We start from the raw sequence: 1142165 nt of genomic DNA, 5'->3' as shown, positions 1-1142165 counted from the left end.
TTGGGTACATGTGAGCGAAGTTGAAATGTTAAAAGGCTGTCCTTTGTGAGAAGTTAGAATCCCAAATTTTCAAACTCTTAAAGTATTTATAGAATACCAACTTCAGTGCTAATAGGAAGATTTCCATGACCTTGCTCTTGTCAGCATGCTATTTAGAAAGAGAAGCCTGATTTGCAAAGTGTCAGATAAACACAGCTGTGCACATGTGCTCACTTGATTGCAGACTGCACGCACAGCTTTGTTTACATGGGCCAAATCAGCCTGAAATTGCACTTGCAATCCTGTACCTCACCAAGTCAGAGGCTTTGCCATCTGCTGGCTGAAACCTGTCATCATCGACGTTGTTAGCTGACTTTTAATACTAGAATAAACATACTTCTCCTGGGCTGATGTTACCTAAATGACTTCTAACAGATGTAAGGGCCATTAGTTAGACTGAAATCTAGAAAAGGTGATACTACAGAAGGTTTTTCTTTTGTCTTAGCTGGTTCTACTTGCTTAGTAGCAAGTCTATTTGATGTTTTTAGCCCTGCTCCCCTTCCAGAAAGAATCTGTCTAGTGCCATAGTGGAAGCTCAATTGTAAACAGATTGCCTTACTAAGTTCACACTCTGCAGAACCTACCTGAAATTAAGCCTATTGTAACAAGCTTCTCTTCACAGACTTCACATGCAGTCAAAACTCACACAAGCTTAGCTCTCTCTGCAGTTTATTTTGAAGCATGCAATAAGGTTTTGAGCCAAGCAGTAATCATACAGCACAACAAACTGCATTGTAATGCATACAAGCTAAGAGTTATGCTGGAAGCAAAATGCTATTTCATTACTTAAAAATGGAGTTCAGGTGTTTGTACAGAGTGACAATTCCCAGCACAGCTGAATTCCAGAGAAGAACACAGCAAGTTCTCCATGGGACTTGTTACTACTCAACCCAAATGTTTTGCAAGCATCCCTTGCTCATTTTGTGTACCCTTCTGCTTTCTCCCTGGAATAGTAATATAGCAGAGCAACTCAGTTTTCTAAACATGGTCCTTGTGATTCTGGCAGTTTTTCTGTACCTATTGCACTTCCAGATGTCAGCAGGGAGCTAGAACCTTTTTCTTGATTTGATTTTGGTATGATGTTCTACTCTAGAAAAACTACAGCTGTTTTATTCTTTGTAATCTGAATTTAAAAAATCAATACAAATCAGAAGTGTGAAGTTTAGGAAGTGCTACTACCTGCTATTCTGATTGCAATAGCAGTTAAAAGCATGTACTGCGCTGAGTCAGAGGCTTAAGTAGCATTAAGATCTGGACTTTGATGTCAAATTTCTTTTTTATGGCTAGGATTGATTGGTTCCAAGAAAAAAAAAAAAGAGGATTAATTGTACTCTGGAAGGTACTTCTGTTCCTCCAGAAAGGGTGACAGCTTGACCAAAGCTGCCAAGCAGGTTAAGACCCAGCATGGAGAAGGGACTGTTCAGCCAACTGCTGTGCCCACCTGCTTGGCAGCAAACCTGCACTCAGTGTGCACACAGAATGGATCCTTTCTTCCACAGAAAAGGAAACCTCTGGATATTTAGTCTTTATTTTGCATTATGCCCTAGTTTTAGTAATTTCTGTACGGCACTCAGTGAGGTCCACCAGCAGGAAGTAACAGTGAGAACCTTGTATGCATTGACAGCAACAGATTCTTCAGGGTGCTTATAAGAAAAGGATACTACCAAAGGTTCCTTTGTTTTTATCCTCCCCAAACTATTCACTTTGGTGAGCAGCTGAAGGATTACAGCTGCGGGGCAGCTAAAGAGACTCAAAGGTTAACAAAAATGGAGAAAGGTCTCACCTGGCAGAAAAAGCTACCGAGCAGGGCAAGTGATCTCAGCAGGTCAAGGAAAGTACTGACCTTCTCTTCAAGCTCCAGAGACGTGAGGAATCAGAGAAAAAGTTTGGTGGGTTTTGTTTGTTTTCAATGAGTTAAGATAAAGGCTCTTCTTGTAGTGGGTTATACTGGAGATTTCTGAAAAGCAGCTTCATACTTTGCTGTGGCTTTGTGGAGAATTGGTAGGGCCAATAAAGGCTTATGCTGCTGATCAGCTTTCAGCTGTTCCGAAACATCACTTGGTCTAATACGTTTCCATCCACACAATAAAGGGCTTTCAAGGTATCCAGGAATTACCACTTGAACAAACAGGCCTCGGAGCCAGAGGCTGAGTACTGGGAAGGCAGCAGCAGTTGAATCAGCTCAAGCACAGAATGAAATTTGGCTGCTGTTCCTTTCACAGCTGCACGACCTCTCCTGCTCAGCCCTCCAGCAAAGAGCCTGGGAATGGGGAGACATATTTGAGCAGAACACAATAGGAATATTGTTGCAGCTCCCATGGGACACCAGCATTGTAGAATATGCTGTTGCACAGTTGGAATAGACTACTGCTGGCCAGTCAATCTGTTACCACGCATTTTTCTTTGAAAGACTTTAGGCTAATAGCTAGCAATAAAAAAAATATTCTGGAGGTAAGATGCAGCAGCTTTCACATTCAAACACAGAAATATTCAAACGAGAGTTCACATCAATGTTTTTATCATCATGGTGCAGAAGTACAAGTGAAAGCTGATGTTATTAATGAAATAGCAAGCTTTCAAGAGCCTTCTTCAGCACGAAGAATAGAAGCTTAAGCTCCTTAGTCATCTCAGGAATCCTGAGACCATATATCAATTAAATACCAAATAGTTTCTCACGTATTTCAATCTCAGATTGCAGTATATGGAAGAAGGTATGTCTGGGGCAGCTATGGAAGTGATCTTTCCCAGAGAACTTACAGCTGCAGCCCATTACTTTGGCAGGGGATCTGTCATATAACCAGATGGGATACTCACATTTCTTACTGCCAGGCGACACAATGGGTAACAACCTAATTTAAAAAATATTTTTTTAGAGCAATACTTATCCTAACCTACCAGTTCCCTTATTCTCCAAGCAGGATTTCAAGTAAGTGAAGCAGGGAGCTGCTCTTTCTTCAATACTTTGTCAAAAATAGCATTTCAGTCGTGCTCTGCCTTTATGTAAATGACACTATTGCTTACAGAAGGATCTAGGACAACCTAGCAGACACAAGTAAAAATACCAGGGTAACAAAGAGAATCAGTGCTATTAGTCTCAACAAATTAAGATGAGCATAAAACGAGACTGATTTACTCGTGCAGCAAAAGGAACTGTCTTTTAGACCAGAAATGGACTAAACATTCAGAAAGATGTTTTTACAAGAATGATCAGTAGTGGTATTTTCTTCCTTACCACTTACAGTACATTCTGCCTGCTGGAGACTTGAAATAATGTCACCTTTGAAGGCCACACAGGAGATAGATTACAATCCACAAGAAGTTACAAAAAGAGTCCCCAAACTGAATATCCAGGTTTTTTCTTGTCATACTGTTGTTAATGATAAATTCCACTGTCACTGGTGAGAATAGATCCTTGTTAGAACAGCAATCTGATTTAAGAGCATTCAGCACTGTCAAGCAGGGATCTCCCCAGCCCAAAAAGTCCAGTTCTACAGAAGCAGAAGTGCATAACATTTCAGGAGTCTAATTCTGTTTGTTCAGTCTGTAAGAATAACCAGATTTTCTAAAACAATCACATTGTTTTTTCCGCTGACATCCAGCAGTCCTATCCCATCAAGAAATAAAGGCTGTCATGTTAGGTGCTTGCATCTAGATGTTTTTTTTTCCATGTTTAAGGAAATTCTGATCATCGAAGAGATAATCTAGAGTTCACACTGTAATGAAAACAACAGTATAAGCACCTATATTTCTACTATGTAAAACTCCCCTGCTGCTCCAGTGCCCACAGCAGTATTGGTCCACTCTTGGAACAAGCTGTTAAGATATGCAGTACGATGAACGTGCACTGAAACGAGTTAATTCATCACTCATGTTTTATATAAACAGCTGCTTAAAATCCATTTCACAGAACCCAGGATAACATCCCACATATTTCTGGCAAAAAGCCCTTAATACAGAAACAAGTTATTAAAATACAGGACTTATTTTTTGTATGTTGGTGCTTGAATTGCATACACACACTGGCGCAATTGGTAGGAGGGAGCAGGATGGGGACAGGAATGGCTGTTCTACTTGCTTTGCACGAGCCAGGATCCACATAGATCCTTACAAAAGAATTAATTTCACAGTCACGGGTGGCTCAGCTATGTATACTGAATTTGTACCCCTCAGGGAAGATATTGAATCTCTTCTCAGGAATTTGGCAGATGGTGGAGCAGTGCTGTTTCAAGATTCATTTACAAGGGGAATGCTGGAGAGTTTGGCTTCTCTAGTTCTTCTCCACAAACTTCTTCCTGGAGCTATTCCAACCTTGGCCACAGGCATGACCAAGGATACGCAGCTCACAAGAGTACAAACTGCTGCAGGTCTTCCAGGTATCAGCAAAGCTGGTGCAGACTTGAATGTGCTTCTGCACCTCAACAAAGCAGCCAAGACCCAATTCTGCCTTCCTTGGCACAATGGCTTGAGGAAACGCAGTGGAAGTGAGCTGGGCCTACGACTTCCCTTGGCCTTCTAAGCAGAATGCTACAGAACTGATTACATGGATTCATACAGACTGTACTTGTACAGGTTGATCAACACCACTCCAAAACATGAGATGGACACAGAAGGAAAGCAGGAACCAACTCATACTTCGCAACATGGCTCTAAAGCCACATCAACTAGCACAGAGCAGAGCCTTTTAAACTCATTGTTACTACTGTAGGTGTTAGAGGTAGCACTGCTTTAATTACTGTGATTAGTTTTTGCTTCAGTAAACTGGTGCATAACCCAAACCAGCCCAAGATGACAGGGACATGGGGGACACTGCAGAACAACTCTGTTCCAGGGGTACAGCAACAGGATGGGTCCGAAGTCATCCTCATGCCCCTCCAATTACTGGCTGGAGAACAGTTCCATTTTCAGAAGGAGGTCCCATCGTGCCATAAGAGAGCTGGGCTAAAAACTGCTGAGACATACAAAGGAACTGCTCCTCAAATACAGCTGTGACAGAACTGAGGTCTGCACATCCCTCTACAGCAAAAGCAAGTACAGAAGCCTACACAGGTTATGACACATCTCAAATATACTGGGATGAACAACAGCATAAGTGCTGATGCTTCTCTACCGTTGAGAAAAAGGGTATCAAAGTAAGCTGCGACATTCCAAACAGGTAACTTTTAGCAAAGGACAGCAGCAACAGGACAGGAGACCATAATTAAAACATAAGCTGTACTACCTTGTACTACAGTCATACTGTAGGACAGATCCTATTATGCAGTTCAAGGGCATTCTGCTCACAAAGAAACAGAATCGTTGCTGATGATACCAGGTAAAGTATCCACAGATAAACCAACAGACACATACAGAAAAAGAGTTGAACTCACCCAGCTGGCGAAGAGGCTTTCTTGCTATGCAGCGCTCCTCCTGAGGAAGCAGCCCAAATCTGAAAAATGCTTTCCTATCAGTGGCTGGCCCTTATATAAGCCTATGGTGGTTCCACTCTGGGTGCAGCCCTTCTGGTCATGTGGGGAACACAAGTGCACACAATCTGCCTGTGCTCCCTGGGCAGCTGTGCCCCTTCATCAGGCGCTCCATCACCAGTTCAAGCCCTGTCAGTTCCCCTACAAATAGGAATTAGCTTGTCAGTTCTGGAGTAGAAGTTTTCTTACTCACCTCTTTTCCAGTGGGTTGACTGAACTTGTCTAATTATACCAAAAAGCCCAACCCAGATAAGGGGATGAAGGGGCCCAGCCAGAAGGCTGTCCTCCCTGTTCTTCCAGGACATGGAATAAATTTATTAAAACGTTTTAATCTGTGCATGATATGCAATGCAGTGAAAACCACAGGTCTCTCTGTAGTGTCAGCAGCTGTAGCTAAATAAGTCACCAAAACAGAGTCCAGAAGTTATGGAACCTTTTTCTCCCCTCAAAGCACTGGGTATCATCTCTTCTTTACATTTTCCTTTCAGACTATGTTAAGCAGAACTGAGCACTGAAATAGTTCTTCTCAGAAAGAGGAGGTATGGGGTGTTTTTCAGACTGAGGGTAGAGGCAGCAAGAATTCTGAGCCCTTCTCTGGGGACCTGCCCAGTTTGTGATCTATACCTGTTATGAAACTAGCTTGAAGCTAGATGCACAGGCTGTGCTAAACAGAAATTAACTTCTGGTTTGCATGTGGCACACATGGAGCTGCTTCTTGACATCACTAAACCTGCATAGATAGGCATGTGTTTCATTTGAAGCTGGAACATTTTCAGGACTCCTTTTCACTGCCACATTAACTTATTCATCAAAGTAAAATAATTCCAGCTGCACTTCTTACTGCACCTCGCTTTGAAAACTCCACTTACCTTTTCCATTTACTTGTTTTTTTCTCCTCACTCTGAGTAATGTTGGATGAAAGAGGGTTGGTAGAGAGGAGGAACCTACAAATATTTAGCTAGAATATCTATGGTCCATTTGGGCTAACAGAACACCAGGACGAGACTTGATTTGAGTTCAAGATCAAATAATTTAAGCAAATTTACTCAGAATTTCCACAGTATCATCAGAATGAATCCCAGCGTTTGACCTCACAAGAAAGCTTCCTGTCCTAAACAGAAACTTCAGAAAACAGAACCAGCTTGTTTTTGTGGGTCACTTCATCAGTTTTGCTGCTATATTGAAGTTTTCAAGTACAGTATGCAGTTTGAAAATGAGTACCTAGTGATATTATCTAGATGCAGGGGATATTTTAAACTGCTTCAGCAAATATTAAAAACAACCAGTCTGTTTTGTTTTCTTCAGGTTTTAACTTGTAATATCCAGAAGCGGTCAGCAAGTAAATGACATGGCCCTACCTTCCCATAACTCATATCAAGAAAGTTCCTTTATATTGTTGGGAATCGAGGCAAAGTTCTCCATCTGTGAGTTACATGGCAAAGTTTTTAAACCATTCTACCTTGGACCAATCTTTTTAAGTAAATAGTCAGGCTTGTTCATATTTCAGTCAAGATGAATCAAATCCCATCACAGAAAGCAGGTTCTGCTGTTTCACAACAAGACAATACTTTACCTCCCTAACTAGACTTTTAATCCAGCTACACTCATTTCCAGACACAAAAAATCCTGCTTTAGAAAAATGATAATTTTCTCATTTATACAGATGTGACAATCTCAGTAACCATTCTAACAGGACACTGCATTAGACAAGCAACACCTTATGCAGTGCATTAGTTCCATACTTTGTCCCTTGTTTCAGAAGTGAATGATGTTGTCCGTTAGGATCAGCACATCTCCTGCAGAATTGTTTTACACGTTTACATACAAAAAACTATGGAGGGTAAAACAATATGGGACAAAAGCCCAGTGGCTAAGCCATCCCACCCCACCCCTAGCTCTGAGGCAGCATTCTGCCACAACAGAACAGCTCATTGCAACTGCTGGAATCCCATCTGACCATCATTTTAAACACACATCTGACAGGTGCCAGGACGTTACATCACTTTAATCTAAAGTTGGATTAAGAAGTGGTCAAGGCTAACACTTACTTCATGTGTGTATATTTAGTTTCAGCTCAGGTCTGTAGAAAGATTTGTGATGAATCCTGAGTGTATCATAAAGGAATCTGCAATAGATCAAAGCTTTTCTTAAGTAATATTCAAATGCCTAAGCCCCAGCACTAACTGCCTTACCTGATTCCTCTGCATATGCTGAACAGACAGTAAATCACAATAATTATGGACAGAAAAGACAGGAGTGCCACAAGATTTACAGCTCTGTTTTCCGCCTGCTATCCCATCCTTGTATTATGGCCAGATCTGTGGATATTTTATTCTTTATCTTAGTTGTTTCCCTTTCTTTTACCTTTTGCAAAAGTTCATCTGAATTACTTCTGGGTGAGGAGGGGTTGGTAGATGTTCTGTGTTCACCAATAGGTGAATAAGCTAAGCTGCTATTTAATGCTGTCTGGTCTGAATGACTGATCTCACATTGGAAGCAAAATATGAAGATATGCAAAATCCTGACAGTTAATTCCACCTACTGCTGTATATCATAAAGCAACATTCTGCATAGTGCTTTCAATGATTTCAGTTTCCTTATTTCCTCCTGGGCAATTTTTGTGCAGTGTCAGATTATGACAGTTTTCATTCCAGTTACGCTCTGTTATTTCTGCACTTCACTGTTGAGCTGCCCATGCTTTTATAATAAGCACTGTAATGTTGGTGTTACTTCAGCCTTGCAATAAAGTCACAAACACAAAGGCTACTTTATACTGCAAGATGCAATTGCCAGGTAAAACTTCTAGTGCAATTTAGCCTTTTTGGTTATCCCTTTTATTCTTCAAAAGCTTGTTTCTCCAGTAGACAATGGCTTGTGTCAGCCTTAAAAGCATCGTACCTTATGGCAAACTGAGAGTGAAATAAGATACTAGAAATGAGGATTCAGCATTACTGCCTTACACGATCTCCCAACAGCCAAATTTCTGATTCAAGCATCAGGCACAAAGGATTGTTTTTGCTCATCGATTCTAGTTTAAATTTCCTTAAGGAAATTCATCCCACTGGCGTCAGCCCAGCAATCACCTGTCCACCTGATCCCTCTGTAGGGCCTTGCTACCCCCAGGCACATCAACACTTCCTCCCAATGTCATCTGCAAACTTACTGAGGGTGCACTCAATGCCCTCATCCAGGTCATCAATAAAGATATTAAACATATGCCACTGTTCTTCACTTAGGCTAGTTTCTTTAGCCGATCCATCAAGCTTAAACCATCACACATCTGTGTGGTACTGCCTCATCAACTCACTAGTACTAGACCAATTTAACCCCACTAATGAAATGGTATAGCAACTTCTGTACTAGCAATCACACACACTTTTTCCTCAGTCTTTAATGATGTACTGTGATTCACACAATGATAAGAAAAATGCCAAGACAGAAGTTTAACCTAATTCTCACACCCAATACTAAGCTATATTCAGGGCAAAGCTGCAAATAGGGGTTGAAAATCAAGTGCTTCCAGTCAACAGCTGGTAATAATTCTCCAGCAGCCCTGAAAGTAGTAAAACTCGGGCATCATCCAGCCAGCTGTTCTCCATCTGGGATTTCCCTGACATTGGCATGAACATCGACTGAATCACAGAATGGTTGGGTTGGATGAAACCTTAAAGGTCATCTAGTTCCAACCCCTGCTGTGGGGCTCTATTTGAGGCAGCTTTGTAGCTCCTTTGAGCAGACAGACACAGTCTAAAGAAAAATTAAGCTGCAGAAATCAAACTGGATTTGTCATGTTTTGGTTCCACAGGTTAGCTTCCCCACATCTGAATGAATAACTTAATGACTGGTTCAGACACTGCTCCATTAGCTCCTTCTCTCTGCTCACCTTCTTCTGTCCTCCTGTCATCTGCATCCCTCCTCCTTCCTTTGCACTACATTAGCAGAACAGTAAGGTTGCCAAATTCAGCCTCAAACAAAAAAAATCCATCTCAAGCAGATGTTCAGGTATGAAAAACTGAGTTCAAAGAGTTACATTTTAGCCAAGACCCTGTCTTCAATTACTCACAATAGATATGTCAGCAGTAATAAGCAATTCTGTCAGCCTCCAGAATAGTAACTACATCAGAAGTGCTATGCACACACACACATGTATTTTCATACTGTGTGCAGATTTCCTGCACAATACCTTAATTTCAGCTTTTCCATGCTTCACAGCTTGGATTTGATCAGTTACAGAAAAGTGGATGAAATACCAGTATTGAATATGTGCCTGCTAACTTATTTCATTCCAGTAGTTAAGGAGGGAGTGCACTGTTTCCTAGACAATACTTTCATCAAATTGCTTCTTAATTGGTCTGATGCCACCTAAAGTTAATGCATAATGCATTAGGAAAGGCTGATTCTTCAGATACAATAAAAAATTTCAACTCAACATCAGCACTGTTTAATGCTCTTCAGTATTTTCAGTTATTTTTGTTATCATAGCATCAACAAGACAAAAGAAAAATATTCATTTGCAGGACAGCAACAAAATCAACTAAATTTCATCATCTCATCTGAAAGTTGGTGATTCGAAAGCTATACACACACCAATGTAAGTTAGTAAGAACTGACTGGAGACTCAGCTAGTCACAGACCTCTACTCATGAAACTCTCTAACTGAAAGCCATCCAACTAATGCAGATCACGGCTTCTCCTCCTCACTGTTGGAAACGCAGAGCACAGATTTCTGCCATGAGTCCCAAGGATAATTTACTACATAATTCTACTATAACCAAAACATAACCAGAGTTTCCATGATCTGATAGCTTTAGGCTCAAAGTTCTTAACTTTGTGTAAGCTAGGAGTAGACTGGAATAAGTTACAGTATTCATATCTTACAGGACAAATTTCTAACAAGAATGTTTGTAAGATGCAGATTCCTGCTATTGGTCTACTGATTTTAGAAAGGACAGCAGAGTGACAGAATTGTCTTTGCAATGGATATTTCTCAGCATGCACCTCATACACCTCCCACATTTCCAGAAAAACGCTCTTAAATTAGGAAGAGCTTGTCAAGAAAGCACTCATAGTTCTCCCTTGAGCCGAGTTATTTCTGCAAAAAAAAAACCAACCCTGTTTTTGAAAAGCACAAGAAGCAAAGGTGTGTCGCTGACTTTCTCTATGTGGGGAAAAATGGCACCCACTGGTGTTCATCAACACTTGCTGAATGCTTATGGAGACCAAGCAGTGAATGTAGCACAGCAAGGGATGGGAAGAGCATTTCAGCAGACACAGTGTTCACCTCTGCTGGGGCAGATTTGCACGACCATGTCACACAGGCTCCTGTTCAGCACTGGTGAAAATGCGCAGCTAGTAGCACTGACTATGTAGAAAAATAGTGTTTTGCAGCTGCAAATATGCTCTGTAAATAGTGTTATTGTGCCTTAAGTATCTGTTGTAGTTCACATGGAAATAAATAGGAGGCGTTACTTTTGGAGAGACCTACATAGTCTGTGGACTCATAGCTCAGTACAGACAGCCTTCAGAGAGAGGACATCACTCAGTTTGGGTCTGGACGTTCAGCAACTTACTGCTATATACTGCAAGTTGATTTGCTCCAAGAAGAAGAAATGGAAGCATTTATTTCTGTGTATATTCTCACTGAGCTGTATACAAGAGCACAGGAGTCTCGGGGGGCTGTGATCTCACCTTTTGTTTCAAAGGTAAATAGGGTTATTTCAAGGGTTAGGTTGAAAAAGACACTTTGTGGAGCTGCAAACCACAGTACAATTCTGTTCTACTTTCTATGATTTTCATTTAAGCCTTTTACTTTAGACATCTCCAGTCTATCACAAAGAGGAGTGATCAGAAGCCTAGAGTAAGTTAATACCAGAAGCTTAAGGGTACATGTATCTCTGATGGTTTCCTTCTGTTAGATGTCTTTACCTACAACTTCCATTTCTGTCACACAGCAATCAGGACATTGTTCGTTCTCTGAACATTCCGAAATGCTGTTTGTCAGGTGTAGTGCTGTGTAGAGAGTACACAAGGCAGACAACAGACCTAATACTTCCATATTAAAGCAATCAAGCAGAAATCTTAGGTGCAGAAGAATAAATTATGTTTGATGCTGTAGCCTATTCCACACAATACAGAAGAAACCCTAATTTATATGCTAATTAATCCATATGTAAGAATTATGGGGTTAATTAAGCATCGTATCCCTCCTATAAATTTATCTGCAGCAGGTAAGGCAAGAAAGAAATCTCACTATTTGATTAAATTAGCCATAAGCCATAGTCCTTCCTCTTCTCTAAACTAACTGAAGTGAACGGGATTAGGTTCAAAACACCAGGATATGAAAAGTTCTGATGCACATTTTTGGAAAGCATTCATTCACCAATTTTAAATAGGATGGTTTTTGCATTTCGATTATCAATTGTTATTTCATATTCAATACTAAAAATTGATGTAAACAGTCACTTCAGTAGTTGCTCAGTAAATACTTATCCCACAGCACACTTTAAATTGATTAGAAATGTATGTTTGCATTTAATAGCATGCAAGAACCCTATAAAGGTTAAATTAAACTCTTATTTTCAAGCAGTGTGACCGTATCTTACCACAGTACCTTGTTACATGGCAAATGTTTTTAAGCTCTGTTCTGAATTATATTCAACATTTGACACCACCCCAGCTACCCAAAATGTAGCAAGTAATCTCTACTCAGTCAAGTAAATATTTTGAAAGTGCTAAGAGGAACCTATGTGTGGATGAAGTTCTTGGATATACCAAGTTTATTCTGTGGAAACTTGGAAAAACTTAGAATTTTATGATTCGTGAACCGGTCTATGATTCTTTGATGATCTTCCTTACATGAGCATTGACTTAAAGAACCATCGAGAGCTGCTTTAAACAGAAACCAAAAAACATTAGTTCCCTAAGAAGTCATTCTGCACACAGACAGCTGCTGGAAACAGGCTTCAGGCACATCTCTAGCTAGCAAGCCACTGAGGTCACTCAGTGCCTCCAGTGTAAAAGCTATTATGGCAGACGGGCCGAGGCACCAGTTGTGAAAAGCTGGTGACAGTAGTTAACTTTCCATACGGTGTCTTGCAGAGGAGGAAGCTGTACTGGTCCTTCATGGATTCCAGATCTAAATGTTCAACGCAGTACTTTTAATCATAGAATTACAGAATAGTTGCTTTGGAAGGGACCTTAATGACCACTCAGTTGCAACCCCCTGCCGTGGACTGGTTGCCCTTGACCTTTCTTCTCTCCTTCACCAAAGCAGTTAAAATAGGAGAAATCCCTCTCATCTGAGATGAAACGGGCTCTCATTTTACAGACTGCTAGAAATCACGTTTCAGTATTTCCTTCAAATTAGAAGTAACTCTTCCATGCTAATGGGGATAAAATATTTCACTTCTATCTTCAGAAGAGACATGCTGAGGCCAAAAAAGAGGGGTAAAAAGGCATAACAGCCATGCTTCAGGCATTTTTCCAGTGGCTTAGTAAACTCTGAGTGCAGCCTCCAGCAGAAAGTACCGCTTGAAGTTTCAGGAGCACCAAAGTTATAATGGAAGCAAAACTGGATCTTCCATGACTGCTTGTGCAGAATAGTCCTGGCACAGGTTATTTCCCCACTGTTGCTGTCAGTAATAAAATCAATTTGAGCTGTTCTTTGGAATTCATCCTCGCTAGTCAGAAATAGAGAAATATATACGGCATGCATGAAATGAGTTGTACTTTAACAATAAACATTGATTTTTTTTCAGAACTAATCTTCAAAATATTGCACATTAGCTTGAAGTTACTATTTCATAACAGGTTGTATTGTTACTTGAGCTCTAAGATATAATGCTTAAAGCGCCAATAATGTTGGACAGCACCACTGCCTGTGACAGCAATTTGTAGGTATGTAGCAGAAAGTCATAATGAAGCTTAAAAAACAAGGGCTTCATTGAGATCTTGGCATACTGAAAAGAGAAAATCTTGAAAAACTGCATTTTTTGCCGTACTGAGTTCCGGTGGCCACGTGATGTACTGATTTTAATTTTGAATGTTTGCCTTGTTCCCTTTCAGTTTTGCAGAATCCAGCTGAGATAACAGTCTCTAGTTGTGGTACTTGAAGCAATTGTTATCTTTAAGCTACATTAGATGAAGCTTCAAGTAAAGATCTGTAAAGCTGTATTTACTATTACTCCATGTTTCTAAGCCAACAATAACACTACAGCCTTTCTTGTATACCCTATCAGAGGCACAAGCTTAATGATGCATCTTGGTGCAGGCTAGGCCACAAGCTAAGATAAAGGCAGCATAAAGACATTCTGCTGTCCATTTTATTTTCCAAATCTGCTGCCCATTTCTCCAAGGTGCATCTCCACTCATTACTCATCGAAGTCAGCTCACGCCAGAAAATTTGTTACCATGACATTAGAAATTCTTGTTCGGTTTCTTGTGCTTTTCCTAAGTACTGTGCTCCGTAGGAAGGAATCAGCAATACTTTCACTTCTGTCCAGTGGAATACTTGTTTCAGTAGTTTGCCCTGAGCTTCAATTCTAGATCAATGCTGTCTCCAGAGAAAAGCCTGATTTGAGAGAGTTTGCCCTGCAGCTATCGGTTCCCAAAGTGACCCAGAGATTAGTATCCTCAGAACCTAACGACCAAACTACCATTAGCTGTCACACTTGACAAGCTCACTTCCTCCATAAGAGTTAATGACAAATACTGAATTGAAAATCCCTATCCTTTGGGCTAAAAAAGCATGATAGAGGGATAAGAAAGAAGAGTCAAGACACAGCAGACTAAATCTTTTTAAATCTTTGCTAGCACTTCACAACCTGCAACATTTATCTATCCATTTTATAGAACTCAGTCACTTCTCAGAGCTCCCCAGAAGCCATCCACTTTAATGTTAACCGCATATTGAACTCCCCACAGGTCAATAAAAACATTTATTGACTTAGTTTCAGTCTATAAAAACAATTAGAGGACTTCTGTTATAATAGAGTGACAAAGTGGAAAAAGAAATCGGCCGTTAATTGATTTGTTTGGCAGTAACTTAGAAATCATAAATAATCCTTTGGTATTGCTGCTAATAGCATGCACACTCCCTAGCACAAGTTCAGGAATGTGAGACTGTGCTTATTACTTTATCAACTTATTCTACTTCTGCAAACTTTAGAAAGAAGCATTTTTTAGTTCTTACTGGCATACACAAACTAGTAGAGGCCCCCTGAGCCTCTCCTTATCTGTCACATTGCATGAAATGATCTCCCAGATTAAAACTTCATGAAATCTATACTGACAGCAAGATTCTGTATCTTGATGTTTAACCTCAGTATGAAATGTATGACCTTAGACTGATTTCCACATCTTTCTTACCTGTTAAACTGAGGAAGAGGGGTTTCTTATGAAGTATATTTAACAGAATATACTATTGTCTGTGTTGGTTTTAGCCAAAGGTTAACAACTTTCCTCACCAAAAAATGCCAAATCTCACACTTCCAGCTGGCCCTCTGTATCATTATTTATTAAAGCAAGCCTTTCCCTGCAGTTGAAAGAATGTCCCCAAACAAGAAAACAACAAAACTCCTCTATTAAAAATGCAAAATGAAGTTATCCTACTCTGTAGTAGCATCTTCTGTGCTGTGAAATCAATGATCAGAAGTGAGTTATACCTGTTTCAAGAAGCCACAGATAGACCAGCATGCTTATAAAATCATAGGGAAGCACTTAAAGCACTGTCCCCAGTAATTTTAGTTTTCGTTCCTTGCAAGCCACAGGCATTCAGGACAGGTGGTTAAGAATCATTTGGCATAATTCTAATGGATAAGAATAAACTAATTAAAAGGGAAATATTAATTGGCATTTTGGAGTACTGCACAGCATGAATCCTGCCATGGAGAAAGAAGTCAGCTGAGATTTAAATTTTTTCTAAGACCAGCTTAATTCACTTGAGATTACCGTGTAAATTGTTGAATCTTCATTTGAAGTGTGGATTTCCATGTGTACAGAGAAGTGTTACAAGTTTTATATGCCAGCATCAGAATCAATAGAACATTGTCATGCACTGGGAATCACTTTTCTTGAAATCAATTCATTAAGACTCAGGCAAATACAAGCCGTTCAATGGATTCCATTAAAAGAGGGATTAATGTTTTTCTTCCTCTGCAGATCTACCTAAAATTAGCAAAAACCCAGTAATTACTCTTGCGGTCTATGAATGTTTGGTGGAAACTGGGGGAGCAATGCCCCTCCTGCTGTAAGCAAAGATGTGGATGAGTGACATCTGAGGAAAACAAACATCTGTAAGTCTATTTGCCCCAGTGAGATGCATCACAGAGTCCAGAGGGAATTGGCTGACATAGTCATGAAGCCCCCCTCAATGACACTTGGAAAATCACAGCAGGTCTGTAAGAAGAGAACAGTCTCTTTATCAGGGTCTGTTGGGACAGGACAAGGCAAAATGTTTCAAACTCAAGGACTGGAGGTGTAATTTGGATATAAGTAGGAAGTTTTTACAGTAAGGGTGATGAAGCACTGGCACAGATTGCCCTAAGATGTGGTGGATGCCCCATCCTTGGAGATATTCAGGTCAGACTGATCAGACACTGAGCACTTGACAGAGCTGTAGGTGTCCCTGTTTGTTGCTGGGGAGTTGGACTAGGTGACCTTTAAAAGTCCCTTCTAACTCTAATGGTATTATTTTCCTATGAAAGTCTATGAAAGTCTTAGTCTAGCCAATGCAATTGTTTGCTTTTCATGGAAGTGTCATCAATTGTAATGAATTCTTTAATGATCAACGTAAACATGAGTTGTTTTTTTTTTGTTTTGTTTTGTTTTTTTACAGAAACTTCAGAATTAATGTATCAGTTTCAGTTACATCCCGCCTGTTGATGGTAGCAACTGATTATTTTGTTTTTCAGCTTAGCTAGCAGCAGAAGCAGCAGTTGGAATGACGGAAGCGTTTGGGTTGAAAGAGACCTTAAAGACCAACCACTTAGTTCCATCTCCACCTCTGCTAAGAGCATGGACACCTACCATAGACCAGGCTGCCCAAAGCCCCATCCAACTTGGCCTTCACTTCCAGTGATGAGCATCCGTATCTTCTCTGAGCAACTTGTGCCAGTGCCTCACTGCCCTCTGAGTAAATCACTTCTTCCTTACATTCAATCAGAATCTACCTTCTTTTAGATTGAGGCAGTTACCCCTTGTCCTATCACTACACTCTCTAACAGAGCCCTTCTCCAGCATTCATACAGGCTTCTTTGAAATACCAAAGGCCACTACAGGGTCTCCCCTGAGACCTCCATTCTAAAGACTAACTCTCAACATCACTATGGCAGGGATGCTCCAGTCCTCTGAGCATCCTCTTAACCTTCTCTAAACCTGCTCCAACATCTCCATGTCCTTCTGCTGATGCTCCAAAGCTGAATGCAGCACTCCGGGTAAATCCAAATACAACAAACAGCTACGCATTCTACTTTTTAAGCTTCACGTTATGGACTTCATACTTCAAATTAAAATTCTTAGAAGCAATCTGTACTGTGAATATGACATCAGATTTGTTCTAGCAGACTACGGACTGGGGAGTTCAGACTGTTCTATAATAGAGCTGCTTCTGCTTGGCTGTAAATGAAACAGAATGTCCCCCTCCCTCCCTTTTACTGTCACTTTCTGAACTGTATAAGCAAAGCTCGGTTTCAGCTGGCTAGAGGTGGTGGTTGTGAAATCATGTAAGTGTTCTTCTATAGTTAATCGCAGTGTAATGCTTCTTAAAGACTGTGGCTAAACAACCTGGATGTTGCAGAGCTGTATCAGACATCGCTTCTCAGAATATCAGAAGGAAAAGGTCTCTGATGCATAAAGAACAATTGAACTCCCAAGGTGGCAGGCTGGAATCTGTCAGTGCCTGCTCACTGCAGGCTTTGCAGCATGAGTGTGCATCAAGGTAAGCTGTGTGCAGCAAGGTAAGCAGATGTATTTTTGGAGAATGTAACCAGGAGGTACTTCTTTGTGTAAGGAACTGGCACACAACTTTCTGAAGCAGTAAATTATAGAAATCAGAATGGGATTGGTCCATTCTTAAAGGCTATAGAGTACAGGCATTTACTCCTTGAAAAACAGGTTTCTTCAACTGATAAACCCGTGTTCCCAACTTCTTATTCTATCTAGTTGTTCTTCTGACATTAAACTTTGACTCCATAACTACAAGAGAACTATAACTTTCTTATAAGCTTTGTAATGCATCTTGAAAATTAATTTTTTTAATTATACGTGTGATTAAAATAGCTCTAGCTTCATAATCCTGATGAGATAATTGAAGTAATTAGAAATTACACCTACTTAAAAACTCAGCCAGTAAAAGCACCTTTAATCATAATCAAAACCTTTTCTTCCCTGAAGAAAGAATCTATTCTCCATATTAGTTTTCTTTGGTAGCCTCCCATTTATTTTCTTCAGACAGTGATTAGAATAAACATTGTTGTGGCTGGATAGAACACTTTACGAACCATTTTTTATAGTTAAGATAAAAAAAGATATCAATGTCCCATTCTTGGGACTCTTTTCAGCTGACGTTTTGTTCATCAAGCTCTTTTTTTCCTTTAAAAAAGCTTCCTTCTCAGAAGGAACTGCTCCAAGAAACTTCCTAGTGCACTTAGAACAGAGATACAAATTTCGTAATACCAGAAGCCAATCTACCATCATTTGTTTGCTTTGTCACTGACAGATTTCTTATTGCCACCAAAAAACCAGAATATTTATAACTGACAGCTACTGGCAGTTTTGCAGGGAGTTTTCCCAGATTTGAATGCTGTACCTAAATCCTCTCCTTTGAAGCCATTATGGAAATTCATCATTAAGGCACACTACAAGGGCATTCTGCCCAAGGCACTTCTCATGTCACTATGCAGAAAATCAAAAAGGCTTCAAGAACTGGGAAAGCCCATGAAACTAAACAGGCTGCAATCCAATCAGTTTTGTAAATTATAATAATAGCAAATGTCTCTGCAATACTCACAGATCCAGAAAGGACCGAAGTGTTTTTCCTCAGCCTTTCAGACATTTGGTTAAACAAGGTCCCAGGTACATCCTCTTCAAGCACTGGGGACTCTTACTATTAAAGGTTAACTCCAACGAATGTATTTTACATTACATAGTGCTTCGACAAAAAAAGATGGAATTCTCTCTTGGGTTGTACACCAATGGATTTGTGATATGAAGAACACTGATTCAGAAGCCTAAGTCCCACCGAGGTTATGCAGTTAGGCTCCTATCCCTAATAGTGTCAGTGTGAGTTTAAGACAATTATATGTTAGCATCACATTTGAAGATACATGAAGTGAACACAGCTAAAGATTCAACAAATCCAACTTCAGCTTTTTGTTTTTGGACACTTAAAATTTTTACTATTATTACTTAGAATAAAGTCATTCCAGAATACTCAAGTTCCATTTGCATTGTTTCAATGGAAATGAATTTTCAAGCTGGATCTACAAATCTTCAAGTAGGTGTTTTTTTTTTTTTTTTTCCTCTGGTAGATCTGTGAAGTCATTCACCAGCAAATAACAAGTTGTGGCTGTGGGAGAAGTGGCACAGGGGTGGGCTAAATCACATTTCTTGTGGGTGATGCAGAGACCTATTCAGTTCTCCTTTTCTCCCCACCACACTGACATTTTCAGAATCAAAATAAAATACACTCATTATTTTACACATAACGCACTACATTTTGCTCCCTTACAGCCTGATGCTCATTGAGAGTTTTCTCAATATAATTCTTCTATGTGCAAATAGATCACAGCAGTCTGACAGTAGATACAGAAATGCCATCAAATTATGAAATCCTTTATCACTCCAGGCAAAAACGTTACTGCAGAACTTCAGCTGAGTCATGCAACACGTAGTACAAGGGTCTAACTAGTCTTTAATTGCAGAAGCTTTAGATTAGTTTGTTACAGGTGGGTAATAGATAAGGAAATTAATTTATACGGGTAAGATCTGTATGAAAGAAAAGCCTTTATTGAAAAGATACATGCTGGACTCCCACTGAGAAGAACCAATTAGAAGATCAACAAAAAGAAAGATTCTTCCTGTGTTTCCTTTAAAATGAGTGAAAAACCAAAAAGTTTTCCATAGCAGATTTGCTCTGAGCCTTTCCCTGCTTCCCACCCTTTTCTTCCAAGCAGGGATCTATGTTTCCCCACTGGCTGCACAGGGCAGATACACATCAGTCACAAAATAGCAGAGACCAGATCCACCAACAAGGTAAGCTTTAGAGGCAGACACAGCTATGCAATGCCCAACTGCTGGCTGCAGAACTAAGCTGCTGTCAGTAAGAAGTCAGTATTTTCCAGAAAACCTCTTCAATTCCTCATGTAAGGAAGGCTTTAATGTTAGGATATGTGTATAGATGCAAGACACGAAAAAGGTCAGGTAATTCTTAGGACATTCATTTATTGTGGGTGATGAGCAGAAAAGCACTATTGTAAGGCAGATCTGAGTGAGACAGCTGATATTAACTGAACAGTACAGTTAGAACAGTTAACTCAGTACCACAACAGCAGCTAGTCTGAAGATGTATTTGATACACAGGACCATTACATCTCGTTTCCTCACACAGGGATGCGCAGTGGCATCAGAGGGTCTCCTTTACCTCCTCTACAGTGACATTCAACCTGAAGGACCCCGAGCACACAGCCCAGTCCCTGCCACTCAGCACACACATCTAATCATATGAGCACATGGATGCTCCACTGCCTTATGAGCTATTGTGGAAGGAGCTCTGTTGAACAAGGTTCTAGCACACTGATTTCTAGTATCAATTAATCAATTAATCTATTTAGACGTGTACTGTGCCTTTGCTTCAAAAAATTGTTCTCTTTAGCACATAAGAATGATTCCTTTAAATAAGATCAATTTGAAAATGGCAATTTGCTCAACTTAAAAGTTTGCTCATAACAAGGTCTCCCCATCATGCACCATCCTGTGAAGGATAAGGGATCCCTATGACATCAGATAAGGATCATTATGTTTCTATGCACAAATGTTCCAACTACAACTTCATCTCTGGCAATGGACTCACACTTCAGTGATTATCATTATTATAAAGCCAAAGTGAATTAATTTCAGAAAGACAAACCACGTTTAGGAAGGACAATGCAGTCAAGTAAGGAAAATGATGTGACCTTCCACAATTATCTGAAGCTGTATTGCTAGCTAGTTACTGATTGCACAGGAAATTGTTCTTAAGGCTGTGCCATAGATGTTAAGGGAGTAGCGGAGTTAGACATGGACCTGTTGAAGTCCAGAGGAGGGCTACAAAAAGGATCCGAGGGATGGAACAACTCTCCTAAAAGGACGTGCTGAGAGAGCTGGGGCTGCTCAGCACAAAGAAGAGAAGGCTTTGGGGAGACCTGAGAGCAGCCTTTCAGTATCTTAAGAGGGGCTAATAGGAAGAAAGGGGACAGACTTTCAAGCAACATCTGTGGGGACAGGACAAGGAGAAATAGCTTACAGCTTTTTACATTGAGGGTGATGAGGCACTGGCACAGGTTGTCCAGAGACATGGTGGAAGCCCATCCTTGAAGAATTCAAGGCCAGGCTGGACTAGGCTGTGAGCACTCTTATCAAGCTGTAGGTGTCCCTATTCATTCCAGGGAAGTTGGACTAGATGGTGCTTTAAAAGTCCCTTCCAAATCAAATGACTCTACGATCGCTTTTCTTAACCAAGAGCATTTTGTTTTTCTCCAAGACGTTTAACATAATTTCTGTGTAAGAACACTTATAAAAAAAAAAATCATGTACAGCCACCAAATCATGACCCATTGCATCCATCCAGACTCCTGAGATGCATCCAGCAGAAGCAAGATTTTTTTCTCTAGCAACAGAACTAAGTTTCTCTTAGGTCGTGAAGAACAGTTAATGACAATGCTGTAGCTATCTGGCTAAAAGAATATGGAACCCACAGTGTGTTTCAGCTGGTGTCCTCCAGGAAGGGAGTCAAAGGGAAGAAGTGAAACATTAAAATAGTAATTACAATCAAACCAGTGACAGGAACACATTCCCTTGGCACTGAACTTGTTGACTCTGTCGGAATTACATAGTCTTCTGAGGTCATTTTGTTAAACATGTGAGTAAACTATCTAACCACAGATGAATATATTCTGGTGTCATCCAAATAGAAGCAGTTATTTTTCCTATTTATGCTTTGTGGCTGTGCTGCTTTACTTGTGTGTAGTTACAGATTACAAGGCACATCTGTCTGGCTGCTGTAGGTAGCCTACATGTTTAATGCTTGGTCCTGCAGGCTGCTGAGCATTCCTCATCTGGTAAGCCATACATGCTGTTTACTGATTGACCCACTTAGTTATGGTTACACATGCCTGTGAGCAGTGCTAATCTGAAATCACATTGCTAGGCAATCCATGTGTAAAAGTTCTTCTCAAAAAGCAGCAGAAAGTGCTGATTGCTACCACTCTTCATTTGTGAAGGAGTTGCTGAATGTTTCTGATTAGATCAGCTGGGTAATTTCAATATCTGTGTTGAAGGTCCCAATATCAAATGATGCATCTCTACTACTGTGAGCAGTAGGATGACTTAGATTAATGCCAAAGATGTCTTTATTGCTTCTGTACCAAAGCATGTAGTAATCATATTCAGTGCTATGCATCTTTTATATGTTCTAGTTCATGGGTATTCTGCCTGTAAAATTAATGGATATTGGTTTCAGCAGCACAGCTGCATATTTCTAGCAAGTTCTAATTTTTGTAATGTCAAAACTTGAAAACAATAGTGTTTTCAAGTGTGCTCAGTAATGTTAGCAATGTTATTCACTACACACAGATGATTTAAAACATTAGAAAAAAAAACAGAATAAAGGGATGAAGAGAAAGGTCTCCAGTTTCTCAGTTTTCTCAGCATTACATTTTCAATAATAGGGAAAATAAATTAGAAAGCTCAGTCTGAAGGAGCTATGAGGAGCTTGGGACCAAACACACACATGTAAGCTGTTCTTGTTTTTGGATGAGTGTCTTACTATGGAATGTGTAAATGGTTGCCTGATAAGTACGTTTAATGCCTAGTAAAGACTTTCTACCTTATAACAACAGCACATTCATGTAATTTAGGAATTCAATCCTTAATTCATATTGCATTTTAAGATATTAATTCACATTTGAGTTGTGACAAAGTTAATTCCCTTTGAAAAACGGTGTTGACTTTGAGATTCTAGGCATCTAGAATGCCCCAGTGCCACAAAAGCTACAGAATGCTTTTAATGCTATTAAATGGAGCAGGAGTGCCTCCAAAATGTTGACCTAGTCTGATGTTAAGCCTGTATGCAATGTCTGTTACATGATGTTATATCAGCAATGGTGAAAGAGATCACTGCCTACCAATAGGTGAAATTAAAAAAGAGTTTATATATAGCTTTCTAGATGACAATGAATAATTTCAATGTAACATTTGATAAAAGAAGCAGATGAAAAACTCAGCAGTTTAAAAAAGCTTAACAGACATTTGATGTATGTATGCGAATGAAGAAATTCAGTAATACTTCAGGGAATTTCCTTTCATAAAGCTCTTTCAGTATCTAACTCAAATGTAAGAATTAATGGCAATTCAACTGCAGAGCCTTAATGGCCTAATCATTAATTTGTATGGGAGTTACTCTAATAACAATTAGAGAGAACTGTTGTTAACGTGAGGGCAGTGAGCATGTCTTTGAAGTAATAATCCAATTAACATGCATTAAGTGGAAATTTTATGGAATTATCCTGGTACTAGTGGATGCTGCTGTAATTTGGAAAGTGTTTCATGGCATTAGGTAACAAATCTCTAACAGCTGCTGACTCATCAGCCTGGCCTGTGAGTTCATCCCCAAAATTTGGGGCTGGACATGTATGGTTGGTACAGCTCTTCATAACCTACCCCACAATTCAACATAATTCATTTTGCAGGCTTACCTTGGTTTACTGTACATCTATATCAATGAATCTATGTAATCCTACAGCGTTCCTGGCTTTGAATGTTCATGTGATATGCCTTCTATATAGATGAGCAGTAACCCTCTGTTCTAAGGCACAAATCAATGAATGTATTAGATGTCAAAAACTATTTGCGCTAATCTGACGGCCTGGAAGAGGAACCTGCACCAGTTGAACTTTTGGGCAATTTTCTGCAGTGCCCAGTATGTTTCAGTCAGCCTTGAAGAGTTATTTACACAGAAAGTTATATTTGTAAGTATCAGGGTTACTGACTAAGGTAAAAGAAATATTCGGATGACTTTTGGTTTAAAAAAAAATAAAAAATTCTGTACCACACATTAGAACAAGTTTCTTGACATTGTATGCAAAGAGAAGTAGAAAGCATTGCCTGAAACAAGATAGGCACATAGGGGCAAACTCAAGCAAGGAGAAGGTATAGTTCTCAACTTGCTCTATGTTAGCATTAGTATTGTATGAATGCAATTAAAAAGATCCTACTGTTATAATGAGAATACAGGTTTTTTTGGTAATACATTAAGTGAATTAAGCTAGAAATAACATATAAAAACACTTTTGATCAGGCAGCCTATAGCGGATACAGTGGAGCCAGTTGATGGAGCCTTCTTCCTCCAGCTACAGGAGGCATTAAGATTGCAGGTTTCATTCTGTTAGGGGCCTCGTACCCCTCTGACATCTACTGGAAAAGGAGCATGGTAAGCTGTAGGCAATGCAAGAGGCTCCTAAGGTGTAGAGAGGACAGCTTTCTGAACCAGGTAATATATAACCTCACTGGGGAATGCAATGCTGAATATGTTGCTTACCAACATTGGTGAGCCTATTGGCAGCATCAAAACTGGAAGCTACCTGGGCTCCAGTGACCATGCAATGGAGTTCACACTCTTTGGGAATATGAGACAAAAAGCAAAATCAGAAAGCTTAATTTTAGTAAAGCCTGCTTCCAGCTCTTCAGGGAGTCACTCAACAAAATGCTCTAGGAATCTGTCCTCAAGGACTAGAGCTATAAGATCATTAAGTAAGCTTTCTGCAGGGCATAAGAATCCCCCAAGAGTAAGAAGTCAAAAAAGGAAGGCAAGAGGCTTATGTGGATGAACCAGGACCTGGTAGTCAAACCACAGAAGAAGAAAACACACAGGCTGTAGAAGCAACAAGAAATACCCTGGGAGGAGTACAGCAGTGCCCCTGGGCTGTACAGGGATAGGGTCAAGAAGGCTAAGGCCCAGCTAAAACTAGCTAAAAGGGCAAAGAAAAACAAGAAAGGCTTCTAGGGGCACCTAAACTAGAAGAAGCAAGGCTGAGAGTGCAACTCTTCTTAGCAAGCATAATGCAATAGAACATACAGCAATAACAACACAGTAGCAAAGCCATAGTCTGCAACAAGTAAGGACTTGCTCAAATACAACAGCTGTAGACATAAAAATAGTGGAAAAACTCTGCTTACATTCAGAAAGCCTCACACACACACAGAGAACTCCAGCAAAATGCTTTTGCCTCCACTGTCAGCCCTTCAACGAGGTCTGGGAAGGGGTGAATCCTGGCTCCACCCCTCTGGTCACTCAGTACACTGCATGCATCTGAGCTTCTCTGAGTGGTCCCTGCCTTCCCACCAGGTGCTCAATCACTGCTTCAGGCCACGACTGAGCATTTCTGCTACAGCAAGCCATGCAGGCAGGCTGGTAACAACAGACAATGAGAAGGCTGAGGTATTATATTATGCTGTGACATGTTTCCTGCAATTGTCTGTGTTGAAAGTTGGCTTTAATAAAGAAGCCTCCCCAGCCATTTAGGGGATTTAGATAGGACTTTATGTTTGTGTATTGAACTTAATACTTGGGCTACTTGCCAGAAGCAAGTATAGGCCCTGTAGGAAAAAGTGACTGACAGGGACTAGGATAAGTATAATTAGTGCAACTGCAAGCAAGATCTGAAAGGCCTCTTGCCTTTTTTTATTATTATTGACTGATTCCAATAACTCCCTACAGTAGCTTTAGCATTCAAGGGAAACAACAATGCAAAAGCTTACAGATCAATTTGCTGGTTTTTAACCATGCAGTGGTGCAGTTTATGCAACAGGTTGTAAAGAAAACCTTGCAAACTTGAAACTTGGGTTGTGGGGGAACTGTCAGGTCAGGGCTTGAAGCTGGTAACTGAGCACCTGGTGAAGGGGTGTGACTGCCCAGGGAGCACAGTCAAATTGTGTGCAGCTGTGCTCCCCAGGAGACCAGAAGGGCAGGACTCAGAGTAGAGAACCCTGGGCTCATATAAGGGCCAGCTACAGGAAGTGAGTGTCTCTTGGGTCTGGGCTGCTTTCTGAGAAGATGTGTTGTTGGAGATCTCTTTCGGTAGCTAGGTGAGTTTAACTTTTCTTCCTGTACATATCTCTTAGCTATCTGCAACTTCTTTATCTGGTGTTGCTAAGAACCTGCCACAAGCAATTTTCTTTCTTTGTGAACAAAATGCTGGCCTGTGTGAATCTAATGAGGTTTATCATGACCGAGTGCAAGGTTTTATACTTGAATTACAGTGTTCCTAAATGTATACAGAGTAGAAGAACTCCTAGGGAATAGCAATGGTGAGAAGGGATGAGGGGTCCTGGGGCATGAAGGGCTTGATGTTGCCAATGTACACTTGCAGTCTGGAAGGCAAGGTGTGCTCTGGGTTGTATCAGAGGGCAGGTGGCCAGCAGAAAGGGAACTGTTCCATCTCTGCTTTGTTCCTGTGATGCCCTGCCTACAATACTGTGCCTGGGCCTGGAGAGAGATCTCCATGGGATCACTGAAGGGAGATGGAGGGAGGTGGGCTTCTCAGTGTGGAGAAGGCTGTGTGGAGGCCTCGTTATGGCCTTCCAGTATCTGAGAGGAGCTTATCAGCTAGAGGGACATGTCTTTTTGCTTTGGTAGCTAGTAATAGGATAAGGGGGATTTAAAGTAAACAGTGAGAGATCTTAAGTTAGATGTTAGGCCCAAACTTTTTATTCAGAAGATGGCGAGACACTGGAATAGGCTGTCTGGGGGTCTTATGGATGTCCCAACCCTGGAGGTGACAACTAACAGGAAGCAAAGCCGGGCCTGTATGTGGGTGCTCTGTGATGTCACTGGAGGGTTGCTGTCACACTGTGACCTCACAACAGAGGCAGTGGCTGTAAAGTTCCTCTCTGTAAGGGGCAGCCTCCAGTGAGCCAGCTGAGCACCTCTGTGCTGGGAAGGCTGTAGATGTGAGCCAGGGGGTGCAGGCAGATGGCAGAGGGCCCTGAGGAGGAGATGGGCCCTGTCTGTCTCTGCCAGTGTTATCCCCTGTGGGCACACCTACTGCAGGGCCTGCATCCAGTGCTGGGCTGCAATGCCATCAGTTTGTTGCGGCCATCCTGAGCCTCACACCAGGCTCCTGGAGGACGCCTCGACCCACACTTGAACCTTGGAGGTAATGTAGAAGAAATAACTGCCTGCATAATGGTATGTTCTGTGCAAATTCACTAAGCAGAGTTAATTCAAAGATGTTAGATGCTCATCTGAAGTAGCAGCAGTTATGCATGGCTTTCAGGAAAGTTACTGCCTTTGAGTGATACTCAGATGGAGTTCTGCTGTGCTGACCTAACTAATATGTGCAGTCTAATCACTCTATTTACCCAGCTGTGCACCTAAACCTGTAGGTTTCTGTCTCAAGCTGTCTAATGAAGACAGAATCTGGTCTGCAATGGGTTCAGGTGTCAGCTGTGTACTGGTATTGATTGTAAACACCTGCTGAAATAGATATTTGGATGCAGGAATGTAAGGACTTCGAGACTTATTTGAAAATAGTAGTGACTCAGCTTCATCACTGTGGATATTTATTCATTAGTTCATCCTTTTTCCAGTGTTACTGGCCTAGTAGTCTGTGTAATTCTTTACTAATTTGTGTTCATGCAGATCATGTCTTTCCATTCCTGGCACAGTGCGCTACCTCTGGATAATCCGTAGGTTAAGTTAGCACTGATATATTTCTAGTAGTAGGCACTTGCATCTGTTTCCTCAAGTCATATTAACATCATACGTTGGGAGTTTTTTGCTCTTGACTAGCTTATTAGTTTCAGGATGAAGCCTTATATTAAGGATGGTAAGAGTCCACTAGCATCATTTTCTTGCTCTTTATTTCCTTCTTTCTAATAGCTAAATGACCTCATGGTTGTTCCTATGGTTTAGATAAAAATATATAAGCTTTCCCCCCCCACACCTTTAGATCCAGTGCAATACCTTAAGCTATACTGTTCTGGGCTCTGTCATGGTCTGAAACTAATTATTTTCTGTGAAAACATGAAGTCACTTCATAGATACTTTGGTTACTAGAGCTTTTGAATGAATTGAGAAGGAATGAAAGCATAGTTTTCTCCTTGCTCTGCATTTGCCACTCTCCCTGGGATGGGAACTCCATTAAATGGTTCAAGGTTGGGACTAGCAAGACTTCTGATCATATTCTATACATTCTAATAACCATGCTGGTCTTAAGCCAGGCACCATAGTCTAGAGAGCTCTCCTCTGCCTCAATACAGATAAAAGATTAGTTTTATATGTGGAAATATATAGAGTTAAAAACTTGGCAAATCAGAAATTTGATATCAAACTTAACTCACTTCTGCTGTCCCTTGCCATCTGGGTATGAATGATGTGAAGAAGGAGAAAAGATGAAGGGTGTTGGGAAAGTCATTAGATTTAAGTCTGTATGTGATATGGGACTTGCTGGTTGGAGTTGATGTGACTGATAGTATTTGTATAAGCATAGGACTAAAGGCTACAAAAAGATGCTTGTGATTATACACCTGCTGAAATTACTGGTGGGAGTATCAAATGTGTGCAACAACCTTGACTAGACCAGGAAAGCTGACTGACTGAATCTGTTCTCACCTGCTCTGGCTTGGAAAGGTCTGTTTTCTGGTCAGGTTCTCTAGTACTGTTTAATCTTCAGGAGTTTGAGTCAGATTGCAAGTCTAATCCATCTTCCCTAAAACAGTGGCTGGAGGAGTGACTGAGTCACCTGCTTGCTATGTTCACCAAATTCTGCCAAATAGTTGGCCAAAATTTTTATTATTTTCCTCATTTCATGAGTGGACTTTGCATCATGTCATCTTGTCGCATAAAGTGGTAGTTTACTGGATACAGAACTCTGAACGTGTGTCTTGAAGTTCTTCTGAAGTCTTAGCAAATGGTACAATCTGGGCAGTGGCACAAATTGTTTTATATAGGTGTTATTTCAGAGAAACACCTTCATGTGACTTGGGTAGTGCTGTATGTTCTGGCAAAGGAGCATGTGTGCTTTGCCATATTGGTATGACAGATGTTCATCTGCAGAATTGGTGAAACATCTTTCTATAAAAAAAAAAACTTGCTTGCATGCTTACCAGCACGTTCGTTTGTCCTCAAAGGCAAATAAGGATCCAACATCTTTGATGCAGAGCTATTTTTGTCTTTCTCTGCACAGTTCTAAAAAGACATTGTGTTTAAAACAAAAAATGCTGTCAAAGGCTGCAGCCAGCCATTAATATGAATTACTCCCTATTTAAAGATTGCACCAACAATCAGTTAAGTCAGTTCTGTGGGACTGCGGCTGTAGGTCACTTGCTGATGATGGCAGAAATGTGATCTTGAAATGACATCAGCTTCTTATGTATTAGATAGGGTCTGGCTGAATACATCTGGAATCTGCATTGGTCAAGGCAGTCCCATTACAATGCTGCAGTGAGTTTCTGCAGTATTATCTTTTCTATAATGAGGATAGGAGAAAGGAACTTGTAAGTAAAGCTCTAGATTCCACCACAGGAGGTGGGAATGGATTTGCACCCCCAGGCAGTCTTTTGCAGAGAGGGGCTGGTGTTATTGGTTAAGGTAGCACATTTGCCACTGCTATCCCAGGACAATGGAAGTATTAATTGTCTCTTTAGGACAACAAAGCCCATACTGAGGCCTTCTGTGTAAGGCTAATAGGTTAATGGAACTGGATTCTCACTTAATAATAGACTCTTTCAGATGAGGAAGGTGACTGCTAGTACAATTCTGCTTGAGTATTGATAGAGAGGTCAAGTTTACATCATACTTAGTAACGTGTGTCTAGTTGGGAGTATCCTCATCACAACTCAGTAACCCTCAGTAAAAGAGGTACAGGCAAAAGGGTGAGCAGTTATGATTTTATCTATATAAGCCTTGCCTATTTGGAAATGCTGTTAGTGGCAGTTGGTGATCTACTGAATTTATTCCCCAGCGTTCTGTTTTACCTGTGATAACTACACAGTAGTTGTGTGTGTACTGACAAGATGTTTATAGCCAGCCACAATTCTGCCAAGTCTGCTAAGACTTTTCCTGCTGGTATGTATTGAGTAGCTTAGGTTTGTTGAAGTCAATCCAACCTTGTCTTTGTCTGGACCAGTACCGGAGCCATTGTCTACTAGCAGGGATCAACAGTGAGTCAGGTTGTGGAAACTGTCATTCGCTGCTTCTCTTTATTGAAAGTTTGCTCTTGTAAGTTGTAGGGTGAAAGGGACTCTATTATGGTTTAGAGGTGTTCATTTATTGTTTGGAGTAAGTTTTGCTCTATGAACAGCATCTGCAGCTAACTTGTTTGGAGACGCTTAACTTTGTGTTACCTACTGAAAAGTTGACTCAGTAATTAACCAACATCTGTGTGCAGAAATACTTTTCTCTAAACTCTTTGTTTCAAAAAAAAAAAATCGAGATATGAGTTTTGTCCTTACAGAAACTGTACCTATGCTTGTAAAATATGAGCTTGCTTTTATTGTGCTTGAAAATCAGCATTTGGGTAAATTTGTCACGCTAGACTCTTAGCCAGTATACCTGAAAGCCCTGCTGACTTGGATTGGAGCTCATCTTTCCTTCATCTGTTTAAAGATGTCTAGATCCCATTGTCAGGGAGAGCTCGTTCTGAAGCAGACCACTTTTAAGTGCTGGTGGCTCATTTCCAAGGCTTTGAGTTTTTTGCTCTGTCAAGTGGCTGTTATTTTATTTCTATTCAGCAGCTGCCTTCGTTTCCAGGACTAATTTAAAATCATTGCGTGTAGGTTGTGCTGTGTCAAGCTCGGGACATCTGGAGTGGAGGAACAATTGGTAGTCCTGAGGTCCTGTGCTTTGTCTGTGTAGGAATTGCATCTTCCTGAGGCCCTTGCTGATAGATAGGATGTATGTAGAATGAATGTAATCTCAATAAATTTTGACAATTTTCTTGTTTGTTGCAATGCTGTTGTTAGGCAAGTAGACATATGCTGGCATTTGGGTCCTCTGCTGCTGTTTAGCAACTGCTACATTTTTAAAAGCAACCTGACAGAATATGGTAATATCTGCTTATGGGTCGTCAACAATTTCTTGTTTCTTTAGGAAACTGTTTTCCAAATGTTAATGCTCTAGTGTGTGTTCTGCCTTCTTCATTTGCTAAAATCTTCACTGGAAGACTTTAAAATGTAGAAGTTGACCTGCCTCAACTGATAGAGATGTGGCAGCTTCTATTGGCATTCCATCACCTGGCTCCATCATCTCTAATTAGTCTTGTGATTTGTAGAAGCACGGTACCTGGGCATGCATATGTTAATTCATCTTAGATGATTGAAATAAGCGTTTCCCCTGTTGCTGGAAAGCAATGATACTACTTTCAGGACAGGGTAACTTTGCTATACATAGAAATAAACCCTTTGTCATCTCTATCCAGAAGAATTATCTGGTAACTGCTTAGATGAGATTTCAAGGAGAAATGTAAATGTTTAGTCAGGTACTGTATCTGAAATCAGCCCCTGCTCCTAGAATATCTGTGTGATCCCTCAAGGACCTCTGTGTTGTGTGTGAGATTAATAATGACTAAGCTGTTGTGGTTCTGCTGTTACTAGATAGGGTGGGAAGGGCATATTGATTAGGTGGTATGTAAATGGAATTAACAAATAACTGAAGAATAAGGGATTGCATGCTAAATTGGTAGAAGATTCTTTGAATCTGGTCTTAAATCTGATTATGTAACAGTATCAAGCTTTTTTTTGTGGCCCAAATTATTTTTGTGCTTCATCTTGGGGAAAGCAAGTCTTGAAACCCTTGCAACATGCATTTGCCACTTTGCACACAGGTTATACAAAAAACTATGTAAAATTTGAACATTAAGTACTGTAATTCAGAAGTTGGAAGTTCTGTTTCTTTGTTCCTAGACTTGCAAATAAGCTCTTCAACAAGAGGAGTGTTCTACACAACCATCTGAGCTAGTAAGACTTGTTTGTTTCCTCTGTACTGCTGTTAAAATGAGCTAGATTTAGCATATTCTAACTTCATTTTTAACTGTGTATTTTGGGCAGCGGAGTAGATCTCAAACTGGTCAAGTGTGTGTGATGTCTCCTCTATCTGGTGACCAGTAATAGGACCCGAGGGAATGGTGTGGAGCCGTGAAAGGAGCGGTCAGGCTGGGTGTTAGGGCAAGGAGCTTTACCAGGGCATGGAACAGGCTCCCCAGGGAAGCAGGCATGGCCCCATGCTGACACTTGGCTTTAGAAAAGAACAGTCTTGCATTAGTGGAGACAGATGTGGAAACTGCTTGTTCCTCTTGCTCAACAAGGAAGGAGAAGCAGTAATGAGGTAATGATGTGCTTATCCACTGGTTCCTAAAATAATGAGAAGGAAAAGATGAGTGGTATTTGAAGATTTTTGACTTGTATGACCATTTAATAACACTTGGAGACTTTGTTCCACGTGTTATTAAGTGATAAAATAGATAAATCACTTGACTACTGATCTGAGTTTTCTTCTGTGCTTATTTTTATCACTACCATCTTATCCCTTTCACAGAATGAGTGCAAATCAGGCTTACTGCATGAATCAGTTTGTTCGGAATCAGCATTGATTTCTGTCAGCTAAGCAAAATGGGTTTGAATGTTAAGGTGCTGAAAGCGATGGACCAACCTGGCTGCTCATTCCAACTGTTGGCTATAGACTCTAGCATTACTTTCTCTGTGCACTCATTACTTGCATGGGAAGGACACCTAGAAGAAGGCCATAGTTTTGGCCCCTTCTGCTTGTCAGGTGCTTTCAGGGAGTAGTTCTAGTTCTCACAGCAGTCTTTTCCTACTGTCTGTGCATGAAGTCCCACGTCCTGGCTTATGGTGTGAAGGCAGCTTGCCTTGGTGTTCTTAGAATATTTCAAGGATTTAAGTAATCTTGCAAACCATGAGAAGTCCCTGCAGGTCAAGCTTTCTTACACTGGTGTCCTGGTTTCAGCTGGGACAGAGTTGAATTTCTTCATGGTGTGTGGTATGATTCTATGTTTTGGTAATAAGAGAAAAATAATGTTAATTTCACAGTCATGCTTTAGGTGGTGCTGAGCAGTGCTGCACACAGCCAAGGATGTTTCAGTTTTCAGCTTCTTGTGCTGTCCTGCCAGTGAGGGGCTGGGGGACACAAGAAGCTGGGAGGGGCAGAGCCAGGACAGCTGCCCTAAGCTGACCAAAAGGAAATTCAATAGCTTATGACATTATATGAGGAAAAAGAACTATAAAACTGGGGGGAGTTGGATGAAGGTGTTGCCACTGCTGGGACTGGCTGGCTACTGATTGACAAGTGGTGAGCAATTGCATTGTGCATTACTTGTGTGTACACATGAAATCATTGCTGTTGTTTCTCTTCCTTTTCTTAATAAATAGATTATTTTTTTTTTCCTCAACCTACAAGTTCTATTTTATTTCTGTTTCTCTTTCAAATCTCATTGGAAGGGAGGTAGTGAGCAAAGGGCTGTTGAGCTCCTTGCCAGTTAAACCACAACAGATGGAGACCTGTGGTCTTAGAATTAGAGGATCTAGGTTGATTTCTCAGAAATCTGGTGCCACTGAGTCAGTTGCTTAAGGCCAGTCCAGCTGTTGCCCTGCATTGCAAATAGTAGTTAATAAACAGTGAGTGTTTGAAATGCCATAGTGCATGCTGTAGGCAGTTAGTACAGCTACTGGTTATTGTACCCTTGACAGTTTAATGCTAGGTGATAGGCTTTACCAGAATCTGTGCTTCAAGCTTTTCTAGTATCCCTACTGTGTAGTTACTACTCTTATCTCAAGTGTTGCCAGCGTTCAAGTGTAATGGAAGAGTTTTGTGTTCATGTATTCAACCTCCAGTCAGTCAAAATGAGAAAATACTGGCATGGGGAAGAAGTATATGTGTGAATATTAGTCTTCCTCTTGATACCAGCTGAGGGCCCTGGCTTTGTAAATGACGTGTTGGACCCTGGGTGTGCTTACCAAATGTACTGGTGCAGAAGAGAGGGAGATCTTCTGTCCTTTTCAAGGCAGCAGATCAGGGCAACCAAAGTGGTGATTTGCAATTTAGTATATTTTCCTCAAATTCTAACCTTTTAAAATTGGCATAATAAAACTTTCCTACCTCAGAGTTTTGTGAAATATGTAAAAGATGGAGGGACTTTGACATAAGAGATCTGTAATAAGCTACCCAAGTACCTCTTGTTCAATTGGGCTGAGTTATTATAGGTATGAATGCTTTGTAAATGAGATATTAAGCAAATAAAAGGCATCCGAATAGTTGAAAATACTTAATTTACCCAAACCCTCCTTTGCACTGAAATGAATTGCATGTAATAATGGGTCTTTTTACCTTTATAGAATAATTATGGAATATTACAGAGGGATAATAAAAATGACTTGTTAGTTTGCCAAACAGTTTAAATGGTTAGAAGAGAAAATGTACAAGAATATATGTACAAATGAAGGAGAAACATCACTTTACAACTGAGTGTAGTTTGGGGATTTCTTACTCCTATTATTCAAGCTCATAAAATTTCAGGTGTTTCTCAAGGGGATTTGCATACTTCTGCAGTTTTGTGGTCTCAACAGTTTTGCAGCTGCCTTAAACTAGAAATGAAACTTTGAATAAAAGCAGTGCTGGCGTCTTAGTCAAACTGATGCTGATGGCTTAATCCTATTGAGATGTTGTGTATAGGCATATTGAAATGCAGGCTGTCTGAGAACATGCTAGCTTAACGTGTGTGGTGGTGAGAAGGGCCTAAAAGCATGACTTGGCCAGGGTCACAGGGCTGATGAGTAGCTATGTCAAGCACAGAACTAAAGGTTCCAATCCAGACAAGCCAGATGTGCTCAGTAAATCTCACTTACCTTTTTAATTTCACAAAAGACAAATCCAGATACGAAGCTTCTCTGTATATATGTGTCAATTGATCTTGCTATCAGTGCTAACACTGCGGAAGTGCACATTAAATACATATTTGTGCTTGCATGAACTTTTTTCATTTGAAGCTTCCAAGCAGATGTACTGTAGGCCTTCAGCAGTAGAAGTGCTTTTCATCTTGGTCTTCTGGGTACTCTTTAGACTGATTTTCATGGAGGAGGGTAGGAGGTGTCTTCCGTTAACAGGGTGTTTTGGGTCTGGGATGGTGAGCTTAACTCCTGACTTCAAAATAAATCAGGGACTCTTCAGCAAATGCTGAATTTAAACTATTCATAAAATCATAACGTGGCTAAGGTTGAAAGGGACTTTGAAGATCATTCACTTAAAGACCATTGAACTCTACCCTCTCCCCCCATCATGGACAGGGTTGCCAGCCACTAAATCAAGTTGCCCAGGACCCCATCCATCCTGGCCAGCACTGGTCTTGACAACTGCTAAGCCTTATGGTTTTAATGAGCCCTTTTCTTTCTGAATGGGTATGAGTAAGTGATAATGATAACTGTAGATCTTTATAAATGCACAGATGCATGTTTAATCCTATGCACAGTGATGCTAGGAGGAGGGCCTTTTGATTCTGGGTGCGGAAAGTTTTGTCCTTGATCCTCAGTCTGAATCCATGTGGATGAGGAAAAAAGGTGTGAGAGGAAACCCAACAACCAACCTTGAAACATTCTGTGGAAGGACAGGAGGCATTTGAGTTAGAGCTGAGATCAGGTATTACTTTTATCAGTAGACATCACTAGTGTTGAGCTGACGTTGCTGAATTACATATTATTTTCATGATGGGAGATAACTCCTGTTTAGAAGGGACTGAAATGGCACTGTTGACATGTACTTTCAAATAAGTTAGAGATATGGTTTAACATTAAAACAAAGCACAGCTGATTTGCAGAATCACTTGTTTTTTCTGCATGTTCTACTTGAATTCAGTTTTGACAACAGAATTCATAGCAATAAATACAAATGAGGTAACTTAACTATGGTCTACTTAAAAAAAACAAACAGCAAGATTGGAACTTCTGAAGTACAGACTTTCAGTATATCTTATGTGGAATAAGAGAAGAACTACTTGTTAGTTTCTACTATCTTTTATTTCCTCTAACTGGAAACTGTTCTCAGGAAGTATTTGAGAACAAGGTGTGAGCCCAGCCATATCAGAAGTGCGAGGAAGACAAATCTAAGCTAGAAAAAAATATTTTTAAATGCTGTTTTCTAGGACACTCGCTTTGGAATGATGTGCTGTCATGCAGTTCTGTGTTCTGAGACCTCACTGATTCCTTGTGACTGGAATGTAGAACTAGATGGGTTTAAATTCTTTAGGAAAGACAGGCAGTGGAGGAAGGGAGGAGATGTTCCCCTCTACGTCAGTGACCTCTTGGAGTCCATGGATCACCACAGACAGACGTGGAGCTGACAACTTACCGTTTAGGGTTAAAGGGAAGGAGGCATCTTGGGGGCTCTGCTGAAGGCTGCCTGATCAGGAAGACCAAGTCCTCTATAAACAGATTCACATCCTCAAAACTTGGTCCTCATGAGCTCCTTTTCAACTCTGGCCGTTCTGTGAACGTGTGCCCTCAGCGTGTTTCTTGATGACACCAAGAGGAGTGATACAGGTACACCATAGAAGGAAGGGATGCTATCTAGTGGGACCTGGATTGGCTTGGTAAGTGGGCCAATGTGAACCTAATGAGGTTCTGCAAGGCCAAATGCAAGGCTCAGCACTTGGGTCAAGGCAATTCCAGAAAATGCCTACAGACTGGGAGGAGAGCAACTCTGAGAACAGCACTGTGGAAAAGGACCTGGAAATCCTGGTGGATGAAAGACTTAATGTAAGCCAGTAGTGTGCTCTTTCAGCCCAGGAAGCCAATGGTATTCTGGGCTGCATCAACAGAGGGGTGGCAGCAGGGAGAGGAAGGGGGTTGTCTCCCTCTGCTTTGCCCTTCATAAGGCCCTGTCTGCAGTACTGTGTCAAGGCCAGGAGCCCCCAGCACGGGAGCTGTTGGAATGAGTTCAGATGATCAAGGGGCTGGAGCACTTCTGTGAAGAAATATTGAGGGAACTGGGGGTGCTCAGTGAGAAGAGAAGGCTTTGATGAGATCTGGAAGGTGAGGTTTGGTGAGGCTGCAGCCTTCCAGTACTTGAAGGGAGCTTATGAGTAGGAAGGGAAGTGATTTCCTCACTGGCAGTAATAGAACAAAGGCAAATGGCTTTAAACACAAAGAGGGGAAATTAAGGTTACATGCGAGGAAGAATTTTTTTACGTAGATGGCAGTGATATTCTGGAACAGGTTGCCCAGGAAGCTGTGGATGTCGTATCCCTATAGGTGTTTGAGGTTGGGTGGGCTCTAGGCAGCCTGACCTGGGGGCCAGGGGGCTGGATCTCAATCTTTAATGTCACTTCCAATCAAAGCCATTCTACGATAAAACAATTGTGCAATTAATGAATCTGCTGTTGTCACCAGTAACTCTGCCCCTGAAGCTGTTTGTAAATGAGTTCAGCTGCATGTATAGAAAGGAAAAGGCTGTGTATTGCTCGTTTCATGGTAGAACGCTCAGAGGCTTTAAAAAATGCAATAATTTGTGTATCAAAACACTGCTAATGGGTATTGGTAAGAATTTAAGAATTTGCCTGCTGACTTGCAACCTTACATTGATGTCCATTGTGTAAAGACAGAAAAGTAACTAAAAGAAATCTGTCTTGGTCTCTGGAGATATGAGTAGTGTATTTGAACATAAACAGACATGAAAGGACACTTGAAAAAGGTATTGCCCTTTTTCAGTCAGTCATTTAGAGTTCATGGAATCTGTTTTTGAGTGGATTTGTACTTGCTGTGCACAAATGGCTAATAATTTCTTGTAAGTGCATACATCCACCTCTTTAGCTCCAAATTGGTAGGAGCTGAAAATGGTAACTGTGAGGAAAACACAACTCAGTCCCAGAGTTTGATCAGGGCAGATGGTAACTTCAGGAAGTCAAGCTGCCAGATTCTAACCTGTCAGTTTAGAGCATGGGCAAGCTGCAATTTTATAGAGGTTTAACACTGCCAAACTTAAAACATTTTTATGGGGCTGAAAAAGAAACATTCCTGTCAGTTTGATAATTTCCAGTCTTGGCTAAAAAGCAGATGGGTGTAAAAGCTTTTTGACTGAACAGTTGTTCAAAAATGTTGGCAAAACAGTATTTTTTCATTGAGCAAAAATGAAGCATGGATTGAAGACAAACCTAAAATCCTTCCCACAAAGTCTTGTGGGAAATGTCATCCAAAATTCCTTTGGAAAGGGAGAAAGCGATTGAATGAATGGAGTCATAGGCATGGGAATTGTTGAGCAGCTTTGCCTCCTAGTGCTGACAGTTTTGACTTGATGCTATCAATACAGCATAGGGAACCTCACATGGCAAGACTTGGATGTCCATGTCTTGCTATCAACTGTGATGTGCCTTGTTTTCTGTGTGACTTGCATACTGCTGTAGTCTGCTTTGACAAGACTCGTCAACATAAATATTGCATCTGCTGAGTGCCAAAAGGAGTTTCTTAAAGACTGTGAAGCAAGTGAGACGCAGGTGTGTTATCTAAAGTGATTTGTAAGTGGTTTCTGCAACAGCAGTGGTTGGCGTAGGTGAGATCACTAAAACTTTTGTAGCTGAGGCTTGAAAAAGCACAGTAATTGTATGATTCTATACATAACGTGCTGACTGCAGAAATACACCAGGGAGAGTGGGCTCTGGTTTGGATAGTTTATGTGGCTAGATGAGGTTTGAGGATTAATTAGAAGCTGCCTGCTGCGCAAGAGCTTGGGCACCATTCTTAGAGATTGTGTTGGATGTGGACTTTAAAGAATGTCTGAGAAGAAATAGCTGCTGTTCAAACTGAGGAGGGAGCGTTAGTAGTCTTCATGCAGAGGGGGCTCAGAGACTGCATCTGAAGCCTGTTTGTTCATTGTGACATTTGTCACTGCTTTTTTTTCCCCTGGTCTGGAAGGGGTGCAGGCTGGTGCAGGTATGAGGATTCAGGTGGAAGATGTGAACCTGACTATTCATTTTCAGCACTGAGACAAGTTTGTATGGATTTTTTCCCATGCAGATCAAAAGTTTCCACTTGCACCATCTATTATAAAATGATCTGTAGGCAACAAAATGAGATCTCATCTTGGATTCATCTTTGTAAGAGGTGGGTTAGCGCTATTGTGCTGCTGTGCTGGGGTTTTTTAAAGGTTAAAAAGAGGTTGAAGCCAAGTTCTGACTCATGTGCATTCATATAGGTAAACATACAGCTAATCAGTCTCCTAAAGCTTGGCCTTTTAGCTGTAATTTTGAGGCGATGTCCTTGGAGTATTCCATAGAGACTTCAATATGGAAAGTTCTGGCCCGGGGCATGTTTTCAAATGTTTAATATCAGGTCAATTTATACAGGAAAACCAAAGATAAGCCACAGGGTGAAATAGTTTCCTACTATTAAATCATGCATTACTGCATTTTATTTCTGATATTGTCTTATTTCAGCTTGCAGTTTATTCTGTGAATTGTGTTTATACACTGTCATGAAAGTCATTGTATTCTGAGATCTCCGTGCAAAGCAAAATGTAAATGGCTTGCTTACTAACATCCAGGTCCGAAAAGGAAAAAAACCCTTGGATTTTTGGATTTCTTGCTATTGACTACTGCCTGCATAGTCTTTCATGTCTCATTTTCCTCTACTGAAAGGATAGGGAAGTGAGTATTTCACCTGAAAATATTTTGTTAAAGAATATGGTAAACATTCTGAAGTCTCAAATGCTGAAAAATTTTGAAACTGATTTTGAAGCAGAAGTGTGGCAAACAATCCCAAATTTTCATATTTCGTGGGTTTTGAGGAATCCGAGCCATCTGCAGTGGTGAAAACTCCATGAGTGATGCTTTCTGCTTTAGTATTCTGGGATTCTGTTGTGGTTGCTTAATGTGCAGTTGCATGTGTACCCTGCTGCCATATGACTGCATGGGTCCAACCCTTGAGCACTCAGTTGTCAGTTTGTCAGAAGGCTTTGGCTGAGCTTACCTATTGGTAAGCTTAATACAAGGCTCTTCTGTTGTGCTGCCCTTTCCCTCTCACCTCCTTGCCCCCGCAGTAGAGTGAGAGATGGTTGGTTTGCCCTATGCCTGCGTTTCAATGAGGCAAACAGATGAAACAAACTAGTGAACAACTCTGTTATTAAATTGGCTGCAGAGGAAGCCTTGGAAGGGGCAGGGTGTTTCTGCTCACAGATGTACGGAATGACTTAAGCAAGTCACTGGGGTGTCTCATGTCTTCCACTTCCTAAAGTTTCCAGGACAGGAATCGGCACTGAGCAATGGAGCTGTGATCTCCTGTGGGCTTCTAAAGTGCTATCAGTCTGGGGAAGGCTGCTGTTAACAGCATGTGCATTTGGGAAGGATTTCCGTGCACGTTGCAGACTTCATTTGTCTTTGTCATTGTCAATTGGGAAAAATGGCTTAAGTAGTGCTTGGATACAGCAATGTTCTGAGACTGCTAGTTGATTTACAGAGCAGGGCTCTCAATCTAAGGTGTTTTACTCAGAGCAGAGGAGGGTAACCCTGCTGCAGAGTGCAGGAATATGTCCTTTGCAGTTCTTTTGAAGCCTGCTGGCAGCAACCTTCCAGGGCGTATGGGCAGCCTGAGCAGAGGCAGTAAAATAGCTTAAAATTTTAAGAAATAAAAGACAACTGTTCCTGGAATTGCTGTTTAGCACTGAAAAAAAAAATACCTAACACTTCTTGAGTCCGTTGATGGAAGTAGCTTGATTTATGAAAGGTGTGAAATTTAAAAATGCTTCCTGTAACCTGCAGTTCAAACTCGTAATATTTTGTCATTTTGCTTTGTGCTTACAAATACAGATTCTAGAAGATCTGTTAGAGCTTTACTTTTGTGTCTGCGGCATATATTCCAAATAGTAACCAGAATGACAATTCCTGACAGTTGAATTATATTCTTTTTAGTTATAGCAGCCCTCTGTGTATGTCTTAGTAGTAAAATGGAGATTTTAATTTTATTTGCCTTTGGCTTCTGTAAAGCTTGATTGGAAAGAAGGATGCTTATGTTTATGGATTAGAGGAATAAAAAGCCTGAAATACTTGGGACATCTGCAATTTCATATTGGGAGCGTACTTCAAGTGAGATATGGCTGCAGTCTGAGACAAGTTCAGCTCTTCAATTAAATCTGTTTAATGTCAGGCATGTCCCATAAATATATAGAGTAGAATCTATGGTGACTGCTAATTGGGCAGCATGCAGTTTCTGATAGGAAAATTCAATGACAAATAAATTGTTTAACTTTGAAATAACTTCTTGGTTTAAAGAAGCAGTGTTGAAAAGCTTTGAGCTCTTGTTCTTACAAATCCAGATTGGTCTCATCAGAGGACAGCCGTAATGATCAGTACTGCAGTACAGTGGTTGTAATGGCTTCTTGAAGTGGCCCAAATTGACTTGGTCTAAGAATTAATTGAACAAATGCTATCTTGTCCTCTGATCTCTGCTTTTGTGTGGGTGAAAAACTGAGTTCAATGAATGCGATTCATCTCCTTTAGACTTCTATTTTTCTTTTGTTGATCCTTCTGAGAGGAAACCAAAGAAACTGAAACTCTTAAAGAAACAGCTGCTGTGAAAATGGAGCAAAAAGTAGGACTTCTCTGTCAGACTAGAGAAAAGCTTAGTTTTCATATTGGTTCAAGGAAAAGGTTGGAGGTTTGGCTGAACAGTATTTTATCTGAATAGGTTCCCTGAACGCAGCTATAAATCAAGTCTTGAGTAGTGTACTAGTGAGTACAAAACCTGGAGATGTAAATCAAGGCTTCAACACTGTACCTGTGAGTATAAAACACTTGATGTGCAAGTCAAGGCTCCAACTGTCTGTGTGAGAAGCTGGGAGAGACAAATGGTAGCACTCGAATGCTGGCTGTTTGGAATATAAAACACTAGGGTTATGTCTCATTTCTACAGTAGTTCTTGGATGTGTGCACATCATGATTGCCAGCTCAAAATACACTACTCCAGTCTCATACCTGCCTGCTGAGATGGCAAGTGCTTCAGGACTTATTGCCTGCATGCAATTGCCTTACAAGTGAATTTCTCAGTGTACGCTTTCACAGAAGAAAAGGAATGTTCTTTTGATACTGGAACACCTGATATATTCTAATATCAAATGCACCGAGTATCTCTTGTCATTTAAACATACATTGTCTTTTTAAAAGAAAGGGTCTGCTTTTCATCTGGTCTTTGGGTGATATTTTCTCAGGTGGGGAATGTACTGACCTAGACTTTCTGGAAGTTCTGTTTCAAGGCAGGATTGCCACTTGGTTGCTAATAGTTTACTTGGGCTGTGTTCCTTTAACTTCCCTTCCTATGGGAGGCACTGTTCACCTGTTGTGCTGAAGAATGCTAATCAAGGATTTTCTTTGCATCCCTCATGTACAGAATGAATAAGTCAGCTCCTCGTAAAAAGAACACTTCAGATTAGCAGAGCATTATAAATTCTAGGCAGAATTTGACTGTGTTGGGTCACAGAACAAATGTAAATATTCCTTAATTACTTGGCCTGTTTCATGGCCTTGTGATCTAGGCATTGTTAAAGTTGTCTGTCTCCCTGAGGAGTCCAGGAGTCAATAGAGGAGGCATCATAATTTGTCTGGTTTTAATTCACTATTTCTTCCATTTCTGGTCTGGCAAGGGTTGTGTAATCAACCCAATGACTTGATTTAAAAGAATACTATGGAAAAAAGAACAAATAACTGTGCTGGCAGTCTTTCTGGGTGCTTTCTGTCTTTGGATATTGAAACTAGTTCTATGTCTTTTTCATAAGATATGTCATGCCAAGGTTTTTAGTTCTTCTCAAAATTTTATTGGCAACACAAACATGTTCACCATCTTTCCATTACGATGAAGAAGATCTGTGTTAAACAAGTTAATGAGAATAAGGTAATAATCAGGGCAAGTGGTCTTTTAGTTCAGTCACCAAGGTTGGAAAATCCCAGGTCATCCTGTACACCCATCCACCTCTCACCAGTATTTCCCACTAAAGTGTTCCTCAGTACAACATCTAAACACTTCTTGAATGTCTCTGGGGATGGGGGCTCCACCTTCCTAAGCAGCCTGTTCTGGCACCTGACTGCTCCTTTGGAGAAGTATTTCCTAATGTTCAACCTGAATCTCCACTGGTCCAACTTCAGGCCAGTCCCTCTAGTCCTATTCCCAGTTATGTGGGAGAAGAGGCCAACTCTCACCTCATCACAACGTCCCTTCGGGTAGTTGTAGAGAGCAGTAAGGTCACCCCTGAGCCTCCTGTTCTCCAGTTGCCAAACCTCTTTGAAGGGGACACATATCACAGTACAAAAATCAGGGAAGCCTAAAGAAATCACCAAGCAGCAGTGTGAAGATCACTACCTCTTTATCATTGTGTAATACATTTTTCAACTGTGCTTATCAAAAGGATAAGTGTTTTCCTTTTGAATCTTTTTCATTCTGCGCTTTCAAGAAAGTTTTAAAATGTGTGTTAATCAAAGATTGGCAATAAAACAGAGTAGTAACATTCTTCTCAGGTTGATAAACATGGTAGCTCTGTACCGAAGGCTTATGCTGGTTGTGACTCAATTTATGGGCAAAGCCAAGTGTATCCCTTCTGGTTTTTAACAACACTGCAGCTAATATTAACAGTATTCACTTTGGGAGAGCTAGTTAATTTCTAATGGTGATGAATATTTGAAGTGACTTGAAGGTCTGTCCCTTTTTGGTATGTTAAGTAAATAACTGGTTCTACGAGGTACTCCTTAGTGGGAGTCAGAAACCTCCATGGTCTAATTAACCTCCTAGAGAAAATCCAGAATTCTTCTACTGATTCTGAGCACAAGTTTTGTGGGTCTTTTATTGCCTTTTGTATATATTGACTTGCAGACGGTCTTGGGTTTTCTGTAAAGCAAACTGTTGCAAGTGGTACAGAAAAAGCTGAGGTATTCAACCTGTTGCCCAAATTAGCAAAGCCCTCGGCTGGGGAGAATGCCATGCACTGAAAGGGATGGAATTGTGCTTAGTTACTGATGAGTAGGATCAGAACCACTGAACATAAAGAATATGGTTTAGGTTCTCGTGTATTTGTATTTTGTGCACAGGAGGTACGGCTTCTGTAAGGGGGAGAACAGACTGCACAGCAGATAAGGGATGAGTTGTTGTGCATAAACGTAACTCGCATTGAGTCTTTCCTGGTTCTTGACTCAGATATTCTTAATTTTAAGTTCTAATATTGCAACATAAGTGTAATATTCTTAAACATTTTTCAGCAAACCTATTGGTATGTTTCTAAGTTTTAACACTTCCTGCTACTTCAAATTCAGTTTAATTTCCTACTTTCCTTTACTGACTCTTGATCTCAGTGCTGACCTTGTTATGAGCATGTAAATGTCAAAATCATAATCAAGTTCTCACCTCATATCACAAATGTGATGAAGCTCTTTTTAGAAAATCTCATTAAGAGTTCATCTTTTTATAATTACTGTACTGAAGTATTGTGCATAGTAGGTATAACTTCATACCCTTGCCTTACATACCTCTCCTGTTGTGTATTTTTAACTTTCGTGCATCCTAAACTCTTCTGTTCAAATTCTGTGATCTGAGCTGGTTTTAAAACAGAAAAATTCTCGTAGATTCTTCTTGCAGAAAGGCTGCCAAGGCAATGTATCAGTGTGGAGTCCTAACGCTGAGAGGTGCCCAAACAGCATGGCATAGCAACTCTTGTGCTACTTTTCCCCTTCTTCTTTCACTGATCTGGTGAGTTCTAGGCTTATGGGAAAATGGGGATTTTGGCCAAGTTTCTGTCTATTCTGATCCCTGTGCTGAGGGAATGCTGTTAGCTGGCTTAAAGCAAAGAGGTCACATTTTCCAATTACTTGCTGTAAACCAGGAATTGTGCGACTGGTTTGCACGTGGCTGGACTGCTTAGGGATTTGTCACAGCCAACTGTGCAGGCAGGATGGGACAATTGTATGTGCTGTAGCTAAGGCAGAACTAAAAACATCTCCTAAATGGGGAACAGAAACAAAAGTTGCAGCCAATATTTACAAACGCAGAGGCTGAAATATCCCTACAGATCGTTGAACTTCAAATGTGTATTGGATACTTCCTAAATATACTCAAATTGCTTGATTCTGTCACTGGAAATGTAAATACACACTGTTGGATATTAAGCTGTCTGGTTCCTACTGGGCACACGGGGTGTCCTCAGCTGTGAAAACTTAAGTGATAGCTTTTAGAATTGGGTGTCCAAATACTTCCCTGCAATGAAGGAAACACTAGGGTTACCTTTTGCAACAGGAGGAAGCATCTTTCAAAGAGCAATTGAAATTACAGGCAATTAATCATAAAAATGCCTGTTTAGATTAATTTGAGTTCTAAGGGAAGAGTATGTCTGAGGAGGGCAGAGTAAGGGAATGCTGAGGCCTCAGCAGGAGGATGGATGTGAAGATTCTTTAAGAAATCTGAGTGCAGACTTATGGTAATACATCATGCTGGCGAGTCTAGATCAGTGGTCACCACAGAGCTGCAAACAATGGATTCTTTCATAAAAGGGAAAGAGGTCTTGTTTGAACTGATTTTTCTGTTTTGAAGATGACAGCTGCAGAAGTGCTGCTGTTCCTCCTCTGTGGCACAGGCCTAGAAGCAGTGGTGTGTCAGCTGTTCTTACAACCCGAGGAAAACAGGCTCTGAGACAGGAAAGTACAATAGCTATTTGTAGGTTGCTCACAGGTGGAACCTTACTGTGTTTCCCTGCTCCTGACACCCTCCACCCCAGGAAAGTATCTGCTGTGAAAGCATCTCCTGTCTCTGTTGCTTAGTTATTTCTTAGTTATTTTTTTCTGAGATACCTTGCTTCCTTAGTGAAGATTTCTATAACTTTTCTAGTGCAAACATGAGCACTGGCATGCACAGAGCTTTAACTGCTTTGTGCCAGAGCAGGATCTTCTAGGTAAGAGCCTCTTAATCGGGTCTCTTTTTGATTGGATAATGTGAGCTAAATATTCTACTGGTTTTGTTTTTCTGCCTCTTAACTCTGCTGAAGATATGTGCTGCTTTAAGGAATGCGTTTTTTTTCCTGTTTTTTTTCTTTCTTTTTTCTTTTTTTTTTTTTTTGTTTCCTCAGCTAAGAATGGACTGATGTCCAGACTCTGCAAATGGAGTTGATGTATGCCTCATGACAAGTTTTGCCAGTTCATGTAATACCAATGTCTCCAAGTAAAAGCATGAGCTGTATTTCCTCTCTGGGGACTTGTCCATTATATTTAGGAAACCTATGTTTGTTTAGGCTTAGAGAAAGCTGCAGGAAATACTGAGTTCTTTTCTTGCTAGTACTGGAAGATGGAAAACAGTGGAGAGTGAGGTTAGAGGTTCAAATAAAGCTGAACTTGAATGCCACAATGAAAATGGTGCATAATTTCTACCAAGAGTGGTTGCCTATAGAATGCTGAGGCTAACAGAAAGTGCCCATTTGAGGTCAGCATTTTGATGCTTCTCCTAATACGGCTTGACACACGAAGAAGAATGAAGCTGCGTGCATCTAATATTTATCAGGTTTACTTGCTCAAAAACCCATGGAATTCACTTTGCATCTGTAGGAAATATTGCTTAAAAATAGCTTAATTTGTACAAAAACTTTGTCCAAACTCAAAGGAGAAAATTATGTTAAATTTATCATGTATTTGATTTCTTCTGCAAGTGCTCGCTTCAGCTTTTGTATGCTGCTCTGAGCAGTTTTCCTTGTCAGGTGCAGCTTATGTCCAAATCCTTCAGTTCTTCCACACAAATAGCATTAAGTAGGCATGGGGCTGAGCTCAGTTTCTGTACCAACTGTACATATTTAGAGCTAACTAAAATATAGGATGGACAGTTTGAAAATGCCGATGACTGCAAGACTTGATACTGAAAACTGTCAAGTCTGGGGAATAGACTGAAAAGCCTAGCAGGTGAAACCAGGAGACCACAGGAACAGGGACTCCACTTGCTCATGATTGGTGTTGTGTTGAGACTCAGGAGGACTTAAGGAGGAAAAGTAAAGAACTGGGGGAAAATCTTCTTTTCCCCTTCCCTGCCAAGGGTTGCAATATGGGCAAACAGAGGTCTGCCAAGGGAAGCTACTCCTACAAGTCATGGAACTAGTGCTCCTCCCTTTCTTACCATCATGTCTGTCTGCAGGTTTTGTACCTATCGTTCTTAAAGTATCTCTTGCAGCACTATGATGCTACAGTGGCTGAAAGCATCCATGAGAAGCCCTTTCTCAAAGTGGGGAGGGATGTAAGCACCATATGGCAAATGGTGGACTGAGATAAATCTGTAAGACCAGTATGAGCTGTGGGGAGCTATGCTAGAACACAAGCAATTGAGTCTTGCCAAGCAGTTCAGCTGAGAAGTCAGAGCAATGGTTCATTACTTTTTTTAATAAGATTAAAATGCATACACTAAAAGTACTATAAGCAGGTGAAAAGATTGTTCCAACCTTTGTGCCTTTGAGCAGAAATTTGTATTCTATTTGTCTTTTCTTACAGTTTCTATGTGAACAGTTACAAAGTGTAAAGGAAGGCAGACTTTGTGTGTGCTTTCTTGTGTTACATTGCACCATCACCAAGTGAGACAGAAGGCAAATTGCATCTTCACCTGGTGTTCCTTGGCTTCTCTTTTTGTTAGAAGTAAGGATATAACTTTGTCTTAATGATGAATTTTTTTTTTTTTTTTTTGGCCTTTAATTCTTGATTTTGATGTCTTGGAGTCAGCAGGGCTCATGTCATAAAGTAAATAGAAATTAAGATCCAATCTCATACATACATGTATGACTAACTCTTGCTTAGGCACAGTTATTCCTTTGATAGTAAAAACAGCTACTGTAGTTTTTCTTTGTTATTGAAGTGGAGTTGGCTTTATGAAGATGTTTCAGGCCAAATTCAGTCACTACTGCATTTACTTTGGAACTGGCTGGTCACTGGGGCATTTGAGCTACTGTGTGCTGTATGGCAAAGGGAAGCTATAAGCTGATTAAGAGTGCAGGAAATTGATGTTTTTGTTAAATTCTAAGCATAGAGATAAGGGCTTCCTGACGATATGCTGAGATGAGATTTCTTCCTTGGTGTTATCAAATTGTTGATGTAACTGCTCTTTCTGTACTGACCCGTGATGCAGTCCTGTTCAGTAAAACATTAAACTGTTCTCCAAATGTTCTGTAACGTAGCTGTTGTTATTGCTAAAAAGCCAACAGCAAGTCACAGACTGATAACCCCTTAACAGAGCTGTTTAATTATTCCCAGGCAAGAGAGATGGTGACTCTGGTAAGCCCCACGCACAACTTTCAGAGTGAATGGCCTTTATGGTCTAGCTGCAAGTTGCAGCACTAAGAGGTCTTGTCCAAGTGCTTTTCCTTGAAGTTTCAGTCGATAGTATGTGAGTACAGGTATTCTATGGCAAATTTGCAATCAGATTGGTAGAGGGGAAACAGGAGGGAAGAGATGTGCACAGGGTTTCAGAGGTTGATGTCAAATGTTGCCCGCCATAGAGCCTCCTGCTCTGCTCTTTCATCTTGTCAGGAGAACTCTGAACCACCAGCTAGTAAGCATCATTATAATCTAAGCCAGAATGCTGTAGAACTTAACAGATGTTATTTGACAAATGCTGATATTTTTGACATTAAGATAGTGAATATACAAACACAGCTGTTGTGTAAGGTGGTAAAGGAAAGGAAAACAGTATTGGGACGAAGACAGAGTTTTCTGAGGGCGAAATAATGTGGGGGTTTTTTTTTTTTTTTAATTGTAGAAAATATGTCTGTAGGGTTGTCAAGCAGAGTTAAACAAGAGGTGATAATTCTGTTCAGTTATTCATGAGCTATGGAAGCTGGAGAAGCTTTAGAAAGTAGAAGTGAGATTAAGTTGAGCATAAGCCTTTCATTGGGATTATGACTTTTTCCTGGTTATACATAGATTTCTTCCCTCTGTGGAGAAGCTGCTGGCGTTCTGGCACCATGTTCGTGCTGCTTGATTGGCATAGTGTACACTGCTGTAGTTATTTCTGAGTCCCTTGCTGCTTTCAGAATCTGAAACTCCTTTTGTTTCTTTAAAATAATCAAGAATGCTTTTTGCTGTTTGATACCTGAGGCATCAAAGAGCATTGGAACACTTACAGTACCGAGTCACGAATGAGATAGGAGTGTACCTTTCTCTTATTTGTGGGGATTTACCTGTACATTAGGTATCACAAGTTTCTGATTGGAAGATGTCAAGCTTCGGAAATGTCAGTGATTGTTTACATGAGCAGGGGGGATTTGGTTGTTATGGATGGGTTGGATTTACATAAAGGCTGTAGGCAAAGCATTCAGTGGCTCCTATAATTGCCACATGGATAGAAAAAGTCATAATGTTGCTGCTTATATCCACATGAGAATAATCCATCCAAGGTAGTCCATGAAAGCCTCCGAGTCTCAGATTTCAAGTGTGAGAACGTGTGTAGAGCTGCGTGCTTTCTCAGCCTGCTCCTGACTAACATTGGAGATAAAGGTGCTGAATGGCCCTTTTGGTTCGAGTTCATGCAGCAGAACTCTCTGGCTGTTGCAGCTGGATATAGCCTGATTTCTGCTTATTTTCAACTCTGGCATGTGGTGCTGTAGAAACAACAGTGATCAAACATCTTGGAAGTTTAACTTTGAGAAATATATGCTTGCTTTAAAAAAAAAATAATTCACCACACAACAAATTCATCCCACCCCGTCCCCTACCTGCCTCCCACCCCCACAAAGGGACTGAAGAGCAATGCCACCTCGTGACAGTTACTGTTATAGAGCAGATAACCTCTGATTTATGATCTACCATGGTTAGAACATCCATTTTATTCAGCCCTGGTCTCCTTATCAAAGCTGATGTACTGCAGTGGAAACTTGAGTCCCTTCTCAAGAGTTGCCTTGGAGCCAAAGATACATCACTTACTACCAGGCTGTTTTATAAAAGGATATTCGAGGTTCATTAATTTTCTCATTTAAATTCTCAAGTGTTAAACCAAACCCCAGCCATGGGAGGCATATTGCACCCATTTTGCTGAGTGGTGCATCAGTATAGACGTGACAGTGCAAGGCTTTAATTCCTGACATGCTTCTTTCTCCTCTGTAACGTATTCTCTGATGAGGGAAATGAAATGGTATATGTGATTTAGATGATGATTTTTCCTACTGAAAGTATTGGTTTCTTAATCTTTATAGAAGGATCAGGGTTTAAGTATTTCCTCCTTTTCTCTTTTCTGGAGGAATGTTGCACGTTCCTGATTTGTAGCTCCCTGGGTCCTACTTTATGGTTAAATAAGTAGCAATAGGTTTTCTCCTAGGACACCTAGCTTTTCTCTATTCAAGCATGAAGGGAATGCTTTATTCTCTGCCTAAGTTGAGTAGTGTATGCAACTGTTACTAAGTAAACCGTTTCTTCTGAAGGAGGGCTCAGCACAGCTCCATACTATGTAGTACACTTACCAGTTGTGAAAACTTCAAGAAGTTAGGTGTTCATTACACAAGTTCAGGGTGAGAGTATTTTTTTAACCATCCTTTGGCCACCTGGCAGTAATACATGTGCTTGTTAATTACATCTATTCTTCCACTGGACTTCAAAGAAGCAGCACTGGAACTGGAGAAGACAAACTCTTTGGCAAGGTCTATTGGGGTAGGACGAGGGGAAACGGTTTCAAACTAAAAGAGGTGAGGTTTAATTAAACATGTTTCTTCTGTCATTGTGAATTATAGGCCAGGAAGAGAAAGCTTTTCCACTTTGTATTTTTTTGTGTATTCTTAATATTTTTGAGAGGAAACAGGCTTTCATATTTTCAACTTGCTTGCTGGCTATATTAAATCAGCTTATTTTTTTTATATCTGGGTCTCTGATTAGTATCTACTGTCTCCAAACTCAGTGCATTTTGGATGTCTGGGATTTACAATTTGGTCTGGGGATGCTCTTGAAGCTTGTGCCCTTGCTCTCCTACAGAAGCAGAACAGCTGGCTTCTTCAAAGAGGCTCCACCTCTTACTGATGCTACAACCAACAAGCAGAAAAGCAGATTTTCTGTGAGTTTAAATGATTTTTCTTTGAGCAAAGGACTGCTCAAGCTCTAGCAAGGTAAATTGGCAGAACAAACCTGTAAGCCCTTGGTTTCAAAGTGTTTAATTGAAGAAGGCACATGGGGAAATGTTGTTATGATGCCTTCCTGGAAGGAAGGATCTTCTGATGGTTGCCAGCTGGTCTTCAAGCATGAGATCCAAGACTGCAGGTGTGGACTGTGTGACTGAGTGAGCCCTTGTGTTCCTGGGTATGTCGAGTACTGCAGGACACCCATAAAGCCACAGCTGATTGTCTAGCTGTGTTCTGCCACAGACCTAAGACTTTCATTTTGGTGGTTAAGCTTTCAGCTTCTGAAAAGATAAGGCACTTCCTTGCTATGCAGAATGAGCTGAATGTTAATGTTTATATTCTGGGTAGCAGTGGGTCACTGACCTGCTGCTACTGTCTGGAAATGTCTCCTCCAGTCAGTGTCACAAAAAGTGCTCTTACTGAAGTGTAATAAACAGAGCAGATGAAAATGACAAAAGTGAGAGCTGTATTGCCTTCTCCCACCATCTGATCCTACACCAGTGTTTTACATCAACAAAATGGTTTGTTGAGGAAGTGTTTTGTTGGTGACCAACAGCCTAGTGGCTCTGAACTGACAGAAGAGATCTCCCTATGCTTAAGAAATGCAAATTTGCTTCAACTAGGCTTTATACAGCCCTCTTTCTAATCCAGGTTCTGTGGTATTTGGGAGCAAGCTACTTCCATAGAAGCTGTGGGTGGTTTTAAAAGACTGAACTTGAGTGCTTGCTGCAGCGTATACTCCAGCCAGCAGCTGATCTGTATCCACAAGACTTGTGTATGTTATCACAAAAAAAAAACTATAGTAACTCCTTTCCTTATTTTTTTTCCTCTTCCTTCCTAGGAGATTCTGGTTGTTAATGACAAGCCTTTACAGTCTGCCCCTCACCTCTGTCAAGTCTGGTTCCTTCAATTTCTTGCTTGTTCCCCTTTGATTTTTCCACCTCTGCTTTGAGTGCATCTACTCTGCTGCTGGAGAGTCCGCTTTGATTACAAATAGCTATCCTAATGGTCTTACATACCTGATGTACAGACTACTCATGAAAATGGCTTTGCTACGTATGCATGTTTTATAGTAAATGAGTGTTATGCAACTGTATGTGCTATGTGAAACTATAATGTACGAGAAACCATCTGGTCTGAATTTTAGTGTGTGGAAACATAGAAAATGAGTCTTAAAACTCCACAGTGAGGATGCTGATTACACCTGTGTAGAGAAGGTTGACAAGCCTGGATGTCACAAAAGAGTGACATGGATGGCAGGAGTCCTGGATTTGTAAGACTTAAATCACCATGTGTTCCTATCTAAATATTACAAGAGTGTACCACACAGTCCTTTATAATAGCAAAATGTTCTTAAATAAGTGTTCTCTTGGTTTTTGTCTGTAGTAAATGTTGAAGTACTCCCTGTGACCACAACTAAGTCCCAGACAGGAAGCTGGTGACTGAAATGGCTGTAGATTTCATTCCCATCTCACTGAAACACTGAGCAGTTTTTTTCTACTAAGAAGCTAACTGTACAGATCTCCCACTACTGTCCTGAAATATCAAACAAAGACAGCTTCGATATGCTCAGGAATAACTTCTTGAAACCCTCTACTTCTGCAGTTAGTGCCTTGTTGATATCTGAACATTGGTTTTTCCACCTGTGTGACACTCAGGTCTGTTGGTGTAGATGTCCAGCTGTATTTCTGTTCGGTTTGTGTGATTCCTTTTGTGTTGAACAGCTGTGAAATAACAGTAAACCATGGTAAGAACAATTAAGCAGTAATTTTCTATAGGCCTCTACTCTTTTTTGCCTTAGAAATAGCTGTAAGATTGCATCAAGTAAGAGTGGTTAACAGTGTATTGGTATTTTCTTCTTAAGGAATAAACAGCAGCCTATTTCATGTGATTGTACAAACGTACATGTACAAATCAATGTGAATCATGGAGTGTTTTGGATTAGAAGGGTCCTTAAAGCTCATCCCCAACCCCTGCTATATGCAGGTACACCTCCCACCAGCTCAGGCTGTCCATGACCCCATCCAGCGTGGTCTTGAACATCTCTAGGGATGGGGAACCACACTTCTCTGGGCAGCAGTTCTAGGGCCACACCATTCTCTGAGCTTAATCTCCTCTCAGTTTAAATCCAGCTTCCCTTTGTCCTATTGCTATCATACCATGTAAGAAGTTGATCCCTCCTCCTGTTTTATAACCATTGTCTTCCAGTTCTTACACAGGTCCTTTTCTCCATTCCCAGAGCCTAGTATCTGTTGTGTACAAGCACATTGGGGTGAAGGAGATGACTCTGCTCTGAGTGTAGACAAGGGACCGGTCTCCCATGTCCCACATGTTATTTTGATCTCTCTCCTCATGGCTGGAAGCTAGCTAAACTTCTTTCTTGTGCAGGGTCTTAAGGCAGGGCTGTTGCTCAGCCTGTGTCATTATGCATTACCAAGTATCTCAGTATGAAAGAGCAACTTGCAGTGCTGCCATAGGATAAATACAGGAAGTAGTCTTGTGGTCTTTCCAAGACACACACAGACTCCCTGCACCCTAAGCTCTGTGCCAAAGCCCCTTCAGAGTTCAGTAGCAGAAGTTCTGTTTTATGTCAGGCTCTGAACACTTGCAGTGACAGAAGATCTGCTCTAAAGCTACTTTCTTGCTACCACTGGTTTTGCATCAAGCACACTGTGTCAAAGAATGTGTTTAATTTTGAGGCAAGACTGAATCTTGCCTTCATTTTGCAGGTCTGAATTTTCTCTTGAGTATAAATGGGAATCTTAATTTACTTTGAAAAGCCTGAGAGGCTTTTGGAATCTGTTTCTAGGTTGCTTGCTTGACTGCCTTTTAAATGTTGCTCGTGTGCTGAAGTTTTCAAGGGGTTAAAATTAATTGGCTGTGCAAAGCCCCACATTTTCTTGCTATAGGATATTGTCCAGTGTTAAATTAAGGAATATTACATTTGCATCAATTTGTCTTTAGGAAAAGGTCAGTCTGTAACCAGTAAACAGGCTCTGAATCAGTCAAACAACTTGTGAGGAAAGGCACGAGCCAAAAAATGTTATCTCAGATTTAAATGCATTAATTTTGAGGGAAATGTGTGGGTTCAGTGGACGGCAACTGGAGTTTCTGGAAACATGCCTCTTTGAAAGGAAGCCTCATTTCCATATAAATATGTTTGGAACTCGGTGCCTACTGCTTACAGTTGTAATGTAGCTCACTGAATGAAGCAATTGTTTTTCACTGTAGATAGATAGGAAGTAAAATATTTTGAGAAATAGAACAGGCATGAAACCAGTTATGTCCTTGCCTTGCTAAACAGGGGAGGTTAAAATCAGTGTGCTGAACTGGTTTTGAGTTTTATTGTAAAAGCAATGTAGGGAAATAACTGCTGAAGTGACACCTCACAGAAGATGAACCTTAAGCTTGTAAGCTCTCCGGGGCAAGGTGTCATGAGGTTTGTGTGATTAAGTCCCACTGCAGACACAGGCTTTGAGGTTATATGAAAGTATGCAGAATGGATATATCCTATCTGTAAGTTTTGTCAGCTCAAGCGATAGGCAGAGGCTGCACATCACAGAATGGCCTGGGTTGCAAAGGAGCACAGTGCTCATCTCATTCCAACCCCCTGCTACGTGCAGGGTTGCCAACCAGCAGGCCAGGCTGCCCAGAGCCACATCCAGCCTGCCCTTGTGGGAGGCATCCACAGCCTCCTTGGGCAACCTGTTCCAGTGCCTCACCACCCTCTGGGGGAAAAACTTCCTCTTAATATCCAACCTAAACCTCCCCTGTCTCAGTTTAAAACCATTCCCCCTTGTCCTATCACTGTCTAACCTCATAAACTGTCAAACCCCTCCTGTTTATACACTCCCTTCAAATACTGGAAGGCTGCAATGAGGTCTCCCCAGAGCCTTCTCCTCTCCAAGCTAAGCAAATGTTGCTTTAATGTTGATCAGAGAAGTATGTTGTTTCTGCTTCTCTGTCTCAACTGAAACTCAGCCCTTGGAGATGCCTAGAGAACTAAATACAGGGCTTCTCCTGTGATGGGTGTAATTGTTAGGGATCCATTACAGTTAGCATTAGTCTGAAGGTGAAGTATGTATTATGCATGTGGGCAAGGCTTGTATGTATCTTCAGATTTTCAGCAGTAAAATACAGAAAAATATTTTCACTAGACAATATGAATTGTATTTAATGATTAAATCTCCATTGGTGATGGAATTCCCTCAGTTGTTACAAGTTTATCAATTTAATTTCGACTAAAAATTGTATGTAGAACAAGAACCATGTATGGTGCATATTATATAAGCAGAAAAGTAATTTGTCTGGGTTGCAGGTCTCATGTGGAAGCAGTGAAAGCTAAAAGGAATTCAACTATCTAGTGGTAAAAAGGCATGTAGATTACCTGGGAAATACTCCAGAAAGTAGGTGTTTTGAAGGTGCAGATTTTGGATCGTGAGGCTTTTGTTAGAAAGTGGAAAGCAGCTTTATTACAAGAGATGGGAGCTTGTGTGATTGAGTGGGATGTTGTTTTTGTTGTCACTGAAGGAGTTCCCCTACTGGGTGGATGCTCCCAAACCTTGTGCTAAAGAAATATCAGTCTGTAAAAGGCATACAGTATCTGTATACTGTTGTAGCTCACGTTTGAGGAGGTTTTCTGGCATTTGTGCAGATGGAATACAACATTACTGGAGGTTACAATGGCAAGTAGAAATTGGAGTGGTTTGTCTCTTGTTTTTTTTGTATGTTCGGTTGAACCACTGTAACCAGTTTTGAATTTAGATTAGTTTTCTATTAGTGCTAAAAAACTATGGAAGGGAATATGTGCAATGATGTCTCTACAGAAGGCTGCTAGCTCTTAATGTGTGGAGGAACTTCAGGCAGTTATAGAAGATTTAGGAATTCAGGATGAACTCAACCTGTATCTTCTCATTTGAGGTGCACACATACAAGTATTTAGTTTCATCTAGAAGTAAACTAAGAAAAGTCCTGGAGTGATTTGTTCAGTGCTTTTCTCGCAAATAAAACAAGGTTTGCTTTGTCCAAAGTACTCATTGATAACTTTGGAACCAATGGATTTGGCCAATGGGAAAAAATGTAGACCTGTGCTGAGATCTGAAGGAAATAGGGCTTCATTTGTTCTGGTTCTCATTTGTGTCTTGCAGTCTGTATTGGTTTCATGCTATTTTCAGTGCTTAGCTGGTGAGCTGCATTCTGTCCTGCTTCAGTCAGGGCAGTGTGGGGATTTGCACATTCTTTAAAAGTTTGGACTAGTTCAACTAGTTCAACAAGTTCATCTGGAAGTCAGAGCATAAAAAACCACAACTCAATACCTTTCTGAAATCAATTTTGCTGTAGTGAAGCAAACTTAATTCCAACCCATGCATTTTTCTTAAAGCCAAGAGGTCTAATAAAATCGATGCATGCAAAGAAAGCCAGCATTTCATATGTAATTTTATTTAGCTGCATGCCCTTGCAGATACCAATATCTTTCCTAGCATTATTTTTATCAAGAAAAATACTATCTGGTATTTTGGATTAGACTACAATAAAATGGAAAACAAGTAGTTAGTGTTTTATAATAACATTAGTTCTACATACATATTAACAGGTGGTGAGTGGATACATTTCTCCACATTATTCTAGTTTAACATCAGTGAAAATGTAATAAACCAGCCTTATACATGATACAGCAATATTTCCTCACTAAACCATGTCCCCTAGCACAACATATAAAGGTTTCTTGAACAACTCCAGAGGTGGTGATTCCCACTTTGCTGAGTGGCCTGTGCCAGCACCTGACCACTCTCTTGGAGAAGGAATATTTCCTAATATCCAACCTGAACATCCTATGGCACAACTTGAGGCCATTCCCTCCTGTCTTATTGCTTGTTACATGGGAAAGCAGGTGACTCCCACCTTGCCACAACCTCCTGTCAAGCAATTGTAAAGAGCTGTTATGGTCTCCCCTGGGCCTTCTCCAGACTGAACCATCCCAGTTTCTTCAGCTGCTTCTCAAAAGATTTGTGCTCCAGAGTTGATCTTTAATTTTGACTGTTTGCACCCTGTGGACACTCGACACAAAGTCAGTTTTTAATGGTGATGTTTCAGTAGCTCTAGCAATACTTGGCTAGGATGAACTCTACATGTGTATAAATTATAACAGCGCAGTAGTCAATATCCTATAGAGCTGACTGAGTCTTCCTAAGCCTAATGTAATTTCAAGATTTTTAATGGCAGAATATAGCATTCCAGAAGAAATAAGCACAGGTTTTATATGTAACCTGGTAATGCCTCTGAGTGCTTCAGAAATAAAGGGGTTGGGAATAACTAACTACTCTGGAAGTTCAGTGTGTAGATGTGAACCGTAATGCTTACTTACCCTTGGTCCTATTGACTGGGGAATACTAGGAACTGTGTGAAATCTTGATGTAGCAGTGCAGGATGGTTGTTTGCTGTTGACTGTCCCTTTTGTGTCCCTTTTTTGTCCACCAAAAGTAGCTTGGTGGATCAACCCCTGCTGGCATTTGTCATGGCCGTGATTCTGCGTGCATGTGGTACCTGCAGCTGCAAAATACCATCCATGTGTCTAACAGACTGCAACTGCCTTTTGTTCTGTCGTGGTGTGGCTTCAGGAAGACTAGTGGGAGATTGTTCACCATATACTAAACATTGTCAGGATTAGCTCTGGCATCTTAAATATCTTTCTGTTTTATATCCTTTCTAATGCCAAATTCAAGCTCATATCAGCTTCCAGTAAAAGCCTTTGCTGCACTGGTTTTCATGGCATGAGAACTGACTGGTTCAGTAGGGTGCTGTCAGGGCAGTAGGGCTGACATTAGACCTGCCAGCTGTATTTTGGGTCCTGGGCAATGAAGAGCTCACACGACTTCTCTGTTTTGTCTGCATGCTCTGCTCTCATCATCAGCAAAACTACTGAAAAAGAAGAGAATCAATTTTTCAGAGGGCAGGTTCCTTGGCTACTTGCCTTGAAGAATGCTGTTTCCTTTCTTCAGATATAATGCTGTATCATCATAATCATGCAATTATTCTTTGTATGGCAGAAAGGAAGCATGCAAGGCCATCTGTGGATAGGGCAGTGATGTGCCAATGCTGTGCAGTGAGCCAGCGTGCACCCAGCGTTGTGTGCCTGACCTGGGCAGAAGGGTCAGCTCATACAGAGGTGGTGAGTATTGCAGGTATGGCTTGAGTTTGAAGTACTCTGTAATTAAAATGTGCTGAAACCATCCATGCTGATGGGTGCACTGTAAACATTTTCACCGTGTGCGACTTAGCATTCAGCAGCAGTTAAAAATCTGTCTTTATCACCAATAGTTTCTACTTAGGAATGCAACATTAGGCAGCAAGCTTCACGTTCAGAACAGCGTTGTGGTATGTTTCCATCAGTTACAAAAGCAGATGCTTTGAAAGAGCAACACGGAGGTGAAAGCAGCATTAAACCAGCTGCTTAAAGGATGTGTCCATGTGCTTGGCTGCTGTGCATTTAAAAACAAAAAGCCACAATTACAATCAAGTTGAAGAAATAAAGAGGTGTAATCACAAGCCACTACACTGGCCTGCTGATGAGAGCTATTCAATCCCTAAACAAGGAGGGAGTGTTCCCAGAATTTAAAATTGAGTGGCACCTGTGAAGTACCATCCAGGATGAGCTCATGAAGGCTTCCACAGATTGGGTCAATGCTGAAAGGATATATGCTGTCTTGATTTTAAAATCTACATTTCTGCTTGCTGCGAATTCGGGGCTTTCAATCTGATGCAAGGCAGGTAGTCCCTAGGTAGTGCTGATTAAGGTGCAGTTTGATATTTGTTCTGACAACAAAATCAGTGTGAGACATTACCTCTGTCTCCCAGCCAGCCTCTTCTGCCCTTGTTTTCCTGTTCTGTACCCACTTAGCTGGGTCCCAGCAGGGATGTGTGTGGCTGTGCTGTCAGGGGTGGGGTGCCCAAGACATCCTCACAAACAGGCAGGATGCCTCAGCAAGGCTCTGCTAGCCTGTATCTGAGAGCTACTGCTTCAGCTATCAGGCTGAGTACTCAAACTGTACCTTTACTGTCTAAATATGCAGCTTGTGGTGAAAAGAGCACTGTGCGGTGCAGGAATTTGAAAACAATCTTCTGTCTGGTGCTGTAAAGTAGAAGGAACTTTTCTATATGTGGGGAAAAAAAACAACCCATCACCTCTTCATACTCAAAGAATGCCGATAGGCTCTGTTGCTAAGGGAACCATTTAGTATCTGTACTTGCATTTGATTCCGTACCTGTGCAAACAATTACACAAGATCGGTGTCCCTGTATTTGTTCAGGCAGAGGCTACCCAGAGACAGAAATGACTCTTAAAGCAATCAGACATCGCATCTTTCAGCATGCGTGGCTGATGGTATGAGAGCATGTCTCACCACCTGCCTGGGCTTTCGTATTGGAGAGTGTAATTACATTGCCCTGCACTGTATTTTGAGTAATATCTGGGAATGGAAACCCCAAGGGCGTTCAGTACAGGCTTGTGCAGAAGTCAAATTTTGTATGCTGGTTCATTTAACGTTTCTAATTTAAAGAGCAGGGTATAAAAAATTGGCTTTCTCTTCTGTAAGAAAGCTGGCAGGTTGTTACAGGCTGCTTGGTTGTTACAGGCTGCTTTTAGGATGGGTATAACTGATGTGATGAGGGAAGACAAAAGAAACCTGAGGTGTAACTTTCTTTTTTAGTGTGACAACTTAGTGTGATGACTAGAATGTTATTCTGCAGGAAAAAAGTGAAGTGAAAGACTTTCCAACCTTTGGGGAGCTTTGATTCACCCCACCTAATATTGTGCACTGAATTGGACATTTAGAATTCTGCTGTCGCTGCATTCAGTGTGTGGCTTCCTGACTTGATGTCCTTTAAACTTGATTCAAACAGGTTTTTCCTTGTAACTTTTCTTTTTTTTTTTTGCTTGTATGGGGTTGTTCCCATTTAATGGAAAAGAAAGAGGGCTACAAATCTGAAGTTTACTAGAATAAATCTGGTTGGTCTTAAATGATTATTGTACTGTGGGTTGAAGACGCATCAGTTCTTGACTTCAGGTTTCAGTTTTGAGCAGTATGCGTGTTTTAAATTAGACATGAACTTCATATCAAGTTGTGCTTAAAGATAGAAACACTTATGGACTTGTGTTATCAGAATGCCTATGCCTCTGGTATAGGTGAAGGGTTTACCTTCTGGTATTTTAGCTGTCAGTTGAACATAAAGGCTTCTGCTGTTGACATGGATAGTGAAACCTGATCTAGTGAAAGGGGTCGTCGTCTGTGGCTGAGGGGCTGGGCAAGATGATCTCCAAAGGTTCCTTCCAACCCAAGCCATACCAATGGCAGTTATTTGTAAGAGTCTTATCCACTTGGGCTCCATTTGCTTTCGGGTATTAAAAATGAGAACAGAAACACCTCAGCAAACAACCCAAAATTTGTCTCTTCAGCACTGACACTAAGCCTTTCTGAGAAGAGTGCTAATTCTGAACCGCACTCTTTTTCATGAGAACATAAACTTGCAGGATGTTTCTAGGAGTTCTAGTTCAAAAATTAGTGAATGATGTGGTCTGCTGAGACAAAGTGGGTCGTCCTTTAGCACAGCCTTTTCATAGCAGGGCTTTGAGCAGCAGCAGTGCTGAGATGGGAGATGCTGTGTGGTCACGTAGCTCTTCCCTTTTGCATGACCTTCAGGTTGTCTTGCAGCAGCTCTGAGAACAGAGCTGAAGCTTGTTTACAGTTTCTTAGTCTGAGCAAGTTTTGGGCTTACTGTTAACTGTATTAGCATGCTAATTGAAGTTACAATTATTGAGACAACTCAGTATTCCTTGTTACATTAGGGAGTTTTATAGCCTCCAGTTATAGCTTGCGGCAATATAATTTTCTCTAGATATTTCATAAGAGACATAAATACTCTTGGTGATAAGGTTGTATAACAACACTCAGAATAAAGCAAATCCTAAGGTAGCAAAGTATTGTTTTCATGCTTGTTCCATAAAAACTACTTAGGAAAGTGATGCATTCTTTGGAGCTTATTTTTCATTTTACTCCACCTTGTTTCCACCCTTTCTCCATATTTTTACACACATTTTTTTTTACCATAAAAAATGAATTGCATGGATCTGTCTAGCTTTCAGTCAGGATCTTGACTATCAATTTTGTAGCTGTGTAATGAAGTCAGCAAGAGTGTTCTATGGCTAAGCAAGACTGTATGACAAAGCAGTTTGTTGCTGATGTGATCTTCCTGTTCTTAGCACGTTACACGACTGGAGAAGAACCATAATATAGAGGGTCTCTTAAACTTTTTGGCGCTGCTTGTAGGTGGACAGCATCAGGCAAGTTGCTTGCCTCTTTCAGGCTGCTTTCTTTGCTTATTTGTACAGGATTAATGGAAGTCATTTCATAGAAGTCCTACACATGTAGGAGATGGTATTGAGAAGGTAATGAAAGCCCAGAATCAGCACAGATGTTCAGCAGTGCGAAAGAAAAGGTGGAGTCCAACTGTGCGTTCTGTTTGTCTAGAGACCAAAACCTCATATGCCAGACTGGATTAGGATCGTACACTTCAATTAGGATTGTTCCAAATGTGCTTCAGTTAATTTGTATCTGCAAATTCACTGGGAGTGCTGGAAAACCTTCTATAAAATACCTTTGTTTTTTTGATGGTACATAGATGTGTAAGCGTAAGTATGCTTTCAGTTAGCCTCCCAGAAATCTCAGTAGGCACAATTTCCATGTGTGCAGGGAGAGGAGAATGTCAGCTGCCTTGAGGATGATCTGAGCTGCGGGATACTTGAGGAATCCCAATTTTCTTGCTGAGTTGCTTTAGCCACCCCACTGCATTCCCATTAGAAACATACTGCTCACTTTACTGCTCTCTACATACTTTTCACAGCTAGCCTAAATGTGAGCTTCTCCAAATGAGCTCCTTCCCTTCCTGCATGTCTGCTGCTTGAAAGCTTTCCTCCTAAAAGCTAGAAAGGACTGTTGGGTTCCATCTCTGCTCCTTAGCCCTCCAAGACTGTAGTGCTGAGTAGAGCTCTCTTCCAGAGCATCCCATTGGTGCACCTTTTCTGCATGTTATTTTGTTTCTTGGAGGGTTTCTTCAGTGTTAAAATAATTCTGTAGGAGAAAGATAGTAAGTGCTCTTTTTCAGGAGTACCACAGCAGTGGAAGTGATCTGATGTGTGAAGGAACTTACTTTCTTCTCATAATGCTTCTTTATTTCATGCTTGGTGCAGTGATGAATGAACCAACACCACTTACGCACAGTGCTGTTAGCCTCCTGTCCAGAAGTGGACAGCATTTATTAGGTCTTCTATTGGCTGAGGATTATAAGCAGAGCTCTGGCAAGCCAGGATGTGGCATTGGAGGATTATGAGGAATTTACCTGAACACGGATGCTTCTGACTTCCGGGCAACCTGACTGTGTTTCTGCAGTATACTGGGAGTATTTTACAGCAGTACAAAGCAGCCCTGGGATTAACTAGTCAAATTTTTGCTACTGTCTTGCAAAAAGAGTACCAGAGTCTGCTTCTCTGTCAGGGAACATACATAGAAAAGACTGAAGAGAAACTTGATTACCTGTGAAATAGATTTGTAGCTGCTGAGGGGAGAACTTGGTTATGTGCTTCTTTCAAAAGAATGTGATGTGTCATCCATTCCTGGACAGAGAGCATCTTTTCTGGAGCTGATGAGATTTTTGTTCCATCTTAGCTAGCTGGGGGACAGGGCTGTCTGGCTCTTTCTAATTGTTCTTCAGGTCTGAAGGACGTAAACAATTCATGTGATGAAATGTGATGCAAATGTTAGAAAATGTTAGGCTGCGTAGATATAAATCATCCAATCATTTAGTGAAATTTTAAACAACTCAAGGTAGACTGAAAAGATAAGTCTGTGCTGATTTGAGAGCAATTTCTCAGCTGTCAAAGTGTTGGCCTCATAATCATCTTCTAATAATATAGTTGAACAAGTAGATTGCACAGTTGTGTCTCGGGATGAATGTTCATTTTACCTTCTGCACACACAAATCCTTGGTCTTTGCGCATTAATGGGATGTCTTTCAAAATTAATTTCTGTTCACTTGAACAGTGAGTAAACTGGTATTTCTGGCTCTAACTTCAAGTTCTAATATGAAGTGTTGGTGACTTTTAGGTTGTATCTGCAGAGAGAATTGTGTTGTTAGAAATGCTTGGCAGGGAGCTGCCCTGTGTCTCAGCATGTTCTCTGCTGTTGTTTTCAGCCTCAATCCAGAGATGATATCAGAGGAACCTGGGAAGCTTGAGCACTGCAGCATGGAGTCCTCCCTGGTTGTGTGGTTTGGTGCGATATTATCACTCCATAGGGGGATCCCTGGAACAGCCTCGCTGACTTGCAGCTGCTCACAGCAGTAGAGCTCCTCCCCACACATGGTGGTCACTGATGCAGTGTTGGTTTCGGGGAGGTCATGCAAAGTGCTCTACACTGGAAAGCATATAAGGGCCAGAACAGTCTGAACTGGAGCCAGAGAAGTTCATGGAATGAAAATGCAGTTTCCATTACTGAAATAGAGTGAAACCCTGCAGGATTCTTTACTGCCATCTGGTTGCTGAGAACACACAATGTAGCTGAAGTTGCACACCATGCTGTTGTCAGAAAGTGTAAGAATGGACAAGAGCTGTTAATTTTTTTAACAATTTAGTTCTGGTTTTCCATGTGAGGCACACTTAAGAACAGGATAATATCACATGCCCAGTTAACAATGGTGTCATCTATAGAAAGGTCTAAGGTTTATTTTCCTGTTGTAATAGTGGCAACATCACAGTTGGGATGAAGTGGGGGGTGGAAATTGAGAAAACCCACGCTCTTTATTTTAGCACTGGGAGTTGTTTGACTATAGCTTGTTGCTGGAACACAGGCCATATGAGGAGAGGCTGAAGGAGCTGGGAATGTTCAGCCTGGAGAAGAGGAGCTCAGGGGAGACCTCATTACTCTCTATAACTTCCTGAAGGGAGGTTGCAGTGACCTGGGGGTCGGCCTCTGCTCTCGTGTCATCAGTGATAGGAGCAGGGGGAATGGCTTCAAGCTACGGCAGGGGAGATTCAGGCTGGACATGAGGAAGTATTACTTTTCAGAAAGGGTGGTCAGGCACTGCAATGGATGCCCAGGGAGGTGGTGGAGTCACCGACCCTGGGGGTGTTCAAGGAAAGGCTGGATGCTGTGTTGAGGGACATGGTTTAGTGGGAGCTATTGGGAATAGGTGAACGGTTGGACTGGATGATCTTTTAGGTCTTTTCCAACCTTGGTGATTCTATGATTCCACACTGTGGAATTCTGTTTGTTCTTGCATTTCACTCACTGGTGAGAAGCAGCCGTGCTGCCATACGGGTCAGACCTACTGAGATGTTGAACCAAACACGTCTTAAATTGGTTCTGACAATGTTTGGCATGGTAAAAGGATAAAAATATAATTTGTCCTATCTCATCAGCATTTCTGATCTGCTTTATGGGAATAAACTAGAGTAATAACAAAAAAAATCCCCACGTTCATGTTTGTAATCCCTACTGGTTGTGCAGTACCCAGAGAGCTAAATCAGCTCTCTCTCAGTACGTGGCAAAGGCTTCACAGATGAGCTCGCTAGGACCTGGGATATGCTCATTTTGGAGTTGTTCTTCCTGAAAGATAAATAAAACCTGAATTAAGGCTATTCTATCAACAATTCCAGAAGGATTTTCTCCATTCTGAGATTAATTTGTCAACCAGATACCTTGTTACATCTCCTCAGAATTACTGGTTCTAGGTTTGCTTGGTGCTGTTCTCATTTGCATGAAGGATGCACTCAAGTGATTTTTCATTTCTTGTTATGTAAGACCCGCAGGTTTGTCTCAGCTCACACATGCATTGTCTGCTTCTGTGCAATGGAGCTGCTTGATTTTGAGTTGGTTTGCACCACGTCTGACTGGCGCTTTCCCCAGGGTCCAGGGAACAATTGCATCTCACTCCATGAGCTTTGTTAGACCATTGCCAGCTTCAAGCTGTTTTTTGAGAGGATGAAAAGGAAGACAGATGCCTTTCTAGAAAGGGAAGGGAGGAAAATCCACATTAGTTGAATATTAACAGAATTTTAAGCAGTTCCTTTAGTTGTAAAAGCCTTGCCACCCCTCATTTCCTGCACATGCTCACAGCCTTCAGTATTGCAGGAATGCACATCTTGCACCCATTAGCAGTTCAGCGATGGCTCTGTGCAGCTCCCTGTAGAGACAGGGAAAAGAGTGTGGGAGCAGTTTGGAGTCCTGACATCCGTTATCCCTTCTGCCAAATTGCTGCAGTATGGCAACCAGATGGGAGTTCTGCCATTTATCCCAAAGAATGAGCCACCCTTTGAGTAAAGCTCTTTCATTAAGGATGGAATCTTAGAACCTTAGGCACAGCTCTCCCACTGGATTTGTTTCTGTATTTTTTAACTGCATTTTTTTAAAAATGAAGGTAGTGTATAATGGAGAGTTTGTTTAGTTAGAATTTGTTTAGAATAAAATGATTTATTATAAAATGAATCTTGTAAAAGATGAAAGAACAGAAGAAGCAGATGGTGAAGAGTAAACTCAAAGCATCATTCTTTGACAAAGGTGCTGTTGTTTACATTTATTTCTAGCCATATACTTTCAGCTTTTCTCATCTGTTTCGTATGTTAGCACAGATGAAAATATTTAATTAGTGTTTACATATAGTTGCCTCAGTTTCAAATGTGGTCAAACACTTGAGATGCATCATTCAAAACTGCATTTATAATATAAGATGTATACAGCAGTAAACTGCAAGAACATCTTTGGTCATCTGAACAGTTTGCCCTTCTCTGTGTGATTGAGGTAAATGGATGTACAAAGGCAAGGAAAAGTGCATGCAAGCTTGAACACTTTTCCTCAGATGATTGGCTTTAGAAATTTAGTGTCTAGAAACCATATAAAACTTAAAATCATGTGAATTTAAGCCAGGTGATGAGTGACTGCTGTTGAAAGTGTGTTTTTTTTTTTTTTTAAAAAAAAAAGACAACAGCAAAACACTGGGGGTAAAGGCATTAGCCTGAAGGTTATTTGCGTGTAGATTCCATGTTCAGCCTTGCATATTTGCAAAACTTTGCCAGCAATGCACTCTGAGTCATTTCATCCACATCTGAATTTAGGGAAACCATTTAGGGAAACCATTTGCTTAGGTATTTTATGCCATCTGTGAATGTTCATCTGCAGTTTATATGCCAGATGTGTGCTGGCAGCATACATGGTACCAAAACCGAGAATTCAGGATTGCAATATTAAGCTGAGCGTTGCACATAGAAAAAAACAATCTTTGTAGGCTGTGCTTAGTTTGCTGTATGAATTCATTAAATTCACATATAAAAAAACAAAAAGTACGCCTTGCCATCTACAGTTTAGGTGCATGTCTGAAGGAAGCCCTTTTTACAGGTGTGTGAGCAACAGCAAATGGGAGGTCATCATTCCACTCATCTGCCATGGTGACATGAAGCCATTTTCCCATGAGTGGGGCACTGCTGTTGTCTTACAGCATGCTTTGCACTGCCTGTGGTGTGTTTGAAAGCTGCCATTTTCTCCTGGTTGCTGCAGGGATGAGTGCTGTGCGCCCCTATTTCAGGGAGTTTCTCTTTGAAGCAGGGAGGAGACGAGATGCGGTACCCAGGAGAGCTGCTGGAGGAAGTGTAGGCACCTACCTGGTGTGCTTAGCATGCAGCTACAAAACCCCAGCTTTGGAAGGATACAGTGGAGTGGGCTCTGAGGAGTTTTTCCCCATTCTCCTTTTATGGATAGAGTAGTTCTAAAAGGGTGAATTTTTAATAGTTTTTCTGTGGTGTATATTCTGCTAGCAACAAAACATTGGTCTAGTGCAGCCGCAGAAACTAAAGGCCCTGAAATAGTGGCTGAGTTAGTAAAGTGATATAGATAGAAGACAGTAGGGTGGGATGCTCTCTAAATGTTCGGGTTGCGTGGGAGGTATGCATACAATTCCACTTACCTCAGTTATTTGAGGCAGGTTCTTCCCACGTGGCATGTTGGAGGAGGTATATTTTAAGAGAGCGCAAGGTCTGTGCTGATGCATGTCTAACCCACAGGTCTGCTCAGCAAGTTCTCTCACGCGGAGCTTTGTGCTCTTGTTGGCTAAACAAGGTAGTCTGGTACCAGCTGCAGTCTAAATTTAACCTGGCTATCTTTGTATTCTCCACCTGTACCTATGAGCACAGCCAACATTCCCTACGGCAGCACTTCATATCTGGCAGGCACCTCCTCATGAGCAGCTATGAAACCTTGCTAACGAGTCCTGGAGCTTCTTATATTCCTTCTCCAAGAGCTGCTTGTGTTGAGATGTCAAACATCTGCCTGAAGCAAGGCCCACTGAAAAGAACAGCAGAGCCCCAAGTGCTGAAGTGATATTTATATTGTTGATATACACAGCTGTATTTCACACTGGGATTATGCAGGCTAAAAGGTTTTTGCTTAAATGAACTGTTTAGCTGGGAAACACCAAAAGGCTGAATGCTGCAGACAGGTTTTCAGTAGTTTTCCATTTGAAAATTGTTTACATCAACTCCGTAGCATTTGAATCTCAGTTTATATGTAAAAGCTCAATGTTTCTACACTACTATGCAGTGCTGGTAAGATGTTCCTTGGAGTTGGGCTGCTGCCTTTACTTACACACCCCATGCAATGCAGTGCACGTGCTTGTGAAATCCCAGCAGTATGTAAGGGAAAGCATCTTTTAAGAACCAGTCCCATCTTGTCTTTGTGAAGTGATGGCAACCCTTCGGATTAGGCTAATCCACATGCAGGTCACCCAAGAAGACATGCATTATGCTTTCTGGATGCAAGTACTAATGCTTTTAATTAAAATATTGTAGAAGGTGCTCTTAATGCTTATATTTAAAACAGCTGATCAAGTCAAAGTAGTTTAGTCATGGCTTAGAGCCACTTAGCCCTTCTTTGCACACCACCTTTAACCTCTGCTCTTGTGTTTGTAATATGCTTAAAGTTTCTATTCATTTTATTAGATTTCAATAAGCCACTTATAAAAGTAATTTCAAATTTCAATCCAATTCCTTGAGAATTCAACTGAACTGGAAGTTCTAGAGTTGACGTTTGTACTACTTTTAGTACATAAGATGTTATTTTAGGTTTTAATTGTTATACTTACAGTGCTGAACTTCTCATGTGTGCCTGTTAATTACTGCATCCTCATACTGAATACCTTACCTCAAATTACAGGGACGGTGTTAGGATCATTTGCAGTTAATTGTGCAAGACCTTACACTGTTTGGGATGTCCAGGGGCAGGGGTTACTGTGCATCACTGAGGCACAGCCTACAGCAATGTTGATACAGAATTGAAAGAAATTTCATACAGAAGAATCAAGGTTCTGGTCTGGAGGACTGCGTTGCAGATTTGCATGTAAAATGTGTTCTGGCCCTACTTTGTAAGAGCTGAGCTTTAATAGGTTTTAGACTTTGCTGGGTAGGAGGTATTAGGTTATCCATTAATGTTTAATTACATGGCATGTGTGTTCAGTAGATTTTGTGGTTATCACCTGTAAGCCTTCAGGTTGGAAGCTGCAAGCTGCTGATAGCCCCTGATTGTGGAGCACCGTGTGTGCTAGCAGTGCAAAGATCAGATTGGTCCTTCATGGCTCCTTTGCAGTGTGCCTTTTCTTTGGCAGCTATCTATACAGTCCTGTGGAGATAGGCTTGTGGGTTGTTAATGAATGTAGAAACTGCCACGTTATCTATTAATAGAACTAAGATTTTTTTTTTTTAGGTCTGGATAAAGATAAATGCATAGCTAAGTCGATTGTTGAGGCTTTCTGAATGTAATTTGCTTCTTGGGTGGAAACACTTCACTTCTCTTGGCTTCTGTTGGTCACTTTTCCTCTTTGTAGCTGTGGTGATGGGCCATGCAAAAGCTTTTCCCTCCACTCGCAGTTTGTCAGTGGAATGCAGTATTGAGTTGGAAATAGGAACACGCTGGCCAAGGCATTGTCCATACAGAAAGCAAATAAGTAGCATTAAAAAAAAAAAATCTGCATTCAATTGGCTTGGGTCCAAGTGCTTCAAGTGGTATTGCTATTATTTGTCCTGCAAAACAAATTTTAAAAAAAAATAAATTATGTTTTGGAGACAGAACAGCATAGGATAAGACATTTTCAGGTAACTGTCAGGCAGTAGCACGTTGTTAGCCCAAAGTGCAGCTCCTTGAGGAGAGTGCAAGTTAAAAACTAAGAGCTGGGGTGGGAGGAAGAAGCAAGCTCATCTGCTGACAAGAAACAGAAGGGCCATTCTGTAGAAGCAGGAAACTTAAGCAAAAGTAGCAATACTTTGTTAGGATAAAAATATGAGGTGTGTACAGCAAAAGCGCAGTCAAAACAAAAAGTGATGTACACAAACAACCTCAGCGTGAGGAATGCAACAGAAATATGTCAGTCTGACTGCTCTTCCTTTTTATCTTCCTCTGTAGCACAAGCAGCTAAGGCACCTCGAGGGGGATGTGGGTTTGGTTAATTACCAAGTGAAGCAAGCACTGGTTGTCAGTGCTTGAAGTCTGTGTCAGGGCAGCTTCATGGCATGCACTGGGTGCTTGCTGTCATATTCAATGTTCCCAGAGCCTTCCGCTGCCCCTACAAAGAGTGCAGATCTCTGCTGTGGAAATTCATCTGAGTTTCAAGAAGTTTGTACTCGTATGATCAGTAGAAAACAATGCTGCAAAGTAAAACAGCAATAGCAAAGATCTGTTCAAGGTCTTGAGTCTTCCCTTTTCTACGAGTATGCTGAGATCTTGTGTAAGAACCAGTGGCTTCTCTGCATCAAGTTCAGGCAGAATTGAATCTTTGATTATATAAGAAACTCTAAGCCTTAAGCAGCTGTAAATGCTTACTGAAATGACATTATGAGTGTTATATGAGAAAGCAACTGCATAAGGAGTCTTGAAAACATTTCAAAGCATGTTTTTCTTAAGCTGTTCTCTTTTTAAGCTCATCAGTCAATGGTGCTTCCTTTGAGAGACGTTCTGGGTAAGGCTGTCAACAGATAAACTTCTCAGCTAGCAGTTCACCACCCAGTTTAAAATCCATCCTCAGAATAGTGCGCGAGTACATACTGATGATCAAATCACCAGTGGAGAGCAGTGAGGTCTCCCCTGAGCCTCCTCCAGACTGAACAATCCCAGATCCCTCAGCCACTCCCCATAAGACTTGTGCTCCAGACCCCTCACCAGCTTTGTGGCCCTTCTCTGGACATGCTGCAAGGCCTCGATGTCTTGTAGCATAGGACCTGAAACTGAACATGGCACTTGAGATGCAGCCTCACCAGAATTAACTGCAGGGGGGCAATTGCCTGCTCCTGCTGGCTGCACTATCTCTGATACAGGCCAGGATGCTGTTGGCATTCTTGTCCTGAGAAAAAGTGACTCAAGAAGGATGGTCAAGAAAAGTAAGGCAAATTCAAGGGGCAGGTACACTGGCTGAGAAACTTTATTTGCACATGTCAAAATGCTGTAGGGGCAAAAAATCCTCGTGTTGAGCTTCAAGCAAGGAAGGCATGATAAATTTGAAAGGACTTGATGAAATATCAGAGAGAAAAAAAAAAAAAAGTTGTAGGTGTGCAAGGCAGGTGTCTCAGAAAACAGCAAACATGTTCAGCACATTTTGCGTAATCCTCTGATTTCCTTACTGGAGCAGTTACATCCACAAAGGGTAGAGGTGTAGCAGTGAAGAAGCAGAGCATCCTAGAAAGTAAAGTGATTCTTGCTGAGTGGGGGGATACTGGAGGGGTTTTACTACAATATCTCCCAAAGAAAGCCTGAGATCGAGTCTGAGAAACAATGTTTGAATAATGCTCAGCTGCTAAAAAGCTGAGTGCTTCAAAATTCAGGTCTTGGGGTGGCCTACTGTTAAAAGAGGAGTTCATCAATCAGCAGGAGTTACTGGTTCTGGAGCTATGAGTGCAGATTTAACAGCAAGATGCTTACAACAGCTGTACTTCAAGGAGAGGGCAGGAAATGGTTGGATGCCTGGGTGAGGTGCCTGCAGCCTGAGCAGCAGGTATTGATACCATGCTTGTGCCTTGAATGAGGAGTGTTCAGGAGGAAGTCACAAGTGGTGCTCCTCCAGGGTCTGTACTGGGTGCCTGTCCTGTTCATTACCTTCACTGATGACCTGGATGAGGGCACTGAGTGCACCCTCAGTAAGTTTACAGATGACACCAAGGTGGGAGGAAGTGTTGATATGCTTGAGGGTAGGAAGGCCCTGTAGATGGATCTGGGCAGGCTGATTGCTGGGCTGTGGCAAGTCAGATGAAGTTCAACAAGACCAAATGCCAGGTCCTGAACTTTGGTCACAACAACTCCAGATGACACTACAGGGCGTGGGGCAGAGTGGCTGGAAGACTGTGTGGAGGTAAAGTATCTAGAGCTGTTAGTCATTGCTGGGCTGAATATGAGCCAGCAGTGTGCCCAGGTGGCCAAGAAGGCCAATGGCATCCTGGCTTGTATTGGAAAATAGCATTGCCAGCAGGAGCAGGGAGCTGAAGGAGATCCTTGTTCCTTACTAATTTGGCTCCAGTAAAGTGTGTGACCTACAGCGAAAAACAGGACAACAAAACAAGAGAAGCATCCACTTGAGTCATAGCAACTGTCGCATTAGGAAGTTGCTTAAATGATCCAAGCAAATACTTTAGGCATTGTTTAAGTTTAGTAAGTCAAGAAATAATCATGCTATTACACAACTTTGGCTGATGACTGTATAGTTCACCTTGAAGCTAAGGAAATTTAAATTTCAAAATGAAGGAAGGACAATATCTCTGTTCTAATTTCATGCATTATAACCATAGTGTGCTCGGAGGGAACACTGCTCTATTTTCCTTTCTCTGTTTGGGAAGGCACATATCGTGAGACCACAGGGAGTGTATCTGCTGCAGTTCCTGTGCAGCCATGCGGTAAGTTTCTCACCTCTTACCAACGTAAGCATCTGATAGAAAATGGAGTGTGTCTTTTAGGAGTGTTTGGTTTCACTGTCTGCTCTCAGGTTGTGCATATGAAGGTAGGTTACTGATCTCGGTGGCAGGGATCCATTGTCAGGTTCAGATAATTTATCTCAGAACGATGGTCTTATGGTAGCTCAGCTCTTCTGTTTCACATTAAGTATAAGGAGAAGCTAAGCAGGAGCTTAAACTCCCCTCTGCAAGGCTATGTCAGATGGGAAAGTACTTTCAGAGCAATCTAACTGATAAATTTAGAGTGAAGTTCTTTGCATTTCCTGGAATAGCTGCTTCTGAAAATATCTTTCACTTAACCAGATTGGCAGGACGAAAGTATCTCTGTTATCATGTGGGAAGAACTGTACAATATGGCACTAATGCATCCTTGATGCTTGCTGTTCTAGTATCATCGAATCATAGAATGATTGGGTTGGAAGGGACCTTAAAGGTCATCTAGTTCCAACCCACTGCCACAGGCAGGGTTCCCAACCACTAAATCAGGCACTAAATTATCTTGAATAAATTGCTTTGATTTGTGGTGGGGGTATAGTGAACTTGTGAAGATAGAGCTCTGAAAATACCATTGACCATAGGTTCTGTAAGCCCTCCCCACCCAGTCCCAAGGGAATCCAGTAAATATATAGGGAGAAACATACATTTTCACTTTCTTTTTTTAATCAATATTAAGTATGAAGCTGAAATTTTGCTTTGGTGCTTAGCATTTATCACATCATCCAGTTTCTTCTAAAAGAAAGCAGTGTAAGGGAGGACTGCCAAAAATGACAGGAAAACTCCAAGTTGAATCTGAGTTTAAAGGATTTAAGTAAGCAGAGTGTTCTTTAGAAAGCACGTAAGTTTTAATCACGTTTGGTATGATAAACTGGGTCATCACTCTTTCATGAAAACCGTGGGCATTTTGACCATTTCTTATTTTAGCATCCGATGTGTAAATATGTTAAATAAGTCTAGCATCTGAATTTCAAAATGTAGTGTTTAAAAAACAAACAACGGTTCTGTTTTCCTGTAGTTTATGGTGAAAATCTTGTCTGTTTTTCGCTGGCAGTAGCAAGGTATCTGTACCAGTGACTTCCTGGGCTGGCAGTTAATGTGGACACCATCTAGAAAGTATAACCTTGCTCATATCTGTGGACTACCTTTCCAGACTTTTCCTTCAAACTGCATTTCATGATGGTTTTATCAGTTGTGATTTACTGTCACCTTCAGCCTCCACAGTCCTGAGCTGGGTTTCTGGGCAGAACACTTGTTACAATGCTGGGCAAGCCCCCATTCCTTCTGAATGTACTACATGGTACTTTCATACCATGGAGGAGGCCGTACAGGAGGGGTTTGTGGATGGCTGTTGCCATGAGGAGAAATGAAGTAAAATGGTTTTAAATTCTGTATTTTTCTCCAAATGACAATCCACGTGAGAGGGAATCAAGGTATTTTTGACTGTAAGGGATGGCCAGGTGTAATAGCTGATGAGTATAATCTCTTCTAAATAGCTTCTTTTTTTCTGTAGTGACTTCATAGTGTTCAACAAAGGGTTCTTATCCTGTTCAGCCATGAGTTCCTGCAAGGTCTGCATGCACATCTGTGCAGTGAGGACCAGGTGGCATGCTCATGTGCAGAGGTAGCTGTCACACATCTGTGGTATCTGCAGCTACTCTTCGTGGTCTCTAGTTGCCTGTGCTATCCAGTGGGGCTGACCTGTTCCTTGTAATGGCTCTCCAGCTTGGTTCAACTGTGAAATTGTTGGGAACACCTCATTCAAGCAGGGCCTCTCATGGGTCTGGTGCCAGTCTTTCCCAGGAAAGCAAGCAGTTGGGGACAGGGAGGAAGGCCAAGGTTTCACTGCTGCTGCAGGGAGTCCTCAGGTGTCCTTAACTTCAGGAGCTGACCCAGAGAAACAGTGGGACTTTGGCCTGAGATCTCCACAGAGCTTGTTTTCTATCCCACGTGTGTCTTGCTTTCTGTTCTGACTTTGGTCTCTTGCTTTTTCTCATTAAATCAGTTCTCTGTGCAGCTTCGTCTGGGCCTTGTAGCACCATCGTTAATCACTGGGTAAATGAGAGAGCGCACAGCTCATTACGCTCCTGCCTGTCTTCCCCACTCTGTATGGCTGTCATCCTCTCTGCTTCATTTGGCAGGTTTTGAAAAGCTGCTTTATGCAGACAGCTCCTCTTTGGCTTGCCTAGAGCTCAGAGGGGCGGAGGTTCTTGGCTCGCTGTAAGCTGTGGGGCCTGCTCTGCCCCACATAGGATCTGGGGATCCTATTTTCCTTCTCTGAATAGTAGTGCCTTCTGGTCCTTGTGGATCTCCTGATTTTTGGAAGCTGCAACTCAGAAGGTGCATGTTGCCAACTGATGCTGAGTCCGGTGAGCTCGTGGTTGAGCTTGGGACTGAACTGATTCTACTATCCTGCTATTACATCGAGTCAATTTTTTTCTTCCTTTCTAAAAGACTTTGGAAGATCACTTTTCCGAAAAGCTTTGTCATAGAATCGTAGAATGGCCTGGGTTGAAAGAGACCACAATGATCATCTAGTTTCAACCCCCTTGCTATGTGCAGGGTTGCCAACCACCAGAGCAGGCTGCCCAGAGCCACATCCAACCTTTTTCTGCTTTTTATACATTAATCTCTTGTTAAATTGTGAGAGAAGAGTTCTGCTCTAACAGTGAAGGGACTACAAGTCCTCTACAAAACACTCTGTTCAGTCATTTATCTTGCTTTGATAGCTCACATGGACCCCAAGAAGACAGACACCTTAGGCTTAGGATACTGGCTGTTGCTCAGCAGTGGCATCATAACTCTGCCAAACTCAGTTTGTATGGGGACTCTTCCAATGGGAGCTAAACACTTGGTAAAAATCTAATTGAGATTGCAAAGTTAAAATAGGTGTCCTCGTGATCAGTAGTCCTTCGAGCAGTTGTAAGTCAGGGACTCCTTAGAACGTCACTGATCTGTCTGAGCAATGGTGACAGGGTATTTATTTTTCAACCTATTTTTTTTTTCTTATGATATTGTAACAAAATGCCGTGCTACTCTTTTGTGTTCCTCTGAATGCATTCAGATAAAATGATTAAGCAAGTCACTCTATAAACTGTTCCTGAAGTTTGGCAGGTACATACTGCACTGGTGGAAAGATAGCTTATGATGTTAGCCTCATCTGAATAAAGGGATGGAAGTGTTCAAAATCTGTTTTTTAAGGATTCAGGAGACTGGAAGCCAATCTATATGGACATTCCTGCCCTCATACCTGTGTAACCCAATCTTCTGATGGGTCTTTTGTCTTCTACTCTGTCACTGTGTGAGGAGATGGAGATCCTGAAGCCCAGCTGGTGGGATGCCACAGTCTGCTCTTGATTGGCATCTTACAAAGGCATGGGCCATGAGGATCTCTGCATAAAACAGAACAGTGGAGCTCTGCTAGTTACTAGTTACTGCTCCAGCAGTAACTAGTGGTGGTAGCAGCCTTCTAGTGAAGCATGCAGACTCCTTCAGCTCACTTCAATTGATTCTGCATTGGGCAGAGATTTTTGAATTCTCCCACCTTTTAAAAGCAGTTCGTTGACCTGAACAATATTATTGGCAATGGGGGAGAGTGCATGTGTAGGCTGCAATATTCATATTGCTTTTGTAGATACATTTCCTAGTTCTTCAACTATGTGAAACATCACTGAAAGAAAGCTATCCTGCTGTAAAAAGCTGAAAAAGCAGTTAGGAAAAAGCTGAAAGGGTTTGTTTTTTCTTACCAGTGCTTCTTTCTGAGTGGGAAAAGAAAGGTAATACACAAACCAGATTTTAACAAGACAAACAGTGCAATAATTATAGGTAAATAGAACTCCTATAATATCATACTTCCCAAAAATAGATGAAAATGGCATCTCTTCCCTAAAATGCTGTCAGTTTTCCTCATCTATAGGGAGAAAAAAAAAAAAGCTCTAATGATATTGTCTGGAAAACAGTAGTATATCTTTTTTTCCTCGTGTAATTCTATGAAGCCATTAGCATTCTTCTCACGTGGCCTTGGAGATGCCATCACTAGCTATTTCATTCTCTAGGAGTTGCAGCTTTTTCGCTGTTCACATTTCACACTTCCTGCTGATGCGTTGTGCAGGAAGAACTGTATTGCATGGCTGTGCTGGGCAGCTGGGACTTCCTGGATGTTTGTGTTTTATAAGGCTTTCCCCATCAAGCCCTGCAAGTAAGGCAACAAATAATTCTTTCTGGTCACATTCTGTAGAGAGCAGATGATATTTGTGGGGAAGGGAGGAATTACTGTGCCCTGTGGAAGCCAGATTGTTTCATGAGCCCCAGCACTGCTCAGTTCTGTACACATTTCAGTGTTCTTATTGACATCTCAAAATTTATCCTTGGGAATACTGCTATGTAGTGGGAAGAAAATGAGATGCTGTTAGCAAACTGATAATTGAAAGTAATAAAAGCCTTAAGCAAATGCATAAAACTCTTCCCAACCATGGTATTTATGGCCCCAAACTGTTATAGAGATATTTATAAGTTCAGTGGAAATACAAAACATATGGTGTCTTTATCCGGAAATATTCTTTCAATTATATCCTGCATGGATCTCATAAACATCCCTCTTTCATCTAAAAATTCTCCAGTACATTAGGTAAGAAACATTCCATTTTGCAGGGGAATGTGGTAAACAAACATCTTGTTCTAACAGATGTCGAAGCGTGTTTTACAGATTTCAATCAGCAAAAAGAGTATTCTATAAGTTTTGGCTCTGGTAGCTTTAAGTGCTGCAGCTGTTAGGCCACACATCCTGTATTTTGCTTTTCTATTTGTTATAGTGGAGATCATGTAGGATCAGCCTACTTCTTTGGGGGGGTTTCATCTGTTAAAGTGTGAGGATCTGAATCAGCTTCCACTGCCATTTACTGAAACTCCTGCTTCACAAATGTAGCAGGATCATAGGGATGTATTAGATGAGATGTTAAAGCATAAGGAATTCTGGAAGCAATTTTTCCAGCTCTTTCTTGTTAGGCACTAGAAATAGTGCTTCTGGGAACTGGTCTCTGTGAACCAAATCAAAAGGCAGTTTCATGCTTCATCTTGGCTTTGAGAGGAGCCCGTTTCTGTCCAGTGCAGCTGCCATCTGCCTGTGCTGAAAGGAGAACGGGCACTGGCTCTGATCTGGCGCTTGGAAATGAGATATTAAATACCCTTCTTGCTGAGATGACTGCTTGGAGGTGCAATTCACAAGCCTTGTGCTGTTTTCTGCAAAGGTAGAGAGTAGTAGACCTGCAACTTTCATGACTTCTTTTTTTTTTTTTTCTTGAACACTGTCATGGGTCTTGGAAGGCTCTGCCTTGTTGGGATGCTACGCCTGCAAGAGTTCCGTGGAGGTCAGTTTGCCTCTGCTCCTATCTGGCAGGAGCTGAACTGTAAGGCTACACGAGCTGTATTTGAGCTGTTTAGTGGAAAGCTTAGTATTACAGGGCTAGATTAGAATAGGTTGCTCTATTGAGTTGCTGTCAACATCCTCCCAGATTTTACTTTTTTTTTTTTTTTCCGTTTCTGAAAAGATGATGCCATCCAGCCTTGCTTGCAGTGGTGTTAACTCATTTAAATCTGCCTCTGTTTTGATAGATCACTCCTTCCTTTGGTGGAAAATCATGCATCAGACGTATCTCATGCAAAACTGACTCTTTTCTTCTCATCTCCAAACAGTACTGGTCTTGTTTTTTCATCCTTTAAAGACTTGTGCACGGCTGTTGCAATCTCTACTATGCACTCATCTCTGCTCAGGAAAGTAGGAGGACATCTGCCTATGAGATGGTTGGCAAAAGACCATTTGGTAGTGCCCCAGGCATTAATGTTCTCTTAAACTAATTTTCCTTTCCAGACTTTTTACTTGTTTCCACTTCGTAAATGCTGCAGATTCAGGCCTCAAGTGCAGACCTTCATGCCCTCTGTGCTCTGGATTGGGTATTCAGAATCTCAGCATGGTAACTGTTCGTTCAAAATGCAAACTACTGGGAAACAATGTAATTGGAGAGGAAAATATGTTCACTTCAAGTCAAGGAACACCAGAGAGCTAATTTTCCTGATTTCTGACACTCGCGTTGCTGATCATGGGGTATAAATTATTCAGATGTTAAAAGATCACAGTTGTAAATATGAAAGGAGTTTGTAGCCATAATCACAACAAACCAACATTACTAAATTGCCGAGACAAATTATTCTCGCTGTCAACCTTGGGTTTTTCAGTTTGACCTTTAAGCCCTGGCACATGCTGTTGAGCTGTCTGATTTGGGGGCTGCAGCATGGTTAACCTGTGTGTGGGGACTTCTCTGAATCTTTGCTCCTCCAAAGGCTTCAGAAGCATTTAAAGTTACTTTGGAAGCAGGTAATGATGGGGTGATGTAATGATGTAGTCCAGACACCCAACGTGACAAGGAATGCTACAGGGGTACTCTTGGGATTATAAGTTTGTCCTAAGGTATGGATGGGTTACAAACACATGGCAGGTAGGGATGGGGGGCTATTTCCAGCCTTGCTTGTGGAACTGATTTAACAGGAGGAATGTATCTTTAATGTGATTTAAATCACTTTCTATCTGGCTCTGCTGTGTGGGTTGTGCAGGAGGATCTGGAGGGGAGCATGAGATGCAAATGTTGATTGGAAAAATCTGAGTGTGTGAGGTGTGCCTGGGACTCCGTAACGCGTGGGGTAAAACACAAGATTTTCTTCTGGCTGCTGTGTTGGGAAGAAATATCCTCGCAGCAGGTGAGAGTCACCTTCTGTTATTCATGCTTAGAAAGGCACTACTGCTGAGCAGTCAGGGAGCTTGCCATTTGGCAAGCAAGCCTTTTTCTTGGGCTAAGAAAGACCTTGAAAAGAGTTTTGTGGAGCTGATATTGAGAGAGACAGCTTCAGCATTTTTCTTTATGCATAAAGCAGGGCTACAGAAAAGTGGGGTGAAGCTTTATTGTTAACGTTCTAGTGTTGCTGCTTTTTAATGTATAATGTCTTTGTAATATCAGCCCAGGCATCTTGGCTCTTGTGTTCTCTTCCAAGATTGAGTTGAAATAGCATCATTCTGGGAGGTAGCTGTTGGTTGACATTCAGCTAAACATGAGCTAACAGTGTGCCCAGGTGGCCAAGACACCCAGTGGTATCAGAAATAGTGTAGCAGGCAGGAACAGGAGGTGACTGTCCCCTGCACTCAGTTCTGGTGAGGCCACATCTTGAGTACTGTGTTTTGGGCCCCTCGCTGCAAGAAAGGCATTGAGGCTCTGCAGTGTGTCCAGAGAAAGGCAATGAAACTGGTGAGGGGTCTGGAGCACAGAACTTATGGGGAGCTGGAACGCATCAGTCTGGAGGAGCCTCAGGGAAGCCTCTCTACAACTGCATGAAAGAAAGTTGGGGTGAGGTGGGTTCAGCCTCTTCTTCAGTGATGGGACAAGAAGGAATGGTTTCAAATTGTACTAAGGGAGGTTCAGGTTAGATATTAAGAAAAGAAACTTACTCTCCAAAAGAGTGGTCAGGTGCTGGAGCAGGCTGCCCGGAGAGGTGGTTGGGTCACCATTCCTGGGCATGTCCAAGAAACATTTAGATGCTCTACTGAGTGACACGGTTTAGTGGAGAAATGCTAATGGGTGGTAGGTGAATGGATGGACTGCATGATCATGGAGGGTCTTTTCCAACCTTGGTAATTCTATGATAGGTTATTTCAAGAACATGAGAGACGTCACTGGGAAGACTAAAACTTTGTTGGGCTGTTTGTGACTTCCAGTACTATGCTAGATAGGATCTGATTCTCCATTTGGAGAGTACAGAAGTTCTCTATGTGGAGAAACAGATGGAATGACACAGTGTCAGAATAACTATGCTTTCTGTTTAAGGAAAACTTCTTGTATTAAGTTCACTGAAGAGTGGGAGGATTGTACTAAGTTCTGGCATCAGTGATTATTTTTGCTGCCTCTCCTCTAGGTGGTGGAGAGATGAAGAAAGACTTTAGGATGCCATTATAAAAAAACTGAATTATGACTTCACCATCTACACACTGTGGTTGTGGCTGCTGGGTGAGTGCCAGACACCTCTACTCCACAAGAAGGCATCTGTAATGTGTGGTACTTGTTGAAAACAAAACAAAATACAATTCCTTGAAAAATCTCTTGACAGTTTCCACTGAGTTGTTCTTAATGTAAAGGCACACAGTTTTGCCTCAGAATCCCATGGTATGCTTTGGCCAGCTGATGTGAATAGCATAGCATCTAGTGAGCCCACAACATCTGCACAGCTCTGCTGAGCACTTAACGAAGTTGTGAGAGCAAATCCTTCCTTGCTCTAATTCCAGTACCTTTAGTGGTATTACATGGAGTATTGATTTGGCCCATTTTAATCTAAGAGCGCAACTCCTGCCAAAATTGAGGATAAGCATGACAACCATTACACTGATTTATCAAAGTAAAGGGGAGTTGTGTTATGAATTTTAGAATTTAATGTAGTGCGTAAATGGCATTTCCATCAGCAAAAATTGAGGAGGTTGATTTATAACAGATAACTCCAATAATTTCTGAATTTCCATATTAATAGGAAAGTGGTACTTCCATTTGTGCTATTATCCCCATACGTGCCATCATCTTATAAATATGGAAATTTGGTAATTATCTGTAGAACTACTCTATTTTCAGATTGTACCACCCAACTTTAGAAAATGGAGTTTGTATTCTTCATACTGTCCATTTTTTGGTAAGTTTCTGTTGAGTCTGGTTTACTGTATTGAAAGATAAAATCAGTTTAGCCATGTTTGATAGCCTGTCTGAAACCAGGTGGCTGCTAAATAGTTCATTTTCTTAGAGCCAAAAGCTCATACCATAACACCAGATACTATGGATTCATTACTTTGTTTTGTGAGCTTAAGGGCAATGTGCTGAAGTATTGGCAGTAACTAAAGTTATGGCCAAAACTGTATTCTACATCATTACATGAAGTCTATGGGGTAAATATTATCACCTGCATGAACAATTCTTCCATGTGCTGGTGGTCGTCTAGGAATGTACTAATGCTAGCTGTATTGAGGGCTAGAATTGGAGAAGGGCAGAACATGGTTCGTGATAGATGGTATGGTATCTTGGAAGTGAGCACTGCCTGGATTTGAAGTGGTGAGGAATGAAAGCTGTACTGCTAGGGGTTTGGTTACACTTGTATTCCATAAAATTACACTGCTTTTAAACTGCATGTCTGCACGTATAAGTCCTCCTGCAGTTTTGGGAGTAGTAGCCAGGAGTTTTGCAGCTGTTTCACATTGCTTTATGTCTCCTTTGAGTCATTCTTCAGTGCTGATGCAATAAAGCAGGATGTAAGCTATGGTTATGGGGTATTTCTAATAAAAAGCCTTCCTGCCCTCCTTGCAGTACAAAATGCTTCACTGCAGGGGCTCAGGACATCTCCATCTCGTGATGCTCCTCTGGACCAAGTCAACCAGTGAAAATGTTGGCCTGTGAATGGTGCTCTTAGTTCTGCAAAGGTGCCTATGCTTTAGGAATTGAGCTGCTTTGTGTTTTAAATGGTATATCTAATGGCTTTCACGTGGAACACCTTCTAAACTCTCCTTCTGATGTCCTTCTGAAGCGCAGTGTTCATTTCAGGGGAAATACATTTTAGAGGGAAGCACCATTTACCAACAGAAGCCTTTTTTGGGGAGCAAAATATATTAAAATAGGCTTTGAGTGCTGCTTCCTGATGGCCTTTCAGCGGTCTGAGGTTCATCATTAGAAAATTGATTATTTTTTTTTTTTCTGTGAGTGAAAACTGGCAGTCTGAATATTGAGAAGATCTTTGGGATTGTTCTTTCTGTCCCACCTGTAAGCTGTACACAGTGTGTTTTGTGTAGCTGAGAAATCACACGTGCTATGAGCTGCAAATACCTTTTATAGGTTGAAGACATGATGTCAGGGACTGAAACTGTGCTCCTTTGCAGCACTAACAGCTCTGAGCATCAGAATGATTTCATCAGCCTTACTTCAGAAAACAAATGATGTTTGATTTAGCTGGGCAAAGTGGTATTTCAGGCCTGGCTTCAGCAATCTTCCTGTAGCTTGCTGGTTGATCTGCGAGAGATGAGACTGAGTAAACAGTCTATCATAGTCAAAATTGGAAGCAGGCACCTTGAAGCGTATCTTGAATGTGCTTGTGTTGCATATGGGATGACAAAAGTGAGAGGATGTTCTGAATGCTTCTGTGACCTTCCTGTTAAAATGCTAACTTAATTTTGGCCACCAGAATCAAGTACTTTGATGCAGTGACGTTCACAAAACTTTCTTGGACTTGAGTAGCTGCAGCTGATGCTCTGTTATGTTTTTAAGCAATCTTTTCCATTGAAGTTCAGCCCCTTCTGTAACCCTCACTTAATGTTGCCTAGGGCCTGAATAGCATGTCCTGGAAGTCATTTTTTTTCCATCCTGTTCAAGTGTCCTTTTGTCAGGCTCAGGACATCTCTGAGGAGCTGAGATTCTCAGCTGTGAGGCAGATCTCGCATAGATTGATGTAAAAATGGAATGAGGAAAAATGGGAGGGTTGTTGAATACTTTCAGTTTTCTAACACTATGTTCTCCACTCCCACGGAGTACTGCTTTTCAGTGCCTCTCTGGAGATAGCAATGCTTTTAGTCTTTGAGTTTCTGAACTTTATTTTTTACAGCTGCTCAGCTTACGGAGTTGCTCTCCAAGTAGGGATGCTTTGCATGCTTACTTCCATTCCACTCTGCTGCATAGGGGTTTGTCTGCAGTCTTGATAACCATGCCTGCACTTAGTCCTGGGTGCACATCTACATCTGACCGTACGTGTAGTTTTTCCTGCATCCACAACTAATTAGGATGCTAATTTATTTTCCTTCTTGGCCTTTATGTGAGGATGTAGTGGCACATATCTCTGCAGCACGTTGCAATGGGACAGAAAAACCAGCATTCATGGAACTACTTGAAGCAGTGAAAGGTGAAGGGCAGCATTTGTTGATGGAATTTAGCCTTCTCTGCAGAGTTAATGAGAATTAAGCCTTCTCGTGCTGGCTGTGGGAATCTGCTGTGCTTTATTTTTGGGTGTTTTTTGTCTTCAAACTAGAGAAGATACTTAAAGTATACAGATCCCAGAAATGAGGACCCTTCCTCCTTATTGCCAGTGATTCTGTACCCTTTTGTTCTGTTGCAAATACTTGAAGGAGATGCCAGTAGTATGCACACAGTTCAGCTGAACACAAGAATTGTTTGCTTTCTCTTGTGCCAGCCTTGCTGTTGATACAAAGCTACCTGCATTTGTCCTCCCATCCCTGGCCTTATGTGGGCTGTGCTAATGAGACCCATAAGGAATGGACACTGACCTTAAATTAACACTTGGCTATTCCTGCAGAGCTGTCCAAGCATTTTAAAACATTGATCAGTTAAGTCCCAAGGATTCTTTAAGTCAGTCAATGATCTGAACTGACAAGTTAGGACACTGCAATGGAAGCCCTCCTTGCTAACTTAATCTACGTTACAGGGGCTCTAACTTCTGCAAGAGTGGGTTTCCTTGTTTTGTGTTCTGTAAGACTGAAGTAAGCACAGAAGTGTTCCCTGTGAAGATGCATCGCATGAAGTCAGCTCTCCAATGGATTTAAAAATACTGCTTCTCTTTTAAGTTAAGGCATCTGGAGCTGTAAAAGCAAAACAAACCCCACAACATTTTGTGCATTGTACGGCCCGAGGAAGATGAAGACAACTTGTATTGGAATTGCACTGTAGTTCTGTTGCTTTACCTGACTTGAGGTGCTTAGTTCAGGGGTGTACTTCTGTTCTGTGAATGACAAATCGGAGAGGAAAGCTGCATATGGAAGGCACACAAGCTAACACGTGGATTCTGATGGTTACAGCCCTGGGAAAGAAGAGGGAGAATGTCTTGTAAAGAATGGAGCAGCACAGCACAAAAAGCACCAGGGCACAAAGCTGGGGAAGTAGTTCTGGAAATGTGTGCCTTGCTGCTCACGCCTGAAGTGTATGGCACAATGGTGTATTCACAGCAAGCATGAAAGGACATTTGGTGTCACGGCAGTGAAGATGATGACAGCCTGGAAGTGCAGAAAATAAAATGAAGATTTTTGTCCCTTTACTGTATGTTCATGGAAGCCCTTAAGAGAGACAGCTTAAGAAAAATAATCTGCTCTCTTACTGAAAAGTAGCAGGAAAAAAGCTAGTTCTGGCCGACTGACTTTGCACGTAGTTTCCCTTTGTGCATTACTGCAGAATTATGTCTTGCTGTTATGTTCCTTTTTCTTTTTTTTTTTTTTTGAACAAAGAAGTGGTTTTTAAAGCATGGTTGTGATTGTATTGTAAGAAACAAATGTTAAAAAAAAAAAAAAAAAAAGTGATAGAAAAACCTCTGTCTGGTAGTGCTTCTGGCCTTTGGGCTTGCAGTATTTCCTGCAGAACAAAGGCTCCACCAGAGGCTTTCCTTGCCATTTCTGCATGATGCTGAGCAGCAATAGTATGTGACTCTGGTCAGGATACCAGCAACTGGGGGCTGCTCAAACTGTCATTAATTAAACGATTAATTGCAAAGTGGAAAGAAATGCTGACTATCTGCTGGTAGTAGTCAGAACTAACTTGCTTCCCTCCTTAATTTTGTTTTGTGTTCACTAATTTCCTATACAAGACTTTGCTCAGATGAAATAATCAAACTTCATATTTAACCTCTTGCATTCTCGTTGTCTTGACAGATGATTCTTTTTCCCAAAATGCAAATACCTAAATTTTGTTGAAGAACAAGATTTTTAGCTGAAGGTATGACCCAGTGATGCTGTAGTGCCTTTCAGCAGTGATGCTTGTACACTCCTGAGAACTAGACCCCAGACTTTAAATCCCATTTTCCGTCCATCTATTTAAAGGATCTTAAAGTGGAGTTGATACTTTCCCACTGCAGTCTTAGATATGCACAGTATTTTCTTGCAGTTTTTTCTGCTTTAATAACCCTCACTAATGTAATTATCCACATTCATGATCTACGTTTGGTCTTTCATTCTTAACAATTTTCTTCTAAGTTGTGTTTTGGACAAACTGTGCACTTAATGTGCACTTATAGGCAGCTATATAACCTGTCACACTTGCAGTGTGCTGGAAGTCCATCCAGACCGCCTGAGGAGCTTTTTTATTTTAAAGTTGTCAGAACATCTATACATATTTTTGCACTTTTGTGATTTCCTGGAAGTCAATGCAAAGAAGTGGCACAAATGGCTGTTCACCAAGGGAAGTGCCAGAGTGGTTTGGTCATGAACGGAGAGTCTGTGAATAGCACACAGACTATTCATGTATGGGATGCCCACTTGATGTTATTGCTTTTGCCCTCGTTTACCCATATCCTTTCACTTTGGAAGCATTCTCTCTTCTTTGTCTTCTTTGTATTTCTTCTAATACCCTCCTCTTCCTGTGACAGTGAGGTAAAGGCTTCAGGAAGTGCACATTCTTGTAGCAGATGCACTAGGATGCCCAGCAATGTCTAAGCTACCTGAAGCTTGGACATGCCTCAGGCATCACTTCCAAACCACAGAACTAGCAGGACAGGTGGCTCACTGTGTGCCACAGCTGTTGGTCTGATCTGTTGCTTTCTTAGTGAGAAGGGATGTTTGACAAGGGTTCTGCTATTCAGTTATCCTAAGTATTCACATCTGAAACACGTAATGATTTACCTGAACGTCTAGTTCAACTCATATATTCCTACTCTTTATATTCCTATTCTTTAACGAGAGCTGGTCCAAACCACAGAACATATCTGTAAACTCTGTCAAGACCATGACTTCCCTGTAATAGTGGGTTTCAGCTCCTGTGAGCAACAAATGCTGATAGGACCTACTTGTGATTGGCTTGCTGAGGGCTGACATGGTGGCAGGAGGTAGAACGACCCCGTTCTGTTCAGCCTCATCTGTCATCATCCCTGCGTTGTACCTTTTCTCACTATTCAGGCTGCCTTGAAAAAGCTGCTCCTCTGGCTTTTCAAGGGGTGGCTGCTATACGGTGCTTTGAGACTTCTGTTCTGTGACAACTATCTTCAACAGTCATAGGAAACTGAATGAACAAATATGTTTGGAAATAGCTTGTTTTACCTGGTTCCTTTGAGAAATTTTTGAACACTGTTTTTACTGTTTAGCTCCCTCGGGGCATGTTCCTCATGCCTTCCAGGAAAAAAGAAAGCCCAAAGACAGAGAGTAGTCAATATGGCATTGGATACAGGTCTGCTGTTTTTCATTTGATGATGTAACGTCCAGGTTTTCCAATAAGTGAATCCCACCAACAGCCTTTTCTTTCCTAACTCCAGCATCTATCATGCTATACTGCCAGTTCTTGGTCCCTTATTTTGCTTATGCTGAGGATGCTTGGAAGCACAATCCTTAGGAATTGAATTCTAGGTATTTCTCTGCCTTTTTCCTGAGGCCTTAGCTTATACCTTCTTCCAGCTCTTATCTATGCATGTGCAGTGGGCCATTGTAAGATTGTTTCCCCATGATATCCTTCCTAGTGACATTTTACATGCATACTATCTTCCCCAAACGAGTTTCCTGCATGCAAAATTTCATGGTAGAATGAATTTCAGTAGCTGAAGTGGTACATTAAGCTGGGAAAGTGGTGTGTTATAAAGAAAATGCTTTTAAGCACGCTCTTAACAGGTGATTTTTAGCTGAGGTTATGACTAGGTGCTGCTGCCTTTCTGTTCATAATTTCCAATGTAAATGTATTTTATTCTACACTCCTTAAACACATAAGAAAGAGACAATGAATTTGCATGGGTAATCTAATGAAACCTGCTTTTGTAATTAAGTGCAAACTCTGATTCAGTCCATTGCCAAGATATTGTGCTACTTCGATAAACTCCCATTTCATTACTGAAAGTCAAGATTCCCTTATTAAAGCTTCCCATTAAAAAACATGCAGAAGCTTCCAAAATCCACATTACTTCTGCAATGTCACTTTCATTCTAATGTAATGTAAATAGACAAATAAGATATCCCATTGTGTTAGCCGAAGAGTGTTTAACATGTCCTTGAAAGAAAGCATAATTAAAAATCTCATAGCAAGATAGCCCTATGGCGCAGCCTCTGTGGCAGTGTGTAGCATGGTACTGAATACAGGGCTGAAGGGCTGTTAGGAGACTGAGGATACCTTAAGCAAACTGCTACGAGGTAGAATACATTCCCATGCTGTGAGTTGAGCTTAAACCATTAAGATGGTTTAATAGACAGAAGACCTCTCTCTGCAGTTTGAGCAGGTTGCTGTCAGTGATAACCTTGAGACAAGACTGAAGTGCTTTAGGTTGCTTAGGAAGCTTAATCTAAGACTTTCTACTCCGTGGCATCCTGAGAAGGAAGAGGTATTTCAGTGGGACCACGCTTATCACCTGGAACAGAGACTTTGCTGATGCTCTGGTCTCTGCTTGAGGTGATATGCTGAACAGTCCTGATGTTCTTATGAAATACTGGAAGATGGAATAATTCTTGTGCAGCAGCATATCAGGCAGCCCCCTCCATTTTTCTTCCACTGGGCCTCTGAACAGATCAGTTACAAGCAAGGCAGTGAAAGAACATCTGCAATATAAGACTGACTCACACAGGACTTATTGCCTGGGTCTCTGAATATGTGATCCGTACAGTGCAGTGCCAGACAGGGAGGCTACCTCAGTTCCTGGAAGTACTATGGTTGCATTAGTGGAAATCTATGGTGGATTTAATAAGACTTCCTTTAGCATCCTTCTTGTGCCTTATTTACTTAGTGTCAAACTTGTAATACCATTGCTTGTAAGAGCAGAATTGACTCACTGCATGTGGGGGTGCTGCCTTGGTGTCACAGTTAGGCCATAACAGCAGCATGTGGGGTCTGCACTGCGACTGTCTGAAACACAGTATGTGCAGACGCCAGTCTTGATCTGAAGGCAGATAAACAAGAGATTTTCTTCTGATTGTGGCATAGAAAAAGAGTAGCTCAGTTGAAAAAGACCTTCAAAGATTGAATCTAGCTGCCTGATTGCTTCAGGGCTAACTAGGAGGTATTAGCCAAATGCCATGTGAGCACTGTCAGGCACGGAGTAGTGCTCCAATGGACCTGAATCTGTTTCCCAAGCCTCTTGTCCCTCTAGACACCCAACAGCATGTCCCATTTTACTGTTGGGCGAATGCGTTGGGGATGCGCTCCTCTCTCCTGCACCTAGATCACTGATGGAAGTGTAAGATAGGGTTAGCGCTAGAATGGCCCTAGGCACTTCAATCAGTGAGCTACTACTCATTCTGTTGGAATAAGCAGAGCCCATTTGGGATTCAGCTTGCTTTTCTCTGCTTTGGTACTGAAATTTCCTCACTGGACAGCTTGCAACCTATGGCATGGTGTGTTGGAAGCCTAGCGTTGAGATACTTTTTTCAAGTCCCTCTTGGTATGTCTGGTAGGTAATAACCAGCCTGATGTAGCACTCAATATGTACATTTTTTCTCCCCTCCTCTAAATTTTGGTCCCGTTTTGATGTTTCTCTAAGTATTGGCTGGACTCGTCCTTTGGTGGGATTGTAATCTGCAGATTGTAACATATAACCGCTTGGAGGTCTGAATATGCATTGTGCTTGTATCCTTTCTGTCATTTTTTCTTCAATTTTGAGAAATGCAACCTTGAAGCACTAAGCGGATATATTGGCAAAACTTATCCTCAGATTATGTTGAATGATGTATCATTATTTTTCCACAGGCAATGGCTAGTTCGTCTCGTTTTTTTATCAAGCGGTTCCAAATACTTGGCAAATCTCTTTTGTAAACATAAATGTTCTCTGAGGTTTTTATTTTTGAAATCCGTAGATGGGTGCATTTTATTCTCTGGAATTGTTATCATATTTATAAGTTATATTTTTGTACATTATAAAACAATTGCGGAATTTCAAGTGAATGCTTTGATAACAGAATCATCAAGTCTTTACTGTTGGAAAAGGCCTCTGAGATCCTCCAGTCCAGCTGCCCACCTTCCACCAATATTGCCCACTAAGCCACGTTCCTTAGTACAACATCTGCTATTTCCTTAGATGCCATCAGGGACAGCAACTCAGTCACCTCCCTGGGCAGCCTCTTCTGGCACCTAACTGCTATTTCTGAGAAGAAATTTTTCCTAATATTCAATCTGAACCTTTTCTGGTGCCAAGTGAGGCTGTTCCCTCTTGTCCTAGGCTGTTCCCTAGGAGCAGAGGCTGACCTCCAGCTTGCCTCAACCTTTCAGAGAGTTGTAGAAAGCAGTGAGGCCTCCTCTTCTCCAGGCTGAACCATCCCCAACTGCTCCCCATCAGACTTGTGCTCCAGACCCCTCACAGCTCTGTTGCCCTTCTCTGGACTCACTCCAGGGCCTCAAAGTCTTCCTCATATAGAAGGGCCCAGAACTGAACACAGCACTGAGCTGTGCAGCCTCACCAGAGCTGAGCACAGGGGACAATCACGTCCTGCTCCTGCTGGCTACTGAATCTCATTTGTATCATATTCTGAAGACTTTGTTAATTCTTAATTTATCAGGATCTTATTCTGTGCAAAGCTGTATGGAGCAGAATGATTCTGCACCAGGTTCTTAAAAATCTTTAAAATTGTAAAGCAAAGATTGGAAGTACCCTTTGTAGAATATTAGTTCGAGTTGTAGAAGAACCCATTGCTCCACCTGGAAGCTTTGACTGTGGTGGGCTCTGCTGGAGACAAGGATCCTTACAGCACTTCAAAGTAATTACAACTACTTCAATTCACAGAATCACAGAATTGTAGGGGTTGGAAGGGACCTCTAGAGATCATCGAGACCAACCCCCCTGCCAAAGCAGGTTCCCTACAGCAGGTCGCACAGGTAGGCATCCAGGCTGCCTTATTTCAAGCATCCTTCTTGCCTTTCACACCTCTAAAGCAGAGGAATTACATTCTTTTTTTCTTATCCTGCTTCTGCTCAGCAATGTTAATGTAATTGGAGAATGAGTGTTTGATCTAATAGAATATTTCTGGCATACCAAATTTCCTTGTGCCTGCTGGGAACATCACTCCCAGGTGAGCGGACGAGGCAAGGCTCAGGACTGTAGGACAGAATCCTGCTGGGATTGCTGTGGGCGTTGATGATCCAAGGATGGAATCTGAATTTTCTTAGGTATATAGAAGCACAGATATTTCCAAGGGTTACAGAGCAGCTACTTGGGGTTCTTGAAAACAATTTCCCAGAGACGTACTTGTGCTGTTCTGGTGCTATGACTAAAAGAACAGGCCATAAAATATCCTAGAAATTAAAAAATGCAATCTATTTAGAGCACATTTGTTGAGGGAACTCTGAAATCAGTGATCGAAATTAGTGTAAAATGTTGGGGAAAATCTCTAGACTTGCTGCTCATGACAACGCTTTAATTCATCTTCCTGTATTTAAGAGGTGGGACCTTTCCTAGATTGATGTTTCTATTCTAAATGTTATGGAATTGTTAAGCAACACTTCGCAGTACACTGAATTTATGGCCATTATTTTCTAATGAATTCTGGTAGGACTGACAACTTTAATCAATTCTACCTTTCAGAAGTATAAATAGGAAAAAGAAATAAATAATGCTTTGGTTACAAGGCAGCACAGCATTTGGAAATGAAGCCTGAAACATCTGAGCGAGATGCATTAATGAAATATTAGGTCTTAAGTCTGTAACCCGGGCTGGGATGTCACGGCACCCAGGGTTGGCATGTGGAGATTGTTTTGGAGGTTTCCTTTAATCTTCTGAGTTGGCAGGGTATGAAAGATTAAAACGCACTGGATCTATCAGACTTGCCACCTCCAGTTCAGGCTAGTTATTAATGTGCTATGTGGACAGCAATACTTTATTAATTGTATCGCTGGCCAGTGATCAATGTGACAAGCTTAGCAAAGAGCAGTCATTCATCAGAGAGTTGTCAGGAAGTAATTGCCCTCATATGCATTGGAATAAGCTAGCGAGAGAAGCAGGAAGGATGTGCTTTTATCATTTTTAGGTGCAGGTCTGCTGGGTGTCAACAAAACTATCATCTCCTAAGGTACCAGTAAGTAATTAAATGGGGAAAGAGTTCACCTCTTGTGTCAACAACCATGCTACTGCCAGTTAAAACAAAAGGTTGTCCTGTGAGGGAATTAGTATTTCAAAGTGTTTTTAAAGTTGCTTTCAGTGTATTATTTTATATGTTGTTATATTTCTATGTGGGCAAGCAGATGGTTTGCAACCCTTTTCTTATTTAAAAAAAAGGGCTGGAGTAGTTGATATATTTTTCTGATTTTTTTTTTTTTTTTTTTTTTTTTTTTTGCTCTAAAGTGTACAATGGCACAGCTGTTGTATTTGGGATCTGCTGTGACACTCATTCACCTTTTGTAGGAAAGCACATCAATAATAAAATACCAATGCTTTTCTTTCTGCAGAGGTGAAGGCTTACACTTTGCAGCAAAGATTCTGCCATTTTAAGGGTTGTGAAAAGCACTGGTAAAATGACAAAGTGAAGGTTGAATTTGTAATTGCTGCCCCATCTCCTGCTGTACTTGACAGTATTAAAGTTTCTCACATTACACGTCTTCCTCATTGCCCAACATAAGCTAATACTGTAGGTGTGCGATGCTGTCACCCAGGCTGATGTCTGCTGGATGCAGCCCTGCGCCGTGCCTGGTGAGGACAGGAACTCAGCAGCACTGGGTTTAAGAGGGAAAGGGAAGAATTGAGTCGTGGCCTTCAGATGGAACTCAGTACAGCCGAGCACAGTCATACTGTGTGGCACCTCAATGAAGCCTGCTCTCAGCTCAGTGTGCTGTACTGGCCTGGGACCTCACTGCAAATGTAGAAACCGAACCATGAGTGCTTTGGTTTGAGCTCTTTAGTTGAATTCTGACATTGGCTTTTAGTTTCTTGTCTTAGAGTGCCCTAATCTACAGCATTAGCATTAGAGGAGCTTCGTATTTCAATTTGTAGTTAGCACAGATCCAATTGTGGATGTGTTATGGATTTGGCATTGCCTGTTTTTTCTCTTTGCTTTTCCTCTGTTTACGTTGTTCACGTGTGTTTTTGAGGGGGGAAAAAAGCAAACATTGAACACCAGGTCTGTAGGGAAACCTGTCCAGGAGATCACAGGCCAGAGTACAGCTGAAGTTAATTCCTTAAGTAATGGCGATTTATTTATCGTGCAGCTGGACAATGATGTATTAGACTGTTTCCCCTGGACTGTCATTCTAGCACACTTCAGAGAGCTAAGTTCATTAGAACTAGTAACAGATTGAGAGATCAGAAACGGGCAGAATTCTGGGATAAGAATTTCATAGGAGAAATAGAGTGCTTTGGTGGGAAATGATGAGCAAAGAGACAAATGAGTGTCTAGGTTATTAAAAGGAAATCTGGCAAGGCACGTAGTTTGGATTTGTTAATGCTAGTCCATGGCCTGGATGATGATGAGACTTGTTCAGAATGGATTTTCTTGCCCTTCAACAGCATCACCTTTAATGATCTCATTGGGAAGTTCTGCTCAGTTAAAATGATCTCTAAATCTAAAGGAAAATGCTGGTTGCAGAGACTATTTTATCACACTCCTCATGTATGCTACTGAAATAAGAGAAATAAAATATTATTAAAGGAGGTAAGAGACTTTGTACAATTTCAAACTTATGCAAACAGACAAGGGTGAAAAATGTTATATGATGAAATATCATTAGGCTGATCCACGTACAAAATGAGCAATGAATGTGAAGTGAGGAGAAGTTTAGTAGTAATAATACTCTCTGGCCAACGTTTGCAGGGCCCTGAGAGCATGATGCAGTTAATGACTTAAAATAAACAAAAATAGTAGGTGTGCCAGCACTCTGACTTAGGCCAGTGCAATAGTTGTATCATTATATTTTCTGCCTACTATATTAGGAGTTTTTATTCTTTTTTTTTTTTTTTTTTATTTGATTAAATTGTAACCCTTTGACCCTTGAGAAGATGGAGAGGTCATAAAGGGGAGGAGGGTTTTAAGCATCATAGCTAGACAGTAATGCTTAGGAAGGTAAAGTTTTCAGATTAACTGAAGCTGTCATTTGTTCCAATATTCCCCTGAATGAGAAGGAACTTTTCATGACCTGCAGATGCAGGCAAATGCTGTCACATTGCTTTCTGCTTCTGTACTGTTCTAAGAGGCATCGCTGGTGTTATGTGTATGTTGCACAAGGATGTGTTCTGTCTGCCTTCAAGATGTACTCTGTTTTATTAACGCGACAAAATCCTTGCTGTGTACTGAAGGTAGACAGGCACATTTCTGATGTTTCTCTGACAGTTACTTGGTGGCTGTAGCTTCTGCATTGGAAGCCTCATTTTCAGTCGCTCCATCAGTTGCATGGGAAGCACATCCTATGCATCTCCTATGTTATGCAGATCATATTAAACTGGTTATCTCTTTGCTTTGCTCTCTTGATCCTTAGATTTTCTTTAACTAAATGTTATAGCTTTTAATGATGAACTTGAATTTTGTTATGCATAGCTATAGAAATTAAGCTGTCAGAGCCTTCAACATATATGTGAGGACTGCTCTGTGATTTTTCTTTTTTACTGTCAGGATACTTTTGATTTTCAGTTTTGATGTGGAAACTGAAACTTCTTTAGGCACTGTCCTCTTTCTGGAAGTCAGAAATTGGTAACGTGCCCAGTGAACTGTGAGCCATGGCCAAATATCAGCAGAGGTGCAAAGGTGGCTTGAAGAATCTAAGAAACAGCATTTAAAGAAACTTAAACATTTGAACTAAAGGAAAAAACTCTTGTGGGAGAGCTGATGCCCTGTAAATGACAACTTTGTTTTGTATTCTTACCCGCAGGTCACAGCTTTTTCAGTTTTTAGCATCATGCCTGATGATTAAAGTGCTTGACAATAGGTGACTTTCAAACCCGTCTGAAAAGTACTTGAGTTTGATTTTATTCTCCATCAGTAGACAGCAGACTACCTGACCAGCTCCAGGCTAAGTTTAGCTGAGGGACTTCTGTATGATCATTCTATCAAGTGGAGAGCACGATGGAAGATGAAAGCTGGTGTGCTGTCAGAAGCACTGTATTTCAGCCAAGCTGAACAAACTGCTGAATGTGGGAGTTATAAATGGCAAAATTGACCTGTTAATTCGGTTTGACTTGGTGCAACTATGCTGAGCTTAGATTGCTCCAAAACTCTGACTAGGTTCTGTTGACTGCTTTGCTTCTAGAATATAAGCACTGCTAAAGCAGTGTTTGCTAAATCATGTGGGCACAGTTAACAGCTTGTCACTTATTATTTAAACATTTCCAAGACTACTTCAAATGCCTTTCCAGTCTGCAGACTTGCAGTGTGACCCTCCAGGTTGATACCCACCATTCAGACTGTGGTGTGACTGTCCACACTAACTCCGTCTGGCATTCCCTCCTCTGTTGTCTCCTTGTGAACTTCAGCTGTTACTATTAAGAATGTCAAGCTTAGAGCTATCTGTGCTGGATACTGTGCATGAATTCCCACCCTCTTCTTGTTGTGTTCCTGGTGAGAGAAAGGCAGTAATAAAAGTATGAACCCTTGTTTGAAGAGCAGAGGTTATGCTGGGGAGAAACAGGACGCTCCTGGATTTAAAAAGAAGAAAAAAAGTGATAGGTGTTTCTGTCCCATCCTTGTGACCAAACCACTTTGTTCTTGAAGGTGTTGTTTGGTCCGGCTGCTCTCCTACTTGATGTCATGAAGTCATGCCTATGTTATTGTTACTCTGAGATCAGTAGTTTTGTGTAGAAATGTAAAAATTATACCCAATAGTCAATAAATGAAGTGCTCTTAGTGATGCCTTTCTCTCAATATGATGGCCGTTCTGCAGTTTTGAGAAATGTCTGTTTTGAAACCTTGCTTTATTAAAGATCTCTTGTGGTTGGCCTCACGCCATTAAAAAGGTAGAGGCTGATAGCTGTGATATTTCATGTGTGGCAGCCTTTGCAACAAATTACAACGCTGACTGCTGAGGCTATCTAAGTTAGTGGAAAAATGGGTTTAATTGTCTATTCTGAAAGTATTTCCAGGATCAAATAGAATTTCTTTAACCACTCATGCTCTTTATAACCCCGGTTCAATTCTGTTGCAGTAAATCTGAGGGGAGAGCAGCACAGTGTGGAAAAAACAGAACTGGTATTTTATAGAGCTGGCATTAAACTATATGTCATCTTCAAATTAAAGTACTGCTCTGGAAGGTTTTCTCATTGCAATGATTTGTTACCATTGAGGGATCCAATTTGCATTTGAAAAACTTCTCTTAACCAATGAGTAAAGGCTGTCTATGCACGTGCATTGGGTGCTTCTTTGCAACCTTTGTTTTGTGCGCTGTCTTACTGGCATTTCTTCCCGTGCCAGGATGAAGTTGCTTCTATTTAATGCAAACTCTGATATGTTGCTGTCACTGGTTACCAGAGCATTCATATAACAAAAGGAAACAAAATGAGCATTGAGTGCAAAAATAAGAAAAACAACAAAACACCTACTTTTCAAACTAATTATTTCGTTTTTAAAGTTTTTACTAATCCTTGCACTTGTTACAGAATTCAATTTTCAGCCTGTGTGTGTATTTGTGTATGAAATTAGCATAGGTTGACCTGGTTTAAGTGGCTTCTGGAGAGGTAAGAGGAAAAAAAAAATTGTGGTAGTGTCTTAAACTGTTTCACAAATGTTATTTTAAATGCTGACACCTTATCTGTACGTTTCTGTAGTAGAAAGTATTGCTGTATATAAGTGATGTATAATTATGTATAAGTATGCTAGAGTTATTTGAACTAAATAGGTGAGTTCTTCCAGAATTGTTGCTTATTTTACAGCATATTTGTGTTTTTTGTTTGCTTGAAATGCGTTTTAATTTTATGTTGATGCCATAGGGACTTTACAAACCGATCAAGCTGGTTGAAAGCATATTCAGTACCTCCTGAGAGTACTTAGCACTATTAAAGGTTTCTTTGTTTATAAATAAGGAGCAACGATCAAGTTTGATAATTCCAAAATTTAATATGGAATGAGGAAGAAAAAAAAAAAAAGGGAGAGGGCACATGGCAGAAAACTCCTTAACTGTGCTTTAGTATTTGAATGGATTTGAATTGTTTTCAAAGTTGTCTGTGTGTATTGCCAACACCTCTCTTGAGACTTCAATAGTGAATCAGTTCTGAAGGGATTTGACTTGTTTTCTTGTCTCTGTTCTAGAACTTATGTCAGCCTTGGACAGATCCTGGTTTCTTCATGTTCACATTGCTTTCCTGTGGAAAGAATAATTATGTATTTCTGAGAAAATGTTTTTTTCCCTTCCTTAAGTACTGAACTTCTGAGAGGCAGAGTTTCTCACTGTACACTCACTGCTGTGCGCTCTCTGAATTCTGCCTTCAATTAAATTTTGCAAATTGCAATTGCAGACTGCAGGCAAAAGCTTTCATATTTTCATTTCCAGAAAAGCAATGCTTTTGGAAAAGAGGAGAATGTGCAATTTTTTTTGTTTTTACAAGGGAAAAAGTGCAAGTGTAGCTTCATCCTAATCACAAACATTTCCACAATGGATTTTTTCCATCACTGTTATTGGAGGGACACAACTGTCAAGCCTTTCTTTCATCACCCAGCTCCTCCAGTGCTTTTCTTGCTGCTGTTTGTATTGCCAGTGAGGAGAAAAGTGTTTTGAATCAATGGGAGCTGAGGTTGCAACGAGGGAGAGATGTTCAGTTGAAATGATATAGTAAGATAATACTTCAGTGTTGTTTATTCTGTGGCTTAAATGGAGTTTTACTGTTGATGGAGTGTTCATCATCAATATTTCTTGAAGAGAAATTGCTTGGGTAGCAAATTGAGGCTGACTTCTGCCTTGGCTTTGTGCAATGCTCCCATCAAATGTGGAAGGAAGTAATCAGGTTCCTGAAGGTCAGAGATGACGTTTGCTGTGCTGGTGCCCAGGCTTGGACTTGCTTACAATGGTCCGTTACTGTGTGAGGAGAGCTGTTCTGAAAAACAAATCCCCATGAAAGAGGAGGATATGACAGATTAATACTTCCTAACATGTTTTATAATGAGAAATTTTAAAGATATTTCAATTTCATTGGGAGGATTAATGCATCCCTCTGATATGTTCATAAACAATTATCTGCATAGTTCTGTTACAAGGCATTAATGGCACAAATCAAATTTGGGCTTATTTTAACATGTTAGAAAGAAACTTGATAATTAAAATTGTGCCTCTGTGCGTTGTGTTGTTGTCATTTTGGAGTGCTTCTTTTTAAACAGCATTCTTCTCACAATTCTGGAATATATGAAGTACAACATATTTTTTTACTTACAGATGTGAAGACTTTCACTGGCAAAAAAAAAAAAAAAAAAGCACAACAAAATGAAACCCCAACAAGCTGAGCAGAATAACTTAGTGGTATCAGACTTGAGTAAGATGGCTGTAATCGATCTAAAATTGATGTTAATCAAACCTGAGGCTTTCCAGATTTTTATTTAAACTATTCTTTCTTAGTACCATCTGTTTAAGATGGAGCTAGTAATGAAAAAGCCAAAGCACTGCAAGAATGTGACTGCATTTCATTATTTAGCATTTAGATAAGCATGGCGATGCATTTCTGAGGCAGCCTATTTTCAGAAATGGATATATTGAAGATCCAAAAGATCACTTTAGCTGTCAGTTTCCAAAGCTTTTAAGCAAAGTCTTGCTACCACAACTGCCAAATGGTACAAAGGCTTGATTTGGTTGAGATGCTGCACTAGTAGAGGAGAACTGTCTGTCCAAAGCAGAATTGAAGGTGATAAGATTAAGTCAATAGCTACCCTGTTTCCAGGGCAATCAAGTCAGTAATTAGAAGTTCAGTAATCTGTTCTTTTACATAGCTCCTCTGTGTTATAATTAATTTGGTATTCAGCTTGCCAGTTTGTGGACTGTGCTTAGATTATCACTCAGATGTGTGCCAGCTGGATTTCATTGCACCTGAAGGCCTTTAATTTGAGGATTATTTGGATCCTTGATCATAATGCACTGACCTTCTGTTATCTCTGGTCTTCAGAAAGTGTTTTTCTAATAGTGCAGTTGCAGCAAGGAGCATAGGAAGCAGCCATCCACGGTATTTCTGTAAGCTCTGCTAATGAGTTAGCACCTACCTTCCAATTATATTTCACTAATCTAGAAATTTGCAGCTGTTTGGGCTCCTGTGTGCTTTTGCAGAAATCTGATATTTCTGTTCTGTATCTAAATGAAGAAATGTGGAATGGTTTTGATGATGAGTTAGAAGAGCTGTAGTGAGATTGGTGTTGCCTAACTGATTAAACCAGTCTGAACCTTCCATGAAAAAGGCTTCAGAAATCAGGCAGGCTGGGAATTGACTGAGGATATGCTCTGAAGCAATGTATGAGCAGGCAACAGAAATACTTCTAGAAAATAAACTGAGCTGCTTAGTGGTTTTGGTTCGTTATCCTTGTTCTAAAGGCTTGGTTATGGCCCCTGTTTTGTTGAATGGGTTTAAGAATAAAAACTTGTTCCAAATTCTTTAGGTAGCTCCATAAGTAAATGCTTCTAATAAGGTACGCATCAAACTCTATTGTAAATACATTTATCAAATGATAAGTATTAGAAATACTACTTAAAATACTGTCACCTTATAAACTTAATTTCGCATATTACATCAAATTTATATCAAAATAAATATCAAAACAATTTAACACACGCAACACAACTCTGGAAGAAATGGGAACTAGGGAGACTGGACTTAATTCAGCTTAGTTATGCCTCTTTAAATTCTACCTCTATTTGTCTACCAGTATAAATAAAAATTCAGATTGCCAGCTGTTGATGATATTGTTACTGTTTTCTGTTCCGTGCAACCTGATAGAAACTGCAGAATAAAAATCAGTGTTGCATGGGATTATTGGCAAGAAATGCATTTATAAGAGCTTATGTTGCTGTCCTTAGGCGTTTACAAGGCTGTCTTGAACCAGTTTCGAACCATAGCACATGAGACTGGCCCTGTAATTAGTGTGGCCATACTATTTACTGCTGCTTTTTGAAATGTCATTCATGGAATTAATTTGCAACTGACAGATATTAGGTTTCAGTTCAGAATCAACCCAAAATACTATTCACATCCAGAATTTTCCAGTGCTTTTGATACTGAAGAGGATGGAAGCAAGGAGGGGTAGCCTGGAGATGTTGTTCAGTCAGGTAGAGAATAGATTAGGAAAGCTAAAGGCCTAATTAAATTAAATATGGCCAGGGATGTCAGAGATGCATCAAGAAAAGCTTCATTGGTACAAGGGTGCTGATAATATGAATCTTCTCTAGAAGGAAGTAAAAAACTTCATTACCTGGCATATGGAGAAGATTGAGGCATTCAGCAACATTTTTGCCTCAGGTTTCACCAGCAAGTGCTCTATTCGTGGTGCCCACATCACAGAGGCCAAAGGCAGAGACTAAGAGCATTAAGAGCTGCCTGCTGTGGGAGAGGATCAGGGTCAACACCATCTAAGGAACCTGAAGGCATGCATGTCCATAGAATCTGATGAGATCCCTCTGTAGGACCTGAAGGAATGGATGGATGAAATTGCTAAGCTACAATCTGTCATACTGGAGAAATCATGGCAGTCTGGTAAAGTTCCTGCTAACTGAAAAAGGGGAAATATAAGCCCAATTTATAAAAGAGGATATAAGGAAAATCCAGGGAACTGTAAGCCAGTCAGTCTCACTAGTTGCCAGACTACATCATGGAGCACATTCTTATGGAAACTTTGCCACAGCATGTAGAAAATAATGAAGCCACACTGGTGGTCTTCCAACTTATTAAGGACAAATAACTCCTGGCAACTTTGTTGGCCTTACTTGATGAGGTTACAGTGATGGTGGATAAGAGCAATTCGCATAATCTACTTGGGTGCCCAGAGAAGTTGTGGATACCCCAACCCTGGTCACATTCAAGGCTAGCCTGGATGGACAGCCTGATCTGGTTTTTTCAATTTTTTGAATTTCAGGTGTTCCTTTTTTTGGAGCTAATAGTTTTACAATTCAATTTTATGGGAGACCTGATGCTGAATTTACTTCAATCTTGAGAACAAATTTGACCTGAAAGTATTTTCTCTTTGGTATCTACCTTGAGTTTGAGGCATTCCCCAAAGTTGAAAGTGATATGTTTTCACAAGAGAATCGTTTTTATACGATGAAAATAAATACAACAGTCTTTGGGGAACACACTGCTTCTATTTTAACATTAATCCAGTTACGAAGCAAGTTTTAAAGAGGCTTTGTGTGTTCAGTGCAAGATGAGCATTCAGAGTTCAATTTGGAAGCTTCTGTCAGTGCGTTCTCTGTCCAAGACTCTTAAAACACCATTCCAAACCACAAACACAAGATGATTTCTGAATCATTTTCACTTGTCACCTATTTACTTTCAGACGTTGGATTGCTCCAAACTTTTCCTAGAAAGTTGGCAAAAAAGTTCTGATGGACTCACCAAGAAAATACCTTATGTGATGAGAAAGCGCCGGTATGAAATGTGCATGAAGTAGAACTTTCTGAGGTTACTTCTGTGCAGCAATTTACCCTCCTTAGAATGTTATTGTTACTCATAAAGACTGGTGACAGTACTGGACTGGTCCCTCCCCTACCTTGGCTTCTACGAGGAGCCATGGTGGACAGGTTCCAGTTCTGCTAATGATTTGACTTTGTATGTAGCGCTGAAGCTGGTAGTAGTCATTTCTAGTTAAGCCAAAATGTTCTGATTCTAAAGAAGTTGGCTTTAATGAAACCATTTCCTCCTTTTTCCTTAAGGTATAAAGTTTGGGAAGAAGTCCAAAGTGTTTTATTTGGAAAATAAAAGTCTTAAACTACTGAACTGTATTTTTCCTCCAGCTGTCTGTGTTTAGTCCAAATATATGAATAATTTATTTCTCAAGTTATGGATTTCTATATAGGAGGGGGGACAAAAAAAAAAAAGAGTAATAAGGAGAAATCTTTGCAAGCTCTGCTTCTCTTGTTTTCCTTTGAGCATAGGAGAGAAAATCTGGACAGAGTGAGATGCATTTATTTTAGCTCTTCCAGCGCAGCCTGCCTCTTGACACTCTCTGACTGCAAACAGAAATGCCCTCTGCAGCTTAACGCAGAGTTCAGTGATAATCATGCAGGGTTTCCCCTGCTACCTAAATCGTGCTTGAAAGTGTTATGCCTTAAAAACGTTGGGAATGAATTTCTGTGGCAGCTCGGTTGCTGTGCGCTGGATGCGAATGAAGTGGCCCGGGCCTCTGCTCCCTGTGGTGAAGCTCAGCATCTCGTGCAGCTCAGCACTGAGGCACAGTTTATTTGCTCAGAGAGGGGATCCTTGGCAACTCTGAAGTAATCCTAGCTATGAAACTTGATAGCATCTTTTTAGGCTGCTGGAAAGAAATCCAAGGCGCCTCCAGGCATGCAAGAAGGGAGGATGGTTGCTCAAGACTTCACTGTGGAGAAGCCTTTCTAAATAAATATTCCCTTCTTGTATCTGCAATACCTCTGTGTTAAAGGTAGTCAACAGTTAAATGCTTCTGAGTGTATCTTTCCTGCTCCTCTTACCCGACTTAAAAACTGGAACGTCTGAGTCCTTTTCAGAAGTCAGTGATCATCGCCTGTACTCAGCTCTGGGGGGACCACACCTTGTGCAGTTCAGTTTTGAGCCCCTCACTATGAGAAAGACTTGGGAATGACCTCACATTGCTTCAGGGGAGGTTCAGCTTGGATATTAGGAAAAAATTATTTTCTCCAAAGCAGTGATCAGGCTCTGGAATGGGCTGCCCAGGGAGGGGGTGGAGTGGCTGTTTCTGAAGGGGGTCAAGAAACAGATGTGGTACAGAGGGGCATGGTTTACTGGGGAAATGCTGTTGGTGGATGGATGGTTGGACTGGATGATCTCAGAGGTCTTTTCCAAATTTAGTGGTTCTATGATTGTACAAGAGAGATTCCTGCAATAGAAATCTCACTTCAGCAAAAAAGTTCCTCTAAAGAGTAATTGCTTTTCAACACAAGAGATGAGACATACGTGAGGTAGGGAAAGGGGGATGATAACTGTGATTACTGACAAGAAGTAGCTTCGTGATTTGGGTAACATAATGCAGGTTTGAAGTGTTTCAGTGCACATACAGACGAGCATTGCCCTCTGTCCAGTGAGGTACCTCAGAACTTTGTACCGTTGACTTTCCATTGGGAAGAGTTCAAACTTCTGGCACCATATGGAGAAAAATTTGTCAGCATTAAGTTTTTGGACCAGTTAAGTCCCATGGAGCATCTTTCAGATATAGGATCGTGTGTCATTAATGTAAAACAGTGAGGAATTTAATAGTGTCTGGTGTGTCAGGCCAGAGGGTAGGAGAGTTGTCTGATTTATTGCTTAACTCCCACACTATTTTCTGTATCTTCAATTTAAGGTTATGAAAAATGTGTATTTTATATAAGAAACGTTTGCTTTATAGCGTTGAGAATTGATTCTTTCAAATAGACAGATCTTGGAAGCTTCCTGTATTGTTCTTATGCTTTCTTGCCCCACACCCTGTTGGTTTTTCTTTCCAATTCTTTGGAAGCTTATTCTTTGGGGAGAGCTCCTTCTGTTTTGAGGATGTCAAGTTCCAGGCATCAGAACTTCTCAAAAACAAATTTGTTTTCTCATTCAAAGCAGCCATTTGGGGCTGGGGCCCACTGTTTTTAAAGGGATATTGCCAATTAAAATTGGCTACCAAGGGTAGATAGATCAACAGACCTCTAAATTCTTAGGGAAGTATTTCTTAAGAAAATAAATATCCCCTTTGCAGTATTTAAAACCTAAACATTTTAGCATAAAAAAATCTTGTGGTGAGTTCAATAAAACAGCCCTATTTCCCTCTCCTTCTTTAGCACCCTTTGTTCTGAGGTGCCAGCAAGTGGCTATATGCAAAGGTTTGCTTAATCTAGCTTTTGCTTCACTTCCAATTTTCAGTCCAAAAATTAAATGAGCCATTAAAGGAAACCATGCTAATGAGATGTGCTACGAAGCAAAACATGCCTAGGGCAAAAAGCAGGATTCTAATTTGTTCAATTTATATCTGTAACATCTGGCTGAGATGGATGATGTCACTAAACACATTTAGAACATCAAAAATAGACTTCTGTATTTGGTGCCTCCTCTGTTTGCCTTTCTCTGTTTGCCTTTTTTTTCTTCTTTCCTTTCTTCCATGCAGTAATATAGGAGAAGAGCTGAAAGGTTAAAGACTCCAACTTGGATGTGGGCCATTGGGCCTGGTCACCAACTTCTTGTCTGCATGGCTTATGCCGTGGATGAGCCAGAGCAAACTCCAGCTGCTCTTAGCAGTGGGTTGCGTGGCTGTTAAGGGTGAGTTGGAGCATCCTTCAGCACAGCGGTCTCAAGGTGAGGAGACTTCAAGCAGCTGCAAGTCAGAGCAGATTTGTGTCAGAGGTCAGGTTGGATTCCTCATTGCCTTGGGACTGGGAGGTAGGCATAGCAGTAGAGGCCAGCTGTTGAAGGAAGAACTTCAGAGCATGGCTACACTCAAATCCTGCTGCTTATCTGGCTTTGTGATGAGAACAGCTGGCTTGAAGCCACAACTCAGTAAAATGTGGCTAGTGCCTGATAGCACTTGGCAAAGTGCATCTGTATGGGTACACCCAGTCTTCTTGCACAGGACAGTTTTTCCTTCCCTCTTTTATTGCCTAAACCAAAAGACTGTTCATGTATTTTTGTTTTTTTCACAAAGTGGAAAACGTGTTACTCCTCTGATGCAGTGGTATCTTTCCACATTATGTGAGTATATGCTTTTGTGCTCTGTTGGTATCCAACTATAGAATTGCCCGGATGAGAAAAGCCAGTTGCATAATAATCTTTGCAAAAAGGCAAAAGTGCTATCTGATTGCCCTTGTAATCAGGAATATTGTCAGTAAGGCTATTCTTGACTGACTTCAGTCAGGATGTTAGTAGACAAGAGCAACATAGCTCTGAACTGCTCCACTCCAAGTCAGTGCAGGTGGCTTATGGGAGCAGCCCGCTGCACGATTCTCAGTTGTATGCACATCAGATGCTTACAGTTTAAAATAACCTGCCGAAGGCAAACTGGAGTATGAGTATCACTTGTGTAGCCACCTTTTATTATGACTTTCCTTGTGAAGAATGCTAAGCTTTATTTTGTTGCAGCACTTTCTGTTCTCTGCCTGAGATTGCGCTGGCTTATTCTGAGGCCCTGAGAAAGACCTCCATCAGTAGTCAGTGTGTGCAGGATTGGATCTGTAGCTGATGTTAAGTAGTCTGACTGCACTGGCTTAAATCTTTGGGGGTTATTTCTTCTGAAGGGAGCATACGTGAGTGGAACAAGGCAATTATTCCGTCTCACGGAAATGCAGATTGTTTGTCTTACTGAGCTTTAGATTTTAAAGGATCCCTAAAAAAAAAAAAAATGTAGCCAACTCTTCAGACTGTTTTAAAACTAGATGGTTGTCAGATTTGGCAACTTCTGTTCTGCACATCTTTCGTACTTTGTCCTTTGAACTCATTTTACTGCACTGGCCTCACTCTCTGCTTTGGATGTATTTTAAATCCTATCTATGCCATCAAGTTTTTGTGCATTTGCCAAATTTAGCAAATGTCATTCTGCCATTTTGCTTTGCTTGGAAACTCTTTTATATTATTTTCAGTGAAAAGCAGGGCTGCATGTAGAAACTCCCCTTTGGTGGATAAGACTTGCTGATGGGCAGGCTGAGGGTAGCTAGGAAACAAAACATAATTTGTTCCTGGCTGTGCAGAACTGGGGCACAGACCTGAATAGCCTGCACTGTGTGAAACACTGCTTATACAGGTTGCCTCTAATTCAGAGGCACTCTGCCAAGCACAGTGTTCCACCTTTGCTGATGTGTGCCTAACTTCCAAGTAATGTAATTTCCCAGCTTTACTTTATTTCAGCGAAGAACAAGAATTCTGAGCATCTTTCTGGCCCTTACTTGTCGAGGTAGAATGATATTGGAAACTTCTGGAATCAACTGAGTGAGAGGTTGGCTTTAGTTTGCTGCTGGGAAGCGGTAATGGTAAGATCTGTGTTCAAGGAGCAGTGGGGGGCCCTGCCACATCTCTTTCATTAGAGTATCTAATCCATCTCTCTTAGGAGGTTCACAGAAGACATAATCAGATTGTCTAGTCTGGTCCCCTTGGTGTCACAGGTCACTGAATTTCGTGCACATTGCTTTGTACTGAGTTTTATCCTGACATTCTCAAGCACCGACAGCTTCCAAGGGTCGCAGAGCTGTGGCAGTGGAGCCAACCATGGAAAATTTTCCTCTTGAGTGGTTCTGGCTTTTGCATTGCCTTAATTCATGTATAAAATTTGACCCCGGTTTCATTGCAGTGTTTAAGTGTGCAACTCCATCAATCCCAATAGTAGCTATTCTTCTAAATATGTCCTGACATCCAGGTTTTAGTGTATGCAGCTGGAATTTTAGCTTACAGAGTGTGACAATTGCAATGGATGTTTTTTGCAATTGCAGTACATCGTGGTGAAGTGAGCTGTAAAATGAGCCTGAAGATGCAAATCGTAATGTGAAGTGCAAGCTATCTCTTGTTCTCATTCCAAACTGGCTTTTCTCCTACCAAAGCATTTAGAAATGTGTCCAGTACTTAAGTCTGTTCTTGTACAGTTCACATCTTTGCAGGAAAAACAATCTGAAATGTATTTTCAACAGCAGGAAGGAGGAAGGGAACTGAAACCAGTAGTGCTAAAAGAGCTGGATCTACTGGCAATGGACTTTTCACGTGAGAAGGCAACTTGGCAATTCTTTGTGGTTTTCACTTGTTTGAAAGAACAGTGATGCAAAATAGGAAGAACCCACACCTCTTAGAGGCATGGAAGGGATGATGTTCTGGGCTGTGTTCCTGTATTGCAGATCTAGCTATTGAAATGTGATGGGGAAGCTGAGACGTTCAATGCTATAGAAACTGTCAGATGTTGTAAAAGTACGTAACATCACTGGACCCTGTGTTACAGTAGACAATTTCAGGTTGTGAATATTTTGTTCTATCAAATAAGGGGATAATATGAACTCTTGGAGGAAAGATCCTGCAGTGGTCAAAGAGAATCATCCCCACAAACAACAATCTTTGGTGGAACGGAGTGCTTTTTTTCCTCAAAGATGCTTCAGTGTGGATTTTTCAGATTCATTGTCCTGGTGGTCTAAGCTTAAGCAACTTATTTTTGCACTGGAACAACTCTCTGAGAGCCTGAAAGTGGATGCAGTTTGAGGTGATTTGGACCAATTTTGTCAGATTGCTCTACTGCTACTGACCAAGGATGTATCCAACCCAGAGCTCTGTTTCTTTGTTGAACCCATGTAAAATTTTTGCATCCACAATGTGCATCTGCAAGGAGTTCCATGGATCAACTGCATGTTTGAATATTCACCTTGTTTTGGTATTTTAAGCTGAATCCCCATCGCTTGGTTTCCTCAGCTCTTGGACTGGAAAGCTTTGTTTGATGGCCCTCATCTCCTGCATGGGGAGAAAGAGTGAGCAATTGATCTCTCTGCTCTCTGAACCGTTTCCTTTTCTACCTGGCAATTCATTTGTTTTGTATTTGTACACGTTCCTATGCAAACAGGGAGCAAATGCAGCATTTGATTCTGTTTTAAGATGTATAAGGCACTCTACTTTCCTGTCGGCAACCTGATTTAAATCTGCGCCTTGCCACCCTGCCACTGGCCACCCGAGAACTTATGTTATCATTTGGATGGCCTTTGGTTCTTCAAAGTACTCAGAGATGGCTGAGGTGCTGTTGCTGTTGCCAGCAAGTAACATATATTTTGATAGAGGTGCTGGATATTTTATTTTAGAATGTGATATGCCTGGAAAAATCGGATTGCTGGGTCAAAATTTGCTGGCTCTCGGGTAGTTCTGCGAAAGCATCAAATAACTTTATAAGGCACTGTTCTTTTTTTCATTAGTTGATTTATTGTTGCCAAGATGAGGACAAGAGCTCATTCCAAGTGCATGTGTGAAGCCCTGGGTCAGTGCAGCATGCACCCTTGCAGCCTGGGCCATGTTTGAGCTGCACATATTTAAGATCCATCAAAGATACATGTGCTGCTGAGCTCCTGTCTGACAGGCCTGGAGCTTTGGTGACCCTTCTGCTGCAACTCACCAGAAATCAAGCTTGCTCTTTAACATCTTTATTAATGACATCGATGAGGGAATTGAGTGCACCCTCAGCAAGTTTGCTGATGACACCAAGCTGAGTGGTGCGGTTGATACGGTGGAAGGAAGGGATGCCATTCAGAGTGACCTCGACAGGCTTGAGGGCTGGGCTCGGGTGAACCTAATGAGGTTCAACACGGCAAAGTGCAAGGTTTTGCATTTGGGCCGGAAGAACCCCAGGCACCCGTACAGGCTGGGAGGAGTGGGCCTTGAGAGCAGCTCGGCAGAGAAGGACCTGGGGGTCCTGATGGACGAGAGACTGAACATGAGCCAGCAGTGCGCTCTGGCAGCTCGAAAGGCAAATGGGATCCTGGGCTCCATCAGGAGAGGGGTGGTCAGCAGGGACAGGGAGGTGATCGTCCCTCTCTACTCGGCTCTTGTGAGGCCCCATCTGGAGTCCTGTGTCCAGGTGTGGAGCCCTCAGTACAAGAAAGACATAGAGATCTTGGAAAGGGTCCAGAGGAGGGCGACTGAGATGAGCAGGGGGCTGGAGCAGCTCCCCTATGAGGACAGGCTGAGGGAGTTGGGCTCGTTCAGCCTGGAGAAGAGAAGCTGCGGGCTGAGCTCAGTGCAGCCTATCGATAGTTGAAGGGAACCTACAGCCAGGAGGGGAGTAAACTCTTCAGAAGGGCTGACAACAGCAGGACTAGGGGAAATGGATCCAAGTTGAAGGAGGGAAGATTGAGGTTGGATGTTAGGGGGAAGTTCTTCACAAGGAGAGTAGTTAGGCCCTGGAACGGGCTGCCCAGGGAGGTTGTGGATGCCCCGTCCTTGGACGTGTTCAAGGCCAGGTTGGACGGGGTCCTGGGCAACCTGATCTGAATGTGTACGTTTGGTGGCCCTGCTGGGCAGGGGGTTGGAACTACAGGATCCTTGAGGTCCCTTCCAACCCGGGTGATTCTGTGATTCTGTGATTCATCAGGCAAAAGTGCTAAAGGTAGCAAACTCCACGCTTGGACTCAGTGAACAGAAGACAGGACTTGTGAAACTCAGCCATAAGGCAGAAAGCTAGCTGAAGTGCATCGGTCCCAGCTTTCAGTTTGCAAATGAGGGAAAGCTTCTTGCCAGCTGGGTGTGGAAAAACATGAAATCACGTACCCTGTAGGTAACTCAGCTCAGGAGGATGTGAAAACTTAGTTACTGTATTGTACAAATAGCAGAGCAAAGTTTTAAATTATACCACGTTAATCAGAGTCAATTCCTCTGATCAACTGTTTGTTTATTCTTCAGTATTAATATTTGGCATGAGTTTTAAGTTCAGTTGATTCTTGTACCATTTATTTGAAGTAATAAGAAGCCTTAAGATGTCTCAAGGCAATAAAAATTGGAGGAAAGTTAGTTTTGGCAGGTGTGATACTTGCAAAATAGGAAGTGAGAGGGGACAAAAGCATTCTTCTGAGTCGAATATTCAATTTTGTCTTGTTCAGAAAAAAGTGATATGGGGTTGTAACTCATGTGCAGCTGAATTAGCTAAAGTATGTTTATTTGGTAAGAGAACAACAGAGGAATATGGGATATCTGAGATTAACCAAGTCTCCTCCCACTGATTATTTCTTTCCATTCACAGACTGAGATCATTTATTTGCTCTTTTGGACTTTATTAGCGCTGGATCTCCATCAGGCTTCTGTATGTTTATGCAACATTTAATTGGGCACAACTGAAAGTTGGTGTATTTCCAGTTGTGAAAACAAAAGCTTCTAAGGGCATCTAATCCCCAATTGGGAACTAAGTTTGATAGGCTCTGTTTACTCTTCTGCTGAATCCTGTGATGGTATCGACAACACAAGGGAAAAAATAAAGCTCTATAGCAAGACTTAAAAGTACATGAGTTGCTCTGAAAATAATGCCTCCTGTTTATTTCCATGGAAACTACAGCGCCTGCAAAGAGCACAGCAGCACTTCTTGATAGAGAATATTCTCATCTACAAAACACTATTTTTCAATGTAGTTACCACCATTGTCTATGCATTTTTGCCAGTGATGAACAAAACCTGCATGCCGTGCTCCTAAACATCTGTAGGATGGAGGTGACTGCTGTCACCACTGCTGAAAACACACCACCCACCCCTCACTGTGTTCCCATCCTCTGTTTGGTCTTCATCGATGTTCAGCAGGTACGCATTTCCATGTCAGGCAGCATTCTGTCAGATTGCCCCTCTGCTGCTATCTGTCATGTGGCACCAAAATGTAATGGGATATGGGTGGGAAGGTTCAACCTCTGCTGCCATCCCACAAACATCCACCTCTGATGTTGTGGGCCAGCATCGGAAGTATAGGAGGCATTACTTTTGGAGCAGCCTGGGTATGTGCTGTGCTGGAAAAAGCAATGCAAGAGCTACTGTGGGGATATATCCCACAAATCCACGCTATTTAGAAGGCTTGAAATTCACACCCAAATTTCCTACTGAGGATCCATTTACCACTGATGCATTTCTACAGCCTAATGAGAATGTGAAGTATTGGCTGCTTGCTATTGACTGATAGGCAGTGATGGGAACACGTCATAATTTGCCTTTATCTACCTGAAAGAGATAATTTTATGATGCGAAGGTAATTTTACATCCAGGATAGACGGTGTCTGTATGTTTGTGCAGTGCTAGATCTGTGGAGCTTTGAGGATGCAGCTGGCAATGCTCTGTGGGCGCTGCTGATGAATCTCTGGGGGAGAACTGGGGGCAGTGTCCAACCTACTGAGTAACGTGCTGAGTCTCACAGGGAGCATCATCTGTCGTGAGTGCTGGGAGTGCACTCAGCACTGCCACGTTTGCAGCCATCTTATAGCTTTTCATAGGTACAGAAAATCAGTAACAGTGCTGAGGAGCAGCCCTGTACTCTAGGACTCTCTGTAAGTATTCCTTCCTCGGGGCTTACCCAGGGAGATGTCTCCCCAGACACAGGGCTTCAGTTTTCCCTGACAGATAATCTGAAACAGTGCGGATCCCGATAGGGATCTTTTGAACAAAATGCTTGTTATGAAGAATGGAAGCTTCCCTTTGCCAGTGAGTACCATCAGCAGGATTGTGTTCAACTAAATCACATTCGCATGAATTTTAGCTAGACTAAGGCTTCTTACTGTTGCATATTGCCTCCAAAAAAACAGCAGTCCAAAAAGCACTGGTGAGCACAAGGATACCAAGCTCTTCCTCTTGGAGCTGTGGTGGTGTTCCTGCCTGCAGAAGGAAGGCATATTTTCTCATAATTCAACGTTCCTCACCTCAATCCTTCAGCAAAACAACTGGAATCTCTTGCGTTAATGCATGGCTGGTTGCTACTTCTGAGTCGTAACAGCCCCTATTTTTCTTGTACTGAGGCATATTGAGCTGTTTCACTACTCATTTTTTGAAACAGGCTTTTCTTGTTCAGTGTTTCCAGTCAAGTGCACATGTTCGGAGTTTTGTTCCTGAGGTTACACAAGATGGCACAGGAAGGCATGTCATCAGAACACAGAGCTGCTCAATTATGCACATTTATTTCTGGCAGAATGTTGTGTCTCATAGTTGCGGTGGACCTGTTGATTTCTTGAGCTGAAATAAATCAACTCTCTGCACTTTAACTATATTTAAATGCATTCAGATGTTATTTTGATTCCCACGGCTTAATTTAACGATCAGTTGCAACACGGAGCTTTTTCCATTTATCCAAATCTGGTTGTGTTTCCTTTGGATGATTAGGTAATGGTTTTTCAAAATCTAGACTATGTGCTCTTCTGTGCAGAATCTAAAGTACTACTCTTTTTTTTCGGTTGTTTTCAACATACAGCAAATGGAAGACCTCAAATATGTGCAGTCTACATTTCCTACTAATGCCATTCATGTTTCATTTATTATGTGAAATCATAATTTATATGATGATCAGCATAATTCTTCCTGAGGTGGAAGAATTTATTTCTCCCTGAGAACCCAGCTTTAAGATTTTCTTAAATGTTTCTTTTGGATGAGCTGCAGGTGGCTGCTGCAGTAAATGACAGTTCCTGGCCTGGGAGCATGCGCCTTGTGTTGCTCACCCTACAAACAGGTCATTGGTGCCCACGTCGCTGCCTCTGCCTTCCGAATGTTGGGATGGTGGAAGATCTCTGGTTATTTGAGGTTAGAACTCCTGTTCTGGTCTTGTTTTAGTTGAGAGATGGCAGTGAAGGGCTGCCAGGGTGGGTGGGTTTTCAAAGCAAACAGGGAGCAGCTAAGGGAAAGTGTGTGTCACTTTTCCAAGGCAGGATGTTTGTTATCTTGTTAGGTGCAAATTCAAAAAGTAAAGCAAAAGGTAGGGCTTGCTGTTAGTCTTGCATGAAACAAATTTTTTGATGAGCTTTTGCAGATTTCAGGTGATAATTATTTTTCAGCAGCATTGTCTTGTTTGCTTCTTGAAATCCTCACTTCACACTGTGACCTGGCCACCCACTTAACATCTGCTAAACCTTATGCTGCTTACTAGAAAAAACAAATGAATCTGCTGTTCTATGGAGGCAGCATTTTGGGATATACTCAGTGTTGATAACTCAGGTGATGGTTGGTCACCAGTTCCTTTTCTGTAGTGCTCTTGTCTCACCCAAGCAGCACCACAAGGCTGTGTCCTGAGGGCAGCGTTTTAGGTTTGACCTTACTGAAGCAGGAGATCCACATCAGCCCATGGTCCCTACCTAACAGATACAGCCATGCTCCTGAAGGTGTTTAAAGGAGGTTTTACCCGTGCTTACTGAACACAGCTGAGTGTTGGACAAAAATTTAAATACCAGATTGAATGTTGGCGCTGTGGGCATTGCTAACATGGCATAACTTATTTTTCCTCTAAAAAGAAGCAAGCTGTGTGCTAAGCTATGGATCAGGAAATCAGACATGAGCAGTGCATGGCTAAATACCTGCAAATTTTAATTTTGGTGTGTAGCACTGCATGTGCATGTGTAGCACTGGTGTTGTGGTTTCTAACATCTGTCTTCAGAGTTTGGAGCCTTGGTCATCAATCTCTCCTTGACAATTCCCTAGTCTTGTGGTGAGTCTCTTTCTTGTGTTTTAGCTGTAATTTCTGCCTTCTTGTACAGTCTAGTCCAACTGATAAAAGAAGCAAATCCTACAGAGGTTAGGTGAAAAGCTTTTATCTTCCTCTAAGGAATTGATCACCATATAACTCACCCTGCTCCTTATCTTCAGCCTGTAATTTTCCAGGGTCCTCTCTGTCCTCCATCAGATTACTGGGGATAATAGTTAATGACAGGCATGATGTAAAACAGTACAGTTGGGTAGTAACCAGGATTTAAGACCATGTTTTATTTTGGGTTTATAAAGGAGTGTGTCAGAAGTTATTTTGTGAGAATTGTGAATATTATTGGCACAAAAATGTGCAGAACGATCCCAAAACATCACAGTGCCACAAATGTTGGTTAAAGAATGGAGAGACTATCTTAGGGAAAAGAAGTGAAATGAGTTATCTTGAGATTGCTATCTGCAATACGAATGTGAAGTAACAGAAATTCTATTGTGGGAGAAAGATACTCTGAGCACATAACTGCTGTGTCTGACATCTGCCCCTTTTTTTCTTTTTTGTATGCTTTGGTAAAGTCATAAGCAGTTGAATTTCCAAATGAGACCATTGATTTTGTTCATTGGCGTGCATGGTTTTAGAGGCCACAGTTCTGGAAACTTTGTGTCTGACATTTTGGAAGCCACTTGGTTGCAGTCATAGAATCCTTAAGGTTGAGAAAGGCCTCCAGGGTCGTCCAGTCCAGCTGTCCCACTACCACCAATATTGCTCACTAAACCATGTCCCTTAATTCAACATCTACACGTTTCTTGAGCATCTTCAGGGACGGAGGCCCCACCACCTCCCTGGGCAGCCTATTTCAGTGCCTCACCACTCTTTCTGAAAGGAAATGTTTCCTGATGTTCAACTTGAACCTCCCTGGTGCATTCATTTTGCATGTGCCGATGGTCTTGTAGAACGAAGCATAAGTTCTTGCAGAGCTCTCATGCACAGTCAGGTGCTGAATTCAGAAGACTGATTTTGAAATATATTTTTAAGATCCTTTTGCTTCCCTATTACTCAGATGGGAAATGTCCAAGTTCACAGGAATAATGTAGGACTTAATTTATTAAAGGTTGTAAAGCAATTTCAGATCTTCAGCAAGTTGCTGTATAAGTATGAAAGTGTAAGTATCTTACAAGATAATTTGGAGCTTTATCTTATGTTTGTTTGAAGTTAGTAGCAAATTTCCCAGTGATTTTGTTAGAATGACATGAGGCTCCTGGGGCAAAAGTCTCAGATCCACGGGGTATATTTGAAACTATTATTGTCCTTCTGTTCCCATGAATAAGTGTAGACATCTCATAAGTCAGAGGGGATAATTCTCTAGACGATATAGTTATAAAAAATCTTGCCTGAATTTTTCTTCCTCTTCAGCTGATAATTAGAGCTAAGGGAGAAACTGGATGTAATATCTGGAATCTGATGTTATATTTTTTTTTTAGTTGTATTGGATATTGCTGAATCTACTTGAATTAGATTGCAAGGTGAGTGTATTCTTAAAGCTTATGCATATATTTGATTAAGCATGGCCATCTCAATTCTACTTGGGCCCGTGTCCCTCAGTGCCACGTTTCCTCAGTCCAGGAACACCTCCAGAGACAGTGACCCATGGGCTATCTGTGCCAATGCATCACTACTCTTTCTGAGAAATAAAGTTTTCCTCACGTCCAGCCTGAACCTCCTCTAGCACAGCTTAAGGCCATTACCTCCTGTTCTAAATAACCTCTGATTAATAAACTTGGTGCTTGTTCTCCTGCAAACTGCAGGGCTTGCTGGCTACTGTGTATGGGTCACTGATGATCTCTGGGCTCTGACATGCAGATCTCTTGGTGAGAGGGAGGCCAGGCTTGTGGTGTGGCTCTGCTGCTCTGTAATGCATTTGGAGTTTCTTTCCCTGTGCTTCCATGGGAAGGCCAGACCATGAGGCTATGCTGAGCTCTATGGGTTCAATCTGATATCTTTGACTTGATGACTCTTTGTGTTGTCTTATTCTGTATATCCAAGATTCTGAACTGGTACTTGGTTACTATTAGGGATTAGATAGATGCACAGTCTAGCTACATGGCACATATACCTTCCCCTTTTCCAATCTGTTTAGGGAGAGGAATTTTGCTGCAATCTCTATTCCAGAGCAGGTCACCAATGCACATCTCTATGAGAACTGGGAAGCCCTTTAACAAGAAACATTTAAGGAAGGAATTTCCACACATAGGTACAGCATTAGTCAGCAATTGGAACCAATTTAGATTGACCTTTACTAAATTTATCTTGGATTCCTAGTAGGCTGTTATTTCTCTGTCATTTCGTTTTCCATATAGCATAAAAGTTTTTATGTTCAGGACTTACAGTGTTCCCAATTTATTTCCTTTACTATAGTAGTTAACAGCTTTCTTTCCTCTTTGGTGGACTTATCCTGTCTAACGGTCGGGGAGATGTGTGCCTCTGGAATGGGTTTAGGAGAATCTTTATGGATGAGTATTTTAAATAGAGAGAGACCTCTCTTGGGATTACAAAAATGCATCTTGTGAGAAAAATACAGGATGACCAAAATAACAGATTTTTGAGAGTATGGCCCGCTGACTTCAATACAAATCCTATTGTATGATGGGATGGACATAGTTTGATCAGATTTTGAAATTAGATTATTTAATCCGCGTGATGTGTACTGTACCGAAACGGCGGAGTCATCCATGTGATTGGGAGTAATAAATCTATCTTAGGTGACTGTTGAAAATTACTGTAGCAGTATATGAAGTCTTGTGCTTTGGCACTATATCTTCAAGAGCCAGTTTTCCTATCAGTGCAATCTTTGCTTCAACAGCCTACAAACTGAGCCTGAGAACCTGTTGTCACGAAGCATCTGCTTTACATCAGGGTGTTGGCTTTTCAGGGATCCTTCAAGCTGAGTTGCAAAGAGGTCAAGATGTGCCAAATCCTACAAAACGCCATCTGAAGTTAGGATCTGGTGTGCATCTGGCTCTGCTTGCTCAAGCCAGTAGATCACAGTGCTGCCCAGCCATGGCAGGAGCACCACAGCTGTAGACTGCAATTGGAAATGCTTGGGAATTCACTTCTGGTTCTTAATTCTCACAGTTTGTTTTGAGAGGGCTGGAAAGATGTTTCTTGTTCTCGACAAACAGTCCTCATAAAATGCTAATTAAATGATAAGTATAATAGGAAGACTGTTAATTGCTTATTGCATTTCTTATTATCTATGAATGGCTTTAATTACCAAGCAGTTGTTAGCGAAGCCTGTGAAGATGAGGGAAGGAGAGGCAGCAGTGATTGCAGTGGGGCTGCATGGGGCTGTGCCCAGTACAGAGCACCCCAGAGCATGGCTGTGGGCCTGCATTGGTCTGTCTGGGAGCTGCTGGAAAGCTGCTTCAGGAAAGGAAGATGCTGTCAGGGAGCAACTCAAGGGCATGAATGCTGCGAGATTGCAACAGGAAGGAGATGCCTTAGCCTTGCTGATACTTAGCATTAGGGGTGAAGGGTAACCAGGGTAAAATCTTGCCCTCCTCTGTTTTACCATGCCACTCTACCTGGAATATTGCCATTGCTTTCCTCTGGAAATTGGCCAATGAACCTTGTGAAGGTTTTATGGAAGCTTATTACTGCCTGATTCACCTTTAGAATGCAAGTGTGATTTTTCATTTGCTTTCCAGAAGTTTGTCCTTGCTTGCTTCATCCAATGGGCTGAAGTTCAGGCCAAATATTATAGCGTCTTAAACAGTTAAGCTTTCCTGATGTGTCATTAAATTGAGTTTTATATTTAATCCTAAAATAGATAGTAATTTTGGCACATAGAAAAAAAAGAGCTACTTTGGGAATGTTATCTGTAGATACCATGCACAAATGCTGAAAAATCTTCCTTTATTTCCCATTTCTAATTTAGAAATGTTGTCCTTTATCAACATGTAATTGAATATGCTGTCAAAAGTGTCCAGACAGTGACTTAAATTCTGTGTGGTAATAAAAATACCAATTAAATGTCAAGGGATTAAAAAAAAATAATCTTTTAAGCCATTTTTAATATTTGTGTTCCTTTTCATTCTTTGGTGTGAATGAAATAGTATCAATATTTTAATCCCTTAGGAGAAACCCTTTTAATGTGCTCCAAGATTTAGCAAGTTGCTCCATTGCCCCCAAAGCAAATTGTTTTGCTATGCTACAACTGAACTTTAATTAACATTAGTAGATCCTGGGTTGGCATCCTTGGAAAAACTGATAATGGTCCAAATTCATGGCTGAGATGTTAGTAATGTCCTATGGAAAGCTGGATCTGTAACAAATATTATGGCATTCAAAGACTGCCATAACACTGAATTTCTGCTTGCTTGAGCAAGCAGAGCCAGATGCACACTGGATCCTAATTTCAGATGGCGTTTTGTAGGATTTGGCACATCACTCGACCTCTTTGCAACTAAAAACAGTGTTTTTAGAATGCCTCTACACTTGAATACATGTTAAAAAAATCACCAAGGTGCTTTTCCAATGGAATTAATTTTCAGACTCCATTGTTATCATCTGTTATTAAAACCACTTTCTCCTATCTAAGGAATTGTATGCACCTATGAAAGTGTTGTGCCCAGGCTATGAAACTTTCTGCTTGATCAGCAGTGCAAGATGCTTTACGTACCTTTTTCTTTACATCAGTTAGCAGAAGGGGAAAGAACATTTCTTTGGGCTGTGGATTGCTGGAGAAGAGTTGTTACGCGCCAAGTTGGCTCGAAAATAAAATTGCAACGTCAGTCAAGTTTGAATAGGTCACTTCTCAGGTTGCATCAGTACAGGTGCATCAGTACCAGCATTGTGCCTGCAGGAGCGGGTCAAAGTAAGTGACGGATGCTCGCCTTCCAATTTTGCTATGGGAGAAAAGACATCACATGGAATTTACCAGTTGCTACACAGGTTCACGTAGCGGCGTTTTCATACAAATGCTTCATTTTGTGTTGTTAAACTGGGCAGTGTCTGATTTGATTATTTCTTCATTTTCTCCATTCTACAGACAGCATCAGGCCAAAGCCAAAGCACTCAAGCTTCCTTTAATTTTGGATGCCTGATCTAAAATTCCAGGCAGTGGTTGTACAAAACATGTAATTGCTCTTGGGTTGTGAAGCATGATGGAAAAAAATGTGGAAGAAATTATCTAAGTTTAATAGAAGTGAGTTTATTCCAGCTCTAAACTCAAGTGGTCTGTGAGCTTCCAGCAAAATAGGAGGGAAGAAATCCTGTGGAACAGATGTTCAGTATGCTATGTGATCATCTTCAAGCATCTGAGACAGAATCACTATTTAATAACAATGCTAAAAAATACGAAAACCTAGGGCTTTATTAAACACTGTGAGTAGGATTTATTTTTGTGACTGCTACATAAGGCCATCATACAGCCTTAAGTTATTCCATTCCATAGAGCTCTTATGCAAGATTTCGGAGTATGTGCTGTTCTGGATTGTTTCAGGTGTTCAGTTCAGATTTCAGAAAGCCTTAAGCTGCAGGAATAGCAAGCCAGAGTTTCCAATCTCAATAACGTGAAATTAAAATTTTCATTTTTAACCAACTAACAACCAATTATCTGAAATCTATCCTATTGCTAATTAGCTGCTTGGCTTTGAATAAGTGCCTCTGTTGGTACAATACTGCAGTGTCCTGAATATATCTCTTATTTTTTTCCAGCATAAACATTGAAATAATTCTCTTCTTTAGATGCGTGGTGAAAATAATAATTAAAAATCCAATTCCTTTCAACCATTTCCAATTTCAGAGTCACCTGTGTTACGTTAACTCAAAAACGTGTTGCTACAGATACCTAAGTGTCAAACACTGGCTTGTTTTGCACCTGAAGGAGATGCCTTGTGTTCCTTGTGTCCTCGGGTGTGCGGAGGTGATGTGTCAGCAAAACAAAGAACGCTGATTTTGGTTTAATTTTCACAATAGCAACGTCAACTGCATGGACTCTGAGTGTTTTCCACGGTGCTTCTACGTGATTTGTTCTACCTTATGGATCAGGACAGTGCAGTTGCAGGGTAACATTCTTATTATTTATCAGTGCACCGCTGAACTCGTCAGTTTGTCACTTTATCAAAAAAATCAGCGTTCCCATTTCGTATGTTAATAATTAGTGCACCAAACTCATCCCTCACTTCTCTACGGGAGTTGGAGCGTACTGAACTTGTAACTCATTTATCACCGTGGTGTGATGGATTTACCCCGTGTTCTCCTTTATGTCTGTGAAGCATTTCCTGCCTGAGAGATCATACTGAAATTTTGAAAACGCTCAGATAATTCTGAAAAGCTGCAAGACTTCTAGAATTTGGTGACCAACCAACGTTTTCCAGTGTGCTTGCAAATAATGGATAGTAATGACCTTGCTAAATGCAGCAGTGTGGACATGGTATGTTTAATTGCAGAGCTGTCTGTGCATCACTTGGATAAGTGATCACTTGGATAAGTGATGCACAGGCAGTTTTTATTCTTCGACTAAGTTTAGGAGATATTAACCTTGATCCCTGTTTGATCATAGCCAGATGGAATGGTACAGGTAGGTAGGAAGCTGCTGTGCATGCTTCAAGTGCATGATCTAGTTTATATAAAGCTTTTTGGGGAAAGTGCTGCTTGTGCACAGGCATTTAATTCTGTAATTGTGCTAGTGAATGAGTGGGTTTATTTCTCAAGCATGCTGCTCAGATTGATTGCAATTTGCAGGTGTTTGGCCACATCTGGACCAGCAGGGCCTTTTATGGCTGCCCTACCTTCTGATGGTCACTTAGCTCGTTCACCACTTCAGGTATGGTGCCTCACTTTGGTGCTTAGCAGCAGCGAGCAGAACTCCCTCAGAACTGCCTGACTTGGCTTTCCCATGGAATCAGTGTGCTGCTCCCTGCTGCACCTCCATTTGGCCCCGTTACTGCACTGAGTATTATGGTCTGCGCTGCTGGGCTGTAACTCATCTGCACGTAGCACAGCTGCCCTGATTGGAGTGCACAAGCTGAAATGAGCTGCAGGAGATGATGACCCCCTGCTGCCTCGGGGCTGACATGAGACCTCTCAGTGTGGGTGCTGGCACGGGACCAGACCTCAGTGCTACAAAAGCAGCTGTGTGAGGCTGGAAAGAGGATACGGCAGGCTCCCTCTCACACCCTTGCATAAAGCACTTCGTCTGTGTTTAGCGATAGCTTATTGTTAAGGTCTGTTATTTTGGGAGTCTTAGGCAAATCTTGTCTCTAGCAGAAAATCGGGGGTTTTATTTTATTTCCCAGAAGTGATTTATACTTCTGTTTGTTACTACAGGAGAGATGCTGCCCGGTATCACAGGATGGGTACAGCTGTTTCATGACATGGTTTAGGACATGCCCAAGCTGTTTGTTTGTGCTCCAGCTGCAGCATTTCCTTGCTGGAGGAGAGAGCACTGAGCATTCTTTCTGGCACCAGTCCTTTACCTTACCAATACTGCAGTAGCTGGAGGCTGAGTGCAGAGCTGCTGCATGACTGCCCACTGAATCACTGCCTTCATCCACAGGCTTACTCTCGGGCTGCCCCACACATCCCTCTGCCTGGCTGCCTCCTGCCTGGCATTTAGGTGTGAACGTTTGAAACAATCTCTTGTAGTAGCTGCTTGGGGTGAAATGGAGCTATCTGTCAATTTGAAAAGGTCACTGCCTGTGTCAGAATGACAGTGATTCCAAATTATCCATTAATCTCCCAATTTAAAATTGTCATCCTTCTTATTACAGCCAGCCACATGGGCTAAAATTCTCTTACACCCATGACCAAGCAGCTTTTTTATTAGCTGGCAGATAAAATTGGCCGCGCACTCCGACATTAAATATTCATTGACTGCTCTCTGAAAAGAGATGGCTGCTAACAGGTTGAGAATATATGAGAAAACAACCAAAGAAATTACAATTGATTTTCTTGTCTTATCTGCTAACGTTTGGGCTATATGATTAGTGCAACACACTTAGCATATTCTTATATTGGGTTGAGTCAAAGGGTAATAAATGCAAAAGCCTCCTGCCCGATTGAGCTTCTGCATTGCCTTTGTATTGTTGACCCACATGACGTGTGAAATGAAGGACAAATTAGCGTATAGAAACTCCAATTTTCTACAGAAAACAGGACTTAATAACTTCTGCATTGTTGAAGGAATGTCTCTGGATGAAGGAAGTCTTGGATAAGGAGATGAGGCCTGGAAGGTATTTGGTTTCCCTACGCAGCGCAGAATTGTAGTGTGAGGGGCTGAGTGTTACCTCCTGCTCTGGTGGGGATGGAAGGTGGGATGGAAGGATGCTGTCTCTCCAGCTCCATGCCTGTTCCCTGGTCCACACTGACTTCTGGGTCAGTTCAAAACCTTAATTGCAACTGCTAGGCTTTACTGGGCAGATGATGTGGAAGTGGGCAGTGCTGAGCCTGCAGCATTTCCTTTTGAGTTCCTCAGTGTTTGTGCACCAGTCGTAGCCGAGTAACCCAGCAGAGCCTTAGTAGAGGCTCTTTGGCTGAGATACCTGCACCTGAAGTACAGCACATCCAGGACATGATGACTGCTCTGCATCCACCCTCCCAGCCCTTCTCATCTCTGATCCAGCAGCAGACTGGGAGCAACAGGCAAAGCTGAGCCATAACCAGGCATGGGGAAGGAACAGCCCAGCCTTCTGGCACGTGGGTTCAAAAGTTCCTGAGTGTTTCTCTCAAACTATTTTTAAGCATTCTTTTAAAATAGGTATTAATAATTCTTTAGATTATGTGTACTAATTTAACAAAACAAGATACGTGCTGAATATTAATGGATATTCATAAGCTGCTGCATTCTAAAGAGGTTGCAATACAGATTCTCTGTGTCTGTGCTCTCAGGTTTTTCAGCAGTTTGAGAAGATACCGCATCTTCTGACTCTTGTGGGAGTGCAGCCATTTATAAGGCTGTGCTGAGGCCACTCAGCAGCCCACGTAGACCTGGGTGCAGGTCCCCAGGGTGTGAGTGGTGGAAGGGACCTTTAAAGGCCATGCAGTCCAACTGCCTGCAATGCACAGGGACACCACAGCTGGATCAGGTCGCCCAGGGCCTGATCAGCCTGACCTCGAAAGTCTCCATGGATGGGGCACCCACCACATCTCTGGGCAGCCTGTGCCGGTGCCTCACCACCCTCACTGTAAGACTTTTTCCTTATATACAACCTAAATCTCCCCTCTTTGAGACTGAAATCATTCCTCAGGAATGAGATCTCATGTACTCAGGACATGAGATTTTCCAGTCCTCACACTTGGTCCTTCAGTGCTGTGTGCACGGTATGATGTGGTCTCTGTACAGCAAAAGCTGCAAGGAAAGAAATTCAAGGTGTATGAAAGGCCAGAAGATTTTGGGAGTTGATACCAAGGCAAGTTGATACCAGGTTGCAAATGACAGCAGATTTACTAGCTCTAGCAGTTCTCATTTATAGAAAAGATTTCCATAAAGAATTGTTTCAAATCTTTCAGTTCTCTAAGATACTTGGAAAAAAAAAAGGGTGCTCTTGGACAAACCCTTTTCTGCAGTTAATCAGTGTCCTAACTGCCCCAGTTCTCAAACACTGTGCTGCTGGACAGTGCGTATTTGTCTCATACTGTTCCTATTATTCAGCTTCTCTAATGGCCATGCTCAGTGGTTGTGAGTTGGTGCTCAATGAAACGAAAATGATTATGATGTCGTAGCCAGGGAAGGGTACCGATGCCCGTCTTGAATCAAGTTACTCTGATGTTCAGAAATAATGCTTTTTTCCACTTAAGAGTATCTCTTTAGAGCAGTTGCTGAAGGCATCGAGCTGAGATGTCTAGAGTGTGTTGATGGTTTATTGCTTGAATGTTTCAGTTTGCTGTGGGTTTGCCTTTTGAATGTGTCCAAAGCAGAACATTCATCACAGGTGGACTGTGAATTTATTTGTTTGTTTTACTTCTCTTCAATGGCCAAATTGAGTCATGTTCATGATAGTCAACAGGGAAGGTGTTTCCTGCCTACAGACATCTATTGTACACCAAGGCAGTGGTCGATAACTTTCCATTCAGATAAATTAAATAAAACATTAGCTTAATTTCTAGCCATCCAGAGAAGCATAAGCTGTACGGACTGATGGCAGCTTTAGAAGTTAAATTTTTTCTCCAGCGAGCAGATTGTGTGCAGGTGCCAGCTCTGCTGAGCTCTCCTCCACTATTTTATGCATTTTTGGGGCGACTGTGGAAAGCGGGTGGTGAGAGGCATGCAGGCTGCATTGCATGTTTTGCTTTACTCCAGATCGTTTCAGAGAGGTTACGCTTTTGGGGGAGGGGGTGTATGTATTTCTGTGACCTTAGATGTTTCTTCCCCTTTGCCTTTTGCCATTCTGACTGCTCATTAGAAGGCACAGAGAGCCATTCACCAGCATGACGTTCTGATGAAACACCTAATGACTTTCAGCTTTTGATTTATGGGCACAGCTTAAGTTACACAGGGACTTGTGTCAGAATAGGCCAGAGATAAGCTTACATTTATCTATGGAAGTTAAGAGATAATTATGTAAAAGTATTACGTTTTAAAGGAAACAAAGACAGACCTGTGGGAAGTGCATTTTCACAGCATGTATTAGCAAAGCCCAATCAACCTCCTTGTGGGAAGACAATTAACAGAATTAAAAGTTGGAATTTTAATTATCATACAAATTAAAGGGAAATTAATCAGCTCGAATTTGGTGACTTGTCTTGGCTTTGAGCATTGCCGCTTGAATTTTAGGGCAAAACTTTGATTAATTGAGACATTGCATCAAAGCATAAAGTCCTGACTTAGGTAGCATTCTAATGCCTGCCTCGCTCTCCATCTGCTATCACCAGTGTGGGAAGCAGCAGAAAGGAGATGCTGCAAAGCAGAGCCTTTGTTCGGCCCAGCAGCAGCCTCCAAGCCCTGCCCTGTGATTCCTCTGCATAAGCTGGGAACTGCTTTTTCATCACGTCACCCAAATGCAGCAGTTTGGATTTTGTTTCCAGTCACTCACAAGAGTGCCAAATTCTTGAGTGCTCCTTTCTCAGAACATAGGAGAGACGGATTCATATTGTCCTACACAGAATAAGGTGCTTGCGCTTTGTCTTTATTTATCTTCCCTCTTCTTCCTCTAGTATATATCTGCTGTTTTGGAGCAGCTAGGAGAGAAACAATGTTGGAAACACACTGATGTTTACAGCTGCTGCTAAGCAGTGTTGTGCAGAGCCAAGGCTGTTTTCAGCAAAGGGCCCAAGGAGCTGGGAGGGAACAGAGCGAGGGCAGCTGACTTAAACTGGCCAAAGGGACATTCCATACCATCTGACATCATACATGGGAATTCATCTTGCTCTCTTCTGTGGCTCAGGGACCAGCTAGCCATCAGCTGGGGGGCGGTGAGCAATTTGCTTGTGCATCACTTGCTGTATGCATTACATGTATGTATCTCTTCATAACTATTTTCCTTTTCCTTTCCTCCATCTTAGTAAATAGTTCTATCTCAACCCATGGTTCTACTTCCTTTTCCCGAGTTTCTCCTCAATCCCACTGGGAAGAGGGGGAGGGAGTGAACCACTGTGTGGTGCTGGGTTAAACCACGACACGTGTCCTTGAGTTGGAGCAGAAGGCACAAGCAGATTGCTGAAATAAACTAGACTAAGATTTTATACGGTCTCAAGTTAAAAGTGGGAACTTAATTTTGATGCTTGAATTTAGTTTTGGAGCTCATGTAACAATGTTGGAAGCTGGAGAGATGTACTGGAAATAAATGTGTGCTAATGAGGAGCCTCGTAGCAGCTTTCTGTGCTAGTTAATTTGCAATCTATGTGGAGATGTGCTGGCAAGCCTACAAAATGAGATTTTGTGAAAGTAATCACCAGTTCAAAGTCTAGAGATAGAGCCATAGGAGGCAGAAACGTGTTGTCTCTTGCATTTCCATTTTGAACATTGTTTAGAAAGTTGATGCTGTTGCTTCCTACCTGCTGAACAGGGGAAATGCTCTCTCCATCAGAATAGTTCTGGAATTCAGTATTTTAAAAGACCAGTACACAACGAAGTCTAATTTCTGCAGCTGTGCCAACTATGCAGGCTAAGACAATGCTGACCATTTAGAAAGCAACACAAATATTTTATGGATGTTTGTCTTAATTGCAAAAGATTTGGTCCGTTTACCAGAAGTCCAAGGCCAAAGAAGCCAGTAAGTATGAAGCAGCACCACATCCAGAGCAGAAAGCAGGATGCAGGCTGATTGGATCTGTGTATGACATTGTGTGTGATTTTAGGATAAATCTTTTGGCCCCCTACACAGGCGCACAAAACCTCCAAAATAATTCATGTCTGTGGATTAATGTGGTGAAACAGCCCATGGCAAGAGTGCTGCGTTGTTTTCTGGAGATTTCTAATGTGTTTTTTGAGTGGGAAATCCCAGAATACCAAACATGGTACCTGGAGCTCTGCTGAGCAGAAGGGAGCATCTTTGTTCTCTCCTTTCTTCTGAAGAAAGAGTTGCAAGAAATCGATCCCACAAAGCTGCAGTGGCTGATGTGGGGCAGGAGGAAGTCAGCAGGCTGGGGAAGCTCCTGGGATTTACTGCAGAGCAGGTACTACACAGCTCAAACTAGTTACTGCTTATGACTGTCAGAGTGTTTGAAAGGATGTGACCTGTACAAAGCCATCAATTCACTTAGCGGTCAGTTTATTTTGTTGAGTGAGACTGAAAACCAAACATTCTCTTGTCAAAAGTACAACTGTAACTGATTTACCGTGTCCTCTGCACAGACCGTGGTGGTAAAGCTCACCCAGAGGAGGTGAATGAGGTCCTGCAAGAACTGAGTACAACAGCACTGAAGGCTGGTGGAGGTGACACAGCCCTGGTGCTGCTCTGAGAACCATGACTGGTTCCAAACAAGCGAGTGCCAGGCGTGAGGCTGTCAGCTCCACCTGGGGAGCACAAGAGAAGTGGGTGGAAGGGCCCTCCTTTTTCTTCTCTGAAACAAGAAGCCACCAGTGCCCTTGCTCATGGAGCAGGGAAGACATCACCAAACTCTTGGCTGCCAGCACTGTGTAGTTGCACTTCAACACTGAAACTCATAGGGTAGTGGAGCACATCTGGATTTATCTCCAAGGTTGCAATTCAACATTTGGGCCCTGGCCATTTGAACTTCCTTCTGGGACATACAGCGCCTTGTGGCTTCCTTCCCACTGTGGTCTGAAGATGCTATCTTGTGGCAAATCTGGGAATGGGATGCTTACAGCATTTGAAATTCCCAAGTTGCAATGAGTAATTGGTCCTCTTGATTTATACGCACTCGTAATGTTGTGTGTGCGGGGTCGTTTAACTTGCACTCTGAGAACTAGAGGGAATCTGATTCCTGTGACTTGATTTAACCCAGCTGGCCAGCTCAGCTCCAGAGCTGGGCCTCTGCTGAAGAAACAGATGCTGCATTTGAGCATAAGTGCTCTGTGGTAAATGGAAGTGTTTTTTTAATATATATTTTTAAGTACAATTTGACTTTGGAAGGATCTGGAGTTTGCTTGAAGCAAGACATATGTGTGCCTAAATGTCAAATTTTGAAAACACGCTCAGAAAACAGGCAAAAAATGCTAGCATAAATGAGAAGTGTTACACTTTGCCATGGCTGGGACTTGATTCTAATTTTCAGGGTGACTATAGCAAGAGTTTCCAAAACAAAGTATCTATGTGATGACTTTGCATCCAGGCATATGTTTCCCATTAAAGTAATCTGCCCCATTCTATACGCGGCATAATGAAGTCTGTTTTTCCAATGATGATGAAAGTGGTAATTTTCTTATCTTGGGACAGATGTCAAAGGGACAAGAATTCTGTTCTGGGTAACTACTTATTATCAGTAATTCATTAAGCGCAGACTTTTCTTCCCAGTATCATTTTCTAAGATTTCACATTATTTCACAAATGCAACCCGCTTTGGGGTTTTGCATTTTTAAATGCAGACCTAGTGAAGTGCCTGATCTTGTCCATTCTTGGAATATTAAATAGACCCTAATTTCACTCAGGATCTCAGGATTTCTGTTCCCTGGCTATATTAATTGTTGCACATAGCTGTGCTCTAAGGCCCTGCTTTCATGCCTGTTTAGTAGCACTCTGTTAGTTTGCCAAGTCTTGAGATCTGAAACCTGGTTTCAAGTTGTTACTAAAATGGGTTTTGATCTCCAGGAGTGTTTAATGGGACATTCACCCAGGGCAGGCAGTGGGGAGAGGTCTGATCTTGTGAACAGAGCCCAGGCCAGGGGAGGAGGCAAAGGCTCGTTCAGTGTTGCAGTTCTGACGAGTTCTTGCTATAACTGCCAAATTAACTTGTTTGCCATAACTTTAATAAAAGCCCTGGAGAGCTCAGACTGATGTAGGGCAACTTTTAGCTTCTGTGAAAAGGAGGCTGTTGTATGGTTTGTAACCAGTTTGGAAATGGAAATGAAGCTTGAAATGCTCTGCTTTCCTCACGTTTGATTCAGATGTGCATCAGTAATGCTTTTCAAAAGAAATCACTGTGTGTCATGATTGAATGGTGGAATCTGTGGTCAAAAATGCAAGAAAGATGGACCAAAGGATGAAAGCTTTTCATCTCAGCTGTGAGGAGCTATGAGTATGAGGCTGTGTCTGCTGCTAGAGATTGAGATGTTCATGGTTGCAGACAACAGCCAGGGCTCACTGCAGTGCACAATCATGCAGTTGAGACCAATGCTCAGCTGGCAATCTGTTGATCCTTGTACTTTGGAGAAATCTGCTCTGATGTTATCCCCTCTAGCTGGACTTGCTTTCCCAGGAAGCTCCAACACTGGGCTGTGTTGGAGGCAAATAAGTGCTTATCAGTACGCTCATTCTGGCTGTCTGATGGGGCACAAGGCTTTAGTTCAGAAGTTATACTTTAGCTCAATGAGAGCTTCTGTTGAAACTTGCTGTTTTGCCAGTCATTTCATTGAGATTTGGGCAGGCCTGTCAGTATCTGAAAAATACACCTGCTAGGTTATAGGAGTTATTTTGTCTTTGTCAGATCTCTATAACCGTGTCAAAGGTTATTTAATCTCAAGCAAGATCAAACCATTGCACTTACTGCCATCTGACTGTATTCCTTGGGTGGGATTCCCCTACTGGTATTGGATAGTGCAGGTGCACTGCCATAGAGAATTGTGGCAGAAGAGCATGAGAACAGGCCCTGAAGACATAATTTTGTCTTGTCTAAGCTGGTGGGATGAAGACTTTTACTACTTCAAAAACGTGTCCTGGTTGTGCAACTTAGAGTAAATCAAATCCTGAGATTACACCTTTTCTGCTAGGCCATGTTGCTCCCTCTTCATCATTTGGGAGTTTCTGCCACCTCCTCCCCTGAATATTGCAGCGTACTGTAGTGTCCAAAGCTTGCTTTTTGAGAGGTGTGTTTGGAAGTCAGATAAAAAGACAAAACAGAATGGTGGGATATGCTTTATTTAATGGTATCTGAAACCCATATGCTGCGTCGGTTATCAGCTTTATATAGGACCCTGATTCTACTATGATTGTGACAGATGACCGCAATGGCTGCAAGCACGTTTCTCCATCACAGTTAGCCATGGCCATGAAAATCTGTGACTTGGAACCCTGACAAGATGCGAGTCCATTCCACATTCTTTTTCAAGAGTCTCTGTGCAGGATGCAATTGTGTTCTCTATAGATAATCTGCTCTCATGTGACCTATAGATGGAAGTTGTTTGCATTGTGTGCTTTTTTTCCCTCCAAGCTCGCTCTTGGTCCACCTTTGGTGTTTTCCATTTGAGTGCTTGAGAGCAAATAGTGCACGAGGAGGTCTGTGGTTCGCCTTGACCCTGAAGAAGGTTCTTGCTTCTCTGGTAGGTACTGATAGGAGTCTTCATAACTTCACTGTAAATTGCAGTGACACTAATTTGTTTTCAGATATATGCTCCTGTCTTAAAGGTTTAGGTCAGTGTGTGCTGCTTCTGGCATGCAACATGACTTTCTAAACCCAATGCTTCTTCTTTATCCTTGCGCCCTGGAATGTGGTGTTTTCTGAAATCCTTCAAAGTCAAACAACTTGTCAATGGGAGCACTATTGATTTAAGTTGTATCTTGATGCCCAGAGCTGTAAACATGAGGAGCAACTCGATATGATTTGTGATTTCTCTTCTGTTCTCTATCATTAAATTCACTCGCGGCGGCTGTGATGGGAATCTGACAACTCCCTTTATTCTTGTCTGCATTGCCTTGAGATACATATTTCCTATTCTTCATTCTTCAGAGGCGTAAAGCTTTCAGTGAGTTGTCTTGAGTGCTGAAGAGCAGTTACTTGCATTGCCTACGTACTAGAGAAAGCAGCAGACATATGCAGAGTTTCTGACACAGTGAAATATTGTTTTGCCTTTAATGTTGAAAGAAAGCAGAGGGCTCCACCTTTTGCAGCTCTTATTTGAGTTCCAGCAGGCTTTGTGCTTTTTTATCAAATTCAGAACAAGGTGGAAAGGCTTCAGTGTCACTGTGCTGATTGTAAGCTTGCATTGCCATTCCATTAAAGCCAGTGAGAATGGGTATGTAGGACCAAGAACTCTTCATATAACCATAGTGCTATGCCTATAACCTGGTCCTTTGCTAATTGCGCAGATGAATCTGCTTACTTCTGCCAAACTGACAAATAGGTGTGGGTAGAGAAGAGGGAAAGTACTCTGAATCAGAAAGAAAGAGGATCCAAGGGAAGTGTAAGTCACAGTTCAAGTTTCCCATCCTGGAGCTGCAAAGCCTCTCTGAGTTCTGAGAGAATGAGAAAGAATAACTTATTCATTAGGGAATTAGAGGATTCGAAGTAAAGGCATGAATTATCTTTCTCCTCCAGTGAGAGGTCATACGTGGTAATTTATAGCACTGAAAGAGAGGTGAAAAACACAGATGTGTTAACTGTTGGTTAATTGTTGGTATGTTGGCTGCCTGTGACACCTGCCTTGATCTGTTATATCTATCTCCTTTCTGAATTTTCAACACCCTTAAAAGCCCCATCCTATGGTGGAAGTTGAGAGAGTTCTGCTCCCCTTTCAGTAGAAGGCAAATATTTTCTGCTACAGAGATTTGCGTGATCTCATGCTGAGTTTTCAGATGGACATTCCATGTTATCCATATGTATCTTGCTTTTAGCCAATCACATTCTGTGCACCTTGTCCTAATTTTATTTAAACAGCTTTTATTTCTTTCCCTCTGTTAAACATCCGAATCATAAAACATTTAACCAAATAAGATAAGGGGAAAAGCATCCTTAAATTCATAAATTTAAGTTCATCTCCAACTGTGATCTTATTGATTGTCTGAACAATGTGGATGAATCACCTATGCCAAGAGCTGGTGGGATTTCTGCTTTATTTTGGGAATGTGCATTTCAGTATTTTTAGCAAGATTATTACAAATAGTATCTGTCAATAGCCAGAAATTGTCTAATGATATACTTTCCATTTCTGCATAGAAGCCAAAGTATTCCTTTCTCAACTGCTCGTCTTAGGGGTTATGTTTGTATGATAAACAGAACATTATCGTAATTGACAATTTTGCTCGCACTGCAATGCCATGGAAAATGGCTGTTTTTCAGTGTGACTGGGAATTGAAATATTTAACTGAGGAAGCCAAGCGTAGCCTTTTCATGATTATGTTATAAGAGCCAAAGAGAGAAGATTAGCAGCAGTGAAAGTGATGTTTATATTGGAAGTGTGAGGGGCTACATATACTGGATTGCTCCCCCCTTCTGAGCAGCTGATCCAAGGACAAAAGGTATACATGTCCCATATGTACTGGTTACACACTTAAACTATGCTGTATTAATTACTTGGCTGTGTTTCCTGTCAGGCTTATTGACAGGAAATTACTTGGAAAAAACACCATTGTAAACTTAAGGCAAGCACTGAACTCTTGGAAAAAGCAGCGTTGTTCCTCAGTCTGGTTGGAGTGGCTCCTGCAGCGTCAGGCTTTGTGCCTGAACGTCACACTGTGCTGTGAGCAGCATCCCTTGCAGTGCTTGTATGAAATGCAGGTTTTAACAGGAAAGCATAATGCAGATTGTGTGTCTTGTGTATTTCAAGGTATTTAGATAGGTGCAAGAGATGAGAATCGATGTCTCCATCTCCTTCATGGGTACAGCAGGGTATTCTGAGCAGTTCTTTACAATACAAGGTGTGAGAGAACAGCCAGAAGGAAAGACACGTGCCTCCTTTCATGCTTGTTTCAACGTACTGCACGTGGGTTCTGGGGAAGAACACAAGTGGCTCCAGCAGCAGGTGCCTGCAAAGCAGCCAGAGCCAGCAGTGCCTTCGGGTGCTCACAGTTAATCTGAAATAAATTACTAAGATTTTGATCTATGAATCCTCCCAAAGGATTTCAGGAGAATCCTCTGTGGAGGACACTGGTAGTCAGAATGAACCAAAGTCAACACCAGGTTCAGGCACCTTCCAAGCACAGGTTAATTAGTTATCTCAGTGTTCTTTCTCCTCTAAGCTGTGAAATTTATACTCTAAAACAGTCTGAAGAAAATGGCTTCCTTCAGAGTATGACTTGAAGCTGATGTGTAGAAGAGAAAGGAAAGAAGCATGATGAATGGTCTGATGTTTTTTCACTGGAGTATCCAGGGATCAGTCTGACATTTGTTAAATACTGGTTTCAGTTCTTTTCCTCCTGCATATCACTTCACTGCGTATCAGGCAGTCTCCTTACTCACATCTGTCCTTCAGGCGTATCCCTTCCCTTGGAGCTAGAAGATGGTTTGAGAGCTATGATTTTGGTTTGCTTTGGTATTTGTAGCATGTTGCCTCTGTTTTCAGTTTGAACTCCTTTTTCGCCTCCTTCTGTCAGTGATTTCCCTGAGTCGGATGGCCAAGCTTCTCCAAGACACATCTCCTGAGTGCTTGTCCTACTTGCTCCCTAAATAACTACGTGTGATGAGCAGAAAAGGACAGATAATTGACTATTGAATACTAGTTAGTGAAGGTCAAACTGTTTGTTGCCTGGCCTACCCTGTGCTTGTCAAACAACTCTATTATTACAGGCCCTATTCAAACCTATGATCAGCTGAGTTGTGCTGAGATGGAACCTTCTGCTTCACTGAACGTATTTTCTGCTGCAGTGCAAGGCTTTGTCCACCTTGGCAGTACAGACAAAACATCCACTGACTTTCTGAAGCCATCATGTTTCTAGTTCTAAATCTCATTTTAGAAACTGGTAAAAAAGAAAATGTTGAAGATAATTGTGTCTCAATAGCCAGTGCTCCTAGTGAGTATATCCAGAGGATATGGTCTAATCCTTCGTCTGACAACTAAAGTCTCTGAAGTCTTATAATGAATTACAGCCAATGTTGGCCTGTTTCTTCAGCATCTGTGAATATATGCCAATTAATGAGCACAGCATTGCTAAGGACTTGTTTTTTCCTTATTTACGCCTTGGTCTAATTACAGAAGGCAATGATGGCACTGTTTTATGCTTTTATGCAGGCATATGATGTGTACATAATAGCAGCACTACTCTGTCAACTCTGTGTTAGTGCCTGTATGGATACTTGATGAGATTTACGTAATAAACTTCTAGACTTGCTAATGAGTGAAAGCTGGTTTAGGACTGAATTCTACTGATCTGCTTCTTGAGGCAGGAAGTCTCAATGAATCCTAATGAAGAGTTTTACAAGCATAAATTTTTTCAAGTTTTGTTTTTTTGTCAGTCTGGCCTTGTCCAAATTAAACTCAAACCTCACTCTTCCTTGTCTGTTTGAGCTGAAAGATCTCTGGGGAAGAGAACACAGACCTCCCTGCGTGTGGTTTTGAGGCTGGCTGAAAATTAGTTAATGCAAATTTTAGACAGCCTGGTCTCAAGTGTCTGCCTTCTGTGAGTAGTTCAAAACCACCTCTTCTATTTCCTTGGGGAAAATGGTAGAAAATCTGCTAGATTTTAGGTTAGGAAGGCTGTGCCAAAGCACTTAAGACTTAATACAGAGGACCAGATGCTTCAAGAGGATAAGCAACTGGGTCACCTCCAGTCTTTCAGATCTTGGCTTGGATGTTCCAGGTAACAAATCTTCTGCTGTTTCCTCGTATCATGCCATTGGAGGAGCACAGCAGTAGATGCACTGAGTTAGGAAATTTCTGAATGATAAGCTACTAAAATATCTAATCCAGCATCATTGGAGTGGACGAGAATTTGGGTGAGATTTTATGATCCTATGTGTCTTCTGTGGTTATCATACTGACTTACAGAGAACAATTCTCTCTCTGACTCAAAGGCGCAGTTTTCTTTTTGCAAGAGATCACTGTTAAAGCTTGGCACTAATGAGATTTCTAAGAGCTGGAGGTGATCAGTGTGGAGGAAGTACTTAGTGCTGCTCTTGCTGACATGAGCTGCTTTTGTGCAACAATTCTTGGAACTGGAATTTTTGGTCTGTGAGTCCATCTTCTCACCAATTTCTTGGTGATAACTATTTTGCAGGCTAGCTGTTTCTTTCTTAACCCAAAAATATCTTCTTTTGGGGCTTGTTTTTTCTTCAGGAAAAGCATATTCTTGACCTTCACCCCTGTTACCCTGGAGCCTGCTGCTCTTGGATTCTAGAGCCCGCATCTCACAGGAATGCATGGCGATTCTCTGTGCCTGCACAGAGTGTTCCTTGCAACTTTCAGCGTCATTAGACAGAGTAAATTACATGTTACAGTATTACAGAAATACAGCTTTGGTGAATTAGCAAACTGTGTGGGGGAGAGGGAATCCAAACTGTCTCGAAACAGAACACTGCTCTCAAAGGAGTTCAGAGCCTTTGTCTGTGTAGAAATGCTCATGAAAGAGGAGAAGCTGCAACGTTACAGCTCTGTATTTACTTTCCCTTAATATGAGAACTCAGATCTCACGCATCTCTTTGGAGCTATTTTACTGTAGAGTGTTTTTGCCGTAGAACGACTGGTAAAATAGTCTCTGAGCAATGCATACAGCTGCTTCACATAGGGTGGTCTGTGGAGCTGCAGCCTCTCATGGGAAGGAAAGTAAAATATATTCCCTGTCTTGTGGCTGAAGGGAACAGCAGTCTCTATAGAGCAAAACATCAGATTGAGGGTGAAATTCCTTGAAGAAGCCTTTGTGACTCTCCTGTTCTAGGGCTGTCGTATTTGAAAATGAAAGCGTTGTTGAAAATCAACCAGGTTCCACAGCAGGCTCTTCCTTCATTAGACTTCTGTCACAAGTGATGCGAGCGAGCTGCCTACCTTTAAGCTATTGCCAAATCATTTTGATTTACTCAATAGGATGTGAAGCAAAAGTCTCCGTTTTCTTTCTCCTCTTATGAATAAGCTACTTCCATCCCTAACTGACACCTGATGTTATAGAATACGCTTCCTGAATGCTTTTTCTCCGCAGAAAATGAGTGTGGAGTGAAGAAGAGGCTCTGGTCCCCTTGCTTGCAAACAGAGTACAGATGGAGGAATAAATTGTCTTTTCAGAGCCTATGGTATATTCTGTGCAAAATTTGATGGTACATTTAGCAAAGGAAGAACCTGGCTTGTAGACCGAGAAAGATTACTGGATGCTTTGAACGCTTTGAACTCCAGCACGGTGGAGTCAGAGCGGTGGAAATGGCATTGGTAATTCAGGAGATGAAAGTGCATTGCCTTTCCTATGCAGACATTGTTCCTGCTCCCTGTGAGAGATTTCAGCATCTCTGCACTGTCAGTGGATTCACTTATTCATGCACTGGGAGGAGCAGAGGAGGAGGGGAGGGAGTTAAAGCAGTTCAGTGTATACAGAAATCAATAGAAAGACTCCCATTAACTTCAATGGATTTTGAATTTGGAACTTAAACTCCTGCTATACAGTCTCTCCAATAAAAGACCTTCTGTTTTTCCACTTAAATGAGAGTCCTGGAAGACTGAACTGAACTTTTCCCTAAAGGTGCCTGTGCAGTGGATTTATTACAGTTGTGTTAGAAGCAGCCAGTTTGGTGCTTTTGATACATTAACAGGCTGCCAGTTGAATGAGGTTGTATGTTTGGGTGGAAAAGAAATCCAGATATGTGCTATAGACAGTGCTTGCAATGGTAATTAGAATGGCAGTTCGTTAAGATTAGCAATGCAAAAAAGGTTCCAGTTAATGAACAGTGAAAACATTTTGGCAGTTTCAGGATTGATATTGCAAGGATGCTCTTGCTGCTGTAATTTAAGCACCTAATGTGACTGTCCATTATCAGCTCAGATTCTGAGAGGTTTGTTCTATCAAAGCATTAATTCTATGCTGAGAGCTGGCGTGGAAGACAGGCGAGTAAGTTGTGTTACATGTACTGTGTATATACTTAATGGAGATAGGCTTGAAAGAAGCCACTAGCCAAGATTCTTCAGTTCCAGATGAAAATTTCTGCTCTTTTGTCTTAACTAGAAGGTCTTGGGAGAGGCTGCATGGCCATGACCAGATGCTGCTTTTGGAAACGGTCCTCTTCAGTTTATCTGCAAGTACAGCTCCAGCACGTCAGCATGATGGGTCTGTGGAAGATGCTCATGAGTGATCCACCAGCGGTGCTGAAACAGGCCTCTGACAGGCTTTGCTTTTAGAGGTAGAAGAATGCAGGTGCGAAAGCCATATTAAGAAACAGAGAAGAGCATTTGGCAGCTGCTGTTTGACTACTCCCGTGTTGCCATGGAAGACACTTTTGCCTCTGACATTAGTGGAAGCAATGTTAGCACTGGGCTGACCTCCGTAGGAATGTTTCTCAGGGGAGGAGCAGAGGATAACAAGGTGGGTGGGATGATGGCTGCCAACCTGCAAGGCCTTCTCCATGATAGTGAAAAGCTAGGCTTGAGTCTGGCTCTGAGTCGAGGACTTCAGACTATTTGGCTTTTTGGGCTTCTTGCTAACTATTGAAAGAACTTGGTTTTAATCTAATATGAAAACAAAAACACTTCTGATTTTTCAATTGGCTCTAGTCAAAATTGTCATCTTGGCAATCACTAGCGCAGGAAACAAAACACAAGTACTCCAAAGTAATATTTTTTTAAGGAAAATCAGGGTTAGTTCTGTGGAACTGAAATATCTTGAATTTGTAGCGAGGAGTTCTCTTGCCTCTTATTTCCCAGTCTGAATTTTTTTTTACATTGATTACTTCCTTCCATCTTTATTGCATGTGCTCTGTCTCATGGAGCTTTGAACCAGCAGTCCTGCATGCCTTCTTCCTCTCTGCAGGAGATGGTGTGGGCAACCTGGCCCATTTCCACCATCAGTGAGCAGCTTACAGTAGTGCCAGGTTGTTGGCTGCCGTAGGTGCCTGGTGGTGGTTACTGTTTAGCTGTAGAAAGTGATGCTCCCTGACAATTAAGCAGCACAGTTGGTATTGAGCACGTGTGAATATTTTCATCCAGAAAATGGTGGGGGTGTTTAATCAGTGTGACTTTCTTGCTGTGAAATTATCTGTGAAAACGGCAGCTTGACCTGATGCTTTGGCAAATCGTGCACGTTATTCCCTTCGATGGTTAATTCCAGTCAAAGGAACTTACTGTCCCCCTGATGTCAAAGGTGTTTTTGTTCCATCCCTTACCAGTTGTCTTTCCATATTAATTACTATGAAGGTGATTGTTTTATATCCACACTTTGGATTAGATTTGACTTGAAAATGGAAACTTACTTTTATTATTCACATGGGTCACTAGGTGTCAGGTCTGATTTGATTGTGATTGTTACCAAGGAAGGAGTTGGTCCTGGGCTGGGTTCATTCACGTGCTGATATTGCTGGGAATTTTGTACTCTACTCTGAATTTTGGATCCCTGTTGCAAATTGTTATACGCTGGGAAAGACACTCGAGGTTTTTGCCCTACGTTCCTTCATTCCCCTTTTCTGTGGACTGTTCTCTTTTCTCATTGCAGACAATCCATAAAGAGGATCAGTGCAGCACAAGGAGATTCGGCTGTAGTTCTGGATGAGTAGAAGGCAGACATAAGAGTGTTACAGCCAGGCTGGTTTTGCCCTGTTTCTCCCAGCAGGAGAAGAAGAGGTGGTAGTTTAGAAGTAATGAGGGGATATGGGTGAGGTGGAGAAGGAAGATTACGTATAGAAGACAGTGCTTGTGAAACACATAAATTCAATTGGAAACTATTGGCCTGTAGCCCTGAGGAAAAGATGTATCAAAAGCATCAGTCCTTTGGAAAAGGCAGGGAGGGCACCTAGCTCGATCTCCCAGGTCAGCACTTGGTGTACCAGGTACTGTGCCTGTCAGTTGCACGTTGTTATTCTGACACGTCAGCCATTCACCAGCTGATACAACACAGTGAGCTTCACATTGCTGCCACGTCGCTGAGTTGTGTGTCACAGTCATGTCTCCTGGCCTGGTCAAAGCCCGGTTTAACTTCATTCCATTAATGGTCGTCTACAGCCACAGGAGATCTGTGTGTCATGCTCTTAATGGACATTTTCACAGACTTGTTGAGATGTGCAGAATGCACAGTTCAGTTTTGAGGCATGGATTTTGCTTACAATGCTGTATATGATATGGCTGTCAGCTTTATCAGTTCTTTGTTCAGTGATCAATGCAGAGGGCTCAAGCTATGTATCTAGCTAGTGGTGGTGGAGCCTGGAACACCTCCAACTCCTTCAACAAGAGCTGCCAAATAGTGACCTGGGTGTGGGAGATGAGGACAACAGAACTGAAGAGAGAAAGATGTGGGAGTAGCAACCCTACCGTGTGGGGATGGGGTTGACTTCCTACCTGAGAACTGTTTCTGACCTGACATCCTGTGTTTTCCTGAGGGTCTGTTGTAACTTCATATGAATAGTTTCTCCTTTCACGCTGCTGCTGTGATGCCTTCATGAAGACAAATTCGATGCCTAAATGGCAGCTGGCCTCTAGAAAACCTGATCCCAGAGATGCCCCTGGAGCGTCCTGTACGGGCAGCCTTTAACAAGCCATTTGGCTGAGCTCTGTTGTGATGGTTGCACTCGTGCTCTCACCCAGCACCTCTTTTGCACTCCTCGTTCTGTTAGGAGCAGCACATGGTTGTTTCCTTTGTCAGATTTATGTTCATGCTGGACATTGCAAGCTTACAGCTGCAGGAACAACACTGTGGCTCTTCTAAGCTCCGGTTACAGTTTCTACCATTCTATTGAGTTTGTGTTTTGTTGCCAAAAGCAAATGCATTAAGATAAAGGTTCTTGCTGAGAAAAAAAATGGTGTTTAGTAGATATGCTAATTAATATCTAACAGCTATTTTCTTTAATGAATTTAAGTGCAGAAACATCTTAGCTATGTGAATGTGCTTAATCAATTCACACCTCCATTTCTTCTGCAAATTATATTAGAGATAATACTGAACATGCCATGCAGATTTTCTGCTATGGAATATGTTGAAATTTAATGAAAATATAACAACTATTCTATTGAAACTAATTTAGTAGCTTATTTCAGACACTCATTTAATGTGTTAGCAAAATAAATTGTATGCAATTGTAAACAGCAGCCTCACAGTGTGTGTTACTGATTTAACAATAGGATTTAGAAAACGTGGGAAGTTAAAAGGATAAGAAGCAGACTTGAAACCTTTCAAATTGAAATGGTTTCAGCTAACCATAATGTTCAGTGAGATTCCCTTTCCCGAGTTCTTGTAACTTTTAATTCTTCTCTGTATTTTTCCTTTTTTTCCTTTGCCATGGTAATTGCTACAAACTGGCCATCAATAAGCTAAAAGCATGGTAATACTTTGATGGACTCAGAATATCGTGAGCTGGAAGGAGCCCACAAGAATCAAGGAGTGCAACTCATGCACTGCATAGATGTTAAATAGGCAGATACTTTCATGCTAGTGATGTGAACGTAATGGTTATCGACACCTCCTTCAGAAGCGTGTCACAATGCTCTAATGATTAACTTGACTATCTTAAGAGGCCTAATCACTAAGAAGTGATGACAGTGAGTCCTCAGCAAAACTGAGAGCTGGCTGAGGTTTCCCATCTTTGTTTTGGTTCTGGGAGCACAGCATGGTTTTACAGGAAAATCTTTTAAAATACCGATGTAGTCATTTGCAAGAACTGGAGGATCTTGAGTAACTTCACTCTGGGAGAGAATGGACCATGTCTCAGTGACTTGTTGCACAGCAGCAGGTGACACCTTGATCTCAGCACTGCAGCAGCACTGGCACAGGCTGCAGGGAGCTGTGTTTGCTTTACCTGCAGCTTGGCAGTGCCAGGCCATGACTACATGTCTAATGCTGCCTGGCCACAGCTCTGCACTGGGTAACTGTATGTATGGAGCTTATTTGGACCTTTGTCAGAACCAGCTCATCCGAAGGAGTGACAGAGTCTGCCTGAAGATGCTGAGATCTGCTTTACTGTTGGATGCTGATTTTCTAGATGACAGGACAGCTATGCCTAACTACCTTGGAAATTCATCTGGCATTCATCAGAATAACTACACATTTGCATCTTGCTAACATGTTTGCTGTATAATTCCTTTTCTCTGTGCTATTCCTGCATTCAGAAATGCATCCAACAGTGCTGCTTCAGCCAGAGCTGAGGGTTACAAAAGGCTCAGGAGTGTGGATGACAGGGTGTGAGTTACCTGCAGAGCAGCAAATGCTGGGCCCACTGCTTGTCCCTGACAGGGTAGCACAGGCCTGAGTGCTTTGAAGGAGTTTTTCCTGTTTATAAATTGAGGAGAGAAACTGGTATGATGTGATAAGGACATGAATGAGCTGCGCAAGCAAGAATTTTCCATCTCCCCTGGGCTCCCTTGTCAGCACTGGGTGACAGGCCTGCTGCTGGTTGTGGATCGGGGCATTTGGTTGCTCAGTGTGCGTCTCATTAGGAGAGCCTAAAGCCACCCATTGTGCTGAATATGAGTCTTTGTCCCCCCCTGGTGACTGGACGGTTCAGGTGGTGCACAAGTGACCCTCAAATCCACTAGGCAGAGCCTGTGTAGAGGATCTTATTTCTCTAAGAGCCCGTTCTGTGTCAGTGTCTGGGTACCTTGGGGGAACAGTCCAGCCCTGCTAAACTCCTGTCTCTTTCACTGCTGAAATATTTCTTCACTATGTGAGCTGTATGTGTCTGTGGTCACCTACATGCAGACACCTCACATTTGTCATGGTGACAGGGCAGCCCAGAGATGCTGCTGCACATCCCTCAGTTACTTTTTCTCTCAGCTGGACCATTAAGCTGCTGCAGTACCCCGGGTGATTCCTTCAATATCTATGTGGCAGAACATGCTCTGTACAGAGACAGTTTTTAGACTTGCTTCCTTTTGTCTTGCATGCATTTCTTCTAAAGCTGTACTCAGATTACATGAACCAGCATTAAAACGCCTAGTGCTATTCTGGAGAGATCTTACATCAGCAGAGCACTTTGCAGACCATTCAGTACATGATGCACATCATAAGATCACATTATGTCTACTTGTCCTCATGTCAGAGCGCTACCAGTAGGGATAATGCTCCTGCAACAAGTGAGCTGAGCTCAAGGTTACTTGGTTCACTGGGGACAGAGGGAAGAATGAACCATGCAGACCTACTTTACATCACACCCAGACTTGAAACTTTGAAGATTTTAAAATTAGGAGGCGTCACAGAGAACAAGGATTCTCTACCCAGTGTCAGATTTGTCTTCTGTGGCAAATTTGGAAAGAACTCTCTCTTAAAGCTCACCGTCTCAGACACAAGCAGATTCTCTGTATTTCCATAATGGATGCTTTTTCTCAAGAAGCCCATTTGCTTTGCTGGGTTTTGAGTGTGCAGGTTTTGGGCCATGAGGTGAATGCAGTGCAGATGTGCATGCACAGGTCCTGCTGAGCTCGCCTTGCTTTTGAACCAGGGAAACGGGCACTAGTTTGCCTTGCAGGTGCAGATTTAGGCTTGTTGTACGAATTCAGGCTTTAAAACTAGGTATATTTGTGCTTGCTTTCTCTGAAAGCTTGGTTCTCCTGGCTAGAAGATACACTTCACATGGAGGGATGGTTATGATTGGGAGAGTGGCCAGCCTGGGTGTGTAAATACATCTTCACATGATCACCATGCTCAGGACAGAATAGCTTCTGACAGGTGGTTGTTTGACCCCGCGCATAAGCTGGAGGTCCCAGCTTTATTTCCAGTCTTTCAGTAAACCTCTCAGTGATCTGAGTCACTTCACCTCCTCAGGGATTGTTTTTTTTTCTTTTGCTATATGTGGTATTTGATTTAAATCAGGATTCTTCCAATTCTTTCTTAGAGGAGGCTGCTGTGAGGGCTGAGTGGATTGAAAAGGGCTGTGAAGATCAGGTTATATGAGTGCTAGGGGCTTGAAAACTCTTTTTAAAAACAACATATGGAAGAATTTTCATCTTGTTGGACTGAAACTCATAAGGATCGCATGGGCTTACTTCTGTGGGGGCAGTGCTTTATGAGGGCGATGCAGAGATTTAGAAATGTAGTGGTTTCTTATGTGCCTTAGGCACTCCTGTGCTCCTGGGGTTCCCTCTGCGAAGGGAATGCAACCCTCCACTACGAAGAGTTGTACTTGCCAGCTGTATTCTCGCCTCTTCTGGCAATCCTGTCATGTTGTATTGGCTCAGGAGCCTGCTCCTCCAATACCTCAGGGACAGAATAGAGAAGAACACGAAAACCATTAACCTTTTAGGGCACACAGGGGTGGAGGAGCCCAGAGGGCAGAGAAGCTGCTGTGAAAGCAGAGAGCTCAGTGTGCGTGGAGCCCAGGTGCTGCAGTGGAATCCAGAGCTCCTTCTACCAACCCCACTCCAGCATGCTTTCTTAGGTTTTTACTGCAGTGTTTGTGCAGAGATGTTGTCTGCTAATTGCTTTTACAGTAACTGCTGCACTCTGGAAAAGGGAGTGCTGCTAAGACATCAGTGCGTATATTGCACAATCATAACTAGAGGGTTTTTTTATCGATGGGATTAGTACTTACATTTACACTCAGATGTATTGGACATGGTTCTATAATCTCCTGTGGCTGGAAAAGAAAATCTCCTATTGAATCTTTACTAATTGGGGAAATAGTTCAATACATCTGTATAACACCATAAAACACACTTCAAAAATACGTATCCAGTTAAAAAGAATTCAATTTTACCTTCCCTGCTATGTGGAGTAATACCATTCCTTACTAGCAGCCCAATTGATTTCACAGGAACTGCTCACAGAATAATGCTTGATGCATTAAAAGTGGCATTCATCTTTGAAATGATTTCAGCTTTTATAGTGATCGTCTCCTTATATATTTTAAAGGGAAAAAAAATTGCTACCATGTGTGTTCAAAAAACAGCTCAGTTAACTGAGCTATGCATTCTCTGTATTAATAGAAAGCAAATTCCAATTGGTAATTAAGCTTCGCTGAAAATCTGACTTTGTATGGAGAAATGTGACGTGTGGAGATGGAGCAACCGTTGTCTGGTCAAAATCAGATTGCTCTCTGGAGCAGCTGCTGCTTTCAATTGCTCATGCAGGGAGGGCAGGTGCTGAGCTCCCAGTGCTCAAGCCCAGGTACCCCAAGCTAGCCTGGGTGGGTTAGCTCTGTCTACCAGGGCATGCATGATAAGAGATAATCTTTGCATTGAAAATTATTGTAATTTAACATCAAAGGGAGTAAGCAACAATTTAAAAAGCCTTTTTGAGGCACTCCAGTTACTTGACAGTACCAGATTGGTCCCTTAAAATCTGCTTGCTCCAGGATCTGAACAGTGCGTGAGGATTGAGCCTACCTGAACCCAGTGCAACGCTTACACACTCAAAGCCATCCTTCAAGTTGGCAGTGTATGATTTATCCATGGGTAGCACTGCAAACTTTGGGAATTGCCCACAGGTTTCATATACTTCTGTTAAGTTTTTATAATGCGTGTGCAAAAATAGAAGCAGCCAGCAGGTAATGGGAACAGGAGAAATGGGATTAGGAAATTCCAGATCTAAAGCATGCTATGGAGAGAGCATAAAACACATTCATCAGGCTTTGACCTTATGGGTACGTGGGAGATAGGTCTTGTGCTGCTCAATTCTATTAGAAGTGATATGAATCCAAACTGAATTACGATGTACTGATAAAGTGCAATGCAATGTGTGAAAAAAATGATGGACTGGCAGAAACTATTTGAAGTTTGCAATTGGAAGCAACAGTGTGTTGGGCAAAGCCACCCAGTGATGTGAGAGCTCACCTCTGCTCAGCATGATATATTCCACTGCAGTTAGTCAGGAGTTTAGCAGAGCGCCTTGTATGACTCCTCTGTGGGCTTCAGTGAAACCAGCAACGTTCCTGGAAGCTGAAAAATGAATCGTTTTCCATGGTTCCTATTTTATGGTCCTACGGAGTCTTTCCTTAGTGGCAAAGGAGTGTTTTATATAGGAGTTCTTTACAGTTCATTAGGTGGTTAAGGTGGAATTAGGCAATTTGTAACGTTTAAAGCCTGCACGGGGTGCAGAGGGAGCAGAAAGAGGCAGTTTTGATATGAACTCAGTAAGGAGCTTTAATGAAATTAGTAAAGACAACACGGTATTGAATCAGGCTGTGGAACTCATTGCTGCAGGGAGCTGTTGACGCTGGGAGCTCTGGAGATCAGCTGTTGATACGTATTTCAAAATATATTCGCTGTTGTGCTGTTAATTTTCTTGGAGGGCTATAAAACCACATCCTATGATTTTAATGGCTATCATGCGAGTCAGTAGATATTTATGGAGAAAAAGAAAGGCCTCTCGTCTTCCAGTTGAAATTTCTTAAGTTTTCTTCAGAGGCTTTCAACAGGGGCCTCTGAGACCTTTAGATCCAGCCTAGTTTGACAGCGCTGTATTGAGCATACATGTCACATTTCATACTTGTCCTGTGAAAAGCTCTTGATTTTATAGAAAATCTTAAAGTTCCTGCAGTTTCAGCTTCATTGAATGTGTGCCAGCCTGCTGCAGTTTCGCCAGTGCTATGGCTCAGGAGCCAGGCTGACAGTGAAATATGGTCTTCCCAGAGTCCCTAAGTATCAGTTCTGGTACCTGAGAAGACCGTACAAAGCAGCAGTTAGTTCCAGCCTTTTATTATATTAAAAGATATAAATTACTGCATTTTTTTCCTGTTTTCCTTCACTTTCTACATCTCAAGGATAGGAGAAACTTGAATTGGCTTCAGTGGTAGCTTTGCTGGTTTGTACTGGCAGTCTGTGTTTCTTTCGTGTGCAAACCACTCAGTGTCCCTGAGTCATATTTGTTTCCCAGGTTGTGTTGTTGGTAACACTGGCTAGTGTTTTCTTGTTTTGCTTTTCTGGAGGTGGAAACAATGAATTCCCTACTACTTATCTGTAGTTTTTGACGGTCAATCTCTGAGAATCACTAGGTTTCATACAGGATACCTGGAAAAATAAAGTTGTGGGTGCCTTATGTAAAAACAATGGCCAGAAATCATTCTTTGCTCTGTTTGTGTTAGTAGGGTCAGTGGAGCGTGACTGATGGAGTAATGAGAAGCTAAATACTGCCAAGTGTTTGAGCTTGGCAGCTACACGTGTTATTGCTATACAGCTCTAACCCAAGCACATGTTGGATGGATCTTAGTGGTGAGGTTTTGTGGGTTTTCTTTCAAGACCTTGATTTCCATTTCTGGTTCAAAAGAATGTAGGAGAGCTTTGAGGAGCTTGCTATGCTTTTACTAATGCAACTGCACTCACAGTGGAGTATCTCAGATAAAGATGTACTCATGATGTTCAGCAAAGTCAAGTGCAGGGTCTGGGTCATAGATAACACAGGTACCTACTTCATGAAAGACTTTGCTGAGATCTTCAGCATGGGAGTTCTGTCTTTTCTGTCTTTTCCCTTACTGCTTATATGCTGTGATGATATATGCTCTGAGATGGCACTGAAATCACTAATTTTTGGACCAATTACGAAGCAAAGAACTGTCAGATCCTTTAGTGCTTCAAAAAATCGCCTTTCTGTCAAGCTACCTTTTTGCTGACTCGCCATATTTGTTCTAAATATGGTTAATCACTACTTTGCATTGAACACGTGTTCCAATGAAGTGTGGGCTGCATTCCAGTCAGCTGCAGCACTGCAGGTCTACATGGGGAGCAATCTCATCGCTGTGGACTTGATGTGGAATATGTCAAACCACTATTAGCATCTCCAGTTATTTCATGGAATCACAGCACGGTTGAGGTTAGAAGTGACCTCCTGGTCAGTCTGGTCCCATCCTGTCCCAGCAGAGCCACCCAGAGCAGGATGCCCAGCCCTCCTGCAGCTGGCTTTGGAAAAAGCTGAGGAGACCCCACAGCCTCTCTAGGTTATTCTCTCAAAATTTCTTCTGATAGTTCTCTGTAGGTTAATTATCGATTTCTTTAGGTCTGATTCAATATTTATGGAGTTGTCTGACAGGTTCCAGATACAGTTTGCCCTAAAGCAGACAGCTTTGGTTTCTCCTTTTCTCTCCTGGTGTACTGGGAGTGGTTTGCCTAGAGTTGCCCTGGGTTGCAAACAGGAGCTGTCATCTTCCTTAAAGCCGTCTTCTAATCACTTGCAGAGCCTGGGGACATTTCATCAACACAGCAAGAGGAGATTCTCTGTGGGGAGTAGTTTGCCCAGTTTGTATTGTTAAAACTTAATTAGTTAATGCAATTGACTCTGTTGCAATTATTTCTTAGCGATGTATAACAAGTAGCTGTTCTTACAGGCTTATAAAATGTTCCAGAGCTCCATTAATTTGCCCTTCATTAGCTATGTAATTTTGCTAATGATCCAGGATATTTAGAGGCGTTATGTCCTATGAGAATTATGAGTTTGACTGTGAGGCCTTATGGAAGAGTTGTGCACATTGCTACATCCCGTATTAGTCCCAGAAATTTGTTCTGCCCTGCTGCATCTAATTGTATTTTTCCCTTCTGTACTGAAGTAGAGTCATCTATTGATAAATGAATAATTATTTCGTATGTGAAATTACACATTTAATAGAAGTTTGAAGTGTTGGTGTTAAATGATTAGATTTGTTAATTGTGTAATATTGCTGGGCATAATGATGCATTTAACCATTAACATTTTTCCAGTGTGCTGCCTTTTAAATTCTCATGTGGTGCATTACATGTTCTCGTTGCCTTTTTATCAAATGTTAATAATTGTAGAAAATAAAGATTAGAGACTAGAATTGGAAATATCCTAATGGCAGTAACAGGAGGAAAAATGGTGTGCACCACAGCAGACCTCCATTGCTAGGTCAGGGTCTGAGATGTAAGTAGTACATAAATCATTCTGAAAGTAATACTTCCTGTTTATTTCCGTGGAAGTTGCAACAGATACAAAGAGCACAGTAACACTGTTTGACAAAGCAAACTTTCAGCTACCAAACAGTGTTTTTCAATGCAATTACCACCATTGGCTATGTATTTTTGCCACTGATGAACGAGAGTCTGCATGCTGTGTTCCTTAAACACCTGCGCCAGCAGAGGTGACCACTGCCACCATTGTGAAACGCACCCCCACCCCTCACTGCTGCATCCACTGCTTGGCCTCCATCAACGTTCAGCAAGCGTAGGAGAATGTCATTTAGTGCCATTTTTTCTGAGTGTAGGGAATTCAGTTACGCAGCTTTGCTCCGTAGGCACAGGCTGCCCCTCTGCTGCCATCTGGCACACAGCAACAACACATGATGGGATGGACATTGGTGGGAAGGTTCAAGCTCTACTGCCATCCCACCAACATCTGCATCTGATGATGTGGGCCAAACTCTGCTTGGAGAAAGGACTCGCTTAGATGTGCCACACAGCCACTCCTCACCTTTTCATTTTCACAATGTATTTATAGCAAAAACTGCAAAGAGTGAGGCACACCAGGGCTATAGATCCTGCTTCACTCTGTCTGCAGTTTCTTTCAGCCGAGGAGATTTGGTTGGGATGTGCCACATCTCCTTTTCATGACACTGCAGCAGGATGAAAACCTACATGAGATCTCAGAGCTGTCTATAGCACGAGCATGTGAACGTTTGTGTAGGGTGTGATGCGGAACATGGGCAGTGAGGCAGAAAGCCAGCAACTCTATGGCCTGTGCCTGCACCTACAAAAGTATAACAAGCAAGATGGGCTGCAGCTTGGCTGGCCCTGGGTCCCACAGGGAGCTGTGGGGATGCGGCCATTTCCTCAGCTTTGCTGCAGCACAGTGGCTGTGCAAGCACCAGGGTCTGACACAGGGTGTAACCAGGCCTTGGCCTCACTCTTCTCTGCAGGTGAGCTGTAGGTGTGAGCAGGGAGGTGCTGAGAGTGGGCAGCAGAACTGGAGGGAAGTGCCACATTTACATCCGCAGCATCAGCTCAGCCTCCAGATTTACCCTATTTGCAGCTTACACCTGTAGAAAGCTGACTGGCCTCTGTGTTTTGGGTACAAAACGGTCTCCAGAAGGATTATCTCTACAGATACCGCAGTAAATCACCTTTCATAGATCAAGCAGATCAGGCAACATCACGTTAGACCAAAGTTGAAACAATCCTTAGAAAAGCCAGAAAAGCCTCAGAAACTGCCTCAAACATTATCTTTGAAAGGAAAGCCATTTTACTTCAAGATTATCATCGCAATTTAGATGCTGTACATTGTACTAGGATAAAGAGGGAATTTGACAGATGAGCTTTTGCCTCTGGAGCCCCCAGATGACTGGAACAAGCTTCCCTTTCAGCTTAAATCAGCAAACAGCATAATCTTCTTTAAGCCTGGGGTTTAAACTGCTGTTTGAAGGAGGATTGTGTAAAATCTATTTCCAGTAATATGGTTACTGGAGCTAAAGAGTGCGCGTTGTTTTCATGAGATTTTGGATGGCTCTGGTGCGTATTAAATTATTTTAAGATTGTGTTTTGCAGTTGATGGTTTTCATTTAATCGTTATGTAGATAAAAGGGCCAGTGGCTGAGGACAGCACTTTGATTCTTGGACATTTCTTTAAATGCAGTAAAAAGAATAGCTGTCAATGCCCTGAGCAGTCCCTTATGCTGGCTGAAAGAAAGATTGTGTCCCTTGTGCCCATCAAGAGAGAGTCATTGTCCAGGTTTCATTTTTTGATGTGTCTAGTATCAGCAAGAGAGCCACTGATCTTACTAAGTCAATGGCAGCAGCCTTTCCTCTATCAACAATTTAAGGGTGAAACAGCCACGGACTGAAAACAAAGGTGCTGGGGGGACAGGAAATGGAGTTTGTGTCTTTTAAGTTGACAAGGGTTAATTGAGAAATGGCCAGCCCACCATTGGGCTGCTTTGTTGCTGTGTTAGCCACAGGAACATTAGTATTGCCACTCTCTTCTTGCCTGTTCTTTGTGGCAAATAAGTGGCAATGATGCTTTTAAACTCCATTAACAAGAACTTGAAGAGGCTCAGAGTCATTCTAAAAGAGGAAGCACTTCACCAAGAGCTGTCGTAAGTGGTATTCTGCACAGGTGGTAGGCAAAAGGTTGATCTTCTATTTGAATCATAGGTTGCCCAAGAGTTTTTCTTGGTTTTCTGCTTTGTTTAAAGAGTTATCAGCCATCTGGGCAACTAGCTAACTAGGGCAAAATGGTAACTTTGCACATGGATGACTCCACTGCATGTTCTCTGGAGGCCTGCAGCAAGTAATGAGAAATCCACGTTATTGGAGTCTGCCTGCTTGAACACTCCAAGAAGATTGTCAGGTGAAGCCCTCAGGGACTGGAAAAAGGGAGATATCACTCCTATTTTTAAGAAATGGAGAAAGGAAGATCTGGGAAATTGCAGGCTGGTGAGCCTCGTGTCTGTGCCCAGGAAGATCTCCCTAAGATCCTTCTGGAAATCACGTCGAGGCACTTGTGAGACAAGCAGGTGATCTGAAACAGCCAGAACAGCTTCACAACTTCACCAGGAGCAGACTGTGCCTGACCAAGCTGGTGGCTTTCTACAATGGCAGGATGGCATCACTGGACAAAAGGAAGGGCAATAGATCATATACGTGAGCTTGTGAAAGGCCTTTGTTAAAGTCCCACATCGCACTCTTATCTCTAAGTTAGAAATATACTGATTTGAAGGGGGATCTATTCAGTGGATGGGGAGCTGGGCTGTGTGCTTTCTGATGTCACCAGAGAGTCACTGTCACCCCATGACCTCACAAACAGATTCCAGCCTGTGTTGCCATTCCTGCTGGTGACTCTTGAGTCCTCAAAGTCCTCCTCTGGGATCACAAGGCACTAGGAATTTGCCAGCAGCACGCAAGACACCAAGATGCTGGGAGTGGATTCTGAGGCATTAGCGATCTAGCTTGTAGAGCTACGAATGTCAGAGGTCCTGCCAGTGGCACTCGAGGAGTCTCCCACTGGCAACATCACACAAGAAGTGCTGAGGACTGGAATCTGCTGGTTGCTCTGCAAGAGGCAGCCTTCGGTGAGCCATCCAAAACCCTCTGTGCCAGGGGAGCTATTGACGTGAGCCAGGAGGTGCAGGTGCAGCCTTGAGGAGGACACCAAGCCCCCTCTGTCTGCCCGCATCGGCCTATTGGTGCCATCCTGAGCCTCCTGCCATGCTCCACAGGGGGCATCTTGACCCACTGTCTCCAGACGGTGTTGGGAAAGAGCATTTTCCCAATGCTCCTGGAGCATCTTTCCCCAGTGTGCAAAGCGCAGCCCCTCCGGCCCCCCTGGCAGCAAGTCTGCAGCCTGTCTTGATGTAGTGGGAGCATGACTGGTCCAACTGGTTCCAATCATTGCAGGGCACTGAGGATTCTGAATGGCTGAGCTGGGCTAGATGGCAGCTGGCAGGTTCTGGAGAACATGGACACCATCACACCAGGCCCTGCTTCTGAGCAGGCAGCCCATCCTCACCTGACAGCAAGGGAAAACAAAAGCAATGGTGGTAGAGAAATCTGAGATGCTCCACAACTTTTCTGTCTCAGTTCCCCCTGGCTCTTCCTTGGACTGCAGTAGGAGAAGTGTCACCAGCAGCTTGAGATCATCCTTCTGTTCCCCTCTGCTCAACCCTGGTGAGTGTCCAAGTTGGGTTCCCCAATCCAAGAGAGACCTGGACAAGTTGAGAGAGCGCAGGAATGGCAGCCAAGCTGCTGGGGGGACCAGAGCATCTCTCCTATGAGAGAAGAGAGCTGGGAGTGCTCCTCCAAGGAAAAGGCAAGGGGGATCTTGTCACTGTCAGTGGGCAGTCGTGCAACTGATGGTAGAGCAGTTGCTTGTATTTCCTTTTGAGAGATAAAATATAAACTCACCTTGGATCCCACTGTAAAGAGAACATGGAAAAAATATATTGGTCCAAACAAACCTATCTTATGATATTTTTCTTTGCCTGATTGCTCAAAGAAGGGTCTGTGCTGCTTGCTGAGCCAGCAGCTGTTCTGCTTTCAGAAGCATCTCTGGCTGAGACCAGGTTGCTTTCTGAAGCATCTGGTTGGCTTGGAGCTAGCTGCAGTGTTGTACAGAATCACAGCATGATTGCTCTGTCCTTAGCAGCGTCTCGTGTGGCCCAGTCTGCAGTGAGAACTCAACCCTTTGAGCAGTGCTCTGCTCATCAGCATCCTCCAGTATTTGGGTGTAGCGTTTTTTAAAAAAAAAAGCCATTTCATTATAGTGCTGCTTCCATGAGAGATTAACTGTGCTTGAATATTATTAAGACTACTAGCAACAAACTTCCCTTCAAAGCTGCAGGCAGTGCTCTAAAATATCTGAGCTAAATTACAGGTTTCTGCAAATAAAGTGCTGTGTTCTCAGCCTCTGTTAGAATCACTGACAGTGGTTCTGCCAAGAAATGCACACAGCAAACTTATTTCTTCTTAGATTTTTGCATCTTTATTGCTTTTGTTATCAGTGCAACATTTGGACTATTCCTCCTTCTTTCCTGACTGTCCTTGCATGAAGGGGATGAAGGGGTAAGAGAGAGAGCTGTTGGAGAGGGTCCAGAGGAGAGCCACAAAGATGATCGGGGGGCTGGATCTCCTCCCCTATGAAGACAGGGTGAGGGAGCTGGGCTTGTTCAGCCTGAGGAAAGAATGCTGTGGAGTGACCTAATTGCAGCCCTTCAGTACCTAAAGGGAGCCTACAAACAGGAGGGGAATCAACTCTTTGAAAGAGTAGATAAATGCAGGACGAGGGAAAATGGTTTACAGTTGAGGGAAGGAAGATTGAGGTTGGATGTCAGGGGGAAGTTCTTTACTGTGAGAGTGGTGAGGTGCTGGAACAGCTGCCCAGAGAGGCTGTGATGCCCTGTCCATCCCTGGAGGTGTTCAAGGCCAGGTTGGATGGGGCCCAGGGCAGCCTGGGCTGGTATGAAATGTGGAGGTTGGTGGCCCTGCCTGTGGTGGGGGATTGGAGCTTCGTGATCCTTGAGGTCCTTTCCAACCCTGGCCATTCTGTGTGTGTGTGGATGAGAGTGATCAATGCAGGAGTTTGAACAAACTGCCCTGGCTATGCCAATGGAACACGTAGCAAACAGTGTACAGCGACAAACCTCTATGGGAAGAAGGTGAATTTAATTTAGAGTATATGCTTGTTTATTCACACTGTCACAAGTGCCAAGTAGCACAAGGCTGTCCAGCATCCAGGCACCACAGCTTGTTTGCCCCCATGGACCCTGTAGACAAGGTAGAACGAGGTATGCTGTCTGCAAGGTCATGGTGATGTGTCCTGTGTGCTTCCAGGGCTGGCTGCGTGTGTCTGTGCTAGTTTTGAATGCACCCACTGTATACTTCAGGATGATAGCAATCTATCCTTCTATCATTTCATTTCTTTCTATCATTAGGATTTAGTTACCTGAGTGCCTTCTTGACTCTTCCCTTGTTCTATGTCTTCCCACCATCATCTCTTAATTCTGCATTTCACCATCCTTTATTTTTATTGTATGGGAGTGCCTGAGAAATTGACTGTAGATCTGGTGGGTCATGGCCTTCTGTCAACAACTGCCACTCTTGCATTCCTTGTGCAGTTCTGGTGCTTCCACACCTGTATCTTCCCATGTATTCACTGTTTGTACCACTCTTGACATTTCTCTTTTTGTACAGTGACCACATGAGTTCTTTTTGTGCTATTTTACAGAGCTGTTCTCTATGTGGTGATGACTTCATTCCCTTGCACTGTGTTGGGAATATGGCAAGTTGCACAAGCACTTGATTTATTTATCATTCCATATTTTAAATATTTTACTGAATCGCTGGTACTGCACAGATAATATCTGTAGATCTTAACAACTGATCATGTATGGTTATGGTAATCTGGAGAAAATGCAAATGAGCTGTGAAAACTGCTTCCTCTATAAATAAAACCATTTAGCTTCAAAGCAATATTACCATGGAAATTCTTCACTGATAAAGTGGGTGTGAGTTCTTTTTGCATTTAGATTTCCTGAGTCTTTTTATTTTATGTTGACAACATGCCAGAAGAAAAAAAAAAAAGCCATAAACTGGGATATTGCATATTTAAAAGATGTTATTTTATTTCATCTTCTCAATTGCAAATCTTTCCATTTACAATATGCAGCTATGAATGAAAATAGATAAATGAGAAAAAGGGGATAGGAAATGTTATCGTTGACAAGGATGAGCTAAATCCAGTGCTTGCTGAAAGCTTGTGACTTCGTTTCCAGTTGTCTTCAGTCTTATATTTTAAAATATTCTTTTAATCAGCATTTCTTAAATGCATTTGGACAACTTAGTCTGAACAATGGAAGTAAGGAGCCCGTGAGAGAAAACATGCCTAACAGATGTGAGTGGTGCACCATAGGGCCAATTGCCACTGGTGCAGGGTGGTGGATGCCAGGTGGTCTCACTGGTTTTCACTTGTTTGGGCCCTGTGTGCTGCATCACTGTTGCACTGCTGGAGCTTGGTGGATCTGGTTAGAAGCTTGTTTAAGCTGTTGTTTTAGTTTTATACTGTCCTTAGATTTCTCCATATATTTTCCCTAATAATCCACATGCAGGCAAGGTAGTAATCAGCACTATGATTTTGCTTTACAGAAATTATAATTCTGCTATTATTGCTACACTTGTGTGAAACCACTGCACTCCATAGCACTGACTTTGTCTAGAGTAGGTATGTGTATGCTGCAGTATCTCAGTGGAATTTTTCATGGCAGACAGTATTGTTTCTTCTGACAAAGTTTACATTAAACCACGTTGGTCATGGCTGAATTTAAAGTTGGCATGAAGTTACTCTTGGAAGAATTTATTTTTTAAGGTGAATCAGTTGAACCGAGTCCTTTGCAACCCTTATGCTTTTTGATTTTGTAGCAGTATCTCTAACTGCATTTACCCTAGAATGACTCTGGTTTTGCAGTCTCTAAGCCCTATCAGACTTTGCATTCTGAATCAAACTTAGAGATTTCTGGATTAAGTTTTGTGTAGGAACTTCTGCAGTCACACAGACTTCAAAAAGATCTGGAGGTGTGTTGGTGCAGCAGTATGAATGAAGCCATCCAGCCATTTATTTTAAGGTATGGAGGAAGAGCTTTGTTCAATATCCATTTTTCTAGCATACATTACCTACAGGCAGGCTAATTAGCCTGTACTGCTAGAAGACTGGAGTCCTTATGAATTAATGATCCAGTGGTTAAGATAAAAACTTCCCTTATTGATCATTACTGCTGCATTCAATTAAACTGAGAATTAGCTTCATGATATCAAGCTCAGCTTAGTGGCTATGATCAAGCACACCATGCACACTGTTAACGTCACCCAAAGGAAAACTCCAGCCTGGTACTTCATGCCCCATCTGGCAGCAGGAGCTGGCTGAGTGCCCCTGCTATCTGATGCACAGATTGCTCATCCCCGGCCTCGTCTCTGTGCTCAGAGGAGTGGTCTTTGTGTGTAGGTTTGTATTTTCCTACAGTAAGGAGGCCTCGTTATCTGCTTCGACTGAATAAAGTGCATCGCTGTCCCATTGTGAACCCCTCTCAAAATCCACGCTGCGAGCAGCAAGAGCTCTTGTTTTTGGCATTGCTAAAAGTAGAAAAGCAGTGTGGATCCCCATGGCTCCTTAACGGAATTGAAGAGCCGATTTGCAGTCAAAAGTGCGGATTCCCCTGAGGAGTTAATATCTGACAGATGAGAAGCGAAAGCTTTGTTGATAAGACAGCAGATTTTGAAAGTATTGAAGCATTCAAAAAGGACCATTCAGCTTAACACACAAAGCAGAAAGTAAATGGGCTTTCAGCCCCTCTGTGGCCCTGGGAGTTGTGGTTGCTTTCAGCACACCCCTTTTGGCTGAATTTGGCTCCCCTCAGCATATGATGTTCCATGTTTCTTAGGCAAGCCTCCCTCAGAAATATGACAACCTTCTTGGGTTACTGGTGAGGTACAAGGTTATTTCCCTCTAACAGTGCTTGATGTCTCTTTTCTCACCTGCAGTAATCTAAGTATTCCCACACCTATCACTGAACAATTACTCCTCAGAACAGTTTGTTTCCTCGTCAAATGGAAATCTGCAGGTTCATCCCCCTTTGAGGATTACATGAGTGATCACCAGCCCTGAGCCAGAAGGCACAGCCTTCTGCCAGCCCTGCGCCCTGTGCTGCTGATGTGTCCCAAATTGCCCCTGGATAGGGAAATCATGAAAGCTGCTTCGTTCTCTTTTCCTTTTACCTGAGCAGATAAATTTCAGTGGTGAATTGTCCTCTTTTTTTTCATATTCCATATATGACAGTGTGCACAGCACCTGTGGGCATGATCTTCACTAAATCAAGTGTAATCGTATGGACCACTGTGCACGCATCAAATGGTCCCTGCTGTTGCTGAAGGTCAAGTAGTGTAAGAAGAAGGTTCTTTCAATGTGTGCAGAAAAGAAAGTGTGCAAACAAATTATTTCTTCAGCCTCTGAATGTAATTATTTTCCCCTAGTGACACTTAGCCTCCATACAAACTGGATGCTTACTGGCATATTCCTGACTAATTTGCTGAGGTTTATTTTTTTTCATAAGGAACTGATTGTTTGAGGGCTACTTCAAGAGAAATGCCTCCTATTTATGGTGTTGGCTCACTGTCAGATGTGGATGTTGGTGGGATCAGCAGAGGTTGAGCCTTCCCATGGGCATCCCATTACATGTTGTAGCTGTGTGACAGATGGCAGCAGAGGGGCAGTCTGACAAATGGCAGCTGATGTGGAAGTGCGGATGGAGAAAAGGGGTGGAACAGGATTGTCTTTTGGAGATGGGAAAGGGGTGATCCTCCTGGATATCCTGGGACCACACAAACCATCAACCCTGACTGCTGCACCGCATTGTTGACTAAGCTGAAGGCTCAGACTTTCCCTCAGGCCGGGGAAGAAGACAGTCCATTGCAACATGATGATGCCAGTTGTCAGTTGAAGTTTGAAGATTGCAGAGCACATTGCCAATCCTGGCTGGGCTGTCCTACCACACTCAGTACAGTGCAGATTTGGTGCCTTCTGAATTATGTCTATTCAAGCTAATGAAAGATGGACTCTATGGGCAATATTTTCCTAGCAACAATGCCATCATAGCAGCCATGAAACAGTGGGTCAACTCTGACGGTGTGAATTTTTACAAGCATGGATTTTGTTCATTTCTGGCAAAAATGCATAGCTAAAAGTAGTGACTATGTGGAAAAATACTGTTTTGCAACTGAAAATTTACTCTAATGAACAGAGTTATTGTGCTCTCTGTGTCTGTTGTAGCTTCCATGGAAACAAATATGAGGCATAGGAGGCATTACTTTTGGAGCAACCCACGTGCTTCATGCTGGTGCAGAGTGCTGTGTTTTCCTACAAACGCTGTCAGGAGCAGTTCATGTTTTATGATCCTTTGATTTAATGTGTAAAAATCGGAAGAGTGAAGATTGATAGTTTTGCTTATTTCTAATCATACATTCACAGTGTTTGTTTTTTTTTTACTTTGTTTAATCTTCTAAATTCAAAGCTTGACAAGTATACATCCTTAGAAAACAGAAGCTTTAAGGCTTTAGAAAGTTACATAGGTATGGATGCTTTCCTTTTTAAAACATTACTAGTTTTTGGTTGTGGAAGAGCTGATTTATACATACATAAGCCTTCTGTCTTGGAGGCTAAAGGGCAGAAAAGAAATACAGTGAGAGCTATGAACTGTACTATTTAAAATTAAAAAAAAACTGAGCAAAGCTTTTCCTGCATAAATAGAAGCAGTATTACTTTATCTGCTGAAAATCCACTGAACATTGATTTCATAACATAGGAACTCTTCTGACAGCTAAAGCCGCCTATAAAATTTTTATGTCATCATTATTACCCAATCATTGTTTGAAGTGTACATTATATATGGCTATTTTTTTTAACCACTAAATTACTTTCGGTGAATTTTCTGACAACCAGACTTTGCAAGTTTTCTTTTTCTTCTTTTTCCCACCAGATGAGTTGTGGAAACTGTTGAATACTCATTCTGTGTCAGGAACTTACTTGACGAAAATATTTTTGAGTTTTTCTTGCTTCCTCTACCAGAAGAGCATATTAAAACTTTGAAAGGATAGAAAGGATGCTTCTATCTGACACTGGTTCAGGAACAGCAGAGTGCTGAGAGAGGAAGCCTGCTGTGGCAATCAAGCAGGGGAACGTGTAGGACATGGTGAAGGTGTTTGCAGCACTGCTGCACCCTCTATCTAAAATTGTTTGAGAAGCTGTTTTCTGTAAAACCTTAAAGCAACTTGAAGAAAAAAAGCAGCTTAGGAGAGTCCAGAGAATCTTCTTCATTTGGGGCTAATGCATTAGCGTGTCAATTAATGCATACTTTGGTACATATTTATGGCAGGTGGCATTGCCCTGTGCTGGCAACTTCTAGACTTGGATGGAATTAAGAGTGCAAAGTAAAAACTGATTGAAGTTCGAATTGCTCTCAGGTGTCGCATGCAAGAGGAGGAGAGAGCCTTGGGATTCTCGGTGTGGTAGAATTTGTGGAGTTTTCAGTGAAGCCCTTAAATTTATTGTCTCTTCTAAGTAGAAAACATTGGTACACCTTAAATGGAACTTATACCAGTCTGACAGCTGGCAGCTGAGAATGAAATGTCCCAGAAGGCGTAGCCCCCTCCTCTTTTACTGTTGGGCTATGGAATAATTTCTAAGCTGCGTCTTAGATGCTGAATTTCCCATTAAGTTGGGCACCTACATATCTTGGGACAGCTTTGAAGGGCTGACTGGCTTGTGTGGCTGTAACCCTAATGTATAAAAGAAAAATTCTACAGGGGCTGAGTGAAAAGCAGCAGCAGCTGTGTAAGGCCATGCTTTTATTGTCTTGGTTTTAAGTTCAGGTAATTTGGGCTCCTTACATCTGTAGATAGATAGGAAAGTATCAGCTGGTTGTCAAGGGAGTAGCTATTATTTGAATGGTTTATTGGGAGGATTGGAATGTCTGACTCACAGAGGCGGAAATGTGCTTGATAGATGATTGAATCTGTTGCTTCAAATTTATCTTATAGTGCACGCTGTGCAATCATGTTAAAGTGAATTGTATCCCAGATAAATTGTGACTTGTCATAGGTGCGTAAGAAAGTGAGATTCCCAGCTCCAAGTGCTTATATGTCCAGCTCCACATTCTGTGATGATTCCTCCTAACACAACTTGCTGTTGATGAGAGGAGCCTCTTGTTAGCATCAACTGTAAGTGAATTAGTTGAATTGGATTGACCTCTTCCACAGATGCTGGTTTACACTCAGTACTCTGGGTTTATGTAGTATAAGAAGAAAGAATCTTCAAGATTGGATTATCTGGCTTCTACTGTTGTAGACCATATTCTACTTCAGTTTCTACTCACCTCAGTTCTTCATTTGTGAATATGCTCTCATTTCATTAGAGCATTCACTTGCAAGGTCTGGACTTTGAATTGGTTTGTTTCATCCATTTTCACTCCTTCTGTGTAGACAAATTCATAGGCATTTAGAGAGGCTTCTTTTCTACTGTGTTTTCTGTCTTGAGAGCAGCTTGCGATATTTTTGTCACTAGATACCCACTCCAGCCTTCAGCTGAAGGCATTAATTTACCTAGTATCCAACAACTTCATAGTACATACAACTGCGTTTAACAGTGTTGATGACTTTTTTGGGAAAAAAAAAAAATCTTGAGGAAAGATTAGATTATCTTCATTTTACTCTAGGAAACAGGGTGTTACTAAACCTGGATGGAGATAACGAGGAGTGGAAGAATGCATCACTAAAGGCAGTCTCTGAGAAGTGTAAGGATATTCTACTCCTTTCCTCCAGTTCAAGATAAGCTGCTTGGTGCTGAGAGCAAGCTGCAGCAGAACAATTAGAATTGCACACATCAGTCCAGTTAAGCCATCCTTGCTTTCATGTAGCCAACAGACCTGGGCAATGTGTATGGACACATACACAACGTGGAGAGTTTTGCTAGTGCTGAGTTCAAAGCAGTGCTGAGAAAGAGCAGTGATGTACACATGTGCTAAGCAGGCTGTTCAAGCACTACAGGAATCAGCTTCACCTTTCTGAAAATATTCATGCAAAAAACTTGTTAAAAGTTCAAGAGGGTGAGTGTTATTTGCCTGGTGTGTGTGAGTGCTTCTTTTATATTCACTCTATGCTGGATCCCCAAGGGTTAATCTTTTGTAAGTGTGAGGTTTCTTGTGACATGCTTGGCCAAATCTGATGTAGACTTCAATTTGAAGTGAGCAGCGTGTTGAAAAATGAAATGTTTTTGAAAGTTAAATTGCAGTCATTTATATGAAAATGCCTCAGGTAGTTCATTTCTGTCCCCCCCAAAAATATACTCATTTTATAGCACATCAATAATTCATGTGCATATGAGCGGCAGGCATAAAGCACAAAAATGTACGTACTTCATAAAGGTTTTTGTGAAACAAACAAGAATTGCTACTGCCTGAATGATCGTAATGCCTGATCAGCTCCCATACTATTTAATTTTTTGATGGATGTTCATGATTTTTCATCAGCACAAGAAAGGAGGAAGATCCTCTGCAGCGGTTTGTGAGAAGTCTCCAGGAATGCCTCTCCCACAATATCAGTTTTCCAAGCAGAGTGAGGCACTGTGAGGCAGAAAACTTAAGACTGTCAATTTGTTGCATTCATGGCAAGCGACTGTACTCTGCCTTGCTAATGCAGGCTCAGGAAGAAGATGCTGATTGTGCAGGATAACCCAATGAACACCACGTCTCTACACTAGAGTGGGGATCTCCAAGGTGTGTTTGGTGGAGCGATAAGTGCTTCCTTCTCCAGAATCAAGGATTATATCCCCCCCTTTCTCTCGGTGTACGCTTTTTAAAACAAGAACTTGGCCACTCAGGACCCCTTGGCACACAGCTATGATAAGGGTGCCCCTGTCTTGGTGCTGCCTCGCACTAGTTCAAGACATTTCTTTAATGAGCAAACATCGTTGTGCCATTAAAGGTTAAATGATTCTTGATCTCCTGTCCATAAAAGCCTCACATACTAGTAGTTGTACATACCAGTAGTTATGCTCTACTTACATACAGATGAATTTTTTTTGTGTGCAATAGATGAGCAGTCCCCATAAAGGTAATGTCTTAAAGAGCAGAGTCTTTCTCCTGCTTAGAAAGGGCAGCATCTCTTCTTCTGAACACAGGCATTACCAGTACCTGGGAGCAGAGCATGGTGTGGGCTGTCTCCAAAGCACAAACGTTCAGGATGCTGCTGCTTGGGAAGCCACTACCAGAGAGCAAAACTCTGTCACAATCTGGTGTCTCCACGGGTTTCTGATCGGTGCAATCCAGCAGGATGTATTTGACCCGTTCTGTCAAAGAGCAAGCCTGAGCAAGGGCTGCTACCTGCATATATCCTTTCTTCAGCTTATTATTTGGCAGATGCATTGACCTGAAGAAACTTGAATTAGTTCTGATTTGGTAGAGAGAGTCTGTCTGAGGCCTGTTCCTCCAGAATTCATTTATTCTATAAGGAAGCCTGGATGTATTGACTTGCAGGGCATGCCATACAACATTATCCGTCTGAGCACTGCCAGGAGGGAAAGATTAAGAGTTTTAGGGCAGCGGACAGAGAGGCATTAATTTTAAATTTGTACTTGAGGCTCTGAAGGATTCTTGCCTTTAAAGGAAATGGCCATGGGAATTTTGGGCAAACACAGCTATTTTTATGTAAGTTATTTCATGGATTTGATTTTTAATGTCTCACAGCGCCGTGGGTGAAGTCACTTTTGAATATAGGCACTTTTAAAATAGAATAGTGATGATGGTAAATAATTGTAAGTACTGAGAGACACGTTTTGGAGAGAGGACTGCAGTTACATCTTAAAAGAGCAAAAAACCACTTCTCTGCAATTCTGTGCTGCGTTTTTACTCCTGTGGTCTTCTAGTGAGGTGAGTTTGGTTTTGAATATGCCTTTGAGGACTGTGGCCCAATAAGAAAGCATGATCAAATCACTTAAGGGATTGATACGGCTTTTTCTGTGGATCATCTGGCTGTGGCTGTAATAACAGCGTTTCTTTCCTCTGGCAAATCAGTGCTGTACACTGCCATGAAATGCCTGCACACTTAAACTTTATTGCAAATCTAAATTACTTACATTATTTTGTTGGACAGTAATTCCCCAAAGCATTATAAACCAAATCATTAATTACTGTTTCTAATGTGCAGGATCCATTGGAAAACATTAAACAATGCTCACGGTTCCCTTTATTGTTATTGCTCTTCCAGTCCTCGAGGCAGCAGATCAGATGGGAACTCCTGGGCAATCTCATACTGACATTCTGTGCTTCTGACATAGATGGCTACGGGCTGCAGATGTTCACAGGAACATATGGTATCTGCATATTTTCTTCTGGAGTTATGAAATATACTGTTTTCAAGGGGAAAGATAACCAGATCATAAATATTAATCAGTGCAGCTGTAGTTTGAATGACTGTGGAAGTGTCATGATGGAATTCCATACTTGTCTTGTTTTCATTCACAGATGTATTTCTTTTCCCCATTCTACTTCACAAGTTAAGATCTGTTTTTCAAATAGCTCTTTGGTGAGCTTTTACGTATTGTCTGAAAATGAGACCTTTTTTCTTGACACAAACATCTGAACTAAGATGCATTTGTACAAGCAAAATGTGGTTTTTATCAAAAGATTTAAACCGGTGACTTGCCTAGCAATAAGCTGCTGTCTTGTTTTTCTCCAGAACATTGGTAGTCACATAACAGTAGAACTGAAAATTCTGCATCTCTTCTCTCTAAGGTTCAGTAACGCTGGGGTGTTCTTTAGAACCCTAAAATGATCTCTCTGTTACGAGTAGGTTGGAAGCTGTTTAATTGAATCTCTGTGACTGTCTCTGTTTCTATCCTGCAAATTAATGTTTCAAGTAAGTATATTTCCAAGATCTCAGGAAGATTTGTTTGAACAAAGGTATCCATTACTAGACCTCTTAGGGTGGCTTTGTAAAGCCAGCTTCTTTGTAGCTTTCTACTTAAGGTTTCTTGATGTCAAATATGAGCATCTGCAGGTGCAGTTAAGTGCTACATGCATCACTTCATACTAACTTCTATTTGGCTGGGTGATAGCTAGTTTCTGGTTAATATCCAGTTTTCATGAGAGCCCTTTCTTGTGTTCGTGAGTACAAGAAGGAAACTGGCACCTCTGCGGTCATTGTACCTTCAGTGGAAACCAGTGGTCTGCATAGCTCATTTCTCCTATTGGTTTTGCTGGTTGAGGTCTTCCTGGCTGCTGATAGATGCCTTTGTTTTTTTCTTTTAATTAAAGGAAAAACAACAAACGCATTTCTTTCTTGGGAGCGCTTACCAAAGCTGGAGGGGGAGGGTTACTTTCTTCAGAGCAGTTGCTCAAATTCTCAAAATATTCTTGTTTTGATTTTTGCTTTTAATTTGCGACATTAATTTGTGTCTCTGCATGCCAGTTTGTAGAGAATTGTCTGCATCTTCTGTGCTGACAAAATAAACATTGGCTGTCGTGTTTTAATTATGTTATATGATGACAGAGGATTTGATTTCTGCCTCGTACTGAGGGTGGTTAAATGCACTTATGAGGGCCTAAAGCTTTCTTGTACGTTTTTAGAAGCTGCCCTGAAGTATGTGTTAGTTTTTTGTTGTTGCTGGGTTGTTTTTTTTTAGAAGCTGTCCTTAAGCATGTTTTGAATTTTTATCTTTGGCATTTTTATTAAGGAAGGGGTTGAGGTGGGGGAAGTCGTTATTCTGGGTACACTTGCTGTGAGGTGATTAGGAGAGATTTTGATGCTGCATCCTTGAAGGACCTCCTATATTTTCTTAACCCACAAAGTGAGTGTCAATAACTCACATAGGAACTCATATAAGAGATTCTTCAGAAAGTAGTCTGCCTTGTGGCATGACCTAAGATTAAATGACATGAATTCGAAACGGAGCAGGGTCTGTTATTGCCTTACATGCAGTGATGTATTTATGGAACCTCAAGTTTTGCATGTACCACTTTAAATCTCTTCTTTACGGAAAGCAAAACTAAAAGACTGTTTATCTAACAATCTGGGAGCTTTTTCGTTTGAGCAGGTAAGAAAATGTGGAGGCACTTTGACATAGGGTTTCATGATGTGGTGTGGAACCAGAGGTTGGTCCTTGTGAGCCCCTTCCAACTCTCACTGCAGCTCTGCCTGGTTGTTATGATACAGCCCTCTTTTGTTACTTGCATTCTTTGATTTTGGCTTCATCCTTTCTTTCTAAATGCTGATAAGGCAATAATTGGTGTAGTCCTGCCCAGGACAATGTACTGGCCTTTGTTTTTACTGATGATTAGCAGAAATAAAGGGAAATGTGGTTTGGTATGAATATGCACAATATTTTAAGTCTTTTCAATTTCTGCATTGTCTTACGTGATAATTTCTTCTTATTTATATGGAGGGCTGTGAAGGATGAGTATTAGATTCTCCACTGTAATTGTGTTGTAGGGAGACACTGTCAGAGCATTGACAACATGCATCCTTTGTCACAGGGGGACCTTAGGGCACCAAAAAAGTCTCGGATTTGGGCATCAAAATGTTCACTTACAAAAAAAGCTGTCCCTTGGAGTTTTCTGATTTTCCATTTGGGGTAATTAAAAACATAAAACCCTTGCAAACTCCTTCCCTCACCCTGAAACCTATACTCAATTTTAGCAGTGAGAGTAAATTTCAAAGGCCTATATTTTTCTGCTAATGAATGACTTAAATCAATTAATTTATAAGAGTGTTAGAGTCTTGAAATGCTGAATATTTGAAGGATAAGAGGGTATACAACTTCACTATTTGAATTCCAACTCTTAAAGTTTAAAAGGCTCCCTCAGTGATAACTAAGACTATGAGACTGTTAGTTAGAGGATGAGGCTGCTTGTTCATGTGAGATATTCTATGAATAAAAATTTTGCCTATTGACTCCTCTTTTGTCTAGGGAATTTTATAGCAGTCTCTAAGCTGCTTAGTGGAAAGGAATTTATCGAAGCCTCTCAGGTGTAGTTTTAATTTCAAAGGTCTTGCACTGCCACGAGTGCAGGTTTCTGTAAAGAAAACTCTGTAAACCTTGTCCCCACAGCAGTTCCAGGGAAGATTGATTATACCAACTCATCTGTTGGACTCTGCTTTAAGATTTAGCAGACTGAGAAACAAAAACACAACTCTGATCCAAGCTGGAACTGTCAGTTTACAACTGGTGCTCCCAAAAGAATATTCTGAAGCAAATTAATTTTATTCATAATCAGTCATTTTTGGAGTTAGATGAGGGAGGAGAACATTGAAAGATTACTACTTTTTTTTTTTTTTTCCTTTAATCCTCCAGGTTGATCCATGGTTAAAGATTCCTTGGAGGCCCACGCTGAAAACTGATGTCATACGTACTAGAAAAATGTTCTGATAAGTGGTGATAGAGCTTGTGAGGAACATAAACCCAAAAGATCAACAGCTGAATACACTTTACAAAAACCTTATAAGTTCCTCACAATGGAACGTCTTGATTAACTTCTGCCATTGTGATGATGAGCACAGTTACTGCAAAAGCACCTTGGCATCTTTGACATGGAGAAGCAGAACCTGGTAGCTTAACAAAGTTAGGTTATAGACTCTATTTTTCCTGGCATTCCCAAGTACATACTGTAGATTCCCTTAAGTTAGCAGTTCTTCCTTGACACTCATGGACCCCCTTCTCAGATATTTTTTGTTTTACTTAGAATATTTAATGGAAGTATTGTCAGAAACTTATTTACTGTAGTTGGCTTTTCAGCACAAATCAGGCTGCAGTGTCATAAATTGAGCAAATTGATTTTTTTCAGTAGGTAACTCAAAAATAATTTGTATTTCTGTTGGTAAAGCAAACAACTGTAGTGGGTGGACAAAGACAGAGATCACAGAGCAAACCAAGCAGTGAATTTCAGGTTGGTAAAGGATGTCTCAGCGATGTATGGAAATCCTTTGTAACATCCTGGTCTCACAAAACTTACTGCATTGTGTTACATTTGAAGAAGGGATTTGAGTTTATATTCAACTCGTTGCGAATCTTGTCGAGGGTGGGAAGGGAAAGCAAGTATCAATATTATGTAATGTTTTGTTATTCCCTGGATTTTAGCTTTTCACAGAATGGAAGGATGGGAGGAGGTAAATGAGTCCAATCAAATTTGCAATGAAATTCAATGCAGAGTAGCTCTATAGAGGAGCTCAGGCCATCTCCCCGTGAAGGACAGTAACTGTAATGGCCACTTGCTCACTGTGTCTTAGTGTAGTGGTCATTAAGAATGACAACAGTAGTTCAGTTGGATAGGACCCATGTAACTGTTGGATTTCTTTAAACTTGCATTATATTCAGCCCTTCCTTTAGTTTGAGATTAGACAGGCACACAAACACTTGTAAAGGGGGGAAAAAATGGGATACTTGTCCATGACCAAATAGGCTTAGGAGCAAAACTGATGGTGTTGAAATAGCAAGGTAAGATCCTACTGTGAGAGGAGTGATGCACGTTGTATGTATCACTCAACATCTCTCCTACTGATAGAATTGTAGCTGAAAAAGACTGGATACAAGCCAGTATTATTACTGGAGAGCCAAGGGACATAAGGAAAATGCATTTTTCTTTCAGTCTATGACAGGTCAGAGGACTGACCTAATAATGTCGTCCAAAAGTTATTTATATGCACCTATACTGGGATCAATTTAATTTATTTATGTACTGTAGAGACAAAGATAAGAGAGAAACCATACGTATTGTGATGGATACCATATGATTCTGGTTGGTTCACATCCTCTGAATTCCTCCCATTCTCCTCATGGTTTGTAAGAGCAAAAAATAAGAACAGATGAGAAATGTATACCACAAAGAGGGTGTACCTCCCCTCCAGATCCCAAGCTTTTCGATTCACCTGCATCCAAGCAGGAGAGGTATGCACACTGTTAATAAATGACATCACTGTCAAGTAGGTGTACACGAAGGAAAAGAAACCAAATGACTGTTGACCTAACCTCAGGAAGATGAGCCTACTGCTGAATGGAGGGCTTGATCAAAATGTTTATGGCATATATTCTGGATAAGCATCCTGTATACTTGGTGCTCATTTTTAAAATCTGTTGTTCTGTAGGAAGGAGTTCATATGATGCTCTATGTGTGGAAGTTCCCATCTCTGGGGGAAGAGAGGTAAAAGCAAGCAACTATTAAGTGTGAGAACTAACTTTATATGAGAATGATGGGCTTCCTGCATGCAGCTTTCTACAGGATATTGCTTGCTCTCTTATCTTTCTTTATCTGGTAACATATCTGATGGAGGAAGAAGGATTGAAGTGAAAGAGACCAGTGAGAGTATCGTTATCTGATCTTCTCATACAAAAAGATGGCATTTAGATATCCAGGCTACTTTTTGGTACCATTTTTGTTTTACAAGGTATTCAACCAGTGCAGAATAAATTACTGACCTGAAAGGAAATCTGATCAGAGGAAGTAATCCCAATTTCACTGAACTGTCTTTATCCACTTTGGACCAAACCTTGTACAGACAAAGCACCTTAAGTGAATGATTTACCAAATAATGGAAACTATGAAATCACAGGGAAAAAAAAGTGGCATTTCAGCTTTGGTGGGCTTTTTCAGACTTGACAATTTCTATTTCACTGAAGAACTTTTCTCCTTGGGCTACTGCTGTCTGCAGCGTTGCACCTACAGGCACTCTATGGCTGTCCTTTATAGATGGATCAAACGAAAAGACAGTTACGTGCCTTTCTAACAGAGTGATCAACCATTCTGGTTGTCCCCACTTTTCATACATTTTGAGTGATCAGAGATAGATCGGTGATAGTTTGCACCCTTCCAAAAATATCACCAGCTTAGCCTTTTTAGCATAAATGGTAACAATTATAATTATCTTCTCTACTTGGAAAGCATTTTTGATAGATACAGGAGTGCATCAGGAATTTGTATAGGTGAGAATCTTCTAAGCCCCTTCTGTGTATCAAATGTATCAAAAAAACTGTTTAATGACCTAATTGCTAATATAAAATAAAATTATTTTAGGTAGTTATGAATTAAGTTTTCTTAAAACTGAACAATAGGCAATCAGAGGAGACAGTGGAGCTTTCCAGTTGCTTATAGGCAATAAAGGCCAGCACGCACAGGCTTGTTTCGTCGTGCTTGGGACTGTGGAAGGAGCTTGGGCTGTTGTAGCCAAGCGAACGTCGGCTGGGCACTTTTAGGCTCATTGCCTTGCTTTTCCTTTTTGGCTTGATGAAAAAAGAGCTGTTCCACGATGAGCGGAACTGCAGCAGTTTCACTGCATTCAGGATCTCATCCAGAGCCCAGGGAAATAACGAATAGTGGTAGACAAGCTCCTCTGGGACATTAACCACCCTAGGAGTGGGTTTCAGTGTTCAGCCTTTCCTCTGGCCGTCTTCCCAGTGACGTGAAAGGGAGCTTTGTCTGAATTAGGACTGGTGAGTGCCGGGGGATTTCTCTCTGCTCCAGCTCAAGGATGTTTTGTGGGCCCTTTGGAATCACTCACTGTTGGCAGCCTAACATATACTCTGCATTCTTCCAAAACACTCATCCAGATCAGGGAAGGGCTGCAGGGATATAAATCCAGAAGAACATTGGCAACGCCACTGACATTTAACTATTCACCCTGTGGAGTTCTTTAGCTAATTTTTTCCTATCACTGACTTAATGCAAGAACAAAAAAAGCAGATAAGTGTTCCTTTGTTGAGACACAGCCACAAGGCTCCAATGAATTAATGCCTAAAGCACAGACAGAGCATCTGAATGAAATGACCTGGTCAGGTATGGCCAGTAACAGTGTCAGCAGGTCAGTGTGCTGCTGCAGCTGTTGCTGCTGGCAGGTAGGTTCCTGTGGAAGAGTTACCAAGAAACAGCAGCACCCTGTGAGATCTGTGACCACGCAAACTTCAGTGGGTTTTAATTTCCCTCCTTTTCATTGCAATGCTTTAAGGTATCCAAAACAGCAAATAAGCAGCACTGCTGTTTGCAAAGAGAAGTTGAATTTTTATGGTGGGGGCATTCACTGCAGGAAAGATTCTGATTAAGTGGGTGGCTGAGAAGCATTTGTTCTACTTATGGGACAGTAGCAGCTATAACATCTCGATATTGTATGGACACAGAGCTACTTTATGGATCAAAGGGCAGATCCTCAAATATTTATGGAGATAGATGTCTGATGGTTTGGCTGCTGAAAAGTTTTAAACAACTTAGTATGGATAATTTCCAGAAAGCGTAGTTGTTTCTGTAAGAACACTGGGTTTCAATGATTCTGAGTCTTGTTCTTAACCTGTAGCACTTGCTACACATCAGTTGTTTCAGAGAGGTTACAGGAATGAGCTTCTTTGTGGGATTTGGTAGTATACCACCTGCAGACAGCTTTGGAGAGCTGTAGGGAGATGGAAGATCTCTAGAATGTTTTCATTTGCCATGCTCTTCATCATGGATATCTTGGTCAAAATGGTGAGTTGGCCAACTGTGTTCAGTACAAATCAGATTTTCAGTAGAAGTCAGAGGGGATTTAGGGTTGTAGCAGTCTGAATCTTACTTTTGTAAATGCCACATCAGTATGTCAAAGTTTCAAAATCTCATAACTATTGTCTACCAGGGTCGTTTCCAAAACCTTTTCAATACAAATAAGATGTGTAAAATTCTCTGTTTAGTAATGTATTTAAATATGTGCTCAAGTCAGTCATGTCAAACCCAGCAACGAAAGCAGTAAAGAGTTCTGGGCATACACTTAAAGCTATGCTGTAAGCATATGCTTAGGATCTCTGTGATAAAAAAATTCAAACATTTTTAAATGTTTGGTAGGCAATCATACAGGCATCACAATAATTACAATCAGTGCTTTGAGACTTAATCAATGTACCAGCAAAGTAAATGTCAATAATTTAAATGACATTTAGTAAATACAAATGCTGGATTCATCCAGAAACACAACTCCTGACATCTTGGTGATGGTCTGGAGTCTTCTCCTGTATGTCACCAGTTTGGATGACAGGATCCTTCTCTGTTCTCAGCTGGAAGTGCTCCATGCTGTCAGCCATCGAGCTCGTGTTTTAGCCTGTGCTAAAGAACTAAGAACATAACTGAAAGTGACTGAAATGCTTGCTTATCCTGAGTTATTTGCCAGATCTGATTTTAAAAATGAATGTTTCCCTTAGCAGTGTTCCCTCCTGTAAATACTGCTTCCTGCCTGCCCATCTCATATGTTCTGAGTGTTATGTTCCTGAAGCATTTTGTTCAAAGCTGCTTCTTCAGCCTCCTTTTCTGAATTCAGAGAGTTGTGCCTGATTCTGTAGTAGCTTGCGTGAAAACCTCTGATCCTTTTGAATATATTAATGTATTACAAAGTGCGATAAATGATAGAAATCTCACCTAAAGGAGCAGTTGAAGGATGAACCCATAAAGCTAGCCTCTTCATCTTCTATGCTGATTTTATTACGGCTGTAATAGGAGCAATTTCAGTTAAAAGGCTCTTGTCAGACAACAGTTACTGTAGATTACAGCCGCATAAGAAGTAGTCTTGGTCAAACACAAATCAGGAATTGCTCTAAAAAGCTGATCATTTGCAAGTTCCCTTCCACTGAAAATGATCAGATTTTAGTCCAGTGAGCGGTGCAGAGAATTAATTGTAACAGGTGGCATAAGTGTATTGGGTGACATTCTCGAAAAAGGGAAAAGCGTTTCTACAAGGTTTGTACAAATGAATTTTATCAGCCACATTTTGACATCATGCATCCTTTAAGCAGAAAATATTCTCCTGCCTCCCTCCCATTCTCACCAAAAAATGACAACGGCATTTTGTATTAAAAGTAGTTGTTCTGTGATTGCCAGTTGTTCAGTGGTCCAGCTGGAATGATTCATTTGCATGAAGTGTGGTGGGGATAATATAGAGCTCAGCGTGTGATGTAAGCTCAACCAGTGGATGTTATTATACAAAATGAGAGCTATGAGAACTTTTTCAACTGCAGCCTGCTGTCTGCAGAGTGAAAGTTGGGCGATGTAGCTTGCAGATTGAACATTGACATTTTTCAGTAGAGCTATGGAACCTGTAAGCTTTTTGTCAAGACAGTTACATAGCCTCTCTGTCTTCATTGTTGTCCAGGACTTGTGTGAATATTTCATTTGACCATTCTGCCCAGAGGTAATGTTTCAGCTTTCTGACCACAGAAAAAGTTTCAAAATCTCGTAACTATTGTCCTATGCAACACAGCGTGACCAGCACTCTGTAATTGAGCCACATGTCAAAAGTAAGAGTATAGTAAGAGTCTCCCCATCCGTTCTTAATCTCCTTTGCTCCTGTATCTCCACACTCACAAATTCCAGGCTTTTTTTTTTTCTGGCTGTATTTCCTGCTCTCTTACCCTCATTCACTGTTACCCTGAGCTCATTCAGCTCTGAGTACACATGGAGGAGGACAGAGCTTTGGAGTGTGTCACTGAGAGAATGGCATTTACTCAGCCTGGTAGATGCATGTGTGTGATTGATCAGAGGCTGCTCACCCAGCTATAGACATTTTCATTCCATGGGGATCTCTAGGTGACATAGTCACTTAGGATCGTAGCATCATTAGAATTGGAAAAGTCCTCCAAGGCTGTCAAGTCCAACCACCAACGTGTCTTCACCATGCTCACTTGAATTATAAGATCATAGTGTCATTGAGGTTGGAAAGGACCTCCAAAGTCATCATGTCCAACCGTCAACCCATCCCCACCCTACCCACTTAAACCATGTCCCTCAAACTCTTCTCCGTCTGTGTCCCAGCGTGGTGAAGCTGGGCACATACAACCAGTTTCTGAAAGTGGGATTTTATTGCTGTCAAAATTTGCATATTTAGTTCATTTTGACCCGACACTCATATAATTATAGCTGTTTATTTGTTGCATTTCGTTAAGGTTAAGAAAACGCAATGATTTAAGGTCATGGAAGATTGACTCCTGGTTTCTTTCTCAGTAATGATACTTATCTGAGTAGGTTAGGCTAGGGATTATGGAGGAGCTAAAAAGTTTGGCATCTACTGAGACATACACTGAAATAGACTCCATGCTTAATTCCCTATGAAACCCCCAGCAATGTGAAGCTGTGTTGAATGGTCATCTTCAGAATAACCCGAAACATAGGAAGGATTTGTTCTAACATTGAGAAGAAACTGGAGGTGGGAAAGGGTTTAATCACTGTTGATAATATGCTGTCAGTCTTAAGGCATGCCTTTAGAACGGGCATAATGAGATCCTGGTCTTGTTGTCTCACATGGATGGTGGTCACAAGCTTTAGGAAACAATGTCTGAACACCACGCTCACCAAGTTCCTTTTGCAGTGCTGGAAATCAAGGTATCAGACAGCAACGTAGTTGTATTTACCTGAGCAGTCAAAAGTGCTGTAAAATAACTTTGAAAATGCATAAATACAATTTTCTGACATTTGGACTTAAATAAGTGCTCCCTTGCATGACAAGGTTCATTCTGGAGTGAATTTTTACTACTGAGTTATAAACCCCTGGAGTAGCGGTCTCTAATAAAAATGCTGACAGGCCCTTAATGGCAGCGGCACGAGTAGTGCAGCTGTAATAAAGAGAAAAAGGGAATCATCAGGCTTGCTTTTTTATTTTATTTTATTTTATTTTTATATAGTAGGCCTTTGAGAGAGGAGCCGTTGCTGACGATATTCATGGAGCACCGCTCTGAGCCATAAAATTGTTGACAAATATACAGTCTTTATACAGAGCACCAAAACCCCAAATATTTTCATTTGGCAATTCAACAGCTGCCAGTGACAAAGGACCCAGCGAACATTAAGTCTTTAAATTATTTATCTTGAACACCACATCTCACACACACACACACACAAAGAAGAAGCGTTTGCAATATTAGAAAGCATCTGAGTGGAAAACTGATTATTTTGTTATTCAGCGCCTGCCTTGCTTGACATTTTTCATGTTGGTTATCTGCAGCGCTGCACGCTGTCGGCAGAAGCTATTTTTCCTGCGTTGAAAAGTCGTTTATAGAGCAAGATACTGATTGTAAGGAAATGAGGAGCAGTGCATTCATCAGGCTGGGGCAGTACACAGAGGCACCTTGATCCCATGCAGAGCGCCCAGTTGCAGCCTGGGCAGGACCCAGTAGGGCAGCGTGCAGGTTGCTGGCTGGAATGCAAGCGAGAGGGACTTTGTAGCTGTTTCCAAAGGAATGTGTGTATGAAGTCATCCTTGAAAGTCCTCTCCAGCACTCACAGTTGATTCTGTGACATGTCTGTAAAGCCTGACACAGTGAGTTGGGCTGTTGGAGCTCGTATTGAAAGCTGAAAGAAGGCAGAAGAGCAGCTCAGCAGCTGAAGTGTTGTACCACTTGGGAGAGCACCTCTTGCTCTTGCAAACTGAGATGTAGCTGTTTAGTGATGCTGTAGAATATCCCCAACTTGGTCTTAAATGAGGCCATAACATCTTTTAGGGTGCTCATTTTTAATTGCTTCAAAATCAGCCTGAACTTCTTTGCAAGCTGATTATTATTATTGCTCATTTTACATTTGACATTTGTCCCGGGTAGCCGGACAGCTGAAGTTATGCAGTCAGACCTTTTTATTTTCAGCCTAGATGGATGTGTGTGTCTGAGCAACACCGCATCTGGGTGCCTCACCTGTATTTAAAATGAGAATTTGTTGTCTTCTCTGATTACTCCCACTTTTAGCAGGCTTTCATCTTTTCTTATGTGTTTTCTGAACACAACAGAACTATCCAGGCAATGCATTTTGGGAGGTAATGACCTATCTGATGCTACAACATCTAATAAGCTCCTGGCATCTGATACATACTTGGTTTAGAGACCCTGGTCCTTATGTTATCTCCCATCTTTCTTCTGTCTCACTGTGTGCCAAGAGCTCTGTGCATGCAGAGGTTGGGTGTGCACTGGTTCTCAGCCAGGCCAGTAGCTGAAAGTTGTTATTGATGTTCAGAGTAGAGGCCTTCCTGCAATGAATATAAAGAGCAGGTTTTTTAAAGTGCAAAATCAACCTTATTTTAATTACAGCAGCCCTGGTTGCCACTGTGGTTTAAATATAATTAGCTTTAATATGCTCTCTGGGTATAGAAGGTCCGTTTCCTTCTCTATCCTGTTCCATTGCCTCTAATTTACCACAGAACTAGTGGGACTGCGGATTCTAAAAGGAGCGAGCTGAGCTGGGAGCTGAACTCAGTTAAGTATTTATTTTATCTGATATATTAACTCTAAGTAATTTTCCACAGGAAGGAGTAAAAAAGAAACCAAAGCTTCAAAACCCAAGGTAAATATTCCACTGAAGTCCAGGGTGCTATTTCCAAATACTCTTTTAGGTTTTCCTTTTTCCCAGCCTCTCCAGACCTATTATGCACTTACACGAGCTACAGTAATTTGCGTGACCTTTTTTTCCTTGTTATTTATTTCGTTAATTTTTAATTTATTTTTAATGTAGCATACACTTATTTTGAAACTTCAGCTCAGCTAATAACTCAGTGGCTCTATCCAAGTGCCCGGTATCTGTACTGTGCCTATCAGGGTAATATAAGCTTTTTTACTACCTCTTTGTCTTCTGTAGAGATTGCCAAAATACATTTATGTTGAAATGCCCCAGAGGTTTATTTCTCTCTGGCTTGATTCTCAAGTGTTCTCATGTGGCAGCAAACAGGGAGACAGCGATCTGGCAGCTCAGAGGCACAGAAAGCTTGTTTGATCTGCCATGACCCAGTAACAAAGATTTAGAAGTAATGTAAGAACTGAGCAGAAATGGTGGTGTTCCAAGAATGAAAAGGGCAAAAGTAGAGAAAAACAAAAAACTGGTAAGAAACGACCTTGCTATATTGGAGTCCACATCTGAGGTCAGTGCCATATGTTCTGTCTCTTTCTCAGCAGCAAACTGCACTGCAGATGGGCTGGATATGCAGAGGGCATTCTGGGCAACATCACGTGCTTGTAGCAAGCCTTGTAGACAGTTCAGTCTGAGTCTTCAGCCCTGAATCTTGAAAGGGCTTGTGCTCCATGCAGGGGGAGGAAGAAGACTTGAGAGGTATCTTAACACCCCATCTAGACAGCCAGCACAAATGCTGGTGCCTGACATTCTAAAGCAGTCCATTTGGGATAATTTGCCTTAAATCACATGTCACAGCACTGGAAGCCCTGATGCACAGGTTTCCCTTTCAGAAGTCTGATGGTGTTGGAACGTAACGTGTGGAAACTTATGCTCAGTCACTTCATACCATGTTCCAGAGGTAGGGCACTCCCTCTCACACCTATCTTGCATCCAAGTAAACAACAACAAAAAGCTGCTCTTGAGCTTTTCCTTTTTAAAGGTGTGATAGGAATCTGATCCAGTAAAGCAGAAGTAACAGAAACTGGGAAAGGACAAGGTTAAAGATACTCTCTGCTGTGCCTCATTATGTGAGCCTTGCAAGGGAGCCTGTAATTGCATGAGTGCACAGTCAATCCCTGGTGTGGTAAAGCTGATACAATTTAATATAAGCACTTAAACATAGCTTCATTCCTGAAATCTTGCACTTCTGTTGCTTTAATTACAACAATTACAGAGCTGTTAGGGAAAAAAACGTCAGCTTGCCAGGAGAAGGCAACATCAAACACATATCTGGTGCGCTCTGCTCAGCAGATTTCTGCTTCTGAGAAGGCTCCCGAGTGATCTGTCCTAGTCCTTTGCAGGACTTACATCTAATGTAGCACAGAACTTCATGCAGACCACCCTCAGAGGTAACGAGATGCAGAGCATTTCGAGTTGAGAACACACAAACGACCTCCAGAAAGTGAGAGAAACTAATTAAAACCGAAAGTAGGCACTCACCACATGTTTGCAATTGAGACTACAAGTGGGGACGAATATTTCAAACTCATATTCTGGTCAGGGATGTGCAGAATGTGACTGTGAGAGCGGCAGCTGTGGAGCAGAGCAGCGAATTGCCCTTTGGTGGCCTGGAGAAGTAGCATGGGTGCAGTTGGCTGAGGAGAGCTTTCTTCTGGAGAGTAGAGTTAGAATGAGCAGATCCTCGATAGAATCATAGAATTCGCTCAGGTTGGAAAAGACCTTAAAGACCATCAAGTCCAACCACAACGTAACCATACTACCCTAACTCTAACAGTGCAACTCTTTGCTCATGTGGGTGGAAGAAGAAGAATATATGTTGTGAAAATGGATTTCTTTAGGTCCACCGTGACTTGCATGAGCATGGCCCTGAGCTCAGTTCTCTGATTCAGTTCTCAGTTTCCTAACTGCTGATTAAGGGGCATGAAGGAACCACATCCATTACCGTACTGTGCTGAAGGCTGCTGTTGTCCAGTGTGTGGATCCAGCAGCAATTGGGAATCCAAGGAGCTTTTCCAGCAGAACACTTCCTTGTGAAAGATGGCACTCAGGGAAGGTGGTAGCTCTAGCTCTGGGTTTTTCTACCAGCCTGACTTCTCGCAGGCAGCTTACACCAGGGCTGAAGTAATCTGTGGATTCCAACCAGCGTGGAGGCTGCAACCTGCGTGCAGTCAATTTTGCATGCATTGTACTGAATTTTGTAGCCAATCAGCCAGCTTCTCAATCTCTGTCTGCAGTGGTTCACAACAAGCCCTTAGAGTTAGAACAGTTAACGTCCAGAGCATCTATGAAAAGTGAAGGACCTGGCTATCAGCATGAATCCTTTGCATTTTTAAGCGATCTCCATCCTAAAACAACAACAACAACAAAAGACCATTTCCTACTGTACTTTCTTTTTTTTCATTCTGTATTTTGATCGGTATTTACTGATGTGTACTCTCTCTGTGATGACTGCTTAGTTTCCTTAACAGCATCCTGGAGGAACCTGATTCCCCCTGTCATACAGACTCGTTCAGGGACTTTCAGTACATTTGGAGCTTGATTGCTCTTTATGAAGCTATCTTTATTTTTTTCCCCAAATGTTCCATTTGTTCATTTATCACAAGTCGATTTCTTTACTTTAGTTTCTATTTATCTGCCTTGGGGAGTCGTTGGGCTTATTGGTCTACAGTTCCCTGGGTTCTCTGGATATCACATCACTGCTTCTAGCACCAGGGTGATTCAAGAAGCAGAATATCACAGCTGGGTCTGAGCCATTTCATCCTTCGGTTCTTCCAGAGCTCCTGCACTAATATCCTCTTGTCTGATGATTTGTTGGTGTTCCCTTCTCTGTCTGCCTTACAACCTCTCTTACTCACAATTCAATCTCAGAAAGACCCTGAGCCCCCCTAAACAAGGTTCTGGTCTGGGAACTTCTGGTGCTCGCAGCTGTTCCATCATATGTCTGCCATTGACAGGTAAGCAATCACGGCCTTGGTCAATACTTGCAGGTTTAATATTGGATGCTTCTGCTGTTCCCTGGGGAGAGGTAAGTGATGTAATGGAACTGACAATCATTTGAGTGAGCTGCTCCTCTCTGACCTAGATTTGGTCCCAGTCCTATACAGATGCTGCATTATGTAAACGGAGCACGCACACATCTCTCTCTGGGTATAAGAGATGCAAGCATAAAACCTTGTGTGAACAGATGCTAAGAATATACAATTCAGCCTTTGATAACCTCCTGTTACAATTAACCTATGGCAGTTGAGATCATATATTAGTAAAACTTGGCCATAATTTTAAGTGACTCAAAAAAATACCCCCCAATTAAATCACTTCATGGAGCAGGTAGAATTTGATTTACAGCTGTGCTGCTTTCATAATGGGTTATTCCACGGGGGCAAGAAATGTATTGCATCTCCTTGAATTTTTAATGTGTGAATAGTTTGTAAATAATTGATAAAGCCTGTCCTTTATTGTCGATCTGTTGGTTTTTTCCTATTTTTTTTCCACCATTGAAGGAAATAACATTAATCAGAAGTTTGAAGTTTAAGTTGTCATCTCTTCCCAAGACTCAGGGGAAATGAAAACAAACAGGTAGTTTCCTTGCAGGAGAGAAAGGATTCCCTGAATACTGTGACAGAACCAATTGCTGGACCTTGGTCTTATGGGGAAGGAGAACATTGCCCTGTTAAAAATCGAATTTGCTGTTGTGGTTATAGAGGACAACTTTGTTGGAATGCTTGTAGCCCAGGAGGTAAGGAGTGCAGCTCTAGCAACAAAATGATTCTTACCCTGCTCTGTGAGGGAGTAGTGGCACATCCTGACAGAAGACTGTACACAGGTGCTAAAGAAGAGCTTTTCACCCACAAGTACTTCTATCAGTGCTTCTCGGGGCAAAACGAAACCATCTTCACAGGAGGGAAAAGGCCCTGCACTAAACACCCTGCTCTTGGGAGCAGCTGTGAGCTTTGTTGGCTTTGCTGACCCATTACAAGCAAACACAGTTCCTGAGTTGTCCAGCACAAGCTGGGCTGGATGGAATCTGGTTAGATGATGTAGGTGTAGATGAATGCAGCTGTTAATGAGATTGGGAGAGTGTTTGTTAAAATCTGGCTGGCCAATCTTGTCCTTGAAATAAAAGGATTTGGGTTATGCTTAGTCCAAGTGATGCTTGTTCTCAGATTCTTACACTGTGTGCTCTTGTATTGCATTTTCACAGAACTCCACAGACTTTATTCTTTGTATTAAGTTGTTTGGGATGCATGTATGCTAGTGGTACTATGTTTTTCTGTTTGTTTTTAATATATTAAGCCTCAGTGATACTCTCTTGTATCCAGTTTGCTGGGCGCTCATCAACCTCATCAACAGACAGTCCCCAAAATGTCCTGTTACTGCATGCAGTGCTTTGTTTGACACTTGCTCTCATCAGCATTTAAAAATCTGAAATGGTGGTAATTAAACCCTGGGTGCTCTTCAGCTTTTTGGTGGCTTAATTATACCCTGTTCTTTATATGAAGCCCAGTTTTGAGTATCAACACCTATTGCTGACCGCTCATAAGCTGTAAAACCAAGGGCAAGCCATTCTCACCTTCAGGCATTTTCCTTTTTCTCTTGTAGATATCAAGGAGAACTGTATCTTACTCCTTTGTGCATTGAGTTTTTCTTTGGCTCCCATGCTGACGCACATTGATTGAGCAGAAACAAAAATCTCAGGGGACTCCATTATTTAAACATCTCCAACGAGACACTGTGAAGCCGTACAGTTCTTGAGTCACGATGGAGATTCTCTCTGGTCACCTGTGAATGGCCTTTCTGCTAGTGGGGCATTTGATCCTGACTTTGAATGGCTTTGTCCATCTGCTTAATAACATTGGACAGCTTGAATACATGCACTTTTCAGTCCTGCCCGTTGATCTTGTTCCTGGCTAATTTTCACTTGGACGTGTACAACATCAGGCAGAAAGCAAAGATGGCAAGATTCGTCTCCACTGAAAGCTGGTTGTGGTCTGGGGCCAGACCCAGCCTTGCCTTGGGCAGATATAATTTCCTTAGACATCTCTGAATGTGGAGGCTAGGGATGTGTAATACAAAGTATGTGGGAGACTGATGCAATGCCTCCTACCCATCACTCAGTGCTTTGTAAGAGCAGTTTTGTCTTGAAACTGGTGTAATTAGCCAAAATAACAAACGGCAAGTTGGCACTGTAAGCACAAAGTGCTTGACAGTGCAAGTAAGCAATTAAGGGTTAGCTGCGTTGCAGATGAATTAGCCTTTTCTTTTTTCACTGTGCATGGTTTTTACAGAATGAAATGCTTCCCTTGGGTGAGAGTGAGTGAAGGGTCTTAATACTTTCATCACTGAGGAATTGGGCAATGGGGTGAGGGAAGTCAGGAAGCACCAGGAGTACCCGGAGTCTCACTCTGAGCAGAGAACACAGCCAGAAATTTGATTTTACTGGCACAGTTGGTAAGCTTTGAGTCAAACCGGTGTTAATAAGGTATGTTTTCTCTATGGCTGCTTTCAATTAATCCCATGTCTGCAGTTCTCTGTGTTGTTTTATTTGGTTTTTTTTTGATTCTCGGGTACATGCACACCATTCTGTCTTTTATGCAGCAATATTCATTCGTGTCCTGGTTCTGTGAAACGAGCTGTCCCTGCTCTCTCACTGCCCTCCCCACCCATCAGAAGAGCCTGGCATCAGCTGAGCACAGCACAGCTTCTCCCTTCAGAGTTTGGGAAAAAAGAGCACTTTGTGGGGAGAGGGGTTTGTGTGAGTGAGGAAGGTTTTGGTAAAAGGAAACTTCTTGCACTTCTACTCACATTCTCTTGATTTCATAAGTATCTAAGCTGTATAAATTCTAAAGAAAGGCTTTTGGCTCTCAATTTTTAAGTCTTTTTTCTTTTAAGAAAAAGGAGGCAGGTTCCGATCCCAGTTTGGCGTCCCCTTCTGCAGGCATGCCAACCAAATTAAGTGCAGAGGGTTTTGTTGCAACCAGGATTGGTTCTCCACCTGAAGGCAGCGTGAATGTGAGAGTATGGCTCAGCCATAAGAGATGAGCATTTCTCTTATATGGCTCTTTTTTAACTGAAGTTATCTTCAGCACTGATGTGCCACTTCACACTATGACGCCTCCCAGCTCAGTGGGACTTAGTGTTTTTAATGAAGCGTATCGGTCGTGTTACTCGGTTAACTGAAGCTGAGGTCTTGTTATTTCAGGTGCTTCCCATGGAATAACTGTTGGACAGTGATGGAGGCAACAGAAATAGGGCAGGGTGGGGACAAAGGTATTGTCCCTGTGGGACCTTCTCACCATACAGGGGCCACAGCAACGAGCCGCCCTGATCTGTGCCCAGAGGCAATGAATAGGGCTAAATAGTGGAGATTTGAGAGTTATTTGGTAATTGGTTGTTATTTGTATCCGTCCCTTTATTCAACCCGCTCTGTCCTAGGCTGGCCACCAACCTACTCAGCAGTGTAGTGCAGATCACTTCTCTCTGACCCCCGTTTCCCTTTGTGCCTTTTTATCCTCTCCCCAGAAAAACTGGAGCAGTGTGCCTCCAGGCAACGCTTGGTGATAAAAGGCAAACGTTATTGTAACAAAATCTTGCAATCATCCTGCTGTTAGTATCATGGTGCTCGCTCTGTTAGGTATTGTAAATGAGATTAAAGAAAGTGGCTGTCCTTTACAATTTAAATCCTGAACAAATCAATGTGCAATATCTGCATTATAAATGCTGGGCCAGAATGCACATCAATCTGCCAACATTGGAAGAGGAGGAAACCCCCTGTCTAATGGGGGGGGGGGGAGAAATCAGGTCCTGTTATACATCTAGCTGCTACCAGAATAGCATTGCCACTTCAATCTTATTCAAATGATGTTTTTAGCTCAAGGTATCATCTCCTTGCAGAGGCTGTAATCATTCTTATGGCCTCCTTGACCCCAGAAGCTAATAAAAAGGTCTGGGGAGGGAATGTCTTCTGTCATTTGTTCCACTTAAAATGAGAAATTGGTAAGTTAAGGGTGACTTTGATGCAGTCCTATGTATTTATACAGAATTTACAAAGACCCGCATCCCTGAAGGCAGCAGGACACAAGAAAGCTCACTTAAAAGCTGTCATCTTTGGCTTTTCCTATGGCCATGTTGCTGATCCATGCTCTGTGTGTATGTCTTTTTCTTTTCTGTCTTTTCAGTGCATATTTTTTCTTTTCCTATTTTTTGGTCATTTCCACTGATCAGTGCCTTCTCCCCTGGAAGCGCTGCCTGACATCTTTGAAAATATCTCCATAGTTCTTTTTGTAAGGAATAACAGTCTCCTGGCTTTATATGGCTCTTTCTTCTAGGCTATTGAATGCATTGGTGGGGTCTGTATCAGCCCAGAAAATAAGTGTTTGTTTGCCCTGTATTAGAATCAGAACCCCACAGGTGCCAGGACTTTGCTGTTAGGAATTTAACACACAGAGCAGTGAGGGCCTCACCCTGAAATCTTATGAGGCATCAAGGAAAAGGAGGTGATGGAGGTTATAAAGGAGATATTGCCTGTATGAGTGGCAGCGTGGCAGCAAGGCAGGATTTATTCTACCTGAAAATGGGAGAGATGCAAAACTGTGGTAGTTGTGGCTGTTCCTCCCAGGTGGTCAGGCATTTTCCCTGCAGGTCAAGGAATTGCAGTGTCCAGACCCTGAACTGGATGAGGAAAAGGGCTTCTGACTGTGTGGCTTTGGAAGGAGACTGGTAGGTGCTGGGGAATGAGTGACCTCGTTGTGAATGTTTGCTCATTCCCATGTCAGGCTGAGCCATCCAGCTTTCCTTCTGAAGCACTGAGCTCCTTTACTTGGCTTTACGAGAAGTTCTGGCTACAGATCAAGCCCCAGGTGTCTGTGTTTGTGTGCTCAGGTGGACCCGTGCTGCCACCAGGCACTCAATTCATGAGTCACAGCAGCAGCAGTAGCTACAAGCAGTGCTGTGGTCATGCTGCTTACAGCAGAGCTGGGCTCAGAGCTCACTGTAGCTCTCTGTCCCTGTGCTGCGTGAAGAACTTCTCCATTGTCACTTCAGTGCAGAAATGCACTCCTGCAAGCTGTGAAGTGCCATTAATTCTCCAGGAAACCTCACCTGACACTCTTTCACAAAAGCTGTGTGAGAAATCAAGAGCATCCCTTGAAGCTTCTCCTAAGTACGTGCAGCAATGAAGGAGACTTCTGTATTGCACTCAGCTGTGCCACAGACAGGGATGCCATATCCTGCTTTGCTCAAGAGAAGCATTTGTGTGCTGGAGCAGGGGTGAATTTATTGGTGGGAGGAAGAAGCTGGCTGCTATCTCCTGTGGCCACACAACAGCACCTGGCATGATGTACAGCAGGGCAGCAACAGGGCACCGTGTCACTGCTGGCTGCAGTCCCATCTGACCCAAGGATTTCTCACTCAGTCTCTGCAGTCAGGTGTTTGAGATTCTTATTCTCATCATTCACAGTTCTAGGCCTGAGTGGTGGCTCTGGACACACCCTGATGTTTCCATATATCGATGTGCCTGAAATAGCAACTGGAGATAAAAAGAAAAGTGGATGTTGCACTGAAGCCCTATATTCCTTCCATTGCTATTTATTTTCAGGCACGTTGCTGAGCACAGGATACATCTCAGATCTGAGATAAAAAAGAACAATTTTCCTTTGCTAGAAGAATTCAGTTATTTCAGTGTGAAGTACAAGCTAGGAGCTGGGGCCTGTTTTGAGCTAAACAAGGTCAGTGCAGCTAAACTACACTGAATGTGAGCCAGCTCCTGAAAAGTTGAGGAAATCAGAAAATCTGCAGATTCTATTAATGTGAACTGCTCTGGATGCTTTTGGAATACAAAATCAGCAAGAACAAAAAAGTATTTTGGGGAATTGATGTGCTGGTGCAGTGCAAAATCACAAACAGCCAAGAACAAGCAAAGATTATTCAGATAATGGTCTCAACTGAGAATAGCTTATCAGGCCAATTAGCCATTATAATGTAGCTGCCTTATGACTAATTTGAGCAGTTTGTGGTGGGTGATGATTATCTTATGGCACTTGCGTGAGCAGAGCAAGCAAAGACATGGGCTGCAGTTTTGTAGAGAAATGTCTTGCTGGAAACCTGTTTACAATGGTCAGCTTTCAAAATGAGGATGGCTGCATTAGATATTTCTGGGTGTCGTTTCTGTGGGGCCTGCGGGTCACTGGGGAGGGGTGCAGAAGTTGCTTGCTAGGAAGGAACCTTCAGAGGAGAGCAGGAGATGGGAGGTGAGAATGACCTCTGCAGTGCCTCTGGTGTGGATTTCTTCCTTGGTGGAAGCAGTTGGAGTGACTGCACTGAGGTTTTATCTGGGACTGTGGAACACTGAAGAGGGTACAAAGGGGCCTGCAGCCAAATCCTGATGAAGCCTGCTTTGAGTGCAATGTCATTGAGCACCAGTCCAGCTCTGAGCAGGGCTGGAGCAAGGAGCCTGGCTGCTCCAATTCATTTGCTGAGTTACAGCTTCTTGAGATTAATTTGAGATTTTGGGTGTAGGAACTCCTTCCCAAAAGGATTGCTAGTGATGGACAACAGCAGAGATCGAATGTGCCAGAACGAGGAAAGGGGCAGGAGGAAACATAAGCCCCCTGGAATCAAAGGTGTGAAAAGAAGCTTTTAGGAGCAATAGAGTGCTGAGTAAAAATGAACGGCTGGGTTCAAAGGGGCTTGCTGACACAAATAGTGACCTCAGTTCATTGGTTCTGGTTGCACATTGTGCACTATACCAGACTTCCAAACAATGCCTGCCTGCAGCTTAGGAAGTCAAATATCTTCCTTTTCATATAGGAGTTGTCATTTTCTCCATAGAAATTGTAGGCTGCAATTTAAGGGTTTGACAGTAGGAGGGTGACTATAATTGTATTGAATATAATTGAGGAAGAGATGATCACAAAAAAATGAAGAGGAGAGCATTGTAAGAGATGGCTGAAAACAATAGGGCATGTCCTACTGCTTATTCTTACTGTCATTTTTAATGTGCTGCTGCTTAATGAGTGACGGAGGTGAGCAAAGTCCTGCTGCCCACGATGGGGAAAGCTCAGTTCCTAATGATGGCGAATGGCTCAGTGAGTGCATGTTGCACCTAATGAGCAAAGGTGTCAGCAGTGTACATTTGGGACAGGGAAATATTGGAAGCATTATTGCTGCACAGCGAATGGGTAATGGCAGCAATCAGAAGAATAGAGAAAGAACCAAGAACTGCCTCCCTTACAGTGATGAAAGAGTATCTGCCATGCTGGTCTGGATACGAGGAAAGAACATGATGTCTAGGAATATTTTAAGAAGAAATTTGAATTCTTGAAGAATGGAAATGTAGTGAAGCAAAGCATTGGTAGTGAGAGGGATTTCTAGAGACAAAGGTCTGAAATTGATGCTGGCATCAACTAGTAAGAAAAACATAGGTGGCAAGCTGCAAGGGAAAAGTCCACCTGAGGTTTTGTATCCACAACTGTTTCTTTTGTGTGTGCATTATTTTGTGTACGAATAGATGGAAACTGACGTGTGAAACAGCCCGAGTGGTCTTTATAAAGAGATGGGGGAAAGAGTTCTCATACTTAAGCCTGGATGCTACTTGGTATCCTGTCTGCTTCTGTCTTTATCTGCTCATTGTTTAAATTGCCTAATTGCTCTGGTTTTGTTTATGTAATCTAACTTCCTGTTACTGTACAGAGATTTTAATTCAGCATTAGAAGATTATTTAAAGATTGTTTTTATGTTGTATTATTTTGGTGCTTTACAAAGTATTCCACAGCCAAAACCTTAAAGATATCTGCAGCTTCCAGCTGAAGCACATAAAGCAAGTTACGATCTGTTAATTAGAAAAGAGAAAGAAATCGTTAAGCTAGTTAACACTTGCTGTGCTTGCTGTTGTGCACTCTTTGCAGGACCTCTGCACTTTGTGCCTTCTTACAGCCCTGCTTGCAATATCAGGCTGAAGGGATGCTCTGCATTGCCCAAGTATCGGTGACTGTTGCATGGAGTCTTTGACCCAAAATAACTTTGGGTCTGCGTTGGCTGTTTGCGGTGTTAGGTTGTCAGATGGTAATAAGTTCTGTCGACCATGGATGCTTCTATGAACTGTTTGCTGTATTTGAAACAATACTCAGCTGGCATCCTTGCTAATGCTACACCAAGACGGATGCAAGGCGAAAAGCAATGGGCAAGAGAAGGTAGGCATGCAGTGTAGTATTTCATGAATGAGCTGAAGAAAACATGAAATTTTAGATCTGTTGCCTGTGAACATGATGGTGTACCTGAATTTTGTCAAACCCGATTCCTTTTTTGTTCCACACATTTTGCTCATCATTCCAGACCACGTGTATCTGCAGAAACTGCTCCACTAAAACATCACCCTGTGACTGCTTGTCCTCTGGGCAATGCCAGGCTGGCAAAGGGAGTAAGTCGTGTGTGCTATCAACAGCTGTGAGGTTGCAGCAAGGGGGGTGATGCTGAAGCTCATGCCTGCCCCGTGCCCTCAGCACACCTGGCTTTTGTTGCCAAAGGCCTGGAACAGCAGGGTAATCTGTAGAGCAGCTGAGCTGACCACTTCAAGGCCAGGGTGGATGTGGCTCTGGGCAGCCTTGTCTAGGGGTTGGCAACCCTGCACATAGCATACTTGACGATCATTGTGGTTCTTTTCAACTCAGGCCATTGTATGATGCTGTGATTCACTTGTCGTTGGGCTCCATCTCAGGCTGGTTCCTCCAGTAGTGTGTTCACTTGTGTTCCTGACAAGTGAAGAAACAAGCCAGTGTCTGGGGGAGATGTGTCTGTGTGCTGCACGGGGCACCAAGTGGTGCTGAGCTGGCACAGGCAAGCCCCACTGTGTACCAGAAGTGCAGTGTCTGAATAATGGAAGAAGGGAAGCAGGCATCCAGGGGGGGCACTGGGATTTAAGAGCTCCTGTAGGCTTGAGTTGGAAGTCCGCTTCTGCACTCTCTTAGGATGGAAGTTTTTGGTGATGGGGCACTTAGGAAGCACATCTGCTCACAGATTTGGGATTTGCTGCTGAGGAACAGCTCTCTGGGAAGGCCTCCTGCTGCCTTGTGCCTGTGTTCTCCTTCAGTACCTGTGCTCCTGTGCCTGGAAAGCACAGACAACTGAGTAATGTGTTCGTCAGTTCTTTTGGGGCACAGTTTTATGGCATTAATTTGCAGAAGTGTTTTCCTAACTGTGTTTCAGGTAAATTACTGTTTTCTATAAATTAGTACTTTCCTGCAGATGTGGGTTTAGATTGTTTTTCTTGTGGATTACGAGTCTTGTGAATTGTTTCAGAGATGCTTTTAGGAGAATAAATAGATAAAACAGAAATAAGAACTGTTTGTGCCAAGACTTGATAGATGTTTTCTCATTTCTGAAACAAGCAGGCAGCTGGTTGATAGTTCCCTTTTTTTTTTTTTTTTTTTTTCCCTCCTTTTTTTTTTTTTTTTTTTTTTTCCCTGAACTCTGCAGAGAGGCAGTCAGGCAAACACTGTAGAACTGAGATTTAGGTGCTGTGTGTGGGCTTGAAGCACAAATACTGCAATTAAAACATACAGCACATTGCTAAAGCTTGAAAAGTGAAGCAGAACAGAGTGTTACATTGAGGTGATGCAGGTCTAGCCCTGTGCTGTGTTAGTGCAGCAATGCCCAGGCTGTCCTGAATGCCCTCATGAGTGCTGCTGCTCCCTTTGCAAGCTTTCTGCTGCTTGTGAACAGACTGGGCCTTGCTGTACTGTTGGACCAGGTGCAAGGGACCACGTGGCTCAGATTGCTCTCTAACTGTTACAAAACATGTCAAAATATGAACTTTTAAAAGAATGGAGGTGTTAACAAAATGTCTGGCTCCTTTTGCCCTAAAAATGCACTCTTATTTGTGGCATACGATTGCTTTGGCTCTGTCGAATTATGAGTGTGCTTTTAGGAACTCCATAAAGGTACCTGTGGCAGTGTTAAGTGTTCAGCTTCCAGCAACCCTATCCCTGCTATGAATTTCTTCTCTGTTGTGTCCTAAATCATGTTCAAAATCCCTGTCCAATGGCTCAGTTACTCCTTCAAGTGTGCAGATGCTGAGGTTACTATGGAAGTGTGGTGGGATGGGGAATTAATCTGTCTGGAATAGGGAGGGGGTGATTGCCTTGACCACATGTGGGAGGGGAGCAGGAGTCTTACTGTGTCTGTATGATATGCAGTGTGCAGTAGAGCAGTTTTGGTGTAGTAGTACACAAGTAGTTCACATGTGCAGAGGACAACCCCGAGTGTTTCTGTGAGATGTCCCAGGGTTCAGTAATGTCGCATCAAACAAGAGAGCAGGAGAACAAGAGAGCAGGAGTTGTTTGGTTGGTTGGTCTACGCTTAACAGAACTCTTCACCACCACCTGAATCGCTGTTAAATATCTTTGCTTCTCAGCAAATGTTCAGTGCACCCACTGGAACGGAGCAATCTAGGAAGGGACTTCAGCAGGAGGGGCTGCAGAGCTTCCCAGCCATCACAGGAGCAGAGCAGCCCGGGACCTGAGGAGGCGATTAAGAATCAAGTGCCCATGACAAATAGCCCTTCAGAGGAAGTTAGCTTTTGTGGGAGCAACTCGAGCTGACCCTGAAGTAGGATAGTTGCCCAGGAATGATATGAATTGCCAGGCACACTTACATATATTTTAGTTCTTTGCCCTCCTGATTGTAATTAAGTGCCTCTACCAGATCAAAAGCTCTTTCGACTCATTTGGAAATAAAATTACTGTGCCTCCTCTGTAAAGTTTAGGGAAACCTTAGTGAAACAAATTCTGTCAAGTGCTTTACTACCCCAAGATGTTTATTTTAAATGAAACCAGTACAGATTTGTAGCTTAAATTTGTTGCATGTGTTGTGTGGAATCTTTTTGTGGGAGATCATTGATTCCAATAGCACTGAATATTGAAGCGCTGGGAATTTCAGTTTTCTAATCTACCAGCTATCTCCCTACCCAAATCCCTGCTGGCAGGACTCACCCCAGAAATAATTTATTCTCATTTAAATTCTAAAACATTGAAGCCTGTTTAATTTGAGTGTGCCTACTCATTCTGGATTTGTCAGTGTATTTCTGGAACTGTAGAACTTGTGCCGTATATCTGACAGAATTGTGCACTTCATGCCCACCTTGGACCAGCAGGGCTTGTGACAGCAGAATACAGAAATAATTGCAGTGACATTCTGTGCTTTTGTAAAGCTGCTCACAAGCTTTAGCTCTTCACAAAACTTCCTCTATCTCATTCATGTAAACAATTATTTTCGGACTCTGAATGGTGGTAAATGAGAACCCAAATTCAAACTGACTGTGTTGAAAAGTTAAAACGAATTAAATTTTTCATATTAGATATAAAATTCTGTGAAATTAGATATTATTTCCCTTGTGCAACATTTAGAAAGAGGCATATGTGTTTCTTATATTTCAGACCAAGCTCAATTGAATGTTCCAATTCATTGAAAGCCATGTGGATTTCAATCAGACTTGTTTTATAGGATTTGGTAGGCTTATGTATTAACTCAGCTTTCTTCTCCCTACTATTTTTGTTCAGGCATTACTCTTGAAACCATAGAATCATATAATCATAGAATGGTTTTGATTGGAGGAGACTTTGAAGACCATCTCGTTCCTTCCTGTCTGCCACAGCCAGGGTTCCCAACCACTACATCAGGCTGCCAATGGCCCCAGCCTTGAATGGCTTCAGGAATGGGGCATCTGCAGCTCCTCTGAGCCCAGTGCTCACCACCCTCTGAGAAAAGAATTTCTAGCTAACATCTAACCTTAATTTCCTTCCTTTAAGTTTAAAATCATTCCTCCCTGTCCTACAACTACAACTGTTTTAAAAGTTGATTTCCCTCCTTTTTATAACTTCTCTTTAGGTCCAGAAGGCCACAGTGAGGTCTCCCTGGATCCATCTCTTCTCCAGGCTGAACAAGCCCATCTCCCACAGTCCATTTCCACAGAGGGGTGCTCCATCCCTCTGAGCATTCTCTGGGCCCACTCCAACAGCTCCACATCGTTGTGCTGGAGGTCCCAGGCCTGAACACAGTACTCTAGGTGGAGCCCCACAAGGGCAGAGCAGATGGGGACAATCTGCCCTGCCCTGCTGGCCATCTCTCTTTTGATGCAGCCCAGGAAAGCCTTGGCCTTTCCTGTTGACTGTATAATTCATGGCGTGGAGACAAAAGTTCAGTCACAACAACCCTGAACCCACCATGGTCAGTTCAAGACATTCTCTCACCCAGCACGCAGGAGCGATGTATTAGACCTCTGAGCAGTGCTCCAAATATGGGGACTAGGCACGTTAACCAGACACTTGACTGGCTTGATACCATATTTTGAACCTTCTCTTTAGTGATTACTTGGGTCACTCATCCCTGTGAAATGCTGGTAATGCCTGTTCAGCATCTGCCTTTGCACCTGTGGAATCCCCAACACTTCACACCATCTCTACCAGGCAAACCCTCTCCTCCACCTGATCGTTTCTACAGAAAGCAGGTGACACTGTAGACACACCTGTGGATAATCAGCTTAACACATGCAACAAATCTTAATTGCACTTGTGGGAATATAGAGTACTTTCTGTGGTAGAGTGGTGATTGCTCTAGACTTAAGAGAACAAAGATTTGCGGTCTATCTCTGTTCAGTGTGGATTTGTTTGGCGTGGTTCATTGCTGGGGAACCTTTGGGCAGAAGGACGAATCCATGGAACTCTCTAAAAAGCATTGTTGATTGTCTAAATGAATGTTTCCACGTGAGTAAATGTTGATGAGCCATATTCCTAGTGCTGGTTTGGGGAATACTTGTACTTTCACCCCATGCTGTGCTGAGCACTGAGCAGGAGGTTATTTTACTTGTGAAGCAGAGCTAAACTGTTCACCTTCTGGATAATGAAAGTGAGCAAACTCCCTGACCATTTTCTGTCTCAAAAGTGAAATGTTTAGTTTATAAAAACTGTATTTTGACCATAACTCATCCTCAATCCCCATTCTCCCTTCCTGTAGTCTTTCTTGTTCATTCTTTACGTGTGTTCACAAATAGGCAGTATGGTCACCAACAACTCTGGGAGACTGCAAGAGAAGACTGCAAGGAGAATGGAAGCAATAAATGTTTATCTTGCACCAAAGGAAATTCTTTTATAGCTTCACAGATAGAACCTCTTACTAATTTGCAGACACGCTCTGTCCTTTCTGCTCCATTCTGCTTGGGAAGCTCATCAAGACAGATTGAAAATACAGCTGATAGATACAAAATAAATCGAGATTATATAGGTCAGAGTGGTGGAGGAGGGTGTGTTACTGTGTTCACATTCAATTGCTGTCATCTCTCTCAAATGCTCTTCCTTTCTCACGTTGTATCATTGTGTTATGTCATTATGTTGTTACAGGAAGAAAAGCCTTTTCTTTTGTAGAAACTCGGCTCTGGAGTTGGGATAAGTCTTTTTCAGAGGTGTCCAGTAATCAGAACTACCAAGTGCATTTCATAGACTCAGTTAATCTGATCTGTTTTCTACAACCCTGGCCCATACAGAAGCTGTTAAGGATCTTAGAGCTGCATTTTCCCCCTTATGTTCTAGGAATGCCAGTGCATTCCTATCCTATAAGTACATTGCCCTCCTAATAGCTTGTGCATTTTAATAAGAGGGAGGCCCTGCATTGCTTCCCACCTATTTAGAGAAGTAGAAATACTCAGAATAGCTGAATGCTATACTATTTGCATTGGCTGGATGATGGAGATCTAACTCATGCACCCTGGACTGTGCTAGTTGAACAATTGCTCTATTGCATGAAGCACAGAGGTTAGGGAATCCATGCAGAATGCCTCTGTGCCTGGTTATATGGCTCAGATTTTCCAGTGGAGATTGTTTTCTTTTGATGGCTTATGAAAAAGGGATGGGTGCCCTCACATCCCACTGTTTTTGTTGTAGAGGTGTTGTTAAACAGTTGCTTTGGCTTAAACAGGAGTTGTTCCTCTGGTTTTGTAAGCATTCCATTTCTTTAAGCTGCAGCAGTTCTTAACTGTGTAACACCAAACTTCGTGAACATCACATAGTGCAGTGGTGCACTGAGGAGTGGCAAACAGAAGAAAGGTTAAGCTGAGATTTGGAAACTGCCATCAGTTAATTTGCTCCTGCAATAATTATTTAATGAAAGTTAGGCATTATAATTAGTCCCTTTTTTTTTTTTTTTTTTTTGTAATTAGTGGATACCTATCAGATGAAAAGTTAATCAAAAAGGTGAGCAACTTAAATCTGAGACCAGAAGTCTTTCATGACCTTGCTGTAGGTGCTTCCCTCCCCTGGATTCTGTCTGCAGTTGGCAGAGGTAACAGAGACGGAAGAAGAAAAGTGAGACACTTACACTTGGCTGTAGAAAATAAAAAGTTCAAAAGTCATAAATCAACAGTGACATTCAGTCCTTTGTGTATTCAAGTTTATGAAATTCCACAGATCAGAAGGCTGAGCACTGAGCAGTGTCTCTCAGGCTGTTGGTCACATTACCAGTTCTCAAGAACAGGAAGATGCTGCCAGTAGTAACAGCACTGCAGCTTGCCCAAGAAATGAGTATCAGGCCTAAGGCTCCTCTTCACTAACTACAATTACAGCAAAATGTTTTCTAAAGTATCTGATTATACATCACAGTCAGAATTTCTAAGTAAAATGGATAAACATACATTAAGAAAGAAAACAAGTGCAAGTGTCAAGTGCGGAAACCAAGAGAGGGTGCTGAGTATCATTATTAGAGCTTGCAGGAGCTCTTGTTTCTTTTTTTGTTGTTGTTGCTGTTTCTTTGTTATATTTAGAAAAAGAGGCTGAACTGTCACCTTTGTAACTGAATCCTTTATCAGCAGAATGCAATAAGTATGAAACAGATCGCTTTTACTGCATTTACATGGTTAACCATTCTACCCTTCTGAGTTTTTCCCAACTCAGTCAGTGGAAGATTAGAGCCTTTTTTTTTTTTTTTTTTTTTTTTTTTTTTTTTTAATGTAATTGCTTTGTTAAACCACTTCTCTGAAATTAGCATTTAAATAAGGGCAAATTGAGCACTGAGCTGAATTTCCATGAAAATGCGATAACCCCCAATGCTATACAATGTATATAAGCAGAGATAGCTGCAGCTCTGCTTACCAGTGAGTCGAGTGTGAAAGCAGCCAAGGTCTGCTTGGCATCCAGGGCAGGGACAGCACGCGAGTGATTGTCTTTCAGGACGGTAAATTCTGCTCTCGCTGGCATCTCTAAGAACAACTGGTACAAAATATTAATGCGTGTCGGGGGCTCTTTTTGGTCTGCTAAAACATTTTGCTACGTGCAGCTTCAGTTTGGGATTCGACTTACTCCTTTCAGATGCAATGAGGAATCAAAAAGGAGGGAGAAAGGGAGCTTAGCCATGCGGCATTCCTCCCGTGTGCTGCCTTTTATTGTCCTTCCAGATGACAACAGTTGAGTGATTTGTGCGTTGGAGTCACTTGGGCAGCCACTAAGGGAGGACAAGCGTTTAAAGCACATTTAAGGCACGGTGCAGGCTGCTGGAGGGCCTCTTAGGTTTCACACGTACACTCGCTGGCTTTTTAAAAGAAATGTGTGAGCCAGCTTTGTGGATGCAAACCTAAACTCTCTTGCAGCTCACCTTCACTTTTGTTTTGGTGGGAAGCCCTGGCCAGCGCCGCTGGGTCTGCCTTGATTTGAGGCTAAGGGCAGAGGGCCCAACTGGGGTCTTCCAGATGGACTGAGTGTGCAGGAAGGGATATTCAGATCCCATTCTGGGCTGCAAGTTTGCCTCTTTGGTGTGGTTTAACCCAGCAGCAGTTGAACGCTACACAGCTCTTTCTCTCTGATCCCTCCCAGTGGGATGGGGGAAAGAATCAGAAAAAAAGTGGAACCTGTAGGTTAAAGTGAAACCTATTTACTAGTGTGGAAAAGGAAGAGAGAAGTATTAATGTTATCAACATTGTTTTGTTTGTTTGGTTTTCTATAGTCGAAACAGCCTCATACCAGACACCATAGAGAAAATCAGTTCTGTCCCAGTGGAAGCCAAGACACCCTGAACTTTGCAAGATATCAAGTATTTTCAGCCTTGCAGTGTGGCTCAGGACACTCAAAAGGCACAGCCACTTAGGAAAGGGCTCTTCATCTCTGTCCTGGGAAGATGCAGAGAAAGCAGAAGGCTGTGCAAAGGAAGGTGACTGAAAGTCACGTAACCTCATGGCAAAAATAAGGGAGAGGTGGTGTTTTAACTACTTTGTATGAGAGGATGGGAGAAGTGATGTGAGGGCTGGAGGTGGGGAAAAGGTTCCTGACAATGTCACCTATGGCTAGAAATTGTTATTAAGTGTCTGAGTATTTGGAGTCCTCCCCTCCCTAGATTATAACTAAAGGGATTGTAGTTAAACTTGAACCGACTGCCTTATTGCTGTCTTACTTTTGTCTAAATGTTAAAATCTAGGCTTAGAAGTCAGTGATTCTTTGTCAGTCAGCTTACCTGGTGTTGTGTATGTGTTGGTGTGTGACTGCATATGCACATGTATAGTCAGTGCACATACATATTACAAGTATTTTGGTTGGGCTGTTTTGCAACATGTTCTTTTAGATGAGGCTAAGAAGCAAATTTACGGTCACTCACTCTTGATGCTGCAGTAAATTCTGGCTTGATTGAGCTCTGTACCTGTAGAGATGACAGCAAGAATCTCTTCATGGTTTAATTGCATGGGAAAGCTGAATGTAGGAACTTTTTGTGATGCAGTGCTCAAGGCAAAGGAAAACAAAAATGCAGTCCGTCACATGGTAGTGCCCACCTGCTCACATCTCTGGGGTGCTATTTTCCAAGTTTGCATGGTGGCTGTAGTTCAAAGGCTGTGGGAAGATCCTTTATAATGCTTGCTAACGTCACTCTGGGGGCAGTGACTCAGGGTGACACGACTGTTGGCTAGATTCAAAGCTGTGGGCATAGCAAGGTCACCCCGTCTGGATTTTAAGAAGAAGAATGTATTACTTGCTAGTGTTACATTAATGTGCTTAAAAACTCAGTGTACTTTGTTAATTAAGAGTCAAGATAAGGAAATATATAACACCAAATATCATAATTGTTTTCTTTTGAAGTTCACAGGTGGTCACATGTTTATAAAACAATGGCAAATGGAGTGTACCTGTTTCCTTTTTATTAATATTAAAATAATTCATCCTAACGTGGGGTAATACATACAAAAACATCAGAATAATTAGGCACAGTTCCATCGGCTTTGAGAGCAATTATTGATTTGTGGATTCGCTAGAATAACTCTAAAAACCACCATTAAAATGGCTCTTCAAACTCTTAATTCCATGAGTGGGCCTAGAAGAGATGTGGTTGGGGTGAGGATGGGGGGCAAATGTAATGGATCAGACTGCAAAGTGAGAGTGTGTTGCCCTTACCCTCATTGGTTTGGTTAATTAATGTTATACTTTTACAGGTCATTGTTATAAATTTGAATTAATGTTTTTTCTTTTAAAATCTCATTAGAAAAAAGAGGAATTTGTCAAGTATGCTTGAAACCTAACCAGTGCACTGAGCAGTCTTTGGTCAGAGGCTGGTTTCTGACTCGGATTTTAAGGCAGCTGTTGTTCTGGTTAATGAACTGAAGCTTTTGGTCAGCATCTGTCCTAATAAAAGAGAGTTTTATGCTTTTACCAAACACCTTTGGTCCTGCAATGCTGCTAATGAGAGATTTTCAGGAGCAGATGAAGCAGCTATTTTAGACTCTTACCATAGACTCTCCATAGTGATATGGATAAGTCAGGTTTTTAGAATTTGCTATGTGTTGTCCAGAAACTTTCTATTCCCAGGAGCAGAGCGTTGTCTGCCGTGGTGTTTGGAGCAGACCCCACTGCTGCCTCTCTCAGCTGCCTCTGCCCATCAGACAAATGGACAACAACTGACTCCTCTTCCTAAAACATCAAGGATTTTGGAATCAGTAGAGTAAGATTTTAAAGAGATTCTGACTGTGGTGAGGCACCTCTGGTTATAGAACGTCTGCATGCAAATTACCAATGGTGTAAGTGCTCAAAGGCTTTGCTCAGATTAAGTAGCAGCCCTGGATGTGGATGTTCCATCAGGGTGTGAATGCCTCCTTTAGATTGATTTAATTGTTTTCTGCAGGGATTTCAATAAAGAGCTGAACTTGCAGCTCCCTTTTAGTGTAGTTCCCTCGAGTTAATGTTTTCCAACTGAGTAGTTTACACAGCATCTTTAAACTGCAGTTGCTGAACATCTGTCCCTTCAGTCTTCTGAGTCTGCTTCCCTTCATGTTTATGAAAGGAAGCAGCACTATGAGTCTTCATAGAGATGGAGAGAGTGGGACAGCTGTGTGGGCCACAGTATTTAGTCTAGTGCTGGCTTCCTGCAGGAGGAAGGAGTCGGAGGCTGTCTGCATAAGGAGCCGGGCTACCAGGAATTGCAGGCCTTCTTAAAGACCTTCACTTTAGGAATCTTCACTTAGAGATGGCATTCAAGTCTCAATGTCAGTATTCTCTGATGAGTCTGCTTTCTGTTAATCTGTTTGCTAATCTCATTGTTGACCAATGCGTGCACTTGGCCTCCACACATCCTGTGGCAATTAGCTCCACATGTAATGTGTTATGTGGAAAAAAAAATGAGACTGGGGGAAGGGAAATTCAAAAGTTGAGAGTGATAAAAAGTCTGAATAACACGGCAATCAGCTGAGCAAAGCCTTTGCAGATCTGCTCGGTTTTGTACCGGGTCTGATCATGATTCTGCTCTTGCTTTGATATTTATGCTAGGTTGGTGTTGCCATTTTTAGGTGAGACCAAAATTAGTCCAGAACACTTCTAACAGAAAGCAACATCTGATGTTTCTGTTAAAATAAGTAAATCGGCTCTTAATGAGAAATAACTCATAGTGCTTAAGAGTAAGGGCTTCTTGCAAAATTTAAGCAGCATCTGAGATCTATGAAAATAACTGAGATCATGTTCTTTCCCTTTCATATTGGTACCCATGTGTTTAATTAGAAATAATACTGATGTCTTGGAGTGCTACAGTTTTGATAAGAGTTGATGTGTTGGTCTTTGATACAGTTAGTTTGAAGAAATTCAATTAATAATTAAAGTGTTTGCCGATATCAGTCATGAGGCACATTCAGAGGCAATTACTGCATTCTACATATTTGACTTAGACAAAAACACTTGTATGTCTCTGCTTTAATCTCTTATTTAAGGCTTGTTTAAAGGCTGTGGTGTTTCTGACCAGAGAGAGAGGGTAGGAGAGGAGAGGGATCCAGCCAAGCCCGAAGGCAGTGGTAGCAATGCGTGCCAGCCTGCTGGCATGGCTGGGTGCTTCTGCAAGGGCATTGGAGTCATTTTGCCCCTGTGTGAATGAATGGCATGAAGAGGATTGAGCCTGTTGGTGGGTCTTTTAAAAATGACCTAGAGCCATCCTCAGTGGGTGTAAAATGGCCAATAGGCACTGGAATCAGTGGAGCCATGCCTTGCTGCTGTCTTTCCTCCAGCGTGTCTCCCAAACAGTTTTTTTCCCCTTTCCATTCTCCCCTTGTCCCAACCCCAGATTTCAAACCTAGCCTACTACTTTGCTTTTGTTTTTCAAGCTGAAAACGTGAACTCGGGCATCGGCGAGATGCACCAGCTTGTTTGCGGCGAGGATACAAGCCATTTCCTATTGCAGCTTTGGGTACCTGGTGGGTTTGAATGGGCACGAAGGCAATTGAAGTTGCTGCCCAAGTGAAGGCCCTGGCAGCGGCTTTTCCTGAGGTGTGCATCGCACCTACATCCCGCTACCATAAAATACTGAGTTGCCTATCTTTTAACTGCTTGCTAACGAGCCTCTTGACCTCCTGCTGTCATGCTAATGCGACTGCTCACTTGGAACCTTCCTGAGCCAATAAATTACTTCTTTTCCTAATACCCTTTTACAGATTGCTGCTATCTCTGTAACAGAGACGACCTATCTCATTAATTTGTAATTTTGCTGAAATATTGAAGACTTGAAAGTGGCATATGAACTAAACTACAAATACAGTAGATGTAGTGCTGCCTAAAGGCTATATAAAGACGTATCAGTTAAGCTATATGGTACTGCAGATTAAGAAGTGATTTTATAGTTCAGACTCTGGTATTACTGTGATCCTTCCTTATACACAGGTTGGAGTAATGTAAGGATAAGAGTAATGGAGATGGAGTTTACATATGTCATACACCTCTCATAATCCAAGTGTGCATACACACAATACATAAAATATCAGCAGTGTGGGATGTTTCTCTTGGCATTAAGTGGAAGAATTCCTATCCTTCAGGTTGCTAAGCGTGGATAGTAACCCAGGTGAACATTTATCAATAATTCTTGGTTTGAAGAATCATAGAGTCATTGAATTGTTTGAATTGGAAGGGATGCTTAAGAGCCATCTAATCCAATTTCCCTGCAGTGCTCAGGAAAACCTACAGCTCCATCAGCTCAGACCCCTTCCTGCCTGACCTCAGGTGTCTCCGGGATGGGGCGCCCGCCACCTCTCTGGATAGAAAGGAAAGGAAATTAGCAAAATATGGCTCGTGCAACAAAAATACAGTGCAGGTAATGTGACAGAGATAGGTAATGTCTGAAAGATTTTTCATTTGGATTAAATATTTATAGGCACATGTAGGGGTTCTGCACGAAGGACCTGTCTATGTAATGCTCTATTGCTTTACAAATTCCTTTTGCTAGAATTCCATGCAATGAACATGTGATTGATTTTTATGGGCAAAACGTGATTTTGTGAGTGTGACTTAAATGGAATGTATCATGTATGCAAGTAGGTTTGGTTTTCATAGAGTTCTGGGGACAAATGTCATTTGTCATGCAAAGCAGTAATGAGTGACACATTTTTTTCTATTATACTCACCTGCAAGTAGTACTTTCTAAAGGAAATGAGTGCTCCTTTCTGCTGGGGGAGATATGCAGAGGGAGGGGACAAAGGAGCTTGCCCAGCTTGGGACAGCTGCAAAGCAGGATCACAGCCAGCATCTCCAGAGCTCTTCTGCTGCCTGGTTCGCATGGGATCTGCTGGGTTTAAAGTGTTTTAACAAGATGGCAAGGATTTTGTGAATAATTATACATACAGTTTCGTGATTGAAAAAGGAAACAACTACCCCCAAAACCCACTGTTTTATTTAGTTCTTATTGAGGTTTGTTTGTGGAGCACAAAAGAATGTCAGATTTCTGCTTTTGGGGGGCCATTAAGTTGTTTTTCTCTCTGTAGTCCAGAACATGAGCTATCAGAACAAATAAAGTGGGATGATCTACCTATGTCTGAACAGTTTTTGTTCAAATCCTCTCTCGGGCTGAAGAGTAATGTCTTTTCACTACTAACACTGTCATGTTTTTTCATGTCTTCCTGTTATCTATATTGGACATGGAGAAATCTCTTTTTTCCACAATGTTTTTAACAAACACTTTGAAGACACTACTTGAAAAACTTTTAAGCTGTTTTTCCTTTTACCTAATTTCTTTTTTTTTTTTTCTTTTATTAAAGATCAGTAAGTCTTAAGTTGACAAAAGAAAACATCCCTTTTGAAAAGCATCCAACTTCTTCAGCATTGCTCTTGAATTGAGCGAAGGATAAAAGGAATGCATGGAGTTAGTGATGGGAAAGTGCACAGCATCATGCAGAATGGGGTGACCCTGTGCTGAGCTTTCACAAGAAAACAAAATCTAAGCCTATTCCTGCTCCAGTTTGATCCAGGATCCTTGAAGCAAAGTCTCCTACTGACAGGAAGGAAAATTGGGGTGGACTTATGGCACATCAAGTGCAACAGTGGTCACAAAATCTGAGGCATGAAGGAATCGGTTTAATGGCACATCTAAGTTCTCTTTAAATTAAAAAAAAATGTTTCCTTTTAATTTTGTTGGGACTGATTAAAGGCAACCCAACAGGTAACTAATACCCTTCCATAGCTAGTGGATGATTAAATCTTAATATCAGCTCATGCTCAGATGCTTGCACGTATCTTTAAGATGTGTGACAGCTTACTTTTGTTGGAAATTAAAGTAAATCATAGTGGCATTTACTGCAGGATATAAAATGAAATGTACTGCCTTAGCCGTATTTTTAGCAGACCAAAAATTAATTCCAGGTGCATCATTCTCCATAGTTTACAGTTATTTTTGCCCCACTCGTTGATTTTTAGTCAATGTTTGAACATTCTTCCATTGAATTGTGATTCTCCCTTGTTTTCTGAGGTAAATCTACTCACACTAGTCTTTGATTTCTCACAGCTCTGTGTCTGTATACAGGAGATGTGGAGCTGGCTGATGCTGAAATTGCAGATGGTTGGCCTTGCTGCCAAAAGGAGTGCTTCACTCCCTGCAGCTTGATGATACATGCTCTGGGGGCAATGTGAGGCTTTGAGGAATAACGGGAAGGAATCTGTTCTGAGATACATTTGATTCTGTTACAAGTAATCTTGAATTTGTGCAACAAGTACTCTGTAGTACTTGGTTAACAGATGGAGTAAATGTGAGTAGACCAAATGGGAGATTCATTTCCAGAGATTTCAACTCTCCCCCGTCTTGGAATCATATTGGGAGTCTCCTCATCTTAAAGCAAATCAAAGCAACTTCTAATCTAAAGCATCTACACAAGTGCTCAATACCAACTTGTTGATTTTCAAAACGCCAAGAATTTGTTGATTTTTTAGTATTACCTGCTTTGGAAGGGAAAATAATGACGCTCTGGAAATGAGATACGGTTGTAGGTCGGAGATACACAACCTGTTTTACTGTATCACAGGTGTTCTGATAGATGGCATTCTGTTATTTATAGCAACCTCATACATGGATAAGTGAGTGTATGTGGGTGATATTTTGTGGAAGAAACAGGGCTATTGAAGGGACGGAGGCAGATTTCATTCCTGAGAAAATTATCTTATTGCGACTGACTCGCCCATTGGGCTCATTTAAATGTGTTCCATTGATTCATGCACATTTTGAATGGTGAAATTGAAAATTGCTTCCAAGTGGAAAAAAAATAAAATAAAAAAAAAAAATTCATAGGCTTCCTCGGGGTATTCGTTTCATTTCATTTATAATGACCCAGATTAGAGCAGGGGAGAAGATGAGGTTACCTCTTTCTGTTAGTAGTTCTTATGAACTACCAGGTTTGGACAAACCTCTGGGATGACGAGGATTAATCAGTAAATTGTCTTCATTCACCAGTGTTGCAGCCCTGTGGCTGTGGGCTGGCAGCTGCCTTTTATCCCCATGAAGCTCTTAGCAGCATCCTGCCTTTGGCAGATGTATTGGCACAAGCTTATCGCTCTTCAGGCAAATGCATTGCAGGCACTGTGTTGCTGCCCAGCCTGGGCTGCCTTGTCCTGGAATATCTGGATTCCCATCTCTTACTAATGTGCATGAACTGGATGAAGGGAGAAGTACTTCTTTAAGGCACAAATACCAGAAAAAGACTGCTGTAATGGTTGTCTGTTTTTTTCCGGCTAGCAATAATGTTTTTTAATAGAAATCTTTCTCTGCAAGGCTGGATTCTCATTTAAATATGTTCATATACTTGCCTGAGTCTGAAAAATAAGTTCTGTGCACCTTTCCCCTGAGCGGTGCAGAAATCACTAACCCCAGAAGCTCTAATTTAGTGAAGCGTAAGTAGTTCTTAAATGAATGATGAAACATTCTGCTGAATTAGGGTCTCTGGACTCAGTTTTACAAAAGATACAGTGCTGAAGACATTGGACCAATGGGGAAAATGGAATCTGTCTTACTGAATTTTCTTCATTGAAACGAACGTATTTTTGGCAGTTCTGCAAAGTTCTTGACAGAGGTTGGTGGCTTTGAACACCGTGCACTGGAGAAGCTATGAATCTTAGAGCATCTGAAGTGTGAGTCCCCTTTGGGGACCTGAAGTTTCCAGTGCTTGTTGAAATCCAACTGTTGGGGTGACGTTTGTCAGTGCTGAGGGAAGAAGCAATTTCAGTTAGCAGTGTTTAAGAACTTAGGGTACAGTTGGGGTACAGTGTTAGCACTTTGAATCTGGCTGGAAGAAAATTCTATAAGAACAGATAAAATTTAGATTAAATTTAAACAGAAGTTCAAGTAATGGTGCTTTTAGCAGAATTAGATGGCGTTTCAAGTTGTTTCTATAGGAATCTCCAGTTTCTGAGATGGCATAACAGTAGTAGGTGCCTATCTGATCTATAGCCATAGAATTGGAATAAATGCAGAGCAAATGAATGTGCAGATACTGCTGAGCCTGGACTATGCCAGCTGTGCAATGAGCACTGGATATGCTTTTCAGAGGTGGGGATTTCCTCCCTCTTACTCCAAGAGATTTTTTGCCACAGCTCAGTGCTGCCTCCAGGGCACCAGGAGGGGGGATGTGCTGTGAAGTGAACAGGATGGGAGGATGCTTGGGAGAGGTGAAGCCTACCTGACCTGTAAGGTGCTTGAATTCTCGGCAGGGAAGTGGAGAGGGGAGCAGGGTGCTTGTGTAGAGAGGCAGAGATGTACAAGATGAAGATGCTCACCACTCACACTGAAGAGTAGTTACTGAGAGATTTTTACTGCCAATTTAGGGTTAGAGTTGCCTTCAGAGTAACAGTTGTGCCTTTGTTCAAATATCTCTGAAAGGATTTCACTCTGTTTTTGCCATAGCTATTTCTGTTGGCCTGGGAAGAGCTTGGCACACGCATATACACCTCCACCTCTGCTCAGCAGTAACACAGAACAGCAAGGTAAAATGGCAGCTTCTCCTTATTTCTCCTATTAGTGAGAAAGACAGAAATGCAGAGTAGAAGTGTGAGAAGAGAGGCAGCCACGTTGGGAGGAAGGCAAGAAATCCCAAAGGCTCTTTAAGAGCAACGGCCCAACCTTGAACATGTATTGTGTTCCCTAAAAGAACGAATGAGTTTTTTAATGCCAGTGTATAGCACACATAAAGAAAGATCTGTGAGGGAATCTGGTGAAACAGCATGCCCTGGAGCTGCCTGGCTTGTGGGAGCTGAATGCTGGGTTCGTTTTTGGGATGTTACGACTGAAGCTTTCCAAGAGCACAAGAAGGGCCTTTCCCTTGTTGCACACAGGCAGCCTAGAAGGAACAGTCTGCTGAGAGCTGGTAAACTACAAACCTGCTAGGATTGAGGTTGCTTTTAACTCTTTTCTAGGAACTATGGATGTAGTACGCTACAAAAAAATGGTTCTGCTGTACAAAGCTGGTAAGAACTGTGAGAGACAGAAGCACTTGTTTTCCTGGGTTCTAGGAAAACATTTAAGAAGCACAGAAGATGCACAGAAAATGCACAGAAAACAGGGTATTTGACAAATCATGCGGATGATTTTTGAAGTGCAATTATTTTCTAGGTGAAGAACTTCACTGGTGATCAGGAAACTTTATAGACAAGATGTTTTAATTTTTGGAAATTCTCTCTGTGGAACATGGTTATCTCTTTGTGCTTTCAGATGAGGCTTAACTTCATCTTACCCATGTTACCAATTAATGAATCACTCCCTGTACTCTTGTTGCTTGGGAAAAATTGGCAACTGTGCAAGCATGGCTCACAGGACAATCTGTTACCTTGAAAGTCAGATAATAAAACCTTTGATAATAGATGATAACACCTTTGTAGCACTTGTCTATGAAATATGCAGTTTGTTAGCTGTAACTGAGTAGTGATACTTCAGGTTTTACACCTCTATTTGTTAAGGAAAAAGCCAGATCTAAATGGAATGAGATAAAAAGTGACGAGGTTTCAGACAAAAGACGAAATGCTTCTGTTCATTCTGTAGGTCTGTAAATTATTGTCTTGCTGTGGCTTTTTGTGAGAAAGGTGTTTTCCGATCTACTGTTGATTTTAATTGCTCTCAAAACAAAAGTTGTGCCAGTTTTTAGACAGTATTACATCAAAGTGCAACCAAGCCCCATTGCAGAGTGTACAGATAGTTGTTACCTACTGAGGCTCGCTGCTACCTGTGACCACTTGCTTTCTCTCAATAAGAGCCATGGTGCCTCAACCTGCTAATTTTGTTTTCAAAATAATCTGCTATTTTTGTTCTGTTAGAATCTCCTAATTTTGTTAATGCGGTGCAATTAAGGGGGAGAAACTGAATGAGACTTATTGATAATGCCAGCTAATAACAGTCTGTAAAACAAGACTGATTGCATACTTAACTGATGAAAAATTAAATTCCTCTCTACCAAATACCTCTGACTCTGCTTTGTCTCTGCTTAATACATTAACAAGCCTTTTATGTGAACTGGGTAACTTTAGGAAGAGCAGTTAGCCTACAAACAAATGAATTTTTTGCCCAGGCAGCAATCCCACTGAAATACATAGTGTTAGACTGAGTACAGGTATGCTGTGCACAAGTATGTTTTCCCTCTTAGAAATGCACACCAGCTGCACATTTTTTCCACCTTAAGGAAACAGGGAAGCTTTCTATTGTAGGCTGACAGATCCTGAATGTTGTTCACATAATGAAGGTGACAACTTGTACTAACTGTTGGTGTTCCTTTGGCACAGAGTGTTCTAGCTACTGGAATGTCTCTGTTAGATTAGCTCTAGCTGATTTGTGACAGATGATTCTCCTGAGTTTAGCAGAGCAGTCTGAAGTCCAGATTTTGTTTTTCAGTCACAGCAAGGAATCCTGTGCTGGAATAACGGCCAGCCAACAGGTTGAGTTGGAGGAAATCTCTTACATAGACAAAAGCAAGGAACTTCTAGACTGTGAAAAAGCATAAGGTACCTTTTGCCTGCACAGAGTGAGAGGATGGCAGTGACTTCTGAAGAGCACTGTGCCATCAGGGAGGCAGAGTTGTGCCTGACCCAGCTGTCATTTATATCCATGCTTCCCCATCACTGAGCTGTGGTGGAAGGTAGTCCTGCTTTAGACAAATCTTTGTTTCCTTAAACAAAAGGAAAAATGCCTAAGCTTGTTAAAGCAGAGATCTCATCACTGAAGAAATACTGACTTGTATAATCCATGTCATACATTTTGTTAGAGTTTTCTCCAGAAGTGAATACTATTGAGTCTGGATCTTGGACGTATCAGTGCTTGCGTGCATCCCTATTGGTAAATAAACCAGCCTGTATCATAGCCTGGTACCACTAACAGGCCCTGGCTGCGCTTCCTGCCTCGCTCCTGGGTGGGTGCTGACCTATGCTGGAGCTGGCTTTGGTTCCTTCTGCTTCTGGCTGGGCTCTTGGACTGGGTTCTCACTTCATGGTTTGCCCAGGGCTGCTAATGGACATTGTCACCAGCCTCTGGTGCTGGAGGCCACGTTTAAACCTGAAGGGTTGTGGCCTTGCTGTTGAGGCCATCCTGAGCTCTGCTCTCCTCAGGGAACAAGCCATCAGTGCTTTGCTTCCAAGCACTGCCTGTGTGGCTTGCTGCACGAGAAGAGCAGATGGCCTGTTTCTTCTTGGCTGGCAGCAGGATCTGGGGGGCTGGAAAGTGCACTGTGCTATTGATGCTGTCTGTGCAGCTGCTCTGCCCTAAGACCAAGCTGTCTGAAAGCAGCAGCGCCAAGTGGTGCTGTGGTTTCAGTGCAGGGAGTGCCCTGGTTTTGCTCCTCAGCACTCACCTGCAGGGCACCCGGGTCAGAGCCAGCACAGCTGCTGTGGCACTACCAGGGTTCTGCTGAGCCTGTGCATCTTTCTGGCTCATGCTGTCTCCCTTTTTCACCACATCCCAAACAGCTTTCTTCAGAAGCTCCTTTGATGCTCACCTTCTGCAGGTTCGTCCTTATTCTTTAGGAGGAGCTGTTTCTTCTTGGTAAAACCCTGTTGCATTTATTGTCATATTACTATCTGTGGCTCACAGAAGCATAAAGAACCCAAGAAAGGAAAAGAAATTGTTAAGTTCTGAATGTGTCCTTTTCTTTATTTTCTGTTCTCCATGCAGCCACCATCTTCATCATTAGAAAACAGCCTACTAATCTCCCAGACATAGCTGTGTTCTTTGCTTAATGTCCCTTTTTTTTTTTTTTTTTAATTTCTTGTGTATGTCAATTATCCTGTACAGGAAATAATTTACCTTTAATTATCATCCTTTGCAATTCTGTTTTTTTTGTTGTTTGTTTGTTTGTTTGTTTTTTGCCAGCTCTTAGAACAATGAGGCTGGAGACCGCTGGCAACCAATGGCCCTGACAGTGTCAGCTCAACATGCTCCAAGCCATCTGCTCCTTGGCACAGGTAATTCTGGCTAGCATTCATTCCAGCTACTCATAATCTTCAGCCTAACTCTGCTGGGGAAATCAAGGGCACAAGGACAAACCCCAGCAGGGAGTTAAATTCATCTGAAATACAGCAGTCCCTATTTGAAAAAGCCATCAGTGCAGTCAGCCTGATGCAAAGAGTTGGGTGAAGTGGCTCAAATATTAATTTAGTGGATTAGAAGCCTTTGTGACCACGGTTAGTTTTCCCTTGAGGTATTTTGGTGATTCACAACATCTTTTAAATGCTGATGAGAAGAAGAGGTTGATTCATCATCTTAACATTAAAAAGTACTGGAGGAGGCTAAAATCTTTGTATTTCCAAAGCATAGGATGAACTTTATTATGAAGAGCAGACCCTGATGTGGCTGTCTGTTAAAGGACTATTTCCTCACGAAGCACCTGAGGCTGGTGTATGTTGGAGACATAAACAACAGTGCTAAATGAGCCTTGGTTGCCGCTGCTGGGATGGAGGACTGAGGGCTGAAGTCTCCGTAGTGTTTGCTTTGGTCACACTGAAACACCTCCAAATGCGTGTGTTTCAGGTTTTGATCAGTAGTGCACGGGACTGGGTGAAAAAGGCAGATTTTAGCTGCCGAAATTACCAAAGCAATAAAGAAACCAAGGATTTGAGAATAAAATAAGATCCTTTCATGTGCAAATAAGATATTGGACACACGTAGATGAAAAGAATGCAGCCTGTGTCAGTACCTTTCTCTTATGTTGAGATCCTTGCGTTTCCCAACTTCTTCTTGACATTAACAAAGCATGTCTGTAGGCTAATTGTCACGTATTGTACATCCTTGTGCCTGGGACAGAGTATTAACATACAAAACATTCTGAGTGATTTGTATAATCCAGCGCTGAATGCAGATATTTTTGACTGCAGTTCACTTTCTCACTGGGTTAATTTTTCATTGGGTAGGCTTAGCTCACCATAAAAGCAGGTTAGAACGTAGCCACAGGTATTATGTGCTGGTCTGTGCACTGCAGCTCTTTCGCTTGCCTTGTGATCCCTTGCCTTGTGATATCGTATGCATGTCCCCCCGCCTGCAGAAAATGGGGGAAGCTGTCCTGGGACAGTAATTATATATCACAGAATAGGAACACATTTTCCCAGAGATATTACCCTACTTTGAATGAAATGAAACAGAAAGACAAATGAAGCAGAGGTTGAGATTTGTAAGGAAATGTGATAACAGAAGCTTCCGTAATCTAATGCTATGTGAGGTGTGTGCACAATTAATAATTGAGAGGCAACTATTCACAACTTTTTTACTCTTTTTCCAATCTTCTCTTTCCCAAACCTACCTTGGGCTGCTGCTTTGAAGGTAAGACTGCTGGTTTCCTATGGGCTCTGTAATACTCAAAGCTTTAACATGTGACTGCTTTGTAATGACAAACTTTTTTCTAATACCCCTTGGATGGAAGTTTCATTATTTTGACAATGAGTGCTGAGTTAGAGCAAAAAAAAAAGTTCAATTTTAGACTTCCAGTTTGATTTTTTTTCATAACCCTTGACGTTATTGACTTTTTCTGTCCCATGTTCGCATTCCAGGAGTGAGTATTTGGCAGCTGGGTGAATCAGCCCCAAGAATCTGGATTTGATCTTTTCCAAAATGTTTGAGATCATTTTCTCTTTTGAACATATTGGAAACAAGAGGAGATGGATTTTTGTAGCTGATGACAGCTGATTCAGAGCAATATCATAAGATAGTGTGGGCTGTAGGGACTGAGAGCTTGTTAGGATGTGGATATGGTCTCCTTGTCTTGGGCTTGCAGTTGAGTCAGAGGAAGTCAAAGATAGCTATTGGCAGTGTGTCCGAGTGACAGAGAAATAAGCTGGCAGATTCATCTTTTGGGTCCTGTGGCATTTCAGGAAAGAATGCTCTTTTAAAAATTTGTGTTGGATGTGACTGTGCTCCCATAAGGGTAGGGAGAAGGAAAGGATGTGTGGCAATTCCTGTAGGTGCTTTCTGAAAGGAAAATTATCTTGGCAGTCCTGCAGCTGGCAAATCCACATGCCTTTTCTCCAGGAATGCAGGTACTGATCCCTTCTTCTTAAGTAGTATTTAAAATACGGTGTATTTGAGTTTGCTTTCCAAAATCTGAAAAGGTCTGCAAAATACGAGAGGAAACAATGCATTGTTTTGAATCAATGAAGGAAAATAAAATGACTTGTATTCATGGAAGATCAAGTATGGGTAGGGGTGCTCTGGAGAAGGTAGAGCGTTATTATGTCGACCAGCAGGAACAGAATGAGAACTGATGGCTTTAGTCAAAAAATAGTAGGTTGAATCTTCACATCAAACTTTATTTTGAATGCATTTTGTCAGGCTGTTTCAACAGCAAGGCTGTAATGCACTGCACTGTGCATCTAAAAGGTGACCGCCTCCATTCTGCTTTGCTACAGAACACTTTAAGTGTTTACACTTTGCCATCAGTTAAACTTGGAAAATATTTGCACAGAAGTACAACGCAGAATGAAAACTTTCTTAGTGGTGGAAAGACAGAAAATCCAGTAGGTCAATCATTTTTTTGTGTATGTACCTGGAGAAGTATTTATCTATATGGGTATACGGCCTACACAAGTCCACACAGGGGTGGAAGCAGAAGACAGACTCCTTCATACCCAGATAAGGAGATAAAGGACATTGTATAAGTCCTACAGATGTGTAAAGGTGAGGAGACGGGTGGGAGAGAAGAAAAGATCCTGATTGCTGGGAGCTTCTAAAGGGAGTGAAAAGCACATCCCAAGCCTACATATCCTCAGCAGGCTTGGAAGGATGCAGAAGGCACAGCAAAGACTGGTGTATTTGGTCCCCTTGTCTTGTCTTGAGACCTCATGGGGAAAGATGCCTGTGTGCTGGCTGCCCCCCTTGCACATGTGAATCTTTTTGCTTGAGAGAAGGTGGATGGACTAAGACGTTTTAAAATCAATTATAATTATGAGTCAATTACTGAATAAGCTCTCATGTTGAGTTTTGCTACAATACTACAGCATCATTTCCTGAGAAGAAGCTTGCTGACAGCGGAGAAAAGCTTGTTAGGGAAAGGACTTTCCTCCAATTAGGAGGCAGTTGCTGATGCTCTTATCTGGCTGCTTTGTAGTGTTTTAATGTATAAACAGCCTGAACACTGCAATAATGAACTCTGCACAGCGTAGGGGAGTAGCCAGCTGACATCATTAGTGCTATGGATGTTAAGCAGGGGCAGTAATAGGAGGAAGATACAACCGTTTTCACTAGACAGTAAATATAGGTAAATTGATGAGTATATACTGGAGTAAGTTCATGCTTAGTCCTTGTTTGACTCCAGAAACAGCAGCAAGGTTGTTCTGAATACCTTTCACGTATCTGCAATGGTGCTGTGCTGACTGCATGTCAGAGTTTACTAGCAGAGCCAGCTGAGCTGTTTGCTGTGAGCAATTTAGAAAATATCCCTGGAGTTAAATACACATCCTATACCTCCTGCAGTTTCTCTTCTAGCAGTTCAGGTTGATGGCTGTGAGCAAGTGGGAAGGTAAAGAAGCTCTTATCTTCTTTCTTCAATTCTACTGAGCCAAACTCAGGAAAATTACTGTGACCGATAAAGTGAGAGAAAGCTGTTTGCTGGTGGCAGTCGCTGGCATCCTACTCAAACACTGCAAATGTCAGGTTTTATCACGGTGGAAAGTCAGAATTGGCTGCAGCAGCTGTATTTTCTGTAGGTAATCTCTGATCATCAGACTCTGCATATACTCTTGCCTCTATCCAGCATTTCTTTTCACATGTTTTTTTTCTGTCTTCCCTCCCTACCCTCAATATGAGTTTTGAGAAATTTACTAAGCAGACTGCAGAATGCCACCGCAAGGTAGGCAGGGCCTGTGCTCTGAATTTGGTCTCTCCCATTACAAGGCAAAGAGCATAAAAATCAGGCTTGCCTTTGAGGCAAGGAAGAGAACGATCACTGAAAATTTGGATGGCTGCTTGCTGTCTTTTTTCTCAGCCACTTATGGTTGGGACTGAGTGTCTTAGGTGGGATGAATCTGATAACTTTGTCTCTTTGAGTCTTCCTCATTTGGCTTAGGAGATCTGATTGAAATGAGAAAGAAGATGCTCTCGTAGACACAAAACCACTAGGAACAAAACTGTACAAAACGCTGAATACCATTTTTAAGTATATTACTGAGTTCTTGTTCTTTTTTCAGCATGTCCTTCAGTGAGGATATCCTGATACAGTGAGGATCTTCTGATATATTTTTTTAAATACTTGTCCCAGATTGTTCAAAAAAGTGCTTTCTCTGTGATGAAGATAAAGTTCCTTCTGTCAAACCTCAGCTTTAACAAAAGTGACTGAGCTATTTTAGATCAAAACTTCAACAAAAGTACTTGCCTTTGGGAAGGCCAGCCTCACAAACTTTCTGTATGGTATAAAATCCAGGAATCAGCATTAGTGGAACTTGGTGTTCACAGGGAAAACTGATGAAGGAGTAACCTGGCTTAAATAAGGATATGATGCTTTGAAAGGTAAAAATTATCCAAGTCCTCTACATAAATATATCTTACTTTGGAAAAATACAGGCATGTTTCGCCTGAAAATCTCTGCATCCTCTTAGGACAAAGACCTGGGCTTTCAGCTCCTGAGCCCTGCTGTGTGGATGGCCTTGAGGGCATGGACCCTGTGGCAGTGGCTGGGCAGTGGGCAGATTGGCACAGCCTGGCTGCATGGCACGCTGCTGCTGTTCCTGTTGCCATGGCTCCAGTCTGGAGCGGAGCTCTGGGGCTCTTAAGCTCTATGTTGTTGTGCTGATGGCACTGGAACACAGGGTTTTCTCATGCTTTTCCATCTTGTGGGTTTTCAGTGGCTGAACAGGGTCCCCAGAGCCGATGTGCCCCTGTTAACTGTAGTACTGTCACAGCACGCTATAGAAATTCTTCCAACTTTTTGCACTGTTGGGTAGTGACAGGACAAGGGAGAACTAAAAGAGGAGAGATTTAGATTAGATGTTAGGAGGAAATTCTTCACTCAGATGGCAGTGAGGCCCTGGCTGTGCTGCCCAGAGAAGTGTGGGTGCCCCATCCCTGGAGGTGCTCAGGCCAGGCTGGATGGAGCCCTGAGCTGGGGGGGGTGTCCCTGCCCTTGGGAAGAGGTTTGAGAGTAGAGGTGATCTTTAAGGTCCCTTCCAACCCAAGCCATTCTGTGATTCTATTTTTTTCTTTTGTATGAATGATTTTACCAGCATTTCGCACGGTGAAGCCAGGGTTGCTGCTGCCCCTCTCAGCTGCAGTGGTTCAGGTGAGTGGGCAGAGGCTCCCAAGGGCAGTGAAACTCTTTGCTTTGGGCCCTGCAATGTGTAGGTGCGTGGCCGATGCATGCAGAAATGCTCTGCTGGAGGCTGAGTTCTTATGCTGATGTCTGCCCCAGGTGAGGATCTGGTTTTTGATAGTCTTTTGCAGCTTGGATGTACATAGCCATTTTTTAATCTTGTCCATTGTTACGTATTCGTTTCTATTTTTGTTTGAGGCACTTGAAGCAGTATTTGCTTAACAGCCTAACGTGAAGGGGTTGTCATTTAGGGAGCAGATCAGGCCACTGCTGAATGTACCTGTATCATTTGTTAGTTAGGAGCAGCATCTCAGCTCTGTGCTACCATGCAGACACAGGCAGGCATGGTTCAATTGGTAGCTTGGCATCACTGGCTATAAAATATAACACTGGGCTTTGTGTGACAGCTTTAATCAACTTCTGCCTCAAGGTCACCCTTGGCTTCTGAGTTATGGGAGTACAAAACCTGCTGTGATTTATTTTGATGAAGGTAAGTCAGTCCATGTTTTCTGGCAGTTTGACTGTTCTGTGATCTGTAACTACGTTGCTCCTAGTACTAAAAATATGCTCTGGACAAACATGTGTGGATGGACAGCTCAAATAATAGCAATCCATCTTAGCAAATGGCATTAGTTCTTCTGTTGTTTCTTTCAGCTGACTTCTCTCTTCATAAAAGGAGAGGCTCAGTGACTCCCTTAGGAGATTCAGAACAACCATCTTTGTCAGAAAAGTTTAGCTTTCTGGTTCTTACATGGTTTTGGAAGTGAGAAAGGGATTTGCAAAGGTGTCTGGGCAGCTCAAGTCAGGATGAGGAGAGGGAGTTGGATGCCCAACAGTTCTCCAGCCGCTAAGCCTAATGGCTGCAGAAATCAAAACCTCTTACTTGCTTTCTCCCTTGTGCTCCCATTTCAGACTCACATACAGTAGGATCAGGAGAATAGCTTGCAAGGTCAGTATGCGTGCCTTAGGAATGATATGTGACTTGTGTCAGAATGATTGCCAAGTGACTGTTACAAAAAATATAGTGGATGCTGTGGTGAAAATCTGTGGAGTGTTGTATGTAGACTACGATTGTTGTATCCAGATAAAACTCAAACTTACCCTATAGTTGCAGTCGTGATGTAACTGATTAACAGAATGGTGTCCATGTGGACAGCCAGCACACTTACTGAGCTGCTCCATGTTGGTCAATGAACTCTGAAGCTGATCTCTGCACAGAGGATGTGTCTGCCTGCAGACAAGGTGGGTGGTGGAGCTTCAGCCAGACACATGGCAGCAGGCTGCCCAGGGAAGTGACAAAGTTGCTGCCCCTGGGGTGCTAAGAAACATGTGAATGTGGCACTGAGGAATGTGATTTAGTGGGCATGGTGGTGGTGGGTTGAGAGTTGGACCTAATGATCCTAGAGGTCTTTTTCAGCCTCAGTGATTCTATGATCCAAGGCAGAGCTTTGCTGGCAGGGCTTTGGGAGAATGCCAGAAACTCATGGCTGACTTGTGCTGTGCACAGCTTGTATGCTGGGATATGCTGGTGAACTCCCTGGGCAGGGAATCCAGGAGTTTCTGGGGGGTTCTCCCTGATGGCATCTGCTGTAGACAAAGTTGCTTACCAAACTCTGTGCCGGCGACCTTAAATATTCGTGCAAAACTGGTTAGTAGGAGTGGTCATGTAGAGCAGTTGGTTCAGATATTTGAGATATGTTTTGTACGTTCTATCAATAAGCACTGCCCTATGTAAAAGATGCTAATAGCTTAGGCCTTCTTGGCCTTCTTCTCATCCACGTCTATAGAACAGCATCCATCTAGCACAATTACGAGGCTTCTACTGGGCTGCTGCTAGCATCTACCCTGTATTGACTGCCACTTATCTCCTACTATCTATGCTGATTAAACTGGACTGATTTATTATTGCTTTCTGCTTTCTGTTCTGGTACTCAATATGTTTGGTTTCATCGCCTGGCAGCCAGCCAAATTGCTGTTTTTATTTAAAGCAGACCAAAGCTTACTTCAGGTAAGGTGAAACTCTGGATTGCTTCTGCCACAGCGTTAGCCAGCTTGTCTTCCTCTCATTATCGAAATTCCTCAAGTTACAAGATTAAAACTTAAACAGAAGTTGACCTTTTCTCAAAACGTTTCTACTTACTGCTCACCCTAAGCTTGTTGGTCCTGTAACATTTCAGTTTGTTGCTGTAGCTGCTCTGAAATGGGTCTTCTGAGGCACTGCTGCTTTGCTGTTCTGCTTGGACCTTCAACTGAAGTGTTCCATCTTTCTTTTTCTGAACTCCTACATCCAAATAAAGAGGCACTAGAATTCATACTTTATATAACAGATACAAGCCAAAAACACAGGCTTGTATTTACAGACAAAAATGACTGCTTTTATCAGAGGAATTTAAAAATAGCCCAATTTTTCAGGCTTTTCCAGATCATTCCAAAGACTGCAGCACAGCCATCACCATTAAGTGTGGGACAAAGGGCAAGCTGGTCTTCGCTGCTGTGTGTTTGGACCAATTACTACATAGAATGAAAAAACAGGCTGAGTTGGAAGCGACCCACAAGGATCATCAAGTCCAAGTTGTGCAGGCTTTCGAGGCTGGGCAGAAATTAGCTGTTTGCACCTTTTGGGGTAATCCTGACTGCTACTTAGAATCTGACAGAATCGCTTTATGGACATACAGCAGCTCCTCTGCAGAGTTTGGCTGTCTATTTGATAGCATGATTGGAGTGTCAGAGCTTGTTCTGAATATGCAGAGGGTTCCAGACTCATGAAGCTGTTAGTGTTACCCCTGAGGGTAGATAACTGATGCAGTGTTTTGTGCGGTGCCTTGGAGTGGCTGCTGCATATTTGCCGAAGGAACAGCTGCCAGTTCAACCTGCTGTTCTCATACATATATTGATGTATTAAATTAGCACATACCTGTACAGAAATCTCTTGGCAACCCAACGTTAATGCTTCTCCTCATGAACAGAGTTTCTCTAAGCAGTATTTTATTGTCCAATTTTTAATAAAGTATTGCAAATCAGAAGTAAAGCTGAATAGGAAGGCATTACCTTACAACAGGATATCAAGTAAGTAAAAAGCAAATTGCAGCTAGTCTCATACATCAGTTTGACAGATAAGCTATACTGTAACAATACTCATGTGGACCATTCATATGTGGTATTGTGGCTGGAAATTAAGCTATGTTAAATCTTTGAGCACCCAATGGGAGATTTCTCCCATCTCAACTGTCCTGAATATGCAGAGGAGTTTGGTCCAATTAATTTCTGCAGCATAGGAATTATGAAGGCTCCTACTACAGCTATTTAAGCAGACAGATTTCACTCGAGATTAGAGCTTCAGGATACAGTGGCTTGAAGAGTCCCCGTGGCAATAACTGAAAAGAAACATCAGTGTCATGTTCTTTCTATTTTTAAAGCTCTTTGCTATGGAAACAGATGTATGTTTCTCTGCTGTGTGTGTCTGTCCATCTCCCTAGTAATTTTGAACTGTTGGATGATATCAATCAAACGTGGCAGAGAGGCAAAGGTCTTAGAGCTAATTAGCTTCCTGCAAGTTTCTCTGAAAGTTACTGTCTGGATAGAAAGAGGAGATCCTACTTACTCCTTTAGGAACTCAATCTGCAGCATGCATTTAACCTCACTTACACGGCAAGAATTTACAGTGGGGGAAATTGTCTTTTGTTTTCCAGTAGTAGGTAAGATGGCAACTGGAAGACATTGAATCTGTTCCCATCATCTCCGGCAGCTGCAGGACTGTACGTTTATGCTGAAGAAACATGGATCCTGGGTAGGATGAGCACAGTGACTTTGCTCTGTGCAAGTGGTAAAAAGTGCAGAGTGAGTTTTATGTCTCGTTTTGGTCATTTTTGATCAAGGCTGTTGTACCTGAGCTACCTATGCTCTGTAGAATGTGAACTTAGAATGACAGCCCAGCCAGGCTGGTGAGGCAGCTGATGGGGAGTGGTGAAGGGCACTTGGGATAACTTTCTTTCTTTTGTTGCAGTGCTTTGGGGTGTGAGGTTGTGTACTTCTATGATGTCAGGCCATGTGATGTATACCTGTGCTCATGTCCATCAGTATTCCCTACTGCATCTCATACCTGCTGCACCGTTTCTTGCTAAAACTGTTAAATCTGTGGGTTTCACAACCTCGTTTTAATTTCCCCCCACTTCTGACCTTATTCAATGGCCCAAGAGAATGGGTTTTCTGCCCAGTCTCACCTCCAGACTGTGCCTATGTCCAAATTAAACTGTGGGATGACTTTAAGAATGGTAAATCTTAACCTTTTGGATAAACTATTGTCTATTTATTAGCCTAACTAATGTTTGTAATGCTGGCAATTCCATGTTTGTTAAAGAAGCCCCAGGATTGCAATGATGGCCCTTAAATTGGCTGTTCTTACAAGTATCTCCTGGATTCACATTTTACCTTACTGGCTTACTTCAGTACAACCTGAGTAAGAACCCATATCAGTGGGCACATAACAGAGTGCAGGGTGCCCATTCACCTTGTCTTACAGCATAAGAGGAAGAGAGCACTAGCTCACGCTGAAGAAAAGAAACAAGCTTGAAAAGCATTCGGGTGACAGATAAACAGTGTGGAGCATTTGCTGTCATGGGAAATCATTAGGGCAAACAGTGCAGCAGGACTCAGTGTCTTGGATACCAATAGCAGCTGAATAATGTAACGTTTGTAGCTGCAGCAAGCAACTAAAAAAGTTGCTTCAGAAAAAATATCAACGGTAAAACTGGCAGAAATGTTTTTGAAAGACGTCCTTGAGCAGCTTAAGCATGGTTAATTTAGATTTTGATAATTGACAGGAAACGAAAGGTGAAAATTATTTGTTTGCTATGGGAAGCTGAAAATAGCCGTGCTCCCTCCTTGTTCAAGCAGCTTTTTCTCTCTTTTTCCCAATTGGTTCCAGCCATGGGTACTTGCTGTGCTATTCTCAGCCATTCCAGGAGTAAGAGGAGTCAGAACCAAGGGAGGTTGGATGCTTTGGGGGAGTTGAGAGGGGAAATGGTAGTGGGAAGAGACAACTACCTATTGGGATTTTGGCCACTTCTTTCTCAGACTTGCCCAGCTCCTGATGGGCTGTCTGCCACAAGCAGGGAATCCTTGATAGCAGGTATAAAGGAAGTGGGTAGCAAAGGGCCCTTTTCCTTTAATGAAAATCATTAATTGCTGTGCTCCTTTCTCTGGGTTTTTGTGTTTGTGCTTTTGGGCAGTGCTGCAGAGCTGTGCTGGAGCCATGGAAAAGGGAGGAACAGTCAACTGTAGCCATGCTTTAGGAGGCAGGTACCTTTCAGAAAGGTAGCAGTTAGCTTTGGCACAACAGGGGAAGTGCTTCATTAGAAGTATAAATGAATACCTTTCCATCTGTGAGCTTCTCCTTGAATGTTAGCTTGAAGCCTTCACATCTACCTCTTTCACTGTCAGGCAGGCTGAAAGCATAATGTGATACTGGGTGAGCTGGCTGGCAAGTGTTGTTTGCTTCTTGTTTACTCTGGAATTCACAGTAGATTTGGGGAGGGGAATGTGGATGTGGAGGAAGAGAAATGCTTCTCTGCTGGTAGCATCATTACTTAAACATGAAGTCACTCTGGTGGGAGCAGGACAGGATCAAGTGGCTGAAGACACAGATCACAGAATGAAATGAGATAAAGCTACAGTTCTTACAGTGCCATTCTGGAGATGGCAGAGGATGCAAGATTAATTATCCTTTATTGTGTAAGACTTGCATACCTAATCTTTTGCCCTCAACACTGTCAGTTACCCTGAAGAACGGTATCTCTGAAGTCCTTGTCTACGCTTTGCTATAGGGAAATGAAACAGCAACATAATGCTTATTTATTTAAATGGGACATAGCAGGCAAGAGCAGAAAGTGGTCTGTCTTCTGATTGAAGATGAAACAGCTTCTAAACAAACAAATCAGAAATTAGGTCAGCCATCTCCAAATACAAAATATTGTGAAAAAGGGCTTTAGGCTAATATTTGATTATGGCTGCTCAGAGTAACGATGGCTGAAGGGTCACCAGGGGATTTTAAAGACAACTGACTTTCTGAGGGTTTGCACATCTCTGTAAACTCTCCTTAAGCTCTGCCTTTCAGGAATGAGAGCAGCAAGGTGTTGCAGATTCCTGCAGGCAAAAAGTGTTGTATTAATCCTTCTGCCTTATGAAGCAAACTGTCTGGAACTATAAGTACAGTATTTCACCACCTGATGGGATCCTTGGGTGGACACTGGGAGCACTTTAAGTACCTGTGCTGTGTCAGCCTTACTGTTTTATCTCAGTTGTGTTTCTTGAACGTTGGAAGTTGTGCCTGAGGTAGAGCTTGGAATTTCTTTTTTGCTTTGTGTTGGAGTATTTCTAGAGTAAACGTAAAGGAATGTTGTGAAGCCTTTGGAAACCGGTTAAATTAATTTACTTTGAAACTTCGGTGGGGATCCAGACCTCAGTCTTGCAATGAAATTTGTCCCTGCATAACTGATGGCAGAGCTGGGACCTGTGCTTGTATGGAATCCTCTTTGTTGTTGTTGGGAAGGCGTCTTCCAAAAGTCTCAGTGTAGACTGGATAGCTCTCTAAAATAATTGGTTGAATATTAATTTCTGTGGTTCAGTGTAATTACATTAATTATGGGGAACTCATCAGGCACCAATGTAAATATTAGAACCTCTTCTGTAACATTCACTGTAATTTAATGCTAATTCACAGAACCATTATTAAACTGTTAATAGCCAGGGCCGCAATTCACTGAAGTACAGAGCATCTCATGCAAACACTAACACATTGCAGTTGGTGAGCAACGTGCATTTTGGTCCAAATACATGCTTTGGAACATATACTCATGAGCTTTTTTCAGGCTTACTGTCACCGGTTAGAGAGGGTGTAGAGTAAACTGTCAAAGATTCATGGGGTAATAGCCAACTTGGCCCCTCTGTTTCTCATAACCACAATAAATGCATAGCTCTGTGGCTAAACTACCACATAACTTTGTATCTCATGTAATCTGTTTGAAAGCTGAGGTAATTACATCTCCTCCATAGTTTTTAAACTTACCATGCTAGCAAAGGCACTTTCCCAGCCCTGTGTTTATGTTGTATTCATGCACTTTGGGTTTCCTTGGCATAAGGGCTGCTAACACTGGGCTGTTTCTGTCCACACACACAGCTTGTAGTCATCTGGCACAGCTTGTGGTCATCTGATAAAGCGAATGCAGCAGGGGGATGACCTAGTTGCTTTTTGTGAAATACTCACAGCTGTTATTTTGTTAGTCAAGGGGCAAAAAGGTAGAAATGAAGTCAGACCGAGATAGCCAGGTGACAGCCCAGCGAATTGCAGGCTCTGGGACCTGCTGTGTGTTAACACACAACTTTGTTTTCTGAAATGGCAAAAACACAAGCCAAAATAAACGTAGGGTTTGGCTGGAATGTAGGTGTCTGGGACTGCTGTCCTGAAGGAGTCCATTAGCGGCTGGAAGCATGTTCCTGTGCAGCTGGCTGCAGACATGCAGCAGCCGTACGCTGGGCCAGGCAGCGCTGCTCTGCAGTCTCATGAGCTGGGCTGGAGCTCCTCTGCTCAGACAGTGTATCAGGAGCATAGGAACGGCGCTCAGGATCGTGCTTTCTTTTCCCTGGCTGGATGCCTAGAAGCTCACTGATACAGGATCTAACTCTTGGAAACTGTAACTGAAAAGGGTTCTGCTTACGTAGACTATGTTACTCTCAACACCAACTTTTTTTCTCCTTTACAGCAAGAAAGGCACAACATGCCATGAAAAGAAGCACTTTGGGTGTTTATAATAAATGTAGAGTTAATGGAATGGCATTGTAAGAACTGTAGTTTTATCTCATTTCACTCTGTGATTGTTTGGAATAACGTTACATACTATTAACAGCACCATCTGGTGGCCCTCAGGTGATGTTAACATTAATCACAGCTAGAAACTGTTTCTTAGAAAATTTCAGGATAGGAAACATTTGGTCGGCTATATTACAAATACTGGAGGAGGCGTGTTGATTCTGAAAGGGTAAATTCGGAATAAAACCACAGACCTTGACAAAAACATGTTGCTGAACTCGCTCATATTCTGAGTATGTCTGGTAAACAGTGCAGGATCCAGGGCTGTATGTGCATAAATATTTAATCTGCATAAATGTTTGAGTATGCTAGAAGTGGTATGTTTTCCTCACTCCTGTAACGTGTTTAATGAATCCTAGTGACCATACAAAATATTCTGTTAAAGGTTATTTTATGTTTGCTTCTAATCTCCTGCCATGGATGTAGAGTCAGGGCAGATCATTGAAGTGACTGCTGGGAGAACTGCCTTCCAAACAGCACGAGGGCTCAGGAGTGCAGACTTTGGTTTGGACTTATTCATTCTCAGCAAATGGAGAAGGGCAATATTGCAGCAGTGAGCCAAAGCTCCTTCATGTTCAGCCAGGGAAGCTTCAAAACAGAACCCAAGTCAGTCTGTCTGTTTAGAGCTAGTACTAACAGACAGTTTTTGGAGCAGATGTGTGTTCGACATGAGACGTTACCACAAGAATTCCTGCATGGGAGTTTGGGTGGGCAAAGCATCCTGCTTGTCCTTCCCTCCCTCTGCCATTGATGCTCAGCAGGAACATACCAGCTTTCACAGTGTGCTGCTTTTTGTTACTGATATGTGGAAGGCATTAAGTGTAAGGCTACAAAGAGATCTGTTCTCATTGTGACAACCGCTGATGGTTCAGCATCAGCTCTTCCTTACAATGTGGTGGCCTCTGAGCCATCTAGAAAATCCAATTCCCTCAGTGTTAGGCAATCTCTTTGGCTAAACACATCAGAATTTACATTTGTTTACAACAAACCTTGGTGTTGACAGCTTAGCACTGGCTTCTCTAATTAGAAGCATAATATTTTCTTGACTGCCTGGAAGACAGAAACCTCTCTGGCGAAGAGCTTCAGTGCTTCCCATGGTCACCTGGAAAGTAAGAAGCTGAAGTGATTGTACTGCAGGTTATTATTTTGAAGGAATGTAGGCTAATAAAGCTCAAATTAAGAGACAGTAAGGTGCAGATAATTTAGTAGAAGGTAAGGTGCCAGCCTGTCTCAAAAGCTGTGTGCTCTGAAGCTTACTGGGGCTAGGAAGCAGAATTGGCCAGATCTCTGTTATTTCCTCCATGCCTGTTCTTGCCCTCCCCATTATTGCCTATTGAGTTTTGAGCTCATAACAAAGATTTTTTCAGTCTTCCTTATTTTGCATGATGTAATGCTGCACTGATTATAATGATCTACAGCCTCAACAGATGCATGTCACTTTCATCACTGTAGTGATGTGGTCTGTTTGCAGCAGCATGGAAGGCACCCTTGTGCAGGAGAACTTGGAGGCACAGCAACTGTGGTCAGTGTATTTTTCCATAGAAATTGTGTCTATTTTGTATATTTCCACTGAGCTTTCTGTTTCATATCTGGAATGAAAGCGAAATAGCAAGTGATGAAAATAGAGATGAAAATGATGATGGGGATTTATGTGTATAATAATCATCTCCAGTTATTAAAGTTTTGCAGTACCCTTTTTCAGAGATGTTCATATGAATCACTGAGATCTGATGACTTGCTCAAGGTCACATAGCAAGTTTGTGGCAGAGACAGAAATAGAAATGGCATTTGAAAGTCAGTACAGAGTCAGGCTTTTATTTGTATGGACTTGCAAACCCTTGTGCTGTGTGATGCAGCAAGGCTGCAGGCAGTGGAGGAAGATGGAGGCACACCCAGAAGAAAGGCAGCAGCGCCTGGAGAGTTCAACAAATCTACTTTTGCATTTAACTTCTGCGTGGCATGAATTTGTTAACTTCAGTAAACAAAGGTCATACAGAAGCCATGTTAAACTGTTTTATGTGATTCTTCATGTCTCGATGACGAACCTGGCACGCACTTCCCAACCTCGATATAATCATTCTTGCTGGTTGTTGATGGGTGGGACACGTGCAGAGCTGAGCCTGCTTGGATTGTAGGAGTTGGGAAGTGATGTTTGTCCTGTGTGCATTAAGGGAGCTGCTGCCTGTGGTGTCAGCATTCGGAGCTGCTCTGTTGCTATGCAAAAACTCTGCTCACTTTAGCCCTGTCACAGTGACACATGTAGGATTTCTCAGAGCAAGAAGCCTTCCTCTGACTTAGTGCTGAACAGCATACAAACCTGGTTCACTCTGTCAGTCCACGCAGTACTCTGGGGCAGCAGAAATAATGTAAGTGGTTCCAGAATCCTTGTAGGAGGCCAAATAAATCTATCACAGCCATGCTTAGCTTCAAGAGGTATGCGGAAATAGAGAAGTAGCTCATGCCAGCTTGTTAAAAGGAAGCTGAAAGTTACAGATGGCATGGTTCCTGTACTGGAGGCAGAGAATAAATGTTTCCCACTTGCTGTGAAGCACTTCAGAAAGGGCAGAAAAGCATCATCGCTTAATAGCAGCATGATGATTGCTGCTGAAAGCAAAAAAGAGTCCTCTAAGAGCTTAAAGCTTTATACAAATGAGGAAAATATAAATCTGGCAGGTTAAATGTACAAGTATAATAAGATGGACTGAAAAAGCAGTCAGAGGACCTCTTGTAAGAAGGCATGAAAACTAGTAAAAGATACGTATTAAAAAACATCAGTGTCGGGGAGCCTGCCAGAAAAATCTGTAGAGCTAGTAGGTGGTCAGTAATTACAAGTGCGTTATCTGCATCTGTTGCTCCTCGGTAGCTGACACACTCAAACCCTTCCTGAAGAAGAATTTGTCAGAAAAATTGGTAGTCAACAGTATATTAAAAACAAAATTGGTGGATACAGGGATAAACTTCTTGCAGGGGCAGGACTTAGCCTGGCTTGTGGAAGGAAATGCCAGGCCCCTGAAATGTTGGAGCGTTACTGATGAGTTATCAAATGTATCTGTTCTGAGGCCTCCGGAGGTCAGCACATGCATAAATGATGTGTTAAGAGTCTGAATTCTTGATGTCATTCGTTACTGTACTGAATAACTTTGAATTATTAATGATGACTGAAGAACTTTATAAGAACATAATGAAACTGAGCGAGTGGGCAGTAAAATACAAACGAAATGTGGTGTAGATGAATCGGGTGAAGAGTGAATCATGATGGGCTCTGAGCTGGTCCTTGGGTGAGATCTTGGATGAACGATAGAAATGCCATCTCAGTGTTCAGGAAGGGTCCGACAGGTATGTCAGACATTAGAATTATTAGGGTAAATGTGGGGAGCAAATCTGTAGTGGAGTTGCATTCTCTAGACACTCGTTTTAAGGCAGAATTCCTGCCTCCTGGATGCTCTTGAACTTCCAGCTCCTCCACTCCCCACCCTGCACCACTCATACTCAAACTTAAATGAAATGCATAGGAGACAGCAAAGCTGATTAAAAGCTTTGAAATCAGTGCCGTAAAATAAAGGAATAATAAGGCTATGGCTTTTCAGCAGGGGGAGGGAGGGCCACTGAGGTAATTGGTGACAGAGGGCTATAAAGCTTTTGTGCTGTGGAGAGAGCAGGTGAAAATGGATCCATAGTTCAGAGCAAGAGCTAGGGCCATTAAATTTAGCTTGCAGGAGGCCGGGTAGAGTAAGTGTGGCTGTTTGTGTGCCTCAGTGGCATGCTTGTCCCCAGCTTGCTGGGTCTGGCTGCCGTTGGAGGCAGTGTGCCAGCCTGTGTGGGCCTTTGCATCTCCTGTGTGACTGCTGCAGCTTTTAGCAGCAGGGCCAGCCTCACATCAACGTGTCACCTCCTTGTCTGTGCTGCTATTTTGGGGTCAGAAGCCAAGCAGGAGGGAATTAACGGCTGCTTATCCTGCTCAAGCCTGCTTCTGTTGAGATCCTCATGGTAAATCTTTGTTGTTGTTCCTTCGGAGCCAGTCGCTGCACACAGAGCAGGGGGGAGGTCTGAGTGCATCCCGCAGCCCCATTGAGCAGCTGCGCCCAATGGGTGCAGTCGTGCTGGGGAGCCGTCCAGGAGCAGGAAATTGTAGCCCTGAGCAACGAGACAGGAGTGTTGGGTTTGGGTTTGCAGTGAGCTGTGTTTTGGTTTCAGCAGGATTTTGGAAATGAAAAAGTTGTGCGCAATTGGAAAAGACTACAGAAGCCAGAAGATAAAAGCAGGAGAGTCCCATATGTTTTTACAACGTTAAAACAACTACAGCTACAGCTGGGTCACTGCCAGCCTTTATCAAAAAGCTGTTTTTTTGCATTCCAAGCAACAAAGGATGAAATGACAAAGAACATACTGGCCCTTTGTGTATGATTATAGAGGAGAGGAAGCATCTCCAAAAGTATTGAAATTTTTCCTTGGAGAGTCTTTTCATGTTACTTCCAAACATGAAAGCTGAGAGCCTGGTGCAGGTACAGACCAAATGGGTTAAGTGAGTAGTGAGAGCATGAAAATGACACAGAAAGTGGTGTTTGTCTGAAGGGAATGGTCTTCCCCATAAAGAATGATTCAATGCAAAATGACTTGAGGAATTGCTGAGTTTTATTTATCTCAAAAAAACTTGAAAGGTTTTGCATTTCTGAGTACTTTTGTGTCACAGTTTACATATGCAGGTACAGGTAGGTTGGTTTTTAGGATGCAGAGGTGTGCAATTGGACTTTCATCCTGATATCCTTCAATAGCTTGCTGGTGTTCCCTTTGCTGAAAAATGCCTTTGGTTAGTTGACAAGTCTGGTCTTAATGCACCTTGCAAAGTTACACCTAAGAAATTTACTCAGGTTACTCAGATTTCCACAGATGGAGTCACAGCAGCAACCAGTTGTGTGTGCTGCCAATGCTGCAGAACCTGTTGGACCCGTATCAGTTGCTTAAACATCAAGGTGTCATTAACATACATAGAGGTAACAAGTACTGGCTAAACACTCATGGAGAGAAACTGAGAAATGTTAAACTTTGAGCTTTAAGATTAATACTACTGCTACTAATAATAAACACTCAAGAATCCTCACGTAAAAAGAAAATTGGTATTTTATCAGAATGCTGGTTTTGTTGCCCTTTTCTGCTGTGAATCTTAAAGCGTAGATGAAGAGTACAGACCCCTACCAAGGGAAGTTGTTCCTTCTCTTGCTTCACAGGAGATGAGATCCAAGCTTAGGTCTATTTATTCCAATTCTCCTGTTATTATGCCATCTATTTCAGATGAAGCTGCAAGGAATGTTAAAAATATAATAAACGGTCTACTGGGAATAATTGCATACTTTTTCTGAGCTCACGATGATTAAAAATGGGCTTCTTTTCAATGCAGTTTGAAAATGAATTTTTTTTTAAAACCAATTTGTGCCACACAGATCTTTAAAATGACAAAAGAAATCTTTAGTAGCCTTGAAAATGCTTATTTGTATCTCTGCGTGGTATATTTCTTATATAAGCAAAATAATTTCTTAACAACAATTTCCAAAGGTAAAGGAGGAAAATGTGTTCCATTTTGGTACGTGCCAATTCTGTTCGGTAACTGAATTTGCTAGCAGGAAACAGGTTTAAAAATGCAGGTGTTAAGAGATAGATCAGTGCTAATTGTTCTTTTCCAATCGTTTTTATTCTGGAGAAGTTCAGCATTGGTTTTCCAAGATAATGGAGAAGTTCTTTTGGAATTACAGGAGCAAGGGTGAGAAGTACGGTGTTCGTCTACCTTCAAACGTTTGAAAGAGCATTTTAGTTGGTCATAAACTAGATTATTTTAGTGAAATGTAAACTTATAGTTATTATGTACGAGATTTAATAGATCATGTAGTTGATGTTATAAGATACATTTTTGGCACGTAGTCCATGTGACCGTTTTCTGCTGGGAAAACTAAAAGAATTGTAGGAAAATCTGGATAAAATAATCCTAAGCAATATTTCTTGAGTGTTCAGAAACAGCATGCAGTGGAAATAAGAAATTACCCTTCTCCATCCTGCTTTTGGGCAAACTTTCCATGAAAAAATTTGCTCAGTTTTTGCTAGCTGTACGTAGGAATGAAAATAAGAGACTGTAGAAATGTTGATTATTACACCTAGAAGGATCAGATTCAGATCCAATCATGTGTGAATTGAATGATAAAACATTGGCACACATGGTAAGAGTCATCCCAGTGAACTGGAAGGAATCTCTTAACCACATGAAAAAATTATGCCCTTGTGTTAAAAGCTACTGGTTTGTTTTACTTTTTCTGGCACTTTATGGTTCCTGAAGCTTTAAAGAAAGCAGCCTTCTCCCTCCCACAATGAGTGTTGTAATAATGAACAATAAGAATGTCTTCTGATTGTTTTGAGTTGGCTAATAACTGAATAAGCTAAATAAATCAAGCAGTTCCCAGCCCAAACGAGGTGGCTGGTTTTAAGAAGTGCTGTGGGCTCCCTCTCTGCTATGTAAAATAGGCCTGAACAGTTGGAACAAATGTTCTTGTCGCTGAATTATAAATTACAGCTGTCAGGAATAAAACATTTAGTTCCAGCACTCAAGAAATAGATTTTTAAGAAGTCTCCTCATTTATCAGTTTAGCCATTGATTATGTGTGTAGGGTCATTGAATCAGTGGCAATGAATGAAATTCTTGATTTTTCAGACAGCAGGCTGAATGTACCCACAGTTCTACACCAAAACCTTGATAGTACTTCAAAATGCACTAGAGCATTTAAGGAACTAATGCTGTATGCAGCCATTTACATACTGCCTTTCTGATCACCAGCAATGTTTGCTGAACAAAAAAAAGAAAGATCAATTAGCCTCTGAGCTTTTTCCTTGACAGGTTTCTGACCTGTCAAGTGTTACACAGTCCCAGCTGAACTTCCCACTTCCGACTGCCTTGATGGCTTAGAGGGCACTGGGAGGCCAGGGCTGAGGTCTGGCTGGGTGCCTTGCATTAACCACTTCACTGACAGTCCCTTTTTCTTTGGTGCAAGAGTCAGAAGGAAGAAGCTTGCTGAAGGGGTTCCAAAATAGGAATGATCTACCATCGCAAATGCTGCAGGCGTTCCTCCGGCTTGAGATGAATCCAGAAATAACCATGCAGATTAGATCCAGTATGCTTTTCAACACTGGAATCTATCTGGTGTTGGTACAGTTTTATTTCCCACGTACACCGGTGGCTTCAGCCTTTACCAGGATAGACTGGGCTGCTGGTTGCAGCCTTCTCAAGTTTTGCATTGTTGTTGTCACAAATCTATACTAATTTAACTACATTGGATCACAGGGCTGAGGAATATCTTCCGTCTGCAAATTAATCTTCTTTCTGCCTGAGCAGTGTCTCTGAGCTATTCAGTTCCCTTCATTTTCTCTTTGAATGTATTCAGTAAGCATCTTTCTGTACCCTGTTGACAAACTCTGACTTCAGTGCTGCAGTGGGAAATCCAGAAGTTGTGATGTGATGTCTTTTCTCCTCCAGTGAGAACACCAACAATGAAAACAGTGGAAACACACCAATTATCCCTGCGCAGATCGGTTTCACTCACAGATTCACTTTGAGAAAATATTTTTGGAGTAAACTGGGTCATTCAGTTGCAGAAAATGAGGCCGCATGGGCAAAGTGAATGTGTTAGGAGGTTGAGTCTGGACAGAGGTGTGTATCTCAGCTCAGTCATTCAGCTGGAATAACAAAGTGTTCATGTTTCTCTAGCATGTACCACAAAGATGGTATGGGGTATGTAAGCTATTTCAAATTTAGAGTTAGATTTGCTAGGTTTAATATAGCTGGCAGAGGCCAGATCTGATCTCTGGTAGGCATCTATGTATTCTGAATTTACTGAATTTTGGCCATTGGCTGCCTTTGCTTTACCTCCTTACACTGGCTTAAAGGACTTGATATAAAATACTTCTTTGCTCTAAAGTTATTATTACATAGCCTAAGAAGTCTATTTTCTTATTGTATGTTGTGCAAATTTACTCATTTACAGCCATTAGTCTGCTCAAGCATCTTGACTTTTTTCTTGTTTTGTGCCACCTTTTCTTCAAATCAAACACTTTCAGGTTTGAAAAGAAATCACATGTGGACAATAAATTTTGATCGTTCTATCACTTCAGAACCATGGAGAATAAGATGGGAGCACAGGCAGCTGTGTGTGGATAACGGAGTCCTGGTATCATTGGATTTGTAGTTATGCTTCTTGTCCACTAAGTAACTCTTCTGTAAACTCACATTAGTAGAAGATCTGATCAGAAGAAGATTCCGAATTCCAGAATGAGTTTGAATCTGCCTTTATGACCATTAACAATTGTAGAATAGAATCCAATGAGAATGACTTGGTCCCAAATAACCACGTACGTTAGGTACCAAGTTGCCAATCCTTAAAGATTTGATGCCGTTATTTATGCCTCCTGAACCATGGTGAGTGCTGCTACGAGGGTGAAAATTTCTGTGGGTTTTTTTTTTTTCTTTTTTTTTTTTTTCTGTTTTTGCATTTTAACATGTCAGGAAATTTCACATTTTTCTTCTTCATATTTTCTTTTGAAGTCAATTATTTTAAATTAGCTCCTGAAATGTTTTGAAGAATGAATGATTTCCTTTCTACTTTGAACTAAAGGAAAAGTAATTAAATAGTGCTGAACTGAGCAAACACCCATTACTTTTAGGTGCCACAGAATTATAACCCAATAATTTTTTTATAGGTCAGTCAAGCTGCAAATTACCCAGGAAACCCCTCAGGTAGACCTTCTGCTAATTATCTGACATGGCTGCCTGCTTTTAAACCAAGAGCTATCAGCTGAAGACCTGTGCTGTGTTAAAGAAGGAAAACTAAGGAAAAAAAAAAAGAGATTAAAACAATTTAATATGAGCAGAATGGTTTGTTTCTTAGCACTTCTGAGTGTAGTCCCACCCTGAAGACAAACTGCAGTGAATGATGAAAACTTTAACTCAAGATGTTGAAAATGTTAATGTAAGAAAATGTTACAATAGCCAAATATATCTTGTTTGTTGAAATGGCAGATCGTGCTTTGCATACAGGTGTCTGCCTATGAGAATTGAAGAGAATTATCCTCCACGTAAGTCACTCCAGATTCAGGGCAAGGAGAAGGAAAAAAAAAATGGAGAATGTCTCCACACTGTTACCTCTCATTTTCCTTCTGTCTATCTGTTACTTGGGCACCTAAAGCCTATCTTATAGCTAGATTAACATCTAGGAACACTGTGCATAGAACTTGCATTTGTTTTTGTTTTGTTTGTTTTCTCTCTAGTGAAAGGAAGTTATCAGCTGCCATGCCTGCAGTGGTTTTTTTCCATTAATTTTTCCTGTCTTCTCTTCTGCAGACACATCCTTGGAAGGCATCAGTTTTATTGGCAGATGCATAACGCAGGAATTATTGCTCTTTCATTGAAGAAGTAGAAATGTTTGTTTCACAAGTTCTGTTAAATTCTCTCCTGTAACACTATATTGTAACCGTGATATCCGCAGTAAAATACGTCTCAGCATTTCAAATGGGGGAAAGCTAGCAGCTGAAATAACAAGAAGCTTTGCCTGCACAAGATCACACTCCCTGTTCTAGAATCATGAAAAAGGAACTTCTGGAATGTTAATAGGCATAGCAGTGGAACTTCACAAACTGTGACCCTACGATAGAGTTGTGAGTCTGCACAGTGGTAATCCTGAACAAGGTTTAGTCTTAATGTATTACTTGGAAACTCTTCAAAATTGGACAATGCTGCTCTGCAGTGAGCCTGACTTGTTTATGCTCACCTTCAGAAATGTGTTGGTTGCAGGGCCACTAAGTTTGCAGTATGAGGTAGTATGCAAAATGACGTAGTGGATACAAGTCCAATTATATTAAGGTCTACATTAGGATGCACTTTGCAGGGACAATATCTGGGGCTCAAAGGAGCTTTCCAGGATGTTCTATCATGTTGAAAACTAAGCTAGGTTGCTACTGGTTTAACCTTACCTACCCCATTCCTTGCTCCCTCTACCCCACTCTCCACCATATCATTCTATAACATGTGAAATGGGGCAGAAGGCAACTGCAATATAAATATTGATAGTGTACTGGGATTCTTTTTCACATCTCTGTGTTATTGGTTTGTTTGTTTGTCTGCCCCCCTGTGATTTATTCCATGTTTGTTCCGTGACACTATTTTAAGCTCTTAACTATTCATTTTATGTAAATGCAACTCTGGAGCTGCTCAGGGTCAGGCAGTGCAAGATACTGAGAGCTGATGTTAGGCATGTAAGCAGTTGGCCAACTGTGGCTGCAGATGTGACTTAGATACGAAAGTGTGAGTGGCTTTGAAGCAATTTGTCACTTAAAGGTGTGTCCTGGTTTCATCCTATTTGCCACATCTTCCTTCAGCCTGGGCGTCTTCAGAACCATTTCAGATAGCTGGCTGTTGTTAATATTCTATTACTGGTGTGCAGTGTGTGTGTACTAAAAGTGTGTCTGGGAAATAGATATTGTGTAGATGTGATTGTTGATCTCAGTTGAGCTTGAGATTCCTACTTTTGTCCTTTGATGTGCACTAGGAATGTTGTACTGGTCTAAACCCACGTACTGGAGGGAAGCGTGCAAACCTTCATCCATCTTAGGTTCACTGAGTTTTCTAATCTACTGGCATAGGGATCTATTCCATTCTACTAGCTTTGTTAGCTTTTTAATGAGAAAATCTGATAATTAGCAGAAGATTTTCAGCCTGTGGACATAATGAATTTGAAGATTTTAAAAAAAATTCTCATTGCAAATACTGCCAGGTCTGTTTCTTTGCTTTGGTGGTTCCTGTTATGTAAGGTTTTTTTTTTCATGATTATAGATACCTATAGATACCTGTCACAAGACTTACTTTAGAAACTTGTACTTGACAACTCTGTCAGAACAAAATAATATATTTCTACAGTTTGCACATGTAATAGGTTCTTTTTAGGATCAGTGGAATATATTGGTGGGATTTAAAGATGTGCTGAATGTAATCTTCCAGGAGTTGAGGAAGTATTCATTAGAATGCATTGTCTCCTGCTGAGTTTGACCTTCACTACCCTGCTGGAGCGCACTGCAATTTTTCAGCTACCTTCATTTTACTTTTCCTCCTTGGGTGATAATAAAAGGAAAGCAGTTTGCATGTCCATCCTTAGTCCTCTGCAGTCTTGATGCTTCCCTGCTATTCAGGCTCCTGCTGAGGTCGGTGTCCCTGTGACTCTGTCTTGAAATCTCCAGTCTCTTTGTCTTGGTTTCTGGTTTTGACAGGCAGATAATGAAGTGGTTTTGCCTTCTGTATTGCCCTCACGCTTAGGAGCTTTTGCTGTGTACTGGTTTGCATGGCAATTCTATTCTGATTTTCAGAACTTACAAGGTTGACAGTCTCTGCATTCTGTGCTTCTGCAGAAGACTCCCTTTTTATCATCTTTATTATTAGAAACTGTACTTGATTCCACAGAGGAGTTCTTAAGATTAGCACTGGAAAAGCAGTGGTTTTTGAACCACCAGTAGAGTACAATTGCTGGCACTGGCCTGATCAACACCCAGTAACCTGTATTAGAGCTGGGAAATGGGGCAGAGGGATCTTACTTCCTATTTTCCAACCTCTAGGGCACGGTACCTGAATTCTCTGCTGACTACTGCATCACAATACTGAGAAATGTGACTTCAGACGTGCTTGCCACAGCAACACAAGAGAAAGGGCATTGATTAATTATTATATCCCACACTGAAAAAGACCACTTTATTTGCATGTAACTGCAGTGCTATGCCCTTAAAGTTTCAGTGGGTTCCAAGAGAATCTGTATGAGCAGAAAGCAATGTGAAGAAGTCTTGGATTTTCAGAATAATTGCACTGATGCCTCCTTTCTACCCCTTAACTCCTTCATGTGTTGTGAAGTTTTCCTAGAATTAGTTCAAGCTGAGAAATTACTGCACACCACCACTGATATACTTGGGTTTGATGGTGGTTGGAGGAAGTGATTGTTGGTACCGTTTATCCTGTGTACAGGTAAGTGTTCAAAAGCTTCACATTACAGTTATGCCTTCCAGAAACCGGTTTCTTTCAGCTCCTTACCAAATATTTTGGAAGACTCTGTGTTCATCCCGACATTTGCAGTATGGTATCTCCCACCTGAGTTCACAAGTCCCTTCAAAATTTGATACTGCTTCATTGCTGTGGTTATTATACATTTTGTGTAGTGAACTGAGCATTCCTGAGCTTTGCTGACTGTTTTTCCAGATCTGAGATTGGGTCTAGGGCCCAGCACGTCTTTTTGTCAGACAAAGGCAAACGTTGGTCCGTTGGGTGACTGCTGGGTCATTGCTCCTCTAGTTGTGAGCCTGTGGAAGTGCTGACCATCACTGATTGATAGATGAAGCTCTGAAACAGTATAATTAAGATACTGTTCACACTGCCATAATTTCAGGAGAAAGCATTTTTATTAACCGAGATTATTTATTAACTACAGCAATCACAGCACATTTCGATTAGTCACAGGAGGACTTGACAGAACATGGATGTTAATATTAAACATTCAATGTGTTAATTTGTAAACCTGTCATATTTGCCATGGTGGCAGTAAATGGTGTTAAATTGCTTTTTCAATAGACTAATTAGTGGTGACCTTTGGGTTGACATATCTGTTACACTTTCTACAATATTTCTAGATTTGTATTTTTTTTGGTAAATCAAATGTTAGCATTTAAATTAGGCTCATCAGAAAGAGTTGAGATTTTATTAAACACAAATTAAGAAAATTATTTAATTGCTCTGAATTATTAAATTTGGTGCCTTAATGCAGCTCAGTTCAATTATCAAACCAAGCCTGTTCCTTTAACTATTAAAGGAGAATCAGAGTTGAGGCGCTCTGACAGCATTGAATTGTTTCTAAATTTTCTGTCAAGATATTAAAAATAAAATTCATTCCAATGTTGCTATTGCTTCATCCTGAGCCAATAAAAAGGATATGTTTGGCAGCAAGTTCAGAATTAGCTGTGTGAATCACCAGATTAAAAACTTAGCCAATGATCATGTAAGCAAAGAATTTAGCTGAAGATTGAATTTCAATCTGGGCCTTCTTTTTTGGTTACTTTAATGGCATACCTTCCATACCAATGTATGGTTCCGCAGATAAGACTTTGATGGAGAAAACTTAACTTACAGTTTTTCGTCCAAGGAACTGCAATAATACTTCTGATTAAAAAGCAGGGTTCATTTGAGCAATAATGAGCAGGCTCATATTAATATTTTACTGAAATATTGTTATCATGCAGACTCAGGCAGTAAGGGTGAGAAACGCAAGAAAAGCTGCTAAAATATGTCAGGGCATCAACATGAGGCCAGTTCAGTAATAATTAGATTTGCTAGCAGTATATTAAATCTATTAGCACAATTAACAGTGGTAATGGGCCTGTTGACTGTGATGGCTTAGTATAGGTTCGTGCTTGATGTATAAGGGCTCACACTGCTAGCTGTGGAGCGTGTACTGCTGTTAGGTAACTTTTACCTGTGTTGGTACCAGCACTGGCATGCCTACTGCACTGTCCACCTACTGGGTGGAAGGGAAGCTTGCACTTTAAAGCAAGGTATTGTTTTATGTCATCTCTAGCACAAAGTTCTCAAGTCGTGAGCTTACAGTTATGAATTGAGCTGTGACCAAGAGGTGATGGTGCAACGCTCTCCTTTATTCTGCAGACCATTTCTGTGTTTCCCAGTTTTGACATGGATGGAGCAGTCACAGTTCTCTGGCTGGCTCATGAGCATGGGGAAGTTAGAATTTGTGCTGAAGGCAGTGAGTAGTGCATTGGCAGCCTCAAGTGAACATGCACAATATCAGTTCCATGTACTGGAACATTGGAACAGTTCCATGCAGTGCTTCAGAAAAATAGACATCGGGAGTAGAGGGGACAAACCACATACTTTGTTTCCTTGCCAACGTAAGATGGTTCTCTCACATTTTATTGATTCTGGATTCTGTTGTGAGGAACAGAGGTCATGGTACTTTCCCTAAGAACACAGCAGACGTGTCTAGAATCTTTCCTTGCTATCCATCTTCATTTCTCCCTTCTAGTTATATCTTTGGGCCAGCCTGGTTTTTTTATTGTTGTTTATAGCTTCATCAATGTTTTCCCACCTTGCCTTCAGTCAAAGTTGTACATATTCATCTTCCTTTCTAAAGGAATTTCTCCTATCTCCTTGCAAATTGAAATAAATTGAGAGAAGCTTTTGCCAACTTTTGTTTAGGCATAATTGGAAGATGAGAGAAGGGGAGAGGGATCTCACATTCACTTTCGGTGACTCACATTTGACAAGGAAATTTCATCAGGTTTAACTTGAACTCTGCTTTCTATGCTTGAAAGCCTAGCCTTAAGCTGAGTGTAAAAGGTGATTCTTAATTTCTGAAAAGCTCTACAGAGACCTGGTAACACACAGAGATGTGATACAGAACAAAAGCAACCCTTGTTTTAGCTGTGCATTTAGTGCAAACAGTGTGTAAAATTTAAACTCCTGACTTGTTCTCTCCAAGGAGCCATCACGGTGCTAAGAGCACGAAGACATGCTTTTGCAGATTGCTTTTTCATTCATAAAGTGTTATTTCACTCCCTTGTACTGATCACCTAGTTTCTCTGGGATGCTTGTCCATGAGTGTGCATGCTCAGGCCCGACGATGTACACAGGATGACCCATACCAAACAGTGTATTTTCTGTTCTAAGCTATTTAAACGTGGGAAGAATTTTCCAATTTATTGTTATGAATATGAGTGTATCATATGCATACAAAACTCATAGGAGAAAGTACTGCATTATCCCAGTTGTACCAAGGAGCTGAAGTAGATGGTAAGATGCTTGTTTGTGACAGATGCACAACTTCTGCCTTGTCTTTATACAGTGCCATGCCCGTAGTACACTATAGCTCAGCATGGCCAGCAATTTAGATTTTACTTTTGTAGAAGGTATGCTGCCCTGCTTCCTTTTCTAAAACCACAATTCAGACGAGCAAGATTTTTGTGATATATTCACTGCTTTTTTCAACTTGTCTTTTCTCAGTGATATAGAATACTAGATAAATAGCTCTGAATCAAAATGCAGTAAGTCTTCCCTTCAGCAGTTGAACTAGGGAGCTACTGGGACGAATTTAATCCTTCACAAGAAATGCATGGTATTACCAGTGGAAGATTCCTGTTCATTTCCTACATCTGTTGCTTGATTGAACATCCAGTAAATGATGGATTTGAGGCTTCTCAGCTTGCAGTAGGTTCACAAGCAGTATTCTGAGCAAGACTTCTGCTGTTGTTTGCATAGTGTTGCTTTGTTGCTCTCTTAAGGTATGTGCTTCACAGAGTTGCCTTGATAATGCACATTTATATTCCTAACACCTCCTCAAATGAAAACATATACAAAGTAGAAATGCAGCATGATTACAGGACGATGTGCCGCCTTTGGGAATCAGAATGAAGTGATACAAAACTGGCTCTTGGTCAAACCTGACTTTTCACTGTGTAGGCTGCTTGTGATACAGTGATACAGTGATACATCAGCCACTGGGGTCTGCCCTCTCAAGGTCCCCCATCTTGATGGGGGATCCCAGGCTGGATGTGGCTCTGGGCAGCCTGGTCTGCTGGTTGGTGACTCTGCACGTTGCAGGGGGGGGTTGAAACCAGATGATCATTGTGGTCCTTTTCAACGCAGGCCATTCTGTGATTCTGTTGGTTCAGAGTTCCCTGCAGCAGGCAAGGCAGATCTGTGCTCTAGAACTGAATCGTTGGTGGGAAATATTTAGCTGGTGATTTTTCTGAGGACCTTCATTGTCTGGGCTTATCTACTTGCAAATACATGTGCAGCATATGGCAAGAGCCCTTAGAAATGTGTTCAGCTGAATGTGCAGATGTAGTACTTGAAGCTTTACTGATATGGTTGGCATGTCCATCCATGTATATACACTATATGACTTTTTCTTTTCAGTGGAGAGATTAGTTGCAAAAATGGCTATACTCATCAAGCTGTTCAGTTGTGACATTTGTAAGCATGTGAAACAATTAATCACAGAGTGGCATATGGTAGACCATTGTATTTAAGGGAGTTAAAGTTTGTTACCTGTGGTACAGCTGTGCTACCAGAGTTGTTGATTTGCTGGCAATATACTGCTCTATGATACCTGTTCACATTTCTGAATTTAAGGGAACTGAATGACATTTCTGCTTTGGATCAAGGCTGTGCCTGAGAGACCAGAGTCTGATGACCCTTAAAATAGACTGACGCCACTCAGAAAGCCATTGTTCACCTTTCCAATACCTGTTGGTTTTTTTATATGAGGACAGTTTTTGCAGTGCAATTTGTTGAGAACTCATTTGAACTTCTTATTCTGAAGTGTCCGTAAAGGAGGGACAACCAAAGCAGTTAAGCCTAAAGTTAGACAGCAATTGTAAACTTTTGGATCAGCCTTGGGAGAAGATGGTTTGCTTGTCATATCAATGAGCTTTGTCTCAGTTGACAAATCTTCATTTAAAAGGAATGATTGGCATACATTACTGTCTTCACTTTCCATGAACTGACAGCCAGACAATTAAACGCATTATGAGTCTTTCTAAATTTAGCTTGAATATACAAATTCATTGTAATTGAAGCTTATTCATGTTAAAATCCTCAATGTTTAGTAAATAAAATTGGATTTCAACCAGTCACATTTCACTAGCTGTTGTTTGATTATGTAACTTCTGTAATTTGGTTTACTTCCTGATTGGATTACTTGCATTGTATTAAAGCGTTAATTTTACAGTACTAAATACTCCAGTGGCTCCAGACAAGTTCTGCTCTCAGTAGCACTGTTCTACCAGTACTCGGTTACAGCAAAGATTTCATTGCCTTCCTCTCAAGCCTTTGTACACTCATGAAGGATAGAGTGAGCTCTTCAATTCTAGGAATTCCAAGTTGATAGAATAAAAAGCAGGAAGGTTAAGCGGCTGTCCTACAGGCAGGGAGCAGTGGGTAGCGATTGCCAGTCCTGGGGCCTCTCTTTGCCATCCCATCATAATTTAGTGGCTGCGCTTTTAACACTCACGGATTGGTAACATGTGGAGAACTAAATGCTGTCATAGCGTAGTTCAGTTCTGATTCTTAATACATTATTTTTCTGCCTAAGTAGGGCAAATTCTTCAGGGATAGAGTGACCTGGAAAAAAAAACCAACAACCAACACAAAACCAAATGAACAAACAGCCCTATTAGAAGGCATTTCTAATCTGTGAAGTGAGCTGGCAATCCAGTTAGATTTTCTAGCAGAGGACTGCATTTCAATTTCTTACTGCCAAATTCAGTGAGAAACAAGAAAGGCATGGAAGCATCAGGTCTCAGCTGGAGGAGATGGATATCAGCAAGGCTACAAGGCACTGCCAGTGATGAAGGTATGGATTTTTTTCCCCATGGGGTGAAGTTTTAAACTTGGTGCTTATGAAGAACTCTAAAATTTCACCTTACATCCCTTAAGCACTTCTGTTTGTGGCAACAAACTTGCGTGTATTACATTTTATATGTATTACACTTGCATAAGATTGAAGTCAATAGAGGAGGAAGTTTTAAATGCAGACGATTACAAGCACAGTTGTGAGAAAGGTCTGGATCTATTTGCTTTTTGTTCAGCAGCAGGCACATCTACAGCATGCCCTGCAGAACGCTCACTGAGGTCTCAGTTTTCCAGACAGAAGGAACTTAAACAGACTTACCTATTTTCTCTAGCAGCTAATACGTGTTGCTCACATCTTGCTCCCCCTGTCAGTGTATTTATCCGCAGTGCTGGGAATTAGCTTTGTTAGCAAATATACACAGGCCTATAAAAAGTCAGTCATGCTTCTGTCTTGAGATTACTTTTCTCAGTGTGTATGGTGGAAATTCACTCGTTTATACATGCAACAAAGTACTGTCTGTTGAAGTGCTTACAAAACTGCAGTTAAATTTGAAGTGCTGGAAGTGAATATGGCTGTTGTATGTATCTGTCAGGCTTCTCCTCTGTCTCTACACTTCTTTGGAAAACTAGAGCTGCAAATGCAGAAATAAGATTGTGGTTGTAAACTGTATAAATTCGATTATTCGTTATGCTTATATGAATTCCTTTATAAAGATGGGTGGCAATAGTTTGTCATGCTCCCAAGTAGGAGTGTGGAATACTTTTAATCCATATACAAACCCATGTATTGCTTTAAGGAAATAGGGGTGTTTTGTTTCTTTTCGCTCTTGTCCCTGAGGAAATACTTGAGGTGAGCCTGCAATACAGAAAGCAGGAAATACACAAACTCTTCTTGACGTTATAAAGATGGAAAACACATCAACATGTTTTGTTTTTCAGGGAATGTTTTGATCTGTGGGTTAGAACAGAGGAATCCTTAGTAAGCCGTGCATATGCTTGTTAATGATAAGCAGTGCCAGAAAAGGTGCTACACTGAAGTATGACACCATTTCTTTAATTTAAGACAGCAATAAAAGGCACAGTGGAGGAAGGCTAGAGTGCTTAATTTGCTTGCAAGATATTTTTCTGAATTATGCTAGTTGTCTTTTTATTGCTTTTGCAGGATACTGCAAAAGCTCATTTTCTGAGGTTTAGCTTAGGTCCCCAGCAGAATTCATTACTGCATTTGTAGGAGAACTACAGTAGACGCCCACAGTCGTGACCTGTGGTGCTGCCTTTTAGCCTTTGGACTCCAGCTCTGCTCTCTGCAGTGTGTGCAAACATAAGCCCTTTTCACATGGACTTCTATGAGCCTTGGCGCTGCAGTGGCAGTCTGAGGTGCTCACCTTCCTGAGGTGCTTGTAGGAGCTGCTCCCACTGCCCATTTCTGGCTGCCTTCACCAAAGAGCAGCATTGCTGCTGCTGCCAGCACTGCTCCTTGTTAAACAGGCATGGGGTTAGGAAGGACAGAGGTGCTTTTAGGGTTTGGTGTGCACAAGATGGGCTTCTCAGGTTGGGAGCACCTCCCTTTTCCCTCTGTAGGGGGCTAGGCAGCCTACTTGAGCTGAAACTTACTGTGTTTGACCACCATGAGTGTCAGGGACTGAATGGGTGCCTTCCTTAGCCGGTGACATGGTGGGAAAGCCTGGGCTGAACCTCAGGATGTCACTTCTGCAAGGTGGGCACTTCCTTCATGGTTCCAGGATACAGCTGGAGGAGGAACATGGCACAAACACCACCTGTGGCCTGCCCCAAAACCATGTCCTCCACAGGTCCTCCCTGCTGTCTGGACATCCCACCTGTCTCGTTTGGCTCATCTAGTAGCTAAGTTTGCTCAATTAATGTTTATATTTCTGGAGCACTGCAGAAATGATAGTGAAGTTATTTTTGGTAGTTACTGTCCCATGTAGCTATTAATGCAGTTGATGTTTAAAAGAGTATTATTTGTGGTGGTTAGCCTAGGGGATGCCTGACTGAATGCCATTACATCTGTATTTCCTGAACATTTGTTATCAATTGAGTGATGGCAAAGAATGTGGCAGAGAATTCAAAGCTGGAATCTGTGCTTCCTGTATTGCAGAAGTTGAACTGTTTCAGTAACACTTAGTGATGATCTGTAACCTGAGTGATGTTTTTCCCAATGGGAGATGGGAGGAAGGTGACCTTCTTGCTTTTGAGTTGCTGAAACACGGGTAATTATGGATGGAGATGGGAATGTTTCAGATAGGGTTTGAAAAGACATAAAAGTGAATGCTCAGTGAAGGAGCAACTCCACTTTTTGGAGATCCTGGTTTTGGGTAGGTTGTGTAAGTTTTTGGCGGTCTTCTGTTTTTCCTCCCTGTAAGGCATAACTGTTCCTGCTGGAAAACCTGTTTCATTTTGTTTTAAATGAAAATGAAAGTTGGAAGTTGATGAAGGATGAGAACAATAGGAACTGAAAACAAATTGGTAAATTCATTTTGCTGTTGTGACATCTGGTTATGGTGTGAATTGGACCTGCAGAGCCTAATTAGCACGTTCCCAGCAGATAGAGCTGTTTGAACAATAGGAGGAATGTCACGTTAAAGTTAACTTACTGTGTGTACAGCGTGTCAAAGAAACAGGAGCAGGGGGCAATCATCAGCTTGTTTTTAATGAATCTGGAAGCATTCAGCCTTATGCAGGGAGATGAAAAACAGAGGCTAAGGGCTGTTGTGGTTTTAAGGCTTCACGAGAATCGCCAAATTGAACTTTGATTTAACAGGAAGAAAAATGTGATTTGCAAATCACCCTTGTTCTGATCCTGTGAATGGCATGTGCTGATAAACAACAATTGGCTACAAATAGAATAATACATTAAAGTTCAATAGGGTCTTTTAATTATTGAAGGAGTGTGGGGGTATTGAATGTGCTTTCCATAAGGACAGAACAATGTGAAGAGTTGATGGGGAAAATAAAAGGTATCCGTTGTGATGTTCACAACAGAAATTGGAATAGATGTCCTGGACAATCCTCTTACAGCACTTTCTCCGTTTTGGATGCAATAAGCTTGAGGACAAACAGAAGTTGAAGAGGCTTATCTGAAAGTCAACACACGTGTACATGCCAGGGCCACCAGGCTGCAGCTGCTCCGTTGATGGTCGCTTTACTAAAGATCCATTTCAGCTTGATGAAGTCGCTTGCGGCTCAGCACATGGTATGCGGAGAACACCAAGCTCTGTAAATGAAGTAATCATTGATCTGAGCTGCGTGTTGAGTTCTTCATACTGTTGCCATTCCTCCTACCTGTGCCCTGAACACAATTAAATGTGCTCAGATCCTATTTTTAGGGCTTGCTGTTACTCAGTGAATGGCTGGAACGTTCTGGGTTCTTGTTTTCCTTGCTTTGTGATCGTGGGGTTTTTTGTTTGTTTGCGTGCTTGTTTAAAATGGAGTTCTGCAGGCCATTTAAATCATGCCTGTCTTAATTAAGAAAGTACACATCCGTTTCTTTAGGCAGTAGGAATTGATTGAAGTGCATTGGCTCTCTAGTACCAGGTACTAACCTATGCAGTTCCTGAAGGTTATAGCATAGAACACAGTAATACTATAGGTAAATGATAACCAGACAAGCTGTGCAGTGGCTTTTTTAGAAAGGAAGGCTAAATTGTTTCTATGAGAAATGCTGACACTGGCAGTGACAAATTTTACTTGTGAAATGCTAGGGCAATTGATAACTAATGAGGGAAGACTTGTGACATTTGTTGCACAGTCTGTCTGGCAACTTATCCGGACTGTATCTTATTATGATGAGGGCCTGGGAATTCAGTGAAATGTTCTTTTGTCGTGAGGATGTGATTTGGGTGCATTGTTTTGACAGTGCTGGAGCTATGTAAATCACAGCAGATGCAGTGCTGATATGCAAAGCAATCTAAGCATGGTAGTATAAAAGCTGGGACTGTGACACACACCTGAGTCAATTCAACACCAATTTAACATCTCACAGACAGGCTGTGCTGCAGAACTAAGAGCATCACAAAATCCAGCTGATATTGCATAAAGAACCTTCATTTCATGCTCCGTTTTCTAAGTTTAACCTTATTTCAGGGAAGTTTGAAGCTCTATTCTATGGGTGTCCAATCTTTGGTCTTATCTGGGCCACACTGAGTGAACATATAAAATATATAATACAGTTAATGTATGGACGTAACAAAACTTAGTTTTTTAAATTTATCTTTTATTAGAATATGAAAAACAAAGAGCAACAAAACCATGAAACTAGTGGGATATTTGACCCTGTTTTGTGAAACTGGTGCGTCAATGTTTGGTGCAATGGAGAAGGTTGCAATTCCTAGTGAGTTCTCAAGGTGCTTGTTTGAGACTTTTGATGAAATGCTGCTCTTCCTGTGCTTCATCCATGACAATGATTGTTCACATGTGTATGTACTGCCAAAAAGTGGAGACCTGAATAAAGTGTGCTTGTGAAGCAAGGGCTAATTTTTCAGTTAAGGCAGGTCTTATGAAAGTCTAGTAAAGGTGAATGTCATCAAGATATCCACTGTAAATAAATGGGTTAAAAACTGGACAGTTCTAGGCATCAGGGACTTGATTTCCCTACTGTGGCAGTGTAACTTGGACCTGCAGCACTCACTGCATTCATAAATGACATGAAAAGAGTGCTGAGTTTTGGGGGAGACGGTTTGAGTGTTTCCAGACACTAATACTCTGTAGAGTTGCAGAAAATGCCATGAATGAACAGCGTGATGCCAGATGGAACTTGGTGTTGATACACACAAATAAATGCACATCAAAGGGAAAAGAAAGCATAGAGTCATAGAATCACCAGGGTTGGAAAAGTTCTCCACTCCAACCATTCACCTACCACCAGTATTTCCCACTAAACCAAGCCCCTCAGTAGAACATCTGAACACCTTAAATATTCTTGAACATCTCCAGGGATGGTGATTCCACCACCTCCTGGGGCAGCCCATCCCAGCGCCTGACCACTCTCTCAGAGAAGAACATCCAACCTGGAATTATCTAACTTTGCATAGGAAAGAGATTTTGAAGTCATTTTGTGTAGTTAGGAAAATAAAAAGGAATGGTTATACTGCATGGAAAAGAAGAATAAAAGGTTAGGAACTACTGAGAAACCAGCGTGCCTCTCCTTGGGAGTGTTATGTGAAGAGAGTGGAAGAGATCACAATTAATCTCAAGGATATATTAGGGCTGGAGAAGGCACTAGCAAGTGAGAAACATGTTATGTACAATAGGAGGGAAGTACCAAGGCCTTTTTGCTTCATGAGAAGTACAAATGAGGAGGGTGTGACAGATACAGAATTTGGAGCGGTTGAGAGAAAATGAATAATGGCATTAATACTGTGTCAGAACAAGGAGTTCCCACTCGTGTTCAGCCTGCCAGGTGCTGAAAGATGGTAAGAGGAGGACTCTGCTGTGCAAATGCTGTATTCTGCTTGCTGTGTCACCCCACGTAGCTCTGGGTTGGCCTGGGGCTGCCCGCCAGCCTTGTGAATTGCCAATGTGCTCCTCCGCTGCATGGCCTTCAGGTGAGTTCTGAACTATGAATGCATTCCTGTAGTGCTGCAGGATGGCAATGGGTTCCCTTTGCCTTTAGGTACTTCTGTAGTAACCATTAATGATGATTAGCTGTTGAATGACTTAGCTTATAAGAACTCTGGTTAATTTTTTTTTTTGTTCAGACTTTTCCTTATAGATCTATTTGCTTTATTCCGCTTTATCATTACATGTAAGTGTTAAGAATGCACTGAGACACCTTTTTATTTAATTTTAATTTGTATTAAATGAAGAAGATCACAATCTCAAATATTATATCCTTACGTATATGCCCTAAGCTAACTTCATACCAAATAATAAATTATTCAGTGGATTCTGCAGAGCAGTAACACTTGTGCCCAAAATCAGGGAATCGCACGGCATCTCAAATACCTACAGCAGCAAAGCTGCTGTCTTTTAGCTTCTGCTCTTCAGATTCATTTTTATTCCTCAATCAGTTTAATTAAACAATTTTTTTGATAGCATCACCAGATGGAGAAGACAATGAGCAGTGTCAGTAACGTTGGCAAAGGATTACATAAGGAGGAGCTGTTGCCATTAATGTATTTATAGAACTGTCAGCTTATTTTTTGTGTTTGTTTAGAGTAGTGTTGCTGATTGTGAGAAAAAGGAGGGAGGGAGGTCTTAATGTACCCATGGAGCAGTGACGAAACCTGTGAAGTAGTCACTGTATTTGAATAACACCTTTTGGTTATGGTTTGTCTCCAAGAAATTTTGGACCACCTTCAGCTTCTATTTGTGGCTTTACTTGGAGGGGTGGTTTTTCTATTCCCTGATGCTTTGTTCACCCCATCCATGGCTCATTAAATAATACTGCCCTATTAGGACAGCAGTGTTCAGATCCTCTGGTGATGTTTCTCATGCTTTAGAAAGCATTGGGTTAAAATTAAAGCCACTGAATTTCATAGTGTGGTTTCTATCCAAGCCACAGGATTAATCCTCGGATTTCTGCTTCAGTTTGAATTCACCATTTTCTTCTTTACAATACTTTAATACTTGCTTACAGTTAAGCATTTCTGTAAACACATCTTGCAAAGGCATTAATCATTTGCAAAGTACAAAAGAGCAATGCAGCGGAGCTGAGCTCTATCTTCTCTATAGATCCAACCTCCTCAGGGTTTTTCTAGCTGTTGCCATTGAAAAGAAGGTAAAGATAGCTGGAGATGTGCAATGTGGGAGCTCCTTGCTTCTCCTGCTTTGTCTGAGATGGGTGATGTAAAAAGAGGAAAAAGTGGGTTTGTCTTAAAGCAAGAAGTGTTAACTGCTTGCATTTTTAAACACATAATTGATAGTATTACTGCATTGTGGGTTTAGGTTTGCCACAGTTTTACCTCCAGCTTTCCTCTGTGGTGCACATTTAGTGCTGGGAAGAACCAACCACAGCAAAGTGTTACAGCAAAGATGATATTTCTCCTCTGCTGTTCTGATTTGGGAAAATAAACTTTCTCAAATGATGAGACCAGCCTTTGAAAGGGAGACCAGGACATGTGAAATATGGGTAAGCTTGTCCAGCCACAGGGCCAGAGTTCAAGCCCAGAGTTTGCACTGTTTGTATTTAAATATGCGTTTTGGTTACGGACCACATAATCCAGGTGGATGGATCTTTCCAGCCTATGTTTGAAATAGTGTTCCCAGACCTGAAAAAAAATCTCTACAATAAAAGTATTAAAGTAAATTATTTACATCTTTATGTTGGCTATTTACCTGAATATAGGGATGGTATAATTTCTTAGAGCTAACTGTTTTGTTGTGCTGGGAGCATCGGAGGAGTACAGCAAGATGGATGTGGATTCCTTTAGCTCAAACCTGTTCATGTCACCAAGCCATGGGTGCAATCTGGTGATTATTTAGGATGATGCAATGTTATTCTTGCTTACAACAATCCTAGAAGGACAGAGCTTCAGCCCCTTCTTGCCCATTTGCCATTGCTTGCAGTTGGTATCACAACTGCTGTTGGGTGGTTCCTGTGGACTTAGGGGGTTCTTTTTGTCTGGAGGCTTAGAATCTGCAGTGTTGGGACTACAGAGTAAGTGCCACTGTGAGGTTGTTTTCCCTGGTATGAGAAATAATAGATTAAGATGTGTGCAGTAAAAGAGCTAAGTGTGTAGATGCATTTAAAAAATTTGTAAAACCCATAATACTTAAACTTATGAAGGATTTAATTTGTGTTATTAATGGAGGGCTCATTTCACTCCAGGCCATAAACACTAAGCTCAGTAAATCTGCTTGGTACATGTCCTGCTGCTTCAGGAAGATACAAGCGTGGTACGTGCCTAATTCTGGAGGCTAATAGAAAACAAGATGAAAAAGATGAGAACTGTATGGCACAGATGATTATTAGCATCTTAGTTATAGATGATTGTAGTCTAAGGAACACTGAGAATATCTAATCACTGATTACACTAGATGTAGAAATGATAATTAGCTTAGCCTTCCATATAAAAGGGAAGCGCTGCCTTTAACTGAAGAGCTTCTTTTGGGGCTTGTTTCTCACCAGCAAGTTGTCTTTTTACTTGCTTGTGTTTTCATGTAACTCGAGATTTATTTATTTTTAAGTGGAAACAAGGTAAAAGGAAGAGAAAAATGGTTCTTACTCCAGGTTGTTGCAGCTGAAGTACATCTTTATTTCTTTAGTGAGGCAAATTTATGTAAATTAAAACTACCAGCAATATAGTACCCAAAATAAAATAGCAAGCACTAAGTCAAGTAGGAAAGTTCCAAAACAGCCTTCCATTGCTGCATTTTAAATATTCAAATAAACACTGTAAAAACTTCAGGAAGACTTTATAGGGCCATAGACTCGCAGTGTGAAAATCATTCAAGTTCTTCTACCAAACCACACCAGTAGTTCAACGTACTCTTATCAGTCAGGGTTGAAAATGAGTATCATAAGGGAGGGGAGTAGGTAAGGTAAGTGCATAGGTGTAATTCATCTCAAACTGGATGTATCCTGCTTCTTTCCCTTTTGTACCTTTGCATATAAAATCAAGAAAGTGGTACAGTGCACAGAACACTGATGAAATAAGTGAATTGTGCTCAGGCATGGATCAGGATCTGAAGAAAGGAAGAGTCTTTTATTTCACCTTAGGTGCTTTGCACGTGGTGTGTGCTTTGGTGAGGGCCATAAGGAGAGCTAAGGACTCTGCAGCATGTCTGTGTGGGGGGAAAAAAAAAGAGACAAAAAAAAAAGGAAGAAAAAAGAAAAATAGTAGAAAACAGAGCTGAACATTAATCTAGAGATTTTCCTTAAATTAATGTATTTTTTGTTGTTGTTGTGGGTGGCTTCTATGGTTGAAATGTATTTAATGGAAAAGAGGCTTTTAGGAAAGACTCCAGTGGAAGCTTTAGTTGAATTTGAAACGTTTAAAAGGTCTAGTCCTGTTCTCTAGTAGCCTAGCATAATGCAGCATTCTATTTGTGTAGCTGGGAGTAGACATGTCCAATAACAAACTGTTATCTGGTTTGTTATCTGGTAGTCAGTTTGCCTACAGTGAGCATAACTCCCAAAGCTTGTGTTCCCCATGAAGAAATTGCTTGAAAATGTACTGACATACAGAATTTACTGTAATTGTTTTAATTTTTTTGGACCACCCTTTCACTGAATAACATTTTATTCTGCAACCAGCCTCGTTGAAATCAGCAGAACTGTTATATGGAGAAAAATAAATGGGAATGAGGATAGGAGAACCAGATTGAGAGTGCTCTGGAGTAGATGAACAAGATACTAAAAATGAAAAGTACCCATTAAGTGGTCAAATTTGCTAATCAGCCGCACTGTTCAGCAGATGAAGCAGCCAAGGGCCTATCCAGTGCTGAGGTGCTTCTGTTGACATGGCCTCTGGGAACCCCCCAGGCATGCACATCCTGCTTCAGTCTGCTGTCTGCTCAGCCCACCTTATGTAGGAGAGGGCTCGGGGAGAAGAATGTCCGTGGCTTGATTTGCAGTCTTCAGTCACAAAAGCAGATGACTTGCTTGGGTAGCCTGAGCTTTCTGGTGACCTGTAAGGTTTAGCTGAATCCAAACTCAGAAGAGATGGAGATTTGTAAAGAGGATATTGTGGAAGCATGAATTCATGCTGAGGTATATTACACTTTCCAAAACTCGAGGAAGTTTTGGTAAAACAGCAGCTTGGGTTGGAAAACTCTCCAGAGAGAAATTGTATGAGTGTAATGAAACACTGGTTATTGCTTTAATGTTTATTTAATTAGCCATTTCTATAACCACGTAATTGTTTTCATAATCATTTTAATAGTTTGGTCTAGCGTTAAGTAAACTGAAAAGAGGAAGGATGTTAATCCTTAAGAATGATCAGTATTTTATTTTAAGAACCAACATTGCACCTTATATTTGTCCTCCAGGGCCTCAGCTGTAGGCTGATGCATAGTTTGTCTTTTGGAGGTTGGTTTTTCTGGTTTAGTTTCTTTTTTGTTGTTCTGGCTCACAAAAAAAAGGTTTCTGTTGATAGACAACAAATGGTATTGTGTAAAAGGAATGAATTTGGGATTTCAAAGATCTACCCTTAGCTCTTAGCTCAGCGCCAGCATTCCTTGAAGTCATTTAATCTGGATGCGCTCCTCATCTGGGTCTGCTTTTCTGGATGGTATGGTATAAGCTTTTTGAATACAGGCTGGTACAGGGAATCCCAGGTGTTAATCAGAGCCTCTTGCTGCTGTTAAAATGCACATGCTGATGAAATTAATTTCTGCTTTATGTCTTTAAGCGATTAAATCTTCATTATATGCAAGTGTGCATTCTTCATTTGTAAGGAACGGTGTGAAACAAATGCGTTCCTCCTGTACAGAAAACTGATCACACCAGCGTGAGGGGAATGATTTAAGAAGAATAAGTGGGAAGCTTACAAAGGACTGATAAGGTCCTCAAGCTGGCAGAGCTTTGAGTTCCTTGTCCGTCTGTCTGTGTCCCTGTGACCTGGCAGGCTCATTTCCAGCCCCAGCAGCTCAGACAGCTGTTCCCAGGCCTATGGATGGGTGCCACTCTCTGGGGTGTCACCTTGGACAAGGTTGGGTTGGAATGAAAGTTGTTAGTTATGAATTAAAAGCAGTCATTAATGGTGAGTCTCAAGGAGTTTATTCTCTTGGTTGGAAAGGTTGAAGCTACACTTTCACGGATTCATTAGAGAAAGGTGCCTTTTTGTCTTAGGTAAATCAATAAACCTCTCGTTGTAGCAGTTGTTTGCATTTTTCTCAAGTAATGGGGAACAGCAGCTTCTAAAATCACTGTCTGCATTCGTGTTGCTGTCTGAATAATGTTACTGTTAGAAACAGAGAGCAGGAATTTTGTTCTAAATTAACCTCTGAGATCAGTTGGGTACATCCCTTTCAGGCTTTCGTGCTGGCACCAGCTGGTTCTGAGTGCTCATTCTTACTGAGGACCACTTTTGTCCATCACAAGTAGAGGAAATTGGGCCCTGAGTAAAGACTCAGGAATCCTATATATATATATATGTATATATTTGACATCAAATGTAAGATGAGTCAAAATATACCCTTTAAAATGACCATGAAATTCTCTGATCCAGAGTTAAATGATCAAGACAAAACTTTTTAGCCTGCAAATGTTCAGGAACTCTTGACAGGGACAAATGAATGGTTTTTCTTCACTGTCAACACAAATGATGTAATTTTGGTAAACATCATTTGTCACAGTTTCTCCATTTTCTTACCTTAATAATGATTTAATGAAATATTTAATTGGCATGAATAATTAACCGATTCAGAAAAGCACTTGGTCCTGTAAGTGCACTGAGATCTATTAAAATTGCATCATCGTGTGTTGTCTGTTAGGTTGTTTTTTAATTTGCTTGTCTGATGTGCTTCTTGGCTGGCTGGTTGTTTTTTTGGAAGTGAAAGGAGTGATCTGCTTACACTTCTCCCAGATAACAGGTCATTTCCAGTAAACTTGCTCTGTGTTTTTTAGTTCCAGGATCTCACAGTTAACATACTGAACCTCATAGCTGCTCTGCTTGCCTTCTGAGAGATTTGGAAAAGATTCATTTTGACATTGAGGAAGCTCTCTGTTGAGGTGGTGCTAATAAGAGGATGGTTTTTTGGTTTTTTTTTCAAAACTGCTCAGGTTTTATGTTAAACATCGTTCAGTGAGTACTGAGTGCTTTGAAAATACGAGCCCCCCTGTATACCTTGTCAGTTAAATATATTGGTGGTTACAGTTCAATATTTGCTGCTGCATTCCAAACAACGACTCAGTATGTTCTGAGGAGGGGGAGCCAAGTGCTTGTTGCTGCTCAGCAGTCTCCTTCTGAACTGGTGTTTGTGTCTGTGTTTGTAATACAGAGCAGCTTGATGGATGCCGAAATCCCAATGGATGCCTGTGGAGATCAGCATTATTTTCATGATTTAGGCCTCCTCAACGTCTAGACTAGGTACAGTAATGCTGACTCAGTGCAAATATCTCTGAGAGATGCTTTGCTCATACAAGCTCATCTGATGAGAGTGCTTTGTATAAATGGGATTGTGTCCATGGCATTGATGGCAAAACTGCAATACTGCTGCTCAAAATGTGAGGGGCAGTGGGTGCAGAGAAAGGACTGCACCAGGTGGGTAACACATCATTCCCTAACACCCCAACCTGCTGCAGCACTGTCTGCCCTGGGTTTGATGTGTGTGGGTGTCTTTAGGTGAAGACAGAGGCCGGAAAAGACAGAGAAAATCATTTTCTACATGCCATATGCCAGAGCAGATGACGTGACATAACACTGAATGTCATGAAATTGATTTTATAATGAAATTGATTATGGGCCAGTAGAATTGATACAGACCTCTGCTAGTGTTAGGATTGCTTTGCTGAGTGTACGTGGATTTGTATTCTGTAAGGCAATAAAATGAAATTGGCAAATTTATGGAAACGACAACGAGAACGTACTCATATTTATTGAGTAACAAAAACAACAGCGATGACTTCACTGTGTGTTAGGCTAATAATTATTGAAATGACAGCATGTTGAAGAATAAAAGATTTAAGATGATTAAATTGGTCTGGGAAGGTGTTCTGGTGCCTTATATGTTGATGTAAGACTGGCAGGAATGCAGTGTCTGGTCTTCCATGGTCAAAACACTGTGGATGGAGTGGCAGCAACACAGACAGTGTTTTGGGGCTGCAGAGCCTGGGCAGCATTGCTTTGGGTGCACTTTGTACAGGTAATGTTGGTTGTCTGACAAAGTGAGCCAACAAATTAGCTTTGAAAGTCATTCAGGCCTAATTTTGGCTCTTACCAAGAGCTGGACATTTTGTTGGTACAGACTTAAGCAGATGCAATTTGTACACACCTGTAGAAAGGCTTGGGTGAAGTAACTTGAAATATTCAATATTGTGGAAGCACACTATTTTTTTCCTGGGCGAAGCTGCATGAAGAGCAGTACAGTTGTTTTAATTCGTATGCCCTAGGAAGCAGCATACAGCATCACACAAAGCTCTCTAATATCAAGCCGTAGGGATGGCAATTCCCGGAATGCCTTCAGAGGTGGAGGATTTTATATCTGAAAGTAAGAAGTTACTCCATTCTAATTTCACTCATCTTCTGCTCCCTTTTCATGCCCAAAGCGCTGTACCCTGGAGTCCCAGAGGGAGAACACACACAGGTGTGGTGCCGACACGGCTCTTTCTTTTATAGGAAACACAAAGTTTAGATTCATTTCCATGGGTGCTTTTAAGTACGTCCAGCATTCAGAGGAACCTATTTGATGGGCTAATCAAAGCAATTACCCAGTAAAGCAATTTCCCTGAAGAGCAGCTTATTTCAGCTGTCAGTCTTTTCATTTATCTTTTACCAGGATGTGCGGTAATTTATTTATTTATTGCTTAAGAAACCTATTCAAAACAAAATCTTATTGGCATTCTTTTAAAAATTGCCCAAGGATTTATTTCAGGTTAGCAAGGAGGAGGGGAACTTCAAAATTATGTTCCGTGTTGAGCTGTTTACCCTCTTCAGACCTTGTAAGGCATTTTCAGGTGGACTCAAGATCGTTCAGTACTTTGGATCATCACGAGGAGGGTGCATAAAGGCAACGTTTCCCACATAATTGCTCTGAAGTGGAAGTGCCGTGGTTGTATCCTGGCTATTAGTAAGGTTTGTTTTCTTTGAGAGCTCTGCTTATCAGCCTCGGCCAATTTTCCAAGCCTGTCTGCCTTCCTGGTAGTTGGAATGTGCTGGGGCTTTTAAATTATTTTTTTTTCAGAATATTGCCACTAACCAGGCTGTGCTGAAACAGATGATTCTTTAGTGGTTAATATAAAGAGCTCTCTGATCAATGGCAAGTCTCTTAACCTCCGCCTCGTGAGCAGAATAAATTTGTTCAGTGTCTAGAGGATGCTTCAGTGGCCAAGAGATAAAATTTTTTATCAGGATGTTGCCTATTAGACTAACAGAACAGGAAATTAAATCCATTAAACAGTAATGCAGAATACAAAGAAAAAGCTACTTTAGCATAAAAATATGCAGAGGAAGCACAATGTGAAAAAGATGGCCATCGAATTGAATCAGTGGGCATAGGATTGTTTTGCAGTGGCATTAAACTGGAGGGGGCTGTGATGAGAGGCAAGCAGTTGGATAGCATCCCTACGGCTGTGTGAGGTTAGGGCAACAGACTTTTTGTGTTAAAAGCCTAACAGATGACAATCAGGCTTTTCATCTCCCAGGTGAGGTAGTTGAAATTTAGTGGAAAATTACGATTTTGGGAGGTTGATCAATGAATACACAGCTCTTCTGCCTTTGTTTTTCAATGGAGTACCGATCAGAGAAGTTCTCAGCAGCTGGTCTTTGCCTGCTGATGTCAGAGCTGACCCCACAGGGCAATCCCTGCTTCGGGACAGGGAAAGAGCAGAACAGCTCAGTCAGCGTGTTGGAGTTAGAAGCAGCAATGTGTATTAGCATGCATTGAAGCAGTATGGTCAAAGGAAGTTAGGAAGTGACTGAATTGGTGTTGCCTGTTCACTCCTAACTGAGCCCTCTTGTAAGCTAGATTTTACACTTGAATGTATTTTCCCATACTATTAACGTTTTCAAACTTGCTGGTCTGGAAATCTTTCCTTAACCTCTCTTTTTTTCTTTTTTTCTTTTTTTCTTTTTTCTTTTCTTTGTTTTCCCCTCATTACTGTACTTTATACTGATGGCTTTTTGAACTCAAAGAGTTTTAGTATCCACGTTTTACAGACAAGTTCCACTATAACACTGTTTGAAGAGTTGCTTCCTCTTGCTTTTTCTGAATTTGTTGCCTGCTGTTGTGATGCACTGTCTTGGAACAGACAGAAATGAATGAATATTTCCTCTTGCTTTTACATGCTAGGATGGAACAAACTACTCTTGTATCCACTGCTGGGTGCCAGATTGAAGACTGATAGCTGGGGTGCCATTCCTTATGGGGCACCTTTATCACACTTTTGATCATTTTTTGCTTCAAAACCTTTTCCAGCTCTTCTGTTCTAGTACTGAAATAAGAAAAAAGGCCAGAAATGAATAATATAATCTTAGAATGGCTTGGGTTGGAAGGGACCTCAAGGATCAGTGAATCTCCAACCCCTCCATCACATGCAGGGCCACCAACCTCCCCATTTCATACCAGCCCAGGCTGCCCTGGGCCCCATCCAACCTGGCCTTGAACACCTCCAGGGATCGACGGGGCATCACAGCCTCTCTGGGCAGCTGTTCCAGCACCTCACCACTCTCATAGTGAAGAACTTCCCCCTGACATCCAACCTAAATCTTCCATCCTTCAATTTAAAACCGTTTCCCCTCGTCCTACAAGTATCAACCCTTTCAAAGAGTTGATTCCTCTCCTGTCTGTAGGCTCCTTTTAGGTACTGAAATGCTGCAGTGAGGTCACCCTGCAGCCTTCTTTTCTCCAGGCTGAACAAGCCCAGCTCCCTCAGCCTTCACAGGGGAGGTGCTGCAGCCCTATGATCATCTTTGTGATGCACATTAAATTCATTCTTCAGTGACAATAATTCATAGAATCATGGAATCACCAAGGTTGGAAAAGAACTCTAAGATCATCCAGCCCTGCCATCCGCTTACCACCAATATTTCCAACTCCATCTCTTCCACTCCGGGTTTGAGGTTCCCAGAGCTGCTGGTGGGCACATGAGGAGATGCTGCATTCAGCAGGGCTCTTAGCTAAGGCCTTCAGCTTCTACTGTAATGCAACTAAATCAAGGGGAAGATGAGTATCTGAAAGCTATCTATCCAGATAGATAAGATTATCAGGATAAATATTATCCAAAAACTGAGTATCCATATATAGAAGAAAATATATTCTAGCTATTTGATAGTAGCAAATAGTAAGATCTACCAAATATTTTTAAAATTAAAATAATCTGTGTTGCATGTTTCTATTCCTAAGTAGTGATAAAAAAGAGGAACATGTCTTACACCACTGGTTTCCTCCAGTGTTGTCCTTGGCACAACAGTGGATGAGCTGCTCTCAGCCACGGTAACATGCTGTGGCCAGAAGTTGAGTCTTCAATGATGAGAGCTATTCAGGATTCAGATTCTGTGCCTTCTTGCAGCTTCTGTATTGCTCTCTGATTCTTTTTTAAGCTGCACCCAGCTTGGAAATTGTCAACTATATTTTGCACGGGACACTACATGCGTGTTACTCTCCTACCTACCACTCAGTTTGAAGCACTCTGTTCTAACGTGCTTGCTGATCAGCTCCTTAGTTTCAGTATATGGAAATCAGTCCCCACCTGGAGCATGTTGTTGTCCTTAGCAGCAGCTCTTCTGCCTATGTTCTGTGATTCTTACTTTTTGATAATTTGGGGGGGCTGTGGTATTTGGTGATTGAGTCAGCAGTTACCAGTGAGTCTTTCTCCTACTCGTGTGTTGTTCTATAGTCCGTTTTAACTTGCTTCTTTGTATAGTTATACTTAAATGTCTTATATTTTGCAATTCTTTCCCTTCATATTGAATCATAAAGCACCATAAAATATGTAGATAGTATCTCAAAGTGGTTTATGGAAAAGGTTAGTATTACCACTCGTTTTGTAAACAGAATACATAAGGCAGAGACCAATAAGGCAAATCTTTCTAGATCATGCTGTAATGAGGAATAAAACTGAGAATTAGTGTGGGGTTGCAGCGCTGAATATTGCTGTCTCCTTGATATTAATGTCCAGTAATAATGCTAGAGCAATGCACATTTGCAAACATTTTTATTTTCACTTTCATCTTCTCAGATAAGATATTTATCTTTTTGTTTGGAATTTTATTCTATGAAAGCTATAAAGTTGACTCTCAGCTCAGCTATTCTAACTTCACTCTATTTCTCAATATTAGGCTGCTTTTATGTAATCAGTTTTATGTTTCCAAACAAGAATTTCAGCAAAAGCACATGCACTTAAATTCTAGTTTCAAATGAGACACTGTCTTTCCATCCAAATCCGTAGCAAAGTAACCCATTAATTTAAAGTACTTTTGTAAAACTTAGTGACAATGTAAGATTACTCAGTGTTTTCTATCTTGGAGAACATCATTGATTAGTCATTGGGAAAGAAAGTAGTTTCAGTTAGAATAAGATATTATGCAAATCTGGATCAAACTATCTAAATTGATTATCTGCTAAGCAAGATTTGCCATCATATAAATGATTTTAAGTGGCTTTCTGAGGGAAGGATTGAATTGGGACAGGTGTATTAAGACTGTCCCATCTCTGGTTTGCTGTATCAGAATACTTCTGTCTCATGTCAGTGAAGATGGAGGAATGGATCAGTGACAAGAAAGAAAAAAAAAAGTGTAATAAACTGATATGTATATGTACATATATATATACCAAATGACATGTGCGTGTGTATATATACACATGCTTCATTCAAAATTCTGGCTCTGAAGTTTTGACTCAAAGCACAGTCGTGTTTCTGTTGTGAGAAGATTATCTAACCGGGATGAAAAGTGTCATTCAAGTGAGATAAGCAGCATCTTGTAGAGTTTATGTCTAGCTACAAAGTTCCCTTATAGATCACTAAAAACAAAAATAGATAATTTTTAGGTCTATAGTCCAAAGTACACAGACATGTCCTCTGTCAAAAATAGTGTAGTCTGAAATATGTAACTATATATGTACACTACATGGATAGAAATGCAAAGTGCTTGTGTGGGTGACATTATAGAATCAGTAGCTTCTGCAGATGGGAAGGCTGTGTACTGTTGGCAGCAAACCATTAGGTTAGACACATATTAATGCAATGTAATTTTTTCCTACTCTCCTCCTTGCCAGAAAAGCTTGCGTTATATCTCTTAACTTCCTGAGACGCAGACTGCAGTTATCTTACAGAACAGTTATGCAGAGTTTCTAGTAACACTGCTTGATAGCTAAACCAAACCACTGTGTGAGTGCCTAGCAAGCTGCTGCACTGCTCTGTGGGACTGACATGGTACAACGTGGCAGGCAGAACGATCCAGTCCATCACTGACCACCTCAGTTCTCAGTCTTGAGGAGCACAGGTTAAGTGCCTTCAGCTGCCAACAGCTGCAATATCCCTTCAGAAATGTGTGTCATTTGGTTGTTAGAATAAAAGTAAGTTGCATGTCATGCCTGAATTTAGCTGTGACAGCCAAGCCTGGTGTTCCTTTTGGGCTCAGCACGTGAGGCTTTTCCATTACAGGCTGATGCTTTCAAGAGAAAATATTTCCATTGATTTGTTTCCTGTGTTAGTACGTACAAGCCTGGTGATGTGTCTAAATTGCAGCGTCACAAAACAATACGAGATGGACAGAAATCACTGCATTCTTAGAAAGCTCTAGAAAGCAATGGTAGCTGTCCCAATCATCCTGTCTTACATGAGGAAATGAATGTGAAACTCTGTTTTGAATGGTCCTGTGCTTGGCCATGTGAGAGGTTGAGCTGACTGCCAGGTTGTGGAGGAACACAAAATGCTGCCTACAGATCTGTGTCTGCTGTGTTCTGTCCCCTCCGCACCGCGCTGAACACAGGCAGTGTGTGAGCATGAGAGCTGACAGTAATAGTCAACAGCTACCAGTTACTGCAGCAGTTCAGGTGTTAGGAGGGAAGTCAGTACGGTTTCTAGCTCCCATCATTCAAATAATTTTGCACTGCCTGCAGTGATTGAGCTGCTTATTGACTGCTGCAGATGTTCCACTTTGGAACACGTAAAATGCATCGCCTTCTTGAAAAGCAGAATTGTTTGAGATGCTTCCTGAGAGCAGGGAGACCAGGGGGCTCTGGAGATCTGCTCCAGCTCTAGCAAGGCATGGCTTAGCATTTCTGTTGGGCCACCTGTCAGCCGTGCTCCTTGCATTTTCAAGGGAGTGAGCCAAAACTGAGGGCTCATTTACCTTGTAAAGACCACACTTCCAGCAGCATCGTGACTTTAGTGAATGCCCCATCAACAAGCAAACACTAATCATAAGTATATTCTTTGCTAATCTTTGAAGATTTTATCTTCAGTTTTCATGTCTGGCTTTTGTCCGCAGAATGGACACTGTGGAGGGTATTTATGGACAAAAGGCCTGCACCTTCTTCCTAGAGAAAAGTGTCTGCCCAGCTTCTCCAGCTCTTCTACTAGGAGGAACTGCACGGCCACTGAATGATCTCATGTTGCAGATGTTCCTTTGGGTCTGGTGATCCATTTAGCCTGGTGAACGGTGATGTTTTAGCCTCTTTTCCTGAAAGAAAAATGAGTTGCATGTGGTGGGAGAGTTCAGATGCTATTTCCTCTCACGATATGTTAGAGAGGCAGAAGATGAAGCTGAGAACAAGGCTTTCATTGTTGACTGATAACCCATTGGACCGCATGCCTGGAAGATGTTCCCATCTTTTCCTCCCAGTCTCCACTGCTGCAAGCCCTCAATGTGAATGATGGATCCTGTGGTAAAACTGCTCCCATGTATAAGAACTAAGAGTGGAAGCTGTATAGATGAGTACTTGAGTCCTTGACCTTTCAGAGGCTGAGTTTTGTCACAGTATAATCATACAGACTCTGTACCTTTCTGCACTCCAAGAACCAGAAGTGCTTCCATTGGACTGTTGAAGGTACAAATGCTGTGTATTCTTCTGTCAGCTGAATGAGAAACCATCAAGAAGGGAACCTCAAGTTGGGATCTGAGTGTCTTGGCTGGTACAAGGTAAATCTAAGTTAACTGACAACTTATAAGCAGCCTTGTTTCAGTACTGGTGGTTTGCAGTTGGCCAAGAGCCTGAGTGACCTTGTTCTTATTTGCCCACAAAAATCTGTTCAGGCATAATGTGGTGTGTAAGTGCAGGCATCTCACCTGTTAGGTGCAGCTGCTGGAGGCTCTGAGAAGCTTGGATTAACTGGATTTTTCAAACTGCATGCCTTCAGGGCATTTGTCGTGATTGAATGCTGTACGGATGGTGCATTATCTATTCAGAGAATGTAAACATTGCTAACTTAAGACATTTGTAAGAAGTTAATATCCTTCATAATACTCAAAACAAATGAGAACGGGAAAGATTAATGTGAGTAGGATGCTGAGGAGTAGACACTCATTTTGAATGTCATAAGGCAAGTACTGGAGACAGTAGTCCTTCCTTAGGGCACCAGGATAGACTTTGGATTTGATAATATTCCTATATTTAAAATCCAGACCAAACATACTCATTTTTAACTTTGACATTTGCCCTTCTGTGATTACTAATCCCACAGCTGTGTTGTTCTACCATCATGCATCATGCACCGTTTGGACACAGAACAGGCTTCCAAATCCTCTTTCCTGCAAGGGAATTGACCTTCTCATTAGTTGGAAATAACACCATGATAGGTAATCAATATTTCGTCGAAATACCAGCATCTATCTCATCCTAAGCATTACTCATCCTTATATCTGGAAATTGTAAGACTAAAAGCAAAATATTTAGACTAGTTTGTGTATGGCAAACCTGCCCTTATATATACAAATCGTGTGTATCCAAGTGTTACACTGACTGTACGGAGTGCACACTTGCATCTGTGTGGCTCCCTACCCTTACATTCAACCCTGATATCAGAATGCAAAGCAGTTGCCCTGAGTGCTGCTGAGGACATAGTGGAATTGCTTCTGGGACCTTTGCTAAATAATTCAGTGACGTTTTATTATTTTTATTTTTAAAGTTGCTGTAGACAGTCGGTAGGAAATTACTATTTTTCTCTTTGCACTTCTAAAAATGTGTCAGATATAAATATTGATGCAAGTATCGATTGGCACAATCATGAAGTCAGTTTAGTTTGAGTGCTTGAAAAGAAAATTTACCACCACTGTCCCTCATTCTGTGAAGTCAAAGGAGGAATGAAGCAACTATTGGAAAATGTGGCTTTAGCTGTTGGATGAAGTGTGACTGAATAGAGGCTCAGCTCAGGTTTGGAATCAGACTAAAGGTTCTGGGGTGGTGTAGATCTTGGGCCAACGCTTATGCTTTCCTGCAGGTTTACTGGCCATCTCCTCTAACTTCTTGGCGTTTTAAAAAAAGTTGTATAGAGATATAAGAAACTACAACAGATGTTGCAGGAGGACCCTGAAGGGGCATGTCTTGTATCTTTTCTGCACAAACAAGAGGGTAAAGACTGAAAAGTGTTTCCTTCTTGCCCTGCATTGGTTCACATATCTCCTCTATGCACAGCACACAGTCAGGTCTGCATCTCGGTCTGCTTAGGAAATTAATCAGAGCAGCCTGTGTAATTAACAGCTGTGATTAATTGATATGCAATGCTGAAGCAGAAACCACCTCACTCTCCCTTGGCTTGGGGCTGTAGTTTCACAGCCTTTTGCTGCCCCCTGAACTTATCTTTTTTAAATAAGTACAGCAGAGTAAAAGTGTACGTGAGCCTTACTGTGGCACCAGTGAAGAAGTAATTTGCAGATAGAAACCCCAAATCCTAAAATCAGTACGATTAGAATAAGGACCAAGTTGTGTATCTTCAGGTTAAAACTCGTTTATCTAAAGATAATTTTTTCCTCTTATCATTCATCTTTAATTCTCCACAGACAAAGGTGTGTAACCATGTAGGGGAAATAGCTGACAGTATTCACTTCAGATAATAAACCACAAACAGCACTGCTGCATCTGCTAGGTTCAAATTGCCTTAATTGCTGTGGAAATTAATCAAATTAAAGCAGAAGAAATTCTGTTTCACTTTGCTTTTCCAACGTGGAACCTCAAATACCATGAAGGGGTAAGGAACCACGAAAGTAAGTGTATGAAGGAGATGCAGACTGCATTCCCATGCTTCACTGGTGCCTTCTTTCTTTTTAAATAAAGTCTGGACACTTAATTTTGAGGCATGTCTCTCCATGCAATGTGATAGTGTCAGTGCTTTGGCTAGTTATACCTGGTTACCTAATGTAGTAAAGGTTACAAAGGCACTGCTTTTTCTGTTCTTCAGTTCTTTCAGTCAAGGGAGGAGCACCTGATTGTAAAACAGCTTTCTGGGAGTCACTGCTTTTGTTTATTCATCCACCAGTGGAAGCCTGTGATAAGGCTATGTTTATAGAACAGTAATATGGGATTTATGAGACAAAAGAATAACTGTCTATTTGAGACCAATAGTAGCAAAACAGAGTGATTATTACTCTCAAAACAGAAAGTTTTGAAGTGCAAATGACTACTGAAGTAATACAAAGATTGAAAACAAACTCCTAAAACGTTTCTGGAGACACAACATATTTTAAGACACCACTTTGTCTGTCTACAGTTTGAGGTGACACAATTTAATTCCTCAATATGCTGATGATTTCACAAAACCTCTCTTAAAATCAAAGGAAATCCACTTACGTATCCAATCAATGCTTTGTTGCTCTTGCAGATGGTAGACGTGTAGATGCTCTGTGGGAAATAATCAGATTACTGTAATGGATTTGATTAGTGACCCGTCTAAGCTCACATTTTCACTCTAGTCAGGAGTTAAGATCAGGGTATCCTGACTTCACTACATCACCAAAGAATGGATAAACTAGGTGTGTTCATTGGGTAGAATCATTTTCTAGTAAGTCTCTTCTCACAGCTGGTTTGCTCTTTATATGCTGCTAAGGAGCACCTCAGCTTTAACTGCTTTTCATTGTCATGGGATAATACTGCTTTGTTCATTTTTAGAAGCATGCCCATTCTGATGTTGTTGCTTTTTGTCTGTTTTGTTTAAATTAGAGATTTTTAAGCAAGCTCTTGCAAACATAATAAGTCTATTAACAACTTGTACTTAGCTCCTGCTTGCCTCTGATTTCTGTAATGCACAGATGAGGCTGATTTGTGCAAAGATTCTACCTTGAGAGACGTTACTGTCCTTCAGATAATGGCACGAATCACAGGATCACAGAATGGTTTGGGTTGGAAGGGACCTTTCAGATCTCCTGGTTCCAACCCCTGCTGTAGGCAGGGACACCTCCCATAGCCCAGGTTGCTCACAGCCCCATCCAGCTCCTAGGGAGAGGGCAAACAATCAGGTTCTGTCATCTTTTACCTTATTACTCAGTTGATTCCCCTTTCTCTTTATATATGTCTTCAGCAGTTACTTATTTTAATTGTGGGGGGGTTTTGAGGGTTTTCTGGTTTTGTTTTGCTTTATTTTCACAGGTGGGTGGTTTCTTTTTTCTTTTTTTTAATTTACCTTCCAATTACAGTTATATATTAATAGAATTAATGGAATTTCAGGTATGAAAAGAAATCTGCAAATAAGGTATTTGCATGTAGGGCAGTTTTGACCAGATATATTTTTTAATTGCCCAGATTTTAGTGATCCTGTGCAGTTCTACTGGTAAGTAAAAGTAGCTGCTGTAGGAGTGGACTGCTGCTTTCAAATTTATCATAAGTAGCCTTTGGTTTTTAGATTAAACATGCTGAATTAGTCTATCAGAGATTTTATAGGGCAGAGAAATAAGCACACTTTTCTCAGTGCCCAGAACAGCAAAGGAAGCATAATATAAAGCATTAATCTGCATTGGTGCTGAACGATGTTGCTTGTTGTGGCAACTTATCCTTGCTGTCTGAGTGCAGATTTTGCAGAAACTGAATACAATCCACATTTTGCCAGAAATATTAAACTTATCTCTTCCTTTTGAACGTATTTTTCTGGGAACAGGAGTGGGGGAAATGCTCAGGTTGTTGTGTAAACTGAACTGAACGGTGTAGAAAGCTCCTTAGCAATGCATCAGTATCATATTAAAAACATTTAGTTCAGATTTATGTTATAAAAATGTTGCATTATACTGTAGTAGGTTTAACACAGGTCCTTTGGTTTTGTCAGTCTGCTGTGTGAGTGTTAATTGACTAACAGCATTACTCACTTTCAACATATCTTGGCTATTGACTCCAAAGATAAAATGCTTATTTGCTGTGTTCTGATCATTTGTAGACCTCTATTTCTTATGCAGTTCATGGCGGAAAGGGATTCATCAATAATTCAGGAACCATCAGTTGGTATGGAAAGTGCAAGGATAGCTATGGAAAGAATATTACTAGAGGGGCCAATAAAAGAGCAGGAACGTCCTGGAAGTATAATCATGTGTATTCTGAAAAGCAGTCAGCACTCAATTTCATATGCAGTGGATGTCATCTTTGCAAATGAAACACTGGAAGCTTCCTTAGCGATGAATATAAAAACATGAAGAATGGCTATGCAGAGAAAGGAAATTAAAAAGTAACTTTTGTACATAGGTGTGGTTGTAAGTGTGGAATATCTTTTAATTCTTCTGGGACAGGAAGCCTGATGTGTCTTTTACTGGTGGAAGACTGTGCCCTTAGGATTCACTTCAGCCTTCAAAGAATTATAGGTTGTACAGTAAATTATTTTTTTTTCTTGAAAATTGCAGACAAGCTGCATGAAGACTCGCTCTCTTGGGATTATTGTGGCTGGGGGTAGGGAGGAGAAGAAAAGAATGGCTTTTATTTGCAGCTAGCATAGTGCAGTAACGGACCTGAAGTATATCACACCAGAATAGATTTTCAAGGAATTTGCAATGAGGTATAGTGCAGCAAAAAGAAACTGCAATAGAAGCACAATGGAGTACTCCATCTTATGGCTTCAGGTGTGACCCAAGAGATGATTTTCATGGCACTTTAATGGATGCTTTCTCCATAGCAGGTAATTCGAGGCAGGGAATAGATGTGGGGTTTGCTCCAACCAAACCACTAGTTGAGTGGAATGGAGTGGTTTATGTTACAGTGCCACAAGTTTGTATTCCCCTGTTCTCTAGCCCTATCTCGTGCAGCAGGTTCTTTTTTCCCCTCTGCTTGTGCTGTGAATGGTGATTTGTGTAATGGCTGCGTATCGGGAAGCTCTACTTTTGACAGATTGAGCAGCCCTGCCTCTGTGTATAACAGGGGGACAAGAGGCTGGAGAGCATCCCTGTGGAAAGAAGTCTGGGGGTTTTGCCTGATGGCAAGTTGAATCGGAGCTAGCAGTGTGCCCTGGAGCCAAAAGGACCAATTGTACCAGGGCCAGCACTGCCAGTGGACCAAGGAAGGGGTTGTCCCCTCTGCTCTGAGCTGCACAGCCTCACCTCCAGCACTGAGTGCAGTCTGGGTGTCACCGTAGAGGAAGGATGCAAAGCTATGGGAGAGCAACAGAGATGATGAGCAGTCTGGGAGCAAGGTGCGTGAGCAGTGGCTGAGGTCAAGAAGGACAAATAGCATTTAAGGAGCTTTGAGATTGAGACTGCCTGCTCATTTGACAGCAGTGACAATTATCTCTGGTAACCTGGCTTGTAGCCTAGTATTACCTTTTATAAATGCATAGCACAGGCAAGCATTAATTTTAGTACTTGTATTCATGGTAAAATGGATGATGAGAGCTTTCTGGCTTATATATCAGGCATACTAGAGATGGGAGGAAGGAGAAAGACACTAGAACATGGCTACTGCTCAGAAGCTGCTTTCTGACAGGGATTGTTAACATCAGAGGGATGAGGTAACTGGCTATTTTTAGATGCCTATAACTTTTAGAGGCAATTTGAAGCAGTAGGTATCACCCAGGGCATGTTTCTGTGCTGCCAGAACAGCACCTTGAGATAAGCAGGACTTCTCTCAGTTTAGAATCCTTAATTTCCTTCAGGACAGAGACTGCATAAATTCAGACTCGTGCATTACAACCTGTGTGTCAAACAGCTTGTGAGATGCTCTCTGAGAAGGAGAGCCAGCTGGCCATTTAGATGAGTGGTAAGAAGGGAAGAATTGGCATCAACTGCAGCAACAGCAAGGAGGCACATTCACAGATGTTCATTCACTTTCTCTCTCCTGCTGTGCCAACAAGAAAAGAAATAGAGGTTAGAACTAACAGAGGAATTAGACTGTGTCAGGAAGTATGTTTAATTTAAAATTAAAGGTGGTGGGGAGGGAGGGCATCAAGTTAATTGTTAAACTCTGGCTTCTTATTGCTGCTATGATATCCTAAAACTACCATGAAATTGGATTAAGTGGCTGGTAGGAAAGGCTGTAACCCTCTGCTCAGACACTAGTTCTCAAGATGTGTGAACCTGTGCTAGCTGTAGATGAGAAATTCAGGGAATAAAATTATTCCTGATAGTCTACCGTCCTCACTGAGCAATGTGATACAAATTGCAGAAGCAACACTACTGGGTTTCCACCTGGACTGTCACAAGTCCATAGGGCCAGATGGGCAGAGCCCATGTATTCCTCTCTGGTGAGGCTGCACCTCAGTGCTGCGTTCAGTTTGGGGCTCCTCGCTGCAAGAAGGACATCAAGACCCTGGATTGTGCCCAGAGAAGGGCAACAAAGCTGGCGAGGGGTCTGAGCACATGTCTGATGGGGAGCAGCTGAGGAAACTGGGATGGTTCGGTCTGTAGAGGAGGAGGCTCAGGGGAGACCTTACAGCTCTCTACAACACTCTGAAAGGAGGCTGTGGCAATGGGGGGTCGGCTTCTTCTCCTGTGTAAGTAATGATGAGAAGGAATGGCCTCAAGGGAAGGTTCAGTCTGGGTATTAGGAAAAATTTATCCTCAGGAAGAGTGGTCAGGCACTGAAGCAGGCTGCCCAGAGAATTGTGGTGTCACTGCCCCTAGAGCTGCGTAAAGAAAGGACAGACATTCTCATGGTTGAATTTGTGGAGCTCTTACCTTGAGGCACACAAGGTGTGAATGTCCAACAGTCAGAGTGGAATTAGGGTTTTCAAACTGCTCCTTTTAATTTTGATCTCATATGCTTTATTTGGGACTAATTAAAATAATCAAAGCAGCACAGATCAATTTTAGTGAAAAGCTATGATTTTGGTATAAACTAGTCTTATAAAAGTTCAGCATGGTGGAATTGATCTGGCTTCAATCACTATGTGACAGATTACTTTATTCAGGCACCAGAATGATTCTGGCTTGACTTTCTTATATTAAGAGCAGTTTACTTTTAGAAAACATAGATTATTACTCCTCAGGTAACAATTCGTAGCTGTTGAGACAGGCTGAATAAGGAAACCATGAGAGCTCTTCATACATTATTGCTGTCACTACAGTTCAAATTAGATCTTATAAGCCAGAAGCACGTTGCTTTCTTTCCTTAGACTTTTAGGTCTCTCTAGGTCTGAGATGGAATTAAAAAAATATCATCCAGAAATTCCAGCAAAGCAAATAAGTGAATCCAACTCCTGGAAGCCTTCGTACAGAGCCATAGCCAACAGACACCCTATATATATCCCAGAATATCCACTTCCAAGAAGGTAAGTAGTGCTTCCTTTTGCTGGACTATCTGTGGGACCAGCACAGAGCCAAAGGTCAGAGATTTAAAAAATGTGGAAGAGATGTAAGTGATACAGTGCTTACAGAACTTCACTAAAAATTCATCACCCTGTTCCTTTGAAAAGAATATACTGATAGATTTGTAGCTTTGCACGTTATGTTATCCGTTCATTTCTGTTTTCTTTTTCTTTGGTCAAGCCTTTGTTGGTTTGTTTTTTCCCTCTTTCACATAAACAAAAATACCAGCAGCAACAAAAAGTTGCTAAATGGAAAATACTGGAAAGTAATTGCAGGAGTCACAGGATTTGTTTCTCTGAACACGAGTCTCATTATAACAAACCCAACAGAACTTGAGAGTTAAATATGCTTGAACAGCACTTGGCACTTGTTGTTATATTAATGATAATTGATTCTGAAACACACACAAATCTATACTATGGTACAAGGCTGTGACATCCCAAAATACTTTGCTTGAATTGCAATACTTGAAATACTCTGGGGTTTAAATCAAAATGTAATTATTTTGTTCCTCATAAATCAGCATCCCTGAAGATAATGCTGGCTTGTCTAAGAACCCAATGGCTGTGCAACCATTTGTGTGACGAGCCGGAAAGGTTGTAACAGCCATAGGAGGAGATGGAGACTCCTTGGGCTTGGAGGCTGCTAGTTCTGTGCAGGGCAGTGGTACCTTTAGTGCAGTGAGATGACATACTCCAAAAGTTGGACAGACGTCTGAAATTCACACCAACTGACTCTAAAAGATTCTGTCTGGAACGCGTGCACAGTAATTTTGTTCCCCCCAGAAATATTAAAAGTCTGTTGTAATTTTATGGTTGCCAGTTCTTAAGGCAGACTCTATGATGCTTGTTCTGGAGCTTCGTGCTTTGCAACGTGCTCAACATCGCTATTAGTTTTGTGCCCATGTAGCATATAACTTTAACTAGTGGGATCTCTACAGATCTTTAAATACACTCAGCAAATGCAAGATACATGGACTTGAGGAGGGTGAATATTGAGGCCTGGGTTGTAGGAAAGGCTAAGCCCAAAAATATGACAGATCAAGAGTTGTTCAGTGTTACTATTGTGTAAGGCTTTAGCTTCTAATTCAATTTGCAGCAATCCTGAAAAGTAGCTTTGGAGTTTGAATGGCAGCTACCAACGGTAGCGAGAATTTTTATGCAGCGAGGTAACTGGGAGTTTCTACCACTCCATTCCTGTAGTTCTGCTTGTCTCCTAAGATTATCATATTGGAAAAAAAAAAAGAAAAGTCAGGGAGGTGCACGCATCTGCAAAATGAAGGTACTGTTGGCAGAATCATGTACCCTCATAGTAGTGGACATGGTGTTGTTTTTTGACCCTGTAAAACCAGTGGGTGCTTTGAGCCTGGGCTGTTTTTCCTAGAGCCTTTGGGCCATCATTGCTTGTGGGAAGCTATGCCTTGGCTTCCTCTGGCTGGACTGACTTCTAGCCACAGAGCAGGTGTCCCTGGCTTCTGCCAGCAGCTTGTAAACTGCAGAACTGCATTGCCTTCTGTGGCCTTTGACATCATATGGCACTGCTGATGACACCAGGTCCTGTCCAGGATGAGGTGTACACAAGTACTGCAAGTCAGACCAGCCCTTTGCTTCTCAAGCTCTGTCAGAAATAATCGTGTGCACGTGTGAACATTGCCACTGCAAGAGCAACGCTTGCAAGAGTTGAAGCCTGCCTGCTACCGTAATTTGTTTGCCCCTGCGTCTGCGAATGCTGCTCCTCTGCGGAGGACTGCTGGTCTTGCTTCCTTCCAGCCTTGTTCCTCTGTGCTGTATTTATTGCATGCTGTTCACATCTTGATCTGAATAGAGAACTATTGATTTCCTTATGGCCATTCTGTGGTGCTTATTTGGAGAGGAGAGTTTCACAGTGCTAATTGATCCTCAGCTCGTCTGTTAGGTGACAGGATGGTGGGTGTTCCCATTCTCCAGATGAAGAGCTGGAAGTCAGATTAAGCCATGCCCTGGAAAGCTCACATCTGTTTCACTAATTTGATGTGGCAGTGCTCTGGCTCCCACAGCTCTGATGCTTACTGCCTGCAGTCCCTTGATCCTGGCTACAGCTGTGAGCACTTGTTCTGTCTTTGAGACTCCAAGGTCCTGGAATCCCAAAAATGAGCAAGGAGATCAGTGTCCCTGTGGATTGATTAAAGCTGTGCTCTTGGTCTGTAGCAGCTCATCCAGTGGCGACAGCAATGCTCCCTGCCTCAGCCACAGGGAAGTCCTCACTGCTCCCTACTCTTTGCAGCTTTGGTTGACCCCTCGGATCCCAAGGACAAATCTCCTGCTTTAGCTGTTCCTTAGGTCCTAACAACCTTCATTCACATGTCTTTTTCAAAGGTCCCGATTAACATCATTAGCTAAAACTCAGAGCATTTGTCCTCATCATTAAAAGCTGTTTCTGGGTTTCCACAGAACTATGCATTGTATCTCCACCTGTAGAGGTAAGGGTGTTGAAGCCACACACTGGGCCACGCAGAAGTCTAGTTTCCTGAATCCAATTTGAATGCTGCCATGCAATGCTGTGTGTGTCCTCGCCGGTCACTCTGGCTTGCTGAAAAGCAAAACTAATCCAACATCAACTTTGTGCTGAAACATGCTGCACATCCAAGCAAAGTACCTAATTTTAGGAGCAACATGGATATTGTCGATATGCCTTTTTTTTTATTCTTCTGATGAACTGGATTTGCTTAGCCTTTTTCTTGCTGTGATGATGATTATTATTCAAGTTTTTCCATGGATCAAAGTAATCCCAGATAGGTATACAGACGGAGAGAACTCCTTGAGAGCAGCCCTGCTGAGAAGGACTTGGATGTCCTGCTGATGAGAAACTGAACACGCAGCAGCAGCAGGTGCCTGGCAGCCTGGAAGATCAATGGTATCCTGGGCTCCATCAGAAGAGAGGTGGCAGCAGGGACAGGGAGGTGATTGTCCCCTCTGCTCTGCTCTTGTGAGGGCCCACCTGCACTCCTGCATCCAGTACCTTTTAAGGGTTTACAAGGTTTGTTTCACTGTCCATCCTGGTATCAGGACACTGATAGCAGGGAAGAAGGGTGAACATAGAGAGTCAAGAAGGAAAAGGAAGAAGAAACCTCTTCTTGTGGTCTTTTTCAGCTTTTCTATTTCCAGTATATCTGCTGTAAATACCAAGTGGGTTTTTTGTGGTGTTTTGTGCCATTTTGCTTTGTTTTCCTGAAGCCCAGGAGGAAAAGCCCTATGCTTTTTCGGTTGAGATGATCTCCCTGTGAAGCACTAGGATTTGAAAGCATTGTCCTTCCATTACCAGCTGGTAGTGAAATGCAAAACAGAGCTGTAGGCAAACTCAATTCACTTTGCTCTTTTTTTCCACAGGCAATGCTTGATGCTGTCAGTAGCAGGAAGGAAGCTGCCATATTATGTTCTCTTCATTTTGTCACTCAGGGTAGGATTTATCCTGTAGCTTTAGCAATCTGAACTTGGGTTTCCAGCCATAGTTGTCACTAATGCTCCCTGTATGGTTCCCAACAAGCAGAGAAATATGTTTAAGAGCTGATTTATCCTTTGCTAGAACAGATGTTTAGATGAAAACCTGGTAGAGGGAAGGTTCAAGCTGGATATCAGGGAAAGGTTCTTTACCAAGAGAGTGATCAGGCACTGCAACAGCCTAACTGGGGCATGCCTAACTCATGGCACCAAGCTTGCCAGAGTTCAAGAAGTGTCTGGACAAAGCTCTCGGACATATGGTCTCCTTTCTGGGTGGTCCTGTGTGGAGCTAGGAGTTGGACTTGATGATCCTTATGGGTCCCTTCCACGTTGGGATAGTCTATGGTTCTCTGAGTTGAAATCACCCTTGGCAAAGACTCATCTTTCTCCACTAACTGCAGAGAAAGCTGAAGGATAGCATTGGCTTTCTTACAAAAACTTATAACTTGTCCAATTTTAGAGACTTTTTTCACATTTAGTGACTTACTGGTTGCTCTCAGTGCATCAAGACTCCCTCTGAAACAGCCCCGGTGATGTTCATTAGCACCTCAGGTTACAGAAAGTCAGAATACAAAATGTATTTTCATGGTTTTCTGTGGATGAGGATTCTTCCTCCTTGTTTTGTACTCCAGAGAAGGCACTGCTGTTGGTTTCATCTTGTTTCTCTCCCACCCAATGCTTGACACGTACGCTTCTGATTTGACATTCTTTTCTCAACTGCACTTTTAGCTAAGTAAAAAATGGAGAATCTCAAAGAAAAAGGAAAAAGACAAACTTTTATTCCTGTTCTCTCACAAACTTTGCAAAATTTCTCAAGCTTTGGAAAAGTTTGGGACGAAAGGAAAACGTAACACCACCTTCTGCCATTAACTTACTGAAGCTGGTAAAGTTGTGAAAATGGTGAGGCAATAGAAGGGGATTCGGAAGGAAGATGTGAAAGAAACAGTTTCTGAAGATTTTTTTTATTGCACTGATGCAAAAAAAAAAAAAAAAAAAAGGAAAAAAAAAAAAGAATAGAAAAAGGGGAAAATGCAGGAGGAAATGTGTCAAAACTCCACATCTCAGTTCTCAAAAACAAATGGAAATGCTGTTCCTTTTTTTTTTTTTTTTTCTTTTACTGTTTTCCCCTTCTTCTCCCTGAAGTGTTTTTTCATAAGAGTTCTTATTAGGAGAAAACTGTGAGAATTTTTTTAACCCAGTTGTGACTACTGTTATGTTAACAGCGAAACGCGGCAGGAATGTGTTTGTATGCTGCTGCAGATAAGATGTATGCATTTTTAATGATTTTGGCAGAATTTCTGGGTAACTTTCACCTTCCTCTATTGCATCTTAAGTCCTGTTAGTGTGCGTGTTTGTTTCAGAACACAATGACTTACCAAAACAAAGGAGAAATCCATTCTTATATGCAGCCCAGAGGGGAATACTGCCGTGCTCGGTATTATTCATCTCCTGTTTGTGCTTTTCTGCATGTTGGGTACCTTGACAAACATCATCCCAGCTTGGCAGAAACTGACAGCATCAACACTTAAAAACAGTTTCTGATTCAGTCTAGCTGGTGTATTGTGTAGAAATAACTAGAATGGCGGAGTGCATCACAGTGCTGGCACTGCAGTGGAAGGAGTTCTGTAGTGGAACAACAACCAACTAGTTTGGAGCATGCCCCTGTCAGTGGGGAACTGTATTCACAGGACTGCATATGGGCAAGCATTGCAGTACAAGGGTGAAGCAGCATTTTGTTTATAGGTTGACTGAGCTGGATTCTTGCTTTCCCAAGCATGGGTTTGACGTTTGCATCTCATGGAGATGGGGAGGATCAGTTACAGCTTTCCTCTGTCAGCTGGGTCTGCTTGGCCCAGGTACTGTCTAGCATCTTGTCTTACAAGGCATACTGTATTCCTACAACATTTCCCCCACTTACAGTCAAATCTCAGCCTCTGTGTGTGTATTTTTATATCTTCTTTTTTTAGATCCCAGGCTGATTTGTATTCAGTTTTCTTTTTTTCCTTTGAGTTCCCAGACACTGAATTTTGCATTTTTTAAATCAAAGACACGTGTTCAGAAATTGCAGCAGTTCAGTAGCTGGAAGATTGGAACAGTTGTGCTTAATGTCTTGCTTAAGTTTTAACAGAAGAGAACAATGGTAAGCAACAGGATTTTTAGAATTTAATATAGAACCAATGGCTTTCAGGTAATGAGAGCCTAACTCGATATATAACTGTCTCAAGTTCAGGTTTTTCAGTCTAGTGTATATTTTTGAGAAATTTTAGTGTGTACAAGGTCAGCTGTAATACAAGAAGACTCCAAGTTATGAGTGTGTACATTGCATCTGCTGTGTGAATCACTCTGGAAAACAGTGTAATCCAATTGGTAATCAGCTGTATTCTATTGTCTTTGTGTTCTCTGAGTTTTTTTTTTTATTACTTTCTGTTTCTCTGTGATCGGGATAAAAATGTATTAATTTAACAAGCCAAGAGCCTAAACATCGTGTTCTTTTGCGATAGCGTGTGGACTGTGCAAGGCTATAATCACCTCCTGTGATTGAGGATTGCTATTTCATTGTTTTTCTTCTACAGAGGGCAGAAAAATACACAATGTCAATTTTGATTTTCTCTGTATGTATTCTGTTTAAATTGCTGTCGTTTAATCAGAAGGAGCTTCCTCAGCTCAGAGTCCTGAAGCAAGGCAGGAGATCAGGGCAGATCAGGGACCTGAAAAAGCTGTCTCCTAAATTCCAAGCGAATGCTGTAATTGGTGCCGAACCATTTTGGATAATGCTGAGAATGCTGGTGTCTGGGGATTTGGTTTTTTGGTTGGTTGGCTTTTAGGACGTGTGAACGTTCACAGAATATAACATTTTCATTTCATCCTAGTCATCCTAATGCAGAACAAGATTTTCTTTTTTTTGAAGCTGTGAAAATTCCTCTGAAAGGAGTTGCTTTTATTTCTGTAAGCACTTGAGAGCTATGAGCTTTGTATCTGATGTACCATGGTTTGTAATGATGATGACAATGAGGAGGCAAAGCAGAATCTCAGCTAGAGGAAATAATTCTGTTGATGATCTTCCTTTAGAGCCAATATCATCATGCTTCTGCTAGAAACACCACTTTCTGCAAATATTCCCCAAGCATTTGTACCACCCCCCCCAAACCTTACTGAGTGCTGTAAGAATAAGCACAGTTTGGTGAATTTCTATTTTCTGTTGAACAGTGTGTGCTGCTACTCTGATCCTTTTTGACATCTACTTGCACTCACATTGATGGGATTTTGTAAGCCTTCCTTAGAATTAGACATTCTTCTTGTACGTTCTTCTTCAGTTATATTATGCGCTTCTTAATTCTTCACTGGACATCGTGTCTGCCAGAAATCCTGAACATTTCCTGAATTGCATATGTGAAGTATTAGAGAACCATCCTTTCCATTTTGTTGAGCAAAAGGTCTGCAGCCCTCCTTCTTTTGGGAGTATAACTGCATTTCTATTAGATAACTGTGTTTAGTTATGTCAGTTCCTGTCACTTACATCAGATTGTGTTCAGTGGCCAAGTCTCAGTAGGACATACTGAAGCACAAAAATGTCCATTATTCCCTGGCTAGCTTGTCTTTAGAACTGAAAGAGACTGCTGTGGATTAGGAGTGTGATGTTTTGCAGCACTTTATAACTGTGTGTAAAGAATGTGACAGCATGTGTGCATCTGTCCTAAGCACCAGAAAGGATGGATGTCTGCTTACCATAATGGTCTAAGTCAAAACAAAATAAACCCTTCTGTATACCCAAAGTCAACCCTAAAAGCACAATCCTCTTTTATGAGTAAATTTAAGATTTTGTCCAGAGGAAGTCATTGGACTGGAATCTCAGAAATTTCAGTAATTTTGTCTTCTAGACTGCAAGTGTTTTAGATGATGTTGAAGGAGTTCACCTCCATTTCCACCCCTGGAATGGACAATACCTGTTGCCCATCACTGCCTGCTGTTTCCAAGATGAAGTTTCCAGAAGCACGTTCCTCTTCCCATTACCATGTCAATTGCAGCTTTCTCTTTAATGATATAGAGGAGATAGGTCAGTGCTGAATGTTCCTGAAATAAACAGGATTACAGTGAAGAGGAGAAATTCCTGTCCTTACAAGCAGGTCGTGTTTCATTAAAGTCTGATTCCAGTCCCTGATTTTGGCTGTTCACTGAAAAGGCTTCTGTATAATATCACAATGCTAAACCCCCACGTTTGGCAATAGCAGAGCTAGCAAAGAAGCATCTTTGTCCTCAAATTTTTTCTAACTCTTGATAATACTTCCCTCCAAAGGATTGCTGTAAATATTTATGAAGTAGGAAATGGGTCATTGCTTAAAGCTCTCCTTGGGCAACAGAAATTGCTGCTATCACATTCATATATATTAAAATTCCTTCTGAACTGTTTGGAAGTCTTAGAGAAAATAAAACTGAAGATCACATTATTCACCTGCATTTTAATAATTCTTCCTCTCCTTGCATTTAAGTTCTGAAGATGGTTATGTTCATGGGCAGCTTCCTCATTCATCCTTTCTAAAGCAGCTGGATGGCTCTTCCTTCTAGAGATTCAGAGCTTCGTTAGCGAAATAGCAGCCTAATTGCAGGGCTGAGAGCCAGCTGTTGGGTGTTGTAGAGGCAAAGGTTGAACAGTAATGTTTATAATAAGAAATATCTGAGCTAGCTTGACGTTCAGAGAGGAAAAGGGGGATGGCTGGTTCCTATCTGTTTTCTTCCCCTCTGCTGCTTCCATTTCCCTCACTGACACTCACAATCGAGTTGTGCAGCAACCTGATTTTGTTTCGGATCTTCCGTTTCACTCCTTGCCATTATTTAGGATCTAGTTGCAGCTGTATTGTGTATGCTTAACAAATAAAAGCTTTCAGAGAACATCATTCAATTCCCACCTCCTGCTAAGGGTTTTCGAAGTGTAATACATCACAGAATCAAAATGACTTTCACTAAAAGTTCATGCTGTTTAAATCACACCAAATGTTATATTGAGCTGTAGCATACATAATTCATGTATCATTAACAGCTTCTACAAGTCTTTGACTGCATGGCATACCAATGAATCAGAATGTCTGGGTATTTTTGATACCTGCCTTTGCTTAAATTGTATCTAGAAGCAACAACATGTAATTGTACTAACTTGGAAAACCAAACAGGCATGTAATAAATTATGTTTTCTGATTGATGTGGCAAAGTAGGTCTCTTTCTTTCCCTGATGTTGAGTAAGCAAGCTTTTTTAAACAGGAAAACCTTAATAGATTTCCATGCCACTGTTCTTACTATCATTAATAGAAATCCCTTGTAATTTCAGAAGTGTCCTGCCATCACTTCTTTCATTACATGACTGTTGAATCAATAGTGTAGTTTAGTGAGTACAACATGTCAAGAGATGCTGGTGCAGGCAGGAAGGTGGCCTTGGAGAGGATTTCTGATGTGTTAACACATTACTTACAATTAAGAGATCTCATGCCAGCTATGGGAACTTGATGACCAGGAAGGGTCTTGCAGAACATGTGTTGTTCTGAAGCTAAATTATAAATGTTGGTTTTAGCTCTTTGCTAACTGGCAAAGAACTAAGTTGGAGATTTTCTATAAGATATTTCCTGTTCAGGAATGTGATTACCCTACTAAGTATATTCTATCCTTATTCATTGATATAACAATTTATTTAAGCAAAACTTAATGGGCTGCAGGTACTTGTGGGTGTACTTGCATGTAAGAGTAATGATGAATTGCAGTAGATTTTTGTTAATGATAGATGACACTGCTTAACTGGTTACCAGGAGCAAGAGTTTTCCCAAATACAGAATGACATTGATCAGCCCTCTGATTCTGTGGGAAACAGACCCCAATGGAAGATTTCTCAAAATTAAGTAATATGGAGTTTTCAATTAATACTTTTTTAACTCACCCCGCACTTGATTAGTATTAAGTTAGGGAGTAGGCAGTAAAGATTCCTAAGTGCAGCCTATAGCTATACTTAGATATTGTAGGTGAGTGTTCCCTGCTGGTTTTTAGGATGCAACTGTCCATGACCTCCAAGTTGCAGTGGAAATGATACACAGATCTTCCTGCCCTTCTGATTTCCTGCTTTGGCAGCTATGAGATGAGCGGCCCTGATCTCAGCATTAGCTCCCAGTTGCCTTGTTCTGGTGGCACTGGGCTTATTGCCTTGGCTTTCCTCTCAGTACTTTCCAGTCATTTTAGTGAGCTCAGTGACAGAACTGGGCTCTGAGATGAGCGCCCAGCTAACCATAGCTGCAGCACAGGGAGATGTGTGGGGTCTCCTGCTGGGATACTCAGTGTTGGCAATCCCCTCCTCTGTGACGAAGGTGGAGTTGCACAGAACCATAAAAGGTTTTCCTCAGCAGGGATGATCAGTGAATTAGGAAAGGGTATCTAGCTCACATTTGTCCTTGGCACGTGCAAGCTAATAATTATATATAAGTGTGATCCTCTGGGTGTTGAACACACGAGTGCAGTAAATCCTGAAGTGGTTCCAGTCTTAAACCCCACACTGATGGGCATTTGTGAAACGGACACTCAGAAGGCAAAAACACATCTGGAAAAATAATACGCTGTTAACATTTTTGGTGCTTTCTAATTCAGGAGATGCTTCTGCCAGTTGATTTTTCCCTAAAGCTTCGTGCTTTTAAAAGCATCTGGATGAGCGGCACCCCGAAGCGGGTGGCACAGAGCAGCTGTGCTCTGCCCTGTCTCAGCAGTGCCTTTGCCCTGCTTCCCACTGAGCTGCATTCAATGAGCTACAGCCAATTATATTCAGCCCAGAGAGAAATCTGGGGAAACGCTTCTAGCTTAGTAAAAATTATTTTAATTAAACATCAGGACCTATCAAGTGCTTTTACCAGGTAGCTGTGCCATGAAAGATGAAAAATGGAAGCTGTTGCTGTGAAAAATAGTACAGTTTTAAAATCATCAGCCATTCATGTGACAAGCAGCTGCATTAGTACTTAATTTGTCATTTGGAACTAAATTTGAGACTTGTTGTTTTTTTCCTTCTGATTTGTCTCTGTTTGTAAGCAGGAAAAGTAAAGCAGTAAGATAAGGGCTAGTGAGATGCCAGGATGGGAAGGTGAGAGAAGTGCATGGATTGTGTATATAAGCAGCGTGTTCTGAGTTGTTGGCAATTCTGGTGTGATTCCTGCCTTATCTTGCCAGTATGTGGCTTTCTCAGGCACTGAGCTGTTAATTCAGGTACTGAGGTTCTGATTTTTTTGATGCATGGTTTAAGCTGTGGTTAAGCCACTACTGCTTGAAGCTGTGATGGGAGTAGCTGCCTTCCCCTCTGCAACAGAAGCTCCTCTCCTGAGTAAGCAGACAGGTGCCACTCTTTGCTTAGTTACTGCTCAGTGTGTGATTGTCCACCAAGGTGCCTCATTTCAGAGTTGATATTACTCTTAACTGTAGGAAAGCACAGTGTGCAGACAATACAGGTGTGCATGAATACAAAGGTCTGGGTTTTTTTAAGTGCTATCAGCCACTGCCAGTTTAGGTGAACATGAACTAACATGGCACGTTCCTGGTGTAAAATGACTTTAGTGTGTAGAAAAAATAATATCTATTAATAATCACTGCTAAATTTTCTACAATTTTTCCATATTTTTTTTTTTTTTTTTCCTTTTGCCAGGACCTATGAAAAACTGCATCTTGAAGATGCAGAAAGGTCTGGCTATGGGTTTGCACTGCAGGATTAGCAACTAACTGGCATTTGTGTGCTGGTGATCACTGCCTGTGAATGTAGAGTTAAAAAGCTCCAGAAGAGGTAAGGAGTGCCTGTGTCTTTGGATTTGTGTCTGTCATTGTGTCTTTGGCTTTGGATTTGATTATGTGAGTGAGAATAGAAGCAGAATCATAGAATCGCCAAGGTTGGAAAAGACCTCCAAGACCATCCAGTCCAACCGTCCACCTACCACCACCATTTCCCACTAAACCATGTCCCTCAGTACAGCATCTGCATGCTTCTTCCCCCTCCAGGGATGGTGACTCCACCACCTCCCTGAGCAGCCCATTCCAGCGCCTGACCACGCTCCTGGAGAAGAAGTATGTTCCAATGTCCAACTGAATCTCCCTTGGCACAACTTGAGGCCATTCCCTCTAGTCCAGTTGGTAGTTACATGGGAGAAGAGGCCAGCCCTCATCTCACTACAAGCTCCCTTTGGGTAGTCGTAGAGAGTGATAAGGTCACCTCTGAGCAGGAATCTTGTGCTTTGTAAGGGCTGCCCTTCCTCTTTCCAGCCCCGAAGCCTGATCAAGCTTGCTTGCGCACTCGATCACAGAATTATTTTCAGCTTGCTTCCTATTTTGTGTCAGAGTTTGAAGAAACTTGCTCAGCTGCCAAAGCAGCTTAGTGGTGAGAGAAATGCTGACGTTTCACCTAGCAGGCAAGTTCTATATGATTCTTTTTTTTCCCTACAATGTCTGCATGTTTGTGCACTGTGTTTGGGAAGGTGGGGCAAGAAATCAAGTCTGTCAGGAGAGCAGCACAGGGAAGTGAATGTTAAAGTGTCCTGATGGCTTTCCTCAGCTACCGTTCACAGCCCTTCAGGATCTTTAGACTGTATTTCAAACACCAGTGCCAACACAATCCCCCAGGTTGGTCACCTTTCATCTCACAATTGCACTCGTTGGTACTGTCACTTGTTAAGGAATAGAAGAGCTATATACCAGCTTGGAACTCTGATGCTGGCTGTTGTAGAAGCCAAGCCTGCCTGCTTGTCCCTCAGGGAAGGCTGCTTACTGGGACTTTCTGCTCACAGCTATACCTTGTTCTCTGTGCTTCTCTCTCAGTGTTGTTGTCCCTTGTGCAAAGAGAAGACATTTCCCTTGGCTCAGAGCTGGCATTATTGCATTGCTTGGATGGTTACATGGATTGGGAGCTGGTGAAAGCAGTTGCTGCTGGGCTTTTTGTACAGCAGAACTAGAGGTGGCACTCTGCCCCATGGACCGTGGTGGTTGTTCCTACAAACTTGTGCCTTCTGCCAGTTTGGTGATGGAACTTTGGGGGTTCAGTGGAGCAGGTGTCAAAGCACACAGCCAAGGAATGGAGCTGAAACATCACGCGTGGGCACAGTTGTAATCTGAGAAAATCATGAATGTCACCAATGCATTCTGGTAAAGTGATAGCTATAAAATGAAAGATTTAAAGGAAGCAATCATAATGGTTAACAGCAGTATGAAAAAGCTTAAACATGTTCATAAATTCCAATAACTGCTGAGCAATATACTGGATTCATCTAGGAGAGATTTAATTTGAAAAATGCTAAATAGGAGGTACAGACTGGAAACAGACATTCCTCCTGAAGATGAAGCCTTTTGGTGAGAAATTTACATTGCACTTCAGCTGAAGCGATACTAAATGTGAGTACAATGTGTTAGAAAAGGAATTATAACACAAATTGCAGAAAGAGGTTTTTAAATTTGCACGTTAAGGAAAAAAAGCTTTATTGTGTATTCTCACTTCAGATGATGGTCGTGTCTAATGTATATAAATGCCCACGCATACTGAAATAAATGAAAATAACAAATAATAAAAAAAGGTATTAACTACATAGATTTTTAATGGAAAAATGACCAAAGTCTTATCACAGGGAAGTATAAACATATATGCTTGTGAGCAAGCATCCAGAACATATACATTGTTGAAATTGATGCATAATATATAGAATACAAATGCTTTAGATGAATTTCAAATTTGCGGTGTTTAAAATTAATTGTATTCTAAGATGGAGCCTTTCACTGCAGATAGTTTTGGCAAGATGCATCAGTGCATTAAGATTTTTTGAAATGGTGAATACCTTCTTTGTGTTGCTAATTGCAGCTGTGCAGTCTGCAAATGAAGGATATCCAGCATCTTATTTCCCATTTCAATCATTTTATTTCTGTTGATAAACAACCCTTATCTTCTTCCCACACACCAGATAGATTTTACATTATTGTATAAATGAGATTTTTCCATTGTGCTGCAGCATATTCTTAGCAAGCTAGAGCTTTAATAAAAAGAAATGGAAACGTAGAATTTGGAAAGTTTATTCTAATTCGAGTGACTTATTTTTCAATGTCCTGATTCCGCTTGCAGTAATGATTAAATTAATGGAGGCTGTGTGGTTTGAAGTGGCAATAGTAGTCATTACCATGCTCTGCTCTGATTTAAGCCCTGCTGCACTCTTACCTCAGTCAGAACCCTAGCCCACCTCAAATGAGCATGGGAACGACCACAGCTCTGACTGCAGTAAGGTTCTTCTGAGCTGGGAGGCTGGAATTGAAGAAAAGCTGAGCACCAAGCACCCAAGTTCAATTTCCTGCCTGGCAGGTTATGTGGAAAAGCCCCAAACTTGCATTCCTGATTTTGCAGATAACACACAGTGTGATGGTGAGCACCTCTGGGCAGTCAGGTTGGTGTGGGTTGCTGTCTGTGATGAAGCAGGTATGTTCTGTACGTCTCCATCCCCCTGCAAGAAGCAGTACAGCTCTACAGATTGATGTAAGGTCTGGGGTCCCAGCTGGTAGCCTTGAAACACAAAAGGACCTTTCTTAAAGCAAAAAGTCCATGTCTTCATCATGTGCTCCCCTGTAGGAGGTGCTGAATTTGTGCTAAATTTCACTAGCCATTCCCACTGAGTGTCCATATCTCCCTGATGCTAAGGCAGTATTTATTTAAAGAGAAGACAATAGTATACACAAAAGTGTACACTTGCAGCAGAAAAGCCGAGAGAATAACGGGAATTTTCTTATCTGTGGTCCCCTAAATGGTGAATATAATAAGTTTTCCTTAACCTTAGTTGAGGAAAGCAAGATTTTTAGTTCTCCACATATGACTGTTGATGGAAGGTGGTAACAAAAACCTGTGTTGAGAGAGTTTTTAAAGAAGAAATACAGCTGCTGGTGGAAGAGTAATTAACCTAATAAGGAACCTGAAACCAGTGTTTGATTCTCAAGATACATTACATTTTTGCACTTCCATTTGCTTTACAAACCACTCAAAATACAAAGCGACTTCTAGAAAGTGAGCATAATGATTTCCAATAACAGAATGAAGTATTCTAGCTGACAAGTTCAGTGGCATGGCTCTGTGAATCCTCCTACATTCCTTACCAGATACCACATCAATTTTATTTGACTTCATGCAAATCTGCATGGGGAAGAAGGGGCTTTTATCTTTCTCTGTATGCTTACATACTCTATATAACTGTGCATAAATATTCCCAAACATGATGGTGCAGATGTCTCGGCAAAGCATATGAAATTTCACATTGATTTGTGAACTCTATAAAGAATTAATGGAGCTACTACTTTACTTTCACTTAGTTGTGGAAGTCTCCGTGATGAGTAAGGCAAGTTCTCCCTTTGCTGATCCCAGTAGCATCTTCCTTGGAACGCTGGCTATTCTGGTTTCCACTTCCCTCAATCCATTTCTCTCATTTGGGAAGCCACACGTATTCATTCAGGATACAGCTCAGAAATTGGTTTCGTCTCTGTATGCGTGATATGCTTTATTTATTTCAAAGCACAGCTCTCTAAGAAAGAAAGCAAGCCACACAATTTTCGATGCATAATGTGTACACCTACGGTGCTGTAAAACGCTTCATCAAGAAGAGATGGGGAACATTGCTCTTCTCTCCTATTTATTGTGAAATGAATTGTACTGCTTTTGGCAACCTCCACATGCAGATTTGTTATCTTTATGCTCTGCTGAAAATGATTCTGCCTTACATACAATTTATACATGCTGGTGGGTACATCCCTGATAATTTTTGCTGCAGGTTAGGGCACAACCTCAGGACACCTTGATATTCAGAAACAAGTCCAATGTATAACAAGGTCATGTGCTTCTAAGGTGCATTTTATTTGCCACTGCAAACTTCTTGGAAACTATTTTGGTATATCATTAGTCCAGTCACTGCTGGAACAGTTGTGGTAAAATGATATTTCACAGCACGGTTGCTTGCTTGACACAGGCAGTAGCTAATGAATGAAATTAAACAAGCAGAAACTTAGCTGGAATGTAGACAGTGATCAAAATTACTGACCTTGTCCTCCTTTGTGAGAAGTCATGACATCTCTATTGTGTCTACCATTAGTACATATATCTACCATCTCTAACCATGTCTCAGTTTCCAAAGCAACCCATATGCAGCAGCATGATTCTGTCACATGCAGCACAAAGGTATTTGTGTCATAGTGGATCCGGAATCCGTGCTGCCATTGGAAACATTATATGTTTTTCTCTTCTGGAAGTTGGGGGAGGCTATAAGACTTTCTTTTGTAGGATATGGGAACAGAAAACAAGCTGAAGCCACGCGGTACTGAACATGGACTAGTCTGGCAGCTGTAGTCACTGGGGCCTTGGGAGTGGTTTGCCTGTTGTTGGACTGAGTGTAACGTTCTGCACAGCAGTTTTCTGGCTTCAGGGACTTGGGTTGATGCTGTTTGTGTTGCAGAGAGTGGCATTAGCCATTCAGTCCTGTCTGACTGCTTCCCAAGTGGCAGTATTGCTATGCATGCACTCAACTGACTTGTGGTTTCTGAAGCTAGAGCCAAGCTTTTGATGTTCTTTGTCTCAGTAAGTGATAGAAGGAGTGCGTTCTGATACTGAAGAACCCACTGTGCAGGACATTGTTAAAAGGATTTAAGCTGGGTGAGATCCAGGCTGCTCTTCTGTGTATAGCCTGAAATCTGTGTATTGGGATGTTTACTTTTCTATCCCCTATGAGTTGGCAGAGAAGAAGGGTGGCACACAGAGATGAAAGGAACAGTCTGACTCTGTTGGGTCTGGCTTCTCCCCTAGCTGCATTTCATTGTCTTTTTTTCTTCCTCTAATCACTTTTGTTCATTTTGATCATTTGTTTTCCCCTGGACCTAGTCCCCTGTGGGAATCTTTATCAGCTCAGTGAACTGCTGCACACATTTCATTAATGCATAAATGAGCAGGCTGAGAGCATCTCATTGATCAGCAGATGCCTCATTATCCGTGGTACCCTTGCTGTGATACCCTGGGGGGGGGTAAGGGGGACTTTCTACTTTGAATATATACTATTATTTCCCTTTCTTTGTTTTCTTATTGCATGTGCACAAATAATTAAATATCATTATAATTTAGTATTTTGATACCATAATCTCTCTTCCTTCTTTTTCCCAGTGCAGTAATATATTTCACATTCTCATCCTTGTATTTGAGGCTATGTGAAGACTTACGATTTAGTTCTGGACTCTTCACACAAACAAGCAGTGTGCTAGTAATGAGTAGTGTTTCACCATAGCCCTGGAGAAGGTGGCATTATCTTCTGTATGCTGAGGGGTTAGAGGCACAGTGCAGAGTCTTCAGAAGACAACTTTATATGCATTGCTTCCAGATAAGGGAGAAAAATAAAAAATAATAGCCATTAAAAGACAAAAACCAAGAGAAACGACACATCTCTCTCTTTTGTGAGTTCATGGAATCATAGAATGGCTTGGGTTGGAAGGGTCCTCACAGTTCGTTCAGTTCCAAACCCCTTCTGTGAGCATGGTTGCCTCCCACTAGATCAGACTGCCCAAAAACTTATCCAACCTGACCTTGAACACCTTCAGGGATGGGGCATCCACAACTTCTTTGGGCATCCTGTGCCAGTTCCTTATGTTAGTGCCAGGCTGAAATACTTGTTGGGAAAGACATCCAGCTTACCAAAATTCAGCCTGAAGCCTTCAACTCCAGAGTACTGTTTTGAGAAATTCAACTTTCTTCCTGAATCATTGCTTTGGAGTGGAACGTTAATGAGAAATCAGGCTTGGGTCTGTGCATAAGTAGCAAAATAAATATACACAGTCCTGCAATGCATTTTGCTTTACGCCTCTGGTTTGCAGTTCAGATTGTTACAAATGAGAATTTTCAGTGTGTCAGGTTTACCCTCTGTAGTATTTTTCTTCTTTCCGCCTCTGTCCTCCATTACAAGCGGCCAATCTGCAGTGCCAGAGTGTGCCACAAGTGTGGTCATGTTATTTTTCATAGAATCATGGAAGGTTGGAAAAGATCTTTAAGATCATCCAGTCCAACCATCCACCTACCACCAATATTGCCCACTAACCCATATCCCTAAGTACTACACCTACCCTTAAGCACCTCCACGGAAGGATGACACCACCACCTCCCTGGCAGCCTCTGCCAATGCTTAACCACTCTTTCTGAGAATAAATTTTTCCTAATACCCAACCTGAACCTTCCCTGGTGCAACTCAAGGCTGTTCCCTCTTGTCCTATTGCTGCTTCCTTGGAGAAAAGCCATACTCCTGCTTATTCTCGAAGGTCTAGCTAGATCACAGATCCTCTATTTTAAATGCTTTTCCAATACGTTGCTGAAAACAAGACTACCCAATCAACTGCAACTACTATCTCATCAGTACTTTTTTTTTACAGAAGTAAGTGTATACCTTATTTGAAGGATTCATTTACAATCTGAGGAAGTAGAAGTGTCTGTAATTTACAAAGCAATCATAGCTACCATATAAAATACATAATTTATGGAAGAAGACATTCCCTATCAAAGCCTGCCTTATGAAGGGTAAGAACAGAAGTCTCTTCCTAATCAGCAGATGTGCATGGAATCACAGCAAGTATTACGTTGTGTTCTGATAGCTTTGTGGCATGAATAGACCTGCAGATATCTTCTGCATCAATATATCTGGAGTCCTCCTGATTTGTAATGATTATTTCCTCGTGTTTATGAAGGAAGCATTCAAATACTGACTCTGGAGTCTGGTCAGTGTTGTGTCTGTAATTGTCTGTAACCAGTCTGTCACAGGCCCACCAGAAGCCATCACTTTGGTCATTTTCTATTTTGAAGATCAGCAAAAACTTTTTTTTTTTAATCCCAAACTATCTGGGATGTTGAATTCTGAACTGGATCTCTTGTCAATCCCAAGGGCCCAATCTGTGTCACTGTAGGTACAAGTTGATGAAGAGGCCATGCTGGGTGGCAGCTCTCTGTGAGATGGTGGTTGTCTATTGGGGGGAATTGGACTCATCTGAGTTCCAGCAGTAAATTATGCTGTTCTGCAGTGTGGATGCTGGGCATGCAGCCCATCCCTTTCCACTTCACTCTTCTCACCACCAGCCACAGCCCGCTATGCTCATAAAACCTCATGGTTACACATACATCAGCTTTCTAGGAGCTGTCAAACAAGGTTTCAAAGTGCAGCAGTTGTATACCTTTCACAAGTATATATCTATTTGTTTTGATTTCAGTTCACTCAGAGGTGAATTTTTCAATAAGCCTGCTGTTGAGCAGCCACTTTGCTTTGGATCATTTATCAATTTACACGTCACTGCAATATGTATTTCTTTGACGGAGTCGTGCAAACAGAAAGTTGTATTTTGAAAGTTTTTCTTGTCAACTAGAATTAAGGTTAGCAAAATGCACACACCAAAATATTATGCTTTGCTGTTAAGTGTAGTTATAAAGTGAATGATCAGTAGAGAATTTTTAAGGTATTTTTAAAGAACTTGTTTACCCAAAACTGCATTAAAGGGATATGAAAACTTAGAACGCAGTCCTTTCCTCAAAACCTCCAGCCTAAATGGAGAAGGCAGCTGAGAGAAATGAGGAGAAGCAAGGCTCAGAAAGCTTTCTTATGGCTTCTGGTTGCACTAAGGATGAGAGCAGTGCTCTGGAAGCCTGCCCCTGAGCTCTGTGTGAGCACACAGTTTCAGTAGGTGGAGAATAGTTTAATAAAAACATGTGACACAATGGTGATTAGACACCCTTTGGTGTCTAATCTTGAATGCTGTGCAAAAAAACCCTAATGACTGATGATTCCTCACAGGATCTATGCAGCAGTTCTCACACTTGGTTAGGTATGTTGTCACGCAGGTCTCTTCTACAAATACATCAGATCATATTTATTCTTGTTATAGGTTCTTATATAGCATGCTTTGCAGTAAGTTTGTGAATAGCTTCATGTAAAAGTGACTTTTTTTGAAGACACAAAGACTGGCTTTGGAACTGAAAGTTAAGCCCAGGCTGATGCAAAGTGTCCAGAATGCTAGCAGTTAGAGTGCTATCACAAAAAATACTTTTTAAATTAGTGATGTAGTCTGCCGTATCTCTTCTTTCCAGTTTTCATTTCCTACAGAGTTATGTTTCCACCAGACTTGCCCTGGATATTTGCAGAGTTGAGTTCCAAGATTTGCAGCTATCTGACCTCAGAATGATAGCGATGAACTTGCTTTTGCAGCTGATCTTTCTATGTATGTGCTGCTGGAGATAGCCTGGGGGTGTTTCTGGCTGAAATGACACACTAGTGTGTGCTTTGTTGCTATTTTAACATTTCTTCTACTAAAACTTTCAGCACATAGCAGAAAAATATTTGGAGAATATCCATAGGAATAACTCATCATTGCAGCAGTTGCATGCATTTGTAGTGGTCAGCACAGGAGATTTTTTGAAATGTCATTTATGCAATAAGCTGAATTATCAATATTTAATTTTTTCCTCTATTCTGAATACCACAGAAGCTGTAAAAATCCATGGTGAGAGGAGTGTTCAGCACAGAAGGGGGTATGATCCACAGCAGGAAGGTTATAAGATGTTGGGCAAAAGAATGGATCAGGATGCAGTAAAACCCTGTTTTATATGCCACATTGAATGAGCTGTGCTGCTTTTGATCTTCATGCAAGGTGGGCAGTAAATACAATCCCTGAGTGGGTGTTATGCCTCTGTTTATAAGCATCCAGTCTGTGAGCCAGGATGTGGATTTATTCCATGCTAACTGTACACTGATACACTTAAGAAGCCCTGAAAGTGGCTACGTGATGGGTAGCTTACTCTGTTTTGTAAACAGAGGAAAGTATTTAGCAAGTTAGATACCTTAGTTAGATTTATTGGTCTGGCACTGGCACTGGAAGTGTCTGAACTATGACAGCCCACATGTTGTGCAGACTTGCCTGTTTTGCCAAGAAGCAGCACAGGTGCCTGGACCCAGCTCTCTGCTCACTGGTGGGTGCCTGGTGCTGCAAGGTGATGGTGGGCAGCTCCAAAGTCTAAGCAGGAACACACTGACTGCCCAGCAGGGCAGCCCTGAGCTGCTCTTCAGCATGCTGCTTTGACAGCAGACCTCTAACAGAGCAACAGTCACTGCTGTCTGTGTGGGACACTTGCAGTAGGTGGCTGCTGTCTGCAGTGACACTTGGAATGACCACACATTTCTTGTAAGGACTGGCTGTAGATCTGTGATTAATAGCTCATGCTCCCATGCTATGAAAGTCATGTTTAAGGACATCATGTGTTTCAGGTTTCACTCCTAATGAGAACAGTGGAAAAGCATCCATGGTGCCGAGTACTCTGCTTTCAGAAATACACATACAAATTTATACTGACAGTGCTATGGAAAGTGTCTTCAAGGGGTTTCCTTCCAGTTCAGCTTTTTCCCTAGTTTGACAGTGATAACACTTGTTAGGTGTTTTGTAATAATGGTCTTTGAAGGCTCTAGTTAATAACACCAAGAGAAAACATTTGTCAGAATAGGGAAATGCTGTGTTGTGTTTCAGGCTTGCAAACACTTCTTGATTTCACCACAAAGAGATGTTGCAAAAAGGGGAACTTTCAGTCTTACATGCTTCAGTCTTAAGAGCTTGCATTCTCAAGAGTATGCTGCTGACAAAGAAAAGTTGAAAGCTGCTTCTGGTTTGGTTAGAATCAGTCACTGGAAATAGAGGACATAAGGTAATGTCTGAGCAAGAAGAGGCAAGATTTACAGAAGCACGACTTACATCTTGACCTTTAGAAAGTGCCTCCCCTGCTCATAGCTGTTAATGGTTTCTTAGAGGGTCTCTTGACTGTGTTTGTGGGAACGTAATTCCAAATGAGCAGGAAATAGTCATGACTGAGGCAAAAGTTGCATGTGTTCAACAGTAGCCACTGTTTTCAAACAGTCCTATTTCTCTCTTCTCAGGCAGAGCCATTGCATTTCTAAGTCAGGGAGGAAAATTCAAAAGATACCATTCATTCAAGTATACCAACAGCTGACCTATGTGAAACTTGTATGTGTTTCTTCATTGGTAAAGAAAGATTTGGTGTCTGCTTTTCACTTGAGAATTATCTCCTTCTTCAGAGCTATCCACTGGGCGTAATCATCCCTTACGCGGCACACAAACTGTAGGTTGCAACCTCATAGCCAGTCCCTGTGTTGTGTGCACAGTATAGCTTCAGGTAAAGAGTAAATGGAAAAACTTGTAACTGGTGTTTTAATATGCTTGACAGAGCAGCAGGACACCCTAATTAAAATGACACAGTGCAGCACGAATGGGACAGACTCCTATAATGAGCAGCTTAAAATGCTGATGATAAGTGCTCATCTATCGCTGTTACAGCATACCAAACAATTGGTGACAAAAACAAGCACTTGTTTTAGCAGCAGGTGCTGTGCCACTGACACGACTGAAGAAAACTTGTGTTCTTGCAGTTTTTATGCTTGAAAGCTTCCTTTTTAGGCACTGTAAACCTGCATCTTTCCTATGCTTTTGTCGTTCTGCCATAAACTTTTAAGGCCTGTTACACAACTACATGTTTCTAAAGAAAGCAGGACTACTTCTGCCCTGTAAATCCATACCTGGGTCTTCTGTTTCTCACTCTGAGCTTACAGTCGCTCACTAGGTCCTGCAGTTCAGACTCCTCAGACTTTTATCTGTCACAACCAGTGATGAGTGGCTGCTTTGTATGATGAGGTTCTTTCTGCTTTAAAAAACAGTCCGAGGGACAATTGTAGACCTCTGATGGACCTGTGGGTGAGGAGAGAGCTTTGTGAATTCTGCCTGTATTCTCAGCCCTCTGTCAATGTGCTTTATGAAAGAGAGTGAGCTGAACATAATTTGTGCCAACATTTTATTCTTCCAGCTGGCATAGCAAACAGAGCTCTCATCTATGCTGCTTGCTGATTCATCAACATGCCCAAGAATTATTCCTTTTTCATTTCTTTAAACAAGCATAAAACTATGCCTAAAATTAAGCTTGCCATTCACTTACCTTCAGTTGAGAAGTCTGTGCCATCTCCTGGTTAAATTCAAAGGGAAAATAGTGTACGGAGGATGAAAATGGCACCAGCTGTTCCAGACTTCCAGGTAGAGTGGTGTTGGGAATTTCAAGGAAAATTTCTGTCCCCTCTTCTGTTTCCAGTGCAGCATGACAGAGGCAGCCAGTAGAGATGTAGAGGTGGAACAGCCAAAGCCATGCTGTTCTCTCTTTGTTTCAGTGGCTGGGGTAGTGAGGATGTGCTGTGGGTACCTGCTTCTTTTTTCTGTAACTGTGCACTGCTCTGGCAAGATAGCATTGCATGGAACATTCGGTATGTAACACTTCTGAAGAAGTGAATGGGTTTGAATACACCTGACTGATCACTCCAGGCAAAACAAATGCTCTGATTTGCACTTCTTCCTACTTCTCCTGTCAAAAGCCTCAGATAAAGAAAACTGTGTTTGATGTTTAAAAAAATAGACAAAAATGCAGGGATTTCTGTGCAGCTTAATATTATGAGCTGGGAATATTTTTCTCTCAAAATATTACTTTACTTTCATTTTTTCCTTTTGTTGAACTATTTTCACTTTCTGAGAAGCAAAGTTATGATTCAAGCACATCAGCTACCTGAAGGAAATGTTTGCAAGTGTGACTGCTACATCAACAGCATTTCTTTATAAGAATTGTACCAGAAAAATCCCTCACTAAAATATGAGATGATTCATTTTTTATTTTTTTAACTAAACAGCAAAATCTGTGGAGCTTTCTATTTATATCTGTATTTCATTTTAGATGAATTTAGTTTTGTGGGTATTACAATGCAATTTTGGATTGCATACCTCTCTTAGTTCTGTAATATAAAGTTTATATTATGTCTGTTGCAGTGTTATGGTAGAGATAGCTGCTCAGGATACTGCTCAGGGTTACTTTATTTTGTCTCCTCAGAACTGAGTCATCATGCATCTCATCCGGTTTCCTAAACAGTCCTCTTTGAAGGAGCAAGGTGAATCCACTGGAATCACTGCCCTGTGATATGCACTGTTCTTTGTAATGGCTCTGTTCTGCCTCTCAGGTTCATGTTCATGAAAAAAATCATGAACATGTTTCATGTTCATGAAAAGAATCCTTGTTTTCACACATGGAATCTGTGCACGAGCGAAGTTCCTTTGGTTGGAAGATACCGTGCAACTCCCAGTGACAATGACCAGCAATATAGATTAATCCATTTCAGATGGGAGGGCAGCAGCTTATTTTGAGTGAGGTTTTGAAAGAACTGAATTCTATGTGGCTGTTTAGGGGGGGGGACGGGACAGTCCTGAGAGGTGCTGCTGGTACGCAGGCCATGGTAGGGGGAGCTGGGAGAGACGCAGAGCCTGAGAGCAGCAGAAAGACTCTGATCTGTTACGCTTTAAGCCTAAAATATGCTTGTTTGGAGGGTAGTGTTAATCAAATGCAGTGCCAGCGAGCCTTCCTAGCTGGAGCATTGCTCGTCCTGTTTTGGTGAGGGCAAATGATAATCTGTGCTGCTTGTGGGGCCAACATAGGCAGAGACACACTGAGACCTTGGGCGTGTTAGAAAATGCCATGAAACATTGGAAAGCTCTGTTGTGTGCAGTTAGATATCTGTGCATCCTTGTGTGTCTGTGAGCAGTCAGTACCTGTTTGGAGGAGATGCCCATCCCTCAGACAGCCGAGGCCATGGCTCTTCTCAGGGAACAAGAGGCTTCCACCTCAGCATCACAGTGCTTCACATGAGAGACCACATCCTGCTGTGCGGTGCTCCTCAAGATGCAACTAAAATTGGGCTTTTCACATTTTTAACGGTGAAATGTGGCTGGAGTGGGAGGTTTATCTCATGTAATTTTAGTATAGTGGCATGAAGGGGGTTTTGCAAGAGCCAAAGACTGGTGGCAGTTTGAATTGCTTCAAATATTAAAGCAATGGATGATGAGCAAGAAGAGATCTGTGCGCTCCAGCTTCTCAGACCTTTGTCTAACATCTGACTAAATTAGCTCCAACTAAACTTCAGTGACTTTTTCTCTGCTGCTGGCAGTCATTTGGATTGAAAGTGAGCAATGTTGTTAGGAGTCAGGGTGCGTCTTCAGTTTAGGTTTTGGTGGGGAGACAAGAGCTTGATGTGTAGCTATCTCTGATGGCTCCCGAAACAGCAGTGCGCTGCCCAAACCTCCATTAAGAAAATAAAAAAGTGTAGTTAAGATCGCCATGATCTCCTATGTAATACTTGTCTTATATAATCCCTGTCTTCAGTGAATGTATTTTTTCATTTATGTTGAAAATTAGAATAGGCTCTTGAAACATATGCCCTGCATAATGCATTTTCTAGTCATGATTGGACTCTGCTCTGTCCCTCCCCTGCCCTGCTTCTGCCAAAACCAGCACAGTCTCCTGGTGAGATGACATGAATTTAGCAAAGCTTTCTCTTTTTTTGTTCTTTTTCTAACCATTAATCACCCTCAGTTTTGAAGGAGAGTTTGAATTTATCAGGGACAACTTTCTCCTGCATTTTCTTGTTCTACTTTCCTTGACCGAATTGTGGGTTTTGAGTATTAGATATTTTTTCCCTCAGGCTGATCTATCTTCTTGTCTTTTCAAAATTACTTCGCTTTCCAAAGGCTCTTCCACACCCTTTGAAATTTTCTCACTTACTTAAAAAGTCTATTTTGAAAATGTGGGCATGAAAAGTTGATGTAGTATTTTGATAGCTGTTTGAACTCTGCTATTTATGAGTCTAAAAATCTATCAGTTCCTCTCTGCCAGTGTTTTATATACCTGTGATCATACCAGTCCTCCAGCAGTGTTCTGGAGCAGGAACATTCATCTGCTATTCACTCTTAGGACATCATTACTCTTAGAATCAACTTAACAGCTCTCTAATGCATAGTGTCTTCTCAGTGTGTCTTATGGTGTTAAGTACACAGCAGGGCTAAAATACAGTTTAGGGCTAAAATTCTTTGTGATTTAAATGAATAGCTTTCATTGGGTCTATCGTTCTAAATAATCAAATTGCTCTGCACAACTTCCCAGAATTTATTTTTTGCATCTCTTGCACCATCTACCACTCGCTGACCTTTCTGTGGGTCGCGGTGGAATAAAATACGTTGATTAGCATCAGCTTATCATTGCAGACCTCGCACTGCAGCATGGCTTTTCACTGAAAATGAATTCTGTAATTCTTTTTGTTATCTGCAATCCATTTTATATGACATCGAATAGAGTTAGCTTGAATATCATGTGGCATTCAGGTACTTGATCAAAATCTGAGATGAGTTGTTTACCATTTTTCAGCTGTTTTGGGATGCGTACATCGTGTTGCTACTTGAAATACAAATTAAATTGTTATTAAATATTTTAAATGTATAAATAAATGGAGATGGCAAAACTAAGTAATCTTATGGTAGTCTTAGAGGTATTTTTTTTTTTCTGGGCTCTTTTACAACAAAAAGAACCCAGTGAGTGTGATTAACCAGAATTTTAGTAGAATTTAAAATGTCAGATTCAGATAATTTTAAAGTTCAATATGACTTTTACATAAATTAACTGATTTCTCTGTCTATAGGAACTAAGATCCTTTTTTGGGGGTCAGGAGGGAGAGGGAGAGGTAGTTTAGATTATTCATTTCAACATACTATCTTGAGTGAGTGATTAATAGTAATAATAACACAATCCTGAGTATTCTGTATCCCTTTAGGTAGCACTTCTTGCAGGCTTTGTGCCTTGTTGAGTGTCAGACACTTCAGATATAGAGTGTCTTTTGAACTCAGTACCTCAAGCAGCTTGTCTGTGCCACCCATAAAAATAAATTGGTCAAAAAGACAAGTGGGAATGCATTATCAGAAAGATAGGTATTAAGCCCCTTTAACCACATCAGGTAGGTAATCCGACATTCAGATATCCAAAAGCATTCAAAATTTGAACAGTATACATGAGATGATTGATAGTCTGAAGTGTCACTAGAGGCTATTTAAACCTCTCACCTCGACTGCACATTTGATTTATCTCAGGAGATATCCAATCTGCAGATTATAAGCAGAAAGAGTTAAATTTGCGACATTTAATTCCCCTTAGTCTTTGCCACAAGAAGAGATTTCTTTGTCCTGCTTTCTCTCTGTTGTCATGAGAACAAGACATCATTTATATCCCCAGCGTACTCCGTAGCAAAACTATAAACTTTTAATGCACTTATAATCGTATACTTTAACCTTTTTAATATTCAGTATTTCCACTGTTGGCCTTTCACCTTTCCTTCGTGGGTTATTGAGGCAATAAACAAGGGAGAGGAGAAATAACTGGTGACTCAAACTGCATGACACTGAAAATGTCACTGACACAGAGTTTACAGCTTTCCTTTGGTATATATGGCACAGAACTGCTGATGTGGGTGGCTCAGCTCAGACTCAGCAAGTCTTTTTTTGCTGCTGCAGATCAGCCCCAAAACTTCATGAGCTGCAGGGGTTCTCTGCCCCACGGGGGTCTTGTGGCTTCACAGCACCAGAGGGTCCAGCCTGGATGTCCATTTGCACTATGGTGTGGCTGTGGTGGATACAGGCCATTTCTCACTTGTTGCCAGATAGGACGTGTTTTGTTCACCCAGCTTAGAGAAAGCAACAAATCCAAAGCAGACAGATTTTTTGTGTTTTAATGGAGACAGCTGAGAGAAGCCCAAAGATGCAGGACAAGAAGGTTTTAACAAAACTGAACATTTGTAATAAAGGAAGAGACCTACCCTACTGCATTGTCTTTAATTGTGAATAGCTACAGTCTGGCATAAGACTTCTTAGTAACTGTTTGTTTTGCATGAAACACTTGACCTTTTCTGGTGACTTAGCAAATATCACAAGCATTTTTATTTTTAATGCTTTTGGTAAAAGGCATTTGATCCACTTCATTGATGTCTAAATCATTAGAAGTGTGACAGCACAGTCACGGAATCAGTAATTTCACCATCTGAATATGGGAGGTCAAGAGATTTACTGTAGTTTTTGTGCCCTGAATATTCTGAGTGTTCTGATGCCCTTACAGCATTATGAGTGACAAACTGATCCTGAAAGATGTTTCCATTTGTTTTGGATTAGCAGAACACTGGCTAATTTTATTTGCAATGGTTCATCATGGTTATGTAGGCATGCTATACTGCGTGCCACTGACTACACCGTGCATAAAGTATATTAGCTTGTGTTTCATAGCAAATGGCAGGGATGCAACATATTCTTGAACTCCTTTGGGTGAGCAACGGATAGAAAAGAGGATATATATATTTAAAGAAAATTGTGTTGCAAGTACTCAGGATGAGTTGTGTGGCCACAGCACGCTTGACACAGAAGGCGGCTAACAAGATACAGAAATCCCCAAATCTCTAATCTGGCAAAGGATCCCATTCCAGTTGACACTGCATGCCTGCAGGACATTACAAATAGTATCTTTAAGAAAGGGTATTTAAGTTTCCTTCTTCCTGGGTGTCAGTCTCATCAGAGCAGAAATGTAAGTTAACTTTCCTCTGAGCTTTCTGTTCACCTTTTACTGTCTTTTCTATTTTCTTATCTCTCTGTCAGGCTGAAATATGGAACAGTAAACTGTGCAAGCAAAAACCCTGTTATTTCTCCAAATCTTTCAGCAGTGCTTGCCATTAAAGCTTTTACCATACTGAGGACCAATGATTTAATATTACTGCAGCCTTCTGTTTTCTCTAGATGTACGTTTTATGAAATAAAAAGAATACAACAAGTGATGATGAAGCTGCCTGTCGGTGCAGGTAGCCTACCTGTTAGCTGAATTCCTCTAAGTAAGGTGACTTGCTGATCCAGCCTGCAATTGAAGTCCCATGAAATGCTTGTCTAAAGCATGTGACTGCTTTGACAAGGATAGGGTTAAAAGTGGCAGAGGTTTGAGGACTTAACTTGAGAAGGTGCTCCTGGGTGGGCTCCTCGGAACCAGCCCAGCCAGAGATTGCAGAACGGATGGAACAGGTTCTGCTTAGTCATTGCTGTGCAGAGTAATGAGACCCTATGTGTGCCTCATTCTATGATATTTATATACACTCGGACTACTGGACTGTATACAGTCCAATAGTCTGCGTACAGAGTATCTCTAGCTGTACAAGCTAGAGTATCTCTAGCGTATCTCTAGCTTGAACCTCTGGTTCAAGATCTTCGTTCAAGTCTGTGTTAGTGTAAATGACAGTGTATGTGTCATGCATACACTCCTGCCTGTCCCACATCCAGCACACTGTCCTTGGGGAGGAGGGAGCTGGATACAGCAGCAGGAGCTTGTAAACAGACTCACACTTGTAACCAGCCCAGGAGCAGTTGCCTAAAGTTACAAGTACGCAGGGCAAGCTGTCTGTTGCACTGCTGCAGGCCTCCATCTAACCCTGCTTCTGGGGACTGAAGGTTCTTGAGGAAGGAATACTATTTGCTCAGAGGTGAAAGTTTTAGCATTCAGGAGGGATGAAGGGAGGCACACATTCTGTCCAGAGAATCTTTATTTATTCCAACTGGAGCTATTATTTTTCTTTTGTAGCATAGCTGTCCTGAGCTCCTGCTAACCTTTAGCTGGTCATGATCTGGCTGTTCAGAAATGTGGGAGAGAAGCTGAGAAAACTAAAACATCCTTGGGGTTGGTCTCAATGATCTCTAGAGGTTCCTTCCAACCCCTACAATTCTGTGATTCTGTGATCCTTGACTCTGTACAGAACTACTCAGCAACAGCTAGAAACATCAGTGTGTTACTAACATTGCTTTTCTCCTGAAATCAAAACATGGCATCATACTAGACACTGTGAAGAAAAACAGCCCTGTCCCAGCTGAAACTAAGACACCAAAACATTCTGCCAGTAGACTTTTTCTGAACTTCGGATATGATTTTGAGAACTGCACCATAAATGAACCACAGAAGTGCCTGTCTAACTTCCTTTTAGATAGTCAACATTTTTGGTAATGCTGATTGACGTGCCTTGCTTTCAGCTGTCAGTGCCAAAGCTGACAGTGTCAAATTGGAGACAAGCTGAATCTCATTTGAAATCTATTAGGAAAATTCTTAAGACTGATGCTCTGCGGTCTTCATGTGACTGGCTCTGTTTGGACCCAGACTCACTGATGCTTTCACTGCCCCATCAGTTAGCATGAACACCATACCAAGCACTGAATAGGAATGCTGGCACGTGTTTATTTTTTGTTGAATGAAATCTTACTGAAGAAGCTGTGTCCATCATACGTAGCTCTAGCTGATACTGGCGGAGCATGTGTGCTGCTTTGTTTTCCCTTTGGCAGACCTGAGAAGCTGCTAAGCTCCTTCCAGATGGTGCCATCAGTGTACAGACAGTCCCATGCCACGCTGTGGGCATCACTCTGTGTCTTCAGACAGCTCTGCTTTTGTACACAAACAGGGACCCAGCCCTCAGGTGGGGCATCAGCACTCGAAGTCAATGGCCAAAGGAGGGAGAACACGATGCAGTGCTCCTTGATGTTTTTACTGTTGCCATCACCATGCTGCTGTGCTAGTTAGACAGCTTAAATCTTATGTGTCACATCTGTTGATGGTGAAAATGCCTGGAACTGTCAAGTGTAAACTGGAAAGCACTGCATTAAGTAGTCTTATATATTTAGTAAAATGTTGGTGATTGCATAAGCTAGGAAATAGGGTTTTTTTTTGCTATGGAAGTTGTTAAATTTTGTTATTATATTGCAATTTGCTCTTGAATGGGAATATATTTATTGTCAGACTTTCTATACAGTATGCATTGTATTTCATTTAATGGCAACCAGATCCTGCTGAAGTGCCTTACTGAACTACAGACACAGGTTTCTCATTAATCTGGCAAGGTGCCTGCTCTGATAGATCTTTGTGTTCTGCTCTTAAAGGATTCATAAAACCTTCAAGAATTGCCTCGCACTGTTTTGTGTTCGCAGGCTCTTAGTAGCATTTGTATATAAAGGCTAGCATTGCTTAAGTCCTTGAAGTAAGGAAATGAAAGGAGAGGCCTCCCCTGGCTGCGAGCCTTTGAAGGACTGTTGAACGACTGTGGCCAAGCCTGACAAATCCCCATCTGTGGAGCTTGACTCCACTTCTGTTTTCTTTGCACGTCTGCACCAAGGTGTTGTGTGGCCTTCACTGCTCTGTGGCTTTCTCTGCTTGCCCACCGTCCATCTCTCTGGCCTGCCAGCTTCCAAAGGCTTGAATTATCCATGCACATAAAATGCCAAGCAGAACAGGCATCCTGTTGTGGGAATTAAGATACAGGTTCCAAGGGACTTCCTGTGTTAAATCACAGGTGATTATTGGTTCCAGTTGTCCTCCTTACCAAAGACATGAAGTCCCGATGGGCAGTTGCCCTAGGATAAGACAGAATTTTCACAACTGGAGATAGATTAAGATTGTGGGGTGACCTTATTGCAAGGTAACTTGCCAATTGATGTGATAGCTCATCATTTTCATAATTCTGTTCACATTTTAAATCATGTTAACCAACAAGCGTTCATATGAAATCTTGATGTTGTTGTAATCAGCAGCAAAAGCGCTAGATGATTCGTTAGAAACTCACACCTGGCATTGCCAGGAACTGAGGTTCACTGTCACAGCAAACACTTGGGAACTTAGCTGTTCTCATGGCATGTTGTGCCTTTACAGAATAAGTGCCAAGAAGAGGTACTTACAAATGTTACATGCTCCAAAAAATCTACCAAGTTTCTGTATTCTCAGTTATGCCACTAAAGTGTTACAGATATTCACTGTCTAAGGTTTGCATCTAGTTCCTGATGAGTACATCGAGGCTGGAAAAAGAAAAAGAGGTGTCCAGTGTGAGAAAATAATTGAAATGAATTTGTCAGAAATGCACATTTGAAAAGAAATGTCTCAATACGCATGGTTTTGAAACAGCAGTCACTGCAGAGCAGGGGCTGAGCCGTCGGCCAGTTGGGACCTTGCAAGCAACATCAAACCTTGTGGGGCTTAACAGAGCTCTACGTGTAAATTAAGGCAGTATGTGTTTTGGAGGGAGCATGTATGGATAATAGAAAATGTCAGCTTAGAGAGAGCCAGCCATTGTGTAGCAGCTGTAATTTGCAGCTAGAAGGGAAATTAAAACACATGTGGTTCTACTGCTTTGTCATTTGAAGTTTTTAATAATGTTATTAATTCACTTCATATTAAGCGGTCACCAACGATGAGGTGAGTGACTAGAGATTAAATTAGTTGGCTATTCTTTCTGTCCATAAACCTGGTTAATGCTAAGCACCAAGCCCAAAAGATATTAAAGGAACTACAACTCCTTCATTCTGTGCAATATCACTTTAAAATAAAGTTAATCTGTGCCATGATGTGCATCTACAGGTTTTACAAGAGGCTATAAATTTCAGGAAATTAATTTCCTCATCATAGTATGTTCAAGCTAGCCTTTTTGAACAGACATTTTCTTTTTAGGTTAATTGGTGCTGAATTTATTTAGTTTTTTTTTTTTTTTTTCAGAATTCTGTGTTCATTCTCCTGAAGGGGAGAAGGGAGTTTCTTATAGCATCAAACTGAGATTTCTGTCAATGACTTATATCAGGAAACAGCCTCTGTTACAGAACATAAAGACATATGGGATTTTTGTTTTCATGGTGATTAGCTGGTTAGTTGATTGCTGTGTCCATTAAGGAGTTGGTAGTTGGTCTGTTTTGTAAAACAGATGGACAAACCTTGTGGTAGAGTGAACCAAACACATGGGTGTTGGATAGCTTCCTAAGAGTTGCAGGTCTGGCTTAAAAATCAAAATTCAATTAATTAAGGTTAGCCTGCTGATCTCAAAGGTGCTTTTAGAAGGCCCCAGTTTATTCTCTCTGTGGATACTTAGTCTTTGTGTATTTTCTGAAGTTCTTACTTGCTTTCCAAAACTTGAAACAAATATTAAATCCCTCATTAAGCCAGTGGAGTCATGAAGATGTCTCTGACTCTTCTATAAACATGCACAATTCTAATTATCAGTACAGATCAGATCTGTCACCTCAGATGCTATTTACATCTTAAGTCAAGAACACTTCAAGTCTGCTTCAGCAGCAGTTGCTTTTTGCTGATTAATGTTTACTTGCATGGTCTTGTCAGTTAGTGCTTGAAACCCAGAAGGCACCGAAACACAGTTCAGTTTTTGTAATCATAGACGATAATGCACTGTTCTGAAGTTATTGCAGCAATTTTAGAGGGGAAACAACCACCACAATTTGCATTAATCAAGCAGTGACCTTATATATGCCTTCCGACAGAGTTTTTGCAAATCCTAAGAATGGTATTTCAATAAGAGGATTACGATCTTCCCTATGGTACAGCTTTCAGTTTAGAGGCTTCACTCAGTCATTTGGAACAAACATCTCTCCATCTTTTTGAGAATTGAAAAAAGTAATTTTAAGCCTAGTCTGCTTGGCTGCAGCAGGATTTGGCACAGCCTACAGCACTGAACAGCATACATAGCTCACGGCCCTTTCTGTCCTAGCAAACACCTTTTTGATTCCATTGTCATTCTGTTTTGCATGTCCACATGGAACGGATTGGCTGAAAAAATTCCACAAATGTTCTTCTTCTACAGTCAAATATATATGAAAGCAAGTTTGTGTCCTCGCTGCTCTTTCACCATTGCTTCCAGTTATTTAATGGCTTGAGAGATCTGGGGGGGGAGTCCAGGTGAATCTGGGACAGTCAGATCCTGTGACTGCTGATTGAGTTTGAACCAGCATTTTATATGGTCTGATTTTATTGGTATTTCCTCCATCTTCCCACCAAAGGAGCTACTTTCTCTTCATTAAAACAAGGGCTTATGACCTCTCCACCCAGTTGTTGGTAATGTGTGTGGTGTTTTAGTGACTAGCTGGGGTCTGCTGGTACTTCTGCCTAACAGAGGGGCACATTCAGTGGGAAAGACTGGACTGGTAACCAAGTGGAAAGTGGTGTTCTGGGTGCGAAGAAAGCGTAAGGAAATGAGAATCAGACTGGGGCAAGGCAGCAGTTGTTCGTATTTAATCTCCCACTTATTTATTTATTTATTTAGCCACTAAGTTAATAAGGAAAACAGCTGAGAGCCACAGACAGTTTCCTTTCCTACTCTCCTCAGGAGGGTAGCTTGTGAGATTGGAAGAATGAAAATTAAATTACCTCCTCATGCTTCGGATGAGTTGGATACCAAGGGATGCTTGAATAAAGTTCTAATGAACAGCCAGCTTTTTGTGCGTGGTTAGGGGAGGAGGGCAAAAAAGTGTGTAAGATAATTATAAAGTCAGTCTCTAGCATGACAATTACTGTCAGAGGGAAGTCTGAGAACAACCTACTCCTTTGAGGCATTACAAGATGGTGCAGTCAAGGTGTACTGACTCCTGCCCTCATTTTTGTGTCTAGATATGAGCAGGTGGCAAGGAATATGTCTTGTGTACTTTCAGCTTGAGAAACCTAGGAGGCTCGTGTCACCCTTTATTTTTACAATGAACATCCAACCTTCCCTGTTGAATATCTCTTTCTCCTTTTTGTCCTTTTTTTGACTTTGCCTGAATATATACCTGTCAAGTTTAAGACTGCATCTGTTGTTCTTAACTGTGTAATAAAGATTTGCATGTTTAAAACTGGAGTGCCTAGGCTGTGATGCTGAGACACGACGGTCTGCCTCTAGGATTGCAGTATTTATACAATCATTTTTATGTGGTTACCTTGGTTATAAACCAAGTATTCAGGTGTCTGTGTTTGTTCTTAGGTGCAATCACCTACATCTCCGGGGTTTTAAGAAATACTGATGTTGTGAAAAAGTAAGATAGCTGAAAACTGGCCCCTAATAATGTTTTGTTTGTCAGTTCCTAATTCCTGGTTTGCAACGTGAGGAGGGATTTTTTTAACATGGAAGAACATGAAGTGAAATTTAATTTGCTGATGTATTTTAAGTCTCTTCTTTGAACATGATCAGGTGCTGGAATGGGCTGCTCAGGGAGGTGGCTGAATCACCATCCCTGGAGATGTTCAAGAAATGTTTAGATATGGTACTATGGGACATGGTTTAGTGAAGAAGTATTGGTGGTAGGTGGATGGTTGGTCTGGAAGACCTTGGAGGTCTTTTCCAACCTTGGTGGTTCTATGATTCTATAATCCTATGTTCTTACAAACTACAGTGCCCATGACGAATCAACTTGCCAAAGCACTCACCTGAAACACAGGCACAAACTAAGTCATGCTTAAGTCACTGAAAATGAGATGGAAGATTTTAATGGTATCGTTTGGACAACATTATTAAAAGATGTCAGAGCTGATGATCCAAACAGTTTAAATATCAGTGAGGGAGGTGTTCCAGGCCCAGAAGTCATCTGACCATTACAAGCAGGGTAGTGTAGTCAATTCAAGTAACCAAGCTGATGACTTCTTGCAATTTCTCTCAAGATGCTTCTGGAAAGTCCCACGAAAAATATCTGTTAAACATTCATGAAATAAATACCCGTTCCTTCGTGCTGTCCTTGCAGTAGGATGGATACTCTCCACTTAACTGTGCCAAACCTTAACAGATGCTGCAATGCTCTTGACCAGAGAGCACAGCAAAAGAAGGCCTTTAAAAAAAAGAAAAACAATAAAACATGCCAAGGAGTAATTCTTTATTTTCTACAAAGTAGCATAAAGTGAAGGAGGGGTCTGGTGCACATTAGGAAAAGGGTTACAAAATTAATCGCTTTGAATCTGACCCACACCAGGACACCAATCAAAGTTAATAAGCTGAGCATACATTAAAAGGACAATATAGAACACATCTGCTTTAGTGGCATCTCTTCTCTCGCTTTTGACTGCACCTTTAGATAACACAGAGATGATAAATGAGGCACTTAGATTAAAAGCCATGTGGACTATCATTAACTGAATTCAAATCAGAAAGACTACCATTGCTTGTCATGGAAATGGACTTACGGCAAATATGACAGCCCTCATCCAAGTATTTCAATTTACCACTGAAAGTTTATTTTAATAAGTATTTATTCAAACAGCATTTACAGTATCTCTGTTCCTCCCTTGGCTGCCAGTCTGGAAGGCATTGATCAATGTATCTGCCTCACAGTATGCTTGGTAGCTGAGTTTTAAGCTTTTTTCTAAAGAAAGTAAACAGTAGAGCCTACTTGTTTACGTGGAAGCAAAGAGTCAATACTTTTGTGGATTTTTGGTTTGTTTTGTTTTATGTTGTTTTGAAGCTGGAATTCTACAGCCATAAAAATGAGTAGCATTACATACAAAAAAGATATCAAGCAAGTAGTTCTAAGGACTGTATTTTTGTCAAGATGGGAACGTAAAGATAAAGTCTAGTTCTTGTGCTGCTTTTATTTAGTCCAAGAGGGGCTGAAGAAGAGAGATTCTGCCATACTTAGTTGTTGGGAGCTGATATGATGTTGGGAGAGGCAAAAAAAAAAGTATTTACTGTTTGGAATTTATAGCCTAAATAAATGCAACAGACAAAACAGAAGAGAGGCGGATAAAATCTTGCAGGTCGTTTTATGTTGTTTGTGAGTTGTTATGTTTCGCTGTTCTCATGCACAAGTCATGTTTTGTTTTGTTTTTTTTTTTTATTTTAAAAAAGGGCAATTTTCAATTTTCTTTCAGCTTTCTTTAACAACTCTTCAAAGATTTTTGGATTTTCAGTTCTTCAGGAAGTCCAGAGAAGCCCCCAAATAGTTGTTCTCAGTGACTCTTAGCTCAGGGTTCATTGCTGTACCTTTAAAGCTGAAGAGAACTTTACGCAGAGGCCTGTGGATGCCATATAGATTATGTAGCGTGGCCTGAGGTCCTTTATTAAACTTGAGCTGGAGATCTAAAATTAGGAATTAATGGCTCCTCAGTGTTTGGATCGTTACGTTTCTTTCCGAAGGCAAATGTTGTATGGCTAGATTCATCCCATGCCTTCTCCTGCCCTCAGCAATGTTACCGTAGGCCATTCTGGGGCAGATGCTTCCAAAGGAGGCTGACATTGCAGGGATGCTGCCTGGGCAACGTGTAACTGAGTAGCAGATGCCATTTGTGCTGCTGTCTGAGAGGAGCGTGCTTTAAAGCAGAAGGGAAGCATCACAGTATCCAGCAGTGAGCTGTACCCAGCACATCCAAATTGCATTGGCCAAGACTTCACAGTGTGAGTGGGTTGAAGCTCTTCACCTTTATCATGCTGGCATAACATCCAACCTGTGAGATATGCTGCTGGCCAGTGGTTGAGAACGTGGTGGGTGTTACTGGGGGTGCAGTGAGCTGCTGTGTTTGTTAGGAGACAGCCAGGGCATTGCATCACCTCTGAAATCACGGAGCTTTGCTGACAGACACTTAGAGGGCTAAGGAAATGGCAAGCTTGTGTTGGAGGGAATGAATGATTCAGCCCTGGGGGGGTCAACAGCAGAAAAAAAAAATTTGAAGGGAGTTTTTTTTGGGGGGTAGCATTAGTCTGTCTTATGGCCAATGACCTTCATGAGGCACTGCACCTTGAACAGCAAGCTGGTCTCAGGTACAACAAGTTGGAGACTTTTATGCTGAGCTATGAAGTGAGCCTATATGCAGAGTCAAGTCAGACATGTGCCTCAGTTTTTAATGGCAAGAAACATATAAGGGAATTGTTCTTTGCATTTCCAGCATTATAATATGAAAGCACAGGAAGGATCTTGGTATTTAAACACCCTTTACTGCATACCATTAACTGGGGATTAAAGGAGCTGTAAGACTGGCAGTAATGAGAGATTTCATAAAAGCCGTATGGTTTTCCTCTTCATCTTGTCAGTAAAAATAACCAAGACTTGCTAGGGCTTACTGGTGGTATCTGTTACCATGGAGACTGGGGTCCAAGTTATTTTTAGGGCACAAGTGTTTGTGGACCCATGTCAGACCTTTCTCCTGTAAAGCAAACACGATGTGTAGGACAGAAACGTCTGTGCTGCAAGGAGCAGGAATGTTGATTGCACCAGAGGTCACCCGGAGCTCCATTGGAAAGCTAAGCAGTGCTGATGGAGTTCCTCAGAACGTGGTAATTAGTGATGTCTGAGGAAAGGCAGCACTTAATGGAAGGAAAACTTGAAAGAAGACTATAGCTGAACAGATTATACTAAACACAGAGAATTAACTAAAGGTAACAGGAAACCACAGTCATGTCTTGGTGTGACCTTCAGAATCTGTGTGCCACGTTTTAGCAGGTCTTCAGACACTTTATAAAATTAAAGCTCCTTGAACAGGATTTTCAGCATCAATTGTTTGTACTCAGAGAGCACAGCAAGCACTGCTCCCAACTTGTAGCCTCTTCAGCTTGAGTACACCTGCTTGTCCAGCTGAGCTGTGTTACATGTGTCCCAGTCATACCCAATGCAACTTTTGCTGCTAGGACTTCTTTCTAACCACACTGACCTTAACTTGAACCTACTTTCTCTTCTGGCAATAGAAAATTTTCTTCTTGACATCTAGCATCTAGCTGAAGAGATGAAGAATAATGTCAGTGTTGTGCAGCTTTCAACTCCATTGGCTTCAAAGGGATGTTTACTGCTCTCAGGTACGTGTGACATTCTGTCTGGTTTTCCAGAGCAGCTTCAGCCATCTCAGCATGTGGGTTCAGCCTGGTCTGGAGAAGCAGGCATGCATTACAATCTAACTTTTTATATTTCAGTTTTAAGCTGCCTCATCAAAAGTGACCAACTCTAATATTGCCATTTGCAAGCTGATAAAATGTAGCAATGTATTCTAATGAGACAGTTCATTTAAAGTGAGAAGAGTTTCTGAGGCTGATACCCAGTTGAGTTTCAGTTTGCAGTCGCGAGTACAATTTTTGGCAATCTGTGCAGGGAATGATCAAGGAGAACATCTGTTTTTTGAAAATGGTAATTTAAATTTCAAAGAAACTATTTACATTTTAATAGCCCTGTTCTCTGAAAGTTCCTGGGGTCTGATACTTCTGATTAGGAAAATGATCTCTGGACCCACGTTCTGTATTTGTTATTCATTACAATAACAGCCTTAATGACATTATCTTCTATTAATGTGGATGCATGTAATGTGCAATTACGGAGGAATTCCGTTGTCATTTAGCAATGAATAATCACAGCATTTCTTTAAAGTCCAGGATTTCACCCAAAGTTGTGGAGAACAGCATCCAAAATAGCTCCTAAAGGATCAAACTGAAAAGTGTAGTTACTTCTTTTCATCAGAAACAGCTCTCTTGTATTTTCAGCTTCTTTGCTGATACAAATTACAAGAAGGCTATCTGATACAGTGTTCAATTTAAAATTTGGGCTCCTTGGTGACCTGGTTACGCTTAAATGCTCTCTTACTGTTGAGTGTTAATCACTATCACAATATTTAATAAGTCTTCTCAGTGTGCAAATATTGTTGTGTTGTTCCTGGCTCCTCAGAGGACTCAGAGTTGCTGTGAGTTATGTGTGTGTCCAGGTGCAAATGGCTCCAGCCTGTGACTTTCTCTGGGACAGCTGACAACAGCATCTGATAACGTTGCCAAAGGCTTCCAGTGATGAGTTCTTATTTTCTGTGATCATTTTTTCCATGACTTGGGCCATCGAGAGAGAGAGTCGTGCTGACTGTCTGGGGAAGTGCGAGCAGAACTTGTCTTTATTTTTATGCGCAGAGCCAGAAAAACTCCACCTTAATTAAGAGTGAAGCTGAGACTCAAAATGTTCACCCCTGCTAAAACTCTGGTGCCTTTTCCTTCGGGGAGGCCTCGTGCCCTGAGTCTCAGTGGCAGGAAATTGAAATTTGTTGGGGGTTAATCATTGGGTCAGAGATGTGCCATTTAATTTCCTCCTGAAATTTAAATTAGCTGATCCCTTTTGTGGTTTATTTTTGTTTGTTTGTTTGTTGATTAGTGAGGCTTGTGATGTGCCAACCAGGTAACAAGGCTTTTGTTAGCCTCTGTCCATCCCTTGTCCCAAACACACTGCACAAGCCAGGAGGCAATAAATGGATGATCATCTGTGACTTCTCTCTGAGCTTTTCTCTGGAGAAAACCTATATACTTCCCATGAAGACTCCCTCTTTCTTCCTTGCAAAGATCATCCTCGCATCTACCTTCTCACATGGTATTCTCTCTCCTCAAATTCAGTCCCTTGGCATCTCATGGGCTTAGCATTGACATCTTTTCCTTCAGAAAATTTTAAATGGCTCTCATCAAGAGTTTTATACATCGTGACAAGTTTAAAACTTAACCTGAAGTTTTCAAACGTGCTTGCAGAATGTGGGGGTTCTCATCTCCAGTGAGAAACCTTCAGGAGGTTTTCAAAATGTCAGGCTAGATTCTTAGGAAATGCCAATGTGCAAAGACAAATTGCATGTCTGAGAAAAGGCCAGAACAGAGATCTGTGAAACCTCTTTATATAGTCCAGCGGCTTAAAGAATTTATGTATGGTTAGTTTTAAAATTAAGATTGCCAGCTTGGCAGTTAGTCTCCAGTGGGCAGTTGTTTATCACAGCATTACCTAAAATTTTGTCGACAGATCATCACAGTTGCCTTTTTCTATTTAAGAAATTCATGCCTGGAGCATCTGATGTGAAGTGTATTGGAAAAGATATGTGCAGTGCATCTGTCTGTAGTAAGACGGTTACTAGTCTGTGCTGTCAATCTAATCGCTTTCGGAAGCCATAAAAAAAAAAGAAAAAAAGGAAAAAAGAAAAGAAGAAAAAAAGAAACCCAAACAGGTAGTTCCAGAAAAACACTGATGTTTGGGAGATGCTCAAATGCTGCATTTATGGGAACCCCAGTGCTTAAGCAATCAGGCAGCTATAGCCACCATTTTATAAAGGCAGAGACTCAGAAAAAGCACAATAAATGTTTAATCATTTATTTACACCATTCTATTTATTTACTACAGTATCTGAGGAAGTGAAAAATGCTGCTTTTGTGCAGCAAGGAATGAGCACATTTCCGTCTTAAGGAGAAAGAGCAGAAGCCAGCAGGTCCCCTACAGAACTCTTCTCAAACTCACTGAAGAACTCCTTCCAACCCTGGTGAATTTTGTGTCCTGCCCTGAGAGAGTTCACGGGTTGTCCAGAATCACTCATTCGTGCTGTAAGAAAGCCAGAAAGCAAGCCAGTTCCAATGCATCTTCCTTCAGTGCCGTTTCCCTGGCCTCTCTTAAAATGATGTTGACCTTATGGGTGAGATGCAGCAAACTCGAGCTGCCAGGATGGAAGCTACTTCAAATGCCATGCCAGTGGTTTCATTTGCACCACTGCAGTACCAAGATTATTGCTCCTCTTACGGGCAGCAAATGAGATGGGCCTCAAGTTCAAGCCGTGTGGCAAATATAAATAAACTGAAAAACATTATTTCTATCTGTATTCAAGTTATACAATTTTGAACAAAGAAATACTCTTTGTCCCTGACATGCTGGCAGTGCTGGCAATAAGCTGCGATTACTGCAGTAAATAGCACCATCTAGGGATCAGGATGCTTTTTAAGTCGTCTTTCTGAACTGTGCATGGTAAGAATGGCTTCAGCATCAGCTGTGAAATGGGCACAAGTTGTGCCACACCTTTTTAAGTTTCTACATGTACACAGAAACTGAAGGAAATATTGTATGTGTCCCCCTCGGCAGCGCAAAGCCTGAATGAAGAGTGCTTTGTACTTAAAAACACAAAGCTTGTAGGTATATGCTATAAGGTAGGTATGATTCTCCTCCAGCTGCTGTTAGACTAGCTCAGCTTGTCTACTTAGCCCATGAATATATCAAAGGTAAGGCAGAAACCCTGCACATGCAGATTAAAGTAACCACTGGAACTTGCCATATTCACCCGGTATGAATTTATATTCATATATATATATAAACTGAGGAGGACTCACAAACTGCAGGTATTATTTCCTTGAAGCAGCTGCCTTGCAGATCCATCTGGCTGTTGTGGAGCTGTTTGCACTGGTAAATATTAAAGTTTGACTGTATTAGTAAAATGATCTACGTGCAATTTGCATTGATGAATTCTTTACTATACTTATGTAAACAACATTCATCTTCTATCCTCTTATTATGTACGCATCTGAAACTTACTGCAGCTAATATTGCTATTTGTTTGAGTGCTTTTTGTGGGGAGAGAAATGACAGTTGCTGCACTTGAATGTGATGCCTTTGGTTATTTTCTTTGAAGCTCCTGCTCTTGAAGAAATAATGCTGGGCCAATTTTCCATAAAACTCTAGCTGGCCATGACAGCCTTCTGTTTCAATCAGCGGAGGAACCGTGGCTGAGCTGAGATGCCAAGTGAAATTTTGCATTTTCCTTTTCCCGTGCTTTCCTGTCAGTGACTTATGATGTTAAAAAATCTACCATTAAATGTGAGCGATCATTTTTAAGGTTTTACATTTCTATTAAGACACCAGTTTGTCACTTGACTACTAATGTGTTAAGTACTATACTTTATCTTTCTATATTTTTTCATGACCTGTATGAATCAGTAGCACAGTAAAAGATGCCGGTGCTTTGCAAATAATAGGAACATTTCTTGCATGACTTGATCACAGAGTATTGATATTTAGTATTTTACATTTACCATGTGATAGACGCTGACTATTCAAGAAGCATGTTGTCACCTAAATAATACTCTAAGTACAGCGCCAGAAATGTCATGGGTTCACTCATTATAGTTGCCTATAATTTCTCTATGTTTCAGAATCATGGAGATGGAAAAATCTTGTCCACTGTCAGATTTGTCCATTTGTCCACTGTCCATTTGTCAGATGTTCAAATATCATCTACCTGATTCTGGTAAATTAGGAACAGTGAAGCCAAGGTGTCTGCTTGAATACAAAGATTTCTATTTTTCCATTATTTCCATTTCTAAACTGTTCTTAGAAACTTCCTTTACTGTAAACTGTAACTGTAACTGTACAGGCCCTTCAAACAATCTATTAAAGAACCTACAAATTAATTTTGATAGAATTGCTTCTGACTTACGTTAAAGCAGAAGCAAAATTGTTTCTTATTATTAGGCTGCCTCCTTTTCCTAGGTGGTAAGCGAGTCCTGATCCTGTATTAAATGATGCTTCAGCAGACCTTCCTGCAGTCATTCAAATAAAAGGAAGCTCTTCTGCTTCAGTTTTGCTTCAGAGATCAGCAGCTTGACTGTTCTCACTGCCCGCCACCCAACCGGTTGGCTACGGCCTTTAGGTGAGTTAATGTTCACCTGTTTGCTCAGAACAAGTTTGTCTTTAAGCCTTGTATCAAACCTTGTCTAACAAGCACTGTCTAATTTGAGGAAACAAGTACAGCCTAACCTTTTCTGAGTTTGATTGCAGTGTTGCCTCCTGAGGTCACCAGCCTCTTTACTCAGGGGTAAAACAGTAATTGGAGAATTGCTGGAAAAAAAAATTACATTCCTTGGATATTTTTTGTAAGAGCTCTTGAGCACTGATGGTAACTCGTATGATTGAAGTACAGCTCCTCTGAAATCACACCATTCTGTAGCATGGTGGGATGACCACCTGATCTCCCCTTATCTCTTGGGGAAAGGCAAGGAACAGATTTCATCTGTTCCCCTTCCTAGAATGAATTTGTGCCCCTAAAGCTTTTCAGTGCTGCTCTGTGAGTCAGGCTTTGGGAGTAAATTGTCTTCTCTCAGCTATCAGGAATGGTTTATTGAGACTGAGAAGCTAAGTTTTATGCTCAAATGAAGGAAATGCAATGCTTGGTTCATTAATAACATGAATAGTGAAGAGAGGACAGGGTACAGGGGAGTGAGAGCTCAGAGTATTGCAAAGACCTCATCAGAAACATGGAAGATGGTATGTTACAGTAGAGTTTATACAGAGCAAGACAGCTGAAGGAGTGTGGGGATGAAGTTAGGGCAGAGGTGTGCAGTGTCACCACTGCTGCGGAGGTGAGTGGGGAGGTGATCTGCCACTTCCTACAGTAAAGAGACTGGAAGATGTCACCGATGCAATAATATGAATGTGCTTGAAACAGACGAAAAAGAGGTGATTTTTTCACACATCTCATAATAATAATTGCAGAATTTTGCCAGAGGCTGTTGTGGAGGCTGGAAATGGATTTAAAAAAGAAACTGACAGGTTCAGGGGGAGAGTTTCTGTCAGTAACAAGAAGCCTGAGGGTCCAGATACAGCTTCTAGAAATCCTTTGGCAACTGATTCCAGGACTGTGTATCAGGCAAATAAACATTCTATAGTTCTACTTAAGAAAAGAGTAAGTAAAATTTATGATTAATCTTGAAAGTAAAACACAAGGTTAGATAAATCTGTAGTTGGACCCTGAGCACCTATTCTTATGTTTGCTGCATGATTTGTATTCCTGCCCTAGGTTTTCAGCAGAACAAAGCTTAACTAGCTATGTTTATTTCTGTTTGGTTTGAATTTCCAATGGTATTACTGAAAATGTCTGTACAATAATTTAGGTTATCCCATTAAACACATTTTCAGTGGTTTCAAATGTACTTCATGGTATTTCTTCCTCTTGAGAGCTAACTGAGCATAGGAGAATGGGCATCCCTGTTCTATCAATTGCTATGGCTGTCAAGCTTGTTCTCAATTATTATGCACTGGAAGGGATTATTGTGTTTTAACATGCCAGAGCACTTGGAGCATGGTAGGCTTGTCTTATTTATATCACAGGTTATTCCTGCAGCAGACACAATGGAAGTTCAAGGGTTGCTTGCAGAAATATTTTGTTTTCGCTGTCTGCACAAACTATTTTATCAGTTTCTTCTGAATTTCCTCACCAAAAAGACAGGGCTAGCTACAGGTGATTTCAGATCTGCTGTTCATCACTAGCCTACTAAAAGGGGTGCAGTGCAGAGTAACTCCTGTTGACTGAAATCACGAGGCCTTGAAGTGATCCTTCTGCAGGGTGTAACAGTGAGTTAGAGATGCGTACTCCTAAGAGATTGCTTCTGCCAAGACCCCTCACTGGTGCTGGAATATAAAGACTATTCCTTAGCCCTAATCCATACATTTTCCTTAGTCTGATGCAGCTCTTCTTAGGAGTAGCTCTGATTTGGCTATTAAAAGCAAAATGGTTGGCCTCAAAAATTCTTCTAGGTCTGCTAAGATAAGAGTCACAATTTTCTACCTGCTTTTGTGGCTCAGGATGGAGCCACAGTCTTCCCTCAGTCTTGCAGAGATGTGACAGCTGGCTATGAGATCCCCTTCCATCATCACATCTTTTCTGTAGGAGCACATTAACAGCTGTAATTTCAAAGCATTATGCAGAGATTCAACCATGTGATTTGTGCTAATAACAGCAGGAAATGCACAGCTAACTCTCTACGAACTCCTTTAAGAACTTGCCTTCTGCTATCTCAGGGTTATCTTTTGAAAAATAACACTTATTTTTAAGTGTTCAAATTATTTTCTTTAAATTATATCTGCATCATCAAGAAAAGGGTAAGCCTGCTCTTTTTGTATGGCTCTGCTGGCTGAACAGTACTTGTGAAATAACGTTTGCAGCAGTGCCAATTTTACAACTTGAATCCATGCATTAGCTAGATGTTCTTGGCTGAATGTGTCTTAATGTAGTCATTTACAGGCTGCAGAAAATAGATAATTGAGAAATGAAAATGAAAGATTGCTGTACATTCTTTGTGCATGTAAGCAAAATAGGAAAGGTGGCTTTACAGACGCTTTTCAAAACCTCGTATGAAATGCAGAGAGGGCTGCAGAAGAACCTCCCACAGTTAATGTTTTGTGTTGGTTAGGGTCTGCAAAGAATTCCTGTCCGACATGTGCCAGTGTGGCTTTAACTGGGAATGTCGTGGAGAAGTACAGGAAGGAAGAGTGTGGAGGAGTGTTGGGTTTGTTCATAAGGGTTACTGGGTGAAAAGAGATGAGCAGTTGTAAGAGGTTGGGCCAAGGTGTGCCTCACCCACGTGGGTCTAGAAGTGATATTTCTGCATTTTATAATCCACTGTGTGTCGTTTTTTCATAGATATTTATGGCATCTGCAATGTCCTGTAGAAGGGAGTTTGTTAGTTGACAGCGGGAAGAGGAAGTGTGCAAGGTTTGTTTAGTTTTGAGTTTGCCTTTGCTAATTTAATCTTAATGGTACCAAGAGGTGATATAATACTGGTCCTTGATCATGTGTGTAAAGTTAGGTTTGCCTTTTGCCATACATACAACTTCACATTTCCTTATATGTAATTCAGTTTCTGGGTTTTTTTTCTTATTTTTCTTCGGCCTTGGAAGGTCCTTTCGCAACATTCGGCCTTTATTTTGAATATCCCAGATAGCTTTGAAGCTTTACCATTATCCACTCATTTCTTCCAAGTCACTCAAATACCCTGAACAGTACTTGCCTCAGGCTGACAGCATGCTGTATCCTGAAGAGAACCAGCAAGTGAAAAGTGATGAATACCAAATTGCTGATGTCACCAAGGAGGACTGGGTGAATGCAAGGTAGAATAACAAAAGTACATGGAGTTAGGGTACCTGCAACAAGGGGTTTAGTGGGAGCCAGAAACTCTCATGTTTGGGTAGAGATAGCCTAGGGAATGGCTCAAGAGAGATCCCATGGCTCTGCTCCTCTCTCCCAAGTACCAACATATACCAAGCAGGTCCTTCACCTCGAGTAGGCTGGTTCTCAGACAAGAAGCTGCAAGCTTAATGAGGTCATGGATGTGTTGAAGCGGTGATGATGATGCCAAAAGTCCTGGTGTTAACACGTTACACTATTAAGTCTGTTTTCAAGGTAGCAAATGTATATTTTCTTTTGCTTGGAGGATTTCTATTACCTCTAGACAAGAGACAGGACTACTGGGATAGTGTCTCTTCAGAGATGTAAGACCTGCCTTTACAGGAGGTGGGCACCATATTTGTTGTGTGTTAGGATTTGTGTACTTACTACAATCTTCATCTTTAAACACTAGTGACAGAAAAATACATGTTTGTATGCAGTAGATCTGTTTGTTGAATAACCTTTTACACATTTTAACTAAGTCAAAAAGTATTTTCCTGTAAACTTCAAATGCAGGACACGATTGTGTCACATATTTTGTTCATTGATTAAATGTTAGCATGCATGTTTGACAATTTTGTTTTAAATCACAGAATCACAGAACTGTAGGGGGTTGGAAGGGACCTCCAGAGATCATTGAGTCCAACCCCCCTGTCAAAGCAGGTTCCCTACACCAGGTGGCACAAGTAGGCATCCAGGCAGGTCTTGAACATCTCCAGAGAAGGAGACTCCACCACCTCCCTGGGCAGCCTGTTCCAGTGCTCTGTCACTTCTCCTAAAGAAGTTCTTGCGCACATTTGTGCGGAACTTCCCATGCTGCAGTTTCTGGCCATTCCCCCTCATCCTGTCTCCACACACTGCTGAAAACAGCCCGGCCTCGCCACTCTGCCCCCCACACCTCAGATACTTACAGACCTGGATCAGGTCCTCTCTCAGTCTTCTTTTCTCAAGGCTGAACAGACCCAGTTCACTCAGCCTTTAGTCATAATGGAGCTGTTATGGGGTCACTATAAAGTTCTATGGGGTCACTATAAAGTTCTATGTGGTCATAATGGAACTGTTCAGGGATCATTATGGAGGCTCTATGTGGTCACTCAGGAGCTCTGATGGGGTCATAATGGAACTGTTCAGGGGTCGTTATGGAGCTCTATGGGGTCACTATGGAGCTCTTATGGGGTCACTCAGGAGCTCTGATGGGGTCATAATGGAAATGTTATAGGGTCATCATGGAGCTCTATGGGGTCACCATGGAGCTGCTATGTGGTCATAATGTTACTATTATGGGGCCACTCTGGAACACTATGGGTTCACTATGGAGCTCCACGCGGTCTCTGTGGAACTGTTTTGAGGTCCCTAAGAAGCTCTTTGGGGTCACAAGGGAACTGATAAGGGGTCACTATGAAGCTCTATGGGGTCACTATGGAGCTCTATGGGGTCATAATGGAGTTGTTTTGTGGTCACTATAGAGCTCTATGAGGTCACTTTGGAGCACTTATGGTCATAATGGAGCTGTTATGGGGTAACAATGGAACTTTTATGGGGTCACAATGGAGCTCTAAGGGATCACTATGGAGTTCTTATGGGGTCATAATGGAACTGTTACGGGGTCACTATGAAGCTCTTTTGGTGTCACTATGCAGCTGTTACTGGATCACTATCCAACTCTATGGGGTCAGAATGGAATTGTTATGGGGTCATCATAAAGCCCAATGGGGTCATAACTGAACTGTTATGGGGTCACTGTGGAATAGTTATGAGGTCACTATGAAGCTCTATGGGGTCACAAAGGAACTATTACGGGGTCACTATGGAGCTCTGTGGGGTTACTATGGAGCTCTATGAGGTTTCTATGGAGCTATCATAGGGTCATATTGGAGCTGTTATGGGGTCGCATAAAATTCTATGTGGCCATAATGGAACTGTTACGGGGCGACAGTGGAGCTCTATGGGGTCTCTATGGCAATGTTATGGAGTCACTATGACCTCTATGAGGTCACTTTGGAGCTCTTATGGGGTCATAATGGAGCTGTAAAGGGGTCACAAAGGAGCTCTATGGGGTCATAATAGATCTCTATGGTGTTACTATGGAGCTATTATGGGGTCATATTGGAGCTATTATGGGGTCACATAAAGTTTTATGTGGTCATAATGGAACTGTTCAGGGGTCATTATGGATGGAGCTCTGTGGAGTCACAATGGAGATGTTATGGAGTCACTGTGGAGCTCTAAGGAATTGTTATGGGGTCACTATGGAGCTCTAAGAGGTCATAATGGAACTGTTATGGGATCACTATGGAGCTTTTATGGTGTCACTATGGAGCTCTGTGGGGTCACTTTGGTGCTCTGTGGAGTCACAACAGAACTGTTAAGGGGTCACTAAGGAGCTCTTATGGTCATAATGGATCTGTTATGGGGTAACAATGGACTTTCAACTTTCCTGGGGTCACTATGGAGCTTTATGGGCTCACTTTGGAGCTCTTATGGGGTCATAATGGAATGGTAAAGGGGGCACAATCAAGTTGCAACAGGAGTTGTCTGAAATGCACAGCTAAAAATACATCCCTTCTCAGGGCTATTGACAAAGTATGTTACGGTAATAAGAGTCTCTGCTCCTAATTTTAGCAATAGAGGCTTGTTACTAATTTCAGAGATCAGTGTAATCTGCAGGGGGCTATTCATAGATAGATAGGATCATAGAATGGCTTGGGGTAGAAGGGACCTTCTCGTAATTTATTGGCACTAATAGACATTGACAAGATACCCTTGCACTTTCTCTTTCTGCCTGGTCCTGAGCACCTCTAGGAGTGATACATCTACAGCTTCCCCAGGCAGTCTGTGCCAGCAACTCTGTCGCTGACTGTCGACTCTGTCGACACTGTCTCCCACAGCATTCTTCTGCAGAAGCTGGCAGCCAGAGGCTTGGATGGCTGCACTCTTGGCTGGGTGAGGAGCTGGTTGGAGGGCCAGGCACAGAGAGTGGTGGTGGAGTCAAATCCAGCTGGCGACCGGTCGTGAGTGGTGTTCCCCAGGGGTCGGTGCTGGGGCCTGTCCTCTTCAATATCTTGATTGATGACCTCGATGAGGGCATCGAGTGCACCCTCAGTAAATTCGCAGATGACACCAAATTGGCTGGAAGTGTGGATCTGCCTGGGGGTAGCGAGGCCCTACAGAGGGATCTGGACAGGCTGGAGAGCTGGGCTGAAGCCAATGGGATGAGTTTCGACAAGGCCAAATGCCGGGTCCTGATCTTCGGCCACAACAACCCCAGGCGACGCTGCAGGCTTGGGGCGGTGTGGCTGGAGGACTGCGTAGAGGAAATGGACCTGGGGGTATGGATTGATGCTGGGCTGAACATGAGCCGACAGTGTGCCCAGGTGGCCAAGAAGGCCAATGGCATCCTGGCTTGCATCAGAAACAGTGCTGCCAGCAGGAGCAGAGAGGTGATTGTTCCCCTGTATTCAGCACTGGTGAGGCCGCACCTCGAGTGCTGTGTCCAGTTTTGGGCCCTTCTCTGCAAGAAAGACATGGAGTCCCTGGAACGTGTTCAAAGGAGGGCAACAAAGCTGGTGAGGGGTCTGGAACACAGGGCTGATGAGGAGAGGCTGAAGGAGCTGGGAATGTTCAGCCTGGAGAAGAGGAGCTCGGGGGGGACCTCATTGCTCTCTATAACTTCCTGAAGGGAGGTTGCAGTGAGCTGGGGGTCGGCCTCTGCTCTCGTGTCATCAGTGATAGGAGCAGGGGGAATGGTTTCAAGCTGCAGCAGGGGAGATTCAGGCTGGACATGAGGAAGTGTTACTTCTCAGAAAGGGTGGTCAGGCACTGGAATGGATGCCCAGGGAGGTGGTGGAGTCACCGACCCTGGGGGTGTTCAAGGAAAGGCTGGATGTTGTGTTGAGGGACATGGTTTAGTAGGAGCTATTGGGAATAGGTGAACGGTTGGACTGGATGAGCTTTTAGGTCTTTTCCAACCTTGGTGATTCTATGATTCTATGATTCTATGACTCCTTACTTTCTGAGTGAAGAATTTTCTTCTAACATTTAACCTAAATCTCCCCTCCTTGAGTTTAAAACTATTCCCCCTCATCCTATCACTGTCAGGCTACGTAGAAAGTGAGTCTCTCTTGTACTTACATGCTCCCTTTAAGTACTGATAGAGTCTAAATCAGGTGGTTTGGGTGAGCCAACTTGTAGTTGTCCTTCCTGGGTTTTGGGTTACTCACGCCCTCTCCTTTTTCCAGCCCTACAGCCTTGTGTAAATTGAAAGCAAGAGGTGGACAATTCCTTCAGCTCCAAGCATAGACAAGGGTTTGGTTTCCCTTGTCTCCCATTTTACTGCAATCTGTCTCCTCTGGGTTTGAAACTAGATTAGCTGCTTCTTTTTGCAAGAACTTAAGGCAGTCATCCTCACTATGCAGTACTACTCATCTCAGAATGAAAGGGCAACTTGCGATGTGCCATAGGATCAGTAATGGAGGAAGAGGCTTTCTAGGGCACCCACGGGGTCCTTGCTCCCCAAGAGCCATGCCAAAGCCCCTCTCTGAGTCAGTGGTGAAAAAGGAATCTGTTTATTAAGAATAGATTTGTGATTAAGCTAGAAGGATCACAACTGGATCATGCTGTGTTCATTAATTTTCTTGTTTCCACTTGTAGGGAAACACTCCATTTTTAAAGCAAAACAAGATCAGAAAGTGATTGAGCAGTGCAAACTTCTGACAGGGAAAAGCCTTATCCAGTGTGCACAGCAATTGGATGGCTCACTCCTTAGCTGTGACCAGGCAGCCTTCCTCTCTGCTTCCTCACAGTTCTCTCATCTGCCTGTAAAAACTGCAGAGACTGGCCCAGCTATTTCCAGAAAAGTGTTTGGTGTAGCCTTGCTGCCAGTGCTTGGCAGTAATTGGGAAGCAGGGATTACCATCAGTGGCTGAACCACAAGCATTTGGGCCCTGTGTCATTGTGGTGGTCATGCTAGGGTACTAAGATGAGCTATTCAGAAAGAGCTGTGGGGAAGTGCGTATCTACAGTGGATGTTTTCACGTGAAAGTTTATTTTTCCTCAGTTTTAGCATGTAGTTTGGAGTTGTTTGACCACCATTCTAATTGTAAATTTCCTTCCCACCTTCTGAATCAGGACAATGCCAAATATTCCTTTGATTTCCTGAAAAGCTGATTCCTTCCTCACTCTGTAACTGGGAATGTCTTCTAGAATGTTGTGGCAGGACGGGTGGAGGAAACAGGCTGCTGCTGAGGAAGCAACAGGACCACTGCAAGGAAATCACCAGGAATCAGCTGGGCATGACATTGCCATGCATTCTGCACCAGCTGCACATTTGCATGAAAATCTCAGTAGCTGTGATGATGATAAGGTAATGAACCTTGTGCTGGGATCTCAAGACAGTATTTTTCACCTTGTGAAGTGTTTTCATCTATGTTCATGCTAATTATTAGTGTCTGCAAGAGACATCAACTGCTGGTAGGCATAGGTTAGAGCAGTGTTTTTCAGTAGCTGACTGAGCATCTCTAACGCTTGAGGTTTGATTTTTAAAAGGAAAGATACAAGGCTTTGCAGCAGTGAGCAAATGTAACTGTCTCTCTGCTTTTACCTGGCTGAATCAAGGCGAGGAGGGGCATCAGTTCAGACAGAATTTGTCCATAAATCCTTTGTATTGATATCTGACGGAACAGCAGGGATATGTTGATGGCCATTTGTGGGGAAGCTTTGTGGCTTCATCTTATTTTGTTCTGGAGGGCTCCTGAGTGCATTATTGGAAATGTGACCATTTGAAGGACCCCCTTGAGAAACATAATTTTTGTGAGAGACTGAGGAAAGCAAGAGTCAAATAATCCTATTCAGTGTATTTCAGACAACACAAACAATGCATTGTAAGATACCACAGCAGGATTTGTGTTGTATTACTTATTCATTAGTTAGGATTTAGAAATGATGAGGAGCTGTGCCCTGGCATCAGTCCATTTCTGTCATTCATGGGATCTGGATTTACATTCTTCTGTCAGTCAGGATAAAACTGCCATACCTTGGATGCACGGATTTCAATCTTGATGTACAGCAGTATCTTGCCCTCCTGCAGCTCGCTATTGGAAAGGACGGCTGGGAGCAGAAAACTTCAAGTTGCATCAATTACTTTTGAAGGCAGAGTGGTGTGTAACTTCCCCTTGGGAATCCACAGGGAAAAGAGATAAAGTGCTGTAGTGTTTGGGCTTACTCACCTTTGATTTTTCAGGTGGATTTTTTTTTTTGTTTGTTTTGTTTGTTTGTTTTTTTCTTGGCAGCTGTTTACAATCTGTATTGCTGTATGGTGCTGTAGCTAGGCCTCTGGTTAGGATCTAAGTATAGAAGAGGCATTAATAGTGCTCAGACAAGTAGTAATGTATGTGCATATTTTACAAAAGAATTGGTGTGGGGTTTCACCCAACCCAAGTTCCACCTATGGACAATACTGCTCTGCAGAAGTAGGGCTGTTTCAGAGCAGGTGTAGCTCGCAGTGCTGTTAATCTTTCAAAAGTCAGAGCTAGTGAAAACCATGGGATATTGAAAGTCATTTTAACTGTGGGTGTCCCACACAGAACTGACTAATGCAGTTTTCAGTGAAAAACTGCCTTGCAAAACATGTGCTTATAAACTGATGCTTGTACATAATATCTGTGATATGCAACTCTAATGGCCAATCTTATTCCTATGGTCAAATTATTGTTTTTAACCCGTGCTCTCTACCTCAGGAGTTACCTGAAGAGGGCTGTTGTGTTTGTTTTTCCTGTGAGGCTGTAACATCAGCTGGTGGGTACAGCATGAGTAACTGACCTGAGTAGTGTTGGAGACCAGGCTGTGAACTGCAGACCCCTAAGTACTCTTCACTGACTACAGATCTGTGTTCTGCCTCCGTCAGAAATGTGAGACAGGCAGCAGAGTGACACTGCAAATACAGTTTTTGTTCTGCTGCAATTAGGGGGTGCTCAGCAGAGACACTGAAGGTCATCACAAACTGAAAATTTCAATTATAGTACCCAATTATAGCAGTTATTCTCAAACTTCTTGTTATCCTACAGGATTTTCACATGCTAAATTCAAAAGATCCAGGCATATTATTTTTGAATAATACTGGCATACTTAGGAATCCTAAGCTGTTGTTTCAACACCCTCCAGCTACTGAAGTTTGAACTCAGGTTACTTAATGCTTATGATTGTCTATCAAACTATTTTAATGTACTTTTTATCCCCTTCCTTCTTCTCTCTCCTTCTATCAGTGCAGCAGAAGGTTGTTAGCAAATTATCATTAAGAACAGTGAGCAATTGCATTGTAAAAAAGCAGTTCAACATGAAATACAGTACAGTCATATACAGTAAAATCCATTCGTCTTATGGAGAAGTTCTCTCTATTATTTAGAAGTGCATCTCTAAATAATAAAGGCAAAAACAGCAGTAATTCTAAACTGTCCCTGTTTTTAACCATGCCAAGATGCCAGTAAGGTTGGTTTGATAGGAGAGTTTGTTATGTCACATTTGGGAGTAATTTATTCTAAATTTCAAAGCCTGTTTTCAGTTTGATGCACAGTTAAACTCCTGATAATCTTGAAGAGATCTTGATACCCTTGGGGACTGATACCCTTAGAACAGATAAGGCCATCCTTCATTCTTAGCATGGGAAAACAGTCAAATTGCTGTGTTTTTGTTTTGTGTGGCTTCAAGCAGCACTTCTGCACTGAATAATTCTGTGCAGAGATGTCTGGGTGGAATGTGGATGTCAGAATATCTTTTCCCACTCCTTTTGAGATTTCTCAGTGGAACTCAGAATAGGAGAGCTGGTATTTTTATTTTATTTTTTTAATACTTTTGGAGCAGAATCTCAACTGTGAGAAATCCCTTCCATGCCCTTTCCCACTGCTCCGCAATGTGAGGTTACAAATCCCTGATGCTAACACACGGTGCGTCAGATTGGTTCATTGTGTGCTCACGCAGTATGGGGCTGTTATGCTCTCCAGTAATGAGTTGCTACTGGAAGAATCAGCCATGATGGTAGGGAGAGGAGTCCTTTTCAGTGAAAGAGGAAGGAAGGAGGATTCTTTTCCTCCCCTGTTGCATCACAGGACAAGTTCACTGGATGACCTGTGCAGATTACCTTGGTTGGCAGACTGGGGGGGTGGCTGTCTGAATCCTCACAATCCTTTGCCAGGAAACTTCTCTAAATGCTATTTCTGTTCTTCCTCTACTCTTACTTCTGTGTCAGCAGCTGCTAAAGCCTGGAAGCTGGTCAGGAGCCCATCTGTGCATTTACCCCTGCAGGTGCAGTACTAGCGAGCTCGGTAGCCCTTCTTGATTTGCATTACTGTGGGGTTTCCTGGCACTTGGAAACACGTGAGTTTTTTCTGTTCAGTTCCTTTGCATCTACTGAGCTGGGAATACTGGGTGTTCCATGCAGGACTTTCTGGCCCATCTGTCTGGAGTATTTATCCAGCATAAATTTGAGGGGGATTTTACCCTCTACTTAGCCTGACAAAGCAGGAATCCAACTGTGTTGTTTTACGACATAAGTCTGTGACACTCTTGATTTTCAGTCAAGTTTCTGTGTTTTTCTGACACAAAACAGGAAAATTTTAAGCTGTCAGAGTTGTTCTGCTTAGCCAAAATCAGTGTTTAAAGTTAAATGACAACCTGTTGATGAGAAATTTGAAATTTAAATTTACCAGTGAGCCATATCCTTTTACACTCAAGCATATGCCTTTTGCTAATTTGAGTGGTTTGCACTACTGACAGGTTGCCTATAGATCCCAACTAATAAGCACTTCACACTGAGCATGGCCTTTGTAACCATAACGCATCACACTGCTATCTTTGGCACAAAGCATTTCACTCAGAGCACTCTGAATATTGCAGCTGACCTTCTTGAAAGCAAGGGTTAAGCCAAGATATTCTGTGAGATGAAGAAACTTGTTTCCAAGAAAAGCTGCTGAATTAATCGTACAGAGAGATTATTGAATGGGAAACCGTTGAGGAAGTTAGATGCTGATGGGTGTGTTTAATACACTGAAGGTGGAATTCCTTGAATAGTTCCCCTCACACCCACAGCTGACTGAGGATGGCTTTTTTTGTCAGCTCATTGCCTGGGGAGGAGGTGGGTGTGCTCCCTTGTTGCACACTCTTTGCCCCTTTCTGTGACAGAGCTGTCACCACGTAGTTGCTCTGAGTTGTGCTGAGTGACAGTGTAACATATCAGGCGAGGCTTATCTTCTCCAGATTGCTGTTCTTCGCTGATCCTCCTGCCATTTCACTGCTGCTGTATACATTTGTTGAGAATTTCATGAAATCGTTCTACGTAACTTTCTTTTGTGGCCACAGATTCAGTCACCATCTCACAGTAAACAGCCCTTTGCAAGTGAGAAGACAGTGTAAGCTTCACTGCCATTTTTGTCTATGGTAAGAGCAACTGAGCAGCTTAATGTGAGATGCAGCGAGAGGTTGAACAGAAGACAGACTTGATGACTTCTCTAACCTCTCCCATGACATTCTGTACACCATATGTCTGACGGAGTAGAGGATCAAGAAAGTGCCAAAAATCACAGAATCACAGAATGGCCCAGGTTGGAAAGGACCTCAAGGATCACGAATCTCCAACCCCCTGCTACGTGCAGGGCCACCAACCTCCTTATTTGACACTAGACCAGGCTGCCCAGGGCCCCATCCAACCTGGCCTTGAACACCTCCAGGAATGGACGGGGCATCACAGCCTCTCTGGGCAGCTGTTCCAGCACCTCACCACTCTCATAGTGAAGAACTTCCCCCTGAAATCCAACCTCAATCTCCCCTCCCTCAACCTAAAACCATTTCCCCTTGTCCTGCAGTTATCAACCCTGTCAAAGAGTGGATGCCAAGATATCATTTAAAAAGGAGACAGTAAATATCAGATGGATTTTCAGGCCCAGGATGTATGGTAGTACCTTTCCCATCAGCATATCTTCGTGGTTTGACCACATAATAGATAATGCAAAAGAAAGCCCAGTATTTTGGTGTGTGTGCTTTCACTGGGCACCTAGATGCATTCTGCAGTAGTTTTGCTTTATCTCTAAATATATATGCACATATTAATTGTTATTCTAAGGACTAGGGCAGCATGGCTGGTTTTCTGACATACATTGTAAGAAGGAAAAATATGCTAAAAAGTGAAGCTGAACTGCCATGATCTTTTCTTTTTCTTTTTTTCTTTTTTTTTTTTCTAGAGTGTAAAAGCTCCCTGTTTCATGAGAAGAATTAGGCAGTTTGGGGAAATGGAGACCACTGTGTTGGAATATATCATTGAACCCACTAACAACCTGTGAAGCTATGAACTGAAATAACAGGACAGTGTGTACCACTGTTTGCAAAACTCAGTTTCACTGTCTATTATTTTCTTAATGTCAGTAAAATTTAAGTCTGGGAGTGGAGTGTGGATGGCGATTCAAGAAGGACATGCTGCAGTATCATTTTAGAAAATTCTTATTTCCTCTTGCAATCCATAGGTGGGGGAAAGTGAAATCAAATTTCATTAATTGACTTTTCGAAGGTAATTAATCCACCTGCTTTCCCAGGGGAACACCCAGCCTGTTCTTAGCCAGGCTGTGACTAGCAGCAAGAGACTGTTACAGCAATCCATGTGCTTTCAGGAACGGATCCCAGGGCAGAGCCAGTCCCGCTCTGTAACTATACCTCCAACAACAGCTGTGGGAGGGTAGCATTAGGTACCCTCCCAAGAATCAGCCATGCTCCTAAGTAGGATTATAACACTAATGAATAGCATACCAGAAAGGTATTGTTTCAGTGTTGCTTGTGACTTTTGAATCGACTAAGTTGGCTTTGCATTATTCTGGGACCTTGTGTATAATGCCAGTGTTCATCTCTGTGCAGACTCTTGTGGGAGGTGTTCTTTTGTCTTTTTGCACTGTGAGTAGCGTAGCTGAAAAGAGACTTTTGACAGGAAGAGCCATACAGTTCTGCTCTTAACCCATTCTTGACTGTGCACAAATGTTGATGATACCAATCTCTTACGCGTCGATTTTCATCAGTTCTTCAAGCACTGAACTGAGAAGATAAATTTGCCATCACTGTACAGAGACGTGGCACTGAGGCCCCAGTGGCTTGTTGAATATGTTCTAGTGGTACCAGGAGGGCTGGATGCAGGTCTGTTCTGCTCAAGTGCCCTGTGCACTGGAGGTAACTTACAACCAACATAGGTTTCTAAGAGTGGTCACGGGCTCCTAAGGATGATAATCTACGTGAAGAACTCATTTTAAGAGCAGCTTATGAATGAACCTAACTGAGGCTCACAGAAGAGAGCTGTTCATTGTCAGAATGTGGGATTTGGCTGGAGGACTTCCCAGCTAAGGAATGAAGCTGATAGCGGAGTGAAGCACACTTGTGAGTGTTCGGACCCAGGGAAACAGCTGTAGCAAAGGTGTGAACTCGCGCATTACAGTCCTTTGTCTTTCCCGCTTGATTCGTCCAAAACTGAGTTTTCTTGGGACTCTCTTCTGCGTGCTTTGCCTGCCTGCTTTGGGCTGCAGGATGCCTCTGCTGGATTACACTTTGCACAGGGCCGTATTTCCAAAGAAACCACACCAATTAATCTTTGCCACCAAGGCCATTCTCATGGTTTATACGCTAGCACTAACTTGCGTTTTGACAGGAGCACTTGACAGAGCGTTTCTACCAAGGCCCTAAAAGCACTGTTTTCAGCATTAAAAGCAATGAGGAGTAAGCTGGTGCTTTTCCCATTTAGAAAAGCAAATCGATTTCAAATTTCACTCTGCTTCCAGTGATGGCTGAGATAGACAGCTCAGGGAGGATTCAGTACAGGTTCTTTTATGCTAACCTGTCAGGCTGTATCCTCAGGACTCTGCTAATAAATTGTCCAGAGAATTATGGATGAGATTATGTAAGGCACTTCAAAAAGGATCACATGGATCTGTCAACCAGCAGGGACAAGGACAATTGGATGATATGAAGCTGTTTTTGTGTTATCCTAATAATGAGCTTATTCCGTGAGCTCTGCTGCCTTTAGACCACCTGTTTATCCAAGACTGCTATGGCCGCTGTGATTTGTCTTAACTGTGAGTATAACCCTGATATATTTGTGGTTTGGAATGGGGTCTTTGAAAACAGACTTGGATCTGTCTTCCCCCATGCCTGTGCCAAAGGTATGCTGACATTTTATCAAGGAGCTGGACTGGACACAGGCACCTGACCACATTACTGAAGAAAGCCCAATGGTGACTACATCAGAGGTTCCAAAGTAAGATGCCATTGTTGTGAGATAAGATCTTTCTTCTTCATCTGTTTGTTTGCTTCTATGGTGGAGTATTTATTTCTGATAGAAACTGTATGATTTCCTGCTCTGGGGACAGTGTGAGTTGCAAGCTCAGCTCTTCTGGGTCTTGGACTCTTTCTTAACCTTAATATGGTAAAATTTCCTCTCTGTCCTTCATACAAAGTACCTGAAGCACCAGAGTAACATTTCTGAAATGCAAAATGTGCCCAACATCTGCTGTGTTCACTGGGAGTCCCTGCTGGGTATTGTTTTTAAGTTTTCTGCAACATCTTACTCAATTCATCTCTAACAAACTGTTTTCTGTTCTAAGCAGTCTTGTGTTCGCTCAGCCACGTATCTCTATCTCAGCTATTTCCGTAAATGTCTCTGATGTACGTTCGACTGTTACGTATTAATCATGCCACACACTGCAAGTGCTGTGTAGTTCTCTCCCCTTCTGTTCTTCAGTAGCCAAAATCAGTGTCTGAAAATGTTATGGGGGTGATTTTCCAGAAGGTTTCAAGATTTTTAATATAATTTTTTTTTCTTAGTTGAGATTCAAAATCTTGAATGAATAATGCTTGGTATGACAGCTCTGACAGCTGCAGTCGCTGTCTGTGACCTTGGGTTGTTTTTTTCTGTGGACCCTTCATTTTGCACCACGTTACCTCTGCTCTAAGTACTCTGTCCTTTGGAGTCATTGACAGCCACAGTGTCTGCTGGTAGCTCTCAGAGCTGTGTTTAAGCATCAGTCCTATCGAAGGTCCAGTGCTAATGCTCTCTGTAATAATTGCAGAGTCCTTCCCCTAAATAACTGTGGCAGAGCTACTGTTATTATAAGCACTTATAGCAAAACTAGAGGTATGACTGCCTGCTTGCTTGAGGCAAGAACTCTTCTCACTGGGCTCAGAAAAAGGCACTTTAAAACCAGCAGAAATACTATGAGTGTTGATGCCAACTGTATAGCCTCCATCTGGCAATCTTTGCCTCCTGCTTTGAAAAGAGATGTCTGCTTTTCACTCTGTGGTTTTAGTATTGCACAGAACCATGCTGCCAGCTCAACCTTTTCCAGTTTATTTCTAGCTTCAGAAAGCTGGGAAGGAAAGTTCCACAAGAGTTTCCCTGTCTGTTTTATACAACACAAGTTCAGCTGTGAGTCAAAGTGCAAACATGAACTTCAGTCCTTGCTATGGAAAAGGCAGTATCATTGACAATTACTGCATCACATTGGATGACAGCAGTAATTTCTTATTGCAAGCAATTTTGTGCAACTGTAGGCTTTTTACTAGACTTACATTGTTCTGACCAGAGAATATTTTTGTAATTCATTTACAATGAATTTCCTGCAGTTAACTGTTCTGTTAAATAATTGTTTGGCATTTACTTCCTGTTCATCTAAGGACTCCATTTTCAGCATATTCTAGAATGCAGATTTTATAAAGTAGCAAGAACCAGTGCTCTAATTGTGAATATGGGTATTTTCCAGTAACTGAAATGAAGGTTTGAGCCCAAACCACAGTTGTTCACCTTTAAATGAGCTGCCCTGTTGTTACAGCGTGCCTTGGCTACCCAAAGGGCCCTTCTGTGGCTCTGTAGGTTTTCTCAGGATGAGCTCAGGAGAAAGGAGAAGCAATAGGGAAAGCAGTAGTGAAGGCCAGCTGCCATAAAAACTGAACTGAACTGTGCAGATAGCTCAGCCTCAGACATTGAACAGGCACCAGCAGGGCAGCATGCTGGCAAATTCAGTTTGACAAAGTGAATTGAGCAATTTTTCTGCTGAAGCTGTTTTCTTGGCACTCAGAAGAAATGGCTGGTCATTTCCAGGTTATGATTTACCAAGAGCAGAGAGGAAAACTGATAAGCAGGCATCTTCAGTACCAGGAGTATAGCATGAGATAGTCTGGGATTGAATTGAGATACACAGACCTGCGTGAGCGCATTCAGAGGAGGGCCACAGAAATGATGCCAGGGATGGAACAGCTCTCCTACAGGACAGGCTGAGAGAGCTGGGGCTGAGCAGATGGAGAAGAGAAGGCAGGGGGAGAGCTGAGGGCAGCCTGTCAGCATCTAAAGGGGAGCGACAGGAAAGAAGGGGACAGACTCTTTAGCAGGGTCTGTGGTGACAGGACAAGGGGAAATGGCCTCAAGCTCAACAATGGCAGATTTAGGTTGAGTATAAGGAAAAAGTCTTTCACAGCGAGGGTGGTGAGGCACCGGCACAGGCTGCCCAGAGATGTGGTGGGTGCCCCATCCATGGAGACTTTCAAGGCCAGGCTGATCAGGCCCTGGGCGACCTGATCCAGCTGTGGTGTCCCTGTGCACTGCGGGCAGTTGGACTGCGTGGCCTTTAAAGGTCCCTTCCAGCTCTGAGGATCCTGTGATTCTATTCTATGAATTTGCTGGAGACTAGGATGGCATGAGCAGGCCTGAAACCTGGAGCAGCAGAGATCTCATGTGGAAACAGAAACACAGGGAAGAATGGAACATTAAAGTTGTCCCTTCTCACATGCTTGTGACTGGCATGTCCCGGTGTCCTCTAGCATGTGTATGCTTTTGTGCAGTTATGTCTTGGAAAGAAGCAGAAGTACCAGAGCTCTCCAAACTTTGTGCTGTTCTGAACGACTGATGTGTTGCTGACTTTAAAGGTATTTGGTAAAGTGCTAATTGGATTTGGGGATGGGAGTCATTTCTCAGTCTAAATGAGAAAATGGGATCTGTGAGAGAAGAATAAATGAAATTTGCTTGTTTAAACACTAAGAGCAAACCTAATGGAAACACACACACAGACAAAACAGAATAAATTATTTTTAGTGTCCAATGACTATAGAAACATTTAAAGATATTGCAAGAAAAAGCAATTTTTGATGGTAAATATATTTAAACTGTTAGATAATACGGACTTGAAATCGATGGGTGTCACTGAGGACAGGTGAGGCACGTTGTTTAGGAATGGCATTGGATGGCTGAATTTCTGATGGAGCACAGGGAGAAGCAAATCATGCACATTCAAATCGATTTTCCCTCGTTACCTGCCACACACAGCTTTCTTTTGGAAAGCTGCAAATGGCTGACCCCTAAACAGAGAGGAAAAAGTGTGAAAGCTGAACAGAAGTATTGTCTGAAAAGACGGCAAATCTGTAAAGCTGAAATACGTGGAGACAGTAATTAATAGATTCCCCCTCATTATCTGATAGGAAAGAGTAATCAAATACACAATTGACCTGGCAGCCAAACTGCTGAAAGGCCTGGCTGTTTCATGAAGCGTGAGTATAAGAAGCTGTACTCAGTTCAGCAGAAAGGACTGCTAAGCTTCTTTAGAGCAGAAGGACTCCAAGAGAGGGGATTCTGGCAAGCAGCTTTGCTTTGAAGTCTGTGGAAGGAGGTCGATGAGGGGGGATGGAAACTGGCATCTGTGGTGGAAAGGAACGCTGGGGAAGGCAGTGACAAGTTAAAGCTCAAGGCTCCTTAGGGGCAAAGAGTGGCCCTGACCACCTGGAAGACTGCTTGTTCCCTGTGCCTTGTAGGCCCACTTTGTCATTGCTCTGTGATCTGACTTCCAAGAGTACAAAACACCAAGCAGGGAGATTCAAATTATGCATGCAAAATGCAAGCACGCCACGAGCTATCTGCATGCAGGAAATGTGTGCTCTGAAAAGCTTGTCTGTACTTGTACAAACAGATGTGGGGTTTTGTCTGATCCATGAGGATCAAGCAAGCGTGCTGCATGCAGGTAGTTGGAAATGAAAGAGAGCAGGAGCAGCCCATGCCTGAGGTCATTACTGGAGAACTCTTCAGTTTGCACCTGTATTGATGCTGTAAAACGCCACAGAGGGCAGCCTTGTTTTTCTTGTGTTCGTATGTTACTCTGTGTGATACCATGTTTTATTTCCTTGTCAGTGCTAAAGATCAAATCCCATCTCTGTAGTGTTTCCCTTCCTGGGAGCTGGGTGTGTGTTCTGGGAGCTGCTCTGTAAGGGATGCAGCTCTCAGGAGTAGGAGGGAGGCAGGCAGCCACAGACAGTGCTTGTGGAGCTAGAGCCTCACGCCAGTGAGGTGACAGGGTTTCTGCAACAAGACTTGTGCTGAGTTAGTCATGCACTTGCTTCTAAGCTTACAGGAGTCCCAGGGAAGCAGTGATCTTCTTATTCCAAAGCAGATGCTCTGTGCTATGTAATCCTCCTGTACCAAAACAAAACCAAAGCAAGCCTTCATATAATTTGGCAGTGATGGCTTAATATTTACTCACTGGATCCACTCCCCTTGTGACATGCTTTCATTCATCCATTACTCTATTAAGGTGCCATTTCTTTGCAGCAGCAATATTTTTTCCTTTTCAGCTCTTCCATCACAAAATGCATACATGCAAAGGCAAGTTAATAGCAGAGAACTCTGAAATCCTCACCTGTATAATTGTATGTGGCTGTTTGAATTGCAGCTGTGAGGAAGACTTCGGGGATGGAAATATGTTCCTGGTGATTCTCAGGCTGCTCCTGTTGCTACGTGTCAGGTGAACTGTTGATACTGCCTGAATCAACATCATCCTTTATTTCCCCCCATCTTCTGTAGATGAAGAATTGCAACCACACTCAGCTCTGTGCAAAACACAAAAGAGGCAAAGGAGTGCCATCTGTATTTTTTCTTTTTTTTCCTGCTAGTCTAATAATCACAGTTACCAAGTTGGCCAGCTCTCAAATACGCCCCAAATCTTTAAAACTGTAGAAATCCTTAGGATTAGATGAAAATGCTGATAAAGAAAAAGGTTTCTGAAATTCTATGACTTTATTTAAGCTTGAACAGCTGTAAGGATTCCACAGAAAATATGGGATGAATATGGACTTCCAATTATTCTGAGATTGTTATTGACAAATGGATTTTGTGGACCACCTGTATTTCAGCTCTTGGCCAGGCAAAGTAGAGAAGATATTTACCACTCTGCCATGGGCAGCTGCTTCAGCTTTGTGCCAGATCCTTCAGAACCTGGAGGTGGCTCAAACAACCAGTGCTGGTGGCTGGTTCTACTTCAGGCTCCTGCTAATGGAGGTAGAACAGGCATAGATAGGGAGAAGAAAACCCTCCCCATTGCAAAACTGGGAACTGACCACAGGCAGTAGAAATAAATGTGGAAACAACTCGTAACAGTACTTCTCTGTAGTTTGCTCTGGAAGTAAGGGTAAGTTTATACATTCCATCTGTAGCTTAAATATATATATTTTTTTGTCTGTGAAACTTCTCTTGCTCCATTCCAGCAAGCATTTGCCCACATGTTTCTATTTAATGCAGGCTTATCTGTTGACATGTACTGGATATGTTGGATGTTTAAGGCAGAGGAATGTGTATAGATGGGTTGGATTCTGGATGGGAGAGCAACATTTGTAAACTTCTTTAATAAATTTCATAGGTCAGTGTAATATATCTTAACTGTATCATTCTGTTTGTAATTTTAATGTGTAACTTATTTCATGGAGAATAAGTAGGTAAGGAAATGCAAGAAAGCGCTTAAAGAATTTTCATAATTTAACAAATTATAAATTATTTATAAATTGCAAATGCAGCCAGAATTACTTTTTCTCCCTGATTACATACACTTTTAATTAACTTAATTAATGAAATGCTTATCCCAAACAATCGATCTTGGGAAGGAAGACAATCTATCAATTTTATCTCAAAAAAAAAATGGCGATGTGACTTCAAGCCCATTTTTTATGTATAGAGTCTATCCAATGGTTTGTTTCCCTCGTAACTGCCGAGCCCAGCCCCACTCCCACAGGGCACCTTCTCATAGCAGGGCCCCCTCTGAGTCCTGGTCCATGGCTCACCTTGCAGGGTGGCTTGGGCTCCTTCACTCTGTCTCCCATAGAGCGTGCTCCTGTGCTGCATCATTTATTTCCTTGGGTGTTGAAGTACTGATTTAAAAAAAAATAGGCTTGGCTTGTTGAAGCATTGACCGAATGAGGTGCTTCCCTAGCTGGGGGTCCTTGTCTGGTTCACCTTGCACTGACCCTCACAGCAACTTGGGCACTCCATCACTTTATCCTGAAACTCCCTGAAAGTCTCAGAAACTTTCTCATTACTCTTTTCTTTTATCTCCAGGTGTTTTTGAAGTGTATTACGCTATCCTTCTGATGTTGCTGTTATTTTTTAAGTGCAAAAACTGCCGAGCTGACGCCAGTTATCAGGAAGCACCAGGTACAGAAATCTGAAGGATTGCCAGCTCTGATTTCGACTTGCATCCAGAAGTCTTTGGAAATGTTTTGAATGCTGGGCTATGAGAAGCATTTAAAAATGCAAATATCTAAAAAAAAAGAAGCTACAAGAAGTTGGCTACACAGTATGAGAGGACATCCTGTCTCCAAAGTACTGGAGAATTGGATGTCTTCAAGTTAGAAGAGGGTGATGCTGCACGGTGTGCCCCAGAAGGGCAGAGATTTCCTGGTACAGGGTTTGGGAGCAGCACTGTGACAAACAAGTGCCTGTCCACCACCCTGGAAAGAATGAAGGAAGGTGTGCTCCAACCTATATGTGTCCCTCTGGCACCTTCACCTCTCTTCCTGCAGAAGTCTTTTTGCAAAGCCAGCCGACAACTGTGTGTTTACAAAGAGCTGAACATCCCATCTATAATTAATGATCGTCCTCTTTCATTGTTTTTTTTTGTGAATGAGTGATTTTTACAGAGTGGGGTTTGATGTTAGGATGCATTCTTCTAATTGATCTTTTCAGCTGTCTCCACATTAAGATTGCATAACCTGGTAGAGAGCTGAAAAATGTTGTTAATATAGATCCCAGCAGAGGGGACAGCATACAGCACGCTGGTGACAAGCTGGACAGAAAGCTTTCGCTTGTGCACATTGCCAAGTGGTTTTTACAGCTTTTTTAATAAGGAAACAAGCTGTGCCATCTCCAGCCCATGGAAAGGGTGACAAGCACTGCAGTAGTCCATAAAGATGTTCATCTTGAAAGCTGTAAAGAAATCTTTCATTCTTGAACATACAATTTCTGGTTGGTCACCATTTTGTATCTTCTGCAAGTCTGCCTTGGTACACTGAGATGCCAGAGCAAAGCTTTGTACAGAGCACTGTGCTCTGGGCACAATGGGGCACAAGTGGGGCACAAGTGCCCCACAAGTGGGGCAGTCGCAGTCCTCCCATCCCCAATCTGCATCTGCAGCCATGAGGCCCCACCAGCACTGGTGCTGCTCTGACTGCACAATGGAACCAGCTGGGCCTGCAGAGATGAATCACTGCTGCTTTTGGCTATCTGATCAGCTCATTGGCTTTGCTCCACATGGGATGCGGGTTGGAGGTTGGAGGACATTACATCTGAAGGGCATGGCTGTATCCTATGAGTTAGAGCTGGGTTCCTAATCTTACTCGGCCTTCTGCCATCTCTAGAGAGGTACAGAGGGGAGATCAACTCATCCCTTTGCTTTGTGTAACCCACAGCATCTTGTAATCTGTATGGCTCCTTCAAAGGACATTTGCTTTTGTTTCATTCCAGAATAAAACTGCACACTGTGGTGCTGCTCTTACCCAAGAGCAAGGAGCTCTGCTGATGCATCCTGCTGCACAGAGGTAAGCCCTTCATTACCCCATTCTTTTCTATAGAAACCATGATACTTCCTACAGAAATCCCTTCATTTTATCTTTAATTCTTCATTGCACTCTTTGGAGTCTTTTTCACAGAAATTATTTTTACGACCTTCCCTGCACAGAATTTGCTGAGCCATGGTTATTTCATTCTGAGAGAAACACAGAGTAGATAAAATTCCATCCTTCCAGCTGCACCAGTCGCACTGCTTTAGTTCAGAGTCTGACAGTGTTTTCATTATAAACCTCTGGTTTCAAGATTTTAATTATGTCTTAAAAAGATGGCTCAAAAAGTCATTTTACAGAGATGTGTGTATGTGTTATCTTTCTATAATCAGTGGTATATTTTGCAAGTTCTGTGTGATTCAAAAAAAATTATCAGCTTTTCATGTACCTTTTTATTTATTCCTGATGGCTCTAAACTTTTAGAAATGTTAATGCAGGCTGCTGTACTCGGGTGCCTGGATGCAGATGCCAAAAAGCAGAATCCTATTTAACAAATCATCTTTCTGTCTTTAGTTCAGTGCTTGCTTTCCTACTGCAGCATCACAGATAACTCTGTGCCCAAAGGTGCACCCACATTTATTATTTGTTTACGTGTTGTCTTTCTTTTGGCATGTCTTTCAGCTTCACTGCTTGTTTACAGTATAACCATTGGCAGATTAAAAACTGATGGCAATCAAAGGATTAAATCGCTGTAGAAGCAGATGCGACTCAATGGCATATTACTTTGTTTGGTGTCAAGCTGATGGCACATATTTTAAGAAAACTCTGATTTAAATCTTGTAGCATGGACTGCTTAGATATTAAGATCTTGAAGAGTATACTTGAGGAAGCAAGCATCAACCTACAACTTTTCAAAACTGAAAATATTTTGGTCTTTAAGCTGCATCCTACTGGGGAATCTAGTATGGATATCTTAAGAAACGCCATGAGAGCCATGAAAAAGGACTGTTGAAGTGTGCATTTGCCTCCTTTGAGCTGGCTGTCCTGTCCCAGGAGAAGCAACTCTGCTCTTTCAACTTTGCAGTGTTTTATAGCTAATGTGTCAATGCCATTTTTTCCCAGAGCTGGTGCCCATTTGGATATCACTCACTGCAGTGGCTTTTCCCTATTATGTGTAGATTGGAACTGATTTGGATTTTAAGAGTTTGGATGAAAATGCATAATTTTAAAGATACATTATCATAGAATCACAGAATGATAGAATGGTTTGGGTTGGAAGAGATCTTTCAGATCACGTGGTTCCAACCCCTGCTATAGGCAGGGACACCTCCCATAGCCCAGGCTGCTCACAGCCCCACTATGCCAGAAGTTATTCTCAGTTTTGAAGAAGGAACAGTGAATCTCAAAAAGAGAAAAATAAATGAAAGTTAGAGTAAGAGCAGTGAATAATGCTTACAATCAGTTTCTTATTCATGGTGATTCCTTCACATGAGTACATTGTCTGCTAGGCAGCATTTCCAGATTGCACCCAATTAATTTATGTGTGTTCTTTTATACAACTTAGGCCAAACTCTGTTGGTGGGAAAATATTTCTACCAATTTAGAACAGCTTTAGAACCAGATGTTTAGGTTTGAATATATGCAAGGAGAATATGCAGTATAAGCTCCATTCCTATGTTAAGTTGCACTCTTGTCTCACCGGTAAGAAAACTGAGCTGCATATTCTAAAACTGAGAGCAGATACATATATTCAAAAGAACTCTGTGATGCAAATTTGATCTCTTTATTTTGAATAGGAAAGGTAAAGCTCATTCAGGGTCTGATTTCAAAAAACGATATGAAAGAAGCCAAAACCGGATAGAATTTCAGAATGCTCAGATGTATCTGCATTTGGTGGAATCCTCGTGTGCTAATGCTCCCTCCAGGTCCCAGAACTGTTATGCTGTGTAGTTACACTGCTAGTTGTTTCTCGTGAGCTAAATAGTATTTCCCATTCCTAAGAAACTTAGTTTTTCAGCTCATTCACGATGCATTTGATAGCAGAAAAATGTCAGTCACACCTGGAAAGCACAAGCTCAGTGTAGTTCCATATGTCCCTGTTGAAACAACCATTGGATATCAAGTTGGCGGATAGCCTTAATGGCATTCCAATGCTGGGAAAGAAGTATTCATGACAGAAACATGGAAGAAAATTATGAAAACTCATTTGGCACCCTATTTAACTGTATTCTAAATGTTACATTAAACTACATAATAAATAGTTTCGAAGCTGTTTATGAACCATGTGTTCACTGCAGAATTGATTCGGGGTTTTTAGTGGTTGTAATTTCTGTCCACATACAAATTCTGCTTTTATACGTATGCGTAACGCTCTTAAGTGATTTGATATTCAAGTCCAACTCCACAGATCAGACTGCAGGCTGTGATCTCTATGATGGACTTGCTCTGAAGAGACTGCATGGAACTCTCTCTCTTGTTGGCTAGTTATAGGGCTCTTCTCATCAGAAAAGAAGAACAAGGCAGCACAGACTGTGTAGAGCATTGGAGGCCACCGGTGTCAGGAGGCTGAACTAGAAATGTAGTTAATAATTATCTTGTTTAATTTTGGTGTAGAACCTGCTCTGCATGTAGGGCTGCATTTGGAAAATTACCCATATATCTCAAGGGATGAAATTAAGTTATTTCAAATGTTTTCCAAGCCCTTGTGGGACCTCCTTTTCTTGTTTTATGATAATTCACAGAATCTGATGGAGCGACAGCTTGGCTGTATGTCTGTGCTCGCATTTAATACAGTTGTTAAGAGGCAAGGCTGGTGGGACCCCCTCCCTGTGCCTACAGTTCTGTAAGGCTAAACTCAGAATTGCATGTAAAACCATGCTTAAATTTTGTGTGAGTATATTAACAGATACTTTTCTCCAAGGTAGCAAGGCTAGCACTAACCACATCTCTGACGCCAAGAAGTGACTTAGGGCTGGTGTTCCACTTTCTACATTCAGTGATGTTGTGTCTTCTCTTTCCCTGATGCCTCCCGTGCTTGAGATAGCAATTAGAATTTAAAGTCTGGGGCTCCTGTGTTGAATGTCAGTGCAGTTTCATCGGACTGTTGTCACTAAAAACCATAAGATTAGATGTAGGCTTTATGGTTTTGGAAGGGCTTGATTTGATGGGCTTTTATTTACTTATTTGTCTTTACAAAGACAAGGGCTGTAGCTCGCTCCAGGTCACTTGGATGCAGTGGCTGAACAACTGCAGCGCAGACCAGCACACATCAGAGTGGAAGTGGTACAAACTGAGGTCTGCACCAAGCTTTTATCAGGTGATAAAATTATCTGGTGATACTGTGTGGCTATAGCACTCCAGCTTTGCAAACCCAAACCTTTCTCCATCTGGAGTTCTTAGAAGTGCTTAGCAAAGCCAAGATGCTAGTATTGTATCAGAAAGGATAGTTCATGTGTGATACTAAATCTAGAATTGTCAAACTCAAAAGCAGTAAGTAAATGACATCGTATAAATAATTCAGTAGGCTGCCAGATTTCACAGAATTAAAATACTTTTTATACCAACTCTTAAACTATCTCATTGGCATGCAAACCAGAGACTTAAAATACACTGCATCAAATATAATAATCCTTGCCTGATAAATGGAAGTCTTCAGATGGATCCTCTACAAATGTTCTTGTTTCAGGAAAGAGCCCAATGACCATATTGTCAGTGCTGAGGTTTTTATGGGCTCTGTGTCCTATAACCCGGGGTGTCAGGTCAATGATTTCAGCACAACACTTGCACTATGGTTCATTTTTAAATAGATTAAAATAAGCTGTTTACATTTGTGTATAAGGGACCTCACCAAAGAGATTTTGTAGTCTGGATTTACAAACTTCCTTCTTTTTTTCCAATGGTCTTAAGTAATATGAATTACTCCATCAAGGCTTAAAAAAGAAATCACATTATTCCTTCACAGTTGCAGGCAGTACATTTTATTGCCCTCCTGACACCTGCCTTAAGTACTGTTTTAAACTCTAACATTCGTGCTATTTGTAGTCAACAGGCAAGAACTTTGGAGTTCTCCAGCAATAGGTTGAAAGACAGAAGAGCAGGATACGTAGCAAGTAGAGCTGCTAATTTTTGAAGGCAGTGGGTTTTTTCCGCCTCTGTATTTCTTTGAATATTTTTTCCTCCACGTGGGATTGTGTTATACCTTACAGATGGTGCACTGACTTGTTTTTAAGGCTTGGTCTTTCTAATACTTGCTGATCCCTTGAAAGGGCACCGTTTACTGCAAGCCATGCCCACCTGGCTCCTGGGAGGGTGGGCTCTCACCTTTGTCGTGTGCAATGGTGTGAGCTTAGCACTTTGGAGGGTTTTAATGGAGTGGGCTGTTCTCTTTTTGAAGTTGCAGCTAAACGATTATAAGGCTATTTTAAGAAATTATAAAAGTTGTCTTAATGTCTGCAGGCTGCTGATTGCACCAGGTTTGGGCACTTGTGTATCTTGTGTGCTTGTCTAGTTTAGGATTCAGTTCCATCTCAGAAGCTTGCATTAAGAATTCACTATTTTCTTAATTCAAACTCTCTGTAACAAGTCCTTAAGATCATAGGTTGCTGAGATAAGAAAGGAGTGCCTACTCTGCTTACAAAGCAATGGCTCTTTCTGAAGAACCTGTACCTCAGCTGACAGTACAGATTTCTTATTCTTGTTCTTTTCTTTTTTTTTCCTGGGAGTTTACATAATCAGCTTCCCACTTCCCTAATGTATATTTGACTTATTTCTCTTTTACTGCTCTTATAAGCGTTACCATTCATGGTCCATGCCTCTTTTTTGGAGCAAAGAGGGTGCCTGAGGCTGGGAGGAAGAAATGTAATGCAGGTGTGGGGAGAGCATTGCAGAGTACAGCTGCTTGCTCTGTGCATGGTGCATAAACTCCGAGTCCGGACAGAAAGTCCCACAGCCCCATCAGCCTGAACTACGTGTCCATGTGATAAAAGCCATGGGGTAGGAAGGGAAGGTACCCAGTCACCTAAAATCAAGGAGAATGTGTTCTGCTGAAATAAGTGACTAACTAGCAGTGCATTGTAGCACTCATAAAAATGACACCATGATTACAAAATATGAAATAGCATGGGAGAAAGAAAGATGTTGTCTGCCTCTTACTCAGCTAATTCGGTTGTGCCTATCCTGCTTGATTTCAGTGAGTCTGTTTGTGATAGAAGGGAAAAGAGAGGTGCATCTTGCATCCTCTCTGTTCTGGCTGTTCTCCTGCTCTGGGTACATCCCTGGCTCGTTCTCCCTTAGCATAGAAGCCAGAGCAGCTGGAGCATATCCTAGGGGATGCAACAGTGCACAGGGAGTAGGGCAGGCATCCACCCTTGCCTGGGATGGAAGAGGCAATGGACCAGAAGCCAAATAGCAATGCTTGGCCTCAGAGATCAATTCCCTGCTTGCTGAGGGTTGCAGCAGTATTGCTCTGTCCTTTCTTTGGGGTTCTGCTTCAAATTAATGGTTGAGGTAAACCTTCTGTTTTTTTGGAAAGATGCCACAAGAGTGCAAAGAAGGTGAATCAATTTCATGCGTACGCCAAAGAAAAGTCAAATGAATAATGAAGGCAATTTTTATTATGATTAAAAATAAGCAAGTAAACATGGCTTGAAAAATCCTTGATATCAACAGAAAGTAGTGCATGCTGCTGAACACACCAGCAGTTTTTTTTGTTGCCTCAAAGTTACAGAGTGGAGCCAAACTGTGTTTGTGACAGAAATGATGATGGGCTGCTGACGGTGAAGGCACTGGAAACAAATCCCATTGAGTTCTGCCATTGAAGCTAGTATTTGAGTCGAGTGCATGAAATGAACTTCTGTCTTCCATGTGTGTGAAGAGCAGACTGGTTAATTGGAACGTACTGGAGTAGTGGGAAAAACTGCTTGGAATTATCTTTTCCACGTTTACTTTCTGAAGAAGCCCTCATAATTTTATAAGGTATTGAATTGCTGGGCAGGTGAGATAAGTTAATAGCAGGCTACGGGCCAAATCTTCAGTGAATGGAAAACAGCAAAGTTCCAACAGAGACAGCATGTTCTACAGGTCTAGTAGTTGAGGATTTCCTGCAGGAAACATCCAGTGAATTAAGACAGAGGAGTAGCCAACTAGCTTAACGTGGCATTGACAGCTGTGACATCAAACCTTTTTTTGTAAGACCTAGAAGGCTGGACAGAAAGTGGTGCTAGGGTGCTGGAATTGCAGTATGATGCTGCATAGCTCAGGATGAGGGGCATGGTGCATGAGCTTTGGTCCCTTCCTCACATGGCAGTAAGGGGCACGGGGTTCCAGATAGCATAGTGCTGATGTCAGGGTGCAGAGCCTGGAAAAGAGTTTGTGTGTGTACCTGTCCTCTTCTGCTTCATATAGGCAACCTCCTGTAAATCAGAGTAAAGCAGAAATAGGTGGGCAGATTTTATATCAGCTGTGAATCTGGCCTGTTGATTTCTAATGAATTCCTGGAAAGCATTGGTGTGACTCCATCAAAAAATAGCAGTACAACTGATAAATAGAATCTAGTGAAAACAAAATCAAGTGGAAAAGCATAACCCCTTGCAGTGTTTTACTCATTTTTTGAAGAAATGAGTAATTGGCTCGTATTAGGGATACATCAGGAGCAAACTTTGCTTATCCACTCAGCTGGTGAGACCTAGGTTTTGCATACAGTATGCCATGTGCTTGGAAGGGAAGAGCAGCCCCTGGAGCACACACACTTTGGGGTTGTCCATACACAGCCTTGCCTCTGTATGGGAGCTTCTGGGCTCTGTACGTTGTGATCAGCAGTTCTGTTCTAGGCTTGCATGAGGTGAGGTAGGTTCTGTTTTTATGGCCATGAAATCCTAGTAAGGATCCAGGGGGTGACAATATGAAAATGACAAATAAGAGAAGATTTTCAAGAAGTGGTATCAATGCATTCACAAACTGGGCTTGCCTACAGTTTGCTCCATCTTTACAGTATGCAAACCTTCTCATGCAATTGGTCAAAACATGAGGTCATGTTCTGTTAGAGTGGAAAAGTTCAGATGTACATAGTTCAGCATCTGAATGCAGTGACAGGTAAGCATGTGAAAGGACAGTGAGAAATGCCACCTGCAAGCACCTTGTCACCAGCTCTGTGAGTCTGCAGGGTCTCTGGTCATTACCAGGTACGTCTGTCCTGGGGCTGCATCCAGCAGGCAAGGATTGCAGGTTCCAGCAAGAACACAATGCTGGCTTCATTTTCCAGGCAATGGTACAGCAAACAGCACAGAGTGCACTGGAAAATGTAAAGCTAGATTGATGATCACATCAGAATTCTGTGACAGGCCCTTAAAACTCCAGCAATGCCTTCCCAGCAGGTGTGGAGCTCTGAGGCCTCGCAGCGAGGTGCTTCAGCCCATGGTCATTGCCGTGCTCTCCTGGACGTTCCCAATGATGAGCTGCTGCCTTTCGCTTCTGAAATAGGAATCATTTTTGCATGACAACAGGAAATGTGTTATGTACCCAGGGCCATAGTGTGCTTGGGCATGTCTGATGGTTGGGAAATGTTGTGTCTAGTCACAACTGCATTTCCCTTAACATGATGCAAGAGGTAATTTCTGGTCCCTATTATCGATTCTTTGCCACATGGCGAACTTTTCCAGCCTGTTGTTGTGTAGGGACTCAGTCAGTGTCCTGACACCAAGAGAGCATCATAGAATCACAGAATCACCAAGGTTGGATAAAGATCTCCAACATTATCCAGCCCAACCATCCACCTACCACCAATGTTTCTCACTAAACCACGTCCCTCTGTGCAACACCTGTGTTTCTTGAACACCTCCAGGATCAGATGCTTTCTCATCCTCAGAAGTTCACAGCAAGCACTGGTGAACACTTGTGCTCATTGTGGGAGATGTTTGCGCCGATGTCATGATGGAGGGTACCATGAAAGGCAAACCCTTTACGGGATAGGCAGGATGAACTTTCCTAAGCAGCTTTCTTCCCTGTAAGCGGCGACTTTTGTCATTGCAGAGATTTCTTTCTATGGACTTTCCATACAAAATGAAAACCTATTAAGTTAGACTTTTCCTATAAAATCATCGTGTATCTACACTTTGTTATTTCTGCCAGACTATCTCTGAATGACAGTGATTCAACTTCTCCAAAGTCAGCTCAGAAACTTACACTGATCCTACCGGTAGTTTCTACCTGTAAGGCATGCTTTCAGTTGGCATTTAAGATGCAAGTCGAGTTCAATTTTCTTTTTTCTCCCAAGGCACACAAAAAAATTGATTTTTTCCTTTGTTTAATATTACCAAAGTAAATTGCTTTCCTAGTTTCTCTGCTCTTAACTTGCTGCGTTATATTTAAACCAGAGGGTTAAAAGGAGAAAAAATAAAATCTGTGGAGATTTCTGCAGTTCCATAAATCATGAGAGTGAAACTAGTGGGTTTGACTGAAATCCAAGCAAGCAACAGCTTTCTGGTAATGTATAATGTGATTACCTGTGAGCTCAGAGCTTAATTTTATTTCTCCTAAGCATTCGTCTGGGCAGGCAGCAGTTTTGAATTACTATCTGTGGAGCAATTCTGGATCTTCTGGTGCTGAAATAATTTTTCCTTCCTACTGCAGCAAGTCCACTGAAAACTACTTAGGACTGCAGCTTGTCTGCCTTCAAAGCACGACCAGACAGGAGCATCGAGCAAAACCCGTAGCCCATTTGTTCCCTTCTCTTAGAATCTCTGAGCATGGTCTGTGCTGGTTATTTGGAGGGGGGCTGGGAGCAGGGATTCTGGCATCCCTTAGCCGTGAGGGGATGGTTAGACTGGGAGATGAGAGAGCAGAATTCTGCTTTGGGGTTTTTAGAGGTGCTCAAGTTGTGAAGTATCAAAGAGTAGCATTTATTTATTTTGGTTTTCCATTTTGTCTTTCATCTGTGGGCAGCCTGTGTTTCATTAAACGATGATACCTGAGTCTGAATGAAATAAAAGCAGTTTTAAAGCTGGGGAAGGAATTAGTCAATGACCGCTTCTGTCTTCTAACATAGAACACCAATTTGCATCTCACTGTAAGCTGTTGGTATTTATGGCTCTAATCTCTCTGGGGCAAAGTTTTCATTCTAAATTAAATGCAACTCAAAATGCCGTAATAAAAAGGACATTAGAGGTGTTGCAAAATTCTATATTGCTTCAGTGGAACTCACCAAATGAATCTGTTGCACATCATCCTTAAAATCCTTTTCTAGATCTGAGAGTAATAAGTAGTCCTGAAGGAGATGCTGTGTTGTTCATTAGCATTGCATTAATTTTGGATATTGCAGAGGAAGAGCAGCAGGATAGTGTGCTCTGTTTTCATCTCTGTGATCAGGATTACTTTTTGAGGCAGAAATGATTTATGCTGAGAAGGGTCTCAGTTATGGCAGAGTAAGCAGATCTCTTTTCTGTTGTTCTTTTTTGGTCTATTTATAAGAGCTGTTTACAACAGAGAGAGAATGAAGATGTAAAATTGTGTCAGTGGTCTCGTAAATCTGTGTAGCCTTAAATGAAAGCTTGTGTTTTGCTAAGTTGTAAATACTGATTCTTCATAACTTTGTAAATTTGCACTTTCTGTTTCCTCTGAGTGCAACTGTGCACCTGCTTCTACTTCGTGTTTAATTTTCACGTTTAAAGTTTCTTGATCTCAAAATGTTATTTTCTTGTAGTATTCATTCAGTCCCAGAATGCTGAGTGCCCAACCACAATTCAGTGAATAGTCCCCTCTCACTGAGTTTAGCCTTTGGAGAAAGTCCACTTGGTAAAAATTAGACGCTGAGAAGACACTGCTTGGCTTGCAGTATAATGAGGTAGGCTTATAAAAGAATTTACTGACTTCTCAAATCTGTTATTACTATAGAAAATTGCATGCTAGAGCTCTTTCCTTTCTGTAATAGGAGTTAAATGGTTTTACTAAGTTTCATCTCACTTCTTTACAGTAAAAGTGCCTTAACACCGTTGTGAGATGTGATGGTAGAATGAGAGTGGAGAAACCTTGTGTAATAGTGAATGAGCAAGATGGCTCGTGGGCACAAGATCTTGCCAGGGTAGTCAATAAAACATAGAAATCATAGCTACCAAGTGGGAAAAAGATCAAACAAAGCAACACTTCTATCTGTTCTATCAGTCCCAGTACTACTGACAGAACAGTAAAGTACACTCTGAAGAGAAGATGAAGGATAAGGTCCTTGAGTCAAGAAGGTACTAAAATTTGTGCATTAAATAGAGATGTGGGGTTTATGGCACATTGGTTATACTTATTGCCACATTTCCCCTCCAGCAGCCTCCCAGTGAGAAGTATTAACGTGACACACAGCACTGCTCAGATCTCTGACCATCACAGCTACAAATGCAAGCTGAAATACTTGGAATTGGAAGACACATACGTGGAATAATGTATTATTCTCGGATTATTTTGTAATAAAATCCCAGTTTTCACAGAACTCTCTGACTACAACCAGCCAACCAACTCCCAATCCACTGAGTAGTTCACACTTCAAATCCATATATTTTCAATTTAGAGACATGAATGTGATGTGGGACCGTATCAAAGGCCTTGCAGAAGTCCAGGTAGATGACATCTTCGTCTATTGATGCCATCACTCTATTGTAGAAAGCCACCAGACTGGTCAGGCACAGTCAGCCCTTGGTGAAGCCACTCTGGTTGTCGTAGATCACCATCTTGTCTTGCATGTGCTTTAATATAGCTTCCAGGAGGATCTGCTCCATGATCTTCCCAGGCACAGATGTGAGACTTGTTGGGTAGTTCTCCAAGTCTTCCTTTATCTCTTTCTTAAAAGTGAGAGAGTTGGTTCCTTTCTTCCAGTCACAAAAGACTTCATCTGACAGCCAAGACTTGTTGAGTGTGAGGGAAATTGGCTTGGCAACTACATCAGCCCGTTCCTTCAGGACCCTGGGTTGCACATCACCCAGCCCCATAACCTTGTACAAATTCAGTCTCATCAAGTGTTCTTGAACTTGCTGATTGCTGCAGTGGAAGGGATTTTGCTCCTCCAACCTTGGCCTAGGTCAGGGACATTAAAGATTTGGAAGTCTGACTGCCAGTGAAGACTGAGGCAAAGAACTCACTGAGTACCAAAGCCGCCTTCAGTCTATTGCAGCCAGATCTTCCTTCTCATTTATCAGTGACCTGTGATTACTCGAGTTACTCCCCATGACCCATCTCTTCTGACCAAAGTACCTTAGGACCTCTTCTTGTTATTTTTCACATCCTCTGCCAGGTTCAGTTCTATCCATCCCTTGACTTTTCTCATCCAATCTCTGCCCATCCAGCTTCCCTGTATTCCTCCCAGGCTACACATCCCTGCTTCCACTGCCTGTACATTTCCTTCTAACTCATCAATTTAACCACCAGGTCCTTGCTCAGCCACGCTGGTTTCCTGCCACCTCTGATTTCTTATGCTGGGGAATGGAGAACATTTATGCTCTCAGAAAGATAACCCTAAAGAGCTGACAGCTCTGTGCCTTTCTCTCTGAGGACAGCTTCCCAGGGGATCTCGTCTGATTATTACTTAAACAGATGGAATTTTGCTCTCCTGAAGCTCAAGGTTCAAGGTCCTCACTCTGCTCTTTATTGAGCCCATATTCCGAGAGATCCCAAACTCAGTTTATCAAATTGTATGAATGAAAATCATTCAAGTTTTTCTCTTACCTGTGTATTTATTTTGTGTATGTAGGGAAAATAATAATAATAATAATAAAATCAGAAATATCATTCAAAGACTTCCAGTACGAACAGTTCTCCATTCAAACGTGGCTGATATGGGCTTCCTGAGCTTGGGTGGATTCATTCAAGGAGGACATGGGCTTCCTCAATCAATCATTAAGGCAAGTTGCTAGAAATTAGTGGTACCATTAAGATCCTTGCAGCAGTACTTAGGTTGCACTCCTAACAATTATTGTCATACAGCACTTTAATTCTCCACTCCTCTCTGTCAAATGGCTTTTAAGTAATTTCCAGGAATTTGAAATTTGACAGAAGAGTGATGGTTTGAGCTGGCCCTGCTGTCTGTCTGTGGCTGGGTAGTTCTGAGGTTCAGTAGTGGTGAATGGGTTGGAAGATGCATGACGGTATTTGCCCTTGGTGCTCTGAAGAGATAGGGGGAAAAAAAAGATGTAGAAAGCAGCTGTGTGCACTTTAGTGCTCTGAAGCACCCAAAAAGTACAAGTAAAAAGATTCTAATCTTTCAGACAGGAAACTGTGTGAAAAGCATCCCTAAGAACTCCCATACTGTAAGGTTCTGTGTTTGCTCTGTTCTCATGGTTAAGTGAAGAGTGATTGACAGGTTTGTGGTGCTGGTATTTCAATGTACCTTTTAGCACTCATATCCTTTTACTGCTTTCCCCTGGAGATGAGACTAGGGCCGGACCTACAGTGCCTTGCATCCCCTCTGTATCTGTTTATGGTCTCCTAGGGACTGAGGATCAGTTGCTGCAAAATCCATTTGACGCTTGTATATCAAACCAGATGTTTCTGAGTGATCACCAGTAGGTGGTGTAAATTCAGGAATATATCATTTGATAGTGTTAAAATCTCACTAGTAAATTTTTATGGCTTGTTTTGAGGGACAGGTTAGGTATCCCATGGTCCTTTTCTGGATTTCAAATCTATTTAATTTATTATCCTTATGGCATTACCTAGGACTTTTAGGATTCCTTAGCCATGCAATCTTGCCTTGTTTTCTGAGTCTGTATTCAGTTCTATTTTTTGCAGCAGGGAATTCTGTTGGTTTATCCATCCCCAGTGTAACCACAGAGAAGAAGCCTGACAATCTGAGTTACGGCGTCAGTGTGAACTTGCTCGTATGGCACTTGTAGGTATTTTATTCTGTGTTTCAGATCAGTTTCTCACCTGAACTAAATTTCCCAGAGTTTTCTTCCTTGGAGCAGATACTTTCCAAGCTCTTTGTGTTGACTGAAACAGTTGAAGTACGTCGGCAGCTGCCTTGTGGGTGCACAGAGTCAAACCACTGCTGAGCGAGGTGCTTGCCTGAATGTGTTCTGTAAGCAACAGGGTGTTTGAACTCTCCTGGTTGAAAAAACTACATCACCTGCAGAGCAAAGAGGTCTACACAGGTGAATCTGTTCCTCTAGCAGATCATTCCTACATTCCTTGTGCTGGTCGTGTAGCTGTAGCAATGTCCCTCACATTTGCTCATACTCGTCTGTAAAGTTTCTTAGTCCACTGTTGGTCTAAGACTGTATTCAGCTTTCACGGTTTAAGAGTTCATTTAAATGGCTTTTCCTAAAGCATCTTGAAGTATGCAAAATGGTTCCTCTGTTCCTTTTTCACTAGAGTTTACTGGATGCAATAGGCTGAGGAGTACTCCTAGACACAGTGAGGTCACTGTGATGCCTGTTGTCCAGATACACCTCTGTGTAAATGACAGCTTTGTACAGCTGGCTGCCTTTGCTCACTTTGTAACCAAGAGGGTTTATTACGTCTGCCAGGTGTAATGATGTGGTATGGAGAACATGGGTAATGAAATGTGGCCATCAGAGCCCTTTCCAGACTGAAGCTGTGTTTCATATTCCCATTCCACGTGCTGTGACTCTTTTCCAGATGGCCGTGTGATGGTTTCTGTGCAGTTTGGGAAGGCTGTGGGAGTCCAACACGTAACACAGTGGCTAAATAGCAGATAGGCCACGTTACATAATTACTTGGCTGTTTTTGTGGACAGAGCGATTTTTTTAATTAAAATTTACATTTCCTAAGTTATCATTTTGACTCAATTGCTCCTTATCCTCTATGGACGTTCTGAGTACAGATAATCTTAATTAAAAAAGCCAACAGATACCTAACATGAAAAATATGAAGGAGTGATATTGTATTCCTTTTTAAACATAATAATTACTATGCTAATATTTTGTACTGCAATGATAGCTGGTACCAGGCAGTTTTAAACTATTATCTGTAGAGAAAAGGAAATACTTGTGATGAGAGCAAAATCTGTTACCGCTTCTAAAGTCTGAGATACAAATTCACTGAGAAAAATTCCTGTTGGCGTCAGAGTATTTGGATCAGACCCACACGAATAAATTCAGCTAAGCACGTGAAGAACATGATTAACCTTCAGTGTGTGCTCATATCTCTCTCCTCAACAAAGCACAGAAGCACCTGCCTAAATTGAGTAAGTGATTAGCTGTCTGAAGTGCTTGCTGAGCAAGGACTAAAGCAGGGCTGCGTTCAGCTGAAGTTACCTGCCTGCTGCTCCCTCCTCATTGGCACCCACAGGTGAATGTTCTGTGCACAGTCCCTAATGACAGCTTCTCCTGTCAGTCTTGACTGGATTTCTAATGCGTTGACAATCTGAGAAGGAAGGAGGATAAAACGGTTCATTTTGATGAAAGCTATTAATGTTGAGTTTGACCTCCAACTATTTTTTCTTTATAGCAATTCAAAACTGAACATTGGGCCTGTGTAAAAATATTGAAATTGAATTTAAAAACATTTATTAGATCAGAAATCTAAATTTTACTAGAAAGCAAATTCAAACCACAATGCAAAGTTAAAATCTGTTTATTTCTCTGGAAAATTTATGCTCATTGAAACATTCTTCAGCTGCTTCGCTGATGTATGTCTGCTTGACATTCATGCTGATGGGTCATAGGAGTATTTTGAAATAAAAGCAGACACTTAATGCTTTTTTTCTGCTTCACTATTTAAACCAGAACAAAGAGACTGCATTTAGTCCTGTGGCATCTGGGCACTTGAGTAGATCTTTAAACATTTCCTAGTTAAGGAACGTTTACAATTACAAGGTGACAGATATAATTTCCTCCAGCTTTCTAAAGGATCAGTATTCTTTTAGAGTCCTGGAAATGGTTCTACAATTGCAAAGGCCAAAAAGAATGACAGCTTTCACCTGAAGAGCCCTCCCAGCTCCTGATGACACAACTTGAATTAAGCTGGCTGTAATTAACAAGACAGCTCCGTGCAGGAAGCATCCCACTTCCATCCTGCCGCTTACACTGAGGGTTTTTATGCAGACAGCACTTTGCCAGTGGTGTTTGAGATGGGCTTAGATACTGAATGCAGGTTGATGTGGAGCTGCACTGTTTCACCTGTTCTGTAAGTGAGCAAATGGGAGATGATCCTGCAGCTCCATGCAGGCTTGTTCAAGCAGTCCCTTGCCTTCTGTCTCTTCCCCTCTTGCAATGTGTGCGGTTGTATCCATGTGTGCTGCCTTTGCACTGCTCCCCACCGTCCTGCAGCACCAAACTCACTGCCACAAGCAGCAGCAAGGCACGTGTGCTGTTTGCTGGAGGAGAAGGCAGCCAAGCTGCAGTATGTTCATGCATTCTGGGTATCCTCTCCAGCACTCTATTTGCATTTGCCTGCTGCAGACAGAATTTGCATCTGTTCCAGAGGTACCATGCTGTGTATAAAGTATTCAACAGACAGATGTTTGTAAAAATTAGCTGATTTGGACTGCTCTCCATTAGGCACACAGCAGGCGAGGCAGCTAACACTGATGTTCAATAGCTCACTAAGCTTGCTCTAATGGCTCCTGCTGAGGAAACCCATAGAGTCTGTTATCAGGTAAAACAGGGCCGCAGTCCTATAGCCAGCACTTTGTTGCCAGCAATCACAGGGAAACCAGGTCCCTTGATTGCAGAGAGCCAGCCCCACCTGCTCTGTGCCGACCTTCCTCCAGTCCCTGCAAACCAGGTTCTCTCGTTGCTGCTAGCAGTGCGTGCAGGGGCTGATGTGGAAGCTGCACTTGATGGGAAATCTGCCCCTGAGGATGGGGGCTGGCAGTCCTTGAGCTGCACTGAATGCAGCGAAGCAATGGCCCTTCTGGAGAGAAGGGTGTCAGGGTGTGAGCCCATAGGTTTTCTATTGCTGGAGCTTGCCAGGACTGCATGATATGGTGTGGTCACCTGGTCACCTGGTTGTTGGCAGCATCTTGGCTCCTTGTGCTTTACAGTATATCTATTCATACTATGATGCTGTCTGGGGATGGGAAGTATTACTCAGTCAGGCCTTTATACTCCAACAGAAGCAGATAAATAAATTGTCAGGCACTGTATTGGATTTGCTCTTCCTCTGGCTTGGCCCACTCCTTTTTCACACTCAGGTTCTGAATGACAATACAAATTGGGGTGCTTCATCTTGGTAAATGGAATGGACACAGCTTGGCCCAACTAGTCAAGAATCCGGTGAGTGGACCACAGGTGTCCAGATATTTGCTTATATTACATTTGCTTTTTCTTATACAAGAAAAGAGCTTGTCTAATCATGAACTTCAGCCATGTAACTTCAGTGGGATATCACCTTTGTGATATGTAACATCCATAATATTCCTTAATATTTCGATAAGAGTCACAAGGAGCTGTCATTGTTATCAGTAACTTCTACACACCCCCTCTTGCAGAAAATCAAAATTAAAGGAGCGTGTGTTGAACCCTCTTGGCCATCCAACTGCAGTTTTACCAGGGAGGAAACATGTTAGGACCAGCATCTTACACAGTACTATCACCCCAAAAGTTTTGTGCAAATCTGTCGGTATTTCCACAGCTGTCTGTAATTTAAAAAAGTAAAATAATAATAATTAAAAAGACAGATTTGATCACCAGAACATTATGGTTGTTCTTGTCCTCCTTTCCCCCTGCCATAATTCACACAATAAATTATCAGCTACTTAGTCCTACACTGCTAGATTGAGAGCCCATTATGTTAGTCTGGGATCCTCATGTTTCAGATGCCACAAAATATGGGCATTTATTCTTCAGCAGGTATTAAAAGAACAATCTCTACGATTGTATCTGTCAGAGAAACATCTGGATTTGTTGTACAGAGAGATTTTAGGGTTTTCTCTATGGTCACTTCCTAATGCAGAATTAAATTGTGAGCTATTAAGTGTATGGGGACTGCTGAAGAGATTCTCAAGACTCTTTGTGAAGGAAGCAAATTGGTGAGTGTTTTTGGGTGCAGAAACTCTTGTGAACCCTTTTGTCTTTCAGACCTGAAATGAAATGGAAGTCTGAAAAACTTCTGATACTGCTACGTTCATTTCAATTGTTTATCTATGAGACCAGCCTGGAGGAAGGAGAGGGAAAATGGCTTTGTAAAATTTTGATGAAACAAATTTAAGTATGGCTTCATGTTTGGTTGGACGGTTGTTTTTTTCCTAGAAGACTTTTTTTGTCTGTTGCCTTTAATTGCATCTCTATGGGTTCATTTGCTTGGCAAGCTTTGAAAGAGAGTGAGGAGAGCTTTCATGCCAGGGTGGATTCTTCAAGTTCTTACTAATCCATACTTCATAATAGCTTTATCAGTAATTAGTTTGGGTGTGTTGGCAGGGCTTGATAGCTTTCAGCTGGGTTTATACAGTCAAACATATTTTCATAATCTACAGAATATTGTTCTCTTAGATTGTGTTTGTTCTTCTTTTCCGAATAACTTTTTTTCAAACATACTTTGCTGTACCATTGTAATAAAATGTATGGGTAGCTTAGGTGATGCTTAGCAGAGTGCTTGTAGTGCGCTTCTTAGTAATTAGAGACAGCTCAGCTCGGTACCTTTGGGACAAAACACAGAAGAAACTAATTAAGACAGGAGAAATCATCATGAAGATGATCTGTGTTTATGAATATTATCCCGATAAAATGTCATTTGATTAATAATTTTTGATCCAACAACAAGTGTAATGCCAGTGAATCACGTTATCAGACATTTCATCCTGACTGCTGGTGAGGTGCTTAGCCAGCAGGTCTATGAAGTGCTGTGGCGCAGAGTAATAATTGAATTTTGGGGTAATTTCCCATTACCTACACGTGTCAGCCTCTTTCAGTACTCCAAAAAACTCTGCAGCTCAGCAGGAGGAAGTGGCAGGATGCCCTCTGCCTCTGCTGAGCGTGTTGGTTTGGAGGAGGACACTTCTCTTCCTTGCAGGTCAGGCTATGACCATTGAAGCTATTTTGGAGAGAGCCAACAAAGCAAAGCTGCAATAAGCTGACGAGTGTAGATTCGGGATTTGAAAATCCATGAAAGATAGAACTGAAGGAAGCCACTGGTCTTCATATATGTAAAGGTTCCAGATGCAGAGGATAATTATTGTGCTTCATATTGACTGGGCAGGGACTGACTGTCCTAGGAGAGGGAATGGAATGCGGGAGGGAGCTAGGAGAAAGCACTGAGCAGAACACACAGTAGGATGCATAAGAAAGCAATGGGGTCTCCAGTCAACAGAGAGCTGTAGGGCCAGGCTGGACCCAAGGTTCATAATAATCTTTTAAGAGTGGGTCACAGGTCACAGGTACTGGTAGCAGCAACTACTAGCAGCAATGGTAGAACGCTGCAGTGGCACGCAGCCTGAGACATGCTGCAGAGCTGAACCATGTGCCTTGGCCAATTTGGGCACTGGGCCCTCTGATCCCCACCACAGCATGGAGCGACCAGATCTGGTGTGCTGAGGAGCCCACTGGCTGCAGGGCAGCTCCATGCTGCTCCCCATCAGAGCCTTGCTGGCACCCCATAGCTCTGGGCTTCAGGCTGTGGGGCAGAAGCAGGAGCCCTGCCAGGCGTTGTTATAGCTGTCCTTTCATCTTACAGTGCAAAGCCCATTTTTCACCCTAGTTTTGTCATCCCTCTTTAAATTTGACTGTATGAATAATGTAAGTGAGCATTTGCCACCTGAGGTAAAGCTAATTAAAATGTTAAATGTGACTTTAAAGGGACTGTCTGCCACCACTTTGTCATATTGCACAGTGCAGCCATGCCCTGTGGAGCTGAGGGCTGCTTCCTGCTGCTCCCAGCACCAGGACTGGCTGTGCCAGGATGGGGCTGCGTGCCACACTGACTCCTGAGCAGTGGTGCAGTTGTAAGTGGGTGTCCACATGTGCATGGTAATCCCTGAAGAAGGTTACAAAGTGTAGTGTCAAAGTGAAAAATTGAATGCTGGGTATGTCTGGAAAGCTTCTTCTTCCCTTCCCCATCTCTCCTTGAGCAGGGTAGACATGCACCCGTCAACTGAGCCACGTGTGGCAGATAAGGTGCAGGCCTGTGTTGGTTCAAGAGGGTTCCTCTCCATAGGAGGAGAATCTTTACCCCAGGAATGACAATCAGGCGTTAGAACAGGTTGTCCAAGGAGTGCTATCACTATTTCTGGATGTTTTCAAGCCTGGTTTGGTTCAAATGTCATCTGATCCCACCATTACCCCTGCTTGTGGCTGGAGTCACAGTGTGTCTTAGTAATTAGAGACAGCTCAGCTCGGTACCTTTGGAATTCCTGTCACAGGGCCACAGGAATTCTTGGCACAGGAGCTGGGTAGCAGGTGTCTGTTGCACAAGGGTCATTCTGGCCAGGGGTAAAGGTTGGTGTTGACTTTTGGGTGTGAATCCATAGGTCATTAGCTAAAGGAGTGCCAGGTACTGTAGGACAGAGAAATCCCTTGGAAGAATACTGGTAATGGATTTTTTTTCCCCACTGAAAGGATTGGAAATGGTGCAGCTATATTGTCTCTCTGGAAAGCAGAGATCTTGAGTGAAAAATGAGGAAAAGTATTTAGCCTTTCTATGTGGCCATGTGAGGACCTGGTCTAGGTAGCAGAACTCATTCCGACTGCTAAGCGTATGAGAAGAACTGAGATTTAGTGGATGGGAGCACATTAAAAATGTCAAAGTTAAAAACAGCAGACAAGTGTCTAGCAGTAAAGATAATTAATATCCAGAGAAATCTTTCTAAAACTACGTTGAGACTCTTCAGCACTGGCAATTTGAAGATTAAGGCTGACTTCTTTAGTCCAAAGTATGAACTGGACCCGGTGCTCAGTCAAGGTTTGAGCATGTAGTGGGGCCTGAGCTACGGGAGGACATCCCAGTGATTGCAGCTACTCCCAGGCTGCATAACCTCTGATGTGAAGGGTACTGATGCAGATGCAGTAGTAAATGAGCTGATCATCTGAATGAGTCTCCTTTACCCACTCGAATTATGAGGATAGGATGATTCTCAATGTGATGACACTCCAGCTTGGCTCATCTTCATCAGCGTGTCTGATGTACTGTGGGCCTATTTGCAGAATCTCAAGGGATGCTAATCAAGTTGTCTTTTCATCTCCCAGCCTGCAGCACTCTTAAGGAGGCACTAAGGCAATACTTCAACACGTAACTTCTTTTTCTGGGGAGGTGGTGAGGCACACTTCAGGTCACCAGGTAGTATACCACAGTAGATCTTACAGACAGCTGTCTCCCCTCTTCCAGAAAAAGTAGCAGTAGAACATCAGCTCCTGAGGGAGCTACATGAAGACTAAATAAGGAATTCGTCCTTCTTTTTTAACTCCCAGAAAATTAAATTAACAAAAAATGAATCAAATGTCTCCTGAGCAAAGAACTTAGTCACTGCTTACCATCTGGTGATCCAAGGCAGTGAAGCAAACCTCCCCCTGAGATCAGCTTTTGCAGCTGTTACCACTCTACTTGAGTTTCTTGGCTCTGTAAATCCCCAACAAGGTATAAGTAGTTTGGGGTCATTGGTAACTTCTAGTGTTGACAGTCACCAGCAATGTTTTCCCAGTCAAGGAGATTAAGGATCTTCAGTGCGTTATTTCAGTTCAGCACTGGGTTCAGCAGTGGCCTGCCACCTTTCACCCTTCATGTGGGCTTGCTCTTAGTAGGAAGGAAGTGTAGGAACCTCTCAAGTTTGGTGTGTGCCCTTGGAAAGCTTATCTGTAGTTTGGTTAACAGGGAGAGAGGAGAACACTTCTATGTGTGCTTGAAAGTAAGGGGATAAGGAATTATCTGGAGTCTTTTAAGGATGGCAGACAGTAGAAATAACCTGGTAAGCCCAACAAAGGATGTGGAATTTCTGCTCATGCAAAGCTGCATACAGTGCAAGCAGTGACACTTGCAATATGTTTGGTTACTGAATATGTACATAATAACCCTTATTTCCTTCCTTTTTTCTCTTTTCTTTTACAGTATTTGCTTGGCTCTTCATCTGGTAAGTTCACCTACCTTCCAGTAGGGCTTCAGGGCCACATGCTGCCTTTTCCCCCATGTGGATGGATCAGATTGGTTTCAGTGCACATTAATGTGTGTAACAGAATAAGAGGAGCCTCAACCTTCTGAATCGCACCATTGTTCCTTAAAAGCATTTTGTAGTGGAGCCAGACATTAATCACTCCCAATCCTTAAATTATGAATTGTTAATGAGAACGCAGGAGAAACAGAATACAAATGAAAAGCAGATTTCATTATTAAAGCAATTTAAAATTCATCTCTGAAGATAAGAAAATAGTCTGATTTTTCTGTAACAGAAAATAGTTATGAATCTTAATCGTTAACCTGAAATTTGCATGCATCTTTCTCACAAAGAGTAAATATATTCAAGGCTTACTATTTCCAGCATATCATATCTTAAATGCAAGAAAAAGCAATGCAAAAATTTTCAGAAATTGATCAGCGAGCCCAAATATGATGGGCATACTGCCCTCAAGTACCAGATTGCCCTTCGAGTACTGTCTGGGGTGTCAGCAGAGGTCCTGTTCCTGGAAGGATACTACATGGTGTGTGTAAACGTATCAGACCTCAGGTGTGAACTACTTGATGCGCTTGAAAGTAGTTTAGGTCAGGCTGCAAGTTTCCTTCAGCCTTATACAAAACTGGATGGCCAGGTGTTCATTCCCTAGAGGCTTTCTGTGAGTAACCACAAGTACTGCTCCAGTTTCAGAGCAAAATTGACCTTCCAAACTGTACATTTCTTCAATAAGCATTTCAAATGTTTTCCTTCTTAACACGTAAAGGATTTGTCAAGATCCTGGTGGTAATTTTAGTGTTTGCAACTGGAGGGAAAGCAATCCAGCAAATAAACTTGGGAGGATTAGCAGATGCACCAGAAGGCTGTGCTGCCACTCAACAAGACTTGGAGAGACAGGAAAGTTGGACAGAGAGAAACCTGATGGGCAGGTGATGAAAACAAAAGATGAAACAAAAGCAAGTGTAGAGTACTGCAGCTGGGGGGGAATAACCACATGTACCAGAACAGGTTGGGAGCTGACTTGCTGGAAAGGAGCTCTGCAGAGAAGGACCTGGTAGATGACACGTTGGCCATGAGCCAGCAGTGTGCCCTTATGGCCAAGAAGGCCAATGTTATCCTGAGATGCATTGCACAGAGCGTGGCCAGCAGGGTGAGGGAGGTGATCCTCTCCCTCCATTCTGTCCTGATGAGGCCACGTTAACAATACTGTGTCCAGTTCTGGGCTTCCCAGTTCAAAAAAGACAGGGATCTCCTCGAAGGAGTCCAGAGGAGGGTTGCAAAGATGATTAAGGTCCTGGAGCATCTCCCATATGAGGAAAGGCTGAGAACCCTGGGCCTGTTCAGCCTGAGGAGGAGAAGTCTGAGAGGGGATCTGATAAATGTTTATAAATATCTAAGGGAAATTGGGAGGCAAACAGATGAGGCCAGGCCAATGGTGCTGCATTGCAATAGGACAGGGAGCAAAGGCGAAAAACATAGGAACATAGGAAGTTCTGTACTAACATGTGGAAGAATAGTAAGGGTGATGGTGCATGGGAACAGGCTGCCTGGAGAGGCTGTGGAGTCTCCATCTATGGAGATACTCAAGACATATCTAGTTATCTACCTCTGTGACCTGCTGTGGGAAACTATTTTAGCAGGGGGGCTGGAATCGATGATCTCTTGAGGTCCCTTCCAACCCCTGCGATTCTGTGATTCTGTGGCATTCCCTACACATGTGGAGGTCACAGTCACCCCAGCCACTGTCCTGCACTCGGTTTCCAAACCTGAGCCTGTGGAAAAGAAAATACTCAGTAGGAAGGAAAGGTGATAGCAGTGGGTGAGCTCAGTGCAGGTCTAAAGCAAAAACATGTTAGGCAGACTAGGCTGCTCTAACAATAAAGGGAACTGGAAAAAGAGAATAAAAAGAATGGAAAAAGATAATGGGAGATTGTACCACAGGTGCAGGGTGGGATGTGAGGGCACAGCAGCTGGTGTTTCTGCAGGTTTCTGCAGAGCTTGCCAAAAGGTCTCAGTGACTCTGCTATTGACTAGAGTAAGAATTACAAAATGACTGGGAAGGATGAGTGTTTCTAGTGGCTATTTCAGGGCTGCTTTCCTGCTTCTTTTGCTTAAGCAATCAATAAGATCAGAAGCTGTAGTGGTTGGAAACGAGCACTGAGTGACAAAAGGTGGTCATTATACCATCAGATGTGTTTGAGATACTTGTGAGGAGATGATCAAAGGCAGCAGCAGAGAAATAGTGGATTTTTAAAAGGTAGATGTGAGAGAATGTGTAAAGACAGGGATGAATGTGATGGAAGGAACTATTGCCCAGAAATTCTACTCAGTCAGAGTTAGGGCCGTGCAGGGGAACCTCTTGTCTTGGCATGGTTTTACTGCTAATGATACCAAGGGAGGCCATCTTTATTTATCAAGGAAAGCAATGTTTTTTAAGGAGAACAGTTAGAAGGATGGAAGTAAAATGAGGGAGGGCATTTCACCACAGAGTATCTGCAGGGCTACTAATTTTAATGGAGGTTTTGCAGCCTGCATAGCACAGCACTCCTCAGCAGGTTCTCAGCTGCCTCCCAGCCCAGCCTTATGACCTGCTGCTTTCTCTCCAGCAGTGGAAAAGAGAATTCCCTCAGCAAGTGCCATCACTGATGTGCCGTGCTCTGTCCTGCCTCCTACCCCTGAACAGGAAGGAAGAAGGATGTGCCTGAACATTGTCCAATATGCAAAAGATGTGAGGCAAAGCAGGTAGTGTTCCTATCATCAATATGAGTGGTGGTTAAAAAATCAAAGTGAACATCACGTGTACAGAGATCCTTTTTATGCAAAAACTGTAGTAAGTTAACAAATGAAAAAAAAAAAACCTGTTTTTATAACATGACAAGTGTGTGTTCATAGACAGTCATAAGGTCATCAAAAAGAGGTATAGGGAGTTACCTGCTGAGCAAGCTGCAGAACTCATAACAGATGGTCCTTCTTAAAATACTCATTTGTTTTGTGAACCCTTTCCAAACCTTAAGCTGAGCCTTCATGAGAATTGGGACTGGGTGCTGAGCAGGGAGCAGGCGGGCTGCCTGCTGGGAGATGGGACAGGCAGTGTGTGCTCTGCTTTCTCCCTGCAGGCTGTGGGCTGCTGCTGGCCTTGCTCTGCTCTCTGTGCCCTCTGCCAGCCTTGCTGCCTCCCTTGGCTCCCAGCCTTTCTCCCCTCACTGAATAGCCTGCTGCTGATGCTCCTGGGATGTAGAGGTGGGAAAAATCCATTTCAGATCACTTCTAGTTTCACATCTACACATTTTGGCTGCTTTCTTTGGTTTGTAATAAAATGCTAGAGAATGGGGAGGGCCACTTTTGTAATTTCTTGATTGTATTTTGAGTTGCTTTTATGGCATGGAATGAATTTTCTTTATCTTCACTGTATCTTCAGTGATTGCCTCTATTTGTTCTGAATTTTGGTCCTTTCTTTCCCAAAAGAGAAGGACTGAGAGAAGGAAGACTACAAGAAACTAGGGAGGGACTTTTTATAAGGGCAGGTAGCAGCGGGGTGAAGGGAAGTGGCTTTAAATTGGACGAGGGTAGGTTTAGACTAAATATTAGGGAGAAATTCTTTTCTGTGAGGGTCGTGAGACACTGGAACAGGTTGCCCAGTGAGGCTGTGGCTCCTCCCTGGGAGCACTGCAGGCCAGGCTGGATGGGGCTGTGAGCAACCTGGGCTATGAGAGGTGTCCCTGCCTACAGCAGGGGTTGGAACCAGGAGATCTGAAAGGTCCTTCCAACCCAAACCATTCTGTGACTTCCAGACTGGTTCATACAGACAGCAGCCTTTGTGCACCAGCAGGTTGTCCCTTTGTGTGCCCAGCAGCAGCTGCTCTTGGTTCAGCACCTCTGCTCTGTGCTCTCAGGAGGGGACTCAGAATCTGCTCTTTACCTCCTTGTGCAGGTGAGTTTCTCCGTTGATTTTTGGTTGTGTCCCATGGTTGCAGGGAAGGCACTCAGCTGTGCAACACTTCTCCACATCCCCACATCTCCAGCAGGATTCTGCTCTTCATGAGGTGCCATCTCTCAGCAGTTGGTGGAGTCCACATCAAGATTTGAGGTAGTGCCCCCCAAGTGGGACACTGGGCTCAGCCCTGGAGAAAATCCACAGCATTTTCCTGGGAGCTGCTGTAAGGAGAGGTTAGATGCAGGAACTCATCCTGGAAAGAGGCTCTGTGCCAGCTGGGTCCCCTGTAATAGCAATGGGGAGGGAGGAAAGGCAGAGAAAGAGACTCACGTGAGTAGAGAGAGTGAGCACAGTCATCGTAAATGACTGTAGGCAGGTAGCTAATCCTTGGCCTTGGAAAGCCATGGGTTTTTCTTTTGTTGGTTCTGATTTTTGAGAGCTTTATTATTGTTGTTTTTATTTAATTTTTTAATACATAGCAGAAGCAGTTATTTCAACACGTGAAATGAAACTGTGGCTTGGCAAAGTAAATCCTTATTTGTCTGCTCCTTCGATTGCACATATATTTGTATATTTTTGTTTATGGTACGGAATGTAAACTTGAATAGCTTCATACAAATAATGGTCTTTTAACTCCCATCATCTTCATGGTAAATTTCTTCTTGTCCCACATATTTCCTCGAGACCAATTTGAGGCTTAATGTGCCAAAGATTTAAAATAACTAGAGTTGACAAGGGCGTCTTTGACAGATTTAGGATAGCAGGGAATATTTGTTTTGAGTCTAAGTTTCACACCTGCACCACAGCAGTCTGTAAAATCACACTGTAGATGAAGAATAATGTAAATAGAAAAGCAGTAATGGTTCTCTGAATATGGTAATAGCTTGTTTCTCCAAGAGGAGGAAGCTTTACCTGTATATTGACAACACTCGTGCTCCTCAGAGAGGAATAAAGTGACAGATTTTCAAGTGGCAGAAGTCAGTACGGCTTCGTGGCCGTCTGTTTGCACAACCCAGATTGCATTTTCCACCTGTTTGGGCACCAATGGACAATAGGGTTTGAAAATCTCATGTGAAACTCTGTTTCACTGCAGTGTCGTCACGGGATATGAGACGCTGTCCCAGCGTGGGAAGTGAACTCATGACCCAGCTTACAAATAAAAATGCTTCCCAAAAGAATCTGGACAAGATCGCAGAGCGTGACTTAATGCAAGAAAGAGAGCAGGCACTGAAAGGTCAGCACGATGACGGATTATTTTTCACTCTGCTTACAGTTCTGCAGCTGCTTGCTGCTGCAGGAAGGCACTGGAGACAGGACAAATCCCAGTAGCAGTATATCAAGAGACCACATCAGTTTGTCATGTGGAAGTGGTTGCTTATGGGGGCTCCAGCCTGGCACCCAGCGATGCTTGTGTGAATTCTTCCTCTTTCTTTCTTCCACATCCAGGGATATGGATGGGGTTGTGCTCTCCCAGATCGCAAGTACTGCAGCCTGGAGTTTTGGAGAGGTGTGAAAGATGAAAGCAAACAAAAATCACTCCTCGTTCCTTTTCCATGTTATGCGATGACAGGTACCAGGCGTACAGAGCTGGCTGGCAGTGGAAGCAGTCAGAGAGCTGACACAAGAGCCCCAGGTTTCCCGATGACCAACCAGCTTTCTTATTTCAGGTGAGGTGGAGGTCAGCCTCTGCTCCTATGTAACTAGAAATAGGATGAGGGAATGGCCTCAAGCTGCGCCAGGGAAGGTTCAGGTTGGACATTAGAAGCAGTTTATTCTTTGACAGAATGGTCAGGTGCTGGAATGGGCTGCCCAAGGAGGTGGTTGAGTCACTGTCACTGGAGGTGTTCAAGAAATGCTTAGGTGTACTGAGGGATGGGTGATAAGTGAACTGTTGGACTGGATGATCTTATGGTCTTTACGTCCTTGGTGATTCTATGATTCTATTGCAAAGATGTGAATTTCTCAGAATGGTATCTTAGTATATGCTGCAACTTTTATTGTGATAATTGAAAATGCAGAAAACATTATCAATCTCCAGAAGTTATTGAGCAAAGAGAACACAAAATCTTCTAAATTCCTCTGATTCCTCTTTTGAATAATTTTTGCCTTTGAAATGAAGAGAGAATGCAAAATACCCTACAGGTAACACAGCCAATCAGTGGCTGAAGATGTAATCCTGCTGGAACATTTTTACTAAGTAATTACATTTAAATGTAGGGGACTGATGCGCCTCTCTTTTTTTTTATTTCTGAGCAGTCTCTAAGTCTGGATCTGGCTAGATTGAGGTGTCTGCTTAGAAAAGCACACATTCTTGCAATCTGCCATATGTATTGCTGTAGGGAAAGTACTATCATAAATATTTCAGATGTGTTTTTTTTTCTTAACTCAGGTGTATTTGTACACATAGGACCAATTAAAAACAGTAGCTCAAAGTGCTGAAGCTCATCTTCCTACACGTATCAGAGATCCTAAATATGTAATGAAGCAAATTAGTTAAGATGCAAACATGAATTATCTTATTTTCAGCTTGGCTTGCATTAAGCTGTTAATTTCCATTAGCATTAATGAGGAAACACACCCAAAGGTTTTCCCCAGGCAAAAGTTCTGATCGTCCTAACAATAATTTCCTCTTTACAGTGTCTTTCAATCAAGGATATTTGTATTTTGCAAACTTAATTAAGAACTAATTGATTAACATTATTCCTGGAAGGAACAGCACATGGCATTTTGCCTATTGTATCAGCGTGTGGATGGAGCTGGGATGCTGAGATCTGAACCAGCCATGCTACCACTCTCAAACTGCAGCTTTCCCAAGTTCATGTCCAATGCACATCCCTATTTACCATTCAATATGTTGCTTCTTTGATACTTGTTTTACAAGTTGATGTGTAAGAAAGATGTTCTTACCGAAACCTTACTCGTAACTATGAAAGAATTTCTCTGGCATACATCACTTCTGTCTCCTATTTGTCATGATTGCAGTTTCTGCTAAATGCTTGATAGATCTGTTACGACTTTCGTATTTGCATTTGCAGAAAAGCAGACAATTTTAATAGTTATGTGTAGTAACAAATTACAGCTTGGCTGTAAACCACGGCTGACATTATGAAACTGTACACCAGGATGTCTAGCCTGTGATTTCCTACCGGACATTCTTAATCTGTGTGAACAGCCTTAGCGTTGTGCTTAGTGGCTCGCTAATTTCTACACATTCACTTTGTGTAATATTTATTCCTATCACTCAATCAGATTTGTAAACCAAATTCATAAATGATGGGGAGTATGATGTTCTTTGCAATTAGGATGATTCACCAGTGGCATAATTGAGAAAACGGGAAACGAAGAAATTATACCCTTCTTCTTCGGATTGGGAGTGCAGCATGAGAACAGAGGCAGCAGGCAGCAGAGCAGGAAAGAGGGAGAGAGAGCATCAAAACACTGAAAAGAAGCAAGAAGGTGAGGAGATGTGCGCTGGAACAAGAGAAGCAATTATAGCATCCACGATAGGATGCGACAGATACTTTCCATAAAGGATGATATAAAACACCTTCTTTCACACTGCTCCCCATCTGCAGAAGTAGCTGTGTGTTAGAATTGCAAGGTTCAGGCCACCTTGCTCTTCTGAGGTGTCATATCTTGCTCATGGACTCCAGGCATATCAGCAACGTGTGCTTGGGAAGGTGTTTCATACTGCTGAAAGTTGCTGTTGGATTTTCCTCTTTCTTCCTATAAGAGCAGAGGATTTGGATGGTGAGCATCCAGCATAACCTCCTGGCTGCTGATGATCAATGCCTGTTAACCCCTTTGGCTTTGGATAAAGATGTACCAAGCAGAACAGAGATCAGAGAAGGAAAAGCCCTTGAAGATGAAACCTATCCTAGAGATGGAGACTGGATGGATTCCTTATGCAGATAACCAATTAATCAATTAGTGTAACTTAATTTGTAAACAATAATGAAGAACTGAGGGCAGAATGCGCCCTCCCCCCCCTCCCAAAAGGATTTGTTTCAAATACTGTTTTTCCCATTTACAGCAAATTCAAAACCTTGGAAAGCGTTCTCCATCTGCTTGTTGTTGTCTCTGGTCTCATTATAGTTTCTTCTTTGCTGTGCAGCCAGTGTGTTGGACAATGTCATCACTTCCCTTGCACATCTGAACCATTTTTGCTTAGCATTCCCATTCCCGGAATCACATCCATCACAGAGTGGCTCAGCTTTCACTTTAAGAAGTCTGGCTGTCATTGCATGGTTGGAAACTTGAAACATGGACCCTTGAGACTCAAACATGGGAAGGGGGGGTGAGGGGGAAGTATTGAAATTGTTCAGTGTAAATAATCAGATCATCTTCTATTAAGAGAAACATAACTTTCTGAAGACTTTATCCTTTCTGGTGCTCAAGATTAATGTTATTAAATTAAATCCCTCAATTTGCATCTTAAATTTGCATCTTAAAAATAATAGACAGTAGAAAGTTGCTCCCTTCTCCGCCTCTATCTCTTTGGCTCATTTGAATTTTATAATCTTGCTTGCAGAAGAAACAATTCCAAAATGTAATTAACATGTCTCTGTGCGGTTTTGTCCTGGGCAGGAGTCACTGATCCCTTTCTGTCATCCTTTGTGAGGAGGATCCTTGCCTCGATCCATATATTGATTAAAATTAAGCATTACACAAAACCATTATCATTCCAAAGGATTGTCCTTTTCACCATTGTCTCTCTCTGCCTTCTTTTTTGAATTAGCATTAGCAAAAACAACATGATGGCACATACCCTGCTGTGTATGGCCATTGTACTGCTCCGGTAGCCAACACAAGTTGGCAAACCAATTGTAAGTACTGGTTTGAATTACCAAGATGAATGAAGATTAGAGAGCTATGACAATTGTAATCATCTGTTTAAACATTTCAGTTTCTGCTTTGGGTTAGCAGGGTACTGCTAATGGACTGTCCCAGGCTGCCACTTAACAGTTACTAAGGTTACAAGGTTAGGCAGTAAACTCTCATTTGATCTTTCAGTGGGTCATATTCTTCATTAACATCCAATGGGCAAAGCCCAGCCCACTGTTGTGCTTAGAAACCAAATAGGTTGTCCCTGGTCTCACTACGTTTCTCTTTGGTCGTGGGGCTGCAACAGCAAGGTTGGAAGGAACTGGATCTGCAATCACTTGTTTCTTCTATTCTTCCTTCAGAGCTACTTCAGGATTCCTTCTTGCATGGGTTCCACTCATTAGGTTCTTCACTGTGGTTTACCTGTGAGCATCCTCTGACAAAACTGCCTCCCAGGTTGCTCCTAACAACGTTTTTTCTCCCAGTGTCTTTCCTATAAAATGCATTTCAATTTTTCACAGAAAATCCAAACCATGAAACTTTGAATTGTAGAATGGCTTGGGTTGAAAGGGACTGTAAAGAGCACACAGTTCCAACCCCCTGCTATGGCCAGATCAGGCAGCCGTGGATCCCATCCAACCCAGCCTTGGACACCTCCAGCAATGGGGCACCCACAACTCTGGGCAGCAGTGCAGTGCCTCTCTGCCCTCTGAGTAAAGAATCTTTTCCTAAGCTTGAGTTCTTTCTCTCTTTTTGTAGCTATTTTTTTGCAGCTAATATTGTAAAAGGCTACACAAGTACTACTCTGCTTCTTCATTTATAAGCCCCCAAAATTCTTCTCATTGAAGTCCTAGCCTGCTGCTTTCCTTTGGCATAAGAAAAGCCAATTCTTCTGGGAGTTTCATTCAGTAAGACTGAGGTTTTACCTTTACTCTTGCCTCGTGGCAAGCCATTAGCCATTTGTTCCCAGAAGCATGCCCTGAGTGGGCAGTGGTGGCAGTGGGGGTGCCTCCAGGTCCCCCAGCATCACCCCAGGCAGCCCCTGCTGGAGTGCCACCAGTGGGCCAGGCTGATCTTGGGACGCAGAAAGAAGCATCAGAGTCATCCACAAAGCACCACGCTTCTCTCTTCTCCCATACAACAGAGCATCCCAGAGCAACCTGGGAGAAGGGGATGTAAGGAACTACTGCGTAGCTCTGTGCATTATAGCACAGATGTCCCTTCCATGGGGAGCCCAGTGTGTCCCAGTCACTCATCACTAGCCCGATTCTCTACTGAAATGGATGTTCTTTGTGTCAGTTCTTCCATCTGAATAGAATTTGTAAAAAAAAAACCACAGCCAGCCAATGCCAACACAGTGCTGCTGTGCCACCAGGTAGAAGCAGCCTTGGCCACGCAGGGTTGCTGTGTGTCAGTGTTAGCGATGTAGCACATATCCTGTGGCTGTGGGAATCAAATCATTTTGTAAGGAAATCAGAAGTAAAAGTACATTTTGCAGTTTTCCAAGCTGGCTGACCCTTAAAAAGCAATTTTAGCATAATAACGTAATGCAAAATGACAGCAGATTCCTGAAAGCTGGGTTGCAAATTCCAGTTATGCAGGCTGTTCAACTTAAATGTGAGAAGGAATGCTGCTTTTCAAAAGTGGCTTGTGAGACAGTGGGTGTGCTGTCATCGAGCTGGGACAGCACAGGGCTAGCAGCACAGAGCTGGCCCTGCCTGGTCTGAGCTGAATGCCCTGAGCCCTTCAGATGTTCAAGGCCGGGCTGGATGGGGCTGTGAGCAGCCTGGGGTCCCTGCCTATAGCAGGGGGTTGGAACAAGGTGATCTTAAAGCTCCCTTCCAACCCAAACCATTCTATCACTCTATGATTGTGCATTCTGTTGAGTTCTAAAACTCAACAGGGAAAGCAGATTCCCTGTATTCAACAGGGAAAGCAGAAAGCTGTTGTTAGAGGGCCACTGTTCATCTTTATAGGAACAGTCTGCAGAATGTGACAGTGAGAGCTCAGCCTTTAGCATTTAACTGCATTTCTTGGAGACATTAAATGAAAGGGGCCCAGTTCCTGACAGCATGTTTCGAGGCACTGGTGCAGCAAATACTGTGCAGTCTGCCAGCAGCTCTGTTAATCTCCCCGCAGAGGAACATGAAGTGTTCCCGTTTGCATGGCTGGAGCTGGATGTGTGGTGCCAAAGCAGAGCAAGCAAGGATGACCAACAGCTTTGCCTCTGAAGCTTTCTTCTCGCCCAAATCAAAATGCTGAAACACATTTGTAAAGCTATGCTTGTGAACGGGACTTCCCTAAATCTGTTAGATTTCGTGCCTCTGTGTGCAATGGAGGGGTGGTGCAATAGAGTAGGAGCTTCAGTGGGTTCTTCCCAGAGGAAAGCTCAGAGTGGTTCCAGTCCCCAGTTCCCTGGATATGCTTTACCTTTAGAGCTTCTTATGAAAGAGCAGTTTTGCTTCTTTTTCTGCTCCTCCTGGCTGTCTTCCCAGAGCTTTGTGGTGCTGTGACTTTAATTCGCCCCTCAGTCTCTTTAACAGCTCAATCAGTGTCCCAAAATCTGGGTTCTTTCACATAGCGTGCATGGAGCTGATACAGAATGCTGGAATCACAGAATTGCTCAGGTTGGAAAAGACCTTAAAGATCATCAAGTCCAACCACAACCTGACCATCCTACCCCACCTCTAACAGCCCTCCACTAAATTGTATCCCTGAGCATCCAAATGGTTTTTAAACACATCCAGGGATGGTGACTCAACCACCTCTCTGGAGAGCCCATTCCAGTGCTATCCCCACAGGGGCAAGACATTTGCATACCCTCTCCATGGGGCAGAATCTCTTCTGCAGACCAAAGAATGCAAAATCACCTTATCTCTACACATCGTGATGGCATTTGCTGACATGAACGTGAACTGCTTCCTCACTTCCATTTAACATGGTAGTGCTTCCACTATCAGTTCTACTTCCCATGGTTAATGCTGAAGTTTAATGGCACCTGCAATTATCCCATCCCATCTGGCTCCTCTTCACACCAAGGTAAGCTCAGAATTTATCTCCTTCCAGCATTAGGCTGACCTGTTCCTTCTGCCATCGCCTGTGCTTTTAATATTCTGGATTTACACCATTTGCTGGTTGTCAACTGGTGTGAGTTAAAAGCACATTTGCCACTGCTGATATAGGGGGGAAGGCTTGTGGTAAAAAGGCCAGCCAGCTGCCAGGGAGCTGGACTCTAATGTCTTCAAACAGCTCAAAACCAGACAAATTATACATAAAAAAGAGAAGTATTCTTCCTACTCTTTGCAGCTGGACTTACCCTGGCTCCAGCCTAAGCTTTGAAAAATAACCAAAACACACAAATGCGACTTGATGCACACTTAGCTTAAGGAAAACTCATTTGGAAATTAAGTATTGCTCTTAATTCTGATATGTTGGCTTACAGAAGGGAAGCATATATTAAGGAATGCTGGCATTTTGGTGCCATTCAATTACAGCGTGTGTCTCTCTGGAGGATGATGGTTATTAGGTTGCAGGTGTGAATATAGCAGGCATTCCTCTGGAGGTGGCTTTTTTGTTCCCAGATCGAATCAGGGCTGCACATCAGAAATACAGAAGTTCACTGTTACTAGGGCCTGTGTTGAGCTGCAGTTTGTCCCTTTCAAGTCTCCTGAAAGCATCCCAATTTAAATGTAAATGGAGATGCCCCATTACTTTGCAGAGATTGAGAGGCAGTTCCCCAAGACAGACCTGAGAGGTAGGGACCTTTTCTTCTCCAGGTAAAAATTGATACTTGGGCACAGTTATGAGCTGTGTGATACTAAAATCAAACCCAGAACCAACAGAAGAGTGTTTTATGTCTCTCTGGTCGAACTACTTCCCCAGTTCCAACAACTGTCAGTTGCCACAGCTGTTCATGAGGCGCTGGAAATGGCCCTCCATGGATCTGAGAGCCATAGGTTTAGAACCAATGAACATTTCAAATAATGCCTCAGGTACTAATAGATGCTTTTATTTGCTTCTCCTTCTTCCATCTCTGATCAAATCCAGTCTGCTCTGTTTTACCTGGAAGGACAGAAATAGGCTCCAGCAGTGCACTGATGGATGTGGGGCTGTAAGAAAGAACAATTGCTGCAAGGAAGGTACCCTACACCTGAGGCATTTCAGGAAAAAAAGCACAAAAACTGCTTCTCATAAAACTGTATAAACCCGTGGCTTATTGCCTGATCAAAGAGAGGGTAGTAAAATAGTAGAGTTGGACATTTTTTAATTAAACTCAAGCCTGTTGACTTAAAATTTGTTTGTGAATTCTAGCAAAGATTAATGTGCAATTGCAAAGCGAACAATTTATTATTGCGGAGTTTATTGTCACGTAATTTGTAGGACTGAGGGAAAGAGAGGTTATTACATTCAAGCAAATTTATTGTTCTCTAGCTTGGGGAATTTCTTTCAGTTCTTTTGGTGGTTGAGCGTTGGCTCTTGTTTCATGAAGATAAATAAATAGAGTTCTAAAGATGCATTTGGTGCCTCCCCAGAGGAGTTGCGGGGTTTTCATGCAGGCTCAGTTGGTCAAGGCAGATCTCCTGGGTTGCCCCAAGCAATGGTCACCTATTGCTATAGATGAAGCAGATGAGTAGAACAGAAGTGGTATAATCTTTCGAACAGCCTTTTATATTGGTGGGTATATAGGATTCTATGAGTCTTTGTATCGGTGTAGGGTTCTCAAAGCCTGTAGGAGAGGGTCAGCTGCAGAGCTCCTCAGAGGGAACACTGATAAGTGCACGAAAAGTGCAGGATCCCTACTTCTGCCTTCATATTCTCTAATGAATTAGCTACAACCACCTCATTAAAGAGACTATTCTTGATCAAACTTTTCTGTCAGTTTTTCTTAATGACCAAATTGAATTTAACCTCTCTCAACTTGAGAACAATTACTCTTCACCTTAGTGACAGGACTTGATTTAAACTATTCCTTTTCATTCCTGCATTATTATAATAAGTATTACACGTTAACAAAAAAGGGCCATCATGAAACCTTGCTGCATTAAAATGGACATCTTAATCTCACTAAAATTAAAGGACTCGAACCTTCTCAGGGTACAGTAGGAAGAAGCTCTCAGCTCATCTCCAAGCTGCTCACACGTTTCCTGCAATGTTCATTCCTCCCCACTATGCTCTTGATTCAGGAGCCCCATGGTAGTGGATGGGGTGTTCTGATTGGAACTCAACTGAGTTCCAATGCCCTTGCATTGGAATGACAGCCCTTGCACTACCAATGGGCTGTTTTAGAATTGTAGCATATTTATTTCACTTCACTGAAACTTTTCACTTTGTTACCCTTTTTTTTTTTTGTTTCTATTGGTCTCTTTCTACATAGAGGAGGGAGAAACAAAAAAAGGGAAAATTTGCTATTAGCCAGAGAGTTTTCCACTTGAAAAGCAATGGCCACCCTTGCCAAGCAGAAGTTTTGGGCTGAGCACTGCATTGGGATGTTCAGTATTTTTACTCTGCAAAACTTCACCTTTGTTGGAACACAGTGCAATATTAGGAGGCAATGCATGAAGCGTAATCTTTTGCTTTATTATGGTTTATTGTTTCTTTCCTTGTCATGAAGCAGAGTCAATATTGGTAGCCTTGGAGGACGCATGCAGAATAAACAGTTTGGGGGTTCTCAAACACCTCAACATTGCTTTGATGTTTAATCACCCAGAGATGTTTATTGCCACACACACTCCCCCACTGTGAGCACAGTCCTTTTAATTATAAGACGTAGCACCGTGCAATACAAACAGCATGGTGTAGTGGGTAAAATCTCAGGCAGGAGGAATGCCACGGTGGGATCCTGCTCCCTCTGCTCTGCTCGTCTTGGCTTGACGTAATATGGCTCTCACCTATTTCCTCTGGCTCCAGCATCTTGTAAATGTGGGGCTTTCTGCTGGAAGCAGAGCTCAGCTCCCCACTTGGGGTCAAGGCCCGAAAGCAATTTCTCAATGGCCAGGTATTACTGCCTTACTCAATAACGAGAAGGGAATGTTTGCTAAGCAAGTGACGGTACATCTGACAAAACCAGACTCACTGCTACAGCCAACTCTTCCTTCAAACCTTCCTTTCTTTGACTCGCTGAATACCACAATCACGTTTAACTGTTGCCTTTTATGCTGAAAAAAAGGAGAAAAATCAGGAAGCTAAAGAGCAAGCCTGACTTAAAAGGATGTTACAGTATATGATAGAGTCTGTACCACAGGAAAGCATCCTACTGTGCCTTTCCCTCTCTGCACAGATGCCCAGCAGGGATACCGTGGGGACACAGTGGGCAGCTTGGGGAGTTGGGGCAGCTCCTGCCCTTCTGCTGCGCTCTGTCTGCATTACACACAGCTCCAGGAATGTGAGGTAACCCCCAGCACTCCCACACCTGCTCCCAGGGTGACTGCATGTCTGTACACACCAGCTGCACGTCTTGTACCTACAGCCCAACAGGCTGGTGTAACCAGGGCTGTCTCGTCCTTTCACAGTCAGATCTGGAGCACAGGTGACATTTTCTGTGCAGTTGCAGGGATCTGAACAAATGAGACATAACTGCAGCCCAGAGAGGCATCTCCAGGTATCTGTATCATAAAGCTAAGATGATCAGCTCCTGTCATTCTGCCCCTGTGCTGATCCCAGGGCAGCACAGCAAGGCTCCACACTGTGTGCTCCATCCCACTGTGCTCTGGGTGCAAAGAAGCAAGATGCCACGTGTTTTCTTCAACCTACTCTGTGCCTTGTTGCGCTGTGAGGAGCAAAGCTGCAATTGACACAAAGTCCTTTAGGTGCTGATGTCCCTGTGGCACCCAGGTAGGGCAGTGGTGACAAGTCCCTGACACCCAGAGTTGTGGTGGCCAGCAGCTGAAGTTCCCCGTTCTGTGTAACAATGAGAGACAGCAGCTTCCTGAGGAACCAGAGCAGCTCTCCGCTGCCTTTTTCCTCTGACCTTTTCTGGTTTCCTTCTTCTGTCCCTCTCCCCCCCTCTGCAGAGAGGATGGTCATAGGGATTTATCCATTGCTCCATCTCCTTTGCTAGGAGATCGTTCTCCCACTTTTTCCAAAGCAGCCCTCAGCCTGACCCAGAACCGTTTCTCCTTGTGTTCACCCTGCAGCCCTGTGGCCTGGGGTGCTCTCCTCAAAGCAGCAGCTCTCACTGCAGCCTTCTCTCTCCAGCTCTATCTCACAAAGCTAGGGCAGCAATGGGACTTCCAAATTTCTTTTGAAGTATTTCAGCATCCCTGGATTCCTCTCTCCCTCCTTTCAATTGTCATAATACGGGAGAGATTTTTACATAGCGTTATGGATACTGAAGCTGGAATGAGACATTGGTAGGGGGTAAGAAACAATAAATCCATAGGGGCAGAATAATTTCATTTGGTGCATCCAAAAACCTCCTGGATGCCGCACAGGAGAGCAGTGATGCTTCAAATTGCTATTGTCCTTCAGTGTCTTGGAGTCAGATGTACTTCTGTCACTTCATGACAGCTCTTCTGGATGGCACCCAGCACGCATTACCCAGCAACGTAACTCTGTCTGATGTGCCTCTGCTTTATGTAGGGGTAGCAGAACAGCTACAGACAGCTCTTTGTATTTAGCAGCAGGTTTGTAAGGATGAAGAAAAATGCCTGCGTGCTGGTATTGTTCCCACAGCACTTGAGCACTTAAATGTCTCTTTCTGTTTGACATCCTTTGTATTTTAATAATGCACAGAGGCATCAACAGAGATTGGAACTCTATTATGTGAGGCACTAAATGAGCATGGAGAAAGGCAGCACCTGCCCCAAGTAGCTGGCTGTCTAAAATAGATGAAACAAGCACTGGAAGCCCTGTTATCTCCAATTACAGGTAGGGCCATGGGATGAATCAAGTTTCCTGGGGTCGTACAGTGAATCTATAATGGTGTCAGTCACTGAACCCCTATCTCTGGAGTCCCCATCATGTGCCAGGCAGGTACTGAGAGACAAAAGTATGTTCAGATATTACTTTATGGGGGTGTTGTCATTTTATTTCTATGGGAACAGACCATCAAAGGCAAATAAATATTTTTCAATTATTTTTAAATAGTTATAAATAGTTAGTTATAAAAAACTTAAAACTAAAACATGAAGGGGCTCAGTTGTCCTTTCACCAGTTTTACTCCTCTGGTGCTTCCAGGCTGGACTGGAACTCCTTCAGTTTTCAAGTATACAAAGGGAAAGAGGTACCCTACCCCAACAGCCCATCCTAGAGGCCTGTGCAATTAGGGATAGGATCTCAGTGCAGAGTTTGCTGATGGATTGCAGGGTGCCCAACAACAGTATCCCCAGCTTTAGAGGAAATCCTCCAGTCCATACACGCGTTTGCATTTAGTTGTAGCAGACAGAAGAGAAGAAAATTAGCTTAAAATGCTATAGCTAATAACCCACTATGTCTTCAAGAAAGGGAGAGAGACTCTTGAGACAACCATCTCCTCCAGCTGCTCTTTTTGAGTCAAGAGCTGCAGCTCTGTCATTTTATTCTTTGCAGCAGATGAGTAACTGCATGTGTCAAGTTTATAGGAAAAAACTGCTCACCTTCAGTGATACTTAAGGAGAGCATCGGTACCATCTGTGCTGATCCCATTATGGCTGGCTTACAGACAGCTGGGGTGTCTCGGCATCCACTCTCCTCATTAATCCCCCATTCCACTACGATAAACTTCTGCAGAGATGGCAACACATTGCGGATGGAATTAATCCACCATGGCAGGAACTAATTAAGAGAACAAATCTGAAGCTGTGCCTTATGGCTCTAATTCCCTTTTTATACCTGCAGGGCAAGGGCTGTTAAAAACGAAAAGAAGTTAAGCAGAAGCCAATGCTGGCATTAACCATGTCTGCAATCTTAAATACTATTGCTTGTGCTCATTTCAGCAAAGCCTCTGATCAGACTTGGAAAAAATAAAAAATAAAAGAAAAAAATAAACAAAACCACAAATCTGAAGAGAACAGAGGGGAAAACAAACAAACAGTTTTCATCAGGAGTGCTAATGCATCCACCTGACCGCTTTCCTAGGCCAGCTGCTATAGTTAGTCTCAGCATGGCAGAGCTCTGTGGGATGGTGTGTATTCCTAGGAAATGGTACTTAAGTACCAAAGCCAAAGGTGTTTGCAAAAGTGAGAGGAAAGGGAAAAATCAAGTGAGGCTGTATTATTTATATTGAGAAGTAGCTTTTTACAAGGTGTTGATGCAGTAGGGTATAAGTAACAATCTGTGTTGTGTTTTCTGATGGAGATCTCTCGTAGGTGTTGGAATGCCCAATCTTCAACTGTATCATAAAACTGCTCCTGAGTTCTTTCATTCATCTGGTGAGAACCCCGTCTTGAGACAAGGACGAGGGGTGATGAAAACAAAAACCTCTCCATGTGATTTTGTGAGGGGTAAAGCCAGTGTGCGAATGACTGATGGCAAAGGAAATGAATGGGATGCGCAGAGCAGCACTGGGAAGTGTCAGAGTCACAGTCAGGTGTGATTCTCTGAGCTGTGCAGCATTTGTTCTCCAAGCCTTCAAGTAGGTTTTCTGGATCAGAACTTTGCAAAATGCCTTATTTCAAACTTAAATAGCTCTGTTTGTTGTGTGCTGAAGCACATGCCTGACTTTCAGAGTACATTTAAGAACTTCTCTCTGCTCGCCAAAACAATTTGGGATAAATATTCAAAAGATAGAAGCCTTTTGATTAGTATTATATGATTTGTCTTAAGGACTCTTGCTGTCACAGAGGAATCCACAGTCCTAAGTAAAGACTTCAGGCTCTATAGGCTCTATAGGTTTCCCTGATATCACAGAAACAAGGGAGGAATTGAGCAAGCCAGCTGTAGAAAATGTTGGGTAATGGATGTATTCCTCTGGGAACTGAATTATCCTTCTTGCAGGAAGACTTCTAGCCTTGCATCTTTCCCTGGAATGAATTCTTTATGCCCTCATTATGAAACAGAGTGGGGGGCAAAATAGGTCAGTTGTCTTTCGTACACAGCTAGTGATAGATCTGAACTTCCACCCCATCACAGTTCAGCAGTCTGAACATTCCAAGAAATAGAATTAGCCCAGACTCTACAGGATATTCTTAATTGCTTTGCAGCATCACCAGAGAGCTGTCTGCAGGGCCGACGTTTAGGAGATAGAGATGTTGTTAGTGCAGGAGTTGGCTGCAGCCCAATAGCATTTTTCAGAGAGTGAAGCTTTGGCTTGAAGAGATGCCAACAGTCGAGGCTTGGTCACCTGTATCCTTTGTGGCTCTGGGCAGTGGTTCCCAGTGGGAAGGACTGAGCCTGAATGGGGCACTAGGCAATGGCAGCAATTAGGCCTGTGGTTAGAAAGGGAGACAGGGTTTGGGAGCAGAACCAATAGTCTTGGCAGGGATATTTGTCACCTGCTGTGTGTCTGTAGTTGCAATCAATTGGAATGATGTATTCCCAAAGCCAATTGATGGCTGGTTCTGGACAATTAAGGTTGATTTTATATCCGAATCCTTCAAGTCTAAAGAGTTATAGAGAAATAGATTATATAGGCCTCATTATTTTATAAACTACGTGAATGTCTTAAATTTTGCTGCTAATTTATTAACGTCCAGTTGTTTGCATATGAAGAGACAGAGTCTGGGTAATTTTTTAAAAATTCTCTTCTGAGCATTGATGCTATAAAAGCATCCGAGCTCCTTCAAACCCTTCAGTCAGATGAGGCTCCAAGTTTGGAGTTGTCTCAAAGCGAGCAATTAAGCTTGAACTGCTAGATTGAATTTTTAGAAGCATTTCTACAGGGAAGAAGGGGAAAATAAATAAATAACATAGAGTTTTTGGCCTGTGCTCTTAGGTTGTAGCTCAAGGAGGACTGAGAGGTTTATTGATTTGGGTTTTCAGTTTCAAATTGCGAAAGAAGATTGAAGACTTAATTTTACTTGTGGCAGGCAAGCACCAAACTCCTGTTCTTGTAGCTCAGTGCGCTCAGGCAGGCTGCTGGGCCAGCTTCATCTGCCTCCTTTGGACTCACCAGAAGAAACTGCGAAACAATATCTTAAAAGATCAGCATTGAAAAAGCCCTGGGATATTGAAGGATGCACTGAAACTTTACTGAGATGAAGGAGCGTGTTGACCGTGCTGCAGATTAAGGTTTTTATTCTAGATTGGCAAAGTTCCTTCTTTCCCTCAGATGTGCTGTAATTTTGCTTGTTTTCTGTTTTGAAACTGTGGGCTCCAGAAGCATAAGTAGTTGTAACAGAGGGGGAGAAAGGAGCACACATGGAATCAGAAGCATGCCAGTGTTCCATGCAAACAGAGAATTGTTTGAGTTGGGACTGTTAAAAGTCATCTCACTGAACCCCCCTGCAACACACAGGGACACCCACAGCTCCATCAGTGCTCAGAGACCCATCCAGCCTGACTTTGGGTGTCTCTAAGGATGGGGTGCCACCACCTGTCTGGGCAACCTTACTGAAAAAGCCCTCCTTACGTCCAATCTAAATCTCTCCTTTTTCAGTCTGAAATCATTTCCCCTTGTCCTGTCACAACAGACCCTGCTAAAGAGTCTGTCCCCTTCTTTCCTTTACTCCCCTTTAGATACTGAAATGCTGCTGTCACGTCTCCAGGCTGAACCACCCCAGCTCTCTCATCCTGTCCTTGCTGGGGAAGTGTTCCATCCTTTGAATCGTTTCTGTGATGCAGTTATGCCATCACAGAACGTCACAAGGTTGGTCAGGCAGGACCTGCCCTTGGTGAAGCCATGCTGGTTATCCTGTGTCACCTCTCTCTCCTCCACGTGCCTTAGCATGGCTTCCAGGAGGATCTGCCCCATCATCTTCCCTGGCACAGAGGTGAGGCTGACAGGTCAGCAGTTCCCTGGGTCATCCTTTCTATCCTTCTTAAAAATGGGTGCAACATTGCCTTTTTTCCAGAAACCAGGTATTTCACCTGCCTGCCATGACTTTCCAAATATCATCAAAAGCTTGGGGCTCCTTGGGTGTAGGCTTCGTCCCAGGCAACAGAACACGTCTATGTTGAGAGTGAGCTTTAAGGAACAGTAGAGGCTTTGAACAGACAATTAGGAGTTAAGCTATCCATCAAAAACCTGTAAAAGCACCTTGGGGAGTTGAGTTCATTGTAGAATTGAGGGTGGAGAGGTTCTGGTTTGATTCTTTCTTTTGATGTGTCAAGAATAAGGTTTAAGAAGGATTTAAATACTTCCTTAAAATAACGTCTTCAGTTGTGTGGGTAGAAGTAACAAATCTTTCAGCTCATAAAACCGATGCTTCGTATAATTTCCTGATGTTCACTTACCTTGGTTGTTAATGGAAACTTGCATTCCAACATAAACTCTAATCATCCCACTGAAAGCAGTGGGAGTGATTTGTCCCTGGTGACACCATGGGCCATTAATGCACTGCACACAGAGGATGTGCTCTCCCCTTCTGTTCGCACACTTTATAGCTACCAGGAGCAGTTTGGAAATAACTCCTCAGGCATGTGCAGCAGGGCTGGAGCAGCTCAGTGTGGTGAGCCTGCCTCGGAGCTGCACAAATGGCCGTGGAGGCTGTGTCTTCCCTTGGAGTGTTCCATGTGTGTCCCAGATCCTCCTGAAACGTGCTGGTGGAGTTCAGCACCTCAACTGCTGAGCTCACCAATGCTGAGGACTGCTGGGCGTACAGATCTTTCTAAGTTCCATCGTTCCAATACACAAATCTTCTCAGGGAGGCTTTTGGGGATTGGTAAGAGCCAGGTTAGGTTGCCCAGGTCAAGGTTGAGCCACAACAGCTCGCTGACCTGGAGGAACTTGTCAAGATTTCCAGTTCAGCTGTACCCTTAGGTTGGAAGTTGTATGTGTAAGTATGCAGCTGTGTGCATGAGTATACATGTGTATGCTAAAACCCAGCATGGGGCTTGAGCACAAGAGGCCAAAATTTAACCTGCTGCCATGGCTGCTAGTTGTACTATGGAGGCACAAACCACTTATTCTCACTGTAAGCTTCTTCCAGGAGTGAAAAGTTGCTCTTTTCTTTTCTTAGAGGCAATAAATTAAAGGGAAGGTCGGACTTCTTGAGCCCCTAATTTGCAGGAGAGGCCTGAATCTTTTGTTTCCAGGTTTTTAAACGTATTTTGTAGACTGTTATTCTGTACAGATGGAATTTACCCAATTGGAAGCATCATGGCAGCCTCACTCCCTATCAGAGTGGTGCAAGAAGGCCAATGGCCAGTAAGACATCGTTCCATTATTAAACCTCATCACAGAGACTGGAAGGAAGCACACTTGCAGCTTTTATAGCCCATAAGGCCATATGCTTTTTCTAAGATGAAGGAAAATTAATATGGCTTCTTTATTGGATGGAAAAGGCTTTTAAATTTAACCTTGAGCTATTTCCCTTTCCAAAGAAATTGCATAAAAGCAACAATGAAAAAATTTAATCTCCTTATGGGATAATAGGAGAGAGATCATCCGGAGTTTATAAAGCATCTTAGTTAATGGATTCATTTTAATAATGACAGGTTTATCCACCCACCTTGGCAACTCTAGATTTTTTTTTTTCTTTTTTTCTTTTTCTTTTTTTTTTTTGGAGTGCGTGCATCCAGATTACTTGCCTTAAAGCACAGAAAGGAAGCATCATACTAAGAATAATGAAAGCGCTTTCCCGTTTCTTGTTTGGCACTCAAGATGAGAACTGCCAGTGCCCTCCCTGACTGTCTATCTCCCTGGCCTGTCATTTGGACACCCCCTATCCATCTTTTCTCTATCAGTGTCTAAGCTACAGCTGATTCATACTCCAACCTGAAGCATGGCACCCTTCTGCTACACCCCTCACTCTCCACGGAATTTCACCAGCTGAACTCCCACAGCATTGCCTTTGGCATTTCAGGGGCTCCTTCCCACAGCCAGCCATAGTGCTTACCCAGAGGTTGTTATCTGGCCCAGGTGTTCAGTGCTCACAGTGTGTTCTCTGGGCTCCTTTTGGATTTAGTTCAGCTGTTGGTTGGTTTTTAGGGCCTCCCTCACCTCAGCAGGTAGCTCATGCCTCATGGAATTTTCCTGCTCCCATTCCTGTGCTGAGGTTTCCCGAGGCTCATGGAGCTGGCTGTTTGCTGTTTGCTGCTTGCTGCTTGCCTTTCCTGCTCACCAGGCACTGGAGGCACTTGTTATGAAGCTGACTGTGGGAAGTGACTCCATGCTCATTTCTGACCGTGTGGTTGGATCCAAGGTGAGATGGAAAAAATCCTCTTTCTGTTTTGGGAACCTTAGGCTTTTCTAAGGTTCAGGCTCAGTTAGGGGTCTCCTGTATTCAAGAGCACCCATGTAGGATTGGGAGCTTCTGGAAAGAGCCCCAGTGCTTCTATTGGGACATCAGAAAACCTGCTCCACAACAGAATATGCCACATGCAGAAGACTTATAAATTTTATCTAAGTGCTCACTGAAGCTTTTCTCCAGTGCGTTTCAGTGCATTTTTCTTACTTTTCCCCCTTCTTAGCAGTATCTTCAGTGGCAAGACCAGAGCATTTCTAGGAGCTTCCTTCTCAGAGATGGTCCCTATGCCTTACACTTCCCCCTGAGGTGCTGAAGGCAGAAGGCTGCTGGGCACTGCTCCTGGTCTGCCTGATCCTGCAGGTCTGGGGGAGCAGGAGATGACTGAAAGAGCAGCTGACACTTTGTTGAATTCCTGATCACGTTCCCAAACCCCACATCATGCAGATTTCTCAAGAGAAAACTTTCGCTTGGAGAAAACTGTTACTCCAGCAGAATGAAATGAGGATTATGAAGGTGAATCCTGTGCCAAGAGTAGTGCTGTCAATAATAATTCTGTCAGTTAGTGAGACTAGAAATTGAGATCTCAGATTTGCTGCCCTTATTCTGTGCTTCTTTTGCCTGTTTCTTTGTTCTCTTTGCCTTTACCAATTCCAGGAATTTTACTTGGTTTTTTTTTCTCTCTCTTTCCAAAACTGATCAGTAAATGCAATGTGAGAAAAGTGACAACAATCTTGGCAGTACCAAAGCCTTGCTGAGTTTACTGTCCTGTTTATGAATGTGATGTTGGCAGATCATGGTAAAGTGATACATTTCAAAGTAGAACAGTAGAAAGGAAGAAAAAATCTGAACCCCGTTTTCTTCCTCCAATTTTATCTGAAGTCTCCTCTGTGACAAATCAGCAGAATTTTAGAATATCAGTTAGAGGGCTGTAACTGGTTTTTAACTTTTGCAGATCCCCATGAATCTTCTTAGGCAGTGTAAGAACAGCTTCTGTTCAATCCCAGGTGGGGATGTAGGAGCTTAAAGTATCTTTGGGGACCCCGTGGTGCCTGCTTATCCAAAGCAGGAGCTGCATTTTCGGTGCCTCTATTGCATCAAGTGATTCCCTCAGGTCTGGCAACTGAATATCCCTTTGTGTATGAAAGTAAGCAGCTTCTAACCCACGTATGGATATGCTGCAAACCCTATTTTGGGGAATGGTGCAGACTGAATCCAACGTTATAACAAAAGCGTTCTCCCTTCCTCTTCCTTTCTCACCCGATAAGTTTGCAGTTACTTCCGATAAAAGGAAACTCTGTCAGTAAGAGAACTGATTATCTTTTTGACTGGCTATTCTGATGATAAACACATTCACTCTCAGTGCTGAACAAGGTGATGCTTTTGGGTCCAAGCTCTTCTCATCCTTGGGCTCCATTCCCTGGAGTGCCCACACCCACTGCTTTGGTGAAATACTCAGTGCAGGAGGGCAGGAGCTGCTCTTGGACCACCAGCATTTCCCTTTTAGTTTACCTGACAAGTGGGCATGATGGTAAGCTTTTTGGAGGGACGCATGTCTCTGCCACCAAGGTGATCCTTTCTGCATATAATTCTGGCAGTTTCAATTCATACAGAGAAAGGGGAGGGGAAAAGAGCCTAATATATGTAAAGTAAATAGATTTCATTTTTTCTCAAATGAATTCATTAGTCAAAATTAGTCACTGAATAATTTACATGGATGATTCTTAGCTTGCCGATTGTCTGCCAGCAGTTTGTTACCCGTGCACAAACTGCAGATGTTTTGATTAGGTACATGAGATGCCAGCGCCGTGATCTTCCTTTTGATGCAATTCCTCTGTTGCCAGCAAGGTTCCCCACACTTAGACCAGCAGAGGATCCACATTTCATTCAGTTCATACCTGTTCTGATCAGAGACCTTATGGAACGCTCCCTGTGATCAGTGTGATCTTTGGGTTGGTGTCCACCAGCCTTGGGCTGCGAGTGGCTGCCTGGCATTTGGGGAGTTCTGCTGTTTTTGCAGAGTGCCTCACGCTTCATGGCAAACACAAGCTTGCTTTTCTGAGTGGCCTTTCATGGGTTCTTTAATAGTAGCCCATACAGCCATAGTAGATCATGGGCTGAAAACCACTGGACTTAACTTTGAACAACTGCTCAGGATCTACTTTGCTCAGGGCTGCCCATATCATTGTGTTCACGTGTATTTTTTAGAATGCATTTCCAGTTCTTCAATCTTTCCTTCCTTCAGTCAAGCAGACTGAGATTTCCTTGCATCCTTTAATTTCCACCATGGCTTTTTGGTCACCTGGAGAGGAATGGAGGTCTGAAGCCTCAGTTCCCATCCCAATAAAACCCTCGTGAGGTGCAGTCTCAGTTCTCCACTGCCACGACCAAACACAGCATTCTTGCTGACTGCAGTTATCATGTCAAGGAAAAGGTGAAATCATTATTGTTAGTCTACAAACAAGGCTTAAATACCTATCATCAAATGTAAAAAGGAGTAAATATGGTATAAATTATTTTAATAGGTTTGCACAAAAAAAGAGCAATTAAACTAATGCAGTTTGACTTCTTTTCAATTAATAATGCACCCAATCATTTCTACATTGTTTGGAAAGACTGTGTGCAGATAATATTGTCTTATGGCCTAATTTTTTTCATGCAATTAGTTGCATACATTTGCTGACAGGCTAATTTATGAGCAATTGCTTTAAAAGCAGAACTATTTTGCATTTAATTACATCGGGTTGTAATCCATCTGTTGACAAATTTGTGTGTTTTGCTATTTATTTGCTAATGCGTTCCACTACTCCAACACGATCAGTCATACAAGTTGAATATTTTTTTGATTATATAAATACTGTAGGGTAATTAAGGGCCAGATGTATGGCTGGTGGGTACGACGAGTTGCGATAATTCTACCCCACCCAGAGTTGAATCTTTTATTACTTTTCCATGGAGAGTGAACAAAATGGTGATTAAAGCTGTAATTCCGTGGCTGCCAGTCTGCTGCTCAGCAGCTGCAGCAAGGGAGAATAAGCAGCCGGTCAGATGGGGCTCCCCACGCTCTGTGTTGGACCTGCCTGCTGGTTCTGCAGGCTGCCTCCGAGTGCTGAGATCAGGGTCGCGCGTGGATGCACAGGAGAGTGGTGCCGTTTGGTTGCGGGAAAGACTTTTTCCTAACACGTTTGTAAGAGAATAGAAGCATGGAGCTGAAAGGTTTCAAGGTAGATACGATGCTTGTCTTTGTGTCTGTAGAGGAGGGAGCTTGAGGGCTCAGAACAATGTGGACCAAGTAGGGGCCTACAGGTAGAGAAGTTGGCTTACGTTAGCTCCTTTATGAGGTGGTTTCTCCAAGGTTGAGTAGCCTGGAGTATAGGCTGGTCTCACAAAGCACCAATGCAGAGATCTTATGTGCCAGAGGCCAAGCCTTGCAAATGTTGTCTGCATCTGGGCAGCACGTGAACGTGCCATGGGACAAGGCCTTTCCCACCAGAACAGCCTCAGTGCACAGTGTCGCATTCCCTCTGTAGACCAAGCACTGCCACTCTTTCCCATACTGACTAATAATTTGCACCTGAAGTAACCACTTCTGTTTGTGCAAGGACTCTGGGTGGGCTGTGCTATCCAGAGAAGTGATGGGAGGTGAAACCTGGCTCCTGATACAACTTCTAAGACAATTTAGTTCAAGTCCCATCAAAGTAACTCAAGAGGCCACCACGCAGAAGTTACAATAAGAGAGACAGCTTGTATATCAAAAGCAGAAGTTGAGTAATGTGCTTTGAAACCCTTTTTGGTGATAGAGGCTCTGTAGACGTGCATTAACATGCACACATTCTGGTTGTTCTTTTGCACAGTTACAAAAGAAATGGAAACTGTTGGTTCCTTTCCAAAGCTGAAGGCCGTGGTGGAGCTGGTTATGGTTGGTGTCTGTGCACCATTTTTGTCTGCCCTTGGTTCAGATGCATGTGCTTCCTCAGACCTTGGGTGGGCTTAAATTGAGTCATGCAATTAGCACTTCATTAGGCAAACAGTTTTTTACTTTGGATTACAGACAAAGGTCAAATTAGAATTCTCTCTGCAAGCTTTGTACATTGGAGTTTTGGCTTTGCTTCTTTTTGGTCTTGAAGAACTGAATTTCTATTTCTCCTGAGTATTAATAGCTGGCAACTGTACAGGTTCTGAGAGTTCAGACATCTATAAAAAATATCAGCTCCCTTTGAAGTGCTCTAGAGCATAAATTATAGTTAGATAATGTCCCCAGATGAAAACGTGAAAAAAGATCTTCTTGCTCCGCCTCCTTCTGCTTCAAATCTAGAAATTCAAGACAGTAGGGACTGCAATTATCAGACATGCCAGACAATATTCCCTCTCGAGGCTTTCGCATAGACTTTCCTGTTCTGCTTAGTACATGTGGGGAAGTCTGATTTGTGTTAGCGCTCTTCTGCAGAGCTGTCGAACGGTCTCCATAAAGCAACGCAAAAAGAGAGCTTAAAGGAAAGGGTGGACGCTTGGGGAGAGTCAGACAAATAAACTGCATGCCTTTGATTCTCTGAAGCACAGATGCCCAGAATTATAACTGACTGAGTAATTTGCAGTGATTAATTTGAAGAGATTTTCCTGGTCTTCAGTTTTCTTTGTAAATGTGTACACTTCAGGAGAAGAGTGGTTTACTTAACCATTCTGAGGGTATTCGCTTGGTCTCGAGACTGCTAGCAGGAATTGCCATTTGAAGCAGTCAGTGCGTAGGAAATTCTGTAAGTCCTTTGGTGTTTTTGTTTGAGGATTCATGGCTCACATTGTAAGTCATATCCCTGCTGATAGCATTTGCCACCCTCGCCTTGGTGGCTGACAATATAAGACAGAGGAAGGAGAGATGGTGTTGTACAGTTCAGATATGTAACAGGCTGGAATGTGGATTTGGGAACTGTACTGTTGCTGGTTGTGCAGAAGTGCCTTCTAGTTCCTGCTGTGTCAGGGTGAGGGCTGTGTGGGTGTTCCAGGCAGCTGACATCCTTGGAAGCATCCCTGCCACTGCCTCAGAGCATACTTTTCCTGCCATTATCATCTTCTCTTTAGGAGCAATTTTCTCATTGCAATTAATAATTACTTTGGATAGTTTGTCCTCGTCAGCTGAGATAACAAGGGAGAAGAGGAAGACATAGACTATGAGAAAACGTCAACCTCACCTTGTGCTTCTGAGCAGAAAAAAGTCACTTCTGAGCTGAAGCCATGGGAAAGAGCAGCACCCTCCTTGTTCCCCTGCATCCTCTGTGCTCGTTAGGCACCAGGAGTTGAATTGATATGCCAGGAAGGGCGGGGGGAATGGAAAAGCAGTGCCAAGGGACCAGCAGTGAGAGTTGGCACGTCAGCCTGTGTCTGTGCTCCTGCTCGTCCAGCTGAGGGTGCAGTACATTTGGAATATCTAACATGTCAGAGAACGCCGTGGCATTATGTTTCACATTTGGTTTAAGAGCTGAAGATAAGCATTTTCTCCTGATATCTCCAAGCTCGTTCCCCAGCTGTAGAGATCTACGGAGAGCTTATAAAAGTTGAAGAAAGGGAATACAGAAGCACAATGAGGTTCATCTGCAACTTAATCGCTCTTGGCCCTGCTTTTAGGATCAGAATCCAAATAGCTGCAAACACGACTGTGGGAAACTGCGGTGATTCTCTCCCATCTTTCATTATGATGTCTTAGTGCCCCCCAGAGTCTGACTCATACAATCACCGAGATCTATGCACGGCTGTCTGCCCTGAGCCAGAGGGAAATGTTTTATGACACAGAGTGAGGGCTTTCCTTGCCGTCCTGACTGCTGGCTGAGCGAATTCAGTTCAGCCCGTTTGGACATGAGCACTGCAGGTACTTTCAGAGTGGCCAAAGGAAGGCAAGAATTCATAGGTGAAGAGTGAAGATGCACTGCAGGAGTGGGGAAAATGACCAAGCCAGGCCTGCAGAGCAAAGGGTTGCTGCTTTGTCTTCCAAATCCTGGGGCCGTGCTTCTGTGCACCTGCTGCCTCTCACCTGCCCAGCCACAACTGCTCAGAATGTGTTTTATGAACATAAGGACACTTCACTCACTGCATCCAAGCTAGCTTTCTCCTTGTGCTTTATAGAAAACAATGTATTAATTTCTAGGGGGGAAAAAAAAAAAGAAAAAAAAAAGCAGATGTTATCTGCTCCTGAGAAAGAGCATGAAACAAGCATCCAAGGCTCTATAAAGCCAAGACATTTTTAGGATGATTTTCAGCAAATGCACTTGACTTCAATCATTCCAAATCTTTTTTTGTAATTACAAAGCCATTTTAAGTTCCTTTGAAACAGATTCTAAAGCTTTTTCTGCAGCTGCAATGAAAATATATGTGGGACATATACAAACACTTATTTCAGCCCTGTTGTACTGCATTGATGACCTGTAGGAAGATGGGTGTCTTTCCAGAATCCATGTTACTCTTGAATGCCTCACCTTGCCTGCTACAAGGGTGTGAAGCACTCACACAGTGTGAGGGATTGAGGCCGGATGGAGACAGTATTATCTCATTCTGACCACCTCCCATGGCACAGGGCTCCTCATCAAGTTGGGCAGCAGAGGATTACCTGAGCATGGAGTGTATTGTTGGCCCTGAGCTCTCCCAGCATCTCTGGGTTTTGGATAGGCACGCTTTTCTATGTTATATTGCTTTCTCCTTAATGAGAGAGACCTGGAGAGGTCTGGGAAGTGGGCCCACGCCAGCCTCATCGAGTTCAACAAGGCCAAGCACAAGGTCCTGCACCTGGGTTGGGGCAATTCCAAACAGAGATACAGGTTTAGCAGAGAGTAGCTTGAGAGCAGTTGTTAGGAGAAGGATTTAGGAATGTTGGTTGATAAAAGATTCAGTGTGAGCTGGCAATGTGTACTTGCAGCCCAGAAGGCCAACCATATCCTGGATCGCATCAAGAGAAACATGCCCAGTAGGGCAAGACATGAGATTCTGCCCTCTGCTCTGTTCTCGTGAGACCCCACCTGGAGCACTGCATCCAGTTCTGGGCCACCAACACCAGGAGGACGTGGAGCTGCTGGAGCAGTCCAGAGAAGGGACACAAAGATGATCAAAGGGCTGCAGCAGCTCCCCATGAGGACAGACTAAGAGAGCTGGGGCTCTTCAGCCTGGAGAAGGCTCTGGGGTGACCTTACAGCGGCCTTCCAAGACCTGAAGGATCCTACAGGAAAGCTGGGGAGGGACATTTAATAAGGGCAGGTAGTGAGAGGATGAGGGGAAATGGCTTTAAACTGGAAGACGGTAGATTTAGACTGGGTATTAGGAAGACGTTCCTAATGTGAGAGTGGTGAGACCCTGGAACAGGTTGCCCAGTGAGGCTGTGGCTCCTCCCTGGGAGCACTCCAGGCCAGGCTGGATGGGGCTGTGAGCAACCTGGGCTATGGGAGGTGTCCCTGCCTACAGCAGGGGTTGGAACCAGGAGATCTGAAAGGTCCCTTCCAACCCGAACCATTCTATGATGTTGTATAAGGAATAGGATCAGAGCTCCAAAACTGTTTGGTGCACAGCTTTATGTCATGCTAACAGTAAGCAGATTTTCTCTGGCTACAAAACAGCACTGGCAAAGCACAGATCCTTTCCATGCTGGACATAACCTACTGTGCAGGTTTATCTAAGGTTTGCATAGAAGCAGCTGTGTTAAAGCACAACACGTGCAGGGGCTGAATGGTGTGCAGGCACTGAGAGGCAGCACCACCATAGCCAGTGCAGTGCCAGGTAGGAAAAGCACACAGCGGGAAGGGAGAGATCTGCTGCTGCAAATATGTGCTGCTTTCACAGTGCAAGAGAAGGGAAAATAATCTGCAGCAAACGATCAGATGTTCCTGCGCAGAGAGCTGACTTCATATACGGGGGGGTAAGATGCAGTAATCATTCAAAAGCAGAAAACTGATTGTAAACCAATGCAACCTTGTTCTAATTTGAAGCTGTTGGAATGTACACCACCCCGAGCATCTTCTGTGACCTGCAAGGAGGTGGGGTGGTGTGCTGTGCTTATGGAACAGCAGCTGCATCGCTGCCCTGCTCTCATCAATACCAGCTCTCAAGTTATTAGTTCCAAGATTGCTCTCACAGTCATTCCGCCCTTAAGATGTGGTTATTGGGCTTTTTATAAGTGAATAGGAAAAAAAGAGGAAAAAAAAAAAAAAAAAAGACCCACAAAGGTTAGCTGTATTTCTTCTAAGTGAATTCCTTAGCAGAAGGAAACAGTCAATGATGCCCCATTTGATGAATGTGATCAGAAAGATCAATGCATTTTCTGGGTTCTGTTTCTCTGCTGGGAATTTCTAACAGATTTTGAGGCGAGACCACATCTTCCCTTATCGCCACAGAGAAGTTAATTGGGTAAACACAACCTCACCAATGTCCAGGACGTCTCCCGCTGTAGGAACAGAGGGTTTTGGCTGTGTCCCTGGGACAGCCAGCACAGGGCTGTTGGCCAAGTGCCCTGCTCAGTGCCAGGGTGAACTCTGCTGTATGATGAACAGATTCTATGATTATTTTTTTTCCACTAGAATTCTGGCATTTTTTGTTTCCTTTATCCCAAAGGAAGGTAAGGTTTTGCTGATGATTTCTGCCTACTGACAACTAATTACTTAATCAGGGGCCTCTGGCTTCTGTTTATAGATAACTGAGATGTTAAGAAATTGCATTAATGCCCTTAGAAACACAGCAAGACTGGAGAAATCCATAAAGATACATTTAATGGTAAAAATTATTCCATAATAATTTGTCAATTACAGCTTGCTATCAGATGTCTAATGCTTGAGTTGAAATCTGCTCCAGCTGGGGAAAGGATCCATTTTCTGTGCTTTGACACGTGTCTGGAAAGAAGATGTCTTTACTGAACAATTGTTTTCATGTTTGCTGGGTTTCTCAGGCTTGGGTTGCTTGCAGCATCAGGGCTAGCAGATGGCTGCTAGGTGTTACCACTGTGCTGTAGGCATAAGGGGATGTTTTCTGGGCTGGCGGAGGATTTGTGGGAAATATTTGTATCATAGAATCACAGAAGGGCCTGGGTTGAAAAGGACCACAATGATCACCTACTTCCAACCCCCTGCTGTGTGCAGGTCACCAACCAGCAGCCCAGGCTGCCCAGAGCCACATCCAGCCTGGCCTTGAATGCCTCCAGGGATGGCGCATCCACAGCCTCCTTGGGCAGCCTGTGCCAGTGCCTCACCACAGAATCACAGAATTGTAGGGGTTGGAAGGGACCTCCAGAGATCATTGAGTTTTTTACCCTCTGGGTGAAAAACTTCTTCCTAATATCCAACCTAAACCTCCCCTGTCTCACTTTAAAACCATTCCCCCTTTCCTGTCGCTATCCACCCTTGGATAGCTCTTCCCCCTCCTGTTTATATGCTCCCTTCTAGATATGTATATATGTCAATCTCTGATGCTGGTTCAGAGAGTCATGGAGTAGCTGTGGGCTAGAAGGGATACATGAAGGTCCTCTAGTCTTCCTGCACCATGAAAGCAGTGCTACCTCACACTAAAGCTGTATAAACAGTGTCCTGTCTGCCAATGGGAAGTAGCAAATGGACTCCTTGTCATACAAAAATGCTTAAGTAGTTCCTGCCACAGAGACAGCAAAACTTCCCACCTCTGATAGTATTTTAAACAGCAGCAGGCCTTTGACCAAGAGGGACTTACCACGTTCATTGCTCATTTCTGCAGCTGAGACTCTGCTTGTGTGTAACTGTGCCCTGTGACACCCCTTGTCAGCAGCAACTTTGCACAGCTCCTCCTGCAGCAGCCGTGGGACAGGCCATGTCTCCTTGGGGCAGCAGTTTGCATGTTAGCCCCACGGGCCATAGTGGGGCTCTGCTTTTTCAGCCCCTACCTCCAGAGAGCAGTTGGTGGAATGTGCCACCAGGTCGCCATCAGAAGCTGCTATAAATGAAGCCCTACACTGTGCACGCTGTGCATGCAGGGCAGAGTGTTGATTTGCTTTATTATCATCTCTGTCCCTTCGTCATATGTTACCAGTTAGTGATTCGAAACCATGGTTTTAGTGACGGAGTGCCTTGCTGTCTGCCTTGTCTCTTGTTTCAATGGGAAAGCTTACTCAAGGAGGACTAATGAAAATTATAGCTATTTATCCACCACAGCTATGAGAGGATACATTATGATTCCCAGAGTGCCGGGTTACTGTACTGTGACAAATAGAATAGTTCCTAAGTACCCTTGAGTGAGAACAAGTGTGCAAGAAAGAAACTAATATTGGAGATTTATTTTTTTCAGCCACTTAGTTGCCAATAGAAGAAGTTATAAGCAAAATTGCTATTTCTCAAATATTGATCTGATGGGAGGGGTTGAAAGCTGATCAACTCCTGAACACTGGGTTAAGCCAATAGATGAATGTAGTTTCTCCAGTCCTGCAATTCAGCTCTGATGCACAAAGTAAGCCCTTTAAATTGCATTTAACAAATTAACAGTAGAGAACAACAGGGTGACGTATTTTGGTTCATATAGCAAATTGCCTGTCTTATCAAAATCTATATGCTTGGGCCTCAGATCAGGGTAGCTGAAATAAAGAAGAGCTTTCTTCTTACTTTCAAAGTAGGTTGCCATGTCAAAATTCCTTAAAACATTATGAAGGTATAGAGAGGAACCCCATTCTGTCTAGTCTGGTCTGGACCCACTTACCCTGATCCTTTGCAGGCAGGCTTTGGCTCCTCGTTCTCAAGGCACTTCCTAGTTTCCATCATGCAAATGAATATTCAGAGGTGCAGCTGGGCAGCTGAATCATGTGAAGTGCATGGTGACAATTTCGGCTGTGTTTATTGACTATTTATCACATGCATTACACGTTTCTGTAACTGCCAGTGCCCACTGATCACAGCCCCATGCCCACTGCGAGATGTGCCGCTGTGCTTGCGTTGTCCATGCCATTCTTTTCAGCCTGTACTTCGTTGCAAAACTGAGCATCAGAAATTAAGAAGGAAGCACTCTGTGAACAATTGTGCTGATAATAACGCTGTAAACTTCTGTTTGTGCTTGTTGCACTTCTTAAATCTCACCTCTGTTACAATTCCTACAAAATGCTTGAAGCTGAAGCAGCTGATGAGCTGTGACTGCTGCTCATCTTTTATTTTCTGGTCGGGTTGTTTCTTGCTGCCACCACTGCTTTCTCCTGTGTAAGTGGATGGAAAGCCTGCTGAGGCACAGATCTTTTTCTACCATATTAGGTGCTCACCTTGGATGAGTCACACTAAAAGCAATATTAAAAAACTGATCTTGAGATTACAGTGCTTTAAGAAACATTTAGCAGTGCCCTCCACTCTCCTCTGCAGAGGACTTCCAAACAAACTTTTCAGTGAGGCACTGAAGGACGTCCCATGTAAGTGGTGATAGAATGAAAGGGAATGGCCCCAAGTTGCACAAGGGGAGGTTCAGGTTGGACATTAGGAACATTTTTTTCTCTGACAGAGCAGTCAGGCTCTGGAATGGGTTGCCCAGGGAGGTGGTGGAATCACCAACCCTGGAGGTATTGAAGAAACGTTTAGGTGCTGTATTAAGGGACATGTTTTAGTGGGGAAATATTGGTGGTATGTGGACAGTTGGATAGGATGATCTTGAAGGTCTTTTCCAACTTTGGTGATTCTGTGATTCAATGACATCTGTCACTTAGCAAGTAGGCTTAGAGGCAGGAATCTTTCAGGTACCCATGCACAAGGAGACTTCTGAAAGAAGACTTTGTTCCAGCTCTCCAGAATCCTGTGGCTGGAAATAAAAGCACAGCAAAGGCTGATACTTGTGCTGCTTTCACGATGAGAGAAATTAACCATTCATTTAGGGCTGAAGTAAATACTGCAGGTCAAGATGCAGTACATGTTCAGAAAGATCAGGGTGTCTGGTTAAACAGCACAGAGCAGTTGGATCACAGATGGATGGATCTGAGGCAGAAATGATGGGGCGAAGTTCTATGGCTTGTTACACAGAGTGGCAGGGGAGTGCCCCCACTAAAGAAATATCCCTGCTCTTCTACTCTGCAAATCGGTAAAGAATTCAGCCATATGAGGAGATAAAAAAAAAAGCCTGAGAACAAGTTCTTTGCTACATGAGGTCTGCTTTTCCTGCCTTCTACCCACACATAACTGTGCTGATGGTGACTCTGAAGTGTAGCTGTGTTATTTTCTTGTAGTAGCGAAAGAAATTAGACATCAGCTCATGGTCATAACTGCTGTGTGGAGTTTTGAAATAAAACCAACAGTATGTGGCTGAACCTGCCTGATAAGAAGTTATTAAAAAAATAATGATGTCCTCATCACAGCAATGAGGAGATAAATGGTATGTTAAATGGCAAAGCACAGCATTGCATATTTCATGCTCTGTAATGACTGAAGAGTGCATTGCGATAAATCTTATTAAAGTAAGCACCAGAGGAATTAAACATGATGCTCTGCTACCTGTGTTGAGATCTCTTCAACTCACCGAATTCTTGAAGCATTGCCTTGTGCACAGCTGCTCTTCTGTACCCATTGTGAAGAAAGGGAAAAAGCAGAAAGAAGTTAATCATTAGTGATGAAAGGCTGCACAATTAGCAGAGGGAGGAGAGTTGTTGCCTTGAAGCTTTCCCACTGCCTGTAAAAAAATGAGCGGTAGGTTTTAAACAGGTGGCATTAATTTTAAATGTCAGACCTGGACTTCATTCCCCCCTTTTAATAGAAGTGTTGGTGGCATTATTCTGGGAAATCTTTTGGTTTCACTTTCTGCTTTGATACATTCGGACCGGCTTTCAATCTGGCCATCTACCTTTGTGTATTCATAGCTCTGTTGACTGAATTTCTGCATCAAGCTTTCCAGAGGCCATGAATAAAACACGAGGGGCAACCCAGGCACATTCTAGAAGATACGCAGCAGGGCTTAGCATGGAGTGAGCAAGTGCTGCAGCGCCAAGGGGCAGGAAAAAAAACCCCACATCCATAATGGAGGCAGAGAGCAGGATTAGCACTTAGGCCACTGGAGATTTTATGAAGAGACAGTGTATTCTTTGCAGGTGAGGTAAAACAGAAGCTTGCAGACATAGCAGGTAAAGAAGCTATGAGTAATTGAGTACCACAGGAAGAAGAAATAATCTAAAACTGGTGTATTCTACCCTGCAAGTGAGCTAGTTCCCAGAAAGCTGCATAAGCCTTGAAAAAAAATAAAAATAAAAATAAAAATAAAAATGATGATGTCAGACTATAGCAGATTTTCTGTGTGTTCAGACATGCCAAGGTGTTCCACTGTATGCTGTCATACAGGGAACCTTTCGTACAAGTAAAATCTCTGTTTGTACTTTTTTTCACTCCCCTGAATCTGTCTCTCCTGAGATGGCATCTTAAGCACAGCTGCATAAAGAGGCTGCAGGGTCCATGCAGCTGCTCAGGCTCCTCTGCAGGATGAGCTGAACAGTCCTGACATACACAATTACTCTGCTATATAGATGCAAGTATGCACTCTTTGCTGGGCAAAGAACTGGCTGGAGATCCAAACCCAGAGAGTGGTGGTGGAAGGAATTGAATTCAGCTGGTGACCAGACACAAGTGATGTTCCCCAGCAGCCAGTACTGGGGCCTGTCTTGTTTAATATCTTTATCGATGTCCTAAATGAGGAAATTGAGTGCATCCTCAGTAAGTTTGCAGATGACACCAAGTTGGGAGGAGGTCCCTCCCTCCTACCTGCCTGGGGGTAGGAAGGCCCTATAGATGGATCTGGGCAGGCTGGATTGCTGGGCTGAGGCCAATGCGATGAAGTTCAACAAGACCAAATACCAGGTCCTGCACTTTGGCCACAACAACCCCAAGCAACGCTACAGGCTTGGGGCAGAGTGGCTGGAAGACTGCGTGGAAGAAAAGGACCTGAGTGTACTGGTTGATGCTCACCTGAACCTGAACCAGCAGTGTGCCCAGGCCAAGGGCATCCTGGCTTGTATTAGAAGTAATGCAGCCAGCAGGAGGTGATCGTCCTCTGTGCTCAGCTCTGGTGAGGCTGCACCTCAGTGCTGTGTTCAGTTTTGGGCCTTTCGCTACAAGAAGGACATCAAGGCCCTGGAGTGAGTCCAGAGAAGGGCAACAAAGCTGACGAGGGTTCTGAGCATAAGTCTTACAGAGCAGCTGTGGGAATTGGGATGTTCAGTCTGGAGGAGGCTCAGAGGAGACCACATCTCTCTTTTCAACTGCCTGAAAGGAGGTTGTGGCGAGGTGGGAGTTGGCCCCTTTGGGTAACTAGCAATAGGATGAGAGGGAACAGCCTCAGGTTGCACCAGGTGAGATTCAGGTTGGATATTAGGAACAATTTCATCTCCAAACGAGTGGTCATACGCTCGAATGGCAGCCCAGGGAGGTGCTGGAGTCACCATCCCTGGAGGTGTTCAAGAAATGTGTAGTGCTATACTGAGGGACGTCGTTAAGTGGGGAAATATTGGTGGTAGGTGGATGATTGAACTGGTTAATCTTAGAGGTCTTAAAGGATCTCCTTTTTTCTACTGGCAGAATTGAAGTTGCTTTGTAAACTGCTAATGCATTATAGTTTGCTGTGCAACCTTAGCCCAGAAGGTTCTCCTGGCGTCTCATTCATCCCGAGCCCTCACTGAGCGTGTGTTTGTGTGTGCTCAGACAAGTGAAAGAGGCTCAGCCTGCACCCCCTTAGCATGGGTTAAGGTGACTAACAGTATAACTACAAGTGTCATTTGAATCAGGTCAGTTTTAGCAACAAAAAGCATGTGCAGTCTCTTTGGGCACAGTATTTAAACGAGCTCCTACAGGACTCTGGACAAACTGTTGCACCAGAACATCTCGTGTTTGGAGTGGATATCGGGTGTCATTGAGTTTAATGAGAGATGCTAGGTTTTACAAACAAGCATAAAGAGATGGAAATGACAAGCGAATATATTCCACAAAGCAGATTAGCATTCACGGTCATTTTAAGGTGATACAAGTATATGAAGCAAAGATTGGTGAGGAGTATGGCTCTAATAGTATGAAAACTCCATTTCCAGTGAAGCAATGGAGACAGGAGAATGACTCATAGTATCTAGGTTTTAAAGCACAGTTTATTAAAAGAAATAAAGGCAGCTGACTGAGCAGTGACAATTTGTACGTTGTGATGTGCAGCTGTTTGATTTAGGACCAGATTCTGATATTAGCGTTGAGTAAAACGACTCAGGGAAACATCCAAAGTACATTAAGGTACTAACAAACAAGAGTGACAAAGTCTGTTCATTAAGGCACGGTTCTTGATGAGAAGGACTGGTGTTTGCTGATAAGGGAAGTTACGCTCAAGAGCTTTTGTAGTGGTGATAAAAGCTAAAATATAACAGTACACAAGCAGTGATTTTGTTCTCAGATTCATGTAATATGGCCAGTTGCCAAACTCCTTGCAAGAGTGCTGCTGGCAAGGTGTGTTCTCTTTTGCAAAGCAAAGCCCAGGTCTGAGCTGGCAAAAATCCCAATTCACAGCTAAAAGAAATTGCTTGCTGTAATCCAAACCCAACTGAAAGGTTGCTCTGATCCAAACTTAACTACTTCCCAGTTTTTGAAACTTTTATTTTGAATTCATTGTCTTTAAATATTGCTTTAATAACATTCTTCATTGCCTTAAAAAAAAACCTTTGATCTCATGAGCTGAAAATATAACTGGCAACATAAAAATAGAAGAGCTTATGATGTTTTTATTAATACAAGTTTACTCAATATCTTTGAAGGCTGTTATTCAGTCTGGGAAGCAAATTCAGTGCCAGTGCATCTGTCTCCTATTTTTCCACTGAAACTTTTTCCTTTCTCTGTATCAGTTGCTGAAAGCTTGAGTTACTGCCTGTCCCCATTTCCTCTCCTCTGCCGGCATCTTCCAACAGCTACCAAACACCACATCATCCCACGAACACCTTTCAGTGGATTTCTCTCATATCTCCTCCTTCTTCGCTGCATCAAACTTAAACCTCTCATCTGCATTTCTTAGTCTGTGCTCTTTGTCTTATTCTGTTGCGCTCTCTGTTCTGTCCGTGATGGAAGCCTCAGTGTTCTCACTTGCTGATTTCTTTCTTCTTCTGCTAGATCTGGAAACAAAGAATCATTAAAACTGGGAAAGACCATTTGTTCAACCATCGACCCATCCCTACCATGCCCAGAAACCATGTCCCTCAGTGACATCTCCATGTTCCTTGAACTCCTCCAGGGATGGTGATTCCACCATTTCCCTGGGCAGCCTGTGCCATTGCTTCACCACTCTTTCAGAGAACTTTTACCTAATATCCAACCTGAACCTCCTCTGGTACAACTTAAGGCCATCATCTGTAATCCTAGATGATACTCAGAAGCACCCTTCTACCTCATGTTCTGTGTTGGGATCTAAAAAAGTGGCAAGTAGAAATTCCTTCTTAAAAAAAGCTGAGTTAAAGTTGCATTTTTGACTGGATTCTAAAGCCTGACGAGCTCAAATTATGTTTTAGACTAAAGAAACCACCTTGTTCTCCCAAACCCTTTCAATTTTGCCAGTGTTCTCAGAGCATGGGCTGTGAAAATGGTATCAGGATGAAGAGATGAGGTGAGACAGCCCGATAGTCCTAGGGACGATAGAGGTATGTCACAAAGCTGTGGCTGTGCTCCTGGTGTGGGTCTACCATGACAGACCCAACCGTGGAGATCTGAAAGGCCTCAGGTAGCCCAAAAAATCCTCCACCTTGGAGGGGAGCTGGGCTGTTGGCTGGCTCTGAGTTTGGCAGTAGAGGACAAAGATAGGAAAACGCCTATTCACCTTCCCACTGAAACACAGGTCCTCCCTGCCTGGGGCCTGTTTGTTGTAAAATGCTAAAGGAGGGCCCTGACTGGGAAGAGGAGAGACTGCAGGGTCTGCAGGCTGGGAGCAGGCAGGGGCACAGGACTCACTGGTGAATTACAAAAAATCACCAGGAAGGTGGTGATGAAGCCCAGGAACCATTCCAACAGAGCGAGCCTTGAGCTGGCAGGTGCTCACTCACACGTGGGCTTCTGAGGCTGCAAGTCATCCTGCATGTTTACCATCAAACGTCAACTCCTGCTCACAGGCTCTGAACTGGGTTGGAAAAGCTACAAAGAGGGATGTTAATATATGAATGAACAGGAAGAGTCCAGGTAGTATACATCTCTTCACACCCTTCCAGACGTAGGAAGCCCTGTGCAGGCTGACTGTGGCTGTGTGTTGCTGGCTGATGTGTTCCAGATGTAGCTGAGCTGGGGTCTGGGAGGTCTCAGTGTCCTGAAGTACAATGAACCCTTGGCTGCTGTGTGGCTTTCATTTTGAAAGAAGGTAAGGGAGGAACAGAGGTGCTCCAAGGTTCTTCCTCCAAGGTTCTTCCTTGCTGAGGCCAAAGACTTTCACAAAATTGAACTTTCCGGTCTTTGTTCTGAGAGCCATGGTGTGAATCCCAATTAGCTTTGCTGCAGGCAGCAGTTGAGTCATGGCAGACTAGAGGGAGTGATGGATCAAGAACCAAATCAATGCTGGTCAGCCTTGAGTGCTGCAGCTGAGGAGCACCATTAAACAGCTGCCAAGGACCATTCCCTCCCCACAACGCTCTTCCATTTTGCTACATTAGTTATGGTTTTCGACAATGACCTCTCATGTCTCAAGGGATTTTTTTTTAAGGGAAATTTCTCTTTTAAATTTCACGCATTACGAGTCTATTTGGATTCTATCAGAGGTTAGTTCTACATTTGACTGAACTGCTTTAAATAAAATACAGACCTGGAAAAAATTAACCCTTCCCTTCCCAAGCCTCTGCCTGGTGAGTTGAAGCTAGGAGAAGAATGAACCCATTTGTGGGAGCCATGGTGCTGGGGAGAAAGGTGCACTTCACAGGGCTCACATGTGATGCAAAATTGTTATAATGGCTGTAAACAGAAAGGATAGTAATCATTGCAAAAGCTGAGGATATCTTAACCCACACTTTCAACATTCATAGAATCATAGAATCCTTAGAGTTGGAAGGGATCTTTAAGGATCATCTATATCATATCATATATATCATCTATAAGGATCATCCAATTCCCCTACAGTGAACAGGAACGCTTACAGCTCAGTCATGAGCTCAGAGTCTAGACTAGCCTGGCCTTGAATGTGTCCAGGGATGGGGCTTCCAGCACATCTCTGGTCAATCTGATCCGTGCAGTAGGAAAGAGTTTTAGAAAGCAGCTCAGAAATGTGCTGAAAAAGAAATAACAATTGGTTTCAGTGGGTTGGCTAGAGATGGATATGAATGAGCTAGCATGCTTATCTCCAGTACATGTTCCTGTTCTGAAGTTAGAGATAGCTTTAGTGGGTTGGTCTTGGTGGTGTTCAATTAACGATGCCCATTAACTTCAGTAAACTTCAGTTTCAGTTTTGCAGAGAACACCCTTGCATGCATTTTCTGCTGGCCCACAGATAGAAGAATGAGAGCTCTGATTCCATTTCTCCTGATGTTTTACTTCCATAGCTTGGCAAGAAATTATATTAACGTCTAACAGTTTTGGATCACTCAGAGATGCAAGGAATAAGCCAAAAATCACTGGGGATGATCACAATCCCTTCCTCTATTGGCTCTACAAACAGTTTGGTTTTTTGCTCCTGTATCTGACAGACTGTGAAATTACTGTCTCACTGTTTATAGGGCAAATAAATAGCTTAATATTGTTGGACTGTGATGAAATATCTGCACTACAAAAGAAGATTGGGTTTTCAAGTGGTTCTCATGGAAATCTCTCTGAAGTAGTTTCTACATCTCTCATAGTTGTATGTTTTCCTTTCCTTTGGCTTTACATGTGAGCAGGAAACAGGACTTTGTTTCTTGCATCTCTTCTTCTTGTAAACACCAAAGCCATTGTGTCATCTTGGCTGAAAAAAAGACATTGTAATATTAATTTACAGATAGTTTTAAAAAGGGATTGATGTTTAAAAGTGAAACGAAAACATTACAAGTGCACACAGATTTTATTTTTTCAGAATACAGTGCCTTTCTGCTACTGCTCAGTTATTTTCTACTGTGAATGCCACCAGAAGGCTGAATTAAGGAAAGCACTCACCATCCTAAGGGAAAAAAAAAAAGCATCTGAAGGCCTTAATGTCCTATTGAAAGAAAAAAAGAAGCCATTGTTGTCTTGGCCATCAGTGTACCGCAGGCTCTGCAGTATCTTTGCCTGCCTGGGGGTTTTTGGCTGCCCACATGCAAAATCAGCTCTGATGTGGCACAGCTGAGTTTGGAATTGTCTCATACGATGGACTGATGGACGATGGACTGATGGACTCGATGGACTCATCAGCTGCACAAGGAACTTTAGACTGGCCCTTTTTGCTGGCACCCAACCCACTCTGCCATTCTTGCCTGGGCACAATGGACTGCACCAGCTTCAGAGGAAACTGCTCTGTTGCCTCACTGTTGGATACCTGTGACTCCTAGCTTATCCTTTCAGATCAGCCTGCTGACACATGGTAAGAACATGTATTTATAATCAAATAGCCTAATTGATCAAATAGTCTAGTCAATCAGGCCTCGCCTCAAACTAAAGAGGTTCCTGTTTGTAGTACTTTTACTATTACTTCTTTATTCCATCATCTCACAGGAAGTAGTTTGAAAAACCTAGTTGCAAGCTTGAATTTATTTTTGACTCACTCATACTTATTTATTCTTTGTCAGTGTTGTCCTTCAGTGTAAGTAGCTCTCCTTATTTCTTTGTGTTTATCCTCCCTCTTTACCCCACTCTAATTTGAATTTACTGGCAGCAAGTTCAGTCTTGATTTTGCAGTGTTAAATGTGCCTTAATGGTATCCTCCCTGATCAGCTAACCCCTCCAGAGCCTCTGTTATCCTGACAACTCTTCTCCACATCCACTGCAGTTTTGGTAAGTCTTTCCCCATCTGGGGTGATCAGGCCTGGAAATGGTGTTCTAGATGGCCTCTTGCCCAAGCACTGCCTTCAGAAGCATGCGTACCAAATTCACTTCCCTTCCCTGAGTAAGTGAATCTGGATGAATTATCATAGAATCACCAAAGTAGGAAAAGACCTCCAAGATGAACCAGTCCAACCATTCTCCTGCCACCAGCAATTCCACACTGAACCACGTCCCAGCATCTAAACATTTCTTGCACACCTCCAGGGACAGTGACACCACCGCCTCTCTGCGCAGCCCATTCCAGCACTTCACCACTCCTTCAGAGAAGAAATTTTTCCTGATATCCAACCTGAATCTCCCCTGGAGAAACTTGAGGCTATTCCCTCTCATCCTATTGCTAGTTACAAGGGAGCAGAGGCCTGCATCTTTCTACAGCAACCTTTCAGGCAGTTGTAGACTGATGTGATGTGTGTAGGAGATGTGGTCTCCTCCCATCCCAGTTCCCTCAGTCACTACTCATAAGACTTGTGCCAAAGGCTCCTCACCAGCTTTGTTGCCCTATGTGATACATACTGAAGACAAAAAACCATAAGGTACTGTGACCTAGCATTAATCTTGAAAATCTTTCCTTTTATTTACCTGTATCAGTGCTGTCCTAAGTGAGGAGAGTCTCATGGAAGATGTAAATGCTGAAAGGTGGAGAGCTCCCAGGTAGATGTGTCTTCCTTTCATCATAAGCAGATGCAGGAGTTTAACCTAGCTCTCCCAAGTCCAAGGAAGAGACAGACGCTGCAATGAAGCAACTAGCCTTTTCTAGGTTTAATGCCTTCAAGAGTAGCTGAAAATTGTAAATTTCAGATCAGTCTGGACTGTTTTTTGTTTAAAGTGTATTAGGCCTGTTGCACTGAGGAAAGAAGAGGGAAAGAAAAACAAGCTAATGCCAGTCCTCGAGAAGTTTGCCCCATAAGATCCATTGGGGAAGACTGACAATCTACTCATTTGCAGTCTGCTTGATCCCATTAAGCACAGATAAATGGCTGTGAGCAATGAAGAAACACAGCTTCAGCATTCATACAGTGGAATAATACAGCTGCTTCTTAGGAGGCTGTATTGTTATGAAAACCAGGCTGGTGCCTGGTTAAACAGAAATGATGCAGTCAGCCCACATGGCTCATATTCTCTTAGTACCCAGACTTAGTGCAATAGACACACCTTATTGTTTTCTTGCAAATTGATTCCATGGTGATGACGACCTATTGTTCACTTTGATCAGTGAGAAGGCAAGAGGATTTTGAAACGATATTCCTCTTTTTGTATTTCATAAGTAATGCATTCCCTTAAATAGTTAGCACCAGAGGAGTAACACAAGGTCGGCGCTAAAGTTATTACATGAAAATTACACTGCATAATGATCTGAACTTTAAAAATTATCTGCTTCCTACTTCAGAAATGAGAGAGCTCCACTCCTTCCTACATCTCATTTGTTTTAAGGCAGAGAATGGAAATGGTATCAGTTATAAAGCTGAAAAATGTATCTCAGATTCCTTTGCATAAAAATGTAAAATTGCTCCAGGAATGTATTTTCCCTTACTTGAGCACCGGATGGGAGAATTTTATGTAAGTTCTACTGCTGAGAGCTGTTTTAAATCTCTTTTTGAACTCAAAGTAATCTGTGGAGTAACATGTCTGGGTGAAATGAGACCATATACCCTTTTTGAGACAAAACAAGTACAAAACTTCTGGAAGCTTAACAAATCCACATTAAATTCAGAGGGAAGTCGCATTTTAGATCTCTATGGGTTTTATTTCCTATTCTCGAATGGATCACCAGGGGATGGCTGATCTTTCCTATGGTAATCTTTCCAGGACAGTCTCCTACATGTACATAGCTATAAGCCTGTAAAAGTGCCAGTGGGTTAGGAAAAAAATCACTGCTATGTGAGATTGAAATGTGTCACTTATTTAGCTTGTCAGAAAGAAAATCGAGGAGTGACCTTATTGTCCCAGTTAAGATGGTGACAGAGGGAGAACACCAGATGCTGATGGACACTTTGGTCTTGCAGAGAAGAGCAAAGCAAAAATAGAGGTTGGAACATAGAGTCAGGTAAAAATCAGTTGGTTCTTTCCAGGTGAGAATGGTTGGAACAGTTTGCCAGGGGATGTGGTGGATTCTGGATCTGCATTGGAGTCTTGATTGCCGTTGTGAAAGACACACGGTCCTGAACCCAAAACAGGTGTAAGTGCCAGCTGAACAATCTGACAGTCCCACTTGGCTGTGAACACCAATGATGCTTCATCCATGATGGAGCTGAATGAGTGTGGGTCTGGAGGTCAGCGTGTGGGTTCCCATCTGACCGCCCATGTGGAGCATTTTCATTTGGCAAGTGGGCATGCCAGCAGAGCATCTTCTGAACAGATTGTGTCTTTTATGGAATGAGCTGGACTTCGTGTACATCATTGCTGCAACACCTGTTCCTTGGCCAACAAATGAGAGGCAGGAAATTTGTGAAGGATACAAAGCAAGCAGCCTGGGAGGAAAATAGATGCCACTTGGATGGAAATTTTCATCTATTGGAAAAAGATGCCTGTTTTGTAGAAAACAGGCTGTTAAGTATGTTTGTTATTTTTAGCCAATAATGCATTTGATGAAAGAGTGCACTTGATAAGGAACAGCCTCGGATGCGAGGGAGACGGGACAACAGCGGGTTGTCATTAAGGCCAGTTTGATTGGCAGCTGTAAAAGTAAATAGCACTGCTGCTCTTGGTTAACAAGCAGCAAGTGGGGAGATGGAACAAACTTTCAGGTCATAAAACAAATGGAAAGCTTAACCAACATCAAAGTGTCATTTGGTGTTTTATTCGTACAAAAAAAAAAAAAACAAAAAAAAAGGCTGGGATTTCATATTTCTGCAGTTCTTGTACAGCCTCCATCAGACCCACCTACAAGTGAGAGCGGTACTGTACAGAAGGAAGGTGTTTTAACTTTTTGTTTGTATGGATTCCACTTTTTCTGTAAATCCCTGTCCTTCAGGGAGCTGGGGCCACAAGCATATTGCTCAGGCAAAGGGCTGCAGTCATTTGGTCACCCCTCAGTCAGGCACCAGGGCCGCACATCCAGCTTCGTTCCATTCGAAGGCAATGCAACGACCACTAAGTCCCTAATTAGTGTGTTAGTGGAACCAGAACGATGATAATAAGAAACAAAGGAAAACATTTAAAACTCAAGGTTAGAAATAATCACAACTCACAGGGTTTGTTGCTTGTAGATGGTTCCAGTGTCACCTATGCACCCAAACCTGGGCTGGTGTGGGTCACAGGCTGTTGGCTCTTCTCCTCTGCTCAGGGATGAACTTGAGCTCACAGTTTTCACGTTTGCTCATTCTAATTGTGAACAGAAATTCTGTACAATCTCCTTATTGCAATGTTAAAATAAAGCTCATATTTTGAACACAGTGTCAGACTTGCCCTTGATGTTATGCTGCAGTCTTCATGCTCTTTCACTTGTACTAAATAATCTGACTGAGCTGTCGTCCTGTAATTCCACCCAAAAGCTAGCAAGGTGAGAAAGTGGTAAATAATGTTGTTTAACTTAGAGAAAGACCACTGAATAGAAGTTTGGTACAAAGATGCTCTAATGCATCAGGGGAAAATAATTGTTTTTTTAATGGCTCTTCATAAAGCAAAGCTTTTGGAACCTTGTGTTATCAGTTGGAGCATCCAAAGTTTATTTTTTTAGGGCTGTATCTTTTAGCTATTGGGAAAAACCTCTAAGTGTTCAATATTAAAAACCAACAACAACAAACTCATAGAGTATTCAACAAAGGGAAAACTCCTGCAATTGAAAAAGGGAAAAGAAATGTAAAGACATTCAATTTCTTCTTGCTGATCACACCTGTACAGAAAGATGGCCATCTGATTGCCTGGTGCTTTCACATGACTCTGTCAGCCTGCACTGCTTTTTTATTGTCATCATTATTATCATTTTCCTCCCTGCTCTCTCTTGCCTCCTGCCCATAACAGAGATGAGGGAAATGATTCCAACAGCAATCCCAGAACTATTAATAATCAAAGAACTATTCTGTTCTTATTTCAGAATCAAAGGGAAAAAAATCATTGCTCCTTTTGTTTTTTCCTTCCTGTTCTGTACTCTTAACATGATACATACTTGTCACTTTTTGCATTCCAGTTCCTTTTGGAGTAGATGATGATTTGGGGGTATGTGATGAATGGCACAGCGAAGCAGGTCCTTCTGAGCTCGGCTGGATGCACATGAGGAGGAGATTGTACACCATCAGCACTTTTGTCTTCTTCCACAGCAGTGCAGAAAGGTGCCAAGAGGGGCAGGCTCAGCATCATCCCCTGCACCAGGGCCATCCTGTGCTCTGTCCTCACTCACTTTCCTCAGCTGACTCTTCTTTGCCATCTTCTGTCCCATTTTCCACTCCCCAGGTCACACTGCTTAGCAGCTTTGAATTGGAAAGTCATACCTGATTTAGTTTTTCTTGGCAAGGTCATATAAAATGTTTGTAGCTTCCTGCAATAAACAGAAGCCCAAGAGGAGGAGGGATTTTAGATGTCTGCTTATGTCATTGCAATACAGCTTTAGTTCTTATTTTGCAAATTCTGGAAGTTGTGCCAGGAGAGGTTCAGGTTGGATCATTGGGAAGGATTTCCTCTCAGTAGGAGTGGTGATGCATTGGCACAGGCTGCCCATGGGGAGCTGGTCTTATCATCCCAGGAGGGGTTCAAGAACCATGTAGATGTGGCACTGATGGACATGGTTATGGTGGGGATGGACTGATGAACTGGGTGATCTCAGTGGTCTTTTCCAACCTTTATGATTCTATGATCCTTACGTATCAGTATGATGGCAAAGCTCAGGGCAGATGAACCCTAATATGCATGTGTTTTCTTAAACCCTTGCAACCTTCAGCTTCTCTGCTTTCTTCCCTCTTGTTTCCTCAACGACCACTGCCTTTCCAAACTCTGTCTGCTTGTCCTTGTGTCTCAAAGGCCCATAGTGCCTCCTGCCCCTTCCCAAGTGCAGGCACAGCAGTGCTGCCAGCCTCCTGCTGCACCATTCCCACTGATGGGCTTTGCAAGGAAGCTGAGTGGGGATTTGTGCAAATTCCTGGGGCTACATTTAGCCTGCTGGGTGTGAGGCTGCTCCGTCCCTGTTGCATTCTCCATTTGTAGCTCAGCACTGCACTTACTGTCTTTCAGCAACTGCACAGCAGAAGGCTCTGGGGATTGAAGGCTGTGTTCTGATTCTCAGCTCCTCAGAGCTAATAAATAAGTTAGCTGCTGCTTTGTGTTACAGCCTGGGAGTCTGCACCACTCAGAGGTGTATTTCATTGGCACGGGTAATTAGCAAATATTACCCCAGCGCCATGATTTGCTGTTTGTTTTCCCTCTGAAGCAAATAGATATAAATTGTTTAAAAGGGCAAACCCGTGCAAGAGAAATTATCTAGGCGCCCAAGCACTAGCTTCCAGCAAGTAAAGAGATATTGGCATCAGCAAAGATTATTGTCACTTTTAAAGGGTGCAGCTACTTGTGGGTACAACACCCTCCCAGCAACACCAGTATGCCTGGCCAGCAGGCACTGGGTGGGCTGGGAGCTGCCACTGCTGCACTGAGGCTGTTTGTCTTGGAGGTCTCCAGGCAGATTTGTCTCTCAGTTACTGCTGCTGCTGTTCTGAAGGCAACCTGGCCAGGCCTTCCCTCTTTCAGCCAGCTGCCTCTTACACCTGGGAGCTGTGGTGGGGGTCAGTGCTGCCCTGCAGTTCTGCTCCCTCGTACAGAGGGACAGAGCCTCTTTGCTGCCATTGCTGTTCTGCTGCTGCTCATTTCCTTTTCCACTTGACAAAACAAAGGCAGAAAGTCACCATGAGATTCTCTGCCATTGCCTCCTCTGCTGCCAGAAGCCCCAGAGTTGTCACTGCATAAAATTTCTTACTGTCCCTCATAGTAAACCAGCAAACTCCAGCTGCATTTTTTAAAAAGACCTGCCAGGCGACCGTGGAGGCATCAGCCTCATCTTTCCCCGTCCTAAGTTAGTTTCTCTAGGAAACTTTCTGAATACTGCAAACAACATAAGGAGGCCATGAGCAGCATCCTTACCCAAAAGTTATGTACTTACCCCCAAAGATCTGCTTCTGGTAGGTGAGGCAGCCTTTTGGCCTTCTTCCCTCATCTGCCTTCTATGCCAGGAAGTGACGCAACTGGAGTTTGTAGGTGGCTCCTTAAACCCACACACAGATATGGCCACACTAGGCAAGTCCCCCTGTCTACTTCAGTCAACACATCTCTATAGTTCCTTCATTCAGATAGAAGATTCCCAAAGTGACCAAACCAATGCCCAACTACTCTAATGGTGTGTCTTTGGTAGACACCAGGGTTTCATCTTTGCAGCTTTCAGAGGCATGGACATCGAGATCCTTGTGCACACTGCGAGCAAGAAATAGGACCCAGTGTTCTCACCCCACACTGTTTTCTTGGCCCCACTGGAGGAAGCCTTGTACGGTTTCCTCTAAACCCATAGAGTTATTCTATTTCTTCCTGCAGTGTTTATGGCTACACAGCACCCAAGGTTTTGTCCAGAACTTGTACTGAGTGATGGAGAAGATGCAGTGCAGCAGAACTACATGCTTGAGGGACTGTCATGAATGTTTAGCTGAGCTGAGAAAGAGACAATAAAGCAGCCTCCAGCCTCCATTTGTAATTACCCGGTGGGAAGCAAGTTAAAATGACAGGATTTAAGTTTTCCCTATCTCCTGGTGACATGTAGAGGTGGGGTCACACTTGGCAAAGGCAAAGCAATCAGCCAAGCACAAAAGCTCGCAGAGCCCCATTTCTTGCTGCACAGCATTGCCAGTGGGCTCTCGTCCTCTCCTGTCCCTTCCACAGGTATGCCATTCATTTCATTAGTCTCACGTGAGTTACACTGCAGACAATGACATAATTGAATTTAAACAAACTAGACTGGGCTCTCCTATGGTCTAGTGAACATTTATGTCACTCAAGCACCGGGAGACCTCTAGAGGGGTTTGGGTTTTTTGTCCTTTCTTCCTTCTCTTAAACCTCAAAAAATCAAATGTCAATAGCATTTTCCAGAGTAAACAAAAGCACAGCAGCACTGAGATTTGGGCAGTCAGATGCTTCCTGTGTACAATGAAGAGAGATTAGTTTTAGTTAAAAGGCTGGGCCATGAAGCTCCCCACAGGCATCTCAGGCAATGCTAATTCTTTCTGACTCAAGAGGAGGAAAGATTATGACACAAATGATTATATTTAAAGGAAATATCTCCCCCAGTTTGTTCTTATCTAGAATTTAGTCCTAAGAAATTAAGAATCTGTTACTTAGATAAAGAGATCTGTACCTGCATTGTGCTAGATGTTACTCAGGTGACTGAGGAGAGGGGAGTAGGGGGTGCTGTGGCTTTTTCTTGCTGTGTGAAAAACTGTCCTAATGCAATAGGGCCAGACTCCTAGCTGCATAACTTCACGCTGTTGCAACATGAAGAAATATGAGTGAATTCTGTTGGCCTTGAATAGAAAATTTGGATGTGAACAGTGGTTTTATGGAAACCACTGTAAAGGATCTGGAACTTGTTCTAATGCAGCTTCTCATCCACAGACTGTTCTCAGTACCCGAGGTGCTTCTGTTTTATCCACAGCAGAAGGAATGAATGCACGCAGTGGCTGAGTTTGACCCTAAGCACGCAGAATCAATGCCAGACTGACTTCCTCCCACAACTTAATTGAGATACAACCAACCTGTGTGCCCTGGGACCTTTGGCCCCCCTGGTAACTTGGGAATTCTTCAAGAGTGCACTTAAACTAGTGCTGAAACCCCACTGCAGGCAGGTAACAGCTACAGCGGGTTCCAAGGGATGTTAGTGGTTTGGTCCAGCTACTAAGAAGAATTAGCATTGAAGAAGGTCTCGTGTGTTTTTCTTTCATCTTCTGAATGCCACTGCGTGGCCACGCATTGAGAATCGCCTCCCTGCACCATTTCATTAGTGGAGTTCTTCTCAGTCTGCACAGAACAAACATTCACGGGGTTTATGGTAAACGCTGCACAAGTTGTTGTGTTGAAATAATGAGCAAACTTCCTTAGTGATGTAATTAAGATGTGGGTCACAGGTTTTTATATATCAAGTCAAACATTATTCCACTTTGCAAAAATTCTGCTCTGGGTCTTTTATCAAGAAATTCCATTTGTTTGGAAACCCCCTTAATCAATAAATCCCAATTAAAATCATATGTCAGATAACTAGCAGTCCTTAAGATTTTTTGGTTTTATACCCAGGAGGGTTCTGGTTTACTGATGACATAAGTGTATTTACTGACTAGATCAATAGCCTGCTCAATACTTGTTTTTTTTTCTGCCAAGGTCACAGGGATTTGGCTGGAAATAATTAGAACTGTTTGTGATGATGGATTTTTCTGAAACTTGCTGTAATAACTGAAGAAACTCCTGCTTGGGGAACTTGAGGCAGAAACAAAGCTGCATTCAGTTCAATGTGCCACAAATTCTTCCAAGCCCTGATTCATAAATAAACTCAAATTTTCTATGACCTGACCTCCAAAACCTGGCATCTGCAGGGCCACAGTGAGTATGTGTCTATGGCTGATACACAGGATCATATCACATTTGCTGGATTTCCATTTTCAGATGTGGTGCTACCTGTCTGCAGTTGTCTGAGACAAACATTGAGGTTCAGTGGTTTTCTTCGAGCCCAGAAACTCTGGAACTTCAGACCTGTGGGTTAGTTGGGTTATACGGCATTGGAAAGAGGATATAGGGAGGATAAAGGTCTCCTTCTCCTTTCATTCATAATCTTTGTTAACTGCCTTGTGTGAGCCTTATTAAGGGATAGTTAACCCTACTCCCCATAGCCATATAGACAGTGGCAAAGGTAGATACTTTTTGAAGCACTGTACACTTTCAGCAGTGATATACATGTCAGTTTAAATAGTGGGGGTGGCTAATAAATCCCTTGTTTCTGTTAGAATGACACCACCAACAATAGATTTCTCAACTTTCCAAGGCCACTGGGTGTGGTGATAGAGTGGCTTATGGGGAGCAAAGAATCTGAAAATAATGGAAAAGGTGGAAAGCAGCCAGTCTTCTTTTATGATAAAGAGGCTCTCATAAAGACTAAATGTTTCCCTGAATTGTGCTTTCAGAAACTTCTTCAAACCAATAGAGGGCCTAAGAACACATTTAACCTTAAACACAAATACCTCAATGATTCTGTTAGAGCAGACTACTGTGCCCTTGGTGAGGTTCTTCTGTCATTAGTTCTGCAGTCTTTTGGCTCTCAGTGAGACTCGTACTTACTGCCTTTTTCCTGTTGTCCTCACAATGTTTATTGCAAGAGTCAACCAGGTCCCCTTGCTCTTCACAGATTGCAGTGCAGTGAATCTCCACTTGTCGAAGGTCATCATGCCAGCACACGCCTTCATCATGTTGCACAGCTCACTAATGCCTACATTTGACTTCTGCATCTCCCCCTTTCCCCAGGATATCTGTTTGCCTTTGTGCACAGAAGCCAGCCATGCCCATTTATTGCTGGGATGGAACAATAATTAGCATTTTTGTTCTCCTGAATTATAGTTTTTACACTGTTGCTTACTGTTGTGCAGAAATGCTGTGGGGAGTAAACACAACTTGATTGCAGTGACAAAAAAGAGAAGAAATATCTATCTTCAGTAGGAGTATAGTCAAAACTGATTATAGCCATAGCTTTTATCATGGTCTTTCCTCATCCTTCTTCCCATAGGTTAAGACTCTAGTCATTGATGAAACATCTCAGAAATAACATTTCAGCTTATACCCAGACAGCATCCTCAGCAGGGTATTTGTAGCTACTTGCACATAAATTACAGGAAATGCCCATAGGACCGTAACATATTCTCAGTAAAACCCCAAACCTTTGACTTCTAAGCTTGCTCATGACAAATATCCCAGCTATGTAAAAACTAGAGCACACCCTCAGAGAACAGAGACACTCAATCTTCAGAATAATTTAAAAAGAAAAATATAACACAGCCGGAATGGTTGGAAACGAGCATCCTCCCGAACGCGAGTGTGTCAGGGCATCCAACCAAGTAGCTGACTTCCACAGATTTAACCATGCTTTTTATTGTGTCCTTATAGATTTTCTACCTATAACATATAAATGCATAAATGCAAATATACACATTTATACATGCGTTTATCAGCAGATAAAAATGTGTTTTCCAAGGTGACACTAACACTGAGAGCAGGGAAAGCCATCAAGTTCTTGGTTTGGTAGGATCTTTCCCTGACAATATCATAAACCTGAAGACCTACTTAGACTAAGTGCCTGCTTTTACATTGCTATATTTAGGTAGGATGATTCACTCTTAATTTAAGAGCCAGATTTGCATAACAAGACAGTGTCAGTTAAATGTCTAAATGCCTAGATCAGATTTTCCAGCTTCCACAAAACACAAAGCTGTCATTGATCTCAGCATGAAATGAACTCTATGAAATCAAACTGCACTTGTAGATACAAAGCATGTTGCAGGGACACGACCCCACCGTTTGGTTTTAACCACAAGAACAACCACATAGCAGCAGATTGATATTCAAAGTCTGAAAATGGCCAATGACAGCAAAGAGCTGCAAGGGGTTTTTGTGCTCGAGGTTGCACTTGGGCTATTGTGTTTAATGGTTGCTGATGACTTTCTTGAATTTAGCCTATTTATGAACCTTCCTCATTTGAACACATTTGCACTTTTGATTCCTAAATACTCTGCGGTAATGATTTCCAGACTAGAGTTAATAGTTGCCCTTTTCTATTTAAAACACTGATAAAGGTCTTCTCAGTGGAAGAGACATGCTGGGAATGTAGTTCATATGACCTTGCTGGAATTAGATTGCCCCAAAAGAAAACTAGGGAATTTTTAGTTAGGGTCATTGTATAATACATAAGCCAAAAGTAATGGTTTTTTTGAGAAATGAATCATTTTTCCAGAAGGAAAATGGAAAACAAACGCCATGTGCCTTAAATATGTGAATGGTAAGGGAGAGGCAGCCCTCCTTTCACTGATTTGACTGAATTAAAAATAAGCATTTTCTTGCTTGGCATGTCTCAAGTTATGAGAACTCTGTAGAAGCTCAGGGAGCCAAACCTTAGTGCATCTGCTGCCTGAGGCTCCTTGCTTTAGAGGCTCTTGGGCATCCTCGCAGGGTCATTCCAGGTAAAAGTGACACTTTCTCCACTTAACCATAAAATAGAAAACCAAGGACAACCCTTCCAAAACCAACATCAATTTCACAGGATGACAACTTATGTACTTGGAAGGCACAGGTTTTGCGTACCCTTGGCAAAGTCAGCCTAATAAATAATCACAAATCAGTCCTGCAGATGCTTTTTCACCTTTGCATTCTCGCTAACTGCTGTCTTGGTGGCACACGACATGCACACCTTGGTGCAGGTACAAGGTCCTGTGCTTTTCAGCTACTCACCCAGTACGCAGGCTGTCTTGGGTTTAAAGTCTTCAGGTTCAAGCTGTCTGTCTGACTAAAGTTTTTCAGAAACTGTCCCCTTTCCCTGTTAAACCAGCATTCTGCTTTCAGGTGAAGCGTTCAAGAATCCATCATTTTAAAGCAAACGTATATAAATCAATTTCTCTGTGTTTTAAATGATGTGAGAGCTGCACATGAATTATTGTCTCAGGTTCATACTTATTCAGAGGCTCCTAGGAGTTGATCCTTATCCTCTAAGTAGACCAAGACACTTCCCTGCCCACGTCTTTTTCAATGCAACTTTGGTTTGGTGTTGAGGTTTGCAGTAATAGACCCTTTTGTAAAGACAGCAGCTTCACCCTGCAGAAGACTTTTCTCTCACAGTTTTTAATCTCAAGATAGCAATTAAGTTTTCTGTCAGGAGATTAGTTGCTCACTTGCTCACCTGAGGTTTGCTCTGGGCGGCAGCCAGCTCTCTGAACAGTAATGTTTCCTTTGGATTTTAAGCTTAGCAAAGCTCCTCTGTTAGCCTTGCACTAAGGAGGGCTGTCTGTCCCAGCACTGCAGGGATCCCAGGACAGCTGAAGTCAGATGGAGACCTGGGGTAGTTTTTGCACCCAGGGATGGCCAAGACAAAGTGTAGAACAAAATGTGGTGGCTGGATGAGACGCTATGTGGTTCTGAGAACAGAGTGGAGTTACCTGTCACGCTCCCATTGAATTCATTTCTTAAAGAAAAAAGCTATGTTTGGTAGCAGCAATTTCCTTGGCTAACATTGCTGAGCATTGTGGTGCCAAATCACACTCATAACATAAGCACACGTCATCCTATGAAGTCAGCTGGGAGAGATCCTGTGAGTTCATGCAGCACTGACATAGGCTGGGCAGGAGGAAGGGTGAGGAGGAAGGGAATAGCAAAAATGAGTGCAAAGTCTCTTGTTACCAAAAGCAAAAATGTAAGTAACTTCTATTGAGCAGGTGTGAGAGAGCGTTTAGTGCCTACTGCTTTAAAAATACAGATGAAAAACAGGCAAATTTCTGCCATTCTGGTCCAGCATCTGTTTCTTTGGCAAAGAAGTTGGATTTTTCCATGAGATCTGTTCTTACCAATGGATAAAATCCTTTCTCAAGAAATATGCCAGTGAGAGCACTGAAACTGTAAGGCTTTGTACCTGGCACAGAATTGGTGTTGTCTCAATGAATTATCGTTTGTGGATATTGGAAAGACGTGAAGAAACCTTAAATCATCCTGGGAATAATAAGGGATATACAGTCTGTGTCCTTTGTAACCTACTGTAGTGAGTTCAGTTACTGCTTAATGCTGAATATTCATGAAGTCAGTAAACGAATAATTGGGATACATTTACACTTTATTACTGTTACAGGAGAGCCTGGGCACTTTAATAAGATGCTGATGATTCATTTTGGTGTGACAGTAAGAGGGTGCGGAGGGAATTTGCCGCTATGACTCGCTAATGCAAAAATAATTGTTCCATTTTCCAACCTTGATGTCAAGAAAGACACTGATGTTTAAGAGTGAATCTGCCTAATAGTCCCTTTCACTATGTATTAGATATCTGTGCAGAGCCGGTGCGCTGCAGTCGCTGTTCCTATTTAATCAGTAAGTGAAGAAATGAGGAAGAGGAGGCAGAAATAAACCTCCCTAGAAACTCAGAAGTGATGTAAGTGCTCCTGCACATTGCAGATCAACTCTGACACGCTTGATAAACGAGGAAGATTAGATAATTAATCTGAGTAAAATGTGAGAGCAATGGAAGGAGCTTTCCATTTTGCCGAGACCCTAATTCTTGAAATATAATGAAGCTCTTGTGGGTCAATTCAATCAGATTTAAGCTATACAATTACTTCCCATGGCTATGTAAGAACATGTTCTTCTATAGTAAATCCATCCCACGAACATACCCACCATAAAGATATATAAGGTTGGTAGAAAGAAAAAGTTTGATGAAAACTAGATTTACAACTTCCTTCAGTGCTCATTTCTGTGATTTCTTAATCATGGCCTTCTCCTGCATGGTGCCTTCCCATCTCCTAACGCTGACATTCTCATTGCCATGACGCTCCCACACCGGGCCTGTTGGCTTCTACAAACATGGCAGCTGTGTTGTGACACCCCGGGGTGTCCTGGTGGTGTCAGAAAGGGAGATGCTGGTGAAGGTGGTGGCTGTGGCCATGTGTATGGGGGCGGGCAGCTTCCCTAGGGTTGCTGGTTGTCGCAAAGAGGTGAATGCAGCAGACACAGCACGCAAACAGAGGCAGATCTGTGCCTTCAGGCAGCTCGTACACAAGAATTTCCAGACCATGTACTCTACATCTGGCAGACAGTTCGCATTATATGTCTTTGATAAATAGTGCTTATTAAAGAGTTAGAAATTTCTCATTCCCCAGAGAAGCTGTTTCATACATTTTTCAATCTTTAAGCGAAATGAAAAAGTTTAATGAAAAAGCTCCTATTCAGCCTCCCGCAATGAGCCTCCAGTCAAGATTTTCCTGAAGTATATAAATTCTTAATTTGCTGTAGATAATGCCTACCAGATGATAGTACCAGGAGCACAAGTGGAAATTACAGAACAGCAGACTTGGAGCAGATGTTATTAAGCACTTTTTCATGAAGAGAAACATTGGTCTGCTGACTTAAGGCAAGGCTGTCTGGGCAGGAGAAGGCAGCGGAGGTTGTACAGAAAGGCTTGAGGAGAGGTGCAGGCGAGCCACACAAATTGCACATGATGGAGTATGAGTCTCTTGGGCATGACGTGCAGCACCGGAATAGAGAAGTAGCCTGGTGCAAATGAAAGCACAGAATGGTAGAATCACCGAGGTTGGGAAAGACCTCCAAGGTCCAACTGTCCACCTACCACCAATGTTTCCCACCAAACCAAGCATTTTCAGGGCAGTGCTGCTTCTCAGAAAGGGACATTCAGTGGCTGGTCCTGGTTCCCCATGACACAGGGATGCCTTGTACAACTGAAACACAGTGCAAGTTTATTCTGTGAAGATTTTCAGGGGTACAGAATGTGATCTGTGTATTGAATTTCCCCAGTCAACAATGTTGAAAGCCTAAAGTACAGGATCTCTTTATCTTCCACTGTTGACCAACCTGCATCGTATCTTAGGGATGAAAACAGCAGTGGTGGTGCACCACATAAATCCAGGATTTCTGATGGAGTTTTTAAGTCTCCTGTGGTTGCAGAGAGGGGATTGGTGTATTTGTACCACAAGGTGAAAAAATGGCCTGAAAGCGATGCGCTTCAGTCAGTGACTAAACAAGCAGAAAGGAGCATGAGAAAATAGTAAGAAGAACATGAGAAAACAACAACAAAGCTCGTAGTGTCACACAGTGAGTCTCACAGCTTTGCTTTAATCATTGCCATTTCGTAGATGGGCAAAGCAAGGCTAAGAAGAAAGAAACTGCTGAGTTCAGACAAGGGAATGCTGGCTGAACAGGGGCCAGTACACAGCTCCTGTCAGCACTCTGTCCAGGAGGTGTCTGGCCAGAACATGCTAGTTGTAATTAAAATTAGCATTTAAACAATTTGAAAATGATTTTTTTCTCTTACACATCCGGGGAAATGGCTAATTATTTTCAGATCAGTCTTTCATTCTGCTGAATCCAGTGCCTGCTTGTTCTAACATCTTCCTTAGGCTGTAGCTGAAATTAGCCTTGAGGCGACCTCGTCTGTTTCCGAGTGAAAAGAATATCTTCATATTTTGCAAGATGCAGTTATTAATTTGACTATAACCAGAGAAATCCTTTGGAAATGAATTGCCAGTAAAGCAACAAAATATACTTCCTAATAAGTTTTCAGTGAAAGCTTAGTTGACAACGCAATAAAACATTATCTCAATTACCGAACAGACTTGAGGGTACTTGCTAAATGAGGCAGTGCTTCCTCTTTGCAGATCTGGTGAGAATTTCAAGGCAAACTCACTCAAAAAACGCAGTCGTGGTGCAAGGTTGTCCTCCTGACTAGTTTCCAGCAGGGACCGCAGGAGCAATTATTCTTGTTGGGCAACTGGTGATTTCTTGTAACTTCTCGCGATGGCTGAAGGCTCCTGTGCTGGAAAAGTCCATGAACTGGCATTGAATTTCCTTTAAAATATATATTTGTAATTTTGAGGTGATTTTTCTGAAAGAATCAGGTTTGTCAACAACGTACTTCCATGTGAGAGGGAAAAGTCCTAGCGTTAGAAAACTTATTGCCATCATCTGGGTTTTCTAAATAAAATATTCATAAAGTCAGATCTGAATTTTCAAAAGAAAAATAGGCTTTAAATTCTGAAGTAATATATTCTCCCATCTCATTAAAAAGCAGAAATCTATCTTGGATCTTATCTGCTCTTCCTCATTACAAGACTATTTATATAACGGTCTGATCAACATCAGCTCTTTTTGGACTTAGAGCCCTTGAAAATCATATAAAATACTTTCCTTGCTGTTTTAGCCTATATATATCTAATTCTTCATTATTTATGATGTACAACAGCTTGACTCTCAAGGTCGCACTCCAAAGAAGTCAAAGCACAACTCTTTTTAGGCTTTCTTTTATCTCAGAATTCCCATCAGCTAAAGAGACAACACCGCAGCAAATACAGTGAAGGCAATCCAGAACATAATGCCATGTCAGTAAATGCTTTTCAAGGGTGGAGAGTTACCAAGGAGCTTTTTAGCTAATGCTTTTCTTTAATGGTACATTTAACTAATGCCAAATTGCAGTGGGGCTCGAGTGAACATCTATATGATGTGCATGTAACTACCCAAGAAATTCATCTTGACAGTTCTTTTTGCAAAAACAGTCCAAGATGAAAGGAGACCTTGGAGCTCTCACTGCTTTATACTCTGGATCTTGCTTTCCCCAGCCATTAATCCCAGGAAACGTTTCCTATCACCACATCGTTCCAAGAGAGAAGAGCAAAACTCCAGGTGAGTGAGGTGGTCAAGTACACCCCACAGCCACTGTCAGCTATCCAGTGCACCACGTTTTAGCCCTATTGGCAGTTCAAACCCGCAGGCATCTGGCTCTGTGACACGTGGAGGAGGACGTGGAGTCGGGTGTTTGGAAGGGGCTGGCTCTTTTGGAACAGATCTGTGCTTTCCACCCACTCTCTGCATTCTGTCAAACATAGAATTAGATAGAAAAAAAGAACCATGTAGCAGCCTGTGAAATTCTGGAAATTATTACTAGAGATGCACATCAGTCATGGCAGGTTTTACTCTCAGTACATTGCTTAGCCTGGATCCAAGCAGGTGGAGCCACTGCATTTCAACACATAACCACATTTGCTGCAGTTCCCCAGCCTGGTCTGAGCAGAGGATGCTGCAGTTGCTGCAGAACATCCTCCAGACTCCATGCATTCCCTTGTGCAAAAGCCCAAGACTCATTTTGCTGTGCACCAAACGCTGCCACAGTGCAAACTGCAGAGAAAGGAACGATAATTGGAAGGGCTGAGCACCACACTTGCCTTCAGATCCCTCCAGGGAGCAAGATGTAGCTGTGTGTGAGCCATCCTTCCAAGATCCTGCAGCAGCTAAAGCCACATGTCATTCTGTACCCAGTGGTGATGGTGCATGTAGCAACATATTAAAAAAAAAAATCATCCTAATTGCTTGTCATTAGAGACTAGTTTAACCCTTACTGGTGACACATGGTATACTTTCTAAAATAAATAAATGGGATCTAATATCTTTGTCATCCATACAAATATCCCATTCCTTTCTTTTTTTGTTAACGTCTTGTGCTGGCATAAAAATCCCTTGTGGGCTCCTGGGAAACAATGCTAGATATTCAAATTTATCTGCATTTATGGCTTAGAATGCTGCATGATTTATGCCAAATATTGTCCACTGAAAGGTGTCATCATTTATTCATTTGTCCATTTTACTTCCTAATCTGAGCACGGTACAAGGATGGAGCCATACATAAAAAGGATGCCCTTCCTTCATCTTAAGATTGTCTGTCCTCAGCTGCATTCACAGAGCACAGTCAGGTTCTTGCCTTGCTGCATGTAGGCCCACAGCTGTTCTAATGACTCACATCACAGGTACCTAACAAAAATTAGATGAGAATTTGGTAGTTGCCTCCAAGCGCTTCACATCCATCATTTCCAGTGGTATTATTACTGTAATACAAGGGCTGTACTGCAGTACAACACCTTGTCCTCAGGAAGAGTCCCACAACACTTCATGGCTTAATTACACACTTCTGCTGCCCATAATTCACCAGCATCCTAAAATGCACCTGCTAATGGGATTGCTTTGGATTTGGATTTGAAACAAGTCCTTCACACTTGTTACTCATCAGCAATAACCTGCGCTAATGGGAAAGAAACGCATCTTAGGAGAGGAAAACAAAGCAAGTGTTGCTAGGGCAACTTCACAGGGACATCAAGTTCAGTGACTCCTCTACAGTTCATTTCTCAGCCTCCACTGTTTCACACGTGGAATCTTCCCAACCCTGTGTGAGCCCTTCCTGGAAAAGAAATGCAGTCTTGCACCCCAGTTGCCTATGGCTTCACATGCTAGCAATTCATATTGAACCTAACCTTTTGTTTTCATACTGTATACAATTCTTTACATGTTAAGGTGTCTCAAGTGGGACTCCTTTAACTTGACCTGGAGAAAGTTGTAGGCACTGCCTACAACTCAAAAGCTGTCTTCAGTCATTTATGAGAGCACCTGTATGAGTTCCTTCCTGTGCCTGTATGTCATGCCGTGCACCAGTTACACTTGATGTAGTCAGGTCCATGTCAGAACCATGCTCAGTGTGGTGCTGCAGAGCTTCATATTGCTGCAGAGAACTGTTTGCCTTCCCTAATAAAAATCTGCTGCAGTACACAAATAAAAATACTTCCTACTATATAGCACTTTCTCTAGAGAAACTTCAAGGCAACTTAGAAACAGTAGTGAACATGAACAAAATAGCAAACTTGTAGATGGGAAACTTTATGCTTTTCTCGTTTGATCATCTTGCCAAAGTCAAATGGCAATTGAGTGCCAAAACCAAAACAGACTCAGGGGCTCAATGCTATCCTTGTCACCAGCTACAACTGCAGCTGTTAATGCCTACAGACAGCATTTAAGGCACAGCCTGGGCAGCTGGTCACTATGCTGTAATGGTGTAGCAGAAATGCTCAGTCACAGCCTGAAGTAGTGATTGAGCACCTGGTGGGAAGGCAGGGCCAACCCAGGAGGGCTCAGGTGCATGCAGTGTACTGAGTGACTGAAAAGGGTGGAACCAGGATTCACCCCTTCCCAGCCCCATTTAAGGGCTGGCAATGGAGGTGAGGGTATCTTGTTGGAGATCCCTGCTTACTTGAGGTCTTCTAAAGGTAAGCAAGACTTTTTTTTTTTTCTCCTCCTCTCTCTCCTCCTTCCTAGCTGCTATGTTTGAACTTGTCCTCATTTGCAGTAGCTAAAGACTTTGCCACCCTGCTGTTATTGATGTGCTTTCCATCACGTTGCAGCATTACAAACAGTTAACTTTGTGTATTGGGGAGAGAAGGTGTTCTGGCAAATCGTGTGCCTTTTGATGATCATTTTCAATATATGTCTGGCTGTGATTTTAAGTAGTAGCTTGTGCAAAGAAGGGAGCAATGAGATATGGTCCATTGCTGTGTATGTGCAATATTTCTGGTGGCATGCTTGATATGAGGAAACTGGCATTTTTCTTCTTCTGTAACGCTGTTATTGGCCAGACATTGTCTATCCACTTTGAGCTGATGGTGGCTGAAGACTAATGCAGTTTTGAAGGAAAAATAAATGGGGAGATAAGGCTCTTAGCTAAAATAATGTTTTCATAAGGAGCATGGAGAGTTTCAGTGATTTGTAGTGGGAATTGTGGCAGGGAAGAAGAGAGGTCACCCTTAGGTATCTAAGGCCTTTTAAGCAGAGTTTAATTTCTACAAAAGAATCTTTAGTGCACCTTGAAGCAATGGAGCCATAAATCATGCCTTCCCAGGACTCATTTGTCATCACAGTTTGCCCCAGCAATTGGAAGAGGAGGTAGAAGTGTTCCAGCTGTTCCATGCAGCCAAGTGTCAGTGATAAATGCAGGTCTCCAAAGGAAACAATAGCTTATCAATTATAAATCAGACACTTGCAAAGAGGTTGTATAGAATTAGGTTTTCTGTGCATTGCAGCACTGTCTAGATAACATCTCCTTCCTTCTTGGGGCACTGATTCTTCCATACTGATGCTGTTCCTGTGGATCAGATCAGATGACTTCACACATACTTTCTTATCAGTAGCAGGTGGGTGAGGAGTCAATGGGCTCAAGCAGGTACTGGTCACACTGTCCTTCTGGCCTCACCTGTACCCTGAAGCACAGGGACACCAACAGTGACACTTGCAGACATTTGCCATTGGTTGAGGTCTCTTCTCTCTTTTAGGGGGGATCCCCTCACCATATTAACAGTCTAAAGTAAGGTACAGGAATGTGGCTTTACAATGAAAATCTAAGATATGGTTGATGTCTCACATGAGCAAAATGCAGCACGAGGCCTGGAAATTCTGCTTGTCAGTGTACTTGTATAGCACCCAGCATGGTGAACTCCTACTTGACGTATCTTAATGCTAGCGGTAACCATTGAGTATAAATGGTGTCAGAACACTCAATGACTTCTTTCAGCAGGGCTGTGTTGAAAACTGTGATTTTTTTTTTATTCCTTCTTGGTCTTGACCCAAGGTTGCCAATGCTAAAAAAAGTCTTAGGGAGTCCCATCACTCATTTAATTCATAGCATTATGTAAACACAATGGATAAAAAAAAAAATAATACATGGTGAGGCAGCTAGGTTTAATGGCATAAGATTATTGGGTTAGCTATGGGAATTCAAGGTGTTTCCAGTGCCAGCCCTTGGTATGCCCTGTGGAGGGAGGTCTGTTAGCAGAGACCTTGCCCCACAGCATGGGGGGAGGGGGTGAGTACATCGATCCTGAACTATTTTGGGTTGTTTTGAGCACCTCTAAAGAGAGAAGCTTCATTATGGTGACCTAAACTCAGTGTAATACCACAGCAGCAATTCTCTGAATTGCTGCAACAGGGCAGATTGTAAACCCAAGGAAATGCCCAAAGTCAGGTTAGTAGAAAAAGAGCAAGTTAATTATCATCAATAGATAAAAAGAAGGCTGTAGACTTGCATTAGTATCTATTTGCTCTGGGGGGGAATCTAACCACAAATTATGGATGATTTCTTAATTACAAAGACTTATGATTTGAAAAGTTACAGTAGTTTTTCCTTAATGGCTTGCAAAACTCATGATTATTGTGAAGCAGTGTGATTTCTTTTGAAATACTTTTGGACTTACTATTTTTACTGGATATTATTGTGCTGTAGGACTATTTATGTTCTGCCAGCAGTCTAGTTACTGCCTTATTAGTTAAGCTCATTAGGCTGAATGACTGAAGGCTACTTGTGCATTGCAGAGAGCTCTTCTATCTCTGCAGTTAAGCAGTTCCTCTCAGCCCAGCCTGTAAACAGCCACTGGTTTGTAGACTGTGATGTGATCTCAGTGCTGGTCCTTGCAGCCATCTGAAATGAAATGCAAGGATATCCTGGTGATGTCTGAGGAGTGTCATGTGGAGGGCTTCTTGTTTGTTCCACCTTGCAGAAGATGACAGCAGATTCTTTAGCATAGTTGCATTTCTGCAGGAAATCTGTCTGGCAAGGGCTCATGGTCTTGCCATGACAACTGCTCCATAGAGGGGAAGGGGTGATGCCCCTTCTGCTCCCCTAAAAACCTGCCACAGGTGTTGCTTTTTGTCATCACAAACAACTGCTGCTCTTCAAACTGATCAGGTACAAAGCAAGTATGCCTTCACCTTTCTGCAATTAGATTGGGGCAGCTGACTGCAGACTGAACTTTGAGCCAAGGTGAAAATGGGGCGATAGTGGCTGATGCAAATTCTCCTGTAGTCCCAGCTGAATCTCCCTGTGCTGGAACTTCTTACACTTCTCATCTGGGATGTGTTTTGTCCTTAGTGGGAGGCTCGCACGGTCTTATCTCCTGTGCAGGGTTGGATTTGAGTTTGCATGATCCCTAACTGGTGTTTCATGTTCCAAGCCTGGGCCTTCTTCATAGCAGGCTGAAGGCTGTGTTCAGCTGTGCACTGGTGATTGTCTCTGGCTAAGGTAACTCCCCCCATGTTTCCATGTTGCTGATGAGACCTGACTTTTCCAAAAGCAAGAAGCCAACACATCCTCATCCCAGCAAGTCAGCCAGCTCCCTGCAGGTCCTGCTGCTTTGCTATCTGTGATCTCCATTGTTTCCATCTTCCCATCACTCACAGTATGCAGGCTGTTGACTAATCTGGCAGGGCTTGGTAAACCAGAAAATCCTGGTGTCTCAAATGAGAATATATACCACAGCTTGCTTATGGAACTGCAGCCAGGCTATCCAGGATGTCTTCCTTTCCTGTGCAAACAAGAATGACTACCATCAGGTATGACAAATTGGGGAAAAACAACTGCAATGTGCTTATCTCTCTTCTCTTACTTAAAGAATATGGCAAGATTAAGCACATCCTATGCTTTTCCACTTCCATCCTCTGTCTGGGCAATGCTGTGCCAGTGGGTCCTGTTTCATCTCTTGCTGGCTCCCTCTGCTTGGCTGGTTCTGTCAGGGCCAGCTTGGCTGCGTCCCTTTGTTTGGAGCAGTGGCTGTGCTTTATGAACTTGCTTAAAGGTGCATTAACGCCCACTTCCAGCTTTCCCGGCTGCATTCTTTATGACCAGCAACATGCAGTAAATGTAATTCAAGGCTGTGTTTAAAAATAACAGGGCTTGATTTCAGGGCAAAGAAGTGGCTTCCGTGTTTGCTTTCATAACAAACAAACAAACAAAAAAAAAGTAATGCAAAAAAATAAACCAGGACTCATTTTAAAGGGTAACTTTATGAATATATTCCACAAATCAGAGCAGGGATCTTGAGTGTTTGACAAATAATTCTAAGATGAATGCAGATATATATCCCTGAGTGCAGGGACTTTAATCAATCCCTTATCTCCCAGAGAAGCACTTTGATGTTACCTGACAGTGCTCTGAAAGATGGTCTACTTCTATGTGACTAGTGTAGCAATAGCAAAGGCTATTTCCCTGCTTGGGTTTTTGGTATAGGTAGTCCACTCTCACTCAAAACCACGTTCAGCTACCTAATTAAAATGAGACCATAACATAATATTATGTGAAAAATCGTAGCGAGGACTTTGTAGTTAGGCAGCTCTGTGAGCAGGGGTTATTTAAAGCTCTGGCACCTTCTGCCTGATGAGCTTCATTAATAACGCGCACAGAACCAACTGGTCCTTTGAGATGCATGACTGTGAGTAAGAGAGAAAAATTAGCAAAATAACGGAAAAAGCTTTGTCTCAACTTATGCATTCTGGTGAGATATGCTACTTGTTTTCTGTTTTATTTATATAATATATTAGAGCTTTTACAATAGCAACATAGAGGACCAGAGAAAATAGTTGCTATAAACATTGCTGTGCTGGTGTTGTTCTCTTTGGTTTGGGTGGTGAAGCTTAAGATGTGCCCACAGCACAACACACTGAATCACAGTATCATAGAATCATGGGATGGCTTGGGTTGGAAGGGACCCCAAAGGTCATCAAGTTCCAACTCCTTGCCACAGGCAGGGCCACTAACTCCAGATTTGACACAAGACCAGGCTGCCCAGGGCCCCATCCAACTTTGCTTCAAACACCTCCATGGATGGGGCATTCACAGCTGCTCTGGGCAGCTGTTCCAGCACCTCACCTCTATCTCTCTCTCTCCCTCTCTAAAGACCTTCCCCCTAAACTCCAATCTAAACCTTCCCTCCTCGAGCTTAAAACCATTCCCTCTTGTTCTATCAAATTGATGGAACTGAATGTTGGATCTGTATACATACTTTCTGATCATACGGTATCCAGAGTATGTATTTAAATTTAATTGCTTATGTGTACTTCTCTGGTATCCAGTAAGATGTTTCAGTATGTATAAATTAAGCCTACAGTGATATAAGAGATGCATTGTGAATGCTTGTCTGCATCATTTCTTATGGATGTGGCTATATGCTAGGTAAGAATGTGACACCGTTCTGTTCAGCATTTCATGGGGTTGAGAGGTTCCTCAAAATTTCTCATTTAAACAGAATGTAATAGTGAAAGACAGTGACTTACCAATGGAGAAAAGAGAGGGAAGAAAATCTGAGAAAGGGTAAAGGTAGACTGTGCTTTGTGCCATAGGAAGAATTCCTCTGCACCAGGGTGTATGGCATTCGATTTGTCTCCAGGTGCTGCTGCAGGGGAAGCAGTGGCACTAAAAGCTGCCTTACGATGAGGAGAGGGACCCAATCTTTGGAGAATCCTCTGTGTGTCATTTCTGGGACTTTTGGTGAAAACGTCTGAATTTGGGGGCTGGCACTTGACGGTTAAAAGAACATAGGTAGGTCCTCTTGCCAACCCACTTTGTATGCTATTAAAACAAGAACAGCACGCCACAGAACAGGTCAGGCAGACATAGAGAGCAAGGAATGGGAAGGTCCTCTCTTGAAAACTCTGACTGATGGAAAACAGGGCTGTGAAATAAAAGTGTCAGCATCTCCAGTGTAATCACAGCATTGCTGCTGCGTCAGGATCACTTTACAGCAAATCTAAGATGTTGCTTGCAAATTTCCAGCACCTATGGAATTTGCATAACCCATCCATAAAGCAGTGAAAATGTAGCAAGGAATCGAACCAGGCATCAGCTGTGGCCACTATGTCTGAAATTCACCTCTGTCTTGAGTTGACCTTTTCTTTTTGGAATTTGGATTTTTCTAGCCCCTATCTATTTGTTTACAGAACCAATTCTGTGGGAAACATAAATGCTTTCCCCTGTGCATGCTCATGATGTCAAATGATGCAACAAAACGAAATCTCTCTCCTTTCTCCTCTTTTAAAATTTATCCTGAGGATTTATTGCTTTCCCTCCTTCTCAGGCTTCAAGGTTTCCCTCTGATAGATCACCTCGTGTGGAACATTTCTCATACTCTCCATGCAGAGCCTCTCAAGCTATTATTTTAAAATGTAGTTGGAGCTGCTGTAAGCTGAAGACGGTGCAGAGTTTCTCATTTTTCTTTCCAGCATTGCTGAGGAGACTGCATGAAAATTTCAAGCCCCTCTCTCATCCATACGTTGTTAACATTTAATAGTGTTTTCAGCAAACATGTGAAGACTAGGCAAAAATACAGATGTTTGTATGTGGATCCTGTTCCCAGAGTTTTGTTATTCTTATTAATGTTGTCTCAAGTGAATATATCTCACCTGGCATGAATGAGAATGAGTCCGTTTGCTTTGTGATAAAGATGTGCTGGTTTGGACCCAGCAAGTAGCTAGTGCAGTCATGGAACATCATTAGGTTGAGTGCCAAAGCATTGGAAAGGAAGAGCTGTGCTTTCACTTTCTGTGCTGTGAATAGTTTCACAAAGTCAATTAAAGCTTTTACACAGTTTAGGGTGTGCATGTGTGTTATGCTTAAGGCAAAAATCCACGAATGTGCTAAAAATCAATCCCGAGTGCCCTGGCAGAAAATGCCTTGTTATCTCACAGGTTTTTTCCACGTATAAGCTCATCCCAGGGCTTTCTGAAATGAAAACAGACTATTTCCCAGGCGGGGTAGTTTCCCAGCAGTTTCAGAGCACTGTGCTGCTGGTAGCAGTTGTTGGTGGGATTACAGCACAGGAGGGATAGATAGAGGCTTCTCTTCTGAAAGATGCTCCTGAACATGTACGGTGTCTAAAGGGATGCTTTGCTGGAAGGGTCCATTTAAAGATGCCTTTTGTGCACCTTGAGGCTGTCAGGTCTCAAGTTCAGGAAAGAATCCTCGAATCGCTTGGGTTGGGAAAGGACTCTAATGTTGTCATGTCCAGCTGTTAGCCTGCTCTGCCAGGTCTATCACTAAGCCACATCCCTAAGCACTGCATCCACGTCTTTTAAATATCTCCAGGTATTGAGACTCAGTTGCTCCCTGGGCAGCCTGCACCAATGCCTCATGACCCTTTTAGGGAATACATTTTTCCAAATATCCGACCTAAACCTCCCCTGCTGCAACTCAAGGCCGTTTCTTGTCCTACAATCAGCAAGAACATAATGTGTTTTAGACCTAGGTTGGACCCCTCTCACAGTGGCTTCATCCCTTGTATCCAACACACAACAGCAGCTAAGCTGTCTTTCAGGACTTATGCATTGTTTAAGCATCACCACTGCAATTCAGAAATGTTCTCGAGCGTCAAAGTCTTGGAGGCACTTCATTTTTCTCTCCCCATAGTCACCTGTCTGCCCAGGGACTCTTTTTATTGTAAACACTCTGGGTTTCTCAGTGGAAATGCCTGCTCCTAACTGTTGCTGTTGCTTGTGAGCTTGTTGGCAATAGGTTTGCTTTCCCTACTGCACTCTGTTTGCTAAGGAACACACCTAGGAAAGAGGAGAGAAACCAAGCCTCCACCTTGTCCAAGAGGTTTCCCATAGGACAGTAACTCTGGAGTTTTATTTCAAAATGCAGTCAGGTGTTTTTTTTCTCTCTGTTATGAGAGATACAAAACAGTCCTGAACTCTCTCATACTGACCAGCTTTTCTTTTTCCTAAGAAAGGTAGAAAATACTTTTACCCTGGGAGCTCATCCTTCAGCCATGTGGAAGCTTTTCAACATGCGCCCATTGCTGAGTTGTGATTTTTCTAAATCTCCTGTGACTAGAAACTGGTGTGAAAGCTTTAAGGTCATGAGACAAAAGTTGCTTGGCCAAAAAGTAATCTGCTATGGATTTAGCAGCTCATATAGAAGATAACCTTATTGAAATAAGTATGTTCTGTGGGTCCTGGTTAGGCAGCCAGGATGCAAACAAGCTCAGGCCAGGTGACCAGAGGCCCTTTGCAGACACACTGTTATGAAAGCACCAAGAGGGGACCTGGGACACACAGCTGTTGGTCTGATCTGTCTCCCATCTCAAAGCTGCTTTTGGCTGAGCTGTGTGTGACTGAAGGATAGAGGTGTCTGTAGTAAGGTATCTGAAGATATTTTACAACACCAGCTCTTCAACTGCCTTTTTATTGAATTTATTGAATTCAGCAACCAAAACCTTGGATACCTATCCTGTCCAATGGTGGCTTGCAGACTGAGCAGGTCATCAGCATGTGGCCAAAGCTTCGGGTTCCCCTTTGTGCCTGCTTACATGGCTAGGCATCCCTTCTAGCCCATGTTTCAACAAAAATCACTGATGCGTGGCAGCTCTTGACATTTTCCAATGCTTCTGATCTGCAGTACTTGCCTGCAAAGGTTGGCTAACAAACAGAACTGTGAACTCCGAGCCCACCGTCATGGGAGTTGTTCACTTTGTATCACCCCCTCCTAAGAGTGCTTAGCTCTGCCAGCTTAATTCACACATGCCCTTAGATAGGACCACGACATAGGAGACAAAATACAGAGACAGGAATAATTTGTTTCAACTGTATCTATAGGGCTGGTATTTTTCACTCATGTTAAACGATCTTGTATCATAACATATTTTTCTCCCTGACTTTCTTGGTGTGGTCAGGACCGCTCATTCAGTCACCTGCAGTTCAGCACACAGATGGAATAGAGGAGCAGGTTCGTGGCTGTGATAAATGGGCACTGCTCTGACTGGAAGCAATAGAGCTGTACTGATGTGCTGTTGTGGCAGGCTGCCCTGTCAGGGCAAAGCTCAGTGTAGACCGAGGAGCAAGTGAAGCACTGAACATCAGCTGTGTTTTGTTAAAGGTCATTCAAACTGAATAAAGCTAATAGCTATTTCTAATATCGGGTAGCTTCAACCTCAGATTTTTGTGCTGAATACATTATTTTTGGCATAGAATGTGGAGGTCCTAGCACTCTTGTGTGCCAAGAAATCTCCTGCACTGCAATGAGGCTAAAGCACAGTTGCTAAATGTACAACCTATTACTTAGCAGCGTGGAGTAAAGTTGGGTTTGGGAGGAGCCAGGGGTGACCTCACATTAGCTGCAGCTATGGAGGTTGACTCCAAAGCCCTTTAAGGTTAATGGAAGATTTTGAAATGGTTTCAGGCACACCAGAAAAGAAAAGCAGAAGTCTTTTGACCAGCATGGTTTAAAATACTGCGCTGGTGCTAATGAGGCAACGCCAGCAGGAGCAAGATGACAGTGGGGTGAAACAGGAGTGTGCCCCAGCTGTTTTTCAAACCATTTTGTCACATATGAGAATTGTGGTTCAGCATGGGTCTTGCTTTCACATCCAATATATAATTTCTCAGTTCACTGAAGATGATGCAGTCCTCCATAATGGAGGACATGGGCCTGTGGTTGTAGTTTCTAACCTTGCAGGTTGTTGTGCAGAGCATCCATTGAAGGAGATAAAACGTGAGACATGCAGTTCTAAAATAAAGCATGAGTATAGGAAATAGGGTGAGCATGGCGTAGCTCTCTGTGCCTTAGAAATGCAAAGGGAACAGAACCAGGCCATGTGCAAGAGCTGATGAAATCTCACTAAATGTGTCCTTCTATTATTTACATATTTCAGATTTATAATGCAGTGCCAGTCTAGTAGCAGTAGATAAGAATTACTACTTTTTTTTAACACAGATCCTGTAATTTAGGGATTCCCAGCAGTATGTTAGTGCTCGGGTCCTTTCCTCCACTATTTGTAAATCAAAGTCTTAAGCTGTAGTACTTTATTGAGTACAGTGACAAATAGGGATGAACTGCATTCTCCTCTATTGCCATAAAACTGATTTAATATTTCAATTAATCTTTGCTACACTTTCTCCAAAAATTTATGGGAATGCATTCCAAGCATAAACATCACTTGATCTATTTGTTCTCTCTAAAATTCCTTTATACGGTTCTTAAAGTTGAGCATTACTTCCAGTAACTACAACACAGGGGTATCAGATGAGATTACCTTAACAACAGGATTTTCACTTTTTTCATTACATATTTTTACATTCCTCTTTCCATAAGGTGATTCTCTGCAGTTCTGCAGAGACTGGGAAATGAATAGCAATCTATCCTTTGATATGAAATTAAGGTATTTTTGTCCATGTGTTGTTTTTTTTTTAATGTGAAGCGCTCCAGTCTCTGCTTTCCTTATAATGATCCTTTGTGGTCGTATTTCAATTAAGAGGGGAGACACAACTCCTAGTGGATGATGTGAAGCCAGCCCCAAAGCAATGAGATGGATGAGAATGTGAACGGGTGGATTGTTAACATTTATTTTCTGAAACAGAATGGTTTTTTTTTTTTTTTTTTTGAGTTTTCTTCCTCTAAATCTTAAATGCAATAAATGTAGCAGGCATTTAACCATGCTTACACGTTAGCAATCTATTTGTGGGAGCACACAGTATTAGTTCAGCCTCAACAGTTCACCATGCAGTCATTGGCTGCTCATCCTGCAGTCATTGCGCTCATTGGCAAGGAATGTACTGACTTCATAGACTTCAGGTCATCCACCAGTAGCCTTCTACCATGAGCCATGAGGAGCTGGATTAGATCGGGTACTCTGTGGCCTGAAACGTTCTATCCTGAGAAGTGGTTTCAAATGAAAATAAATAGAAACTACTATAGGGAAAAGGGCATCTTTATCTCTTCCTGCCTCCTCCCTTCTGGCCATTCTTTCTGTACAGGTTTCTGACCTTGTGATGACTTTTGACTCCAGTGCCAGTGGAGGCCCCAGGTAAGACCCCCATTGGGTAGAGGTAGCTGCAGAGAGCACACTGCTTGTCAGGACCCCAGTGAGTTCCAGGCTCAGAGCAAGATTTCTTTCTTCAGATTTCATAGACTCAATTAGAAAATACCTAAAAGCACAATTGATCCTGTTTGTAGGAGTCCTGTCACTACACAGTTATACTAACAAAGAAGAGGTCACCTCACCTACTGCCTTCTCCAGGTCATGCACTGAGTGGCCAAGTAGGTCTGGGGTGCGACCTTTCCCTATGCTTTTTTGCTTTTTTTGCCTCTTCTGTGAAGAAAGTCCTGGTTTTCCTTAATGCATACATCTTCTCTATGCATTTGACTACAATGAGTAGTTAGGCGTGTTTTAAAATACTAGAATAAAAAGGAAGAAATATCTAGCCTACAGCGTCCAAAAACTAGTTATAATATCAAATTATTTTTTTTTTTCTTCTCTGTTTCTGTTCTCTCTCTCCACTTTGCTAACTTTGCAGTTCAAGAAACCAAGTTATGGGCCTTACAGTACCTCCCATTTAAGCTTTTTGAGCTCAGCTTTAGCTGAACAAGCTGGCCATTTGCTTGGGCTGATAGGAGAAGATTCTCCTTGCATTGAACTTGGAGGGGAGGAGGAAATGGTGAACTGAGAGAGTCTGCTGGGAGAAATGGCAGAGATTGCATCTGTGCTGCTGATAAGAGCAAACAGACTGTGCTTTTTATTCCACTTCACAATGTAGAGATGTATTAGCATTAAAATATTTTTGGAACCAGCAGGTATAGCTAACAGCAGGTAGTTCTTTCATCTGTCACTAAAGAAAAATGTACCAAAATGTTCAAAGGCAGCACTGTTATCTGTGCATTTGATGCTTCTAGAGTCACTAGATAATTTAGTGGCTCATAGCAGAGTCCAAACCTGGGACCACTATCTGCAAACTTCATTTAACGTGCAGCATTTCTGTCCATTTATTAAGTGATGCGTTTAGACTAGGGCTCTCTGGTCTGTGCTTTCTCTCTCTTGGTTGCCAAGTGGAATTTAAGTCTCATTTTGTTCATCCCTAAATGGTTTGGGCTGTGTTTGACTCCTGCCTCATGCTATCATCATGCATCCAGAAGAAGTATATGAGATGTCACTGCTACGCTCCATGAATTGCTGAGATATTTTCAGTGAATTTGCTGCAAGGAGCGACTGATTCTCCCCCTCTCTCTGGAAAAGGAACCGTGGTTTCTTGGCCCTCCTGGTACAAGATGACACTTCCTTTCTTGCACATATCTAAAGAGGAGAGGGGGTGAGCTATGTCAAGGCTATGTGGAGGTGAATCTTTCCTCGGGGGGGACAGAGGACACAGTGTTGGGATACTGGTCTGGCGTGAAGCTGAAAGGTGGGCTGGGAGCGTCTGTAGTACTGCTTGGAAGGGGAAGGAAATGAAAACTGAGGCTCCCAGGAGATGAATACTGATATATTCTGATATTCAGAAGACATTCAACGATGTTGAAAAAGTGGATCAAATGTGATATTGGCATAATGTTATCCCTATGAAGCTGGTGATAATTGTGTCCTACCGCTGCTACAAAGCTCTGTGCACAATTATAGAGGTCCAGAACAATTAGCATCAGCTAAATTAGGTTAAAAATAATCAACAGCAGGCTGTCACTTTGAGTGTCAGTTTAGATAACACAGGGGATTTTTGTAGATCTCACTGGGAAGGGAAATAGTTGGCTCTTCTTGCTTGTGGTTTGCACAGCGGGGGCACAGATGCCTGGCATTTTTTCAGTCGTGTTGCTGCAAGTGGCACCACATTGCCACGTGGTGCAGAGCCAAGCTGGCGTCCTCACTCTCCTCTCTCCCAGCTTTGAGCTCCAGCAGATGAAGTCCTCGCTTGTTCCTCCTCTCACCTGCCAGCATGGGCTGGCAGTGGGCAAACATGAGAGAGGCCTATTTAAAAACAGCGTTGCTCCTTTCTTGTCTTCCTCTGTGAAGCAATCTGCAACATGTGCTGGGACCATTTCCTATTGGAACACAGCAGGCAGCTCTGACTGGCGTCCCAGGCAGCCCCAGCGCTTCAGAGAGCTGAGGGAGCTTTGTCTGCTGTGTCCTCGTTTGGCCGTGGTGGCCCTTGCCCTGTTCTCAGGGTTCGTCCAGCTCTCAGGGAGGCTCAAGGGGGCAACTGTAGCTTGCACTTAGCTAGAGAGATGCTAAAACTTGATGTCGGTCTGTGAGCTACTGGGGGCATCTGCTGCCTTGTGATCCGTTGTGTTATGTTTTGTGGGTTTGTTTGTTTGTTTGTTTTTAAGCTAGATACCACAAGAGCTGAGCATCTGCAGTTCCCTTTACTCTGGAAAGCCTGAGATGGAGGCCAGCTTTAGCCAGTTGGTGTTAGTCCATCACTTTGGCCAGGTGTTACTTGTACAGCAGCAAGGGGACAGGTGCATCTTTCTAAAAGAAAAACAGCTGTGGTGCTCTTGTGCTGCGGTGTCCAGGCTTCCATGCTGATTCCATCATCTTTCCCCAGGACCTGGAGTGTGGGGCAAATAGTTCCTTGTTTACTGACATGGGAGGGGAGGAAAAAAAATCCATTATCTCCATTCAGATCTTTTTCATTTTGATTAAATGATACTGCATCCACAAAAGTCATTAGAGTTCCCACTACTTCGCAATTAATCATGAAAAGAGTAAATGAATCATTGATTTAACATTAAGGGAGCTTGTTGCTTTTTTTTCTGTGTGTTCTCTTGCCAACTTGTGTTACAGTATTCAATAAAAAATAAAATCAAACACTTGGTCTTTTTTTAGCATGGGCCTCAAACTTCATAAATATCAATACACATACAGCCAAGCAAATCTTGCTGATTGGGAACTCTAGCTGACAACGTATCTAGAAATGGAGGTTTTCATCAGAAAGCAGTGGTGAATATAGCAGGGACACGTTATCTGGCCTACACTGAAAGATGTGCTCGTAGCTTTTTGTCAGGCTGTGTGTCTTAAACCACTTAAGCACTTCTAGCCCAAAAAGCACAGTTGTATTGATGCAGTTGTCTGATGAGATCTTTGTGTCCGCACACGAAGAGCATTCATTGGAAAGGAAAACCAGGGAATTCTACAGATACTGCATATGTGCATAAAAGGTGAAGGTTATGAACTGAAGTGCTGTGTAGCTGATGGCAGCTTTGATCTCTATGATCCGTGAACTTTTGTGCGTTAGGCAATAACAAAGGCTGCAGTGAAGGTGGAAGAGGATCAGAGTTTCCCTTGCTCACATCTGTTCACTGCGTGCTCAGCATCTGCCTTTTCCAGTTCTTGTGTGACTGCTCACCAGTTAGACCAGCTTGCTGATGTGGCAGAAAAGTTTGTTTTTATTTGGTGAGTTACTTTTCTATGAGCTCAGTGAACTGGGCATGGGGCATTGCCCAGCTGCACCACCTGAGGCAAGGGAAGCTGCTGAAGCACATGATGGGAGTGGGGCTTATTTTTTTTTTTTTTTTGGCAGAAGTCCACAGCTAGATTGGATGTAATGTGAGTCCAATCTACAGCTTTAAAAGGAAACATTGCTGATGTACCTAATGAACCATGAGGTTGCGCAGCCCTTCTGTTATTAATGCAGTTTCTACCCAAGCCAACTCCCTGTCCTTGATTTACAGAAACATCCCTGGACTGAGATTTTGTGAAATCCTGTAGTTGGCCACCAGTTCATAACGTGTTGGTTCTGGTGCAGATGTGTGGGCATGGGAGGACATGGCGCCCCATGGCGCTGGGACCCAGGCTGCTGAACCAGGCCTGGCTTCTGCCTCGTGTCATCTACAGGTGAACCAGAATTTCAGGCTTATAAAAGCGTTTTAAAAAAAGTAATAATAATAAAACATAGATATTTCCGTAAATCATTTTAAGGGGAATTGGTGATGAATGAGTGTGTTTAAATTTTAGAATCATATTTCTGCTAACTTCCTGGAAGGGGAATCCCATCATTCATGGCAGTCTTATTCTTGTGAATTACTGTTTTCATCATTTAAGGAGTATTTCATCTTCTGGAGATGGTCTCCAGTGACTGGAACCCATATTTGGATTTCAGCTTTATTTCTTTTTTTTTAATGTCTGTAGCACAGTTCAGTCCAACTGATTGGATTCCCTGGTTTTTCTGCTTTCTGGAACTTGTTTATTCAAGTTCACAGCTGAAGCAAACACAGAAAAGCTGGTTGACCAGCATCCGTATTCTTCCTCCTTCCTTATGTTTATTGGTTTTACTTTGCCAGCATTACCTAAGACTCCTGAGCAGTGCTGTGTGTATCTTCTTTCCAAAGCAGATGAACTGGCACTGCCTCAAGCACGCATAATGACCTGAAAGGATGCCATTCAGTGCACCTGAATGTCCAGTGGTGGGACCACTCTAGAGAGAATGCCTGGTTTTCATGACACAGGCATTTAATAGCACAGCATCTGGCCTGGGTACCAGGAGGGGGGAGGATCCTTTCGGCAGCTAGCAGCCTGTTTCCAACATCAGTCCTCTTGGGCAGAAGTCCTGTGCTCCCCATGGCAGGTTCTATGAAGTCTTCCATCTGAAGATCAGCTGTTGATCTGATTTGCAGTTGGGCGAAGGGCGAGTCGTGTATTCTGTTCTCACTCTCAAAAGTGAGGATAGTAACACAGAAGCTATCTTCTCTGAGCGTTGATTAATATTCAAATAGTGCTTTGATCCTATGGAGTGCTGAGGATTTTTGTTGTACATAATCCCTATAATTCTCTTGTGCTGTGAATCAAATAAAATTACAAGCATCTTCTTTTCAGATGCAGGATTGAAAATCTAAATCAGATCTAAAATGCTTTGTACGTAGTGAAAGAAATAAAGCTTAACTACAGCTTCCCCCTTCCCCCCCTTGTATAAATGATTCAAAGTCCACTCAAGTCTGTGGGGGTCTTTCTTCATGCCAGTAGCTTTGAATTGAAGAAGTGGAGGCAGGTGGACCAAATAAAATGGAATAGGAATCACTGTGACACTTGTCCATGATGCTTGCTAAGCCCCAGATGTCTTGAAATCTCTGTGCTGGTTTTTGCTTATGGATTTTGCCATGGATGTAAGAAGGGAATAAAGTCATTGTGACAAGATTACTGGATAGGCATTAAATCTCAGATCTGAGGCAGCTCTGATTTCACTCAGTTGCACCCATGGACCCACTGATATGCTAAGATCTTCCTAGGAAGTTCTCCTTTTAGTTCTTCCCATGTATTTTTTTTTTTCTTTTTTTTTTTTTCCAAAATGTGCCTCTGAAACATCTCAGAAATATTTGTGTCTGATGAGAAGTGGAGCCTTTGGAGATAGGCTAGTGAGCAGAGCAAGGGTATTGAAAATGGGTGATAGATGAATGCCATTAGGGAGCTATTACCATCACACAAAATGCAGCTTAAGTATCTTAAGGATGTGCATGGTCTCACTGCTCAGGAAATGGCTGTGAGCAGGGAGCAGTGCCACTGCTGGCAAAATGCTAGTCCTGTGTGCAGGGCGCTGCTCCTGGCCACCTTGGCGCACCCCATTTGTGGCTAGGATGAGCAGTAACGTTTCTGCTCACAGCTCTGATTTCCAGCTAATTGAATACTGAGGTTTTCTTACTGCTGCAAGGAGCACCGCAGGGCGATAAACAGATCTGCCAGTCCTTGCATGCTCCTATGCAGCATGGCACGTCCTGGTGCTCAGGCAAGTGTTGGCCACGCTCTGGGTAACAGTGCATAGCAGGCTGTGCTTGATCTGCACTGTGAGATGCTTTTCTGAGAGAGCAGGAATGCTGTGAGATGCAGCTTAAGGAAGCCTCAAAGCCCCACGGGCACCACAGCTGCAGGGCCAGCTCGGAGCAGGCACTCAGTACAGCTCCTGGCTGCACAGCCTGCCATCCCAGTGCCTCGCAGTGATAACAACAGCTTGCTGCTTGCTAAATATCTTGTAAGCCAATGAATTCAAACAGCACTCTCGATGACTTTTAAAATTTAGAACAAAATGATTAAGCCATGCGTGATGGATCTTGTGTAGCTAGATGGATGCTGTGCCTTTCTCTCCTTCTCAGTTGTTCTCATCTGAAGTGTTTTTCTCTTCTGCTTTGTTTCCATCCTCCTTGCCTCTTACCCCCAGTGTACATAAGGCCTATCCAGAAGGGCTGTTGTTTATGAGGATCATTGTCTTTGAGTGAAGCTGGATCACAAGGCAGAGCAGCACTAGGGCAGAGGGAACAGATGCTGCCCCTCAGACAGGCAAAGGAGGGATACTGAGCTAGGCAGAAGGCTCCACTGGATGGGAGCAAGTGATTAGACTCAAGTTTTCCAGTCACATTCAGACAGAGGTCAGTTATATAAGGGCTGTGTTTTCAGCCCTTATAAGAAGCTGCAGTAAGGAAAGTAAAAAAAAAAAAAAAAGAAATGTCTGTTTATCGCAGCTTTGGTTCCTTGCTGCATTCTCCACTTTCATTGATTGAATGTTTCTGTTCAGTGGCATTTTCAGCACTATATTGCATATTATCTCCCAGTGCTATTATCTTGGTCCAGAAGCAAGCTGTGAAAAGTGCTGATTTTGGTAATTACTCTCCCTCAGGTTTTTGAGGCATCCTCCTAGCAGAAGATGACACGGTGAGGTAGGCTGCTGTGAGCATCAGCCCTGGGCTGGCTAGTAGGGCTGGGTACAGGCCCCTGTAGGGGGCCCCCTGCAGGCTGCTCCAGGTACTGGACTGCTCCATGCCAGAGAGCATCTGTGTCTACTGTTTCACTTGTGTTCCTTCTCTTTTGTGATACTTTTTATGTATATTAAAAACACAAGTGGGAGTATTATTATTTTAAGACTATTTCAAATTGTTTCCCTTGGATGCTGCGCTGGTTTTCAAGATGAATTTTCCCCTTTTAGGGTTTCCCACTGTTTTTACACTCATAGTAAAGCCTCTTTCATGCAAGAAATCATAGAATCAAAGAATCCTAGAATCACCTCTAAAGACCTCTAAGGTCATCCAGTCCAACCATCCACTTATCACCACTATTGCCCACTAAGCCATGTCCTTCAGTACTACATCTACACCTAATGGTTTTCTTCTCTGGAGTCTCGCAGAAAATTATCCCAGAGTGGTATTATCCCTGTGTGGTACGTACCCCCAGGGGCTACTGCACGTGGTAAGATGAACTTCTAGCTGTAAGCGACACCAGGTGATAGTAATCAATGGCTACATTCTGTACTGATGAGAAAAGTAGATTAATATTGTAAACTTCCCTGTGTGCAAACCCTACTTTCATGTAAGTTAGCAAGGTAAAAAAGGGGCTCTTCTTTATATGTATGTCAACTGCAATGTCAAAAGCTGTCTTTCCAGACAATCACTTGAAGCAGTAGCAAGGTAGCACTGATCCTGTCTGAAGCTCAGCCCATGCACACCCTGCAAAGCTTAGTGAATCACTTTGTAGAGTAAGCTGAGAGCAACAAAGCTTACAGCTGCGAGTGGAGTGAGGGAAATCAGTGATTTCAGTGTCTGTGGCTTCACCTCCCATCCGGCCTTTCATGTGGTCAGATTATCATAAAGCTGAACTGGCAAGGGATAGGAAAGAATGACTGGAGTAGGGTCTGCAGCTGATCAGAAATACCTGAATTAGAGATGGAGAAGAGGCGGAGTTGTGAGTTGTCCTGTGATTGTCCCAAATAAGATTTATTTGCAAATGAATATTAGGAAAATTTAGCTGAGAGCTCTAAGTGAGGAAATGGCTTAGCAGTAGATACTGGACTGCTAATGGACTGTGATGTTGACTGAACCTAATACATTGATTCCAGAGATGTTTTCCTTAGCTTGTTCCTAAAACATATTTACTTTCCATTAAGTTAAAAAATAAACACCACCTTACTGTCTGTGTATGCTCTGCAAGCATGTTGTCCTGTAGAAGACATTGTATGCAATTGGAACAGATGCTAGGAATATGACCTTTGTGGTGGAGTGATTAGAGTGTGTGCCTGAGTCCAGCATGGCACACAAGTGATACCTTCATTTAAGCAATCCAACAGCACTGGTGGCTTGCTCAGCCTGTGCTCTGTTGAAGCCTAACTCTGAAAACTGTACAATGCTTAGAAATATCAGTTGATCTATTTTACAGAACATCTCACCAAAAGCATTCAGAAGAAAAAAAGTTTTACTGCAATCCCAACTGCTTTGGAAATGTGATTAGTAAGGAGCTTGCAGGAATTGAATTAGCAGGCAAGAAATGGTACAAAAGTTGTGTGACACGAGCTGCTTCATAACAACTGTTTTTCCTCTCGCCACAGCTCCTGGCAGAGTCACTGGTGGTGAATGTCCAGCAGATGACACGGGGCAGTTTGCACTGGACGTGACAGGGTTGGGGCTGTAAGGAAACAGAAGGGCTCACTGTAAAAAGCTAATGTATTACAGGTTATGGCTGAGAACTACAAACTTGAAGAGAACATTTTGCTGCTAACTTTCCTCCCCCTGGAATGTGTGTGGACTTTCAGTTACGCTGTGAATAGCGTGGTGTGAGCAACTGAAAAGCTGCACAGCAGCATGGATCTGCATCTTGCCAGCTCCAGGCTGGACAAACACAGACATCTCCCTTCTTTCAGGAAATGCAGCTGACGTGGCTGATCTCAGCCTCACGCTGAGAACTGCTGCAAACAAAGGGCAACGCTAGCTGTGCAATTTTGCATGACCAATCCTGAGAACGATTTTCTACTTCATTTATTCTGTAGCAGCATGTGCAATGTCTGAGCTTGGACTAAATACACAGCACTGTTTTAGACATGCCTGGATTTCTGCTGAGCGTTTGTCTGCATTCAATCCTGGGTGCTGATTTAAACTCTGTGTCTGAAATGCATTGGAAGGTACAGGCTTTCATCTTGTTTCTCATCCAAACCATAAAAATTAGCTACTTTGGTTCATCCTATAGCTTCTGCAAAAAGGAGTCGTGTGTGTGTGTGTGTGTGTGTGTGTGTGTGTGTGTGTGTGTGTGTGTGTGTGTGTGTGTGTGTGTAGGAGTCATTACTGAAACTTCCCCTGTTCGTGGGAACCTACAAAATCCCCAACAAGGGAAGTAAGCCAAATAGCTTTGCACTCTCATCATTCCAACAGAGGCAGCCATTGGGTCCCAGCAGGATGTTACCATCAACCAATCTGTGTTTTGAGTGAGACACCAAGAAGCCCGGTGTTCTGGGCCAGTGTTCCAAGAGAACATATGGCAGTGCCTGCTGATGATGAAAGGTGACGGTGTAACAAATACTGCACCAGTGCTTTCCCACTCTACACTGAGTTTCCTCCACACTGGTTGATCCTAGAGCAAAGTTATTTTGCATTTTCTACTGTATCAAATTTATTTTTTTGCAATTAACACAAGCAGCATTTGCATTCCCTATCATCAGCATTAAAATCTTGGGGCTAACGAAAGGTGAGTTTATCAGCTAGCTTCAGGCTTCAGGAGTAGGTAACTGAGCTCTTACACAAGGAAATCAATGGAGACTGTCTTCTATTGTGAGATGTCTTTTAATTTTGATGGCTTTATGCATTATGTTTGATAAAGTAGTTTACCACGGGGCAAACGTGGTAGCTACTGCTAGAATGATGAATGAGCTAACACTTCAGAGCAAATCTAGTGGAAAGGAACACTTATCACTATGGTATTTTTACTGTTTGAACTCGCACTGAAAGTCATTTTGGTCTGCCACCCTGAACTTTGACATTTCTGCATCATCTCTGCTGTGCTGTCCCCTTTGTATGTGGCTGAGTGTCAGAAGAGACTTTTTGAAGTGCACCTCCAGACTTATGGAACAAGATGAAAGCCTTCTGGTTGGCTTATTCATGTTCTGATGGTCTGAGGAGGATAAAGAACCTCATCTTATGAGAATGTCAATGCATTTGCTAAAGAGCACTTTCTCAGCTGGCAGTAATGACTTGATTCCTAGCGACAGAGTGTTCTGACTTCGTTGATGTCCCTAGCAATTTGAGCATTAGGACACTGTAGGAGAGCCAGAACTTTACAGCAGATATCACATAGTTACCTGGCCTGGCATTTTTCCTGTTGTTCAGGGCCCAGGAGTAGAACACGTTTCCCCTCAACTTAGAAAAACATAACAAGGAAATTATCTTCTTAATTTACATACATGTTGGTTTTGTTTGTTTTCCAGTCTGTAACCAAAGCACCAGTGCTACATTTCCAGCGCTGTTTCTCCCGTAGGTAGGATTATAAACAAGAATTGCCAAAGCATGTCAACATTAAGCACTGCTGCTCACAGTCAGATGTTGCACGGGGGTGTCTTCATTAAAGTGCTGTATTAGTGGCTTCCATTATGGTTCTCTCCTGCAGTGCAAGCATTCTGGATCAGAAGAGACCTGCCATTTCACATGTGCGCCAGCTGTTTCCTTCACCCACCGCAGTCAGGCCTAGCGCTTTTTTGTTTTTAATTACTTACGTGTGTGGAAAGCACAAAAATAAAAGGCCAAGGAAGATTGTTAGATTGTTTCCAGCATGGAGAAGCTGGGTAAGATCACAGAAAAGCCCAAGAAAGTTTTTCGCAGCTGCGTGCAATGAAGACTGACTCATTTCCCCGACCGCTCATTGCGTCGGGCTGACGACAGGGCGGTCGTTTTTCTGAGAGCCACCGAAGACTTCTGCCCAGGTCTCTGTTCTCCCTTTGTTCTTGCTCTCCTATTTGCTTGGCCCTTTACTCTCTGATTTCAATTATGGATTTACCATCCTTCAGAGGCGCTTCCCACCTCCATCTTTCTCATCTTAAAACCTCCCACGGTTCAGCACACAGACTGGCAGCCCTGGGATGCCTGGTCGTGGCCTTGATGCATGTGGTAGTCAAGCAAGCTAAACTCATAACAGAAAGCACTGCCCAGTGTGTATTTGTCATGCAGAGAGGTAAAGCTGTGCCTACTGGAGCTGAAGAAGCAATGGAAATAATGTGTATTCATAAGGCCTGGCTCAAGCAGAGTACCCCCACCACGACAGCACGTGCACAGCATGCACATGCCCTGCCTGCCTTCAGCAGCTCCACGTGCCTTTTACCTGTGCTCAGTGGCACACCTGCAAGGAGCACTGACTCTACACCTTGTTTTCTATCAACGTCGTGTCTCCTTCATCCAGCAGAGCCATCCCAGAACAGGTGTAGATCAATCACACTGTCCTGAAATGGGACTGATTTGCAGGCATTGCTCTTATGTTTAAAAATTCTTACCTGGTGGTGCTTGGAGCCTCTCATTCCATGCTGTATTTGAAGCAGGGCTTGCAGAGCAGGACTCCTGCTTTGTTTTGAGATCCTGCTCCAGCTTAGAAAGAACTAGCATGATCACGACAGCAAATCTGAGCGCCAAGCTGTTCCTGCCGAGCTGCACAGCAATTTGCAGAAAGCTTGCTGACAGTAGCAAACACTTGCTGGCCTGTGCACAGGAATTTCAGCTCTGGGCATGCAACCAACTGAGCATGTAAGCTTCAATTTCTTTCTTTGAACCATCCTTCTGCTTCAAATAATCTTCAGAGAAAAGGATTCAAAACCTCCATATTAAAATCCTGTATCCAGTGGTCTTGAAAAACCACAGAAAAAGCAAGATCTAGCTCAAAGCTAGGGCTGTGGGGACAGTGGGGTGCTGGTGCTCAGCTTGCTTGTCCCACTCAGAACAGAGTCAGGCCTGGGAAAGTGGCACCGAGTTCACGCAGATGGCGCAAAGCAGCATTTGAAGGTCCCTATCCTCTAGTTATGCCTGAGCAGTATTTACAACATTGATTGCTACTGTATTGAACATAAGAACGGGTTGAAGCCCTGGAGATCACCCGAAGGGGTAGACTGAAATGATTGAGCCCAACAGACAGGCAAAGTGGAAGAACTTGCTCAGTCTCTCAGTTATATAACAACATAAATAGAACAGTCACTTTTCTCAGCATCAGGTACATGTTCTGGAATTGGTTTCACTTAATGTAAAGTCTTGCTCTCCACTTCCCAGTTTTAACAGTTGAGGCAATTGCAGCTTTGCAAACCGTGGCTGCTTACCAATGGTTCTGTATCAAGTAAAGCACTGTGCTGTTCATGATATCCTACTGCAGTACCTCAGTGAGCAATCGCAGAAATGAAACCAACCTGTGGATGCAGACCAGTTGTTTGGTGGTGTCATGATAGGAGTTAATGATAAGACAGTCCTGGAGAAAGGATCTTCATTCATGATGAAAGATACTGTATTTACTAAGACTCTGTTTCAGGTATGGAAATTACTGCAGTAAGGACCCACAACCAGAATGTAGTGGGCTGCAGTGTTCTTGCATGCCTGCCCACCAGACTGTACTAAGTTAGCTTTGGCAGGGTGCTCAGCAGGTGGCTTTGGAGATAAATGAGATATCACAAACTCGGTGGTATGAAGCTGCTTTCAAATGGCTTGCACCTGAGAACAGCTGCCTAATTAAAGGAATATCATAGAAAAGAGAAAAAAAAACAAACAAACAAAAGAAAAGCAGATCAGATGTAGGAAGGAGATGAAGGATTTCATTCTACCTTGCCTCAGGAGTCGATCATACTAAAATATTGCTCTTTTTCTGACTTTTGTTTGTGTCCTGTGAGAAGCCCTGCCTGCCACCTGGTCCCCTGCAGCACAGAGCCGAGCAGAGTTAAGTGAGGTGGAGGCAGCAGATGTGACAGCAGGGGAGTGAACTGATACCTGTGGGTTTGCCACATGGTATTACAGTCATCTCCTTAAGCTGCGAGGCAGAAATCTTGCTGGATGATAGGAAAGTAAGCTTAGCTGGTAAGAGTTATGTGTTCATCTCTGGACCACCTGCATGTCTAAGTAACGCTTTTAGGAGAGCTGGTCAGAAGAATGGTTTTCCTGTAAGATATACCACAGAAAGTCCATCTTTGTTATTTTGTACAGAACGCTGATCTTTCGTGGTGGGGAAGGAAGAGAAATTGTTGTGCCTTCACTGTAAATGGTCAGTGGAACAGTGAAAACCTTGCTTGGAAACGTAGGATAGGTCCTCAGGAGAGTATCATTCACTACATCTGGCCCGTGTATAAAATGGGTGGTTTTAGTGACCAAAGCCTGCTTTTATCTGCGGTAAGATCCCAATTCAGGTGTACTTGCTGCTGCTCATAGCCCAACAGGTGAACACCTCATCCCAGTGCATCCTCATCCCTGTGTCTCCTTCACTTGGGGTGTGCAGGGATTTAAATAAAACCACAGTCGTACCTCCCAGCTCACACTGCCATGTGGTCTTTAACAGAAACAACCAAATGCAGCCCTGAGCTTCTTTTCCCCGAGACTCACTAAAATACAGTGCAGTGTGCAGCACCTGTAGATGATTCTGTGCACAAAGGGCTACGCTGACACCTCTGCAAAAGATCATATTGGGGTCACTTCTGAAACACTTGGTCAAACTTCAGTTGAAAGGAAAAGCAGACTGTTTTGTTTCCAGCTCAGGCATTTCCTTTACTTGAAATGGAACTTTGAGAGCCTTCATTAGCAATAAAATAGGGTGCAAGCTGACATGTGGATTCACTAGTGTTCTCTTACAGTGGTTCAGAGCTTGGCCTGTTTTCTTGCACCACATACAGAGAAATCCACCTCCCCTCAAATGCTCACAGGCTTTGTTTCTTACAGAAATGCTGGCCTATCCAGTGACGCAAGACCTTGAAGATGCATGTGTGTGTGTGCCACTCAAGTCAACAGAGCTGTTTCCGTGCCCAAAGTAGAGCACATTGACTGCTTGGGCCAGGCTATTGACAGAGCTGAAATAAGCAAGCATTTCTGCATTTATTTTTTGTGTTGAGGACAAAGAAAACATCAGAAATGTTTGTTCAACTCAATTGACATACACCCACCCCAGAAAGAACTTGCATTTTGCCTGGGTTGAATTTATTTCAGGCTTTCCTATTGCACTCACAGAAGGACAACACATCCCAGTCTGAGCGCTCATAGGCATGCAGCTTTAACAATTAGTTCCACTGATAGGTTATCTGCACAGCTGACAGAGATATTGATGAGGAAAAAAAAGCCGTTTGGAATAGTGACATCTGAAACAACTGGTTTTAAAACAGGTAGAAATATAGCTATTGATTGATGGGATTACTCTGGCCTTTACACAATTTTGCTTTCTTAGCTCAGCGAGACAATGGTGAAGTTTTCAGAAAGGAAAAAAGAAAAGCAGCAGGGGGTGATTGAATATCTTTTGGAGAAAACTACAGGGTATGGGAAGCCAGAGTACTTTTCCTTATTACTTCTCAACCATCCGAATCTGATACTGAGAACACTGATTTTGGGGTAAGGTGTAAGAGGTGCCATTGTTCAGAGCCTGTCTGGGAAGAGGAAAGTGTCTGCTGTGCTGAGACTAGGAGATGGGTAGGTCAGATCTGCAGGCTGAGGAACATGGAAATTAAAAATGCCTTGTGGTGTTGGTAAATGCTGAGAAATCAGTACTAAGATTTGTTCCAGAATCAAGCCAACAGCCACGTGCCGGTCACAGGGGCTTCACTTCTGTGTCTTTTCTTCAGGCCTCTGATTATCTGCCTCCATCCGTGCCCACACGGCATTATGGCAAACCTCTGCATCAGGAGGAATTTTAGCGAGACGGCTTACTTTAGTTTTTCCAGAGTAGCTGAAGAACAAATTTCTGCCTCTGTTTTCCCTTAGTCAGCTGGTCGGGGCAAAAGCAAACAAATTTACTGATTAGAGAGCTGTGATTCAGTCTGTGTATTGAGTGTACCAGTTACCAGGCATGGCTCGACAGGCCTGGCAGTCACACTCCGCCTGCTGAACCAGGCAGCCGTGTGGAGATGTTAAGCAGAGTTACGTGCTGATGATGCTCACGTTGATAAGAACAAAAAGTCTCTGAACAGATCCCTTCCGAGCAAAAGAAAAACCCCGTGACTTTATCATAAACAGCTCATCAGCTGCAGCAGCTAGGGATGTGAGCGTGGAAATTTGGCATGGAAACGGCCTTTCAGAATAATGCCCGCAAGCGTTCCCATGAAAAGGTGCATTTCAGCAGCAGCAGAGCTGGAAAACGTTGTCTTGCAGAGGCTGCAGCCCTGCCGGTTCTGCTGCGCGTGAACGCGATGGTTATCATTGGCCCAGGCTGTTATTTGTAAGGCGGGAGTGCGGCAGAGCTCCGCGAGGGCACGGAGAACGGTGTGGGACCGCGCTGCTCTGAGTGCAGCGAGGGGAAGCGCTGGTGGGGCAGCCGCGGACTGGGCGCGATTTCCCGTGCGCTCTGCTATTCCCGATGTTTGGAGCGCGCTGCCCGGGAGGCGCTGTGTAGGAAGGAACGGGGCGGTGGGTGCGGCCGCCCAGCAGGGCGCCGGCGGGAAGCGGGCGGCTGAGCCGCTCCGCCATGGCCGGTGGCACAGCGCCCTCTGGCGGCCGCTGCGTGCAGGCGCTGTGCGTGTCGGCACCTTTCCGCCGCCTTCAGGCTCTGGGCAACCCGTGCCGGTGCATCACCACCCCCTCTGTAAAAGGCTTCTTCCTCATATCCAACATAAATCTCCCTTCTTTAGGCTTGAAGCTATTTCCCCTTGTTCTACCACCGCAGACCCTGCTAAAGGGTCTGTCCCCTTCTTTCCCGTAGCTCTCGTTCATATAATGCAAGGCTGCTGTCAGAATCATTGGAGGCTTTATTTGCCTGGTGAGTCTGGAGTCTTTTGGAAATGCCTCGGAGACTCTGAAAGCTGATGAGATAGCCTGTGGTAACCAGAAGCCTCCAAACCAGCATATTAATGTCAGTCTGCTGTTCCAAGGTCTGATTTCTAATAGGTGCTGACAACGTAATGAAGGAACCTTTCAATTCCACAGACATGGCAGCACGGCTCCCACTTCTGCAATGCTCCGCACATCTCAGCTGCAACACGTGAGAGGAACCCGAAGGAATACAGCTTAGATTAATTACTCTTGTCATAAATAGGGGCCACAAACAGGACAGGAGGTGCGGTAGAAAGGAAAGCAGTAGCAGAGGCAAAGCCTGCTGTCTGAGCTGTATGTCTGTGGCAGCGTGGAGCAGCTAAGCCCTGCACAGCACATTTAGCTCACTGCCTTGCTCTGGTGGGCAGGGTGAATGTAATGCAGCGTGCTTATGCTGGGGAATACATCAGATGCAAGCAAGCACCAGTGAAATTAGAAAAGCCAGCACAGCAAGCTGGGGAGAAAAGCAAGACACACTCCTCTGTCAGCCGACTGGCTGAAACAGCAGTTCTGTTTTCATTCCCAGATTAGTGGCTAACAAAACACTGCTTCTCAGGCAACAAGAGCAAAATGTGCAGAAAGAAAGGGTGGTGCTTCAAGTGTGCTGTGGTCCTTCCAACAAGCACAAGTTCAGTTCCCATTCTGCTTTTAGGTAGCGGATTTACTGTGGTCATGTAATTTCTTTGCCTACACAAACATATTGATTGTGCCCAACTCCACTAAAAGCAATTTATAAACAGAAAATACCAATAGAGCAAACAGTAGCATTTTGCCCACAGCAACATCTGTGCTTCAAGCTGCTTATTTCCATACTAAACAGCACAAATCTGTTGATTTGATAACGGTGTCAAATGGTAAATCTGGATCAGCTCTGCATATACCCAAGATTAAGCATTTCTGAGGCAAAGCCTTCAACTCCATTAAAAAAGAAATAGGCCTTAATTCTAATCTCAGTATAGTGGAGTCAGTGCACTTACTTGGTCGCTGTGCAGATATTGCATCATCTTTATTGAGTGGTGAGCACAAAGGTTCGTCAGCCTGAGCTCAGCTCCGACAGCCACGGCTCTCCAGCTGCATTTTGCTACCATTTTGCTGGCCTTTGTAACTCAGGCCTTCAGGAGAGACTGGAGGGGCATGGAATGAATCGCAGCACTGTTTTCTGACCACCTTGCAATGGAGATATCCTGTAAGCTGACTACGGAAAGAAAACATGCACTCATCCACAAACTAACTACATGAGAACTGTTGGAATAATCAGACATAAAGACAAGACACACTTAAATATGAATTTTATTGCTAATGATATTTTGCTAAAAATTAGAAAGGATGTATAGGAAAAGCAGCATTTATGGTAGTGTGCAAAAACAAGAATGGTCTAGAGTGGGGGGGAAAAGCACTTCCTGCATGCTACCCTCCATGACATATACATAAATCTTGGCCATATCATGAGGAGGAAAGGACACAGACACATTTGATGAAAGCAGCTGTGTATTCTTGCCTTCATTCAACTTGCTCGGCTGGTTGAATCTTCACGTATTGAATTGTTATTCCTAAGCCCTTACCCTCTCACAGAGGCTAGCTCCTCAGACCCTCTCCTTTAAGCAGCACAAGCTGATATGTTTCCACATGTCACTAAGAATCCTGCAGGCAGCCCTGCTTCAGTTCTTTAAGATGGTTTGGCATACAAGAGGGCGGAGAGCTTCCAATTCATTCTCAAAAAGCTTGGCTGCATCCATGGCTTTTGAGTCTCTATGTGAATGTGTAGACTCTGTGAGCCCTGCCCTGTAATTCTGAACAGACTTTAACTGCTATGGAACAGACTGTGTCATTAACAGATAGTATGCATTATGAAGAAGAGTGCCACTGCAGTGGAGGTGGGGTTCTCATGGCTGTAAGAGGTGTTAGGCCCCAGCTAGGAAGGTACATGCCTGGTACTCTACAGGTGAAACTGGCATTGCTGCAGCATGAAGCTGAAAAAAGCACATGTTTAGGACTATAATTGTGATCTGTTCTGAAAATGAACGATTTGTATTTTCTTTGCACTGAGAAATTCATAATTCTTTCATAAAGCTGAATCTTTAATGGAAACTTGATTCAGTTTGAATGTTAAAAGTAAATAATTTCTTGCTTTGATTTTAAATCCAAGAATCATAGAATAGAATGACAGACTCACCGAGGTTGGAAAAGACCACCAAGACCGTCCAGTCCAACCATACTACCAATAGTTAAACCATGTCCCTTAGTACCACATTACACACCACCTCCAGGGATGGTGACACAACCACCTCCCTGGGCAGCCCATTCCAGCACCTGACCACTCTTACAGAGAATAAATCTTTTCTAATATCCAACCTGAACCTGCCCTGGTGCAACCCGAGGCCATTCCCTCTCATCCTATCACTATGAGAAGAGGCCGACCCCCACCTCACCACAGCCTCCTTTCAGGGAGTTGTAGGGAGCAATAAGGTTTCCCCCGAGCCTCTTCTTCTCCAGACCAATATCTTTGTCTTAAATACTTCACTTGAAGAAGCTGGGCTCTCAGATACAGTTAGCTCTTGAAAACACAATATACACGTTCTCCTGCTGTGCACAACAGCTGTTTTTTCTTAAAAACAAAACAACTCTGAACTTACTAGCTAATTCACTTTGTGTTGTTCTTTAACAATCACTATGAAATTCAAAAGGAATCAGAATTATGTTTATTTCCTTCCCGTCTTACAAGCTAAATATCACAGGAGGAGGAGATGGAAGCATTCTGCATCTAGTTATATAGAAGCACAACTAGGCAGCAGTGTAGATATATAATCAATGATCTCAAGGCTTAAAAGTTATAGAAATGTTTCTTTGCCAAAGTTCCAGGCAGTCACCACCTCCTTCTGGGCTCAAAGGTACAAGGCCTCTGTGAGAACTTAAGCAGAGCACCATTCATTCCTTTCGTGTTTATCAGTAGGAAGCATCTGCTTTAGTTCCTTTTTTGAACCTGCAGCAAGTGAAGCCCTTTTAGGGCACAGCATTGGCAGAACATAGGCATCTTTTATTCACCTCTGAAAGGACACTGATATAGGGCTCCATGCCAGCATTTCTAGAAAATTCACATTCCCTGGATTAGGCTCACTTTTAGTAATATAGCCAAGATAACATGTCTGTTTCCTTCCCATTATTTCAGTCTGTTGGAGATGGTCCTAAGAGTCAGGAGAACTTAACGCTTCTGCCTGGCTGCTATCCACATTCTTGTCCAAGACCTCTATTGTTTAAATATGTAGGATACAGCCACAACGGCTTTTGGATGGAATGAAAAAGGTCAGAGCTTGATCGACAAATTTACAAATTTTCATTTATTTTCATCTTTCGTGACATACCTGAAAGCCTCTGAACCTGAAAGGAATGAATCTCCTTCTGAATGAAAGCATATAAAGAAGCCTTAACATTAAAACAGTATGATCACAGGAAGCTGAAAGTGGAAGTATAAAAATAAGACCTCTTACTATAAAGAACTCGTCTTGGGCACCCTGCCTCTTTTACCTGATTAAGGAAGCCACGTGCACTTCTTCTCAGCTTTCCTTCCTCTGCCAAGCACAGCTCAGCATGGATTACAGCAGGATAATGAACCAGGCCACAACACACACAACAGTTGCCCTCTGGGTTACAGCCCATAGCACAGCAGCTTGCAGGAGCACGTTGTGTAAGGAACCAGACATAAAAGCAGAGCCAGCCAGGTTCCCTGGAGTGTTTTCCCTAACTCATGAAAGGGAAGAAGAAGCCTGTGAGAGGTGAGGGGGAAGTATGCATGGAATAAACCCATGAATAAACCCAGGAATAAACCCGTGCTTGAACCTAGTTGCAGGTAATGAACGTGGGTCAGGACACCTTGGAGGCTGAGAAGAGGCAGACAGTACCCCAGCCATAGCAAGGCAGCTGATTTCAAAGTTCCTGTCTGCAAGGTCTGCTAGTGCTGTTTGTGTCTCTTGGCTAATACTGCATGCAGAGGGATTCTGACAAAGTTGTTCAAGTTCGTTCTCCTGCAGACTCTACAGAGCAGCAGCAGTCATTAAGAGCAGAGATACCAACAATGGCCTCTTCCTCTGCAGCACAGTTGGTTACAGTGTCTGAGGAGTCTGACTTCTACAGAAAAAAAAAAGATCCCTTGCAAAGGTAAGGATCCTTTACTTTCCCCTGATTGGAGGAACTGGAACAACAAATATTGGTCTTCCTTGCCACTGGTCATTCACGTTTCTGGGATAGTAAGAAAAGACCACTGCTGCTTCTCAGCCATTCACTTCATACGTGTTCAGACAACTCTGCCTAGAGGGTGAGAGAGACAGGCAGAGGATTCTATCTAAGGAAATGCATTACCGTCTGCAGACAAGCTTAAAAACCACAAGTCCTTAAGCATGGCAGACTGCCTAATGCCAAGGGGTTTCTGCTGAGCTGTATGTTTGTCCAGGGGATGTTTAGTAACCAGCAGTATATGTATGCTAACTCAGGTCTTCTATAAACCTTCTATTTGAACTGGATTTTAGACCTCCCCAAAAAACCCAACGCCTTTCTTTCCACTGGTGTTTATGTTAGCAGTATGTTCACAAGGTTACTGCTGACTGACCATGTTACACTGGTGCTCATATTGATCCTCACCCCTACAGAACCTACTGTGTCAGAAAAGATCGAAGAGCAGCACATGCCTTTTCCAACCAACTGGTGCCTTTAAACTCTCCTTTGGACAGTTAAGAATCAGTTATTAAGATGTCACTACTAGAAAATAACTATTGCATTTTTGAAAGTTTAACAGTAAACAACATTGCCAGTATATTATTGCACACAATAAAGGTTTTGGAACTACAAAGATAAGGAATGAGTAGTCTAGAAGACCCAGAATAATGATCCCAGAGCCATTCCAGTCGCTGCTCCAGCAAGCATGCCCAGTGCAAGATCTCCATCGCTGTCACGGTAACGCTCTCGAATGATGACGTGGTTTGCAGGGGGTTGGCCATATGGTCCTAGGCAGTAAGAGATTATTAGAAGGAGGGCAGAAGGAATGTAGATCATAATACCATGCATTTGGATTTCAAAACATGTCCATTCCTTCCCTCTCTTCCTTCTGTTGAACGCTATGATGACGTCAGCTAGAAAGGTGGAATGCACAGAATCACAAAATCACAGAAACATCCCTGTTTTGGGTTCAGCCTCCATAATTACAGAAAAATTACAGGAAGCCAGCAAGACTCCTAGTTAACAAAAAGTTAACATCCCAGAGAAGAGCTCATAGCAAATGTAAAGCTGAACACAATCTGCATCTGTATTTGCAAAGAATCTATGAATGACTTGCATCATTCCATCAGGATTGGTGGCTTAATGTAAGACATGGGTCTAAAAATTTAGCCAACCTTGAAATTAACAAAAATAGTGAAGTCCTTCAGTAGCTTTTAAGCCAGTGGTTTGCCAGAAAATGTGTATCAGTTATTTGCTCTAATTGCTCCTTAATACTTCAGCCTTTGCATCAGGCACTGATCTGTGGCACAGTGACAGCTGCCACATGCCTTTTCAGATAAAGACTGGCCCAGCAGTGAAGAACTAACCTAAGACTATTAAAAACCAGCAATTAACCCCTGCTCTGCAACAGAGTTGTGCAAACGCTGCAGAACTCTGTGTGTGTTTGTGTGATCTGTTCCTTAGGTCTTCACTAACTTCGATGAGGAAAGCTGTAGAATCTTTCAGCTGGTGCACCTCTCTTGTCACAAAAAAAAAATGGAAAAGGCAAATGAAGTAACCCATCAAATGGTTAAAAAATCCCCCTCAAAAATGAAAAAGAAAAAAAAAAAAAAAGAGCCAGAGCATACAGACTTAGTAATTATCCATGCTAGACTAAGCCCCTGATTCTGTAGGACGGGTTCAATACGCAAAGATAAATCTAAATTGAGGTAACTAAGCTAACAGCATACTGTAAACCTTTGTCTCTTTCCTCTTTTATTGAGATTGAGAGCTATAGAAGACTGCAAAGCTAAATATACTCATTTACAGCAACCCCAGCAAACAGAAAATGCCCTGAGAACAAAGCTACCTTTGGAATGCCTTCATTTAATTCTGAGGTCATAGCTGGAGATAAGTGTTGGTAAAAATTAAGCCACTGCTGAAATAAGATGAATCAAAATTTCCATCTCACCCAATAGAGTACTAAGTTAATTTTGCTCTTACTTTCTTATGTTTCCTTACAAAATGTGCTGACTATTGCAGTTAAAGACTTCTGTGTGCTTTGAAAAGAGTTTGTAAAGCAACTTACATATATTGGAATCACAGCTGGGGCATTAGATCACTTAATACAAATTTCACTGAGCTCAATTTGTTGTGAAAGGGTGAGGGGGCTTTGGTTCCAGTTAGAAGTCGGGTTTCTTTCCATCACTGTTGTGCAGGAGCAGCAGATGGTAAAGGAACTTGAAAACGTGGTATCTAAACCCAACCCCCAGTGTCAATTACTCAGGTTTCTCCAACATGGAGAATATGGTTGACAGTGATTACCGTGGTATGGATACTGGTAGGCTTGTCCAGTGGAGGCATAGAAGATGTGAGGACCCACAGTGGGATATGCACCGTGGTACTGACCATAGCCATAGCCATAGACCTGGTGAAGTTAAAAAACATGTCCATTACAAAAGTATTCTTTGCCATGTTTCCAATTCTGCACTTTGTTCTCAATTCTCCCTCATTTCTAACGCAGTTCGATGTTCATTGAAATATCGAGTCTGCACTGACTTAGAATCCTGGAAAGGATTCAGAACAAACACTTGAAAAAGAAATGCTCCTAAGCAGGAATCACTTCTCATCCTTCCTGGGTGGTGAGCATCAGAGGCAGGGCCTGGCTTGTCAGGCCAAGCCACAGCCCAATGCTAGCCCTAATACAGCTCTCAGTAACCACATCTAGTTCTAAGCAGTAAGGGGCTGCAGCAGAGCACAAGTGGTGCAACAAACAGTACCATCCCAAACTGCACCTTTGTGCATCACTGCACAAGTCAGAACATCCAGAAATCAGCAATGCATACTGCTTCAGCCCTCATTCTGTTCCTCCTCCAGTGCAGAACAACTGTGCACCCAGGAGCTAGAGTCACTTTGTTGCTATGACATCCTGTATACCACAGAACTTGTATGTGTTCAAAGTGACAGCTCCAGTCATTAAGTTCTATTTTTAAAACTCCTGATTTTTACACCCTTTCAGTGCTCACACAATGGGCTGCATGACCAAGATTTTTCAAGATTAACCAAACGACTCCTTCCCTCTCTTTAAGAAGCTTTATTTTCTAAGTTCACGGAGCACCCACCCCTTAACAGATCTCCTAGCCAAATCTGCCCTATTCCTTTCCAGGGAGATCCACTCAAGTAGGAGTGAGGATGTCCTGTTAGTGCCTCATTCCCATCTGTACAAACCTTAAAGCTGGATGTGTCTGTGAAGCACAGCACAGCACTTTGGGGTGCTTGAAGGATGCTTGCTTCTGCTACCTCACTTGTTTTAATGCTGCCCAAGTGCAGTTCTTACCTCAGGTGATGGGGTAGCATAAGCTGTATAGGGAGGAGGGGCTGAGGAAATTGCTGTCTCATCATACATCACATCAGATCCCACGTAGCCCTGAATGCCATGGAAAGATAGCAGTCACACCTTTTTGTGCAGACAGACAATTCGAGGAGGAAGGAGATTAAAACTTAATGACCCCCGAAGTAACTGCAGAGATCTGCTGCATGTTAAGAAAGCAGAGAGTGCCTCGTAAAGACACACAGCAAGAAACTACTCGGAGAGCAGACAGACTGAGAGGCCACAAATGCATCATCATCACTGTCGGGAGCCACACAATTTCTTACTTGTGTGCGTGTGTACAAAGCAAGCCTGTATCTCCTATCCATATGTGTGCACACAAGCACACTGATTCCTTCCCTCTTTTCATCATCTCAGTTTTAGAAGTTACCGTCATGTTCACTGTTAGTTTTCAAGTTACAAACAAGTGTTCACAATCAAGCTTGCTGCTTCCTGGCACCCTAGTGCAATGGTGTCAGCAAGAGCAGATAAAAGAAACAAATGTGGCAGCCAACAGTACCACCTGCACATTTTAGCACAACTTCTTAGCTACCTGTCACCTTCTGGCCATGAGGAGAATGAAGAAAATAAAAAAGGCAGATATATGGGTTTAAATCCAGAGGTTTGAGGGCTGTTTTTTAAGAATTTACCTTTCCAATGCTACATGTAATTTTGGCCCTTTTTGAAGGCAGCCTCGAAACAAAGGTGATAATTTACCTGAATCCATCTTCAAGGAGCTCTCTACAGATGATTATGTAAAGATGTGTTCTTGCACCTGATACCAGAAGTTTACAGTGATGCTCTCTGTGACTTATCCCAAGAAAGAAACAGCTCTGTTTTTTGAGTGTACAAATATATGCTTTAATAGCTCCTATCAGCTCTTCTAACTGGACTACAGAAAGACTTTTGATGGTGCATTATGGATGTATCCTAAAGGAAACTTGTGATAAAAATTCTGAGAATTGTTTGAAATGCACTGTTGAAAGTATGAAGAGGTGGGTATTTCCACTGACTGAGATGAAGCTCTGTGAGTGCTCACATCTCAACAGTAAATGTATTCTGTTTGCTGCAGGAAACTCTATAGAGGCATGTGACTTAAGTCTGCAGATGTCTTTAAGTGACACAGTTCTCAAAGCTAGGATGATCATCTGGTCATTCCAGTGAAGTTTTGAGGCACTGCTGGAGGCTCTGTGTTTTTGAAAGCTGTATCAGACACCTGCAGATGGACTCAAATCCAATTCTCTGGCCAAGTTCAAGTCCAGGTGGAGAGCTGTAACAGCTCTGGAAAGTACTAATTTCATACATATCTTGTGCAGACAGCTATCTGCCCTACATTCAGTGGCAGGGGTCTGCCTTGGCTGAAGAAGTTGAGGCACTGGCAGGTTTTGAACGCCACCTGGCATCGCATCGGGGACATGAAAAACAAAAGCTCCTGAAACCAGGAGTCACTGTCTCACATATAACAAGATAAATCCACTGAAACTAGAGCAGACAGATTATGAGTACTGTGTCCTCTGCATGAGGAAAGTTACTTAACTTCTCATTTAACAAAATGAGTGTAGCAGCACTCAGGCAATTGAGTCCAGAATAGTTTTGCAATGACAAGTGTTTGCTTTGGGCATCTTAATTATATCATATGACAGATGTGTCAGTGAAGAGGCAATGTTAATGTGACCCATCAAAGACTGAAACAAGCTTCTTCAAAACACAGCATTTTCCCACTGAAACATCTCAGGCTGATTCAGTCTAGTCATCTAAGGACAGACAGTGCTAAAAAGCATTCTGGAAGGCATTCTGGAGGAAGAAGACATTCACAACTCCCAGAAGATACCATTTCTGGTGAACTCTATGACTCACAGAGAAATCCTTCTGGTTTCTGACCTCTTTACTAAACACAGCTAGCATGCTGATGCAGAGGTAATGTACTCCTGGGCATACCTACACTTCCTTCCAGGCACCTCTTGCTCTCTGCCAAGAGTTATCCTGCAGTGTAATGGAACTATATCAAAAACACCTTCCGTTTTAGCTCAAAAGTGTAGTATGCTGGCAGTAAGCTTCCTTCAGCACTTGGTATACCACAAATAGAAGGAAAAGAACCATTTTTGCTGGTTACAGATTTGCATAAAGCCTCAGTGCACACTTCCTTTACAGACCAGCCTCCCAAACATTCATTCCCAGTCAGAGAAATCACTCTCAGGAATCATTCACTTCCATCCAGTCTGTATTTGCCTGGCTTTGGCTGCATGGATGACATGCTGGTGATGCAGAGATCACTCCTCTCCCAGCCTATAAGCTTTAATAATGTTCATAGCCCTCTAATAGAGGTTTTTGGTATAAAGTCTATGTAAAACACTTACTGTGTTTCTTCTGGCATCCTGAAGAGCAATTTTCCATGCCCTGTCAAAAAAATAAAAAATGTTTAGTGGAACACAGATAAAAATTAATAGCACTTTTTCTTCTTAGTATTACAAAGAAAACTATGTTAGGAATTAGAGGTAATGCAGGAGCAGAGTTTCAGATACTCCATGTGTCAAAGCCTAATAATACAGTAAAATGAATGCACCAAAGGTAGCACCAAGATTGAAAAATAATTATTTCCTTAGCAGAGCTGAGATGGAGTGAGAAGGAACAAGAAAAGGACCGTGACAAGGAACACATCTGAAGGCCTTCACTGCAAGCCCAACAGGCAAGTGACATGCAGCTATGCTTGGGACAAAATAATGGGAAGAGATGTATCAGAAGAGTTGTATCCCCTTCCTGAAGAGTTGCATCTGCTGACTAGAGAGCACAGCAGCTTGAACAGAAGGCACAGGCTCTTCATGCAGACACTCCCATGCTGTATGGCTGACAGTGTGCCTATAACCACGTGTACTTGGCAAACACTGCTGGTAGATGTTATCCAACTAAACACAGCCAAGGTCACAGCACTGGAGTACAATTCTTTTTAATGACTGAGACGTCCTTGGGCTACAGAGGGTCATGGGCTACTTTAAGAAGGAGAGAAGTGAAAATAAAATCTATTCAGAATATTCTGCTTTAGCTGTATTACTAAGATGCTTCTACTCCTCTCAGCCTCCAGTGCTTCCAGTGAATAAACTTGCAGGTAGTTTGCAAGAACTGCATCTATGTGAGTTAGACAGCTCATAGAAGAGCTATCTTTTTTGTAACTGAAATCCTGCTTGAGAATTTTCTTGAAATATGTCTCTGAAAATCTAAAGGAAGGATGGTAAGTAATGGGAGGGAAAAAAAAGATAATAGAGGAAAAAGTAGCAAAAATGATATTATTTGGCACACTTACAAACAGTCATCTGCACTTTCTGCACAGAGGTTGATGGTCTTACCATCCCGACAAACAATCTGCAGTAAACAGTCTCTCTGCTTTCCCTCTGGAGGCTGGAAATCTGAGTTGGGGAAAAAAAAGGAGATAAGAAGAATCTATAACCAGAACTTCACAATCCTGTTTACAAGAAGGGCGATAGCTTATGCAAAACTCTGGACAAAATAAACTGTGGCCAATTGTAGCTGCTTTCCATGACATCAAAACAACTTAAACTAGGACGTTACCTGCTCTCTTTAGAATATGTCCTGAAGGTAACTAGCTCTGAACATCACTCTTAATACATGCAAGTGTCTTACAGCAGAACCAATCTGTACCTAGCTGTAAGTACTTGGGGAATACTTCTGTCCTTTACTGATGCACATCAAGGGGAGTATTGATAAATGCCAGAGGTGAACTTTGTAACGCTTGAGAAAAATCTGCTAAGGTTTCCCATTTTGCATCCCAACTCTCCTTCCAGCCAGCACTGTAATTTCACCAGTAATGCTCTATGATCAAACACACAAGCCTACTGCAAACATCCTGGTCTCTCATGCAAACCTGCCACCCACAGGTGCACTGTAAGGTACACTGTCCTCATTGAGTTGTAAAAGGAAGAATTGAGCACTAACCTAACCTATCACGTGGTGATATCACCCCACAAACACATGTCAGGCAATTATATCATAGTTGGAGAGTTCTTGTGGTTTTTTTTTTCCTTTTAGAACAATAAAGCTGCACACCTTGTAGGCATGTTTACTTCTGCACAAGTAGTGCTGTAATTGGTGTGCTGGGCAGGCACTGATGTTCTGAATCTCTCAGTACACAAATTCCAAAGGTCTCAGTGTTACCTCGACATTCATTCCCCACTCTGAGGTTGATGCAATGGATTCTCATGTGGATTTTATCTTCTATATCATGGCGATTCTGATCATCATAGAATATCAAACGGCCATCAGACCACAGGTCAAACCAGTTCTTCTTCCAGCGCCGCAAAATAGTGCCTTTAAAATCAAACAGTCACTTTTGAAGGCATATATTAGAAGGTATTTGTGTCTTGAAGTTAATAAAACCAAAATATCCTTCCCAGTTGCCCCAGAGGACAAAGGCATTCTCAGGCTCCAGGCAAAATCTTGTCCTACCACATTCCTGCTTTAGAACATTACAGAATTGAGTTCTGTATTCCATCTATTCCAAGTTGCAACTGAGTGTATTTTAAGGGCATAACCTGGTGCTTTAATTCTGTCCCACTGCAAGAACAAGCAGAAGGCATAACTAACTGAAGACATTAATGTAAGGTGTCAGGCAAAGTTTCCAAGTCTCCACTTACGTAACACTAATTACAGAACAGCATCTGAAGCAGGGCAGTCGGACACCTGAGCTGTGATACACAGTTTCCCACCAGTACACCCAAAGGAAACATGGAAATGCTGCCATGATAGGTCCCTTTGTGAAGTGTCCTATAGTCAAAAAACAAGGACAACAACTCGCAGACATAAAGATCTGTTTGAGAAATAACACCTGGGAATGGCTGAGCTGCTGCAGTGTTGTCTGAAGGAGTCAGACACAGCAGGGAGAAAAAGGGGAGAGCCCCATGACTTACTTTGACGAAGCAGCCAGCCACTCTTCACAAACGCCATTGTTGCTTAATCTGGTGGACAGAAGAGGAAGGAGAGGAAGCAGTCATCAGTATTTCACAGCAGTACATTAGAAAGAGGCATGTCACGTTAGAATACCACACTGCACTCCGCTGGTACTGCAGGCAGAGAAGACAGATCTCAACTGAAGATCCTCACTAAGGCCCAATTAGTGTTCTAGATCCTAGCAAGTGGAACAAACGTTCAATCTGATGCGACTGTCAGAGACACATCAGTTAAAGTGGGAAAAGCACAAGTTTACAAACAAACAATGCAAAATGGGGAAGAGTCAGGCCTGTGACCCTGACTCACCACCGGTTCCATTACAGATTGTTTCCTTGACATACATGTGCTCCTTTTATCCTGCAGTCTCCCGTTACCAAACACTCTCCCTCCCTTTTTCTGTACTTCCCCTTCTAATTTTTGTTTTTCATTCACTGATTCAAAGTCCAGCCAAAACAAAAGCTGAAAGAGTTTAACCTTGAACAGGAAGGAGAAAGCTGTTTTTATGACTTGTATGCCTTCCAAATTGTTACCAGCTCCCTCCAAGATGAATTTAAATAAGTAAAAGTTAAGCCCATAAAGTGACATTTTCATTTCTGCTCAGTTTTTAAATGAAGCTCGAAATGGCCTGGGAAAGATCCACATGAAATCCAAGCTATCACACCTGACATTCAGCATTCTGCCACTGTCCTCCAGTGTGCGAGCAAGCCAAAGGAAGCAGACCAAACATCGAATATACTGGAGGAAAAGCTGTATTTTTTAGCATAGTGGTGTTCTAGGGGGAACTAAGGGAAACACAACTATCTGGACAGAACTAGAACAGCAAGGACACAAGCACTTTTCGGCCCTGGCATTTTCTGGAAATTACTAGAGGGGCGTAAAGCCAAAAGGAGAGGCAGATGCTTAAACCTGCCTTGTAACACTGCTTTTGTAGCAGCATGAGGTTTGACAGCCACAGGAACTCCTTCCACGTAAGGGATGTGTTTGAAGTCAGAAACTTACAAAAAATATGGCTGCTGACTATGTTTTTTATAGGCATTTCAACCTTGTTACAGCACCTATTATCAGATCTGGCAGGGTAAAATTTACCTCCTCTGAGCTGGTGCAGTGTTGACTCTGTGCTTTTTAAGCTCCAGATGTCCTTATCTAGGAGCAAAAACTTTCCCAAGAGAATGTCAGTTTTGCTGAGGAGTTTACATGGTTTGCTGAAAGCCCTGAATTTAAGGACAAAGTATCACTCTTGCTAGGCAAAGACTTTAGCATACAACTAAAGGCAATGGCCGGCAGGATTTCATACTGAAGGAATGCTGTGCGCAGCACAGGCTGCTGTGTAATAGTGAGAATCACCTGTAGCTAAGGTTGAAACTCCAATGCAAACATTTTAGTATTGTTTTTTGTATCAGCTTGCTGGGAAAACAAACATTCAGCTGACAGCCCGATGAAAAGGAGCATGAAACTCCTGTCCTGCTGGAATCCTGGTCCTGCTCAGAGCATCCTGCTGTCACTGGGCTACAGAAGGGGGGTTTCTGAAATTGGGGCCAATTTATTCCTCCATGTAGACAAAGGCCCTGAGCCTCTTTCTTTAGCTGCTCCAATAAGTGCTCCCCTACATTTCCCTCAGAAGGAATCTCTCTTCTTGCACATCCTTTTCCCAGGAATGGAAGCACTCTGCTGGTGCTTCCACATCGTCCAGGTGAAATCCCTGTGAATCTACAGAGGCCTTTTAATAGTGTAAGAGCCCATAAAGCACTTGCTCAAACTTCCGTTCAGTTGCAAGAGCTAGATTAGACTAAAGAACGTTTGACGCTGCCTTTAAACCTACTCTGTTACACAACAGCAAAATCAGACACAACTTAGACAGAAAAGGAGGAAGAAATGAAGAAAAGCTGTCTCTTGACAAACTGAAGATCACAGAGGGCCTGACAACCCAAGTCTCACATTGCAGGCCATCTCACACTTAGCGTGGGCTCCAGCACCAAAGAGTCCTCCAGCTGTACTGCACCCCGTGTGTAATCTCAGAGGCACAGACTGCATTTTCCCAACACAGAATTTCAGTGCCCCAAAATTCTGCTCCAGATAGAGGGCAATGAGTGACACAGAGCATTCTGTCAGCACCAAAGTAGGAGGTGCAAAATCAGTTTGATATTCTTGTCTGATCCTTTTTAAGTGCAAGCACTGACTTGAGAGTCCAATGCAGTGTTACACTGAGCCCACACCATGTCTAGCAGAGTGTTCCCAGAGCTAGCGGGGAGCTGTGGCAGATAAGCAGCAGCTGTGCAGTATCTGCTTGTGAAGCCAGCTCCGTGTGACCAGCACGGGAAGTGGCCATTAAACACAGATAAGTCAGGGTTTTGTATCATCAACCTCGAGAGAAGTTTGTCGGTGACTGAAGCCTAAAGGCAAGAACGCCCTCCATGGAGCACAAGGGCAAACACGGTAGAGGTGCGGGGCCGCTCCCCGCCGCTCCCTCACACCGAACACGGCACGGAACGTCCAACCACGCATTCCAGTCGCCCTCTCGCTAGCTGGCTGACAGAAAAAGCCAGCCGCGAACCCAGCTTAGGCCGCGGTGCAGCTCGCCATTGCTGCGGGCGCCGGATGCAGCCGTCAGAGCGCGGATCCGCGCACGGAGCTGCCGCGCCCCGCGGTGCCGGGCTGCCGCCGCCTTCCCACCGCACAGCTGCAGACGCACAGCCTCGGGCTCGGCGGCGTTCAGGCCTCACCCGACTGATCTTCCCCTTTAAAAACAACCAAGCCTTCTACGTCAGAATCTTCCCGACTCCGCACCTAGCGAACCGTGGCCCTTCTCCCGCGAGCCGCGCTCGTTTTTCCTACCGCAAGCCGCGCGGCTCCCATCGGCACCGGCTCGGGGCCGGCGGGCGCTGCGGGGAGGGCCGCACACCGCAGCCCCGCGCCGCCCGGCGGAGCGCCCCGCCTCCCCGCCGCGCACCCGGCAGCCCCGGGTCCCCGAGCCCCGTGCGGCCGGGCCGGCACACCGCGCTCAGCGCCGCCCGGCCGCCCCTACCTGCCGCCGTCCCGCTCCCGCCGTGGCCTCGCTCCGCCGGCGAGCAGTGCCAGCCCCGCCGTGACGTCAGCCCGCCGCACCGCCCCGGCCGGGCCGCGACCCACGGCCGCGAGGACGCGGTGCCGCACGGTGTCGCACGGACGCGGCACGGCGGCGGGGAGGGGCGGGCTGTGCCCGGGTCTCGTGCCCGGCTCCTTTCCCGTGCCCCATCGAACCGAGAGCTGAGGCTGTTTCCTTCTTTATCTTCTGTGGGATGACGATAAACGGGCGATTGCTGATCTCGCGCCGTGGAGGCTAACGAAGACTCAAAGATTCGAAATTCTTTCTGCAAGCTTCGCGCTCGAGGCCACAAGGGGCTGCTCCGTGACGCCTACACGTGCCCCACGGCTGCATCCCAGCTCTGTGCGGGCCGGTGCTGCCTGCGCTGCTCAGCCTGAGCCGGGGGAGAACCCGGTGTCACTGGCACGTGGGTAGCTCCGAAGGCTTTGCCTCCTCTTTCTGCCGCCATTCCGTCAGACTGTCCCTCCGCTGCCGTCTGTCACATGGCAACAACATGCAACGGGATTCTGGTAGAAAAGCTCAACCTCTGCTGCCGTCCCACCACCATCTGCCCCTGACACGATGGGCCGACACCATCAAATAGGAGGCGTTACTTTTGGAGCAGCCCTACATGTTGTCCACTGATTCTTTGGCATAATGCAGCTGGGTTCATCTCTCCAACATATGTTCAACTTTGGGTGCCCACAACATAACTGCTTAAATCTCCCTGAGGGTCTTCATAAATTCATGACAGGATTATCAGGGCCTTTGTGACATGCAGAAAAGCTCCTGCAGAGAAAACAACTTGTACCACTTTGATGTACACTTTGTGCCACTAATGACTGTTTAGGCCTGACAGCACCAGTGAGAAGTCTCCTCTGAAGTCCCTGAGCTCTGACTCCCACCTTCACCTGGCGCTGACTGCACTGTTGCATTCGCATCTAACGACAGTGCTGAAGGAGAAGATTTACACTAAAGCTCACAGTCTACAGAAATGCATCTCGAAGGAAGAAGGAGAGGTTGTGAGAGCAGTTAGGCTCCGTTTTCATAGAAGGGACTAAAGCACAGGGACAGTCACTTGGAAGGCCTGTGCCAATGTGGAGAAACAGATCTGCACCTCTTGGTGCCAAATCCACATGTGTTCGTGTTTCCCTGTCAGATTGTCTTTGTCCAGTGACCACCAACACAGAGTCCTGGTCACTATTATGGTCTGTCGTATCTTCAGGAACACCTTGCTTGCTACACAGCTTTGGAAGGACTGTTGGTTTGGGGGCACGTGTTTTGCCTGTCTTTATTCTTAAAGCTCACGGGAATGGGAAGTCGGAAGTCCATTCCCTCACCTTGCTCAGAAGACCCCGCTCTGTGCTGTCTTCCATGCATGCTGAGCCAGCCATGTGGGACCCAGCCTGCTCAGTGGGAACCATGCTGTCTTCTGAAGGTGCTGTGTGAGGCCCTGTATTGTTTTACCTTCTCTTCCAGGAGTCAGAGCACCCTGTCACAAACCAGAAAACTATTACTGGCTGTTTCTCAGGAGCCATTGTGGTGTGTAATATCTGCACTGAAATGTGTAGGAAGTGCTCGTGCTCGACTACTGCTTTTTATAGCAGCAAACGCCAATAGGTGCATCTCCCAGAGGCCTCTGCATGCCCTTTGATTAAGTAACAGGATCTTTGGCTGAGGGTGGAGCTATTTGACTGACAGTATTTTATTTCCACAGCTTCATTCTCGTGTACAGTCCTGAAGTGTTCTGGTTTTCTCCCAAGTGAAAACAGAAAATCTGACAGCTAATTTCCCTTTGCATTGTACACAACAAGGATCAGGTAAATTCTCTGCTAAGAAACATTCCTGCCCAGCTGTATATTCCTTCTGAGATGTGACCAACCTGCATTAGCAGGGCTGCTACCCAGCACAGTGCCATTTACTGCTGCTAAGACAAGCCAGAGGCAATTATCTCTCCCAGAACAGAGATTGCCATCATGGAAGCATGCCTCACCTCATGTACTGCTTTGTATTCATTCTTTTAAGTAATCATTCTCATTTAATTCTTCTTTTCAAACCTCCCTCTATCATCTGTAGGCATTACTATATCTCACACGTACTGTTCTGCACCACTTGATATTTTTTTTCACAATGCCAAACACTGTTTTAACTTACCCAGTTTTATAGACACAGAACTGCTGTGTCAAAATTTCCCCCTCATTTACAACACTGTGATTTAGGACCCGACCATCGAGGCCATCTGCAGTGTAACTGGGTTGAACATCAGACACAGATCCTGAAGCAGAACATTTTATGCTTGCAGGCTGCAAGAGGTAGAACAGAAAGTGCAACATGTAGCATCAACATCCAACTCATAGAGATGGAAAGAGATGGGCAGCTCAGAAAATATGCAGGAAAATCTTCTGTGTCCAAGCCAGACTCAATCTAGGTGGCATTCTGCCCTGAAATGGTTTGGATACTAATGTGACTGGCTTACAGGGTAGTTTCCTTCCAGCCTGCACCTAGATTTCCCTCTTGTAGGAAGGATGGTAAGGTACACCTGGGTCTAGCCAGGAAACACCTTTCACTCCCTCACTTCTGACATGGTAACAATTCTACAGGGTCTGACTACCTAAATGTTGCCAAGATAATAATATTACAGACTCATTAAGGTGGGAAAGGACCTCCAAGATAATTGAGTCCAACTGTCCACCTACCAGCAGTATTGACCATTAAATCGTGGTCATAAGCATCACATCTCCATGGTTCTTGAACACCTTCAGGAATGGGGCAGAGCAAATTGTACAAACCTCTTTGTATTTCCCTTCTCTGTCAGATGTGGAAGTGTTTGTATGTTGCAGAGTGAAAATTGTGAGGTTATTTCAAGCACAGAAGGTATTTCCCCTTTGTTGATACGCATGTTGGGCCAGCAGCAGAAGAGACAGCCCCTATTTAGAAGGTGTGAAGAATGCTACAAACAGTAGCTATCTGTGCAGTAACTGACAAATCTAGAGAAGACAGAGCTCTCCATATTTTACGTCCTTTTCATATACAAAAGCTTAAGAGACCACTACTTGGGATTTCTATACACTTTGCAGAAAGCATGATGGGAACAATCGAACTCCAGGCGTGGAGCCAATATGCCCCTGATTGTGACAGTGCGTGTGGATCGACTGCTGAAAACCTCATCTGTATGAAACAGGCTTCAGAGCTGACACTAAGAGCTCCTGGCTTGATTTGACTCATGATCTAACAGCAAGCAGAAAGTGCAAGTTCTGCTGTTGCTTCTTTCATGGTAGCGACAAAGGCTCACATGTGTCTGAGCACTGACTGCAGACTGACAGCACTCTCTCAGTTACTTATCATTTAAAAGGCATGGTAAGAAAAAGGGTTAATACAGCTTACCTCTGTATCCAACTCACTAGTTTAGGTGCTATTTGCTTATTTTGGAGAGGTCAATAAGTTGGCTACAAAGCAGAATGCTGTTTTTCAAAACCACTCAAGAACAACAGGTAGAGTGATTTCACGGACTGTGGTTTCACCATACTTTTATTGCCACCTGTGCCTGTATTTCAAGGTACACTGTCTGGTTTGCCACTATCATTCAGTGCCTGCAAATAAATTAATTCAGCCAAAGACGTGGCTCGAGGCAATTTTGCAAACATTAGTTCCTGAAGTGTCATTCCAGACTCTGAAAAAGCTACAGACCTTCAGAAAAATTTAACATCTGTGGGACATGGATTCTTCCTGCTGTGTTTTGTGTAGTACTAGGGTTTGCAATGGGTTTTGGTCTCAGCCAGGCCTGCTGTGATAGAAGCAAGAGAAAAAGTACTTGCAAAATAGGCATTTAGAAAGTTCCAGGCATGTCAAGAGAGTCCATTTTCCCTCAAAATTAGCACAGCTGAAGATCTAATAATCCCAAATCAGTCAGGCACTGACTTCCCTGGGGTTATTCCTATTGATAAGCACCTGTGCTGAGTCAAACCATGAGGATAGTGCAAAAAAGAAAAAATCCCCTCTTCTCACGCTCAGCAAGGATTGGCTCCTGTAGCCTGGCGTTTGGCAGCCCCCTGGGACTTGGAGCTGGAAAGAGATTTCCATATTGAAAATCCAAGGATCCGGTAATTCATGTTCCTCTGCAGCACTTACTACAAGCACATCAGCATATCATCTTTTTTTAATACATCTGCCCCAACTTTTCTGGAGATCTAGTGTGTTCGTATCTAACCAGATCAAGATTTACAATGAGAACATTCTACCTCTAAATAAACTTCCCTGCATGGAAGAACCTGAAAGCCCTTGAGTCGGTTTTGAGATTCTTGGATTGCAGAAAAGTATTCTAATTGGTTGTTTTGCTGCACTATATAGTGGGTAACTCCTAAAATTAACTTGTCATTCTTTGAAGGCTGCAATTCTCCAAACTTGATGAGCCTATGATGATAATTTTTGATCTGGAGAGGTTTCATTTCTGAAAAGTCACTTTATGCTGTCCTTCTCTCTGCCAGCCATTGAGCCACTGTAATGCAGTATCATCCCTCTGACAGTGCTTAAATAAAAGCAGCCAAGTTATGATGCTGTGGGCTGTTCCCATTTGTATAACTAGAGGCCCAGATTTGCCAACTAAAGAAACAGTCAGGAATCAGTTTTATAACCTGAGGAATGTGTGGCATCTTCCTTCTTAGCTTTCTGAACTTTTTTGCTGATACTTCTGTATTACCAATTCATCCCATCCGATTTCAGATACTTTGTTTAGGCGCCGGCCAGTGATGTAGTCACTCTAGATTCCCTCGATCATCTCTGGAAGACAGAAAGACCTCTCCAGGCATTGCTTCCATCCATCTCAAATGCCAGCCATTGTCTGAGGGCACCATCCTCTCTCCATTGAATGCACATAAACCTTAGAGAGATAGTGCTCCTAATTCAGATATGTAAGGGGCCTACAGCCGAGTGCAAAGAGAAATCCTGATCCAAGTTTCCTGCTGTATTTTGAAGTGCTTTGAAAATGCCTAAGATGACTGAAGAAGCACAGAGAGCAGGGGTTTGCTCATTCACCTGGAATCAAAACAATAACAATAATAATAATAATAATGGCTTATCTAAATAGTGACAGTTACTCTCACTGTAGCTCACCTCAAGCGATTGCATTGCTTAGGAGCAGGTGTTTCTCCAGAGTCTGCAGAGAGCTCTGTCAGCTGTTTGCTTGGAGGGGACAGAAGGACGGGGAATGATGTAGTGCTTACATCAATACTGCACTGTCCTGCAACCACACTGAGCTCTGCCCCATACCCAAATACTGTTAGTATGGTTAAAAAGCATATATATATTTAAAAATGCTGCTACGATTGCTGAGTTCTGCTGCTAATTGACTTGCATGCTTCCCTTTTGTTTTTGTCCATGGATCCTCTGTGTGCCTTAATGCTCTCACCTCCATTCTCTGCTTTGGATTCATGAGCAGATGCTGACAGGAAGAGCTTCAAATTAGGTGATCTACAGTGATGCTCTCTCCTTATCAGACAGCAACAAGTATACCCAACAATTTACTTACAGACTTGTCAAATGTATTTTATACATCATTTGTTAGAGGAATAAAATGCATCCTCTCCTCATTTAGTTGCAAGCATAGCAACTAAGCTATTACAGCACAGATGTCAGGTTTTGCAAATGGATCATTTCCAGTTTACTCCCATGCATTACCCTAATCAAAACTTCCAGCGTTCCAAGGAACCCTTTGCTTTCACACAAAGTGGAGGCAAAAATGATCCCAAGCTGAAGTAGGAGGCCAATTTTGTCCTTGTGTCAAAAGACTGCCAGCTAGGGAAGAGCAAGGTGTCTGGTTCCCAATGTCACTCTTTACACCATGAAGCTGCAAAAACAACCCTCACTGCTGGGGTCATCTCTGCCAGCTCAGCTGAGAGGACTGGCAAGGAGTGAGATACACACTGAGGACAGTGGCTGATTATTTTCGTGTCTGTAATACACTGAGCACACTCAGTTTACCAGGGAAGAAGCAGAGCTTTCAAGGGGCTGGGTACAGCCAAGGAGAACGCTCTTTTGATTTACATCTTCTAGCGCTCTTGTCACATGCATAAGTGCTATGAAAGCAGCATGTGTGTGGATGATGGTTATTGCAGCTCAGAATACATTACTGATTTCTTTAAAAAGTCATTTTCACAGAGGAATTGATCAAATGTAACAAAGGCTGTTTTGGCTCACGTGCACAGAGAACAGCTCTCGCTCTCAGGAACCATCTTAAGGTGAGATACAGTTGGTACAAGCCAGTAATACTTCAGAAATACCTGACACCACTTGTGGAAACATAACCCTCGGAGGCTATGCAGTCTACCAACATGCTATTCTCTGCAACTTGTCCTTACTTGCCACCGCCATGTTTGAAACTTTGCCTAAGTGGATAACTGTTCTGTTTTCAGATTTCGGTTCACTTTTAGACCTGCATCCACTTCAGGCTCCGCTTCTCCCAGCACCGCACACAGCCGCATCCCAAACAGCAGAGCCCACTGTCCGTCCTGGACCCTCAGTGTCTGTCAGTCCGTGTGCTGCAGCAGCCCAGAGGCAGCCAGCTGGCACTGGGGTGTGCAGCTGTGGGCACGGGGCTGTGAGTGCAGCTGGCCGCGGTCACAAGGCTCCAGGAACAGGCGCTGGATTGAACCAGGATGGCGTGGCTGCAGCCGCTGTGTCTGCCACGAGGGTTTTGTTTGAGTCGTTCTTTAGCACTGCTGCTCTAGCTTTCTGTGTTGGCACAGAGAGAGAGAAAAGAAAAGAAAGAGTGATGCTGAGGTCAGTCAGCTGGGGTTGAAGGAAAATGCAGGGGAAATTCCACACTACTGATCAGACTTGTAATACTAGGTCAGGCATCGAGAGTTTGTGTAGATAGGTGTATCTGGGATTTTCTGGGTACTTCCAGAAAGTACAAGAGCTCAGGATACTCAGAATTATTAGTTTAGTCCTTCTATTTCTTTTCAAACAGGATTGAAATCTATCAGAGATGTGTCAAAGCTGTGCCCTGTTTTTCCTCTAAGGTTTGCATTAATTGAGGGAAAAGGGATGACAGAAAGAATATCAGGCTTAATGGAGTTTGGAATAGCTTTATGTAGTCATTAAGCAGCATAAAATAATACATCTCCAATGGCAAGCATTGTCTCTATGGCCAAACGCAGGGCTCTGAAGGTCAAGGCAATGCAGAGAGCTGTGAATGGCATATTGTCTGTATCTGTGTGCATGACTTATTGTCACTGTGCTTACTGCCTCCCTTTTCTTAGTAAATTCAGTCAACGTACAGAGCTTTAATGGTTACTTCATCAATATGTGGTGCTATAGAATTGTCTTTATTTGCTGTATATTGCTGCTTATCAAAAGAAATGTCTCACGGGGATGAAGCAGATATTTGTAGTATTCTTTTTGCGACTAAATAATACTCTTTTAAGCTGAAAGATAAAGTGAAATAAATTAATCTTTTAATTTTAGACACCTGGCCTTTTCGTAAGTAGTCAGCCTTTAAATTCTGTCATTTACTTGTGCTAAAAATGAAGATTTTATTAGAGATGAGCGGGGCTGAACAGTCACTGACCAACCTGACACACACCAATTTACTCCTGAGAAAGCAATTACTGTCTGTGAAACAAAGAGACGCCCAATGCAGCATTCAGTTTGTGGAAGTAAGGTGTTACTTTCATACCAAGACCAGTTTACAAATCCTGCTCTTCAGAGAAAGAAACTAGCATAAAGAAAAACATAAAGAATGAAGAGTCAAGGAGAATATCCTGGTAAACATACTCTGTCCAGCTGAGCAAGTTATGGGAGCACCCAGCACTTGCACCACAGTGCTAGTCATGGAGCTGACACATTGGTTACTCACATGAAGCCTGTATGGAAAAGCAGGAACATTCTTATCTTGAAAATATGACATTTTACTTGGTAGAATGAAGGCTCTCCTTAGATCCATGGCTATAGGAAGCATTTCTGTTCAGATTTTTACCATGTCTACTGGCTGATTCAGAAACTGGAATGAAAAATCCAGGGCACCACAATAACTTGAAATAGCCCTTGTTTAATGTGGTAGCTCAGTATCAAGCATGAGAAAAAGTAGGCAAAAACACTTCCTATATAAAGATATGCAATACGGCATTTTTACTGCATTAATGTCCTGTGGATCAGTCTCTGTGAAGTGCCACTGTGCTATGGAACGTGAGGGAGTTCTATAATGTAGCTTAACTTCATCATAAATGTGTTTTCTGGACTTGAACAAATGCATGTTTAATGAGGGAGGAGGGACGATAGGGCTTGTCAATTTGCAGCACTGGGATAATGAAGAACAGCCATTTTGCAACAGAACAGTCAATTTGCAACATTGGGAAATGAATGGAGGTTCACTTCCCTGGGATCATTCAACAGAAAGATGGGGGTAATATGGTTACCCAATAACGGCTCTGTCTAGTGGATGTTTCTGCTGTAGTGGGCTTCAGATGTGGCCTTTAGGGAGACAGCCATCTATCAGAGCAAAAGTGTAGAACCATTATTTGATTTTTTTTGCAAATGGTGTTTCCTTCCATATAGCAGCAATGGCACTTCTTCCATTGGGAATTGCAGCTGATGTCAAGTGGACGATGTGCACCTATAGAAATGAACTAGTGGCTTGAGAAAAGAGCAAACTGTTTGTACAACAGTAGACAGACAAATGTCAAAGAGGTTCAAATACTCCTCCTAAAGGATCAGTGTACAAGAACATGGCAGCAGCTCTTGGCCTGCTGCCGTCCTTTGAACGCAGGCCTTAGTAGGACAAGCAGAGCTCAGCTCCCAGCTCCAGAGAAGGGAACTGAGATAGAGTGCTTTTTTCTCTGCACTCCAAGTCAGGCTCGAATCAGGATTTTAATCACATCTTTAGTGGAACTTCCAACCTATGGATAAGACCTCTCATTTGCTGATCACCTAGCCCTTGCACACTGAATGTGCCAGCCCATCAGTGCACACACCTGGAGCACCTCAGGGATCCAGCACCACATTGCCAGGTGCGGCAGCCGTGTCTACAGTCAGACCTGGCATCTGTCTGTGGCCGTGGACATCTGTCTCAGAAGGGCTTTCTCAGCACCAGAATGATTCCCAGAAGACAGACAAATGTGTCAGATGTCTGTGTGGCTTTCTGGTTTTCAGCCCTAGTGCTGGCTGTGGTGTCCTTGGGTGCACCTTTTATTTACGAATAACTTGTTCTGTCTATGCTGCCAACTGCTCCACATTCAAAACTGTCATAAAAACGTTCAGGGCCAGTGGTCATCTCCCTGTCTTTTGTAGTTCTCAGGAAGCTTGTTTTGATGGCAGCAAGTCACATCCTTAGAGTGTGCTTCCCTCGTCAAAGCAGAAATACAGATAAGAAAAGATGTCCATGGGGATGTTAGCAGACTGTATGCTTGGAAGCGACGCAAAATAACTTGAAGCAGACTTAGAAAACGTTCAGTGTTTACCATTGCAGTAAATAGCAAAGGAACAAGAATAAATTGTACTGTGATAGGATTCTCAACAAGCTATAGATCCATCATTCTATCCTTACCCTTGTTTGCTTGGAGTTTCAAAACTTTGCACGGTATGTAAAAGTACAATAAAACATACTGCTCGTCCTTAAGGAGAGGCAATTATTCTGCTACTGGAGGAATGCCAGCTTTTGCTTTCCTCCCAGTCGGAGTTGCTTCAAGATGAAGCCACACTTGTCCTTTATTTTCCACCCCACGTTTCCATGGTAACAGCATGTAACCACTTTTGTAAATAGCAACTACCCAGTTAACTTCACACAACATTCAGCTACTTTGAACATTTTTTGCACGTTTTTAACATCCTTCAAATGTCCCACTCCGTTTGCTTGGTTTTACTACCAGCACATTTAATTATTAGGGATATTTCTGTTTACGTAATCTTCAGTGATGCAGCAGCACTGCATGTGTGTGAGTGTGCACTGTGTGTCCAGGCGCACACACATACACACATCATTTACCTATGATGAACATTCTCTGGCACATTCCAATGTAAATCTTTATTTTACAATTTCTTATAACTGAGTTCCATTTCAGAAAATTCTCTTGTGCTGATAATTTGAAGTTTGAGCATTTTGTCATTTGTAGCCAGGTGGTTGTAGAAGACAGCAATACTTTGTCTTCAAGGAGAAGATTCTTACAGCTATTTCACCAGCAAACACTGGGGCATTTATTCTGTAGGGCACATGGGTCAATGCCTTGCTGTCACAGACAAGACTTTTTGCTGTCCTACTCAACACATATTTGGCCAAGCTTTAATCCTCTGAAAAATTTCAGCTCGCACACTGCCTTGCTAAAATTCATAGTTTGAATTTGCTTACATTTCCATCTGCACAAAGCACTGTTTAGTCCTTGAGGACTCCTACGTGCTGCCTGGCTGCGTGTGCTCCATCCCCAAGTGACATCAGCCCGCTGCTGTGGCTCTGCATGGCACATGACCCACTGCATTTGCTTGGGTCCAGTGTAGACTGAAGACAAGAAATGAAAATAGAGAGAAAGAAAAGGAAAAGGACTCTCCTGTGAAACTGTCACATGTAACTAACATTAAACAGTTGCATAAAGGCTTTGTCGAGTAAGGATGTGCTGCATGGTTTTAACAAAGCCATTTCCCTGCACCTCTCAAACTGCCTCGCAAAATAAATCACTCCTCTTCTTGTTTCCATCCATCCAGTCCAGCTTACACACGCAGAATATCGCTGAACGTGGAATTATAAATCAAGAATGTAGCTTTTGCTTGACCCGAGTAGTCAATATTGGAATCTTGTCAGTTGCTTTCCAATAGAAGAAGCAGAGAATGGAGTAGTGTGTTACTTTGATGTAGCCCTTGTGATTTACAAAGAATATGCAAAGGTCCATTTCTTTGGACAGAGGAAAAATTAAGCAAAGACAGTTGCTTTATTCATATTATCTAGTCTCTTTCAGTTAGCCATTGGCCAGAAGAGTTCATCCTGGCAATGATCCCAAAGCTAGTCCTGACAGCTTTCTTTGGATTCTCTGTCTTCCTGCTCTCCTGGACAGGCACACACAGTGCTTTCAAACACTATCAGCCTGCCTACTGCTGCTGCAGTGGCACGTAGCTGTCTGTGAAATCCCTTTATCCATGCAGCATGGATTGCTGAGCATCGCTGACTGCAGACTTCAGTTCAGGTGTTGGCTTTTTCACCATTCCATTTGATAAGCAAATGTAAAGTCTATTCTACTTTCCACTGCCTATTCTATAAATAAATGTATGTTTCCTACATTTATCCTGCATAAATGGCAACAGTTTATAACCACAGATTCCAGAACAGGGCAAGTTGATGACAGAGAATATTAATTGGCTTCTTCTTCCAAGTGTTTTTCCTTGTTCTCTCGATTCAGGCAAATATAGGGCAACTGAAGACATTACTTTATAAAACTCTGTGGGAATTGTACTGAGACTAGTTTGTATGACAGTAAACATTTATCGGTAGTTTTGTAGTTAATTTGCTTCCATTTAATATTAGAGCAGTCTAATCAGTAGATGAAGGATTTCACCTAATAGGTTTATTTTCATTTGTGTAGTCGCAGAGTAGAATTGAGCAGGCTACAAGGCACTGACATTTACACACATTTCAAATTCTGTTTTGATTTCATTCTTGGCTTTCAGATATTTGATTTGGATCATTATCAAGTTGTTACTGTTTTTGCTGTTGTACACTTTTGTTCTCCAATACAATGGAAACAGCATTTAATCTGGTTATTTAATTACATATTTTAACTACTTTTACCATTTTATGCTTTGGAATTAAGAATGTTGAATTTCTGTTAAGAAAAATCATTGAGAGAAAGAGCTGAGGCAGAGCATACTTTGTTTATGCTAGGTATGCAGAAAATAGGCATGCAGTGAGGGAAAATACTCCTGATGCTGTTAAAACAGAATTAAAAAAAATGATTTTGCTCAGTAATACATTTTTCATTCCTGAATCTGAGCTAAAGCTGTGCTACAGCTGGTGCCCACGTTCTGTTTTGGTTTTGTGTACCTGATGAATGTATCTGTGATGGGCCTGTGGTTCTGGAAAAGCATGTGTCCTATACATCAACCTCAAGAAATTAAACTCCCATTAAAAGAGAATGTGCCAACTATTGAGAAAAGAGGAGAACTGGGCAAAATGGCATGCTATATTTATGTGTTATGTGTGTCAGCAGGGTTGTAGCAGATGCTTGTAGACAATCATAATATATTTGTACATTTCTTGGTTCAGCCATTGAGTTGTGTTTGGTACCCTAAGTATTTGATTAAAATTAAAAAACAAACAAACAAACAAACATAAGACGTTTAATGATGAAGGCAGTTCTAAGGTCTACAGAAATGGCATTTTGATCTTGTTGAATAATAAAAGGAAAAAATAAGGGGAGGACAATGAAAAGAGCTTCTGAATGGTGAAGAAAGGAGTGGAATGGAGGAAGTAAAAAATGAGAAATGCTTATGAGTAATAGTATAATATTGCTGAAGGCAATCAAAACTGCCCCAAACCTACTTTTTAATCAAGATATAACAACTTGTAGCAGGCAGTTCAGAACAACACAGCCATTTGCTCACGCTCCCCAACCCAGATAGGATGTGGAGAGAACCAGAAAGGTAAAAGTGTGAGAGCTCATGAGTTGACGTAAAGACAGCTCACTTGGTAAAGTAAAATCTGTGTGCAAGCAAAGCACAACAAGGAGTCCATTTGTTACTTCCCATCAGCAGGCAGATGTTCAGCCATGCCCAGGAAATCAGGGTTCACCACACGTAACAGGGAAGACAGAATCACACAGAATCACACAGAATCACACAGAATCACACAGAATCACACAGAATCACACAGAATCACACAGAATCACAGAATGGCCCGGCTTGGAAGGGACCTCAAGGATCATGAATCTCCAACCCCCTGCCACAGGCAGGGCCACCAACCTCCCCAATTAATACCAGACTAGGTTGCCCAGGGCCCCATCCAGTCTGGCCTTGAACACCTTCAAGGATGGGGCATCTGGGCAGCCTGTTCCAGCACCTCACCACTCTCATAGTAAAGAACTTCCCCCGAACAAACACCATCTCTCCAAATATCCCGCCTTCCTCCTTTCCCCAGCTTTCATTACTTAACATGATGCCGTACGGTTTGAGACATCCCTGTGGCCAGTCTGGGCCAGCTGTCCTGGCTGTGTCCCTCTCTTGCGTCTTGCGAACACCCAGCTCCGTGCTGGAAAGTCCTTGGTGCTACATAACCACTGCTCTCATACAATGAAAACGAGTAAACCCAGGTGCAAGCAATTGTCACGTTAATGCAATAGCTTCTAGCGGCCACTGAGTGGCTATCCAAGGCAGCTCTCTTCAGGGCAAGTCCGTGTAGGTGCTGAAGGTACACGTTTCCCACAGCAGCACAAATAGTCGCAGATGAAACAGCACAGAAAATCTTCAGCAACACAGGATATCAGGGGGATGGTGATTATTTTTTTCTTTCAAAAATATGTAATATTCCACAAAACATGAGAATTAATTTCAAAGCAAATATTCTCTCTATATAGATGGTATTTTTTCCTGTACTGCCTTTACTATCACTTCCATGTAACTAAAACTCGAATCCTCTCCAACGTATGTGTTGAAGTGCAGATTACATCTACAAATTGCTGGAGTATTAGCGTGGTTGCAGCAGTTATGAGCTCTCATTCCCCAAATAGGTCTCTCTCCTTTTGCCAAAACAAATCACACTCAAAGGAGAAGTACTGTGTTGTATGTAGTGCCCTACACCATCTTTTTGAGTTACCACTGCATTCACTCCTGTCTCAATATTAAAGGTAGAGGTTTTTCTGCAATGTAGCCAAAGTCAATGTAACAACTCTCTGTTCATTGCAGTGTACCTCTGTGACTAACCAGTGCCACTGCATTGCTGGATGTTGTATTGCAATAGGAGGGAGGCATATGAGGATAATTAGAAAAGTGCAAGGTGTTCTGTCTGTCACAGATGTCAGCAATTTGCAATTCTGCTACATTATCACTTGTACATGTCAATACTGAAATCATGAGAGTATAGGAGAGAAACATCAGCAGTGTTAAGAAGTCTTCATCTTTATTAGTTTTCAGAAATCATTTCCATCCTTTATACTTTTTTTCTTAAGCACACGTACTGTTTACATTTTATTGCTTGGCAGGAGTTATGCACCATACAACCAATACATACCTACTACCCAAGAATAAAAATTGCACAAACCAGTCATTTGCCTGTTCGTGCTGCTAGTGTGCAAGAACTTGCATTGCCACTTTGTCATCTGTTTTGTATCAGACTTTTTTCTTTTTTCAGCTAGAAAAACGAGAAGGGTTATACATTTTAGGCATACTTGTACTCTAAGGCATCTGGTAAGAATAGTAATACCCATCAGCTTTTTATTAACAATGCCTAGTGAGGAAGCAGAGAGGGCTGTTAATCATATGGCATATCCCTAAGTGAAGGAAATGTAGCAAAACTACTTCTCTGAGATCAGCAGGTCTCCAAGGTGCCCTGCAATGTCAGGTAAACCCATGGGATGCCAGGCCCACTTGTATGAGCTGCATATCGGCCAGAGCTCAACCCGTTGTAACTGGGCCCTTCTCAGAAAAAAAGCTGATGCAGTACCCGGTATTGTTCTCACTGCTGGCATGCAAGCAGCTGCTGGTTCGTTTGTAATGTTTGTCCCGTCAGACTGACAGAATACAGAGCTGCTGCACAGAATGCTGCTGCAGTGCACAGCCACCAATTCTAAACAGACACCTGGCGCCCATTGACCTCCTACCTGCTGTGCTTTGGTTTCAATCACCCTTTCCAGCAGCACAATGTTTCGTGTCCGTATGCAACCCAGGATTAATTAAGAACTACATTCTCATGGCAGCAGCCCCATCTTTCCCGGCAGTATTAGTCATGGTGTCTGCAAAGAGCCTCACAGAATTAACAGCACTGTGTCTGGACAAATGCCCTTCCTTCAGGCTGCCTCCAAGCACTGGCAGTTTCCTCAACAGGTGTAAATGGCACCAAGCACTACCTCGTGCCCTTAGCCACAAGTTATCAGCACTACTGGGATGCTGCTTAAGGCCTTTATTGCTTTCCTCCTATGTTTCAGTTGAGACAGGACTTCAACTTCTCTGATCTGCCACCTACACAGCCTTCTTAGCGCGGCTCACCCGCGTGCCAGCTCCTCAAAGAGCCTGACAGCGGCCTTTATTTACAGTCACCTCAGCACAGCCAGCAGCGCCGCGCCTCCCCAGCCAGCTTCCCACAGGGCAGCACAGCTCTGCACCACAGTGCCCGAGGCCTACTGCCGTTCCGAGCAAGCCCGGCCGCCGCGCTCTCTCCCAGTCGAGGGCCACCCGCACAGAACACCACACAGCGCACAGCCAGCCGCTGCATCAGCCCGGCCACAGAAATGGCGGCGGAGAGGCGGGCGAGCGGCGTCACGTGCAGGGGGCGAGGCCGAGGCCTTCCGGTCACGTGACGCGGGCACCCGGCCCCCGCGCCGGCCGCACGCGCCCCCCCCCCCCCCTCTCTCCGCGGAAGTGACGTAGGCCGCCGCGTTGGTGCGCAGTCGTTCGGTGCGGCCGGACGCGGAGCGGCTGAAGCTGCCCGGCGGCTACCGCGTCTCGCAGGCGGCACCGCCCGCCCGGCCCCGCCCCTCCGCCGCCGCCTCACGCACGCACTGCGCGTTACGCGTTACGCACGCGGCGAGACAGCCGAGACCGCCACCACGAAGCGCCGCAGCCCGGTGAGTGCCCGGAGCTGAGGCCCGCTGTGGCCGCGAGCGGCACCCGCTTCCGGAGCCGCTCCGGCCCTTATGTAAGGCGCCTTGGGGGGCCCGCGGCCATCCGCGCTCTGGCTGCGGGCCGCGGCCGCGTCATCCCGGGCCCGGCGCCCCTGCGGCACGGAGGAGATGCCATCGTCCCGCGGCGGGCGGGCGGTGGCCACCGGGCGGGGCCGCGCCGGAGCTTAGCGCGGAGCAGGTGTCGGGGCGGCCCTCCGCGGCCGGGCGCTGCGCCGCCGCATCTCCGCGTTTGCTTTGTGCGGCCGGGCGGGAGGCGGTGTGTGCGGCGGGTTTGTCCCGGTGCCACTGCGAGATGAGGTAGGAAGTGTCGGCCGGGCCGCGGTGCGGGCTGTGCTTTCTGCGCTCATCCAGAGCGTCCTGAACAAAGGGTGAAATTCCTGCTCTGAGAAGTGTCAGAAGTTCTGTCTGAAGTGCTGCTTGGCTGTCAGTGTGGGATCGGCTCTGTTCCTGGGCCGTTCGTCCTGCTGTGCGTCCTGCTTAGCGGGACCGGGCTTTGTGTCTGCCCCGAGGTGGTTGAACTGTAATGTGTGTCGTTGGTGTCACAGCACCTCTGCTGCCCTTTGCCTTCCGTGGCGCTCATTTCATACTTCAGCTTTCAGCTCAGGCCGTGGGAGAGGCTGAGAGTCCATCAGCGAACCCCTCTCTGTTTGGAACTTGTGACGGTTCCTTCTCGTTTCCAAAAGGAATGTATGCCATGGGACAGCGATTTGTTGAGAAGCAGAGCCTGCAAATGTAACCAGAATGTCGTGAATGGGATTTTTCGTGAAGTGAAATTTTAAATCTTTCAGACTTAAGTTTTTTGTGTGTCTCCTTGTTGATGAACTTGCCCGATGTTGGTAATAGATGGGCTTCTGAAGCTCTTAAGGAATTGATAAACTTGCTGTGCTGTTCCACATTTTTCAAGTAACATTGACGTATGTGAGTTCCAAGTCATGCTGGAGATGCAAGGATGGGAATTAGCAGATGTCCTCTTCTTGTGCAACAGCAGTAAGCAAGGAGCTGCAGGCTTCAAAAAGTACTAATCCATTTAAGTTTCTCTATTGTTATAGATGTTATGGCTTTTTTTTTTTTTTTTTTTTGTTTGTTTAAATCGGTGATGTTGCTGAAATTTGGAAGACCAGAACACCATAATTTAGAAATGAAATTGGCTCACCAGCAGGATCTCAATACTAAGGTTTTTGCATAGGTTTCCTTTGTATGAATGATAAATGGAACTAATTATGTTGCGTCTTCAACATGTAGGCACTGTGTGTCAGTCCTTCCTCACACTTTGCACAAGTGCTATTGTTGTTAATGTATGGCTATTTCAGTTCTGTCAGTCAGCCTTCAGAAATGAAAAGAAATCCCAAAGAACTAGTAGAATAGACTTACAGATAAGGGTTTTTAATTATTTCAGACCAATAGCATTCTTAAGTGCTTTATTCCTGTTTGGTCTTAAAAGGTAAGAAAATGAATGCCTGCATGTACACAAGCAGACAAATCAGAAACTGGGATGTTTGTCAGTGTTCCTTATCCTCTGTGAAAGGGATGTCTTGTAACTGGAGCAACAAAGGAAATTTTGCTCGTGAATGGTGCTTCCAGCTTTGTCTTTTGCTTTATGTGTGAACTTGGGGAGATGTGCTACTTGTCCTTCTCCAGGCTGTGGTTCTACCAGACTGTGCTGCAGCTGTCTGGGCCTGCTCTCTCTCTTGCATTGGAACCAGTGCAGTCGTGTGCATTTGGTGATGTGTCTCAGCTCTCTTACATTGATGGGCAGGAAACACAGCAGCTACCTCTGCCCAGAAAACTCCAGCAAAGCCAGAATCCTGCCACTGGACTGAGCTGATCTCGCTTCCCATTTGGAATGCCAGAGCAGGAATGCGTGCTGGGAGCAGGGATGTAGCAGTTCTTTGTAAGCACTGAACCATCCCGGACATCCACGGGTCCCTGCCCTTTTTGGAACAAGGGGCAATGTTGTTTAGTAAAATTCAATTAACTGTTTTGACATCTAGCTTGAATAGAAGTGTAGTATGTGCTACCTGCAAATACCAATGCTGTGTGGGAAGACTTGAAGTGTTGAATTCCTGCTGATGTCAGGCCCTCCTCTGAAGTGGCTGAAGTCTTGGCAGACACTAATGCAGCTGATTCTGTAATCACAGTCTGTCCTTTGGAAAGCAGAGGTGTACCAAATAATTTTCTTTGCTATGTAGCAGTGGAAACAACTTTTTTAGAGTAAGAACTGCTGGATTTGTGTCCTTGTGGCCAGGAAGGCCAGTGGTACCTGGGGGTGCCAGCAGGGTGAGGGAGGTGATCCTCCCCCTGTGCTCTGCCCTGAGGAGACCACTTCTGTAGCAATGGGGCCAGTTCTGAGCTCTCAGAACACAGGGAATTGCTGGAGAGGGACCAGTGCAGAGCTGTAAAGATGGTCAGGGCCTGGAGCATCTCCCTGATGGGGAAAGGCTGAGAGATCTGAGACCGTTCTGCCTGGAGCAGTGAGGGCTGAGAGGGAATCTTGTGCGTATAAATAACTAAAGGACGGGGCTCCTTTAGTTGGAGCCAGGCTCTTTCCAGTGGTGCCCGGTGACAGGACAAGGAGCATAACTTGCTAGAACTTAGCAAGGTCCATCTGAATATGAGAGACAGATTCCTTACGGTGAGGGTGACAGAGCCCTGGCACAGGCTGCCCAGAGAGATGGTGTGGTCTCTTCCTCTGGAGATATTTAAATCCACCTGGATGCTTTCCTGTGCAACCTGCTCTAGGGAACCTGCTTCAGCAGGTGGGGTTGGACTGTAGCTGATCTCCATAGGTCCCTTCCAACCCCTGCAGTTTTGGGATTGTGTGACTTTTAGGAATTTTGCTTCTTTGAAGCTTTGACTAGAAATCAAACAGGGAAGATGTTGAACGTTCCAAAGATGGTAGTTAACTTAGCATCTACTAAGGAATTGTTTACAAGTTCCTCTTTTAGAATGCTAAGAGCATTCTGAAAGTATTCAAGGATGGACAGATGTGACGTAATGTAGTGTTTTAATGAGAATCTGCTTAACTTACAAGAATGATGGTGATGAATGGTGGTAGGCACATGGTGGAGTGCTTTAGGCAAGGTACTTATTCGAGAGAGATTTTTCCCTGACTCCTAGGATAGAATTATAATAAAAGGAGCACAAAGTGTCATTCAGCAGATCTTGTGCCAACAATTTTTCTGCGTAAAATAAATAGTGAGAAAACATGAGTGTCGAAGAGGAGTGTGTAATTTGTTTGATTGGCCTGGGTATGGGAAATGCTGAGTCCTGTCCTGAACCACTGATTGAGCACCTGGAGAAAGGACCGGGTCAGCCCTGGGAGCACAGGTGAAGGTTGTAAGACAGGAAGGGCTGGCAAAGCCTGGCTGCATCTCTCTTAGACCTCACTGAAGGGCTGACTGCCCCTGGGGAAGGATCTCTTACTGGAGAGCCCTCCTTGGTGAAGCGTTCCCTTGCAAACCTGGAATCTTGTGATACAGGTGAGCAATCTTCTGCCCTTCCTTTATCATGCTGGTCCTGCCATGGTACCTTATTGTAATGCCTTTCCCATCATACTGATCTGTCCAGTTGCTACAGCCCATTTTGTTACTCCTTTTTTGCATTCGTACTTCTCTGTAAAATAATTGCAAAAAGCAAAACTTCTGAGAAATGTGCGTGCTCTGCCTGTTGCAGGAAGAAAAGAGCATTCCATGTGGAGTGCTGGAGCTTCAGCACTAGCAATGCTTGGTCTTTGTGCTCAGCTCCCCGAAGCCTGGCTTTAAAAAGAGGGTGGGTGATTGACATTGTGTCTGTCCCAGGATGAGATGTAACAGGCTTTGTCAGAACTGTTGGATTGTTTGGTTTTGGGAAAGAATGGAAGGTGAAGCGTTTGCCCTTGCCAAGCATGCTTGCAAAATCTTTTTAATCAGAGTATCTTTAACAAATATGATTAGCTTCACTTCAGCTGAAGGAATTAGTTGACTGGGTAATTTATATGCAGTTGACTGTGCAATTTTTATACAGGTGATGCACTGTAGGCACATTTACATAACATTAGCATGAGAATGCTTTGGAGGGGATGCCAACAGAAAGGCTGAAAAACACACATCTCTGGGTTCTCTTCAGACTGCTTTTCCTTGTGTTTGATGTGGACTTTAAGCCTTATGGAAAGGTGGACTGCAGAGTTCTGTGTTCCACTGTAACAGATGCACTTCCAAGTACAATTACACTAAGGGTGGGACGATTGCAACCGCTGGGTAATAGTGTATAATTATGTTTACACAATGCTGGGTCCTTCAGAGAAGGCCTGAAAATAATTATTTTAATTTAGAATTGGATCCAAAGTTTTGTCTACAGTATAAAAACTTGAGTGCTTTTTGCATATGGGCAGTTCTCTGCATTTCAGTGCAAAAGCAGCAGTGGTGAAAATCACGTATCTGTACAGCTGAAATTGTGCTTGTGTGCGTGTGCACACGCTTTAACTATGCTGACTGAGATGAGTGCTTGTGAGTTTGAAGGCATGGTTTCATTTGAAGTGGAAGTTGACTTTGTTTTTTTTCCAGTAAGCCAGTCTGCAGGTCTGCAGTGCTGTGGTTTCTGCCCTTTCTTAATCACCACTTCTTTTAAGATCAAGTCTGAGCTGCCTGACCTTTCCTGTACATCCCCCAGGATGTATGTCCTTGTGTTCTCCTGCAGTCATTGACTACTCATAGACCTAATGGTTGTTGGTTATTGGTTTGTTATTTTACTCAAATATTCATAGAGTACTATTGCTGTTTTCCCAGGCTTATTTCTTGCTTCCTTCTTGTCATTCAGAGGCGCAGTGTGATCAAAGGGTCCTCTTCCCTTCTAGTCACATGGACTGCAAGGAGGTATTTGTAGGGATGTGGGTTTGTGGGAGAGTGGAGAGTGTTTGTTTTGAGTAGAAGGGTGTATCTTGCCCTCAGTTTAGGGTTGAGCCTTTCAGAGGCTTTATAAGCTTGGAGGCAAAAATGTGACAAATTCAGCAGTGGAAGAGAAGCAAAGATGCGAATGAGATGGAGGGAACTAATAAGGGAAGATTGGAAATTCTCAAGTAAATTAGAGTCCCTTCCATAGAATCACGTAATGATTTGGGTTGGGAGCGACCTTAAAACTCACCCAGTTCCTGAATAAAGCAAAAATAGTAAGACTCTTGCAGCAGGGCTGTACTTAGTGTTACTCATTTTAGAAAGCAAACTGCATGTGCTTCATGTGGTTGCTTGCCATAGGTTTATCAGGACACCTATCTTGATAGACTTAGCTCAGATTGCTGCCATAACATATTCTGTAATTAAAATAGTGTGGTGTAACTGCTTAACAACACAGTGTTCCTTTAAGATTGTGCATCTTGAGGTGCAGAAGAGGAAGTGACTCAAGTACCAGGTATCAGCACTTAGTGAGAAAGTCTGCTTTCATAGCGAGCCTGCTCTTGTGCCATCAGAGCCTGCTTGTGGTGACAGACTGACACCTGCACTCACAGCAGCTGTAAACACACGCAGAGAATCAGAAGGCTGAAGGTAATTGGGTTAAAATATGGGGATTTTTTTTTTTTTTTTTTTTTTGTAAAATATTAGAGGAGTAGTTGCAAGCAGTTCTCTTGCAGGAGGCGCTTGATGAGCTCTGATGCGATTTGTGCCTAGATGTACTCAGACTTACTAGAAAGGCTTACACATCTGCTGTGCCATTTTACTTGCCTTGGTGTTTATGTGCAAGGTCTGCTTGAAAACCTTGGTGCTTGGTTTTATTCCTGACAGCAGTGCTAATTATTCACACACCAATAAGGTACCTATATACACAGAACCAGAAATGAGTGGACCTGGTTGCCAGCTCATCTCATGCTCTGAAGAACGTAGCAGCAGTGGAGCTACCTTTCAAATATAGGTCTCTTTCCACTTATTTCTACGATACTTGGGCTGTTGACAGCGGCTCAATTTAGTGGTGGCAAAGGATTGGAATCCTGGTCTTGTACTACCAATAGTAACAGAGTATTTGCATCCCTTGGCTGGATGCTTCAGTGGAGAAAGGGGAGGAAACCAACATCGATAGGTGGTAAATGACAGGTTGGTGGGAAGGCTGCTGCTCCTGCAGTGGGCTGTGGAGCTGTGTGCCATGGGAAGCTCTTTGGGGTGGAGCTGTTTTGGAAGCATGAGCTGCAGCAGAGAATGCTTCATTTGCAGGAGGCTCTCTACCTGAATGAGAGTTAGTGATGCTTGGAAACATAATTCTGCGATAACTCTGTCTTGCTTTCTAACTGCGGTTTTCTGATGGTGTGAGCAGTGGAATTGCTGCTTTTTATTCCTTTTCTTCAGTTCTGCTTACATTTTTTAATTGCTGAGATGTCAAGCTTTCACTGTACTTGAGTAAATTTGTGTTTCTTTTTTTTTTCCTGATAGTTACTGAAATCATGAATCCTGTGTATAGCCCTGGATCTTCTGGGGTTCCCTATGCAAATGCCAAAGGAATTGGTTATCCAGGTAACTCCCTTATTTTTGTTTTCAATTAAACTTCGGTCTGCTAGTCTCTGCAATCAAGGAGTAGTTGCTCATTAGTGGGTTCTGTGTGGTGATCTTTTGTTTGTGGTTTCTTGTTTTGTTTTTAATTTAAAAGGTGGAATTTCAGAAGTTGTGTTAGTTGTGCTGTTTTATAATAATCTTAATATGTCTTGCAAAGTAACTTATTTGGGGAGCTCACATAATTATCTCCTGCAAGATGAGGAGCCAGTCTTCTTTATTCTAGCTGACTGACACTGTTAACAAGAATTAGCACTTGTCTATCTAACAATCTAACAAGAGAAAGCAGCACTGAAGTTTGGACAAGAAAATCACAAAAAGTACTTTAAAAACAGAGAAGTAAAAGTATTTCTTGCTTTCATTGCTTCTCACTTGTTTTCAAGTTTCTCTCTGTTTTCCACCCTCCTACCTAATGCTCAGTGTGAGCGTTCTGGTTTCTGATCTCTCTGTAGTTCAGAAGTTTAATAAAGCAATAATTACTTGCGGACAGACAGAACTTTCCAAGGAGGCCAAAAAGAAGCCATTTCCTCTGTGAAGCATTTCAAACAGCCTTTTTTTTTTTTTTTTTTTTTTTTTTTTTTTTTTTAACCTTTGTGGTATAAGTTAATTATTCCATTCTAGGAGAGTCTGCATGGTCGATCAACTGCAATTTTATGTGCTGTGACTTTATGTATCCAAACGTGCTGCCTTCGCAGGCAGATAGATCTGTGTTGGGAGCTAGAAGTCATTCAGCACAACAGTTAATGTTAATGATCTCTGTTCTAGGTCTTCCTACTGATCTACAGTTTTAAAATTTGTGGTGCAACTTCAGTCAAGTACTGGAGCTCCTCTTTTCCATTTTTGTGTTTCCTCTTTAAATAGTGATGTGTGAGTTGGCTTTTGATTAGATCTCTCTATAGACCCTTCTATCTTTCAGTCTATTGATTCCCTTTTAGGTCCTTTCATTTTATCTTCAAGATAGTGTAGCTTTATGAATTTCTTCTACAGTGTTGATAAAGCAAAAAAGTCCTGTATTGCAGTGTTTAAGTCTGTTGAGTGACTGGAGTGGTTCAGTTGTGAATTGTAAAGCTGATAAGTCTTGCAGGGTGGTCTTTACTCTCCATCTTAATTGGCTATATGGTCTATAACAATTTTATGGTAAGGTGAGCAGCAGTTACTTAATGTTGCAGTACGATTATCTCTATATTCGTAATTGATTTGTCAAGTCTTTCTTCAAACTGAGATAAAGATTATTACAGCATACATCACAGAATCACAGAATGGCTTCAATTGGAAAGGACATTAATAATAATCTGTTTCCAACCCCTTGCCATGGGCTGGCTGCCCCCTACCAACTCAGGCTGCCCAGGGTCCCATTCAAGCTGTCCTTGAGCACTTCCAGGGATGGGGCATCACAGCTCTGGGCAGCAGTGCCGTGGCCTCACTGCTCTCTAGGTAATTGATTTCTTCCTAACATCTAATCTGAATCTCTCCTCCTTTAGTTAAAATCCATTCTCCCTTGTCCCCATCACTATCAGACCTTATTAAAAGTTGTTGTTCCCCGTTTATAAGCTCCCAGTAAGCGCTAGACGGCCATAATATCCCAGGAGCCTCCTCTTTTCCAGGCTGAACAGGCCAACTTCTTAAACCTTTCCTCATAGGAGAGGTGCTCCAGCCTCTGAGCATCTTTGTGTGCCTCTTCTGGACCTGCTCCAGCAGCTCACCTTTCTTGTGCTGGAGTGCTGCAGGTGGGGCCTTGTAAGGACAGAGAAAAGGGGGTCTGCCCCCTCCCTTACGCTGCCAGCTCTGCTCTTTCGATACAACAGGGTGCTGGATACTAACTGATATTTTTATCTCCTTTCATTTTCTAAGCACAGATTTTTATTTACCAGGGTTTCCCTTGTACTTACAACCGTTCACACGTTGCTCTTCAGTCATCATTTAGTCTTATCTAAGTAGTACTTCAGTTTACTTAGGAGAATGGACTATTACAGACCTGTAAACAGCAGTTTAAACCACACAGGAATGATAGAATAACAGATGAGAAGTTACAGATGCAACTGTCCTGTACATACATGGATAGATCTGCTGGTCTTTGCATTGCCATAAACTGGCATAACTGAAATACATGGAATTTAAAGACGGTATAAATGTGCTGGAATTGCCGTATTTCAAGCTGGTGGCTTTCCATTCTTGCCTGCAGAAGTTAGTCAATTTCTGGAAGTGTGACTCCTGAGTTCAGCCTTGTCAGTTGGTTCTGCCCGTGATGCTGATGGAGCTTACTGAGCTCTCTCATCCACACTTAAAGACCATGGGATAAACACAAAGCATCCTGTAAAGTGAAAAGTAGACTAGCATATCCCCATAGACATGGGGGGCATGGAACTAGATGGTCTTCAAAGGACCCTTCCAAACCAAACCATTCTATGATTCTGAGACATTAGGTTTTTTTCTTTAAAATAATTGCATGACTAAGTCTCCTTTTCTTGCCTCTACTAATATAGCAACTACAGATTCTCCTTTCAGGATCATTGAATTTACATGGACTGCGTGATAATAGAAAGTAGTGAGCATACAGTTAGGAGGAGTGTATTATTTGAAGGCGCTGTGTTTGTAAAGCTGTTGCATATTTAATAGCTGCTTGTATTGCACTACATCTATTTGAAGTCGTTGGATTGGTTTACAGTAGCAAGGAATCAATATCCAAGTGTTCTCAGGTGGATTAAAGTTGTATCTAGAAGTTAAAGCTGCTGTTTGGTGTAACTGAACTTGTCTGGTTCAGAGCTCTTTGTGGAGCTAAACCTGTGAAGAATGGAGAACTGAAAAATGATGCAAGAAATAATGCTGCAGTTGTGAAGTCAGGTGTAGAACTGTATGGAGGACTTCGCTAGGAGATGGCGAGTTTGAAATCTTCAGAGCTGTTTACACTCTGAAAAGTTGTTATGACTAGTGTGTTGTCTTTGATTTTAAGCCTGATGCTTCTCTTAAGTGGTCAGAATGGATCTGGCTCACAGTAATGCCAGTTGCATGCAGCTTGATACATTTGCAAAGTGCTTTATAAAGCTAAGGGTGCTCAGTCAGTCCCAAGGTAAGCATAGCTATTGTTGCAGAGAGTAACTCTGAGCACTTCATAGTTGGAGAAAGCAGGGATGCTTCAAATGTGAGAAGCGTTTTGAAACTGACAGTGATGATGTGAATAGTCCTTGCATTTTATCCATAGAATTTTATCCATTGAATTTGAAATTAAAATCTAGCAAACTTTGTATCTTTGAAATATCGGGTGCGTAATAATTTAGCCCTAGTGGTTCACAAATGCTGGTGCAGAAGTGTTTCCCTGTGTTTTGCTGTTGCCTGAGTGGATCACAATTGTTTCTGTTGAGTATCATAGCACAGTGCTAAAACACTGTCTTCTGTCACACCTGAGTATGGTGTATCTGTATCAAAAGCAGCTGAGGCTGCTTTGTACTTTCTGCTTGTGACCTCTCTCACTGGGAAGTCAGAGGTGCTCCGACTTTGAGGGATTTCATTATTTATGTGAAGTAGAGGTGGTTTTTTTGTTTTTTTGTTTTTTTTTTTTTTTTACCATATGAACATTTTCATCAGGTCATAAAACTTAGGGAATCTTGGATAGTTGCACAGGACTCTGTTGTCTATCTAACTTAATAGCTGTGTGGCCAGCGCCAAGGTTTGCTGAAGAGAATGGCCCTTGTGACTGCTGAGGGGTCCCCTCAGCTTCAGGTGGCTTCAGAGAGGAGGGGCACGCTGAGAAAGCATCATCAGAAGGCATCTGCTGGTTCGTCTCGATTGAAGGGTGCACAGGAAGAATAAAGTTTGGTTAGGCTGTGCAGTCAGTCTAGGAATAACTTTGATGTGCTCTTTCTTCCAGCTGGCTTCCCAATGGGCTATGCAGCGGCTGCTCCTGCCTATTCCCCTAATATGTATCCTGGAGCAAATCCTACCTTCCAAACAGGTATGTGTAATAGGGGTGTCTAAGCAATAGCCTGAAATTCAGAAGTTACTGGAGCCAAGAACTAAGAATAAGGAAAAGCTGTTGGGCCTTACAGTAACACCTGCTCTGTGGGCCCACGTGAGAGCTGAGATTTCTTCAGTGCGCAGGTACTTTGTTGGAGTAGGTCAGAGCTGTTTTTTATCTACCATTAGTGCTGGGTGCTTCAGCTGACGTATTCCCACTCTCATAGGATAATTTAGGGGTTGTAGTGTGCAGGGTACTGTGGCAGCAGTGGTGCTTTTCATGAGGCTGTTGCATTCTTCATGAAATCCTGAGACTGTGCCTCTGATGAGAGCTGCAGGAATTGTGAAAGGATTGTCTGTCTTTAGGTAGAACCTGAGCCAGCAGTTGCTACTTGTACCTGCAGAAGTGGAGTTGTCATCTTGCTCTAATGTATAAAAATTATTCTTAAGTGATTATTAAGGGTATGACTATATCTGGAGTATACTGAAAGGAGGTTTAAAGATACTCAGGTGCCTTTGGAGTCTAGTTTGCAGTTGTAGTGAACCACAACATTGATATTTTAAAGGTAGGATCTCTTTCATACTTGCCGTCCATAAAATGCCAACAAGCAAATATGAATAAACTTCATTTGAAGTGGAGGAAACATATTTTTGTCTCTGTTCTCCAAAAGGCCATCTTGAGGTCTTAGAAAAGTTCTGACCTTAGAAATTGTTTTTCTTGTGCTTTGTTTCTTCTTCTGGAGAAGGTAGCTACCCATCATCTCCTGTCATTACAACATTGGTTGTGCCGAGATGGGCTGATGGTAACATGTACCAAATTCTCCTGTGTAGGACTACTGTCTAATACACTGAATCCAGATGTTTAACAATACTACTACTAAAATCCAAAGCCACTTTTTATACAGAATCCAGCGAGTGGAAAAGCAGGTGGATGCAGTAATACAACAGCTCCTCATTCTTAGTTGAGACAGTCAGGTGTTACATACAGATGTTATCAGTACTGACTGTGAGATATAACTTGTGCATGGATATTAAGGCTAGGCTACTAAGTACTCACATGAAGATAGAGGAAATCAGGAATTAAGAAAATTGCTGCCCAGGATGTGACATCATAAAGCAGTGTACTGACACTTTTTTTGTATTTTTAATGCAGATTTACCTTTGTTTCCAGGTTATACACCAGGCACTCCTTATAAAGTGTCTTGTTCACCCACTAGTGGTGCAGTCCCGCCGTATTCCTCATCACCAAATCCCTACCAGACTGCTGTGTATCCAGTCCGAAGTGCCTATCCACAGCAGAATCCATATGCACAGGTAAGTGAGCAAAACCAAGCAATTGCTATCTGGTTGGGTAGTGCTTTGCCTACACTGGAATACCTGCTTGCATTTTATTCCTTCGTGGGGTTGAAAAGAATAATTAGCTGCCAACAGTGAGAATTCTTAATGCAGTCATTTACAGTGTTACATCTGTGCAGTTTATGTTTCGTTTTACGTGATGGTCACGCTCTGCTCACTGATCAAATGTTCAGTGTTTGAAGACAGACTAGTTCCAGTAGCTGAGTGTTAGAGTCAGAGTGCTAGAAGCTGTAACTACTACAGCAGTTTGTCAAAAATGGTCACAAGCTAGCACTATTTTTTTTTATTTTTTTAGGATGTCTCTGTTACTGTTTAAGAAGTTACCAAGTTGGCTTAAAAACTCTTGAAAATTGTTGAGGCTATTTTAACAGGCTAACTGTTGAGAACTGCTAGAAAGGACAGAATGAAGAGCTTTGATAAACGCAATATTTGGGGGAGAAGTAGGTGCTTCTGTGGAAGAAATTCACGTGGTGTGTTAGTTGAAGGGGATTGGTGAGCATGTAGCAGGGTTTATCCAGACTGCTCAGTGTACTTGGATTTGTCAGAAACCTGAGATTCTTTAACCAAAAACAGTTGAATAAAAAGTTGTGGAAGATGTTCTTTCATGTGTTAATGTATGAAAAGATGTGAAACAAAGAGACCTTGTTGCTGAAGGTGCAGTCAGCATGGGAGAGCTACTTTTGCCTCTTGAATGTTTGAATGTTATACTAAGTGCCTTAAAATGAAGGGCTAATGTTAACAGGTTTTAGTGAAAGAAGATAGCCTGTTTTTTATTTCCCCAAAAGGTACACAGTAATTGCTTAACTTGCTTTTTCTCAACAGCAAGGCACTTACTACACACAGCCTTTATATGCAGCACCACCCCACGTAATTCACCACACCACAGTTGTGCAGCCTAATGGCATGCCAGCAACCATGTACCCTGCTCCTATTCCACCACCAAGAGGAAACGGTGTGACCATGGGGATGGTGGCTGGGACTACTATGGCAATGTCAGCAGGTAGGTGGACTTGTAACCCTTGTGTCTTCTTGATGAAGCTCTGCTTTATTTGAAGGAAAACATTACTGCGTTATAAAATGCGATGCCAGAGATGTGCTGTGCAGAACCATAAACTTAGTGCTATTAGAAGGGACTTCTGTAGGTTATCCAGACCAGCATCTTCACACTGACTCCAGCCTAGATCTGGGTGGTTACTTCTCCACTGATTTGATCAGCTGTAGTGATGGGGATATTAGCATTATTGTTTCAGATACTGGTGTTACAGTAGTATGGTAATTGTGTGTATCTTTATGGAATTTCATCTGTTTTTGTATCCCTTGCTTCTAATCAACGTAAAGGCTCTGCATTCCTCCTCTCCAAACCTTTCTCTGTACCTGGATGAAGACGGCAGCCTCTAAAGGCTGAACCCTTGCTCTTGGCCTGCCCTTCTGTTGCTGACCTCTGTGTGTTTGCACTGCACGGGGGTCCTTTCTGTCATGGGCAATTGTTAGGAAAGCTTGCTTCCTGACTCTGCAGACTTTGAGTTACAGAGTTTTGGAGATGATGTTTAACTGCTATGTAGACTCATCTGTGAGTCTTTTTCTGAAGAGTTCTGTGCTTTGTTACTCAGTGTAACTCACTGAGGAATGTCCACATTCTCTCAAATGATTCTCAATTTGGTAGTTTAAAAAATGAGTGCCATGAGCTTGTTTCCAGATTATTCTTTATCTCATCAAATTGATCACTTAATCTGGGGGAATCTCAGATCTAGGGTAGTGACACAAACTGAACTAACTAGAAGGCTTTCAGTTTCGTGTGTGGGCATGCTTATGCCAGGTATTTTTTATTATTACAAAGCACTGCAGAGTGAAGCTGTTAAGATCCTGCTATCTCAGCCTGTTTCTGAACCCCCTCTTTGTCTGTAAAAAAAAAAAAAACAAAAACAAAAACCAACAACCTGTATCTGTGCTAATGCAAACGAGAAGTAATTTATTCTGATTTGTCAGTCGAGTTATCTCCACCATCAAATATTCTTCTGGCCTGTAATGCTGGCTGTGGGAAAAAGTATTTCAGTGAATAATCTGCTTATGTTGCAAGGCTTCTGCTAAAGCTGTTTGTAAGTCATGAGCATCTTTGTGTTGGACTAAGCATCAAAATGATACAGTTGCTTAAATGTTCGAAGGAAGATTAGGTCTGGAGTGCAAAATGAGGCTGGTAATTTTAAATGGGAATATGAACAAGCTGTAAGATTTTTAGTTTCTCCTGTATGTTTTGCTATACCAGAATGTGTGCTTCCTTTTAAATATATGTATGTCCTCTTCTTCCTAGGAACTTTGTTGACAACTCATTCCCCAACTCCAGTAGCCCCTCATCCAGTTACTATGCCCACATATCGGGCTCCAGGAACACCAACCTATAGTTATGTGCCCCCACAGTGGTGATCATCCTGGCAGTCAGTGTAAGTTGTTGGTTTAGACTGAAAGCAGTTTGTTGTTGTTATTTATTAGTAAAAATTTGTTTGGGGGGGATAAGCTTCAGCTCGTGCTTTTTGTAGTCACTGTGGGAGGAGTTCTGATACGGACCATAAATGAGATTGTGGGTTTGAGGAAAGAGATTTGATTTTTGAAATCTTACTATGAAGTGGGATTTGGGGGAGTGTAGTGTGTGTGTCAAATAAACACAAAGATTAATGTTTTGGGGATCCTCACTTTTGCTGCTGGTTGTTGTTTTTTGAGTCTGTATCAGTAACTGCTCCATTTGAAATGAAATGGAAAATTCTAGTTTGGTTGGTCACTTTGTCACTGTAGTTTATGGTAACATTATTAACTTTGTTCTAACTCTCTTTGGATTTCTGTGCCAGTGATTGGGAGTTCAGAATTTGCCTTTTGAGTTAACAGAGCAGCATCTGTGTTGGGCTTTGCTTTGATGCTATGCTACGGAACACAAACTTGAAACGTTTCACTGTTTCAGCCAAAAATGTCAAGTTACATTAGTGCAAAAAGTGAGAATTTCACTGTATCTAACCTAAGGTAATTTCATTAGGCTTAAAATACCTTTTTAGGATTACACCTTCTTCTAAGACAAAACTGCTATGGCAGTAGAAAGCTGGAGCACAGATGATGGGAGAAAATCAGCGTAATGAATTTTTAATGTAGAGGCCTGTAGATTTCAGTGGATGAGTGCTGGAATAGCACTGTATGGTACTTCTGAATGTCTGATGTGTTTGTATTGTCTCTGTGGGGCATGCAGTTGTAGGATGTCTTACCACCCTCTAATAGTATCTCGCTTAATCGAATATCTTCCTTCCCCTCAATGTAGGTTTGAAGATGGGAGATATGCAATCAAGAAATTGAGGTTTAAAAGTTGGTGCTGAAGCCCTCATGCCTCCAACCAGGACTCTTCTTCTGAATGCTTTCAACACTTGGCTAAACACTACTAATTCCTGATCACTGAAGATTTTCCAGTGCTGCATATCTTACATCTTGGAACTCCAGCAGTTAGTCTTAAAGCAAATCCTGTTTTGTGGACTGTCTTGCAATTTTTTAGCTAATTATAATGATAAAAAGGGAGTATAAATTTATTCTGATCCATATCTAGTTGAATGCATGTTAAAACACAAAAACAAAGCTTGCTCAATCTACCTGCAGTGACTGATGCAAAAACCATCATATGCAAATCCAAAGGAACCGAGAAGTATTTTACAACTTGTATCACTAATGCACTGTTGTAATGTTTGCAGGGTCTTAAAAGGTAGAATCATGAAAGTGAGTTTCTTTGTAGACTACCGTAAGATACAGTAGATAAGAGCTTCAACCTTTTTTGGGTTGATGGGATTGCCAGTTTAAAAGGGGCACTTTTTTTGTTAATTTAAGTGATGTATTCTGTTCAAATTCAAGTACTAAATTGGAGTGACTGGAAAATGAGGCAGAAAAGCTGTAGGAATCCCGCACGCCATTAGTTTACTTCATACCTTTACGTTTTTGTTACATGGATTCAGTGTTATAGAGCTGTTCTCAAGGGTCAGAATGAAATGACAAAGGTAATGCTGTGTGTGCGAGTAAATAAAGCAAGCTTCCTTGAGGCAAAACTTGCCGTTAGGAATAGTAGGAGGCGACCTGTGTAATGAATTGCATGCCCTGGGGAGATACATATCCAGTACTACCTTTCATACGATGCAAGATGTGTCAAAGTGAGACTGCCACACAGGCTGATAGAATAACACTTTCCTTCAGATCTCCGTTGGAGAGATCACTGTTGTTTTTCCTAAAGAATGTTGTAGTCAGTTGCAAACTTAGGTGCAGTTGACCCAGCGTGCTTTCCTGATGTTTAAGAAGTATTAGGGCTTTCTGTGGCAGATGGGGAGATCAGCTGCGTGCTATCCTGAGGAAAGCTGCTGTGCCTGACGAGTCTGTTAAAGGGGAACAATTCATTCTAACACAATTTCCTTGTTAGCCACTTGCAGTATGGACTACAGATATGCTGTAGAGGGCTGCCAGAATATAGAGGTTTCAGATAGTTTGGTTGTTTTATTTTTATTTTTTTTTTCCTGAAAATATTTGTAATTGAAGTGGGAGCCATTCGGTGGTTGCAGCGTTTTGATGTATTTTTGTAGCATTTTTTTTTTTTAACTTCCTAAATTGCACTTGGAAGCACGTACAAATAAGACTGACTGCAGATTAGCATTTCATTGCAATGAGTCATTTCTGGTATTCTTTCTTGCAACTTCAGTTTTTAAAACAGTACCTCAAAGCAAATGCAGTGGTGATAAAGGGCTAACCTTAGAACCCATTTCTGTACCAAAATTCTCACCAGGAAGATTTTAAATTTTCAAAGTAAAATGTTGCACATGAAATCAAGGTTTTTCTTAGACCTGCTTACTTACAGTGTCAGAAAAATGCAACTTTTTTTTGTTTTTTTTTAATATACATTCTGCTTGCAATAAATTATGCAGTAAATGAAAATAAAATGTTGTTCCCTTTTAAGCCTTTACAGAGAGGTGTATCAGGCTGTATCGTTCTCGTAGTCTAATTTCCATTCAGAAGTGATAATTTTTTTTCTCTAATTCTCTATCTAATTAATGTTTTTCTGGGGTGTTCTGCTCCTCTGTAGGTTTGGCAGCTACCTTGGGGTAGCTTCAGAGCTGATGTGATGCTGCCATTCCAGTACTCTGCCCTGGTGGGATCCTTGTGAACTGGGGTTGGAGCCTTCAGTAACTTTATTTTTTACAGTAAGCACTCTCTGTAGTTTTTTTTTAACTACGTTTTTTAAATAAAGTTTAGGATGATTTTTCAGGAATCACTGTCAGAGGACAGACAGCCCCTTTAGTTTTAATGCCTTGAATATTAATGATGTTGGAATAAGTACTTTAAACCTTACTCATGAGCACTTACTGCAGCTTAGGGATTTCCATATGTTTCCATATGGAGCAGAAAATTACCCCAGACAAACCATTTTGAATCTGTGCTGCCTTGGGTCAGGTCTGTTCAACGATTCCTTTGGTGTAGCAGGTTTGAGTAGCCAGGTGTGCTGGGTGGTACAGCGAATGTGAATCCAGGCCATTTGTTCAGTTTGCAAGTAGTGTGACATTTTGGTTGTCTTAGCATGATTTTAAGGAGAGTTCAGGTGTGAACCAGTGCTATGCTGAGGAGAAGCTGTACAGAACAGGCTCAGAGCTTCGCTGTCTCCCGTCTCATCACCCTATAGACTAAAGCTTTGTGAATCATAGGAGTTAAATTCGATGAATGCTGCATTAGAAAAGTGGTTGAGGAATGAACATAACATCCTGCTTCTTTGCTCTCAATTCAGTTTCCTAAATGCCATCTTGGAATTGGTCCCTATAACGTTCTGTAACTTTTAGGCAGTCACGCTTGAGCACTTTTTTTTTTTTCCTAAGTTGCATTATGGGATTCATCCACGAGGGGGAAACTACCTTTTTTTCCTTATTAAAAAAAAAAAAAAAGAGGTACCACACCTTCCAGTTCTGATGAGTTGTAATGTACTGGGAGGGTGGAGCACATCTCCAGCAGTTTGATATGGGAAGTTACCAAAAGCACAGCGCGGAGGGGACAGGCGGGGAGTGTGTGTGTGTGTATATAACTATCTTAATGGTATTTTGTTGCAAATAGTAGAAAGCATGGATACAAAACAGCAGAGGGGGAAGCTGTACATCGTTCAATAGGCGTTTACACAGTGAGGGTCTTACGAAACGTTCTCTCCTGCTTTTTATATAACATTCCCTACTTAGAATTCCTTTATAAATGAATGCGCAGTATGTTTGCACGGGAGCTCTTTGACAATGAGAAGAGCTCGTGCTGTAGAGACATTTCAGATCAAGCTTCTCTTTAAAAAAAAAAGAAAAAAAAAAAGAAAAAAAAAAAAAGAAAACTTTTATGGCAGCTTTATATGATTAAAAAAAAAAAAAAGTACTACTTCAAACCTGGAACTGAAGAGATAACTGCAGCAATAACAGAGAGAAGTCCAAAATAGATTTTTCTTTTTCTTTTTCTTTTTTTTTTTTTTCCAATTCAAATTTCAAGTGTTCGATTTAGGTAAAATATTTTTTAAAGACTGAAGTATTCCCTACGTCAGTGACAACTGATGAAAGTGTCTTTTAAATGTAGCAGCAGCAAAATATAAATAGCTAATAATTGGCACCAAAAGCACGTAGCCCTAGTCAGTGGCACGGTGGTTATTAACCAGGCAATTGGAGGGAGAACAGAGAGCCTACTACTAGATCTTGCTATGCTTAAAAGCTGAGATGGCAGTGGTAGATAGGGAAGAAAAATCCTTTCCTTTAGTCCTTCCTTGTGTCGTTTCATCCACTGGAGGAAGAAACAAACCGTAAGTACCACAGTGTCGTAGCATTGTCTGACAATACTTCATGGTACAGAGTTGCATGCCAGGATACCCAGCACTGACTGCTCTTCACACGGTGGGGTGGCTTCGCTGTCACTTGGGCCGTAGGCTGCTGAAGGGATCTGAGCAAGAAATGGTCAGAACTGGCTTGGAATTGCTCCCCAGTGCTTAAGCGTGGTATTAGGCACCATTCATTTGGGTTTGCAACATATTTTTGCTTGAGTAGCTGATGCCACCACTTAACTCCAGGCTTAGAGTCATACCAGAGAGTGGTAATGTGAAATCTCCCATGTAAGGAACATGAGCAGTAGTGATGCTTCAGCTGGAACGTGTGGGGAAAGAGGACAGCTGTGGTCGTCGTTCTTTGCAGTTGCCCAGATGTGGTTTGTGCAGTAGTTGGTAGGTAGCTGGTAGTTGGTATGATCCGTGTGTGGTTTTCTCCAGCAGGTGTCACTGGCCAACCTTCATGTTTGCTGAGGGTCAAAAGCAATCCATGAGTCCTCACGTTGAAGTGTTTGTGAGCGCTTGTCCAAAAAACAGTGCAGAGTAAAGCTCGTTGAGGTGGTTCTTACATAACGTGTCAGCTTGCTAATTTTGTGTCTTATCAATTCTAATGAGATTTGTTGGGTTAGAATGCAATTAAAAGGAGCGACTGCAGCAAAGCTAGGATTGTGCAAGCCTCAAAGAGCACCGAGTTGTTTCTGAAGTAGTGAGTGAGGACAACTTTTAGGGGGTGTGTGTGCTGGGAGAAGGTAAGGGAGGTTTTGCAGAGGGAAAAGAGGGAAGAAGAACAGTGTTTATCTGGGGGATGAGGAAACCTTTTCTTTTGTATGTTGAATATAACACTTAAACATCTGAATTCCACAGGTAGTAGTAAGGGTCCATTTGTGTATAAAAAAACAAAGTTCTAAACAGTGTATGGGCTCTGAAGTTTCAACACCAAGAAAGTGAACATGACTTTTCTAAACTGTTGTGACTTTTGGGCACTTAGCAGGCAAACTGGGAAAGCTTTTTTAGCTGGCTGCTGTACAGACTTGTTTTAAGTAGAATGAATTTGTTAGTGTGTTTCTTTTTTAATTGTAATGCTATTATTGGCTGCCCTCATGTCTAAGAATTGGAAAAGTGAGTGCATGCAATGGAAGTGCAAGAGGCCCCAGTAATAGTTCTCCATGTTTGTTATGAAATAGACACAGGTTTCCTTTTTATGACTTTTTAAAAACTGTCTTACAAACAGTTGTATTGGTACATTATTTTTTTTTTTTTTTAAGTTTAGGTCAATGTTGTCTTCCAGGATAAGTTTTAAGGCATCACTCACTCCTGCATTGAACTACCACATCAACACAAAGAGTGGAGATCCCATTCTGAGCCAGTTCAATTGTGAAAATTCATACTTTTTTTATTTTTTATGCAATTCAATGAGTAGATGAGCTCAGATTTAAATTCTTAAAAGCACGTTTATTGTAACAAGAATTGTTATGTATTAATACTTCAGTTTTCAATAAAGATTGACTTGTGTTGCTTATTGTGGGGTTGTTTTTCGGTGACGTGGTCCACTTAGGAGATGTTCTGCCTTTAAATGAATGAAATCGAAGCGAGGTGCCAAAGTGGGCTTTCTCAGTAGGATTTCTCTGTGGCTCACAGAGCACAGTGATGAGTCTTGCCAGGGTGGAACGTTTGCATTGCCTGACAAAACTGCGACGATGCTGCAACTCTGCCTGGCTCCTTTTCGAGGCGCTTCCTGGGGTTCGGTGGCGCTTTTATTGATGTTTCTGGGCATCAAAGAAGTTTAAAGCAAAGCAAATAAAACTCTTAACATTTCACAACACCACGGAGTTTATTTGATGTCGGGTTACCGGTGTCCCTGAGATGACAGGTGTCGAACAGATAAACCTCAAAGTCAGTATTTTGTATTCTCCAGAGGGAAAAGAATAAGTAGGTGCAATGCATGGGCAGTCTGCTGTTTCCTTAGAGGATGGGTGGGTGTGAATGGCACAGCAGTGGCACTGTGAGCATCTCAGGGGAGGACGGATACCGATGGCATGCGGTGCTGCTTGGACTGACAGGCTGTCCTTGTTCATTCTAGGAACCCAGAAATAGCATACCGAGGAACAGTGCTGTGAGAAGCGACGTGTGGAAGAGAAGAATATTGAAGGGATCCTGTTCTTGAAGTGGCTTCTTGGTGTGAGGGATTTTTTTGTTTGTTTAAATGTCTGTGGGTCTCCCAAGATGGAAGGTCAGCCCACGTCTGCTTTTTCCCAGTTCCCCATTTCATTTCATAATGCCTGTTCCTCTGCTGCTGATTGGTGTGAGTGGCTGTTGGCTCTGTGAAGGCAGGTGTACTGACAAGGGCTGCCCTTGTTGTAGAGGCAGCTTTGAACACTTGGTAGCAGCCAAAGCCATTTCTAGAAAAACAACTATTCCATTAGAGACCATCAGAAATAAAGCTAAAGCAAGTTCTAAGTTTCAGGTTTTCCTGTTAAAAATTAGGGACAAAAAGCAAGTTTGGCTTTTTCTACTACACATTCTTATTTCTCTAGCACACGTTATTACATTTTAAGCTCCAGTGCTCGTTGGTTCATTGATCCAGGCAGCAGAAATAGTTTTGTCGATAGCTGTGCTGCAGTTAGGAGCTGTGTTCTGATCCTCAATAGCTGGGAGTTTTGTAGGAGACATCCATCGCAGTGCTGGTGTAGTAAAGGGTTTTTTGCATTACCTATTTACACTGATGTGCGGGGCGAGCAATTGCTCTCTTGTATTTTATTCCAAAGTCCAGACAGCCTGATAACTATCCTGTCCTGGTAGCCCAGGTTAAGATGGGATCGATGTGATAACTAGGGGAATGTACAGCAGGAAGAGGCGTTTGGTGGCTGCAGGGGGCTGTAGTGCTGCAATTTCTGTGTGCTGGAGGAATGACCTTTGGTTTGGGGCTATGTGCATCTATTTTGTAGTGTTTCACAATAGCTTGAGGTTTTTTTTTTTTCTGGGCAGGAATGGTGCTGGACAATGTGAAACTTCAGAAATAGGAGGGGGGGAAAACCTGTCTGCAGTTACACTTTTCCCAGCCTTACCTTAACAAGGATGAAAGTGAGAAACTATGAAGTGGAGATGAGTGCTGTATCTTCTTTTGTTGCTAGAGCGCTAACGTGGCTGAAGCCGAAGTGTCAGTTTATCTTGACGTGAAGATTTATGTAGGAGGTATATTGCTTCAGGTTGCTGAATGTCAAACCCCAAACCTAGCAGGGCTGGGTAATGGATGTGCAGGCAGGCTGCTGCTTCTGGCACATGGGGGAATCAGTTGTGCAGAACACAGTTACAGGGCTGCGTTTGATCGTCGTGGGTATAAAGGCAGATGTTGTGTCTGCAGTGTGCTATGGGAAGATGACAGAATCAGGCAGGAGTAGAGTTGATAACTTGTTTATTTCCCAACTCACAGATATATATGTAAACAGTCACACACAAAGGTATACAAGTCTGGGGTCAGTATGTGGGTATCTTATTTGCACAGGCTGTGAAACAGAGCTGCTTTGGTAGCAAAGTTGTGCAAAAGAGAAGCTCACCATGCACACCAGGGTGGAGTAGTTGCAGGGAGGAAAGTGGCAGTTAGGCAGAAGGAACAAGCAGCCTCTACTTGCTAATAGTTACCAGCATTGCCAAAGCCATGGGATTTCAGTAATGTAGCTTGTGAAGGAAACGTGGGAGCCGTGGTGAGAAATGGAATACGGTGTGCAGTGCTAATCCCAAGGCAGGGGAAGCTGTGATTGCTGTATGGCCAAGAAGAACCCTTTGGGCATTCCCGAGCCCAAAATAGGCAGCTGTGAATGTAAAGGCAAGTGAAGCCCACGCTGCTGCTGTTCCTGAGCACGCAGGAGGTCGTCCTCCCACCTCCCCCATCTCTGGGCACTCAGCAGAGACGTGGGGATGCGTTCTGGTTTCTGCCAGGCCATGTTTTTGGCTGTGGTCTTATGCTGGCTGAGTTCTGAAAGGAGCTGCATTGATCTGTCTGCACTGCTTCCAACACTGATTCCCTGCCCCGCAGTATTAAATGAACAAAACTGCACCTTCAGTAGGTTCAAATCAACTGAAAACACATCAATTTTTTCCACTTCTGTCCGTTACCAGAGTTCTCACTTTTTAACCCATTACTTACCTGAAAACTTGACACTACGGCCTTACGTAAGCAGGAGCATTGGAGATGGGGACCTTCTGTTTGTATCAGATGTTGTGGCTGAGATCTCAGACCAGCTGCTGTGTGTCAGGTCCTGCTGGCTCAGGCAGAAAGCTGGAGTCACTGTAGGTGCAGGTGAGACTCTAGCAGTTGAATGAAGCCAGAAGAGCTTCATTTCATTCTTACAGCCTTTGGACTTGATGCTGTCCTGTATTCGCTGCGACAAGGTACTGTCAACCCACAATCCTCATTTGTAGGCAGATGGTGAGGTTTGAAGACAGTTGTAGCAATAAGAGTAACATCAGAAGTGGGATTTGCTGTCAGCTGTAGCACCTCACAGATGCTGACAATGTTATTCTTTTTCTGTACTGCAAAAGATGAAGGAACTTAAGAAAAGCTCATTTCTGTCTCCAGGCATCCAAAGAGATGCAGTGTTTTCAGTCTGAATCCAGGATTGCCTTGGATGCCCCTTACTCACAGATGACTGCCATGGAGGCCTGGCTTGCTGAGAGATTTAGGAAGCTCAGCCACCCAGATGCAGGCAGTGCCCAGACAGCTGGGGTTGTTCACAGCGAGGCCATGGATGAGGCCAGATAAAAGAAGGGCTTTCACCTCCCTGCACCCCACAGCATTTCAGGTAAAGATCTTAAAGATTATAGAATCCTAGATCTTAAATGTTGCTTCTGGGAAGTGATTGGCTCTATGGGAACGGATGTCTTTGAACCTGATTTAAATGTTAAAAAAAAAAAGACTTGTACTGCTTTTGATGCTATCATAACTGGAAGCATTCTTTTTTCCAGTGTCCAACTCCATAATTCCAGACCGATAACACAAAATAGAGATTCTTTTTTTCTTTAAAAGGTAGAAACTGAGTTATTAGCAGCCACTCTTGGTTGGAGTGGCAGCTTCAGCAAGCCATTCTTGTGACTGGTTCACATAAACCCATGCATTGCCTGAGTGGAGTCTGCCCAGGCTTTGCTCATTGGGAAACACAACTGCTTTTCACAAGATTTTTCCCATGCACTTAACTACAGGAGGGAAGAGGGCAGACACAGCCAGAAACAACCAGGACAACCCAACAGCCCCTGGCTCGAGTGGAGTGGTTGCTGTTCAGACTCAGTGCAGGAACTTTGGATTTTTCATTTTGGTTTGGTTTGGGTTTTGTTTTTATGAGTTTTTGTTTGTTTGTTTGTTTTTTGCATGGAAATGTATGTTTCTGGTCATGCAGAGGGTTCGTCTCCAAAGGAGGGGAGGTGAGTATTGCAGTTTTGTCTCTCTGCTTGGTCATGCTTCAGGTGGACTTCTCTGGTGAATCTGAGACAGTTCTGCCTGGTATGCTCAGAAAGCTTGAAGCTTGTCACTTAACCTGTTGCTCATATGTCAGAAAACCCCTTTATGATGAGTTTGGGAAGGTCTACGAGGTCACCACCTAGCGTGCACACACAGAAAGCTCGTAAAGCTTGCGTCCTTTGCATGCATTCTCTCTGACAATTTTGCTTGACAGTACAAGGCTGAATGCCTCCATCGAAAATCCAGGTGAAAGATGAGCAGGGAAGTGCAGTATCGGTTACTTTGTTTAGCACATCTTTATAGCACGTGTACACTTGACCATTGATTCAGTAAGAATTTAGGAGATGAGATGACTTGAGTGCATGACCATCTGAAATCAGTGGAGCTAACACGAGATTGGATACGCGGTTCACTCAGGAAATAACAGGTGTTGGTGAAGTTGGTACTGGATAGGAAAAAAGGAGGTCATTCCTTGATGAAATCCCGTGCAGAGGCACAGATGGGTGTGCAGATGTGGGGGTGTGGTTAAGCTGAGCAAAGCGAGTTGGATTCTTACCTGTTAATTAGTGCTGTAACTCCACCTGCTATGTTACAAGCTTGCCACTCTTTCTGTGTGATCAAATTTTGTACCTGATTTCAGTCTTGCATAGGGAATCAGATCCTCTCTCCAATTTTTCCTTATAAGAGCAGGATCCCAACTGAAGCCACTGTATTAAGAATATTACTGATAGGCAGTCTCAGGGAGAACGAATTTCTCTCTGCTGTAAATAAATAACTTTTCTTTCACTGGGATGATGTTTGGCTGGAGAAGTCTGTTTTGGCACTTACAAATATTTCTATAAAGTCTCTCTATATAAATTTTCTGTGTGCACCGGTGAGATGAGATATGAAACAAGTTCTGGAAAAGGTGGCAAGTAATCTGGCAACTCCAGTGATTTGATGCGTATGTACTAAGTATTGCTACAGAGGTGCCAGTAGCCAGCTCTTAGCTGTGTGTTGGTGTGGGGATGTCTTTTAGTGCACCAAGAACCTGCAGAGCATTGGGTGCTGTGTAGTTTGTGCTGTTCTCACCCCATTTCATTCAGTAGAATAGATGGGAATTTGTACTGGAGTGACTTCAGTGTAGACTTAAAAGTGCCGTGTAGTACAAAATACACATTAAAAACAGGTATCAGAAGGTGCAAATAGGCCCTCAAATGGGTGCAGTAACTTTTTTCAGAGTATGGCTGGTCCTTTGCTCAACTGGGACCCAGAGTTTTTGGAGAACCTTCGTCCTTGAGCGCTCGCAGCAGCCTTGGCTGTGAGCAACCTGAAGCAGTGTGCCACTGAGGCTTATTCCAGGACGTGGTGTTGGGATTGCACCACATCGACTCCCAAAGCCCCTTCTGGCCTGGGTCAGGCTGCCTTAACCCAGCATTCCTCCCCCTCCCTTGAGTACAGAGCCCCTAACCTCAGAAAATGGATCGATCCCGTGCCAATGCATTTTTCTTCCTGGCCAATCAAAACAGACATGGAAGAGGAAAGGAGAGGTGCAGACATTCAGGGTAAACACAAAAGTTAACGATTGCCTTCTGTTATTTATGCATGCTTTCTGCAAAGCTGACCCTGTCGTGGTGGGTGCAGTGCACTGAAGGTAATCATTCAGCATTCTGGGTACTGTGAAGTCCAACAGGAATGTTTCTGTGCTCAGCACTTCGGAGGATGAAACTCACTCGTGCAAGCCCGGTAATGGTGGCCTGTTCCTCAGAAAAACAAGTGTGCACGTGCAAAGGGTGAATGAGAAATGGTGCTGTGCTCACACCGGGCAATGGTGCAGCTGCAGCTGGGGTTGTGGCCACATTCCCATGGCTGCTGACAGCAGTTCAGCCCAGGAGGTGACTCAGGGCATACAGGGCATGGGCCTGGCACTTCAAATTTTGCTATTTGCGGAGGAGGAAACAGCGGAGCTTTACTGCAGTGCCTTCTTACAGAGTCAGATTCCTCCCACCACGCACCCCCAAAGTCCTGAAACCTCTTTCCTTCCAGCGATCAAGACTTTTGTTTCTTATTTCAGGCAGCCCAGCCCAACTGCTGCTTCTGTGCTCTGACTGCAGGATGCTCCAGGCCATGGAGAGCACAGAGAGGGGGCACAAGGTGTGCAGGCTGAAGGAGCAGGAGCTGCTGAGAGGGGAAGGTGCTGAGCACTGTGAGGTTAGCAGTGCAGATTTTCCTGTTTTTTCCCCCCGTTTGTGTTCACTGAACTGTGCTTGGTTATGCAGTGTTTAAAGGCCATTCCTGTAAATGCCCCAGTGCCTTGGTTTCCTGACTGCTGCGTGCCACCACAGATGCATTTTTGGCAATGCCAGAACAGATCTGCAAATGATTATACTGGTTCAAGTTACTGCAAGGCAGGCAGAAAGCAGCTCAAGAATGTGTCTTGCTTGGTAAACCCTGTTTTCCTGCTGCTTGGAGAGATGTGGAGGGGGAGGGAGAGCACTGCACCTTCACAGGCAGGCAGCTTTGAGAGTGGAAGGGTTTTTTCATGTGGTTTCTTATCACCACTCTCTGAAGCACTGCATCAGGTGGGGATGTTGCATCTGGTTCTGCCTTGCAGAAGAGCGTGGAGTTGTGTGTTTTCCTGGAAGCAGTGACAGCAGACTGCAGGTGGGCAGGGCCCATAAGGAGCAGTTGTGTTCTCGGCCAACCTTCAGCTTGCTGATCCTCTCTAATTCCATATTACTCAGAGTAAGCTTACTTATCACCTAAGGTTTTACTGATGTTTCCTTGTCATTTTTAACTAGAAGGAGGCTGGGAGTTAGGTGCTGCTGACTTGCTAACCTTAATCCATGTTCTGAGTGATGGGAGGGTGCATCTCTTGTACTACGTCTCACTTCCACCTGCCTGCCCTCTGTGGTTGGCTTCACTGAGGCCTTCTAGCATGGTTCTGCTGCTGAGCAGCACATTCTAGGTTACGAGAGGAACAATGGTTTTGAAGAAAAACAATTTTACATGGATAAGACACGTCAGACACAGACAGAGTCACTTTTACAAGTTTCTTTATGAAATTAAATGTAGCCCCTGGTCTGGGGAGAAGATATAGTGCAAGAATGACTTTGTACATGCTACTAAATTCAGATGTCCCTGGATGACCAAACTTCAGTAAGCTACAGCATCAAACACCAGACCTGGGAGCTCAGCAGGCAGTTAGTGCTCATTTACAGTAGCATCATGTTGGAACAAAGGAGTGCCTACTTTCTGCTGTCACAAGATGTCTCTAAGCTAGGGAATTAGGTCAGTATGGCTTCTAACGCTCACTAAGGTAAGGCAAATCTTTCTTTTTGCTAACCAAGGTACAGATGAGTTTCTCTTGGCCACCATTTGAAACTTGGGTACCTAAAGTGAGGCTTTCAGTGCCAAAACTTGGCCAGTTGTAAGTAGCTTTAGGATGTCTGTTTGTAAAGGTATCAAAACCCTCTAATAATTTGAGTCTGTGGAAGTTTGCATAACAGTTGTGGTTTCAGTCTTTCTTTTGCCATTGAACTGCAGACTCTGACTTCTGGGAGCGGTTTGCAAATATTGATCTTTTGTTATTTAAAAAATAAAAATAAAACAGACAAAACAGGCATTGAGTTAACAACTGACAAGAACAATTACAGACTTACAAAATGCACAGTTCTGGTTTATACCATAAATAAACACATTACAAACAATGAGCATTTTCATTGGCCAGGAAATATGGCAGAATGATAGAAGAGAATCTAAGGAGTTGAGTACAGTATCAATTTAGGCACATTTTTCTCTAACTTATGTAACGAACCCACTAGAGCGATTCCTGAACGTTACTCATGCTGCAGGTTGGTTGGCACCGTTTAACAAACTATATTGTTCATCAGTGTTGCTGAATTAAAGGGAAGAAAAGGGTCACAGTGCAATACTCACTGTTGTCTCGTCTGAGTGCCAGCAGAGGCTAACTGAGTTAGTTAGAAGGGTGGAGAAGGATCGTGTCCTTGAGGTGAAAGGTGGGAAACAGAGAACGGAAGGGTTTTGCTCCTCCCTGCAAAACATACAATGTCAGCAACACTGAGCTGTTGTTCTGAGCATGTCAGCGGGGGGCAGAGCTGGTAGGCTGAGCAGCTGCCAGACAGCAGCGGTGTTCACAGCAGAATGGAATGATTCAAAGTACAGCTGACAGGCAAAACCTTTTCAGATGAAACAGATCAGGCTCCATTCTCATCTCTTCCTGGAAGTCTGTCTTTTGAGTGCTGTGCAAGGCTGGCTCGCTGGGACCTAGCACAGATGCACACGTGTGCGAGCACGCATGCAGCCTCTCACCTCAGAGCCAGGGGGTCAGTTGGTCTGCAAGATAAATAGAGAAGGCAGGAGCACACGTGCCATCCTCTGTAAACAAAGGATTGGAAGAACCTGGGCTCCACCTCCTAGGACTGGTGGATAAAGTGCTTTCTCAGAAGGGGTTCAGGCACAAACGCGGGGCTGTCCTCATTTCCGGAAGGGTGTCAGCCTGCTGATGTTCTGCCAGAAGTTCGAGGGTTTGCGCTTGGGCTCTGCCAGCATGAAGACCTGCTGCTGTGGGAGCGTGGTAGGCAGGGTGGGATGCTTCTGTCGCATCAGGAAGTCATAGTATGGCCTGGTGACAGCTGTGACAGCAAGGAGACAGCAAAGCACGTGAGTTGAGCACACAATCCCTCCCCATACCCATTAAAGCTGCGGGACAGTGAATTTGATTTGCCTCAGCATTGCTCTCAATTTCAGCGATGTTGGTGTTACGGAAGTCTCAGAAATGCCAAGCGTAGCTGACAGATGTTCTGTCAACAATAAGGGGCAGCTAAACAGCGGTAGCTCATTGCTAGTGACAAACTGATGAGCATACTCAAGTGCCTTTACTTCTTTATGACATCCTGCACTGGTAAAAGCATGGGGAAATCCACAGCAGTGGAGTTTTAGCAGGCAGAATTGCTCTATTGAACCTGAAGAGCCACATCCGAGCACTGTCCTTACAGTTCAGAAAAGAAACAAAAAAACAGACTTGTTCTGGGTACTGGATGAAGTGCTTCTTTCTGACACTGGTCCCCAGGTAATGCTATGAACTCTTAGTTTGAACTCAGTAGAAGAGAGCTGTAGCAGCCACAGCAAGAGAGGTAACCAACTGGATCTAATAGAGGCTCATGGCCACCAGGACTTGGTAGAGACAAGACTGTGGAGTCCTGTCTGGAGACAATATTCCTTTGAAGACAGCTGAAGGGATGGTGCTGGTAGGAATGATGGAATGTTTGGAACTTACTAGAAAGAGCAAGAGTGATTTGCAATATGGAAAATTAAATGGCAGGACAATTCTGAAAACAATTGTGGAGAGATTGCAGAGTGATCTGATTATATATCAAGCAGTTCTCTGATGCTAAATATTCATCAGTGTATGGCCTTCAGTCTCCTTGATGGATTGTGCTGGTAAATATAAGATGCCTTGTTTACAGTTCTTCATTCTTGGATGAGAATGATTTCAGTTTTCTGTAGATCTGCAAGCTGAGAGTGACTGCTTCAATTTGCTCCCTACCTGTTTCACAACTCTGTGACCATGAGAACCCAAACCCAAGCACTGTAACACAGCAGCAAGTAGTCACTACCTTAAGTCTTTAAAATATATATTAAAAAAAAAAAAAAAAAAAGAGGCAAAGCCTTCAAAAGACATATATTAAACAGCAGCAGTGTAAAACAGAAATGCCATCACCAGAGCTAGCAGCATTTCTGTGCTCAGGAGTGACTCACCCTTTGGCTTCCCAGTGTGGTGCTGCTTGCTGGCATTTAGCATTGCTTGCTTCTTCTGCATCTCTGTGATTGAAAAACCTTGAAGATAAAAAGAAGGGCTGTCAGCAGCAGCTCATCACGTTGTACCTCAGGGGAGCATGCTTGCAGAGGCAGTAAGAAAAACAGGTTGGAATGTGTCTGAGGTGGGAGGTCACGAGTCAAAATTCCTCCCAGAGGTGCACAGCTCCCCTTACCTGTGCTGCAAGGCTCCCTGCCTGCCTGCACCCCTCCCTGCTGCCTGACAGAACCAGGTCAGAGCAGTTGCAGCTCAGATCTCATTAGATTCCATGTCTGAACTAAGCACTAATTGGACAAAAACTTGAAAATCCTCTTGCACCTCTGACTGAATGTATTCTGTGCAGATGCTGCTATGTCAAGCTGTCTCGCTTTCAGCTGGGATAGAACTGGTTTTCTTCAGTGCCTGGTATGATGCTGCTTTGGTTCTGTGAGAGAAACAGCATTGATAACACATCAATGTTCACAGCTGCTGCTAAGCAGTGTTGTACAGAGCCAAGGCTGTTCTCAGCAAAGGATCTAAGGAGCTGGGAAGGAACTGAGTGAGGACAGCTGCCTTAACCTGGCCACAGGGCTATTCTGTAACACATGGCAATGTGTGGAAGGGATTTTGAATGGGGTTCATCTCTCTCTCGCACTCTCTCTCTCTCTCTCTTCCACTGTTGGGGAACAACTTGTGCATCACTTGTTACATACATTCATATTACACACACACACATAGCCATAACTACTATCCTCCTCCTTCTCCCTCTCTTAGTGAACAGTTTTATTTCAACCCCAGAATTTTACTTTTTTTTCTCCCCTGTTCTCCCCCCCATCCCCCTGGCAAGGGGAGCAGTGTGCAAAGGGTTGTGTGGTGCTCAGCTGCCTGCTGGGTGAAACCACAACACAAGCTCACATGCTATACCACAAAATAATCGAGGTTCTGTGTGACTGCATTGAGTATTTTGCCAGTCCTACCTCAACTCATTAAAGACACTGAGCTCTGTGAGGACAGCGTACTGCAGTGTCTGTGAGCACTGTGGTTTGTACCTCATTCAACTGCATACATTCATTCAGCATGTTACAGTCAGCAGGCCAGAGCATGGATTACACCCCCACGGCCCCCTAACTCCTGTGCAATGGTCAGCATTCAAAAAAACACATCGCCCCCACTGAATCACAGCTCTGCTTTTTGTACCTGTCTCCTGGTCGAGCTGAACCTGTCTCCTTTCATTCTCAAAGGCCTTCAGCCAGCGCTGTTTCTGCTCAGGCTTTTTTGCACAGAATAAGTGGACCTCCTCAGTGTCGCGGCAGTGTAATTTAAATGCATTTTTCACACTGATGCTGAAGTCCTTGTCCTTTCCATCTTCTATGTCCAGGATTTCCATGTCATCCATGTTGATCCGACTTTTATAATACAAGATGTCCCGGCGCAGAAGGTCCTGTAAGAGATCACACAATTATACAGATTTGTGTTTCTTGACCTCTCCATGCCATAAGCACACATTTTCTTTGAGATGCTGGAATACTCAATCTTTTTGTTGGGCACTATAATGCTGTAAGATTTGAATCTCTGGAACTGAGGAGTGCTAAGCTCCTACTGTTTGCATTGACTGGAATCATTTGATTTCTTCTGTTGGTGGGGTCAGGATAACAGGCTGGCATCTCCACTTTTGGGGTGCCATCAGCTACATTCAAGCACTCTGGATCTGGTCTCAAATCCCCATTAAGCTGCTATAAAAAGCAGTATTTGCATGCTGCTTTCCATGTCAGCAAAAAAGAAATCCTAATTAGTTTTTATTTTTCACATTGCCCATTAAATGTGTTTAGAGCATGAAAAGTGTCAACAGCAGCGATAAAATGATTCCTGAGTTACCAGAAACTACCTGCTTGCCACACAGTATGGAAAAAAATGGCATGTTCAGTTCTGAAATTCCAGTGGAAGATACCTTACCTTTGCTTGACCAAACAATATTTCAACAACAATATTTCAACAGATACACACCTGCACTGTGTGTGAACAACAGCGAGGCAGTGCTTCTGTCTCCTCTATAAGGACTTGGCCAGCAGTTAGTGTATTGCTCTGCTCAGGTGCACCTGGCTCTGGGGCACCAGAGGAAAAGCCACACTGAATGCACATCAATCTGTGCAAGAAGCACACACGATGCAAGCAGAATTAAGTATTATGGATTCAGATAGAGAACAACTGGAAACGGACAGGGGAAGTGGACTCAAATGTTCAGCATTGTAATAGTATTTGTATTTGACTACTCAGGTTACCTTCTTGCAGCAGACAAGCTGGTGATCAAAGAGGAAGAACATCCTCTGTTGGCTCTTGGCTTGAGGGTGGGAGACTTTGGTTAATTCTCCGGAATAGATGAGTTCTGAGCTTCTAACGAGAACATCTTCACCCTGAGAGCAGCACAAAGAAGAGCCTGGTGACTGGCCTGTGCCATCCCGAAACAAGGGAGGAGACATAAGCCTGTAATCTCACAGGGCAATGTCAGTGTGGTCATGCAGCCTAAAACTCTGCTAGTGAAACACTTTTCCAGGAGCGAGAAGGGGCCGCTGTGCTGGAGAAAAGGCCTTTTTATATCAAGACAGTTGCTGTACTCTTGGTACCCAGTGAATGGAAACTGAATTTGACTTGCTTTCTGGCACAACCTGCCCTAGGGAAGCTGTTTTAGCAGGGCGTTGGACTTATGGGAGCTCCAGAGGTCCCTTCCAACCCCTATGGTTCTGTGATGCTGTACGATTAGAGCAATACTATGTTAAATGAAAACTCTCCTTTGCAAGGGAAAAGCCCCAAGCAGCTGATCCATCGCTGGCATTAAAGAAACCACATAAGAAGATAGCTGATAATTTAGCCTGACATTTCGGATAGAGAAGGGCTGGTTTTATTGAATATAGGCTTCAAAAAAATGAGAAGATTGGGGTCTCTTGGGGTTGGGAAGTTTTTCCACACACGGGGTGGTGAGGCACTGGCACAGGTTGCCCAAGGAGGCTGTGGATGCCCCATCCCTGCAGGCATTCAAGGCCAGGCTGGATGTGGCTCTGGGCAGCCTGGGCTGCTGGTTGGTGACCTGCACACAGCAGGGGTTGGAACTGGATGAGCGCTGTGCTCCTTTGCAACCCAGGCTGTGCTGTGATTCTGTGATTATTATTTTTTTTTTCTTTTAAATCATTTTCATGTTGAGCCTACAGGCATTTTATTCTTCCATCTTCTGAAGAATAATGTGCCTTATTAAGCACTAAGGGTTGATTCTGTCCACACTGACCATTTTGACCTCAGCAAAATGGGTGAGAAAAAGAGAAAAACACAATTTTGTCAGACCACCCTCTAATTTTATTTCAGAAGGAAAATGGGGAAACAAAGAATCCCAGGGGTCAGGGAGAAGGTGGCTGGTCTAGATGGGTTATATGGTAGACCTTTTCATTTGTACTGAAAGATGACAGCTTTGAAACAATAAAACATCAGAAAAGCAATTCACAGAGTAGCAGAACTGAGCGAAATCCTCACAGAGCTCTTACAGGAGGGAAATGAACGCAATGCATTCAGTTCCTAGGAAAAGTAAGTCTGCCTTACCTCCCAGTCTTCTATGGAGCTTTGCCACTGAGCAATTTTGTCGATGTTCTCCAGTCGCCGCTTTCTCTCGTTGATGAGCCGAGCAACGTTCTTCATGGCATTTAAGGCAGCTTCAACGTCTTTAAAATCCCTAGGGTAGGGCAGAGCGTGTGTGAGAAGGATGCCTTGCTGCAGGCAGCTTTTCAGAAGCATGCTGCTTTGGACACGCAGATTTATACAGTTGTTACAAATTCAGGACCAGTGTGTGGATGGGCAGGATGCGAGTAACGACATTCAGCTGCAGAGCTGTAAACACTTGTGGATGAATCGACCTGCAAGGCTTTGCTTGTTACCCATCATGATACAACAGATTCATAACACTATTGCTTTCATATAAGGATTGATTCTGTCACATACAGACAAGACAGTTCAGATTTGGCTTGATTTCAAATGGGGGCTGTTGGAGTGTTTGGGAGGATGGGGCAGAAGCCAATGCACTCCCCATACACCGCCCTGGAAGGAGCTGCTCTGCACAGCACAGCTTAATGCAATTTTCAGACATCCAGGTGCTGCATTAAGGAGCTGTATCTTACGAGATCAACATCAGGACAGCATGCTTATAGATGTAATAACTTACACATAAAGCAGTTGAGAAATAGCAGTGCTGATTTAATCAGGTGTTGAAATTAAATAAGTTGTCACAGTGGGCCGTTAGCAACACTCTCTTTAATATAGTTTTCCATGCTTTATTCTGTGGCTTATTATTTTTCTTGCACAATTAATTGAGACAAAAGCAATGCCTTCACCCTGAAATGGAGCTCTGGGTTTGTGGGCTTCTGAGCTAGGGCAAGAATTCACTGAGTGCACGTGGCCTGATGTTGTAGGCCATGAGTTTCCTCAGGGAAAGCACCAAACAGAACTCAAGACTGCCTCTCAGCCTTGACATGCTGTACATGTGTGGGTACATGGATGTTCTGGGCTATAATAACCAGTGCTTTTGGAGGCAAAGCTGTCAATAATATCATCCCAGGAACAAACTCCAAAGTCTGTGTGTGCTGGTATCTCAGATATGTGGGCCAAGGAAACCAGAAAAGCACCACAATGAAAGGAACTTAATAACATCAGGTCTCTAACAGACAGGGAAGCCCAGTGCTACTGTCATTGAAAGTTACGTATTTGATGGAAGAATGCTTTTTTTTCCTGGTTCCTACAAGATATCAGCAGAATCACAGCACTGGCTGCACTCAGCAAGCTGCCCTCAGCATGCAATTACGTGTCAGCCTCAGTTTCCACAAGACAGGTGTTGCCATTCTGCTTCCCACCACGCTGACCTACCTGTGCTGAGGGTTGGTGTATTTGAGCAGTTCAGCCAGCTGCAGTGGGTACTTGCAGATTTTCTGCACTGGTGTCAGCAGAAACCCATCCAGAGAGATGTCAATCATCTTCTGCAGCAAGCGGCAGGCTTCGAAGAAGTAGACGTACTTGTTAACTTTGGTGAGGCGGGAGAGCTCCATGCAGGCGTTGGGGTGGTTGTTGCAGTACTCAGAGTAGATCTGAAACTCCGTTTGCTGTGAAGAATCACAGAACCACAGAATGGCCTGGGTTGCAAAGGACCACGATGATCACCCAGTTCCAACCCCCTGCTGTGTGCAGGTCACCAACCAGCAGCCCAGGCTGCCCAGAGCCACATCCAGCCTGGCCTTGAATGCCTCCAGGGCTGGGGCATCCACAGCCTCCTTGGGCAACCTGTGCCAGTGCCTCACCACCCTCTGGGTGAAAATCTTCCTCCTAATATCCAACCTAAACCTCCCCTGTCTCACTTTAAAAGCATTCCTTCTTGTCTTATTGCTATCCACCCTTGTAAACAGCTGTTCCCCCTCCTGTTTATAAGCTCCCTTCAAGTATTGGAAGGAAATGAGGGGATTGACTATCTGTCTTTCTCTGAGTGATGGCTCTGAATCTCTCACAGCGCGCTGTGGGATAAATGATGTGCTCCCCTGGCATTCTGAAGCTGTCAGACCTGATGTTTGTGGCTAGCAGAGTGCTTGCACAGCTTACCTGAGAGAGAGCTCAACCTGCAGCCAGGAGAACTAGGGGTTACTTGGCTGGGGGGAGGTTAAACAGAACTTGTCAGATCAATTTCCTCTGTCCTAATCCCTGCTCAGCTACCCCTGCCCATAAGTCAAATGTACTTACATATTCCAAGAAACAGGAGCCAACCTCACTTAAATGTGGGTGGTCTTTGTTGAATTTCTTCTCCAGTGCTTTAACAAATTTCTTCTGGCATCTGTAGATGTCTTCAATATTCCCAAAGATTGTCTTCAGCTGTTCTTCTGTAAACATGTCGGCTCTTTTGCGGCACTGCTTAATGTAACCCTAAGAGGAAACCAGATGAGAAAGCATGCTGGGCACTGACTCAGAGGTGCTAGGAGAAAACCCCAGTACTGCAATTAGCTGTGCTTCAGCTGCCCCTTCCTTCATAGTGCATCCATGCCTTAGGCTATTATTTCTTCTAATGCCACCCAAAATATGGTAGAAATAGGAATCAGCCCACAGTCATATCACTGCCTTAAACGATGCTGTAACCCGCACTTGAAGGATCCCAGAGCTGCTTTCTCTCCTGTAGAAAACAGCTTTGTCTGCAGGCTATGGGGTTGTGCTGGCCACTGCACTGACAACTAAATCCAGCTGAGGATCTGGTTTGGATGCTCACGTTTGCAAAGGCCTGGTTGAATCAAGGGAGAAGGAGGTGACAAAGGGAATTCTGAACTCACCAGGAGGAAAGGGGGTTTGGTGTGTGCTGCTTTTCCCCAGCTGGCTCTCCTGGAGGGCATGGTTTTGTGTCATTGTAGTGAAAAAAATCTATGTTCCTTCAAACTCGTTCTCAATTACCTTAATTTGCCCCAGTGTATCTGACAGCGTGTCACTTCTGGAAGAGGTGTCAGAATACTCAGCATATTTGGAAGTGAAAGATCTTATTGGCTGAATGTCCCCCAGTTGTTTCGATCTGAGCATAACTTGCCTGAAGGCTGGAGTTGCTGACTGTATTACCTCAGAACAGATACTAAGGAGGACAGCAGTGCTAGACGTTTACTTTTCTCTGTCTTGGGAAATGCAATTAATTCCGTTTAATCAGAGCCCAACTGGATGCTCCCAAAACAGAGGCATTTGGGATGTTGCTGTAATGAATTGGCTTCTGTTTTCTGAGCGTGCAATGTCATGTAGCAGAGCAGACACTGATGGAAATGCCATTAGTATTCAGAGGAGGAAAGTTACCCACTTAGGAACCCTCCACCTGGGCACAAAACAGAACACCCTATAGTTTCCTTTACAGAAGTCCTTGCATTCACTTCCCCCTTATTCCTTTACCTCACAAATGTCCTTGAGATGCTTGATGTAGTCTCGTTCTGTGCTTATGATCTCATTGATAACGTTGGTCCTCATCTGGTCTTTGGTGGTCTGCCCCATCCCAAAGCGCCGGGTGCCACTGCTGGAGTCGTCGTCTTTGCCACCCTCCACCTTTACAGGGTAATCTTCCATGGGTTCATCCTGGTTCACTCGGAGCTGGACGGGACACACAACACATTGCCATTCACATTGCTACATACAGCTCATCCAGAGAAAGGAGAGCTGACTGAGTGCTGGACAAGGATTGAGCTGGGAAGGGAGTGAAGGGGAATGCTGTGTAACACTGAGGTAATATTACCTATAAACGTATTTTCCCATGATAAGCAATATGTAAGCGTATCTCCCCAGAATGTAAGGCCAGACAGATGAAGTTCTGTCTACACTACATACAAAATCAGGACAGGAAATGGCTTATCAAGAGAAATCTGCCTGTGTACTCACGAGGGGGCTCTTATGGAAAGAGAAGGGAGCAAGTAAATATTTGCTTTTTCTTGGAGCAGTTTTATTGTTATTCCCATACTGTACATAACAGAGGCCCTCTCAGTACCCGCTTCCCCAAGATTATCTACAGATAACTTGTTTTTTAATTTTCAAACAAATACAGATGCCAGTGAGCATGCAGTGCAGTGCAGAATGGCATTACATTACAGAGCTGTGTGTGCAACTCGTGGTTCCTTCACATTGCCCATGAGATGGCAGCACAGTGTGAGCAGAGCCAAACACCAGCAATTTGTAGACCTGCTCTGCAGAATCTGTTTTGTTAGCAGTACCAAAGTACCTTAATTAATAGTGAGAAATTTATTTGTGCATTCCACTTGCAAGTTTTATTTCCATAGAAGCATTGCTGCTGCATATTCAGTAGCTCTCAGAGCACCCATGGGAATATTCTGTACACAAATCATCAATCTCAGCACAAAGAACAAATGAAAAGCTCTGAGGCAGCAACATGTGTAAATAAAAGCAGTGTTGGTACAGTAACAGATCTGCTGTAAGCTTTTCATGTAGCCTCTTCTAGTCAGGATTATTTACCTCTTTGTGTACACTTATCTCTATGAAAGATGCATACCCATCCCTCGCCAACATAGGCATAGATTGCACTGACTCACTGCCTACAGTAGGTGAAGCCCCCCAGATGTGCAGTCTGGCCTTTCTTTCACTGTGAGTGGAACAACATGGCTGGTCTTAAGCTCAGACTTCAGCCTGGAACTTGTTTGGAGTAACTGAGAGCCCTACACTGCCCCTCCCAGCAGTAAGCTTGAGACCTGGTGGTAATTAGCAGGAAATCTTCAGTTGGTTGCTAAGAGTAAGTGGTGTAATTGCTCTGCTAAAATAACTTGTTATTCTGCATCCCTGCATGGTAGCACCAGTCTGATTTCCCCTGGAATACTGCTAGAGGTTTTTGCCAGCCAGGACAACAGCCTGTCGGTAATATGAAAATAAAAAAGGAGCGTGTTTTGACTGTGAAAAAGCAGTTCTGTCCCCACTACTGCTGAGAATTTGGTCCTAGCAATCTTACTTGCAAAACCATACACTGTTTGGAACAATCATCCAGCTGAGACAGTTTCTCAGAAGCTATACCAAGTGTTTCACAGCTTCTAGAGCTTCTGCTCTGCTTCTCCAAGGACCTTTGCTACAGACACCAGATTACTTCCTTTCATGCTTCACCTGATTTTGGGTCACTTATGATCTAAAGTGACCCAGATTAGAAGCTGAGCTGCTAAGAATCTCTCTGCCCTTAGGCACCTAATCGCCTGTGCAGCGCTCACACCCTAACACAATGAATGCTTTCAGACATCCTCACCAACAGGCAAAGCCTGAACAAAAGGACAGCAGTTTTTCTCCTTGCAGAAGGAAAGGAGTGCCCAGGCTCTAATTTTACCTCCCCAACTTGTACAGAGAAGTCAGATGTGTTACAGAAAGCAGTGCTGGAAATGGATCTAACCTCTGCTCTGTGTAAGCGGAGGCTGTCTGGATTGCTCTACACAGCTGTCTCTGTATAGGCACTTATTGGTGCCCTGCTCATCTGTACTGTCTGAAGTGACCCCTAGAGCAAAGACCTGTCTGCTGTGTGTGGGACTCCACTAGGAGCATTTGTTGCTCACTCCTAAAGGTGATGCTGGGTGCTTAGATACAGACTAGCCAAGTTTACAACATGGGTAAGGAGCACCAGGGTGTCAAACCACCATGCGGGCAGCTCCTCAGCTGGCACAGCTCAGCTTAGCTCCAGAGCATACAACTAAACCTCCTTTGCTCTGATTTACTGCAAAGAGGGAGTTCTCCACACTGATGGCATCTCATCTGGGAGGGCCCAGCGTACAGTGACCCAGCACAGAGCAACAGAGACAAGCACATGTGGAACAACTATCCCAGAAGTCACAGTGCTCAGCACTCACTGAGGAACTCAAAATCTCGGGAAAAAGAACATCCAGTGGTAACGAAGAGGTATGGAAAAAGCCATCAAAATCTTACCCGTACAAAGCTGGCTGGAAACCAGCCTTCACTGTCCAGAATCCTTCCCCACCACCACTCCTTGTTGGTAGCATCCATTACTTCAATGACATCGCCAGCCTTGAACCCCAGCTCTTGGTCGTCCATCGTGACATGGTCCCAGAGGGCTTCTGCATACACCACGCTGCCATCGCTGATGAGCTGTGGACAGAGCAGGTGAGGCTGTTAGCTGCCCAACAACAGCAGTGCAGTCAGAGCGGCCGCAGCTCTGGGGCGATCGCTGCTGAGCCAAACCAGGTGAGCGCTGCCTGCTGCTCGCTCGCCACCACACACGTGAGAAGGAGCTGGTGCCAGGCTGGCACGTGCTTTGGCTGACCTTGCTCTCAATAGCACTCATTCCCAATCCCTCGGACACAAGTGTAAATTTGATATTCTGGAATTAGTGCCTCTGTGAGCAAACAGGGCTCCGCAGTAGCACATTGCCAGTGGAGGATGCTCTTGTGCTGCTAGCACAGCCCTGCTATGGAAAGCCTTGAAATAAAAGCTTGAGTGTCAATATTTTTAGAGACGTACTTCAGAGCAGAAAGTATTCTGAGGCCTCAGAGCTGGCCTAGGACAGAGAGAGCTTTAAATCTTTAGAGTGGTTAAACATAGCACTTAAGCCGCTTAAAGTAAGTCTCCTGGAGAGTTCAAGTAATTATGCTGAGGTCCAGCAGTTATTTACAACACATCTCATAGAGGGTCTATTCTAGAAAAAAGGAATCCTCAGCAATTAAATACATAATCCAAACCAAAGTGCCAACATGACTAGGAGGGAGCTCTTGAAGGCAGTGATGATGGTGTCTGTAGGTAGGTGATGCCATTCCCAGCCATCCACCTTAGTTGTGGTGCAGCTGGTTGTAACCTGGTGCTGCTGCTCTGTGACAGACCTGCCCAGCACCCATGGGTTGCCATGTCAGAGCCTCTGCTGAACTGCAACTACAGATCATGCACCAACCTCAAAGCCTGGGCAAAATGAGGCTCCAAACACCAACATTTCCCCAACAAAGCAGCACGTACCACTAGAAAAGGGGCTTGGTTGTTCTACCGTGGCTGCAAAGTGCTGTATTTCTAAGAAAAAATAAATGGTACATTGATAAATTCTGGGAAGATAATGGAAAGAGAAGTCCAGGAGGCATAAGGAAGAGAAAAACCACTGTCCATGACTGTATCCTACACTGCAGCAGTGTCACCCCTGCTACGTATTGCAGGCATAATCCATGATGTGCATCTTAGGTTAGCACCCTCATAGTTACCTGCTGCTCTAGGTTACTGTTTCTCTAAGCTATAAAAAGATGCATGTTATAAAAGAATGTCAGGATAATCACAGTACAGTGAATCAGGAGACAGTTAACTGGAGGCATATGGGAAAAAAAAATCAAATATAGTCTGCCTTTGGATAGCAAATGCCCCTTCACTGAACCAGAAGCAGCTTAATGCAGCGCATCCATTTTGACAAAAATAACATCAGGGTGATGGGGAAGGGGAGGGTGGGAGGTTCCCAGCTGCCCACACTGCCCACTTTCTGCTGCCTGCGGGCCAAGCAGTCACCGAGGTGTGGTCCCACCAGCAGGGAATGCAGAGCTGTGCTCCTACAACCCAGCCAACAACACAGCAGGACCAAACTGCATGCCTTGAAGCAGCCTAGGCTGCAGTGGTAGAGGATAACCCTGGCAAACCAAACAGCTGCAGGTAGGCATAAATGTAGCTTGTCACAGAAACAGCAGCTGAGCCGCAGAGTGGACAACAGGGGAGCAGAAGCTCAGCAAAGGCTCAGTGGGAGCTGCTGTCACACACAGGGCTGTGCTCCCACGGGCAGGGGCTGTGGCTCTGTGAGCACCCACACCAGTGCGTAAATCCCTGCAGAGAACAGCGTTAGCAAGCTCTACAGCACACAACCCCTGACCAGTGCAGAAAGAATACGGCTCTTTCCAAGATCCAAGTATCTTTGGCGCACACTGTGTAAGCGTGGGGCAGCAGCTGGCACATGTGGCATACCTGTGGCCAGAGGGAGATCAAGCAGACGTCCTTTGCAGTGCTGTGACGATCGCACAGCAGCGCACCAGTGGTGTGATGGTTTCAATACCTGTGGTACCAGCCTGCTGGGGCTCAGCACCTCAATGAGAGGAGGAGCTCAGGGCTGCTCCTGCCCTATATTTTCTGTGTTCAAGAACAAACTGTGAATATGTTTGCCAAATACAGAAAGTCAGGACTGACCTACCATCACCTGGCCAAATACCACAGGCAAGCAGATAGATCAGATGAGCAGCTCTCATCCAAAGGTAGGTCTGAAACAACACCTAAGAGGCAGGTTAGGGGCTGACAGGCAGCAAACACCATGTTTGTAGGGCGGAATGATCAATACAGAGTAAAGCAAGAAATAAAGAAAAAATGTTATATATGCTTTGAATTATCTTACTGAGTTTATCCAAACACCACTTCAAACAGACGTGCCTGCAGGCTGTCTCCTCCCTCTATTGCTCCATCTGGGGTCACACACCGGGGTGCTGCAGCAGCAGAGCAGGCACAGGAGCAATGCAAAGCAATTAACGATCACCACAGTCACTGCTTGTTTTTCTATTAACCCTCAGCCTGTACAAATCTGTGTCTTACACTATTTCTGCACTTGTACCCAAGTGCAGTTCCCGGGCTTGTACAGAAACACCAGACACACTCAATGTGACAGTCCCTTTCCCAGAGTGATTACTGTGGGGCAGCTCTGGGCATCCGTGTCACTGTGCAGCACTGCAAGCAGCTGCAGCATCCCCAGTGAGGATCATCCTTTTAATGGGGAATAAAGGTCTGTAGCTCTTACTCCCCACCCCTGGAAGGACTATACATGCCATCAGAAAAAAGATTTTCTGCAAAATGTGGTAGAGCACAGCACAATCATCTGGCTATATTTCAAGAGCTGTTCATCTTCCAGAGGAGCATGTGTTAAAGGGAACGTTCCTCATTTCTAGGCATAGCAGCTCCTAGGCCCAAGGTGGCTCATCTTACCATTGGTTTTGATCTTTGCAATTACAGCAAGGTTTGAAAAACAACTATTCTGTCCATATGAAATGACATCTACTTGTTGGCTCTGTAACATCAAGAACAATTCAATGCACGTTCTTGAAGAGCCACCATCTCCTGCCCCGAACCAGACCCTAGAAGAGAAGCATTAGAATATGAACACAAACCCAGCCACCTTCAGCTGCTGGAACTACTACAGCTGGCAGCACAACAGACAAGTTTGCCTTTGTTTATGGCAAGTCTGCAGGCAGCACTGTTTGCAACCCAGAGGCAGTGCTAACGCAGATGTTCTGAAAATCAGCTGGAGCTCTAACACTGCATTAGCATTGCTGTGCATCTACAGCTGCTTGCTTTACAGCTCGCGCAGCTGCAGCCTCACTGCTCATTTACAGACAACTGATGCTAAAGGCAGGCACCAGGAAAGTGCTGTGCAGGTTACTCGAGCTAGCATGGCAAGAGGGTGTGAGGTGGAGGAATTGCTGTACTGCTACTGCAAGCCATGCCACAGAGGAGATGCACTTGGGGCTGTTGCACATAGCTGCCCCAAATGAAGTCCAGGACATGAAATGGAGCTGGCATGCCACGGCCCTTGTCTTCTTTGTGTGTCCAAATGCCGGCTGCTCAGCCCCTTTGTCTCAGGCTGAACACCTCAATGCAATTCCCTGTTCTGACAGGAGCTCCAGGCAATCCATGCAGAGATAAAAGATCTAGACAGCTTACAGAAGGAGGGATGGAGACCGCTTTAAGAAGCATGCATCTTTGAGCTACTTGGCTCTATTTGAATAAAATTTGAATAGCTTTCTTTTGATGTTAATTACACTGTACTACATAGAGCAAAAAAAGGAGTGCAAGTGCAGAGAGTAGGAGCAAGACAGCTCAGGAACAGGGTGCCAATGAAATGGAATGTTCTGTGACACCAAACCAGGCTCCTTTCATGATGAGCAGAGCACTGCTGGAGCGCTTCCTAGGGAGCTGAATGGGTGCTAGGAGGGCTGCATTCCCCAATGGCTGACCTGAGCCAGGTCAGCACACACAGCTCTGCCACCTGCAGCAGCCCTGGCCCTGCAGTACAGACCCCAACACTGCTGCTCTGTTCAGAGTCCCTCTCACACATTCTCTCATGCAAAGTGCAGCAGAGGAGTCAGAAAAAAGCTTCCACTTTCCTCCTGTCCCATGGTAGTGCTTCATGCACACAGACGGCTGCTTTACTGAGCAGCTAGAGAAGTCAGCCTGCCTTGCCCTTGAGCCAAAACCCGATGGGATAGTTCTCAAATCACCCTGACAGCTCACTCTTGTTTCCTCTCAAAACCAGTAGCTTTGTTGTTTAATGGTGGACAAGGGCTGTTTATCTCACAGACCTCTGTTGGCCTATGGTGGGCATTGAGTTACTGTGTCAGCGTGTAGAGAACCATTTATTTGGTAAGAACAGCTTTCCACGAAACCATTCAGACTAGCACCAAGTATATCATTCCCTTCTGTTTATACCATCTGAGTGCAGGCTCCCACTCAGAAGTGCTTTAAACAGATGAGAAGAGGTGAAGCTCCCCACACAGTGGCCCCGAGAAGTCTCAGAGCACTGCAGGAGGGCAGCAGCCTGGCAGAAGACCAGAGACAGGGCTGTCCTCCAGGCATTGAGGGCACAGCACTGGGCCTCCCTGCTGTGAACCCAGGCACACGTGGTTCTTCAAGGACCAAAGCGATGCAAGAAGTTCCCAATTCCTCACTAAAGGTACAGCAGCTGATTATTTTAATGCAAAGCAAATAGGCAGGAATTGCTTTAGACCATTTTACTTTCAGCTGAAATAGGCTAGGAAAGCTCCAATGGAAGCACGGGTCAGTCTCTCGCAGCCAGGGATGCTGTTTGTTCAGCTAGGTCCTTTGGCGCCCTCAGTACCCTGAGCATCACTTTCCCATGACCTGTACATTAAAAGCCTACTAATCTGTGGAACTAACATCCTTAAGCTTTGGCACTGAAGAAACAAGAGCTGAGTCCTTATCAAACTTGATAGCACTCTGCAAAAGGTTATCTTTGCATCACATCTAGTGGTTAAATGTTCGTTACTTCCAGCAGTTGCTGGTAGTGTCTAGAGTAAATAAAGCTGTTAAACAGCTTCCATTTAAATCTTTCATGCACATTTCTAGAGGATGGTTATTTAAAATTAAGCCTAAGACGTTTATTTTCTGGTGTAAATGAAATAGACTTTCATATTCTTTTCAAACAGATACAACGCTGACTGAGTTGAGTGATAAAATAGCAAATGAAATTCTGTGCTGACAAATGTAGAACAAGCTGCATCTGACACAGATGACTGATTCTAAATGAGCTGCTCCTCAGGAATGTCTCTGCAGACAGATTTAGGAAACCATCAGCCTGGAGCATCAGGGTCAGAGAGTCTGAATGTCAGGGATGACTCAAAAGAAAGAGGCAGAGAACTATAAAAGGCACAAAGAGCAACAATAATCCAAAGACTGGAAGGGCTTCTGGGCCAGCACAAGCTTGGCGGACTTTGAAGCTGCAACAGAGTAAGGTTAGCAGAGGCTGAGCACAAGATGAAGGTCTGTGAAAGGAGGGGCAAGCTCCTAATGCAAGGCCTGTGGTGCCCAGTGAGAAGTTCAGCATAAAAGCAGCACTTCTTCCTGTGGTGCGTGACGAAGCTGTACCACAGGATGCCATACAAACACAGATAGCTTCACATGGAGATTAGGCAAGGCCACTCTGTATCTGGATACAACCTCTAGCACATGCAGGATCTTAAACACAAAGGAAGGAACCAAGCCATACTTATCCCAAGTTATATCTGAAAGTGTTCCTGACCAGCCCTACAGAACAGATCTTACAGAATGAATTTAGTAACAAACACTGAAGAAAGCCAGTGTATTATCTTCCATTTTGGCTATTTGTATTACCCGCTTCTTGAAAAGGTGAGTCCCAAAAAAGTTAATTTGACACAGACAGATAAGTTCCCTGAGGTACAGAAACACTCTCATTCAGCTGGAAAATTAGCAATTGCTAACGCAGTAATTACAAGGACATTAAGATGTCCTCTGGGCAGGGCTGCCATCTTCCTGCCATGGCTTCTTAGGCAGAAGTGAGCTTAGCACTTGCAATGCCATAATGGGATGGAAAGTACTGCAATAATAGCAGGGTGGTAAAGTTTTGGCTACAGCAAGGGAACAGCCACAGATACAGAAGCAAAGGAAAAGAGCTGCTCACCTTCAGAAGGGCTCAAGTAAGCAGGAATCTGCAGCAAGAGATGTCCTCATTCTTAAATGAGGTCTGGGAAGGGGTGAATCCTGGATCCAGCCCTTCCAGCACACTCATACACCTGAGCTCCCCTGGGTTGGCCCTGCCTTCCCACCAGGCGCTCAATCACTGCTTCAGCCCTTCATTTAGCATCACCACCACAGCACTCCGTGCAGCTCAGAGCAGATCCCACACAGCACCGCTCGCCAGGCACACCGAGCAAGGCCACATCTTGCTCCTCGACCAGCCGCTGCTCTTCAACCCCTGGCTGCTTTTTTTTTTCTGCCCAAATGAGAAAAAGTGGAGGGAAATAAAGGTGGACCAAAGCGTAGCCAAGGAATTTCCTGGGATGCACTCAGAGAGCAGTCCCTGAGCACAGGCTACAGGATGGGCGGGTGCTGCATCCCCACTGAGGGCTGCTCAAGAAGGCCTCCACAATTAAGAGCTTGAAGGACCTAAAAACCTCCTTTAGCTCACAAAGGGAACTTAAGTCATTCTAAAGCTCTAAATCAGCTTAAACAGCTTAAACTCATCTAAGGCCTTAAAGTGTTTTAAGCATTTTAAACCCATCTAAAGCCTTTAAATGGCTTAAGGAGCTTTAAACGCTCTGAGGCTTAAAAGTGATTTAAGTATCTCCAACTTCAGGCTAACCCACTTCTCACACCTCTCCCACTCACTCAGCACCTGTAGCTCCAGGTTCAGGCCCAAATGCACGGCTATGGCAGAACCTCTCTTCCTAGTGCCATTGATGGGTGCTCTGGTGCTTTGGGGAATGCTGCAGCCCCTCTGCAGCTGCTCACCTGATGGCAGCAGAGCCGGGCAGGTGCTGGGACAGAACCTGAAATTGGCCACGCTTTCCTCCCTTATTTTCAAAGATGAGGAAGGAGTGAGGCTGGGACTGAGTGCTCAGATTTGAACAAGACCCATTCTGGGGCACACACAGAACTACGAGATGTCAGTTCCAGTCTGGCTGTAGGTGAGGACAGCAGACCTACTGACTCCTTCTTCAGCTCACCAGCAGTTCTGAAGTCTTCATTCACTGCAGGATAGCAAACAAATACCTAGTCAGCACAAGTCCTATATTTTCTGATGCCTAAATTTTAATGAGGATTGGAAATAGAAACTTTTTTATTTAGAAAAGATGCGACAGGATATTAACACATGATTTTGTCACTTAAGTGACAAGCTGTCTCCATTCTCCTCTCCCCACTATCTGTAGGATTACTGTCCCATTGTGCGCTGCCACTCACCTTTCCCATCCCCTTCTCTCTGCAAGACAGCTCCCACTTGCACCGTGTCTCCCACGACCGTGACTTAAAGCCAAGATTCTTGCCCTTCTGCCTCTTTTCCTGCTGCCCTATGACAGGGGCCTTTGAACACCACCACCATGCCCAGTGCATCCAAGTTCAGCAAGCACAAGTGTGGCACCTCGCTCTTTGCAGAAGGCAAGGAGAGGGAACCATGCAGGGCCCAGAGCCTCAGGCCCTCTGATGATTGCTGCTACACGATCAGTTGTATCCTCAAGAGAAATTAATCTGAATTTGTTTTACAAATAAGGTTGAAGAAAACATTGTAAAGCTGATACAAACTGCATTGCTAGCAAACCGCTCTGAATTATCAAAAGTTCAGCGTCGCTTTGAGCTCACAGCAGGCAGTAAGCCAGACAAGCCAGACACTCAAGGCACGACTCTACTCTCTGTGTGCATGCACCATTTAATTTTAATGGAACACACAGCACAGAACAGGATAAAATGCCTTCTATTTCCGCTATGTCCTGTGAAAATATCTTTGGATTAACAGCATTGTGCCAAAGTCTGCCTAACACCAGTAGGTGCTGGCAGACACCAAGGCCAACCGAGATCCCTTAGCAGTTTCCAGACCTGGCTCTCAGTGATGTTCTCCCTGCCCTAAAAGAACCATGCAGAATTCGCTCTCTGCTTCCTTTCCTCACCTTTTCCAGTTGAAAAGCCTGGTGGGCTTTTGGTGACCCAAAACTTGAGGTTGTTTTGTCTTTTCCCAGTCATCTCCTTCCCAATGCAAAATGTTTCAGATCTTTTCACTAAACCAAGAACCACTGTGCACACTTTGCTTTGAAAACAGCACAGAGGAAAATCTGAACATCAGCAGCACTGATAGAGAAGGCAAAGAACAAAAATCTTTGATGTTCTGTCACTGTTGGGCAAAGGAAGCTGCCCAGCATTTGTTTCTGCTTGATACCTGTGAATGTAAAAATTAGTCATTTCTTTTGTAGTTCTGCAGATGGTTCTTCTTAATTACACTCTCAGAAACCCAAACCACCAAATATTCCATGCTAAGTAAAGAAGACCCATTCAAGCAGCAGCAGATTTCTGGGATCTTCTGAAATGCCAGTATTACTTTTGAGTATTTCCATTTTCTTAACTTTTCTCAAGTCCATGCCATCTGGATGAAGTGAGCTAATGGCTTCAGCAGAGCCAGAGCCTCAGGCCAGAGCCATGCTCCCATTTCCAAGCCCATACTGCAAACAATCTCCTCTCTATGGGAGAATGCAGCAAATGCAGTTCCTCCTGCAGAACACAGCACCTTTCCATTGGTGCCTAGTGCAAATTTCCTCACTACCCAACTAAAATGTCAGGTCACAACTCATCAGCCCAGCATTTCTTAGTCTCCTGGCATAGCTATCTTGCTTGGTGAAGTGAGGAAACCTATGTGAAGTTGCTGACGAGAGCATGTGATAACAGCTCCTCAGGTTCACATGTGATCCCTACTGATGGTATTTGTATTTCCATACAATTTTTCCCCAGCTCTGCAGACACCCAGACCACAATTTGGAACAGTTATCAGTGGTCAAACCCTGTTCTGCTGTGCTGCTCTCAGCTGCCTTAGCATCAAGGCTAAGAAACTGAGCCTGTAATATTCACATACCCCCTGAAGGATGCTCGCTACAACCCAGCAGTGGGAACACACTGCCAGGTAAGAGACACCATGCTGGTTCTTTTCTTATATCAATATGCTAGATGGATTTAAAACTGAACAAGCACAAGATCTCTAAGCGCAGACACCATGCTGGCTTGCTCCCTGCCACTTGCCCGGCCCAGCAGCTGCTCAGTGCACAGAGCAGGAGGAGAAGGCAGCTCAATCCCCCAGACTGTGCTGGCTCTGCCACTTTCCTACAGCAGGGATCTAGGTGCCTGATGAGAGCTGGTAATCTCTGAAGGGAAAGTGTGCTGGGTGGGATGAGCTGGGGTGGATAGTTTCCCTCTGGCACTGTCAGCCCAGGAGAGCCGCCTTGCACTGCGTGCCACAGCACAGAGCCCTGCAGCAGTGCAATGGGACAGAGAGCTTCGCACTGGGCCACCAGCAGCTGCACGTCCCAGCTCAGCCAGCGCCAGGCAGACAGCGTGGGAGCACTGTGAGCCTCAGCCATGTCTGCCATGGCCACCCCAGCCAGAGAGCAGGTACAAAGACACAAGGACAGCATCATTTTATTCTGCAGTTCCCAGCACATTTTGCAGTTAACCAGCCAATGAATGGTATAAACAAGCACTCCCTCTTTTTAAAATGTCTTTAAGCTGTGCAATGGGACTTTTTTTTTTTCTAGTCAAAACACTGGAAGCATTAATTAAAATTAATTGTTGATGGTATCATACTAAATGCTTACTGTGTTTCTTATCTGGCCAGCTCATGCCTTAGATTCCACGAATAAATCACAAAGACAGCAGATACCACATATCACCACAGAAATGAGCTTAGCCTGAGAGAACAAATTAAGGAGAAAGATAGAATCTAAAGCCCCCAGTCCTCTGGGAACGAGGTGCTGCTCACACTCCTGTTTGGAGGCTGCAGTTTCCAGGCCTGGCTCTCAGTGATGCTCTCCCTGTCCTAAAAGAGCCATGCAGAATTTGCTATCTGGCGATTGGGTGTATGTGTCTGCTGTGAGGTCAAGGAGAGAGATAAACAAGGGGCTTGCCATAACAGTATGCACACAGTATGTCAGAATTAGTTATCCAGTACCCAGCTAGGCAGTGGGAAGAGAAAATGAGAAGTAATCTAACATGAAATGTTAGGAGGAAGATCTTTCTCATGCCCTTAGCAACCAGTATTACCACCTGCGGCAGGCACTGTAACTTACATCTCCAATCAGTGCTCTGTGATCTTGCAGTTTGTCTCATCATTTTTAAATGCAAGAATGTTTCTACCTTTTTTTAGTTTTCTCTCACAGTATTTGGGTGCCCGTAATCTGGTGAAAATTGCCCCATATGAGGAAGGGGAAGGCACTTTCCCTGGGGCTGCACTTCAAGGGACATGTTTTAGAGGGAAAATATTGGTGGTAGGCTGACAGCTGGACTGGATGAGCTCAGAGATCTTCTTCCAACCTTGTGATTCCATGATTCTTCCAGGTGGTCCCTGCCCCCAGCCCTTGGAGACAACAGGGCCATTCTGGGACGCTTTGCAGTGGCTGACAGTCACCCCTCCATGGCACACACAGGTCCATTCCACAGGAGCTTTGCTGTGTCACAGAAGCAAAGGGAAGCAGCTGGGCAGAGCACAGATGGATTTTCGGAAATGAGGACACTGCCCCAGGTACAGCAAGAGCTGTTAGAGTGGGCTAGAAAGAGAGGAGGGAGCAGGTCTTAGCCTTAGCTGCATCAGTTCTGTGCCAAGATGAAGGAGGAATTCCTGCAGAGCCTCCCAGCAGCACCTCATTTCCAGGCACAGCGACAGCCCTGTTTGGCAACAAAAGCCACCTGAGGAGCAGCGCAGCAACACGATGCTTGGCTGGATGAAAGCATGGATTGCTGAGCATCCCAGCTCAGCTCTTGGTCAGAATGCTGTGCTCAGCTCCCCAGCTGCCCACACCACCTTGTGTGAGCCAAACACTGAGCAGAACTGACCTACCTAGCACTCTAGAGCTGTGTGTGTGTGTGCAGACCCTGTGCACTCCTGCAGGTTCTCACTCAGTTCATCTGATGCTTTGAGCTGTTCAAGCTTCAGAGCAGTAACTGGCAGTTCTAACACTCAGGGTCTGCGTGGAGCTGAGACCTCTCCCTTCTCCTGACAGCAAAATGCTGCTGAAATGCTGCAATGTTCTGAGCCTGCTCCAGCCCTGCGTGCAGTTCTGCCTCTGCAGCTGCTCCCCAAAGTGTTTGCCATCCCCGAGACCTGGCACACCTGGGTTCCTGTCCGCCATGTGAGGACTGAGCCACGCTTTCATACTGACGCAGAACTTGTCCTCTCCATTAAGCGTTCTTATTTTTTTTCACCTCATGCCTGTGCCATGCCCACCACCTTCCCAGGCAGAGCCTAGCTAGAATTAACAGAATTACCATTTAGAATTAATAGTCAAGTCAGATATCTTTAATAATTCCGAGTCTCCCTGTACACAAGGGATTCCCAGCAAGGCGAGGAGCCAGGGCCAGTGTTGCCCATGCCCAGCACCACACTGCCCTCCATACAATACAGCCCACGCTCTGGTGAAACAGAACAGCACTTAGCCCATACACACTGCATTTCTTCGTGCTAAGCCAACGTGGTCGCTCGACGTTAGCGCATGACACACAGTCACACAGAGAGGTGGTACAGAGAACATCGCCACGAGACACCAGACAGCATCACCACTCCTGGAGCCGTCAGCACTCGGCTGTGCACTGAGCCTGCAGTGACCTGGGCCATCGGTACGGGAACGCGCTGCCCTGGTGAAGGCTGAGCTCCAGCTGAGCTCTGCCCAGTGGGCAGCATGGAGGATGCTGACCTCAGCCCCCAGCACCGACGTGAGCAGCACGCGGTGGTTCCTCTCAGGTCGCCCTCCTGCAGGCCCCATTCCTGTTGGTGAGGTTGGGCAGTGTGGGCCCCGTGCCCGGCCCGGCAGAGCTGTGGGGCTGCAGGCAGGCAGTCAGTGAGATGCAGGGCTCTCCCTCCCACAGCCCCACAGGAGCACTCCTTGCACTGCTCCCTGCCGAGCACGGATGCTGCCGGCCTGGAGAAGGAGCTCCGCAGCTCCGTGCACGTACACACAGCACTAAGCTCTGAGGTATAACAAAGGGAAGAGGATAAACACCGGTGCAATGCTTCTTCAACGCTGCTGCAGCGTTTGCACGGCCCCGGCTCACCGTGCACGCCGACCATCGATCACTTCTGCTAATGGAGCACCACTCGCAGGGCCGGGAGCACTGCGGGCTCAGCTTCTGCAGCGGCGCAAGGGCTGTGGGTGCAGGGCTCCGTGCGGGACAGCCATCTCTCGTCAGACGAGCAGTAGCACGAAGGGAACAACCGGGCCGGTGGGGCAGCGGGAGACCCTGTGCTGCCATCGGGGGGCTGAGGCCGCTCGCTTGGCACAGCCCCGGGCTGTCCCCTCTCCGGCTCAGAGCGCAAGGCACAGGCGGTGACGGGAAGGGAGCGGGGAGGGAGCGAGGGCTCACGAAACAGGGATGCTCCGAGACACAGGGTGACAGCAGACGAGGCACAGAGCCACATGCTGACCTGCTGGGGGGCCCCGCGCCCGCAGCTGGCGGCCGGCAGCCCTCAATGGAACGCCAGGAGGAACATGAGCACCACGTTGACGACGATGAGGAAAAGGAGGATGACAAAGACCACCACCCGCTGGGTCTCCGGATTCATGTTGCAGCGGAGGAAGGTGTGAAGCGCGCTCCACTTGTGCCTGCTGCGTTCGGGGACCTTTGCCATGGCTTCAGCCCAGGGACAGAATTAAAAAAAAAAAAAAAAAAAAAACAAAAAAGGGTGGAAAAAAAAATAGCGCCCTTCTCAGAGGAGCGCTGGGGCAGAGCGCTGCGAGCAGCGGCGCAGCTCTCAGGGGCTCGGCCCGGCCATGGCACCTGCGGGACCCCGCAGCACCCCGCCTGCCGCGGCTCCGGAGCGGTGCGGATCCTTTCCGCGAGGAGCGGCGCTGCGTTCCGGCCGCGGCGATTTGCTGCGCCGTCTCCAGGATACGCGCGGGCCTTGGCAACGCGGCGCGAGGAGCGGGGGGCGGCACGAGCGGGCGGCGGAGCCCTCGGCACCGCACCGCGCCGGCAGCCGGAGGAGCGCGGAGCGGGGACGGACGGATCTCGGAGCCGCGGGGCGAGGCCGCCTCCGCAGCCGGGAGCCTCCTGCAGGCAGCTCTGCGGAGCTGAACGGCGCGCTGCCGGGCGGGGAAGTCGGCGGGGCGGCGGAGCGCTGGGGGCAAACCCGCGGGCAACGGCGGCAGCGCGGCGCCCGAGCGGCACCCACAGGCGCTGCCGAGAGCGGCGGAACCGCGGGCGGGGCCACGGCGGGCGCGGTGAGGGGCGGCCGGCGCCGGGGAGCTGCCGCTGCCGCACCTGCGCGCTCCAGGAGCTCGTCGGCCCTCCGCGGGAGCGCGGCGGATGAACGGTACGAAGAGGATGACTCGGCACTTCACCCATCCTTCAGCCGCGCAGCTGTTCGGGCAGCTGCCCCTCGGGCGGGGTGCTGAGCACAGCCACCCAAAGCAGGGTGCGAGCAGAGCCCTCCTCCCCGTGCGACTGCCCGCAGAAGCAGCTCGGTGCTTTCGGGTGTTGGCACCAAGGCCTGCAACACCACTGCCTGCATCCTGGTGCACAGCAGCTGAGAGATCCAGAAGGATACAGGTTTCAGTGACAGCCTAGCTGGGTGCTTCCTTTCATTTCAGTTTCTGCAGAAAGTGCAAAATCAGCAGTGTCACCCTGTGCTTATGGAACGATTAAGATGTGATCATAAGGTGTCATAAAACAAAAACCAAGCCCACACAGTAGGTTTACGCTAGATATGAAGAAAGTCTTTCACAGTGAGGGTGGTGAGGCACCGGCACAGGCTGCCCAGAGATGTGGTGGGTGCCCCATCCATGGAGACTTTCAAGGCCAGGCTGATCAGGCCCTGGGCAACCTGATCCAGCTGTGGTGTCCCTGTGCACTGCGGGCAGTTGGACTGCATGGCCTTTAAAGGTCCTTTCCAATTCCAAGGATTCCATGATCCTATGATTCTAAGTACATCAGTGTGCCGTTTTCTGAGCTTAAAGATCCTGCACATCCTATCTCTAGCCTACTTACAGAACAAAGAACACCAGGCGTGAGACTTCTCCCCTTGTGGCCCAGGCCCTGAACCTTCCACGCTGAGCTCATGGACCTGCAGGCTGCCTGAGCTCCTGGGCATTCCTGAGCTTTTTCCCTGTGTTTCCTTAAGAGCTTTGAAATAACAGCTCTCTCCTGTACGTTCTACAGCCCAATGCTGGCTCCCTGAGCTTGTGGGCTTCCATTTAATGAAAATTCTTCAAGGTTAGAGTTGATTCATAGTATTGTTCAGCTCCTGGGAATTCTGTAAGTCTCGTTTGTCTGGCAGCAGACAGAATTTGGGCATAAGCCACTGAACAGTGTTTTGGGGCTGGGGCCTTTAGGAGAAGGCAGTCCAAGTGAAAAGGAAGCATGGCCACATATGCTGTGCACATCTGAAAGCAGCAGCTAGCATCTTCTCCAGCCTCTTGGTGCTGCTGATCAGAAGCAGAGCCCAGCAACTCACCAAGACACACACCAGATGGGTAGGCTGGCTGCTGCCCTGCTGGTGCCACACGATTTTGGGCCACTTCTGAAATCCAGTATGCTATCATTCTGCAGTCACCTCCTGAAGTCTTGGGAGCTCACGAATACATTTAAGTATTTGAAGGCAAAAGCACAGGAAGTTTGACTGAACACCTGAAAAGCTATCTGAGAAGAGAAAGTAGGTTCCTTCTTGGATGCTACATCCAGACCTTGTGGAAGAAGAAGTTTAGGAGTGACACCAACTGCAACCTGGCTTCTGTCACCAACCCCATGCACTGAATCGCCCTTGCAAGGTCTGTGCATGAGGGTGCTACTCCCATGATAATGCACAGTGTCACAAAGCACAACTCCTGCCACGTGCTGTGGAATGCCATGCAGCACTCTCCCCTACACAAATAAAGTCTCAATCCTCCTCCTCACTGATCAGACATCCTTCTGTAATAGGTGGCATCTGTAAGATGAGGAAGGTTTGATCTCGTAGCTTGTTGGAAAGTAGGATTTAGTTTGTATAATGATTGCAGAGTCCTCACTGGAATCTGATTTGCAATCATTTACTTCCAAGCCTTCCTCTAAGAGCTCTCCTCAGTCAGATGGGAACAGAAGCACTCTGAGGGAATGATGCTGTCACTCAAAGCAGTGCCAGTGGTGAAGGCAGAGCAGCTTGAGCCCAATGGTGCACACAGTCCACAGCAGTTGGACTCTAATATAAGAACAGAAGCATCCTTTCCTTTACTTTTTACCAAAATAGCAGTAGTTATTTGTCCAGCTCCAAGCTGCCACCTTGCTTGCAAGTGGAGTAAACAAGGCTTAGGCTGAGTTTTACAAGGTCAGAAGCATTTGGACAATCCTGCCTGTCTGTGCTAATACTGTCACAGCTGAGCCGGAAACTGAAAGCTTTATGTACAAAACGTGAAAAATGGATAAGTGTAATAAACAGTGCAGGTGCTTCAGCAGAATATGCCAGTAATTAACAGCGGACAAGGACAGGGAAGTGCTATACACACCCTGGCTCCCCAGCTCACAGTGGGCCTGCACAGCATGACTGCACAGCACAGCTCAGTGTGGTACACTGACTGCCATGGACTTCAGTGCATCTTGCAAATAGAAGAAATCAAGCTTTGGTTGCATGTTCAGTTGATGGACCTGTATCACAGTTCAGCAACTGAAAACAAGGACTGCAAATGGAATGGAGGAGGAGAAAGCACTGCTACCTGAAAAACACATCTGCTCAAAGAATTTATGAAACTTCAAAATATCCCACTATTACGCTTTGCCCAGCATCCAAACTAAGCAAAAACCCAGGCTCTTCTGTATTGAGTTAACCCTTGGCAACAACTGCAGCTCCCAGTTGAACTGAAACCACCGCTGAGCCACAACCTAAAAGCATCAGAACAAGTACAGCTTCTTAAACTGCATGTGATCATGTATTTCTAAAATGGAAAACCATCTGTTGAAGGTCCCCAGTTTGCTTGGAATTTCACAATGTCTAATGCTGTAAGGTCCTCTGTTATTGCCACTTCACGTCCCCAGACAGCACGTCCCTGTGCTCTGTGCTCATGTCATGCTGCCCAAGGCAGCAGAACAACAGGCCCTGGAGAGCAGCTCTCAATGGGCTGTTCTCCAGGAGCTGCCCCATCAGCAGGGAAGTAAATGCAGTCTAACAGTGGCTTTCAAAATGATCGACAAAGTGAAAATGCAAAATGGATTGCCCCAGCACTGTCGTTCCATGCTAACACACAAGGTGCTCCTCTGCTCTCCTCGCAAAACATCTGTCAGAGATACGAGCATGAAGAGATGGGATGTTCAGTCTATCGTTTGAGCAGACTGCTTTTTTCTTTGACAAAGCCTGCTGACACGAAGACCTGCCAGCAGCAAGATGTCCAGATGCAGGATCCTCCCACAGATGATAGATGAAGTACTAAAAAAGAGCTCCCATCAAGACCTTCTTAGGTTGCTGCTCTCTTCAATCACACCTGCCCTCAGCCCAGAAGCTCGGAGAACCTGCACATGGCATCCAACAGCTGTGAAGCAGCACAACCCTACTGCTGCCGCGATGCCCTGAGCGCTCCCCACTGCCCTGTGCAGGCCTGCCTGGCAGGCATATGCTGCGCAGGGATCACCAGCCTGCCCCGTGCTGCTGGAGATAAGGGCTGCTGTGTTTGCCATCAGTGGTCACGTGTGCTGTGTGTGGGAGCAGTGGGGTTACTGCCATTTCCTGGCTCTGCTGGGAGCAGGCGTAGAACCAGCCCAAATGGGACATGCTGGGGGCACCGAGTGTCCCAGGGGATGGAGCATTTCCCAAGAGAAGCGGGGCTGGCATGCCCAGCTCTCACAGATATTTCTTCTTTCAACAGCTCCTACAGTTCTGCAGCTATTATCAAAGCAGGAAAATGCAGCTGCAAGGAACATGCTCCTTCTTTAAAACATGGCTGAATTTGCTGCTCTCTCTGTTCCCTCCCCAGCCAGGGTAGGACCAGGGCCCTCAGTCGGTGGAGAGGGCTGAAGCTGAAGAAGGGAACTTTGGAGGGATTAGCAGTGCTTCCTGAAGGGCCAGAAGAGTCAGGAGGGACTTTATTTTTCCACCACAGGATTCAAATGCATTCTGGAGATTAGGGGGAAAAAGGAGAGCTCGCAGAGAGGAGCTGCTCTAAGTCAGGATTTGGAGAGAGGAGAACAAATACAAGAAGTTTTTAATGTCAGAGGCATGCTGAGAGGAACCTCAGGCATGGTATAAAACCAGTTCGTTCCAGATATCCTCACTCCTCTCTCTGCAAGCACTTAAACCTGGAATAACCTCTACACTAATCTTTACCCAGCATTCCTGCTCCATCACATTCCTCCTTTATCCCCTTCTCTCAGCAGACCTTTGTACTCTGACATCCACTTTGTTATTGTACAGTTATCTGATGCAAGTGTTTCCTGAACTGGCAAACTGAGTGCAGACATCCCTAACTATTTTAAAAATAAAGACACTGGCTGGCAGAGTGAATTGTAAGAGCAAGATTTTGCACGACAGACTTGCTCTACTTGCTCTTGTATACCATCATGCTACAATTTCTATAGTTTGCAAACTGCAGGTTAACTTACACTCCAAATACAAATATCACCGCGCTGCTGACACACGTCCTATCACGGAACAGGGAATGAGGTGTCACTATGGACCCTGAAAATCAAGAAGCAAGTGCCCAAAGTAGGTGAGTGACACAGAGAGCAGGGCAAGTCCTGCACTGTATCAGGCAGGGCACAACTGAAAGCTAGGCCCCACCTATGAACGGTGCCATCCCTCTCCATTCACTTTCAGGTCAGCACTGGCTGTCCTTGTGCAGAGCTGACTGAGCAACAGCACTCTGGGAAGCACTATTGGAAGCACATGGATCACAGAGCCTGCCGTCAGGTGTAGCTGAGAGCCCTGTGCAGGTAGCACCGCCAGGCCTGCCTGCCACACCACCTCCAGCGCCGCACAGCAAGGACTGAGGATCCCAGTAGCAATGAGGTGGATGCCCTTGTGTGCAGAGAGCAGCTGGGGTCTTGCCAACGTAATCCTTAGCCCTAGGGAGCACTGTGCCACTGGAGCTGTTTGTAAGGTGCTGCCAAAACACTTGAAGATGGTTGGAGCCTTCACCATAAAGAGACAACTTGTTATTAGCATCAGCAGTCGTGCTGTGTTTTCTCTAAGTGATGAGAAAGATTGGGCAGAGTGCAAGCAACCTATGGATATGCTGAAAAAAACACAGGCAGGCTTGGAGACGGTCTGGCAAAAGTAACTTCACGATTTAAATGTTGGATCATTTCTTCTTCAAAGGGAAGGATGTTTGTGGAGCCAGGCCTGACTCTACAGGATGGTAACCAGGAATACATTTAATAATGTCTGCTGTTTGCTGGCATTACAAGTCCCCAGTACACACAGGCATCATTAACAAGTGTGAACAGAACAGAAGCTGTTAGTCTTTGCAATTAAACAGCTGGCAGGGCTGACGTAAGAACTCCAAAGCCGTCATGCAGCCTCCAGTTATTGCTTTTGAGTGACATATTTAGGTCTGTTTTACAGCCACAGAGAAAAGTCTGGGCAGTGCAACCCCCTCTTTCAGCATGTCTGTCCATGTTGGAGCGCACACACCACGGAGAGGCTAAACACAGAGGCTCCCTCCTCAAAGCAGGCATTTCCTTGTGTATGAGCAAAGCCCCTTCTGCTGTAACACCTCAGCATTTTTCTAGAAGTGTGACAGATCCCCTGAGTGCTATTCTTGCCCCAAGAACTAAGCTAAGCTGGTTTTTTTGTTGTTTTGTTTCTAATAAGTATCAGATTAGCAGGGCTATTTTAGAGAAAGTCTGGTGTAGTCCAGCAAAAAAAAAAATTATGTGTTGAAGAAAGACTTCTGTGTGTATTTAACGTGTGTTGGCAGCCTGTATGCATACTCGTGCCTCAGCAAAGTCCTGGTGCTAGGGAAGGGGAAAGCAGCTCAGGACAGCTGCAGCTGCTCATAGCAAAATGGGAATATGGCTCTAGCAACCCCCAGCAGCACTTGGCTCCTGATCCTGGCCTTTGGGGAGACTCAATTGCCATATAGTGTTTGGATATACCGATTTCATCTAATTTCATTGCTTAAAGCCCTCTGCAGTGACATCGGAAGTTTCAGATCAGATGACTGTAAAAACTAAACTCATAGGGTATCAAAAACTGCTGCAATTCTGCTCCAGTTCTGCCCTGAACACTCATATACAAGGTATGCAAGCACATAAGACCAGAAACTCAGATCCTATAAAGATTCATGTCCATCAGGGAAAACATTAATTCTTGTCCCCTACAGCAAGGAGCTGACTACAATGCTCCATGAAGGAGGTCGTTTGTATTGGACAAAGTTGGAATGCTTTGTTCTGACCTGCATGAGCATTTCTTTGGTATTTTGGACCTGCATTTATTCGTATCTTTTCAGTGGATCCCCTTACAGTTTACGTATCTTACTTGTTACCCTTGGGTGTGCCTGGGTGAGCTCTGAGTTACTCCACAAGGATAAATTCTCAGTGAGAGATGAGAGTTTAGCACAAGAAAAATACTGTACAGCCTCATCAGCCACGGTTGCATGTTGCTTGGCAAGACAAGATAGGACTGTTAGAACATTTGCTGCCTTTGGTAAATGAGAGATGATTTTTGTTTACACCATTTCCTGAACATTTTTCTGTATGCATTATTTTGTTAAATCAGGAATATGAACATTAGATTAATCAGCTTCATGGCATCCTGTCAACAAGCACTGGTAAAAAAACACGAACATATGTAACATATTGCAATACTCTCATTTTAAAACGTGAGGCAACAATGTTACACATCTCAGATAAAATCATAAAATCCTGAACTGCTGATTCCAGCATGTCCCTGCATTTCCTCAGGAACAAGACTTCAGATTCCAAATTCCAAGCTTATCAAACGTAGAGTCAGAAGAGATAAGGAAAATAGAGGGAGTCTCGCTACTGTTTTCCAAACCTTTATTGCTTTGCTTTCAGGGCTGAAAGAAGGCAAATACTCCACCTCTGTGCTGAATTGCAACAGCATTTTTCCCAAAGCCCGTAGCTGTAAGGAACCTCTTGCACAGCAGCAGGGCAGAACAGACTCTTTGGTGCCTATCAGAAATGTCCGAGCAAACACACCTAAGACCATTTGCAAAGGCCAACTATTTGATAAACAGCATTTTTCCTCATTATCTCTGGCATCACTTGAGGGCTCAGCAGGCAGGCTTTTACACGCTTAATTCGTCAACTCCTCCGCTTCAGCCTACAGGTGCCATATTTCATGCTGCCTTACACTGTGCCTACCCCATGCATACTATTCCATAGTGCAAAGTCAGAACCACCGTGCATGTAGAATACAGACTTTCTCTTGCCACATTTTACCAGCTTATGCTGCAGAAGAAAAGGGTGGAGTCTTTACCTAGAGCAGCCACTAAGAAAGCTCCACCAAGGACAATCAGAAAACAAAAATCTCTTTTCATGAAGATCTACATCTGAAAGAGCATCAGACAGACTTCTCCAGAAAATTGCTTCCCCTGCCTTTTCCCATCCCAAACCCTTTTTATTACTTTTTGACTGATTTTTCTTGGCTCCTACACTGACTCATGCTGATCTTCCTAGGTGGGCTCTGTACAACCTTCCCAGCTCTTTTATTCCTCTTGTTTTCCTGCCAACAAATTATTCAAGTTTTACGAAAGGCTTCTTTTTTTTTATTCCACAACCATTTTCTCTTGATCCAAAATGAACTTAAGCTCAGCAGTTGCTTTATTTTTTTTTTTTTTTTAATGCAACATTTGTACTGCCAAATGCCTTAAAAATTTATTTTAGCCTTCTCTGTTTATTTGAAAGCTGCTCCTTCTGAGAGGTTTGAGAATCACGGCGTTACCATAGTTTCCTTATCCATGACCAATAAAATGCAATTTGGAATAAAATGCAACAAGGACAAGACTGCTCAGCAGACTTCACTAAACAACTGGACATTGGTGTCTACACTCTAGATTGCTCCTAGTGTTAGTACTGGAAATAGTTAGGATTAATCTGCACCCAGATTCTGGTCCAGCAATCAAACTGAAGGCTCATGCTTTTCTGATTCCCAGCTATTGGAGATGGTTCAGCTCCAGCACTTAAGATTTCCCTTCATGTAAAACCCGTACCCCACAGATTTAGTATTTCACCTCTGAGAGATTTTATGTCACTGCACTCTTTTGTTCCAGGAAGTAATTGCACAGGAAAGCACTGTGCTAATGCTCAGCAAAGGTAAGTGATGGATTCATTACCCCTAGAAATCTGTTGACAAAGTAAACGATGTACTGCCTGTTCTTACAGCTTTGTTGGCCCCCGAACAGGCAAGCTTCTAGGAAATGTGCCAGAGATAAACTAGTCTCTTCCAGTCAACCAGCCAACAAACCCACACATACTTCAAAGAGGATACAAATGATACCTGCTTTGGACGCATCCACTTGTTTTCCTTATTGGGAGTTATATGATGGGATTTTACTCAAATAAAATGAACTAATAAAAAAAGAAAACCAAATGTCCTCAATAACAGAGAACGATGGAGAGAAAAACACAACATATATGATGGTTACAGAGATCTACTGCCAAGTTAAATAGTTTTTCTGATTTTAAAGAGCTGTGAAGATTTCCTTTAACAATAAAGCGCAAATAAAAGGAAAGAAAGAAAATATTTTGCATTCCCCTTTAAAAAAGAAAAAAGAAAAAATATCGAGAGGACACTCATGTTTCATGAGCCACAATGAAGAGAGTTGCCAAGTCAAAAAGCTGAATGGCAGGAAGGCCAAATTCTTCCATGACAATCTCAGCACACAGTATGGGGTTGTCTTCTGTGGTGCCTGGGCCTCTATCAAAAACATATCAGGTTAAAGGGAGAGAATGCAACTCAACAAACGCAATACACAGGTAAGCTGCATTTCCTTTCAGTGTAGCACACTGGGTGCAAGAAATTAAGAAAAATTAAAAAATTACTGAAGTTAAACTTCTTCTGTTTAGGGCAAAACCAATCAAAACTGCTGAGGTTAAAGCGAAAGCTCTGGCCACGGTTTGACAATTGCTACATGCAAACAACATGGGAAGAAAATACAGCAAGTCTATTCCTTACCCCAACATCCCAGGGCCGCAGTCATGAATTCTGAGCACAAGCAGCAGGAAAACTGCTCAAAGAATATTTGCTGTTTTGAAGAAAAGATGTTATCCTCACAATGCAGTTCACTTTTGGAGATCTCAGGCCACGATCACTGTGTGCATGTGACATACAGGCACTGAGCTTCAGTCAACATCATCTCAGTTATAGCTCAGCCACAAGAAAACGTAACAAATATCTTATCCCTGCCTTCTCATTTAGTGAAGGTCATGTAAAAGTACCAATGTATGGGGAAGAGAAGAACGTCTGTGTATGTATGAGCGTAAGAAACGTGCTTCACTCTTCAAACAGAAAAGCTTATTAATTCACCCCATTGAAAAAGCACTCTGTGTTAACAGGATGCCAGTTCTAATGCATTAGACAATACCATTAGACTTCTGCAGAAAAAAAATAATCCTAGATCCTATTATTACGTTGCTCATTGTCCTTCACTCCTAGGGAGAGTGCCTTCAAGGAAAGCTCAGATCCCACCATTAACCAGCTTTAAGTGACATTTGAAGACTTATCCTCTCTGCCAGGACCAGTATGGTCCTGAATCCATCTTACAGTTCACGACTGACATCATTCCTCCCCCTGCCCACCAGAAGCTGCCAGCACAGTACCTCGTTGATGGCGAGCTGCTCTCCTCCTCCCCCAGGGTGGCCATAGCGGTGGTTGGAGCTGCGGAAGTCCTCGTACAGATCCTCCTCACTTCCCACATCATCTGTCAGAGCTGTCTTGTCCAGGGCTCCATCAGCAATCACTGCAACAGCAAAAAGAACTCATTGGTTATACACCACAAGGTCCTCAGAAGTGCTGCACCAATAATATGAACTTGGTAGGGGTAAGGCAGGCAGTAACAGCATAGAGAAGAGACAAGGAAACTAGACATGCCTGTGACAAAGAACGCAAATGTGATTTTACAGAAAAAATGGCAAGGTAAAAGGCTTGTGTCTGCCAATTCAGGCCAGGGAAACTCTAAGCCTTTGGAAAACATTCACCTTCCTCTTTGTCCACCCATTCAGTTCAAGAACCCCCTTCGTTCCCTAAAAGAGCGCTTGCTATAGAGGTATCTTCTAGCAGCACCAGCACAGAAGGGCTGCTCTGCATGAAGTAACATGGAATAAGCTGCAGGTCGCTGAGGCTCAGCAGTCTGCAAAGAGCACCTGCACTGAAGTCTCAAGACACAAGCATGACACTGAAAAAATGATATCCACACTTGTCTACTCTTGTTGCATAGAAGAAAATGGCAATTCCTCTCTTTCATGGGCAGGAGCCTTTTTCTAAGGTCTCCTCAAGAAATACAAAAGAGAGCAAATACACTTGAGAGCAAGTTGATGATTCATCCCATACCTGCCTAGGCAAGAGTTCTCAAAATCTGTGAAAAATGCTAATGATTAAAGAAAACATTTGAAGTCATATTCTTCTGGAATAGCAACTGCTAGAAAAATAGTTTCCATGACAAAGAAGTGGGCTTCACAGAAAATTTCCATGCATGAAATAAGCAGCTAATAGAAAGACACACATGATGCAGAGGACAGCAGCTGATGTAATTAATAATTTGAGTTTAACAGACTTTACATGGCTTCTCTATAGGGACTGAGTGAAGTGAAAATACAGACACTGCCATCATTACTCCTGTCAAAGTTATATATCATGTCATACTTAAAACGTTTGCAGAACAAGTGAAATAACAGCATTTAGGTTGATCCTGTACAGCTTGGAGAAGGAAAGCATTGGTTGGACTGATTTTGAGCTCTCACTTCATTCCATTTGTGGCAAGACCTACCAAACATCATCCTTGCCAATGCTTTCCTTACATGTGAAATTGTTCATTATACATTAAGGCTGTGTCAAAAATATGCTAAATAAGAGTGAGGTGTAAATTCACTCTAGCATCGATCAGTTCAGTGCAGTTACTTAACTTTTGCATGACAAGTTTATGAGCTGCTTTTGAACTAAATATTTATTGAATGCAAAATATAAACAATCAAATACAGCACTGCAGAGATATTCATCACCTGAACCTGGAAACTCATCCAAGACTAATGGAAGCTCAGGACACAGAGGTGAACAAGAGCTTATAATGAAAGCAGAGCTTTCTAGGTCAAATAGAAAAGAAGCAAGAATGATACAAAAATCTTTGAAGACAAGTCGGGAAGAAAATATTGCAGAGAAAGAGGAAGAACAGAGAAAGCATGAACCACTTCTCCTTCACTCAGAACGATCATCTATCTTAATCTAGGAAAACATTGTAGCTTCTCTCTAGTTAGAAAATGATGTCCTTAACCCTTCGTTCTCAGCAAGGAGCTTAATGGTACCTAGCTTGAGGCTTTCATCAGGTAGCATTCTTTTCAATTCCTGCTGAGCCATGATCTAACACAGTTCTAGTCTCTATGCCTTGATTTGACCTGCCTCTCAAAAAAGAGTCAAGTTCCTTCTTCCACTCCTCTTAAAAAAGACAAGTCCGCATGCACATACTCCGCCAAAAAAAGAAATCCATAATCACTCAGAAGTTCTCAGTCCTTTAAGACAGAATGGTCCAAGATAGTCATTAGATGTTTTCCCACAAACACTATGTTCCAGGGAAGGACTGAAAAAAGACCAGAATTTGCACTGAAGCAACTTACATGGGAGAAAAGATTACAAGCAAATAAAACAACAGTCTGAAACAGTGACCCATTGCACTAAAAATCCATCAGGGAAGTGGGAGAATGAAGGCTTTAAATGTAGGTAATGACTCAACATGCACAGTATAAACTAGGTCAAGTAGAAAAGAAGCAAGAACCGTACAAAAATCTTTGAAGACAAGTTAGCTGAAATGGCTAAAACAGTCTATCAGCTTCTCAACTGCACAGTACTAGTAGGACAGACAAGTATTTTACTGTGCAGGAGTTTGTCTGGGTGCCATACTTCCCCTCCCCTCCAAATGTTCATCTCCATGTCACACTGCAATCCACTGATGTGGCCGCAGCTGGCTTCTGTGTCCTCCCAAAGCCACAGATCTGACCTGGCAGTGGCAATCAGACAGCAGAGAGCAACACTTAGTTAAAAATAACACTGAGCTCCAAGTTACATCCAATTAGCTCAAGCAGATTTCTCCACATTTCATACGGCTGTCATGCTAGATTCTGTTAAATATGGCAACAAATCCCATACAGAAGAATGTAGGGAGGGGGTGTCACAAACAGTGGTACAAAATTCTTCTCTGCAAGCATTACAACTCTGTATTCTGCTGTTGTTAATCGAGGAGCATGCTCAGAATTCATGGTACAGGAGCACAAAAGCTGATGGATAACATTTCCAATGCCAACTGACAAGAGTGTGCACAAACCCTTTTTTTGTATTTGAATAGAGAGTAAGGTGTCTGCACGAGGAATAACCTTAAGGACACAGAGCAGTGAGACCATCCTGGAGAAGAGCATGGGTAAATAAGGCTTGATCAAAACGGAGGAATGAGGTACATGGTTCATTCTCACACTGCTCTACATGCCCTGCAGCTTGGGGCTTCCCACAAAAGGACACTGCTCACAGGGGGATGAGCTCCTCCTGCATGGCCCTGCCAGCCCAGCCTGCTGGCTGCACCCTGCCTGTAGGGTCACTGCTGCCCCTGGGCCGTGGGAATGGCATGCTTGCTGTCTGCAGGGACCTGCCTGCATGTACGGTGCTTGCTTGTTCCTGGGACTCATCAGCTGACTTGAGCCTGGAGAACAAGAGAGCCTAACAGAGAGTGGTGGAGAGGAAAAGAGGAGTGGGGCCTTGTGATGTTCATCTTACAGACGAGTAGCCAGAAGTTGCTGGCTGATACTTGCCGAAGGGCTGAATGGCACTGAGTGATGAGGAACAGCAAATATGTTCCAGAGACCCAACGAGAGATGAATTTGCTCACCAAATCATAGCTCCTCTCCAAAAGCAAGGACCTGCTTTACACATTCTAAGTGCAAAGAATTAGTGAACACAAGACACAAATAGCTAGAAAGCCCAAACCCAAAAACCTAGAACCATCAAAACAGATTCCCACCCTCTCTGGAGAAACAGGATATATCTCCAGCACAGCCTCCCCAGAGCAGCTGGGCCCCAGGCACAGCCCACCTCATACCAGAGAGCTCTGTGCCTCTGGAGTTTTGGCTCAGCAGGACTGAACCCTGGGGCTGCCTGTTGGCGGGGAGCTCCTGCCATGGTCTGGCTCACAGCCCTCAGCAGGAACCCAGAACTGATGGAAAATAGGTCACAGGCAGCTCTCCCAAAGCCAGCCAGCCCGCAGCTTTTGGGGTGAGGACAGGAAACAAGGAATGGCTGCAGCCAGCTTTGGAAGCCAACAGCATCCACAGTTTATTAAAAGTACATATTAATGACAAAGAGAACAACAACTGTGTACTGGAAATATCTCTCTTCAAGTATGCTCTTCCAGCGTCGCATCCACACATTTGTCTCTATGTGGCATTTACATTTAAAATAATTCACTGGAATAACAGTAGGAGCCCGATTTACACTCACAGAGCAAATTAATTCAGAGCTAACAACATCATTCCCACCGCCTCACTGAGCAGAGAAGGCTGCAGTTACGTGCACCCGCAGGGAGCTGCAGCTGGAGGAGGGGAGCTCAGGAGATGCAACACACCAAGCAGACAGAAGGGTTGTGTGAGGTGGGAAACAAACCTGGGAGCCCCTGCACAGGTGAAGAACAGCCCTCCACCTTCCTCTCTTTGCCATAGCTGCCACTGCTGTGCTGCAGCACCCACCCACCCCACTCTGAATGGCGTGCATCATTTATCAGCTGCTTGATCTACACAGGTCCCTGTGCAGCTGCCACAGTGAAATCCATCAGTGATGTCATCCCACTTCTGCCCCAGCAGTGCCATTCTGCAGCTCTTTGCTGTGCTGAGGGATCCTCTCACGTCGTCGTGCTTATGGCTGTGGGCTGGTTTAACAGGAAGAGGGAAGGACAGGGGGGATTTAGCAAAAAGCAGACAATGACCCATTAGTATGAACTTCATAGTGGGAAACAAACCAACAAAAAGCAACACCACAAACATGGGCCTGCAACGCCAAGCCTTACAGAGCCTAAGACCTTTGTGATTACATTACATTTATGAACAGGTAACGAAAGTGAATCTGCAGGGGGGAAAGAAAAGTAAAAATAGAGCATAAGGAAGAGAGGCAGAAAATATTTAAGGGGAGAAAGCACGCTTCATCTTCCTATAATAAAGAAAAATTAATAAAGGAAAGTGCTCAGCATATCAAAATGAAATCAGCAGTTTGGTACAATGCCACTAATGGCATTCCTGTTGTGAATGAAATCAGTTCCCAATTAGCCAAAGCAATGAACGAGTCCCCAACTGAAACCAAAAGGAGACAGACAGCTCTTCAACTCTGCAGGTCACCCATGGTAACTCTCACCACCAATAATGTGCTGAGTCACCCACCCAGGTTTCAAAAAGTTTTCAAATCCCACTTAGGAACTGAATGACTTGCAGTGAGGTTTAAGAAAGAGCTCTCGGCTCCCTCAGTCAGCAGAGATATGGGGAAAAGGGGTGGCTCTACAGCTCTGCCTCCCACGGTAGCCCTTGCTCCGTGCCCACCATGCCCTTGTGCAGCACACCTTGCTCACTGAGCTACATTGCAAGTGGGAGGGATGGGGGAGCAGTGTAATGGTGAAATTGTGAAAATGGTGGGAAAAACAGATAGAAAATAACATAAACCTATGGTCCTGACACAAAGCATGCTCCTTTGTTGGAAAGCACCTCTGCTGAACAAACAACTAATTCACTGGCTGTGCTCCAGTCACAGCTACTGATGTGGAAAGAAGCAGGCATGTCCTCCTACTCTATTTGTTGATTGTTTGCTCAGGTCTGATTACTCATCCATACAATCCTGTTTGCACTCATTTTTTTCAGACGGATGTCTTTGGAAATGCTATTTACTTTACAGCTGGACAGTGCTGAAAGTGGTGGGGGCCAACTCCAGTTTAGTCCCTTAAATCTTAGCACAATCTAAGCATGAAATCAACTGTAGCCATCAAAACTCCCAGTCAAATCCATTCTAGAATCCAGGCACATTCTTCACTGTGTCCTCAGTAGGAGGTACTGGTTGGGATGTCTGGTACGTCGATTAATGTTCATGCTGTTGTCCTCAAATATATTTGAGGCTGCATAGTATAGTACAGTCAACTCAGATCAGCAGTAACCTCAAGCAAGCTTTCAATTCAACTGCAAAGATGAAACTACCACGTTCATCTCTACACCTACGTATTCTTACCCAGATGTGTAACAACCAAGGAAATTTGAGTAAACGAACCAGGAAATGAATACAATAGTTCTTTATTGTGGACAACATCTAACGTAGCAAATCTAGAAGGTAAAAGCAACATCAAAGAGTGTTAGTGCAGCTGACAGGCCTAACAAATGTGAATCTGAAAGGGCTTTTCAGTAAGACTTCATCTGTTTGTATTTGCTTTTAGGAGTGCATCTGCTCTCGCTGTTCAACGCGAACAAACGTAGTTAGCACTGTTTAGACAAAGCCAGTGATTGGACAATCATAGTCAGATTTCAAATGAGAACCTTGAATTGAGAAAATTCCTCCCATGCCCTCTCAGAAGGCATTATTCCTCCTCCTTCTGCAGCTATTCTCCAGGCACTTGGAGTTTCTTAATGCAGGTGCTGATGTTAGCTCCCAAGTCTCACGCTGCCCTCGTCTGCTTTAATTAAATTGATCCAGCTGTGACATTGGGCTTCACCTCTAAAACAACTACCTAAGAAAATTCACAGTACTGTGTCAGAAAACCAGGCTGTCATAGGCTCCTACACTGCTTTTTAAAGAAAGGAAAGAATGTAAACATGCTATAAGAACCTCCAGTTAATTTACATTTCCAAAATTGCAGTGCTTTTATGTCTCTGCATCTCAGCACACCCCTCAGAAGACTGAGAGCTTGGAAGCGAAGCTGCGAAAAAGCACAGAGCTTTCTTCCAGTCACAGTCTGGAAACAAGAAAATTGCACAATGCACCAAACTTTCCCTACCAGCCTGGGGAAGATCACTTTGTAAAGAGCAGCTACAGTCATCTTTATGAAGAACACTCAATAGGAAGTAAAACGATTCACATCAGAGATGACTTTCAAACGTTGCACCCGCTCAGGCCAACCTTGCAACTTCCTTATACTACTTTCACAACAGTCAAACTTGCAGCAGAAAGAATGGGAGCATGGGAACTCCTTATGATGGACTAATTTATGTTATAAATTTAATGATAAAGAATGAAGAATTATTTTGATAACGGTTCAGATGCAGCCACCTTTGGTTAAGATAAAACTATTTGAGAGTAGAACTTGAAGCGAGGCCCATCTCCTATAGCTATGGCTGATCAATACAACGAACACAGGCTCACAGTGCACACACCACTGCCAGCAAAGCCAGCAGAAGGAGCCACTGCCTGGCACTTCTGAAAAGCAGGTTGCTTATGTAAGTGTCTGAAGACAGATTTAACAGGCTAACTTTGAACATTTAAATTTGAAAAATGTGACCTTTCTTTCTTTCCCAGAATTCTGCCTAATGCTATACATCTAGTCTTTATCTTTGTGAAGCTATCCAGGCTGACACGTGGCTTATATCTATGACCTTGTACCACAGAAGTAATTAAAAATGAATGCCATGAGAAGGCTCTCAATTGCTCTTGTGCATTTATCAAGCGTAAGTCTCAAGAGGCAACAAGATTGTTTCGCTGACATTATTTCGAATGACCAGCCTTCATGCAACATGCAACAGAATTGGTTTCATACTAGGGCTACAGTCTTCTCATTAACAGTACTGGCAGAAATGTTTCACCTTTCAGAAATCCCTCTGCCCCTATTTTACTTTAATCTCAGTTCTAAGAAAATCCTTGAGATCAAGCTGGCAAATATTTCCAAAGGGAAAACAGGAAATCAAGGATTTATGTTATTTAACTGCAATTGCCATGACAGCTTGGGGATCATGCTTTTTGTAGTGCACATCTTTGGGTCACACAACGCTGCACAAAGGAGGCAGAACTCAGCTCTGAGCAGCCACGGTGATCCCTCCTTCGTGCTAATGAGAACAGATCTGAGAGAGCAGCTCCAAACAAACTACAGGAGAGATGCCTGACGTGGCCAAGCGCTACTCCATCTTTCTGTTCTGAGTGAACAAAGGCAGGAGAGCATCTCCACTGGTAGACAGGTGCAGGATAGCCACAGTAATTCAGTTTAGAGGGACCTTACGGAGGGAAATAAGATGGAAATGTCAAATTCACTCAGATATTGGATATTTACATTTCTGGGAGTGCAGACTTCACTGTAAAAGTCCAAGACTGATTGGTTTTGCTATCTAATACTGATAGTCACATGTATAGAAGACCAGCTCTATAAACAGATGGGTGAAGGACGCTGGAGCATAGAGACCTAGAGAAGACTGTACCTGTCCTGGTACGGCTGGATTGTGTTCCCTCCAGTCAGCTACACTACCTGTTATATGTGAAAATAAAAGAGACTGCACCGAAATTTCAAACTGTAGGTGGACAGCAACACTCTTAGGAAATATATTTAGGAAGTCAAGGACAAGTCTAGCAGCCTTATGCAATCAATACTGTTCATGCTGTAGTAGGAAGAGAGCTGCCTGTCATCAGCTACCTGCTCCCTGGGAATCCGACGATGCAGAATAAATTACTGCAGGCCAATTATAATTAACCTTAGATGCTGAACTTGTTGATTGATGTATTTCAACAAGTTTTCAAATATCACGAAAGAAACAGACTTCACATTCAACAGTTCCGAGTTTCCCAGAAAACTGGCGTAAGATACATTATTAGAAGAGACTTCATAACATTCAGCTTCAGGTCTGAATTAGAGCTGAACATGTCAGATGCAACCTTATGCTACAGCAAGAAAACTCTTCCAAGGGAAACAGTATTCCTCTTGGAATAATTCCTTTTGAAGCCATAATTAATCATCTCCTTTAAAAGAAGAAAGCATTCTGGCAAGGTCACGTTGGTCAGCGCTCCTCTAATCATTAAATTAATTACTTAAAATGTTTACTGGAAGCTGCAACACAGAAATAAGAATAGCAAAATTGGTAAGATCAGCAGTTCAGCAAAATCACAAGTCTGAGATGCTGTGTGCGTTCTGAACCGTGAATTCAAAACGGCACATTAGCACTTGCAGATCATTGGACAGAAATAATCTTTTGGATGCTCTGGAGGTGTGCATAAAAGCTAACCCCAGCTGAAGATGGCAAAATTAAGAGACAGGTGCATATTAACGCAGGTAGCAACATAATCTCAGTAGTCTCAATTATAAAAAGAAAATTACTGCTGATTAGCAGCAACTAAATTGAGCAAGATCCCTTAAAAAGGTAAGAGAGGGTAAAGCAGGTGAAGCCTTTCCCACCCTTACACGATGCACAGCACTACCTAAGGCACATGTCAGAAAAAGGACATTCTTCTGGAAGGAGGTGGGTGAAGCAGTCAAAACAATATCTGGAAACTTGACGTGAATGTGTAGCTTTGCAAAACCACGGCTGATACAAGGACAGTGCCTTCCAGAGCAATTCAGATTGCACGTTCCAGTGTACAGCTGGCCAACAAACCTGAAGTTCTTCATAGAATCACAAGGTTGGAAACGACCCATAAGATCATCTAGTCCAACTGCCTCCTCATCATCATTGCCACCACAAGCACTAAATTGCTTGAGCTTATAAAATAAACGTAATAAGGCAAAGATGACAAATCTGACCTTTCCTGTGATTACCTCCCCAAAATAAAAAAAAAATAATTCCACAGTGCTGCTGTTATTGTTTCCATTTAAGAAATGATTCTTGTTTAGGTCCTATATGCCAACATAATGAGAATAAGAAAATGCTTTGGTTGTTATTAAATGAAATAGCAAAATTAAAAATGAAAACAGGACTGATGGAAAGCTGGGCTAACAAACCAAAGTCAGCACACCAGTCACCCATGCTGAAGAAGCAGTTGATTGAAAGCAGTTTTTTTCCCTTTGGAAATTCATGTCTTTAATCTACTGCACAGAATTGGATGCTTATGAGTTCCCAACCCTTAGCCTTTCCAAAACAGAGGAGTTGTCACATCCAGAAGGGATTAAAAAAACAAAACCAGCCCAGAAACACAACAGTATTCTGGACTGCACCAAAAGAAGCATGGCCAGCAGGTCAGGGAGGTGGTCCTGCCCCTCTGCTCTGTGCTGTGAGGCCTCACCTGGAGCACTGCATCCAGATGTGGAGTCCTCAGCACAGGAGAGACATGGAGCTGTTGGAGCACAGCCAGAGGAGGGCCACAGAAATGATGCCAGGGATGGAACAGCTCTCCTACAGGACAGGCTGAGAGAGCTGGGGCTGTGCAGATGGAGAAGAGAAGGCAGGGGGAGAGCTGAGGGCAGCCTGTCAGTATCTAAAGGGGAGCGACAGGAAAGAAGGGGACAGACTCTTTAGCAGGGTCTGTTGTGACAGGACAAGGGGAAATGGTTTCAAAGCTAAAAGAGGGCAGATTTAGGTTGTATATAAGGAAAAAATGAGGGCGATGAGACACTGGCACAGGTTGCCCAGAGATGTGGATGCCCCATTCCTGCACACACCCAAGGTCAGGCAGGATGGGGCTCTGAGCACTGATGGAGCTGCAGGTGTCCCTGTGCATTGCAGAGGAGTTGGACCAGATGTTTTTAGGAGTCCCTTCCAACTCTAAGGATTCTGTGATTCTATGATTCTATGTTCTGGCTTTCCCAACTTCTCTCCAGCCACAATGGTCATCTGCCTGACCGATGGAGGAAGAAGAAACAAAAAACCTAACCCCCACATCACCTACAAAAGGTACGCAATGTATAAAATATACCTCTATCCTCAAATACACTCTGTGATTTATTACTTACAGAATGATTTGCTCCTTCAGTGCCTGAAGTCGCTTTCTCAGAACTAAAGTAAATGGCAAAGGATTTCTTCCAGGAGCATCATGCCAAGTGAAATTAAATTTAAATTAACCTTGTTTTCCAAAAGTCTTAAACATGACGCATGTTCATGCAGAATGATAAATTTAAGTGTTCAGTTTCTTCTGTTCAGTTTCCCCTGTGTTTAGTTACGGCAGAGCAGGCACTGCTGGAAGCTCTATACCCTGTGCCTGCTCTTACAAATTTCCCTTACAAGTCTGCTCCTGCTGGTAATGCTGAATTTTAAAATGCCTTTCTGAATGTCAGTGCTTAAAGTTACGTATCAGCATCCCCCACACTGCATATTCCTCCGAGGCTGCTCTGTGTGCACTCTGAGCGTGGATGAGGCAGCACATACTCATACTGTACTCCCAGCACCCCTGGCCAGGAAGCAGTTCAGAGATGGGAACAGCAACTTTACTGAACTTCTTGTTCCACTTGCACCAAATATTGCCACGTGCCAATAGATGGCACTTTTACCATAAAATACGACCTATGTTCTGGAGTTCAGGAGTGCACATATAAGTCTTACACAATTAATGCTGGGGTTTGCTTTCCTAATTTCATGTTATAGACTGTCAGCTAAACATATGAGGTAGATTCAGATTTTTATATGCTCATGAAAGTTATACTAGCATTATTTGTATTTGTCTTTAAACAGAGCAGGATAATGAAACCCCCCGATAACTGGGGACACTATTTTACAAGTAGAATCATAGAATCATAGAATCACCGGGTTGGAAAAGACCTAAAAGATCATCCAGTACTGCATTTTACAAAATCAGATCTCACTGCTGCACAGCTAAGTACAATAACTCTATGTGCTTTTCCATACACTTCCTTTAGTGATAAAAACCACAGCTGCATACCAAAACCAACCCTCTGCAAGCCAAACAAGCCTCTGAAATACACCTTGTAGTCCCAAGGTCTGAATCTCAGATGGGACAGGAGCACAAGAAACGTGCCTCTCACACAGGCTGCCAACAAGAAAGAAAACAACTCGTTTTCTTACAACTAGTTGTCTATAATAGAGAACAAAAGTTCCAAGTGTGCAAATGAGAAAAACAATGGTGAATGCATCTACACAGGACCAGTAGAGAAAGAACTTGAAGACGTGTAGCAGGGACCTGACCTCCCTCCCTTCCCCACCTTCACCTACCAAAGATCTCAACGGCTAAGCAGAGCCTCCCTGCTGCTGGATGAATCCAAACCTGGATATCTTGTATGGAAGCATCTGTTGCTATAACATGCAGATGATATACAGAGAGTCATTGTTTAATTTTTCTCTGCTAGAAACTGTTTCTTTTATAGAATCCTTCTGTGTTCCTTCTGAGTTCCTTCCTGATACTGCATGTGAGACAGAGTGCAGTGCTAACAGGTCAGAGGAAGATGCTGTCAGCACAGCTTTAGTTGAAATACAAATTCAAAAAGAACAGTGAAGTGTAGAGAACTGGAAGAATGTTCATTAACATTCATACAAACCCAAAGTTTAATTTCCGTATAATACAATGCAAGAACTCAAGTCAGCTAAATGTTAACATTCAAAAATCTTAGATGATCACAGAGGCAGACAGAGCTTGAAGATCTGCCATGAGACCTTGGACAGACCCATACCACTTGGCATAGCTATTGCTTCCTCAAAATATGCTAGATTTATCTTTTAAGGCTACTGAATCAAATCATAAAAGTGCAGCTTTACTCTTGGATATCAAAATCTTTTGAGAAAAGCAACAGACTCTCCTGGCTCAAATCCTATGGGCTGATAATCTTAGTATTTTAATTGCATATTTCAAAATGAGGTGCCCAGGGAAACAAAAGCAATCACCCCATATTCCCAAACAAATGATTTTCTTCTGACAGAAAGCTGCTACAAGAGCAGGGTACAGTTCAGGCATATTTAAAAAAAAATTATGCAACAACAGGAATACTTGTAAGTATCTGTGTGTTCTAAGTTGACTGATGACATAACCTGGATGAAGTGTAAACACAGAATCCGTCCGTTCAGATTGTATTTCTGTGAAATCAAGCTGCTGCCTTGTTTTCATGTTCAACTGAATGGTTCTGTGCAGTCGCACCTTCCTCTAAGTGAAGGCACAGCTGTTGTCCCCGTCTCATAGATTTTATATGTGGCATTCCTCTACACCAGAAGCCCAACTTCATTTCTGTGTGACAGACTATGCAACGTGGGGTTATTAACTCAGAGAACAACACTGAAGTTATCAATAAAGGAAAGAGTCCCTCAGGAGATTACTGTCAAAAGAAATAAATTCCTTCCTCCAATAGGAAAAACAACCCCTAAAACAAATCCCCAGAAGGTGTCCGTCCTGCCCGGAAAGCCATTTATCCCAGCTGTGGCAGTGACCAGTGCTCTCAGCATCTCAAACATTTGTTTTATTTGACAAGTACAGAGTATGTAAAGAGAGACAAGAGGAGGAAGAGAAGCAGCAAGAGAAGCTGGGCACGTGCTGCTTGCAGCACTGCTGTGCACACCAAGGCAGCTCTGCAGCGTCCCTCCTTAATTCCTGCAGATTTTCCCCAGAAGAGGTGACGGAAGATCCTGGCCAACTGATATACATTTTTTAACAAAACCCAGAATTTAGGGGCATAAGAGAACAGTTAGAGTATTGCTGCCGTATTCTAAAGGAGCTTTAGAGGAGGATTATTCTAGCGATTAAACCAGTGAGCGAGGCATGTACTGGGGATCATGGAGGTTTATCGTGCTGTAAAATGCATGAAAAAGAAATAATCAGGATGCATTTTAAGTCCACAAAGCCATGTGAATGCAGCACACACACATTTATATTTGACACGCTGCATTCAGAGCATGCGGCACATATTATCAGCCTGACTTAGGTGGCAGTGCCACAGCCTAGAAAAGCAAAATGATTAACAGACCTCAGCACTTGGACTTGATGGAAACAGACATCCCTGCCAGCAATGCTTTTCAGGGCAATGGCACACATGCAAAGAAAAGACACCTCAGCTCATTCAGTTTGTGCTTTCTACTGACAAAATATCCCAAGGTGCACTGGAAAAGCTTTACAAATCACCAGTTTGTTGAGATGAACAAATGGTGCTGAACTCTGCTATCCCCTCCTCCAGATTCTGCAGTGCTCACAATAAGACCAAGGATGAGGAGAACGGGGACCAGCATCACAGCCAGCTGCATCCTCCCGATCTTCCCCTGCCTCAGTTTTGCTGAGCTCCAAGTTCCACCAGACTACAGACAGTCCTGGAGGCTGTCATACAGCTGACTTTGAGACATTAGACAAGCAAATGATGCATATGAATCTCTTTACAATCCTGTTTCCTCCCACCTTGATTAATTACGTTTCTGTCTGCCTCCTTTCCTTTCGAGCCCAAACGCAAGGCACCCGCTCTGAAAGTGGGACGCTTTTCCTCTCTGAACACAGCAGGTGCAGCTCTACAGAAGGCAGGAAACCCTACCATTCCTAGACTGTGTTCCTGGCGCCTGCTTATCTTTCCTGCTGAAAACCCAGCGGATGTCAAAGTGTATCAGAACTTACACAGTCCCCTTGACTCCAGTGTCCTTTGCTTGCGAATGCAGCCTGAGCTTGTTTGAACTGGAAATCGTTCTTGGGAGTAATTGCTCTGTACACAGCACTGTCTCCAATTGATTCCAGGACATTTTCCAAGTTGTTTGAGTTTTCACTGCTAACCTCACAGCAATCTTTAAAAATTGAATCAATTCTCGTTACCAAATTGCACAGATCCTTGGTTCTGTAATTTCACAACTGTGTAATGCCAATGGCAAGGCAATCAAAGCAAGCACAACTGTGCTCGCCTGGGTTCAGCACAGCGTGGCATTTCCAGTCTCATACTGATTAGAAATTCCTTTCAGCAATGAAGGAAAAGTGCTCTCCTCATACACATCTCTCAGTGGTGAACAGACTGAAATTAGGTGGGAAGGATGAAGACAGATTCATAGCTAGACAAGGGATTAGCAGGGAAATTATGAAAAACAGGCTGGCACACAAATGCATACACTATGATCACCAGTATTCCCACTCCAAAAACAGACGACAGCCTCCCCTAAGGTTAGCCTTCCTGTTTTTCGCCCCAGGTGACAGCAATGTTATAGGCAAAATACGTGAGTTTTTACTTGTACTCATCATTGCTCATCACATTCTGCAGTGGCTGGGATCACCAGAGGTACAATTTGTCATGCAGGCAGACGGTTTGTGTGCAGACACCTGGAGTCCAGCAATGTTTGGCACTCAGATGCTATGGTCCAAGAGAGTCACGGTTCCAAAGACTCCACCACTCAATCTACAACTTCATTGTTGAAACAACTCTGTTTCAATGCAGCCTTTAGGAAGCAGAGAAGCTTATTATCAGGATGTTATCCCCAGCAGTGTGTTCTCAGACTGGTAGAAGAGATTAGGGATTGAGGAAGAAGTCAGTACATTTTTTGCAGCTCCAAAATTATGTCAACTGAAGAATTAGCCTGGAAATTACAAGAAGGCTTCTATGCTCCCCAGTGGCAACTTAACAGCACAGCTATTGTACAAAACACTGGGTATTCCGGGCTGTCACACACCTGCTCGCTCCCCAGCAATTGCTAGAACATGTGAAAAGCTGACCAACAAAATCACAGTCCCAAGTGAGAGCCAAGTTTGGTCTGTGTGAAGTGGCTTCTATTGCTATTATTATTTTCCCATTCCTCTGGGGGAATAGAAATAGTAGGAACTCCACCTTACTGTAATTGATGCTACTTGCTCAACTGAGCATCTATCTTCTTCCTTACAATAATAACAATTAGATCTCCCTTTTGAAAGCAGATTGAAATACAACTGCAGGAAGATGGAATTGCTGTAGGATTTTACGCTTGTATCTAAGTCAGCTTTCTGTCAGTATCTCCCTAGGCACAAAAAGCTACATCTTTGGCACTGTGACAGTCAGAATTTATTATCTAGAAATGGGAGTTTTAGGCAGAACAAAGTCCTCATGCTAAAATCTCTGCTATCTCCTCCATCCAGAAAACAACAAAAGCCCAGATGATACAGTGTGCATAGAGATTCCAAAGCAGACACTGTCCTTAAGCCACCACAGATGCAAAATGCCACCAGGAGTCAGTAGCAAGATAAGCAAGCATGCAGAACTGCCTGGCAGACTCACAGGTGACCTCTTTCTCTTCTACTCAAAAACAGACAGCAACAATTTTATGTAATATTAAAAAGTAAAAGGGAGGATGCCTCCAAAAGGGCCCATAGCATAAAACATCCCCTTCCCACCCCCTCAATTATTCATTTACAGTCAGACATCAGTGAGCGAGGCTGTTACCATGCTCAAGCAAATTCTTGCTTTCCTCAATGGGATGTGGAAAAAAGCAAAGGCCAAACATACCATTGAACAGGAGGAGAGGCAGAGTACAAAGCATCACACTATTGTGTTACTCCAAGTGACATCATTTTCTTCTCCTTTACTACAGCACATCTACAAATCTGCAGAAAAATTATTTTCTGCTTTTAAGAAAGAGACTAAAAATGTGTACTCAGCCTAAATCCTCTTCCACCCATCTCCATAATACCTCTATGAGTCAGAGAGGTCTCTTTCGCTGATGAGGCAGGATCCACATCCCCCATATACTGGGGTGGGGGAGCAGAGTGTTTTCTGAACACATCCCCAACAGTGCAGCAACAGAGTAAGGCTCCCACAATATGTCTCTCTTTGTTCTTCTACCACTTTAATTCAGTTTTTCTAAGAAAAAAAAAAAGAATGCAAGAATCATCCCCTAAAACTACACATGCTATGGTATCTGAACTCAAGACACTCTAAAATTCCTCCTTATCCAGCAGCTTTCCTCCTAGGGATTAATGAGTAAGGGACTGATGCAGTGAAGAGAGGCTCTTTGACCAAATCAGCACACTCCTTACCCCTGTCTCAGACATAGGCTTTTGCAAAGTGATGCCAGCAAGGCGTTCAGCTTGTTTTCCTATTCCTATCCCAGGAAAGGAGCACTGCTCCCCACTCACACCCACAGCACGCTGTAGGTGGGGCAGCTTCCCTCCTGCTGCTACCTAGTTGAATATAATCCCCAGCAATCCTCTCTGAAATGAAAGTATTTGATTAGCAAGACATGAAGCCACATAAATAGGTTCCAGAGACCAGTTTGAAACAACTCAAGAACTGGAACAAGCCCCTTTACTCTCTGACCAATGGATGGCATTTATCCAGCGGTGAGAAGCATGTAAACTCTGACTTGAGAGTCCAACTTTAAAATTCTGTTCCTAGGCTCCATGGTCTAGTGGTCCCAGCTGCTGACGGCTGCCTTCAGTTTTCTCTTGGTCCAGAGATTAATTTTTATTTCCTTCCATCTTTCCCAGTTATCTCCCTGTTGCAAGACGACTAAGTCTGCAGTTGTATGCAGGGACTTAGAAAAATGCAACACGTGGAAACAGCCTCTGAAGCTTCTGAGGAGAATCTGGAATCCTCAAACCCCATGGGCACACACTACCACTTTTAGTGGCTGTTGATCCGTGTTAGAGGAAGAATGGGATCAGGAAGGCAAGAAAACAGACACAGCACAGCGCTGCTGGAAGACAAGCCACCAAAATCTGCATGTGCCACTAACCACTAAGCAGCGCCCTGCTGCTGAAACATTCCCTGACAGCACTTGGCATCTGGATTCTGTCTCACACACTACAAATGGATGATGTCAGTAAAAAGATTAAATGCTGTCATATCTAAATTAGTCATGAGTGATGCGTTTTGTTACTTTACGGAACAGTAGGAAGGCTCTCCACAGATAAGTTCCCCAAGATTAGGCATTAAGTCTCCTAGAACCCTACACAATTTAGATCTTGCTCCCTGCATGACTCACATAGTTCAAATATCTGTGAGACCATCTGGACAAACAACTGAAGTTCTCCACTAGTCACAAATCAAACATCTACAAATTTCAGTGGATGTGGAAAGGGGCTGTAAAGTCTTCTTCAACATTTAAAAATATATAAAATACCTTTAAATATATAAGAAATGAGCAGGAAATAGCTTTAAACCATAGCTATTGTCTCCTAACTCTGCAGAAAGGATTTTACAGATGTTTTTCTAGACTGAAGAATTTTGGAATGCAACTAAACTTATCTACTGTAAAGTAATAAAACAAAAATATCAATTTAGTAAATTCCTTAAATTGTATCTAAAAGTTCATTCTGACCTTGCCTACAAGAGACAAAGCTGAAATGAAACCTCAGTTTCCTCTTGCCCATTAGTTTACTACAAAGCTCTATCAACTGTCGCAGTAGTTTTTGGGAAAGATTTATCCAATCTCCAGGGACCTCATTGTGGCCTTCCAACTCCCTTCCATTTGAAGGGAGCTTATAAACAGGAGGGGTAACAACTGTTTGCGAGGGTGGATAGTGATAGGACAAGGGGAATGGTTTTAAAGTGAGACAGGGGAGGTTTAGGTTGGATATTAGGGGGAAGATTTTCCCCCAGAGGGTGGTGAGGCACTGGCACAGGTTGCCCAAGGAGGCTGTGGATGCCCCATCCCTGCAGGCATTCAAGACCAGGCTGGATGTGGCTCTGGGCAGCCTGGGCTGCTGGTTGGTGACCTGCACACAGCAGGGGGTTGGAACTGGATGAGCGTTGTACTCTTTTTCAACCCAGGCCATGCTGTGATTCTATGAAACTATTCCTCAAGACCTTCACCAAGAATTCATCATCTGTCCAGATGACATTTTTTCAGTGGTTATCCTAATGTCCAATCTGTGCTTTCTTCACTACAGATTTCCCCGCCTCTTCTACTCCTCCCACTCTTCCTTCCTTTGCAATGCTTTTTTGTTTGTTTGTTTGTTTGTTTGGGGGGAGGGGGGGATATTTCAAGATTCACATCTTCCCCCTTTTTCCTCTACTGCGCTCTTAAATCATCCAAATATCTGCCATAGATCAAATTCCTCAGATTACTCTCATTACTTACTACTGGAACCTCTCCAGTTCATTTTTAACTGTGGTACTAAAAGATAAGCACTATATATCCTTTAAACAATGACACATAAGCTGAATAAGTCAGCCCACACACTATTTCATACCTACTCACTGTATTTCATGCTTCAAGCTATGTATATTCAAATGGTAATGCTATGAGTTCAAGCTCGCATTGTTTAAAATGATAGAGAAGATTATGTAGTGCATTTTAGACTAGCCTCATCAACAAGGATATGCTCAAGAACTCAGCCAAATTCACTTAAATTATGGGCACTGCATTTTGGGCACCAGTAGGCATTGCTCACTTCATGCAAAGTCAGTACAGTTCACTTGGAAAGGCGCCTGACACCTGCTGAAAGCCCAGCACAGTGTGTTCAGCAGTCCTGCTCTCTGGTTTGGAAGCGCTCTTACTGCACCTCCCTGCACTGCACTCAGAGCACCACGTGCAGCTGTTGGCACGCACTGGGGCCCGATCTTCCCATGCACTCAGAGCCCTGCTGAACCCATCGTCTCCCATCATCCCTTACTGACTGCAGCTCGCTCAGGCCCTCGAAAGAGCCTTGTCAGTTCTTGTTGCATGCAGCTCAATGCCCTTCAGGAGACACTCTTACTGACGAGCTTTCCTGTCGCTTTTTTAAAATCAAAGATCGGAGTAAAAAGGCACAGGACAAAGTTCCCTGCCTTGTGGGGAGTCCCACAGCCTGATGATCTGCTTGCCCTAATGCAAAAGGGCAGACAGCACTCCTTTCCCTTTTTCCTACCCAGTTAGCTTGACTATAAATACAATAACACTGATAAACATCCACAGCAAGAGATCGTTTGCCCAAGCTAATTAATTGCTGCCACGTCACATTTTCACTAGAGAAGTGCAGCCAGCACTGCTGTGTGACATTTCGCTTTTAATTACACGCAGTCACCGCCAAAAAAGCATTCAGGTGCTATTAGTAGCGTCAGCTCAAACATCCCCCAGATACAACAGCTGCCCCCCAGATATCCCACCGTGGGGGCACTGGCAGGCTGTGCCGAGGAGCTGCTGCTTGCCCCTGCAAAGCCCAGGCCATGCAGCACTGCCCAGCGGGGTCCAAAGCAGACCATGCTCACGCCCAGGCTGCTCCGGCCCCCAGAGGGAAGCGGCCGTGGGAAGCAGGATGAGCACAGCCTGGGCCAGCGGGGCACAGTGGGGAGGGAGGGATGAACGCTTGGCATTGAGCAGAACCCTCCTGCCCAGCTTTCCCTGCAGCCACGGGGAGCAGCTGCTGGAGGGAGCAGAGCAGCGCTCAGCCCTCATCAGGATCGAAAGGCTATGGCCGGCAAGGTCTGCGCTGTGCTGTTTGCTGTGTGATGGAACAGCTGTGCTGGATAATGCCGCCCTGTTCCAGTTCGCTCAGAGCTGCGCACGACGCCGCTGCCCTGCAAACAGCAGTCTGCATTTGGAGCGCTCCTAGCCTCATTCCAAGCACCATTAAGAAGTGGCTCTGGCCAAGCTGCAGCTTGCTTTTTTTTCTCTCTCAGTAAATACGCCTGTTTTTCGCAGAGATTTTGCTTACATGTGGGATCGTGCCTGTGCTGCAGGGAATGGAGAACACAAGGGCCTGAAGCCACTCCGCAACAAAAGGCATCTGGCTGATGCTGACAGATCTTGGAGCCAGCTAACAATTCACCCAGACTCTCATCTACATTTTTCCAAGTCCAGGGACGAGCAGCAAACACCGCAGCTTTGCCAGTTGTGTTGCACCTGATACCTTGTGGTCAACCAGCACAGCATGGCTGTGCCAGGGCCAGGAATGAGGCTGTTAGTTTAAGGCAGTGCCTCAGCTTACAGTCACAGCATGCGATTCTGGAAGCACAAATTGATTTTAACGTTTTTAAATTAAAACTGGAAGGAGCAATGCCCAAGCCAGCCCACAGTGACCTTGCTCCTGGACCATAGATCCAGCAATTCACTGTTTCAGACAGGTTAATTAGCCAGGTTGTTAATCATCGCCCCTGGCACTACCTGGCTACTAAGATTTAACTCACAGAGACATATCTGCTCATGCAGAACTACCTTGGAAGTCTTTAACAGTGCTCTGCTTTGACAGGTGGAAGTTAACTTTCAAGACTTTTATCCACGCATCTTTCCAGGAAGGAAATACTGATTTCCATGTGAAGTTCCAGAGAAATACAGCCTACAACAACCGCAAATTTAGCATCCAAGGCTAAACTGCGGGTTCTAAGGCTCACATTGCTACATCAGCCCTGCCTGCAGTTGCACTTCACTCAGCAGACCGATACATGTGCTGTGCTGCAGTGTGGGTCTGAGGCAGCACCCAGCTCCTCCCAGCCCTGGGTGCTGGAAACCAGACCTCAGCTGTCCTCTTCAGCTGTTATCCTGTTCTCAAATTGAGGTTGCTCCTGTACCTGATGCAGCTTTGCAGTCATACCTAGCCAGTGGGGACCATGAGCCCAGAAGACCTGGAAGCTTACAGTTTTCTGATCTTGCTTAAGCAACCCATGTGTTGAAAGCAGCATTCTTTCACTTGTTTGGATGATACAGGCCATACCTGCAGCCACGTACTTTTCCATTTAGCCCTCACTGAAGAGACAAGCGATCAGCAGCATGAGAACTCAGATGCTTCCTGAAATTGCTGGGGTTTAATGCAAATACATAAAATCCTGGCACCACAGAGCTTTTTGCAATATAATCTCAAAGCTGCTTACAGGCCAACTAGGAATAAAATCGTTATTGTGCCTCTCTGGTTACAGTGAATGCACAATAACCTCTCAGATGCCAGTGCCAATGCAGATGAGTTTGCCTCAATTTATAAAACGCATTTTACACACAGCAACACACTGTCATTAAACAAAGCTCTGCAGAAGTCACTTCTTAGTCATGGTCTATAACGTCCCTGTGGAAACCAATCTGCTGCCCATTTACCCCAAGCATACAATTACTCCTTCCAGCTTAAGGCATGTGCTCAGGGAGCCTATTCCAGAACCATAACAGGAATTCTTTTCCAAAAAGCTTTGAAGAGCTCCTTGTACTACTCAAAAGAAACTTCATAGTGTATCACAACACATTCTCCAGGGCAATCTAAGGACTGCAAGGTGGGAGTACAGAAGAGAATAAGCTGTGATACAACACCGATAATGAAAACAGATGAAGCAATTTGCTCCTAATAGTGGTGAAACTGAAGCAAGATCTCATCACTCTTCTCTAAGTTTTGCTGTGCCATCATCTCACGCGTGTCAGCACCTGCAATCATGCCCACAGACAGAACTAAGAGTAATTTCTGACCACTGTCCCACTGCACCCCCAGTCATTCAAACACTGGAGCTCTTAGCACTGAGAGAGGCTCACCAAGTCAGGGCTCTTGTAAACAGGCCTGGAAGCAGACTTGTTTTTGTAATCATCTTATCCAATGGCGATCAGCCATGACAGCATCCTTTCAGATCATAATGTCCTGTGACATGCAGACAGAAAAGACTTGCCTAAGGTTACTCTTCTATCACATGTAAAAATATTAATAAAAGCACCTAAGTACTTGATGTTATCGGTAGAGGTTAAACAAAAAGGCTACTTTTCAAGAAGCCCGGCCAGTGGGATTCCAGTTTTACTGACCCAGTTATTGCATGATCAGGTCAGCAGCAGGACTCTTTTGTACTTCACTGGAAAACACCCTCCCTAGAACAGCCTCACCCCCAAGAGCTGCTTGTACCATGGAGACTGGAATGAGGCTGCAACTTGGAGGGGACTTCTCTTGAGTAGACTAAAATTTGCTGTTTTGTCTGCACAAGGACACCCGGGTGGAAGAATGGTCACACATCTAGTCTGCCCAAAGGAAAAAGTGCAGCAAGCACCCAACTGTTGGTTTGCAAAATGGGAAGCCAGAGCTGAGGCTTGTAGCATTTATTGGTCCGACCATTGCTATGCATGCCTCAACCTCGCTTTCTCTTTCAGTAGAGCCAAACACCCAGGATGTCTCCCTGCTTCCTTGCAAAAAGGTATGACACGAAGGCTAGCAAGCTGGGTCACACACCTAGAAGTAATGAAAATACAGGAAAAAAAAAAAATAGTAGGGAAGAGGACAATATCCAGAATCAGCTGGTGTGGTGCCAGAACCATACACTTCTGGGTTTCAAAACACCCACAGAATCAGCTCTCTGCAGTTCAGCTTACACATTATGCCTTTGGTCTGTACTCAAGCCAGGATATTCCTGTGACTTTGCTTGGGAATACAAGTGCCTTGCCAGCAGTCACGTTCGGGATGTTTCCTAATGCACACATGCATGCTGTTTCGCTAGCAGCAGGCCACGATGTTATTGTTCTATTGGACTCATGCTGGCATGATCTCTCCCAATACTCCCAAACTCACAAAGGTCTCTAAGTTAAAAGCTCTTATTTCCCAGTGTTCAAAAACTCCTCTACCCCAAACACACCACAGATGCTGAACAAGTGTCAGACGTACACAAATTGCCACACACCTGGTGGTCCTCTGCTTAGCTACAGCTTGCTGGTTGGAACTCAAAAGGCTTTCAGCAGCCTTAGAAAGGCACAAAGAGCCTTAATCACAACAAATCCACTAAAGGCAGGGTTGGAGAGGAAATAGATAGGAGATAACCCAGTACTAACAGCCTAACTTGGTAAAGATGATTCTCAGCCAGTGTTTTCTATTCTTCTGATGTTGCTTCACATTTTTTGTACCTTATCTATAGAACGCTCCTCCTTGAGTGGCTGGGAAGTGAGAATAGAGACACGTTTCCTTCAACAGCGTACACACAATTAAGCAAACTCAAAGGGAGCCCAAGTTCTACTACATTTATGGAGCCTACAACACTTATATCACAGGTAATAAATGCCACATTATGTCAGCAGATGTAAAAACCTTTAACTTTCAGTTGCACATGAAATATAGCTAAAATCCAAAGCTGATTAGTAAAAATAGAAAGCCACAGTTTGTCTCAGTCTGAGAGAAATCCCTCCTCAGAGTCTCTTACTCTGTAAAAAAAGTTGGATACAAATGCAAATCCATCAGCCAGTCATTAGTCCAACCTCTCATCCTTCCAAATGTTGATATCTTGCTCTTAAGGAGGATAAACAAATTATTTTTTTTAATGACATCAAAGCAAAGATTATATTCAAGTGTCCAAGAAAATCACCTACACGTGATGGCCGATAGAACAGCAATATCTTGAAAACAGAGTGGGAATTACTTGTCTACACTGATGAGGGAAAGCCCTATGTGATTCTCAGTATAAGCCAACCAAATACACACCAGGAAGGCTGGAATTCACTTTTCCCCCACACAGCTTGAATTAACATATCATCTCCTCCATCATGATAAGCAAATCTTGAGGAATACAAAGAAATCAACAGGGCCATTAATGCAGAGCCTAGGAGGTCCAAATCTTTAACTTTTACAGCATTAGCTGTAACTATCACAGAAGCATGCAAGACAGAAGCTGCCAGATGCAACAACCCAAACATCTTATTTTTCACTGTGTTTCTAGAAGAAATTTACATTTATTATGCAAATGCAATGGTAAGAGTCTCTTCAGTGCAGAAGGAGCATTAACTGATGGCAGTTAATTATTGCTCAACTGCAACACCCACAAATCCCCAGCACTCTAACCTCTTCTGCTCAGAAACATCCGGCTTGTGGGTTACCTGAGCATTCTCTTTGTTGCAAGACCATGAAAACTAATAGGAGTATGGAGATTCCCACATGGAGGATTTTTATTTAAGGACCTATTCTGTGAGGACAACTCCCACCAGTCAAAGGAAGTTGAGGTTCTTTTCAACTGTAAAATTCCTAAATCCCAGAAGTATCCTTGTTTGAGGAAACAATCTTTAAGCCCAAAGCCCAGTTCTCCTGGCATGAACGATGCCCCATGATCAGCAGATTAACAGGGGCTTCTTGGAAGAGGAATGCCCATGTAACCCTGAGGTGACAAAGGAAGCTACTTAACTGTAAGAACTACCAGGCACAAGCACAATCATGCAAGACAATTTAAGACTGTGAAGACATTTTGATTGCAGAAGGTTTATACTTCTGAGCAGAAAGGCCATGGGACAACCTTCTAAACAGCAGCCATGAGGACAGGACAACCTACTGGGCTTTGAGATATCGCTGAAAAATAAGTTACAGACGCAACCTAGATCAGTTTGCTGACAACAGAAAAAGGTTACTTCTGATTATTTAATAAGTCCCTGGATTATTTGAGACTATGAGCCTTATTTGAGACTTATTGGTAAGACCCTGATGGTCCTGTATTTTCTTTTACGCAAACTGGAGATGACAAATACAGGATCAGTCACCACTGGGAAAAAAACACATGAAGCAACCCAAGTCAGATGCTTGTGCCTGACACTACTGCCTGCAAGGAGGTGGGTTCTGCTCTGCTGCATGTCACAAACATTCCAAACACCTCCAGGATGCCAGCTCCACATTTACAAGAAAAAGCATAGGGAGCCAAATAGACAGGCAGGAGTGTCCCAGAGTGCTCTAACAGGCACCCTGCGCTCAGCTGTAATTTGGGCCATCCTTCTGAATTGTCTGAAGACATTCAAATCCCTGCCTTGGCACCTCAGAGAGCATGCACATAATATCCCTTCACAATCAAGTTTGATAGGACGCTGTACAGGAAAGGTTCATGAGACTGAGGGAATGTGGATGCTTTAACATACTAAGGTCAGGCTCCCATTTCTTTAAAACTAGTAGTTCTAACTACTTTGCATACAATGTTAAAACAATAAAATGCTATGATGACACAAGTTCCCTAAAGAAATGTGCATTAGGATTTAATACAGATGAAAGAAATAACATCCCAGCTTTCCCAGCTTTACCATGAAAACTTCTGGTTGAGGTCTCTTCTTTCTGACAGGTGTAAGGCTCCTGACTGAAGATCAGAACCTATCCCTGTGAACAGAATGGAAGGCAGAAAAACAGACTTCCCAGGCCACACAGCAGGGATGGTTTGCTGCCTTGCCACATCTCCAGGCTCTGGGCAGGAGGCACTGGCCAGCAGAAGCACATGTGGGCTGCTGCAGGACTGCATTTCTGGGCTGAAGCAATGCTGTGCAGGCGAAGAAGCAAATGAAATCTGATGACTGTGGCCATGCAACTGAAACAAGGACTCAAGTTTGAAAGCATGACTGATAAGCAGCTAGATAACAGAGTGATGAACAAACCACCTGTAGTCTGTCAAAGAGCTAGCCAGGCCCGAACCAAATACACCCGATGCTATATGTGCTGTTAAAGCCTGTCCAAATATAGAATGAGGAACATACAGCACAAACAGAACAGTTACAGCTGGAGCTTCACATATCCACAAAGTAACCCGTTCACAAGTGCAAAACAGAAGGGAGAAACACAGACATTAGGTAGGGAACTGATAATACAGAAAGACAAAGCTTAGATTTGGTCTACCGTGTTATGCAGTCTGACCTGCTTGGCCTCACCTTTCTATCCACCATGCTGTCCTGCGCAAGATATTGCGTTATGCTGAGCTCTGGAGCTGCACATAGCGGAACAAACCATGGACCCCAGGCTTGGAATTGGCCAGCTGCAGCCAGCAGGCAGCAGTCAGCACTTCTGCCACTCCAGCAAAAAACAGTAAATGCAAAAAGGTTCTTGAGGCAAGAATTCTTTCCGCAGTCCAGAGCAAAAATGACAATTTCCCAGTAAAGACTACATTGGAAATACCCATTTTTTCCAATGGACCTGAGCCTTCTCTGTTTGAAGAGCACCCATTGAGTTTTCCACAGGAGTTAGAAGAAATCAAAACAAAATTTTGCCCTAAAAAATACCTTGAAACCTGTTTGAAAGTAACTACATGCTACTTCCTTTAGGTATGTTATAAAGTCCTGATTAATTGGTGCTTTTATTTGCAGTGGGTCTTTTTGTTCAAAATCCGCACTCAAGTTCACTGGTTTTTAGGTTGGGAATTCTGAATTTATGGAATGAAGAATCTCCTTCAGCCAGCTTGCTCTTTGTTTCTGTGTGCAGGTTGACCTTGGGATTTCAGTACAGCAGACTCACTAAAGGCATACATTTTTCTAAACACAACTACGTCATCCTCTTGTGCTAAATGTTTTAAGACCATTCAATTTAGCATACTATTTTTAATCCACACTAACATCTAGTTTTGGTGGGACACTGTAGGCATTTTCCTATCACAGTAACTCTTCTAACAGAAACGTTTGAGTCAGAGTGTTGTGACCATTGCCTTATCTTATGAAGATGTCAAGGTAGAAAGCTGTGCAACAGGATGCAAGTCACAGCTTGGCATGCATTTGTTGGCTTCCTTCATCGAGATGACACAAAAAATACACTTTTGCTACCACTGTCTCCTTCAGCATCTTTTCATCATCAGGAAATCACAGAGTGAAGTTAGAGAATGCTCAGCTTCCATCATTCAGCTGCTTTAGCTACGAGAGGAAAACAAATCCCACGATACAACAAAGAAAGGAATACCTTTTCCCAGTGAGGTCGGAGAAATGAGGCGCAGTCTGACCAAAGCACTGTGAGGCACTCAGAGCTTAAGGGAGTCTCACAAGAGAAGACGGTCGGAGTTCAGAGTTCAACACATTTATAGAACTGGGACAGTATTTACAATTACAGAGGAGTTACTAATGGCAACTTCTTGTCCTTGCCTTGGGTTTCTACAGCCAACACCACCTTCAGAACAGAATGAATCACAGAATTGTCTGCTTGAAAGCCCTTAAACCAAGTCAAAAAGGCACTGTCAAGCTGAACTCTCGTCTCAAAAAAAGATTAGATAAACAATTCTAAAATTACAGAAAAGAAGGGAGAAAAATCACTGTAACAGACAAGCAGTCAAATGAAATGTGACATGGCATCCCTAGAGGAAGGGAAACTGGCAAACTGGTTGGCTTTTCCTTGTGACATCCCCAGGATACGAGACTATGTCGGCAGAGAATACAGAGGTACAATACTTGTCTGTATCAGTGCAGCCCAATTTAATTAGCAGTCTGCTAAAGAGCTAAATTTCATAATTAATAGTGATGCAAGGAGGCCAGCAGCACAGAACAGAATTGTTAGTGTTTTTCCAGAACTAGCTGACTAATCCACTTTGGGGATTGTTTTAATTAACATTTCCAATGGACATTTTTGGCTTCCAATCAGTTTTCAAAAATAAGGGTGGCAGCAAGAAAATTATTTCATATTCATTCCCACTTACTGACCAATCTGCTCTTTCAGTTTGTGAACCTGCTATCAGATCAGGCATTTTATTTGTACAGAATGCTCATATCAATTACAGATGAATTACCAAATTGTTCCCTCTGGACATTTTAGATACCACTATCTAGAAGATGAAATAAAATTGATTCAACAAATGATTCACAGTAATAAGCATTTATCTCTCCACTAACTATTGCACTGTTATTAACCTATAGGAGATGCTCTTGTAGGGCTTTATCCTACCCTTGCTGAAGTTAACACATTGCAAATTGATCTGTAATTCAGGAAGCAAAGGCATGGAGAAAAGAAGGCTGCAGGGTGACCTCATTGCAACCTTTCAGTACCTAAAGGGAGCCTATAAACAGGAGGGGAGATAACTCTTTGAAAGGGCAGATAACAGCAGCACAAGGGGAAATGGTTTTAAGATGAGGGAGGGAAAATGTAGGTTGGATGTCAGGGGGAAGTTCTTTGCTATGAGAGTGGTGAGGTGCTGGAACAGCTGCCCAGAGAGGCTGTGGATGCCCCGTCCATCCCTGGAGGTGTTCAAGGCCAGGTTGGATGGGGCCCTGGGCAGCCTGGCCTGGTATGAAATGGGGAGGTTGATGGCCCTGCATGTGGCAGGGGGTTGGATCCCTTCCAACCCAACCATTCTGTCATTCTGTGATGTCATTATTAGTACAGCAAAGCAAAGCTCGACTTGCTTGTATGGCATAGAAATTCTTGATTAGTTTAAGAAGAAATAGCCAGCTGCCAAGTTCAGATAATGTCTAGGGAGCTTTTCAGAGGATGAATTCCAGGGCAAGGAAAAGGAGTTGTTGACAGAATTAAGACTGAATTCAGTGTCTGCCATTCACATTCACATGATGGCTATCTTCACATCATGGTCTGCTCCTCTTGACCACTATCTACTCGTATCTTTTTCAAATAAATAAACAAATAAAACCTAACCAGCCACTTTTGTATTGGTTTAAAAGTTCAAGCAGATAGAGGGAAAAGCTCTTAAGAGTCATCATAGCTGTCTTCGTGAGAAAATAATGTACATTGTTTTGATGAGTTGAGTATCTCTTTAATGTCTTTAAAATATAAAATATAATTTAAAAAAGATAACAGATTACTAGCAAATGCTAGTAACAAGTTTTCAGATTCAGGGAACTAGCAAATTTTCTGACATAAAACAATCAACACATGGGTATTTTCAAACAGGAGAGAACTAGTTTCTCCCCTTCCTCTGTTCTGCAGCCTTTTCAAGGGATTCTGGGTCGTGCACTACAGGAGTATCACAAAGAAATGCCACGAAGCCAGCAAAGGCAATGATGCAGAACTCCTAACAGCCAGTTCTTCATACTCATGCATCACCTGGCAAAAGAAGATCATCCTGGAATAGCATTTGTCACTCCAAGTGAACAGTCACTAATTACTGAAGAGGTCTGTCGGTGTGCTGCAGGGAAAGGCATGGGAGAGCTGCCAGAAGGAAACTTACTTGAAGCTTAAGCTAACTTTTAACCTCAAAGGCAGGCCAGAACTGCCTCCAAGACACAGCAGGACCATAGACTCAGGACTGATGTGTGGGAATGAGCTATGTGAGTTGGTCTGTTCTCTAGGGGAAGGAGAACATTTTGACTCCTGACCTTCCCCATCTTTTGGCCCCATGCAGACAGAGCAACATTTTCCATCCCCACTTGTTAACATGTGGTAGAGGCTCAGATACCACGTCCAACAAAGTGGATTTTTCAGCACAGAGCACAGGCATCACTGCTAACAGTGTCACTGCAGCCATTTGCTCAAGCAGCGTTTCTCTTTACAAATACTACTAAACAATGGAAAAGATGGTCTTTACCAAGAGAAGAAAACAAGCCAGCCTACTTCTGAAGTCTCCTTCTGAACGGTTCCCCAGACTTCCCTTTTCTGCAGTGCTAATTAGCACTCTCAGCCTGAAGGTCTGTCCCAAAGGAAGCTCATACTCCACAAAATCCCTGTAGCATCTGACAGGCAAACGAGGGACATGCAGTCAGCTATCTGAAACCACATCGTTAGTGATGTGTGCAGGAAAAGCACTTGACATACTGGCTTTACAATGGTTCTGCTGGGAACAGAGAGGGCTATATATATACACACATACTTTACTAAAAAGCATCTCTAAATCTGCCCGTTCAGAATTCAGACTCCAAGAGGAACTGCCACCAGTGTTTGAGACAACAGTGAGTGAATGCTCACACCACTAGAAGGATGACCTTGCTGAAAGATGGATAACAGACCCCAGCTTGGTTTTGCAAAATAGGTCCTCTGGAAAACTGTGTGCTGTTTCGACAGAAACTAAAATATCAAGCACTCAAATTTCACAAACACCTGGACAGATCTGAAGGTGAGTTCTGGTCTCCCCAGCTCAAAAAAGATAGAGATCTTCCTCCCTCCAACAGAGGGCCACGGAGATTAGTAGGGGCCTGGAGCACCTCCCAGACGAGGAAAGGCTGAGAGACCTGGGACTCCTGAGTTGGAACAGAAAAGGTGGAGAGGAGATCTCACAATTGTTTATATATCTATAAAGCATAGGAGGCAGGTTGATGGGGCTGGACTTTATCAGTGGCAAGTAACATGTAAAACAAGGAGCAGTGGGCAGAAATTGGAACATGGAGTTCCATACTAACACAAGGAAAAACTTCTTCACTGTCCCAGTGACGGAGCACTGGCACGGGCTGCCCAGAGAGGTTGTGGAGTCTCCTTTTCTGGAGATATTCAAGACTCATCTGGGAGCCTTCTTGTATGACCTACAGGAGGGTTTAGCAGGAGGGCTAGACATGAGGATCTCTTGAAATCCCTTCTAAAGCCCTAAAATTCTGTGTGATTCTGTGAAATCGCACCCACACCATTTACCACTGAAAATCTAATGTATGCTTCAATCTCTCTTCTGCTTAGGAAGGGAGAATTTGCAAGGGTTGCTCTTGCTTTACCAGAGGCTATGATATTAATGGCTATTTCAGAAAGACTTGGTGATTAAGTGGTGTGAAACTGGTTTCAATTATTCAAAAACCTCACTCCGATCAACAGCCTAATCAGTGTGACTAGGTCTGCAGTCAGACTTACACAGTAATTCTGACTAAATACAGTAAGAGCTATGCATCATTTTAATAGACCTTAATCTAGCAAAAGTCAGCAATGCCATGTAATAAAGAAGTCTGTCATCACAACAGAAACAAACCATTAGAAAACTATAGCAGAGACTCCAAAATTATTCCTCTGTTTTTTTTAAATTGAAATGTAAGGCGTATCATCTTACATTTAAGATGATACAGACCTTCAGCAATCTTTACTACTGCTTTTGCTCAAAACAAAGACACCAGCATCACATAAGATATTTCTGTGCATCCTTCTAGACTGTGCTATGTGGAACGGAGCTGTCATCCCTGCATTTTATAGCACTTGGCAGCAGACCCACATTCCTTGTGCATCACAGACTTCCCCTGAGGCCATCCAGTCTGTTGGACAGGAGCAGCACTGGGTAAAGTCTTCCAATTATAAGCTTAGACCTACTCATGCTTTCAGTGGACGAGATGCAGATCCCATGATGGCATGTATACTAAATGTGTACAGGATGTATCAGCTCCACATACATCAAGTATCAGAAGACCCTCAGTGTTTCAGTAGGAACTTTGACTCACTTTTCCCTGTGAAATTATGACCTACATTCTACAAGCAATTTCCACGGAGTAATAAAAATACCCCAGCAACCTTGACATAAGTCTTTATGAGACAAACTTTCATATGTTGCAGAACTCACCTTGTGGTAAATCCGAAGGAAAACATTCTAAGCAGCAACACAAGTTTGCATGGTATTTGGTGACCACCTCGGAGCAGAAGGCACAGAATCTGCCTGGCTCTAGACACACATTGCTGAACCTGAGTTCAAATGCATTTCTCTCAGGAAACTCTCTAGAACCACCACCTGTCATCTCAAACAGGATGAAGAGTGTTCTGCCTGCAGATCAACATTGGATGCAGGTTGCAGTAGTGCAAGAAAAGAGCCCAAAGCATGTATTAAATAATAATGAGTGACTCAAGAGAAGTTATAATCTCACAGAAAACGCTACAGCAAAAGGCTGCTCCGCAAACCTAATGGCGCTGCTAAATAACGCGCTTACTAAGCAAGAACAGGTCACATAAGGTAATTTTCTTCAGTGCATCTTAAATGTGTTAATGAATTGGTCTTGGCAATTGGGCTCAAACACGATCAGCTAACTACTGTTCCGTGGGGGAAAAAAGAAAAAAACAAAAAGTAAACAGTTGTTCTGATGGTACAAAGCAGCCTAATTCAGCAGTTACAGAATGCTCATAAAACAAGACATGGCTCTAAATACTGTATTTTTACTCCTCCCTGCTTCTCGCTTCTCCAGAATTAAAGGGCAGGGTAAAGGTTGCAGGTAAGGGATCCCAACATGGATCTAACATCTTTCTCTTCTCCTTTATTTAAAGAGATCACTCCCAAAGGCAGTGCAGGAGGTTAGTACAGAAATCAGAATCCAGATCATCAGGTCAGGTTCTTTTGTTCAAGACACAAATTTTAGCACAGTTATGAGTATTTAAAAAAGAAAAAAAAAAGAACATCCAGAAAAAGAGGAATTCTGCAGCTACAGTGCATAGACATACAGAGCTATGGGAGATTTCATGGCTCCCAATTCTATCCCAGAATTGCAGTAAAACAGCCATAAATTTGAGAACATCCTGGTTATCCATTACTTCTGCCCTCTATGTATTACTGCATACCAAAGGACTTTGGTATTGTCAGACATTTATACCTCATCTTCCAGCTCTAGTCAACCTGACATCTGTCTGACACGTACTCTCTTATCCTAAAGTTCCCCAGATGTCTTTTTCCCAGCACTAATCCAGAAATAGCAAGTATTTGCTAGGTGGCCAGAGAATGAAAGGGATAAAGAACTGTAGGAATTTCAGATAGCACTTGTCTCTGGCTATTACACAGTGAAAGAAGCTGAGAAGCCAAAAAGAGGTCAGCTAAAAAAAGAGGTATTCCTCACTCCATTGTGCAAACTGAATTTATTCAAGTAGAAAAATCTCTGAAAAAATACTTTCCTAGCAGGGCTAGGGCTGTCTAAAAGCAGCTCCTCTGGGTCTGATCTCTGACCAATGGGAATTTCATTCTGCTTCATAGTAAAGCCACAAATAGTCTGTGTCACTGAATAGCCTGCTCTCCTTCAGCGAACATTCATACTATGAAATACTTCACTTTACCTTCTTTTGTAAAAGGATGGCCATGCCTACTTCCTTCATCAGAAACTCCTTTTCTTCCCTTTCAGAAATCAAAACCTAAATATCTAAAAGTAGGAGCCAGTGAATCCAGATGAAAGAGAAAAAAGATGAGATGGAAAGAAGAGCCAACAATTTTCTGCCTGTCCATGGACAGAGGAAGGCACGGAGAACACTTAGAAGTAAAAGGAATTCATTCATTTTCTTGCTGTGATCATTTCAAGGTTAGCAAGGGCACATCCCCAGGCAGTACCTTCAGCTCTGATGGAAGTAAGCACTTGAGAAAAATGAGTATAGTGCCAAACCACTTAACACGTTCATCATCTGTTTGCAGAGCAGGTGGAGCAGAGGCCGTCTGAGCTGCATGCAGGAGCTCACAGATCCTCAATCCTATTTAGGAACGAACCTACTGGGATGATGTGGTGAATAAATGCCTGCTTCAGTGCATGACAAGGAATGCCTGTTTTCATTTATCTTGTTTAGTCTGGAGAAGAGGAGGCTCGAGGGAGGCCTCGTTGCTCTCTACAGCTCTCTGAAAGGAGGCTATGGTGAGATGGGAGTCAGCCTCTCCTGTGTTACTAGCAATAGGACAAGGGGGTGGGTTCAACTTGCAGCAGGGGAGGTTCAGGTTTGATGTCAGGAAAAATTTCTCCTCCTAAAGAGTGGTCAAGTGCTGGAACAGGCTGCCCAGAGAGGTGGTTGTGTCACTGAACCTGGAGGTTTTAAAGAAACCTTTAGGTGTTGTACTGAGGGACGTGATTTAGTGAGGAAACATTGGTGGCAGGTGAACAGTTGGACTGGATGATGGAAGTCTCTTCCAACCTTGATGATTCTGTGTGACACTTGTTCCTGGGGATAGGGCTGAGACAATCAGCATATTTTGCACAGCACAGCTAAATAAAGTTCTTATCTACCTATGTTACAATCAGAAAGGCCCATGTAGTAAAAGGGCGATACAGGAGCATAATAGCAAAGGGACTAACACAGATGGAATAGTGCTACAGAGGAAAAGGAAAGGTGCTCGCCTGTCTCTGAACATCTAGGTTTGCAGGGAAAACTCTACTAAGGAGGGACCTCCAGCCAAAAATCCTTCCTCAGTGGCAGTCAGCCCTTCAATGAGGTCTAAGAGAGATGCAGCCAGGCTCCACCCCTGCTGGTCCCACAGCTGCATTGCCTTCACCTGTGCTCCCAGGGTTGATGGCTCCTTTCCCCAGGAGCTCAATCAGTGGTTCAGGCTGTGACTCAGCAGTTGCCAGACAACCTGAAAAGTCAGCTTAACTGAGCTCTTCTATACATGGTGCCAGACTCAACTCTGTGACTCTGCAATACAGTCAGAGAAAAAAAAAGAACCCATGCCACACAATAAAAACACAACATTCTGCTTTTCCTGTGTGGAAGAGCTGAGTCTTTAGAGCTGAATCATTTAAAGCCTTAATTTAAAAAAAAAAAAATGCTACTTAAGAGCTGAAAGATGATCTTAAAGTAGGAATCCTTATTGAAATGTATGGTGAGCACATTTGATGAGACCTACTTATTTTAATTAAAAGATGACATTCTCCTTTCCCATTAGTTTTACAGACCTAACATAGCTATAAGAAGGTGATATGTTGCTGACTCATGCCTATTACGTATGGACAAATTTACTATTTCCTTTTTCAACGAATGATCATGTTCCAAGTCTTTACTGACACCTCAAATGTTGGCACTGCCTTTTTTAATCACAGAATGGCTTGGGTAGGGAGGGACCCTGCAGGCAGGCTGCCAGCTGCTAGATCAAGCTCTAGACTTGGTTTCCCAGGGCCCCATCCAATCTGGCTCTATTACCCCCAGGGATGGGGCATCCACAGCCTCTCTGGGCAGCCTGTGCCAGGACCTCACCACTCTCTCAGTACAGATCTTCCCCCTAACATCTAATCTAAATCTCCTTTCATTTAGTCTGAAGCCATTCTCCTGTGTCCTATCACTATCTGCCCATGTGAAAAGTTGATTTCCCTCATCAAGCTCTGAAATCTTTCCTTGACACCAGTTACAAACACTGAATTCCTACAGTCTTAATTTAGGTCAAGTTTCTGCTAATTTCGGTCACTGGTAATTGTGGAGGATCTGACCTTTCAGATGTTTTGCAGTTATGCTCTTAAAACTGTAGAAGTGTAATCAACTTGCCTTAGTGCATTAACCTATAATCAGCTATAATACTTTCTTTTCCTCCCAAGTGTTTGTTGCTCCTGACAACGACAGCCAGTTGATGACTGACTCAAGACAGAGATATTGTCTTCCATTCTGAAACCACTGGAAGCTGTCTGAAATGTGGAGGCAGAGATTACAATGTAAAATACAAACAGAAGGATCTTATCTTTGTTGGAAATATATTTAATATTTGAGCTCAATCATCACCTCATTCTTATCACGTGTTCAGCATAACTGGGACAGAACTGCACGTTTTACAGCTGCCAGTGAAGCCAACCAGAGCCAAGAACATTCAGAAGCAGGACAGAGTTCTGAACAAATTTTGTGCAATCCAAGCAATCCTACCAAATAACCAAGAATGCAGGAGAAGTTTACACAGCTTGTCCAGTTTCTAAATTTAAAGCAACTCCTTCTGTAATGTACAAACAGAAGGGTCTTCAAATTCTCATGTTCTTGTTCCCTTGCTCTTCACAGGTCACAGTACAATAACAAAAAAAAAGTTGTGCTTTTATAGCAAAGTTTCTTTAGAAAAGTACAGGAAACAGAAATGGTATTTGCCACCTTGGCCTATGTAGCTTTTGTATGCAGTAACAAACATTTGTTCAAAGTAAGAGCCTTGGATTGATAGCCCACCTCCTGAAGTCTTAGAACAATTTGATCTGCAGCATTTTTCCAAAAGTGTTCATTTAGGGCTCGCTCATTATTTTTTCACTTCGTTACAGTTATTTCCTCCCAGATATGCTTTGCATAAAGATTCCCAGGCTTCTCATTTTTCAGAGCCAAATAGTAAATTAGCTTCCCAGGTTCCAAAGTGATTAACTCTGTTTTGTGCAATAGTCGAAGCCAAAGTCTGGAGCTCTGTCTGCCGTAATATCTGGGCAAAAAGAATCTCACAGTTTTCTTATGTAACTGAAAGCCAGAATGATGACATTTCTCACTGTGTTTCCCCCTTCCATAAATTATGACCGTCTCCAGATCAACCTCCTGGATTTTTCCTTCACTGTTAGTACAACCAAATTCCATAGCACTAAGGAAAACATCACGGGTGCGCTCAGAACATAAATTAGTCTCAGAAAGTGAATAAACTTGAGCAAGTACATCTTAGTTTCTAAAGACAACAGTAATAAAATAAAAAACAATAATGTGCTGTCACACTGGCTCCAGAGGCTGACACTTTTGGTTCTTCTATCTCTGCTGTGGATGATTGCTCTATCAAGTAACCCATTTTTGGTGTCAAGCTAAGATGTCTCAACTCAGTTCCTCAGGTAATAAGGATATAATTAAAAACTCTACTGCTCTGCAAGAGAAACTGCACAGAATCATTCAAGAGTTCAACTAGCAGCTAAAAAAAAACCCGTCAGTAACAACAAAGTCACCATAATCAAAATGCAACGGAGGTCCCAGTGCCCATTCAGGAATGACAAGGTGCAGGGTGTTTCCAGCTCTCCTTCTCTCATCGCAAAGCCAAGCCTGTGCGATGCATCGGATCAAACAGAAAGTGTGACCACAGACAGGTGATCCTTTGTCTCCAAGAAAACATATCCAGCTATGGTGAGTATCATTTAGATGGCAAAGCATCGCATCTATTCTTAGTCAAAGAAGAAACAGACTTTACTCCAAATTGTCTCCGCTAAGCAATTGCAGTCCTACTTCTGTTCATGGTGCTACAGGGAAGGCTACACAACCAGAGGCAGGTTGGCATGTCCCACCAGCCCAGGTCTCAGGACACAGCCAGGGTGGCAGATCCTCCTTTCTGCAAGGACTAAATCCAACCCAGATCCACCAGCATCTCAGAGAAAAGAGATTCTTTTGGTTGTAGCTGTCCTGGCAGCACAGAACTTCTGAAAGTCAGTGCAAAGAAAATATATTCCACTGCCTCCAACCTTTCAGCTTTAGCACCCAAGACCTCCACCTTAGCATGTAGACTAACCAGTACCACAGAACCCCAGTGAGAACACAGAGGGAAATGGGGATTAGTGCTCAGATTCATACAACTTCATCCCTCTCAAGCTCCTGTGCTTCAGGTGCCTGCACTAGCTGACTCAGGGCCTTGACGAAGAGCCAGCTGCCTGTAAAGACTGAAGGATCTTCCATAGTGAATGAATGGTGTTTTGTGATCCAGTTGAAGCACATGTGAGACATCCATTCACTGGCTCCTGGCTCTGAGGGCTGGAAGATAGTCTTCCTCTGGCAGGTGCTTAACTACTCCCTTGATTTATGAAGGCAGATTGGAAATGCTGGGGAAATGACATTAAACCTGAGATTCAAAAGCTTTCATTATTCAGCCAAAGAAAAGTCCCAGCACAAAAATCAGTATTTTTCACTACCTCATAGTCTGCTGCTGCTAGAGAGAGAATGCACAGAATTCAGAAGTCCAGCACAAAAACATGTGGGTAGAACTGAGTTCCTGAGATATCAAACTATTTCCTGCCATCACTCCAATAATCCCATCCAGTAATAGGTGCTTCATTTTAGAAATGAGTTGCAATCTTCATCTGAGATAGAAATAAAAAAGCATCCATAGAAATAAAACACACCGTTCCTCATTAACTTAGAACACTGTATGCTAGCTTCTGTATTTACTGCCACCTCAAGTGTGAAAATGTATCTGAGATGGATATTGACCACTCCTTGAATTCCTTTCCACATGAGCAATGCCAGAGGTTAAATGCTTCTGACTGCAGTCTGCAGGAAGGGTTGCAGCCAGCTATGCCAGCCTGACAGTGAGCTTATCAACTCCAAACCAGAGGCACAAGATATGCACCAGAAAGGCTGGAATACTTCTCTATCAGTGGACCTGACTCATAAAACCTCCACTGTACAGCACAAATCTCATGCTTTCCTTGTGTTGTCCTTACTTAATCCAGTCTCCCAAGCAACATCTGACACAAAGCAGAGATAAGATTGTTCTAAATCATAAATTAGCATTAACTGCAAATAACCTAACTGGCCATCGTGTCTATGTATTACAAAAATCTGCAGTGCATGCAGACCAGAGCTATGCTTAAGGCACAGTCTAATTAGTAGTGTACTTTTGTCTCTAGTACTGAGTGCTCTACTTGAAACGTTCCTTCTGCATGCCTGCCTCTTTTTTTATGTCTCAGTTAAGAGCTTCCCCCACCACTTAATTCGTGCCTCGTGCCATTATAATAATGGTGAAAAGCTGCCCACTGTAAACCATTGATATTTTCTGTTGATATCACAGAAATTCTCCACTTCCATGTGCTCAGTGCAGCTAATTCATTTCTCTGACACACAGTGCTAATTGCTTTTTCACTGCTCGAGTCACCAATTTCAAATGCATTCCCCATTATATGAGACCCCTACATCAGACAGTTGAGTGGGTTTTTACTTTATGTGGTTACTTCAGTCTACACAGCTCTTTGTAAGGGCAAAGCCATTAAAATTAGATTTAAAGCACAAAACCAGTTTCATGCAAAATTTTCCTGCATGGCAAAGTGAACAGAAGACATGGCAGAAGACACTCCCAAGTTATGTCTTATATATTACATTTGCTAATATCTACAATTGCATTCAGCTGTTGAAGAAGGCGATCTGATTACAGAATTACTTTCCAGAGCACAAGGATCTTAGAATGGGAATGCGATATCTAATGGGAAAAAAAATCTCTATTTTGGATTTTGATTTTAAGTGTTAAACAGAGCAAGATTTAGTGAGTCAGAGCTAACTTCTCAGGCAAGTTAGCTCTTAGTTTTCCCTGTCACCTTACACCATGCAATTGTTTTGGAAACTTTCTCTTTCCATAAGATAGCATCTTCTCACATGCATCAGCACATCTACTGTTCTTTCCTGCAGAAGCTGACTTCAGTTCATAGCAATAGAAGCAATATAAAGACCTATTGAAAAGCATAATTGTAATTCCAGGCACACTTCCAAGATTCACTTTTGAAAAAATAAAAGCCAGCTAAAGTCAGCTAGCAATATGCTTACAGGCTACCCTGAGCACTGTAAAACACAGGATGCACTCTGAGCACCCAGCACTCCTGAACTTACAAAGCTTTGGTGCTTTCCAGCTAGCAAAATCTCAGTTGTGCTCTCTTTATAGTTTATCTGGACTTGAAACTGAAGGAAGCTTTGCACAACTAACAGCAGAGGCTACAGCACTGCTTACAGCAGAGGCCAGCAGCACTATGTGAGATGAGTCCAACTCCTGCAACAAAGCCACAGCTTTATTTCAAGACAAGCAGCCATGAGACAAAGGTGCCTCCAATAGAGGAATGCAGTTATGCCACAGGGATAGGTCTCCAGGGTACAGAGCTGCAGGGAACAGAGTTTTCATGAAGCCCAAGTAAAATCGAAGGGTCCTTTCCCATTTACTCTCACCTAATCAAATCCAAATGATGGGTTGTATAGAAGCGAGACTGGCATTCTGCAGTGGGAAAGTGATGATGGAGGAAGTTTGGGAGGGAAAGAGAGGGGAGAGAAGTTGGCCACGTAGGGATGACAGGAATTGGAAATCAGCACGTCTGAGAAGAACTGAAGATGACAGCAGTCACAGCACCCACTCAGGGAAGTTGAGGGCAAATGAAACAAGCCAGTAAAACACTTCACAGGTTCACCCATAAGTAGTTGCCTATGTGAATCTGATCACAAAGCTTAACCTTGCACCTCCTGATAATGCCCTCCCAGCCCTTAAAATCTGGCACAAATTAAAGTGTTTCTGAGCTCCTCAAAGACAACATCTACCACACTTGCAGCCACCACTAAACACAGACTAGATTCACCAAAAAGCAGAAGGAGAAAGCATTGCCTGTTTGAAACTGGTGAGAACTGTAATGCCTAACTGAACAAGTTTTGGCCAGGCTAACTTGCTTGTGCATCAGATGCTTCACACTGTGAAGTAATGGAGCTGGACGTTCTGCATTAGCCAACTTGGCATCCTGCAGCACGAATGAGGGCATTTTTGCATTTGTATTTTCTCCTTCTTCGCCCTGTAAGAATTTTCACTGCAGCATCAGGAGAGATTTCTATCTGCTTCTGCTGAAAGAAGACAGTAAAGGACAGCAGTTCCACACCTTTTCTACGTGTTTAAAATGGTTAGTTTGCAAAATGTCTTCATTTACCACCAAGGTCAACATACAGCGTAAGTTCCAGAGGTTTCTTCCAGCTTTTCTACCAGGCTATGTAAACAGCACAGTTAATATTCATTTGGCATTTGCCTCAAAGGTAGTCACATATATATATATATATATATACAAACAGGTTCTACATTACCATGGCAAGATAGAAAAGAAGAAGTTCCCCAGATAAGTGAACTGAAAGCAGCCAACTGGCCATGGTTTCCTAAGGGACGGGGTTTCTTTAATTTGATCCAGAAAGATTACTTCATAGATTAGAAGACCCTTTGCTCCAAGAAACTGGAAAAGATATAAGGAAGTCACTTTTTTAGGGAAAACATTTCATCTCAGTGTCTCCCCCTGTTTCTAAAATGAAAAACAAACTGCCTGGGGACTTCTTCCGATTAGATTTCCTTTTCTATTTTGTTCATTCTGTTTTTCAGCTACAACCATATCCTGCAGTCCAAAGCTCTTGCCAGCTGTGCCCAGGGCAGCAATACAGATACGCTGCCTCTGATCAAGAACACTATCTGACTAGAAACATGAAGGAGAAATTAATCTGCACTTTATCCTTGGGTTATGAAGCCAAAGCATTGACCATCTTTCATTTCATTTGCTGTGACAGTCAAGAGTCAAGTTTACAGAATATTTTTCAGTATTAGGTTTTATCAAAGATAAACAACAAGTTCCAGGTTGCTGTTGATATTCCTTGGTTGTTGATACTCCTATTCTAACACAAGCATTATAATGGGTTCCATAACCTTAATCTACCCATGTTTACAGAGTGGCCAGCTCACAATAGGCCCACAGAAACCCAAAGGAAGCAGAAACTTCCTAAGGCAGAGCAGCTGTCATAGACAGAAGTAACTGCAAAATTGAAGTGTTTCCCTTAACCTAGCAAATTTCTGCACAAATGTAAAATCCAATCTAGTTCCCCTTATGCACAGAGGAACAAAGAAATCACCAGGACAGAGGCTGTCTGCCTTAAAACCTTCAGCAAAACACCACAGTTTTTTTTCCCCTTCTTTTTTTATATCAAGTGTGTACTTTCCATTCAGAAATGGGTGCGGCACAGTCTTTGAACACTTCAGTTTTGAGGAATTTAAGTACAAATACCTTTTACCCATCTAATTACTACAGCTAGTTCATGAGAGTCCAGGAATTCCACTTCCTGGGAATTCAGGTAACAAACATTCCTGCAACTGGAAAGGATGGAAGCCACTAAAGCACTTGGACTTTGTTGGGAGCATGGCAGGATTAGGGTCTAGCTGCTTATGACTGCCCATGCCACAGCTGTCATACAGGGCTAGGTATTACCTTTACTTGCATTCTATCAAATCAGCTGGGTCATTATGAAAAATGAAGATATTTGACATGAAACCAGAAAAGGGCATTCTTATCTACAGTGTGGATGTAATGATTGTGGTCTCTGGCATACCTGGGGAGTATCTGAGTTACAGCAGATACACAGCCAACTGCAAGAGAAACAGCATGGCTTTTACTAAGCGTGTACCAGCCTCTATTTGTGTGCTTAACAGAAAATAATAATAATAATGCAACGGAACTCTCCCCACAGATCCAGGCACTGAAGAACAGACCCCTGCAGAGCCCAGTCCTGAAACACAGGATGCAGCTTCTCTCACTGCCTCTGAAGTTTCCTATCTCTTGATTCGCCTTGGCATGAAGCTCCCAGTAGTACCAGGTTTTGAAAATACTCTGACACAAGGCAAGACCATTCAATATTCCTTCTTCTATTCCTTCCCCTTTTCACTATTGATCTTCTGTTCTGTAGGAAGCACGGGGTGACCTGGCAGCTGCAGGAAGCACATTAGGCATGAAATCTGCCTGCCAAAAGTCCTGTAAGTTAAATTATCCTTCACTTATGCCTCAGATATGACTCTTTTCCATTTGCTAAGGGAGAAACGTGACATTCCCTGAAGTTTCCAGTTACAATATATAAGTGGGGAGCACAAAGAATGAGATAAAAGGGGATTCCATTTCAGAATGATAGGAGCATTCTCTCAAAGTAAGAGCATGCAATATCTCATCAAAGCTAAAATACGAGGTAAAAGGACTAAGTAGAGTTGTTGCTGTGCTGCAGTGACGTTAACACTAGTTAGGAGGAAGTAGCTGTTGTAACTGGGGTTAAGTATATCTAGTATAATGTTCAGTAATGCTCTACAGAATTCTTTCAGTATTGGCTCAGACCTAATCTAGCAGCCATATGCTTCCTTCCAATTGGAGCTAAGAAGCTGAAGAACAGATATCACAAACACTAAGATGTTTAGAACAGGCCCCTTCCTTTCTCACCCATCATCATTCTGATCCTTTTGTACCGAGCAGATCTGCTCTGCTATGGATGTGTCAATACAGCCATTTCCATGACAACAGTCTAGGATGTGCCAAATATAGATATTTGCCTTCAACAAAGAGAAGGAAGAGACTTTACTAGAGGGTGTTCTGCTGCACTGTATTTAAACTCAACTCCTTCCTTATGACCGTGGCCAAAGAAGAAGAGAAGAATCAGCGGTGGCCCTTTGAGATACTGATGCTCTGTGCTTGTCCATCACCACATTTCTACCACCCATAACTCACATTGTCCTGCTGCAGAAGGGAAGGAAATACTGCTGAGCTTCACCCTCACTTCTCTGGTACATGGCCAAAGGAGCTGATGAAAGGTTTAACTTGTTTCCCATTCTCATAAGGTAGAAAACCAGCAGAAGCAAAGAACTGACATCTTCAGATCCAACAGCAGGGTTTGCCAGAGCTTTCCTCCTCCTCCTCACAGCTGAGCAAGGTTCACCACGACTGGGTACACAAAGACAGTGTTTGAGCCCATTAGGACTCTCCCAGTCCCTGGCTCTGAGCTCCTCCTTCAGTGCTGCGTGCAGAGCCAGGAAATTCCAACCTGCATCAGAGTTAGAGCCCTGTGATGGCCCTAGTAGGGCACTTGTAGCAATGTTTTTGGTCTATGGCCCAGCTCTGTTTTCCTTTTGATTATCTTACAGACAGTGCCTAGCAACCCACATAAGCCTGTCCCTTATTTGTAGGCATCCTAAGAGACGAAAAGAGTACGAATGAAGCTAACATGCCTGCTTGCCATGGGTGGAGCACTCAAAGCCAGAAATTAACAACCCCCTTTTCCTCCAGCATTCTTATCTACTTCCCAAACCTCTGCTCAGAGCCTCCTAAAATCCTTAGACAAGGAGCAAACAGACAGGATCAGTGCTTACAGGAGAGAGTCCGATTTAATTGTTCCTTTAGCAATACTTTTAATCATGTCAGAGCCGTTGCTAGGTCACCTGTGTACTTGCCACAGGCTGGGCAGCAAGGATGACATTCTTAAACACAGCCGAGGGATGCTGTGTTTAAACTGGGCTATTCATGGCATTTACTCATAAATGCTCATTCTAACAAACACACTGGCCTCTAACATAGGTTTCTGGGATTAATAATTAGAGCACTACAGCAGTGAAACAATCTGCTGTTGTGTCCAGCGTGGTGGGTCCCTTCTGTGCCATGACTTGTTACTTCTTGAGTGCTATAAATAGAGAGGCTGAATGAGTCTCAGTGTATATAGCACAGAAATCACATGCAAGACTTGATGGAAGAGTACATTGCCTCAGTGCTTTCTGGAGATACTTCACACAAGTCCTACCTCTGCATAAATTGTCTGTGCAGCCAGATCCTTTTCACAGGCACACCGTGCCTGAGTCTGCGATACAGCAAGTACCCTGCATAACGCCAGAAAAGCAGAAGCAGCCCTGGACAGCTGGTAGCTCTCAATTTACATCGGCATGCTTAGCGAGTGCAGAACCGTGCAGTAAGAAGCCACAAAATGCAAGCAAACAGAAACAACAACAAAAAACCCCCACATCCAGCATGCAAATCACAGACTACAGAACGAAAGGCTATTTTATCAAAGCTTTAGGCACCAAACACTGTCTGTACAGGTGCACGTCACCAACAAGCCATCAGCTACAAGATCTGCTGCAACTGAGCAACTCCATCTTGTCTTCACAAAGCTTCTTCTCTGCTACGTCCTCATCTGATAAAATAGGATGCAAGTTGGGAGGCCTTCAGTGGCGTTAACAGTCAGCAAACTCTGATCCTCAGGACTGTGACAGAAAAGATTTGCTTCTGCTTTGTTTTCGGAAAATTCAATCTACCTCCCCTCTCTGCCAAAGAAAGCACTTACCAGATAAAGCCTCAGATGTGGTACCAGTTGCTCTGTTGCCCACAAGGAGAAAAATGATCATTAAGGTGGCCAGGACACAAAAAAAGAGCATATTAAACTCAGCCAGGAGTCAGCTGACAACCGATGCCAATGAGACTGCAAGGAAAATAGGAACATACTGGAGTGGATCCAGCAAATGGTCACAGGGATGATTACGGCATTTGACATACAAGGAGAGGCTGAGTGAACTAACGTTGCTCAGCTTGGAAAAAGAGAAGGCTCAGGCAGATCTTAATTTGTGTAAGTGTCTGCTAGGAATGAGGGCAAAGAAGGCAAAACCAGGCTGCTTGGTGGTGGCAACAACTTACTAAAATGCATTAAGTTCTATTTAAACATAAAACTTTACAGTAGTGGTTGTCAGAGTCTGAAACGAGTTGCCCAGAGAAACCATGGAGTTTCTCCTAGGGGTATTCAAAGCACAGCTGGCTAAGCCCTGAGCAGCACACTGTAGGTGATCCTACTTGGAGCAGGGCACCTGGCCCAGCTGGTCTCCAGAGATGCCCTAAAACATTCAGAGATTCAAGGTGGGGAAAAACCTGCTTCAGAAGCCCAAACTTTAAAAGCAAAACTAAAACTTGCTGTGGGAGGCAAAGTTTCCAGGAGCAGCTGAAGTGGAGGATGCTTCAGTTCTCCAAGAGCAAGAGTATGATTAAAGAAAGTTAGTACCCATCAGATTAGCCAACCAGCCAACCTCCTCACCAACTATAGCAGGAAGGAGGTGGGAAAAGCTTCCATCTCCCCACTGCTGCCTGGTCAGGGAAAAGGATCAATACTCCACCCAGCACAGTGAACCACACAAGTGAAAAGCCTCGGGCATATGTAAAGGCTGGAAATTAACCAGAAGAAACTGCTTCTGCCCTCATCTGCACACAGCTTGCTCCCAGCCAAGATGCACCGAGAAACGCATGAACTGACCCTTCTTTGCTTGGTATAGAAGAGGAACTGGGTCACATCCAGTCACAAGGTTAAAGCACTGTTGGTACTGCCCATCAGTGAATGCCCTAACAGAAGATATAAAGCATAACAGTAGCTGACAAGCCCTCTGACAAGTGGAAGAAGGGTTCTCCTCTTCCCTGGATTGGCTATATATCCCCATAAAAATCAAACATATAAATAAATAGTTACCCTCATCTTTTATTTTTATTACAGCTGGAAAACATTTGGATTCAGGATGCCTTTCTCAAAAACAAGAACTGAGAAAAAGAAAGGCAAGCCTGGGAGGAAGGCAGAGTGCCAAGCCACAGTCCCCATCTTTAATTGTAAAACACCCTGTATGTGGCCAAGCAGAGTCTCAGGAGCTGACCCAGCAGTGCTCACACTCATCTACATTTGTGATTCCCTAGATATCAGGAAAAATTAACACAAAACTAACAACTATCAAGTGCTGCTACTAATTCAGTGGCTTTTTCAATAATTCTGTTCAAGGGTCAAGTCTCAAGTCTTTTTTTTCCTTGGAAGCATATTGTTTTACTGAGAAAGCTAAGCTGTCCAGAGAGAGCAGTTATCTACAGCTGACCATCAGAGGCGAGAGCCTTCAGGATGCCTAAGTTGTCCTGCACAGAGTAACTTTGAAGAACTCCTCCAATGCCCTTGAGGTGATGGACAAGCAGAGTTTGGGGGACAAGAGAAGTCCCAGCTGTCCTGTGTGCATGCTTTCATCCAAGCCAGGAAAGGCAGCATGAACACAGGCGAGCATTATACCAACAACGTTGGCCATAGGTGCATAGGAGAAAGCCTGATCAACTCCCTGAATTCTATGGAATCTACCAACATTAAACCATTATGGCAGAACTGGAATTAGATATAGGCCCCCCCAGAATTATTTTGCTCTCTCCAAAGAGGGCAGATCCAGGCAGAAAGCTTCAATACAGATGGTTTCCGCATATTTTTAATTTATTCATGTTTTCAAGGCTGTTATGATTAACATATTTCAAATCCATTGTTTTTGATATATTACTAACACTGTCTGTTCATAATAAACTCTCTTAAAAGGATTACTGCCAAAGCTTCTTTCAGTCCAGTGAGTGCACGCTCACTGCATGCATTCTTCATTTGCTTTTTTGAAGCAGTTTATGAACTGTAGTTTCTAAATGCCAAGTATGTCTTTTTCTGTGTGCATCTGAGTAGTGACCTTGGTTCATACTTAGCTGAGTGCTTTTAATACCTGTCATGGAAAGATTTCATTGGCAGGGGAAGAGCATAAACAGCTTAATTCTACCCATTTAAACCGATCACTTGGTGTTAATATATCATTATCACATCACGTCAACATACTCCTATCACATCATCTTTTGCCCACCTCTACAAGGAGGCACTTCAATAAAAGAGAGGCTAATACAAAACCATCTCACAGAAACCATTTCTATGAACCAAAAGGGAAACTCCTGCTATTTCACTCCCACCTAGAAACGCATCTCTACCAGCTGTTAGGAAAACATAGGCAGCCTTATCTTCATTTATTCTCACCATAATGCATTACTGTGATAATATCAAGGGTGTGCATCTTTCTAGTTCAACTGAAACAAAGACTTCTTTAAGTTATTTAATAAACACTTGCACGTAAGCTTACCTTCCAATACAAGAGGGTGGTACCAAACACATTAATAGAAATCTGCTCCAATACAGGGCTGATGCAATGGAGCTTCCACACACATGGAAGCTGGCTGCTTGGGATACGCATGAGTTCAGGAGCACAGTGTTACTCTAGCAAAAGGATTGCAAAAGGACTGTCTGTACTCCCTGGCAAACAAGGTTGTGCTCTTTCGGGCCAGCATTTCAGTCCAGGCAATCTCCTGCTCCTGGATTAGAGGGCATTGAGGAAAACAACACAGCTCTCTACCTGTATAGACAAATACACCCCATGGTATATTTGTACTGACAGCTGACAACACTTGTGTGTTCACACAACATGATCAAAGGCAGCTCACCGGGAGAAAGCCATGGCCACATCAGCTAATGTCTTGCTTTCATGTGCATACACACCACCTTTACCTGGGTTCTGTGGCCAGCCACCTAAAGCATTCAGTATTCCCACTTACAAAAACAGCTTTGGGTTTGCTGAGAAGAACAGCACCCCGTGCACCTTAGCACACCCAACTCATCACTGCTTTTAGGCAAATTACTGAACTAGTTGGTTGGCTTAAACAAACCTCAGACTACAAAGGATTTTGAGAGAAGGCAAGATTTTAATTAGGGTAGAAATCTTCACAGGTGAGTACTGACCTTCAGAAGAGGGCTATGTTTTTCTAATCCTTCAAAAATATTTATTGTGTCTCAGATGAACTGGAGAACAAAACCTTATTGGGGAAGAACCTTACTTACAGACGTGTTTGAAGAGTTGAAGGGTATATCCCCATGGCAAAGTAAAGAAACGATTCTCTGTAGCATTTATTCTAACTGCTAAGCCGCAGTAGTGAATGTTCATCATTTATAGGCAATTACATACATTCTTCATGGCATTTCAATGTATGTGCTATTTGCAAGCACTGTTTTTTTACTGCTTTTGTTACCAACATGATGTAGGTGCAGATGAAGCAGCATGTGCAGCAGTTCCTCCAAGCCTCTGCCCATCAGGTAGGCTTCACACCTCACTCCCCTTTCCATTTACTCTCTTGGACCAAGTGAGTTTCCTGCTTCAAGAGCTGCGGTGTTGGCAGTACCCAAATCAGGTGATTTACAGCTGTTTCACTTCCATCTTAAAATACAAGAGCAACTGAAGCATGGATGAACCTGAAAGTAAGTGTTGATCTCAATGTCTGCTTTAAAGGTACATGAATCTTTGAGGAAATACGGACTTAGAGGATGTTGTATTCTTCATTAAAGGGAATATTACTCACCACCCTAACATTCTTCATGGGGGTTGTTTTGAGAGCAGATAGAGGAATGGAAAAACGAACATAAGAAGATCAAGGTGATGTGCACCCACGGAAGCTTCACACGGTTTGTCAGAGATTTACCATCAAGCATTAGCAAAATGGGGACACCTATCTCCCCATAGGCACAGGTGCCTATCTGCACCTCACTGGGATGCAGTGAGAATAAGCATTTGCTCCTTTAAAACAAAGCAAAAAATCTCAAGGGAAAGTCAACTGAAAAAAGAAACCACTCAGTATATTAAAGCATAATTAGAACAACGAAATAATGGCACTGACATAAGGCAGTTCTGTTGCACACAGAGGAATAGAAATGTGATTTTCTTCCCACATTAACACTATCTGAATAAGTTTATTTTCTATCATGAAGCTGGAAAACATTTTGCACTGAAAAATATACTTCTGTAAGTGTACTGAATGTATTAGGTGGCCACGTTTACAGACAGTCAGCATTTACTGAGTTTGCATCCACTGGACTGAACTCAAGCTCTACGATGGTGGTTAGATGCCCTCACTATTTGACCAGTCACAGCCTGGCAACACAACACATCATTTGGAAGCAGCATTTTTCAAATAAGAAACTTCTACTTAATTCTTAGGTTGGCTCATTAGTTCAGCCAAGGAACATTAATACTGCAATTCTTCCTCTAATTTACAGAATCACAGAATGGCCTGGGTTGGAAGGGGCCTCAAGGAACACAAATCCCCATCTCCCCTGCCACAGGCAGGGCCACCAACCTCCCCGTTTAATACTAGACCAGGTTGCCCATTCACCATCTACCTGAGGTTTACCTACCTGCATTGGTTGCCATTAGAAATGAATCACCATACTTAAAAACAATAAAAAATCATTGTTCAGAAGATGAGTGGAAATTGTTTGTGCAGGTGACAGCAGAAGTATATTGGGTGAGGTGGAACACGTTGGTCATGCTACAACACAATCCATGAACCCAGCTGTATCTCTGAGTTGAAATATAACATCACCATGATCGACATGCTACAGTGCATGCTTTCAGGATTATTATTATTATTATTATTATTTGGTTTTTGGAAGAATTCTGAAACACTGTGAACCTTAAATCAGTCTCCCAGTCTCCCACTGTGTGACCTCTTTAGCTCCTGCATTCTAGGTGACTCTGGAGAAAGACAAGGCACTGAATTATGCACCACAGCCCATGGACACAGCTGCAGACATCAGTGCCCACAGGCAGGACTAGGGGAAGGACAAGGGGAAAAAAAGCAAGCTTAAAAGAAAAACTCCTTCCAAACGAGAAAGTTGCAAACCATTTGCGACAGCTCTGTTGCTGACTCCCTCATCAGCAATAATAATGAAATGTATGCCTTAAAAACACTAATTTGGAGGAGACTTGTGTTTGGTTATGTTTAAGTTCCATATGAAAACATAACTCCCTGCCCATGCTTCGTTTTCTTGTGGTTTTAAGGCTGTATTCCCAAGAGCAGCAGATGAGCACATCCGCTTTTAGGGAGATAAAACGGAGCAGAGGAGCACTGAAGCACAGTCCATACAACTGCTGCATATTCACAAAGACACAGAAACTTCAGCCACCACCAGCTTACCAGCTGTGACCCCCCTCTGTCCCCACCTTTCTATGCTCTTTCAGTTCTTCTCAGCTTGGACAAGCAAGATAATAAACAGACTATAAATGATGTTGGATTTGGACTAGGAACAAAGGAGCTGGAAAAACAGAGATGTTCTCACAAGCTCGATTCTGGAAATACTCTAAAGGAAACAAGTTTTCAGCAGGGCTGTACAACAGGGCTGAGGGGATGTATGCAGCGTGAGCCTGGGATACCAAGTGAGCACTGGGATTTGGTGCCTGGCCTCGGAAACGGAGTCGAGTGCCCAGAGTGGCACTGAGTCACTTGCTGGAGCACTGTCACCACTGACCTTTGATTTGGATGACTCTTTTCAGAACTGCTGAGCAACCAGAGCTCCCACTCATTTTCTCAATGGAGCACTGCATAGGAATACATACATTCAGAAACTGCCCACAAGTATTTAAAGGCAGGTATTTAAACAGCAAGGCTACTGTCCCAAGTGATAAATGACCCACACCTCTTCTACTCTAAATCAAATTCTGGAAGCCTCTTGGGCCCTATCTAAGGGTTATTAACTTTTATGAAGTCCTCTGGCATCCTCAAATGGAGAGCTCAGGAGAACTGCAAAGCATTCCCTCTTTTCATGATTATATATGGCTGCAGGGAGAAGGACTCTCCCATGTAATGTAACATATATTGACATTTAGACCAAAAATGCCATTGACTGGCATTAAAAAAAAAAAAAAAAAAGATTCTCTCACTTCATACAATACAGTCTTTTTTTTTTTTTGCTTTTTTTTTTTTTTCTCCAAATGGCATTTGAGTTGCATGAACAGATCTTTTCTTATTTCTTTGTCTCCTATAACTTACTTTATTGATCAGTGCATTACCAAAAAGTCCATTTCAAAGCAAAAGAAATTGTACTCCATTACTGATTGCAGAGTAGGACTGAATGAAAACTGCACTTTCCCCCCTTGTGAATTTGGGAGAACACCACCCATCTTTTCTGTGCAAGAGATGTCAGCTCGTATTTCTGAGGACTTACATTCTCAAACATATTTCTGTGTAAACACACATATTCTGTCTTTTCACTCTTGAAATGTAAATTATGCACAAGAAACTCAGACTACTGTGTTCCAGTTGTACTGAAGACCTCCTCCCTCCCTTTTACCTCCACGTTACAACTGCCCAGTTTCTTCCTCTGAAGCATCAGAGAAGAACAATCTCAGTATGAAGATCCCTCTAGACAAGTTTGTGTTCAAAATGGGGGGAAAAATCACCACCAAGCACCCTGGCAAGTTCCCCTGCCAGCCTCAGGGCACTCCTGAAAATTCAGAACCCCTTAGAAATAAACTGAAAGCAGGGACCGACTCATCTCACAGCTTTATAAAAGACAGCAGTTTGGGCAGTTTGTGATGCAGACACTTCAGACCTTCTCCCTGAATTCCTGATGCCAAACAAACTGGGAGGCTGAAGATTCCTGTGCTTCCCTGGTTCAGGTGAGGAGACATCTTGGAAAGGGCCATGCATTTTGGCTACTGCTGTAAGTTCTTCTGGGAGATGCACTGCTCTGACACAAGTATTATTCATATCTAGAGGTAACCCACTCAGGCATCATTCATATGTGACAAGATGCTCACCAGCCATAGCATTTTTGAGGTAGCAAGGATTCTGTAGTACTTTTTTTAATGTATTGATATATCGATATCATAACTATGAAACTTGATTTGGTTTCTCTTATATCCTTCCATCTCTTCTTATCTCTACATTACGTGCTAAATGCATGCAGCACCACTACATGACTCCGTGCCCCACATCCTTGGGAACAAGAAGGCTGTAGAAACAGAAGGTCTTTTAGGAAAAGAAGCTCAGCTGCAAAGTTTGCTTTTGTTATCAGCCTCACATCATTTTTATCACTGTACATCACTTATAGCAACTGACCTGATTAAGCCCAAAAGTGCATCCGTGGAGGACAGCTGGCAGCAAATCCTCTAAGACAGAGGTAACTGAAGCTAAAGCTATTGCCCTATATGCAATTCTCAAACACTTTTAAAAGGCTCCAGTGCCAGGGCTACTTTATGCCAATGTCAGAGCTATGCTGGGAGTTATTTACATTTCCAGGTACAGGAGAAAAGGAGTCAGCAGATGCTGCCAAGACTCAGAGCTGCATCATTTGCATTCCCAGAACAGATCTTTCCCCAAAACAGAGAGCCAACGGTCTGATCTCACCCTGCTGACCTTTTTTTCCTGGCCTTGGTTTCTCAGGACACCACAATAGGTGTTTTGAGTTTCTTGAGCACCTGGAAGCTCTGGTGTGGGGTTAGGAAGTCAGGCCGGCCACCCTGCTGCAGTTCCTTGCACTTCAGCTGAGGACTCCAAAGCAGCAATGGAATCTGTATTAAACAGCCTAAAATGTGCAGTAGTAGGTGCAGCTATAAGAGTTTTCATTAATTAGAAGAATGTGCTGCTACAGTGGATTACACTGAACTACACCTAAAACCCTTACTAAGCCTTGCCTCTAGCTGGAAGCATCCAGTATTTCTATGAAGGAAATGGCACACACTGGTGGCCTCAAAGGCACTCATGTGAATTTATCTGAGAGAGAAACTAATTCATCACAGAATGGCTTAAGTTGGAGGGGACCTTGAACCCCTCCAACCCTCTGCCATGGGCAGGGTTGCCAACCCCTAAATCAGGCTGCCCATAATTCCATCCAGTGTGGCCCTGTGCATCTCCAGGGATGGGGCAGCTCCAGACAGCAGTGCCAGGACCTCATCCCTTCTGAGTAGAAAATTTCCCCCTAACATCTAACCTAAATCTCCCTCTTTCACTTTCAAGCCATTCCCTGTTGTCCTACCACTATCAGACTGTGAATTTCATTTCATTTAATGCAGCTCTGCTAAAAAATCTCTCTGAACTGCAATGAGCAAGCAACAAACTGAACAGCTCAGTGATCTCTGGCCACTAAAATCGTTGCCAAGCTCCTCTGCCAGTATCAGCTGGGAATGAGAAAGCTTCCTTCCCATGCTTGGGGTTCTAGCACCCACACCCTAAGAATGCACATCAGTTACTGACAACTAGGATGTTGGATGCAGACAAGAGAGAACATTCGCAGGCTGTGTGAACGTATTTCCAAAATCCCTGGTGCAAAAATGATTTAAACCAAGGACAGGAAAATACAAACAGAACTAAAACAGCTGGCTCAGGGAACCTCCTTTGCTTCTCTCTGCACGCAGCAGTGCAAATGCCCTCAGCCCTCCTGTGCTGCACAGCACCTCACTTGGATCCGAAGGCAGCAATACTCTCTGCTAGCATTCACACAGAAGGGTCAGCTCTGATGCTGGGCTCTATACATTTAAGCTGAAATATGAAATGCTGTTAAGCTTTGATCAGGTAGAAGCCTAAACACTATTTCCAAAGCCATGAAGAAAATGTTTCTTGCCTTCTGACCTAAGAAGTATTTCGGTGTTGCTCTGCTTCAGTTGCAAGTCTGCAGAGGGGTCAGCTAGCAAACAACTTTGTTATTATTTTTTTTAATTTCTCATGACTCACAGACTGCGCTTCCCAATGGCATACTCTTTTCCAGAAGGCTTCATTTGGTTTCTCAAGGTCAGTGCAATAGCATTAAAAACAAAAAAAAGGAAGCAGCTCTTACCTGTGGCAGAGTGAAGACTCTCCAAGCTCCAGTACCTGGACAGGACACCTCTCATCCCACCACCACCGCACACCACCCCACTGCTGTCCGAATCCGAACCTGGAGAGAGCCCAGAGCTTCCACTGCTGCTGCAGTTTTCTCCACTGTGTGCCCCGCTGGACTCACTGGGGCACTGCTGGGTCCTCATGCAGGCAGGTAGGAGGGAGAGCCAGGGGCTCTGCTGTGCTGGGAGGAAACGGGCTGAGCGCTCTGTAGCTGCTGGCAGGGCAGTGGTACCTGGTAGCGCTGTCTGAGGACTGAGCTGGATTCCTATCCTCCTCTCCGCTCATCTCGATGCATCCTGACATCATAGGGGTCCACTAAGGAGGCTCCGGCTGTGGCAGCTCAGCTGCTCTCAGCTGCAGCTTCCAGCAGATGATTTTTATTAAAGCCGATTTCAAGACATGAAAAAAGGCGAGGGTGGGACAGAAATCTTTGCTCTTGATTTAGTGGAATTGTCAGACTAAAAATAAATAAGTGGGAATAGTAGAATTTCATGCATTTCTAAAAAAGCCCAAGTGAGAGAGACCTTGTGTTGTCTGCTTCCCCTGAGAACTCAGAAAGGACTTAACATATAAACTAATCATGTTTAGAGCTGGCTGTGGCTGCTGCTGCTATTAAAAAACTATTTTTATAAGTCCTCAGAAAAAGAATTCAAAATGAAATCAAAGCCGGAAAAACACAAATTGAGACTTGGGGAGGCTGCAGCTGCAAGCTTTGAGCGATTCAATACCCACTCCTGAACTGTAGCCTTGGGATGGGCTCTGTTTCAGCACGCGATCTTTGTCAGAGCTCAGCCTCAAGTGCAGAGTAGCCAGTGATGCTGTTTCAGTTCAGAGATCTGATGTCCTCACTGATGTCCTCACGTTATGCAGCATGTCCCTATAAAATGAAGCCTGAAAGAATACAGAAGGACCTGCCCTGTGCCTGTGGTAGGTAATTCTGTCTGAAGAAAGCCACATTCTCATGTGGCCATCACAGCCTGCTCCAACAGAGACCCCATCAATCTGTGTGATATCAGGGAGTACTTTAGGCCATTATGTTTCTTATTAAATACTTAATGAAAAAAATGTCCTTTGCTCGCCATCACTGAAAGCATCCAAACACACCGAGGCAACTTCTGAGTCCTTAACATTCTATCTGTTCCTTACAAGAAACACATCTGCAGTAACAGGAAAAAAGTACAACATCTCTGCAGTAGCCTGTTAACAAAAAATTCCTTCAATGGTCTTCTGAATGTAGCTGCTTGGACCAGAATACCTTCCTCTAATGACTCCCAGTACAGAAAAGGAAATTTGGTGTCCACTGCCTGCAATAGCACCACACCTCTCTATTGATCTGATCCTTTCAGGTCCTCATGGAACTGTTTGCACTAAGGTACAAATTGAGAAAAACACTGCTTGACCATAAGAACAGGGGGGAAGGTAAGTTAAAACCACAGAGCTGAATGCAGCTGTCTGCTGGACTTAGAGCATAGTGCATCAAGAAGGGGAAGGGACGGGGCAGCTCTTGAAGACAAGAGAGGCAATAAAAGCCTGCAATTCAGCCCCAGCTGCGCTTCTCACTCCTTCAAATCCATGCTTGGGTCACATGAAGGAAGAAAACTCAAAGTGCCTTTATCAGTTTTTGATTACGGTACTGAACCAGACGGCACTCACAGGCCCTGCAGCTCTGCACTCACCCTGCAGATCTCTGCCCCCAGCCTGCTCAGGACACTCCATCTGTTCTTCCACTACCCCTCCCACGCTCTGGCCTAAATGCTCTTGGCAAATACCAGAATGTATTTATTCAGTGGCAGCGTGCTGTAATCCTAGCCGAAGGTGCTGCTGCAGCACACACACTGTGTGTGTGCACTGGAAAGGCGTGCTGCAGCGCAATGGGAAGGAAGGGAAAATGCTTCAAAGCCAGACTTTGGAAATCAGTGGAAACCATGATCTTAGAGTTTAAAATCTGCTGTCACAGAGGTGTTCCACCTTCACACAGACCTCACGGCTTTTTTTTTCTCAGTGCACATTGATGACATCTGATAGAGATGAGAGGTGCTGTTAAGTTGCCAAAGCAGCAGCTGTCTCCAGTTACAGCTTAAGGCTGGCACCGTGCAGCATGGTCAAGCTAGGGGAGCCAGCCCCAGCCCTGGGCTGCTGAGATGGGACACCTGCTGGAAGCTTCAGTCTCTGGTGGATTCTGCTGTAGTTTCTGTACCTTTAACCAGCAAACTCACTTGGGGGTTGATAGGATCTTCTTTTCTACTCTTCACCCCCACAGAAAGTTTTTATGGACATCCTGAGTCTTTTACCCAATAGCTGATATACACAATCCCACCCAACCAGCTACGACAAAATGTTCAGGAACTCAGCCATAGCTTGGCCCAGCTTTTAATGCTGGATGAAAATCTGAGCAAACACTCGCTGCCAGAGACAGCACAGAGCTGGGATTAAACAAGGCCTGGTATCTCTGCTGTGATTCACAGGTAGAGTGAAAATACAGTAGGTAATGAGACTACTTCTTAACCACTTGAATTCAACAGTACTTCCATGGGTTAATCAGAATGGAATTGACATTTCTTGCTATAGCTACAGTGATGCACTACTGAAGATTTGCACATCGCTTTTTTTCTGTGTCCTTCAAGAACCAAACTGACGAGAATGGGAATAAATAGCTCTGCTATTCTGCTGAACTACAGGACTGCTAAATATTTATAGGACATAACAAAGTCTTGTTACTAAAGCTAATATTTTCCCTCTTGAATAGATTCTCCAGTGGCTGTCAAACATCTTCACATTAACTGTTGCCAAGTGTGAGCTTAACAGCCCATCTATAGCTGGGAAAAGAAGATGAAAGTTGGCCACATGATGCTGAGTAAACAAACAGTCTCTGCTTCTGATAAAAACTTTCCATTATACCAATGAGGACAGAAGATAACTCAGAGTTATTAAGTGGTCACTGTTTTCCATGCTCTCCACTAAAGACTCAGATGTTGAGAATTTGGTTTGCTTACTCTTATTGGTCATACAAGATTTCCGAGGCCCCCCAGTACATTCACCATCAGAACAGATCTGTCGGAACAACCTTGTGCTTTTTTGGCTGCTATAACCAACATCAGCACAGCCATAGATATCAGGGCATCTCTTGTAGACAGCACAGCAGGAAAGTTAAAGATCTGTGGCTATTCAAATCTGACAAGACATGGGGAAAATTGCTGGGAAGATCCAGCCTGCATCTAAATGATTATTTTAGATAATACAGGTTTAGGTTCTGGTTTAGCACAGTGATATGAGACGAACCAGATCTTGCAACACACTAGTTATGAGTTTCTCTCTTTACGTGGAGATGACAGACCTCAAAAGTTTAAGGTCATATATATGACCCTACCTAAAATTTCCACAGATTCTCTGCAAAACAGCATGGGTGAAACATCTGTAAGAAGATAACAGAGTCAGGTAAAAAAACAGAAAATTCTCTAGCTATAAAGTACAGAGAGCAGGGAGAGAATGGACTTCTAGGAAACACACATCCAACTCTCACATAATTGCCCACGTCTGTCATTGGGTCACCTTGTGTCTGTCTCCTGCTGGTGGGTCCCTGTGGAGAAGTTCAGAGATGGCAGCACCTCTCTGCTCTAGACCTATGGGCTGGAAACTTCCAAACTCTGAACTGCCCATCCCCTAACCAGGGCCCAGGCTCAGCTACATCCTCACAGATGCATTCACCATCCATCAAACAGCTTCCCAGCAATGCAACCCAACTGTAGGCACTATCTTCAGTTGCAAATAAGAGAGTACAGGGCTCAGCAGAGAGATGCGGAACACAAATGAACAGGTATCATGCTCAGCAGAGAGACATGGAAGAAGCATACATAAAAGAAGCAAAAGAAAATGCTGGTCCATTGCTTAAAACCCAAAGCCCTGTTATCATTGCTCTCTCCTGTAAGTTTTGGGCCCCCCTCTGTCAGCTATTTTCTCTTCCTAAGATTTTAGAAGCTGCCCAGAAGCAAGAAAAGTGTTCCTGTGCCTACACTGGGAAGTGGTTTGTGTCCCAGACCAATATTTCACTGTAGCTCATCTTGTTCAAGCAATGTGGTAAGCCAGGCAACAGAGGACAGATATCTACCGCAAGATGCAGACTGAAGACATGGGTATAACAATATAACTGCAGCGTTTGAAAGACTTGATATTCATCAGTAGTGCCTGCTGAAGCACATGATAAAGCCAAGTAGGTCCTTCCAAATTATTTAAACCTTCCTGACCGAGCAGAGTCAACTTTTTTGCTAACCTTGAGGCCAGGGGTGCTAACATCTATACTTCCCTAGAAGAGTATCAAGACTGAGTCATCTTCACTGAGTAGAGATTAGCACCACCTCAGCTGCTCTGTATTTCACAGATGTTAGAGCCATCTACTGGCTTGTTAAAGTTTTCTCAAATGGCTGCTCTGGACAGAAAAGGTGACAGAAGGCAGTATGCAAAACTTGATCAGAGCTCCACAGTATGGCTGAATCCAAGTCTTGGAATATGATAAGTTTGAGTTTGTCTCATTTGTCCCAGTTTGACATACAGGCAGAGAGAACAGTGTCTCAATGCTCTAACGCCAGCGTCTGGTCATAGGAAGCCAGGAATCACAACAGATATGATATCAAAAATCAAGCCTTTCTCCCAGCAGTCATGATATATTCTAGTTGGGAACAGGTGGCCTGGTCTAAAACAGGTGAGTTTGTACCCAGCTGTGCTCTTGTCCTGAGGTAAATGGCCAAATGCATGACAAGTTCCATAGCAGTGCATGCTACCTTTCTGGCTGGGATATTGTCAAAAAAGTCAAGAAAAACTAGAGAGGACTCCATACCCTGTACCCAACAGCCACTGCAGCATTCCCTCAAAAAGCTGACTAAGTGAATGAGCAAATCTGGGGAAAGAGTACTTTGCTTGTATTTTCAACATGGAAGTATATAAAACAGCTTTATACTTCATAGCACTTTAATATCCAGTGTCTTTTATGGTTAAAGAACATGCTGGGATCATTAATGCAAGTAGTTGCAACTTCAGAGTTAAGAACCTTAAAATTCAATTAATTGGACCAGTGAATCTTTTCACTTTACCTTTGTTTGACATTATTTACAAGCTTATGAAAAGCAACATTTATCACAACAAAGCTGTGCAAGAATCACATACAGCATGTTTTGGTGCATTTACACTCAATTATTGAAGTCACAATGCGAAACTCACTTGTTTCTTGAGAATACTGTATGAATTGTAGGTGATTCAGGTTTTGTGTCTCATTTCTAGATGGCATGTAAACAACTAGAAGACTAGCAATGGATCTATCTACATTTACATTTCTCCTTATTCCTCCTCATCCGTGTTTGAATTTGGGTGCCTCAGCTTTAGTTCCCAACTGGGACCTGAGGGAGTTATCATTAAATTTCTATCAGCTGTGACTCACTTCTATGGCAGTGGCACTTAGGGATTCTAGCTTAAGTCAGAGATGCACTGACATCTTGACAGTGGCAGGTTTCCACCTGGGATTTCCAAGAGCAGAAGCTGACTTCAACCAGGGAGCTGGTCATAAGCGTGGGGGCAATGCCAGATGTATGTGACAGCAAATGATCAAAGCCCTCAGCGCTGAGAGAGCAGAGACTGGGCTCCTGACACCACAATAACAAGCAGTTTGTTTACTTATTTCCAGGTGGAACTTTGTGATTCTGTGCACAAGTCTTACAAAACATTGGAAAGCAAAATAGTCCATTCAGTTCTGATGTAATTAGCACAGAGTTATGGTCCCTTAATTTAAGCCTAGTAGTGTTTAATAAGTGTTACAAAGAGACTTTCTGAGGCAGAAATGGCAGGTTGGCATCCAACTGAACTCGGCTTCTCCTGCCTAGGTTCCTACCTACCAAACAACTCTTCTGCAATGTTTCTCTTATCCTACCCCAAAGTTCTATGCAAAGATTGCTGCAGTGTTTGGGTCAGCACCGCCCACTGGAGAATTTACAAACCTAGCAAAAATGCATCTTATTGTTTAACAATCTGTGGCTTACATTAAAAACTATATGTGACTGAAAATGAAGCAGGCAGCAAATCTCACATACAGTTCTTGTGAAAATACAGTATGCTTGTTAAGATGATTTAAGTACAGGAAATTCTACCTCTAGAGGCTCGTTCAGTTACTTTAGTTCCTAATTAGCAACTTGAGAAGAGCCTCACCATATCTACCGTAAGCACTCTCCAGCAAATATACAGCAGGGAGTCTGTAGAAACCTAATTCAAGAGAGTGATATAGATGACATCATCCCAGGTAAGATGGAGTTCTTAGAGACAACAGAAATGTTTCTGTGTCAAGCACGCTATCCTTGCCATTAGTGACCTTTCCTTTACTATAACGCTAGCTGTTGCCTTTAAGCAGACTTGTGCTGAGACACGGATGGAACGTTCAGCAAAAATAAGTTAGAGCATTTACGAGTTGCCATACTCACTGAAGTAGAGTTTAATCCTCTAACAATTCACACTGAAGTAACACTAGTGTACACACCAGGGAAGGTGACGCGTCGTTTCCAGCCCACGCAGTCCAGGCCTGTCGGAGTACTCTGGGAAAATGGATGCAGTTTCAGTGGTAGGATGTCAAGAGCAATGGTGGATGTGATGGATGGACTTCTTCCAGCCTTCAACAAGAGAGGGAGAACAAAACCAACATATAGTACACATATATACCTTGCTGAACAAAACACAGCATTGGTCACAGAGCACCTCCTTTCCCCTCTCATGCCTGGTCGTGTAAGTAGTCTGTTAGTAGACACATGGGTGGCTAGAGAAGACAGAAAACAGTGAGAAGGCAAAGAAAGCTGCAAGGTAATAACAACAGAAGAGGATAACCGGGTTCTGGATTTACAGTTAGCATAGCACCATGCATACCTGTACTCATGGGAAGTTACACTCTTTCAAGTACACAGTGTGGGAGAAGGAAGCACACCACAAGAAGTCATCCTCTCACCTAGAGAACTAATGAAGTCTTATTTCCTATAACTTTGTGGCATAATTTCTGTTCTAGCATTTAAAGAGTAAACAGAGCTTTTCCCTTCAAAGATCTGTTAGTAACAGTACCTAGCCATACAGGACACATCTGACACTACATCCTTCCTTTCAGTTATAAATAGGATCCCCTCTGCCTGGTTGGTTAGTTTTTATAAAACTTTGAGGACTTCATAAAACATTGAAAACTCCAAACCATTGACATATCTCACTGAATTTATAACTTTATAACTTCTGCTGCTTTGAGAGGGAAACAACATGGGTAGACAGCATACATACAGACAGCTCAATATATCTACTGCTGAAGTAGGTCAGCCTTAATATAAACAAAAATGAGATTTTTTTTTTGTATATTTGTTTTAAAGAAATCCTACAAACCACTGCCATTAAGCCTCCCAGATTAACCTACTTTCTCATCAGTTATCCAAAAATGAGCAAGACCCTACAACATCACAGAACATCTGACAATCACGGACCCATAGAACTGGTTGAGATGGAAGGGACCTTTAAAGGCTATCTGGTCCAACCCATGCAATGGACAGGGACACCAGCAGGTAGATCAGGGTGCTCACAGCCCGGTCAGGACAAGCGATGCAGATTGTAATGAAAGTCACTGACACTTGCAAGTCCCTAATGCATGATACAGATCTGCTTGTATGAATATATTCTTTCCTCTATTTTCTCCATCCTGTGCTCGTCACACCTGGCACATGCAGAAAATATCCATGACCACAGGTGACTGGGAGACCACCTGGAAGGCAGCAGGTCAGTAAGCACTGTTCCCATGGGCACAGTCACCTATCAGCTCTGCGTGCCTACAGCCCTTTCCTTCTGCTGCAGTGACCCACCTGCTCTCTGCTCAGTTTAATTCTTCCTGGAGTTTCTGTACTGAAACAAATAGGATACCATCAGAGGAGAAGCAAGAACTGTGCTCAAATTAACCTCAGCAGTACCTGTTCATCTAGAAAAGCACACCAGAGCCCCCCGTGGGAACACCTGCCATTGCAGGGACAGCAACATCAACAAAAACAGACAACATACTGAGCTATAGCTCAGTACATATATGTGTGTGTGTGTGCATGTATATCCTGCCCCCTAGTTTTAAGCAGAACAATGTTTGCTATCACATATAGTATATCAAAGCCTAGATTATTTATGTTAAATGTGATAGAAAGCATATGTACTGCAGCAGGGCTATTGCAGCAACAAAGGCAGGGTTTATTCTTACTGCCCCCCAGGACATCAGAGCAAGTCTCAGGTACAGGCAGTGTTTCATTTGTGCAGCAGAGGAGGCAGGTTTGTACAGCCCCCTTAAAGCCAGGAAGGGAAATGCTTGCAGGGATGTTAATAAAAGCAGGCAGGGTTTTCCCCACCCTACAGGGGAGGGGAAAGGAGGGACAAGAACTGAGTAAATATCCTCTCTTCTACATTCTCTGCTTTGGATTAAGACTGTGCTCTTTTGCACAGTCTGGGTGAGGCATTTACCTCTGTTGCGTGCCTGTACCTTGTCAATGGGAAGATATCTCATTCATGAGACCCCTCTCCAAAAGAAGATTTGAAGTGTATCTGAGGTGCCCACAGAGTTCATAGCTACAACAGTGCACAGCAAAACTTTGCTTCCTTATTTCAGATGGGGTAAAGAATTAGGTTTTCAGGTGCCCTACTGGGGGCAATAAGCTAAAGAGCTCTTTTTCACTGCCTCACATTTGTCTTTTGAAATATAAAATAGAGCTTCTGCTGCACTGTATTCCAATAGCTTCAGTCCCCAATGCCCCTTTTAGGAATCTCTCTAATTTGTCAGTGCAGAAACTGTGCTTTAACAAATGCATATAGCAACCACATCTCTGCTTCTATTGCTGTGTGCTAGAGAAGCATCAGGCTCAGTCAGGTTCCACCATTTTATTAAAACAGGAAGGAAAAGGATGGGAGCAGACGGGCAGGCAGCTGGAAGATACCACTAAAGCAACTTGCAAAAATAAATCTCCAAACAGAGCCTGTCACCATTACATTCATCAGTGTTTTGGGGCACTGTCTGTGTTCCAGACAGAGAATTTATACTGTATTAAAAAAAAAAAAGTTTCTCTTGTTCCACACTGGAGAACCTTCAAAGGTTTGCCACAACCAGCTAAATGTTAGTATCTTGAGGTAAAAGATCAGAAGCTGCCAGCTTGTTAGTGGTAGTATTTTGTTATAAGGGACAGCTGGGTCAAGCTTTGAGTTTGGCTCGAGGGATTTCCACAGGCTGTTCCCACCTGAGGCAGATCAGTAACCTGCTCGTGCCTCAGCAGAACAAACAGAATTGTTTCCGACTGGCATTTGTTATCTAAAAGCTACTCTGTTGTTCCCCTCCCTCTGAATCCCAAAGGCCAGCCCTCAGATTGGCTTTGTATAACCAATGTACTCATTTGTCTGCACTGATCTCAATGGTATACTATCAGAAATAACCATTCAGGTTAAGAATTTGCCTTTTGTTCCTCCCTTTCCTGCTCTGTTCTGTTGTTTCCCCAATATTGCAGCATTACATCACCTTGTACGCTGACCCGAGCTTGACTTGGCACAGTATGACTTATCATAGCTGAAGCCACGCGTCCCCAGGCAGCCATGTGGCAGGAAACATCAGACTTGCATTTTCAGATCTCCAAAGCTCCTTGTATTTGCCTTGTTTCAATTGCAAAAGCGCAGCAGACAATGAAAAACCTTACAAAGCTTCTTTTGTGGTAGTTTATTTCGTTCTCCTTGTTAGAAGGATTTTTGGCATCCTTCTAAAGCTGCACCCAAACACTGCAGCTTGTGACAGCACTCCCACTACATCTGAGGGCATGAATAGAGCACTGCACAAAACAGAACACTACAGGAAAAATAAACTACACAAGGACTACGATGAATAAAAAGTACAGACCAAGGAATGCATTCACATGGGCAGACTGGAAAGAGCCCTCAAATCTCCACACTTGTTTTGATGAAATTCGGCCTGCTCACAAAGATAAAAAGCATCAGTAACACTAAAATCAACAGAAATAGTAAGAAACAAAACCAAACCAATCTAACCACACACTGCTAGGCATCTTCTCCTCTGAAGCTTGCTCTGTTTTTACTCACCTCTGCTACCCAAAGGAGAATAAACCAGAAAAGCCACTCAGCCCCCCAGGCACATGTTGTTAAGTGAGGGGAGCTCAATGGGAGCAGGGCAGCGCTGCCCATTACACAGCTCATCACCACCGAGAGCTAAGCTTGCACCAGGAAAGGAGGGTGGAAATGCTTAAGGAAGAGGCTGTTTTCTGGCAGTATCAAAATGTGTGGTCAATCAGCAAAGCAGGCAGCTTGCAAGCTGCATCATCTGATGGCTCCAGGGATGCTATTGAGGTAACTGCCTGCTCCTCTCAGAAGCTCTTATGGTCTCTGCGTTGGTGAGCATGCCCTGCAGCATGGGCTGTATTTCCATCACTATCCATGCTTGTTAAGCAATTGTAAGGAATATTTTTAGCTTATTCTACTGGCTTCTGTTCACTAGTGAGCCTAACTAGCCCAGCGATGCATTTTCCTGTCAGCGCAGAGCAATCCCTTGGAAGTCTGAGCAAGGCAGAAAAAGGAATGTAATTTCTGTTTTTAAGAGCTCATAATATACGCTTTTGCCTCAGGAGCATTATTCTTTATCTTCAACACATAGGCATGAAAGCACCCTCACTGAACAGAGCAGACAAACATTCCAGAACCGGCACTCACCTGACAACATTTTCTTTTGAAGAGCCCTATAAGCACAGAATAGCACAGACTCAGGCCCTTGTCTTGAGAAGACTACCAGCCAATGTCTGGCATTCTTAGAAGCTTTCTCAATATTATCAGCAGAAGCTGCATGAGGTGTCCCTCTGATCTCATTATTTTTTTTTTTGTCCTCAGAAATTCTAAATTTGGCTCTTGGGTACAGAATCCTGGCTCTCCCTAAAGGGAACAGACCTTAGCTCTGGATCCAAGAGTAACAGATGTCATCAGCGTGAGTCATAACAGCCACAAAGTTTGTCATGAGAAATCATAATGCTGACCTAGAAGTGTTCCCCAGTGGACAGGAGATTACCCTGTGCTAAAACTCCAATGACAGTACTCTCTCAGGCACTTCATAGTGGGAACTTAACCCAGTAAGATGCGTGGAGTTGGCCTCCAAGGGAAATCTGATGTTGAAATCTCTTTTTGAAGTTATACAGCAATACCACAGGGCACTGAAGGAGATTTCAAGTTTCATTTACACTGATTTAAGACAACTGTGATTTGTCCCTGCTCTCCCTGTCTTGCAGCCCACGGGGCAATCCCGTTGTCCAACAGGGCTCAGGGCAGGAGCTGCTCGCTTGCAGTGACTACAAAACCCACCTCCTCTAAAGATGGGAGAGTTTAGTGTTTAAATAATCACTCTCCATCCATTGCTGCCATACCCAAAGAGAAGCAGTGAGAACTGGTACCAGACAAAGCAGAAGGATATGAACATGATTAATGATAGAAAACAGCCAGAGCAGAGAGAGGAAGACAGTGCCAGGGGAGGAGGAGGACAGTGTGTGGGTTCTTACTTTTAACTGGTCCTCTGGGAAATGTTGCAATTGAGTCCCTCTCTCTGGCTGTGTCTCCTTCTCTAGCTTCCTTTTTTGGTTCCTCTGCATCCAAATATCATCGAAGCTGAAGCACTTATAGAGGGATTTAGGTCTCTTCCTCCTCCTCTCCGGATTCTCCTTGGCTTTTTCATCTGGAGCAAGGAAGGAAAGCCTCCAGGCTTTGTTCTCAAGGGTGGAGAAAGGGCGTGGGGATGTTGGAACCTGGGGGGACCTCCTTTTGCGATGGGGAACCCCTTTTTCATTTGGCCTCTTTTCAGGCGGTGTTGGACATTGCTGTCTAGAGTCCTGTTTTACAAACAGCAGGTGAAAACACACAGTTTGTTCACAGGAAATTCTGTCCTCCGCTTCAAATCAGACTGAACAGAAGATGCAACACTCAGCTGTGCAGCCCCAGATGCACTCAGAGGAAAATGCTGCCCCAGAAGTACGGCTGAAACCACTCTCAGCATCCTCTATGGGCTCAGCGGTACCCACCCTGAAACAGCAGCTCTGCTGCCCTTTGAGACAGCTGATACACACTCCCTCTGCACAGCACAATGCCCTTTTCACCCTCATTCTAGATGGCATGTTACAGTAACATTACTGGGATTTAGGTCACTCTGCATAGTGTTTACACAGATAGTGTCTCTGAAAATATCGTAACGCCCAGTCCTGTTCATCTGTGCTTTTCCCGCTTCAGTTATACAAAGTAAAAATGCTTCCTTGATGCCTGCAGGTCTGATATATTAATCCCTGTGCTTTCTGATGGTGCTCTTTATATTTGCCATCCATTATATTTGCTTGATGTTGGCCTGAGATAAAGGAATTGCACAGTTTCATCTTTCATTCCCACTTGCTTTTATAGCATGCTTGCACAAAACTACAGCTTCTATACTGGAACTGGTGGAAGATAACAGTATTAAGGAATGAATGGAGTCTCCTTTTCTGCTAAGAAAATGCTGCATCCTGACAACATCTCCAGTTTCTCACAGTTTATTTGAAGAACCCAAACAATGAGGCTCCTAAACCACTGCAGGCACTTCCCTCTTCAATTAGCCAACAATCCCAGATCAATTTTTTATTGCCATTGGCAAGAGATGCCATAGTCTATGCAGGCTTCTTACTTATTAGATGCTCTGCAGAAATAAAAGTGTATCCTGCTGGATTTTCTGTGCCTAGAAAAGCAAGACGACCTTGCACAGACTCCAAACATCAAAGGTAACGCAATAGTTTGCTCTTGCCTCCTGAGTGAAACCATGTTGCAAACATGCAATTACGGCCCTGCTACTTGGGCAAATGGTAATTCCATAGAGTTCTTTTGTCCCAAAGTTTCCAGCACAAAATCTTTGTCCTGGTTACAACCTGAACAATGCTAACAACCATCAATATGTAATGACAGATGTCCTGTGCCCCATCATGCTGAAAAGGGTTACTTACCTACGTGGTACATCTCAGGAGGGAGCTGAGCCATTGCAGTCTGATACAGTACTATAACACAGATAAAGCCTCAAGGAAGTTCATACCTGCTCCTTCATCTAGCAATAATGCCTTTACTGATGTGGAACAGAAAGGGATTTTTCTAATTTCACCATTAAACTTAATTTTGTGACTTTTTCACTTATCCACATACATAAGAAAGATCATCAGGATCTTTCACATGACATTCACAGTGTCATGAAAATGGAAAAAGCCCTGTGTACTCAAATAGATGAGAAGATGTGTCCTGAAAGCTGGGACATTTGCTTTAGTTCAAGGCGCCAGCTACATTTATCCAGTCTGAGATGGCTTTCTGCAGCCTCCAGATGTATCAGTAAAATTAAACTGGTTTTATATGACTTAGGCACCATTTACATTTTTCACGGTTTTAATTATTTCATCTAGCAATCAATTTAACTGACTGTTTATTTGCTCCTAGTGGTCACATCCTAGAAGCATAGAATGGTTTGGGATGGAAGGGACCTTTAAGATCACATAGTTGAGCTTGCCTTTTGAAATCTTCATACGCGCCTCATCTTTCTACTCTTTTCTAGATGTCCTTTTTGGTTATGACTTACAGGTCAATTATTTATTCATCTTCTGACAGGCCTCATCTGTTGGCAATGTTTTAAGAGTACTTTCCATAGGCTGAGTACCTTGCATTTCCCTAGGCTGCTGGCAACACTGCAGGCATCTTGTTCAGAAGGTGGTATTAAGTTTGTAAGTTAAGTTGATGCCCATGAAAACAAAAGATTTTCAAGCAAATTCTCTTCCCCTTCTGCCCACAGCAATTCCAGAACTGCAGCCCTCACTGCCCTTACTGCCACCCACATCTTCTTTGGATTTGGACAGCATTAGCCACACACACACACACACACACAAAAAAAAAAGAGAAACACAAAAACAAACAAACAAACAAAAAAACCACCACAAACAATCAAAAACTTTTCACTGGAAATACGTGAGGAGAAATTGACGGAACTGGGTTTATTCAAGGTGAAAAAATGGCACTAAGGGCAATGCGAGAGCAGTCTAAAAGAAATTTGTAGTTACACGGATGATGAATCTGAATTCTTTTATGATGCCAGAAGTGACCAGGAACTGTAGCATGGAAAGTCCTGGCTGGGAATCAGGAAAAGAATTTCTCCAGGAACACGTCTTCCAAAGAGATGGTGGAATCTCAAGCATGAGAGGTTTTCAAGACTTGGTTAAACAAGTCACAGTTTGTCTGCCCTGCGTTGCCACCAGTCCTATCAGAAGTACATGGAATTGGGTGACCTTCCACAGTCTGTTCCAATCAATCAATTCTCTTTGTTCTTCCTTTTTTTTTTTAAAGGTAATATACCAACAGGGGTAAGCATAGACTATGATCATTTTGAAGGGTATCTTAAATTTCTAATACAACCTGGGATGTGACGAACAAAAGGAGCAGCATCAACTGTAAAAGCTGTGCACGGCACACGTGAGCTGCACACAACCAGCCCCCAGCTGCAGAACTGATTGAGCAGCTCCAGGTTCATGAAAAAGTACCTGGTTGGGGAGAGGCAACTGACTGAGAATCTCAAATGACATTTTTGAAAATTTGCTCAACAAAATACTGCTGCCAACCTCATAGTGTCAAAAGTCATCAGCAGCAATACTAGAAAAGCCAGGTCCCGGGATCTCACCTCAAGCTCAGTCACTCTGGTGGTTTGTGCTTAGCAACTGAAAGAGATTCCTAAACTCATGGCCACTTATGATTTGGGAAATTGTCTCTGGGATTAAAAGCCTCCAGAAATAGGAAGTCTCTGCTTTTAAAGGGCTCAATCAGTTGAGAGACCCCTACTAGAGATAAACTCTTTTCATTGAGATCTGAGCTACCAAGGGGAAACTAATTTGTGACCAGGATTAGAATATAATGCAGTATCAGAGAGAGTCCATGTTTTTTTCCCGTTTGCTGTAGAAAAGGCAGAACACAATTCCTAGTGGCTCCTCAAGGATAGTTATGGTGACTTCAGAAGTCTGGTGATACTTTGAAAAACAGCTGCTCACTATCTAAAGAAGCAAAGGCTTTTCTTCTTAGTAAGTAACTGCAAGAATTGATTTCTGTATTGTTTTTCACTTTGAGGTCCTTATTTAGTATATGTAACAGTTACAATGCTTGATTCCTCCTTTCCTTTCCACCAATAGCCTGGGGTCACAGGTCACTTCTATGTAGCATGTCAGAAATGTACTCCGCATCAGCAGCGCTGTGATTAATCTATTCATTTAGATTTCCGTGGTAAACCCTCCCTTAAATAAAACATCAGTCCCTGTAGTCTATGACAGGCTAAGTAGGGCCACCTATCTTAGACAAAGAGAAATATTTATGCACCAATCTAACCAATGTGTTCACTTAGTCATTAAAGTTTCACTGGTATTCATAAACCACACTGAAACAAAAGATTCTGCAAACCAAAGCACCACCTCATCATTTGCAGACAACTCACCTCATCTCTGAGCACGTCACTAATGGAAGAAGCTGTGTTTAAGCTGATCTGGGATTGACTGCTTATCCCACTGTCATCCCTCTGGTATTCGTTGTCCAACGAATGTACAGAAAGCAGGAGACTACCTCTGGGTTTCAGTGTCTTTGGTCTCTCAGGAGCCTCCAATCCACAGTCAACTGCAGAGCTGTTCCCAAGAGAGATCATTGACGTGGCACATATTCTTCCAGGATAACGGAAGCTCTTGCGTTGGGAAGTAGACCTTGGACTCTGTGGTTTGGGACTCATGGGCCTGCAAGGCATATCTTTACCTTCCGAATTTGAAAGCTGGGGACACGATGGACTTGATTGATTAAATGGTAACTGCACATCAGAGGAGCTAAATGGAGATTTCGTCCAGCACTCCTCCAGAGAAGCATTAAAACTGTTCCCCAGAGCTTCTTGCATTTCATCACAGTCTGAGCTCTGCGAGTATCTGATGCCCAAATCATGGGACTGTAATCGTTTTCTCCACATACCTGCAGGTGAAGAGACATCAACAGGCTCCACAGAGGTGTCAAAATAGTTGGTGTCTAGTGAAGAACCGTTTGCTGTTTCTGTTTTCAAAAGCGCATGTCCATCAGAACCATCCTGTTGCTCTGCTGACACTGTTCTCATCAGATGGCCTCTAGCTGTGTTGATGCTCTCCTGCGTTGGTGACAAATTTGCCAAGATAGGTCTTTTCAGTCCATCTGTCTCCTTGCTCTTTAGAAAAGCTTTCCAGGTGCTCTGGCGAAGTTTGGCTTTCTCCTTTTCATTTTTCAGTGATATTTTCGAGCTTTGCTCAGTGTTTTCCTTGTCTGGCGATTTGGACTCAAATAAACTTGAGAGGGATTTGTGTGCCAAGGCCAACCTTGTTCTGAACTTCTTGCCCTCAGGATTTTTGTTCCTTTTACATTCATTTTCAGGAAAGGACTTTCTAATCCTGGTGTATTCCACAGGTTCACTGTCATTGCTTTCAGATGAACCTGGAATTAGTCCATCTGCATATTTGACAGCGGGCAATATGGGAGAAGTTGAATTTGTGTCTGTATCTTCCATCAGTATTCGACCAGAGCCAGAAGCCTTCCTCAGGCTCATTCTACTGAATAATCCTGCAGGCCTCTCATAGAACAAATCATCGTCATCTGAGTACTCAGAGGCATAGCTTTCCTTCCTGTGGAAAGCAGAACCAGACGAACAACTTTTGAAAGACTGTAAACTTTCAGTGTCTTCATCTTCTTTCCCACCATCCAGTTCTTCTGTCTTAGCCCCGCTGCCGAAGATGCTGCTGCTTCCCTGATTTTCAGCTGTGACAGGCTTAGTTTTCCTGAAAGATGTCATTTTTGAGAAAACAAAAAACCTGGAGGCTTTCCCACTATTCCCATTCTTTGTTGGCTTTTGCACAGCTTTATAGAGGCTGCTGTTACTTTCCAGGACGTGGAATGAATTCTCATCCATTTCCTCACTGTTAGTGCTGCAGGTGCTTATGTTATCCAGGCCCATGCAACAAGCACTGTGGGCCTCCCTTTTCACAGAATAGTTGAAGATGTCACACACGTCTAGATTCCATGCACTGTCTTTTCCAGAGCTAGCTGTGTTTTCTGCAGGAGAGGCCTTCATTCCTTCCCTAGGAGATTCTTCACAAATACCTCTTGGTTCATTTGAACGACTGCAGCCTTCATCTCCTACCACTTGTTCAGAGGTGCTGCTGGGCCCCTGAAGGACCTCATAAGCACCATCTCCCTCATTCAGGTTGCTTGCACTGCATGTTTCCAGCACTATGGCTCTAGTTGCATAACCATCATCTTCCTCTCTGCCTTGATGTGCTTGGAATTCCTCTTCCTTAGTCACCTGGTCATCCTTTGTTTCAGCCCATGGTTTTCTGAACTGTTCTAATTCCAAATCAGTCTTTGCTCTGTGTGGCTCTGTCTCAAAGATCATAGCACCACTTCTGCTGTCAGATTTTAGCAGTACTTCCTCACATTTATCTGCAGGATTTTCTGCAATAAACACGTCATTGCTCAATGGAGCAGGGACACTGCTGAATTCTACCTTTCCACTCGTTATTGTGGAATTACTAGAGGTGAGTGCAAAGGAGGAAACTGCTTTCTTGCTCTGCTCTTGTGAAATGTCTGTTTTTCCTTCAGCTGTATCCCCATCATGGAGTGGTTCTGCATTACCAGTAGAGGTGGCCAAAACTGATTCCTCACAGCTACAGTACTCACTCAGAACTCTCTCTGGCTCAATATGAGCTTTGCTGACAATATGAGGATCCACCAAATCCTTTCTCACTGCATTTCTCAATGTTCCAGTTACCGTTTCAGTACAAGGGTCATCACTCAGAGTCTTGGACTGTAATCCCTTCTGTTCTACAGATATTATAATCAGGGCAGGCTTTAACTCAGACTGATTCATCAAGTGCCTTCCCTGGTTCACACTAGCTAATTTGGGAGTCATTTCCACAGCAAAGACACTGTCTCCATCTTCTCCTGGATGAGTAGGATATTCATTTCCTACTGGTTCAGAGGGACTCCTTAAGGCACCAGTCTGGCAACTTGTATTTTGCTGTGCTGTATCTGTGTGCTCTATCTCAGTGTTACTGACACCTGGTTGCAATGTGGTTTCCAGGACTTTGCAACCAAAGTCAAGGTTAGAAGGATCATCTGCCTTTCTTTCCCCTATCACGACCTCGATATGTGACATTCCTGATTCCAGAACATTTTCCTTTGAACATTTCTGCTGTGTTCTGCCAGTACCAGCACAGTTTACAGCCCAATTACAATCTCCATTTTCCACAACAGCAGGAAAACCTACATGACAAGTTGCTATGTTCTCAGTGTCATCAGTGCCAAATTCAACATTAATTTCTGAAGGAAATCTGTCTGCTTTCAGATCTCTTTCAACTTTATATTGATTATTTTTTGAAAGTTCGTGAGCATTTATAATCACTGGTTCACAGCCCAGGGTAGATGAAGTCTCCTTTTGTTTCTGATTACATTCACGTTCATCGGTCTGGGTGGATGAGGATCCACCAGTATCTGCTTCTTCTGGACTAAGGCCACTGCCCTCTTGTTCAGGGTGCAAATAAAGATCAGGGCACTGGAAGGCGCCTGATGGTTGAGAAAGCTCATCTGAGTCTATGCTAGTTTCAAGAAGGAGTCTTTCAACGCCAAATCTGCCCTCTACTCTGACTGCCTTTTCAGAGCTGACAGGTACCCTTCCTAAATTTTTCCAAGTGTATTCAAATTCAAGTCCTTGAAGATGTACTCTGGAGCAAGACCATCTAAATTTATCTTTTGGATGAATGTAGTTCACCAAATATTCTGCCTCGCTTTGAGTACTGATATTTTCAGGCACACTGTGCCATGTTTTACTTCCTATAGTCTCTGAACTTGTATCTTCACAAGTTGAAGGTTTTGATTTGAAGTGGTGCTGGTAAAAAAACGAATGTGACGACAACATGGCCTCTGTACTGCCATGTCTTATCCTTTCACTTGTAGTTTCCTCATTGTCAGCGGGGCTCCTCCTGTTGCAATTTACACTAGACATGGACTCTAGTTCACATTTATAGTTGGATGTCTCAGTGGAACTTTTATGGTAAGGTCCATTTGCTTCAACATGGAGATTAGGCAAACTACAGCTTGATGCTACATCTGACCGGAAGGAAAGTTGCTGTACCTCAGGTAAAATCAAACAACTTTCTGAGTTAGTTCTGAAAAAAGCAATGCTTAATACTGCAGGACAATCCTTCTGTCTTGTAACAGCATCTTTGGTAGATACTGAATTGGTACAGGACTGTGTTTTACTGATGTCAAACTCTGTTTTATTTTGCAACCCTACTATGAACTTTCTATCCGTCTGTGATATAATGCTCTCTTCACTCACTTGGTTCTCTGTGTTGGAAGTACTGCTGGTTAATGCTACATCTTTAACACCTGCTTTGCATTCTGACTTTATAGTGTGTGTGCAAAAGTCATTCTTGCTTGGTGCTGCTTTTATTTTGGAAGACAAGTCTAACTGCACCTGCTGACTGAATTCTGCTTGTCTTGAGCACTTAAGTTCACACAGGGCTGTAGGAACACTACAGGACAGATTTGTTTTTTCTGTAAAAAGGCAGTTTGAATCCAAGCAAGTCTCTCCTGTTACATCACTGGCAACAGATTCTGTCTCTGATGCACTCTCATAAAGCTCAGTTTTTACATCTGACAAAGATCCACTCTGATGTGACAGGGTCTCAAAATAGTCTTCATCGGTGTCTTGGCTGGATCCACGTATCTCCAGCTCTATTGTACTTGGAGCAGAACTCAGATCATCTTCAAACTCTCCTTCACTGACGTAGTTGTCAGCTGGCTCTGGGCTCTATGAATAAACAGCAAAGAATTACTTATCAGTGATTTATAGAAAGGAGACTTAGAAAAAAAACAATAAATAAAAAGACTTCAGGACCATCAATAAGCAAATTGCCAAGTATAACTTCCAAAGGTATCAGTGTGTATTAAATCCACAGTTTTCTTTTCTTAATGTTTCTTAATTCAAAAAAGTCAAATGGAAACCATCCCTTGCAAGTAGATCTAAAAATCCATCTTCATATGTGAGGAGGCAGTTTCTACCATAAAACAGAGCCGTTGTTATTGTCCAAATTAAACAAACGTGCTTACACATACACATCCAGGTGCAAAGCTGTTCTAACTGGATACCACCCATACCAAAGCCTGAACCAAAGGTGAAAGAAATCTTTGATTTCATTTATGAGAAGGATTAAGCATCACGTGCTTAAGTTATCAGCACACATACAAATCATTTACTGAGAGCAAAAAGATGAAAGCCACACCGTCAACTTTAGGAAACATCTTTGTCCCATCCTGAGGGAGCGTTGATCTTCTGCTCTTTAACCATCAGAAAGAAGCCTGTATATTGCTTAAGTTTAAAGTAGACAATGAAATCACAATATTTCCTCAGGTAAAAATAGCATTTGCAGTCTGTCAGCTTTAGGCACAGCTCTGGTGGAAGTTCAACAGAAGTTGGACTAAAATATTTAGCTGACTCCAGCCAGTCCAGTAGTATGCAGATTGAGAAGTTATATTATCAGTAGCCTTTGAACCCTAATGCTGGAAGCCTCCTTCACCAGCTTGTGATTACAGTCATCACCAGAATGCTCAGCACATTTCAAAATCCAAAAATAGATGAAATAATGAGCAGTGAAAGATATTTAAAAACAAACAAACAAACAACAGCACAGAAAGAAAGAAAACAAAACAGCCCATCAAGAACAAAGCACAAATAAGCAGCAGCCATAAGTTAGAACACGAGCTCCCTTGGCCTCGGTTGCATGTCACCCCCATCAGGATGCTTCATCCCAGAGAACTGAGTCTTCACACTCACAGGAACTCAAATTACAAATCATATCAGAGGATACATCACAGAATTTATGATATTTATCAGAATCAGAATTTATTAGGCTCCAAAATAGAGAAGGTAAATTAGAGAAGGGAAAGCGCTAGGAAAATAGGGTTACCTCCAAAGGGAGTTGTGATAAGCTGAGGAAACAGAATAGATTCGAAACAGATAAAAAGCTGGAGAGAGAAGGGAGGTCTGCGACAGCACTGAGAGCCTTTCATGGGAGTGCTTTTACCCTTTTTCTCTCATACAGTTTTGAAAACTCGAGGCATCTCTGTCAAGACTCAATGAAAAGACTGGTGTTTTCTCTTGACAAACAAAGAAAAATATGAACTGAGTGGAGGAGGGAGAGGAGGATTCAGTGGTTCACAGATCAAACAAATCAACTTGGCCAAAGTGCAGATAACTGCAGCCTGAGTCATGTCACCAGTAGAGCAATGTGTCCTTTACTGCATGCTATCAGCAATACCTATAGCTGAGGTCCTTCAAGAATGTCAAATCCCACTGCCATCAGGGAACCAGCATCAAGGCAGCAAAGAGCAGCATTTCCCATAACGAGTGAGCAGCACAAACTGTGAGCAGTTGGCTCACCCAGCAGTGAGTACAGCAGCAGCTGTTCCACGGCGACAGCGCTGCCTCTCCAACAGCGTTCTGTGCACAGATTTACAGATGGCAATGCACTAAGATAAAAACTGTTCAGGCAAGTAGGAACAAAGTAATGAAGATGTCCAACTGTCCCCAAGGATAATTATGAATTAAATTATAAAAAAAATCAGGCAAAGATCTCTTGCAGTCTAGCTATCATTCCAAACTGAGCTATGCTGGGATATTCAGAGTGCGACCACCCCGCCACCAAATTCATTATTTGTTTGGTTTTTTTAATGGGTATTTGGAAAATTTATGTAATCAAAAGGGAGGCCTCCCAACCTTGTGGGAGAGGAGAAATCTAGTTCTAGCTATGAAGGACAGCAGTTAATAACATCAGCCATCATCCCTGGGACAGGCCCAGCCCTGAACATGGGCCATCCTGACTTTCATCTATTGTCTCTCACTTCTCAGTGTCTCTTCTAGGACAGACCTTTGCTCCAGCCAGCTGTCATACAGTTTGTTTTTCTCTTGACTGGCAATGTGTGTACACTGATAGGATTTGTGGAATGGAGACAGCTCCTTTGATGTAGCCCTGTCCTCTCCTTACAGTCATGAGCCTGAGATATGAGCAGACATGTGGTAGTGATTCTCAGCTAAGATGCTGATCAGCATTAATTTGCATGAAGTTACAATTAGAAAGCCAGAAGCTTCAAAATACCCACCAAGTATCTACACAAAGTCTGCTATGTGTAAGGATGGCATTGATTCCCTGGATGGCTGTGCGGGTACACAATAAGAATATCTCAGATTGCTACTGTTCACCTTCAAACAGTATGTACAACTTGAGCCAGGCAAGGGAAATGGTCTTCAAACTGAAAAACAGGGGCTGTTCGCCAGGTTTGACAAGTCAAAAGCAGAGCTACAGAAGTGATCTGAAGGTCTGCACCTCCAGTGTACATGTTGAATCCTGAAAGTAAAATATATTTCCCCAGGAACAGCAATCACAGTCTTGGCAGCACTCTCCATCAAAGCCAGGTCAGAATTGCTAACTGAGTTTTGATTTGCAACAGGTCTTTTAATTGCATTCGTTCTCCCTGAAACTTTGTTCTGATTTGAGCATGCTGACCTACAGGAAGTGACTTTTATATAACAGCACTTTCGAAACAGAAGGTTTTGCCACTTTACAATGACAAACCAAAGCAAACTGAGGGCTGGCAATGCTGCTGAATCATATTTGCTCCCATTGGAGCAGCAGGAAGTGTTTTATTTCATGGTGAAGTTTTTTATCATTGTTTATTCAGACCAGATTCTGTATTTGCATTATATGCGTCTTCTGCTGCAGGATATTTAATTCATAAGCCATTACATTTCTATATATGGAGCCATACATATATGGAGTCAATACAACAACGTATCTCACTCTTTTGCAAGAGATAGGTGACCTTGCTACTGTTCCCAAACAGTACTGTTGCTTTTAGCTGAAACAGAAGACCTCAAAGCCAATTCTGCTGATTTGTGAGAACTTGCACTATGCTAGCAACAGGAGGAAACAACACACAGATGTCCTCTGTCTGAGTGTCTTGCTCTAGCTGTGCTTAGTGCCTTCACCAGAAATCCTCCCAATGGTTAAGCAATTCCAAAAATTAGCAGCAATATACAAGGAATTGCACAAGGCTCTGGCAGCTATTCGAGTTGGTAGTGCCAGTGAAGGCAAGAGAGAGAAGGGGTTGCAACCAAAGGTGAAAAGAAACGTGCAAAATCAGTGAAGTATCTGAGTACTCTGAGAGCAGCTGAGGAAAACTCAGTGCACGTTGCCCTCTCGTCAGCTCGAGGGCAGCATGGCATTTCTGCTCAGTGAGTGCTTCTGCATTGCAGCCCAGGCTCCTGGCCCAGAGGTGAACCTGCCCAATGCAATGTTGTCTCCCTGACACTCGGATCGTGCAGGACTTGGTCAGCAGAACACTGCCACAAGCAGGTGGCCTGCTGCACTTCACACGGCTTCTCTGATTTCTTTCAGCAAGCCAATCCAACATGAAAACATTGCTATAGCTCAAAGCCAAAGCCATTACCTCCCTCCTTTGACATTAACACTTCTGTGCAAACAGCTTAGCAGGAATTCTGGCCAAGATCAAACATGTTGCCCAACCCGTTGTGTCTTTGTAGGCTGGGTGCCATCTAGAGGCTGCCTGATCAGACTCAACAGAGAAATTCATGCTCCAATAAATGCAAACTGCATTCCAGTCTCTTGCTGCGCTGCAGGTCACAGATCTCAACAAGAAATTAGCTTTAGCTTCAGGAGGACTGATGAGGAGATGAGGCACTGAAGAGGGCTAAAGATTCACTGTGTAGAAGAGAAATACACAAGCAGACTGTTTGCAGCAGCAGTACATTTGTATCAGTGTGGCAATATCAGACACCAGTATTGTGACAATATTTGTAGATTTATTCTCACAACTACATTCAAAACTGACAGCTCATTTGCATGAAAGCAAATCCTGGATTTCAGCAAAAGCTCAAACAGCATCGGCTCACTCTCAAAATGTAAAATATTAAACCGTATGAATTATTAATGCTGTAACAGTTCTAAAATATAAAAATATAATTTCTTTATTAAAAAAAAAACCACCAATATATGATGGTGAATACAATCTGGAATCTGAATAGCAAAAAATAAAGACTCAAGCAGCTTCACTGCACTTCAAAACTCTGCTTTTGTTGCATTGCAATACTCCCTCTGCTGGCTGATTTGAAAAGGAGTACATTGCTTTGCTGTACTAGCATCGACACACGGAAGGCCTACGTTGCTAGATTTTATTTCCTTCTCATGAAAATACGAGTATTTTTTGCTTGCCTTACAAGTTAATATTCTACCACCCTCCCTGCATTTCAAACAGATAAAAGCTTGGAAGTACTTCAGAAGAAAAAGGTAGACCTCAGAAGTTGCTATGATCACGTTATATCACAGTGATGTATGATCACAATATATATTGAGAAGAGATAGGTAGTTCCCAGGAAACAAAGCCTCACTGAAAACGATTTCTGCCAACACAGAAATGCAACATACTTGGCCACAGGGAAGCTCCTGCTTCACAGTTACAAAAGCAAATGTACATCTGCTTTTCTATAATTTTATTATTCTTCATTCTCTAAGGTAGACGCACTTACGTGAGGCTTAAACTCCCTGCCAGAAGCAACAGCCAGCTCTGTACAGACCAAAAGTCCTGCACAAGGACTTTGTGAATCCTTCTGGAAAGACAGGGCACACACTGAACTCTTGAGCTATTCTGATACACAGCTAGAAGTACTGCCAGCCTTCTACCAAAGGAAAATGATACTAGTCCAGCTCGATGAACAGAACACAGTTACTGCTATGTCAAGAGTATCTAAGGACACGCACGAGTAATTTGCTGAGTGGGAACCTGTAAGATTCTTGCTAGAACTGGAAAGCTCTGGTGCAGCAGAGCATGCCATGTATCGTGTATTTCTTAACTTCTGTCTTTCCATAAACTTGCTGCAATCCACTTTTTGTAAGTACACTTTAGCACAAACATATTTACTTTATTTAAATCTACTGAGAAATTATACCAGGAATGCTGAATTTGAGGAGCAGGAAGGCACTAAATACTCTGCAGACAAGACAATTTCATCTGAAGAAGAAAGCTGCTGAATAAAAAAACTTCATCAAAGATAAGGTGTGGTCCAAGAAATTTCCTGTGTGCAACCATAGCCACAAGACATGAGCTGATGCTCCCCCAGTGCCCAGCTATTCAGTGTCCAAGCAGTGAAGTTGGAGGTCAGGTGAAAAGGGTTGAGATACAGGGCTTGTTTGTTCTATACATTAATTCAGTCACTCACTCAGCTTTGAGAACCATAGGTTTTCTTTGTTTAATCAAGAAGATCAGCCTGCAGATACTTTAAGTCAGACTTAATTAAAAGAGCACTTTGATGGAAAGGGTCTCGGTGAAGCCTGGGAGACACAAGGCTGTGTCTGATAGTGCATGTCTTGATCTCCTCATGTGCCTTGACCTCCTTGCCATGGAAGCACCGTCACAGATTGCCCATTACGCTCAGACACCACATCTCCCTCTCCATTAAGCTGTTTGTTTTTGAACTATTATCTCTGTGGTCATGCCACTCCTTTAGATCAGGCCAGTCGCAATATAATAACCCCAAACACTCTTTTGCTGACACATTTTGCTGCTGGGTTCCTGGATGCTATGAAGCCTATGACCTAATTGTGCTATGTGCTTGATAAACACGGCAGGAGCCTTTGCCCCAAAGTGTTTACAATGTAAGATAAAGGGAGGAGAATAGGGAGAGGGAGGAAGTAATCCCTTTGTTTTACATATTCATAAATGACTCTCTCAAGACATACAAAGGCATCTGCAGCTGAGCCCATCTCAGCTCATTATTTTTGTCTCTTCATTTCTCAGTTGAATCTAATGTCTTTCCGAGGGCTGAGGCCTCCTCACACAGATTACTATGTAAACAGAGAAAAAAACTTCAAGGGCAGCAAGGAAAGACAATAACTAAAAGATATGTATGTATGTAGGTCAGCCAGGGACTCACAGGGGTGACAGAAAAGAAATGCACCTTTTCAGGTTGTTTCTTAACTGCATTCTAAGAAAGAATGGGCCCAAAAAAGCAGATAAGAGATGGGCATCAATGGGAATAAAGTATATATAGAACGACAGAGAGCATTACCCTTTTTTCTCCAAATTTGTGATTTTGTATCAGTTGGAATGAGTTCAGTGAGACCCAGTGGGATGCTGTATGCACCCTGCACCCTGTCACGAGATGTCAGTAATAGAAGCATTATTCTTTCACGTGTCTCAGTCTGACTTACCATCACTAATTGCATGTTCTTGATACTTTATGTAATAGCTTGCTAATAAGGTCAGCCTGCCTTTTGACATCAGGTGAGGTTTTTCCTTCCTTTTCTTGTCACTGCCCTTCACCTTCAGGCTAAGTCCTGGTCCACATCACTCCATATGCATAAAACTCCTGAGGAGTTCTCCTCATCAGCAGCCCCTGATGACCTTTAGTAGCTGCCACTTACATGCTTGCCCTGAAGAGTATAATCTGTCTTCTGGGCTCTTGCACAGAAATTGAGTTTACAGGCTTTGCATCGAGAGACAGCTCTTATAAACAGACTGCATCAGATCTGGTGTCAGCAGTCTATGGGAAGGATGAGTTTGTGACATGAGACTAAAGTTCTCTTCCTCCTGAGTTCAGGAAGGACTCGAATCCAGCACAACTTTTCATCCTCATACTTTATTTGAGCTCAGCCTAGTGTGAGATCTTCCAGGGCAAACAGTGTGCTTGCTCCTTTCTTCCTCTCTACACAGTGGCTGAGAAAAATCTCCTCCTCAAGTTTTCACAGGCAGAACAGGGTTACACAGGCCGGTTAGCACAGGGTAACAACCTTCAACAAGAACTTAGTTGCAAGGCTGTTGCAAGACACAGACTCTGCCGAATGAAGTTGTTCCACATGCAAAAATTGCTCACTGTTTTCACTGCCCTTCTCGCATGACAGGAAGAAGAAGCTATTTACAGGTATTTTAAACTCCATCATGGGAGGCAAGAGAACTGCAGCAGCTCTAGGCCTGCTCTGCAGCTGAAACATAATCAGGCAGCACTGCTGCTGCTTAGGCTCAAACCCCTTCTGTGTCCATGTGGCACACTGCGAGGATCAAAGCAAACCTTTGCTACTGAGTGCTTGCCAGGGCTTCAGATCTGGAGTGAAGATGAGGGGTACTGCGCACTGTGACCTGTGGGCACAAGCCCTTTAGCTCCTGGGGCTCAGGAAATGATTCCACTGTCTTTTTTGGAATAGTTGCTCAGTGTGCAACATAATGCTTCGCTTCTGCTCTGACTATAAGCATTTGATTTCACCTGTGTAAAACAATGGTAACACCTCCCTACCTGAGGGCTAAGCCGTAAATACAAGTTTAAGTGACTGGGCAGAGGAGAATGAAATCCTGACTCCTGAAATCATGACTCCTGACTCATGAGATGAATTGAGGCCCTGCCTTATACTTCAAGACTCACAAGGGATGTGTGATTCTGCATGACCAAAAAGCCTTTCACATAAAATCCTGTGGGATTCTGCTTATCCTTGGAACTTTTTATCCCATCCATGAATTCATTGGATGATGTCACACGATTTGACTTCAATCACTTATACTCACTCACTATGTCAGTGAATCAGTGTAACTACCAGCTGACCTTTTCCCACGAGATTCATGCCTCATTCATGTCAGTGTCTCCAAGCTGACATTCCCAGCTGCACACATGGCTAAAACAACAGATACAGAAGTTACAGTGGCATGAAAAACTTGTGATGGGCAAGGCCGCAGCTGGAATTGTTCAAGGAAGCTTGATGTGTAACCTACATCAGAATACAAGAAGCAACTGAAAAAAACAATACCCAAAAGAGCAAGAATGGATCAAGGTGAATAAACTGTGGGAAAAGACCAGCAGTAATCTAGAGAGAGAAATCAATGTGAAAAGACTTTAACTGCTGCTACAAGGTTGATGATCTCTTGGAATGGATAAAACAAGAACGGTAAATAAAGAACCTAAAATTGAAGTAGATTCTTGCTAGATAAAAGCTAAAACAAGACAAAATATGAATGGGCCTGGATTGTCTAGAGGCTAGTATGGAGAAGCCATCACTTTCAGTCTTTAAGTACAGATTAGATGCCCATCTGGCAGGAATGACATTGGTAGAGCTGATCACCAGTGGAAAGACAGATGAGAAGGCCCCTTCTGGCTCCTTGCAGCCCTCTAATTCAATAATTACTAACTTGCAGATGATTATTTGCTTGCTTTTCTGTGGAACTCATATGTCATTGTAACACAGAGGTGACAAGGAGGAACAGTCCTTACCAAAGAAGTCCTTTAGCAGTTCAGATCTACGAGTAACGCGGGCTGCCCTGCAAATGTAGGTAACCATGTGCTAGTTGCAGAGCTCAGAAAGAGCTCAAGAACATCTTGGAAAAGAAAAGAGAGGTTTAGAAAGAATAACATATGAAGAAAGACTGAAAGAACCACTCCACTTCTTAGTCCAGAAAGGATCTCATGCAAAATGGCAGTGTTTATTTTGGTTTCCCTAAATTTTACCAATGAAGTACTAGTTTTACTAGTTTTTGTGGGGTTTGGTTGGCTGTTTGGTTGATTCTTATAGACAGAATAAAAACTGAATAGAAATTGCTGTCCCTGAAAAGTGTTACTTTGATGACCACATCACACATTAGTTCAGTGGCAAGGATTTGGTGTTTAGTATTACAAGGCTGGGGATGGGATGGGGGGAGGAGAGGCAAACTGCAGTAATGCATCCCACTCAATTTCTCCAACTTGACAACGTGTAGAAAACAGGAAAAGGTCTTTCTGAAGAAAACCCAGTGCAATAGATCTGTGAGCAAAAGGCAGGGCTGGGTCACACCAAGGTATTTGTTCTTCACCTGTTCCTGGGCTCACAAATGCCCTGCATATCTACCTGGGGATCAGCAAGCAGCCATTCCAAGAGCTAGGGAACACACAGCCAGAGGAGATTGAGTTCCAGCCACTCGATCCATTCCACAGTGCCTCACTTCAGCTAACCTGAACACACAGAAAGACTTGGAAGCTTACCAGTTCAACCTTGGAGGTGCACTGTGTAAGCACAAAGCCCGCTTTCAGCCCTGAAGAATCACAAATACAGCAGCTACAGCCTCCCACCAGGTGACTGGACTTAGCACAGCACTAATTCCAAATCATCACTTGGCCAAAATAAAGCCGTGCAGAAGTCGTGTCTCATTTGATACTATTTTCAAGGTCATTTCAAGAAAAATGGCACACAGACCTCATGAACATCCCAAAAGCTGTAAACTTCACTTAACAAAGCAGACCTCAACATTGGTCTTAACCACAAAGTTCGATTGGCATTTGAAAGGAAAACAAAAAGATGCAAATCACACGTGTTGATGTCTTTGAAGATCCCGGCTGGCATTGCTCTGGGTCACAGCACTCCTCAGTGCTGCTCATTTCTCTGCAGTCAGCCTTTTTGCTTGTTTCACTGCTGCTGACTATGCAACGTACATCAGTCATTGTAAACCTCAGTATCTTTTTCATTCCCTGTCAGGAACAGCACTAACAACAGGCATTATTAAATCATGGTCATGTTAGAGGTACAGTATTGTTCAAGCCAGTCTAAACATTTAATTGCAATATGGTAGCTTATCACAGATAATTGCCTTGGCGAAGACAGGGCAGCTGAAAGGGGATGCAGCTTGCCTTTTGGCTCACAGCATGGAATTCAGTAATAACAAAGGAAGCAGTGCACTGACATACCTCTTAAAACCACACAGAAACCCTACTTCCTCTTAGGATATTAGAGAGAGAACACTTCAGGTTGCTTCTGTGCAGCCCACTGATGATCACTTTGTTTAAAAAGTGCCCAATTCCACACAGACTGTGCTTTGGCTTCTCTTCTTCCATTTTCACTTCTGCAAACAACTGTCCTACCCTGAGATCTGGCTCCATAAATTTTCCTTTAGGAGTACTAACACTTTGTTCCCAACCCTTTGATTTTATTACACACATGGCTATTTCCACTTAGCTGACAGAGAGAAACCAAGCAAAGAGTGGTTCTTAGAATCACATCATTTTTAATAAAAAAAAAATTTTAAAAAGAGAGGCAGAAGGAGGAACTGATCCTCCTGTCTTCTTCTTAGACAAAAGTAGAGCAGAATACTGTGAACAGACATACATTGAGCAGAACTTCTATGACTAGAATAAGCGCAAGGTCTTGAACCTGGGTTGTGGCACCTCTCACTATCAGTACACACTGGAGGATGTAAGGATAGAAAGCAGCCCTGCTGAAAAAGACCTGGGGGTACAGGTGGATGGCAGCTGGACATGAGCCAGCACTGTGCCCTCGCTCCACAAATCCAACCATATCCTGGGCTGCAGCAAAAGAAGCATGGCCAGCAGGTCAGGGAGGTGGTCCTGCCCCTCTGCTCCATGCTGTGAGGCCTCACCTGGTGCACTGCGTCCAGATGTGGAGTCCTCAGCACAGGAGAGACATGGAGCTGTTGGAGCACAGCCAGAGGAGGGCCACAGAAATGATGCCAGGGATGGAACAGCTCTCCTACAGGACAGGCTGGGAGAGCTGGGGCTGAGCAGATGGAGAAGAGAAGGCAGGGGGAGAGCTGAGAGCAGCCTGTCAGCATCTAAAGGGGAGCGACAGGAAAGAAGGGGACAGACTCTTTAGCAGGGTCTGTGGTGACAGGACAAGGAGAAATCATTTTAGATTAAAAGAGGGGAGATTTAAGTTGGATATAAAGAAAAAGTTTTTTACAATAAGGCCAGTGAGACGTTGGCACAGTTTGTCCAGAGATGTGGTGGATGCCCCATCCTTAGAGGCACTCAAGGCCAGGCTGGATGGGGCTCTGAGCACCTGATCCAGCTGCAGATGTCCCTGTTTATTCCACAGGAGTTGGACTGGATGACTTTAAGGGGCCCTTCCAACTCAAACAATTCTATGATTCCAAGATTCTATGATCTTATTTCACAGGTACCTCAGCTAGATACAAAGTCAAATCTATGATGCTCATTGGCCTGTCTCCTCCTTTTATGTTATTAATTATGTTCTTCATTTACAGATATCTGTATAAATCTGATCACACAACCTTTACATTCCAAAGCACACTGGTATGAAGTGAGGTTTCTACAAATCCTAGCTCTTATAGAAGGGAACTCTGCTCCTACAGGCTACAAATATTTTCCAAAGACAGCAGACGGCTTTGTCTAGTAGAAATCCAACACTCCATGAATAGCAATATTTCTCTGACAGCTTCTAGTAGAAGTCTCCAGCCAACACAGCAACACACCACAAGTGCAGGCACTGCTTTCACAATTGTCAATGCCTCACCTAAAGCCTTCACACAAAATTTAACTCTTGCAAATGACAAAAGTCAAAAGTGTGGAATGTAACGTCACACAGATAATAACTTAATTCTAGAGGGGAAAGGTTTTCATGTAAGTGTTCAGGTAAGTGAATATAACCTACGACTGTAACATGGTCTAGAGTCAGTACTGCATAAAAGCATCAGACCCACATTTTCCACTGTCCAGTCCCTTGTCCAGTTTTCCATCACTCCTTTCCAGTCCCTCTGCAACCATCTGCCTACCTTGCAGTTCCCGGCTCTCCTGTGTGTTGTATTTGAAGCGGCAGGACTCAATTGCCGGCCCAAGTGCTGCATCCCCATAACTGCTGCAGATGACACTGGGCTGTGATAAGATGGGATGAATTGGCTTCGCTTCTCTTGGTGATACTTTGTTGTGAGGGCTGGGAATCTTTTCTGTTCCCAGCAGTACGACAGTTTACAGCAATTACCTGGTCTTATCTTCCAGATTTTACTCCTGTCACTCCAGTCCTCCCACTGCTTTGTCAGTGCAGAAATAAGCCTCGGGTAAGTTTTCTGCAACATTCTCTCCATTTGTGATCCCAGCTCCACTGCCCGGGCCAGAGTCAAGCTGTCAAGTTCCATCAGGAGCTTCTCCCGAATTCTCCAGTCTGCTGCTTTGTCAATCAGCTGCTCCAGGATCAGCTCCTCCTGCCAACAGCCAAAATCACAGGCTGATGCCAATTCTTGCAATGCCAAAGCAAAGGTCATAAAAGTCTCACCTGGCTGTTGCACCCGTTGCCTGAACTGAAACCTCTGTAATACCACGCTCTGTCTGGGCTTCACGTGCCCTGAAAACTTCTTCATTGTTTCTTCAAAGGAGGCAGCTGAAAGCAGGCTTGTAAAAATCCTCTAACCTTTCATATCCAAAGATGGGAGAACAGTTCTCAAGGAATCTTCAGTTTTCACTCATCAGTTTGCTGTATCAGCCAAAACTCACACTTAGCCACAGACACTGAGACTGAAGAGACTTTACAGTTCCAGCAATTTCTGCAACGTAAACCAGCAGCAAGATGCAATGGAGCTCCCCAGTCTTCACTGCCACCACCATACAGGTCCAAGGTGTTCCCACCACCACTGAACAAGCACACGGAGGCACATCACAACTGCTTTGCCTTGTCACAAGGAAGCTATTGCTTGTCATGTAAGACTCCTGCCTTCCAATGCGTGCTGTCTGGCAAGGCAGGAAATGCAGTGCTCCTCCCACACAGGCAGTCAGGGTGGGGGAAGGTGAGCACAAGAGGAGAAAACTCAATGGGCATGGGAAGGAAAGAAGATGAAATGGAAAGGAACACTTCTTGTTGCGTTCCACAGCATCCTATAGCAAAGCCTGTCCAAAGCTTATGCGAAATCGAACACAAAATTCATGTTTAATGGTACACAAAATATCGCTCATGGCCACTGAGCCCAACCTCCATCAGCAAAACAACCCCACATACCATTGAGGTGTAGTGAGAAAGCGAGCAAGGCTGGAGTGGAAATGAGATTGCACTTACAGTCAGGGCTGCCATATGTTTGCCCACATAGCTGCAGACTGATGGTTCTTTGTGATTTCATGTCTAAAAATAATAAAGTCTTCTTCCTGGACAAAGCCTGCTAGCCCAAGTAAGAGTGGCACTGTTCCACAAGCCGTTTGCAGAGGCTGCAGACCTACAGTCCCAGAGTCACATCAGAGCAGCAGAACTGCAGCAAGATCCCCAACCAGTCCTTCCCTCTTCCCAGAGCTGCAGTCAGTCGCTGCTCCCATTCCGAGTTTGTTCAGTGATCACATACAGGTACAACTGGAAACACAGCACCTCCAAAGTGCATGTTGTAGAAAAGATAATGAGAAGGAAGGAGATGTCTTGCTTGCCCTGCACGTTTGTGAATGTGAATGTTACTAAGAAGCACTCTGTAGATCTTATTTACATTTTGGTACGTGTCTGCTTTGTATCAGAGACCTGAAGGCTCTGCACTTCCCATCCCTGCATTCAAATAGCTCAGATAGAGTTAAGACATTCTCTACAGCAAACCCCTATACAGGCCAAGATATCATCTTCTCAATGAAATGCTGTAGTAGCCACTGCCATTTGTTCAGAAGAATTGATCAGTTGTTTTAATAAGACAAAACTGGGTTTTTTTGGCTGAACAAAAATCCTGAAGGAAACTGGAGAAGCTCAGCTGGAGAACTAACCAGGGTGGGATATGGGTGCCTTACATACTAGAATATGGTTCTCAATTATCCATCACCTCTCTGTGTTCTGATTTACTTCCTTACTTCTTAACGCATTGAGCACTAATCAAAAGGTGAATGCCATCAAATGCTAGCAAACAGAAAAGACATAAGAGGAGGAGGAGGTGGATTGTAATTAACTTAATAAAAAAGTGTTAATCATCTCAATCAGTACACAGATAGACAAAAAAAAAAAGAAAAAAAAAACAACAATTAATGTGATTGCAATGCCTTTTGCCTAAATTTCTATCAGGTTAAAATTCTTAATAGTTCTTTATTTGAGCTGGACAAAACTATCTGTGAAATACACCAATGATATCAGAAAACACTGAAAGATTATGAAGTTTCAGCAGCATAAGTAACTCATGTATTTTGCTTAAGTGCAGCTGCTATTCAGGCATTTCTGGGTGTGTGAAGAAATGTTTCCTTTCCTAGAAGATCAGATGAACTAGAACAATAATTGCAGAAAGAATGGAGGAAGGTGGACTCTGAATCTCAGTATTCCAAATTTAGGGGCTGCTCTGAGAGTAATGCTTCCTGCTTTACGATATTGGCCAATGATATCAGAGGCAGATGTTGGTGGGATGGCAGTAGAGTGTGAATCTTCCCACCAATATCCTGTTGTGTGTTGTTGCTGTGTGACAGAGGGCAGCAGAGGGGCAGTCTGATGGAATGGCAGCTGATGTGCAAGCGCGGATGGAGCAAAGGTGTGGGATTGAATTCCTCCATAGGCAAAAAGTGGCACCCACTGACATTCATTCATGCTTGCTGAACGCTGATGGAGACCAAACAGAGGATGTAGCACAGTGAGGGATGGGTGGTGTGGCCACATCAGCATGGAAAACAAGCCGTGTTCCAGAGAACCTGAGCATGTTCATGCAGACATATCACACCACAAAAGCATCTTGATCAGCTCATTTGGACAAATTGGCCAATTACAACCAGGGAACTGAGTGCAAAGCTGCATATCAGCTGCAATGCTTTGGAAATAATGACAGCAGTATTGGAATATCACAAAGTTTGCTCCAGGTGGGTTGCATGAATGATCACACAGGAACAGAAAGAACACTGTCTGCAACTTTGTCAGGACAAATTAAACCAATATGAGGCTGAAGGTGACAGTTTCCTGCTTTGCATCATTACCAGTGACAGGATGTGGTGACACCACAATGAGCAGGAGTGAAAATGGCAATCCACAGCATGGTGACATGTGAATTCCCCACTGCAGAAAAAGTTGAAGAGACAGCCATCAGAAAGCAAAGTGATGTGTGGAATAGGAAAGGAACGATCCTTCTGGATTTCCTGGAACCTGAACAAACCAGCAGCTACATCATGACACTGACTAAGCTGAAGGCTCAAAATTCCAGAGTCAGGCCAGAGAAGAAGATAACCTTTCTTTTGCAAAACAGTAATACCAGATTGTCAATCTTGGCTGGACTGTCCCGCCATGCCTACCATATGATCTAGATTTGGTGCCTTCTCACTTTTGTCTACTTGGGCCAGTGAAAGATGGACTGCATGGGGAATGTTTGCCTTGCAACGATGCCATCAGAGCAGCAGTGGGTCACCTCCACTAGTGCCAATTTTTATGAGCACGGCATGCAGGCCCTTGTTCATCGCTGGCAAAAATGCATTGTTGTTGGTGGTGACTATGTTGGAAAAGAGTTTTGCAGCTGAGAATTTGCTCTATCAAATAGTGTTACTGTGCTCTCTGTATCTGCTGTCATTTCAAGGAGACAAAGAGAAGGAAGTACTTTCTGAGTGACCTATGTATTTCTAGACTGAATGAGACATCCTTTAACATACGAACCTACTGCACGCTTTGTGCCATCCCCTACTTCCCCTACTACACAGAGAAAGGAGGCTTAGAGACGTTATTAGTTTTGGTCTTGGCAATAAATAAGACAAAGCTAGGAGAAGCAGTTCAGGCTTCAGCATCTCAGTCTCCTTAGTTCAGCAGCTCATTAAGGCTGCGTTCCCCCTGCAGCTCTACTTCTGAAAACATTGTGCGAGCATTCAAAAATTGCTGATAATATCTATTGCAGCTCTTGATAATATCTGAACCTATTTAAAGACAGTCATATTTAAAGAGACTTCTCTGACGGAAGACCCTGAGCTACCAACTGTTGACAGCTGACAGCACACTCTTCACTAGCTTCACTCAATGTCTGCAGTACTCTTAGAGCTGTTCCTGGGCATCTTTTGACTGCTGAGAGATGCAGGATGCTGGGCCAAGCAAATCCACCTGGCCACTGCAGCAATTCTAATCACCACTTCTCACAGAAAAGAAAATAAGCTCACACAGGATGATTCCAAATAAAGTGACCCCCTTCACGGTATTCCAAGATGGATTTTTAAACAGAGAAATGATTTTTCATGCCTCCCTTGGAAAATCTGCCTATAAAAATCAGTATTGAAAGCCTTTTGCTGTGTAGTGTGGAAAATCAACTAAAGTAATCAGACTGGGTTAAGCAGAGATACGCTACAAAGTGGTTTTGTTGTGTTCAGGGCCATGCTGGATGGGGCCTTGGGCAACCTGATACATTGCCTGGTTTAGTGGCTACAACTCCACCTGTGGCAGAAGTGTTGGAACTAGATGATCTTTGAGGTTCCTTCCAATCCAAGCCATTCTATGGTTCTATTACTTCAGTGAAAGTTAAAACATCTCTTCAAATGAAGAGGTCTTGACCTCTACAATGTAGTGGGTCAAAAGCACACCATCTGACCTTGGTCTAATTTGTGGTGACACAAATAACTGAACTTAGGGAGAGATGGCCAGAAAGATTATCCTGCACACGCAGAGCAAGTGGTGCTCATTAACCATGACTGACCTTCAAGAGATCCTGGTGAGGAATGAGTCATTTGACAACAATATTGACTCAGCCATCTCCATCTACTCTTTCTTCTGAGCTGGAGAAGATGCTTTTGTGAAAGCAGTTTGCCATGCACATTCCCAGGAGCCACAGGCGAATCCCAGTACAGGAGGGCCAGAAACCTGCATGGGACAGTTGCTGTGACAAATGGGTCCTGTATGAACGGACCTGGTGGGTTAGATACAGATTCCAGCTATACTCAGATGCCTTATCTGAACTCCTAGTGCATTTTTGTTGCTACTGTTCCTTTGCCTTAGTTATGAAACATTCTCAAATGAAAGAATTTACCCTGATAAACTATAAGGTGTTCACAAATCCACCTAGTAGAGCATTTCATTACTAGTTAGCTGTTTGGAAGTTTGCTCCTCTTGGAGGTGTTAATTATCTTCCTGAGAGTTCTGCATTCAAAGTCTACAGGAATGTCAAGATAATTGCTGAGGAAAAGCTGAGTGCCCCACCTGCTATCTAACTTAAGAGAAACCAGCTGTGCTGGTGTGGCTGTGTCTTCTTTAGAGACAGAAGTTCAGAAAGGAGGAACAGCTGACCAAGCAGGAGAAGGAGACGCTTTTGGGAGTTCCAAAGCAGTGTTTGCTCTGGAGATTGACAAGGGAAGAGAAGGTTAATCCAGCCACACTATAGAGAGCTCCTTCAGGAAATTGTCTTTCCAAGAGTCCTGCCTGTACAGGACAGGCATACAAGGGATGTCAGTAAGGCACAGGCACACATGCACGTTCTGCTCCACATCGCAGAGCACACGAGTGGCAGCAGGAAGGAAAGCACTGCGTTCAGTGCCTACTGTGTGGCAGGATGCCATCGATACAAGAGGCAGCAGTCCTCACAGGTCACCCAGCCACATCACTGCCAGCAGCTCTGTCAGTGGCAGGAGCGTTGCAGAACCTAAGCAATGCTGTGAGTGTTCAGGACACCGATAGAGGCTCTGATCTTCAACAGCGCAGCACTGACAAAGAGCTGTGTGCACCTTGAGCTTCCATTTACTTTGGCTTCACTGTTAAGACATGATTAAGCCACGTTGTGCCCTAGAAAGATAAGAACACCAGTGGGGCATAAATATGCAAATAAAATGTGCATAAGGTTTAAAATGATGCATAAATATAATTCTGAAGTATCACCTAAACCTTCTTGTCTACAAAGATTACAGCACAGGACAAACCAGAGAAGGAAGATTAGATGTTTCTGCTTTCCACCATACTTGAAACTGCTGACTTGCGAATATAAACAACTCGATTACATTGTAAATAAGAAGAACAACAGCTTCAATGGAAAACATGATGTTTTAAACAAGTCCTTCCTTTTTGTAACTACTACTTTGCTCCACTTTAGTGTGACTGAACATCAGTTTTCAACAGTAATTACAGCTGCTTTGCATCAGAGGCATTTTCCCTGCCATTGCCCACCCACTGCCGTGCTGCTGTTCTGAGGAGTGATGCACACCTGTGCACGTATCAGGAGACTTCATCCTGGAACTCGAAATACAAGAAACATGGAACAGTGCGTTACCCAGAATACTTGCTGTCACTGAATTAAATGAAGGGCACAGCTGTTTCTTTTGCACTCCCTGTAAAGAAAGCATTCTGATTTTCTAAGTTTGTGATGGACAATTGAGGAACAAAACCTTTTCTTCGAAAAAGATATACTTCTATTGTTTCTGACCACAGAAGATAAGGCCCACGAGCACAACATGAACAGAAAAGGGCAAGATATAGATTGTCTCCTATGGGTTAAAAACCAGTAGGTAAAACTAGCCTGTATACCTACATGACTTTGTGGACAACAAAATATTAAGGTGATACATTTATCATTGCAAGCTTTGCTAACGAATCTACACTTCTTTTTAGATCAGTATAGTCTCCCATCAATCATCATTCTCTTTCTTTTCCTCATTTTTCCCATTTCAGCAGACTTGTTATCACAGATTGCATCCTCAGTACCTGTGTTTGTAATCTGCACATTTCCACGGGCTGCAACCAGCATTTCTGCAGCCCCAGCCCAGTGCTCCCAGGTGTGTGGTGCAGCTTTACCACTGTGGGAGGCAGTTCTTTGGGCATGCTTGCTGTGAAGCGTGCTCTTTAACTTGTTGGCTATGAAGGACCATTTGGAGCTTGATGTCTTCGCAATACAACATCGAAAAAATCCAGAGCACATCTCTTGGCCTTCTGTCTTCTGCAGGATGGCACCAAGACACCAGAATTTCTGAGACAATGCCCATTTTCGCCCACCACATTAACTGCTCAACGATTAGAGAAGCCCACGTATGAGTTCCACAGTGGCTGAACCTGTTTGAAAGAAAAGTCTCTGCCCTCTGCACTCAGCAGTGTGTAGCCTCACAGAAGATGGATTCAGTACCAAAAGGCATTGCATATGAGTGCTAACTCATATGCTCACAAGCAATGGAGAACAAGGTGATGCTCTCCTGTCAGTTTTTGTTCCAGGGCACAGGGCAAGAGTAGCACTTGCAAGCCCACTGCCTTCAGGCTCTATTTCCAATCTAAAACATTAATGTCATGCACCCCTGCTCCGAACAGGCACTTAGAAGATCTCCCTGTGAGCAACGTCAGGATTTCACATTACTAATAACAGCAACAGAGGTTTTTCAGTCAGGAAATTTCGAAACAGTAACAACTAAAATTCTGGTTTGCTGCAAAGCCAAATTCCGCTTGTAATGGAACACCAGCTGTAAGAATTACCACTCTGCTGCTAATTGTGGCTTCCAGCCATCTTGCAGATGGCACAGAACTGTGCAGTCTATTGTTTCAGTTTATCCCAGGATCTACATTTAGACATTCCATCAGTGCAGCTTTGAGGTCAGTTCTACTTCAGTAAGAACAAAACAAAGAGTTCTGCACAGCCAGAAGGTTGTTTTTGCATTGACAGCTTTCATAGCCTGACAAAAATCTCCATTCTATTCATAGAATGCACAAAAACACACAAGAGGCTTTTCTTAAATGCCATGCCAAAACTACTACAAATAGTCCCCTGTTCCAGATTTAAGATTTAAGCCTTCTTTGCTGTTAAAGAACTATACAGTATGTGCTATATACCAACTAATAGCAAGGTTTTTGTCATTTTGAATAGCAAAAAAAGATCTCTGGATGCTCATGACATGATTAACAATGGCTGCTTTTTCTGCTCACTGCTTGCCATGCTTTCAGAACACCACTTTTACCCATCAGGGTGAAACCTATCATCATCAGGGTTAATGATGAGGTTACTCATCAAGGTTAATCATGGGCTAGCTGTGCCGATCAATCCACAGATCTGCCCACGTTTCCCTAAGAAGGTTCGACCCCCAGTGGCTAGGAATCCTGAACCATCAGCATTACTGGAACATAAACAAGAGAAAAAACTACCTAAACCAGAGGAAGCTCACATTACTCAGATGAAATGGATGAAATGGACAAAACCAAAGGGGTTGTAGATGAAGATTCCTATGCCTTTTGTCCTAGAAGGAGAAATCTCTTTGGGCATCTTCTGAGTCCAGAAACCTGCAATTGCTGCCAGGATAAACTCACTAAAAGCTCTGCTTTTAGCAACTACTGTGTTTTTTTCTGGCAACTCTTGGGCCCAGTAGTTTTTCTGCTAGTCGCTCTCACAGTCCATTTCATGCCACCAGCTGTATCTTTGCATTCCACCATTCTCCTCATTGCTCAACTGCACAAATGCAGTTATTCTCCTGTATTCTTCAACACAGTCTCCCCAACCCAAAAGGAAGAGCTCCTCTCCTCCTTCTCAGCCATCGACTTCTAATGAGAGAGGAGCACGTATCACATACCACGTAAAAACAAATTGACAAGCCAGGTGTCAGAGAACCCTTCCCAGGAAAGGTTTTTGCAACCATGAGCTCACATGCTAACAGCACCTTGGTTGAAATTACTTGGAAATGGACACTGAAAAGCATGAAGCGAACATCCAGTGCATCATGATGGCAAAAAGGTGTCTGGGCACAGAAAGGAGCTGCTGGAACTCCTCAGCCACAGCACATCTCTGCTTCTGCTGCCACAGGGCACAGCTGGGACCCGGTGAGAAGGAGGGTGAGTGACCGAGGCAGCAGCAGGATGAATTCTGCACTGTCACCTGACCTCCAATGCCTGTCTCCCTCAATAAACAATTGCTGAGATTTTGAAGAAAGGAGGAGATGCCTGGATTAAACAGAAGAGGAAGCCATCTGGGCCGCTGTGGAGCAGGAAACAAGTATCCACAAACGTGCAGTAAATCAGAAACCAGGGTCTTCCCCTAATGGCAAATGTCTATCCTGACCACACAACCTGGACTTTGACTTTCAGAGAAGGGTATGAAAAGACTTTTTGACAATTTCATTCAAAAGTTCATTCAAATGTATGTCACAAACTCTGCAGTGCAGCTTGATTTGCCCTCTGTGCATACACCATGTATAAAGGTAAAGGAAGGTGATACTGCAAACACCCTGTAGTACTGAGACAGGTCCAACAGGATGAGCTGACAGAGATTTTTTTGTGATCACAAACCTCATCAAGCATCAACAGCAGGAAATGCACAAAAATTGCAAGGGGTATTTTCCCCAGCACAGGCAAACATGCTATTAGAGCTTTTACTGCACAACCACATCAACACTGGTGTGTAAAATTAAGATAATGAGTTTAAAAATAAAATTAGGTTTGAATAACATTAAAAGGATCAGGATTGGTGGAAGGCTGGCATTAAATCTGGATCTCAGTAAACAATAGGAGATACAACAGCACTTTGCAAACTCATGAAGTCCAACTTCCCAGTTGGCATTTCACAGATTCCTTGCACTGGTGGTTACAGCTCACTAGGGGCAAAACAGTTCTGAAAGCAGTGGTGCTTAAAAAAGAAGGCCATGTCAGGACTGACAGCAATATACAGACTAATGCATGTAGGAACACGTATATTCATATTTCTCATTTAGAAGCATAGAGCATCCAAGGAAAGCTGTGAACCCCAGGGTTACGTGACAAACAGGATGACTGCAATACTCAGTAAAGAAGCAATAACCTCAAGAATCATAGAATCACAGAATCACCAAGGTTGGAAAAAACCTCCAAACCATCCAGTCCAACTGTCTATGTGCCATCAATATTTCCCAACTAAACCATGTCCCTCAGTACCACATCCACATGTTTTTTGGATACCTACAGGGACGGTGACGCCACCACCTCCCTGGGCGGTCCATTCCAGGACATGACCACCCTCTTGGAGAATAAATTGTTCCTAACATCCAACCTGAATCTCCCCTGGCACAACTTGAGGCACTCCAGATGCATTTCTTCAGTCCCAAAGAGCTTTTCATCTACTTCATGGTGTATGGCATCACCACATCAAACAAAGGCAGCAGCAACAAACCTGCACGAGGAGCACATCCCTTAGTGAGAACAAGAAATGAAAGGATCGGGCCCAAGGAGAGTGAGGGCTCATGCCAGCAGCTGCTGCTCAGGAAGAGCTGTGTTAATTCCATTCCTACTTACCTCTGTAGGTAGAGATCATTGATCCAGTATCTTCAGTGGCTGCTGGACCCCGTGTGCCAAGTGATCATTGAGCACCTCAGAGATGGTGAGTATGGTATGGCACGCTCAATGCAAACGGTTGCCCCAGCAAAACTTTACTCTTTACTCTTCACCAGCTGTATTTCGCTGAGCTATCACAACAAACATGCTGCTCCCCAGCACAGCTCTCTGATGAGGCAGACAGAGCGTGGCTCCAACAGCCTCACCTAGAAGCTTTTAGACAATCCTTCATTACTCACCAGGCACTTCACTGGTTCTGAATGGTGACTTCCCACAAAAAGTGTGATTCAGCAGAACCTGGAATAGCTGAGAGATCGCCTGGGTTGGGTGAGAAGCCTCTTCTGTTACTACTTTGCAGAGAAAAAGCAGAACTGCGAGGGGATTGTTTGGAGTTTCTTCTCAGTGAACCATGTGCAATTTTAAGGATATGTCAAATTTAAACACTTATGATGTTAGGAATAGGACCACATCTTCAGCAGGGCAAACGTTCAGGTTTGTTGAAGAGCTCACACAAAGCTTGCAGCACTGAATTTGGTACAGTGGAGACTTGCCCTGCAAAATGCAATGTGCCTTCTCCTGTGTCCTAACTGCCCCTTCCACCCCTGCCCTCTGTCTTCTTTCCAAGTAGAATGCTTCATGACTCGAGTGTATCTACCAAGCTGAGATAAATAGTGTTCTAACTTAAGCTCTCCTCTGGGACAGCAGACAGTTTAAAGAAGTTAATTCAGTCGGGCTTTGCTGGATTTCCAGCATTGCCTTGGCTTGCTTCGTGTTGTGCCATAATGCTTCTGTCTGTAGCATGAGCACAGCGTGAGTTTGAATCAGTGTAACAGCAGTAAAACTGCAAAAAATGATGAGATTAATATTTATATCAAGATTATCAAGATCAGCATCAAAATTAAAGCCCAGACCATAGCTGGTCTCTGACATAGGACCAATTCTGATACAACTGTGATCAAGTATACCTGGAGTTCTCATTTGCAACTTAAAACATGCAGGATTTCCACTGTTAACTTCATCTGCTGTAGTTTAAAACAAATATGGGGAAATAAGATAAAATATTTTTCATCAAATGTTGGACTTTGGAAGGAGGCCTTGGCCCTTTCTTCCTAGAGCTCCCAGAAGATAAGATGAACAACATTTCTTTCCTACAACATTTCTTTCCAGAGCTCCTATCTCTGAATTTTCACACAACTGAAATGTATTGTGGTTTTTTTTCTTTCTTTCTTTCTTCCATTAGAGGAAATAACTGTACATCAAGCCAACTATCTGACAGATAACACATACTGCATGTAATGCACCCATTGCTTTTATTCCCAGTGCAGTAAGGATCAGAAGCCAAAGGTAACTGGCAGAAGGCTGATGAGCAGTGTGGGGATCTACGTCAGCAAAGTGATCCATGGACCTGTACTTTCTTTTTGGTCTTCATGAAAAACGGTCTCAGAGCCCCTGAGAACTGGGAGTGTGAGAGCCTTCCCACCTCTGTGAGCAACCGGGTAACTATTCTTAGTTATTCTCTCAAGAAAAAACAAAAGCATTACTCTGTGCAGAGTGCCTGAAGCATGTGCTGACTTGGCGTTTAGCTGTGTCATCCACATTTTAAGCCGCAACAATGCAAACACAGGAGAGGTTTGGATAATGTTCAGCAACAGCAGGGAGTACTGCCAAATCAATTAGTGCTCCCACAATAATTAATTGGGACAGCTCAGTGTTCTTATTTATAGAACACTTGGGTAATAATCCAACACGAATTACCACACTGAATCCACGAGACTAACTAAATACAACATGTATTTTATAAATCATGCCATAAATGTGCTTAAATCAACTTGAGAATGGGTTCACAGGACTACTGCTCTTTGGCATTGCACAATGCTCACCCATTCTCCGAAGTAAAATATGCCAAGCAGGGTGCTCACATTTAAACCCTTGTCTGAAAAGGAGACAGTCCTGAAGCATAAAGCCATGTTATGGTTTCCGCTGGATTGTTCCTGAGTGAAGGTGCTACTCACCAGTCTGTGATTTGTGGAACACAGTTTCCTATTTTGATAGCATCACCAAACAATGAACATTATGTCTTTTCCCAGAATAGCGACCTCCCCTTACTCCACCAGCTGCAATGCACCTGCTATTTGAGGACCTTCAGACACAACATCAAGATGTCACATAGAAATATGTTTCAAGAATGGTCAGCCAAAAATCCATTTCTTAGCACAAATGGGAAGGTGTGCATTGTCAGTCTGGGGAGCAATGCTACTCTCAGTTTCTCCCACATCCTTGCCGTCACTGCTTCAAATAAAAGCACATTAGATCATATTTTTTGCTGCTTCAAATGAGCACAGCTTCTCTGAAACACTAAAGATCCAAATCTGGGATGTGTCCTCATCACCTCTCAGTAGTTTTATTACATGGCATACGCAAACCCATCTGTTTAACAAACAGCATACAAATGCGTGGCTTCAACCCCTCTTCCAGCATCTCTGCCTCCAAACTCCTCATGCAAGTGTGCAAGTGGACCTGAAGCACAGGAAGGGCCCTCCAGGAGTTTCAGCCTGCAATTTTCAATCAAAAATTCGGATCGGGGATTCATCATAGGAGGGCTCGTGGTTAATGGAAGATCTTATGCTAATAGAAAATCCTGCTTCATGTTTACATGCAAAGGGTTGCCCCACAGAGATGTTGAAGCTCGTACAAGATTTACTGGATGAGGTTTTTCAGTGACAGCACTATGCAACCTGCACTGGGAAATTAAGGGAGTTTCTCACAAGGGAATCCTTCAGAGGACACAAGGAGGAAGTGATAAGAGCAGGTACAGCATAGAAATCAGCAGCTGGATGAGACTGGACAGATGCAGCTCAAGAGCGATCAGAGAGAAAGGAAAACTAGTTTGTATTCCTCAAATTGAGATTTTGCTGCGGAGGATTATCTCCATCCTGCACCAGAAAGCAGTGACAGACCAGAGGAAACTACCCAGACACAGACTCATACTTGGCCCACGGCAGAGCTGACATGCTCTGAACTCACCTCTAATTTACAGCACAGGGCCCAGCAGTGTGCACACACCCTGAGCAGATGGGATGGGATCTCCTCATCCCTCAGAAATGCAGCCCATTCCTATTCCCTACTCTGGAGGACTTTATCCCCAGACTGGATTTACACCAGCCCAAAGCAAGTAAGGCTAATATTTTTACATAGTTTGATTTAGCCATGCTTGATATTATTGAGAAATAGAAAAGCCATCTGCTTTGTTTAAATAATCATCTTCCGTGGAAAGCTTGTCTTCTAACGGGGCTCAAGGACAGCACCCTGTTGTCCATATGTAAGAGGACTACTCATGTTGTTACTGTTTTCTCTTGGCCACCTTCATGTTCAGAACTGGAATTGTAGAATCATAGAATCACAGAATGGTTTGGGTTGGAAGGGACCTTTAAGAACACCTGGTTCCAACCCCTGCTGTAGGCAGGGACACCTCCCATAGCCCAGGTTGCTCACAGCCCCATCCAGCCTGGCCTGGAGTGCTCCCAGGGAGGAGCCACAGCCTCACTGGGCAACCTGTTCCAGGGTCTCACCACCCTCACAGGAAAGAATTTCTTTCTAATATCTAATATCTAAATCTTTCTAATATCTAGTCTAAATCTACCATCTTCCAGTTTAAAGCCATTTCCCCTCGTTCCCTCACTACCTGCCCTTATAAAAAGTCCCTCCCCAGCTTTCCTGTAGGTCTGCAGGTCCTGGAAGGCTGCTGTAAGCTCTCCTTGGAGCCTTCACTCCTCTGGGCTGAAGAGCTCCAGCTCTCTCAGCCTGTCCTTGTGAGGAGGTGCTCAAGCCATCTGATCAACTTCGTGCCCTTATCTGGACCTGCTCCAACAGCTCCATGTCCTTCTTGAGTTGGGGGCCCCAGAACTGGATGCAGTACTCCAGGTGGGGTCTCACAAGAGCAAAGCAGAGGGACAGAATCACCTCCTATGACCTGCTGGGCACGCTTCTTGTGATGCAACCCAGGATACAGAAGGTGAATAAAAGCCAAATGCAGGAGTCACCCTTCATCTCTCATTCCTACAGCCCCCCAGAACTGTCCATCTCTCTGTGAGACAGCTGTGGCTTTACTCTGGGGCTGTGTTGATGCCCAGGTTGGTGCATGCAGGCTGCACATCTCCCCTACTATTGGCACTAAGGAGTGCGGCTCTTCGGGTCTCTTCTCTGAAGCTGTTTTAGTTCTAATAATCAAGAAGGTCACTTTGCTTTGAATGTGGCTACTTCAGGGCCAGGTTGGGCTCCTCCAACCAAGCAATGGCATTCATATCAGGTAATGAACTAAAAGAAGCTCGGCCTCAGACTCATCAAATGAGCACATGCTGACAGCTATTGCTTCATATCTTCAAGATTTTGCATGGACTGCAAAAAAACAAGTTTCAGGCTATTGCATTTCCTCTCCCCTACATCCAACAGAAGAGAGATCACACCTGATCAGAGTACCCAGTCCAGCATCTCATCTCCAGCAGTTGACAGAAGATTTCATAAAGAGGAGAAAAAGGACAGCACAAGCAGATGGCAACATTGCCTTACTGCTCTCTTTCAGACTCCTTCCTTAAATACTGTGGTCAGCATTAAACCAATAGCAAAGGTGTTTCCTGTTGTGGTTTCTGCTTTAATAAGCATCATCTCCTGCCCTTACAACACAAATGCATTCACAGTGGGGAAGGAACCGAATAATCTCATTTTATTCTAGCTAGAAAAGAAAATCAGGCTTTTTAAATCTTTTTTTTTTTTTTTTTTTTTTCCAAGCACATAATTTGACCCAGCAAAAAGTAATCATTTTCCTTACAAATTCCTTGTTCCATATCCTTACATCCTTACAAATTCTCCACCTTTTAAGAGCTTTGTGGTGAGTTTTATATCTTACATGTTGCCATCATAGGATGAAATGCAGAGCTTCCCATAGCCACAGAGAAATGACAGAAATGTTATGCCTTCTCTGTGCCTCCTAACACGACCCATTCATGCCTTTGTCATTCTGCTTGTGGGGTCCATCCTAGGTGCAGGCCGAGGCACTTATCCCTTGGAGAGGACAACATTTAAAGGAAAGATTACTTAGGATCACAACATGATGTTGCAAAGGTGCCAAAACCAGGTTGAATCAGAAGTATCAGATTCATGGCTGTCATATTTTGCTGCATGGTTCTGCAGCGTAAGCACTGACACAAATGGAGACACACTGAGCAGCAGACAGAGCCCAAGTCACTGCCAAGCCCTACTGTTCTGCCTCCAAAGCTCTTGCTGTCCTAGGTCAGTCACTAGGCATTAGGTATGTACCCCCAGGTGTTTGACTACAGCTTTGGAAACTTCAAAAGCTTGAGATTATATGCCAAGACCAGAATATGTTGTGATTTCTGCAATTAATTACTGCACAGTTGTTGGATACGTAACTTCTGTCCACAAAGCCAGATTTCTAAAAGTTAGGTTTCCTTAGGGGAAAAAATTACACTGGCAACATCTCCAACTTCATAGAGCTTTACTGGTCAGAAGGACAAAAAGCAATCCCAGTCTGAATTATGGTCTGTTAAAAATAATAATCACAAATTGTAATTGTCCATAGTTAGCTCTCAGGGGAGAACAACAACCTTGTTAAGGATTTGAAATACTTGATCAGATGGGAGAATATAAAATAAATGCTACTGATCAAAGCTGAGAAGTGGAAAGGAATGTTGAGTGAAGCAGGAAAGAAAACTGATGTACTTTGTTGTGCAATTGTTTGATCAGCTGCACCGCCGCTCCCAGAGTCCTCATGGCACTGGGGAAGAGGGCAAGGGACAAGATTATCTGTCTCATACTTCAGAAAGCAGCAGAAATAAAAATGAGCTGGCCACAGAAAGTAGTATGAGAACAAGATGATTACTGACTGTCCATTGTGCTTCTCAAATTCTAATTCTCAAAACTGGACTGTGCTATTGGGATGGTACAAAAGACCAGGAAAAACTGACACTCGTTCTTAAAGATCACAGGTCCCCATCACTGATGGACATGTCCTGCCTTCTCCCCTCTGCATTTCTTCTATTTACCCTGTTGCAGGGGTGATTTCTGCTTGAAAACAATGAGGACACCGCACTCTTCACAGTTCAGTGCATTAACTTCTCCTTTGTTAAGAGCTGGATTTGAAGCCCAAGCCTGCCTCAAGGAAAGTAAATGTGGGCATTTCATCTTGTTCACCAGGAGCCACCAATAAAGTAACCCACATCTGCACTGAAGCAGAAATCCCTGCCCAAACAAGTCCTAAAACTGGAAAAGCAAGTGTGGGTGCTTGGAAAATATGTCAGCCCTGAGCAGCAAATGGGCAGCCCAGCCAGCACCTGTGATATATACAGCACAGCCTGCTACTATTTGGTGTTCTGCTTATGGTTAAAAGCAAAATGCAGTGCAGTAAGGACAACTGATAGAGGGAGGAGAGAATTGAACTGTGTAAGCTGCCACTCTGTGGTTTGAAGCAGTGCTGAGTGTATCAGCATAGCTTCCAGACATCCACAGTCCAGCCTGAGTCATGGCTCTCTATTCCGAAATGGAAGAAAAAATTGAAACCACACAGGTGAGAGCAAAGAGAAATTTGCAACCTGGGGCAGGAAGGATACAATTTTCCTTTTGGGAAGTGCTGTAAGTTTTGCACAAGGGAGCAGACACGAGCTGTGGCAGCAGGGGGAGCCCGGCCACAGCGCTGCTCAGCGTGCCAGCACCGCGCTCTTCTTGAATGGAGTTTTCCTGACACAGTAAAGCTGTACTTAATCCTCCTAGAGCTGTGTAATACACGGGGGGGGAAAAAAAACAAAACAAACAAACAAAAAAAAACCCCAAAACCAAAAAACCCACCTTGCTTGCAAGTTGCTCATTATGGCACAACAAAGCCATGGAAATTTAACATGCTGGGGGAGAAGCAGCTGGAGGTTGGCCAAAGGGCACCGTGATGAAGAGGAAGATGAAATAAACGAAAGGATGTAGGTGGTCTCCAGCACTATAGACCCCTATCCCTCTATCACACATGCTCAGAGGGACATTAGCATATATTAGAGAGCTCTTAGAAAACAATGAATATGTATGCCAATGTATTACACATATATGTCTTAACAATTCAGACGCAGAACCTGAACTCCAGGAGTACACACTTGATCTGTCAAGTTGCCCAGTATGTATTGTAAAAATGAAGGAATACCAGCTTTCTAACACCACTCTGGAGTTAGAGAGTTTTCTTTTTCTGATGATACCAGCACACTGCATCTTGCATTCTCTTCCAGACTGCGCTCTTCATCCCTTCCTGAGCTTTACTGCACAAACTGCAGCACAGCAGTTAATGTGAAAGTACTTCAGCTCAGACCTAGCCCAGCCTTTACTTCTGACACCTGCTGCTCTCTGTGAGCAGGCTGCATGGCTGACAAGGAGGCACAGGGGAGAGCTGGGCAGGAGGGAAACGGCTTTGGAGCAGATCAGATCAGCACAAGTCACAAATGCTCTGCCAGAATTCCACTTGGTCAAACATTCAACTTCAGGTGAAGTGCATCGAAGTTGAAGTTCAACACTGGGTAATAATCCTCTAAAGTACAATGTAAATCAGAACACAGCATGTAAAGACGTGCAAGGTTATGCAACGGTACTCCAGAACACACTTCCTCCATATCTCTGATGGTTCAATTCTTCAGTGGGTCTCTGCAGCTCTCCTGAATACTCCGTATAGTCTTTAGTCTCCAAACATTTCTCTGCAGAAGGAGTTTGGCTGTGTGTGGCAGGAATAAGTCATAAAGGAACAAAAACACTTCTTTAGGAATCCTGAGAGAGTCGAGAGCTCCAACCCAAACTGTGTAGCCACAATGGAGGGAACTCCTCTCACCACTTTTATCATACCATTTTTCTTGCTGCTGTCCCTTTTTCTTGCACAGATAATTAAAACAAGTATCTGGTTTTACCATAGTTACCAAAGTAGAAAGGCAGTATTTGCTTGTCTTCTCAACTGGACATTTAAATGAAAAGTCTAAACACTCCCATAGGATTACATATGGATTCCATAATACACTTCAGTAAACCTATACTCAGTTTTCCAACACAAAATGTTTGCCTGCAAAACATTTTCACTGGTCATCTCCTCCCCCTGCAAGCAGAGACCATGATGTCTCAGATACTGCAGTCTGCAGACAACTTCAATACATCCTGGCAACTTCCCTTTTAGGGTCGCTGCACGGCTCTTTGGAGCAACACTAGCTCTCATTTCCCCATCCAATATTTACAACTGTGCCAATACTGAAACTGACACATTTTGTTGTGACCAATCATTTCACCGCCAGCTAAACACCCATTATACTGAATCAGGAGGCCACTCTTCCATCCACATGCCCCAGCCAGAATGGGAATCCAGAGCCGGCTGTAACAACACCTTGCTGCAAAGCTCCAAAGCTCCGTTACCCTGTACTAAAGGACCTCCTGACAATGAGAACAGAGCAAGGAGGAGGGCTGCAAAGGATAAAGACAATAATTCTGTGCACACGTAGTCAGCTGAGACCCTCAAACTTGGCCTCCACCTCCTGCAAATTGTCTTGTTTTTGACTGTAAAATCCAAACAGTTCAAGGAGTAATTGCAAAAATGGTAATTCAAACCTCACCTTATTCTACTGTTGTCTTCAAAGTGGAGGAAAGAGGGATTTCAGATGCAGCTCTATTATGAGGGCTTCCTGTTAGTTTAAAGACTTGGCACCAAGCATACAAGTTAGTTCATATCTATATGGGTCGGTGCAGAAAGCTCTGCGTGGTGCCATCTGTACCAGTCAGGACACACTAGCTCAGATAGTTTGATGATATTGTGGCTGTGAAGATTCTCTGATGAATAAGGGCCACATGCCTTCAGCTCAGAGATCTAGAAAATTGAGCTCAAGGTTGTCTGTGCAACTCTGAGAAGACAAGACATCCAAACTGGCATATCAAAGTCAGCACATGCCCACTGTGTCCTGGAAGGTCCTATCTCTAAACGATTTGGACTAGGAGCTGTTCATTTAATACGCTGCTCTCGGAAGAAATAACTGAGGCTCAGAAAGCCAAAGGAAGAGCCCAACATCTGTTTTCAAGAGAACAAAAGACACTGGCAGATATCAGAGCTTCTCACCTGGGGCAATTACCTAGACATAAAACATGATAAGTGCTGCATTTTGAGAACTCTTCAGAAGCCCTGCTGTGTTTTAGGCCAGGAGACTTCAAATAGATGAAGATGCTTTACTAGCATCTGCTTTGGGGAAATGGCTAAAAACAAGCAGCAGGCAAAATATGTGTTTGGTATAAATCTGTGTTTGGTCATGCAGAGAGAAGAAGATTATGGTCTGCTACTGAAACATGCAGTTTAGGAAACACCTGCTGTTAGAGTCTCATTCACTAGAGACAAGTAGATTCAGTATCCCCTCAGAACATGGCAGGCTATTTCACATTCACACCATTTTGGGCAGACTCCAAGTTCTTTGTTGGCTGGAGAGCATGCAGAGGCAGAACAGTTGCAGAGTGTCACGATGAGCTCTGGGTCATTGCCCTCACCCTTATGGAGATTTCAAATTCCCCAGACACAGACTGGGAGTGCCATACTGCTGTGACAAGCAAGTCTGGGAGATTCTGAGAGATGATTTCCAGTCATGAATACTGAGTGAGCCAACCAAGTGTCCACCTGGGTCTGTTGTTTGAGAGCAGGGAAGGCCCTGTGGAGAGGCGATGGTAGGTGGCTGGACACAGTGAACATGAACTAGTCGAGTTCAAAACTGTTGGTGGAAGGAGAAAAAAGGTCAGCAGAGTTTGCTACCCTGAACATTAAGCTTCTCAGGGAGCTAGTTAGCAGTGTTCCATGGTAATCAGCACTAGAAGGTTTAAGGAGTCCACAATAGATGGAAGAACCACATTTTATAAGTCCAGCAGCAGGCAATGTCACTGTGCCACAAGTAAAAGCAAGCAGAGCAAAACACAGGCATGGCTGACCTGTGAACTCCACCAACAGAATTCCCTGGGGATCTGTTCTATGTCCAGTTCTGCTCAGTGCTTATCTGGACGCAGGAGCAGAGTGCATCCTCAGCACATTTGCTGATGGCACTAAACTGGGAGGTGCTGCTGGCTGGCTGCGTGAAACTGGGAGGAGCTGTTGACTGCTTGCAAGGATGAGAGGCCTTGCAGAGGGATCCAGACACATCAGAGCGCTGGGCAACCAGATGATAAGAGGGCAGGAAGGTGTGTGCTGTGAAGAGAAGCTAAGGGCACTTGGGTTATCCAGTCTGGATGAAAGGACACCAAGAGGTGACCTCACTGCTCCTGCCACCTCAAGAGCAGGGAAGCACAGAGGGAGGTACTTTCTCTGCTCCTAGGAACAGTCAGCAGGACACACAGGAACAGCACAGAGTTCTTCAGGCTTCCTCCAGTGGGGCCTGGTGCCCCATACACGTCAGTGTTCAGGAGGCATTTGGCTACTGCCCTCAGCAACATGCTTAAACTAATGGTTATCCCTGAACTGGTCAGGCAGCTGGACTCAACAAACTTTGACAGTCCCTTCCAACTGAACTATTCTGTTCTATTCTAGCTTGCTGTTTGTAAGGGCATTCCCAACATCTTTTCTCCTTTTGAAGTTACCAAGGAGACAGAGCTATTCAAAGAGAGTGAACTCATTCAGTTCATGTTTGCAAGCATAAACTGAAAACCCCAAAGGAGCAAAGTACCAACACCACCATTTGCTTTCTCTCTTGGGGCGACTTCTGCCTCTGGGGAAGACAGACACCAACAACCAGACAACAAAGCAGTACAAGGTACACAACCCAGCACAAGGAAACATACTGTTCTGTCTAACGTTAAGCAGTTGCATGCAAATTTCACAGTCTTCCCATAGATTATTACAGTTTTGAAGTTTTCTTTTCCAAGTCCAAGAGCATGGTAAAAAGAACACCCCTAGCATCAGCTTAAATTTACAATGTCCACATTGTACATTGTGCAAGTTGTACAACAAGCCCTAAACATTTAGAAATAATTTTAAAATAATGTTATACCTCTATATCAAAGACTAAGAGTGACTAATAGCATGATCTGAAAAGGTTCACTTATCTCCAAGGCTGAATTCTTGCTTCAGTGGGGTTTCATAGTACCCTGCTCACAAGAATACTGCCTTGTGTTCTGTTCCCCTTTTTTGGGGGCAAAAAAGATCCCTATTGATACAGAAGTAAAAGTCTTATTTCTTCTCTCTTGAAAGCTTCATTTATGAGACTGGAATAGGATGAATGCTGTTCTCAGTGAGCAAAGGTTATTCTACTTCCACGATTAAAGGTTTCTTTCAGGAAATTGCACTGAGACAGAGAATCTTTGTTGCCTATGGAAAACTTCCACAAATATTACCTATAAAAACCTGCAAAAATCAGATCAAGAGACCACCTTTTTGTTTGGTTTTGTTTTGTTTTATAGCAATGCTGTGTGTGCATGGATAACAGGAAGAGGATTAATTCTTTTATAGCCTTCTGCCCAGCAGTTCCCGCTCATCACCCCCTGTTCTCTGCCCCCACTCCATGGCTGCTCACAGCACAGTACTGGCAGAGGCCTCCGCCCCGCGCTGCTCCCTGTCCTCAGGCAGGAGGTGTTACCTGAGGATTCCGGTGTCCTGAGGACTTGTTTTCAAGCACAAGTTATTCTGAAGGGTGAGATGGTATCTGAGGTGCCTGATGTACGCAGCAATCATGCATGCTGATACAGAATGTTCAGCAGTTACTTGTTTTTCTATTGTGACACAATTAATGCCATAGTTTTTGAGTTGTAACTAATTTCTAGACTGTTCATAAGTACAAGCTGAGAATGAATCAAGTGTAGAAATACAGCCTATTAACTGAACTCCCTGAGTTAACCACGTGAGGAAAGATTCTTCTTAAAACAGCATAGGTGTGTCAAAATGGAAGCAAAAGAATGAGAGAGAAGAACCAGAGGATGGTAACCACATGTCCCGTGCAGCAAAACCAGATTTTGTATATTTTTGAGTGGCGCTGTACAATGAGCCCAGTTCCAATCGCAGAAACCCAGAACTAATGTGATTCACTGGCATAGACCCACATGCTGCTAATTGCAGCAGAATTCCACAAGCATGATTTCAGACAAATGAATTAAATCCTCTCCAGGACAATTGTGTCCTACCTTGACATCTCATTCTTCTGGCAAGGCACGTAAACACTGAAGATTTTATCATGCTAGATAGGTATGCTGGAGGTATTGCTCAGGCAACAAGAGCATGACAAGGATGAAACAAGCTTTGGAACACAATTCACCCAAGCTGCAGATGGTTACTCAAAGCACCTTTCAGTATTTGGTAAAAGTCAGACCGCTGTGCTGCAGTGAACAACATGATTCCCCACAGAATTCTGACACTCCAGTTCATTACTGCCTTTCAGCTTCCACATTATTGTCCATTCTCACTTCTGCCCAATGCCTGCTGCCACGATGCTACATGCAGCACCGGTACGTTTTCAGGTTGCAAGAGCCTGATTCCTTCTGGCTGTGGGTGGTCTTGGCTTGTGTCACAGCTTTCAGGGGCTCGGTCATCATTTCCAGGGCACTTGGCACCATTCATGCAAATGGAAGCAGTGCTGAATGGCTGCAGAGAGACCTTGACAAGAATTGTTTTGTCAATCAAGCTCATTGCATGCAAGCTTAGCGAGAGAAGCTGCTGTACTAATGGAAGGATGAAAGAAATCTATTCAGGAGATATTTTTCAAGTTCTTCTGAAGACTACCTTTTTATAAGAAGGCCTGAGAGACAAAGTGGAGCTCAGTGGAGTGACAACACATCCAGCACCTGATGGCTAGCTGAAGAACCACCAAAGCCTATTAAAAAGTCAGCAGTAAAAAGGGCTTCACTTGCAAAAATGCTTTGCACATCAAGAAGGTGCAAAAGTCAAGGCAAAACAAAGCATTTTGATAAAGTATAATTCCAAAGCAGAAAATAGAGCGCTACCACTCTTATGCAGCTCTAAACCATTAGTACTGGGAGAATTTTCTCATAGCTTAACATGGGACTGAGGTAACTTCAAGAACTGCCAGGCACTACATCTCTGATTCAAAAGAGAAGGGCACAGATAGAAAGGGAGATCAGAAGTAAAACTTGAAACAGGGGGCCATTCTTATTTTTAATGCATTTTGATACTGAATGACAAAAAATGGATGGGTGTAAGGCTTATATTCTCAGGCTGTAAAAAGCCACCACCTTTGATTTCATCTAAAAGCACTTTCACTTAAAATCCATTGTTTTAGCAATAAAAATGAGTTCTAGGTTGGTCAGATATTTAAGTGAAATCAAACATAAACTGATTTTCCCTGGCTTACCCTTACATAAAAATAAATAGACTCTTGCTCATACAAGAGCCACCCAAGTGTGGCTGATACATACAGCAGATGTTACCCAAGTACATTTGATAGTAAAAGTTCATGAGAGAGTTTTCATGCTTGTGTCTTCCCTCTTCCCATGAATAGAAAATGACAGCACTGTTAGCCACTTCACAGTTGAGAAAATGCTAATTATAAAATCAAGTATTTGTTTCTTAGTACAGACAGTAATTTGGGAGGATCAGAGCCCAGTTTGTTTTATAGGTTCCAGTGACACTTTTGTAATGCCTTTCACCTACGTGTCTGTTTTAGCAATACTTGGATGACTGAAGACCTAGCGTGGGCTTTGGCTGATTGCAATGGTAGCAAAAGTTGAGCGTGGTTTCCTTCTATGTGCTCCAAACCTAAAGGAGCTGAGAAACAGTTATGTACTAAGGTACACAGGTAAATGAGCAAGCGAGTGTTATGACTGGGAAGAAAAAAGCTATCAGAAAAGCCCCAGGGCCTTCCAAGTCTGGCTGTAAATTGGAACAGATTGCCTGTGACACCTGTCTGCACAGCCTCCAAAAACACAGAAGAGATTATCCACATCACAAAACAAGATGTACTCCAGTCTTACGCTCCACAAGAAAAGTTAATCTTCATTAATTAGTTGCCATAGAAACTTTCAGCCTTGGGAAAGCTATGAATGGTACACCAAGATCAAATACAAATTACTCGGAGCAAATGCCCTCATCATGATTTGGAGAAACAAACAGAAAGGCTAAAGTTTTCCTATTTCATTAAGTTTTACAGAAGAACAAATGTCACAGAGGTTCAAAATGGAAAAAAAATAATAATAATTAGAAAAATATACATTGCAAATCACGGTTATAACAATTCCTGTGAGCTTTCTGGCAAAGACCTGAGATGGACAGCTGAATGATGAACAACCTGAACAGCAAACTAGCAGTAGCAAGAATGAAACAGCAGCCCAGAAAGCAGGTGTGAAGGCCGTGCTCTTACCGCCTGCTGCATGCGAGGCCAGGTGTGGCAGAACACCAGGGATCTTAGCACACTCCTAAATTATTTCGTCACACAAAAGAGAAGTTCTGGGAGCAATTATTCACGCTGACTTTGGCTTCTGTTCCTCCTTTCAGAACTGTCTGTGTAGTCTACACTTTTTCAGAAGTTCAAACCTGTCTCCCCAGAGAAAAAACACCCCACGAGCCTGCTTTCCCCCAGCACTGATCGCGCCTGTCTCATCGGCACGGCAGGGCTGAACAAAACTGACAGCGTCCTGCTGAACCTGCCAAGCCGGCAGAATGCGATGGGCAGAGCTGAGCAAGATGAAAACAGCTGAGGAAGCAGATCTGCTTTTGTTTCATGCGGGGCTGATTTGCCTGTGTTCTGTTGTTTGGGAGAAGGAACGAAAAGAACCATAGCGGCACACGATTTTTAGGCTTCCAGCAGATATTTTGTACGGGGTGCAATCAGTTGTTTTGCTCTAGCTGTGGGGTACACCATGACCAAAGCTGCGTGGTGCTGCAGTAGCACTCCTCTGCTCTTGTACTGCAGCACATCTCTGGCTTTCCTACTCAAAGATATTAGAGGGAATGTCCTCTGAACTTTCTTTTGCTGAAACAGTGGATTACAGCGATGTAAGATGTGTAGTGTTTATATTATGCATATACATACCTGATTATATGTATATATAACATGCATATATATCATAGAATCATAGAATGGCCTGGGTTTAAAAGGAGCACAGCGCTCATCCAGTTCCAACCCCCTGCTGAGTGCAGGGTCGCCAGCCACCAGCCCAGGCTGCCCAGAGCCACATCCAGCCTGGCCTTGAGTGCCTGCAGGGATGGGGCATCCACAGCCTCCTTGGGCAACCTGTTCCAGTGCCTCACCACTCTCTGAAATGATGTATATATAGCAGTGTGAAATAGCTAACTTTGAGATTAATTTTGGAGGTAATTTTACAGCTGATCTCCCTTTTTGTTCAGGAAGCACAAGATGTTACCACTAGGATCAATAAAATGTCCTCTTGCAGATCAGAAAAACACTTCATGAGTGATGGGTGATCAAAAAGCTTGATTGTTCCAAAGATGGCCAAAACCTGCGTAAGGTAGAGTTCACTGTTTTCCTCAAATAAATCAGCCAAGTTTTCCAGAAAAAAAAAAAAAAAAAAAAAACCAAACAACAACACATACACAAGATCACCAAAAAAAGAGAAGACCCTTACAGCTGACTTGGGATATGTGCCCTCTGTGTACGGCAGCAGTGGCTCTGTGCAAGCTCCAGATTTATGTGTTTGCCCAGACATCCGAGCAGATTTTGCTGCGGCATCAGTCCCCACCTTGCCCCATATTATTACACTGTCAGCACACAAGCTAGCTGGGGTGTTATGGCTTGGTCTGCAACTCCTGAATAGCCATTCCCTCTGATGGAATAATTGCCTTCGTTGTAACTGTTGATAAATATCTAAATATGTCTTGAAACAGTCTCTTTAAGCTGGGATGAGCCTTTACCAGGGGATGTCATGTTAAGATTCAATCATCAAGGCCTTATGACGTGCTTAAGTGAAATACAGCATGAACAAAAATCTATCTGTGTTGACAGGGAGGCATTACATGCTGTGTACGAATCTGCATAGAAAGAGAGTTTTATAGCCTTACTATGATCACTGGTCAGCAAGCATTACATAAACTGTAGGATAAAAAATGCTGCCATTCACAGAAATATGGTATCAGACATCAGCTCAAGCACTATAGTAACTACATGTGCTCTAGAATAATCCTGTGCACGATGAAAGTACAGTGTAACAGTTAAGTGTCCTGTCTACCCGCTCGTGATTGCTTCTATCCATTGGTGCTTGCAAATGCATTCAGATTCTCACTGTTTGAAGGCTCCCTGCGTGCTGAATGTCAGCATGAGATCTAGCTACCCAGAGCAGACTGCTCTGAGCAGGATCCAGCAGTGTTCAGGCCCAGTGTCAGCAGAAGACAGATGGGTCAGATTTAGTGAACAGTGACTTTGAAAAGATCTGCTCTCTCTTACAGTTCAAACTATCCCATGGCCACCTTTCCACCACTTCTTACCTTTTCTAGACTTTCCTCTCATGCATCTCAATTCTCATCAAAAAACAAAGTATATCTCGTATACCATTTAATGACATATGTCTGTCATCTATATTTCAGTCACTAAACATTGCAACATATGAATTAGAATTTGAGATAGGCAATAATTTACTCCTTACGTAAAGTGTGTAATTTTATCTCCATTAATGAGGACACAGTATAAGCACAGCATAAGGAAGATATTTTTCCCTTCCCAGAACTGCAGAAATACCAATTCTTAACCTAACCTCACTTTGCTTATCTTGCTCAACCGACAGTGTATGATTTGTTGTTGTTGCTCTTCAGAAACTTCTGCTCCTGTTCTTCTGCTACTGTTTTGTTGTCTTGTTTTAAAATTAGTAACAGAAGCAAAAATGTTAATGGAACTGCAGCGAAATGGAAAAACACTTGTCTTGCTTTTTTTCAGAGAGGCCATATATTTATATATATATGTATACGTATATGATGAGGGAGCATTTCACTCGAACATGAACGCTGTCATCCATTTGTCAGTGCAGGTATGCAGGGCACTGAATCAGTAACAAGCCTACCATGGGTGATTTCCAAGAGTAACAGCTTGCTCATTAGTTTCCACCTACTTTGCATCATTTTAGAAAATTGGCTCATGGGAGGGGAGTTGAGATGCAGAAGTATTATAATCAGGAGTCATCCACTGCCAGAACAAGCATTGCCTATGAATTCCTACCTGTCAATTTGGCAAGATCCACCCACTGAAGACCACATCAATATTTCACCTTTATTTTTGTGTGGTATGAAAGATGCCATTTCAGTGAGGTGTGTAAAATGCCTCTACAGACTCCAGCCCATCACTGAAGTGCCTGGAACAAGGCAGTCCTATGACAGGAGTGCTTCTGTGTTGCAAGAAAGTCTTAATTATTTCAATCTTCTTCTTGCATATTGCATTAAACCACAAAAATTTTGTCACTGACAATTAATCTCATGCAAACTTGTCTTGACTCCTAGGAGTTTGAATCAGGCAACAATTCTTGTGGGTTCAAAAGTTGAACCTAAGGCTATGTGTTGGTCTTGGTAATTTTTAACTGCGGTGTGGTTTAATCACACAGATTTTCATTCTTCATTTGTCTCTCGCATACCAGGTGAAACTCTTTTCTTAAGGAACATTACTTAAGTGCTACAAGATCACAATCGTATTAATTGAAATCTTACTTATCTGGGTAGTTAAATGCTCATCTGCATGACCTCAATAATGTTACTGAAAGTTTCTCAGCACCAAGAGCTATTCTTGCTGCTCAAGATTCCGTCTCTGAAAAGGAAACTGTGACTCCTAAGCAGCTTCACTGCTTTGCAGCACAGCCAACAAAGGGATGATTCTGGTGATATGACAATCTGCTGATCAGCTGCCAATGATCACTCTGCAGGAAATCTTGATCTTTATACAACATGAGCTCTGATTAAACCAAAACTAATTAAGACCTTCAAGAATTTCCCCCCATTTCTCACCGTAAACAGCATTCCTCATCCTCGGATGTCACCCTTTCACATGCATTCTCCTAATTGCCAAGTTTTCTTTTCTAAGACATAAATTACTGCTTTTATTGGAACTGCTTTAGCCTACAAACAATTAATGTTGTTAGAGATCATATACAGAAATTATATTTATCACACACACGTCAATGATTTGAACACAGAATTTACTTACACCCTCCACGACTGATAATAACACTCTTGTACTGAAGACCACGATGACAGTTGCAGCAGTATTTCAGATGATGTATGCATTTCTATCATCCCTGATAATCTGTATACACACAGGCAGGTCAATCAGGAATTACCTGGCTGCCATTAATTTCAGTTTCCATTACTGTCAAAGATTCACTAACTCTTCAAAGACTCTGCCTTCTATTCAGATACTATAGTATTCAGATACTATATGTATTAAGCAGTTCTACCTTTATATCTCATTAAGACTCTTCCCAGCAAAATGCACTCCCTCCTTCACTCAGTAATGGTGAGAGTTCATTTACCACTTTCCCTCCTTAGCGTATCTTCACTGACAAAACAGCAATGAATGACCCAAACCCCATTTCATTTTTCAGTTGATAATTTTTTCAGGCTAATTCTTTAAACTGATCTGTGAACTAGCTCAGCTTAATTCCTGTAGTTTATTTGCTTCTGATACAGGAAAGTAAAGAGTGCATACTCTCAGCTGGTATCATCTTCTTGCATGGACAAAAATCTCCACATACAGCAGTGTGCTCTTGCAGCCCAGAAGACCAACTACACCCTGGGCTGCATCTGCTATACACTCTGTGGTTTGATGCAATGTCAAAAAACAAATCCTTTTTAGATGGAAGCCATTGCAGAAATAAAATATGTAAGTTCCACCCTTCTTTAGTATCCATGCTATTATTAGAAAATTTAATTCTGGCCATCATACGCGTTGTTTCAGTGGAAAATGCCCTTTGACCGATGCATTTTACATTCAATGGTTAAAATTAAGAGACTGCAGTTAACTCGAGTTGAAAAGCATTCATCTACAGTTTGATTTGGTTCCGCTGATAGAAATACGTTCTCAGAGGGACTTAGTTTTGGTTTTCAAACCACTTAAAAACGCAAGTCATTTTTATCTATTTTTTTAAAAAATAAGTATTCACCAAGAATGACGTTCATTCTACACGTACGTAAAACCCGCGGGTTCTTACAACCATACCTGTAATCATACAAATGTGTTGTTTTGCTCATTAAATGAGACCTAAGCAGCCCACTTTATAAGTTTGTAATGAAGAGATGCTTATGCTGGTATTACCTGTAGAGCTACTCAAGCACTGTGAGTTGCCATAGACGTTTCTACAAGATCTAAGCTGACATTGTCATTCTAGCTCCAGCTCTATAGTGGCGTGGATGAATTTATACTACAAGCAGTTCATCAGCTAAACACTGACAGTCTTCTTCAGCCTGTTTTACAAGAAGGCAGTTCTCACCCAATGCTGAGATGGAGTTTTTGATTGTTCTTCATAGTTTCGGTTACTATTTAGAAAGTTGGAGCATTAGTTGCACAGTAACACCATACAGGATCACATTAATATCTAGAAGATTAAAACCCAAGGTTGCACACACTCACCGGATGCCCAATGTTAATACATCATTAGGATATCTACACCATATCCGTTTGCCTAACAGTTGAGCATGCCCTAAGATCACAGCAGCGATCACCACACCATCTAGATTAGATGGTAAACAACTGATAAACATGTTTCTAAGACAGCTGCATGTAAGAATCATTCCTTAGTTTTAGATGTGGAAAAATCCAGAGTCATTTTTAGCTAAATTTGGTACAGTCAAGACATGGCCTCATTTAACAGCCATGTTACAGCTGCCTGCAGCTCAACCAGAACTTGTGTGGATGACAAGGTACATTTTCATATTCTGACTTCTCCGAGGGAATGTCCACTCAGCAGGGCCTCTGCCTCTATGGAAATGTCTGGTAGAGAAAAAGGGGCACCCTCAGAGCACAACAGCCAGGCATTCTTTTAATGTCCATTTTGCAGGTATCATAGAGGTGCCAATGCTGAGAGTAGCAAAAATTAACCCAGGTATAGGATTGATGGTCATAAAAAAAAAAAAAAGAACTGAAATAGATGTGAGACCTAAAACTACTACGAATATGCAGTGTTATTTCTTAAGTCACATATATATTGTCCACGTATATTGTAGATAAATTCTTTAGTCTAACTCATGTAAATCTGATCTTTACATATTCTTCAAAGAGAGAACCAGCAAAGTTGGGTTCAGATCCAACGTCTAAGCTGGATAGACTGCAAAAACTAGCCAGGAAGAAGACACACACATTTCTGAGCAGAATTAAAGATGTGGTCAATGAGAAGGAGAAATGTTTGAACACTGAATCTGATTTGGGATGTCCTGCAGCTGTGCAAGACTGCTTCCTGAAGATCATCATGTGCTGTGTTCAGATACTCCAGTTCTAACTAAACAAGTTTTTTTTAAAAGCAAGCCTACTTCTGTGCAGGTGGAACAGAGTTTGGTAATAGTTCAGAGATACGCACAAGAGCTGCAATCTCAGACCATGTTTACATTTCTCTGGTAAATGATCTTCTACTTCAGTATTGCTGCAACAGAACCTTGTTATCCTTTCCAAAGAGGCCAGCAAAAGCTTTTATTGCAATAGCGAGGCTTCGAGGAATGAACAACAACAAGGTGCTCCTTCGTCTCCTCCAATCCAGCACCCCACAGTCCCATTAGGTACGTTCACACACCATGGGTCTCCGCCAGCACCATCCCTATTCACCCACAGGCCTGCCCAAAACACACTGACTGAGAAAACAGCACCCTGCCACAACCTCTCCATTGCCTCTGCGCAGAGCAGAAATGGCAGAGCAGTGCTCTGACAGCTCTTAGGAGAGCAGCAGGGCTCCTGCAGCCCATGCCTGGAGAGGCAGCGATCGCTGCTCAGGCAGACATGAGCCTTTCCAAGTGGCCAGGGATTGTTTAGCTGGTATTAGTGGCCTGGAGCTTTGCTCTCCAGAGAACAATAGGCGTACTATTTTAGAGGCATTAAAGGTATTAGTGGCAGATCTGCATCCGTGCCTCGTTTACCACTGTACGGGTGGTATTAGATGAGAATTGAAAATAACTGCAACAGGCTGCTTGTTTTGAAATGCTCCATGCCATCGGAGAAAGCATGGTGATTATTATGACTGTCATAAAACACAGCAGTGCTAACCAGCATCTTCTGGTTTTGCAGTTCAGGAAAACAATAATACACTTCTGCAAACTTTGCTACTGCACCTCAGAAAAACTGATCAAATACAACTCATCTGAGAGTTTTGAGTTTGCATTTAATTAGAAGTTACATTCTGATATTTTCTATGAAAATTTCATGTTTTCAAACCAAGGCAAGAGTACAGATGTGGAGAATATTTTAATGAAAAGATTATTTAAATTAGCAGAAAAAAAAAAACAAAAAAAACCAGCTGCTGAAGACGATCCAACTGTGTGTCTGTATCAATTTCAACATCTTTTTCCATTTCTCTTGGCAGAACCAAAAATAAACATATTAAACTCTTAAATGGATTCTTAGGAGAGATAAAAATCTTGATTGGCCAAGATAGACCAGCATGTCAGTGCCAACACAGCTCCAGAAGATCAGATGTACATGCCATTTTGTGTCTGCTCTGAGCCGGCAGTGAGAGAGTGTGATGCTATCAGAGCATGATAAAATCCCACCTCTGTGAACTTATTGCAGGCCTGACAGAAACACAAGCACTGCATGCTTTTAACACTGTGCAGGTGCCTGTGTATTTAAGGACATGGATGCAACAATTCAGTTAACCTGGGACGGCCAACTTGGGGCAGAGCAGGATGGCCTGTAGCATTGTTTGCACAGCTTCCCATGCCTTCCAAGCACAGCTTAAAGTATTGCACCTCTAGGAAGGGCAGGAATGAAAAGTTAGGACTGGACATTAGGCTGACAGCCAATGATGGTGTCACATCAGAGTTCGACCTCTGGTCCCCAGATCCTCTGAAGAAGCCATGCCAGGAGGCTGCTCCAACAAGCAGCTGAATACTCCACAGTGCTTCAGAGCGTTAGCAAGAAAACCTCCCAGCTGAGCCCAGCGAGGGCAGCCTGGGGAGCAACCTTTCCTACAGCTGCAGCTGCAGGTTTGTGCTCTTCCCACCTCCTTCTGCTTCTTCTACCAGCAGCAGCACCTGCTGCAGCCCAGAGGAGGACCAGTGTCACCACAGTGAGCTTTCCCATTTATCCCAAAGCCAACCCAGGCTATTAGCTGTTTGGCCTAAGCTGTTTTTGACTTCCAGTCAGGAGGAGGTGGTACCTCTCGAGTTCCTGGCAATCTTAGGAATCTTAGGAGATTAAATCATGTTAAGGAATATGGCAAAGACCCCAAAACTGCATTTCAAGCTATTTGGGGGCATTTTAATAAATTACAGGAATGTCAGAGCGCAGTGTGGTGTACAGGACAAGTAAAACACAGCTATATATGTGTCTAGGTCAGCTTCAGTTAGTTACAGGCTGTCTATTCCATAAAAACTTCACAGAAAAAGATGAAGAAGGAGAAGAAGAAGAAGAAGATGGAGGAGAAGAAGGAGAAGGAGAAGAAACTGCAATTAAAGCAGACTTAATTTGACTTCCATTCTGGAAAATGTCATACAGACTTAGCTGGCACATTCAAGTCAATGAACACAAAATGAAACCTGTACATATATACAGACCTGTGTCAGTCTCAAACTTAAACCAAACAGAGGCAGTACAAGGCTGTTACTAAAAGATTGTCTTCAGAATGGGTCCAGCAACCAACATAACAGAGCTGACAGTTACCTCTCTGTTTAGTCAGCCCTGCTTTTTAAAGCTCTCGTGGCTGAACACTACTGTAGAGGTCTCATCTATATGTAAATAAATAAATAAAGTCTCTTTCAAGTACTAACGTACAAACAAGCATACAGTCTCTCACCTTACATTCATTTACATACACTTTAGCAGCATGTTTTATGCTGAAGTTTTTCAAAGCCAAAGGTTTGCCGTGTGATAAAACAGCACTACCAGAACAACAAGTCAATCGCTACAGCCCAGTAATGGAGAAAAACTTGCCCGTTGTATTTTTTCTGTCCCTTGTTTCCTCCTCTCAAAGAATGCAGCACTTGGTGTATCGAGGTAACAGGAAAAGCTAAGTGGATATTTCCAATGCAACCGCTACTTTCAGTGCTATTTTCAATGCAATTTTGAAGATCAGCTCCTCACAGCTCCTTACTGAAGGCTGCCAAAAATACGGCCTTCTTTTGGCTTAGAAGAATCACTGTTTTTTTTTTATGAACCAGGTACAATTAGCAGGTGCTGACTGTAGCTTTTCTCACCAAAGGGCAATTGGTTTCCACAGAGAATCTCTGGGCTGAGGTTTCCTGCTGACTTTGCAGCAGTGGCTGCAGTCCTGCAGCATACTTTACCTAGAATTAGTTTAGCATGAAAATTTGTAAATGACAACGTAATGGTAAGTGGGAAATTCAGCTGATTGTAATTATTCTATTCCTTAAGTATTTTCCTTCTAAGTCAGCACAATGTCTGTTGCGCCTAAAATTCTAATATTGTAGATGGCAGAATAATCCAATATTTGCTAATCCAATTAAACTTTCAGTTCCTTGGATCCACACTTCTCCCAGATCATCTGGGCACGTCATTCCTGGTGCACACTTCCAGTGAGAGCTGCCACCACGCTCACGGCACTGCTGAGCCATAATGGTGAGCGGGGCAGCAGCCACCGCCGTGCCCACAGCTCAGCCAACCACCTTGGACTAAGAGCAGGCAGAGGCAGGTCCCTGAGCTGCAGAATTTATTGCTTTCACAGGAAAGGAAACTGGCTCATGGAGTTGCACTGAAGCTCAGATTTTTGATCAGGATGTTTTAATGTGAAGCATACATTTATAGTTCTGTGCAACGTCCTGTAATTCATTTTCTACCTTAAATGTTTGCAACGATAGTAGCATTCAATTGCTTGATATGGCATGCTTAAAATACAACCAACGCTTCAGGAAAACATAATAAAAGTGAATCACAATTTCATTTTGCCTCACAACATGCACTTGTTTCTACTAACAACTCCCTGCTTGCTGATGTTGTTTACACCGTAAGTTTTATAGGTTTCATCATGCAACTATCTCCCAACATAAAGCCAGAATAAGGGTTTCCTTTTTGCTCTAGCAGAATGTAACCACTTTCTACAAAACATATGTTAACACAGCAGGCAAATGGCAAACCTGGTGAGTGCATTCTCTTTCTCTTAGTGGGCACCGGCTCTCAGGAAAACTGCTTTCTACATTCCCATACAAAGACTTTGTATCTAAGTTTCTCTCCTGCCAAAACAAAACTAAGCCAAACAAACTCCCACACTTAGGAAAAGTTTGAAATTGCTTACCTTGAAGAAGCTCCGAAGAAAATACATAATGCTTAGCATTTTGGAAGGTTTAAAATGAGGAATTGTTCAATCTTTAGAACATTGAAGGCCTGGGTGAATTCCTACACTCCTGCTATGTCTTTAGTTACATGCTTTCTTGTTGCTATTTTGGACGGTCTTAGTACAAGAGAAGCATATGAGCCATGCCAGGAGCTTATGCTAAGGAGTTGCATAACAATTAGGGCTTATCTGTGCCTCGCTGTACAGTACAGCAATGCAAACAGGTTTGTTCACAGTTTACTAGCCTCAGAACACTTCTACTAGGCATGCCCAGAATGATGCCATTGTATTTGCTAAAGAAACTAAAGCTATTTGTGAGTGCTTCTAAAAGAACTGGAACTACAAAGGACAGCACATGTTCCCGTACATCCCCCCCAGCTTTTGATTTGCCAACTGCAAGTTCAGTCAGCGAGCATTATGCGTGCTGCAGCATTTAAAAGCAAAGGCTCCCACAGCACGAGCTTTTTAGGTACTCTCTTTAAGGTGAGAGCAAACTGCAGAAAACTCTTTTGAAAAGCAGAAAAGAAAATGCCCGTTTCTTCTTTGTCACTAAACATTAAAGTCCCTTAAAGATCAACATTTAGCAACACAAAGACGCAATTTATGCCGTGTAGCAAAGAACCTATTAACATCTGTCCGGGACAGGGGCTTACAGGTAGACTGCTCACAGCAGATTTAGAACTAAAGACAGCAACCCTGGAGTGCACACCTCACCAGCAGTCAGGCACAGCCTGCTACTGCAGTACTGCAAACCCCCCTGCAGCTTCCAGCAGCCCTTCTTGCCAGCCCATTTCAAATGGAAATGCTATTGTTTTGGCAGTATGTACAAATCAGACACCTATGCATAAATCAAACACTCCAGAGGAGGAAGTTGTATTTTAACACGCACAGACCTTTCTGCTGTTGTGGGAACAGCATCAGTTAGGCATACGCAGCAATGAGGAAGGGCACACCTGACTTGTTTTAAGCCAGGCCAGTAATTCTTCAATTGCTGCATAAGGCTGCAAATGCAATGTTGTCTGTGGTTTGATCTGCCCATCAGCAGTATTGCTTCGGTGAAATTCAGTCCTGCTGTTTTCATAGGATTTCATGATTATACATCAATATTACAGATATAAATACATAATATATAGTCTATAAAATACTATACATATATTTATAATATTTTTACAAATGTTCTATGAGGGAAATGGGCCTGGCATGCGAGCTTGCAATGCTTTTATTTGTTAACTTTGAAGTTCAGGTTATTTTTAAGGATGACTGACTGCCATTACAGCCTTCCCTGTACAATGCACATCCCAAGCAGTCCTGCTGTCCTGCTCCCTGCTGCAGCAAGCATTGGGCAGGGTGGCCCTACCAGAGTCTGGCTGGGGCAGAGGGAAGTGCCACTGGGGTGGTCCAGCCCTGAACTGCTTTGGCATTTATTTTTTACAGAGGAAAATAAAGCCTTATTCACATCTGAGAGAAGGCTTTTTAGTAAGAACCAACCTATGCATGTCAAAGGCCAGATTTGTATCTGCTATCCTTCTGTTTCTGCAGAACTGCCTGTATTGCAAACTGCACACTGGGAGCGTATCATTCCCACTGCCTAGGGGGAGCCCCAAGACCTCGACTGCTCTTTCAGTTTCTGAAATTATGGTTTAAACTGGAGACAAATGCTGCCCAGCTCTCATGCTGTCCTTCCACGCTTCACGTGTTTGTGGGCTGGGAATAGGATGTTTGACCTTTTCACCAGATTCCTGTAAATCAGCTCAGAGCTGTTTCTCAGAGACTATTACATTTCTTGGACTGGTTTATTTCAACCTGCTTCACCAAGTAGGACATGCAAGCTGTATGTATTCCCGTAATCCTGCAGTGCTTTAATGACAACAGTACAACTACAGGGAGTCCCAGGCATAGAGACACTGCCTTCAGCAGAGCTGGCAATGTGGAGTGGCTGAGACACAGTCCCCTGACTGAAGTTAGGTACCAAAACCCTGCAGGGCACTGAGGCCAGGATTCTCTGAAGGCAGACAAACAGCACTGAAACACCACTGATGTAGAAGTAGAAACACCACTAGTAGAAGGCTTTCCTTCCCATGATTCCAACTGCCTTGACTGTGCATGTACCATTCTCTAGGGTTATCTCAATATAGCTGGGTATTACCATGTTGGCTTCCAAAACAACAAAACGTAGAAAATTAGCTGATAATCATTCCAGCTTTATGGCTGCAGAGCTCAAAGGTAAGAAGCCCCGTGTGCACTGTTCAGCACGAGATGGGGGTGGGGACTGGGCCTGCCCTCCTGCCTTTCCTGAGAGCATCACGTGGTTTTGAAAGGCCCCTCCAAGGAGCAACACCTGACTTTCAAGGAAGGGGCTTGTGGTTCATTGTGGTGATTATTTACACAGTGACTTTTTTTGTCCTATGTTGTGACAAAGCCTAGAGATTTCACTGCTTTCATTCCAGTAAAGAGATAAATGTCCACTATTAAATGTGGCATTTAATATGGTTTAGTGAAATCGTGTTCTGAAATGCTGCAATCGGAAACAACAAGCTCCATCAATGCAGACTTCAGGCTGTCACCCTGAGGTGGGCAGTAAGGGACGTGGTGCAGGCAGCCTTCACTAACTTCCAGAGCAAGATGGCTCATGTGACCAAACAGGTCTTCTGATTTCTGAATGATCGTGTCAGACACTTTCATCTACTGTGTAATTGCTTATCTGCCCTTAGGCAGTTCATTTGATTGCCATTATTCTAAAAAGATACCTCTTGACTCATCCTAACATGTTGGTTCAAGTACTCTTTGAATCCTCTTGAATTTCCCTCCTGTGATGTGAGTTTTCTGTCTTCACAGAAGGTTAAAGGTTCTGGGTTCATAATGAGAAATCACACTTTCAGGAGCTGAGATGGTTGTTTCTGTGCTTTACTGCAGTCTTAGCTGTACTAAGCCAGAAATCTCCATGCACTAACACTGGCCACCATTGCTTAACACAATTCTATTGCTTACTCACCTTAGCATACAGCAACAAAGTTAGAATTTGTCAAGTCTGCGTTACACGATAGGGCAGTTGAAGAGTTTGCTTTAATTATGAGACTGTAAAGAAGCATCATAAAGTGTGAGCATTAAAAGTCATGGATCTGACTACAAAGGGAAGTTACAAATGTGTAAAGGCATGTTGATCTCTCTCACTCTACACTGGGAGCTGCTGGTGCTGCCATGGGCAGCAGGAAGGTCACTGCTGTCACCACATGCTCAGTCCCATACCTATAGGCTGATCAAGATATTTTCGCTCAAGTTTGACACCTCGATTCAATGTGCCCAGGCTGTGAGATACAACATCCTTGCAAAGTCAATTCAGAGCTGGTTAAATCTCCAAGATACTCTTCTAAACTGGAGCTAGAAGAAATATGGAGTTAGATGTCTGGTAACTTAGTTCAGCAGAGAGCTATTGCTGTGGTCAAAACATACCTCACTTATATTCACTTAAATCCTACCGAGCAAAGAACTGAAAATAACTGGGAAGTAGTTACCTTTGACTGTAACAAAGCCTTGTGAGATTAATTCCAAACAGCATTTCTGGGAAAAAAATTACTGGTTCCTGAGAAAGTCTGGAGCAAAGAAAGTACTGAAGCCCGAGAATACAATTCCACGCTCAGATATGCTCAGCACAGCAGAAATAAATGGAAATTGCAGTGCAAAAGTAACTTTCTATGAATTTTTCCTTTGCCTTGAGAGAAGTCCTGCTGCTATTAAGTTGGCTAGATTTGAGACTGACTTCCCCTGTAATTCCCCATAGTCTCCTGGACAGCTAGACAGCAAAGTGGTGGCATCACAGGCAGATGAGGAAAATGGCAGGTTGTAATGAAGTAGCGTTATGCTATTTTTCTTCTCAAACTTATTCATAAACTCGTGACAAATGTCTCAAAGTTATAATCAAGACAATTATCAAGGCAATTATCAATCAAGTTTGTTATTAATAGCTCCTCTGCATGGTTGGTAACATTACAGTGGTGCAAATGAGAATCCGGCCCATCACTCTCAGTGCATCCTACACTGTATGTAAAATCCACTTTCTTTTCTTTGCATCAGCCAGTCCCAAATGCACAGAAGCTGATGGCACCCGCAGTAGGATGAGATACAGTGATAGCAGACAAAGAGCTGATGCTACAGTGCCAAGCCATGAGGTACATGGACAGAAAGAGACATGAACCAGCTCTACATATTACCCAACTGACGGGAGACACAAAATTAAAATGGCCAATATCTGGGCTATTAAAAGACTGTTACTAGGTCAGAGTCTTTCTCTGGTATGGAATCCCACTTTAAGGGCCTGACTCTCTGGAACCAAGAAAAATAGGCCTTTGGGGAGATCTGATAAGACAGAGGATAGGACAGCACTTTTTAACTGAGTGACGGATTCCTGTTAGGACAATGATACTATTTCAAAGGTTCATGACATTCAGATTTCTAATCCAGTACGTCTATTGTAAGTGATAGAGGCAGGGTACTTTATGGAGAGGTGTGTCTGGAGCAAAAGCTCTCAGGAAACCATTCCAGGAATAAACAGTGCACACACAACAGAGAAGTTTCCACAAATTACTGTCTGCTTCTCTGATCCCACAGCTAATAATGAGGAGTGAGAAAGTCTAGAGCTTTCTTCCCAAGCAGGTAATATCACGAGGTTAGTTATCTGAGATAGGATTTGTTCTTCATTCAAGAATAACATCAGAACTGATTAAAAAACAAAGTACTTGTACCCTTTGTACAATCACACCTTTGATTAACATCCAAATGTTATTCTTGATAACCAACATGTTTTCAGCCAAGGTGTTGTTAGCACACTATGTTTTCACTCGTAGCAGAAGCAATTAGATTGTATATACATAGACAGTGGCAACATGATACACAATAGCTGGTACAGTCCCAAATTATGCCATTATTGTCATATATTGCTGCACTTCACAGTGACAAATATTAAATGCAGGCCAACTCCTGAAGTCTATAAGTACACAGGTCGAAGCTCTGTATATACAAGCATAAGAAACAACATTTCTGTGTATTTAAAATAAAAAATCCTGACTAATTTGCTTTCATTCTTACTTACTGTTGGCCTGGCAGCATTCGTTCTCCCCGGAAATCATGGCATGCATATTCTATACTATCTCAAACATCCATTCACTGTGTCTGTCCTCCTGTATGTGTTTTCCCTGCAGTATTGTATCATGTCCACAATTTCCTTGTTTTTTGTTTTTACTTTTTCATGTTTGGCTCTTTTGAGTAGGAAATTTTTTGTGAATATCTTTGAATACTCAGAGAAACCTCTTTCCAATCAGCAGTAAAGGGAAGAAGGACATAGAAAAGGAAGAATATTGAAGGGAAGTGCAGTTCAGGAAAGAATGGGAAATGTTTCAGACTGGGACGAAGTCACTGCATTCCAATCTCAATGTGTTTGTCCAGCATTAGCAATCAGACTGAAGGACAGTTTGATTGTCTGTGATTTCACAGTCTATCAGAGCAGGACATGAACCATATTTCTTAGTCATTCAAGGTTAGCTACTAGTTTAACAGCTTGTCGGATGCTCTCTTTGGTTCTCCACAAAATGTGTTCTTTCCTACATAGTATGACACACTCTACAAAGGTTCTAACAAAACACTCATGCGCTTGCTGAAAATTCAAAATCAGAAGACCATGGTTTGCTCAGGCTGTCAGCTGTTGGTGTACCAAACCGTGCTGGAAATTGCACTCCCCTGACAGGACATGACATTCCTTCTGCCCTTTCAGTCCTTGCAGTTTAATCACTGGGTTTCAAATCACATGCACTAAAGCTCAGGTGAGTCACCAGCAAGAAAAACAAGATTAGAGCCTGTCATATCCCATCTGCCCCATGCACACAAAACTAGTTGCACAGCTCCGAGGCAGTGAAACCCACAGACAGTCATGGAAGGAACCTCCCACTTGCCATGCTCTCCATTTGCCATCATCTCTTCAGAGCAGTGTTTATGTTCACAATATTTTTTTTCCCTATGTACTGTTTTTTGGGGGGAAATCCCAGCAGCTCTTCTACAAGCAGAAGGTCACCTGATTTTACTCTTCTTGAGACAATACAGACACATCAGGAAAGCAGCACGCCACTTCATGTATTGCCAACACTATCTCAGTTCTTTAAGTGTTTTCACTGAAGCAATTCTTTAAAATTCTTCTAACTAACCATCGTGCTGAACTTTTCTGCACAGCAGAAAAGAAACGCTTTCATGTAATTTGTGCTACTCATTCAGGAGTAAAAGAATTCTAGATGAATCCATTTAAAACTCAGAAATCTGATTCTGGTTTGAAAATTGATCAAGGTCATACAACCACCTACAAAACAGCTGTGTTATCTAGCTGTCATTTAATTAATTACCTTCCAATCATCTAATGCTAGGATATCTTCCTCAGCTAAGCAAATCCATTTTAGCTGTGGACAGCTTTTCCTTGTTCTAAATCTACTAATAGGTTTGAAAACTTCAAGCAACTAGGTGTTTCCACCTAGTTGGTAACCCCAAGTAACTCAGTACACCTTTTCTCTAATGAAGGCAACACTAGAGCAGCAGGAAGGCTGTCTGTATTACACCTCTCTATACCACAAGACAGCTTTCTCTAAGGCCTTTTGTTTTCCTACCGTTAGTTCACACCACATAGAAGACTGATTTACCCTCCTTTTAACTCTGTGCAAGGCTTCTCGCAAGCACATGGACTTGTGGTTCTACTCCCAGGGATCCAGTGTTCTGTAATTAATATTCACTTGAACAACCATTGGGAAAATAGTATAGAAAAACAATCTGATTTCCTCCACATCCTCTTCTGTATCACACGAGCCTATGTGGAACATCTCATACTTATCAGCAGCTATTGCTGAAGCCCATGCCTCCAGTTTCCTGCAAATGAGTGAAAGGTATATCCAGAGAACTTACATGGTTCCATATAAATTTCTCAGATAATAAGCATTACCTCAGTATAATTTTCTTTTCAGGAAGCCCTGCATATTAAAGAATAGTTTCCATATAACCCCTAACTTTGGGGTTAGCCATGGTGGGTTCAAATTGATACCTAATGTCTTCTTGAAAGGAGATGAATTTCTGGAGACATTTAAATATCAGAAAAAAATTTCAAACATGAATACTAAGAGGCCTATCATTTCAGCTGTCATTTCACAGTTTGTTTATAGTATCCTACTTTTGAATTGGTGCCAGGATTCATAGAATGTTTAGAATTAAAATACGACATGCAGCTTTTTCCAGGAGCACTGCATCCTTTGGATATCAGAAGTATCATTTGATCTCAAGGGATTCTCAATGCTGTTTGCAAGACCTGAACTTGCTTGTAAATTGGGCACCTTCCTGATCAAGTGAAGGAGGTGAGTTGCAGCTATTCAGTGTTGGAAGCACTGTGGTCTACATCTTTCCGAATACTTGCTACACCTTTCCATTAGGAAAGAATCATTGGCTGCCATGATATGAGCAAGTAGAAAAGACTTAATTAAAGACTTGATTAGAAGAAAAATATCATGCTTTCAATGCTCCTCATAAGCAGGCAACTCATTTTCAGCTGTAAGTATCATGTACAACAGGTTTCATGTACTGTTAGGCTTGTTTTACTACTTAATTTTCTAGGGAGCAAGCAGAGAGATTTAATATTCAGGATGTTTGATGAATGGTATTTTCTCAGAGAACTCTATGAAACCAGTTTTACCATTCTGTCTGTTCAGAAGCAAACATGCATAGGGTGCTGTCTGATGTTCTCATCAGGAGAACACAGGGAATGGGATATATTTATGTACTCCCAGCACTAAATTACACAGTTTTGCAGAGTATTTCACACATAATTAATCACATACATAACTATATGCTGTTTAAATTACACTTGAATTAAGACACTGCATACCAATCACTTTATACTGGAACCTCCTAGGAGAGGACTCAAGCTGCAAACAGGCCAATGACAGTCATGGCTAGCAAGCTTTTCTCTTAACCTTACTTGGAATTGAGCTGATTAATATATTTTTCATTTTTAACTGTGTTTTAAAAACGGTTTCTTCTCAACTCATGCCTCCTCAAGGCTGCCACATGGTACCCAACACAACCACATGGAACGATTTGCCTTTCATGGTGAGACAGTTGTAGTTATGGAAGAAAAATGTGCAACAAAATGAGGTGTAAACTCCTCCACGTACAGAGAGCAAAAGGAAGGTAACTTAACAGAAAGAAGTTTCACTGGCCAGGTGCTTTCACAGTCATGCTTCCATTGCCAATCTTATTTGCAATTTGGTTTGCTATAAATTTCACTTATTTCAAATCAGAACAACAAAATATTAAGATGTCCTTGCAAGTCATTTTATATCTAGGAAGTCTGGCTCATATGGAACACTTTTGGCAGCAGGTAGACAAAAGTCAGGTGGAACTGAGGTGCTTCATGTCTTTGGAAAGAATGGAAATGTAATAAAAAAGAAACAGAAGGCAGAAGATAGGAGACACCAGAACACGCTTCTGAGTAATTAAGTGAAAGGATTGAGCAGACACAGGCTGTGCTGTAGCTGTCCCAGGTCCATTCAGCTCCACACTCAAGGTGCTAACACATCACTGAGGTATGAGGGGCAAGAGTGTTCTTCCAAAGAGTTAGAAACACAGCTTTTAGCCCTCAGATGGAGGAAATAAATGACAGGAAATAAATTCTTGAGTTGAATTCTTCAGCTCAAGAATCTGATCATGTCTCTTCACCAGACTTTGATAAAACCTCTCACGAGGGATAAATATCCTTCTCTTCCCCATCACGTCTTCCTCATATCATCTCTTTTTGGCAGCACATACATTTGTCAACAGCTGTCAAGGATGATGTACAGGAAGAGTAAAATTTCATCTAAAACCTCTGAAGAATACCTTGAGAGCTCAGTAAAAAATTTAATTACTGCCCTTGAACCAGACCAATGTATTAGTTTCACAAAGTCAATTGTGCCAGTAGTTTTATGTTTCTGTTGCTCTTTTTTTGCATGTTTTAATAAGAAATATTAAAAATTTTGGTTTGGTTATTTATATGCAAACTATTTTGTGTATTTTACAAGGGCTGCTCTGAAAGTAGTGCCTCCTGTTTGTTTTGGCCTGTGATATCAGAGGCAAATGGTGGTGGTGCGGTAGTAATGGTTGAACCTTCCGGCCCATATCCTCTTACATTTTGTTGCCATGTGGCAGATGGCAGCAGAGGGACAGTCTGACAGAATGGTAGCTGACAAGGAAGTGTGGATGGAGCAAAGGTATGGAATTGAATTCTTCCACGCAGAAAAAATTGCGCCCACTGACATCCACTGACACTTGGATGGACTTGGATTTTTATTCCTACCTCAGGCCTTGCTGGATACTGCATTTTATTACTATGCTCCCAATTCCTTAGGATAATTGTGCTTCCTAAATTGCTTTAATGGAACAACAAACAGAGAATTCAAGGTACTCAAAGCCCTGACAGTGTGCAAACATGTGAGGGTTCTGAGATCATTATTAACCTACAAAAAACAGGTCCATGTTAAAAAAAAAAAAAAAAAAAAAGACAAATTACTGAAATAAAATAATTAAACTAGCATGAAACAAAGCTCTAGCTAAAAGGGCTAAAATACTGAGTTTAATTTGAAAAAGGATTCAGTTCTGGAAACTATAGTTTGACAGAATCAAACAATAGTCAAATCTTCACAGTTCACAATTATGCAAAAAAATTTACTCTGTTATTTGAGCTCTTTAGTGTAGTTGTACATAAGTGGGGCATGATCAAAGACAAGGCTGAATACTGTTAGCTTGTAGTGTCTTCAAGTGAATCGTTCAATTGTATTCTGTTATATGAATATAACAGACTATATACATCATATACACTATGTGATGTGTAGTGTAGTGTCATAGAAATAAAAATTTATCACAATTTAATATTATAATGCATAAGAGGAATGAGTTAACTTCAAATTGTATACTTGTATTGTCTGAGCTTGGCAGAATGGTTATGCTATCAAATCTGTTTTGCATTCAGTTTCCTGAAATCTCTTTTAACAGTTCTAAGAGCTACAAGATGGCACCTGCTATAGTGTTGAAATAGATGGCTTTTTCTGCATATTTTCTTTCAGTGCTCAAAAAATTCCTCTTAAAGGAAGCTGGATTTTGTTTTAAACTGGTAGAACAGTGACTGTAGATTGTTACAAAGAGCCTCTCTGACTATACCATGAATGAAAGCATGTTTCCAGCTCAAATATACAAAATAAGCATGCACCTGGTTATCGAGCTTCCTCCTCTCAGAAGGTCTCTCTTCTGTTTCTCCAGCAGTTGTTCTTACAGCTCTTCCATGGCTCTTCTATGCAGAGATATTGGGATAGAAAAAGAAGAAGTCAGCTGGCGTTTCACCTTTGGGGAACAAGGAGCTGTCAGCATTATTGCTTTTCAATTCACTTGTCTGTGAGGAAAAAAGTGAAGGTGACACATATGAAGGAGGGTTAAAGGAAGATTACCAGTTGCAAAACCAAGCTTTCAAGCATTAAGAACCACCAGAATTAAGATTACTGGTAGGACTCTGAAGTAGTTCTCTTAAGTATTACAGTATAGTCTTTAATTATGCAACGTAAAGTGTTTTCCACAAGTTCCAACCTTCATTTCAGCACAGGAATGAGCAATACTCACTTAGTGTTCAAGCTTTACTTAGCTTTATTATCGCTGTTCGGTGTACAAAGTAGGGGCAGAAGTAACAATGCTAGGCACCAAAGTGTCTCCCTTGTGTTGCATGTTATGGGGAACCGCAGGCATGCTGGCAGGGAAAGAAAGGTCAGCCCTTGCTCTCATGTCAACAGTCACCATTGCATAAGTTGTGGTTTCATTAGGGTAATACTGAGAGTTTCCAGAATTAGAAAAGTTTATAGCTCTGGTGACCCACAGGAACTCACTTTTGCACCAGTGCAGGCACTCTCCTGCCTGCCTTAGAGGTTAACTGGTCGTTCACCTATCTTCTCATCCCCCATTCATCCCATATCCCATTTGTTCTCAGACTATAGTCACTCAGAGATAATGGTGCTGTCCACTGTCTTCTGCAGTTCTGCTGATGGCCTGACACTAACCACACACAAAGTGTGTGTAAGTGGCTCTATACCATTCATAAAGGGAGGAGATGGAGTGCTGAGCTCTGTCAGTAGCTGCCAACCTTCTCTGCTCTTCCCTCTTTAGACTGCAGAAAGTGTGCCAGAGCTGCAAAGGATGGAGCTCAGGGATACGCTGATTGCACGCTCATCTTTCTGATGCATTACTGGATGTTTACAGCTTTGTCTTCTCATAGTTTGGGGTGACAAATAACTGACTGCACTGTGACTAGCTCAGATTAAGGATGAGGATGGATCTTGTGGGGAAATGGGAAAAAAAACTGCATTTGCTTTCATTGTGGGAAGCCTTCCTTAAGCTTAATGCCATAGGTGGTGGCTAAAGGGAGGAAAGTAAGAGCAGAAAAACTAGCCCCAAATTCTTTGCTCTCACCTGGAGCCAGGCCAGCCCATCACACTCCTTTTGACAGCTGCCCCCTGGTGGAAGGAGGTTCTGCAGATCAGCCCCACGCAGGGAATTGTACCAGGCAGAGGCCAGGTGGAGGCCACAGGCAGCTTGTGCATTTCTGCCTCACCTCACTTGTTTACAGATGGACCACTTGTGAGTAAGCCTGCAGGGAGTAAATGAGGAGAAACTACCCCTGAGTAGACATTGCCTACCCATGGGTAGGGGAGCTTTGCCAGGCTGAGATTGGGTGGCTGAGGTCAGCCCTTAAGGCTAAATGAGAACCACAGACTTTAATCCTGGAGCTGATTCTGACCAGGAGCTGCCCTTCAACTTATAGGTGCCACACTTACAAGACTTCTTTGTACAGGAAATGCAAGATATTAAATCTTCTCATTGCTTCCTGGTAGCATCGGAAGTTATTTAATCCATGCAATACAACTTCAACTCAAGTTTGCCTGAAGAATCTATGTCAAAAATAATGACTCACTAGAGGCAATGGGGGATAACATAAGTATTTAAGGACCTGAGTGTTAGACAACATAGTAATGATCAATACTGACTACGATGTCTGTGATTTTTTCAGGACTGAGCTAATAGAATTCAAAGGTGTAATAATTTAGATTTTTCAAATATACAAAAATTAAAATCTGAGAATATTAAAGAGCAAGAAGTAGTCAGTACTGTACTCTAGACATGGGGGGAGATTCAAAGTTACAACATTTAATTTTTCAACAGACTACAGTTTTCCCATTGAAGCATAGTTAGAAGTATGAAGAAACCTCAATGTGATTTGAATTCTCTCCTGAGAATGCCTCTAACTACAATGGACAAAAAAGGAAGACAGTGAGAAAGAATAAATACTCCTGTAAGACATAGTAAGTTAGAGGCTACATGAAAATGTGCAAGAAGTTTGCCACAAAAAGTGATCGTAAGGATGGAAGACCTTCCTGGTGAGGTCAGGCTGAGAGAGCTGGGGATGCACAGCCTTGAGAAGAGAAGGTGAGACCTGAGAGCAGCCTGTCAGCAGGGCCTTTAGCAACTCTTCAGCAGGATCTGCCGTGACAGGACAAGGGGAAATGGCTTCAAACTAAAAGAGGGGTGATTTAGATTGGATATAAGGAAGAAGTTCTAATTAATAAGAGTGGTTAGGCACTGGCACAGGTTGCTCAGAGATGTGGTGGATGCCCCATCCTTGAAATATTCAAGCTCAGGCTGCACCAGGCATCTGATTGAGTTGTAGGCATCCCTGTTCAGTGCAGGGGAGTTGGACCAGGTGGCCATTAAGGGTCCCTTCCAACTCAAACGATTCTATGAAGTTACTGTGACAGATTAGGGAAAGATGAGGACTTTTAGTACACAGGTAATAAAAACTGCAAAAGAAAAAGCTGCTTTTTTGATAAAAGGAAACTGATTAAATTAGCAGCTGAGAAATGGCAGACTGAAAGTTTTGTTTCAACAACAGAAAGTAATCATTAACATGAAGTTAAGACAGCCTTATAAGTAGCTTTTACAAAGAACTGGTATAGAAATTGAGAGCAAGTCAGCTAACGATTTGCTGTCTCAATTCCATTTATAGATGCATATTGGAAATTAACAAGATAACTTCAGTGTACTCACAAATATTTTTGAAAAGACATGGGAAATTACCAGACCATGGAGTGAGCCTGTGCAACACTGAGTACATAAGTCTGACATTCATCTTAAGTAGAATAATGGAGTAAAGAAAGAGAAAGGAAATGTCTAAACCATAAAACCACAAGCAAAGCACGTTTACAAAGAAGACTATAAAGATAATGAGTAGATTCACATGATTGCAAAATTAGCACATGAAAAGGAAAAGCATTTGTAACACATTTATATGCTACTTATGTATGACTTCATGAAACCCACCATTGTTAATCAAAGATCTGATGCACAAATATATGAGATCAAGGCACAGCAAAACAAGGTTTGTAATGCAGAACAAATAGAGATCTTGGGAAGACTTCTGCACTTGCATCAAAATTTCCTCTTTGTGTTCTAAAATGTAAATTATGATAATAGAATAAGACTCTAAATTATATTAAAAAAAAAAAAAAACAAACAACAAAAACAACATCAATAAACAGGAAATAAGTTTCAAAATCTTTTATGCACTCATGAATTCAGTTTAATGGTTAAGCCCTAATTATTGTCCTAAGGACTGTGGCTTTCCTTCACTGTTACCTTGGAAAGTATACATCGTTTTCAGATGTAGACAGGCTTTGGTTGAAAGAATGCCACTACATGTGATTAAATACTATATATCCTTCTAGTAGACATAAGGGGCCAACTTGTCTAGCCACACTGCAAGCATCAGTTGTAAATACAGCTGTGTCTGCCTAGTTGGAAATGTTGTCAAAGAAGAAAAAATAAATCATTTCACATACACAGCAATTCAGGAATTGTCACGCTGTTTTTACTCAGTGAGATTAATGCTATCCACCAGCAGTTTCCACTTTGCTGTTTGTTTATAGATGGAATAGAGAAATGCCATAGAGCAGGTTAAGATCATAAGTATTTCATCCAGTATGATCAATGCAAAGCCAGAGGTCAAATTACTTGACACCTGAGGTCAAGCAGTCAAAGTGTGGAAAGTCTGGTGTTTGGTTTGGCTGTGGAGTCTGAAAAACAAGAGTGTAACCACTCAGTACTCCGTGTTTCCTGCCAGGGGTTAATAACCAGTGTCCTCACTAGATGACATGGCTATAATAGCCATATTGAAGGGGCCTGTGCCTCCCACAGTGCTCATAAATTTTGTTCAAATGTGGCAATTTAAAATGGAATTCAGGTTGCCATCACAAAAGGTACCATGTGTCTGGAGAAAGAAACTACATGATGGCAGTAAGATGATGTGGAAAGAGGAAGACTTAAACAGGCCTGCAGGAAAACAGGACTTCATATACTGGCTTCCAGCGGAAAGGTTTGGGCTTCTGACTCAGAGTGCTTGGAAAAAAGTTGCAGTAGCAGTGACAACACAGCTGCATCCACAGGTGGAAATATGGGAGGGATGTGAGGACAGGCAGTGACTTACTGATCTATCAGGGAGCTTGGGGGAAAAAGGAAAATCTGGGGGTATGCAAACAGATTTTTGTTCCTTTCTTTTGCTTGCTTTTTAACCTTAAGGTTAAAAAAAGACTCTATTTGGAAGAATTACTCTCTGTTACATTACGTCATAACAAATCTCTTATCTGATACCAGGATGAGGTGTCAGCATGTACTGCTTTATACAGATGATGTGATCACAAGATGATTCTGCTAGCAGACCAGGATTTCCTCAGAAGATACATGCCCAGTTTCAAACAAGAAAGCCTAGATGGTAGCTTGTGCCAGTAATCTAAAGAGAAGATTCTTATATGGTTCAGCATTGAAATACGTGCACGTTGCAGAAACACTCCCACAAAACTTCCTGGGGCACAGTGTGTGCAGTCTAAATAAATACATCACACTCCTAGTAACTGCAACAATGCTTGTGTCCTTTCAGCAGTCACATTTAACTGGTGAATTAATATCCCTGTTAGTGTTATGTGCGGAAGGATGGCACTATCTATACCCAGTGATGATGGAGGCGCTACGTCTGAGTACAGCTTGGAAGAGAAAGGCATTTTTTCCTTTAGTATTAGGAAGGTTTCTATGCTACTGTTCTGTGTCCATAAGTTCATCTACAGCCGCACAGTGAGAGTCTTCAGTCCTTTTGCAGGCTCTCTCATCGCTATGTTGACTATGAGCCCAGCCTTGAGACCAGGACCTGGCAGCAAGGGTAAGGTCTTTTGGCAGAGCTTTTCCCATGGCAAAGCAAGGAGCTGGGGGCTGGGGTGGAGGGCAAACTGCTGCCAACTATGACAAAAATTGTTCTCAGAAATGCTGAAAGCCTCAGAACTTCCCGTTTCCAAGGGGACTCCATCACACTGAGAACCATTAGACAGCTACTATCTTATTTCAATTACAAATCAGACTCCGGTTGCTGCCTAAGCAGCACTGGTAAACCAGCAAAACACAACTGTTTATGTAAAGTGCTTGGAGCTCTTCACAGATGAAGAATAAATTATGAGGCTGAATGAGACTGGATCTGGAACTACAAAGCTGAAGATTAGCTGGCATCTCATGCAGATTTCAGTGGGTGTCAATGCTGGGTGTGCAGTGAGAGGCATCTCCACAGACTCTCCCGTAGCACAGTGAATTTGTTCCGAAAATACTTCATGAAAGGAAACACACGTCTGCAGTGCTACAAGCAGCAGTGCAAGTCATGGGGAACAGAGGCCTCTCATACATTTACAACGAGAGAGAGTTATTCTGCTTTTGCTTTTCCTAAACCAAAATCTTTTTTGGCCTGACAGTGTATTTGAGATTTCTAACATGGGATCTGACCAGATTCATGTTTCAGTTTTATTTTTGAAACTTCAGAACTAAGCAGGCTTTAGCTTTAGATCAAGCATCTTATCTAGAAATAACTTCTTCTGGCCTGACTTTGTGTAAAAGATGGTCCTTAATAGACAGCAAAGGCCAATGGTAAGAGGGAAACCTCATGTATGAAATAAAAAATATATCTACCAGGTAACATTTAAACACAGAAAGTTCAGCACAGATTTTAGGGAGTCGACATTCCTGGGAGCATATGAATCCAAATTTGATGTTTTTCTGGTTTTAGACACACATTTTTGAGTAAAATGTTGTGTTACAAAAGGAATACAACTAAATAATTAAAATGATTTTCAAAGCCATTCATCTAAAATATCTTTGACAAGCAAAATTGTATTTATCTGAATGTTAACAAGATCTAAGATATTTCCATATGTAAACACTGCATCCCTAGGCACCTCAGGAAAGCTGCAATATGAAAAGGAAAAACGGGGCAGTGGAGGTATGCTGGGCAAACACTGCAGCCAACTATCTCCGTTTGGTTGCCCATTGCTTTCCCAAAAGAAAACTGGTATGATGCATGGTACAACACCAGGAAAGGTACCAAAGATGTGAGTTATCTATACAGCAATTTGCCAGGGGGTGGAAGCAAACCTACGTGACGCCTGCCATTGCACAGGTCCTGAGTGCAGGATGTGGAGCTGTGCCCAGCCCTGGGAGCCAGGTGCCCCAAGGCATCCCCTGGGCTGTCAGCAGCCCTACAGCACACCCAGTGAGAGCTGGCAGCCCCCACACAGCCCAGCCAATGCAGTGCAATGCACCCCATGCAACCCAGAGGTAGGAACACACTTAGTGTGACAATTACTATGAATGGTCAGTTCACACAGCTTCCATTTATATGGCGTGGGAATGGATGTAAATTAGCTCTTTCATCCCAGACACTTCCATATTGACCTCAACGTCCTCTGTTTCCCCACTGACACAGGGGAAGGTTCGATTACATTCAGAAGTCCCTGTCTATGCTAGGAACCAGCTACAGAACAACACAGAGACCATCAGTCCCACGGGATCTCTGTCCATCACCTTTTAACTTAATAGCAATGCACTGACAGGAAAAACACATAAATCTGGTGCTGATGCCTCTGCTAAATAGTCTCAGCAATGAGCACTGATTCATGTGCAGAGGCTTGCTGAACAGTTGTGTGTGTTCAGACTCCATAATTAGACTTTCATACAGACATTTGCTCCTCTCAGACATTGCCTCTTCCCATACATCAAGCATGAATGACCACAGAACACAGCTGCAACGTAGGCACTCTGGCAGCAGACGTGCACGTGCACTGACTTACATTTTTGTCTGCATCGGTTCCTCTGGGTCATTGTGATCTGCTGCAGTTCCTTCACTAGGATTCAGAGGTGCTTTTTGGCTGAACAAACCCAGCCCTTTTTCTGCCCTTGTATCCCATCTGTGCTGTGATTGAGGGCAATCGTGATTCTGCCTGTGCGTGTAAGAAAGCGTTACGACAAGCGGTTGGATGCATCCCGAGATCACTGAGTTTGTGAAGCAATGAGCAAAACAAATCCACAAATGAGTTCCATATATTCACGAGCTTTTAATATTTTGTATGTTTTTGTGGGTTGCTTTTTTTGTTTGTTTTATTTTGTTTTTCCCCCACAGGAAATAACCAAATAATCTAATCTTTTTACAGTGTTACAGCTTGGCACTGCAATTATTTTTCCCTTTGTATGTAACTAATGGCTCGGGAGCATTAGTGAAAGGGATTTATTACTGAGACAGAAGAATCCTGCTTGATGTCACAGACTGATTTTCAACCCTATTTATTCATTATTTAAGATTTACTGATGTATTTTTCATAGAAAATGGGTTGTATTCCAGCACATCACTTTGATTAGAAAAAAAAAAACAAAAACCAGTAACCGAACTTTAAATCTCTTGGGTTTTAAAACAAATAAGGAACTCTATCAGTGAAGAAATACATCCTAAACTTGCCTGCCACATCTTCCACCTGACTGGAGGGTGAGATGAGGATGCCCATACTTGGCTCCATCAAGAGCTGTACAGCTGCATTATGCACTGAAGCTGGCACCCATGTTCTTTCAGTTCTCATGTTGGTATTAGAAGAAAATGTTTCAAATAAGCTGTCCCCAGTCTTCAGCACAACACTTTCTAAGTCTTCTTTCTCAGGCTTCTGTTGACATTCATTGGGCCTGTCAAGACCCCTCTAGATAGCAGCCCTGCTCTCAAGCACATCAGCCAACTGTCACCTCTCCCAGTACTCTTTGTTATCTCCTCCACACTGGTGATAAAGGTGTTGAACAGGACCAGTGCTGGGGCAGATGTTACTCTTGGTCTCCAGGCAGAGTGTTGCTAACTAATCACCACCCTCTGAACCTGTCTGGTCAACTACTTTTTATCTCTGGATTGTTCAGTCATCCAGACCATAACGTGTTCACTTGGATACAAAAGTATTTTGAGAGATGGCATCGAAAGTCTTGTTAATGTGAGAAAATCGCTTGTAGGGCTACAAATCCTTTCATTTTATCACAAGAAGGCGATCAGGTGAGCAGGATATCATTCACCTATGGCAAACCTATGCTGACAGTTTCCAGTCATCATAAACGCACTTCCAGGAGAATTGGTCCATGATTTTCACCTGAACCTGGAGAAGGTTGATGAGCTTGCAGATCTGTGAATTGGTGGAGGTTTTTTTCTGGCTTCTTTATGTGTTCCATATTCCCTTTCTTCTAGTTGACAGGGGGCTCCACTGATCCCAATGGATTGTGAAGTATGAAGAGAGGGGACTTGCAAGGACACGCACTTCTGGTATAGCCCAGTCCATGGACATGTATGGCTATGTCCTCTCAAGTAGCTTCTGTGGCTTCTCAGGTTGGATATTGGGAAAAAATTCTTCTTAGAAAGAGTGGTCAAACATTGGCACAGACTGCCCAGGGAAGTGGTGGAGTCACCATCCCTAGAGGTGTTCAGGATACACACAGATGTGGCACCAAAGGGCAAGGTTAAGTGGGCATGGTAGGGATGAGTTGATGGTTGATCTTAGTGGCCTTTTCCAACATTACTGATTCTGCAATTCTATGAAGTGTTCAGACCATAAACTCAGCAAGAATACTGAGAAATTCTTAAAAAATGTTTTTGACAGAGCCAAAGAGTGTGACTCAGTTTCCCTTCGGTCTCCACGGGAGCTAAAAAACCCTGGCTTCAAATCTGAGCAATAAAATGGAGTCCCACACTCACAGCACCACCACAATGAGCCCTTCATTAGCCAGCACTTCCGCAGACTATTAAAGGAGAGGAGGGTTTACCAAACAGCTAATCCTCAGTAATGAAAGGTTTCCAACAAAGCCCTCCTTCCAGGGAGTCTGGGCACTTTCACATTAGCACGAAGTGAATAGATAGAGTGGTTCAGGAAACCTGCCAAACAGTAGCTCATGCCCTGAAAACAAAGACCTGCAGTCTTTAGGGAGCTAAAGAAAAAACAGTAGTGTTTTGGGTTATTTCTAGTCATCATAGTTACTTTCTTTTTCACCTTCTTTCATGCTATTTCCTGAGCAGTCTTCCATCTATGGAATGTATGCACGTTTGTCCTTTAAATTTCATTCACACCTATAAATCAGTTTTTGCACTGCCTTACCTCATTATTCGCATGAGACAGAGGTTTCCTCTCTGCCATGGCCATGTTCCCCCTGGACATATGCCATGTTTATTACTATCAGCCCCTAAGGAACGGTGAGACCACTGACTACTACACATTCATTTCCCTGGGGCTTTGCTTTGCTTTGGTGTTTAACAGTCTGACAACTGGATCTTTTCCATTTGGGGTTTATTTTAAGAAGACTTTGTTTAGTCAGAACCCTTTAAGATCCAAGGGTGGGTTTTTTTGTTTGTTTTTGTTTTTAAGATTTGTAAAGGCAATACATGTTCTTCAGAACTGAGTAGAGAATGTCAGAATTAAAATCAAAACATAGATAATCCTCGTGGAAGCTATGCTAAGGCACGTGGAAGATAGGAAGGCAATATGGGAGAGCAGCATGGCTTCACCAAGGGCAAATCCTGTGTGCCCAACATAGTGGCCTCTGAATCAATGGACAAGAGAAGAGTCACTGATATCATCTGTCTCAACTTCAGGAAGGCCTTTGACACAGTAGCCCACAGCATCCTTCTTTCCAAATTGGAAAGATAAGGATTTGATGGGTGGACTGTTCAGTGAATGAAGAACTGGCTGCAGGATTGAGTTCAGATGGTGGTGGTCAATGGCTCAATGTCTGAACGGAGATCAGTAATGAGTGGTGCTCCCAGGCTGCTGGGACTGACACTCTTTAATATCTTCATCAGTGGCACTGACAGGGGGGTCAAGAGCACCCTCGACAAGTTTGCTGATGACACCAAGCTGTGGGGTGCATTTGACACACCAGAGGGATGGGACACCATCCAGAGGAACATAGACAAGCTGAGCAGTGTGTCCAGGTGAACGTCATGAGGTTCAACAAATCCAAGTACACCTGGGTTGAGGCAACCCTCGCTACCAATACAAGCTGGAGATTGAGTGCAGCCCTGTCAAAGATGACCTGGGTTGCACTGGTGGATGGCAGCTGGACAGTAATGTGCCCTCACAGCCCAGAAAGCTAACTGTATTCTGGACTGCATCAAAAAAAGTGCGGCCAGCAGGTCAGGGAGGTGGTCCTGCCCCTCTGCTCCATGCTGTGAGGCCTCACCTGGAGCACTGCGTCCAGACGTGGAGTCCTCAGCACAGGAGAGACATGGAGCTGTTGGAGCACAGCCAGAGGAGGGCCACAGAAATGATGCCAGGGATGGAACAGCTCTCCTACAGGACAGGCTGGGAGAGCTGGGGCTGAGCAGACGGAGAAGAGAAGGCAGGGGGAGAGCTGAGGGCAGCCTGTCAGTGTCTAAAGGGGAGTGACAGGAAAGAAGGGGACAGACTCTTTAGCAGGGTCTGTGGTGACAGGACAAGGGGAAATGGCCTCAAGCATTAAGAGGGGAGATTTAGGTTGGATATAAGGAAAAAGTCTCCTACAGTGAGGGTGGTGAGGCACCGGCACAGGTTGCCCAGAGATGTGATGGATGCCCCATCCATGGAGACTTAAGGTCATGGTGATCTGGGCTTTGAGCACCTGATGGAGCTGTGGGTGTCCCTGATCACTGCAGAGGAGCTGGACTAGCTGACCTTTAAATGTCTCTTCCAACTCTAAGGACCCTACGATCCTATAGCAAATAAAGGTCACAGCTCTCAGTTTTATGTCTCTGGCAGGCAGGTGAAGGCAGCCTGTGGGAGGACGACGGGCATAACGCAGTACGGATAGCAGAGCAAGGCTGACACCTGACGGTTCCAGCTAGCGAGGACTGCGCTCGCGTTGCTCTGCGGACAGAAACGCCGCCCGGAGCCGCTGAGGGACGCGGCCGCCAGGAGGCAGCGCCCGCCATTCCGTCCTGCGGCTCCGGGCGGGGAGCGGGGCAGGGCGGGAAGTGTCGGTGTCCGTGTGTCGTTGCCTGGGGGACAGAATGTGCGCCTGACCTCCTCGTTCGGAATAACTTCGCGCTAAGGCGCCGCGACTTGCCGTTAAAGGGCAGCAATAAAGTGTGCTTGGAACCCCGGGCCCTGAAGGGTTGCGAGCTCACACGAGGCCCTGGGGGTTTCACGCCCAGCAATCGAGCGCAGAGCGGTGCTGGCTCCGAGGGCGGTCATGCGGGAATCATGGCCAGCCTGGGAAGACACCACTTGTGACAGCCTGCTTCTGTGGCAGTCTGTGGGCTCCTGGGCTGAACCTGACCCATCGCCTTGTTGCACAGTGCCTACATGTCAAGCTGGATTTTTGCTGCACCCCCTCCTTCTTGGGTTATTTCACAGAAGGGTAAGGATTGCTTGGAAAGGAGCTTCAGGACTCATCAAGCCCAACTGTGCCACAGCAGCATGTCTCTTAACACCTCCTGCAACGGGGATTCCACCACTCCCCTGGGCAGCCAGTTCGGATGCTGAGACTTCCTGCTTGTGCCTTAGCGCAGGTGGTTGCAGGGAGCAAGAAGGTCCTTCCTCTGCCCCTCTCCTCCAGACTGACCCATCTGCTTTCCTTGCCTCGCTCAGAAGCCTTGTGTTCCGGCCCTTTCACCAGCTGCGCTGCTTTTCTCCACACACACTCAAGCATTCTTGAAGTGAGCAGCCCAAAACCGAACGCAGTATTCGATACGCAGTCTCAGCAGATTTCCTACATCTGAGTAAATCACGCAAATGATTTACAAACAGAAACCCCCACATTCCTGGCATGCTCTGTTGTTGCCCTCTCCCCACAAGATAGCTCCTGTCACAAAAAGTTACCCTCTAAGTAAAATTCAAGACTAGAGACTCCTGCCAGTCAAATTAGTGCACTTTAAATCGTCTTGTAAATCTGGAAAGTAAAACAAGAAAAAGGGAGCTTAGATTTACTTGCTGAGATTTCATAATTAGCCTCCAAAAATTGTCACAATAAAGTAATAGAACCAAAGAAATTATATCATTTTCTCTTTTGGACTAAATGAGCAGATAATCCTCCAGTGAACAAATCCTGCACTTGGCAGGCTAGCACGGTGCATTTGCCAGTCTTGACAGATATTGTAGATAATGGTCTCTTTTTTTGCTCAGCTCCACAGTCCTAACGTTGAAAGAGTCTTAACACATTTATCTTTTAGTAATGATGTAAAGCTCAACTGTAACAGAGGCTTTGCATCAATGCAGGATCTCTGTCCTCTGCCAAATGACAGCCCTTTCCCCAAAAGCTATAACTGATAATTTCCTACAGATATTTGTCCCTCAGTACACCCTCAAATTCACCTCATTAGCCATGTTTTCCTCTATGCTACTTTTAGTTACAATAAACACGGTAAAAAAAAATAAAAAGCAGAGATCGTATTTGTAGCAATCTGACTGCAAGCAAGCAAATGTTACTTGAAGTGTGTGTTTTAATGCTTCATCTTCCAAGGTTTCAGCTCAGTCGTTTGTTGTTATAATTTGAAGTATCTCAAATACTTTCACATGGATGTTATGTTGAGTCCAAAGACTCACAGAATGTCCCCTCAAGAAAATATGGTAAAGATGGTAAAGATAATAATCTAATAGCTATGTTTTTTCCTAAAAAAATATATATATATAATTGGCAGAACACAAATCTTAATTATGATCCTGAATCTGTACTATGAGTCTAAAGGGGAAATTGCAAATGAATGTGAAAGCATTCATCAGTTTCACCTGGGAGATTTCGAATATTCCATTTTTCATTGCTTCCATTTCTCTGAACACAAATAACATGCCAATCTTAGTTTTCTTTTAAAGAGAGACTGAAGCTAATAATCTTGAGTCACTTGAGTAACAAGTAGATCAGCCTGGGTTTGAGTAAATAAAAAAAGGCAATAATTACAGAAAATAATAGTGTGGATTGCTTTCAGTCTTTGGACTTCATTCATTCCTAAAGTAAAGGACAGATACCAGGTGAAGGTCAGGTTATCAGCATTCAGTGCCTTGCACTATATCAGGCTTTCCAAATGACTTTAAGCAAAACATTTTCTGTATCCACCCCTCGTTGTCCTTTTGCTACATCACGGATACGCTGGAAGACTGAATCCGTGGAGAAGGTACTCAAATACCATGGTGACAACTTCTGTACAAAGAATGGGAGAAGTCCAGGCATATTATAAGGAAAAGATAACAATTTGTGTCCCGACTCTCTGTAAACCGTCTGTTCTTCTCACAGCTCTTCCTCTCTAAGCTCTTTTGGCTTCATTCTTTACCATAAAAATAAAATCTTGTTTTCCTTCTCTTTTCCTTCATTTCAAAGGACACAGTCGTTACAGGTGCTTCCTTATGTTAGAAGTTAACACAAGTTACCAGAAAGCTAATGATGAGAGCAAGTGTCTGGGAAGATTAATTGTTGTGTGGGACAGATTCAGCTGTCATGTACTAACAAACCTATCACACTGTATTTTTCCTAAAACCACCTTTAGTACCAGAATGCAAGCAAGTTCTAACTGCAGACAAATTAATCCAGATTCTGTCTTTGCTTTCAAAGCCTGCACTGACAGCAAACAGAATAGCCAGCATTCCACTTCATCTGCTCAGGGGAAAATACTTGGCACAGTTTCAGCACGGAAAGCAGCAGAGAACTGTAGCACCTTTATTGTCATCATTTAGGTAATAAACACACAAGGCAGATTACTTAGCAAGTCTTTTTATTTGCATTTAATCAAGGACTGAAAAAACACTGGAATATGCTGCTTAACCGTGCAGGGTAAGAGCTCACTTCTATGTAATAGAAGTCTGCTTTGTTTGCAGTGTGAATGCTGATTTTTGCACAAAGAGCTCAGGAGCCCTCTGCCTGGGGACAGGGATCACTGAAGGTACTTTCTGGACAGTTAATTTAGTGGTAAGTACACAGAAGTGTCTGAACTTGCATACCTGATGCTGAAGTCTGCACAGCCTGCCATACAGTTCTGGACGCTGGAGTTTTATTTCTTCCAGACAATGTTCTGTATTCTGTTCATGGAGGCCCCTACTAAAACGCAGTCCACAAGTGTTCAGTGACCGCTGCTGTCTCCTGTTTGAACAGACTGGTTCAGACCAAAGTAGTCTGAGAAGTCTGTAGATGTTACAGACATAAAGTAGATCTACGAATTTTGCACAGCCCCCAAAATGGGCTATTGCTTCGTATCTGCGTCCCTTAAGGGATTTTTAAAGGTACAGGAATAACACTCTCAACAAAAGCCTTGATCTTTCAAAACTTTATTCTGCACTCATGAATTCCAAAGGACATTTCTTTTGCCATATTTGCAAATATAGGAATGTTGACATATCACTTGTGGAAATCAATCCACAATGGCTATTTTGACTGCATGACAACACTGACACATGATTTTACAACTAAAAACAGCCACTATAGAGATGATTTCTGTAACCTCCTTTCCACGTTTGCTGCCAAGCCAGGAACACATAATCTTTCTCCACTAAAAAACATCCCCAAATTTGATGCAGACTCCTCGTAATCAATATAACACACACTCAGAACATCTTTCAATCTCACACGCATAAAATTCTGGGTTTTTTTTGTTTTGTTTTGTTTTTTTTTGTACACTTCTTTATTCAAATTCTATGTAGCTATTGACATGTCCAGAGCCCTGCCTTTTTCTTTTAATATAAAATATGGCAGTAGTTTAGTTTTACCTGAAGGAGACTGTCTGCAGCATCCTGGAGTAAGGCTAGCCAGCAATTTTAACTAGATAAGACTTAAGTTTACCTAGTATTAGTGAAGGTATAGCTAGCCAAGTGAAATGCACTACTGACAGATGGTGTCTATTTAAGAGAAACATAGCTTAAAATTCTGAGTTCTTCTTGCTAATTAGGTCTAATGAATGCACTTAATGTGTGATGCAAATTCCATCAGCAGACCATAAACAGAATCGATGGTGCTGAATACTTTATTTCATTCACTCAACATTAGGACAGTCTACAGCTGAAACTGTGTGTTTGCCTTGTTCTATGAACTACAGTATATTTAATGTATTATTCATATGACGTATTTTCTGTTTCTTTAAATGTCATTTTGCAGCTAGAAGGCATAATCTGCATAATAAAAATATTGATGGAAAAATGATTTCACTTGCCAAACACACAAGATGGCTTTGGAGGCATTTCACATCTCTTTGGAGATTTCTCGTGCAGCATTTCACGAAGAGCTTGCTGCTTTTTAGCTCACTGGCTGTCACTGCACCCCTGAGAGCACTCTGCATCCCTAACTCCCAACCACATCCCAAAGCACCGCACCCTGGAAGACTGCACCGGTTTGTCTGCATCAGATAGATTTGTTGGCAAATGATGTGAACTGTTGGGGTTCCGCCTGTTAACTTCCTTTGCTCCATGTGCTGCATTAGCAAGAAACATTCAATTCAGTTTTTCCCTCTAGGACTTTTCACTGATGCAATTACTACAGGCTAATGTCTGTAAAAATGGGCCAGGAAGAATTTCCCTTAACAGAGGAAGGGGAATGTTATGCTATTCATTAAGATATAGTTAATATGCTGGTAACATTCTCTAGCCAAGACATAATATGAGTCTTTCTCCTCATCCTCTGAATATATCTCAGGTATATTAAAGACAGCTGAAAGCTAAACTGGAAGTACAAGAAAGATCAGAATGATATCTGTCCCTACCTTATTACACAATTGTATCTCAGGGATCCTGTCCCTCAAATGGCAACACAGCCTTTTTGCTGAACATAGCCATGGGCTATTTAACAGCCATGGGCTGACCGCTGAAACCGGAAAGAAAACACTTCCTGACAAACAGGAAGGCATTTGGAGCCACTCTTCTGCTGTGCCTGGGACAGCTCGCTCTCTGTCAGAGGAGAAATTGTCTCTCCATTGTCCACTTCTACTTTAACTCCAGATTTAGGCTTCATCAAACTTCACTGGCAGTCAGATCACACATGCCTCTGTCAGGAAGACAGGGAGCTGACAGGAACGCTCCTCGATTAAACAAATCCCCGTTTGCCATTTTCCTGTCATCACGTCTCAGATATGTGCCAATCACTGGACAAGATCAGATTGCTGGCAGTGGTCACAGAGCTGGCTCTCAACCAGCCCCTGAACTGCCAGTACTGACAAGGCACAGAGCTCTCTGTGACACGTACCAAGGCACAGCAGTGCCAGCTGCTAACCAGGTCTGACCTATGTTTGTTCTAGAGTGAATGCTAACATCCTCCACAGGAGACATAAAGTCACAGAATGGCTTGGGTTGGAAGGGATCTCAAGGATCATCAAGCTCTAATCCCCCTGATACATGCAGGGCCTCCAACCTCCATACTTAATACTAGATCACCCTGTCCAGGGCCCCATCCAACCTGGCCTTGAACACCTCCAGGGACGGGGCATCCACAACCTCTCCAGGCATCCTATTCCAGCACCTCATCACTTTCTTGGAAAAGCCCCACAGCAAGAACATATTTCTGGCTTTCAGTTCCCTGGAACTTTTCTAGTTCACAAGTGCTTTGCACAAAACTAGGCAGCAAGTCTGCTTGTCCTTGGAGATTCTCACCCTGTAGTAAGGGCAGGAGAAGAAAAGATGTCTACCTTCAGTGCAGCAATTACTTCAGATTCAAGCCAAGAGACAAGCAGGGTAAAGATTGGGAGCTATTGCCTTTCAGCTTCCTTATTACAGACAGAATGTTAGGTATACTCAATTAGTACCCACCGAAACAGGCTCAGTTCTTCTGCTGAAGAGGTCACTCCATACCTGTAGTCACAGAACAGCATAGTTTCTGCTCTTTGCAGAGGTACTACCTCAAACTGACTAGTTTAGTGGAGATGAGCATTGTGTGCTTTACCAATCACCTTTCTTTTACACATATCTCTTAGTTCCAGCTGCCCTTTCCACACTCAAGACTTAAATCTTGCATTTTTCACATGCAATCTGTGCCGTGATTGCTAATGCCATATTTACAATGAAGTATGGAACTCAAATTAACCAAAACAGTTGTTCAAGTAGGTTTTTTGTATCCATCCACATGTCAGGCATCTGTTCTACCCCTGGGAATAAATGCACGTTTATCTCACAGTTCTCTGTTGACTTAGCACAGTATGCAGTGCTGGTGACTTAGTGTGCCCATAAGTGCACATTCGCATTTAAAAGCAGATAGTTAGATATGATTTTTGCCAGACTGACTGCAGGGTGATGGGCAGGTGTTGTTCCGTGCAAAACAGCTCACTGGCCTGTATTAGAGAAAGGGAATTTCTTTATGCAGTGCATGTGGGTATAATCTGAGTGTAACATGTCAGATGAGGGCTTGCACCATGTTTTCGTTTCCCCATGAGCCTCCCGGTCCATTTGCATGTGAATGGCATGGAACATAAAGCCACAGCTCTCCTCTGCTGTGCCGGAGGTCAGAAAGGTCAGTAACAGCTGTGTAAAAGATGTGGGTTTTCCCTCTTGCCACAGGAGACCAAATCTCAATGTAACTAATACAACCTGCTTAAGTCAACTACAACAAATACCACAAGGGCCACGATTTACAGGCATTAGGAAAGCTGCTGAAATTAAAAGGACAACGTTGATACACACAATAACCTGGCAGTGGAGAAATAACCTACTTTCCAAGCACTTTTGACATCCTAAGACAAACTATTCACATTCTGAAATGGAACCTCATTTCCATCCCAGTACTCTCTCCTCATGGGAGCTTGGGGGAAGGGAGCTAAAGGGAAAAGACTGAAAAATGACACTCACACAGGAGGAGCAACCTTCCAGAGATAATCAATGGCTCTGTAATGAACAGAGGACTCTGCTGAATATTGATCAGCAAGTGCTGGCAAGACTCTGCTCTGGGGAGTCAACCCTTTGCCAGCTGCCTTGCATGAACACAAAGGAGGCCTCAGCAAAAGGCAAATTGTAAATGGCAGGTTTTGTATGAGAGGCTCTATTCAGGCCCTCAGTAAAGAAAAAAAACACAAGCACTAGCAAGCACAAAGCATCAGCAGTCCTGGTAGCTTCTGCTATTAAAGCAGTTCTATGAGTTGCCATCCCAGGTATGCCCTAATAAACTTGCTTTAAAGATTTCCATTTCCAAATATGGCTGATTCTATGAGTTGCCACCAGTTCCTCTTCCCTAAAGTTTCCAGAAAATGGGGTGCTTTCACAGACACCCACACCCAGCAGCTTTGTCTGATGTTGCACCTCAGAACACGCAGGGTACATTTACACATTTCAAGTAATACTGTATGCTGATACCTAGGCCAGTTCTAAGCAGATTTCATGCACCGAAAGCGTCACAGCTGCTTGTTAGTACATTGTCAGTGCTGTCCATTGTTCCTGACTCATTCATAAGTTAGATTTTAGGATTTCAGTATCTTTTTTTTTCCCATAGGTGGTTAGATATTAAGTTTTTGATTACAGGCGTCTGTAGAGAAGCACAGAACTGCTTGCTTACCGCTGAGGAAATGAGCCATTAGTGACTAAAAAGTTATCCTACCTTTTCGGAAGCAGAGAGTCTTTTCTCACAGGCTTTCTGTGGAAAGAGAAATTGTGATAGTCAGGGGAAAGAGATCTGGCAACCAAATTCTTTAAAAAAGAAGGAGAAAAAGAAGGAAAGAAAGAAGTTCCAGTTCCTGCCTGGTGTAACTCATCTGACTTCAACGGGGCTGTCCCAGGATAGACTCGTCCCTCTGTCTTTGCCAAAAAGAGAACAACAGGAGCCAGCCAAAGGCATCTGCTTTTGCATTTCCTCACTGAATCTGTTCATTATGCTCTCATGATAGAGAAGCTGTAAATAAAGGCGCTTCATGATGTTGCATTGTGCTATCCATAATTACACTGTATGTGCTTCATCAGTACACATGCTTCAGGGCACATTGCAAAAGCTTTTTATGTATTCAGGACTCTCTCTGGGAGGGTGGGTTAAAAGAAGAGGGGGGAAAGCCAGCAGTTAGAAAAATAGAAAAAAGCAGTTACCTAGAAAGGAGCTCAGCATAAGAGGGAGAGAGGAGAGGAGGCTTTGCAGACTACACTGCAAAAAGGCAATGCTAGAAATCCATGCCTAGCAGCACCCTAGTTAGACTGCATGCTCAAAACTTACCCTTTCTCTTTAAGATTACCAGTTCTCTAAGAGAATAATCATGTTTATATGGTTCTACCACACTGAAACTTCAATCTGGATGTGGAAACCAAGGAACTTTTCTAGCACAAGACTCAGTTTGGAAGCTCTCTGAGGCTAACTTTATATAGCCATCAAGTACGCAATTCTCCAGCAGATTCATTCAGGAAGATCCCAGAATGTCCTGACTTGTGCTTTGACTTCAGAGTGATGCAAGTCAGGCATAACTCCCTTCCTTGGAATTAACATTAGAAAAAGCTAGGGTGAGATCAGAAGCAAATCCTGAATTCCATAATGCTTAGAAGATAAGCTTGCAGTGATTGGCAGAGTGTGGTGCAATTTGTTGTGCTTCCATGAAGAAATTCTGTTTATCCTGCAAACATTTAGTGCTCCCAATAATACTCTCAGTTTGGATGTACTAAAGCCCTGTGGGAATATAGCACTTCTGGTGAGAGCTTTGCTTTCACAGGTTCAGAACATGCCAACAGATTCACCTGTGTAGCCTACATCCTGTGGAGATGTATTTGTGTTTGAAAAGAACATGGAAAAAATCCCGAGGTGTGGGGTGGGGAAGGAAGCATTTTGAGGGCTGAAAGCAGACACTAGTATGAGAAGAGAAGCACTGACAGAAGTAGCAAACGAGGATGAAGACAGGAACTGGTGGGAAAGGAGGTTTGTGCGAAATTTTCCCCTCATGTTAGCTGCATGCACACGTAACTAACTCTGATAGAAAAATCACACACCTAGGTTGTCTGGCTTTTTATAAGAAGCAATTCTCAGGGTTACACAGCCCAAGTAAAAGGCACTATTCAAAATGAAGAGATTACATTATGTGATCTGTATCAAAATACACTAAAAAAAAGGCACTGAACAATGTTAAATTGGTTGAAGAGTTAGATTTTGCTGTGGACTGCAGAACAAAGCAGCTTCAAAGTATGTACATCAAGGCAGCATTTGGACAGTTTAACAGCAATTTCTTATCTGTGCAGTCGCACTTAAAACAATAATAACAAAAAATATCCACAAACCAAGTTGTCTCCTATTGTTATCATCCTTAGCAGAGAAGTAGTTGACAAGTGGAACCATTCAGACAGGTAGTTCTTTTCTGAGCACTGGTCTCATAAAAGCAAATGCTGACAGGCTTGCGTTACTTGAGAAGTGTTTGCAAATCAGTCCTTACATGTAAACAGTGCTGCACATTCCACTAGGAAGAACTGGGTGTTTCCTAATTCACTGCTCAAGTGACAACAGACATAAGATATTGGAGAGCAGTCAGTGACAACAGTACTGAAGTGATAAGAAAAGGAACTTCTGCATTTCATACCGGAGAACCAGTGCTAAAAGCTGCCCTATCTGGGCCCCAGGGCTTAGCATCTAACACAGAGAGTATTTCCCAGGAATACCCAACCAGGAGCTGGCTGGGAAGAAAGCAATTACATGCCATCCCTTTAAGTTCTGAAAGGCAAAAGTGTCCAGGAAGGCTGGACATTCCCCAAGAAGGAAATCTTCAGGATCTGGACTGCAATGAAGGTTGAAATATAAAGCTGCGTGCAGATGAAAGTGCTGTGATTCAAGTGGCTTGGGACCAAACCCAATCCGATTTGCACCCAAAACCACAAACCATTTCAGGCTTGTTTGAAACTTAGCCAACTATTGCTGAAAGGTTCACAAACTTCACTGCACTTGCCCTGAACTTTGCATTGGAAATGAAGGAGTAAAATAAAACTCTAATGTTGAAAGCTTTGCCCTTTTTTTTTGGTATTTTGCCTACTCTGATGCCTTACACAAAAATAACGGTACATTGTTCTGTCTGAGCTGAACTGTTCTGTCTGTGTGATCCCAAACCCCTTTCCTTATGTGCATTCTCCCCGGTATCTTTTCCTGTACATCTGAAGACTTCCCTCACCCATCAGCCTCACTGAATCTATGACCTTTAAGATGAGGAAGATCTCCTGCTACAGAAACACTGTGGGTTATGTGCACTTTTTTCACTCACAGGAGGAAAATTCTCCCATCCCCAAAGCTCACTTAGCTAATTAAATATAACTTAGTCTTAAAAGTCTTCTAAAAACAAATGAAAAATTTTACCAAAGAAAGCCGTTATATAGAAGGACTTTGCATACTGATGATGGTCTTGTCAGTGGCACTACTCCCAAGATTGGATTCACAGATCCTGCTGGGTGCATTTATTCATTGCTTTTCATATATATATAAAGACCTTTGCAATTCAGCAGAAGTCATGACTTTGAACCTAACCAACAACAAATGCCCCACTGTTTTTCTGTAAGGATTCCTGTTCTTCCTGATGCAGTACCTCCCTTCCATTCTAAGAACTATTTTTGAAGTAATCACTTAGCACCTCAGTGTTCAGATTAACACTGCAGACCTGGGCAACTTTAAGACAAATTGTAAAACATTTTGTTAAGAGGAGAAGAGGATGAACCATTTGTCACCATATGCAACTCTTGAAACTCAGACTATTTAAACAGCATTCAATTTAAAGTAAAATCAATTTATCCTTGCCAGTGAAGCTTACTACAACTGCTGGAATATCCATTTTGTTCCCTGCTCATTTTTCCCTCTTCTAATTGTGGGCTCTTTTTTGATATACCTCCCTATTTATTTATTTTACAAAGATTACCATTTCTGTAGAGACAGAGTGAAACCATCTCGAAGATCCATTGATCATCTCAAATCTAGGAAGAAAACTCTCTAGCTCCAGTGTGGTGTTAGAAAGTGGCATTCCTTTATTCTTTACGGTGCACACCGGGTAATTTGAGAAGCGAGTGTACACCCTCAGAGTTCAGGTTCTACATTTATACAGCTAAAACACACATAGGCAGTACTTTGGCATACATCTTTACTCTTTCTCAATGTCTCATAGATATGTGCTATTGAGATGTGATAGATATGTGCTAATGCCCCTTTGGGCAGGCTCAGTGGTATTCAGAGCGGTCCAGTGCTTTCCTACTTCTTCCCCTTTTTTCACCATCAGCTTCATCACTGGGCCCCTTTGACTCACCCTCGTTCACTTTTCCCCAGTTTGAAAGATTCCCATTGCTTGTTAGGCCGTAATGAACCACTTTTAAAAACGACCTATGTGGAACACGAAGAAAATGTCCTTGCATGTTTTGAGGCAAAAAATAAAAGTTTCTACTGTGACGCCAGTATTTCTCATGAGGCAAAACCATCGAGGCAGAAGATAAAAGTATTCTATTATGTCCCCAGTGCAAAATCATTGAGGAAAAGCAAGACTGAAATGGAAAATTTTAGAACTATCACTTATGGACTCCTTTTGCTAAACTAATATATTGGTTCTTAAGCTAATGCATTAATCCCTATTGCTAAGCAAACCAACCAGTATCACATTCACAGGAAACTCAGTGACAGTGTGAAAATGAAAAAACATTAAAAGCCAAAGAGTTGTGAAAGCTTCTCAGCAACAAACTACCATTTTCCAGGTTTATTTTAGAGCTGTAGAAAGCGTTCTTTAAATTTTCGGTGCTTTTTAACATACAAACTGTAGGTATTGTGGTTTGACCAGGCAGGCAGCTGAGCACCACGCAGTCGGCTGCTCACCACCAGTGGGACTGGGGAGAGAGTTGGGAAAAAAACAACAAAGTAGAACTCGTGGGTTGAAATCAGAAACTATTTGCTGCAACTGGAAAGGAAGAGAGGAGAATAGTGATGATAAAAAAGTAATGCCTCCTATTCATGATTCTGGCCCATGACATCAGAGGCAGATGTTGGTGGGATGGCAGTAGAGGCTGAACCTTAACTCCAGTGTCCCATTATGTTTCGTTGCCGTGTGACAGATGGCGGCAGAGGGGCAGTCTGACAGAATGGAGCCTGACATGGAAATGCACATGGAGCAAAGGTGTGGGATTGAATTCCCACCAACACACAAAACGAGTGATTCCCAAGCGATTGCTCACCACTCACCAACTGTTGCCCTGCCAATCCCAGCAGTGGCAGCTTTCCTGGCCAACTCCCCAGTTTCATAGTTTTTCCACGTGCCACCATACAGTATGGAATATCCCTGAGGGCAGCTGTCCCGGCTCTGTCCCCTCCCAGCTCCTCACTGGCAGGGCAGCACACGAAGCTGAAAACTGAAGTGCCCTCAGCTCTGTGCAGCACTGCTCAACATCAACTAAACATCGCTGTGTTACCCACGTTGTTTTTTTACTAAAGCCACATCATGGCACCATACCAGACACTATGAACTAAAAAACAACTTTGTCCCAGGCTAAACCAGGACATATTCAAATTTCAGTTCTCCTTTCCCACTAACAAGTAAGCCTCCCCTTCATCTTCCATTTGTCCATTCTGCAGAGATAGCTAAAGGCTCCCTCACAAATTGGAGGCTTGATATACAGAGCACATAGACACATGCCTTCTCAAAAAAGCTACATCCTGGTGGGGATAGGCCAGTATTCCCTGTAAAATGAACAAAAGACACAGAGATGGAGAGTTTCTCCAAGGCCCTATAGGAGGCTTCAAGAAGAAACATGGGTGAACAGAGATCAACAGCGTTTTCACACAGAGTGGTGCAAATTTCTCAGTCTGGAAAGTAAAATCAACTGTATTGGAACTGTAATGCTGGTTTGAGCACACACAGTAGACCGTGTGTGGACCAACAGTACAGAGCTCTGGAGAGCAGAGCTTGCATGAGCTCTAGCTCCAGCCAGGCTTCTGTGTTCCGGCAGCCCCAGGTCAGCAGTACCCTGACATAAGCAAACAGCACTGCAAGCCATGTGGCAGCCAAGTCAGAGGTGCTATCTTCCAGAGCTAACATTTCCAAAAGAAAACAGAGTGAAATTGAGCATGTCTACAAAAACCAAGATGTACACAGAGCCTTAGTTTCAGTGAGTTTGGAATACCATGAGATCACATCTTTATTGTTATCATCTGTTGTGACTCGTAACTCTCTGACAAATTGGTATTCAAACAAGGATCCTTTTTGGAGCGCTGTGATGGGCTTCAAGGAAAAGTACCGATTTAATAGGGGACAATGTAATAGCTGTCCCTTCCCCAGGAGAGGGGTGGATCCAGGACTTCTAGAGAAATGTCCCACACTTACGTTCCCAGAATACCTTTAGTGCAGGCTTGCTCTGGGAGCCTTTGTCTGTTTCCAGCAGCATACATGCTATTGCATTTCTTTTTAGGAAGCCTTTTCATGCTTCCAACACGTTTTGCTGATGCAAGTCCCCCCACACTCTCTGCTGGTTACCCTGGCTCATTATTAATATGGGGTGAGAAATGAAAGGCTGCACTTTCCAAATGAACACTGCTGTGATTACACCATTTAGAATTTCGACCTGGACTAAGCAAAGCACAGAAGTCAGTAGCTGTTACAATCAGCTCCCGTTACAAACTGATCCAAGCTCTTAAGAAATGATTTGCAAGACAATTGACAATTCCAAGTGTGAAATATTCATAGTTTAATACCTTTACTTTGGAAACTATGATTTCATAGTTGATTTCAACCTGAAAGCTGTCTTCACTTTTAAGTAATGTCCTTCTTCAGTCATTTGCTTCCAGGAGCTGGGACTTGAAGAGGAAAGAAATGTAATCTTTTATTGCCAACGTTATGAAATCTATTTTCTCCTGAGCATTGACGTTAATGTTTCTCTCACATTTTAGTTCATCTCCCCCACACTTCTCACCACACCTTAAGGGCTGGGTCTTTTTAGGCAAGGAGAGACTAGCTACCAAGTTGTGCTAGGGTTATCTGTTTTGCTAATAGGATTACAGCAAATAATACCCCTCCAAAAACACTTATTCCTATGGAAACAGCATTAATCCTTTCTGCTTGCCCCACCCCATAACTTTGTCTGAACACAAAAATTGTCTGCATTGGCAGCCAAAAAACTTTTTTGGATGTTTCTAAATCCTAGGAAGTTTTTGTTGTTTTCTTTTTTTTTCTTCTTTTCAGTTGATCTCTGCAGAAAAACACAGCCTTCACTCTACTTTTTGCCTATGACATTCTCTCCCAGGCAAGCATTACAGGGCATTTATATTTTTCTCCACAAATCAAGATCGTACATAATTTTGAGGAGAAGGTAAAGAGATACAGAAGGAGCCATAAATAGAACTGTAGCTTCTGTGCTGCTAGTTCTGTGTCTCAAATAAAGCCACCATAGAGCACAACTAGCCAACACAGAAGATTTTAATAACCAACACCACAACACAACATACTGCCCCATTTTCCCAGATGAAGTCCCAAGGACAGATTTGCGTCACCTGTATGATGTAAGAGGATATAATGTGGACTTGTTTCACTCAGAGGGTGTCACATCGACACAAAGTCAGCTGCAATGGTTAAAGTGAACAGCAACACTGAAAGCTGTGCTCCAGGGGCAGATTCACATCTTCCTGCAGTGCCCTGGGGCAGCAGCAGAACCTCTGGCTGAGGGTCAGTAGGAGAATTTGGAGTGGCAAATCTAGGCAGGCACCCTGAAACCGGCACCCAGGTACCCGTGCTGTGCCCAGAGATTGCACCTGAACCAAAGGAAATGTTTCTGTCCTACTCCTCTGTTACCAAGAGGTTCTCTAAACACCAATGCTACAACCTGGCATACTGCATAAGGGTAAGCTTTATCTCACCATTTTCTTTTTTCTAGAATCAAAATGGTGGTCCATACGTGATTATAAGCAGAATTACACTACTTTCTCTGATCTATGTATAAATCCACCAATGCCATCCATAAACAAAGATGAGACTTAATAAAGAAGAGAAAAACCTCCTTGCAACAAGGAAAAAGTAGGACATATCTACTAACATTAAAAGCAATGGGACAGCTTTTTTATTAAACATTATTTCATACCACTCTTGTAATATCTTGTGATATTTCTACAGGAAATGGGTTGGTATGGTTAAAGGTCAGATGGCTCCAGAAGATGAACTTTTTCCGCACGCTTCTGAGTGCAAACACAAGTTCCCAAACAAATTGGAGTTATGTGTGGAAAGGATACATTTGCTGATATTTAGAAGTTTAAATTTGACTTTATTCCCTGTTCCAGAATGGCAGAGTGATGTAGCTAGCTTTCAATGCTGTCCTGCCCAAGCATTGTTGTGGTTTTCTGGACGCTGTGCTACCTGGCAATATACTGTTGCTTTTATTATGTCACACCTCAAATTCTGCAATACGTGCTAATTTTCATCCATGTTGTAAATCATCACACTTGGAGCACTGTGATTTTTTTTCTGTCCATCACCAGCTCTGCTTTTATTCCAGCAGATATAACCAGGAACAGACTGAAAACACCTCCTTGGATGTGCAATCATGAGAAACTTTCTAGGAAGAATATCAAGTGTTCCAGCACTCACAGGAAGAAATAATTTGTTCTCAGTCATCTATTTGCAGGTTTTCAGCCCACCCTGTGTTCTCTACTGTCACATAGGATTTCAGGCTGTGGATTTTTTTTTTTAAGCAATTATGAAGTAACTCAGCAAGAAAGCCTTCCCTTCGCATATGAGCTCCAGCACTGCAGGAGTCTGCATGGGCAGGTTCATTTCAGGAACCGGGCTTAAACCAATCCCATAAAGAAGATGATTCAGCTTTGATTGAAAGCACAGTTTGATAACTATGATAACTGAGAAAAGACTGTTACACAGACAAGTAGCTCCCGAACACAGGCATACAAACGAAGATGTGGCAATGCTAAGAGAATGAGCCGTAAAACTGAGGTGTGCTGGTTTTCCAGGGATCAATCCCCAGGTTTATAAAGGATCTTTCAGCATTGCTGTGCATACCAGCCTTTCACAGCACACCCTCTGTGAACTCACTGGGTGTCACTCAGAGCTGGATCCAGAAGATGGCCTGATGAATACTAAACATATTGGAAAAAATACTGTTCTTGGCTTATTTGGAGTGGGCAAAGGAGGAAGTCAGACTCTCATTCAGCATACGCTGAATGATTTACACTACTCAAAAAGAGCCAAATCACTGCCCAGAATGAAGAACCAGTCTGAATGAAGCCCTCTGTCAGGTTCAATACTCTGCAGTTTTCTCATTTCATTGCCTTATTGACTATGGTTGTCATATGGTGGTCCTACTCAGCACTATAAATACCATGTCATGATCAGACAGGCTGCTTTCTTATTTCTAGTCCAAACGAATCCAGAAAATTTGGACATAAATAAAAGAAAATGAATCAAATAGTCAGAAATACTTCTCTTGAACAAAATAAGCCCCATAACTCCAAAAACATCGTGAACAGATCTAAGTATGTATCTAATCAGGCCGTTCACCCTAAAGATCAGCAGTTTTGATTAAATAAGCAAAGGGAGATTGAATATCCTCACTGATACATCTGAGACAGATTCCAGCATTCCAAGGGGCAGAGAGAATGCTTAGGGCTTCCTGAAAGACATCCCTCTTAAGCTATCTCAAGTTGCACTTCTTAAAAACCTTGGCTTTCCCTCTGAGGTCTGAAGGCTGACAGTGAGCTTCAGTGGAGCTCCTTTTATAGCCAAATAAAAAACATTTCACTGAGAAAACGCATATTTCTGCAAGCAGCTGAACCAACAGTCTTGGATCCATAGTCAACCAGACTTGGTTTCCTATGGATCTACAGTTCTCCAGAGTGGAGATGGAAATATTTGGCACTGCGTGTGATGTTTGATAACGGACAAATGTACGCAGAAGCCTTTCCCTTGGGAGGGGCATGAGTTCAGTCTGTCTCCATTCCCTGACTTCTGCCTCTATGAACTCTGCAGCTTCTGCCTCTCTCAAGTTTTGCTGAAATTGGAAAGCGTTCAGAAGATAGAGGAGTTACAGACACAGCAAGATCATGTAAGCCTATGAAATAACTACAAAAACCATACTTTGCTTTCCAACCAACACTTACGTTAAAGCATTTGGAAAATAACTCTGAAGGGAGTCAGCCAGTTCCCACTGCAGTGTTTTCATTTTCCAGCCTGCCACCTACCAGCACAGAACAAGAAGCACGGGCTGAGCCTGTCTCACACACTGTAGATCAAGATTCCACTCCTTGCTGTGCCAAATGCTTTCTGTGACCACAGTAAGTTAGGCTGGGACGTAAAAGAGAAACAGAGAGTGGAACCTCAAAATGTGGGCTTCCTAAACATAACGTTCTGCTGCTTAAAAATATAATACGTAAAGTGTCCTCAGCAGGGCACACTGACAATGTTAAAAACAGGGAACAGCAGGCAATAATTACACCAATACACAATCGCAATAAAATAATGATGCACCTAAAGCATCTTCCCTCCCTTTAATAGACAGCTTTCTCAGAGGCTGTCATTTGGGATCCACAGAGGGATTGCTCTCCAGAAGAAATTGCCCGCATCTTTAACATCCAGCCTGCTGTGTATAGATGGAATGAGAAATAAAGCATAGAACACGATAGTGGTAACTCCAAGAGGGGCTTGTGCTTCTACTGAGGAAGTTTTAGAAGTCTGCAATAACAGAAGACTGAAATTTGCCTATCAGCATCCTTTTTTCCTCAGTTGGGTGACACACAAAGCAATTATTCCCTCCACGCTTCCTTGTGGACAAAGCCAAATGGTTAGAGAATTCCTTCACAATAGAGGAAAACCTCAAAGGGGCTTTACCCACCTTTACCACTGCCACATGCACTGACATAATCCAGTCCTACAGTGCTTAAAATTGGAAGTAAAAATCAAGCTAAAAAAATATTAAAAAGGGGAGATGGCCCAGAAGAGGCTGCGTTAATTTAATCATTTGTTTCTAAAACTTGACTGATGTTTCTGAAGTTGTTTTCTTCTTTGTGAAGTAGCAGCTCTGGACACAATACATTGAGCAGGCAAGAACTGGAAAATAAAGGGATTACCTGTGATGGAAAGAGCCACTAACAGAATGCAGAGAGATTGGTATCTCACCAACTAAGCACATTCTGTGTGCACTTTTATGCAGTTTGACACAAGAAAACACCTACAAAATAATAGAAGTCCTAATGCCTTCAACAGCAACACCCAAGTGTGAGGCTGGGCACCAGAATGCCTCTCACCAAGTTTTCAGCTCAGCTGTTCCAAGGGGTTTTGTTACATTTCAGGTCTACTGGTTGCAAGAACTTTTAGCCCAAGTGAAGGATCTCACCATTTCATACGGCATCTGAATAGCAGCTACTTCAGACAAGAGGTGTAGGACTAGAAAAGCTCCTCCTACTGACAATCTGTACCACCTAGCCAAGTGCATCTCTGCATAGATGCATTCAAGACCAGGCTGGATGTGGCTCTGGGCAGCCTGATCTGGTGGTTGGCAACCCTGTCCACAGCAGGAGGATTTAAATAAGGTGATCTTTGAGGTCCTTTTCAACCCAGGCCATTCTACAATTCTCTGTAAGAAGCTTTACCTGTCCACAGGTACCCAATGAAAGAGTGCCTAACCATTCTTTCTTTATAACTATCCAGTGTTTCTAAGTGGGGCTTGAAAAGGAGAACCAGCTCAAAGGATGAAAGGATTGTCTTTCTGCATGTGGAATATTTGGGAAGGTCCCAAGTCTTTTTTCTCTCCCACAAGTTGCAGTGACCCCTAAAACCTGGAGCCTACTTTCAGACACATAACAGAGGTTTCCCAGAGGGCAGCCTGCAGAATACTGTGGGCTGTGTGCATCTCACTCCATCACTTACACCCAAACAAAGGCCACTCGGCTCTATTCCCGTTTGGGGACAGGGGGGATGAGGAGTCACAGGCAGCCTCTGACACTCCACAAGCACCCAACCCGTGGTGAGGAACTGAACTGGTTTTGCCACACAGGTTGCAAAAAAAAAAAAAAAGCTGGTTGTCCCGCTGGGCAGCCCTGCTGGATTCTGCCTGAAGAAGAGAAACACTGTCCTGCTTTTTCATCTTGTGAGTCTGAAGGAGAATAAAAACAGTGCTCTTTGAATGGATTAGGATGTGAAAGACGCTGAAGTCATGGAAGAGTGTCAGGAAATAAGAAAACTTGGTCTCAAATCTCAAGAGTTTTTAAGAAAGCACAGCAAGAAAGCAGAATTAATAACTGGATGTTGCTGTAATAAAAAAAAGTTTGTTATCCTGTCAGCTTAGCCAGAACACTGTAATATTCTCACAGAGCTTTGTAAAGTCTGCAGTTTCAACAGAAGCTGTTCTATTTCTCCTTGTCCCTTCATTTCTCAGAGGTCTTGTATGCAGTGTGTAAATATAATGCTGTATGCAAGCGGATGCAGACAGGAGCCTCTCTCCTAACTTGTGTGTTTTAATAACACTGCCTGTTATTTACAAAACACTCTGCACTCAGAAATGGAGTGATCATAAATTACTCCAGTCGCAAACTATACGAAGTACTTACAGTCCAGTCCACGTGGAGAACTTTGTATAGCAATAGGCTTACGTGAGGAAGAGAGCTGAATGGATGCTGGGCCTCCTGTGTTATACTCTGCCAGCTCCCGCTCCCTGCATGGTAGTGGCATCTCGTGCTTTTCCTTCCATCAAGCCTCTTCCCAACAGTCCAACCCTACACACTATTTGCCACTCGTCAGGTGCAGATACAACTGTTTGTTCTAAAATACAGCATATGTGCACAAAATTACTGTGCCACTTCACATTTCCTGCTCTTGTAATGTCCCCAAAATGTACGCATTGGCAACAAGTCCAAGATACCAAAACTGGTGGACACTCCCAGACTGACCAGTGATATCTGCCTCTGGCTTATCCTATGACCGTGGTATGGCTCCTAAAACCAACAGATTTGTGTTCAGTTGCAAAGGAGTCAAACCACAGCAAGAACAACCAGATCAATTAGAAACTTTTCTGAGAAGGAGCAGCCAACACACACAGAGGTGCTTGTAGGAGAGGGTTTCTTGCTGCTGAGGCACCAGCTGGTCCTACAGCTCTGGTCTGCACCACATCACCATGTATTTCCTACCTATCACATACTTCTGAAAAAAACCAAACACCCAGGAAATATTTCTTTGATGTTTGTTTCAGCCTATCTGGTGATTTACCCATCAGCTAAATACCTACAAGAGCAGGTCTTGTATTGTTGCATTCAAAGACAAAGGAAGACGTAGTACAGATTCCAGGTTTATTCATACAGCAATGCTATACATAAAACATCACTATTTTGAGCTCACGTCTCAGACCTTCTCTGCTTCAACTTAGACCCTACAATTATCACATGAGTAGGACTGAATGTTTCATTATTTAAGTCTGAAAATAAAAGCAGCTTTCTGCAAAGTGAAACTGAATGAAGACAGCATTTACAACTGGATCAATACTTCGCTTTTTCTCCTATAGAGTAACACAGTCTGCAAAAGTATTTCCATTAGATGCAATCAGTTCACATTTAAGCTAAGTCCCACCACAGTCTGTGCACTGTTTCTTCACAAAATATTCCGAAATCTCAATTTTATACTTTTGCTTACGTTTTCAAAACTGAAATACATTCTGTTGCCCACCCAACACGAGAGACAAATGCAAGCCCATAAAGAGCACCACAAGGAATTTCATTTAGAACACAATCTAACGTAGTCACAAATATCTTCAAATGAAGGAACAGTGTATAAACGGGCTAGCAATTACTCGTGTAGTGCCCTGTATTCTACTCCAGCAGTAGCCCCTGTAAGCGTTCCCCCGATGGATCACCTTCATCTGGGCGCAGTGTCAGTGTTTGCAGTGCCCCTTTTACAACAAACAGTGAAGACAACTACCTGGTGCATGTTAATAAACTATCGAATACGTCAGCAGGCACTGCTTAATTTGCCTTTTAAGTACATAGGCAGCTAACTGAAAATCTCACATGTTTGCACTGAAATCTCTTACCTTGCGGAGTTCCAGCAATAACCAGCACATCAGGTACACTGCCAAGGTGAATTTTGCTTTCACATATCTTTCAGGCAAAAAGGTAAGGTACGTTTGTACCAAATCCAGTTCTTCACTGCCAATGCTACTGCCAACATTATTGATATCATCTCTGCTACCTTCCTGTCTTCTTCCTTCATCTTCTGTACCCAAATATCTATTGAACTCCATTTAAAAAAAAGTGTTTCCCCTTCTCCACAAAGCCCTGATCTTTCCAGTGACAGCTAGAGAAAGCTTTTATCTCATCTCAGTAAGGATATTCATCACTCCTCGGAAACTATGCAGCCTTGTCTTTAAGCCAGCCCAAACAGCCAGATTATGGGAGAACTTTCTTTAAAGTGCGTTGGCTCTTTGCCTTTCTTGTATTGAATGACCTCTTGCAACCATGCATGCAGCTACAAGATAAATATAGCACCAGCTAGCCTTGTCATACAACACAAGAATACTCCTGCTGTTGCCAAGAGAAAGGAGAAAGATGCCATTTATTTAAAGAGCAAGCCCCAGCAGCACCAGTACTCCCTCGTTTACTTGAGGAGGGAGGGGGGAAAGATGAAAAATCTGTTTTCTTTGATGATGATTATTATTATTATTATTATTATTATTATTATTTTTCCGACTTCCCCAGAACAAACCTCAATTCTGTAAAAATAAATAAAGAAATAAAGAAATTATGTTCTTGTGGAGGAGGGTTTTCTCATTCCAGAGACTTCTAGCCACAGTAATTCATTGTCTGGGATGTTGAAGATGCCAAGCTTCTGAAGGCTATGCATTTCCAAAGGATAAATGAAGTCTTGCAGATGAACTGGGGCCAAGACATTTTGAAATAACAAATAGCCCTTCCAAAGGCAAAAATATGAAGAAAATATGCAAGAGATCAGCTAAGCAATCAACTAAGCAATTTTTTAGCTAAACATTAAGCAGCTCGTTTGTGCCTTGCGGCAGCTCAGATCTGCTACTTTTGGTTACAGAAAGCAAAGATCTAAAGGTTTCAGTTTAATGGTATCAATTCTGAGAACTCAACAGTATCAACAACTAAATACTTCACTTTCATCAACAAAGTCAATTTGTGATGTAGCAAAGTTAGACTTTTTTTTATTTTTGGCACAGTGTTGAGATATTCAAGGAAAAAAAATCATTACGGCTTGCAGAAAAAAATGATCACAAACTCTGATATCTTGGAACAGCCCTTTTTAATATACAGAGGATCTTCTGATACCCAAAGCTCCCATCACCTTGAAACACCCTTAAGGATCAAATGCAGCAGTTATTAAGAAGCGACACCTAATTTTATAGTCTTTAATCATGTTAAGTACCACCTCAAACTAATCTCAATGATTTTTATAGGACTACTCGTACATGTTGTCTTAAAGTTAGAACGAGTGTTTCAGAAAATAAAAGGTAAAGACAGTTACTACACAGCCCAGCACAGTCTGGCCATAACAAATGGCAAATGAAATGCAAAGAAATCCCCACATTTGTTCTGTCTGACAAAGTATCCAGCTCACCTGGTTCCACTGATGGGTTCAGCTGCCACTATTTCCCTCTCCTTTCATATTCACACCAGTTTGAGAAAGAGAAAATACAATGAAATACAGAGCCAAACCTTTCTGTGAGTGCTCGCTGCAATGATGTGGAGCACCATTTCTATTCCTGCAGGGAAGCCCGAGTACAGATGTTGAACTCAAACTCTTGCAACTGCAGAGTGGTTGGATAGCATCCCAGTGTTCACTCCTCCTAGCCTTATCCCTATGCTGCCAACAACATGTGCCTGCAATTCCCATATGATGCTCACTCAGAACATAACTTTTGAGTAATCAGCCCCTATCTACAGCCCCAATCTTCTCCTACCTGCAGCTGTTTGATGCACTGCTCGTGGAGCCATAGGTGTCAGCAGGCAGCAACCTGCAGTAGTCTTCTCTGCACAGTGGCAGGCACTTCTCACTCTTGATTGTGAGAGCAAGCCACTTCATGAGCAGGAAAACTTCACAACTTTGCCTGCTTTCCTTTCCTGTCTAGAGAGGTGAGTAGCCCATTGTCTTTGAAAGCAGTTGTGGCCATGCCAAAAGCCTGCATCACTGCTGCTGCCGTGTATAGTTAAGGCACACCTGACAGAAGATGACAAAAGGAGAAGTCAAGCAAAAGGAATGTCAAGAAGGAAGTAGTTAAGATGGCTTTAATTTCAGCACACTGTCAACTGAGCTTGAAATCACAATAATGGATGCAGGAGCTATCTGGTATTGCTGATTTACTTTCAGTTGGTTTCAGAAGAACATGGCATTTCATACACTGGCAAAGTCATTATTTCTGTCCTTCCATTCCTTCCTGATTCTTTTACCACTAAGTCTCCATATGAGATATTTTTACCCCTAACATGTTTTCTCTGATCCCCGCCTTTCATGATATGAACAACTACATGCAAACCAACAAAGAGAAGGCTGCCTAAGTTACTTTCTGACCCTGTAAGTGCAAATGAAATGGCATTTAAAATATGTTCTCCTTGTACTCTTCTGATCATCAATATTCCCCACATTTCTATCCTAACAAAAATATAATAGAATTCTCACTAGTTTTAGGGAAGTAACTCAGACTTAAAGCCCTAAAGCTCCTTAATTTGGAGTTCTTATATTTTGCCATGGTCCATATAGTCATTTTCAGTCCTTCCAGATAAGTGCATGGCTGCACTGAGATTTATGTCAAAAGAATCAAGCCTGTACATCAAGAATCAAACTGTACATGCTTCATCTTCAGCTTGCAAGTCTTCACACAAGTAAAAGTATATTAGCATGTATCTTCAGCATAGGTCAGTCTACAGAACAAGAAGTCATACACCACTGAACAATTGCTATTCCCCAGTTGACTTACGGCTTTTGTCTTATTTTTTACCTACAAATCAGCATCTGAGTAAAAACCCCCAAACTAAATCATAAACTTTAGTGATAGGAGGAATGCTGCTGTTTAAATTATAGCGTATTATAGTACTGCAACAAAATCCACCTTGACCACAAGGGTACACAAGCAGTCCTCTAGAACAGTGTAATGCTATGATGCGATGGAAAGCACAGCAATGACAGCAATGACAACCTGAAAAGCTGCAGCAAGAGAATAAGCCCAAGTGCAGCAGCCATAAACACTGGAAGAGAAGTGGGGGGCAGGGGGGAAGCTGCTGACAGTTGCTGATCCTTGCTGACCCCACGAAGGCAGAGATCTCCAGCAAGATACCCTTGTCCCCACTGCCACTTAAATGAGGTCTGGGAAGGGGAGCATCCTGGCTCCAGCCATTCTACTCACTCACTACATTGCATGCATCTGAGCTCCCCTGGGTTGGCCCTGCATTTCCACCAGGTGCTCAATCACTGCTTCAAGCTGTGACTGAGAATTTCCACTACAAACAGCTACAGCCTCCTGCCTGTGGAACAGGAGCCTTAAAGGTGCAGACAGCTCCAGATGACTTTAGGATACTCCAGGATGCAGAAAAACTAAACGTTTTAGATTTGTACCATGGGGATCACCCAGCAAAAATGGACCATGGGCCTTCTGATTAGCAAGACAACTCCAGTGGATCATTCTGTATGTTACTACAAAGTATATCTTACTCCCAGGCTGAATTTGCCTTGTTTTTACCTCCTGGACTTGTAATTTCTGTGCATATCTTTTCGTCCTTTTTCTTCTTTCTTTCCTTGTCTTCTCCCAGCAATGTCTTCTCCCTGAAATGACAATTTATGAAGTTATCAAACAGACTTCACTTGTCTTTTAAATGAATGAAATAAAGTTAATTTCATTTCTCACTTGAATGCCTTTCTCAACTTTCAGATTCTTCCCTTCATATTTTCCTGAATCACCACCAGTTTTTCAGCGTCCTTTGGGAAATATAAAATTCTTTTACTCCTCAGAATTTCTTGTAATTTATAAAAATAATAATAAAAAATAGTTACTTTTTGTTATAATTGGATGAAATCTATGCAGTTGTGAAGAATTAATTTCACTGCTGGGGGTCCCTGCCAAACATGGCAATTTTCTTTCCACAGCCTGCAGTTACAAGTCCAACATTTGTGTTGTGTTGAATTGTTGATTCATACTTGCAGACAGCTTTTCTTGCCAGAGAGGATTAGAGTGCACGCCTCCAGCTTCTTCAGCACAAAATGTACTGCAGAAGAATGGGTCCTTTTGTTTTGTTTTGTTTTTAAAGTTAAAAATGATTCATAGCAGAAACATGATGTTACAGAAGGGTGCATGTAAGCTCCTGGTAGGTCGTATCCAGCTCCCAGTTCCCTGCTCAGTTCTGCCCACACTGAAGAACAGCTGCTCACAAGAGCTCGGGATAGGAACATGCTTCCTGATTCCAACATTTAATAACTAAAAGAAATTTTTATTTCAATAACCCTTGTCTCCACCTTATCTTCCATGGGTTTCTAAGCATACTGTAAGAAAGGTTCTTGTAAACTGTACTGAGAAACTAAATGATAATCTTCAAGTCAGTGTTTTTGCTGGCATCCTTAGACAGCCTATCCCTGACCTATTAACACCATTAAGTACCTCTGAAATATATTAAGAAGTCAAAGATATTTGAATCATGGAATCATAGAATTGTTAAGATTGGAAAGACAATCATTAAGATCATCCAGTCCAACCATCAACCCATGCCTACAACCACTCCAGACTACGTCACTCAGAGTGACGTCTACCCTTTCCTTGAAAGTCTCTGGGCACGGTGACTTCACCACATCCCTGGGCAGCCTGTAACAATGCTTCACCAATGCCTCAAAGACTGAGAATAGTTTTTTCCTAACATGCAACTTGAATCTCCCCTGGCACACCACAAGGCCGGTACCTCTTGTCCTATCAATAGTTACATAGGAGAAGATGGCAGCTGCCACCCCACCTCAACCTCCTTTCAGGAGTTACAGAGGGCAATAAGGAAGGTCTCCCCTGAGCCTCCTCTTCTCTGAACTGAGCAATCCCAGTTCTGTCAGCCACTTCTCATAAGACTTGGGCTCCAGACCCCTTGCCAGCTTTGTTGCCCTTCTCTGGACATGCTGATAGAAGCCAGGTTGCCATTGGCCTTCTTGGCCACCTGAGCACACTGCTGGCTCACATTTGTATGGTTGTCCATTAGCACCCAAGATCCTTTTCCTCCATGCAGCTTGCTAGCTTTGCTCCGAGCCTGAAGCATTACCTGGGACTGTTGTGACCAAAATGCAGGACCCAGCACTTGGTCTTGTTAAAGCTCATATAATTGGCCTTTGCCCATCAAACCAGCCTGTCCTGATCCCTCTATAGGGCCTTCTAACCCCCAGACAGATCAACATCTCCTCCCAGCTTGTTGCCAGCAACAAACTGAGGACGCACTCAATCCCCTCATCCAGATAATCAGTAGAGATACTGAACAGGATGAGTTCCAAAACCAGCCTCTGGGGAATGCTATTCATGACTTAACTCATGGATTTAACTCCATTCATTGTAACTCTCTGGGCCTGGCCCTTCTGCCATTTTTTTATCCAGAAAAGAGTGTACCTGTTCAAGCCACAGACTGCTAGCTTCTCCTGGAGAATACTATGGGAGACTGTTGGTGCTCAGTCGAGTTAGAGAGCCCTCACAGTTTCTTGTAGCATCAGAATCGTTCTCTGAATGGTTCTGCTTTATTGTGTTCAACATACATCTTATATACCATTCACTTACAAGCCAGGAATTCCTTTCCCTCTAATCAGTTAATTGGCCTAGCTTCTCCCAAAACACAGTGATAAAGGATGAAAGGTAGAAACCTTTCAAGTGTGATAAGATTAACAATGCATACAAACAGAACCTCCTGTTTACCCTTAGACGCAACAGATCCCATTTGCTCTGTCTTACACTCCAGACTCCCAAGGTTTCACAGTGATAAGGTCTATCAAGGAGTCTGATAAACTCTTTGCTGACTTGCTCACATCTTCCCCCACAGGAGACAGTGTCAAAGGCTTTGCTGGACTACAACAACAGCCTTTTCTTCATCCACCAGAGGGTCACCTGGTCATAGAAGGAAGTCAAATTAGTCAAGCAGGACCTGCCTTTGATGATCCATGCTGGCTGGGCCTTATCTCCCAGCTGTCCCACACACGCTGTGATGTGTGCATTCAGACGATCTGCTCCATGACCCTTCCCAGCACTGAGGTCAGGCTGGCAGGCCTGTAGTTCCTTGGATCCTCCTTCTCGTTCTTGTAGATGGACATCACACTGATGAGTCTCAGTCATCTGGGAACTCCCCATCTGACCAGGACTGTTGCTAACTGATGGAAGACAGCTTGGCAACCACCTCCAGCATCTCTCTCAGTATCCTCGGGTGGGTCCCATCAGCCCCATGGGCTTGTGACAATCCCAAACCCTGATAACTGATCTGACCACCAAAGAAAGAAGCAAAGAAGGCACTGAATACCTTGGCCTTTTCCTCAACTTTGTCAGTGATGCTCCCCATAGCATTTAATAAAGGATGCAGGTTCTCCTTGGCCCTTCTTCTGCTGTTAGTGCATTTATAAAAACATTTTTGTTTTATTTTACAGTGCTGGTTTGATTAAGTTCTTTATGGGCTTTCTAATTTTTCCTCTTCATATTCTAGCAACATTCCTGTATTCTGCTCAGATTGCCTGACCCTTCTTCTAAAGGTGGTAAACTCTCTTTTTTTCCCTGAGCTTCAGTGACAGCTCTCTGTTCAGCACAACCAGAATTCTTCCCTGCAATCTCAATATTTGATATCAAACACTGTTGCAAATCTGCTCTCAAAAGTAACAAGAGGCTCTATAGAGAAAAGAAGAAATTTCAGAAAAAAAGGCATTTTATAGAGACGCACTTGGTTAGTGGAGGACGTGCCCATGTGAGCCTTGATGAAGGCAAGCTCATGTTCCTCTGACTTTGACCAGCCGTGACCCTTGACAGAGTCAGAAGAAAGAGAAGTGCATGAGTACAAAAGAAAGAAGTTGTGGTTAAGGCTAGATAAGAAGTTTAGTTGACGAACAGAGAGAAGGCTTGGGTGCGTGACTGCCACACGTTAACCAGTCAGAAGTGTTACACATGCTTTATGTCTGCGACCAACCAGAGAATGCTATGCATTATATTAGAGTTGTTCTTCTTCCAACAGACGGTCTCTGCTATCACTTCCATAAAGTGTCCAAGTCCTTTCAATTCTCCTGACATGATCTGTGAAAGGCAAGCTGCTAAGGGTGATAAATTTGAAACATATGGTATCCATAATTTGAAGAGACGAGGTGTCAAGATGTAAGAATGCTGAGAAGTTGTTCCAGTTATGATGGACAGATTAGTAATGGGGCTGGTACGATTCAAATTAGGTGGAAGGATAAAGTAACCTCACACAATAAATGAGCTGAGTTGTGTAAACCTCACTCAGTGCTTTCCAGACTCTACAGTGATTCCTTTCAGAAGTGGGGAGAAGAACACTCAACGCTGATGTCACACCTCCCTCTTTCAAAGGCTGCAGCAGTTAACCTTCACCTAACTGATAAGACTGCTCATCCCTGATGCTGAGGCCCAGAAAGCTCATCTATCTTAAACAGGTATCTTGTGGTTGTGTACCAAATTAAAGCTCCAGTTCAGACTGGGTTACTGTAAATATCTAGTTGCATACAGACTATGATTTTAATTTGTATATATTTACACTACTACCCGGATGTATGTATCTGTTGTAACTATATTTTAGATGAGTAATTGGTGGTCGCAGGTTCCAGCAGTGCACAGGCCAACTGGAATGGCAATGTATAGCATTTTAAAACTCCTTAAAACTATTGAGAGTTTATACTAATAAAATCTTCAAATGAGGTGTAGCCCATTTCAATCCCATCATGACTGGTTATTCCTTTTAGCACTTAGTTCTAGCAGTGACAATACTAAACAGATACTTGTATGCCAGCATTGATATTGGTGCTTTCTAGAATATTTGTAAAAAGTAGCTACGTAAATCATGCTCTCTAACATTTCACGTTATTCTGTCATAGCACAATGGTGATTTTTCTACTTTGTTTTTTTTTTTTTTTTAAGTTTAGTTTATTCATTTTCAACCAGAAGAAGCTTAGAAGCTTTCACTTTAATTGTTATGGTAGATGAAAAGGGAAAGACAGGAGTAAATCCTTCCAGGATGAGACAGCTCAAAGTCTGTAGCAGGATGCAAACATGTTTCCTTCTGAGGGAGATTTCACATCTCTGCTAACCACCAGAGTTTTCTACTCTTTCCCATTTGGACGTAGTGACCAACTCAGGAATGGGGAACTTCCCCGTTCCCCACCTACCATCAGAAGGGATTAGAGCAGAGTGTTGCTTGGAGATGTAGGATTTTTATCATAAGTGAGCAACACTGCTCCTCCACACTTTTCCAGTATTTCTGCAAGTAATAAGCAGTAATATCCCACGACTCTTAAGAGATTCTGAGACCAGCCATCTTCCATTCTTGCCCTAACCCCCTCTACCTTTCCATTACAGAAACTTAATAAACTTAAGGAAAAAGGATAATGCTAACCTAATGGAAAGCTACTGTGTTCCTTGCCTTTCTCACTGCATTCTGCAAAATAGGTTGCTGTTTTGCTTTATTGGATTTGTCTTATCATAAATTCTCATGATTCTAGCCCTACAAACAGCGTCTTGGCTACCAGAGGCTCCAGAAGGAGCCACAGAGTTCTTGACTGAGCAATCCCCCCAGACTGGGTAGGCCATGTGATATTTGTGATTATTTTGAACCCACTGGCAATCTTGCATTAGTGCTTAGAGATTTACCCAGCACCTAAGAACACAGCAAAGCCTCCCTAATCTGCAGTGACCAAGGAATGCTCTGAAAGCAAACTGGAATTTGTTGGACTGTGACCGTCTGGCTGGGCTATTTCCCAGCAGTTTGCTCTGAGCTTTGTAACACTTCATACTTATTCACGAATGCACAGCAGTATTTAGAATATTTTTTTGCACAAGTGAGTCACTGCTGTACTGCCTTCCATTAAAGCCTCCCCTAGGTTACATACAGTATTCAGACATTTGCATTAGAGCTGAACATGTGACTACAGCACACATAAACTCTCCCAAACTGGGCCTGGTTTCTGTGCAGTAAAGGTACAGGTTTCTGCACACGTTGTAAGAAAAAAACACAGAGGAGCTTTGGAATTTGTTTGGTAGCCAGAGTTTATGCAGTGAGCTCAATACCAATGAGGGAAACACCAGGATGGCAATCTTCCGAGGAAACGCATCCCTTGTGATTGATAAAGCAGCATTGGATCACGTGGAAAATGAGGCTTTTCCAAATAGGGGCCTAGATTTGAAAGGATTCAGGGCTTTGGTTTAGCTAAATGTAGGAGGTTTTGGACCACAGGAGCCTCGGGAAAAGTGAAAAAAAAAAAAAAAGAAAAAAAGAAAAAGAAGGAAAAATCTTTTGTGGCAAAGTAATAATGTTTTGAGTGCACTCTGATGCTGCTTGCTGCTTGTGACAGGGTGAGCAGTGTCCTGGAGCGGCACTCACTGTGTTGCAGTACATCTGGTTCTCACCCCAGTAAGCCCGAGAGGTACGAAAAGGAAAACTGGCTGTTTCCAAAGGAAGCTCAGCCCAGGTTTCAGCCAGAGGATTGTGGTCTGGTCCCACAGCTCACAGCGGGATGCAACCACCCTGCCTGTGCATCACTCTTCAGGAGACCCCTGGCCACCTGCTGGAGCATCCATCTTTGCTCGTAGCTCGTTGAAGCACTGTGGGATTTGCTGTGGAGGAGCAGCACTCAATGCGTGCTTTGTTCTTCCTGTGCTCTTGAAATCCTCACAATATCCTAGGAGAAAGAGGGAAGGCGTGCAGGTTCCCCCACACACTGCAGAGGCCATGGCCAGATTTATCCCTCCTGGCCCGCGCCTCACAGCACTCCCAGCCCAGCCCTGGGCACACGGAGCAGGGCCCTGAGTTCTGCCCATGGCAGCCCAGCCTCTCGGAACAGCCTGCAGGCACTGCCTTGTCCCCAGGCACCCGCTGCTCTGCTCTGCACAGGAGCACACCCTGGCCCTGGGCTTCAGTCTTCGTCCTGTTCTTTCTTATGCCAGACTTAACCCTTGTTGTTTTCCTTGTTTCATCATACAGTTACAAGCAATGAAGATGAAACACCTAAAGGTGTGTCTGGAAATGAATACTTCCTTCAAGGAGCCGACTTGCTCATTTGGGAAGCACATCATACAAGGTAAGGGAGAGCTTTGGACAAGCAGCTAGGTCAGCACTGATGCCTCAGAGAGGCCAGAAATTCCCTTCCTCTCACTCTCTTCCCCTTCCCTTCTCAAAGCAGTGAGTGCCTACATTTAGAAGTTAATGCCATTTCTGAATGGCATACACTTGATAATCTACTAACTTCCTCGGGATAAAATGAGAGTACATAGTATTCTGATCTCAGTGTTCTGGATCTCCCAATGCTAACTGGCTGATGTACCATGTTAATTTGTAGAAGAAAGGAATTAGGGGACAGTGCCTGTTTAAGCCTCTGATGTAGGCTGGGGATTTAAAAGAAATACATGAACTCTTCCTAAGCAGTAGATTTTTTCACTGAATGATAAATTTTCAGTGCTGGATAATAGTGATCCACTAGCATCTTAAAAAACAATAAAATGATGTTGGTTAGAGGCCAAACATAACATAGAATCCAAGTCACTTTAATACATAATGTAACCAAAATACACATGGTAACTAAAATATAATACATAAAGCATATATACATCAAATATGATGTATGAAAAATAGTTAACAAAATATGTTAGACATAGCATATGTATCATAATTACATATTCATATATGCATGGTAAATTCTATTGATCTGCTACTCAGATTTTTCTAAACAATACTTCCCATTTCTTCCCTATTCTTGACCTCGACAAGTATGCATGAACCCTCTTTTTAGGTGCATATTCACAAGGTGTATGCATGTGTATTTTATCCTCCAAAAGCCCCACTGCTCTATATCCTTTCCACTATGTCAGAATATGTATCATTGTTCTCTCTGAAATACCCCTGTCACGCACCCTGTGCATTTCCTGCACACCCTAAGGATTTACAATATCTTGCCACCAAACACTCCGACCTACTTAAAACAATTCTACATTTTAAGTGAAACAAAAGAATTGCTGTAAACTTTTTGCTAAGTTCACATCACTCGTCTTTGGCTGGAGTACTCAAATTCCGTATCATACTCTGCTTTGGAAGAATCCTGGCAGTGCATGTATGTGGGATATTTCTTCCTACATTTTTCCCAAACATTTTTGCTGGTCTGAGATGATTTGCACTCTGGTTCCCTAAAGCAATAAGCGTTCTGTTCACTCACAGCAGTAAGTAGGGATTTCTTTAGGATAATAAGGTACGTGATGCTTCACATCTGAAGGTTACATCTGAGTGCTGGGAGTTCCAAAAACCTCTGAAACTGGAGTGAACTCTGCATTGAAGAAGTAATGTCAAGGCTTTAGCAGTAAATAGCATTTTAAAAATAATCCTTCTCAGGACACTCTAGTACTTCTCAGTAAACCACGAGTGGGAAAACCCTCTTTTCCTCTTTCAAATAGTACATAGTTATTTTCCTTTTTAAATTGTTATTCTGATGTTACATGTGCACAAATAACTGCTCACTGCTTCTATTCTTGTAAAAACAGGACAGGAAATAGATAAGAAATTTCAAAGAAACGGATCTGAAATTTTGTAGTTACAAATGTCTGTGTAATTTTTTTCATCATTTATTTTAATTTTCTGTACTATTTTCTGTATTATAATCTGTAGGAAGAGAGTTGGTGAGCAAAGTTAATGAAGGTAGCATTGTAATTCCAAAAGGGAAGGGGTTGCCTGCATAGGGACAAAGTTCTGTGCAGGATACTTGTGCACTTATGTTTGAGGGTAAGGCAGCCAACATCAGATCAGACTTGGGGTGTGAAAATAACCATCCTGTTAAAGGGACTCCAACCACAAAAACATGAAAATTGTGTTAATGTATCTCACCCTGTTCTTTCTGGTTTATCACTTGGGAAAAGAAGGCAGCTGTTTTCTGGGACACAAACTGAGCTTTTTCTCTCCTTTAAAACAAAGTCAACTAAGTTCTGTTTGAATCCACCAATTTTTAGTGCATTTATCATTTCTGCTACATGATAAATGCATGTGTTTGGACAGTATAGGACACACTGGCACAGGTTGCCCAAGGAGGCTGTGGATGCCCCATCCCTGCAGGCATTCAAGGCCAGGCTGGATGTGGCTCTGGGCAGCCTGGGCTGCTGGTTGGTGACCTGCACACAGCAGGGGGTTGGAACTGATGAGCACTGTGCTCCTTTTCAACCTCTGCCATTCTGTGATTCTATGATTCTATGACACTATATTATGCTTACTGATATTTTGTTTGGGTATTTTCAGAATGTCTTCCCCCAAGGAGTAAATCTTGCCACAGTAATGTAGAGTACCACCTACAACCCTGTTACTTTAAGGTGATTTAAAGTTGCCATAAAATATGCAAAGTGTTTCTGTAAAATTCAAGAAAAATTATGGCAATGAAAAATAATTATACTTCCTCAAAATGACTTCACAAGTGAATCATCATTCTGCATATATCCGTGTATTAAAATATAGTGACATTTTCTGTTGTCATGTGGCAAATTATGACAGAAATACACTGTTTCTTTTAAACCTTCTTGTCATGGCACAATTTCCTCCAAAATCCTACTTTTTTTTTTGTTTTTAAGAAAACTATTATTTAACATCCATCAGCAAACATGGTTTCAAGGGCATGAAGTTGTCAGGAAGCACTAACTGCTGAGACAGGCTGGCATCACCAACTGCTGTGACACCGCTGGTGGGGTTTCTAGAGAAAAGTCCTGTTGAGTTTGACGTAGTTGCAACGTCCTTGTTATTTTGCCATGCAGTATAATATGCAGAGGTGGGCTGCATCCATATCTACAAGTGGGTTCTTCAGCAGTCACCTGCAATACAAGCAAAAACATGCTAAGTGTTTGCATATTTGTCACAGTATTGTAGAGTCATAGAATCCTTAGAGCTGGAAGGGACCTTTGAAGGCCACGCAGTCCAACTGCCCGCAGTGCACAGGGACACCACAGCTGGATCAGGTTGCCCAGGGCCTGATCAGCCTGGCCTTGCAAGTCTCCATGGATGGGGCACCCACAACATCTCTGGGCAGCCTGTGCCGGTGCCTCACCACCCTCACTGTGAAAGACTTTTTCCTTATATCCAACCTAAATCTCATCTCTTTGAGCTTGAAGGCATTTTCCCTTGTAGCCCAGACCCTGCTAAAGAGTCTGTCCCCTTCTTTCCCGTAGCTCCTCTTTGGATACTGACGTGCCAATTCTTTCTGATATTTTATTTAACAACATACTGTTGAAAGAATGAAGAAGGGAAAATGAATGAAGATGAGATCAGACACTGGCTACCACCAGAGTGCTACTTTCTTGATTCAAAGTAAATAGGATTTCAGGCACATAAAACAGCAACATTTAGTATGAAAACCCACCTCTTCCTGGACATAGGTAAATATTTTATTGGCATTGAGATATCTCCTGCTGTAACATTCATTGAGAATATTCTTACAGAGCAGAGTGCAGTGCTGTGAGGTATCCTGTTCCCTTCCTGTCACATTTGTGTCTGCTACCTGCTTTGACAGCAGTGATGTAGAAACAAAGCAAATAGATGTGGAGAGAATACATCTGTTCTTCTCTGGAGTCTTTAATGTGTGCTCTTCCAGGAATCCTGCCCAGCAGAGTCCTTTGCAAGGGCTGTTCAGTGACTGCTTCATGGGTAGAAAGGCACGAACTGCAAGAAGCCCAGGGTTAGCTGTGGCACGAGGGATTCAAGAGGGCCACTATAGCTGTACTCCAAATAACATCTAAAGAGCTTCTAAGTTTCAGTATGCCAGAGACAGCCATCATTGCTTATTTGTTATTTTTCAGAAGTATTTAAGGCGGGTCCTTAGCAGGAATTGTCTGTGGGCAGAGTAGGCTCATCCTTCTCTTAATTGCCTCATGCATAGAGTCGTCTATATGCCACCACCCTGCCAGCTCTCCTGGCAGCAGCACAACCAGCTCCTGGAGTGATGGCACATCCCAGTGCCTGGGAGCAGCCCTGCCTGCCTCAGGAACACTTCCCAACCTGGGCGGACTTCTACTCCTCTGAGAATCTCAATCACATACACTGCAGCACTATATGGCTGGCCAGCACGGCAATCCTTGATCTGCTGGCTGATTTTCCATGGGTTAAAAGGATCAGTGAGCCCATTTCTTACCCAGCCCTGTTCAGTGAGCCTGCAAACAGCAGAAGCATTGCTGGCTCTTGCTGTGGAGGTGCAGGATGCCGCAAGACACAAAGTGCCGGCAGAACTGTGACACCAAGTGGCTGCTTGCTCAGCTTCCAGACCCTGCAGAGCAATCTCTGCACATCTCTGCTATGCAGGCCTCCAGCAGGGGGGCCTCACTGCATGATTTTTACATAATAGATATGTTTAAGTCATTGGGCTCCGTATGCCTAGAGTGATGAAGCCAGACCAGCTGGGGGTAGCCCCTCAAGTTCTGTCACTCCTAAGATTTTTGCTAACAAGTACCATGTCCTTTCCATGCCCCAGTTATTCAGAATGCTTGCCAAGAATGAAAGTTTTGGCACCTGAACTGGAATTCTGCCATTCCCTGAAAAAAACAAGGATGTTTAGCATGTGTCTGGAAGAACGATCTGAAAGCTGCTAAGTGCAAAGGCATTCTCATCTGCTGGAATCGCTGTGATTTCTTTCCAAGCACTCTGCTATGCTCCCAGTGTGTGTCCTGCCTTCAGGAAGGTATTTTTCTATTAACTCATAAAGTAGTGAAGTTTGAAGATCTCTAAAGCATCATCTGCTCTGAAAAATCTCACCAAAGCCCTGTTGCTCTGGTGAAACATCCTCTTTACAGTGAGGTAAGTAAGCTTCAGGGTGGTGATGTGCTTCTTCAAAATGCTGCAAGTCACCACCAGAGTTGCTAATGGGAAAACGTGTGTGTGCTGCTGGGACGTGTGTCCCAGAAGCCCCGAAGGAAAGGCCAGGAGGTCATGCAAAGAGTGAGAGAGATCCACCGTGCAGGTTTTACCTGATGATCTGAATTGCTCTGAAATCAATACTCTGCCTGTGATCACTGAAAAAATCTGACAATATCTGTGAATACCTTGACCTTCATGAGAATACAAAAAGGATTCGGAGAGTGCAGCTTTCCGATACACTTGTGTCCTTTTTCTGGCTGTATCATAAGGGGTAGGCTGGCTGGTGCAGCATTACTGACTCAGTTGGAGCAGGAATGACTGCCCTGGAGCTGTGAATGGAATGACTCCATGGAGCAGTGCATTATCAGCCCGTGAGCACAAGGTGGCACAGCAGAGTAGGACTACAGTCCGACGAACAAGAAAGGAATTCGGAAGATGCGGTTCATGATGCAGTTTTTGTCATATCTCAGCTGTCCCTGCAGATTGAAACTGTGGGATATTCTGAGTGATGTCCCAGCTCTCAGTCCTTCCTTTTACAGACACATTTGAAGATTTATCTTGTTTCTGCTCTGTTTATTGCTGGAATTTCTAAGTCTCGCCGTACATCCTTCATTTTTTCATTTCTTCATTTGTTTTACTTTTTAATTCATCTATTTCTTCCAGAGGTTGCCTAAGAAACATAACATGACCTAATCTTTTGTTCTCTGCAGTGGAATACTGGCCCTTTAAGGCCAGAAGAGATGTTTTGCAAGATCAGTTGCTCATCTGCCTAAGGGAATCTGTTTAAAAACATTTGATGTAGTCTCTGCTAGAAAGAAGAGTGTCTTGGGAGCTATTAACCTCAGAGGCAAGCTAGAATGGAGGGCCACAGATCCCTTCAAGGGCATAGAGTGAAGAATCTTGTAGTGGGAAAACAGAAGGTTTCTCTTTCTCTCATCTGAGACAAAGAATCATAGAATTGCCTGGGTTGAAAAGGACCACGGTGACCATTTAGTTTCAATTCTCCTGCTATGTGCAAGGTCACCAACCAGCAGACCAGGCTGCCCAGAGCCACATCCAGCCTGGGGCATCCACAACAAAGAACAAAGGTATGTGTTCTGAACCCCAGAACTCACAGTGATGAGACGAGTGAAGAGTTAACCAGGTATGTGAAGGAGGACTGAGCTAATGTGTGCTCTGAAAGATAGGATCAGCCTGCTGATGCAGCTGAAGGAGGGCAGGGGTTGGCATTCTAAATCAAGGCAGTCAGAACTGGAATGGGAAATCGAGGCAAGCTCTTTGCAGGAGATACTTCTACCCTGGAGGAATGCCCGGAAGCATTCTTCATCTGGCCTGGCCATTTGGATTGCTGTAACCTGGATGTCAAGGTTATTTAATAGCTCTGCTTCAGCAGAGATTGTTCTAGCTGGTTATGTAGACTGGACGTTAGCTGGGAATTTTTTCTTGTAATGACTTGCAGATGGACAATAAACAGCTTTTCAAAACTTGTGAATGCTATGAGAATTCACTTTTACTGGAACAACAACAACAACAACAAAAGAATCCAGAAAAATAGGAAAAATGCATGGTTTCCTAGATTGCATCATTTGCCCATTAGTAGTACAGAATTGATCAGAAGCATGAGGCACAAAATGGACAATCTATTTCAGCAGTCTGCCAGGGAGTTATTCAGAAACTCCCATGAAAGAAAACATTTTTAAAATACCATCATCACTAATTGGCCCATTTTTAGAACAGCAAATATTTTGCAGGAAGGATTTTCATTTCCCGGTCAGCTCCGTTTCTCAGAGCATTCGTCATTTCTGAACAGTGCCCTGAGCACACGACTGCCCACTAACAAAAGTAAATGCTGTGACTGATGTTTAGGAGCACGTTTTGTAGGAAGCTTCCCAAAATACTGGCAGTAGGAGGTTGGATTGCAGTCCTGCAGAAAACTGACCATCCAAAAAGAAAGAGTGTGCAGCTATGCTGGTGACCAGGAGTTATGGTTAACTCTGCATAAGGTTCTAGGGCCCTTGATTGTGTAAGTCAATCCTTTGTGTAATATTCTAACTATAAACACAGTGCATTTTTGCTTGTATGCCTCACGATGAGTTGTAATGAGTTTTAAAACGGGAAATCAATGCAGTGCAAATTCTGCTCCTTGACTTTCTCCAGCCTTTGTATGCCACTCCAGAGATCTTAAACCAGTATCTTCTAAGCAGAAGAGAGAAACAGCCCTAGCACAAAGGGTACGACTGTAGTGCTGAATGTTCCATGACCCAGCTGGGCACAGATCAGCACTCTGGGGTGTGACCTGACAGCGAAGCCACCTGTGTAAGAAAGACAATCTGCCACTCTTGGGGAATCAAGAAGCTGTACTGTAAAAACATTTCTGCTGTTATAAGCTACATCGGCCAGAGAACGCTGTGCCAGCACAATATCCTGCATATTGTAAAGCATAATACCTGTGCTGACAAAGCACTGCCCCAGCCTAAGCTGCTTCCTTTCCTCTTGCTGCACAATAGAAAAGGCACAGAAAGAAAGAAAAAGGACAGAGCCTCTTGAATTGCCTCTTTGCTGGAGAATCACAGTCATGCAGTCATAACGGGGTCCCTGTTTGTACTGCTGGGATCCAGATCCATTTTTATTTGTCCCCATAATTCAGTGACAATTTGCAAACATTCCCTGCCTTTCTTAACTGCATCTCAAGTAGTTCACCTGAGACAAGTAGGCTTCTCTATCTTCATGACCATATTCCTTCTCTAATTTTTTTCTTTCTGCAGGCAAATCCTAAAAAACTTCTGATCAGGAGAGTTAGTAGAAGTATTTCATGAGCATGTAAGCAAACAGGATTATCACAACGTGATAATGTAACTGATACATTAGATAGAATCGTCCCCTGCTCCATCCCAGCCCATCTTTAACACCAACTTACTTGAACAACATCATTCTAACGTGTTTCTCCTGGGAGAAATAGTGTCTGAGCTTTGTTGTGCTTTCGTAGGTACCCAGCTGTCCCTGTAAGTCACAGTATCATCACATGCTCAATGCACATGATTACATGGGCAGGATCAGGCTGTCAGAGTTTGTATCTGTAATCTCTGCTTCCAAATGAAGTTTGCTGTTTTGCTGTTTGCAGCTTGTTCCCATCCTCATTGTCTGCTTCACAGCTCACGTTCACCCTCTGAGTCAAGGTCGCAGACGGTCTGAAAATCAATTCCCCATGCCTCCATTCTGCCTTCCTCAACCTTAATTCTTATCTCTACAAAAGAGCTGCCAGCACAGACCTAATATCTGATGCACTGAAACAAGTTCACATGTGCAAAATCTTTGCCAAATAGGAGGCCTATAATTAAATATTCTGTAAATAATCTCTTCTTCTAGCTATCACGAGCATTTCAGATTATTTTTATTGGATACCCATTCAAATCTTGCCAGTGCTGCATTTTGCTGATGCTGATTGAAATGGTAATGAAGGCAGTAAGGCCCCTCAAATTCTTCAGTTTGTCACAAAGATGTAATTTACAGGCAGTTAGCAGTGTCACAATTGCATCTGGCTCATCAGCTGCAACGGACCAGCTAGATGTGTCTGCCAGGCACGGCTGGCTTGGATTGCAGTGAATCCTGCCTCATCCTTGTGTGGCACGTTTGCGCTGTGTTTGTTGGCTTGCTAAAGTTGGGGTCATCAAAAAAGACCCTAATAATCATTTTAGCAGATAACAGATTTGTATCAGCACGTTTGCAATTAATTTTCCTAAGCCAGCTCCTTTTCTTTTGCTAGGCAAAGCCCACTGTTCTGCCAGACTCTGCAGTGCTCTGCCTTAACATTCTTTCAATATTTTCACATCCAGACCATGTCTGCATCTGGCTTGCGTTGTGCATAAAATCATTTTATCCACATGACTTATACTCTAATTCATGTTCTGTTCATTTTACTTCCAGATATCAAAACTGCCCTTTCCCCTGGCTTTGGAAAGCACAATATTGCCTGCTGTATCCGCTCAGAATGTTCTCACAGAGCTATTATTTTTCTCTCTGTTAAGCTAGCCCAAATGTCTGTTGTTTTGCATGTGTTCCCTGACCTCTTTCATTCTGCAACAACAGCATTCTGTGGTTAACCTCCCTTCTAAGGCTTCTGATGGCCAATCTCTGCATTGTCAATTGTCTCCTAGTCTGCCTAGGTATTGATTCCCATTTATGATTAACCAACAGTGCTAGTCTTCATTTGCTTCTTGTTACAGTTTCAATGAAGTGAGTAATGTAGTATTTGTCCTATGCAGATTGCTCTGGTTGGAAATCCGCCCTACAAGTAAGACAGCACTAGCTGACACTTCAGCTTCTGATGGTTGAGCTGGTAGAGTCTCGTTGTTTCCATGTACTCACACAACTTTCAGTATCCATCTGCGGATGTTTGCTATTATTCCTTCTAGAGTCCATTTCTAGGTCTTTGGGACAGAGACCCCTAAACTGATCTTTGTTTTCCCCTTAGCACAGGGAGAGAAGAAGGGCAAGGGGAAAGAAAATCAGACCATCCAGGTTTGGAATAGGTGGGCACAGTTGAACAGAAACATCTATGAGATTATCACTCTTTGATTTTGCAAAACTAAAATTGAAATTGAGTCTTGCTGGAACATTGTCTATGGTCAACCAGCCTCGACGTTGTAGCTTACCAAGTCCTGCTCATTTTCACCTCCTTACTCTATTTGTAGTGATACTTCTTTGACAGGAAAGAGACCTGCTGTTCGATCTGTATGAAATGGGCTTTTAATAAATTTCATGAAGCAGTAATGTGACACGCAGATGAAGCAGCGTGGAACAATTTCAAATTTAAATAAAGTGAATGCTTACATTCTCAGGAACAAATGAATTTCATTCCCTCTTGCTGAAGAAAGTCAGAAAGAAAGAAATAGAGCTAGGAAGAAATTACCAGGTGTTACATACGATGTCAGTGGCTCCATTTTGAGTGATGATGAAGTAGGGCAAATCCACCACTGCTTCTATCTGAAAAGTGTCAGGTCACATAGTTTTCAAATATGAGAATATAAAATGGAACCTTTTCCAACTCAGAACTCAAGTTGTAGAACATTCAGCAGAGGAATGAGACTCCTTGGGGCAGCCTCTTACCCTGACAGAGGAATGTTTTCTTCCAGGAACCCATGGAAAGGTCTTGCATACCAGAACCCTACTGTCTACTGCAAAAATAATAGCAACTCCTCAATGCCAGGCTCACGTGCACTGCTTCATGGCAGAGGTCTGAAAGCTCACTGGTGTCTCTGATGTAGATTCAGGAGTTTTCTGTGCCACCCTCAGAAGGCGATAGTGCCTGTGTGAGCTCTAAGGCAGTTCAGCCCTCATGAAGAGATCTTAGGACACACTAATCTTTTTTACAGAAGATAAATGTATTATCAGGGAAAATTACACCCTCAGAGGGGCTTATCAGCTGATGAAACTTCTTTTGCTCACAGCTATCTGATTTGTGTGCTACAGAACACTTAGACTGAGGAATCCATCTGCATCTCTGAGGCTTTAAAAACTCTTGTGGTGTTTAAAGAGCAGTAGCCTAGAGATGCCCCAAAATCAGACAGCTGGAGAGACCAGGGAAGCTGCTGAGATGCTGAGATTCAGCCCAGGCAGTCCAGGTTTGAGGTCTTCTGATAGGTGTTCACATGACAGTAGCATCCAATCCAGTAGGAATGTGGTTGTTAGGGAAGCACTGCTCTTGTCACTGCATTCAGCGCTTCTCTGGGACTGCAGAGTTCTGCTTTTGTTACCAGCAGGGCTGTTGGGGCAGCTGGGGCAGCTGAGTGGGGATTCTCAGCACTTTGTGTCTTCAGGCACTGAGGATCCTACCATGCGGTTTTCCTTTCCAATCCTGCAGGCTGCTGTGTTCCATTGGCAACAGGAATATTGTCTCTAGATGACCTTCCCACACCTGGTGACTGTGTTTCTAATCATAATTCACACATTTGACCTTCTAACAAGCAGCCTAAGCATTAAAAATGTATGAGCCCTTGGTAAGGGGGGACAGCTAGATGGCTGCAGTAACACTGAAGCTGTGGTAGACCTGAATTATTGATAGAAAGAGTGGTTTTCCTTTCCTTTTAGCTACTGAATAATACATTAAAAGCTGCACAATAAGATTATTTTCATTACTCACATAAATGACTTGTTCAGTATCAAAGAGTGAGGAGAACAAATGAAAAGTGTCCTGGAATGGTAAACATATTACACTTAAAAAATTTATCTTCTAGTGTATTTATTCACTTTGGATCTATTTTCCAACAAATGTTTTGTTTTGAAAGACATATTAGGGAACATTTCCTATAACTTAGGGACTGTGAAGTTAGTTTTGAAATCCTTGCATGTAACTGATGCTGCGAGTCAAGTTTATCAGTAGAGAAAAACTGATGTGCCCTTTATTATTGCTGCCCAGAGAGGCTGTGGATGCCCTGTCCCTGGAGGTGTTCAAGGCCAGGTTGGATGGGGGGGGCCCTGGGCAGCCTGGTCTGGTATTAAATGTGGAGGTTGGTGGCCCTGCCTGGGGTGGGGGAGTTGGAGATTCGTGATCCTTGAGGTCCCTTCCAACCCAGGCCATCCTGTGATTCTGTGTGATTATTAGTGGGTGCACATGCTAAACTAAATTAAAAATGCATTTAGGAGTTAAAGTTACCAGGCAGATTGATTCCTGCATACCCTGTCCTTACAGTTGTTCTGTTTTTGTACACCTGGTAATTCCTACGTGCAGTATGCAGCACTGAGATGTCGCCATCTGCACAGCAATGTGGATGAATTGAGTTTGTTCAATTTTGCTTTTCCTATTTAGCCTGATTGCAGTAAAAATAACCCGTATGTAAGTGTTTGCAGGAATTAATAGGCTGTTTGGCTTTCGACGCTGCCTGGGGCTATTAGATCTCCTGGCTGGTTATTAATGTACCCAGCAAGAGTCCTGTTGCAGATTTCTGTTAATCAGCAGCATTCTTACTGCAGGCAATAGATCACAGCTGCCCTGAATGGTGAGTAGATAGCTGCTTCTACATTTCCCCTTGTGCTGCTCCCCCACAGGGCTGCGTGTTGTTGACTTTGAACTGGACATCTCCTTTTCTATCCGCTTTGAACTTACTTCAGCACAGACTCAGCAGTACCTGTTAGGCTGCCTGGGCAGCTTTCTATTTATATCCCTTTGGAAACAATTTTAAAAAGAGAAAGAAACTGAAATTATCCAAATTCATTTGTTACAAGCACTGTGGAAAAGTGACTCTTCTAAAATAGTGTGTTTCCTTTCTTCTATTCATATTTTCTTGGTATAAGAGCTAAGAATAGCACAGCTACGAGTATTGCCTCAGATAAGTATCAATAAATGCTATGTTTTAGTCATGTATTGATTTAGAACCCACTCAACTCACTTGAATGATCTCCATGGATTTTAGAGTCTTTAGAACGTCTGCTTTTGGGAGGCTTTGCATTTGATACTACAAATTTCATAGAATCATAGAATGGCAGAGGTTGCAAAGGAGCACAGTGCTCATCCAGTTCCAACCCTCTGCTGTGTGCAGGTCACCAACCAGCAGCCCAGGCTGCCCAGAGCCACATCCAGCCTGGCCTTGAATGCCTGCAGGGATGGGGCATCCACAGCCTCCTTGGGCAGCCTGTGCCGGTGCCTCACCACCCTCTGGCTGAAAAACTTCCTCCTAATATCCAACCTAAACCTCCCCTGTCTCAGTTTAAAACCTTAGTACAGCCAAACAGGCTGTTCCCTTATACACCTCCAGCTGATGCAAATTAAGCATCATCAGTGCCCTTCTCCACACAACCTTCTGGACAACTCAGCCTTCTAACTATCCATCTTCAATCCCCATGTGTGTTCTGATCACAAGTTCTCAGCAGGACTGTCAAGAGTTGATAAATGTTGTGTTTCTGGAGTCTGTCTGGTGAGAGGATCTACTCTGAGTTCAGTGTGAGTGGCCTGCAAAGTGACTATCCCAGAGTAGAACAGAAACGTGTGCCACTGACCTACTTAGCCCTGAAAGTCTCCATATTCCATTATTGATGAGCTGTTCTGCTTAAAGCCCTCCTTGTTGTGCTTAGTTCAGTGTCAGGGAGATTCCAACAGTTCTTTCATTTCTAGACTAATGTAAATAGAATCTTTATGCTTTATCATCCAGTGGGACACATACAGATGAAATACGTGGACTGAGTCAGAATTTGGTATTGACATTGTATGTTTCTTTCTTAAAGACAAGGCACTGCAATAGGGCATGCTTTTCTTCTCAGTCGCCTCTGATGAGCTAAAAAGGCAGGAGAAGGAAGTCCTGGGCTATGCTTAGCAGTGTCTGTGACATACAGACAACAGTATGTCTGTATGAGAGAAGTTATTTAAGTATTGCAATTTTGTTATTTAGGAACTGACTGCATGGCTGTATGGGTTTAACTTAATAGCAGTCTCTTAGAAAAACAGGAAGGCCAGACGGTGAGTCAGTCCAGGGTACATCCTGGTAAACACTTCAGGGTAGGCAAAGGGCAGATGCTTAAATTATTCCTTTGAGCTTCATAACGTCTAGGTTCCTGCCAAGGTGAATAGCTGGCATTGGCAGTGATGGGGTACAACCAGTGCTATGAAGTACTAAGCAGATTTTATGCTGTGACATGGGGGAGCTCCGTTGAAGGAAAATGAATGCCTGCTGCAGGCTCCAGCAGAGCACTAAGCTAAGCCATCCCTGGGCTTTCTGCTGGGTGAAAACCTCCACAATAAGTTAGACACTCTGCAAACACTGCAGTGTTCTTTTTTTTCCTTTTTCTTATGCTCAGTATTAAACACACTACTCCTGAGTGAAGACTGACAGGTCTTTCTGTTAACAGCTCTCACCACCAGCCTGGTATGCATCCAGGCAGATCTGCTTAGGCAGTGATGGCAATCAGGCCAGGCACTTCTTGTGCTGCTGGGCTACTCTAAAAGCAGCCACAACCCAGAAGTAAATGTACACACAGAGGCACAAATGCAGATGCACTGTGCACTATATCCTACAGTAGCACATGAGCTGTGCCCAGCACTGCACTGAGTGGGAAAGAAAGGAGCTCTGTGACATCTTTTCTTCTGTTTCAGTCATCAGTGCAGGCTGCTGTAAGGCTTTCCTGTACCAGATCTCATAGAGCTTCTCTGCCAACTGGAGATCAGCCAGTATCAACGTGCGACCCAGAAATGTTGCAGTTCTTTGGTAATGCTGTTGCATGAATGTTTTTCTCAGCCCTAGGAAAGGTATTCCCTTTTCACAAAGACAGTTTTTGGAGAGAGGATCCAGGATTTCCAGTCTTTAATCACACCGAAGAATCTGATCCACCGTTTTCTTGATCCCCATTACAGCTGCTCATCCACCACTTTTCCAAAGAATGTTGAGCTGCTGACCTGCTTTCATCCCATAACCACAGCACAGACTGTTCTGTTGCCCCTCCCCACAATTGTCCATAAATTAGGACACAGTCTATTGCAAACTTTCATGTCCTTTGTATTATGTGAGTATAGAATGGGTTGGACTATCTGGGAAATGAATTCCAAGGGTTCCCTACCACAATAAGATCAGCTGAATACATCATTCTTTTTGCTCCTCCTGGGGAAGGGAAGCACTACTGATAAAAGCAGATGAGTAACAGTTAGCATTTGTTTGGTAAGCATTTGTATTCTTGCAGATGAATCAATTGAAAGGTCATTACATTCTCAAAGCATTATCTACAGAGTATATGGACATTCTGTTTTATCTGAAAGACGAGAAGTCACTACTTAGCAATCATAAATGAGTGATCTTTTATGTTCTCAAGTTCTCATTTTCATCCCTAAAGAAAATCACTTAGTAGATCAGCAGGGCACAGAAGGCAGGATTTTTCTTTTTTTAGTATTTTGTCACAATAAGACCATATGAAAACAATCTATGAATGATACACAGATGGTGAAAAGGGAACAATTTGTTATGTCATAGAACACAGGGCATAACAGGCTCCCAGACATTGATCAGGCAGTTGATGTAAAGTAGAATTCAATAGTACAAAATGTCACAGAGGCCAGAACTACGTATTGGTTCAAAACGAGATGAAATAGATAATGGAAAATATAGCTGTTTCTTATGTCCAGTGGCATAGATATTACTTGCCTTAGCTTAGATATCTTACTACCACTGAATGTCAAAGGATGAGAAACACAAGAGTATTTGCTTGTTTTGATTTGCCCTACTTCTATTTTCTTTCATAAGCATTCTGTCCTGTCACTGCTGGGGAGTGAATGGGGCTTTCATCTGATCTGATATGGATGCTTTGCATATTCATATAAATGCAGCTGTTCAGTGTGTCAAACTGTCACTGTGTCTTTTCTGTCGTTCATAATAACAGAATCCCTCAGAAATACACTTGAATTATGGAAGGTGTGAGTTCAGCTTTGTGGGCTGCAAAGGAGTTCCCAAATATTACTGTGTGCACTGCAGTGTTTTGTAACAAACTAAACTGAAGCCTTCGTGCCTTACACATCTGTAGTAAACATTGAAGAGAACCTCACTGAAACCACAGTTGGGCTGAGTAGACTTTTTCCAGATTTGCCATTTTGGTGAAAGCACACAGATTTTCAAGTGTTTTCAGTTATCCCCCAGGGCATAAAAGGCCCAGTCTTCCAGAAACCAGTGAAGGATTTATTGCGCTTTGTGTTGTTAGGTATTCGTGCCATGGAAATATGATTATGAAACTGCACTAAGTTATAAGTTAATGGAGAGTTCAGAGTTGCATCTTTAAAAGATATTTGGTGATGGTGTACCAAAGAGAAGGATGTAACCCCTGCCAGTGATCCCTTCCCATCTTCAGAAGTTGTGTTTGAAAAGAAAGTCTTCAGCCCTTCAAGCAAAATCAGCTCCATTGCTACGAAGCTGTGGTTGCTGGATATTCCCCCCTGACTTCTAAGCTATTTTCTACAAAATGTCAGGAATCTCCTGCCTGAAAGCACAGCAAAGGAAGGTGTTTAACATTAACATCACTTGGATAGTAATCAGACCCTTAGTTGACATATGGATGATCTTCCTGTATGCTAGAGAAAGCTCCCTTTGTGATGGGATATGTTTTCCACTGCAAGAAGTTCTGTTCTGGGCTATTATTCGTAGTTCTGTTGGGCCCATTTTAAATTGTTATGCCTTCATTTACTACTAGTGCTAAAGTGGTTTGCTGGGTGGTATGATGAGAGATAACCTGTTGTTATTGATTTATATTCTGTACGTGATTGCCTTATTAGATGCAAACACTTTTTACAGATTTCCTAGAATGATGACATTCAGTGACCACTGAAAAAAAATCACATGCCCTCAGGTCACCTTGAGAGTGAGTTGCTCTCTCTGCTTTGGGCAGAAAGAAGATCTGGAAGTCCCCTCCTGGAAGTCCTGCAGCTTTGTGTCCAAACAACATACAAGGAAAGACAAAGGAAGGTGGATAAGGAACTGCTCTCACTGCAACCTCTTTCCTGAGGCTAGACATGAAGTTAATGCTGCTTCTAGTAATGTTATCTTCAGATCTGCATCTCTTCCATTCCTGCAGAAGAGAAGCAGAGCTAAGAAGGGTGAAAGAGGCAGAAGAAAAAAGGCAACAGTGAGGAATTCTGAAGGGGTTGGATCTGAAGATTAGAAATAAAGAAATTTCCCCATCCTAATGGAGAATGCTCAGGGTATACAATTGCCAAGGAGCAGTTTTTCTACAAAAGGATTGTTTTTGCTGAACTGCTTTCTTGTTGCTTTGTTGTTGTTGCTGTTGTTTGTTTCTTTGTTTGCAGACCAGTGGGAAAGCCATTCTAGAAGTTGGTTAGGAATCCTTTCTATTCTCTGCACAATGAATAGCTTGGTGAACAGGCTTGTAAACAAACTTGTCTGTTCTAAATGCTCTCCCAATTTAAAATACCTTTCTGTAGCATTTTTCAAAAGCTTCATGAATAATTAAAAATAAACTAATAGGAGAAGGTCAGTGGTAATTTATTAAGCCAGTAATTCTTGTAACTCAGCATTAAGAGGTGGCAGTTCATTGCTAACAATGCTACTGTTGTCTGAGTCCTTCTAGGCAAAGAACCAGAAAACACTTCCAAGCTAATTGGAATCTGCATGAAGCATTCACTCTTTCAACACATGCAGCATCCCATCAGAATCAGTGACTAACAGTGCACTTACTGATAGAACCAGCCCAAAAGACTAAGCAAGGCAGCTCTGCAGTTCTTGAGCCATGGTGCCCCTTCCACCTCACACGTGTGAAGAACCTTCACGATGGCTGGGCTGCGAAGGAGGTTGTGAAAAGGGTTGTGGAAGGATGTGAGCTGTGCACTGGAGAGAGCAGTGATTTTTGGTAAATCTCTGCATGAAGTTGGAGGTGACCAGCAGATCTGTGACTGCCTTTAATGCTCCACGATCCCCGATGGGCATCCCCTCACACTGTTGATGAGGCAGGCTGTGTGTGCAGTGCTAACCATGCTGCCTTGTGAGGGCAGCGTGTGGCACAGTGCTGTGCCCGGTGTGCTATCCCAGAACGCAGCTTCTTCTGGGTTTCTGAGCTCCTACAGCACATCAGGCCAAATGGAAGCTGTTCCATATGAAAAAAACTTTGGTCCCACTGCAATGCTCTCCCTCCTGAGACCCCATCTTATCTATATTATTCCACTATCCAAGTCTTCCCAGCCCATTAAAAAGTCCGAAGAATGGAGAGCTGCAGCATCTGGAAGGAGCATATGCAGGGAAGAGGTACATGTCTTTAAAAGTAAAACCAAATGCCTATGGGATAGCTACATTGCTCAACTTAGGTTGCTTTTTTTAAAGACTATAGAGGTTAAAACATTCATCTGGCTTCCTCCCTCAGCGTTGGCTCAGCACCAGTGTTCACACAGTGGAAGCGGTCTGGACACCACCTCCATTTTGGAACTCTACCAGCAGCTTCCTGAGTTACCAGAAATGGCCATTTGGTTCACAGCATTCATCCTGCCCCGGCCACGTGGCACTGGTTTGCAGGTGTCTCTGTTCCTGGTTTGCTTGGCTCTTAGTGCAGGGGAAGAAGAACCCAACTGTTCTGCCGTGGTCATCTGTTGTTATTCTGTAAGTCTTTTCTGGGTGGCTATAGAAAAATAAGTGGCTTTATGGAGTGTTCCTCCATGAAATTGGTTATACCTCTCAAGAAACTGTCTCTGGAGCTTAAAATACATTACCAGGATACTTGTCATGACTTACTGTTTACTACTGACTTTCAGCATAAATATTTGAATGCTTGCAACTTGAAAAGTCCTAATTATTGTCTACATCCAGCCTGGTGAGATCATTTGAGATTCCTTTTTGTAGAATGTAAGGTACAATACTAGCAAAAGAAATTGAGAAATTGTTTGTTTCTTCATTTGTTTTCACCAGCACTGTCTGACACTCTGGGCAACTTGGATGTACAATCATCTGCCTACTCTAAGAGAAGCCAAAAAGGTCTGAGGTCCCACTGCTAGTCAGGACTGAGTCAGTAATTACTATCCAATACTATTATAACCTTTTTTTTTGTTATTTCCTTAGCTAATAATGGAAGATAGCATAATTCCTGACATACTACAATACAGTTTAGGGAAGAATTCTGCCCTACTGAGCATACATGTGATGAGGATTGGTGACATTGAGTTTGGAGGAAAATCCTGCAGGTTTTTGGAGTAGTTTCCTGTTAATTTACTGGTTGTTAGGCTGGAAATGAACTACAGGACTTGGCCCCACAAAAATACAGCTTTCCTAATAAGCAATTAAGGCATTGACAGTAAGAACAGGAATGGGAAAGGTGTTAGGGTACACAGTAGTGGCTGATGAATACTAGAACTATTCTAGAAGGAAGAAGGTAACCAGAAAGGTGGAACTGCCCTTTTTTGGTTATGACTTCTAGAGTTTTTGTAGGGCTCAGAAGAGAGCTCTTCAACTTGTGTTCTGGGATTACTACCAGTCCCTAAAATATTACAGCATCACTGGTAAAAGGCCTGAGAAAATAAAGTAGAAAACATCCATTTTTCTGATGAAATGAACAAGAAGAAAGAAAATAGAAGTAATGAATGAACAGTCAATATTTAGAATAAATGCTATTGAGATAAATGAAAGTTGCTTGGTTTTAGGTCTTTTAAAAAGCTGCTTCATCAATGGATTTTTTTAATATTCAGTGGCTACGTGGCCTTTTAATTAAGTAAGTTTGAGACACACTGCAATAGACATTAGTTTTACTTGAGAAGCTCTAAGTTACTCCAGCATTTTATGTTCCTGTATAACCCGATGACTATTTGATTGAATCACTGTGGGTCATGGGCATTACAATTTCAACGTACACTGATGGCAGCACCGTCTTTACCTTTTATAATGCAAAAATATAAGCTCCAGAGGTCAAAGGAGAAATAGACAGAACGTGGGTTCTAAAGCAGTGCAGTAGGCAGTGGGGTTGGCTTTTAGAGCCTTTCTCCTTGTTATTACTTGACAAGAGCTGGCACTAATCCAGCCTTACCTGAATTTCTACCTTGGTTTTAGACTTCAGTCCTACCAAAGAAGTAGGATACAAATATATCCTAAGGGCTCTGGGCTACATAAGATACTGTTAGGGATGTTAGAATACTTCTCGTTTGAAGGAGTTTTCAAAATGAGTTCATTTAACTGAGGATGTTTATCATCGCTTCGAAGAGATTTGCCTGGGACTTTCTGGAGGGAGAAGGAAGAGCAAAGGAGTGTAGTGGGACACCTACATTCCTACATTTCCTTCTGAACTTCAAATTCACAGACCTAAAATCCAACACTGAGGTCTCTCTGCGGATGCATTTTAGCCTGGATTAAGTTGGAATGTGGAACCAACACTTCTTGAATGTAAATACTGCTAGCTGTATTTCAGAAGAAAGGTTATGTATTAGGATATTCATTTTATTTGTATGTTTTCTTTCTTTTTAAATATCTGCACGCATGTGTATCTTCATAAAAACTCATAACACAAAGCCCCTCACATTTCTGTCATTCTCAGCATACAGCCCTCAATCTGCAACAACTGTCATTTTAAAATGAATCTCATCCATGCTTAATTTGTATTTCAAGGATAGCACTCAGCCGTACGGTCTAGTGCCAATCCCTTTTAATAAACACTGAAGGAAATCTAACATACCTTTCCCTAACATATTTTTTTTTATTAGCTTTATTATGTGTTTTTAAGTCAAACAGCTTTTGAACTGTGAAAAAATCTAAGGACATCTTTACATTTCTAAGTATGATTCATCAGAGGTTCCAAATTTTTACAAATTATAGTTGAAGAGCTCTCCTGAGAGCTGAGATGATTCAAGCACTGTCTTGTTACTAATTGTAGCTTTAAGAAAGTAGCAAAAAAACTATCCTTAAATTGCAAGCCTGCTGCTTCCTGCTGTCTTTTTGCTGAGTTACTTAGCAAGCTGCTTCCAAATACTTAACCTCTCCTGCAAACTAACCTAACAAAGCTCAGCTCACTCTGAAGACATTCGGTTGTTCCTCAGGAAGATGTAACATTTTTGGTTTGATGGTGGTTTTTTTTGCAAAACGTATTCCATATGTGGTTAGAACAGCATCTTAATTATAACCAGGTCTGAGGGAGTTGGTCGCTATAGCAACAGTCCATTTAGTGCATTTTAGGAGGAAAACCCAACTCGTCTGAATGTTCGAGGGAAGACAGAATGAAAGAGGAAGGGAGGTTGAGCTTGCCTTTCTCTAAGCCACAAGCTGCAGCATCCTCTGTTTAAAGCAGGCATGCGGGGGAGCAGCTTCCATTTCCTCAATGGTTCTCATGCTGCTGACAGGCTCCTTGGCTGTCTGTATAAAATGCAACCTTCCTGATTTCAGAAATGCAACTGTGCCGGGGCTAATCAAGGATAGCACCTCACTGAATATTTCCTAAATGTGCAGATGGAAACAGGAGGCACGATCTCCCTAAAAAAAGCTGGAGCTGAGAAAATGTGTGATGCAGTGTCTTGTCCAGCATGTGTCCTGCTATACAGAAGCTCCCCCTGTGTTCTTACTGAAGTCAGAGGGAATTTGGTGTCAGCTGATTCCTCTGCAAGCATCTCCTGGGATGTGTGCCTGCCTTTGATTCAATGGTAAGGAATTGTTTTTTTTCAGAGTGCCTGGTATGGTGCTCTGCTTTGGTTCTAGGAGAAAAACAACACTGATAACACACTGATGTTTACAGCTGCTGCTAAGCAGTGCTGTACAGAACCAGGCAGTTCTCAGCAAAGGGCCCAAGGAGCTGGGAGGGAACAGAGTGAGTGATTTACACTGGCCAAAGGGATCTTCCATACCACGTGAAATCATGGAGGGGAATGGGAGTTCTGCCACTGCTCTGGGTCTAGCTGGGCACTGGTCAGAGGGTGGTGATAAATTGTTTGTGCATCACTTTTTGTATACATACATACATATTTATATATACATATAGTCATAACTATTATCCTTTTCCTTTTCTCTATCACAGCAAATAGATTTCTCTCAACTTAGGAGCTTTACTTCATTTTTTTCCAGTTCTCTCTCCCATCCCACTGGGAAGGGAGGGGTGAGCAAACGGTTGTGTGCTGCTGAGCCACCTGCTGGGTTAAACAACAACAGTATCACAGATCCAAAGACACTGTGGTTTGTTTTCCCTCTCGTGGCTTAAGATGGAAAAATATACCAAGGGGACAAAAAAACCTTACTCCTGCCAAATCTTAGGTTGTGATGCTTCCCTCCCCATCACTGTCAGTTACTGCCCATACTTTGGGCAGTGTGTCCAAAGCACTGACCCAAGGCTCAATTTTGAGGCTGCTGTTGGAGTTATCAGAGCTTTTGTGAGCATAGGGGGTTCTGTGCAAGCCTGCATGTTTTGACAGCATGCTGAGCACTCAATTTTCATTTTGTGCATAATGATTTACAACTTGCTGGGATTCTGTAGGCTCAGCACATCTCCTTTGCAGAAGCAGAGAGGAAAGAGGAGCCCTGGCTTGTGCAGCTTTGTGGGAGCAAAGGGCCAGTTCTAAATCATGGCTTTGCTTCCACTGTGACACAGCTCTCCCCACTCCAACCCATTGGGCTCAGTGGGCTCAGCCACTGAAGTGGAGATGCGGAGATCTTCTCTGCATGAGGAGGAGGGTTTGTTCTCTTGAGTGGGGTTCTGTTCTCCTCAGGGTGCAAAGAATTGTTGGGGAGGAATAATGATATTGAGGAGGTGCCAACTCCGCAGGTGTGTTGGAAGGGGTTTCGTGATAGGTTGGGCCCACCAGGAGGGAGCAATGGGAGTCTACAGCACGTGGTGGGAAAGAGTTGAATCTGTGTGGAGCAGCTTGTGAGGAAATTTTTTGTGAAGGGAAAACGAGTAAATCTGGAGAGGAAGATAGCATGGTTAGTTATGGTTGCTGGAGAGGGTGCAGACCAATAAAATCTGCATTCTCATGCCTTGTGCTCTTTGTGAAGGAAGAATCATTCAATCAGAAATAAGGATGAAGAGGGCCTTTCCTTTTCTTGGATTTCTAATAATCTCTGTTCCTTGACCCACACTCTCACGTTTTCCCCTTGGATGTCAGAATCACCTTGAAGGAAGAGGAGAACTTGCTGGCTGCAATCTCATGGTGTCATTTGTGCAATTGTCATCACCGGCTGCCACTGCTGCTAAGTGCCACGGGATCCTTCAAGCTCTACCTCAATGGGCTTCCCACAGAGCTTGAAGAAGGAGAGTAAGATTCCATGTCGTACTCGGCAGGAAGAAGCGAACACGCAGCACTTCTTCACTCCTCCCTCCGGTGAGCTGTGTTGCTGTCCAAGAACCAGGAACTACTTTCTCACCTCCAAATGTTGTAAATGAGACACAGTGCCCCTGATTCTAATTCCATTAAAAAGTGCCACACCAGATGCACACAGCCTAGCATTCCTTGAAGAACTGAGGAGGAGAATGCTCAAACCAAAAGAGCCTTCCTCTGATGGGAGATGCTGCTTGTTTGGGGTACTTCCTGAAAAGAGTCTGTAGTCAGAGAAGTGTGGCTACCTGTGCAGCTCCCTGTGCTACTTTTCCTTTGCACTACCCTACAACGGCAGAGCTTCACGCCTTTCACTGCAACAGCCAATATTTTGCTATTTTCTGTACCCTTATATCTTCCTGCACATTGCAGCAAAATGGAAGGGAAGCAAATTTTCTTCAGAATGACACAATTTGAACTCATTCATTGAAACAAGTGGGATGATATTTGGCCAAATTTCAAGCAGATACTATAAGGTCAAAAACTTCTGCAGCCAAAACCTGACTCACATTTTTGCAGTTGTGTCACTCCCCACACAAGCAGTTAATGTGTTTGCATTCTGCCTTGTCTTCTCCCATTTCTCACACAGACATGCTGACTGTTTCTTTCCTGTGCCCCATCCCTCACCTTTGTGCTCATAGAAATGCTCTCCTTTTCCTTATCCCCCATCACCACCCCCCTCAAGATCTCAAATGTGAGGCTGAAGGAGACAGGGAGCCAAATTCTGTTCTCGGTGTTAGATCTGGAAATCATTCCCCTGGCTTCACATTTATGCTAATGCAAAAAAGATGAGAATTTAGCTTTCTGTACTGTTGTCAACAGGGGAAAAATAAAGTCCCTATAAGACCGTATCCATAGAAACCATCCTGCTGCAATAGAAAGTAAAGCAGCAAATCAATCTCTTCAGTTTTAAAATGAAACCCATTTAACAACATTACAGTGCATCTGCTGTTGACGAGATCATCTGTGCTGATAACTCTGTTGAAAAGCCCTTCTGTACCATATAAGCTGGCATGAATATTTCTTCAGCTTGATAAAATTCAGATTTTGGGTAGAGTAGGCATTGATGAGAAAAACCCATGAAGACAGGACAATGAAACAGAGCCAAGTCCAGCAGCAACAGTGTTTAATGAGAGAGAAAATTGTTCAATTTAGCATTTAGCCCAAGTATCTGGGCACATGGTGCCTAACACTCCAGTGTGGCAGCAGAGGCAATGACCTGTCCCCTCTGCCTTCCTGCTCTTTGGTTATGTGGGACCATATGTGACAAACACTACATTTTTACTTTGCAATGCATTTGTCCGAGTGGGAGTGCATGTGTGTGTGTGTGTGTGTGTGTGTGTGTGGCTGGTGGACTGTCAGATGAGATTTCAAGAGCTGCCTCAGTGCAAGACAATCCAGGCTGACTGCATTAGAAAGGTGCATGTTTCGGAGGCAGAGGCACTGCCAATGCAGTGCATGTGCTGGCTGTCTCTGCATTTTATTGTTTTTACATTTCATTCTGTCAGACTCGGGAGAGGACCTCTCTTCTATGCCATGGAGAATGCATGGGAATATATAGATGTACCATCCAGGCTGCAGATGTGGCACTGCGTGCTGAGGGATTCTGCGTTCCTTTTTTCTCCAATTGAAAAATCTCTGTGGACATTTTGAGAAATATTACTGTTCTTTATCAGACAATTGCCCATCCACAGAGGAGGAGGCACAGTTCTGCATTGCCTTTGCACTGAGCCTAAATCCTGCAGTCTCCGCCTTTCCTATGCTTTGCAGATAGATAGAGGATATCTGTCTGGCAGAAATGCAGCCTTATTTTAGACAAAGGGGATAAAACTGAACAGGAGACAATTAAAAAGCATTACAGAAATTGCCTCGGCTGTGAGTAGCCCTTTTGTTGGTGAGGATCGGATACACATCCCTGTGTCACTTTGCAGTGTTGCTTCTAAATCTCAGTCCCTTGATAACAGCAATCACACACGCTGTCTCCTTTCATCTACAGCTGCCCTATATATTATGGCAATCCCTCTTTGATGGAAAGTTATCTATTCTTTTCTGACCTGAGGGCAAGGTTATTCCAATGCTCTCCATTTAGTGCCATCACTGAAACACATCCAAAAGCATCAACCGGTGCATAATGGTGCTGCTCAGCATCTGAATGAAATGAGAGCACATGCCAAGTGAAGCACGCGTGCTTTTTGCTGCTGTGCCATTTCTAACAGGGAACGGAAGATGCATTTCTCACCACCTTGTGTGGTAGAAATGGCTCTGTGGTCTGAAAGGCTGAGATTTTCACAGTTAGGAAAAGAGACCCCAACGCACTGCTTTAGGACAGGGTTGACAGGGTTGACTGTTGAGGCAGAAGAGTTTCCTACTGGAAAGCAACTAGCTGAAAACAAAGATTGCAACTTGGTTTCCACGGTCAGTAATTGACAAATCCAGGGATTCTACCCACATTGAGGGATAAAACGCGTTCATTTCCTAAGTCCCAGACTTTCAGTATTGAAGAATGATATTTCTGCCATTCATTGAACTTCTTACTGGAAATTTCCAATGCCTACTTAACCCTTCTGTATCTCCATATAATGATGCTATTTAGCATCAGAGTTCAAATTCCTGATCAGATTAAACACGACTCTTTTGCAAATTTCTGTCTAAAAAAAGAAGCAGAAGAAGAGCGCAGACTGGCACTTCTCATACTGTTGTTCACCAAGGGGAGCAGCTCAGGGGACCAGGCTCAGGGAAACCCTGCACACCAGTTGGAGCAGAGAGAGTGGAAGTGTTTTTTCCTGTAGGTGCAAAACCATGTGGAGATTGGGTGACAAAACCCAGAGATTTGAATGGCTTTTGACATCAGCCTTTCCTCTACCTGTGATAAATGGCAAGAAAGTCAACCTTCCCTACCATGAGAGTCCATGGGAGGAGCACTGCTGGAGCTGCTTATTGCAGCTCAGAGGGCCAAAGCAGGGTGCTGGCTCTGGCTCTGGCCCTGCAAAGCAGTGAACCTCAGAGCATTCTTCATGCATAAGCTCCTAAGGTTTGCACAGTCATGTCCAGAGTAGGAGTGCTTCTTAATGATGCCTGTCTCCATGGATTCAAAGTTGACTCCATGTTTGCATGCTGCCCGTTGTACACCACCACCCCCATGGGTATAGCAAACACCCTGAGTCACCTTCTGAAAATAAACAAGATTTCCAGGAGACCTGGAAGCCATCTGGTAGTGGAGGCAGGCGAGAAGACACTGGGCTGAAAAGCTCAGTGATGTGGCAGTGTTTCTATCTGTCACCATAGCCATTTCTTTTGACAACGTTAAACGCCGTTTCAATTATTGCATAAACACGTTTTCTGTTAGAAATTTGTAACAAACAGCAAGCCAGTAGTAAAATGTCTCCTTGGGATGAGACCTTTTCTCATAGTCGCTTTACAAGCACACAAATCCCATCTATATTTAAAAACGCCATTCATTTTACCACTGGAGAGACCTCTACCACAAATCAGCGTACCTCTTTTGGACAAAACAATTATCTTCTGTCTGGACTCTGGTGGCAGCACCCCAGCTGTGTGCTGTTCCTGACACTGCAGGTCGGAGCAGTGACGCAGTGCAGCCCTGGCCTCGCTCTGCCCCTCGTGGTGCGTTCTGTGCTTTCCATCCAGCCGCTGCCCCGCTGCAGCACCCTGTGCACTAACGCAACAAACTGCAACCATCGGGCCTATATGCAGCACCAGCTGTGACCACAACTTCTGAACATGCAACTGGATTATGCCTCAGTGCGAGGTACTGAAGACTGACAATCTGCAGAGACTCCTGAAACCATCCTGCCGTGTCTTGGGAGATCTGAGTGGTGAAGGGCAGTTTCATGAAGATGTATGAAGCAAAGTTTGTGGCTTTCTCCCTAGGTTTGAAACTGAAAGGCTGCTTTGGGCTCATGCAGAGAGAAACACTGTCCTCCTTGTTTTCTGCTGCTCGAGAAGCCTTTGGAGGTGCCAGGGAGCAGTCACAGTGCTGGTGAGCCAAGGCCAGCTGTGTTCCCTGGGTCCCCCTGTGCTGTTTCTTACTGCTGCCCCAGCCCTCCCCAGTCTCCCAACACCTCTTCCAAAGGCATCTTTTCAGCATGCAGCTGGTTGGTCAGATTGGTCCCCATGCTGTGGAAGTGTGGCTCGGTGTTTAAGTTATCATTAGGTAGGAAGAGCATTTTGTGACTTGGTGGTGAGAGTTCATGCCGAGGGCTTTCTGCACTCTGCGGCCAGGCAACCACAATCCTGGTTTTGTTTAAACACAACAGATCCAGGAGAAGGAAAAGGATAAGTTTTCACTGCTTCAACTTGTGTAAAGATTGCTGCCTCGGGCAGAAGGCTGAGCTTCAGCTTTTGCGTGGGATTCATAAGTCTCAGTGAAGGTGATGCTGCTGTACACGTTCCCTGGTTTGGGTTCCCTGGTTCCCTGGTTGGTTACATTCTGAACACTCTTACCTGCCTCACTGAAGTGAAAGCTAAGACCAGTGAAACTGGAAAACGGTGAGAACCCCAAGCACACATCAGACCATGCAGCCGTAGGTGTGCCTCTGTAAGAAGAGGACAGATGCAACCTGCTGCTCTCTGACCCCCATGAGCACTCACCTTCTCAGCACGATGTGCTATGGGTGGCTGCTCCCCATCGCAGTGCTGTCTGGGGCTGCTGCCTCCGGGCAGGGGCACAGGGCAGCCCCTCCTGCCATGCAGCCCCAGGGCCCCGGGCTGTGCTGCTCAGCCCCCCAGGGCTGCGGGGCGCTGGGCAGGCTGTGCGTGGCTGGTGAGGCAGCAGGAACACAGGGGAGAGGTAGGAACGTGGGCCTGCTGAGAGCTGTGGGAACCGAATCGCCTGCACTGAGCTCAAACGTGAAGTCTTTTAAATAGGAGAGTGCTTTGTTATTTAGCTGGGCATATTCAAAATTGATCTTGCCCCTGGTGACTTCATCTGGGAATTTTGCTCTGCTTTTCTGATCTTCAGGGTAAATTTTTTCCCCGTTTTGCTTCAAATGATACAGATTGCTGGCTTGGAGGCCTGTTTCATAATTGTATTGATTTGTGCAGGGAATATTGCAATATTCTGGCTTTTGGTCAGTGCAGTTGCGTTCATTTTGCAACAACAGCTTGTTTTTGTATTGAGACATCTTACAGATAATACTGTTCATGTCATTCCCAATGCAGTTGTCTTCCAGGTGCTTGTTGTCATAGCTGATTTTTAATGATGCCACTTGTGTCATGCAGTGCTCCAAGAGCTGCACTATGCCAGCACTGCTCTCCCGTGGCGTGGGGCTGACGTAGCCCTGGAAATGTCCAAGCCCAAGAGGCTGCAGCAGCTCATCGCAGATGGACAAAGAGTGGTACATCACTTCACTTCTGTCCTCCCTCTCCAGAGGATCCAGGGGTGAGGTGGCAGCAGTCTTGTAGGAATAACAAGACTCTACGTCATGACTGTCGTTTAGCAAAGGGTTTTCAGAGCTCTGTGAGCCACAGTGTCTGCTCAAACCTTCTGTCAGCAGGTTTTCACCTCCTGGTGTCTGGCATCCCTCTGGCATTGTCTCCTTCTCATCCTCAGTTGAAGATGGATGTCTGTCGTCCCCATTTGCCTGTGACTGTGGTGCACAGTTTGATGCTTTGGTTTCTACAGTGCCAGGCACTGTAGGTGAGTCCTGGTGTTGGCACCCTGTCCTTCCTTGGAAGGCCACATTAGCTGTGTGAGTGTAAGAATCTCTTTCAGCAACATTTTCTGAAGAGGTCTGGGTTGCAGCCTTGCCTTCATCCAAAAACACCCTTAGGTGAGATGAATTAGATTCTTCCTTGCTCTTTTTCTCCTGCTGAGCCTCTGTGCTAACTTTCTGCTCTGGGCTGGGACTGCGAGTGACCAGTGAGTCATTACACTTTTCTGTCTGTGATCTGGGACTCTGCAGAGAGTCTGGGGAAGAAACAAGTCCCGCGTGTTTTCGCAGCCAGTTTATTATCCCCATTGTTAGTGAAAGTTCAGTATCACAGAGCTTTAGCAAGCATTCTTTGCCTTTCCACGTGCTGTGGAAAAATCCTTGGCTGATAATGTCTATACCTGGCTGGGAAGCCATGTTTTCTTCAGCTCCAACATGAAAGCTGTAGATGGACAAGGGGATTTCAATGGCTTGTTCTGAAATGCTTTCAGATGTACACAAGTCATCATCCATGACCGGGTTTATTTTGACTTCGTTTGGGTCATAGAAGAGCTCATAAAGGGCATCTCCACTGTAGCTGTCTCTTGGAAATCTGCCTGGGACCCCAGGAGTCTGAGCTTCCTTCACTTCGTCATCTTGTCCAGGAGAGAATGAATCATAGTAGCCTTCATCGCTTGTGGATATGGATTCCTGGTTGTCACTTTTTGGCGTTCCGGTTTCTGTGGAGCTCTCTTTGGAATTGTCCTCATCTTTATCAGGCGGTGTCTGGGGCCTCATGGCAGGTGCAGCAGCCTGGCCTCCAGCTTTTCCCCTTTCAGAACCAGGAACCTTCAGTACCTTCTTATCAAACAGCATGCTCTGATGCAGCCTCACTGATTTGTTAATGTTGTCCCAAAACTTTGCAAATTCAATGGCCTCATTCTGGCCAGGGGAGGCCAGCTGCTCCACACCACCCTGGAAGGAGCCCATGACGGGGCTCTCCTTGTGCTTGCTCCGTCTCACCAGGACTTCTTTGCTGCTCTCCAGCTCCAGGTGAGCAGAGCTCTCGTCAGCAAATATTTCCCCGCAGCCAGTGAGGGAGTCAAAGCTCTTCAGCGATGCGACATCTTCACACAGAGCGTTGCAGCAGTCGTAGGAAGAGTCAGACTGCAGCTCGTTGTCGGAGCAGTCCTGGGACAAGCAATCAGCAGCAAATGTTTCTCCAGTTTTGAAAAAGGACTTTGCGAGACGCCCAGGCATCTCACCCTTGCAACCCGGAGAGGACAGATTCTTGTCCTTGTCAACCAGGAACGTGAGGCTCTCTGGCTTACTTTTCTTTATATGAAATATATCTCTGAGCCCTTTCTTCGACCTCTTGAGGGATATCCTCTTCCTGGGAATAGTTTTTGCAACAGCCGGTACAAAAGGCATCTGTGGCACAAAGTTCCTGTAATCGATCATCTGGCTGCTGCAGGCGGGCGGGCTGGGGCTGGCCACACACTCTTTCTTACTGGTGGAACTGGACACCCCTGAAAAGCTGGCGCTATTTACAAGTCTCCCCTTGCCCTTAGCAGCAAACCCTTCCTCACAAGCCCTGCTGCTCGGGCTGCACCGCTCGCTTTTATCAGCCTCACTCACACAGTCGTGGGTTTTACTCTTCCTCACGAGTTTGTAGTAGGTTCCAGAAGGCTTTTCCAGGCTGTTCTCACCAGCTCCACTCCTTGCTGTTCTGCTGGAAAATCTGTAGTTCTTGTGCGTGGCCAAACACGCCAGCTGGACTTGGGCTACGCTTTGATTTCCCTCCAGAGCAGCCCTTTTGTCCTTGCCCACGTCATCTCTGTTTGTAGGAGTGGTGTGTGCTGGTGGCACTTTCTCGTGTTGCACACTGGATTTTATGAAGGTCCTTCCTCTCTTGAGTTCCATGCTGCTGCTTCCTCACATCTGCTTCTGTAAAGAAAGCAGCAGAACACAGCTACTGTTAGAGGAGGGCTGGCAGCGAGCAGTCAGCTGATGTTCTCCAAAGAGCAGGAGAAGGAGCCCATCTGCTCCAACCTGCAGCCCCAGCAGCACTTGTAAACCACAAGAGACTGCAGCTGGGAGCAGTGTGACTTGCTCTGTTTGTCACCATGATTTCCATCACTGAGTCATAGCACTGCACAAGAAGCAGATTAGTGAGACAGGAGGTATGTGTAAGAAGGTGACAGACCCAGGGAGGACTCGGCACTCACTGTGCATTGGTAACTGAGGCTCTGAGAACATCCTGTTGGTGAGAATGGAGCGGTGTTTGGGTTTAGTATGAGGACTGTGAGCACAGTGAATCTATTTCTATAGCTATTTCTAAATATACTCTGATACCTGTATCAGTTTCAACTTTGGTCTATGCCTATGTGGTTCAGGATTGAACCGGTTCATGTTTTCATCTATATAATTACTTATTCCGTTGGCTGTGATCCTTTCAGTTTTCCAGCAGTTATTTCGTACACACATCTGATCTTCCCTGCCTTATGTCAACTTGAATTGTGAGTCAACAGAATTGTATGAACGTAGGAAGGGAAGAAGGAGGCACTTCCTGAAAGCTGCCAGAGAAACCATTCTTTTAGCTGATAGAAAGCAGAACAAAAACTCTTACGTCCTGCTCTTGACAGAGCGTGCTTTTCTTAATGAAATCTCATTAAATATTTGTCTTGTTTTGAGTTGTTTATACATAACTAAACCCACTTACAGCCATGGAACTGTGGAAAACATACAAACAACGCAGTGCTGTATCTAGCACTCCTTGACAAACCACATCTATCAGCCCTGATGAAATGAAAATTACCAATCCTAATGCTCCCTAGAGAGAGATGTCAGATCAGATCCCTGGATCCAGACCAGTAGCCAGTACAAACTCAGCAAGGGTGACTTGAAATTCAGCACCAGGTAAGCCTTTGCATCTGCCTGGAGTCACAGTTAGAGCAGTGCTTCCTTGCATCACAACAGCTGTCCGTAGCCCACTGAGCCAACCAGTTGCCAGGGCTGGAGCAGCAGTACTTGGCAGCATCTCATAAGGCACAGGTCAGCTGTCCCAGCAGGTAGATCAGGACAGCTCATTGCCCAAAGAAGCTGCAAAGTGGCGGGTGGCTGGCAGAATTCACAAGTAAATGTAGGTCAGAGACAAAAGGTGGAAAACACAAGGGGACAGCATGAGCATTCTGCATCGGGAGGATGGATGCAGTGGAAAACATGGCGGGTGGTGATAGGTGGGGGTCTGGCGGTGTGACTGTGATGGTGGCATGTTTATTTGCATTGGGGGCTGCATGTGAGTAGTGCAGAGCATTCTTAATGAAAGCCAGTAAACATTTTACTACACTGTCACATAGCTGCATTTCACTGATGCTGCAGAAAGCCTGTTTTGCATATTTAGAAATAGGTCACTGGGACACGACTGCACTCCTCTTCTGAAAAGCAAGGTGTGATTGAGAAGAAATTCGGTGCTCAGGACTCCAACAGAGTTGTGAAACCAACCATAAACAGCCGACGCCAGGCTGGGTGTTGATGTCCCACAAATGTCGTGTCTGACATCCCAGTCCCTGACAGCAGATGTAGGTGCTGTGTCCCAGCAGGCTGCCCTGCTGCTGGGAAGCTCCACAGGGCTCTGTGCCCTTTGTGATTTTAGCAGGAGAGCAATGCTGTGCTTAGTGCTGGGCTGCTTCTACCTGCTCTGAGTGTTAAACAAGGGTTATTTTGGTAGGAAATGGCCTATTTCAGAAGGAATACATTTCTGCTGCTGCATCATTATCCTGTTTGAACAATGGCACAACTTTGGGAATCTTCCCTGTTAAAACCATTATTAAGTGTGAGCTCCAGGACGGAGTGCCAAATACCTGAGCCTGCTGAACTGTTTTTAATTGTTCTTTTTTTTTTTTTTTCAGATCTTGACCCCCTTTTTATCCTCATGATATGAATTATCAGTGTATTTATTTCTTTTCAAATATAGAACAAGAGTAATTACGCAGTGCTGCTCTCTTTCTACGCTTTCTGATGCTCTCAGCCCTTCTGGTTGCAATGGCCCATACTAGGATATCAAGTTTTTGTGCCTGCAGGGACACAAGGCGTATCTCTAACCCCACAAGCTGTACCAGAGCAGTTAGAAGAGATGTAAGGGGAAGTTCCCCTCCAGCAATTACGTAAAACTGATCAAAATCACGCAAAAAACTACTCTGGACATTTTAAAATTGTACATCTGTGGGATTTCTTGACCCGTGCACACAGCTGCAGGTCTGTAGCTGTTCCTTTGAGCTTCTCTTCTCTTGGACATAACTTGCATTACCTTTCTTCTTCATGTGGGTCAAGAGAAAGCAAAGGACTGATTTCCACCTTATGAAAGGAAAAACATTTTGCAATTAAAAATCACCACAAAGAACAGAAACCTGCAGAAACCAGCAGACCAAGGTTCGTTTGTCCTGTTTCCAGCAAACTCTGGATGCTTTCTTCATTTGTGTCACTTCACCTCTGTTTTGCATTGCTTGTGGAGCACTCATTTGGACAGAACACATCCGTGAGTCTCCTACAGTTGTGCTGGGCTTCTCAGCTGCAGCTAACAGTGCTTTTCTCTCTCTTGGTCACACCAGCTGCTTGCTGCTGGGGTTTCACAAGCTTCTAAGTAGACAACCAGGTCTGTAGGCTGAGTTTGTATGGGAAGAAGGGTGGGGATATGGGTAACATATATATGGGTAACATTTCTCAAAAATGGAGTTGCTCGGTGTTCAAGGTTATGCCATCTGCGCAGGGTGTCTGACAGCCTTCTCGTAAACACAGGAGGGTTTCTGCTGTGTCTGTGATTCATCTGCAAGTGAATTAATGTTTTGGAATGGGAAGGTGAGCACGTGTGTGGGCTGGGGAGACTTGGTTTTAGTCAGCCAAAGAAATTCCTTACAGTCCCGTGTTATGAGGACTGGATGGAATTAGGAAAGCGTTCTGCTTAATGCAACTCATCTTCAGATGGCCTAAATCCCACCTCAGCACGGCTCAATAGCCAGGAGGAGTGGAGAGGAGCGTGCAGCCCTGGGCTGGATGTTCAGCAGGAGGGAGATGGGTGCAGGAGGCACTCAGGCTGTCCGAACCTCCAATGTGTGGGTCAGAGAAGGGGCAGGCCACTTTTGCCTCCATACATTCATGGATCTCAAGGTGAGATATGGGAATTTTCTGGGGTCATCTCTCTGTGGAGGAGTGGAGAAAGATTTGTTGTGACTTCTGGGCTGATGATGATAATATTATTATCTTACATACTACTAGCTTATCTCTCGTGGCAAAGGTTAGGTTCCACATCATTTACTCCTAAGAAAAATTAAAATAGATTGCCTTTTAATGTCTCAGTACCTAAAATACCAGTCCTTCTGGATGAAACTTCAGGAAAATCAGCGTGCTGGAAAAGAAGGGGTATTTGCTTCAACAAGTGCATAGATGGGAATAATAGGATTAAGAAGAGAGAGTTTTCATGAACTCTCTAGCTTCAGCAAATTTGGTTTAATTAATAAGAAAAATTGCTTTTCCTAAGCAGGGAAAAAGTATAATTAATGTTCATCTATTCCAAAATCTTATCAGCTGTCTGGCTGGGACACTCTCTCTTGCTCTCTTGCTCGTTTATAACGATTTATAACTGATTGTCTTTCCAGGAGACTAGAAGTTAGCAGAATTCAGAACACAGACGTTGTGTTTCAGGGCAGCCAGGAGTGCCTTTTCCCCTTTTTCACATTTAGTCTATTTATAAAACTGGCATGCTGTAGAGCTGGGGCTGCGCTGCCTTGCTAAGCAGAGTTCTGCAGGACACCTGGGCTCTACTTTCACCTCCGTCCAAGCATTTTCCTTTTATTTAACAGAAGGCTGTATAAACCTGGCACAGTTCTCAAGTTTATTACATTTAAAAAGAAGGGGGAAACAGTATTTGCACTGCTTTTGTGCTCTAGGGTACAGCTCTGGAATGAGCCCAAAATCCCTTTTCCACAAGTGGCTTCATACCAATGAGACTTCTGATTCTGAGCATCGATCGCCTTTGAGAATGTTACCCCTGCATTCCAAAAGGAAATGGTAGCATCACTACATTTCTTGACAGCACGTACCTGGCTAGGGCACCTGAGCACGTGTAACGCTTTAAATGGACACACTTCAAAACAAAGCATGTTTTAGAGCATCTTTTGATAAATGGTACAACAGGAGAGGGAAAGCGCTGAGCACTGAGCCATCTGGCTCCCACCTCCAATGGTGAGTTACCCTTGGGTGGGTTTTGCTGTGCGCTGGCTGAAAGCCCTGACGTGCATCAGCAGACAAGAGCGAGGAGCTGAGAGCCTCCGCTACTTGCAAAGACAGTGGATGGTGCTCATCAATAATGCTTAGGATCCAATCAATTAGCAGTGCATAAAGAAGAGCTTGTGCTCCCAGCAAAGTGGAGGTTATTCTGGGAATAGGACCGTTTATTTACCATCAAAACCCCTTCACATCCCCAGGAGATGAGTGGTAATAATAGAAACGTTTACTAAAAACCCTGAGTATTCAGGGTTGCATTCAGTGCCTGCTGATGGGTGGTGAGATCCTGTTCACACCACTGTAACACTATTTCTAGTAACCAAATAAGCACGATAGTTCCTATGAGGAAAAACCAAAGAGGATTTAAAGCTCCGCTTCTCACTTCCTCTGTACTCATCTCTATCAGAAAACAGAAAAGAGCAGGGGGAAAAGGATGGAGGGCGTAGCCAGGGGCAGTCGTGGCTCACAGTGCAGGAGGATGCTTCTCTCCAAAGGAAGCCGTGTGGCACACAGACCTGCACTGACACCGTGCCTCTCGTTGGGAGCGCTCCTCTCGGCGCTGCTGGTGGCTGTATCTCATCAGTGCCCCCAACCACCCATCCCTCTGGGTAACCCAGGATGCCCAATTATTCACACAGACATTTAGCTCAGGCAGTGGCTTTCTGTTTAAAAAACACCTTGGCTTTTTTTTTTTCTTATATCTTAATTCCACCAAGCAGACAAAATAAAACCTCATGCTCCCCAGCAGAATACTAGAAGGATGCGTAGTTAAATGCTTAATCTTCTTAGCTATGTGCTATAGGGAAGCCTGAGCCTTCCTTTAAGCCCTGCCAACTGCTCTGTGCAGCTCTGGCTTTTCCATAGTAAAATTAAGCATGTTCCTACTCACAGCATCCCCATAGGAGGGGTCCCAGGGGCAGAGGCAGAGCCCAGGGCAGCCCAACCTGGTGTGAGCAGGGACAAACCGTGACAAAAGGAGGCTCTTCTCCAACAAACCCTCCGCTCCCTTCACCCAGTTTTCTTCTGAGCCTGAAAGAAGCATAACTGCTTGAAATGTTCTTCTTGCACCGCATGAAAGGCAGCATCAACTCCTGTGCAGGGATCTGCCAAAGCAGCAGGCTGCTGCTAGCAGGAAGGCAGCTGAGCAGAATCCCCTGCTGCATACCTGAAAGAGAAGCAGGGCATCTTTGCTCGCCCTGGCCAGCAGCCTGTTGTGCATTAACCCTGACACCTTTGGCTGTTTTCAGTAGTTTATTGCTTTAAGAGGAGATTGGATGTGCGTTTATGTAAACGCAGGCGTGCACTCGTCCTATGGATGGAAAAATAAATCCAAAACAATGCTTTGAAAAGAAGCAGTCACCCCAAAATAACAGTCCCTTGCAGTCTCTGTGAGTGTGAGAGCACAGGGCTTGACATTGCACCAGAGCAAACAAGAAGGCAGATGACAAAAATCCTACTCACCACGCTTAGCACTGAGCAGAAATCCTCTCTCCTAGCCCTGCTTTGAGGCTGGTCTTTATCCAGAGGCTCCGGTGATGCTTTTCAGATTCAGAGGGGCTGGACCACTGCTGCTCTCCAGTGCTACTCTCCACCCCCTGTCTTTTACTCCTCCTTCTTTCATCCCCACCCCCTCATTCCTCCTGCTTGCAGCTTTCCATACCTTACATAGATTCTGGGCTTCCACATGTAGCTTGATTTAGGAAAGATGCATATTTCAGCCATATGCTTGGTATCACGGAAATGCCTTCTTTGCTAAGGAATAAGAGCCCAGGAGGTAAGCCTGGGAGTCCTGAGCCAGCATTTCACTTCCCCTGTACACCACAGCTTATTACACAGGGAGGAACACATCCACATCAACATCATTTCTCACGTGGATTTTCGTTTCTGACTGGGATTCAGTAAAAGCAGTCACAGTGTGTTCCCAGGTGAGAGAGATGATGATGATGATGGTGCTTTGTGAGGCTTCTGTTTGTGACAAACTCAGAGAGGATTACGTGAGTGAAGTGATGAAGGGGTGTGTGTGAATAGCTCAGCTGCCCAAAGCTGGAGCCTCACACTGCTGCCACCATGTGATCTCTGATATCCCCTTAGAGCCAGCCTAACTTCTGTTTCGGTGTGCAGCGATGTCAACATCTGGTGTTACATCATCCTTCAGTATGGAGATGAATTCATTATCGTCACAAACACCAAAGGTTTAATTGCACACTGATGTAACACTGACTTCCTTGCCCAGCCCTCTCTCCCCATGAAGACCTTCCAATCTGATCAGATGTCCATTGACCCTTCCAGATCCCCTGCCTTCCCCTTCCTGCTTTTTAAAATAACATTTCTAGGCCTCCTAAATCCAAAGCATGTGTTGTGAAGCAGTGGCTTAATCCACTGCAGCAGTTCACCACGCACTGCAGTTTCTGAGTACTGAGCCATACAGAGCCAGCATCACTGCTCTGGCACTATGAGCAGGCTGCTCTCAGGCAATGGAGTGAAGCAGAGTACATTCAGACAGATCAATTCTGTGCAAGTATGTCCTCCAGCTCTCTAGGAATCAGATGAGTTTTCTCTGAGAAAATGGTGCATCAGACAGTGAGTGCTGATATCTTCTGTCTCCCACATTGCAGCAGAAAGGGAACAAAAGCCAAAAGCTTCTCCTTGTTCTCATCTCCCATTTTCAGTGTGCTTTAGCTGAATCTTGGAGATGAAGCAGGGAAGGAACTTAAACTTTTGTGCTGTGTAAACTTCCAGAACTAAAATGTCACCCCGTTAGCACTGCAGGAGGCAGAGATGAGTGCTCGTGCTCAGAATGGCAGCCGGAAAGCCTCGCTGTCCTTGGTGGCAGAGGCTGGGAAGATGCATCTTGAAACACATCCCCAGTCCAGTCCAATGTGCAACAGGCAGAAAGCCCTTCTGTTACCTGCTGAAAGGCTGGAGGAGGAGGGAACAAGTAGCAGGTGAATCCTCGTAGTTCTGGCAAGCAGATGAAGGGCAATCATGAGGGAAAATGCGTTAAATAGAAGTTGATTTGATGGCTTTTATTCTGCCTGAAATATTTGTTCTAATATAAGAAGAAGCCTTTCTTAAGTGATATATACAGCCACAGATTTCAGATGGTAAATCTTTGCTCTGCAGTGCTGCAGCCTTTGAGAGCTTCCAGTTGGTGCACTCTGTTTTGGAAACAGGGGACTTTACAACTTCAAAGTCCTTCTTTATCCAAAGTGATGCCAAAGTCTGCTGGAAATGCTGGCAGACATGAGATTCAACCAGAGGAATCCTGTGCAATTCAGAGCTGAGGGCTGGTGTTGATACTGTCCAAGAAAACCTGCAAAAAAACACAGTTTCAGAATTTGGACCTGAAAATCATGCAAGCACATTATTTCTGTGTTGAGTTTCTGAACTCTGAAGAATACATAAGAAAAGGTGTACCCAGATTTGCCACATGGAGAGAGAAACAGACAACTGCAAGTACCTAAAATTTGCAGATGAAGCCTACTTTATGTTCAACTCAAGTTCAATAGGACTATCCTTAATGATCCAGACAAGTGCATCTGGCCAGGAAGGAGCTCCTAGCTCCTGTAGCATTTCGAGTGGTTCCTGTAGAAGCTCTATCTCTAGGACAGAGTGTCACTGCTCCTCAGGGATGGGGGTAGCTCTCACACAGGTCTTCCTGTCTCACAGACAGCACCCAGTGCTGTTTGCTGGAGCCATTAGAGGCAATTGTACTAGTCCTGATCAGATACCCAAATCTGTTTATAGTCATTCAGATAAAGCAGCTTCTGTGATGAGAGAACTCCAAGTATTTGATTGGGTGTTTGTTTATTTTAGAACATCCATTTGGAAAAACATTTCCATTTTCAGGGCATTTTATTCCTTCCTACAAAGGAAGTGGCCTACATCCATCGCTAAGGCAGTACGTAGTTGTAGCTGTCCATGGCCATAGCCGTCCATAGCCTTAGTTTTCTTGGGTGTGAATCACAGTCCCATTCCATGCACCAGTAAATACACAGTACATTGAGTAGCAGCTCACCCACAGTACCTTTATGCATTGCAGGGGAACTTTTTTCCTATCCAAATAGTTCTCAACTTACAGTTCCCTGAACTTCCCCCTGGGCTTCTCTGCCATTCCTTCATTTCAGGCTATTTCCCCATGGCTATCAATCGGGTTCAAAAGGTACCTCCTGCAATACCTCATCATCCTCCCTGATTAATTAAGTCTGTCCAGAATTGTTTCAAACATCGCTAGGGATGAAAGAGATGGGAAATCAGAAAACTGCAAATGAGTGCAAATGAGGGGCATGTGGAGCAGCTGCCATCTGTTCAGCAGAAACACGCTGCCCTTGGCTTGGGGAAGGCAGAAGAGGACCCTCGAGAGGAGAGGAATAAGAGTTGATGGTGTGGCATGAGGGCAGCGAGGATCCTTGGTACAGCGAGGAGGACTGGGGGAAGGAGGAGGACAAACCATGTGGGGGCTGGTATGGAAACACAGAGAGGGATGAGCAAGCCCAGCCTGGCAGGGATGGGAAGGCTGCATCTCCCCAGTGTGGGCAGCAAATGTTGGCATCAGGTGAATGAAGGCAACTTTTAGCAGGAGAAACTCACAGAAAGCAAACTGTGCTGTTTTATCATCTTCTCTCCTGAAAAAAATGTAACTGGCTCTTTGAGCCCGCAGAGATCGGAAAAACTGTTTGCTGAGACAGCAGTATTTGTTTCTGGGAATGACTCACAGAATGAATTTGACCCAGGCTTTTTCCTGCCAATGAATGAACCAGTGAAGAGTCTAACATCTTTGATCCAGTTGAGTTTTCTGCTAGTATCAGCTCAAATTTAATAATTGATGGATCCGTATCGGTATTTCTTGGTCTTGCAGGCTGCAGAGGATGGGTAATGGGATACGGAGGATTTTCTCTCCAGATGTCTGGCAGATGACGCCGCCAGGTTGAAGTGAACAATCTTTGCTACTTATCTGACTGTTTTCCAGGGCTTGCATTAAGTTAATTGCTACTCTGTTCTCATCTACTTGGGGAGCAGCAAAATTTAGGATTGTTATTAATAACGGCGCTTAGCACAGAAATAGAAGGGAATGACACCTTGAGAACCCAAGTGCAGAAATGTTAAAATACAAATATCCGAGTCACATATTCAAAAGTATCTCCATTCCAGGTATTCAAGAATATAAGAACGGGGGGAAATTCATTACTGTGAGGGCGTGAGGCCCTGGCACTGCTGTGCAGAGAGCTGTGGGTCCCCATCCCTGCAGTGCTCAGGGTCAGGCTGGGGGTCCCTGGACATCCTGAGCTGGGGGTGTCCCTGATGGGCTTTAAGACCCCTTCCAACCCAAAGCAGCTCATTGAACTGCTACTGCCATTAAAAGATTTTCACTGTCTCAAATGCGAAATAATTATTCAGCAACATTTTCTCTGAATCTACTGCAGGAGATGTTTGTGTGATGACTTGAGGGGATGCTATAGGAAATCTTTAATGACTGTTTTGTGTGACTTCATTTCCCTGCTTAATTTTGTATTGTTCTTTGTCAGAGCTCATAATTAATCCCTCTGAAGGCTTTGTTAAAGGCTCAGCTAGGAAACCAAAAATGGAAATACAGGTGAAGAGGCCATAGATAACACGGCTTCAAATAACAGGCTGGCCACCAGTGAGGGAGCAGCTATTTCAGTGGCTCTGATGTAATAGTCTTTCAGGTGCTGAAGTGAGGATCCATGAAGGGCTAAAATCAAAAAGGCCTCCTCAGTACAAGATAAATGAGATGCTGGATAATGTTACCAGGGCAAAGTGCAAAAGCACAGCAGGCTGAGATGCACATACACAGATACGGATGCTAAACATTGAGCAGGACAGGCTGCTGCTCCTGCCTCTGCCCTGCACTGTTGGCACACTTTCATGTTGTATCTCTAAGAAAAAATAAATTGCCACCCAGACTCTGGCACGGTCACACTGCAGACAACGGTCTTGTCACAGGATCTCACAATTGAGTCCTCATGGACAACACAGAGCATATCACAAATCCTGCCCACAAGAAAGAATCCTCTTGGCTGTGTGTACAGGCAGTGGGACCTCAAGGGAAAAGAGCACAGTGTCCAGGATGCCAGCTGCAACAGGTGCACCTTGACATACAGTCCCACTGCCTGCTAGTCTGTATCCCAAAACAGGCAAACAAAAGGGAATTTCAAAGACAAAAATGAAGGCTCTGCAATCACCATTGGTGCCCTTGGTAACAATGCCAACTCAAATGCTCATGGCTGACGTCCCCGATCAAACACTTTGGAAACAAATCTGCATGTTGGGTCTGTCCTGGTGGTGGCAAGTAGCATGCTAAAACCAAGTGTCATTTTAAAGTGGCAAAATGCATGTCTTAGAATAATGCACTGGCTCTTAACAGCAGCTTGCTAGCAGACCTAGAGGTGCTGTTTGATGGTGTGTGTGTGCGTTTTGCTTTCTCACCTCCTGTGTGCCCAGTGGCAGTGGCCAACACCAGCAGCTTGCTGCCTGCTGCTGCCTGAGCGGTCTGCCCAGCTGGGAGGTGAAACTTCTGAACATGCACCTTGAAGTCTCTTAATGATGTCTGTAGTAAAAACACAGCATTATAGGTAAGACTCTTCTGATAGTGAGGCATGAGCATTAATATATTTCTTCAGTTGCAGCAGAAAGAAGGGTAACACTGGATGAACTTAGCCCCTGACAGAATGCTTCATTAATGTATCATGAGTACTGACAGTGCCAAGGTCATCATTTGGTTTGCAGCTACACTAATTACCAGAAGGTTTTAAAATAAGGGGTTTTTTATAGGTCTTCTAGCTGCCAGGGCATTGTGAGCGGGGTGATTTGTCAGGTGCTATTCTTTGGGTTTTATGCTCTCATGGCATTGGCACTTCCATTGCTCTGGAACAGAACAATCTCTCCCCGGCTGTTTGCTTTTTTCACAGAGCGGTTATTAAAGTTTCCAAGCCAGCTGATGCACCTAGATAGCACTCAAACACAAAGCTGTTACATTTTTCTCTTCCCAATGGACAGCAGTCCCTTTTCAACCAGCAGCATCATGTCAGCAGAAGCCAGCACAGTGCTGGGGGCCAGGAGCAAGCACACCCATGGCCAGAAGCCTGGAACCATGGCATTGAACTGTAGCAGAGTGGATGCTGTGATCTCCAATGTTCCTGAGTGCTGGCAGGGCTGGCAAACCTGTGAAATAGGACACAAGCAAGGCTAAGAAGGAGAGCAGCTGAGTGCTCCATCACAACTTCATGGTCTGTACTGGCAGAGCTGCACAGTCAGTCATCTGGAGATGGCCAGTGTTCAGAGAGCCCAGCCCATCCCTGCACACCAGAGAGGGCAAAAGCCAGCCACAGAGTGGCTTCTTCCTTTTGCCCATTAATGAGTTCCAGCCAAGCAGGAAGTCTGGGATGACACGTAGCTCTGTTGTCGTCACAGAAATGGCACGAGTGGCAGAATGATGGGGACAGTGATTTCCTCATCTGTTGCTCCATCCCTACGTTCTGAGTACCTGAAATGTCACTGGGCCTCGTCATGCTGCAGGTCTTCATGACCTAAACGTGACTTTGAAGTTGTGTGTTGTTTTGCCTGATGTGTGCTGCTGTTCCACCCAAAATGGTGCTCTGATGGCAGTAAGAAGGTGGAGACCAGGCTCTCCACAGCCCAGCACTCAGCTACACTCAGTGCCCCACGGCTGTGGGCAACAGGCCAAAGGAGACAAGAAGAAAGAAAAAAAGGATCCATTGCAGACAGGTAAGGGTAGTAGATACCAAAAGCAGACAATCAGTAACGGCTTACAATGTCCCAGAATAGTAGGCTTCATGACAGTGCTTTAGCTATCAATCATGAGCACATCATGAGGAAAAGCAAACAAACAGAAACATCCTCTGTTAAAGGGGCAGTGGCTCATAAGCTTTAATGCAGTGGTAACTGAAGTTTGAGAAAATGGTAAAAACCTAAATTTTTGTCCAGACTTACTGAAATTCTGGCCGTTTTCCAGCTTTGTTATGGGATTCCTAGGTAATCTTGCAGCTGCTGCAGGACCCGGCTGCAAGCATGAACCTGAACCTCTCTGAAATGGCTCAATGGCTCCAACATTTTCTATATTAACACTGTCTTTTGACCAGAGAATCTGGCTCAGAACACCTAGTATCTCTGCAGAAGGTACTGAGTAGCTACCTGATGCATTGAACCACATAGCAGGGATGCAGCACTACATAGATGTTCTTGCATTTCCGCACCATCCCTGTGCTGTCCAGTAGTTGCACTGTGTCTTTTTTGAGTGTGAATTAGAGTGAACAAAAATTGAAACCAGGTTGTTTTGTTCTTTCTTTGGCTTGTTTGTCTTAAGGAAAGCTTCCTAAAGAGATCAGTCAAAGGAAATACACATTTTGTAGGAAATGATCCTGCAGCAAGCAGGCTTGACTGTTCCAAAGGAGTGGATGAGTGGATGCTGCAGCGGCCAAGCAGGAGCCTTCTGACTGGAATGGGCAGCTCAAAACGTGCGTTTCCTGGGATGCTAAAAGAAATAATGCCTTTGCTCGGGATGTGGTGCGAGGACAAAGAGAGTTTCCACTAGATGGCCCTCCACATCAAAGCTTGAGCACAGCCTGTAGATGGGCAGTTTCTTGGCTTTGAATTTCACTTTAAGCTTGTCAACAGCAAGAGATTCAAAGAGTCCCAAACTTCCTGTTCTGTGATTCATGCAGACAAACTCCAGGCCTGAAACCAGGCGGTGCCATTCCTGCAACTCTATACTGATATTAAAATACCTTATGCTTTTTACTATCAACCCGTGTTCAGAACATGTAGACTTCAAATCCTCACAGAGTGCATCTGGGAGGTTATCTGCCCGCAACCAGCAACGGGAGGCCATTTTGTAGGTTCTGCCTTAGAGTAGACCAGAGAATACTTCCTTATATTTGTTGCTCTTGGGGCACCTGTTGTCCAAATACCACCTTCCTGTCTCTCTTATTCTCTGCTAATGCTGCCTGCTGTTTAATTGCAGGATGCTTGACACAAACCTCATCTTGCACACACAGCCCTTCCAGCGCTGCTTCATCCCAAGGGAGGGCTCATGGCACAGGAGTACACAGCTTCAGAGCTTTGTAAATGAGCCTGGTCGACATGTAACAGTGACTGCATTCAGTCCTGCTGGTCTGCAGGTGCTGACAAAGAGAGTTTTGTCAGGGAGCTGGCCAGAATTTAATGCAAAACTGATCACTGCTGCTACCTGGATGACTTGTGCAAAACGGCTGGTCAGTGCACCTGCAGGCACCACTCATCACTTTAAGAGATGGAAACGCACATGGGGAGGTGTGAGACCAAGGGTAAGGAGTCACAGTTGGGCTTCCTAATGTTTGGGGGTTAGGAAGGGTTTGTGGACTAGGTTTATGGGTCAGAGGTGGCACTAGAAAGATTCCACAGAACAGTTTTGCAGCATGCATAGCCCAGAGCTGGGAGCTCTCACTGTCTTCAGTCACTGCTGCTAACAGTGGTAACCAGGTAAGCAAGTTTGGGAAAGTCTGTGCTAATACAGAAGCAAACGTCTTCCTTCTCATTTTGTGAAGTGACATGTGAGCTTTGGTTCTTAGGCTGCTGCAAAATATGATGCAGGCTCAGTACAATTTGAAATTAGTTGTTTGGCTGGAGAATGGCAAACAGTGGTGCTAAAAATTGGTGCCACTGAATTCAGGCTTTTACTAATAGGGTGTAATGTAAGTACAGAACATTCATCAAGCAATGCAGAGATGGATTAAAAAGTTGGTACTAAGTGCCTACAAAGAAAAACAAAATAAGGAAATGCATTTTGAAATGCATTTTTGTGAGTAGGCAAGAACTAGAATATTTCCTGGGGAGGAAAGGCAGCCACTTCACAAGAGTGCAGCTGTGTATTAGTGTGGGCCCTGCTGAGTTCTCTTTGGTTCACTGTGCTGCCTTCAAGGGGCTGGGATGTTTCTTTTGCTGAGGAGGATGGTGTTGTTGCTAAATGGTATTATGATAACACAATGAGAAATCAGAGGAGCTAAGTCTTGACAAGGCATCCAGCTCTAGTTAATTAAAATAGAGAAGTCCTACCATGGTGCCAAGGGAAATCACAGAAGCACAGATGGGGAGATTTGATTGCTTACTGGGGATTAGCATGGTTAGTGCAGAGGTCTTAAACAGACAAAGGGACAATCTGGACAACTTTAAGGCTGGAACAAGCAGAATCAGCAGCCAAAATGCTCTTGTGTCCAGTCTCCACAAGAGACTGTAGCGCAAAAATGTAAGTGGATCATAGAAAGGCATCTTCCACGCTCTGCTTGGTCTGGCAGCCAGGAGCCAGGTACGTAACAAAGAGAACCACAGGGGGCTTGGGAACAGTGCTGTGCGTGTGGCCCACGCCGGACCCCCGCTGAGTCCATAGCAGGCTGTGCCTCTCGCTCAGCACACGCTGGCAGTAATCTCACTGCCATGTGGTGGCTGTGTCTGGCACCTGCTCCACTGTGTCAGCTAAGGTCAGCATCTCTCTGCAGGCACAGGAATTTTAGAGACTCAGTGCTGCTTGAGCTCCTGTGTCACCTGGTACTGCTGCTGTGCCCCGGAGCTGGAGGGGCCCCTTGGCCTCCACAAGGGCTCCTTCCCCAGATGGGCACTGGGCCCCACACTGAGCACACCCTGCACAGTGGGCACTGCTCCTCACAGCCCACCATCAAACGCATGAGCAGGAAGAGAGAACGCATGTATCTTCTTGCACACTGCCTTTCTCCTCCCACTCCTGCTTCTGCTCCAATTCTACCAGTCACGAGTGTTGTTCCCCAGGGGTTGGTACTGGGGGCTGTCCTGTGCAATGTGTTTATTGATTACCTGGAGGAAGAGATTGAGTCACCCTCATCAAGTTTGCAGATGACGCTAAGCTGGGAGGAGGTGTTGATTTTTCTGGGGGTAGGAAGGCCAATGGGATGAAGTTCAACAGGTCCAAGTGCCAGGTCCTGCACTTTGGCCACAATAACCCCAGGCAATGCTACAGGCTTGGAGCAGAGTGGCTGGAAGACTGTGTGGAAGAAAAGGACCTGGGGCTGTTGGTCATTGCTTGGCTGAATATGAGGCAGCAGCGTGCCCAGGTAGCCAAGAAGGCCAATGGCCTCCTGGCTTGTATCAGAAGCAGTGCAGCCAGCAGGAGCAGGAGGTGATTGTCCCCTGTACTGCACTGGTGAGGTTGCACCTCAAGTACTGAGTTCAGTTTTGGGCCCCTCACTACAAGAAAATCACTGAGGCCCTGGTGCAGGTCCAGAGAAGGGCAACGAAGCTGTGCAGGATCTGGAGCACAGGTCTGATGGGGAGCGTCTAAAGGAACTGGGATTGTTCATCTGGAGAAGGGGAGGCTTATGGGAGACCTTATAGCTCTCTACAGCTGCATGAAAAGAGATTGAGGGAAGGGTTGGTCTCTTCTTCTGTATAACCAGTGGCAGGATAAGAGGGTGGCCTCAAGCTGCACCAGGGGAGATTCAGGTTAGATGTCAGGAAAATTTTCTTCTCTGAAAGAGTGGTCAGGTGCTGGAATAGGCTTCCCAGGGAAGTGATGGAGTCACCGCCCCCAGAGATGTTCAATAAATGTATAGATGTTGTACTGAGGGTACAACATGGTTTAGAAGGGAAATATTGGTGGTAGGTGGACAGTTGTAGTGGATAATCTTGGAGGTCTTTCCAACCTTGGTGATTCTATGATTCTACCACATTTCTTTCCACGTTACTTCCTATATTCTCTTTGTCTCCTGTCTTGCTCAGGGCCTGCACACCCTCTCCAGGTGGAAGGGAGGAGTGGGACTGCAGAGCTGAGGCTGGGGTCCTCCTGGCTGATGGATGGCCTTGGCAGCATTCACTTGCCTACCTCTATGTTCAGACTGTCCCTAGAGCCCTTGCTTCTCCCATCTTTCTTCTGGAATTTCTTGCTCTCTCTGCTCTCCAGCCATCTGTCTCCTTTCTCATCATACTGTAAAGTATTCCCTTTATTCTCCTGTGCACTGCATGGCTTTTTACATGAAAGAAAACACATTAGGACAGTGACACAGCCAGAATATTTCTGCTTTTGCCTGCTCGTGGCATTCTTTTGCTGGTGATGCTGGAGATCAGTACTGGCAGCAGGTGAAGCAGAGGCAGAAGATTTTAGGTGCCAGCCAGGGCCTGAGCAGTAGGAAGGCTGGTGCTCTTTGAGGGTTGCCGGATATATTTGGCTTCCCTTTTTGAGAAGCTTTCTCCAAGAAGAAGGAGCTTTCTCCCTGACCTGGATGAGGAGTCAAGGAGCCACAAATTCAGACGTATTTCTAGTTCTGCTCATAACTGCATGTGATCTTGAACATGGAGTTATCTGATATCTGATAAATCCTCAGGTTAGAGAACTGTGGTAATGTTCTTACCTAAGGTCGTATGTTTATGTAAGTAACTCCCATTTGCATCAATGTTATATACAGTTTGAAATTCGTTTAGAATTATTAGACTGGTAAAAGTTCCTCTCTGTGAATTAAACAACCTTTAAGAAAGTGGACTTGTCTTTTAAAAACAGGCCTTATTAAGAAAGCTGTTGATGCTGTTTTGTAAATGTGTGGCTGAAAAAAGGCACACAGGAGAGATCCTTCAATCTAGCCATCAGTGCAGGATGCTTCTCTCCTGGGGGAGAGCAGGTGGCACTTGGGACCTCACAGCATTTCTTTTTCTCAGGTTGTGTAATTCATTTAGCCTTTTGTTGACACATTGGTCATACGTTCCAAAATCCTGTTCTTTTGACACCCAGCTTACTTCTCAATATTGCACCTGAAAAGCAAGTTTGGTACAAACTTTGTCTTGGCTTTGTGATCACAAAGGTGATGGTATTTGGAATCAGAAACAGTGATTTAGCCTCACTCTTCTTCTCAGCCTCTCAATGCCCTCTGTTTTCTTTGGGAAACTCATTAAAATTCTTCAAAGCACTTTCTAATCCCTATTTTCTTCTCCTGTTTTGTCTTTCACTTGACCTTTAAAATCACTGTAATCTGATTTTAGTTCTCACACTTGTTCCTTTACTTCCTTACCTCTATTAAGTGACAAGCTAGATTTGTGAACTTTGTACAGTTACAAGGGCAGTGCGTGTGCATCTTATCTATAGCAAATACCAGGCAAGGATGGAATAGCTTTCAATAATTCTGGAGACAAGTGGAGACAAATAGCTGAGGCACAGAGATAGCTGGAAATCAGGCTGGGGCAGTCAGGCTGTATGGCTCCAGCTGGGGTCCTGACGTAGAAGACTTGCAGAAAAGCTAATAGGAAATATTGGAGGTTTATAAAAAAGTTGTCTTTTAACTGACTTCCTATTAGAACGAGGAGACAATTAAAAAACCCAATCAGAAATACAGTGTAGGTAATCTATTCTGGTGCCGGCAGCTGCTCATTTCCTCACACAGAGAATATGGACACGGACAGGACACAATTACAGCTGGTAGGTCCCTTCCTGCTGGCAGGAGCTGGGCTGCTCATGGCATTCAGCTCTTTGTAGCACAGAGGGCTTCTCCAGCCCTCACTAAGCCCAGAATGGGGCATTAGGGGAGGAAACCAAAGGAACTGGTGCAGCACATGGAGACTCCCGAGGTCAAAGTTCTGTTACTAAACCTGGCTGGAAAGATCACCATGAAACAGCAGAGCAGTGAAAATGTTGATTTAGTTGGATGAAGCCAAGGCTGACCAAAGGCCTTTCTGTGCTGCTGTCCCTGGGCTCGCAGCCAGGCAGATCGGTCACTGGGGCAGACACAAAGCACGGCATCATTTCTCAGACCAGGACCCAGCACATGATGCTGGAGCCAGCAGCCTTGTCAGCATCCAGCCTGGCTACCTGGCGGCACTCAGGAATCCCAGAGGCAAACATGGGCGTGCAATGTGGTCACAGAATTCCTCTCATAAGACAGACTCCTGGGATGCAGGGATGGGGAAACCCTAGCATTGCTGTGGTCAGCTTCCCTTTCCGGCACAAGTATGGCCATGGCAGCAGTAGGGTTTCAGTCCTGGTGAGTCGGTTAGACTGAATTCTGCATGAAATAGGAAGCTTTCCTTTGTGTGCACAGTGAAGCCCACAGCAGCTACTATAAGACAGCAATAGTTCTGACCTTCTCTGTTCAGTTTAACAATATCTGTTTATACTCAGTATCAGACTATGATAAAGTACAGTCCTTGTTGGATTTACAGTGCTCAGTATGACTGAATGCATGCCTTCTTAGATCTCCCAAACTCAGCAGATAAGAGAGCTAAGCTTTCACTGGGATACTGGCTGAAGCAGAAATGAGTAAAGTGATTAAAAGCGTATTATTGTTTGAAAATCAATACAGACTGTAAAATAAGAGCCAGAAGAGAGGTTGATAATACGATAGGTCTGAATCAGCAAGATACGTAGAAAGTGCATCCACCAACAAGTTTACCAGAGAACATAAAAAAAAACAATCAATAACTAGAGCATTAAGGGCAGATTTACAGGAAATTGCAGGAGAACCATCCGCTTTGGTACCACGAAACACTGAGCACAACAACAGTGAGGCAGCTGTCTAAATTCAATATGCTCTGGAGGGATCTTCAGATTCACCATCTCCTTGCAAGTAATCCATTGCCATCGTTAGGCTGTGGTGGGTAAGTGCTGAGTGCAGGATAAGCCAGGCTTTGAACCTGGGGTGTCCCACAGGTGCTGCAGCACTCCCTGCGTGAAGGCTAAGTGGGAAGGCTATTTCCCATTTGCCAGATGCAAACCTGCTTCCAGTCACTGCAGGACAATTGGCAAGCTCATTCCTTTGCTTACACTTTGCATCATATACCTGCTTACTCTTTCACAGCTGCACAAGTGGATTCTTCAGAGTGATAAAGAATTACTCTTTTGGTAAATTCTCCCATTTTAGTATCATAACTATAGCAGAACTGAAGTTCTCTGCACAATACTGCTATAACAGATTGTCCTGCAGCCATTTCTCTGCAGGGGGATCAATGGAGAACAGGTGAAACTTTGTCAGAGCTGCCTCTTTTGCTTTGAACCTCGTGGTAGAGAGGATAGAGAGGATGTCAGTGTTGATTACCCTCCCAATATAGCTGGAACACCAGACTGGTGATAATTATCTCTTACAGGAAGGAGTGACTCTGCTACAAGGAGGTTTTCAGGCCTCAGGAAAGCATTTCTAGATTGAAAATAGTAACTACTTGCTAGCTCAAAAACTCTAAGCAAACAAGTCCTTGAGGTATGCATTTATAGAACTACAGTGATGATACACAGCAATGCTTGGCTGCATTAGCCCTGTATTGAGTATTGCTGAGTATTGTTTTTGCATTTATTTTTCCATCATCCAAAAGTGTACAGTTGAGGTGACAGTGAGTTTGTTCACATTGAATCCTAACCAGCAGCTGGACAATATATCTGTGATTTCCTCCAGGATCTTCCTGCTCATATGGCACCTTTAGAACACCAGGAGCTGGGAGGCAGGGTATACTGGCTGTTAAAAGAAGTCTGAAATTTTAGTGGGAGCTGATTTGTTCATGCTCAGTTTTCTTGGGTTTTCTCCTCTCCATTTTGCAAGAACAGTATAATTCAACAGTTTGGGTGCTTGATTGCTGCTTCCTCCTTAAGCTATTAGCTGTGCTAAGGCTTGTTGATAGAACAGGGTAGGATCCTGAAGCCAAATACATCATCACATCAGCACTGTTCGCATACTTTTCAGTGGAGGCAGGACTGAGCCAGGGAAGAGCCCCCTTCTGTTTTGCCTACCCAAGCACCACAGCCACTGAAATGCTGCTCTTAAAATGATGGTTGTTCTTCCTTCTATCCCTTTGTTCCACGTGGTGCGGCCAGTCAAACAGTCCTGACACACGGCTCCATGAATGCCAGCATGGTGCAGAGAGATGAAATGTGCAGAAGGCTTATGACAGATACTGAGTTTCACAAGCTGTCTGCTGTGTGCTTTGGCACGCTCCAAGGCAGCATGTCCACGGCACAGCACGTCCTTCTGTGAGCTGAGATGGCACCACCTCCCATGGACAGCCAGGCTGAATTGCTGCGTGCTGGCAGTGTTCGTGCGTGCTGGTAGTGCTGGGGAAATGATGAATGCAGTGATGCCATTGTAAGGAGCGAGCTGCGTTCCCACGGCTCCTGCAGCAACAGTAGGATCCATATTGGTTGAGAGGAGGAGGAAAGTCATAGCTGGCAAAAGAGTTGGATTTGACAGCGCTGAGTCTGGGAGGTTCTGGTGGGCTTGTCAGGACTACCAGAAGGGTTTTCTGAACTTACATGTGGTATTTTTAAAGATAACTTCAAAGCAGTAGGGCGGGCTGCAGGTTTCAATGCCTACATTTTGACTGCTATCTTGGCTTGCATGAGCACTATGTTTCAAATACTGAGAGCAGTCCTTTGGTGCCCACCATTACTTAAAATGCTTCAGGATAGCCCTGCACAGCTGGTGAGAAGAGCACCTAGAGCAGGCAGGTGACAAGCCTTTACTCTGTAATGGGATGTTGTAGCAGCAGTGTGCTGCTTGGTGTGGTTTTCGAGTGGGAAGTGACTGCAGGAGGTGTGGGTCGTGAAAGAGAGCAATGCTGCTATGGCAAAGAAGACTTTAAACCACAGCAGAGCAGCGTCGAAGCAGCCTGGTCAGGTGACAGTCATGCTTCCTTCCTCCTTGCCCTGCCTGCACCGCCATGGGCTCTTCTGAGACAGTGCATGCATCAGTCCTTCCTCACAGATGTGAAACATGAGGAGCAGCAAGGCAGCAAGTGGGATTTCTATATCCATAATAAGGAGGTGTACTGCAGGCAGCCTGGTGCTGCTCCTGTGCTGCCTCTGGCAGGGCCTGGGAGGAGGAGGGAGGAGTGTCTGTTTGTCCTGAAGCACAGTGGCCATTTCTCCTCTTCCTGCTCAGGAAAGTACTTTGTTTATCCCAGGGATGTGGCCACCCAGAGAAGTCAAATCTCATGCTGTTCTTTCAACTGCTTTGAAAAAATGACCTAAGACTGTGTCCTTCTGTGTTTGTTTCCTGACAATACGCAGACACTGCTGGCATTCAGGGCAACTACTATCAGAGAGGTGAAGGCCTTATTCTTGTTTAAGGCATGCACTACAGTTCATTAATTGCATACCAACAGCCCTAGCAAATAAGTCAGAATGAGCACTCTATCATACACCTTTACTGGGGAAGTTTTTCTTTCTCTGCATCCATTTTACTCATTGCAAATTTTCTGTCATGCAGCCTAGAGCATCTTCCTCACCTTGGTTTTGTCCCTCTCAGACCCAGCTCATTGCCCTCACGCTCTGCAATTTTCCTAGTTTGAGACACAGCCAGTCGCTCCCTACCTATAACTCCTAACCCATTATAATCTACTTCAAACCCACCACTCTTTTCTGTATAAAATTTTCTGTGCAGTACCAACACGTAAACTCTTTGCTCTACAACACTCCAGCAGTGTTGCTCACTTTGCATTGTACAACGACTGCATCAATAATCTTTTTTGACTGACTAAAACGTTACTAGCCAATGCTGAGCCTATGAGAAAGAACAGCTTTGCTTCTGATCAGATCACTTCTGGGAGAACATAGAGTTCTTTTTCCACAACCCAGATCCTTCACATTCTCTTGTTGCACCCCAGGCTCTGAGATCTGGTGGTAAAAGCAGTGCAGCACAGCAAACGTGTGCTGGTCAGCAAGTAAAGCATTGGTCTCCAAAAGACCATTGGAAAGCCAGGTGTGCTGCAGGGTATGCTGGCATGTGACTGCGCACGTCGCTCATCCCAACGAGCTACAGATTGTAAGTCAACCAGTGAAGACAATTCAGTATTTGTATGCATTAATAGAGACAGGGAAGGCTTGTTGTCTATAAATAAGATGCTTTGATTCACTCCTCCATAAATAGAATCAATTAATTCATGAGAGCCATTCTGATACAATTTTACGACAGGATTGAAAGCCATCTCTATTGATCTCTTCAAATCGATTGTGCTGTTCAACACCAATTGGTACAAAGCATCATTTGGTCATCTTTATGACTCTCCTACATCGGTGCACTCAGAATGTCATTCTGTATCATTTCACATCTGCTGAATTGAGCTAATATCCCATCTGCCTCAGTGATAATGTTATGAGCTCAAACTCAGATTATGATAATCAACAACCCACTCATTTCTGATCAGAGAGCTAGCTGAGGGATTAGACTATTTTTTAAAGCTTACAAAGGTTCATTCTCTACTAAACATCGGGTTTTGCAGAAAGAAAAGTAACTCTTCGCTTCAGGAAAAATCATTTTTTGGCACCGCAGAATTTGCTTTCAGGGTTCCATGTCGCACCGCCTTCCACTTGCTGTCGAAGAGCAGACAGAATTGGCTGGGAAGTCTTTTTGCTTCCACGGGCATCTGCCCATCTAAGCGCTCAGCACTCAGAAGATCTTGCTTTTCTCCAAGTCAGTCATATAAAATCCTAAGAAAATGAGCATCTTCTGTGCGTCCGTCACAAGGATGAATGCATCCCTCCAGAGACAGTCCAACATCTCCTCAGATTTGGAAGTTTCTTCATATTATCTGCTGGAGGAATGGACTCTCAACACATCAGATACAAACGTGAAGATGTTTTTAATCCCTCCCATCGTCTGCCTCGTGGCAGGTGTCCTCGTCATTCCTTCCATCTTGTTTGTGATCTTCTCTAGGTTCAACATCCGCCAGGAGACAAGGTACATGCTGCTGGGGAACGCTCTGCTGTGCGACCTGCTCTACCTTTTGCTCTACACCCTGTCAGCTGCTCTCAGTGCAGCACGTGTAGTTCTCCCAAAGGAAGCCTGCATTCTCCAGCTGTTTTCACTGGCCGTGGCTTACTGTGGAGGATTGTTCACGGCTGCTGCGATGGTTTTGGACACGTACATAGCTATTCTGTTTCCTCTGCGCTACACTGCTATTCTGCCATCTTCGCGAGCAAGGAAAGTGATTGCATTGCTATGGGTCTGTTCTGGGGCTTTCCCTGGGGTTTTGTTCCTGGTGCTATCCAGCACTCACAGCTTTGTGCCCTGCGTCCTGGAGATGTGCGCCATCCCGGTCATAATATTGCTAATTCTGAGCGGGACCAACACAGTGAAACTCAGTTTCTGGATGTCTGCTATGGCTATCTTTCTCTTCCTGTTCCTAATATTCTGCTGCTACGGTGTTCTTTATTTTAAAACCAGGCGATCAGGTATATGGGAGAGCATCTGCTCCAGAGCCAGTGTGACATTCTTAATGCACAACACTGTGTTCTTCTTTTATTTCTCTCCACTCCTGGTTCTGTTCGTGGAATCATTCTTGTACGTTAACATTGTCATTGGACTGCAGACATCAATTTGGATCTCTCTGACGATCTGTAACGTCCTGATGATTTTGCCTAAAGTTTTGTTCCCCTTTCTGTACGGGCTTCGGTACAGAGAGATCTCGGCATCTCTCAGATCCCTTGTCAGAATTAAGCCTCTTCACCTGGTGTCACCTGCTCCATTGCCTCCATCCTGAGGCAGCACAGCAGACAGCCGCATCCTTGCCTCATCAGTGTGTAAGCCTGGTGGCAATCACTCAGCTTCTGTCAGAAGGCCACAGGTCTTTCATCGCATCACAGCTGGGATTGCAGCAGATGCTGCCCTGTGAAGTTCCAACCTTCGTTCTGGTGTTGGAGGAGATAGTGAGTCAAAGTCATTTCCACCCGCCTGCGGCAGATGCCCTTCTGGAAAATAGAAAATGAAAAACTAGATGGTGTGAAGCGAACTAGATGGTGCAAAGCAAAGGGGGTAGCTAGAGCTCTTGACATGAGCAAGATCCTTAAACAAGTGTGCTGGGAGCAGAACCACTGTTTTTTTCCCTGACAGATACTCTTGCAAGGTTGGTAACTGACATCCTATTCTATAAAACATTTGAAGGAAGGTGCCTCTGCAGACCGCAGTGCCGTGCTGCACCACATGCCCTGTGTTATCCTGTGTCTGCCTTACGGGCTCTGCCTGACCGTCTGCCAAACAACATGCTCCCATGGAGCTGGGCTGCCTTGGGGGGCAAGGAGGGGCACTGGGTGGCCGCCTCATTAGCTGAATCAGCTGCTTGTGGAGTTGCAGGCTAAAAATATCCCTCCAAAGAGAAGTGATGTTGTTTTCAGTCTAACCGAGATTACCCCAGAGATCTGATTTGTAGCATGTTCTGCAAACTGCTATGTCAGCACAGCTGAGGGGAGATACATTCTGTTGTGGAAGTGGGAATGTGCAGGGACGTGGTGGGGCTGTTCTGTGAAGGGACCTCCTTGTGTGAGAGCATCTTGAAGCTGAAGTTGTTGCAAGTGAATAAACCATCTTGCATGTTTGTTTCACTCATGGCTCTGTGCTTCCCGTGTGTTTAACTGAAGGAAAGTTAAATCGCTGAGTAACCACTTCGTTTTCCGGAAGAAAAAAACCCTCTTCACAATCGTGTTCAATACAAAAGTAGGACCTCACAGCTGCTATGATGTTCCACTTGGATGAAGGTACTGCAGACACTGTCCCACACCAGCTGTGTCTGTATAAGGACTTTGGTTGCAGCGTATGAGGAGGGTCTCCCATAACACGGGTAAGGGAGGGAACAACACCTGTGTGCTTGGCTAGGTGCTTTCAGAACATGATCAGGGCTGGAAGGCGTGAGGATGCACCCTCCAAGGCTCAGTCCTGGGCCACATTGCTACACCTCTGCCTGGTGGCAAGAGCACCAATAACATAAAGGATGTTCTCCGTGGAATATCCTTTCAAGCTTTATTGCTGGAAGCTTGTTCTATATTGTAAAAGTTCAGACTAAGTAGTGAAAAAACCTATGTTAATAGCATGGAGCAAGGTAGGGCCATAGCTGACCTGGTGTAGCTGCAGGTTAGCCATGTTCAATCTTCCTGCTAACCTCTGTTAATCACAAAGCTAACCTCCAGGACAGACTCAGGCCAACTTGCAATGCCAGTTCTGTACCGCTGTCCCATGGGTGTATTTAGAGGCAGCTGGAAGTCTGGTATCACACAGAAGAACACAGAATGCAGGAGGAAGTGAACTGGTGATAATAGCAACTTAATGTACGTACCAAGCCTGTATATGGTGATATATCATAAAGACCAAGCAATAAAATGCTGCTCTGTGGAAATGGCCCTTTGAGAAAGGTGGATACAGTCACCTTGTACATCTCCCTGGACTTGTTCCCTAGAATGGGGGTTTGCCTAGAATAATTAGCTGAGCTGCAATTAATCGGGTTGAACAGCAATCCAGACAAGGCATCCCCATGGAGAGCCAATGCTATCTTCTTAATGCTTCTGAATGTAGTTTGACACTGGGCAGACAGGGCTTCCTAAGTGACAACCTATATATTAGCTCTTATGTGGGCTGCTGCCGTGCTGTTTGGTGCAGAAGCAGTATGTTACTGCATGCACGGGAGGAGCACGTGGTGCACCAAACCATCTGGGACTTCCCACAGCTGCCCACACAGACCTGAGGGGGTCACAAGGGCAGGGTCACCAGCACGACGTTCCTATAATTCTTCATTCTCATAAATGTCTTCAGTTTCATCTTAAATATAGTAAGGCTTCCCCACTTGCAGTGATCAGCAGCCTTGTAAGGATGTCTCCAGAGAGCTCTGGGAGTTCAGGTGGAGGCTATTTACCACGGCCCTGCTGTTGACCTCCCTGAGGTCATCAAAGTGAACTTCTTGGATGTCAGTCTGTCTGCCCAGCACATTAAGTGAAACGGAGAGCGGTCGACTCTAACATGTGATTTGGCAGCTGGGAGCAGTAACCCCTGAACAAATTGCAGTAGCACAAGTGCTGCACCTCAAGGTGTATGCTGGACTCTAAGGTGTACCCAAGATGTATCCTCAGTTCATTTTTCTCTGCTTTTCTCATGCTGATGTCATCACTAAGCTCACCACTGCCATCCCTCTCCCAGCTGGGTTCACAGCCCACAAGCTGAGCTGGGAGATGGGAGCTGAGAGATGGAAGCTAGGAGCTGGGCATTACTGGTGGAAAGGTCCATCTGTGATTCATGTGTGATCATTCCCCTGGGAGGTAGGTGTGTGTGACAGTGGGGGAAAGGCAGTGGCAGGAAAAGGAAATTGCAGGGTTGCTTGAAACAAGGGCTCTGCTGCGTGCAGCTCTGCCCTGTCTCTGGGGGCACAGCACTGCAGCCCTGGCAGTTTTTCCACAAACCTTGTGATTTTGGCATCTTCGTGAAACCACTGGTGCTGAATGCTTTTGTTTTTCCAGTAGTCCTTTGGATTGCGACATGAGAGAGGTGCAATCTGCATGGAAGGAACAAATCTGAAGGACAAAAAACCACAACCCTGAGCTGCTACGAAGGCATCAGAGCTTCCAGCAGAGCCTGGTGCACTGCAGGAGGAGGAGGCCTGGTGCTGGGCATCAAGGGTGCCTGCAGCCATGTAAATGACACCAGGGACTCGGCTCTGTCTCTGCTAAGGAGAGCAACAGATTGTGCATTCTGAAGTGATTCTTCTCAAGCAAAAAAATACATGCCTTGCTGCTGGTGTTGCAGGGTGAAAATCAGTAAGCCTGGGCAGGCCAGACTGGTCCACCTCGTGAAAACACACTGCAGTGGTTTATGTAAGGGACATTTATGTAAGGGACATTTCCTCATGTCTCTGGGAGGCAGAGCTGGATGGGACAGCGTGGAACAGTGGAATCATGAGAAGTGCGGCCCCTGCAGAGTGAAGGGCGTGAGGGAAGAGGATCAAGGACAGCAGAGCTGCAGATGGAAGGTCTGTAGGAAGAATTAGAACACAAAAATGTCAGTCTGAGCTAGGATTACATGAGTGATCTTTGAGGCATGGGGTACGCTGAGGCAGGATTTCTATCAGGCTTTGTGGGCAAGGACACTGGGGGACCTCTGGGGACACCCACTGCCACAGCTGTCACACAGTGCAGCCCTGTGCAGCTCTGGGCCCCTGCACAGCCTGAGAGCTCTGCATCTGGGGTGCAGAAAACCCCTACTTTTGTCTCACACTAATATGAGAGGTTCTGTTTTTAGTATTGTATCAGGCAAAAGGAGAGACAGCAGAGAGAAGGAGAGAGGCTGGAGGGAGTCAGCACTCTCTGCTTGCACAGATTTGTTTTGTGCAGTGTTTTCTGTTTTTGATTTAATGGTGAGTTGCTCTTTCCAGCAGCTGGGCAGGGGAGGAGGGACTAGAATATGTTCCCAGCCTTTGGCCAAGAGTTTCCCAGAGTGTCCCAGGCATGACCTCTTCCGTGTTTATTTTCCCTTCTCTACAACTGACCCAGATGCCGAGACTTGAGCCTCCAGCCCTGCTGGCATGTTGCACATTTGCCCCTTTTGGTACAGCATGTGACGGTCCCGGGGATCAGGCCGGCTGTAGTACCGAGAACTGTTTTTCTTTCCAGCAGGCTGTTCCGTCCGCTGGCGTTCCAGGAAGCCCAAATCCAATAGAAAAAGCCTGGTGGAGCACTGCCATCCAGCGGGGACGGAGCGGGGCTGGGGCAGATCAGGACACGCTTATGTGCAGCAGCAGGGAGGAGAGCCCCGCGGACACAGCGGCAGCCAGCCCGGAATAGAACAGAAGGGAAGCCAACTTTTGGTCTGCTTTATTAGAAAACAACCACAGTGAATGTTCAGTGGAACAAGATTAGAGTTCATTTATATTTGCAGCCGGTCTTTTCGTTGGGACTGACAGCAAAACTTGCAAATTGAGATGGAGTTTTTTCATCACACACAGCTGAAAATCTAACAAAGCGTCTTCAAGCAAGCAAACAAACAAACCGGTTTTAACTTAAGCTAATGTCCCAATCACTGAGAAAAAGCACAGCTTTGGAGGAAACAACATTATGTTTCACCAAAGTTATAAAGCTTTAATTCCAAAAGTATCTTCTCTTTTTCACTAGTAGGTGCTGCAAGTCCAACTGATCACAATAAATAGCTGAACACACTTCAGGAAAGGCTGAGCCACTTCAGGCAGATGCAGCAGGGAGCTGAGTTTCCCACCTACCTATCACATGTCTTTGTCTGACCTGAGCTACAGTCTCGGCAGGAGAAAACTACAGCTGGTGCCTTCTTTGACTGGAGGGGAGGAATTAAGATAATTTAAGGACGTGCTGTACAGAGAAAACACAAGGGCTGAGCATATATACAGACACTCCCCAGGTGACGCTAGCGGCAGCACCGCCGTCCGTCGCTACCTGCACAGCGTCCCTGCAGACTGTGCCACAGGGCACCGAGGCATTGAGTTCCTGTGCAGTTTCCTGCAGTCAGACAGAAACTGCCCCAGGCACAATCCTGCGGATGTGTGTGTAGGACTTCCTGAGGGTAACGCTCCCGTGGTGAGACACTCCCCGCGGCAGGACGCACTCTTCTGTCAGCTTCTGGGTCTCAGGGTCCCAGCACAGCACTGTTGCAATCACTTCGTTCTTTTCATCTCGGCCGCCGGTGATGAACAGCTTGTTGTTGCAGGGAGAAATCCCACAGCTGGCCCTCTCGTGGGTGAACTGAGTCACGAGGCACCACGTATCTTCCTGGGGGCTGTATGAGTAGAGAGCTTTCATCGCCCCACCTGCAGAGGAAGTGGAGATCAGCCTTCAACAAAGCTTCTAACAGAACAACCTGCATCAGCAAGACTCCTTGATGGCTTCTGTAAGAATGATTTATGACCCAAAGCCAAAAAAAAACCAAGGTCACTGGATGCTTATTGTTTTGAAAGCCAGAGCCACAGAAAGTCTCTTATTGTTCACAGGGAATTTAAGGCCAGAACAGGCCACTGTGGTCACGCAGCACAGCACAGTGCACCCAGGGATGGCCCTTGCTCATACCTGCTGCTTCAGCAGAAGACACAAGTTTAGGAAAACACAGATTTGTTCAAAAGCTCAGCCCACGAAAGCCGATCTGTATGTGCTAAGCTGCCACAAATAGAAGTGGGCACATGAGTTCTGCACTAACTTCTCTAACTGCGGTTCCCACCTTGCCATTAAAGCACCCTCTGCCTGAATGTAGCTGTTTTCAAAAGCCCTGTTCTTCTTTAAGAGTTTGTAAACTGAACTTTTAATCTTCTTATGGGTAAGCTAAGCAGAGTGACCTTCATTTTTTCCACGTTCCCCAAATCTGCAGTCATTCTTGAAACTGTGCACATTGTCTAGTTGTGCAAGATCCTTTTCATTTGAAAAATGGTCAATGCCTCAGTACCCAAGAAAGGCTCTGGAAATGTATTTCCTCCTGAGAGTACTAACAACTAAGTGGTTCTTTACTATGAGGGTGGTGAGGTGCTGGAACAGGCTGCCCAGAGAGGCTGCCCCATCCCTATAGGTGTTTAAGGCCAGGTTGGATGGAGCCTGGGCAGCCTGGTCTAGTACTATATACGGAGGTTGGAGGTCCTGCCTGTGGCAGAGGGTTGAAGCTTGATGATCCTTGAGATCCCTTCCAACCCAAGCCATTCTATGATTCTATGATTCTGTCTGAGATTTGCAGAGACTGGGTGTGTTTTCTACAGCATCTCTGTCAATCAAGTAGGGCCAAGGAAATCTTGAAACCTTGATTTTCTTGATGAGTTGCTACATAGCCTGGGATTCTACCTGTGGCCAAAGTGAGCACTTATCTATGGTAGTTGTACTAAAAGTTGCTTTTAACAACGCTTGTCCAGTGCTTGAGGGACAGTCAAGCTACTGTAAGGTGACATGGACAATCACAGCAGCCTAAATCATACACTGTCGGTGAGAGTGACTCATCTGGCTGTGGATAACTCATCAGCCTGTGTAATTTCATTTATTTAGACACCATAACCAGAGGCTTTTTTTTTTTAATCTTTTAAAGCTCAGATTCAGTCCAAATGTAACTACATTTGTTTCTCACATAAGAACACAATAGTCTTACAGGTGGATGTTCTTGTCTGAAAGACTGCATGACTTTATTGGGAGCATCATGCCAAACTAGATCAAGAGTTGCAACATCTTGCCCCTAAGTCAGACAGTACCAGCTGGAGATGTACCAGGCTCCCTGCTCCACAGTTCAGCTCGCTACCAGTAAACTCCTGTTCTCTCTTTGCCTTTTGTTCTAGTAGCTGACAGAATCAGCCCCAGGCATGATGTCTTTGGGTAGCAATGGCTCTGCCCATTTCCCTGCATAAATCCTGCACGCAGTGGCTGCATAATGCTGGGGAGCAGAGGAGAATGTGAGGTAGCCCACAAGTTCATGCTCTTGCCACTGTGCACCCACTTTTGGGTATCTTTAAGTTTTCTTTAAGCCTTCCAAGATACCTGTAAGAGGGAGGCTGTCTTGGTGACTTATCACCACTCTTGCTAAGTGTATGGATTCCCATCCTCACAGGCTTAGTGGAAAGAGTTATCTGAGTGTTTAATTATATTCCACAGAGTTTGTGGTAAAGCTAACAGGGAGAAACAAGCCCTGGTGTGTCTGGACAAGAAGGAACATGTATGCTTCACCTACCCACAACATAAATGTGATCACGGAAACTTGCAGCATTGATACATTTGGCTTCAACCGGCATGGGAGCCCTCAGGCTCCACGTGTTGGCTGCAGGGTCGTAGCACTGTGTCTTGTCTGTCGCCAGCTTCCCGTTGGGCCCTCCTCCAATCACATAGAGCTTCTTCCTGTAGCTCGCTGCTGCAAAGGAGCTGACATTCACCATCAGGGGAGCGGCCTGTAAAACATTAACCATGTAACCATTCTGATTTCAGGCAGTCGGGCTGGTACCCGCAGGGTGGGAGTCTGCTCTGTTTTATGTCAGACATCGCTTCTGAGGCGATCGGTGGGGTACAGAGCATGGTACATGTCCAAGGACAAGAGAGAAGTGTTTCTTTTTTTTTTCCTTCAAGACTGTAAACCCCTTAATAAAAAGATGCCGTGTTCAAAAGCTGGAATTAAAATTACATTGTTGGCAATTCAAAAGCTAGGAAATGTCAGACATGGCTCTGATCTCTTTTACATGTTTATGTGTGTTGAAAAATAAAGCGCAGGAAACTCATTCATAGTGATCCTTCTACTCGTAGCCATGATTGTTAGATTCCTCTGCAATGTTCTGTGTCATCTGAAAACTGAGGTTTCTATCTGCCATTGTGGTGCCTAATCTCATTAATTTCATGGATTAATACTGTCTAATACTCTCAGCATTTGAAGCAGTTAGCAGAACTGCTTTTTTCCATCCTGTTTACCTTGAAATCTGTTCTTCTACCCTAACTGTGCAACCCACTGCAAATACAGTGTACATGTTGGTGTACACATTTTGTTGTACATATCAGAGCAGCAGTTTTCAGCCCATGCTCTGGTTCACATATGCTCTTACTTGGCACTTTATGGACTACTGTCTCTAAAAGCCAGCAAAGGAAAGTCAGGCGTCAGGTGTCTCGCATAATTTGGCTGACAATCCTATGTCTTCCAGTTTCTGCAGGACATGCATTTAGAGAGAGAAAATACCTGGGCTGTTCACAGACCAGAAGTACTTACTTAAAAAGAACTGTACGAGATCCTGTCTTCTCCATTTTTGTGATTTAATGTCATAGTATTTTCTTACTCAAATGTGCCAAGTAAAACGATGCAGGGTCTCACCTCTGACCAGCAGTTGTGAAAGGGGTCGTATGCCTCCATGCTGTTGATTCTCTGCATGCCATCAAAGCCCCCGATGACGTACACTTTGCCACCCAGCACGGCCATTTTGTGCCTCCATCGCCCGATGTTCAGGTACTCGATTTGTATCCACTTGTTGATGGAGGCATTGTATTTCCAGACATCGTGCTGCGTTTCTTTGCCACCTGCAGTGTACATGACATGAGTAAATATGACACCATAGCCTGTAGTTCTACAAAATTTCCAATGTATCTAACTTGTGACCGGGCTTGCTCACAACACAGAAGAAACCACTGGTGCTTATTGTCAGCTCCTTCAGTTTACCTGTAACAGTGGCCTGGCCCCGTTAAACAAGAAGAGTATTTCAGCATTTAGTTTACTTGCTAGTGAAGGAAACATTGAACAATTTCTGCAGCAAACATTCAGTAAATGTAGATCACTGTTTCTCACATCAAACCACAGCCTTTTTTTTGCCACTTCAGCACATTCACTGAGTGAGCGTGCACACAGAGCACAGCAGTACAAGGCAGACCTCTGAGCAGGCTTTGCAGAATGCTGGCAGTCAACAGACAGACATGCCTTAAGTTAGATGGGAGGGTGAGCAGCCAGTGGGACCAGTGCCTGGAAAGCAGGTCTGCTCTGGAATCTGCCTCTGCACAGGGCAGATGGAGCCAGCCAGGCTGGTGCTGCGTGAGGTATAAAAAGAGCTGACCGGGAGCTCCTAGCTGACAGCAGTCCTGATTGGCACGTTGCAAGTGCTGCTACTGAGTCCTGGAGCTGCCTGTCCAGAATCTCATTTTTATATGTCTTTCCAGTTTCTTTCTCTACTGATTTGAGTTTACTTCACACTTAGACACTGAAGGTCAGAACTGGTCCCTGTAAACTCATTCCAGAGCTGACTTGCAAGAAAATCTTTCCTTGTTCTAAAGCAAAGGGTAATGTTTTAGCCAGTACTTTTGTTTGCATGTCATTCATGGTGGAGATGGAATACGAACGGACGTAGCTAAGCCTGAAACCCTCTGCACAGACGGAGTGGCCAACTGCTTGTCATCTGCAACCTGATTAAACATTGGCTTTGCTGGTGCATGTACTGAAAAGGGAATTCATATTCCATTGAGAAAGTGTCTGCCCTTGTTGGTATTCTGTACCACAGCCAGATCACTGCAAATTGATGGAGCTCATCTCTGGGCCAAATAGCAGATTGAATAGGAGATAATTAGCATGCTAGAAAGAGCTGTTTGTAATGCTTTTGTCTAAGTGCTTTTCATATGTGTGTGTTGAATTTTATTTGCATTGAAATGGCTGAAGTGGCAGAAGGACCTGAACACAGCCTTCAGGGCTGCAGTGGGGCTGAGAGGCCGCAGGTGTTTTCCCCTCGCTCTCCCTTGCAGTCCCCATGCCCAGGCTTTGTGCCTCCCACTGCAGGCTGAGAGCTCAGCTAGGAGCTGGGCCCACACATCACGGGGTGGGGAGAGAGTTCTGAGAGAACTGGAGGGCTGTTTTGTTTCTGTTCTTTCTCTAGACCACAGTTCTTTCTAATTTCAGGAAAAATCAGAAATGCATTAGTAAAAGCAGCAGAATGATGAGCCATAATGGTGGCATTTTTAGTTGCACTTGAAGTATTTCTATCCATCCAGTCAAAGCAATTCTGCTGTTTGGGGAAATAGTGATCTGGAATCATTGTGGTACAAAGGGCTTTCCTGTTGTTTGGAAGTTAACAGAGCAGAGGAGATTCCAAACTATAGCAAGATGCTGAGAGAAATGGGCATGTGGGGTGGGAGACAAGTCAGGAAAGATGCAGGCCAATGTCGAAAAGAAGTAGAAAGTCACAGGAGCTACAAGTAAAAAAATAGAGTTAAAGGGCACACCAGGTGTTTATTAGGGAATGAACCATGAAACATTTGGATTAGCTGGAAGCAAACTACTAATGTCTGTGGACCATTCAGCCCTTTATTTGGGTGGCAAGACTGAAAAGCAGAGAGAAGAAAGATCAGAGGGAATGGAGGTAGGAGTCAAAGGTGTTAAATGATGCAGGGAAGGAAGAGAGAGGAGCTCTGCAGCAAGAGGAAAGCCAGCTGATACTACCATAGGGATGTATTAGCCTGGCATGGAGGCAGCTTGGATAGATCAGAAAGGAAAGGTAGACAAGAGGCATCAGAAAATATGACAGGAGTAGGACAGAGAAATAAAGCTTATGACCTTGAGAAAGAGGAAAGAATAAGAGATTAAAGCAAACAAAAAGAGACTCTGTCCACTCAAGGGTGTGAAGGTGTGAGAAGAATCTAACTCTGATATCTGGATAAAGATTTAATAAACTTTAAATTGGAATAAAGTAATAAAAATCTGAATTCCCAAAAAGGAAAATGCAATGGAAGACATTTGAATGAAGACAAATTATACATCCCCTTCCCTTTTCTCACATGATTTCTACTCTCCTGTTTTCAGTAAGAGTAGAATCTGGTGGATGATATTGCAGGAAATTCTTCCTACCCATGAAGGCACTGTTCTGTATCATGGTCATAAGGTGACAGTAATTACTGTCTTATTTTGCTGTCTCTTTTCTTCTTTAAAGTGGAAGGAGGCCATCGGATTTGTTTTGGACAGAACAGCAATGCCAGCTGTTGCACTGTAACACTAGCAAGCTTGAGTTTAAAGCTCCTAAATGTCAAGGTGAAATCTCTGCAGCTCCAAGATTCACCTTCTACATGGAGTTCAATTGTATTTGTGTGGGCAGGTAAATATACCTGCTGAAGCTCTCAGGAAACCTGCAGATGTTATGTTCAGGACATGTTTGTCCTGATACACGTTGTGTGTCTGGACCACTAAGTTTCCTCTGGCTCTGATGGTTACAGTGCCTTTGACAGATGGGCATTTGCAGAGTCCTGTCTGATGTGCTGTTGCAGGGCTCCTGAAAGTGCAGATTTCAGGTAGCAGCCAAACAGTGGTGACACTTCCCTGCAGGTTGTTGAGTAATTCTTGCTGTGTTAGTAGAACTCTGGCAGGTTATTGCTTATGCAGGCAGAGCTGCAAGTAGACAAATTATAAGTCCATATACATGCCCTCGCAGCTCAGAAAGCCAACCGTATCCTGGGCTGCACCAAAAGAAGCACCGCCAGCAGGTCAGGGAGGTGGTCCTGCCCCTCTGCTCTGTGCTGTGAGGCCTCACCTGAAGCACTGCGTCCAGATGTGGAATCCTCAGCACAGGAGAGACATGGAGCTGTTGGAGCACAGCCAGAGGAGGGCCACAGAAATGATGCCAGGGATGGAACAGCTCTCCTACAGGACAGGCTGGGAGAGCTGGGGCTGAGCAGATGGAGAAGAGAAGGCAGGGGGAGAGCTGAGGGCAGCCTGTCAGCATCTAAAGGGGAGCGACAGGAAAGAAGGGGACAGACTCTTTAGCAGGGTCTGTGATGATAGAACAAGGGAAAATGGCTTCAAGCTTAAAGAGATTTAGGTTAGATATAAGGAAAAGTCTTTTACAGTGCGGGAGTGAAGCACCGGCACAGGCTGCCCAGAGATGTGATGGATGCCCCATCCATGGAGACTTTCAAGGCCAGGCTGGGCAACCTGATCCAGCTGTGGTGTCCCTGTGCATTGCAGGCAGTTGGACTACGTGGCCTTTAAAGGTCCCTTCCAACTCAAAGGATCCTGTGATTCTATGATTGAATGAAGAAGATACTGGAACAAGTATTCTTCATTTTATGTTTGCTAAACAGTGCTCAGAGGCCTTTCTGTGATTATAGTGTTGCACACAAGAAGCCATGCATACAGAACAACGTTGTTTGAAGAGAAACTTGTGCCTAAACTCCTGCCAGGGCCTGGCAGTGTCCTCACGTGTCCAGCACTTCTCTGGAGCCCACCAAAAGCCGAAGCATTGGGAATGCCCGCAGTGCTCAGTTCTTAGGAAGCAGCTATGAGCGTGCTCTCAACAAAAGCTGAAACTAATCATGAGAACCATGTGTGCCCCTCAGCCATTCCCCATATCTTGTTCCTTACCCGATATGTAGACTTCATTTTTTAGCGTAATGCATGCAAACTCCACCCATTTTTTATTCTCATTCTCCGTCTCCTGCTCTGTGATTGGTAATTTTGCTACTTCCAGGCGGCTTCGCCTCAGCGGATCCAGGCAAGTCACTTCTGCTACAAATTTCTCATCTTTAGTACAGCCCCCTATGATCATAAACACCTCAGACTGGAACTCGTGCATCCTGGGCTTGGTTCTCTCTGTAATAATCTAAATGCAAGCAAGACAGAGTGAGTATGCAGGGCACTGACACCTACAATTACAGAAAGGTCTGGCGACCTATTTTTTGATTACGTATCTTGCAAATCACAGCTGAGTTACGATCTGCTGAAACAATTATCACATGCTCTATAAGTTAGAAGCCTAGAAAGCAGCCTGGAAGCATTGCAGTAGAGGTTGTGTGGATCCTTTTGGATCCCAGCCTCCCTAGCAGCTCCCAGGCTAGCACCAAGAGGTGCCCATCAAAAGGAGGGCACAGTGACAAGGCTGGGTGTGTGTGGGCAGCTGAAGAGCTCATGTTTTGTTGGGGCTAGCAGAGGGAGAGTAAGGTGGAAGGGCCACAGGGTTTATGCCTGCCTTGGGGAGCTTGGAGAGAGCAAGACTGTAATTAGTGCTAGCAGATATTATTTGTCCTGAAGACTTCTGTTGAAGTGTCAAAACAATAACAATCCTCTATTGTGGTTTCCTTTTATTTGTTTGTTTGTAAGCTTTAAATGAAAGCCAAAGCTAGAATACTTAAAGCCAGTATGAGACTCTGAAATGTAGTTAGCTCTGATTTACTGCCTGTTGGCTCATTGCATCAACCGAGGACACTGGATAAAGGTAGAGGTTCACCAGGAGCAAAGAATGCAGGGGGTGCTTGGAAGTTTCTGCCCTGCTTGAAAGAGAATACTTGCAGGCAAGTGCAAATGAGTGCATTACTGTGACCCAAGGCATGCCAGCTCTGTGCTGAAGGACAGAAGAAATAACCTTTATTTCCTTCAATTATTCATCATATAAGAAATGTGGTCTAGATGGTAACAGTAATGCATGAAGTTGTTTCTCTGCTTCTGCTCTGTCCCAGGACATCTGCCAATTTGTGGACTCTCCAAGTGTGCTGGGAGAGCTCTGCACCCCCTGCAGTAACCCTACTTGTCCAAAGAAGCAGAATGGCTTCTCTCCAGGTTAAATGCTATGGCAGCAGGCAGCCTGCTTACAGTTTTAAACTATTTTTAATATGCTTCTATAAACTGACGTAGTTTATTTCTATTTTAAAAGATTGTTTACGCAGATGCCATGTTTTTTATTTTCCCTATGTTTAACAAATCATTAGGTAAGGTTTTTTCATCATCTGGTCGCAGAACTTGCTGGCTTTCAGACTCTGTTTTTGTCTGTCTCTTCTGTCAGGGCCGCCTTTGACGGCTGCCTTTTGAAGGCGAGTGCAATGAGTGTGCAGCCCTGAGCAACACTCCCTTCATTCGTCCGCACCAACCTGGGGAACGAGGCCAGCCTGCAGGCTGTGGGGCAAGCCTTCCTTCTGAAGCTCCACCAGAGCGGCTGCCGCTGCCCCAGGTGGCCGGGACCTGACCCACACAGCCACCAGCACAGAGCTGATCGTCCTCCCCTCCAGTGACTCACATCCACGGTCAGCTATGGATCCTCAGCACGTTCCTGAGGCCTCCCACCTTCCCCTGCCTCCCTGACCCTGGAGGCACCTACCTGTCCTCACGCACTCCTGCACCTTTGCTCCTGTTAGGAAATCTGACCTCCAGCTGCTCTCCCCTCTCACCCACACGTAGGGTCGGGAGATGTGACTGATAGCTAATTTTCCAGGTGAGGAACTGGAGATCCACTGCAGCCTGACTCAAGCAGGCAGGACAGGCCCTGACCAGGTGCCCAGATGAGCCTTTCTTTTTGGGTACAGAGACCCAGATGAGGAGGATAGGCACATCTGGGGAGAGGTCATCTTCCCTGGAAGCTCTTTCTGAAAGATATTTCTCCACAGACTGTGATAGAGTTTAGTGTAGAAATTATTTGTCCTTGCTTGGGCTTGAAATACTACATAAGACCATGAGGTGTGGGGAGTAATGCAATTTGCTTTGCCTTTTTACTGGGGAAGTCATCCAAGGTCTTTGTTTAGCTGCTCAGGTCTGTGTATGAGGACATTCATAAACAGGAAGCTGGGAGCTTTGATTTTAAAACACTCTACTAAAAGCTTCCCTGCTTTCTAAATCAGCAGGATAACTGGTGAAGCCAACCTTGACACTAATTAGAGACACCTCTGTGTGAATACCTCTTTTTTTGCCTCAAGGCAGTGCTCCTTCCCTGTGGGATTTTTGAGCAGAGGTGTTAAGGAGGAGAGAAAAGCTTCCATTTTTACTCACCTCGTTGCCTGACAGATGGTACATTCTTGCTTCCTGGAGCAAAGGAAAGACATCCGGACACTGTCTAATGAGCTGATCGGCTTCAACAGTCTCTACGAAATACCAAGGGTCCAACAGGGGCAGACGGACATTCTCCAGCACGCTTGGCAAGAGAGGAAACCTTTCCGACTCCTTGTAACGGACCCAGTTCATGACGGTTTCGAACACCTGGGCTTCCTCCGTGACGTAGAGATCATCGCTCTTCAGCGTGCTGCAGAGAACATCGGCCGGGAGCTCCAGGAACTCCTCGTAGCTCAGGACCTGGGTGAAGTTCTGGATAATGTAGTTTTGCACCTGTTGCTTCAGGCTGTGCAGGGAGTGGGCATCAGCCAGCCTCAGGATGCCAACGCAGTTGTCTGGCTGAAGGGCTTCGGTGAGAAAACTGGCACAAGCGTCTACCATGCGCAGGAACTGTGGGCGGAAAAAAAACAGACATATCACAGAGTGGTTCTTTGTATGACAGGAGAGCTTATAAGCTCAGGGTTGGCCCTAGTGAGCCAGGAGCTGGGAGAGACAAGAAATCAATCACACGAGGACAGGTATCTCCCAGAATGTTGTGATCTGGAAGGCGAGGACTGAAGTTCTGCCCTGCCTGCATGCACAGCTATGCCATCCTGTTCTGGAGATGTGGCAGGAAGAGAAGGACCAGCAGTACATGCTGAACAGTGAGGGTTGTCTTTCTACTGTGTGCTGTGCAGGAGATCTTTGGATGTCTTAGTGATCTTTGTTTTCCTTCACAAAACATGTGCCTTTTGCACACAATCTTCATCAAAGAATTTCTCATGTTTATGTTAGTAGGACATCACAACTACTGCCATTAATCTCCTTTGCCCAACAGCCCCGTCAATCTCCCTCAACCTGTTCCTGGACCACAGATATCTCTGGTCCCAGATCCTGGACCACAGGTATCTGCGGGGCATCTGCATGAGCTACAGTGTGAGCTGGGTTGCTGGTGATTACTGGATCATAGAATCACCAACCACCAAAGTTGGAAAAGACCTCCAAGATCATTCAGTCCAACCATCCACCTATCATTAATATTTCCCCACTAAACCATGTCCCATTTCTTGAACACAAATGATAGGTTACAATACTTTGTGCTGGGCTTTTCTTCTCGTCTGTGATTTGAGATGTAGTAGGACGTAATTGCTTTGTATCAGTTGTCACTGAGTGATGCAGTACTGACATACTGAAAGATGGGCTAGAACTGATGCTGTGCATTTTTGTCCATGCCTTTTGGGTCCTTCTTCCAGTCAATGCAGCAAGCAGCTCATTTTAACTTGTTCTGTCCCAGAGCGGAAAGCTGCATAACAGTAATTTAGGGGCAAAGAGGAATTGAAACAAATAGAAGACGTTTTTTAACATGATAATATTTAGATTTGTCTCATTAGTTACAACAGGATCTTTTAGACACCTTGGTTTTGTGCTGACACTTTTAGAATGTATAGCAGATCGCAAGTTCTGAGTACAAACTACCTGGTTCCTGTTTTACATTGAGATGCGGTCAGGAGTTTAGAGCAACACAACAGCCTGGTGCACCAAGCTACACGTGGCCTCAGGACGCACAGCCTGTGACATCAATCTGCCAGCAGCACGCTGCGGGGCCACACTGCCTCAAGGCTCACGCTGCGACCACGCTGCGCATCTCCTGAGGGCCTGAAAGGACTTTGCCAGCAGCAGCAGTGCCCGGGACAGTTGCATATTAGCCCTATCGAAGTTGGTGGCACTGAAGTACCAGGTGGGATATGCCACGGTCACGCACGTAGCCATCCGCAGCCTGAACGCTGAGCAGTGCTCTCCACAGCTGCACGCACACTTGCTCAGAAGAAGCCCACAGCAGCGCTGGCGGTGTAACGGCCGTGTGGTGCCGGGCTGCCCCTGCGCAGCCGAATGCGGAACCGCGAGGCGTGGGTGTGAGAAGCAGGGCTGCAAGGCTGAGCCACAGAGCGGCCGCCCGCAGCTCGGCACGCCGGCACTTCCCCGCTCCGCTGCTCCTCACCCTGCTGCCTGGCTCCCACCGCTGCCTTCGGCTACAGGCAAAACTCCCTCAAACTCCCCAGACCTTTCTGGGCACGCCGCCTTCAGCCCCATAAGGGCAGGTGAGACGGGAGGAAGACGCCACAGGTCTCTGGTTCCCCTGCTCCCATTGTCCTTCAGGCAGTCTTTCCTTTCTGTGAGGATCCCTCCTCATGCCGCCCTGGGCATTTTGAACGTTCTGCTCCCTGTGAACATCCTCCCCAGTAGTTGGGTCCTTCTCATACCCCTTCAAATTCATGTTCCTACTGGCTAGAGGTACCCTGTTTGCTTGCTCAGCCCCCGCTCGGCCTTCTCTCTGAATATAATAAAGCCTTTTTCCCCCACTGCGAGTCCCTGCTTGTCCCAGCTTTGACCCAAGCCACGCTCTGCAAATTATTTACTTTCTGGTCCTCAGTCAAATCGGAGAGGTTGGAGAGCGGTGCTGCCAAAAATTGTTGCTGGTTGGATGAAAAAAAAAAAAGTACTGTTTGGAAATTGGTTTTTTCACATCGTTAAGTGGAAAGGAAAAAAGTGCCGCAAGAAAAATATTACGACAAATTAAAGCATTCATCTTTTTAGCTGTAAATACATTGAAATCAAACATTAGTCTCTTTCAAATGTTTCTTTTTGTTTTTCAGCGTGCGTAGCAGAGGCAAACTGGCAGAACGCTCATAGTTACTAAATCTTTTTTACACAAAGCATATCTTCAGCCAAAAACCTCACCCATGTATAATGTGAGGCTTTCAGGCCTTATAAATCTTGAGGGTGTCCAAGACAGCTGCAGCAAAGCTTGGGATCACTGCTTCTCATAGAATATTCCTAGTTTTCTAGGTTTTTGCATGTTACTATTGCTCATGGCACCCTCCTGACCTTACCAATACTCTCGCAGCATTTGACAGTTTTCCTTAAAGCACCAGCTATGGAAATCAAGTTGAATATGAATTTTCATGAAAAGTAGGGAAAAGAAAGGAAAAAAACCTAAGTTCATGCTCTTGATGGTTTCAGGGAAAAAAAAGCCTGAGGAAAAAAGCTTCAGAAGAAAACAAACAAAAAATCTCAGGAACGTGCCCTGAAAAATTAACCCAGAGCAACCTTTGAGTGCTCTCTGTTGCTGTACTGGTCTGCTGAAAACATCAGCAAGCTGCACACAGCCCCAGGCACCTTCCCCGAGCAACCCCATGGTCAGGGGCAACTTCCCTGCTCTCCCCACAGCAAGCGCCAGCTGCCCCCACCACAAGGCACCAGGCTGGTGTCACAGCAACACATGACACGTTCGTTAAGGTTCAGGAATCTTTAGTTCATGGTGAACTGTGGTGCTTGGGGAGTCAGGTGCTCCTCACCTCCCTGGACACACACACACACACACCGGCACTTGGCAGGTTATGCTAGTTGCAGTTTGTTAGGGATTTGCAGCTCAGTACCAGGACCTGCAATTTGCTAGAGCTCACAGGTGATTTAAAGGACACGTGAATACTTGATGGACCAAAGGCTGAGTAACGCTGCTCAGTCTGAGTGCCTCGGTCGTGACTAAAACCTTTCCATCAGGACTCCTGCGAAGGCAGGTGCAGGCTGTGCGGTGAGCCTCCATCTCCAGGCGGGGGGAGGCAGAGATGAAGTTACTGCCCTGCTGGGCAGGCAATGGTGGGGCAGGGCTGTCACGCTGCCCAGGGCCTGCAGCCCGGCAGGAGCTCTGGGAGACAGAGCCTTGCTGTTTGCCTGTTGGTACAGCACAGAGTGCAGAAGCATTCCAGCCCATGGCTGCCACGGCCAATTTTTACTGCAGCGTAAATACAAACAAAGCCAAGTGCCCCTGGAACCCATGAAATCAAAGTATGCAGTACTATAACCAGGGTAGAGCAGACTGTAGCTGGACCCGTGGGTTTGAGCTATCTGTACCTGAAAGAGGCTGGCGGCTTCCAAAACTTTCTGCACATTTTGCTTTGTGATGAGCATCTTGCTGGTGTAAGTGTAGTCCAAAAGTATATTCATGGTTTCTGCGTCGACTCCTTTAAGTATAATCTTCTCTTCATATTTCTCTCTCAGATCGTTGCAGAACATGGCCCTGAAAAGAAAGATGTTTATCTTTTATTGCATCCCAGCCAGGATGAGACATTCTGAAAACATTTGGTTATATAGATTTCAAAACAAAATACTTGGATTGCCTCATATTTTATGCAATTAGCCCTCTAGCAAAGTAATAAGGAGTAGTATGCTTTTGTTGTTTTCATGCCTCTTTACTCAGCTGATAAGGAAGACATTTAGAAATGATACCTCAGAGCTGGACTTGCAGCAGACCTGGAACTCTGTAGCAACAGAAGGCAGCCCTGAGAAGTCAGTGCTTCTGTGCTTCAGAGCTGCAGGCTGCTACTTAGACTGAGCCCTGAGGCTCCAAAATGGCTTTGATCCCACTGGCACCAAGGATGGGCCAGGAGAGAATGTGCTTTCCTTTGCTAAGTCCTGGTAGGACTATAGAGTTAGTGCCACTGGCCAGAGGAGCGTCTGGGTAACCAGGAGTGGAGCTGCTGTTAACATAAACATGCAGTGTTTTCACCTTACTGGTATACTCTCCTTTTGGTGGATGATACTGTATTTGAAAAGCAACAGTCACACATAACTTTGGTGCTGGTCGAGTTTTTCATGTTGGATATGAAAAATAAATTTCTCTAAGAGCTATTTTCATGCTCTTTCACTGTGGTAGATGCAAGGCAAACACCATCTGCATTTTCAGACCACAGTTACAAGTATTTCATACAACGCTTTTGATTTTATGTAGAAGGTTGATCAGTCTGGCCTTGATTACTGCGTTTGAGGTGAGAATTCATGTCACTCAGAGTCTGGCACAACAGAATAGAAGCACGAGTCCACTTATGCCTGCACTGATGAAAAACGTGCAGCTCTAATGTGTTATTAGGGGTTCTCTGCTGTGTACACCAAGCCCTTCTTTATTAGTCACATAAAATGTTGACAGGCCATTGCAACCTGGGAAGTGCCTAGGCGTCAAAATGCTTCTTGGAAAAGACAGCAAGAAAGCTGTCAGATTGACGCAGCTCACAGGAGTAAAGATGTTCACAGGTTTTCTTGCAAAGCAGGCAGAGTTATTGGCAAAGGTGGAAGGTGGAAGGTATCAGCTGCTCCTTGCTCTGATTGCTGCCTGCTCCTTGTCTCAGCGGAGGATTTATAGCCAGAGAGCTTATATTAGCTTCCTGGTGTGTAAGGCTGCATTTCAGGAAAAAGTCCTAACTTTTAAGCAGGAAAATTGGGGAGAGAAGTCATAGAAAATAGCGCTCATCTGAAGTTCTCCTCGTCCTTTCACTCATCTCAGCTCATGAGAGGGTTTTTGAGCACTGCTCTGCTCCAGCTGCTGCTGCCCTAGAAATCAGTGCATTCAAAAGGCATAGAGATGCCTTCTGAATGCTCCTTAATCTCAGCGGGCAAATGGTGGATTGTCCTTAGCTTCTCTCACTGCCGATGCTGTTGGTTGTGGGTAAGCCAGGGGCACGCAGGCAGGTGGCCATCTGAAAAAAGCAGTGCCCACTTCTCCACAGGACTGAGATTTCTACACGAAGCGAGGTTTGCACAAAACCGCTGTTTCAGTTGCACGGAATTGATAGGTGCTGAATGCTCCATCTGAGTGAGAAATGGGCTGCTGTAGGGTGCAGGTGTTGTCTGCTCTTGTTCCTTTTCTCTCTTACACTGCTGGCTCCAGTCTTGTATTGAATCTTCCCTGTCTGGAGGAGAGGCAAACTTTCACTTCCATCCCGCAGAGCGGGAGCCTTCTACAGCACTCGGATAGCCAGCATCCATTGGGAGAGCTGGCTGCTGTGTCCTTCTGCTCTGCTTGTGATGGCCTTCTCTGGGGCTCTAAGCACTGCAGATATGCCCACCAATTCTGTTGTCTGTTTCTTTGTTTCCTGTCCCTGTGTAATTCTAAACTAAACCTTTGAACCAACATTTATTTTAATAAATGCACTTCTGAAGTGAGGGGCCCAGGGCCAAAATATGGATGCCTAAATGTGGGTGCGATAACAAAAATCAGGGAGAAATCTCAATGAAACAAATGCAGTTTGTGAAGCACTTTTTAAGTACCCACCCACGCTGGAGTGTTTGTGCTCAGGAATATGAACCTGACTTCAAACAACCATGCTGGAATTCGAGGATGCTCTGGAAAATGGCTCACTCCTCTCTCTGTTCTCCCACCACCTCAGGCAATGCAGTGAGGGACTGCTGCTCCACCTTGACCTCTGCTCCTGTACCTTCATGTGGGAGGAGGGAGAACATTAATTCCACTTTGGCCACAGGTGTAGGGCATGTCAGAAGCACTGGGCTATCTACTTTCAAGCAGATGCTGAAGGAAAGGCATAGAGCCATAGCCTTGTTCAGCTGTGCTTACAGCAGCTGCCATGAACTGGTTGTGCTTCCAGTTGTCAGGAAGGGCCTTGGAGGCCCTGCAATCACAGAATCATAGAATGATGGAATGGTTTGTGTCGGAAGGGGCCTTTAAGATCACATAGTTCCACCCCCCTGCTACAGGCAGGGACACCTCCCAGTAGCCCAGGTTGCTCACATTGCATGGCATTTGCTTACAGGAATGGTGTGGCTGAAAAATTTCTTCCAGCCCCTGCAGCTCCTGGTGAGTGATGGCAAGATGAAATAAGTAGAACTAGTAAAGCTCAGCTCCCTGCAGACTTATGTCTTCCTTTCCTCCCTCGCAGGAACCTCACCTTCCCTCCCCAGACCCCGTGCTCTGTCTCATTGCTGCTCTCACACACTCCCCATCTCTCAGGACACAGCTCTGTGTGTCTCCACGTCTGGCCCAGTACAGCAGTGCATGCTTTGGCTCCCTCAGGGCAGCTGAGGCGGTGGGACCCTGCTCCCAGCCCCTCTCCTCTTCCCAGCTGCCCATTTCCTTCAGACTTGTGGGCGCTCCACAGTTTTGAGGTTTCTGCCTTTCTGCCAAGCTCGACTGAAAGTAACCCAAAGAGTTTGGGCATCTCTGCTTGTAGCTGCGTATTTTCACATACACTATCTCTGTAGTATAGCTGCAGGAGTAATCCCCATCTCTCTATATTCAACATCTCTGCAGTAAGACAATAAAACCAGAACTGTGCTATCAGGCACTGCCTGCAAAGCTTACAAAACCCATTAAAATTAGTTTTCTACTTATGTCACAAGTGGTCACAGGTTCTTTTTTTCTCATGTTTCCTCTGTAGCTATTCAGTCATCTGACCACTTCAGCAGTAAAAAAAAGAAAGAAAAAAATCCCAGCCATGCAAATGTGATTGTCTAAACGATAGTGGAAAATCTGTGTTAAAACCAATACCAAGTTCCTCTATGTGTCTACAATTTGTCCTTGTTGGCCTGTGGTCTCAGCTACCCACTGTAGTGCTGAAAGAATGCAAAATTCAAGATGGGAGTGAAATGGTAAGTTTCTTTCAAGTTGGTTATTCCTGTTACAGTTGATTTTCAGTAACCCTAGGAGAAATGAAAACTTCCTTCTCTTTCCTCCTCAATGATTTTATGCAATATATATTTTTACCACAGAACGGTAATGAGAACAATGATCAAATTGTGCAAATCCACTCCTATCCCAAGAAAAATATCCTGTGATCCAAATGAATCTTCCTCTTTGCTTGGATCCCAAAGGAATAACACAAGGGGCTCCGGATGCTTGGTTACAAATCCACTTCCCACTTGCTGGCCGCCCATTCTCCTTCTCTCTGCATGCCCCCAGCAGGTTTGTTGGGTGCTGGTAACAGAACTCTGGCGAATCCACAGCTTTGCACCTGCCTTATTTAAGTCTTTGACTTGAAAAAGAGCTGAAAGTATCAGGAGTCACAGACTCACCGCAAAGTTGCAGAGTTTACCACCCACTTTACTCTCCTTGGAGATCTATGGCTCAAGACTAAGACGCAACTTGAGTTCCTCGGTTTGTTTCTTAGCGTGCCTTACCTGAAATAATTGCTGGCTGCAGCAAGGACCACTCTGTGACAGGAGAATTCCCTGCTATCCACACACAGGATGACATCCGTAAGGGAATTTTCAAGCCGAAGGTTCTCCAGGCCATTCTGGAGCACCAGAGAGAGCCCCGTGTCATCAAACTTGATCTTTTCGCCGCTGGAGACCTCCACCAGCTCCCCCATTTTTGTGGAGCACTCATTGTCCAAGGAGAACTCAGCGTCCTCAGAGCTCTTCTCCAGCGTGTCCCCCATGTTCTGGCCAGCACCGTCTCATTCTGTTGGTGCCTCGATCTAAAAGAGTTCCTAAGCCTCAGACGAGTCACACTGCAGAAGTTGGGCGGATTTCCTGTCCAGAGCTCCTCTCCGCTTATCTGTAGCTGTCACACACACATAACAGGAAGCCTTGCACTTTCTCATCCTGTTAACACAAACAAAGACTTTTTTTTTTAACTTTTTTTTTTTTTTTTTTCCTGGTGAATTTCAGGCAGCATCAACGTGTTTAGAAAGGAGTTAAGATGCCTCTGTGTGTGAGAAGATTACAAGTTGGAGGAAGGGCTGCTTCCCACCCCTGCTCTGTTACCCAGACCTGCTGGCCCCAGCGATAGGCACACTGCAGGCCGGCTGGGCTGCAGAGGGGAACAGGCCGTTCTTTTAACATTCTTTTTCCAGGTACATTATTATTAATCGCCGTGCTGGTACTTTGGGGTATTATTTTTTAATAATAATTTAATAACACATATATTCACAAGCTTTCTAGATAACCTTCTGTCTGTCACGACATGCTAGATGACAAACGTGGAAAAACTCTTCTTTCCATCTCAGGATGTTTTGCAATGCTATGACTTCTACAGAGGCTGAATTGGGTCTCCGTGGGCTTTGCCTAGCAGACAATCCGGCCCATAAGCACGAGCTGACACACAATCAGCACTGAGCCTGCTGAAATAACAGGGCAAAAGCCCTGGCAAGTCTGGGAGGCTCTCATGCTGGGGGTACAGAATGAGTCCCCAAAAGGGCTGAGCTCCTGGCAGTGAGAGCACCAACAGACCCTGCTTTTGTGTTCCTGATTTCTAGGAACCCTGGTTTGGTGAGTCCTCGGATTTTAACTGTGTTTGTTTCCTCTTCTGTCTCCCAGTTTGTTGACATGAACTAACAGGGTTAAGGGAAGCTTGATTTTAGAAAAGGGAGGTGAAAGCAGCCTTCAGAGAGAGCTGGACTCAGTCAGGTTTTGTATGGGATAAGAAGATCAAGAGGAAGGAAAGAGAGAAGTCTCCCTCCTACCTTCCCCTACCTCTGTGTAGTGGGCTTTTTTTCTATTTTGTGCAATCTGTGTACAGCTTTGGCTTTTTTCCTTCCCAACTGATGTCAATGCATTCCTGCTGCCCTTTGTGCTAGCTTCTGGTGATGAACACCTTCTATTTTAAGCCAGTCCAATCTCTCCACCAAATATCGCTCCAGGAATACAATCAGACCTCTGAAAAATATCGGGTGTGGTTTTGAAATGACAATATTTTAATCCTGTCTTGGGCTAGGTTCTCTTTGTTTATCATCATGACTTTTGACCTTAGGAAATTCACCTTATCGGGCCATTCTCTGGTGGTGAGAAGCTTTGTATTTTCTTTATCTGTTGAAGTGAAAGCTGAGATTCAGCAGTGATCACTCAGCTCCCATTGCTAAAAGCAAAGAATTAGAAGTTGCAGAAGTTGAAGACTGTTGGCTGTGAGCGCTGGGAATGGAAACCCCACAGTAAGTAGGTTGGCTGGTAGCTGTGGCCATGTCTGCATGCTGCTCAGTCACTGCTCGCTAGGAAGGACTGTGGTAGTTTAAGCAAGTGCTGGCTAGTACTAGCACTGATCGCTATCTGCAGCCTGTCTCCTGTGCTGTCAACCAAGTGATGTATTTTTAACCCTTAGAATCCAGTTTCTTTTCCTGCCAAGCACCTCTTCTGCTGTCTTTTTCTCTTTGCTTATATAGGGCTGCCTAGTGTTTAGAGAATCTCTTGCTTGGGGATTAATCTACAAGTGCAGTAGCTAGTTTCATTATTTGGACACGCACCAGGGCAGCGCTGAGGTGGACGTTGTTTTTGCAAAGGGAACACAACGTCAGGGAGTTGCTTGCTGAGCTGCCCTGTCTCGAGACTGCAGCAGCAACACATTCTTCAGTTCTAGGGCAAATCCACTTTGTTACTTTTTGGTAGCAGCTTCCAAAAAACATTCTTCCTTTTGGCCTTCAGAAACTTGTTCTGGCTGCACTGCTACTGTTTTCATTAAATAATTACTTGCTAGCTAAATGAACTAATGATGTGGTGAGAGCTGAAGGCTTGTCTGTTCTTGAGGTGTTTGTTTGTTGTCTTTAGTCTCCGCATATTGGATTGACCTGTGCTGCTTCTGTTCCAGCCCGAGGTAACAGGTTGGGTTACTGCTACTTAATGCGCATTCACCACTTCTTTCACACAGTAAGCTTACAGAGCTAACATCACAGATCACTGCTGCTACGTACCTCTCCCTGTTCTGTACGTTTGACCAGAAGTCTGCAGAAGCTGCTTAGGACCCCCCTTGATCTTCTTAACTTTGCGCACTCTGTTGTCAATAGATCGTGCCGCTTGCTTAAATGCTGACCTGCAGCCAGCACCAGATTGTGTTCAGCTGTCTGTTCCTGAAAGCAGCATCTCATCTCTGTGGCATTTTGGTACTGTGCAGCTGGATTACACCAGTGTATCTGCCCAAACTAGCCCAGGATCCTGGTTCCTGTCTTGGAAAGTGAAAGATGCAAGGAATCCTTGGGAAGAGGCATTTCATTAAGGATGGACATGGGGTCATGATTAAGAAGAGGGCCAGAAGAAGTCGCAGCAAGGACATCTCCCACCAAGGGATCAAGAACCAAGAGCTGAGGCACCTCTAAAACAAAGACATGGAGAAACAGATCCCTGACTGTTCTTGTCACTTGTTTTGCTTCTTTTCTGTTTGAACAGAGCCCTGATGAGACTCATGAGTCCAAGAGGAACCAGGAAAGGAAAATGGGAGTGTGCAGCTGCCTCAAGGAGGAGGCCAGATGAGGACAGACAGGAGGTTTTCCAGGCTGAGAAAGAAGACATGGAGACAACTTGGTATTGCACTAGGATCTGGAAACTTCATGCGTATTACAGAACAGCACTGTTGCAGGTATTTGTGACCCACGACCACGTAGCTGGTGCTGACAACTTGTTCTTATCCTTCTGTGATACTGCTAAAATCACCACCGGAGCTGCCCTAACTCTCAGAGCCCAATCCCCCCAGCAACATACTGACAGCTACACCTTCAGATATACTTCCTGATGCTTGTAGGAGGGAGTACTCATTTCTCTGAGATTGCCTGTTTCCAGGTACCAGCATCCAAAAGGAAAAGGATACGGCAGCAGAAGAGCAAGTTTGAGAGTTCTACTGAAGTCTCAACACTGCAATCACTTCCACTGTGCTACCTGATGCTGCAGAAAAAAGAAGACCCTGCTGGGAGCACACAGCCACAGGCAATACTGACTGCTTAATGCAGACGGTCCCTGTGCGTGGAAGCAGATCTGAGGACTGCACACATATCAGGGCTCATCAGATCGGGACCCATTTTCTTGTGCAGTGCAAAGTAAGATCACTGAGGCCTGAGATAACCTTGCCAACCCTGGGGAGTTTCTAGATTCCTTGTCTGTGTGTTCAGTACCTCAGTACTAATGTTCACTAGCTTAAAATAGCATGTCCTTATTTAAGCTGCAGGGAAACTTGATTTTTGTTTTTGAAAATACATTCAGAAATTGATATCCTGGTATTCTACAAACTGCAAGCTGGCATCTTTGTATCATCACAGTCTTCTCTTCTGCACCAGTGTCACCTTCCATTTCAAAACCCACTCCTTGAGCTTTCTCACATCCCTACTTCTGGGCAGGTGCGGTTTGTTCAGAGTTAGCAAATCAGCCTTAATTTTGGGTCATTGGCCTGCCCAACAGGAGGTAAAAAGCACCTCCTATTTCAAGTTTATCGCAATGTTATTCTGCTAGCACTGCATTTATTATATTTCCAACTTCTGCTCTCAGGCTGGTTTTGCTGGGATGTTCCTGCAATAACAGCTGTCCCTATTTATTGTTTTCTTAGGTACCATATGGTAGATATGCCTTGTGCCAAGGCTGAGTGACTCCAAACTGAGCTTTTACCTTGTGTGGAAGAGATGTGCCAGCAGATCAAAGAGTAAATACCAGTTTATATGGGTGTAGTAGCCGAAGTCTGGCTGTTGTCCTAATCGTACTGTTCCCCTGTGCTGTTGGCTGTAGAGGTCAGGATGGTTAACCCTCACGTGTCAATGGCCAATTAAACTTGAGAAGTCTTTTATCCCCTTCTCACAGGCTTTTGAGGGAGTGGTGGAAGGAGGCTACTGTTTAAATAAAGTGGTTATTCTACTTGAAGAAGTTGAATTGCAGTCTGGGGGTGCACTACGGCCACTCCCAAAGCTGCAGGCACAACAAGCTGAGGCATCACTTAACACTGTATTTTAAGACCTCATAGCCCAAGACGAGATGCACCCAAATGAAACTGGAAGGACTGGAGACTAGGGATGGAGCGAAAGGTAAGACTCATAAGAAATGCAGTAGATCTGAGGTTGCTAGCGAGTGCCACAACCATCCTTCCCCATTCACAGTAGTCTTTTCCTTCTCTCTGGAAGAAGGACCTTCTTTCCTCAACAAGTAGCTTAGACTACTGCAGGTTTGCAGGTTTTTAAAGAGAACAGGCAAGAGCTTCCTCTTTTCACTCTCAGGATACCCAGTCTCTGAAACAGAATTGCAGCTGTTATTTCCAGTCCCTGTAGTTTCTCTTGAAAAAGAAGTGTCCCATTTGCTTACAACTTAGTCCTGTATTTATCTCAAAAATGCTCTGCCGGTGTTACTCACAAAGAGGTTTTGTCATCAGCATCAGATTCCCTCGTGCTTTATTTTATGTAAGTAGCAAGATGCTTGGGACACTTGCCTAGTGCTGCCTGCTATGCTGCCCATTGGAATTTAAGAGCATCTTCTCTGTGTTATTAGTTAATGGCCATTTGCGCACAAATAATTCTCCCTCTAAGTCAATTACACCTTTGATCCCTGCAAGAGGACCAAAGAAACTGTGGTCACACTAGAATAAGTAGAAGCCTGCTGTCTTTAGTGATATTTTGATCTCGTATTTCTTGATGCCTTCCATCTGCTGCTGCAGACAGGCCCTGATGTCCAGAGTGCCGAGGTAAGAACCGGCCCCCAAACAAAGCAACTGTGCTGTAGATCAGCATCCTGTGTTACAGCTTGATAAGAACGCATCCACCTAAGGAGCATTTGAAATGAAGGAGAGCAGTCCCGCATAGGAAGGGCTGGGAAATGAAGGAAACTGCCATTTATAGTGAATTATATGGAGCTCTGTGTTACACTGTGTGCTTGATGCTATAATGGGCAGGAAGGACATCGGTGGGACCCAAACTTCAGTTCTTGGATCCATTCAGACAATATGTTAAGCAGCCCTGTGAAATGGTGACAGCACGGTCAGAAAGCAAGGGAAACAAGTCCACTTTCAGGTTTTACTGAAGTGTAAAGCAGTGCTGACTTTTATTTTTCATGAAGGCTTGTCAATCTCAGCCACTTCTGTGCACACATACCTAACTGATGAGCTCACACTGTGAGTGAAGCTCCACAACCGTGACTGAATTTTGCTTTGGGTTTTGGACTGCCCAAAGCTTGGAAACCCTGGCCCCACAGTCAGCATGGTCCTTACCTTCCTTGTGATGGATTTTTGCTGGTTTGTATCATGGATTTCCTCCTCAGGTTGTAAAAACTTTGGTGTGCTATTTGGGAGGGCCTTAAGAAGAAAAGCTAGCGCAGTGATCTGCGTGCTCTGAAGGCTCAGAACTGCAGCCTGCCCTTCTGACCACGTCCAGCCCAGCCTCGGGCTTCTTCTGCACCCCTGGCAGGGCCAGGAGCATCAGACTGGAATCCCCCATGGACACAAAGCAAAAAACAATGTGCAGGTGAAGCCAAATCTAAACATGATGAAGCCAAATGAGATTTCTCACCACAGACAACGACAGGGAAAGGGAGCTGCTAGCTGACGAGGGCCAAAAATAAGGATGCAGTTACCAATTATTACTACCGTTGGAACACGAGTGCTTTTCACTGGAGAAACAAAATTTGTGTAATTAATCATTGGGTCTCCTTCTCTGGCATAATCACTCTGGCATAATCACTCTGGCATAATCACTCTGCTGCCTGTTAGCCACCTGCTGAAGGAAGCAGAAATTTGCATACTTTCAGTAAGTAAATATGTAATCTTTTGTCAAAGTCCAACGTAGTGCAGCCCACACGTGCTGTCCTGCACAAGGGCAGAATCTGTCTCATTTCCAGTTATGATGTGCCCCCAGAGCAGTTCTGTTTGGCTTACAGCTGTGGTTTAAACGTTCAGCCTGATGGTGAGGAGAATGGTGAATGCCTGATGAACTCTCATATTCATATAAAAATATCAATTATAATGTTCTGCATCACTGTTACAGCAGTTGAAGCTTCATGCTCATTTTGGGTTTGCTTTTTTGTTGTTTTTTTTTTCATCAGGATGTCCTCATTGTCTCTTCTGCAAGAAATCTCAGCTTATGTGATATTGTTCTTTAGGTTGCTGGGCAGCTTTCAGCACCAGTTACACATGGAGGGGTCTCAGCAGGGATTGAGGTGTTGGGTTGCTAGCAAAGTAGTCGAGGGATGGAAAAATTACCACTCTGAGCACAAGTTATGTTATGGAAATGCACATCTTCCTAATTATTGCCAGTAGTAAGAACTGTTACTGCATTTTAATTAATTGAAATATGAATGACCTAAATTTAGAAGCAGTAAAGGTTAATTGTTCATGTCCTTATGCAAATAGACATTGCACGAAGTGCAGTGATGTGAAAAATAAAAAGTGGAAGTGCTGAAGGAGCTGCAGTGTTTCCTGAGGACGGCTGGAAATTATTCAGCTGCCTGCAGAATGGATCTGAAGGCATACACTAGGAGCACGTTGGTGGCTAGGCTTTGAAGCTGGTGAGAGCAGTCTTGGCATAACAGAGCTGTGCTTTCTGCCTGTGAGATTCCTAGCAGCAGAATGATCCCAGCACCTGCCCCGCAGCTGGGCATCCTGCTGCTGCACGGTGTGCTTGGAGCAGCACGGCCGGAGCCCCATGGCTGGGCCCCTCTGAGCCAACCCAACCTCACAGGACGGCTCGTGCAGGCTGAGGAGCACGGTGGCAGCCCGAGGCCTGCAGCCCTGCCGTGCCCCGAGCCTGGCACGCTGTGCTGCTGGCCTGCCAGGAGCCGTGGGGCTGCTGCAAAAGCTCCTCGAGAGCTGTCAAGTCGGGGCTGTGCGATGCATCAGGGCAGCTGTCTGGAATGTAGGGCATTGGGACAGCAGCGCGAGGCTGGGCGAGCAACAACGCTTCAGGTTTGGAAATAGTGACAGGTCCTCGGGCAGGCTGGTGCCGGGCCAGGAGGAGGAGCCGGGCAGAGCTTCGAGCGGCAGGAGCGAGTGGCAGCGGGCGAGGGGCTGCGGGCAGGGCGAGGGGCGGCCGGCTGCCTGGGGCTGCGGAGAACAGGTAACGGAGCGTCTGTCTGCTAATTGTACCGCTTAACCTTAGGAACGCTACTGTAGGTTGTTTGTTTGTTTGTCTCTGCCAATCAGTAATTACTTTAAAAAAATGTGATTTTCCCACCAAAAAGAAAATGGACAATTCTCATTATGCGTTTTTCCGTTTCTGTGATTCCTGTCCCAGGGAAAGATGTAGCCAGAGGAACTCATATTCTTGTCAGTGGGCTTCAGTGCTAGAGGAAAGATGGATGTTAGGTTTGTTATAGGAAAAAATACATAAATAGCATGAACATAAGCCTCTAAAGAAATAAGACGTATTTGCCTTTTTATTGCTTCCTGTCTACCGTAACAACTTGTTCCTCATTTAATTTCTCCTCCCCTTTTTAAAACACCAAATAACATCTCCTACATACAAGCGTTAAATCCAGAAGGCTCAGAAGGCATTCATACCACATGTGGTAGTTTACACCTTCCACTCTTCCCTCAAGATTCAGCTGTTGGCCCTGCAACGTGACACTGTTTATTATTGGCAGCTCCCACCTGACCGATCTGAGTTTTATGGTCTTTTCTGTCTAATGATCCTGCTCACAAATAGGTGGGTAGGGAAGGCTTGGGATCAAAGCATAAGCCACAGATTTCACAACATTTTCTTGGCAAAACAAGGTGTTGATTTAGCTGCTGGCTGGAATCTGCAGACCTTCATTAAGGTGTTCTCCTTATGATGACTCTGATAGCATCTTCCCTCCTGTCTCCATGGGAAGCCCTCAGCCCAGCAGCACGGCCTCGGCTGGCACAGCGCTGTGAGCAGGTGGGAGCCATGGCGGAGCGGCACATGGCCGTCTCCTTTAGGGGTATCTCAGGCCCAGCAGCAGTCCTATTTTCAGCCTCAGAACAGGTGCCCAGAGCCTTGTTTACAAAGGACGGGCGAGCAGGCGTTGATCCGGGGGGGATTTCACGTGCTGTTCTGAAGCAGCTGCATCCATACGACAGTTGTTTCCACATCCCCCTGTCCATCCCAGCAGGGCAGCCGCTGCCTTCAGACCGGGCACGTGGGCCTCAAAAATCATGTTTGCTTGAGGCCTGCCTTACCTTCTGCTTCACTGACAGACAAAGCTCTTTGCAGTTACTTGGGCTGAAGAAATAAATTATTTAACTTGTGAAGTGCCTGAAGGACTCAGAGATGAAATGGTGCCCTGCCTGTTAACTGGTCCTGGTACTGGCAAATGGTTTAAAATAGAGTGGCTAAGTGTGGCTGGAGGGCAAAGCTGGAGCTCTGCTGTCTGGTGTCTGCAGCAGCATGGCACGAGGGAAGGCGTGTGGTGCAGAAATGAGTGCACAAGAACAGCTGGCCGTGGAGGGGGTGCGATGGCTGCGGTCGGGCCGTGGTGGTCCAGCAGGCACTGCAGCACACTGCCATGTGAGCTCGGGCTCTGTGCTGCAGGTACGGCCTCGTGCCTGTGCTTGGTTGGTGGTTATAGGTGCTATCTGTCTGCCTGTTCTGCAACAACAGCCCCTCAGGTCTTGCCCTGTGCGGCTAAAAGGAGCTCAGACAACGCCGTTTCTTTGCTTCTCCCTAAAGGGAAGCTCCAGACAAACCCCAGCAAGTCCCTGTCTTGCCGGGTTAGGCATTGTTTTCATGCTCTCTTGGTGCTGTAATGGCTGTAAAAAGGAAATAGTTCAGTGTTTATAGCAGCAGTGATGCAATGCTTGTTCTTTTCAGCTTTGGGATTCCACTCCCATAGCCTTCTCCCAGGCCTGGGAGATGGGAGATACTGGGTGGAAAAAGCAGACACCTGCTTTCTGCATGGGAAGACTGTTCCCATGGGCCTTGTTTTGAGGCTCTTAGGAGTGAGTGGCTGCTGGGAGGAGAGGTAAAGCAGGGCTGGCGTGGACCAGGAGCCTCCAGCTTTCCTGTCTGCCTTCACTCCTCATTCCCATAGAACCCCAGCCTGCACGTGGGCTCTCTGATGTCACAGCCTTCCTCAGGCTGCCCTTGTCAACAACTGTCCCTCACAGCCAATAATGACCAAAAGAAAACGTGGATTTTCTTTGGTCTTTGTGTTCCGTGTGCATTAATCACCTGGGAGCTGTCTGGGCTTTGCTTAATTTTCTGAATACCTGGTAGGGAGCAAAGGCACTCGCACAGGAGCGGAAAATTCTCAGGGCCATGCCGGCACATGGCTTCTTAAAATAGTGAACGCCTTCAGCGGGAGGAATGCGCTGACCCGTTTAGGTGGCATTGCTGAGCTGTGTGTGAGAGCGCCTGGCGATGCTGGGACTCAGACTCAGCACCACCAGAAAAACACAGGGATGCTGCTGGGCGTGCGCTTCTAATTTTAGCTGAGAGCCTTCCTAAGGCTGGCTGGAGACAGCAACATCCCTGACCTCTTCTGAAAATACTGAAATGCCAAACAATCGATTTATACCGCTAAGAAAGTATTAACACAGCTTTACAGAAATTAGCCATCTTTAATAATTGGCTTCAACCTCCCCGCAGCACGCTGCTGTGCCTGGAGCAGCGGAGGTCCAGCCCTGTGGGTGACCCACACAGCACAGCCTCCTGCCCTCCATCTCTGCTGGTGCCGGCCCTCGGGGCTGGAAGCGCTCGGCTGCATTATGAGCGAGTTATGAAGCCACCGATTGCCCAACCGAGTTTTTAATTATTATTTTCATTTTAAGCGCTCCATTTGCCCTTTTCACACTCAGTACCCTTGCCACGTGCAGTTTAGTCGTAGTTCCTTGGGCCATCCCAGGGCACCTGTTCCTCCCTGCCCACCATTGCCCCTTAATCTCTCCTGTTTCTGAGCTGAGCGGGGCAGGGCCGGCCCAGTCCCAGCGGTCAGAAGGGCACGCCAGGCAGGAGGGTCTATTTTAAGCAAAACATTTGCTTCAGGCCATGTGTTTTTTGGAGCCACATTGTTCCTTAGGCCATATGCTTTTAAGATCTGATGTCGCTTTTGTAATAGGAACTTCAGCTTGTTACTATTTCTACTTTGGTTACGGTGGTGCACCTGGACGGGGACGTGGGGAGGGTGGCAGCCTCCACCCGATTCTGTTTTGCTGCTCATGCGGCCACAGCGTCCCGGCGGCAGGCAGCACTGCTGGATGGGAGCAGTGGGGAGCCTTCGAGGAAGAGCGACCGGCCGCATCGCTCCTGGCGTCGCACAGGGCCTCGCTCGGTGCCCGATAACGAGCTTAACTTAGCCCCGCACGTCCCTGGCCTCGCCTCACCGCCGGGCGCCGCGGCTTCGCGAGAGTTCTTTCGCCGAAGGGCGGAGCAGAAATAGCGCACATCCCGCGAACAGCCGGGCCGCGGGGCGAGGAGCCGGGCGGCTCAGCGGCGCTGCGGGGCACAGCGCGCCTCCGTGCGGGGAGCGGCCGCTCCGAGGGCCGCGCAGCGAGCGCCGCGCCGGACTACAGCTCCCAGCGCCGCCGTCACGTGCCGCGGGTCACGTGCCCGCCCGGCCCCTTTGTTTTGAGCGGCGCTCGCGGCGTCCGGCAGCACCCGAGAGCTCCGCGCCGAGCCGGGCAGCGGACGGTGGCGGCGCGCGGAGATCCCGGCCCGGCCCCTGCGCGGCTGCGGGTGGCACCGAAACCCGGAGGGTGAGAACAGTGCAGAGCGGCGGGAGGGCGAACGGCGGGCGGGACCGCGGGGCGGCGGGGAAGCGCGCGGTGGAGCTCCGCCGCCGGGTCCCGCTGGGAGCTTCGTGCCTCCGCTACGCCTGCGGACGGCGGGGCCGGCCGGCCTTTCGCAGCGGTCCGGGGTCGACCGCCGTTTCGTAACCCCGCGTCTCCCCGCTCCCCTCCGCTCCCCCGGGCGGCGGCGCGTTGGAGCCCGGCGGCGCAGATTGGGCTGCGGGCGGGGGGGCGGAGCCGTGCGGCGCGGGGTGAAGGTGAGCTGGAGGGCGCGCGTGCGCGCGGCGGTCTCGGGACGGCGTGGCGGTGGCGCGCTTGCGCATAGGGTCGCGCGAGGGTCCGGGGCGCGGCTGAGGGGCGCACGGCTGGGCCCTGCGGCGCTCCGGGCTCCGCAGTTACGGCCCCGCGCGGGGACAAAGGGCGGCGGCTCGGCCGTGTAAACAGGAAGGTGGCGGCGTGCGCCGAGAGCGGCCCGCGCTTCCGGGCCCGTTCGTGCTCGCGCTCCCCGCGCGCTCCCCGGCTGCGGGCGCCGTGTGCCCGCACTGGCGCCGCTACGCACGGTCCGTGCGCGGCCGGCCGCGCTGACCGGGCTGACCTCCCCCGCGCAGGGCGCGCCCGAACGCCGCGCACGTGCTGAAGGGTTTTGTTTGTTTTTATTTCTGCCTCTCGGTTTGGGGTATTTCGGGCCTCAATTAATCGTGAGTCTCACGTCCAAATCAGTTCCTGTTTTTGCCGGGCGATTTTTGAGGGCTCTCCGGCTCGCCATGTGTCACAGCCTTGTTTATTGCCGAATCTTGGCGTTGCTGACGTTTGTAACAAAACACTTCTTCAGTACCGCTAACCGTACCTCATCAGTCAGCTTTGGATTCTTATAGCTGAGGTATTGCTGTTTATCGGGAGGCTTCCATCGTTCTGACACTCCTATTAAGCCAACGGCAAACGCTCCCTTAAAACAAAAAGCTTTATTTTGCTGTGTGGTGAAGAAGGAAGAAAAGACGCTGTGTTTGGTATTGGTGGAAGGAAAGCTTGTGCCTCTTCCTCCACCCTGCGCTGTGGGCTAGGCGGCCTGCCATCCCTGGGGCTGTGCCGGCTCTGCCTGTGCAGGCGGCTGTGTCCCAGCCGTGCCGAGGGACCGGCATGGAGGTGATGGGCGTGGGGTGGGAGCTGCCTCCTGTGCAGCAGCACTCGGCCTCAGCGGCTCCCAGGACTGCACCCTGTGGGAGCATGGTGGTGCCGCTGCTGGGAGCCTCGCTGCTAGCTGGCTGCACGGAGCTGCTGCTGCTCTCCGTCCCTTCTGCGCATGGAGCCGCTTAGTTCTGTGAGAAAAGGAAACACTGCCAGCAAGCTGGTAGTTGACAGAGCTGGGGGTGAAAAGGGGCATAATGGTTCAAGGGTGCTGATGCACTGGAACAGGTTGCCCAAGGAAGTTGTGGGTGCCCCATCTCTGGAGGCATTCAAGGCCAGGCTCTGGGCAGCCTGGTCTGCTGGTTGGTGACCCTGCACGTAGTTGGAACTACGTGGTCACTGTGGTCCTTTTCAACCCAGGCTATTCTGTGATAATGCAGCAGGGGAAGGAGGAGTTGAGTGCAGTGTGAAGCTGTTTGTACAGGAACCTCACTGATACAAGGTGTCATGGCAGAGGTTCTACGGACCTGGTGGTTTTTGGATTAGGGCTTCAGCTAGGGGATGTTTTTGAGGAACCTCTGGTGCAGCAGAGCCTCCAGGCAGTGAGGAGGCAGAGGAATTGCCTGTTGGTGAGCCAGCTGAACTTGGAGGTGTGTGTGGCAGCATCCGTGTCGGAGGCAGTGTGTTTGAATACATAGTCTCTGTGGCTTGTTTAAGCTCCTTCTTTGCTGCCATTTACTCAGGCAAGCAGTCTGGTGCATTTTGTCCATTTAAGACATACAGAGCAAGGAATGCAAGAAAAGCATACGTGTGTCTGATGGAGCTCCAATATGACAGTGTTGCGGAGTCATAGAATGGCTTAGGTTGGAAGGGACATTAAAGATCACGTGGTTTAAACCCCCCTGCCATGGGCATGAACACTTCCCACCAGCTCAGGCTGCCTAGGGCATCCTCTGACCGGCATCTAACATCTAACCTAAATTTCCCTTCTTTTTTTTTTTTTTTTTTTTTTCAAAGCCATTTGTCCTTGTCCTGTCACTATTGGGCTGTGTAAGAAGTCAGTCCTCTTTCTGCTCATAAGCTCCCTACAAGTACTGGTGGTGGTCTTACGTAAATATGTGCTTCAGCAAATGTACAGAAGTGACTGGACTGGAATTAAATCTTATAATGAAAGCAGTAATTTCTTCATTGGAGTTTATTTTTTTTTTCTTCATTGTGTCTTGTTTGTGACATTGCAGTATTTAGCCCCTGGAGTAGGTTTTGCTCTGTGGATTTTTTTTTTTTTAGTCTTCCATTTCTTTAAACCGTTGGGACACTAAAAAAAAAAATACACAAATTGTTTGGTGACCAATAATTTGGTGCTATTCCTAGTTTCAAGTATAAGGAAGGCAGTGCTTCCTCCAGTGAGCTGTCTTAGCCCAAAGGCCTTATTTTCATTTGTTGGTGATTGCATCATGCAGTATCTTTGTAAGCCTTTAACTCCTCACAGAAGAAAAAGCCCAGCTCTTGTTTAACAGTCATAGTTTCCTTCCCCCTCTCGAAGTCTGCTGGTGTCCCAGTTCTAACTAAAGACCTGCTTTGTTTTGGAGACTCTCCATTAACTTGAACGAAACAGCAATCTAAAGCCGTGCCACCAGAATCAATCTTTTAGGGTTTATATTTAGATTTTCTTTGTTACGTTTCCCTTTTCTACTGCAATCGCTTCACTTCTGCCCAGGTTCCCGTGCTGAGTAGTATGGAATTGACTGCAGACAAAGCTGGGTGCTGGCAGCACAGCCGTGGAGGTGGTGATGGCTGTTGTTGTTCTTGGTTTTTATGTGGGCTGCGTCATTCCGGGCAGAATGGTTGGGAAATAAATTCCTCGGACAGAATATCTGTTACAGATCAGGCTGCCTTAATGATGCCTCGTTAGCTGGTTGCCTCAGAGAGATTTTGCTAGATGTGCCCATTGCAGCAGTGTTTTTCAGACAGTGCAGTGACAACTGAGCCCATTTTAATTTGGATTGAATGAACTGTTCTGTAGGATAAAGGAGTACACCGACAATCTGCCCTGTAAATGTGTGTGAAGGAGTTCATATGGAAGGTTTAGACGTATCTCACACCTCCCTGGTCCTTGCAGAGGTGGTGCCTTTTAAAGGTGCTGTGTTTATTTAAGGTAGGAAAGAATGGCTGGTTGTGCTCTGTAGTAAGCAGCGGTGCGGGCAGATTTGGATGGGGTAATTGCAGCTCTGAACATGCAAGCGTGTCAGGAAATCTAAGCTGTGTTAGGAACTGATGTTTACTGACTCTACATTGGGAACAAGGGAAACCAAAGCACCTCCTCAAGTATTTGCAGGGAAAAAAAAAATCTGTGAGCTTTAAAATAATTCAGGGCACGTTCTCCTAGACATGCACATGGGAAGTACCTGCATGTGGGATGGTGTCCGTGTGAGAGCCTTGGGCTGCTCTGCCCAGCTCTCTGCTGGTGTGGAGTTCTGCTGGACAGCCATCCAGTTCAGTTCCAAGTCCAGGAGTGCTGGTGAGCCGTATTGCTGCCAGACCCACTGACCACATCGCCTCTAATATCCAGGATCTGCACGCTCTGTTGTGTTTGCTTCATCTAAAAATTTTAGTTTTGGTGTTTACTAGCATTTGATTATTTTTGCTACTCCAGCACTTTAATAATCTGTACTGGGAGGGTTGTTGTGCACTGTGTATTTAAAACCAAAAAGAAGGCAGTGTTTTTGCTAGTAATTGTAGTTCTTTGGAGAACAGAAAATTTCTTTCCTCAGTAAAATTCCCTTGATTTTTAGGTTCAGTAGCTTTTACACAAATGTCATTCTCTATTCTGTTTTGCAGTTCTGTTTTAACAGCCTACATTCATTATTAATTCCAGCTTAGGTTATTAGTGAACTAGTTTCTAGATATGGGGAGTGGAAAAGTGAAAACAGTGGTCAAAGCTGTTCATTGAGATAACTGATGGCTGTTAACCACTGGCAGTGTAAGTGTTACGGTATTTGTGATAACAGGTGAAGGAGTAATTTATCTCAACTCAATTTACATATTGCAAGTTTCTTTTTTTTTTTTTCTCCCCCAACCTTTTGATTAGTTTGATTACAGCGTTATACAAAGGCTCCAAAAGCCAGAAGAGCCCAAGCTCTGGAGCTTTGTGCAGGAGAGCCCTTGGTTTGTGTCAGTAAAGCAATCTGCTGAAGCTGAGCTCCCATTTCACTTACGTTGAGTTCTAATCCTATGCTAGCGATGCTGGAGTGTTCAGAATTTGTCAGGCCTGACCCCTGTTCTATGTATAGTGTACACATAGCACACGGAGAACGCTTTGTGTTTAACGTGGACAGGTGGCGCTGCCTTGCGCTGCGCAAGGTCACTTGCTGTGAGCTGCGGGGTCAGCCCTGGTAAAGGTGGAAAGCTGCACTGACTGTGTGTCCCCATGGGCATCTTGGCTGTTTGCGGTGATGAAGCGAAGCAGGTATCAGACTGACTGCTGAAGTGTTTTTCATTTTTCAGACCGTAGCATCTGCGGAGAAGAAACTCGGCCAACTTTTCTCAATGACTCTATAGCCAACTGATGTAACAATGGTACTAATATTGGGACGCAGACTGAATAGAGAGGATAGTGGGATACGAGATTCCCCTGCAACCAAGCGGAAAGTTTTTGAAATGGACCCAAAGTCGTTGTCAGGCCCTGAGTTTTTTGACTTCTCCTCGGGATCGTCGCACGCTGAAAGCATTCTGCAGATCTTCAATGAGTTCCGAGACAGCCGGCTGTTCACGGATGTCATCATCTGTGTGGAGGGCCGGGAGTTTCCCTGCCACCGCGCGGTGCTCTCAGCCTGCAGCAGCTACTTCAGAGCCATGTTTTGCAACGACCACCGGGAAAGCAGGGAGATGCTGGTGGAGATCAACGGCATTCTAGCTGAAGCTATGGACTGCTTCTTGCAGTATGTGTACACTGGCAAGGTGAAAATCACTACGGAGAACGTGCAGTATCTCTTTGAAACATCGAGCCTCTTTCAGATCAGCGTTCTGCGCGATGCCTGTGCCAAGTTCCTGGAAGAACAGCTGGACCCTTGCAATTGCCTGGGCATCCAGCGCTTCGCAGACACGCACTCGCTCAAGACGCTGTTCACCAAGTGCCGGAATTTTGCACTGCAGACGTTTGAGGATGTGTCCCAGCACGAAGAGTTCCTCGAGCTGGGCAAAGATGAGCTTATAGATTACATCTGCAGCGATGAACTGGTGATCACCAAGGAAGAGATGGTGTTCGAGGCCGTCATGCGCTGGGTGTACCGGGCGGTCGAGCTGCGAAGGCCGGTGTTACACGAGCTGCTGACGCACGTCAGGCTCCCGCTGTTACACCCCAACTACTTCGTTCAGACCGTGGAAGTGGACCAGCTGATACAGAATTCCCCAGAGTGCTACCAGCTGCTGCACGAGGCCAGGAGGTACCATATCCTTGGCAATGAGATGATGTCTCCCAGGACTCGGCCACGCAGGTGAGAGAGTAGTTTATTTTATATGATTTGATACACTCTCCTAGAAAAGATTTATTTGATTTTGATCTTGGTCTGCATTCTGGAGCACTGCATTTATACCTGTGTGCTTCCCCACGTGTGCCTAGAAAATAGAAACAAGGCAATATTTTACAGATAAATGAAGGTATTCTATGTTGCAAGTGAAATATTTTTGTCTTATTTCATGCAGTGGCAGCATCTTGAAATCAACTTGCTATGCTGCAGCAAGTAAGCAATTCCATTTTCTGACATTTTTTCCTTTTTTTTTTTTTTACAGTAGTCACATAAGTGTGCATTGTGGTGCAGACAATATGGATGGGGATACATATGCAGAAGATTTACTTGTTACACTGTAAAATGCTTTAAAAAATTGCAGTAGACAACAGAACAACAGATTGTTAACTATAAAGACATGATATCTTTCCTTTTTAAAAAATTATGAAACAGTTCCTGAAATATTTCATGCTTACTCCATGACATTTTAATAATCCAGAATTACTGCTGCTTAATGGTGTGTTACAGAAATACAAACGGTGACTGAATTTGCGAGGGGAACGCAATTAACGGCTGCTGGTGTTATGACCTTTCCCCCAGCCCAAGCATTTTCCCAGTAAAAGCCTTACCTCTACACGTAGTTGGCACGATGGTTTGTCATTACCTCCAGCTGATTTAAACTGCAGTCTTAAATCAGGTGCTGTGAGAAGGTGATGCTCTCTATGAGCCCCTTGCAGCCCCGCTGTTGGCTTTTTAAAGCTGTGCAGCGCCATGGAGGGCCTGGAGCTCTTGGTTCACTGAAGATCAGGAGCTGGGAATGCTGGTTTGTGAGGAGTTCCCTGAGTCGGTCTGAGGGAGCTGTGGCAGTGTCTGTAGCATTCCAGTTTGTAAATGCCATACCTTGCCTAATGCAGGTGATTTCAGGCTGCCTCGTGTTTCTTCCTGCTAGGCCTAATAAGCAGCAGCATGAATCTGAGTAGGCAGGAGTGAGAGAAGTCATTAAGAGAGAAAAAGCTGGCTGGCCTCCCAGCAGGAATTATTTCCCCTTTTCTAGATTACATTTGTGGAATAGTTCTTTGTCATTTGTTTCTGCCTGTTTGTTTGCCAATTTGTTTCGGTTGCCTATAGCAAAAAGAGGTGATGTTTTAAAACAGTTACCAGGTCTCCCCTTGCCCTTGTTTTCATCCCAGCTTTTCTGGGCATTTCTTGGAGATTTGAGGAGTGGATGACACTGGAGAAATCTTTTCTTTCTTGGACTTCTTCCAATTCCTTTTTTAATATAAACTCTTTCTAAAAGGAAATAGGCAGTAGCATCAGAATCTCCCAAGCAAGCATTTTGCCTGAAACTTATGGAAACAGCATACGATTCCTTGTATGGACATGTATGCAGTTACAGTGTGGTCTGCTCATTTTTTTTTAAAAAAAAAAAAACAAAAAACAGCGTAGATTTTTTTTTCCACAGTTTCTTTTTTTTCTTTTAATCTTTTTTTTTTTTTTTTTGGAGGTCAGTGAGGAGGTACCTGAGGCACACAGTGCAAAACATGGGGTGAGCAGCTCGCTTCAGTGCTGTGTGCCTCTAGATGCTGCTGACAGACACGGGAGGTCTCGCTGGGGGTCCTGTGCAGTTGTGCACCTGCAGTGACATAGTGACACGTTAAGGCTGGATTTCTCTTGTCCCCTGCTGGCTGTGTGCACAGCAGGTCTGTGAGCACTGCTCAAGCAGTGAGCAATAGCAAATTTCCAAGTGCAAAACAAAACTAAAAACAAAAAAAGCTACCGACTGGACTCTTGCTGTTCTGTGGTTCAAATTATCTTTAGATTTTCGTGTTCCCATGAATTCCTTTATCGCTCAGTTCCTCTGAAGCTGTCTGATTCCTGAACGTTCTCTTTAACTGGTAAGAAGTTGCTCCAGTTACAAACCTTTTGACGCATCTTTTTTGGCTACTTACAGAAATGTGTTCAAAGAAGGTGGGTGGCTCAAAAGAGGTGACTTTTGATTTCACTTGACATTTCTGTCTTCCCATTCACTACACAAGTCAGTACCCAGGAGGAGCTATACTTGCAGGAGACATGCAGTCTCCCACACACCTAAGGTGGTTTTGAATGGAATCTCTTTGAATTACTGGAGGTTCTTTAGTGCAGCTGACAGTGGTGGTGCTTGGCACTGTCCCCGAGGCCAAAGGGCTGCGTGCAGCTCGGGACCCCTTGGAAAGCGGCTTTAGGAGTGCTCTGGATAATGTGATGCTGTCAGCTGTTTCCATTCCCCTTTGTCCATTCTCTCACCTCCTCACAACTGGAGGGTCTCCCCTGGGACTTCCAGCTCACCTCTGTTCTTCTGTTCATGCTGTTTCCTTTGAGGGCTGTCAGGAGGACCCCCTGTACCCCTGCTTCACATTCTATCTGGGAGCTGCAGCAGCTTCTAACTTCCATTCACAGATATTGTTAGTTCATTTAGAACTAACTTTAAAACCTCTACAGTGCAAGACTTGTTCAAGGAAAATGGCACAGAGTAAATATTTCTTAATTGAAGAAAGCGTATGGCTACGTAGGTGCTAAAGCTACGTAGGATATTTCTTTTTCTTTGGATTTAAAATGTTGTACTAAACTAATATCCCCTTTGAGGAGCACAGCTCTCATAACTAGCCCTCTTCAATCCAAGATTTTTTGTTCAGCTGATTTGAAAGTAAATGTTGACACTTCAGTACAGTAAGCTTTCCAGTAAATAGAGGGCTTGGTTCTAATCTAAAAAGTAATCTGCAGACAAACACGTTTTCAGCGTGCAGTTAGTAGATACCTAGGCTTGCCTCTGGGCAGGTTGTGAGATTAATAACTTGCTCTTAAGAAAACTTTCATTTCCGTGGGTACTGCCTTAGAGGTACAGAAGGTTTTCCTCTCCTACCTTTCGAGAGATTCCTTTCAGAGCTGTTTCTCTTTAAAATGAATACTTCAAATAAATACACAGAAACCAAGAATCAACATCGCTTCAAAGCTGAGCAGCAGAAAAGTGTTCTCCTGTCTAGTTCAGGTGTGTAAAGTGCCTCCACAGATGCAATTCTTCACTGTGTAATCTTTCTTACGGTGCCTTTTCAGTGCCTTTGCCTTTGTGTAAGATAGAAGGGTGTATTTTATGTATGGTGACAAGGAGGTAGATGAGCTAAATGGTTTTATTTGTGATGCTTCAAAGCAGGGAAATTGTCATCAGGATTTATAAGCTAATATACGTATGCATGACTTCAAATATTAGGAAATCTGGGTGCAGCCCATACAAGTTTTAGCTCAAATGCAGTCATAAAGCAGGGTGGCTTTTTCTGTTTTCAGACAGAGGGATACTCAGCAGTGTTATGAATGGGATCTCTCTACTCATGAGGATCAAAGTTAAAGCACAAAGCAACAATGAGGCTTACTAAAAGTAAATCTTACGTTATTTTACTTGATTATTACACAGCAGACCTTGAAATAACTGTACTGGTGCAAAATTCTTTTTAAAACCCTGAAGAGAAAGGATTTTGAGGAACGTTCCTAATTATACACTGGAGAGAAGGGATGGAATTCATTCCTAACTCGATTTGCTTGTAGAAGATGGTTGATTCTCTGCATTCAAACGTGGATTAAAATGCAGTGGATTTTTCTACTACTGTGAACACAGAGTACATATAATGCAGAAGCATCAGGTCAGAAGGAGAATGAGGGTGGAACAGAATGGAAGCTTTGCAGACTATCTCATGCTTACTTTCAGAGTTCTTGATTTCTTTTTTGTCTTGAATTTTCTGACCTTTTTTTTCCAAACAGGTTTTGAAGGCGTTGTTATTTGGCCTCCATGTACAGATAAGTACCTCTTACATCTGAGTTCTGTTTTCCCTTTTTTAGGTCAACTGGTTATTCTGAGGTGATAGTTGTTGTTGGAGGCTGTGAAAGAGTTGGAGGGTTTAACTTGCCGTACACCGAGTGCTACGATCCTGTAACAGGAGAATGGAAATCACTGGCCAAACTTCCAGAGTTTACCAAATCTGAGTATGCAGTGTGCGCCCTGCGGAATGATATCCTTGTTTCAGGTGAATAATCCTTGCAATTCCTTCCAATTTGAGCGTCTGAGTTGGTGATCCACTTTTGGTGCATGGATCAAAGAGGGGGAAGCGGCTCATGTTAGCAATGTTCCCCAAGGCACAGCAGCAGCTAAGATTCCTGTTTTGAGTGTCTTGTCCAGGTAGTTACACTCGAGGAAGTCTGAAAAGCATGGGCAAAAGCCATTAAGGTGCATTCTGATCTGACGTGATAATCTGATGTGATAGCAGCATCTTGCTGAGAGAGGTTTACAGAAGTAGAACAACTTATCTATGTTTTCATGTTTTGAAATCCTCTGACACTGACTTCAAGCAAGCATGAAGAGTATAATTCCACTGCCCCCTGTAGAGGGGCATGACGATAGCTGACATTTCTCATTCTGGCATTAATTTATTCAGACTGGCGTATCTTTGTTTTTAAAGGTGGAAGAATCAATAGTCGGGATGTCTGGATTTATAACTCTCAGCTTAACATTTGGATCAGAGTTGCCTCCTTAAATAAAGGCAGATGGCGTCATAAAATGGCTGTTCTTCTTGGTAAAGTAAGAGAAGTACATTTATAATTCCTTCAGCTGGGGTGTTTCATATGTGTAAGAAAGTAGTGGAGAAGATGTACGTGCACGTTTAGTATTACCTTGTTGCATGTCCCATTAAATTGTATTTCATACGTTCAAATAAGGTAGTAATTAAAAGAATTGTGCTCTTGATTGGTCATTCACTGTCCATGGAACTGAAAATCCTCAAAGTGTTTTTTGTGAGCTGTCATCAGAATGTCTTAGCTCCAAGTTTTGGGGATTTTTTTGCAGGCAAAGATATATCGGAATTCACCCACTTTAAAAAGTGCTCTGGAAATCAAAATGATTTATGCTGTTTTTAAGGAAAAGCAGTACTGCTTTGTCTTCTCTCCGTTCTTTTATTTAGTGTTTTGTAGTGAAATTAACCTGCTGTGTTACTGTAAGGAAATGAAGATTTATTTGTGCCTTAAAGTGAAACTAGTAGTTGGGATCAGCTGACTCCGTTAATGGAAGTTTTAGGGAAGGGCTGTGTGGGGTCTGTTGCAGTAAGTTTTAGAGATGCAGCAAGCAGAGGAAGGGGGGTGGGCACAATTAATGCTGAGATCTGCTGCTTAAGTATGAGAGATGCCACAGGAAACGGAGAGGAAGGACTTTTGTAAACAAGTAGAAAAAAGTAAAACAGAAGAGCAGAGGTGTGTTCAGGTGCACTTCTGCAGTAGCTTCTGCTGAACGTGGCCTTTCACGTGCGAAATGCTGAGAAGTGCCTGCTTTTGTAAGTGCCATTCAAATAGTGGAGTTCTGTTTCTGTTTTACTATAGTGTCTGTTTGCATGGTCTTTCTATGCGTGACTAAATGGAAACTGCTGGAACTATTATTTTAGGCCACATTCTTCTTCCGTGTAATATACGTATATTTTTTTTATGGAAGCATCCCTTCAAGCGAAAACCTAAAAATAAAAAATAAAAAAAAAAAATCAGCATTTCTGCAGCATTTCTTTCATAATTGAGTTCAATAATGACTCTAAAAAGGAAACGATGGCCGTTTTCACCATTTTGCCTAGGTCTACGTCGTTGGAGGGTACGATGGGCAGAACCGCCTCAGCAGCGTGGAGTGCTACGATTCGTTTTCCAATCGATGGACAGAGGTGGCTCCCCTCAAGGAAGCTGTGAGCTCTCCTGCAGTCACCAGCTGTGTCGGCAAACTGTTTGTGATCGGCGGCGGTCCTGACGACAACACGTGTTCTGACAAGGTCGCTTAACTGCTCGCGTCTCTTCTATCCACAGTAAAGAGAAATGCTGGTTTGAAAATGATCTGTTTTAATTGGCCTTGGGTGGAGCATGGAATTGGAAAGCTACGAAAATACGTAGCAGGAAACAGGAGCTTATTAGCATGCTGTTACTTTGGTTTCTGTCGCGGACACGAAATGTGCTGTGCGAGGCTTAAACCAAACTGTCTGGACAAAGGTGTTGAATACAGACTGTGCAAAAAACACCTACATTTATACGGACTTCATATTCTTGGTGAGGCACTGCCCACCAGGCATTGCTTCCTTCTTGTCCGCCTTACAAACTGTGGGTGTGCCACGCTCTCATCTCGGGCAGGCTTTTAATCTCAAATGCATGTGTTTGTTTTCAGGTTCAGTCTTATGATCCTGACACGAATTCTTGGCTGCTCCGTGCAACTATCCCTATTGCAAAAAGATGCATTACGGCTGTGTCTTTAAACAATCTGATCTATGTTGCTGGTGGGCTCACCAAGGCAATATACTGCTATGATCCAGTTGAGGACTACTGGATGCACGTACAGAACACGTTCAGCAGACAGGTAAAGACGACGAGGCCTGTAAATGTCTGACAGGTGTTGATTTACATGAATATCTTGGGAGGAAATTAATAGAAGCTGATTTAAATCTCTTAAAATTGCGTCTCTTGATTCCATTCTTGCTTTACTTCTTCATCTGTATAGTAGATGAGAAGAGACTAAACTAACAGGTTTTAAGCTGAGAGCCACTGTTAGGCAGCCCAGTCTTTGAGAGAAGTTACTGTTGAACAAGAGGGTAACAGTAGACTGGATAACATTTCAAGTGTCCAGAAATAGATCTCTGTCAAGCCCTGTTATATGTTTTATATATAAATTGAAGACAGTAATTTTCTTATAATTGACTCTAGACATCCATCAATTTTTTTTGTTGCACATCCTCATCTGAGAGTTGTACTTTTTCCAGTCTTTCCCTATTTTCTTACTACTTTCTGTTCTGGTCCCTATTTTACTTTCTTTGTTGCAAGTAAGACATAGTGTTGTCATTTCTCTGTTTTCTTAGTCATGACCTGTTTTTTTTCCTTCTCCCTTGTTTACTCCTCCAAAGTGCTTCTACTTGTTCCTTTTTTTTTTTTTCCTGCCTGCTGCAGTCCTTCTGAAATCCTCTGCTTCCTCTTGCCTTACCTTACCTCAGATATGTAAATGGTCATCTCTGAGCACAATATTCAGCTGTGCTCCACTGTATCCTTTGTGCAAGCTATGCAAAGTAAAGGCTTGGACCTGAAAAAGCCCTCTCAGTAGGAGTGTTCACTGCTTTCTGCACGCCCTGGGCTTTCTGCATTGGCCCTTTGAGAAGGGAATGGTATAGAACAGCCTGTTTACAAACAATAGTCACAGTGCTGCCCTTTCACTGGGGTGGACGTGCGTGAATTGAAATTTCTTTTTTTCAAATAATCACATATTCCTTTGTGTATTTTGGAACAGGAGAATTGTGGCATGTCTGTGTGTAATGGAAAAATCTATATCCTTGGTGGAAGACGGGAAAACGGTGAAGCCACAGACACTATTCTTTGCTATGATCCTGCAACGGGCATTATCACAGGAGTAGCAGCCATGCCCAGGCCAGTATCGTATCACGGCTGTGTGACCATTCATAGGTATAATGAAAAGGGCTTTAAACTGTAATTTTTTCTTCTTGGGGAAGAAGAAAAGGAGAAGATGATGGCATGAACGAATCCAGTAGTCTGCTGCAAGACTGATTGATAAATCCAAAAGTGGGAAAATGCCCTTTCCCTACCTAAGTGTCATAAAAAATTGTATCCTGTGCCTTTTTGGGGAGAGAGGAAAAAAAAAAAAAAAAGCAAGGAGGGTTAATTTAAGTTAAACTGGTCTCTTGTCTACAGATCTATCTAGTAATCAGACTGTGCTGTGCTAGTGATCAGATGGTTGTCCTATGTGTGTTTAGTAATTAAATCTTGGAAGCTTTGTAGGGAAAGTGCCTTCACAAGCACTTGTGCCTGTGTCCTAAGTAGGGATACCTACAAGGTGTTTCAGATTCTGCTAATTGGAAAAGTACATAGGCAAGTAAATCTCAAAGAATTATCCAGGATAATTACTTTCAGTCAAGAAAAGCAAACAAACAAAAAAAACCAGCTCGTATGATTACAATTCATATGCAATGCATTCTCACAAGCAGATTACATGGCTTAACCAAATAGATTTTATTTCAGATCATGCATGGTTTGAGAGTTAAAGGAAAAGTGAAAACATAAAAAAAAAAAAAAAAAAGAGACTGTTTAAGCTCCATAGGACAAGTATCAGATAAATGTTTTTCTCTGAAGAAGAACAGCAGCATCTTGGTTGTTTAGTGAGCCACTGCAACATGCTGCAGCAAGGACTGTGTACCTTAATGCCATGGACCTCATTCGTAGTGTTGTTAAATGCCTACCAGAAGTGCACGGCTACATAACATGGAAAACTTGTGACTAGTGGGGTGTAGGTTTTCTGTGTGAAACAAACGTGGAATCCTGGTTTTTAAATTCCCAAGTAGTATAGATGAAGCCTGAAAGTTGCTGGGTTCGCTCCCTGTTCGCTGCGAAGCGCCTCTAAGCTACTGAAGGGATAAAGAAGAACGAACTCCGGGTTCTGCTGCTGTTCGTAACGGCGCCATGAATGACCTAGCAGCAGGTGGGCACTCAGTCTGTATCCTACAGCAAACAGATGGCTCTTCGAGATCTGTCGTCTGAAGAGATGATTCAGTTACCCGCCAAGTATTGGTCTTCAGACAATCGCTTCAGCGCAGCTCAACCAGTGCAAAAGCTGCTTGGCCACAGATGAGGAGTTCTGCAGGTCCTTCATGTCACTAGAAAAATGGCCGTGCAGCTGTCCGTGTAGCCATGAGAGGGTAACTCCCGCATCACATGTCCTGGCTCGTTCTGTAGCCAGCAAAGCACGTGTATTTCAACCCAGACTTCCTTAGCAAAGGTATTTCTTTTAAGTCCTCTTTATATTTCTGCACTTGGTCTCTTTATTCCCATCGTGCAGCTGTACAGCTGAGGCACAAGTTCGCGAAAACTGAAATAGCACTTGAGAGCTGGAAAATGAGCAGGATTTTCTATCTTCTGATTTCCTATTAGTCACCAGAAAACTCGGGAACTCCCTTTCAAAGAAACTCTGACAGCAGCCAGCAGGGAGGTTGGTCAGTGCCAGGGCAGAGAAAAAGCATACGGTTTGTGCAAGGTGAGCTGGCTTCAGCATTCTGGTGTCCATGCTTACTCAGGAGGGTAAAACAAGCACCATCTCTGGAACGCCGCTTGCTCTGCTGGACTTTCTTCACCATCTTTGTTTCTTTATGAGATGGAAATTCTGACCCTCAGTGAAGCTGTGCCAAACTGGGAGTCATCGTTTTCAGTGCCATGCGGTCGTGACTTTTAAAGAGCACTGGGAGCTGCACTTTGTGATGCATTAACTTGCAACCTCAGGAAAGGACACATTTCAGTTTGTGGCTGAATACCAAACACTGCTTTGTATATGTAAAGAATATTGATAAAATACGAAATTCTGCACATCAATGATGTAATTAGGAAATGAGCCCCGTGTACATTCACATTGCCCTAAATAGGAAGCCATTTGGGAACCTAACACAGAACTTGGATATAAATGGAATTCTTTTCTAAGTTTCCTGTGTGTCTGCTCGCCGAGTGTTGTTCAAAAACGTTATTTTAGTACCTGTGAATAAGGTCCACTGATAGCAATGGTAATTGCCCAGTAACTGATACGATATACTAACACTGTATATAACTCGTGCCATCATTGTAAATGACAATGTAAAAAATGATAGGAGCACTTCATTAGAGTTGCAGTTTGAAAAATATTCTTCCTTCCTCTGACTTCCTTCATGTTTATATTAAGATTTGTGATGTTGATTGTCATGCTAAACTGTTTTTAAGCGTTCCTGATTCAGTGTCATTTATGTATAGGCATCCTTTAGTCTGTTTACAATACTGCACTACCCTGTAAATAGTGAAATACTGCTTTTTATGGTTTTGAAAATTCAGTTTAGAGTTGCATTGTATTTTATTAACAAATTATATACCGTTACCTATTATTTTTGAAATTGCAAGTGTTGAATGAACTTGTAAATGCAGAAATGTAGATGTAGAAAAAAACTTCTAGTTGCAGTTCTTGGGAACCTGTATGCAGAGCCAGGTAGGTGTGGAGCATTGCTAGAATGGTAGTTATTCATATAGTTATTTCCTTAGAACAAGCAGACACTTTCTTCTTGCTTTTTGAGTCTGATTTGCACTTAAGAACTGCTCTCATAGAACTGTATTTGTAGATGTGGTAGAAGAGAACGATTGAACCATGTTTGCAGAAGGATACGTTATTTAGGAGGCTGCCTTCCAGAGGCACCTGTTCTCTGATGTGCTTCACCTGGGTGTAGATGGAGTCCAAGCTTAAACCTGTCTGCACTCTGGCTGACTGCAGTTTGTTGTTGAGCCAGTTGATTTTTTTGTTTGTTTGTTTTTCCTCCATCAGCCAGGGGAGAAAGTTTTGAATGTCTTCCACCATAATCAGAAGATTTGCATCATAAATGGTTGTAGGCTTAGCATCTCCAAAGCAAAGCAGTGCTGTCAGCCCAACTCTGTGCAGGCACAGGGATCACGTCTCCCCAAAGTGCAAATAGGTGCAAATATTAAGAGCTGTCTAATATCTCCCTCTGTTAAACTATTAATTATCCATTATGTATTCCACTCTTAAAAAAGAAATTAAATATTTTCCTTCTGTATTTTGATTTCCACTACGTCCTGCTCCAAAGTTCATGAGATACGTCCTTCCTTTCTTAGCAATGTGATGTAAACTCAGAAGAAAGTGAATGTTTTGTCATCCTGGCTTTGGGCAGGTTCTGTGTGGAAAACGTGGGTGCAGCTGGTGCCTTCCTGTTTGTAGCTGTAGCCCATGTGCCCCGTTCCTCAGCTGCCAAGCATATACAGCGTGGCCTGGTAGTCAGTCAGTTTGGCTGTAGGCTCCCTTGTTGCTTGTGCCTATATAGGCATCATTTGTGGATTCTCTCCTTTTTGTACCATTAGACAGCTCATTTCCCAGTGTGGGCCTGGTACCTTCCGTGAGTTAAGCTCTGTGCATTCTTTATAGCACCATAAGTCCTGAGTTGTACTGATTCATTTTTTTAATTGGCACCAGTGCAGCTCTCACGAAAGACTGCTTATTTCCACTGTGAAGCACAGATATATTTAATGTGAATGATGCTGATATGGACCCCTTTGATAATTGACTCAAGCTTTTTAAACAGGATTTGTAACCCTGCAGTGTCTGAGAGGCCGATGGTACGGGAACAGGAGGTGCTCACTTGGACAGAGAAGTGGGGCAGGACCGTGCTGGCTGCTCCAGCTTCTCAAGTAGTTGAGATATCCTATGGTAGCCCCTACAGTTGCAGTCCCCAGTTTCCTTCTGCAAGCACCTTCCAAGCTCTGCTAGGAGCTCTCCTTCATGGGTAGATGAAGCTGTGCGCTCAGCCCCACAAGAGAGACCAGATTGAAGCTTATGGGCTGAGGGACAGCAGAAGAAAGGGCAGGGCTGTGCCTTACACTGGCCTTGCTGAATGCAGGCTGTTCTGCACGGCTGCGGTCTGCAATTCCTGAAACTCGTTAAAAATGTTTTGTGCTTGTTGACTTCCTTAACCTGGAAGGGTGCATGCTTGAGTGAGGTCTGCTAGGGGCAGCTCTCAGGAAAGGCAAAGGTCTGTTCTGACCTTTTTATGCCAGCAGTGAAGATGGCAGAAGCCACTTTGAAAGCAGTTAGGGCTCAATCACAGTGAGGTGACGTGAATGTCTTTATCTGAATGTGGGCCCGCAGTCAAGAAAGAGCAAATAAAGCCGTCGGTGAACACGTGCTGTGTACGTGCTGCTGGCTGTCCCCACGTGCACGGCCCCAAACAGCAACAGGTCTTTTTTCTGCTCAGGTGTCTGTGCGCGCCCACCTGTGTGTGAGCAGCCTGAGGGTTTGACCGTGACACTGTTACGAGTGATGCGGTACTGTACTGTAATTATGGCTTCCTTCGTACTGAGTTCCAAAGAAAGTGTTAACTTCGAAAATCTCCGTGCCTTGAATTCATGTCTGTTTGTCTGTCATGGGGAAGAGTTCGGATTGCCCCTCCTGGCCTCGGTCGGGGCCAGCTGCTGCTGTTCTTCGGAGAGAGAGAAACGCCGCCGCCGCCGGCAAGAAGCGCAGCACGGCCTGCGTTTGGAGCGCGGACAGAAGATGCTTCCGCAGCACGGCGGCGCTGTGCCGGGCGGAACCGCGGGACGGCGGCGTTTGTTGCTCTGCCGTCCGCTTCAGCGCAGGGCAGCTCGGGTCAGCCCTCAGCGCGCGGGGCTGCCCCGGTTGTGCTGACAGCGGGAAGGCGGTCTGTAACGTAGCACCACTGCAATAACATTTACCGATTGCATTTAAGCGTATTTCTTGCATAAGTGGTTTTTTTTTTTTTTTTTTTAAGTTCGGTGTACCTAATAAACATCTGCCTTTGGAACGACTGCCTGTGCCTCGTTGGGGCTGCGGGGGAAGGGCGCTGAGGGCGGGGCTGGAGGCGCCGTGTCCCCACTCCGCCTGCCGCTCCGTGTCCGCCTGCGCGGGCTCCTCCCCTTGCGACGCGGCGCGCGGTGATGGCGGCCCTGCGGCGGGCGGCGGGACGGGGCGCGGGGCGGCGCTGAGTGCGGGGCGGGGCGGGTGAGAGCGGGAGGAAGGCGCGAAGGAGCGCGGCGGCGGCTTTGTGCGCGCGGCGGGGGGAGGGGAGCGGCGTGCATGTGGGCTCCGCACCGCCCCGCCCCGCACCGCCCGCGGCCTGAGGGGAGCGGCGGCGCCCGGAGCTCCGCGCGAGGCGGAACAAAGGCCGCGCCCCTCCGCGGGGCGGCGCCGCCACCAGCAGCACCATGTCCGGCGTGAGGAGAACCCTCGCTGAGAAGGACCCCGACTACGAGGAGATCGCGGTGGCGCCGCCCAGCAAACGGCACCGCGCCGCCGAGCAGTCAGGTGCGGGGCGGGGAGCGGGGCTGCGGGCACAGGGCTGCGGCACCAGGGCTGCCTCGCGGAGGGCACAGGGCTCCCTCGGCGCGCCCTGCGTACGCACGCACGCGTGTGTGGGGCTGCGCGGCTGTATCCTAATCGCGCACTTCTGGTTTCTCTCTCTTTCGGGTCCCCCCGGGCTGCGCTGCTCGCTGCAGGCACCTGAGGCCGTGCCGGGTTTGGGTTTCTCTTTTCTAGGCTTTTTTCCTCGCTGGGGCATCGCTGACCCCTGCGGCAGGCACGTGCCGCTCCGCCGGGCGGGGCCTCGGCCTGAAGCTCTGCGGGAGGACGGGCGGAGCCGGGCGGAGCGGCGCGGGGAGGAGAGCCGAGGGCGGCCCGGCGGTGCCTGGAGGGCCGTAAGGAAGGAGGGGACGGAGTCATCAACGGGGTCTGTGGTGGTTGACAGGACGAGGGGAAACGGCTTCAGCCTAAAGGAGGGGAGATTTAGATTGGATGTGGTTTTTTACGAATGGGTGGTGAGGCGCTGCACGGGTTGCCCAGAGATGTGGTGGGTGCCCCATCCCTGCAGACGCCCGAAGCCAGGCTGGCCGGGGCTCTGAGCGCTGTGGATGTCGCTGTGCGTCGCGGGGGAGTTGGACAAAACGACCGTTATAGGCCCCTTCCAACTCCAACAGTTCCAAGACTGAGTTCAGAACAAGCCCTGAGCGTTGCTGCCTCCTGTTCTGCTCAGAGGCAGCCTGGATGTGACAGGGATGTGGCTGTTCCTGGCCTGCCTGCGGTGCGTGGCTGTGCTGCCAGCAGGTCAGATGGCCATCCCCAGAGACCCCTCTGGCAGCAGCACTGCTCTTCCAGACCTTGCCTGGGCCAACAGGCTTGGGTGTCTTGAGTCCCTCTGGTTCAGCAGGAGGGGCTGCACCAGGCTGCCAGCAGCGGGCTTTCCTGCATGGCCCATAAGAGGTGTGTGGTCACTCGCCTCGTGCCAGTGCTAACTCAGTAAGTAAGTGTGTGTTATTGCTGCTGCGCGATGTGGTGTAAACTTCCTGGGTATGAACTGTACAGCACTCCCAGGCACACAGCTGAATGGGACCTGCATGTGGTGACAATACACTGGGCTTTTCCTTTTGCTGCTCACAGCTTTAGTGAGACAAAAGTAAACGAGCCAGTCCTGTTCGGGGCAACCTGCCTTCCACATAGGCCAGCTCGTAGAGATGCATATGCTTCCTATGAATTACATTTTCTACATGAATTACAAATTACATTTACATAATGCTGTTTTACAGAGAGAGTTGTGAGGCGCTGGAACAGCTGCCCAGATAGGTTGTGGTTGCCCTGTCCCCAGAGGTGTTCAAGGCCAGGTTGGATGGAGTCCTGGGCAGCCTGGTCTAGTATTATTAAATGGGGAGGTTGGTGGCTCTACATGTGGCAGGGGGTTTGGAGATTCATGATCCTTGAGGTCTCTTCCAACCTGGGCCATTCTGTGATTTTGGCACTGAAGCTATCAGTCCAGTTTTTGCTTGGAGACAATTTATTTGTGTGTTTTTTGTTGTTTTTTTTCCAAGTGAGGCCTCCGAAATAAAACAATTTCCTTCTTTCTTTTCCATGTGTGGCCTCATGCAGCTCGAGATATTGCTGTGCAGAAGATTGAGACGATTATAAAAGAACAGTTTGCCGTGGAAATGAAGAATAAAGAACACGAAATTGAAGTTATAGATCAGGTACAAAGGATTTGTCTTACAAAGTAGTTACAACACGCTGGGCTTTTGGAGGTCGTGCAGGCACTCCACATTGTGTGTTCTCTCTTCTTTCTGCAGCGCCTGATTGAAGCAAGGCGGATGATGGACAAGCTGCGTGCCTGCATTGTGGCCAACTACTACGCATCTGCTGGGCTTCTGAAACCTGGAGAGGTAAAAACCACGTGGGGAGCAAAAAGACTTTGGGCAGTATTTGCAAAGACTGATGTGTGGTCTGCTGGTTATGCAACCGATGTTGGATTTTAAGGTGCAGTTCATGTTCCACTACTTCAGAAAACTGCAGCTGGGATGTCAGTGGGAGGGGCGAGCAGTGTTCCTGCTGCCCCCAGGTACTTGGCCAGCACGTTTCCCTAATGGCCAAGGTGTCTGCTTCCTGAAACGCTTCCTGTGCTTTGTGGGTTGTGGCAGGAGAGCACTGCCCTCCTGTGCCTCGCAGCTCATCCTTGCTCATCACCCTGCAGGGATCTGCAAGCTTTCTCATCTCACCAAAGGAGAGTGGAAGTTGATGTATTTGGAACTTGTCAGGGGGAAAAAAAAACAAATAAATTCTGGAGTCATGAGCAGAGCCATGAAAGCATCCTCCCTGTTCCCAGGCAACCGTTCTGGTAACGGTGTGGTTAACAGCCTGAAAGCAGCAGTAAGACAGCAGTGAACCAAGGAGCTATCATAAAAAGATACAGCTGCATTAAGAAATGCAGCAACAAAATTCCTCCTGGTTAACCAACCCTCTGGTTAAAGGCTGTAGCACCTCTCCTATGAAGACAGGCTGAAGGAGCTGGGCTTGTTCAGCCTGCAAAAGAGAAGGCTGTGGGGAGGTCTCATTTCGGCCTTCCAGTATTTAAAGGCAGTTTATAAACATGAAGGAAATCAGCTTTTTATGCAGGTAGGTACAGATGGGACAGTGGGGAGTGGTTTTAAACCAAAGCAGGGGAGATTTAGATTAGATATCAGGGAGAAATTCTTTACTGAGAGTGGCCAGGCATCGGCACAGGCTGCCCAGAGAGGCCGTGGCTGCCCCATCTGTGGAGGTGATGAAGGCCAGGCTGAATGGGGCCCTGGCAATGTGATCTGGTGCTTCATCTAGCAACTGGCAGCCTGCCTGTGGCAGGGGGCTGGGAGTTGATGATCCTTGGGGTCCCTTCCAAACCAAGCCATCCTGTGGTTCTAAGCACTGTGTCCTGAATGCCTGGTGTTGTGGCTGATGTGAGTTGCGCTGCCAGTTTACTATTTATTTCAATTACCATTGTTTCAATCAGGGTGTTACCTGTTTTCCGGTGAAAACCTGCTCTGATATTGAAAACTGTACATGTCTGCTGAAAACTCAGGTTTCGCTTGAGTGCCTTGAAAATTTCTCTACCAAACAAAGGCTCTGAGCTGAGTTAGTGGCAGCCCTGGGCAGCTCAGGCATCCCTCCTCTGCCTTTGATTTTTTATGGGTGGCTGAAGAATTTGATTTAGGTTCTGCTCTTTTGAAGTACTTGTATCCAGTGTTGTCAAATGTCAGCAGGACATTTAGGTTCTGCCCGCTGTTCCTTGCTTTGCCATGCAGGGTGTTTGTCTCTTTCCTTACTGAGTTTCAGACTTTCCTTAAAAAAAGAAGAAAAAAAAAAAAAGTTCTATCATGTAGAGTGTTCATAAAGCTTGCTAGTGTGACCTTGTTGCGTTTCTTCTCCGTAGTTGTTATGTGCTCCTGCCTCGTGTAACTGTGTGATTGATTGCATTTTAATTTATTTCTAAAACTCCTTGTTTACATCCAAGCTAAATCAGTTCTCTATTTTTAACTTGTTACTAGCATCTTTTTGTGTGGTTTTTAATGTGGCTTTCACTTCTTTTTGATTCTGTTGGCCGTGAAAGGTTATTTCTGCCCTTGGGAATCTTTGCAATTTAACTCTGTGTGGTTGCTACGTAAATACTTTGCAGATCACCTTCTTGCCAGCTCCCAGTTTCTCATCTGTTTTCCTAAATACGAGCAGTTCCTCAGCCCAGTGCAGCTGGGGTGTATGGTTCATTATGGTTACGGTGGTTGGGTTTTTACTATAGATCAGTGAACGAGGCATTGGTCAGTTCACTGGATGAAGCAAGAGCAGAGTGGGTTGCTTACTGATTAATTTTGCACGTGCCTGGAAAACTGATAGGATTTCTGTTCTACACCTTCCAAAGCCCAGGTTCTGGTTTCAGAACTGCTAAGTTCTGAAGTTGTCTAAGTTCTGCTTGCTCATGCCCGGTGCCTGATGGGCAGCTGGGAGGATGGCTCCCTGATGAACACCAAAGCCCTGGGTGCAGGCAGTCCTGCTCAGAGCTGGTGTCTGTCTGCATGCCACCTCCCATCAAGATGGCAGAAGTTGCAAGGAGAGCTACCAGTACATCCAATGTGACAGGCTTTGGCTTCGTGGGCTGGGTCTGCCTGCTGCTGGCAAAAGGGCTATCCCTGCTCACATTGGATCTGCATCAAGTGGAGGTGACAGGGGAGCAGGGCTGGCCACTGTGAGCGCAGGGGGAGTTGTGCAGCTGCGTGGAGCAGGGCTGTTGGTGCCACAGAGGAGGGAAGCTGTTAGGTCCTGGGCACACTGCAGGTGTTCAGGTGGCTGCAGCCCTCCTTGCTGCCACCAAGTGCATTTCTGGGAGCAGAAGGTCTGCAGGAACAGATTCAATCTGGGATCATGTTTCTGAAGAGCTGCTGTAAGCTTTTCTCTTCAGTTACACACTTTTTTTCCTGTGAGGCAGGTGATGAGGTTATTGCTGATTATGTGTACGTTGACTTTTTGCTTTTTAGCTTAGCCTTGTTTGATTCGGGCTGCAGGGAAGTAATGACTGGTTGTGCCTGGCCTCTGTTGCAGGGGACCAGGTCATGTGATGCCACCATTCTTAATCACCCTTCCATCAAGAAGTTTCTGGAGTCACCCTCTCGCTCATCATCCCCTGCTCACCAGGGCTCGGACGCGCCGTCAGCCAACCACTCTGAGAGCGACTCTCTCTCGCAGCACAACGACTTCTTCCTGGACAAGGACAGTGGCAGCCTGGACGCGGATGAGCGGCTGGCAAACAGCCTGGACCAGAGGCAGAGCAGAAGTGCTGGCCGGGTAAAGTAAAGCAGTGGTGGTCATGTTGCTGTAGGGCCGTCTAGACTTGATGCTGCCTCCGGAAGCTGCTCGTGTTTTTACCTGCCTTGCTGAATGTTTCTTACCCCTTCCAACTGCTTGCTCCCACTTCAGCTTGCCCTTGCTGTAAAGCTCACCCAAGTGCATGTGTCTGGGCTAGCCTTACACAGCAGGAAGGTTGAATGGGCAGCAGGTCAGCATTGGTGTTGGCGCTGCTTCCTGCTGCAGCCCTGGGGCAGGAGGTGTTGTGCAGCTCAAGCCAAGGGCTTTATGCAGGTGGAAGTCAGACTGGGAGGGGCAGAGCCCACAGAAAAGAGCAAGACATGTCATTTCCTGCAGTGTTCTTAAGAATCTGGTGTGGCTGCATGCAGTGGTGCTGTTGCCTGTCCTGAAGGGACAGAGTGGCTGTATCCCCAGAGACTGGGTTGAGACTGCTCAGTGCTGTGTAGGGAAAGCACACTGTCACAAATGGGCTAGCGTTTCTGCAACTGAACATCTTGCAATAATGTGGCAGAAAAAGAATTGACTCTGCATCCAGTGAGCAGCATGTGACACCTTGCAAGCAGAGCAGCAGCCAGCTGAAGCCCTTCTTAGGGTTCATAGCAGAAAGTGGATACACTCTATGTGGACCCAACTGCATCGTGAGCTTCCAGACCAGCGTAGGTTGTTTCTGCACCAAAGGGGGCTTTGGTGAAATAGCTGTGTTGTGTGGGTGTAGCTTGGCACTGCATCTTGATGGATGCAGTGCAGAGGTGGCAAACGGGTGATGAGGAGCAGAAGCCATGTTAAGCTTCCATCCTGCTCTTGCTCCAATCTGGGGCATTGCCAATGTGATGAGGTAAGGTCATCCCTCTCAAATCCTCTGTTTCCCATGTCACGCCTGTAGGACAGGTGCTCAGGGCAGGATAGGGCAGCAGTCCTTGGTCTTTAGAAGCTGCTTTATCTGGCAGGCACAGGAAAACCTCTCCTTTTCATGCTGGCAGCTGCGCAGCCCGGGTGGTCATGGCATCGCGTCAGGCAGTTCCAAGTACTGTGTGAGAGCTGAGATTGTGCTGCAAGGTTGCTGAAGCTAGTTTCATGATGCCCAGGTGTTGGGGTGGATCTGTAAGCTCTTGTGGGTATCAGTGATGTATTAAAGCTGGTTCTGTGTTTATTTATGTGGAGCTGATTCTTTTCCCAAACTCGTCCTTGATTCTTCACTGCGTAGCGATGCTGAAGGCCCTCAAGGCAGCAGAAGCTGGGAATTGGAAAGGTTCAGGTTTTCAGCAGCTGCCTGTGGAAGACTGACTTGATTTCTGATGAGAGACAGAAATGATGATGCCTTGGCAATGCTTGATTTCCTTTGATTTTTCATTCAGTGCAGAGGTGTTGCTTTGAAACCCAGACTGGAGTCATAGTTCAGATCCGTGGCACTTTGCGTAACTTGCACCACACTAAGCCATGCAGCATCCACATTGCTGGGCACAGTGTCCTCGTTGTGTGCTGAATTGCTTACGTGTGCCCGGAGAGCAGTGTAAGTGCAATGACTCATTGTTGGCCTCTCATCTACAAAATTTAACCAAATCTTACTTTCCTAGTGCCAAACAGAATAATGTTTAAGAGGAACACGTGTTTGCCTTATTCTTTTCTTCTACCCCCAGGACAGTTTGGGTGTTTCTAGCTCCCAAAAACCAGGACAACGAAATGCTGGGCTGTCAAACGATGAGACGTCACGGCTCTACGTGAAGAAAACAATTGTGGTGGGCAACGTCTCCAAGTTAGTATCCAGAGGCCTTGTGGTGGCCTTCGGTTCAGGATCAAGCAGAATAACAGGTTAAAAGTAGGAGACAGATTGGGCTGTGGCAGTGTTTGTGTTGCCCTGGAATGACCGTACCCAAGGTTGCCCTCCCTGAGCTGTTTGGCTGGGGTGATTTTTAGGAAGCTGAAGGCAGGTCAGGGTTTTAACTCTCTGTCCTTGCACTGCTGATCAGTCTCCAGTTGTACAGCAATTAGCAAATGTTGGCTGATGAGACTTACTGTTAGGATTGTGTCTTGAAAAATCTGCCTAATCCTGGGACTGGAATCAAGTATGAATCAGATGCTTAATAGCAATATTTTAATATTTATGATAGCAGAGTTGCTGATGTTCTGGACTGGTTTCACTTCTTGATACCTCACAAAAGGGATTTGATGGTGTTACAGTATTAAAATTAAGCTTTCCTAATTAAGAAGCGCAATTTTAAACAGATGAACTTCATATGACAGTTGTGCACTAGAATCAAGGGGAAATATTGAAAGTATGGAGTAAATTGAGGAGTTTCTCTTTTTTTTTTTTTTTCTCTGCAGAATCTGAACGGTTATAGAATATAGAATAAGAAGCAGAGGTGTACAGGGGCAAGGAACACACAGGCATTTTACCTTCCCTGATTTTTTTTTTGCCTGATCTTTGCCAAAGTACTTCTGTCCATTTGAGATTTTTGTCTTGTGTTTGTTTGCTTTGCCAGGTACATTCCCCCTGACAAGAGAGAAGAAAACGATCAGTCGACCCATAAATGGATGGTGTACGTTCGAGGCTCTCGGAGAGAACCCAGCATAAATCACTTTGTCAAGAAAGTTTGGTTCTTCCTGCATCCCAGTTACAAACCCAATGACCTGGTAGAAGTAAGGTAATAGAGAGTTCTTTCTGTTGTTACTCTGTCTCCGTGTTTGCCAGGCTTACATTTCCATGTTTCTTGAGTCGAACTTGCCCTTCTTATCCTGATTTTTCTCTTGCATATCTTACTTGGACCTCCAGCTTGTCTTGATTTGCTCTTAGCATAACAGTAAAAATAAATCAGTTTTTGCCTAAAATATCCTAACCACTTGTTGGATTTCCCTAGTGCCAAAAGCATTTGTCAGTTTCATCACACATTCTCCCTGTGAGGTGATGTATCTGTATGCATTGGGCTGTCTGCTGTGCAGGTGGTGCTTGTCAAAGAGGAGTTCTCTGCCTGCCTCCCAGCACAGCGTGGGAGAGAAAGAGAAGTCTCAGGAAGCTGTCTGACCAATAGCTGTTGTGCCAAACATGCATAGATCATTAAGTTTTGTCCTTTTCCCAAGTATTTCTCTTCCATACTGAGATCCGTGACGTTGACTTCATGCTTTGAGGAACCAATATCCCATCAGTATAAAGGTATTGGTGCTGCAGAAACAGGGCAGCTTCTCTGTCCTTTCCCAAGCTATAATCAGAATTGTGATCTGTTGAGATCAGTGAGCTCAGTTCTGCGTCCACTAATGTAGGAAAATGCCCTGTCTGTTCTTCATTCTTGTTGCTTTGGGCAAGACAGTGGGAGAATACCTTCAAACTGCTTTGTGTTATGGTGAAGAAATTATTCTCCGGAGGATGGTCAGCTGCTTGTCTGGAAGAAAATGAGCAGACTGATAGCATGGCTACAGGATGGCAGCTTGATGCTGGCAGAATAGGGAGCTGCCTTTCAGTCAGCTTCAAAGACGTAGCTGAGCTGAGAAGAGTCAGAAAGGCTCAGTAATGATTCTGAAGAGGCGATGCTGAGCAGCATGAAAACAATCTCCGTTGTATTTCTGGTATAATGCACTAAATGACTCTTGGCTGCTATCTTTTTGTGCCTTTCTCAGTTCCCAGTATCTAATGTCAGTACAGTTTCTCTTCTATTTTAGTCTACTCTAGTGGATTGATTTCTTCTTGTCACATAGTCCCACTCATTTCAGTGAACATTCATGTTCTGGACTAAAAATAGCATTTAAACCTCTTGTTTCATTGCAGAGATGCATTTGAATTTACAAAATTTACAAATATATATATTTTTAAAAATCATGGTGGTTTCCCTCTTTTCAGATTGGAGAATGACCCTGGTGGAGCTAGCTTTTCCTTGCAATCCACGTATTGTTTCGTTGGCTTTAGATCTCTTTCCTGCCAGATAGGGAACAGCAAGAAGAGATTGCAAAATGTTGCACTGAAAACTCAGCTTGCAGCAGTGTCTTAGGAGCTGACTTAGATGGTTTTGTTTGTTTCTGAAATTAATATTATTTACTTGTCATTACACAGGGTTTTTTTCATGTTTGTGTTCAATATTCTCTCATCCACCCATTACAGCATCTTCTCTGTCCTGTTATTCAAAGTAGGTTTTCAGCTGTCCACAGACATGACATTTTGTGGTTGGATTGCATTCTCTGTGGCAAACAGCAGGCCTGAAGATAGCTTTAGCTGTCAATTAGCCAAGCAGTCCTTGGCTTTCTGAGGAAGAGGCTTTTGGAGACTGAACCCTCTGTGCATGCATCATGTGAATCATTGTTTGCAGGGAACCTCCATTCCACCTGACCAGGAGAGGCTGGGGAGAATTCCCTGTGAGAGTCCAGATACACTTCAAGGATAGCCAGAACAAGAGGATTGATATCATACACAATTTGAAGGTATTTGACCTGAATGCTTCAGAGAAAGGCAATGAGTGAGCTCCTGTATAATCTAGAGTGTGCCTGTGTGCTTGTTCATGCTTCTGCCTCTCTCGGGTTTGTCCTACTGCTCTTTTGCATATGAATGATTGTACTGGAGAATCAGAAGAGGTCCAGGAAAGCCTCTCATGTGCCTGTATTAGAGGCCATGCTATAGCCAAGAATCCCAGCTTTGCAAACAGACATTTACCTCTTGGTTTCCTCCAATATGAGGTTTTTAGCATACTCTCATTGGCTTTAGCCTGACAGGTCATTGCAGGGTCATCTATCCTTGGTAAAGTGACTGCTGTGTCCTTTCTGTTCCTTCTGCACTTGCGTGTATCAGCCACAGATTCTGCCTTTTGGTAGAGAAGGCAGGGAGGGGCAGGGATTCCTGTCCATTCCTTGTCTCCAGTCATTCACCTGTCCTGTGACATACAGTAGGATGTGGAGTCTGCAGCAGTCCTGGAAAACTAGGCCATGCTTTTGTTTTACTTGTAATTAGCAGTGCCTGGCATTAGAGGCATTAAGTCCTGAGCTTGTTTATTTTGACGTGAGCCGCATGATTAGTTTCATTTAAACCCTACTTACTTGCAATAATGAATTTTCTGCTGCTGTAAATTCCTTGTTCCAGCCACGTGTTTGGGTTTCTTTTCTTATTATTTACTCATATTTAGGTGCTTCTCAAATTGCTACCCTTAGGTTAAACGGGCTGTCTCCCAACAAATGCCATTTCCCTCAGCTTTTCTGCTCCCTCCTGTGTCAGTGCAGCCCTGGGTTGTGGTTGGCTGCTTTGTAGAAGAGGGTCCTTAGCAGCACATGCATTTCTGACTCCGTGGTTTAAAAAAATAACATATTTCCGCTCAACCTCTGTAGTTCCAATTTATTTTCGAGCTGTTTTGCTGTAATTTACAGTGCAGTGTATTGCTTTGCCCTTGTTAATGTGAGCCTCTTGCATTGTTTCCCCAGTTGGACAGGACTTACACCGGCCTGCAGACGCTGGGCGCAGAAACGGTGAGGCAGCAGGCGGTGGGATGGGTGTGATAGCTGGTTCCATTGAGGGTGTTTAAAAAGAAATAAGATGCAGAACACTAAGCACCAAGTCAAACTCATCCGTTTTCACAATTTCTGGAATGAAGATTTTGATCTGTTGCGATATGAAATGCTTGTGACACCCTGTGCGACATGACAGCACTCCTTTTTCCATTTCTGGTTCAGGGAAAAAAATTTAACAAGTACTTCACTTTGAGAACTTGTTTCTTTGCATGGCCTCTGATACCAGATGTCTCACTTTCCTTTCTGATGTGCTGCAGGTGTCGTACATCAGGATTTAAATTTAAGATTTTGCCTAACTGTCCTGCTGACATCTTGCAGTAGCTTAAGCACAGCTTCCGCCTGTGCCATCTTTCAGTAACCTTGTGAAAAAACAACTCTTAAAGCTGTAAATAAAATAAATGAATAACCCAGTCTGTTATATCCCTAAAGTGTGTCTCTTATTTTTCCCCTGTGCTGTAGTAAATGGAAAAATTTTATTGTGGAACTACATTATTCTAGTCTGGAGAAAGCATTAATGTGAGATGACCACATTACTCTTCAGAAATGTCTTTAAGTTTGACAGTGTAGTAGTGGTGTTATCAAAATGCAAGCTGAGCTCTGTGCCAACCCCAAGGGATTGCCTGGGAATGGGCTCTCTGCTCTCAGTGTTTGCTGCTCAGATTTCCCCATGGATGCTGTTTTACTAGAGCAGCGTAGTGATGTGAGATTCTTGTCCTGCACCAGGTGCTCCTGGACCTGTGGGAAGCCTTCCTGAGATGAATGGGAGTTTTGTGCAGAGCTGGGGGGAGGGAGAGATAGGATTCCAGCCATTATAAAGTAATTGCAGTGAAAACAAAAGGCATATCTGTTGGTTTTTTTTTTGCTCTCTATACCTAACTACCAAATACTAATGTCACTGATTTCACCTGTTTCTGGAAGGTAGTGGACGTGGAGCTGCACAGGCATTCCCTTGGTGAGGAGTATCTCTTCTCCCAGTCTTCAGAATCAGACCTTTCTGATGCTCCAGCATCTTTACCACTGCCACTGAGTATCCCAGCACCAGTCAAAGCTTCTTCACCAATCAAACAGTTGCGGGACTCCAGCCCAGATGCTTCTGCTGACAAAGGTAAAGCAGATGGGTACTGGTGAGATATGAGTCCTTGGAACTTCCTCTCTTCTGGATACCTTCTCCTAGTTGTTTTCTTGGCTTAAAGGGTATTTATTCTGTGCTCCTTGCTTGCCCCGGGTGGTTATTTTATTAGTGCACAAGGAAACGCAATTCAGAAATTGTGACCGTTTGTTCTCATTTTGTTTTTCAACTTGTAGTTTGCATAGTGGGCTGTTCTTCTAAAATCAGTGAATGTAGGCACGTGTGCAGCACATGCAGTTGGACAAAGGCTGTTTAATAGAACTTTTGCATACTGTTTTCAGAGAGCTGCTAGGTTTCTGCAGACTGTGTTATGTTTGATAGTCTGGTGGTGTGTTCAGTTATTTATGTTTGTTCCTAACGTGAGATGAGCTTGAAAAAAAAAAATCTTCTAATGTAACTGAGGTGTTGAAAGGGCAGAGCAAAAAAGACAAAAAAGATGTTGTGTTTGTTTGCCTGAAGGATGGCATTCGTGTATCAGTCTGGTTCTCACCTTCCCCTGAAAGGTCTGGCAGTGCAGTGCCCTGCAGCGTGCCAGCAGTTCATGCTGCAGCATCATGTGAATTGCCTGAAGCAAGCTGGGTGCTGGCCAGGTGGACACACTATTCTGTTTTTAAATTTATGTGAAATAGGAAAAACTGCATCTCTGTTAGCATTTAACTTATTTTTCTGGAACGTACAGTGTTAAGATAAGCCTCAGTTCTCTGGGCTGGGAAAAAAAGGAGTCTTTGATGGTTCGCGTGTTTTGATATGAGAAATTTGCTGGAAACAGCAACTTTGTATTTCTAAATATGATCAGATAACATGACTATGTTCCTTTTGTGATCTATTCTGATTCCTGTATTAAGGAATGACTGCAGTGCTGATGTTTTGCATGATGCATTCTGCCAGGGGCATTGTCGTGGCTCAGCAAGAAAGTCTGTTGTTTGAGTGCAGTGTTTTCTCATGGAGGCACAGCCAAAAAAAAAAAGGGGGAAAGGAAACAAACATTAAATGCACAGGATTTTATCAGAGCGTGAAGATATGCAGTAGCTGTAGAAGAGGGAGGAAGTAAACTTGCCTCCCATGCTGACTGACATAGCTTCTCTCAACGGGTTAACTGATCTCCTTTTACCTCAGGTAAGACAGATTCTTTATCCCAGGTCAAAAGCAGTAGTTGGTCTCCCTGTATTTTACTCCAACAGATGTACTGAGGGATTTCCTGTGAAGGAAATTTTTGCCTTAGCTGTGCAGAATCCGGACTGTGGTCATGGAACTGCCAGCAGCTTTTGGTCATTGGAGGGGCCTTTTCATAAGACGCTGCACACTGGCTGGTGACCTACCGAAGCTGAACAGGCTGTGTATGATAGCATTTTGCTCTTTGGTTCAGGGACAGATCCACCAGGCTTGCTTAGGAGGAAATCCATTATCACCCTTTCTTCCTTTTCAGCACCTCCCACCAGCTGCTGTCTCCTTCTTTCCTTCCTTTGAGAAGGTATTTGTTGAATCCTAGTTATGTTTATGTAGAGAATCACAGTAAGGCATTAGGCCTCTCAACCTAAGAATTATTTTTCTTCTTTTCCCTGTTTTAATCAGGATTCCCTGGGAATGCTGAAACTGAAAGACATGCCACGTTTTATTCCCTGCCATCTTCGATAGAACGGACTCCCACCAAATTAGCCACACAGAAAGTTCCCTTTGGCTCTCATGGAAATTCAGCCTTTCAGCCCATTGCAGCTAGCTGTAAAATAGTGCCTCAAGGTCAGATTCCAAGCCCTGCAGAGTCGCCAGGAAAATCCTTCCAGCCTATCACCATGAGTTGCAAGATTGTATCAGGTGAATGTTAGTTTACATATCTGAGCGCTTCACTCTGGAAAACCAGAGATTGAACCAGTTGGACTCGTTTTGTGTCCTTTCCCTGCCTGCCTGTGTTTGAACATCAGGCAGTAGGAAACTAGAATGAGGAGCTAAACACAGTAAGCGTGAAATGCTCCGTGTCAAATCAAAAAAGGGATGAGAACTTTTCTTTCCCTGATAATGAATAATTTTAGGTATGAAGATCGTAGTCTTTAACTGGAGAGAAAGGCCTAGGCAAGGATGCTTCTTCCATATGTGCTGTTTGTATGTGGGAAGAAGCCATTCTTCTCCCTCCCTCTTCTGGACAACAGGGATTGATTAAAAAGAACTTTGTTCTGATTATTGGATGATGAATTTTCAACCTTGTTTGCTCAAATGGTCCATCTTGTACTTATGATATCTCCTCAAATGGAGCGACTTTGGTCTTCCTCTTCCAGAAGTGCACCCTCTGGATTAAATTTCCAGGGTGCTCTTTGGGTAACTTCTCAACCAGTGGTGGCCAAGGTGCTAGTTATTCACTTAGCTTATAGAGCTTTCCCTGCCTGGGCATGATCCCATCCACTGGAAGATACTTTGCATCAGAAAGTTGTTACGTGCAGCTCACTGTGTCACGTGTGAAGGTGGGAGATGACCTGCTGAATGTCAGAAAATGAAGCACCAGCTATCACTGTGTGTTTTCTGATCTGCTCCCACATTATTTTTCTCAAGTATCAGGATGGTTTTTTTGTTTGTTCTTAGATTTCAATATTTTTCTGTGACATCTTTTAGGTAGTAGTGATTTATATTTGAACCTATGCCTTGTGCTTTCTTCTTTCTCAATAAAATACTACTAATCTTCTAATAAGCTCTGCTGCTAATCTTCACTCTACTAATTCTTCTTTTTCCAAGCCTGTCCAGAAAGCAAGAAGTATAGTGCATTCTATCTTTCTCAATATCCTTGGATTATTCTCTGTTGGTTTTTGCTATTTAAATGTTTCTCTAAGCATTCCTGCAAGACTGCTGTCTGCTGAGAAGCATCACCCTTCCAGGTTCGAACAGCAGCTTATAAAACATAGGGATTATTTATGCTCCATTTTAATAGTAAATCGCTGCCAACAAAGCAGATTAACAAGCAGCTGAAGTTTAGTGTACTTGCTGCCATCTTGTTACTTTCTTGCCTGTCCTTTTCTCCACGTTTCTTGATTATCCCCTTGTGCATTTTTTTTGCTTCTGTTTTTCTCCTGGCCTTCTTACCCCCAAGTTGCATATGTGCCTTCAAGGGTATCTGCTGTCATGAGAGCAGTGAAGAGACAAGATTGGCTTGGCCTGGCTGCTGGCTGCTGTTTCACACAGCCTTTTTACATGAACTGTTTGGTCCTTGGCCTGGATGCCTGCATTATGGGCTCCTTGAGGGAAAGAGAGTGCTTATCAAAGAGCTCAGCTCTCTTCCTTTATTTTCTTGGGTGGTCTGGATTTAACAGTGAGAAAGATGTTAACCCACCTCAGAATTCAAGCATGGGCTAGCTGGCTTTCTAAGATCTCTTTGAACCCTGTTTGGCTCAATGGATAAAGAATGCCCAGGGTAGGTACGAGCTCTTATGCTTCACACTCCTTTAACTCCCACTTTATTCTTTCTCTCTCTTCTCCAAGCTCTGTGATCTGGCTTAGTCTTGGAAATGCATCCTCAAAGACATTCCTTCTCTAATCATTTGTTAACGCGCTACTACTGCTGTATTTTTGTGTTCTTACAACATTGATGAGATAGAAGCATTGGACTTTTTTCCTGAAGGTTCTCCAATATCGACCCCTAGTCCATCTCCGCTACCTCGTACCCCAACCTCCACTCCGGTGCACATGAAGCAAGGCTCTGCTAGCTCAGTCATTAATAATCCATATGTTATTGTGGACAAGCCTGGACAGATGGTTGGAGCAGCAGCCACAAGCACAGGTGTGTAGTGTGACCCCAGAAGGCAGAGTGACTTCATCTTACGCATTCCAGTTTACTGTCCCTTTCAAATGGTAGTGTAATCATGGTATTTCAGTCTGGAAAGTTGGAACTGTACTCAACAAAGAGAGAATGTTTGCTTGAGTGACCTGTAACACGGCTGAGAGTGTGTCAGAGTTGACTTCAGTTTTATTTAGGAAACAGCATGTAGTGTAAAAGTTCTTAACAACCATAAAAGAAAGGAAAGAAAGTAGTACAGACTGTGTGGTGAGTAGAGGTTTAAACACAGACAGTGCACAGCTGGTTGGGCAAGGACTGTGTCTTGGGTATGGGCAGAGAACACGGGGAGAATTGCAGCAGCTCACAGATGTGGTTCTGAGTCCAGTGCAGGAGATGTGACCCACAGCTCTGCGTTACCAGAGCGGGTGTTGTGACCAGTGTGTTTCAAAGCATGCTTTGTGTTTGTGTAGGTGTGTACTTACTGGCATCTCAGGGTAGTTCTTAGAACCAGGTGTTGAACTGCAGTGTCCATGTGATGCTAACTGTTCTTTGGACATGGCTGGAAAATGCCAAAAAATCCCTTAACGCTGCTGATAACACAGCTGTCACACTGTGTCCAGTTTCCTCGCAGAAGGAACTAGTAGAGAAAATATAGTAGTAGCTGAATGTTTTTAGTGTATCTGGGGGCTTTCCTGATATGTTGGTTTCGCCAGTAGGGTTTTTGTTTTTCTTTTGCTGGTTTTTCCTGTTTCTTCCTTACCTCCAGCCTGACTCTGTTCTGCTTCATGGTTTGTTGTGGCTTGGTGACTGTCGTGTTCTCCTAGTAGGGAACTTTACATGGAGAATAGGATCTGGAGAAGCATCAGAGGGTATGAGTATTCAAGTCCAAATGCTACTGAAGTGCACCTTCATGTAGTTTCCCACTACATCAGTGTGATATCAGTACAGACTGGCCTGAAAAAACTGCCTGCTGCTTCTCCCTTCCCTCGTGTTCCTGTCATTTCACCCTGTCCTACACAAACCAAATCAGATGGGTGGCAGAGCAGAAAATTAGTGCCCTCCCCTCCCCTTATTTTTTGTTGTTGGACACAGGCCCTGTGTGGAACAAGGGGAGTATGGAACTGGCTTTCTGGCAGCAGCAGCTAGATAGGATTGAGTAGAAAGTGACATTTCAGACAAAATAGTTATTTTCTATAAAACTTTTGATCATATTTAAGAGGGTGACACCTGAAACTTAGTGTTTTGTGGAAGCCAGCCTTTATGTATCCCATTGTTTTGAGAAATGGCTGCACAGTTTACTTATAAATGTAGGTGCGGGTTATAATGCATGTGAGAGACTATGAACTTGTTCTTACTGTGGTTTTGGCATCTCTTTATCAAAAGAAGCTACAAAACCAGGCTAGTAGCAGTAACTGAATTGCTGCAGGGCAGCAGCTGTGGGTTGCATACAGCGCTGCTAATACAGAGCAAGTTTGTCACTGGCTTTTACACTCAGACCCTCACCTGCGTAAGGCAGCAGGTGGGTACTGTGGCACACCTTTCCAGGAGCAGACCCAGGAACCTGTCTTCATCTCTCACTTCCAGTTCTTCGTCTTCCCTCCCTTCCTCTCATTACTCCTCACCCAGTGTGTCCCTTCTTTTCTGACCTTCCTCTTTCCTTCCATGCCATCTTCCTCAGATCCTTCTCAGTGCCATGTCTAAAGCTAGAGCAGGTTCAGAGGGTTTCAGGGCAGTGGAGGGAGCTACATTTGTGGCAGCAAATTCTAACTTGGGAGCTTGTTTACTGTTGTCATTTCTTGTAGTTCACCTGTAGCCAATGCAGGCAGTCATCCAGGAGCTATCTTCCAATTTGCAACAGACAGCTCTGAGTGTGGGCTGCAGACCCTCCACCTGGGAGCTGTGCTGTCCTCCTGGAGCTGCAGAACCATGTGGGGTTTGGGGCCCAACAGGGGGAAAGTAGAAATGGGAGACCTCCAGTATTGAAAAATAGTCTCCTTTTTCATTCTGTACAGATGATGAGAGACAAGGACCTAGTGTATTTGTAATGAAAAGTAGTTTGTTCTGTGCCTGTGCCAACACCCACTGATGTCCCTTGTTATGTGCACCTCATGGACAATAGAGAGTTGAGATGAAATGCCTCCTTTGTGGTTAGAAGGGCATCAAGTTGAGTGGCACTGCTCCCTGCCCTGCCCTGAAGTCTGCCTTGTTTCCCAACACACAGGGAGCCCCACCAGCAAGCTGAGCAACGTTTGTCAGGCCTCTCATGGGGCCGGGTCTCCTGTACCGAAGAGCCACGGGAGCAGCTTTGTGACCTCAGCTGTTAAGGTAATGTTCTTGTGGGGCGTGCTTCCCATTAAAGGCACAGCTTTCAAAATATCTCATCTGTCAAAAGACCTCTTTTTTTAGTAGACTAGGATCTGTTTCGGTCTGTTAATGACAGTATATAATTAAACCAGATGTGCCTACTTCAAAAGCTCTACTTGGTTTATTATTTTATGCTGCAGCTGTTCCTAGCAGTCTTAAAATAGGTAATTTGTTGACTTTATAACTGCCTACATGCAGAAAAATAATCATGCAAATAGCAGAGTAACTGAACCTGTAACCAGTGATCAATAGGGTTCACATTCTGATCTGCAAAGCTCAAATGGTACAGAGCTGATCTATCAGATAAAATCCTTCCCTGCACAAGATGTGGGAGAGGTATTTCTGACAGGCAAGCAGCACCAGTGAGCCTCTGCCTGAAAGCAGCTGCTGCTCATGGGAGCTATTCCCTGTCTTCGTGACTCAGGAACCTTGATGTTGGTTGTGGAGAGGAAGGTTTTCCAGTCAGCTTGCAGAAAGCAGATTGTTTCCCATTTGGAGCTGAAGTGCTTCCCACATCTGTTAAGAAAAATGTGTTGAAGATTGCTCTCCGAAGCGATTGGTTTGCAGCACTTTAACTGTCAGGTGCTGGCTGGCTGTTCTGCTTCCAAGAGCCTGTCCATCAGCTGGGTTTTACTTAACTGTTAAAAGTCACTTGTTTTATACTGGTTTGGGGCTGTTCTTTTTGTAAGGTTTTAAATGAGTCAGAATGGGCACGTATCATTGTAAGAGCTTCATTCTGTTGGATTCGGTTAAAATCTGAAGGTATTTAAAACAAAAGAAATAATAACTTTGTAAGCAGATGTATTTATGTCCACACATCTTCTGGCTAGTGGGAAGTTGTGATTTTGTGGTTTCTTTAAGAGGGAGGGATGTCTGGTAGTTCAGTGTGATGTTATAGGTGGTATTTCACTTAGTGCTTTTTATCTCTTCACTGCATGCTGGTTTCCTCTGTATATTTTTTTTTTAATGACTTAAACCTGCATTTCTTCAATCACTTGAACATGACCAGTATGCATGGTGCTCTTGAATGGGCTGGCCATGCCTCTGACCTTGTCTTCACTCCTCCTCCTGTTTGCTGGCAGTGGTTTGCTCTTGCTTGCCACGTAGCTATGTAACTGATCTGGTTGGAAGCTCATCTGTTTTCACCTGTCTGCATTGGCACAGGAAAGGCAGGAGTACTGATTTAATGTCTTGAGGATTTTTCGGTTGTGTTCCATCCCAAGGATGGACTAAGCAATCGTGAAACCGCAGCCATACATTTCACACTGATCCTAAAGTAGTACAATTATTTTAATTAAACAAACTATAACTGTCCCATAATTCCTCAAATACACTGGACAACTCTCTTGCCCAGGTTGCTCAGGAACATGTCCAGTTGGATGCTGAGTATCTCCAGTGTTGAAGAATCCCCAGCCTCTCTAGGCAGCCTGTTCCAGAATTCAATCACTACTTAAAGAAAAAACAACAAAACAACTTATGTTTAAACAGAATGTGTTGTATTTTAGTTTGTGCCCATTGATTCTTGTCCTGTCATTGCACAGTATTGAACATTGTCTGACTCAGTCGTGTTCTCACCCTCCCATCAGTATTGTGTCCCTTGATTAGATACCCACTCAGACATGACTTTAACATACAGCTATTAGCCTGCCTCAGTGTTACAGCTCAGAAATGCTTTGTATAAGAAGCTGGGGGGGGCCTGTCTGTTTCTTTCATTTGTGTATGATGTGGTAAGAAACAGTTACTGCTGTTGGAGGTGTAAATTGACAATTTGCTTAATATGTTGTATTAAGTATGTTACATTCCTGTTCCTTAAGTGTTTTTGGAAATGGTTTATTTGTACAGCTAATTTGGAATTGCCCAAATTGTCCATGCCACCCACTATTAGTAATCTCTTTTTTAATTGCTTTTGTTGGACATTTCACCAATCTTTGTGCCACATCTTCCTATTTGCAGCAGGAGGATTCCCTGTTTGCCACCATGCCACCTCTTTGTCCCATTGGGAGTCATTCCAAGGTGCAAAGCCCCAAATCAGTCACTGGAGGACTTGGAGCTTTTACAAAGGTATTCCTCTTGGCATTTGTGCCTGGACAAGGAGCCTAGTTTTACCATTTCTTGCTGCCACAAACCATGTAACTTAAGCATGTGGAGCTTACTGGAACCAGTGTGCCTTGCTGCCAGGAGCTCTCTAGCCCCTCTCTAAAGATGAATCTTAATTTCTTTTCCTGTGACTCTGCTGTTGCTGTGATCTTTCCTTTCGTTATCTCCTTCATCCTTTCTTGTTCTCCTTTGAGTCACTGTTGTATTGAAGCTGATACTTTTAAAGGCTTTATTTGGTCAGCTACCATATAAGTAAACAGTAGTAGATCTACCTACTTTTACATTTTGTAATGGTTTCTTACAAAATGCTGTGGTGATTTCTGAGTGTCAGATGTTTCCATTTGTGAGTAAGTTTCCTTAGAAGTTACCACCTTGAATTTGTTCCTGGTAATACTAGGAGAACCAAAAGATTGAAAGTGTTTCCTAGCAGTTACAGAATCCACAGCAATCTGGTGGGAGAAAAAAACACCTGCCAAACCAAGGGCCTTTCTTAAGTTGCTGATCTCGATGATTAGATTTATGGCTTGTCCCAGATAAAATCATACCGTGTTGAAAAGTACACAAGAAAATAATATAATCTGTAACCAGTTACAGTATCTATACCTGGTTACAGTATCTACAGATATAATATCAATTATAATTTTGCAAGGTAGAAAATAAGGATGTTTTGGGCAGCGAGGTTCATAGGTATTTGAAACCTTACAGTGTTCTGTCTCCTTTCTGAGATGCAGGATACCAATAGTAAGATTGAGTACTTACAATACTCCTGGAAATGTCTGTGATGCTTTAATTTCTGTGAGCATCTTTCAAAGTGGGAATGCTGGCTTAAGTACAGGCCTCCTCACACGCTTGTGTGCTGGGAGTAGCCCTCACAATAGGATGAGTTAGAGTTCACCTGGTGCTGTGTGAGAACCATGTCTGAGTTACTGTTGTGTGCCTGTTCCTGCAGGCAGGCTGTTCCAGAAATGATTCCCAGTGTCTTAGTTGTTTGCTTTTTGTTTGGCTTTTGTTTTGTGTCAACTTTATTATGTTACTTAATAGGTGATAATAAAACAGGAGCCAGGAGAGCTGCCCCAGCAACCCCAGGTGTCAGCAGCAGGGCCGACCACGCAGACCTCTGTGCAGCAGTATGTCACAGTAAAAGGAAGCCACATGTTGGCCTTGTCACCGCAGAAGCCAGCTGTGAGCACGAGCGAGGGGACAGCACAGTCCAAGGTATGAGGCACTTGGGCATCTTTGGTTGGCTGTCAGCCTTCTGTCTTGCCTTGTAACACCTCGTGTTTCTCCTGTGGCCACGGGGTTGGTTGTGCCTCAGGCACAGGCAGCAGTACTCTGGGTAGCAAGTTTCCCATGCGCATTTAGCTCATGGTGTGCTTACCTCTTGCCCTTGTGAAGGGAGCAGCATACACAAATGCTACTGCGTTTCATTGCTTACAGAAAGCATTTCCTACTCCTCTCTAGCCCTTTGCAGCAGTGAGGAGGAGGCTTGTTTTGAACTGGATCCTGACAACCCAGAAAGTTGGCTGCCGTTATCAGCTTTTGCTGAAGCTCATCCAGGTCTCTCCATAAAAGGAAGTAAATTCTTTCCTTGGACAGCAGGCCTGCAGCAAAAAATAAAAGAGCAGGACAAACAGGGAGCAGGGATGAAGACTGGTCCAGAGCTAGCATAAGGTTTAAGTGGTGCTACGCAAGTGGTTACGGAACTGATTTGACAGGGGTGATGAAGCATTGTGAGGATTGTGAAATTGTGTGCTGACCACAATGGACTGCATATGGAGGGTTGAGTTTTTTCGTAAGTACATATTTGCATTGCCCTTTTTACTGCCTTATTTGCCTGTTTGAGCAGGTATGCAAACTCTGCGTTTGCCTGCAGATACATCAACACACAAACTAAAGCACTCTGCAGATTCTAATTTGAGGCCATGGTTTTCCCAGGGAGTCTGTTCCCATGAATGAGTTGAAATTAAATCTCTGGATTTCCACCAAGGCAAGCTTTATCCTTAGTTGGAATTAATCCATTGCTTGTATATCAGAGAAAAATGAAGTTGCCCTGTGATTTGAATGTATTTAATCTTTTGTGAGTACTCTGAAATCCTGGCTGTGTTTAATAGCTTATTGCTCTTTACCTGGGGTTGGCTTCTTGCCAGTCCAATGTTGATTGGGGATAAAGAACCTTACACACAAGTAGACCTATACAAATTGTCCTGAAATACCTAGAGGTGAAGGCAGCGTGCCAGTTAGAACTGGAGTGGTTGAGTGTCACATCATGCAGTGCTTCTTTGTTGCAGGTTGTTGGTGTTCCAGTTGGTTCTGCTTTACAGTCAACAGTGAAGCAGGCAGTGGCTATCAGCGGTGGCCAGATACTTGTGGCAAAGTCTGGTTCTTCAGTGGCAAAGGCTGTTGGTCCAAAACAGGTTGTGACTCAAGGCGTAGCCAAAGCCATCGTGAGTGGAGGTGGAGGAACAATCGTAGCTCAGCCTGTGCAGACTATAACAAAGGCACAAGTTACTTCCACAGGCGCTCAGAAAAGTACATCACAAGGATCAGGTAGAGTGATTTTGCACCTTGTTAATGGCTCGCTGTGGTTCTGTAATGATTCCTTCACATCTGAAATAATTCTGTGATGGAAAAACTTGAAAATGAATAGAAAGATCTATAGTGTGGTAAATGTTACCTTGTTATCTGCAAGAGGGAAGGATGCACAAGTACAATAACAGTATGCTCCCTCCAAGGAGCAGAGTACTTGTTTCTGTGTTTCAGTTACACGGGCAGTGGGTGTTTGGGGTGCCCTGGGATGTGGAGATCAGCACGATGTGCTGGGGAATGGGCTGCAGACCTGATGAACTTTCACAAAGCCAGATCTTGTGCTCCTGTCCTGCCCAGCGCTGTGGTCCTTGGATGCTCAGGGGGCCCCACATGAACCCAACAAAAGCTCAACTGTTCTTACTGCATCTCCCATCTTGCTCAGTGCCTGCAGTTAAGGGAATTTGGGCAGAAGCATCCAGCCTGCTTCTGCATGCAGCTGGCTTTAGCTGGGAATGTTAGCTCAGACTCTGGGCTGTTTGAAATGTGCTGTGTGGCCTGTAAACTTAAGCCAGCAGATTCCGCCACTGTATTTCTTTGGCCTGTGACCTGCAGAGATTTCACTTAATCTTTTTTCCTAGACCTATTCAAAGTGTCTGCATCACTGGTGGATTTTATCTGCTGTTATGGCAGCTAAGCATGGTTTATTGAAGGCTAGATATGTGGGACTTCCAGAGCTTTCATTCTGTGCAGATTTCAATGCATGCTGGCCTCTTCAAGGAGTAATTTTTTTTTTTTTTTTAATTCCTTCTTTCTAGTGATGGCTACACTGCAGTTACCAGCCACCAACCTGGCAAACTTGGCAAACTTACCACCGGGCACCAAACTGTACCTCACCACCAACAGCAAGAATCCTTCTGGCAAAGGAAAACTGCTTCTCATACCCCAGGGAGCCATACTGCGAGCCACAAATAATGCTAGTTAGTCTTGCAGGGAAATCTAATGAGTTAAATAATGTAATCACTGCATAATTAATGTTTGCTGTTCTTGCTATAACATGTCTTCGTACTGTGAAAGCAGTAACAGAAGGAAGTTTCTTTGTTCACAACAACACAGTACATGGAGCTTTTTAAGCCCGGATTGCCTTCTGTTTTAGATGGTACTGCTTTACATGTAGAGCTCCCAGTATCTGTCTTTCTGTGCTGAAAGTAGTGCAGTTTTTCTCAGAGCTCACAAAGCAGGATTGCCTTTCACTCTACTTTGATATATAGGGAGAGATGCCTGCGTTTTTCTAATGTAGAACTGATGCTGATTTGAATGCATTTTTGAAAGCTATTAGTAAGTCATGGAATGAGACCCTGGAAAACAAGAAACATAAACTAGCTCTGAGAAGGACAAGATGACTATATCTGGAATAAGAGAAATAAATAGATTTCAATATTGATAAAAGGTTTGATTTCAAGCTGTTGACACCAGCAGAAATAATTTGTTGTTAATAGAGTGAAAGCAAGTTTGATTCAAAACAAGTTTCATGCTTGTAGGTATTGTGAAATACCTGGAGAACAGCGTTGCTGAAATTGTCCTTAGGGCTGATACATTTTTTTTTAATAGCGTGCTCTTGCTATAGGAAATGTTTTATGAGCCTTCTCTAGAATGCTCATCTTTGAGGCTGAGATAGATGGACTGGGTGCCGAGTGTTTGCTTGCAAGTCTCCATCTCTGATGTGAGATAATCAGCTTATTATGTAAGAAGGTAAACACCAGCAGCATAGTAGCAGAGTGTCACTGAAAACATGGGTACTGTTGATGGTATTCTGGGCTGTACTCATGATGGGAGCCTCTTCGCTGAAGATTTAGATGGCAGTCCAATCTTAACAAGTAAATGCTCTCTCAAGCCTTGAAGGAGAGCAAATAGTTGTGATTTATGACAGAGCCATAGTGTTTTTCAATCTTGGTTTCCTAGTGGGAGACTACAACATGTCTGTGTCCATTCTCTTCCTCCTGGTGGCAGAGCAATATCAAAACGTTGTGATTCACCACCAGTTAGAGTCCATGATCCACTCTGTGTTAACAAAACTGCATTGGAACAGCAAGCAGAAGTAAAATTAAGAAGCTGATGGGATTTATTGTGTTTTCAGGGCTTTTGCTGTAGATTCAGTACCTGCAAAAGACTTACAGAAACACTGTATATCTGTTGTACAGCATTTTCTTTGATAGAAACTTTACAACAGCCTTGAATGAGCTTTCTATGTCCAGTAGTCCTCATTCTCCCCATGTCTCCCTTTATTCATTGCATTTGCTGAGCTTTCAGAGTGCATAGCAGCACATCTGAACTGTGCTGTACTGAGCAATTATGGTATTTATGCCTGTGTGTATTCAGCTACACAACATGCTGCAGCAAGCATCTTGCAGGCTGTTTTCAGGTACTTGTATGTACAGGAGTACTTCAGCAACTGGCGCTGTCTGGTGCAGAAGAGCAAAACCTTCTGTTCTGGTTGCAGGTCTCCAATCTGGTGGCTCTACAAATAGTGGAGGAGGAGGAACCCAAAGTACAAGCAGTAACTTGTCACAGCACCTCACCTATACATCCTACATCCTGAAGCAGACACCCCAGGTCAGTGGCACAAGCACTAGCTGGAGCAGATGGACATTTCAGGCTGCCCTCTAGCAAGCTGTGCTGTTTTCTCCTCTGTCAGGCACAACTTACTATTGGTACTTGTGCATCTCTGCCCTTTGCCTCCCCTTACTGAGTAGCACCCCTCATCGCTCGGCTCCTTGCAGACTGAGAAAGTAGCATGGAATACTTTTTCATGGCAAGCAGTGGGTGGTGTTGAGAGAGGATTAAAGAGCCTGTGGTGGCAGGGGAGCAAGGGTCTCCAAAAAAAAACAGGTGACTTGACAAAGATAATATAGAAGAGATACCTTGAATGGTAAGTTGTGGAGGAGTTGTAGGAAAGCTGTGCAGACAGGAGAACAAAGGTGTTGTTTGAGAGATGAGAAAGGAAGAGAAGTGACTAAAGAGAAGATCATGTGAAGGGATCTGTGCATGGCAGCGAGTGAATGAAGGCTTTGAAGAGGAGCAACTAAATAATAATGTGAAACAGGAGAGAAGGCAAAACCTCAGATTGTTAGGAGCGTGCCTCCAGTTCTAGCTGTGATTTCTGCATGCTGAGTTCTGAATGTGTAGCGCCTATGGCAGAAGTAAATACATTTTGAAGTGAAGAAATAACACTGTTTTGATTTCTGCTTTTTGCCTAACCCAACAGTAGTCTTTCTGATCTCGCAAGTTAAGTAGCATTTGTCACAAAGAATAAACCTGAAGAGCATGAAATGTGTTAAATTATGGTGCTGTGTAGCTGCCTCTGAGGACAGCTTTTTCACCCTTACCCTTTTCATCAGAGAATGTTCTGCACTGGGAAGGCTGTGCCCAGGTCTGGTTGCAGAATCCTCCATTGCAGTTAATGGTGCAGTGGAAAAAATGCTTTGTGGCAATGGAGTGCTTCTAGTCTTTGGAGGTGGAGATTCTCTTTCCGACCTCATGCAAAGATACCAGTACACCAAACTTCTTTAATTCCCAGTATTTGTGTAGAGAAAGAAAGTCAATAACCTTCTGCATCAAGTAGTATTTTTGCATCACAGAGCAGTTGCAGATGTTGCTGTTCTGCTTAAGCTGCAGGCCTGTAGGTGTTTTGACAGTCTCTATTGACCACTCCTAACTTGTCCTGTATTGACTTTTAACTGTGGTTTCCAAGTGCTGAACTGTGACTTATTTCTGGAGCAGGGCACGTTTCTGGTTGGTCAGCCTTCTCCTCAGAGTTCTGGGAAGCAGCTCACTCCAGCATCAGTTGTTCAGGGCAATGTAGGAGTTGGAGCATCTTCAACACAAGGACAAGCATTAAAAGTAATAACTGGACAGAAAACTGCTTTATTTACACAGGTAAGCTACAAATGATGTGTTTTTCTTGCCAGACAGCATTTTGTTGGCTAAGGGGTAGAAATCACAATTGCACAATACGAGAGCTTTATCTTTTGTAGCCCTTTGGTTTTTCTCTGTACAGTTATGATGGTGGCTGTGGTACAAAAGCATATTCAGGTGTTCTTGTGAGTGAAGGTGTTAGACAGGGCTTTGTCAGCTTTGTAGGTGTTCTCAAAGTGGGTTATGTCTGAGCTTAGGTTGCTAGCTTGTAAACATGCTCTAGGATTGTGTAATGATATGGTATTAGAGGAGTGAATATGGGCAGATGCAAAATTGTGCTAAAATATTTGAATGTAGGAATGGGTCCTCTGCTTAATCTCTTCGGTATGTTTTACCCCGGTCGTTTTCAGATTCCTCAAAGGCCCTTATTTTAAAGAAAGTACTCAGTCTCACCAGCATTCAAAAGCAGTAGTCACATTTTGTTTTGTTTTGGTTTTTTTAAGACAACAGTTTGGTGAAGTTGAATCTGAATTCAGAAATTTTGTTGCAGTTGTTCTTGTCGCAGAAAAGTTTAAAAAAAGAAAAATTCCAGTACTATAAATGCCATTTGGTTGAAAAACAAACAAAACCCCACAGGAACAGTATTGCAGCTTTTTACCTTGTGCTGAACTTCTTTTCAAAGGCTGCAGCCAGTGGACAGACATCACTGATGAAAATATCGGACGGGTCTCTGAAGTCGGTGTCTGCCTCATCCCAGCTCTCCAAACCTGGCACCACGGTGCTGAGGGTCTCAGGCGGTGTTATCACCACAGCTGCTGCTCCTGCTGTGGCCCTTCCCACTAATGGGGTGGCCCAGGTGAGACACAGTATTGCCAGTGTGCTGTAATACAGCATCTACACCTCTTAGTTTATGGGTATTCTTCTTTCCAGCACTGTTGGTTGATCTGCCTTATAATTGTGTTCCAGTGCAGAATGCAGAAACCTTTTGCAATAGTACAGATTTTTGGCCCTTTAAACTCCAAATCTGTCACTGACAGGAGAGTGTAAAATGCAGGAATCTGCCTCCAAGCAGGGCAGTGAAAGCCAGCAGTAATTAGACTGTAGGCCACTACTCTGAAATCAGACTTCCCACGGTGCTTAAAGCCTGGTCTGTCATGAACGCGTTTCACAGTGGCCAAGGTTCAGTGTCCTTTTGGTTCTGTCTGTGTTCAGGGGATGTTGCTCCTCTCTGCCCTGGGAAGTTACACAGTCCAGGAAGGAAAGGAGATGCTCTGCCCTGGAGTGAGGTCGAAAGTAAAACATTTGTGTTCCTAGGGTGAGTGGGGATACAACCGTTCAATGCAGGTTGCCCACCTGGAGGGTAGATGGAGTTTGTGAGGTGGAGAGGAGACAGCATAGAGTAAAGTGTAGCTCACAAGAAGGGTTTCCCAGAAGCTTCCTGCTTCTCCTGTGTGGGGAGCAAAGATTAACAAAGCTGCAGGTTGAGACCATGGTGCCTTGGAGAACTGAACCCAGGCATCTATCAGGGTTGTGTTGATTATATCAGTGTGTATTGCTTTAAAGGCTGAAATCTACTTTAAATGCTACTCACTGTTCTTACAGCTGTCAGTGAAGCTACAAAGATTGGAATTTTCATCCACCTCCTTTATCTCAAGCTCCCCCCCCCTCCTTGTAGTAACCACTGTCACTACCACTGATCAGCCCACCTGTCCCTGCGTGGGTCACAGGCTTGCAGACAGGTCACAGAGCAGCCAGGACACCAGGACCTGCTTGAGGACTGGATTCTGAGTGTCCAAGAGCCTTTCCAGCTCTGGTGAGCAGATGTGGAAAGGTCTCACATCTGTCTAACCAAAATAATATATGTTAATATGAGTGTCAGCCATAGTCATTCAGATTAATTTTGTTAACTGAAGAGCAGAAGAGCTGTGGTCTCTGTGAAGTTAAGGTGTTTCACTTGCCAGTAGATGGCAAAAACAGTGGCAGTGCGTAATGTGCAAATTACCTTAAAGATCAATGTTATTCCTGTCCAAACTTCTTTCAGTGAAAGAAAGTATATAGAGGATGTAGGATTTAGGTAGTGTCTAACGTTGTAACAAAGCATGACTTCTGTGTGAGTCAGTGCAGACACCTGCATTAACAGGTGAGCTCCATTTCTCTCCTTCTGAGCAGTGGGGAAATATTCCTGGGCCAGATTGCTCATCTGGAGGTTTACCTGCTTGCTGGCTCCAGGTACCATCAAAGCAGTTGTAGAAGCAGTTCTGGAGTGCATGACATAATGTTATTTATTTCTGTTCTACCCTTACCATCTTTGCATATGGACTTCTGGATAGATGCTTGTTTCTTACTTGTTTCTTAACGATGAAGCTTTTGCCTTTCTATTTCTAGATATTTCTATATTTCTATATTTCTATTTCTAGATATTCCTTCTTCTTGCTTATTGTTGAATCATCTGTGAGATGAGAAGGAACATTACTGCTTTCTTTCTTATGCAGCAAATAGATAATGCAGGTTCCAGTTCATCGTCTTCTGGAGCTCCTGCAGCAAAGACATCCGGACAGCAACACCAAGTCTGTATAAACCAGACCCAGTCTGCTTCATCAGTAGTGAGCAAGACTGCTACTTCTGCTGTTGTAAGTGTTGCTTCTCTGGTGACTACGTCAACGCCCGTGACTGGAAAAGCTGCAGTATCAGGTATTAAGCTCCATTTGTGCTTTGCCTTTATGAAGTTAGAATTGAGTGTTCTTTGGGTGTCTACAGTGTAAAAAGTAGCATGTAGAGGCATCTGCATTTGTGAATGGGTGAAACTAGAGCCACACTTTCTAAGCTGAATCTTAGTAGGGTAACTCTTCTTTTAGCCAAAGAGTTGGCATCCTAATACGGTACACTGACTGCATCTGATGCAAATAGCAGTGCAAGATGCCCATTAATATTGGAGGCAAATTTTAGCTTTCATTCCAGATCCTCTGTAGATGGTGCCTTCCATGTGTTCAAGGATATAGCGTACCATGATATTGAAACTGTCAGGGATCAGAGATGCTGCAGTCTCAATTCAGGTTGTGAAAGTGAACCTCCACGGAAGCTGAAGGAGCTGCTTAAGCAAAACTTGGCTCTGAGGCTTTGCATCTGCTCTGTTTGTCTTGGAGAGAGTTTTTGATTAAACGGGGAAGCGAATATTTTAAAGTAAAAAAAATCTGTAGAGTCCAGTGAGGTAGATCTGAGCTGGAATGTGTCAAATTAATGAAGATAAGGCAATAAAGATGGACTGCCTGTACGTAGGGTGTTGTTTTCCTTTAGTTTTATTGTCTTGCAGTATCTTCTGCATTATGGAGAGCAAATATAGCAGATTTAATTTGATCATCATGAGTTAAAATCAGAACATTTTATTTTACCTTCTGATTTACCTCCTGGAGTGTTATGTTCCTTCAAAGTTGCTTCTTACTGAGGGGGAAGATTACAAATAGTAAAAAAGGGAGAGGCTCTTCACGTCGCTTGCTCAGTGTGACAGTGTCTTTGAAGCAGCCCTTCTCATTTCCTGTGCACACAGACTTCCAAACTCATCCTTCCATCACTCTGTGTTTTCCACAGCTCGGAAATAAATAACAGAAGCTGCAATTCTGCAACAAGCAGTTGAACTTTTTCCTTTTTCCAAACAAAGTAGAAAGGCTTTTTGTTGGAAATGTGCCACTTTAAATAGCTTTCAGATTAAAGCTGCTGTATCGGTCCAAGAGTGTATCATCTGGATTCCCATCTGTCAGAGGCAGAAGAAAAGGTTTTGCCAAAATGCATAGCATTATAGATTTCATTCTAAAAACGTAGGCTTGTATTTAAGTGAGTCTTAGGATGGACTGTGACGTTTACAACTGAATTGGCAGTGCTAGGTTAGCCCGGTTCAAAATCTCAACTATGTGTCTTTCAAAACCAAGCGATGTCTTCACCATCCCTTGCATGTCTGCTGACTGGAATGCAGTTACACTTAAGCAGTGGTGAGATATTAAAAGGGGAATAGAAACTTTCTTGAAACAATTTATGAGTATAAATTACTATCATGAAATGTGGTGTTCACAATTTTCTAAAATAAAAGCTTGTTAAATGCCCATAATCCGGATAGAAGTTTAATTAATCAGAACATTAAATAAAATTGTACAGAAAATAGCTAGTTTACTAGTGGAAACGATGGATTTAGGCCCATACACAATGGTGGTGTGGAGGAGAGAGCTAGGGAGCAGGAGGTGAGTGCTCTTCACTCATTGCCCTATGGCACAGTCTGCAGCTGTGCTGGTTTCCACCAAGGTGATGGGATGCTGGTGATACCAGAATGTCCTGCTTGTTGTTTTAGCCCTGGCTAAAATCAGTGCTTTATTCACTCCTCCCCTTGATACGCTTCATAGCTCGATCATCTGTCTGTTCAGATAGATGTCTTTGCTATGGGCACTGAATACATGGGACACTCAGTTCAGGTATGTTCTTCATCAGGCCCTCACAGGCTTGGGTTCATCATTTCATGGAAGTGTGGTTGATTGTGCTTCACTAACTGCAGATGAACTGCAGAGGTGTGTGTGGCACTGGCAAAGCACAGCAAGGGGCTGAGTACAGCAGAGCTGTTGGTCACTGGCTCACCAAACACTCGAGCACAAGGAAAGGAGAGGAGAGCTGCAAGTCATGCTCTAATTTTGTCTTGCTCTGATAAGAGTGTTCAGCTCTGTGCTGAGCCTGCTTCATTCAAAAAGTTTGTGTTACATCAGCATTTGTTTAAGATTCATTCAGTAATGAGGAAACTGCCCTCACAGATATTGGTGCTGTGCAGCATATAAGGCAACCCAGCGCTTCAGCAGTCATCCATGTCAGCAGAAATTCATCAGACAGACAGTTCACTGAACTGTGGCTTATTAATTGAGGGCCATCCTAGTTCAGGCAGGAAGGGAGAGAAATAACTGGAGATAAACAAAATGGTGTGTTTTATTTAACATTTTGTCTTCCATTCTTCTTACAGGGTTGCTAAAAATCCACTCAAATCAGTCTAGTCCACAGCAGGCTGTTCTGACAGTTCCCAGCCAGCTTAAACAGCTCGGTGTTAACACAGCTTCTGGAGGTGTTCAGACAATACTCATGCCTATGAACAAAGGTAAAGGGCAGAGGAGGATGACAGATGGTGTTTGAAAATCCCCTTTGACACAGAGTAGCTCTTGGTCACTGTTGGCCAAAGTGGTCCAAGGTTACAGATAGAAGAAAACGTAGCAAGGAGGCTCATCCCTAAAATTTGCATTGCAAATATTTTGTTGATTCTCAATATGGTTTTTTGTCAAAGCTTCCTTTTTTGTCCTAACTGTTTCCTGTTCCTCTCCAGTGATACAGTCACTTTCTACCAGCAAAGTTTCAGCTGTGACAGCTGTCACATCAGCAAGTACGGCTGTCTCTAGTCCCTCTGTGGCATCCATCACTAAAGGTAACACAGAGTTTCTCAGTAAGATAAGCAGTGGAAATATTCACTGCTGCTTTGTGCGGGTGGCCTGGCTCTGAAAGCAGACCCTGTGACTGGGGTTTCTTGTATTTCTGTTGCTAGCAGGGTTTAAATGAAGTGTTAAATGGCATCTGGGGGCTGGGAAATTAACAGTTTCTTCCTCCTTGACAAAACCCATAGCGTAGGCAAATACAGGGAGGAAAGACAATGTTCTGTAAGGCTACTGTGAGCGCAGCAAACATCCATTCTTTCAATCCATTGCTGCAGAAATGCACTGAGCAAACACGTACTTTATTCTGAGGACAGCAGTGACTGTGATGGTGACTGTGCTCAAACTCACTGGAGAATGTAAACAGCAGTGCTATTTCTGCCCCGTGCCAATGCATTAGGCTGAGTGGACAGCCACATCCATGTCCACACACCCGCAGAACGTTCCAGGATTGTGCATTGCCAGAGCTGAAAGTCCTCTTATTGCAGAACTGTTGTGTGTCTGTCCCATCCCAGGTGAATACCAGGCTGTCTGGCTGTTGTGAGCTGAACATCTCTCTCCTGCTGCTCCTGAGTTCTGTTGTAGATGTGAGAAAATTCACTGGTGCCACTTCTTGCTATAATCATTAGTAGGTTTCTGTCAGCTGTTTGCTTACCAGAAGACAGGCATACATCTGTAAGCAGTTCATTCAGGCAGTCGTGTGCAAAACATCAGTGACTTATTGTGCACTTACATGTATTCTGAAAGGGATGAGATAAGAAAACGTTGAGATTCGGAGGGGGAGCTGGTCCTGCTGTGGTGGTTTTCTGTTAGCACAGCTGAAGGGTGTATATTCTTCATGTGTAGCAAGTAGAATGCAAACAAGAAATGAGGTGATGTTACTTAATGTAAGACATCTAGTATTATTGAGTCTCGCTCAACACACTGGTTAAGGTGATGGCTGCTTTTGTCTTCTGAAACGTGTTCTGTTTCTTTGAAGTTAAGATGGAGCCTGATTCAACGGGACAGAACTGCACTTCTGTGGGTACTCAGGAAGGGCAAGCAGCAGTGAAAACAGAAGAGAATTCAGAACTTGGGAACTACGTTATCAAGTAATTGTTTGTCTGCATGGATTTCTGATCCTAGAAATTCCAGGGGAAATGGAGGTGTCCCTAGGAATTTGTGCAGCATTGTTAGAAGCTTGACACAAACATGAAATCTTCTGTCACGTGTGCTGTTGTGTCGGTACTAATCCTGTTGGCCAGCATTTGTTTCAGAGAGTTGAAATAATTTCTTTGTTAGTGGATTTGTATTCAGGGCTTCTGGAAAGGAAAAAAAATACAATTAAAGATTTGCTGTTCTTTTGGGGTTTGCTAAATCTCAAGCTGCTAAACCTCCTTTATCATCCTCTGCTTATACAATTCCCATTGCTGTTCTGTGCTCTTACTGAGGTCAAACTGTGCCCAGTAAAATGCAGATTAACGAGGGAGCAGCTGAAATAAGTAGCGCGTCTCTCTGCTTGCTGCTCTAGTCTTGATAAGGTCCCATATTTCTGTAATTACCCAGTGTGACAGTTGCCTCGGTTCAGAGTTGGAATTGGATAAATATAATAGGAGTGTTTTGTTTCACTGGTGAAATCCAATGCCGTATTTGTGGAAGAACTCCTGAGTGGTCTTTCAGTACAAAGCAGCATCCCATGCACTGTCCCACATTCCTCCTGCGACAGCTTGTACTAACCACTGCTGCTTATCCCTCAAAATGGTGTTGCATATTACAAGATGCAGGGATTTCTTCCAAGCCTGCCCAAAAAAGGCTGTCTTAAGTTTCTTCAGCTTGACAAATGAAGCTGCAGGTGTGGATGCTTAAGAAAGAGGAAGGGCTGCTTAAAATACCCTCTTCAAACATAAGTTTACCCCCACATTAGCACTGTTCAGTGCCTTGGGGCCACAGACTAGCAGTGATTTTGGAACATTTTGCGTGTGTTTCCTTACTTCCAACAGTATTCTTCATTGTGAGTCTCTTTATCCCTTGCAGCATAGAATACTTGGAGAACACCCAGCAGCTTTTAACAGCCATAGTGAAGAAGGTTCCATTAATTGCTGAAAAAAGTAAGTGGTGGATGAGAAGGCTTTGCTTTTTATTTTCAGAGGGGTTTTTTTTATTGCCAGGGTTTCAGAAATACTTTCAAATATGGCAATAGCTCAAAATTAAACACTGGAATTTATTTATTGTACGGTTTTTCTTTGTTTTAACAAAAGGTGGTAGCTTACACTGAAACATTCAGTGTTTATAACTGCATTCCTCTTCCTCACGTACGTAACTGAGAGGCACCTTCTTTCCTGGTAACTAATGCACTTTGACCAGTGTTCCTGGACCCCAGGTATGCAGACCCTCTCAAGATGAGTGCAGTCAGCAAAGCAGAAGCAGGCAGTGCAGTGTGGCTTTCATTACAGGGGATTTGAACCCCATCCCTTTCTGCTTGCCATGAAATGTTTTAAATGTTTTGTGCTTATTGTAAATTGTTGGCAAATAGGTAGCTGTGTATTTTCCAATGGAACAGAGTCTGACCAATAAGACAGACTTACAGTTCTATATGGTTACATCTTGGGGGGAGTGGAAAAGAAGCTTAACCTGCCCATAGCCAGAGATGTCTGTGTATCCTGACCAAGAATTATGCTGTTTGTACATCCAGAGAACTGTGTGTGCTGCACACATCTGTGCTGGTCTCAGAGCAGCATTTGTGAGCTAGTCCTTGGTCCTGAAAGCAGAGTCATGCTCCTTCTTGCCACTAAACAGCATCAAAAGTGGAACTTATTTTACTGAACTTCTAAAACCTAATTCTGTTTTTGGTTTTGTGTTTTTTAGGTGAAGATGTAAGCTCTTACTGTGCTGGTTCAGTGGAACAGTATTACAGCTGGAATATTGGGAAGAGGAGGGCAGCCGAGGTAATCCTCTTCTCTGCTGTTTTGTAAGCAGTCATTAGTGAAATGGGAGGGATTTCTGAATTACAGAACCTTCCATATTGCTGGCTGTCCTTGTCTCTGAAGCAGTTTGTTGCATTTGAGGTGGATGCACTCCTTACTGATCCTTGGGTAGTGCTCCAGTTTGTTGTTCAGTGCCTTCCTCAGGCAGAAGGGACTCTGAAGGTCATCTTCCAGTTAATTCAAAGTTAGATGTTTCTGAAATATTTAAAAAAACAGAGTTTTTGAAAATTATTGTGTTGCTGCTTTATCCTCGTCATTCCTTCGTGGCATGTTATGGGCATGGGAGTTCTCCACAATGTAATTTGTCCACCTTTTTGTGAGACTGTGGCTGCTTTCCATCAGAAGAGAATTTGAGAGTACTGGTACTGAAATGCTTTGTCACAGATTGTTCAACAGCAGTAAATAGTTAATCTGGATCCGTCTGTATTCTGGTTATGTTTCCTCCTGTTTTGTAGTAGTTTTATGCTTTTGCTGTGGTAAGCAGCAAAGGTGGTAAGACTGGTAAGACCATCTGCTGTAACAAACATAAGTAAACAAAGTTAAACCAAAATTTTGGGAAGCGTTGTTTGCTCTATTGGATTGCTTTCATTATGCATCTTGAAATGTTATTTAGGAGAGGAGGCAATTCAAGTCAAGGCAAGTTTGTCTGGGCCCCAGTAAATGTATGTCACTCTTCCTTGGGGTTTTGGTTGGATGAGAAAGAGGTTTCAATGACCTGCCCAGAACTGGCAAAGATTAGGACAGCCTCTTGCATTTGTTTTTGATCTTATCACCCTTACTTTCGAGAAAGTCATGTTGTAGGTCATAATCCAGCCTGAAACGTTTCAGCTAGTTTAAGTTTCCCCTTGGTTTGTCATAGTGGCAACGAGCAATGACTGTGAGAAAGATCCTGCAGGAAATCATAGAGAAGCACCCCAGATTTCACAGCATTACACCCCTGAAGACAAAGCATGTGGTGCAGTGGTGTCGATGCCATGGCTACACTCCTCCTGACCCCGAGACCTTGCGGAACGACGAGGACTCCATTGAAGATGTGCTGACACAGATAGACAGCGAGCCAGGTGAGCATGCAGGCACAGAGAACTCCTTTTGCCAGAGGCACTGCTGGTTAAATTGCCTCAAGAATGGCTGTGCTCACCTACAGGCTGCCTTTTCAGGAGAAGAGATTTCTTGCTTTGAGTTTGATTTTTGTTGTTTCTTATTTTGTGTTTTTTGGGCTTTTTTTAATTCACTCTGGATAACGTAAGTTGCAGGCTGAAATGGCGAGTATGTAAGTGAAGCTGTCCCTACCAAACCTTGTGTTCTGTAGAGCCTTTTCTGGGTTTCACTGTGCTTTGGGTGCCCTTTGAGGCCCATTGTGCAGAAAAACATTAAGAGGGATGATTCCAGACCTGCAGTGTGATCTTTTGCACGTTATTGGCAAGCGGCCTCTGTTCAAAGTGTGCAAACTGTGTAGTAGCTTCAGGTACAAAAGATTGTCTGACAGCAGCAGTGTGAAGCACAGTGGGGGTTAGTCTGACTCCAGAAGTGCGGTGAATTGGGCTGTGTGAAGCTTCACATGGTGCCACTACAGCCTGTATAGCTCTATAGCTACAGCTCTACAGCTCTGGGATCTCAGAACTCCGTTGCAGTGTGAGTGAAACATACGTCTGTAGTTTCAGCCATTCCCTCAGTAAAGCTTCATTGTTTCACCTGCAGGCAATCCCTTTCCCAAAGCTGGGTGTTCTTAACCTTCTGTAATTTCATTGGGAATCTGTCTTCTAACTTACCTTCAAACAAAAATGCATATATAGGACTGTCACAGTGTAAAAAGGTGTAGGCACCGCATAGCACTACAAGTCCAGTTCTCTGAGCAGGTTGAAGAGCATCAGACTGTCTGGACAGCTGTCAGAAAGCTTCTTTGAGAATGTTTTGGGGGTTGTGTTGTTTGAAGTGCAGCCTTTATTGGTGTGGGGCAGATGGGAGGGAGCACCGAGAGGGGAATGAGGGCATAATGAGAAAGTTCTCAATGGCAGTTTGCTTTTTGTTTCATCCGTATGTTTGACAGGAATTACAAAAAAACTCTTAATTACCAGAATTTCTTATCATACTTTGCATGTGCATCTGTTTGTAAGCAGCTTTCTGTAATGTATCATTTGTCTAATTGATGGCTTCTTTTTCAGAATACCCTTCATCTTACAGCAGTGGTGAGGATCTGTGCCGAAAACTAGAGGAACTGCAGCAGTTCCTGAAACAAGAACCCGAGCATGAAGAGGAAGTGGATGTTCTCAACTTCAGTGAGCCTTTGAAAATAAACATTAAAAAAGAAAAGGAGGAGAAACAAGAGGAGATGAAGTTCTATTTGGCTTCCTTGCCTGCATCAGAGTTCGTGAGAGACACAGCAGAGAAGGTAATAAGTGAATCCTAAAGCTAATAAGGAACTGCTGCTCAACTAGTTGTGGCCCTGCATTTATTATTTAGTTGGCTTGCATTCATTTGTAGGGGGGCCTCTGGATCCTTTATCAAAGCTTTGTTAAATCTGACTGGCTTCCAACACTGCTGATCAGTGCTGGCAGAAGTGAAGCGTGCTGGTTGGGAGATCACTTCAGAGTAGCCATGCTGCAAGGCTTAGTGCTGGAAAGGCGAGCCTGGGAGCAAGAGGTAATGAGGGAAGAGGTGCACTGGCATAGAATACCTCCTGGCCCACCTTGTGAAATCTTTTGGCTTGAACCCCTGCTGCTCCTAGGAAAGGGTGCATAAAGATCACAGCAAAATTCTCTACAGCTCAATTTTCCTCCCCACTTCCCTCATTCAAATTAGAGCAAAAGAGGGAGAGGGTGGCCTTATCTCACAGCAGGAAGCGAAGGGGGAAGGTGGTTTACGTAGCTTGTAGGAAGGATTGGTCTCTGCTGGGAGATGGGGAGAATTTCCTTGCAGCAACTGTGGAGAAAAAAGAAAACTCTCTACCTCAGATGCTGACACCAAGGGACAAAGCCTTGATTAGCAGAGTGCCCATCATGTAGGCAAAAAGGTGTCATGGGTGCAGGCATGCTGGGAGCCCAGCTGGGCAGTGAGGCTCAGTGGTGGAACTCTTCTGATGCACAACTGTTATTTTGCCAGGAGTACTGTTTAGAGCTGTTACAGTTGTCATAATTATGTATGGGAAAGCTTATGAATACATGGACTGAATATATGTACAATTTTAAAGTGGAACATTCGTTAGCAGTCCAGAAGTGCCAATATAACTGATATTCTGTGTGGATTTCCTGCAGCAAATGTAAAAATCTTCTGTTTTTCTTGTGTTTGAGAAGCATTTTTTGCATGCTGCACTAGTGGTCAAGCTTCACTTTCTCCAGACTTACTTTTTTTTGTTTTTTTAATTAAATGAGATGATACTACTGGAAAGCAGTGGGAAGCCTGCTTGCTTGGGCTTCAAATACCCTGTATCATAGATTGCTTCTGTTATGTCGTTGTCATCTGTTCTGTACCAAAATGTGAGTTGTGTTATTTCATGTGATCTCTTTTTTTCTTCTGTCTCACAGATAGGAATTTCCTTTCAGCCTGCTGAGGTACAAAGGAATGTTTATGCATCAGTAATAGAAGATATGATTTTAAAGGTAAGAAGTTACTTCACAATGACATTTTTGTAGGACTGTGTTAACCCAGCAGTGTAGGAAGAAAAATGGACTGTCCAAAGTGATATGCAGAAGGGATGCAGAGTCTGATGTCAGTGTGTGTGCCATGTATAGAAAGATATTAGCTGGACAAAGAGAATTGTGTATTTCTGTGTATGTGTTTCCAGATTCCTAACTGATCTGTTGACTTGGACACAAGATAGTGATTTGCAGATTCTGACCTCCAGTAAGATACTGGCTTCTGTTTAACTTTGGAAGTATCTCTTTATTCGTCCTACCTTCCAGAACTGTAAGGGGAAAAATCTGCCAACGTTATTTAAGACTTGATTATTTTATAAGAGGATCAGCTGTTTTTTCCTAAATACTGTTGAGTTGGTTTTTTTTTGCCTGTGTTGTTTCTACTGGGAGACCACTGAAGGCCTGCAGTCGGCAGCAATTCTCCCTTGTATGAGAAGCCTGTCATGCTCAATTTTAGAAAAACGTTCTGTTCAAAGTTTTGGTGAGAAACAGTCTCTGGAGTTAGAGTTCCCAGGGTTGGGCTGAAGGCTAACGCAGATTATTTTTAGAAGTGCTCCGTTGTATTTCAAGCCTAAGATGACTTTTGATGTTTATGCAGACTGTAGCTTATCAGCAGATTGGTTTTCTAAAAGCTAAATGATTCTGAGCTACCTTGTATGTATGTATGTATGTATGCACACTTCCACTCGCGCTGTCTCTTCCTACAGTTGAAGTCAGTTATGGATATATCTGGGTTTAAACACAGCTTTAGCCATCAGAATGCTCCAGTATGATTGTTGGGTTATACTCCAGCTTTTCTGTGTGAAAAATCCCAGAAACTTCTGCTTTGGTCTTGAGAGAGGCTCAGAAAAGCCAGTAGCCCCAGCTAACGTTTCCTGAGCCAAGCATGCAGTGCATACATTTGCTGTGCGTCTGCAATCCAGGGTGCGAGGTTCCCGTGTAAGTGCCTGAAGCAAACCTGGTGGGCAAAGGGAAGAGCTAACGAGAGGATGCCAAGTCCCAGGAGAAGATCTGCCATCCGTGTGTGGAGCTGTGGTGTGTGAATGGCCTTTGGAATGCAGAGCAGATGTGGCCTTGCTCCATCCTGCTGTGTTCAGGTGCCCTGGGGGTCCACAGAGAAACCAGGCTGGGCAGCCGAGTCACGAAGTGCGTGTGGCAATAGGCTGCTTTCTGTTGAGTACAGACCCAGCCTTAGTGCTGTGCTAATGAAAGCCGCCTGGCTGTCAAGCAGGACTGAAGCGAGCCACATCTTTAGATGTCTGGTTATGCTGATGCAAAAAGCACGTTGCTTTCTTCTTTGCCTAAGATGTCGCCTTTTGTCACAGGCCACTGAACAGCTGATGAGCGACATTCTGCGGCAGGCACTGGCAGTGGCTTACCAGACAGCCCCTCACAACAGGTACAGCACTTATGCCAGCACTAAACGTGGAGCTGCGTGAGGAAGTGGGTCAGATTTTGTATGGCTCAGACCATGTGAGCGAGGGATTTCCATGCTGTGGGACCGTGTGTGAGCTGTGTTCTGGGAAGATGCAGGCCTTAGGAGGGGCTTGGCTGTCATCAAGTTCCGTAGTAGCAAAGGAGTAGACATTAAAAACTGAGGCAGGATTCTCTGGTATTGCCCCGCTCAGAGGCAGATAACTTGTTTTAGCTGAGCTGTAATGGAAGGACAGTCCCTCATCCAGTTGAGTTACCATGAACTTTCCCGTGGCCTGCTAGGACTTTAACAACCCAGATACTGTTGATCTTGGTGAAAAGCACTCTAGAGTGTATTTCATGGATACGCTCTTCTATGGCTCAGATACTGAGTGATTTTTATAGTAACCATTGGATTGCATTTGATTCATGTTTGGCAACATGAAATTAGAAGAATTAGGTCAGTGAGAAAGTGCTTAGTTTAACTATCACCTCTATAGAATATCAAAACTTATTAATATGTGCTTCAATATATATAAGATGTAAATTGGCACTTCATTTTGCTGTGCCAGTGCCCAAGATGTTCCCACAGCCACTTGGGAGCGGTTCTTCTGTGCCGTGAGATTTTAATGCCTCGTTTTGGTCTGTTCCTCTGGCACCTGATTTTTTTTTATCCTGTTTCTGATTTGCATTTTTTTCTTTCCCATTGGTAAACTTAGTGACTTGCTGCTTTATGTCTTGGTGTTACAAAAAAATTGTGATGCATTCCCTGCAGGACTCCAAGAGAGATCACAGTGATGAATATTCACAAAGCCATCTGTAATATTCCCTTTCTTGACTTCCTCACAAACAAACACATGAAGATACTAAATGAGGAGCAATGAAACAGCACAGAAGATGCTACGGGAAAAATGAATTTATGGCTGAAGCTGGGATGACAAATCCAGTAGGACACTTGTATTCTTTATAGCATCGGGCTACTATCTTTTACCTCCAATTAAAGATGCACCTTAATGCAACAAAGTGATGCTCTGTTCCAAATCAAGTTGTTAAATGTCAGTGTTTACTTGGTAAGTGTATGTTCAGTGGCTGAACAAACACTGTCAGTTTGCATCAAGTTGCTAGCTATGAGAGGCTCCACAGTCTCTGACAAGAGCTGTACTGATGAGATTAATTTTTTTTTTTTTTTTTTTACAAAAGAAATTATGCTTTTTAATGCATACTGCATGCCAGTTGGTTCCCCATGCAGTGGGCAGAACAGTTGCTATGTCACTTGGAATGTGAGAGAATTCCAGGTCAGCTTTTAAAGGTGGGTCATTTGAGCAAGTGGATGGGTTGGTTGCTTAGGGTCGAGGTGGGGGAGCAGAAGGCTGATGGTCCCACCAAGTTCTGCCAGTCCTCCTTGAGCATCATGTGACTGGAATACAGCTGGGTGGGCTGCTTGTCTGCTTATTCAGCTGGGTGCAACCCAAGCAGGTAACACCTGGCCTCTTCAGAGGAGGTTTCCCATCTGATGTTCTCAGTCACCTCAGAGAGGAAGGTGGACTGGCACGTGCTCAGTCAATATGAATGAACCATGGTCAGACTTGGTAAGATGGGTCTGGCTGCTTCTGCGTGAGAAAGGTGAAGAGTGTGTACAGTATTCAGTGTCTGTGAGCTTGGACTGGCTGAAACCTTTGTTTGCCCAGCGAGGGCCTCCCCAGGCTGCTGTGAATTTTGGAAGGCATGTGCCCAGCTTAGCCTTGCTGTTCTGACAGCATTCACTAAGAGCCAGGTTCTCAGGTGTGACTTTGACTGAAGCTCTGAATTCACAGAAGCCTGATGAGATCAAAGAAATCAGAGGCTTATTGCTTGTGGGGACCTCCTCTGATAGCCCGACTGCAAGGAAGTTCTGCTGCTCGTGCTAGGACTTCTGTCTCAGGAATGTCACTGCTGCAGGAGACGTGTCTGCAGGCTGGCTTGTGACGCCTTTCTCAAGGAAGCTTTGATGACAGCACCCAGACTGCTCTCCCCACTGCCCCTGTGTCCAGCACCAGGGTGCTTGCTCATATGTCAGTAATCCATTGCAAGTTGGTGGGACTCCTGTTGGACCATCATGCTCTCAGATGCGTGAGGCAGCACAGTCAGGTGGGTGGAGCACGGGTCGAGCAGCCTGAGCCTCCAGTGCTCTGATCTCAGCTGGGTCACTGGTCTGCTGCATGGCCTTTGATTTAATCACTCCGTGCCTCAGTTTCCCCATCTCTGAGCATGGGGAGCAGGATAACCTACCTCACAGGGATGTACTGAGGCCTCTCACTCCTGTTGGTGCTGTGCTTTGACAGCACAAAGCCTTTTATAAACATTAAACTGCAGTTATCTTTCCTGGCCTGGAGTGGGAACGTAAATCTTCAAGATGTTACCTTTTGGTGCTTTTTTGGGGCTAGAAGACTTGGTAATGCCAGCTGTGTGCAGGGACTTTGGAAGATGGGTGATGATCTCAGGCTGCCAAGGAGAGCTGACGGCTGGGTGCAGTTCTCGATCTGCAGGTGCTGTGTACCTCAGATGAGATGCTGCGTGTTTTCTCCAACCTGGATAAAGCCAAGGTCTGCAGACAGGCCCCTTCCTAGTTCATTGAGAGCTGGTGGGGCAGTCGAGTCTGTTTGAATACAAGTGGCAGAGCCTGGCCCTTGGATCTAGGAAACTGATGGATGAAATCCAAGGAGCGTTCAAAGAAGGATTTGGGTTCCCCTGGAAATGCTATTTTTGGATGCTCTGGATTCAGAGGACAATCCTGGCTTGTTGGGGTGAGCCCAGCACAGGAAGTGCACAGCTTAGCCCTGATGTTGGCTTTTTGCAGGGATCAGTGTGAAGAGGCTGAGCGGTGGTGATTATATCTGAGCTGCGCAGGGGGAGGTGCAGGGAGCTGGGGCTGCTGGCCCTGTGCTGTTTGTAGGATGTGAGCTCCAAGTCCGTGCTGCGCCCAGCCTCCTTGGATACAACTTTTACAAAAGGGTGTTTTGGAGCTATCTGTCACTATTGCTGTGATGGGGTGTGTAGGAAACGGCCTTTGGGCAAATGCAGCCATGCTAAGATCTGCTGCAGTGACGCACGCGTTCCCAGCCCCCGGCTCCTGTGGGCTTTGCTCTGAGATTTCAGTGCCCAGAGCAGTGCTTGAGAAGCATCAGTGTGGGCATCTGTTTGCAAATGGTGGTGTCCTCGCCCATGTCCTGCTGTTCTGCATAGAACAGCATCAGTGTGGGAGGCGTGGGGCAGCCCTGCAGCAGAGTGCTGCTGCCGCAGATTGCTGCTGAGGCGTTTCGGAGCAACCACGGGCTATTCTGCTGCATTAATAATAGATAGCATTTGCTGAAGAGAAATAAAATCTGTTAGAAGATAACACATTTGTCGTAGTGCTTTGGATGTAGGAGATGTTTGCAGTATGTCTTTTGGAAAGCGGTGGGAGGAAAATCTTGTCAGCGAGAAGTGCCTGTGCGAATGGCTGGGGATGGGGGCACAGGTGAGAGAACTCTCTACAAACGTGGCCCCTCTGTAATGCTGGGTGTTTGAAGCCTTCATGTTATCTGTATTATATTGTATAATTGTGTAAGATACATATGTTTACAATAAATTCTTTTATTAGCTGTGATGGGTTTGTCTGACTGCCACCTGTCACTCCAACTAGGTTGCTCCAGGCCCACAGAATAAGGGGTTTTGTAATGCCCTGCCCTTATATTCATAAGCATATCTGCAGCAAAAGGGCAGCTTTGTGAAGGTGTGGTGATGATGGTGAGCTCTACCCACTGGCACACACTTCTCCTGCTTTCCCTGTGCTCCCTTATTAGCCATCCCTTCTGGCAAGAAGGGCCTCCGCCAACAGCTGACAGCTGGCTCCAATCCGTGGGCATATCTGTGTCCTGCTCTGCTCCTTCCCTGTTAGCAAGGGCCTGGAAGCATCAGGCTGAGCTGGAACGTGAGCCTGGGAGACACTGGGCCATCTGCCGAAGGAGATGAAGTCCTTTGCACTCAGAGGGTCCCTGCGTGCTGCCTTGGTGATGTGCTGTGCTGACTGCACTGAGAGCACAGCTCTGCGCTGAACAGCTGCAGCCTTCTGCCGTGCACCAGGCTGCTCCTTGGCATTGTATGGTGCTCTGAGGGCCAGAAAAGGGGCAACTCAGTATGAATAAGGCAGAGGTAGGAAGCTTGCAGCTTCCAGGAAATTTGTGTAAGAGAAATGCACAGCTTTATGAGGGGAAATGTGGAGTGGGATCAGAGGAGGGCTACAAAGGTGCTCTGAGGGCTGGAGCACCTCTCCTATGAAGAAGGGCTGAGGGAGCTGTGCTTGTTCAGCTTGGAGAAGAGAAGGCTCTGGGAGACCTCATTGCAGCCTTCTCTTGTTTAAAAGGAGCTTATAACCAAGAACTGACTTTTTTTCAGAGGCTGATAGTGACAGGACAAGGGGCGATGGCTTTAAACTAAAAGAGGGGAAACTTAGGTTGGGTGTTAGGAAGACATTTTTTACTCAGAGTGGGAAGGTGCTGCTGGCACTGCTGCACAGAGCTGTGGCTGCCCCATACCTCGAGGAGCTCAAGGCCAGCCTTGGTTAGGACCCTGTGCAGCCTGAGCTGGGGTGAGTAGTGGGAGATGGAACTGGATGATGTCTGAGGTCCTCCAACCTAAGCTGTTCTATGTCACACACAGGCCAGTCATCAGTGTGCTGCCGTGACCTTTCCAAGCTCAGGCAATGAGTGTTGTTCTGAGGCACAGGGCATAGTAGAGCTTCACCCCAGCACACAGCCCTGCAGGAGTTCTGACCTCACAGTACCAGTCCCTGCACAGCAGCATGAAACCAGAAAGCATGGTCCAGAGGTGGTAAGTTACAGAGCTCCAGGCATGAAACTTCCCTTTTGAAGAACATCTCTCCATGCATCAGAAAACCAACCATTGCCTGAAGCGTAACTCACAGTTGAAAAACTCTGCTGGTTGTGGATATGAACCCAGAGCAGTTGGGAAGGCAAACAGCAGTGTGAGAGGGGTGCTGGGAGGTGCCAAGGGCCATGGAAGTGCTGCAGGTGGGGGGATGCAGGGCCAGGCTGTCCTGCCGAGGCTGAGTGCTCATGTCTTACAGTGTAAAGAATGGGAAAGAGCCAGTAGCCAAAATACGTCTTAATTTATTAAATTAAATCCAATCCCTTTGATAAAATACAAGCTCATTATATTCTCAGTTTGTTTACAACCAGGTTGATGTTTTTAGAAATAGGGTGAATTAACAAGACAGACGGGACAGGCAATGCTTTTTTTTTCTTTTTTTTTTAAAATTCCTTTTTCTGATAATAAAATCCAGGATTGAAATGAACCAAAATTGAACAAAACAGTTAAAAACATTACAAAGAGATTAAGCAGATTCATTTCTTCTTAGAAACGCGTGCCATGCAAAACCTTTAGCAGAGTTTGAATGCTTTGAGTGCAACTTCCTGAAAAATGAGCCTCCTGAAAAATGTTTTTGGCAAGCACTGCTGTACATCCTGGGGCCCAAAAACAAGGGCTTGAGGCCAACATCAACCTCCCCCCTCCCCCCCCCCCCCCCCCCCCCCCCCCCCGTCCAATGCTGCCAGGAACACCAGATTCTCACCTAATGCACTGAGAAGATGCTTTCTGCATGAATCCTGTGTAACATCCACACTCTGGTGCTTCCAGCACTCTTCTTATCAGCTACCAGCACCAGTTGCATGTTTGCAGAGTCCTCAGAGCTCATTAAGTCTGCCATTGGCCTCAGCTGGGGGAAGGTGAAGAGAGAATCCCTATAATGAGCCCTGTGGTCACAGATTAATGCGCCTTTTCAGCATTTGGTCGGAGGCATTGCCTTTCATTTTAGCCAACGTATTGGTATCTTTCAAATGTAGAAAGGAAAAGTTTTGCATCCTTTTCTCCAAAATAATTGGTAGAAACAGGAAATGAGGAGCAGACTCATCGTATTGCAATGAGTCTCTGAGATAGCAACTGTAAAACCATGGGGGTCTGGGTGAGCAGAGGCTAAAAAGGATGGTTTCTTAAAACACACCTCCACCATCTCAGCAAAAGCTAAATCCGCACCGACCTAAAAAATGAGCTTCAGAGTAATGCCACTGAAAATGGCCTATCTTAGCAATGAGGGATGTCACACATTCTATGCTAACGTTTTTCTTTAAGAAGAGTTTCTAAGTAACATTCACTTTTGGTTGCTCCTAACATTAACATCACCAATTGGCAGGCAGAAACGTAGGCATTTCAAGGCAAAACTTTCTACCTTGCATATGCAAAGAGTTAACATTTATTAAAAGTAGAAGCACGTCCTTTTCCTTAAAGGGTCACAAACTGCTTTAGGTAAAATCCAGGTGCAATATTTACATCCAACCCACAAGTATTGTACACCCAGAAGCTCGGTGTGCGTTGACTGCTCTGCACACACAGCTGCCCTGCATGCACAGCCCCCCAGCACAGCCAATGCGGAGCTGCCGGCGGCTCCAGCAACCCCATGGGTTCGGAGCAGCCCTCCTTGTGCTGCGGCCTGGTGCTGAGATGTGTGCAGGAGGCAGCTCTACAAGCTGAGAAGTCAGGCAGGCGCTCCCTGCCCCGCGCTGCTCTGCGGTTTGGTTTTAGTTCTCCCTCCCGCTGCACACAGCAGAGCAGAGGGGTGCTGCGTGCCTCGCTGGCTGCGCTGCCCTGTCAGCCTCCCAGCGTGCCGCCGGCTGGCACGGCGAGGAACCCGCTCCCTAAGGAACTGGGTCACGCCTTGCCGGCTCTGAATGGAGCGCTTTGCAGTCAGTGCACTCACAGGAGGAGAGCTGCCCATCCCCAGTCGCTGGAGCCGCTCCTGCTGATCCCAGCGCTCCCGTGAGAAGTGCATAGTGACGCATCCAGTCGGAAGCACCGCTGTGCCGCTGCCTGGTGCGAGGAAGGCCCTGCGTCACACGTTGAGGATCCGCGACGGCGCCTGGAAAACAGCAGAAGGGTTGGGGGAGAACCTGGTCTTCACCTCCGGGATCTGCTGAGATGAGAGGAGAGCAGCATTAGAGCAATGCAAGTCGCAGCTTTCCGCACAGCGCGGGGGCTCTGAGCATCCTGCCCACCTCTGCCCCCTCTCCACAGATCCCCGCTGGCAAACACCGTGCCGTGCCACTGCAGGTGTGCTGGATGCCACTGCAGGTGTGCTGGATGCCACTGCAGGTGTGCTGGATGCCACTGCACTGGTGCTGGGTGGAGGCAGGGAGCTGAGCAGCACGTCTGGACACCAGCCCTCGGGAGAAGTCCACCAGGGTGCCCAAAAACAGAGCTGTACCAAATGCTGGCTGTGCCAGGTACAGACCTGAAAGAGCCCTTGCAGGATACGAGCACCTTGGCTCCGGAAGCATGCAGAGATAATGAAAGTGATCAAAACTCTCATGTTTCTGGAGTCAAAATTTCACCCTATTGGGTGCACCTGTATTAAGAACAAAGGACAGCCGGGTGCTTCGTGTCTGCATTAGAACCCAAAGGATTTGAGACAGGAGCAGTCGTAGCTGCGCACTCAGCCCAGGACTGGGGGCATCTGCCCATAAAGAATGAAAGTCCTGCTGACTGCTGAGGATTCTGACAGCACCATCCAGCCAAAAAGGATGAGGCCATGGGGAAAAAGCTATTGATCTGTTTGTTGTTGTTGAGCTGCTCTGTTTTCCATTCCTCAGGGGATGCATCTGACGTGCTAAGGAGCAGAAGCTGCATCCCAGCCAACCTGTCCTCCACTCAGCAGCAGGGCAGCCAGCGCTCCAAGTCCTGCAGGCAGCTTGTCAGCAAAGCCAACCTGATCAGCAAAGCCACAGGGCTTCAGGCAAGAGGTGAAGTCCAAAAGGCCCAGTGAAAACCAAGGGGAGTCTCACTATCTCACTCCTGTCAGAAATGGTGGTTCCTTGTCACCTACTTAATTTTATATGTCCCTCCTTAGCTGTCTGTGCCCTAGATGCTGTGGGGATCTCCAGCTCCAGCACGTGAGGTCTTTACACAGCCTGTAGCACAGTGCCCTAGGTGTCATGTGTTTCCATCTGAGATTTCACTTTTCTCTCTCCCTTCTTTAAGAAGTGGGAGAGACTGTGGGGTTCCTCTGGGACCCCCTCGTAGGGACCCTGTCAGTAGGCTGCAAGCACAGGAGGGCTGTATGCTTTAGAATCACAGAATCACCGAGGTTGGAAAAGACCTCCATGATCATCTGCTCCCACCATCCACCTACCAACAGTATCTCCCACTAAAACATGTTTTGCAGCCCCCCTCCTGACTTCACCAAAAACAGAGAACTGCCATTTCATGGTGGCTCTGCCCAGGACAGCTGCCAGTCTCCACATCTCCCACCAGTCCTCTGTTTGTGACCAGCAGGCATGGCAGGGCAGCCCTGCTGGCTGCCTTACAGCTGCCTGCTGCACAATGCCACTGCAGCACAGCACAGAGGTGCTCCTCCACAGGCAGTGCCCCTGCAGCCCCCGCTGCCAACCCCCGTCAGCCCAAGCTGCTCAGAGCACAGGGGAAGCATGGGTGAGGTTTGCAAATGCTCTCTTTTGCCTGAGGTAAGTGTCCCACTTTCAGTGGGTATCGCTGCACATACCCAGCCTCTGCGGAGGCTGTACTTTGCCATCTGCTGATTAAACATTTCTTCCTCGCGTTCGCCAAGGCAAAGATTTGCTTTATGCACGTCTTGCTCTCAGGCTGGGTGCAGGCGGGCTGCAGGCTGCCCCCCCCTGGAAGCCAGGGCTGGGCAGAGCAGTGGGGCACAGCTTTATTCTGCACACCTCGCTCCCATAACAGATGAGACATTCCTGTTGTGCATTTTTGGCCTTTACCCACACTGACTTTGGGATTAAAAACGTGTTAGTTACCTTATAGTCTGCCTTGTAACTTGTCTCCTGAACAAAATGGTCATCTGGGATAATGAAGCCTTGCTTTGTCTTTATGGGCTTGGATGGTTTCGCTCCAGTCCAAGGGCGATACTCTTGCCTGAAACAAGATGGTCAAGACAAAAGAACCCATAAAACACAACAGATTCACCGATTGCCTCTGCTCAGAGCGGCTGCAAACCCAGAAGGCGGATTAGACATTGCTCACAGTGCTGAGCTTATTTAAACCAGGAATAAAAGAATGGAGCCTAGAGGCCTGAAGCTCAAAAAGCCGGGAGATGCGCGGGGCTGATGGGCTGCCCTGACTTCTCTGTTACTCCTGGCTCACTGCCTGGCCTACGCTTCATTCCTAAGCACAGTTCCAACCTCACAGTGCTGCCCCTTGGCTGATTCATAGCGGTGCAGTGCAGCCCCAGGGTGCACCTCACCTGGGGACAGATCAGCAAATCAACTAAATTATTGTAGAAGATGAAGTTAGCATCTCTGCAGGAGGTGCTCTGGGCTGAGCAGTGCCCTGGGAGCACAGCCTTTCTGCAAGGAGCATCTGGCAGCACACCTGGGGTGCAGCAGCAGCACCACCACTCCTCATTAAGAAACAGAGAAAACAGCTCAGTTAGCAGAGCAGGGGTAGCTCCATGAGCTGGCCTTTCCTCCTCCACTGCACCCCTCTGCTAACAGCTGGCACACCAGGGAAAGCTCAGCAGCACCTCTGAGCGTTTTTCACCTTTTCCCCCTTCAGACTCAAAGCTGTGTGTGCAGCCCGGGATCCCTGCCAGCAGGGCAATGAGCTGGGATGGGAGCGGGAAAGGAAGAGAGGGGGTGGGAGAGATGGAGCCAGAGGGTACAACACGCATGTGGGAGTGAGGAGGAAGAAAGCTGAAGATGTGGCCGCTTCTGTCTCAGCCATCGCCATAGTGATGTCAGGCAGTGCTGGGAGCTGCTCATGCCTCAGGAAAAGGTGGCTCAGGGAGGTGGTTCTCCCATCTTCCCTTCCTTCCCTTTTTCCTCTATTGTAGGTTTGGGTTCCTCCTCACTTAATGCAGCAGCCCATGCTGGCACAGCTTCTCCCCACTGCACGCTGTCCTCACATCGCTCTGCCTCGCTCCCCTGACTGAGCCCTGCAGTGTGCAGTCAGCCCAGCCCCCAGCCCAGCCCCTGCACTCCCCAGACAGCATGGCAGGCCAGGGTCTGCAGGACTAACCTTCCCAGGCAGCAAGATACGTAAGGGCATAAAGAGAACGCCGAGCCTTGGTTAGAAGAGCTTGACTTCCGTTATTCGGGATAAGTGTGTTTCAATACCTTGCTGGATGAGGGATGAACCTCTGCAGGGGTGCCCACAGTTCTTCACGGTGGAAGCGCACCGCACTGTGCAGCCCTATCCCTCTGCCCATCCTGTGTGCCCCAGCTCCCCTTGCAGAGCACTGACTCATTTTGAGCCTGTAGAGCTCCACGCAAAAAGCTGGGGACGCGGGGAACGCTCTGGACAGCAGGCTGCCACGCTGTCCTTCCATCCTTCAGGCAGATTTGCTCGTTAATAATTAAAAATATCCACTTTTACCTCTCTTTCGGCTCTGGGAAGACTCCCACAAAAGTCCCAAGAACGGTTATCAGGGTGTCTGCCTACTGCTAAATGCCCTGTAAGCCTGGTGGGTCAGCCCAGTGGGTCAGCACGATGGGTGCGACGGGTCAGCCCGATGACCGCACCGCATAAGGGAAACACACAGGGCTGTTTGCGGCTCAGCTTCCTCCCGTTCCGGACAGTGAGCGCAGGACCAGCTGCGGCAGGACTCGCAGAGCGAAGTCTCACCGACGCAGCCCGAACGGCACAGGGCTTCACCGCCGTACCCGCGCGCCCCACCAGAGCTTTCCCGTCCCGCAGATCCGGCCTCCGCCACGACGTGGGGACCCGGCCGAGCCCGGCCGCCACCGCAGCCAACCAACACCAACGACCTACGGACGGTGTGGAGCGGTTTCTCCCCGCGCCCGTCCGAGAGCACGGCGCGGCCCCGGCCCGACCGCGGCGGAGAGGCCGCCCCGGACTCCGAGGGCTCCGCCGCGGCCGCTTCCCCGGCGCGGTGCCCGCCCGCAGTGCTCGCGCTCCGCCCCGCCGCCCCCGCGGCGCCGGTACCTGTAGGACGTGGTGGGGCCGCCGTCCGCCCGCGGGCGCCGTTCCGGGCGGCCGATGCCGGGCAGGGCGCGGACGGCGCGGGTCGGGGCGGGCGGAGGCGCCGTCGCTCGGTGGCCGCCGCTGCCGGCGCTGACCCAGGGGCGGGCTGCGCGGCGCGGGAGGGGCCAGGCGCGGAAGTCCCGGCGGTACTGCGTCTCGGCCGCGAAGGGCTCCGGCGGGGAGCCGCGCGCGGGGCCGGGCCGCGGGCGGGGGGCGGCGGCGGGCGGGCGCGGCGGCGGCGGCGGCGGCGGCTGCGGGGCGGGCGCGTCCTCGTGCTCCTCGATGTCCGAGTAGTTGCGGATGGTGAGCGGCACGGCCAGGTCCGACCTGTCCAGCTGGCTCCAGAAGCGCGCCAGGCAGCACACGCGGCTGATGCACGGCCAGGCCATGGCCGCCCGCGGCCGCCCCTCCTCCCGCCGCCCCCTCCCCGCTCCGCCGCCCCCGCGCCGGGATCGCGGCCGCACACGTGACCCCGGGGGGTGCCGGTCCGGGAGGGGGGGTTTGAGCGGAGCCCGGGGCCGCGGCGGGACGGCCGGGAGGGGAGGGCGGTGCGGCGGGACGCTCCGCTGCCCAGCTCCCCTTCCCGCCCCGCGCGGAGCTGCCCGGGCACCGCGCCGCCCCGCAGCCTGCCTGCGCTGCGCGGAAGGCGAACAATTGCGGCTTTTCACGCTGAGCCGTGACTCGATGCTGTTGTTTTTCCCCCCGCACAAACGCTGCCCGCTGTCTCTGCCGAGCAGCTGCGCGATTACCGCGTTGCGCTTCTCATCGCAACAACGAGCTCTTTGAAGATAAGGGAAGAAACCCTTCCCCGCACGGTGGGCCGCTCCCCTCCCGCCCGCCCGCTGCTTACTGCCCCGTTCCCGTGCCCCGCCATCCCTTGCCGGGCTGCCCCACCGCGCTCTCCAGCACCCACCTTCCCCTCGCAGTCTGTCAGCTGCAGAGCAGAGAAGGCTGCCAGGCTCTGGCGGACAACGCCGCGAAAAGGCTCAGGTGCAAAATGACACCGAACTCGCTGCTCGGCAGTAGGAGCGCTTTTGAAGCGTCCCGCAAGCTCTACGTGCTCCTGCACCACAAGCGCTGCAAACTCAGACGCTGAACGGCCTCTAAAAGGGGAACGGCGGCATCGCCCTCCCGCACCGCCCGCCCGCTGCCATCTGCTGCTGCCGGCGCTGAGCGTCGAGCTGTGCCGGCTCACAGCCCTGCAAAGCAGCGTGCTCAGTGCTCAGTGTCACAGGGAGGTAGACAGGATGGAGAAGCGAAGGATCAGAGCTCACCCACTGCTGTTTAGCAGTGTTTATCCATGCAAGAGCGTTCTAACGTACAAAAAGATGCAGTGGTTTTCAGTTGGAGATGCTGCAGTAGGTCAGCACACCTGGAAGGATGGTGCAGCCTGGGGAAAGCTCAGCCGCCACCTGCTCTTATCCAAGCAGGCTTTTGCCCCTCGCTAACATACCCAAAATCCATTTTTGCTTTCATTTGTATTTGGGGAACATTGCCCACAAACCATTCTCCCCAGGCAGTTGCTTCTGCTTATAGCAGTACTGATCTTGTGCTCATCCATTTTTGCTGAAGCTTAGCAGCAGATTCTGAATCAAATGTTACTCCTCCAAAGTTTTTACAGGAAATGAGCAAGACTTAAAACAGAGAAAAAGCAGTGCAGCGAAAGCTCATGGTGAAATACCTAAAACCATACTGTAAGTCATTTTTCCCCTGTACGCAATTATGAATGAGACAAAAGATTCTTTGTCAGTAAAGTCTAATAATATACAGCAGCATCTTGGATGCAGACAAATTAAGACGAGCTGAATGAGTTGAGGAATAAACCAGCACAGAGGCCTACCTGTACGAACCATTCAGCATGGCTTCAACGACTTCAGGTTCAGCCCAGAGGAGACCGTGGCTTTTCTCCCCCAGCAGGCAATATTTCAGCAATAAAGGCCATGGAAGTTCAGCACTTAGCCTAACTCCGAGTCCTGCCACGCCGAGTTGAACCCACACAGCCAGCAATGGGCATCAGGGGATGATCTGTTAGGAAGATCCCTGAGATATACAAACATTTATCTTCCCAAGTATTCACCAACTGCACAAACATCAAAAGTCTTTTTGGCAGAACTTTCAGCCACTTTATTGGACAGTTTTTTCATTGCTCCTTAAAAAAAAAGACAGACAGACTGCTGGCTCAGAGAAATTGGCTAAAAAACTTTATTGTTCCACCTTTGTCAGAGTTTCTTTTCTAATGATAGGCATTTCTATAACTGAAGTTAATGTCAGGCCTCTAAGAAGCTGAGGTTTCTAATGTGGAGTAGCAAAAAAACCCTCCGGCAGCTGCACAGTGGGATTAGGGTCAGTTAGATCTTCCACCTCCTTTTCCTGCATTCCTTGTCCTCATTTCATGCCACGCTTTCACCAGCGGCTCTCTGTTCTTCCATATGAGCTCATGGCCGTAAGTCACATACCACCTGGGAGAGAAAATGCCAGTCAGAACTAATTGCAACTTCTCTGCAGCCGAGGAACAGACCTGCTGCTAAAGGCAAACAACTGCTTGCAAGAGCAGACAAGATAAACCAAGGCAGAAGTAGCATTTTTGGAAGGTGGCAATGTTAGCTAAGCTGCTTGTCCTTTCGACTCCAAGAAAACTTCCTAAGGTTCTTGTGTATCACCATCTCCAGCATGAATGGCTTTCATGCCTTTAATTTCAAGCCTTAGTGACACAAAAGAGATACAAAAAACTACTTTCAGGTAAGACATGTAAAGTTACTTGTGTTAATCCTAAGTAAGCACTGAGTAGAAGGTATTCTACTTAGGTATATATTGTACCTAAGCACAACACGAACTCCCCCATTAAAGCTGCTCACACTCCATTCCATAGCTTTTTCTGCAATGAAATACAGAATCGATCTGCTGGAGTGCTCTGGATTGATTTACACTCACGCTGATACTGATGTGGTTTTGTACAAGTGATTACACAAGGGAGGTTATGGAGGATAGCATGGGGGAAAGGTGGAGCCACATAACGAAATAATCACTGAATAGGATGTATACATGAGGGGGAAGGAAAGGTGCTTGTAAAACTTGAGTGCAGCTCTGAAAAAAGCACTGAATTGTTGGTGTATTTGTGACTGCATTTTCAGCTGTCATAAATACATTACCTGCAAATTTTCAAATGCAACGTACAGAGCTGCAACAGATATTCATCTCAAAGAAAAATGTGATCATTTCTCTTTACCAGACTCTTCTAAGACCTGCCCTTACCAGAGAGGAATATGAAAAGTAGTGTTTTGCTCCATCAAATAGCATTACTGTGCTTTGTATCTGTTGTAGTTTCCACGGGGAGGAGGCATTACTTTTGGAGTGACCTACTTAAATGCAGCCCAAGGCAGATGCTCTTCACTCAGTGCCACCCAGGCAAGCCAAAAGGCTGGACAGCCACAAGAAGTGAATCTGTATTACTATGAGAAACTGAGAAGGGAGGGAAAGCTGGCTATGCAGAGTGAAACCTCCTGCCAAGCAGCAGCAAAGGCAAACCTGCTTGGAGACCAAACTAAGCACCCTCCAACCAGACTGTAGCTTTCAGGCACGTGAGAACAAACATTTAGTAACTGCTGTGCTCTGTGACCTCAGGGAAAGTGGAAGGAACAGTGTTCTACACACTACCACAGGAGCCCAGGTTCCCTGGAAACCTAGGGAATGCTGCAGAATAAACCCACTGGACACATTTCTACAACAAGCTGTCAACTCATTCTTTATCTGGTCTAGTCAGACATCAGGTAGGCTTTTAGCCTGTGTTTAAAAACACTCCTAGCAATGTGTGTGCAAGTTAGGACAACAGTGAGTGCAAAACTCATTAGCTCACATGGTTCCAACACGAACAATGCAGAGCTGTTTGCTACAAACTCATTTCTAGTAGTTCTTCACAATTAGGCTACAATACAAAAGCAGCAACAGTGAAACACAGCATTAGGGGCTGCTTGAAGAATATGGCCTCAGTTCATACTCATTCAACTCTAAACTGGTAATCGGAAATAAACATTTCAGACACAAGAATTTTCTCAACTGTTCAACTCCAGAAGCATTTTAATTTGTTATACCATGTTTTGTGAGAATCTGTTCTGCCCTGTGACTCTTCAGTGTGCTGGAGAGCAGGACAGAGAAAGCCAGCCCAGCTTACAGCGACAGGACAGTCAGACATCCAACCAAGGACAGCCCAGCTCAACTTCCTTCAGCTCTAAGATCTGGTAACAGTACTTTTCCACACAATTTTAAGACATTCTAAGAATAACACTGACTCCTCTTCAGTGCTATTCATATGAAAACAAATAAATAAGAACAATCCCCAAACTTCAGAGGTAAGGTATGTGTGTGTGGGGGGGTGAAAATCTGCCTAGGAGGGATTTAAATGTGACACTTACATTCCGAACAGAGCTCCCCCGAGATGTGCTGCATGGTCAAAAAATCTCCAGCCCAGAGCAAGCCCTGCAGTGTCAAATGCAATGATGGCTTTTAAAGCCTGCAAAAGAAGAGAACATGGAACAGACAGGATCAGACACAGTATGTAATGGCCACTGTAAATATTCTAGCAGAGACTAAAGATCTGGATTAAAAAGCACCCCATAACCTTCATATCAAAGCAATTGCTGTAAAAATGTGTTTTGTGAATGGATGTAAGCTGCTGGCTGTACTGTGCTTTTCAGATACAGTCATGAGGAGGTGAGGAGTAATGCTGAGGAGGAACATGGGCTTCCCAGATAATGGCTCATTACAGGAGACCAGCAGGAAGAAAATGAACGTTAGGACAATGTGTTCTTTAATTAGAATCTCTCTCCTTGATGACATGTGACAAGTTAGAATAGCAGCTGTGTTGCTGTATCAGCTTTGTTATTTTAAAAGCCTGTTACAATATACATGAGTTAGGCTACAGGAGCACTTAACATTTAGAAATTGAAGGGTAGGAGTTCTTAGTAAAGGCTGAAAATGCCCTGTGGGTTGCACCATTCCAGCTGGTGCTGTTCTTGTGTTACTGCTGTAATGTGAACTTCCTCATGGCAGTGCTGGCTGTGCCTCTGCCAGCATTTCTACCCTGGTGATCTTTTTCAGGAAAGATGCAATTAAAGGCTAACATGCAAAAAAACAAAACCAAAACAGCCCACATCCACACAAACAGAAGCGCAAGAAATACACACAGGCTACATTTATCACACAAACACAGTTGACAGAGTTCAGCAAAATATTACAATCACAAATCTTGAAATGACAAAGCTTAACTGCTCTAAGTAACATAAGAAAACAATTGTAAGTAGTAGACTAAAGAGGATTAACTTATTCTCCCTGTTCACTGCAGGGCAGTTGGACTAGATGGTCTTTAAAGGTCCCTTCCAACTCAAATTATTCCACCATTCTGTGATTCAAGCAAGTCAAACAGACATAAAAACCTTTTCCTAAATGGTGCAGTGGCTGTGTCTAAAAGCAGTTAAAGAAGATCCATCACTGAAGGAAAGCCCCAGCAGTTAATTTCTAATCCCAAAGGTGTTCTTTTAAGTACCAATGGGAAGTGTCCAAACGAGGAGGCAGGCGTTCCTAGACTAGGAGTGTTATTGCCCTTGAAGTGAAACTCTGCCTTCCCAGTCTTGAAGAATTTTTCTCCAAAAACAGAGTCTAGATATTAGGTTAAGTTCACCTTGTTAACAAGGGTAACTCTGTTAACAAATGCTGCCACACAAAGTACCACCCACCAGAAAGACATCAGAACAGTGTGCACACATTCCCCCAACAGATTCACCTGAGTCCTTCCTAGCTTCCCTCACCTCTGAGTATCTGACTTCAAACAAATCCATGCAGGATGAAGCCTAGGATAACTGAGCTGACTGCACACGTGTGCATGAGACTGCTAGGCTGCATTCAGTCTGCACCAGCCCCCAGGACTTCCATGAGTTTGTAGCCTTTTTCAAAGCCAATTTAACACCTTAGAGACGTGAATGAAGATGATCTGAGGTGAAGGGCAGTTAGAGGAAAAACATTTTTCTTTGAGGTTCAAAGGTACTTACGTTTCCTGCTGTAAACGTGAACATGGGAAGAAATATGATGGCTAATTTTGCTTCTGGCATCTTCGTACAGACAGCTGCAAGGACAGTCATGATGGCTCCTGACTGAAAACACATTAAAACACACGGGAGTAAGCTGAGATGTGACATGTGGGAAAGAAAGAATTCTGCACCTGAATCTTTTTCCTTTTGGTTTTAGTTTTTCTAAATGCTACACCACATAGTACCACAGAAAATCTGAGAACCAGAAGACAACCAACATTACTGTGCTTTCAGCAGGAAACTCTAGCAATCTGTATGCACACATTAATCACAGACATCTTAGATAATGGAAAACAAAGCAGGGAAAGTAACAGAGGGACAGGAACAAGAAATCTTTTGTCAATGAAACAAGTCTCTGGTCTGTACTAAACAGACTGCAGGCTTTTGTATCCATGGAAATGTTCAAAGCAAAAGATGTGAATACCACAAACTGACGCAGTGTTGCAATTTCAGTAAGCTCAGATTAATAAATCTAATAGAAATTGTTGCAGACACAATTTATTCATAAGATAAAGGGAAAACACACAGCACTAACAAAAATTCTAATTTAGAAACTGCTCATTAAAATGTTCCTTCCCATTGAAAGCAAGAACCCAACTTCTATGTCTTTCAAAATTTAGGAAAATAAGTGGAGAAGTGTGTAAAACTCACAAAGGCCGTGTTGACTTCAACATCACAGTTTGTTAGGTGTTTTAAAACACTGCACTACTGAAAATACTTGCACAGAACAGACAACCACATCACCTCCTCAGCCCATCTCATACCTTCCAAACAGTGGGACTTCTGCCCAGAGGGCTGCTCTTTCTGCACTGTGCTCCCTAGGGGTTGCACTAGCAGCACGTGCCATCTGAATGCATGATCTCTTTCACAAGTGTTGTTTTTCAATTAGAGAAGATCACGACACACAACTGTGTAATAACACAAGTTACAGAACTGAACTGCTCAGTGCCAAGACCTGCTGACAGGTGCTCATTTACAATCCACTATGATTGCTGTTAGCTCTGGGCTGTCACTGCAAGAGAGCTTAAATAACTGAAGAATATCCAAGCTCCCACCTGGTTACCTGGGCTTTTGTAACCCTTCCCAGTTAGTTTTCATGATCCAGAATATTTTCTTTTAAGCAGATTAAAGAATATAACAGGCCACACAGCTTCACATACGTAAGGTCTCCTACATTCTGAGATACTCACAGCTCCAAGGGATGGTTCAAACTTCCCTGTAGCCATTTTAGCAACATAACTGACAAAAGTGGAGATAACCCCTAGAAAGGAAAAGGGCCCATTAGAAACAACATCACCAGCGCTGACAAGGATCAGAAAGCTCAACAACATTCTTTAAATTTTGCTTAAGAAAGTAGTGTAGGGCTTTTGTTTTGTTTTTGAACTTGAATAAACAGTCTACTTTTCCCAGGTAAACCCCACGAGTCCACACCACAAGTATTTTGTTTTGGTAACCGTGATTGAGAAAAGAGAAACTTGTGTTCTCAGAGTAGAACAGTGGAAGCCCAATTCCTTACAGCCATCAGCCCTTTGTGTGACAGCAAGTAAGCAGTGTCACCCAGCAGAGCAACGCCTCCCACTGCACAGCTGCCATCTGTCACTGCACACTTATTAACTATGCACACTTCACGTGCACAAATATGTTTTCAAAATGTTGCAAATGTATGCATTTCACCTTACCAGCAGAAAGATACACTGCAATGAACTGCTCACATCCCAGAAGAGAGACAACACTGCTGGAAAAGCTCCATAAAACATACATGTTTGCTGCCATGTGGAAAAGAGAGAAGTGACTGAACGTAGAGAGCAGCATGGGAGAACACAGGGCTTCTGCAAAAATAAATGAAAAACAAAGTCAGTGTTCCAATTTGTTTCAGCATGCATGTCACACAGACTAAGAGTTTATCAAACGACACTACAGGTTAATTGTACTTTGAATCCTCAAACATAAACTATGTAATAAATCCACAAATGTAACAAGTTTCAAGTTCCAAAACCTTCTGAAAGGCAGAACATATGCCTGAGATACGCAAGCTGTACCAACAGCTACTTTAGGTACCTATTAGGGAATGTTTCACTTTAAAAAATGAATCTTAAAACACTTTTTGTGTGCTTTGGAAAGACTTTCACATACACACATAATAGTGAAAGATTATGAGTATCTCCAGATGAACTTCGATACGGAATTATTTTGCTAGGGAAATTGATTCATTAGGAGCACCAGCTCTCCTCACTGCAACAATAGCCTTGAAAACATAAAAAGGCTGAACAGCAGGTTTAAAGATCAACACCGTTTCAAATGGAGTGTTTGGAGTGACTGATCTGGATTAAAGCTGTCTTTGATGCTGGAGACTATGCAGGGAAATCACTGAGTTTCCACCTCAGTGAAAATTAAGAGGACAGCAGAAACTGCTTTCCCAATGCATATCTCTTTCATCCTTTCAATGCTTTTCTCTACAGTGGAAAAGAAAGCTCATCGTTGTGTTATTTAATACTAGTAGCTTCTTTTCCTGAGCTCAAAACACTTCACACAAAGTGGAAGCTGAGGGTATTCGTTTAGTTTTATGTGGCTGGCTGTTTTTGTGATCCAAAGCCCAGCTTTGAAATGAGGAGACTGTACATAACATACAGACTAAGGTCTGTGTGAACACTGGGATATCAGCATTCTGTGCAGGGAAGCAGTAGGGCTTGGTGTCACTAACTTCAGCGTCTCTTCACCTTTAGAAAAGCAAGAACTTCAGCCCACTGAATGCAGGAGAAGGCCAGATGTCAGACAACTATACTGACCCTACAATACTTAGAAAAGCACCAATGCTGGGGCTTATTTTTGACTAAAATACAAAATCAGATCAATCTAGACAACACAATGCTTGGGCACGACTGGGCTTACTTGCAGCTTCATCACCAGCAAGCACAGCATCATCCCAAGCTTTACAGGGTGTTCAAAGGCCCTGATACACACCAATACAGAAAAGTCAGTCAAATTAGTGTTTACTTACTGGAAGATGGATCTGAGGTGAAATATGTAAACATAATCCGTCGCATACCAGGCAGCCTCCATAGACAGAATATGAAGACATTTGCAGCTATAATACCTAGTAAGAAGACAAGAAGTACAGAAACAGACTATGAATTTAACATGCTGTAATACTGTAATCAAAAGTATGCCTGTAGTAACCATTTCTCCCCTCACTATTTCTTACTTTATAGAGTTTAGAAAAAGCAGTGAGAAATACAGAAAGTTCTACTTACAAACCTTATAAACAGAACACACAACTTCAGCTGCTTATTTTAACATACAGTTTAACAAATGCAGTAAATCTGTACTAAAGACACTCAGCACACCTCTATTGCACTGTAGAACCAGTGAATGAAGAACCAGCTGTTTCTTGCCTCTCCATCTGCTTCTTCCCAAATACCACCAGCAGGCTGACAGAGGCATTCAACCATGCATGGAGAGAAGGCTACAGGAACCATACTGATAATGCATGGCAACTGCTGAGTCCTGTCCTGAACCACTGATGGAGAACCTGGGGAAAGGACCCTGTCAGCCCTGTCAGCACAGCTGAAAGCAATGCAGCTGTGGGACAGGAAGGGGTGCAGCCTGGCTGCATCTCTCCCAGACCTCATTGAAGGGCTGACTGCCACTGGAGGAAGACCCCTGATTGTGTGTTCCTCTTATAGAGACCTTCCTGTGAGCCTAGATGTTCAAAGACAGGTGAGCACCTTTCATTTGCCTTTGAAACACCATTCCATCTGCACTAGCTCCTTTGCTGTTATACTCATTTCACTCAATCTTTCCAATTGTAACAAACACGCAGTACACATTCTTCCCATTTCATAGGAGAGCAAGGTTTTCAGGGAATTGTAATGACACTGGTTAGGCATCAAGTATAAGAAGTTGGCTTGGTATTGCTAAGGTACAGTCCTCTTTGTGAGATAGCAAATGCACAGCTTTTTACTTCACAGATGTTTACTGTGATCTTATTTAAGAACATGAATGCTTAAAAACAGTAATGAAGCAAATTGATTGTTTCTTGTTTGGAGTGCCTTCTTTATTACTATTGAAGCACACTGGCTTTACTGTTCTGAAATTGTTGACAGCTCTGTAACACCCTGATGCGACACACAAGGAAAGTGTTTCCTCTAGTAAGAAAGCCTACCTTGCTACAGCAAATACCCAAATGGCTGACCAGCTAGAACTTAGCATGTTAGATTATCTAAGTGATGAGAGATGATCTAGAATGCAGAATGAGTCTTTGCTCCCCAGACACAATATCATACTTCCATCTGAGTCATCACCTGGCATGCTTATTGAAGAATAATTAAAAGCATTCTATAATGTAGGTAAGTAAATGACACAGCATAGTGTTACATAAAAGTTATTTCTAGCAGCCTTTTAACACAAACTGTAAAATATCTAACACTGGGTATTGTTCAGCTATTTTATTTACATCAATTTCTCCCCAGACATTACCTCTGCTTTGGGGATTTTGGGTAATGTTAACCTAACCAGTCAAAACCACGTCCCAACCAAAGGGAGGAACACCGCATAGCAAAAAATTATCACAGAATTATCACATCCATCCTTGTGGTGGCAAACAGTCATGTTACTTAACAGGCTAGGTAACTGAAGCTAGTCAGCTTCAGCTGGATGAGAAAGCCCCACAGTTTAGGGCATCTCATGGCTACCTAATATTCAAGATAACTCTTACAGAATTGCACAAAGAAAGAGAAAAGCACAGAATTAGCTCATACTCCCTCTAAAAGTATCTGCTGTTTCTCACAGCTCCGCAGAGAAACGTTACGGGGGAGGATTCTAGCTAACTTTCATAATTTACTTACAGAGATGCAATATTTTTATGCACACAAAATACTTTGTGAGAAGGAAGTGTAGCAGAAATAGTGCATGTGCAAGTATTTCTCACAAAGTATTTTGTGCCTAACAACACAAATGCAGTAAGAAAGCCATCTGTTTCAACATACTGTACCTGTTTGCCATATTTCTCTTCCTGTCAATGTCTAATACTTGTAAGCTAACACAAACCTGTCACAGTCCGCTGACCCTCAGTCAGGTTATTCCACCAGCTGTTAACCTGAAACAGAATTGGTATTTATCAGTGCTGCTGCAGAGCATTTGCAATTTCAAAGACAGTCACAGAAGTTTATGAATGGAAGGTATATGTTTGAAAGTTGTCTAGTAAATCAGGTGCAGGTTTCTGTACTTCTTACTGGTTCGGCTATTTAAGTCGGCATTTCCTTACTGAAGTGTGGTTATCTACCCTCCTTCCTGACAGATCTGTGGTTATCTACCCTCCTTCCTGACAAATCTACAGGCAGATCAAGAATTTCTTCAAAAAAGAGAACAGGGTAATATCGCTTTGTACAACTCCACAGGTTACCTCTGCTTGTACTGAAGAAGGATCTAGTCAATAATGCTTACTTTAGCAGATGAGCCAAAGTTAGCATATATCCAGCCCTAAGCCTCACTCTAACGCTAACAACACACCACCCACCTTTCAGAGATTCCACTTTTGTGCCAGGGTCACCTTCGCAGAGGTGGCCCACAAGATGTGGACACCATTCCCTCTTGTGTCCAGTTCACCCAGCCCTCCTTCAAGTTTAAAACCCCTGAAAAAGTTTATTTTGAGCTCACTCAGCCCACACATAAATTCCATCCCCTTTTCCCTTTGTGAGCTTTCAGAATGGCTTTGGACAAATATTTAATTGACTGCTCAATGATTTTCCAGACGTATTAATGAGCACATAGTCAGATAAATCAGTTACAGGCTGGGAAGCAGGTGCAATACTACTATTAAGCTATTTTCTATCTGATACCAGAGTTACAGCACTGTGGTTTTGGCTTAATGCTCTGGCCCAGGACACAGATGATACCGGTGCATCCAACCAACTCCTCTGGTATGAAGACACTACAGTAACATCACTTTGTTATAATACTAGAAGTAGAATGCACTCAGAATCTAATGGGAGAACAAAATATTTTGAAAGTGAAACTCACCTACTGAGGAGAGAGGTTGGGAATTTAAACCTATGAATAGGGTAGTTTTGTTTTACTTCTAGAAAGCTAACCAGCAGGTCTTCCTCCCCAGGTTTTGAAGGAAAACAAAAGTATAAAGCTGAAATGATTTAAGACAAAGGTGTATGCGCTGAGCAGTTTGTGCCCATTGGGTGCTTTTCCCTGTGCACCACAATGTGCACCGTGGCAAAAGTGGCACTGCCAAACGCATTCCAGGATCCTGTGCTGCTCCAGTGCACACAGCCCTGCCTCCCAGGGAAAGAAGACTGAGCAGGCGTGGGCTGCCACCAGCCACAGCAGGGACCTCAGCACATACTGGTGTTATTTTAGATTTAAATGCACCTAACTGAAAATAAAAGGGGCTGGTAGCTTTTGGGATGCCAACTAACTGCACGAATATTGCACTACTTATGCTGCTGTTTACAGCCCAATTCTAAAGTGATGCATGAGGAAGAGTAAGCTTTCCTTATGAATGCCGCCTGAATCCTCATATTTGTAGAGTAAAATTAAAAATACCAATGCAATTCAGAAGCCAGAAGATTAAACGACTCACGCTCGAGATTCAGAACGTGAGCCAGCTCTCACATCTTTGGGAGCCGACGTCTGGAATGCTTAGGAATAGCAGTTGTTACAGTTTTTCCAGCGCCGGAGAAGCAGAACGTACTTATGTTAGATATTTACAAGCCACTACCGTGGCGCTCTTCTCCCTTCGCCGGCCCCACCCCGCGGCCCCGCACCTGTTTCCTGAAGCTCCCCCTCTTCTGCGGCCGAATCCTATCCAGCCAGTCGGCCCGCGCCTCCTCGAAGTAGCTCTGGACCCGGGACTTGAGCGCCTCGTACTGCCAGATGGCCGCCGTGCCGAAGGCCGTGCCTGTGAACTGTGCCAGCGGTCAGCAAGCGAGGCCCCGCGCCCGGGCCCTCCCCCGGCCGCCACTCACCCCCACCGCGAAGAGCAGCGGCTTCACCAGGCGGCGCGGCGAGGGGCGGCCCCCGCGGGCGGGCGGCGGCGGGCACAGGCTGCGGCGGGGCGGCGGCGGGGCGGGCCGCGCCTCGGCGCCGCCGGCGGGGGTCTGGGGCTCCTCGCTCCGCGGCCGCGCCCGCCGGAAGCCCCGCCGCTGCTCCAGCAGCACCGTCAGCCTGCGGGGGAAGAGCGGACAGTCACCTCACCGCAACGCGCCGCCGCCGCATCCACCGCCCGCCCCACCCGGCAGTACCTATGCGCCCGCGGGTCCCAGGCGCGGGCCCAGCACCGCCACGCCATGTTGGGCGCCTCCCCGCGCCGAGCGCTTCCGGGGCGGCCGCCGCTATCTTGGGGGCGTGGTGCCGGTCGTGCCCGCAGCCACATTGGGAAGGTCGGCCCCGGCCGCCATGTTGGGTGCGGCGGCCCCTCCCGGCGTGCCCGGGCGGTGCGAGCTGTGCACGTGATGTCAGCGCTCCGTTTTTCTAACAAAACCAAATTTTTTTTTTTTTAATTTAAAGTTTGTTTTAGCTTTGGAATTCAGAGTATTTTATTACTTTTTTCCCCAGAGACCTTATCAGGAGCGTGGTCAGGGAACTGGAGCTCCTCCCCTACGAAGACAAGCTGAGGGAGCTGGGCTTGTTCAGCCTGGAGAAAAGAAGGCTGCGGGGTGACCTCACTGCAGCATTTCAGTACCTAAAAGGAGCCTACAGACAGGAGGGGAATCAACTCTGAAAAGGCAGGACGAGGGGAAATGGTTCTAAGTTGAGGGAGGGAAGACTGAGGTTGGATGTCGGGGGGAAGTTCTTTACTGTGAGAGTGGTGAGGTGCTGGAACAGCTGCCCAGAGAGGCTGTGGATGCCCCGTCCATCCCTGGAGGTGTTCAAGGCCAGGTTGGATGGGGCCCTGGGCAGCCTGGCCTGGTATGAAATGGGGAGGTTGGTGGCCCTGCCTGTGGCAGGGGGTTGGAGGTTCATGGTCCTTGAGGTCCCTTCCAACCCTGGCCATTCTGTGATTCTGTGATCCTTGGGGTCCCTTCCAGCCCAAGCCATCCTATGAATTGAATTGAAGTGTCGCCGAGTTTTGGCCCTCATGTGCCTTTTACTGTTGAGGAATGCTTGCATCCAGCATGTGGAGCTTGTGGATGTTATGTTACTTCTAGTAGGCACATTAGGACTGGGCTGTCATTTTAAGAGTGGAGGAAGGATTCCTGCAGTGGTATCCCTAGTCCTTCTGAAGGTGGTAGGATTTAGGTGCTGGCTCAAGGATGGTTGCTCATTTGTTTTTTTGTGGAATCTAGCTTCTAAGCTTCCTCACTTTGAAGCATGCAGTGTTTTACATTGCAGTATTTTGATGAGTACTTTGTGTTAACAGCTATGTGCTACCCACCATTGGAGGTTTATAGTTTCATCTGCCTACTGTCAGGAGTGAATTGTGACCACATGGCTCATACCAACATGACAGGCAGAAACAATCACTTGAACTGTGGTACGAAATCTGCTTGAGTTTACTCCTTCATTTAAATTTATGATTTATTTTGCATATTTTCTGTTGTCAGCTGTGTGCTTTGAAGAAGTTATGCAGTCACTTAGGAGAAAATTACGCCCTCCCCAATGGCAGATTAAACTTTTATGGTGGAATACGCATGCTTTTCAGAGCAGGATAAATGTAATCCTGCTTATTAGCACAAACAAATTTCCATTATGTTACAGACGTTATAAAGGAATGATTGTGGGAGGAGGCTTGAATTCCTTTTTTTTTTTTTTTTTTTTTTTCCATCATGCTGGAACACTGTATACCATTGCAGTGGGGGCTGTATCCCAAAACAAATGCTTTCTATGATTGTTTGCCTATTCTATCATAAATGCAGGGCTCTTTCTGCGAGGACAGCATTTTGATGACAAGTGCAACAAAGGTGTAAAGTAAATAAGTCATCGTAGAAATTGTAATAATATTTTTCTTGGAGACTGTTGATGCATGGGCAGCTCAGTGGCACTGAGAAAGCAAATTATATACTAGTGATTGCCTGTTTAATCTGGGCACCTTCAATAGCAATTCTCATGATTTTGTTACGATTTTCTTAGTGGAGTTGTCCATTTCACTGAGACGTTGTAGCAAAAAGGTGCATCTGGGCCTTTGTGCAACAGTTGAGCAATGCTTCAGCCACAGGTCCTTGATTTTTAGAATGGGGGGAAAGGTCCCAAAGAGTACAGAACTTACCTTTCTGTTTGATCAAGCTGATCCACACAGAGTGCTGACATTACCGTCTAGCAGGAAGGTAAATGTGGAGATCAGAAGCATATCATAAACGTAAGTATCAGAATTCATTTCACTTCAAGTTTGTATTGATAGGCATTGTAATCAGGAGACAACTTACGAAAGCATTTAGTATCTTTAATTTTAAAAGAAGTGTGAGTTAGCAAACAAGTGAAGAATTGATGACGCATTGCAAATGTGAAATAGAGAATTCCTCATTCTGGTTTGGTTTTGTTGGTGTTTTGTGAAATATGCATGAATGGTAATAAAAGTTCTCCTAAGAAAATACTGAGATGTCCTAGAATATTTGTGTGTCCCAGTTATTTCATGAGATTTAGATATCAGTGCTACGTTTTTCTTATATAAGAGTTTGTACCTGCATCTTTCTGATGTTTTCCATCTTCTGTAAATGTAAATCCATCTTCTGTACATGTATGAACTGTTTCAACAGGTTTATAATACCAGAAATTGTGGGAGGCTTCTTGAAAAACAGCTTCTGTCAGAGGAATGGCTTCATCTGCTCTACAAATACTTTCACTGCTGCTGGCTTTAGCTGGATTCACCGTTTTACTTCTCACTACCATGTCCAACAGATGGAAAATTTCTGGCAGCATAGCAGTGCTGGTTCCTTCAGATTGGATTTCCGAAGGCCTCTGGATGGACTGTGGAATCACTGATTTTGGAGCAATACAGTGCAGGAAGTTTCTTCACATGTTGAGTTCAGAGAGTAAGTGTGTATGTGTATATAAAATCCAGAGATGCATTTTTGTTCTTTCCTTTTGTGCAGCAAATTGGTGCAGTTGGACAGCATATAGTTGAGGTTGGCACAGAGGTTCTAGTATGGAGAGGATTTGTCCTTCAGTACTTTCAGACAGGCTAAAGGACCCTTGAGAGATCTGTGTGCTTTTCCCCCCATTCAGCTCAGTAACTGCTGTGCCTTTGTTACCATGTCTGTTTTGGTTTTACTTGTTTCACTTGGTCTCATTCTTAACAACAAGCAGGCAATATGTCAGTAAGTGCTTTAGTGTGAGACAGGTCTTGGATATTACACAACTGATTTGACTTTGTGCTAAATCTGTGTGTTTGCTCTAGAAACTTTCAGAGGCAGCTAGCTTCAATAAAACACGTCTGTATGTGTTTTGTGTTTTCTGAGCCAGAATGTTCTGCTGCGGTTGGACTGCAAACAGAATTCTTTTCCTAGGAACTGAAAGTGGTTTGTTTGGATTATTCTGGATTTGTAAAATATTTTTCTATAAACACCCTTTTTATGGTAAAAGATTAGGAAAGATTGACAGTCTTCTCCAGAAAATGGAGGTTGGGAATAGTTATGGTATAACTTTGGACAACAGGTGTCTTGGTAAGATTTGAGCAGAACTTTCCATTTATTTGTTTTCAGCTTTCAGTATTGTGCAGTCACTTTGTCAGTTATGTTACTGAATCATTTCTTAATTATTCCTAATGAATAATTTCTTAATGGGGAGCGTTCCCCATTTTATCGATCTCTAATTATTGCCACTGCTGTTTTTCTGTAGTCTTCCCAGCTCATCTGTTCTCAATGCACAGTGCTCAAACTGGAAGCATGTCTTACAGATAGCACAAGCTATGAAAACTTGCCTTTCCTAACACAGACATGGACTCCACAGCAGTCAGAACTGCCTACCAGCGTAAGGCAGGCCTCAAAAACATGGAAACTGTCAAGATTCAGGATTTCTGTGATTCTTCCTCAGGCCCCTGAGGACAGTGACCCCATTTGCATTCTTAGTAATAGTTCCAGTGTAAGTATTTAGCGTGTTGTATTGAGGCCGGAATTTGTAGCCTCAGAAGAAAGGAAATCATATCCTGAGGATTTAAAAAACTCTGCTCCTTGTGTCAGAGACAATGTCAGTTTTTCCTGCCTTTCTGCTATCCAGAGGCAGAGTATTCCTCTCCAAGACTTCTGCTGAGTAGATATCAGTTTGCCCAAAATTCATCTGGAAACTGAGGCGTGTTTTCTGGAAAGCAGAATGATGGGATGGGAGCAATGGTTCTTCTGTCCCCGTGTGGGGTAGCAGGCTGTAACAGATGGCTACGACGACATCACAGCTTTGCCTCACCTAACAAGCAGGAACAGATGTCTCAGCCCTGTTAGAGAGGCAAGCAGAATCTATATCAGACAGTCTCTTTGTTTTTATTTTAATGCAGTTTAATTATACTCAAGATGGAAAGAAAATATTCACTAGGAACAGACGACTTCCTGGTGGATGAAGCAGCCACCTGCCCTGGGGCATGTCTTCCTTCCTCCCTCCCTGTAGAACTGTAGGAGAGGAGTCCTGGCTGGCAGGGCTCAGGGATCACCTTCAGCTGTCACCTAAAACAGCGCAGGGTTCCTCGTGCCAGCTGACAGATGTGTTGTGTGGCTGCCTGGAAGAGTTACTGCTCTCTGTCACAAGTTTCTCTTCTTACAGTCAGTGGGTAAGTCAGCGTCCCTAGCTCTTGAAACAAATACACAGAAGTGATCAAAAAGGTACAAGCTATTGCTGATCAAACATTTAAGGTGTTAATATTTTCAGGGTTTTTTTGTTTTTGTTTTTTTCTTTGTGGCTGATATTAAAAAAAAAAAAAAAAGACACAATTTCCACCTGTAGATGCTGTCTCAATCATACTGCATGCTAATATGCGCTGTTATAAGAACACTGTATACTACCTAGATCTCGGTAGGACTGTTAGCGTTTTACTTGCAACATGTGTATATACTACTGCAACGAACTTTCCAGTCATTTCCATTTGCTGCACTTGGTTTTCACTGTAGAATGGTTCTGGAGAGAACAAAAATAATAAAGCAACCCAGATGCCTACCCAAAAACACAGCTGTTCAAGACTCCAGCTGCAGAAAATGCCTGAGTGTGTTGCTGTAATGGGAGAGTGGCAGATATTACTGCATGAGGGGTGAGCAGGTGGATGATCTGCTCAGCCTGATGGCATAGCTCAAGGAGAAGGTGAAGAGATTAAGGAGCATCAAGGAGCAGTGAGCAGGAGGCAGGCTGGTGGGGCAATTCCCTGCCTTACCTACAAGAAAGGCACTGGGGTGATGCACCCCAAGTAGTGCTGGACCTTCCTCCTTATCACCACCAGGGAAAGGAAGGGACCTAAGAGATGGGGAGGAATGGAAGCGGGTCTCAGCCTGGCATTGCAGGCAAACTCCCTCCCTACCTATCCTGCCTTTCCAGGTGCCCCTATGTAATAGGTTTAAGGCTCTGGAACTCGAGGGACGGGTAAATGAGAAAGCAGTGGAAGGTTGACCCCGAAGGTTGTGTAAGAAAAGGCAATCCTCAAGACTGAGGCACCGAGAAGGAAAGAATGGTAACTGCTGTAGGTGACACCTTTCTGAGGGGAACAGAGGGCCCCATGTGTAGGTCAGACCCTACCTGTAGGGGAATGTGCTGCTTCCCTGGGGCCTGGGTCAGAGTCCTTACCAGAAAGCTTCCTGGTCTGGTTTGCCCCTCTAGTTATTACCCTTTACTGATAGTTGGCAGCAATGAAATCACTGAGAGAAGCCTGGGGGATGTCAAAAGGGGCTTCAGGGGATTAGGGAGGTTAGAGGGTGGTGTTCTCCTCAATCCCGTCATGAGGCAGGCTAACTATGACTCAGCTGCCTTTACTGCGGCATGGTGGGATCATTGCCACAACTGGAGTGCTGCAGGGAATGGCTGTAAGCTCTTCAGAAGGGATAGGCAAGGAACAAGGGTTGCTGTCTTTGTTGGAGAATGTCTCAGTGGTGTTGAGCTTGCGGCTGGCAATGATAAGGTTGAGTCCCTATGGGCAGGGATCAAGGAGAAGGGAAATAGGAATGGCATCCTGGTGGGGATCTGTTACAGACAACCTAACCAGGATGAAGAGACAGACGAGGTGTTCTCTGAGCAGCTGGCAGAAGTTGTGCGATCATCAGCCCTTGTTCTCATGGGGGACTTCAACTTCCCTGACAGATGCTGGAAATATAATAGAGCCCAGAGGAAGCAGGCTAGAAAGTTTGTGGAGTCTGTGGAAGATACAGTTTCCTGATGAGCAGGTTCATGACCTGCTGGTCATGAACAGAGAAGGACTGATGGGAGACGTGGAGGTCAGGAACTGTCTTGGGCAGAGCCACCACCATTAAATGGCAGAGTTCTCCATTCTTGGTGAAGTCGGGGGGGGGTGGGGAGGGGGCAAAAAAACTGCTACCCTGGACTTGTGGAGGGTGGACTTTGAACTATTCAGGACACTGGTAGGGAAAACCCCTTGGAAGTCCATGCTGAAGGATACATGAGTCCAGGAAGGCTGTACGCTCCTCAGGAAGGAAGTGGAACAGGTGCAGGAGCAGGCTGCCCCCCTGTGCTGTTAGGTGACCCGGAGGGGAAGAAGGCTGGCATGGATGAAGGGGGAGCTTTTGGTGAGACTCTGGAAAATAAGAGTTTACCTCCTGTGGCAACTCAGGGAGAGGACATGGAAGTTGCTAGCATATGCAGGGGACTGAGAGAGCTGATGGAGCTGATTGTCAAGCCTCTTTCCACAGTCTGTCAGTGCTCAACCAGAGAAGTCTCAGTAACTGAAGACTTGCTAACGTGACGTGCATCTGTAAGTAGGATCATAAGGAGGATCTGGGGAACTACAGACCTGTCAGGACGACCTCAGTGCCAGGGAAGGTTATGGAACAGATCATCTCGAGGGCAATTGTGTGGCATGTGTAGGATGACCAGGGGATTAGGCCAGCCAGCATGGGTTCATGAAAGGTGAAGAGGAGACTCAAGGGAGACTTTATAGCTCTCTACAACTCCCTGAAAGGAGATTGTGGTGAGGTAGGGGTCAACCTCTTCTCCCAGGTAACAGCAATAATTCAAGAAGGAATGGCCTCAGGTTGCACCAGGGGGGTTCAGATTGGATAATAGGAAGAATTTTTTCTCTGAAAGAATGTTAAGCGTTGGAACAGGCTGCCCAGAGAAGTGATGGAGTCAGCGTCCATGGAGGTGTCTGTGGAAAGGGTAGTGTAGTACTTAGGGACACAGTTTAGTGGGCAACACTGATGGTAGGTGGATGGTTGGACTAGCTGATCTTGGAGGTCTTTTCCAATCTTAATGATTCTATGATTCCGTGATTCCTCATGGATGAAACTGAGCAGGGAAATGTGCCCTAGGAATGCACCTTATGACTTCAAGCTACTGGGGGCGTTCAGTTCATCCAACCAGCTGAACCTAGTCTGGGCTAAAACTCCTGTCCTGCATAGTGTCGATGTGAAGCTATCCATGCCAGTTTGCTCTGCTGATGCACGTGCTACAGCACTGTGCCATTGGTAAGCTCACTGCTAACCACTGGAACTTAGTGAACAACAACCTGGTATTCTACAGCACTTCTCTTTTCTTTAGAGGAGAGTGGCTTCCTTAAGGGAATGATTAAATTGCCTGGTGCCATGTATGAAAAACTTGTGCATTCTAAATCTACACTTTAATCTGTTCCTCTTATATGCATGCTTTACAAGTGCATGTCAAAGTCGCCTTTTTAGTAGCCACTAGGAAGAGCTAACTTCTTTAATGACTTTTTTAATTATTATTTTTTAATTCTTGACAACAGTATGAAGGAGGGATACTTGATTCTAATTCCTAACTAAATTCAACTGTGGAAGCCATACGAGTAGAAGTGATTGCTGAGGTCACCAGAGTAACTTCTGTTTGTGAATAAATTAATCTGAAACTCTTTGAAGGGCATTTAACAGGATGCAGATATTCCAATGCACTGGCACAATGCATTCATTTTAATGTGCTATCATTTTCAAATCACAATGATTTAGCAGAAAGAGGGGATTTTGGAAAAACCTCCTGAAAAGATCAATTCTCAACACATCGCCATCTGCTTTCTCTGAAAGATTGCAAGCTGCTCAGGGTCATTCTGGCTGTGCTGCCAAATCTGTTTTTATTTAAAATAATGGCAGAGATGTTTTTGGCTGCCGAGGAAGGAAAATTAGCACAGTGGCATGGTAGTATCCTTTTGCAGCCAAACCTGCTGACCTACAGCATCAGCTCGAAGTGACCACTGAATTTTGGAAAAACAGGTATATTTGCTTTAGGCAGGTTGTGGCTCTTTCAACAGCAAATCCTCTTGGGAGTCTTTGTGGAATACTGTGACTCTGTTACCATGCTGTGTCATAGCAAAGTGGTTTTATGAATAAACTGTGACTCCATCGCCTGGAGATAAGAGCAGGTTATCATTGCAAGAAATGGCTGCCCCTACTTGGATACACAAACAATTTAAGTTATAAACATTAGTGGGTGATCTGGATTGAGTCTAGAAGTTTGTTTGATCAAGAGCAGAAGCAACTAAACCAAGTTTAACATACTTTCCTTTGTCTGGAATAGATTTTTAATACTTTAATGTTCTGACAGCTGCAATTAACTGGTATGTATTATTCTCATGTAGCTATTTTCCTTCATCATTTTACTCCCTTTGAAATAGGTCTGTCACAGTGGTACATCCTTATATTTCATTTCCATGGACTGTACATTATCACTGTTTTATTCCAGTGTGAGTGGGTCTATTTAAACTGTATAGTTTAACTACAGGTCGATAAATTGTGAAATATTAATGAAAATCAATCAACCACAGTCTTAACATTCCTGAAAGAAGCTGGCAGTATAGTTGCTGTTGCTCACTGATGACCATAATTCCAAAAATATGCTAAATTCTCTAGCATCAGGAGTAAGTTCGTGTTCTCAAGCTTTCTGTCATAAAGAAAATAACACAAGAAAGCTTTTTGTAAAATATGAGGTCATTAAGCAGATTAAATGACAATCAATTTTAGTCATATGTATACCATAGTTTATAGCAGAGAAGGAGAGACTTTCTTAAAGTACTCTCTAGAAACAATGGCTAGAATTTCTAGGTTGAGACTAAGACTAGACTTTATCACTTCCTATGAGAAAATTAACATTTTTAGTAGTTTTTTAATATCTCTATCGTGAACAACTCCCAGTTACTGTCATAGACTGTAAGCCTTATCGCTGGGGTTGAGCAAAGGGCAAAGGTAGTCTCATTTTGGAATGAAACCCAGGGATGAAGCAGCAAGGAGGCTTCTGAAATGCTTCACTTGATGCTGATCTGATTATAAGGATATTCAGCTGCTACTACTCACAAGCATGTCTGCAGCGCTGCAAATTGTTGGGTTCCTTTCGTGTTTGGTTGGATGGGCCTTTATTGGAGGTGCCTTGCCACACAGTTACTGGAGAGTCTCCAGCTCCCATGGCAGAGTGATCATAGCATCTACGTTGTATGAAAACCTGCAGAAGAGCTGTGCAGACGACAGCGCCGGAGTATCCAACTGCAAGCAGTTTGACTGTTTGCTGTGCCTGGTAGGGGACTTGGCATGGTCTTGTTAGCTGCTTAAGAATTGCTGGGAAAAAAAGTAGCAAGATTTTTGTTGTGGCAGTCTGGTTGTAATGGAAAATAACACTGACTTCTGAACAGAAGAGATTTTGTGGGTTAAAGCAGCACAGAGCTTTGAGAGGCACTACATGTGGAACGCATAAGGAAAGGCTGCAAAAAAAAGGACAAGACCCATCTGACAGCTCCATATCTATATGGAATTACTGCATGGGCATTCTTTTGCAATAGTTGATAGCCAATGTTATCTGGAGGTTGTTTTCATAAAGGAGCTGTTAATACTATTTTTTTTTTTAATCCAAAAAGTGGGTAGTGCTTTTTCCCTGCTGAGATTGAAAACTGTGTACAGTGGAACAAGTACTGCAGGTATTTGGTTTAAAGTAACTTACATGTTAGAAATTAGTAACTACTTGTTGGATGTGATTCTGAATATCAGGAAATTCAGGTCTGCTGTCTCCTGTACTGCCTATCAGCCTGCAGCAGAATTGTAGCATGACCTCAGGTGTTGAATTAAGGCACTATCTGCAGATAAGGAGCATGCTTATAGACAGTGAAGTTAGTTGTTATCCATCTTGAATACTTCAGATTTATCCCAGATAAACATGTCTTCCTAGCTAGTTGAATCTACTCTGAGAGGAGGGTAAACTAAACAGAAAGGCAGATACTCCTGATCTGGCAGATGTGGAACATGGGATCAGTGGGAATAAGGCACTGAACTTTTTCCTCAGTGTGAAATTATTGACCAACTCTGAAACATGCACAGCAGTCCTTTGAAGCTGTCTGTGCCCATTTTTAGGGAATCTTCTGTTCTTCTAATAATCCTAATATTTGCCTAACAATCCTTCTAACAAATTGTGATCTGAGAATTGGCTTTAAAATGCATGTGTGTATTAAGAGGAATGTAGCATCCTACATAATTCATTAGAATCACCAGTAGCAGAATAATGGCTTTCCTCAGCAGAATGCTTATGTGAGTTATGTGCTTGATTCATTTATAACCCTTTTAAAGGGCTGGTTCTTAATTTACTGTCCCTGAGTCTGTACAGCATCTCATCATGGACGTATTTACACGGGTTGTTGTCTCTCTATAGAGCTCCCTTGTGTGGATGCAGGCAGCAGGGCCACATCAGGTCAGGATCTTGGAGCTACTGATGACAAAGTAGGTTTTTAAGCCATCTGAGAGAAGCAGAAAAGAGCATTGTGAGTGCTAAAGCCAAAGAGAAAGAAAGGAAGAAAGCTCTTGGAGAGTTACCAACAACAACATGGTGTCAGCAAGAGGGAAAACAGGGTGAGGTGGAAAGTAAATCAATAGGGCAGGCTCTGAAAATGAGGTTGTGAAGATCAGATTTGATCCACTGAAGAGATCAGTTATTCTGTTGAGGAGGTGACAATATACTTGAGGAGTAAGTATGGGAAGAGGGAAAAGACAAAGCAGCTTGCAGAACTGAGATAAACTAAGAAGAAAAGGTTTAAAGGGAGGACAACTGAAAAAGAAACAAGTTAGAAGACACAGAATGGGACAGAAAGATGAGAGGACGGTTGGGCAAAGAAGGTGGGGTTGGTACCAGTGAGGGCAAATAGTGGGACCTTCAAGAAAAGCTTGTAGCTCTCATGAGTATGAGCCAGGGCATGGTTAATTTAGGTGTGTAAGAGAAACTAATCCAGTTCAGACCCTAATTATGCACTGTTGGAGCCAAGACTCATCAGACTTGTGGCACTCAGCACGTTTATCTCATTAAAAAGGTGCTAAGAGTCATTTGAACCAGAACCTACTAAATTCAGGCTGCCGTTCCAAAGAGCCTGAAGTCCCTGTCTGACCTTCGTTGTTAGGCTGGTTAATAACTGGTCCCAGTTATTGAGTGATTGATAACTACGTGCAAAAACTGGGAGCTTAAATGATGCAGAATTGTCAGCAGAAACAGAAAGAAAGCTTTGAATATGTTTCAGTAGCTGGTCACGGGCTCTGTAACAAACTCTCACCAGCTGAACACGCTCTGCAAAAAATATCTTCAGCAGGAGAGGCAAGCTGCAGGTCTTGGACCAGCTCATCCCCTGCTCATTACCCATTCAATTTAAAGTGTCAGAAAGTACACTGCTAACCCCAGCACCTGCTTTTTCCATCTCTTACTGGAAGCAGCAAAGCAGACGCCATCCAGGATATTTTCCCAGGCTTCCATAGTGTCGCCTCGGTTTGGATCTGGAATTCAGAGGTGTCCTGTGCACTCGGGTCTGTAGGTAAAAGGAAATCACCAGAACCAGCAGGCTGGAGATGTGTACCTGCACCTGCAAGTGACCTTGTCTACTGCAATGTGTTCTCACAGGACTGAAGGATGTGAGCTGTGAAGTGTTTGCTGTGCTTTTGGGGGTTTACTCAAGCTCCTAAGAGGATTTACTGAGCCTTACAGTGTAAGTGTAGTTCAGCTCTGAATTCTGATTGACTGCATACAGCCCTCTACGTTTTTGATATTCCTCAGAGCTGAATGACAAGGTTGTACAAGATTCATTCATTACTACTATTAATTTTGTCACTGTCTTTGATCTGTTAGATTTTGCCAGAATTGGGTTAGTTTAATTTCTGTGTGGTTCCTTATTTGTTCTCTCTTTCTCTGTCTCGTTCAGTCCACGTTCAGGCATGCCGTGCCTTGATGATCATTTCCATCCTTCTGGGATTCGTAGCTGCCGTGGTCTCACTGCTTGGTTTAAAGTGCACAAACGTTGGGCTGAGTGATGAGGATGAAAAAATGAAGGTTGCTGTCACCGGAGGATTTCTTTTTATTTTAGGAGGTAATGCTGAGGCTGAAAAAGAAATGCTGTCAGTACTTTGTATTGCTGTCAAATGAGACTAAATGAATTGAATACTACTGTTGGGTTAAAGGCATTGAAGGACTCACTCAGCTGTGTGCTTTTTGATATTTTTTTCTGGCAGGTCTCTGTTCGATGGTGGCCGTTTCTTGGTATGCTGCAATGATTTCTGCTCAGTTCTTTAACCCAATATATGCTGGAACCAAGTAAGTTAATAGATACCAAACACCAGACTCCAGTATGTGTTAGATGGCAGGATTAGCCTCAGCTGCTCCAGGGTTTCAAAACCTGGATGGATCCCAGTGTGCAGCCCTAAAGAAGGAACAATTGTCTTCAGGGGAATTTTTCACCTCAGAGATGTTTGCTGTTGGTGGGAAGGGTGGAGGGGTCTCCATTGGAAGGTTTAGTGAGTGTGTGGGTCTGTCAACCCCAAATTTGCCTTGGATTATTGGCACGGAGTACTCTCTCATGCTGGCAACTCGTGACACTCAGTTTGCAAAATACAGAACTGCAGTTAATAACTCTGAAGTTCCTAACAAGTGTCTTTTATCTACTTGAGCCAAAACGATTCCTTTCTTCTTGTATCTTTGTCTGCACCCCTGTCTGTCCCCATGATGATCTGTTTCCTCTGCACATGTACTCTGATATTACAAAGAAATTCAAACTCAGATTCAGTGAACAACAGTAGATTTGCTATCATTTTCAAAGGCCTTCTTACACCTGTATGAAATCTTTTTCTTGTTGTTTTTTTTTTGTTCTTTGTTTTTTTTTCCCACAATCCCACCTGTTGGAAAAAACCAAACGTATTCTTAATCCTCAGGTTTTGCATTTAGTCCACAATGCAAAACATAAATCACTTTTGTCATCAATGCATGCAGCATCACAGTTCTGTCATATTGGCCCATGATCTTGGACTTCATCAAGGTTTGGGGCACTGTCATCCTAGGTTGCACACAAACAGCTTTTGAGGTATAAAAGCCCTCACTGTAACAGACTTTTTCCTTACATCTAACCTAAATCTCCCCTCTCAGAGCTTGAAGAGGGGAAATTTATTATTTGCCAACACCCCTACAAAGTGTGTCATGTTTAGATCAGTAAACTATAAGCCATCCATTCCTGGGATAATATTTGAAGAGCTTCAAAGCTTTTCCTCTTGAGGATCAGCTCAGGGATGGTAGGATGCAAAGTGCTTCCTAGTGAGTCATAGTACTTGAAGCAATTGCTCTCCTTTTGTTTCCAAACAAGCACTTCCAAAGAAATCACCCTTGAGAGCATTATCTGAAAAGTAACAAATGTGTGAGAGGACCAAAAAAAAGGATGGTTAGGAATTGCAGAACAATTTGTAGAACAATTTGTAGAACAGCCATGGAGTTTTGTAGTTACGTTATAGTTGCTGGGCTTCAACATCAGTTTGTGTTAATCAGTTACTAGATTGTTTGCATTTGGTAGCTGAAGAATTTTTTTTGTGTCTACACTTCCTATTTAAGACATTCAGTTTACTGAAGAGTTCTTAGGGAATTAACTTTGATTGTTGGTAAAGCTCTGTTTACCCACACTCTGTTCTCTTCAGGAAGCTAATCCTCCTTGGGCAGTGTAAAAGGGGTTTAATTTCAATTACAGGGCAGTATTAATCTTCAGTCTTAAGAAGGTGGAAAATCTGCTTTTTGGGTTGCATTTTTTGGTCTGACTTCAGACCTCTGTTGATTCTTAGAGGAATTTCTCATATAACTATGAAAGGAAATCTGAGTCATCCCCTGGACACACCCTGTATATGCCTTCCATTGTACAGTGTGTGCAACATTCCTGACTTCAGACAGCTAGTGATCAGAGACCATTGCTTGCACAAGTCAGCACTCTCCTATTCTTCCTTAGTATTCCAGCTTCCCCCCCAGCCTTTTGTTTCTTTGTTTGGAGATGATGATCATCTCTCTCTCCTGTTGCATAGTCGCTGAATCACTGGGGACCAGAGCTCAGCTTGGGGTTCCAGTGTGCAATGGGAAACCCCAGAACTTCCTGGTTCTGGAGCCAGAAACAAACACTTTTAAGTAATGATTTGATATTTACAAACAGAAAGGATATCCACACACCTGGTCTCAGTATACCTTCTGTGTGGTCCATGACAGTTATCTTGCCCTTATACTGGCCATGCCACTGACATTACTTTGCCACTACTGTCTGTCATAAGAAGCAGCTAACCAGAGAAATCAGTTTTCTATGGCCACAACACTGGACCACTTGTAAGCAGCTGTTTGTATAGAATTCGTTCTTCTTTTTTAGTGGGACAGCTGGGAAAAGGCTGCTGTTTATTAGGCAGTCTTGTAACAAACTTACATGTCCTAACGAATATTCAGCACTCTGCAGTTCTGTGTGTATGAACTGCGTTTAGGAGCAGTCCCAGAATGAAAAAGGATGGCTCTCCATTTTAGAGTACAGAAAGAGACTCTCCAGAAAATCCCTCCATCCAGCCCTGGAAATTCATGGATAAAGAGTTTGACTCAAAGACTAGACGTGTCTGAGCCTGGGAAAGGCAGTCAGGAGTTCCCCTAAGAAGGAAGTTTTTATAACACAATGCACAACACATTGGTACCTCTGTCAGCTGAGATCATAGAATGACAGAATGGTTTGGGTTAGAAGGGACCTTTAAGATCACCTGCTTCCAATCCCCTGCTACAGGCAGGGACACCTCCCTTTAGGTGCCTCATATATGACAGAATTCCTTGCTTGGCTACTTCTGTCACATCTGTGCACTCCACCCAAATTCCAGGTAGGGGTAATTCTTAGTGTTCTTGAGTATTTGGGCACCCTCACCCTGGTGGAGACTGAAGAGGAAGATCTGATGGAGAAAGCTGATGAGTCACACGAATGACCAGACCACCGATATGGAATTCAGCATATGTAAAGGAGCATGCATGTAATTTTCCTTTGTCCCTTTCTGTCTCAAATTATTCATACCCACTGCTCTATTGGATTGTGTTAAGATTCAGCATCTCTCATTATCAGCAACTTATTAAATGTTTGCAACTATTTATTGCTACTTATTATATTGCTTAGCACTTTTTGTTGTGCACTGATTTGGCAGAGCACTGGAATATGCTCATAAGAGTTCTACTGAACAGACACAAAAATAGACCTGTTCTCCTCTGTAATCTACCAAGGTACCTTTCAGCTAGCTGATATCTATCCAGAATGGAATTTGTTTGGATGATTTGTGTGCTTTCTGTCTCGTTCTGAAGTAAGGGCTTGGTGATCTTGTTATATGCGTAAAATCTTTTGTGTTTCAGGTATGAACTGGGGGAGGCTCTGTACTTAGGCTGGGCTGGATCTGTTCTTTGTATGCTTGGTGGGATCTTCCTAACCTGTTCGTGCAAAGGGAAGGAAAAACAGAAGTACAGGTAATCTTGAACTTGGCAGTTCAAATAGTAAGTGTCTGTTATATATCATTTGCTGTTTTCTCTTTTGCCTTGGTTTGAATCTGCAGCAAAATAAACAGGAAACTCTACCTATTGAATCAGTGCTCTGGAATGTCCCAGACTTGTGGTGGGTGGTGATGCCATACCAGGCACTGATGTCTCCCATATACTGAATTTGTTGGTAATTGGCTGCAGTCAGCAGTCACCTATAGCTAGGCTTTGGTAATTGTGATGGCGCTTCTGAGATCTGAGTGATGACAGCGTGCAGTGAAAGAGCCAAAAGAAAAGCGTGTCAAAGAATACAGTGTACTGTAATTAAGATCTCCTGTAATACCACTATTAGAATGCCCAAACCCCTTTCTTATGAAGAAAATGTAGTGGCGTTTTCTTCCCCAAGTTGACTGCTAGAAGCACGTGACGTTTCCTTGTTTCTTGTGGAACATTTTGCATCCAGTATGTTGAGCGTGCATCAAAGCAGAAAAATCAAAGTTCCTGGCCTCCGTATTTAACCTGCATTTGCCTGCATTTTCCTCCAATCCTTAATTTTTTACGCATACCGAAGGTCCCCTTCTCAAGGAGAGGGATCGCACTGCCAGAAATAGCAGAGGTCCTTGTCTACATAGAAGATCCCAAACAGCTTGAAGGAAAGCTGCTGTCAGGCTTGAGAGGATAGTAAGACAGAAGAATGAAGCACGCTGAATTCACTCTTAGGCAACACCTAGTAATTGAGAGTTCCTCTGATATTCCCTTGCTTAATCTGAAGCCACTGAACTTTTATGGCAATATTTTATCAGCCAAGTTGGACTTTAGATTTGACTTTGCATCTTACTGATACAAAGTACCACATATCCTGAAATATCCTGAGAAATCAGACAGAACTGATGGAGGCAAGAGAAGCTCAACATGACGGACAACAGCTGAAGATGGTTCTGTTTTCTCATAATTCTGATTCCTGTATTAAAAACTGTAACCTGCACGAAGGCATTAAAATCTATATTCTATTGTGCTTCAGATGCTTGACCTAAGTGCCTCTGAGAAAGGCACAGGTGAGTAAGGAACCCAGAAATGGTTCCCGGCTAAGAGAGAGGTGGTTGTGCCACCTGGTGAGAACAGCAGGCCTTGAACAGCTGCACCCTTGGGAAGCACATGCTATCAGTGCGTTGGATACAGACCTAAATGAGTAACGTCCTGAGTGCCCAAAGCTATGGCTGTGTGTGTAATGCCTATTTTTTAAGTCTTTTTTTCTTAATTTACAGTGTCCACAAATACAGATACGCAGCAGGCCAGGCAGCCGGGCAGCAGCAAATTTACACCGCAAACGCTGAGACGGTCACAGGTTCCAAGGAGTGTCTCTAAACCTACATTTTCACATCACGTGTAACGTTACGAGGGTTTGAACTTACATTAAAAAAAAAATAAAAAAGGTCTCCTTCCAGGGATTCATTCTATGTCACAGTCTTTCATCTTAATTTGGAGATGGTCTACATCTGAACGCCTCCTTCTGGAAATGGCTTTGAAGTAGAAATAGGTTTCTGCAGATGGGATGTGAAATCCTGCAGCATGGAGGCTGTCCGCGTGCTGAGAAGTCTGGCAATATTTAAGCACAGAGCATGGGATACCCTGATAAGTGGGACCACCTTTTCCTGTTCCAGCTAACTAAACGGTGTGGAACTGGTATGCTATAGCTGCCTCTGGGTTAGTACAGCTCACTGTTAGAAATGGTTTTACTTTCGTTAGTGTTGGGAACGTTAGCTTGTAACAGCAAATAAGCTTCATTCTGCTGACTGAACAGACTTTCTGATGCATAGTAACCTGCCCATTAATGAAGAGATAGTCTGTGTGCTGGGGGTTTGAAATCCAAGTCTCACAGTGTACTGAAATACATGTTATGTGTGTAGTGAAGATTTGTAAAAGCTTCAGAAGTCCCTTAAAAACAACCACTCACCTGCATGTCCATGGATGTGCAACAAGTTCCTTGTTGGTTGGGTTGTAGCTATGAAAAGTAAATGCTACAGAGCAAACCAAACACAGCTGGAAGCAAGGAAAGCAATAGGTCAGACTGTGCCTCAAGGTAACTAGAAGATAGCACCAGTTTTTACTTTTTCCTTCTATCTTTCCAGCTTCTAAAATAACTGTATTTTAATTTTTGGCAGTCTTTTACTTCTGGAGTTCCTATTGCATCTGAATTGCCTAATTCAAGTAATTCCGCAGTGGCTTTGTTCTCTGTCATGGTTCCAACATTACAATTGCTGCCATAAACTACTCCACTACTGGGAGCATATGTTACCTTATGTAAGCACCTAAGACGTTGAATATGAGCTAATTTTCCTTAATATTGATGTCTTGAGCAACATGAAATGGAATTTCTCACTGCAGATTCACAGTTGTCATTAAATTATGAATTTGTTAATATAGTTCAACAAAATACTTCAGTATGTCTCTACTTTCTTGTGTCAAACCATGACTGTAGCCTGAATGAGAAACCTCGTGTGTGTCTTCCTTACCTTGTCCTTCCTTGACTTCCAAACAGATGCATTCACTGGGGCAATCTGCAAACACTCGGAGCAGTTTAGTCACTTTGTTTGCATACAGATACTGCTGACTTGCAAAGTGACACTTTAAGGAATGAATTTGGCCACTGATAGATCATAATAAACTTAATAAATTAAATCCAAAGGAGTGACAATGGTTTTAGGTTGCCACTGTCATCTTTGTTCCTCAACAACCAAGTCTTTCTTGTAAAATCACCCCTTTGGAATATTAGAGAGTAATTTCAGAAGCAGAGGAGCCATTGAGCTTGCATGGTGGGAGCTGAGCTCCTTATAATCACCTGAATATTCTGTCCTGTATCTTTTTGTGCAAACCTGTGCTGGTTTCTTGGTCTAGTTGAAAGTAAGAACAATTCGGAATCTATGCAGAGCAGTTGGTGTGTCAGAACTCAGAGCTTGCATGGTCTTGCATCAGCTCTTCCAGCAACATCACTGGGAAGCCAAGTGTGAAACCCCTCGTTTGTTCATTCAGTGCACCACTGCCACATTCAGCACTGCTGCGGGGACACAAATGCTGTTTACCTGTTGGTTTGTGGTCCTTCTGACAGTTGGGTGTTTCTACTGTTTTTCCCTGATTATCTGCTCCTTTCCCAAGCACCACCATCAGTCTTCTGAATGAATGTAAGGAGCCATCCACTCAGTGTAGCAAACAGGCATTTTATATACAGGCCATATATACTGTCATATTTTTTTTCTACTTTGGCCTACAGCAAGCTGCTTAAAAACAGCCGTGTGTGGAGGTGTTTCAAAGTGAGTTCAGTCCTTTGCTCAGCAGGTCAGACTGCTTTGGTATTTTCAGATCTTCTTCGTATCTCTGTAGCTGAGACCAAAACCCTGCGTTGGGTTCTGCTACTGGTCTGGCAGCCTTCACCGCCTAGAAAAAAGAGAGACGTTACAGAAGCAATGGAAGTATCATGCAAACTGATTTCTTCTTCTTAGGCTTTTGAGAAGATTTATTTTGGTTTTGATTTTGTTATGGAATAATAAATGGATGTTTTTGATGACCTCACTCTGTGCTTGCTTATGTTCCTTGTTACGCAGTGGATTCGTGGACAAGACATGAACAGGAGATGTTGAGTTTGCTGGAAATGCAGATGTCTCTTACAAAGATGGTGAAACATGTCTGAAAACAAAGCAGTTATCTGTGTTAGAGACATCACAGTGTATGTATATAAACCAAGTGGGCGAAGGCTGAAAGATTGTGAAGCATCTGTTTATTTGTCCTATTTATTAGACAAGCGTCCTAATGAAGGTGAGATGCTATTATTTGCAGCTAGCTAGCCTCTAGCTGTTTAGCAGGCCTAACAGATGGTGTTTCTTTGCTACATTGGGCTGTCACACAGACGATACACATGCAACAGCTACAGAGCAAATCCTGCAACATGACTTCTCCAAATGCTCCTTTTATTTTCACTGATCTGCTTCACATCTCTGTCTTTAGCTCCATTTCTCATGAATAAGCAAGTGGTAGGGAAAATGTTCATAAACAGCCCTGAATGCATCTGTTGCTACCAGTGCTTAAAACCTATTTGGATCTGTAAGTCTGTTTGTCCCATAAAGCTGATATTGCGGATTTATTTTTCCAAGTAGGGGGTGAAAAAAAAAATGTATGGTTGAAATGTATTTAAATATCGAGTATCTAAATAACCGATCATAAACGGGGCAGAGCACCAAGACATCTGCGAGATGTAACTCCGCGAGAGATCCTAGGGTTGGAAAGAGCTGTCAGATCACCAAGTCCAGCAGCTGACCCGAGTGCCACCCCACAGATCCTGACACCCAGGAACGGCGACTCCGCCACTTCCCGAGCCGACGGCTGCCCGTTCTTTATCCTGACATCCACCCTGAGCCGCTGCTCCCGTGAGCATCGCCTGCAGCGCCCAAAAGCCGCCCGAGTACCGTGGGTGTAAACGCAGTACCTCAAAGGCGTCCCGGAGCGGCAGGTTTCGGTGTCTCATCAGGTACGCGGTGCAGATAGCGGCGGATCTGCTGCGGCCGTTCTTGCAGAACACCAAGCACTTCCCGCCGCTCCTGACAGCTGCTTCTATGGCGTCGCCGCACTGCTCAAAATAGCGGTACAGGTCCTCGGCCGGGTCGTCGAACACGGGCACGCGCATGCCTCGGGCCTGCAGGAGGCTGGGGAAGGGCTGCAGCCTGGTGACGTTCACGCAGAAGGTGACCCCCTCTCGCGCCAGCAGCTCCGCGTCGCGGGCCGTCCTGGCGTTGCTGATGAGCAGCGAGGCGGTCACTTTGCCCACTGCGGCGCTGCCGGCCGAGGGCGCGCTGTGCCCGGCACCGGCAGCGCTCTGCCCGCCGCCTCCCGGCACCATGGACGGCCGCTCGCGCGACTTCGGCCCGCGGCCCCGCTGCGCTATATTTAGTCCCTCTGCGCAGCTCGGGTGAGGGATGCGGGCGGGTCCTAGCGCCTGCTGCGCTGCCAGAGCTGCGTTCCTGCGGAGCTGAAACCGGCGGCAGGTTGAGTTCAAATCAATTGGATGCGTGCGGCCCCTATTCCTGTAACAGCTCCTTACAAGAAGGAAGAGCCCTCCGAGCAGGGAATGCTGCTGCCACCAGCGGTGCCTTGTGCGGCTGAGACCAGCATCCCTCGGCCCTCGCCGGCACTGAGTACCCAAACTGCCCGAGGGGTGGCTGGGTGCGGCAGCACAGCTCTTGCTGCACATCAGGACAGGTGCGGCTGTGGGGCTGTGCAGGTGTTGCCTCCTGGTGGAGGTGACGTTACCCCCCGCTGGAGGTGCTCCCTCCTGGTGCAGGGTCAGGGCTTCCATGCACGGCCAAGCACTGGTGGGCACAGGATGTGCCAGGGTTGATCTGTCCCCGTGTCCCCACGCTGAGCGTTGCCTTGCCTGGTGAGCACATCCCTGCCTAGTGGTGCCTAGGCCTAGGAACTCGAGGCTAAAATCTGCCGATGGCACAAAGATGAGCCTGGATCATGGCAGTGGGACGACATGGGCTGGTAGGACTAGCATGAAGTAGAAAACCAGAAAGTAAGACTGCATGGCTGCATGCATGGTGCAAAGGCATATTTTTATTTCATAGCAGAGAGCTAAGAAGCCGACCTTCACACACGTGCCATCACACAGCCAACAGCAGCACACCAGTGACCCCAGCCCCACTGTGAGGGCAGCAGCTGACACGGGCACAGGGCTGAGCATCCCAGCAACCTGCTGGCATCACTCATCCTGTCGCTGCCTTCGTCCCAGGCTCTGGGTGCCTGGCTGCAGGAAGGCCCTCATGGCCAAGGAGGTGCCTTTCAGCCTGGGGGCCTGAGTTGGAGAGGAAAAAGTGTGTCAGGAGAATGCAGCCATGACGCTGCCCAGCCCAGTGACAGCTGAGAGAGCCATAGTGCTGCTCAGACATCCCAGGCGCACAGCACCCACCTGGCGGCCGGCAGTGCCTCCTGGGACTGTGCTCCCAGCTGCGCTGTGCTGAGCTGGAGGAGGCTCTGCTGCTCGAGGGTGCTTCCCTGCAGGCCTCTGGCCCCGCTTCCTGACACACCCTGTGCACAGTGCATTGATTAGGAGCCTTCATGATCATTGCCAGGGCTCTACTTATCAGATGGGAACAGGTTGGTTCCCCCTAGCATGGAAGGGTGCTGGCTGTCACGTTACCGTCCTTGTCCCGTGCTGCCTTCTTTTGCCTGCCTTTCATGGGTTTCCTTGTGCCCCCAAGTGCCATGTGATGAACGCATTGCAGTTCAAACCTGCATGCAAGAAGGCAGTGGTGTGACGTGAAGTAGCACAGGTCCTTTGCAGAACTCATTTGCTCCCAGTGCCACTTCAGCCATCCTTCAAACAGTCCCAGAGCCACCCTGGGCCTGGCAGCACACAGCAGCACAGCCAGCAGCCCTGTCTGTGTCCCTTGAGCTCTGCCCCAGTGATGGCTGCGTGCCAGGGCTGTGTGAAGCAGCCCCCTCCCACAGCCTGGTGTGAAGTGTGCACTGGGAGCAGCGCCTTCCAATGAAGCTGCCCCGGGCAGGGTCAGTTGCAGGGCTGTGGGCATCCACACTCACTCTGGAAAGATGATGATGCAGCCTGAGCGTGTCAGGGAAGCAGGAGCTGCTGAGTGAGGGATCGCTGAGCTCGGCACCCCTGGGACCTGCAAGAAGGACACAGAGCTGGGGGGCGGCAGGGCTGGAGAGGGGAGCTCTGTGATGAGCAGCACAGCCAGCTGCCCACTGCCACGGGGCAGCTCTGCCTTGCTCAAACACTGCTGTCCACATCAGCCCATCCTAATGAGTGGGCGCTGTGTGAGCACGGAGTGGTGTTTGCTGAGCTGCAGCCCAGCCTGAGGGGCTGCCCAGGTCAGGGCTGGCCAAAAGCAAGGGCTGGTAGCAGATGCTGGCCTGCAAAGGGAGCGGCACCGCTGTGGAGAACCAGAACACTTACTCTCAGTAGAACTTTCAGGGTGTCTTCCCCTGCCATCACTTCCAAGAAGTCACGGTAGTATTTCATTTGCACTTGGGCACCTTCGATGAGGAGCATACCAATATCCCTCAGGATGAGTGCGACGTTCCTTCCCTGCGCGATGCAGCGAGAGAAGAGGGACATGGTGGCCTGGATGCACCCCACCACTCTTTTTGGAGACATGAAGATGGCTGCGGCTATCTGAGTGTACTGCAGGGGCTGCAGTACTTTGTTGCCTGGAAAACCACACAGAAGGGATGAGGCAGCTTTACAGCCACTCGCCAGCAGGCTGCAGCCATGCCACAGCCCCCAGGCCCTCAGGAAGCCTCACTGCAGCAGGCACAGGGCTGAGCAGTGTCTGGAGCCAGCAGTCCTGCAGGTCTCAGGGCCTGGCCCTCTCTGGGTAGGTTTCTAGGGGTGCTGGCTGCTGCTGGTGTGGCACACAAAGCCAGCTGTGGGACCAAAGCCAGCATTGAGCAGTTTGGTTGTGAGCAGCATCAGTTACTCTCCAACCTGGGAGAGGAAAGTGAGAGGTCTGCTCACCCAGCCACACGGTGGGGAATGTGCATCATCCAGCACTACAAGGAACACGTCCAGAGGACAGCTCACCTGGCATGTATGCCTTGTTATCCGTCAGGTGGTGACCTTCAGCGAGGTTCCTGGCCAGGTGGAAGACAGGTCTGTGCACGGCCAGGTGACCATCTCCAACCTGCACCCGCTCAAGGATGATGTCAAAGGAGCCAAGGGTGGGAATGTGGATGCCCTGTGGGCAGATGAGACCAACAAAGCAGTGAGGTGAGGACAGAGGCTGCCCTGTTGGAAGCAGGGAGCAAGGAGCTGCCAGTCCCCTGCTCCCCATGGGATGCCACGGGACTCAACATTCAAAGGGGCTTCCGACAACTTGGAGATGTGGCCACACTTGCATAAAGCTTTATTCTCCCTTGGCCGGGTCTCCCGGGCAGAGGACCCTGGTGGCAGGGCAGATCTTGGTTGGGGGAGAGAAGGGTGCAAGCCCACCTTGTGCTGCAGGAGCTGCTGGCGAACATGAGCAGCCACGGTGTTCCAGACGGCGGCTCTCACTGGGCAGCAAGTGAAGGCTGGGTCACGATCTGCACCTGCAGCCCCGAAGCCCCGCAGCCCACCCTGGCCACGTGCAGGGACATGGCCGTCCCTCACAGACACATCCCAGCGCGGGGTGCAGCACTGAGTCATGCCCTTGTGACACTGGGCTGCGAGGCAGGTCTGCGGGGAGCCTGGCATGGCAACACAGTGCCGGCAGGTTACAGCCACGCTCCTGCAGGTGCCTGCAGAGAGCCTTACCTGCGGCAGTGAAAGGCGGCACCATAGGGCCCCCCTGGCCAGTGTCCCAAAAGTCTTTCCATGGCCATGTTTCCCTGGCACGGTGTTTGCCAGCAGGGTGAGACAGTGGGGAGCGCACTCGGGAACCACAGCAGTAGCACCCTGCCTTCCTGTGTCCACTCCCCATGGTGCAGCTCTGTGCTGTGAGGGGCTGCCCGGGCTGGTCGGAAGCTGTGACACAACAGGGCCCCTTGTTGCCTTGGCAGGGCCCGGTCCCCTTCCATCTGGGGGCACCACACGTCCCCCGCCCTGTGCCTGTCCGGTGGGAGCGGTGTGCCTGTGATGGCTGCTGCTGGATGGGGGGCCATGCTGCTCACCCAGGTACAGAGCAGCCCGGTGCCGTGCCCTACAGCTCGCAGAGCCTCTGTGGCTCTTGTGCTGCTGCTGGGTTTTCTTCCCACCCTTCCCACTTTTCCCACTGAGCCGTGGCTGCTCGGTACCAAAGCTGTGACTTGAGGGTTAAGAACTCCCCACCAAGCCAATGGCAGCAGCAGCCTGGTGGTTTCTCTGTGTTTGTGGGGCTGGGACTGCTCACCCTCAGCATCAGCAGATAGCACGGCTCCTGCACCGGGGGCGCCTCACTGTGGGGCTGCGGGTGGTTAGCGGGGCTCCGGGGGATGACATCTGCAGGCAGCTGCCCTGCAGTGAGTCTGTCGTGGCAGGAGCACCATCCCTTCCCGCTGCACACTTCGCAATGTTGTAGAGTTAGTTTGGAGGTGTATGGTGTTCAGTGTATTTACAGACCAACAGAGGTGTTTGCAGATGGTTTTAATCCACGCAGAGCTGCAAGTCACTGTTATTTAAAGTTATCATCAGGCACAGAGGAGGCAAAGGACATGATTGCTCTGCAAATAACTCCAGCAGAAGAGCACTATCTCCACATTTGCTCATATTTATAAAATCTGTGCACATGGCACCTAGACAGCTGTAACTGCAGGACATCGAGCTGAATAAATACCTATTCAGTTAGAGGGAGCACTCATGGTATTAGATGAAAGTGATATTTGCATCTAGGCAGGTAGATTTTGTAGTTTCCAGTTACTAAGTCTCGCTCTGACACTTCAATAGCTGCTTTTGACATGTTGCCTTGACCCTGCATCCATCCACTTCTAGGAGGGGAAGGTGCAGAGCAGAAGCACAGATCTTTCTGCTAAGTCATTCAGCCTCCAGCACTCGTTGGGATGGCACATCTGCACCGCTGCGGCAGCCCTGCGTTCAGCTCCACTTCTGTGCTCTGCCAACAGCTGCCCTGGGACACGGCCACTGTAGATACTGAGCCCAACACTCGGCTGTGACATACCAAGGGCATTTCTGATTCTGTGCGTTGTTATGCGGTGACTTTTTGTGCCTTTGTACGAGAATGTTCAGAATACTTGCTTTGATGACCTGCAGTCGCTTTGTCTGGTTTGCACACACACTGCACCCATAAAACCCTAGCTCTTGTTTTACCAAGTTACGTGGGATTGCTGGTGAGGGAAACCCATGACAAACCGGGCGGTTAAAAGCAAGGGCTCATCCCACAGGACTGCTGGCTCATCCCACAGGACTGCTGAACTGGCCTTTACCTGTGCCTTAAAAGGGAGCATAAATGGAGAAGTAATCAAAGTGCCCCGTAAGTACAGATTTGTCTCCAGCCTTTTTATTTATACAAGGATTCAAAGAACATGTTTTAACTTTAGATAAACAGTGCAAGAGAGTTACAAGTACCTTGGTAACAGAAAGAAATAGGTAACTGTCCAGCTATGCCAGTAAGTGAAATAATTCTGACTCCTGCAGATAGAAACGCGTCTGTTTAAAGCAAAGGTGGCCGTGAGATATTTGCTCTGCCTTAGCCCCTCCCAAGCCACCCGAAACACAGGCAGTTTGTCATCTGCAAATGGTGAGCGGCTGCACCCAGCCCGTGGGGACCCTGACCCTAAGTCAGAACGTAACATACGTGGTACGGCACAGAGAAGCAGGCTGAAGGACACGGACTTTTGGGAAGCTGCTATTTCTGGTTCTCCCTTTTCCACACACAGGAGACTTCATTGATGCACTTCTCTAGACCACAGCTCTGCACCCTGAGGACGAGGCTCTTCCAAACCGACCCCCCACCACTCACACCCCGCTGGCCCCAAAGGGTTAACGGCTCCTGCTATGTTATTGTTGTTCCAGAGCTGATAGTGCGGACTATTTAACTGTTAAACCATTAACGGGGCACGCTGAATGCTTGGTTAAAGTGTGCTCCTCTCAGAGCCCAGAGGGAGCTGGTTAGTGTGGGAGGCTGACAGCAAACACTCACTTCGTGGAGCTGGAAATGATAAGGACTCCTTCCGAAGCTCCACCACACAAAGCACAGACCTCAGCAGCTGTTTTTAAAGCTCTAGCACAACCTTTCTTTGAAGCGGCTGCAATGTTTTAGTGCCCTTTCTCCTTTTGCTTTGCATTGAAACTTTCTGCAGTTGTGGAAATCTACGTAACTGAAGGCTACATTTGTGTTGGCAATTCTAGTTAAAGAAAAAAAAAAAAAAAAGACAGGAGCTCCTCTGCACTTCCAGAGCTAAGTAAACCTGTGTAAACCCATGCCTGTCGTTTATCCATGGCTGTACGTGGCTGAGCCTCACAGCACTGCCAGAAGCACTGGGCACGGAGGGCACAGCAGCCCACACCTCATGCTGCTGCCCAGCACCAGGCACCCCCTGCCCAGCCCCGGACCTGAAAAGGGCTGAGCTCTGCACCAGCTGTTGGCACTGCCCTGTTTTTGTTCCGATCATCTCTTTACAAACTGCTACATGTTAAAAACATGGGCACAGCCAACTGCCAGCAGAGTGCGGCCCTAAGGTAGGGGGTGATGCTGCGTGTGCCCGTGTGAGCTCTGACAACCAGTCACAGTACATCAGTACACAGCCCCCGGTCTTTCCAATTATAAAAAAAGAAAAAAAAAAAAGAAAAAGGCATTCACACCCATGGCTGCAGCCAGAGGAGGCAGAGGCAGCACAACTATCTGTCCAGTAAGAAATCCTACTGTGCATACTTTCATCTCTGTTACCTTTTACGGTACTGCACTGCAGGTAGAAATTGGACCATTATTACTTGGGTAAAAAATGGCTTTCCAACTAGCATGCAAAGAAAAAATACCCCAAACCCCAACCCCTAACACTCATTCCCAGTCACTTAGATGTAGGAGCCCTACATTTAAAAACGTCATCAGCTACGAGCTCTAGTCAAGAAACCCATTTGTGACCTTTCCAAAGAAAAAGGGAGTTCTACATTTTTGGGTCCAACAGTCACTGCCAAATCATTTCAGTTCAACCCACCGCATCTGCTCACACTCCCGTGCACACAGATGGAAGTGAAGGGCCACCTCTGCCCGGTTCGGCAGCACAGAGGGAAACCTCGGAGGAGCCCCTGAATGCAGTGCCTGCTCAGAGCAGGCGCGCTCGGTCTCCCCACGTTGCTCTCAGCCCGGCATGTCAGGCAGCAGCACGTTAGGCAGCGCTCTGGCCGGCAGCCAGGTAACAAGGCCAGGGGAATTGCATATTCCGCTGCAGGCGGTACAAGAGCTGCCCCTGGAGGGGCCGCCAGGAAGCCCCTCTGCGAGGGCTCAGTTCAGCCCCACAAAGCCGGTTTTGTGGCAATAACAAAAGTAAAACAATGAGGTATGGAAAGAAGGGCCCAGCATTGGGGAAGAGACCAAGAAAGAAGAAAACAGCTCGAGCACTGCCAGAAATAGCAAACAACCGAAACCTTTATCTCCTCCCTCTATTTTTTTTTCCTTTTTCCCTTTTTTTTCTTTTTTTTTCTTTTTTTTTTTGCCAAGGTGAAGTACGTCTGTCCTTTTGTTGGTTGGTTTTGGCAAAGTGAAGCCCTCGGCCGCAGTCTCTTTCCTGGCTGTCCTGCTGAGTTACCGCCACAAGTGCTGCGCGGCAATGGAAGCCCCTGAAAGGAAGAGGAGGAAGGCAGAAGGCAAAGATCTGCTGCTGGCCCCAATGACGCCGTGTCCGGACTGCTTTGGGATAGCATGCGTTTCTGGCTGTCTGGTGCTGGGGCTCTTAGAAAGTCTTTTGCCACAGACGTCGTCAGGACAGCTGTCACCACTGCCTGAGCCGCTCATGTCGTCACCTGTGCGGAGACAAGAGGGTGAGCACAACCTGCCTTGGGGTGCCCACTTGGGGTGCCTGCCTTCTTGCTGTGCCCTGGCAGGGACAGAGGATGCGGCTGCTGAGAGCAGACAGTGCCACAACCCTGGGGAGCCTGGCCACCAGTTATGTTCCCCACTATGGAATGCAAGCCTGGAGCTGATCCCCAACAAACTCAACCACCTGCTGCTGCAGCAGCCAGAAGGCCGTAGGAACAGCTGCCCCATCAGCCAGGCTGGGCTGGGGCTGGGGAAAGCGCCCGAGTTTTCAGCACTAGGCCAAAAGCAGAGCAGCCCCTGAGCATCATGCAGCAGGTTGGGTGCACCTGAACAGAGCCTCTGCAGCTTGCAGCCAAAAGTCAGGTGACCATGGACCCGCTGTGCTGCAAGGCCAGACGCACAGCCCCAGCCCAGCTCTGCTACTCACTTGCATCTTGGAAATCCACATCATTCCCGATGTTGGCGTTGCCCAGCCGGTTTGTCATGATCTTCAGCTGCATGATTTGCTGGCGAATGGTCATATCTGGCTTGGTGATGTCCACCTCCACCTCTGGGTTGTTAATCTGATTAGCTAAGCCATCCCCCATCACTTCAGGCAGGTAACTGTGAAGGAAGGTGACAGGCTTACACATCTGCCCCCAGCTGAGCTCAGCTCTCCCCAGTACAGACACCAGTGACAGTGCAGCCTCCCTGAAGCGCAGAGAAGCACGGTCAGTGGTGTTGTGTTGTTGAATAGGCCCAAGCAGGGAAGGAGTGCCTGTGCCTGCAAGGTGCTGAGCAGCAGGGGCTCTGCAGATGGCCACACCAAGGCTGCAGGGGGCACAGCCTGTGCAGGAAGGCTCTTGTGTTGACATAGCTGGCTCTAGGGATGGCCAAAGTCTGCTGTCATGGTCAGAATTCATCAGAGTCTGGGGCTCATTCTCAGGCCACCTCAGTTTCTGGAAGGTGCAGCATCATTAGCCCAATGTGGGAAGAGGTTTGCTGCTCTAGGGCCATGTGCAGGGCTGAGAGATTTCTCTCAGCCTGTAATCCGTAAAGCTACAGCGATGCTCCACTCACTGTGGAAAAATTGTCCATACAGGAGGCTGAGGAGCACCTTCTGCTGTTATTGCTGCTCTGGTTACATGCTGCAGGGACTGGCACCCTGGACTGGCTGAACTCCCCTGCCCCAGTAAGACCAGATGAGTTCTCAGGGAAGCTCCAGTGCACTACGGGCTGTTATCCAGTGCTGTGCTGCTCCTTCCTGCAGTGCCCTGTCCATCTCTCCTCACTGCCACCCTTTAACATCAGTCAGGTGTGGAATGTTTCTGCTGGTGCTGGATGTCACCCAGGCATGGTTTCAAAGATCTATGTGCAATTCGCAGCAACAGTTCTGGAGTCAGGGTGGTAAATCCAGCTCTTCTGCCTTCTGAATGCATGCAGTATTGCAAAATTGCTTAATAATACAAAACTACACAGCCAGTTCATGGCAAACGCATCCTGATTCTTAACCATCCAACATACAGCAGAACAACGACAGGACTGAAATTCCCAGGCACTGGTTTCAGAGGAAATGCAACATTTCTCTGAACAGGGGCAGACCGGTCCCCTCAGTCTGAGTGAGCAGAGGTGGCTGATGAAGTGTAACTGCCTTTTATGAAGCCCTACCAGTCCCACCACCCTACAAAAGTGCTGTCCCGGCACCAGGACCCTCTCCATACCTGCCCTTGGTCATCCCATTCCAACACTTGTCATCCGCTGCTGAGCTGGCCATTACTTTTTTGCTGCACAGGACTCCGGGCAGAGTGACCCAGTAAGACTTGAGAGCTGTCAGATTCCCTTTGGCATCCAAAACCTAGAAACAAAGAGGATGCTCAGGGCCAGGAATGCTCTGGAGCATCCCACGGCTGTGGAAAGGACTCTGACTTTTTCATCTTACCATCATACAGTCTGAATTTATGCAGACAAGGAAGCATAATTGAAGCATAAATGAAGACCAACCCTCAATCCAAGCACCCAGGGCTGAAGAGTACAAGCTAATGATTGTTCTGGTACTGTGGGGATGACCAGGAGAAGATCCTTTTCTGGAGCACAAGGGCAATGCTGGGAAGCAACCTCAGTGGGAGCCAGCAAAGGTCTGTCGGGGTGGGACAGAGGACTGCAGGGCCTCTGAGATGCAGGGCCATGAGCACATCATGCAGTCCATCATCTACAGAGCCCAAAACCTCCACAGAGGACCAGGTGCTCACGGAACAACAAAGTCTCAGGTCCCAGGAACACAGAGGGATTGCCCACCCCAGAGACAGGGACCTCATTCCCACTCCCCAGGCTGGATGCACTGTGCACTCGTGGTCAGCCTGCTGCACCAGCGGCAGAGCAGCTGTGAAGGCAAACTCACCAGCATCTCCAGTGCCACTGCAGAGGATTTGGCTTCTAATGTGACCTTCCCCCGCCTCTTCTTGTCCTCACTGCTGGACCTCACTGTGCTGATCTTGGGATTTCCACAGCCTTGGAAAACCTGAAAAACAAACCAAATTCTCTACATCATGCTTTGATACTATTTCCTTAATTCATTTGGACTCCACAGGTAATTTTTTTCTTAATATGTGTATCTTTCCCAATTGCAAGATCTCCGAGAGTCTGGTGTAGTTTCTGGTCAGGTTACTCTTGTTCCAAGACTTGTTTTCAACATACTGTAACTGTTTTTGATTACTGCTACCGTGCAAAACGCTCAGCACAAACACAAAATTAGAATGTTTTTGGATGAGTCACTAATGTTGATATTAAATTACAGCTAGCAATTTTATCTGCTCCTATTATGATTTAAAAATAAAATTCTGGGAAGTCTGAGAAGAATAAGATGGAAGTTGCTCACAGTCGCTACATCATTGATAGGGGCTTTGTAACTACAGCTTCCCTGATAAGAACAATAGACAGAGGGGGTCTACCCCAATGACCCCCATGATGGGCAAACACACTCCAGCAAATGACCACCCTCCGACCAGGAGAGCACTAAGTGAGTGGATATCTCAAGAGCTGTCAGGTTGGATATTTCAAGGCCAAATGAGGATGCTAGGCAGATTTATCTTCTAACTTTGGGTACTTCCTCTTCCTGTCACCTACCTACCAGCCAGGCACCTTTGTAGCTGAGGGAAGCCAGGGCTTGGAGAATATGCCCTATGAGGAGCTACTAAAGGAACTGGGGCTGTTTAGTCTGGGGAAGAGGAGGCTGAGGGGAGACCTTATTGTTCTCTTCCAATACCTAAAAGGTGATTGTAGCCAGAGGGATTGGACTTTTCTCACTGATGACAGGTACAGGACAAGGGGAAATGGCCTGAAGTTGTGCCAGGGGAGGTTTAGTTTGGATATCAGGAAAAACTTATTTACAAAAAGGGTTGTTAAGCACTGGGATGGGCTCCCCAGGGAGGTGGTTGAGTCACCATTTCTGGATGTGTTTAAAACCATTTGGATGTGGTGCTCAGGGACGTGATTTGGCGGAGGGCTGTTAGAGGTAGGGTAGTGTGCTCAGGTTGCGGCTGGACTCGATGATCTTTAAGGTCTTTTCCAACCTGAGCAATTCTATAATTCTGTGTTTCATCTGACAGTGATACTCCCCAGCATCATTGTGCTGTGCTCAAACCATAGCTTGCAGCTGTAGAAATACGCAGCTCCAAACATCTGCTATCAGTGCCGCATTCTCCTGATCTTACTGAGAACTTTACCAAGTAAGTTTTGTTTTTCCAGTCAAACACTGACTACACTGGACTATTTAATCTCTTTCGATTTTACCAGACATTCTATGTCCCTTGGAAACATCCTTCTTTTCAGATGATGCCATCATGGGCTTACTTATGTGTGTACAATTTCTTCCAACCTAACACCAAGAGAAAGAACATGGTCTTTCGTGTTAGAAAGTAAACCTAAATGAGTACTTGGATGCATACTCCCATTAGTGCTGTGACTTGTGCTAGTGAATTCCTGCTTGGTTAAGAAATACTTTTCTTCTTCTCCTCTCCAAGATCCAGTTAGGGCCTGCCACACACTTTTCATCTGCATCATAGCCCTAACTGTGGGATAGCTGCAGGGCTCAGGGAATGCCTCGGCAGAATCAGAAACCCCAGAACCTCACCTGCAGCTATAGAAGTGATTAACTGGATAAATACAGAAAAAAATAGAAGACCAACAGAAAAAAAAATCTTCACAATATATTTCTTGAAAGACAGGTGGGCATCAGGAGAGCCCCTCCAGATGGACTGCTGAACTGCAGCTCTGTCCCACAGGCAGCCTGATAGAATGGTGTTTCTATCACAGATCATCATCCCAAGGCAGGCTGAAGCAGCTGCCTTCTGTTGCTAGTGTAAGAAGGACTGTGCGCTTCCTCTAAATGCCCCAGCTCAGTCAGAACACTTCAAGGCTCTTCAGAGGCACCTGACAGCAAATACACCATGTCGCCCACAGTCATTGCACGTGCAGTCCTACCTGCATGTCTGTACCTAAGGAAAGCTGACTGTGGCAGAGGAGCATTTGGAAATACCTGAGAAGGTTTTTCTCTGCCTAAGACAGTGCTTTCCTATCATTAAAAGAGTGTGCATCATCTCTCTTCTTTCATCTCCTTTACTCAATTCAACAGTGAGAACAAAAAACATTTGATCTGGGCAATTTCACATGGTGTATCCTCAGCCAGGCCCAGGCACATGCTCTTACCTTGGCTGTGATTGAATCTTTGTTTTCTTGCAAGTTAGAAATAGCTTCAGAGATCCTCATGTGAATAGTCCCTATTACTGTGTCTACGTTGTACGGTCCGTCAATCCGATCAGCCACAGCGACCAGGGCATCTGGTAAATAACACAGAGACATCCTTTCATCAGACCAAGCACGTTAAAGCTCATGCTCATGCTCCTGCTGGGTGGGATACACAGTTGGCCTCTTGGAAGTCTTGCTAGAGGATCTCTCTCCGTTTTCACTGCTGTTCAAACCTATGCTGATTTTCCTCCAGAATGGCACAGCTGTCTAAATGGTGGATGGGGTGCTGAAGGTACTTGATGGGAGCAACAGCTTCTGTGGCAGTGAAAGAGCAAGAAAAAGGAAATACCACATACTAAAGGCAAAAGAGCAGACTGTGAAGCCCACAACTAAACTGAGCAGTGGGACTGAGTGTGCCTGTGCATGACTGTTGCTCTCAGCTCCCCTTATCTTGCAAAGCTCTGTTCTCCAAGTACTCTTGCCTGACCTGGAGGTGCCTGCCAGCATTGGGTGTTCTGGGTCTACGCTTGGCTTACAAAAAAAATAACCAACCTCTGCCTATGGAGAAGATTTTCAGCACTCTGTGGGTCTGAAGCAAAGACAGACTGTCTGCACACAAGCCACGGGGCACTGAAAAATGCTACACAGAGGAAGGCTCAGTGTCCAGGCAGAGTTAAGCCAGAGCTTTGCACAGGTCTCAAACACCTAAATTAGGATTGTAACCAGGGTTGACTTTGTCAGTCAAAAAAGCTACTGCTGAGCTGCTGCTGCTTCAGTTTTCTACCATTTCTGTTCCAGTATCCTGAAGGCCAGGCCATGTGTAAGCCTCATCAGGATTTAAGGACTTGGCAGCTCCTTGCGACCTCAGATGGCTCTGTGTGGTCTTGCATTCCCCAGGACACACCAAATGCTTCCTGGCAGGATAAGAGATGTGGCAGAGAGCAGGAGTGGCCCTCACTCATCTAGAACAGAAAGTACTTCATGTCCCTGCAGCTTCTCCATATGGAAGAAAACACCAGTGATGGCTTCATGTTGATTTTCCTTCTCTGCACAAAGAGGGTCAAATCCCAGGGTCTGGTCTGAAAAACCACCTGGTTCGTAAATGAACTCATTCTTTAGCAGTGATTTTTATCCTAGATCCTAATACCTTCCCCATCAGGCTGGCAGGAGACTGTCACAGCAGATGGTGTGATGTTGCAGAAAGCTTACTCAGCACACGTTCGCTTGCTGATATTCATAAGCAGGGAAACCACCAACTGAGTTGTGCCCTGCAGTTCAACAGGGCATCAATAGCACACATCCTTCTTCCTACACCATCCCATAGCACGTAGTGCCACCTGTGATACTGCTTTAAAGCACTGAGATGCACAAATTTCCTGTGAGCAGGGGTCCAGCCAGCCAGGGCACAAATGGGGACCACCATCACTTCAAACGTGCATTCAACCCCTTGTCTGTGCAAAGCAGTAGGACTCGGCAGAAAGGCCCCCAAATGCATTCCTGAGGTCCTGTAGATGTTGTGCAGAGGCACTAGGTCCACGGTGGAAGCATTATGTTAACAAGGATGGTCTGATCCTCAGCCCACTGCTGTCAGTGCATGCACAGCCCTCAAAAATATGTTCTCCTTGCTACTGCATGGTCAATGTTCAGGTCCTGGCTGCTCCCACAGAATGACCAACCTGGGCAAGCACTAGAGAGGGGACAGCACAAATCTGCAGAAGATACCAAATCATGTTCACAAGGCTCTGGTCTGTAATATAGGATTTAACAACATGCACAGTCACAGCCTGGAAATGTTATGTATTTACTTTCAGCACTTAAAAAAAATAATAAAAAAAAAAAAAATTAGCTTGAGCAAGAATGGAAACAGGGGCCTGTGTTTCTGAGTCCATATGCTCTTTCCTCCTGCAACGCAGTCCTGATTTAATACCATTAGAAAGTGCTACTGGGCAGGCTAACAGAGGGTTAGCACTGATTTCTAAAGCTAAACATGCCATATGAGTCGATAATGTTTTTGTTTTCTGGGAAATAACATCTCCTGTAACATCAGAGAGCCTGCAGTTCAACTTTGCTGCCACTGAGGGGTTGCAGTGTCATCTACAAGACTATATTTCCAGGCAATTATATCTGCAGATGCACTAATGTTGAGATAGAGATATTTAAATCAAAGTCTGCATCCCTATATTAGTGATAAATTATATTTGACCACTAATATATAAATATCTTTAATGTCTTTAGCTTTTTATAATATCTTTAATATCTTTAGTTTGACTTACTCTGATTTGTCAAACTGAAAGAGAAACACTGTTGTCACCAAATCCTCTCCAGCTACATGGAAGGGCTTAAAGGTGAAACATGGACAATGCCAGGGAACTTCTGTCTCTTCCTGCATGTTTTGCTCCAGCCCTTGATCAATCGATGACCTCTGGCAGTAAAACATACAGCCACAATTTAAAGAAAGCTCCAGTTTCCTCCCAGCCAACACCTCCTGACAAGATCAGTGTCTCCTGGCCAAGAGAAGCCCTCAATAACTGCAAAATGCAGTCCTGTCAAGCCGTGGGAGAGGCGTGCTGATCTTTCAGGAGCTGGGCAGTCAGCCTGCCAGGAGAGCAGCGACAGCTAACAGTTGGCTTGCTGTGGTCAGAGAGGACAAAGCTTTATCAAAACACTGGTATAAACCCTTGGGGAAGGAAATATTTCCCCTCCCCCTCCCCCCCCGTTCTGTAGCAGGCTGCCAATGGCAAGTACGTCCAATTAGCCACAGCACAGCGCCACTCGGTTCGTTAGCTCCTGGCAAGAGGCAGGCAGCTGGCCAACGGACCCTCTGAGCACCAGGCTCTGAGTGCAGCACTGGGATCCTTATTTGGCAGTGGGAGGCCACTGAGAGGGAAGCTACACTGCAGTGGGGTTTCTGATGTTAGCACTCCAACCAAAATGTACAACCTGGGAGAGAAACAGGAGCTTTCTGGGCATGGAAAGAGGAGTGAGAGCTTTCCTAATGCAAGCAGCCTCCCCTGACAGACTGCAGCAGGGGAGGGGCTGAGCTGTAACACCCTCACACTATTTTCTAAATGCTGGCCCCCACCAGCCTTACTCCACACTCTCAGTCACACTGCAAGCCACTCTCAGCAGCTGTTCACATTCCAACCAGTGGCCACAGCCTCTGGAAAAACAGCGGAATGATACATGAGGTCCTACAAGAGATGCCCAGGTCTGACTGCAGAACTGCCCAAAGAACTGCCTGGTGGAAGCTCTCTGCTCTGTGTTGCACAGGGTATCAGACCACATCACTGCAGTGATACTTCTGGCTTTCAGCTCAAGGAAATGGACACCTCTACACACATACAGCCCACTTCAAGAAGTACCCATAGTCTTAGCTGAGTGACAAAACAGAAGTGAAATGAGCTCTCTTCTCAGTTTAAATACAAGCCTAATTTTCCCATTCCTCATGTGACCTGTAACCTCTCCCTCCCATGTATTTGCTTTCCATTCAGAAGTATGCAATTCTGATCCCTTTGCTCTCCCATGGAAAAAGTTTATGGCTTCATGTTTCCAGACCACATCCCAGGGAGGGCTGCCAGGGTTTCCCATGTGCTCACACATGCTGCAGTATATGGATGAAGCAGCAGAATCTGTCCCTAAGCCTCAGCCCTTGGGAGGAGTGGACAGATGACCCAAATGCAATGTGTGGGCAGCACACAGAGGATGGAGAAGATGGAAACACCTGAACCCTCTGTTAGCCTGCCCAGTTGCACTTTCTAATGGTATTAAAGCCCAGAAGAACATCCTGCAATAGATTCTAGACTTTGTATCGCAGGCAGAGAAATAGTGGTGTAAAAGAGCCTCCTTCAGCTCTTCCAGTGGCCCCTTCTATAGTCTCCAAAGGACTCAGAGTTTGAAAGGTGCCATGAGGCAGTGAGGAGCCACCTTACCCATCAGGTACTTCCACTCGGTGTTTAGGTCAGCTTGGTTGGCCAGGCAGCCCTTCACCACGTTCAGGCAGTAGTTGCTGCATGGCTTCACGCTGGCCATGCCCCTGCAGTGCGGGCAGTACATCAGCTTCATGACAGCACGGGTGCATTCATGGCTGAGGGACACCTGGGGAGACAGAGCAGAGTCAGAAACATGGGCAGCTGAGGAGGCCTGGCCCCTCGGCATGCCCTGAAAGGCAGGTGGCTATGCCACCTTAAACCAAACCATCCCACGAGGCAGAGCACAGGGAACCCAGGCAGGGCCCCAGCCTCTGCAGCACAGAGGTCCCCATGGCGGTGCTGATGGAGCTCGCTGCTCCCCTGTCTTATCACTAAATGCATCCTCCCCTCCTTTTTTGCTTGCACCCATTTCCAATTCTCTAATCACTCTTTTAAAATCATTTACAAAAAGAAATATCAAGTGTCTGCATGCAGGCCTTGCCTAGTACCAGGTAGTTGTCACTCCTCCAGAGGAAAATGAACTGAAAATGCCTGATCCTCCAGCTGCTGCTGCAGCCCTGAGACTTGCCCCTCGTCTCTTCACTGATAGTGAAAAATAGCTTGAATATGGTCTTGTACATTTCTTGTAGGGGAAGAAGAAATTCTGAAAAGAAACATTCACTTCTGGCCATGGGACAACAAACCCCTCAGACATGGCCACGCACCTCCCTGGCCTGGTGACCGGTGGCACTGTTGGCCTTCTGGAGTACTGGAAGCTGGGCTACTCTGCTTTGAAAGCAGGAGTGTGGAGCTGCTATGATGCCACGCTGTCACTCCTGCAGGTGGGTCTCCCTGCAGGCAGACAGCCACGGGATGCTCAGTGCCCAGTGAGGTGGCAATCACTGCTTGCTCCCGCGCTGTGGCCTGCCCTTGGAGCTGCTGGTGGCATCTCCAATGCACCAACCTGAGCCTGGCAGGGGCCAAGCATTCAGTCTCCCAGCAGAGAGGATAAATATTGATTTTCTCTAGGGAAGAGAGCAGGCTCCTCTCCTTTTCTCCAAGGAATTATCCACACTACCTGTTTGCAGTAGTGCTCCCTTTGCACAGGCAGACTGCAGAGATGAGCAGAAAGCAGAGGAACAAGAGGGTGAAGGAGCAATGTCAGAGAGCATCCTATGCTCATTTCACTTGGCAGAGCTCAGCTCCCCACTGTCGCACCCAGCCTGGCCCTGGGCTTCTGCTCCCACAGCACAGAACAGAGGGAAGGCCCCTGAGCTCCTCCCTGCGGGGCGCTGATCCTGCACTGTCCTGCTGGGGGTCTGGGAGCACGTGCAGGAACAGAGTCCTTCCAACACCTCCTTAGTCCTTGCTGAAGTGAAGACTTCATGCTTGCCAAGCATGGAACACAGGTACCAGAGCTCACCTTACAAAGGTGCAATTTCCAGCAGCATCGGCTGTGTAATGCCCTTGATTCCCCATGCTGACATGGAGACTTGACTTTAGCTTTAATGGCACCTATAGTCCTGCCTTAGCTCAGTGACATAGAAACTGCATAAAGATGTCAAGAAGAAATGCATGATACATTGGAGAAGCCGTTTACCCAGGACCCAAAAAAAGAAAGTTACTGAGAGATACGGCTCAGAGCCAAGGCACTCCTCATTCAGCTTCCAGGGGTATAAATAAACATGCCAAACAAAGCCAAGCCCAACCTAAAAATACATTATTTCTGTGTCACTGCTCCATTAAAATCTGCATACTCCGTTCTGATCCCAGCGACATCAGTGGGAGCAGTCCTTGAAAGTGCAAATCCAGTGATGAAGTGATAAGGAAAAAACATTATCTTCTAAAAAATACCCCAAATGGGGGACAACTTGGTCTTGAGCGATGAATCATTTTAATTAAAGCTACTTTGCAGCTGGAGATGCAGTAGCTGATCGGAGTAGCAATGAGCTCATGTAACGGGAACAGGTGGCTGCGGCTCACACAGCCCCGCGCCACCACCAGCACTGACACCGCAAGGAGGCTGTCGTCAGGTATCCCGTGACTGCGCCGTGCATCAGCAGCCGAGCTCTGTGCTTTTCCATGGCTGCTTTCCAAAGCCTGATGTGCCCGTGCTCGGCTGATGGAGCCACCCAGCCAGCTGCCAATTGCTGGAGGCGAGCAGAAAACAGCCTCCTGTGTGCATGTCTGGAGCGGGAGGGGAGCTCATGGGTCTGCAGGGCTCAGGGCACCACGGTGCAGCGCTGGGACTGACTGCGTGCTGTGAGACAGCAGAGGCTTGCAGAGGGGCCAGCGGGGAATGAGCACACGTGGAGATAATATGAGAGAGAATTGAGGACACACATAGTTCTCAGCATTCAAACCGGCATTTGTTTCCCTCAATTTTCCCCCTCCTGAGCAATGTTTAAATCAATTACAGTAAAATTAATGACTTTTGCAAGCAATTTGCTGAGAGGATGGGTTGGGGGATTAGTCCCAAGCTGGGTTCCTTGCAAGCACCCCAGACAATTTAGAAAACATTCAGCCTACAAGGCTTCTAACCAAGAAGGCTCCTGCCAAGCAGCTTATTAATATGCTTCCAAAGCAGAGACTCACAGAAATGTAGGAGTTAAGGGATAAACAGTCACCCATTCCGCCTGCATTAAGACATGTGCAGGGAGAACAAAGCTATCTGATTACCTAAAGCATGAGTTCAGAATGAACTTCTGAAATGAAGACACGGGGGAGGCAGAGCTGCTCGTGGAATGGGAAAAGCAGCTCGGGCACACGAGGCTATCCTTCCCAGATACGTGGGGACTGAAGGCACCTGAGTGTGCACATGCCGAGGGCTCCTGTCCCCATAGTGCAAGCCAATTATTTTTGACAGAATTGGCTGGAAAGACCAAAGAAGTAAGTTTGGGATGCAAGGAGCACGCCTGTGGAGACTAGTGACAAAGAGGCGCCGGTACTGTGATAAGCTCTGCATCATAGCATCCAGGGGGTTGAGGGCTTCTTCGACAGAGCAATGACCCTCCTCTCCTTCCCAGCATCCCAGCTCTGAGGAAGGCTGAGCTGTAGGAAGCCACAGGCATCTGGCAGAGCACCACCGAACTGCTACGGGGCAGTGTGTGCAGCAGGTCCGGCCCCACAGCACAGCTGTGTGCCTGCTCAGAGGTCCTTGGCTGCACTCACACCCTGCAGCCAAGCTGCAGATGCTGCCTTTGAAATGTTGGCTTAGATCAAGGGAAGGGAAAAAAACAAAAACCACTCCACTCAAATCCTTTCTCCTTTTGAAGCCTCCCTTGAAAGCAAATGAGAACCTGCAGCCTAGCTGCAACGTGATGGGGCTGCTTGGCGTTCAGGGGCCATCCAGTGCATCTGAAAGGCATTTAACACCAACAGAACAAGTGAGCTCTCGCCGCTCTGCTCCTATCCCTGCTCCTCCCGCACGTTCATCCCCAGGCTGCTGTGAGCCATCTGTGCTTTGCGACCCTGGGAGCCAGAGGAGGTGCAGGGAGGGCTCTGGGAAGAGGAAGAGGCCAGCTGTGGAAGGGGAAGGCCAGGCCAGCCCGTAAGACCCACGGCCGAGGCCCTGGGGTTCTGCTCTGGAGTTCCCACGAGCTCCTGCTGGGAGCAGCTCCGGCCCTGCCTGCTGCCCGCCCCTCCGGCTGGCACTGCAGGACCTGGCAGCGTGGGGATCCCTGAGGTGAGGACAAAATGCCTGTGTCAAATGTACATCAGATTGGGCCTGCATATATTCACAGGTATATTTTTCCGCTCTGAACGTCTGGATGGCTGTTTAAGCCCCTGCATCACCAGTTAAACCAGCACTGTCACAGCTCACATTTCTGAGCCAGCTGATGCTTACTTAAGGTCAGGGGCAGCTCTTTGTACCGCCGCTGTGAGAAAACACAGCAGATCTGCAGTTTGCTGCTATCCTTGTGCACCTCTTATTTTCACATTTCATTTTTGCGGCCTCTCCGAGGAAGGATCCTCAAAGCACTGTGATCAAAGGAACAGGGGGTGCTGTGATTTCCACCCCCAGGTGTGAACTGCACATCACGGCCCTGGCTTCCAACACCCAGACCGTGTGGCCAGCAGCTGCCTCGTGCACATTTGTACCGGTCCTGCTGCAATTAGCACCTTGCTGTGTGTTAAACAAACCAAGACTTCCCATCTTCCAAGTAAAACTCTCAAAGAAACAGCTGCAGGGCCGATGGAAATATGGTGCTTTCGAAGTCTAATGAATTGTATAATCACTGCAGTCATTATTTTGCATATTCCTTATAGAAATGCACAGCAGTCAGTTCCTGGAGCACGGTGGGTTTTAAAGCCTCACAAGCCCATCATTTAAGATGCATCAGTCATGTTTCCAAAACCTCTTTTGAGGGACCTTGAAAGCAAGCCATGGCTTTTGGATGCAGCGGTAGGCACAGATGATCTGCAGCCAGCAGCCCTCCTTCTTCCTCACTGCACTCAGCTCAGTGCAGGGTGAGGTACAGAGGACAAAGGCTGGTGCCAAAGATGTGTCCTTCATGCTCCAGTGGTCCAGAGCCGGTGCTAAGCCCGAGGACAGACAGACTGCCTGGCTTCATCCCTGCTTGGGACAGATGCGAGGCCAGCCCAGCGGCCAAACGAGCATTTTGCAGACTCAGAAAAAAATAAAAGAAATAAATGAAAGCTGGTGCACCCCAACCAACCCCAGGCAGCACAGTGGGCAGCAGTGATAGCCCGGCAGCCGGCAGCACAGTGCCTGCAGCGGGCAGTGTCAATGTCAGAGGCAGCACAGCCCTCAGGGATGGCAGAGGACAGGGCCTTGGGAGGTTGTGGGACTTTGTGTCCTTGTCCAGCACCACCTGCCTCCAGATAACAAAGGAAGACTGATGTATGGATGTATACAGATGGGTAGCCCTCATGCTGCTCTCCCTCTGCGGGGAGATGTTGACAGACACCACCGTTCCTCCTCTGTTTATCTGATGCACTGATTTCCAGCTGGCACAATTTTCAATCCCTTGAAAACCTGATTCAATTGCCTTTTAACCAGCAGGTAAACATATGAGATAAGTATCTATTTGCATGTGCTATTTATATTATATTCTGAATACTTGCAGGTTTTTTGTGGACTAGAAGTACTAGAAAGAAATACCTGAAAAAAACCCACCATAAAGAGCCATACAGCTCACTCTGAATCCATCCAAACTCAGGCCTCACTGCCTAACTCTGCCCAGCTTTACTCGGTGCTATAAAGGAGCAGGGGGCTCCGAGAGGTGCTCACAGGGGACACAGCAACAGCTGGGCTGGGTGCTGCCTAGAGCGGCCACTCTCTGCTCAGGCTTGGGAAGCAGCTCTGGGCAAGGGACATCAGAATTCTGGGTCTGAGGAGGGAATCAGGCTGACTGCAACTTCCATTTGAAACACTTCCAGCTACGCAATTCCAGGTATGATCTGCATGAGGACAGCTCTCCAAGAGAGAAGACATCACCAAAGGCAGCCCTGACCTGGTGAGAGGTGTCCCTGCCCACGGCAGGCAGCTGGGGCTGAGTGGGATTTATTTTCCCTTCCAACCCAAGCCACTGTATGATTCTGTGATTCTGATTCTATGGTATTCAGGGAGAGGCCGAGTCTGAGGCTGAACTTCTGGATGAACGTTCTCTTATCAAGACGTGCAGAGCTGTCTCTAGGTGAAGGTGCTTCTGCCTGAACAGGGGGGCTTGTTGAGCCTCAGAGGAGCACGCAGATGATCTCTCTGAAGGTCCTGGTGAGCAAAGGTGCCAGGGAAGAGCTTCTGACCCTGTGAAGCAGCACGTCAACTCAAGAGAGATTTTATTTAGGCATCTTTACAGCTCCCTGGGACTAAGGCAGTCTCTGCAGAGCAGTGTCCTGCTGTCAAGTGCTGTAGCACAGAAACACACTTCTGTCAAGCAATGACAAGCCAACTGGACTTCACTGACATTTCAGGATCAAGGAGAGGGCAATTTTTATCAATACAAAACTTCATTACAAAAGTGAAAGTCTTTAGGTGAAATAAAATGTATTTTATGGTTGCGTGCACTTGCTACTGATGCTCTGAATAAAGATAATACTCTGAGAGGATGGAGATGATTTGAACACGGGGTACGAATTCATTGCGCTTGAGCTATTTAACAAAGTGATTTCCTAACTGTAAAAGAGACTATATTCTTCACTTCATTTTATTCAATCAATTTTACAGATAGTTCACCCAAGACAGAAGTGAGCTGTACATCCTTCCAAGCTATGAAAAACCCTGGGGCATGAGCGACAGACACAGCTTTAAGGAAGATGAGGACTGGGGATGATCATACTGTCTTTGTTAAGTTCTTGTCTTGCTGGAAATGTAAATCATGCTAAGATAATCATTATTTTCCATATGTATCAAGCACGTTCATTTAACTACTAAAAACACTGCTACAAATACTATTTTGGGGCCTTTTTAATTGGAATTAGTTTCAATCCAAATGTTGCTTGACCCACCATGTGTTTAAAAATTACTCTTATGGTAAATGGCAAGAAAGCTGCCATCTACCTTATCCTGAGAAGTTTAAAAAAGAAGACTGGAATGTATGGTAAGAGACAGTATTGCTCAAATACAAATGTACTGGTAGACAACCTTCATCAGTAAAATGAAACAGAGGGCTTAGTGAAAAGGCTTATAATTGGTAATGAAAATCACCATATTTTGTTTCAACCTTGAAAGAGAACCAGTCTTCTTTAAGAACATCTTCTTAGAAAAAGAAACGCACACAATTATTAAAATTGATGATTTAAGTAAGTGTTTCTTGGTCACGAAGCTGCTGCTGATCCACACTGATCCCCATCACTGTGGGGAAACAGAATTCTGGAGCAAGGAGCAGCAGAGATGCAGCAAAAGAAAGATTGTTCCGATCATTCACTTTCTGCCAGAGGAGCAGAACCTATTTAACACACTCCCTACCTTTAGAAATGGAGCATTACTTCTTCACTTTTTCCATGCCCTCACTGGGATCTGCAGGTTGTGCAGTCCTGAGGAAAGCAGAGGGCTCTGAACCCAGCGGTGTGGGCAGCCCTCCTCCCACCCATCAGCTCAGCCAGCTCCACACTGGGATGCAGGATGCAGCAGCGTTGGACCACATGGTCTCACTGCAGCTTGGGTACCCTGGTGCAGCCAAGATTGCCTCTGCTGCCTGCCCTTCGTGTCAAAGTTCCAACTAACACCTGGGCTGAATCACAATGAGAGCGATAAAGAAGAGAAGCAGTCAGGATGTCCCTGTTCATCATGCTGCATCTCCAATGAGGACTTTCTTCCCTTTTTATAAGGGGTTATCCCTCAACTGTTGCCATCCTTGCCATCTCAGTTCTCTTTCTCATCCCACAGCACCTCAACCCAACCACACCACAGGGCACGTTCCTGCTCTCATCACTGAACACAGCAATCTCTCAGGCCCACGTGGGGCCCCCAGCAGCAGCTGGAAGCCAGCAAGCCCCCAGCACAGGCCTTCACCTGTTCAGATAAAGCTCCGAGTCGCAGCAAATGCTATTTTTGGGCAGCTGCCAACTGCACAGTAAAGCAAAAGAATCCTAAACATGCATGCAGCATGGCTTCACCAAGGGGTGGCAGGAGGGAGAGGGAGGGGACTGTCCCCTTCTGCTCTGCCTTGTGCAGCCCTGCCTGCAGCACGGCGCCCATCTCTTTATGCCCCACGGGATGCCTGCTCCCTCTGCCCTGTCCCTGTGCAGCTGGCCACATGCCCGTGATGCCAGTGCATAGAAATGAGGAGCTCTTCTGAGATTTGCAGCTATATATGCAAATAGAAACAAATTAATATGATTTTTCAGAAGCTCAGGCCTAGATAATTTATTTCCGTATGCCGCCTTCAGTGGGCTGTCCCCACACTTCCTGATCAAAACACCACTGCTCTGTGAGCAATTTCAGCTCCAAGAATTACTTTTGGATAATGCCATTAGCTGCCAGGAAAGTCTGATCCCAGCCTCTGATCTTAATAAAGTCTTTCAAGCTTTTTCCTAATGTCATAAATATAAAGCAAGATGAGAAGTGAATGGTACCAAAGCTGCAGTTGTGAACCCTGTCCAGATGAAGAGGAAGCTCCACGGCTGTACTGGCAGGCTGTGGGCCAGGACAGCCTCTCCATTTAGTGAGAAGAGAACTGCTATTGGCTGGGCAGGGGCTGTCAAGAGGGCAACAGTTGAGACAAACAGCTCTGAGGTAGAACTTGGAACTTGTCAGCAGGACACATAGGAGGAAGATTCATACCCGCTCATTGATAAGGGCTTTTGCTGAAGACAATACTTGGCTTCTCCTGCTCCCGATCACACGCTCTGTAACGCTCTGCAGCACGTGCAGGCACAGTCGCCAGCACATCAGTGAGAGCACTTCATGTGACACCAGGTGTAACTGGATAAACCAGGCTTTTTATCCTGGTTATGGCTGAGGGCTATTAAGCAAACCCAGTCGTGATGATGGGGAAAATGGGCTGGTTTTGGTCTTCGTTTCAAAATGAGCTCTCATGGAGGACTGGCTGGGCTGTCCTGACTCAACTTCTGCAGGCTGTGTGACAATAGCAGCAAGCCAGGCTAACTGTGAGCCCAGGGAGTGCTATGGGGAGAGGAACATCTGAGGACATGGGGTGGGATGGATGCCTCAGAGAGTGGGAAAGCAGAGAGCAGAGGAGCACCTGCCCTATGCTCCAAGTCCAGAGACAAGTCACTTTTCCTCATGTGCCGTGCAATAAGCAACCAAGAGTAAGGAGTATTCAGGAAAGGGGTTCCACAACTGAAATCCCACAGGAGGAAGCCCACGTGAAGGTGAAGGAACACTGCACATCAGTATCTCAGCTCCTCTCCCAATGACAACAGGACTGCAGCTGTCCCACCAGTCTGATTCACCCACCACACATGGCAGAAGGTGGAACCACGGCATGCTGGCACGCTCTGCCAGTCAAAGGAGATATGAAAAATGTTTTACTTTGATCTGCCTGAAAATACACCATTCTCTTCTTTTATCTGTCTTAAGTGCCAGAAGAGTGTGATGTTAATGAGATGTACAAAGGCTTTTGGGTAGTGGAACAGTTTTATGGCCCCATATAGATAAATTAAGGCATTTGTCACTGTTACCACATTAATGTTTCTTCCTGAGATCAAAGTCTGAATTTGCTGTCTCAAATAGTACCATCCTCTGCTACACATTACTTTCCAAGGAAATTAACTGCGATTCCATATTTAACATTCAGTTTAATCACACCCTGAATCTCATGCCTGGTGATTGCCATCTCCACATGCACTGTGTAAGCTGTATTTTAGCAGGGATTTTCTCTTTGCTACCTGTGTGAAATGCCTGATTATCTTATTTCACCACCTTGCTTTGAAAGGCTGCTTCTTCAGTAAAGAATATAGACAGTTTCCTTCCTCCTGAAACCCTGGATTCAGCCACATTAATTTAGGTTTATATAGAACCTTTCATCCCTGAAGATCCCAACACACTCTTCAAACTCACCTCCCTGTACACAGAAGTGGTACAAATACACACAGCGACAGAAACAGACACAACCACCAAAATGCAACTCTCTGCACACTTGGCCAGCCAGTCCTGCCTACCCTACATCCTATCTCCATCAAGTAGGAAACCAAGGCAGCATGACTTAGAGGCATGTCATTTCCCTGCCAGAGAAATGTGAGGAATCTGGGCAAGCAACAAAACAGCTTTGCAGCCCGGTAACGGACATCTCCTTGGCCCTCTGCCACGCAGGCTGAAATGAGGTAAGGTCTGATTTGTGGTGAACAATGCCTTGCTTCTCTGGCAGGCACTCCCAAAGCTTGCAGAAGACCATGCTTGCTGCTCCCTTCTACTGATGGGTTACCCTCAAGCAGTTTGCTTTACAAAACCTAAAATGCCTGCCTGCTTTGTCATGAAAACTCAAGGGCAAATAAATCTTCTTCCTGACCAAAAGTAGTCGACTGGCTCTGGCCAACTGGGGCTGAGAGGAAGGGGGAACCCCCACATACCTGAGAAACCTTTTTGACCACGTCGCTGCCCACGAGGAAGCCCTGTGCATAGGAGCGTGCCACGATGAAGGCTCGTGTTGCCTTCACCTTCAGGTCCCTGGGAACTTCCCCGAAGGGCTTGTGCTGCTCTGCGTGTTTCACCATGCAGTCCAGGTACTCATCAGTGATGTGGTACTGGGGATTCATCAGCTTGAAGAGCCGCTCCAGCAAGCGTGTCCAGAATTCATTCAGGGCCTCTTCCAAGTTGATGTTGGAGCCCCTGTAATAGCGGCGCAGCTCGCTGTACAAGTCCTTGAAGACTTTTGTGTTCTGAGTGTACAGTTCTCCATACAGGCTTGGAAAAGTGTCGTAAAGGCCTTTTTCTGACTTGTTCAACAAATCCTGGAAATAATCTGAAGAGAGAGGAAAGAAGAGGTCAGTTGGATGCCTTCCAGCAGCACAACTGCCCTGACAGAGCTTTTCCTCTACCCAGCCTTACCCAGCTGCTCAGCCTGCAGCTTCAGATGAGAAGAGTAAAGGAGAAACCCCAATGCAGCCCCAGAGCATCATGGCCTGATCCCATCCATCTCCCCAGAGACCACGACTGAGGATATTCTCTGTGCTCACCAAGGACTCCTGCCCTGCTGTAGCAGCAAAAGGCCCCGCTGCTTCCACAGTCGGTCCACAGCCAGGCAGCACACCAGCCAACGCTCGCGGCCAGGGGCACTGTGTAGGCATGCCCAGTGCAGCCTGCAGAAATCTTACAGCAGCTGTGCATTGTCATCATCTGTGCCATTCTGCAGCCTGATTTCTGCTGGCTAACCTTGGCAAGCCTCATCTGTAAACTGCCATGAGAATCATTCTGACATAGACTTGTCAGCACGGCAGGTGCTAAATGCTTTTGTTCTGCACCCCAGGGCACAGAGAGCTCGCATGCACAAGGTAGTAAAGAATAGCCACGGGCAGAACTCCGGCACATAGCAGGTGAGCAAACAACTCCTGAGCTTGAATCTCTGCCCATTAGAGAGATGCAAGACAATTACTTGATTCAGTGTAAAATCCACAGAAGAATCGTGCTCATGCTCACCAGGAGCAGCCATGCAGGTGCCACACTGAGAAGCACCCAACTGCACAGACTCCCACTGCCTTGCAAGAGGCTTCAGCAACCTGCTCATCACACCAGCAATTTTCAGGCAAGCGCACAGAACTCCAGCTATTCAGTGAAGACAAGAACCTTAGTGTCACTCATCTGAGGAATTGCTTATATAGCTGAGGAGAAAAAGGAATGTGCTATACCGTTACTTCCACAATTTCCTTTCGAAATACATCAGCTGGCACTGCTTCTCAGTACTGCCCTGTACTATGCCAGAGCTGTCAGCTAGTGCTGCAGGAGGTGCTCAGCCTGAGGCAGGAACTGGATGCACCCAGGTGCTTTGGGAGAGAGGCCAGTGCTGCTGTGTTGGAGGTTCTCATCCCATTTGCTAAGTTGCACCACGCTTTTATTTAGGTACAAGCAGAGAGGTGGTTCCACGCCCCAGGCTCAGTGGGCACAGCCGTGACAGAAGTGTGACTGCAGAGCAGGGCGATGACACACCGCTCTGCCCCCAGCCCCTTGCGTGCTCCCATCCCCATCCTGCTGGCTCCTTCAGGCTGCCCCACAGGGAACTCCCAGCAGCACAGGCCCGATTCAATGTATTGATTGACATCAGCAACTTGAGCCACCATTCAAGTCAGTGAGAGGAGAAAAATGACTTGAATGATAACTTTCACTTCAATTACGTTCATACCTTTTAAGGCCTTTCTGAAGCAAACCTTATTATACTCTTCTTTAAATCTAAGCTTTTTTTTTTGGTGATGTATGATAAGCTCTAGTTGAAGGGAAACCATTATTCAATTAAAATGCACTAACAGTCAAACAGCATGCGTTTAAGGTATATAAATGAAGTTCACTGTGACAAAGCATAGAAGAAAAGAAAGAAAAGCTTCTGAAAAATGCATAGTGCAGATACAAAGTTTTTAAACAAAGTATTTTTTGAGGGAACACCGCTGACTATAAACAGCCCTGAAATTGTATAGCCAGTATAGGCTCATTTCTACCAGCCTGATTTCTGGGGCAGTCTTTCCTACACTACAATTTTCAACCCAGTTTCTCAGATTTGAATGAAGCCAGAACTCAACAAGAGGACAGAACAAACAAGAACACCTGCAGCTGCCCATGGCTGCTAATGCAGGAACTCCTGCTATGTGAGCAAACTGCTTCCAAGGATGAGCAGCCTGACTCCTCCAGCCACATCGCCTACTGCTTCATAGCTCACATTTTCCTTTAAGTACTTCTGATGGTTTGTAAGCAAAATAAGTCTTAGCACAAAGAAAACAAAAATGTGTTGATCTAAATTAAAACACTGGTTTTATATATAAATTAAAAAATGGGTTTTCAGATTGAAGCAATCCACTCTCACTGGATTTGACCCGGGTGGCAGTGCATGGCTGCGCTGGGATCCCCCCCCTCCCCAGAGGACTGATTTGTATTTGTTTGCTCATATTCCTGTTTAAAGCTGATGGCTTGGCACTCACCATCCAGAGGAAGAAAATGCCAGCAAACTCAACAGCCCCATTTGTCTGTTTAAGGCAAAATGACTTCTTCTGTTACATGGAAACAGCAAAAACAAGATGTATACCTTTCTGTCAAAAAATTAGAAATCACTCTCAAACAATCCAGCCTAATTTTTGTGCTAATTAAGAGTTGATGAACTATTACTTCTCACCTAAGTGAGAGAACGACAATTACAATCAATTCATTTGAGGCTGGTTCTCAAAAAGTTCTTCTAGATTTCACACAGCGAGAAAAAATATATCTACATCATCTAGGGAAAATTAATTAGCAATTAAACCTAAATGTGCTTGTGATGAACAGCTGATCTGGCTGGGAATTGAGATGCACTCCTGGCAGCACTGGCAGGCACTCGGAAGAGGGCTGTGCCAAGGGGGCTGCATTGAGCTCCACAGCTCAGCACAAGTCAGCCTGCACCTGCTGAGGGCCCCGCAGCCGCCTGCAGCCTGCACAGCATCACCTCCTTGGTGCCCCTGCTCCGTCATTAGCTGCTGGCACGGATGAAGGCTGTGCACGGCATCAAGGTTAAATGAGCTGCTGGAGCACACCTCGAGAACTGATGTTGGGTAGGAGAGATGGTTCAGCCCAGCTGACAGCCCACTGCCTGCGCCCTGAGGTGGGCAGCTGTCGTAATGAGCGCTCACTGCACTTGTACAGGTGGAAGACAGCCCCGTGGGCCCTTCTGGGTCCCTCACTCTCTCTGGATTCACCACTGCTGGGTCTGCCCAGCTCCTAAGAGACAACGCGGCAAGCAGAGCGCGGGCACACAGACATTAGCAGGGCTCCATCCGAGGGCACATCCTCACCACGTTCCTGCCACACCCCACCATCCCGAGGCCCTGAGCTCTGCTGCCACCACCACATCCTGCCGGCCAGCAGCAGTGCTCTCACACTGTGATTCCTGCAACCCTGCAGCTCGCACCTTCCCTGCATCACCACTGTTCCCACTGGGAACGGCCCACAGCCAGCGGGGTGGCTGCACTGCCAGCTGCTCTGGAAGTGATGCCTCTGCTGCTGCTCTGCGACGCAAGGAAGTGGGGACAGATTGCCCAGATCCACACTGGAAAAAAGCAGTCTTTCCTAGCTTCTGCCAGACTTACAAATTTTGCTACAGAGGCATAGAAAGCAGAGATCCCTTCCCGAGAGGAACCTGCCAAATCCTGGCTGGGCTCCTGCTCCTCCAGGAACACACTTTGCCAGAAGTCAGGCGGGTCCTTCCTTGCTCTGGAAATGTAATTTCGTTTGGAGCACCTCACATCCCAGCAGCCACTTTTGGAAAGGCGACCACTGGGCCACACCAACCACAACTCTCCCAAAGCAAAGAAAGGCACAGCTCCTTGGTCAAGGCTGCTCTGATGTGAAACATCCCCTTTCACATGCCAGTTGCAAAAGTAACCAAAAGAAAAACCACAGCACAGCACTCTGTTGTTACTGTTATTATTATTACTTCTTACTTCCAGGTTCAGAAAGAGGACAAGCAGTTTTACTCAAATGAAGTTTGCCTTTTGGCAGTGCCTAGGTTTGAAAAACTTCTCTCTGAAATTCAAAGACGCCAGAAAGTTCTGAGCAAAGAAACAGAAGGGCTTTGCAAGGGATGCAACTCTGCAGCTCTGGCCACTGTTTCTCCCTCTGTGGTAGTGACAAAAAGTTGCTTACAGAGGATTAAGTTTTCAACCAGAATCTATTACATTCGCATTTGGGAGCAATTGGAAATCCCCACCCTTTCCACTTCACAGCTTCCCAGTGTTCACAGCCCATATTTTCACAGTTTCCACATTTTCACAACTCTGAATCAAACTGGGAAGCTGTGAAGGGTGAAGCAGGACCCGGCCGTTCCCTTTGTGGAGATGGCAAGTTCTGAGCTCCCCTCCCCACCACAAAGTGCTTTTTCCAAGCTCTTCGATACCATTTGATCACTCCACAGCTGGAGCATACTGGAGTTTCTTCAACCAATGTGATGACGGAGTGGGAATGAACACGGGGAAACGAAGAGGCCATGAAGGGCATCCAAATGCTCTTTGGGCATGCATCACATTTGGCTTTCTTCAAAACTCAGAACATTTTAGAGGTCAGACTAGGAAAAAAATAAGAAAATTGGAGAAAGGTGACTGAATTAATTTCAATCTGAATATTATTAAAGCAGAAAACCAAAGAACAAAAGCTCATCAGCACAAGCGGAAAGAGTACATCCAGACTAGAAGAGACGAGGAAGGAAAACGCATTGCTCAGACGATGACATTACGCCAGGTTTCAAGGAGAAGCCCTTCCTGAAGGCAGTGGATGACTGGATTTGGTCAAGACCAAGTGACCACCCCATGTACTGCCACTCAGTGCTGCAGGGTTGAGAACCCCACTGCCAGCAACACCTCCACTGCTTCGCCTCCCCTGGCAGCCCCACGCTCTCCTGTTTCCTCCCTTCTCAAGAGAAGAGCAAACTGCTCCAGGACTGCAAGATTCAATTTTGCTTTTGTTTCTGAACTGTTCCTGCAAGAGCTCCCAGCAACATACACTGAAAACGTGGTGCAGCAGTGCTGTATGGCAGCAGAAATGCAAGCTCCATGCTAATGCTACGGAAGCTCTGGCACAGAAAAGCAAGCCCTCCTTCTAGTTTGACAGTTTTGCATCGCAAGCTAGGCTTGCAGTCAGAAGAGGAAGAGGCATTAAATACCATGCTGTGACTTCTCATGTTTGAGCAAATATGCGAGTGAAGGCCTTCACAGGGGCCAAGGAAGGGTGGCTGAAGGAAATATGCACACCATTAACACAGCTATCATGTTTCAAAAAGAAGAGAAAAGAAATAAGCTGACTCTTCCACTCAGCAAAAGCAGGGGAAGAAAAAGCCTGAAGCCTCTTTCTAGAACAAATCTCCTGCTCTGAGGTAGCCTTGCTGTTTTCTTGGGCTGAGTTCCCATTTAATATACTGCTGCACATCCCAATGCCAATTTACTCTTCCAGTTAGTTTTAATGCTGTCCTTGAAATCAAACTAATATTAGAAGAGAATAATTTAGCAACAGATTTAAGCCATTAAAATCCAAATCTAATGCATTCATATCTGTTCTATTCACTTCAGCTAGGACGGTAATCTTTTATTCATAACAGTGTTATTCCTCATTATTAACTGAAGTGCTACCCAGGCAGCTGATACTGGCACACCAGTGCTGACATGCTCTGCCTTGTACCTTAGCTGAGTGCTGTCAAATGAGGGAACAGCGGGGAGGCCAAGGGGCTCAGTTTCTGTGCGTGGGAAGCTGTACCAACACCGTGACGTTTTCCCTGGGGTCACCTCTTCCCCACCATCTCACACTCCTGTGAAGCAGCTGCTCTCGTGCTGCCATTTTCCCAGTTCCCAGCCATTCTGCCACCCGCCCTTCATCACTGCTCCCTACAGTGTCCTCTCCTGTTTGGTGGCTGAGACACAACAGGGATAATAGGAAATGAAAACTGCAAAAGCCCAAACAAATGAAGGTAAAAGTGGCTTCTATCTACAAGCCAGAGGATTAACAGAGTGAACAAGTGTTTCAGGATGCACAAATTTTGATACTTGTAGGTAAAACAAATGCTAACTTTCAGGATTCTCTCCAAAGAGCCTCTTCACATTTAATAGGAAGACACCTGGGGGAGGTAGGGCAGAGCAGGAACTCAGACTGCAGAGATGCTGTGGGTCAGTGGGCAGTCATCCTGCTTAGTCCAAATCCAGTCTTTCCGCAGCAGTCCTGCTGCTTCGCCACACAGCTTCTGTCTTCGCATTCTGCACGCCCTGCGGTCCTCTGACCGTTCTTGTCACCTCTGCTGGGTGGCATTAACTCTCCCCAGCCGTGGGTTATCAGAACTACAAAGAACACCATCTCCTTTTCTCCACCAGAAATGGCACTGTGAACATTGCAGGAAAGGCACATAGCTTTTTTAGGAGCGCATCACATTAGCACTTCACAGCCTTCCTGCCACTGACCGGTATGTACCCAACCCACTCCTTTGCTCTTTCCAACCAGTTAGCCCCCAGCTTCACACTTGCACAGGAGTAACGAATATCGTCTCATTTCTACTCTTTTAGCCTATGCACTGCCTTTTTTCCAGCGATGCCATTTTCAGCACTGCGTCCTGAAGGAATTCCGTGAGCACATTTCTCATCATTCGTTCCAGTCTTTACTGGGGCTGTCTTTGAGAACCACGACTAGGATCGCACTCCAGCACAAGAGCTCTTCTTTCAGCACATCTTGCTTTCTCCCCTTTAGCTAGGTCTTCACTTGTTAGTTCCTCTACTCATTTCCATCTTCTGCAGCTTAACGAACTACTCAGGCACAGATGTAAATGCCTTTGAAGCCTCCTAAGATGAGAGTAATTGATGGAACAGACATCATATGGCAAAAAGCATTACACAGGATAGATTCCTGGCTTTAGGTAAGGACTAAAGATGGCCTAGCTTAAACTGGTCTTAGACTGGCATACACAGCAGACAGCTGGTTTCTTCTCTTAGGGGATGAGTTTTTTGGAAAAACAAACTTTTTTAAAAAGAAAAAAAATGCTGTGGCATGAAAATCCATTTTGAAACACGGCTCTCCTAGTGACAGCACAGGGAATAAGCACCTCCAGTTACTTCAAAGACAAAGCGCTGTCTTTCTGCCAGCACTTGGGTGACACTTCCACACTCCATAGCGCATGCCTCGTGCTGTTTGGTGCTGTTCTGACTGGCAGTCAGAGAGAGGTAATTATCTGCACCAATTTTTAATTCCACATTTTCCCCATCCCCTGTTTTTGCAACTTGCTGAGACAGTGTGTGTACCCTTGGCCAGGCAGACGCAGATCCCAGCACTGAAGAAAGGAGTCTGCTGGCTAGGAGGCTCCTGGAGGAAGAGGTGGTGGTCACTGCAAACAGCAGCAGGCAGGGGCTCTGCTCATCCCACCAGTGGGTGCCCCCAATGCCTGGGGACCAAGGAAAGCAACTGCAGTGACAGCAACATGCTGCCACCAGCACAGCCTGCCCAGCCCCACTTCTCCCACAGCCTGCCAAGGAAGGAAATCGCTTCATGGACATTGCTGATCCTGATGGATCCAGCAATCACCTTCCTGATGTCCCTCAGAAACACCTTTGTGCAAATCTTAAGGCTTCCCCAGACTCAAGTTCATGCGACTGCACTATGAAGACAAAATCACTTGAGGTGAAGACTGACGAGCCCATATGAGCAGCAGGGCATGAAAGCAAAGCAGAATGGACAGGACGAGCATCCCCACAGGGCAGCATTCCCTTCTGCCTGGAAGAGCAACAGCCCAGAGGGAGCAGCAGTGCAAGCTGCACACACCTGCTCAGACAGCGATCCCCAGTTCCACATAACACACTCACACCCCATGGGACAGGAAACGCTGCGAAACATAATGCAGCTGACACCCACAGCATCTGCCAGGAATGCTCCTCCATGGTGCGGGCCTGAAATCTCCATTTTAGGAAATGTGCTGTGATGCAGGAGGCAGGGCTGCAGCGTGCACACACACAGCTGGAAATGCTCAGGTTGCACCAGCTGTGGTGGTGAGTGAGGTGGCAGCATGAACCACCCGTGTCCTGGATTTCTCCCACGATTTCCACATTGAATTTCCACCCTGTGCCTCTCTCTAACCCTCTTTTGTGCAAAGCCTCCAATCCAGTGCGGCGCAGTGTGCTGCAGAAGCTTGTGCCCTCTCTGGGTATGCTGAATACTTATGGAAAGCACCAAACACGATGAGGGGGGCTGCCCCTCAGAACCTGCTCAGCAGGCCATGTCCTTGGATATCTAACATCCTGAGTATCTGACATATGGGTTTTCCCAGAAGAACAAGGAGGACAGAAATTGCCAGCTGTGGGGATTATATTCTGGACAAAGTTGCCATGTTAGTGCTGCAGGAGTTCATCTAAGTCTATGTAAAGCACGTAATATTTAGATTTCCCCCTTTCAGTGCCGTCAGAAAGGAACCTCCTTGGCTCTTTGGAAAAATAATTTTCTTATGACATTCCTACCCATGGAACCTGTACGAAAAGGAGAAACTGGTAAAGATGAGAAAAGACAGCTTCTGCTTTGCAGCCAAACCAAAACATGCAAATATCTGTGCGTATCTGACATCTGAAAGCACAAAAGTTGTGTACGTACACAGAAACATGCATGGCCGTTATGTGAATAACATTACCATCACTTGGTACCTTGCTATAGCTGAAATAAAAGCCTTATGAAGAGGTCCAGGTCACACCTTGAAGGACTCAAAACACCAAGCCACAAGCTCGGGCACCTGAGGTGTCGAGATACCAGTGCTGCTGCTTCCATGGCACAGCACGGAGCTTCACAGAAGTCAGATACCCTGTCCGGAGTGTAGACCCTTTCCAACTACATCTCAGTATATTTTCTAATACAGGCATAAATGAGTGTAATACATACTTCTCTTTGCTTGTGGATCCACGTTACATTACTACTGCTTTGGTTTACTGCTTGTGTATAAATCTTTAAAGTGAAACTGCACCAAGACTGTGACCAGCATGGAAAGCCTGCCACAAAATCTGTTTGCTTTGGAAAATCATACAGTGGAGGAAGCTGCCATTCGATCCTAGCTCCAGCCTGAGAAACCATCAGCTACAACGAACACAGCACAATCCTTATTTAGAGGCCACAGCAAAGCAAAGCAGAAAGCAATCCCTGCTTGGCGTGTGCCCCCCCTCCCAGGCAGTGTGCTCCCCTGAGCAGGGAGGGCTGGCAGCCTCCAGCCTCCTCCACGCCACCTGCAGGCACTGACACCTCAACGGGAGGGACCTCATCTGCAGGAAACTTTAAGAGTCTGTGAGAAATTGAGAAATGCCTCAGGTCTCCCAGACTCAGTAATTCCATTCTATGATACATATATACAATGCACGTGTTTACAACTTATATTAATCAAATTAAAATCGCCCCAGAGTTTGAAATTATCACAGAACCTTGGAAGACAACCTGCTTGGACATACTGTGCCCATCAGGACTGTCAGCTGGATACAACAGTGACTAAAAATATCTGCATCCACCCTGGGCTGTCATCGTGTTCACACGACAGAGATCAAAAATTCCTGATAAGGAAAATATTAGCTGAGAATACTAACCACAGTCTGACTGCAGTTATGCTCAACAAAAAGAAAAAAACAAAGAGGAAACAACATGTGCTCCTTCTTTCAAAAAATTCATTTAGGACAACCAAAGAAAAGCACCGGCTGCCCCCAGCCACTGGCAATATCCTCCCGCTGGCGTTAGGGTTTCTGCTGCCTTTGAAGCACCTCTGGCTCATGCCCAAGTCTGAGGGATGAGAGAAGCTGAGCCTTTTTGAAAGCACGTGCTTGTTCCACTTTACCCAACTTACAACTCTTTTTTTATCCCCCAATTTTTTTTTCCCCCCGTCAGGTTTCATCTCAAGTACAATGCACCAATGAACTGTACGTGAGCAATCAGTTCCGACCTCTTTTAAATGTTCTCCCACAAACTTAGGATGAAATCTTCATTAAGCCACTAGATAAGCTAATGCATTTAGCATTCAAGCTCGATAAAGAAAGAGAGGGAGGTGGTGATGATGAGCAACAGTCATTCATCTTTCCTCTTAGCACAGGACCTCAGGGACAACCAGAGGAATCTTGGATCCAACAGAAGATTTAAAACAGACAAAAGGAAATCCTACGTCAAACGGATGGATTGCGGACCCTGTCCTTGCAGGAAAATGGCCTGGATACTGGAGGCTAAAAGGAATTCAAAAGATGATCGAATCAGAGCAAGGGAAGCCCCCATGACTGACACGAACAGAATGAAGAATGCATGCAAGGTGGCAGAGAGCTGCAGAATCATTGTGGGGCAGGATGCAAATTGACACGTCTGGCCCTTGCTCCCTAGCCAGGGACCTTAGCAATTGCCTGGTTACCCAGCAGCTAATCTCCCTAGCTTCGGATGCTGTCAGCACTGAGACAAAGAAAATGCATGAGTTTGATGCCCTTAGGATGTTCAGTTCATTGCCCCACTCAGCTCTTCAGATGCTTTTAACAGGAGGACCACGTAACAGCCGTACACTTCTGGTATGTTCAGGTGGTCCAGTGATATACATTCTCCAACAAATTTGAGTAATTTGTGTCTGGATCAGGCAATTTTGGGTCATGTTCTGTGAGTTTTCCAAAGGGCCTCTTAATACTTTTCTGCATGGCTTAGATCTGGACAAAGTGAAGCAAAGACCATTCCTGATTTGGAGGGAGCTGAAAATCCCCTTCCAGGACTGAAGCATGGATGTGGCTGCAGGGGCCCTGCAGGACTGGGTCACACTCTCACCTTCCCTTCCTCCTAAATCCCTGCCTGCACCATCTATTGGCTGCACACTGCCGTCAGCCTACACAGCAGGCTTCCTATCTCAGCTGCATGTTTGGTTGCTTGCTGTTTTCATGGCTCCATCATATTTTAAGAGGGAAAAGCATCTCAACTCTGCTAACGAGTTAAAGACTATTTAGAGCTTTATTTAGAGCTTTCATGCAGAAAAGAATAAGGACCATGAGGAATGGGTAGCATGTGTGTTCCACTACCAGTTAGCTAAAGAGAAAAAAACCAAACCTTCAGCCTTTGAAGCCCTCGATGGTGCTGTCTTGATCTTGAGGTGTTATTTTCTCTTCCTTAATGAACAAAAGGATTGCTCTGCACATTCCCTTATCTCCTCAGGCCCCCCTCCAGCACTCAAGCAGCTCTGCAGCAGTAGACATCCCTTTCCACTGACTCTGGGGGAAGTTCAGGCAGTTGCTTAGATAAGACACCTGGAGGTCTCAGCCAAGGTGCAATGTAACTCACCCTCAGTGCTCAGACTCCTAGCCAATCACTTAAATTAATGTGCTGTACTCCTGAGGACCAGCTTGCTGCCCTTCATTATAAATGTTTCAGGAAGGAGAACCTTGGTATTTGCAAGCCTATTCCTGCTTCACTTTCCTTAGTCGGCATCTTGCAATGGAAGAACACTGCTTCTTTGTGGTGCTGACCAAATGGCTTAGGCCATTTAAGATCTTTGCAGCTGTTTGATCTCTAACACAGGCTTTGCTTCCTATTTGTGGTGTTTCTTTGTGCAATCCTATGTAGCTGACAGCATGCAATGTGTCTTCAGTGTCTCTCAAACAAGGTGAAGTGTCACAGAAGCCTGCACGTGCACATGGAGATCACTGCACATGGGCAGAGCAAGTAGAAGCAGGGTGGGTCTGTCCTCTAGGATGGAGCTGGGGCTCACTGGCAGACTGTAATCAATGGATGGGAGTGAGCGGGTGATAATGCAGCCCCTACCAGGTTTCTGACAGAGCAGCTGGGAGGAGGAGGACCCTCAGCACAGGCATGGGAGACGCCAGCACATGTGTCCTCAGGGCAGGGGCACTTCCCTGGGTCCTGCACCTCCTCTGACATACAGGTCGATGGTGCATGAAACACAAACCCCTCGAAATAAAGACCTCATTAATTCTGACGCTCATGGAACAACTTACACAGTATGTTAAAAAATAACAGAAAAACTAGTCATAAAATATTGACAGGATGGACCCACGTGTCCAGAAGCTAAAATGAACCAGAACAAGAAAGAGAAGCTTATTTATTAGAGATCTACAGAGTAAATGGCCCTGGGAACTCCTGTACCAATTCATCCTCAATAAATGAGAGCAAAAGTTCCTTAAAGAACTGCCTTACAGTCAAATAACTGGCAGGAATATTAAACAAAATCTTACTTGCGATGATGACTATTTTTTAATTAAGCAGTACAACTTCAAGTCTAACAATGAACCCGCATGGCTGGGCAGGAGCTGTTACAGTCTTAGTGAGGTACTTTTAATTCAGCAAACTGCATAGGAAAGCACCCGAATGCAGGCAGCTAGCAATAAAACTCAGCTGTATGCACACTAAGGTGCACGAGGAGCAGCTGTGGTGCAGCAGGGTCCTGTCAGACCACTGGCATGACTCTGCTCCAGCTGGCAGGTGCTGAGCACCCTCCTGCCCCAGCAGCCCCATGTGAGCCCATCCAGTGCTGTACAGGGCCAACCTGCGGGCAGATGCTTGCCTGCACAGCGGGTGAGGCAGGTGAGGCTGCCAGCAGAAGGCAACCAACTTTCAGCTGCATTTCTGGAATCTTTAACCAAGTCTAATTAACGTTTTAGTCCGTGGCATATCTATCGCTTGGTTTGATCTAACAGCACTCCTTTTTCTAATCCTTTTTGCACAGGCTGTTTAAAAGCTTTACTCAAGCTGATGCTTAGAGCATGCTGAAGTACTGTTATTACTAGCAAAGCTATTTGGTGCTCATTAGCAGGATGACAATTAGCTTGAAAACTTTCCTTTCCCTCACCAGCCCAGCACAATTTTGTTTTCCTGCTGTGGCTTTAAGTGGGTCTGAAGAGCTTTTGTTGTCCAGCAAATACCCCAGATTAGGACCCCCTGAACCAACGCCGGATTTATTTTTGCCTGTTTGTGTGTGCTATGTGAGCTTTGAATGGGTTTCTAAAATATCATCACGGTAGTAGACATTGGGAGTAATGATACCAATTTTGGTCTTTTACCAGCTGTCTTCTCAAATATAATCAAGCTACTGTATTCTTTTTCACCCCCACAGTGAGCACAATTGGTTTGCACTTGAACATTTCTGTCTCTGAGAACATGTTTACCACTGCATCCGTGAAGGACATTGGATCTCGTACACTTGGATCTCCTCTGCTCTGTTCTTGTTGAGATGAAAAGCCCATTATGTTCATGCGATGCTATAAAAATCCATAATCATAAAGCTAAAAATAAAATCCCCCATCAGCTGGATACACTGAATAGCTTTCTAAAGTGGTGGTGTTTGGTTCCGCCCTGCGCTTTTATGTTTGACTTCAATTAAACCCGTTTTCCTTAGCAATTGAGAGGTCTTTAAATAACCGTATGTCACTGGATGTAAAATCGCAGTGTATTTGGTGCACAAACAGGAGCACACAACCCTACAAGCCTTTTCCCAGCTCAGTCTGCCCTGCACCTTGCAGCCCAACGCCTGCAGCCCTGCGGTGGTACTGGCCGTCCTGGGGCCGTGTGGGTGAGGGATCGCTGCTGCTCACACTGCTTTCTGCCTGTTTAGCCTACGAAACCCATGATACTGAGGAAGCGTTTGGCAGATAAAAGGAACGGACGAAGAGCACACAGTAGAACTCTTTGTCCAGAGAATTTATTGCAAGCTCGAGCCATCAGCTGCTGCGGCGAGGTTGGTTCTCCAGTAGCGTCACACTATATAAAAATCGAATGGGTGATAATTTAGGGGGGGTTTCAAGCACTGCTGATCTCGTCCATAAACAAAGCAAAGCCAGTAATTGCTCTTACTTAGAGTTATGTGTGGTTTTAACACTGGTGTGTCCCTGGTGTGTGGTGAGGAAGGAGAGGAGGATTGGAGAGTTGGTTCTGACAGACATGGAATTTCACAGAACCAGATGACATTGAATTTCCACATGCAGAAGCAAATGAAAACTCTGTAACACCATTTGCTTCAACTTAATGCAATCAGCTTTTAGGATTTGGTAAGAAGAACATCAATTCATGGTAACAGCAAATTCCCTAATTATTCTGTTGTTTGTTAGTTTTGTTTGTTTGTTTGTTATAATAAGAAAAAGCTATGGATTAAATCAATGCACAGGCAACCACGGCATTCAAACCCAGCATTCGCTCTCTCCTTAGAGGTTTTCCTTTCAGTCAGCTGTTAACTGTTGGAGCTCAGCAGCACAGAACCAAATCCGACGCCCAAGCAGCAGGCTGTGCAGCCCTGGGCCACATCTGTGTGTGTGGACGACGCCATGACCACCCAACGGGCACAGGCTCTGAGTGCAGCCCCTGGCAGCTCCTGTGCTTAGGACAAAAACAATGCCTAAGAGAACAAACGTGCAGCCCTGCAGCTCGCAACTTCCTGGCAATGCAGAACTCGCAGTACATTGCAAAATACAGCACAAAGGCTTGTGACCTCTGAAAGCACAAGAATCATCTGCAGAGGACTCTGTTTTATTTAAAGACCTTAAATCTTTTTAAAACATGAAACTTCTCTTCATGTACTGCCATAGTTCTACTCCTTCTTTGCTGTTCCATAGCATCAAAAGGCTGAGCTGGGTGCTGTTTGTGCCCAAGAGAATTTCAGGGCTATCATGCAGATGATCTACTTGTACATTTTGGATGTTGCTGGCAGCTGGAGAAGAAAGCCCAGGGCTGCAGAGTGCACTGAGCCCTCACACTGAACACAAAGGGAGGGACAAGGCAGCAGTGTGACTGTGCATCCTGTGCATCCTGGGGCACAGAGTGGAATGCTGCAGGTGGGAGCTCAGCTCCACTCCACTGCATTAGGTAGTCATTATCTCCCTTGGTACACAGATAGCTCTTCTAACACAGATGCCATTTCCTATAGAAATTATGATTTGTTTCTCAAATACACATTTTCAGGAATGGCACCTGTGACTGTGCTCACCTGAGGCATGCTGGCTGTGTATGGGAGGCGAGGGAGAGGTCACCTCAGTCACACCAGCTGGGCGATCTGCGCTTCACAGGATTGGGCCCTGACTTGTAGCTTGCTTTTGTTCTCCCACTGCCTGCCAGTGAGAAGCACTCACTGCACTCCTCTCCTGCTGCCCTGGACTGTCCCCGTGCCCCGTCCCACCTTGCAGCCACCTGGCAGGGTGCTGATCTGGGGCTGGGCCACCCCACCAGGCGGGTCGGGACCCTCTGCACCAGCAGCCGTGCTCTGGGGCTCACCCTGCAGAGCTCTGTGGCAGCACCACACCTCTGTGCATCCGCACTCACTGGCAGGCATTAACGAACCATGTCTGCAGCAGTTAACTGCCGCGTGGCTTTGACCAACACGGATGAAAGGGTTTCCGCTGGAAGTACAGAAGAGATCTCCAGTCGCTGGAGCTTTCATACAGCAAATAACAACATTTCCAGGAATATACACTACATGCGTAACATCAGCAGATTTTACAAACCATTCTTCCCTCCTTTTTCAATATTCTCCCCACCCATAATCTATAATTTCACGTCGGGCATGGATCTGATGGATTGGGGCACTGTTGATATACTGCAATAACGAGTAAGCAGTTATTATTAATGGCACTATAAATCTAATGATCGAACCGGCTAATTGCCGTCATTTGCATTCCATTTGTGGCACTGCTGTGACTGCAGCTGAAAGCAGCACTTGCTGCTCTACCCAGCCACATACTCAAAGTGGTTGCTGCCTGGGCAGGAGCAAAGGGGAGCCTGGTGCAGATGATGGCTGCGTGAAAGAGGATTCTGACGTAAGATGAATCTATGTGGGTTTTCACCTCTGGAGTGCTTATGATGTGCATGGAAAGCTGATGCTAACTGAGACAGTATGCCAGGGCACTCCCATTTCTCATTGTGGCAGGTGCTCTCCCTGCTCCAAGGACAGTGCCCACTGCAGCTCCTCAGACACTTGTCCAGCACTTGGCCGGAGCTGCAGGCTGCCAGCCCCAGCAGTGAGCAGCCCCAGTGGTTCTCATCTTGCCTTCACCTTGCACACCCTTTGATATTTGCCGTCAGCACTTTACTGCGTTTTCACTCAGGATATCAAGATCTTTAGGCATCCCTTGGGCACTCAGACAAGCAGCAGGGCTGTTATTTTTATGCATTTGCCAGATGGGTCAGACATTACACTCTAAAGGCCAATGAACTCTGTGTTTCTGAAAAATAACTGGAATCTTTTGCTGCCAGCTCTGGTGCCATAGCTTCATATGTCCCCATGTACCTGCATTGCCTGGGCTGGCAGGGACAGCTGGTTACTCCTGCAGCACCATGCTGGCCTGCTCTGTGCCTGTTTCCCCGCTTCAGGCTCCTCCTGCTCTGCTAGGAGAAAGGCACTGTGCTCCCTCACTACCCCCTGGCTTTCTGTTGCCCTCCATTAACTGGCTGAAAGGAATGGGTGCAGTACACCAAGTGCTCCCCTCCTCCCCCTCCCCCCCGGCTGGCAGCAATGCCTTATTTCCATGAAACATCCTCACTGCATGATGCAAAAAATCCCTTTGTCACTGTGAGCAGGGGAAGAGGTTGGTGTGCTGGTGGCATCCTGCAGTGGAATGGTTGCATGCTGATATGCACTAGCACTGCACCACTGGGCAGCAGCATTTGTATGGGAGAACAGCGAGCAGATGAGCTGGCAGGAGATGCTGGGTGGCACACAGCTGGAATGGGCCTGCGCTGGTAACAGAAACATAACTGCTCACTCCCAAACCTGTTCTCGTAAAAAGGCAATAACAAGCACTCATCAGCAGAAGAGGCAGAAGTGCCTCACAACAGCTCTCAGACAGGAGCAGAGACACACAAGATGCCATCCCACTGCTGCCTCAGCCTTGCCTGTGGCAAGGAACACTCCCAGCCTCCTTTCCAGGATGAAAGTCCCCTCCCAGAGCTGCTCCTCCCAGTGCTTAATGTGTTTTCATGGCTGAAAGAATGCATCTGCCACCAGACTCCTGTTGACTTTTGGCGGTGCTTGGCTAGCCTCTTGACTTGGAAACGCACGGAATTAATTTGGGCTGAGCAAATACAGACAAGAAAACAGAGCGCAGGGTTTACTCTGCATTATTCTATCTAAAAGAAAACATAATGCTCAGCCATCTGAGGACACCTCTTTTCCCCAGGGGATGGTTTCCAAACAGCCCTAAGCATGGAAGAGGTCAGGCCAACATCCAGCAGAGATAAACATGGCCAGAGCTGTGCCACACAGCCAGCCTCCCCTGCCCAGGTGGGAGATGCTCAGCACCCAGCTGCCCCTCCACCGCTCCTCTGCCCCTTCCTGCTGTGTCTGGCCAGGCATGAACCTTGCTTGTCCTGCTGGGCAGAAGACAGTGGGGCAGCAGGGATGGTTGTGGGAACAGGAGAGTGGTGTGAGATGGGGCAGGCAGAAAGGAGAGGGGGGAGGTGTGCTCAGAGACTGGCTGAAGGAAAAGGCTCTAAGAAAGCAGGACTGCAAGCAGGAAAATAATACAGAAAAGAAAGGGAGAAGTTGCTGGAGTCATGACGGGTGTTTGCACTGCAGATGCACACTGCAGGGAGACACTGCGTGCTCACCTGTCTGGGCAGCTGTGCCAGCAGCTGGTGGGAACATCAGGGAGAAGAAGGAAAGCACAGGCTGCAATCAGAGATGTGTACAGAAGGGGTTAAGAGCTCCTCTTGGCAGGGCCTCGAGTTCCCTGGCAGTAATCTCTTCTATTTTTAAGGGATTAAAAGCTAAGAAAGTACAGCGTAGTCTTGCCCCTAAATTTGCAGAAATAACACATCAAATGCCTTACAATTTGTAATTTGGTAGATTAAATTATCAAAGCCTGGCATGTCGGTGTCCGCATCTGACAGCACTTTCATCTTGTTTATATCTTAGAAATCATTTGTGGACTAACTTTGTTGATTGCCTTCAAACCGCAGCAGGTTTTGTTCCCTCAGCAGCACCCAGCAGCAGCGCTCCCTTTGAAGTGCAGATGAGGAGCGGGGAAGGGAAGAAAGGAATGAGCAGTTTGGAGGAGCTGTTGGATGTCAGGAGAGGTCAGGGCTTGGCTGCGCACAGACGAGGTGCAGAGCCATGCTCCCAGGGCTCCCTTGGCACTCAGCAAGGCCTGCAGCGCCCAGAGCACTCGGCATCCTGAAGATCACGCCTTCACTTTAACATTATTACAGTTTCCTAGGCAATCCAGTGCACACAAACAGTGGGACTAAGGAAACGTCGTATAAAGACGAATCGCTCCAGTTCCCACACACTGCAAAGTATTGCTTGCCCTGGAGAAACTCCATGGGGGAGATAAGAGCATTTCAAGAAGGTTATCCCTGAAGAACCAAGCTGGAAAGTTCAGATCTGAACGCAAAGGTGCTGGGGACTGTACATCTGCAGCAAGCCTCCAGCCTCACTGGGTAAGGCCTTGGCCTCTGAGCCAAGAGTTTGCACAAACCATACGGAGACAATTTACATGGAACCTGCTGATAGACAGTAGACAATTTACATCTGCATGCCTTTATCTTAAGAAACGGGACTCTGCACCTGAGGCTGTGCTTTATGACTTTTAACTTTATTTCCATTATTATTTGTGTTACTGTGCTTCAGCTTTCATCAGCAATTGCCTGAGCCAGCTTCAAACAAACAGTCCCCAAGCACATGCAGAGGCAGCACAGCACCAGCCAGCAGGCAGAGCTGCCCAGGAAAGCAGTCCGGGTGTCCAGAGCTGAAATTCCACACAGGTTTGCTTTCTCACAAAGCTGAGACAACCCCACCATCCCAGACTCCTCATGAACTGGCCAAATGGATTAAAATTATCTGCTAGAGCTCTGCCAATCCCCAAATGGCAAGTGTCCAATCTGCTTGACCCTCTGCATCTTTTATTCAACCCGTGGGCAGCGCTCCCAGGGACAGCCTACAAGCTGGAGTCACTGCCCCGTAATGCAGCTCTGCAACAGAACCAGCAAAGCATGGCCTGCAGCACGGCTTTCCAAACCTCCTCACTGTCTTTGGGTCAGTCAAGAAGATTCTTCTGCAGAAATACTTAAGTATACTCAAGAAATGCTCAAGTAATCAAGACAATCTGAGTATAGGTTGCTGAGACAGAAAACTCCTCATTATATTGCTATTCACCCTTCAGCTCCTGGGAACATTGGTCCCACCTAATTCTTGAGATGCACCAAGCAATCTGGCTGGGTCACGATCTGGAACGACAAACACAGCAAACAGCTGCAAACAAAACCAGAGGGCTCCTCCCTCACAGACATGAATCAGCAGAGCTCAGCCTACAGCCCCACAGGACTTGGGGCAGAACCAGCTCCAGCCTGCACTGCTCCTCTCAGAGCAAAGAGCTTGTGGTCCAGACACAGTGACACTGCTGCCTGCTGCACAGCTGCACAACAACCTGAAGAGTGTCCTGGTGAAGTCTTGATGGGGTGCACTCAATACACTCATCACACTTAGTGTCACCAGCTTGTCCATAAGCTGTCATGAAGAACCCACATAGCTAGAGGAGACTGCTCATCAGTTTAATGGCTTCACGCAAATTTTGTAATAAACCTCAGGAGATAACTGCTTTCTTTAGCTGACCTAACCTGCGGGGTCCCAGGCTAAGCAATAAGCTGATGGCAGCAATAGACTGCATTTCCTCAGCCGGAATGAATGCATCACAGAAACACTGCAAATGCTGCTCTAAGAAGGAAAGCCTAAAAGAAACCTAGCTCCACCACTCTCAATAGCTGTTGAAAGGAGAAGCGCCTGTTTTCCTCCTGGCCAGGTCTGCCTCCACGTGTTTCCTTTACATAGAAGCTGGCATGGTAGTAGATGAGGGTCCTAGGATGTGTATCTCCTTAAGAGCACGGAGGTGTTAGTCAAGGCCAGCAGCCAGCCCTCTCCACTGCACTGATAGTGTAGGTTTAAATGCTCCAGATTGTCTTGCCTCCAAAGCTGTAACACCAGCATCTCTTGGAGCACTGTGCTGCCCTCAACACTACTCCCTGCTCACTCAGGAGCACAGCAGGAAGCAGAATTTCTCTGTCTTCAGGACACAGGGGAACATTTCAGACAGCAGGGACAGGGGAGGGCCACGACTGCACTCTGAAGAAATCAGGAATCCATGACCAAATGGTGTAAGGCACATTCTGCACAAACACCCATGGAATTCCTCTCATGCATAAAAGAAGAGCTTTCTAAATCATACAGACCTGCAAAAATACCAGTGATGTTGTGATAGCATCTGTCTGATGAGCATTTACACCCTGTTCCCCATGCATTTTCCATGAGGGCCGTTAGGGCCAAGGACCATGTCTGTCCTTATTTACACAGTACCTACCAAATCGGAATTGAAGCTTGAAAAGTGCAGCCTCTCTCTAGGCATGTATTCAGTGTTGTTACAGTATCACTCAGCAACAGAACAGACGTTTGCTCTAGGATATTAACAAGGAGGATGCATTTATTTCTCTTAAACTGTGTGCTTGCAGTTCTATAGCAAACAGTGCCAAGGACTTGCCAAAACGCACTTCATCACCCTGCACCTCTCCAGCAGCACTTTGCTCCACAACAAGCCCTCTTCTTCTCCAGGTTCTGAGCACGGGTGCCAATCACAGAAATGCTCAGGGTGCCCACAAGCTGGTGACAGCTCTGTGACCTAGGTGCAACAGGACACACTGCTCAGCTGCTTTGTGCTGGAGGTCTCAGCATGGCATGTGTGCTCACTGATGTAATCCTCCATGTTTTGTCTGAAAAGCATGGCTTTTTGGCAAACTCCCCTGGAGCCCGATGAAAGAAGCCAGTGTTTTTCAGGCCCTCCCTGGTGAGCAGAGGCAGTTGCATGTAATTCAGAGCTCAGCCCCATCCCAGGCGGCAGGCAGAGCATTGCCCACAGAAAGCTGAATTCAACTATAAGCAACCCCAATTGCCGCCTGGTTGCTTCAAAAAGAGACGCAGCTATTTAGAACGAAGAGAGGTTTGCCAACCAGAACCAAGTCCTTCTAACTCTCAGTTGTTAGAGAATATTCATCACCTTGCAATAACATGAAAAATTTAAACGTACCACACTGGAGAAAGCTGCCCCTACTATTTGCTGGGAAAGGCTGGCAGGCAGACTGCAACTGCATGGAGAGCACGGGGCCACCACCTCCAACGCATGTTCTGTAAGACCAGTCCTCCAGCCACCACCAACCTTCGCAATCTGCAGCGGATCTTGTGCCCCTTCCATCCCGCAGGCCCTGTTGTGCCCAAGGCCGCTATTCTGTGCTATTCTGCCTGCAGCCAGAGCTGCTTATCCGGCAGTGCTGTGGGTGTTGCACACTGAGGGGGATGGTGAAAAGCAGCAGTGACAGAAGCAGCGGGCACCTCTGCTGGTGCAGGTTTTTACACGCATGGCACGCAGACTCGTGTTCATCGCTGGTGGAAATGCACGGCTAACGGTGGTGACTACGTTGAAAAACGTAGTTTGTAGCTCTGAATTTTCTCTATCAAATAGTGCTACTATGCTCCTCATATCTGTTGTAGTTTCCATGGAAATAAATAGGAGGCATTACTTTCAGAGCAACTGACATAGTTAGAGTTGGCTTTCTGGGCAACTGTACTGGAAATTTTTTATTCGTTTTCCCTACTTTTTAAAGTTACCTTTATACAATTTTAAAACTCAGCTACAGTTTTTCCACACAACATTGGATAACTGATGCAAATTCCCACCTTACTGCTGCTGCATTACCAGCAACCAGCTCATAAATCACAGAGGCTTGGCTTTTTCTTACCAGGTCTTACTAGGGAAGCAGTTACAGAAGGCACATAGTGCAGCCTGTACCAAACACTTTTTTGGGGCTATCTTTAAGACCCAGAAAACAAAAGCAAGGATATCAGTAGCTATAGGCAGGTAGCAAACTTGCCCTGCATCTTTCTCACTCCAGGCAGATGACTGAAAATACAGCACATAGCACAGCCCTGTGACAGAGCCTCTCCTACATCTTGGCCACTGATGCTGCAATGCTTCCCAGGCACTGCACTTCCAGACCTGCTCAGCCCACATCTCACAGCCTAGCCAAGTACGAAAGCTAAAAAAAAACAGAACAGCTGAAAGTGACCTCTGAAAAGAGTGAAATGTTAATGTAGCTATTGTGTTTTGTATCGGCAGTAATTTATCCATGGTCTGACATACCTTCTAGGAGATCTTCAGCCTACCAGTCTGTGGCCATGCATGTGTAATGTGTAACATGTCACACCACTGCCCATGTGCGTTCCTGACCCACCGAGCAGAGCTTGATGCTTTTGACAGGCCTATTGCAGCCAGCTGTGCAGGGCAGAGACTGGTGAGACTGGAAGAAAAGCTGCCAGGTGAAGGGGAAAAAATGAGTGAGAATCTGCCAAAAAATCCCTTACACAAAAAGCTGCAAGTGCAGGCTGGCCAAGGTGAGTTTTAGGGCGGAGGCAGGGGTGAAATTATAGCCTTGTTGATAATGCTCGATAAGTTTTGTGCAAATACAGCAAGACTGGAACATATTAGTAATACATTTTGAGCTTTATTTCCAAGAAAAACTTTCAGGATATATTTTATACTTGTGTTTTTGGTGGTGGTGGTTTTTTTTATTTCTAAACTACATATACATTGTGCTGTTTCATATACACATGCACAAAGATACAATGAGACGACAATCATAGAATCACAGAATGGTTTGGGTTGGAAGGGACCTTTCAGATCTCCTGGTTCCAACCCCTGCTGTAGCAGGGACACCTCCCATAGCCCAGGTTGCTCACAGCCCCATCCAGCCTGGCCTGGAGTGCTCCCAGGGAGGAGCCACAGCCTCACTGAGCAACCTGTTCCAGGGTCTCACCACTATCACAGGAAAGAACGTCTTCCCCATATCTAGTCTAAAATAAAAATATTTGGGCTTTAACAACCAGGACTTGGAGCCACTTTCGTCATAATGTGAATGTTCACACAAGGCCACTACTAAAGTGCTGTGATAACCTCACGGGGAGCCTCCAGGTGAAGCTGTCTAATTAAGGGGCTCATTAAGCCCACAGCCACTGAGAAAACCAAAGTGGAGTACAAAAAAAGCCCTGTTGTACTTCAACCTGGTATTAGACACCTGTTGTGGGGGATTTACAGAAAGCCACTAAGATAAGTGATTCATAAGATGCAGGTAAGGGACTGACACAAGGAACAGAACAAAGTAAGCCGACGCAAATCTCACACCAAGAACAAGCCAGCTGCCCCGACACACCTTCCAATTTCCTCAAGCATGGCAAGACTCAAACATCAGACTACAAAAACATGTTTCATAAGAAATAATGTATGATGGCATGTTGCCTACAGCAACATTTAATATTTTTTCTTCTTCTGCAGGAAATCTGGGATTTGCTGCTTTGCCAGATGAACAGCGTCCACACTGAAAGCCAAGGGCACGCAGGGCTCTGCGGTAGGGAATAACACTTCTTGGCTGTTTTCATTTCAATTATTTACTTTTCACAGTCCTTAATGTAACTCAGCTTGTGCATCAGACTTCTCTTCACAATGCCATCCCCGCACCCAGTTGAGAAAACTAATTATATCCAAATGTTTCAGGAGCTTCTTGGGAGTGAACCAATTGAGCGGTGAGTCTGAACCTCAGGAGCAATTCTGTGCATGTGGGTGCTGCCACGCTGGCTCAGATCTTCTCATTTTCTGGTGGTGTTCTGAGAGCTGAACCCGTACTTAAGTCAATATTTTCCATTCTCAACTACTCAAAGCATTTTTTTATAATTAAACCCATGTGATGCCACAGCAGGAACTGCATGGCTAATGAGCTGCTGCACGAGTCAGCCTGTTGGGATGGATCAGCTTGCCGTATATCAGCTCAGAAGAATGAACTCTATTCACGGCAGAACCCATTTTTAAGCTAACAGCAGATAATGGACACTTCCCTTAGCACAATGCTCCTCAAGATACAGTTATACTTTTCAGCAAAATCTGACTATTGCACAGGGAAAAGGAAAAAAAGAAAAAAAGCCAAAGAGAACTTGCTTGGGCTGCCCTTAGAATGGAACAAATCCCACACCTAAATCCAAACGCCACTGTGCGTGTGGTGTCTGCTGAATGGGCTCTAATTGCACCTGTGCTGCACAGTGCTTTGCATAAAGGTAAAAGAAAAAGAAAACTTCAAGTGCATCATAAAGGAGGCACCTAAATGTACGCTGAGCAAAGAAATGCAACAGATACAAACCGCAGTGTATGCTGAGCTGAAGAAGCCACAGGCAGCTACTCAGCACATTTGGTGAGAAGGCAGGCAATATTCACAGCTGGAGGTCCACTGCCAAGAGAAACGTCCCTGCTACGTTCAGTAGGATTTGGGGTCACATCCTGCAGATCCTGAACACCATCCATCACCACATGATGGGCGTAAATATATACAATCATTAATATCAGAACAGCACCTATAAAAACATTCTCAGTAGGAAAATGCAGGAGAGAGAAATACTGAAAAAAAAGAATCAAGATTAAAAAAACGCAGAAGTTCATTAGCTCTCTTAAGACTGATTAGGTAATTTGGTAATGGGGAGCCCAACTCAGGTCCTCAGGGAGAGGAAAACAAGAAAATTCAACTACTGGCTTCCCAGTTTGCACACAAATCTGTTCAAATCCGGATTCAGAGAAATAGGCAGAAAATTCACTGCTTATTCCCCATTTACCCAAATGCATCAGCATTGCTCTGCTTGTGCTGCTTCTACTTGTCCTTCCTGCCTGCTCTACTTCCACATCCAGCTGTGGCAAACAGCCACAGGCAACAGCCCTAAGAAGTGTGGTCTGATTTCTAACTCCCAAAATGTGCTTTGTTTGGTTCAAGGGAGGATAGAGAACTTGGGCTGGATTCTGATTTTGTTCAAGTTATGTTTCTTTTTTCTTACTTAAAGTTTTCTCTCAAGATTGCAAACAGTGTTACATGCAGTTAGCTAATCAAATGCTTATTAAAACAGCTAATTAGTGTAGCACTGAAAAATACGAGATTTTTATTCCCTGCCTTAAGGATTAAGATCTTCTGAGGGGAAAACAAAAGTTGACTTGAGCCAGAGAACTGACAGAAAATCATAGCTTCTAACAGAGTCTCAATGCTGCAATTAATGCACCAGAATTAAAACATCTTCTGTGGTCAGCAGCAGACGTTGCTGCACAGCATCAAAGCTAAACACTAAGTACAGAAGAAAATAAATATTCTTCTGTACTAAGAAAGGGATTAGCACATCACAGCTCAGCCTGCAAAATAGATGTCTAACTAACTCCTAATTGTAGCTCTCAGCACTGTATCACTTGTTTGCTCACCACACACGCTCACCCTTTTGCTGAATGCTGCGAGGTGGGTCTGCGCTCACTGAGCTGCTCCGCACACGGCGGGCAGCCTCGTGGCACACGCAGCTCCCAGCTCCCAGCAGGACGGCGGAGGGCAGAGATGCTGCTTCCGTGTTTGGTTCTCACTGCAGAAGGGCGGGATGGGCAGACACACAGGCCATCCTTACTTAAAAATGTAAAAAGAACGCAGAGCTTCGACCTTTGTGTGTAAGATAAGACTTACTCCGTCAGACATTTTTCAACCTAATTTGAGAATAAGTGCTTTTACGAAACTGCAGAGACTGCATTTATGATCTGATAAAAAAATAACACATGACGTTAAGTTATGATAATGAAGAACTTGTTTGATGGGATTACATTCATCATTTTAAGTGATTTACATCCTATAAACTACCTCTTTGGGGATTTACTTTGATTTTCCTTTGGCTGCCGGCGCTACTCATTCTGTTACTGCTGTTCTGGAGATGAAAGTTTGGAACATCTCACATTTGTAGAAGGCACAAGTATTACCAGGCAGGTTGAGAAAACCTTTCTTGTTTGTTGAATGCCTTTGGCTGAAGGAAATTTGGAGCTTCCTGCACCATCTGTGTCTGCACCACATGCACTCAGTGTATCCACACCAGTGCAGCTGCAGCCCCAGAGCTGGGCACCCTCACTGCAACCTGGCAGGTCTCGGCATTGCAGGGTGCACCCTGCCTGGTGAGCATCTCAGGTCTTATGCCTGCAACACGTCTTTAACTTTATTCAGAAGGTGCAGTGCTGGAAGAAGAATCACAGAGATCTGAAGACAATTCACTGCTGCATTAATTGGGGAAAGGAAATACACTACATAAAGGCCAACCTGGAGCAGAGTGAGGATGGGTTTCATGTGCCATGAGCTTCCTTCCTGCAAAGCCAGAGAGGGGAAATCCAGGATGGACTTGAAGTCAGGGGAAATCCAGTCTGACTTGAGGTCAGGGGGAAGCATGACAAGGGTCAAGTTTGATTTACAACTGGGCTAAAAGGAGAAAAGTACCCTTAAAGTCTGGATAAACACAGTTTGATGTGATGTAGAACATGGGATCAAAGTCACGTGCAAAACACTAACAAGTAAATGCCTGGAAATGGAATAGAAGGAAAGGCAAAACACCATCACGGTGCTGACAGCTTCAAGCAGCTCTGTAATTAAAGCTTGTCTCTGACTGAAGTAATCTTTGGTCTACAGAGCCCAATGGGAAGATACGAATGAGTGAAAACTACTGAACGTGTGGAAAGCTGTGAGGCTGAGTCGTGCCCTGAAAGCTACAGGAGAACCACACTGCTTAGCAGCTCCAGGCTGCTCTGTGCTTCTTACCAGGAATGTCAGGAGCAATGCTGACCTGCATTTGGATTCTTGCTGAAGGCTTTCCTTTGCCCTCACCCCTCTCTCTGTCTTTTGGACAGTGAGGAAGTTTAACCTTGCCATTAGCCCTTTGGGAACCATAAGGATGATCCAGGACCAAGCTGAAGGGGTACTGCACTATTTCAGTGACTGAGCAGCCTGAGATGATTACAGCAGGCTTGCAAATGCCCCCGGGCCCTGTGTGCCAGGTTAGGGCCGGATGCGAAGCTGAAACAACAGTAAAGGTTCTAGATAACATCCCAACTTACTCCCCATAAAGACTGCAGCCCTACCGACTCACCACATCACAAATCGTGCCACGAGCAGCATCTAGAAAAGATCTCCAGAACATTATTCTTTCTTTTTTTTTTTTTTTCCCTTCTCTGCTTTTTCTGGCTCAGGAGAGCCAGCAAAAATACTGTGCCTCCAAAAATTGCTCACCTCAGCAGGGGTTTGGAGGCCAGGCACACAATGAGCCCTGTGTGCAGCCGTTTTTAGCAAGGCCAGTCCTGCCACCCGGTGATGCTCTGAGCTCTTGGTGGTGGCAGCGGGAGCCACAGGCAGCCCAGGCATCCCGCAGCGGCAGCACTGTGCCATGGGGCTCCAGGGGGAGCACTGCTGTCCCTGTCTGCCCTTCCCCAGGGGCTGCAGCCGCTCCTCTCGTCCTGCTGCAGGAGCAATGGGACCTAACGTGTCAAAGAGAAAAAAACACCACCCAGCAAGAATAAAGGTCTCTCAGCAAGACTATTTCTATGCTAGGAAATGTTACCAATCCAAATCAGGGTCTTAGAGAGTAGTGATTTAATTATTGAAATATCTTTCAAATGTGCAGTTTTTCCCTCTGACGGATAGGTTGGTGACCAGCAGCCCTGTAAGGAAGGGAACGCCTGTGTGGTTTTTAAGTTCCACTCCCTTCCTTTCCCCTCCCTATTAAACAACTTTCCTCTGCTCCACAAGCACTTATTTTGTCCCTCAGACCTCCTCGCACACAAGCAGCTCTCTCCTAACGACAGGCACACTGCACATGGCAGGAGCAGGGCCCTGTGGGGCTGTGATCTGGTGCTGTGCCTGGGGCTGTGACTTGGGATCCTGACCAGGTTCCATGACCTTGCACCTCTGCTCCTACTGGTCTCATACCCCATCATTGCACCCCTGCTCGACCCACTGATGCTGTGCCACCTTCAGCTGTCCACAGCAGTTTTTTTTGGTGCAATAATAGCCAAGAATGCCCTCTATGATGGGAAAGAACAGTTGGCCACCAAACAAAACCAGCTCTTAAGCCACAAGGCTGACAAGATCCGATCTTGTTTCAAGGGGCTGCATTACTCCCTTCTTAAAAACCTGTAGCCAAGGCTTATTTTGAGAAGTTTACCCTTAAAATGAACAGTCAGTCTTACATCTCTTCTGGAAATGCGTGCTGTTATCTCTAGCAAAAAAAAGCCATGAGCAGTTGCTATAGAGGGAGAAGTTTCTTGCAGGCCATGCTGCTCTTTCCAGCCACGGGCTGCACACTAAGCAATGCTTTACTGATGTGGAAGCTGCCCATGAGCAGCCTCAGTGCCCTCTGTGCACAGTGCTTGGGACCATGCTTGTCCTTGCTCCTGCTCAGCCTTCCCTCTGCACACCGTACTGTTGTGCTCCTGCAAGTTTACAACTTCCTGCCTTGTAAACCAAGCTAAAGGAGCCAAACTCAGTTCCTGATGATGCCACCTCAGCCACATGAGTTCTGACAGGGAGCAGCGTGATGTGGACCCACCTGATAGGCCTATGTGAGCTCTTGTAGGAATCAGCTTCCCCTTCAATGAGCAAGGGCAGTGTAAATCTTCTTCCATCAAACTCAGACTTGTCAGAATCCACTGCAAACTCTTTTGAATTATTTCCTGGATGTGTTGCTTTTATTTGCATAAACATGCCTGCTCCATCTGCTTAGCTTCAGGCACATTGCTGATGCGGTGGCAGCCTGAACAGCCTCCACTGCCTGCACAAAGAGCAAAGTGACTGCAGGGATGAGGCTTCTGCAGGGAGTGCTGCCAGAAGGGGAAATGAGGAGTTCCCCATCGCTGCGGTGTGAGCTAAAGCACTACGTGGTAGTGGAACGGTACCAAGGAGGCATCAAAGAAAGCCCCACCTCTGGAAATAAAGGCTTCAGACAACACAGCAGGAGCAGTTGTTAATGTGGCAGTTTTCCAACTGAAGTTCTGAAAGTATAAATGAAAGCAGGATGACAAATACAGAAGGTCACAGGGACAAATGCCTCAATAAACTTGGGATCCTGAACTATAAATGCTTATATTGCCACTGTTTGTTATCGTGCCCATAATAAATACTTAGGAGCCCCTTTGGGGCTCACAGTGCTGCCAGGCAGTTTCCATGGCTGGCCAGCACTCGCTTCCTGGGATCACACTGACACAAACGGTCCCAGTCTTCTGCTGACCCCTTGAGAGTCCATCTTCTGAGGATGAGCCCATAGAAATATACACTGAAGGACACTCATCCTCTGCACCCTCTGAGCAGCACGCCAGAGGCAGGAGGCACAGCCCTCTGCCAGGGGCACCACAGCTAATGCTGCTCTCAGCATCCGGCTAACAGTGAAGGCTCTTGGGTGACCATGGGAGAGAAGGAAAAGAAATATGCCCACGGTAACTCCGGCTGCCCAAACCTTCCTTGCTTTATTGTTGCATCATCATTTAACCTTCCTCTTTTTGAGAAAGTTGGAGCAAAATCAGTGTAGCTGATATGCAGCTGGACAAGTCTAAAAATACACTTTTTCATCTATAGTTGGAGCAGATATTTTTGCAACTGTATAGAACTCCTTAGATCAGAGGGCCACAGCTTCAGATAGCTTTGCTGATGACCAGCACCTTTGCCATCATACCCCAGCTATAGGGTTGGTAGAACACAGGTCAGACTGCACAGTAAAATCCTACAAAGTCAACACAAAAACACCAAAACAAATCAGCAAAAGCAATAGAAATACCACATCTTGGATTGATTTCTCCTTTCATGTGCGCTAATAGCAAAGCAAGGCCTCTGACATGGTCCACCACCACATTCTTATCTCTAAATTCAGGAGATGTGGATTAGAAAGGTGAACTGTTCAATGCATAAAGAATTGGTTGATGGTCACAGCCAGGTCACAGCCAGAAGGTTGTGGTCGATGGCTCTACTGCCAGTCATGACTGCCTTGGGACCGGTGCTTTTCAACATCTTTATCGGTGACATAGTGAGATGGAGTGCAGCTTCAGCAACTTTGCTGATGACACCAAGCTGAGCGGTGCAATTGACACAATAGAAGGAAGGGACACCATCCAGAGGGACCTGGACATGCTCAGAATGTGGGCACAAGAGAACCTGATGACATTGAACAAGGTCAGGTACAAGGTGTTAAACTCGGGTTGTGGCAATTCCTGATATGATTACAGACTACTGAAAAGGACTTGGGGGTCCTGATGGACAAAAAAAAGCTGATCATGAGGCAGCAGTGTGCTCCTGGAGCCTGGAAGTATTCTGGGCTGCATCAACAGAGGGGTGGCAGCAGGGAGAGGGAGGGGACTGTCTCCTTCTGCTCTGCCTTGTGCAGCCTTGCCTGCAGTATGGCGCCCAGGACTGGGCTTCGAGCGCAGGAGGGATGCAGAGCTGTTGGAGCAGGTCCAGAGGAGGGCCGTGTAGATGATCAGAGGGCTGGAGCACCTCTCCTGTGAGGAAAGGCTGAGGGAGCTGTGCTTGTTCAGCTTGGAGAGCCCCTCAGGGAGACCTCATTGCGGCCTCCCGGTGCTTGAAGGGAGCTTACATGCAGGAATGGGATCGACTTTTTACACAGGCTGACAGTGACAGGACAAGGGGGAATGCCTTTAAGCTAAAAGAGTGGAGATTTAGGTTAGATGTTAGGAAGAAAAATGGGAACAGGCTGCCCAGAGAAGCTGTGGTGCCCCATCCCTGGAGGCATTCAAATGGGTTCCTGGGCAGCATGATTTAGTGGGGGGGCAACTCTGCCCATGGCAGGGGGCTGGAAGTGGATGATCCGTAAGGTCCCCTCCAAACTAAGCCACTGTATGGTTCAATCATTACTGATTGATGATTCGTGCAGTGCACTGCTAAAGGCACTGCTACCAAAGACATCGTTTAGAAGCCTGAATGCACAAATGCTTTCACTATCTAGTAAGAAGTGGTTTAAAAAGGCAGGTCTTTGTTGTTGTAGCAGGCTTACAGTAAGACAACAACCTTCTTTTTTGAAGGAGTTTAAGCCTGTAAGAGGTCATGCTATTAGCCAAACCTTCATCAAATTCCAGTATCAAACAGACATACTGACCTAATTACCACCTCTTATAACTGAAATAGACAAGTACATACATAAGACATTAAGAAAACGGACTTAAGGCTTCCTCTGTGTGTTTCTAGGCTCACTTTCACTGTTGAAAGCCCATGTTTGAATTCCTCTCCTGAATTCTGGTTGCAACACTGCAAGGAAGGCCATACTAGCTGGGAATAGGCATTTTCAATAGCAGTAGCTATGGGAGGAGGTCGAGGTCCAAGTGACTGAACAGAATATAGCCTTGGGAATACAAGGCCTAGGCCCGGCTGAGGTAAGCAGCTTTGATGGCAGTGCATTACTGGTGGCTGCCCATGTTTTATTTTAGCAGCTCCCCAGCCAGACAGCCCAAAGAGAAATCAGGAACAGCAGAATTACAACATGTGCTTGGACTGAAAGAAGAGGAAAAATGCAACAAAGAAAGCTTGGTAGGGGGGAAGAAATAAAGACAAGCAGGCCAACTAATAGGAGGGTACAGAAAGCAGAAGAGCTGCCAGCACTAATATAGGAGGAGATGATGGGGAAGACAAGGAAGCCTGTTTGTGGTGAAAGGTAGGGCTTTAATATCACATTTCTGGCACATTCCTGAATATTTCTGAGGGCACGAGTTCCAAACAGAACTGAATGTAGAACACATTCAAAGCTGTTTGTGTCCTGCTTGCTGCCCAGCTGCTGATACCAAGTTTTCCACTCCCTGTGCTCAGCTCTTGTTTGCTGCTTGACCCCACTTGCTGGGTTTGCTCCCCGCAAACCGACATGCTTGCCACCTACAGCACAGCATGGCAGCTCCCTTCGGGAGCCCTGCAGCACCAAGCGGCAACCTGCATTCCCAGCTCCTCTGGCACAGATGTGCACGGTGGAGAAGTCTGTGTAACATATCTAAAAAGTCCCCCAGAACACCACTGGTTGCTGAGGTCCCAGCGGATTCCTAAGAAATTCCTTCAGCCCTTCCCTACTGTTGCTAAAATAAAACAAAATCAGGCGTGAAGCCTAGAGAGAGAGCAAACCCTTACAGCAAGAGCCTCCAACATCAGGCGGGTGTTGCCACGGCCCTCTGTGCTGCGCTGATAAAGCAGTGTCTCTGTGCAGACAGTGCCGCAGGCAGACGCCGCGCTCTGCTCAGCCCTGAGCTGTGCCATCGCAACGTGAGCTCCAGGCTGCTTCGGGTGCTACACGCAGCTGCTGGCCAAGCTCCAGGCCCCAAATAAACGTCAGTTAGAAACGAAACAAATCACTGCTCTGTTACCTACAGGTACCACAGCAGCAGCCCTTCCGCACAGCCTCCCAGAAGCCCCGAGGATCCGACATGGGAGGGGAACCCAGGACACAAAGCTGGCCCCGGCCCGCAGGCTGCGGCTGGGCACTCACAGTGCCAGGGGCCTCCACGCTTGGACTGCTCTCCTGTAAATATTGAGCCTGTTGCTAAGGGATTTCACCGGACAGCACGCTATCGCTCTGTTATTGCACCAGTGATTATGTACCATCCCTTGAGATCAGAACAGCCTTGTATAAACCCCAAATTCATTTACTGTCAGTACAGCTGTGGTGGGAAAGTCACAAGAATCCACTTTGTGAGCCAGGTCCCTTCAGCCTGCCCATGGCACGGTCTGCAGCAGGAGCACACCACCTCCCTGCTGCCACGGGAGATCCCAGAGCAGCCTGGACAGCAACAGATTCCCAACAGCAAACACAGGATGCCTCCACACAAATAAACCAAAGCCGACGGCAAACGGCTTGTTGTAATAATGCATCAGCTCCCAAGAACTGGAGCACGTTCCCAAGGAAAAGTAAAAAATGGGTTTTATTCCCATGATGTCCCTGCAGACTCTTCCTCACATTGCTGGTGCTGGGCAGGATGGCCTGGGAGGAGCAGCTTACAAGCATGGATATGGCAGGGCACAGATGAAGGATACATAATTAGTGATAAATAACTTTCTAACTTGACTGGCACATTTGTTCTTAATTAGCCTCTGTTCACATGAAGTAAATTTATGTTACTGCTGTTATTAAAAATCTTTGCAGAGGACAATCAATATGAAGCTATGACAGCAGAATGCTAACAGGCAGTGAGTTATACATGGATGCGTTTTGATCGTCCCCATGCAGTGAGAAAATGACCTTCAAATTGTAGGAAAACAATATTTACAACATAGCCTCTCTTCCCAGCAGAATGGATTTCAGTGTGTGTTTGGGCAGATCCCTCCTCAGCACTCCTCCCCCTAAATTATTTAATGGGATGGAGATGATCAGGATCACTAATTGGCTCTGGTAGCTATGATTTACGCTATTATCATCCTAATGAAACAAAACAGCACAGACCAACCCCAAGCAAGCCCTGACGCAGTGCTTGAGGCCAGGAGTTCTTCTTAGGCAAACCAAGCCAACTAAATAGCATCTTCATTTCTGACATGCCAAGGGCAGCACAGCAGAATACAGGTGGGCGCTGAGAAGTAATGTGCATAAACTGGCTCAAAAAAAATCAATAAAAATTTAATCACAGAAGAATAAAAGTGCCATATATCTAATCCACAGGGACTTTCACAGGGGAATTTCAGTTTCAGCAATAAACCAAACTCATTTCAAGTTAAACTAATATGGACATCTTGAATTTATTAGTGAAAATGAAAGCAATGTGAACTTTAAGTTTCTAAAAGCAAAAAGACATTTAAGAAAATTTCTCTCTTTTTGCGAAGGGAATAAGAGAAAATTCAGTAACCCATGCAATTCTGGTAAGTTATGGATTATTACTTACAACACGTTTTAGCACGGTTTTATCTTAATATTAGGTAATGATTTCCTGTCACAAGTGAGTTTTTTCTTATTATTAATCATTGAATGAAACAAAGAAAAATTATTTAGTTTATAACTAAGAGAATACAGCTACTAAAGACGGCCTGTGGGTCCACTGCCTGGGGCTGCCACGACCACTGCTTTGTGTAAAACAACCAGGATGAATTCCCTTCCTGGGCCGCTGTTTGAAAACGGCAAAGGAACTGTAAAATTTTTCTGTAGAAACTTGTGCTGATGGAAGAATGCTTTTGATAAAGGCATTTTGAAGAAATTGGCTTTTTCTCAGGAAGGTGGCAAAGCAGGGCTGGGTCAGCAGGATGGTGGTAGAGGGGCTGCAGTTGAGAGGGGCTGTGGCTCAGCCCTGTCCTGCCTCGAGGGAGCACGGAGGGAGCACGGACAGCTTCCAAGCAGCAGCGCTCCGGGGTTTGGCCCACATGTTTAACATTTGGAATGTTCAATTTGCAGCTGAAAACACAAGTATGTTTGCAGAAAACTCCGATGTGGTTTTTTCCCCTGGGTTCACCAAAATATTACATAAATTCAGGCCTGCTGACAAATGATCTCTAAAAAGCAGTGCTTAGCAGGCTCTGATCTGCTTGCTTCTGTGTGGGGGCAGCTCCCTCCTGACACCCAGCCTTGTGCTGTGCCCACGGGCAGCACGTGAGGCTTGACCAAGCTGCTTCCAGCCAGCTGATGGCAGCCAGGGTTGTCACAGCTAGCCAGGAGGACTGCAGCACGGCATTAGCACAAAATTCCACAGGCAGTTAACTACTTGGACTTTTAAACTTGCCAGCTGTATGGTAACACCTCACCTGTTTGCTTCAAGTTGTGGCACAGCCCCAAGGTGGGCTGGGATGGTGCTGCAGTGCATCACTGCAGGGCTGATCCTGCAGGGTGTTGCAGGGTGGTGCTGCAGGGCAGGCACTGCAGGGTGTTTGCTGCACCCTGTGATGTGTCAGTGTATGCATGGCAGGGTGCTGTGCCAGCCATCCTGGCCTCTGCCCCTGGCTCAGGGCTGCTCTGTCCCTGCCTCCAAGGCCCAGTGCAGCCACGAAGACACCCACTGTCCCACAGACGCAGCCTTTCCATGCCTTGTTCCCAAGTTGTTTGCTCAGCCTTACTCAGACCACATCTTTATCCTTCAGTGAAAATAACAAGAAACCTAAAAAGAAAATAAGGCCATGAAAAAACACCTTTTCTTTGTCTCCCAGAAGAGCCTGGTGTGAGCAGGACCACCAGCCATGCACGCAGCAGGCTGCACACCTGGCTCTCCCCCTCGAGCACGCAGGCCACGCTTTGCAATGGAGGAAGCCAAGTGAGGGCTTTTTCTCAGCCCCTTCTGATCTCCTCTCTCCCCCTGCATATCCGGCACTGCCTGGAGGCAGCTCTGAAATCCCTGCAGAAGGCATAAGGTAAATCCTCAGATCTGTGCTTGTTCCTCTCACAGCCGTCTGGCGCTTCTTCCTGCAATGCTCCCTTCCCCCTCCCTCTTCTCCCTGTGCTCTGCAATTTATTTTGCCTCTTCAGAATCACGCTCTCTGGTGCGTGCACAGCTGTGCAGAGCCCCAATTACCTGACAGCTATTTTCCTGCTCTGCACCTCGCACCGCCTGGCCTCATGCGGTGCCAGGGTAGGCCGGATGCATCCCTTCCTTCCGTGCATCACTGGCACATGGCTGGGGCTGTGAGAAAGAAGTTCTCTTAAACACAACCCAGCTGTGAGACAAACACAGTCCCAAATGCCTCATGTTCTCACCCACAGTGCCCCAGTGCCTCGAGACGAACCACGTGTGCATGGCTGTGCTGCACTGCAGGAGTTGGTTTTTCAGCGGTACTTCTGGGATGTTCTGGGACTTTTCAGTCCTGGAGGCTTTGGCAGACTCTCGACTTTCCTTCTGACACCAGGAGAGCAGCAAACCCTAATATTTAAGGCACACTTCCAAAGCGAGCAGCACCTCCCTCCGTCCCTTGTCCTGAGCCCTCAGCTGGTCCCATTGGGGACGGCCGGCAGCTCTGCTCCCAGAGAGTGCCTGCCTGCCAGGGCTGCAGCCTGCCTGCCCCAGGTAGGGTCCCAGACCTCTGACAAGACAGACCTCAATGCTCCTGTTCCAATGCAGCAACACCCCAGTGTAGGCAGACTTAAGAACCATTTCCTCCCACTCTCCTGAAAGCTGACAGCAAGAGGTCTCCTCACTGCTCTTTCCTGTGCAGCCGCTTACCACAAGCAGTAATTACAGTGGACTTCAGAAGAATGAAAGCGTGACCCGAATGAAGCAGATGTCCCAAAGAGGTCTTTTGCCAGGCCTGCTGAGGAAGACTTTGGGGACTTTCATAGTCCCAGCTGACTTATGCTCCACTGCAAAGGAAAGCAAAGAGAAATCTACAGCCAGAAGCAAGGAGGACGAGGATCCTGAAAGGACTCTTCACTATCAGATGCCATTGTGTAGAACGAGTACAATTACCAAGGCTATTGCAAAGGAGAGAGCAATTAAGTTTGCTCCCTCTTTAGAAAAATTTCAGATGAATGCATCACTGTCACTGAATGATGACCAAATATTTCTCATTCCAGCAGTAAAGGTAGAACAGTAAAAACTCTAACAGCATGTTTTAAAAAAACCCCAAACCACCAGCTACCCAGTATCTTTGATGCCTAAAACTGCTGTAGCTTTTATCTTTTATGGTTACTGTCAGTAACCACATGGCTGCAAGCACTGCAGCAGAAAGCCATGTTTGCTGAGGAGGCAATGAGCAGCGGCTGTGGTGCTGTGGGTAAGGAGTGACAGGATGAACCTTGTGTGGAGCCCATGGGCAAGCCAGTAGGGTTGGCTGCCTCCAGAAAGCCCTTCTACCAGAGGAAAAGGCTGTAGCTGTAGCCAGTGACTGGGAGGTGAAGGAGCTTAAACCGTGCATTAATTGTAAGGGTAAAAACCTGTACTTCTCTTTTAAACCTAGATTTCATCCTAGAAAATTGCTCCCGTTTCTTTACAGTCAAGTTCTTGCATGCCCACCATGTTCTTGCTGCTCCCAGAGGTTGATGGCATTGCTAATGAGTGTGTATTACATACAGGCAGGAATCGATGCCGTCTGCTGTCCACCTGGATCGATAGCATGAAATAAAAATGGATCCTGGACACATGCATACAAAAATATGTATGACAAAAAAGAAACCGGAAAATCATTAAAAAAACCCTTGAAATGAAAGTAGAAGCAGCAGCAATCCCACCCCACGTGCACCCACCTCACTCACAGCGCCTATTTTTGGGTTCAGCCACTGACCTGCTTTTACACGGCGCTGTGGGTTTCGGCAGTTTTTCCTCCAACTGCCTGCGGAGGCGTTTGGTCAGATATAGTAACAAGCAGTCACTGCAGCAATTTTAATTAGCAAGCTCTAATAAATTTGCACATGTTGCAATATGCAGCTCTAAAAATACAGCACAAACCCGCAGGAGTGCGGCCAGACGTGGCTCCCACTGACCAGCCCTGCCCACACGGCACAGAGCCGGGGCAGCCCGGGCACATGGCTCCACCACCGCACCCGCAGCCCCAGCGCACAGACTGCACGCAGCTCCTTCCTGGGTTCAGCAGCAGCAGGGCATGCAGGAGCACTGCAGAGCCCGGCCCAGGAGCAGGAGCTGAATGGGATGAGGCAAACCTAACCATGGCGTGGCCGTGAGAAATTACACAGACCAGCTTTCCTGGGACAGTACTTCCAGCCCGGGCTTCTTGCAGCCAGGCCCTGCCGTTGCACACTGCCGAAGCTGCAAGCTCACATAGGTGTCTGAAGCGGCAGCGGATCTGGCTGTGCTCCTGAGAAATACGCAGCCCAGACCGGGGCTGGAGCTGCAAATCTGACAGCTGGGGTGCAGCACACGCAGCAGGGGTGCGAGTGCCTCCCAGGAAACACATGTTGCTGAGGGAGAGGGGGTTCTTCAACACCTGTGTGGAATAAAGTTGCCTGTGATACGCAGATGGTCAGATGAGATCAGATAATGAAAGCATGCATGATCTCCGCTGCATGTGGCACGCAGACAGCTGGGCAGCGTGACACCCTGTGCGTTGCTGGGACTTCTTTTGTTCAGAGAAGAGAAGAAATATTTGCAGCCGGATATTATTTCTTATATATACAACCCTCACATCACAGATATTTCAGAGATGAACAGTGAGCTGTTTCTAATTTGATCAAAAACATGCAAAGAAAGTTATAATGCACTCATTACCTATCCGAAATATCCAGCTGTGTCATCACAATTAAGTATTTAGAAGAACTAAGCGATAAATGAGGGAGCACCAATATGTACGTAAGAGAAAGAGCAGAGCTGCTGCAGCTGCAGCTCGTGTGAATCTTCGGTGCTTTGGGAACTCCAGTGAACTACACCCTACACAGACAGCAACACATTCACAAGTGCTTCTTCAGTGTCGCACGGGGTGCTGGCATATGGGAACGCTGTGCCCATGCTGTTAGCCAGGACTCTTCTGACATGATGTAAAGCATCTAATAATTATACAGCAAATATGATGAGATGGAATTGAACCTGATCTCAATTAGCAACCAGAAGTATCCTTCCAACTGAGATTAATATTGATTAAACCATAACAAGTCTAGTACTTGCCAATAAGAGCTCTATAAAATCAGGGAAAGGTGAGACCAACCTCTAAGTTGGGAGCAGTTTGTCATCAGCTCTAAAGACAAGCGATTCTCCTACGGCCTAATTTGTCCTTTTGGAAGTGGAAGTTTGGCTCTGGATAATTCAGGAAATTACAATCATTTCAGCAGACAGCGAGGCTGGCCAGGTGCCCAGAGAGGAGCAGCAGCAGACGGCTCTGCTTTCCCTTCAGCTCGCGCTGTCCTGCTATAGAACTCACTGCGCCAATCCCAGCAGCGCAGCCCGACCCCTGGCTCCTGTTACTGACATACTGCATGGCATAAATAGGTTTGGTTTTTTTAATTCCCCCCCAAGCACCAAATTCAGTTGGGTGTTTCGGGACTGAACAAATATATTGGATTTACTGGCTCATTCCCCGAGTGAGGTGTAAGACCTCTCCCATTCCAATCTTCCATTTCCTTTTCATGGAAGTGATTGGATTTATTACTAGCCATTTTTAGATCATATTAAGTCAAACCACAACAACTAAATACCCTTCAGGGCTTACTGCAGATTACAAAATGCTGCTTGACAAACAGACATGCAAGGGTCTGAGAAGCAACAACGCAAAGCTTATAACGGATCTTATTTCCAAAATTCTTGATCTTCTTTAAGCAATGTTTTAAAGTTTTCAGGCCAACTTTGGAGAAGTCTCATGCATCTCAGGACTGACTCCTAAAGCTCTTCAAAATGTAACAATACATGCACACGAAGTTAACTGGCATGTACCTGTTAAAGCAAATGTCTTCTAACAAACTTCTTAATACTTCTTTTGATAAACAGCTACTTTCAAACAGAAAAGATCAAATGTGACAATGATTAACTTTCCTAAAATGAGGGCAGGAAGCAAGTAAAGCCTGGGAACCTCTATATGCTATCACATCTTGCCCTGAAGGGACCACCTCCAAACGTGAAGTGTTAAGAACTAATGCAGAGATAGAGCACGCCAGTGAGCGACGGGTGCAGCCAATGACTATTATCTCCTCTATGAACTCTTTTGGACACTTGAAATTTCACCTGCACACAAAATTACAATCCCTCACATCCAGGAGCAGGCAAAAATCAGCAAAACACAGTTAGTGTAACAAAATATAATTCAGTAGCTTATTAGGAAATAAGCAAATCTGTCTCCAGTGGGTCATGGGAGAAGAGGATGAAAAAGCAAGCACCAACCAAGATGCTCTTTTCTTTTGGTGCAGCCACTGGGACTGCTGCAGGTGCCTTGGGAGAGCGGCACAATACCAGTACAGCAACACCCAAGTGCAGCAGGGTTGTAAGAGAACAGTAGCTGCTCAAGTATGCACTCAGGCTTGCTAAGCCTCTAATCCCAGCTTTGATTCCTTCTTCCTTCCATAATCAGTTCAAACACAGCTAGAATTAATCACTGCTTGCATATTTAAAGCTTGCTTTTCTTCCTCCCTCTGCCCAGCTCTGCCTTAGGGCATGCACAGGGCTAGGCTGGCTGTAGGTGATGAGCCACAGGGGTGAGGACGGGGGCCAGGACCTCTAAAGAGTCTGGTGTTCCCCTGGCACGTCCTACCATCAGTAACAACCACAAATGTAGTGATGCTACAGGGACACAAACTGCCGCACCGACTCAGCGGTGACTGACCCAGGGGCTCCCTTCTGCCCTGCCTGTTTCCCAGCTTTGCCCATGACCAGCCTCTTCCACCACCCCCCGCTCTGCACTCTGCTCTGTCACCTCTACTGTCTGCTCCCACTCACCTCCTCCGCATTCCGATCAGCTTCCCCCAGATACCTTTCTACCCTCATTAACTGGTGTGATGTCTCCTCAAGAGGAGATCCTGGCCAGCTCACCATGTGCCAGGACTGGACCTTCTCCTGAGTGCTGGCCAACTTGAGATTCATTCCCATCAAGATCCTCATACCTTGATTTGCAGTTCAAATGGACATTTTCGCAAGCACAACTGCAACTGGTTTTCAATTCAGGTCCCCTTTGCAACGAAATAAGGAGCTGGCTTCAGTCACTAGGTCAGCCTGCACTAACAAGCCCTCTGCTACTCTTCTCAATGCTCTTACACTGCACATGGTTTTGGACTATCCCAAAATATCCCATTTTCTGTTACTTTAGGAAGTCAAGAGATGTAACACAATCAGGGCTCCTAAAAATGAGATTTATGCCCAGCTGCACAGTGCAAGCAGAGTTATGGTGCAGAGAATATCACCAGCAGTAAACAAATGCGTACAGAGATAAGGGATGGCTTTTAATATATATCTGCAAAGTGTTCTTTGGAATGCTTAATGAGAATCCAATTTCTGGTCCTCTAAAACCCCTGTAAGACTTGGTGTGCTCTGTGCTTAACTAGGGTTAGTGGGCCAGTAAGCACCGTACTTTTCATTTCCACTTCAAAGGATTCCAGCAGAGGCAGATATTGTCAGACATCGCACGTTGCTGCCACGAAGCCCCTCAGACAAACTCATTGCGTCATCCCCCCCAGAAAAGCTCGGTGTCTCTTGGTATGCCACTGGAAACGCAGAGTAGGAAGGACAGGGAATGACAGACAGCATGAGGAAGAGTAAGAGCTGGGGATGCAGCATCACACTCATTTCACAGCTAAACCACGTAACCAACACACAGTGACATTTTTAGGTTGAAGATGCCATCACGGGAAGCCTAAGGACTCTCAGTGTATCAAGAAAATGCGCTTGGAAGGGCAGTGGCCAGTTGCACCAGTACTTCATCAGCTTCCAGCTGCTGAGATTGTAAATGGTGGCACTTTGTAATCTTACAGGGAAGGCAGCTCCAATGCCATCTGGTCAAATATTTCTGGCCAAGATCATTTAGGAGAGTCTGGAATTAAAACTTGCACAACCTCCTGAAAATCGGAACCATGCCAGCTGTGCAGCAGTGCCACCTGTGTTTTCAGGGAAGGGACAGCTGTCCATCTCCTGCCTGAAGGCAGAGGCAGCTGCCTTGCCTAAGAGACCGGATTTTCCTGGGACTGCCCAGCTGCCTTACCTGCTCCAGGAAGAGAAGGGTGAAGTCCTCATTAACGTTTTTGCTTTCTGCTGACACAAACACACCTGGTCAAGCTACTGGGAAGAAAGTGAGGTCTGGGCATTGACTTCAATCACAACTGGAGCCAGTATGAAGAGAGCACAGGCTCTAAAACCCCAGCAGCCCTGCTTGGCAAAAACCAGCCTGAAGAAAGGTGCGGTTAAGCTCTTTGTCTTCCCTCTCCTAAAAAAATGAGACATTTCACATTTTACATATTACCTCAGCAAGTTATTGCCAGTTTTAAATTGCTCTGTCATCTCAGATTAGCACTCACCATTCATGCTAATGTAAACTAAACTATATCTCTCCTAAAATATGTGAAAAATAGATGGGATTAAAATGAGCTTTGGAGGGCATGGCATTTCTAATCTGGGAGCTACTAATTGCTGTAGGTACTTCTTGGTACTTTCATCCACTTGAGCCATCAGTTCAAGCCTGTAAACTTGCTATTTTGTTATATTAAGAGCAAACTTTGTTTGCCTTAAGCACACAGCTACTCCCAGTGGCTCCAATGGACTATTTGCAAAAGCAAAGAGCAGGATATAACCTCAAACCAACAGCAAAGGAGACAGCACCACCACGCACCCGCTGAGCTCCATACAGCAAACCTGCACACCTGTGGGACGCGGCTAAGAGTCCTCCTTCCCAACCACAGCCTGTCTGGACCACTCCATCTGCTCACAGAAGCAGTGGGGAGAATTATAGCCCAATACTCAGTGTGACAGGAAGGAAATAGCTTTGGGAAATGCTTATTTTAATGACAGAAAAATATTTGCCAGGCTTGGGCTTAGCAGCGGTAGAACTGTTATTAGTTTCCATCCTGGAAGTGGAAATATTTCAAGGACTATTTTTTGACACTTTCACTGTGGCTTGATTTCTGCATCTATTAAAAAAAAAAGTCTATATAGCTTGTGCTGTGGATGCTTTGCAAATCTTTGCATACAATTCCACTTTATAAGGCTACAGTGTGATAGAACTGCATATAATTTACTGCAGTTTGAACGGCTAAAAAAGGTGAATGCAAATGAAAATACTAAGATCACCCCAGTGTTGTTTCCAGAATTAAAGCTGAATTTTTTCAGCTCCTTCATTTTATTATTTCTCAGAGTATACAGAAACAAGGTAGAAAAATGCCCCATGAAGCACTGGTGTGTAGAGACCTGACTGCACACAGTTTCCTTCCTAGCGCAGGCATTTGACAGCTCTTAACCCAAAACATCCTTAGAATGCAAAGAATACAGAAAGCTTGACTTGCTGGAGACTTTCAGTTTCATCTTCCCAGCGTGCCTGAGTTGAGTGAAATCCATTTACAAATACCATCACTGCCAGCACTTCAAAGCTTAGGAAATGCCTTTTAATTGCAATTACTGTGCCTGCCTTGGGCCACCCCGAGCATCCTGTGGTGCACATGGTTCTGGCAGGCTGCAGAGCTCCGAGCAGGGATGCTGCTGAGCACGTGAGCTGTGCTACACAGCTCTGACGTGAAGCAGAGAAGCACTGAGCTGATCTTCCTGTGCGTTCCAGTTTCCCGGGCAATGACGGACAGTGCAGCAAATGAACGGCTCCGAAGGATGAACATTTACAAATGTGGGACCATTTAGCTCTGGAAATTACCTCTCAGGGCAATGATGATGTACTTCAGCTTCTCCTTTATTATGTACAGGCAGGTTGTTAGCCTGATTTCTGGGTTCACAGCCTTCTGCAAGGAAACAGTCACTTCATTTTGGAACACAGAGAAATGAGAGATGAGAAAAATGCAGCAGAGGCATGTCCACAGCTACGCCTCCTGGCTCCTGGCTGCTGCTTAATTCTCAATGGCCCCTTTTTAACAGAGCTAATCTCTATTTTTAACACATAACGTTATCCTTCCTCCATCCCGCTTCTTCCGTGCATAATAAAGAGCACCTGAGGTTCTTATATAGCTGTTGTGCCTAACGGATGTGTGCTCTTTTTTAGTCTATCTGTCTTCATAATGGCTGTGGGAGCTGGGAAAGTCCTATTACAATCTTGGGCTCAGAACATCAGGGATATTTAGGGACCTGCCAGTGAGATAAATGAGATTAGCTGCCCCATGACTTTTCTGGCACTGAGCCTGCACTGCGTCCCTAAAATCACAAAGGACATCTTCAATGAAGCAGGGAAGCAGTCCTGAGAGTCCCATAGCTGTGGCTTGGGGGCTCGTTTCTGGACCACCTCTTCCCTTTTGATTTAATCTCATGCTGCTCAAGGGTGGGGAAATGAGATAAGGTAAAAATCACGTCCTCATTCCCTCTGTCTGCACAGCTCTGTCAGCAGCTTTTAGCTGCAGCTCCAGGACACAGGTCCTTTGGCATGCTCTGCTTTACTTCAGCTCGGTTTACTCTCAAAAGGCTCTGCAAATGAATCTACCAAATCTCCATGCTCCCGATTGCTTTTCCTACAGAGCAGCACAAAGACTTCTGCCCTCTGCACCTTGCTGAGCATCCAGCTGGAGCTGGGCAGCCGTGCTGTACCGCACACAGTGCCCACACCCACACCGTCTGTCCACCACGGGAGGGAAAATTCCATCCTCCTCGGGGCTCTCCCGGCTCTCTGCCCAACCCTGACTACAGACGTGTCCACGTGCCAGCCTCCTGCTCAAGGAGCACCAGGAGCAGCGGGCTGCAGTTGGCCGCGCTTGGCATCTGTCTGAACACTGCCTACAAACAGCGACGTCTGTTTGGAACACCAAGCTTCCCCAAAGCAAACAGAGCCATCCTGCCGCGAGGCAGCACTACCCCGCTTGCCTAAGAAACAACAGCTCGCTGTCCCAGCCCTGCCTGTGAGCCGGGCAGCTCGCTGCAGGCAGAGCAGCTGCTGACACCTGGTACCAGCAGCCTGCGCTGCGCAGCTGGGATGCTCCTCCTGTACCCAGGGTGAGATGAGAGCTTTTCCTGCACAGCCACTGAAGAGCCCAGGGTGACCCCAGAATGGTATTCCACCCTATTAGCCCAGGCGCACGCTTCGGATGAAGAAGAGATGGTATTTCCCACTTCCTCAAAGCAATTACCTCTTAGGATATATGCATTAGTTCAGTCTTTACAGGATTTAAATTAAGACAAGTATTATATCATCCAAAGCTAACTACCTGAACATTTTCAATGTCTTTTCAACATCTTAAAACCAGACGATCTTTGATGCTCGTCACTTAAAAGCCACATCATTTTGTCTGGGAATTGACCACTCAGCTTCGCTAAAGCAGGAGCTCAGAAAAAAAAAAAAAATCTGTTTTCAATTCAGATTAATATTTTATTATTTATTGCATATGTGAAATGTGTCTCGATCCTGTGAGGTGGATTTTTGTAACAACTGGAGGTACTCCAGTTATTGATGTTAAAAACAGGAGGCTTACATCTGGTGTCCAAATTCAGCATTGTGTTTCCATGCTGGGGGTGTGAGGGATGGAGCTGCCCGTGTGGGATCACATAGGTGGGATCACATAGGCTGTGTGGCCTTGCACTGTCCACTTTGTCTGCAACATCATCTTGCTGGTATGTCTGCAGTGAGGGGCCCTTGGAACATGAGCATGGCACCTGCACACCAGATCTGCAATTACTGTACAGAAGAAATCACTATTTGTTCCTTAGTTATTAGTTTTGCTAATTTACAGTGTTGCAAAGTAATTTTGTTCTTAAAACAAAATTCAAGGTCAAAGAGCAACTCCTTCCCCCTGAATAGCCTGTTAGCAGCAAGCTGAAATTGAGGTGTTTTATCAGCTGAGCTTGACCCAGTGAATTCCTATTATCTGTTGAAAACTTCCAGCATTTGATTTTAAGTTCCAGACTGTTTCATTTCATTGCAAATCTCTGAAAGTATGAAGAAAATGTACTCTATTTCTAGTTTAATGCTGCTATGAAATACCCAAATCTGCAGCTCTAGAGATAAATGTCTGGGTTTACACACAAAACTTGAGTGAAATAATTAGAAAGATTCACTGCAGCATTTTGACTGCGGGGGAGACTGAAAAGATTGAAACGTGCTGTTGGTGGCTGCTGGCCTCCTGGGTGGCTCGGAAAGCTTTTGGTGCAGAACACACAAACATCAGGCAGCCAATTACAGCAACGACAGCTCCACCAGCACACTGCAACCCGGCACTCAGCCATGTGGTCTGCACGGATAGCTCTGCTATCAGGAATGCCTGTCCTTTCAAAGTGCACTGCGTCGTAGAGACCTGCAAGTTCTGTGTCAGCACAGAATCCAAACCCTTTTGTCCTTTTAAAGAAAATTAATCACTGCACTTTTTTTTTTTAATGGAAACAGGCCTATTCTAAACTATGCTTGGGGAGTTCTGGATATCACTCCTCTACATCTTGCCTTTATGTTAGCAAGAAATATCTCTTTGCTCTCGTTGCTACATAATCTGGTCCCATGGATGCCCATGACTGATGCTTACCATTTGGACAGCTGGCTGCCAATGTCTTCCCCCTGATGCCCAGGATTTTGCCTCTAAAGAGCTGGAATTGAGCATGTGCAGGTGTGATTGGTTATGGGCTGTTTATGCATTCTCCTGACGTTAGGCTGACCCCCATCTTCAAAGCCCAGTAACCTTGCACAGAATCTGTCAATGAGAAGCCTGCAAAGCAGCAAAATTCCCACCCCTGATGTCCGGGAGGCATTGCCTGTTAACACTCTGCCCTTCCAGCTTCTTTACACAAGTCTCAAGGCGGTTTTCCCGTTTCCCATGCTGTGCTCACTTCAGCAGCCAAGGGAGCGCCCCTCCAGCTATTTCAGAAGCCTGCGTTCCGAATCCCTGCAACGCGCCATGCTGACGTCCCAGCAGAGAGGCTTTGCCCTCCGTAGGAAGGGCCGTGGGCCCAGCAGCAAGCCCGCACATTGAGGAGCACACAGAGCCATTGGGAGGCCCAGCCAATTGGTTTCCAGAGCCTCTACTCGGGCCGCTCATTTCTGCCTACTGCAGGCAGCGCTCACCTCTGCAGTAACAGACATTGATTCCCACTGCCACATTTCTGCTGGAACCGGTCCCTCAGCGGCGGGCTGAATGAGGCACGTCCTCGGGCTGGCTCTGCTCCCCTGGGCACGCTCCTAAAGCTGCAGGTTTATCCCAGGCATGGGGCCCGCTGCTCACACCATGCCTTCAGAGCCCTGGGGAACCTCTCCCACCAACAGCCCAGCACTGGTGTCCCGAGGTGCCGCTGCAGGCACGAACTGGGCAGGAAACGGCCCATAGGAAGCCTTACAGCGGTGGTCAGAGCACTGCGAGCCTCCAGGCATGCTTTGAGCTCAGCAGCGATGGGCTCGGATAACAAGGATTGGCACCTCCTAAGGTTGACTCCCCATGCTGTGACACACGTGTACTGTTTTCCTCGGCCAGAAATAAACCAGAAATGCTTCAGACACAACATTTCTCCATTAGCATTTGGTTTTGTTTTGTTGTCAGAAAATGGAAATAACTCCAAATCTCTCTCCTCTTCATAATGATACTGTCCTATGTAACTAAAGGTAGCTGTTAGATTCCAGCTTGGAATTTTCCACTGCACCTTCTCGAGAAGAAAAAAAGTCCTGACAGTAGAAGTACTGAATTGTGAGTGCGCCTCCAGCACACCCAGTAGGTACTTTTCTCTTGTGTTTAAGCCAGAGCAGTAAGTAATGCAGGCATTAAGCACAGAGAACAACTGCGTGCTGCCGAGCAAAGGTAAGAAAGGTCAAACGTTTATTCCTATGTTGTTCCTATGCTTGCAGTGCCCAGAATCTTTTAATTATATTTCATGGTACTCTGAACGTGCACAAGCACGTAACCTATATTTACAGTTCACTTAAACTCTTGGTAATGAAAGAGCCCTCCCACACAGGACCTCTGCTGATCAGCTGAAGAATTTCTGAGCATTTGCTTTAAAAACACAAAAAAGCACTTCTTAATTCTCCGGCAGAAGCAATTATCCACTATACAGAGAACTATGAAGAAAAGCTATTTTGGGGGGTAGTGGTTTGAGTCCATATCAGCTCACCTGCGACATCTCAAGTACAAAAATACAATGCCACCAGCAAGGAACATTTGTTGTAACCATCATGATAGCTCTGGAAACTCTCAAGCGCACTGTGCCAAACACCAAAGGAACACACAATAAAAACATCAGCCTCCTCCAAAGCTTTTTCTCTATAAATACGTCATTTTCTCTCTTTGAGACAACAACAATAAAGGGGTGATCAAATAAAGAGATCTTTAAAGATTTCACTTAACCTGTCTCACTTGATGCAAATTTCTGACAAGCAGCCTGCAAAGCACCTGTAAGTGCACAGCTACAGCAAACGTCCCACGCACGTTCTGCATCAATCTTCCACCTGGGAGATCTGCTGAAGGCTGAATTTTGGGGGGAAGAACACAGAAAAACCTCTTAACCATCCTGAGGCTGAGAAAAAGCCAAGGATGGTGCTCTGCAGGATGGCCCACTGGCCGCCTGTGCTCTGCTCACCCCACAGCTGCGGGCATTGCCTCACGCTGCCTCCACACCACAAGGCAGAGCCTCTGTGATGGAGATACATGGGGCAATGAGAATATCCGGGTTGCTCCCGTACCCTTACTTCAGCTCCCTGATGCGTGTGCATTGTGATACAATCTTTAATTAGCCGACGAAGACATTAATAATTATGTACTGAGTGCAGGATTTGGCTGCTGTACAGTAAATAATGCAGCGTGCTACAAAACAACTGCTGATGATTCAGCAGGCACCATCTATCACATGCCCTGCAAGAGGCCAGGGGACTGGGAAAAGAAGAGCCTCGGATCACATCATTAAACAGGAGGCATTGCTGCACAGCGGTGCCAGAGCGGGAGGTGTGGGCTGAGGCTGCACAAGAAATCTGTTCAGTCTTTCGTCTTGTGCACAGTGACGGACTGTGCAAACAGGGATCTACAGCAAACCAGGACAAACAGGAGGCTTCTGCCCTCAGATGTCACCAGTGCAGCACAGAGCAGGCAAATGTGTATTGCTGTGTGTTATTCTTGGGAATTTCCACGCAGGGAGGACAGGCTGCACGGGGACACGTGCACATGTGTAAATGCATTACTCCTGACCCACAACAGCCCCGTCCAAGCTGGCAGCTCTGCCTCTGCCCCCTGTCAGCCCAGGCAGACCGGTTTTGACGTGGGGAGCGCTGCTGGCACTGATCACCAGCTGGGGTCTCGTGGTCCCCAGCTGCCACAGGCAGCATGTGGTGGGACTGGGCAGCCAGTGCCCACAGCCTGCTGCCCCCCAGGCCCGCATTCTGCCCTACAATACTTCCATTGGCATTTGTTAGTCCTCGAGGACTTTTGTTCATTTTTGGCAGCATTAAAACAGAGGTTGCATTTCACAAGCAAATCGCTCCTCTGCTGGGGCTGCAGGAAGCTGCTCAGTTACCCCAATGTCAGCAGCAGAACCCTGACCCTGTGCCCACCCTGAGCATGGCTCCTGAAGCCCAGGTCAGCTAGCTGACCCGCTGAGCTGCTGACCACAGCCGGCTCCAGGCCAGGAGGAAGCTGGGGGTGCCTGCACTGAAGAGCAGAGATGGTCTCTCCACGTTGCCTACTTACGCATTACTTGCAAAACATCACCAGGAATGAAAAGCAGAAAGTCAAAGCCCCCAGTATTCAGAGCAAAACAGTTTAGCTCTATATCCAACTTCCCCTTCATTCAGAGCTTCATTTATGTTTAGAAACAGCTGGAGATTGCTATGCAGCATTCACATTCAACTAGAAACTTGTGGCACTCTCAAACGAAGTGAACAAGCTGTTTACCTCTCAACATACAAGTATACCATCATATTCAGCTCCAGCAACACCTCTGTAGAATACAGCCCTTACCTCTGCATAAAAATGAAAATCCAAGCAAATTTCATGCCCTCTTTATGATCATTTTTCCTATTAATTTTGTTTCGGAGTATCATCTGGCAGCTCTTAGAGGCTGATCCAGGGAAGGAGATGATAGCTGTTGTTTTAAGCAGCAGATGTAGCAATCAATGCCAAAATATATGCATCCCTCTTGGAGATGTAGGTACAGTAAGCAGAGACAACATTTCCAGTGCTACGTGAGAAAACAAAGTGAGGTAATTGATAAAAATGTGCTTCTGAGGAAGAAAAAGAATTCTTATTTCTTTTCCTTACTAACCTGGCTAATTTCAGGAAACATAAGAAATGGAATCAAAACGCTCTGATGCAGCCTGAAAGGGAAGTGAGGCACTGGAAAAAACTCAGCACTCGTTAGAGCACGCAAAGTGTGCTTTTCAAGCTGAGAAACTGCTGGACTGAAGGGAGGAAATTAAGTAAGAACACAAAAGAGGGGAGAAGGGAAGCATTTGTAAGCAGCCATGGCAGATGTAGAGGTGGAATGCTGGTCAGTGAAGGCACCTAGTCTCTTTTTACCCCCAGGTGGGATTACCTCCGACTCTCCCTACATATAAATCAGTTCTCAGATCAGTTTCCGTAGGCACAGAGCATCTTCAAGCTCCCGCTGGTACTGCTGTTAGCCATGCTGATCTCTAAAAGTCTGAGCACCTCTAATCACACAGCATGCCACGTGCCAAAAATCTCTGTTACATCCTTGCACCCATTTGTACAAGTTGGCTGCAGACTTCCCGCAGGGTTTTGATCACTGCCTCCGCTTTGGAAAGGGCCTTGCACCTCCCACCAATGACCAAAGGAGCCTCCAGAGCCAGTGCCTGTTTCTTCTTAGAGTGAAGGCACTGAGAACAAACACATGGAAATATGAGGAACCCCTGTAAGAGCTGGGATGACTAGATGTGTTTTGCTCTCTTGTAAGAAGAGGATAACGGCAAATGAACTAGAAGGACTGCTGGTACTCCAGAACCTTAACAGAAGTCATGGGGCCCAGGCTCTGTTCCCGTCTCTGGTGCAAACCTATTGCACGATGCACATTCTCCACAGTCCACTCACCTAAATATGATTTTTCTTTAAGCAAAGTCATTGGCCCTTGTGTTGAGCCTTACAGAAACAAGAAGCTTCTTGGCTGTATCCATGTGTCAGTAACTAGTAAAGCAGAATCAACAATTTGCTGCAAGCATTTCTGGTTAAGAGAGAACAAAGTACTTCTATCAACTCAGATGAGACCAAATATCTCGAAGCACTCAAAATAGCACAACCTCCTGTGTCAGGACATGCCACATATTTCAGTATTGTAGTTTCAAGCTTATTGTGTGTGCTGCTGTGTAAGCTGGGACAGCACCTTGCATCTGCAGCCCCTGGTGCTCCCACAGTACCAGCAACAGAGAAGTGCATCACGCCAAGCTGTGGGGAATAACCCTCAGCACCCACCTCCCCCCTGGCCACCTCCAGCCCCTGTGGGACACTGCCTGATTGTGAAGGCCCCAGCCAGCACCTGCCATAAATGCTTGCTGACTGACTGCTCGCTGGGTGAAATCAGAGCTTTTCAGATAGATTTGTGCATTGGTTCATCAACAGTAAAAGAAACTCCACCGACGATTTTTCTGGAATTCTACCTGCTAATTTCTCACAAAGTACATCTGTGTTGTCCTGTATCTTGGAAGAGCAGGTGCTTTCTTTCATGTCCCCCCAGGGATGTTCATTTCCCTGTTTTCAGTGCAGCGGCAGCTTTCTCTGGTGTGTGACAAAATACGGTGACCGCTGTTGAAGCTGAGATGCCTGATCTACCTTTTCTACTCCCTGACTCGTGCAGGGACGAAAACAGCTCTTCACTTTGTGGTGTGCACATCGCTGCAGCAGGCAGCCCAGTGCTGCGTTCCAGTCCCAGCCAGCACCACTGGCTCGTTGTTCTTATCCTGTTTTAAAGGAGAATACTGTGCCTGTGCCATCTGTTAAGCAAAGTGCCGCACACACATTGCAATATGCCCTGCAGCACGCAATGGAGCCTTGCAGATTAGATGTGAAGTGGCTGTAAGGAGAGAGAAAAGCCCAGGTGCTGGAGCTGCTACAGGTGAGCCTAAGTGTTCGCCTCCCCAAGGCACTGATCTGTCAGGATTAATCTCACCGAGCCCAGGAATGTGCCTCGATAGACACCGCGCCCCATTCCAGCAAACCATAAATAGCAATGGGAGGCTCAGCACCACACATGAAAGCATCCTCCTTCTGTGGGCATGATGGCAGGACTACCACCGTCCTGCCTCCTGCTAGGGCTTTCTTAAGGCGGCTCCTTGATGGAAACAAAGGAGGAGGTAAACGTGGGCACCTGCTGCCTTCCTCCTAGGGAGGCAGCCAAGGGAACCCTCTCTATCCATTCCTCCATCTTTGACCCACCTAGGGACCCTGCTTTTTTATTTCCAGGTCAAGGGATATTCTCTTCACTTTCTACCTCCTCCCCAAACCAGCCCCGAGGCCTGGAAGTTCAATGGAGCCAAAAGGATCACCTTGTGTAGCCCCTTTTCCAAGTACTTTCAGTAAATCCTGCAGGGAGAGCTGGGGAGAACTGAGCTTCTGCAGACTGACGTTGCCCAAGCACCGCGCAGCAGTGGGAACGGAACAGCTACCTGTGCTGTGAGCTGGGCAGCTTTAGCAAACCCTGCATCTCAGGCTGTCAGCAGAATTCAGTGGTGAGCACCTACACAGCAGAGGTGAGGACCGGCTGCTGGCTCAGATGTTCAGCCACGAGGATGACAGCAGGCCGATGTGAAGCCCATGTTTGGGATGACTGCTGGCACGTCAGCAAATATTGCTGAGCTGCTGCCCATGGGGATGCCCAGCCACCTCCTGTCTGCTGGGGACGTGGGCATTGGCTGTCCTGCACAGCTGAGCCCACACACACAAACCACAAAGGCGAGGCCCTGGCATGGGGAAAATACCGCAAAAAGAGCAATCTGGCCAATTAGGGGCTTACAGGTCAAAAGAAATGGATTTGAGTCCCAGTTGTGGCTCCAGGGAGCAGCCGGTGCTGCTGTCAGGGGTGAGGGGGACATGGGTGGCTCCTTTGGGTGACAAATGCCATGCCAGGCAGCGACAGAGGTGCAGAAAACACTCCCTGGAGTTACCTGATGCAAGCACCATGGGTCCCTGTGGTCCAGCTGTACACTGCTTAGATTGATTGTCACCCATTTCCTGCACAGAGCAGTCCTGTATCTCTTGGATCTTTTGGTGTGCGAGCCATCAAATCTGGATGTCTTTACTATTTTGGGCTGGCAAGGTTTGGTTCTCATAGAGTGAGTAAAACATCCCCCACATTCAGATTCCAGTCTGGATTCTGCAGTGCCGCTTTAGCAGCCAGCAGCAGGAGTCAGCTGCACATCCTCCCAGCCACTACCTTCAAGCATTCCCAGCACTGATAAATAAATGTACCTTACAAACTCTGTCAAAGACACATTTAGCTGAATTTTAAAAAAGAAGCCTTCAGAAATCTCTAGGATTTTAGCCACCAGCACATAACTCCAGGATGCTCCCTGCCATGTAACATTTAAAACAACGATTTATTTTCAGAGGAAGAATGTAACCATCAAAAAGTAACTCTCAAGCCATGCTAATTAGCTGCACAGCCTGCGCTTCAATATAGGGGATTTCCAGCTACCAATCTTCAAAATGATGGAAGTTTCTATGTGATACCAGCTTTTCAATGGGCACCTGCATATAAAATTCATACATTTTAATTCGTGACTGATCGCTACAGCTTAAAAATCCCAGAATTTATGATGAACAGCTTTTAGACTGCGCAGTGCAGAAGGAAAGCAGAAATTTTTGGTTCAGCTTGTTGATATCTCCTAAAAATATGAAGCAGCTCTGAAAGGCGAGATTTCCTGGCTCACAGCTAAAGGTCAGCAGTCACACAGGGAGTGTTACACATACCTCAACGAGGAAGAAGAAAAGATTGGCACAGTATCACAATATAATTAAAAAGTGACTTAAGTGGGGAAAAATGGAGAGGACAGAGACAGGCAAGGACTACATCCCAACAAGAGAGCCTTCACAGGGGGCAGAGAAAACAACCCTGTTTCCTGCAGCCTGCAACCCCTGTGTCACAGGAAAAAAGCTCATTTTCCTGTGGAAGTTCCCCCAAACCGTCTGGATGTTTGTAACTCGCTCAGGGCCCAGCACAAGATGTGATGGCACTGGAGAGGTGAGCTCTGTCTTTGCAGCCAGCAGAGGGGGCCCGGTGCAGCTCTCAGCTGCCTCCTGAAATGCCTGCCAGAGCAAAGCTGCTTATCCAAGTAATCTTGCTTTATAATATTGCATTCTGAAAGTTTCCAATATTGAGACTGAAAGGGCTATGAAACATTTCCCAAACTCTGCCCCAAACCCAACTGCAGCCCCCTGCTGAGCCCCAGGACATCAGCACCAACAGAGCAGCCATGCACCTCGCCCTGCCAATGAAGTGCCCTGCTCAGACCTCCATGATTGCCCTAGCACTTGCTCACAGAAAGCACATGCCTTCAACACTTCGGATCTGTGGTTTTTTATCTTTTTCTTCTTATTAAATTGAAAACAATTGGCTGTGGAGCAAAGCAGTGCTTTCAACTAAAAGTTTAACAGCAAGCCAACGACTGTACGCAGAGCTCAAATTGGATGCCCCAGATCCTGCTAACCAAACTAAAGCAAAACAACGCTCTGGTAAGCAGGCAAGCAAAACTGTAGGCTGTTCAACTTTAAATTTAGCTCTGGCAGATCCTGGGGGAAGGGCATCCCAGCAGGCATCTCCTCTGCTATGGAGGGAGAGCAGTCAAACCACAGATCTGTTTTACATGCATGTCTGTACCTATCATCTGCATTTCATGGGCACAATTTCCTAAAAGTACCTTGCATGAGATAAAGGAGATCTCACTCTCAGACACAAAGTGGCTGTCCCAAAAGCAGCCCGAACTACAGATGATAATTGTGCAATCTGAAAAGAGGCCTGCTGCTAACCTGGAGCTTTGCAGATCCCCACCTGCAGGACGGATTATCTTCTGAAGCCAAGTGCTGAATACCAGCACAGAGAACACTACTTCAGAAGCATATTGCTGTAGACTTGATATTTCGTTAGCTGGAGCTTCAGGGCAATTTGCAAGTAGAGACTATTGCCATGATCAGCAGTGAGATTACAAAAGTAAGATCTGCTCTGGTGAATCTGAAGAAGATAGCTCCAGGCCTACAGTTCAGTGTGCCACACCTGCTAGCAAAGAATATATAAATAATTAGACTTCTGGGATGCAAATACTACAGGGAGGGGTGGACATCCCCATCCAGGGGCCAAACTGAGAACACAAAGGCAAGCCATGCATCGACATCTCTGCAGTCTCACAAGCTGCACTCTCTCCTAAAAGGCCAAACACAGACATGGGGAAAGTGGAAAGGAAAAACCCTTTCTAGAGTGCAACACAAAAGCACTGTGAGAATCACATCATCATCAGATTTAGGAATAAATCAAAAACAAAGGCAATGAAAGGTCTCTGCTTTCTTGGTCACAGAAGCTGCTGACAGGGAAATGCAACAAAACCAAGCGTCCAGTGCCTAGAAAGTCTGCTTCTAGTCTAGAAAGACAAGAACTTGTGAGTTGAACATTAAAATAAATTCCCTACAGCTTCATGCAGGACTACCTGCAGAACGCCTCTGTTACGTGTAAGGTTAACATCAGTTGGAAAACAGGTGGTTTCTACTACATTGCTGCAGCAGTTACTGTGATTTCATTGACCCATCAGCAGAACTACCTTAATTTTAAACCAGCTATCCAGCAGCTAAAGAAAACAAAACAAAAAACCGCGTACAGGTAAACTCATGCTTGAAACAAAGACACAGCATGATGAATGCTTTTTAAAAAATGGTGTCTTGCATAAATCATAAGCTCTATATTGATTGCAAGCAAAGTTAATCAAACTGAAAAAGGTATAATGGGAGCAGGAAACATCTTCCTGGCCTTGAGGGCTCAAGTGAGGTTATATCCACTGCAAAACACCAATGATCTGTGCATTATGGTTTGTTACAGCAATGCTTTGCTTATTGAACACTTACGTTGTTTGGTGCTTTAAAAAAAACAGAAACAAGAACAACACACTTGGCTATGCACAAGAATTAATCTCTGTTTTTCTAAAATACTATTAATAAGGAAAGCTCTCACAGCTCTAATTGGCATTCAACATAGGCATCCCTCTCTGAGATGCTTTTTTTTGCATACCATTATTCTTATTGCTGTTATTACTATTGATCCACCGAAGCATCACACTTCAGTGTCTTTCACTAGGTAACATAACCCTCAAAGCTTTCCATCAAGACTTACACTCTCTTCCATGACACAGGTAGAAGCCTGTTCTTTTGAGTATTTGTGGCAAAAATAAAGACCAGATGACCCAGCCAAAATTCACAAGAGGCAGAAAAGGGAGAGGACACTGAAGCTGGTGGATTTTCTGCATTAACCTCTGCGAGAGGCTGGAGGGGCAAGTGTGCTCAGCAGGGCTCCCATTCAGCTGACAGCCTGAGCAGCCATCATGGCAGGCTCTTTTGAAAATCTTGGCTATCACTTTTTAAGGCAGGTGAAAATCAATTAATTTTGAGCTTTTAAAGAATGTCTTTGCCGTGGTCAACCCCGGCCACACAGATACAGTGCAGTTTGCAGAGACACACTGCCTTTTCTTTCTATTCAGTGCAAAAGCACTTAATCTTGGTTATCAGCTCCCTGAAGGTCAGGTTTATTTCTTTAGATCTATTATGTGCTGTTTGAAATTTCCAGTTCCACCTTTCTGGCTATTATAGCTTCTTTCTCCAACTCCTATTCTTTTCCTGGTAACTCCACATGATGACTGCTGATAAAGTTAGGAGGACTGTGATTTTAAATGCCTGACCTTCTTCAAAATCTGATAATGGATACAGTCTCTGAATCATAGGTCATCTCAATTTTGCTAATAAACCATTCATTTCCAGTGGCCTTCAAGGCCTTGAGGCTTTCTGTGCACTACAGAACGCATTCTTCAGGGAACAATAAAAGTAAGAGAGCCATCCCTTGCCACTGCTTGGAACACTACAGGGGATGCTGTGCTCTGGAGAGTGTGCCTGCCTACCACTACTTAAGTGCAATGGCCTCCAAGTTCTTTGCTCCCATGTACCATTTTCATACGTTCGTGCAAAACTTAAAGGTATAAACATCTAACAGGAGCTGAACTCTTCAGCTGCAATTTACATGGAGAAAATAAGAAAAATCCAAGCCTCCTTAGACCCTCCTCATCTACTGAGACTATCCAGCCACCTTTACCGTAGTCTGCAGCTTCCCATGCCAAGTCTTACATCAGTCTCTCCAACATTATGCTGTTGTGGTAAGACTTGATTACGTTATGCTTGTAAATGCTGCATCTGTGCCAAAGGACACAATTTGATGGCACAAGTGCCTGCCAGCCTCCTGCAATGGCCTCACTGAAATGGAGTTCTCAAAATGACCGGTTCTTTCAAAAACAGAGCCTGAGGTATAATTGCTATTGAAGGTCAACGCTTTGGACAAACTCTTGAACAAGATGCAGAGGGAATTCATATTGAACATGAATACTGCAGTGCCTGGGACGTGAGCAGGAGGTGAACAGAGCAGTTTTACTTACTGTCAAAGCTTCTGTACTGCGCTGTTAGGATCGTCTGCACAGAGCGGCCGGCCTCTTTCATCATGGCTTCAAATTCACTTCGGCTTTTGTTTGCAAAGTTCTCCTCCATCTCACTGGTGCAGCAGGTGTAGCCTTGTGGACAGATTCGCAAGTGCTCCCCTAAAGTGAGAGAAGGCACAGCTGAGTGGCCAGCTCTGGAAAGGGAAGGATTTCACCCCAGGTGACCTCAGAATAAAAACATTCCGACTCCCTGATAACCTGGCCCGCATTATGCATCCGCTTGCTAACTGCAGTTATCCTACGTTAGTTTAGCAGCTGGTCTGAATGCAGGTAGAGGTTTTCTCATTCTGAACTGTGATGGAAAGAAAAGTGAAGGCAATAAAATCCACGCACTGGGAAGGAAATAAGAAATACAAGTATGTCCTGCCCTGTCTGCCTTAGACAGAGCCCAGAAGACATGAAAGCCTTTCATGAAATGACACACTAATTGTCATTAGACTTCACACATCTCTTAGGACAGCTGTGTGAAACTACTTTGCCAAAAAACAAAACCCAAAAACCACAAGGAATAACCTCTCAAGTCCTATCTCTATCATGAGAAGGGATTTCTAGAACCAGAGAGATAAGACTAGGGAGAAGTTTTCAAAATACAGAGGTGTGCTGAAAACTGGTGGAATCTGGGTGGCCAATTATCCTCCACACATTTTGAAATTTGCCCATTTACTCTTTTTACAGTGAAAAATCTTATCTTCCAGAAAGAAACACAGCCACCCCCCAAAAAGAATTGTTATGACAAGCATTGATTGAATATATCCTTTATAAGGGTATAAGGAGCTAAATAACTATGTAACTATAAAGAACTATAAAACTTAAGGAAGGACAGGAAAGGTAAAGCGACGCGGATGTTAAATTGAAATATTCTTCACAAGTTCCTTCTGACCCTCCTCAATCTCTTTATTCTGGAGAAGCAACCATTTGCACACGCAGACTCAGCAACATTTTGAGAACAATTGCAGAAGCTTTTGAGAGTCCTCAGAAACAAAGAGACACCCACCTGAAAACACACCTCACACTTCTCCTTGCCCAGCAACAAGTGTTCATTTGAACAAAATCAAGCATTGTGGTTATTTCCTTCAAAGAATATAAAAAAATTTTTTACATTATAACTTAAATTGAGATAAACCAATTGCAAAGAACAAAAATTTATTGGGACTGCCAGTGATTTTGCTGGCAGTTTTATAGGACTGCTGTCTCAATCTCACAGCTTAGACAAATATTTAAAATCATGTTTTACCTTACGTGCATCAACAGCTGAACCTGCACAGTCCCAGAGTTTCCCACTGAAGTCCTGAGTTATTTCCAGCCCAGAGCCCTTAGCAAATGCATGCCTCAGGTTAAAGGGTCTTTAAAATTGGGCATGTGTCCTCCCCTTGTCAATCCCACACAATTAGCAGCCCAGAAGTCATTCTGACAGGAGAGCTCCGTAGCTGATGCCTTTGAGGCAGAAGCCATTCAGAAGCTTGCATTGGCTGGCACTGGGTTCCCTGCTGGCAGACAGCTCTGGAACCACCTGCAAGCAGGTGAGGTGAGACTGCTCAGGAACACCGAGGTTGCGGAGGAATGGGAGCAGGACAGGGCCTGCCGCTGCCCAGCTGTGGGGGAGAGCAGCCCCACGGTGCGCCCAGAGCTGCTGCTGGGCTGCACTGCCTGCGGGTCTCAGTGGCTGCAGGCCCAGTGCCACTGCTGCAGCTCCGCATGGGTCGAGCAGCCTCACGTAGGAGCCAAGAGGCCAACAGCAGCAGCGTGTGCTGCTGGGCTAAGCCTTCTTCTTGTGCATTTCCTTCCAGACAGCTGGAGTTTTTTTACAAGGTGCAGCTTTGTTTCACGTCACAGCAAATTAATATCTTCTTGCCCAGTCTCTTCTGCCTGATTTCTGCTTCCACAGCATTTCTGAGCAGAATCAACATTTTATTCACTGTTGTTTTACTGCTGCAAACATTCTTCCACACTCCCATTACCGTCCCAAGGATGAAACGATCCCTGTTAGGGACAGGCTCTGCCAGGCTTGCTGGCCGGCAGCACCAAGGCTGGAAGGCTCAGCCTCAGCCACCAACAACCCCTTAAAGTTTGGCAAACCAAGGCCAGGCGATGGGAACAGCCCTCCTGAGAGCCCCTTCTCCTGACCGTTGCACCCAGCCTCAGCAATGGCTTCCTGCCCCTCTTCTCCAGGCTGCAGCGAACCCCAGCAGGAGCATGGAGCACCTAAACGGAGCCCCAGTCAGAACTGCGCCACCAAGCCCGGAACCGCAGGGAGCAAACAGCGGGCTCCAGAGACAAAGGGAGAAAGCAGGAGGCCAGCAGCCTGGGGCTGACACTGGGGGCTGCAGCCTGGGCAGAACCATGCCTGCCCTGGGGAAGCAGGCAGGCGCCCAGGAGGATGGGCTCTGTGCTGCACCTCAGCTGCCCATCAGCAAGGCGGAGCAGCAAGATTCTGAGGTGCGCTAATTACAGCGTGACATGATTACAGTGTGACATGAGCAGACAAAATCCTCCCTGCTCCCACCCCAGCCTGCAGCGCCGGGTGTGTTCCAGCAGTGGCAGCGGTCCAGCAGCGCGCTGCTAACAGAGCAGCACACAGCCTGCAGCCAGCGGAGAGCAGAGAAAGCGGGGGGAAAGGCAGAAAGGGAAAAGGCAAACTCGTAGCTAAAATTGCTTAATTTTACACAACTTAGGGAATCAAACTGAGATATTTTTTTTTAAATGCCTGAATTCAGAGCAGCCTTAATTCCTTTTGATACAACATTTACATTAGCTTTCTACAGGAGGTATTTGTAGGGTACTCAGCACCACAGCATTTTATCTCAGTGGGAAGCTAAGTTTTCCTCATTTGTCTTTGTATGCCTAAGTTGGAGTGTACAAAAAAGTCTTACAGCTCTACTAGAATGCTTCTCTTGCTTCACTTTTTAACCTGACCCACCCTACCCACCATTATTTCAGTGTTTCTTTAAATTGATTTCAAAATAAACATACTCTAGACTGTATTTTTGTTTTCTCTGCATTTCAAAGTTCATTTGTTTGCTAACTCAACATTATGTCATTGCTGACAGTGCACTATAAGTACCTCTGGGTTCACTTGGCTGGAGATTATCTGCAGGTATCTATGGAGAGCTGAGATGTTCTGCAAGCAGTAAATCTGCAAGATACAGTGCACTCTTCCTCTCTACTGCTGCATCAGAGAAATTTCCTGCTGTCTGTGGCTGACATGCTGCTCACCATTTGCTCCCAGGTTGGGAAAAGCTTTGCAGAAAGCAAAAGAACACAGCAGAAGCCAAACTGGCAGCAGACAGAGGCTGGCCGAAATCTTGAAGATAATAGATATACTCCATATATACTCAGACCAACTTAGCCAGGGCATGAGTGCCTGTAACTTAAAACCCAGACTTCTCTCATGGCTCCAGCCTTCCAATCACGGCCCACCGCTACACAGCATGGCACAGAGGCACCCAGCTTGCAGTGGATGCCTCAGCTCATACCAGCTTTACTCTGCTTTACGTGCTCCACATTTAAGACATGGCTGCCTAAGTACAAGAAGAAGTACTTTGGGATGCCCAGCTTCCTCCTTGCAGAGCTACCTGTTTGCCCAAACCTTTAGCAACCAAAAATGTGTGGTTCAGTAAACGTCTCACGAAGAGTGGGCTGCCAAACCAGGCTCGGATGGACTTCACAGTCTCCTTCAAAGACGGAGCAGAGCATCCATGAAAACAACACCAAATTCCGCACTTACAATGAGCAGCCCTGGAGTGGAGTAGAAAGGAATAGGCAGGAGGCTGAGGACAAGAAAATATCACACTGCCTGGCTACAGGCTTTGATTGTCCTTCAGATACCCTCTCAGCTGGCAGTGCTAGCAGAACGCTTTGGCTATCAAGTTCTGTTTGAGAGTGCCAACTATCAAATCACTTCACCACTTGTGACAGAGCCCCCACGAAGAGCCCTGCCACACACAACACTGACTTAGTGGGGCTCAGCCCCAGGCAGGCTGCCCTGCAGGAAGAATGGCAGGCATGGGGGTCTCAAGGCAACGCCGAGAGCTCTCAGCTCCTTTAGCCATGGAAATAGTGCTCACATGATGCAGGAGATTGAATTTATCCCAATTTTTGCAGAAGGTTGGGGGTTATTTGGATGTGTTAGAGTATCTAAATGCAGATTATTACAAAAATAAATTCAGGGAGGAATAATTTATTCCTGGCTGCGATAAGTCCATCATGAGTCTTCCCTCTTCTTTGTAATGCTCATCCCACCCATTCTCCAAACTGCTCCAGAAATTCCTCTCACGCTCCTAGACCCAAATCCACCCCTACTGCTCCATTCTGGCCCTCAGCACCTGCAGCCCAAAGCCCATTCTCAGGGGCTCCTTGGGGTCAGGTCGCAGACAGCTGGGCTTGCTGAAATCCCATGCTGCTAAGAGCCCTCCTGCAGACAGCCTGAGGAAGGCAGGGCACAGCCCTGGGGCTGGTGCAGCCAGAGAACACAGGAACACCTGGTGAGCTTCACTTCTCTCCTGCTGGTCTTGCTAGGCACCTAACAAACAGGCAGTGCAATGAAAGCAAATCCCTTCCTTGTGCCTCCCAGCTTGTCCTGCTTCAGGTGCTCCTGTCCTCACCTCTCTTCAAATACGTGTTTTTGAAGAAAATACGATCCCCAGATTGATTTGGAGCATGCTGGTGTCACTGACAGCACAGCCTTTCACACTGGTACCATGAAACCCACTACCATGGTACCTTTGAAGCCCAGTCTTGTGGCACATAATCTGCAGAGGAAAAGGGGAAACCCAGAAACACGTGACTAGGACACAGCCTTGCAGCTGATCATCCTAGGACAAGCTCCTCATGTACTTCTCATTCCAGATGTGCTGAGAAACATTAGCTGCCAGGCTTCTTCCCAACACCTCTGAACCCAAGCATCTCTGTAAGATGGACAGAGAGCAGCTACTCTCACAGCAGCTGCCAGCATCAGACTGAGCTGAAAGCCACGCTGCTCTGTTAAGGGGAGCACAACTCAGGAAGTCTCCTGCTTTGCAAAGGCTGGTGTCAGCTCGGCGCCGTGCAGCCCGTCTCCTCGCTGTGCAGTTAGCTGTGGCCAAAATGGGAGATCTATTTTCTGGTTGTGTGCTAAGAGTATTGGTCTGTTTGGCTTCACTTTGTACATAATGTCAGCGGAGTCATGCAGGCCCAAATATGAAGTGTTGTATAGCAAGCCTTCCAAATTTGATCAAAAGGCACTGAGCCGTGTTCCACCTGCTCTGAGCAATAGCAGTGGACAAGTATGAACCACTTTCAGAATGCTTTACCATCCAATGGTTGATCACACAGCCTGTGCTACTTGAGATGAACTCATGTTTTTGTGCCAGACAAAGAAAACATCAGCAATAAAAACAGCCTTAAGACAACATAACAGCAAAACATGAATGCCTGTTTGCACAGCCCATCATTCCGGCCAGGATTATACCCAACAACTGAAAACGCAAGGACAGATAATCCATAAGATTGCTCATGCCACTCTTTACCTTTCAACTCCTACCAAGATTTAATAAACTATCAAAACACTGTTAACCAAATAATACAACTCAATCTGGCTGCTGCGGGGAGTTGGCTCCGTACCAGGTCAGCGCTGCTCCATAACTGCATTACAATGAAGCCCCGACGTGGTGAAGAGATGCAGGTACTTCTGAGAAATAGCACAGCTGGCATCCTCAGAGCAAAGGACCTCAGGCAGGCAGAGGCCCGCTCTGTCTTGCGGCTGCTCGGTCCAGCAGTGTGGCTTTCATGAAGAGAGGGGATGGCATGGGTAAAACTGGGTGGGAATTTCCTCTTATCCGCTCTGTTCATGCGCTTAAATTCTTCAGACTCCAAGCTGTCAGCTCAGTGTCATGCTCACACACTGGAAGTGTGGTATCAATTTGTTTAATCCCAGATCCCGATGTCAGAAGAATTTATAAGGCAGGCAAACATGGGCAAAAAAAAGTTAATTAACAGAGGAGAAAGAGCCACCTTCATGTCCTGGAAAAATATTAAGTACAGAGTACTTAATAATATACGCCTTCAGAAATGACAGTTTGAGAATCCTAATGTCATCAGCACATGTTTCTGTGGCAAACTGCCCAAAGGAAGGGAACAGAGAAAATGTCACAAACGCTGACAACAGACTTGATTCTTACTGAAAAGCTCTGCACGAAAGCAGTTTACCCACTCACTGCTCCTCTGGGGCTGGGGAGCGTCACTCTGAATGAACCAACTGCTCCTGGTTTCTCATTCAGGGCCTGGATGTGCCCTTCGCCACGGGCTGGCTCTCCGTCTGACTCGCAGCCATGCACACGCAGCACAAATCAGTGCAGGGTGCAGTGATCCAAGCCTGTGTTTAAGGACAAAGCAGGAAAGGCCTTATAATTTGCAGTAGAAAATATCTTTTTTGGTGGTTGGAGAGAGGAATGAAAGAATTTGGCTCCAGGGCCAAATCCCCACGTACCACAATGAGGACCTCCGCATCGCTGCACTGACGGAGCACCGCAACCCGGCGCTCCCGGAGCTCTGGAGCTGGCAAGGAGCAGCCCTGCTGCAGGGGGGAACTGATCCACCCCGAGAGGCTTCATCAGGGGAGCCACCACAGGGTCTGCAATTAGCACTCTCCACATAAATCAGTCTTGAAAGAAGCTTTCAGTTCAGATCAGAACAGTTGCAGGGATCAGGGAGGAATGCACAGGGAGCCAACTGTTGCACTCTTTCCCTTTCTCTGAAAAGCAGGAAACCCTTTAAAAGAACCTCAGACAAGGGAAGAATTATCCTGTCTCTTCACATAACGCTTGTGGGGACGAACTGAAGTTGTTTGTCATAATCCATCACTGACAACCTCTTTCAGAGCAGTCCTGAGCACATCAGCTTCTTGCCAGATGTTTCGCTTTATTATTTTTTTTCTTCTGGGAACAAAGAGTCTTTTTATCCTCAGCTGCAAACTAAAATAAGATCAAACTGGAAACCTATTGCTCTTATCAGATGCAGTTTCATTCGTAACAACGTAGATATGTTAGAACATAAGAGGCAAAGCAATTCATTAACCAATGTTTTTCAATTTCCTCCCAGAAAATGTTCTGCTAGCTTTTCCCCCAGTTTGCTGCAGGAGGAACCAGTACAGGAGAGTAATCTAAAAAGCACTAAACTAAAATTAAAGATGCAGTTCTTTAAGAGATGATAGCTTTTGGCTTATTCCTGAGCAACCAAAAAAAACCCCAAACCCAGCAGCGACAGCTTTCAGGCCTTATAATCCCGGAGAGGAACTTGAGAAAGAGTTTGGGTAAGGGTCCTCCAATCCAGCTGCTGAAGGAAAATGGTGACAGTGCACTTTGGGATAAGGAGCAGGAGAGCTTCAGCACGGTTCAGGGATGTTGCTCAAGACTAGGGAGTGCTCGTGGCCAGTCCCTGTTATTTCAGTGGAAAGAAGAGGAAAACCTGGATTTCTCTTTCATGCCAGTTAGCATCCAGAGAACGAGTCCCTCTAGCCCCAGCTGAGCAGTGTGAGCAGTAGATGCTGGTGTGAAGACACTGGCAAGAAACTTGCTGGGTTTCAGACCCATGCTACGTGCTGAGCTCCTGTGATGCAGCCCTGTTTCTTAGCCCTGACACCTCCATGGGACACAGTGAGGGGATACACCCACAGAGGAGGATGGCACACCGGGGGCAGGCTGCCCAGCGCTGCCTCCCTCCCACCACGCCGTGGGCAGCATGCTCTGCCCTGCAGGGAGGCTGCGGCCGTCCATGGGCACAGTGCTCCCAGCACACACCACTGTCTGCTAAAAGCACAGATCTGCCTGCTGAAAAGGGACAAATTAAATACCCCAACTGCTCTGTCTGCTGGTAGGAATGAAAATGACTCCCTAGTGTGCAAAAAAACTTGCCTTCAAATAGTTATTAAACAAATGAAACTATTAGATCTAAACCTAATTTAGCTTGAATGAATTTGCAAAAACAAAATGCCTATGCCCAAAACCTAGAGAAATTAGGTTTAATGACAGTCAATCTTGAATTCCATAAATTTGTGTCTTTTTAATTAAAAGGTGCGTGTAACGAATTGTCTGAACCACACAAATTCAAAATTATCCTTTTCAGATCTCTGTGAAAATCTGAGTTTTCCTTTGCAGCTGTAGGTTTATGTCATAAAAGACGAGTGCTTATCTTTGCTTTACGTATCGGTGAGGATGTAGGAAGGCGCAGGGTTGCAGGGGCAGTTCTGGTTGCCCTGGGCTTTTTCATGTTGCATCTCAAAGCTTTGTCAGGTCCAGAAATGCTCAGTTTCCCCCCAGGCACTGCTTCGTGTTCTGGAAGTTCTGAAAGGCAGCAAAACAGCAGAGGCCTTTCCTACAATTTTAGCCACTGTGACAGGAAACGCGAGCTACAGGGTCACCTCGTGGGAACATCAATTGCAGACTTCTGGCTGGACAAAAATCACACAGTTGATGCAGAACTTAGAAGAATGAGTCTGGAGCCTGCAGAAGCCTCTGGTCGCTATGTGCAAGAGATCTGCAGCAGAAGGGATTCTACATGCTGCCTTCCATGCATGCACAGGTGAAGCTTGTGCCATTGCTCTCCCTTTTGTGCCTCCATCCCATCCTCCCAGCTGCCAAGACACAGCGGATATCCCCAAGGAGCTCCTCATCCATCCCCAGGGCTCATGGCAGGGCTACCGAGAGCCGAGGGCTCAGTTCTGGCCCCACTGCCATGTTGTGAGCAGCCTTCTGCAACAGCCACATCACCCCCTGCCACTCTGTGCAGTAACAAGGGACTGCGGTGAAACGGGCTCAGCACTGCAATCCCAACACCCTGCTTGATCTCAACGTGGCTCATCCAAAATCTTACCAGAGAAATTTATTTTGGGCAACTCCTATTTGAAAACTTAATGGAAGTGTAGTTGTTCTCCCCTGAGCGCCAGGAACAGATGACTAAGAAATGTTGCCAGTATCTGTCTTTCAGCAAGATTAGTGCTGGGTTTGTGTGGTATCCTATTTATAACCTTGACAAACAGCTCACCCAATCATTTCATACTTAATCATAGCTGTCTGCCTGGCTCCCTTCAGAGAAATGCTTTTCAAAAAGTATCTGCCAACAACATAGGAACAAAAGGAAGCAGACCACAGTCAAAAAAAACTCGCTCCCCAAACCAGCAAACAGCACAGGCTCACAAGCAGTGCAGAAACCAGGTCCTGGTAAATCACGAGGCATAATTATAGCATCATGATTCGTGGTACTGCACAGCTACAGTTAGTCAGCGTTTCCACTGTAAATCCCTATTTTCAGAGAGGTTTGCAGCTCAGCTGCAAGAAATTAGTCCATATGAAATTTGGCAGTAGAAATTCCAGAGTAAGGATTTTTGTTTTCCTTAACCATTTAGAAATCACAGAATCACCAAGGTTGGAAAAGACCTCTAAGACCATCCAGTCCGACCATCCACCTATAAGGACTTCACCACTGACCCACATCCCTTAGTACCACATCTACACATTTCTTGAACACCTCCAGGGGCAGTGACCCTGGGCAGCCCATTCCAGCACTGACCGCTCTTTCAAGAGAAGTTTTTTTCCTAATATTCAATCTGAACCTCCCCTGCTGCAACTGAAGGCCATTCGCTCTTGTCCTATCACTGTTACATGGGAGCAGAGGCCAACCCCCGCCTCGCCACAACCTCCTTTCCTTCTTTTGTAGAGAAGTTGTAGGGAGCAGTAAGGTCTCCCCTGAGTCTCCTCTTCTCCAGACCGACCCATCCCAGTTCCCTCAGCTGCTGTTTCCCCCCTATTTCTGAGGCTGTAGCAGTAGTCATAAAAAAAAAAAGAAGAGAAGAACACTTCTAGGTGCTTTTTGGTGGCTGGTTTCTGTCTGTCTCTCTGTGGATAATGGGACCAAAATGTAAATTTGAAGTCTTAAGAGTTTGAAGTTATGACTCCCACAGTCAGAACTCAATTTCCATCAGACACATTGGTGTTCGTATCCATGGAGTCGACTGCTATGCGTGAAGGCGCCTTTACCCTCAGAGTAAACATGCCTATTCATCTAGTTTTTACCTAGCGTATACTTGATGGGATAGAGCTGTTAACATACATATCTTTCTGTCTTTCTCTGAAACACCATTTTCCAGGTTTATCAGAGATTGCTTCCTGCTCTCCCCCCAAACCCTGCACTACCCCTGCTGCTCCCCACGCACGCAGCTCCCAGCAGGGCTCCCATTGGCACGCACACAAGCATGAAGAAGTGTGATGAAGGGAAAGGAGCAATACCTGGTGGGACAATATTAAATAGAGCCTTTCGCAATATTTTCAGCTGCACAGAGATACTGACTGCTGTTTGCATGCCTGGGAATGTCAGAAAAATACTTATGGTCTTTTCCAAGCAGCTCTGGGCTCTGCCTCCTAAGAGTTCAGTATTTGAGGTGGCAGTTAGGAATTAAGAGATAAATGAACTCATGTGCCTTCAATCATTTACAGGACTGCCAGCCAGGTCTCGGCTTCAGAAGACAGGGTTGCAGCTCTGCTGCAGCCATTACCTGACACAGCACATCCGCAGAGAACAGCTGATGGCAGTGCTGCAATGTCTCCACAGAGCACAGTTATGGTTAGGAATATCTCACAGAAACTGTCGTTCATTCAGTACTAAGCTAAATGTGTAAGGAGGGGTGAAAGAAGAGCTCTGCAATTTCAGGCATTTATAACCTGAAAGGGACCCATTCTCGACATTTTGGTTCCTGGGTCTTTTTCACCTGAGTGTCATTAAGAAATGGCAGATTCAGTTAGAATGCAGACTGTACTATTTTCTTTTCTTTACCCCTCTTCCCCAGAACGCAAGCTTTCGATATTCTGCAGCTACCTTGAAAGACTTTATGAAGTAGAAGACTCTATGAGTAGAAGAAACCACTTTTAAAACATGAATTAAACTCTCTGACACTGTCTATCCAAGTAGGCACATTATTCCCATTTGGGAAAATCTGTGTATCTTCTGCATCAGGTCCCAGGAACTTAAGGAGCTCTAAATGCAGGATCCCAGCAAAAGCCACAAGCACTCCTTCTAATCCCATGCTTTCTGAGCTCTCTGATATGCACTGTTCTTGTATGACCACATTCTTGTGCATCACACCACAGTACCATCACCAATAAACCTGAAAGCAGGTTTATCAAGTCCACACATTCAGTTAAGCCAACGGGAAATGTTTTTGGCACCCTTAAAGCTGCAGTACACCATCTCCACACATTCACCCGTCTGGCCCCTATTGCAATTCATGAGTGTAATTCAAAGGCACCTTCTTTTTTTGCAAGATCTCAGGAGAAGTGTAATCCCAGTCCAACCAGGAAATAACAATACAGCCACCCTGCAGTCAGTATGTTTCTCAGCACTACCCTGCAGCATTCCTTCCCCAGCCTTGTTCCAGAGCTACAAAACCAAATGTCTGCAAAGAAGCAAAGGTTTTGAGATCAGCAGGCTGTCCTCTGCAGAGCACTCCTGCTTGTGCGCAGATTGCCTGCCTCCCAGCAGCAAACTCTATGGCCTTCACTGACTGGAGAGCAAATCAGGCAGGATTTGCTTCTCTGAGCACCCACGTAAGTAAACATAGCAATCCTCTTGGTTTGCTGTCAGTAAGCAAGTCATGTTCCAGCCTTCAGGCTACCCCAGGGTGCCGCTAAGGGACTGCTCCTCTCCTACCACATGTGGTCACACAGCTTGAATGCCAGTCAAGGTGAGCCACGGCAAACCTGGGAGGGAGAAAATCCATGTGGAAATCTCACGGAAACTGATGCTGTCACTGGGGATGCTCAGAATCAGGCTGGGCAAACAGCTCTAAATACTCTCTGCCGAGCAGCTCTGCATTTGCTGAGACACGTGGTCTCAGAGGACTCTCATCCTCCATTTCCCACGATGTTATGACCTGTCCATCTCCTGGCTAGAGTGCCAGGCACAGGCAGACCATAAGGGACACTCCCACACCTGGGCTGGGAATGCAGACAGCAGATCCAGCATTAGAAATAAAGAGTGCAATAAGATCTGCACCTTTCATTGCATCCTCATTGCTTGTGACAGCTGAAAAAGCCTTCATTAATTCACGCACTATTCACACATTACTTCACATACTATTTTTGATCTAGTTCAAACCCCAGTCATCAGCAGAACACAAACCTCCCCTTCCTGTTTGTGATGTGCATCATCTGGCCCCACTTGAGCAGCCACAGGGCAGTGGGTGCCCCCAGCTAGGGAGCACCCTTCCCCTCCAGAGCTGTGCCTCCCTGCCCCAGCGCTGGGACATGAACATGTGTGAGCTCCTCAGCTCTGTAAGCCCATGCCTGGGAATTCCTAAAGCCCTCTCAGTGTGTGTTGCCATCGCCTGGCTTGTGAGGACATGGGGCAGACATCCCCACTTCCAGCGTGAGCTCCCACCAACAACCAGCTGCTCCCCTGTTTCCTCAGCTCTGCAGCTGCCCCAGAGAGGCGTGACTCAGGGTGCACAAACCACACAACCCACATTGTTAGCTGCCTTCCACTAGCTGAGACTCAGAGCTACTGATTTTCAAGGCAGCACCTGACATGGGGAACAACTGGCAATGAATCAGATCAACTTACAGAGAAGCTGCTATTAAAAACCCCGTATGATGCAAAGCACTCGCTACAACTCCAGGCTGTTGCCCACCTGAAACCTCTAGCTCCTCCCATTTAAGTTGATGGCACAGCTCCTCAAAGGTAGATGGACTGGGCCCCCAGAGCTTCTTAACTCTTTTGCGACCCACTGGCGCGTTCAAGAGCAGGCTAGTCAAACGGGAAAGAGCCTTCATGTCAATCAACCCTTTTCTGAACAGCAGAGAGAGTTTGCAAGAACAAAGGGAGAGCCTTTTGCTCTGTGGTTTTAATCACAGCTGCTGCACAGCGATTTGCCCTGATGCCCGGAGCGTGAGCAAAGTGCCACGTTTCAGAAGCGCAGTGTGCTGCAAGTGAGATGCCCTACGAACACTGCTGGCCAAGCCCAAGATGGACTTGGCATTCCCTGTGTCAAACAGCTAACTTGTTCCTAGCTACAGCCCCTGTAATATAAGAAACTGGGAAAGATGAGTTTCTGCCACAAGTCCAGGATGTACTTTGATTTCATATTTTCGCCTGCCAAAAGACAGGGCTTTCTAGATGGATTTTAGATTATTTTCTCAGCCTGAAACACGATAGTTCAATAAAGTGATGCAAGGCTCACAAGAACAAGTTATCATATACCTCCTCAGGCAGTTCAAAACTACCAAGATTTCACGTGAAAGCAAAAATAGTAAAAAAAAAAACAAAAAACAACCAAAAACAGAACAACAGCTTCAGGGCAGGAAAATAATCTCAAAGCCTTATCACTCCCTGACACTCAGTTTTCAATGTGTCTCTTTTCCACAAAGCAAACCAAACACTAAGTCATAAGATCTCCAGCCTGTCTGATCCCTGTGCTGTCAGCCCTGGCTCCCTCTCCATACCCTTCAGATTATTCATTTCCCTAGCACCTTCTAACAAGCCCTCAATCTGCCCATGGCAGTGGGTCCAGTTCCTTTCGAGCAGGAATTCTCTCGCTGCTCTGCTGCATGGGGCTGAGAATGGATGCCAGCAGGGAGGATTTGCTTTAGCAAGGCTTTAATGCCTAGCAAACCCATGGTTCACAGCATGCAGGAAGGCACCCCAAAGATCAGAGTCCCTTCTGGCTTTGCCACAAGAGACCAGCCCTTAGCTTACTTCTGGGACATTTCTGTATTACAGCCTGCAGCATTCAGTCAGCCTTGCCTCTTTCTTCTTCTTTCCTTCCTTCTCTTGCACCTCTTCCTCCACTTTCACCCATTCCAACTTTGCTGCCATCATCTGTCCTTTTTCTTCATCTCACAAATACGCAGCGTGCCAAGGGCATACTGGTAACTTCTATTACCTGAATGCAATGCTGGGGTCATCTGCTTACTAGGAAGAAGTAAAATCCATCAGCTGCATTGCTATGAATTTATTGTCTCTGTAAGGCAGAATGGGCACTCCTGCAGTGCTTCCTGCTAAAAGAGAACAAACTTCTTATAAGAAAGCTCTCAGAGACTCAGGAAAGGAACGCTGAATGGGGTGGCCGCGGATGGGGTGGATGAAAGTGTGTGCTGCACTGAGGTTTACAGCTGAGTGGTTCATAGCCATACACTGTGCTTATTTTCACACAAAAGGCAATGCAAAGGCACTATGTCCCACTTTTGAGCTGTGACCTGAGGTGCCATCAGTCCTGGCAGTCTCAGGGCAGCCCCCAAAGTGAATGGCTGCCTGCTGGCACCTGACCACCGAGCATCTGCTTTGGGTGAAGTGAGTGATGCTGGTTAAAGACTTAGATGCCACATCCATCTTGGAGATGTGCAGCAAAATGGTTGAAAAAGATGCTCCAGGACAAGGATGAGAATAAAACACCTCATCCTCTAAAACAGTTCACTCGTGGAAATCCACCACCGATTTGGTCAGTGCATCAGCACAGCAATCCATCCGCATGCAATGCACCTTGGCACACACACCCGTGCCATCGATTCGTGCAACAATTCCTGAACAGAAACAAGCCCAGCAGTTCCCATGTGAATGCCAGTCTGCTTACATGAGGGGGCTGTGGGTGGCGAAGCTGCAGCATGCATAGCCCACCGCACTCTTGACATAATGAAGAAAATATCTTCCCATAATAGGAGTAAGAATATTACTTCCCTGAGGGTTGGGGTATTAAATTACCAGCCTAGGCGGTTTTAGCAATGTCTGCAAGGTTTATTTTGATCCTCACTTCCACACGCATGCAAACTCCAACATCAGCTTTCCTTGGGAGCATTAAACATTACAACGTCGTTTAAGAAAACAGATACTGCCAACAGGCCATGAGAAAGATAAGAAAGAACCTGAGTGTGCTACAGGCTGTAATTGTTTCAGGATTTAGCCATCGAAAATACACTTTTTGTATCCTGCTAGGGCCAGGAGATAGCATCTATTTTAATCATCATTGCTCAAGTCCCTCAGATGCTGCTTAACGGCTCTATTCAGACTCAGAAAGCACAATGCTGGGCTGGCTGTCACTCCTGCTTGCGATCACTATTTGTTTCCTGCACGGCAGAGGGTTGCTGTCAGCGAGGCTGTATTTTTTCTTTATCCTAAGTGATGAAAGTAAGGTTCTGGGAGGCCCTTAGCAGAGCTCACACCCTTCGCCTTCCCAGCAGCACAGCCACTGCAGCACTTTTGGTTCAGTTCCCTGACCAAGAGCCTCTGTGTCTGGTGATCTGGTGTTTGCATCTCCCACTGGTTAGTGATGTAGTTCACCCACAGCCTTACTAACACCAAGTGCAAGCCTGGCTCCTGAGTCTAGCCTTTTCAGCTCATGTGCTTACCCCTTATGTCTTCCAGTCTCTGCAGACACAGTTCAGTCAGCTGAAGAGGAAACAATACCAGAGCTGAAGCCAGGCAAAGCTATTGCACTCAGGCAGCAGAACTGTGGCAGCAGCCCAGCCCAGCCCAAGGATGATAATTTGATTAATATTTTCAAGTATGTTTTGTTATTTGGAGTGATCAATTTTGGGCATCTTAAAGAGGCTCTGTTTTCAGAAAGTGCTGAAGCTTGCCTTCCAAAATTCAGTCTCCTTTGTTGCTTGGCATCTTCAGAAACCCAGTGGATCCCAGCACCACAGGCATACCTTCCTTGCTCACTTCAGGGCCCAGCAGCGAGCAGCCCTGCTGAGAGAGCAACACAAAGTTCCTGCAGGAGTAGAAAGGCAGCAGGATGCGTGTGAGGAGGCCACAGGTGCTTACAGCCAGGCAGATTCACGCTGATGGGCATCAGTGCAGGCCGCAGGGCAGGCTGCAGCTCACTGGTGAGCAGGGCTTTGGGCCCAGATGAACAGCAGATGCTGCTCAGAGGTGGGAGAGAAATCGCTGTGTGAAGCCTTTTTGAAACACCGGGGAGCTGAGTGCTGTCTGTAAGGACAGCAGTAGGTTTATAAGGAGTGCTGCCGAGCCCAAATCGCACCACTTGAGCTGCAGGATTAAAGGAAGCCATCACCCAGCACACGGAGCCAAACCCAGCAGACAGAAGTATGATTCCCTGCCTGCCCTCCTCTCCCACCTCCCAGACAGGCCAAGCTGAGCCAGCAGCAGGCTGCCTGCAGAGCTGTGTGAACCATGCTGCTGCTGGGCTGTCAAGCACACAACCCTTGTCCTCAGCCTTCACTCAGCCCCTGACCCTGCAGGGCCAACACAGACGTCCCCTACTGCAAGGCTGGCTTCCAGCCCTGCGCAGAGCCCAGCTCCTAGGCCGCTCCACCTGAGTACCACCATGTCCCACTTGACATGGTGTTCCTTGGGGTACAAAAAATCCCGAGCACTTCTGGCCTCTACTGCCTGAGCCCAAACCTATCAATGTCTTCTGCTACCTGCATGCACAGAGTTGAGGTGCTTCGTGGGGCTTGGCCTCAGGGACCTGAATGCAGCTCTCACGGCAGCACTAAGTGCGCAAAGTGAGCAAGCAGCCATAACCAAAGAGGAGTGAGAGCAAAATCTTGCCAGTGAAGTGTCCCCAGCGTCACCATCCAAGTTCCTTAATTCAGCTGAAATGGGTCTTCTTGTTCCAAGGAGCGCTTCACACAGATTTCTTGTAAGGTGTCAACTGAGTGTGAATGGCATGGGAAGGAAAGGTGCGAAGTCTAGATTTCTCAGATACTAATTTTATGCTGTTTAAAATATGTTAATGGATGATAGACTGATATCACCAACTACAGTAGGTATTACATCATGTTGCAGAGAGTGCATATGGTGTCCAGAGGCTGCCAGCTAGACCCGGCTTGACTAAAGCAACCATAAAAGCTACACTGTTGCCATTACAGTAGCAGACTGTTTCTTGAGCTCGAGTTGTTTCTAAGGTATCATCCACCATCTGCAATAAAAAATACTGAAGTTTCCTTCTAAAATATATTTTGGAAAAATGCACCCCAGGACACAGAAGGGCCAGTCTGCTCTTTGCTGTTTAATAGCAGCTCTGAGAACAGACATCCACTTGGCCACTGGTTCTTGTGCTTGGTATGCAGCACTGGATACCAAAATGTTTTTATCAGCTCTTTGTTCAGGCTGTACAAAAACAATGAATTCACATGAGATCACTTAACTCAGTAAGTGGACTTTAAATATATCTGAAGCTTCAACAATCCAAGAGCAAGAACAATCTGCAGAAACCATAGAACCAAATGCAGTCTTGACCTGCTTCATTTCTGCAGCCTGGTTCTGCCCCAGAACTCCTTCCCACGTGCCAACAGTACCTGCAACTCCTTTCTCATTTCCTGTCCACACTCTGGACAGCGCTGGAAATATTTTGCTTGCAAGATTAGACAAAATCCCATGTATTCAGCCCAGCATGGGTGCTGCAGATCAAATACACAACCCATTTCCAAAACCATTGCCTCCCCCGACTTCTTTTTCCCCCGTGTCTCTTTTCACATTGCTATTGATCAGATTAAATCCTCTTCAGATGAGATGCCCAGCAGCTTGCACACACCAAGAACCTTTTCAGAATGCCTTTCCAATTCCCTGCAATGACATGACAGAAGTTTAAAACCCAGCACTTCATCTCCCTGCCTTCAGCATGCAGACGACTGCTGCACAAGCAATGGCACAGCCCCGTTCAGTTCTCAGGGAGCTAAGCCTGGATGCTTCATGTTTCGTCCAAGTTACTCAAGTAGCAACAAGAGAAAACCTTCCTGCCAAATTCCCGGTGCCCCCAGTGCCCCTGGGCACCACAAAAGCTGTCATTTGCATTCTCCAATTCCCAAGTGTGGAGCAGAGTTCATCCATGCTGAATGCATCCCTACACCGTCTTCCTTTCAAGGGCAGGCTGATCAGGCCCTATGCAACCTGATCCAGCTGTGGTGTCCCTGTGCATTGCAGAGGAGTTGTACTACATGGCCCTCAGAGGTCCCGTCCAGCTCTAAGGATTCTATGATTCTGCCACTGCTGTCCTCAGCAGCAGTTCCACCTGCAATGAATGCACTGTGGTCTGCAGCCTCACCTTGTTGCATTTCAGTGATTTGTTTCACATGCGTGGCAGCCCACCAGCAGCCCAGGGCTCGGCCCCTTCCCCGTCATAGCTGGCCCCACGCCTGCAGCAGGCTCAGGCAGAGAGCATGTATGTGTCTACTGTGCATGCATGCAGGTGCTGGCATTTGCATTCCTTCCCTGACCAATCAGCTTGCAAACTGGAGAGTCCTAGGAAACAGCTTGAGATGCTTCTTCTCCAGCACTCTCAACCAATTGCAGTTATAGAATATAGTATAGAATATAAATATATAAAGGAATAAGTAAAACAAATATGCAACAGGCTTAGTGCAGCAGTTCCTGGCTGACACTGGGTAAAACTTGTACTGAAGATGGCTGCAGAGGGCTTTGCACATGGCGTATAAACAGTAACACTTACTTTGCCTTCTCGAAGCCTGACTCTTCGTGCAGCCTACCTGGACATCTATAATGTGCACAGCTGTTTTCACACCAGAGATGCTTTTCAAGATCAAAAGATTCACTGAACTGCAACTTATCTTTTTTTTTTTTTAAACTACATCACATAAGAGAACCTGCCCTACAGAACACATGGGCAGTTACTCCAGGCCTACAGCAGACAAATGGTTTCAGCTCCACCAAGGCTCCAGGACCGTGGCACTAAATGATCTCCATGAACCTGCCCAAAGGCCCAGTTCTTCCAAGTCTACCAGAGGAAAAAGACCTTGTCAAAGAGCATTACAACCCAACAGCAGAGAAGGCACAGCAGGCAGGCTGCTCGCACAAGCTTAGACACAGAAGGGTAAATGTTTCCAATTTAAATTCAGTCCTATGAGCCCCACGTCCACTGCTTTTTGCAAGCAGCAGTTCTAACAGCACAGCTTGAAATTGGTGTATATCCTGTAGTCCCCAAGCACTGATGGTGATGATGAATTCTTGCTATGCTGCTGTTTCTTGCGAATTTACTATTCCTCTTTCAGTACAGCCCTTCCTGAAGGACCACAAAGGACACGTCCCCACTAAACTGTAGGTTTTGTGCTCTGTTTATTACCCCCTGAGCGACAATGACAGCTGATATATGATTATGGTTACTCCTGACCATTAAACACTTCATTGCAAACCACCAAAATGCTTCACCATTTGGAAAACAACATTTGAGAAGTGGATCTTTTTGTTTCTTTTTGTTCTGTGAAATTACTGGGTTCCTCGCACTGTAATGTGACACGCAGCGTAGGGAAACGCCAAGATTCGCAGTCTACTGCAGAGGGAATGGCATCCTCCTGCCTTCAGCAGCTTCTGTTTCCGACACTTCTTGAAAGACTTCAGTGTGCTTCGTGCAGGGCCTGACTCCTTTGCATGCACCTCCCAGCTAGAAGCAGCAGGTCCATAGCTGGCACACCACTGACACTATGGAAATCCCTCTTACTTCCAGGAAAAGTCCGATCTCTGCCACAGACTCACAGCTGAGCTCTACTTTCTGTTCACTCTCGGCAAGCAGACTTTCAGGCACTGGTTCCCATCACAACTTCTTGCCCCATGCCCACCTGCTCCATTCCTTTATGCCAATGGACTGCTGAAGGGGAAAAAAACTCAGCTCCTGCATGTATGCACAACCCACCTGCTCCAGGGACCTGGCAGGCTCACCTAGTGACCACCACGTGCGTGTTCTGGATGAGAAGTAAGCTCAGCACAGAGGTACTGGGTATGGGAAGTCCGGTCCCATCAGCAGTGTGTGCATCGTTGCTTTAGAAATCCAGTCCTGTATACCTGGATTGCAAAGATTTTTTTCTTTTTTCTTTTTAGAATAACCATCAAGCATGGTCAGGTGAGTTGTGCTGGATGTCAGGCCAAAACCTAACCTTCACTTTCAGTGACAAAAGCAACACCTCAGTATCAATTGATAAAGTTCTGACACAAGGAATTGGCTGGTCTAAGCCAGAACCATTCAGTTGGCCTTCATTTGCTAATAGCCAGCATCCATTAATTATCCTTATTGCCAAAGAGCATGGATAAAGGCTGCTCAAACACAAAGACTGCACTGCGTCCTTTTCCACTGTCAGACTTCCATAGCAAGAGCTAATCCCTAGCAAATCTCCATGCAGCTGCCATGGAAGAGCTTTTGATCTCCCTGAACTGGAGAGAAAAGGGAAAGAGAAAAGATGGTTTGGATGGAGCTGGCTGCTGTCTGGCCCTTGCCAGACTTTCTCCAAGGGAGCCTTGGAAATGGAAGTGATGGAGAAGAGCTTGCTCCTCACCAGCAACTATTTCACAACTGCCAGAAGCTACCAGCCCAAGATGGCCTCTGACTGGATGCTTGTGTCAACATACAGAAATGCTTCCTTAGCTCTGAAAAAAGTCCTTCCATGTGGCAAAGAATTTACAGCCTAACTGGACGTGACAGGAGAAGAACAGATGAAGGTAGCTCTGCATAGAAAGGCTACTGACTTGCTCAAGTTTATGGAGACATTCTGCAACAGAGCCAGAAACTGCACCTACTGCTCCTGCATCTTGTATCTGTCCTTTAACAGCCAGGCTGCTCTTCTTTGCGGGTGCCTGTGCTATGACTGACAGGTGTGTACCATCTGCACAAGCCAGGAAAATGCAGTATATTCAGCTCTAGAATCTCAGAACTACATCTTTATACAGAATTTCTGTGATAGAAAAAGGTTCTCTGAATGTCAGCATTTCCATATTATCACGCCTGTATACTGATTGCCATGGCAGTGGGAATTCAAAAGATAAAAAAAAAGCAATTTAAAGATTAAAAACCAGTTTAGAGTTGACAGTCGTGAGCAGTTTCAGTCTATTGAATCTCTCATCAGTTTACATTCATCTAATGTTTTATTTTAAATACATCCAACAAAATCAGATGCTCAGAAGGAGCTGTACCAAAGAGTGCATTTCTGCACGTCCTCCAGTGGCACACCCAGCACAGGGGAAGGCTATCTCCTTCATGCAGCACTTACTGCTCTGCACTACAAGCCATAACCTGTGCTTCAGCTTTCCATCCACTGCACTCACCCAGGTGTAGCAGCCTTAGCAGATGCAAGGGCTACAACAGCCAAATGCCAGCAAGCAGCAGCTGAGCCCTGCTGGCAGGGCACGCTTCTCTTGCAGGAGCAGAACATCCGGGACCAGCACAGAGATGTACTCAAACTTTGAGTAAATTGACATCAGTAAAGGGGCAAGAACACGTTACCAAAAATGCTTGCCTACCTCCCTCCTTGATTGCCATTTTGTGGATTCAACCCACAAGAGCCTTTTTTAGTTTTTCATCTGCCAGCTAACAAAAAACAAAAGGCCAGGAATAGAGCAAAGCAAGTAAAATGATCATAGTAGTTACGACAATAGCTGCCTTCATAAAACCATCTCACAGCACTTTATGATAAGATAAAGAACCAGAAATCTGAGAGCAGTGACAGATTGATACTGTCCCTTGTCCAAGGAAAACACCGAGTCCTGATACGCGGAAAGAAGAGCTGAAAGTTTAGCTCTTGAGACAGAAACAATCTTGTACCTTCAATATGGCTCTCCTGGCACAAGCCAAAGTATTTCCTTGTTTGACTCACACTGAACTCTCAACTAAATTACAAACAAGACATAAGCAAAAGGCAGCCAGCACCAATATGGCTCCTGAAATAGCCTTTCCTGAGCTGTGCTTGGAGCTGCAAGATCGATATTCTTGCTTTGTAAGAGGCCCTGTTTAGCAGAAGCACTGTCGATTCCTAGTTCCAAGATTTTTTAGGGCTTGTTCATACCTGAGACAAACTGCTTCTTACATGCTTTTCTATGTGCTTTTGGGCAATCTAGAATATTTGAGAGGTGTTTCATTTGAGAAAATACCTGGCCGTATTCTGAGATTTTGTCTCAGCCTTTGACAGAGTTCACTTCTTGACTTCCAGCCTTCATTTCAAGGAATAAAATAAAAATAAAAGCAAACACATACTGCACCCTCAAGCTGTGCACCCTTTAGCCTTTTGATGAGATGCCGAGAGAGAAATGGAATGGCTGTGAAGAGAAATCACTTTGTTTGTTGCGGCATCCACAATGTTGACAAACAAAGCCAGAGCCCACCAAACACACAAACCTTGCAGACTGTGAACCTCAGGGGTGAATCTCCGGAGGTTGGGAAAGAAAGGATTTTTCATGGCTCATGTCAGCGTTGAGATTTTACAGAAACTGCCACCTGTCCTGCACATCTGCCTCTTATATTTGAGGAAACTTCACTGAAATCCAGGTGCTGCAATGAGAGAGGGAATCCACTTGGCCTCGGTTTGAGTTGTTCAGTTTTGGGAAGGAGGCAGCAGGTTCCATTACTGCTGAGCGTATTTCAGATTAAGGGAGCACAAATACCACATAAGGCTGTTCCCTGCATTATAAAGTGGCACGTCACACTTCTAGGCATACATGATGCATTAGTGAAAGGCAGTAGAAAGCTCACACTCCCAGTATATACTATGAGACAGACCTTTATGGGTTTTAATTCAGGACAGACCCATTGCTGTGCCAATTTAAACTATTCAAAAAAACCCTATGTTCCTGATTCAAAGAGGTCAAATGAGGAGCAAATATCGTATCTAGATGTCTAATGATCAGAAATGAAGAGGTACAGGTAAGGAAAAATTGTAGAACAGCAATGTAATTCACTGAATAGAAAAGGGGAAAACTTCTCACCATTTGTACCCCATCTGCCCTGAAATGCAATGGTGTTTTATTCTTTTTTGTACAGGAGGATTTGCATAAAACATAAGCGAAGCCATACAAACCCTTGAGGTTTAATTTGATTCTAGTTTATCTTTTGATCAGCACATCAAACAACTGTGCAGTATTTTCTTCTTCCATCTCCCTCCCAGTTTCTAAATCTGCCTGAAATACCCGTTTGCTCTCTCACCAGTGAGCAGCCTTCAGGGTAATGCCATTAGATCTCAAGTGCAACCTCTGCCCCAACACCCCAGAGAGGACAGACCTAATGCCCACAAGGTCTTTCAAAAAGCCAATTAAACAAGCCTGTTGGTTTCTGAGTCTCTCTAACTCATGAGCAGACTATTCCGAAATGGAAAAAGGGAGAAGGCGGCAGTCAGGAACTCACACAGCGACTGCAAGAGGCCAGCCTCCTACCACCTGCAACACTGGGACCTGTAGAGCTGGGGACAACCAGCTGTAAGCATCTGTGAGCGCCAGTTCCCACTGCCTGCAGGCAGATCACTGGTAGAGTCCAATTCTGCCCACATTTTCTGTTGCAGACAACATTATTTCAGTGGCTCCCTCACAGCAGCAAGTCTTTGGCCTCTCAGTGCGAGCTGACGTCCCAGTCTGCCCTATGAGACAGGAGGCAAGTTCAGCAGGGAGCCACCTACAGCAGCCAGGGCCTGAACCCCATTTGAGAAAAGTAGCCAGCTTGACAGCCAGATCACAGCTCCTAGAAAACAGTGAGCCTGGCTCACCCTACAGGTCCAGACAGACCTCACAGGTCATGAGAAAATAATGACAAAATCAGAATAGAGGACTACATTTTCTAACCCAGCCTATGAACTACATAGAGAAGACTATTTTTTCAAGGGATTCACAGAATCATAGGATGGTAGAATGGTTTGGGTTGGAAGGGACCTTTCAGATCTCCTGGTTCCAACCCCTGCTGCAGGCAGGGACACCTCCCATAGCCCAGGTTGCTCACAGCCCCATCCAGCCTGGCCTGGAGTGCTCCCAGGGAGGAGCCACAGCCTCACTGGGCAACCTGTTCCAGGGTCTCACCACCCTCACAGGAAAGAACGTCTGCCCCATATCTAGTTCCTAACAGCTAGGATTCCTGAGGAAAAAAAGTCTGGAAAAAAGGAGATGTGAGTGAGCAGGGACAGCACCACCTCACTTGGGGCAGCAGGGTATGCACCTGGTCAGCCCATACCACCGCCTGAGCTAAGCACCAGTGTGCACCGGGCTCCCATCGGTGGCTGCACTAAAGATACAGCTTTCTGACATGTAAGGCCAAGCTGCTACAAAACTGATCACTTTGTGCAGAAACCCGGTGTACATGTTTCAGATTTTTTCTTGTTGCTAATTCATCTTCAGTTCAAATTACCTCAGCAGCAGCGTTACTGACATTCCTCACTCAGCCCCAGGACAGGCTGCACACGCACACCACTGTCAGTATCTTTAGCTTTACCAACAATTTCCTAAAATATTCAATTCATAGTTAAGTCCCACAGGAGACAATAACGTTGCCAGCCCACAGACCAAAGCCCAGAGCCTTCTCCCACCTGCAGAGTGTAAGTGGACACAATGAGTACTGTAGGAATCCCTAATGAGTAGCTATGAGTATGCTATGAGTAGCTGTAGGATTCCCAATCTCAGAGCACGACAGCAGTCAACCCCTATTTGCCTCTAACACATCCTGCACTTTTACCACACGCCATGGGATGGATTCCCCCAGCCCCTGAGCACAGTGCTGCGGTCCCACCGTAACAGATGATGGTGCGGGGCTCAGGACACCTCTGGTACACACAGGCGGCACCCCGTGTGAGCTGTGGGGCAGCCCAGCTGCACAGAGGCCAGGCCGTGAGCCTGCTTCTGGTGACGCCGTGCACAGAGCAGCGAGCCACGGTGCCCCGTGAGCACAGCAGCCTCCTGCCCTGGGCTGACCAGGCTTTGCGGCACCGCACGCAGACCCAGCTCGCGTGGGAGGGCAGCACAGCGCTGCGGTGCCCTGCGAGGCACAGAGCGTCTGCCGCGCTTTGTGCTGCAGTGGGTCTGACAACGTATTGCACTGATTTAGCTCTTGCGTGCTGAGGATGGGCTCATTTTAAGACATGCTTTGTTTCCAGTTTTCATTTTCTTCCTCCTTCTCATTCCGGGTTCTGCTTTCAGCGCCTTCTATAACTTGATATAAAAGAGAACAAAGAGCTCAGTGCGTACTTTACATTTGAGGATAATGGGGAAAAAAATTCAACATTTTTATGACCAGAAGGGGGCCGCTGGATCATTTAATGTGACCACCTGTAAAGTGCTATTTCCCTCTGCTGAGCCCAATAACTGCCTTCAACTCAATTAGAGTTTGAAGCATTGGCAGTGCTGGTATTCCATATAAAGATCAAGCACAGTATAAGGCAACTTTAGAATAATAAAAAAGAAGTTCTGAAAGTCTCCACAGGAACTTAAAAATCCCTTAACAGTCCTTGCAATGTTTTTTCATGCCCCAGTCACAGCTTCTCTGAATAAAAGCAGGCATTCTTTATTGACCCAAATAAGTTCCTATAATTGTCTAAATATATATAGAGATAGATAGATCATCCTTGTGCAGCTCACTGCTCCTGATATGTAAGGGATTTTCTTAGCTAAGTCACTTTCTAAACTTTCGTTCATAAACATTCACATCCTCTTGTGTGCTTAATCGAAAGCTCTGAGAAATCACAAGCATTGCAAATTGGATAAACTGAAGAGTTATGCAGGCAGAAGCAGAACTCCTATTTCTGCACTTAAATTTCGATGATGAACCCTCTGACGAGGCCACTTCCAACTCCCTTGTATCAATTTCATTGTTTTCTGGTCGGAAAAAATAATAATCACAGAACAGCTCAACAAAATAAGCGTGCTGAGGCAGGTGCCATCTGCATGCAGGCTGCCCTCTCTGACAGCACCCAAATAAGCGTTGCTGCCTCCTGGCCTGGTGTTTGCCCCAGTTGAGGCTGCTATGGGGAACGTGCTGACCCCTGCCCAGGTTCCCCAGACACCCGGGCAGAGTATGTCCACGTGGGTTTACTGTGGGGTCCTGGCAGCTAGGAACATACCTGGGAACTGTAAGAACACTGATTAGAGAAGGTTTACTTTCCAGGTGTCCACTCCACAGAAATTGTAAATTATCTTTCAGTAAATTGCTTTGTAAGTATCCAGTTCTCTCTTTCCTTCCTCTGCCACCAGAACTACTCTCTCCACTCTGCTTCTCCCTACCCTGATTGTCCCTGCAGCTCCAGGATGAGAACAAGTGTCCTAGGACCTGTGGTGGGCTGACAGCAACCGCTGCTCAGCCAATGCTCACCTCCTGCAAACGTTTCAAATATGAGACAAAAGCAGAGTTTGTTCCGCAATACTCTTCATCAATATCACTCTTCTGGAAAAAGCCATCGTTAAGTCTCTCCAGGTAAATGATCACCAAAAATTCATTTTTGTTTAGTACTGTAAGTCATGCACTGCCTCTTTGCTATTTTAGCATCAGCTGAGCAAAGTGGCATGCCTCAGTTCCACCTCTTGCAACAACAGCTGGGTACTACTCCCCTGGAGGCTCACTTTGCACGCTCCTGCTCTTGCAGCTCCATCAGCCACCACAGGCGTAGTTCCAAGCCCACCAGGGACAGGAATTGTCCCAGTGTCTCCAACTTCAGGGAACCACAAAAGAAACTCTGAATACACACATAAGTAAGAGCAGATAAGGTACAAGAGCAGAAGAAGGCAGATGGTGGAGATTATAAACAAGGAAGTTAAAGTAAAGGAAATGGTGGCCGTAGCAGAAAGACATGGCTGAAATACACCCCAAGAACATAAGTTAGCCTGCCGTATGGAAATAACAACTTGGCTCTCCAGACATGCAGAAGGGAGTCAGCTACACGGCTACACAACACCATGAGGCACGCAGCTCATAGTTTTAAATTGCTTGAAGGCTACCTACCTACAGAACTGCACAAACGTTAACAAGAGCACTTATACACACAGAAGTCAGCAAACACAAATATTTTCTTCGCATGTGGCTGTGACATGTGGAGGTGGCTTCAGGCACATTATGAAGTGCCCATGCTGTTCCAACAGCAAGCAGAATGGACGGAGGAAAAGAAGAAAAGCCCACAGTAGTTTTCACTCACTGTCCTGCCTCATTTGGCAGGAGACACAGGGATCCCAGACCCTGAGACCTGCCTGTAGCGCTCTGTCAGATGCACTTCAGACCTGCAGAAACCCCTTTTTTTTTCCTGCACTAGAGGAAATCCAAAGTAGGGAACCCCTCTCTTGTAGACTTCTAGATCTTTGCAGCAGAAGGGTCAGACTAAGCAATGCTCCAATTGCTAATCCAAGCTTTATTCAGAGAATTACACTAAGTTACCTTGATGAATAAATAAGAAAGAAGTTATTCTTCATTTTATTGCAGCTACTAGGATGCACAGAATTATTTTCCTCCTAAAAACTGCATTTACCACAAGAAGCTTTTATCATAAACTTTCCTACCAGGACTAAAACATCCCAATATTCCGTGCTTGAAACCATACCATAAAGCAGCAGTCACCTCTGACCCTGCAATCATTTGGAAGAGTTAAACCGTGTTATAAATCCTAATTTATATGCCAGAAGAGTACAGCCATGGAGCATGCTATCAGATCTAGCACTCTCAAGCACAAGCCTATAAAAGAGGGGAAATGTGCCATTACCATTTACCTCATCAGCAGGAGGACCGGGCAGGGGAGTTGGGGGGGGGGGGAGGGGGGGGGCACAACTCTAATTTCTCCACCATAGCTTGTGAAACTGAAGGATGATACCAAGACTTAACACAACATTCTGAAAATAAAAATCTCTTTAAACGCAGGATGCTAATTTAGCTCTGCCTTGCTGAGGCCAATTAAAGGGCAAATATAGATTTGAAATCTTGTTTAAGCTTCTTACTGCCTTAATTTCCAACACGGGAAACCAGAGGGTTTTCTTAACAGTGAACTTGTTTTGAACGTATTTTAATCAAACACGTTATTTCCATTATCTTGATACATCAGTTATTAACTGGGAGGTAAATCTGCCTGCCATGACCACAAGTACGAAATTAAAACATATTCCACTGAGCAGGGCTCACAATGCCCTCTTAGCTGCAGGTCAGCAGAGTTAATGAAGTGAAGGAAAATAATTTATTGGGAAAAACTTTTGACACAATGATCAATTATGCATTTTATTTGCTTATTGTGATAGGAAAAGTGACTGCGTGCTGCTCACCCCAACTAGCAGAAACAGCACCCTTTGCACTGCAGAGAAACAAAGGGAAGTATGTTAATTGATACCGTGATTAAATTGTTTAATTAAGCAAAACAAAGCAGCAAGCATTGCTCAGACATGCATCCACCTGCAAGTGCAATGTTTGGCACGAGGGCAGGCAGCTCAGCAGCCCAGGAAGCAAGAGCTACATGTCCAGCACTGGTGGCAGTGGGAACGTGCCCTGGCACTGCAAGCGCTCAGTGCTGCTGCCAGGGAGCAGCAGCAGACAAAAGGCAGCCCTGCAAGACTTCTGAATTCAGGCAAGTTACCTGGGGACAGGTAAAGCTGTTCCTTGCTCTGCTATTCCACGCCCAGGTCCCCATGCACGAGCAGACCCAGGAGCTGGCAGCAGTGCCTGACTTGGCACACACCCCAGCCAACCTCAAAGGACACAGAGAATCCAGCAACTTGCTGAGAAATCCAGGAATGGAAACAACAGATCAAGTTTAAAGATAAAGGAGAAACTGTTCTGCTGGCCGCTGGCAGACTGTGACTTGCATGCTGCATGTGTGACAGACTCAATTTGTACCAAACTATGAGAACTGTTGGGGATGAAGTCAGACATCAATCTGACCAGATATTCAAGATGCACAGTACTGTACTAGAGTGCCCACGGAAGACTGGTTGATGCACCGTGTTAAGTGCCTGCTTTCCAGAGATGGCCAAAAAGCAGAGAGCACTGGAGGATCTAGATCTGCTCCTCTTTGTTGCTCTCCCTGCCATCCAGAAGGGGTTTTGCTATTCTAGTGGTGACCAAAGTAAACGCGACAGTGATTAACTCTAGGGCCTGATAACCTCAAAAGGGTCAAAGGATGGCTAATACATTTTGCTTTTGACATCAATGGGCTTCAGTGACTTTCAGCACAGGAAATGGTGGACATTACCTAAGTCATTAATTTTAATAGCAGTTGTATCCGTTGAATCCTGTGACCAGGATCACACCCATTCTTGGTTCTCACTGTTCTGCAACACAGTCAGGGAATCTGTAAGGATAAACGAGTGTAGAAAAACAACTCCAGAAAGTTCTAAGAGATATGAATGCTTAGGGAGAGAAAAAGAGTACCTGGATATAAGCACAGATCCAAGCACTGCCTGCGATGCAACAGCCCGTCCATTCAGGCACATGGAAGCAGGGGCCTCTGGTGCTGCAGTAAGAAGATGCAGTGCTGCTCTGGGGAGGCTGCAGAAGGCTCATAGAAGCACACACCACCCAGCAGCAGAAGGAAGCAAGTGGAACCCCAGCATGGCCCTCTTGCCATGCACAGGCTGCTCTGTAAGTGCCCATCTGTCATTCCTATCCAAGTGAGCATACCTTGACACCTGCCGAAGACCTCAAAGAAGAATACGTGTTTGTTTGCCTGACTTTATTTGGTCAGTCAGCAGTACCTTTTAATTGTGCCCATCCTTTATTACGCTGACAAATGGCTGGAGTGGCCAGCCATAATTATTCATCCTTATTAAAATAGACCTTGCTTGATACCAACAAAACATAAACATGGGGTTTATTAGAGTCAGGAGGAATTGTCCATTGTATTAATTAGTCTCATTTTTCATTTAAAATTGTATTTTAGTAGTGGATAAAATTAAGTGAATTCTCTCAATTATATAAAGTGCATATGGTGAGCTGAGCTCTATCATACAATTACGCATAGCTTTGGGATTTAAGGAATTGCTCAGTACCACAAAACCTTCAGCAGAAAGAAGCCTGGGGGTGATATTAGTCAAACTGCTTATATAACCTGCTCTTTTATTAACATGAAAACACAGGGTATGATTAAAAGCTGGAAGCCTCAGAAAGAAACTATCTGGACCAGTTTAGTAGACTAATGCTGTTTATTAAACTCCTAAAATATGCCAGCACGCAGGGGTTAAGAAAGGAGAGAATTTAGAAAATTCAGATGCACCATTTCCCTCCAGCAGCCGTCCAGGTTGTACCATCTGCACTGCACTTAGCATGCACCGTGCATGTTAGTTGAAGTCAAATGGACACATAATATTTGATTTTACTGCAATATTTTCATAAAAATAAAGATTAAAAAAGCTAGCACTGCCATTTTTGCTATACATTAAAAGGCTGAATAAGACCTGGTGATCCCACTGTGCAGCTGAACAGAAAGAACAGGGCATGTGGCCACATAAATCAGACGAATGCATGGGGCTGTATTCTGGCTTCAGCATCACAAGCACCTTTCCAGAGCCTCTCCTCCAGGATCAGCGTGCTTGCACAGCTGGGTACCTTGGCTTCGCTTGCAGCACACATGAGGGCAGGTGTCTGTCTTAATAAACCAGACGTTTCCCATCCGCACATAGGTTAACTAAATGATCTTCTTCCGGAAGACACATGTGCTCCAAGCAGTGACTAGCTTTCTGTGTATTCACATTTGGGGCAGCTGGAATTTTCCAGCTAACTGCTCAGCACAGCAAACATCAGAGGATAGCCTTAGTCTCCTCAGTCTGTAGTTAATTTCCTTTAGCTTAAACTGAATGGTCTCCCTGTTTTTTCTCAGGCTTTCCTTGTGAAATGGAAAGAGAATTTAACAGGGGTTTTGGAACAGATGTTTGAGGAATCTGATATTCAGTCTAAGACAACTGCTTTGTAAAACCATTCCTTATTTTTGCATAAGCCACTTTATGAACCCAAATAAATAAAACTCTGTTCCAAAGTTGCCCTTGTTGACTGCTGCTGCACTGAACACTGCAACTTGAGCTTGCATTGAACCAAAAAAAGAACTTTCCACAGCGTTACCAAGTGGCACCATATAATTAGATCAAAATTATATCCACTGTGTTGTTTGTCATCTTGCTACAAAGGCACCAAAGGTCAGCTGTTGACAGAGAAATGTGGTACAGATCAACATCCATCCTTTTTGCACAAAATCTCGTACTGATAGAGAGCTACCTACAGCAATTAGCAAATACATTTGCTCACCTGATATCTTACCAGGTTCTGATCTGCACAACTACAAGCTTACTGACACCCAGAATCCGAACACGGAGATTTCCTTCAGCAGTTTGAATTCAGAATTAACGCCATTCGTATTTTGGAACGTGCTTCAGAGGACAGCTCTTCTGCCACAATGCAAAATCCTCTGCTATCTCTGGAGATTTTGGAAATCCAAGCACTGATACAGAGCTCCAGTGTAAGCTCACGTTGTTAGAAACGTAGCAAAGGCAGACAAAAGACTTGCAGAGGTTAACACAAAATTAATTCCCCAAACAAAGACCTCTTTGGTGTCCTCAAAGAAATAAACAACAAAAGCATTGAGTGCAGAAGTCTAAAATCAGAGTCGTACCAAAAGATGTAAAGAATTCTGGAGCGTATTGAGTAGTCTGCCCTACTGAAATGGAGAGGAATAGCTCAAGTTAGGCCAAATGAGCACAGTCTTTGTTTCCACAGAATCACAGAATGGTTTGGGTAGGAGGGGAACTTAAAGCACACCCAAGCATCAACTCCTGCCATTGGCAGCAACACCTCCCAGCCCTGCAGGCTGCCCAGGCCCCAGCCTGGCCCTGAGTGCCTCCAAGGATGGGGCATCCACAGCTTCTTCAGGCAGCAGTGCCAGGGCCTCACCGCCTGTTTGAGTGAGGAATTTCCTCATAATGTCTAACCTAAATAGCCTGTCAGTATCTCAGGGGGGGCTGTAAGAAAGAAGGGGACAGACTCTTTAGCACGGCCTGCTGTGACAAGACAAGGGAAAATAGTTTCAAACTAAAAGAGGGGAGATTTAGATTGGACATAAGGAGGACTTTCACAGTAAGAGCGATGAGGCACTGGCACAGGTTGCCCAGAAATGTGCTGGTGCCCCAGTCCTGGGGACATTCAAGGTCAGGCAGGACCTGGCTCTGAGCACCCTGACCAAGCTGCAGATGTCCCTACCATTGCAGGGCAGTCCCTACCATTGCAGGGCAGTCGGACTAGATGACCTTTAAGGGTTCTTTAACTCAATTTTATGATTCTCTGTGATTCTAAATCTCCTCTCTTTTAGTTTAAAATCAACTTTGTACTTCTGACATAACATCAGCAAACCGTGCATGCTTTAACCAGCCATTAAACAAGTTTGTCAGGTGTGAACTTACACCCTTTATCTCACCAGAAAACAGGCAGCTCCCAGTCCTATTTTCCCCCTCATGGAAAGACACCCCCCCTCCCCAGTAACTAAATCTCCCCTCCCAGGCAGCACAGCCCATGGTGAAAGCCTCACCTCCCCAGGGCAGCTGCGGCTGGGATCAGGGCCGGGGGCCCAAGCAGCACTGGGAGACAGCACAAGTGCCAGGCTCTGAGCCTCCCAGCTCAGTATCCAGAAATGTGGGGAGAAAGAAGCTTTCTGCTTTTATCTTCCATTAGGCTTTTCAATTAATGTTTCTAAATGTGATTGCTTTTTTTTTTTCTTTAAATCTCATAAAGAGGCAACACCACCTCTGACCAGCGATTGAAAGCACTCTTCGTTTCTTTAGCAAAGAACTTAAGATATGCAAAAGGCTTTTTCAAGCATGGCAGATGCATTTATTTTCCACTTAAGTGCGACTTCAATCACATCTGGATGAACAAGGAAATTCACTAAAACACATTCTGATCTTGCTTCCTGTTTTAACTGACTCTCCTACCACCCACTCTTAGTAACACATAGGCAGGTTTATCAAACTACTCACAGATGAGTATCCTGTAGAAAACCCAACCGTGAAAAGGAATCTTAATGCGTTCTAGGGTACAGGAACAGCCCCTAAAGCCACTGGGGCATAGCAGAAGGCAAAGGAGATGGCTTCTAACCATCCTGTCCAAACATAACAGTTTTTTTCCAAACTGCCACCTGCTTCACGTGTCACATCTTGGAACTAGAAAGCACAGTGCATCTGCAGAAGAACCAAAATAAAGGCATCAACACAAAAAGAGGCTGACTGCATTTTCAGTGCTGGAGAAAAAAAAGAACAAATAGTCCACAGAGCCTCATGCTTCTATCAAAAATGGATTGACCCTCAATCTGCTAGAGGATGGAGCCAGAGGCACGCTGGGGGAGACAGAATGCTGCAGGAACAAGGCTTTATTTTTTTTATTTTTTTTATTTTTTAATATGAAACAGTAATGAAAGCACCAACAGGTAATCATAGAATCCCATAACCGCAAGGTTGGAAGTGACCTCTGGAGATCATCTAGTCCAACCCCAGCTGCTAAAGCAGTTTCTGAGAGCAGGTTACACAGGAAAGCATCCAAATGGTACACTTTAGATATTTATAAGCACTGATAAGATGCCCTCTCAGCCTTCTCTTCTCCAGACAGAACGGCCCCAGGACTCTCAGCCTTTCCTCACAGGGGAGATGCGCCAGGCCACGACTACCTTTGCAGCCCTTTGCTGGACTGTCTCCAACAATTCCCTGTTTTTCCTGAACTGGGGAGCCCAGCACTGGACTCAGATGTGGCCTCACCAGGGCAGAGTAGTAGAAGGAGAACATCCCTTGACCTGCTGGCCAAGCTCTGTGAATTCACTGCAGGATGCCACTGGCCTTCTTGGCCACGAGGGCACACTGCTGGCTCATGGCTCCTCTCCGGTAGGTCAGCTCCCAGCCTGTGCTGAAACATGAGGTTATTCTTTCCCAGGTGCGGGACCCTACACTTGTTCTTGTTGAATCTTATCAGGTTCCCCTCTGCCCAGCTCACCAGCCTGTCAGGATCTCACTGAATGGCAGCACAGCCTTCTGGTGTGTCAGCTGCCCCTCTACCTCCTGATCACTGATTGAGATGTCCAACTCCATGAGAAGCAGCTCCAGCTATGGCCTCAACCCAGATGTGCCACTGACCCTGCCCTCTGAGCTCTGCCAGTCAGCCAGTTCTCAGGAACATAAGCCTGACCCAAGCCTCTCAGTAGGAGCCTAATCCTTCAGCTGTGCCCATCACTCTACCCAGCGGCTGATCTGGACACCAAATGAGCTGCCCTTCCCATGTCTGACAGCACATCCTAGCCTCTTAAAAATTTCTGGGTTTTTATGGGCTATCTGTAAGAGAGCAGCAAAATACTTCGCCAACCTGAGGCTACAGGTGAGGGTCATGGAAGAGTGCATACACCATGCTTCCTGCACAGCACATAACAGCATGTTTCACCTGGGAAATAAGCTCTCACATCCAGCTCATCCCTCTGCAGGCCAGGGCACAGATCACAGCTACAGAAACAACCTAACCGAGCAGAAAGGCTCCTCAGCTTGGAAAGGCGCCCGCCACTTTCTCCAGGAAAAACTCAAAGCCCTCCAGCTGGGGTTGTTTTTCAGCAAAGCCTCTGTAACAAAGCTGTGTGGGAGAAGGAAGGAATGAATGCCCTCGAGGCTGTTGCGAAGAGCACACTTAGCGCAGCTGCCCGCTCTGTTACCTAATCTCAACTTGAACTGGGGTTTCTCTTGCTTTGCCTGCAGTGCCCAGATCCTCTGCTCCTGCCCACACGTGCTGTGGCCACAGGCAGGCACTGTGCCTGGGTGCTCCCCGGCTTCACACACATCGTGTGAGCTGTCCCTTAATGCCACCCCACCAAGACTGTCCCTCACCGGCATCCCTTCAGCCATTAAATGTCTGTGAGCTGCCAAATCCCTCAGGCATTTGAAATGTTAACCGAAAGGGGTTATTAAAATACACTCAGCATTAGAAACTGGGTGAGGCTGACAGTCAAGGAGAGCCTGGAGTTAATTAATACATTCTCACTCAGATTTTTTTCCCTGTTTTGATAAAAGGCAATTTATAGTTGGCATAACTGCCACAAGACCCCACGACCCCGAGTCTAATTATAAAATATAATGTGGAACCACAAACAGAGGATCCCAGAGAAGAAAATCCCTGACTTGTGCAGCTTTCACCTTTTCCCACTTCAGCTTTTTCCCAGGGCGCAGCTGTGGCTCCAAGCGCATGACAAGCACGGAACATTAATGCGTGTTTATTTAGAGACACCTCTAATGTGTTTGTGTTGTGTGTTTCTAGAGCTACAGACCAAAACAGGCACGGCAGCCACCAGGAACCGCAGAGCAAATAAATCCCCAGAGGGGAAGATGAGAAGAGTTAGTTAGCTGCTGCATGCATCTTCGTCAGGGAGAAGCTGGAGCCGTTTTAATTGTTCATCAATCAATTAACGGCACTCTCAAATGTCTAATTAAGCAGACAACTGGAATTAAGCAAAGGGCATCTTCAAAGTGCCAGCCCTCTTAGCTCAGGCACTTCTTACATTCAAGTGAGTGCTTGATTAAGGTGCGCTTGAGCAGAGAGACGTGCAGAGAAATCCTCAGTCATACAAGTGATTCATCTCTCCAGTGAGCCTATGAAAACCCAACTGCTTGGCAATGCAGTGTAACCTTCACAGCCAAGTGAGCACTTGAGATGGGCGGCACAGCGTGGAGCAGAAGGGCCTCAGCACACAGCACTGCAGTGCAGACACTACAGTGCTTCCATTGGCATGCTGGGCCCCAGTGGGGGGAGGCTGGGGGGAGAAGACAACAACAGAAACCAACCCAAAACCAAACCCCAAAGCCATTCTTCGAAAAGAGGACAAAATATGCCAGAGGTCCCTTTGGCCTCACAGGCACATTTACCTGCACAAGCTCAGATGGACCTCAGGAATAACTCAGTGACACTGACAGAGCTATCCTCAAAATCTCTCCCCTGGATTTAGTCCCAAAGTGTGATGCTTTGATACCAGTTCTGACCTCGAGTTGAACTTACCAGCGCACACACCAATCCAGAGAGATCATTTTTCTTTCTTCCATGTCAGCTTTTTTCCTGCACTGGCAAATACTCCATCTTCTCTTCTGCTTCTCCACTTTATCCAGCAGCACAAATTACCACCAGTACCTCAAGCTGCTTGCTTTCCAAACACGTAAGCTGATAAGACAACAATTGCCAGCTTTCCTCCACTTTGCAGCAAGGCAACTGTGACACTGGAATTTGTATTTCTAAACAGATCTGGGCACTTCAAAACAAAACAAACCACAACAAACAACACAAAAGGCCAGAAGCCACCCTCACTGCCACCAGGTGCTCTTGCAATGGGCATCAAAGGAAAAGAACAACTGCCCAACATTTCCAGCAGTGGAAATTATCTCAGTACAAGTCTTCTCACACACACCGTCAGAGTGGTAAGGCCTGAAGTGTGAGAACGTTTCTTGCTTTCCTTAAATATTTTCAAAGCATTCTGATAATCATTTATGCTGTTGTCTCTGTACTTAAGTACTCTTACGAGGGAAACAAAAAAGCAATACAGACAAGCAGTTATGACAGCACTTTCCTGGAGCTCTGCATCAGCGAACTAATATCGACATGTTGCAATATTGATAGATTTTTAAGAAATTTCAGATTTCGAAACTTTTAGTAGAAAGAGTCTAGAGGGAGCAAAGCCATACCTAAACAAGAAGAAATCAAGCAAGTTCTTCCACAAAGAAAATTACTATCAGAATTGATGCTTCCTGCCATGCTAAAATTCCAATAAGCATTTATCTCAGCAAATCCTCAGCAGTCTCTGACATTTCTATTATTGGGGCTGACTGGGCTCATCCTGCCCTTATGAGAATAAATAGCAGAACAGAGCCCGGGCAGGGAGCTGCCGCAGTAATGTGCCCATCAGTCATCAACTCAGAGCAAGCGAGAAAGCTGCCTTCTCCCAGACGTGGAGCAGAAGGTCATGGGGCAGAGAGAGCAGACCCAGCAGCTGGATCCCACTGGGCATCTGGTAAGGTCGCGCTGGCAATGCCCAGGCATGGGGCAGGCTGTGTGACCAGAAGAGCCTTTGGGAGCCTGGTCCCCTGCAGGGCTGATGGTGAAACCTCTGGGCTCCCGGCTGCTGTGGAACAACACTTCTTCCTGTAATGCATCTTCACGGCCAGGGAACACGGCAGCTTTGCTCTGCCAGCAGAGAGGGGACAACCTCCTCCATCCCACACCTTGAAGCTTCCTTGTCTACACTTAAATTAAAAAAGTAGTACCTTTTGTTCCCTTTTTTCTCATCCTTCTCCCACCCGACAGAAGGACAGACTCCTGGTCTCTCAGCTCTGTGCCCAAGCACCTGAAGGAAGGATGTAAGCTGGAGCCAGGCTCCTTCCAGAGACGCCCCACACCAGGACAACAGGCAGCTGGCATTGATGGAGGCTCTGTCTGACAAGAACCACTTTTTTCCCCAGTATGAGTGTGACTAACCACTGGTACAGGTTGCCCAGAAAGCTTGTTCCTTCCTTGCCTATTGCCCAAACACAGGTCCTGATGCTGGCTCCAGGTGACCTTGCTTGGGCATGTGACCTCCTGAGGTCCCCTCCAGCCTCAGATGAGCACTGATGGCCCATCTGTACAGCCAGCAAACCCAGCTTTTACAGCACAGCTATGCTTTCAACATGAAAGCACAGATGCTGCTCTGCACACCAAAGTCAACTCTAGTGTTAGCAAAGCCTGCTACTATTCCACAGTACATTTTTTCACTATTCTAAGTGATAGAAAGGGAGAAAAGTGAAAGGGTTTTTTTTAAGATATTTGCATACTTTGCAAACTGAGGCTACAGTCGGGGAGCAGTTCCAGTGAGCTTGGAGAGCTGTTTGCCCTGCAAAGCCATGGCAGAGCCCAAGCTCAGCTGTACTGGAGGTCAGCACGCAGCAGTGGCGACAGAACTGTTACCAGGAGAACACCGTGCCTGCTGGACTCTGCAGCTTTCTACCTTTTGGTAAGCCAGGTTCAAACCTTTTACTATGCCTAAGCACTCCTTGGCAAGGATTGTTTTCAACTTCTGGCAGCGGAGTAAACTTGGGGCAATCTGGCAGTGGCTACACTCTGCTCCTCAGAAGCAGCAGGATTCGGGCGTCCTCTCCGCGAAGCAGGATGGCTCCTTTCCCACACCAAGTTGGAGCAGCAAGGAATTCCTCTCTGCAAACTGACTTACTCTGTACACCTTTTCAGTGTACTTCAGTGTTGAGGACACGTGTTCAGACATCTGCTCTGCCACATTTTATACAAAACTCCTATTTTTCTCCTATCACAGAATCTCAGCAAAAGGGGAAAATATATTCCTGTAACACGCTGGCTTTACTTCTGCTTATCCGCTCTGATCCAACACCTCCAGGCTTCCCATATCTGTTTGAAGATGGTTACAGAACTCAACAAGCCTGTACCCTTCTATTTTCACATTCATTTTTCTTCTTCACTGATACCACAAAGCAATCTGTAATTCACAATCACATCCGTGTCAGGTTCCCAATCTTAAGAAGAGCACAAGGCACTTTAATCTTCAAGCAGATTACACATTTCCTGTTAGGACTTGAAATCTAACTCTGTGCATGCGTGTGAGTGCCTGCATGTTTCTTAAAATTTGCTACAGTAAATATATAGGTAAAAGAGAAGAACTAACAAAGGGTTGAGAGATCTCGTGTGGGGGCCTGGGATTACTTTCACTAATAATGAGAAAACAAAGCAGAAGGGCCCGCTTTTCCCCCACTGTACTGCTGTGGGATCAGGGACACATCCTGCACTAACACACACCAGCCTTGTCCTCTGCTCCTCACGGATCCACCAGCCCTGGCCCCTCAAGGCACCCTGCAGCACTGTAATTACACAGAACACAGCCATGTCCGAAATAAGGCAGGCTACACGACATGGAAAAGCTAACCAGGAAGAAAAAGCAAAACGGCACCTATTTGACCGTGTAATACTCTACCACTGAGGGGCTGATAAAGTAAGCTTAGTTTCAGCAGTCTCTCTGCCAGAAGGAGCTGAAGCTCACAGGGCTGCAGAGCCCCCAGCATCTGGCCAGGGGCTGGGAAGATAAAATTCCATCTCTCCTGGCAGGGTCTGCGGTGCAGGAAAGACCTAGAGATGAGATGTGACTCAGTTTACTGGTGTGAGCTCTGCTAAAGGAAAGCACAGAAAGATGAGCGAGATCAGAATTACAACAGAAAGTTCTGAATGCTTTTAAAAATAGATTCTCTTTAACTTATACTGGCAGCACATTACCAGCAGTTACTGATACACAGGATGCACATCTCATAGGCTGCATCAAACCAGAGCGCTCTGCACTGCTCTGCTTTACCCTTGGCCTGAAGGGAATGCTGCTGGCATCCAGAAGGCTCCACTCCCCGGGCTCCTCCATGCCCTCACCAGCATGCACCACGGGGTGCAGGCACCCACCAGGCCCTGGGCAGGGTCACTCAGCAGAGCACACACTGGATGCAGTCAAACAGCTGCTCCTGCACTGATCATCACCAAGAGTCTGCTTCCAATTCAAACCACAAACTGTAATTGTTGCACATAAGCAGCACTTTTACAGCCAAGCAATGGAATGACCAACTTCTTCCACGTCAGACCAGAACAAAGCAGCTTTTAGTAAGGGAAGAAAGTACCTTATATTAGAATTTTGAGCACATATATGTTTCCCCCCTCCACCCCCATACACCCATGGAAAAGAACAGGACAAATGTCTCTGTTCTTTCCAGTGCACTTTGCCAGGAGCCAAGTACGTTTCCTACAGCCTCAGCAGTGCTGTGGGTTTGCCATTCCCCAGCATGACAACAGGACTGTGCTGATGGCTGAAGAACATTGTCTCTTTCAGGGAAGGAGCAGAGGGCTGTCAAGGAAGGGAAGCTTTGACTGAAGCTGTGTGTGGTAGTGAGTCTGATGGGAAAAACTTGGTGGGATGTCAAGGCTAGCAGATACAGCACACAACACTCCTGTACACAGTCATTTTCTGAACTACGATAACCACAGAGCGCTCTAAGCAGTTTGCTTTGCTGTACACGAATGGGGGACAGAGGCCAGCGGAGTGTTCTGCAGTTAATCGCACAGCACAATGCACAACAGTCACCAGTGAGCTGCCCCCACCAATACCAGCCAAAGGAAATGCTGCAGAAGTGGCAGCACACACCCTCACTAGCTCAGCCCACCTCAGTGTGGCACTTGTGCCCCTAATCACACCTGAACAGAACAGTCTTAACAGTGTTAAGCCTCCAGCCCCAGCATCACGCCCAGCACACATCCGAAAGAGGCAGGCAGCAGCCTGGTGCAGAGCCTGCCTTGCCATGGCAGCTCCCAGAGGGAAACCAGGCTGCCCAGCAGCTCGGGTGAGGTATTGGGTATGAAGAGAAACCAGTGGAAATTAATTCTGACTGAGCATCAGGGCAATGTAGTGCTGAGATACGTTAGAAAACATATTGGGTGTCCCAAACATATTGCTAACAGACAGCTGGTTAGAAACGACCTGGAAGACAACACAGTCTTGCTTCAAAACAGTGTGCTATGCAGACTTTATTGTATCTTTTCACCTTCTGAGGCCAACAAAAAATGTAATCACATTGCTGTTTGCTCCCTGACCTCTCCATCAGGCCAAGCACCGTGACAATGCAGGATGGGCTGTGCTCTGCTCTGCTTGGGGGCAACCCTCTGTTCCTCTGTGCTATTCCTCGAACATCTGCATTTATAAGAGCAGAATGGGACACAGGAATTGCTCACAGAAGCAGTGGTCAGTAGTTTGGAAGCTCTTTTGCATGCCTGCACATGGGCAGACATCCTGCGCTTGGCATAAACAGTCAAATGTGATCCAAACCCCAGTGTAACAAGCAAACACCTCACACGCAGAACAGGCTAAGAGAAGGGCACTTAGAAGAGGCAACGAGACATGATGCCGAGGTTCTGTGTGCTGACTGTCACCGACCAGTACACAGAGAACCTCGTGAGCATCCAGTGCTGCCCAGGGATGTGCCGCACTGCACCGCAGGCAGGGGAGCAAACTGCATGCAGCCACTGCGCCTCTTGGGCTGGAACAGACTGACCTGGGCCCATCAGAAAGAAACGAACCAGGACTGCGTGATCTGACTTGCAACAAGCTTTATGAAACGAAGTCAGGGTTGGACAGGAAATGAAATCTGGCAGAGCCCAGGACTCTCACACAGAGCACACCACACTGACCCTTCGCTTCTTACTCAGATTCTGAAAGAAAAAAAAACAACCACACCAAAAATTTCCCTGCATATACAAAAAAATAGTATCAGTGACCTTCAAGGACTAGGAACCAAGCAGAACCAGAGCAGTTCTCCACACAAAGATTCATAAATTCAGGCATTTCAGTGCCTCTGATCCCTTGCTCCACACCCACAGAAAGAAAAACAAGCCTTCATTCCAGAGAATTTTTACACAGCAGCCTTATTTGTCGGCTTATTTTCACACATGCATTTCCTAAGATAAGCCCATGTCAAACTGAAGAGTGGGAAACAAGTTTGGAGATATATCAGTACAGCAACTCTCAAAGTATGGAGCTCTTACTTGGAAAGAAAACATTCCTGCAAGGCACACGTGGCTGCGACCTTTATCTGCTACCACATCACAAATATTAATAAAATAATTTTCCACTGTCCTAAATACCACTTTTGTGCCATCTTCCCTCATCTAAGTCAGTATTAGCCAAAAAGCTGGATTCTTTAGCATTGGTTTTGTTGTGTGAACACCACAGAGAGTGCTCTTCAGTAAGGAACTCACTCACACAGCCCGCAGCAGGGCCACTGCTGAACCTCCAGCACTCAAAAAGAGCAGATTTCTGGATTCGATATTACAGCTCCAATGAAAGATGTTTCAATTCCCGGGGGAACCTCCCAAGACTGCAACCTAAATGACCGGGCTGTGAGCAAGTGCAGGGGGCATTCATGCTACATGTTCATTTTTCAGTCCTACCTGATGCTATCTGATGTGCTCCCCCATCCCGGAACTCACCTAGAGCAGGTCCTTGACTCTGCAACGGACAAAACCCATTTATTCTGCACTAATGCAGTGGTTTAATACCAAAGCACCAAGCTCAGCACACACAGGGGCCTCAGTCCTACAAAATGAAGAGAAATCCAATATGTGTCTGCTCAAGTCCACTTGCTCCATCCACACGAGCTAAGGAAGAGGACAACTCCCTGCACTAGAGGAGCACTCTGCAGGACAGCACGCTTTCAGCCCAGCATCCCCACGGTGCTGAGCGCTGAACCAAGCGGAAGCATCCAGCTCATTCCTCTTCAAGGACTTTACAGCTCTCCCCACAGCAGCCACAGCAACAGCTGGGTCAGAGCAGGGCTCTGAGATCTCCTTCCACAGCTCAGGGAGAAATCAGGCTGCTTTAAGTCAAGCAGATTTTGAGGCTGAAGGCCAGCCAGAAACCTACGGGTATTGAGGTTAGTCCTCACTCTCAACCTTTAACACTAAGCACTTTAAACAGGGAAAATACTCCAGTATTTCCATAACCACCCAAAGAAACTGGAGTTACGGGAAAGGGCAGAGCATTACCACTGCCCCTGAGAAAACAGGTGTTTGCTCTCCACATTTATTTTAATTCCTTCAACCTTGCTGCAGTCCACTAGGGTTCGAACAAAATTTATTGCTGTGTTACTGATGGTGTATGAGAGTTGCACTGTTTCTGCTTCCACAGAGAGAGGGACGGTGCAAATAAGATGGAAAATAAATAGAAAAAAACAAACAAGCAAGCTCTAAAAACTAATACTGAAGGAAGGCTTAGCAAGTACAGTGACAAGAAGATTCATAAAGGTGCGTACGAGCATACTGCTCGAGATTATTGCACTACATTCACCAGAGACAATCTGAAAACAAGCTGATGCCTGATGAATACCCAATGAAACCAGCTACTTGGAAGACCTTTATTTGTCGTTATTCGCCGATAACCAAAAACCCTCCCGTGGTAAAACAGTACCATGAACTTACACTGACCTCTGACATCTGAACCTGGACAGAAGGAATCGGAAGCACAGGGCCCAAGTGAATGGTGCCATTCATGGCAGTGCTCCCCTGCGCACAGCCGCTCCATGCAGAGCAGCCCCCACCCCATGCATCTGTAGTGCTCACAGAGCAGCACTCACTGGAGCCACACAGCGTGCCACAGCTGCCACCTTCTCTGACACAGACATCCACAATGACTACATTGCCTTTCCCCCCCCTCAGAGGACAATTTGCACATCAGCTTTACAAAGCCATCTCCTACATGATTTAGAGTGCACGGCCTTGGCACTATGGCTGGGCAGCGCATGGGTACCAATACTGCCACTGGGTAGTTCACTCAAAGGACATGTGTGACAGCATGAACTTCAAAGATGAGGTACACGAGGTAAATTTGACCCAGCATTCCACCTGCACCAAAAAAAGCCACAGCAACGTATGATCTATCTGTTGACTTTAGGCTTTCAACCAACTAATTTTTTCTGCAGGTACCTCATATGAACGTGCAAGAGAAACTCTTCAAACGATTCTTAGGGGGACAACTTGTCTCATTTAAACTGAAGGTAAGAAGATCTCAAGTGGAGATATCAGTCAAACTCAGTTCACATCTGATCACACTCATGTGTCGCAACAAGAGCCCTTGCTACAAATGTATCTGAGGTTTTAAGGAGGCTGCCAACTTCCTAGGAGCTGAACACCAAAAAGGCAGCCAGAGGAGATGCCCTGAGAAGTTAACTGCAGGGGGAAATTAGAAAAGCTCTTCTGAATACAGACCATAGAATGTGAACTGTGCCAAAACATACTCAGAATTTTCCTTCATAACCTTGTAAAACACAGGAGACAACTGTCAGGAACAAGACAACTTCGTCTTTTAAAAAGGAAATTTATTCCATTGTAATTCAAAATGCAAACATCATTAAATTTATAAACTTTACATTTTACTCTGTTGTAAAACCCTGGTCCTTACGTGCCAGACCTTGCCTGGGACCTCAGCCCACATCCCAGCACTGCCGCAGTGCCGGTGCTCTGCCAGAGGGAGCTGCAGACAGGCACCACCGCACAGCAGCACCAGGGCTTCCTCCTGACCCCACCGCGCAGAACAAAAATGGGTCAAACTGTTTTCCAGCTTCCGTTATCACGTTCCCTCAAGCAACTCAATTCCCTTGCAATCCTACCTGTCTCTGCACTGGGAGAGGGCTCAGAAGCTGGCAGCCCCTCCTGCCCGCTGTTGGAGAGGTAGGCTGCAGTTCTGCAGCTGCCTGAAGCTCACTTCCAGCAAAACTGGATTGCTTGCAGACAGAGGTTCCCCAGGGAGCACAGCTTGTGAGAGAGGCTGCTCCGGACATCCAGTTCACTTACCTCAAGGTCCTTTTCCCTGGAGCCAGAGGGAGTTTGATGCTATGTGCAATGTCTGAAGGCATACGCTAAGCTATAGCGTGCCAGCTGTAAGGGCAGTGTTCCCGAGCTGCTGAGCAACATCAGCTGCCTGTAATAACAGCACTAGAGATGAGGATGTACAACTCCTGAAGTTTGTGCAGTAACGCTGCTACACGCTTTACTAAATACGTAATAGCATTACATCAGATCTAATGGCCAGTGAAAATATGAACGTTAAAAAGAGTGAGATAATCATCCAAACTGCTTTCCTTACGGTCCAGAAAGTCTGTTTTCTGTGTCTTAATCAAGTTCACAGAACAATGTTTGACCCGATCTATTCATCCCAAAAGGCAGTTCTGCAACTGAGTGCAGGCAAACACAATTCTTTGAATCATGTTGTCACTCAAAAAACTGCACTGAAGCAGTTCATGTGCTTCTGCCACGCTGGAGAAGCCAAGACACCAGTCTCTCCCTAGATTAATGCTGCTGTGCCTTTCTCTTCAGTCTCCTAAGACATGTCTTTCATTTTATTAGGTGTTGAATCTATTTGCTGCTTCTTGAAGGTGACACATGCTGAGGGTGGACATACAGATTCCACACACCTCCTTTGTGATCCGAGTGGTTCCTTGCAGATAATTCAGTTTTCAAGTCAATCTAATTATAATCCAAAGTTACTGCAGCAAAGACTTTCAAGTACAAAGTGAGGAAAAAGGAGCGGGAGGGAAAGCCATTCATTAGCAGCGCTGCCCGGAGCAGCGCCTCACCCTGGGGCTGTGCTCCCCACCTCATTGCTCAGTCTTTATCTCACTGTTATGGGAATCAGATGGCAAATACTTCACTTTCTTTGAACTAGGGTAACCCTTACGTGATGGCAGAGACACTTGTTTTTTGTACTGATTCCTGTCTTTCAATCTCAGACATTCCAGCATGAGACTCCCAAACAGCATTAACCACACTGTGGGGATGATTTATTGAGAAGATAAGACCGAGAAAGATTGCTTGGAAGAAGAATTTCATCCCCCATAACACCTTTAATAAAAAACAATAATCCATTCACTCCCCTCTACTTTTCATCATCTCTCCTGCATCTGAGGAAGCTACATCTGCCACATCAATTGCTGCTGAAATTTTACTTCTAAAACTTCAAGCAATTCGGATCACACAGTAAATCTCATCTCAGCAAAGACAGAACCCCCTCACTTCGGGGTGTGATTTGGCACACGAAAAAAAATACTAAGAATCCACTCACAGCCTGCAGGCACAAGTTCTGCCTTTTGCTTCGGGTTCCGCAGCACGGAGAGAGATGCTCCGCCGTTCCTGATTCAGTTACAACGCGTCACCACCTGCACTCCGCACACACAGAGCAGCTCCGGGGCCCCGCAGGGCTGTGGCAGGACCCCCCTGGCACCCTGACCACACTCACTGGCCCTCTTAGCGCGCTGCCAGCCACAACGAAGCATGAGGAGCGAGGCCCAGGCCTGGCAGGCAGCAGGCAGGGCAGGACCAAGCAGCACCTCATCTCCAAGCACCTCCTGGGACCGAGGGCCAAGCCTGGGCAAAAACCAGCAACGAGCCCCGACCCCCATCACCACAGCCACAACCGCAGGCAGGGTGCATTCTGCCCAGGCTGTGGCCACTCATTTATGGCTGGTCAGAACCCAAATTAGGCTCGTGGGATTGCAGCGGAGGTTCTCAGCACAGCCACAGCAGCAGCAGCAAGTGGCACTGTGCGAGGCTCCAGCGCCAGCTCTGAGCTGCAGGGCTGCAGCCTTTGCCATCTGCTCTCATTGCCATCGGCAGTTACTGAGCGAGGCAGAGCTCCTGTCTGCCAGCTGCCTGCCAGGGACCGAGCCCCAGCGCCACGCACGGCTTCCAACGGCCTGCAGGAGCTCCGAAGATGGAAGTGCCCTGACCAAAGCACGTGCTGCAAAGGTGTTGCAACTGAGTGCAGACCTGAATGAGACGGAGCGATCTGACACAGCGCTCGCTGCTTGGTGAGCATGGGGCTGCGCTGCTGTCGCTCACAGCAGTTTGTTTAAGGTCTCTACATTTACTTATCATCCTGTGCTTACAGGGGGAGCCCTTCCTTTGTGCTGTATGCGTGAACACGTGGAAGCAGAGCTCGCTTCTGGGAGCTGCTCTTTAAATATATATATATGCATATTATTCTCACCTGATTGCAATGATGAACACAACAAGAATCTATCTATTGGCAAATTCGGTCAATCAGCAAGATATGCCAAAGGGGAGCATTTTCTAAAGGCTTTTCAAAAGGAACCCAAAGTCATCCCATCCAGAGCAGGTCTCGCAGAGAACCAGAGATGAGCACAACGAGAGGGGAGCACCCACTCATCATCCTGTAGGGCAAGACAACAGCTGTGTGCCTGAGCGTGCTGACAGCACAGCGACTTCAGCATCACGTGCTGCACTGCAGAGCTGTGCTGGGGTGAGGGCACTGGCACCAACTTGAAGAGCATCAGGAAATCTCAACCACAATATAAAGAAGTTACTCAATGGGAGGAAAAACAAAGCAAAACAAAAAACATTCAAATAAAAAAAACAACCAACAAAACAAAACTGCATGGTTTATACTTCCCTTTTGTATGTGCCTCCTGGAGTTTAATGCTTTGGGTTGTATCTTTTATCTCTTTATCATGAAGGGGCTGTTTACCATTGTTGGAGGTTTTGCTTTTCTTAATTTGAGTCAAACTTCTCACAAAGGCCTGTTGTTGGCAACCAAATGCTCTCTATCATCAGGCTTGCGATAAAACCTCACGAGTTATCAGTGCCGGGGTTTATGTACAGTAGCAAAGTGCAATTGTCCCACTTGGCTGTGGCTGTGACAAGGCTATCAGTCGCACAGCTAAGCACAAACATAACACAAACCTGGCTGCTCTCGTATCTTGCACTCTTCCAGCCCCAACACAAAAATACTCAGCCCAACAACTCCTCATCAGCACTCTTTGCTTTAACAAGCAGGTTCTCTTCCTTTGAAAAGACCAAAAGCAGGACACCCTGTGGACCCACAGCACCACGACTGGTATCTGCTTAGCTGTCTGTGGAGATGTCTCCAAGATTGGAAGGTACAATTTCAGCTCCAAGGAGGGGATTTCCACTTCATAACAACAAGTCATTACAGACGAGGTGAGGCCTCACCTGGAGCACTGCGTCCAGATGTGGAGTCCTCAGCACAGGAGAGACATGGAGCTGTTGGAGCACAGCCAGAGGAGGGCCACAGAAATGACGCCAGGGATGGAACAGCTCTCCTACAGGACAGGCTGGGAGAGCTGGGGCTGTGCAGATGGAGAAGAGAAGGCAGGGGGAGAGCTGAGGGCAGCCTGTCAGCATCTAAAGGGGAGCGACAGGAAAGAAGGGGACAGACTCTTTAGCAGGGTCTGTGGTGACAGGACAAGGGGAAATGGCCTCAAGCATTAAGAGGGGAGATTTAGGTTGGATATAAGGAAAAAGTCTCCTACAGTGAGGGTGGTGAGGCACCGGCACAGGCTGCCCAGAGATGTGATGGATGCCCCATCCATGGAGACTTTCAAGGCTGGGGTGATCAGGCTTTCAAGGCCTGGGCAACCTGATCCAGCTGTGGTGTCCCTGTGCAGTGCAGGGCAGTTGGACTACATGGCCTTTAAAGGTCTCTTTCAGCTCTAAGGATTCTACGATTTTCAAACCAGAACTCTGTCTTATAGTCAGTAGGAGCTAGCCCTAACTATTTAAATATAAAACCTTCCACTACAGAGTCTCGCTGTGCTCCACTTCTTTAAAGTGAGTACAGAGCATTTCTCTATACACAGCCCAGCTAAGTTCTGTGCCAGTAGACATGGGCTCTGAGTACTCCAACATGTAAATTGTGTGGCCATTCGCAGAAAGCACCACACATCCAGACCTCTCTATGCGACTAAGCATCATCTGCAGTCTTCAAAGGCCTTTTCATCATGGCCTGATGTGGTTCACAAACAGGCAGGACAGTCACTGCAAGCAGACTGAAATTCAGCGTCTTCGTGACTCTGCTTCTGGAGCTCTCCCTGGGTAAGCACTGAACTCGTGTTGGAACTAACCTGCTTCCAGAGAAAACCTACAATCTGTCTGCATAGCTACACAGCCCAGAGAAAACACTCATGGCTTTGCATTATAACTAAGCTGTAAATGAGCTTCTTATCACTGCAGTGCATGTGCAGTGGCCATCGCTGGCCATCTGGCCATCACCATTAGCATTGTCCTTCCTTGCTTGGAGAGAAATGTGGCTGTGATGCAACTGCATCAAGGCTCACACTCCGTCTGTGTAACAGCTGAGAGCTCAGAGATCTTCCTTAAAAGCTTAAAAGACAACAACTTACAACCTACCATAATGCAACAGTGAACAACAGAATAGGGGGACCTACACACACTGAAGATCTCTCTTTCAACTTAGACATCTGATTTCAAGCTTGCTTACAGAAAATCACGACCTCTGTTTCCCTGCAATCTTCCATTTCAACCTGAGTACTAACGAGGCAGCAAATTTTATCAGGAAAAAAATATTTTTCCCCCCTGACACTGTCTATCTCAATACTGTATAACCATTTATCTTACTATTTAACCATTTATCTTAATATTATAACGTAAGCAGTTAAAACATAACTTCAAACTCTACAATCTCCACTACTACAGGTTAAGGAAAAGCACTGCTCACCTGGCTGAGCAGAGCACATGTGCCTTTCTCTTTGTAAAAGCTCTCAACACTTAACTTTGAAAGCTGATGGAGCACTTGACTGAGGCAACACAAGCACACAGCTGAAGTGAGGGATGTGCCCAGGAAAAACAGCTTCTTAAGTATTTTCAAGCACTCAGTTGCAGTTCATTTTACAGCACTGTTTGCAAAATGAGGGAAGTACAATTCTACTAAAATTGATGAATAGGATACGCTGCCTAACAAGTCCTCCAGAGATAAAAATTCATAGGCAGTTTCATCTCAATGAACTGTAACAAGCCCTCAGAAAAACATGCAATTCCACATATCATGAACGCTGCACAATGCAAGCATCTTGGCAGACTGGCTGTGGAGTGGTACAAAGTTTGGGAACTGGACTGGAGAGGCACTGAGCACCCAACCCCTGTTCTTAGAGGTAAGAAGGGTTGCAGGCACTCAGCATGTCTTAGGATTAAACTTTAGGAATAGTAACTCTACAAGGACTGGCATTCTTGAGGCAATTGGTCACATCTGTAGCTCATTAAAATAAAATAATAATAAAAAAGATTAACTAGCAAAATATATCTACAACAGTTTCATCCCCAAGGGCCGGAAAGAAATTAAATGAGCCATACACTAGTCATATTGCTTAACATGCAGTTGGAAGGTACTCAGAAACCACAGTGATGGCAATATCAAAATCTGAACAGACCAGGAGAGACAGCTGAATGTCTCCAGGGAGCATTACAGTACAGCTTATGCTCAATGTCAAAATAAGTAAAGAGCATCCCCAGTCACTGCATGTATCAGAAATTGAATAACAGATCAATTCTGCTTTCAAACAACAAAACTAGGAAGTCAGGAAGTCCCTTCGTTCTGCCACCAGCGCCTTAGCAACTGACTTATTTATTTAATTTTATTGATTTACTTGCACAGGTTGCCCTCATAAATGCTAGTGCCTGACCTCTTGATCACTTGAGCTACTTCAGGATTTCTGAAAGCCATAACCAATGGCTACAATCTAGGTAGTAGCTGTTGCATGGGATCTTCACTCTAATGTCAGCTCCCAGTGTTTTATTACATGAATTTTCCATTCTCAGAAAGCATAAGTTATGTTGACAGCTACCACTTCAGTGCCCACAGGCAGCAGTGTGAAGCACAGAAGCAGCTGTGTCAAAAGGAAACAGCTGAACGGCGGTGCTGCTCAGCTCAGATGTCTGAGGAGAGACTCCTGACAGCATCTGCAAAGTAAGATCAACCTGACCTGCCAGTTTGACTTTATGGGAATCCTGAACCAAACCTCACCCCTTGGACCTCACTTCCTGGGATGAGCAACTCTTTGATGATCATGATGATTAAAGACTGGAGCTCATGCCTCCGTTCTCACTGTGACGCAGTCTTTAGAAAACACAATGTCAACCTGATCTGGCTAGGGAAAGTCCAACGGGAAGAGCCTCAGAGGCATGGAGACAACATTACTTCTGCAGACAGCAGCATCCCATCAGTAATCTGGGATTACTCCAGCAAACATCTCACACAGAAGTTTGTAGGGAAGCCAACAAGAAATGCATGAAGAAAAGCCATTGTGTTGCTCATAGGAGTTTAATTACAAATTAGATATCCATGCAAAATAACACAAAGGGCCACCATTTCTAAAATATCTCAATCCAAGTTACTGTGTGGAAAACAGTGAAATGCAGATCCAAGTCCCAGCCTGACAAACAGTACTGAAGCTAAGAAACATCCAACAGAAACCAATGCTCCTATAAAGGAAAGGAGGAAAGAGCACAAAAATGCCAAGAAACATCACTCATCTCCTCCTTTAAAAAGGAGGACTTACAAACACTGTCATACTCAGAACCAACACAGAAGATTGCAAAGATCAGTGACAATGGAAGAAAAGAGAGCAGAACAGCCTAACTCCAAGCAGGGCATCTCTTCAGCCCAACAGAGCAGCGCAAGTTGAAGCACTGCTGCTGACAAGCAAGAGCAACAGACAGAGCTGTCCTCAACAGTAAGGACCAGACCCAACCGCAGCACGAGCAGCAGCATGAGGGCTGGGCAGGACAGGGCATCATACACACCATGCAATGGAAGAAAGAAGGAAGCAGGACCGTCCCCTTAGCAGCCTGCTGCAGCTGAATTAGGTTGGGCAGAACATGCAAGCACACTTGCAGCCATCCTGCAGGAGTCCTGCAGCACAAAGCACGTACTGTCAAGTGCAGCTGAACACGAATGACAGCTACAAAGCAATAGGGAGTGACAGGAGAAGCTCGCAGCAGCTCCAGCAACTGCCTGAGGACACACCAGGCAATCTAGTGCATTAAAATAACAATTTCCAATAATGGTCTAGTTAATTGATGTAAAATTATAGCTGAATGCCTGTAGAAGTACTTATGACATCTGCACTAATACCATTTCAGTTCATCAGGATTAATATTATTCTAATACATACCGGAGAAATTAACAAGTATTGGTACTTCAAAGCCTTTAAAGTGGTGTTTTGAAATACTTTATCTTTCTTCTCCCTCCTCTCTGCCCTCACAAACAGTCTTCTGCAAAACCTTATTAAAAATAGAGGTGTTTTCACAAATCTCATCCACTTGAATGATGATGACTTTCTTATTTCTGCACCTGAGAAACACTTCAGTTCTTGCTAACACCAGAAAAAGAGGCAGGCCTTGCACAAAAATCAGTGTTTGCTTAGCAAGGTCGTAAAATAAAAAAAAAAAAAGAAAGAAAAAAAATAGAAGGCGGTAAAATCTCACCTCTCCACTCCCATAAACAAGAACAACACTGGAAATACAAACTATTGAACAAGTTACAATTACAACACTGGAAAATAACCTCAAAGCTTCACTCTGCCTTTCACCTGCCTCTGGGTTCAGGGTGTACATCCTGCGCTGCTGATGGCTGCTGAGGGGAACCTGGAACCAGAGGTCAGGCAGAGGAGCTGCTCCCTGCCATGCCCAGCTGATGCCCCTCACAGAGCTGCTCCAGCTCCCCAGCCCCATGTTGGGCTGCTCTTATCAACTTGCTCTTATCAGCCTCAAGTGTTGTTCCTCAAGCAGTGACACACACAGAGCTCTATCTCAAATCTCATTAAAATTTAATGGAATTTGGCACCTTTAGCTTTCAGCTTCACAAGTGAAGTTTCAACTTCAGACAGTCCCTGTTTTTATTTTCATACCTCACCATGCTTCATGTGCTAGCAGAATAACTCAGAAGCTGACAGCCAGCCCTTCTTACCCTCCACCATTCATCACCTTTCATCAATTGCTAACAGCAGTTTCTTTCCCATCCTGTGTGTTTGTTTTCGTGTCAGGGTTATCCTGTCCTCAGAGCCCACCTTCTCCATAGAGCCCTCGACATGACTTGAGTTTAACAAGAAGAGAAAAAAACAGCAATGATTGGAAAACGTTGACCTACAGGGGAGTATTTATGGTCCATCTAGCATTTCTTAAAACTATATCGCTCAGGGGAGCTGCGCAGGCAAGGGGGAATGGTTTTAAACTAAAAGAGGGGAGATTTAGGTTAGATGTGAGCAGGAAATTCTTTACTCAGAGGGCACTGAAGTGCTGGCGCTGCTGCCCAGAGATGTGTGGGTGCCCAGCCCTGGAGGTGCCCAAGGCCATGAATGGGGCCCAAGGCAGCCAGCCCACGGCAGGGCCGGGCAGCTGTAAGGTCCTTCCAACCCAAACATTCCAGATTCTATGATTTGAGATTTGATAATGGCAAACTCATTATAGAAAGCCAGGAATCCTGTTAGCTCTGACAGGCTTGGGTTGAGACTGTAGAGACTGCAGCAACACCTACAGGGAATGTTAGTATCTGAAGGGAACCTACGTGCTAGATGTTAAAAAACAAAACCAACCCCCCGCATATCAGCCACAAAACAACCACACACAGCTTGAACAAATGCACGCCCCAAGCTGTATGCACCACATTTAGTGTCCTTCTGCCCACCACAAAGACACAGCAAGTACAGATAAAAGCATCAGAATGATGGCAAATGAGAAAAGCCTAGCACGTGTCCAGCAATCGAAAACTATTCCATAGCCTCATAGTGGACAGAGAGAATAATCTCCTTTAGAACAAGGCCAGAAGAGATGCAGCTCTCCAGCAACACATCTGTCAGTAGGACTTTGCTTTACGGCCACAGGACAGCAGCCCACATCCCACCTGTCCCCACCAAATGTGTGACTGGGAGGAGTCCTGCCTGTCTGCAGCTCCGCTTCCACTGACACGTTATGCTCCAACACAGCATTAATGCTAATATTTTTAATTAATACTAATGCCTGTCCCGTGAATAACTCACCTCCTACGACAGCATAGGAGAAGAGGGAAAAATATTAAAAACAGATGACAACTACGTCACCAAATGGTGCAAACACAAAGAAAGGCACGAGGTGCTGAAGCACTGCAACAACACCAGGGATAGCTGTAACTCAGCAGTAACTCAGTCCTGCCTGGATGTCACATGCTGTTGTTGGTTTTAAGAATGAAAAACCTCAATAGCTACAATCATCTCACTGCTTTCCTCCTCTCACTTTTTCTCCATACCGGCAGATGCGTTTTATCTGCATGGAAAAGAAAGGTTAAAAGCATGTTATGAAAAGCTAATAGATAAACCTGGGCCAAAAAATGCTTCCAGTGAGTCCAACAGCATAACAAATTGCACATGTGAGTGTGCTATAGAGATGGAAGGCAAAGCGAGGCACTGCACTAAGGCTTGGGGTACTCCTTATTATGTAGCAGTTACAAAGCACTTGTATGACATTCAAGCACTACAGTTGAGTCCCTTCCAGTTTACTCTCTGCAGGAGAGTATCAGCTACCCATCACCTGAGCAGCAGGGTGCTCCGAGCCAGCAGCCAGCAAGCTGACATGCTGCATCCCACAATGCTGCTGCTATTCTGGCAGCAGGACACAGGGACAGGCACCCAGACTGAAGGACACCGCTGCCCCAGCACCTGCAAGGAGATGCATCTCAGCGCCAGGAAAAGCTGGGCAGCAGCAAACACGGAAATCCAGGAAGCATGGATGTGATTCACAGTCCTGGTGGTTTCAGTGCTGCTGGCTCTCAGCAGGGCAAAGGCTGAGCTCTGGGACTGAGTGCAAGCACACAACACAGAATCTGAGTATTAGGCAGGCAGGAGTGTAGCTACTGTTAGCCTATCTGCTCTGTGAGCTAAATGCAAATCAAAGGAAAGAACAAATACTCCTAGCAAAACCTCACATTAATTAAGGACTATAGTAAAAAAAAAAAAAAGCTTCAGAAAAGACTCTTTCCTTCCACCATAGGAGCCCTGCTGTCCGTGCCTGCGTGGAAGGCTCACCCTGCTGCTGAGGAGCACAGCACCCGCAGCCCTGCACAGAGCACACAGCCCTGCTGCACCCTGACGCATGTGGATGCAGAGTTTAAAAAATTCAAATACAAAGTGGAATTTGTGTGTGATTAAAGGTGGGATTAAATGCTAAATCTGGGGCAATCAGTAGCGCTGCTGATGTTTGGGGTAAGAGTTCCTGTTCCAGCCAACCCTCCTTTGCTTTGCCTTGAGACCACCATCCTTACCAGAGGAAAGATAATGCTCTGGAGGTGACTTCTGTCTCCCCCCATTCCTCAGCACTGCTGCACCAAGCACAGTGCCTTCCATGCCCCTGCCAACCAGCTGCCAAGCCCTGCAGGAAGCTCACATCCCACTGGCATCCCTAGGCCATACCTTCTTTTCTCTGGAACAACAACAGAAAGTCATCCTTAGGAGCTCTGCAGCTGTAAGCCCACTTGTAGGACTCGGCTCCGCTGGCCTGGCTTCAGCTTCGTTCTCCTCTTCCACAGGCAGGGCTGAATCTAAGCACCGTGTTTACAGCCGTGAGGTGTTGCGAACCCCAGTACTATTTTTAACTTATAGTAATCCATAGCAGCAGCAATTAGTTCCTGTTAAGCAAAAGATCTGCACACTCACACTTCACAGGAACAGATTTTATTTCTTCTCTTCCATTTAAGTATTTTTATTAGCCAGATGGATCATGAAATTATTACAAAACCTGGGATGTAAACTCTTTGAAAGCACCCAACTAAGAATGCTGCCTTCTAAAGCAATTAATACTGATTTATAAACATTCAGGATTAGAGAAAAATACTTAATTCTCCCCTAATCCTTCAGCCAGCACTGCTCTGTATTCAACACACAGGAACACAGATTAACTGGATTGAAGTTAATAGCATTTGGAGGACAGTGCTGGTCAGCCACACGTAGCCCCATGATATGCAATACCTTCTGCCACAAATTCACTGTAACCTATGGGATTAAGACAAATCCAAGACTGCCATTTTCCTGCTCCATTTCCAGCCTCTGCTGTAACCTTAGAAATATCAAGACTAAAGTCACTGAATCTTTGAACAGGACCAAAGCGAACACCTTAAACTATGAAACAGTGCGCTACAACAGGACTAAGTCCAAAACTAGCACTTAGTATGTACCTTACCCATTTATTACACTTCCCTATGTATTATTTCTGTTGAGTATTTGTAAGAGCTGGGATTTTTTCCCAGCCCAGCTGATGACTGTCACTGCTGATGCCCTTCTGCTCCTGATAGCTCGGTGACAGCTTTAAAAACCAGCTGTCTGCTATGCAAACAAAGGCCTTACTTGCTTCAGTTTTGATTTTTTTTTCCCAGATTAAAGCTGCTACCAATAGGAACAAAATTTATTTAAAACCTGCTTTTGGACAAACCACATCAGAGCTGCCTCCTGTTGCATTACATTCGAGATATTGTTACAAGAACAAATGTGGCTAAAGCCAGCTGGGCAGTCTGGCAAGGGGGAAGGCTGCCGAGTCACTACATGTTGCAGCCAGGTACAAAGAACAACAACAGAAAAGTCGCACAACAACATGGACCACACAGCACTCTCACCCATCGCCTGCTGCAGCTCATCTGAGAGCTGGCTGAGCTAGAGGCCTTGGATGGAAAAACCCTAAATCAAGTGCCGTCCTCCCCTAGAGCGGCTGTGCACTGCCATTATCAAGAGCACACGCTTCAGTGAGCGCAATCATCAGCTCGAGGATTTCAGGTGTGTCACAGCACAGCCCTGACCCACAGCACTAACCTCAAGGTCTCCTGCTACACTCCCCTGGGAGCCCGCTTTACCCTCGGGCGAGCAAGTGTTCCTTAGGATTCCTTTTCACATCATCTTCCCCCAAATAATCAGATCTCACACTTACATTGCGCCGAAATCTCAAAACCATCTCGGTGCTTTATGAGCTTAACAAGATAAAGTACACATTTCTCTTTCGGGGTCACTTCACCCAGCACTGAGATGCAGGCAGCTCAGGGATGAAATGCTGCTGCAGTTCACTGCTTCACTGCAAATTTTGTAGCAGAAGAAAACTACCCTGCTACACGTCAGAAACATGCTCAAAACTGGCTTTTGTTCAATGTTCCACATGTCTCATACTGGAAAAGAAAGGACAGTTGTTCACTCTGCCAGAGCTCAAATACCACACAGACCTCTAAAACCATATAGGTTGCACCAAAAGTAACGCCTCTTACTTATTTCCATGGAAACTACAACAAATACAAAGAGTACAATAATCCCATTTGATAGAGCAAATTCTCATCTACGCAATGCTATTTATTTCTCAATGTAGTCATCACCATTCTTTCTGCATGGGGGAATTCAATCCCACACCTTTGCTCCATCCGCACTTCCGTGTCAGCTGCCATTCTGTCAGACTGCCCCTCTGCTGCCATCTGCCACACAGCAACAACACACAGTGCTATGCTGGAGGTAAGGTTCAACCTCTGCTGCCACCCGCCAACATCCGCCACTGATGCCATGGGCCAGCATCATAAATAGGAGAAACAGCTTTTTTTTTTGGAGCAGCCCTGGTATGGTGCATGTGCTACCATGGCAGCTGCACGCTGCTAGCTGGTTAACAGTGGTGAAACTGCCCTCGAGCAAAGTTTATCACTACAGGCTCTTTGAAAGGCTACCAAACATTCCCCATCCACATCAAGGTGGCTTGTTTGTTTGAAAGCAGCACTGCAAAGTGCTGCAGCTATCAGCACACAGTAACACTTTCTGCAGTGTTTTTTCTCCCCAGCTGACCTACAGTTAACGGCAGCCACAAAGCAGCTCCTGGACACGTGCAGGAGGCTCCCATTTCTCAGCAGACATCTCCCCAGAGCGTGGTGTATTTTAGACTGCTGATTGAAAGAACAGAGTTGCATTCAAAATAATGCTATTTTATTTATAAGCTGAGAACAGCGATTCCCAACTTTTTTTCCAATAGAGAAACTTGTCAATTTCTTAGGAAGTTTCCATTAGTGAACCAAACACACAACCAGTGAGGAGACTGCTGCGTTGCAAGGAGCTGATTTGGGCAGCAGTGCTAGAACAAGACATTCAGTCCAATGGCCTCTGAGCCTGTTTAGGGGCTGAAGGCACTGCAGAGTACTCAGCAAAAGGAGGCCTCCTGTGTCATTTCAGGCAACGTGGGACTGAACGCCAAAGCTGTGCTTCTTTACCACAGTAAGTTTCTTTCTGGGAGAAAGAATAAGGGTCTTTAAAGGTCAGACTGGAGGTAAATAGCAAACTTCTGTATATGCTGTGACGTGAAGCCTCTGGGTAAACACCTCAAGGAACCTTCCCCAAACAGAGGAGTTTAGACTGCTAAGTGTGGTAGAAATGCAGCACTTTCAGGACTTCAAAAGCCAATATGCCTGGAAGACCAAATTTATGCTTGCTTTAAAATTACTGTGCAAGCCACATTACACACAACATATGCAGGGACTTAATGAAAAAGATTTCCATGTTACTTTTTTACCCGTGAGAATGAGGAGTAAGTCGAAGCAAAAACATTATAGAAAATTGTAGGAAGGAGATCCTTGCATTATTTCCATAAGTACCTACCCTGACAAATTTTCAGGCTCTATTTTAGGAGGTTAATCTCTTTGTACAATCCATGGAGACAGAGCAGAACCAGAACAGCAGGAATATCCAACCACACGCTGGCCTGTGCAAAAGACAGCAAGCTGGCCTTGTGATGCCCATTCTTTGCACTGTATGGCATGACACAGGAACTGTGGTAAGTCCCATCGGCTCTCCAAGGTCACACTGACCACCAGGACTACCCTGCAGTTTCCCCCTCTCTGGTAAGGCAGAATTTCTCCATGCAGAACATTTTGGCCATCCACCTCAGGCATTGCAGGTAAACTTGTTAGCTATTTCAAGAATTCCCTATACAGAGTACACTATAATTTGCTTACGTAGACACTGACTTCCAAAGCTCAGCTTGGACAGGTGGAAAGAGCAGTGCACCACTTGGTAGTTCTCTTCAGCCTGGAAAGGCCAGCTCACCACTCAGCACTTCACTCAGGCTCAGCTCAGGGCCCGGACGTGAAGCCCTGACAGACTCGGCGTTTATCACAGTCAGCAGCCCATCATTAAGTATATTGAATGGGAGGGGAAGTTCCCATGCAAATTCAGTGCCCCTCATCTTCAGGTGAGTGACTTCCTCTTAATTGGTAATAAAGATGATGCTAACAAGTCCTGAAAGTACTGAGCGTTTAAAAAATGCAAACTTGCAGATTCTGCTTAAGCAGCAAGGAAATTGACTGCAGAATTCCACACCAGAATGGCAATAGAAAGTGGAGCCCAGGCACAGATCCCTGCAGTAACTCACTGTCCCAGCCATTTGCTAGCCCATGGAGAGAATGGGATGAGATAGGGGTCAGGGTAGCGACACAGGGGGCCACAAAAGAAGGCAGAAAGTGCTGTCTGTGCAGTTACCTCACCACAGCCCAGACCAGCATCGTGGTACAGCTGCTGCCAGCCTGTGGAGCTGAAGGTGGGCACCTGGTACTGGTCCTGAGCTCGGTGACGGACTTGTGCTGCAAAGCACCTCGTTACGATCTAAGGAAAGGTGGCAGAAGAAATCAATCAGACAGAGTACTAACAGTGCCTTCTAAAATGAAAATCTGGAAAGCATCCAGAGGGATCCGTGCAAATGGTGTATTTTCAACCACAGCTTTTCTGCAACAGTTTTCTATTAATCATCAATCGCTGGTTTAAATCTTGTCTGCCTTTGCTATAAACAGAAACAGACCACTGCAGTGGTCATTCCTGCTAAATATGTTATGCCCCGAAGCTGCAGCTTACCTTACTCTTTAAATAACACTATTTCTCCCAATGCTTAATATAACGAATAGTGCAAATACAGCAACGCTGTTACTTATTTGAAAGGGGAATGGAAAGGTTGAAGGCGAACACTATATAAACAGTTACCTATAGACCACAGTGGTGTGCTTTCTGCAGCAGAAATGGAGAAGATGATATTGTCTCTATCCTCCAGAGATTTATTTGACTGCAGCAGAAGCGACACAGAACAGTCAGAAATGGTACAAACAGCAAAGGAGCACACTTTGAGCTGCCCTTATTTCTACACAGTGATTATGCCCAGACTTCAAGGTGCTCGTATTTTCTATCTGTGTCTGTGCACGGGGTTTTAGAGTTCAGAGCCGTATGAAGAAGCGTATTTCACAAAGGCTGTGTACAACTCCGTACCGCCAACACCAATAGGTGGTGCGTGAGGTGAAACAGTGCCAGCAAAATCTAGCTCCTCATGTAAGAACTGTTTCAAATTCCTGGCTTATGAAAACAAGAAAAGCATGCAGAAAGAACCAAGAGCATTAGGAAGCTGCAGGAGTTAATGACTTGAATTCCATCCATTCACATCAGACTGACAGGCAGCACGGGCAGGGCCAGGAGCATCTGCAGAAGGGTAAGCTGTGCATTTTCCTTCTTCGCTTCTGAAAGACATGCATGTGGAGTAAAACAGCCAATTCAATAACTAGAGGCTGAAGACGAGGATTTTCTCAGGTATGTCTTGAAGTTAGGTGCCACAATCCCACACTACGTGGTTGAAGCTGCAGGGATGCAATGTGGAGCCACTTGCATTGGCAGTTGCATTTCCTCTGAGCTTTACAGATAAGCAGGTGGGCATTCAAATCCAACAGCTACCAGCTGCACCAAATGGGGACAGTCAAAGTATTTTCACAGCACAAATGTCTCTTCTAGCTTTGTTTTCAACTTAGGATAATTTTTGGCTTTATTAAATGCCAAATGAGCAGCCTTGCACAGCTTTTGCTTTGCAGTCCTGTTGAGGTACAGAATTGTTATTAAGATGTGTCTGTGCTTTTGGATGTGTTCAAGCCTGCCCTATGACAAAAAGCACCTTAGTGCTAAAGCAATTGCACTGGTAATGAAAGGCACAAAAAGAGGCAGACTTCATGAGTAACAACCCCAAAATTATCCCAAGGCAGCACAGGACATTTACAAAAGACACAGGTGGGATCTGAGCACCTTGTTTGCAATAGCTCTGTATCATCCCCACAAACCCAGGCAATTCTGCAAATGCAAAAAGGGAAGAAGATGGTCTCCTCTGAGTAGCACTGCCACGGCACCAAAGCACTGCCACTTGTTGCAGTAGCTGGAAGAGAACTGCAGGTTCATCGACCTCTTCCCTTTTGTTGGTACAGAACGTTCACGTCCAAAATAACCCAGCAGCTTAAAAAACAGCAGGCAAATCTCATCCATCATTTCTCAACATGGGGATTCTAAAGGTGGCATGGGACCGCCAGGCTTTGCTGTCCAAAAGATGAATGGGATTAACACAAGGAACAAAAAAGCAATGCTCTGGTGGAGCCTCATATGCATCACTGCATCGAGCAGGTTTGACAGATGACCAAGTGCTCCCCATGGCTACCTTCTAGACACACTTGAGTATAGCAAGAAATCCAGGAGCTTTTCTAACCCACAGCACTGGCCACGCCGTGCCTGGTGGCCCAGAGTGGAGGCAAAACACTATTTTTGCTACCCTGCCCCAGCCCAGTATGGCACCCAGCTTTCTTCACTGTGTGCAACCACCCCTTGGAAGTGGGGGTATGGAGTGTAACTACCAGGAAGGACTCGGTGCATCACTGTTACTGGGCACCCTGGTGCACACCGCTCACAGGACAGAGGCAGCTCCGTGCCCCAGGGTGTGCTCACAGCACAGCAGCTGGTGAAATGTTCCATCTTAGCCTCATGGTCCAAACTGACAGCACTGAGTTAAAGGCCACAGAACCAGCCCTTTATTTTCTCTCTCTTTCCTGCCATTTGTGTTCACAACTGGTATTTAAACCCCACATACATCTGCCCCCAAACCAAGTGATTTCCTGGTGCATGTAGGATTTAGTTGGAAGCAAGCAAGCAAACAAGCCGCACCAAACAGACACTGACAACAGCCATGTTCTGTGCCCCTCTATTCAGCTGCCCCGTGTTTAAATGAGAACACAAAAGCCAAACTTATGCACCCACCTCTGCCTTGGACTCAGTGTGCATTCACTGTAGGACATATAACAGCTCTCCCTGGCTTGCAGAGGAAAAATGATTCCTTAGTCATTTAATCTACAAACTATTCCATGTAAATTTTACATACAGAGCTATACAGGGTCATTAAAAAAAAAAAAAGCAGAATTTATCAAAATTCCTGAAAGCTGGATTTGTTTCATGGCTCATCTGTCTTCATAAAACCCACTGATTGCTGAAACACTGGGTAACACTTTGAGATCAGCCCTTAAGCAAAAAGGCACTTAGAACCGCTTCACTCTATTGATTTTGATCTTACTTTCATGCTGACTCCCCACGCCCCTGCAGCACAGCACCCAGCAGCAAATCTCCAGGCTTGCTCTCCACTGGAAGCACTCCTACATTTAACATTTGTGTCACCAGGAGACAGGCCCATGAGTAACAGCAGATATTTCCCACCCAGATGCCGCCCTGGAGATCCATGGCTAAGACACTGTAACAGATACATGTGAGTATGGAAACATGCAGCCTTTTTTTGTTTTTAGGAGCATTTCAAAAAGCGTTGGTCCAGCAGCCAGAAGCAGCTCAGTGACCAGGCTGCACTGAAGGGGATATCCCATTAAGATACACGACAAATTGAGAATTTCTGTTGACAGAAGATAGGCTTTTCTCACGCTGTGGGGAAAAAATAGTATATTATCTCTTTGTCTGTAGATTGGGGTAACTGAAAAGAGGATTATGTGATCCTGACACGGACCTTTCCTCCCTCCTTTAGTTACAGGCTTACATGCAGTTCTGAACAGCATTCCCAACGCTCAGCTCCACAGCAGCTGCAGACCAGCAGGGGCGTTTTGCACCCAAACACACTGCAGCCTCGTGCCTGCACTGACCAGCTGTGCCCGGCTCAGGCTTGCAGGCTGCTTTGCTGCTTGCACACTGGGAAGGACGTTGCTGGTAAAATGCTCAGGTTGTGTCTTATCCTGGCCAGCAATGCAACCTAATTTCCCAGTGAAAAATCATTGCATCTATTCATGGTCTGCACCGAGGGCCTGAAAAACAGAAAAGAATTTCATGCTAAACTATGAGTCGTGCAAAACCTAATTCTCACTTAGCACCACCATAACTGTAAAGTCTTGATTATTCAGCATTCCAGGATGTTCATTTGTAGCAGAGCACAGTTTTTAGCTTTTGAGGCTCTTAATGGCATCCCTGCACATTTTAACCTACCCAGCCGCTCCTGGCTCGCCAGTTTAGGACAGCTGGATCCAGTTGGCAGATCTTGCCTTTTGGGTGTAGGACAGCACTGCCCAAGACACAGCAGTGGGAAATGCAAGCCTAAATCTGACTGGCACAAGGGGAGAGTTCTGTTTTACTGAAATCCTTCTTAATCTCCAACTTCTCTCTTACCACCCTGCATCACCAGTTTGTATCTGCAGAAACTCACAAAGCTGAACAACTCCGAAGAGTGAAACCATACTAAGGAAAATGAAGGAAATTAGGAATTCTGAACACCAAGATCTCAACACAACCTTGAGCAAATCATTTCACATCGTAGCAACTTCATTTCCCAAACCACAAAACAGGCCAGCAAATAGCTCTGCTGTTGACTTTATTTGAATAGCTATTGTTAAGTCTCTCTGGATATGTGTCACAGATGGAAAACTCAATGACGAGTTACATATATAAGTAAGTATAAATATATATGCATATATAAAGTATTTGAGTATCTCATTATGCTGAGGCTCCAACATGGCAAAGAAGCAATCGTCAAATTAACATTTAATTCATAACAGTAGCTCTGAAGCATAGCACCATGAGTTCCTTTCTTCCTTAGGAATAATTAAAGCCCAAAGCAAGTCAGGGTCTTATTTAACCAGCAGTGACCAGCCCAGCCTCAGTGCTGGTCACTGGCAGTAGTCCCTTCCATTTTAGGGCCTAGAGGAAAAGGAGGAAACAAGTCTCACGTAAAGGCAGAAGATAGCAGATACTTCACAGTTGTAAACGACCTGGGGGAATGCAGGTCCTAATAAGCCTGCAAAACATTGCATAAATGTCTCCAGCTAAATCTGTTAGCTCTGGATGGAGCACATTTCCTAAATGCTTAATTTTGAAATTACCTCCCAGTAGACTTTCTCCAGCTTTTCTTAAACTATTAAAGGCGGGCAGCCCAGGCCCACACAGGAACCCCCAGCGAGGAAATATTTTGTTAATTCAATTGCATAATGATGATGGATTTTGAAAGGGATGACATGTGGAGACTTCTGGGGAACAGCAAATAAAAGTGAGGGGCATGTCTTAACCAGGATTCCCTGGGCACCAGGAAGGCCAGGCAAGCAGTGTGCTGCAGCAACCGTGCCAGCCAGGACAGCACGCAAGGGATGCTCTTGCTCAAGTGCTCATGAACATGCCTGCAAGGTCAATGGGTGCACACCCCAGCAGGCTGCTCACACCACGGGCAAGCTCAGCTGCCTGCACCACAGCCAGCTTGGCTTGTGCCACCACATGGCTTTGACACAGCTGGTTTGGGCAGGCTAACAGAAATCAACATGCCGAAAGTCAACAATGAAAATCAAAGCAATACTTCAGTACTGCTTGATAATGTGGGTACAAAGCAGATGATACTACTTAAAATACTTTGTAGAAGTATCACAGCTAAGGATCCTCCTAGAGGCAGAGCCCTGACAATCGCCTGCCCACCTATCTGACATCTTGGAGTAGTGGACGCCCAAGGATCGCTTCAAACTAAATGAGCAATGGAAGTAATTAGAAAGGAAATTAATTCCAAGAAACTAGAGTCTCAGCAGCAGAAAGAGAATGAAGAAACCATAATTGCAGGCAAAGGGGCAAAATGATAACCTATCAATTTTCCTGATTAAAAAAAAAAACAAAATTGTGAAAAAAAAATTCCACAGTCAGCATGGGGCAAAGATGCCCTGAAGAGCTGATCATTACTGCCCCATTATATACCCCTTTGGGCTGCAGAAGCCTCACTTTTCACTTTCTCTGTAAGGAGAATGCCTGACGTGATTCTGGAGGTGATGGCTGGACCTGCTCCTGCCCTGCAGCACTCAGCAGCCCAGCATTCCTGCCACAGATTTATCTCCTGCAATGAAATTCAAGGAGACTGAAAATTGAAGAAGAGCACGTGAACTGCACTGTGATGTCGCATGCCCGGCTTGACAAAATGGGATCTGATATTTTAGGTGGACAGACCTCTTCATTTACTTACTCTGTGACAGGATGAAAGAACTGATGTGGTAATTCATGTGCTATATTTCTCTGTGCTAAAGAAGGAGAAAAAGGTGCTTGAAACTTCCTTAATACACTGAGCAGTGTTCATTCTGCAGTCCCAAAGGGAAAGGACAAAAAGGCTGTTTAACCCTGACATACCAGTAGCCACAGATTCTTCAGTTTAGGAGAGCACTCTGGGGCAAATAATCACAGTATTTCTACAGTAAACAATTATAATATTCTCCCCCTATTCCCTTACTCTTCCTCCAGAAGCTCTGTCAGCTACAAAGGCTGCTGAGCCACGCGGGCGTTGGGGTGATGGGTATCCCTTCTCTCAGGCTTTCCTCCCACCGCTGGTAGCTGGCTCTGTACATGCACCTTGAAGACAAGCACTGAGTTCAGTTTTTTAGCTCAGTTGTCAGCCTGCTGTCCCGATGCCAGGGCAGCTGTATGGCTCAGAGCTGAGTGGCACAGGAAGGAAATATCCAGCAGCCCCACGTGGGCCTCCCAAGCTCATGGAGATGGCTCCATCCCAAGCAGCAGAGGAGCATCTGTGCAGCTGCTGGGCACCACAAAGGCTTGATCAGATGGAAGCCCTTATGGGTGAACACATGCACCCAGCCAGGACACTTTCGTTTTGCTCGATCACTGATGAACCAGGCAGAGGAAGCACACTTCAGAAGCACGCACAAACCCAAGCCACAGGAGGTTTGCTGGGGAAGAGTTTGGTCCTACTACAGCAAGGTCTAGCAAGGTCCCAGAAGCCTCTGGTCTATGTTTTATAGCCTTGAGATAGTGACAACCTTCTGATGCACAATACTGGCAGGCAGCTGCTGCCAAAGGAAGCATAGGAATGGCCCCACAGGCTGAGTCCACCTGCACGTACATGCAGTAGCCCACTCCCCTCTCTCGAGTGACAGAGCCAAGTTCAGGGGCTGCCCTCCCCCTCTCTGCACCAGGATGCTGCCCCAGGCAGGGCAGCTTGCAAAGAACAATTTTCATTTGGTGAATCTTTCATTTCACTTTCTCTCAGCCCTCTACTGCTCACTTCCCCTTACACAAGCACAAGGTGCTATCTTATCTCTTTCCCCCACATACCCCATTAGAGAGAGAATCCGTGAGCATGGGCAGATCCTACACACTTAATCTCGCAGAGGTGCAGAGCCACAAGCATGTGCCCACTGTGTCACCATGATCAGCACAGAGCCTGTGAAGCTGCTTGTATGTATGGGACACGTATGCAAAAGGCCGTAGCAGAAGCACAAGGACTGACATTACGCTCTGCTCAAAGTTAGCAGACAAACTGTAAACCTGTGGCTCAACTCTGTTGCAGGGATTTCTGCCTCCAGAGCCATTAGTGCGTATTCTAAACTCAGCAAAGCTTTCTGTGTGACAAGTCAGATTTTCACTTTATCAATCCTGGCAAAAGTCCTTCACAGCTGTGAACCACAGTCAGCCCTGGTGGGGTTGATAGCAGAGAAGCCCAGCCAGCCAGTTGGTTGGGAAGCCCTGTCCACTACCATCCAGAGACACACGAAGCAGCAGTACCCACTGGTCTAGACTTGAGGCTTCTTTGCATGAGATTGGTATTTATGCCAGCAAAGTGACAGACAGCCCTGAGAGTTTGAGCAGAGGTTAGGATCTATGATCAGGTTGCATTTTAGAAGCACATTTTAAAAGGAACTGTTAACTCCCAGCCTGGAAAAGGTGGAGAGCTCTTCCTTACGAATTACAGATAAGCTCTCTGATGCAGCAAATGCCAAATATCCTGATGCTCAGCTAAATGTAAGGGAAGAAGTAGGAAAACCACACGGAGACACCTCATTTTCCAATCTGATGTGAGTTGACAAAGATTGTTCAGAAGCCAAGGGCCAGACTTTCAGAAGTACTCCCACAAGAATCTTAACAAGTGGTTAGATCTTCAGACAGCTCCGCTCTGATTCAGGCACATAAATGAGGTGGACGGATTAAAACAAAACAAAGCAAAATTCACTCTGAGACAACAGCAGCTGTCCCTGTCCACAAGCAGCTGAGCACGACAGCTGAGAGGGAAAGAGGGGCCGCTGGGGAATGCTTGGGCTGCGGCGCGTTTGTCAGAGCTGCCCGGCTCCACTGCTCCCACTTGCACAGCTCCAGTGACACTGCGGGGAGGCAGCCCCCTCCTACTGCAAGGCGCTGCTGCCAGGAGCTTGGCACAGCCTGCATGGGAACATAGCTGGAAGAAGGCACCGCGCACACAGCACCAGAAAATATGGCACCGGGGCAGAAAGCTCAGAGATATCCAAGCAGCCTCAGGAATCAACCCCTGTTTCGGTGTGAAGGAGGAAGAGCCTCACGAGATCTGATAACTCAAACATTACTGCTGCAAACAAACATCCCAGCTTCTGCAGATGTCCACGAAGGGCTGTCAAACAGCTGTGGAGGAATATGAGGAAGCTGCCCATAAGAAAATACTTAATTCATACCAAAAAGGCGAGAGCGAAAGAGCTTGGCAGATCTTCTGAGGGTAAAGCTACATACTCCACTTATTGAATTTCCCAGACTTTCAGTTTGATAGAGTTGAAAGGCCCTGTGTTGGCCTGCCAGAGCCTCAAACCAGCCAAGCTCAGCCCAGCTGCTGCAGTTCACAGCTACAGCAGCACCTCTGAGCAGCAAACTGTGAGGGAAACACAGCTTCCTGGGCACAGCAGAGGCATTCGGGCAGTGCCACACAGCTGTACAACACCAGTCAAGGAAAAATTATACTTCAGTATTTCATTTGAAAAAATAAAATACCATTTGAAATAAATGTCAAGGATGGTGATGTTGTGAAAGCTGTAAAAGCACAACAGAGAAAACCTCCGAGAGTGAACCAGCGTACCCTTCTGTCCACGGGGCACAGTGACAAGCTGCTAGAACTGCACGGCTGCTGTCTCATAAAAAGACTGGGGAGTTCTTCTCCCTGGTTTCATTTCTAAACTGTACCAGGACACCAGCAGCACTTCCGATCTCATCTGTCAGTTCTTCTGCTTTGGCCTTTGCAGCATCTCATGGCTGGTGGTGTCTTGAGGACACGCGGAGCAGTTTATCAAGTCTGTGCACGAGGCTGAGTGGGATACTGCAGGACTGGTTTTCATGATCCAGCTGTCCTTCCCAACTCCATATCCTTATGAGCTAACCTGTCAGACGTAATTCTTCCTGTCTGAAGCACGAATTAAATCAGTACTAACCAACCAACCATCAGCTACACTGCAGAAAACAAATTTAAAAGAGGCACAATTACATGGAGAATTAGTTTCTGTGTACATTCAACTCAACAGGACAGCTCAGCTCACTACTCTGCCTCTTGCCAGATGGATTTTACAAAACAACTTTCTGAGCTGCTCCAATCATGTTTCCTTATCAAGCAGCAGCCTTGCTTGTTTCTGCAAAGCCGACTCCACAGAGAGTCCTGAAAATAAGAGATAGGCCCTGAACATCTGTCACCTGGGAGGTTAGCTTAGATTGTTTTTAATAGTTTGTGGTACTCATAACTGGTTTTAAACTGACAAGGGAAAACGATAAAAAGAATGAGATCTGTGTTTCTGAGCTCACATCAAAGAGCAGCTTTAAAGAATGAGTAAAAAGGCTGTCAAAGTAGGAAGGCTTTACCCAGCAGCCTAACAAAACAGGCTTCAAACAGTCAAGAAAGAGTGGTTCTAAACAAATTAACCAGATAGGGAAAGTGTTGGCTGAAAAGTAAATATTTAGCAGGGCACATTTCTACTAAAAGAAAGCTCGAAAAAAAAAAAACAAACAAAAAAACCAACACAGATCACAAAAGAGATGTTTTTGCTGTAGAAAGGACAACCATAGGATTTGGAAGCGCTTACAGTTCTTTTCTGCACTACTGACTGCGTTAAAGTCATCAGCCTGAGATTGGCTCTCCATTACACTGCACAGCGTACAGCCTATTCACTCCGTGACACGAATTTCTCCTGCAATGCTTCTTTAAACTTCCCTTTGTACCCCCAGCTTTTTAACTGCTATCACAAACCTTCAAGATTTAACCCCGGGGGACAAAGAAGCAGTCTCCTGATACAAAGATTAATGCCATTCCACAGAGAAGTGCAGACACATGAATTATCCCCAAGGCTTTCATTCTGCCAAAGCCTTCTCCCCAGCGGCCGGCGAGGCAGGTACCCACGCAGCCACACACCCTGCCCGGAGCAGAGCTGCCTGCTCGCTGCTCTGTACACCAGCAGTGCACACAGCAGCAGTTTGGAGACCTCCTCCTCCATGCTGACCTACGTCAGAGCAGATGGTGTTCAGTGCTTCTATGTGGAGCAGTACTCAGCAAACCCAGAAATACTTTCTCTGACTTGTCTCTGACATTTCCTAGACTAGCTCAGCCTCACGCAGAAGCATCTTCTCAATCACTGTGATTGAGAGGAGCCCACCAGAAGCAAAAAGCTGCTGGCAGAGACCATTTCTGTGGCCAACCAACATCCCCCAGCCGCTCGGAGCAGCTCCGTTTGTGTTTGTAAGCTGCACCACTACAGCCATTTGGTATCTTATCCTCCCCCTTGGGCATTTCTTTGGGGAAGGGAGGGTGTGAGCAGCTCCCCAAACCTTGAACTATCTTATGAATACAGCTCCTTACCATTTAAGGCAGATGATCCAACTGCAGAAGAGTCATGTACGCTTGCATTCTTTTTCAGCTCAAGACAGACAAAAGAAAGTGTTTCTTTACACAGAGCATGGTGCACTGCTGGAGCTTGCTGCTTTGGGCTTTACGGAAGCAGACAGTATGCAGCTGGTAGGACAACAGGCCGGACAGACCCATGGACAACTGGTCTACTAATGGATTAGGAAGGTTGCTGATACTTCCCTTCAGAATCTGTAGGTGCTGGGGAGTACCAAGTGAGAGACCTCAGAAAGGTGCCATGATCACACTCCCTCCCTAATGGTATCATGGTATCACTATGAGAGCTTGCACAGCTGGGCAGACTGAGCTGGGACCAATCACCACCTGAGCCCTGCTGCTGTACTGGCGTTAGGCAAAATCCATAGCCCAAAGCACCACAAGTAAGACACCGAAGAAGAGCTAATTAGCTTGAGCATCTTGCATGCCCACCAAAAAGCAGTGCTCGTCTCAGCAGCAAGTCCAGGCACACACAGGATGGTCACACAAACATATTCACGCACAACGCAGGGGTGGGTGGGAAACAAATTGCCCCACACAACCATTTTTAAGCCCAACTTGATGTTGTGTGCGTGATTACTGCAGAAATCAACATGGGTAATTATGGCCATCTGTACCCATTACTGCCATTTGTATGTGTACTCATGGTAACTGCACGTTAGTTAGGCATGCCACTGCACAAACATATTAAATAGCTAATTAAAAAAAACACAAACCTTCACTGCTTGGGAGGAGCCCATCACCAACTAATTACCAGAACACATTTTCTCCATCTGTCAGGCAGTTGCCCCCTCCCCAAGGTGACCAGGGAATCTGCGCCTGGCCCGCAGTCCCACAGCTCTGCTGTGGCTGGGAGCTTCTTGTGCTCGGGCCTTCCTTTGTGTGGCAGCGCTTCCAACCACGGCTGCTTCTGAAAGCACTGCACTTCCAAGAACAGAGCAGTGCTTTTGTATTACTGCAGGCGACCCCCGGATTAGCCGCCCAACACGTCCACACGCAGCAGAGCCGAACTGCCTAACGGGACAGCAGAGTGAGCATCCCAAAAAGCGCCTCGCCATGCCGGCTTCTCTTCCGGCTCTTTTTTCTACACAAGCTACTAATGCAACAGCAGATTATAAATACACAGCGGACGGCTGTGCCCCAGTGCTTCACTGACATATGGTTCTGTCTTCAGTCAGAAGCTGTAGATTTAAATTTAGGAATGGAGCAGGAGGTTGGGTTTCAAAATTCCAAGATAAATCCTCACAGAGGAGGCAATGAGACCAGAATTTCCTCCCTCTGGTCTAGCCTTAAAGCAGATGGGAGCATGGAATCGGAGCTGTTAAGCAGACCGCAGCGCTTGTACAGCCCTACAGTGCCTTGCCCCGCTTTGCAGCTGCTTGGGAGCTCTGCAGCTATGGCCCTTGGTGCCAGGTGCCGTTTCTCTGGCACCCACATGTCCAGGCTTTTACTGGAAGGGCAAAATATATTGCAAGTCAACAGCTAGAGCAATTTCTTACATTACAGCAAAGGCTGCCAATACTCTCCCTTGGGTTGAATCAGCGTTTTCATTAGCTGCCCCTTCCTCATCAGAACGAGCGTTGGTGTGAAGGGACAATCAGCTACAGGCAGAACAGCTTTGCTCATTTTTCATGTCTTCTGACATTCCCTGACCAGCGTTAAACACATCCTTTACACACAGTCACACATTCCTCTAAGCACTGTTTACCACTGCGTAAAGCACTGGATCCTTCTAAATCAAGCACTGGATACCTTCTAAACTAAGAAAAATGCCTTTAAAGGAACTTAATTCACATGTTTTCTGAGGAATGCTATCTTCTCACACTCCTCTGACCATGCTGGGGCAGGCTGCAGGAGCTGCTCCTGGCCCTGTTCTCCTCCTCCAGCATTTTCCCCTCTTTGCACTGCTTGACTGCCTCAGCCTTATTGAACCAAAGGGAAAAAAATAAAATAATCATCTAAACTAAACTCTCCGTCCTCTGTCCTTCAATCATATGAGAGGTGACAAATATGCTGAATTAAGTGCAAAGCAAGCAGTATTTTTATTTGGTTAATTAGAATTGCTCACCAAATGAAAACAAAGGAGTGCTTTTCTGCAGGACTGGTACAGGTAGTTGTTGCATAAGTACATTCCTGCATATTTGGCTACTTTAGGAGTATTTTTTAATTAACAGCTTCTCCTTGGCCAAAGCAAACCACAGAGAACAAGGAAAGAGGAGTTTCACACAAGGACACTGCCGGATCCCTCCACTGCCAGCTATTTTTTTCTTCAGGGAGGATTTTAAATTAAAAGCAGATTGCCTTCATTAGCGTTTCCAGAAGCTGTGTAACTGCCAAAGCTGACAGAAACACAACTGCGATCTGCAAATTTGGCAAGTGGCATTTTCTCTGTCTACAAATGGCGGGTAATGTCATCTGCATTAAGAGGGCTTTCGTGAGGGACACGGCGCAGAGAGAACTCCTTCCCTAGGAGATGTGGGAGAACATCTCCAGAGCAGCAGCTCAGCAATGAGGGGAAGGCCTGGCAGTGCTTTTACCCTCCTTCAAACCAAGAGCCACACACATCCCAGCCAGCCCGGGCACAGAGCAGGCAACAATTCCTACCTTGGCTTGCACGCTGCTCCGCACGCACCGCAGAGGGACCAGCTCACACCGACACCTGACTCTAACCTTGAGCTCAGCACTCCACAGCACTGGCTTATATCCTCAGAAGAACTGCAGGACCCAGCTCTCGTTCTGCAGTCCAACTCTCTTCTACCTCATGGTGAACAGAATTCATTATCCTTTGAAGTAAGCACTAAGTGATGAGTTGACAATAATTAAACTGAAAGATATAGAGGTTAAAGGAATTTATTGTTACTTGATCTGCTAAGTAAATTGTTTAGAAACATGTAATCAATAAGCAATGATGAAGTAAAATTAAAAACAAGCTCACTTCCTTCAAAAAAAAAAAAAAAAAAAAGATCCAATGGTCTCATAAAAATCCATTCAGTGAGGCCCATGCATCTTGTTAAGTTGAACAGCACAGCATTTTAATAAACCAAAAAAATGGCTTTATCCATAATGAGCACGAGCATTGAAGGTGGAGTGTGGCCCTAAATTATGCCGCTCCTGTTTATCATTCACGTATCGCAGGACTGATGAAGATTTATGGTCCCATTGTGCTAAGTACTGTGTAGCGAAATATCGTGAAACAGTGAGATGTGGTACTCCAGGAGTTTATAATTTAAAGACAGATTACAAAAGCAGGATATTATAATCCGAAGACGGTAATGCACAGATGGGGACTGGAGATACAGAGAGATTGAACAACTTGCCCAAGGTCATCTCAGATGTGAGTTCAGTTTTGTGCTTTGGCACACATCTCTGGAGTAGCAGCATAGGCCTTATATATGACATTTCTCTTCCTCCTCAATTTCACTAGACATCATATTTCATAAGCTAACAAGTAAATTCAAAAAATGCAACCGCTGTAAGGGAGAATTGGAAGGGTTTCCTTTCACTCTTCCTTCTCTGAAGACCTTCGTTGATGTTGACCTGTGCATAATCCCAATCTATCTGCATGGCGCAAATGAAGCACTTGATAGAATCACAGAATAATTTAAGCTGAGAGGTGCTCTGTGGCCATTCAGCCCAAGGTCTGCTCAAGGCAGAACCAGTCAGAGCAGATGCCCCAGGGCTCTGCCCTCATCAACTCAGAATGTCTCCACGGAGGAGGGATATCAATACCCCACCACCTCTCTAGGCTCCTTGTCCAGCATTCAACAAGCAAAGTTGAAAAAGTCTTCCCACTGATCAAAGAAGAATTTCTCCAGCTCCAGTTTGTGCCAGCCACCTCCCATTCTGCCCCCATGCCTGGCTCCATTTTCTCTGTTCCAGTCTATTCAGCAGTTAGAGATTCGCAGCACGATTTCCCTCAGACTTCTGTCTCCTTCACTCCTGAATGCTCTACAGACCTGGCTTTCACCACTTCCCCTTATACTTCACATACTCTATCCAGCACCCTGGCCATCTTAGTGGTCTCTGCTGAGCTTCCCCCAGTACAGCCACATTTTTCTTTCACACATAGCCCCAAACTAGTCATTGTGCTCCAGATACCAGCTTAGTGATGTGACATGCTCAAAGCAATCAGTGATAGCAGGATAATACAAGACATTGTGTTGCTGGACATATACACACATCAGTGGATATATTTAGGAATGCTGTCCTAAACCCTGTCAAGTAGTATATTGGTAACTGTGGAAAATACTTAATCTGTGACTGTGAAAGGAGAAAATGCTTCAGTGCAACATGAACAGTAGTGGCAGTGCTACTTATTAAAGCACAACTCAAGCCCCCAGACAGCTGATCTGGGATACTGGGACAAACAATCCTGCAGTTAAACACAGTGGCTGTCTTTCTTGGCTTTCAATGGAAACGTGCCCAGTATCTGAAGGGTATCTGCACTCTATTCTAACTAGGGTGCAGTTACAGACTACTCTTGGCTAGCACCTGTGAAGATTTACTCGTTAAAATTTCACTGTAATTTAGCCCTACAGAAGTGCTGTCATTTGTTGTCACTTGCCAATTTGTGTAAGGTTTCCCCTGGAAGTTTTGTCGCACAGAGCAGCAAACTCATCAGTGCTGTGATCCTGACACAAGACACCTGCACAGCACGGACATGTTTACCTGAACAAGGAATTTTCCAGCGAAACTCACCTCTCACACCACAGCTAACCAAGTAGGATGCTCACAGCACGCTGCCCTTCTTTCCCACACCCAATTCCAACTCCCGACGCCTATCACATACCGCCACCAAACTCCAGCTCACGCAAGAATTTAAGCCGCACTTTCCACATCCAAACCTTTCCTGCCCCTGAGATCGGTGCATAGCAGAGACAACTCAATCAATGTTTACTGTCAACAGATCAAATAAAATCAAATGCAGCTTCTCAAGACACAGCAAATCCAGCAGTCACTGAGCTGACCGCAGAGCCTCCAAGGAGGACAAAGGCAGGCGCTCACCTAGCTGTGGCACAGCCTGCGAGCACGGAGGGAGCAGCTCCATGGCAGTGCTGAGGAACCAGCAGCTTCCCCTGCTCCCGCTCCCTGTGCAGGGACTCTGCTACCTGATGCACTGCAGAGATTCATGCATGTATTTATGTAACATCATATCATCAATTTTGCTTATCTGGGCTTAATTGACAGTATATGCTAGCAGTAGTTGAAAGGGCAAAGGCCAACCGGAGCACTTCTCTGAGCTCTGCAGCACACCCTCTGCCCACAGTTGCAGCCGCCCTCCCCTCAGCAGGATGGGGCACAAGTCCCAGGGGGCTGTGGCTCTATCAGCGAGACTCCTACACACGGGTTCCCAGCATTGTGCAGCCCTTCCCCAAATTCACAGCAGATGGGACCGCAGGACGGCCAGGCCTCAGAGAGCCTCCCTGCAGAAACACCCCTCCTTCCCCTGACATCCGAGCCTCTGGGAGACCTCCCACAAATGAGAGGGGAGTGAGAGTTCTGCAGGGCGGGTTTGGTATTCTGTCACCGAGCCAAGCAGATGTTTGAGAAATATAAACTGCTATACAGCTATTTTAAGCTCGTGCAGCTGCGCAGGGCCAAGGAGCTGCATTGGGAGACATCGCTGCTCTCTTGAGGTGCTCCCATACCTTGGGACCCCATGCACAGCTTAACAAACCAAACTTCCCCTGAGTCATTCACGCTATCACATCCCGTTTAAGAGTTTATAGTAGAGGAAACCGCTGGAAAGAACTGGAGGGGCTTTTCCAGGTTCACACGGAAAATGTGCATCCAGATGGGGACCACAGCCATCCTCGCACTGCGCTGCACTGCTCAGCTTGGCTGCGAGGCAGCAGAACGAGGCCAGACGTGGTGTATGAAGCCCTGCCACCTGTGTGCCACCCTGTGTGCTCAGCCCTCACCCCGGGCACTCACTGTACGGCCACATCTCTGCAGGCTTCACCGCAGTATCACGAGCACAGAGCAGAAGACACTGATGGAAGAGGCTTCTTTCTGATCCGTATTAAAAAAATATAAGATTAATCTAATAGGCACTTAACAACATTCTTATTTATGAACAAAAATTCACAACCAATGGAATTTATGTAGCGTTCCTATTTCAGAAATAGGCTGGCCTGCACCAGCTGAGAGGTAAGACTTGGGTAACGCCAGTGGAAACATGCCAACTAAATTACACCGCATGGTTTTACAGTCCCATAAAATACCAATCTTTTTGCAAGCCAAAACTGTTTGTCATAGAGAATTTCATTTTAGCCATATAAAAGATTGACTGAGTGTGTAAGTACTATCGCATTGCTCTGAAAAACCACAGTAAAACTTGTTTTCTTTTTTTAATACTTCAGAAGAATGCATAGCAATTTTAACAAGTGCTTTACTCATGTTGCTTGCAGAGGAGTTTGTAACAGCTGGGCAGCTCTGGGCTTGTGATTCATGCTGCACCGCAGATGAAGAGGCACAATTACATTAGTTTTATAATCTCTATATGGTCAACACAATTGTGATTAATGCATTTTCCAGAACACAGAGCTAGGGCATTGCGGAAAACTTTTGTAGCACAGCCCACTTCTTCCAATTGTATGGGGAGGAAAGTTTCCCATGTCTGAAAAATCCTAAGTAAAAGAGGAACCTGTTGCTGGACATGTCACTGACCCAGCTCACAGCTCTGACACATAGAAACAGGCATTTTAGGTGCCTGCAGACCCAAGCTTATATAGAATAGAACATCACAGTGTATAGGCAACACATCACAGGAGAGGGCATTCTGTCCTCCACACGTGTAAAATTAAGAATTTAAAAAAATAAAAAAAAAAGGAAAGGAAAATCTTGGCTTGCACAGAATTTTGTATTTTATTTCTAACACAATTGGCATCTAAGGAACCTTCTGCAAACTACAAAGGACAGTGGAATAATCTTCAGTCCTCTGCTGCTTCCTGCAGCCTTTAGGGTCCCACTTCTCCAGGTCTTGTCCCATCACAGAGACAGAGCTACTCTCACGGCTGCCAGGAGGATGCTAACAGTTCCTGCTGAACAGACAGGAAAGCACAAATGCAACACTTTCCAGGAGGATTTGAGGACGAGTGTCAGCCCTATCTTGTTCCATGCTACCACACAAGTGGAGGTGCCTGTGCCCCCCAGGCTGCTACAGAACCACTCTTCCCTTCTGACACTGCAGTCAGGCAGTAAACACATGGAGGAGAAGCGTTGAAAAACACAGCACAACTCTGACCTAACTTACTTATTACTCCATCCTGCCTTCGCCATCTGTACCAGAGCTCATACAGCACAATGCTCCCCTCCCCAGTCCTGCAGGCAGCAACAGGCATGGTGCAGAACCTGTGCCCAGCTGCTGCTGATGGGTAAGTGCTCCATGCCCCCTCCTTGCAGCATTGTGACCTGCAAGGGAAATAAAACCTCTGGCTCTAAGCAGACATTTTTGATAATCAAGTCAGCAGCTCCCTCCCTTCTTTGGTTAAGTCAAAGCACACTTAATTATTGAAATTACCCAGTGGAATACATCTATCCTGTCCCCTCAGTGTGAGACAGTTGTACCGACAGCGACAGAACATTAAACCAACAGCTTCACAAGCCCTGCCAGAAGCTACACGGCTCCCACCAAACGCAGCCAGCCCAGAGAGACCGACTGGCACCTGCTCTGCAAAGCCAAGCACCAACAGGGCAAGAGCAGGAAAGGCAGAGCCAAGGTGAGCACTGCAGCTGCACAGGTGCTGGTGCGTGGGCATCTCCGGCTATGCAAGCACACACAGTTTCTGGGAAACATCGTGTTCTGCTTCACCAACAAAAGAAGCTGCTGAAATAGTTTTGTCAGACAAGCTGATAAGGATAATTACGTGATGAGAGCTTAGTCATTCATATCGCTGTGACAGAGAGGCAGATTCTCTGAAAAATAACATCACCAACAGAAAACCTTGGTGATTCTGTGATTCATCAATATCTGAGCATAAAGCTTTCCAAATTTCAAACGCAGCTGCACGTGCTGCTCCAAGGCACAACAAGCCACCAGAGGGAGCCCATTTTTCTCCATAAATCTGATTTTCATAAATTGCTTTGTATGCACACATCCTCAACTGACAAATTAACACAATTACAAAGTGTGCATGAATATGCATATTTTATTTTAAACTTGCATAAGTTATATGAAAAGGGAGATGCACAGTTCAAGCAAAGCCTACTCCAACGTTAACACCAACGTATTTGCCTACTGGAGGATTTCTCAAAACTCGGTGTGCTTCGATTCACCAGGAACAATTTCCCAAACACAGCAGGCTGAAAAGGTGCTCCAATTTGTCCCTAAGTCCATTAGCACACACAGGCTGGGACTGCACCCAGGAGCTCCCCACACAGCATAGCCTTGAGCCGCTGTTCCTGCCCTGTGTGATTACAAACCAAGCCCAACCACAACCTCAGAGAGGCTCCCCTTCCAATCTCGTGGCACATATCCTTCCTGGGGAAAGGAGGAGACACGGATTTATTTTCTGTACCACAGGCACAGGTTTGTCCATCTTTGTATTTATGCCTTCCATACTGCAGCTGCCAGAATTTAAAATGCTACCAGTATTGGCTTCCATTACCATCTTCACAGTCCGAAAGCCTTGTCAAGTCCAGCCTTGCAGCCAGACCTGTTCTTTACTCACCTAACATTCCTCCAAACAACTCTTTACACATGTGCTTGACAATGTTTTCCTTACAAAACAAAATTACGCAGCCTAAAAGGACCAGAAGATGAAAACATATTGTTTGACCTCCTTTCAGTGAAGGAACTGGGGAAGCACAATCCTGAGATACATAACTGGATCGGCTGCCTGGGTTTCTTCTGTGCCCTCCTCTTTTGGTGCATTACATTCATCCCTGTGTCACGCAGTTCAACCCCAGGGTAAGGCAGACCCAAGGATTAATCACAGCAGTGAACAAGTCCAAGCGACGGCCAAGCAAATCCACATCAAACCACAATTCTCAAGTCTTCTCCGGGACAAAGTAGAACCTAGCTCAGCTTGAAGCACTGCAGAGCATCACCTATCCCACATCAACAACGCTAAGAACTCTGGCAAGGCAGCAGTGACAGCTGGATGCTCTCCCCAAAGACACAACTCTTGCAGGGAGTCTCTCTTTGTCTCAAACCTCACCGTGAGCCCAAGACAACCAGCCCACCAGCATGGGCCTGAATGGATACGTCCAGGGGTGCAGCCTCAGTAACACCTCAAGGGAGCTGTGATAGCACACACGTAGCAAGAATGGGAAAGCAGAAATAGATGTTTGCCAGAGGAATCAAGACAAAACAGAAGAACTGACAGATCTTGAACCATCTTCCTGTACTTTTCAGGAATCCTGGGAGGGGAATGCGGGTCAACCAGCCAGCGGGCAAGAACGATCCTGCACACAGGAAAACTTAGCTCGAGTTAGTCTGGTGTAGGGAAGTGCATGGGGTGACTTTTCCAAACCCAAGCAGTAGGGAGCACTTCCCCAAGCACCAGAACCTTTCTCCTGCACAGATCTGCACCTGAGAATTGGGTGGATGTGGCCATGTCAGGACTACTAATATGAGAAGATCCTTCTTTTGTGTTTGGGAGTTTTGCCATGGACTTCAATGTAATGAGATATAGCACCTAAACACACTTAAGAATGGTACCCACACATTTTAAGCACGTAGATGTGTTAACATGTACAACATCAGCAGAAACATTAGCAGTGTTCCACGAGAAATGTGGCCAAGAGCCTATCCCTGAACCAGACGTCCACCTGCAACCATGTCATGGTACAACTGACCAGTACCACCTTCTGCTGAGCTGTGGGGACTTCATGTTACTCTTCATGCTCTTAAATCGTAACAAAGAATATAGATTAGAAAGTGTAAATCACATAAATAATGTAAACACAGCCATTTCAGCCTGGAACACACTAACCCCTTGGAACTCAAGTCCTGGAGCAGTGAGCAGCTGGGCTGGTAGGACAGCAGTGTGCGTGGTCCAGCTGAACAGGGGATACTGAACTGCACAATACCACACTTACAGGTGGGGACACCACAGGAAGGGCTTGAGATTCTTCCTTTTGGAGACAGCAAAACCAGCACTACCTCCCGCCCTATCTGCAAAGCGCGGAGCTCACAGAGCACTGTGCTCCAGTTCAGGCACTCCGAGGCTTTAACGGCACTGGGTGAGTACCACACCAACAGAAAAGGCCATTCCTGGATATTTATCAGCAAGTAGGTACAGAAAATAATTACCTATGAAAATCATCAAGTCCATTAGCAAGATGGGCTAATAACAGAGACCTGCTGCTGCTGATGTATGGAACCTTTTTCCCCCCAGGTACTTCTTCATATTACTTACCAGGAATATTCCTCATTTTTTCACAGCATTTATCTCTAATTTCTGTGTAAAGCAACACCTAAGGATGCCCAGTTATATGCTGCAGTTTTACATACTGTTCCTTAAGGCGTTCCAAGCCCTTCGGAAATAAAACTCTTGGTTCCTATAAATCTTGGTGCCCTGGGTCACTTTCTGAATGGCAGTGGTTGGAGGGGACACGGTGTGCTGCGTACTGCTAACGTGGGACATCTGCAAGCACAGCGCTGGGACACCATGTGCCCGCCCCTGTTGTGCTGCTGCTGCACGCAGTGCCCCTGCCATCCCAGTCAGCCTTCCAAGGACTTCCCACGTGAAATGTGACTGTAATAATTAGATGCAAATTTATAAGAAGCCACTTTCTGGCTTAACAGAATTACTGTTCCATTAATAATGATGCCCAAATGATTTTGAAATTGCCCGCTGTTTCACCTCAAGTTCTGCTCATTTTGTTTTGGAAATTCAGTCTCGGTTTCTTGACAAAGAAAGCATTAATTTGTTCACATTTGTGAAATATTTATATGGTTCAGCCTTATCCATTCTCGGGTCGGATACCTGATTTGTTTCCCCGGAAAACAATGCAATCAAACGCTCCACATAGGGCGTTCTGTAGCTTAAATGTGAACTACAAACTGCAATCTTCCTGGGGTGTCCCTGTGGGTCGGCTCCAGCACGTACGCCTGCATGTTTTATGCTTTGTCTGAAGAAGGAAGCTCCCACAAGTGGGGGGAAAGCTTTGAGATATGGGTCACGTGCCGGTGTATCAAAACTTGTAAGTGAATTAAAAAGAAAAGCAACAAAGCCTCAGTATCTGCCCTGAGCTTATATTTTTGTCTCTCAGAGGAGGGGAAATGAACAGAAGAGTTGGGGGAAAAAAAATCCAACAAAAAAAGAAACAAACCACCAACAAACCAGACTCAGAGTATTCTGTGCTAATTAATACATCTTCTGTAAGGAAAAAAAATCATCCAGGATTTCTCAAAGCAGCCACAAAACCAAACGCACGCTGCTCAGCCTTCCCTCCGCGCTGCACAAACTTGACACACGGCCGTCTTTCTCCCGTTTCCTTTTTACTGACAAACGCCCTTTCTGGCTTTGCTGCTATCCAAAAGAATAAGTCAAGCGATCCTCCTCTCCCATAACCTTGTGGTATTTCCCAGCTCCCAGTCCCATTTCTGTTCGACTATTCTGCTTTCTAAACCCAAATCCCGAAACCCTTTCAGCCGCGCTCAAAGCAGAAGAAAAGAGACAATGAAAGCTCCCCGCTCGGCGCGGACCGCACGCTGCGCGCACCCCGTCCCCGCGCTCCGCCGCTGCAAAGCCGCGCGCACCGCCCGACCCCCGCGCGGGCAGAGGAGCACCGCAACGAGCTCGGCAGGAACCGCTCGGCTCCGACTCGTCGCTCCAAACTCCGGCCCGGCCCGAGCCGTGCCGTCGCCCACCCCCGGCCGCGGCCCCCTCCGCACCGCGGGACTCACCGGAGATCTCGGCCTGGGGCACGCCGTTGAGGCTGAAGCCCTTGGCCCCATACAGCTGCCGGACCTCGGCGCAACTCCTCGCCTTGCTGCCGCTGTCACCGCGAGCCGGGGCGGAGGCGACACACAGCAGCCAAAATCCCCACGGGAAGAAACGCATCCTTCTCCGCTGGCCCCGCCACCTGCCGTGCGAAGGGCAAAGCCAAGGTCCGGCGGAGGAGACCCTGGCGCCGGGGGGAGCGGGGTCCCGGCAGCCCCGGCGGGACGGCCGGCGGCCGGGGGACGAGGGGCTCTCGGGCGCTGCCCGCGGCGTGCGGGGAAGCTTCGGGCGGCTCGATCCGGACGCCGCGGAGAGTCCGAGGAGGGGGCGGCGATCCAAGTTTGCCCGGGCCGGGCCCCTTCCCCGCCGCGCTTCGAAACCCCGAAGCGTGACCGCGGAGAGGGCTTTTGTTCTTAGCGCGGCCGCATCCCCGGGCGGTCCCGCCGCGATGCTGCCGGCTGCAGCGGCCGCCGGGCCGAGCGGAGCGGGGCGCGCTGCCGGGCTGCTCCCGCGGCTGAGCCGAGGTGCGCCGGGCCGTGCCGGGCTGCGCTACGCCGCGCCGCTCCGTGCGCGCCGGCACCGCTCCACCTGCGCGCCGAGCCGGGCGGCGGGCGGGGAGGCTCCCGAGCGAGGCAGGGCTTCCCCCGCCGGACGTGGCATCACGCCGGGCCGCGCCAATCCCGCGCGGGGCGCTGCCCCGCCCCGGGCCCGCGCTCCGCCCCGCGCCACCGCCCCGAGCCCCCGCCGCGGGCACGGCGCCGCCGCCCGCCCGACCCGGAGCGCGGCGCGGCCCCGGGAGCGGCCCGAGGACGAGGAGCTCCTCCGCTCCGCCCGGCTCCCGAATGCGGCGTCTCGGCCGCGGGGCGAGCGGGCGGCGCCGGCTGCGCCCGGTGATCGGGTGGTCCGCTCTGCCCTTCGGGAAGGACGTCCTGAAAGCGGGCGGTGAGCCCCCGTCTGTCTGAGCCGCGGTTCGGCTCCTAACCCGCAAGGCTCCGATTTCCCCCGGATGTGGTAGGAAAACGCCGAAAGACGAATCGTGAAACGCTTTGCCTGATCGTTGCGGGGTAAACGTCTTAACTGGGAGCTCGGAAGTCCCAGCAAAGGCCTGGGAGGTGGAAAGTGCCCCTTCAGGAGAAGAGAGGGGATTTTCAGATACGGGGTCTGCTTTTGGGTTTTCTTCCTACAGCAGCATCCCGTCCTGAACCTGGCAGCCCACGGCTCTGTCAGCTAGGTGCAGTCTGCTCCCCACAGAGATGGGGCGTCAGCACCCGAGTGAAGAGTAATGATCCAGCTCTCCCACAGAGGATATTTTGGCCGGTATCTAACACATCTGACAACAGGCAGAGAACCCAATGATCAGTTCTCTAAGGGCAGGTTTTTCTATGGAAAAAGGACAGGGATTCTACCAGCACCTCAGCTTAAGCACTTGGGGAGTTTATACGTTAACAGATATCCAAAAGCCCACATCAAAAAACCGCCATTGCCATGGGCACCAAAATTCCTCAACAAGAATAGACTGGGGCAAATTGCTAGAATTGAAAATTTGTGGGAAGGCTGGGTCACCCAGTTTGCTTCTTCAGAATTGCTCACTCTCAGAAAAATGATTAAGAAAGAAATGACATGAATTAATAGCTCCAGGGAGGGGAAAGAAGGGGAAAGAAGGCATTGCTTTCCTTCGAAATCGCCTAATGATTTCCTAGGAAATCTCCCTAACTAAAATCATCTGTGAAATACAGCATAGGGAATTAATAGAACCTAACTGTAAAGAAAGGGTTTGTAATGAAGGTCATGACTGTGGTGAGCCCTCACTGTGACCAGAAGTTAAAACCTGTGTGTCAGTACAGCCCGTGCTGCTTCCCGGCTCTCAGCTCTTTCACAGACAGCGCTGAGCTTGTAGGTCATTGCTGCATCTCTCTGATGCGCACAGTTTAGAAACCCCAGGCTTGAAGCTTCCCAAAGCTTGGTGCTCCTGAGCTGGAAGCTTGCTTTGTGGACTTTCTGGAGCATGGAAATAACATGCCATGGATAATATAAAGTCCAACCCACCTTGTCTTTAAAAAGGATCTCAACTGTAAGCAGAAGAGTACAGCCCATATGATGAGTTAACAAGTACAATGTACACAAGGTCCCACAGGGTTACTTTGGCTCTTACTCCTATGTATCAGCTCTAATTTAGCAGAAGGCATGTAGCAGGTCAGGTTGGTGGCTGGAGTCGATGATCTTGAGGGTTTTTTCCAACAGTGATGATTCCAAAGTCTGTAGCCCTTTTCCCATCCCAGGCCTCGATCACAGCGCCTGGAGACCTATGGCAGCCCAGCTACAGGGTGGCAGAATGCAGGCATCAGAGGAATCCATATGGGACTCTGTATTGCCAGGACTGTGGAACGCCAGGATTGTGGTTCCTCCTCGTGGTGCTGAAGCACATCTGTTTGTTTCACTGATTATGTTTGTATGTATACCCAGGATTGAAACAAACATCTTCAAAGTGTCACGATGAAAATATGGTTTTGGCACGTGTTATAAATCGTGTGGTTTTTTGAGGACCAGATCTATTTTGTGAAGACTCGCTTAAAGGAATGGAGCTTGGCACAAAGTATACAAGAGATTATCTAAGGACTGGCAGGAGGAGCTGGAACTGGGGTACAAAAGAAAGAGTGAAGTAAAACACAAGATGAGTAGACAAAATGCAGAGGAGGAGAATAGCACATGGCTGGCCAGCAAGAGTCAGGAAGACAGAAAATCCATCCTGCTGTGGAGATTGCCTCTTAATAGTCACAAGAAAAAAATAAAGTCCACTGAAAAGCTGATCCAAGCATTATGAAGAGACAAGAATGATGAAGAGCCAAATCATCTGGCACAAGTGTGGAAAGCTACAGTTTAAAAAACAATACAACCAAATAGAGGCTTCTTACAACCTTGACTTTCACAGGATGTTTTCTATTCCTCTACAACTTTCCAAAAGTTCTGTATTTCAGTGGACGTACCTCTGTTTTTCATACTGAAGCCAATTAAGAATCGTTCGTGCAGCAAAGTATGTAGAACCAGATGGTTCTAAAATGGACCTATATTGAGGCATAGCAACCTAGAGTCTTGGAGCAAAACCAGAGCAGCAAAAAACCCGGATATCTTATCAAATTGTACTGTGTCTTCACTGCCACACTGAAGGAACAGAGCATCCCCATTTGAATTCACAATGCACGAAGTACACTGCTGCAGAGTAGGGAGGAAGGAGGGAAAGGAGATGGGCAAGAAGAGGTGATCTGTAACCTTTTCCTCCTCCTCACTGATGTCATGTAATGAAATCTTCAGCACCTTTCCCTTAGTTTTACACTACATCTCATTCTGCAGAAACATCAGAAAACCTGGCATCTTTAGATTGTAAATCTTCATCAAAGTATGAGTATCTCAGTCACTTTTCTGCCGGTTTCTTTTCATCTCTACTGTATCTGTCTCCTACAGGAATTCATGAAAGCTCGTCCCCTGCTCTCCTCCCTCCCTCCCCAACACTGGCTGCTGTTCAGCAAAAGCTGGCCATGTGTTTTGCTCAGTCAAATCTAATTAAGTTATCCAGAGGATTTTCTAGATAACGCTTTGCTATCTACAGCTGCTTACTTCTCCACTGGATTTTTCCTTCATTAGGAACCTCAGTTTCCCCACAACACATACAGGCAGAGTATCTTTTTGTTTTTGTCACTAAAAATATTGGATCGGCCCCTCTGAATTGCAGGGGCACCCATGGATGGCTGACAAATCCAGCTGGATCCATGCATGAAGCTGTTTGCCCTACAGAAATGCTAAGGCTTTTGGGGATTTGTGTGTCCAAATAACTTAATTAGGAATATCATTCAGTAGGCGTATGGAGCTGGGGATCTTTCCCAGGTCTCAGGGAAGCCAGAGTTGGGTTCCAGGAAGATGACCACAAATCTGCTGCTGAGCAACAGAGGGGCTGCGCTGAGGACAAGTGCAGCCATCCTGCTGTTTGGTCCTTGAGCAACATAGACCAGTTGCCTTCAAAATGCAGTGCTTACTCCTCGCTGTGTGGTTAGTACTTTTCAGAGGGAGATTATGGACAGCCAAGTCATCTCAGACAGGTTATCTTGGTAAGGCAGGTAATTGCCACCCCGTGCTATTTTGAGCTGAAGAGCCCAATTTTACAGCAGTGACTGAAAGAAATGCATTGTTTTAAAGACCTTTTACAAATGACTTCCCCTTTTAGCACTGTACTTTTGATATATATGATGCAGAGATTTCCCAGTCATAAGACTTAAAGTCCAAAAATAAAATAAAATAAAACAAAAATCCCAACCACACCATAAACTCATTTGAGAACCTCTGCTAACTGAGCCTGCCTTAGTAAGAAGTCTTCATTCTTTCTGGATGTGACTTTCAACAACGCTCCCTAAATGTGTACAGCAGCAACTAAAGAATGCGGGCAGGGCACTGAACCATGCCCATATTCTTTATGTTTTATGTTTGATAAGCAGAGCTTAGCTTGGTAGTATGAAATGGCTCAAAATAGGCCTCCAAATTACCAGGGTATGTGATTTCAGCGTGCCGCTACAGTGACATGTAGGAGATTTCTCCCCCTTCCTGCAGAAGTCACAATCAGAGGACTTCTTATCATTCAAGAGGTTCTATCCAGAAACTGTTTTTGAAAAGGAGTTATCAAACATAAATCTCCCCTCATTCTCATTGTTATCGATCTGAGCAACGGCGTAAGAAGCCCATAGAGCACTCTGTTCTCACAAGCCCCAGTTCAAAAGCATGTTGCTGAGCACTGGTCTGATGCACATGGAACTGGGACAGACATCCCATAGCTGTCAGTGAGAAAAAATGTTACAGCCATTCAGAAAGAAATGTGTGGCATTGCCATACAGGCATCTGGCGATGCTAATGTTACTTCTCAGCTAACACTTCATCCTCAGCTGTTGCTACATTAAACACTACAGACCAAAGTACTTAAGATGAATTAATACAACTATCTCAGGTTCTGCTCAAGAGTTTATTTTTTTCCTTCACCTGTAGTTAGGTACAACATAACCTATTTTTAGAGAGAAATTGGCTGAGGCAAATGACAGCATTGTATTGGAATACATCAAATGTCTGTAGTTGTGAGCAGAACCTCTGACACTTCAGGCATTGCCTGCCTGTAAGAAATTAGCAGTGTTGGGCCAGAAGTGCAGGTGAATTAGGGTTGAACACCAACTAGCTGGCAGGATAGCTAAGAGCAAATATTTACAGACTTCCACATGCTGAGGAGAGATTGAGTTTGGAAACTCATCCTTGCCGTGCATTTTTCTCTGTGCTGTGGGTTGGATGGTTACCGGGTGACACGCATCTCCAGATGTGTGCCAACTGCACTTCTGATGTAACTTCACCCATGAATAAGGTTATGTCTGGAATGGATGATCCATTTTCATTTTAAGGTCAACACATTTTGCAACACAAAGACAGAGTATCTACTCTGCCTCCACTTGTTCTTGGTGCTGGAAGGCCAGAAGGCAGAGCGGTGTCAGTGAAGGTACCCCCATTTATCCTGGCTGAGGATTCAGCACTCTTAAAAGTGTGATGTCCTTTCATAAGGTTACTGCCTCTTTGTATTCCACTTCTTTTGGCAGGACCACATAAACATCCATATTGGGTTTTTCAGAACACCAGACAACACAAACCCACGTTCTTAAGTTTAAAAATAGAGAGGTTCATCTGATTTAATTTCCTCAACCTGCTAGAAACCAGAGAGCACGAGCTGTGCAAGAAGATGCACAAAAGCTGGTTGTAAGAAATGATAGAACTCACCAGCACACTTTCTTAAGGGCTTTTCTGTTTCTTTCTTTCTTTCTTTCTTTTTTTTTACTTTTGAGCATAGCTGTAAGAATCAATTATTTGTAATATCTATCTATTTTTATATCACATATATATAACTTCACCTTAAGCGCTACTTTTCTTATGCAGCTGAAGGAAGAAAGCTTAGTTCCTTGGCCTCTATTGTGGCAGATGTAGGAACATTGCTTTTTAAAGGAGTTTAAATAGAAGTTGATGGACTGGGGGACCCTGGGTCTCACTTTCAAATCTTCCTTGCTGCCTTACAAAAGCTGAGCAGTTAGGTGCAATGACTCACTCACACTGACATTTTTGGGAGAGAATGATGCCTTTTATAATAACATTGATATTCCCCCACTGATGTCTCAACACTGGCTAATTTAGAAAAGAAACATGTAGTGCAAGGTTGAAAGGTCACAGGCCAGCCAAAGAACTCATGAGATCATGGGACCATGAAAGAGGCTCCGGCTTTAAAATAAAATAGCCTTTCTTCTTTTTGTTTCTTTTTATTTTTGAGGTACATACAAACTTTTCCAAAGGGCAGGAATTTCGTCTGAGCTGTTCTTTCACATACTGTACACATAAGAACGACACTGCGGAACTGCATGAAGGGTTCAGCAGAGCTGATCTCCAGAGGTCACTTTAATCTGTACTGAGTGGGGAAGGAGTGGGAGAAGGAAGGACACGCGCTTTCAGAGCACTGCCAGACCTCTTTAAACTCTGATGGTATCATCGTCAAGCCACCTCCCTTCTTAGATCACTCTCCCCACGATTTGTAATGCCCCCGCAGCCCAGTGAGTGTGAAATTAAATGATGAAATATTGGATTATTTGGGCCCGTTGTGTTCTGCTCTACTGGCACTGTTCCTTTCCCTTTCTGTCTCCTGATTTTCCACTCTCAGAGCTAAAGGGGAGGAAGGGAAAAAAGCCCTGATTACATAACAAATGCACTTCCATATTGTTCTCCTGACTGATGTGTGTACCCTGAGAAGTTTTGAACACAGATTCAGGTTTGAGACTAAAACTGGGGCCAGAGTTTATGGGTTTGGTTTCTTTCCACGACTCCTTGCTTCTCGTGCGGCAGCAGCTAACAAATATTATTTGTTGATGCAGTACATATAAACCATACATCTTTAGAGCACAAATTTATTATTAAACCAAAGCAATTAGGCACTGAGAGCCTTCCTAACTATAGCTTCTCAAACAGAAATAGACAAAGTGGTTGCCTAATGGAACATGCAATTGATAAGAGAAGAAATTATTATTTCACAGTTAATGTCTTTAGCATTTGAGAGAACAAAGTCTAGCTCCTGCCATGAAGCCCTGTACTTTATTCCTGCTGTACTCCTAGACAATGCAACTATGCATTTCACAACTTTATCTCAATTTCTGTGCTTTCTTGGCTGTTTTATTTTGGTCAAGTTTACAAAGTGCATAAATTCGAAGGTAACTTAGTGTGAGGCAACTAGGAAGCAAACTAAGCAATAAGAAAAAATTACTTTTTGGGCACAGTCAAAAAACTATTGGGAATTGCATGCATTGAGGACTTGCACTGGATAATGGTGTAGAGTCTGCTGTGTTGGAGGCAGATCCAATGTCAGAGGACTGAGCAATCTCTGGTGGGCTGTGCTTCCAGCTCCAGGCTGGAAGTAAAGCAGGAGACTTTCTCCTGGCTCTCTCAGTGTTGAAGTACCCAGTCATCTCAGTTAAGCAGCCCACAAAATACTGACCTATATAAAATTGTAGCCTGCCTTCCCCTCTGGTACCCTGTTGTGAGTTTACCCTAGCAGGCTTCTAAGCACCACACAGCCTCAAAACCAGCACATACCCTGAACTATCCACTCTTTTTCCAGGGGAATGCTGTAATTCCACTTCCTTATTGCACAGCCTTCTCACAGTGCCCCCCCTCTGCCCATGTTTAGTTAGTTGCATGAAGAGTACGGCAAAAAAATATCTCAAAACCATTCCAGCCCATATGGCACCATCGTGAAAATAATTTCACAAGATGTGCATTTTCACTCCTATGACACTCCACTTTGTATGAGAGTGCTGATGGCATTGCAGTGAGCCCTTAGGTCCCCATAAATGCTTTGGGCTCTATTAGGGCTCTATTAGAGCCCGTCGCTAACATTAATTTTCTAGCATCTGCCTGACAGCTGGAGTTGAGTTACAAAAGGAGGTACTAGAATTTAGGGTAGTTCACTTACATATGCTGTCACTGCAATGTCCTTGGGGCAGACAAAAGCCGACCATTTATGGATGCCCCTGGCTCAACTGGGTACAAGGTGAGAACTGTGCAGTGTATCCACAATGGCTTTCTTAGGTATCAAAGAATGGCAGTGGCCATAGCTCCTTATAAATTACACAGGTATACTATCTAATTTCCTTATGCAAGCTTAGACAATTTCCTCCCTTCTCCCACTGCTTGTTTTCCACAACTCACAAATGTCTGTTTCCAGCAAAAGAGAAAAATGAGCTGGCGAACTCGCTGCCTATAGCTCAATTTTGAAGCTGAGAAATACAGATTTCCTCCAATCTTTCCTTCCTAATGTTTTGTGAAATGAACTGTTCAAAACTATCTATTTTAGAAGGAACTGAAAATCCTTCCCTCCATAAAGTAACCTATCAAAGCCTTTTTTTTTTTTTTTTTTTCTCCTCAAGAAATGCACCATAGCCTGTGAGTCCTTTTTCTCCATTTACGGGTTTTGATGACACGTTCTGTTCATATGGTTCTGGAAGTTCTCGTGCTATCATTCTGACAGTTGCTTTTTTGTATGAGAAGGAGAATCAAATGTGGCCAGATGCAGAGAAGTACTGCACAAAATTATTCATTAGCTCAGTAGGGATGGCTGGAATACTTTTTCTCATGCAAAACTCCTCCTACCATCAGTGGGGATCTTCCATATCTGTTGAGCACAGATATCACTCTTGGCCGAATCGATCCTGAGGCACAGACTGCCAAAGCTCAGAGGTGTCAGTTTGGAAGCACTGCTGTACAATCTCTTCTCCAAGTCAGTAGTGGCCATTGTCAGAGACAGCCCTTTAGTCTGATCCCGTCTCAGATAACTTTATTGCGTCTAACCTCACTAATCCAGTTATCTGAAACCATTTAAAGTTGCACTACACAAACAGCGGCATTAAGAAATCAGGTGCTGGCCAGTGAGGCTTGGTGTGCTTTGGTGCCACAGTAGCAGCACGTGGCTCTGCTGGGACCCAGCTGCAGCAGCCTGCACACATGGGGCATCACGCTGCACGTGGCTGCCTGCCTCTTGGCCCTGTCCTGCAGCATGCAAGGAGCCTCCCATGGATGCCTGGGCAGCCTCAGTTCTCACGGCAGTCCAGGGGAGAGAAGCATGCTTGTGTGATGTGATACTTAGGAGTACATTTGGGGCAGTAATGGGTACAAGAAAACCTCTGAGGCTTCAGAGGTTGTTGGTTCCCTTTCCCAAATTGCTGTTTGTTTCTATGACATATATATAATATCAGCGAAGTACACTAGTTGTAAATATCCAAGGAGGTTCATCAGAAAACTCAATTCACCCACCACAATGGCAGCCTTCAGTATGTCTGTGCAAATGATCCCATAGCTCTGTGGATTGTCTTCTCCCATATTCCACAGATCTTCCTGCTTTCCTTGCCTGCATGCTCTTCACTCAGCTAGAAGCTCTGCTGTTACGATGCTCTTTCTCCTGTTCAGGCAGATTGCCTCACCTTTCTAATGCTTAGTCTGCCAGCCCAGGGAGCATGAGGCAAAGGAAAGGAATTGACATCTTCCTAACAACAATCACAAAAGCTGAGGCAGAAGATTTTTCACTCACCTTATTTTGCATTCAGTCATCAGCAACACGCTGCTACGAAGAAGTGTTTGTGTGCACTAATCAGGAAAATCAGGGACTCACCACAGAACACAGGATGCAAGACACTGTATCTCTGACACAATTACTCACTGATTCATTTGATTGACAGGGTAGATAGAAGGTCTTAAGGGCACTCCTGAGAATCAAAATCAAAAGAAAATAAATCCACATATGAAGGTGTCCAATAAGCTTCCTAAAGCTTCTCTTAGTTGGTAACTAAGCTCACCTACTTTTAATTTCATATAACGAGAAAGTACAGACTTACCTTAGTAAGAACATGGCAAATATTAATTAAGAACTAGAAAGCAAGAATAACAATGGTTGCCAGGGAGGATAAGTCTGAAAGCTTGGAGTTTATACTGTATGAAGCTGAAAAAATAGTAATAACCAGAAAGCATGGAAATTAAAAGTTCTACCTGGTCATTAGAGAACATTGAAAGCAGCAGCATAATAAGAAATGCTCACTTTTCACCTGCAATACCCAACTGCTTCTGGTAATTAAATCTTAGAATTGTGGAGCTGTTTCTGTTGAAGGCACTTTCAGAGGTCTCTGGTCTCTTTGCACATGGCCCTGCTGGCTAGTGGGGTAACTCAGTGGGGCACTGATGGCACTGCTATGTTGAGGATCGCTACATCACTTTGTTTATTGTTTGCAAGCATGGGACTGTGCCTTACTGTACTGAGGGGTCTTGCCTGAACCATGCAACCATCTGAAAACTGATGGCATTAAGCTGACCTCGTGGAGCTGAAATACACATTTTTAGGAAAGTCTGTGCTGGAAAAAAACCTGGACATCATACCATTATTGCTTCTACACAGCAGAATTTATGAAGGGAAAGCTGACTTACTTGTATCTGTGGCTGCTTTTCCAGCAGGGCTAAAGCAGGTCACAGCAACCGGGGATTTGCACCATACCACTGGTTTCAGGCAGAAACCCATCTTACTAGGAGGACAAAGACAAATAAATTATAAATAAAACTGCATAAAAGCTTTACAAACCACTGTTTTAAGAACTCAACTTTTCATCAATCTGTCTATTACTGCGCTCTCTGTGATGCCTCTTAATCTCAGCAGAGATACAGGCAGCCTGTATTCTTCTAACCTCAGCAGGCTGTCACTGGTCTTTGATACAGCAGCTGTCTCATAGCTACCACTAGATTTCAATTAAACCAGCCTATATTTAGGATGAAAATAGGGCTATTTTAAACTGCCATCCCTGCCAACTTTTATTCCCTCTCAGCAGTAGTTATTTTACTTGATGTTCCTGGTTTTAAGCTGTGTCACCTGTAAAATTAAAAAAGACACCAGAAACTGTGATGTATTTTATATTCACATCACCAAATATCTATCATTAAAAGCAGCACTTCTTCGGAGAAGAATATGTTTAAAGATGATTAATAAAACGTTCTCTACTCATAACCAGGGCTGCTAGCATAGACTTGCCATGGTGGGACAGTACAAATGATTCTTCAGTGCCAAGAGGCATTAAATCAATGTGTTTTTCACTGATCACGGAGGTCTGTTTCTAACAGGAGCTCTCACAGACAGAAATGGCATGTGGGCCCAGCACAGATGTTACAGCTCAGCCCGTGTCATACACGCGCGTGCAAGCAGCTCTGGCCCTACGCCGGCACTCAGAGCACACAGCTATGAGGAAATGAGTGGGAAGCTGTGTTTTCAGATGGTGCAATTACCTGGATGAAACGGAAGGCAAATTCTTTACTTTAATACAAAAGAAAAGTATTATTTGAGCCCCGTGAAATTTGACATGCTAGGAGCATAGCTAAAGCAAAACAAAACTTTTCCATGCAGAAGGCTGCTCACAAACAGCCTGTAGCTGCACTTGCTGCTTTTTGGCTGAAGGCGTGGGCATTATTAAGCATGAGGGCTGTGTATCTGAGAGAAAGCCAATTGGAGAATGAATTAAAACAAACACGATCACATCCTGACATGCATAAAATGCTGATTGCTTCGCTTTTCTTGCATGTCGAGTGCTTACTCTTGCGAGGCATTTGGAGCTGTCAGCTCCAGCTGCACGTTGTGCGACGGAGAGGTGCTCAGCCCATCTGGAAAACCCTGGGCAGCAGGAGCGGGCCTCACACACACGCTTGGTTTGCCCATACATTGTGCCATGGGAACAGTGGCAAGTGCAGACGGCCGTCCCTGTATGGCCATGCCAACTTCTGAGCAGGGCAGAGCGCCTGGGGGACACTGCGTGTGGCCCTGTGTGAGGGCCGGAGCGCCAGCGGGGTCACAGCTGTGAGCTCCACTAAACATTTGGAGGCAGCCTTTATTGGGTGCATTCATCATCTGCTTCAGCTGGGACGTAAAACAGACAGTGTGTGTGCCTTGGGCAGTTATTCAGCATTCTGGCTTAGCCTTGCTCCTGTCAGCTAGGCCCTAAACACTGCTGTGCCTGCTGGACATTAACTGAGCTCGGCTTTCAGGGCAAAACAAGTGCGGTTTTGTTTTTTTCTTCCCCAGGCAAGATGGTATCAGAGCACTTCGAAACATCGTGGAATTTATTTCCATAACGAAGATGCACCTATAGCTGTCAAGGCTTCTTTATATTTAAACATTTAAAACAAACCAGAAGATGTGCACCCCTCTGCTTATTCTTGCTAATGACTGAATCTCTTTGGTCTCTTTGGCTAAAACTTAGAAAACAAGCCAAAAAAAAAAAAAAAAAAAAAAAAAAAAAAAAGCTATAAGTAGTCATTTAGCTTGGAAAATAACCATGACTGGAAAAACAAGCTAACTGGTTTCAGTATAACCAAAAGATAAGCAACTGGTAAGAAAAGAACCCTATAGTGAGAATCAGCTGTGAACCCACTCTTCGTTCACCCACTAGATCATAGTTTGGTGTTAATTGTGTCTGTGGGAAAGAAAGTTCTTAGAGCAGAATTTTCCTTATCTGAGAGAGAAAGGCATGACAAAAATCTTTGAATAATAGAAATTCAGATGAGAGGAGACCCCTTCTTTTTTCTAACCACCAGGGAAGCAGCTCTGTGAGCAGACCATTCCATTTCTTCAAGTCTTAAAGTCCAAAGCAGACATACATCTAAAAATATGTCAGTTCTAACAGATGCTGGGATATCAGTGTGAGGATTTCTCAGCAGAATGGGCAGACCCATAGGATGTCGGGCTACAGAATCCTGTGTGCGCCTTCAAATGTTACTCTTTTCACAATAAACACGCTGAACAACAAGCACTGTCTTTGGAAGCAGGAACTGAAATAGGCATTTTTCTGAAATGTGCTGCTTTTGGACCAGCCCGAGGGCACCTAACCTTTTTCCCCATTTCACATACACCCAGAGCCCCTTTTGCCAGGAGCGATGCTCCAACCGCAGCTGCCCCACAGCAGAAATGGGCGCAGCAGCATTCTGCCTGCCCAGATTTCAGCACACCTGTACAGCATATGAGCCCAGTCTCATGCGCATGGCTTAAACTCCATACTGCAAGGTCATACGGCATCTCTGGAATCCCATGTAGACACACAGAAATTACTCTGAAAAAACCTCACAGCCTCCCACAACTTCTGTTCTAGTGTTAACCAGTGCAGCTGACTAAAAAATTGTATTCTTATAATTGATTGCCTTCATTTCTAGCTCTTCCTGCTTCCTTTTGATGCAGTTTAGCACCACCTCTGGTCTTTTCCTTTTGCTTAAAAGCGTTCACAGATTCTGCACCTTTAGAACCACGCCTGATGTCTCATTACTTGATATATCTTTAATTCTTTGTTGGTTTTCAGCAGCCCTGAGCTCCAAAACCTTCGTGCCTATATAAACCACTCCTTCTCAATTTATTCCACCTCTGATCCCTGTGTGCCGGTTGCCAGTTTCCCCCCTTGCTCCTCATCGTGAAGCTGACAAGGAGCACAGCGGAGCTGACACAGTGAGGCACAGTGATCCTGTGGGAATGGCTGCAGATTGACAACTGACAGTGGAACAAGCAACAGCGAGCAGGTTTTAACCCCGAGAGCTGATTTCACATTTAATGTTCCTTGAGATGCTGTAGGAATAAACAGGTACTTCAGCTTTACTCGTTTTTGTGACGCTTGTTGGAAAAAATATGACTACTTTAGTGCCTTTGCCCAGAGGAATCTCAGTTTTGCAGGGTGTTTTATAGACTCCAGGCCTGCTCTCATTTCCTAGAGCCAGAGAAAGAGTGACGAGAGGACTGGGGCTATGAGGAAGGCTGGTGGGCCTGAGAAAATCGGGCTTGATGTGGTGGTAATGAGGGGCCATGCAGAGATAGCGAAAAAATGGGTTCTGTTGGCCTGCTGGAGGCTTTCAGCGTGCCAGGAACAGCGGGGGCTGTGGCCCTGGGCTCCCCAAGTCTCCCCCATCCATACCTGAGCTGTCCAAGTGCCACGGCTGGGGGTCACTGCTGCAGCTCCCTCATTGCGCTTCAGGGCCCAAACACCATAGGCTCCACCTGCATGGGGAAAACAGGACAAACACAGGGAGGAAAACTAGCAGCTACCCACTGTAAGCACTGTCTATGCTCTTCCCTGCCCCCGGGGGAACACATAGGCTTCCACAGCAGTCCAGCCATAAATCTGACTTCATCCCAAATCCCAGGGGACAGGGAGATCTTTTTTGTTTTGTTAGCTTTGGAAAATAGCAGTTACAGCACAGGGGACTTGGCCCTGTGATATACCTACATATACGCAGCATGCTCCTTCTATACCCATTAGAGCACCACATATGCCTAAAGTACATTTTTCTGGCCAGAACCCATACTATTAGTTTCTGCTTTGTCCTACATCCAGAAACTGATTTTACACCTACTGTTCTGGGGGATGTTGTATGAATACAGAGATCTGTCATTCTTACTCCTTTTGAAGGTGAAGCCATTCAGTTTCAGCCAGACCAGTTGTTTTAGGTTCCAACTTCAGTGCTGCAAGACCTTCAGGCAAACTAGGGGATGATGTGGGGACAGCAGCAGCCCAAAAACACTGGGATAGAAGGGATAAGGATGGATAAACTGCAAGAGAAAAGGAGCACAGAATCCAACAGCAATAGTTTTGGGGTGCAGAAGATGATGGGGGTGCTACTTGGAAGGAAGAGGCTGCAGTAAATGACCGTTACCTGATAGCACACTAGGTTGAACACATACACATGTATGCATTAAAATCTCTTTTCTTAATCTTATGTGCACTCACTGTTATAGATATCATATACAGTCATGGAGAACAACGCAAATAGATAACTCTGCAAGCTCTGTTTACATTAGGGCTAAAAGTTGAAGCACAAATTCCCAAAATGAACACTCAGTCTCTAAAAATCTTACCTGTGGCTGTTATCATAGCAATAACCACTATAGAGAAAAGAGATTTGATGTCAGCTTATAAAGCAATTGGTGCTTTTACCAGATTGGCCTGAAACACCTCCTGGTAGAGACTAAATGAATGGCAGCATGCTGCAGCTAGGCTCACCAAGCATGCTTAGATATTGTGGATACATTCATTGCAGGTGTCATGGTGCCCAGTTTGCCTTGGAGGGCATTCCCTCCAGATTCTCCCTGTGCACCTGCAGGGTCAAAACAAGAGTGGATAGCTAGTATTCCTAATGTAGGCCTTGCCTTTGACAGAAGGTGGGAGCAGATGGGGTCCGTTCTAACCTATGTTCTATGACATATGAGAAAAAGAAGGATAAAGATTTCAAATTCCTTCTGAGATGTTCTGTTAGAAAAAAAAAAAACAAAAAACCACAAATGAACAAACCTGCAGAATATACATATTCTGGACAAACCTGGTCAAAAAGACCAAGCTATCTTGTTCTGCTAATGCTGAAGTTTCTTAACAGTTAGAAAACTTGATTAACACATCTAATAGGCAGAGAGTGCTAACAGCTGTCAGTGACTGTCAGCCTCTGGCTGGTTGCTTGTCCTGTAAAGATTAAAGCAGCAGTGAACCTACTTTGCAGTGGAGTCAAGGAACTAAATAAGAACATTAGCCTTTGTGAGAATGAATGCTTCAATAAAGACAATAAAGACAACTTTAATCTCTTAAACAAAAAGATGCCGCTATTCTTTATAAACGCAGCATTTTAAAAATGCCAGGATCACCTATGTGGGGGAGAGCTGTGGGATCCAGTTAACATCACAGAAACTATCTTCCCCTGTCACAGTCACATGGACTGCTGGTGTATTAGAACTGGGTACGATCGCACATGTTTTTCCAGGAAAAGAAGAAATACTGTTCACAGGAGATGTCTCTGCTTAACAATGTCTTAAATGATGCTACAGAGAGCAGAAGCTGTTCTCAGGAATGTATTTGCATTGTTTCACACAGTAGATATCTGTTATTAAGCTGATAGCCATGTTTAGGGCTGTCTATGTATCAATTTTATTACTCTGTTTGTTAGCAGTAGAGTTGCCCTTAGCACGAGTTTACTTCTAGAGGTTGCTACACACAGAGTTTCTGACCTCTGTGGAAAATTTATGGCAAGATTTTGGGTCAGAAAATGAAAAATACTTTATTCCCCTTCCAGCCAAGAAAAGCCCGAGCAGAGAGACAGGAATGGATGGAACCCAGTCAACAGGGAATCAAAATGATTAACAGATAGATGGCTCGGACAAGCAGTACTGTACTAAAGGTTAAGCCTGGATTTAAATGAGAGACTGCACATTTAGAGCAACCCTCCCACTATATAAAGCCTATTACAGAGATCTGTAAAGTCAGTACATTACCTAGATTACATCCAGGAGACTGCAAACATCCCAGAGCCAGGGGCTTTCCTCATCCCACAGATGTGCACAGTATGCAGGACCAGAATTATCTTTGCTGAGAGCTCAAGACTGTCACGAAATGCAGACAGTTACCAGAAGGGAGCTGTTTGGTGCCGTTGTTACTTCGGGCAAGCATCATGCTTTGCATTAACCAAAAAGTGACATTGGATGCAGCTGAACTAACCCACTGTAGGAGCTGTGTGTTCCACATCCTGCCCCACGTAAAAGAAATTGTAAGCCAAACACATTTCTTTGTTACCTACTCGGGAAATTTTGACATCAGGGCACAATAACATTATATAAATATTAACTGATCTTTCTACATAGGCTAAAAATAAAAAAGTAATTTAAAAAAAAAAACAAACATAAAAACCACTTCAAATACGGTATTAAAAATTCTGAAGCCAGAAGACCAGATCTGATTGACAGTAACTCATCTTCCCTAGTTTCTCTTCTTCTTTTTCCTCATAGTTTCCATCTCTGTAATAGAATGAATGGTAGGTAACCGTTTGCTTTCAGGTGGGTACAGCATGTAGCACCTTCAGAACTGTAATTAAGTCTTAATTAACATCCACTTAAATAAAGTTAATGGACAGGGCAGTTGTCCATTAAGCAAATGAAACTGGAAATTAGAGCCTAATTGTCAAAAGAGATGTCTAATGAGCATCTGACAGCTTTTATGGTTGTTTTTTTTTCCTTAATTCAGATGAAATCAACAAAGTAAAGTCTCTTTTTTTGTCTTATTTTCTGTCATTTAAGTGAAATAAGCTGATTGTATTTCAAGTTTAAGTCTTTTAAGAACATAAGTGCTGGCTGTGTTTAGGAAAACCATGCCATATTTGTGGAATACTAATTAAGAAAATTCAACTCAAAACAACTCTCCCCTCTGTTTAAAGAGAATGTTTGTGGATATCGAATTCTGTCATCAGCTATTATTCAAATTGAAATAGGTCAGGTCCCTGAACACCTGGAAATTAGCCTGGAAATTCCCTCAATTAATGAATTTGTCCTGCTTCTCACTTAACACTCGGACAACCATAGCTGTAGAATGTAAAATCAATCTTACACTGTTGCTTTCTGTGGAACGGTATTTTCACAGCACTCCAACCCTTGAGAGAAAGATGAGTGCTTTTTAATTCTCCTCCATGCTTTTGCTCAGCAAATGCCCAGCTCTGCTTCTGAGCCAGCGGCCTGACTTGAGCCACAGGGGTCCAACAGCCCCATAGCCTTAGGAACTGGGATGCGTGGCAAAAACCTGAATTTACAGCTCTTTACAATGTGTGTTCTTACAGCAAGGTGCTTACACTGCTTCAGAGAGAAATGTATCTTATTGCCTTACCACCTCTATCAGCACAGCACGTTCCCATTTAATTTACTTACACAAATTAGCTTTTTTCAGTAAGAAATCAGTCACAAGCATCAGTTTTTATGTCCCTTTCTTTCCATACTAACTGCTTGTGCATAAGGTTCGTTCTGGAGCACCACATCATGCTGCAGAGTGCCACCTCCTGTGGGACTTAAAGGCAAATCCAACCACACAGCTGTTCACCTCTTTTGGAGCTTGCTGTAGGCCTTTCATAAGGTTTCATTTCTCCTGCTCTGGGCATAAGGAGTCCTGCCAGTTCTGCCCCTGGGCTGGCATAGCAGTGTGACAGGGCACAGCAGGCGGGAATTGGGGATCTGTGTGCTGCATGGGGCTGTGGGCCAGGCTCTAGACTTGATCTCACCCACGTCTGCCGATGACACAAAACCTTTATCATTCACACTCACTGTGCAAGCCCATGCAGAGTGACAAATAGAATATATAATCTCTGCCGTTGTTGCTATGCTTTCATTTAAAATACACTAGTGGCAATCGCTAAACCGCTTTAGAAAAGTAGGTGATGCCTCTCTATCTGTATGGCAAAAGCACCACAAGATCTTTGGTGTCTGTTTGCCCTAGAAATGCTCCCATCAGACCTAATTAATGGAAAGAAATAAGCACGATGATTTTTCAGTGTCTAAGGTTTTCCCTCACAGGAGTACACTATTACCAGTATTAAAGCAAGTAGGACATTGTTATTAAGCTTTCTAACAATTATGCTATTTGTAGGTCGTCATCAGAGATATCACAGAATGGTTTGGGTTGGAAGGGACCTTTCAGATCTCCTGGTTCCAACCCCTGCTGTAGCAGGGACACCTCCCATAGCCCAGGTTGCTCACAGTCCCATCCAGCCTGGCCTGGAGTGCTCCCAGGGAGGAGCCACAGCCTCACTGGGCAACCTGTTCCAGGGTCTCACCACTCTCACAGGAAAGAACTTCTTCCTAATATCTAGTCTAAGATACATTGTATATAGAAACACAATGAATTAAGTGAAAGCCTTTGATGAAATGAAATGTTGTCAACATCCCCTAATAACATAACCCACACAGTAATTAAAAATGAGCAAACTAAAAAAGATGCAATGCAAGTAGCTGAAGCGTGGTGGTGGATTATGTTGAGCATGAATGTAACAGCAATTTCTATGCTATTGTTTTTGATTGGGTGGCTTTAGTTCCATGGAAGAGAATGCTCATTTGAGTTTACTGCCAATGTTCACAGCCCATAGCCAGGATAAAATAGTCATATTTTTTAAAAATGCACTGGGTTAGCTTGACATTTAAGGACTTTGTTGAAATACTGGGCTAGGATAAGAAAAACCCACTGTACCTGCACAGAGCACGCTTCCCAGCGGGTGCTGAGTGCAGCCTCCATGTTTCCCTTTGGCTGCATGGCCCCAGCCTGGCTCTGCTGCCTGTGCCACAGGCTGTGCACAGGGCTTTGGCTGGCCACCCATCCCCAGCCACGGTCCCGTGATGCTCCCATTCTCCTGACCTTCCATTTCCAGGTTCTCACAGGACAAGGGACCATGGTTGTCTTCATGCTTGCTAACTTCTACTTCCAACGCATGCTTGAAATGGAACTTGAATCCTAATCCAATCCTAATCATCAAAATCTGGTGTTGAAGATAACTGGTGTTCAAAATTATCAAACTCCTCAGTTCTTCTCACAACAAAGAAACTTGTCCTTTCCCTTCTTTTCTGAAGATTTGAAATATTTTACCTGAGTAAGACTAGATTAAAAATGAGCTTTGTACAAATGGAAATGGGTATTAGCCCAGAGGGAGCCATGAGCTGAAAACAGACCTGTGGCCACAATGTGGAACAAGTTAGGTCAAGTCACCTTCACTGGCTTCACCCCTACATCTTGCTGACAGGATTGTCAGATACGCACTGAAGTTAAAAAAGCATGTCTAATTTACATGCCTAATATCTCAGCCATATACGCAAATGAAGCCCTGAGGGGCAGTCCTTAAAGGTGGAAGCAAAATAACACTCATGTAGAACCTGGGAGTAACAGGCAGTTTCAGACTCCCGTGATCACAGAACTCACCTCGTGGCCAAGCAGAGCCCCTTACTGTGAAAACAAGCCAGGTTAAGGCACGTTCAAAATCAGGCTCTGATCACATAGTTGTCAGGAACTCCCTGGGGTTTGCTCAGAGCATCTCTGAAGTCAGATCACACCTCCCTGCTGGCTATGGGAAGAGCTGCAGTGGGGGGGCTGCTGGGTGGAAGCAGGGTGCTGAGTCTGGCTGTTGCTACAGGGACGGCCCTTCCTTCTCAGCAGGAGGACCAGCTACTACACAAAGGACTTATTCCAGGTTGCATCACTGCCAGGCAGCAAAACCAGTAATTTAAGGAATGTAGAGCATTTTGGATGGAAACTGTCACTTTCTTGAGGTTCACCCTGCCACATTCAGCTGTTGTTTCTGTCTGTACCCTCTACTGGATTTTCTCTTGATGTTCTGAAACTGAACTGTTAAGCAGTAAATCCTAATAATTGAATAAACTGTCACCAATAGTCTTTAATGGAGACAGTGAGGAGGTTGCTCTGTGATGTGGCTGGAAAGAAATTGCTTTATGGCTTCCCAGGGAAGCTTGGCTCATAGGGCAGAGGCAGACAGACACACACGCACTGTGTGGCCATTATAAGGGTGCAATTGCATTTTGCACTCAGTGCAACCCAGCAGTGGCCTCTATTCCTTCCACCCAGCCTTGTACTCAATCTAGCAATCACCAGTTCGGTTTGTTTTAGATCCAAAACTTGGCACTTAAATGCAGTGTATCCTTAAGGAACACAAACACCAGCGTTCCTCCTAGAGTCCACTGAGGATAACTTCCTGGTATTGAACAGACCAAACAGAAGTGAAGCATTACTGGACCTGGTGCTCACCAATGCAAAGAAATCATTAAAGAAGTTAAGACTGGAGGCAGCCTAGGATGTAGTAAGCACATCCTGGTTGAGTGCAGTATCCCAAGGAACCTGGGTCTAGCAAAGAGTGGAGTTCAAGAACTTCAGGAGAACAAACTTTCCGCTCTTTAAGGAATTGCTCAGGAGATCCCCTGAGAAGCTGTCTTTAGAGACATAGCAGTGAAATAGAGCTGGCAACTCCTCAAGGACACTTTTCTGAGAGTGCAAGAGCTCTTCATGACCCAGCATAAAAAAAAAAAATTCAAGCAGAGGAAGCAAGGAACTGGTATGGTTGGGCAAAGAAAAAGAAGGGAAAGTATAGGTAGTGCCAGCAGGAATGGGTGGATTGGGAAGAATATAGAGATGTTGTCCAGATGTGTCTGGACATGGATACAAGGTAGGATCAGGAAAGACAAAATGCAGATGAAATTGAACTTAGAGAGGGCTGTGAAAAATAACAAAACGGGATTTTTTAGAAAATTGGTCATAAGAGGCAGGTAAAGGAGAGTGTTCTCCCTCTGATAAATGAGAAGGGAGAATTGGCTTCTTCAGGCATGGAAAAAGCTGAGGCACTCAACAAGATCTTTGTCTTGGACTTCACTGCCAGGCAAGCTTCTGGTGCCTATTGTGCCTCTTAACTTCTAGGCAGAGGCCAGGGGAGTGAAATCCCTCCCAGTGTTAGAGCAGAGCAAGTCTGATATGCCTCTTGAGGCTGAATGTGTACAAGCCTATGGGGCCAGACGGTGTGTATCCCAGTGCTCTGAAGGAACTGGCTGATGTGGTTGTCAAGCCACTCTGCATCTTATCTGAAAAGCTGTGGCTGTCAGATAAAGTCCCTGGTGTCTGGAGAAAGGGAAACATCACTCCCATTTTTCAGAAAGGGAGACCCTCAGAGCTGCAGGCCAATGAGCCTCACTTCTCTGCTTGGAGAATCATGAAGCACATCCTACTGGAAGCTATGTTAAGCCACATGTGAGATGAGGAGGTGATTCAAGACAGCCAGCATGGCTTCTCCAAGGGCAAATCGCGTCTGACCAATCTGGTGGCTTCCTATGATGGAGCAACGGTATCAGTGAACTGAGGAAAGGCAACTGATGTCATCTACCTGGACTTGTGCAAGGCTTTTGACTTCAGCCCACATCCCATTCTTATCTCTAAGTTGGAGAAATATGGATTTGAGGACTGGATTATTAGGTGAGTAAAGAATTGGTTGGATGGTCCCAGCCAGAGGGTTGCTGGAGTCAGTGGCTCTATATCCAGGTGGAGGCTGGTCACAACTGGTGTCTACCAGGGGTCTGTTTTATCAGTGACATAGACACTGGATTGAGTGTGCCCTCAATGCTGATGACACTAAGCTGAGTGGTACAGCTGACACAACAGCAGGGACACCATTTAGAGGTACCTGGACAGCCTTGAGATGTGGACCCACATGAACCAAATGTAGAAATAGAGGATCTTTAAGGTCTCTTCCAACCCAGGCCTTTCTATGATAAGATTATATGATTCTTAGCAGTGTTTCTCAGTGGTGAACTTTCCCAACTTGCTAAAAACACACGCTCAATTTCTAATTTAAATTTGTCTACTGTTAGCTTGCAGCAATATATTTTCATTATGTCCTTCTTCACTGGTTTAATAAAATCTTTATTTTGTGGTTTCCCTCTCCATGAAGACACTATTCATTAAACAGCTCTCCCCCTCATCTTTTTGATAACTCAAATACACCAAATTGTCAAATATACGCTTATTTCTAATTCACAGAATCATAGAATGTCTTAGATTGGAAGGGACCTTTGAGATCATCTAGTTCCAACACGCTGCAATAGGCATTCACTGCAGAGCTATGAAAAACCTTGAATCTAAAAACAGTAATCTTCCTTCCCTGTACCTTTACAAAACATTTTTCTCACACAACCTCAGTCTCTAAATAGTTCCCCCCTCCCACCCCCTCACACTCCCCATCCATTTAAGTGCTGTCTTTTCTTTATCTGAGAGAGAGACTTTCTGAACAACCATTTATGGTTGAGACTGCCATATATTGCTTACAAGCTCTAGCATTTATTACAGGATCCAGGTAGGGTTTGTTTTGTTTTGTTTTTCTCATATCAAGGTCCAGACAGGACTATCCTGTACCAAGTAATTGATGCTTCTTGTTTTAGTCAAAGTCAGCTGTAATTGTTGCATGCAAGCTGACATCTCTTCTGTACAAGTCACTGTATAAGATGCTTACTCTCCCACACACCAAAGTTTTACCTGCATTGCCAATAGCTACTCTTTCTTAAACATCCCATACCAAGTTCTGATGCACCTCTAAGTCTTGGGAGTGCAAAGAGATGAGAGCACCCACAATGTATGATCCGTGGCTGTGTAATACTTTTCTGCTTGAGATAGAATGAAATGCATAGGTCCCTGAATTGGTGAAAGCTCAAGGCAGGAAAAACAAAACCCATGAAGTTTTGTGGTGGCTCCTTAGCCTTGGTTTGGATGCAGTTTAATTGTGTTGCCCTCAGGCTGTGTGGGAATGATGAAGCAGTTCTCCCAGCAGATTTTATCACCTCTCTGGCAGTGCCTAACCAAGACCATGTCCAGACATGAGCTTGCAGCAGCAGCAGCACAGACACCTTTGCTTTTAGATCCAGCACAGCAAGCATAGATTCAATCTCTCTGCAGGCATAGAAAGACACTCAGTATCACTGTCTGCTTGGTCATGCATTTGTGCAGCTGGCACTGGGTGCAGGCTCCCACCCAGAACCTAAACTGACTGGTGTTCCTTTGAAAATCAGTCTGGCTGATGGGATCTGCTGCCCAGGAACCTCTATTACATGGCCCTGTTCCTGCAGTTCCCAGCACCAGGAGACAGACAGCCAGTGCTCCTTATGGATGCTGAAGGGCTGATGCTATCAGTATAGAACGAAGCCTAAAAAACCTCACTGTCTCTAGAAACTATCCTGAAAGGGCAGGATTTCCTACAGCCAGGACTCTTTGCTTCAGACTCTTTTCACCTGCTTCGCTGCAATACTTGAAGTTCAGTTATTAGGAGCATGCAGCTTATCAGTTAAATGCATTTCTGAGTAGTTCTTTGTCATCTCCCTTCAATACTGTTAGATTTTGAGTGAAGCTGTTTATAAGCCATTATACAGAGATACCTTTTATGTGTGCTAAAGAGCCCTTTCTCCAAGATCTTTACACTCAAACTCCAATGTATAATCAGCTTTTACAGCTATACTGAAGACTTCAGAATAGGCAGGTGGGTTTTTTTGGGTTTTTTGTTTGTTTGTTTTTTCCCCCACCCTGGAAATCCCTGGTATATTTTTAATTATGCTATTGCTCAATACATTTAATATAACACATACAACATTTTATCATGAAAAATGCAGTTACCTTTAACAGTTTCTAGCCAGAAATGCTGATCTGACATTTTCTCCCAGCAAATGCTTAAACCACCACTTATACATTACAAAATAGAAAAGAATCTCTTCTCTGATGGGAGAAATTATAGAAATTAATGCTTATGCTGCTGTAAATAGCTTTAAATGACATTTAACGTGGGTGTAAAACGAGGGTACCATTATGGCTGTACTCATTTACATCAGGCCACTAACTAGCCCCAAACCCTGTGTAACTCTAGCATTAATTACTGGTGCTTTTTTAATGAGTAGTCTTCTGTTACTTATTCAGCAGGTGGGCTGCCCTTCATTCGTCTGATTACAAAATTACAGAATATCCTGAAATAGGATCCCAGAAAAGGAAATCTGAAGGTTACCTACTTACTGTTTCTTACTGCACCTGAAATATGTATTTTCTTTGGAAAAAGAAGGGAGGATGACAATAGCTGAATAATGCAGAGCCTTCTCTTGATCTTGCAGGCAGCAAGATCCCAAATCATCTGACATCACACAGTGCAGTCACTTCACACAAGATTAAAAACAGCACTGTGGTATCCTGATAAATTTCAGTACGCAGATCATCTGCCTGTGCACGTTGCACCCACTGGTCTGGTCGCTAGTTTATTTTGATAGCTAATGTATTGCGTCCTCTCAGGTAATATTTTTCTAACACTAGGACATTTAATCTGAGAGTCAAATTTAGGATGTTTAAATCTATTCCCATCCTCTGCACACGGTGTGCATTTTGTCACTATTACTGTAGCTGAATGCTGTGAGGCATATTAACAAATCTCATTTGCAGAAGTTTGCTACTTCTTTTACAATAACTTTGCTGTAGAAACTGCAGCCAGCTCACTGTGTGTGTGAAGTCAGCAGAACAACTCATTTCCTTCTATAATAAGACTCCAGTCACTGGTTGGGATGGTTGGTTGCCAGAAGAAGTGATTTTCTTAAGAATGGAAGCACACAATTGCTTTCCTAGCTGGTCTATTATTCACTGTCAGTCTAAAGATCTCACCATTTGTTTGAGCGTTTACTTGGAGCTTTCTTTTTTCATTAAAAAGCATACATCACCTTCTCCCTCCAGATAACCATTTATTTGAATGATGTAGCTGCTTGCTTCACAACAGCTCCCTCACTCACACTTGGAACTTGATGATCCCTGAGCTTCTTTCCAACCCAAGCCATTCTATGATTCTATGATTTCTCCCCAAATTTGTGTGTGGGGCAGCTCCACACTGATGCGACATCGTGATCCCATTGATTCTAAATGCTGCCAACCAGAGTTTAGCACGTTATTTCCTAAAATTTTCAGACAATCACCCTCTGAAAGTCAAATCCACTAAAAGACATCCATGTTAATATATGAAAAAATAAATCAGAACTGCTGCTCATCTATTAATAGTAATTAGGAAGAATCATAAGGCAACAAACACGGTGTAGCAATTGGACAGATCAGTACAGTGGGAAAGGCATTACAACAAGGATGTGAACAAAGAACTGACAAGATAGAGAGGTACTATAAAGGAAGGGCAGAAGATTGCTCACCTGTAACAGAAGATTCCATTTTCACAGGGAAAAGCTTCACCAAAGAGCAATTTCCAGTGGCAGTCAGCCCTTCAATGAGGTCTAAGAGAGGCTGCACCCCTTCCTGTCTTGCAGCTGCATTGCCTTCACCTGCTCTCCCAGGGCTGACTGGGTCCTTTCCCCAGCTTCTCAATCAGTGGTTCAGACCATGACTCAACAGTTCCCATACACACGGCCACATGTGGAGGAGGACGTGCACCTTCTGTTGGTCCAAAATTTGTGTTCAAAAACAACTTCTAGGTCTTATTTATGACAGATCTTTTACTTTTCCCCACAGGTATATCACTTGGTCCAGTAAGAAGATTTCTGGCCTCCCAGTCTTTCTAATAACTAGTAATTGTGAGCTAGCTTGGACATTCTGGTGAGACTTAGGATATAAGGCCATAAATTAGGTCACCTGCCCTCAGTGGACCCTCCACTTCCTGTCTGTATTGTAATTGCACTTCTACAAATGCAGTACAGGGGAAGAAGAAATGTAACTTAATTCCAGAACTTCTGAAATATGGATCAAAGAGGGGGAAAAGAAAAAAAAAGGCGAATTAGAGGATTTTATGTGTTTGTGCTTCCTGGGGCTCTCCTCAGTGAGGGGATTTTTTGGTCTCTGATGCTTTCCAGGACATCAGTTCCTTTCCTCTGAGTCCCTTGTATTTTCACCTATAGTTTTTTCTCTTCTCTGTGGGTACATTAAAGCAGTGCTTTTCTGCACCTTAGGTTTCCCACGTGAGCCCAGGAGATGGGTGAGTGTGCCTATCTTTTCTGTTCCCTGCTTTGGTGTAACAACTACGTAGCCAAGCTCTCTACTATGCTATAACATCTGTGTATTCATTAATTGTATGCTAGATGAAACTGGAATTAGAGCAGTCACTTTGGTATAGTCAATGTTTGCTTTCTTCTATCCTGGTGATTTTAGAGTAGTGTGATCTGAATAGGAGAAGTTTCGCAGTCTTGTTACTCACTGACGATGTTTCTGTACGTTCCTTGACAGTCTTCTGCTATTGCATTTGTCTACACAACTGAGAAACCCAACTCTGTCAAGTACCCAATTCAATCCTGGCAGAAACAGCAAAATTCCCTTGGACTCTAATATGGATTTTACCTATTAATATCATGGTATGACCTGAGTCTACACTTTCTCCTTCAACATCCACAAACAGCATTGCAAAAGAAAGCATTTCTTCAACTCTGGTAAACGTTTCTGAGATAGCATGAACTTCAACTGAATCACAAACAGCCATCTCAGAAATAAACAGATATGCTTCACTAAAAATGCAGAGTAACATTTTTTTTCTTTAAACCCTTACCTAAAAAGACTAAAGGAATATGTTGGAAGCCAGGAAATTATTAATAGAAGTTGGACAAACTATAAAAACTATATTTTGTTTTATTTTTACTGACATACGCTGTTCTGAAATCTTTGTTGATACCAATGCTCAGAACAGATCATCACAAAAATCATCTCTCAGTAAATAGATATTTTTTAATACATACACTGTACATATCACATATAGCATATATATACATCTCACAAGTACTGACACAAGACTTTGGCTTACTGTCATCATGAATGAATTAGAATAAACTGTGAATCCCAAAGCTCCAGTTAATAGAAGTATAAAGAGAAATTACGAGGCTAGTTAGACAGTGGACTGAACAGATGCCATTGACAGTGGTCATAAATAGATTTTTCAAAGATGCTCATATTGCATATAAACAGTTTGGGCTAGTAAGAGAATTTCATTTTCTATGGAGCATGGAGGGCGACCATTTTGTTTGTCTCAGATTCAGTCACTGTATTCATTCAACTTCCTATATTCCCCACATACCTTTGCTTCAGTGCTACTGGTGTGCTCTTCTAACTTTGCATTAGACATACCCACTATAAAGCTTCTTTTATAATGGGAGCACTTTTAAAAGTACATCCTGTCTCTTGTCATCAGGGTGCACCACTTAACACCACTCCTGTGTCATTCTCAGTGTGGCTTTGGCAGCAAAGGCACCAAAGGTGTGCTAGCAGCCTGAGCACAGCTGTTAGTAGAGCTCTTTGCATCCTTAATCCTTAAGGCTTCAGAGAAGCACAACCACTGTGCAACACTTCAGTGAGATTTTCAAAACCACGTGGAATTTGTGAGTCTTCTTTCTAGGAGGTCAACAGCAGTATTACCAATGCCCATAATTTCAGATGTCTAATGATGTCCACACACAACCATTAATGCAGATGCAAAATTAAGACTGCCCAGCCAGTCACATTAAATACCCAGCCAACTGCCAGCTGCAGATTCCATTTCACTTGGGATTCAGGCACCTCAGCTCACCAAAGCATCAGGGAGATGGATGCAAAAGGGTGCTGATCTCTCTGTGAAAGTCCAAAACAACTAGTAGGGAGATTTACAGTGTTTCCCTTACTAAACGAAGTGGAGACCTGACCACTGCTTGTGTCATGCCTTACTCTTGAATTATTCCTGCCAGCATAAGTGGGCTAGCAGAAGTAAAATCCTAGCTGTAAAAGAATACAGCTCCTGGTGTATCCTGTTCATGGGTTGGGATGCCTGATTTACACCATTATTGGGCATGTAAGAACCTGGTCTGCTGTTATATTACTGGAAGATGTTCTTCCCTAAAATGCTACCAACTGGATGGCAGGTGCCTTAGGAAGATAAACTTAAGGAGGCATAGGAGATTCAGGCAGAGATGAGGGACAGACGAAAAGCACAAATAGCATGTGAAACAGAAGAAGAAAAGAGGAACTACTCAAAAGAAATGAAAGGGTGTTAGCAGGACTGGCACTCAGAACAAAGCAAGGATATGAATCCGAAAAAGGCAGGTCTCCTGGGTAATGTTTTTTTTGTTGCTGGCTTGTGAACAAATATGTTGATTTAGAGGAAGTTTTGTTTGTTCATTTTCTTTTCTTTCAGAAATCAACAGTTTAAAGCCTTTAGTTCTGAGCTAAATACAAAGATTCCAGAGCACAAGTAATAAAAAATGACACAGAGCATAGAAAGGAATTTTGTATTGTAAGGCTAAATACGCCACACAATCAAATACACCCAGAGATGTGGTGGATGCTCCATTCCTGGAGACTTTCAAGGCCAGGCTGATCAGGCCCTGGGCAACCTGATCCAGCTGTGGTGTCCCTGTGCAGTGCTGGGGAGTTGGACTACGTGGCCTTTAAAGGTCTCTTTCAGCTCTAAGGATTCCACGATCCTATGATTCCATGAAATATCATTAGTAAAGCTGCAATATATGATCAACTTCAGAACAGTGTTAGAAGAAACATAAAATGAGTGAATTTTGCTGAAAAGTTTCTGTAGTTATACTTCTGTGCCAAATGCAGCTAGGAACCACTGGGTCCAATGCTTTACTTCAGAAGTGTTGTAAGCAAAGATTTTAAGACCAGCTATGCCTACCTTTCCTTTGCTGCACTAAGAAATCTGCACCACACATCAGACTTGCAGCAAAACCACAGTTCAGGCAACAATCTACCAGATTTGCATTGCAAAATGGGTATACTGGATTAATGTTTTTGGAGGCCAGTTTGTTTAAAATTTTGCTATTTTGCTTCAGTACAAGCTCACGTTGTTCAAGAGGAATCATAGAATCATTTGAGGAAGGGACCTTTAAAGGTCATTTTGTCCAACTCCCCTGCAATGCACAGGGACACCAACAGCTCCATCAGGTGCTCAGAGCCCTGTTCAGCCTGACTTTGAATGTCTCCAGGGAACAGGGCATCCACCACATCTCTGGGCAACCTGTGCCAGTGTCTCACTGCCCTTACTGTAAAGAACTTCTCCTTATATCCAATCTAAATCTCCCCTCCTTTAGTTTGAAACCATTTCCTTGTGTCCTATTCCAACAGACTTTGCTGAAGAGTCTGTCTCTTCTTTCTTACAGCCTCCTTTTAGATACTGAAAAGCCATTCTCAGGTCTCTCCAGAGCCTTCTCTTTTCCAGGCTGCACCGCCCCAGCTCTCAGCCTGTGAGTTATGAAGTGGGAACTTCTATTCTGTTTCAGACCTCCTACAGTTCTGAGAGAGATGGCTGATGTGGTTGCTGAGCCGCTCTCTATCACATTTGAAAAATCATGGCTGTCTGGTGAAGTCCCCAGTGACTGGAAAGAAGGGAAACGTTACTCCCATTTTTAAGAAAAGGAGAAAGGAAAACTCAGGGAACTACAGGCTGGTGAGCCTCACCTCTGTGCCTGGGAAGATCATGGAGCAGATCCTCCATGAAGCTTTGTTAAGGCACATACGAGACAAAGAGGTGATTTGAGACAGCCAGCATGGCTTCATCAAGGGCAGATGTTGCCTGACCAACCTGGTGGCCTTCTGTGATGGAGTGATGGATGGGGGATGGGGGAAGGGCAATGGATGTTATCTACCTGGACTTCTGCAAGGCCTTTGACATGGTTCCTCACCACATCCTGCTCTCTAAATTGGAGAGGCGTGGATTTGAAGGATGAACTGTTGGATGGATTAGGAATGGCTGGCTGGACGCAGCCAAAGGGTTGTGATCAATGGTTCAGTGTAAGGGTGCAGGCCGGTCACATGAAAACCTAATGAGGTTCAATAAGGCCAAGTGCAGTACAGTGAAGAAAGGTTGAGAGAACAGGGCTTGTTTAGCTTGGAGAAGAGAAGGCTGCAGGGACACCTCATTGTGGCCTTCCAGTGCTTGAAGGGAGCGGATAAACAGGAGGGGAAACGGCTGTTTGTGAGGGTGGACAGTGATGGGACAAGGGGAATGGTTTTAAACTGAGACAGGGGAGGTTTAGGTTGGATATTAGGAGGAAGTTTTTCCCCCAGAGGGTGGTGAGGCACTGGAACAGGTTGCCCAAGGAGGCTGTGGATGCCCCATCCCTGCAGGCATTCAAGGCCAGGCTGGATGTGGCTCTGGGCAGCCTGGGCTGCTGGTGACCTGCACACAGCAGGGGGTTGGAACTGGATGAGAACTGTGCTCCTTTTCAACCCAGGCCATTCTGTGATTATGATTCTATGAAGTGCTAAGAACCACCTATAATAAGATGATCTTGGGATTGTGGCAGGAGACACTTGAGATGCTCAAGGTCTGGCTGGGCAGTGCTCTGAGCCCCTGACTGAGCTATAGGTGTATCTTGTTCACTGAAGAGTTGTTTGACCAGATGGCTTCTAAGGGTCCCTTCCTACTCAAATAATTCTATGATTCTAAAAAAGGCTGGATGCTAACTCTTGGTCTGAATAGTTGACTTCACAGTTAGGTTATCTTTATTTGACCCAATTAAATTCCTGTTCCGAAGCCCATTGAAATAAAGATATCCATGAAACTCTACCCAGTTTTGGATCTGATTCTCAGGGATTTTTTCCCCTAAGGAAGCAACAGCACTACTAGGCAGAGATTTGGCTTGATCTGGCTGCTTCTTAGAGAATCTATATTCTGCTACAAAACAAAGCTCTGTACCGGTCTGCCTCTTGCCCCAGAGAAATCACATTTCATTTCAGTTATGTTGATGGATCACAGGGCAACAGCTGTGGCACACAGGATGAGCGATTAGTGAGATCATCCCATAAGTTATCTGCACTTGAGGTAGAGAGAAAAAAGTTTCATTTGCCTTAAAGGCAGAAAAGTTCCACCAGAGTGAGATGATTGACTGACCTTGGAGCAGTAAGGCTGATCATTTGGCATGAGTGTAAATGAAAAATTAATCATTACCGATGATTTTTTACCACCCTAGAAAAACCAAATATTAATATGGTTTAATATAGTGCAATTGAAAATCCAGAATGCAATAAAACTTTCATATCATGCTAGCACAGGGATTTCTTTGTTATTCATTTGAGGAGTAGAATATTCTCCCTCTCTATTTCAAGTCACTCTTTCCAGTGCTGAAACAATATGGTATTTCATTTAAGTACCTTTCACTGCTCTTTCAATATATGGACTCACAGGTATTCTCGGACTTTCATAAATGATGGAACTTTTGTCTGCATCTCAGCACAAATTCTGAACACAAAGTCTTTGGATTGCTTCCCAAAGAAATACTTGATACATGCAGTACAAGCACAGTTGTCTATGAAGTACTTTGGCACTAGGAAACTCCAAAGCAGAGAGAGAAAAAGGGATTCTTTCCTGAGACAGATGATGGTGACCTTTAGAAGCTGAAAGCTAATAAAGAGCCTAAGTGTATGATGTGCAATCTCTGTACACAAGACTCTCAAAAGCCATGAGTCAAAGACAACTTTTCTTATTCTTTTCTAATGTGAAATTGGGAATTCCGTTGCAGAAAAGAAATAACAGTGTACCTTGGAATATTTTAAAGTATGAACTGGCCGTAGGGGATTCACATTTTCTAATTAAATGCCAATTAGAATCAATTAAAAAGCTATAGCAGTCCTGTACTAATGAGGGAAGCCTTATTATTACCTCTGCATTAAGTACTATATCGTCTACTAATTCCACTTAATCACAGTGACTTTTTTTGTCACTACAAAGACCTATGGACCAATGCTGCAGTAGACAGACTGCACCATGAGCTGTACAGGCTCGGCATTCACTAGCCCAAGTAACATTTCTTGTATTCCACAAGTGATGGTGTCTCTAAGGAATCTTGTGAAAACTTTAAGAGACGTCACCCCCATTTTTTAATTCTGTCACATTTCAAGTGTTCTTGAATTCCATGGATTGCTGGTAATGAATTTCATTTGTCCCATTAAAATGTAAGTAGAATTATAAACTACCATGATACAGCTGCCATTGTGTCTTAAGGTGCTCAGTATCATTAAAAATCACAAGACTGAAGTCATCATGTAATCTGAGAATAAAAATGTGTATACTAATCAAAATATTTGGAGAGAAGACAAAAAGACCCAAACCTCCCTATGGCTACACGGTCTCTTAGCTTTCTAAACGCGTTGTTGGTTTTGCCCTTTGTAACTTGGTTTTATTGTTGCAAATCTGAACAAATGCAGTCCTTTATCCTTAGCAAGTGATGAAGCTGATGCTCTGTAACAGTTGGTAGAGAGCAGAGTCTCTGTGACTTCAGTCAAAGGCACAGTTGTTACTCAGTTGTGCACCAGCAAATTCCTCTGGATGCAGAGCTGGGAGTTTTCAGAGTGTCTGAAGGAGACTCCCAGAACGGCACAGTTTTGTGTGCAGAAGTCTGACAAAGCTCGCCAGCTCCTGGAGAAGAGGGACATGAATCCTTGGCAATTGGAAAATGTCAAGACCTGAACCCTCGAGCTCAGTCTGTATGTTTCCCTTTTTGGAATGTTTCTGGTGTCTCACTTGTAACCCTGTTCTTGTTGGATTCACTTGTGCAGAACCTGTCTGGCTTGTTGAAGTGGCTGAATACCACTACATACCATGTGTGCTAATGCTTTCTTAGGCAACGAAGTTTGCAATTAACTCAGAGTCCTGCCTAGCTATTGCACCTATGGAAGATGCATTTGTTAGCGTGTACTTCAGATGTAAATTATAAGCTTCTCACACTAGCCACTAAACATAAATGTGTTGTAAAATGCTTTGCAGTGATTATAGCACTAAGCTGTACTGAATGGTGCTGACAATTTATTCATAGTTGCTGATATGATCATTTTTAATGTGATTTCCATACTTCAGCAAGTTTTTTCCCCCTGAAGTGCACTGTCTGTGTAAGATATCCTTCTTTGCTTCATAATTAAACAGAAAGCTGGAGAAAAAGAGTATCTGAAGCTATGTTTTGAAACTTTATTGAAACCAGAGTGGGAAATATTACCTTCCAGACTAGCATATTAATACCTAATGACAAACGGATACAACTGATGTGCTGCTGCTACTTGTTCCAGAACTTGGGGAGTGCCGTTTTGGAGCTTGCCCAGGTGGCCTTGCAGCTCTTGTCTCAGAGGTGCCCAGCAGGAGCCATTCACATAGAGAAAGATGGGAGAAGCCAAGCGATTATATTGGTACCTGTTTTAGAACATCCTGTGTTCGTGGCAGATGAAGGAACGTTACAGTTTATCCTCAGTTTTACCGTAGCACTGTGACATAGAGAGGATAAGCACCTCATCCAATGATTTGTGGTGACTCAAAGAGCTGAATGTTAGTTAAATCTCTTGAGATGATTCTCACAAACTTACTGAAAATGAGTACTGTATGACTCCAAGTATATTTTCACAGAACACCCAGACCCTCCTGAATGTTGTGATGCTTAGGCGGTTGGATGAGGTGCTCCAGCAGGTTGGATCAGCAATGGTGCCCCAAGGCATGGGGCAGCAAGGACTACTCCCCTGGCCCTTAAGGGCTGCAGTCTCACTTGTCCTGGAAAACAAAGCATGGACACTGCAATGATCTGTGACTCATAGAGTTTGGGGGGTGAGAAAAACATCAGAATATGAAAGAGAGAAGCATTAATGAACAGACTAATGATCTGTAAAGTTTCATTACAATGAAATGTAGTGTTTATATATAATTTCATCTATGGGAAACTTATAGCCCCTCCAAAATCCTGGGCAATTCAAATATGTTGTTCAAAGAGAAGAAACAAACCCATCTGAGTTCTCCTCATTTTGGGATGAATGTTTATACCTGGACAAAAATTTGAAGAGGATTTGGTAGTACAATATGCTGACAGAGATAGCACTTTGAATAGTGTACAGTATCAAGAAATTTCCATTCTATCTTCTTCTTATTAAGCTTGCTAACACTTGCTAAGGCTTACAGAGAGGAGGAAGTGCCACGTGGCAGTCAAGACTCACAGGGCAATTGTTGCTGTTTAGAGCTCGTAATTTTTCCTCCTTTTATTATTTTTCCTCCTGCTGGGGCTGACACTATACACAACCAGCCTGCAATTGCTTCCTTATCACATTTGGTTTCTCATGTTTCACAATGTGGATTTTATCTTGCTAATGAAATCTAGGCGATTTGTCCTTAGGTATTTACATGGGTCCCACTGCTAGAGGGTCTGAGGACCTGAACATCTTAATGGAGCCTTACAAATTCCACTGGCTGCTTCTGAGCCACCCGAGATGAAAATAAAGACTTTAAGTCATTCAGACTGGGTCACCGGTGTTGTGTATCAATTATGCAGGCTCCCTCACATGGATTCTGAAAGCATCTGTCACACACGAAAGAAAAGCTCTGTGAGCCTTTGCTAACAAAAATGTCTTTTGTTCCCTGACGATTTTGTACATAAAGGTGCGAAACGAGATGGTTTAAAAAGGCCTTCCTACTACATGGAGCAAGCAAAGTGTATTGCATGGGTTTGGGAAAGACAGCATTTCATATATTCAGAACATTGGATAGAATGATGTGGGGGTTGAACATCCCCCACGCCAGGACTCACCCTGAGGCAGTTCTCACTGGGGAAACAGCATAAAGGGGACTCTGTTCCTTCCATGTACGCACAGGAACTCTCCTGAAGGAAACGTGCACAACCACAAGGCTATACAAGTTTCAAAGACTGTATAATGAGAGTGATATGCTGATAATCAGCTTAATTCCCATTTCAAACACCTTAGTCCCTTTGTGAATCTAGCCCTATAGACTTAATCCTGCATATAGCTTAATTAGCTTAATGGTTGAACTGGTAAAGAGAGGGTGGGCAGAATGATGTATGCTGGGGATATTGTCCACACCAAGCAGGTAAAAGAAAAGCTTATGGTAGATGGGGCTTGGAGGGCTCTAAATGGAAACAGCCTTTTTTTTTTAAAAAAAAAAAACAAGTAGCCTGGGAAGAGGCCGCAGAAATTTGTGTTCAAATAGGCAGAAGTAACTGGGGTTGAATAAAGAGGAACCTTTCAAAGTTTTTCACGACCAGAATGATCCCAAGTCCTGGGCACTGATGAGGACTGCTTTCATATCCTTGACTGCAGACCAATTTCATTGTTTACGACACGAAGAGTGAATGTGTGAGGATCTTGTGACTTCTGTTCAATCTGAAAGAGCATACCTCAGGCTTGGCTGTATTTCTTCCATGTGTCACTTGTCTTCGTGCCTTCAAGAAAACAGTGACATTGTGTTGTTCTTCTCTTGTAGCTCTGGGCATCTTGCAGGATTAAGATCACACTGTTTAGCAAGATTCAAAACCTTGACATGCAGGAAAAATCTGAGGTTGCTCCCAAGCTGTAAGGAAGCTCCTAGAGCCACAGTGAAGTCCCTAGGATCGTGCCTGGTTCTGATGCCTTTGTAAAGACAGGCTGCTGCAGGCCCCTCTGACACCATGGCTGGCTTTAAAGCACTTTATAGTTTAGGCCCTTGAACTCACATTGTCCATTATAAATTGCTAACAGCCTGATGGAAGAAGCACCCATCTGTCTCCATCTCCATAAGATGAACAGTGCAGAAGCTGGCCTTGCCTGAGGAATTTCTGACTGTACACAGTAAAAGTCAGATGTGTAATTAAATGAGTATCTCGAGATTTTAGTAGCCACATAAACTTTTATTGAGATGACTGAGTATACAAGAAGAGAGTTTGATTTTTTTTTTTTCTCCTCTGTATACATGGTTAAATGAAGAGAAAGTTGCCAAACTTTGTAGAAGGCGCAATAAAATATAAAGTAAGCTATCTTTGTACAGTGAAGAATCCATTAGATGTAACTTCTGCAAATATTTACTCATATTTAAAAAAATTTAATGCAAAGAGTTTGAAAAAAATAGCACTGCTTTACCTGTCCCACTACAAAAAGGAGCCAAGCCTGCCCAACCTGATGAAGTTGCCCTTCTAATATTGCAAACACAGATGGAATCAGTTTTTACATTTTCCCACGTTGTCTCAGAGGACAGCATCATGTTACATTACACACCAAAGCCACAAGCACTTAAACAGACATAAAGTTCATCCTGGCAGTTAGCTCATTACACAGCCATTCAGGCAAGGCAGTTGAATTGCAGTCAAAATAAATAGCAAGTATCAGGAATTTCAGTAAAAAGAACCTTTCAAGAGTACAGCAAGCATCAACCATCCAACAGATCACAGTACAGTTGAACTTAACCAGAACAACCAATACATTTAATAGTTCATAAAATGAGAAACAGTAATCGTAAAACCTTCTCTCTGTCTCTCTCCAGCAATGCAGCTGGTATGGTTTGTGCAGCAGATGATTGCTGCTCCCTTGGCACCTCAACCTAGCACGGCACGTGCTGAGGGCACTCGGTGCTGATTGCTCTGCTCTTTGGTTTGAACCAAAGACCTGAGGTCCCAAATACTATTTTGTAAGAGGATAACTTCATGCGGTGTCTTTGAGTGCCCATGTTCTCAGAGTCAGCAAACCATCTCTGCACAATGGCACTCTCCATTTAAAACACTCCTTTCATCGTCCATCACAGCTAAACTGAGCAAAGCAGCTGCCAAATACTCCACCCTGGCTACTTCATCTCTCTGTTATTTTGGCTCCTTACACCAAACTCTTTGTTTAAACTAATAAGTATTAGCATGTTTTTTTTGTTGTTGTTGTGGTTTTTTTTTCTTTTGGCTGTGCTTTACAATCTGTTCTGCCACTTCAGACAGGTGGTCTTTTCTGGTAGGCCATGCATCTCATCATCTTCTCTGTCTCAAAAGTCTCTGACCTTCTGCACATGCTTTTCACGCTTCTAGCTAAACGGGCATCTGTTTTCTCCTCCCTCCTCCTTATGGGAAATTTTCAGCTAAAGTGCTTATCAGATTCATCTCTCTAACAGCCGGTTAGGAACTCAACAAGTAAACATTTTTTAAAGGAATTTTTCTGACACTTCATACAAAGGCTCCTTTTCTCTCTGGGACACCCTTGTTAAAGCTAATTTTGCACTCACAGTTATTCCCATAAAAGTACAAATATAAAAGTATATATTCCCATAAGCAAATATGTTTTTCTTCATTTAAAGCAGGACTACATGAGAGTAATGAATAGAGTGTGCATTAAAAACATCCTCACCTACTTTTCCATGACAAGACTGTGGTCCTGATTTGCAATAGGCATGCGTTATGGCAAGCTTAATTGGTGCTTTAACACTAGACCCTATTCTCATTCATTGTGTGCTCATACAGTCTGCTGATGGAGCTTATATTTCTGACAGAATTAGTGTTTAATTTTCTCCCAGTGTTACCTACCATCAGTGGATTTAGCTTATCAGAAAATGCAGCAAATGATGTGCGCATATCCCAGCCTCTGCCTGGACCAAATTGATACTGTTCAGTTGGAATAAAAAGGAGGAGAAGTGAGGGCATCTTTTTGAAAGGCCCCCAGACTCCCTGCTATGGTTCATGTCAGTATTGCAGCAAAACCATTCCTGGGATACGGCAGTAGGAACATTTTGGGATCTAGCTCCTTCACTCTGATAGAGCAACCTGCAGCATCCTCAGCTTGCAGCTCTTTTTCTGCAGAACTCACCTGTTACTGACTGCATGAATGGTTAACGTGGATTGGGTCCCCTTGGTTTGAGAGGCTTCAAGGGACTGCATGGCAGCTGGGGTCGTTGCACAGAAAAACGGTGCAAACACTTCACTCTTTGACTCTGTCCTCATGCAGGAAGGGATATGGCCTAAAGCCATCTTGGACCTAAGGAAAGATATTTATGTCACTTAACATAGGCAAATAGTCCTTTGGACTCTCAGCATTCAGAAGAAAACTAAAACTGAAATCAAAGCAGCTGTGTGCAGCTATGGCTGGGGACTTCAGAATGAACTCTAAACGAGCAATTCATGTACGTGAGTGACCAGCACTGCATGTCAGCAACCATGTTAACTTAAAACATGTGGAAATCGTATATCTTGTGCTCTATGAATCATTGGTATTGGTGTGAGGTCAGTGCCCCATTTAGCTTTCCTGTAATAGTATTGGAACTCTTACAATGTCTAGGTAATGTCTTGAACATCTTGTGAGAAAACTTTGGTGGGGTGTGTCCTTAAAACCCACCACTATCACAGAATTAATGTAAAGAGAATTACATTCTGATTTCATTTCTTAAATATTTTATGTAGGCAATCAGGTTAGACTGTGTGGAAATCTCTATGTGCTCTCACATACATGCATAAGATACAGGTGTTACTTTATATATATATATATATATGTAAACTGTATGTAAAATATCTGTGCATGTTGAAATTAGGACTGTAGACTTACAAATGGAAACTTATTTATAGGTACACAGATACATTAAATAAGACTGTAGTTTTATGCCATAGAAACAGTATAGGACTAAGTTGAAACATACAGTAAATGGATACAATAAAGTCTACTGCTTTTCGTAGAATAATAGAGTGGTTTGGGTTGGAAGGGACCTTTAAGATCACCTCATTCCGTGCTATAGGCAGGGACACCTCCCTCTAGCCCAGGTTGCTCATAGTCCCCCATCCAGCCTGGCCTTGAGGTATAAAGTACCAAGGTACCTCAATGCATCATCAATCTAAGGAACAGAGGTGTTCGGAAGGTTGTACAGAGATCTCTGGTGCTAAAGCTGTGTAGAGTATTGCTTCCCAGGGAGTTGATCTGGAGTTTGTAAAGCAGGGATTGAGAGCACAATCTGTGACACAGGATCTCACTGCAGTCAGTCTCAGTGTGCAAACTGGGTGCTGCTCAGGGGCCAGGAGCACGGAGATATCCATGATGCAGACCACAGCGTGGTCCTTTCTGTCACAAAGAAATACAGCAGCAGCATGAAATTCATTCTGAGACTTCGTGAGGAGCCCAGAGAGTGCCAGTCCCTTCTGAGGAGGATTACTTGTGCCCTCAGCCCCTCTGCAGGCCAAAGACAAGCAGCAGTGCCATCAGGCTGCCTCTAGTGCGCCGTCACAGCTCACAGACAGGTTTCTTGCTGATACAACTCCATTAAAACCAAATAACTTTCCTCATTGGAGATTATCACCTCAAAACTGCCTGCAAGGATTTCCCCAGAGAAAGAGCACAGATTGACCTTCAGAGGAAATTGAAGTCTCAGTCACTGATCAACAATATTTGAAATTCAAGAGCTGTGTGCTCGGGGAGCACCAAGACTTGGAGCAGCAGTCGTACGTCTCCTATGGGTAAAATGCTGCCTAACCACAACAAGCACACCTGGTTTTAATCTGGTCCTGAGAGAGAGTGCTGTCAGACGGAGCATTTCTGTGTACACATCCCTGTCTTCTTTCCATGGTCCTACACTAACTGCAGAGCCCAGGGCAGACAAGCCATATAAAGGGTACAGGCACTCTCTTGATGACCTGAGCTACATTAAGCACGCTGTCCAAACACTGCCCAAAGAACCCAAGTGACACAGCATTCTATTTAGGAAACCTCACATGCAAAATTTAGGTTCCTGCATTTGAAGTACTTTACTTCAGAAGTTAATGTGGATTAACTTTTCCTAATACCTCTGCATGCACATGTCCCACGAATGCAGCAAAGAGAAATGAAAACTAGAGCTTTATTTCCTCCTCAGCTTTCCCTTTCCTGCTGTAATTTCCAAGGAAATCTACACCCTCTGTAGTTGGATGAAACAGTTACAGTTGCACCAGGGATTTATTTGCAACCTCATCTTTCCTTTAACGCAGTAACATGTGGAACCAGACATAAGTAAGAGAGAAAGGCTATTCAAACTAAACATCTGGGTAAAGATGAAGAAGTCAGGAGAGTTCAGAGCCCAGCACAGAGTCTGAGTGGCTAGCAGCTAGATTTGTAGTTCTGGTGGGAAGGCTGCACCAGGGAGAGCTGGACTCTGTCCCTGAGAATTTTTCTGAGTGCTGTCAACAGCACGCCTGAGCTGGATCTTGTTTTAGCCAAGGAACTTAACCGGCTCCTGTCTAAAAGCAGAAAGGCTGCAGCCTCCTGAGACCAAGGGTCCCCATGCCCATCCATCCCAGGTTACAGCACAACCCAGTCATGACTGGGCAGAAGGACAAATGTCACATGCACAGGGACCCAAAAATCAATGGTGCAGGGAATAACCTTGTTGCTCAGGTTAAACAAGCGCAGTGTCTTTGTTGCGTGTGGACAAACAGCCTGGCTAGCTGTTGGTTATGGATTTCCAAGTGTTTGCTGACTTCAGTCTATTTGTTTGAATTGCTATTAACCATACCAGACGTTGAGGACTTGGCACAGCTTTCCAAGTGGATGCACTCCCCTTGCAAGCCAAGTAGCAGGAATATTTCCCCTCCAAGCAAAGCCCTGCTGCTGGGACCCAGCAGACCTGCCAAGCCCCATCAGCCCCATCCCATCTGCTGCCTCCTTGCCCAGGCAGAGGATGAGCAGAAGGAGGAGGCATTCCTGCCAGTGGAGCAACTCCAACCTCCTTGTTCACAGCAACCGGTTGGACTACAGCAAATATTTGCTCTCAGATGAGGGAGGGAGAATTGGAATTCGGATGGGATGCCGGCTGATTATTTTATAGCCTCAGCAGACTAAGTACTTACCAATTAAGTATAAACAAACCTTGCATTTGTTTAAAAAAAGAAAGAAAGAAGTTTTGGGAAATTATGAAATATTTTTGTGTATCTTGGCTCATGCAATGATGTGTATTTTGCAAGCAAGTAGAGATAGAAGAACCATTTTTAGGCAAAAATGTGGAAATACTATTTGCAAATCTCTTTAAAAGCAATTTTGACAAATGGGAGAAAACATTTCTTTGCTGAACATCCCCTTATCTTTCAGTGACACAGAGGGAGAGGCAGAGAAGGAGCAGAAAGCTCTTTCTCCCCAATTTTTTTCCAAGACTTTTGATCACTTGCAATACATGGCAACAGGAAAACTGGGCAGGAGTAGGACGCGTATCCAGGAGGGAGATGTGTTTGCAGCAGCTGAACACAGCAGCCTGTGGGAGCCACTGTATGACCTGTGTCCGAAACAGTGAAAAGAGATTTGGGTCAGGCACTCATCTGGCCTGCATCTTTGCCCACAGCAAGGACATGGAGAGACAGCATTTACAGCAGAAAATATGCCAGAACAATGCTGAGGAGCACTGTCACGAGCATTTGATGCTTTTTCATTACCTGCTTACGGACAGGAATCCAAACCCACGCCTACATTCTTGATTGGTATTTTCAGTCTGATCTGAAAACACACTTTCTTAAAGCTGCTTTTCCAAGTTTACAAAAATTGCAGTCCCTTAGAGACGGCTTTTTAAGGCCTTCAGGTGGTTTTCTGCTTCTTTCTCTCTTTCTCTCTTTTTAACAGAATTGAATGTCTCATCCACTTTGGTTCTCCTGTAGACCCCACAGGCCTGCCATGGTAACCCAGCAAACATGACACCAAATAGCTTTCTGCCTTGTTCCACCTCTGTAAATCTGGCGAGCAAATCGTCTTCATATTTCTCCAGTCACCACGGTTCTCTATTTAATACTTGATTGCCACAGAACAAGGCTTCGTTCAATAATTAAGACAACAGCTCTGAATACATACAAATTATGGCAATCCACTTCACTCCAGCTATAAGCTGTAGTTGATTTTTGAGCTGATAAACATTTCCCAACAGGCTGTATGTCAATGACACTGATGCTGGTAGAACAAGTTCCCTGCACCTGGAATTGCTTCCAGATGCTCAACAAAGTCCTAATGCACCCAAATTATCCATAACAGTAACAGTCTCTCTGGCCATATGATGTAATGCACAGGGCTGTACACTCAGCTCATGGATATGTAAGATTCTACATTTGAATATGCAGTCCAAACTGTTGATCAAAGGGTGAGCAGAATGAGAGAGGAACAGTTTCCATGAGGTTCTGCAGCTGGGTTTATTTCACAGTTGCAGAGATCGTGTAGGAGTTTTCACTTTTTCCAATACAACTATTTCAGAATGGATTCTCTCCGAGCATGGAAGATTTGTTACAGTTGTTTGTTTGTTTTAAACCACACACAATGTATGGAATGAAAATAAATTCTGGGAAAGTCTTGCTGTTAAAGGAGTAGGGTGATCTCAGAAGAGTGATGTGTAGTCTTGTCATTTTGCCATATAAATATTATAGCCATAATTTCTGTGATGAAGCCAGAGAAAGATGCCTCTGGTAAATCAGATTCCAGGTCTGTAGACTTCATTTGTACAAGAATAAAAATAAATAACAACAAAAAGCTACTTCTTTCTCTTCCAAAGAAAGATGAATGCATTCATACAGACAAAGCAACTCATCAGATAATGAATGAGCAAAGCAGTGAGTATAATTATGGTTAATTCACTGTCTTGGGATATAGGAAGATGTTAGTACCTGAACACTACTTTCACCTGCAGTGAAGCTGAAAAGAGGGACAAAAAGTAAAGCAGAAAAAAAAGGTGGGAAGCAGAGAAAAGCATTGCTACAAGAACAACACAAACCAAACGCTAATCAATATCCTGTGGTCACCTTTTAGCAGAGACTGGTGATGTGTTTTGAAAGCATGCTGTAATTAATCCATATCTTCCCCTGGTGCTGTATGGTAGCAAAACACTTGTGAAATCATTTCTGGAAGAAAGATAGAAAGCTGTCCTCCTGTCTTCCTTTCATGCAACCTTTGAGGTGGTGCCTAAATTGCAGACAGGGCTTTGGGAACAGTGCTTACAGCGAGAGCTGACTGAAGATGACAGGGCCATACAGATGACAGATCTGAAAGACTCCAGAACAGGATTCAAGCAGTCAGACCAGGCACATTTTGGAGCCATTAGTGTCTTTGTTTCAAGCAGCTTCTGTCCTTCCCTCTTCACTCACACAGAGCCTGGAAGGCAGAGACTATTCTGTGTCTCCTGACTGTGAATAAACATCAGGGAAGAATTTCCTTTCAAGTATAAGGAACTGGATTTTAAGGCCACAGTCAGGCTGTTTCATTTATAAGAACTATCAACAGCTGAGTACATCCCCTGTTTGTTGAAGACATTTCCAGGCACACAGTTTCTCAGGGCAGGCACGGCTGAGACACAGATGCTGCTGCAGGAAGAGGCAGGCACTGTACGGTAGCACAGCTTTTGGGAATCAGAACCACTGATTCTCTGAAGCTCTGCCATGTGCTCACACAGCACCAAAAGGGGCATGGCACCACTATGTGTACAGGCCTACTGGCCCAAACTGGGCTGCACAGATGCAGCGGCTGCCTTCAGGAGCAGATACTCCCACCGTGACACCCAAAAAAACACCAAAAAATCACAAAGCAACGCGCAGTCAGTCCCTCTGACTTCCCACTGTTAAGAGATAAAAGGATACAAAGCCACTAAGCAGCAGGCCCACAGTATGACTAACAGCAGACCTTTTAATTGCAGGGTGAGCCTCTGCTCTTCTAGAGAAAAGAAAGATCTAACCATGCTTTTGGGCTGGTCTGACCCTGCAGGACACCAACTGAAAGCATTTCTCTGTTTCAGATGAATACAGCTGTGTGCAAGACCCTTCTCAAGGAGTTTTGGTACAGAGCTGTAAGATCTTTGCTTATGTATGAGTACAAGACATACAGTTTTATGCAGCATATGCCAACGAAAGAAAATTTAATGGTAATCCAATGTGTTTGTTTTCTTGGAAGCCTGTGAGTAGCAGCAGCCTCCCTCCTTCACCTGTGGCAGCCAAGTCAGAGACACAAACATCCCCAGGGATGTGTGCAGGGGTGGAAGCAGCCTGACAAAGGTGGGAATGTGCTTTTGTCCAAGGATGGCACTTGTCTCCCCAGGCAAGCTAAATACTTGGAAAAGGAAACTTTATACTCTCACCACGCGCCATCTCCATGAAAAGCTAAGTTGCTAAGCAGAGCTCTTAGAAGAAGCTTTGAATAGAGATTACAAAAGGAAAATAGTCAGTATGTTCTGATTGCAGTGACAATAACCATACACTGTACTATATAGGTGCTATCTAGTTCAATGCCTTATTCTTCTGAAAAAAAAAATGAATCTGTGGCTTCTTTTGAAAACTATCAATATTTTTCTTTTGATACAATTTATAGACTGTGATTTCCAATTAAAATACTCTGAGAAGGACTTCATTTTCTAGATAGGCTTACGTTCCTTTCCGAAAATCTCTGTAAGGTGTCTCAGATAGGGATTTTAGGGATGTCCATGGAGTGGAGAGTTGTGTCCCTTAAATGACTGAACTGTAAGGGAATGGAGATTATGATCTATTCCTGTGTAACCACAAATGCAATGGCAACAGACAGAAAGGATGGAGTGGATAGTTTTCAGGAAGCTTTCCTATGCCTTACTTACATCTAATTTGAGGATGTGATTTCTAATTTTGTCCACAATTAGTCTGCCTATTAGAACAGAGAGGAAAGTCAGCACGAGAATGCTACCTCTTTTGGAGATAGGTGAAGACAACCCTATCATCCACTAAGCTTCCAGGTTCAAATCTGGACACTGAACATACAGGTTTATTTTTTTAGCAATGCCATTCATTTCTGATTAGACTATGAGATTTCCTTCCATCTTCTCTGCAGTATCTTCCTTCAGGCACCATGGGAGCCCTTCCTTCATCTGACACAACCACTGCTCTTCAGCATCCTGTGGTGCCAGTCCTTGTTCTCACAAAATCAGGTGACAAACTTCCACCTTCTGCAAAGAATAATATTTTGGGATGGCAGGGAACGCGTTGCAAAGACATGAGGCACAAAGACAACATAAGACATCATGTAGCAACAAGTAAATACTGGCTTTGGCCTACGTGCAGATAGCATAAGATAACTGTGTCCGCAGTCATGTTGCTATCTTTATGTAGGATCTTAATGAAATGATCTTTGTGGAACAAGTTAAGAGTAAATGATGAAGCTGGAAACAAACCACAATTTTCAAGAACATAAGGATCTCCTCAGGTCTGAAGTAAATAAAAGAACATAGATGAGGCTAGGATAAATCACAGAATCATAGAATTGCTCAGGTTGGAAAAGACTTTAAAGATCATCAAGTCCAACCACAACCTGACCTTACTACCCTAACTGCCAACTCTCCACTAAATCACATGCCTGAGCCCAGATCAGACTTGGAAGGGAGATGTTTAAATGACCATACAGGTTGTTTTCTTTTTGAGCTCATTTAAGAACTGACCTCAGTGCAAAGTTCTCATAGAGGCAAGTGAAAAAACAAAACAAGCTCTCCGAAAGCAACAACCCCCTGTTTTTCTCAATGGACAGTCAAGGTACTTAATAGGAGAAGACTCAAGCAGATGTACTTTTGTTAAAATTGCACTTTTGGTCTGACCACAGGTTTTATGAATGTCATTCTAATTACTTCATAAAATCTCCCTGTGTTTTATCCATATTTGTACTTTCAATTAATAACTTTCATATTTGTAATTAAACTGAGATGTAAAAAATATTCTCCAAAAGCTCTTCTCAGACATCAAAAAATCTTCAACCTTGGGATAACAAGCATCACCAAGCTTCACCAAGAAAAGATCCTGCCTCACCACCCTAGTGGCCTTCTGTGATGGCATAACCGTGCAGCAAAGATTAATGCCATCTATCCGACTGCAGTGAGACCTTTGACATGATACCCGAAAAACATCCTTCTCTCCATCATAAAGAAAGATATGACTTGATGAATGAGGAACTGGTTGCAAGATTGTACCCAGAGATACAGTGGTCAATGGCTCCACGTCCAGAAGATCAGAGATAAGTGGTGTCCCTCAGTGGTCAGTACTGGGAGCAATGCTTTTTGACATCTTCATCAATGACACTGACAGTGGGATCAAGTGCACCCTCAGCAAGTTTGCAGAAGACACCAAGCTGTAAGGTGCATTCAACATGCCTGAGGAATGAGATGCCAACAGAGAGCTACATAGGCTGAGAAGTGGGCCCAGGTGAACCTCATGAGATTTAACAAATCCAAATGCAAGGTCTTGCACCTGAGAAGCCCTCACTAATACAAGCTAGAGGACAAAAGAATGGAGCACAGCCCTGCCAAAAAAAGACTTGGGAGTACTGATGAGCCAGCACTATGCCTTCACAGTCCTGGGCTGCACCAAAAGAAGCATGGCCAGCAGGTCAGGGAGGTGGTCCTGCCCCTCTGCTCTGTGCTGTGAGGCCTCACCTGGAGCACTGCGTCCAGATGTGGAGTCCTCAGCACAGGAGAGACATGGAGCTGTTGGAGCACAGCCAGAGGAGGGCCACAGAAATGATGCCAGGGATGGAACAGCTCTCCTACAGGACAGGCTGAGAGAGCTGGGGCTGTGCAGACAGAGAAGAGAAGGCGGTGGGGAGAGCTGAGGGCAGCCTGTCAGTATCTAAAGAGGGATTGTAAGAAGGAAAGGGACAGACTCTTTAGAAAGGTCTGCTGTGACAAGACAAAGAGAAATAGCTTCAGACTAAAAGAGGAGAGATTTAGATTGGACGTAGGGAAGAAGTTTTTTACAGTAAGAGCTGAGAGGCACTGGCACAGATTGCCCAGAGAGGGGGTGAATGCAGTGTCCTCAGAGACATCCAAGGTCAGGCAGGATCAGGCTCTGAGCACCTGATCTAGGTGTACATGTCCCTACTCATTGCAGGGGAGTTGGACTAGATGACCTTTAAGGGTCCCTTCCAACTCATACAATTCTATGGTTCTTTGATAGCATTGTTACTCCAGCTACAAATCCAGTCCATTTTTTGAGAAGTGTGACCCACCCTTCTCTCTGCCATACCAAACCATTCCCTGTTCGAGGTACACTCAAACATGCTGCTGTGAGAACAAACCCTCAGAAGGCAAATAATCTTGCCAGGAGGACAGTCCTACCCAGATAATTTCAGTTGCATTAGCAAGCCCAATTAACTCTTTCTATCATTCCTCTCTGATGCTCTTTCAGGTTAATTTCTAATTTTCACTGTGTAACCCTCCATGCATTGTTTTGGGCATTCCTTTACCTATCAGGTATCGTTTCTGATTTCTCACCCTGCAGTGCTGGGAATGCTCCAGAGCTTTGACATGAAGCAAATTAAAACAGTGAGGTAATGACTCTCTCCTTGACCTCAACGTGTTACCTAGATAAGACCCTACTTTGCTTATGTCCAGAGTAGGATTCAAATATTCCCTTCCTATCCCAAAGAATCCCAGTTGTAGGCAGGGCTTTTCAGAAGCAGTACAGAATCTCCATTGGCAAAAAATTATTTTTTAACAATAAAAATGTAGCTGAAAGCTTGCAGGAATGTGTTTTTAACAGCAAGGAGAAGAAGGCTCTTAGTGCTATGGATCTGTGGGGGGGACATGAGCACTGGTGAGCTGTTCACATGGCAATTGAGTGAAACAGGCTCAGAACTTTTCAAGTTTGAGGAATGCTGCCTGGAAATGATATGCTGGTTGAAATCTGTGCTCTCAGACTCTTCTTTTGTTTCCAGCAAATTCTGCCACAGTGAGTTGCTGGCCTCAGTCAGCCTTCGTTCAGATGTTCCCCACTCAGCTCCTGCGCTTCCACTTGCTCCAGGACACTGAGCATCCAGTGCATGCAGGCATGCTGGCATGGCTGTGCTAAAGGCTCTGTTCCTTTTCTTTCCAATACTGTACAGCATGGAGGGAAGAGCATATGTTCCTCGGCTTGCAGCAGAGAGGCTCCTTTCCCTTTAGGGACTCCTATCTGGCAGACAGTCTCTCTCCTCAGATGCACTTTTTTCTGGGAGTAATTATCTCTGATTACCCCAGAAGCACCTGATGTTACATCTTACTTTTGAATGCTCAATTTATCCTCTGAATAGGCCACGACTGTCCTCAGCCTAAGTGGATTTCATGACACTCTGCATCCTTTCCTTTCAAGTCCTTACCTCACACAAGCTGGTGTGCTTGCAGTAATCACTAAGTAAACAGCAGAGAGAGAGCGCTGAAGAGCAGCCTGGGGCACTCAGTAGCTTCTCAAAGACTCATAGGCTAAACACTGTGAATATCCACATCATGTCAACTAATGATCTGTGGATCTTGGATGCTTTTTAAAGGCAGTCTGAATTCAGGAAGACCTACTGACGTTATTATTTTGGCACCAATTGATGATCCATCTGAAATGAACAAAGCTGGTGCTTTAGTTTTGGTCTTGAGACTGACCACAAAGTTCATATTCCAAACTTGTTATTTTATTGCTTTAGTAATACTAAAATACTTACACATATACTCACCATTACAGCCAATGTGAGCAGAGATGTGTAATGTTGGCACTCTGGATGTGCAGAAATGGGAAAAGACCCCACACTATCAGGCAGCTTTTAGATAAATCTGCATGTGATGATCTTGTCTGGGTTCACTTGGGGAAATTCTGGCAGCACAGCCCAAATCAGTGTATGCTTTATATTGCACAGAACTGGCAACAACTTTCAGTGTGTGTATGTGTGTGTGTGGCAATTTCAGAAGCCAAGCAGCCTGCACAAAGCAGAGCTCGAAGCACTGAGGTGCCCACCAGCCCGGTGCAAGGCCTGACAGTGGTGCTGAGTGCAGCATGGTATCACAGCTCTCTATCAGAGCCCTGCTGTGTCCCCTGCCCGCACTGGGCAATGCTTGGGGAGCAGCAGAGCTGCGCTGGCACCAGGAGTGCCACTTGGGTATCTCTGCTTGCCATAACATGAATGTAAGTGAGCTGGCAATTTCAGAATTCAAGGACCAGGAAAGACACAATGTATTCTTATTCTTTACAGAAAGCAAAATAAAAACTCTTTCAGCAACAAGGTAAAATTGACAGAATTTTGATGGAAGTGTTTTTCCAAGCCCATACTGCCCTCCACGGCAATCAACAGGGGAAATTCCTGCATGCTCTTGCCCTTTGCACAATGCTGGCTGGGTCATCCATCAAATAGCTTCCAACACAGCACCCTCAGTTCCACAAAGGACAAGCCCCAGCAGCAGCTAACAAACCAGGGGGTAAGAAGGAGATCAGCAGCAGACCGCAGGGTTACATTACTACACCAACACAGTCATGCAGCTGAATATAGGCAGATGCATGGCCAACCTCTTATTGCTCCCCAGGTCTGAATACCACCAGCGGGCTGGCACACAGTGGCCCCTGCAGCACGCAGCCTGGCAGGTGCTGTCCGTGCAGGCTGCCGTGTTTGCTCTGCTCATGCACTATGGCATCTCCTAGGGGGTGATCTAACCACTTCCAGAGAGCCTGCCTCTATCTCCCCACGTGAGAACAGGAGGTTTGCCTCTGACTGCACTGCAAGGGGGATCAGACTCCCCTGCAGAACAAGTGCCTACCAATTAGTGACACTTACTGATCCTATCTGTGGAGAACCATTATGAAAAATGCAAAGCATTATGCAGCCACTATTAATCTTCTGCTTTTGTTACATTTACTTGTGGTTTATGGCCCTCCAAGGAGGATAAATGATCAAGGCATGTACTCACATTGCTATTTGTCTATTTGTCTGCGCAACAATACATGCGCTCAGCACTAAGTAGATGTTATTTTTCATGTGGGAATGCAGCTTTAAGGCTTTTCAAGGTCAGAAGGCTTTGAGAGAAAAAAAGAACATGCAAAAGCCTCTGGCTCATTTGCTGCCAGCTCTTCCTTTTAAAGTTACAACCCACACAAGACCATAAGCGGGCTAAGACTCAAGGAAGAAAGGCCACAGAAGTGCTCATGTATTTTTGGCTTTTGCAAGATTGCAGAATGGCAAACAGAAGTGTAAGTATGACAGATAAGTTCTCTGCTGTCGAATGATAATTCCTGTTTCGGTGTATGAACATAGGTGGAAGATGTGGTTCCTCCTTGTGCTTGCAATATTGAAATCTCTCCTTCCTGCTCTCCTCACTGGCTTTTAGCTCATTGTGAGCAGGAACATTTTGGTCCAGTTTTGTTTATGGCAGTGGGAATCTATTGTTGGAGGTTAAATTCTAGCAAATTCAGGCCATCATATATCTGCAGTGACTCTCGGCTAGTCAGCAGACACTAACAAATAGCACTAACAAATGCCTTTGGCACTGCAGAGTTCTATGCAAGAATGACCAACTCTATTATGATCACAGAGTACTTAAAATAATATTAGTCCAAAACTGGGAATGCCAAAGTAAGACAAATATTTTAGTAGCTGGTGCAAAAACTCAATTCTAGCTAAAATGATCAGATTTCCTTGTTTATTCTGAAAACATACAAATGGAAGTATAAACGTTTTAAAGTTTTTACTCATAATACAGAAACATTAGGGGTTTATTAGGGGTGACACTGAAATTTGGAAGACTGTAAAGATAAGAAGAAGCATTTTCCAGCAAAGCCACACAACAAAGCACAGCATTTGTCCCTTTCTTACTTGGAGAAACACAGTGTCTGAACCTGGTCCAAAGCCAATGGTGTTGATGTAAGTCTTCCCCTGGCTTCCGCTGCTTTTGGGCCTGGCCTAGTATCTTCAAAGACTATAAATACCAAACATGGCTGCAGCACTGCGTCACACAAAACAGGCAAGTAGATGTGCTGCCAAAGCAGATATCAGGCAGAGCCAAACATCTGCTGCTCGAATCCCCCAAACAAAGCTCCATTCATGCAGAGAGCAGTATCAAATATTTATAAAACACACAGTCACAGAGGAACATAGATTCACACCTCCTGATAATCTTCTGTTCCTGTATTCCTTCCTCTCTGCTTTAAGTTAACAAAAAGTAGCAAGAGAAATCGGAGAAGATAACTTTCCCCCAGATATTTGCTACAAGTACTCTTTAGAATAGTTTTGTTTCCAGAAAGCTGTTCAGACTGTTGGCATGTACATATGTCAGCCTCACAGCCATTTCCACAAGAAGACCCAGCAGTCATTAACTTGGAGCAGTCTAATTCCAGCAACACAAGATGGGCAGTGAGCAAAGCTAGCAGAGTATCTGACCACAAATATTCAGACATCATGGAGGACACAGAAAAATATTTTCAAACTATTTAATGATATGATTGAATACCAGGTGGTCAGCAGGATATTATCAGTGCTGTGCCACTAATACTACATTACTAACAGTAAATGTTCTGACAAATAACCTTACATTTATATACCAGGGCTGCTCTGAAAGCAGTGCCTCCTACTGTATGGTGCTGGCACACAACATCAGAGGTAATGCAGAGTGGAATGGCAGCAGAAGTTGAACCTTCCCACCAATACCTCGTTACGTGTTGTTGCAGTGTGACAGATACCATCAGAGGAGCAATCTGACCAAATGGGAAGTGTGGATGGAGTAAAGAGGTGGGATTGAATTCCTCCATGCGAAAAAAATGGTACCCACTGGCATTCATCAACGCTTGCTGAACGCTGACGGAGACCAAACAGTGAATGTGAGCACACTGAGGGATAGGGGTGCACTTCAGCAGTGGAAACAACAAAAGTGGGGCACCTCCACTGGTGCAGATTTGTACAAGCATCGCATGCAGGCTCTTGGTCATTGCTGGTGTAAATACATAGCTGATGGTGGTGACAGTGTTGAAAAACAGTTCTGTAGCTGAAAATTTGTTCTACCAGATAGTGTTACTATGCTCTTTGTATCTGTTGTAGTTTCCATGGAAATAAATAGGAGGTATTACTTTCAGAGCGACCTATGTACAAATCAATTAGTCACTGCGCTTTTAGTTATCTATACTGTTAATGATTCAGTCTTTCCAACTGTCGTGAAAGGTAACTTTATCAACTCTTTTGTTTGTTATAAATCAAAATGGATCGTTTGATACCTCCTTGGACAAATTCATTTATGGCAGTGAAAGCACAGAGATGTGAAAACAGCAGAATTAGCCAACAATGATCAGAAATGAAGGATTTATCTGCAATGGAGATGTTCCCTCCTCCATATTCATTTGCAGCAGGGGCTGGCACTGACATGATGTATTTTCGGAGACTTTATGGATATTTACAAGCTCCAAACTTTATTTTATGTTGTTTATTTCAAAGATGTAAGGCAGGAGAACCTACCACATAGTTCTGTTTAATCTCTGAAAATCACAGTGCTAAAGCCATGTAGCATTTTAGTACGTTTTGAAAGTATAAGAGTATGCTTCTATTTCATTAATTTCATTAATTGTTGTTCCTTACTTATATCTTCTGTTCTGCCTTCTGGACATACATGGAGAAAGACTATTGATCCCATGTTCTGATGACACATCATCTTTGCTTCCAGAGATGACAACTGCCTTGACCTTTCCTCCTAATAAACACTTCGCATTGCACTACATGTTCATATAATTTGCTGTCCGTCCAATCATTTTTGGATGGCATTTCTCCTTCTCTTCATTCCAGTGAATCTCTGGGACTGGAGCTATTTTTGCTCCCAGATGCCATCCCTGGCTTTGATCCAAGCACAGTCTTATGCAGTGGCTTTTGTGTTTTATTTCCAGTACCTATAAGTGATGCTGTACCTTTCCATCTGGAGTAGCATCCATACCAAGTCCATTTTGGCACAGTATTTATATGTCAGCAAACTCTCCTTTGGATTAGTATAAAATATGTTAGGCAAAAATGGATATAATGTGAGTGTGATAATTCCCATTAGAAATTTCCTTCATCAGCTCCCTGCTTTTGTTTCTAATCATTTCTTTCCTTTCTTTCCATTTAGCAGCCAATAGACATTTATCAATTCCAGAATGTTTTAAAACTAAATTCTATAAGCAAGGCTTCACCAGAAACCACACTAATACAAATCAAGCATTCTCCTGTATACACATTTTGACACATAACCAGCAGAGGGAAAAGAGAGCAACAAAAATCCTCTCCCAAAGGCTCCTTGCTATGTCTTAACTTTTATAACTTAAAACCCAAACTACAAAGTGATGGAGTCAGTGGACTGCCAGCGCAGATCTTATTTCGTGCTTTTCTTACATTGTAGCCCACAAGCAGTCTGGACCAAACCCAGCTGCTCCTGCTCACTGGAGAGTCCTTCCCACAGGAGGCTTCTGGTGACAGCAAGCAGCAAATAGAGATGTGACCCATGGTGTAGAAAAGATGTTTTTCCTAAAGCTCTCTTTGCAGCCAAACACACCCTGATTCTACCACTGAGAGATGGCAGAGCTCCTGTCCCTGCTAGGTTTAGGACCGCTGCTGCAGAACCACACCACGAGCTTTGTGGTCTGTCCCAAACTCTTCTCTTCCTATAGCCTCCTCCCTCAACCTTTCTGTTCCATTGGATTCACCTGGAAGCACTGCAAATGAGGAGACTGTTCCTCTGAGAGAAGTTCTGTGCCTATTGCTCTCTGTAGAGCAGATCCCAGCACGTTTTATGTACAGTGCACTGCCAGGCAACAGCAATGCCTACCGGATGGGCCCTAAATTCTCACTTTATGCATGAGGCCTGGATGGTTCTTTGAGTTGTCTTTATCTGGAATCACATAAATAAGAGATCGGGTAGATACAGTAGTGTTGCTGATTAAGACATATTGCCTGGACTCTGTCTCTGCTTTGTCCTGTTCATGCATCAACACTCCTTCCTGCCTAGACTCTTCTCCTCCACATCTAAAGAAGGGCCTGGGTCCACAATGTCATTTCTCAGGTCTGCTTTTCTCTGCCCTCACTTTATTGGCATCACTTACAGAAACCAAAAGCTGATGTACACTCTTTCTCTTGTGAATAAAACCTGTAAGTCTCTCCATGTGCTAAACCATCTCATTTAGTTTGCTGCAACTCTTCAACATGAGGTGTCACACAGCAATTAATCCATTTTCCCTCTCTCACTACACTGAAGGCTGTGCCATATTGAAGTCTGTATCTGAGCAGAGCTGGTAATTCATCAGCGTTCCAATATCTCTATGTACAATGTACTCATTTTGCTATAATGGGCCTTTTTTAATCTTACTGACAATTGAAATGTTGATGCTTTTAAGGTTAATGATCCACTGATAAATACCACAAAACACTTTAACCCTCAAATAGTTTTTAATCACGGCTGATGCAAAGTGTGACAAGAATACTTGGTGCCTAAACAGGCTTTAGATACAATACCTTCTAAATATCTGAATTTCTCTTTTACTACCGAAGTGATTCCTCTTGACAGTTACTAGGCTTGCCTTCGTGCCACATTCTCTTGGTTTCATTATACTGGGTTTGTGCATGAGCTGGCTGGCTTTTCTTTCACACTTCTTAATGGTCTGCTTTGTGTGCTGTATGTGCTGAGATGCCTTCGATCCATACCTTACATATGGTGAAATCAGGAAGGAAGCTAATGGAAAGCACTGAAAACCTGTGGGAGTTTTATTGGGGTACAGTCAATTAAAAGGTACTCTGCCAGAAAAAGTACCTTCAGTTATATTGTCAGAGTGGTAAGAAGGTTAGACGGATTCTAACATTTTAACTGCACACATATTTTAACATAAGCTGGCGTGTGGGAAGGTGTTTGCATTATACTAAGAGAAAGGCATCCCCAGTTAATTCATGTAATCAGTAAGCCAGCATGCAGAGAGGCCTTGAAAAGTAGTTTCCATTTTTAATCACATTGTTTTTTTCTGGACTTCTTCCAATCATTGAACCAGCAAAAGAAATATGACGCACTTTACATTGTGTTCTCAGAGATACTGCCCCAGCTCTCCTTAGCCAAAGAATGTCAATATAGCTTCATTGCAGTCAGAGCAGCACATGTCTGTCAGCTGATGTTCTGACCCTAAAGAGAGATTTCTACTGCATAAGCTCTGTGAAAAGGACAGCAGAGATATATATCATAGTGTGCACAGTATAAAGCAGTGGCAACACAAAAAGAAAACTCTCATTTGAAGCAAACATTATTTTGCAGCATTAAATGGATCTAAGTCAGAAAATAAAATCCAAGATGTGTGAGTCTCATAAATTGAATGTATATTATCTATATGAGGAAAAAAAAAGCTTTTTGCTTAGGCATCCAGTGTCCTTGATTTGTCCTGTTAATTATGAAAACGAGTGACTGTAAAAGCAGCTAGTAGTTGCAAACACTTTGAGATGGAGTGCTTCAGAGCATGTTAACCAATTGCCACTCCTATTCACACTCACCTCACACTGAAGCCAAGCGCCTGTGCCAGAGAACAGTGCTGAAGAAGGACAGTGATCTAATGGAAATGGCTAAAGATATATTACCTCTGAAAGTAAGTGGCTCAGTGAGAAATGACTCTTTGCTATTTGCATTATGAAGTATAGTTCCTCTGGAGAAGTCAAGGTAACTGTTTTCCCTACAGAGATTGGCTGCTATGTCTTCTCTCTGTTCTGAAATAGCTTGTGCTACTCCTGCAGCAGGAGGGCTCCAAAAAGCATCCACTTTTGATTCTGGGCTTCACAAAGACTGGACCTGTAGAGCCAAGGCTGAAACTAACAGCCTGCACTGCTCGAATGCAAGTTGTATAAAGAACGTAAGAAACCAGAAACTGCTCTCCTGGGCAACAGGTGATTCGTCCAGCCCAGGATGCCATCTCAGTGCAATGGGATAAGCTATTTAAAGAGGGCACGTGAACCTAGAAACTCTCTACACCTCATTTACTTTGTACTCCCCCAAAGCTGTTGCATCAAGAGTCTTATTGGGAAACCCACTTGCCCACGTCCTCATCGTATCTATTTACGGACCCCTGGCCTGTGAACTTGTCTAATCCCTTCCTGAACCTTCTTGTACTTTCTACAAACTACTGTGGCAGCAAAGCTCACCACTCACTGTGTAAACAAGCACTTTTATCTGCTTTAAACTTTTCCTACTATTTTCACAGAAGTCTGTGACACGCTTCCAACAGTAACCCATGTTGCACTATGAGATAACAATAAATATATATATGTGTAGCTCCTATTTAAAGAGTTGCAGAGTTCTACAGAATGGCTTATATGTCTTCAGGAATGAAGGAATAATCTCACTTTGGGGCTGATTTGGTTCTAAAGCCCACTACTGACATTATGTTGGTTTAGCCCACATACCATCACCCAAAGCAAAGGAAAAATTAAAAATGCTCATTTATAAATACATACCCATGTACACCAGATGTTCTATATTTTTAGCTTATCTGCAGGTGTGTATAAAAGCAGGTTTGGGACTCATTGATTGTGGAGTTCTTCTAACTGTCTCAAGCTTGTATAATTCCAAAAGAGATACAGTCCTAAGAGCTTTACTGATAACAAGCTAAGCATTTTGCAGGAGCTGGCTTTTGGTTTGACTACATTTTTTTCAAATTGTGTTATTCTCTGCTTCTGCTAATTAAACTTTTGAAAAGGAACACAGCTGACAAGAAGTTCTGAGTAATTTGCTCAGTCCTTGACATTAGTCAGGAAGTCTCCAAGCTGAGGCCACAGAAGTACAAGAATATGAACCTCCAAGACAAGATGCAACAGCCCTTAATTAGTGTCTTAACTCAGATGTTGTTGTGAGGGATGAGCTGTAGCTATCACAGATGTCCAAAACACAGATGATCATGGTGGTAAGTGATCAGTTCAGAAACACTATGGCTGGTGAATCCTTAGAAGCAAAAATAATTTGAAGAAATTCTGCGTATAGCTTGGAGACAGGCGCAAAGACTTGGCATTTGCCCTGTGGAATTCTTGGGTGCTCTTGAAAGGTTCCTCAGGGATGAAAGTGCAGTCTCTGTTTTGGGCCTAGAATAAATAGGCACCATCATATTATCTCAGATTCATTAGCAAATTGTCTCTTCCAATGGCTGCAATGATTATTAGATTATAAAATATGCAAAATGACAGGTGACGGCTAAATTCATTGCCAAATGATTAACTGCTTGATAAGGATGCGGGAGGTTAAGAATAAAATTTAAGGGAAGCATTAGGTATGAAAGAATATCTTAAAACTCAAAAACTGTTCCCATTTTCACACCAACAGAGACTAGACTGTATCTTATAAAGTTTACTGTTAGCCAAAGAGACACATATTTTCTAAGCTGTGAGCAGCATGTAAATTTTACCTACTCAGAGCAGGAATTAATAATACACGGACACCTTACTCTATTTCCAAAACTTCAGTGGAAGTCTTTGAAATCTTTCTTCAAGAAGCAATACTTGCTCCCCTCCCTCATTTCATCCTTTTTTTAAAAGCCTTTTTAGGCTTTCTTTTTTTTTTTTTTTTTTTTAAAGTACATCAGTAATAAAAAGACGACTAGGAAAATGTGGGTCTACTACTGAATGAGGTGCGTGCCATGGTAACAGGGGATGCTGGAAAGGTGGATCTGCTGAATGCCTTCTTTGGTTCAGTGTTTACTACTAAGACTGCCCCCTGGTAAGAGAAAGAGTCTGAGGAATGGAAGACTTTCCCTTGATCGAGTTTTGATCAGAGAGTGTCCAGTCAAAATCAACACACACAAATCCATAGGCCCTGGCAGGATGCACCCACACGTGCTGGAGGGAGCTGGCAGAAGTGATGATTGAATCACTCTATGAAAGGTCTTGAAGAATGGGTAAGGCCCCTGAAGACTGGAGGATAGCCAGTGTCACACCAGTCTTCAAAAAGAGCAAGGACAACCTGGAAAACTACAGACCAGTCAGCTCACCTCCATCCCTGGAAAGGTGATGGAACTACTTGTTCTGAATGCCATATCCAAGCAATTGGTAGAGAAGAAAGTTGTCGGAGTAGTCAGCATGGATTCACCAAGAGGAAATCTGCCTGACCATCCAGGTAGCCTTCTATGAAGCCATCAGTGGCTTGGTAGATGAGAGGAGAACAGCGGATGTTGTGTTTCTTGACTTCAGCGTGGCATTTGACTCTGTCTCCCACAACATCCTTGTAATGAAGCACAGAAACTGCAGGATAGATGAGTGAGGTGAATTGACAGTGAGGTGAATTGAGAACTGGCTGACTGGTAGAGCTCATAGGGTTGTGATCAATGGTCAGTCTGGTTGGAGGCCTGAAACTAGTGGTGTTCCCCAAGGATCTGTACAGGGTCTGGTCTTGTTCAACATCTTCGTCAATGACCTGGATGAAGGGATAGAGTCCACGCTTAGCAAGTTTGCTGATAATACAAAGCTGGAAGGAGTGGCTGACACGCCACAAGGCTGTACTGCCATTCAATGAGATCTGGACAGTCTGGAGATTTGTGCAGGAAGGAAAATGATGAAGTTCAACAAGAGCAAGTCTTGCACCTGGGGAGGAATATCCATGCACACCAGTACAAGTTGGGGGATGACCCGCTGGAAAGAAGCTCTGCAGAGAAGGATTTGGGTGTCTTGGTGGATAACAGGTTGGCCACGAGCCAGCAGTGTAACCTTGTGGCCAAGAAGGCCAATGGTATCCTAGGGTGCATTAAAAAGAGTGTGGCCAGCAGGCTGAGGGAGGCAGTCCTCACTCTTTTACTCTGCCCTGATGTGTCCAGTTCTGGGCTCCTCAGTTCAAGAAAGACTGGGATCTCCTGCAGAGTCCAGCAGAAGGTGACAAAGATGATTAAGGACCTGGAGCAACTTCCAGCTGAGGAAAGGCTGAGACCTGGGACTCTTCAATTGGAGAAGAAAAGGTGGAAAGGGAATCTCATAATTGTTTATAAATATCTGAAGTGAGGAAATCAAGTTGATTGGGCTGCCCAGAGAGGTTGTGGAGTCTCCTTTTCCAGAGATATTCAAGACCCATCTGGGAGCCTTCTTGTGACCTACAGTTGGGAACCTATTTTAGCAGGAGGGTTGGACTCAATGATCTCTAAAGGTCTTTTCCAATCCCTACAATTTGTGACCATGTAAAAAGACCATTCTGTAGGAAGTCTAATGCAGTGCTTGTGGAGCTGGAGAAAGCTGTTAATATTTAGAATAACATCAGTGTCCCAAACTCTTGTAATGCCTCTTTTTCAGTCCCTCCTCAAATCCAAAACGTTGTACAGCAATCATAAATCTTCCCACCTCCCCATTTCATACCAGGCCAGGCTGCCCAGGGCCCCATCCAACCTGGCCTTGAACACCTCCGGGGATGGACGGGGCATCCACAGCCTCTCTGGGCAGCTGTTCCAGCACCTCACCACTCTCTCTGTAAAGAACTTTCCCCTGACATCCAACCTAAATTTTCCTGCCCTCAACTTAAAACCATTTCCTCTTGTCCTGCAGTTGTCTACCCTTCCAAAGAGTTGATTCCCCTCCTGTCTGTAGGCTCCCTTTAGGTACTGAAAGGCTGCAATAAGGTCACCCCACAGCCTTCTTTTCTCCAGGATAACAAGCCCAACTCCCTCAGCCTGTCTTTGTAGGGAGGTGCTCCAGTCCCCTGATCATCCCTGTGGCGCAGGAGTCTTGTTCTAGCTACTGGCCCAAAACATATAGGAGGAAAACGTGTTCTCACTTGGCTTCAGAGAATTTGGTTAAATTTGTTTTGGGACGTGTCACTGTGGCCTTTTTCCTCAAGTGAGACGTGATGTGACAGCACATCTGCAGTGCATGCAGCTCTCGCTTCCTGAAGCAGCAGACCAAGAAAAACAACCTGGCAATGAAATTAGCTACCTACAAGGTAACAAATGACAAATTGTCTTTACAGGCACTTTCACTGCTTTTAAAAGAAAATAGTTGAGAGTCCTCACAAGAATGCTCCTATTTTTTTTTTTTTTTTTTTTTTAAGGCAGTGGGGGTGAGGTAGGAGAGTGGGTATAAATATACAGACGAGGAGCTGAGGAATCTCCTATCTCATCTCAGCATTCTGCACGCTTGAAATATTACCACCTCCAGTTCCCATCTCCATTAATTCCTGTCTAGAACCTTAGGGAAACTGATATGCATTAGACTATCCTTGTCTGCTTCTGCAGTCCTGAAAAGGCAGATGATGCTTCTTTCTAGAAGTGCTCACTGAAATGGCCTCTACCTCTGCGTGCAGAGTTGTATCATACATCTTCTGCTTTATTTCCACTGCTGCTTTTTGGAGAACCCAACTGCCTACATTTATGGAACATAAAGAAAACACATTAAGTGTAGAAGAAAGATGGACAGTTAGATTTCTGACTGGGAAAAGGTGGGACTGACCCCAGAGCACACATTTCTTACTGCATTCCAGAACTTTAAAAATTATGGGAAAAAAGTCTACAGAGAAAGGACTGTGCATTCAATTGTAATTGTTCTAGTAGACAACAAGTGGCCTTTGGCACTCAGTTGAAACACATCTCCTTGTCAGAGGCTGGTAAGATAGAGCACTGATGTCCAGCCATAGAACAGACCGGGGCAGGCTAACAGGCATGAAATGGGGAGATTTAGGAAGCCAAAGTGAGAAATTGAGAAAGTCCATCAGCTTCACAACACAAAGCACAAGCAGACTGGGTGCCCTCCTCAAAGTCATCATATGGAGTGGATGCATCACATCACTCTGTATGTGTATCGTTCTGCATGAAACAGCACCTGCAGAAGGACTGTGTCCTTTCACACTGCATTAGGCTATATTACATCTTTGGTCAATAAAATGATATGCCACAGCATATGACACATCATCTGTGGCAAGTCACAATCCGTACTTACAGTAGAAAATATATTTGATTTAAATATGTGACCAACTTATCCATCTCTTTTACACTTTCATTTTACTGAAGCGGATGAGAGCAGCATCTGAACAACTGACATGATAATCAGGACCCAGAAGTAGAGCAAGAGGATGAATGACAGGCTTGTTCCAGTGGCTTATTACTAGCAGCATCATTTCAGTTAGCCTTGCATATTTCTAATTCCCCTCTGTATCTGTGGAGTATCCCCTCTTGTCATAATATCAGTTAATGCCATTAAGCCTGGATAGTCACTTGCTAAATCTTGAATAAACCAAAGGAATAATAATGAATTTTAATAAAGCTTCTTCATTTGATCTCTTGCTCCTTACTTTCTCAAGGATATCCCATAGAATTTGATTGTTTTTGTCCTGCCAGATGAGGTTTATTCTTTCCGGCCTGAATTAAATCCAGTGTAAGATCTGCATAGCATATGATGTGAGAGCTTCTATCTATATATGTGATGACATGATATCTACTTTAGTCTTTCTCATCTACGGCAGGACAGAAGATTTCAAAACAACCAGTCACTATTTACTGTAATAGCACTTACTAGATCAATATCAGTAACTGGAAAGAATATTGTTTGGAGCAAAACACGAGGATAGGGATTTACTGTGAAGCTGAAGAACCTTCAGGGAAAAGCACACTGATGATGTGGAGAAGAGGCAAAAAATAGCTCAGAGAATAAATCACCCAATCAGCTCAAATTCAAGTGCTTCAACTCCAGCACACCTGTTCCTCAAAACAAAACCTAAAATTAAAAAAAATCTGCATCACTCCAAGTCACAGTCACTATTGACCACAGTGGACAATCAATAACTGTAATATATTGTATCTTCAGTAGAAGACAGAGCAAAATTAATGAAGATGCTCAGACCCGGCACTCACATGTGACCATAAAAATACAGACAATCTCTCCTGTTAAACACCAATCTCACTGTGCAGGGGTGGTTTCTGTGTTACGACATAGCAATCTAACGGCACACAGCAGCCCTGCCTGGCAGTTTATGGAGAATCTATACAGGGAGCACACACCCAAACAACCTGTCACTGGGGATTTAGATGGGCACAGTGCAGTAACTGGAATTGGAATTGGGAGGCTCTCACAGCCTTGCTCACCATCAATCACAAGGCCCCTTGGAATTGCACATGTTCAACATCCCGCTTCCCACCTGCTGCCAACCTGGCAGGCTGCTCCCAGGAGCACACACAACTAGGGAGGAAGGTGACGCCTCTCCTTCTCTTGCTCCATCTGCTTGGAGCACCTGCAGGGCAGCAGGCTGAGAAACATGCTGGTCACAAACCAGACCCAGCACCAGTGACAAACCAGCCCCGATCTGGCCAGTACTGGTGACAAGCCGGGCCCAAAGGCTGTCACAAAGCTGGCGCAGTGCTGTGGGCTCAAGGGTGCAGGGAGGAAGGGTGCCTGCTCTCTGATGCTGGGTTTGCTGGGATGCCCATGTTTGCTCTTTTAAAAACTCACTAATTAAACAACTCTTAACCTCAGACCAAACCTCTGACTCTCTGTTTTGTTAAATGACCACTTCATGTCACACTAACATTTTACATTATCCTCCCTTCTCTCCTCAGTTCAACGGGCTGTGCTGAGATGTTGGGATGACCTCCAAAAGATCTTTTGCCAGTGAGTTGGAATACAGGAAAGAACTCAGTCAAGCCCCTGATGAGCACCTGTATGTCAGACATGCTGTTCATTTATGTCAGAGACAACTGTGAATACTATTTGAACTCATCAGCCTGTTTCTAATATTTGCTAAAAGTTCATCAGCAAGTACTTAAGTAAGCACCACAAAGAAAATAGGAGAAGAAACAAAACATGAGCAGTGCTTGGACAGCAGCTTAAAGATACACTGAAGAAGACCACACAGCCAAAATAGTGAGACCCTGTCCTTTTCTGGACTCATAAAATGTGCTAACTCAGTCTTCTGATACCCACCTGGCAGAGTTCTCATCCCAGTATGGGATGAACCATCCCAGTGGGAGCCCACTTCTTTAGGACTGCTGTGTTACAGTTTTTAGAGTCTTTCTCTATTGAATATTCCCAACTGCTTTCTTCTGGGGCAGCCAGAAAACAAAGAACAGTAGGGTCCCGAAAGGAATAACACCTCCCCACAATGGGTACAGTCCATGTGGAGGATAGGATGGAAGGCACTGATAGTCCTCTCCTGGCTTCCTCAGTGTTAACCAGAACGTAATTCCCCTTACAGATATGGCACATAGCAGGTCCTTAGGGAACAGCAGCTCACTGCACCAGGTTAGGGCCCATCTCAGCAGAAGCACCATGCCTTCAGAGCGTGGTCTCATGGAGTTCCTTAGGAAAGTGTCTCTCAGGGACATGTCAATCACCCCTGAATGGAAAACGTTTCCTAGTTTGGCTTTACATTTCTTTAATATTTCATATTACATACTCCAATACTCCACATCACTCATTTCTCAGGGATTTTTTCATTCACTGCTTGATGTCAACAGGTGAGTCTCTAACTTAAAGGTTTACTAGATTAAAAGCCAGAGCATTTTTCTGACACAAGTGGAGCTCACTGGCTTAATTTTTATCCATGTCAATACGTTACAGCATCTTTAATCAACAGAACTATTTCGTGCTTACTGCTTAGTTCAGGGTTAAAGAGAAAGCTGCAAGGTTAATTACTAACAGGAAGCAATTCATTAAAGTTTTCATAATGTAATGTTTCAAGGCAATTTTACTTCATAATAAATTTTACATCCCAAAGGAATGGATAAAAGTGCCTAATGTAAAAGACTGACAAGCAGGGAGGACTTCTCAGCACCTTCCAAGAATTTTGGCAGCTTTTAGCACTGTTTATGGAGTTGAGATCTTTATTCAGAAGTACTGAATAAAGCATATTATTCACTGAATTGCTTTCTTACATGTGGCTTTTGCTGATAATAAATTCACTGACATAAAAGTTTTGATGTGTTCCCTTCACAAATTGAGTTCCTGCAGGAAAATGCTCAGATTGCGCCTGGAGATAAATTTTGCGCATCTTATTCTATGTTGAGAATTAATACTTGTCTGACAGTGAATATTATTCCACAAGATTTTACCCAAGATGTATAGCATGTGCACCTTCTGACCCGTTGGCCACCCTTGGAGACAGGTGCTGCACTGGACAGTCATGATGCCTGTTCCACTGAGCTGTTTTCTCCAGCACCAAGAAGCAAGAATGAATTTCTGCTAAGCCATTCTGTAGCAGACTTAACATTGAGACTTAAGGGCTTTGCTTTCCTTTCCAAATCGAAATTGTTAAAGGCTAAACTAACTTCCAAAACTGAAAATCCAGAGGGTTGGGGTTTTTTTAAGAAAAACAAGGATTATAAACTAAAACAATAAAATGTTAGCTCCTTCTTTTTCATTTCCCCAATTCCAGGAGTTACTCAACAAAAAGCAGAAAAAAATCCTCTCTCTTGACCAGTGAAGAATAGCAAAAGTATAAACATGACATGAAAATTTGATGGACAACAGTTCTTACAATAGCAGCTTAAAGCTATTCTGCGCAACTGTACTGAATGTGCAATATTACTATAGATATAGATTAGAACAACACATTTGTTTATTTATGCAGTGTTTATTATGCATTTTAATACATTGGCAACTCACATTTAGGCTGTAGAATAAGAGTTTAAATGCAGCTATTAAATTCACTTTAATTGAATGAATGCAAATGATTTTTGCTATTCTATACTACGTAGCCAGTCACCATCTCCTTCTAGTCTTCACGTAGCAGTTTCCTTCAGTAAGCTGCTTTGCCTTCTCTGCTCTGGGGGGGTGTCAGCGCATCAGGCTCTGTGCATGGGACTTGACTATTCTGCTGCTGTGCAGAGACAAGCCATTCCTCAGACTGCCACAGGTCAGCGCTCAGCACTGCAGGGGACCAGGATCATGCATGCCCCTGTGACAAAGCATGGGAGGATGGTGCACAGTTTGTTGCATTCACTGCTGTAGCCCTCAGTATTTCTGATCTCCCACATTCCTTTCCCAAAGGACACTTCTTGCTATCTGATCGATTTGAACAAAATTCCAAATGTTTACACAAACGTTAAAGGGTTCAACTGGTTTCCAGAAGCTCTGGATTTGGCCTACCCTTTGCAAAAAGACTCTGGCAGGCCTAGTTAGAGGCACTCCCATCTCCTCAGAGAATCCAGGATGCTCAAGCTGGAAGGCCCAGTGTAACCACAGCACAGCTGCCTTTCCTCTTCCCTGGCCACCCCATCAGTAAGCCTCACAGTCAAGCAAGTAAGCCACCCAAGCACTGGGGCTTTTAGAGGTCACTGCTGTATCAACTCTTTGTTGGCAGGGCCTTTGAAGAACAGAAACCTAACACCCAGCATCACCAAGGCTCATCCACTCTGCGGACAACCAGGACATGTAATAACGTGCAAGAGGTGATCTCTTCCCACTGCACAATTACAGCCCCCTTTTGAATCCTACTGGGAGCTCACCCCAGACTTGCTGCACATACAGTGGAAATTTCCTTCTGCTCTGCAGCACTCACTCACATTTGGTTAATACCTGTTTATTTCTGCTCACTACTCAGAAAAAGGTTAGCTTTAGATGGTTAAAGAGAGCTTGCTAACGTTTCTTTGTCTGTGTCACCTCTGGTGCTGTGTAATTGTGTTGCAAGTTATATATTCCAGCTGCAACTCACCCAGTGTACTAGCTGTTAATCTTTTCTAATGGAATAAGATAGTTCACAGCTGTATCACAGAAGAGAACAACAACAAAGATAATCTACAGTGTGCTTGGCATTAGACAGGCAAGATGATAAAATGCCAGTAGGGATGCATATGCAGAAAGAATATTATGGTTGATGAGAAAACTATAATTTCTTTAATGAAACCAGTTAAAGAAGATTTTGGATGGGGTCTCATAGCATCCGACTTGATTAAGCTCTGCAAACTTTACAAATAAAATTCCGTCAAAATAAGTTGAGAAATACTGTTTTCACATGCTTAAACACTAATCTCTGAAGCAGAGGGACTATTAGTGGGAGAGTCATTTGTCTGCAGCTGCCAGAAAAGCCAGGAAGTGGGGACAAATGGTATTCCCTGCTGCTAATGCATGAGGGAGACTTTTTTTCCTGGTTAGAGGGAGAATGGTAGGAAGATGAACTCTCTGCTTGCAGAAGCAAGCACTTACAGCGACAGCAACCATACATTGTCAGAGAAAGCAACAGAATCTCAGAATTCCTACTGCATCAAAACAGAAAAGCATACTCTGTCTCACTGGAATATGGTGAACTCTTTTATTAAATAATCCTGGAATTCTACCACAGAGTGGAATCCTAATTTATGACAAATCCAGACCTATCACTGAGTAGCTAACAGATGAGGGCTTTCCAATGCCATGCCTTGGGGACAGTGTTTGAGATGCTGCTGGTCTTGCAGCCAGACACACGGATAGCTGATCTGAGGGCTCGTGAGGCCTGGGAATGCAGCTCCTATGGGTGCTGCCTTGAGATGCTTCTTTCTGCCTGAGGGGTACTGACATGGTGCCAACCCAGCAGCAGCCTGCCAGGAAAACAAGGGAATCAACAAGAATCTGTTTCCATTGGAGAAATATGAGAACCAAACACATTCCTACATTTATTCAACTGCATGCACTGACTTTCTGACTAAGGAGCAGCCCACTGGAAGATTTCCATTGAGTTCTGAACAGTATTATGGTCCATGTGCTGACAAACTGAATGAGAAGTTCCTAAATTGATGTGCACTTCAGACACATTCAAAGAGAAAGAAAAGCATCTCTGACAAGCATTTCAAAACTAGATCCTGCAATGCTATTACAAGTAGAGAGATATATCATTTGATTTTCCAAACCACTTATCCCACAGCTCCTGCTGAAACAAGCAAGAATTATCGGGTGCTCAGCACTTTGGAGGAGCAGGATGCATATTTTGGGAACAGCTGAAGGGTGCCAGCATGAACACAGTGACACAGCACAGCACACCAATGCGCACTCGCTCCCATTCTGGCGCCAGCCGCTCTTCAGCACACACTCCTGTGTTTGGCACTTCCTATGGCAACATCCATGGCAGACTGCTCTGAATCCAGCTGGGATGTCCTGCACAAGGGGCTCTGTGAAGTGCCCAATCATAGCGATCCATGTGGTACCAGGCGGTACCTCTGCCTGCAAACCCTTCTGCCCAGCACCTCCTCACACACCATCCTGGAGCCCAGGCGCCTTGCTTGCTGCAGACACACACAGGTCTATGGCATTTAAGTTCATTGCATGGATTCAGCTCTAAACATCACAAATCAATAGAGGAAATGGCTTTAACCTGGACAAGGGTTGACTTAGACTAGATATCAGGAAGAAATTCTTTCCTGTGAGAGTGGTGAGACCCTGGAACAGGTTGCCCAGTGAGGCTGTGGCTCCTCCCTGGGAGCACTCCAGGCCAGGCTGGATGGGGCTGTGAGCAACCTGGGCTATGGGAGGTGTCCCTGCTACAGCAGGGGTTGGAACCAGGAGATCTGAAAGGTCCCTTCCAACCCAAACCGTTCTATCATTCTGTGATTCTAAATAGCAACACTGAAATACTGAGTTGTGAACACTTTGACTTTCCACTTCTGAGGAGGAATATTTCACATGAGCCAACAGAAAGAACAATTTCAGCCACTACAGATTTGTTATATTATTTCCTCCCAAAACATGCTGACACAGAAGTTGCATGCTAGGGAAAAAAATAACACAAACATAAAACAACCACCTAACCACAATAAAAAAATAAAAAAAAAATAAAAAAAAACCAACACCAAAATCCATTGATTTTATTTATTCAGTTTCACATCCACTGTCATGAACAGTTTGAGGCTCATCTTTTGGAAAACCACAAATTACTTTTTGGAAATCTGAAGGGACATCAAGAAGATGGGATATGGACTGAAACTTTTACCTATGTTTAAATCACCTGTGACTTTATGAAAGAGAAATGACCTGCTCCATATTCTTCTGAGTAGGAAGCCTGAAGGATTGGACTGGCTTTTATTCATGTGCAATTTCTTGCTATAATCCAATTGAGATATCAGACAAAGTTCTGGGTTATTAATTTTCACTGAGAAATTACAATGCATCTGTTATTGTTTTCTTCTTTAATTATTCTGATGGAGTTAACAAAGGATATTTTTCATAAGCTTCTCTGATCTGAGAGCTAACATTTGAACAAACATAACATGTGATGGTACTACAGTACAACTAAGAAGCAGCCTGTGCCTGGGTTGATTTTGCATCTGGCTATATTCACATATCAGCAGCATGAAATGGACAACAAAACCTTTGCACCGTTAACGATTTTGGCATGGTTCTATTTAGAAGTATTCGTAGACTATGGAAACCATTGTTACCTTTTTGGAATATGTCAAAATACATTCCCATGTATTTAAATGAAGATGACAAGACCTATTTGCATAGGTGTTGCTGTCCCTCGAAGTTTAACGATATCTTTGGCTTTAAGGAGATAGTGATAACCACAGAAAGAGGCTGTCCTCTGGAAAATGTCCCAGTAAGGACTGTGTCAGAGCAGTATTTTCACACACTTAAATCATGGGGGCTTTCACGAGGTACTGGCCTATGTTTATAGAGCTGAAGATTAAGAGCTATATATTTTATTATATGGCTGTCTGAAAACCATATCGTAGTGAGTACTCCACATTGCCATGAATCTCTGTGAGAATAGCTGGGAAAATGTATAGGCTTTTCTACTTCAGGGTCAAGGGTACATTTCTCTGTGACCTTTTATTTTAACATGAGGCAAGGATGCAAAACGCCAAAGGCTCTTTTTCCATTGACTGCAATGAAAATGGCCCAGAGTTTATTAAACAGCAAATAATTCCGCTATCAATCCTGCATCTTAAAATTGGAAGCCACCTGCAGAAAATAAACAAGTCTGAGCCAGCATTAAAATGTAGATATGTACATACATACACAACGTCTGCTATTCAAAGAGAGTGCTTTAATAAGCTCCTTTTTTTTTTTTTCCTTTGTTTTTGTCTGGAACACATTCTTTCTGTTGCCTGAATGACTGTGGTCTTTTTTACCTTAACCATCCTGCCCAGTGAATTAAGGCAATGTAAATTATTCAGGTATGTCTTGTTGTGAATCTTTAATGAAGAACCTCTGTAACAAAGGAGAAAAAAAAAGCCAGACACGTAATTTTGTCCATCTGCAAATACCTCCCCTAATTCTATTTAAATACAGTAACATGTTATTACAGAGAGGAATCACAAAGTTAGCATTTAATTTGATTCTAGACCATACATTTCTCGAATGCTAAGAATAACTTGGGCTCTAAGCATTATTTTTTACTGTCAGATTTTTATAATGAGAAAGCTGAAGGCCATAATGCATTCACAGGATGCTTGAAAAAGCCTACAAATTCTGTATGAATAGCAGTTCAGTTTTGGGAGTGAAGAACAAGATCCCCCCTCTTTCAAGGATCACGGGTTTTTAATTTAAAAAGAGATCCAGACATCACAGAATTTAATTTCATAAACAAAAACATTGTCTTCTTTCACCTACTGCAAGCATTCTAGAATAACCAGAGGAATTATATTTTTATGCATTTCATTAGAAGCAAGAATATTTTTCAGTGAAGAGGGAATTGATATTGCGATTTTGGAACAAACTAGCGCATCCACATGCTTTGCAGACAAAAGATACCTACAGTTAAAAAAACTGTTTTAAACACTGATGTTTAATAGCAAAATTTACAGAATGCTTACAGCCATTGCTTATTCAGCACAGCTGGTTCAGTTATTTAAACTACGCAAAGCCAGCCAGCGCTGCCTGGCATTCCCACACAGCTCTGCAGCTCCGTCCGGACGCGCCGCTCCCTCCGTGCCCCAGACCCGAGGGCACGTGCATGCAAGCCGGGCTCCTCCGCTTGGATTGCGGATTCCGGCTCCACCCACAGCCATCTGCTGCCCTCCTCCTTGTGTCCACCCTGCTGGCTCGCAAACAGGCTGCTGGGCCGTCTCTTTTTACAAAGTCTTGCGGGAGCGCTTGCAGCGTCAGCCTGATTTGTAATGTTGAAGCTTGTGCTTGCAGCTTGCGAGGAAGTGAAAGCATTTCCTCAACAGGCACATGGTTCCACTGCAGCAAAAGCGATCTGTGCTAACTTGCTCATGCGGGACACTTCACTTGGGCTACAAACTCCTCCCTGCTCCAGAGAAATCTGTGCAGCCACAAGTAGGAGTGTCCCTATGCTCCGTGCTTGGTGGGTCACTGAACACATGGGAACCACCCTGGCCAGTCCCTTAGTTCAACAGACAGACTTACAGTAGCAGGAAATGTATGCTTAAGTCTTGTGGCAAAGTGTAAATTTTTAATTGTGGAGGCTTATGAAAAGACTTGCCTAAAAATGCATTTCCAACAGGCCTTTCAGAAGCAGCAGCCCTCTTGGTCTCAAGCCGGGTAACAAGGCAGTGATTTGCAGCCACTCGCTGCAGTTTCTTGGGAAAGCTGCATTTAGAGTGAATCACCAGATCCAGCTGGGATTCGAACTCTGATTTTTCAGAGTTAGCTCAACCAGGTAGGTTGGCTTTTTTTGTTTTGCTTTGTTTTAAATCTTACACTTCAGTGCAGATGTTCTTACGTTGGGAACTCGGGTGAGATGGGCTGGTCCTCAGATGTGCTCAGTGTGAGTAACAAACAGGTACCACCTAAATGCTTCAAAAAATCCAATGTCCATGCTTAAATACAGTCGTGTGCTTCTAGATGTAAAACGATTGCTAGGACTTTAGTTTTCTTCCTGGCTGAGTGGCATAGTTGCCAGGCTATGAAAAGTCATTTACTCTCTCAGATTGACCCAATTAATATTTAATTATGTCAGGCAAAGTGGAACAGCTTGAGTGGAAGGGCTTGGGGGTCCTTACACAGCTCAGGGTAGCCCAAACACATCAACACATGCAGCACAACAAAAGCAACAACTGAATCTGGGTCTTCTGCACCCTAAGCAAACAGCCTGTATTCTAAACTGCTGGACAGTGGCTAGATTTGGTGCAGGGAACAACCACAGCATTGCTCTTAGGATTGTTTGAGGACTAGGAAGACAGACTGAAATATGAGAAATGTGCCTACCTACATCAACCTGTTGAGACTGAGACACATCTGTAACTGTTCAGAGAGCTTTCTTTGGGATTTCAGCACCCAGGCTGCTCTCTGATCCAATCTCTTACCTGGCAGTCTGACTTTGACTTAAGCTTAATGTGACAGGAAAGGGAAATCAAAAGTATTTTTCTGAGTACCTTGTCTTCTAGCTGCTATTGTGTGGTTCGTGTCAGGCATTCCAGACACAGGTGTTGCAAAGACTGTTGCTTTTCACACGTGCTTTTGTCTCCCTGTGTACAAGAACAGCTCCTGCTGGTGAGCTCATGTTGCCCTTGATTTTGCAGCTATTCCTCACCCAAGCAGGGGCATCTGTGGTTGCCCTTTTCAATGTCCTGCCCTGGCCACGCCAGTGCATGTCTCCTGGGATGCTGTGCACAGAAGGCTGTGCTGGCAAACATTTCCAAACCCTGAATGCAGCCTACACTCACCCAAAGTCAGCCTTGCTTGCCTCTGAAGAAAATAAAAATAAGCTGCGTTTGAGAATAATAGATATATAGTAGCAATATAGATCTGCTAGGGTGAATTGACTGTTCAGCCTCCAAAGTGGGCAATTGTAAACATGAATTTCCTGCCTGTGCAAGAACAAGTTTCATTTTCACCGTGTGCACAGTTGTGTTTGAGAGTGATTGGTCAGAGCTCTCTATATATTGCAGATGTGAAAAACTACGATGCTTTTAAAAGGTGATATAAATACCAATAAGCAACCACTATAGTGCTAAGCTAGAAGTGATGTGCATGGTCTTACAGCAATCATAGCTTATTCCCTGGGAATACACACTAAAGAACTCTCTTCTGCCACAGAAGTTGCATATTACTGAGTAGTTCTGCTTTTTATCACATATTGCACATTTCCCAGAGCTCGGGCCTGAAAATGAGTTCTCTGTACAGCGGACAGTTCAGCCACTGCCTGCTTACAAGCAAGTGTTGCATGTTCCATGCAGACCCAGCACCAAGCAGGCTGACCACGCTCAGATCTCACCTGCTGACAGATCCTGCCTATCAGGAGCATGAATGTCAGGTAATGCAGATTCTTGCAGCTGCCTAATGCTTGCTGTTTCAGCTGTCAGTCTGATGGCAGAGACCATAAACAACTTCAGAAATTCCCATGTAAGGTAACATCACTGCAAGAACAGAGTTGTCATTCAGTCAGCAGTTACGGAGACCTCAGCAGCCTGCCAGTGCTCCTCAGTCTGGAGTGTTCCCGCATCTGGCAAACTAAGAAAATGTGTAGAGTTTAGTGGAGCAACCATTGCATTTCAAGGATACTTCTAAATATTGTTGACAGCTGTATGAGAATATTCTTGGTTTTAATGGATCTCAATTCCAGACCTACTTGCCAGACATTTTATTCATTGTAAGACTTCTTGTCATCGTTTTCCCAAAGCACTGAGGTCAGGCTCAGCAACCTGTCTGTCTCAGAACGTGTCCGTGAGATGTAAGACTGTGTAACAAGATTTCCTCATGGTTCCCAATGGCTGCATTCGAAATGCTGTAAAAGCCAGATACAGACTTATGCAGGCTTCCCTGTAATTAGAAACTTTAGGGAACTTTATAGCAGTTTTATGTAATAGTTTAGTAAAGAACTGAATCAATAGAGAATTTTTATGAGACTCTTAAGGCTGGCATGTATTAAAGCAGTAAATACTTTGTTTCTTTATAAATGCTAACCGCAGTAAACTACAGCAAGATGCAGTGAGGCCCAAATGTATGGTATGCATACAGTACATGTAACATACAGTGTGCCATTGTGCCCTGTGGGAGTCAGGACAACTGATGGAGCAGCAGAGCCAGCAACAAGCTGAGGCTCTGGTCTGACCTCAAACAAGAGCCACCTTGAGGGAATCCTCCCCGCACTGTCCCGACACACCACGTCACCTGGTGCCGACACACCGCATTGCCTGGTCCCACTACACTGCATCGCCTGGTCCTGCTGCACCGCATCACCTGGCCCTATTGCACACCACACAGAATCAGAATCAAGGAATTAGTAAGGTTGGAAAAGATCACTAAGATCGTCTAGTCCAACTATCAACCTATCCCCACCGTGCCCACTAAACTATGTCCCTCGCTGCCACATCTAATATTTCCTTGAAAATCTCAGTGCAGCGACCCACCCCAGGGGTCTCCCTCAGCTGGGCCTGCTGCCCCTCGTGTGGGGAGCCAGGGGCAGGTCAGCGTGGCACAGCCTGCCTGGTCCATCTGCTGTGACGGCAAGCTAAGGGATTGCTGCAAGCATGCCTGGAAGTGCCTGTGAAATAATTTTCCTTGCATCTGTTGCTTAGAAGGAGCATTTTCCCCATCTTTTCTACATATGGCAAAGAAGGAACTTATGCTGGCAGTACTGTAATGTCACTCAAGAATTATTTGATCATGTTTATAACATCTAAGTGTTTCAGTAAATATTTAAATAATCTGATTGCAGCATATAGGATTCTAAGAGGCTAGAAAGAAATAAATTACCTTATATTAGCATGTAATATTATATACCGAACATAATAAACTCAACTCAGTTCATCACTGAATCACCTAAATTTTCATTATCGTGACATGCTCAAGGAGTACAGGTAATGTTTTGCTAGGAATGGTGAAGTAATAATAATAACAGCTGGTTGCTCAAGGTAAAATAAAGCTGTATTAAAGCACACCAGGTAGTCCTGCTGTTAATCTTAGACAAAAGTCAAGTTTGCACTGTCTGAGGTAAAGTACTCGTATTCATTCACTTGAAATATTTACGTTTTACCTTCAACAGATACTGACTAAACACCACAGCACCCTTACAGCACTCCACAGTTGGGAAAGCAATGCACACAGGTACACAGCTTTCAAAGCAGCCAATGGATTTCACGAGGCCTCATCTTCTGATGCCCACTTAGTGCTTTGTGGGCCCCCTTGGCACGAACAGTCACTGCTCGTAGCAGATTGCTCAGAGCACTCAGAGCGCTCGTTTCATAAAAATGTGGCTGCGTACAGTCACCTGACTGCTGAAAAAACAGGGGCAGTTTCCTAGCAAAGACAAGCTCAGTCGTTATGCTGCACTGCTGGGGGAAAAGCCAAATTTCTGCAACATTACTGTTTCTTTCCAGATGTAACTTCCAATTAAAACTTTTCTCACTCAGAGCCATCCGCCAGCAGCACTAAAGCTGTTGCTGCCCAGCCCTGCCTCTGTAGCAACTGACTGCAAGTAGGGGACTTCAGTCTTCATTGACAGACATAATATTACAAACGGTGCAGTTGCAATCTTACTTGCAAATGGGAATTCTGATTTTTAATCCGAAAAACAAAAGAAAGCTTCAAGATTTTAGAATATTTTATTTCATAGTTACTAATAAAGTAAATTACTTTTATTGTTGTTGTTTAAAGCTTCAGTACTCTGTGCACACACATATTTCCACATCTCATATCAGCATCTTTTTTTTCTGTTAACATCTCTACAATATCTATATTCACCTGTATTCTTCCATTTAAAAACCTGGGAAATAAAGTCATTCTATCAAAGGGAATGGAAAAAGTGGTACAGAGGGAACTAGGAATAAACATTCACTTAAAGTCATGATTAACTTATATAATCCATTGGTCACTGTGGTTAGGTGACCAGTGCTGTTATGTACTTCCCCTTTTTCTGTGCTGATCCATTAGGACTGCTAATGCCTTATGATTGTCAGCTTGAGAACCGTCCCCTCTCACCCACAGTTTCTGTACTTTTTCATGGACATGTTGATTCAGGTGGCAACCTCTAACTTTCCATTCACTGGGAGCCCATCCAAGAAGAGATGGAAACCTCCTTGGCCAAGTGCATGGCAGGAAATGGGGCCAGGAGTGAAAAAGTGGGGCTGAACACCAGCAAAAAGCAGATAGTGGGGCTCCTGTGAGACTGTAGTGCTAAAGGTAGTTTGGAGGGAGCAGCTGTGAGAGCTGGAAACTTGTCAAGGCAGTGAAGGGCTCTAAACCAGGTATGGAAAACAAGACTACCACTCTTGCAAAGTTTTCATTAGTGGTCACACTTTCTTGGTTACAGCTCAGAAGTCCTACCCCATCTGTTTCGCAAGCAGTGGATTGTGTGATCAGATGGTCTAGGGGGATTGCTACATTTCAAATGCTCAACCCTTGCAGTTTGGATTCACCTTTCACGGCTCATCCTCGTCAGCACTTTCCATATTTTTTGTTCTAGTATTTAATGGATGGTTTCTATGCCTTTATTCTTAATCACCTCTACCATATTATTTTCCTAGGTACTTATCTAGCTTTTCATCTCCCTGCTTTGCCTAATTACCTGTCCCTTTCTTTCAGATGGTTCCTTTATTCCCTTGCTTCTCAGAATCATTAGCATTGCATTATTATTCTTAACAGCAGTACATTTATGTTTATTATGCAGTGTTTGCAAATAAATAGTGAACTGAACTTCTGGCTGTGTTTACCTAAAGCTAAAAGGAGAAAATGCAATGCAGGTTGAATTCTCATTTCACTTGCTTATTTTTGCAAGGAAAAGTTTTTAATGACTTTGAAGACCTCTTTTTTGCATCCAATACTTTTTATAGCTTTGGTGTTTAAAGGAGTGTTGAAACCATTTATCTTTTGAGTATAAAATATGTACTAATATTGAGTCCAATTTTTTTTTTCTTTCTTGGCTACTGCTCTTCTGCTTAAGGGAGCATTTGTAACTAAATCAGATAACTGAAATCATTCTGGCTAACCTGTGATGTTCTGTTCTGTGAAAAACTCATTGCTAGCCCATGTTTGGCTCCATAATCCTAATGAAAGTATAAACCTACCCACCTGGTGTGTTATTCTTCCGATCTTCTTTGCTTTTTTTTCCTCTTGATTCCTCCTGGGTGTGTGGTTTTGCTGCCACTTTGGTAGGTAGACTAACCTGATGTCTGGCTCTTTTCCTGCTACGGTGAAGGACAAACTCCCAAAGATTTCACTGAAAGCAAATTTAAGATCATCCAGCATTCCAGTTAGGCAAGCATGTGAGCAACACCTGCTGTATGTTCACAGATCCACAGTCTCATCTGGATTTTTCTTTGGTAGACAAAACAGGTAAATGAGAGCTGTTGGAATAAACTACTGCTTTGTTTGAGCTCATTTTATTTAAAGCTAGCTCATGTCATTGCCATTTTTTATAAAGTAGTCTTGTGCTTTATCAGCCTAAGCCTCATATGTCATAGCCACTAGATAGACAGATAGATAGATGGTTGAGGCTTTTAAAGGCTTTTAAACCCAAGCCTGGGCTACATTCAACCTGGCTGCTGTGTCCTATCGTAGCATGGGGTCTAATGACAGCCCATGTCATTGAATACTCTTTATGTCAACATGAAAAAACACTTTTTAAACAGAGAATTACCCCAACATAGAAGTATTAATCCAAAGGTAGTTGAATTTGTAACGTGCATTCTTTTATCTTCACCAGCAATACATAATAATTGAGTCCCAATGGGAATTCTCAGCCTTGCCTATTAAAATGAGTCTTGTCTGTGACTTTCAGGATCAGGCCATGCTGGGAGAGGAATGGTTTTCGGAATGCAAGATGCTGGTGGCAGCTGCATGGTCTTCCCAGCACAAGAATGCCACCCTCAGATGCAGCTGGATTTGCAGAAGCAGTAAGCGTGCTGGTGCCAAAGGACTGATGCTATTACCTCATGATCACAGCTCACAAAGAATAAATTGAAATATTACAGTTGAAATTATTGCTTGTGCAACTGAGCTCAAAGCTGGTGCTTCTACTATTTCTCTTTTTTCTCATTATATTTTTTGTGCCAGAGACATTACCAGCCCATGAACACATTAAATCATATAGGAAGAAAAGCACTTATATATTTATCTTTCTCTGAGAGGCTACAGTTGTATTTTATTAACAGAAGCATTTCAGTTTCTTAAGTACTTTCTGCCTATAGCAGAAAGTCATTTGAGAGCTCATTGTTGCTGTGGTCAAACCACCAAGCTATTTAGCATTTACTTCCTGCTTCCCATTACAGTGAACACAGCTGACTAACTGGTTATTAAAGTGCTGGAGACATCTCAAAAACAGTGATACTTTAGTTTGTACAAGTCAATCGTATTACCTCTGGAATGATATAGACCAAGAGACTACTGAAATGCTGCATAACAGAAAAAACAAGGTAATAAATGCATCATAAATAGTAAAACTAGAGACTACAGGCTTATGCAGGATGCTGTGACAATTAATTTGTATCTGTTTATTTCACAACAGTAAGAGAAATAATGAATTACCCTACTGGCTTACGTTGGTAGAGCAATGAGCTCCCGCCCAAAAGGTGCTAGAGACTACCAAGAGCACTTCTGATCTCAGGGAAGGTCTGAGCAGTATCTAAGGGAGAGCTGTGAAATGCCCAGCAGTACAGAATGGCCACCCACCTGAAAGGAGTCAAGGCAATGGTGGCTTCCCGTCTTATCTGAATTTGGGTAACAAAGCTTACTGCAAGGTTAGTGTGGATAAACAGCTTGCACAGATAAGATATTAAAAGAAGGAAAATAGTAAAACAGCATCTAAATGAGACAGAAACATCAGGATTCAAAGCTGTAAGGTCAGCAAGTGATTTGGTCAGCTATTGAGGGATTTCTTGGACTTTAGGTAGAATAAGATATGCGTGTAATCTTTGTAGGATGATGAGACACATTTGCACAGCCAACTGTACATAATTTTCTGCAAGATAATCCCTGCTGCATATGCATTCCCATAACTAATGGAAGGCACTATCACCTAAAATGGAGATAGAGGCTTCCTTCTTCTTCTATCCTCTTTATTCCCCATTATTATTACTAGTGAACAGGACTGCACTGTTCATTTTGGTTTGCCCACGGGATGAAGGCTGACTGATGGCCTGAGAAGATTGAGGTTGGGTTCAGTAGCTGAAGAAGATCCCCATACTTCAGTAGTCCTAGGTTTACACGGCAGTTCCACAATGGCTGTGTTACCTGCAATAGCAACGTGGGAGAAGAATAAGTTTCCACATCCACTCGAAAGGCATCGCAGAAGTGATGAAGTATACTTGGGCCTAGTTTAGCCTTGGGCCTTCACAAGTAGTCATCCGCTGGTCTTCCTGTGGGATAGGGGAAGTCCAGATGCTATGAATCACTATACATGGCATTTAGGTGTGACTGCTAGAGAGTTTTCTGCTATTTCTATCATTAATTTTCCCTGCTATACTATACAGTGAGTCACAATTCATCGTTAAAGCAAGTGGTGAGTCATATTAAGCCACTCTCCCAAACCTATAAAATTTAACTTATTTGTTTTCCTTTCCAGAGAGTCTTGCTGACCATCCATTGCTGTTAGGTACGCAAGTCAGCAATTTGACAGGGGTGACTTAAACATTGATCCAACAAAATACATGTCCTGAATCAAGCAATAGATAAGAGCGGGCATGTGGAGACTTGAGCACTGAAAAGTGATTTAGAAAGAAGCAGAAGTTTCAGAGAGAAAAACCTATGGCAGGATCAAGTCTGAAGAACTGAGAAGCTGCAGCTATCATTCTCAAAGGGGTTGCCTACAGTAGGCGGTATTTCAGAGAACTGGATCATCTCCAGATATAAAGCAGTTTGAAACAATGGAAGGATATTAGAAAATAAAAAATGGCATTGAAACGTTCTCCTGAAGGAAAAATGTGCATGATTGGTCGAAGGAAAAATGTAGTTGGTTATGGCAGGGTGTGTTGACAAAGGATAGACATGTAAAATCAGAAAATTGCATATGAGAAAATAATCCATTTAATGTATTGCTTTCATGTGGCTCCATTCCCTTATTCACCACATTTATATCTCAACAAGAAAATTCTTTCTTTTCAAAACCGGCACTCCGCTGAAATCTGAAGAATAGCATCAATTTACCTTAAAAGAGGATCTGAATTCCCACCCAGTGCAGTCTACTTAGGTCAAAAACTGAGTAAATAGCTATTTGGTGACATCAGTCATCAGCTCCATCCAATTTTTTGTTTTTGTTTGTTTGTTTTTTGTTGTTTTTATGGAAATAGCTCTAGACCTAGCCTCTGACACTACTCCACAGAGTACACATAGACAGCAATTATAAATCTATCTTCTGGTTTGTTTATTAAAGTTATAAAGACTGATAAGATAGGTTTTCCACTTCCCTTCTGTCGTAGCAGCCTTTTTCTGTACCTTTTCCAGTGTTAGTCCTTTCTGAAAGTAAATGACTGGAATTATTCACACCATTTAAGATGAAATTAACTCAGAACATTGCAGATAGCCATATCTTCAGTGGAAAAATACCGTCTCGCATATTTTAGGTTCATGTTCATCTTGCTTACAGTGACAACCATTCTCTGATCAGTTAATATAGTTATCCCTTGCTCCTCCTTTTTCTAACAGTAGAGCTCCAACACTGCACAAGAAACTGTGATGAGTGCTCTGTAACAGTACAGCTTGCTCAGTGTACTTGAATTCTGCTCGCTCTTTTGATTCAGTCCTCAGAGTTTGCATCTCCTCCACAGTACTTTGATTCTCTCAATTTTGGACCAGTTTCACAAGAATACTCGCACCTTCCCTTGCCATCAATGAAAATACTTAAGAACATCAATCCAAGTCCATCTGTAAATCCCTTCTAAGCCTTGCAGCCCAGCCTCAGCACAGCCTGAAGTTACTGTTGTCTCACATTCAGCTCACTTGGCAATTCTTCTTCTTGTCCAGTCTTCACCATCTTGACTGAGTTCCAAGTGGCAAAGCCTCACAGGCTGCACACTTGCAGAGGCACAGTATACATGCCTGCAACCTTTTTATTACAGAAATGAATGTTGAAGATGACAGAATGAATGAACATCTCCTTTCAATCTCTGTTGCCAGTCATTAGTAGTTTTGGGTGCTTTAAGGATGAATATCTGAGTATGTGAATTCTTGACATTAATTTTTGAAAGCAAAGTGTATGATTAAACTCATTTTATATCAATTCTTGTTTCAACTTTAAAAAGATTTGTCATGTTACCAGTTACCATTTCTTCATACATCTATAGATGATGTCTGAACAGAAATTGCAAAGAACTTGAACAGAACTCAGGAAAAATGGCTTCATTTGTGTCAGTTTGTGTTTCCTTTCCGACTGTGTTCAGCCCTGTAGAATGGTAATAGCAGTAGTTCAGCTCTCAGCTCTTGGAGCTATGAATTCTAAGTGGTCTGTAGGAAGGACCATTTACTTGGAAGCATCTGTTTTACCACTTGGTCTTTGGAAAAGCATTTCATCTCCATATAGGCCTTGCCTCACTTAAAAGCATTGCTCATATATATAACTTCAACACCGTTACTACTTTGACCTGGGAAACAGCATGTGCTATTCATGACAGCAATTACACAGCATGAAGAAAAGTGAAGCTACATTGCACATGTCTTCTAAGCTTGTATAAAAACACACTCACCTTAGAGGCTCATCATACCCATTCTTTTTGGCAACCAAATGCAACTGTGAGTATCAAATGAAACGAGTACTTGTGCCTGTTTTCACACTGGATGGTGTGAAACAAAATGGAGTGTAAGCTTGCAAGAAACTAAGCATCATATATCAGTCTTAACAGTGGAGAGGACTGCCTACAAGGAAGCCCTTCTTTGCTCTGATAACAAAGCAACATCATCTCTTCACTGTTGTGTTGTCTCCACTACTCTGTGAGAGAAACTTCACATGCTGACTGCTGCCTCTGAACTGGAGACTGACACCCAGAGGATAAATGGGAAGAAAATAACATGCTGTATTGGTGCTGCCATATTTGCCTATTTCCTTTACAGAGTGCACCTGGAACAACCTGCTGGTAAGGGGCAGAGAGAAGTAAGCTAGTCAGCTCCTCACACTTAATCAGGAGGCACTTATTACAGATCGCACTTTATAAGCAACGGACTATCACGAATCAGAAAGCTTATTACAGCATTACACTGAAAACCTATACTACGTTTGTACAGCTTATAATAAGCAGGGAGCTAAAGACTTGAACACGGAAGAACATTTTTCAGGTATTTATGAACTATTACATTTTTCTTAGCCCCTCTCTATCAAACCCTTCAAAGAATGTGCGATCTGCTAATAACCATTCCTCCATTATATTGTGCTTTCTTACCAGGTTTTACAACCTGTGTTATTAGCTTCTTTAATAAGTGCTATCATTAAATTGCCCTCTGAACGTTTAGGGATGACACATCTCAGAGGTATATTAAGCAGCTGATTATGATCACGATCTCTTTATAGGTTATTTTTCTGACCAAATCACCTGGCAGGACCAGGGGACATCTGAGCCCTGGCTGTTCATGCAATGGCTGCCAGCAGCTCCTGTGCTCAGGCGCTGGGCATGGGTGTGCAGTGTGGGGTGAGGGAGTGGCAGCAGACAGGCTGCCAGGCACTGCGGAGGGGCACATGGGACAGGAGCCGTGCTGTGTGCCATGCTGTGTCCTGAGGTGCGACGGACAAGGCGCTTAGAAGCGTGCTTATTAAGAAGCCTCGCGCTCCCGCATGTGGCACTGAATCTTTTGTTAAGCCCCCACAGCAAATAAAAGTGACAAAGAAACGACCGCAGGGCAAACACCCACCTGTCATTTTTGAGGTGGAGAAAATGAAATACCTTGTTCGTTGAGGACTTTTGTTTCACGGAATAATGTGCACGCTCTAGTTAAACAACCTACACCTGGGAAAAGCTCATTCCTATTGTTCTCAGTCCTTCACAGGCTTCACAGAGCAGAGAAAATTTGCACAGCTAATGTTTCATTTCACTCCCTTCTGATGCATGTTGTGAATGACTTTAAGTCAAACACACCTCTACTGGGGTTAAAAATGCTAAGTGATTATAATCCTCCTACTGGAGAGCTGAATGAAAGTACATATGAAAGGCTGGTGTTTCAGCACAGCCCAGCAGGAAAATGTGAGCCGAAGAGGAATGGAAATCTGTGGACACAGTTGTGTGGAAAAATTACCAGGGCTGATAATATTGCTGTGAACAAAGGAAAAAGCCACATGCCACCTGGAAGAAATGCTTGTGTTTTTAAGGACCTAGGGAAACGAATGCATGTTTCTATTTATCAGCATAATTTGCAAAGCAAGAAGAAGGAAATAACGAGAGCAGCCAGTAAGTTACAATTACAAACAGACTCTGCATCATGTGATCACACCATTTCTCTTTAACAATTGTACTATTTTACTGTTTTCCTATTCTGTTCCTGACACTATAGACATGTTTTGTCTACAGATGACATTTCATGGATGCCAGAGTATTCTCTCAGCTACGTGTGCTCAGTGAATCATTACAACATTTGGAGTGCAGGCTTATTTACAGTTAGAAATCTTTCCCCACTTTTCACTGGCAGCAGTGAGGGTCTTGCATTCTCCCTTACAGCCCCTAAACAAAGTCTTCTGGGTCAATCTCTGCTCAGGGCACAGTACGCACTCCATTTGTGTTTCCAAAGGAGGAAAAAAAACAAATCCCATAAACTTGAATATCCCACGTTCCTGGTCACCTCTGTTGCTTTTTCAAAATACACCTGCACAGGTTGTTACTGAAGCCATTTCACTCATTTTGCTGCTGAGCTGAGGCAGATTCAGAGACCTATCTGCATGCTGTTGAGCAATGCCAGGATCTGTGCTCAGAAGGATTTCTTTGCTTGGACCTCTGGAGAAGCTGATGGCAGCAGCAGAAGCCTCCCAGGAGCTGTTGTGCTGGCAGACCACTTGCTCATTTCAGGGCAGAAGGACTGGGTGAATATGTCGGAAATGAACACCTGGCTTCCAGGGAGTTCACACTTTGAAGCCTGTTATATTCAGATGAGTATGTCTTACACTGATGTTTCAGAGCTACTAGTAGAATTTCTGTGTACTCATTTTACAGTGTTTTTCCCTAAGCCGAGTGCAGATCCGACACCAGTTTTGGTGTGAGCACCTGGTCTCAGCCTGTTGGAAGGTTAAGGAGTCCATGGCTGATGTGCTGGATGGTCCCAGCTTATTTTGAAGCTGCCATTCCGCAGTGTCACCTTCCTCCTTCCTTGGGTAACAGTAAACCAACCAAACCTATTCTTAGCCATGTTGTTCATTGTCCTCAGCAGGAAAAATGGTCACCTCTCCTTGCTCATGCCAAGAACTTGTCATTCCACAACTGCACTGTGACAGACAGAACTGCCTCACTAGGACTATCCCTGTGCAAACCCTGGTTTTGCTGTCATGACCAAGCAGGAGTTGCGGACTGCTAGGTCTGACTGAACTGTCCCACTTTATTTTGTACAGATGTCTCAATCAGAAAGATGTTTTACAGTCTTCAACACAACTTTACATGAGGTTCTTGGTATTTCAGCACAGTCAGCTTCAGCTAGAGGCTAAATGAATGGTCAATGAATGAATTTTGGCTCTGTGTCTCTGCCTTTTTCTTCTTGATTATACACATCTACAGTACTTGAAAGTTTATCACATAAGACTTCAAAGGGTATGAATTGTAATCATAATTTCAGATACCTTGTACACAGTATCCATAAACAATTATCTTCAGCAAATACAATCTCTATTCTGTCTATTTTCCCCTAAAGTCTAAAGCACAAGTGGTTTCAACAACTGATATTGTTGGTCTTGATCGTAACCGTTAAGAAATCTGTTTGTTCTTCAAATCCTTCAATTTCGTGAGGCTATAAGTGATTAAGGTGGAATGGGTCGTTACTTCCTCACTACTCCTTCCCAGCTCTGCTTAGCAGCTGTTTCTGCAACAAAGAATACTGTGAATTGAGCATAAAAAATGCAGTCCAGATCTGGGCAGCTCAGGCAAAAGAAAAAGAAAAATATTTTGCAGAGGCAGAGGAAACAACTGCTCAGTTTCATAACAGAAGAGGTACTACTACCAAATGCCTTATATATAACAGCCTTAGCAAAAGGTTTGCTGTCAGCTCAGCCCATAACAACGCTCAAAATCATTCACTACTAGACCTGGCAGGCAAGGGGAAATCAGCTAGACAGCACCTAATGCGATGACAGGATTTAGCATTTTTTTTTGTTCTGATTTTTCTCTATTTGAACTCTAATTCTAGAAATGGTTTAAACAAGAAATGAGACATCCTTGTGATGGAATAATGAAGTGAAACCGAGCCAACAGATGCATCCAGTAAAACATACAGAATGCTAACAGGATGCAGTTACAATTTCTGCTTCAGTGTGCTCTGTGAGAGAGTTTTAAGCAATAGCAGAGACAGTGATGTTTCTAATTAATCTCACCAGTGGATCCAGAAATGGTTCTTAAAAAGCAAAGGCTCAACTAGTGGCCTGTTGAAGCCACCGGTCCCATAGGAACAGAACTCCGAGACACTGAACGCAGGCTGGAAAAATCTCAAGATTTGTTTCCTATGGGAAATTCTGATCTTTTGTGAAAGACTTTGTTCTGAATTAGAACAAGAAGAAAATGAAAGGACATTTTAGAGAAAAAATAAAAGTAGGGAAACTCAAACCATTTCTTCTTCCTGAACAAAATGGAACAGTAGATTGTTCCCAGCGCTGGAAGACTTTATGCATACTTTCATACTCTGAAGGACTTCACAACAAGTCCTTAAAAGTCAGTGGGACCCTACCGAGATGGGAAAGACAAAACCTTGAACAATGGCTGTCTAAGCTCTCTGCCAAGGGGACTGGCGTGAGCCATCACACACTGAAGAGAAGGAGCTCATTGCCTTTCCAGACCTGCACCAGACTGAGCAGAAGGCCTAAAGCCTCAATCATTGCTGCAGCCTACATGCAAAACCCCACTGGAACTGTGAGTCCCAAACTCCCCGGCACCAACAAGGCAGGGAGAAACCAGACAGCTCTCTGGTAGCAGCCCATGAAAATGTCAGCAATAGGTTGTCAAGCAGCCAGGTTTCCTCAAACATTTTGGTTTTGACATAACTGACATTTTCCAACAAACTTCTTCTCTTAGGGGGAAAAAAAAGTGTTTTTGGAAATTTTCCATCCAACTGTACTTTTGATACATATCTACAGAAATACCACTGCATTTAACAGCCTTTTGAGCTTAATTTAAAAGAACCCCACAAAAAAGGGGTATTACTGTATGTGATGAGTGCCTAATAGTACTCAGTATCCTCCAGTGAAAAACCATCTCCAAGAGTACAGTGTATCTACATAACATTCATGTATCACAATCTGTACACGTCTGGCTCTTAGTCACTGAAATAACACCTTGCTATTTCATTTTTATGACTGCTAATTAGAGCATACTACCTTCCTTTGTGCTAACGTATTCTCATGCACAGCTTGACGTTGGAGTGCACACAGATTGCCCAGAGAAATACAAGATTTTTCGTGGTTTTTTTCTTCTTTCTTTTGGTGTGATAATTGATAGGAACTTCCTGCATTCTTTTCACTCAAAATGCTTCAGATTAAGTGAATGAATCTTTTGTCTGGAGAGCCATGCACTAAAAGGACTATGCTCACTGCAGAAGATCCAGAACTCCTACATCTGCAGGCATTACACAGTCCTTCTATCTGCTCTTCACAGGGCTCCATCCCCCACTCAACATTATTCTGCAGTGGAGTTCTGCCATGTGCTAATGCACCAACGCATTTTGCCCAGGCAGCCTGCATATAGAGCAGCACTGCTCAGGTCAGTGACCTAATGATTAACAGTAGAAGACACCTTTATAGGCAGATGAAGTTCACAAACAGCACTAAAACAACACTGAACTTTGCTTCTTCCAGCTTTATACATTACAGCACCTCGGGAAGGAGCAATCTCCTCCCAGAATCATGACTGGGATTTATTATTATTTATTAGCATTTACCAGTGGTGTTTTTAACCCAGTGAAGGCTAGGTAATATTCCGTCATTTTTATGAGGTGGAATCACTGCCTTAGTAACTTTGAAATGATTTCCAAAAATGTGGGATGGCACTAGCAATTACATCCACTGAAAAAACGGTCATGAAAGGGCAATTGCTGCAGGTTACCAGTACAGCAGAGTTTGCCAGCATTTGAGCAAATGCTCTTGAATGGATAAAAGAGAAGCCACCAGCAGCAGGTCCAGTATCCTCAGCCTAATAGATGAAGCAGAATCAGAATTGCACTCTTCACAGCTGATGTCCTGCCCTGCTCAAACAGACCCTTGGAGAGCAGCCCAGTCTTACAAACCTCCCTGTACCAGACCTTGGGATCCTGCTCCCTCT

The 1142165-nt window shown here is 44.1% G+C and overlaps 13 protein-coding genes and 3 long non-coding RNA genes across 32 annotated transcripts; 5 read left to right on the top strand and 11 right to left on the bottom strand.

Annotated features, from left to right (window-relative positions):
• Positions 1-23834: 23834 nt before the first annotated feature.
• Positions 23835-24956, bottom strand: LOC128081882 (uncharacterized). The gene is made up of 3 exons (XR_008207440.1): positions 24930-24956; positions 24292-24369; positions 23835-24167 (listed from the first exon to the last, which is right to left on the bottom strand). It is a non-coding gene; the product is annotated as an uncharacterized LOC128081882 (long non-coding RNA).
• Positions 24957-435169: 410213 nt separating this feature from the next.
• Positions 435170-439053, bottom strand: LOC128081881 (uncharacterized). The gene is made up of 2 exons (XR_008207439.1): positions 436229-439053; positions 435170-435411 (listed from the first exon to the last, which is right to left on the bottom strand). It is a non-coding gene; the product is annotated as an uncharacterized LOC128081881 (long non-coding RNA).
• Positions 439054-440019: 966 nt separating this feature from the next.
• On the bottom strand, positions 440020-858623 carry PLEKHB2 (pleckstrin homology domain containing B2). 7 transcript variants are annotated; one of them, XM_052685587.1, is made up of 8 exons: positions 858613-858623; positions 447726-447776; positions 446974-447126; positions 446105-446207; positions 445164-445203; positions 442774-442863; positions 441762-441864; positions 440020-440245 (listed from the first exon to the last, which is right to left on the bottom strand). In XM_052685587.1, exons 2-8 carry the CDS (start codon positions 447760-447762, stop codon positions 440109-440111), a joined length of 663 nt encoding a protein of 220 aa, XP_052541547.1. In that variant the 5' UTR covers positions 447763-447776; positions 858613-858623; the 3' UTR covers positions 440020-440108. The 7 variants fall into 7 exon arrangements, with proteins under 7 accessions (XP_052541547.1, XP_052541548.1, XP_052541546.1 ...); XM_052685588.1 differs by lacking the exon at positions 858613-858623 and adding an exon at positions 858594-858604; XM_052685586.1 differs by lacking the exon at positions 858613-858623 and adding an exon at positions 858118-858128.
• On the top strand, positions 466445-486805 carry FAM168B (family with sequence similarity 168 member B). 2 transcript variants are annotated; one of them, XM_052685591.1, is made up of 7 exons: positions 466445-466575; positions 473025-473105; positions 477007-477090; positions 478264-478406; positions 479271-479448; positions 480757-480886; positions 481747-486805. In XM_052685591.1, the coding sequence occupies exons 2-6, from the start codon at positions 473036-473038 to the stop codon at positions 480867-480869; spliced, it is 588 nt and encodes a 195-aa protein (XP_052541551.1). In that variant the 5' UTR covers positions 466445-466575; positions 473025-473035; the 3' UTR covers positions 480870-480886; positions 481747-486805. The 2 variants fall into 2 exon arrangements, with proteins under 2 accessions (XP_052541551.1, XP_052541555.1); XM_052685595.1 differs by lacking the exon at positions 466445-466575 and adding an exon at positions 470091-470111.
• Positions 488682-582650, bottom strand: ARHGEF4 (Rho guanine nucleotide exchange factor 4). Its single transcript, XM_052685574.1, is given in 12 exon segments — positions 488682-495272; positions 495275-495372; positions 496499-496576; positions 497733-497976; positions 498815-498946; positions 500121-500250; positions 501435-501667; positions 502296-502475; positions 503469-503663; positions 505977-506156; positions 529029-529168; positions 582328-582650. Coding segments are annotated over 12 exon segments (1890 nt in total). The 5' UTR covers positions 582515-582650; the 3' UTR covers positions 488682-495179.
• On the bottom strand, positions 701905-737457 carry AMER3 (APC membrane recruitment protein 3). Its single transcript, XM_052685573.1, has 3 exons — positions 737345-737457; positions 728562-731548; positions 701905-704172 (listed from the first exon to the last, which is right to left on the bottom strand). The coding sequence occupies exon 2, from the start codon at positions 731522-731524 to the stop codon at positions 728579-728581; it is 2946 nt and encodes a 981-aa protein (XP_052541533.1). The 5' UTR covers positions 731525-731548; positions 737345-737457; the 3' UTR covers positions 701905-704172; positions 728562-728578.
• GPR148 (G protein-coupled receptor 148) lies at positions 753113-755371 on the top strand. Its single transcript, XM_052685818.1, has one exon. It carries the CDS (start codon positions 754328-754330, stop codon positions 755369-755371), a length of 1044 nt encoding a protein of 347 aa, XP_052541778.1. The 5' UTR covers positions 753113-754327.
• On the bottom strand, positions 759442-778185 carry KLHL6 (kelch like family member 6). Its single transcript, XM_052685575.1, has 7 exons — positions 777832-778185; positions 773779-773944; positions 769828-770277; positions 767437-767674; positions 763423-763625; positions 762304-762517; positions 759442-760420 (listed from the first exon to the last, which is right to left on the bottom strand). Exons 1-7 carry the CDS (start codon positions 778089-778091, stop codon positions 760119-760121), a joined length of 1833 nt encoding a protein of 610 aa, XP_052541535.1. The 5' UTR covers positions 778092-778185; the 3' UTR covers positions 759442-760118.
• Positions 788894-807074, top strand: KLHL24 (kelch like family member 24). Of its 2 annotated transcripts, none has more exons than XM_052685576.1 (7): positions 788894-789031; positions 793694-794682; positions 798562-798746; positions 799179-799297; positions 800331-800519; positions 800906-801094; positions 802013-807074. In XM_052685576.1, exons 2-7 carry the CDS (start codon positions 793763-793765, stop codon positions 802211-802213), a joined length of 1803 nt encoding a protein of 600 aa, XP_052541536.1. In that variant the 5' UTR covers positions 788894-789031; positions 793694-793762; the 3' UTR covers positions 802214-807074. The 2 variants fall into 2 exon arrangements, with proteins under 2 accessions (XP_052541536.1, XP_052541537.1); XM_052685577.1 differs by lacking the exon at positions 788894-789031 and adding an exon at positions 789695-789944.
• YEATS2 (YEATS domain containing 2) lies at positions 807337-850762 on the top strand. Of its 6 annotated transcripts, none has more exons than XM_052685568.1 (30): positions 807337-807574; positions 809186-809283; positions 809380-809472; positions 812156-812398; positions 814057-814172; positions 814900-815061; positions 816712-816823; positions 817811-817855; positions 818816-819002; positions 820599-820838; positions 822628-822786; positions 825005-825108; positions 827104-827208; positions 828286-828459; positions 829533-829791; positions 830586-830747; positions 832268-832380; positions 833548-833703; positions 834365-834538; positions 836175-836373; positions 838673-838804; positions 839027-839125; positions 840109-840220; positions 841143-841216; positions 841974-842053; positions 842952-843153; positions 844255-844481; positions 845614-845688; positions 847050-847123; positions 847913-850762. In XM_052685568.1, the coding sequence occupies exons 1-30, from the start codon at positions 807475-807477 to the stop codon at positions 848019-848021; spliced, it is 4185 nt and encodes a 1394-aa protein (XP_052541528.1). In that variant the 5' UTR covers positions 807337-807474; the 3' UTR covers positions 848022-850762. The 6 variants fall into 6 exon arrangements, with proteins under 6 accessions (XP_052541528.1, XP_052541526.1, XP_052541529.1 ...); XM_052685566.1 differs by having other exon boundaries at positions 827101-827208; XM_052685569.1 differs by lacking the exon at positions 838673-838804 and having other exon boundaries at positions 827101-827208.
• MAP6D1 (MAP6 domain containing 1) lies at positions 852265-859467 on the bottom strand. 4 transcript variants are annotated; one of them, XR_008207433.1, is made up of 4 exons: positions 858142-858581; positions 855996-856113; positions 853928-854140; positions 852265-852889 (listed from the first exon to the last, which is right to left on the bottom strand). XR_008207433.1 is itself a non-coding variant. In XM_052685590.1 (3 exons), exons 1-3 carry the CDS (start codon positions 858567-858569, stop codon positions 854060-854062), a joined length of 627 nt encoding a protein of 208 aa, XP_052541550.1. In that variant the 5' UTR covers positions 858570-858581; the 3' UTR covers positions 852265-854059. The 4 variants fall into 4 exon arrangements, 1 of the variants encoding a protein (XP_052541550.1); XR_008207434.1 differs by lacking the exon at positions 858142-858581 and adding an exon at positions 859094-859467 and having other exon boundaries at positions 852265-854137; XR_008207435.1 differs by lacking the exon at positions 858142-858581 and adding an exon at positions 859094-859329 and having other exon boundaries at positions 852265-854086.
• Positions 859468-860359: 892 nt separating this feature from the next.
• PARL (presenilin associated rhomboid like) lies at positions 860360-871606 on the bottom strand. Its single transcript, XM_052685581.1, has 10 exons — positions 871511-871606; positions 871235-871433; positions 871034-871174; positions 869307-869355; positions 867259-867354; positions 865940-866089; positions 865451-865521; positions 864222-864323; positions 862590-862687; positions 860360-860639 (listed from the first exon to the last, which is right to left on the bottom strand). Exons 1-10 carry the CDS (start codon positions 871555-871557, stop codon positions 860525-860527), a joined length of 1068 nt encoding a protein of 355 aa, XP_052541541.1. The 5' UTR covers positions 871558-871606; the 3' UTR covers positions 860360-860524.
• A 1820-nt stretch (positions 871607-873426) lies between these two features.
• LOC128081872 (claudin-19-like) lies at positions 873427-889532 on the top strand. The gene is made up of 6 exons (XM_052685582.1): positions 873427-873564; positions 873962-874237; positions 883513-883677; positions 883820-883901; positions 886977-887087; positions 888362-889532. The coding sequence occupies exons 2-6, from the start codon at positions 874018-874020 to the stop codon at positions 888459-888461; spliced, it is 678 nt and encodes a 225-aa protein (XP_052541542.1). The 5' UTR covers positions 873427-873564; positions 873962-874017; the 3' UTR covers positions 888462-889532.
• Positions 889533-890291: 759 nt separating this feature from the next.
• DUSP28 (dual specificity phosphatase 28) lies at positions 890292-891997 on the bottom strand. The gene is made up of 2 exons (XM_052685596.1): positions 891574-891997; positions 890292-890528 (listed from the first exon to the last, which is right to left on the bottom strand). Exons 1-2 carry the CDS (start codon positions 891982-891984, stop codon positions 890400-890402), a joined length of 540 nt encoding a protein of 179 aa, XP_052541556.1. The 5' UTR covers positions 891985-891997; the 3' UTR covers positions 890292-890399.
• Positions 891998-897054: 5057 nt separating this feature from the next.
• Positions 897055-1056568, bottom strand: GPC1 (glypican 1). Its single transcript, XM_052685578.1, has 9 exons — positions 1056103-1056568; positions 975182-975340; positions 918181-918572; positions 908206-908371; positions 904238-904368; positions 901932-902051; positions 901255-901388; positions 899982-900157; positions 897055-899538 (listed from the first exon to the last, which is right to left on the bottom strand). Exons 1-9 carry the CDS (start codon positions 1056257-1056259, stop codon positions 899321-899323), a joined length of 1653 nt encoding a protein of 550 aa, XP_052541538.1. The 5' UTR covers positions 1056260-1056568; the 3' UTR covers positions 897055-899320.
• Positions 1056569-1068841: 12273 nt separating this feature from the next.
• On the bottom strand, positions 1068842-1081857 carry LOC128081879 (uncharacterized). Its single transcript, XR_008207437.1, has 3 exons — positions 1081752-1081857; positions 1070654-1070775; positions 1068842-1070252 (listed from the first exon to the last, which is right to left on the bottom strand). It is a non-coding gene; the product is annotated as an uncharacterized LOC128081879 (long non-coding RNA).
• Between the last annotated feature and the right edge of the window lie 60308 nt (positions 1081858-1142165).

Source organism: Tympanuchus pallidicinctus, unplaced genomic scaffold (assembly GCF_026119805.1).
Source record: "Tympanuchus pallidicinctus isolate F22 unplaced genomic scaffold, pur_lepc_1.0 scaffold22, whole genome shotgun sequence".
Taxonomy (NCBI): domain Eukaryota; kingdom Metazoa; phylum Chordata; class Aves; order Galliformes; family Phasianidae; genus Tympanuchus; species Tympanuchus pallidicinctus.
The sequence above is the reverse complement of the archived record's forward strand: the minus strand, read 5'-3'. Positions and strand labels throughout refer to the sequence as shown.

What these genes read in the sequence shown, in the direction of transcription:
- PLEKHB2 (XM_052685587.1), bottom strand. Translation starts at nt 447,762, where the DNA reads ATGGCGTTTGTGAAGAGTGGCTGGCTGCTTCGTCAAA. An exon ending in GAAAGTGCAGATGACTGTTT is followed by an intron (nt 445,204 to 446,104) that starts GTAAGTGTGCCA and finishes TTTTTTTGACAG; the next exon opens with GGCATGGAAAATTGCTCTTC. An exon ending in CTACCAGTATCCATACCACG is followed by an intron (nt 440,246 to 441,761) that starts GTAATCACTGTC and finishes CTTACTGCCTAG; the next exon opens with GACCATATGGCCAACCCCCT.
- FAM168B (XM_052685591.1), top strand. Translation starts at nt 473,036, where the DNA reads ATGAATCCTGTGTATAGCCCTGGATCTTCTGGGGTTCCCTATGCAAAT. An exon ending in CAAAGGAATTGGTTATCCAG is followed by an intron (nt 473,106 to 477,006) that starts GTAACTCCCTTA and finishes TCTTTCTTCCAG; the next exon opens with CTGGCTTCCCAATGGGCTAT. An exon ending in AAATCCTACCTTCCAAACAG is followed by an intron (nt 477,091 to 478,263) that starts GTATGTGTAATA and finishes CTTTGTTTCCAG; the next exon opens with GTTATACACCAGGCACTCCT.
- AMER3 (XM_052685573.1), bottom strand. Translation starts at nt 731,524, where the DNA reads ATGGAACTCAAGAGAGGAAGGACCTTCATAAAATCCAGTGTGCAACAC.
- GPR148 (XM_052685818.1), top strand. Translation starts at nt 754,328, where the DNA reads ATGAGCATCTTCTGTGCGTCCGTCACAAGGATGAATGCATCCCTCCAG.
- KLHL6 (XM_052685575.1), bottom strand. Translation starts at nt 778,091, where the DNA reads ATGGGGGACACGCTGGAGAAGAGCTCTGAGGACGCTGAGTTCTCCTTG. An exon ending in AAGCCGCCAGCCTCTTTCAG is followed by an intron (nt 770,278 to 773,778) that starts GTACAGATAGCT and finishes TTCCGCCCACAG; the next exon opens with TTCCTGCGCATGGTAGACGC. An exon ending in AAATGAAGTCTACATATCGG is followed by an intron (nt 763,626 to 767,436) that starts GTAAGGAACAAG and finishes TGTACACTGCAG; the next exon opens with GTGGCAAAGAAACGCAGCAC.
- KLHL24 (XM_052685576.1), top strand. Translation starts at nt 793,763, where the DNA reads ATGGTACTAATATTGGGACGCAGACTGAATAGAGAGGATAGTGGGATA. An exon ending in ACAACACGTGTTCTGACAAG is followed by an intron (nt 800,520 to 800,905) that starts GTCGCTTAACTG and finishes GTTTGTTTTCAG; the next exon opens with GTTCAGTCTTATGATCCTGA. An exon ending in AGAACACGTTCAGCAGACAG is followed by an intron (nt 801,095 to 802,012) that starts GTAAAGACGACG and finishes ATTTTGGAACAG; the next exon opens with GAGAATTGTGGCATGTCTGT.
- YEATS2 (XM_052685566.1), top strand. Translation starts at nt 807,475, where the DNA reads ATGTCCGGCGTGAGGAGAACCCTCGCTGAGAAGGACCCCGACTACGAG. An exon ending in AAATTGAAGTTATAGATCAG is followed by an intron (nt 809,284 to 809,379) that starts GTACAAAGGATT and finishes TTCTTTCTGCAG; the next exon opens with CGCCTGATTGAAGCAAGGCG. An exon ending in AAGTACATCACAAGGATCAG is followed by an intron (nt 829,792 to 830,585) that starts GTAGAGTGATTT and finishes CCTTCTTTCTAG; the next exon opens with TGATGGCTACACTGCAGTTA.
- MAP6D1 (XM_052685590.1), bottom strand. Translation starts at nt 858,569, where the DNA reads ATGGCCTGGCCGTGCATCAGCCGCGTGTGCTGCCTGGCGCGCTTCTGG. An exon ending in GGCCCCACCACGTCCTACAG is followed by an intron (nt 856,114 to 858,141) that starts GTACCGGCGCCG and finishes ATCTTGTTTCAG; the next exon opens with GCAAGAGTATCGCCCTTGGA. An exon ending in GTTACAAGGCAGACTATAAG is followed by an intron (nt 854,141 to 855,995) that starts GTAACTAACACG and finishes CTCTCATCTCAG; the next exon opens with CAGATCCCGGAGGTGAAGAC.
- PARL (XM_052685581.1), bottom strand. Translation starts at nt 871,557, where the DNA reads ATGGCGTGGCGGTGCTGGGCCCGCGCCTGGGACCCGCGGGCGCATAG. An exon ending in TGCAGTGTATCTTTCTGCTG is followed by an intron (nt 865,522 to 865,939) that starts GTAAGGTGAAAT and finishes TTTCCTTTCTAG; the next exon opens with GGGTTATCTCCACTTTTGTC. An exon ending in TCACGTTTACAGCAGGAAAC is followed by an intron (nt 862,688 to 864,221) that starts GTAAGTACCTTT and finishes CTTCTTTTGCAG; the next exon opens with GCTTTAAAAGCCATCATTGC.
- LOC128081872 (XM_052685582.1), top strand. Translation starts at nt 874,018, where the DNA reads ATGGCTTCATCTGCTCTACAAATACTTTCACTGCTGCTGGCTTTAGCT. An exon ending in ATTTCTTTTTATTTTAGGAG is followed by an intron (nt 883,678 to 883,819) that starts GTAATGCTGAGG and finishes TTTTTCTGGCAG; the next exon opens with GTCTCTGTTCGATGGTGGCC. An exon ending in CCAATATATGCTGGAACCAA is followed by an intron (nt 883,902 to 886,976) that starts GTAAGTTAATAG and finishes TTTGTGTTTCAG; the next exon opens with GTATGAACTGGGGGAGGCTC.
- DUSP28 (XM_052685596.1), bottom strand. Translation starts at nt 891,984, where the DNA reads ATGGTGCCGGGAGGCGGCGGGCAGAGCGCTGCCGGTGCCGGGCACAGC. An exon ending in CGCTCCGGGACGCCTTTGAG is followed by an intron (nt 890,529 to 891,573) that starts GTACTGCGTTTA and finishes TCTTTTTTCTAG; the next exon opens with GCGGTGAAGGCTGCCAGACC.
- GPC1 (XM_052685578.1), bottom strand. Translation starts at nt 1,056,259, where the DNA reads ATGCGTTTCTTCCCGTGGGGATTTTGGCTGCTGTGTGTCGCCTCCGCC. An exon ending in GCAGTACAGAAGCTTTGACA is followed by an intron (nt 918,573 to 975,181) that starts GTAAGTAAAACT and finishes CTCTCTCTTCAG; the next exon opens with ATTATTTCCAGGATTTGTTG. An exon ending in AAGATTCAATCACAGCCAAG is followed by an intron (nt 902,052 to 904,237) that starts GTAAGAGCATGT and finishes TTTGTTTTTCAG; the next exon opens with GTTTTCCAAGGCTGTGGAAA.